The sequence below is a fragment of the Lepidochelys olivacea genome (assembly GCF_965140295.1).
Source record: "Lepidochelys olivacea isolate rLepOli2 genome assembly, chromosome: 1".
NCBI classification, from domain to species: Eukaryota; Metazoa; Chordata; order Testudines; family Cheloniidae; genus Lepidochelys; species Lepidochelys olivacea.
In genome coordinates, this window is record NC_140411.1 from 161,296,128 (window position 1) to 162,449,560 (window position 1,153,433).

Genomic DNA, 1,153,433 nt, shown 5'->3' on the forward strand with positions numbered 1-1,153,433 from the left:
AGGTAGGTCCGTGCCTAAGCTTGCCAATAGGAGATGCTGACAAGATGGTCATGTAGTAAGCCCCACCCCTCTCTTGGATATAGGAGCCTCCCTGCAGCCTGGACTTAAGCTCCTATCTCTGCTTAGCGGTCCATGAATGGGAACCTGTCTTCTGGAGTCAGGCGACTTAGGTACCTAAAGTATCCTGAGGGAATGAGTTAGGCACCTGCCTCACTCCATGCAGAATGGGCTGGGGGTGGGAAGGAGGTGATTGTGGTGGTTCCAACCAGCAATTGGAACAATAACCTAGGATGTGAGAGATCCAGGTTCAATTCCTCCCCCTACCCCCACACACTACCTCTGCCAGAAAAGGAGAGGATTTGAACAGGGGTCTGCCACCTCTTGAGAGTGCTTTAACCACTGAGCTATGGGATATTCTGATGTGAGGCTCTCTGTCTCTCCTGCTGAAGCTGTTTCAATATGGATAAATACTTATGTAGTCACTGGGCCAGAGAGAGAGAGTGAGACTGAGAATGTCCATTGGTTATGGCACCCATCTGAGCACCCATGTGCCTTAGGCAGCCAAGGCCTAACCTCCCTTGGTTCCTTGGGGTTTAGGCAGGAAATAAGCATGCGGATGTCTTGAGGGAGACAGCAGTGCTCATGCTCAGAGACAGACAGTGTGCCTAGGGAACTTTTACCCTGAAAACTTAGGCATCAGGTGAGTGTCTACAGGGTTCAGTGGGAGTTTTGTGGATTGCAGTGAAGTCTACCACTGGACTTGGGTGTTTAAACATGAAATATAGGTGCTTAAAGTTGGGGTTTAGACATCTAAGAACCTTTGCCAGTCCCACCCTAAGTGTGTGCAAGCTGAATGGACGAGTCTCCAGAAAATACAAATGTTTAACCAGATGACAATATTTTTGCATATTATCTTCTTGGAGTAATGTATGCTTTGTGGTGTAAATGAGGAAATTAATCACACATATCCCCTAACATTACTGGGAAAAACAAGACATCTTTTTGTCAAGGAATCTTTCCAATGGTTGCACAGTGGAGGACATATAGATTCTATTAGTCCAATTTGTTTTGTTATTTTATGTTCCAAACTCATTGTCTTTCACCATTAAGTTAATAGCAATATTTATAGACCTAGAAATGGCTTTCAGTTCTGAGGTATCCCATTGAAAATACTCTATTTGTGCTGCTTAAATTCAATGTATTGTGATCAAAATGGCTGATTGTGAGTGCATGAAAATAGGTATTAAAACAGTCGTGAGTGAACAGCAAAAGGTTTAGAGATTGGTTCTGACAAGCATTCAAAATTTATCTGAATCACTTTGGTATGAAATTTTGTGAGAACATGTTTTCTCACAAGACTCCTCCTGGTTCTACTTACTTTCAGTCAGGCTGGAAATATGGCAAGAAAAGTCTCCCTCTACCGCACCCTTCACTCCACACACACTTCTTGAATGCATTCTCTTCTAACAATGGCCCAAACTACAAATCTCAGGATCATATGAAAATGAGCGGGAAGGGGAGTTTATCAAGGTTTCTATTTTCAATATTCAGATAGGATTGATTTGGATAAAATTTGAGATTTGGGTAAAAGTTTGGACTGGAATTTATTTTAACCTAACTCATTCACCAATCCTTCATTTTAGCTACCAACAAATTTTTCTGATAAGCCTTTAGCTTAATAAAAAAATGGAACATTTCAGTATATATTGCCATTTTGGGTTTTTTCAGTTGAAAGAATTGTAACTCTTTTCAATGGTACTCAAAGCATCAAGACAGGTAAATAATATCATTTGTAAAGATTGCCCTTAATGTTAGCTCTGTTTCTATTAGAGTTGCACCTGTACTGGTTTCAGAGTAACAGCCATGTTAGTCTGTATTCGCAAAAAGAAAAGGAGTACTTGTGGCACCTTAGAGACTAACCAATTTATTTGAGCATGAGCTTTCGTGAGCTACAGCTCACTTCATCGGATACATACATACATACATGTATCCGATGAAATGAGCTGTAGCTCACGAAAGCTCATGCTCAAATAAATTGGTTAGTCTCTAAGGTGCCACAAGTACTCCTTTTCTTTTTGCACCTGTACTGGTTACTTTTACCTAGATGAGAAATTGATAATCAATAATGACCAAAAGATGCAAAAAAGTTTCAGAAGCTGGGAGATGAATGACCCATGGTAATGATCACTGGAGGTCTGTCGTCGTCTTCATCTAGTTTTTTCTCCCATGTTAACTTCTCTACTCTTCTTACCACTTTCTCATAGTAAATTCAGCCCTGTCTCTAAATACTATCCTGGCCTTTTAGAAGTTGAATTGGGAAACCAGGTACATGTAATAAACTGCAGTGAGGTGCTCCATTCGAATTGTTGAACTCTCCAGTGGAAGAGATTTGGGTGAGCTTCTTAAAGCCTTAGGACCATGACATTACCCTACATCTGACTAGGTTGATTATCTCTATTATATCTGATCCAATCAGTCTTTGTGAAAGGTTTTCACAGCAGTCCTTGAGGACCAAATCAGTGTTGGCTTATAGTAGATAGGTCCTCATATCTTTGTCCATAAAGGAAAGGGAATTTTACTTCGGGACCCGATAAATCATCTTAGTAAGACTGGTCCAATCTTATATTTCTTATTAGAACATGAGATGTTCAGCCAGTTAGAATACAGCAACCTACTCAATCTTCTTTGTAGTCATTTTGAGTCCACCTTTCTTTAAATCATGATTTGAGGACTTCAGTAACTCAGACAGAGGTTATGGGTTTATTACAGGAGTGGATGGGTGAGGTTCTGTGGCCTGCAATGTGCAGGTCAAACTAGATGATTATGATGGTCCCTTTTAGCCTCAAAGACTGAGTCTATGAGATTGCTGTAGTCATTTGTTGGATGTGCTATCAAAATCAAGTATCTAACAACAATACTTCCTATCAAGAATGGGAACAGAGTATATAAAGGATGTCAGGCTAGTCTGCTGACCTTACCACTTAAACCTTCTTGTATTTGTTATTCAGAATGCTGAATTTTGTGCTTTTTGTCCTGGATTTAGTAGTCTTTTTAGCTTAGGTTGTGTTGGTCCAGGCACACCATATTTGGAATATGTGTGGGCAGAATGGTCAGAAAATGTTTTGCTGTTCTAGATGCTCCGTTGGAATCCATTGGCCTAAGTGTTTCAGGGTCTTAATGAATTCCCATTATGATAGTTTGCTGCTTTCATGTTCTATAATATAACATCATCTGGAATGCTAAGTGTTTAAAAGTCTAGGGGGCAGATCCTCAGCTGGTGCAAACTGTCATAGCTCTATGGAAGTCAGTGGACAGACATATTGCAGTTTTCACCAGCTGAGGATATGCTCCTTAGATTCTGTAAGGTGATCGTTGAAAGTTAGAGTAAGGGTGATATTCACGTCCTGTGCAGAAGGTGAGCATGAGATCTGTGTGTCCCTTACATCCCACTAAAGCCCTGTTTTCAAGTACTAAGAGGTATTTATGTGGTGGATAGGGCTTGTGCTGGCCTTCTACACAGGGTTGAATTTCATCTAATGATCTTGCTTTGATTGTGGCCTTTCTGATGGAGCCTAAAACAGCTTTTCTGTCTGATAGAGGGGATGTGATGAAGGACCACAGAGGAACTATAGAAGCTATTTTGATTTTCCAGAAAAGACCAATTTATATTATAAATTTATAGTGTGTGTGTGTGTGTGTGTGTGTGTAAAATATATATATATATACACAAATATACATTTTGACATTTTTCTGGAAAATTCTTGGATTTTTTTTGGTAAGATTTAAAAAAAAATTGCTTTTCCATATCCTTAATCCACAATGTTCTTTACAGTAAAATATACTAAAAGACACCCCTCGCAAATTAATACTACAAAAAAATAAAAATTCTTCCCCTTGGATAAAAATCTAATGCACCTTAAATCCCAAATGATGAGGCTGGCCATTGTTGGCATCCAGACTTGAAAGAGTGCATGCTACCTATGATTTCACATACTCGTATGGGTGATTATGTGGCATTGTTTCTGTTCTCTGATTGGTTGGCTGAAACAGAAACAAAAAGAAGGAAAACAAAGCAATTCAAAGATGGCTGCATGAACAAATCTGGCCCAAATCTTTGCCAAAACTCATTCACAGGAGTATTCATTAGATTTTGCTTATCAGCAATGCTTTTGCAAACTAAGAAAACAATTTATGGAAATATTAATATTCAGGGTATTGAATCCCATCAAAGCAAACTGGCTTTTTAAAATAAATATTTGCCCTTCCTCCCTCCTCCCCAACCTGGGCTTGTCTCCACCCAGTATTCTCCACTCTACTTAGGAAACACTTTTCCCCATTTAACCCCATGAGCAATTAGCTCCTGCCCCCTATTACGCCCGGCTATACTACTTTAAACTGAAGAACTGAGGTTCTTCTGCCTTTCCTGACCACAACCCCAGCTATAACATGATGCAGAAAATGAACCATTTGTCCCTGATGCACTTCGCTGATTTTCATTTTGGTTTTTAGCTTCCTTAAGAATTACAACTGGAGGACCTTATATCATGCTTCTGATACTGTTGAGTCGATTTTCGGTTGGTTACTAATGTACCACAGAAGTCTCTGGACTGTGTATATTTCCTGTCTGGCTATACTAGTGAAATTTCTGGCTATATTCATCCTTTTGTCTTATTTTGGGGCATCCTTTCTTGGGTTGCACTATAGTGAGCAAGGCTGGGTCTTGCCAAGTTGCCATCTTTAAGACCACAAAGCAGGTGTTTTTTAATACTGATGTGTTGTGTGCAAGTCCCCACTTTAAGCTCGTACCCTGCAGAGCTCCCTTTGGGACAAGACAAGATTCTACAGACCAGTAATAAATAAGACTTTTTTTTGTTTCACTAATTTTAACACAAATCTTGAACTCGCTAATGCTGCGGTGTAGTTCACGGTGTTGATTCTAGTTATTTTAACGTTTCTACTCTTTGATTGACTGTCACATCATGAAAGACAAGGTAGAAGCACAGATAGTTGTTAGTGAGGCTGCAATTTAGTTTTTCTAAAAGAGGAAACAAAATCAGGTCCCACAGTAAAGAAACTCTTCAAAGCCTAATTGTAGTGGGTGCTTTAAAAGTGTTGGAAATGGAGTTTACTATTTTGTTAAGAATCTCAGTAAATTATTTCACATGCTTCTTTCTGTGTCTAGGCTATGACCTTCCAGAAGTGCCACCCCCTACTACTTGTCAACACATTAGTCATATAAAACTCAGCTCATGCCAAACGGACGCAGTTCAGCCAACTATAGAAATGTATCATATTCTACTATGTTCTTCTATTCGTCTAGTTTTTCCCCCCGGCTATGGATACTTTCTGCTGCTTTAAGACTGCAGAGGGCTAAAATTGACAGAGGCTTGTGATAGGGTTAATACTTTCCTCTGTTCTGCTCAGAGGCAGAGAAGGTTAGCAGAGGGATCAATGTGATTAAATCTGTAGGAGAGGAAAGATGTGCCTGTCTGCTTGCTTGCTGCCTGGATGTGGTGGTTGAAGGGTGGTGTATATGCAGCCTGGTTTCTGCAGATCTGGGCTGGATATTACCAGGGATGATCTTATGCTTGCATTGGAGGATTTTTTCACCTGCAGACCTGCCTCTGCAAACCTGCTGGTGTCTCCCTGAGCTAACGACACACCTGGGCTTAAAGCACCCGCCTCCCTTTTTCCTTTAGCTGCATCTTTCTGAAACAGAAAGCCAGTAAGCAAGTGTCAGTGGAGAACAGAAGCTAAAGGAGAGACAGATCACTTGCTTTAAGGACAATCAGACACAAACACGCATTCTCCAAGCAGCTACACTGCTACCAGCAAAATAAGCTGGACTGATCTTTCCTCTTAGCTTGCAGCTTTAACCTTGCAGTTGACAAACAGGGAAACAGAAAGCAAGGAAAAGAGTGGAAAGCTAAAAGCACATAGCTGGGAGGATAGAAAGGAGCAGGGGCATGTGGATATTGGCTATCTTCTTGTTCCAGAGCATCTTGAATGGTGAGCAATATAATCATTTAGTTTGTGATTCATTTAATTTCAGCTAATTGGGAAAGGTGTCAAAGGGAATTGGATGATTTTTTATGTTTTGTGTTTAAAGCATCACGTTGGTTGTTAGCAGCTGTGGGGAGAAGGAAGAAATTGCTCTGTAATCATTTAAACTAGCTTACCTAGCAAAGTAAGTGCCCATAACCTAAGTGTGTTACTATATATTATCTTCCTCATTCAGAATAAAACTGTGCTTGGTGAAATAGGGATAGATGCAATTTTTCTTTTTTGGCTGAAAAAAGTACAGAATTTTGCCAAGCAGAGCATCAATCTGTAAGAGCATACTGAGTGAATTTGAAGGGCTTGTATATTAAGCTTTTGGATTTTGATTTTGTTTTCATGTTTTTATATTTCAATGCTTAAATTGTCAGGGGATTTAACCAAAATAATGCAGGCTTTTTATTTAAGGGAAAATATTTTTAAATTTTCTCTCGCCATCATTTCTCTGAGAAGATACCTGCTATGTGTTCAACACACTCATTTATGTAAAAATATGCACTGATAAGCATTACATCATCTTAAAAAAGGTTGAAGACTCTTTCAGTCAATTTCAAAGTTATGAAGGGGAAATAACAATGGAAAGACCGTGAAGAATAAACCCTTATTTGTGTACTCCTCTGCAATAGATAAATGTTTTCACAGTTTTTAATGTTATTAATACAGGTGAGGTTTTATATATTTAATACTTAGACTAACTATGTATCATCCTAAGGTGCATATTGAATTATACAACACTTAGGTAAATTGTACATAAATATAGTATCTTTAAGGATAGAAAACAAATTATGGTATATATTGTGATGCTAGTTATTCCCATTATTTTTCTTTCCTGTTTTCAAATTTGAGAACATAGCTCTGCCTAAAATTGTACACAGACAGTTAAAATAGAAAGATTAAGCACACAATTTTCAAAATAGACAAACCAGACAGAATAGAAAAAATGTTGCTTGAATGAAGGATAATCTCAGGGTAAAGTGCAAAATTTTTCCTGGAAGATACAAATATAATTGAAGCTCCAAGCAAAGGGTGACAAATAAATGCTGGATGAGAGCGCCTTCACATCTGCTTAGGTAGATACTGGATGGGAAAATACATTGATAGGCAAAGCAAATCCAGTATGAATAGATAGAAATATCATAAAATTAAGGCATTAAGAGATGAAGCAGGAAGGAAAGTAAGGGAGTAAAGAAAATGTATCGAGAGGTATGTTTTTATGCACAGTATACTGTACAATGCAAAATGACCAAAATAACCCCCAAACTTTTTTTTTATTTTGAAATCCTCCTAGCAGTAAGACATTGCAAAAAGTTCTGGCATTAAGAATGTATTTATTTATTTTGTCAGATGGCACTATGCCTTTTTTGTATCCTCTGCAAGCAGATATCTTGGAGAAAAGATTTGCTTTTAATAACACAGGATCACTGTGAAAGTATATTTGCTTATCAGGGCTATTCAGTTAAACAAGGATTTGCATAGAAAATTAGAACTGCAACATTTGTGTCCAAAAATTGTATGTCTTTAAAAGACCGATACATACGTACCCTGCACACACACCAATTCACACCCATTTAAATTGCATACTTTTAAGGTAGACTACCTGAAAAAAAATAAAATAAAACCCGCAATTCTGAAGAATAATAAATTAACCTTGTTTTCCTTTTAAGGTTGAAATTGTATGAAAAACAGTTTCTCTCATTTATTTATGTAGTCTGCAGCAATGTCACAGTTTCAACATTCACAAGTGTGGACCAAAATCAAACAGAAAAAATTCTCAGAATACATATTTATCCTTAACACTCTAAACCCAGAAGATACATGTATCTTCCCAGATTTTATGCTGATATACATACACTCTGTGTGTGTGTGTGTGTGTGTGTGTGTGCGCGTGTACATATATACATGGTACATATACACCACAATTTTTTAAATCTTACAACACTAGAAATAGCTAATGGATGGTTCAGTGAATCTTTATTAACTTAAAAACTGGTTAAAATGGGATATTTTGACATTATTTACTATATCATTGAAAATTATAAGATAGTAAGGTAGGGGTGTGTGTGTGTATTGCAGATTCTTATATGTACACACCACAGGGTATGTATACCAGCATAAAATCTGGGAAGATGATACTTCTGCATTTAGGGGTGCTAAGGGTAAATATACATGTATTCTCATAATATGATAAGTGTTTCCTGAGGTAGTGTCTGGCTGCATATAAAACATCAAATGCTCACTGTTACTTTTACATTGTGCTTTCAGTTACACTGTTGAATTTAGAATAAATACACTATTCACATGACTCTAGTAAGATTTTGGTGATATTTTGAAAATGATTAATACTTCGGTGTTTGAAGGAAAATACAGTATGCACAAATGCAAATATTATATACACATTTATTTGAATTGGTCTGCCTTAAGGTAGATTATTTTATATAATATGTGGCACTCTTTTATGATGCTGTATAAAAATTAACTCTTGAAGCTTGACTTCTGTTATTGCTGTTACCCACCTGCCTTTCAGAAGCCCCCTGGGAAATGCACAAATCTACTTACAACACACATGTGCTCTTGCACCCATGTGTGTGTGGCATCTAATTATGTTCTAGATATATTATAAAATGAAATAAAAATCTAGTATATCATGTAAAACTGCTAGTTTTAATTTCTTTTCTTTTTTATTTAACAAACATGGGGCCCAATCCTGCAATCTTTCTATCCGGCAAAATTTCTATTGGAGAGTTACTGGGAGCCATCTGAATAAGGACAGCAGGATTGGCCCCCATATCTCCCTATAATCTCTCAGCACAAATAAATCTCATCACAATAAATGGCACCTTCATTGGATGGACTTACTATCTGTAAAGTATCTTACTTATGAGTGCAATAGAATATTAGTACGCTGCAATGGCCAAATAATAGGATTCCTGGACAAATTTCTAAATTCTAACCCCAATTGTTATTTCTAACTACTGATTTTATTTATTAACACTTGGTTTCTTAAAACATGGATAAAAAAGTATTATTAACCATAAATACAGTCAAGCCATTTGAGAAGATGGGGGTACCCTTTCTAAACAGTGAATTAAGCTGCATAGCTCCAACTGATGGTAAGGTGAGTCATGCAGTTATAACCCTGAGCAACACACTGAGAAATTTACCTTCTGGGTTACTGTATTAGAATATTCTTGAAGCAAGCATTTAAAATGATTGATCTAAGTGGAAAAAATCCACTATAGTCAATCCCAATGGGTATGGGCATATTTTATTGATTACTTTATGGAAAAAAATCAGAAAGGTCAAACTTTTTTTTTAAACATCTCAGAATTCCTGCACCCATGCGATACATTGGCTTATTTAAAATGTGGTATTAGACATGCTATTGCTCTGTGTATTTAAATGTCCGTATTTCTTGGTAACATTTTAATATGTTGACGTAAATATGCTGAAACCATTTGCAGGCTTCTCTTCCACAGCAACTCTTGTTTGCCTGTGGTCCATTGATCTGTGTTGAAATCAATGGAACACCAGGATGTAACCAATACAGTACAACTGATACTAAAAATAAATTCCCATTAAAATGATTTCCATTTTGTATCTGTAATGCATGAATTCCAGTGTGCACATGTCCATCTTTGATAAATCAAAGGAGTTTTTACTAGCATATCAGACTGTAAGTGGGACAAGAGCCAGACTGTAAATTGGGATGGGGGCAGAGGGAGTAGACAAACTGTAAGAATGTACAACAGGGGTACTAGGAATACTTGCCACAAGAAACAGTGATCGGTACTGCTAGAAACAAACAGGAAGGCTAACACCTTTACTGAAATAAATGGGGCTTTCCCCCCCAATGGAAGGTTTTTTTGAATAGCCGTGACATCAAAATATAGCTTGAGTAGCCAAAGCCTTGCTCTCAGGTAGTAAGATACTTCATGTGCTGATATATAGTTATTAATGTATTTGTGGATAGCACAATCATACTGATTGATTTTGACCTTGCTACTTCTGAGGCTTTTAATTCTTTTCTTACAATAAATATTAGTTGGTCACTGAGTGATTAAAATGCAATTTGCATTAACCAGAAAGCTAGATGGAGTGCAACAGAAATCTGCTCCTCCACTTTAAAAGAGAGCTCATTTCCCTTCTTTACGTTTTTAGTAATAGTAATATTCCAGAATATAGCAACTACTGAACGTTAAGAATTCCTGACTAGCTTCACCAAACACAAACTGAGATACTACGACTTGCTGCTTGCATGTTAGTGTGTCAGTGTCACAGGACACTAGTGGGCAGCAAACCACACAAGACTGGCAACGCTTCAAAACAACAGTGGGAATAAACAGTTACTGAAGGGAGGATTTATGAAGGTAGATTGTCTTGCAGGGTCACTATCCCTTTAATTTTCAGAGATCACTATTCTGTTTTCTTTTCCTCCTGTGAACATTGAATAACAATTATTAATGACAAGACGTCTACAGGCTACATTTATATTAAAGTTTAAAATGAGGTTGATTTCCACAAATGGCAATAAGCTGTAATGAGAACTTGGGGCTTGATTCTGCATTTATTGAAGACCGTGGTAAAAATCCCTTCTCTTCAGTGGTGCAGCATCAGGCTTTTGGGGTATTAAAGGTCAGAGGAACTGGTGAGTGGGAAAGCTAACGGATAGCCTGAAGCTGATTGGTTGATTTTAACCTGCCTACACTCAGCAGTTCCACACTGTATTAAATTATGTCATTTATAGAGGTACCATTCAACTCCCCACACCATCAAACATCAGGCCTTTTCTTAAATTTAAGCTAATGGGTCCTCAGCATTTTTGAAAATCAAGCCATCTATTTAGGTGCCTAAATTATGGATTTGGGAGCTTAACTTTATGGCCCCAATTTTGAAAATCTTGGAGTAAGCCTCTCTCAGCACCCCGAAGCTCAAGAAGGTGAGTCAGAAGTTACTGACTTGATTAGTGTTATAAAAGGGGTCTATAGCAGGGCCAGGAATGCATGGCATGATTTTCAAAAGCGTTTGCAAAACATGGCATTATAAGTGATCAGATACTACAGGGATGGGCACCAGTACAAAACTCTGAACCAGAACAGCCAATACGTTTTTGGCAGTTGCACTAGCTAGGATTAGCATTATTTTGTAGAACTAGTTGATATTGTTTTTGTCAAAATGGTTGTCAGAAGGTGGTGTTTCAACAAATCTGACATTTGTTGTAAAATTGTACCAGTTCTAGTAATTTTGAAAAAAAATGGTGTTTTGGAAAAAAAATTAGAAAAAATGTTTTGCAAATTTTTAAACATCCGATTTCAACATTTTCAGAATGGAAAGTTTTGATTCCCCCCCCCCCCCCGTGACTCTTTTTCAAAAATTACTTTCTTTTATATATAATTTAAAAAAAAATAAAATGTCAAAATTGAAACTAAATATGTAAAATGAATCAAGATAAAATGCCTTGATTTTTTTCTTCTCAATTTTGTTTTGTGAGAAATTTGGAAATTCTGGCTTTTTTCTATATTCAGAGTGTGTGTGTGTGTGTGGTGTGTTTTAAATCTTTTATGGGACAGGAAATCCATTTTCTAATTAGCTCTATTGTTTAAAAGTGGTATCTTTGCTAATTATTCAGATCATAGGTAAACTATTCACACGGGGTTAGGAAGAAACTTCCGCTAAAGGCAGATTATTGTATGCATTGTCCATCACGCGGGCTTTACAGCTTGCGTTGAAGAATCTTGTACTGGCTATTGTTAGAGTGGAATCTTTTCTTTAAGAATGACACAGTTTCTGATTTAGTATTACAATTCCTATAGCATGGCAAAATGAAAATTCCTTTAAAAGGTGTGGGGATTTATTATCTTGCCCTGATTACTTTAAGTTGCAGAATATTTGATTTTTTAAAAATTATTATTCCTTATACAGTTTCTGATACCATAATTTTGTAAAAGTAGCAACAAAACCTTCTTGAGCAATAAGGTTCTCCAATGTACTGCAGACTACAAGATCCTGAATACCTACTCCAAGGTGAATGAGTGGGTGAAGTCTGTTACATTATTTGTTTCAAAATGTAGTTTGAGATCTTTCAAGATCTCGATGTGTTGACATGGTCTTTATTTATTTTAACATGTGCTTTATTTTTCTTGTGGTCTGTTGAAAGCTTCATTTCCTTGATCAGAGAACAATTATATTATTCCATAAAATAAACCCCAGCTTCTTAACCTTGCTTATTTACTTATATGAGACATCTCATTTCATTAATTCATGGGCCTACACTGTCTTATAGGAACCACATTTAAAGCTTGGTATCTTCAACAAAAGAGCCTTTCGTATCACAAAAAACTATTGAAGAAAATTATCTTTAATAGTAAACCACACATTCCACAGATTGCTGTTACCTGGTGTTTTTTGCCATTGATTTTTCACACTGCTCTCCAGCTATCATATGTCATTCATTTTTCATGACTTTCTAAATATTTTCCCCCCTTTAAAGTAATGGCTTAATTACCAGAAGAAGAGAAAACAGTCTGCATAAATATATGTCATAGTGAAATGGGAGAACAGATATTAAGGACATAGACATTGAGATAGGAAGAAAGGAAGGCTAGTGGATGGATAGTCAGAATGACAGAGATTAATGACTCTTGCCTGCGTCCCGATTTAAGTTATTTTTACTCAGGAGGCAGAGAGTAAGATTTAAGAATGAGCCAGCAGTCTTATTTATAGAAAGCCATTTTTAAATGCAGTGGCTTTGAGAATGAGAGTCACCTCCATACTAAACGCCTGCATCCCTGGAGCTTCCTAGTAACTCAGGGAGAGAGCAGTGCAGCAAACTGTGCTGAATCACTGATCAGGCTATCTGCTGAACATTCTAGAAGGGCAGACCACACATGAGCTCAGGAACACAGTGGAGCACAGGAACACCACTGGGAGTGACACTCATGGTCCATGTTTAAATGGCAGCTACAAAGCCAGATGCAAACAAATGGGAGTGCAGCAGCTCAGAGGCTATGTTGATGAAATACCATTCAAGGCATCTGAACGTGCTCTGCATCACCTAAAATGAGGACCAAGCACACAGTTGTTAATCTAACGCTGTCACTGTTACAAGCAGGGACAAAATTATATACAGTAGGTGTGATGGCTTGGAAACTACTGTGTATGGAAAAACAGGATGCTCGCTCCAAAGTCCAACTTTAGGTGCTGCTGCCTCCTTACACTTAATTACACATTAATCCTGTACTGAATGTTTGTCTTAAATTATGATACCTCTCGCTTTGTACTGTCAGCAAATATTGAAAAGTAATATTCCCACAGATTTCTTTTCCAATATCTTTTAAGGAAAGAGTAAAAGAAATAATAATTTAAACAAAAACCAAACACACAGCCTTTAAAAGGTGGCTGTTATTGTATACTAAGAAATTAGAGACATGATTTCTGGAGTGACCAGCAATATTCTAATGGGACAGATAGCATTGTTAATACGTTCTGATCTGAATTAAAACGTGTTGCATTGAAGCTTTGAATAATTTGGTGTCTGTGCATCTTTACTCATAGCTATGGAAATTATAAAGATAAAGCATAGACAGAGCAATTCTGCGACAAGCATCTCCCAGGGTGTGAATTCCAGGGAAAAGAAATGCTGCCATGTTGTGTTTGCAAATGATTGACCTATGCTGAAGTCTGCACACTAAGGACTTCTGTCTTTCCCAATGCAGAGTGGCTGCACTCGCTGTTTCGTTTTTTCGTTGCCACAGTATGAAGGGACTTGATGGAGGTTGGCACTGGCTTGTTAGCTTCAGTGTTGCTCTTAAGCAGTATCTTCATGGTGAGCATATTTTAACTAACTTGAGGCCACCAGTTGTTTAGTAGCATCATTCTGTGATATTAAATGAGAGTCTAAGTGGGGTGTAAGTGTGTGAACCCAAGGATATAAGCTGGTTGAGAGGGCCAGCCATACAGGAGAGCAGGACATGTGCTAGAGAGGGGAAGTACAACGTGCTGTTCTGTTAGGTCAGGCTAATGGTGGTGAAAGAGGAAAAAAGGGAGTTATTAATCCGGGCCAGTTTTAGATATATACAAGGGCCACATTTTATACAGAAAAAGCCCATCCTGGTTTATCCTCAGAGGGGACCCAGGAGCACTGTACCAAATCCCACTACCACTAAAAACCATGCCCTGCTCTAATGGTTTGTTTCTGTCTAGCTGCCTTAAAGTTTTGTTTAACTGTGCATCCCTCTGGGCCTGGTGAGCTGGAAGTTGTTGGATTACAGGCACAACATTTGGCAAAACTGAAACTTAATGATGCTATGTCATAATGTCCACCCATTAACAATGTCCACACCTAACCAAGGTGTGGGTTATTTTAGGTGTTTCTGGTGGTGTTTTTGGTACACCTTTTTTAATTTCAGTCCACACTTTAGCTTCACTATCTAGGAAGATTCCCTTTCTCTCCTTCCTCTCACTCTTGCTGCATGCTTGAAATAATTTCCCTCTTCTCTAGGCACCAAGCAACATCCCTTTCCTCCTTTATTATTGTCTCTACTGCTGTAGACCCAAAAGCCCAAATCTGGATCACAGCCCCATTGTGCTAGGCACTGTACAAACAAGCTTATAATCAAAATGAGAGGAAGTGGGAAGAGAAGCAAACAGGTAAGGCCTACAAGCAAAGGGAACAGGATAATGGTAGGCTCACATCATAGTATTTGCAGATTTGTTGAGGTTGTGTATTTTCTTTTGGGTTTATTTTCACTTATTTGTTTATATTATGAAAAGTACTTTTAGCCAGCTTTTTTTTTGGGAGGGGGGGAGCGAAATAGCAGCCTTCTGCTGCCAGCTGATGCAGTTAGTCTGGTATCAGAAGTGGTAAAAGTCTGCTGCGTTGCTAGTCTATTCTTACATGATCACTTACTATTTTTCCCATAAGAGCCCTGCTGCATTTAATACATGGCATGGGTCCACAAAGGGGCAGAATGAGGTTGCATGGGCAACCATAAATCTGGCATTTCCTAATCTTCTACTATTTGACTTTGCAACCTAAATAAAGTTATTTAAAATATATATTTTTGAAGTAATATATATCTGCTGTGAGGAGGTCTTATCTACAGTGAATTGATAGGAACCGGAAAATGAATAACTTAAGCATTGAGTTATTGTATAAAATGATCTGGCAAAATACTGGCAGCTCCCTTTGAATAAACAGCAGACTGCAGAGTATAGAGGTACATTGGTGATACCAGCAGGGGATGCTGTTATCTGGCTAAAGATTTCTGTGTAACGATAAGCCAAAAGGAAAAGAATTTTTGTTGTTCATGTACCATGTTATCTCTGACCTTGGCAGTAGTCTCAAACTGTGTTACCAGCTGTTCCTTCCCCACTGTCTGTCTCTCTTTTCCCCCAATGTGATTGTTCTAAGATGACATAGTCTCCTGAGTTTATCTGATTATTTTTTTTTTAATTAGCATGTAGTAAAAACAAGTGTAGAGTTAAACTAAGTATTTAAAAACTCAGGAAAAAAAAGATTCTAAAAGTCTTGTAGCTCATGCATCAAAAGATCTGTACTACAACTAAGTGGGCTACTGGTCTGTTGCTGCATGAATGACTGATTTAAATCCAGGAATGTTTGCAACATGGGTGCTTCTCTCTAGATCAGCAGCAAAACAAGTCAGTTGAATTGTACCAGCTCCTTTAGCACAAAGAGATCTTTAGTGACACATCTGCAGAAACTGAGAAAATTCAGCTCTTTATTTTATTTTTAGATTAATATAATGTTCATATTACTTTTAGCCCTTGAGATTTTGTTTTTGGCGTAATAATTTTCCTCTACAGAAAATGAATACTGTACTTTGGGGTGTGGTTCTTAAATTGTGCATACTGAACCATATATTTTAAAATAGCATCCCCTCTAAGCATAATGTGGAGAAATAGTAGGGAAAATAATGGCCGCTGTATTGTAATTGGTTGCCTTTTTTATTAATGTAAAGTTATTTTGAGACACCTAAAGGATTATTGATAGAGGTCCTTAGTGGGGGATATAGTCAATTTAAATTAGCTCACAGTTTATCCCTTATGATCTGGAATCTTTAAAATGTAGGTAGCACCTAATTATTCTGCTAGGTTATATTGTACTGTAGGGAATTTCTTTCATTCAGGGCTTGCTCACTAACATATAATAAACTCCCACATCCCTATATTTAGTAGTACTAAACTCAACTAGAACAGTCAATTTGAAAAGGCTAACTAGTTGCCTTAAAAATAACTCAAATCCCATCTTTTGTCAGAATAAAACAAACAAAATAGTTTTTTTTTAAAATATTATTTAAAATATTTTCCAGGTTTCCTTATGTCACTACGTTTCCCCCACTGTCTCCATACAAATGAGTGTCACTTGATTACTCAGGTAAACATCAAGGGTATGCTTAATGTTTTGCTGCTTCAGGAAATTTTCTGCTGTTTCTGCTTTTATAACTGAAATGGATTTACAACCAAATTTTGCTATTTTATTACACAGAGAACCTCACTTAATGGGTCTTCTTTCCCTCCCCCCCCTTTTAATTGAGCCACCAAAAGCAAGCAGTGAAGCATTGGACTAATTACTACCAATGCAGGGTTTGTAAGAGGACACTAATACTTTACTGTATCCATGAAGGTCATCCAAGTGAACTATCCTTAAACACTCGTGTGTGTGTGGGGGGGGGAGGAGACTCTCAGAATAAGGTTGGAGATGATTATGATAAAATTGTATGGGCTAAAATGTGTGCCTACTCTTAAATCTTCCTGTGATAATCTTGTGCAGAACTGTCCTTGGGATTTGGGGACTGTCTAAATTAAGAAATCATAGCCATGGCAAATCTGGTTCTAACAACATCTCTTCAGGGTTAAAGAATAACATGCAATCCAGACGACAAACTTAAATTTCTTCTCCAGCACTACAGACCTCAATTTCCTTTTTATTTTATTTTTTTTTAAAAAGTCATCTGTGCACGATCTTGCGTCATTAATGTGCTGGGTGCCTAAATTGTTCCTTCATCTGTTCCTCTAGCAGCTTTCCCCCTCAAGTGATTATGCTAATTAGTGTTTGATCAGATGATTAAATTATAATTCGATTAATCCCGTGTGCTAAACGCTCTGAATGCATTTTCCATTGCCTGAATGCCTTGTGCTTTTAGCGCCCCTGTTTGCAGCCTGATACGAGGCTTTTGCTTTTTCCTGTGGATAGTGCTTTTAAAACAGAAAACACCATTGATTCTCTTTGACATTAGGAAAGGGAGGAGAAGCCTTTTTGTTTCCTACCCTCATTACGAGGCCCTGAAATGTGGCTCCCCCTAGTTGAACTGAATTATATGGAGAGGGATAAAACAGAATGGGGAAAAGAGTTGTCTGATATTTATTATTCACACCCTTTTCATAAGCTCCCAAGAAAAATAAATGCTGTGTTCCTCCTAGATCATCACTGTGCCTATTCCTGTTCTAAGTGTGCATTTCCTCATAGCAATACCTTCCCTTTCCAAAGCTGAAATGCTTGAGTCCAGAAGACTTTTTTTCTTTGTAGGACAATGTTTGTTTGTTGATTGTGTCAGGATCCCCCACACCAAACCCCACCTCCTCTGTTTTATCAAGGTTTTGTTTTTACATGTCAAGGACAATAGATAATCTCCAGCAAGAGAAGAACACAGAATATACTGAATTCATAAACTCAGTGCAGTTAAAAGATTAACACTTAGCTGCATTTGTTCCTTTCCCTTTTTTTTTTTTGAGTGATCTTCAAAGAATCTTCATAAATAAAACAGACGACACTGTTGGCTTTTAAAGTTAATTTGTAGCACATATTTGCATTTAAAAGGGGGACATTTTGGCTTCATTGCGGCCTTTTTCCATCTTTGTCAGGATAGGACAATAACATGTGTAGACACCAGTGGCTTATTCTAGCAGCCACTGTAGAGCAGCGGTGTCTGTAAGAATTCAGGAAGGGTTGTGGTAGCTCAGGAGGTTGCTTTACCCTGTAATTTAAGTCTTTTGTTTTAATTTCCAATTATACTGCAAAATCTTTTTTCCAACTGAGAGAATCCTACTGAACTGCCTCCCAGGGGAAGTGTGAGAGACAGATTTAACAAAGAGCTGCCAAGCTTTGTATATGGGGATCTCCCTTTTCTGAACCCCAGCTGCAGCAAGGTAGAGCAAAGCAATGGGGATATTGGGTCCTACACATCCCTACCCCTTTGTTACCTGGAGAGCTAGTAACCATTTGTGAAACCCATCTTAAGTGGTGTTCAACCCCTGCCAGGCTGTCCATAAAACAACTTAGCCCGGAAGGTAGCTGTTCCATGATTTAATAGGGTATTTTGTTCTTTATTTGTTTTTTTAACCAAGTACAAATCAAAAGAGGGAGGAAGATTAGAGACTTGGGAGTTTTAATTAAAGTGCTGTTGCTCGACAGCCCCTTTCCACATCTGGTCTTTACAGTGCAGAGTCATATAGCAATAGTTGATTTTAATATCTCATCACACAACTAATATGAGAAAATCCACGCACTGGCACTAACATGAGCAGAGGAGGTTTTGCCGGAACAACAACAACAACAAAACCCCCCAACACCTCTATACTTTCCAGTGTACCTGTTAATCACAACAGAAGCTAAAGTAGCTATACAGTTTGGATACCTGCAAAACCTTCAGCTTGGGAGACCCTTATTTTCATTTATAATTATTTGTATTTCAGTAGCACTTAGAGGTCCCGGCTGAGATGGAGGCTACATTATGCTAGTCACAATAATACAACCACATAGTAAGGCCTGGCCTACCCACAGTTTTTATACTGATCTAACTGTTTTGGTTAGATTTGTAATTTTTCTACTGAAATAGTTATACCAGAACAACTCCTAGTGTGGATGCAGTTATGCTGGTATAAAGTTGCTTATACCAGTGCAATTTATTCTGCTTCCCTTACGGGAATAACTTAAACCAGCATAAGCACCTTTATATAAATATAACTGCATTCACACTGGGTGGATGCGCTGCTTTAACTATACTTATGTATATATAGTATGGTATATAGTAAGGCTTTTCGTATTGTTGCACATGACTGTCTCATAAACAAACTAAGGAAATATTGCCTAGTTGAACCGACTATAAGGTGGGTGCACAACAAGTTGGAAAACTACTCAGACAGTAATCATCAGAGTTTAAAGGTCAAGCGGGAAGGGCATATTGAGTAGGATCCCGCAGGGATCAGTTCTGGGTTCTGTTCTGTTCAGTATTTTCATCAGTGATTTAGATAATGGAATAGAGAGTACAGTTATAAAGTTTGCAGATGATACCAAGCTGGGAGGGGTTGCATGTGCTTTGAGGGACAGGATTAGAATTCAAAACGATCTTGACAAACTGGAGAAATGCTCTGAAATAGGACGAAATTCAGTAAGGACAAATGCAAAGTACTCCACTTAGGAAGGTATAATCAATTGCACAAATACAAAATGGGAACTGACTGCCTAGGAAGGAGTACTGCGGAAGGGGATCTGGGGGTCATAGTGGATCACAAGCTAAATATGAGTCAACAGTGTAACACCATTGCAAAAAAAGCAAACATCATTCTGGGATGTATTAGCAGGAGCATTGTAAGCAAGACATAAGAAGTAATTCTTCCACTTTACTCCACACTGGTTAGGCCTCAAGTGGAGTATTGTGTCCAGCTCTGGGCACCACACTTCAGGAAAGATGTGGACAAATTGGAGAAAGTCCAGAGGAGAGCAACAAAAATGATGAAAGGTCTAGAAAACACTGGAAAAAAAATTGGGTTTGTTTAGTCTGGAGAAGAGAAGACTGAGGGGGGACAAATAAGTGTTTAAGTACGTAAAAAGTTGTTGTGAAGAGGAGTAGGATAACTTGTTCTCTTGAACCACCGAGGACATGACGAGAAGCAATGGGCTTAAATTGCAGCAAGAGAGATTTAAGTTGGACATTAGGAAAAACTTCCTAACTGAAAAGGTAGTTAAGCACTGGAACAGATTGCCTAGGGAGGTTGTGTGGAGTCTCCATCCCTGAAGATTTTTAAGAACAGGTTAGAGACAAACTCTTATTAGGGATGGTCTAGATAATACTTAGTCCTGACATGATGCAGGGGATTGGACTAGATGATCTTTCAAGCTCCCCTTCAGTTCTATATTTCCATAGTATATAGTAAAAACAGAATAAGCTTGAGTGTAAAGAATCCCTTATAGAGAGTTACTGCTCCAAAGAGCTTACAATCTAGATATTTTCAGGCAACCATGCAGGGAGGGCAAATGGAAGATATTTTAGCCTGTCTTTTCCAATGGTGCAGGGCAGAATGAGAAGAGGAATGAGAGGTTGAAAGGGTGACACCATCCTATAATCCCCTTCCCACCTTCCAAAATCTGGGAAGCTGCTTTGCAAATATTTTCCATATTCGTGTTAGCAGTGAAGAGCCTTTCACCATTCTAAACAGAGGCATATTTTTATTTCAATGAGAGAGAATGTTTACATATTGGAGAAAGATTTGAGTCCCTTTGGGATCGGACCCCCACTTTGTATTTTAGTTCAGCAATCTCAATACTGCAGTAAAACACAAAAGATAGGCATCTCAGAAATCAAGGGAATATGTAAATTCTGCTCAGTTTGCTTGACTTTATCAGGTAAAGTTGAGAGTCTTTTTGCTACAGATATTTGTAGTAAACTCAGTAGGGTAGTGACAATCTGCCTCTGAACTACAATGAAGTGTGTTTAATATCACCACCCTTCTCTAGAACTCATTCATTACGTGCACCCAGCCTTGCAAAAAGTATGATGTACAAACAATATTCAATACTATCTCAAGCCAACTTTTTTTCCCTCCCCAAATTCTGAAAAATATACAGGTGAGTTTTTGTATTGCATACTGCAGTATTACCAACGTCAAGAGATCAAAAATCATGAGTTGGACCACAAAAAGTCTGTCTATATATCTGTCTATCTAGTGGTTTTCTTTTTCTTTCTTGATTCCCTCCTCTCCCCCCCTGCCCGCCCAACCCTCACTGTGTGAGTGAGAGAGACAAGAAAGACAGTTAGCGTTGCTAATTCTCCCAAAAGTATTGGGTAAGGTGATTTTGGTGCAGGCGCTCCCCTTCTGTGCATCCTCTATCCAGCAATTAATCCAGCCCCCAGCTTCCTCAGCCTCCCCTTCTCTCCTCCTGAAGGGTTCTTCACCCCGCCCCCCCCACGCCTAGGGGACCTTCAGCTGGGTCCCCTCTTCCCATTCCAGCCTGGGGTATATGTGACTCTAGTGGTTCTGCACACTCCTCTGCCCCTTCCCCGGTTGGGAGCTGGGGGAATTAGCAGATGAACTGTCCATCCCTGTTATTCACAGGACAGGAGGAGGGGGTAGAGCTTCCCTGAGCTGCTGGGCTCTTTAACTCCCGCCCCTCCTGTGAGAGTGGCTTCTGGTTGCCATGAGGAGGGAGAAATCTGCCTGCAGCACTTCTGACTGGCTGCCTGACCCACTTCTCCACCTCCTTGGGCTGAGCAACCAATCAGAAAAGGGTTGAAATGCACTGAGCTGGAGCTTCTCATGCCATCACCAGACTGAGTCCAACCCCAGCTGAAATCGTGTCTCTCACCAAAAAAAAATCAACAATTACTTTGTGTTACTTTGGACAAGCTATTTAGTCTTTGTGCCTCAGTTCTCCATCTGGATCATGTTATCCTTTCTCAGCTAGATTGAAGAGCCCATTATCAAATATTTGTTCCCCATGTAGATACTTAGTCTGTAGTCAAGTCACCGTTTAACGTTCTCTTAAGCTAAATAGGTTTAACTCCTTGAACCCTCTCCAATATATCAACATCCTTATTAAATTGTTCTTTTTCAGCTAATTATTCACTGCAACCCCCAAATCATCTTCAGAGTGATTGCTTCCCAGAATAGAATTCCCCTTCCTTTAAGTATGGCTTACATTCTTTGTTCATAGATGTATATGTTTACACCTACCCATATTGAATCACATATTGTTTGCCAATGATCCAGATGACTTTGTATCAGTGATCTGTCCTCTTCTTTATTTACCACTCCCCTAATCTTTCCTGCTCTCCAAAGTGAAGTGTTGTAGCTGCAATCCTTCTGGCCAATGGTGACTGCCTAGGAATCTATCTGGAGTCTTCATACTTCCTCCTACATATATAATGGTTATTGTGAACTGCAAGGAACTGATCTCCCCCTGATCTCAACTGATGCTGAGCCAATGATGGCAAGGGAGACAGAAAGTGGCATAGGATAGATATCGGTATATCCTATATAGGAATGAGCAGCAAATTCTTGTTTTTTAGTTCATAAATAGTTGTCATCTCCATAGTAAAACAAGCAACTGCTGTCCAGAACAGCTAAACAGACTTGGAATTATGATCAATGAGCAGAAGCACAAGATAGCCCACTTTGCTCACAACTTATACTATTTAGTGAAGTTAAACAGAGTTAAATCACTGTACTTCACTTAAAGAACACAGTTCCATCTCATGACTTCCTGTCAGTACAAATACATGGGTTGGAAGAAGGAAAACTCACCCTTTACTTTACTTGATTTTTCTTCCCAACCAACTGGTCACTTCACAAATGTAAATAATCAGAATAAATCTGTCCTCCAAGATGCACAAATTGATCTTATTCAATTTTATGTTGTGCTAAAACCAACTTGGTTTTAAACAGCTGGCACAACTTACCTCTGGCCTTTCTTGGAAGAGCTAACTTAATCAAAATAAATGTGCTTCCACAGAGTCAATATTTCTTTCAAGTTTTGTCTATACTGATCTCAAGCTGGTTTAAAAAAATTAGACAATATTTAGAAACCTTTTCTGGTGAAGAAAGAGATCAAAGAGCAGATCAATGAAATTGCCACAGAAAAGAATATTGGAGTGATTTAATTTTATTAACTGGAAATTTTACACCTGGGACCAGTTAAATTTTTCTAGAAACTATAGCAAATAAATTTATCAGACAAAATATCAAAATTAATTATTTTGGAAAGCCTCAAAAACACAGTCTGATGTATAATTTCAACATGCACATACCTGGACAACCTCTGGCTATGACAGGATATAAATAATACCAGCACAACAGCTTACTGTTTGTTTGTATCATGGTAGTGTCCAGTCAGGTGTTAAGTACTCTGTAGAGACACATTCCCTTTCCTAAAGAGCGAACAGTCTTCCCATCTCAAGGGACAAGACAGGCAGACAGATATTTTGACAAAATTGCAAAGATACATGGCTTACTGGTTATACTTTAGTATCTCAAAGCCTTCCCCAGCTTGCTTACCTGGGGCCCCAGCCAACCTGCTCTGCCATTACTGAGCTAAAGTGACTGCCTTCCACTCTGGTCACTCCATATGTGACATGTGCAGGAAGGAACAAATAGGTAGTTCTAAAAAGTCCTGTCAGGGCTGGCTCCTGACAGTCCCAGTCTTCCCTCCTCCACCCTTATCGCATACAAACACCGCTCCATACTGCTTCCCTCCACAGACTGCAATGGTAAGGCAGTAGTTCCTAGCATAGTTTCCCAGGTAAAGGATCCATAATACATATATAGATGTATCTAATACATCTGCTGGGATTTATTCAGGATCAGACAACTATAAGTGCAAGTACTGAATTCAAAGAACTGGCACAAATTCATGCCTTCTTTTTGGATGATGCTATCACAAATATTAACACCTAAAGGCGCAGTATTAACAACTGAAGGCCAAATATAACTTCTCCCATAGAGATATCTATGATTTCAAAATGAACAGGTATTTTATAAACAGTAAACAAAGCAGGAAATGCTTTGAGACTTATGTATATTTGAGTTTTCTCTGCTTAAATCATAAGCCAAAATTACTTGTCTAGAGTAAATGACACATTGATTACCATACTTAAAAAAAATACCACAAAGCTCAAGAACAAGATATTAGACTTATGCTGGATGAGGAGCAATGGAATGTGTACTTCCCTTTTGAGCACTTCATAATTAACAAATACAAATCGGTGTGATTTTATTTTGCATAGGCTATATTGCACTCCCATGCCTTAGGTAGGATCAACTCTGAATTATCAAATACTGTACATTTAACACCTGGCCAAGATCAAGCTGTTTTGGGATTTTGCCTAAAGATCCAAGTGTTCTGACACAAACTCACCCAATTAATTAAGAAATCAGCTGGATATGAAGTATGACTTAAACCCAGTATTTTAAATCCTTGGTATAGATAACACAGACATTTTAAGATAGGACAAAAGGCTTATGGTACCTACCTCCCCTTTGGAAAGAAATCAAGAAATTTGGGGACTATATCCTCAGTGCACATCTGTTAAGACAATGCACAAAGATTGGGCAAGATATGAAATTGGGAAATATCTGAGTCTTTAACAAATTACCTTTTCAAAAATATAGAGTACAAATTTTACAGAATCCGGGGGTACATATGATATGAGGGGGTATTTATTCATGACTGTAAAACAACAACAAACTTCAGTTAATATCTACAGGCTCTTAGGCATATTGATTGAAAAACTATACATAGTGCTGCTACTAACATTTTAGTTCTATTGATCTGTGGCTCATTATCACTTATGCGATCTAATGAAAGCTTATAATTGATGAAATCTTGGAAACTGAAATAAGAAAAATGTGACTGATGTAATTAATTGGGATGTATATTACTGTGCATATGTAATATTCAACAGATGTACACATTGTTTTTCTTACAATTAACATGTATTAAATTGAGTACTAATTGAGGGAATTCTTCATTAGACATATTTACACTTCATTTTTTTACTAGTGTGTTTTTTTGATTAAGCGGTGGAGTGATGGTCCAGTGGTTAGGGCATAGACTAAAACTTGGAGAGCTGGGTTCAAGTCCCTATGCTGGCACAATCTTCTTGTGTGATCTTAGACAAATCACACAAATTGTAGAAGATATGTGCCTCAGTGCCCCCATTTGTAAAACTGGGGATAATAGTGCTTTGATGCTCTCTCAGAGGGCTGGGGACTGTCAGTTGCCTTAATATCTGCCTCCACTGAGAGGAAAACCTGTTGATGCTTAACTGGGTGTCACTTCCCTGATACCACCAGCCCCTTAGCTATTCAATTTCCGTAGGCCTCCACCAGTCCTTACTTTGCCTTGCAGGTTAACAGTAGGTGGTGTATCCTAGCACCTGAGTCCCCCTGAAGTATCCCACCCCTGTCGCTGGACACTAACAGAAATTACTGGGTTTGTTGTCCACAAGGAAACAGTGTGTACACACCTTGACTAGTACAACTCAGGATCAGGTCCTTTATAACATCACAGCCCTGAGGTATATTTATAGTGAAAATAATCCTAAATTTATTATGAAAGACTAAGATTTAAGAGATAATGAATAAGGATAATGGAAAGCAAAATGTTATAAAACATAACATGCAAGCCTGGGTCTGTACTTATGAATAAAGCAGATTTCCCACCCCATGGATTCAGTCTTTTGCAGAGCTAGCTAGTTTTCATTCAACCAGGATCCAAGCATTCATGAACACTTCCCACTCTTCAAGGGGTTTCCTCAGTGAATGGATCACAAAATGTCCTTTCGCTTCTCCTTCTGTTTCCCCAAGCTCATAGTTTTATCCCCAGAGTCAGGATGACCCCCGTGGTTACCTTCCTGGTATGCTGGCTCCATGATGTCTTTACATACATGTGTTGACTCCATATGCAAACTGGAATTCCACTGTGTTGGCTTACAATGCTTAATCTACATATGAACATAGGCAGGCAGGTGAATATGTATCCCTTTCTCTGGCAGAACCTGTCAACCCTGCCTGGGACATAGACTCTAAAATATATTTTCAGGACATATACAGAAGTCCTTAAATATCATCTGTACGTACATCTTACAATGGTTATGAGAATCAGTATGACAAGCATTTATAGATACTTTACATGATATTCTTTATGAATAAATACAATGAACAGGGTGTGCTAAGTGTAGTGAGTTTGTCAGACCTATTAGGCATCGCTGTCACAGATTAGTGAACCCTCTGCCAGCTGGTACCAATGGGCCTCTGTCACAAGTAGAAAAGGAGTACTTGTGGCACCTTAGAGACTAACCAATTTATTTGAGCATGAGCTTTCGTGAGCTACAGCTCACTTCATCGGATGCATACCGTGGAAACTGCAGCAGACATTATATACACACAGAGATCATGAAACAATACCTCCTCCCAATGGGGAGGAGGTATTGTTTCATGATCTCTGTGTGTATATAATGTCTGCTGCAGTTTCCACGGTATGCATCCGATGAAGTGAGCTGTAGCTCACGAAAGCTCATGCTCAAATAAATTGGTTAGTCTCTAAGGTGCCACAAGTACTCCTTTTCTTTTTGCGAATACAGACTAACACGGCTGTTACTCTGAAACCTGTCACAAGTACTTTCCTACCTCACAGAGGATAAACACAATAAAAACTATGAGGCAATCAGATGCCATGGCAATGGGGATTATATAAGTACCTTAAATAGGTACTAATGACTGATAAAGTTTCTACGCCAGTAAATCATTCCTAAAAACAAACCAACAAAAAATCCGCATTCTAAGAGTGAGAAAAAAATAACAGGTGACTCTCTGTCCAGTAGACAAACAAGAAATGGTGGCGAATTAGTAAATAACATTATAAGGAAGGTCAATAACTTCATGCATTCCTGCTTAGCTATGAAATATTTTTAAAAGCCCTAACAGACCATGCCCACATCTCTTTTAAATACAGTATACCTAGAAGGAAATTGTGTGTTTTATTCAAGTGAGAAATATACTCTCATGTATCAATTTTATTTTTCTCTCTGGAGAAGGGCAGTCCTTTGAGGTAATCTGGTTGCAGGGTTAACTGAGAATTCCATCAGCTGCTTCTGGAAGGCACTGCTCTGTGCACGAGACAGTAATTGTGTTAATCATCCATTTTTAAATAACTACGTTTGAAGTTAAGTTGAGAATTGCTTTTTAGATCTTTAATTTGCTTTGGAAAAGTGAAATAATTCCCAAAGGGGTTGTGCTAATCAATATTCCAATGGCAAATAACCCTGGCTAATACTTGAGCATAGAATGCCCAATATTGTGCTGCTTAAAGAATTCTATGGGGAAAAAAATACACCAGTTCAATCTGTAATTGGCAGGTTAATAATTTTTCTGACTGCCAGGCAAAGGGAGTTTTAGTCAACAGGAGATTCATGTAGTGGAGAATTGCGTTGCATTATCATCTTCTTTTTTACCCTCTTTCTAATATAAATGATGACAAATTGCATAGCTGTAAACTTGAAAGTCTCTAAATGGTGTTTTTGTCAAAGCCTTTAGAATGAAATGCTTGCTTGGAGAGATTTTGAACTTCTGGAGCTGGAGGAGGGGTCCTAATTATTATGCATCTTGACACAATGCATTATGCATCCTGGTTGCTTTTCTGCTTTTTAAACACTTGTTATGGATGCTGAGACTAATATAAATGGACATACAGTGAGAGCTTCTGCAAAACATTCTTATGATGTCATATTCTGTTTCTAGGGACTTTCATTGTAGCCTTTCTTGGAAGCCAAAGAATATGCACATTTTAAAAGGCACTTAGAAGCACACTAATTATTAGCTCCTAGGTAATTGTCAAGGCAAAGTCACCTTTAATCAAAGGTGCCCTCATTGTAGGCAATATAACAAACTATAGGTTTAACACTGGCAATGATTTAAATTGGTCTTGCTGTTTTAAATGCGTGAGTGCTTGCTCCTACCCTCATTTTCGTCAATAGCAAAATATTAGCTGGCCTCAATGGATTCAGGATCAGTCCCATTATGCACAATCTTATATAATGTAGTTCCCTTCCCTATCCTAACTTACACACAATCTTAAAATAGATATTTAAAAGGATGTGGCAGGGCCTTTTAAAAGCTTTAAAAGGGCTATGGGTACTGTCCATGAGGTAAAACTTTTCAATCAAGTGTTGTCAAATCAGGGGTGACTTCCTTGGCTTCCAGGGCAGAACCAGTTTATATTAGGGTTTTGCATAGACTAATAGGGATGTGATGGAAAAGCCATATTGTGTCAGGTGTGGGGAGATTATTTATGTTTTTTAATAGCCTAGGCAATCTCAGTGAATATCTATCTGCTATCAAATCTGAGGGAGAGAAAAAGGTCAGTCTGAGCAGATGTTGAATGAGTCAGCAGCATGTAGTGGATTAAAAAAATTACTGCAGTTCCGCAGAAGGTAAATATAACACACTATCTCATTTTTGTGTGCTAGGGGGAAATACAATTTCAGTGTCAGTGTTTGCGTTTAAAGAAGATACCGCTCAGTGACCCACTGAGAGTGTTAACACGCATCTCAGGAAAGGAAGTGTGGTAGCTTTTTCCACCCCTTGAATATCAAGAAAATTAATCCATGTGTAGCTGTGCTGTGAATGTTTAAGGGTGTGTTTGGAACTGCTTCTGTGTTACTTGTGCAGGTACTAAAGGATCCTTCCTTTTGATTGGAGGATACTGTCATCCTTAAGAACCAAACTTGAACCATAAAGATTTGTGTTCATTTCAGAGAAAGGGCTGAGGTACAAATGGGGTTGTTTATATCTTCTAGTCTTGCTGCAATACAGAATAGTTTCAATTTTAACTTGTATTCCTCTCTCCTAAAATTGTGGGTGTCTTGTCAAGGTTTTGTAAAGTTTATCTTGGTGGGTTGTTTTTTTTGTTTTTTCCAACTTTATGGTTACAAGAAGATACTTTCCCCCTGCCAATGATTAAAAGAGGGTGACAGCACAGGTTATGGCAAATTTGAGCTCATGTTAATGATGTTACTCAACATAACCTCCTCCAGAGACTCCCTGCTTGCCCTGCACAAGAGAGCTAAAACAGAAGATCTGAGGAGAATATACTGAGAGCGGATCCTGACAAGGGCAGGGAGCATGAATATAGCCCCTGTGCTAAGCGTCTAGAAAGACAGGACTCACTCTGCATCCAGACTTGACTGGGTAATAAAAGTCTGAGAGCTCTAACATAAATTTGCATAAATTTACATACTACATTTCCTCAGTGAGTATCTTTCACGTTATAAGAAAAGGAGTACTTGTGGCACCTTAGAGACTAACCAATTTATTAGAGCATAAGCTTTCGTGAGCTACAGCTCACTTCCTCAGATGCATATCGTGGAAACTGCAGCAGGCTTTATATATACACAGAGAATATGAAACAATACCTATTCCCACCCCACTGTCCTGCTGGTAATAGCTTATCTAAAGTGATTTCCAGCACAAATCCAGGTTTTCTCACCCTCCACCCCCCCACACAAATTCACTCTCCTGCTGGTGATAGCCCATCCAAAGTGACAACTCTTTACACAATGTGCATGACAATCAAGCTGGGCTATTTCCTGCATAAATCCAGGTTCTCACATCCCCCCACCCCCATACACACAGAAACTCACTCTCCTGCTGGTAATAGCTCATCCAAACTGACCACTCTTCAAGTTAAAATCCAAGTTAAACCAGAACATCTGCGGGGGGGGGGTAGGAAAAAACAAGAGGAAACAGGCTACCTTGCATAATGACTTAGCCACTCCAAGTCTCTATTTAAGCCTAAATTAATAGTATCCAATTTGCAAATGAATTCCAATTCAGCAGTTTCTCGCTGGAGTCTGGATTTGAAGTTTTTTTGTTTTAAGATAGCGACCTTCATGTCTGTGATCGCGTGACCAGAGAGATTGAAGTGTTCTCCGACTGGTTTATGAATGTTACAATTCTTGACATCTGATTTGTGTCCATTTATTCTTTTACGTAGAGACTGTCCAGTTTGACCAATGTACATGGCAGAGGGGCATTGCTGGCACATGATGGCATATATCACATTGGTGGATGTGCAGGTGAACGAGCCTCTGATAGTGTGGCTGATGTTATTAGGCCCTGTGATGGTGTCCCCTGAATAGATATGTGGGCACAGTTGGCAACGGGCTTTGTTGCAAGGATAAGTTCCTGGGTTAGTGGTTCTGTTGTGTGGTATGTGGTTGTTGGTGAGTATTTGCTTCAGGTTGCGGGGCTGTCTGTAGGCAAGGACTGGCCTGTCTCCCAAGATTTGTGAGAGTGTTGGGTCATCCTTTAGGATAGGTTGTAGATCCTTAATAATGCGTTGGAGGGGTTTTAGTTGGGGGCTGAAGGTGACGGCTAGTGGCGTTCTGTTATTTTCTTTGTTAGGCCTGTCCTGTAGTAGGTAACTTCTGGGAACTCTTCTGGCTCTATCAATCTGTTTCTTTACTTCTGCAGGTGGGTATTGTAGTTGTAAGAAAGCTTGACAGAGATCTTGTAGGTGTTTGTCTCTGTCTGAGGGGTTGGAGCAAATGCGGTTGTATCGCAGAGCTTGGCTGTAGACGATGGATCGTGTGGTGTGGTCAGGGTGAAAGCTGGAGGCATGCAGGTAGGAATAGCGGTCAGTAGGTTTCCGGTATAGGGTGGTGTTTATGTGACCATTGTTTATTAGCACTGTAGTGTCCAGGAAGTGGATCTCTTGTGTGGACTGGACCAGGCTGAGGTTGGTGGTGGGATGGAAATTGTTGAAATCATGGTGGAATTCCTCAAGGGCTTCTTTTCCATGGGTCCAGATGATGAAGATGTCATCAATATAGCGCAAGTAGAGTAGGGGCTTTAGGGGACGAGAGCTGAGGAAGCGTTGCTCTCGTCCCCTAAAGCCCCTACTCTACTTGCGCTATATTGATGACATCTTCATCATCTGGACCCATGGAAAAGAAGCCCTTGAGGAATTCCACCATGATTTCAACAATTTCCATCCCACCACCAACCTCAGCCTGGTCCAGTCCACACAAGAGATCCACTTCCTGGACACTACAGTGCTAATAAACAATGGTCACATAAACACCACCCTATACCGGAAACCTACTGACCGCTATTCCTACCTGCATGCCTCCAGCTTTCACCCTGACCACACCACACGATCCATCGTCTACAGCCAAGCTCTGCGATACAACCGCATTTGCTCCAACCCCTCAGACAGAGACAAACACCTACAAGATCTCTGTCAAGCTTTCTTACAACTACAATACCCACCTGCAGAAGTAAAGAAACAGATTGATAGAGCCAGAAGAGTTCCCAGAAGTTACCTACTACAGGACAGGCCTAACAAAGAAAATAACAGAACGCCACTAGCCGTCACCTTCAGCCCCCAACTAAAACCCCTCCAACGCATTATTAAGGATCTACAACCTATCCTAAAGGATGACCCAACACTCTCACAAATCTTGGGAGACAGGCCAGTCCTTGCCTACAGACAGCCCCGCAACCTGAAGCAAATACTCACCAACAACCACATACCACACAACAGAACCACTAACCCAGGAACTTATCCTTGCAACAAAGCCCGTTGCCAACTGTGCCCACATATCTATTCAGGGGACACCATCACAGGGCCTAATAACATCAGCCACACTATCAGAGGCTCGTTCACCTGCACATCCACCAATGTGATATATGCCATCATGTGCCAGCAATGCCCCTCTGCCATGTACATTGGTCAAACTGGACAGTCTCTACGTAAAAGAATAAATGGACACAAATCAGATGTCAAGAATTGTAACATTCATAAACCAGTCGGAGAACACTTCAATCTCTCTGGTCACGCGATCACAGACATGAAGGTCGCTATCTTAAAACAAAAAAACTTCAAATCCAGACTCCAGCGAGAAACTGCTGAATTGGAATTCATTTGCAAATTGGATACTATTAATTTAGGCTTAAATAGAGACTTGGAGTGGCTAAGTCATTATGCAAGGTAGCCTGTTTCCTCTTGTTTTTTCCTACCCCCCCCCCAGATGTTCTGGTTTAACTTGGATTTTAACTTGAAGAGTGGTCAGTTTGGATGAGCTATTACCAGCAGGAGAGTGAGTTTCTGTGTGTATGGGGGTGGGGGGATGTGAGAACCTGGATTTATGCAGGAAATAGCCCAGCTTGATTGTCATGCACATTGTGTAAAGAGTTGTCACTTTGGATGGGCTATCACCAGCAGGAGAGTGAATTTGTGTGGGGGGGTGGAGGGTGAGAAAACCTGGATTTGTGCTGGAAATCACTTTAGATAAGCTATTACCAGCAGGACAGTGGGGTGGGAATAGGTATTGTTTCATATTCTCTGTGTATATATAAAGCCTGCTGCAGTTTCCACGATATGCATCTGAGGAAGTGAGCTGTAGCTCACGAAAGCTTATGCTCTAATAAATTGGTTAGTCTCTAAGGTGCCACAAGTCCTCCTTTTCTTTTTGCGAATACAGACTAACACGGCTGCTACTCTGAAACCTTTCACGTTATACACACTTGGGAGCATGAAACCTCATTACCCTTCTGGAATATCCAGGAGCACCTTCCTCCCTTCTGCAGAGAGCTGATCACATAAGTTATTTCCTTCCCACACGGTGCCACCCTTCCCAATACTTCCTTTCTACCTCCCATTTTTATCTGTCCCACTTCCCCCAATGTCCTAAGCACCACATTCACATCTCTCCCTCCCCTTAGTGGTGATCCAGGTTCTTCCCTCTTTAATCCTAATGCAGTTCTCCAACCCCCTCTAGCTCTCAGGGCCTTGATTAGGAGTCTTGCTGCAGTGCCCATATCCCCTTCTCCTCCGACGTTTCCCATGGCTTGCAGAGGATCTTCTCGTATCCCTGCTTGCCACTCCGTAGTCTTTTCTCCTATCTGCTGCTGTGTTTCTGTATATGGGGGCAGATGGCAGAAGAGTAACCAGGTGTAGAGGTTGGTGAGCAGCAGGGAATTGGAAAGGGAGGGAGGGAATCTCTGCATTCAACTGCGGCCACTCAGCAGCCATAGGAGAGCACAATGAGGAAAATTACATTTGTAGTGAGCCAGGAAGGCCAAAGACACATGCTTGGGAGGTCAGAAAATCAGAGAAGAGGGCAGAAATCAGCACTTTCCACCAAAAGCCAGAGGCTTTGCTCCATCCTCCAACCTAACACCACAACATGAGCTCACCCCAAAGCTGTGTAGGTGAAAAGAAGAACTCTACAACATCGAATCCTCCCAGTGAGGCTGGAGGAATAACTCCTGGGGGTGAAGAGCAAGTTGCTATCTTGGAACTCTGCAGCGGAAGGAACTGATCCTTGGACTCAGATACCCTGAGGACAGAAGTGGGCCATGTACTTTGGACAGCTTCACTGCTACTTCTCAGTCCAGGAGGCACCAGTGCACCTTTCACAGCATCACTATCTCCTCCTAAGGGGGAAGGGATACAGCATAGTGGGGGGTCCCTAGAGCTAAGGAAGGACAGCTCACCAATGAGGAGCCTCCTTGTCCCTGTGGGAGTCTCTGGAGTAGCTCACCTTTTTCTGCCTTCACATTTCTGAGAAGACGACTGCAGCTCTTGTCATCCTCAAGAGAACTGGGTGTTACCTGTCAGCTCTGTGCTCATGGAGAACTAGGACCCAGAACTAGGATCCAGCCTGTCTGACTCACGAAGGACCCCCCGCCCTCCCAGCCTCTGCTTGAACCAAAGCTGATCAGAAGAAAGACTTACAAAAGGCAATGAAAAGGCAATGGGAGACACACCTAAACCTCTCCAGACAAGGGTGACAGGATTAAGGCAACTCTCCTAGCCTCATTTGCATCAAAGATGGGACAGGGGAGGCATCTCTATTAGCATACAGAATGGAGAACTGAGATTCCAAGGCAAGAACCACACTGAACTCTGGGACCAGAAAAGCAGGGAAGCACTGCATAATGGGGGATCTCTGCTCCAGATGTTAAAGAACCCATGACTGCACACAGCCAGCTCAGTAGTTATCAGACCAATTCTAGTAATAAATCCTTTATTGGTATCCAAAATACTGAAGCTGCCTAATTGCATTGGGAGCTCCTTCGAAGGGACACCATCCATAGCCAGGAATGATCAGTTCCTATTGTCTAGGCTGAACAAAACAACTTTTGTATGCTCCCTTGAGCCATCAGTTTAGCCATAAACAAATCTAGTGTTTTCCCTTGAACCATTGTTTTTTCTCCTACAAAAACCCCTACCCATGCTCAAGTAAATGTTCTGATGCTTGGATACAAAATCTGCATCAGTTCCATTGCGACTTCATCTTCTCCTGACTGATTGTGCTGGGGGCTCTGTTACCCTCAGCTACCACCACCACCTGTGACCCCCAATTGATTCAAGCTTCACGGAGTGGTGAGAACCCAACTCTCTCTCCGTGGTGTGTTTTTCCCCCCCTTCCCCCCCCACTCTAGGTATAGCTTTCTAACCCTGACTTGTGTGATCAGTTAGTTTTCTAAACCTGACTTTTGTAATCAAATTTAAGCTCGATTTAATATTGTAACTGTTTTGTTTGTTTGGCTCTCCTTGTTTGGTTATTACCTGGCAATAAATAACTTTTATGGTTAAGCTGGTTGCTTCCTTCCCCACTCCCCTTTTTTTTGTGTTTTTTTGGCTTCCCCATTTGCTCTGCAGCAACGCTCCTCTTACGAAAGCTAAAGATCCCTGTAGCGCCCAAAAATCCTGTGGGTTTTGCTCATCAAGTGGGTTACTACCAGAACAATTGTAATGTGAAAGTGGGGATAGGGACGTGCTGAATCTGTGGCATAGGAGGGTGGCAGCTTGGAAGTCCTACTCAACCCAGCCTGCTGAGTCCAGGGACATATAAGGGGTCAGCTTGGGAGTGCTTATTGACCTGGTCCACTCAGCTGCACTCTGTTAATGTGTGTGTGTGTGTTTGTCTGATTCTGGGGCTTGAGAAACCCAACCCTGGGGAACCTAGGTGCTGTAGGATAGCTTCATTGGGAGGGAACTTGCAGCAGGGAGAAGTAGAGCTCCGTGAGAACACAAGTGACACAAGCAGTACGTTGATAGAATTACAGAACCCCTCCCACCCCGCTGAAGAGAAACTAATAATTGAGCATATCCCAAAATGACGGGCAAATCTGGTAACAAGGGGAGACACAGTAACAGTTTCTTCTCTTCTATTTTTTTTTCTGCCCTCTTCAAGGGGAAGTAAGTCCTCAGGGCAACACATCTTTCCCCTTACAAGTATGAGAGAGTGAGAGGGTAACTGATGGAAATAAATGGAGATGGGGTTCACAGAGGTGTCACAGTAAGCACATGGGCCTTTAAAAGGAAACTGGGCCAACCTATCTGTTCCTTATTAACAGCCTTGTGACAGGGCCTGATGGAAGGCAGCTGATCCCTTAGTTTAAAGAGCCAGGCAGGAACCTGTGGCTGAGGGGAGCTGTAGAAAATTAGAAGGCTTCTTTAGGTAAGTTTAAGACACACAGGAACAAGATTTCAACCAGGTAGGGCTGAGAGTGGCTTGCTAACAGCAGGGACTTGAGTTGGATTTTGAGTCCTATATTTGCAAACTTCGAGTTTTGTTTTCAACTTTGATATTAATAAATCCAGACCCTAAGGGTATGTCTATACTACCTGCTGGATCAGCGGGCAGCAATTGATCCAGCAGGGGTCGATTTATTATGTCTAGTCTAGATGCAATAAATTGGTCCCCCGAGCATTCTCTTGTCGACTCCTGTACTCCACCGCTGTGAGAGGCACAGGCGGAGTTGACGGGGGAGCGGCAGCAGTCGACTCACCGCAGTGAAGACACCACGGTGAGTAGATCTAAGTACGTTGACTTCAGCTACGTTATTCACGTAGCTGAAGTTGCATAACTTAGATCGATCCTCCCCCCAGTGTAGACCAGGCCTAAGGCAGGGTAAATACACAGAGAGAAGTCTGTGTGTGTGAACTTTATTGAGGAGCCCTGGAAGAAGGGAAGCTGTGGCAGGCTGCTGTAGAGTCGCCCCTGGCCGTGTCCGGGTGTGTGGAAGGTGGCTGATTCTGTCACAGGGAGTACAGGGGGTGAGGCACATCTGTCTAAACACTTTGGTATATGGTACTTTGGCAACAAGATGGTATGGATCTAAACCCTAGTATAGTCATCTTCAGCTCCCTACAACTGAAATCTGTTGAGGAAAGAGGATCTCTGAAGGAAAGTGTGACAGACTTCCTCATACTTCCCCCATGTCTCCTGATACTTTTTGCTGTTCAGAATCAATAGGGAGCAGGCTTTTAGCTCCTTCTCTTGCCGCATCTGCAGGGAGTGTGTGTGTGTGGGGGGGCCGGGATTGAGATTTAAAAAAAAGTAAAATAAACAAAGGCTCATATTCCCCTGCCGTTTGATGATAAAAAATAGCATATTTAAAATCAGTAATGCTTTACTTTGTGGTATGTTGGTAGCTAGGTTTTCTTGCACACCTGTAAATTTGAATAAAATTCAATGAGAGTTGTGTAATATATGGTTCTGTAATAAATGGTTACTTCCTGGATAATGCTTCAACTTGAATGTCACTTATTATACAGGTATAAATGATTTTTTTTTAATTTCCCTTTTAACAGTAGTGTGTTTACACTAAGTGGATCTGTCCTGGAAGGCTCAATCTAAATGGAAAGTTTATGAAAGCATCTAATGCAGTTTCTGCACCCAATTAAGTCCATTTTTATGCTGTGGGCTACCAGGTCAGCCAGAGGAAATGCTGATGTTGTGATAAACCTGTACTAATTTACAGGACTGACTGCTCTCACTTCATGCTCTTGTGCTATATAGACTTTTTTTTAAAAAAAGTAGTGAAAGGTCTACATAAACAAGTATAGCTAAGATGTAGTGATGCAATTGTTTGTTCAAGTTGTAACATGTTCAGCATCCATACCCTGTTAGAGCTCGACCCAACTCCCACGGAAGTCATTGATTTGTGTGGGAGTTAGATCAAGCTATTTGGAGCAAAGTATGAGCTATATTTTTTTATGTTTCCCTTTTAAATAATATTATAAGGTCAAGCCAAGGTACTGTAAAAATGCTATAGTTTTGTAAAATATACTTTTTGCAAGAGAACCTCTAAAATAATTTTTCACCTTTGTATACAGAGAAAAATACAAAAGAAAAATGAATTCCATAAAGCGACCCAACATGTCTCTGAGTCACCTGTATTGTTATAAAACACAGTTGAAATATCTGGCGGAAAAAGCATCCAGTTTAGAATCCAGTCTTGGCAGCATCAAGTCAAAATGAGAGATAAACGGGGGACAGGTTGATCGTCTGCTAGAATTTGTAATGGGATATACAGATGCTCATTTCCAAGTCTCCAGTTTAAATAAAAGTGCATGTATGCAGTAATCCAAAATCATTGCCATCTGATGGCTATTTATTGGCTTGTCAGATTAGTTTGTGGTCTCCATCCAGTCCGCTGGGCATGCATCCACATCACCCCATGGCCCCTTTGTTAGCAGTCTAAACAGAGACACAAGTGGCAGCTCTATCTCCAGGCTCAACCTAAGTTTTCCCCCTTAAACATGTTTCATCTTACTCAGTGGCAGTCCAGGGAAGTGCACGCTGTGCATGTCTGGGCTTCACATTTGCTGATACATAGTTCTCTCTCCAAGACTGTCCTGCTAGTAACTTTCACAAACTTGCATTTATTTATTTATTTATTTATTTATGTAAAAAAGAAAGGGACCATTAATCTCCATTAGGAAGCAAAATGTGTTAAGAACTGACCAGAGCACTACAAGCTATTTAAAATTTAATTTATGCAAAAATGGGGGTGGGGGGAAGGCAGGTTAAGGATATTGCACCGATGCAAACTACAGTTGAAGGGCCCTATCTAATCTATTGTGTCTATAATATATACTTTCATGCACATGTTTCCCATCTCAGTAGTATCTGAGCACCTACCCAGGATCTTTAAAAATTGAAGTGAGAGCTGGCAAAAGCAAAAAACAACCTGTCAGTGGTTCCATCTGTATCAATTTTACTGCCGATAATCCTTATGATTTTAAAAACAAATGACTTCCTGCTGCTGAGCTCTTGTGGAAAGAAGGCTGAGTTGTTTAAGCCATGAGGGAGCTTTGTATCCTGATAAAGATTGAGGCTTCTCTTCTGAAAGTCACTTGTTTGCCTCTTTTAATTAGCTAAATATGACCCACACATTTTTCATGGAAAGATGGGATGTTCACATAACCACCGTCATTATTCACAGGTAATGGATAGAGGTGGTTAAACATTGGAGTCATAATACTTGGCTTCTGTGGAGCCCCTCCTTTTTCCAGTCTGCCACCTTCACAAGTATACCAAGTTTGCAGCTGGTAAATTTGGCTACTATGCATGAAGCCCTGCTTCTGAAAATTTTCCACTAAAATAAAAATGTCAAGCCACTCAGATTTCTTGTGTGCTAGTGAGGTTGTGAGATCCACAATAAGCAGCTTTGTAGTTCCCCAGCTGATTAGTTGACACTTCTACCAGACTTTTGAGGAAAATTTGAAGATGTTGGCCAGGGAAGACGTGCTTAAGTAGTATGGAATTTGGTACAATTAAAAAAAAATGAGGCAATGTCATGGTGCATCCTCAAGGGGCCTGCTGTAAAGCCCATTGATTTCGGTGGACTTTGGATCAGACCCTTAGTCTTTACCCAAGACAAATTCCCCCTTTGCTTTGAATGGGAGTTATGTTCGATTCCGAAACTTCATCTTCATGTTTGATAATTTCATCCCTGTCTTTTAATGAACAAGTCATATAGCTGAAAAAGAATTATGTGCTGCTTTATGCAAGATTTAGAATTCTTCTTTCTGGTACACTTTACCTGGCTGTACCAACTGGCTCTGTTATCAGTTTAATCAAGTTCCCTTAACAGTCACAAGAAAGTTGAACGCAACAGGAATCCACATGATGACAATTAGGATTGGTCATCACTGTGTCCTGACCTATCCCTTTGCAACACATAATTTGTTTGGGCATTATTTATTTTAAAATCAGCTTCTACAGATGTTAACTTTGAGAAATTATGTAGTGGTGATCTCCAAAATATTTGTGGAGAGCAAGATTGGTTTGGGGCCTACTGCTTATTATTTTGGTTTTTTTTTAAGTTGGGCTCATTACACATATTGGTGATGTGGTAGTGTTGTTTGGAGTCTGTTCCTTTAAAATGTATCTAATAAAATAGGCTGTTAAAGCTGAGCAGAGCTTGCTAAGTGCAGTATAAATTCAAACAAATACATTACCTTTGCCTCCTTCTGTTATTTGTACAGGGCCGGACTGTGGTGCCCTTATTCATGCTGAGTGGTACTTTTTCACCATGAGTTGTTTCAGTGGACCTAATGGGATTACTTATGGAATAAGGTACTCATGTTAACTGGTACCTACTGTAGTATTGCTCACACATATTAAGGGCCAGATTGTGACGCTGTTCACTTCAATGGGGCTACTCACCATGAGAGAGGGTATCACATTTGGGTTACGTTTAAACAGCTACAATAGGGGGGAAATGGTGCAATTATTTAGAGTATGCTGAACAAAAGTACCCAAAATGGGGCTAGTTCAGTGGGACAACTTGTGGGAGTAACTGTCCAGTGGCAGGACTAAGGGATTCAGAATCTAGTCCTAAATGTGTAGTGATCAAAATACCTGCAAACAGGACAAAAACACTTCTTTGCAAACTGTATTTGAAAATATTTCCTGTAATAAACGTGGTTACAAGGCAGACTGCCAAAACCACAGCTTTTTAACAAAACAAGCAAACAGAAAAACCCTTAGGCCATGGGACATGAAATTTTGTGATTCTAAAAAAGAAAAACACTCATTTTGCAAAGGTATGACTTTGTGTAACCATCTGAATTAAAACATCATCATACCCGAGGGCACAGGAAGTCCCAATAGGTAATTCATTTTTAAGCCTTATTTACACAAGTATCTGCAAAACTATTCTTGACCTACATAAATCATTGGCCATAATAAGCTTTTATTTTAGGAAGGAGATTCAATGGGAGACTGTCTGCTTTGAAAATGCTTCTAATATGGTGAGCGAAACATCAAACAAGATTAAATCAAAAGGTGAAATAGAACCCCCTGAAGGAAAAGAAACACATGTAATTCTGCTATTTTTTCCCTTTAACTACATATAACTTTCACATTAGAAATAAACAGTTTAATGTAGCAACTTTATGGGATGGGGGACCAAGTCTGTCTGTAAGAAGAACTGAGTTCTTCTCTCTGCCCTTCTAGAATATGAGGTACATCGCTCAGAGTAGTCGATTGAGATTTAGTTAGGTCCTACAGATAAATGATTTCCTCACTATCTCTGTAAATTGAGCCTCTACTAACTGACGTAGAAAAATGTCATGTCTTCTTTTACGTGTGTGAAAGAAGATTGTCCCATAACCTTAGTGACCTAGTTTATTGTCCTTCATTTTATATTTTGTTAAAAGTTGAGCTTCAGGAGGTTGAGAGCCATAGCTCAGCCTCGGGCTCAAAGGACACCTTGCCAGTACACTAATAACACTACATTTTAGATACTGCACTAAAAAGAAGTATTGGAGTTTAGATAAATGTTTGAGCTGTTCATTTTTTATTGACGGTAAGACCTGATTATTTCTTTCTATTTATGTGGCATTGCTGACATGGTGCCATACATGAAAATTTTGGTATGTTTTCTCCAGTAATAATTTGGGCTTGCTAGTTATCAGTAGCTTTAGCAATCAAGCTTGTGTTACCAGGGAAGCCCCATTGTTACGGAAGTTTGCGTGTGTTTCCATGGAAAGTATTAGGATGCTCTAGAATGTGTAAACTGCATATTTTGTAAGTAGAACAGAAGAATAACAGGGTTGTGCAAAAAGCAAGGTAAGTATAAAAAACAAAAACCCCAAACTCTGAAGTTGGGGTAGATACTGATGGACATAATGAAATTTCTAGGACCTCTTATTAGGTAAATTAATGGAATTGTAATGGGTTTTTTTTTTCCAAGGAATTTTTTAATCTTGTTGAATGAGAATTAATTTATGGCAGATGTGTAGGTTTATGTAAAATACATCCAGTATTATATTTTCTTTGAACTAAAGACAATAATACTTTAAAGTGGTTAATTAATTTCTGAGGGCATCTCTTCACTCCTGAATTAACTCAAGCATTGACCCTAAACTCAAATTCTGTTCACACATAAAAACGAGATAGCTGGCCCCTCAGGGGGTATAGGCTACAGCTTGAGTTAGCACAACTCTTCAGCTGCTAGTACAATCGCTCTGTGGCTCAAGCGTTATTTTGTAGTGCGGCCACTTTCGAGTATAGACAGGGCTTAAATTCTCAGAGCATTTCCCAGAGCCCCCCACGTTTCCCCCCCCCCCTCAATATGCTATTAAAAACTTCAGCGTAGTTGAAAATATTTACTGGAGCTCCGCTCTGGACAGCTCTGGCTACATGTAAGTTAATTTATAATTAACTCCGCAGTGAAGACAAAGCCTAAACCACATCAGTACCATGAACCTATGTGCATTTCCATCAGTCAGGTTTGATCCCAACAGGAGGATCAAATTACAGCCTTGATCTTGCAAATACTTTTGCACATGAGTAAATGTACTCAGGTGAATATTTTGGCTGAACTCGGACTGTTGATGTGATTTAGTTATGTGTATACATCTATTTGCAGGATCAGAGCTTTAGTAATTATTCTAGCCATCATTTAATCATTCACCTTGAGGTCTGTAACCTGCACCAGTGACTACACACACGAGAATTTTGCTTGAATTTCTAGCATTTGAATTTAGAAGTCATCTCTGATAAATGAGTCAATGTAACAGTTCAGTTCTGTCCCTCTCCTGGGTAGTTACCTTTTAAAAATAATAGTTCAAAGGAGCATTAAGATGATATAGGAAAATTCAGGCTGTTGCTTCCAGTGTAACTATTTATGTGCAGATAGTCCACTATAGTTTTCTAGGACTGTCTGACTGCCGGTTTTTTGAGTGTAAAAAGTAAACAAAAATAGACTTTTATGCTGTATTGAACTGTTATCTCTTCAGCTTTGTGTGCAAAATAGCATAATCTTAAACTCAGTATGCCATTGTATATTACTTTTATATAGGGATAGACAGTCACTTTTTACAATCTTTCTGACTAGAGAATGAATTGAGCACTGCATTTGTGTTCTGCTGAAGAGAGATTACTGGGGGAAATGGGTGGAGGGAGAATACACTTCTCATGAAAAAAACATGACATGTACAATTTGCAGTACTCCCACTTCCAGCAGAGGTCTTTTTATAGTTAAAGGGCGGGTGGGTGTGTTCCATTCCTCATATGCAGCACACATGATTCCTCTTTTCCTAGAATAACTTTTTCTTCTAATTGGGAGACCTTTGGGTAGCTGAGGGTGGGAGAGGGGGGAGAAATGAACTGAAGAATTTGAATATGTCTTTTATGTAACTAGTTCTGCAAATTACAAAAAAAACGAAACCCCAACATTTCAAACAGGTTGTTTTTGCAAAATTTCAAACTTCTGGAGACTTGCCCCTCTCATTTCTAGTAAATCTTGGATAAAATATTATATCAGAAAATCCAGATTGCTCACAGATAGTTAAACAGTGCAGGTTCTGATGAGATACATTTCTGCCTTTTCCTGTGGGGCTAAATATCCAGTAGTCTTCCATGATTAAACCTAATTTATTTTAATAGAATTGTAAAGTACAAGTTCCCCACTTGCAGCATTGGTTATATGCTATTGAATCTTAGAGCCTGTTTTGTCTGTAGTATATCTCCTATTCGGAGAAAGTTGTGCTGTCAACTCTTGGGATTTTATCAGGAGTCTCATGATATTTAGTGTGTTTCTTGAAGCCCCAGCTTCTGAAGTCATTTGAATACATGAGTCTCTCAGCTTTCATTCAAAATAAAAACATTTCTAGACCTCACAGTTGCAGTAGAAAACTTGAAGACATGACATAAATACACCACAAAGGAGATAGATATATATCTATAAAAAGTTAAATAAAAAACCACAACATTTTTAGTCCAATTTTTAAGCCTGTCTTAAAGCTGAGGGCTTGACTTACACTTTTTTTAAATGACTGGGGTTGGCAATACAGAAAATAAATGAATCAAGCAGTCAGTTATTTTCATATATTTCTATAAATATACTGTGTGTATGTTCTAAATAGCATCTGTTTGAAGCTTCTCAGCTGTTTGGAATTTTACACTAAGGGAGCGAAATCAGTTGACTGAGAAAACCAGAGATGGTGATATCAGTTTATCAAGTACCTTTATCACATGGCTCTGCCATTTATCACATGGATTTCACCTCCAGCCATATAAACTATGGATTCTCACTGTTTGATTGTATTACCAAAGTTACCTCCTGGTGTATAAAGTTGGTGGAGGCATGGGAGCTTGTAAAAAAGAGTCCCCTTTGGTTATTCCCAGAAGGTGGGAGACCCTGGACACGCCTAGTTATCTACAGTGTTTGTGTGTGTGTGGGGGGGGGTGAGGTGTGGGGGCTTACACACAAATCCCTGTTTCTTAGACCTTGTAAGGGGGAACCCCACCCTTTTCAGGCCTTCTTAAGTCTCTTCTGATAGGGGCTCAAAAGGAAAATTTAATGTTCCAGCGCACTTGAGAATAACTTCTTGCTAGGGCCAGCTCAAAGGGACAAAGGCCAACAGTGCCACCTTATTTCTGGGCTGTCTGTCTAGCAGTTTGCAAGAAGTCCTTCTGGCTGCGCTGCTGAATCGGCCCCCCTCTGTCAGGTTTACCTTGGGAGCTTACTGTGCTACCCATAGAGTCAGGAGTGGAGATCTCCTGGATGGCACTTCCCGCTTGCAGCTTCAGGAGTCACTCCAGCAGTTGTCTGTCTCTTGCCTAACTTACTGTAGTATCCTCCTTTTTAAAGGCCTCATCCCATCATACATGATTGACAGGACTGGAGGAGGAAGAGTAACACTGCACACAGACAGGGCCTCTCTGGCACCTTTCCTGTCAATGCGGGGCCTACCCACATTGTCAGAGAGCTCCATAAAGAAAGGTTGGAGGAGATACATTGGTACTGGAGGCCTATTGGGTGCTCTGATGAAGTCTTCCAAAAAACTGAAAATAAACAGCTGAAAACCTTTTTCGTGTTCTGTAAAAGTTGTTTACTTGTTTTTTGGAATAACACTTTTGCCCTCTGTTGAGATTTTTATTTCAAATCTTATAGACCCAGCTCCTGGAGTCATGTGATGATGTGAGAATCTTTGCTTTAGTTTAAAAAGAAGGCCGTTTCTAGTCCTTGTGGTTAGTGAGATAAGCTTAAAAACATGAACCCTAAAGACTCAGGAGTCAAATAAAAAGACTAAATATTTATTATCTTTTTCAATCCTTGTGATTGTTTTAAGATAACCTCATGCATTTTGGGGGACCTGACTCTTGGTCCCCATATCTTCCTGAAATTCAATGGGAGTTAGGTTTTTAACACCCATTAGACACCTTTTGAAAATTCCAACCAAAATGTGGACTACAAAAGAGTTAATGCATTAAAGTCAACATTGATTTGAACTCGAGTTGTCTGAGTCTCCATAGCAAACTAAAACAAAAGTGACATGAGAAAAGCAGTCATCCATTGTTGCCTGATGATAGAGAAGGTTTTAAAAATCAAACACTCCGGTACAGCCTGGCAGTGCACAGAGAAAAAGCTAATTAATTATAAATAAGCTGAATAAATAATTTAAATGTATCACTTATTCCTCCTTTATAGTTTAACTCATGAAAAATCATTTCAATTAAAATTTTCAGCTCACTTGGAGATGCAAAGAGGCACTGTGGTTCAAGATGGATGCAAAGTCCTTTATGATTTCTTTTTTTTTAAAGTCTGTTTTTACAGGAGGGATGATATTACAATAACTAGCAAGGAAGAAGGAAACCACACCAAGTAAAATTTCCTCTGATAGAGTAACTGAGCTTATTTTTAATTTATGAATTAATAAGCATGTTAATTTTAAGGCCCAATTTGTCAAAAATGTCTTCGTTCCCCTAGAATTCATGTTATATGCATGAAGTAGACACAGTTTCTCCATGAATTATAATTTCGCGTTTTCTCAAGATCAACAAGAGATGATTCATTCCTCTCATCTTCTGGCCCAATTTGGCTCCTTTGCTCTACTGATAAGAGCGTTTTCGTTCATTATGACCTGTCGAACTATTTCCTTTGACTCCAGTCAGTAAACTGGAAGATTGGGGAAAAAGATTTCTATCCTTTTTGCTTTTTTTAGTTTGAACTAAGATGCAATTTTTCTATCAAAAACATGCTTTAGCCTGCAAGTTCCCAGTAAGAAATCCTTGAAACATAAAAATACTTTGTTTCATTGTCTGAAACCTTAGCATCATCATCCTTGATCCCGAACTTTGCTTTTCTTCCTAGCTCTCTTATGCATGTCTGTTTATAATCACAAGTGCACTGCTGTCTATTCTAGCTTGCATGCTCTTGCTTTTCTTCTCATATATGAAGTACGAGCACATCATTCTGATTCACTAGTTCTCCCTTAATTTCAAAATCTCATTCAAAATCTCCTTTTTACCTCCTAAAATCCCTCCATACACTTCTCCCATCCTACATTATGAAGCCTGTCACCAGATGTAAAACAAATGTATGTAAATGTGTGTTTGTTTGCAAATGGAGAATTCCTGCTGATCTGGCATGGTCCTATTAGCACTCATTTGCAATTACACCATACTTTCGCTACAGAGGTTTCATCAGGGTAACTTTGGTGTTATCCCGAATGAGTGCTAATAGAACCTTTACACTATGCCGTATCATGTGATTAGTTAATATCTCATGTTGGAGATGGATTAGCAGGCAAAGGGCAGATGAGGTGGTCAGCTGTACATGATAGTGATTTATCATACGGCTCTTCAGTTTATTGTATGGATATCATTTGTGTATGTCTGACATTGCTTGTTTATGTAGGATTCTTGAAACTACCCCATGCCAACTAAAAACAACAACAAGGAAGAGAGGTAAAGTGCAATAACAGAGAGGTCAGTAGGTACTACAGAGAAGAACAGAGTTGTTTCATCAACTTGCCATCTATTTTGTCAGAGTTGGAGCGATTCGAGAATTTTTAGATGGGAAAGGCTGCAAAGGAAAAAAAAAACTCATATGCTAACACAAGTACCATTCTATGAAGGGACATAGAGGCCACTGCAAGATGAGCAGGGGGATGAATAGAAAGTGACCAGCTGCATGAAGCAGGTTGGAGCAAATGCACGAAGTATTTTAAAAATGAGAGGGACATTTTGAGCCGGTGCTTGAAAGGAAAGGGTAGCCAGTAGAATTGTTTGAGCATTGAGAGATGTGGTCATGATGCCCTGCATCTGAGAAGGAAGACTGCAATGTTCTGCACATACTGAAGTAGAGAATTGCAATCTGGCAAGTGCATATAAAGGAGAACTGCAGTAATCCAACTGTCAGAGATGAGAACTAGCAGAGGTAGTGTCGAAGCAGTCGCTTACATGAGCATTGTTAGAGATGATACCATGTAGATATGTATAAATAAGGTAGGTATGAAGAAAGGAAGAGAATATATATATATATATATATATAGAGAGAGAGAGAGAGAGAGAGAGAGAGAGAGAATCTGTAGGGGTAGGTGTGTGGTATCTGTATATATAATATGCATAGGGTGAAATGTTGGCCTCAATTAAATCAGTGGGAGTTTTGCCATTGACTTCAGTGGGGTCAAGATTTCACTCTGTGTTTGTGAATAAATTGACTAGCTTGTAATTGTTCAGGGGGGTTTCCTATTTTTGTTAAAATTCACTAAAGATTTGATATTTTTAAAAGTAACTTTTTTTTATATTAGCTTTGTAGAGTGTTTTGGGATACAATTGTGAGAGGAACATTTTATTTACTAAACTGTCCTGTACACTTCTGATGCAAAAGAGGTCCCTTTGGCACCAGGTCAGCCAACATAGGTCTCTATGTGCATCAGTTTTAAAGGAAAGCTGTTGGATGATTCCAGCCTCCTTGTAGACATGGAAGTATTTTAGGATTGCAATCTTTAAAAAAACAAACAACCCCCCCCCACACACTAGTTATCATTGAAATCCTGATACTCTGGACATGGGAAATGCTAAACCTACGATTAGTATATTAGTCTATGAGAAATTTCAGGGTCTTCTCTTCTGATAGTGCTACTGTAGAAGGAGCATATTGGTTATCCACCACGTGGGGTGTATAATTATCAAGCAAGAGTAGAAACATATTGATCACTAGTTCAGTCCCATACAACCTTACAGAAACTATAACCTGTGACAGAATGTGGTAGACTGTTTAGGTATACAGAGTAATTGCCCTTTTTCTCTACGGTGGTTTATTGGCCTTAGTCACAACTCTTAGAAATGGACGACTTAACTTTTTGCAAAAGTTCTTAATCTTTTAGTGAATTTAATCTCATGTAGTCTTTGTGGCAAGAGAAGCCTGGTGCACTATGGGCCAGGTGTCTGTATTTATGTTTAATGATTTACACCCATTTTTCCCTCTTCTGAATTCCCCAGGAAGAGCTCATCTGTTGCATTTCTGATGAAGCATTTGATGGAAAAGTACTGTGAATATTTTTTTGTCACACAAAGTACATTTTTATGTAAATCTAAAAGTTTATCCCTCATCTGTCTTGAAAAATTATGCTTTTCCAGAACTGAACAGTGGGTAAAGGTGTAGTGGAAGAAAATGGCTACAAAAGAAATATTTTAGTGGTTAGTCTTTTATTTACCTATTACTTTATTATTCACTGCTTTTACTCTATAAAACATTAATAGTTAACTTCAAAGGCTTATTTTGTCATTTGGAATCTTGAGACTTCTGCTGGAAAGACTATATCACAACTAGAGCTAGGAGGATAATAGATTTTTTTGTTTCACTGTTGATTCCAAAATAACTTAAAACCTCCTCCATTTTCATTCGTTCAAAATATTAGTTTGACCCCAAATGAAATATTTTGTTTCAGTTTGGACCATTTTTGATTTAAAAAAAGATAAAATTGAAGAAAATTTCAAAATGAAACGTCATTTTGAAGCAAAAATGTGAAACCTTTTTTTTTCTGAATGAACAATTTGGTGAAACTGATACACATTTTGAAAATGTTTTAGGATTGCTGGATATATATGTTTGTATGTATGTTTTTTCTTTCTTTTTTTGCTTAAAAAAGGTTTCAGCTGAAAAACTTAATCTAGCTCTAATTATGATATTTTAATAGCATGAATATTTTAGTGGATTATGATGCAAAATGGAGACTTCCTGCAAACATTCATCCATTTGACAGTTGCTTTAATGCCATCGTCAGTTTGGCCCCTGAGTAGCCAAACTAGGAAAATTTTGGAAAAATGTCTCACCATTGTTAGCACCGTTTTGGTTCCACAAGTTGTTAGCCAACGGCCAAGGATGTTTGGTGAGGTGCCAGCTATGCCCGTTTATACCATCCGTGACTTTAACCGCTAGGACGCACTGTCCCTTCGCGGCGGGCAGCCCGGGCTAGGCTGACGGATGCCCCAAGGTCCTAACCACCCGTGACTTTAACTGCTAGAGCTCAGAGCTCCTTCGCAGCGGGCAGTCAATACTGACTGACAGGTGCCCCAATGGCAGCACTAAGAGCCTCTCCACACCCGTGACTTTAACTGCTAGAGCTCAGAGCTCCTTCGCAGCGGGCAGCCAGGATTGACTGACAGGTGCCCCAAGAGTTTGCCCCGTGGAGGCGGCACAACTCAACGCTAGGCTCTTAGTACTCTCACCTAATGGCCAGGCTTTAGAGCCAAAACGGCTGAGGTTCTTTAATTGTGTCGGCTGCTTTACAGTAAACCAGAGAAAACAAGTCAGGCTTATGCATAAATGGTTACCAAAAATTTATTAAGCTAGATTCTAATCATGTGGTTACAAAATTGCTAGTGCCTACTTATTTAAATGTAGAGATGTTACACACACAAACAAGTTACAAAACTGAAGCCACAATCCCAAAGAAAGAAAACAAAGTATAGAGCTCTATTTCAAAATATGTGTACACTAAAGATAGGAGATCAGGTGTGGGTGCTTCTTACCCTCCTTGCATCTCTCGATTCCAGCGGTGCCAAGCCAGGATCGGTCACTCAATTCCGCGGAAAGACGAATAAGGGACAAGGCGTAGGGACCCTCTTAGCTGCAGAAGCCTTGGGAGGCTGTCACTTATCTGACCAGCAGATAGATAGTGAAAAGCACTCAAAAATCATGGTGCTGTAGGTCCCCTACTTATACCTCTGTACTCCTTTATTCTCTTTCTCCTTTCTTATGCCAAATTGAAGCTGGTCTGTCGGGGTGACGCCAGCTTTCACAAGAGTAGTTTACACTTGCAAAGGAGAGAAACAATAAGTTTCGACTACTGGACATTTCTTTTATCAGGGTAAATATTTTCCTACCTAGGATGTTGGTGTGTGTGCATCACGCTATTTAGTTGGGGCTAAGAGCCATGTCTGTCACAGGGCCTTTGCCTGCTGTGAGCTTAATCCTTGTATCTGTTCCCAGAGGCACATTGTAGCAGCACACCTGTGCTTTCACAGCTTCAAAGGCTGTGCTGGAATATATGTTAAGTGCCCTGTTCCTGCTTCCTCCTGTGTTTCCAGCAATGCTGGTCTGAGGGGGGCGGCGGCTGTCTGGCTACACAAGTGTTATCAACATTGGGAGCCCACGTGTAGACAGGCTTCAGATCTAATCATTCCAGTATTTAAAATGACAGTTGCAGCTGGCAACCCATGCATACTAGTGTTATCACGATTGCTAACACTTGTGGAGCTGAACTGATGTTAATGGCTCGTGGGACACTTTAAAAATATTTCACTACTGCAGAAAAACTAGTGACTTGTAGAGGGATATTTTTTGACATTACACTCCACTACCACTCAGAAGCTTTGTGACATCACTAAGAATCTATTTCCCAGAATTCACAAGTGAAACTTCCAGCAGACTGACTGAGAGGCAATGGTACAACTCTTTTATACACTGGGATAGTATGAACTAGAGAAATGCTAAATGAATTAGTTTTTCCATTTTAAAGTAGTCAAAAGAAGAATCCAAGAGGAATTCCGAGGCTTATATGAAATTACTTGGTAGTCTCAGCCTAAATCTTACAAGGATGGAGGAAATGGCTTCGATAAAATAAGAACCGATCCACAACTTCGTCTAAAATGTGAATTGAACCAAACCAAACTGGAAGCCAACAGCAAGTGTGCCAATAGTGTGAGAACAAATTGAACATTCTGAAGCTGTTCAGAAAAATCCCCTAGTAAGAACATTTTACGTCTTTTTATTCTCTCCTCGTTAGTTAGTGCAGGTCAAGTACTGTGTAAAGAATAACCAAATGCCGGGGTAGTGGAGACTTTATTCAAGTTTTATAATTCTGCTTCCAGTCACTGCTATAGCTTTCTCCCATCTCTATTACATTTTGTGTGAGAATAGTGCCCTGTTATATCTTGTTTATGAAGAGGTATGCTGGCCTTGGAGCATAACAGTAAAAGCATATTGAACTGGACTCACCTCCATGGGTTTAGTGGAGTACAGTTTGCATTCCTTGCATCTATAGGAGCAGCTGCACCTGAGGGGGGATTGATGGCTGGTGGGAAAGGCAGATGGAAATACTGCTATTTCCCTCTGCTGAAAGGGGGAGCAGCTATAAACTCCAGCCAGGACTCCACTGTACACTGAAACCCTGCTAGCATTCCCAAAAGCAGATACGAGATGGACATGTGCTGTATCAAGCACATTGGGCTGGTGTCCTGGCCCTTGCCATATATCTGGTTGACCGCATGGGGGTAGTGGAAGGCTGGTCCTGCCATTTCCTGCTTCTGCTGGGCTTGCTGCTCTGAGGTACCACAGCCTTTGGTTCTGCTGTAAGAAAATGAATGGAGCACCTTATTTTAAAATGTGATAGGGAGGAAGAATGCTGGAGATTCCATGATAATTTGAACATGGCTTTGATGTGAGTCTTCTGCATATAGTAATATCATCTTTTGTTCAGTGTGGTTGATTATAACAACTGGACATGCAAGTTCTCGTTACAGTCTGTACAATTACTACATATCAGTTTTTGAACACACAGTAACATGCAGTTGGTTAAATACTCTCCTTTGCCCACCCCCTTTATAATAACCCTTTGGGCACTTGAAAATAAAAAGTGACTCTTAACTGTTGTTGCTGCAGAATTATATCTGCAGCATGATGTTAGTGTTTTTGGCAAAGGAAAGGGCCTTTTATAAGGTACAAATAATTATATGGACTTTCTGACAGAGAACATTACACTTTGTCTTGATGAATCTTAATAGTGCCTCTTTCATTTGAGTTGAGCGTGGTGGTGAATTTATTCATTGCATGTGTGGTCTGGTTTCACAATAATAGTTGCCTAATCTCACATTGATATGATATATTTAAATCCAATCAACTATAACAAGCGTGTGTTGTTGTCTCCCAAATAAAACACCCAATTAAAAAAAAAAGCCTATGCAAACTCTGAGTGAGTTTAGGCCCAAGTGGACTTTACTCAGTGCTTAGATATTTAGTCTTCTTTTATTAAGCTTAACAAATGCATGTGTGGGAACAGTTTGATAAAGAGTATTCCTGTTCAGTACTGTAGTTTTACCAGTACCATTCTATGCTTTGGAGAATAAGCAAATCTTCTGTTTGTCTTTCTAACATTAGTCCCCCATTTAAATGTAGTTTATAAGCTACAAAGAAACATACCTTTTTCGTTGTTGTTTTTGTCTTGTCCCATGATAGTCATATCAGACCCTTGACGTTCAAGCATGATTTGGGTCCTTCATATGGACTTGAGCCAGTGTGTCAAATCTGAAGAGCATCACTTTCCTTACAATATGCCATTTTAAAAGGTGGGCAGGTGTTAACGCCTGCTACCGACACATTGCTGCTGACTTTGATTCCTGAAGTGTGCCCTGTCCGCAAGCTCGCAATAGTGGATGTTATTTTCTGAGATACTTTGATGTCAATCAGAGGCTCTTTTATCTTTCGACCACTTATTTCAGCTAAATTTTCCTCGATAACATGTCAATGTCCTCAACTGTTGTCATTCCTACCAGAATTTCAACCTTCCAACTTTGGCCAAATCAGCTACCTCACTCCTGTAAAACAAACATATGATGGAATACATTGAAAAGTCAATTTGTTGCCTCCCTCTCTGATACTCTGAGCCTTTTTATGAATTACATTGATGACAACATTCTGGTTTCTTTGAAAGAAAGTGAAGATTGCCGTCTGCAAGTCAAATAATCTCACAACATATGCCTCTTTTTTTCTGCTGTTTGTTTTTTCAGTGCAGTGAGAATAGCTATCACTTCAGCCATATAATTCGGGCGGATATATGCTGAACCAGTGCTTGCTTTTGTACTCTGTCCATTAAGCCACTGGAAGAAGGCATCACAACCACCAACTGCCAGGGTCCCGATGCCCAGATATTTGTATTCTCTGTTATTTACATGTATGTAAATATGCGGTTGCTGCTTATAAAGATGCCCATCAGTACTCTTACAACTGTTTGAACATTGTTTGGTGTTGAAGCTCACCTTTTTAGTTTAGAAATGAATATGTAACCTCAGGAAATAGAGCACAAAATCAATGTACATCACAATATCATGTATGACATTTTAGTCCCATAAATAGTTCATCAGTGCATAATGAATTTTACCCTCAAAATGCACCTGCCTTGATAGCTGTTGTAACTTGGGCTGTCAAGCGATTAAAAAAATGAATCGTGATTAATCACGTGATTAATTGCACTGTTAAACAATAATAGAATACCATTTATTTAAATATTTTTGGATGTTTTCTACATTTTCAAAAATATTGATTTCAATTACAACACAGAATACAAAGCATACAGTGCTCACTTTATATTTATTTTTTATTACAAATATTTGCACTGTAAAAAACAAAAGAAATAGTATATTTCAATTCACCTAATACTCATACTGTTGTGCAATCTCATTATAATGAAAGTTGAACTTACAAATGTAGAATTATGTACAAAATATAACTGCATTCAAAAATAAAACAATGTAAAACTTTAGAACTACAAGTCCACTAAGTCCTATTCACTCAGTCACTCAGACAAACAAGTTTGGTTACAATTTGCAGGAGATAATGCTGCACACGTCTTGTTCACAATGTCACCTGAAAGTGAGAACAGGTGTTTGCATGGCACTGTTGTAGATGGCATCGCAAGATATTTACGTGCCAGATATGCTAAAAATTCATATGCCCCTTCATGCTTCAACCACCATTCCAGAATACGTGCGTCCATGCTGATGACGGATTCTGCTCGATAACGGTCCAAATCAGAGTGGACCAATGCATGTTCATTTTTATCATCTGAGTCAGATGCCACCAGCAGAAAGTTGATTTTTTTTTTTTTGGTGGTTCGGGTTCTGTAGTTTCTGCATCGGAGTGTTGCTCTTTTAAGATATCTGAAAGCACTCTCCACACCTCATCCCTCTCAGATTTTGGAAGGCACTTCAGATTCTTAAATCTTGGGTTGAGTCCTGTGTCTATTCTTATAAATCTCACATTGATACCTTCTTTGCATTTTGTCAAATCTCCTGTGAAAGTGTTCTTAAAACGAACATGTGCTGGGTCATCATCCGAGACTTCTATAACATGAAATATATGGCAGAATGCGGGTAAAACAGAACAGGAGACTTACCATTCTCCCCCAAGGAGTTCAGTCACAAATGTAATTAACACATTTTTTTAATGAGCATCATCATCATGAAAGCATGTCCTCTGGAATGGTGGCAGAAGCATGAATGGGAATATGAATGTTTAGCATATCTGGCATGTAAATACCTTGCAACGCTGGCTACAAAAGTGCCATGCGAATGCCTGTTCTCACTTTCAGATGACATTGTAAATAAGAAGCAGGCAGCCTTATCTCCCGTAAATGTAAACAAACTTGTTTGTCTTAGTGATTGGCTGAACAAGAAGTAGGACTGAGTGGACTTGTAGGCTCTAAAGTTTTACATTATTTTGTTTTTGAGTGCAGTTATGTAACAAAAACAATCTACATTTATAAGTTACACTTTCACGACAAAGAGATTGCACTACAGTACTTGTATGAGATTAACTGAAAAATATTATTTCTTTCATTTATCATATTTACAGAGCAAATATTTGTAATAAAAATAATATAAAGTGAGCACTGTGTACTTATTCTGTGTTGTAATTGAAATCAATATATTTGAAAAAGTAGAAAAACATCCAAAATATATAATAAATTTCAATTGATATTCTAAACAGTGCGATTAATCGCGAATAATTTTTTTCATCGCAGTTAATTTTTTTGAGTTAATTGCGTGCGTTAACTGAGATTAATCGACAGCCCTAGTTTTAACTTCCTTATTGACCCTTGGTATTTGGTAGCTGCTTTGTCTCTGACCTCACTGTTCACTGTATGCTGAGAGGATTTCTGATATCATTCAGCAGTACTCTCCCAGGATTCCTTAAGGAGCACAGATACTGCAGTAGTCTGTAGAAATATTTTTGATTTATAAAATTCTTGAATAGATATCTTTAAAACCTATTTGATAACCTGAGCCACGTGGACTAGTGGATAGAGCACTAGACTTGGACTCAGGAGACCAGGGTTTTGTTCCCAGTTCTGCCACTGGCCCTACTGGGGGACCATGGGAAGTCACTTCACCTCACTGTGCCTCAGTTGCTCCATATGTAAAAGGGGATAATGGTACTGTGACCTCCTTTTTAAAGCACTTTGAAATCTACTGATGACAAGCACTATGTGAGAGTTGGGTGCTATTATTACAATACAAACAAATCCTAATTATTCTCCACTTTCAACCTATTTTTTATTTTTAACGTATGGATAATAGTAAAAGCTATGTTTTCTATCCTGCTTAAACTACATCCTGAATATTCATCAGTGCAAGATATTGTATCCTAAAATATCTTTAGCATTTAGTTTTTTCCACCAGAAAAGCTCCATGCCTATTTGCTGCTTACTTGAATAAAAGGAGTATTGTACACTTCAAAATCATGTATTCTCTATTCGGGATCTTACAGTATACTTTTAAGTTCGAGAGTCATTGGCCACAGGTTTCAATAAAATGAGGGCGTGTTTTGATAACTCTTTCCTCAGTGCTCTTATGACTGGGGGCGAGGGAGCTGTGTTGCTGTTTAAGTAAATGAATGGTTTTAGGACTTTCTAATAAAATACCCACAAATTCTGTGTGTATTTGGTATATTGCATAAGTCTTATTTTGTACACACGAATGTGGATATTTCTGACTCTGTATCGTATGAGAGGGACCTACACAATGCTTCTTTTCTCCCTGGTATTTTAAATTTCTTTTGCCCTGTAACTAGCACATTCACCTGTATAAATCTAGTTTGCTGGCGTTATCTTTGGAGCCTAAAGGCGCCAATAAAGCATATACTGTTATTATGTTTTCCCATTTTTTTCCATATAGAGGAGTATTTAGTACTTCTGGATTTATCCCAGTGGTAAGAATTCATGTGGAATAAAAGATTCAGAATGAAAGCCTTTTAGATGAAGAACATTCTCCAGTAGTTTTTATGTTGCGAAGTCTTTGTCTCTAGATTTGGAATATCCTAAAAGCATTATTAATATTTGATGGCTTAGTGAGAGTCCTAGTAATATAAATGTATAACGGTCACACACATAATCCATCTGAGTTTAAATATTTTCAATCCTATCCTTTTTAGCCAAAGCTTGGCATGTGTCATAGCAAGGATGGTGTCCCACTGAATAGGGCTGTGTATAAACTGGCTCATGCTGGTGAAACTGTTCATTTTTCTTGATTATTTTAATAACTTACAGGTGAGCCTAGTATAAAGCAAAAGCTATAGCACTTTGCTTTAGCGAATGATCTAAGAAAAGGTTAGGATCCCTCCCTTTGTCGCATGGCTTGACAAAATCTCGCGAGGTTCTTAGAATCCCCCAGACATTATGTAGAAATGTCAGGACACCATGGAGTGTGTTAACTCTTTCATTACTTGTCTGATGCGGCTTCTTTCTTGGGGTGGAATCTTGTGGGGGTTTTTCTTTTCTTTTGGGATACATCTATGCTGCAATGGGAAGAGTGCTTCACCAGGAGAGCAGACAGAGACACTAGCTCTGCTTGAGCTAGAGTGCTAAAAATAGCAGCATAGCTGGGGGTAGCAGAGGCAGCAGCTCAGGCTAGCCACCAAGTGCAAACCCACTGGTACCCCCTGGGTTTGTACTGGGGCGGCTAGCCCGAGCCACCACCCATGCTACTCCCTGCAACACTACTATTTTTAGCAGGCTAACTCAAGCAGAGGTAGTGCCTGTTTGTCTACTCTTACAGGCAAGCATGCTCCCAGATGCAGATAGATGTACCCTTATGTGGATGGGGCGGGCAAGCATTGCCAAGTCAAAGACTGCCTAGGAAATGGGGCAGCACTGGAGAGGATTTTTAATTTTTGTTCCAGTTATATTAAGCAACAATGATATGATTAAGGACCAAGTGTCAACCTTACCTTTGTTAAAGTTGTGATATATAAAACAATACCTATACACATGGTCTTTCTATTTAAATTCTGATTATGAAATCACTTATTCTTACCCATTAAAGAAATAAACGTCTTGTATGTTTTATTGGTGTCTTCTGTACTAAGTTATCACTCAGATTATGTAATGCAGGTTACTTAAACCTCCTTGTGGCTGCTGGATGTAATAAACCAAAGGATTAAATGCAGCATGTTTTCTAGGATAAACAAAAGCTTTGGATTGACCCAGAAGTGCTTTAGTGTGACCTTGTCCAATGATCGGAGAGTTTAGGTAAAGGTGAGTTAACTGTGTGAATTTCAGACCTGAGTTAACTGAAAATGTCTTTCCTCTTATACTTGTGATTCAGTGAAGTTTTCTGTCATCAACAGACGGGAATATCTCTGGAGCAAAGCCCACCCTCTTGAAGTTAAGATTAGTCTAGAAACAAAACACCCTGGTCTGTGCAGAATTTTTGTAGCATACAAAAGAGGCCGAATTTAGCTGTAATCTGTTCAAAGGTAGATGTATTTTGGTAGTGGGGTAGCCAGTGACTGACCTTCACAAGTCCAGCAGAGATTGTAGGGCCATTATCAATCTTTCCAAATCTTTGCCTGACAAACTAACTCTGGAATCAGATTGATTTAGGAATTCTTTTGGGGGCTCATGTAAGTGGAGATTGCATTCTATTTTCATTACTGTTTTGAGACCAAAAACCATCTTGTTGTGGGGTTTGAAAAGGTTTGGTTTTTTCTTTGAGTGATTGCATATATCCATTTCACTTCAGGTGTATGATCCCTAGTGCACTGTTGTCTGAGACTTTCCCCTCAGTGGTACCAGTCGGGGCAGTGCGTATGCCCTCTGTTGCCTCATGCTGTTGTGTGGTGGTATAAAATGCAGAGGTTCCCTGACCATCCTCAGTTCCTTCTTACTGCCTGTGACAGTTGTTGGAGTGTGTTAATAGGAGCATAAGAATGACCATATTGGGCCAAACCAATGGTCCATCTAGCCCAGTATCCTGTCTTCCAACAGTGGCCAGTGCCAGGTGCTTCGGAGGGAATGAACAGAACAGGGCAACTATCGAGTGATCCATTCCCTATTATCCAGTCTGAGCTTCTAGCAGACAGAGATTTAGGAAGACTCAGAGCATTGGACTGTGTCCCTGACTATCTTGGCTTCTAGCCATTGGTGGACCTATCCTCTGTGAATTTATTTAATTCTTTTTTGAACCCGGTTATACCTTTGGCCTTCACAACATCCCCCAGCAAGGAGTTCTAGAAGTTGACTGCGAATATGAATCAGAACCCTACTTTGTAATAAGCAGATGAATTTCTAGATTCCCCCCTACCGTGCTTTTGTAAAAGTTCCAAGTAACGGTTACTTAAAGTTAACATTCTCGTGTGAACTCTGAGAACAAATTTATGATTTTTTTTGGATTTGTATTGTACTTAAGAAACATACCTGCTCATCTTTCTTCTCATGTTCATCTTCCATGGGTTTTTTGGGCGAGAAAAGATACTGTAATCTAATCTGACCTCCTGCATAATGGAGGCCATAGATTTCAGAGTAGCAGCCGTGTTAGTCTGTATTCGCAAAAAGAAAAGGAGTACTTGTGGCACCTTAGAGACTAACCAATTTATTTGAGCATAAGCTTTCGTGAGCTACAGCTCACTTCATCGGATGCATAAAGTGGAAAGTACAATGAGGAGATTTTATATATACACACAGACCATGAAAAAAATATATATTGTAAGGAGAGTGATCACTTAAGATGAGCTATTACCAGCAGGAGAGTGGGGTGGGGGGAGAGAAAACCTTTTGAAGTGATAATCAAGGTGGGCCATTTCCAGCACATTTCCAGGAGTTAACAAGAACATCTGAGGAACAGTGAGGGCGGGGGGGACGGAATAAACAAGGGGAAATAGTTTCACTTAGTATAGTGACTCAACCACTCCCAGTCTCTATTCAAGCCTAAGTTAATTGTATCCAATTTGCAAATTAATTCCAATTCAGCAGTCTCTCCTTGGAGTCTGTTTTCAAAGTTTTTTTGTTGAAGGATACTCACTTTGAAGAAACAGATTGACAGAGCCAGAAGAGTACCGAGAGGTCACCTACTACAGGACAGGCCCAACAAAGAAAATAACAGAACACCACTAGCCATCACCTTCAGCCCCCAACTAATACCTCTCCAACGCATTATCAAGGATCTACAACCTATCCTGAAGGACGACCCATCACTCTCACAGATCTTGGGAGACAGGCCAGTCCTTGCCTACAGACAGCCCCCCAACCTGAAGCAAATATTCACCAGCAACCACACACCACACAACAGAACCACTAACCCAGGAACCTATCCTTGCAACAAAGCCTGTTGCCAACTGTGTCCACATATCTATTCAGGGGACACCATCATAGGGCCTAATCACATCAGCCACACTATCAGAGGCTCGTTCACCTGCACATCTACCAGTGTGATATATGCCATCATGTGCCAGCAATGCCCCTCTGCCATGTACATTGGTCAAACTGGACAGTCTCTACGTAAAAGAATAAATGGACACAAATCAGATGTCAAGAATTATAACATTCATAAACCAGTTGGAGAACACTTCAATCTCTCTGGTCACTCGATTTTGATCTCAAAGTGAGTATCCTTCAACAAAAAAACTTCGAAAACAGACTCCAAGGAGAGACTGCTGAATTGGAATTAATTTGCAAATTGGATACAATTAACTTAGGCTTGAATAGGGACTGGGAGTGGTTGAGTCATTATACTAAGTGAAACTATTTCCCCTTGTTTATTCCGTCCCCCCCCGCCCTCACTGTTCCTCAGACGTTCTTGTTAACTCCTGGAAATGTGCTGGAAATGGCCCACCTTGATTATCACTTCAAAAGGTTTTCTCTCCCCCCACCCCACTCTCCTGCTGGTAATAGCTCATCTTAAGTGATCACTCTCCTTACAATGTATATTTTTTTCATGGTCTGTGTGTATATATAAAATCTCTTCACTGTACTTTCCACTTTATGCATCCGATGAAGTGAGCTGTAGCTCACGAAAGCTTATGCTCAAATAAATTGGTTAGTCTGTAAGAGGCCATAGACTTTCACCCAATGACTCTTGCATCTAGTCCAGTGGTTGAACTAAAGCATATTTCTTACAAAGGCAGCCAATCTTGATTTAAAGACCCCTTAAGCGATTAATAATTTATCATACCCTGTGGGGTGCTGTTCCAATGGTTAATAACCCTCAATTAAAAAAAAATGTATGTAATTTCCATTTTGAACTTTGCAGATTTCAGCTTTCAGTAATACTGTGACTGAAATGATTTACACCTGCTTCTCATGAAATCCTGTAGTTGAGAGCACTCGGGATGTAGCATTTGTGAGGAAGGCCTAACTGAGCAATGACCATAACCCTGTTTATTTTTGAATTTGTGGACGGTGACTTGTGAGAGCTGTATAACCCCTTGTATGAGAATCAACTCTGTCATGGAAAAAAGATGTAGGGTATGGGGTTCAGCAATCAGCCTAAATCTGTAATTCTGAATCTCTTTGAGTGTGAATTTCAGATATGAGGCCAGCATAATGTGCTTTCTGTTGTCCCTTCTCTTACTTTCAATCGGTCCCCACACGCTCCTTTTCCTCTTCTTGGTCTGTGTCCCCTTCTTCCTGTTGTTTCTTTCATTTCCCTCCCTCCCTGCCTTCTTCCCCTTTAACACCCTTCTTCTCCCTGACTCCACTTCTGATGATAAAACACTAGTAGAGATATGCACCACCTCCTGGAGGAACACACTAGTAACTGCCTGTGAAGGATGTTTTTATGGGGAAGAGATGTGACACTGATTCAGGCTTGTAGGATCAGCTGCAATGCAACCTTATCTTCTCTGAGATTCCAAACTGCACTTGAGGCCGACATAACAGGCATCGCTGTGCTACAGAGATAGCAACAGTGCCCTAAGTTATTGTGGTTAATTAGAAAATGGGGTAACCAGACATAAGTAGGTCACTTTTGTTTAGAACTGCCATTGGGCAAAAACAGGTAGCAGTCTGCAGATATTTCAGTATGCTCGCTCAGACATTTTGTAGTTTTAAAGCCTACTTGTTTCAAAAACTAAACCGCAGCTTTGATATATTTTTATTGAAAGTCATTTTTCAGAAATATGTCCAAGTGTGGATGCCTCCTGTTACACATTGGTGAGATAATTAGGGGGGACTGAATATTTGACAACATTGTTTGCAGTGGTGGTGTAGCCATGTTGGTGCCAGGATATTAGAGACGCAAGGTGGGTGACATAATATCTTTTACTGTAAGCTTTCGAATTGACACATACCTGAAGAGCTCTGTGTAAGATCGAAAGTTCGTCTCTCTCACCAACAGAAGTTGGTTCAATAAAAGATATTACCTCACCCAACTTGCCTCTCTATCTGACCATGTATTTTTTTATATTAATCTTTCCTACGCAAACAAACATACTTCATGGCAAATGTCTGTCTGGAAGAGGCATCTGTATTTTGAGAATCAACTGAGAGGAGGGCACTACAGTCAGTTGTCCTAATGGCACAATCTTCTTCAAAATAAGGGCATCTTCTCTGATGTGTATTGTCCTCACTTCCCACCAGTTCACTTCCCAGTTCACATTGTTTAGCTGACGGCTCCACTGTGGCCATGTGATTCAAACTCAAATTCACTGTTTTTTGTTTTTGTTTTGTTTTAATTCCTGGAATCCGTTTGTTTCTTTCCCCCTCCCCTCTCATTTCAGGTGAATAGTGCTGTACAGACACTATAGTTGCAGTACATGACCTCTGTCTGAATAAAACCCATTAGCAAAGGGGACAAAGTCTGCCAACAAATGTTCGTGTGCGGTTTCCACTAATTATGATGAGATAGGAATGCATGTATCCAGGGCTGAATTTGGTGCATTGGGTAAAATAGATATGCTGGTGTGGCAGTAGCAGTCTCTTCTCTTCAGCGATCTACAGGAGTGTTTGTTTTCCATAAAACATTTTTATATTTATATTTTATAATCTTTCTCAGAGGCCTCTTCTCCCTTCCTCCATCCCACCCTCCCATCTTGCATGTATACCCCCTGTCTTTCAGACCCTTCCTTATCACCGAATTAACTGAAGCTGATTTCCTGTTGCCCTTGTCCCTAGACCTACTCCTCTGTTTTCAGATTTAAAATGCGAGAGCTGCTTTTGTTCACCATACGATAGTGTGCCATAAATATGATCCATTGTCATTTGCATTCCATTACTTTACATCAGCTGTATTCCTATTGACAAGATGTCAGATGCACAATAATCCAGTACATTTTCACATCAATAATAATTCAGCATTTTATCCTGATGGCAGTCTTAACAGAGGAATTTTGAAACCATATCTTATAAATGGTGGTATGAAACCTTAATATTAACATTCAACTGTGCTGCGTGTTCCTTTCAGGTTTCTAGTGTGCTGTGCATCACTTTCCATTAAGTTTCAGAATGTTATGTAGCTGCTCTTTAACATATTTTACTCTTTAGTGGGTTAAAACCAATGAGACAGAAGAATTTATTTTGGCTTTTCCACATTGCCCATCGGGATGGGGGAGGACTCCAACTTTCCTTGGAGTTGGTCTAATTGCTACTTTTTAAAAATAATGAACTATTTTACCAGTTATACTTTCTGCTGTAGATTTAATTAGCATTTTCCCTCCTTTTGCTAGGCTGATAGAGCTGAGAGGAGGGAAACTGAAGCAATTTGAAACCTTGTTAGAAATTTATGAAGTGCTAAAATGTTTTATTCCCAGAGGCTGGTTTGCCAGCTGTCACTGGTAAGCCATTCGCTGCCTGCCTGTGCGTATGTCTGTGATAGCAAGGGGAGGCAGTAGGCCACAGTCAACAAGAGCATGTACATCATTTGGCAGATTATACACTCCTTAATTAGCAGGAAGTAGAGTGAAACTAATTATTTTTCTCCACAATTGACCAATCACATTTCAGAGGAGGACGGATGTGGCATTGGATGAGGGAAGGGCATGGTGATCCTCCAGCTTTCAAATGATAAATGTGTCATCATATGATTCCAGTAAGCTGTTAACCTTGTGTACATGCTAGAAAGGAAAAACTTTCAGATCCTTATGTTTTATTCTGTACGGGACTGACTTTTTGTGTGTTGATACTTAACCTGTGAAAACTTTCTAACACATAAGTAGAACCAGGTTGTGAAACCGAATTCTTTTGATTGCAGGACAAGTTTATGGGTGTGTTGATTGCTGTTGCTCACACACTAAGGCTTAAATTCTGTGCTTAGATGTACATGCATACCCCAATTCACTTCTATGAAGAATCAGTCCCTATAGCTGGTTCTGATGGACTATTTATCCAGAAAAGCCAGCTTGTGGCATTTAAAAGGATAAGCAGTTTATTCGGAGATTTAATGCTGGTTTTTATTTTAGATTTCATTAAACAAAACACAAATCAATCTGCTTCCATTTTAGAATAAACCATTCCTCATTTGCAAGCAAGGCAGGTGCCCCTTAACGGAATATGTGAACATAGCATCTTGAAAATCACAAGGCTGACCTTTAAAGTCCATTTCTATCTATGCATTTTTTAAGAAAAGACTTTTACAAGATCAGTTCAAAGACCTTTTTATCTAAGTGGAGTCACTTGAAGTACTTGCATGGAAACATATTACTAGAAGAAAAACTACTAGCAAATGGATATGGGAGAATTTAGAAAACCAAAAATAGCAGCTTTCCCTTACCCTTAAAACCAGAAAGAGATGAGATTTTGCTTTCTATAATTTTTCTTCTTACAGATTAAAAGTATTACCTTACAGTCTTAAATATGCCTAGAAATGTCCTTCTGGGTCATTAGTCTACCTTTTGGCATGGAGCAAGATATGTTTTCCTATGCTAGTCCCTCAAGTGTTTTATTGATCATGCTCTTAACACCTCTAATGACAATGTGCCAGCTACCTCCCTAGACAGATCATTTCTTTGCCTAATTACCGTCGGTTAGAAAAAGCATCATATGTAACTTGATTTTTTTTCTCTCCTAATTTGGTTTCAAGGCATTTGTTCCTCATTATGTCATTCCCAATTATTGGAGATGAGCTTGCAAAAATCCTAATCCCTGAGAGATAAAGTGAAGGAGGAGAAAAGGGGGCTGGGGACAACCCAACAGGAAAGGCATTTAAATCTAAGCCATGTAAATATTCTGAGAACTCTCTTTTGCGTGTGTGTGTAATATATAAACATATATGTGGACAACATATTTCTCGCAAATACGTATGATTAAAGTATATGCATTTTTAAATGAAATGAAATATCTTTACAAAGAAACCATTTTAATGGTTTTACTATTAATCAAAAGGAGCAACAATTGGCTTTTGTATACAAAAGGTTAGTTTGTAGTCATTCTACCTATTTCTTAGGGCTCCTGAATTGTGTGTGGGGGTATTTATTTTAAGGTTTGACTTTTGATTTTTGAATGCTTGTTGTTGGCAATATTGGGCATAACAACTCTTACTGAACCTATAAAACTCAATAATTATGGTACATACTCATGAATCCTGTTGACTGCCATTTTATCTAATAACTATTTACGTATATACAGACATCTCTCATTTACAGAGCACTTTTGTAACTAGAGCAATCGGTGCTAGAAGCCGCAAAGGTGTTTGGGTTAGCACAGAAAGGAGTGATAATTATGTAACAAGTCTCTCTCAGTATATAAGTTCATAGCGTAATCCGCTTCCCTCTAACCCCAACCAGCTGGGCTGCAGATGGATGTGGTTTGAGAAACACTGGAGGAAAATAAAACAAACTACCTGTCTTGGAGAGTGGAGTTCCCTGTTGGAAGTAGAACTGGTCTAAATGAGGGATTTCCAGTTTGTGGGAAACGTTTTGTGTGTTTTCAATATTTGTTTTTATTCTGAATCAGACTCGGGAGTATGGAAGCCCCGAGGCCCTCAGTATGGGGCCTGTCGCATGGTGGGGTTGCCCGAGAGCCACAGACACAGGCTTCTAGCTCCATGACAAAGGTCTTAAAAGTCCTGAGAAGCTCTGCCTCAAGCTGGGATTCTCAGGGCTTCCAGTTGCATGATAGGGAGATGAGCCCTGGTTAGAACCTGGGCTTTGAGAGGCTTTTAGGGTTCTGGCTCCAGAGCAGGGAGTCTGGAAGCCCTGGCATGGTGGGGCTGCCCAAAAGTTGTGGACCCTGGAAGACCAGTGTCCCCAGCAATCAGGTGAGCGTTAATTCACCATGTCTTTGATTCACTTAAAATTCTTGGAACCCATAATGTTTCAACAAAAACGCAACATTGGGTTCTAGGAATCAACATTTCTGATAAAACCGTTTCATTGGACCATTTCCAGCTGGCTCTAATTAGCTGCTCTAGCAGAGAGAGGCACGGTGGGGTGGGATCTCTGGCTGCACTAAAGCTTTGTGTTTTTGACAATGTGCTCTCCCCTCATGCTACAATATCTTATGACTATTGCCAGGTCATGAAAAATCCACTCGCTTCTCAACAGTAGTAAATGTGAAGCTTTTTTCCTTGCGAGAGGAGGAGAAAAGGGTAGGTGGCTTCTGGAAAAATCTAAACTGTAATAACTTGCGAAGAAGAAGTTGGTTCTTAAACAGTGAGCAGGTCGTTGCAATTATATTGTTCTTTGTTTTATAGCGAGAAAAACCTGCAAAAGAGAATAAAAGTGAAGATTTCATGAGCGAGCACAGAATATGTGCCTGCTGTGCAGCCTACCTCGAGTTTTTAGAACAAAATGCATTTTGAGAGCATAAGAAAGAGTATCACCACTGTAGCGCAGTGTACTAAGCATGGAATATAGAACAATTTACCAAAACTTTCTAACCTAAGCTCTGTTACAGAATCTCTCTGCAGCCAGGATCAAATACCTTCACTTTTCTTCCTTCGCTTTCACATCTTTAAACGGAGCTAATCCGTACACTGGAGCGTTGTGGTAGTGGTGCTTAATGTAAAGGCTTGAATTACCAGTGGAAGTCGGCATACTCCAGGTGGTAATGTGATGTAACTTGGCGGCTACTCTTTGGAAGCTGGCGTAAAATGTGATTTACTATGTCAGATAGTCTTGCAGAATTCAATTTTTATTTTTTATAAGTAAAATGGATAATATGTTTGGCTTCAAGCTTTTAAAATTTTTATTTAAATTTTTACAGTTGCAGGAAATTATGGGTGGAGAGTCAGACAACGTGAGGGGCCAGACAACTATTTAATAACAGTAGATATTGAAGTTCAAGAAGTTAAAGCTTTGTAACTGTTAAAACAGAAATTGTCAATGTCCCATGTCAAAATATAGAAAGTAACTATCTTTAAGTCAAATTCTAATAAGTTCTCAGCAGCATTATTCTCTGCCAGTCTGTAAATTCTGATTATTATTATTACTGATGAAAATATTTTTTCCTTGGTTTGTGTGTGTATGGCGAAATTCACATTTACCAGCTTTTACCAATAAAAAAATCTAATCCTTCCAAGCCTAGTTATAGATGAGCGCTCTTAAATACTGAACTGAATTATGGGGAAAGGATGCTGTCTACAGCTGCTCAGGAACTTTTCAATTAAACATGTTTTTCATCTGAAAATACCAATTAATTGAAACCTAATCTTTTTGCAGTTTATGCATTGGTTTTGACAAATTTTCCAGGAAGATTTCTTAGGTCTAGGTGAAATTTCTGGTCGGAGACAGATGTACCTCAGCCAAGAGACTTGGTGGTTAGGGCACATGCCTGGGATGCAGGAGGTGCAGGATTCCTTGTCTGAATCCAGCAAAGCAGGGACTAGAACATGGGTCTTACATACCCAGGTGAGTGCCCTAGCCACTGAGCTATTGGCTATCTAGGGTGAGTCTCTTTCTTCCATGGTTCTTCATGAACATTTCTGAAAGATCTCATTTTCATTCCCTAGCAGAACAAAAACAAATTCCACAACCCCAAAACACTGCAAAATAAATTTATTGTCCCGCAAGCCACCATGGTTTGTGGAGAGAAGTCAAAAGGCAGGGCTACACCTGTTGGCACAGGCAGGGGGCAGTTTTCAACCCTTTGTGCCAATGAGGGTGAATATGAGCTCAACATGCCTGAAGTTCTGTATAGGTGGAAAATTCAAGTGGAGAGAGTATGATGAATGACATAGACAAGCAGATGCAAGGAGGTGGGACAGAGAGATGAGAATGCAGGGAGAAAAGGGGACAGTACAGAAGAGGAGCAAGGGGAAAGACGCTAATATGGGAGAGTGTCAGCACCAGAGGAGGGGGTGAATATGAAAAGGACAGAGGGGCATGGAGAGAGAGAGAAGAGAGAGAATGGAAAAGTTCATACATTCATTTTAACCTGCAAGAAAAAGACCTAGGTGTCACTGTGGACAACTCATTAAAAATATCTGCTCAGTGTATGATGACTGTCAAAAGAGCAAATAAAGGGTTAAGTTTCTGCAAGAAAGGCATAAAGAATAATACTGAAAACATTATAATGACATTGTGTAAACACTGAAATCCTGGTCCCACTGAAATTAATGGCAAAACTGTCATTGACTGCAGTGAGGCCACGATTAGTTCAGTTTTGCTCACCCCCACTTCAAAGGAATTAATAGAAATCCAGACAGAGACAATAAAAGCTATTGCAGGTATGAAGAGACTTCAATAAGAGAGGGGAAGAGAGAAATAAGATAATGGATAACTGATTTAGAGCGGGAAGATGATGAGGTGACACGGCTGAGATGTATAAAACTAGTAAATAGTATGAAGAAAGGAAACAGGGAGTGTCTCATCATTCAATAACTACAGGACACTGAATGAAATTAAAAGAAAATACCACTTTAAGTAATGATGACCTATCCAGTTCACTGCCACTCAATATTGTGGAGATAAAGAGTTTAGCTGGATACAAAATAAATCATTCATTTTTATAAATTGGAGAGCTGGTAAATTTCTATCAAAATCAAGAATTGAAAGGGGGAAAATTGTGATATTTGTGTGTGCGGGAGGGAGTTGGGGTGTGTGTGTGTGTGGTTTGTTTTTTTTTCTCTGAAGAGATATAATGAATATTCTCCTCCTCCACCGGTGTATATTTTATTTATCTTATCCCGAAGAATGGGGGTTGCTATCCATTTAACATTGCTATCCATTTAACATTACTCCAAAGGCTGGTGGCTGAAGTAGGAGGAAGCGCTCTCCAAAGGCATATTGTTGCATAACAGTCCGTTATGGCAGTTGTGCACCTTCCTGCAGAAGTGTTTGACGTTAGATGCCGTTTCAGACAATGGCTAACTAGGAAGACCACTGTTAACTAAAAGAGAATTGAGAGACTAGGTGTGGTGTGGAGACTGAAGGAGTGGAGAAGGGAAAGGTATAAAGAAATGGAGGAAGGAGGTATGCAAGAAAGATGTGCACCTTTTGAACTGCTGAATTACATTAAATATACTTTATACTCTTGTTGTACTTACCTGAAAGATATCCCAGGTCTCTAAATATGGGGGGAAAGGAATGAGTTAGCTATTATGAACGCTTATTTATATTAATATTGAAGGCTACTTTTGATTGTGCAATAAATGAACTGAAGAAAATGACAGTAAAAAAATAACCTAAATTTCACCAGAATTGTTCAAATAATCCTCTGGTTTGGGTGAGGAGAAAGACTAGCAGCCCCCAGACGCTTATCTTATTAAGAGAGTTTTCCCTTGAAAAGACAAAGGTTCACACCTCCTGTATGCAGGTGTAATACATTGTCTTAACCTGTATAATTCATGTGTCCCTCTAGCAATTTGCTGTAGCAATTATGACACCTTGGTACTGACAGCTAGGAAGTTTTTCCTTTTAGCTCAAGTTGTGGGTGTGTGGGTGGGTTTTTTTTGGTACAGAGTTCCTTATTTCGATCCCTGCTGATGACTGTACTGTGTGTATGTGACCACAGTCCTAATAACACTCTGTGCTAAATAATCATGATTCATAACCTCCTGGTGACTGATGTATGTATATGACCACGCACAACAACGCTAATAGAGGAGACTGGTAGTGGCCCAAAGAGTCCACTCTCTTGCCCCTCTTTATTTGTATGTATGTATGTCTACAACTATGTATATGTCAATTAAATCTGGGAGTGGTCCCAAAGAATCTTCTTACAGACCACCTCCAATACCACCAGGCTGGTGCTATGCATGTTGTCGTGTGACCATAGCATTTTCAAATAGGTCTCCAAACAATTATTTGTGGTCCAAATTTAGCTCTAGCCTCTCTTCTTTTTGTCTCCCCTACACTGCTTGAGACTTCCTCTCCCTGCACTAAATTTCTGTCCTGTTATCTGACAGCATTTTCATTATACTTTTTGTACAAAGATCCGAATAGGGTATTTTAAAATGTCCTTGAATTAGCTTTTTAGATTAAATAAACAATTTAAATGCTGCCTTAGATAAATATGCCTGTAAATGAAATAAAGTTGGCAGTCAAATTAATTTGAAAATTGCTTTTTGAATTACATTACTCATAATATCTGAACTACATTATATTGGTGCTGAACTATAAGACCTCGTTCCACTATTGACTCCACAAGACTGATATCACATATATCATCAGCAGAAGAATTCTAGTGGCTCATCTATATAACTTAGGCTCCTCCCTTACCTCAAATAGAGTTTCCTTCCAGTAAATGAATACTGATATCTTTAAACAGACCTCAAATAAACCCTACTTCTAAGGCTATTTTTTCTCCACTGAATGATTGTAGTCCAATTACTTTTTGTCTAGGAACTTCATGGTGTCTGCTGGAAAAAACGTGTGTGTGTGTGTGAGAGTGTGAGAGAGAGAGACAGACAGCCCTCCATAGGAAATCATCAATCTAGACCGGGGTGGGCAAACTTTTTGGCCTGAGGGCCACATCTGGGTGTGAAAATTGTATAGTGGGCCATGAATGCTCATGACATTGGGAGTTGCGGTGCGGGAGCTGGTGAGTGCTCCGGCTGGGGGTGCAGGCTCTGTGATCAGTCCAGAAATGAGGAGTTCAGTGTGCAGGAAGGGGCTCCGGGCTGGGGCACAGGGTTGGGGTGTGGGAAGGCAGGGTGAGGGCTCTGGCTGGGGGTGTGGGCTCGGGGTGCAGGAGGGTGCTCTGGGCTGGGACCAAGGGGTTCAGAGGGCAGGAGGGGGGTCAGGGGTGCAGGCTCCTGGCAGCACTTAACTCAAGCAGCTCCCAGAAGCAGGGGCATGTCCTCCCTCTGGCTCCTACATTGAGTCACGGCCAGGCAGCTCTGCATGCTGTCCCATCCGCAGGCGCTGCCCCTGCAGCTTCCATTGGCCATGGTTCCCGGCAAATGGGAGCTGTGGGGGTGGCACTTGGGGTGGGGGCAGTATGTGGAGCCCCTTGGCTGCCCCTACATTTAGGAACTGGAGAGGGGACATGCTGCTGCTTCCAGGAGCCGCACGGAGCCATGTTACGCAAGGAGCAGGCCAAGCCCTGGACCCTGCTCCCCAGCGGGTGTTCGAGGGCCGGATTAAAATATCTGAAGGGCCACATGCAGCCCCTGGCTGTAGTTTGCCCACCCAGATCTAGTCAAATAAAGCAATATGAAACCCACGAGACAGGGCTGGCTCTAGGTTTTTTGCCGCCCCAAGCAAAAAATTTACCGTCCCAAGCTCCGAGAGCGCAACTGCCCAACTGAATGTCTAGAATGCCGCCCCTTGAAATGTGCCACCTCAGGCACGTGCTTGCTTTGCTGGTGCCTGGAGCCGGTCCTGCCGCAAGAAGCCAGACATGGTTGCACTAAACTGTGCCCTGTTAGGAGAGTTAGTTTTCTTAATGATACTGTACCTTTTCTTCAGAAATATAAGCTACAATCAAACCCACATTCTTCAAATACATTTTTTTTGTTCTTCCCACCACTTCCCTAATTTAAACATAAATGACATTTGTGTCCCTTAAGTAGTTAGTTTGTGTACACTGTGCATGATTCATTAACATAAATATAGTTCGCAGAAAATCTCTAGTAAATTTGAATATCTACAGAACTCTAGTAGAAATATAGATAACACATTTAGTATCTGTTGTATCAATTTTCAGTTTCTGCTGTATCAATTTTCAGTATTAGATATTTAGCAGCAATAATTTCATGTTTACACTCTACTCCTTGTTATGAATGTGGTCTATGGTTTGAACTCATGGTAAAACAGAGCTTTAACCATAAAATCATATCCCCAGATTTGTTTTTCAAAGACCACACCCACACTTCACAAACTTCTTCTCTCTCACACACTCACCCACCAAACAAATGTAAGCAGTTTCTCAGAGAGAGGTTTTCTTATCTCCACGGATCTCCCAAGAAAAGCAAGGCTGTTGTCCTTCTAATCATGTTTAGCTTGCTCTCTAAGAGCTTGTCTAGACAAACAGCGCATGGGAAAATGGGGTGTAGCTCTACAGCACACTAGTGTGTAGTGCACTAACTGTTTGCATGGACCCTGCTATCTCTCACTGCAGTTTCCCTAATGTGCTTTTGTACCTCCGACAGACCTCAGTCCTCGGCGGGATCAAACCGGTGATCTCAGTGCATGAGACTCTACCGCATGAGCTAAAAGCGGACTGACTGTTAGCTAACTCTCTCTAAGTGGTCTTGGTGCCACTAGATGGCCAGAACGCCACACCCAGGAGTTGTGTGGGTTACACTTTGATCTTCTTCCATTTTAAAGTGCAATGTTAAAGCATGTCAGCTGGGAGAATATAGACCCCTTGGTATGGACTGAGAAGAGATTGCTAGGAGTTACAGAGTGGGACATTCAGACTTGCTGGGACCTGACAAGTGGGACACCCCGACAAAGTGGGACCTGCTCAGACTTGCATCATGCCCTCTTTGGTTTTTTTTCCCCTTAAGCTCTAGTAGTATATTGTTGTTGAAGTTCAATTTAAATGTTCAGCTTAGTGAAAAGCAGTAATTAATACCGTGGTTTGTATGCATTCTTCCCAGAAGGTAAGGCATGTTTGTTTATTCATAAGAAGCATGTGCATTGTAAAGATTCCCTAGGGCTAGGAACTGGAAGAAGAAAACCATTTTCAAAGTTCTTGAGGATAAAAAGCAGAGGATTTAAGATCTCAAAACAAATCCCAGTTTAAATTGCCACACCCACTGAAATAGTCAAGATATCAAAACATTATACTTTACATCTGAAGTGATTGCTTTAGAATATAAAATCATGTTACTTTATCAAATTATCACCTTATTTGTTTCTGAGTGGATGTCTTTTAAAATTCAGTTTTACTTGCACAGGGAAACAAATGCTTCTTTTATATTTCTGTCCTTCTGGGTCTATCACCCAGTAATGACCTAGGTTCTGAGACTTTTCAGGTAACAATATTCTTTAAGAAAAAGGTATGTGGAAAGAAGCCACTTCATTTTTTTCAAGGTAGCATCTCACTTAATCCAAAAATAAAATAATTTTAAACTCATACTGTCAGATTAAAACTAGGTATTGAGTTACAAAGGTTTCAGAGTAGCAGCTGTGTTAGTCTGTATCCGCAAAAAGAAAAGGAGGACTTGTGGCACCTTAGAGACTAACAAATTTATTTGAGCATAAGCTTTCGTGGGCTACAGCTCATTTCATCAGATGCATTCAGTGGAAAATACAGTGGGGAGATTTATATACACAGAGAACACCTTAATTTATGAAACCTGAAACAAAAGCAAAAAATCCTTAATCAGATTATGGTATTTAGCACTGCTTGTTACCTTTTTTTGTTTTCTAAACTTGAACATAACAGTCGATAAATGGGACCTGGGGGTGGCTCAACAGTTTTGAAAAATAGACCACTTTTTATAGGAGTTGAAGTATGGGTTTGAGGAATTACTTTAAGCACTAAGGTTTGACTCTAAAAACAAAATTAGCCAAAATGTTCAGTATCTCGCGCAAAAGAACTTGAAACTGGCTAATGTATGCTATGATGCCTGGGCAGTGGCCCTCCCACTTTTTACTGGCTGTAAGGACAAGTGGCGAGGGAAGCAGCTGGGGCCTTGGGGGGAAGGGGTGGTGGTTATTAAAACATGATATTCTGTTCATAAAATTCATACCTCCTAGCAGTATTTTGATTGACTTTTGTCTCCTTTTTAATTGTAGAAGTTACAGTTTATGTTTGCTCGCAATTAAGCATTACTTTTGCATGTTTCTATTGTGTTCACTGGTTAGGAGTTGGTGTTCTATCATAGTAGGTCAGTCTGTTGGAGATTTGGAGCTGATACCTCTCTGTAAAGAAGCAGAAGGCCAGAGAAAGGGAAAATGTGGTCTTGGTGGGGGCAGCTGATGGATTTGTCCAGATTCTCTTTTAATTCCTACAAATGAAGAAGAAAATACATTTTCAATAATCATTCCTGAAAATTCATGGTACAACAGAGAGGGGAGGAGGAAAGGGAAAAAGACAGAGCATAATTATCTGAACCAGTAGCCAAAAGTGAGGGGCTGATCAATATGCTCTCAGTACCATAATAAACTTTTCTACACAACATTAGTACAAGCTTCAGAGATGTGAGGGATATTAATCTATACCCCGGCTTTGATAAGAGAGAGAGAGAACCAACCTGAATTCAAAATTTATCTGGGTGAGTAAATAAGAGCTACGGTCTTCTGTTTGAACATGTCCTCTGCTTATGGCTTCTTCTCTGTCTGTGCAAGTAGCAAACAGGGCAAGGGTGTATTCAAACTCCTCTCATGCTGTTGTGTGCGTCTCTCTTTCCCCTCTAAGATTCTGCCAGCTGATCTTAAACCCACATTTCCTCAGCGTGTGTGCAGACTCCACTAGCTGCATTAATGCCCCCCCATTCATGGGCAAAGTGACCACTTGAAATCCAATACTTTTTGGATCAATCAAAAGCTTTTTCTTTGGCCCAGAAAATTACTCTCATATCATCCTTTGACAGATTAGATCCAGCACTCCCACACAGATGCCTAAATGTCTCCATAATACACAATCAGAAGGATGCAGTTCTAATAGCTTAGTAGTACATTGGAAACTAATGAAACAAATAAACACAGTATGCCATATAGCAATAAATGCATGAAAATGTAGAGTGAAATTCTAGCCCCACTGAAGTCAATGGCAAAATTTCCAGTCGGGTCAGGATTTCATTCAGAGTCCTTAACTCCTCTTCCCTCCTTTCCATTGTGCTTAAGTAGCACATGCTATGGTTATGTTGCTATTGTTCATTGACTTCTTCTGCCCTGACTGGCTTAACAGAGAAGATTAAGGAGTGTTTGTTGTTTTGAGTTTCTTTGCTATTGCTTCTCTGTTCTACAAACAGAAGACTACGTGTTAAACTAAAAACCCAGAAATCTGTTCAAAAAGGATCAGTTCAAAAGAAGTACCTTTACTACCAATTTGAGGGCCTGATCCTGCACACCATACCACTTCCTACTTCAAGTAATTCCATTGAAGTTATGCAGTTATTCATGGTTGGAAGCCCTTTGCCCGCTAAACCCAGCAACAAAATTGAGACCTTAATTAGTGCTCACAAAATAGAAACAAACAAAAATAAATACATCATAAAGCAAAAGCAAGATATGGGCGTTTTGAAGTGTATAACTTCTACCCCTCTTCTGCCACTGTGTTTTTTCCTCAGCATATATTTTTAGGCACATAGCATGATGTTTACGTATGTATGCACACACAAAAATATATACTCTTGCGTATTTCCCGATCTGTCTTTCACTAGCAAGTGTGTGGTCTTCTATGATACGTATTACAGGGTGGGTTGGTTTGTCTGACTGGAAAGGAAGTCTTCTGGTGTGGCTTTTCCTATCTCAGCCTTGTTAGTCAGCGATATGACAATTTTTAAAGGATAGAATTAGTATTAGTTAGTATTAGAATTCTTCATCCCAACATGGGGTCTTCATATCCTTTCAACTATAACACTATAATTTCCACAGATATCTTATTTCAGTGGTCCCCAAACTTTTCATGGTAGTGCTGCCTGCCCTCCCCCTCTCCTCCCCCACCCCACAAAGCCAGGCCATGAATGAGGCCACGGCTGGGAGGGGGGCATGGACAGGGGTAAGGGGGCCGAGGCTGGAGCCACAGGTGTGGGTCCGTCTGGGGTCAGGAGCGAGACTGGGGCTGGGAACAGAGCTGCAGACGGGGGCCGAGGCTGGGGGTGGGACTGGGGTCAGGGCTGGGAATGGAAGCTACAGCCAGGCAGTGGTTGGGGCTGGGACCAGGAGCCGGGGCTGTGGCTGAGGGCGGGGCTGGAGCAGAGCTGGGGGCAGAGCGGGGCTGGGTGACCCTTCCTCCCCGCCCCCTGTGGGGGGTGGCCCTTGGCCCTACCATGATGCACCCCCTGAACGTTTCTCCAGGCCCCCCTAGAGGGATATGCCCCAGAGTTCAGGGACCTCTGCCTTATTTGCACCAGACTAACCTGCCAAAGGTACACGTGGCAGCTGGCATTTTTCTAGACAGCTGGGGCAAACATGAAGGGTAAAATAATAAGAGGTGGTTAGACAACCTCATGCCAGCTCATAGTCCTGTTCCAGCAGAAAATGCCATTAAATTGTGATAATGATTACACATAATGACTATTTCATACTTTGATTTTGCTTCAAAGATCTTTTATCTCATCATTATTTAGATTTTGAAGTCTGATTTAAAGTATACATTGCTGCCAGTTATATGATGCAGGTACTTAACTAGCCCTGATTAGAAGTACAAGTGAAAAAAAGTATTTTGTCAAATAGGTTCATTTTATTGGGCCTCAGTTATTATTTAATGTGGTTGATGCAGGTTCAACTTTTAATGAAGACCAACTGCCTTGTTCACATCAACTCATACTGAGTCCCTCAGGCTGAGGGGTAAAAGATGGGTCTCACAGGTCTTTGTTATAAATAATGACTGTGGTGCAGGAGGGCGGCAGTGGCATGCCCTTACTAGCATATTTCACCATACCAGTGTGTGAGAAATAAGGAGATATTGGGGTTACTACCTTCTGAGAAGTTAAGGTAGGAATTAGAGAGATACTTGCAAAGCACTGTGCAGATTTTAAGCTATGTAACTAAAACAGCACAAAATGCCTTGAAAATGTACCCTTTAGCTGCTACAAAATGTTTTAATAGAGCTGAAGATACTGGATGCAGTCTGAGCCCTTTTCTGTATCTTCTACCCTGGTTAAGCTTTTGTGGGACTGTCTTTTTACAAAACCCCTCACTAAATACTACTCTTGTCGTCGTTTAGAGTATATTTCACTGTCCTATTAGGTAATGTAACTGCTTAGAACTTTAAAGTCACTTTCTCTGTTCCTTTGGGCATAATTATGTGAGTGAAACTCCCATTGTATGGGACTTGTGCCGGTGACACTAAAGGTAGAACTGGGACGTTTTTCTTTTGGACAGTTCGGGTCTGGGCTGTCACACCCTTTACATTAGCAAGGATTTGGAGGACTGAATCCTTTCTGAATCTCTTTCCATCACTGGTTTCTTGTGATTTTCAACACTCAGATCTTCTGGCAACCTTCCTGGATAAGTTATCTAAACTTGGTGCTCAGGGTAGACAGTCCAGCATTATCCTGTCTTTGCGTAAAGATTTCTGTAGCTTTTGAAAGGCTTTAAAAAAAAAATCTTGTGAAAATTTTATTTCTAACTGCTCTTCAGAGAACTGTTACCAAATAGCAACCTCAATTCAACTATTTAACCCTCACCCCTACATCCCCAATTGTTTTACAATCACTTTCAGCCAATAAGAAGAAAATGTTTTATGTAAACAAACTGTTCAAGGGAGCACGAGCACCCCAGGGCACAATCTTTAGAATATTATGCTACAGGAGTTGGAACAGAGGGTTTGTTTAAAATGAACCTATCAAAAATGCAGTAAATGGACTAGTTTCAGTTATTTAACTGATACAGGCTTGAAGGAGCATTCCCTTGGGTCAATCATTAATTTCAGGGCATTGACACTACTTTCTACTGGATGAAGTTTAACAAAAATCTAAAGTAGGCAAATCATTTTGGAGCAAATAAGGTACAAGCACTTGGAAGCTGGTGTCCGCTCTACAAAGACAAAGGTAATGTAAGATTAAGTTAGTATGTATTGATAGGTTTAGCTATAGCACTCATCACTGTGGTATCTGAGCATGTCATAAATGTTAATGAATTCATTCCTGTAACACATCTGTGAGGAAGCAAACTTTCATGCGTCCCATTTTACAAATGGGGGGGAAATACCCAGAGAGACGTAGTGACCTGCTGAAGGTCACACAAGAAGTTTGACAGAGCCAAGTTCTGAACCCAGATCTCCTGAGTCCAAGTTCGGTGCATTGTGTGCTTGCTTTTCAGGAAGGCTATGAAGTCCTTAAGACCAAAGTCTTGTATTTTATTAAGACTATCTAAGGTATAACTGTATGGCAGCGGAATATAAAATGCTTACATACTGTGCCCCGGTTACTTTTTTTAAAAATTCATTGTAAATCTCTGCTCTTCAGCTGATCAGCACACATGATTCTCTATTTTCAAGGACTGAATGTTATCTTAGGAATCTTTCAGAATGCTTGGGAATGCTAATCGGCTGATGATGCAGTGTAGTTGGTCCAATAAAAGATATTACCTCACCCACTTTGTGTCTCTAATTGGCTGATGAGGAGGTTAGTTTTCCTGTTAATGGAATGTCCTCTTTAAAAAGAAAACATTGTACATAAATAGAAAACACAGATTTCAAAGTGAGCCTGAGCTCCCACTGCCCAAGGATTGATGGAATAAAGTGGCTTTGGTCTTTGTAAGAAATAGAAGTAAATGAGGAATAAGTGTTTAAATTGTTATGCTCTTAGAGACCAAAACGCTGGTGAAAATCATCTACTTTCTTGGGTACATGTAATTCACCATAGCTTGTCTAGGCTCTAGAGAAATAGAGGCCAAGAGCAGTCAGTCCATTATACTTTCTCTTCATCAAGAGAAAGAACTAAATAAAAATTAGTACTTCATAGCAAACTCCAAAGTGGCTTAAAAAAGCTGATCAATAAGTGCTAAAGAGGCATCTTTTCTTTCCTATGCCTGACTGTGTTGCAGTATATAAATTATATAATGCCTACATAATGAATAAGCTTTATTCTGATGCTTGACTAAAGTCAGATCATTTTAGGAGTCTTTTTCCAATTTCAATACAGATTCTGTTCCTGTTACAGAAGGGAGAATATCTGCTTAGACCCATGAAGACCTGACTGTATTTGAACTTGTACTTGCTGGTCAAATTGACAGGAAGGACATTTTACTCTGCCTGCATCATGCACTAATTGTTGGCCATCTTTTCCGCATGATTAGAATCTGTGTTCTCTTTGGTGCCCAACCCTTGCATGGGCAATGCAAAGTAGTTCTTACTGTGTTCTCAATGCCTATGTCCTGGATAAAGGCGTGCCACTCTTGTTCTGTAGTTGGGATGTTTGTGACTCAGCCAATCCAGCCTTGTCTAATATGATGGGCAAACTGACAAAACTAATGAAATCAAATTGAGATCCAGTCCCCAAGGGGAAATGTCTGTTACAGTTGTGAATTAGCATTATGCTACATAATACCCTAAATATACTCCATGCTCTGTAACTGTCTGAAAAGGCACAGCAGGCTAAGAATCCCAAAGGGAAATGACTGTAGCTGGGTTTCTAGTTTAGGAAAGGACTGTGTCAAGCAAACTTGGGGCCCCCTTCAGAGTCATTCAGTATGGCCTCGAGTTGCGTGGCCCAAGCCCCAGTTTCTCTTTCCCATCCACCAGTTGAAGCTGGCCCAAGTTGCTCTCCCAGCGTGGATTTGGGGGCTCGCATAGGTGGGAAGCAGACAGATGACAATTTCCTGTTTTGAAAAGGAATAGAGGGTAATTTAGTGTGATCTAGTCAGGGTTGAGATAAAGGAGAAGAAATGTCCCAATTCTCTCCAGAGAGTTCAAGTTATTTGTGTCTCAGCTCTCTCAAAATGAATGAGCATGTACCTGACATAATATAGTAGTGCAGCATATGTTGCACATAGCATTTCAACCTGTCCTTGGTGGGCTGGGGATAGAGAGGGCTACTAGAACCCAGAGGCCCCTTGTAGCTTTAGGTATGGCTCTACTTTCTGAACAAGCTGCTATGTTCAGTAAAGAATAGAATTGGAATACACCAATGCTTTTAGCAATATTGCTATGGTTGCAAATCCTGACTTGCAAAACCTTTACTGCTCTGTTTCTGGGTCTCTATTATACATACTGGGATTAGAATGATACAATCCAAGTTTTGGCCTAGTTCATTCTGTATTTTAGTTTCTTGTTGCCAGAGCTCAGTAATACATATATTGAATGTGGGAGAACATTTTGTAATGCTTTATTGTGAGCCATGAGAAAAATGTGTCCTTCATCCATTGGCCAATATATAGTAATGTGTGTCATTACGCTTTCTGCACCTCCCAAGATAAAATCTGTTTCAGGTTCCACTTTCCTATGTTTTCTACATGAGTTGATATCAGAATGTTATTTGTGATATTTTATAGCAACTCCAAGCTTTCAAGAGTATTGGAACATTTTTAAGAAGGTTTTAGGATCCAATTTATAGAGGTTTTAAAAAAGGAAATCCTATTACTACATTGCCATGTCAACATTTTAATTAGCCAGAGTTGGCTAAGTTTCTAGTCAAATTGGATGGAAAATATAGTCCTGTTTGGAACGTGCCTTTCACTCTGTGTGTAGGACCGTCCTCATGTGACATATGTGCTCCCCTCACCATTTTAGGGCCTGATCCAACTCCAATTGAAGTGAATGAGTCTTTCCATTGACCTCAGAGGCAGTTGGATGAGGCTTACATCAAGGAAAGGAAGGTCCTGTTTGTGACACAAGTAAAGCTGGTATGTAATAAAGTTATGAATACAAAAGGAGCTGCTATGTAAGAATATTGATATGTACCCTAGTTATTGAGAGAGGATGCATAACTTTTATATCGGGGTACTGGAATGTTGTTACACACTGTAATACTTGGATTCAATAGGGGCTGTGGGAAGCACAAATAGGAAAGCAACTCAGTAGCTTCCCAGATAATACCATCTAGATATCACCCTAGAAAGACAAGGGGACAAGATGTTATTTTCAAGAATCCTGTGTCCTCTGTCTCGAGTGAGTTGCAAACCTTGTTTTTCTAGAACCAGAACTACCTGATTAAAGGGCTCCAAACAATTAAAGTGTCTTGTAACCCCCTTCACAAGAGTCTTGTGAGCAGATGTCTAGGGAGACAGGCTGTGCGGAGGATCCTAGAGGAGCTGGGCCTCCCCAGATCCAGGAATGGTGAGCCTTAGGGAAAATCTAGATATGCGTACAGTCTGTTTTATTATTTAAGATATATTTTATCTTAAATGCTTTTGTTCTGAGTAAATGTTACTCTGCTTTAAGGAAGCTGCCTGACTGCTAATTACCACTGTGATTGCTCAGAGAACAAAAGTGAAGGGTCTGGACATAAATCAAGACCTGCTCAGTTGATCACAGTTGATACACAGGAGACTACAAGCAAGTAACCAGAATCACATGATTCCACACTGAGTAATAGCCTGGGATCTGTGAGGTCAGAGGTGCAGTTTGCCTGGTAACTCTGATGCTCCTCTTTAAGAATCCCTCTAAAATAAAGGGAAGGGAGATAGTGTGGCTGCCCTTCAGCCTACAGTCATTCACTAAGCATAGGGACTCAGAGTGCACTGAGAATAATGTTGCCAAGAAGGATTCTATATTGCTGTTTTCTATATGTAATTATGCACTTGACTGTGCTGTATGTGGTGACTGAACCTGGGATTTCTGGGTTTTTCTGCACGGCCTTACAAACTACAACTACCAGGGCCTGAATTGCAGTGTGCCCCAAAGTGCTGCTCTGTAACTTCCCCCATGTGGACACTGTGAGCACAAACTAAAAGACTCCTAGTTTGTGCTAACATTGTCCTCTTCACTGGGCCTTTTGTGTATGCCCTAGTGTCCAAAAGTTACTGTGTCATACAGACAAATAAAGTTGCATAAGACCCTGAAGGTCTCACAGTCTGAGTAGAGACATGTTAGATGAGGGGAAGACAAAGTGTAGGAAGGAGTCATGAAGAACAAGGTACCAGATGAAATCTTGGGTTAGCTTAGTGATGCTTCAGACATCTTGTTGGTGTTGGGGTATTGTTTTCAGTGTATAGCTGGGGATAATTTAGACATTAATAAGACTTCTTTGGGAGGGGCAATCAGCAGTCACTGTGGATAGTTCTCTGAAAACATCCACTCAATGTGCAGAAGCAGTCAAAAAAACAACAAACTGTTGGGAATCGTTAGGAAAAGGATTGATAACAAGGGAGAAAATATATTGTCTCTATATAAATCCACATCTTGAATACTGTGTGCAGATCTGGTCACTGAATCTCAGAAAAGATATATTGGAATTGGAAAAGGTACAGAAAAGAGCAACAAAAATGATTAGGGGTATGGAACAGCTTCCACATGAGGAGAGATTAATAAGATTGGGACTTTTCAGCTTAGAAAAGAGATGACTAAGGGGGGATATGATAGAGGTCTATAAAATCATGATTGGTGTGGAGAAATTAAATAAGGAAGTGCTATTTACTCCTTCTCATAACACAAGAACTAGGGGTCACCCAATGAAATTACTAGGCAGCAGGTTTAAAACAAACAAAAGGAAGTATTTCTTCACACAATGCATGGTCAACCAGTGGAATGCTTTGCTCGAGGATGTTGTGAAGGCCAAGACTATAACAGAGTGAAAAAAGAAATTAGATAAGTGAATGGATAGGGCCCTACCAAATTCACGGCCATGAAAAACGTGTCATGGATTGTGAAATCTGCTTGGTTTTTTGTGTGCTTTTACCCTGTAGTGTACAGATTTCATGGGGGTGACCAGCATTTCTCAATTTGTGGGTCCTGATCCAAAAGGGAGTTGCAGGGGGATTGCAAGGTTATTTTAGGGAGGTCATGGTATTGCCACCCTTACTTCTGCGCTGCCTTCAGAGCTGGGTGGCCAGAGAGCGGCAGCTGCTGGCCGGGCGCCCAGCTCTGAAGGCAGCACCCCGCCAGCAGCAGCGCAGAAGTACCATGCCATCCTTCCTTCTGCGCTACTGCTGGTGGAGGCTCTGTCTTCAGAGCTGGGCTCCCGGCCAGCAGCCGCCGCTCTCCAGCTGCCCAGCTCTGATGGCAGAGCTGCAGAAGTAAGGGTAGCAGTACTATGCCCCCCTACAATTACCTTGGGACCCCCCCACAACTCCTTTTTGGATCAGGACTGCTACAGTTACAACACCATGAAATTTCAGATTTAAATATCTGAAATCATGAAATTTACCATTTTTAAAATCCTCTGACTGTGAAATTGACCAAATGGACCATGAATTTGGTAGGGTCCTATTAATGGAGGATAGATCCATCAATGGCTAGTAGCCAGGGCAGGGATGGTATCCCTAATCTCTGTTTGCCAGAGAATGGGCAACAGCGAATGGATCACTTGATGTTTGCCTGTTCTGTTCATTCCCCCTGAAGAACTGGCACTGGACACTGTCGGAAGACAGGATACTGGGCTAGATGGACCTTTGATCTGACCAGTATGGCCGTTCTTATGTAGATGTCCAATTGCACATCACGGGCAAGGAATATTTACACGAAGTAGTTCACAGGCAATTCATAGGCTGAAAACTCAAGTCAGCAAATACTTGTAAATAATTAATGTTTGAGAAATTGAGATAATTTTGTAATTCAAAATTAAAAAGGGGCTAAATAATAATTTTATTTGTCTGAGTAGGCCACAGAGTGCTGTTCAGTAGATGTTCCTTTTCCTCCTCTCTATCACTTTTAAAACTTCTGGGGGAGACATAAAGTAGCTTTTGGACTCTTTTCTTGCCTCTGAGTAGTTATTCATGATCCTTAAACCACTTTCTTCAAGTCCGCTCATTTCTTTATTCTTACCGTAAAATAACAAATAGGATTCACCTGAGCTTTCCATTGCAAGAGGCAAGAATATCTCATTGAAAACAAGCTAACAAATAAAAGTCAAAAGAGCCCTATTAAAACTTCTCTTGTATTTTAAAAAGGAAATGACCAATCCCATCCCCCCCAAAAAATAAAGTGCCATCACACAGCTTAAAACATTAACTGTTCAATTACAGAATGAATAAGCAATGAAGTATCAGTCCCACATGCATTTCTGTCAGTCAAGACATTATTGGACACAAAATTGAAGGCATGCATTTATACCACAAACAAATGATATCTTCCTTACTAATTAGAGGCTTCCATGCCGTTCACACATGGTATTTGTCATTTAGTATCTGTGTTCATGTCCCTGCCATGCACTATACCAAACAACCCCACTTTTCACACTTCCAGAGATGCAACTCACTTGTGGGCTCCACTTTTTATTTTATGGTTTGACCTGAGGACCTTTTATTTTAATTGAGAAAGCCTTCTTTGATTTCAATATAAAATGCTATCCTTTGAGAATGGCAATGTAAAAATGTGCACTTTTTGTTGTCTTGTAGTAATCTTTTTCTATGGAAAAAACAATTGCCTACTTAATTATCCTCATTAGAGGTTTTGAGGCTGCTTTGGATGAATACACCCTTGGAATAATAAATTGAGAGTAGGCACATGAAATAGGAGTAGCAATTTGGAATGCACAGTCTGGTTTTGTTCCTTTTGGACACACTGTAATTTTATACTTCTCAGCGCTAAAATACTAATAGCTTGACTACCAGAACAGAATACACTACATGGAAAGTAGTTCTACAACTATGGAATGTATTCCATGGAAATAAATTCTTTGCTTTTTTGAGAGGCACCAGTTACATAAGACATATTAAAACAATATGTAAGGTAACAAAACTTATTTGCACATATTGTGTTCCATATTGTACCTTGATCATTCCATTGCACATTACTGCAATAGCAATGCACTACAGGATTGCTTGAATTTTGTAGAATAGTATGGCCAAAAATTACTTTGTATTTTGAATTGTACTTTTATCATACTGTAAACTGACTCTGAATATTTAAAGTATTTGGTTGCTACAGTGATGCCAGAGAATAACTAGAATTTTCTTGTACAATAAATATAAATTAAGACAGGTGCAGTTCACTAACTGACACTGTGCCAGAACTTTAAAGCAATAAACATCTAATTTCAGTATGGAATTTGACATAAAACAGATATAATATCTATCATACAAGCACTATACGGGGAATAAGTAATAATGGAGAATGGGCAAACAGTCATAACACCAATACATGTGGTTTCCCTCTAGAAAATTGCCCCGACAACTTAATCCATTATCATGATTAAATCTTACAGCTCTCCCCTCATTACCCTCTGATGATACAGTGTATCAAGAAGGTGAAGAGGTGAGTATTAGGTACAAAAGGGATTGGAGTTGGTAGCTGACTTGTTCAGGATCTGTATTATGACCTGAAAGAGGAAGCAAGTAGCATATTAATGGAATTTACAGACTGTAACTGGGTGTATAGACCCTTTGAAATTTAAAGGAAAATCTCTTGGACTAGTATTACTCCAATCCAGGTTTGCCTGTGGCATTAAGGGGACACTGTCACTGAGAGAGAAGTGGTCTGGATTTCATTGAGAAGCTGAAGCTGCTGATGCTGGCTTTATAGCCCTTTTTTGGGGTCCCATGGATAGGATGGGCTGGAACTCCACTCTCGACCACAACTATGAGAGGTCCTGGCGGGTTCTACCAGTTTCCTTCTCAGAACTTGAAGAGCAGGGCCAGCTGGGATATGTAGTCCAAAATAGCAGCCATATTACTAGTCCGAGCTTCTGGCATGACAAGATAGGGAAATAAGGGAAGTATGCAATCAATATCCTTTCCATGATATAGGAGACCTAGAGGTAGCCAGGCTGTGGTTTTTTGCTTAAGGCTCAGGACAAGTAAACACACTATTGAAAATGGACTGGAAAAAATACTGTATAACACAATGCTACAGTAACAGGAAGATGAAGTGGATGTTCACCTGTCTCCTTTTTTATATTTAACTTTTCAGCTTTCTGATTCATGACATTTAATCTGTTTAAATTGATATAATGAGTTCCTGGAGAACTGAACTTACTGGTAAAGCTGGGCAGAAAATTGCTTTTTCCAGCTTTTACTTGCAAAATTTTTCAAGATACTGGAAAAATTTCTTTCCCAAATTGGGATTGAAAAATTGAAATCTAACATTTCCACAAACCAAAAATTCCCCCAAATTTTTTATTTTCAATTTCAACCACTTTATTATTATTATTTTTTAATTTTCAGCTACCTTAAATTTCTAAATAAACACTCAAAACTTTGAAACTTTTTCTCATTTTGTTTCAAGTTGAAAAATTTGTGAAAACCAACCCAGCAAAAAGTTTCAATTTTGACATATTGGCACTTTCAGACAAAAAGACATTTAGTTGAAAAATATTTGACCAGCACTATTTAATTGTGTTCTTCAGGAAAACCATTCAGAGCCACTTATGGAGAGATTGGAGAAACTTGTTCTGTTACTGAGAGCCGGGGATGAGTTAGTGTTTTTTGCCAAGAGATAGGAAGTATTTAGTAAATCCTCTCCTCTAGTAAAACTATCTATTTACTGGTCTGATTAGAACAAATTCTGAAAGTTTTGTTTTGGGGAAAGAGAATCTTATTTTGTCTTCTTTGAATTCCTAAAAGAAAGCAGCATTGGGCAAGGAGATTGAAGTGGTTTGTAGCAAGTAAATGTTTTTTCTGTTCATCTCTTGCTTTGCTTCCAGTTAGACTTAAAATTGTTGTTCCATAGGGTATTGGTTTTATTGGTGCTTCCATATTCATTTATATATTGATGGACTAATTTAATATACACATTGTCGGGTCATTGTTAATTATATTTTTTTAATCTCATGATTGTTTGTGCAATTGACTTCATTTTTTTTTCTGTATTTGAAATATTTTGTGTTGATCTATCACTCTCCTTATCTCTCATTATTATGCTTAATGCAGCCATTCTTTCCTTCATGCTCTTGGTGCCATTCAGAGAGTCCTTTGAGGTCCCCCTTCTAACTTGCTGTCATTCAATGCCATTTTTCTTTTTCTCCTACTTTCCGCAACATTCCTGAGTGTCTGCCTTATTTCTGCCCTAGTTTTGTTCCTTGTATGATCCCCATTTACCTTCTCACCCCAAATACAGAGGGCCAGGAAATTCTTCCCTCAGGTATGAACATCCAATTACCACTGACTTAAAAGGAGCTGTGTATGCTTCTAAGGTCCGAATTTGGCCATTCATTCATTCATTCATTCATTCATTCATTCATTCATTTTCTTCTTCCTCTAATACAAATATTTAATATCTATTCCAGTTCCACATTCGCTGGTCACTGGGGCAAGTCACTAGAGGGAGATACGACCATGGCAAGTGTATTATATACCATGCTTTTCTGACGTTCTTATGGCTGAAGCTACTCCATTACGTCTCTTTGAAAAGTCCTGGCAATCATGATTATTTTTAGTTGTCCATTCAATTTTATATATATTTTTTTTTACCAAGGTGTGGGTGGGGATTTGTTGGGAGGGGAAGGAATGTTTGATTACATTTAAAGACTTGTCTACCTAATCTATATTTCTTGTATACTATGCCCACTACAGTGATATCCAAGTGCCTTGAAAAATTCTTACAATGGACAAAAGGAGATCTCTGCAACTTTCTCTTTCCCTTCCAGAGTAGTCTTAAAATAGTGCCATTTACTGTGTATAAATTAGTCATTGACCCAGGGATATGAACTTGAGTCTTCCCCCATCAATTGAGTGCCCTGACCACCAGACTGTAGAGTCAGTATCACTTACTCTCTCTGGCCCGATGGCTATTCAGGTATTGGATACAAAGTGCAACAGCTTCAATCAGAGACATTGAGAATGATGTACCCCCTAGCTCAGTGGTTAGGACACACTCTGGCAATACGGGAGACCCAAGTTCAAATTCCTGTTCCACATCAGGCAGAAAGGAGGGAGGATTGAATGTAGGTCTCCCACATCCCAGGTGAGCACTCTAGCCACTGGGCTCAAGGCTATAAGAGATATCCCACTCCCCACACAATTTGTGAATCTATCTCTTCCTTCATTTCCATTGCTTTTATTTTAAAAATGCCCAGAGACTTAATGTTTTGTTCAACTAAAATGAAATTTTTGTCAATTTTTTTGATTTGATGAAATTTTTTAGCATTAGGAAACCAAACTGACTTCGTTTAACTGCCAATGAACCAAAAAATCAGTTGTTTGCCCAGGTCTAGCTCTGTTGTAAACCCTCATGGCCACCCAATTTCTAGTTATTATTCTGGGTGCCACTTCTTTTAATGCAGGTAACATTCTCTTTTCTTTGCCAGTTTTTAAGGAAAGTGAGTATTTCTTCTTAGTCTTTATGATTAATCTATTTCTTTTATCCAGCTTTAATTTTAATAATTTAAGTTTTGTGCATTTTAAATATTAAAGCTGAAGGGATTTGGGAATAGGTATAGATTCTTTCAATATAATCCCTATATATTGTACTCCTCTTGACCCAAACACTTAGTCAAAATTCGGGGTCCTGCAGGCTGTTTCCAACAGGAGGACAAATTGATGCTGGAGTCAGGTATTTCTTTGCTGCAATCTTGTTTATTTACAAAGAATATACACCTAGTCCTGTTTTCCAGAAAACAGCAAAAATAGCAGATGACCTCTTGGCTCACAACTGCAAGCCTCTCTCAGTCAGCACTTTAACCCAAAGCACACTCCCTTAGCTTTTTCTTAGGGTCACATTACAAGTGCTTGTCTGGCTGTGTCCGAGACTTCTTTTCTCTTTCTCTGGGTGCTTCTTCTCTCTCTCTCTCACTGACACTCACACTCACACACACACACCCCTCTGCAATCAAAGGAATCAGTCCCCTGCATTTGCATTCACCTGTAGTGAAACCGCTCCACGCACATAGTTTAGATTTCTGAGTGACATTACATGCATTGTGGCCTTCATTTTGGCTGGTGGCTCCTATTGCTTCACTTGTCTCTAAACAAAAGGTTTAATTGTTCCCCCATTTAGCCTGAATGGAGGGCACCTGTTATGCCCACCAGCTTTAACAAGGTTGAACTCTATATATAGGATTAGACCCCACCAGTCTATTTGGAAACTAAATTTAGTACTGAATGGGGGCTGCCTACTTAATTAGTGACACACTACACCGTATACAATCATGCTCCAGAATCTACACTTGCTGTCTGATGGCTTTCTGGGTGGAGTTAAGGGTGCTGGGTTTTGTCCAATAATACCCTAAGTTGCCTTAGACTCCTAAATACTTGAGAAGCTGCTTCTCATCCTGTGTCAATACCTGCCACAGTTGCTCTGCAGAGATGCTCAAACCAGGCCTCCGTAGTTGCTGAAAATCACAAAGGTGATTGCTGGCAGAGTATTCCTCTCTTCTGGAATGTGCTCCCACACTTTAAATAAAAGAGACTCAATCTGCTGATTAGGCTACCTGGCTCAGCAGTGCAAGGGAACATCCTGAGAAGGGAGTGCTGTTTGAGGGCTGATATCTGCTGAAGATGAGTTTTTGTTTTATTCTGCACTGTACAGTTTGCTACTCCTTACTTACACTTTGTGGGTTTGCTGCTGGCTCACCTTTGTTCATGGGACTTATGCTTAACTGTCAGTGGTGCTGAAACTTTAGAGATAGGCACACTTTGTGATTGAACCAGTTTAAATAAGGTCAAATATTTGATAGCTGACTAATAAACTAATTTCTAGCTCTGGTCTGGAATTTTCTGAAGAAACAGGGTTTAGCTGGAAAATGCCAATTCATTGAATTGGAAGTGTTTGTCAGAAATTTACTGGGTTTGACAAACTTCTGATGAACCATGGGAAGGGTTCTGATGGAACCTACACCAGACAGGTGACTTCCTGCCAGCTCTCCTGGTGGACTGCTGGGGCCCCCGGGCGTCCAGGGTCTGTGGCTGCGGAGTAGCCCCACTAAGCCATGGAAGCCTTTGGAGCCCCTGCTCTAATGGGGCTTGATCTGGGGCTGCCAGGCGGCAGGTTCCAGCTCCAAGGCAGGAAACCTGGAAACCCCAGGAGGTCTTAAGGCTTTCAGGCTCGTTAAGGCTTCTGGGAGCCCTCCTGTGGGACTGAGTCTGGGAACCCTGGCTTCCAAGCTCTGAGGGTCCTGGCTTAGTTGTGGCTCCAATGGCTCCTATGCTCCCACCGCCCTGTCAGCCCTAATTAACAGACGGGGAGCCGAGAGCCAAGAAGTCCTGGGAGTCGAGTCTGAGCCAGGAGCCTCAGACCATGGGCTCTCAGGGGATCAATTTTCTTTAGAAATTTTCTAAACAAACTTTCCAATTATTTCTAAATAGCTTTTTGTTTTGAAAGAATTGAAATGTTTTCAGAATTCTGGATTTTTCCACAGAATGGAAATTCTGCCTTTTGACCGGCTCTCCCATATATGTCCGGTGCTACGCCATGCACCTGATGTTCTACTGCACCACTGCTTCAAATTCTGCTGCCACACATCTGCAGTGCAGAACAGCAACAAAGGGTTTAATTATGTCACTTATCTACTCTACACTGACTTTATTTTATGGTAAAATAAGATACGGGGGGTCCTCTTCACCTCTGAACTTGTCCTTGATACATACCTTATTATGTCTAAATATTTGATGCCAGATTGGATTCCTCAAAGGGAAAATGGGGAAATATTTTTGTGTTTTAAAAAGTTTTATTAGTTTAGGTCTGAATTCTTCCTTACATAACCAAGTGTAAGGAAAGGATTTGGCCCTTAATGTATAAAATGAAGGCAACATAAATTAGAATGCTGATAAATAATCACTAACTGAGTAATGTAATATTTTTTCAATAGAATTAGTATTAAATTTCAATAGCTTTACAACTTTGCACACAGAAATTGTACTATTTAAATATTTGTGTATGCATATTCTGTCATCTATAAATATTGAAATTCAACGATTACTAGAATTGTTGCTGATATTTGGATTATTGTAATTTCCTTTTACATTCCAATGCTATCACTTTTAAAATTAGTTGAGGAATGTGTTGTATGACTCCCTACCCAAACTGACAAAGGAGTTTCAGAGTAGCAGCCAAGTTAGTCTGTATTCACAGAAAGAAAAGGAGTACTTGTGGCACCTTAGAGACTAACAAATTTATTTGAGCATAAGCTTTCGTGAGCTACAGCTCACTTCATCGGCTGCATTCAGTGGAAAATACAGTGGGGAGATTTATATACACACAGAACATGAAAAAATGGGTGTTACCATACACACTGTAATGAGAGTGATCACTTAAGGTGAGCTATTACCAGCAGGAGAGCTGGGGGGTGGGGGGGGAACTTTTGTAGTGATAATCAAGGTGGGACATTTCCAGCAGTTGACAAGAACATCTGAGGAACAGTGGTGGTGGTGGTGGGGGGGGGGCGGATAAACATGGGGAAATAGTTTTACTTTGTGTAATGACCCATCCACTCCCAGTCTCTATTCAAGCCTAAGTTAATTGTATCCAGTTTGCAAATTAATTCCAATTCAGCAGTCTCTCGTTGGAGTCCGTTTTTGAAGTTTTTTGTTGAAGAATTGCAACTTTTAGGTCTGTAATCGAGTGACCAAAGTGATTGAAGTGTTCTCCAACTGGTTTTTGAATGTTATAATTCTTGACATCTGATTTGTGTCCATTTATTCTTTTACGTAGAGACTGTCCAGTTTGGCCAATGTACATGGCAGAGGGGCATTGCTGGCACATGATGGCATATATCACATTGGTAGATGTGCAGGTGAACGAGCCTCTGATAGTGTGGCTGATGTGATTAGGCCCTATGATGGTGTCCCCTGAATAGATATGTGGACATGGTTGGCAACGGGCTTTGTTGCAAGGATAGGTTCCTGGGTTAGTGGTTCTGTTGTGTGGTATGTGGTTGCTGTCTGTAAGCAAGGACTGGCCTGTCTCCCAAGATCTGTGAGAGTGATGGGTCGTCATTCAGGATAGGTTGTAGATCCTTGATGATGCGTTGGAGAGGTTTTAGTTGGGGGCTGAAGGTGATGGCTAATGGTGTTCTGTTATTTTCTTTGTTGGGCCTGTCCTGTAGTAGGTGACTTCTGGGTACTCTTCTGGCTCTGTCAATCTGTTTCTTCACTTCAGCAGGTCCAGGCTGAGGTTGATGGTGGGATGGAAATTGTTGAAATCATGGTGGAATTCCTCAAGGGCTTCTTTTACATGGGTCCAGGTGATGAAGATGTCATCAATGTAGCGCAAATAGAGTAGGGGCATTAGGGAACGAGAGCTGAGGAAGCGTTGTTCTAAGTCAGCCATAAAAATGTTGGCATTCTGTGGAGCCATGCGGGTACCCATAGCAGTGCCGCTGATTTGAAGGTATACATTGTCCCCAAATGTGAAATAGTTATGGGTGAGGACAAAGTCACAAAGTTCAGCCACCAGGTTTGCCGTGCCATTATCGGGGATACTGTTCCTGATGGCGTGTAGTCCATCTTTGTGTGGAATGTTGGTGTATAGGGCTTCTACATCCATAGTGGCCAGGGTAGTGTTTTCAGGAAGATCACCAATGGATTGTAGTTTCCTCAGGAAGTCAGTAGTGCCATGATTTCAACAATTTCCATCCCACCATCAACCTCAGCCTGGACCAATCCACACAAGAGATCCACTTCCTGGATACTACGGTGCTAATAAGCGATGGTCACATAAACACCACCCGATTCTGAAAACCTACTGACCGCTATTCCTACCTACATGCCTCCAGCTTTCATCCAGACCACACCACATGATCCATTGTCTACAGCCAAGCTCTACGATACAACTGCATTTTCTCCAACCCCTCAGAGACAAACATCTACAAGATCTCTATCAAGCATTCTTACAACTACAATACCCTCCTGCTGAAGTGAAGAAACAGATTGACAGAGCCAGAGGACTACCCAGAAGTCACCTACTACAGGACAGGCCCAATAAAGAAAATAACAGAATGCCACTAGCCATCACCTTCAGCCCCCAACTAAAACCTCTCCAACGCATCATCAAGGATCTACAACCTATCCTGAAGGAAGATCCATCACTCTCACAGATCCTGGGAGACAGGCCAGTCCTTGCTTACAGAAAGCAACCACATACCACACAACAGAACCACTAACCCAGGAACCTATCCTTGCAACTAAGCCCGTTGCCAACCGTGTCCACATATCTATTCAAGGGACACCATCATAGGGCCTAATCACATCAGCCACACTATCAGAGGCTCGTTCACCTGCACATCTACCAATGTGATATATGCCATTATGTGCCAGCAATGCCCCTCTGCCATGTACATTGGCCAAACTGGACAGTCTCTACGTAAAAGAATAAATGGACACAAATCAGATGTCAAGAATTATAACATTCAAAAACCAGTTGGAGAACACTTCAATCACTTTGGTCACTTGATTACAGACCTAAAAGTTGCAATTCTTCAACAAAAAACTTCAAAAACGGACTCCAACGAGAGACTGCTGAATTGGAATTAATTTGCAAACTGGATACAATTAACTTAGGCTTGAATAAAGACTGGGAGTGGATGGGTCATTACACAAAGTAAAATTATTTCCCCATGTTTATTCCCTCCCGACCCCACATACATACTGTTCTTCAGACGTTCTTGTCAACTGCTGGAAATGTCCCACCTTGATTATCACTACAAAGGTTCCCCCCTCACCTCCACTCTCCTGCTGGTAATAGCTCACCTTAAGTGATCACTCTCTTACAGTGTGTATGGTAACACCCATTTTTTCATGTTCTGTTTGTATATAAATCTCCCCACTGTATTTTCCACTGAATGCATCCGATGAAGTGAGCTGTAGCTCACGAAAGCTTATGCTCAAATAAATTTGTTAGTCTCTAAGGTGCCACAAGATCTCCTTTTCTTTTTGACAAAGGAGTGTTACTTTCTACACAAACCTGCAATGGTTAAATCTCATGAGATACAGTTCAAATAATCTGTAAAAGGTTGATTACTTGTCCAAATCTTTTCAGGCTCCCTCTTCAATTTATTGTTTACTCTCCTTTCTTTTTCATGATTTTACAATAACCCTCAGAACCTTCTCCATCCTTAGAAACATGCTGTGGGCTCGTGGCTCTAGGCATCTATTCCTCCCTCCCTGAAGTATTATTATATAGGCTCTAGACCACTCACTTACCTTTTCATTATTTTACAGTAGAAGGAAATTAGGTCTACAATTCATCTATCAGTAGAAGAAACTATGAGCTTTAGAATGGAATTTGAAGAGCAAATAGACAAGAATATAAAAACAAATAAATGTTAGTGTATTCAGTGGCACAGGAAAGACAGCATATTTATAACTGATAAAAGGAATATACAACTCAGTTAGCCTCAATTAAATTATGTGGCAATGAGTTTAATGGAGTTGGAGAATAATAGGATTCAAAAAAGGGTTGGACACTATATGGATAACATGAATATTTGAGTTGTCATAGCAAGAATAAAAAAAAGTAATGAACAGTTGTGGAGGGGATCTATATCCCCATGATTCAGAGCATAATTAACAATTAATAATTAACAAGGGTTAGGGGAAAACTTCCTTGAAACTTTCCCTGGGGCAGATTATCCCATAACTGCTTCCTGCAGGGTTTTTCATCTTCCCCAAAACTGGTACTGATCACTGTTGGAGACCGGATGTTATACTACAACTAGATGGACCTCTCCACTGGCCTGTATCACTATGGTAATTCCTATGTCTAGCTCTCTCTCACAGTTACTATGACTCCCCCTGCAGACACTGAGTGACCTCATCTTCCTTTTGCCTTTGATCCCACTGTATAATCGACAGTTATAGCGGCCCCTATTGTGTGCTGCCTAGTGCGGTGTGAACTCAGGAGCAAGAGACACCTGTAAACACCAGCAATATGGATCAAGCAGAAGAATTATCAGACTGGCTGGCCTTGTCATAAGACCTTCAAATACAGAATACATGTAGGGACAAGGGAGTCATGATTTATTACAGAGCTGCGGGAACCTAGTGGCTCTCAGGCTGGGAGAGAGGATAATTACTAGACTATACTTACCAAAATGGGTGGCTATTAGACCGAGTCTAACCCTGTAAATAGGTTTTGGTTTGGGGGAGAAAGTTAAAGTCCAGTCTGGATTCATATCAGCTCCAGGGCCCTGCAACTTGCTCCACATAGGCAGACCTCCTGAATCTCTTCAGTGGTGGGTGCTGGGGTCTGCCCATGCAGAACAATTTGCAAGAACAGAGCCTAAATTTGTTTACTTGTATCTATAGCATGTTGTGCTCTATGCTGGGAAATGTGGATTGGCTTCTACAAATCAACTTTAGATCCAGTTTTTAAAATAAATAAATAATTACGTTTCTTGTTTTCTGAAAAGTTTATGGGTTTGTTCCAACATCTGTCTGATTTTCTTATCCTTTGCTTGTATTCATACTCTCTTTCCTATGTCAAGCTTTCATCTCTTTGTTTTCACCCTTAACCTGACTGCCTTCATCAGTTACCCCCTTCTCCTCCGTTCAGTAGCATCAGGTATGGTCTGACTGCTGCTTTCCTGACTAAGCCCCCATATTTTTTATGTTAATAGTTAACAAATTTTAAGGTACAACAGCATATAATTATATTTTCCCCTTATCTCAGTTTCAGTTAATTTTTGGTACCTCATCTGTTCTTCTGTTCAGCAAATTACTTTTTTTCTATGAAGCATAATAGATATAGCTCTTTAATGAAAAATACTGCACATTATCCCATTCTGGATTTTTTTTCTGTAGTATGCATCCAAACAGCCTGTACATTGTGCTCAGCAACAAAATACATCTGGATCTTCCATTTGTGTGTATATTATATCATTACAATTACTTTCCAGGGATTCTTTTTGATATATACATGTGTCTTCCATTAAGATGAATGTGGACTAGATGCTACTTTAAAGTGAAGCATTATTCTATAGGCAGATGGATGAAAAGTTAGTCGGGAGTATTGAAAGTTGCTATATGGGATACCATGCAACTGAAATATGTGATATTTTCTTAAAGGTGTATTATAGCATTTAGTATGCATCCAGTTCACTTGCACAGCATTTTGATTTAAATTGTGCATGGAAAAGTTAGGGTCTATGTAAGGCACCAAACTTAATGTCTGATACTTTCTCTATTTTATGACACTGACCATTTGGTATCCGCCTCTTCATCCTAAATCAGAAAACCTACTGGTTATACCTGACCTTCTGTTGAGATGCAGCACAGCATATTAAGAGCTGGTGATTGTACAGTATATTTATTATTGTGCGTGTCTCTTCTTTGGAAATGAATATTAAAATATGTTAAACAATATTTCAGTTCTAATTATAGAGAATAGCTCTTATAGTTAAATGAACAATGGTGACTTCCATATCTTTTTTCATTCTCTATCCTGTTACAATCAGTTTTGTTCCCTACTTTAAAGTGTGGCTATAATTAGAAATCTGACTATATAGAAATGGCACCATCTTCTTCCTGTATGTATTCAGTTAATCTGTTTGCTTTACTTTAAAATAAAATAAAAAAAAATCAAGTTTTGACTATGGCTGAACCAACCTTGAAGGATCTGTTTCATATGTGTTACTCTGAACCAGCACCTGTAATATCTGTTTGCCAGGGATGGCTGTAAGCCATCCCCTGTCAGTCTGCTCGAAGAAGATTCAGATTCCTAAACCTGCAAGATCATTGCAGCCTGTCTCCCGAGATTTCCCCAGAAATCCCTCTCCACTCAGCTTTGCTGTCTTTTAGGTGGACAATCTGCTTTTCCTGCTGCCTAATGGGTCTAGAGGATCTCTCCCATTGAAGTCTTCTGGGGGTGCCAGGCCAACCCTCATCTTTCTTTGTGGGGGTCACTATGAAGGGTCACTTATTCCAACCTATTATGATCTTCAAAGAGGTAGCAGGAAACAACTTATTCCTTCCTTATCACCCACCCCCTTACTGGGCTGGAGAAGTAAGGAAACCCTCCCTCTCACACAGCCAACCACCATGAGATTGAGTAGCAGAAGTAGATAGCACCCTGTAAAGATTAGCTGTGTGGTTGCTAGGAGTTCTTTATACCCAACACAAGATAATACATTTTGCAGATAAAGGCTAGTATTGAACTCTCTGGCAGATGTTTAATCTGGCCTGATACAAAATAGATACCTTTTTAAAACTTGCCAGTTACTCTTTACTGGGTAACTTTACTTCAATGTTTATAGATTCAAGCTGTAGTGAACTGGAAATGCAGCTTATAATGCAATCTTACCTATTTGTTTAAGGTAGAATTGGCTAATTTTTAGGGTGAACACTATATGTATATTAAATGCAAAAATATATTATGCACTAGTATGGTTGTACAGTTAAAAAAATCCCAATTTCTAGAAATGCAGAAGTAAAGCTTCCCACTGACATGTTCTCAATCACAGAGCAGTAGGGAGATGCTGCTGTATTAGAGGTGTAATACTTTGGATGAAACAAAGTGAGGTCCCTTCTGCTTATTTGTGGCTTTCTGGGTAGAAGGTAGTGCTCTTCTGGCTAGCCTTCTTAAAAGAATAGGGGGATAACTTCCTATCCTGACCAATACTTACCCTCTCAGTATAACATGATCTATTGCCCAAGGCCACGGGGGAGCTATTGCTGAGCGAACTATAGTTGACATGTTAGCCTTAAACAGTCTCTCTACTAAACGTATCCGACTCTTTTTACTACTGCTGGTCAAATAATTTTTTTCTACACATTTCTTGTTACTTTTTGCATTAGTTGCTCAGTTCTTCTTATTGCATTGTTTGGATATACATCAGAGATGAAAAATACATAAAAGCAAATTCTGTTTATAAATCTAACAGTCTTTGCCAGACAGCAAATTGTAGTTACTGAAAGTTTCACTGAAGTAAATTACTGCGAGTATTTGACTGGTCTTAGCAAGAATCCTGGATCAGCAATGGGAAAGGTGATCTAATTTGCTTCTTTTCAGACTAATGGTAATCTTGCTGGGGAGTAACGCCTTTGTTTTGTGTTTTGAGATCCATAGCTTTTTGGTTGTTTTATTCTGACAAAACACAGAAACAAATTGTCATATCCTATATTAGGATCCAGTTGCTCTAGTTACCTCCATCAACTGTCATAACAGTTCAAAATTGATTGTGATGTGTGTGTTTACAAAAAGAAATTTCTTAAAGGAGCAGAAAAATCCTGAGCATCACTATATACTACTAAGTTGTAGGTGTAAAATTGTGATATGTGCAGTAATATTTTCTTAGCTGTTAAATACACATTTGTCTGTTTTATCTTGCAGTTTTCAGTGAAGATCTACATGCCAGCCTGTATTTTGTCAATGCATCTTTGCAAGAGGTAGTGTTTGCTAGCACCACAGGGACATTGGTGCCCTGTCCTGCAGCAGGGATCCCTCCTGTGACACTCAGATGGTACCTAGCAACGGGCGAGGAGATCTATGATGTCCCAGGGATCCGCCACGTCCACCCCAATGGCACTCTCCAAATTTTCCCCTTCCCTCCTTCAAGCTTTAATAACTTAATCCATGATAACACTTACTATTGCACAGCTGAAAATCCTTCAGGGAAAATCAGAAGTCAGGATGTTCACATTAAGGCCGGTAAGTATGGTTCTTTACTTCATAACTTCAAGTTGGGCAAGGGAGGAGACCATGTGTTTCTGGCTAAAAGTGGTAGCCATTGTGAACTGGAGCAAAGACTGTGGCCTAGAAGGGCAGTCTAGAGTTCTTAATAAAATCAACTGAAACAATATTGGCTTAGCCTATTTTTATAAAAGAGAAGTTAAAAGTCCCATCCCAAAGTCCATCAAGTTTCTGAAAGATGCCAAGATTCCCAGCTGAACAGTTAGAGAGAGGCCATTGATCAGAATCTATTTACTCTTTAAAGAGTTAGGGATGGGGGAGATGAGGACTCTCCCTGCACTGTTGTTGGGGTTTTTTGGGGGGGCGGGGAATGAACATGTATATTGATAAATAATAATCAAATGCTATTGTAAATATATAGGAATAGCTTTATGTTTAACTTAAAGTATGCAAAGGATTTTTTGTATTGTGGGCATAGCAGTTTGGCAACTATTTTCTGAGTTGACTGAATAAAAAGGGGTGGACTGTATAAAGGGAGAATTGATTTTAAATGTAATTAGACTCAAGTCTATTACCACTATTCTATTAGTGCACAAAACTCTAAAATCAAAATTTTAATTAAAAAAATTTGGGGGGGACAGATCCTCAGCTGATCTAAATTGTCAAAAAGCACCTGTAACTTCAGTTTATACTAGCTTAATCACCAGTTTACATCAGCATAATATATACCATCTGAGGATCTGTCCTAGAGTATCTGCAGTCCAGTAGCTGTATTAGAGAAATTGCAAACCATGCACAAATATAGTGCTTTGGGGTTATAGCTCTTCTTATGATTATCTGTTTGCAAACAAGGAAAATCCAGATTGTGAAGTGCATTATGCCAGTTAATAGTTTCTACTTCCTGACTTTTAGTCTTACTAATGCTAAATATTACTTCAAAGACATGCAAAGTGATAATTAGAAGGTACAAAGAAAAACTGACATCTCCAAGAAATTCGTAAAATGCATTATCCAAAACATACGGTCTACAAAAATACATGCATTTTCTGGGTAGAATATGCCTTTTTTGAGTTTATTGAATCTGTAGATAAGAGATTTGATCTTTTTAGGGAGAGCAGATGTCATATCAGCTTCCCTGTGTGGTTTTGCCAATGCATCTGTCTTTACTTTTTTGCAGTTCTTTTCTGGAGCTTCTTTTAAGCAGAAACACTAAAGTGTTGGGTGGTTTCCTCATAAAATTTTGCATGCTAATGATGCTTAAAGATTCAAATATTAGTTAATCAATTTGCAATTCTTTTGTGGATACACTAATGTGACTGCCTAAAGAAGACTGTATCTTGAAACCCGTGCTAACTAAGGCTCTGATGCAATGAGGTCCACGCAGCTGCAGGGACCTATGAAGCAGCTGAAAATGTGTGCATACCTCCACAGGTATATAGGTGTATATTAAGAAGTAATTGTGCAAATAGGTACTTGAATGTGCAACCATTTTTCTGTTCCCTCTGTGGCTTGTGGGATCACCAAGACACCACCTTAGAATCTAAGGATAGTCTGTGGCACAAAGACAGCAATTTTGCTAAATAAACAAACATCAAGAGCATAAGCAAAGGAAAGAAGGGAATAACTATACCCTCTGCAAAGGATGGCTGCAGCTTCTGCCCAGCCATATTTCACTCATTCTCCCCACGGTCAAAACAGTTTTCCATCCTGATAAACAGCCCAGTCCAACCGGGCTTGCATACACAAATCACAAATCCCCCCTCTTCCTCACCAACAAATTTCAAGAGTATTAGAGCCGCCATTGAGCCAGATACCAGGCTATCTCCACCATTCAGTCTCAGTCCCAGGGATATGCCCAGTCCCACAATTCTGGGAGATATATACCCCTCCTTACTATCCCTACAGAAACTGGATAATGTATTTGCAATGTATAGGAACTGGGTGATATCCCTATAAACCGGGGGCGGGGAAACTTTTTGTCCTGAGGGCCGCATCGGGTTTCAGAAATTGTATGGAGGGCCAGTTAGGGGAGGCTGTGCCACCCCAAACGGCAGGCGTGGCCTGGCCCCCACCCCCTATTCAACCCCACCCCCGCTTCTCGCCCTCTGACAGCCCCCCTGGGACTTCTGCCTCATCCCCATTCCCTGACGGCTCCCCAGGACCCCTGCCCCATCCACCCCCCCTGCTCTCTGTCCCCTGACTGTCCCTGGACCCCCCACCCCTAACTGCCCCCCACTGCCCCATCCAACTCCCCTCTCCCTCCTGACTGCCCCCCCGGAACCCGTGCTCCACCCAACCACCCCTTCTCTCTGACTGCCCCCAGAACCCCTGCCCCCATTCAACCCCCCTGTTCCCCGCTCTCCGACCGCCCCGACCCCTATCCACACCCTGGCCCCTGACCACCCCGCGAACCACCCTGCCCTCTATTCAACTCCCCTTCCCCACTCCCTGCCCCACTCCCTGCCGGTGCTACAGCCGCGCTGCCCAGTTGGAGCCAGCCACGCACCGCGCAGCACAGAGCACCGGGTCAGGCCGGGCTCTGCAGCTGCGCTGCCCCAGGAGCTCGCTGCCCCGCTGCCCGGAGCATTGCACCAGCGGCACAGTGAGCTGAGGCTGCGGGGGAACAGCAGGGGAGGGGCCGGGGGCTAGCCTCCTGGGTTAGGAGCTCAGGGGCCAGGCAGAATGGTCCCGTGGGCCGCCAGAGTTTGCCCACCTCTGCTATAGTTGGGGAGCCCTCTAGTGGGCCTCCCTATTTTCTATTGCAGGAGCCGTCAGAACGCTGCCAGAGTAGCAGTGGGTACAGATAGCAAGGCCTTGTATATTTGTATATAGTTAGTAAACACAGTTACTTGGATCCCAGCTACCAGTGTGGCCTCTGCATATCCTGTTATGAAGAGAGCAAAGAGATGACAAAATGTAAGTTTTGGCAAAGAATACACAGTCCCCCAAAAGTTCTGACACAAAATGCTGGATCATATGGAAGCCTGAAAATGATTCTGACTTGGCCACGGCAGAAAAGAGAATGCAGTGATTAGTCAACATAAAAATGCTTTCTATTTGGTAATTAAATGCAGTATCCTGAGAAAAGGACCAACGACTGGGTCTAAGTCGTACCCCACAGCAGGTAGAGAGAAACCCTGCTGCAAGCAGGATGAAAGCTGGAGTGGCTCTTTGCTCTACCCTAGCTCCGCATAAAGTGGGTGCAGTGCCCTCTTTCCCAGCCAATTAGAGGACTTCTTAGAGCTAGACATGTGACTAATGGAATAGCCTGACACAAAGCTAGACCCTGACTGGTCAGGAGAGGCAATGAATCCCTGGCATCCATTGCAGGAAATCCCTGGAGGAAAACTTAGCCTGTCCGGCAGCTACCCTGTGGATTTTTGTGGATGGTGGAGGTGCTCAAAGGGGATGGTTGAGCTGAAATTGTTTTGGCTTTGCACATAATGTAGATAAACTTTCTGGGCCAGATCCTCAGCGGGGGTAAATGGAGGTAGGTCCATCTTGCTTTCAAGTGTTTTTTTTTTCCCCAAGCAACAGTGAAAGCTAGAGAATTTTTTTTTTCCCCATGAAAGATGAGTCTCATGCAATCAAAGGACTCTGGGATCTGGGCTTTAAGAAAAACAGCAAAAATCACAAGGCTCGTGATAAAAATCATGAGGCTTAGCAACATTGTGAATGCATAAAACAAAAAAGTTAGTGCATGTACACAAACAAGAACTGTCTCATGCAGTTTGGGATTGAATAATTACTTTTGTGATCTGTCTCAACCTCCTTGGATATTGCAAATTCCAAAGATTAATGGTTTGGTTTGGAAATCTGATGAACGTGTGCCCTCTCCCTTCCCATATGCCAAAATGTCAAGGTCCACATACTGTAAGTCTCCCCAGCAAGGGATTGAGGAAATGAGATTAGTTCTGCCTCTGTCAAGTTTCATTGATTTACAGGTGTTTGTGTATGTTTGCTTCTTGGAACAATTGCCCTGGAAGTGGCTTTTTTAATGACATGACAGGTTTTTGTAACTGTACAAGTAGTTCAGAAAAAATGTGAATCAGCTTGCATTAGCCCTGTTCATAATATTGTGTCATGATACCTTCTCAAAATAGCCCATGCTCTGCGAGCTATCCCTGAAGCATTAGTGGTAGGAGACAGTTAGTCACATAAAGAAGGAGATGCTTGTGCTTTGCGAGCTCTTCACTGGAGCATGGAAAGACGGTAGCCGGCTTCTTCACAAGGGAAGAGGCGTTCCAAGGTTGCTACTGTAAGAGAACAGTAACAATCCAGCAAGTCTGTGATCAGAGTTAGTAACTTTGCCTCATTATTTATAATCAGTAATATATAGGTTAATGGTGCCATCTTCTCTTAATACTTAATTTTGATTTATTTTTAGACCTGTTAACCTTTAAACTATATAATTGTCTATGCAGATTGTAAAACTAAAAAAAAAAAAAAAACTTTCCTGTTCATGAGCAGGTGGTTGCACTGTAATTTTAAACCCTTCACTATGCTTACCTTACCATTTGAATCTGGCCATATACAAGGTTTTTTTGGAGCAGTTGTAAAGAGGTCACCATTTTATGAATCCATGGCTTCTTTATTATGCACATTGTGTAAAGAGTTGTCACTTTGGATGGGCTATCACCAGCAGGAGAGTGAATTTGTGTGGGGGGGTTGAAGGTGAGAAAACCTGGATTTGTGCTGGAAATGGCCCACCTGATGATCACTTTAGATAAGCTATTACCAGCAGGACAGTGGGGTGGGAGGAGGTATTTTTTCATATTCTCTGTGTATAAATAAAGCCTGCTGCAGTTTCCACGGCATGCATCCGATGAAGTGAGCTGTAGCTCACGAAAGCTCATGCTCAAATAAATTGGTTAGTCTCTAAGGTGCCACAAGTACTCCTTTTCTTTTATTCCAGAAATATACATCCAAATACTGGGAAGCAAATACAGCCACACCCACTTAGAGTGAGTGTGTTTATACTTAAATTTTGCTCTCAGTGAATTTTTTTTGTTTGTTTTTGTTTTGTTCTGCAGTGGGAATAAAGGAAGTTTCTATACAACGGTCCCATAGCTCTACTGACTTGATTACCTTAGGGCACTGAAATTATTGTCATGGGTAATGATGACTTCTAGACCTGCGTGGCCGCTTTGCCTCTTGCTCCTTCATCTCTCTTTGTATTCACTGAAACTGGCTTCCCCCTTCTCCAACACCCCTTTTGTAGTTGCGTCCTTGTAGCGGTCTCTTCTCACACAGCCCAGATATGGAGCAGTGGTGATATTGAGCTCCTACTGTCTCACTCATGCCACTTCCCACCTTTTCCACTTCTGAACTGTACTCCATCAGGCATTAATCTCTATCTCCCTCTCCTGTTAGTTACTGTCCACAGGCTTCTCATCTCTATTTTTCATTGATTACAGTGCCTGGATTTCCTCTTCTCCCATTTATCTTCCACCCCCTACTCCAGAAATTCTCACCTGTCATATTGATCTGGTAGATGCTGTTGCCTCTTCCACTCCCTACCATCTTCCTTTGACTTTCATCTCTGGATCAATTCTCCCAGCTGCCAGGAGGGTCACTAGTACTGTTCCCACTAACGTATTTCACTATCAGAGTTTTTCTTTTCTGATCACTACTTTATTTCTTTCAGTATTGCCCACTCCACCTCCTCCCCCACTTTTCTGCTCAACCTTTGAGACTTTCAGTCTATTAACACGCTTCATTTCTCTGCAAATTTGAGCACCCTTCTTCCTTACTTCTCACTCATCTCTGTTGATTCCATGGTTAGCACCTTCGACCCTTCTCTCTCCCCTCCATCCTAAATTCCTCTCTCCCATCCTTCTGGTTGTCCCACTTATCCTTGCACCAAGAGAAGGTTGGCAGCTTAATTCAACGGAACCACCATTTGGGAACTTCCCACCAGTATTGGGGGAGCCTGTGCTCCCTCTGGTAAAGTAGAATGCTCAGCTTCTGAAGGAAGTGTGCTATAAAAACCTAAACAAACTGGCATGAGACAGAGCATCATTTTTTTTTCATGTTGTAGGGAGCCAGGGTGGCTCCCCTCTGAACCAGAGGGTAAAGAGCCACCCTCTCAGCCTGAGTGGGTGGGGCCAGGCCAAGCTTCCGTCAATCCCCGGAAGGGGAGGGGTGGGACAGGAAGTACAAAGGGTGGGGCCCTTTGCCCAGTGAGGAGAGCACCAGGGAAGGAGACAGACGCAGGCTGCTGGCTGCTCCCTCGCGATCTTGCTGCTGACCCAGGAGAGGCCCTGGGCAAGGAGGAACCGGACCGGGAGGAAGGCCTGTGGCAACCAGGACTGCCAGCCGCTGAATACCCGGAGGACCTGGAGGGGCCCTGCTGCAGCCCGGGCCGGCGTGAGTCCGACACAGAGGGGGAGCTGGAGCTGCCAGCTGCGCAATACCCGGACGAGCTGGAGCGACCGGAGAGACCCGCCGGAGAGGCTGGGTAGGAAGTAGCCCAGGGGCAGAACGGCACCGTGTGGTGGGTGTGTTTGGTCAGCGGGGTGCGGACGGCCCTGCTGACCAAGCGGCAGGAACTTTGTCTCCCGCCACTGACCGGGCCCAGGAGCTGGAACGCAGTGGAGTCGGATGGGCCTGAGTTCCCCTACCCCGGCACTCCCCTGCCTGAGGGGCGCGCTACAGCCTCATGCCGGCGCTCCCCTGCCTGAGGGGCACGTTGCAGACTCCGGCCGGCACACCTTCCCCGCTAATTCCCCAGTGCCCGAAAGGTGTGACTGAGGCCTGCCAGTGGGACCACAGCTCTCCATCGCCCCCTAGGGGCTCAGAGGACTGACTGAAACCTGTCAGAATTGGTGGAGAATGCGAGCAGGCGATCCCTATCCCTGCAGAAAGGGGTTAGTGCGAGGGGGCCTCTGAAGCTCCCCTCCTGGAACGATGGAGATGGAAAGGCTTATCAAGTTCCTGGCTGAGAGCCAGCAACAGCAGCAGCACCAACTTGTACAGCAGCTGGGCGCCCACCAGCAGCAGTTGCTTCAAACCCTGGGGGCCCAGCACCAGGAACAAGAAACCCAATGCTTCCAGCAGCTTGCAACCCTGTGGCTGGGCCATGGTGGTGCTCAACCGGAGCGGGCAGCCACCCCAACCCCTTCCGCCCCACCGATCCGTCTGGCCAAGATGGGGCCGGAGGATTACCCGGAGGCCTATCTAGTGACCTTTGAGCAGGTTGCCTCAGTGGCTGGTTGGGCGCCCGACCAATGGGCGACACTCCTCGCCCCATATCTGACGGGGCTGGCCCAGAAGGCTTACCGTGGGCTCCCAGATGATGAGGCCCGCATTTATGCTCGAGTGAAAACAGCTATCTTGGATGCCTTCGACATTACCCCGGAGACTTTTCGGTGACGGTTTCAGGAAAAGGTCTACCCACCGGGTGCCAGACCCCGGGCTGTGGCCCAGGAACTGAAGGACGCAGGTACCCGATGGCTCCAACCCGAGCGTCGAACCGCAGCTGAGGTGACTGAACAGGTCATCCTCGAACAATTCGTGCACATTCTCCCACCTCAGGGGAGGGCTTGGGTGTTGTGGCACCGGCCACAAAGTCTGAGCACGGCCGTCACGCTTATGGAGGACTTCCTCGAGGCAGAGGCCGCGACAGGACCGGCCGCCCACCCCCCAAACCCTAGACCCAACGCACAGAAACTTGAACAGAGGGGGCCCACCTCCCAAACCAACGCACCCCACCGCACCCGACGACCAGATGGCAGCAGGGCCGAGTTTTCCCGACGCCTCGAGTCCATGCCACTCTCCGGCCCTGGACACTTAACCCGACCATCGGGCCCCCGTCCACTCTGCAGCCCCACTGGTGCCCCCATGCGGCCGGCGCGCCCAGAGGTAGGACCTTGTTTCCGATGTGGCGAGCATGGTCATCTGCAATGGGGCTGTCCTGCAATGGACTGCAACTTTGGCGTGGTGTACGCCGGGGAGCGACGGGCCCGTCTGCCCTCCGTGGCCAAACTGACAGCTCCCATGGAAGTTGCTGGGGTCCCTGTGGTGGGTCTAGTTGTTTCAGGCTGTGGGCAGACTGTCGTCTGCCAGGCGCTCTTCTCGGACACCAAGCGGACCATTGGGGAAGTACGGATTCAGTGCATCCATGGAGACGTAAAATCGTACCCCACGGTTCGGGTCCCCATCACGGTGAACGGAGCAACTCAGTTAATGAATGTGGCGGTGGCGTCATCCCTTACCTATCCCGTGATCCTGGGCCGTGACAGGCCAGACTTCATCGGGGTGCTCCATTCCCTACCCACCAAAGAGGCGTTCGAGGGAGCCCCGCCTGAGAGGAAGACAGGACCTGACTCGAGCTCCGACCCTGGAGCTGACCCGGGTCCCACCCCCGCACCGGATGGCCTGGAAATGGCTGGTCCCCCTCCTGACCTGGTGGACTTTAGCCGGGATCAAAGGGAGGACCCTACGCTCCGGTTTGCCTATGAGCAGCTGGCCCGGGTGGATGGTGAGGTCGTGGAGGCGCGGCGCACCACCCAATGGCCCCGGTTTGAACTCAACCACGAGCGGCTCTACCGCCTTGACCGAGACCCCCAGACCCAAGAGGTCCGGACCCAACTCGTGGTCCCCCGCATTCATCGTCGGGCTGTCCTGAAGCTTGCACATGACATGCCGGCCATTTAGGGCAGGAAAAAACCGGGGCCAGGGTCCTGGCCAGGTTCTTCTGGCCTGGCGTCCACCGTGAGGTGAAGGATTACTGTGCGTCGTGCCCGGACTGCCAGCATCCAGCCCTGGCAGGGGTACGGAAGGCCCCCCTGGTCCCGTTACCAGTCGTAGGTGTACCATTTGAGCGAGTAGCAATGGACCTGGTCGGGCCTTTTCCAAAAAGTAAGGCAGGCCATCAATACATCTTTGTCCTGATGGACTACGCCACCCGCTTCCCTGAGGCCGTCCCCTTAAGAAGTATCAGCGCCTGCACTATCGCAGCGGAGCTCGTGAAGATCTTCACAAGGGTGGGCCTTCCACGGGAGATACTAACTGATCAAGGGAACAACTTCACGTCTAAGCTGTTCCGCCAGGTATGTGCCCTATTGGGGATTAAGAAATTGCAGACCTCGGTCTACCATCCCCAGACTGACGGACTAGTCGAACGGTTTAACCGGACCCTGAAGGGAATGTTGTGACGTTTCCCCACCCAGGACCTCCGCCAGTGGGACCAGCTGCTCCCTCCTTTGCTACTGGCAATTTGAGAAGTCCCACAGGCGTCCACGAAGTTCTCCCCGTTTGAGCTCCTCTATGGGTGGCGACCCCGCGGGGTGTTGGACCTCTTGAGGGAGACTTGGGAACACAACCCATCCGCAACACAGGGTCTCTTGCAATACGTCTTACAACTGCAGGGGCGGTTGGCGCGGGCGGGCGAGCTTGCGAGGGAGAACTTAAACATCGCCCAAAGAGTCCAGGAGCAGCACTACAATCGGGGCACCCAGGCTCGATCATTTGGGCCAGGGGACCGAGTACTCCTCCTGCTCCCCTCAGAGGAATCAAAGCTTTTTGCCCGCTGGCAGGGTCCGTATGAGGTCCTCCGCCAGGTAGGGCCAGTAACCTATGAGATTCGGCAACCTGGCCGCCATAAGGAAAAACAGATTTATCATGTAAACCTCTTAAAACCCTGGCAGGACCGGGAAGGGCTCCTCATTGCCCCATATCCCCCCAAACCAGAACTGGGGTCCCAACCGCCCGAGGAGTCGGAAAATGGTGAGCCCCAGCTTGCAGAGACACTCACCATCGAGCAGCAAGAACAGGCACTCTGCTTAGTAAGGGCATTCCCTAAGATGTTCACCACGAAACCCGGGCAGACTACGCTCACCTACCATGTGATCCAGACGGAACCCGGGGTGGTGGTCCGAGAGACAACCCGGCCATTGCCTAGGCGAATGCGGGAGGCCGTAGAGGAAGAAGTCCAGGCGATGTTGGAGCTGGGTGTTATTGAGCTCTCCCAGAGTGAGTGGCGGAGCCCCGTCGTCCTCGTACCAAAGCCAGATGGGAGCCGGCAGTTTTGCATTGACTTCAGGAGGGTAAACGCCATCTCAAAATTTGACGCCTACCCGAAGCCCCACGTCGATGAGCTCCTCGACTGGCTTGGGGAGGCCTGTTATATCACCACTTTAGATCTCACAAAAGGGTACTGGCAGATCCCCTTGGATCCCAGGTCCAAGGAGAAGACCACGTTTGCCACCCCTTCAGGGTTATACCATTTCACCCGGATGCCTTTTGGCCTACATGGGGCCCCGGCAACCTTCCAGCGTTTGATGGACTGGGTGATGCAACCCCACACGAAGTACGCTGCGGCCTACCTGGACGATGTGCTCATCTATGGCAATAACTGGGAGGAACATCTTAACCAAGTAGTGGCAGTCCTCCGGGACCTCTGCGCAGCCGGGCTTACGGCCAATCCAAAAAAATGCCGAATCGGGTGAGAGGAAACCACTTACCTGGGGTACACCTTGGGCCGGGGACAGGTCCGCCCCCTCATCGGGAAAGTCCAAGCACTCCAGGAATGTCCGGTGCCGACCACGAAGAGGCAAGTGCGTCAATTTTTGGGCTTAGCTGGTTATTACCGGCAGTTTGTACCCCACTTCGTAAGCATTACGGCCCCGCTAACGGAGCTCTTGACCAAGGACAGTCCCCGCCAGATGCATTGGTCTGATGAGTGCGAGACGGCCTTTCGAACCATCAAAGAACGGCTGTGTAGCGATCCAATACTCTTCAGCCCTGACTTTCATCGTGACTTTATTGTTCAGACTGATGCCTCAGGCGTCGGGCTTGGGGCGGTCCTCTCGCAGGAGGTGGAGGGGGAGGAACACCCGATTGTTTACCTCAGTCGGAAGCTGTTTCCCAGAGAATGGAACTGCTCCGTCGTGGAGAAAGAAGCCCTAGCCGTTAAGTGGGCAGTCAATGCTCTCCGCTACTACCTCCTCGGGGTCCCCTTTATACTGGTTACGGACCACGCACCCCTAAAGTGGCTTAATAAGATGAAGGACAGTAATGCCAGGCTGATGCGGTGGTATCTTGCTCTGCAGCCCTATGCCTTCATGATTCACCATTGGGCGGGACGAGACCATGCCAATGCGGATTTCCTATCCCGCCTCGGAGAGGGTGAGGACGCCAGCTCCGAAGATCGGGAGCTGGATTTGAGGGGTGGGGTATGTAGGGTGCCAGGGTGGCTCCCCTCCGAACCAGAGGGTAAAGAGCCACCCTCTCAGCCTGAGTGGGCGGGGCCAGGCCAAGCTTCCACCAATCCCCGGAAGGGGAGGGGTGGGACAGGAAGTACAAAGGATGGGGCCCTTTGCCCAGTGAGGACAGCACCAGGGAGGGAGACAGACGCAGGCTGCTCCCTCGCGATCTTGCTGCTGACCCAGGAGAGGCCCTGGGCAAGGAGGAACCGGACCAGGAGGAAGGCCTGTGGCAACCAGGACTGCCAGCCGCTGAATACCCGGAGGACCTGGAGGGGCCCGGCTGTAGCCCGGGCCGGCGTGAGTCCGACACAGAGGGGGAGCTGGAGCTGCCAGCTGCGCAATACCCGGACGAGCTGGAGCGACCGGAGAGACCCGCCGGAGAGGCTGGGTAGGAAGTAGCCCAGGGGCAGAACGGCACCGTGTGGTGGGTGTGTTTGGTCAGCGGGGTGCGGACGGCCCTGCTGACCAAGCGGCAGGAACTTTGCCTCCCGCCACTGACCGGGCCCAGGGGCTGAAACGCAGTGGACTCGGATGGGCCTGAGTTCCCCTACCCCGGCACTCCCCTGCCTGAGGGGCGCGCTACAGCCTCATGCCGGCGCTCCCCTGCCTGAGGGGCACGCTGCAGACTCCGGCCGGCACACCTTCCCCGCTAATTCCCCAGTGCCCGAAAGGTGTGACTGAGGCCTGCCAGTGGGATCATAGCTCTCCATCGCCCCTAGGGGCTCGGAGGACCGACTGAAACCTGTCACACATGTGGAGACTGTTTCTCTTGGAAAATGATTTTCCCCTTACACCATGAATTAACTGGAGGATGAACATTGAAATGTGATGCGGTATAGTATAGTATTGGAGTAAGCAAGAGGATCTTGGAGTTTTTTCAGGGAGACCCTTCAGATCAGCAGTGTAAAATTATTTCAGATTTACCAGCCAAGACACAAAATTTACTTTCTTACCCTTGCCGTTAGGATGAAGAAAGTCTAATAATATTTTACTTGCCTGCCTAATTTGTCTTTATCCTGGGTGAATTGTGAAAGACCAATGCAAGAACTGCAGCAGGGCACAATCCCAACATTTTGGGTTTGTGGCTTTGACTAAGCCTGCTGTAAGGCATGTGAAAGTGAAAGGGCTGATGGGCATGAGCTCATCTTCTGATTTCCTTTATAAAGGTTGAGGAAATGTGTTGTCTACATTCAGTCCTTGGGAAAATGATACCCATCTGCCTTTCCAGACAGGACTTCTTTCTATTTAATTCTACATTGGCTTTACCATCTCCCTCACTAACAAAAACTCACTATTCTTCCATTTTAGTTTTACGGGAACCCTACACAGTTCGTGTGGAGGACCAGAAAGCCATGAGAGGCAATGTAGCGGTCTTCAAGTGCATTATCCCCTCCTCTGTGGAGGCATACATCACTGTTGTCTCTTGGGAGAAAGACACAGTCTCACTTGTCTCAGGTAGGCTTTAATGGCTTTCTTTCCCTAGTGGATATGGTTTCTGTGTTTTCCATAATGCTCAATGGTTCCTTTGTGTTGATTATAGCTGAATGATATTTCATCTTTCCACTGTAATTAATGTATAGCACATGTAGCTCTGATGCATCCTCGTGATTAGGTGTGACTTGAAGCTTTGAGACAGCTCTGGCTTTTTTTAGCTTCCTCCCAGGGGAATTAACATGTATTTTGTTTTATTCCAGACATGAAATCAGAATTTCTTGGCATTGTGGCATAGTGTTGACTTGATGTTTTTTTTTTTAAAGGAAATTCTGTTTGCCATAGAATTTTTTTGTTTTGAGTGTCATAATCTATTTGTTGGGTTGTGATTGGGTTTTCTAGTGGTGAAGTTAGTTACGGAGTAAAAGAAATCTTGTGTTACATTTATTTTGGTTGTTTTAAATGATATGTGCGATTGACTCCTATATTTCAATAATATTTTTGTACCAGGTATGCCTATAGACAATATTTGGAAGCTTTCACAGTGTGAAAGCTTATATACTATCCACAGACATAATATAATAAAATCTTTGATGGATGCCAAATATATTTATGCATATATTGAAGTTAAACTGTATGTTTATAAAAAGAACTATCTGCACTGCTGTGTATAAAGAAAAATTACTTTGCCATTGGAAAACTGCAAACTGTCATGCAAATAATTGAATTATCTAGTTAGGGCTCCACAAAACACCTACAGTATGTACTGAAAGTATGTATAGAGGCAGCAAAGATCCCTTTAAAAAAAATCCCATTAACCTGATTTAACCTCCCAAACTGAGGTCTAGGAGTGAAATCCTGGCCCCGTTGAAGTCAATGGTGGGAGCCCTACCATTGACTTCAGGGGAGCCAGGAGTTCACTGTAGCAATCCAACATTTTCTATAATATATATAATATAATATATAATATAATAGTATGTAAGAAATCCATAGAACAATATATTCTGTATACAGACTGTATCGTATGGAAAGTGCATGTTGCTGTACTACAACTGAAATGTGTATTATGTGGTTAAACATAAACATCTGCTATTATATGCTCAAGTAAATGAGGTACATGCACAGGATGTGAAAGTACAGCTGTTGAGTATTGCAGCAAGGGGACAATAATCAGAGCTAAATGTCAGTGCATTGTATTATTAAGAATGTGTTTATACTATGCTACAGTATATGCTGAAATGAGTTAAAGATTGTAAGTTCCTCCACTAGGTTAACCACCCCTCTGTTTTGGATAAATGTGGTGCTGATAGAAATGGAATTCTTTGTTTCTATATACCTTGTGTTCTAAACTTGACTTCCTGTCTCTGGCAAATCTATTGCTTAAATGGTTTTGTCGCTTCTTAGATATTTTTGGGACAATATGAAAATAGACTTGTTTGGTACAGAAATGTAGTATTTTTAAGTGATCAGTCACCTTGTCCACAGATATCAGTATAGTTTTAAGTGCACTAAATCCACTTTAGTCTGTTCTATGTGGGCTGTGATCCAACGATCTGATCTTCATGGGTAGAAACCTGCACCCATGCAGACCCCCCTTGAACACAAGGACCTGTCTCCACAGATCCACTTATAGTAGTTGGGACTTCGGGATCGCAGATACAGCACAGCAGTTGACATGATGATGTGATTTGCGCTCAGGCATTAAAGAACAGGATTGAGCCATTAACTGTTACAAATATCTTTTTTATTATTATTGTAACCTGTTAAAAGAATATGTAATACAATTAAAATGACCAAACATATAATTACATGGGTTTCTGATTAATTTCTCTTAATCTTAAAATAGTCTTTAAATTAGATAATTTAATATTAAAAGTTCCTTCATTCTCCATTATCAATTCAGAACATCTTGAAAAATTACCACAACATGACTTGTCTCCTCACAGCCTGATTCCACCCTATTGGAACATGAAAAAATACCTCCTCCCACCCCACTCTCCTGCTAGTAATAGCTTATCTAAAGTGATCACTCTCCTTACAATGTGTATGATAATCAAGTTGGGCCATTTCCAGCATGTAAGGAGAGTGGTCACTTTGGATAAGCTATTACCAGCAGGAGAGTGAGTGTGTGTGTGTGTGTGTGTGTGGGGGGGTGTTGAGAAAACCTGGATTTGGGTTGGAAATGGCCCAACTTGATTATCATACACATTGTAAGGAGAAAGAAAAGGAGTACTTGTGGCACCTTAGAGACTAACCAATTTATTTGAGCATAAGCTTTCGTGAGCTACAGCTCACTTCATCGGATGTGAATACAGACTAACACGGCTGTTACTCTGAAACCTGTCATTGTAAGCAGAGTGATCACTTTAGATAAGCTATTACCAGCAGGAGAGTGGGGTGGGAAGAGGTATTTTTTCATGCTTTGTGTGTATATAATAAGATCTTCTAAACTTTCCACAGTATGCATCCGATGAAGTGAGCTGTAGCTCACGAAAGCTTATGCTCAAATAAATTTGTTAGTCTCTAAGGTGCCACAAGTACTCCTTTTCTTTTTATTAATAAGACTGGGACTTTTCAGTTTAGAAAAGAGATAACTAAGGGAAGATATGATAGAGGTCTATAAAATCATGACTGGTGTGGAGAAAGTAAATAAGGAAGTGTTATTTACTCCTTTTCATAACACAAAAGCTAGGGAGCATCCAATGAAATTAATAGGCAGCAGGTTTAAAACAAACAAAAGGAAGTCTTTTTTTTCACACAATGCATAGTCAACCTGTGGAACTCCTTGCCAGAGGATGTTGTGAAGGCCAAGACTATAACAGGGTTCAGGAAAGAACTAGATACATTCATGGAGGATAGGTCCATGAATGGCTGTTAGCCAGGATGGGAAGGGATGGTGTCCCTGGCCTCTGTTTGCCAGAAGCTGGGAATGGGCGACGGGGGATGACCTGTTCTGTTCATTCCCCCAGGGGCACCTGGCATTGGCCACTGTCGGAAGACAGGATACTGGGCTAGATGGACCTTTGGTCTGACCCAGTATGGCCGTTCTTATGTAGGAACATAATAATGGTCCTTTACTGATCCACCAGACCTAAACATTTTTTCTCATAGGAATTTTTACTTTTTTAATTGATGAAGCTGCATCCATTAAAAATCATCTTCTCATCCCAAAGCATCCTTGTATACATGGAGAGCAGTACAGTATCACCATTCATTCCTCTCTGTGGCTTGTTCCTCCATTAAGTCCAGCCTGGCTATGTCCCTGGAAGAAACAAAGGGCGGAACTGCATTTCCATGAGCTGGATAGGGTGGGTTGCCCTAATAAGCCATTACATCTGAAACTTATTTGTTTTAGAAACCGTACAGCAAGCCATTAAAAATGAAGCCTTAATACATTTATCATGGCCTTGATCCTACAATAGTATATCTGAAAAAAAAATTCATGTGCACTGACAATGCAAGTAAAAACTATCCATTAAAACTGATGCTCCTTAAAAGGTGGTTTAGCGTATCTTGCCATATCATGTAAAATAATTTAGAAAATCTGATTCCTGAGGTGGTCACAGTACAGATTAAATATAAAGTCTATGTTTAATTACAGTTGTTCTGATGAATGCCTCAGTTCCAGTGTTAAAGGGAGGCAGGGAACATCAGTCCAGTTTAACTAGAATGATTGTAGGGTTTGCTGTTTACTATCACAGTACTTTAGCAGCAGTGCTAACTTTTTAAAAAGTGGTGTCTTTTGTGAGACAATTGCATCTATTTCTCTCCATGATCAATGCAACAATAATATTGCCATGAACTCAAATGGTGGATAGTGATTAACCTCAAAGTCTCGGATTCCCAGTGCTGATGAATAGGATGCTAAGACATAACAGGACTATTGATTTGTCTTCCACTAGTGGTCAATATTTTGAGGGAAAATGTATACTAACATAGGTATCAAATATGAGAACAACTTTCCCATATGTCTCTGATCAACTTTTGTGAAGTGTTGATAAGAAATATGCAATAGTATGTTTTTGCATCTGACAATTTAATATGAGAACATTAGTGGCAGGATAGGATTAAAAGAGAAATGTGGCTGATTATCAGTGAGTAGCGGATGTTATCGGAAAGGAAAGTTAAAATGAACAGAAACCTCTACAAGGAATCTGCTAGGGATGTATATTTACTGGAGATTATCACAAACTGTATTAGACAAAATGCCATGGAAACAGGGGGATAAAACTAAGTATACAGTATGGTAAAAGAGAAAAAGTTGAAAATAAAGTCTCCCATAAGGATTATCTGTTGAAGAACACACAAGTAAGACAGCAAGCGTAGACCCATGGAAGGAAGTGTGAGACTTCCTAAAAATGTTAAACAAGCCAGCACCCTAACAGGTGCTGCACGTTCTAGTTATAGAATAATGATTTTTGCTTAGTCTCTAAGGTGCCACAAGTCCTCCTTTTCTTTTTGTGGATACAGACTAACACGGCTGCTACTCTGAAACCTGTCACTTTACTTTTGAATTAGTTACACTTGCATACAATCCTTTCAGATATAATCTAGAGTAAACGTTTCAGATACTTAAATATATGGAGTCCCCATCCTGAATTTTAGAATAAAGGGACTTGCAAATGAGCCACAATCCTTGTTTCAGATGCTGCACTATTACACAGTCCTTTTTTCTGTGTCAAATCAGCTATCTGCTTGCTTGCTTGCTTTTGAAAGCATTGCTGCTCATTATATGTTCCAAAATCTAGTTTTTTAGAAGAAAACTTAAGAAATATGTCTTAGCTCAGACAGTAGGAGCCTTGTTGGTTTCATAATAATGCAACATGCTAGACATCTCTCACTTTATAATCTATTGGCTAGATTCTGCTTTTGGTTGTGCATAAGGAGGTCCCACTGAAGTTATCTGAGAGCAGAAAGCTGTCCATAGGAACTCTAGTGTGTAATAAAGATGTAACGCACAGGACTGCTGGTAACTAACAATGAGGTTAACAAGAGCTGCATGGACCCTCCTGCGTAAATTCCCCCATTTTTCCTGTATAATAACGAACCTTGAAAGGATCTGAGTTGTGTGAAAAATATGATGCTTTAAAAAAGGTAGAAAAAGAAGAGGGACAGTATTAATTGTGCACAATGGGGATTTAATTAGCAGTGAAAGATTAGCAGCTTTGAATGAAAGGTATAGAAATATGAAAGGTAAACAAGTCTCTGAAGGGCTTTGATTGACATGAGGATGACAGCTGTTGAGTCTTTGAGCCTCTGTACTTTCCATGGGCCATAAATTAGACACAGCAGACCAAGGCTTGAGAATGTGTCACTGAGGCACAATGACCTGCATTTAATGTAATGAATTGCATAATTTATACCGTATTCTTTAAGTCTTAACTTTAGAAGGCTCCATGGGTTCTTGGATCTCTTTCCACCAAGAGTTCTATGAATTGCAGTGATTGATGTTCAGCAGTCCTGTTTGCCAGTAGTTACCACATAGTAGTATCTAAGAGACAGAACTAAAGTTTTCATCTGTACTTATATCTGGAGATTATGGCAGCATCTCAAAGTCCTTGGAGAGATAATTTTTCTCCTTAATAGCTCTGCATGGCTAAAATGGGTTAAATTTTCTAATTAATATTATTCATGAATGTAGATAATTTTCTATATAAATTATAGTCCTTTAGAAATATTGTCAGTGGTCCCACATGCAAAGATGAGATCCAGATTTGAATGCATCCAAAATTCTATCTAACAATCAACAGCCTTATAACATCATTTCAAATGCTCTAGCTCTAAGATTTTTCATTCTCCAAGTTGAACAGAATAAAAATCTAAATTGCTAGACCTGATGGTGACAGTAAAAGAGGTTTAAACGTATGTCGAGTTTTTGAATAATCTAATGTAATATCAATAATGCAGCTAAGGAATTAAAATACTCTTTTAAATTGTAATACTACACAGAAAAATGCCACAGCCAGGTGACTCCTTTTTCTTTTTTTCAGGGAATGATTTTGAGAGTTGCTGAGCACCTGCAACTTCTGTTGATTGCTAGTGATGTTAATAGGAAGTACAGATACTCAGCATTTTTCAGGATTGGACTTTAAATTTGCTGCAGCAGCAATGTGTTTTCCAAACTTCTTGCAGACTTGTAGAGCTCACTCATTTCTAAAACTGAGATTGCTTCTTAGCTTTCTCTTTCAACAAAAAGAACAGGAGGACTTGTGGCACCTTAGAGACTAACACATTTATTTGAGCATAAGCTTTCGTGAGCTACAGCTCACTACATCGGATGCATTCAGTGGAAAACACAGTGGGGAGATTTTATATACACAGAGAACGTGAAACAATGGGTGTTGCCATACACACTGAAATGAGAGTGATCACTTAAGATGAGCTAATACCAGCAGGAGAGAGAGGTGGGGGTGAGAGTGAGGAACTTGTAGAGATACAGACAGACATCATAGTTTCCTAGGGCAATGAGTTTTTGGGACTCTTCCACAGTCCCTCTCAGCTTCTCTGTGAACACCTTCATGATCTGGAGGTCAGTTGTATGGCATGACTTTTAACTTGGATTTTGTTGACTTGCAAATAAGGGATACACTTTAAATATTCTGACTTTTTTTCCCAGGGAAGATTCTTCTTCTTTAGGAGTGAGACAGCGTTCTGTTTCTGTGCATTCTGGGACTGGTCTAAAGTTCACTGAAGTCAATGGGAGTTTCTCTGTTTACTTCAACAAAACCAACGAGGAGTCCTTGTGGCACCTTAGAGACTAAGAAATTTATTTGGGCATAAGTTTTGAAAGCTTATGCCCAAATAAATTTCTTAGTCTCTAAAGTGCCACAAGGACTCCTCGTTGGTTTTGCTGATACAGACTAACCACTCTGAAATCTGTTTACGTCAATGGATTTTGGTTCTGGTCCTCTGACAGGGTGATGTTTGGAGGGATGCTAGGGGGTAGCACCAGATCCACAGTCATCTAATCATAGAATCATAGAATATCAGGGTTGGAAGGGACCTCAGGAGGTCATCTAGTCCAACCCCCTGTTCAAAGCAGGACCAATCCCCAATTTTTGCCCCAGATCCCAAATGGCCCCCTCAAGGATTGAACTCACAACCCTGGGTTTAGCAGGCCAATGCTCAAACCACTGAGCTATCCCTCCCCCCCCACTGAGCTATCCCTCCCCCCTCCTCCCTCATGTTTTGATAATGTAGACAAAGGGAAAGAGGGTTCATTGGATTTAAGGTCATGGATAGTGAATAGAAGAGGACGACTTGTGGAACCTTAGAGACTAACAAATTTATTTGAGCATAAGCTTTCATGGGCTACAGCTCACTTCATCGGCTGCATTCAGTGGAAAATACAGTGGGGAGATTTATATACATAGAGAACATGAAACAAGGGGTGTTACCATACACACTGTAACCAGAGTGATCACTTAAGGTGAGCTATAAGGAGCAGGAGAGCGGGGTGTGTGTATGGAACCTTTTGTAGTGATAATCAAGGTGGGTCATTTCCAGCAGTTGACAAGAATGTCTGAGGAACAGTGGCGTGGGGGGGAATAAACAAGGGGAAAGAGTTTTACTTTGTGTAATGACCCATCCACTCCCAGTCTCTGTTCAAGCCTAAGTTAATTGTATCCAATTTTTTGCTGTCGAGCTAGCATTGCAGAGCATATGTGCAAGAGTTGAGTTGGGAGCAGAGTTCTGTTTTGTGTTTCCTAGAGTGGCTGCAGATGGAGTGGACATAAGTAGCACAGTTATTTTCTTTCTAGATAACAGTTGGACCTTTCAGACTTTTCACCCCCAGCCCCTTCATCCTTTTAGTATTAAGAATGTGGATGGATGCCTGTGGGAGGTTGGAGCAGGGGGCAAGGGATATATCAGAAAGGGATGTACCAAAAATCCAGGGAGCAGAAATCTGCCCCCCTTTGGTTACTTTATTTGTACTACAGTAAGTGGAAAGTACATAGCTGGTGAAGGTACTGTTGGCATGTCCGTACTGAAGAGTGCCTAGGAAGCAAGTGGCATTTTTTATTTTTCTTTCTCCTTCATTTAAATCTCTTCATCCCATCTCTTCCCTCTTTCTTCCACAGCCTTTTTTTTTCCTTTTAAAGGTGAGGAGTATTGACAGGATTCAAACCTCTCCAGGGGAGGGATCTTGCACAAAAGGAGGGGAAGCAGAGGTGGCATGGGTACCTTGGAGAGGAGAAGGGGCACTGCCCTTCCTTCCTTCCTTCCTTCCTTCCTCAAGTGGGAAAGGAGAAATAGTGAGGAGCTTCTTCCTGGGTCAGGTCTTCAAATATTAGGAAGTTTTCCTGACACTCAATCTCTTTCTAATTTAATCCCATTCCTCCTGGTTACAACCTCTCTCCCTTTATTGCATCACCATCCTTGGAATATTAATAGACAATTACACACCACACTCCCTAGTCATTATAGCCTCACCAAATATAAATATATACATAATAATTAGTTTTTCCAAATGACTGAGTCCTTTCAGTCCTTAATCAATTTTGTTTCTCTTGAGGTTCTCCTTCCAGTTTTGTCCACATCTTTCTGGTACTGAAGGTCCCTGAAAGTAGCACCATGTTCTAGGGCCTGGCCTGTGCCACAAAGAAAGGTGCTTTCACCTTCTCAGACTATTGCATGATGATTCTAATATATGGCCTATGGCAATGCTGCAGTATAGTATATATGGGAGAACTCTTCATGGAGCTCAGCACAGGCCTCGTGGCCTGTTGCGCAAAACATCACGTTACGAGACGTGAGCGCCAAACTATATTGGTTTTTGGTTTTGATTTTTTTGGGCTGTCTTATTATTTTGTACACTAATATTTAATTTGATATCTATGCATTGGATTATTTTCCCCCAGACGTACCTGAGTTTATCTGTATTTTTCCAGGTTAAATCATATATTATTGCCTGCCAGATTATTCTTGCAATTCTGTCTCTCATTATATCTATCCGCTTTCTGGAGTTCATAACACTGCCAAATATTCTGCACTCTTAATTAACATGATATTTACCCCTCCCCTCCACTGGATCTTTATTAAAGATATTAATTAAGATAGAATGGTCTATTAAACTTCACAGTCGCTCACTGGACTCCTTTCCTGTACCAGACACAGTGAATTTTATTATTGCTCTTTATTTACAATTCCTCAGAGAGTTTTTGATCCATATGACTTTGCTTATGTGTTCAAGGCACTGTCCAAGCCTTTAATTTGTGAATGTGAGATACTGTCCAAGCCTATAATTTCTGCATGGGCTCTACTCATTCAAGCCCCAATCCCATGATGTGTAATACAGATGCGGACTGGTTGTTCATCTGTGTGGATCTAGCCCTAACTTTGCAATTCTATCAAAAATAGTGATCATAGCATTTTTTTTTTAAATCTCATGCTGTTAGCTGCTTCTGGATCTTGTTACCCTCCTAGATATTTACATATTTTTATATATACTGGTGAATAGATACTGAGGATCCTCTAGGTTTCCAAGATGATTCCAAAAAAATTCTGAAACTGATCTGAGAAAAACATTCTGTGATCACTGTTGGATTTGATATGAAGGGATGAAATTGACGTATCAGCTCATTCATTTTAATGAAAGCATACCTTGCTTCTCAGAACCAATTACACCATAAAGCTGTTGTCCTATAAAAATTTGATGTTTATTTTTAAATAATTTTAATGGATAATACCAGTGTTTATTTTTCGGGTATTTTTTCCTATTTTATTTATTTATTTAAATATTCATAATTGTGGGAAATTATTGGGAGCAGGTGTCAATAATTATTATGTAATGACAGTAAACATTGAGTTTCAAAAAGTTAAAACTTTATAACCATTAAAACATAAATTGTGAACATCATATGTCAAAATATACAAAGTAAATATCCTTAAGTCAAACTCTTAAGTTCTCAAACACTTTTTTTCTTTCTGTGTCTATCTGTAAATTTCTGTTATCATTGGTGGAAATATATATGTGTTGATTTATAAGTGTATGGTGAAACTGGCATTTGCTGATAAATATCTCATCCTTCCAAGTTTATATATTTGTGGTTTAGCTGTGATTTCAAAGTGGTTAAATGTAGACACGTTCACTAGCAATGATGTCTGACCTATATTTTATTTTGATATGGAGTGAATTCATAACAACGGACATTAACATTGATTAAGCTTGAAATATAGTATTTTCTGGTGAAGTTCTTTGACCAGTCTAACTGGTTGAAGTAAAATAATCCCATTAATGGGCGTAGTACTGTTGCCATGAATAAACCTTTAAATGTTCAGAGGTTCAGACAGACAGACACACCAAAATTCAGGTGCTTACTCTGATCCATCCATCCCTCTTGAGAGTCAAAGTTGAACTGAAAAGATCACTAGAAAATCAGTTCTGTTGAGATATCTAGTACCTTCTGATTTCACTCTGGCTAAAGATATCATTAGAACAGTTTTTCTTCTTCTGTTTCTTCACTTTGGTCTCCAAAATGCAGACCACAATGATATAGATAGATAGATAGAGATAGATATAATTTGTTCAGTCTAAGTTTTAGATGATCAGTTATTACTTAGGAATACAGGTTGTGTTAAAACTAGTGGTTTGTGCAATAATTACAAGAACTACTTATTCCTAATTTTCTGGGGGAAGCACTATCCTCTTGCTTGATGATAATTGATCTTCCCATTTATACACAATAACAGTTAAAACTTTTTCACTGTCCCAAATGTACTTTGCTTTTTCTAGTGATTTGTTAGAAGAATTGAATCTGTTGGCTTTCTTGTAGGGGAAACCCTAAACAACGATTTTAATACAAAGAAATGCATTATACTTTCAGTATATTTCTCAGCTTTTTTAGGCTACTGGTTCTCTAGTTCATATCTGCCCAGTTAGAAACAAAGGGTGTTTGTTTTTATCATGCACTCAAATCCTATTTATGTTGAAGTAGTAAAAATGTTTACTCCAGGCCACGGAGACCAACATGATGCCATACTTTCAACTGACAGAGCAGTGTGATCCACATAGACCTGTCAACAAAAGCAGGTCAGCAGGATTGTGCAAGGAAAAAAAAATCAATAAATCTTTGAATTAATCATGCAGCTGCCAGAGAGAATTATGAGTGCATGAAATGAAGTATGTAGGTATATATCTATGGCAACTATTTTTTTTCTATCTCAGTTCAGTCTTTCTTCCTGTGCTTACCTGTTTTTTTCTATTTTAACGGCCCTGTGTCTATTCCGATATGTTCCTCTAACATTCAGAATCCATTTAAAACCAACTAATCAAATTCAGTTCTCAGAAAAATGTATATTAACTTTCTCTGTTCTGCCATTTTTCTCCATCTGAATTTTATGCAAATTGATATAATTAATACAAGAATTTTAGCTTGATATAAAGCGAAGATTTTTCCATCTCGTGCAGTGAATTGGACTGAAAAAAACCTGATGCTTCATTGCACAGAAGAGTTAAAAATTCATATCTGCACTGCTGATGTCTCAGGTGGGCCACTGTCCTCATGTCTAATTGAGCGCTTCTGCAGCAGTGCAGTGGGGTATGAGCTTTGACCTCTCAGGAGAAAAAAATCCACACCTGAGCATGAATGCCAGCCCAACTTCCCCATCTGAGTAGGCTGTTCTGAATAGTATATCACAGGCAATCACAATCAGTCACCTTGATTTCTAAATGTGTGTGTTTGAGCCTTGACTTCCAAATCTGGATTACTGTTAGAAGCAACCATGGGGAACTTAAAAAAATAAAAATAATAAAAATAAAATTGGGGTGGAGGGCCACTGTGGAGAGTGGGTTGATGCTAGTGAAATGTATGAGCTGATTGAAACTAATTATGAATTAACATTCATCTTTTCAATAGATGTTTGTGGTTTAGATTATAAACTTTAGTTCAATCAGATTTTTTTTTTTAAAGGATTTAACCTTAATTACACTGGAGTGGTTTTGCTAGAGAAAGATATATGGAATGATCCACCTAAAAACTTAAGCTTTACTACTGCCCTGGTTTTGAGTCTGGTAACATGGACAGCTGATAAGATTAATGCTCCCGGGTCTTTAATCCTACTGTCATCCTGCTTTGAGGAAGAGACTCTCCCACCTCCCCGCTCCAGACAAATATCTACATCTGAAAAATATAGCATGTACAACCAGTAGGACATTGTCTCTGGCTCTGTGCCTAGAGATCAAATCTGGCTAAATTCCATTTGGGGAATGGCCCAGCACTTGATGTTCCCTCTCACTGTACATTCAAATTAATTTTCCTCTTTTATCCATGGGCTTTCTTTTCAAATAGATGGTGATACTCATAAATTCCCTGAGAACGATCACCCTGCTACTTGTGGAAGGTCAGAACAACTCAGTTCAGGGATTATCAGTTTCAGCAGAGAAAACAAAGTTGACTTATAGCATTTTTCTTTGTGATCATATTCATTGTGGAAAAAATAAATTCCTTCTAAACATCTGTTTCCAAAAGGAGGACACCACATTACAGACACACTCTGAGAAAGGTATTCAGAGTCAAGGAATAAGTTGAATTTGTAATGAAAAAAATCTCTTTGGAGCTTGTCATTTTTGTGTGGGTTTTTTTAAACACCTTGGTATTTATATAAATAAAATGTAGGGGTTTATTTAAAGGGACACAATATAAAAATCACATTTCTGTGTTATGTTTTTCTACACTGTTACAAGTAACCCTCAAAGCAGTCACTGAGAGATAATAGTGGAAAAAATATTTTTCTTCGTTTTTATACTGTTTACTTTGACCATTTATGCATTCTGTGTGAGTCAGGCAACACAGAAGAAAGAGAACCATTTATTTGAAAATAGAAAATCTGCTGTGTGTTTTTATTTTTATCACAATAATTTGATGGAATGAATTGGTGCCATGTGCAAAATGACTTTTATCTCCTGTTTTAAAAAATTGGTTAGATTTCATGTGACAGCGGCCCTTTAAATGTAAAAAATAGTATGTGCATTTTAAAAAAAGGATTAAACTATGTAAAATACTATTCAGGGCAAAAAAGAAGAAATTGTCCTTACAAATGAAATAACTTGCCTTGAAGCAAATTTCTCATTTAAAACAAAATATCTGTGTGAAGTCTTAGATCTGTATATTCAGCCGCCTTATAATTTGTATATGTGCATGCAGCATGATTTACAATAATCTTTTTATTGCAATTCATTTATCTGAAGTCTCATTCAACTTCCTCAGTACTCCTGCAATAAAAAAAGCATAAGCAATTAATGGAGTGAGGGAGAGGTTGGAAAAAAGAATATAGTGAAACACAAGGAATGTATCAAAGACTAACTACACTTGCACCATATTATATTTAAATATGGAATGCAAGGCTGGGAACAGAGGTGAAGTAAGAAGTTTTGTGAGTGTCATGGCCTTTTTTTCCCCAAACATTTTTGGTTTCATAAACATATTAGTGTTTCATAAAATTTTCTGTCCCTGAAAATAACCCCATGCTGATATTGAACAACATTCAATGAAAAAACCCAACCATTTCTACCCAAGTGGAAATTATATGCCTTGCCAAAAAACAACTTTAGAACTTTGCAACAGAAGCGAAAAAGAATAGAAAGTGGTCAGATAGTGCAAGCAGTGGTACGCCAAATACTCAGCATTTTTAGGGTCGAAAATAGAAAGATCTCCCTTACGTGTCCTAGTGGAACAAAATATGTACATTCTCTGGTGCTTTGCTAATTTTTAAAAAATTCTCTGCTACTTTTGCCTACCGTGTTTTCCATATCCATTATACTTTTGTTACTGGAATAGCATTATTAATAGTAATACTTTGCAGTTCAATAGGGCCTTCCATCCAAGAATCTTAAGGTACTTTGGGCCAGATTTTCAAAAGTGCTTAAGGAACTTAGGAACACAAGTCCTGATGAAAATCAGTTGAAAATCTCTCTTTGACAAATATTAAGGCTCTGTGAGGTATTAGTATTATTATCTTCATTTTACGTATGGAGAAATTGAGACCCAAAGCGGTTTATTGAAATGCCCAAGTTCTGAGACTCTATGGGAACAGAAATTGGGTCTCCTGATGTGTAGTCCTCAGTTTTGAGCCTTCATTTTCATATATTTCTTTATAAGTACTGGATTAGCAGAAGAAAGGTTTCACACCCTATACATTTTCTCAGTTAATTTCCCCATCACCTCCAACAAAGACATGAAAAAAATCAGAACTGGGAGAACAATGGCAACAGTTTTGTGGTGAGAATGCCTCTGCTTTGTCTTGTGTGTAGACCCAATCCTACATGCTCTCTGTGATTTGGATTGCCATTGCCAGAACTCCCTTGACTTAGATTGGAGTTCACTGTGTGGAAGACTTAGAATGTCAAGCTTGCTAAAAGAAATGCGATGGGAAATCATTGCTGATAAATATAGTCAGTAAAAATCAAATAAAACTGTTTGCCTTTTGCTGCTTCATTTTATTTAGATGTATTTTCTTACTGTGTGTGATATTGCCTAGTAATAAATCACTACAAGGAAGCAGTACGAACAAGTATTAAAAAATGCCCTAAATATGTCAGAGAAAACTGAAGATTCTCTGTCTGTTTTAATCAGTGAAAATGAATTGCATTTAAAACTGGAGACTTCTTTCCTTTCTTCTTTGTGACTCATGTCCTTTACAAATGACATGCATTGCTAAAGTTCAAATCTCATTCTAATCTCTCCAGTTAATACCTTCTCTGACTCATGTGTGGAAGTTAAATGGCTTAGCTGGAGTTTTCTACAGTACTGTTAATTTCCCACATTCTTCCCCAGACTCTTGTACGGAGAAAGGAATACTAAATATTTCAGTTCAATTAAGTTAACATGTTGTATGTTAACAAATTCCTTCAGAACTTTTGTGCAGACTATTGTATTTTCTCCTGAATTAAAACTGTTGGAGCTGAGATGATTTGTATGTAGCAGTTTAACTACGCCATTCATCCAAGCTGCTCCTCTTAAATGAAATCAGTGCCATTTTTGCATTCCTAATAGGAACCTATTTAGTTAAATACACAGGCATTTTTCACCTTTGTTCTGATTGCAGGAGCATAAGATTCCCGAATTGCTGAGTTGCAAGTAGGTATTGACTTCAACCCAGTGTATTAATGAGGAACACTGAAGTATATGGTCACATCTGCGTGCCCTGCTTGCTTCGTTAAGACTGCTTTGTTGTCCTACAGTACCACATCCAACATTCATGCAACTGAGGTTTGAGGGATGTTTTAAAATTTATCGTTAACCCCGTTATCTCCACATTACAATTAATATATGGGTACTTTTTATAGAGATCTATTTCTATTCAGAAATCTTGTTGTTGGGAGTTTATAAGACAATCATAAAAATGATTTTTGGGCTGAACTTGGTCTTGTAGGTGCAACATTATTTTAATGACAATCTATTAGGCCATTTTAGATTTATTGCTTTTAAAACCAGCAGGTGTGAGAATTGCACAACTAGTTTAGAAAGAAAATGTGGCTGTACGCTGTGTGGCTCAAGAGAGCGAGTGAGGGTCCAGAAGAGCAGGACAGAACTGAGGATTGGGTTAATTTGGCTTTGGAAGCGGCCTTGGAATGAGACATGTGGCAATAAAGTTAAAATGCAGACATACCAGTGAATATGAAACAATGAAAAATGTGCCAATGAGACAACCCCAACACCCTCAAAGGAAGTAATGGAATTTCATCTTTGGGTACCACGGCTTGCCACCACAGGGCTGCTGTCCCTCCAGTGCCCTGTTTAACGTCACAATGGAAGTTATTGGAAATGGGGAAGAAGGTCATTGGACTGGTATTCAGGCCTCAGAATAACCATCTGCTTCTGAAGTTTGATCCAAATATGTTCACCATATTTCAAGGCCCAAAGGGAAGAGAGACATTAGAGTTAGTCCAAAAATGGGGAAACAACTTTGCAAATAACTTCCAAATGTTGAAGTTGTTTCTGGTTTTCTGGGTTTGAAATGGAACATTTTTTCACTTCACTGAAAATTTTTACAATTTTTTGGAAAAGTGTTTAAAATTTTGAAAGCTCATTTTTTTCTCCTCCTCCCTTTTTATTTCCCTTTTTGCCACTGAATGTAACAAAATGAATGGGGCAACCTTAAGCATAATTCATTTATTCTGCTCCATTCAGTAACAAAAGAGGTTCCGGGGGCAGAGAAGAAAAATACAGCAACTTTCAGTTTTCAGTTTTGATGGAAAAAACAGGATATATTATAGTGTGTGTGTGTGTAAATAAAAGATCAACTTTACATGAAAGTTTCTTTTTTCATTCAAAAAGGTTTTTTATACACCCCCCCACCCCCCTTCCTCAGTTTCAAACCAAAATATTTGACCAATTCTGGAACACATTAATCTAATAGAGCCACAGGCCCTGTGCCTATACTTACAGCAAGCTGAGCTTCCATCATACATGATAGGACTGGGGCCTGATTGGGCTGACAATAGAACAAATTGTTTGGAGTGTTGTTGTAGTTGTGTTGTTCCCAGGATATTAGAGACCAGGTGGGTGGGGTAATACCTTTTACTAGACCAACTTTTGTTAGTGAATGAGACAAGCTTTTGAGCTACACAGATCTCGGCAGAAGAGCTCTGGGTAGCTCAAAGGGTTGTCTCTTTCAGCAACAGAAGATAACCCATTAGTGAGCCTGACATTGGAAGCACTCCTATGTAAAACACAAAGGGTAAAATATAAAAGCCAATGCAGGCACATACAAAATGCATAGAAATGCCTTGTGGGGGGCTTTGAAAATGTGGCCTAAAGGTTATACAATGCGGTCTAAGCACAGGACTTAGCTACAGTGTAATTTCTGGCACTGACTTGTTGTATGACCTTGGGCAAATCATGTAACCCCTCAGTGTTTCAAGGTGTAAAATGAAATTACACTACTTATTGAACTACCACATGTGACTGTTGGGAAGATTAATTTAAAAGTATGCGTAAAGTAATGTAAGTGATAAATATCATTAACAGTACGCTGCAGTATAGCAATATGAGATCTCTTCTAATTCCTATATGTAATTATCTTATTTTCCCCTAGTTTGCAAAGTGGAATCTTTAAGGAAGGAATAAAGAGATGCTGAAATGCTTCACTGTGGCATTTCATTATCCTTTGAGCCATTGAAAGATGCTTACAATTTATCACAACAATGTTTTCGGGTTTTTAAAAATTCAATATTTCACACAGTCAAAGATTTATCTACTTTGAGCCTCAAGGCTTTCTGTGTTTTAAAATAATTTAATAGCCACTTGATTAATTATAGATGAAATGCAAAAGTTTGGATATTCTCATGAGTTTTCCAACCCTTTAGGTAACACCTCCCACTCACCTAGGCCTAGCTCTTCACCATCTACACCCTCAACAAACACACTCTAACACTATCCAATAGGGTGTCAGTACCTCCAGAGGGTCCTCAATTCTCTAATTCATAAAAGAAGCCACAAAAGGTGTGCATGGGAGTTGTGTTCTTGCAGCCTTCTCCCATGAGGGTCATCACTACCACCACCTCCCTGATAGGCTGGGGGTGGCGGGGTGCACACTTCCAGAACTTCACAGCTCAGGGCAAATGCACCCCTCAGGAGGCAGATCCTCCATATTAGAGCTCATAGTGATTTGTTACATTGGCCAGCATTTCCTACTCCACATCAGGGGCCATCTGATCAGAATAATGTTGGCTACCAGAGCAGCAATATATTATATCCATCAACAAGGAGAAGCAAGATCCCAGCCCTTATGCCCTGAATTTGTAAAACTATGGAACTGGTGTGTATTACACTGCAAATCGACCTCAGTGGTTTATCCACCAGGGTTTACTCCCTCAGCAGGCCTTTCCACATTTAGATACTGGCATAGAGACTGCACTTATAATGTTTGAGGATGATCTCAAGCTGGAAGGGGTTACAAGTGCTTTGGAGGATAGGGTTAAAATTCAAAATGATCAAACTAGAAAAATGGTCTGAAGTAAATAGGATGGAATTCATTAAGGACAAATGCAAAGTACTCCACTTAGGCAGGAACAATCAGTTGCACAAATGGGAAATGGGCTGCCTAAGAAAGAGTACTGTGGAAAGGGATCAGGGGGTCATAGTTAAGCCTGTGAGTTTGTCATGGAAGTCACGGATTCCGTGACTTTCCAGGACCTCCATGACTTCTGCAGAAGGTGCTATGCCTGGCCCGGGGTCCACCTGAGCAGCTCAGGCAGCCCTGGGCCAGTTGCACTGGCTGCTGCTGCTGGGGCAGTCTCGGGCCACTGCGCTCCCCCCACAGCAGCAGGAGTTTGGGTGTGGGAAGGGGCAAGAGATTGGGGTGAGGCATGGGGTGAGGTGGGCTCTCGGTGATTCCTAGCTCCCCAGAAGTGCCAACATCCTCCTTGCTCAGCTCCTAGGCAGAGGCATGGCTAGGTAGCTCTGCGCGCTGCTTCTGCCCTCAGGCTCCTCTCCCACAGGTCCCATTGGGCACGGTTCCCAGCCAATGGGAGCTGCTGAGCTGGCACTTTGGGTATAGGCAGTGCACAGAATTGCCTGGCCACGCCTCTGCCTAGGAGCTGAGCGAGGTGGATGTTGCCATTTCCAGGGAGGTGAAGAGCTGGGGTGGGAGTGTGCCAGCCTCCATCCCCTCCCAGCACCAGCGGGGGTCCTGGGATACATGCTGCCACCCTTTTCCCCCTGGATCTGCCCCCAGCAAGAACCCCCAAGCCACCCCCCTGAGCACCCGCAGTACCCCTGGGTACCCCCCCCTGCCATTTTGGCAGGGGTATATAGTTGAAGTCATGGACTGGTCAGGGGCCTGTTTACTACCCATGACCTGTCCATGACTTTTACTAAAATTACCCATGACTAAAACATAGCCTTAGTCATAGTGGACCACAAGCTAAATATGAGTTAACAGTGTAACGCTTGCAAAAAAAGCAAACATCATTCTGGAATGCATTAGCAGGAGTGTTGTAAGTAAGACATGAGAAGTAAGTCTTCCACTCTACTCTGCGCTGATTAGGCCTCAACTGGAATATTGTGTCCAGTTCTGGAGACCACATTTCAGGAAAGATGTGGCCAAATTGGAGAAAGTCCAGGGATGAGCAACAAAAATGATTAAAGGTCTAGAAAACGTGACCTATGAGGGAAGATTGAAAAAATTAGGTGTGTTTAGTCTGGCGAAGAGAAGACTGAGAGGGGACATGATGACAGTTTTCAAGTACATAAATTGTTGTTACAAAGAGAAAGGAGAAAAATTGTTCTCCTTAACTTCTCAGCACAGGAAAAGCAGCAATGGTCTTAAATTGCAGTAAGGGCAGTCAGGGTAGTTAAGCACTGAAATAAATTGCCTAGGGAGATTGTGGAATCTCCATCATTGGATATTGTTAAGACCAGGTTAGACAAACACTTGTCTAGGATGGTCTAGATCAGTAGTTCTCAAACTTTTGCATTGGTGACCCCTTTCACACAGCAAACGTCTCAGTGTGACCCCCTCTTCTAAATTAAAAACACATTTTTTATATTTAACACTATTATAAATGCTGGAGGCGAAATGAGATTTGGGGGTGGAAGCTGATGGCTTGTGACCTCCCCACCTGAAGTTACCACAAAGACATGAATGAATGTTGTGATTCCTGCCACATGATGCAACTGTGCCTGTGATAACTTTGAAATGTATTTAATACACCTCTACCCTGATATAACGCGGTCCTCGGGAGCCAAAAAATCTTACCGTCTTGTAGGTGAGACCGTGTTATATGGGGGTAGGGAAAGGAACCTCTCCCCACCCAAGCTTGCCGCCGCTCCACTTTTCCCCCCAATCAGCTGTTTGGCATGGGAAGCCTGGAAGGAAGGGGGCGGGGAGAAGCAGAGCATCTGTGAAGCGCTCAGGGGAGGAGGAGGAGGTGGAGGTGGGGAGCGGTTCCTCTGTGCCCCACCCTTACTTGCTGCGGCCCCGCTGCCCCAGCTCACCTCTGGTCTGCCTCCTCCCATGAACGCACCACAGCTCCGCTTCTCCCCCCTCCCAGGCTTGCCACGCTGCTTTGCTGCATTATATCCGAATTCGTGTTATATCGGACCGCGTTATATCGGGGTAGAGGTGTATTTATGTTTCTGACCCTTCTTAATCATGAGGTCACCTGAAAAGGGGACAAAAGATATACCTTTTCAATGATGGAGGAACTATGTGAAATATTCTCTTAATGTAAGAGATGGAACTTTTTGTTTGTTTTAATTTTGTAAAATAAAATTAGACATGTATTGAAAAATCATTAGGTAAATTTAGATTTATGCTAGAAATGTGAGATATGATCAGTGTAGGAATGGCCATAATGCCCTCATTTTGCAAAGCTTTCCAGTACTTATGTTCTTCCAGAAAATGAAAACTATTCCTCCCAGTGCTCTCTTACGGCTGGTCTACACTAAAGCTGTAAGTCGACTTAAGTTACACTACTTCATATAACTTACTTATAACTTACGTAAGTAAAGTCAACGTAACTTAAGTCGACTTACAGCGGTGTCTACACCACGCTATGTCGACAGGAGATGCTCTCCCACCAACTTACCTTCTGCCTCTTGGGGAGGTGGAGTACAGATGTCGATGGGAGAGCACTCTGCTATTGACTTAGCTTGCCTTCACCAGACCTGATAAATCAACACCACTGCATCGATCTCAGCAGTGTTGATTTCGACTGAAGTATAGACAAGCCCTTAGTGTAGGTGGTGGAGGAATATATATTATGATTAATTTCAGAAGTCTGTGGTAGGGGAGTAGAATAAAGCATTTAAAAAAAGGTGAGAAACAAAGCAGTGCTTAAACTAGGAAAATAAAGTGATGGCATGTACACCCCAAAATGTGATGACGTGCTCCAGCATTTTCTCAACGGTTCAACTTGCAACAGTGTCACAGGTGTAGGAGCATAGTATAACTGCTGGTTATACTCCTCCATTAACTCCAAGCATATTTTGATTATATGTAGATCTTTTGATTTTAATTTTGTAATGTAATAATTGAATAGTGTGTTATTCTGTGTGGTTTGCCTATACATATACAAAGTATTGATTGGGTGTGATGGGAAGATTCTGTTGTTTTAATTTTGTAAAATAGTGGTCTACACTAAAGCTGTAAGTCGACTTAAGTTACACTACTTCATTATCTTTGTATCTTCCACAGTATGCATCCAATGAAGTGAGCTGTAACTCACGAAAGCTTATGCTCAAATAAATTGGTTAGTCTCTAAGGTGCCACAAGTACTGCTTTTCTTTTTGCAAATACAGACTAACACGGCTGTTACTCTGAAATCTATTAGAAGATACATTCTTAAATAACAGCAGAAATAGCAGGTAACATGCATGGACTTCATACTTCCCTTTATATAAGGATTATTGCCTTCTGGTATGAGTGTGGGACAACTAGCATGTGCTGCTTTTGATCAGAAGGTCATGCCTGCCAACTAATTGTTCAAAAATGCAAAAGGTTAATATGAGCCACTAAATACGATATAAAAATCAATATATAAGAAAAATACTCACTATAGTACATATATGTGTGCATTGTGTAACGCTGACAGACCCTGGTCGTCGATGGGTGGGATTGAACCTGGGGTCTCTGGAGCTTAGTGCTTGAGCCTCTAGCGCATGAGCTAAAAGCCAACTTCCTCTTAGCTAAGGCTGTAGAACAGACTCATTTTATCTCTCTGTAAGTGGTCTGAGTGCCGCTAGATGGGACAGAACACCACACCCAGAAAGTGTGTGGGTTATACAAGCAGATCATATTTAAATACATACTGTAGTTACTTGTAACACACACACTCTGAATTACGCTTTTATGTAAACAAGCAAGACTTAGAGTTGTTTTTTGTGCAGAGGCAAGAGAAGTGTGAATCTAATGATAAGCAAAGCACATTTGATGACCCCATTCCTCAGTCTATAGCATAGAAGGAGAGAGACTTGACTGGCTTTTGGGGATGGGGTGACTGTGGGGTATAGACTATTTTACAGAATAGCTCAGAAATTGATTTTGTTCCCTTACAGTGTCAAACTCCAGCCCCTTGAGTCATTTAGAATTTGAATTTGCTGTGCATTGGTTGTGGACGCTGTTTAGGAGATTAAATATAGTAACTGTACAACAGATTATTGTTGTTTTTTTGGAAATTTAAAGTTCACAATTTTTTGCCCACCTTTACTATATTATTATTTGTAGTTCAACAATGCACATAGGTTATTTGCAGAAAGGATCTACTGTGTGGGGGTTTTTACTCTATATGAATACTTATATTGAGGGATATTGGCAAAACTCCTATCGTCTTCAAGAGGCCTGAATTTGGGGTTGTCTTTATTACTTTATGGACTATGAATTGCTAGTATGAATTTATTTATAAATTGTGTCTACACCTTTTTAATCCTATTGAGAATGCAGACGTTACATACTGGAATTAAAATAACCCTTATAGGCTCTCACTTAATGTACCTTAGTAAAATACAGATGTCCTACCTAGCTAATTACTGTGGAAGTGTCAAGTTATACATTTTAGACTTAAAATTTTCGGAAGGTGGGTGTTTAAAAAACTTTTTTTTTCTGAAGTTTTTAAAAGAAATTCAGATAGCATGCTGCATTTTGACACCTCTTTCAGGTTGCATTAGTTGTGTCCCTTTAAAAGCAGACTCTCTGGACCCAAGAAAAGTTGTCACTGTTTCTTACCTGAGGGCAAGTCTACGCTATAAAATTAAGTCCATCTAAGTTATGTCGATGTACAGCCACCACAGTAATTAAATCGGGTTGGCACGTCCATACTTGCACCTTCTGTTGGTTGTATGCATCCTTATCAGTGGTGCTTGCACTGGCTGTTAGTATGCGGCACAATGGGGCACTGAGAGCCAGAGCCCTGGCACCCGGGGCTTCAGCTGTCAGCCCCAGGTGGCGGGGCTTCAGCTGTCTGCCTTGGGGAGCCTTTAATACTGGCCTACCATTTTTGGTCTGCATTTTCTCCCATTGCTTCTAATTTTTCATGGTAGCCAGCTGCCATTGCGCAGTTAGTGGTTCTTGGCAGCTCATTTAAAGGTGACCTCCAAAAGAAGGAAAAAGTATGTGTGTATGTGTTGCTTTATGGTATATGAACAACCACCGAGGGGTTTTTTTATTGGAAATTTAGGACTTGACCATCGTTGAGATTTCTGTGGTGACTGGATAAGCTCCTTGCTATTGAAATGGAGGACACAGTGTATGTTGAAGGTGGCAGGGGAAGAGACAGGGCCCAGGATGTAGGAATCATGGGAGGCAGGGGTGGAGTGGCAGATGCAATATGGGTGCTGACATGGAACTGAGCCACAACTGTGATCTTATGCGTGCTGGGGGTGGGAGGTGGCTGGGTAGGGGGTGAGAGCACTTCCCTGGCAGCCTGGCTGTCTGCAGGCTGCTTTCTGTTCCTCAGAGCACTATCTACCCAGGTAGCCTGTGGCGTAAATACAATGGTGTGTAAGCAGGGCCGGCTCCAGGCACCAGCGTTCCAAGCAGGTGCTTGGGGTGGCAGTTAGAAAGGGGCGGCAGTGTTTCCGCGGCAGCAATTTGGCGGCAGCCCCTCTGTTCCGCCGGCTGCAGCGGCAAATCGGCGGCAGCTTCTCCCTTTTGCTGTCCCCGGCGGCAGTTTTTTTCACTGCTTGGGGCAGCAAAAACTGTAGAGCCGGCCCTGTGTGTAAGGTAGTGCAGCGTCAGCTGGTTGGGCCCCCTTTATCTCATGGGCCCTGGTGTGACTGTACCGCTGGAGCCATTGTAGCTGTGACACTGGACACTTTAGTTTGACATGAGGTAAATTCGCCAGAGTCAACCCCTGAAGGGGATGTAGGGCAGATTACCTCGCGACAAAACGAATGTGCCCAGTCGCTGAAGTATTAGTAACTTAATGAGTTACAAGCAGAAGTGGATTGCATTTGTTTTATGAAAAATGATGTTCAAATACCAGTCTTAAAAGCAACTTTAAATGCATGGATTCAAATGTGCTTCTTAAGCTGAAAGGCTTGGTGCCAAGCTTGTCTGATGCAGGGGAGGAGGAGTTTGGGTACTGAGGTCTAATTGTTTAGAGAGCTCAATTTCTACAGCTGGCATTTTCATTCTTGTTCATTCAGGCCATATAATGGCAAGAGGGGCAAAAATAAGCTTGTACATCTAGAATGGCTTTTAATAGCAACTCATCGTGAGTTTTGGTATAGATGATCTTTACCAGCATGTAAAACTGGTAAGTCACTAAAATGAAGGGTATCTTTACTTGTCATGATCCTGATGACCATTTCAGATGGATCCCTCATTAGAGATTGTGTTTGCTATCAGAATACACAGCACACCTAACTGCTGTCAACATATCAGAAGTTTACAAGATAAACTGAACTACAGGTGTTTGGTAGCTGAATCCAATACCCTCAATTTATCAGTGAAACAAATGGGAGTATTCATCAGAGGCACTTGCTCGCATGTTAACAAAGCTCCTAGTTTATTTACCTGATTGTAGGTTGCAGAATCAGGGAGTAGAACTTAATAAAATTCCCAGCCAACCCAGTTCTGTCACTACTCCCCAAGTTCAGATCCTCAGTTTGGTATACTGGGCCAAGTTTGGTCACTTCTTCCCAAACACAAGATTCAACTGCTACCATTTCAGAATCCTCATGTCTTGTTTTAGACTACATATGCAGTGAACCTCTCAACTATTTTATTCAAATAAAATCTAGAACAACTTTTAAAAAAGTGAATTCCAGACTGAAGTACACTGATGACAAAGGTGATACAGATGTATGTAGATGTAGTTCTGAAATTCCATTGTCTGGATAACCATGCTAGAGAGAACATAAGTTTGATTTCTCAATTCCTGTTATCTGTGGCAGTGGCTCCCAAACTATATAGTCTTCCTTCCATGAGAACTTCCTTGTGGGCTACAGAGAATAGGCTGGTCACATGGTGCTGGCTCTCTTTGTTTGAAGCTTTTAAATCAAATTTTAAAAGAAGGTATAATACATTGCTTTCTTAATTTTGTTTTACTATGTAAGCAATTGCTGTCGCTGATGTAGGGAGGTGAGGGGGTTTGGGGATGATCCATAAATAGGCAAGGTGTCCAGGAGCTCTTGATAGCCTCTTTCCTAAGATGTAGAAGTTTGCAAATCCCTCATCTGCTCTTTTTCAGAACTCTCCATGAATCTTAGTTTGATTTCATGAAAAATATTCATTTGCATATCCTTGAAAGTGAGCCACACATAAAGTAAGTGAAGGTCTCTAATACTGTAGAATTCAATATATCCATTGTAAGAAAATGGCCTGACCCCAAGTTTTGGAACAGCTTTTTATTGATCTTGGTGTTTATGAGAAGGAATATAGGAATATCGCCCTCAGAAACAAACTTCTTCTGTGAAAAACTTTTGAAAAACACGTCAGCAACAGTCCTGCAAAAAATCGGACTTATTCTGGCACCTGAAGCAGTACTATATAGTATATGTCTGATCTGTTTTGTCTGTACTAGGTGGCAAGCTCCTTAGGCAGAGAGCATGTCCTCTTATATGTTTTTATAGCACTGATGGAACTATTTTCCTTTCCATGTGCAAGCACCTAGCAGTATCTGTTATGGTTACAAAACAGTTCCCATTATAATCCCGTTTTCAGACTCAAAAATGGCAATAAACTAAGAGCTGAACCAACCCACTTTTGTTTCAGTTCAGCAGCTACTTATTGTGGTGATGGGGATTTTATAAAATCCCAAAGGAAGATAAATATCTTACCTTATTTCTGGCTCTTCAGAATGCAATTGGTGCAGTTTAAATGCTAACATTATTAAGCATGTGACTTTTTTTCTTTTAAACAAGCGAGATTAACATTTCATTAACAGTTCTTTTTACATCTATAGTTACAGAACTAAAATCAAAGTTCAGGAAATGCAAATATTAAGGTTCCAACAGTAATGTTCTATCAATTGTTACAAAGTCATAGTATCTTCTATCAATTTTTTGGTTAAGTATGTACAGTGGTTTAATATATTGTGATTTTAGATAGATGTAATATAATGTACTGGATGTGCTGCTCTTTCAAGTTCATATTGTTGTTAATATTAATGTTGTTAATATTATCAGCTTTTGTATTTCCTGACTTGCCATTTTAACTGTGCAATGCTGATGTTGATTTTTTTTTAAGTAGGATTTTTTGGAATTTAATATATTCTTATAGGAGAGATGTTAAATTCCCACCAGACAGAGAAAATGGCAAAGGTCAAGATAAAGATATGCCATTAGAAAGGTCATGCAATTGTAAGTAAGATTTAGCCACAAGTAATAAAGTGGATTAAATTAATTGACTTGTTACAAACAATATTCCTCCGAATGCTTAGAAACCTAGAAATGTTGAGAACTAGGGCTATGCAGGAAAAGCAATGGATTGGATTGGTGAAAATGACATAAGGCTCAACTTTAGTAAAAATCTGTCTAATGTCAAAGCCATCGTATTTCACTGAAGTATTTTGTATGTAATTACTTTTTAAACCCTCAAAAGTACTGTCAAAACCACCGATTTCCAACAACCCACCTATCAAAGTAAAATATGCTGTGAAAATAAACATAACAATATTTTAAAATATTTAAATTCAGTTAATCCTCATTTAACTAAAAACAAAAACTAAAAACCCTATGATGATCACTAACTACCACTGTCTGCCACAAATCCACAAGCCAGGCATCTGCAATAGCCACTCAGAACTTCATGCCAGTTGTGGGAATAAAACTCAGAACCTCGTGTTCCCAAAGCACAGACACTTAAGCCTGAGGAAAATCTCTTGTTATCTATTAGCTGCTTGATAGACATATGCCCGACCTATTAGAGCAATACTGATTCCATCCAGCTGAAGGCAACAATACACGTCCGCTTTAATTGCTTGATTATAATATATTGGCTTGGGTGTGGTGGGGGAGCCCTTTCTCAAAAATAGCTGAATACTACTACCACGACTACTTCAGCATGCACAATGCTACAGGCAATCTGCATAGTAGCAGGCGAGGGCACCAAGACTATTCCCACCATCAAGACTGCCTTTATGCAGAAGATGGAGCTGTTTTTAGTATTCAGAAATTGCTTTTTATAGACAGCTCCTTTGAGACACTAATGCTAAAATTTGCAGTGGACATTGATTATAGTGGTGCTGGGGTCCTGTGTGGATGCAGAAGTCCATCTGTGTGCTGTCAATTGCAGGATTGCAGACTCATTTGTTAAAGAACAGAAGAAGCTCACAGAGTTGGAATCTCACAGTTGGGAGAGGTTAAAAATAGTTAAAGTCATGATGGAGATGAAGCAATGAGTTAGTATTGAAAATCAGCTTTAAAAAACATCAGGCAAAACCTCAATTTTTTTAACGAATAAAGAAATCACGCAGTCTCTGATTACGTGGTACAAAATAGCTCGGCCTATCTGATGATCATGGATAGATATATTCTGTAATTAGCATATGATTGTTTAAAATTATATTTGCTGCATAATAAGAATTAGATTCTTGCTTAAAAGCACTCTGGTTTACAGGAGAATTCTATTTCTCATTAGCTTTGAAAGGAAAGAGGAACAGTCATAAGAGAAGGGGACTCTGAAAAAAGTGAGTGGACTAGAAAGGGGAATGGAAGAGAGACTAGATGGATTATGAAGAGAAGAAAATGGAAGAAAGACAAATAAAGGTCTGCTAGTAGTAGTATTTTTTCCATAGGGCCTTTCATCCCAAAGGATCTTAAAGTGCTTTATAACCAATCATTCAAACTACACAGGGAAACTTCTTTTCTAACCTCTGTATAGGCAGATGCAAAAAACATGTTTTTAAAGGCTTTTCAAATCCATTTTTGCTCCACATTAAGTAATAGGTACTCATGCAAAATTGGCCTTAGCCCTTTTTCATTAACTAAAATAGTCCTTTAAATCCATGCTCTTGACTGCCTGGGACACAAAAGGATTACCTTATTCACTTATTTATAATTGCCTTCCAAAATGCATAATTTTGTCTGTCTTCACCAAATGTTTCTTAGTGAGATGATCTGCAAATCCTTTACATAATAATCAAGTTGAGATATACATCATCTTTGTCTAATGTGTAAATAACAAATTGACACTTCAAGAAGCTTCCCTAGTTTAGGAGTACTTGTGGCACCTTAGAGACTAACAAATTTATTAGAGCATAAGCTTTCGTGGGCTATAGCCCACTTCATCGGATGCATAGAATGGAACATATAGTAAGATTATATATATATATATATATATATATATATACAGAGAAGGTGGAAGTTGCCATACAAACTGTAAGAGGCTACAGAGTAACAGCCGTGTTAGTCTGTATTTGCAAAAAGAAAAGGAGTACTTGTGGCACCTTAGAGACTAACCAATTTATTTGAGCATGAGCTTTCGTGAGCTACAGCTCACTTCATCGGATGCATGCCGTGGAAACTGCAGCAGGCTTTATTTATACACAGAGAATATGAAACAATACCTCCTCCCACCCCACTGTCCAGCTGGTAATAGCTTATTTGTGCAGGAAATGGCCCAACTTTATTATCATGCACATTGTGTAAAGAGTTATCACTTTGGATGGGCTATCACCAGCAGGAGAGTGAATTTGTGTGGGGGGGTGGAGGGTGAGAAAACCTGGATTTGTGCTGGAAATGGCCCACCTGATGATCACTTTAGATAAGCTTCAGAGTAACAGCCGTGTTAGTCTGTATTCGCAAAAAGAAAAGGAGGACTTGTGGCACCTTAGAGACTAACCAATTTATTAGAGCTTATGCTCTAATAAATTGGTTAGTCTCTAAGGTGCCACAAGTCCTCCTTTTCTTTTTAGATAAGCTATTACCAGCTGGACAGTGGGGTGGGAGGAGGTATTGTTTCATATTCTCTGTGTATAAATAAAGCCTGCTGCAGTTTCCACGGCATGCATCCGATGAAGTGAGCTGTAGCTCACGAAAGCTCATGCTCAAATAAATTGGTTAGTCTCTAAGGTGCCACAAGTACTCCTTTTCTTTTTGTAAGAGGCTAATTAATTAAGATAAACTATTATCAGCAGGAGAAAAAAACTTTTGTAGTGATCATCAAGATGGCCCATTTAGAGAGTTGACAAGAAGGTGTGAGGATACTTCACATGGGGAAATAGATTCAATATGTATAATGACCCAGCCACTCCCAGTCTCTATTCAAACCCAAGTTAATGGTATCTACTTTGCATATTAATTCAAACTCAGCAGTTTCTCGTTGGAGTCTGTTTTTGAAGCTTTTCTGTTGCAAAATTGCTTCCCTTAAATCTTTTACTGAGTGGCCAGAGAGGTTGAAGTGTTCTCCTACCATTTTTTGAATGTTATGATTCCTGATGTCAGATTTGTGTCCATTAATTTTTTTGCGTAGAGACTATCTGGTTTGGCCAATGTACATGGCAGAGGGGCATTGTTGGCACATGATGGAATATATCACATTGGTAGATGTGCAGGTGAATGAGCCCCTGATGGTGTGGCTAATGTGATTAGGTCCTATGATGGTGTCACCTGAATAAATATGTGGACAGAGTTGGCATCAGGCTTTGTTGCAAGGATAGGTTCCTGGGTTAGTGTTTTTGTTGTGTGGTGTGTGGTTGCTGGAGAGTATTTGCTTCAGGTTGGGGGGCCGTCTGTAAGTGAGGACTGGTCTGTGTCCCAAGATCCGTGAGAGTGAGGGTTCCATTCTATGCATCCGATGAAGTGGGCTGTAGCCCTTGAAAGGTTATGCTCTAATAAATTTGTTAGTCTCTAAGGTGCCACAAGTACTTCTGTTTTTTTGTGGATACAGATTAACACAGCTGCTACTCTGAAACACACTAGTTTAGGAATTGTAGTGAGGTCTCTGCCAAGACAAACCAGAATCCCCATTGGATATTGACATTTATAGGGGACCCATTAATAGCTAAACTGGTGTGCATGTGCGAAGAGTGGGTATTTTAATGCTTTCAGAATAAAAAAATAGATTGTTGCCATTACCTCATTATCGTCAGAAAGCTCACAATATGTTTTACACTTGTAAAACTCTTACAGCCTTACAGTAATTGTGAGTAATTAGCAGCTCCTTCATCTTTGACCTAAGATGTTCTTGCCTCTGACAAATATCTCCCAGGTTCAGTGTTGGGGACGCAGTACGCTATGAAGGGTCATCGACATTAACAGAATAAATGGCCAAAGAGATGCCTTGTTTAGATGACATTAAGGCAACATCTTTCACACTGTAATGTGCTGTTCTGTACAGGTATCTGATTTATTTATTTTAATGCAGACAGCTACAAAACATGATGTGAACTTGTAGATCAGTGGTTCAAATATGGTTAGTCTGCTGGGTAGCTGGTCTCAATCAAGTTACTAGGTGACTTACAAGTGTCTACCTATTGAAACAACCACCACAATGGCACTAAACATCAATGATGCTCCCAAGTGAAACCAAGTATTGGCAGTGACCCAGTAAGGTCAGACTGGCTGGACAGTGTGAGGATGATGCCAGTGTTGTGCCTCTCCTGGATATTTGGAAGATTATGCCCAGAAGCTATTTTTTTTTCAGATGTTTAAACAAAGTCACTTAACATATATAGTGCTATTGCCATTTGAAGGGCTCCAGCATCTGGGTAAATTGCTTCTGTGACTGCCTTCTGTTATTAATGATCATAATAAAAATGATGATTTTCAGTGAAAATTTATCTTATTACATTAGATCTACATGGAATTTAAATAGTTGGCATGTAGTTGCTCAAGCTGGAATTTGGAAATGAGTGTGAACACCCTTACTCACATAAAAGGTGTCATGGAATCACTAGTGAACACAAGGACCTTGGTTTTACATTTTACCTGAAAGACAGCACCTCCTCCAGCACATCATCTCCTGGAACCATGCTAAGTCACTAGTTCAGTACTGACTCAAAGGACAGGGTACCATCTACTGTTTCACCCACAGTTCTTCCTGCAGCTACAAAAAATTCCATTTTTGTCTTTACCTGTTTCAGATTTCACAGGCAGGATTTAAAAGTGGATGGAGTGGAAATTTGGTCTTATATTATATATATATATATATATTATATATTATAACTATATTGGCTTAAACAACATTGCTATTTTATTTTTACTTGTCATCCTATAGACTTATAGGCTCATATATTACAAGGCCAGAAGGGACCATCATGATCATCTAGTCCAACCTCCTGCACATTGGAGGCCACAGAACCACACGCACCCACTCCTGTAATAGACCCCTAACCTCTGACTGAGTCACTGAAGTCCTCAAATTGTGATTTAAAGACTTCAAGTTATAGAGAATACACCATTTACATTAGTTTAAACCTGCAAGTGACCCGTGTCCCATGCTGCAGAGAAAGGTGAAAATCTTCCAGGGTCTCTCCCAATCTGACCCAGGAGAAATTCTTTCCCAACCCCAAATATGGAGATCAGATAGACCCTGAGCATGTGGGCAAGACCCACCAGCCAGACACCTGGGAAAGAATTCTCTGTAGTAACTCAGAGCCCTCCACATCTAGTGTCCCATCACTGGCCGTTGGAGATATCTGTACTAACAGTTGCAGATCGACTACATGACGTTATAAGCAATCTCATCATACCATCCCCTCCATAAACTTATCAAGTCTTGAAGCCAGTTAGGATTCCCTCCCCCCCCCCCACATGCTAAGTCCCTGTTTTCCCACATTATTTACCCGAAATATTAGGGTCCCCATTCTGAGCAGTGGCTGAGCTGAACTTATTCTGAGCAAGACTGAGTGAGCAGGAGATCACAGATGGCTGTTTGCTACCTTTGCAGCTCCCTGGGTTCATCTGTAACCTACATCTGGCTACTTATATTTCCAGAGGCAACAGCAGCAGATGAGAAAATAATGCTCCAGTCACAATTCCTTTTCCCTGGTCATGTCGCTAACACATCCCTTATTCCATAAACTGTAAGAAAAGGGACACAAAAGTTGGTATGTTGGCAGCATGCTACACCGGTTCTTCTGTCTGTCTTTCTGCTTTTCCTGAAAAGATCTGGGTCTATGCATTTTCCTTTCCCACAGGAATGCCTATTTCATAGCTAACTTTAAGAGTCTGAAATTATAGCAAGAGCTAATGAACCCCAAGAATGACATATTACACCATGCATGACTGTTGTTTTAAAAGACTGAATTTGTAAGAGGTTTGTGACCTTTTGTCATCATTCCTAGCAGTGATGTGTGTTGTGTGATCTCTAATGCTTTGAAATGTTGTTGTTTTATTTTATAATAAATACCACTTACTTACTTCTTGCCTTTCTCCTATAATATGCTGTTCAGGTGTTATTGACCCTCTTTGCTATGAAAGTTGTATTATGATTAAAAACATCGTATTTCTGAAACCATAAGTAATTTCCTTTCTATGGCAGCAGTTCTAGTTTTTCAGGATAAATGTGTCTGATTTTTTTTTTTTTAGTGTGTTTACATTTGTGCTTCTCTGCACATACTGTAGAGACATCTCACGGGAAACATCTTCTCTTTGTTCATGCTTTAGTCTTGAAATCAGTACTTGAATGTAGTTGTATTTTGCAGAAAGGCAATTTTGCAATAATTAAGCTTCACAAAAACAAAGATTCATGTAGAATTCCTTAGATACCCTATGGTTCAGTTTAGCAGTAAAATTACATCTCATCTCATTGTAACCTGTTGGTGTTTCACTGTTGCTCAATTGCATCGCAGTGCAGATTCTGAAATCCTGAAGGTCAAGTCTTTAAAGATTCAGCAGCAGCCTGGAATTAAATAATACTGATACTGAGTGCAGTGTAGTTTAGTGAACAGAGCACTGGACTGGGAGTCAGAAGCACTGTTATATTCCTAGATCTGCTACAGGTCTACTGTGTGATTTGGGCAGGTTACTTCACTTTACAGTGCCTCTGTTTTCCTGCTCACCTTCTGACAAAAAGACCCAGTCTCTGATCCAAAGAGCTTACAATCTGTGTGTAACTATGACAAGAAAAGAGAAAACAGAGAGATGTGGCAGGGGGAATGTAGGGCAGAGGTTACAAACAGAGCTGGGTGAATAACTGACTTTTTTGGTTCACTGGTGGTTCAAAAAAAAAAATTTGTTTGGGTCTAACAAAATATTTTTCCCGCCTAACCCCCAGGCTATAGGCGTGTGTGTGTGTGTATACACATGCTTCAGAGCAGGAATTTGAATCTGGGTCTCCCATATTCCCGATGAGTACCCTAACCATTGGGCTGTAGGATGTAAGGGAACCACCTCTTCTTCTGTGAATCTAGCCCTCCTGCCCCAATTTTTTGTCTGAAACTATTCTTCAAATTCATGTTGAATTCACGAATAGTTTCAGTTGACCCAAATCTGCATTATTATTATTATTATTTTATTATTTTGGTGAATAAACTATTTGTCCAAAAAAATTCTCACACCTTTGGTTACAAAGACAATATCATGGGCAAACTCCATGGTACTGACCTACATTTTTCTTAAAATAAAAACAAAAAAAGCATTTGTGTGCATGTATATATACATACACACTCTACGTAAATGTAACAGAATATTTTAGGAACTGAGTATTTATCTTACTCACACAAGTAGTCTCATTGACTTCAGAATTTGACCGTCAATGAAAAAATACAAAACACAGTCACAAGATAAAATTAAGACACACTTTCCACTTACTAATCAAATTGTTTTGATTTTAAGTTTTAATTCAGAGTTAAATGTTGACATAATTAACTAAGAGTTAATTTTACAGTAGCACTTGGGTAACTTGCATTGCTAATACGAGATCCTTGGATTTATAGACAGAAGAATATCAAGTAGGATTAGGGAGGTGGTAGTACCTCTATAGCATCAGTGAGACCGTTACCGGAATATTGTTTCTCATTCTGGTGTCTGTCCTTCAAAAAGGATGTTGAAGAATTGGAAAGGGTTTGGAAAATGGCTACGAGAATGGTTTGAGGAGGTCTGAAAAACTTGCCTTACTGTGAGAGACTAAAGATGAGCAATCTAATGAGTTTATCAAAGAGAAGACTGAAAAGTTACTTGATTATAGACTATAAGCACCTGCATGGGGAGAAGACTTCTGATAATAGAGAGCTCTTTAATCTCGCAGGCAACCACATAAGATCCAATGGCTGGAAACTGAAGCTAGACAAATTCATACTGGAAATAAGGTGCAAATTTTTAACAGTGAAAGTACTTAACTTACCTAGAGACATGGAGCAGTCACGTGCAGTCTTTAAATCAAGATTAGATAGCTTTCTAAAAGTTATGCTATAGCTCAGGTAGAAGTTATGGGTTTGATGCAGGAATCACTAACAATGTTATAGCCTGTGTTATACAAGAGGTCAGACTAGATGATCACAATGGTCCACTCTAGCCTTAAAACTAAAACAAGTTCCTGTTGCTATTTCTCCATCCTTCCTCAATTTCCCTTCTCCATCTTAGTTTTTCATCTGCCTGTTGTGTCTTACTAAGGTTGTAAACTCTTTGGGGTATGAACTATGTTTTACTATATGGCTGTACAACATCTACAGCAATGAGGCTTCTGAGCATTACTGTGATGCAGGTCTGGCCACTGTCAGACACAGGATATTGTGGTTCACTGGAGTGATGCAATATGATAGTTCCTATGCTAAATAGTAAATAATATTAAAATATAGGGCAGGCTCAGTTTATTATTTCATTACTCTACCTTCTCATATATTTAAAATACTTTGAATACTCCTTTTTTTAAAAAAATGATGGAATATTTGCTTCTGTGTAAATATTTCTCTTTCTGTTGGCCAGTATGACACGAGACTTGCATTGTGCAAGACATAGTGCTGTAATAGTTTTTTTCCTGACCTGGAGTGAACATCTTCTCAAAGGCTGATTTTAATGTATGTGAATGCATCAGTACATTTTGATGCATGATCCATGTCAGCTCAAAGGACTTGTCTTCACTACGGACTAAATCAGCGCTGCTGTGATCGATGCAGCAGGCATCGATTTAGCAGGTCTGGTGAAGCCATGATAAATCAATGGCAGAACGCTCTTCCGTCAACTTCAATACTCCACGTCCCCAAGAGGTGGAAGCTATGTTGATGGAAGAGCATCTCCTGTCGACATGGTGCAGTGTAGACACTACTGTAAGTCAATCTAAGCTACATCAATTTAAGTTACATATTTTAAGTAACTTAACTAGTGTAACTTAGATCGACTTACCTTGTTAGTGTAGACCAGGCCAAAGAAAGCTCACCAGAGCAGACACCATCCAATCTGTCTCACTATATTTAAAATAGTTACTCTTGTGATGTGAATTAGTGTTTGCTGGGAATAGAGTTGAGACTACCAAACTCATGTCATCCATATGAAGTTAAATTCATACCATGATTCCAGAAGTAAATGGAGATAGTGTTGTATACTGTGACAAAGTTCCTCCTCTGCCTTGGTGGGTCCTGTGCTTATTGGCAGATTTGCTCACCTCAGAGATTCACAGCAGCCCTCAGTTTGGCCACTTTTGCTAGTGGCTCAAACTGCGGCTCACTCAGCTAACCTCATCACTGGCCAGCATGGGGAAATGGAAGGAGATCAATCCCTGCAGTCTCTGCTGATCCACCTAGTGGGTCAGGGGATGGGCCAGGGACCTTCCCCTCTGGTGGGACCCACAGTCCAGGACAACTCCTCCTGTATCCAATAGGGAGTTGGGGGGAGGGGGGGATGGGAGGAAGCCAGGCCTATCCTCTACTCCGGATTCCAGCCCAGGGTCCTGTGGATCACAGCTGTCTACAGTGTTTCTTGTAACAGCTGTGTGACAGCTACAACTCCCTGGGCTACTTCCCCATGGCCTCCTCCCCGCACCATCTTTATCCTTACCACAGGACCATCTTCCTGGTGCCAGATAGTGTTTGTACTCCTCAGTCCTCCAGCAGCACGCCCTCTCACTCACAGCTCCTTGTGCGCCCCTCACTGACTGAAGTGAGGTCCTTTTTAAACTAGGTGCCCTGATTAGCCTGCCTGTCTTAATTGATTCTAGCAGCTTCTTAATTGGCTCCAGGTGTCCTAATTAGCTTGCCTGCCTTAATTGGTTCCAGCAAGTTCCTGATTGTTCTGGAACCACCCCTGTTACCTTACCCAGGGAAAAGGGACCTGCTTAATCTGGGGCTAATATATCTGCCTTCTGTCACTCTCCTGTAGCCATCTGGCCCAACTCTGTCACAATACATTCAGATAAAAATCTATTTCAGAAAGTTTCTGAATGCAAAGGTTCTGCGATTGGTACAATTTGACCCCTGAACCTAATTTTCCAGTGTCCTCTTAGGACTGTAGCGATGTTACTTCTGTTAAGCATAATTTGCAGCGCAAATTTCCTTTGTCAAACTGTGACCTGAAGTAAGTCAGAGGGATTTCACATTGTCTAGGTTTCCCTTTTAACTGTCATCTCCCTCCTTGACCTGGGAAGTTATAATATCTAAGAGCACAAGGAAGGTCATGCTCTGTGCATGTGTCAAGTTTAATTGCAATCGAACACTTCATTCTTGACTTTTCTTATCCTCAAAACAGACAGGTAGAAAGCCTGTACACAATTAACTGTCCTGAGGCAATTATCCTGGAAGACTAATTGTGGTGGTGATAGTGCAAAAATAAACTGCCCTTTTCTCCAGAAAAGGGAGGCAAAAATGGTAGGATTGTACATACAGACCATCTTTTCACACTGAAGTACATAATAATACAATTTAGTTCAGTCTTGTCAGATTGAGGAGATATTAAAAAAAATAATGCACACATAGCTTGTCTGACAGCCCAGGCACTAATGGAGTAAGTGACAAAGGCTTTTTGTTCACTGCACACCAGGGAGTGCCTGGAAATTTTGTGAAAATAGATGGAAATCTAGTGGTATTCATATTCCCGAGGGAGCTGAGGGATCAGTTGTGTGTCATTGTGAGATAAATGATAAGAGTAGACTCATACCAGTGAGGAAATGCAAAATAAATAAATAAATAAAAATTGCTATAAAGGGAAATTAGGATTTCTGCTTTCACAGTGTAGATGTGATAATATGGTTTGTCTATTTTATAATATGGCAACATTCCAAATGAGAGTTTGTTAGCACCATGGAAAAAATAGCAAATAATTAATTTCTATTTAAATGGCTTTGTGTTGCAGATGATGGACAGCATCAGGACAAGATTTAGTGGCCTGAGTTTGAGCTAACTGGTTTAGACAGCCAGTGGTTGTGGATTCAATTTGGAACAAAATAAATAAAATAAATAAATCTGACAGGCTGACTTTAGCTGCTGCTGTAACATTTCAGGGTTTATGAATCTGCAGCTTAATAAAAATGTTTTTATATGTAGAAGCTTTGCTTATTAAATGAAAGCAGAAATTTTGCCTCCAAAGAAGCAGAAAACTGAACTTGGGGATGATTGCCACCATTTGGGGTGTTCGAGCTCCGATACAACAGTTTGAAAGGGCTTTATTGTTCTTGCTAGGCCTAAAGGGCTAGGAGGGATAATTTAGCATCCAGCACTTTTATGGTTTCCCAAGATTTATTGAATTCAGCATGCAAATATGAAAAGCCTGCGTTGAATCCTATTACAAAACTTGATATGTGTATGTGACAGAGAGTTGTCACCTCAGGTACCTAAATGATGTTATTTTCCTTCTTCCTTGGATGAAGGGGGCAAAGTTGATTCACATAGACCTAAATACATCCATCAAAATGGAAGGTTGGATGAACAGGGTTGATATGGCTTGGAGACAGCCTGCCTTTTCTGAAAACAAGGCTCTGGACTTGATAGGAATAGGTTTAAATACATTATAGAAGAAAATCTGCTTTTGGCTATCTTATATTCTGAAACATTCCAAATTTGTTCAAAATCTATATGCTTGTGACTATGGATTTTATTTTGTCATATATTATCTTGGAATAATCCAGATCATACTGCAAAATGCAGTTTTTCTTTCAATTAATTGCAAATAATACTTCCATTCCTGCCAGGCTTTCACCACATTGCCATGGGGTTTGATATTGAATAATGCTTGTATTCTGGTTACAACACTGATACATTTCTGAAGTAAATTACAGAATAGCTGACATTTCTCAGTGTGAGAAATGCATAATTATTACCTGAAAATCTAATCCCACTGTACCAACTCTAATCAAAATGGATCATCTCCCTTTGCTGGAAATGATAGTTTATATAAAATACATTGAAAATTAATATTATCCAATTACAAGGAATTGTAATAAACTCCTTCGCCCCCAAAGTAAACTCAAGGGCCATATGTACTACTGGCTCAACTCCACTGAGGTCAGTGGAGTTCCACTAGCGGAAAATTTGGCTAAAAATCCTTATTTTTCATCTGTCCTTACGCACCACGCCTATTTAAATTTTTGAGAGTTCTGCAGGCAGATTAAGGACAATGTCCTAGCTAACATACAAATGTTATGGTATGTTCTTTCACCCTGTGGGAGGCCAGTAGGATTTAATTTGATGATAAGCTTAAATGGGAGGTCACCATAACTGTTCCTATAATATGTCACCATTGGACCCATAAATGCATCTAATTTTTATAGAATTATTAGTAACATATCTATAGAAAGTCTACATAAGTCTTGAGCAAGAACAGGTGCTGGGTTAGGTAAGAACCACCCCACAAAATAAATGCAATGCTTTTAAAAATACAATCTTTACCACTGAAAGGTTCAGAATTTGCCAAAGTGTTGTACCTGGCTGCATTTTAATTTTAACAGACTGATTTAAGAGATCTTTGATTTATACTTTGGTATTTCTTGGAAGTCAACCAAACTCACTTTAACTGATAAATAATTACATAAATTCACTCACGAATCCATAATGTTTTTATTTTATTCTCTACCTTAATTTCAATCAGTATGTTTTATTTACCTAAAAATCATCTTTTTTTTCTTGATTAACTTTGTCCATCTCACTAAAATTTTCCCATATAGAGTATATATAAAGTATATTTGAGAGATGATTTATTCTGCTGTGGGTCAGAAGATCATAGAGGCTCCAATTCTATTACCATGAATTTTTTCATTATTAAATCAACCTTGTAAATCAATAATTAAAGTATGAATCAAAGAGTTACACATTTCAGGTTACATGGTTGATCACCTAAATCCCCATCTAATCCAATCTATCTGTGGTGTGTGACACACTCATCACCTTGGTAGCCAAGAACCTCCTCCCCCATTCTTCTCTCACATGCATTCTGCATTCTGCTCTCTCTTCTATCGGATGTCCTGTTCAGAGTAGGGCACAAACATGAAGCTTTGAAAATGGATTTTGTTTTGCTTGACTTCAGTATGTGCCCCCAGACATTCATATTTACTGCATACTAATTAACAGAGCTGTTCTGATTTTAGTTGACTTATACCAACTTGTATCATGTTGCAGAGTGCAAGGATCCCTTTTCTGCTGTCATCCATTCATTAGAGCCTAGAATGCCACAGTGGTTGCTCTCAGTTCCTACTCTGACTTATTTTGATCCGTAAGCTCCTCTTTTAAGGTAAAGACTAAATCTTAATTTGGGCCAGCAAGGCTCTAACTTTTCCCTCAAACTATTTCACACAGAGGGTAAAAAACCACCCCACCCCCGAACGACAAAAGTTTTACCGATGAAAAGCAGCAGTGTGAACACCACTTTGTCCGCAGGAGTGCTCTACTGCTGACAAAGCCGCTGCTGCTTGGGGAGTGGGGGGAGTTTTTTGTCCGCAGGAGAGCTCTCTCTTGCCGACAAACAGCAGCTACGCTGTGTGCCTTTTAGTGGCATGGCTGTAGTGGGACAGCTGCGTCGCTAAAAGATGCATAGTGTAGACAAAGCCTTAGAGTTTAGAGGTAAACTGTGGAAAGGATGATCTTGTAGTTAAAGAAGTGAACTGCCACTCAGAAGGTCTGGGTTCAGTCCCCCCACACTGTCACAAACTCCTGTGACCTTGAACAAGTCACTTAGTGCCATTTTTCAGTGGTATTAAGCCATCTAAAGATTTTAGATAGGTGCCTAGTGGCATTTTAAAAAGTGCTTACGCAGGTTTGGTACCTAACTGTCATTGAGAACCATGGGAGTTTAGTTGCCTAACCTGCTTAGACACTTTTGAAAATCCCACTGGATGCCTATCTGAATCTTTAAGTGCTTGAATACATTTGAAAATCTGTCCCTTAGTCTTTATGTGCTTCAGTTCCCCTTCTGTACAACACCTACCACTGTGGTGTGCTGATCTCTTTGGGGACCTCTGTCTTACAAACAATCGATAGTAAAAAACCTCTGCTTTAGAATTTTGTACTACATTGGAATTGCTCCCTTTCCTTTTCCGACAGTAGACTGGGTAATGAAATACCCCATGTATATCTCTAGATTATTTTCTAATGAAGTAAGATTTTTCAAAAATATCTTGATTCTGACAATTTTTTCAGTGTGTGGAATATTAAAATGTTACTAGCTAGCTGAAAAGGGTAATTACTGTATTTATTACAATTTGCTTAGGAACCTGACAGAACAGTGGTACAGTAGGTGTCATAGTGCAATTAGTAACATCAATAACTTTATATTACCTATTATACTGTTGCAGTAGCAGTATTAATTCAGCTAAGAATCAATTGGCAAGCCCTCAGCCTTTCAGTTTAACTTTTACCTTTATGCAGTTGCCTTTCCTATGCCATTTTTTTATAGTATATCAATTTCTACACTTTTTTTAAATAGCCCTAACATAGGCAATTCATCTAGGTTTCAATATTTACCCATTATACTAATCTTTTCCCAAGCACAAATGTGGTGGCCGTTGTTTAGTACCCCTATATTCTACATAATTGTCACAGCTTTAACTGTGTCATAAAAAGAAGGGGGAAAAGAGAGGAAAAACATTGAAGAAGGAGAAGACAAGAGAAGAGCAAGCACATAAATTCTTTGCAAAAGAGAGGCCAATAAGCAGTTATACTTGGAGAATGATTGTTTTGCATTAGTCAATTCAAAGTCTATTCTGGCTTTAATAAAATAAAATAAAAAAAAGAGCAAAATATGGAGCTTTAATTTCCTTTTTTTTTTCATTGCAAAAGAAGGTTTAGAAATAGTGGTGGGTAGGTTTTTTTCTGGTCTCGGGTCATTCAAGGACATCTATTTTTGAAAGAGGCTGTGTAACAAGCTGACAAGGATTTTCCTTTAGCTAACCTTATTAGCAAGTATCTTAGTTGGAGCCCAGCAGGGAGTTGCAGTCTTATTATTCAGTGGGGCAGGTCTAGTTCCTTAGACATGAACTTGAATGTAAGGGAGATAGATATCTCCCTCCTGGAGATGGGATGATGGTGTGAGGCCCGATGGAAGGGACCTTAGGAAAAGCCAACCCTTGGTGGAATACTTAGGCTGAGATGTATGCAATGTACAGTTTTGGAATTAATCTTTCTGTTTACAAAGCCAGGCCCCAGGAGGGGTGGTGTTTTAACTTTACAAGAAGTATGTAGAGTTTGTTTGGAGCTGGGTGGGGATTACAGGTAACACTGTCAGTAGATACTGCACAGGTCTGGGAGTCAGGAGTCTTGGGTTGAAACCTTTGCCCCACTGAAGTGAAGGGCAAATTCTTATTGACTTCGGTGGGACAAGGATTTGGATTTCACTCATAGCTGGTGTTATAAATACTATGAGTAGTTCACTGCCTGATCTTAGGTCAGTCACTTAGAGCTAATCCTGCAAACTGCTCCATGCTGGTGGGCCCATTGCTTAGAATGGTCTCTTTAAAAGTCATCTAGAGGGAGGATTGTGGGAGAATGGTTTGTGCTGTCTTAACTTATCTGTTTTATCCAAAGAAGTCCTGAAAGATGTTTTGGCTTTGTAATGTTTTTGTTTTACTTGGTTTGTTTGTTTTTTAAATTAAAATTAAGATCTTATTTTTTTACCTTGTTTTTCCTGGTAGTCTTTATAGGTGAGTGGAAAAATGATAAGTTTATGGCATCATTGACTATGTGGAAGTGAACCCTGATTGAGAGGGAAGTGATTTTTAGTCACACTGCTTGAAACCTTTTGGGTTTTGTTTTCTTTTTAAGAACTCTTGGTGAACTTAAATGCCTGAATAAACAGCAGGAAAAAAAGGTCTCTTGTTAAAGATTCAAAACTCTTTCTGCTGCAGGTAAGAGCTGAAGCAGCCCCCAAACCACATCTTGGGTCTTCCAAGAAAGACCTACAGCAAAACAGGGAGGATCAGCTTTGACATTTGTGATATTTGTAAGCTACAAAATAAACAAACCCTGCTAGGCCTCCTTTACACATTGTAAAAGAACACACATGAAAAAGGCACAAAATATTTTTTTCACCCTTTCTCTTCATGTTACGACTTTAAAAAGGAAAACATTACTCTCTTTTGACCTGAGTACCACTCCACCCCACAATCTATGTGGGGTAATGGTTAACAGTGCAAGGTTCATGTAAATATATAAAAGATACATAACACTTTAATAAAACAATCTTTTACTAGTATTGTCATTTGATCAATCCTTGAATTAAGAGAGGGTGGCAAAGAATTTAAATTGGTCTGGTATTTCTTTAATCGTGGGGGAAAAACTTGCTGTCTTCACAGCTCAGCCAGAGGTAACTAGGAAAAGGGTATGTGTGTTCCAATCTTAGAGAGACAATTTGCTTAGTTTGCTCAAGAAAGAAGTTGGTGTTCTGATTTAGTCACTAATGCTTTGGTATATAAACACTGTCCGTAAACTTCCTCGAGTCTTCTTTAGAAGAGTAAGGCACAATAATAACAATTTTAATGTGTTTTTTGTACTAGAGACCCACTTTATTTATACATGCTGCTCAGTTAATATTTTTTTTTCTAGTAAGATGCATTCAAATTGCCAGAGCACTAAGGCATGATTATATGAGATACTAAGTTAACCACAAAGGCTAGAATGTAATCAGATACCTTCAGAGTTGAGAGAAACCTACAGTGTTTATTTAGATTAAGTTGGCTGGATCTGGATTTATTTCCTTTTCATGTTACTGGACCAGATAAATCAGACAATCCTAACCAAAACACACTTCACAATTATCTCTAAACATGTTATCCCTAGGATTACATCAAAGAACGCACTGTAAATTATTCAATGTGTAACTGGTGTTTACCAGCTTCTGGGACTCTGGACTGAGGCTCAGAGCCCTCTGAAATACCTGAAGTCAGGTTTGGGGACAGAATAGACTTTACCCCTGCTGAAGTCAGTAGGCAAGTTTCTGCATGGAGTAATAGGGACAGGCAGTTTTCTGGGCCAATGATGAGCCAGGGCTGCTCAGCCCTTCTCTGGGCAGGGACAGCCTGACACAAAGAGACTAGTTTTCATTTCAGATTTTGAGCTGTGTGTTTGGGAATTGGGACCTTACAGAGAAGCAGAACAGCCCAGGGAGTCTCTGTTTAACCCTCCCTCCCACAAAAAGCGTCTTTGAACTACTGTGGGATCTAGTGCATGGGTTGGGCAGTTCCAGCCCCACAGATGCCAGCACCCAGAGTAGCAGAGATGTGTCCTGGTGCTGGCTACCAAGAGGCCATCGAGAGTTCTACAGCAATCCAGACCACGGAGCCAGGAGAGGAACCTTCCCCACAGGGGCAAAGACATTGTAAAAGGACACATTTTGTTATGTGTTTAAGGCACCCAATGTTCACAGCACTGCAGCGCTCATCTCTCGACTTACTCTCAACATACCACCTGCCTGGGAAGGTGTCAGAGAGGTAGCTGGGGTTGAGAAGAGTTGAGTGTTGGGAGGTGGGGAATTAGTTCATTTGTTGATGTTTTAATACTTATTAGTTAACCCTAACCCTTTCCCAGATCCTCTTTTCCTGCTCCCAACAAAGTCCCCCTTTGTTTTACTGTTATTTTTGGGTGTGTCATTTCTTTGCTGGGGTTAGTGTTGGTGTACTTTATTATTTTTTGTGTACTGGGTTTTATACTCCTGGCCAGCAGTGGTAGCATTCCTAATTTTCCCAATGGACAGCACCCATCTGTTCTGGCCACAGTGAGAAGTCACCTTGGGAAACCACCAGGTGTCACAAAAAAGAACCCACGACTCAGCCCATGTGAGGGGAGGGAAGAAGCCACTCCAAGTAGCAAACACCAGGGAGGAAATGTGAGCCTTAGGAGAGGGGTTCCAAATGGATTGTACAGTTTGTTTGCCAATTATCCTTACTACTGCTTTTCTTTAGCCATTCATATACTTAAAATAAAAAATCAAGAAAGATTTTTGACCTAAAACATCTGTGCATGTATCATAAGTTCTAGCCTGACCTTATGAAGGATATTATTTTGATCATTTAAAGGTTTGTTTAGCATGTTACTGGACCTGTACCATAAGTATTTCTCTGTATGTGTAACTTTATTAGTGAACATGAAAGAAGTGCCAGATTGCATAACAGCTTCTAAAAAATGATATTGTTTAAATTCATGTGTAGGAACTGGATTGAGACTTATTTCCCAGGGGCTTTTTATTCACAAGGCATTTAAAAGCAGTTTTGTGGGCCTGATTCTCATTTACACAAAGACCCCTTTACACAGCTTTGGCCCTCAGGTTACACCCTATAGTATGCAGAAAATCCCTTCAGTGGTGATATTTGTGCAAACCTATTGTAGGGGCAAACCTTTTCTAATAGATATTATGTTTACATGTGTGACTGAACTATTCAAATTCATAGCTTTTCTTTTTTAATATCTGAAATGTCTTTAATCAGGATAAAGATACATGGCTATCTGCAGAAAAGTATGATGTTCCAAAAGAGAAACTGAAGAGTAATTTGTGGTGATATGTAGATCCTGCCAAACCTCGTGACCACCATTTTTGATTTCTTTTAGCTGCTGCTTTGACTGAGAACATGGATAAGTAACCCTTTATAAAGTGTGTTCATTGGTAGATCCTAATGTTAAACACTAAACATTCAAGCAAACCTAAGGGGCTAGTTTATTGCCAACGCCTGCAGACTATATTGTGTGGGATTCAGTTGATGCAACTAAAATAAGACCCCCTTTAGCTTGTCCAGCTATCTTATTCAGTACATAGCCAGTCCTGCAATGACTTTGCCTAAGACCATAGGCTAAGACTTTTTAAAGTGTCACTGTTCCACTCAGTGTTGCAATGCCTAACATACTTAGAAGCCTAAAGGTCAATTTCTGAAGTAACTTAGGTGCCGAAGTCCCAGTAGCTTTCAATGAAACGTAGGCTTATCTTTGTCCAAAAACATTTATTCATGAAAACAAACTTTGTGAAAAAATGTGGGCTTGATGAATTTCCTGACTCAAAAAATTGTGGAAGAAATGTTTTGAAATTGTTAAACCTTTTTTCACTTCAATTAGATACAATTTTGAAACAAAGTCATTTGAAACAGGAAAAAAAACAAAATTTTCCTTTTGAAAATCTCGAAATGAAATGTTTCGAAGTAGAAATCTAAATGAAACATTTCTATTGACCTAAAATGGAAAAAAAAAAGTGTTTTCTGGTTTGTGAATATTTCAGATTGACTTTTCATCCTGATTTGAGATGGAAAAAAAATTCAAACTCTCAGACATTTTCATGGGATGGAAAAACAGTTTCCTGCCCATCTCTTTTAAAAATGTAGGCCACAGTCCCCTTGTTTCCATCTGCAATGTGTAAGCTTCCATCTCCCTTCATGTACCAGCTTTAAAACAAATACATTTGTGGACTGAACCACAGAATAATCCTTGCTTGGCTCTGGAATTAAAGTATACCCTCGTGGACATAATCTGAGTGTTTTAGGAATGCAGGCATACTGTTAAAACCTTGCATTGCATGTTCTATGGCATTATAAAGAAGATTCCACTAAAAGTGGTTGTCATGGTTCAGGGCAACTGCACCTTTATTTCCCACTTGTGGTCCACCAAGGGCATCAACTCTAGACTCCTAGTTCCTCAACTGTCACTTCTCTTGGACAGAAAGAGATCTATGTGTCTCTCCCTTCTGACTGGGGTTTTCCAGGCTGCACAGTTCCCTGCCTACACTGTTATTCCCAGAAAGCCAAACTGCCTAAATAGGCCAGTATCTGCGCTTTGCCTTGTCCTTAGAAGCTATAAGGAACGTAACTGCCAGCTTCAAAAGTGTGGGTTTTTGGCATAACTGGAGGGGGCATTTGCATTCATCTCCCCTTATATATTTTCCAGGAATTCCACTTCACATGTTGTCCCAAAATACCATTCTTGTCTGTGTCACAGGGTCTGCACAGGCTTCCACCTCCTCATGCCTGTGCCCTGTGTTCCTACTGGGATCCGGGAAGTGGGCGGGCGAAGCCCATCCACTGCTAAAGGATCCGCCCCAGCCTAAGAGGGGGATCCACAGGACCTGGACACCAAATAAATCCAGGGAGCCTGTGCCCTGTGTTGGCAGGCTAAATAAAGAGTCCCAATGCCTTCTTTGGTGCTTTACCCCTGTGTCTTTATTTACAGTGCAACCATGTAGTCCCTTTTATTCCCCCAACAGCTATCCCCATTCAGACCCTTCCCAGGGTCTCCTGACCCGGGAGGCTCTTTGCCTTTGGTGAGGAGACAGAGCTGTAAGCCTCCTATCCCCTCCCAGGCTAGCCTCCTAACTGAGCTTTCTCCAGGGCTTTTACAGCCCTTCCCTTCCTCAGTCCAGCTGCTGCTACTTAGCTCAAGTCATTGCTGTGAGCCAGCCCTCCTGAGGGCCTGCAGCTGGGCTCTCTGCTGGCTGCCTGGGCCCCTGCACCTGGCTTCCCTACCAGAAAGCAGGGCTTAGCCAGCATTTTGGCAGGGCATTCAAGGGGTTTTACCCCTGCCCTGCCACAGTCTGCCACATTTTCAATATAGTCCTTTGATCATCCAGGCCTGCAATATTACATAACGTTTGCATGTAATACAGTGGACACCAAAGATACTGAAACAAATATGGACATATCTGAGCCAGGTCTAATGGAACTTGTATCATTAAATATTATTGTAAGGCTCTGCTCTCAATGAAGATAGACAAAAGAAAGCTCTGTTTCGGAACTAGCTGGGACTTTGAGACAAATGCTTTTATCACAGAATATTGTAAATTAGGTTAGTGAAGTTGTGTGTGTGTGTGTGTGTGTGTGTGTATATGCAGAGCATAGCTGAGCTGAAACATCACCTGCAAATATTATGAATGAATTCCTAGAAATAGTATTAACATACTCTAAATGGACCAATGTCAGCGATTTTTGTGCTTTGAGAAGGACTGCCTCTTAATTTTTCAGTTTGACGTTTCTAATTTGTATATCGGTTATGTCAGAAACAATCCTTGTTTGTCTCAGCTCAGTTAGAATGCATGTTCCACAGCAATCAGAATTGGACATTTAGGTCCCAATTCTCCACTCCTTTTCAGCAGTTTTACACCAGTATAAAACTACTGTTGGACCTTGGTCTGTAGAAATTTTATTTCCAAAAATGTTGAGTAATAGGGCTTGCCTAAATACGTAACCTTTATGAAGTTCCCTGACCTCTAAAGCCACAGATTTGATATAGCCTAACAAGCAGAAGAACCAATGGGCTTAGATTGCAGGAAGGAAGGTTTAGGTTGGACCAGGGGTCAACAACCTTTGGCACATGGCCCACCAGGGTAATCCGCTGGCAGGCCCCAAGACATTTTGTTTACATTGGCTGTCCACAGGCACGGCCCCCTGCAGCTCCCATTGGCCGGGAGTGGTGAACCGCTGCCAATGGGAGCTGCAGGGAGCCGTGACTATGGATGGTCAATGTAAAAAAATGTCTTGCAGCCCACCAGCGGATTACCCTGATGGGCTGTGTGCTGAAGGTTGCTGACCCCTGGGTTGGACATTAGGAAAAACTTCCTAACTGTCATGGTAGTGAAGCACTGGAACCAACTGCTTAGGGAAGTTGTGGAATCTCCATCATTGGAGACTTTTAAGACCAGATTAGACAAACACCTGTCAGGAATGGTCTAGTTATTATGTTGTCCTGCCTTGAGTGCAGGGGACTGGACTAGATGGCCTATTGATCTCCCTTCCAGTCCTACACATACATGATTATATGATTAACAAACCCAGGCTCTGGAGGACCAAGGGGCGAGCAAGCTTCAAGGTCCCCTCATGGAGAGCGCCATGTCGCCAGCTCTCTCTTGTTTATGTTTAGGGGATTCCAGCACAAGGGCCTGCAGCAATTACCTTAACTACCAGTTATGTCATGGAGAGGGAGGTGTCAATCACTCTTTGCCTTGTCTGCATACATATTTAAATGATGTAACAAATAAAAGAGTTTTCTCCTCAGCTCAGGCTCTGCCAGCAGTACCTCTAGGAATCTTTTCCAACTCCTAGAGCTGTTTTGACAGTAGACTACTAATCACAATAAATGCATACCAACTGGTGCAATAGTTTTGTAATATGGAACAAAGCCCACTAGGGAAATGACCATGGTCACTTGTGATGTGAAACAAATTTGAGTCAGCCCATGGATGTGGAAGGCTAGTTTGCTAACATGCTTGGTCGCCAACCTCTCTAAGGTGATGTCTTAATTTAATAATAATATGGAAAGGAGGCTATGTTCATCTTGAAGATGATGGGGGTGGAAACAGCTGTATTCCCCCCCAAAAAGCTATTCATTTCTTTCATATTTTTCCTAGTCTGTAATTATTCCTAATCAAACTACAACAAACAGTAAACACTAAAAATGAAATAAATGCAGTGACAGTTTGCCAATAATGAGCAGAAAATGTTCCATCTGTCTAGCAGTGAGTAAAAATCTGTGTAATTACTGCTCATTTTTCTTCTAATTGCTGAGTTATTAGTTTAAAGCTTATGCACAACTGGTGAACAGTGCTGACTACCCATTCTCTAATTACAGTCCCTGCTTTTCTGTGCTTGAAATCAGAAAAAGCAGAAAACGGAATTTACATTTAGAAAAGATGTCTCCATTAACCTCCCCGGTAATAGCAGCTGTTCAGTTTTGTCTTAACAAGACCTTGAGACTAAATCCTCAGCTGGTGTAAATCAGCATACAATTTATACCAGCTGAAGACCTGATCCTAAATTTTGCAGTGGAAGTACCACTTTTTAATGTACATTTTAACTCTCCAGTGTCTGTCTTGTCTATTTTGGGTGTCAGCTCTGTGGGGCAGGGAACATCTACTGCCCTGACAATATGGTGCCTAGCACAATGGGGGCCCTATTCTTTGTCATTCCTTATTCTTGGGCACTAATATTATACCACCAATATTAACTATCAGCCAAAGCTAACTAAAGCGTTGTGTTTGAGTTGGCAGTAATGACTTCAGGAGTCCATAAAACATAACACTTGTGTTTATCTAGCTAGTACCACAACTAAATGAACCAGGAATGATCTAAAACGTGTGGGAAATCTGGTTCTTATTATGCCTATAGTCTTAGTCATTGCCAGAGCTGGAATCTTTCTATGCCCAGAACTGAGGTGAGGAGAAAAGAGACTGTTTCTATGGGAAATAGGTAGGAAAGGGTATCATGATTGAACATTTTTCTGATATGCTTGTGTAACCACATGTCCCCGGATGGGAGATTAGATTCTATAGATTAACCTACTTTAAAAAACAAAACACACAGCAGCAGTAGGAGGGCCTTTGATTTCTTTATTTTTTTCCCGCTTTTTTGGTGACACTTAACCTCTTCTTGTGGATGTGGGGGAGGGGGAAATCATGAAAATGTATTGAAGAATCTCTGCTCTGTGCCTAGAGGACTGCAGTATTCCCACTTCTTTTCAACTCTGAATAAATGTATTTGCTTCGTGGGCTCACATGCATATTATGCATAATCCATTAGATACAGTTGCCAGCTGTGTGATGGAGATAGGGAATGGTGGGACTTCATAGATTTAAAAATTGCAAGGATAGTTCACCCTAAAAGTAGCAGAAATGAAATAATTATTTGCATAATCTTTCTCGAGTCACCTAGGTTTCCTGAAAGTGGCTTAACCTGTTTGGAATAATCTATTAGGAAAATATTAGGGGGGGAAATACTCCTTTTTCTCATGACCATATGCATTTTGATTTTCTCTCTTGGTCTAAAAGATTTACATTGTGTTTTATTCATTTTAAGAATATTTTCTTTTCGAAAAATAACTGTTCTTTAATCTTTGTTCACCCTCGAAGAATGCCAATGAAAGCTCAAGGTTGTCACCTGAAACAAGCTCACATTTCTTTTTATTTTATTTCTGATATTGTGTCCCAAACATAGTATATTATAGAAAAATGTATTAATGATTTTAAAAGCTATCAATACACATTACTACTTTGGAATTTATTTTTTCTCTGATGTAGAACTACTTGTTATGTTGCACCCAGAATGAAAAATCCCCTTGGCCTGCTAACCAACAGAGCTAATGAAATGCTCTTCTTACCATTATGCATTAATGTAGCCCGACTGAAATTAATCAGACTTCTCTCATAAATTAAGGCTCACTTGCATGAGTCAGGTTTTTCAGGGTCTGCCCAAATAGCTGTTTGTTTCACTATATGTGTGTGTTGTCCAGTATTTAATATTTGGTTTAGACTATTGAGGATAGGTACATGAAAGTAGATATTGTTCTTTGGGATATATAGATTCAGTTCAGCTGTGCATCTCAGCTTCAAGTAATGAAAATTAGCACTCAGGAGGCCTGTTCCTTCAGGTCAGCAAAGTGAATCTTGTAATGTTTGGGTTTTTTTCACAGTACACTGCAGATGTGCATAGTCTATGTTAAGGGAAGAAGAGAGGCTGAGACAGCAGTGTAAACCCAACAGAGAATTTCAAAGGCACCTAACTCACTGAAGCTTCTTAATAAACACAGAAATTCAAACATCTATACACCTGTTTTGCATGGATACAATATGGCTTGCCATTGAATGCTAAGTCCACCTTAACAATTTATTGTACCTTCAAAAATTATGGCATAGCATTAGCTGTGTTCACTCCCTAGAAAATAACAAAAAACAAACCAAAAAAGGAAGGTTAAGTGCTTTTTAATCACCTAAGCTCCAAATTTAACAGCTCCTAAAGTATTTCTTTTAACAAGTATAAAATGAATCACTTTAAAGCTCATTAAAACCTACCCAATTTATTAAAACTCAGATTTGACCATTTAAAAAAATATTTGCCACCAAAAATATCTACTTTGTAAAAATCCATCACTCATTAGAGGATTTTTTAAAAAAACACACAATATTTCTGTGACCTAAGTGTGCTTCTCTGGTTTTGCAGCCACTGCTATCTAATGTGAACTGCCCGTAGACCTTGTCTACACAAGAAAGATGCACCCGTGACATTTAACCAAAATAAGTGTTTTGCACTGGTTTAACTCATTTGGTTTAAAATTGCATCTTTAGTTCAACTGGTTCAATTTTCTCATGTAAACAGGGCCTGAGTTACATGCGAACATCATCCACCAAGAAGCAAACATCAAAAGAAATTGTAATGTTAATTTCAGCTTCATTGGAAATTGGGAGGTTGGGGGCTGTTTAGGGGAAATTGCTGTTTGCCAAGGAAATGGTGTGCAAGAAAATAAATGTTATTTTCTAGCTTGTAAACTGGTGCTACAAACCATACAGCATTGAAAACCATATTAAAAGCTGTAAAATATAGCTTGTGTCTTCATAAAATGTTAAGAAACATAAATCTGCAGACTAGATAACACTTTAAAACACAAGAAACTACTCACTTGTTTATTATAACTGTAACATATGTGAGGACTTTTGTTTAATTCCCAGTTGTCAGAAAGGAGGTTGAAAGTTTTTATAGCCTCTGGGTATCAAATCTACAGCCTCAGGCTCTTATTTGTAATTTAATAAGAGTAATTTATTATAAAGAGAGTAAAAACAAGAATTGCCCACTAGCTATGAAAGCCCATTTACATTATAATTATCAGGCACATAACAGCTAAAAAATAGATAAAAGGAGCATTACAGTAGCACCACCACCAGCAACAGTAGAGTCTGCTAAGATATAATAGAAAATCACAGTTATAAAGAAATGTTATATGGGGGGAAGAAGTGGTTATAGGTGAAAGGTCATCACCACTTCAGCTGGCAGGCTGATCCACCTGGTGGTATTACAAGCCGCTCTTCAGAAGGTTGAGAGGAACTTTAAAACACACTGTTCTTGAACCAGCTGGGGTTGGATGGGTATTATAACAACAGACCAACAGGGAAAGGTGCACTTTGTATTTCTAAAATACTTCTAGATCAGTGGATCCATAAAGTATATTTTAATTACGCTTCTTTCTCAAGCACTGGTATGTCAGAAAATCTCAGTTCAAGACAGCAAAGGTTTTAATGATACTGGTAGACAGTGAACAACCTTTTCCGGAATATTACACAGCATAGATTAGAGAAGGGATCGGCAACGTTTGGCAGGTGGCCCGCCAAGGTAAGCGCCCAGGCGGGCCGGGCCGGGCCTGTTTGTTTACCTACCAGGTCCCCAGGTTTGGCCGATCACAGCTCCCGCTGGCCGCAGTTCACCACTGCAGGCCAATGGGGGCTGCGGGAAGCGGCGCGGGCCGAGGGATGTGCTGGCTGCCGCTTCTCTCAGCCCCCATTGGCCTGCAGCGGCGAACTGTGGCCAGTGGGAACCGCGATTGGCCGAACCTGTGGACCCGGCAGGTAAACAAACTGGCCTGGCCCTCCAGTGGGCTTACCCTGGCGGGCTGCGTGCCAGAAGTTGCCAATTCCTAGATTAGATTTTAGAATCATAGAATCACAGAATCATAGGACTGGAACGGCCCTCGAGAGGTCATTTAGTCCAGTCCCCTGCACTCATAGCAGGACTAAGTATTATCTAGACCAGTGGTGAGCAACCTGTGGCCCATGGGCCGCATGCTGCCCATCAGGGTAATCTGCTGGTGGGCCATGAGACAGTTTGTTTACATTGACCGGGAACGGCGAACCGCGGCTGGGGGTGGACGTGCCTGCGGATGGTCAATGTAAACAAACTGTCTCATGGCCCACCAGCGGATTACCCTGGCCAGCTGCGTCTGGGCCGCAGGTTGCCCACCACTGATCTAGACCGTCCCTCACAAGTGTTTGTCTAACCAGCTCTTAAAATTTTCAGAGTTCAGCATGCAACTCCTATTTTAGGAACCTAAATAAAATGTTTATCCACTGTTCTCAATGGGGGTGGGGGGTGGGGGAGCTGCTAGGTTCTGAGAACATTTTGAAAATCTGGTCTATGTTAATAAATAACCAAATCTCTGCTTGTAACTTCTACTTCTGTCTGAGAGGGCTATTCTCATGGAACTACATCTTGGAATTTTTTATACACCTCATGATGGCTTCAAGACTAAAAATTAATGCAACTAATCCCTTGGGTGTGTTTAAGGAGATAGCATTCCCAACCTAGATATGGTCCAGATTTACACCTTTCCTGATATTGTCTTTACTGTTAACTTACGTGACATCAAAGATAGACTTCACTCTGCGCTTTTCTGTTCTGGGGTTGCTCCCTGAAGTGATTTCTCTGTTGCTAATATTTCCTCTGACTCAGATTGTTATTCAGACTTTTTATAGTTTACTCCTGGCTTGGAGCTAATAAGGACCCCTTGGTGTGGCTGCCAAGGTGACTCACCAGATCACTGCATCTCAGTGCAGGGTCTCAAAGATGTTATCTTGTTGCATGGGTTGTTTGCTGGGTCTCAAAAATGTAACAGTACATTGCAGTTCCACCTTCTGCCAAGAACTGACATGATTATTTTTTCCTGCTGGCCCAGTAGAGCATGTATAGAACCGCTGCTGTGTGATTTCTGCTTTAGAAGTGTATTTTGATATTCTTGAAACTGAAAAAATTCAAGGACAAAACTCTGCATCTATCTCATAATTCTGAAGTAAGATACAAAAGTAGTGATGTGCTGTCAGTGTGTTTGGAAGAGGTTTCTGCATTTTCCCCCCTCTTTAAACTGAGTTAAATCACATGCATTATACTCCTCCTCTGTACCCTGCTTCTATTATGAGGCACCTATCTCATCCTGTCAGTAGCAGCACTCATCAGAGGAGTGGCTAGGGCCCTGTTTTCTCACTCCCAACAATCGTACAGGGATTCTAATGCCTCCTTTCTGTGTCAAGAACCTTTGTAAGAGATGTTTGGCAGTTCTTCCTTCTCAATATCAGCCGTTGTTTCATACAGCAAGCTTCATAACTCCTGTCACCATCTAGAATCTTCAGAGGGTCACTGGCCCCAAGATATACCAGGTTTAGAACTTCCCAGACATGTTGTATGCTTTGATGCATAGCTACTGAGGAAGCATCAGGCTGCAACAGCAGTGGGCAAAGATCCTACTATGCTAAAATGAGGGACTGAGAAACAAGAAACGCAATTTAATGAAACTTTCCCAAATCTCAAATAGTTCTGGCATAATGATCTAATTTTACCCATCCTTAGAAACTATCACTAAATATATCTGGTGTTTTTTTTATTTATCATTTGCATCATGTTTGTTTAAAATTGGAAAATATAACATACCTTTGTTATTCCTTCAATGTACATATCCCCAGGCAGCAATGACTTAGTAGAAAGAATGTGTGATAAGGCTATGAAATTTGCTGCTGCTACACAACTGGGGATGGCAGGAGGACAATAACATTCAAAATTACTTGAATAAAAATAGAAAGAAGTAGCAAAAAAATGGCAAAGGCAATTCAGAGTAACATCAGGTAATGAAACTAGGGAGAAAAAAAAAAGAAGAAAATAAACTCAAAATAGCCACAAATTACAAAACCCTCAAAATGACATTGTAAGTTTCTAAGTTCTTGTCTTCCCTAGAAAATTAGGTCATTTTAATTAACATGACGTTAAATATGATTTTGTAATCAGCAGGGGTGAGTTGTGTTTTAACACTGTTTCAGCAGGTTGTGGGTAAATCCTACTGGAACCATAGGTCAATTATAATCAGCTTACATAAACCTTATAGTTCCAGTAGGATTTACCCATGATCAAGTGGCATGATGGTCTCTGTCTACAGTGCCATGTTTTATGCAGTACTGAAACAGAACCTGGAAGAACGATGTCATCTAACTTGACCTCATTTCCAAGTAATGACAAGCCTCAAGAGCTTAATGTTTGAAGCAGAGGAAGAGACAGATTTTGCTTTTGAAACCCTTCCTGATATTAATGGGACATGAATAAAGCCAAATTCTTGCTGTGGAAATGTTATGCCTTAGCTTGAGCAAAATGTTAATTTTTTACAATCCTTTCTGTAAGGAAAGCTCATGCTTTCCCATTAATGGTGCAGTAATTTCTGTGTATATACCTCTAACTTCCATATAAAAAAGATGAACAGCCCAAACAACATCAAAATAGAGATAGGGAAGTGTTTGGTTCAGAGCTAGAATTTAAAGAACTAGAAGGAATTTATATGGCCTTTAATGGTGTTTGGAGCAAGAGTGTAGATCTATATATCCCATAATAGTAAAACGTAAATCAAGGATTGAAATTTAAAGATAAGACTATGAGCTAAGCATTGCATTTTATTACATGGTGAACATTTAAAAATAACTTTTTGGACACATTTACTGGTGCTATATATGGGTTTGCACGTATCCCAAAATGCATGATTCAGAAAAAGGCAGAGAATTAAAAAATGGTCAGAAAGTCCACGTGAACAACTCTTTTAGTTGTTGAAATTCAAGAAGGGACATGTTAGATATGTTTGACATTCTACTTCACAAAGAGATTTTCCATTTTCACTGTCTCTGTCCTGCTCCTGATTATGTTTAGTTTTATATTTATAAGTATAGAAATAAATATTATGGTTAGCAATAAAACACAAAGAAAGGGTTAGAGTGGAGAAAAAAGCAAATTATTGCTGGGAAATTATATATTCTTTTACAAGGGCATCTGTCCTTTCCAGCTGTTGGGTGGTACCTCCTGGTACCTTAAGCTTGCAGAACTCTTGGCAAATTTGGGTCCTCTGGGGCTGCATGACCATCCCCTAGAGCAGGGGTTCTCAAACTTCATTACACCACGACCCCCTTCTGACAACAAAAATTACTACATGACCCCAGTAGAGGGGACCGAAGCTGAGCATGCCCAAGCCCCACTGTCCCAGGTAGTGGGGCCAAAGCCTGAGCCCCAGTGCCCTGGGTGGGGTGGGGGGCAAAGTTGATGCCCAGTGGCTTCAGCCCCCCTCCAGTACCCCAGCCCCTGAGCCAGCCCAGTAAAAATGAGCGAGTGAGTAAGGGTGGGGAAAGCAAGTGACAGAGGGAGGGGGGATGGACTGTGTGACGCACTCTATATGATTTTATAAAAGTATGCTAATGAGTGTGAATAATAATGTAACTGGACTATGCTTCGTGCAAAAGGTCCCTTGTAAGGTATCATTACAAAACTTATAATCTACTGAGTGTGGTCATCCTATTTGTATAAATGTATCAATCTTGTATCTGAAACTAGAAATATAACTCTGAGGGCCTATTGTAATTATGCAAAGTGTGGGCCATTAATGGTGGTTGGGAATCTTAATGGCTCCCATCAGCCAGGACAATTGACTGTGGATGGCTCTGTTTGCTGGCAGGCCTTCTTGTGAGTCAGGCTGGGAGGAATGAAGGCTTGGAGTCTCACAGGACATGTGACCATGTCACCTGGTATTGAAATCCATCTTAAACCTGGTGCTTTTCCATTGGGGGTGTCATAAATATAAAGGGAAGGGTAAACCCCTTTGAAATCCCTCCTGGCCAGGGGAAAGCTCCTCTCACCTGTAAAGGGTTAAGAAGCTAAAGGTAACCTCGCTGGCACCTGACCAAAATGACCAATGAGGAGACAAGATACTTTCAAAAGCTGGGAGGAGGGAGAGAAACAAAGGGTTTGTGTGTCTGTCTGTAGTCGTCTTGGCCGGGGACAGAACAGGAATGGAGTCTTAGAACTTTTAGTAAGTAATCTAGCTAGGTATGTGTTAGATTATGATTTCTTTAAATGGCTGAGAAAAGAATTGTGCTGAATAGAATAACTATTTCTGTCTGTGTATCTTTTTTGTAACTTAAGGTTTTGCCTAGAGGGGTTCTCTATGTTTTTGAATCTAATTACCCTGTAAGATATATACTATCCTGATTTTACAGGGGGGATTTCTTTATTTCTATTTACTTCTATTTTTTATTAAAAGTCTTCTTGTAAAACACTGAATGCTTTTTCATTGTTCTCAGATCCAAGGGTTTGGGTTTGTGGTCACCTATGCAAATTGGTGAGGCTTTTTATCCAACATTTCCCAGGAAAGGGGGGGTGCAAGTGTTGGGAGGATTGTTCATTGTTCTTAAGATCCAAGGGTCTGGGTCTGTTGTCACCTAGGCAAATTGGTGAGGCTTTTTACCAAATCTTGTCCAGGAAGTGGGGTGCCAGGTTTTGGGAAGTATTTTGGGGGGAAGGACGCGTCCAAACAGCTCTTCCCCAGTAACCAGTATTAGTTTGGTGGTGGTAGCGGCCATTCCAAGGATAACGGGGGTAATATTTTGTACCTTGGGGAAGTTTTGACCTAAGCTGGTAAAGATAAGCTTAGGAGGTTTTTCATGCAGGTCCCCACATCTGTACCCTAGAGTTCAGAGTGGGGGAGGAACCTTGACATGGTGGCACAGTGGTGGGATTAACCTGAAATCATTTTGAGATCCAGTTGAGATTTTTTGAACTAGAAATACAGATTTTAAAAAGGAATTTTTAGGAAGTCCAGAAGGCAGCTTTGAAACTGAAAGCAGCTTGGTTTCTCTCTGCTTTGTGGCCAAGCAGAGACAAAAGGGGATTATCTTGTGAATTGCAGGTTTTCTTTGCCTAGAGGCAGGGTACTTAACTCCTGCAGGGAAATTCACAGTCTTCCAACCCAGAGGTTTTTTTTTCTTTTCTTCCTAAAAGTAAATAGGGGGTGTGTGCTCTACCCATTTGCCTGGAGACAAAAGTGGCAGGGTTTTTTTTTTAGGATTTTGATTTTTTTTTTTGTTTTTGTTTTACAAGGAGCACAGGTTTGAAAAGAAATTTTTTTTTTTCTTTGGGCTGGGTAAGCAGTTTTCCAAGTAGTTGGAGGTTTTTTGCTTTAATTTGGGCCCAGAGCAGAGACAAGGGAATTGTCTTTTTCTGTAGGCTGACAATCACTATCAGAGAATAGGTATTCTATTCCAGCACAGCAAAATTTTACAGCCAAGTTTTGTTTGTTTATTTCTAAACCTCGGGTGTAAAGTTAGTTAAAAACAGAGAGGTTAGAATGGCCAAATCCTCAGCTCGACTACAGCTGGAATTAGCCAAATTACAGGCTGAGGAAAAACAAAGGGAACATGAAAGACAGATAGAACTCATGCGGCTGGAGAAGGAGGTACAGGAGGCTGCCCACAAGAGGGAAATGGAGGCAAGGAAGCATGTGGAGGAGATGGAGAGGATAAAGGCCCAGCAGAATATACCAACAAACCCTAGCAATCCTTCTCCAGGTACCACTTCCCATCCCAGAAAGTTCCCCACCTACAAGGCAGGTGATGATACTGAGGCCTTCTTAGAAAACTTCGAAAGGGCCTGCCTTGGGTACAACATCTCTACTGACCAATACATGGTAGAGCTGAGGCCGCAGCTCAGTGGACCCTTAGCTGAGGTGGCAGCTGAAATGCCTAAAGAACACATGAACAAGTATGAACTGTTTAAATCCAAGGCGAGAGTCAGAATGGGGATAACACCCGAGCAGTCTCGTCGGAGGTTCAGAGCCCTAAGGTGGAAACCAGACATGTCATTTACCCGACATGCCTACCACATTGTAAAACATTGGGATGCCTGGATATCAGGAGCAAGTGTTGAATCTCCAGTAAATTTGCCCTTCCTAATGCAAATGGAACAATTCTTAGAGGGTGTTCCTGAGGAAATAGAAAGATACATCCTAGATGGGAAACCCAAAACTGTAATTGAGGCAGGAGAGATTGGAGCCAGATGGGTGGAGGTGGCAGAGAAGAAGAAAACTGGTCGCAGTTGGAGCGGAGACCAGAAGGGACCACCCCAGACCACACCCTATTACCGGGGGCCGCCCAAAGCCCCACCTACCTCCCAAAGAACCCTCCAGACCCCTTATCGTCCCACCACCCCGTTCTCCAGCAACCCTCCTCGCCCCAGTGACCCGTCAGCTGGACGATGTTTTAAGTGTAACGAGCTGGGGCATGTAAAGGCCAACTGCCCCAAGAACCCCAACAGATTACAGTTCATTGCACCGGAATCACACCAGAGGTCCACAGGCCCAGATACCTCCCAGATACCCTTGGAGCGGAGGGAAACTGTGAGTGTGGGTGGGAAGAAGGTCACCGCGTGGAGGGACACCGGAGCACAAGTGTCAGCTATCCATGCTTCCTTAGTGGACCCCAATTTAATCAACCCAGAGATCCAAGTGACGATTCAACCCTTCAAGTCCAACTCTTTCAATTTGCCTACAGCCAAGTTGCCTGTCCAGTACAAGGGCTGGTCAGGAATGTGGACTTTTGCAGTCTATGATGATTATCCCATCCCCATGCTGTTGGGGGAAGACTTGGCCAATCATGTGAAGCAGGCCAAGAGGGTGGGAATGGTCACCCGCAACCAGGCTAAACAAGCCGTGAGGCCTAGCTCTGTTCCGGAAACTTCTATCAGGACCCAGTCAGAGGTGATGGACCTGGACCCCAGGCCAATGTCTGCAACAGCAGTAGTGGATCCAGTCCCAGAGACCCAGACGGAACCAGTCCCAGAACCGGAACCAGCCAAACAACCAACACCAGACCCCGTGCCAGCACTGAATCCAGTACTTGCAACCTCAACACCAGAGGGCCCCACCGAACCTGAACTGGCAGCAGCCGATAACCCTACACAAGAGGCTCAGCCGGAGCCTGAATCCCAACATAGTGCACCAGCGGAGAGCGGTTCACAATCAACAGAAACAGCTCCATCCCCTATATCGCTTCCAGAGGGACCAAGCCTATGTCCCCAATCCAATGAGGAACTGATGTCTCCAGCATCAAGGGAACAGTTCCAGACCGAACAGGAAGCAGATGAAAGCCTCCAGAGAGCTTGGACGGCGGCACGGAGCAACCCACCGCCTCTCAGCTCTTCTAATCGATCCAGGTTTGTTGTAGAAAGAGGACTTTTATACAAGGAAACTCTTTCTGGGGGACACGAGGAAGACTGGCATCCTCAGAGACAGTTGGTAGTTCCAACTAAATACCGGGCCAAGCTCTTGAGCTTAGCCCATGATCACCCTAGTGGCCATGCTGGGGTGAACAGGACCAAAGACCGTTTGGGGGGGTCATTCCACTGGGAGGGAATGGGCAAGGATGTTTCTACCTATGTCCAGTCTTGTGAGGTGTGCCAAAGAGTGGGAAAACCCCAAGACCAGGTCAAAGCTCCTCTCCAGCCACTCCCCATCATTGAAGTTCCATTTCAGCGAGTAGCTGTGGATATTCTGGGTCCTTTTCCGAAAAAGACACCCAGAGGAAAGCAGTACATACTGACTTTCATGGATTTTGCCACCCGATGGCCGGAAGCAGTAGCTCTAAGCAACACCAGGGCTAAAAGTGTGTGCCAGGCACTAGCAGACATTTTTGCCAGGGTAGGTTGGCCCTCCGACATCCTCACAGATGCAGGGACTAATTTCCTGGCAGGAACTATGAAAAACCTTTGGGAAGCTCATGGGGTAAATCACTTGGTTGCCACTCCTTACCATCATCAAACAAATGGCATGGTGGAGAAGTTTAATGGAACTTTGGGGGCCATGATACGTAAATTCGTAAATGAGCACTCCAATGATTGGGACCTAGTATTGCAGCAGTTGCTCTTTGCCTACAGAGCTGTACCACATCCCAGTTTAGGGTTTTCCCCATTTGAACTTGTATATGGCCGTGAGGTTAAGGGGCCATTGCAGTTGGTGAAGCAGCAATGGGAGGGATTTACACCTTCTCCAGGAACTAACATTCTGGACTTTATAACCAACCTACAAAACACCCTCCGAACCTCTTTAGCCCTTGCTAGAGAAAACTTACAGGATGCTCAAAAAGAGCAAAAAGCCTGGTATGATAAACATGCCAGAGAGCGTTCCTTCAAAGTAGGAGACCAGGTCATGGTCTTAAAGGCGCTCCAGGCCCATAAAATGGAAGCATCGTGGGAAGGGCCATTCGTGGTCCAGGAGCGCCTGGGAGCTGTTAATTATCTCATAGCATTCCCCACCTCCAACCGAAAGCCTAAGGTGTATCATATTAATTCTCTAAAGCCCTTTTATTCCAGAGAATTAAAGGTTTGTCAGTTTACAGCCCAGGGAGGAGACGACGCTGAGTGGCCTGAAGGTGTCTATTACGAAGGGAAATGTGCTGGTGGTGTGGAAGAGGTGAACCTCTCCATGACCCTTGGGCGTATGCAGCGACAGCAGATCCAGGAGCTGTGCACTAGCTACGCGCCAACGTTCTCAGCCACCCCAGGACTGACTGAACGGGCATACCACTCCATTGACACAGGTAATGCTCACCCAATTAGGGTCCAACCTTACCGGGTGTCTCCTCAAGCTAAAACTGCTATAGAACGGGAGATCCAGGATATGTTACAGATGGGTGTAATCCGCCCCTCTGAAAGTGCATGGGCATCTCCAGTGGTTCTAGTTCCCAAACCAGATGGGGAAATACGTTTTTGCGTGGACTACCGTAAGCTAAATGCTGTAACTCGCCCAGACAACTATCCCATGCCACGCACAGATGAACTATTAGAGAAACTGGGAAGGGCCCAGTTCATCTCTACCTTGGACTTAACCAAGGGGTACTGGCAGGTACCGCTAGATGAATCTGCCAAGGAAAGGTCAGCCTTCATCACACATCTCGGGCTGTATGAATTTAATGTACTCCCTTTCGGGCTGCGAAATGCACCCGCCACTTTCCAAAGACTTGTAGATGGTCTCCTAGCGGGATTAGGAGAATATGCAGTCGCCTACCTTGACGATGTGGCCATATTTTCGGATTCCTGGGCAGACCACCTGGAACATCTACAAAAAGTCCTTGAGCGCATAAGGGAGGCAGGACTAACTGTTAAGGCTAAGAAGTGTCAAATAGGCCTAAACAGAGTGACTTACCTTGGACACCAGGTGGGTCAAGGAACTATCAGCCCCCTACAGGCCAAAGTGGATGCTATCCAAAAGTGGCCTGTCCCAAAGTCAAAGAAACAGGTTCAATCCTTCTTAGGCTTGGCCGGTTATTACAGACGATTTGTACCGCACTACAGCCAAATCGCTGCCCCACTGACAGACCTAACCAAAAAGAAACAGCCAAATGCTGTTCAGTGGACCGGAAAGTGTCAGAAGGCCTTTAACAAGCTTAAAGCGACACTCATGTCTGACCCTGTACTAAGGGCCCCAGACTTTGACAAACCGTTCCTAGTAACCACAGATGCATCCGAGCGTGGTGTGGGAGCAGTTTTAATGCAGAAAGGACCTGATCAAGAATTCCACCCTGTAGTGTTTCTCAGCAAAAAACTGTCTGAGAGGGAAAGCAACTGGTCAGTCACTGAAAAAGAATGTTATGCCATTGTCTACGCTCTGGAAAAGCTACGCCCATATGTTTGGGGACGGCGTTTCCACCTGCAAACCGACCATGCTGCACTAAAGTGGCTTCACACCGTCAAAGAAACTAACAAAAAACTTCTTCGGTGGAGTTTAGCTCTCCAAGATTTTGATTTCGACATCCAACACATCTCAGGAGCTTCTAACAAAGTGGCTGATGCACTCTCCCGTGAAAGTTTCCCAGAATCAACTGGTTAAAATCGTCCTTGAGATGTGGAAAATATTGTTAGTCTTTATGTACTTGGTAGTATATTTAGAGATGCATGTGTCTTATTAACTCTGTTTTCCTAGAGCTCCAGGAAGAAATCCCAGCCAGTGTTTCACCCTAGCTGAGATTTGGGGGGCGTGTCATAAATATAAAGGGAAGGGTAAACCCCTTTGAAATCCCTCCTGGCCAGGGGAAAGCTCCTCTCACCTGTAAAGGGTTAAGAAGCTAAAGGTAACCTCGCTGGCACCTGACCAAAATGACCAATGAGGAGACAAGATACTTTCAAAAGCTGGGAGGAGGGAGAGAAACAAAGGGTTTGTGTGTCTGTCTGTAGTCGTCTTGGCCGGGGACAGAACAGGAATGGAGTCTTAGAACTTTTAGTAAGTAATCTAGCTAGGTATGTGTTAGATTATGATTTCTTTAAATGGCTGAGAAAAGAATTGTGCTGAATAGAATAACTATTTCTGTCTGTGTATCTTTTTTGTAACTTAAGGTTTTGCCTAGAGGGGTTCTCTATGTTTTTGAATCTAATTACCCTGTAAGATATATACTATCCTGATTTTACAGGGGGGATTTCTTTATTTCTATTTACTTCTATTTTTTATTAAAAGTCTTCTTGTAAAACACTGAATGCTTTTTCATTGTTCTCAGATCCAAGGGTTTGGGTTTGTGGTCACCTATGCAAATTGGTGAGGCTTTTTATCCAACATTTCCCAGGAAAGGGGGGGTGCAAGTGTTGGGAGGATTGTTCATTGTTCTTAAGATCCAAGGGTCTGGGTCTGTTGTCACCTAGGCAAATTGGTGAGGCTTTTTACCAAATCTTGTCCAGGAAGTGGGGTGCAAGGTTTTGGGAAGTATTTTGGGGGGAAGGACGCGTCCAAACAGCTCTTCCCCAGTAACCAGTATTAGTTTGGTGGTGGTAGCGGCCATTCCAAGGATAACGGGGGTAATATTTTGTACCTTGGGGAAGTTTTGACCTAAGCTGGTAAAGATAAGCTTAGGAGGTTTTTCATGCAGGTCCCCACATCTGTACCCTAGAGTTCAGAGTGGGGGAGGAACCTTGACAGGGGGAGAGGGGGCAGAGACACAAAGGATTCCTGCCTTGTGCCAAAGACATATCGGGGGGTGGAACAGAATAAAAGGGGCGGCCATCATGAGAAATCCCCTAGCCTACCACCTGAGCTGGAACAAGGCCTGTGCAAGGGGAAAGGATTGTGCCCAGACTAGAAAGGTGTCCGGTCTGTGAAAGAAACTTACTGAAACATCTCTAAGGGTGAGATTTTACCTGTATTCAGTTTTTATTACTGTACTAGACTTAGACTTGCGTGTTTTATTTTATTTTGCTAAGTAATTCACTTTGTTCTGTCTGTTACTACTTAGAACCACTTAAATCCTACTTTCTGTATTTAATAAACTCACTTTTTACTTATTAATTAACCCAGAGTATGTATTAATACTTGTGGGGGGGGGGGGGCGGACAGCTGTGCATATCTCTCTATCAGTGTTATAGAGGGTGAACAATTTATGAGTTTACCCTGTATAAGCTTTATACAGGGTAAAACGGATTTATTCAAGGTTTGGACCCCACTGGGAGTTGGGCATCTGACTGTCAAGAACAGGAACACTTCTGTAAGCTGCTTTCAGTTAAGCCTACAGCTGTTAGGGGACGTGGTTCAGACCTGGGTCTGAGTTTGCAGCAGGCTAGCGGGTCTGGCTCAAACCAGGCAGGGCACTGCAGTCCTAAGCTGCCAGGGCAGGAAAGCAGGAGCAGAAGGAGTCTTGGTCAGGGCCGGGTCTAGTTTTTTTGCCACCCCAAGCTCCAAGAGCTTAACTGCCTAAGCAAAACCAACCAAACAAACAAAACAAAGGCTGGCCGGAATGCTGCTCCGGGACCTGTGCTGCCCCAAGGACGTGCTTGCTTTGCTGGTGCCTAGAGCCGGCCCTTGTCTGGGCACATCAGGTGGCAGCTCCCAGAGGGTTTCTGTGGTCCAACCCATCACAGAGTGAGCGGGGGCAGAGCCTCGGAAAAGGGGCAGGGCATGGGAGAGGCCTTGGAGGAGGGGCAGGGCAGGGAGCAGGGCAAGGGTGTTTGGTTTTCTGCGAGTAGAAAGTTGGCAACCCTAACTTCAGAGGTGCACCTTATCCCTGAGACTTTACCTGGAAATGGATGTGTGTGTTCAGTGCCTCATATGCGTAGGGGAAACTCATTCCCCAGAACAGTGCTCAGTCTTCTGAGTGTTCACCCCCAGAGTGTTCTGGGATCACCAGATGAACTCACTGAGACTGCAGACCTACCTCACAGGAGAAGCCTCAAAGGGATAGGCACGGGCACCTGAATGTAGGGCACACAATGGCTATCAGCAACACTGAGGCCCAGTATTGCCAAGTGAGCAAAGGCATCTGCTCTGGCTTCAGCCCAACAACGTCCAAAAGAAGCTCTGGTGCAAAGTCTTCTGAAGCACCGATCGCTGTTTAGGCGTTAAAACAGCACTGAAGCTATCTGCTGTGGCAGGCTCAGCACTGATGTCTCCAGGGCATGTTATCTCTATGCAGGAGTCCAGAGCTGACACCTCCCTTAGGGATCTGAAGGCAATTCCCCTCTTCCCATAGCCCAGGAATCCTAAGTCACCCCGGCACTGACTGTGTTGAGATGCCCTTCGTCAGAGTAGATGCCTTAGAGAAAGGAGAATAGAAAGCCTAGCTTCCCATTCCAATAGTGCTCTGAGAAAGACACCTTTCCACTAGTTGGAGGAAGAATCACTGGCACCAACCTCTCTGTCACCAGAGATAGGACAGCAGAGATATCTGACACTAATGCAGCTCCCAGGTGCAGGCAGAACTGTCCTGAACCCATGTTTCTTGGGGAGTTGTGATCTGCCCAAAACTCATGTTAGATGCAGCATTCAAAAAATTAGTATACTTCTTTTGACAGAGTCATTTAGACACATACTAACAAAAAGAGAATTTAAACAGTTAAAGATATTTGTCCAATATTGACAAAGAAAATCTTTCTAAGGCTGCTAGGTCACTCTGCATTTATCCAATCAACTAGCTTAAACTCTGAGGGGACTACTGTTTTTGCATTTTTTGGCCCCAATCGGATGTGTTGAAGTGGAGCTTCACTCCATCGTAAAGTCAGTGCTAGTCTATAATAGCATAAAGGTCCACACAGGTGCATCTATTTGTAAGATTGGGGCCATTTTCATTATTATTTGTGTTTCATAGTACCTAAAGGCCCAAGCAGAGACCTATTCTGCTAAGTGCTGTGTACATATGCTATTTCTAAGAGTCATTTTGTTTCTCTTGCTCTGCCAGCATTTGTTCATCTTGAGCTTCAGCTAAAGGAAGAATTTTTGCTCATGTTTAGTAAATATAAAAGATTACTGTGTTTTACTAATTGGACCCTGAAGTTAGTTGTAGCTTTTAAAAAACATTAATATAAAGTCTACTCCATAGCTTGTCTGCAGCGTGAAAGTTTAAGTCTAAATTCTGTATTCTGTGTAGGGAGCTGAGAAGAGTTAGCTATATGGAAGAGGATAGTTACAACTGCTTCTCTCCAGGCTGTTAGTAACCTCTACAACACACCTGGGAAGAGGTCTAAGGAAGATCTCAGAAATACCGTATTTATAAACTTCATGTCAGAGAAGGGGAAATCACTCGGCATTAATTAGGGACGGAATAACAGAACACCTAACGAGGCAATTTAATTTTAAAAAGTAAGCGAGGGTTCATGAAAGGGAGGTCATGCCTAGCAAATCTAATTTTCTTTTAAAAATTATTAGTTTAGAAATAATATAATGTTATATGAATAGCTATGGAAATAATTTACCTGACCAATTTTTAAAGTTAGAGATAAATGTGTGGGATACTTGAGAGTAAAGAATAGGTTATCAAAGAGGATAATTTGCATAGAAGCAGTTTTGGATGGAGGCAGGTGACTAATGGAATGCCACAAGGATTAGTATTAGAATGAACGCTGTTCACTTTATAATGACCTGAGGATGGAATATGCAGTTTGGTGATTAAATGGCTGATACAAAATTAGGGAGCAAATTAATCTAAAGAAGCAATATAGTAAAATTCAGAATAACTCTGAGCATAGAATGTGTTAGATAGGTTTGCATCAGCTACTTATGTAGAGCACAAGAGACTAATGACCAACAACATAGCAAAAGGAGTAGAGCAGAGACTCTAGCAAAGTACCGGTAATTAACAAACAAAAATGCAAAGCCATTGTGATATACTTTCTTGACATAGAATCTAAAACCATACATATGTTTTATTTATATACAACGTACACATTTTTGTTGGTTTTTTTTTTTTGGCAGAGATCTACTCATTTTGATACTGCAGAGTAAAATACATCTTATAAGTATAACTAGTCCTTTTGAAAGTTTATTTGCTTCACTTAGCCCCCAGATGCAGCACTGAGTGTCAACATTAAACATTAACCAGCCATATCTCAGTAAGTAAACTGGTATAAGGAAGGTAGTTGTGTGCTCAGTTTATTTCCTATTTTCAGGAAATGCTTGGAACATGACATTGGTTTGGATGACTTTTTTAGTTTTACCCCATCGTCAAAATCTGAATTAGACAATTTCAGATAGGTCACTGCAGCTCAGCTGAGAAGATAATGGATCTGCCTGAATGCCAGAAGTTAACGGTTCTTGGAGATGTTCACATATAATTCTTAGCAGCTGTCATCCCAGCCCAATCAGTGGTGTGAATCACTCAGAGTTACAACAGTGTCTGGTTTGTTCACCTTGGGCAATTAGCCATATTCACCACTTCAGCTGACTAGAAGGAGAATAGCAATAATGTTTTCATTTGAATGGCAACTGTTATTCTATGATGAACATAGGATGTTGTCATCATCCTCATCACTGTTGTCATAGTCATCCTCAACCTCGCAGTTCTCATCAATTATGTCTGCTGTGAGAGCACTGACAACTTTTCTTTTCGTTCACACTTGGACTGTTTTCTTAGAAATAAACCCCTATACTCATATTCGCCTCAACTGATGGAATAGTTATTGAAAACAGCCACGATACACTTTTTTTTTTAAAGGTTGGCAATGGATGTTGTAAAAACACTGGCCCCTGATTTCTTGCCTGGCATGAAATGTGTGGCTGGACACAATTCTGCTTCTAGGACAATGAATTCCCTCTCTTAGCTCAATCCCAACAAATCTGTAATACCCAAGACCTCAGACTGATGGTTGGAACCAATTAGAATAAATCTGACACTTAAGATTGCTTATTTCCTGTGGTTGATTGCAAATCAATTGTTTAGGCTGTTGAATATTTGAGAGAGGAGAGGGCTCTTAAGGGAGCCTTACAGAATAAATACTGCTTAAAAACAGTGGGAACTTCAGCTGCAGTATTGTCTATCTCACAGATATATTATAAGACTTAGTGAGTAAGGGACAAATTTTCAAAAAGTGGCCTGTATTTATACACATGCAGCTCTGTGCCTGTCCACAGATGCATATGTATTTTTCAAGCACTAACACGTGAATGCACAAGAGGTAGAATTTACCTGCCTAAAACTCATTTAGGAGTAGTGGGGATTGCACAGTTACATTCTGTAACTGATATGCTTGGAGGTTAGTGCTTGAAATGTACTACCAGATGTTTGCAGGAACTATGCTTTGTGTTCACGAGTGGGAGATGGGGGTAAAATGGCTTTGAGAACTTGACTCTTAATTTTTTAGAAGCACTTTAGAGATCTTCAGCTGGATAGTGCTTGCTACTATAATATATGAACCCCCCCCGTGGGATTATGCTTTTGGTACAGTTGTTTTTATATTTATTGTATTTGTTGGCACTCTGGTAACAATGCCTCCAAAAGGTATAAACCTTTAATACATGAGCACTGGGATTTTTTTTTAGTAGGGTTCTTTCTAAAGTTTCCCAGGATTTTTTCCCCAAGTTATTCCATTTCAGTCCAAGGCTGTATCAGTGTTTGATATTTTGCTTTCCTGGAATTTGGACACTTCCCTACCTTTCAGTATTTTCAAACTAATTAAAAGGCTTATGGAATTTAAATACATTATAATGTTTAGATTTCCATTTTCTATATAGTGTAAAGCTGCTTACTGTAATTACTAGTAAAATTTTCTTCTCCACTCACTTCTCTTCCAACAAACTAAGTTTCACTTTACAGAATTTTTATCTGTCTTCAGTCTCAGGTTATAATCCAGATTTTTAAATCTCTGGGCCTCTGTTATTACTGAGAAATATGCTTCCCAATTATTTATTTATTTTGTTTAACTTCCATGAAACTGGAGGTGATTACCACTTCTAATGCTCTGGAGGATTTAAGACCTGTTCGCTCATATACAGGTTTATGAAATCAATAAGGATTTATTATAAACAGCTAAATTTAATAGTAGAAGAAAAAAGTGTATTTTTAAAACACCAGCCCCAAACATCTCTCTCAGTTATATTAGATGAAGATTTCAAATTAGGTTTAGTACGTGGAGACAGGGAGTTCCTTTACTTTTCTATACTGCCTTTTTGTACTCAAAAGTCTCAGCTAACTTAAAATATATATATATATATATATATATATATATATATAAACCTCTAATACTTACTGTTCAAAATAAACCCTTCCAAGCATGAGTGGAGGCCATGTCAACTCTACAAAATTAGGTTGACCTAACTTACGTCGGCATACAGCCGCCGCAGTTATTACCTCTCTTGTGGGTGTTTACACTTTGCTCCTTGTGTCAGTGGTGCATATCCTCACCAGGATGGTTTGTATCGATTGTACTGTCAGTGTGGGGCATTGTGGATGACTTCTGAAAGTCAGCAATAATTGATGTAAGCAATGCAGCGTAGACAGACACTTCATCAACCTAACTACATAGACATTGACTCTATGCCTCTTGTGGACGTGGAGTTATTAAATCAGAGTAGCTGGCGAGTTATGTTGACAGGAGCAAAATTTTAGTGTAGACATTTACAGAGTTAGGTCAATATAAACTGCCTTGTATTGACCTAATTCTATAGTGTAGATATCTCCCTGAATTTGCAAAATGAAACAAAAGCTTGGAGAGGTGTGAACTACTCCTGTTCCATTTCAATGAAGCATTACCTCAGATGCTCATGGATAATGTAAATGTCAACCTTATTTAATTATTTCATTACTGATAAAATCATGCAAGAAAGGAGATGGATGATCCTGTTATAAAAATCTGCACAAATTAGTGAGAATGACAGCTTATTTTGGTGCCTGAAGTCTGTGGCGCTTTGGAGAGTGTAACCACTTCCCTACCCCCATCAAGAATAAATCAAGGAGCCTAGCATAGCTCAACAGGACATCTGAGCAACTCCCGAAGAACTATGCAGAGCCAATGGGAACCCCTCTGTCAATGTGTCAAACCAAAGGAGCCCAGTGGAACCCAGTAGAGCATACATGACCATATTTTGAGCACCTACATAATCTGTTTTGAGAGACATCTCAGTTTGGCATGTCAAATGGACAGAAATTTGTTTGCGGATGGATCTTGATTCATAGCCAGGGTTTGAAAGTGTATCATTGCTGCCCCGACTCCCTCCATTCAACCCCTAAGTGGAAGAATCTTGATTAATTATATATTAAAGATTTTTGCAGCCCTACGAGTCAACTGTAAGGTGTTGGACCCAATTGCCAATGCCAGCCACATGTAAAATAATAACTTGCAAAGCTTCACAAAATGCACAAGTTATTGTACATAGCCCAGTATCATTTTAAGTAGAAATAAAGAGAAACAATATGGGAAGATGCTACCAAAAGACACTGGGGGACAAAACAGGGAACCATATTGTCTAGGAAACTTTTTTTTGTCATTGCAGAAGAAATTTTATACAACAATTATGGTTGTGTTTCGTCGAGATCTTTACAACAAGCGGAGAAGGAATATTTTGTACTGTGTCAAGAAGTATATCACCTGTTCATCTGCGTGTAAGATAACCCTTTTAGATAGTCACATGGAGTTGGCATTCCAGCTGCTGTAAGTAAATGGGCAGGTGATCAATGAGAGAAAAGCAAATACTCTTAGCCGTAATAACTGGAACCTTTCAATTGTGTTTGCTTTCATTCAGTGGTGTTTGTCAATGGCAGATGTGCTCAGGAAGTTTAGGCTGGAAGGGAAGAGGTGGGACTCCTCATGCAGTTGTTAATTTACAGTGCTTACAATAAGTCCATCTTGCAAAAGTCAATCTGACACAGACATGGTGGGGAAAATCAGACAGGAATAATTGGAAACAGCATTCTTTGTAATGTTCTCTTTCTTTCACATCTATTACTACTACTTCTCTGTGAAGAATTCTCTCTGCCTTATATAGGGTGACCAGGTGTCCCGATTTTAAAGGGACAGTCCAGATATTTGAGGCTTTGTCTTATATAGGTGCCTATTCTCCCGCCGCGCCCCCTCCCCCCGGTCCAGATTTTTCACACCTCCTATCTGGTCACCCTAGGCTTATCCTATATTTTGGAGATAAACACTGACCTATCACTAGCTTGCCTTACCCTTGAAACTGTACATATTAGTGGGTACATGATGAGTTTATTATCCTAAAAGTACTTACCACACACTGAATATTTTAACATGCACATGCATTCTAGTGGAATAAAATACTAGTAATAATAATACAGTAATACAAGCCCATATGGAAAACCTAACCTAGCTAGCACAAGTTTACAGTGGACATTTTTGGACTTGTAATTGCATTTTTCACTGATTACACTAAATTTTAGTCATGACACCAACACTTACACCTCTATACTAACAAAATATTTCTTCAATCATAGTCCTCTAAACTTTCCAATTTCCTTTTTAATAGCCACACAGATCTGCTAGCATTATTTTTAATTACCAGAAATGGCTGAGTGATTAACACTTGAAAATTAGCTACTGCACATACACAGAAGTTATTTAAAGTGACAGCTTAAATATTCATATGGATAGGCGCTCAGATGTTATGGTGAAGGGCAGGCTATAAAACCCCAGATATTTACTAACACAATAAAGGTAGTGTGCTACAGGTGGACATGAAAAATTACATATACTTTGGAGCTAGTGAGAACACTCAAAGTTAGAGTAAAAATGAGCAAAATTCTGCTATAGCAGTTCACACAAGATCTGCAAGCAAACCAGATAGCATTCTATCTGTCATAACAAGTTACACAGTAGTAGCCATTCAGTGCATGTCTTAGGTGCATATGTGTAACTGCATACAAAAGAGGTTGGGGGTAGGGATGCAGGAATGAAAATGCCTTAATTCCATGGTCACCTCGAAGAGACAATAACAAGGTATTAAAGTTGGGTGGTGAACCTACCACACCTCCCCAGTGGTTGCGTGTATGATTGAGTGTGCTGTGAGCTCCTCAGGGCGAGGACCAGCCCTTCTTGTCTGTCGAGAAAGCCCCAAGGACATAGTTAATATAAGTGCTTTCCTTTGCTGGAGAATGGCACCAGTAGCTGTATTAATTCGCAATGTGGCATGGCTTATTGCTCTGGGGCTATGGCTCTTTAATTTTACATTAAATTTCCTTTGAAAACAAGGGAGCTGTGCAATGGATGCTTGCATTTTACACTCTGAACAGTAAGTTGCAGAAGGATCTTTCCCTTCCTTCTGTTCCCCAGGAACTTTCAGCAGCAATCTGTGCTCCAAACAACCATTTTTAAATTATAAACAGGAATGATCCCCAAGCTGTTTGTGTTTGGTTTTGTTTTTTTACAATACATAGTTGGTTAAAAGAAACGGGAGTTCCCCAGACTTCTGTTGAAAGGGTGAAAGGGCAGCTTGGCGCTTTAGGGGCAGTGATAGCATAAAACTGTCACTTTGTCCTGCTCCACACACACCTCTCTTAACATTTCAATCTCGTGCTGCCTCTATCGTTCTCCCTCTCACCTGCTTCTGGGATCCTTTAGAGGCAGCCAAAGAGTAGGTTGATGATGGAAAGGCAGCTGGGAGTGAGGGACGAGGTAGGGGGATCAGGAAGGGGAAAAGAAGATAATATCCTTAAGCCAAAAACTGCCTTACCTGCTCAAACGTGAAGACTGAGATTTCCAAAATCATCTAAAAGGCCTGAATGCCCATTTCCCATTGAAAATTAGGTGTCCAAATACTTTGCTCGACTTTGAACATTTCAGTCTGTGCATGTGCGTAATATGAATTGAAATATCACTTTGAAAAGAGATGAGAGAGGGTAGAAAGAATGACAAAGTAAGATACTTTAATGACTTTTTTTTCCTTAGTAACTTAATGGCAAAGGGAATATTTTGGTTTTTTTGGTTGTTAGATCACAGCTATGCATGGTGAGGAGTCCATGCACAAATGTGACATCAAAAAGGCACCAGCAAGCAAATCAGGATATATTTTGCGGCATTCAGTGTCCCCAGTGATGCTGTAATGCATGGATGATCGGAAAGTAATGGTCATTGACCACATTGTCTGCAGTGAGAGTGGGGGAGAGACTTTCTCATTTCTGCAAAGTGGAGCACCCTTCCTGCTATTGAAACCCTTTGAGTCAAAAGTGCTGAAAAATATTATTTTGTCAAGCAAAAGCTGATCCAGAAAAACAACTTACTTGGGAAAATCAGGGAAAACCTAGACCTCAGTCTGTCCCTGCCTTACATCAATAGCTTACTTTATCATTAGTCTCCTAATAAAAGCTGGTAGCCAACGCAAAAGACTAAGTAGGATCCATGAAGGGACTTCGCTATTACAGTGCTGACGGTCAAACCACCTAACTTGTAGGTGCCTAGACAATCACAGGAACAACACTGTGATCCACAAAGCTGAGTGAGGCACCTAGGCTCCCTACACAATGAAGGGGGAGAGAAAGGAACACCTAAAAATGCAATCCACAAAAGCCAGAACATTAGGCAGGGAGCGGCCTGAACTAGCTAATGAGCGTAACTGATACTAAGTCCCAACCCTCTCTCAGAGGTAGGCTGCAGGGAGGCACCTATTGCTGTTTGCAATCCATGAACAAGAGCCAGCTGCCTGGAGTGGGGAAGCTTGGGTGCCTCAGCTGTTTCTTGCAGGAAGGAGTGAAGCACATGTCTCACTCCACAACAGATGCCTGGAGGAGAAGGTGGGTTGTGTGTGTGACTAGTGAAGTATTTATCTGCAGTAGAAGAGCTTTAGCAGGAGAGATTGAGGGAGTGCCACCACCATCAGCACCCCCACCCCCACCCCACCTCCTCCTGCAGTCAGATTTTGAATGGGACCCAGTCTGTTAGGCATACTCAGAGGCTGACAACCAGATCGGATCCTGCCTGTGACTTACGTGGACAAACACCTGCCTTTCCTCGGTTTGTGTTGGATCAGGCCCTGCATACGTCTTATCTTTCCCTGATTTATTAATTGCTCTGGGGCTTCGGCATCCGGGTGCATAGAGGGAGGCAGCAGTGCACATGCCCAGGGGCTAAAACTTAGGTGGTGCCTAGGTAATTTTTACAGTGAAGATGTAAAAAGAAGAGGAGGACTTGTGGCACCTTAGAGACTAACCAATTTATTTGAGCATGAGCTTTCGTGAGCTACAGCTCACTTCATCGGATGCAGGCACCAAGCACAAGCTGAGCGAGAGTTTTGTGGATCACAGTCGTGCTATGCACAGGGACTTAGATGACGAACTCTGGAGTATAGGTGCCTGAATTGCTTCATGGATTGCACCTTAGGTGGTGTCTTCTGGGCTTCATCCTTACTTTGAGACAGACCACTCAGTACGGTACAGACAGCACAGACTTAGAAAAGGAATAGAAGTAATTTTAACAGTTGGAATAGAGATCGAGTTACTTTCTATTGGCTAGTATTGGTGATATGCTGGAAGGGTCTCTAGAAGGTTCCCAGGAACCACTTGTTGAAATTCCACAGCCAAGTTGACGGAAAAAGAATTTCCTGCTGTTTCAGAATTATCCATGGGGCAGTGCACGGGCCCAAAGCCATTATCTTTCACTTGTACAATACTTCTTTCCAAGAAAGTCTTTGGAATTTTCTGTATTTTGGATGTACAGGAATGCTAATGATGGTTTTCCTTAGGTTTCTTTTGCAAGAAAAAATAAGAAAAATCCCTGTTATTTAGTTATTCCATGTGGAACTGAATAAATAATTTTTAGCAAATAAATTATTTACATGTAGGCCCTCTCTGTTCACAAATTGTCTGATTAATTACCAAAATACCTGTACTGTCTATTCTTGGTCTGTATATGGATCATAAACATTTGTGAGTGTTTGATTGGACACACATGTCACTTAATATTTTCTATTGTGATTGAATGAGAATAACTCTTTTATAATGAGGTTTCTGGGGTGGATACTCATGTTTACATGTTCAGAATTTGCTTTCTGCAACATTCTTGAATATTATGTTAATTTGCCCTTTCTGCAAACATTCCGACCAATAAACTCATTCACTAGAATATTCATGGAAAGCAAATGCAGATGAGGAGCAGAAAATATCTGAGGCATTCGTCCGACTCTTCTTTTTAGTCTTTCAGAAGTCCATGTGAGAGAAGTGAGACCTTGTTTAGAAAACTGCTAAATAATTCCTGCTGTCAGATGACCTATTCCTGAGGCTCATAAAAATATTTCTGAAGAGCAAATCTGAAGCAGTCGCACCAAATGACAAATATAATTTTAACACTTTCTTTGGAAGATAACTCTACCCTCTCCTAAAAGGTCCAGCAGAGACCACCTAATAAATGTTTGCTTGCCAAATGGCATTGCCTCCAGCCTTAGTTCTGCTTATGACAGGGGGAAATTTCCAATTCCCACACCCTTACTTGCTGTAAACACATGCATCCCTGTTCATCTTGTTTATTTTGTTAGGCCCCTTTGTTAACACGTTGGCAACAAACCTCTGACCAGTATTATTTTCCATCTACACATGTGCACACACACAGTGTCCTACTGGCTAGTATGTTATCTGAAGCACTGATTGCTGGGGTAGGCAGGTGAGTTTCTGTTACAAAACCACTTGCCCATTCCTGCTCCATGCCAGTTATTCTGCTAGAAGGTAATAAAATGCACTCATAAAATTAGGGACAAATCATCAGCTGGTATAAATATCTATAGGTCTATTACTTAATGGCCCTATGCCGATGTGTTCCAGCTGAGGTGCAGCCCACGCCATTTGCTGTCTCTGAGACTCTTCCTTATGTCCCATCCATTTGAAAAATACATTTTGTTTTAATACAATTTTGTTAGACCATTTCTCCAACTGTGAGATCCATGGCAAACATCAAAGACAGCTTCTCTAGTACCAAATCAATCAGAGTTGCACTCTCAGCATATATTTGAATCTGCTAACGTTAGGCAGAGTATAATTTCCCACCCCTTTTACCCAGCCCTCACGGCAAGCACCTCTACATTACATTTTCACTCTTTTAATGAAAAGGTCCCACATTAAAGCCTTCCTTCTTTCTATATTTCATGGCTTTTAAGCATAATTCCATTTCAAAGCAAGAGCCCTTCCATACAGAAAACCATTTGTTTGCAGAGAATAATTCCTCCTTGGTGTTTGCCACATATTTATTTTGTCTCAGCATTATAAAAAAGTGTCATGTTGCTGACTCAGAAGGAGCTCATTATGGATAGCCTTCACCTTTCAATTGCAAAAGACATTTCCTTGAAATGACAATGTAATGAGTGTTAGATCAGCTGCATGTAACTGTTAGGCTATTCTTTTGATCAGTTCAAAATACCTTTGTTAAAAAGCTGCTTGATTGATTTCCTGGCTGGTTTTTATGCTGTTTGGATCTTCTGTACATATACACATCACGTTTTTACCACTTCAAAGTGGTTAATAAATTCACACTACTCAGGAGACTGCACACAAAACACAGTGAGCCCTTTCGACAGAGATCTGTTGCTCAGTGCTTGATAGAAGGATTCTTAACGATACACTGAGCACCTCCTTTAAAATATTTTAAAACCGTCTGCCACGAAGAGAACTGTGTCAGTTGAAGCAAAAGAATGGGACTCTCAGGGCCATATTCCCAAGATATTGAACCCTGCAAATGGCAGCGACACTTAGTAAACAGGGAGACAGGAAGCCCGGATGAGAAAATGTTACTCACCTTGTTCTGGGTTTAACCCCAGGTATATTTTTTTGTTCTGCTTGATGTGAATAATAAATTGAGGCATTATTTATTTATTTATTTATTTAGATGTTTAAAGTAATTTGGTATTTAAATAAACTTAAATGTACATATATCATACACACATTATTAGCTATGCAAAATACCCACAATTAAACTCAAACCACTTGAAACTGTAAAACTTTGGGTTACCATACAAATACTGAGACTATTGGTTGAAGGACATACTTTGCCTCAGTTTTGAGAACACATGACCGAGATTATGATTTTGTGTTAAAATTCACGATTTCACTATGTTTTTGTGCGAAACCAGGAGGTTGTTAGTGGTCTCAATCCAGTATTGATCTGAGTTTCAGATATTTGTTTTTAACAGCAAACAAAAAAGGAATGAAAATTATTGGGTCATAAACTTCATGAACCAAAAGGAAAGTTTAGATGAATCCCTGCAAAGTGAAACCCTGAGGATGTGCACAAATCTGTATAAAGTACTGCATTGTAAATTGGCATTTGTTCCCAAGATAACAATACTCACAGTACAGCTTGTCTCTTCCTCTCCTCCCACTAAAGCAGAGTTGCCAATTTGGATTTCACATCAAGATGATGTTGGGTGTTAGAAACAAAATCTATTATTATTTCATTGTCCTCACATGGGCATATTCGTGACTTGGCTATGTAGTTAGCATACCATTCAAGTGATTGTGTGTACGGGCCTTGTCCAAGCAGTGCAGATGCATAGAGTTGGACGCTGTTCTCCTGTGGACACTTAAAATCCATGTCAAGGTATCAAAGTATAATTTAAACACCAGAGCATTTTGGTGTTAAGTAATGTCAAAATAGCCAGGTATGAAACAAAAATGGAAAGTAAATTAAGGAGAAAGAATTTTTGATGGTGTTTTTAGCATAGATTTCCATATATTTTTAGCATATAAAGAGTATTGAGAGATGAGATAAAATAGAATAAAAGTATTAAATAAAAACCGTTAAAACCTAGTCACTGTGGATTCTTTATGAAATTCAAAGTGTTTGTAATGACTCCACTATGGACAAAAGTGATTTCTGCACCCCTAGTTGAGCCATTCAACAAAAATTTGATTAAGCCATGTAATAGTTTGCAGGCAATTCCATTGTTTCACACTATGGACTTGCCGTGTGACCTTAGGCAAGTTAATTACCCTCTTTTTGCCTCAGTTTCCCAGCTATACAATGAAGATAGTAGCACTTCCCTAATTCAGAGGTGTTATGAGGATAAATACATTAACACCTGGTGTGGTGCTCAGATAGTATGGGGATGGGAGAGCCATAAGTATCTAAGATGGCTGTGAACAGTTGCTAAGGAGACAGAAGCTTATAACAATAAATCTTGCTCCTGCTGCTCTCAATTCCACCTGACAGAATATGTATGATCTTGCACATCTACTGAAGGTGGGGGGATGTTTTAAGATGATTAAGATAGCCAAAAGTGGTGAGGTAGCTATACTTCTGACCTAGCTTTTCTGGACTGTTGATCACCCACCTGGGTATGAGTACCTACAAGCACAAGGAAGACAACTGTTTTTTGATGGAGGTTGCTTTGTTTTCAGTACTGAAGAATCCTATTACTAAGAATCAGGTCCATTACTTGACTGAAAGCAATATGGCCTCAATCTATGTACTAATATTTTTAAGGGTTTACAAAGAATTTTAGGCTCTCTGATAGGTTGGTGAATGGCTTGCTGCCAGTATGCCTTGAGAGATTTTCCCCTTTGCCATGACAACGGGGAAAGGACACAGTGCAGTTAAATTCTATGATGTCATCATAGCTGACTATCTTCGATATATGTTTATCTGGGAATTAGCATCTTCAAGATGTGGGCAATGTGATCGAAGCCCAGATCTGTCCCTTTTTGTAGGATTAAGTGCCGAGAGGGTGGAGTCAACATCTGTTATATTATGGGTGTGGGGGGGACAACTTATGTCCGAAAGACCTTCCCTCCTCTCTTTTTCTGAATAGGATCAGAATACATCAGCTTCCATAGAACAAAATGGTTAACTATAATAATCATGTTTGTGAGAATGCAGAGTCTGTATATTCTGCTTTGATTCTACTGAAGAGACCTGCTGCTATGTTTGGTTTAATAAGAGCCCTGTGAAGGAGACAAAAAGGTTCTGGGGTTTGTTTGCAAACAGATTGTAGTTGTTTGAGATGGTTACTGTATTTGGTAGTAAATGAGAGAAATATGAAGGTAATTACACGTCTGAAAATAAAGCATGTATTTTGAAACTATTAAGACAATGGACTCATTATAAATACACATAGTAATTTACTCCTCATCAGAGAGATTTATTGCTAGATGAGTCTTTTGATTAATACCTTTTATTCCTGAATATTGTAACCACATTTAAATTAATACATTCAGTATATTCTATTTTAGCATTGACAATATTTGGAAAGTACTTTGTATTCAGGGAATATAAACACCCATCCATCTGTCTATCTCACTCATATAATCAAACATGCCCATCATCGTGGTGGCTGGGCACCAATACGACTACTGTACAAAAACAATATTGGGTTAGAAGAACTATACTTTCCACACCACTTTTACAGTAAGCCAGTAGTGCTTGCAAAGAAGTTATTAATGTGGGGTTTTTTTTGTTTTTAAAATGTGTCCAGTACCTTGATAGAAGTACGTCAAGGTCAACCAGTCAGTCTTCTGAGTGGCTGTTCCACCCTCTACTAAAGCAGTGTTTTCCATTTTAATGTGCAGCCTAGAAGATCTGCTGTCAACCTCATTTCTAGAGTATTAGTTCCTAGACTGTGATTCATGGACTGCTGGGTCCACTGAACACTTGCTGGTGGTCTATGGAGAGCTGAGGTCATGTGGTACTAGTTCTGCTTCCAGCCGCTACATCACTTTAAACCCAGCAAAAAATGCATTAAAGTTTTTCCTAATATTACTTTCCCACATAAATTATCACTTTACTTGACACAAGGATGTTATGAATGTTAAGGGAGGTGCTTTATGTGACTTTAAATGGGAGGTGACAGTCAATAATACAATCTTTCTCTTAAGCTGATAGCCACACTATATGAAGAAGATTTTGAACTCTTGTTCTAAAGAGAAGGAGTTCCTTAGCCTTGGAAACCAACACTTTTCACATATATGTCTATATTGAAACCAATGTGTTTATTATTGTAATGGACATATTCTGTACAATGGCCCACTGTAATCTATGCACATAAAGCACAACTAAACATAATGCTTTACAAAAATTTTCAAGTATGCTAAATTTCTTCTGCTATATCATCTTGTGTTCTTCACCATTTGAACAATAAAGAAATCTCCATGTATTTCCTCTTGGTAGAGATGGGATGAGGCAGAGTAGGGTTATTTTGGTGAAACTGTAGTCATTGTAGTTTTTGCTTTGCCAAGTGAAAACAGTGAAAGGCCTTGCACCTAATTAGATTAGAATAATTAAGGAATGTTATCGTACTACCAAGAAGCAGAGATGCCGTGTGCATACATAGAAATGGAAATCAAGGAGGATTTGGGGTTCAGATGTACACATTAATTGCAGACAGAGAAGAGTGAACAAAAGTTGTCTTTTTGGACCTTTGAATACTGATAGACCATGGGTCAGAATGAGAGACAATCAAGTGCAGATGTGAGAAATGGAATCACCAGTATTTAGAAAGTTTGTGTCTAAAAGGTACCTGTGGCAAATAATAAAAACAGGGATACTGCAGGTGGGCAGTGGAACTGAATGACACCAAAAGTGCAGTAACTGTGTAATTGGAGAATTCCCTGTAACTAACACTCTGTATAAATCAGTACAGAGTGCCTGTGTAAGACTTTTCAGCTCTGTCAAGGCTCTTCTGTGTAAATTCTGGCCCAACAAACTCTAGGCTAAACATGAGTTCCCATTGCAAAGTTGCTGCAAAAAGGGCCAATTTTATCCTTGGATGAACATATTAAGCAGGACTAGGGATTTGATATGATCTCTGTCTATTCCCTCTGGTGAGACCACTACTGGTATCCTGTGTCCTGTTGTACAGTCCAGAGTAAAAAGGCTGTTGCAAAATTGGAAAGGGTTCAGAGAAGAAATGCAAGAATGATCTGAGTGAGAGACTTAAGGAACTCTACCACTTTAGCCTAATGAAGGGAGTGCTTAATTTGATCACTACCTAGAAGCACCTACGCAGGGAGAAGATATTTTATGCTTCAGATCTCTTTAATCTAGCGAAAGCTTAACGTGACCAGTGGCTGGAAGCTTGTCAGAAGTGTATCAGTTTTATTTCTGGTTTGAATGTTAGCAGCATGTCAGTTAACCATTGGTGCAGATTGCCATCCAGGTTATGGTAAACTCTCTGTCACTTGAAATCTTTAAATCAAGATTGGGTGCTTTATTTCAACCTCTGGTGATTGAGCTCAGTGGAGGAATTACTGGTGAAATTCTGTGGCCTGTGGTATACCTGAGGTCAGAGCAGATGATCTTAAAGGACCTTTTTGACTCTAAACTCTGAATCTATATCAGAATATGTCTTAAAATGAGGGAGATAATCTCTATAATTTCTTCTGGACCCTTTTTAATCTGCTCGACCTATTGAAGTCAAGGGAAAGATTCTCAATAACTTCAGTGGGTTTGGGATCAGGCTTAACCTACTTCCCCCTCTCACACTCATACTACTGTTGCTGTCCCCACCTAGGACTCATGCAAGTGGCCCATACTCCTGTAAGATCAGCTGTTTACACACAATACGCTTCCATAATATCATTTAGTGTTTGAACTGCAAATCAATCAATAAGTGCTTATGTACCTCCATATGAAACCCCATTTAACATTTGTCTCCCCAGCAGCCCGGTTGTTTCACTTATTATTGTAATTTATTACCTGAATCATGAAACTGAGCTTATGGAAGATGGAAAGCAAATCCACATACACGATGGGACAGGTTGAACACAGTTTTATTGGAAGAGGATCTGCAGTTTGCGTCATCATCTCTAACAGCTCATGCCCTGCCTTCTGATTCTACCAGCAATGGTGGGTTTCCAAAGTTACAGCTGTTTAAAGGCCTTAAGGTATACATTTCTTACCCTATGTGTTTTATTGATTGATTTATTTTGTGCCCCTGATTCTGGGACCACTGTAACTTTTATTGTATCTTCAACATTTGGGACCATGGCAGGTTAATACTGTCTGGATTGATTCCATGATTCCTGTCCAATTCTGCCCTTTATCCAGCGATTCTTGACATATCCCTTCTGCTGTTGTAGGGCAGGGTACACTGTCCTGGTAGCTAGCGTTCCTAGTGAAGTAGTAATAGTTCACTGCTACAGAAATGTATATCTCCCTTTCATAAATGCAACTTAAATTCAGGAAGCCAAAAATCCTTCCTTCTTCATTTGAATAAAATAATGTGCAGAGCAGGCATCCTCATCTTGCATTAGAACATTATATTCATCTGTTTTTGCTGGCTTCAAGGGAACTTGATTTTTTACTAGTCCAAAGTGCTGCACGTTTACAGTTTTTCTAAGTATATCAGTCAGATAACATGAAAGCCAAGGTTTTGTGCATTTTATACTGGCATTCTAATACAGACTGCTATGCCACTTCAAGAGCATAGATAGCTAAATAGCATATCTGTATTTGTACAGCATCATTCTTACTTCCCTTATTTCCATATGGGATGATTCCTTGTCAGATAAAATAACTGGAGAAATGATGACGAGTCTTAACAAAGTATGTCTGTATGCCAAAGAAGGTCAGAAGGACAGCCTTCTGACATATAGAATTGCCTACAGTCAATTTACCATGATTTTTGGTTTCACAGTGATGTTAATATCTCTTTTATAAACAACTACCTTGGAAATAAACTTCATATTTGTGTTCCTCTATTTGGAATCACTATTGTAAAGATCAGCACTCTACAAGAAGAAAGCAGAATTCATTATGTAAATAGTAAAGCCAAGCAACCGATGAAAAGTAAATAGAGGTTTATAATTGATCAGTAAAGTAACATAACAAATCACTCCTATCAAAGTATTGTTTTAGAGAGTACACAATCCCTCCATAATCATAGTTTTGGCAATTCTGATATTTATAAAAAGCCAAATTGTCTTGTTCAAAACACCTAATGAAAAACAACTTGAGAATTTGAGACAAATGCGTTATCCATAATGGGTTAATACTCTGTTTGGGAAAATATCTCTATTAATGAGAATACCAGTTTATGGATTAGGCTCTCTGAGACTGATTTTACATCTTCTTTTCATGGATGGGTATGTTGCACAACTAGTGCTCTTCTGCCTTTCAACATGAAAAGAGACATTTACTGCAAGTGGAAGACAGAGCTCAGGGTCAACATCACAGTTACTCTAATGAGGAAATTTAAAAACTTGTTAGGGAATGCAGAACTTCAAGTTTGAAGTGGGAATATTTTGTCATTCAAAATGGAAATTATAGGAGATGAAAAGGAATATGTTTGAGAATGCTGTGTTAAATTCTTTCCTGTTCTTATTCACCAAGCTACAGTAGCACTGTACTAAGAGACAAGGGTTCTGCTATAGTTAATGCTTATCTGTAAAATAGCTACATATAAGAAACCTACTGACCCAGAAACGGGAGAAACCGCAGTCAATTAGTGAGTCAGTGGCAACAAGTCTGACGAACCACCAAGAGATGCTGACATTGAGTATTTTATATTTGCACGTTCAGCCTTAATGATAGAACCAATAGGGAGACAAAACTGGAAAGAGTATCACATCTTTGATACTCTCAGTCCATGTGTAGAACAGATCTGGGTAAACAAAATTCTCATTCTCTGGTAGTGAATGGGGGAGGGGGTTAATTTGAAAATGAAAGAGGGTGGGGTATTTTCTGTTATCACATTGATTATTTAGTGAAAACAAAAGACAGCTTCCATAACAACCTACTCTTCTTCCCACCATCTCATACATGCATTCAGCTTTTTTCATTTACTAGGAAAGTTGTGAATTTCCACTGGTTTGTAAAAATACAGAATTCAGCATAAGTGCAATTTCACTGGGCTGCAAAATGGGAAAATACCTTGCTCTGATATTTTTAAAATATCCATTACATTAATGTGCAGATTGACAGTAATGCATAGTTTCACACACTTATGTCGGTCAGCATGTCCAATACAGATAGAGAGATGAGTAGCGATGGGGAAAATTGAAGGACTGAACATACTTTAAACTACTGGTTTTGATAATGCCATAGAAATTTTATATAAACAATAGCCTCAAACTAGCAATATATATTAAAACAAAAAGCTGTGAGAGGAGAGAAAATATTTTTAAATTAACCTGTTTAATAACATAGGGATATAAATGTGCATTCTGTAAAAAAAGGCACATACATATTCTTCTGCATATAAATTCTGTGTGCTCTTGCCAATAAGAAATAAAGTTAATGGTTTATTTGGCCTTGGGCGTGCAGTGAGACATGGCATGCTAACATTAAGCATTTATAAAAATAGTTATGTTTTCTACTACCACTCTTTTTTGCTTGCAGAAAGTGTAGTCTTATTGATACCTTTGAGGGAGATTGTATGGGTCCCCTAACCTTGTGAATACCTTATTTATTCTTTTTCATTAACTTATATCTCTTACATTCTTTCTGCGGTAAATTCTGACACAATCAGCCAACAGACCCTAAACTCCTTTCACTTGACTCTGTCTGAATAATCTGTTTCTTCCGTGTGAAACTATAAACCATCAGCATGCAGTTCCCTGTGCTGAGTAATTAATAATAATGAGGATTTGTTGACTTTGTAGTTATTTCACGTTTAAGTGGCAGAGAACCCAAGAATCCAGGGGAATGAGACGTCGTTTTTTTCAACATAAAACAATATAATTCTTTTGAAACCATTAATGACTCTCTATATGTATTCTTTGATTTTTAGAAAAAATAAAGGAATCACGTTTCCTGCAAACATTCATGTTGGCAAAAAAGAGTATGGGGGAAAAATTCATTAGCTGCTGCAAGTGATTGAATACATCAAAAGAAATAATACATGATGTACACTGGAATTATTACAGAAATATGGTAGCTTTATATGTAGTGTTTAAAAGAGGAAGAGAGCTATCAGTATGCAAATTGATGCTGCTAAGAAAGTAAACCATACCGCTTCTAATAGGTGAAGCTCAACTGTATGTTAAAAGGTTATGCTCTTATCCAGGTTCAATAGGTTGCTTTGTAGTACAACGTATTATGTGAATGGAAATTGTGGTGGGGGAAGAAAGAAAGATTGTGTATGGAGGACTCTTATGTTAAAAATTGGATACATTGGTATATTACATCAAAAAGGAAATAACAATAAACTTATTCCATGAAACTATAGAATAGATCAGAAAATAGCATTGTCCATATACTGCTCCAAAAGATAACTTTGTCTCAAGTGGCAATGTAACGATGTTTATCCCTAAACAGTATAAATAAGAAAAGCAGAACTGGGATAAAAAGCCAAATTAATCAGTCAAAGATGGGTGGCAGGAGGGTGCTTATTGTAAAAAGTGCTGCAGAGATGCTAGCTGTGGTCATTGGTGGGTGTTATAGTGTGGGCATTCACCCTCAGAGCCTCCCCTTGTGTTAGCCCTAGGGGGCCCCACATGCTTGCTGGTGGCCCAGTGTGGAATGGCAGGTATGTCCCTGACTCAGTTCCCCCTTATGGGCTATCAGGAAGTTTAACAAGACTTGTACAGAGTGAACGATGCCCCTTCAGGAGTCTAATTTATTTAATCAAAGGCCAAACAGACATGCAAGCAAGTCTTCACCCCCAGTGTCCTAACTGAGGAAGAGGGGAACAGTTAATATTGGTCTGTCTTCCCCACCTGAGATCATCTTTCTCCTTTCACCAGTAAGGCCCTCTTGACCCAGGACCATCTTTGGAGTCAGGCCTTCTGCCATCACCTGAGGACAGGTTCATTCCTTGGACTCAGGGCCCCAGCAGAGGGCAAACCTCTGCAGCTCTCCTTTGGAGTAGTATGTAGTTTCCCAATGACCTAGACCTCATGCTGCTGTGTGGTAAGGTCCTTTCATTGGAACCAGCCCTTTACCACATGTAGCCCTTTTTGAATCCGCTTCAGGAGCACCTTTTCTAGGTCCTGTTTTCTGATGAGCTCTCTAGCCAGCTTCCTGAGCAGTCCCATTCCTCAGGAGCTTCTTTATTGTGTTTTGGGGCTTCCAGTCGGAGCCCTCATAACCCTTTATAAGGCTCAGGTGTTCTCAATTAATTAGCTGCCACCCAGCTACCTAGGTAATTAACTACTCACAGGTGAATCTGGGTTGGCTCATTCTCATTAGCAGAGCCTGTCATAGGTGGGCTGGTCCCTGACTCACCTTACCGAACTAGCCCCCACAACACGGGGTATGGCGAAATCTTAAATGAACATGAGAGCAGGAGCAAGGAATATCAGGATAGAGCCACCAAGAATGATTTGGATGGACCAAACCACAAGATAACTGAGAAATATCAATATTTTGTAAAACTAAAAATATAAAAAAATAAAAAATAAAAATATAAAAATATGTACTGTTGTATATATAAAAACACTACTTCAGAAGCCTTCTGGATAATCTGACGCTATGAGACAGAGATTGTGTAATCCACCAGATTTTGAGTATTTCTGTTGTGAGACTGACTCAGAATTATTTGTCCTCAGTCTAATGTCCTGAAAACGTCCAGGAAAGTTGCAATGATGACAAGTGACTGTCTATGTGAAATACAGTGAGTAGTCACAGCATAACTCTGTTTAACTCAATGAAATTATTTTGTGACCTGTTTTGATATTTTACACTTATCTAATCAGGCTCTAACCTGGATTATGATTACAGAATTGCTATATATTCATGTTTTTCCAATATATCAGCCGAACCCGAACTATGCAGCATGCTCATGCATACATTTTATACAGTTGCTCATTATTTTGAAAAAATAAAGTGATGGAGTAGCATGGCAAATAAAGTGTATAACGGTCAGTGTACAATAGTTGCTTCTTTAGATGATGTAGATGCTTCTTTAGCTCAGACTTCTGCAACACTTTCAGTAAATATGTAGACCAAAGAGGGGAAAGACTTGTCCAGCTGCGATATTTTGAAAACTGTCTTTCACATCAAACAGGATGCTGTGGTGACACATGTTCTGCAGCACCATTACTGAGATAATGCAGCGTCGTTATCCCATTGAACCACAAGTTCCCACTACTAGGCACCTGTTTCCTGAGGTAATAATGACTCATAATGGCACCTGTATCTTACATTACAAATTACACTATTTCATATCTTGAGTTTTCTCTTAGGAAAAACAACAAATCAATCTGAGAACTTAACTCCTTAGCAGTAACTATAAGCAGGGTGTACCCTAGCATATTGGATATGTCAAAATTAAAGATGGATATTAGTAATAATTTTACATATTTAACATAGTTGTCTATGGTCCACACACTCCATGCCACTACAAAAAAGCTGCTATCCTAGGTCATAGGGACACAGTGATGTTTAGGGTTCAAAGAGTAGTTCAGTATGAAGAAATATTTTCTTTGTATAAATTCTTTAAATATATTCAGAACAAAAAGCATCCTAACAATGGTATCAATCCATTACTAGATGAAAATGGTAGAATTATCAATAATAATGCAGAAAAGGCAGTAGTGTCCAATAAATATTTCTGTTCCCTTGGGAAAAAAACAAACAATGTGGTCATATCATATGATGGTGATGACACTCTTTCTATTCCACTAGTAACTCAGGAGGATGTTAAACAGCAGCTACTAAAGTCAGACATTTTTAAATCAACAGGTCCAGATAATTTGATCCAAGAGTTTTTAAAAGATCTGGCTGATCAGCTCATGGAACCATTAATGATGATTTTCAGTACATCTTGGAATATTGGAAGTTCCAGAGGGCTCAGAGACAGCTATTCATTGTACCAATATTTTAAAAGGGTAACTCTATCAATAAAGAATTTAAAGGAGGGCAATATAATTAATAAAATAATAAACATGGTTTTATGGAAAATAGATCCTCTCAAACTAACTTGATACCTTTTTTGATGAGATTACAACTTTGGTTGATAAAGGTAATAGTGTTGCTGTAATATATTTAGACATCTGTAAGGCATTTGACTTGGTGCCACATGATATTTATATTCTAGTTTTTTAATTAAAAATTAACATATCATACATTAAATAGATTAAATGCTGGCTAACTGATAAGTCTCAACATGTAATTGTAAACAGGGAATCATCATTGAATGGGTGTGCTGCAGTTCTTGGCCCTACCCTATTTAAAATTTTTATTAATGACCTGGAAAAAGAACCAAAACCTTCACTGATAAAGTTTGCAGTTGTCACAAAGATTGAGGTAGGGGTAAATAATAGAGGACAGGTCACTGATACAGAGCGATCTGGATCACTTGGTAAACTGGATGCAAGCAAACAATATGTGTTTTACTACAGCTAAATGTAAGTATATACTCCTGGGAACAAAGATTGTAGGTTATACTTACTGGATGGGGGACTCTATCCTGGGAAACAGTGACTCTGAAAAAGGTTTGGAGTTGAGGGGGATAATCAGCTGAACACGAGCTCCCAGTGTCACACTGTGTTCAAAAGAGCTAATGCAATCCTTGGATGTATAAACAGGAATCTCAAGTAGAAGTAAAGAGGTTATTTTACTTCTGTATTTGGCATTGGTGTGACCGCCGCTGGAATGCTCTGTCCAGTTCTGGTGTCCAAAATTCAAGAAGGATGTTGATAAATTGGAGAGAGTTCAGAGAAGAGCCATGAGAATGATTAAAGGATTAGAAAGTATGCCTCATAGATTCAAAGAGCTCGATCTATTTAGCTTAATAAACAGAAGGTTAAGGAGTGACTTGATCTCAGGCTAGAAGTATCTACATGGGGAGCAAATATTTAATAATGGGCTCTTCCATCTAGCAGAGAAAGATACAACACAATCCAGTGGCTGGAAGTTGAAGTTAGACAAATTTAGACTGGAAAAAAGGTGTTAATTTTTTAACAGTCAGAGTAATTAACCATTGGAACAATTTACTAAGGGTTTTAGTGGATTCTCCATTGATGGCAATTTTTAAATCAAGATTGGATTTTTTTTTCTAAAAGCTCTGGTCTAGGAATTATTTTGGTGAAGGTCTGTGGCCTGTGCCATACAGCAGGTCAGACTACATGATCACAATGGTCCCTTCTGGATTTGGAATCTATGAAGGAGGGATCAATAATCCATTGTGGAAGAAAAGGTTATCATCTTGGTTTGGTTTTTGAGACAGAGGGCAGAGTTCTGTGTATTTTTTTGTTTATCACCTTAAGTTCTTTCCTACCCGTTTTTGTTTGTTGTGTTTGTTTCTTTAAAGGCTCCCATGCTTATTAACTCAGCAGCACCTTCTTACTTTGCTGGTGGTGGCAGGTTGTCATATCATTGTAGACATTCCCATTTCAGAGCTCTGTCAATCATAAACTGACTCACAACTAGGCACCAATCCAAAAATCACAATTGTAAAAGTCTGAAATCCAGCCTCTGAAGCTTCCCTCTAAGGATTATCCTAAAATCATTTCTCTCTCACCCTCCCTGCATTCTGTCTCTTCTACTCACGGCCACTACCACAACTGCAACTCTCAGTCCGACTGGATCACAGGCTTTTAACTGCAGCAAGCAGCACATGCGCACGCCTGTTACTGTGTTAAGTCACTAGAATGTGGCAAGCTGTTTAAGGCCTATCAGAAACAGTAGATCAGCCATTAACTAATGTTAATTTCACCTTCCTGTTCCCTTTTCCCTACTTCTAGTTAATATTTTTCTCCACACACCTGGGATTCCTATGAATATCACCTTTCTTCATGTGTTAGCCTTCGGCCTATGCAGCACTTAGAGCAGACTGGAAGAGGGCAGTGATTGTGCACTCACACGCTCCTAGAGAAGGCTACAAATAAGACTTCCATGTTTTGCTATGGTGCATAATTATCTTGTTTATATTAATGCAGTATCACCGCATTCTCTGGCAAGGAAGCTTTATTATATTCTACATTTTCTGAAGAAAAGCATTGTTCAATTGCCCTCAGTATCATTGTTTATATACTGAAGGTCATAGAAGGTGGCCACATGATAGAAGAAAATAGTATATCTAAATTGATGGGAAGAACCTAAAGGAGGTGAACAATGTCACCTATCAAGAGAAATAATTGTATTGTGGAAAAAGGGAGCAAGAAGGAAGATCAGCCAGTGCAAATAACAAATAGAAATAGCAACTGCACTCCAGCAGTTAATGAACTGGCTGTGCAGTACCTTGAGCCTTCTGCAGATCCAGAATTGAGAGTAGGTCTCAGGTCGCTCAGTCCTCATACTTGCCAATGTGTGATGTGACCTATCAAAATATGTGATAAGCGACCAAATGTAGAACTCCTGTATTGTGGTGGCTGTTGCACCAAAGTAGACTGTTTTGATGTTTTTAATTAACAATTGATGGATTTTAATATCTTAATGGTTTTAAATATATTTTATTTTTAATTTAATTTTGATCAATTGTTGACAGATTTTAATGGTTTCCAAGGCTTTCTTTAGTAGTTTGCTGTGGTCCCATCCCCTTGAGGGGAAACATCTGAATGAATATTTTAGGGGAAAAAACAGGCGTATAATGTAGGTCCTTTGTTAAATGTAGAGAATGAAAGGGAGATGGATGAAAGGGAGTGCAGAGGAAAAACCCGTTGGTAAATGGGCTTCTACTCCCCACAGGAATCCTGATTCCCAGTCCCCAGCTGTAGACACTACTGCCTGAAAGAAATTAATGTAGAACCAGGACTTTATTTTATCCCTGAAGTTTCGAAGATGTTTAATTTGATACAGTTTCATGTATCTGAAATCTGCTAGGGATGTTTTATTGTACTAGATTATCATCATTTAGGTGCTGCTACTCTCATAGCTCATCTGGTCCTCAGTCCTTTAGTATGGACATATATAAGGTCCTGTTTCAGCAAGCAAACATTTGTCAAGTTCCTCATTCTGGCTATCCATGGACTGGTGGCTTAACTAAAGACTAAGAGGTGACACCCAGAGTAATGATGGTGGTTGCAGGTATTAGATACCCTGACAGAAGGAGAATGGAACAAAGTATCTTCCAGCATGGCACTGGAACAGCAGTCAGAGTTTAAGTAGAAAAGTTACCAGATATGTATTGTCATTTTGAGAGCTTATCTTGTATTTGGCAATCATGACATAAATGAGTAAAGGATTGTCCTCTTCTCCACTCCTTTTATTTTTTTTAAAAAAACATGCGTATCTCATGTTCTTTTTCTGAACGAGTAAAAGAAATAGTCAAAAAATCTCTCCTCAAGTTTTCTTTAACTCACAGTGGGATGAGCCCAAGTGCCCTCTGTTTATAATAATCCTACAAGAAAAATCAGGAATAAACCTGTATAAAGTCCACAGAAACCCTTAGTATCATCTGAGTAGTCACTGTTTCTGTGATCCATTCCACTGAGTGGAGAACTTCCTGGTAAATTAGGGAATATGAAAATGTAGAAGTAAATCTTATTAGACAGTGCTAGTGTTGGCAGAAGACGCTGTAAGTAATTTTCAAAAGGCTGATGGCAAGTGCCCCTGATGCAGTAACACCATGCTGCATGGCTTTTGAAGAATCATTCCCTCTAATGGCAGGGGTGAAAGTAATTTAAAGGATTTACCGGTACGCTGGAGTCCTGAGCAGTGGGCGTGGCCTCAACTGGGATTGGTGGGGCCCTTAGTACCTGGGCCCTTTAAATCACCCCCGGAGCTACCAGCTGCAGAGGTGGCTGGGAGCCCCGGGGCTCAGGGGCAATTTAAAGGACCCGGGGCTCCGGCCGCCACTATCGCAGCAGAGCTCCGGGCCCTTTAAATCACCGACGGAGTCCCAGGGGCTCCCGCTGCCGCCACTACCCCTGGGCTTGGGTGGAGATTTAAAGGGCCCAGGGCTCCGGCCACTGCGGGGAGCACCAGTCCCTTTAAATCACCGCCCGAGCCCTGCCGACACTACACTGGGGTTCCAGCAGTGGGGCTCGGACGGCACTTTAAAGGGCCCGGGGCTCTGGCCACTGCAGGGAGCCCCGGGCCCTTTAAATCACCAGCCTGGGAAAGCTGGTCCAGTCTGGCACGGCATACCTGCTCTTGTCAGTACGCCGGACCAGACCGGACCGGCTTACTTTCACTTCTGTCTAACGGAGACAGGCTTGGATTCCCCGTAGAATGCTGTTTGCGTTGCTTTTTTTGACTGCTCTTGTTCTTAATCCCTTGACATTAGGAGAAGGAAGTACTTGTATCCTGCTTACAGTCAAAGCTCAGTGTACATGGTGGCAAACTGGACCTAAATTCTGCATTGAGGTCCCAGCATTCTGAAGTGCTCTGGTGCGGCATACAAGCATTTCCTCAGCAGCTTCTTTTAAATTCAAAAATGGAGGATTTAAATTAATTTAATTTGAAAATGAGCAATACAGCCACAACAATAGGCCCTGTTCTACCTATTTTATATTATAATCTAGTTATTTGACTCTGTCCTCACATTGCCAGTTTTCAGTACGGTGTAGATTTGTCCATTGGCAATGCATAGCTAAATTAGAGAACTTGTGAGGGAAATCTGAAGATGTGGGTGAATGGGGGTTTTGACAAGGGGGGGGGATATGGGAATGGTGCTTCTGAGATGCGCATGTTGGCTGCATAATTCTGATAAAAAGATCAGCAAGGAAATAGCTAACAAAGTTGAAATTTTAACAACTTTGTGTTTCAGAATTAATACCCCATTGATATGAATATGAAACCCAAAAACTCACATTAAATTATCGGCTTTGTTAATAGTTTAATTTTTTGTATGTTACCTGTGACACTTCAGAGTAATTGCTTCATGGTACTTCAGACTCAGAAAAATAACACAGCGTCAGTTTCCATTCAGGCCTTATTTCGAAGGTTATCGTCAAAGGCTAGAAAATTATTAAATAATAACATTTTAATTTCTAGTGACTGATGCTGCCATTAGGGATGGATTCAATAGCTATTTCTGTGGTTGTGGAATCAGGGCATGATGCATTATGATTTTGTGTTTGCTGGTGTTTCTTGGGAAGTGTGGGGGCTAGGGAGTCTGAGGAGGTGCCTGGTGCAGATATCATGCAGAAAACAAAAAGGAGTCCACTAATTATTTTCCTTTCTTCGAATGATAGATGAACCTAAACAGAATTACATACAATTACATACAATTCAGTTACATACAATCAATTTTTGAGAACTGAGAAGAGGCTCTTTTGGAAAGTAATGGCAAAGATGGAGTAAGCTGTAGCCAGGCTGCGAATGGAGAGAGGGAATAGGAAAAACTCTTAATCTGAACCCTTACAGGTGTAGAGTTCATTCAGTTTTGTTACTTTATTTTGAGTTTCTGGAACATTCCAGAAACATACCCACATCTCTCTTGGTAAAATCTACTTGGGAAAGGATGTACTTAATGACTGAAGAGTAAATGAAACCTGCAAGGTTTTCCCTTCCCCTTAGGGCCAGTTTTTTCCCCCGCTTTCATTTTGCAATATCAACAAAGACTCCATTATATTAAAATAAAAACAGTGGAAAAAATGGGTAACAAAATAGAATTCAGTAGTTTTTGGTATTTTACCCCCTACACTACGTTCTTTATTTATATATTTGCCAGCTTTTTCTATCAGGTGGTACAGCAAAGCTTTTGATATGGTGTCCCACAGTATTCTTGCCAGCAAGTTAAAAAAGTGCGGATTGGATGAATGGACTATGTGGTGGATAGAAAGCTGGCTAGATTGTCGGGCTCAACGGGTAGTGATCAATGGCTCCATGTCTAGTTGGCAGCCAGTATCAAGTGGAGTATCCCATGGGTCGGTCCTGGGGCCGGTTTTGTTCAATATCTTTATTAACAATCTGGATGATGGGATGGATTACACCCTCAGCAAATTCGCAGATGACACTAAAGTGGGTGGCGGGGGGAGAGGCAGATACACTGGAGGGTAGTGATAGGGTCCAGAGTCACCTAGGCAAATTGGAGGATTGGGCCAAAAGAATCTGATGAGGTTCAACAAGGACAAGTGCAGAGTCTTGCACTTAGGAAGAAAGAATCCCATACACCGCTACAGGCTGGGGACCGACTGGCTAAGCAGCAGTTCTGCAGAAAAGCACCTGGGGATTACAATGGATGAGAAGCTGGATATGAGTCTGCAGTGTGCCCTTGTTGCCAAAAAGGCTAACAGCATATTGGCCTGCATTAGTAGCAGCATTGGAAGCAGATCAAGGGAAGTGATTATTCCCCTCTATTCGGCACTGGTGAGGCCACATCTGGAGTATTGTGCCCTGCTTTGGGGGCCCCACTACAGAAAGGATGTGGACAAAATTGGAGAGTCCAGCAGAGGGCAATGAAAATGATCAGGGGGCTGGGGCACATGATTTATGAGGAGAAGCTGAACTGGGCTTGTTTAGTCTGCAGGAGAGAAGAGTGAGGGGGGATTTGATAGCAGCCTTCAACTACCTGAAGGGGGGTTCCAAAGAGGATGGAGTTAGTTCTCAGTGGTGGCAGATGACAGAACAAGGAGCAATGGTCTTAAGTTGCAGTGGGGGAGGTCTAGGTTGGATATGAGGAAACACTATTTCACTAGGAAGGTGGTGAAGCACTGGAATGGGTTACGGAGGTGATGGAATCTCCATCCTTAGAGATTTTTAAGGCACGGCTTGACAAAGCCCTGGCTGGGATGATTTAGTTGGGGTTGGTCCTGCTTTGAGCAAGGGGTTGGACTAGATGACCTCCTGAGGTCTCTTCCAATCCTAATCTTCTATGATTCTATGATTCTTCTATATGATGCAATGTCATTATATTGTAGAAATCATAGCAGTTCAGTAGTTTTCTAGATGTCAGCCTTCCAGGTATGTGAGCTGACAGCAATTTGTATTTGTCATTTTTTTTGTATGCTCAAAATATCATGTAGTGTTCATATACAGATATGAAAGTTTGCTTCCCATAGAGCTGAATCAAACTGCCTAATCAGAACTATAAAAATCAATAAAATTTTGAAGGTGAGCGTTTAAGGAATATGCCAGAATTTTGGAACTCATAAAACATAAACAAGAGGTGTTGCCATCAAAACTCTGAACTATTATGATAGAAATCATAGATCTTAAAAATTAGCACATCAGTTATATTCTCCAGTTTGGTGGAAACAGCTTTTCATTAGGAAAGTCATGACCAGTAATTCTCTTGATGCCTACCTCTCATACACGTACTGCATTGCATGACTTGCTCCATGACACACTATGATTAATCACCTCTTTGTTATGGCTCAAAAATAGACCCAAATCCCTAAAAAGTGTTTCCTTATACTTCTCCTCTTTCTCTGTAGCTCCCCATTGGACATGTAAATCTGCAGATATGATCTATGCAGTGATTTTTGTTCCAAAGTACCTGTTCTTAGAGTGGTGCTGAATACATGAACTCTGCAAAATACTGTGCAAAAATAACTGTTATTAGTCCCTGCCTAGAGGAAGGCCAGAGGCAAGCTCAGAAATAGGAAACTAGCAAAATAATGTATTTTATGGACAATGTAGTTTGTTGCAACAGATATATCCCATTAGCACTATGATGACATTAGGTGCCAGGATATTCCATTTTAACTAGATCATAAATTGTACTTTGCCTAAAGGATTTATCATCAGTTATGTTTGTGTTCCAGTCGTTTTTTTTTTTTTATGGTTTGCTATCACAAGTTGGGCCTCCCTTCAAATACATCTTTTATCAAGAAGTTGGAACTGGATCATCTTGTAAATTAGGATCAGAGCATGAGGTTGTATTTTACTGCTCCCTCCTGTTGATAAATGTTCTTTCTTTTAATCTAGCTGCAGACAAGGCAATGAATTAAACATTAGCTGAATTGGCAAGCAAAATGCTGAAATCCTTTCCTTCTAGAGAAATGAGATATTTCACCTAGCAGGTGCCTAAATAGCCTTCTGGTTAGTCAGGATTAAAAGGGAACAAAATGTTTAAACAAACCTAGAAAACAAAACACACACACACACCACCTTCTTAGCTTTTATGTCTTCTGGAGAAAAATACAGTTTTATAAGCAATATTGTTTCCTCTGGCCATCCCATTTATGTTTGCTCCCTTGTAAACATGTCATGATCTAGATACAGAATGTGGAATTTAAATATGCCACTTTATTTTGATTGTAGGGGGGAAAAACCCTTGCCATTCTTTTAAAAATAAAAGTATTGCAGCAAATTGGGTGCAGGTAGGGTTACTTCACTTCAGTGGCATTGACTTGATATCAAATTCTGAACACCTTACTTCCACTGATGAGAAGTTAATCACATGGTTAGTCCCATTGACTTAAATGGAACTACTTGCTTGAGTAACTGCTCAGTGTAGTGAATTAGGTTTTCACAGAGTGGCCATTGAAGAGATCTCTCTTACTCTGTTTTTGTAAAATACCTAGTAGAAGTGCCCCCTTCATCTTGACTGGTATCTCTTGGTGCTACTGTAAACTAAATAATATGAATCGGCAGTAATATTTTCAGTTTATGTAGATTTTTAAGGTGTCTGGTTCCCAAACTAGCTGAGTGTGGGTTTGGACACTAGTAGTTAAATTATTCCTAAATCATATGCAACCAGTTTTTTTGACCAGCCAAAAAGAATGTTTTCCTGAAATCTGCAAAAATTCTGATATTAAATTATTTTAAATGAAACTCTTAAATCTCTTTGCTTTCTTTAGAATGCAGAATAAATGAAAGTAATGCAACTACAATATATGCTTTAAAAAGTAAGTTTGGTGTTCGTACAAATAATCCTTTTAGTTTGGCATAACTAGCAAAGAACAATTTCATAATGATAAATGTAACTTAAAACGTTACATGTGGTTGCCTCTTGATGACACCATGAAAAATGTGATTCAACTCTTGTCTTTGTTCTTTTTACTTTATGTACTAGTGGGGAGGGGCTAAGAGCCCTCACCGGACCAAGATTCAGTTACTGTATTTTTTCCATGGATCTACAAAGTTCCACTGGAGCTCAGTCTGAGGTCTATGGCAATCTTCCACCCAGAAAAGAAAAGAGAGGCATTACGATTCTCTTCCATATGTATATGTGAAAGCTGGTCCACAATTAAGATATCGGATGCCCTACTTATTCAAATTTCCTATGCACTTAAAAACATTCTCCTTTAACTGAAGTTACAGTATATGTGCCTGTCAGTACCATTTCTTCATTTGGTTCTGATCCCTCTAACACCAAGGCATATATTTAATCTTTAGGCACATGAGTGGTCCCACTGAAGTCAATAGTTCTATATTAGACAAGTTCTTTACACATGTAACTAGTCCCTCTAACCATTATTGTTTCACTAATGACCATTTTGACATAAACATCCAACCCATGTACTTATCTCACAATTCCAAAGTCTCCCATGCATTCTAGAGTGCTCCCTTACCCAACTGCTTCAACTTCCATGCTTCCCCCTTCACAGCCCCTTCAGTGCAGTTAGCTTGGTCAGTATAAACATCCATGTCACACTGAAAATTTCAAATGTAGGGTCAGAGTTAAACACATCAAATCTAATATAAAAATAAATAACATGGGACATTGTATTCATTATATTATTCATTTTCACACTTAATGTCCAGCCTGATGCACTAGAGTTCTGCAAAAATTAGGGCACCTTGCAAAAACTAGGGGATTTCTGTCCATCTAGCTGCAAGGTACATAGGTCTTGGTTATAACACTAAACTGAATCCTTGCTCTAACCTTGAAGATTATTTTATAGTGCTGAATATTAACATTAAATGAATCCTGGGATGTTGATCAGAATAAAAACAACTACCTAGTTCTCTATGGATGTACTGTATGTGAGGACATGACCCCTCATTGTATTTCATGTGTTATACTTCTAATCTCATTGCCTGCAGTGAAAGAGGCCCAGTATTGTGGTGATTACAAATATGATTCTGAATGTTGAACTGAGTTTCTTAATCAATATTATTGGGCAAAGATTGTAAAGTTGTCTTTGCTAAATATTGTAAATTATTTAAAAGTCAGAATAATATGTTTCAAAGGAACAATAGAATATCTCTTATTCACTCTCCTCTCCTGCCCAGTTTATCAGACAGTCATCAGTCCGAGTCACTAACTTAGGGTATATAGAAGAACTACAGAATATGTGCCCAAACTAAGAAATATTTTGATTCACCTGGTGGAGAGGAAGATACCCATAATAATGTGCGAGAGAGAACTACAGACTTATTGATGTCTGTGACTCTTTATATGAGTTTTGGTCAATTGCATTTCTTTTTCTTGCCATGTCCTTTAGAGTGGATATTCTCAATTCAGATTCATAGGCCACATGTAAAATGCCTGGCCTTGCACCCTGCGGAACACACAAAAATGTTGCTGCCTTTTTTATTCTCCACTCCCCACCGGTCCTGCATGAAGTATAAACGATTCCCTCCCCTATCCACCAAATCGCCATCTCCCAAACTGACATTCCAGTGTGAGTAATGGGGAACTACCAAGGAAATGGACAGAAATATGCCTCTCACTAAACTAGTATTGTACCCACAAATCTTAAGACACTTATTACATAAAGGGCAACTGTGGGTTTATCCTACTTCATACTCTCTCCTCAGAATCTCTTCTGGTGACTGGCTTGGATCTAGGAAGGGGGCCAAGAGGTTAATATAGGAAAGAACTATGAATAGCCATGTCTGCCTGTTAAGAACCTATCTAAAAAGGAAATGAAGAAAAAGCAGTTACTAAAACCTGTTGGGTGATGAGGTGGGCTGTAGGTGTGGATTAGATTTAAACTCATATCCCTAGACCCTTGGGTGTTGGACACCAATTCTCTCATAGAGATAAAATACCCTGTGCCTTCAGAGAGACTGATGCTTGCTGTACAGAGAGACTTCATGGCCATTCTGGAGGGAATTCTTCATTCACATTCCTATCAGCAATAAGCATTCACTTTGATGACCAACAGTCTTTCTGATGACCAGAAATAAACTAAAGAGAGAGGAAGATTTTTTTAGCAAGGTGAAATGAAGAATGGTTAAATTTCATGTCTTTTTCAGAGCATTGCCACTGGAAAGAATGAAAGTGGCTACACACTATTTAAGCTTGACTGCTACAACAATTTAAAATTCCCCTCACAATATATTTTAGAAACAATATTTCATTTGATCATCTGCAGAGCTTAATCTAGCTCTGGAAAATAAAAGGCAGATGACATTTTGCCTTTTCTCAGCTATGGTGTCTTGCATCTCAAAAAGATGGTAATCTTGGAACAAAAAGTGTTTGTTTTTGCTGTAGCTTTGTTATTGATAAATGTTCTGTCTTTTCCTCTCCCTTCAGGAAGAAAACATGAATTAAACATTAATTGAACCATATTGACTGCCAGCGTGTAGAAATCTTATTGTAGATGTTAGAGAGTGCAGAAGGCTGCAGGGCAAATTGCTGTTTCTTCATTGATTATTTCAGTAGTAAAAGAGACTTGTTGACAGAGTGCTGTTCTGATGTGAATAATATTTACTCCCATAATATTGCAAGAGAGGTGAGAGGAACTGGAGTGTCACATTGTTTAACGTACAGTCTGTTCAATTAAAGGGAGGTGGGAAGTGCTCTCCTTCAGTCATTTCTTGGCTACTAACTACATTAAGACTTTCAGCCTTTGTAAAAGAAAAAGGCCATAGAGAATAATTTCCTACTGGTGTTTGTGAAATGTTCCCCTCCCCATTTCTTTTTGCTACAAAAAATGTGTGTCTGCCTTTTTCTTTCTTGTTGCTCTTCCCTGTGTCTTGTAATAGGCTTTCCAGTACCCATAGTAACGCATATTGAAAGTGACTAACAAAGAATCCCAAAGCTAAGATTCTTGAGATACATGACTGCACTAGAATTTAAACCAAACACACACTAGGCTCAGAATGAAAGACCCCTAAAGCACTGAGTCAGTGAATGAAGGGAGGATTTGAAAACTTGCGAGGTCTCAAAGATTGCCCTAACGCATCTATACAAAGGAAACTGACTAAAATAATTAATCATACTTTTGTCTTGTTGGCTTGTGTTTCATATAACAATCTTTCTGCAAATAGCTTAAACATAAACAGTGCTCAGAAAAATTTCTAGTTAGAGCAGGTGGGTGTATAGAGCATATCAGAACAATAAAATACACTGGCATGTATACACTGTATAATTTTTGAACTATGCAAAAAGCGTTCCATGGATAAATATGTTTTTCTTTCATCTGTGTGCGTTGTAACCATTAATCCTATGTGACCCAGGTGCATTATACACAGTAAAACACACACATAACTTCATTGTTTCCCACCCCTTTTCTAGCAATTAAACAGCCATGTTTATAAATAGATACATATTTGAATTTCTCAGAGGGCCCTGATTTCAGTGATACTAAACATTTAATACCTTTTTGTAGCAGCCAAACTCTCTCTGGAACTCATAGTATCAGGAAATCTCATTTGCTTTTTCATTGTGAATTTTGCAGATCAGCACCTCCCATAAGTCATAGCATAACAGTGGCTGAAAAGTGAGATACTGTACCTTGATATGTATACCAATTTTCTTAATATTGGTGTGTGTGTCTCTCTCTCTCTCTCTCTCTTTTTTTTTTTTTTTTTTGTTAAATGCAGTTAGTGCTGAGTTGACAGAGCACTGGTGAAAAAAGTCATCTTATTACTCTCAGGACAAGTACAACAGAGGAGGCAGTGGTACAAACCTCCCCATATAGCTCACTAAAGTATTTCAGCTTTGAGCTGAAGAGGACATCTGTAAGGATAAGAGCGTAGTTCACTCTCCATGCTCACTCTCACCTAGAGCTCTCTGCTGCGACTGCCAATAAGGGCGATAATCGGGAAGTCTTAGGCATAGAAACAGAATGCCTTACTATGTCTAAAATCCTCTTAACTGTATCCCTCCATATTAGCCCCACGGAGCTTTCGTGGCTTCCTAAATTCATGTGTGATAATATTTTGCGATCCAGATACCCTTCCATTGAGGACTGGAACCCCTTTCACTTAAGGTATGTCTATGCTGTGATAAAAAAAACCCACTGCACCAACAGGGGTGCTGGAACAATTTTTCTAGTGGGGTTGCTAAAAGCAGAAACCATGTATTTGGGAGCAGTATGTGTTACAAAGGGACCAGCCAAGGTCCAGGAACTACACTTTTCCAGTCTGAGAAACTGTATCCTGAAGGCCTATCTCCCAGATTTGGCTGAATAACCTTCTTTAATTGGTTGTGGCACATTACTAGCTTCCCTCTTCATGTGCCACATGTTTGCTTTTGCTTATGTATCCTGGCTCCCCCTTTATGTTAATGGACTATAGAAATGTGGTGTGTTTCAGCCACAGCCTGGGTCAAGGTCCAATATTGAGAAGGTCTGATTTGCTGCTTCCTCTGATGGAAAGAAATCCTGAGGGATTACAAACTAAGGCATATGGAGACCAGATCTTCCTCCCCAAAAGACTTCTTTCCCCTTCACAAGAAATCTGAGAATTTACCTGTGGTAGGCAGGAGTTACAAGGAAAGGCAGAGGAGTGTGAGGATGAGACACCAGATAGGATAATGAGGTTTTTACAAATACTGTTATGTGAAGTTTAAGATGTAAAGGGGAATGTTTGTTTGAGAGTTAATATTCATGCAAGAAATTATTTTAGAAAGTGGCTTTGCCTTCCCAGCTGGGAGTTATAGTCCATGTTGTAGGCAGTTGTCAGGAGTAAGGAGAGAGGAATCATAGAACTATAGGACTAGAAGGGACCTTGAGAAGTCAACTAGTCCAGTCCCCTGTACTCATTGCAGGGCTAAGTATTATTTAGACCATCCCTGACAGGTGTTTCACTGACCTGTAGTGAAAAATCTCCAATGATAGAGATTCCACAACCTCCCTAGGCAATTTATTCCAGTGCTTAATCACACTGACAGGAAATTTTTCCTAATGTCCAACCTAAACCATATCTGCTGCAATTTAAGCCCATTGCTTCTTGTCCTATCCTCAGAGATTAAGGAGAATAATTTTTCTCATTCTTTCTTGTAACAACCTTTTATGTACTTGAAAACTTTTATCATGTCCCCTTCAGTCTTCTTTTCTCCAGACTAAACAAACCCAGTTTTTTCAACCATCCCTCATAGGCCATGTTTTCTAGACCTTTAATCCTTTTTGTTGCTTTTTTGTGGACTTTTTCCAATTTGTCCACATTTTTCCTGAAATGTGGCACTCAGAACTGGACACAATACTCCAGTTGAGACCTAATCAGCGTGGAGTAGAGTGGAAGAATTACTGCTCCTCTCTTGCTTACAACACTCCTGCTAATACATCCCAGAATGATGTTCCCTTTTTTTGCAACAGCGTTACACTGTTCACTCATATTTAGCTTGTGGTCCACTATGACCCCCAGATCCCTTTCCACAGTACTCCATCCTAGGAAGTCATTTCCCATTTTGTAATAGTGCAACTGATTGTTCCTTCCTAAGGAACTTTGCATTTGTCCATATTGAATGCTGGTTGCATTGGAAGTTATTTGCTGGAGGCTGAGGCTTCCTGTTTGGTGCTTCTCATCAAGCATTATGGCAACTGAATGAAAGCACATTCCTGAATCTGTTTGTCTGTGTGTGTTTGGTCTAGAGTAAACACACACACACACACACACCCCCAGAAAATACTTTTGCAACTTAACTTTACACAGAGAACTATGGAAGATAATAGACTGTGCAGACTTAACCTATCTCAAACCCTCTCCTGCTGGGATACAGCAGGTAAGTATTACAGGGACAACAAGGAAAAAAAAAAACCTTTCCAAATATACTAGATACAGAGACAAGAGACTGGTCTGTCATTAGATATCCAACTGTGCATAAAAGTTGCATATATTCTTCCTTCTCAAAACTGCCTGTTACATAAGGCTTATATTAAGGTTAAGTGATTTAGCTTGGATTAAATTCCAGCCCATTTTAACACTAGAAGTTTAAGTGATCCAAACCAAATCCGATTATGTGGTCGTTTCACATATCTTATGAAAGTGGTGAGATGTTAGTTAAGGTGAACACAGATTGTTTGCTATCTGTCCCCCTTTCCTCCCATCCTACAAAAGATTACAGACCATCAACAGGTCCGTCTCCTGGGAAGCAAAAAGGCAGATTTATAGACTCCCAAGCACCCCCACCCCGACCTTCAGTATTCTTTGCGTCCTCTCCTGTAATTTTGGAATTCAGCTCTCAGCTCTCTCAACTTCTCCTTTCTGCATTGAACTCTGAAATAGGGAGAGGGAGAAGTGGGAGAAGAACAGGAAGGACCTTGCTGAAAGAAGGCCAACACTAAGCACCATCTAGTGATTTTACGCCATTTGAACAGGTTTTGAAAGCCAACAAGTCATGGAAATCACGCACCAGGGAATTTTACATCATTTGTGCAGGCCCCCACTGTTGGATATGATCCTGCATAATAGGGGGGAGGGTCATAACACCCTCTGGGATGTTTCATCTCTAGGTTGCAGGCCACCCTTAAGGTGGATTTTTTCAGGCTGCAAGGTGGTCTGTTTTTTTGGGGGGGGAGAGCATTTCATGTCTCAGTAGTAGGGTCAAATTGTCAGGAATCTTGTCATTCCTGAAGCCTCCTTTAGTACCCTCCTGTATTGCCTGTCTGTACAACTACTATGACTGAGATTTGAAAGGCAGTGGTTCAATGCCCACTGAACTCTCTGTAACAATGTGTATAATTCGTATTCTCACTGCATTCATAGACATTTAGACCAACCCTCCTCTCACTTTCTATATTTGTTGAACTCAGGCCTGATCATGATTTTTCTAAATTTGAGGATAGTCCAGCCCAACATCCTGAATCCAAATACACCTGAACTTTAGGGAGGTCTGATCTGAAATTCACAGCTGGATTCCATCGCTGTAATGGACTGAACCATTTGATACATAAAGCATCATGCTTTGAAGTTTAGATCTGGTTGCTTAAGTTTATTTCTGGGCCAAATACCTTTCTAGGCATCTTACTAATCAGTGATACCTCACTGGTTCAATATCTGTGACAAATAATATTGAGGACAAAAAGAAAAGGAGTACTTGTGGCACCTTAGAGACTAACCAATTTATTTGAGCATGAGCTTTCGTGAGCTACAGCTCACTTCATCAGATGCATGCCATGGAAACTGCAGCAGACTTTATATATACACAGAGAATATGAAAAAATACCTCCTCCCACCCCATTGTCCAGCTGGTAATAGCTTATCTAAAGTGATCATCAGGTGGGCCATTTCCAGCACAAATCCAGGTTTTCTCACCCTCCACCCCCCCACACAAATTCACTCTCCTGCTGGTGATAGCCCATCCACTTTGGATTCTCTGTGTACATATAAAGTCTGCTGCAGTTTCCACGGCATGCATCTGATGAAGTGAGCTGTAGCTCACGAAAGCTCATGCTCAAATAAATTGGTTAGTCTCTAAGGTGCCACAAGTACTCCTTTTCTTTTTGCGAATACAGACTAACACGGCTGTTACTCTGAAACCTGTCAATATTGAGGACAGTATGTCTATTTCTTGAATAGCCCGTGCAAAGCTGAATTGTTTGTTATTGGGTTTTTTAATATCTTGGACTTGATTCTCCACTCTGTTGCATGGGCTTTTATATCAGTGTAAATGCAGTGACATAACGCTGGCATCATGGAGTGGAGAAGAAAGCCCCTCATTTTTTTCTATTCACACTTTGGGAATTGTTCTCCTGTGGTGGTGGTGGTGGTAGTAGTTTTCTCTTATTTGTGTGTGGGTTTATTTCCTAGTTTTATTTCTTATAATACCTGGATCCATGATTTCTTGGTATCCATTATTATGTCTTCTTTGTGTCACCACATCATTACTAATTATTATTATTTTATTATATATTCTTGTATTTTATTTTATTATGTGTGTTTGTTTATTTAAACTCTGGTTTGACCTGCAGATAATCGTAACACCCTTCATTCTAAATTTCCTTCCTTTCTGTTCAGATCTTTGTCATTATTTAAATTAGTGTTTTGTCTGATAACAATGAGTACTTTCCTTGCTCTAACTTGTAAAATGCCTAACTTCTTTTAATCAAATATTAATTCAGTCATTAAAAGGTATTTATATTAATTGATTTACACATTGATGATGTAGGTTGTGTTCAACTAAAATTACAGTATACCCCCAACAGCTTTATGCAGCCAACTCAAACAGTGTTCGGTGGTGACCTGTCAAATATTAAATCTCCTGTTTAATCTGGAATCACAGAATGACCATTTTCTAAAATAATTACCTGGGTAACTCCTCCAGAAAGATTTTAGTGTTAGGCCTTCTTACTAGTATATGGAATCAGGGAAGTATCATTTAAGAAATGAACTTTTCCATTAGTTCTGGAACATGTTGATACTGGAAAGGTAAATATAAAGTACAGCTTCTACATAAGATTTTTTTCTCTCTGACTGTATAGTGGTAAACTATATTTTTTTCAAGTGCTGCAATTAGTATTCTTGCTTACATGAAAGTACAGCATGACTCAACAGTTAATTTTGCAATATATAGAATATAGTCATTACATATATTTTTGGGTGAATCCAAAACTTTAGTGAGATTTCAAAAAATACCAAGTTTGCATGTTTCTCCATTGCATCTTTCCCAGACCTCTGTAGGTCTGGGAGTTTGCATGAGGCGGAAGAGATGGCAGATTCATGGCTTGGGAGGGACTGGGGCAGGGCTTCCCTGTGGGTGCGAGTCATAAATCTACCTAAAAGTTAATAACACAGCCTGAGTCTGGATCATCTTTTGCCTGGTAGCCTCTCCACATTGGAGAACTTCCTTGCTTTGGTGGGGAGAGGATATTCCAGGAACATCCATCAACGGCAGTAGCCGTAAGAGCAAGATTCCCAGGAACCCAACACTGCTAGGGAGCAAGAAGGAGCGAAGCGTCCCACAACCAGCATGAAAGCATGCTGACAGCCTAGTCACCCTACTGTCTCCAGAAGAGCCTCCTGAGATATGTGAGTTCTGAGGAATTGAATGCCCGGATCATTCCACACTGGGGACTTCCCCTGCATGAAGATTCTGGCAAAAATGCTGTGAGCCTTCCTCCTCTGCTGCCCTCCACCTCACCAAGGAGAGAATAAATTGTGTGTGTATCTGAGTAGTTGGTCTGTAATATCTGCTCCCTGTAAGGTATTACAAATACCTTGTGCACGTCCAGTAAGGAATTGTATATCAGCCTATGCTTTCCATAGCGCGATGTCTTCGGGCAGAGAGTGATTTTAGTTGTCTTTCTCCTTCCTGGAGCACATGCCTAATGCAAACTAGTTGGAGAAATCTGAACCATGAAATGTAAGTATTGATAACAGATAGGGGTGGGCAGGAGAGAAGGTAAGTACACCACTTACTTGGCAAGAACTGGATTTAAATATGAATTCATCCTCCATAAATAGAAATTATTTTGGGGACCAGCCCTGACCTAGAAATTCGGTATGCAGTTGTCTTTAGAAGAAGACATTCAGGAATGCCACAAAAGTGATTCATTTAAGTAAATATACTGTATCATCTGTCTCTGTGTTGATGGTGTTGCCGCTCCTCATTCCCTGTGGCATTATAACACCTCGAGAAATATAATGTTCCAACTTACTGTGCTATATAAAAAGCTGTAAGTAACTTTTAATAATAAACTTCAAGTTATTGAGAATTACATACAAATACATTTTCTTTTTGAATTGGAAAGGAAGGCTTCTGCACAGCTAGATGTTCAAACTCCAATGCCTCAATATACTGCAATATATATTATTAATTTTTTTTAAATGAAAAGACTGTTTGCCCATTGAATTATCCCTGTTGTCTTAAGCCCACTGTAAGAGGTATAATCTCCTTTTCCTCTGTGTATAATTGCCATTAGTGGTTTATACATGGTATGGAAAAAAAACAGACTCTTTCATGCAAACACTACAAAGGTAGAGTTCAGCACACAGGTAGCTTTAGTGTTTTTATACATATTTTTTCCCATCTAGTATTATTCATATTATTAATCTTATAACTAAGCATAACAGTATGTCCACAAGAAATTTTCAGTCACTCAAGTTGTTTCTATTAGGAAAATGTCCTAGTTCATAATAATCATACTTGCAGATCATCCTTTAAGAGAAGACATGGCAATTCTATCATCCACTGCATTTTTTAATGACTTGTAACTTTAAAAAAATAGTTATGCTCCATTTTTACCTATTACATTTCAATTTTTACCTTATTTTTCAAGTCTTGTTCATTTATATTTACTCTGATAAATCTACATCATTCAGCTGATTCTGCTATTTCCTTGTCCCTTCCTATATCTGCAGCTAGTATACTTGTGGGCCATAGCGTAGCCACAGATTTCTTAATCAGCTAAATAAATTCAGTTGTTTTATTTGTTATAATGGATGAGTCCTATCTGTCTAGATCAGATTCATTGCAGGTATAAAGTCCTGCCAATGACTGATCAAGTTGCTATGTGGTTGTTTCTTTTTCTTTTTCTTCTTCTTCTTTCTCATTCTAATTCAACCAGCCAGTGGTATTAAACCTGGTTTTCTCAGGCAACTTCAATTTGCAAAAACTGATCAGGTCAATCTATTGTCCTTGCTGACAGCCCAAGATGCAGCAGGCCTACTGCACAATAGGCAGCCTACAGGGGTCAAAGCCTGCATGTGGCTGATAACAGTGCTATTCTTGGATGGAAAACACCATGATTAGTGAGCTTCAATTTGCCTCAGCATGGGACTATAGCTCAATGGCAAATCCTAAAGAAGCCACATTTAGGAATCTCTTCTGTCCCTATATTTTATTTAAAAGTGGAAGCTGCAAACTCAGAGATCTGAACACTATTATTTCCCCCTCCCCACCCCCACCCAAGTGAACCCTACAATAAATAATCAAGGATGGTAGAAGCCGGGGGGGGGGGGGGGGATGAAGTTCAGAATTATTACCTTGCCTTCTCACGTTATCCATACAACTCTACAGAGGTCTAACATGTTAGAGTTAAAATGTGTCTTCTATTTTCCAGGCTTAATGATTTAGCTTTGAATGTGGTTGAGGATCTCTGTAATTTATATAATTATATACAATTGCCTACTCAGGCTGTGACCACTTTCCAGTAAGTTGATCATTTCAGAAGTGCTAAAGAAAATTATATATAGATATATGCTCTTATATGTTTCATCCTGAAGGATCTCAAAGCACGTTAGAAACTGATATGCAGTATAAATTATATATGGGAATCCCTTATTCCACCATTGCCATTCAGCACTGAAACATTACCCAGCCTTTTGGGAAAGAAAGCAGATCAAATGTACAGAAGTGAGGAGATGGAATAAGAAGAAATTTCTTGCATGTTGTTATAAACATTTATGTATAAATTGGTTGATTCTTTCTACATATGATTTCATGGAGACTTGAAATCTTTTAATTGTTGATGTTGAATCTGCAGCAGGTTCACCATTTCAGAAGCTGTTAAGCAGCACCCTACTGTACAATATTAAACAGGCAACTTACAACCAACTAAAATGAAGGAGTTTTGTCACCTTCCTCCTCATCACTGCCATTTAGCCAAAGCTTACCATAAGCACGCCTATGAGAACTAGGAATCCTAGCATTAGAACCTGGCTTCTAAAAGAGCCCAGAATAAGATATGTAATCATTGAGTGGAAAAAAAACTGATGGCATGCTCTCCCTCCCACCCATCTCTTTTTTTCCTTTAGTTATCAATGCAGGAAGATATCAAAAATGTGAATTCCTGGGGAGTTGCTTCTGAGATATTACAGAAGCAAGTAGAATAAAACAGTAGATTAGAAGTGATGGTTTGAGCACATAATTTCAGATCTGGTGGGTGATCTTGTTAACACGCTTTGTTTTGAAACTCTGTTGGGGCTGGGAGTGATTGCAATAGAGGGTAGATCTGAATGTTGTATAGCAGCAGGGGAATAACGAACTGAGTGAGCAGCAAACCATTAAACTTCTTGGATAGTGTCTAGACCTTAAGTGAAGTCTAATGAGAAAAGAGGACATCATTAGTACATAAAATAGCCAGTGGAAGAAACAAAACAGTCTGATGCTGAAGTTATATAGTGCTCCTATTTCTTAAGATCAGGGTAGGGCTACATAGTCCCAAAGTATCAAGCTGCTTCCACGATGGAGGAGAAAGAGAAGCACAAGTCACTCAGGGAAACTGAATCATATGGCTCACAAAGGGAATGTCATCAAAAAAGCAAGAGAGAATCAGTACGTTGATAGTAGGATAGAAAGAATGGGAAAAAACATATGAAGATATTCAGTGAAGGCACCATTTATAGAGATTCTTCCTTGGATGAGTTTGAGTATGATCACACTACAAAGAGCTAAAGTGCAGACAACATGAACAATGAGCAAAGAAGCAAGTTTATAAAAAGCAATTAAAGTCAAAATGGAAAAAATAAAAGAGAGAGTTATTGAGCTTTAATTCTGAGGGCTGGAACAGAATAAGAATTTAAAATTTCTGGATCAGCTATTGATGGGGTTGAAACCACATGAGACTATATATATATATGGGACTTGAAGTGCTCAGACCTTTGCTGAATGACTGTAGTTCACCCGCATGGGCATTAATGATACTGCCAGGTCTGACTGTGAGCAGATCAGCAGTAACTACATAGCTCTGGGAGCTAGGGTGAAGGAGTTGGAGACTTAGATCATGTTCTTGTCCATTCTCCTGGTTGAGGGTAAGGTCCCAGGCAAGGACAACCCCATCTGGAGATGAATGGTTGGCTGCACAGATTATGTCGAAAGGTAGGAAAGCTTTGGCTCCCTCTGCCATGGGATGCTGTCCCAGGAAGGAGATCTACTGGAAAGAGATGGGATCCACCTGACCAAGAAGAGGAAGAGCATCTTCACGCACTGACTCACCAACAAATTATTAAACAATCAGTTTGTAAGCACCTAGAGGATAATAAGGTTATAAGGAATAACCGGCATGGATTTGTCAAAAACTAATCATGCCAAACCACCCTAATTTTTTTCTTTTCCAGTAAGTTACTGGCCTACTGGATTGTGGGAAGCTGTAGACAGGATATATCTTGATTTTAGTAATGCTTTTGGCACAGTCCCACATGACATTCTCATAAGCCAACTAGAGAAATGTGGTCTAGGTGAAATTATTATAAAATGGGTGCACAGCTGGTTGAAAGACTGTACTCAAAGAGTAGTTATCAAAGGCTCACTGCCAAACTGGGAGAACATATCTAGTGGGGTCCCACAGGGGTCGGTCCTGGGTCTGGTACTATTCAATATTTTCATTAATTACTTGGATAATAGAGTGGAGAATGTGTTCATAAAAATTGAGGATGACCCCAAATTGGGAGGAATTCCAAGCACTTTTGAGGACAATATTAGAATTCAAAATGACCTTGACAAATTGTCTGAAATCAGCAAGATGAAATTCAGTAAATAAAAGTGAAAAGTACTTCACTTAGGAAGGAAAAATCAAACACACAATTGCAAAATGGGGAACAACTGGCTAGGTGGTAGTACTGCTGAAAAAGATCTGGGGATTATAGTGGATTACAAATTGAATCTGAGTCAACAATCCAGTGCAGTTCAGTAAGAGGCTAATATTATTCTGGCGTGTTTCAACAGGACTGTCATATTTAAGACATGGGAGGCAATCGCCCTGTTTACTCAAAAAATGCAAGGAACAAGAAGTGGTAATATGGCTTCATGAAGGAGTGCTGAAGGATCAGAGGGTAAAGCATGCTGGAAATAGAGAAGGAGGGTTTGAACCAAACAAGAACAGATAGATTGAATTAAGGTTTAAAAGGGCGAAGGGTAGACATTATTGGTAGCAAAACAGATCAAAATGAATTTTTGTTTGTACAAATATATCAGACAGAAAACAAATCCTAGAGAGAAAATAGTTAAATTAATAAAAGAGAGGAAGAAGGTAAAATAATGATTTTAAAATGACTGAACTCATGAAGTGCTTTTTAAAATGACTGAACTGCAGAAGTAAAATAGGGAAAGCAGTAAGGACAGTTAAGAAGTAATGAAGACCTTGTAAATGCAGTGGTTTAATATAAAATATCTAAAAGAATACAGTAAAACCTCAAAGTGTACATTTAACTGACATGCACAAATCGTTATTTTTCTTCCCCACTTTTCAGCAACCAGATAGCAGAACAATGCTATGAGATCTTACATTACTAGAATTGCTTTGCTTTTACATAATGTACAATATTCAATACTGTGTTGGAAAGTCATAAATAATTAGAACTATACTACATTTGTCAAAGAAGTGGGAGGGAGAATACATTTCATATAGCATTATTAGGATGTGTATAGTGCCATACATGTACACAGCAATTTATAGGCAAATATAAATACAGTGGTTCTTCCTCAAGAGTCTTCTAATCTTCTGTTAGCCCAAAACACAACAAAAGGACAACAGGCTATTCAAGATGAGGAGAGGTGATTTGGGCAAAGGTATACAAATGTGGCATGGACATTGGATAATTCGTGCTGTGGTGTAAGGCAGCACCCCCTTGCTTGAAGTGGTTCCCATCATATGCAGGGTTTATAGTTTCAGTGGCTCTCAGCACTACATAAATTGTTCTAGGACCCCTGCCTTGGGGACAACTGGAGAACAGAGATTAAAGGTTGTTTTCCTCATGGATTCCTTGTTTGTTATTTATTTTATTTTAATTTGGAATAGCATTGGCCAGTACGTTCTTCAGCCCGCGCCACTTCCAGTAGCTCCCTTTGGCCTGGAGCAGCGAACCGCGGCCAGTGGGAGCCGCGATTGGCCGAACCTGCGCACGCGACCGGTAAGCAAACCGGCCCGGCCCGCCAGGGGCTTTCCCTGCACAAGTGGCGGAACAAGTTTGGGAACCACTGGTCTATGATGTAGACAATCAATACTTATACACAATTGGTAGGTCCAGCTGAAGTGTCCTTGGTTGTTAAGGAAATTAGCAAATTAATTTACTGACCCTCTGGCAATTATTTTTCACAATAATGGTGAGTGGGCAAGTACCAGAGTATTGGAAACAGCAAATGTGGCATTGGTCTTTTTTAAAAACGGCAACAAATCAGTCCTGGAGATTACTGTCCAGTAAAGCTGACTTCAGATGTGTGTGGGGGCTGGGGTATAATATGAGTCTATAAGAACATTGGCTGGGATTTCCAAAAGTGAGTTAGGTGCACAACTTAATTGAAAACCCCAGCCCCAGGGGATATCAGACCCATGAGCAATAAACAGTGATGCTATATAAGGAACAAACTGCTCCACACAAGGGTGATAATTTTCAGATGGAATTATAAAATTAGTGGCTGAATGGAGTAGACACTCACTTGTTAAGGAAATTTGAGTTAAAGTATTTGAAAAATTCATTCAGATTGGCTCATATTAAATACTGAAATATGCATTGCAAACTGGCTGAAGGATCCCATATAAAGGCATTCAATCCTTCACTACCAGGCGAATGGACACAATGATCTAACTGGCCTTTTCTATATCTAGTTTCCTATGCTTAAATGATCGTTCAGCCTTATGCTTTTAAAATACTGTAGTGGTCGAAATAGAATTTGCTGTAAAATGTACTCTCCAGTATTGCTTACATGAACTTTAAGTAACAGATTCCTTACGGTATATCACTGGATTGTCTTCGGTCCTGCATGGCAAAATCATTAAAGTTTTAATGCAGTCCTGCACCTCTGAGTTCCCTGCAGCATCTGTTTCCTGGTCAGATATAATCAGTTTCCTTGTGCTGCATGCTAAGAGCCAGCATGGACTGTAAATCCAGACATATGCATGCTTTGACCTTTTTCTATATTTTACTTCCAAAGCAAAGTATCTCTGGGGGAAAAAAAGAAGTACTATAGAATCAGAAAACCTGTTAAAATATCTTCTCTCACGGTAGCCAGGAACAATTGTCCAGCTGTGATTTGGATGTGTAGATAGGTACATATACACTTTACCCTGTAGGCTTCTGTATAGATGTTACTATGCTTGAGAATCCCAGTTTGCTGTTTGGTAATGTAAATTTGGTAAAAATGTCAGCATAACAACCTGAAGCAAGTTTCTGTTCTCAACTGCTTAAGCTATGCAGGATTGTTGACTAGGGATGAGGGAAGCAAAGGGGATGTATAGTGCTACATTTGTTTTTACACTCTCAGGGTATGTCTATATAGCTAAAGGGGTACATGGGCAAGCCTAGTTTGAATCCAGCTGGCCTGGGTAACAACAGTAAAGACAGAGGATGAGGGCTTCAGCACAGTGCAAGCCTGGCATAGACCCTGGGTATATACTTGGATCGCCAGCCTGCTCTGAAGCCCGTGTTGTGCTGTCTTCAAAGCGACTGTTATCTGTGCTAGTTGGATTCTGTTTAGCTCAGGTAGGTGAGCCCAAGAGAGCACTAAGGCGTACTAAGACTTGCTTCATCATAAGCAAGCTGAAGAGGAAAATAATATCACAGTGTGTGTCTTTTTCCATTAGAATCAAGAGTCAACAGTCAAGAAATACACTGTTTGCATGCAGAAAGATTCTATGTTAAAAAAAAAAAGTGAAATATCTGTTCTAAGAAACCACTTGAAAAATTACCTTATGAAATAATTTCTGGTAGATGTCCACATAAGGTGTGGATTAATCAATGCTAATAAGAGTCATAAAGCCTGATTCTTGTTTTGCCAGATTTTACACTGGTGTAATTCCATTGATTCCAATGCAGCTACTCTCAGTTTACACCACAGTCAGTGAGAAGACAATCAGACATAGGGTCCATATCTTCTGACACCTGTTAGGTATAGCATAACCTTTCTGCCTAACCTAATACACATTCCATAGCTTATAAGTGGGAAAATTTGAGTGTCCTTGCAATAGGAGAGGATCTTGGGTGAAGCCTCGGTAATATAGGCACTGCGGGCCAGATTTTTAAAGGTGGTTAGGCACCTAAAGATGCAGATAAGTGCCAAGGTACTTTTGAAAATCCCATCATGTGCCTGTCTGCATCTTTAGGTGCCTAAACACCATCTGTCTAAACACTGTTAAAAATCTGGACCTCTGTGACTGTTTTCCCCCAGGATTCCTATAAGGCAAATGGTTATTTTTCAGGTGAGTTCTTATGGCAGGCATTTGCACATCGTGATGTTCCTTTTGCAGAAACTTTTCCTCTTTCATTTCTTTGCTAAGGTCCTTTGAATGTTGAGTATAAAACTGCACTGAGAATTTTTTTTTCTTTTTGGCTTCTTGGTAACGGTGCATATAATTAGCAACCAGTCCAATCTCTTCCCATTGCAACATCTACTTATTGTGTAGAACACCTTGATCTTTTGCTACTGTGTCTTCTCTCATTACTGTTGGAGGTTTTTATCATTTTCCTCAAAGTCTGATCTCTTCCTCTTCACTAAATATATCCAGTAATACAGTATATCATCATCATCTTCCTCTCTAGCTTTCATAACAGTGTGTTGTAAAGTAGAACAGTGAAGATGGTATCTAGGCTCGTTGATGACCCTAAACAAAAGATTTTTTTTAATTTATATTAATCAGGTTCTGCTCCCTGAAACTCCACGTTTTGGGCAAAAGTAGGGTCAGTTTAACATTATAACCGACATATATTTTGTCAGTAATTTTTTTTTTTTTTTTTACCTGTGATAAGTGTATCTTACACACTTTTCTTTTAGGTTATTGTCTCTGACTCTAAGACCAGAAACTTGATTACCCTATTGCAGGAACATTAGAAGAACATTCCTGACTCAGCTGTATTAGGATCATTACCAAGTTTTACGTGGTTACTAGTAGGTGAAAGCCCATGCTGTTAAACAGGCGCAATTCAAAAAGCATGTGTGTAAAAAAGCCCCAAATGGCTAAGAACTTAAATATTGGGGGGAGGGTAACAGGCAGCAAATCCAATGATGATTGAACTGGTGATATTCTAAATAAAAAGTGCTCTCAACCATATGTGTAACTGTTTCCATCTCTTTACACAGTGACTCAACACACTTTTGAGGTTTCAGAATGATGTTTGAGTTTATAATGTGTGCTTTCTGTGGTGTCTGTGTGGGTGGCTGGAAAAAATTGCATGTAGGTTATGTTGTGTTGGCAGAGTTGTGTGGATTTTTGTGTGTGGCAAATGAGGGTTGTGTTCTGCAGTGAGGGGCTGTGTTTTGGGGTGTATTGCTATGCTTAATTTGTGCCAGGGCTTGCCAGGACTGAGCCCTGGCACCTTTAGACTTGGCAATTTGTAGCCCTGGCACCTCTGGGCTTGTTGCATCAGTTATGAATGTAAAAAAAAATTGCTTGAGCACCAGCACCTAATTGCTTGAGTCTCGGCACTTCTTTCATTACACATTAAGCAGTGGCTTATTGTGTATGCTGGTTGTGGTGTTGTATGGATAGTTGTGTTGATTTGTGTCTGGGAGGGTTGTACTGAGAGATTTGTATTGAATTTATGCAGGTGGCAGTTGGATTCATGGGTGTAGCGGATGGGTCAAGTAATCCCCATCTGTGTGGCCTCCTTCATACAGCCAATGAAATTGTTGCAAAGTAGCTGTAGTGTAAGGGTGGTGATTGTCTGATATCACAATGGTCTAGGAGTCTTGGCATGGCACAGATACCTGCCTTACTGTAGCTGTACACTGCACAGGTGTAATTTGTAAAGTCAAAATGGCTGAGAAGTTAGACTTTGGATGGTAACGGACTGTGAATCCCCGTGATGATTCAACTTGGTAGTATTTTGAACAAAAAGAGCTCTCAACCATGCTTGTAACTGTTTCCATTGCCTCTTACTGATTCAACAGACATTTTAGACTTCAGAGTGACATTCCTGGAATATATATTATAGATTTTAAAAAATCCACTTAAGTGTTTACTTTGTGGGAGGATTTTGCGTCTAACTTCCTTTTTTTAAATCCTGTTGGCTAATTTTTTTTCTCTTCCAACAATTTTGCATAGTCTAAATTTTGTGAGTCTAAAATAGTGTGCAAAAGCCATTAACCCCTCTGTCCCAACATACGCACACAAACCATGGGCTTTGGAGTCTCTTGTCTAAGGTGCATGATGGTTGTCATCTTGAAAAATGTAGTTGTCCTTTAATCCAAATGCCATTTTATATATGTAATAAAAATGATTTCTGCCCACTAGTGAGCTCTATCCATTGGCTCATAAATTCTATCCCGTATCCTGTTGTCCCTGACGAAGGACATTCCTTTACATGAAGCTAAAAGTAACCAGGGATTAAAACCCCTTCTGGTTGGTGGACACATTATGATTTGTGAAATAAACAATGATAGGTGTCAGAATTAGTAGAGGAGAGCTGATTGGATCACTTAAACCTTAGCAAAGTGAAAGAGCTGACTTAGAAAACAAATCTCCTGCTCTTGTAATCTGAAGACTTGCTAAGTAAAAGAATGAAAATTGAATGCTTCTGGTGTTTTTTATTATTTTCATGCGGGATCAGAGATAAAACTGTTTTGGCAATTTTGTTTGTCTATCAACCATTACTACATGGAGAATGAAATCAGGTGATAGTAAATAATAATCGTACTGCAGACTGATTACTAGACAACTACCCAGTAAACCTGGTTTATTGCAGCAGAGAAATTACTTTCCTGGAACAGTTATTACTGACACTAAATCAGTATTCTAAGTAATGTATCCGATCAGATACTATAAAGCTGCACTGCTCTAACTTAGAAAACAATATGGTTTCAAGAATATAGTTGAAAATATGTTCAAGTAGGACTTTCACTTTAAAAACCCACTGCTTTATTTCTGATCAGTTTGAACCAGAGATAGGAGAGTTCTCATTGTCATTGTTTGAGGCTTCATTACCTGCAAAAAAATCCATAAGTATTTCTCGTGCTTTCCACAGAATCTCTTCAGCCTTAGCTAACTCTGTCATAGTGCTCTTGGAAACTTCAGCGCTTAAAAACTCAGACTGTATTGGTTGGTTGTTTCAAAGCATGCAGAGACTCACTAAATATCCCAAGTCTGCAGTGCTGTGCAACAGATAGTCCACACAAGGGCAGTTGTTCAGACATAAAGAAAAGCAAGAGCCACAGTTAGTAAGAGTGGTAGTTTTTCTCAGCTGTCTAACAGATATTACCGTGAGTACATCTAAAAGAGGACAGAAGGACAGTTTTAGGTTGGCCATGACTAAGGCATCTGTTTAGTGGGTTTGCTTGGACTGCAGAGTTGGCCAGATGCACCAGTGGTTTTCTCCATGTCTAATGTTAGATCAAGTAAAGTGAGCTGTGTCAGTAAGTCCATGCTTCCATTCACCAGCACTACTTTTGGCACTGCTGAAACACCCAAGCAGGCAATTTCCTTCCCTGGCGTCAGGTAGGAAAACTGAAAAACCTTGTTATCTGGGTTAATTTCTGCTACTTCTGTGGGAAAGAAAGCAGGAAGGAAGAGAGCTTCTCCCACCCCACTGGACTCCTGCAAAAAAGAAAACAAAACAAAAAATACCGTCAGCTGAAACCAGGAGTGAAGAAATGGTCACTGACTGGACCAGCATTCCTTGGAAGGGACCTGCTCAGCAGGTCTGATTTAATATGAGTGACTGCGTTGTAGTGGGGGAATGGTGCACGGGAGCAGAAGGTGAGTGTGAGGTGTCAGAGTTATCAGATGGAGTGCAGAGTTATTGGGGACAGAGTGGAGAAGAGAAGGGAGAGTGAGTGAGAAGGAGAAGAGTGAAGATAGGAGTGAAATGGAAAAGACAGAGGATCAGGGAGAGCTGGAGATTAAGGTGAAGAGGGCAGGAGAGTGACAGGAATAGGAATGGTTTCAGAGTAGCAGCCGTGTTAGTCTGTATTCGCAAAAAGAAAAGGAGTACTTGTGGCACCTTAGAGACTAACCAATTTATTTGAACATAAGCTTTCGTGAGCTACAGCTCACTTCCAATGAAGTGAGCTGTAGCTCACGAAAGCTTATGCTCAAATAAATGTGTTAGTCTCTAAGGTGCCACAAGGAATAGGAATGGGAGCAGAACTGAGAGATTTGAAAGGATCTAGAAAATGGAGGAGTAATAATACAAGGGATACAGAAAATGAAGGGAGAGAAGAGTAGGTATTATTACTCCATAAATTAAAGGAAACCTAGACTGGGGGGAAATGGAGGGAAGATTCAACAAGATACACACTAGAGGAAAAGAAGAAATGAAGTGAAAAAAGGTAAATGAAAAAGAATAAAATGAAGGGAACCATCATAAGGTAATCTACGGTAATTTAATAGATCATTTCATTCCAAAATGTTACAATAACTGAACCTCTTTATTAATGTTGAGTGTGCAGAAGAACTGAGCACTATCTTTTTAATGACTGACAGAAGTCTACTAAAACTTCCACACACAGAGCACATGCACATGCTAATGTGGGAAATAGAAGGGAAGGGTGATCAATTTTGTGGACTGCTCTAAAGATATTATCTGAGCTGACTGTATCTACCAGTCTGGCCATGGTTCTGGAGTGGTATGATGGGAAGTTCTAGCTTACTAAACAGGTCAAGTTAACGAAACAATTGTGAATAGTCCTTGCATCAAAGGGGAAGCTCTGGCGGTAGAACTCAGAACTGGATGGCCACAAGAGAATCCCTCCTCAGCCCCCTGGCTATGTAACCCAGACAGAGAGTGAAATAATGCTCCACTCCCATACTGAGCATTAGAGCCATCAGGAGATCCACTCACAACAATCTCTAACATTGGGTATCTCAAACCTCAAGACTGAGAGATACAGACCACCTTCCCTCAACTTTAGTCTGCTCTGACTGAATAATTTGATCGTCTTGTAAGGACTCCCTGTGTTTGTTCAATCATCAAGCTGTGACAAATGGTTCATAGTCATAATAAGAACCAGAGTAAACTGCTTATGTCCAAGTGCTATGTTAGTATTCCCAATAGAGGAAAAAGAAAACCCATGGTTAAAATAACATAATAAATAATGTCCAGTGACAACATAGCAGTGAAAGAGTGCAAACAGAGTGACGACAATGCCAATAATATTTCTGATATGCCACTCTGGCACAATGGTGACACTGATGGGAAGCAAAGGGCAGAATGGCCTGGATTTGTTCAGCTCCTCCGATGTGAGGAGAAATCTCTTGGGCCATTCAGCCAATAATTAGTTTACCCCTAGGGCCAATGTGAGGATCCAAGTGGCTCAGTCTAGCAGTCATAGGCTAGCTGACTTAGGAACCTTTTGGTCTTTCATCCTCAATCTGGATACTTCAGCAATATAGCTGGGACAGGTTCTACTGTGATACCCCCTGCACCTCTGTGCATTACCATTGAAATCAATATAGCTGCATGCAAGTAGAACTGAAGTTCCTAGTCTGCTCTCTTTCTGTTCTATTTTCTTCAGATCTTTTATCCCCTGCTCATCAGTGTAGTGTCTTGAGTTCTTTCAAAAGTGAAGTAATTGACTAGCATCTGTCATATGTGGCTCAGTCTGTCTTTCTTCCACTCCCCAGGAGGAAGATTGTGTGTAGAGTATTGTTATTTCTGTATGATATGCTATGTGATGTTTATTAGCGAAGTGAAGATGAAAAAGTGCACCTTGCTCTTCCAGCGGAGAGTGGGGAGGTTTGTGATCGTTCTTTGAGGAGTTCATTCCACAGACATGGACCAGCACCAGAAGGAACTGTCATCTACAGAAATGAGCTTTACCCTTGATATGGACACTTCTATTGTGCCAAAGGATTGGAGTTGTCAACAGTAGTCTTCGAGCTTTTGGCAATCTTTTAGTATCCCAGCCCCAGATAATTAGGTACCTTGAAGGTAAAGACTGTGCTCTTTAACTTCATGTGATATCTGTGGGAACCAGTTTAGTGTGTCCACATGTCCATTTTGTAGATGTCATTTCTTCAAGGCTGACAGTTTCATGCCCAGATAGATTGCATTGTTTTAGTCCGTCAAGATGGACATAAATCTAAAATTCTGAGAGTGGGTATTAGAAAACAAGTTGGGGCTAGCAAAAAAATCCCAGCTAATCCTGGAAGGCTCTAGGCACAGGTTAAGCATTAATAGCAGCAGTATATTAGATGGTTTGAAATTGCAATAGTGGGATGAGCAGGCAACTGGAACGTTTGCACTTTATACTAGTTATAGCAGTTAGCAATATGTCTCCTATCTGGAGTTTGTATGTGACAACATTTTTATAATCTTCCACTCTAGCATTAGCAAAAAGCTCCCTCTAATTGGGGAGCGGGGGGAGAGGGAGAAGGGTTAATAAACTGTTGTTACAGAATCCTGATTTTGAGTTGAACAGTTAATGAAGGTCACCTGAGTAGCCCCATTCTATCATTTCCTAGCATGCCAGGGAATTAGAAAAGATACAGTATAAAAGTGTTTGTTATTATTAAAAATATTCTTTTGATACCATATGTCATGAGCTATATCTGTCTGAGCATATTGCAGAGCTTTCATTGCTTTATGCAATGTTTTAAATTATATGCAAAAATAAATTTTGCACTTGTGTGTCAAGCTTCATAGGTGTATAAGATTTAAACTTCTGTTTTATAGTAACTTTATATTTAAATAGTGTTTTTCATCATCTTAGACTGTAAACACATCAGTCACTCATCTTTATATGTGTTTGTACAGTGCCAACACAGTGGGGTCCTGAACCTGACTTGCACCTTTGAGTTAATATAAATACTTAACTGTAATTGGGTAAAGTTTCCAAGTTAGGCTCCTAAGAGCCTAGTCTCATTAACAGTGAGTGAGTGCCATGGTGACGAATGGGAGTTGTAGTTTGGATGTCTTCTTCATGGGGTGGGCTCCCTGACCAGATGACATGTCTCATAATGCAGTACAACCATGTGACTCCCATTAAGTCCTGCAACAGGTCGGCAAGAGTAGAGACCTTGGTAAATAATGCGAGCTGTAGTCTGACCGTAGAAGTAAAAGTGGCAGGAGTTACAACTCCCATGAGGCACCATGGCTGTACAGGTCAAACCTCTCTGAAACAAAATATTTTAATTCAGTTTAACAAACCAAAATAGTTTGAGTCAGTTAGTACTTCGTTTCAATTTTTCTTTTTATTTCTTTTGGTTTTTGGTCGAAAGTGTTTGGTTTTTCAATTAAAAGTCAAAATTTTCCATGGATGAAAATGAATTTCTTTGCTGTTGAAATTTTCCACAGGAAACCCCCATTTTCCAACCAGTTCTACCCTCTGGTCTTGGTTGGTGCCCTGAGGCTCACCTGTATCTCCAAAGATCTCTAATAGCCAACGTCAGAATCAAGCATTATTTGGATAAGTTTTAATGGTGATGGTGGCAGTTACCAGCCTCTCAGATAGCCAGTGGTCAGGTGAGATCCCACACTAGGACACCTAGCTACTTTAGGGGATTTCCAGACATCAGTCATAATGCTCAGCGGAATTTATTTTGATTTGCTTTGTTCTGGGCTTTTTTTAGTTATTGCATTTACTGTTTTAGAGAGGGGTATACATGGGTCAGAGAATTTCTGAGATTAAGAATGACTCTGGAAGCCATGTTCATCTTGGGATTGTGGGTAGCACAAGATCCCACACATGTTTTGTGGGTATCAATATTTTTATTTAAGATAATGTCATGGGTTACACAGAGGGGTTAAACCCCCATTTGGGGTAAACTGGCATAGGGCCGTTGACTTCAGTGTATTGTGTGGCTTAGAAAATAGAGGGTAGTGAGCTCATTAAGGCTATGCCACTTTACACCAGCTGGGGATCTGGGTTTCAGGATTTGTAATTATTATGTTTTGCATCGATATCTAATTTTTATACTACCCCACAAACCACATCCATTAGTAGCAAATGAAAACAAAATCTGATAAGGAGAATTTATTTAAAATAAAATCTTCAGACGTATACCTTTGTGTATAAAAGATCACCCTAATCTCAGAAAAATATTACATCCAGCATTAATAAATTACATGTATAAAATTAAATAGAAAAGAAGTAGGAGAGACATTTTGTTATGAAAGATATTTTGTCACTATAATCCTTAATACAAAACTTAGAAATGATATAGAAAATCTTAAAGCATGACATTTGAAGTATATGTTATACAAGTTTTAAGTATTTTATTTTTAATATATTTTGTGAAAATATCCCTGAATATAATATGAATATTTGCTGTTAGTTGTGGGAGAGTGTCTGGCTTCAAACTATGAAAGAATCAGTTCAGGTTTGTAGTAGTTTAAAAATATTGTGTATCTACTAAACTACACAATATTGAGGGGGTCAGTCCTGCCCCATGAGGTGGGGGGATACACATTGTTTTTTGGCACATCTGTTAAAAAGTTGCTTTAGACATACACACATTAGGTGACTTTTAGAGTCGCTTGGGGACATGTGTCATAAATTACGGCAGAGAAAATTCAAAATAGAAAACTTTATGTTCCTTTGAGGTAAAAAGGCGTTAGGACTACAGATTTTTATCATGGAAAATTATCATGCACAAGGGATTAAACTTCATTGTGGGTTAGTGCACTAACTCTTCAACTTTGAAAATGTATATCAAAATCTGGATTTGGGTTCTGATTCAGAAAATTAGCAATGCACCTGCTTAAATCAGGGGCTGAATCAGGGCCTTTAATTCACAAGTGAATGTTATACGGATACTTTGGAAAGTTACTTTGAAGTGTTTGAAACATTAGACAAAATCAGACAGGAAACAAAATGTAAATTTTAAACAGTGAGTATAATCAACATTTGGAACCATTTACCAAGGGTTGTGGTGGATTCTCCGACATTGACAATTTTTAAATCAAAATTGGATGTTTTTCTAAAAGATACGTTCTAGGAATTATTTTTCAGAAGCTCTAGTCTTGTACAATACAGGCCATAGATGATCACAATGGTCCTTCCTAGTCACAGGCCCATTTAAAAAAGTTTTTTTTTCCAATTTAAAAAATAAACATATAAAACATGTTTGACATAGCTATTGAATTTGTTGTTTGCCAAACCCTGACTCTTCTAATGTTTGTGATAAATTTTAAAATATATTTAAAAGTTTTGCAAATAAAAAAAATCAACAATATCAACAATTCTTTGGGGGGAAAAACATTCTTTTTAGCAAAAATTGTAATTTTTCAATTAAACCTTTTTGTTTGAGAAACTTCTACCAGCTGTACAAATCACAAAGTAAGCAATATTAACTTAATCAAAATTATTTTACTGAGAAAATGCAAAGATGTTTGTGTTGCATTTTTTTAGGTAAAACACAGAATAATGTACAAAAAGTCTGTTGAGAATAAACTTCACTGTAATATAGAATCCAGCCAGTAGCATATGGATTATATAAAATGATGAAACTAGTCATACCAATGTTAGTGTGTTGAGTAGCTCAGAATAAGTATTTACTAGTGTATTAAATACATGTTTACTCTAGCTGGTGGATTATTAAATTTATTTTCCCATTCATCTTTAAATATTTTAACCAATTATTTTCAAGGTAAATTCATTGTATTTACTCTGTGGATGCCAGGAGACATTTCCTTTAAATCTTTGATTCAGTCTCTGATCCATTATACAAAGCTTGGATTTTCTTTATTCTGATGAAGAATCAACAAAATCAGACTGCCATATATTAACTTCAGAAGGACTGTAGTACTGATGCTATGAGAGTGTTTACTTTTAAGATGTCCCTCTTTCTTACCCCAACCCCCCACTCCACCCCAAATTGGCCAACCTCTGTGTGTGTGTGTGTCTATATATATGTATTAGGGCTGTCAATTAATCGCAGTTAACTCATGCAATTAACTCAAAAAATTAATCGTGATTTTAAAACTTAATCATGATTTATCACAGTTTTAATCGCACTGTTAGAATACCAATTGAAATTTATTAAACAAATTTGGATGTTTTTCTACATTTTCAAATATATTGATTTCAATTACAACACAGAATATAAAGTGTACAGTGCTCACTTTATATTATTATTTTTATTACAAATATTTGCACTGTAGAAACAAACAAAAGAAAAAGTATTTTGCAATTCGCCTCATGGAAGTACTGTAGTGCAATCTCTTTATAGTGAAAGTGCAACTTATAAATGTAGGGTTTTGTGTTGCATAACTGCACTCAAAAACAAAACAATGTAAAACTTTAGAGCCTTCAAGTCCACTCAGTCCTACTTCTTGTTCAGCCAATCGCTAAGACAAACAAGTTTGTGTACATTTACGGGAGATAATGCTGGCTGCTTCTTGTTTACAATGTCACCTGAAAGTGAGAATAGGCATTCCCATGGCACTTTTGTAGCCGGTATTGCAAGGTATTTACGTGCGAGATATGTTAAACATCCGTATGCCCCTTCATGCTCTGGCCACCATTCCAGAGGACATGCTTCCATGCTGATGACACTTATTAAAAAAGAATGCTTTAATTAAATTTGTAACTTAACTCCTTGGGGGAGAGTTGTATGTCTCCTGTTCTGTGTTTTACCTGCATTCTGCCATATATTTCATGTTATAGCCGTCTCGGATGATGACCCAGCACATGTTGTTCATTTTAAGAACACTTTAACTGCAGATTTGACAAAATGCAAAGAAGATACCAATGTGAGATTTCTAAAGATAGCTACAGCACTCAACCCAAGGTTTAAGAATCTGAAGTGTCTTCCAAAGTCTGAGAGGGGCAAGGTGTGGAGCATGCTTTTCGAAGTTTTAAAAGAGCAACACTCCGATGCAGAAACTACAGAACCCAAACCACCGAAAAAGAAAATCAACTTTCTGCTGATGAAAATGAACATGCATCAGTCTGCACTGCTTTGGATAGTTATCGAGCAGAACCCGTCACCAGCATGGACACATGTCCTCTGGAATGGTGGTTGAATCATGAAAGGACATATGAATCTTTAGCGCATCTGGCATGTAAGTATCTTGCAATACCAGCTACAACAATGCCATGTGAATACCTGGTCTCACTTTCAGGTGACATTGTAAACAAGAAGTAGGCACCATTGTCTCCTGCACATGTAGACAAACTTGTTTGTCTGAGCGATTGGCTGAATCAGAAGTAGGACTGGGTGGACTTGTAGACTCTAAAGTTTTACATTGTTTTATTTTGTTAATACAATTATTTTTTGTGCATAATTCTACATTTAGAAGTTCAACTTTCATGATAAAGAGATTGAACTCCAGTACTTATATTAAGTGAATTAAAAATACTATTTCTTTTATTTTTACAGTGCAAATATTTATAATAAAAATAAATATAAAGTGGGCACTGTGCTTTTTGTATTCTGTGTTGAAACTGAAATCAATATATTTGAAAATGTGGAAAACATCCAAAATATTTAAATAAACGGTATTCTATTATTGTTTAACAGTGCGATTGTTTACATGATTAACCACGATTATTCTTTTAATTTCACGATTAATCGTGTTTAATCTTTTTAATTGTTTGAAAGCCCTAATATATATATATATATGTGTGTGTATATATATATGTGTGTGTGTGTGTGTGTGTATGCTGTAGAGCATATATTAAAGTTAAAAGGGGTAAACGTCCAAAGTTAAAAATCAGAGGAGGAGAATAAGGCAAACAGCAATATTGGCAAGGAATACCAACGTGAGTTGAGGTGGCAAAACCTGAAACAAGAATAGGAAGGGTTTGGTTTTAAAAAAAGGGGATGGGAGGGGAGAATACAGAAAATTAAAAGTGAAGGAGCCCTGAAGTATGAGAGAATGGGGGAGGAGCACAGAGAGGAGAAAAGACTGGAGTTGTTAGAGTGATTTGGTTTTGAGGATCTGGTCAAGTTACTTATTGTGAGTAAACTAGCCAATTAATTATTATTTTTTCTATTCACAGATGATTTGCAAACCGTTTTAATCTTGGCAGACTTATAATTATTTGCAAAATTTACCAGATAGTTTAGACGACTGGTTCTCGGTATATGGGTTGTTTGCAGACTGTTCACTTTGACTGTAGATGGTCATTATTTGTTGTGTGTGAATGGCTACCTAAGTCACACTATTTTTGTTGAATGAATGGAACAAACGGTCAATAGCAAATAACAAAATAAATAAAAGGGAACATGAACATAGTTGAACCAACCAGCTGTTTGAAACTGTATTTCTGCAACATTCAGTATATATCTTGGACCAGCTGCTATTCAGCTGGTACAAATCAGCATAATTACATTGACTACAGAGGAGCTACACTTATTTAATCCATCCAAGGATCAGGATGTTTCCCTATTCCACCTAGCTCAAGCACCATATGTATTCTTCATTTTGAGGCAGAAAAAATGGGCTAGGGCTAGTAGACCTCATTTAAAACAACAACATATGTTCTCAGCATGTGTCCCAAATTGACTTCTGCTCCTTTGCCCCAGTTTCTTAAGCACGGGAGTCAACCGAACACTTGGTGTCAGCAGCTGATCTCTTTGCCAGATATGAACTTTAGGGCCAAATGTCAGGGAACTCACAAACTAGCAATGGCTTGATCAGCAGAGTTTAAAACTCTGATAAACCTCTTATTGCCCCTATAAAATGATGAATGAGGTGACCGTCTATATTTTTGCGTATACTAAGAACACAAACATAAGGACTTGATTGACATATAACATCTAAAAAGGAGTACTGTGATCTCTCTTCTTTAAATTTCACTAATATGAACTGTTCATAAGAGGCTTTGTCCTTTAATCCTCACTGATTTTTAGACAATTTGTTGTCTTACAATTAAGTGCAGATGGTTTGGAGCTGTAATGCAGATAAACAAAGATGCTTAGGACTGTTTCAATTTCCGGGCTGGATTTTAACAATAATCCAAGTCTAAAACATAAGAAATCTGATTTTAATGCTCTTTTACTGTAATCACTGAAATATGTCAGCTATCTGTCTGTAAAATAATACCCATTATAATATTTAGTGAAGGAATAAATCTAAGAAGACGGTGCAGAAATATACAGCTCTTCATCCTATTATGTCATGTGACATATAATAGTAGACAATTCAACCACGCTAAAAATGACGTGTAGTGCAAGTCAGATTTGGCATTGAAAAGGAGATAGCACTATCATGAAATATCTGTGAAAGTTTGCAATGAAAACAAAATTCCCTCATTTAATACACAAAGAAAATAAAATCACTGATGACTCCAAAATGGCTCAGATACCGAACTGCTTTTATAAAAATCTGATTTTCTTTTGTTAAAGACACAAATAGAAATGGAGAATTTTGAAAGGCCTTGTAATACATGAATTGGTAGAAAGCAGGGGAGAGACTGCCTGATAAATTTGAATACATCATCTGCAATGGGTCCCTATGATAAGCATTCTTGGATGTTAAGGGGATTAGCTAAGTGACAACTCTCCAATGACCATATTCATATTGGGTCACACCTTGTTCCACGAATAGTCCCGTTGAAGTCAGTGGGTTTCTTCACGGAGCAAGATGCTATTCGGTGTAAGGGTGACAGAATCTAGCCCTTTGGGAAACAATGTTGCTTATTTTTGAAAAGTCATGGAGAATTGGGTTGGCGAAATCTTACTGATCTTCAGAAAAGGAGAACCATTTTAGCAATTAATACAGAGTAGGGTAACTTTAATTCCTTGTAAAATGATGGGAAAAATACAAAGATGATAAAACATAAACCATAAGGGACATCAGAGCCATTATCAGCATGGGTTTATAAACCTGACAACCTTGACTGCTTTTGACTGTATCACTACAGTATCAGTCCCTGATCTGGAGCTAATTGCAGGATCGGGGCTTCGGTGTCTGACGCAAAGCCAGCAAACAGATTTTAGTAAAATGTTTGGTAAATAGTCTGACAATCTTACTTGAAAAAAAATCATTTTGACTTGGATGTCAGTGCTGTCACGTGAAGTATAGAAATTAGAGGCAGAAGGGAGTTATTGGATCACCCCTCCTGCTGGTGCTAGATTATTTCAGTGGAGGATGGACTAGTGCTTTGTTCTGGTTAGAATTATGGAGCCAGACCCTCGAATGGTGTAATTTAGCGTAGCTCTGTTGACCTCTCTGCAACTACATTGATTTACACCAGCTGATAATCCGGCCCATTAGTGTATGGTTGTCAAAACATTTTTTAATCTCCAACAGCATGCAAGTAGTGTTGGTGCTTGAAGTAAGTTCCATAAACTGTTTAAAAAGAGTGAATTAATAGTTGAATATGCACTTTCCCAGCTCCTATATCTACTCACTACTTTGAGAAAAGGCAGGAAATTATCTGCTGTCTACCTGCTTGTGCCCTTTAGGGACTTAATGCTAGTAATGGAGAACACTCCTGCTCTCTCTGCCTCTTTCTCTAAAGGTTGAGCTGAAAGGGGAAGAAAGGGAGGTGACCACTACTGGTAACTGGAGGGCGGGGGTGACCTGGCTGCATCATGTGCAGTGCTGCTCGCTGCTGGTTCCTTTCCTTCTTCATGCAGTAAGAAGCAAAGGGTGTGCTGCAGCTGCGACTGGATCCTGGAAGCAGTCCAAACCCAAGCTGTTCGTAGAAAACAGCTCTTCCCCAGTTCTCACTCTTGTTTTATTATAGCAGCTGGGCATTGTCCTTCCCTTCTGGCTGGCTTCCCTTCTCTGCTTCGCTTGCTCTCGCTAGCAGCAGCAACAGCATCCATCCCCACCCCCTCAGCCACCTCCACACGCAGCTGGTGAAATTTGGCTTCCCCTCCCTGATCATTATGGTAATTATCTGCCCTCACTTTTGTCCCCAAAAGCAGATATTACGCACTGCTCCAAACTTTGTCCTTGCACCTGTTCATTTGCAACGGAGGGAGTGCTAATGTAGGTAGGGTGCGCTGCTGTCTAGCCCTGATCAGGCCAACTGTGGGGAAATGCTAGTGTAAATAAGGCCCCACGGGTGGTTTATGATCACTCTGTAGCATCCCAGGAAGACCTCAGGTAGGATATTGCTTGTTTAGTGTCTATCTGCTTTCATCTCCACTCTCACCAACAGGTGATTCCCAGCTCCTAGCTTGAATTAGGAAGTGAAAGCAGAAATGGGAAAATGCAACATTGAATTCAGATTTAACTATTAGTAAAACATGATTTTAAAACAAATTTTGTTAGTTTATTACCCAAGAGCCCCCAACTCTGTGTGTGTGAAATTTCTCCAGATGATGCTGTCCACTCTTTAACTGTTCCAAATTATGGGGCTTTCACCAGTTACCTAAAAATATTACACTATCTAATAAATCTCACTATCAGAAGGTTACCCCCCTCCATACTTGGTCCTAATTTTTTTTCTTTTAGTTTTATCCAGTTGTCCATCCTACTTTGTACCACTCTAGATACATATGGATTGCAATCTGGCCAAAAGGGATAATGATGGGCAGCTTCAGAGACATGTGTCCCATCTAATTTAACATCTTGACTACTTATCTGGAAGTGGGGATTAATTATCTGCACATTAATGAAATTCTCAGATCATATTAAATTAGGAGCTGTTGCAAATAACACTGAGGACAAACATTAATGCAATGAGACCTAGATAGGTTTAAATATGGTATAAGCATTAAAAAATAAAATGAGTTTCAGCTAGGTAGAATACACACTAATACGTGGGCGGGGGGAGAGGGAGGTGAATTTGAAGCAGATATTCATTGGAAGAGTGGAATCCTGTCAAGACAGAACTTGGGGTGATAGAGCAAGTTGGCAATAAAATTGCATGCAAGCTTGCAATAAAATATGGGCGCAAGAAAGCAGTTTGGGCACTGTTTGTGCAGAAGCTGCACATCATAGAGCAGGGAGATGACAGTTGACCCTGGTAAAAATGCACCTGAAATATTTTGTTCATTTCTGGTACCTCACTACTCAAAAGATGTAGGTAAAAGTGGAGGGATTTCTCATACTTTGGGCTGGCAGCAGAATGTCCATTAACTTGTCTTGTTCTAGGTCCATTGTCAAACCAGCAAAGAGTAGTCTCAGGTTGCTAGATAGATTCTACACTAGGCTCTTTTATTCTGTGTTCATCCAGTGCCCAAATGGTGCTTTGCTTCATGTGTGTGTAGGCTATGACATAGCGGCGTATTCATGACACGTCAGAATGGCCACAAACCTCACTGCCTTCAGAACAAAATGCAAAGCTCACTTGTTTGATTTAGCTTTCCCACAGTAACCCCACCTGCATTTGTGGGAGGGGCTAAGGAAAGAAGCTGATGATATCTGTCTTTTTAAAAAGAAAAGAAAAGAGATGGTTATGTTTATAGTAAAGGATATTGAATAAAAATAGAGTCTTGGGGATGAAAAGAGGCTAGTTTGCATTCAGACACGATTGGCACCATATGTGATACAATAACTGTTTCGAGAACACATCTGTTATTGATTTCTCTACAGCTTCTCTTATAAATACAAATAATAGAAAATCAAAAAGAAGAAAATTAAAATTGTAGCAAAATGTTGCTGAAGGACTGCCACCATAATAACCCATCATACATAATTCATGCCAAGCCCGCAGCTTCAAAACCTTGGATCTTGGCTTTCTTCTGAAATATGCATTTAAAGTGAGCTCCCTCACTTTTGCCAACTTGAAACACAATCAAAATAATTTTCCCCCTTTCCGCTCAAATGAAAATGACTAGGAAGCTATGACCTGAAATGTTCTGTTTTGTAATGTTGAGGGGGAAGAGGCCATGTTTGTCTAACGTAAGATTCCCCTTTTCCCTAAGCTCTTACAAAACCTTCATTAATTCAGCATAAACTCTGCCGAGTTTTGGATATAGCTCAGATGCTCTCTCTGCTTTAAGAGCAGAGTGCTTGTGGAGTCTGAATTTCATTTCTGAAGCCAATCACAAATCTCAGACATGCATGATAAATATGCACAATATCATCTCCAGTGGTTGTTGAATAAAATGGTAAAAAATACAGTTAGTGAGTAGACCTTCCAGGACATTATGTCGTGGTTTCCATGGAGTCAGGAAAGTTTGAACACAAAAAAATGGGTTGTTTCTCTGTTATCAGAGAAGTAAGTTGAAACAGACACACAATATCGTATCTTATTCTCACCTTTATTTATAATTATGTACACTCTTTGTTGGGAGTATTAGACAGTGAAAGGAAGGTTCATGTAATTCCACTTCAAAACACTAGCCAAGGCCCTCACCTAATCTCTAGTCCCATTTCCCGTCCCCCCTCCTACCACGTTTCTCTAAGTGTACCAGCTGGTACTTGGCAACTTCATCTCTTGCTTTTTGTGCTAAATGTTTCTTGTACTTGGCCACGTGGTCCTAGGGGTTAGGTAAATGGATCATCCTTTCTGTCTATGGCTGCTTTGTGTCAACCAAATAATCCACTCACATTTGACCATTTCCTTCTTAAACACTAGGGTGTAAGCTTCTGTTTTTACTGGCCCATTCAGCTTGCTAGAACCTTTGTCTTAACTAGAGCTGGGTGACATTTTCAGCTAAAATATTTTTTGATGAAAAATGCAAATTCAAAAACACTGCAGCCTTTCACAAATTTGTCAGTTTTGCCAAATTGTCTTGAAAAACAAACAAACACTTCCCAAAAGAATCAAAACACTTCATTTAGACATTTTCAAAATTAAACACTTTGAGTTTTGGAAAGGGGGTGTGTCAAAATGATTTTTTTTGTTCTGGAATTTTCAGCAATTTCCTTTTTTAAAAAAATATGAAAACAAAACTCTCAATCTAAATGAAACATTTTGTTTTGGGACAAATGAAACACTTAACTCAACCTGAAACAAAGGGAGGCTTATTTTAATTTTCAAATTCCTGAAAATTCTGAAAATTTTCACTTTGGCTTGATGAGAAACAGGGTTTTCTTCCCCCCGGAAGTATCTGTGCACTGAAAAAATCTGTTACTCACAGAGTTGTAATCTTCACCAATTAACTCAACTTGTTACTGAACTGGGGATATTTGTTTGGACCCTTACTTTGGGTTCCCAACTCAGATATCTATTTCAAGGGAGTAATTAATTTCACAGTAGTAACACTCTTTGTCAATAGTTTGAAATAGTTCTGGGTCAAAAGATACGAAGGATTTTCCCGAAGCAGGTTGTATGGAATGAAGAGGTTCTGACACTGTCATTGCCAGGAGGTGTTGGAGATGGATTGGCCATGTGCTTCGGATGGAAACTGATTCCATCACCAGAGTGGCAATAAGATGGACACCTGAAGGCAAGTGAAAACGAGGCTACCCAAAAACAACATAGTGAAGAGCTGTGGAAGCCGAGCTGAAAAACCTGGGGTACAGCTGGGGAACAACTGAAAGACTTGCCAGAAACAGACAGGAGTGGAGAAGCTTTGTTGCTGCCCTAAATGCCAGAGGTATAATGGGAACATGATGATTATGACCACTCTATCACAGATATTTCAAGGCAAAGGAGGGAAAAATGAGAAGATACTATGGAGGAGTGTTTCTGCTCTCAGGGGCCGACTATAGTTGTTGGATCTGCATGTCTAAGTACAATAAAACTGGATATGAGGGATTCTCCTTTCAGTGACTTACTTCTGCCCACATGTTGAGGATAACAAACAGCAAAGGAATAATGATTAGGGCTGCCAATTAATCGCAGTTAACTTGCGATTAACTAAAAAAAATTAATTGTGATTAATTGCACTTATAACAATAGAATACCAATTGAAATTTATTACATATTTGTGGATGTTTTTCTACATTTTCAATATTGATTTCAATAACACAGAATTCAAAGTGCACAGTGCTCACTTTATATTATTATTTTTATTACAAATATTTGCACTGTAAAAATGATAAACAGTAGAAATAGTATTTTTCAATTCACCTCATACAAGTACTGAAGTGCAATCTCTTTATCATGAAACTGCAACTTATAATTGTAGATTGTTGTGTTACATAACTGCACTCAAAAGCAAAACAACGTAAAACTTTAGAGCCTTCAAGTCCACTCAGTCCTACTTCTTGTTCAGCCAATCTCTAAGACAAACAAGTTTGTTTACATTGATGGGAGATTCTGCTGCCTACTTCTTACTTACAATGTCACCTGAAAGTGAAAACAGGCCTTCACATGGCACTTTTGTAGCCGGCATTGCAAAGTATTTACATGCCAGATATGCTGAATATTCGTGTGCCCCTTCATGTTTTGGCCACCATTCCAGAGGACATGCTTCCATGCTGATGATGCTCGTTAAAAAAATAATTTGTCAATTAAATTTGTGACTGTAGTCCTTGGGGGGAGAATTGTATGTCTTCTGCTCTGTTTTACCCACATTCTGCATATATTTCATGTTACAGCAGTCTCGGATGATGACTCAGCACATATTCGTTTCAAGACACTTTCACAGCAGATTTGACAAAACACAAAGAAGGTACCGATGTGAGATTTCTAAAAATAGCTACAGCACTCAACCCAAGGTTTAAGACTCTGAAGCGCCTTCCAAAATCTGAGAGGGGCAAGGTGTGGAGCATGCTTTTAGAAGTCTTAAAAGAGCAACTCTCTGATGTGGAAACTACAGAACCCAAACCACCAAAAAAGAAAATCAGCCTTCTGCTCGTGGCATCTGACTCAGATGATGAAAATGAATATGCGTCAGTCCGCATTGCTTTGGATCGTTATCAAGCAGAACCCATCATCAGCATGGAAGCATGTCCTCTGGAATGGTGGTTGAAGCATGAAGGGACATATGAATCTTTAGCGCATCTGACATGTAAATATCTTGCAACACCAGTTATAACAGTGCCATGCGAACACCTGTTCTCACTTTCAGGTGACATTGTAAACAAGAAACAGGCAGCATTATCTCCTGCAAATTGTAACCAACCTTGTTTGTCTGAGTGATTGGCTGACCAAGAAGTAGGACTGAGTGGACTTGTAGGCTACAAAGTTTTATATTGTTTTATTTTTAATGCATTTTTTAAACATAATTCTACATTTGTAAGTTCAACTGTCATGATAAAGAGATTGCACTACGGTACTTGTGTGAGGTCAATTGAAAAATAATTTTTTGTTTGTTTTTGACAGTGCAAATATTTGTATTCAAAAATAAATATAAAGTGAGCACTGTACACTTTGTATTCTGTATTGTAATTGAAATTAATATATTTGAAAATGTAGTAAACATCTAAAAATATTTAAAAGAAATGGTATTCTATTGTTGTTTAATCACGATTATTTTTTTTAATCTCTTGACAGCCCTAATAATGATTTAATTATTTTTCTTTTAAAATCTCTCTACCACTTTATATTAAACATGAGATTTATAACTGAGCTTTCTAAATTCAACATAGCTCACTGCGAGTCAGAGGCAAATCGCAGTGAGCTTCCGCAGTCATCAAAGTCAGGCAAGAAACAAGATACTGCATCTTTAAGAAGTGCTTATTTGGCATTTACTTATTTAGTTAAAGATTATCACCAAGAAGAAATCCCTCCGGAGGAGTAGATGGCTCATTGGGCCCCATGGGGAGGGCGGTAATTAAACTCTGAAGGCAAGCACTGATGTTAAGCTAAAAGCTCGTCTTTAAATAGTAATACACTTACAGTGTAAAGTGGTAGGCCCTCGGGTGCCTGTTGACATAGCGTTAGGAGCTGGCACTTTTTTATATAAAAGCTAAATTGAAGAAACTGTTATGAGCTCATCTGCATAAAGCAATATGATTCTGCCTGAGGGTGCAGGCAACAGGGACTGATTAGCAAAACGTCTTTTTCCCTGCTACTCTGTTGCTCTGCTAACATGCCACTTGTCACTGAGAAATTTGAGACACCATATGCCAACCTGCAGCTACAGAGACCCCCTTGCTGATTGCACATTGAAGAATTCCTCTTCAGCACATGAGGTGCTGTCAAGAGAAATTTTTGAGGGCATAGGAAACGCATGGGAAAAAAAAAGCTGGTGTTGCCTTCCTTATCCCTTCTCCTCATGCTGCATCAATCCTTACCCAGTGAGAATTTTATATTTTAAATAAAATACTGTTACAGGGAGAGTTCAAATGTTTTTCCCCCTCGGTGGGGTAGATTGTTCTAGTTATTCCCTTTACTATACAGAAGCCTAAGCTGGCTTCCTTTTTATGATTTATTGAATAGTGATTTGTTAACTTGTTAATTATCTTAATTATATATTATATATAAAGTTAATTAACAAGTTAAATTGATATTTAAAACCAAAGTAAACAAAAATATTGAAAACCCAGTTAATACTGTGACAGCAATGTAATAATCTATCACACCGTTTTGTGAAACCCAATTACTTAAAACAAAGGGAATAGATAATTGAAAATATTATAAAACTTAATGCACATGACAATTGTGATAAAGTATAAAGAAAGGCATATTTCATCACCACAAAACAGCCTTAACTCTGACCCTTAATTTTGTTGTTTTTCATATTCAATAACAATTCATATCTTTTGTTAAACTGGAAAAGTAGTTGATATTGTTTATAATTATATGTCTGTGTACTTATATGGCTCTTGTCGCCATGCTAAGTATCTCACATTTATTAATGTCAGCAAAACACCCATTTTACAAATAGGGAGCTGAGGTACAGACAGACCAAATGACATGCTTGGTGTAATTAATTATGAGTGCATTAATTATAAAAGATTTCCTCATCTGTGTATGTTGTCAGCACATTTTAAATGCAACCTGAAGAAATTTAGTTTTTAATATTCTCTAGAACTGGGTTGTTCACCCATATTTAGATTTTGGTAAATATCTCAGCTTTGCGGTAACTTGAATTCTAGATTGTTTTATTATTTTACTGGCCTCACAAAATGCAAGAATCTGAAGAATATAGAGTCATAGAGTCATAGAATATCAGGGTTGGAAGGGACCTCAGGAGGTCATCTAGTCCAACCCCCTGCTCAAAGCAGGACCAATCCCCAATTTTTGCCCCAGATCCCTAAATGGCCCCCCTCAAGGATTGAACTCACAATCCTGGGTTTAGCAGGCCAATGCTCAAACCACTGAGCTATCCCTCTTGAGTTGATTTTCACAGAAGATGCAATGTTGATTGCCCTAGAGATTTGATATGAAGGTTTAGAGGTAGAAGCACTATTTCCTTTAACCTCTGTACTCTCGTATTGTGAAATGTATCCTATGCAGTGACATTCCTACCATTTAGACCCGTGGACATTATAATATGGAGAATGCATAGGCATGCCAACTTTTCTGCATCATAAATTATGAGGCTCCTTTCCTGAAATGTCAGCTCAGTCTTCTTTTGTGGCTCATGTCCTAGAACAGGAGGAAAAAACACCTTATTTGCTCAACATAACAAAACAGTGGAAACATCAAGGAACTGGGTGAATCAGCAGACAAATGATATATGGGGACTTTCACAGCTAGGTCACTGGTTCAGATACAGGACTGGTAGAAAGTGAAGGACATTTCCATCTAATAGATGTTCAGTGGCCTATATAAAAATGCATTAGTGGCTACAGTCTAATCCCTAAAGACTAGATGTCCACTGTACATCACAAAAATCAGTAACACAATGGGCATTTTTGGTGATAGTCTCAGCAGTAAAGTCAAGGACTGGAGGATGAACTGAGCTTCCACCCCTTGAGGGATTGATTAGAGTGCCTAGTTTAAAAGTAGAAGCATTTGGGGCATTAAGGCAGTCTAAAGAGGATATGAAAGAGGGCACCTTCCAAAACACAGCTGAAGCATAATGACAGGGTAGGTTTGGGAGGCTTACCCACTGCCACTGTGCCCATGCTATGCATCTTGTGGGAATACATAAAGGAGGATTTCAGTGCCCAAGGCTGCCAATTTGGCACCTTTCACAAGCACTATATTTTATTTATTTATTTAGTTAGTTAGTTAGTTAAAATGGGTTCTTGAGGGCTAATCAGTTTTATTTAGTTAGTTAGTTAGTTTAGTTAGTTAAAAATCAGTTTTTAGTATGTGACGCATATTTAGAACTGGCATTAACTATGAAATGTACAGAATGGCCTCCAGCTTCTTACAAAAGAGATGGCAAATTTGTATTTGGCAACAAATTAATAAAAATCTAGTGACCTGTTGGCCAGTTTGAAACACTTGGGACCAAGTCTCTCCCATCTCGCAAAGTTTAGTGCTTCATTAACATTTGTCTACTGTGTTTATTCAGTCTTTCAAGTAGCAAAGAGCCTTTGCTGTTTACACTGAATGAGCCTAAATTAAATCCCAAAATGGTGTACCTTGCCATGGAGGCTATCTGTAAAATTCAGGTGGCTCTAAATGCATCATGGAGCCAAAAATCTGCAGCAGTTCAGGTCCATTTTCAGAACAAGGTCACAAAATCATGATCTGTTTATAACACTGAATGTATTTCATTGATGTTTGAACAGAGCCTTTAAAACACTTCAGGTCCTCTGGGATGAAAGATGCTGGTAACAGTCTGGCAAGTGTTTGCTTGCAACACCTCACCTGTTGGCAGGGGAGGTTCTATGATGGGAGAAGGCCGCGTGCATTCTGCTGACTCATTGAATCAGGTGACTCATTACCTCAGGTGGGAAAGAGGAGGTGGGAGCATCCAGAGAGAGAGAAAATCTGGGGTGTGAGCTGAAGAATCCTAAAGTAGGGATCCTTGGAGCAGTCAAGTCTGGCCAGAGGACCCGTGCTACACTTCATGCTGTATTATTGCTAATTTCTTGGTTGGGCATACTCTAGGAAAAGGGAGTTTCTCTGCGTGGATTTTCTATGTGTGGAGTTCGACACCATTATAGAGCAGGTTGTGAAGGGCACCTGCTCACAGTGCTATATAAACATAAGATGTTACATTAAAAAAAATTCTATCGTGAGCTGATGTTAAAAAAAATACTGTCAGTGTCAGAGATGATACTTATTTCTCTTGTTCATCCCCTCCCCGTTCTTCTTTTGCTCTGGCAGCTTTGACCATTGATTCTAATTAGTACTGAAAAGGACATTTTTGGCAAGGCTTTTAAATACAGCTTTTATCTTCTCTAGCAACAGGCAGAGTTGCATTTAATGGTATTTGAAATCTAGAGTGACTGCAAGTTTTTTGTTTTTCTGTTTTTTTTTAAGAAGTCCTTCTTAGTCCTGAAATTAATCAGGAAACCAGAGCACTTTTGTTCTTAATAAACAAATATATTGTGGGCTTGACCAAGTGTATCTAATCTGTCTATCTAGCTTATGAATTTAAAAGGAAAACATGAACATTGTCAGTGTTACATTGAAACATCAAGAGTTCCTTTTATGAAAGTCTCCATCACATATTCTGTTGAGCTGTTGCCTTGGTTACGTGCACCTTTTTAAATTAGTCTTTCCCTTTGGTGGTTTTAAGATATTTCCTCCAAACCCCCTTTAGTTATTGACCTGTATATTACAGTTTATGTACTGTGGTAATGGGCCAAGGAGGAATAAACAATCCAACTGGGTTCCTGCAGATATTTCTTATGCATTTAGCAACACCCAGTCTGACTTAATATTAGTGACCAGACATTTATGGAATTGCTTTAATTGTTTTCAGAAGGTCTTATGGTAACTTTAGGGAATGTGCTAATGCTGGCCAAGTATTATGGCCAGCTATTATGATATTGACCTATAAGTACTACCTTTTGGTATAGGACTTCTAAGAATGATTGTAAGTTTATGGTACCCATCAGAACTAATGACTGGCTAACTACTTAGATATTTAGGTCAGAAGGGACCATTATGATCATCTAGTCTGACCTCCTGCACAATGCAGGCCACAGAATTTCACCCACCACTCCTAAAAAAGACCTCACACCTATATCTGTGCTATTGAAGTCCTCAAATTGTAGTTTGAAGACCTCAAGGAGCAGAGAATCCTCCAGCAAGTGACCCGTGCCCCATGCTACAGAGGAAGGCGAAAAACCTCCAGGGCCTTCCAATCTGCCCTGGAGGAAAATTCCTTCCCGACCCCAAATATGGCGATCAGCTAAACCCTGAGCATATGGGCAAGATTCATCAGCCAGATACTACAGAAAATTCTTTCCCGGGTAACTTGGATCTTACCCCATCTAAAAACCCATCACAGTCCATTGGGCCTATTTACCATGAATATTTAATTACCAAAACCATGTTATCCCATCATACCATCTCCTCCATAAACTTGTCGAGTTTAATCTTAAAGCAAGATAGATCTTTTGCCCCCACTACTTCCCTCGGAAGGCTATTCCAAAACTTCACTCCTCTGATGGTTAGAAACCTTCGTCTAATTTCTAATCTAAATTTCCTAGTGGCCAGTTTATATCCATTTGTTCTTGTGTCCACATTGGTACTGAGTTTAAATAATTCCTCTCCCTCTCTGGTATTTATCCCTCTGATATATTTATAGAGAGCAATCATATCTCCCCTCAACCTTCTTTTAGTTAGGCTAAACAAGCCAAGCTCCCTTACTTAACATAAACCTGCTCACAGACATCTGACTAATGACTACTCCTGTTTCAAGAGATTTGTGGTCCAAACTCAGTTTATCTACTTCTGTGCTACCAAAAATGTGTTTTTCCCCTCTTTTCAGTCATTTGCATTGCAAACTGCTGGAAACAAGGTGAAACAGGTATATAAAATTTGAAAGATGGAGGGGATTCCTCTTAATATATTTCTTTTTACATATTGCAATGGCGTATATATTTTTAAGGCTTTTGGGACTGTACTTTATGCTACAGTATAGTTTCAGTAATCTAAGGAGAGAAATGCACATTCTTTGGACTATTTCCTCTTTTATAGCTGCCTGCAAAGCACTACTAAATTGCTAATAATGGCCAGATTCTTGGGAGCAGTGAGGATGCTTTGCTCCTCACTGCTGGCAGAATCAGGAAACATAACTGCCATAGGAGAATCGTCCCAGTGAAGGAAGATCCCACAGCAGCATAGAGCTGATGTAGGGGGTCCTATATCAGAATACTTCTCTGCTGTAGGCATGGAGAATGTGTTCAGAGGAAAGGGGGCATGCCGGAGACGTTTTCACCCTGCTGAGCTCTATCTACTCTATTGGGGCTTGAACCCAAACCAGCTAAAGTCAATGGAAAGATTCCCATTGACTTCAACAGACTTTGGATAAGGTCTTTGGCCATTGACATCTGTCGTAACTTAGAGCAACTCTAAGACTACTCTAACTTAACCTTGTAGACTGAGCCAACACATAGCTGGCCCAGTTTCCGGAGAATGAGAAACTAGGCTCTATCTCATCTTTGTATTCCCCACCTGTACAGTGTACCTCGTAGCCATACCCTTGGTTCTAGCTGTAAGTATTTGACAAGGTGATGGGTAGAGCTGGTCAGGAGTTCTCCAATGGAAAATGAAAATTTTCAATTTTCCATCCGAAAAATCTAAATCACTTTGACCCGAATAAGAATATTTCCAAAATGTTTCATTTCAAACCAGTTCAACAAAACATTAAATTGCATTTCCACATCAGAGCATTTCCTTATGGGAGTTGCAATTTGGACTCCCATTCTCTCCTGTGGTCTGGGCTCCTTGGAGGACTACCTCTTCCATAATGAAATGCGGATTTTCCTCTGACAGAGGTGCACAATGCATTCTGGAGATGTAGTCCGGACAAGAAGCCTGATCCATAGGGGATAAAGAGTGGCATCAGGCTGCCGAACTACAACTTCATGAGGCAATGCACCACTATGGGAAAAAGCCATTTAAGATAGAACTGACTCAGAATGAAGTGTTTTGGGTCAATTCAATTAACCAAAATGAAACATTTCAATTTTGGGAATGCTGAAATGTTTCATTTTGATCAAAAATATTGAAAGTAAATGTTTTGACATTTCCAAAATGACATTTTTTGAAATTCCTGTTCTGTGGAGAAAAAAGTCAAAATTTCAAATTTTGTACCTATTTGGGACAAAAAAACCCAACAACTCCAAAATGAAAACCTTTTGAAATGCTGGAATTTCCCACAGGGTGGAAATTTCAAATTTTGCTTGACTCTAATGGTGTGTTATTTATTTGGGGATTTTTTGTGTAAACAGTATGGTACATCAGGAGTTCTGTGTCTGATGCATGTAAAACTTGTTAAGTAATAACAGACATTATGTGCATAATTGTTCAGATACCCTCTGCTGAGCTAAAAGTATAGGCCTAAATGCAACTCATGGAGTTGATATGAACGACTTTCCCTATGAAAGGTAATTACTGTGTCTCCACAACCAATGTGAAAAGAACTGTTTTGCCTTGCAGGCTATTAAGGTTTTCTTGAGGAGTGTAAGAAACATAATAATCAGTATTTGCCAAGTGAGACATTCTTTTTTTGCTAGAGAGAGATTTTGGGGCTGGAGTGAAGTTCCATTCCAGAGTGTCTAAAATCTACAGCAGTTAACGTTAACTAAGATGTTTCAAATGGATAATTGGTTGCTACTTTTGGGAACAACATAATTATCTGTTTCCATAGAATATTCTGAAGTTTAAAGATTTAAAACAAGGATTTTGGGTTAATGATGCAACTAAGGATGAATTTCACCCCAAAGGACCCTTACAAACCTTTAAGTTAAGCCCTTAGCCTTGATCCAAAGTCTAATAAAATCAGTAGAAAGTCTCCAATTGATTTCAATAGGGTTTGGATCATTAACCTTGAGTCACCATTCTGCACTGGAGCTCCTACTGGGTGATGTAGCTGCACATCACCCCATGCTCCCAGAACATAGAACAAATGTTCTATCTAATCCTTAGGCAGTAAGGGCCAAATTTTCAAACAGATGCCTAATTTCTTCCTGTGGAATCTGTTTAACAACGTTTTATAAGCACAACATAGGCCCCTATGTTTGAACACGTGGTTCATTTTGAGCCTTAGATTCATACTACCTCATATGTATTAAACATTTCTTTTCAAGGGTAACTCCCTCTAACAAGGCTTACCACTTCAAAAGAAAAAAAGCAGAAAAACTAAAAATCATAAATGGGTATATTTTCACTGCCTAGAACCATTCTTAAAATAAAATATTTTATTCAGCAGAAAGATAATGAAGGAAGAGAATCTTACTTCATTGGAGAACCAAGATATCTTTTTTTTAACACCAGAAGACAGCATTTTTACTTGTTTTTTGTAGTTACAGTAAAGTGTCATTTCCTTCTGTCACCGCTGAAGTCTTTTCTCCCCTATTATTGGAAATTCTTCTTTATTAAACCCACAAGACCATTTGATCCAGAAAGATATTGTGGCAGTAAAACCATATGTTTTTCACAGCTTTCTTTGTTGGTTGATGGAGTTTTATCTCTTTATGTTCCTGCCATTTCTATATCTCTTAAGGCTTTCTCATCTACTGGGAGATGTTTTCATTTCACATTAATTTTAAGTCAGGTTTGAAAGAATCTCCCTTTTATGAAGAAAAATGTTTCAGTGAAAAGTTTAAAATGTCATTCAGTTTTTCTGAATGCTCCCTCATTCACATTGTTAGCCCCTATTATGTTCCACAATTTTAATGATCATTATTGCCCTAATCCTCTTCCCATTGAAGTCTATAACAAAACTCTCATAGTGCAAGAGTCAGCCCAATGTCTGCCAATATGTGATACTTTTAAACCATTTCTGTTTTGACAATTCTGACGGTTAGATGTTTGCTCTTGAATTTGAAAATTTGCATTTGTAATAAAGAGTGAACACTGGCTGATGAAGAGGTCTACTTAATTGCAAAATACCTTTGAAATGCCCCATTATTCTGTTGAGTTTTTAGATATTTCTTTTGAGGAACAAAGAATTTTTCTGACCACTCTCCTAGTTAAGTTTTCATGGCTTCCTTGACAGAATCAGCTTTCTCTGTGGCCCCAAGTGTCTTAATTATATTAAATATCACAAAGAGTCTCTACACTTATAGTTATAAAACAGCTGAAAAATGTGGACACGTATCAAGCTTTAAAAAGAATATAGGCACATCATAAATATTGCACATTAGCGAAGGAATAGTAATGAGAATTACAGAACATTTTTAACTGAAATAGGTAAAAGGAACAATTACATACCAGGAAGTATAGCCTGTTTGACCCGCAAATTAGATACTATATGGGGGGAGGGGACCCTTATCAATGATTTTAAAGAAAAGAATTAAAGTTCTGCTAGAATGGTAAACTATAATATATCTCAGTTAAGAATAAAGTGAGCCGCAAACATGAATAACTTTGCCAGGAATAAATTGTATTTTCTGTGGAGAATTATGGATTTTCATTCTGTTCTATATATACTAATGTAAAATATAAGATAAAATGAAAATGCTGCTGGACAAAAAAATCTTCCTGATCAAGTAGAAAGATTCTGATAATACATAACCCAAAGAGATAGTGAACTCTTAGCATTATCTAGTATGCAAGACTTCTATTGGGCAACATACAGATGAGGGCCTCAACTGACTTGGAGTGAGCTGTAGCTCACGAAAGGTTATGCTCAAATAAATTTGTTAGTCTCTAAGGTGCCACAAGTCCTCCTTTTCTTTTTGTGGACACAGACTAACATGGATGCTACTCTGAAAACTGACTTGATGTTACACAATGACAAAATATGGTTTCTAGTGGAATAAAAATTACTCTCAGAAGTAACACTAAAGGATAGAGGGTGAAATGCTAGCCACGTTAAAGTCAATGGCAAAATTTCCATCAACTTTGATGGAGCCAGCATTTCATCCATAGTCTAATTTTCCACTCAGTTATATCAGTTTTACATCAGTGTAATTTACTTCTTTTTAATGAAATTCCACTATCTAGAGCAGGTGTGAAATAATATACCAAGAACTGGATCCTCTGCCAAATCAACATATGTCATTAGTACATTTTCCAAAGGAGAAATGTTTTATTTTCTTAAATTTAAATAGATTCCTTTTAATAATACACTCTTCTGTAGGATCCAAAGGCCCTGTGGAGGCTAGAACAAAAAACAAGGAGAAAAACTTGAGTAGTAATACGTAATGGAGCACAGATCGAAAATATCTTCTCTTCTTTTTCTTCTGGTACTACACGCACTGATCTTTCAGAAATGTAAGCTAGGGTAGCATGTAGTTGCCCGTTTATTTAGTGTTGCTCATGGGGAGCATGGAATATCTGTTTCATTGTTTGAACTGTCTTCAGACTAGTTTCTGGGAGCAGTTTAATGTGTTGAATGGTTGCTTAAACCTTTCCATTATTTAAAAATAAATAAATAATTAAAAACATGTTTGAAATATCTGTAATGCCTACATAATTTGCAGCAAGGACTTGAAATTTGGCAAGTGGGTAATCCTGAGGTCAGAGAGGTGCGTTCTGCTGAAAATCCATTCAGAATTGGCAGTTATAATTTGTTGAAAAATCACCACTTGCCGCCTGTGTTCTGCTCCATAGTGCTTACTAGAGGCTTGCTGCAAAGAAAAAAATATGAACATTGCATGTGCCCCAGCCCCAAAATCCCCAATAAGCATGCTCACCGACAGCATGCTGTTAGGCATCTCCCTGCATATATCGAAAGCAGCCAGATGGAATCATAGATGCAACCACTGTGCAGGTGTGGGTGGGGTGGAGATGGAAGAATCATGGAATCATAGACTTTAAGGTCAGAAGGGACCATTATGATCATCTAGTCTGACCTCCTGCACAATGCAGGCCACGGAGTCTCACCCACCAACTCCTGTAACAAACCACTAACTTATGTCTGAGCTATTGAAGTCCTCAGATCGTGGTTTAAAGACTTCAAGGTGCAGAGAATCCTCCAGCAAGTGCCCCGTGCCCCACGCTGCAGAGGAAGGCGAAAAACCCCCTTGGACCTCTGCCAATCTGTCCTGGGGAAAAATTCCTTCCTGACCCCAAATATGGTGATCAGCTAAACCCTGAGCATGTGGGCAAGTCTCACCAGCCAGACACCCAGGAAAGAATTCTCTGTAGTAACTCAGATCCCACCCCTTCTAACATCCCATCACAGGCCATTGGGCACATCTACCGCTGGTAGTCGAAGATCAATTAATTTCCAGAATTAGGCTATCCCATCATATCATCTCCTCCATAAACTTATCAAGCTTTGTCGTAAAGCCAGATATGTCTTTTGCCCCCACTGCTTCCCTTGGAAGGCTGTTCCAGAACTTCACTCCTCTGATGGTTAGAAGCCTTTGTCTAATTTCAAGTCTAAACTTCCTGATGGCCAGTTTAGGGTGTGGGGGGCTAAGACATGTTCCCTGCTCCAAAACTATTTTCCTAGTCAGTGATGCCCATGGCCAACCAACACTGCCTGCCTCAGGTCTGGGGATTTAAAAAAATAAACTTCCCATAGAATCATAGGGTTAGAAGGGACTGCAAGGTACAGCGTATCCTCCTGTTGCTGCTTCCCTCCATTCAATGCATTCTGTCTCCTCCCCACCCTTGCTGTGGTAGGTGTATGTCTGTATGCTATGGAAGCAGAGTGTGTAGGGAGAGGAAGGGACACAGATACTGCAGCACTCCCTCTTCCTGTGCTGCAACTGACTTCCCCTCCGAACACGGGAGAAAGCTTGTGGGTGGGGTGGGGAGGTGAGAGAGAGAATGAATGAAAGCCAAGAAGTTACACAGGCAACTTTAATTCTGGCATTTTCTAACTTCTGAGTCTTTGACTTTACAACCTTAATGGATGAAATTCAGGCACCAAAGTTGGATGAAACACGCACTTGCCAGTGGATTTCACAGCTATTTGCTGACAGCAGAGGAATACTGGGACTAGAGCTGGGTGAATAATGGATTATCTCGTTCACTGACAATTTTAAAAGTTTAAAAGAAATGTTTTGGGTCAAACAAAATAAAGCACTGACCCAAAATAAAGCATTCAGTTTTGATTTTGAGGATTTTAAATGTTTCTTGAAATTTTAAACATTTAAAAAAGGAAATTTTAAAAGTTAAAGGAAATTTTCAGACAACGGGTTATTTTGAAACTCCCCTCCCCCCCCAAAAAAGAGAAAGAAATGCTTCGTTTGGAAAAAAATGTCGAAATGAAACGTTTCAGTTTTTCCTGAACGTTGAGGGTGTTTTCCCCCAGAACAGTTTGGCAAAATCAGCACGGCTTCACCAAATATTTTGTTGTTACCAAATCTCCGTTTTTCACTGGGAGGGGGAGGGGAAAAGGGTCACAAATTATTGCCCAGCTTGTTTTGGAACTCTGGAAGCCTGGGTTCTTTTTCAAATGGACAGTTTTCTAGTGGCTGCAGGGCCTCCTGTTCCTGCACCCCAACCTCTTAGCCTGTCCTTATTTCCCTTTCTCTCTCCCTCCACTTTCCAGACTGCCTCTGCTCCCTTCAGCTCTCCTTGGGGAGGTGGAGAGGGGGAAACAGCCAAAGACACATCGCCAACATGGAAAGCATCAGTTCAAATGGCTAAAATTTGATGAAGTGAGACATTACAGAAAATGGGGTTTTATAATGGAAACTATTGGGCAACCTTAAACATAGAGTAGGTCTTGTCTATATTTAAAATGTATACCAGCATAGTTCTGAAAAACTCACAGCCCTGACCAACATAGCAATGTGGACCAAACACCTGTGAAGATGGAGCTATGCTGACAGAAGAGTGCTTCTGTGAGCATAGCTAATGTCCTTCAGCGAGACCATGTTCCTACATCAGCAGAAAAACTCCTTCTGCCAGCATATGCTGCATCTACACTAGGGGGCTGTGCAAGCCTGGCTGTGCTGACATAGCTATGCCAGCATAGTCTCGGTAGTGTAGAAATAGCCAGAGCTACCAGCTACACCTATAATATTATATAAACATATATAACATAGATATATGTATATATCTTGCTTCATGTGCAGCAAAACAAACATTTCTTTTTTATGATATGTAATGATTATGTAAAAGTAAATAGTAACCAAAAGTCAATAAAAAAACCTTCATGGGAAAAAGTGTGTGCTTTCTAAATGAATTTCCAAATCCATGGAGAAACATTCAAAATGATTCCATAAATATTTTTATACATGTTTTCACCATTTGTTGTTTTCCTTTGGTGTTGCTACAATGTATTCGTTTATCTATTGTTTAGGACATGTATAGAGCACATACAACAGAAGGCTGTTGAAAATCCTCTTGCCTTCCTTAATGCAAAGAAAGAAACATGCATACAGCCTTCTCAGGGTTATTTACTACTTCAGAGCTTAAAAGGAGGACATGTAAGAGAGAAACTGATTTTGATGTATTATGGTGCAGAAATAAGGTAGAAAAGAGCGTATATGAGAGAGACAGACTGAGTGTTATGATGTATCATTTATTCCTCTTGTTCATGCATTCTGTTCTTGTCACTGATGTCATACGGCTCTTATTTTCTTTGGTTGTCAAAGTAACTATCATTTTGGCCCATCCACTGATATTAAATAAGGATGTCAAGTGAAGGAGAGCCAAAGAAAGACATAGAAGAAGACAAAAGATAGGGAGAGTAGAAAAGCATGAAAAAATGAAATGCTTCGTATCAAAATGTGTAGCATAAACTTTGAGAATTAATTTGCATAATACTGGATTTTCCACCTGGATGTAATAATCATTTTGAAGGAGGTCAGTAAAAGGATTTCCTCCTGAGTTTAGTTTGGCTCTGATTTCCACTTTCAATGTTCTGATTTTAATAAGATCCTAAACCAACCTCTTTCACTGTGGATACAGAAAACATGACTTTTAATTTAGTCTGTGGCAATGCACAGCACTTGTGTTAAACACAGACTGTGCTGGGGAAAACTAAGAAAAAATCATGTAAACAAAACACCTCACTATTCTGCCTAGAACTTATTCTAGATAGCTCATAAATGCTTACTATGAAAGCATCTACTCTATATTCCTTTATGTAGTCACTGCTTATTTTTAAGCTCCAATATATCTATCTATTTCTCTCTCTCTCTCTCTCTGTATATATTTATATATCAGTTTCAGAATGTTACATGTATTATTGTTAGGACAAATGAGTATTATTCCTGACTGGCACTCTCCCCCTACAGTTTCTTACTAGTAAAAGTAGTTTTCAAATACAGAAACTCGCTTATTCATTGTTTGCCAGTTGCACAGATTTGATTTGATTTTTTTAACCATGGAACAGTTTTGTGCTCCCTGTTGGAAATGGTAATACACAAAACATCTTTTTGAAATTTGATCTGAAAGTTCTTTAAATTACATCCACTGGAGTAGTATGAAGGGGGGCAATATTTGTATTAAATTTGGACCTGACTGCAAATAAAAACGTTGAGGTTGTCTATCTCCTTTGCAGGCCTCACTGGTGAAAACATGGCTTACATTTTCAAATGTGAATAATGATTTTGGGTGTCTCAATTTTTTGAAGCTGAACTAGAGACACCATAAAAGAGTCCTGATGATGAGAAAGAGCTAAGCACTCACCCTCTGAAAATCAGGCCCTTTTTAGGGTGTCTCCAGGTGAGCTCCCAAAAAGTTGAGGCATCTCAAGTCACTGTTCACTAAAATTTATGACTACATGTGTGTGAATGATGCCATGTGTGTGAAAGCAGCACTTGCCCCAGATCTTCTGGATCTTATTTCCCTCCTTCTACAAAAGGCAGACAAGACTATGGCCCCTGTGTTTGCACTGTTAGAGATACTATCCTTCTGCTGAAACATTATACAAAGGTCCTGGTTGAATATCTCCAGTGGTTATCTAGGTGGAATTTAAATATCCTCAGAGATTTTTACCAAAGAATAGAATGACAGTAAACACTCTGTGGGTAGGAAGGTACATGAAGACCCTGAAAGTCTTCATTTAGACAAATCACAAACTTTATCAAATCTTCATGAAACTTCTTACCTTCAGGTAAGTGCTGCCTCATGACATCATTTGCATCTAAACTCCATACCACAAAAACTAAAATTATTAGGGTTTATTTGTACCACCTGAGAGCATTATATGAATGCTTTGTGAATTATCTGAACTATGGGTGGAAAGTAGCTAACTGACAATTGGGAAATGACCACAAAGGCAGCATCATATTTTCCCTCTCCAAATTACCTATCCCCTTGGAGTACTGTGAAACTATTATGGGTATGTTAATCATGACCCTCTCAGTGTTAATTACCAGCTAAGCATCTTCAGGTTTGGAGCACCTGGCATCAAAGCTCTTACAGAGGGGCCAAGAGGGTTTGAATAGCAGTGAGGAGGCCTTGAGCCCATTAGGTAAGAGGTTTAGGGGATGAAACCTAAATACGTTCGGTGTGGGTGGAGCAAATACTGCCTGCTTATGGAAGAATTCCAGAAAAAAACTGCAAACATACAGAGTTTTGCTGATCAGTCCCCGTGTGGGAATAATGGCCACCCCAAGGCACAAATCTGAACCAAAGGGATTTGTTTTTTTTTAAAAAAAGCTGAAGTGAAATGGCAAAATGTTTTCAAAAAACGGATGGCATACTATTTATTTTTAGCTTTCACCAGTAGTGCACTTTGTAAATAGCTCTAGGTGAGCGTTTCGAGCTGAGCCTCTGACACACTGACACCTATAAAATGGTGCACTGTACTGGTGTATAAAAAGCATGCAGCATTAAGCTCTTGAAATAATCAATTATTTAACAACTTATCACATTTACTTCCCACTGAATGAAGGATCTTTACAGCATCAACTGTCATCACAATTGGATCATCTGTTCTAACATTCCATCTTCAAAACATGAACACAGCTGAGAGCTCCTACGAGGAAAAAGAAAAGCTGGGATCCCAGCTTTTGTTAAATTATTTACAGCAAGAGAAAATGATTGTTTATAACTTATAACTGTGTACCGTCTTGGACTACAAAGGGCACAAACATCCAAAAAGAGGGGTTTCTGATTATGAAGATCAATGGAAATCTTTTGGTTGACTTCTGTGGGCTTTGGATAAGGCCACTGAGCAGCTTTAAGTATTCCTTAGTGGAGGATGAAGCTAGCTTCCAATTATAAACTCAGTTTCCAAACCCCCTTCTCCTCAGAAAGAAATGAATATTGTTGAAATATTACACATTTCATTCCATCCTCAGGGAGAGTTGTTTTTTTGGAAGATTGGAGGAAGAAATCAAATGAGGAGTTTTGAAATTTTGGCATTTACAAAAATGCCCCAAATTTATTAAAATTTGTAAATATCCTCTCTTTTGGAAGAGGGGCTCATGTCTTCAAAATGGTGTGCTGCAAATGTTGTGTGTTTGGTTGGCACCTTTTATTATTTTGGGAAGATAGGGTTAGTGAGGAAATTACTAAGATTCAAAAAGAGCTTGTGATGGGGGTTAGAATATCCCTGCTGGAAGATAAGCAGGGAAAGCTTTAGTTAGATGTTCATTAGACCAGAAATATAAAGAGGAAGCCGCGGAACTTTGCGGGAGGATCCTTGAGACAAAAGTGAAGCTTTCTGCCTGTCCTGTCCCAGTTGGAAACAGCCCCCAAACACCACAGACAACAGCTCAGAGCCCCCACACACCAGACCAGGAAACAATGAGAAGATGGGAAACTGACCACTTTGCTTACATAATACTGTACACTGCTAACCAGAGGGTTTTGTAAGTTACAGCTATTTGGTTTTACATCCTGCTGAAACAACCCATCCTTTGTTTACTATTTTGCTCTTTCTTTTTGGTTGGCCTGAAGAAAGGACAAAACCTAACTCCCCATAAAGTAGTCCAGAGTAGGGAAACGCTCTATGGACACAGGTATTTGTGCAGCATAAAATGTCAGAGTATACATGTGCAGAGGGGGGCTGGAACAATTTTTATATTGGGGGTGCTAAGAGCCATTGAACCAAACTGTAAACCCTGGATATAATGGAAACCACTTCAAGTACCCCCAGCACCTCTAGTTCCAGCGCCAGTGTGTGCATGTGCATATGGGTGTTGGGGGTGTCTTGGTTTCTTTTCCTTCTTTTCAGCTGCCCACTGCTAAGGTCAGTCGATGCTTGTTCACAGCCCTTTTCATGTGTTTACAGACCAACGTCCTAAGTTATTTTTAAAGGTGACTTGCCTATGGGAAGCAAAAAGGGCATATGTGCTTCCTTGCTCCTTTATGATGAATAAGGGAGGCCTGAAAGGCTGGGTTTTTTAATGTAAAGAAGCTCTTGTTCTGTTTCTTTTGGACATTATAAATTAAAATTTTGTTTGACCGAGAAGAATTAAACGTTAGTGAAGAACTAATGATATTATGACATAATGAGACACGTGGTGGAAAGCAGTGACACTGAGCAGAGAAGGGATGTTAGTCTGAATGTTTACAACTTTTGACTCTTTTTGCTTTATTTTTTTACATTTCATAAACTCCAATAATTAATGAATACATTGGAAAAAGGATGTCTTGGTGAAAACTCTCAGGAAGGTCCACAGATCCTCCAGCAAAACAAGTGAAGTCTAGACTAGACATTTCTACGATTAAAATACAAGAAGAAATGGATCTATTACCTCTTACTGAGGCAGACTGATAGGTTGACAGAAATTGTGTTGATATATGGTAGCACTGAAAATTCTGGACTGCATGTCAACAAAGAAATATTTATTGGCACTACTCTACATTTATATGTGCAATAGCACTCTCCAAGTATAGTAGTATTTTAAAAGAAGGTGCTGGAAGTCATGAAATATGAATAGGAAATTTGAAAGACCCTATTTTTACATATATATTTTTTCATATACAGGTACAGTTAAAATTATGTTAAACACTGCAGGGTCAGAGTCATCCCCATATAACTCCACTGAAATGAATAAAGTTAAACTAAAATGAAGTTGATCCTGAATCAGTACAAAGCAACAAGGGGAGGGTTGTTTATATACTTCAGCTTTTGTAGATAGACTCTTTTACTGCCTTTTCTAGAGTCACAGCAAAAACAAAGTAGCTGTGTTGGAAAAAATAAATCTGAGCTAGTATGGCTGCTGTCAGTGCCTGAAGAATGTGAGTATTATGCAGCACAATGCATTTCTTTTCATACATAGTGCCTTGAAACAGCTCCAGAGCTGAAATACACATTCAGCAGTGGGTGGGAAATAGACCATTTAATCCTTAAAAAACAACCACCCTATATTTGCAAATGTTATAAATATTATTAGATGTATAACATGAAAAACGACAACTCCAGTAACTTGAGCTTTTAAAAAAAATGTTCAGTGTTTTTAATCAACAATTTATCCATGCAAATATCTTGAATATGTTTAAAACTTACACATACATGTTAACAGGGCTTTATGCTCGTGTGCCAAGTTTTTAAATAGGAGGCCTCCTTGTTAAACATCTAATTCTGCATTTAAGATAGGTGGTCTCATTTTCAGTGGTGCAGGTCAGCTCTGGTGTATGTGGTGCAGAATTTAGCTTGAGATTTCTATCTGTGGGCTTGCCTTCACTACAGGGGTAAGTTGACCTATGTTACACTGCTCCAGCTACGTAGCTTAGGTCAACTTACCCCAGTGGCTTCACTGCACTGCGTCAATGGGAGATGCTCTCTGGTTGACTTCCTCTACTCTTCTTGGGGAGCTGGAGTATTGGGGTCGACCAGAGAGTGCTCTGCCGTCAATTTAGTGGGTCTTCACTAGACCTGCTAAATCGATCCCTGCTGCATCTATTGCAGCAGTGTCAATCTCCCCATAGTGAAGACCACCCCTGTGTTGGGCAAATGAGTTTCCCTCTTTTGTCCATTTGCTCTGGAACACAAAGGGAGATGACTAGACCTCAATGAACTTTCCTGTTTATTATAAATACAAGGGATGAAATCCTGGCCCCATTGAAGTCAATGTCTAAACTGCCATTAACTTCAAGGATTTCATTCAAGGTCTTAAATAAGCCCATCAGTAGTTTTAACATATTGTACTAACAGACATAGCTTCAAATAATGAGCTGTTAACCCATCAACAAGGTAGGTGCCCATGAAATGGTTCTTCTATGAGTTCTAGTCTCAAATATTTATTTCAGACCATTATTGTTTCTCATATCTTTGCTATTTTGGTATATTTTCAGTAATTCTTAATGTAAATATCCTATATTATGCATATATACCAAAACCTTCTCCATTCTCTCTCTGTTCCTTTTAATATTTTGTTGAATCTTCAACTAACATGTAATTACTGGAAATAATAAAATGTCTCTTACCCCATAAAGCAAATCAGGCAAACACTGATGTGTTTAAAAGTATGTGTATGAGCAAAATGATTTTATCCCTCTTTTTAATCTAATATGTTACTTCAGTTATCATTACCTTAAGTAAAAAGTAAATGGGAAGTGCTGGTACATGTGATTGAATATTTATTAAAATAGACATGCAGTGAAAAGAGGAAAAGCAAAGCAAATGGGAAGACATGGATGGGTGTCAAACGCAGAGACTTTTTTTCTAAAATCCTGCAAGAATTTCAGTTTCATCAACAAGCAGAAGACATGGGGAAGCCTCACCTTGCATTGAAATATTGAAGCAATTAATGTTAGGGGCCAATCAGGACTGTCTTGTCTCTTGTCTCTCTTCTAGAATTCAAATGGGAAGACAATTAATGAAATGGAACAAATCTTGGTACTTCAGCTACCCTCCAATAAAACTTGCAGGGCACTCTGCAGACCATGGCGTGGGATTTTTCAAAAGCATTTAAGTGTTTTAGGAGCACAAGTCACAATGGCTTTCAGTGAGACTTTTGCTTCTAAATCCATTAGGTGCCTTTGAAAATCTCACCTCATCATGCATATTTGTACTTTTTATTCCTGACCAGATACTATATTGCAAGGGAATATGGCATTTATATAATAATAATACCATAGCCATCTATACTTTCATATCTCATCTGAACATTATAAATCACACAAATCTGTATGCCAACAAAAAAAAGAGAGAGAGCACACTGTAGTCACAAGGGTAGCTGAATTCTGCAGCTACGGTAACACAGACTTAGCCTTTGGAATCTTGTCTGAGAGGACCTGCTAAATTCTTATACTCACAGCTCCTTTGCTGTTGATTGGACTCTTAGTCTTCTACTGAAAATAAACATAATTAACAGTGTCAACAGTTCTTTCTGTTTTTGAAAACCTCCCTTAGAGGATATGCTTTGTGACACTTTTAGTGACTTCATACTTAATTGATTGTATGAGAGTCAAGGTTAACATACTGTCTGATAAAATGATGATGGGTTTATTGCTACATGGGAATGTGTGTCTCACTGTTTTTTTAAATATGGAGACAGAACCAGGGTAGAGAGGTCTCTCCTGGAACTGAGTGTCATTCTGAGGCACATAATTTTCATTTTTCAGGCCACAATTCTCATCCAGCTGGGGATTCCAACTTTAAGAAGGTTTGTGACTCTGGGTCATACGCTAATGGAAATCAGCTTTCATTACAAACTCTGAAACCCTATATGTAATTAAAGATGATGGGTATAAGAGGGTTTTTTAAAAAAAAAAATCCTGAATAGAGCTGTCATGAAGTCTGTTTTTGTCTTCCCTTAAAAGGAGTGGCTTTAATGAGGTCTGATCATTGTGACAAAGCTAACGAAAATATATTCCTGTCAATGGACAGCTAGACAAATGAAGAATGTCTTTTTCCCTCTTACCAAGAGATGCCCCAAATGAACTGAGAACAGGGGATTCGTAAGAAAATATGTTCTTCATTGGTCAGTGCAAATAGTCTTTGGAATTCTCTCAGAAAGCAAAAATGGATGTGAAGCCCCTCCCTACTGTGTGTTTTCCCTTCAGACCTCACAAATTCTTCCTAAAGTGACCCTCTATACAAGAAAAGATCCATATATTCTATGGCAGAACAAATAAACAAAAAAGAGAGATTCTATTTCCATGGCAATATCAATGCACATTCTGCAGGTACAGCAGCTGCCAGTTAGGCCACTGACAAAATGAAGACTCCTGAAGGCTCTTTGTACTGCAGCACTTGGCCAAAAATAACTTGGCATGCCACAGTTTCCCACAAACCCACAGAGAGAGGAGGATTAAACTGACTGGCAAGCAAACTGTCAGCTCATTTAGTGTCTTCATGCTAAGAGGAACAAAACAGTCACTGTAAACATTTGAAAGGAAAAAAATGTTTATGATTTGGCACATTACATTTATGGCCTAAAAGGTAAAACATTTATGCTGTTGAAGGAATATAAAATATGTTCCATCTAGTTCATCCCAACGACACTGGATAATTTGTTTTCCAGTAGAACTATTATAATTACATACATTCTGAATTGGAATTAATTAGCATTTTTTTGGAAGTAACAGCGATAAAACTAAACCATTATTTAAAATTCATTCTTATGGAAGTAAATCAGTTTTCTTAGTCAGTCTTGGACGTTTTAGTGATATTTTTTCTGAGAGTGACATAAAATGATTACTTCCCTAATTATCTTAATACTGAAGCCCTGTTCATAATTAGATCTCACCACATGATATCAAAGTCTGCATCAGTGCTACCTGCCCTGAGTAGATTTCAGTGCTAATCAAGTGTAACAATAGTGCTCCATAAGGGTATTCAGTATGAGCAGGTACAATGAAACTCTTTTTTGACACTCCTGTTACCAAGTGCATATGTAGTGTTTTTACTGTAATGTATCTAATTAAGTTAACTAGTACAGACACTCCTGAGTTGCAGCATTTTGAAAGTGTGATAGCAGGCCATCCAAAGGGACAAGGGACTAGGTGGGCACTCTGTTCAAAAGTTGATTTGGGAAAGTGATCTGGGCATGGAGCCTGAACTTGCTCATTGATATGGTCCTTCCAAAATGGTGTTATGATATACAAGTTGATTATGGATGGAGTGGAGGACTTGCCACTCTTCTGTGGATAGCAGACTTTGGATGTAAGGCTTGTCAGCTCACAAGCAGCTAATAAACTTAAAGGGGTCACTATTCAGTCTTTGAGTTTGCATGCAGAATTTTCAGTGTGCAATTTACTGTCAATACAAATGCTAGCATTTAGGGAACTAACTACTTGCTTTGTGGCACATGCAGGTAGGTAGATACCTAAATTCAAATATTTGCAACAGCAACTAATTACACTTTCAGAATCAAAGACTGTTTTTAGATTTAGTCCAAAACATTCTTCACTTTTTTATCATTGCTTAATAGATATTTGTACAGTATACAACAGGAGTAATTCAAAACACTACAGCTTGTTGCAATAATGATACAAAATGCTACAGTTCTTACTATTGTATGTTAGGCCTTTATTGTGAAATGCGTGACTTATTTTTCTATAAGTAACAATAGTGAACTTAATTTCCATTTTGCCATACCGAGACTTCACTTTTACCTTTTATTTCCTTAATTGGTCTATTTTTTAAAACACCATTTCTATAACACAGCCTTAAGAGTTAGCTTTAAAACATTCCATCAGGAAATTCCACCTTGATATTTTAAAATGGTAAGCAAAGGTAAGTTTATGTCTCATCCAAATGTAATCATAGATTCTCCAGGGACTTTCCCATTTAATGTGTTTCTTTGGGAATATGCTGTCTGAAGCACACATTGAAGCCTTGTGAACGCTTATAGGAATATCAGTGTGAATTTTTTTATTTTAAGAGAATTTCTGTGGAAACTGACTTTTCCTGAATGTGTCATTGGTATCTTATTTTTACAGAAAATGTATTTGGTGTGTACTTTAAATATAGGCCTTCTAGTATGACACCTAGTGGGCAATCAAGATAGATATTTTGGAGTGTCATTCACATTAGACAAGGATGATTAGCTTTTATCAGATCTACAAATACAGCATGTGAGAAAAATATGTGAAACAGCATAAACATTTCAGAGAGGTCCTTGTTGATGGCAATATGCATTACCTCCAGGGCCTGTAATGCAAAATATTTGTGTCATTTAAAGGAACATCAGGTATTTTCCATCTTGTTCACCCCATTAGCTATTACCACAGGACATTAGAATATGCATCAGTGCAACTTGGATGGTTTTTATGACATCTGTAAATACAAGAGGAAGTTTCCCTCCCTTTGTGTTATTTTTCCCCTCCAATATAGCCTGAAAAGAATAATATCCAAAACCATGTTTAAAGTGATTTAAAATCCCCTGGTACTTGGTTTAAGAGAATTCAGGAATTAGAAATGAGATTCAATTGTGGACTAGAGGGTACAGTTAGCAATAAATAAAAATACAATTGTATGTCAGGTATTGGAAAACTATAGCTGCAGAAGGTTTAAAGTCAAACCCAGATGTGATTTACATTGCCTAAGCCAGATTTAATATATTTTGGTCATCTGTGCTTTTGAGCCTGAGGATAGAAGATGCTTTAGGGGCTTTCATCTTGAGTGAATTCCTTCTATAGAATTGTCCATTTATTCCCACCTATTTCTTTCCTTCTGCTGTCCCAACAAAAATCCTAATGTACTTATGTAACCCAACTGCATGTCTGAAATTTAAGTAAGGTAGCTTCACTTTCTGCAGGATCCCCTGCAGACCACAGAACTCACTTGAATTTGACTGTGATATTGGAATTTTCTTCCAAAGGGAAATGGAAATCTTATTGTTGGGACCAAACTGGCCTGTTGCATAACTTATTCAGAAGACTAGCTATTTCCAAGGATGCCACATTTCTCACTTTGATTCTAATAATAATAGCATGATTATGTTTTTGACATATTCGCTCCAAAACAATTAAGAACACAGTTTAATTTAAATGTGGGAAGAATGACGATATGGAAGATAAATGTAATACTACAACATTCAATCTTATAAGAAAATAGACTTTTCTGGATATATTGAAGAAGTCATTGCAGCAATAATCTTTGTTTTTATATTTGAATTAAACTGCATTCCTTTGTGAAATGTACTTCTACAGCATTTTTACTGGGGAACTGTGGTGAGGTCTCGCTCTTACATAAAATGTCTATTTTATGTATTTTATTTCATCTCCAAAAATTCATTGTGGCTTAAAAAAACAAAATGATCTGCCAAGTAGGTCCTCAATTCAGCAAATCACACAAACGTCGTAGAGTAGCAACCGTGTTAGTCTGTATTTGTAAAGAGAAAAAGAGGACTTGTGGCACCTTAGAGACTAACCAATTTATTTGAGCATAAGCATCCGATGAAGTGAGCTGTAGCTCACAAAAGTTTATGCTCAAATAAATTGGTTAGTCTCTAAGGTGCCACAAGTACTCCTTTTCTTTTTACAAACGTAGTAGTGGTCATGGCTTTAGTAATGTAGATATCTGTTCCCCCATGCACTGAATGTAGGCCACTAAACCGTTATATATAGTCCACCAAAGAGCCATCAGAGGTTAATAAGTTCTGGTCAGTGAAAGCATTGTTGGCCAGATTCAAAATAGCAGCCTACAGCTGAAACACTTCTGATCCCCTGAACTGTTCAGTCCCTAGGTAGGTCCATTTATTTCATGGAAAGAAATGGAGTATGCTCTTCTGGGTTCTAAATGAAGTTGAATATAACCCATTTAATTCCACCCCCAACTTGTTCCCAACTTTGACTTGTTAGCTCCTTTTATAGTGACTGAAAAATACATAAGTGCAGGTGTACAATAAGGAAAGCACCAGAATCTGGATTTAGTCTGTAGTACTTTCCTTTGAATTTTTGCAGAGTTGTACAGTCATAAATATAGCTTCATATTAGCCTTGCTTAGCTTTGTCTCTGGCCATCAAAGGATTTTAAAAATTGCAGGCCCATCAACGAAGTTGTTTAGCCACATTCTTAGTAGAACTACAAGTTTAAACATTATTCTTTAAACACTGAATCTTTCTTGCTCTTTGACTTTATTATTCCTGGAAGTTTGGATCAGTCTGTCTCTGAGTGAAAGTAAAAAGAAAAGGAGTACTTCTGGCACCTTAGTCTCTATGCTCAAATAAATGTGTTAGTCTCTAAGGTGCCACAAGTACTCCTTTTCTTTTTGCGAATACAGACTAACACAGCTGCTACTCTGAAACCTGAGTGAAAGTAGGAAGCTAAAGAAATTGGCAAAAAAACCCCGCAACCTATAGTATCATTCATTTGTTTTCCCTCAGATTAAATTTTGTAGGTTAACTCTACCATTTGGCCCTTTCTGTGGCTCATTAATGAAACCTCTGGTAAAGGGTCCTAGAAAACTAGATCAGTCCCATTAATTGAGGATTTTAATTAGTTCGTATATGCATTCTTCATTAGTTGTCTTGGGACCAGATGCAGTGTACATTGTTATTGTCCCAGTGCATGAGTTTTGGGGGTAGAGATAAATCTATAACAAAGCTCTGACAGCAGTCATTAGTCTTTAAGATTAACAGAGTGGTTTTATACATTGGCTACATATTAATGAAACAAGAGTGCAGTATATTCTAATAAATGTTTCTCCAGTAGGGTGGAAATATGCTTCATAGTAGCAGAAGTCAGCTGGGTATTATTATTCCTGTTTGTTGGGGGGCTGTGTTCCTTATTTATGGGACTTTACATCATCATGAACATGAATGAAAAAACGCCAAATATTTATAATTGCTGCATGCTCATTATATGAAGGATGTGTCAATTAATAGAGTTACTGGTAAAGTGTTAGTCTAGAATGTCGTTATCACTGTGCACAGAGGTGCTGCAAACAGAAATAATAGTGGATTTTTTAATTAGGAGCATTGTTTGTCACTGTCATTAAACAGGTCGTAAATGACCATGTGTTGTGAATTTAAATCCTAGGGGAATAGTTTAATTGGAGAACTAGAGCTGCAGGGTTCTCTGTGATTACCACCCACACCTTAGCAACTGCCTGATCTCTTGCCAACATGTACTGCGGTTGCTGTAAACAGGTGTGAAATTTGAAGCAAATCAGTAGTGTTTACCAAGTGAGCACTCTCTTGTATGGATGGTCAAAGATGTGAACTGGAGTTCCAGAAGAAAAGTAGATGTCTCTAGTGGGAGGATGTGACACATTTCAAAATGGTGGAGAAGCACCTTAGATCAAACCAGTCGTTTCTAGAGATTTGGCAGGTAATTCATTAACACACTTGGAAGCCAGGTATGATGTTTCTCAGTCCAATGGATTTGTGAAAAGTGTGGAAATTGTAGTAATAATAATGATACCCTCCCCCGCAGACAGCCAAATCTCCTAACTGGCTTTAAAAATGTCAATATAAATATGCAATGGCAAGGAAAGCAGCCATTTTTCAGTTCAAACCAACTATGAACTTTTTCAGACAGTGAAGATTCTTTTCAAAATGAAGTCATTTACTGTATATAACCTTCATTGTTAATTTTAACTGCTTAAATCCTCAGTAATAAACACTATACAAAGAAACCTACTCTGCATATCCTAGGAGGCATGGGGACAAGAAAACCATGGGATTTGCAGAGATCCAGAGGTACTGTCTACAGCCGAAAAACTTTTTAAAAAATATCCTACTGTTGCTAACTTCTCTTCAGCTTGATAGGTATTAGCAGTGTAGGGGAGCCCTCATGAAGAGCCTGCTGTCATGTTTAACACAATGTCATGTATCCTTGCTCAAAGCAGGTCTTATTGATGTGATACTTTCAGATATTGCCAGCCTGTAGAGAAAACAACCCAACGTCTCTCTTTTGAACCTGGGTATTTAGTGGACTTTGTCTTATGTCTCTCTTGATTAGGGCAAATGCATAACATAAGTATATTTACTAGATCTATTTACTTCACTGGGACTATTCTCATACTTAAACTTAGGCCTGGTTTTAAGTACTTTGATGTATTAGAGCTAAAGTCATTGGGGTGCCTCGAACACGAATTATTTTGAATCGAATCGGTATATTTCAAATGCTGATTTGCTTCAGGCATTAAGAACTGTAAGTTTTATAGAAGAAGATTAATAAAAACAGTTCTCAGTTCATGTGGCATTACTCTGTAGGCAAGATATGAACCCCTTAAATTTCAGTACTAAAGGGACAGAATATAAAAGGTTTTTTTGTCATAATACTTGATATTTTTATTCTTTCTTAAGCATTTCATAGTTCTTGTAGCTATGTGACATGCTGTAGGTAACAAAACCTGATGTGAATAGGACTTAAGACACATGACAGCTCTGTGAGAAAATGAGCATCTGCTTACTTCCTTATTCTAGTTATTTCATGACCATGACAGAAGACATTCCCTTCTCCTGTCAGAAATTTATGTTAATAGGCCTCCTTTCGTAATGCAGGGTGGCTGATAACAGAAGTGACTTGAGTTTGTGTTTCAGAGGTGCATTTCTAGTCTGGTCAGGTGCTCCAGGAAAAAAGCAAAGATACTTTGGGTGTTAGTATTTCAGAAGCTAGTGCTGTGAAAACAGAAGTGTGGCATTATATTGAAGCTTTCACCAGTGTAAAATACTTGGGGGGAAATGGAGGACGATCATGCATTTGGTATAAAATAATTTTGCTGCAATACCTCACTTCACAACACTGAAATACTCTTTTGGAAAAAAATTATGCTGATATTAAGATGCATTAAATGTGTGTATATATAGTCATAGATTTTAAAGGCCTGAATGAACAATTATGATAACCTAGTCTCATATCTGTATTACACAGGCCACAGAATTCCATATAGATAGATAACTTCACAGTTTAATTCAACTATTGAAATGTGTTGACTTGACGCTATTTGTGGTACATTAATAATTCTATTCCCTTATATATTTCAATGTAATTAACTTTTAATTTACATTTTCTAAGCCATTAAATGTAGATATGGAAATATACAGAAACATAATATACAGTGATAAATAATCCTGTTAGAAAAAAACTGACATGGTGGGTGGGGAACGTAGTGTCTTTTATCCTATGAAGTGAGTCGCAATATCATTCTCTGATAGTGTGGCTCCAGGAAGAGACTGCCCTGAAATTATTCGTGTCTAGATTAGTAAGCAAATCTAAATTTTGCCAGAATTCAGGGTAGCTCAGGTCAGGAGTTCCAAGTCTGACTTGACTCATGATCTGTAGTAGTAATAATGCATAACATTTCTCTAGCATCTTAAATTTTCAAAGCCTTTCTCAGACGCTTAGTAATTAATCCTCAGAAGTGTGCATCCTCACTAGAAATAGGCCAAATTCTGCCATCAAGATTGCCTAGGTTGTGGTGTTGTGTTTTATTTTGTTTTTTATGGATGACCAACTCATGCCTTTGCAACTTCATTGTCTTCAGACTCTGCCTTTGATTATACACGTTCTAAATAGAGTTGTACAAGTATAAATGAAAGCAACACTTAGCCCTGCAGTTCAGATATAGTAAACATAATTTTTGATGCACAAACCTCTATAGAACCAGGCCAAGTGGCCATAGCTTTGTCGTCTCTGCAAGGTTCGCAGGGAAAAAACCAATACAGTTTTTTTTTCCTCCTGCAAAAAGTAAGTAGGTAGGACTCCATGTGCACAAGGAGTAGACTGGTTGAGCTAGGAGATGCCATTTTTATATAGCTTCAGAATAGAACCCCACTTTAATGTATTTGTCACATTGCATTTGAAAGTATATTAATTTCTATACTCCCTAGGTATTTCATGCACAAAGCAAACCATCATTTACAAAGCTAATAGGAAGGGGAATATTGGTAATGCAGGTGTGAAAATGGCATCGGCCCAAATTAAGGTAATTCATACAGTATGTTTTTATCTTTCTCCAGTAAGAGTTGTATACTGGGAATTGTTCCTCTCCATGCTGAAATGAGACTTGTGGCTCATCTGCACCAACTAGTGGGTGTCATGCTGTGACTGTGCATAGTTCAGACATTGATTAGTACATCACAGGAAAGGAAATTACCCTCTGCACCAGCAATAGTCCCTAACACTACACAGTGCCCTAATGCTTTCCTCAACTATCCATACCATTTACTCCTGTTCCTTGAGACAATATATTGTGTGGTAAGAAGAGGCTGTATAAATACAAGGTTGCTGCTAGCCAGGATATAGACACACACTAATGGAGCATTTGTGTGCACCTGCTTGTCTGAGGGAGGTTAAACCCTGTTATGCATATAATTACAAATAATGCGTCTGTCTTCTCGATTTAATTTGTAAGCTCTACAGGACAGGGATGATCTCTTGCTTTGTTTATGAATAGTGCTAGTACAGTGGGGTCCTGATCTTGGTTGGGGCTTTTCCTGTAATACAAATAACAGCTCCCCTGTACTGGTCACAATTTGTTTATATCCCCAAGTTACACCTGATTGATATGTACTAGGTGGTTATGTCTTTTATCCGTGTCAGCCTCGTCTGAGAAGCGAGAGGAGGGTGCCGTTTGGATGCTAATAGGTATGCAGATAGTGCCGACTGGAGAGACTCTCCTGCAATAAGGGTGGTGGTGGGGAAACGATGTATATGGTAGCCCTGCTCAAGGGGAGTAGTGTTCTCTTCTTTCGAAGTATGAACAGCCCGACGTTCCAAAGGGGGGAAAGTTTCATGAAAGATTCACGAGCATTAATTTGTTAGATAATCTCACATTACTGCCATGCTTGACATCTTTTTAATGGAGGCAGTCAATAAAAAAGGGAAAAGCAGAGCTTTCTTTGCACACATGAACAGACACAAAGCTGGATTCTCAACTGGCGCTGGAGTGATGAGAGCAATCCCCAAAGAATGTTTCCTCCAGACCAGGCCTTGAATATTTAATAATGGTGAATTACCAGAACCCTTCAACCATAATGAAGGAATAAGCAAGCAATTAGAGCAAACTCCAAATCCCTAGCCTTAAAAAAAGAAAAAGAAAAAAAATCCCAGCTTTGTAACTCACTATGTTCAAATTTCTTTCCTTTCTGGTTTTTGTTCTCCCATTTATTTGAAACCAATGCTGAGAAAGAGGTCTTCTGCCATCCCTTTAAAAAAAAAAGAAGAAGAAACAACCATGCTATCATCTTCTGTAGTAATATTCCCAGACACCACCACTTATTGAAGTGCTATTGTGTTTTGCATCATTACTGTAGCATTTTTAAGAGGGATTCTACAAAGCACTTTGGAAACCAAGATAAATCAGTCTGTAATAAGCACAATTTTTAATACCACCAATGTGTCAATAAGGCACCTTGTACCATATATAAAGCACTAGTGTCACACTACTGCAGGGCAAGAGAAACCATTATCCATTGGTATGCTTTAGGTTTGTTAAGCAGAAGAGTCTTATAAATCTGGTAAAGATGCTAAGGAAAAGGTATTGATTATTACAATTATAGCAACAAACTCTTTTAGACAATAGCTACCCCACATTTCTGAAATCCTTAGTAATGGTACATACTGGGCACCACCATGTTTTTTGCACCATTTCAGGAAGTAATTGCACCTGAATGTGTCTGATTCAGAGAATGATGTTGCACAGTCAGAATCAGACACGATATTTTGCCCCCCCTTTACCTCTCATTCACTCTCTAAAAATATTAATTGCATCATTTTCATAAACCAATACATATACCAACACAGCACATATTAATATATTTGTTAAAAATTCCACATTAAATACAGTAGATTATATTTGGGGGGGGCAATACTAAATTGGGGCCCCCTTGAGTTGCTTGAAGCTCTAAACAATTGTTCAGTCTGCTTATGCCTAGTGTGACCATTGGTCAGAACTTCATGGTTTTAGGACTTATATATATTTTGTGTGTGTATACATATAAATATATGGATAAGGTATGGAAAATAAACTCTCCTATCTTGTAGATGACACGAAAATGCGAATCAGAGAAAAGAATGAGAAACAGTGCAACCAGACTGAAGAGGATTTGGATTATTTAGGTAATTAGGTCAGCAGATGGCAAATGCAGTTCAATATAGAAATATGTAAAACAATAGTGTGGGAAGAAGAAACCAATCACCCTAGCACACAAATCAGGAAAGAATTAATTGGTTATTGAGGAAAAGTCACTAAAATCATCAGGACTATGCACAGAGCAATAGTGAAAAATGCTAAATACATTGCTAAGTTGTACTGGCAAAGGGATGGAATAAAAACCAAAAATAAGCAATTTGGTTACTGTGACGTTGCACCCCATAATGCTTTATAGAAATATGCTTATATAGTTATGACATAACTGGGATATGTTTTATGCTAGATATGCCATGTAACATATCTTTGCAAAGGTTATGTTCTTCTGCATGTATTCATCCTATTCTAATGTATGTATCATTTTTATATCTGAAATTATGAGAGTTGGCTCTCTGCTTGTATTTAAAGTGTTTACTGTAGAAAGTACCTAAGGCAAATTTGATCAACATAGTGTCAGGGGGGTTATTCAAGTAAATGAAAGTACTTGGAGAACAATGAACCTTGATAGACACCAATCCACATCTGAACATTCCTGTAGAGAACTAAGTCATGCATGGACATGTGACTTGCCCATGTGACTCCAAAGCTCCTTCTTGTAAAGGGGATTCTACGCAGGGGGAGGGAGGGGTTTTATACCCAAAGGAGAAACTATATAAGGCCTTGGGAGACCCCTCCATTTTGTCTTCAGCTGGCTCAAGAGGTAGCCTCTCTACCCCCAAAGGATACCTGGAAAGAAACTGGAACAAAGGACAGTAACCACAGGGGTGTGAGCGATTGCTGGACCTAGACTAGAAGGAGGCTAGTCTGTAAAAGAGACTTATTGGAACATCTCTGAGGGTGGAATTTATCTGTAATCACTTTCTTACTATATTAGATTTAGACTTGCGTGTTTTATTTTATTTTGTTTGGTAATTTACTTTGTTCTGTCTGTTATTACTTGGAATCACTTAAATCCTACTTTTTGTATTTAAGAAAATCACTTTTTACTTATTAATTAACCCAGAGTATGTATTAATACCTGTGGGGGAGGGGCAAATAACTGTGCATATCTCTCTATCAGTGTTATAGAGGGCAAACAATTTATGAGATTATCCTGTATAAACTTTATACAGGGTAAAACAGATTTATTTGGAGTTTGGACTCCACTGGGAGCTAGGCATCTGAGTGTTGGAGACAGGAACACTTCTTAAGCTGTTTTCAATTAAGCCTGCAGTTTGTGGAATGTAGTTCAGACCTGGGTCTGTGTTTGTAGCAGGCTAGCATGTCTGGCTCGAACCAGGCAGACTGCTGAAGTCCCAAGCTGCCAGGGAAAACGGGCTCAGAGGTAGTCTCAGCACATCAGTTAGCAGTTCACAAAGGGGGTTTTTGTGATCCAACCCGTCATAATTACTTTTTGAGAGAGACTCCAGCCTATCATGCAATGTGTGTTTGTGGATATTAGTTCCTTAGTATTACATGTGGGCTTGGAAATAGGAATCAAAATCAAAGCCCTTACATATATAATGCTTGAGACAACACTGTTCATGAAGAAGTGTCACACTATGAGATGTGGCTGACAAGATGACATGGACTTGTATAAGAGATTTGTTGGTCCCCATTTGGTATTCTGTACGTATTATTATTCCTAGGAAGGGTGTTATCACCTTGGAGAAAGCCGACAATGCAAGATGACAATATCAATAACACCTGATTTTAAGGCACAAGAAAATACTGTTGAGTCTATCCTCTGTGGCTGAAATGAGACTTTGAGATAACCTTGTTGAGATATTCAAAATTATAGCCGTCAGTTAAGGCACTTTTGTTTTTCACATTGACAAGGGGTGAAAAAACTTCATCTGCAAATTAGAAGCAGAGTGAATTGAGAGTAACACAACACGATAATACTTATGAATTTGCATAACAGTATGGGCCACATTCTCTGTTGGTGTACATTGATGCATCTACAGGGAAGTTGGTGGAGCCGTGCCTGTTTACACAGTACAGAGTTCAGCACTATATATTCAAAGTACTGTACAAACATTAATTAATAAACCCACCTGCCTCACAGTTTGTTGTTTTGTAAGGATTATTATCTCCATTTTACAGAAGAGGAAATTAAGATAGGGTAATGAAGTGACTTGTCCAAGGCCACATAGCAAGTCATTGGCAGAACCAGCATTAAAATTCAGGACCTCCTGATATCGAGTCCTGCACACATTCCTCCAAACCATACTGCCTTTCAGCAGATAATTGCTACATATAGGCCCGCCGACAGCAATTCTGGGCCCCAGGGCAGAACAATCAATGCCCCCCCTTGAAAGGGATGGCTGAGGTTTATGACAGTAGTTTTTATCCTATTGACAACACATTAGAACCCACTATCTGTAAGTTGTGACATTGCTTGACCTAGTAAACTTTTTTTTCCAGTTACAGCACCAGTATTAAACAAATTGTGAGCCTAAATATAAAATGTAGAATTTGTTATTTTGAATTATATATTTAATATAAATAAATACACTATGGAATGAAATTAATTAAAATGTAAGACATTTAAAGAAGCACAGAGGAAGAAAACACCTAAAGTATCAAGTAGGCTAATTAAACACCTAATCGTAATTCATGCGTAATCTAACGACAAGGAAAAAATGGATAGACAAGATGAAACTGAATATAACCAACAAAGTTAAAATGTACAATAGAATACTTGCACTGCTGGTGCTGAGGGACATTAACACCCAGAGCAATGAGGAGACGGCAGGCATGGCACGCCACACCTACCTGGAGATATTCGAGGAGGTGGCCAGGGGCAAAGGCAGAGGGAAAACCCGCACCTCATTCCTTGGCAGAATGGTGGAGGTAGCCTGTCATTCTGTGCTTGTGATAGCAGCTCATCAGCCAGTGCTCGTGGCAGTGAAGAGGGGGCTATCCCCAGCTGCCTCTCAGCAGCTCGATTGAGTGGCTGAACTTGCTGGCTTGTGTTTGGTGAGGAGCTGCAGTCCTGGGGGAGGAAATCTGGTAGCGCAGAGGGAGCTTGTTCCTCTTTCAAATCTCCCTGTCCTCAGCCCTGCAACTGGAGAGCCAGCACAGCAGGCACAGCGGCTCCCAAGCAGCCCGAGGCGGCAGCAAGCTCCATGGTTCCCAGGCTGCTGTTGCTGACTCTCTGCCAGACCAGCAGGGTGCAGCAGTGCTCTGGCAAACTGTTACCGTCATGAGGGACGATGCTTTGTACAGAGCAGCAGCAGCATCTGGAAACCAGATTTCTTTTTTTAATCTTAATTTTTATTAAAAAAATACATATCTATCCCATCCACCTGGGCCCTTGTAAATCGCAGGGCCCCTGGGCAATTGACCCCTTTGCGCCCCCCTCCCCCCGCATCTGCATGTAATGTATTATTGGAAACCACCTTTGGATATTCCCATTCCCACATGCTGTCATATTATCTCTTTGTGTTTGAGAGAAACTTCAGTACAGTGAAATTTGGAGATCTCACAGAATATATTCCTTCTACTGAGATGGCTTTTAATCATTATCTGCCATTCTTCCAAAACAATATTCCATCCTCAGAATGCTTGGGGTTTTTTTCTCTTTAGGGCTGCCTTCCTCCGGCGGCAGAAGATGTCTCACTAGAAAATAACTCATGTTGACTGCAGCCTCTGGACAACGAAATTTGCTATGATTACAAATATTGTTTTCTACATGGATGGGCATTATGATTTCTAATTCAATCTGAAAAACATCTACAGTAATTCACTAAATCTAGATTTCAACAGCCTTTATCTAAAGAATCTCAAATAAGGATGAACATAAACTCCATTTCTGATGTATCTTTAACATCAGTGTTTCAGGTGAAGTTGCATTTCCTGGCATAGAACCCAGCAAAGAAACATGGAAGAAGTGGGGTCCTGCAGGGATCTGTCTTGGGTCTGGTTTTATTCCATGTCTTCAAAAATGATTTAGATAATGGCATAGAGCAGTGATGAGCAATCTGCGACCCATGGGCCACACGTGGCCCATCAGGGTAATCCACTGGTGGGCCGCCAGACAGTTTGCTTACATTTGCACGTCCGCCCGCAGCTCCCAGTGGCTGCAGTTTGCCACTCGCAGCCAATGGGAGCTGCGGGAAGCATTGGCCAACATGTCCCTCCGGCCTGTGCCACTTCCCACACCTCCCATTGGCCGGTAACGGCGAACAGTGGCCACTGGGAGCTGCAGGCAGCCGTGCAAATGTAAACAAACTGTCTGTAGGCCTGCAGATGCCCACCACTGTCTTAGAGAATACACTGATAAAGTTTGTGGACAATGCCACGCTGGGAGGGGTTGCAAGTGCTTTGGAGGACAGGACTAGAATTCAAATTAGACAGGATTAGAATTCAAATTATCTTGACAAACTGGAGAAATGGTCTGAAATAAATAAGTTGAAATGCAATAAGGACAAATGCAAAGTACTACACTTAGGAAGGATTAATCAATTGCACAGAAACAAAATGGGAAATGTCTTCCTAGGAAGGAGAACTGCAGAAAATGATCTGAGGGTTTCAGTGGATCACAAATTAAATGTAAGACTGTTGCAAAAAAAAGGGAACATAATTTTGGGATGTTTAGCAGGATTGTTTTAAGGAAGACACAAGAAGTAATTCTACTCTACTCTGCGCTGATTAGTCCTCAACTGGAGTATTGTGTCCAGTTCTGGATGCCACATTTCAGGAAAGATGTGGACAAACTGGAGAGAGTCCAGAAAAGAGCAACAAAAATGATTAAATGTGTAGAAAACAACACCTTCAAGGAAAGACTGTGGGAAAATGATTTTCTTTTAGTCTGGAGAAGAAAAGAAAAAACTGGGGGGCGGGGGTGACAGGACATAACAGTCTTCAAGTACATAAAAGGTTGTTATAAAGAAGAGGGTGATAAACTGTTCTCCGTAGCACTGTGGACAGGACAAAAAGTAATGGATTTAAATTGCAATAAGGGAGGCTTAGGTTGGACATGAGGAAAAACTTCCTAACTGTAAAGGTAGTTAAGCAGTGGAACAAATTGCCTAGGGAGGTTGTGGAATCTCTGTCATTGGAGGTTTTTAAGAACAGGTTAGACAAAAATCTGTCATTGATGGTCTAGATCAGTGGTTCCCAAACTTGTTCCGCCGCTTGCACAGGGAAAGCCCCTGGCGGGCCGGGCCGGTTTGTTTACCTGCCACGTCCGCAGGTTTGGCCGATCGCGGCTCCCAGTGGCCGCGGTTCACTGCTCCAAGCCCATAGGAGCTGCTGGAAGCGGCGACCAGTACGTCCCTCGGCCCGCGCCGCTTCCAGCAGCAGTGAACCGCGGCCACTGGGAGCTGTGATCGGCCGAACCTGCAGACGCAGCAGGTAAACAAAATGGCCCGGCCTGCCAGGGGCTTTCCCTGCACAAGAGGCAGAACAAGTTTGGGAACCACTGGTCTAGATAATTCTTAGTCCTCCCTCACTGCAAGGGGCTGGAGTAGATGACCTATGAAGATCCCTTCCACACCAGAATTTCTATGATTTCTATGGAAGATGTGAATTCAAATTAGTTCTCATCTCTCTCTAAGCTTTCCTAGGAAAGCAGCAAATTTACTTGTGTTTTGGATGTCCCAAAGCTTATACATCATTTTTTAGAACTAATCCATTTCAGTTAGGCCAGAGATCGGCAACCTTTGGCACACGGCCCGTCAGGGAAATCTGGTGGCGGGTCGGGACGGTTTGTTTACCTGCAGCATCCACAGGTTCAGTCAATCGCAGCTCCCACTGGCTGCGGTTCGCCGTCCCAGGCCAATGGCGGCTGCGGGAAGCGGCGTGGGATGACGGGTGTGCTGGCCGTTGCTTTCCACAGCCCCCATTGGCCTGGAATGGTGAACCACAGCCAGTGGGAGCTGCAATTGGCCGAACCTACGGATGCTGTGGGTAAACAAACCGTCCAGGCCTGCCAATGGATTTCCCTGACGGGCCGCATGCCAAAGGTTGCCAATCCCTGAGTTAGGCCAATCCCTTAGTTAAGAGCTTGGATCCTTCTAGTACCCTACATAAAACAGAATCCTTTTAAACTAGGTATTTTTTTCTCCATCTTTTTGATGTGTCAAAAGTTTCTAACTATTCAAACTATAATTATCATTTTATGCTTGAAATTTTATGTTTGCAATATTTAATTAGGCATCATCTGAAATTCCCCAAAAACTATTAATACTTGACATGTTTTTTATTATATGGTATTATGTAAAACCAGAGAAGTTGACATTTTTGCTTCTTCATGTGTACATAGATTTTAAGGAACAATCTGTTTCTCTTAATCTAGACTTTCATCCTTTCCTCTTAGATAAATAGAAGACTGTATTAAAGTCAATTGTTGGAAAGTCATTTGGTTTCAGCACTGTAGTAATGAATTTGGTTCCTCTCCTCTGTGATCTGCCTCAGTTTTATATCACAATATCTTGGTTATTTCAACTTGATTTTGCAATATTATTTTGTCAGAAATGATAATCCATCTAACATTGGTTTGTTCAGAGTTCTGAATCTCTCCTTTGATGATTATAATAGAATAATAGACCAAGTAACTCGATCATGTAACCAACAACTCTTCCCATGTAAGTGCTGTCAGTTCGTTTGCAGTATGTTGAGATATTTTGCATGTTTTACTCTTTTTACCATTTACTGTTAGAGATGGAAATACTACCAATATTTCTCCTTTATGCCTTCTCTTACATTCCTTTGCACCTTTCTTCAAAGTATCAATGAGTAGTAGCTACAAGAACAGGCAAGAATCCCAGTAATCAGACGTTGCTACTGTTGGCAACAGCTCTGGCAGCATATGCCCACTTTGTAAAACAAAGCCATTTGTAAATCCATAAACTGAGAAGGAAAACACTCTTGCTTAACACGTTAACATAAAAAAATCCTATTATTAATTCAATTCCCTGTCAGTTTGGGGCCCCAGTATTTAGACTGAAGAGATGTAAGAGACATGATAACTTGCATTCCAATCATTAATGCTGCAGAACCATTTTTCTAATTTTAATTCATTTGAAAGAAGTTTAGTGCCATGGTCCAGTAGCTAGAGTACTAGACTGAAACCTAGGTACCCGTGATTCTGTTACTGCCTCTGCTAATGACCTACTGCAGGGATCAGCAACCTTTGGCCCATGGCCTGCCAGGGTAAGGCCCCTAGTGGGCCGGGCCAGTTTGTTTACCTGCTGCATCCACAGGTTTGGCCGATTCAGCTCCCACTGGCCTCGGTTCACCGCTCCAGGCCAAAGCTGCGATCAGCCGAACCTGCGGACGTAGCAGGTAAGCAGGCTTACCCTGGCGGGCCGGGTGCCAAAGGTTGCCGATCCCTGACCTACTGTGAGATCTTGGGCAAGTCACTTCAGCTCTTAGTGCCTCTTTCTTCTCCCTCTCTTTGTCTATCTTGTCTATTTACATTGTAAAATCTTTGCAGAAGATAGTGGCTCATGCTATGTGTTTCTACAGCATGTACTACAATGGGGCCCTAATTTTGGTTGGGACCTCTAGATACTATCATAATACAAATAATAATTAGTAATCATGTTTGTTTCCTAATCCATCATTTTTAATATTTCAAAATTTAAGTATAATTGTAATTTTTTAACTGCTGATCCATGACACTGTGTTAGGCAAATCCAAATTTATATGTAACATTTACTTGTTATAGGCAAAAGAAGTAGATTACTTCTTGCAGCAATAATTAACCATGTAATTTTATTGGCTAGGGTGAAATCCTGGCCCTAGTGAAGTCCATGACGTTTCCCATTGACTTCAGGGGGACTAGGATTTCACTGTTATGATCTAGTACCTGAATCTCTAAATGGAAAACATGGATAGACAGTTTTTTTCTGGAAATAGCAAATATGTGACACTCATCTACCCATGTATAATACACTAAAGTATGACAATATTCTTTTGCTGAGTTCCCAGAAGTCACCTACTACAGGACAGGCCTAACAAAGAAAATAACAGAACGCCACTAGCCGTCACCTTCAGCCCCCAACTAAAACCCCTCCAACGCATTATTAAGGATCTACAACCTATCCTGAAGGATGACCCAACACTCTCACAAATCCTGGGAGACAGGCCAGTTCTTGCCTACAGACAGCCTCCCAACCTGAAGCAAATACTCACCAGCAACCACATACCACACAACAGAACCACTAACCCAGGAACCTATCCTTGCAACAAAGCCCGTTGCCAACTGTGCCCACATATCTATTCAGGGGACACCATCACAGGGCCTAATAACATCAGCCACACTATCAGAGGCTCGTTCACCTGCATATCCACCAATGTGATATATGCCATCATGTGCCAGCAATGCCCCTCTGCCATGTACGTTGGTCAAACTGGACAGTCTCTACGTAAAAGAATAAATGGACACAAATCAGATGTCAAGAATTATAACGTTCATAAACCAGTCGGAGAACACTTCAGTCTTTCTGGTCACGCGATTACAGACATGAAAGTTGCAATTCTTCAACAAAAAAACTTCAAATCCAGACTCCAGCGAGAAACTGTTGAATTGGAATTCATTTGCAAATTGGATACAATTAACTTAGGCTTGAATAGAGACTGGGAGTGGCTAAGTCATTATGCAAGGTAACCTATTTCCCCTTGTTTTTTCCTAACTCTCCCGCCTCTCCCCCCCGACGTTCTTCTTAAACCCTGGATTTGAGCTGGAACTGGCCCACCTTGATTATCATACACATTGTAAGGAGAGTGGTCACTTTAGATAAGTGATTGCCAGGAGGAGAGTGGGGTGGGGGGAGGTATTTTTTCATGCTTTGTGTGTATAAAAGATCTTCTACACTTTCCACAGTATGCATCCGATGAAGTGAGCTGTAGCTCACGAAAGCTCATGCTCAAATAAATTGGTTAGTCTCTCAGGTGCCACAAGTACTCCTTTTCTTTTTGCGAATACAGACTAACACGGCTGTTACTCTGAAACTGTTTTTTTTAAGTTTTTTAATGAATTTTTGCATAAAATGAAGATTTTGTTGAGTTCAAACATCTTCCCTTCTTAGATTTTGAAAAAAATTGAAATGAAGCTTTAATTTAGAATTTTCATTTTTCCACAACTGGTAAGTAAAAAAGTGAGAGTAAGTGGGGTTTCCCCAACTGTCATAAATATAAAGGGACGGGTAACCATCTTTCTGTGCACAGAACTACAAAATCCCTCCTGGCCAGAGGCAAAACCCTTTCACCTGTAAAGGGTTAAGAAGCTAAGATAACCTCACTGGCACCTGACCAAAATGACCAATGAGGAGACAAGTTACTTTCAAAGCTGGAGGATGGGGGGGAACAAAGGGTCCTCTCTGTCTGTGTGATGCTTTTGCCGGGACCAGGTCAGGAATGTTCTTCAGAACTTCTGTTAAGTTAGTAAGTAATCTAGCTAGAAATGCATTAGATTTTCTTTTGTTCAATGGCTGGTAAAACAGCTGTGCTGAAGGGAATGTATATTCCTGTTTTTGTGTCTTTTTGTAACTTAAGGTTTTGCCTAGAGGGATTCTCTTTGTTTTGAATCTGATTACCCTGTAAGGTAGTTACCATCCTGATTTTACAGAGGTGATTCTTTTACCTTTTCTTTAATTAAAATTCTTCTTTTAAGAGCTTGATTGATTTTTCATTGTTCTTAAGAGCCAACGGTTTGGGTCTGTGTTCACCTATGCAAATTGGTGAGGATTTTTATCAAGCCTTCCCCAGGAAAGGGGGTGTAGGGCTTTGGGGGGATATTTTGGGGGGAAGACGTCTCCAAGTGGGCTCTTTCCCTGTTCTTTGTTTAACACGCTTGGTGGTGGCAGCATAGGGTTCAAGGACAAGGCAAAGTTTGTACCTTGAGGAAGTTTTTAACCTAAGCTGGTAAGAATAAGCTTAGGGGGTCTTTCATGCAGATCCCCAGATCTGTACCCTAGAGTTCAGAGTGGGGAAGGAACCTTGACACGGTGGCAGAGTGGTGGGATCAATCTGAGATTTTTTTGGGATCATTTTGAACCAGAAGCACAGTATCATTTTAAAAGGACTTTTTTTTTCCTTTGGGCTGCTTGAAAGCAGGTTTTTAGCTGAAAGCAGCTAGAGGTTTTTTTTTGTCTCTGCCTGGGGCCCAGAGCAGCAGGCATAAAAAAGGGATTGTTCTTTTTGAGCTGGAGTTTTCTCTACCTAAAGGCAGGGTAGTTTACCTCCTGCAGGAAAATTCATAAGTTTTTCACAGATCTGAAGAGGTGTTTTTTTTTTTTAGCTAAGAGCAACTGGAGGGGTTTTCTATCTATTTGCCTGGAGACAAAGGTGTTAGTTTTTTTTAAAAGGATTTTTCTGTAGGTTGAGAATAGCTATCAGAGAACACAGGTATCATATTACAGCAGAGCAAAATTTTACAAGCCAAGTTTTTGTTGTTTTCTTAACTCTCGGGTGTAAAGTTAGTTTAAAAGAGAGAGGCTAAGATGACAGAATCCAAGAGGGAAAAAGCCAAAGAGGCTGCCCACAGGAGAGCTATGGACTTAAAGGAAAAAAAACTGGAGGAAAAGGAGAAAGAGAGGAAGCATGCTGAGGAGGAAAAGGAAAAAGAGAGGAAGCATGCACTGGAGATGGAGAAGTCAAAGGCTCAGCAGAATATACCAACAAATCCTAGCAATCCTTCTCCAGGTACTGCTTCACATCCCAGGAAGTTCCCCACCTACAAGGCAGGCAATGATACCGAGGCCTTCTTAGAAAACTTCGAAAGGGCCTGCCTTGGGTACAGCATCTCTACAGACCAGTACATGGTAGAGCTGAGGCCGCAGCTCAGTGGACCCTTAGCTGAGGTGGCACCTAAAATGCCTAAGGAACACATGAACAAGTATGAACTGTTTAAAACCAAGGCGAGAGTCAGAATGGGGCTAACACCCGAGCATTCCCGTCGGCGGTTCAGAGCCCTAAGGTGGAAACCAGACATGTCATTTACCCGACATGCCTACCACATTGTGAAACACTGGGATACCTGGATATCAGGAGCAAATGTTAAATCTCCAGAAGAGTTGCCCTTTCTAATGCAAATGGAGCAGTTCTTAGAGGGTGTTCCTGAGGAAATAGAAAGATACATCCTAGATAGGAAGCCCACAACTGTAATCGAGGCGGGGGAGATTGGAGCCAAATGGGTGGAGGTGGAAGAAAAGAAAAAAACTAGTAGCAGTTGGGGTGAATACCAGAAGGGGCAAACCGGAACAAAATGGGTGGAGGGAGGAGAGAGGAACAATCCTGGTTGCAGTTGGAGTGGAGAACAGAAGGGACAACCTCTGACCTCACCATACTACCGGGGACAGCCCAAGGCCCCAACTACACACCAAGGAACACTCCAGACACCTTATCGTCCTGCCACACCGTTCTCCAGCAACCCACCTCACCCCAGTGACCCGTCAGCTGGACGATGTTTTAAATGTAATGAGCCGGGGCATGTAAAGGCCAACTGCCTCAAGAACCCCAACAAATTACAGTTCATTGCACCGGAATCACACCAGAGGTCCTCAGGCCCAGATGCCTCCCAGGTACCCTCAGAGCGGAGGGAAACTGTGAGTGTGGGCAGGAAGAAGGTCACCGCATGGAGGGACACCGGAGCACAAGTGTCAGCTATCCATGCTTCCTTAGTGGACCCCAATTTAATTGACCCAGAGATCCAAGTAACAATTCAACCCTTCAAGTCCAACTCTTTCAATTTTCCTACAGCCAAGTTGCAGGTCCAGTACAAGGGCTGGTCAGGAACATGGACTTTTGCAGTCTATGATGATTATCCCATCCCCATGCTGTTGGGGGAAGACTTGGCCAATCATATGAAGCTAGCCAAGAGGATGGGAATGGTCACCCGTAGCCAGGCTAAGCAAACTGTCACGCCTAGCTCTGTTCCGGAAACTTCTACCAGGACCCGGTCAGAGGTGATGGAACCGGACCCCATGCCAACATCTGCAACGGCACTAGCGGATCCAGTCCCAGAGTCCCAGACAGAGCCAGTCCCAAAACTGGAACCAGCGGAACAACCAGCACCAGAACCACTGCCAGCACTGAATCCAGTACTTGCAACCCCAACACCAGAGGGCCCTACCGAACCTGCACCAGCAGCAGCAGATAACCCTACGCAAGAGGCTTAGCCAGAGCCTGAACGCCCACATAGTGCACCAGTGGAGAGCGGTTCACAGTCAACGGAAACAGCCCCATCACCTGCATTGCTTCCAGAGGGACCAAGCCCAGATCCACAATCCAATGAGGAACTGATGTCTCCAACCTCAAGGGAACAGTTCCAGATCGAACAGGAAGCAGATGAAAGCCTCCAAAGAGCTTGGATGGCGGCACAGAGCAACCCACTGCCTCTCAGCTCTTCTAATTGATCCAGGTTTGTTGTAGAAAGAGGACTTTTATACAAGGAAACTCTTTCTGGTGGACCACCAGGAAAACTGCCATCCTCAGAGACAGTTGGTAGTTCCAACTAAGTACTGGGTAAAGCTATTAAGCTTAGCCCACGATCATCCTAATGGCCATGCCGGGGTGAACAGAACCAAAGACCATTTGGGAAAGTCGTTCTACTTGGAGGGAATGGGCAAGGATGTTTCTATCTATGTCAGGTCTTATGAGGTGTGCCAAAGATTGGGAAAACCCCAGGACCAGGTCAAAGCCCTTCTCCAGCCACTCCTCATCATTGAGGTTCCATTTCAGGGAGTAGCTGTGGATATTCTGGGTCCTTTTCCAAAAAAGACACCCAGAGGAAAGCAGTACATACTGACGTTCATGGATTTTGCCACCCAATGGCTGGAAGCAGTAGCTCCAAGCAACACCAGAGCTAAAAGTGTGTGTCAGGCACTAACAGACATTTTTGCCAGGGTAGACTGGCCCTCTGACATCCTCACAGATGCAGGAACTAATTTCCTGGCAGGAACTATGGAAAGCCTTTGCGAAGCTCATGGGGTGAATCACTTGGTTGCCACCCCTTACCATCATCAAACAAATGGCATGGTGGAGAAATTTAATGGAACTTTGGGGGCCATGTTACTCCAATAATTGGGACCTAGTGTTGCAGCAGTTGCTTTTTGCCTATAGAGCTGTACCACATCCCGGTTTTCACCGTTTGAACGTGTATATGGCCGCAAGGTTAAGGGGCCATTATAGTTGGTGAAGCAGCAATGGGAGGGGTTTACACCTTCTCCAGGAACTAACATTCTGGACTTTGTAACCAACCTACAAAACATCCTCCGAACCTCTTTAGCCCTAGCTAAAGAAAACCTACAGGATGCTCAAAAAGATCAAAAAGCCTGGTATGATAAACATGCCAGAGAGCATTACTTCAAAGTAGGGGACCAGGTATGGTCTTAAGGGCGCTTCAGGCCCATAAAATGGAAGCGTCATGGGAAGGGCCATTCACGGCCCAAGAGTGCGTGGGAGCTGTTAATTATCTCATAGCATTCCCCACCTCCAACCGAAAGCCTAAGGTGTACCATATTAATTCTCTAAAGCCCTTTTATTCCAGAGAATTAAAGGTTTGTCAGTTTAAAGCCCAGGGAGCAGATGACGCTGAGTGGCCTGAAGGTGTCTACTACAAAGGGAAAAGTGATGATGGTGTGGTAGAGGTGAACCTCTCCATGACTCTTGGGCGTATGCAGCGACAGCAGATCAAGGAGCTGTGCACTAGCTATGGGCCGACATTCTCAGCCACCCCAGGACTGACTAAACGACACAGGTAATGCTCACCCAATTAAAGTCCAACCTTACTGGGTGTCTCCTCAAGCTAAAACTACTATAGGACGGGAGATCCAGGATATGCTACAGATGGGGGTAATCCGCTCCTCTGACAGTGCACGGGCATCTCCAGTGGTTCTAATTATCAAACCAGATGGGGAGATACGTTTTTGCGTGGACTACCATAAGCTAAATGCTGTGACTCACCCAGACAACTATCCAATGCCACGCACAGATGAACTGTTAGAGAAACTGAGACGGGCCCAGTTCATCTCTACCTTGGACTTAACCAAGGGGTACTGGCAGGTACCGCTAGATGAATCCACCAAGGAAAGGTCAGCCTTCATCACACATGTCAGGCTGTATGAATTTAGTGTGCTCCCTTTCGGGCTGCGGAATGCACCCGCCACCTTCCAAAGACTTGTAGATGGTCTCCTAGTGGGATTAGGAGAATATGCAGTCACCTACCTTGGCAATGTGGCCATATTTTCGGATTCCTGGGCAGAACACCTGGAACATCTACAAAAAGTCTTTGAGCGCATAAGGGAGGCAGGACTAACTGTTAAGGCTAAGAAGTGTCAAATAGGCCTAAACAGAGTGACTTACCTTGGACACCAGGTGGGTCAAGGAACTATCAACCTCCTACAGGCCAAAGTGGATGCTATCCAAAAGTGGCCTGTCCCAAAGTCAAAGAAACAAGGCCAATCCTTCTTAGGCTTGGCCAGATATTACGGGTGATTTGTACCGCAATACAACCAAATCGCTGCCCCACTGACAGACCTAACCAAAAAGAAACAGCCAAATGCCGTTCAATGGGCCGAAGAGTGTCAGAAGGCCTTTAACAACCTTAAAGCGACACTCATGTCTGACCCTGTGCTAAGGGCCCCAGACTTTGCCAAACTGTTCCTAGTAACCACAGATGTGTCCGAGCGTGGTATGGGAGCAGTTTTAATGCAGGAAGGACCGGATCAAGAATTCCATCCTGTAGTGTTTCTCAGCAAGAAGCTCTCTGAGAGGGAAAGCAACTGGTCAGTCAGTGAAAAAGAATGTTACGCCATTGTCTACGCTCTGGAAAAGCTACGCCCATACATTTGGGGACAGCATTTCCACCTGCAAACTGACCATGCTGCGCTACAGTGGCTTCATACCACCACGGGAAATAACAAAAAACTATTTGGTGGAGTTTATCTCTCCAAGATTTTGATTTCGACATCCAACACATCTCAGGAACTTCTAACAAAGTGGCTGATGTACTCTCCCGTGAAAGTTTCCCAGAATCAACTGGTTAAAATCGTCCTTGAGATGTGGAGAATATTCTTAGTCTTTATACACTTGGTAGTATATTTAGAGGTCTATGTGTCTAATTAACTCTGTTTTCTCCTAGAGCTCCAGGAAGAAATCACAGCCAGTGTTTCACCCTGTCTGTGATTTGGGGGGCATGTCATAAATATAAATGGAAGGGTAACCACTTTTCTGTGTACAGAACTATAAAATCCCTCCTGGCCAGAGGCAAAACCCTTTCACCTGTAAAGGGTCAAGAAGCTAAGATAACCTCACTAGCACCTGACCAAAATGACCAATGAGGAGACAAGTTACTTTCAAAGCTGGAGGATGGGGGGGAACAAAGGGTCCTCTCTGTCTGTGTGATGCTTTTGCCGGGACCAGGTCAGGAATGTTCTTCAGAACTTCTGTTAAGTTAGTAAGTAATCTAGCTAGAAATGTGTTAGATTTTCTTTTGTTCAATGGCTGGTAAAACAGCTGTGCTGAAGGGAATGTATATTCCTGTTTTTGTGTCTTTTTGTAACTTAAGGTTTTGCCTAGAGGGATTCTCTTTGTTTTGAATCTGATTACCCTGTAAGGTAGTTACCATCCTGATTTTACAGAGGTGATTCTTTTACCTTTTCTTTAATTAAAATTCTTCTTTTAAGAACCTGATTGCTTTTTCATTGTTCTTAAGATCCAAGGGTTTGTGTCTGTGTTCACCGATGCAAATTGGTGAGGATTTTTATCAAGCCTTCCCCAGGAAAGGGGGTGTAGGGCTTTGGGGGGATATTTTGGGGGGAAGACGTCTCCAAGTGGGCTCTTTCCCTGTTCTTTGTTTAACACGCTTGGTGGTGGCAGCATAAGGTTCAAGGACAAGGCAAAGTTTGTACCTTGAGGAAGTTTTTAACCTAAGCTGGTAAGAATAAGCTTAGGGGGTCTTTCATGCAGGTCCCCAGATCTGTACCCTAGAGTTCAGAGTGGGGAAGGAACCTTGACACCAACTTTTTCAAATCGAAAAGATACACATACAAAAAGTAAATGAGTTTTTCTGTGAAAAATTTCAATGTCATCCAAACTCCACTTTTCAAATGAATGTTTATAAACTCTAATCATTTTCATTTAAGACATGATTGAAGCATTCTTGCTTCTACAGCAATATTTATATAATAAAGTTTTACCATCAGTATAGCATTTTACAAATTTAAATAAGCAAAATGACTTTGATTGCCTAGCAGCAGAATACCTTCTATCTCTTGAAAAAAAAATGCTGTCGTATCACATCAGTCTGAGATCATCCTAGCAAAATGTAACCCAAGTTGATCAACACAGTGCGGAATAGCAGAGCAATCATTTAAAAGTGGTGGTGAGAAATAACGCTTTAAACTGCAAAAAAGGTATTAAACCACAGTTCAATTCACGATTGAAAGTCATTATCCATAGATGTAGCAATGTTGAAACTTGCACTTACTGAGGTGAATGGCAACCCTTCTGCAGGATCAAGTCCAATAAGAATGGGCAAGTGCAATGCATATTTTGTTCTTCTAGAAGGATTGTATCTGTGTCTTAGTATGTGCACATATGTAAAACAGTACAATGACAAACTTTATTTGCAGAGTACTTCTCTATAAAGTGGTTGTTGGAAGCCAACATTCTGCCATGTCATAACAGATTTATCAGAAATTGTCATAATTATGTATCGGGGTAGCTTTATAACAAAGAATGGAAAAATCTTTGCTCCCTACTTTCTATCATTCCCTTAGCATATTTACCGAAGATGACTAAATAAACTACACTATTTATTATTTGTTAGTACTTTAGTGCCTATGCACCCCAGTCATGAACCAGGACTCCATTGTATTTGGCGCTGTACAGACAAAGCCCACAAAGAACTTAAAATCAATTAGATCTTCAGCTGATGTCAGTTGGGGTAGTTCTGTTGATTTTAATGGAACTATATCGTACTCCAGCTGAGAAGCTAGCCCAATACTACCATGTGAATATTCCATCTTTAAGTCTAAATACCTGTTGGTTCTTTTTTCTAGCTATGACAGGGACATTTTAATATAGATCTGTTAGAACTAATCAGAGAACATGCAGAACGTTAATAATCTCCACGTTTCCAAAAGCAAAGTAAACTGTCCAGGTGGAAAAATAATTAAAGTTAACATTCATCTACTGTCCAGCAAATAGTTGTGCAAGCCACTAGTAAAGTATGTGTCTTGTTTCCCTCTAATGACTGGTCCATATATAGAATAACAAATATTTACCACAACCTATTACACCATTAGCTCAAGTGGTAGAGATTGTGCTGTGGACCCTAGATTCTATGTTCCTTCCTTTTCCTCCCATGCAAGGGGTAAACATGATTCCACATGATGGAATTTGGAAGGGGAGGGGTTGTTATTCAGTTTCCTTCAAGAAAGAATCATTAAGAAATTGTTTACAGAAAACTATATTAAAACACTAAGGTTGCAGAGTCAAGCATTCAAAAGTTAGGAAATTCCAGGATTCATGTTGCTCCTGCAATGTTCATTCAGCCCCCTTGTGTGTTTGCATTAAGGTACAGTCTATAATTACATGATCACATAATCTTTGTTCTACAGAACTCCTTTCTCACTCAGTGCCCAAGGCAGAGGATGATGGAGGCAGAGGGTTGCAAGGAAGGATGTTCTCTTGCATTTAAGGCCCTGGACTGGAACCCAGGAGAGCTAAATTCTATTTTTTTGGCTTTGTCACAGACTTCATATATGATGTTGGATAAGGCTATATTAATCCATACATTCAAAGAGGTCAAATTAAGGTCATCTGAGGGACCTTAATTCTTGCATTCTTAACTTTTAAGTGCTTAACTTTGAAACTTTAACAGAGTTTTATGTATAACTATATATATTTACTAGTAGGATTGGTAGACTATGGTACACACCGGTTAACATTTTCAAAGCAAATGGATAAAGACACACAAGCCTATCAAAAAATTAGTGAGTTATGTTATCCTTTACTCAGTTTTGAAAATTTCTCCTGGTACCTTTATGTAATTCAGACAATAACATTAAGTGCAAAACTCCTCCAGCCATCTGCTTATTTCTCTCACATAGCCCATGATGCTTATGGATCAAATCTGGCAAAAACGTATTTCTGAGCCTTTTCACAGTAGTAAGTGCTGCTCCTGGTAGGAGGTTTTGCAGGACTGGGTCCTATTTTAGGCCATACAACTGACAAGATTGTATTCAAAGTTAAAGTGCAAAACTTAATATTGTTTGAAAATATATATTTTTTTAGTGTCTGGGTTTTTTGTAGTGCTCTTTGGATACCAGTATAAATTCTGGTAAATAAATTAATTTAAGGAGTTTATTCAATAGCAGATGAGAATAAGAATAATGTAATTTATCATGGGTTGTTTATGGGTCCAAAGTATGCAGTTTTTTTTCAGGCAAAACACATCCTGAAGGAAGTGAGATTTTTGCCTGAGTGAGGACTGCAGGATTACTTCCTGTTGTTAAGCACTGTGGACCTCATCCAACTACTGTTTAAATCAGTTGTGTGCAGTGTTTTGGTAGCCATGTTGGTCCCAGGATATTAGAGAGACAAGGTAGGGGAGGTATATATTTTACTGGACCAACTCAAAGCGACACCAGACCCTGCCAGAACCAGAGATGCGAAACTTGCAGACATATCTCCACTGCTACGATAGTCAATACTCCTCCCAAACACTCTGTTCAAGATCCATAAGTCCAATACATGCCTATCACAACATGTGGTGTACCTCATCCAGTGCACTAAATGCCCCAATAACAACTATGTGGATGAAACCAGACAATCACTACGCTCTGGAATGAACTCACAAAGTAAAATGAAAGATCAAAACACCGTTTCACCTGTGGGTGAACACTTTTCACAAAATGATCACTTCATACCTGACCTCTCAGTTCTCATTCTCTAAAGAAACACTAGACTAAGAGCTTAAATTTGTAACTTTGCAAGATATTTAAAATTATGCTTTTGATAAGAGCCTGGATTTATGGCTTATTACAACAACCTGTAATCCACTAGCCACCCTTTTTGTCCTATGACTGCAGAGGTGTTAACAGGCAACCTCACCTTGAATGGTCTCTTATGATGTGTGTTAACTACTTATGCTAAACAATCTGTTTCACCTTGTATTTAGCAGTGACACTCTAAGTATGTTTCTCAGACCTGAAGAAGAGCTCTGTGTAGCTCAAAAGCTTGTCCAATAAAAGATATTACCTCCCCCACCTATGTATCTATTGAAATCCCTGGCAGTTTTTTCATTGACTTCAGTGTGGCTGGACCTTTCGTAACCCAAACAAACTGTCTCTTCCCATGTCCTCTACTTCTATTCAAGCTTCTATTTATGTGAACATTAAAAATATTATATAAACCAAAATGCACACACATTACCTTGGTTGCAGTCTTGTCATGAGCCTATTTTTAGTTGAGGAAATTTATTTTAAAGAGTTCTTAAAGAAATAATTGTAATGTTTGTCACTTTCAAAGTAGAGTTTGTCCTACTTGAATGCCAAGGTCAATCTTTTTCTTGAAATAAATGATTTTCCTTCCTACTAATCAGAATTCATGTGGTAAACTGTAATTTGGTAATCAGTTCATTTTTTATTTAAAATCATTAGTTGGGGGAGGCAATTACGCCCTGTGTGGCCTATTTTGTTCTTAATACTGTACAGCTTACATTTTAAGATGAAAATGTAAACATTGGGAATCTGTGTACTGTATATTCCATCTCCCATTTAGATCTTTAAGAAAAAAAGAAAACTTTGACAGCTTTGATCACCATATATTCAAGATTAATCTAACATTTCTCTGCTAACAAACTAGGTGAGGAATTTATTTTTACTTAGTAATGGCTCATGAATATTCAGGATGTTGCCCCCTGAGGCTGGAAGGGAAAAACACCCCGAAGTATTTGATATATGGAAGAAAAAAGGCCAGTACACTATAGACAGCAGTAGTTTAATGAGTTGAATCTAACATTGTCCAATTAAGCAGTATATAGCATTTGCCAAGATTTGGAAAATCCATCAATTTTCACAGGAAATTAAGGTTGAATTTTTGCCATTACTTGGCCACATGACAAGGATCCCAAATGACTCTGAGCCCTGAAGACCTAATTGAGAGCTGTGAGTACATGCAGGGATTTCTCTCCTCTATTGCATTTTATGCACACAATAACTACTTTGTTTACACAAGGTCTCTGTGGTGTTGCCTAGTGGAGTGCAGCTTTCTTTCAGACTGAATGTCATGCAGTGGAGCTGTGATCGCAGTAGTGTTTGCCACCACAATTTGATAATAGAAAAAATATTTTGCATTCTTCAGTTCCTTTACTTTTGCATATAGCACAAAAAGTGTAGATGGCACTTACAGAGAGAGTAAACCATGGGGGTACTTACAATCTAAAGGTCCAATCTTTCTAGGTATGTGAGTACAGTTAGCCATATGCATAGCAGTTCACAAGATTGGGGACCGGGTTAAAATGAAGCTGAATAATTAGCACTAGAGAGACTTGGGGTGAAATTCCAAACTACTAAAGTTAGTGGAGTTTTGACATTGACTTCAGTGAGGTCAGGATCTCACCCTGGATGTCCAGTCCTGCAACCATAGAAGCCAGTGGCAGCAGAAATGTGCCCTAATAAATACACTTGTTTCCTTGACCAAAAATTTATTTAATGAAATTAGCTATCCCAAATAAAAAATGAAGTATCTTTTATTATGTGTAATTTGTTCTTTGGCAACAGAAAGCAACGAACTCCATGTAGGGTGCATTACCAAAACCTACATAGCTGTCAATTTCCCCATTATTATATGGCTTTCATTTTAATTTTTCTTCCCATTTCCAATGGGAAGTGCTTTTTTCATTTTCTATTTGATGGTATTGCGCTCTCTCAGTTCTTTCATACGGCATTATTTTCCGGAGAGCAGAAGATACATTATTTGGAATTATCCAGGATGATATATACGTTGACAGTGTACGTAACAAGAAGGTGCAGGTTTTGCATTTTGTGACTATCCAGTGATAAATTGGAACCAATCATACAAAATTGTTCCTGTTTTGCATATCTGCTGTCCTTTCTTAGCTGGAGTTACTAGATATTTTGTAAACTGCACTGAAATGAGTCCTTCCTTTTTATTGTTTTTTAAAAATACAAAGAACCTTAGAACTAGAGTTATCTCTTTTAGCCAGGTGACATGACTGTGTTCTTCAGTGTTATGATTTTGGAAGACTTTCCTTTTCTGTTTTCCTTCTGAAATGTAAGTTCTATTATAATTTACTCTGAAACAGAGTGCACGTTCTGTGACACTTAACCCCTGCATGTGCTCCTCCAGCACAGGAGACAAGTAAATCCATGAATTTCCACTTTTAAAGTTTCATCTTCCTTCTTTGTTTGGGTCACACATAATTTGCCCACCTCTTGCCCAACGCCTGTGGAAAAAGTGGACGGTTTGCCCCCCACAAAATCAGTGGATCTCCAATGATCTGCAAAGCCTTGTGTCTCCACATGAGCTTCAAGGACTGCTTGGGCTCTCCACTGCCTTGACTGTCCTACTGCCAGTAATGATGCCTTCAGGTGATATAAATGTGTTTCGCTATTTTGAGCCAGATTCTCACTCTGCAAATGAGCTGCTTTTGAGACCCACAAAAACTATTTTGTGCAATCTTTTCAGGCTCAATAGCAGCATTTAAACGGCACTATTCCTGGAGCTACCATTAATGATGCTGGTGCAGAAAACAAGATGTCTTGGAGTGACACCATGCTAGAATAAATTTGAAAGTACAGGTGCTGTAGTGTATGCAGGGATGAGAAGAATTGTCTGTGCTCTATTTGAAACACTGTGCTTGTGTGTTTGACGCACTGAAAAAGGTAAAATCATCATGAGAATGTTTTCCTCTGAATGGGATAGGTTATTTTACATGGGGGAGAGAGGCAAGAAGAATAAACTGTGGAAAAATAACTTAATTGGGTGGAGTCACAGGATGACTTGGAGGGTTTGAGGTATCAACATCTTCACCTCTAGGTCACTAGTTCAACTCCAGTCGAGGATGCTATTGACAGAAAGTCACTTTTAGCTGCCCTCATTTCCCTATGTGAAATGAGTTGGGTACCCTGTGTCCTTTTCCACCTGGGCACAAGTGTAGTCAAAATAAGAACTTTTACTCATTTCTAGGATAAAACTTGAACCAAAGCTTCTTTAAGGTTCAGAAATGTTGTTCACTTCTGGTTTCCAGCAGTGCTGAGAAGGGCTGAAATACCAGGAGAAATGCTGTTCTCCCAGTAATTCCAGATGAGACTGGAAGTAAAAGAGTTGGAAATCTCATGTGAAAGATTTCAAGCCCAGTTTTTTTCAGACTCAGGTGTTTTGGATAGTTCAGATAAATGTTTGGATGCTTATTCAGAGTTTATCTGCTCACTCACCATCTGTTGTTGTTTTTGGCTTTTTACAGAGACTAGGACAGACGTGAGGAGAAATTTTCCCTACAATAAAGAATTTATAATCTGTGTTATACAAACATAGAATCTAGGGTACACCACATCTAGTTGCATTTAGAACAATTTAAATTGATCTGTCTAAGGTACTTTTTATGTCTCCCATCACTTTGATATCTGAGTGCCTCACAATCTTTAATGTATTTATCCTCACATCATCCCTGTGAGGTAGGGCAGTGCTATTATCCTCACTTTAGAGTTGAGGAATTGAGGCACAGAGAGACTAACTGACTTGCAGAAGCTCATACAGGATGTCTGTGATGAAGCATGAATTTAAACTGGGTCTCTCATAGCCCAGGTTAATGCTCTAACCACTGCACCATCAATCCCTGCTATGGAAGGATGTCAATGGTATTGCCTTTCCTGTAAGGTGCTACTCAGTGTGAGATTGGGCCCAAGTGAAGTAGATAGGAAAGGAGGGGCTAATAACAAATACTGAGTCATATTCTAACGAGCCAGTCTTGTAATGTCTAGTACTTGCCAGAGATGGAGGTTGGGAAAAAGTGAGGAGTCTCCAGCACGTAGTGGTGGGAATCGGCAAAGGAAATGGATAATGAAAAGGGATCAAAAAGAGGAGAGTGAAAGTGCCTGCTGAACCCAATGGGGGTCAGTGATCCAGGCTTAGAGAGCAGTGTGAAAATGCCCTGCGGCAAGAACGGGAGCAGGCAAAGGGAGCAATACAAGAAATGTTTCTCTTGCAGTAGTGAGTATTTTTCAACCAGAGATCCCAGTGAGCCAAGGCCAGCATCGTGGGGCTCCATTATCCCCATCCCAGAAGCAGCAGTAGGGCCTCTTTGCCACAGTTACCCCAGGAGCCAGAGTGCATTTTCTTAGGGGAGTGGGGAGTGCTAGCTCAGTACAATCAACTCCTGCCACTCCCACAATCCCCTGCTTGGTTGGTGTTGACATCTTCCCTCCACCCTGAGCAGTGGTTCCTGATGTTCCCCCTTTTGAGATGCCAGGAGTAGTCCCCACTCCTCAGATCTGTTTTTCCAGGCTCTCTGCAGGCTCAGACATCATTGCACTGGCTCCATTTTGGATCATGTTTTCAAGTTTTTCTTCACAATCGTGAAATCTAGAAATCATTTTTAAAATTTATTTTATGGAAGCTGAGATTCTGATGTAATCATACAATGACAGGATCTGGAGCTGGAGGCACAGGCCAATAGTATCTATGCCTTCATCAATTCCTGAGGAAAAGTTGGTGGTCAATTGTGTTAGGCAGGAGGTCAGACTGGATGATCACAATGGTCCTTTCTGGCCCTAAAAATCTATGTTCTAATGGTGGCAGAGGGATTGAGGAAGCGGGAATGAAGACAAGACTTGGGCCTTGTCTACACTACAGAGCTTTGTTGGGAAAAGGCAGCTTTTGGTGGCAAAACAGTGGAGGTGTACGCACTGCAATGCCACTTTTGGCAAAAAAAACAAAGCCACCTCTGTGAGAAACAAAGTGGCAAAGTTAAAACGAGAAAGTGTCAGTGTAGACACTGCTGTTCGTTAGATCGCCAGAATTCCCACCCCCCCACACCCGTATCACACAATGCCTGCCGTGACTGCTCTGCTCGCTGTTTTGAACTCGGCTGCCCTGCAGGCATGTACCCCTTCCCTTTTAAAGCTCTGTGGAGTTCTGACAGCTCAGTGTGCTGCTCTGCTCCAGGAACAAAGAGCAAAGCATTACAGTGGAATGTTCCTGTTCTTTCCTGTACTAGGAACACAGAGGCAGGCAGGGGTATGTATGTGTGTGTGTGTGTGTGTGTGTGAGAGAGAGACTGCTGTGCTGTGCAGAGCCAGAGAGGGAGGCAGGGACTGATGTCGGGGATGTCCCCTTCCCCCTGCTTCAGGACTGGTTGCTGTCTAATGTGCCTGGACAGCATGCCGACAGACTCACTCTCCCCCAACACACACACAGTCTCTCTCACATGCACCCCCCCACTCTCAGACACTCCCTCAACACACACTATGTCTCTGTCTCTCCCCCACACCCCACACACTCCCTGTCACATGCACCCCCCCACACACATTTCAGTTGAAAAAGAAGATGGCAATCTAGTAGGATGCCCATGGAATGATGGGATTGAAAAACCTGCATCATGTAATGCTGTACCTGCCCCATGAGGCATTGCAAATCCTTCCCAAAGCACCCTGCGGCCAGTTGCACAGTGGGATAGCTACCCACCATGCACTGCTCTTTGGGTCAATGCAAGAGCTGCTAGCGTGGATGCGCTCTGCCAACACAAGGAGCATAGTGTGAACATGCAAGCGCACTTTAATTAAAGTGGCATAACTTTTTTGATGACAAAACTCTGCAGTGTAGACATAACCTTGGAAATGAAGAGGTGATCAATAACTTTTTTGAGGGCCGTTTCAGTGGAGTGGGGAGTATGGAGGATCCCTTCATAGTCAGATCTACCACTGACCTGACATGCTTTTTGACAATCACTTAGCTTTTCTGTGTGTCAGTTTCTGCACCTGTGACAATTTGCTTTTTTCCTGAGCATTACATTTATGTAAGAATGTAAGGAAGATATTTTCTGCTAAACGAAACTTTAAAGTTACAATGTGCACTGTTGAGGTATGCCACATAACATAGCTAATTGCTGGCTTTAGAAGCAATGTATATATCATCCTGGATAATTCCAAATAATGTATCTTCTGCTCTCTGGAAAATAATGCCGTATGAAAGAACTGAGAGAGTGCAAATTTAATTTTGTCACAAGCTACCAAACTTTTCTTCCTAAAATCTTTATTGCGTACTTTGTCATTTATATAGTCATCTTTGCCGTTCATAGCATTTGAAGTTATATTATAAAAATGCTATACACTGTAATAATGGGCTGCCATATAAGATAAGTCACTGCCATTCTATGCTTCTGACTAGAACTCACGCATGTGGATTATTTTTTCAATTCTATTGAAATATTCTCAACCTACAATTGAGCAAATTAAAATATTTATATGAATTTGCTTAGCTCTGGTCTTTTTTATAATTTGCCTACTATACATTGAAACAACAGATTGATCTGACACAGAAAGCCAAATATATATTTTTAATAATTACATCGCCATTACAGCAGCTCTGCTTTAATTAAATCATCCCAATTAGACAGGCTTGTTATTGTATGTCATTAGTCTCCTTAATACCATTTTACCTATTATCACCTGGTTTTCAAGCATACAGCTGTCAAAGGGAAGCTACTTTTCCACCTCACTTCATTGCTCACTGACTTACACCTAAAAGCCTTTAGGCAATTATATTAACAATTATGAATTGCCTTGGTGAAAGTCACAGGAATAATAAATAAATAAATTAAATGGACTACTCAAGTGCATTAGACTGAATAAAAACATGAGGAGAAACAGATTCTGGGGAGTCAGTAAGGTTTTTCCTGTGGGGTTTGTGTTGCCATTTGGTCTAATTCTTTCTGAAATGTCCCCATAGTGCGCTATTTCAGTGCACATTCCCTCACTTGATTTTGCTTCCTAAAGATAAGAAACACAGCGTTGATGTTAAATTAATCAGCTTGATTGATAGACTAAATGTAATTCCAGTTTTCCTCAATTTCACAGCGTTGAAGAATTCTTCTTTTAATTATTTGGTATTATTATAATGTAATTTTTTTGATAGAGCTCCCAGTTGCTTGTTCAGTAATTCATTAATATTGTGAGTGTGATGTAAAAAGCTACCCCACCCTCCCTTCATCCTAAACATTGATTCTTTCAGTGTGTGCATGGCTTTGTGGACTTATTTGTAGAGTAAAATCTGGACAGAGTTATTATTTAATCTGAGCCCACATGACTGCTGTTTTATTCCTGCTGTTAAAGTTCATGGCAAAAATAAAATGTCAATTACACACAGTGTACTAATGATTCAGTTCTCTACCAATTTCAAAGGGAGGAATAAAATATCAATTCAGCAACCATTACATGGATTACTGGTAACAACTTCCCCTTGTAAAAATCTGTGGACCCCATTTTCAAAATTGCAGGAACAGTTATCTCTCTTCTTGATGCTATGTGTGGTTATACTCATGTAGCAGTATTTTTTCTGATGGAAAAATGATACCTGTATGTAAATTTAAGTACTAATTAACATCACTCACGTTACCTTGCACATAATAAATAAGTGAGGTTGTTGGGATAGGCTCCACTAAGTCATTTGGAAATGAGACGCATATTGTCTTAAATATATATAAATTATTTTTCATTTTGTATATTAACTTTTCAAATGTCGCATATTCTGACAGATTTAAATACCATCCCAAAGAGAAGGCAGTGAACCATTGCTGAAATATCCGTTTCAGTGCAGCTGTTTCCCAGATTATTCAATCCCTTTATCAGCTCTTTGATAACTCATAAATCTCCAGAGATAATGCATTTAGAATGTCACTGTAAATCAATTCTCAGTATTAAAAATACTTTGTTGACAACTTCATAACTTTTAAAGGGAATTTCCAATGCACACTCTACTCCCTTCCCCATACACAATTCTCATTGATATCAATAGCAGCAGGGTGATAGGACCCAAGGTACCTACATTGCTGAAACCATCCTGACTTGTATGGTAAATGGCTTGTCTTTTTGACCATCTGGGCATGAAACACCCCCCCTCCCCCCCCCCGCTTTTTTTATTTTAGATCTGCACATGGAAGAGATATTTCAGCTGTAGCCTTTAATTGTAGCATAGTACCCTGACCTACAGCCCAGCCTGTCTGTCCATGAATGCTAACTCTATTCAGAGATTAAGGGTAGCAGGTTACCCCAATAATAATAGGAGTATCTTAAAAAAATAAGTAGCCATTAACCATATTCAAAACTAGATTCTTTTTGTACAAAGAAAACTTCAATAATTTTTCCAGATGCATACACTCTAGTTTTTTAGTTGTCTGTTTGGAATTTGCATCTTATGGCATTAACTAATGTGCTTACATTTATACATGTGCTTAAGTGCTTTGCTGTATCATGGCCTAAAATTGCTTATTTTCTAGCCCACTATTTTATTAAAGAAAAAATGTATATAATGTTAACTTTGGACAATGTATGGCATGGAAAGAGTTTTGGACTTTCTCCAAGAACTGAAAGTGTAATGAAAGATGTAAGGTAAAAAGAAAATAATACAGAATAATGAACTGACTTATCCAGTGGAGCAGTCATCTGATTACTAAACACGCTTATTAATACAATCAATAAATAAAATAATAAAAAATATAGCTACGAGCTTAGACCAAACCATGAAAGACAGCAAAGGTCCCTAAATTCAGCTGAGCAATAGCCTTGGGACTCCAAATTTAATTCAGAAAGAGATTAATAATGATGAAATGATAAACTAATTGAACAGGCCTAGTTGGGAAAGATTTCCACATTCCAGTATGAAAAAGAGTCTATCTTTGTGTTTGTGTACAGGTTGTTAGGCTGAATATTAAGATCTAAGGGAAAAGATTTTTGTGTTACTGAATAGCGAACACATCTAGAAATGACCAGATGAGAGTGGATCAGGTCAGCTGACACTCTGATGAGTGTTAAGGAATAAAATAAATCTCTTTAATTGTGCATGAGGGATAATAGAAGGAATACAGAATTGCTTGAACACTGAAAACAAAATTTTAAAGCTGAAGGGTTTATTTGGTGGTATACTTTACAATCAGAAAATGTACTCAATTCAAATATTATCTAAATTCACTTGAAAAACTATGTTAAATGAGGGTTACAGTTGCAAAAATGAAACACTCTTAAGTCAGGAAACACCAAAGCTAAGGTTGACTGTATAACCTTAACTCTGAACCTTTTTGTGTATGCATTACTCTACAAACTTCAAATACATAGAACACCAATGTGGTAGTGTAAAGGATCATAGTGTAAATGGGTTGTTACAGGATGAACTTACCCTTTAAGAGGGTTGGGGCAAAGCTACAGTGGTGTCACACTTACCCCACCCTCCAGGTGAAGGAAACAAGTAAAGTCACATGACAAACGGTCAGATGACTAAGAGTGAGGTGTACAGGGAAATAAAAAGGCAGCCTATGGTTCAGTAAGAGGGGAAGAGACAAGTTGAGAAGATTTCAGAGGCTGGGGAAGACAAAAATCAGGAAAGATCTGCAGGGAGGGGTGTCCGGGAATAGAGCAGAACCAATCAGCTGGAGAAGCTTGCCAGAAGTGAAACACAATCCCAGGAAGGATGGCAGTGGTCCCCCGTCCCAAGGGAGAAGATGTCTGAGCCCAGGATTGAAGACAAGGAACAGACTGGGAGTTACTCCAGAAGAGCAATGGAGCAGGGAGGAATTCTGAGGTGGAGCTTGTGACGTTATTAACATGAACTGTGACCGTATAGATCATTGTTGCAACCAAGGTTCTATAGTTGCCCCAAATCTTGTATAAAGGAGGTCAAGTAAGGTGTCTATAGAAAGGTTGTAATTTGCTGGTTATGATTATGCTGTCTGTATGTGTGTATCATTTTTTTATTTGAAAGTTATGAATATTGGCTATGTACTTGTATCTCAATGTATTTGATTCTAAGTAGTGTCAGTGAAGCATTTGGTCAGCTTCTTGAGAAAGGACTATTCTGAGTTCCAAATCAAGAAACACTTAACTGACAATGGACTTTGGAAGACACCAATCCACATCTGAACTTTCCTGGGAACGTTCAAACTAACATGTAAACAATGGCATTGGCCTGCTAAAAGCTGAATCAGTCATGGACATGCGACTTACCCAGGTGGCTACAAACTCCATCTTGTTGTTGTGATTTTGCACAGAAGAACAAAGAGGTTTCTGCCCACAAGAGAGACAATATAAAAGGCCCTGGAAGCCCCTCCATTTTGTCTTCATCTGGCTTAAGAGAGAGCCTCTCCACCCCAAAGAGATGCCTGAAAGAAAATGGGACAAAGGACTGTAACTATGGGAGTGTGAGTGATTGCTGAACCCAGGCCATTAATCATAATGTTGGTCTGAAAAGGATTGGGCCCAGACTAGGAAGGAGTCTAGTCTGTGAAAGAAGCTTATTGAAAAATCTCTGAGGGTGAGATTTACCTGTATTCAGTTTCCTACTGTATTAGGCTTAGACTTGCATGTTTTGTTTTATTTTGCTTGGTAATTTACTTTGTTCTGTCTGTTATTACTTGGAACCACTTAAATCCTACTTTTTATACTTAATAAAACCACTTCTGCTTATTAATTAACCCTGAATAAGTAATTAATACCTGGGGGAGCAAACAGCTGTTCATATCTCTCTATCAGTGTTATAGAGGGTGGACAATTTATGAGTTTATCCTGTATAAGCTTTGTACAGAGTAAAATGGATTCATTTGGGGTTTAGGTTCCCAGAAAGAATGAATACTGGATGCTGGGAAAGTCCCTGTTAACTGAGAAACCCCGGGGCTAAGTGAATCTTAGTTTCTGTGCACTGCAGGGGGGCATGGCCCAACCTCTTGGTCTGTGCTGTAACTGACTGGAGTGTCTAACTCATCAAGATGGGAGTGGAGGGGGGCTTGCTCTCAGTGGCAGAGGGGCTTGCTTTCAGTGGTATCTCAACACATCTAGTGACAGTCTTGAGGGAGTTTCTGTGACCGAACCCATCACAGAGCTGAACAGAGGAACTCCAGGAAGAAAGGATGAAGGCGTCATGCTTTAAAACAGAGGAGGAGAGCAGCCAGTAAAGGAAGAGGCCCTAGGAAGGAGCATCAGGGTAGCTTGTGACTACAGGGGCAAAAACCTCATTGTTTAGTGACTGCAATGTGCTGAAGGCTGAGGGAAACTGAGGCAGGATGCTTGCAGTGCCATGCTGTGCCACAAAGGGTCACACTCTGGGACAGGACCTTGCAACACAGGCCTATTATTATATTTTGTTATTTCTCTAGGATTCATGCTTTATTTGGGGCCCAATTTCACTCCCATTGAAATCAATGGGAATCTAACCCTTGGCTTCAATGGGTGTTGGATCAGGACCTCTGTGTCCAGGTTTGACAGTGTGTAGCATGCAATGTGCAGTGTTTCGAAGAGCTCATTCTATAACTAGACATTATAGTCCACATGGTACATAATTAGTTGGAGGTCTCTGCAATGTGTAGGTGTGGTAGAATATTTTTAGGACAGTGCGGCAGCCTTATCTCAGATTTCTCAAATATATTTTTGGTTTCAGTAATACCCTTAATAGTGTGTTCAAGCCATTCATATATTTTTAGAAAGAGAAAATGCAATAAAAAGAAAACTGGATGACACTGGATCTGGTGGTTCTTTGGCTCAGTTATGTGCATTACGCTTTTTCTACTGAAATCTAAATGTAATGAACAAATCAGACCTGGTTCAATGGGAATTGACCCCATTTATGCCTAAGCTGAATTTGGCTAAATGCTGCTTCTCATTTCACTGCTACTTTAGATCCAGCATTCACCCCTCCATAGAACTTGTCAAGTGATTTGTTGTGAATAAATTATCCTACAAATTTAGACCACTTTTCTGTTTTGCAAGCCATTTTCAAGCCTATCATGATTTCTGCAAATGTATTTTCTTTGGTTGAACGTATTTGCTGCTTCAGATCTTTGGGGTTACAGTCTGTTCTGTTGGGAAGGAGAAAACAATTTAAAAACTCATTTAAAAAATATAATCAAGTATGCATCAACATACACACACTTGCACAAATATTTAAAACTTCTATATCTGAAGAAGGAATGGTGTTTTAATTTTTTTGGATGAATATAAAGGTGGTATTTTGTATACCTCCTCTAGGGCCTGATCTAAAGTCAGTGGAAGGACTCCCATTGATTTCAGTGGGCTTTGGATTAGATCTCTAATGGGGAATATTTATAAATACACACTTTTTCTAAAATTGTTAAAATCCCTTTAAACCTTTATTGTGAAACAATTCTAAATATTTAAGGTTTATTTTTCCACAGAACTCCTAGAATTACTTATAAATGCTGTAATGTAGAAAACAGTTGTAATACTACTCACTAAATAGGAATGTACGCACTTCAGGAACAGGAATCCATATATTTTACTTAAGTAGTTTACTTAAAACTTCTAATAGAAAATGTCTCTGTCTTGCTCTCAAATGTACAATATGTAACGTGCTGTGCCTGTATAACAGCATATTTGGAGCAAATTTACATCAAAACTGCCCGATATTGCTGCTTTCTATGTGTCTCAATATTCTAGAGAGCCCAATTTTACAATGAATAACACCAGATGCCTTCGAGGAACAGTGGGCACTGTCCCAGGTTCTCTGTTTGGTGTCCCCCTCTGGTTCCCTGCTTTTGACCCTGTGACCCTCACTCCCATCTGTTTTTTTCATTTGTTGTCCCCTGAATTTACTTGAGCCCTGGGTTAAGTAGCTCCTCCCCTTAGGTGGGGGAAAGGGCCTTCAGATGTGGGTGGGCTTGTGCCCACCCACTCCCCCAGACACTCAATAGTGTCCACCTCCAGCAGAGCCTGCAGTGACTCACCCTCAGGCATGCTGCAGCAGCCTATCCCTGGACAGGGCCTAGGTCAGATGACCCCCAGGCACAGGTATTTCACTCTCACTGTCAAAGCCACAAGTTAGTCTGTGCAGCAGTACTGCTCGGCGAGGAACCCTCCCGTAGCCTCATGGTGTTAGACTCCCTAGGCTTCCAGACTGCTCTTGATCCTGTCCCTATCCCTGCCTCAGCCTTGTCCCAGCCTGTGTCAGCCTTGTCTGTGCCCTGTTCTGCCTCTGTTCCCGACCTTCTCCAGCCCTGACCCTCACACCCTTGGACTGACTCCAGTCTGGTTTCAGCCTGCTTCCAGACTCTGAACCTGATTTGGCTTGTCTATGAACTCTGACCCTAGTTCTGACCCATGGCCTGTCCTTGGACCCCTGTGTCAGCTCTGCCCTCGGTCCAGTCCGGACTCTACATCCAGCTTCAACCCTTGGTACCTGTTCTTGACTACTGCATCTGATCACCTAGAACCCAGAGCCTGACAGACCTGATTAAAACCACAATTTTACTGAAATCAACTAAGCCCCATTAGTGCCTCAAAGCCAACTTTCATAAAGCATAACATTTTCAAAAGCACATGAGCTGCCTTTCCATGAGTGTCTAAGGCAGTTTTTAAAAAGGAATTTTACACTCTGATGCAAGTGCATTAACATCAAGATATAGGATCAGATTTCATGATGAAACTGAGGTATAGGATCAAATGTTGTTCTTTTGGTGTCATCTTGTCCCATGATAATCATATCAGGCCATGAAGTTCGAGAATGAATTCAATGACTTTTACAGGGTCCTTTGTAAGTGTTTGATTTAAGGTATCACATCCAAAGAGCATCACTTTCCTTACAATATGATGTTTAAAAGGGGCAAATCTCCACACATCTTGCACAGTGGGGCAAATTCCAAACTCGGTGACACCCATGCAACCACATTGACATTATGCTGTTTGATCACTTACAAGCTTAACTCTTTCCACAAGGTTTTTACTTTTTAAATACAGACACACGCTGTCATTCTAAAAAGCTGAGCGCTTTCCTTTGGGGCTGATTGTTCCTGGCCTTTGTATTGGTGTGGCAGGCAGAGTGCCCACCACTTTCAGATAAATGCAGGGGCCATTACAGTACTTGAACTCAGGACAAACATGACCCAAAAGGGGGAGAGACGGAAATAACTCCATGGCCCTGCCTAATTTCAGATTCTTCCTTAGTGGTGTGCACCTCTGCTTCATTCCCTACTTAGAGATGTGCCCTGTGGGCACTGTTTTGCCATTTCTTCCTTATTTCTTTTTAAAGGAGGCTATGAGAATCAGGAACCAAGGATTGGGTCATTTAACTCCCTTAGGCTTCTTTGAAAACTCCAGCCCAAGCTTATAAATAAACCAATGATAAATTATTATCTATACTCCTCCGTTGACCACCAGCCCAGTAAATGAACCTTGTAAATCTCTCACATAGATTGTATGCTCTTTGGAACGGGGACAGACTTTTTTCCTATGGTTGTATAGCTCCTAGTACAATGGGGTCCTGGTCCATGAATGGGGCTCATAGGTGCTGTGACAATACAAATCATACCTGGGAAAACAAACCCTTATTTTTGCCATTCTCTTTAAATTAGAAACTTTGGCAACTTGAAGACAAAGTTTGAAGACACCCTCCTTCCTTCCCCCCCCCCCCAAAAAAAGAGCCACTAACCATTGGGGGATGTACAATAGAACAGACAAGCCCATGAGAGCAATGGTTGACATTAAAAAAGCTAACAGACACTTAGGGTAGTGATCCTGTGAAGTGCCACTATAATAATCACAAGCCAATCAGAATCTAAGCATGAACCAGATTATTTTTTTTTAGAAGAGTCACATCACTAAGCAACTGGAAACTAACTAAATATATAAAAGCTAGGAAGACCAGATAAATTCTGTGTTGTTAGCTCTCCAGCAAAGCTGCTGCTGCTGCTGTTTTTCTTGATTAGGAGTTGCAAACCTTACAGGGTAACTGCCCCATCCCCCTCAAAGGATGCCATTCCTTTTAAAACTTGAAACTTCATTATAATGGCAGTTGATTGTTGTGATGCCAATCAAAGGCTTTGTTAGAAGAAAGAGGCTGGAGGCTCTTAGATGATCTACAGAAATGCTGATCACTCTGCAAAAGGAAGGTTTGGGGCTACTACACATTGCTTTTATAGCTTCCACTCCCTTCCTGCTCTAAACCTTATCTGAGATATTGTATTAAAGAAGTTAATTTGCTTCCTTTTCTGTCCATGCAGTAGATAGGAATCTTTTGTAGTATTTGAACATAAAAAAACACAACCAACAAACCAAAAAACCGCTGCAGAAAAACACTTGAGGGAAAGGGGTGAGAACAGGATAAGGAGTGAGCAAAACTTATTGTAGTATTTATTAAAATGCACAGAAAGAAATTATTTTTTCTTGTTTGTTACAGACATGAAGTCATTTGCCATTTATTTACTAGGGGTAGTGAAAAATATGCTGGCATTGCAGTAGTCAGCTTGTCAATGTGACCTTTTTTAATGTCACATGTCACAGAATTTCATGTCACATTAAGACAACATGACAGGACCGAGCAGTGCTTTTCTAATGTTTCCCCTTCACGTTCTCAAAAGTGTTTGCATCCTAAAGAGGAAAGGTACAGTATATCCAGCGTTTGGTGATTCAGTGAACTCTGAAAAGAGAAAGGTCATACTGCAAAACATACTTCTCTTACCCTCCCCCCTACTCTTCTCCCTTCCCTCTGTTGTATGTATGTATGTATGTATTTATATTTAGAAATACACTATAAAATTCAAATAAACTAGCAAGGCAATCATGATGCTTTATGCTCGGTGACAAGAACAAACTTGAAAAGTCAGGGCTAGTTTAGAATGTCACTCAAATTCTTTATGTAATGTTATCTCTTTACATCTAATATAAGGAGAACTAAATGCAAATGCCTAGGTCCAATTCTAGTAGCAATCTGTGGTGGTTATGTGTCTGCAAAGTGACAAGGGCCATATAGATAACAGCACCATTTTTCAAGATTTCCTTTTAAAACCAAACCAAAACAAACAAAAACACTACATTAAGGCTGACTTTAATGATAAAACATCAAAATCAGTCTTCATTTTGTGTACTATATGTGAAATTTTTGGCAACAGAATAGAGACCCTAGATCTGTCATTAGTGTTGTGGAAATCCTTCTTTCTTACATTAAAGATACCGATACTAAGGCAATTTCATGAAAGAGATGAAGACCTTGTTTAAGGCACTTTAATTTTTCATATAGTAAAAGGTACGAAAAACTATTTCTACTTGTCTTTCATTTTCTTAGTATAGCCGGCAAATACTAGGTTTTTTAATGGTGATTGCTATAACATATAGCACCAGACCTCAGCTGGTGTTGGCCCATAATACATATATAAATGCTTATCACAACTGGTTTTGTGTTGTGTTAGTATGTACGTTGATACACAACATGTGTTGTATTTAATACAGTTGTATTTTCTACGTTTAATTTAAACTATTAAATGGTATCATTAATAGGGTGGGCCAGCACATGTTGAATACATGACTGAATTACCCTTTTCTCTGTTGGGTTTGGGTGCTTTTTTCCAGATGGTGTAGACTCAAGAGGAAAGGGTGAGGGGGTAGGGGTTGTTTTTTGTTTTGTTGTTGTGGTGGTGGTTTTTTTGTTTTTTTAGCTAGACAGGCCAGATTCCCTGCTATCTTAGATTACCTACAGAAGATTTCGTCAAGATTTTGACCTTTGCACTGTTAGGCTTCTGCATTAAGATTCTTAAGGGGTTCAGTAGTTGTGGGGACTTTGGATCCTTCCCCCCTTTTGTCATGTTTCTTGAAGGTGGTGACAACTGAGACTTTCACCATACTGGGCTTTCCTAGCCTGGGCTTTGATAAGAGACTCAACATCTCAGTTAGGGGGGTAAATTAGGTTAATAATATCTTGATACCAAAAGGAATCGTACTGGAGAAGCAGAGGAGGGATCCCTAGAGAGCAGGAAAATCCTGAATGATGATTGGTTGTCATCTAGCTTGTCAGTGTGACTCGAGATAGTCAGTCCATAATGCACAGACATTGAGGCTAACAGAAGGCCAATTAGCCAGTAAATGGGAATATAATTTGCCTTTCCTCTGAATCTTTTAAAAAATATTTCCATCCATTATGCAAAAATCATTGGGAACACACACTGCCCATATAGGGCATAATCCAAAATCCACTGTAGTCAGTGAAAAGACTCCCATTGACTTCAATGGGCTTTGGATCAGGGCCATGTTGCCATTGTCACTAGTGCAGAAAATTGGTTCACATCTTTTGTTTACATGAATGGGTGCCATAATGGGTACTAGCCCTGACGGAAATTAACTAGTGCTATAGCAATGAAAGGGTGCAAAATTGCTGAAATCAATAGAATACAATAAATTAACAGATTTTCCATATACGGTGTTAATTCATATTAGAATTCCTTGTAGCATTAGGCAAATGGGTTTTTGTAAAATAAGTAAAAATCTGAACTTTCTCCCAAACCTTTTTTTTATTTTTGAGTGTTTTGGTTTGCTTTATTCCTTCTCCAGTTTTGCATTACTAGGTTTTAGCCTGAGATAGAAGTGAAAAGATCAAAATACTTCACTTGCCAAGGACCTCTCCTAGGTATCAAATTTTGGCATTCTCTCCTTACTAATTCTTTGACAAGTATCATCATCCCACTGCTTCTATCCTCCTTGTCTGCCCTCCCACACACCTTTTAGGATGTTTACACATTCTGCAGTGTCAGCAACAAGAACAGAAGAGATTAATTCAGAACCTCACAAGTACTGAGTCTCAGCTGGTTTTTGTAGGGCTACATCTCTACATGTTTATCTTTATTTTTTTGTGTAAAATTATGGCACATAGCCAGAAGACTGTGTTTAGGAGCTAAGCCATACGCATGGATCGCGAATGAGTTCCAAAGTTGAAAGGGCATTGGTTTAATGGACTATGCTGCATTTTGGAGCCAGAGTTTGGTAGTGTTATAATTTGGAGATGATAGTGTATGTGGCTAGTTTTATAACACTTTAGCCTTTGGCCCTTATTTCATTTAGATTGTGCTGGATACAGATTTAAAAACATGTTCCTTGTTTGTTTGATTCCCCGCCCCCCCCCCCATTTATTTTCAAATTGCTGCTTCACAGAAAATCCACCATGTTTGTAAAAACTGGAATCAAAGTGCTATTATTCTGCAAGCGTATGGTTCAGCATGAGGAGAGAGGGGGATCAGACTGTGCGGTGCTGGCTGTGCTTTTTGCATTTAATGTCAAGTGTAGGTGTTCTGCTATCTTGAAGATACATCTAACTTAGTGTGTCCAGCTGGTGCTTGAGTCCAAGATTGGGTGTGAAGGGGCTTGTACCAATTGTCAGGAATACCTTGCTGAGCTGATCTGTTTATTCCCTGTGGTGGTGGTGGTGGTGGAAACAGCCAGGCTAATAGCGCTTGATAATTTCAGTGTCCACGCATATGGAATTCATGACTTCCAGGATGACAAATGGACTAACCCAGGTGACTTCTGGGTCTTCTCATAGAGCTGGCCATACTGCGGAACCAGTATTCAGGACACCATTAGAATAAAATTAGTGTGTTCATTTTCAATGTGTGTATGGTAGCCCCCACAATTTGTTAGATGTTCTTGATACGTTCAGGAAAGAAGTGTCCCTGCTCTGAGGAGCTCACAGTCTGACTTCATGTTGATTTTACTAGCTCTGTTGGGCAGGGACTGTTTTTTATTGTATGTTTATATAATGTACAGACCAATGGGGTCCTGATCCTGTTTGGGACTCCTGGGCATTGCTGTAATACAAATAATAAGTAATACTACTAATAGTCAGCCAGCTGTGTTTCAAACCATTGCCCAAGGTTTTTTGTTGGGACAATCCTAGTGAAGTGAATGGAGTTGTTCTTGAGAGTTTCTCTTTCTTCCGATCTTAGGAGATCCCAAATGGTGATTTCAGGAAATTGCTCCTTGTGCCTTGAGGGCTCTGTAGCGAACGATGTTCTGCAGGGGTACACTTTGTCTCCCTTCATGTTAAACACATATATGAGGTCATCTGTAAAGTGGTGAGGAAATACAGATGGCGGTGTATTTAGCATGCTGATGACACCCAGCTCTATGTATCCATAACAGTGAATCTGGCTGGTGTAATGGAACGAATAACCCAATGTCTCCATGAAATCTGAATGTGGACAAGGGCAAGCTAGCTCAGTTTTAATTTAGACAGGATCACAGAAGTGACAATGGTTTGGGGGAAGAGACTGGAAGCTTTGTTGAAGGTGATATCTACACACTCAGGTGAAGGACTATGGCCACAGTTTGTGAGTCAGCTTCACAATCTTGGAGTTACAATGTAGCCTAAAAGGTGGGGTGTTTTGGCATCTCTACCTAGTGAGAAGGATGTGACCTTCCGTTCAGGCCTTGCACACCATCATCTATGTCTGTCACCTCAAAACTTGATTATTGTAACACACTCCAAAAGGGGGTGCTCATCAGTGCTATTCAGAAGCTCAAATTACGGCAGAATGCAGTTGCCTGCCTACTGAGTGGATTGTCACACAGGAAGCATATATTACCAGTACTACTATGCTTTTCACTGGCTGCCAGTCCATTTCTGGGAGGAGCTGAATTGTGCTGTCTTTAATCTATAAAGTCCTAAATTGTTTGGTTTCTGGTGATTTGAGGCGCTACCTCACACTTGGTGTGGTATTACCTCATTTGTGATCTGCTGAAATCTGCAAGCCCTGTGGATATAAACAAGAGGAAGTTGCTTGGTAGGATATTCCCTGGGGTGGTTCCTCAGCTCTTCTTGTTGTTCTGCTAGAGTCCTGATATATTAACCATTCAGAAAGGCTGCAACGCCCTTCTTTTCTCCCAGGCAGTGGTTGTGGGTTTTCAGGAGAAGGAGCTGGGGAATGAAGGAGGATTTAGGTTGTGTCTTACGGTATGGCTGGGTAGATTGCCTTTATTCTATTAAAGGGAGTCTATTAATAGGACAATCTGTGTATTTGTAAATCTTGTAAGGTGTCTGGAGACTTGAATGGCAATCAAAATGAATATATAAAAATAAAGAATATAGTGCATCTGGGGGTTAACAGGTCTGTGAAATTAGCCTTTGGCCAATAATGGCTCTTTCCTGGGTTAGTGCAATTTACTGTAGGAACATATTTTGTTAGCCAGTTACTATATTGTTGTTGATGAGATGGTACTTGATTACTGTCTGACAAAAAAAAATGTTTTAATCACAAATGTAAAAACACTAGAAACATGCCCAAGCCTTTACGCCACATCATCATCAGTGTTCAATGGAATATGTGTATAAACACTTACATATATCATCATGTAATGTGTATAATTTATTTTTCTAACTATTTTGGCATTTATGTTTACCAATCACAATCATGTATGTGACTTCCTAACATCTGACTACATCATTGCTATTAGTATCATACTTGGAACTGCATTTATTTTTGCATGAATTGTAAGTTATTTTACAGATATAACTAAAAATACAATTTAAAAATAAGCGACTTTTATCTGCACAGTGTCTAAAGTTTTGTGTTTAGCTATTTTTTTTTTAACTGGCACTGCTAAGGTGAGTACAAGCTACATTTACATTCTAGAAGGATACTATTATTTGATTGTACCATTTTAAATAATGAATGACAGAACACAATATGTAATCAAAGGAATAATGATAATTACTCTAACCAGGATAGGTGAGGCATTTTAGAACTCACTACTCAAAGAATTAAATTTAAACATAAAAGAGAACTAAAATTAGGAAATGTACAGACCAGTCAAAATACTAAAATAACAGCACTGCAATCCTTAACAAACTTTGAAAGAATAAAATTATAGAGAATATATATGTGCATTGCACATTTTGACAGGAAGTACCAAGAAGTAATTACAACAATAACAATGCAAGCATGTGTTAGGGGAAGAGTGTGTATGTTGGGGAAGTGATGAGAGATGGGGAATGTGTGTGTGCGTGTGTGTGAGAAAGAGAGAGAGACAGTGTTGTGTGTGTGAGAGAAAGTATGTGCTAGGGGAGTGTGTGAGAGTATGTGTGTGAGAGAGAGAGACAGTGTGTGTGTTGGGGGAGTGTGAGAGAGGGGTGTGTGTGTGTGAAAGAGAGAGAGCAAGCGCCAATGTGTGTGTGAGAGCGAAACAGTATGTGAAAGAGACTGTGTGTGTGAGTGAGTGAGAGAGAGAGGCTGTGTGTGTGAGAGAGTATGTCTTGGGGGAGTGTGAGAGAGACAGAGTGTCTTGGGGGGAGTGTGTGTGTGTTGTGTATGTGTGCGAGAAAGAGACATAGTGTGTTGGGGGACTGTGAAAGAGACAGAGAGTGTGTGTTGTCGGAGTGTGTGTGAGAGAGAGTGTGAGAGACATCATACTGTCTCTTTAAGCTCAGCACTCACTAGTATGAAGGCTTGTTCAGACAGCAGCAGACACTAGCAGCTCCCACTCCTGACCCTCACCCCAGCTCAGCAGAGACTGGGTACATGGGTGCGGAGATGGGGACACTCTGACCTCAAAAGCCCCACCCCATGCTCTGCACAGCAGACAGAAGACTCCTTGGAGCAACTTGGCCAGGGACAGCTCCAAGGCAGGGAGGAGGGAGCAGGAGCAGCAGTGGCTGCAGAGAGGGAAAGGGCACCCTGGGTTGTGGTCCAGACCACCCACCCCTAAGGCCAGCCCTGCTTGTGCAACATACTACCAAATACTTCTCTCTGTCTCTCTCAGATTTTCCCATCAGTTATGGAGATGGGCCTGCCCTGCAAATTTTGGGTGTGGATTTGAGCTTCTCCAGGGGGATTTGGATCCGGGGATTTTGGTTCTGGGCCATCTAGCCTGTTCTAATTAAATTATTGAAGACATTCAAAATAAAGCTAGAACTCATATATATTTCCATCAGTAATACATTCCTGAATTTTATAAGTGTTTTAGAGGAGAGGGAAGAGTTTTTAAAGTTCAGAGGCCAAATAAAATATGTTCATTTACTTCTCTCACTCTTTCTACTAAAAAGATTAAACTACTGTGTTATATTGTATGTGTTATTGCCTCTTTCTTCTCAGGCTCTTAGACTTATAACATTCCATGAGAGGCAGCATGATGCCATTATAATCACAGAACATTTTTTTTCCTGCTGGGAGGAGACACAGGGTTTCCCATCAGTGAAAGAAAATGGATCCTTTCAACACTGCAAGTAAAGTAAAACAAAATACCTTTTAAGTTGCTATCTATTTTTAATTACTGTAGACCTCTGGAAAGTAAGCCTGGGAAAATGCCACATTTTGAAGGAAAATATCTTTGAGTCTTTGTTCTATTAGAAACAAAGGGATTTTTTTCTCCATCTGCAGAGATTAGATTGTTTTTGTGTTTTAAGAGATAGAGTTTTAATGATTCAGGCATCACCAATACACCTGTAGCTGTTTCAGGTAACAGACTGGCTTGGTGCTTGAATGTTTGTGGGTCAGGTGTGTTTAATATCCAAAGTAATTACCTAAGGAGCTGCCTGGTGTTACACTAAGTATTGCCTCATTAGCATTCAATGCCATTGCTAGAGCATGAAGGAGGAAAAAAATCACTCAGAAACATGTGAAGACAAGATAAAAGGAACATGCTGAGAAGAAAAGACAGTTGTTTCCTAATTGAACGGGGGAGGCAGATTAAATGGCCTGTAGCAGGTTTCCTGTGATCTATACCTGCTTCACGTGGAAGTATGATGCTGCATCCTGATACATTGTCAGCACTCTGATTATAGGTAAGAGCAGTCCCTGATGTTTTATGCCACATGCAAATAATTAAATAGTACCACCATCCTTTACAATATCTGCCTCGTGGGCACTAGTGTTTGATAAAATATTTACACATGTTGTGAACTTTCTCTCTCTCTAGAAAGCTCACCTCCTCAACCAATCTGATTTGGTTTTCACATGGCATTGTGACACAGAGGCCCATTGGTGCTTCTATGCTGTCAGCAACTCTTATCAGGCCTGACATACTCACCACACCTAACACACTGTTATCATGATATATACCCAAAAGTTGACATGTAATATATCATTTAAAAACTAATAACTCACTGACCATTAATATTCTTGCATGATGTATATACAGGGTGTGCTCAAAGAGGTATGGATATGTGCTAGGGTTATGTTCTTAAAATGTGTTTGGCAAGCAATGCATAAGCACAGTTTGCAGTAGACAAAGGAATGTGTATTTGTATGTCCAGCCTGGTCATCAGGCAGAGACAATCAAGTTACATATAAGGCATACAATGCTATCAAGCAGGGGAGAGGACAGCATGGTGTCTGCACCCCAGTATGAGAGAGAAACTTTATCTGGGCTATAAAGACAGGGGGTCTGAACCTCAAATGATAAGTAATGGAATCAACTGATTGTATACAATGTTACTGTATTACAAAAGTGTATTGAGTAAGGTCTTTTATGAAAGCTAATGGCACACTGATGATTAATATCATTGTGAAATGTATGTGTTAACACTATATGAGGAAATATGGATACTTAATGATATTATGCTTTAAAGTTTGTGACCAAACACAGGGAGAAACAGGTTTTCCCCCAGACAGGAAGGAAGCTATCTTTCCGACTTTAACGAAATTAAGCAAGGTATGACCAAAACCAAAGGAAGCTCCATATACATATGAATCAGCAGGGAGATAGGAAGTCCACAGGAAAGGAAGAACAGTATGAACTTGTCCTGAGTCTGGGGCAAAACAGTAAGTTTGGGAAGATATAAAGAAAAAGACACCGCCATCTTGGTGTCCATCATGGTACGTACACAAGGGGCCAGAGCTCTTTCAAGCTGAGACTGTTGAAATCTCTGGGAATAGAAGATTGGTAAGGTAACTACCTTGAACAAAGACTGTATCTTGTTAAATTAGATCTTAGCCATTGGGGAGTATATTTTTATTGTTGTTTGTTTTTAACCGTTTCTAACTTTATTCCTTCCACTTGGTATCACTTAATGTAGGACTTGTTTAATAAAGTTGCTTTACTTTTTACAATAAACCAACTCGGTGCTGTGCTTGAAGGGAAAAGTGTATTTACCCTGTTCAGTTAATAAACTGTGAGGTGCTTGCGTCTCGCTAAGGAGCAAATGAACCTTATTATTTCTCTGGGTGTTCCAGGCGAGGGCTGGACATATCGGGGAAGATGATATTGGGGACATTTGGGACTGGGAGTGTATTGGGGTCAGGGTATCTCAGGTAACTGGGTGATAGAGACTAGAGTGAGGCTGTTGTGCTGTAGGAAGGCTGCTGGAGTCAGAGTGCTAAACCAGGGCTGGACAGCACACAGACATTCAGGATACTACATGCTTATCAGCTGGCTGTTAGAGTCTGTGCTGTGAGCTTCAGCAGCAGAGCAGTAAAGGCACCCAGGGTGACAAGGCAGGTGAATGACACAAGCCCTCACTGCTCTGAATTGCACCCCAGGATGTAGCAGATATGTTCTGCAGTCTGCAGCTATTTTAGCTGTGTGGAGTTTTATTTTATCACCTCCTCCTGTTCAATATGTGGCTAAACCCACCAAAGACAATAGAGAGATAGTTGGGCCATGGTGTACCATTTATAAGCTGATGATACATAACTCTATTTTCATTACGCTAAACTTAGAAATCTAGTTTCCAAATGCCTGTCTGAGACAGGGATGTGAATGAAAGTAAACTCTTTATGATTCCTCTATAAGCCAGAACTTTATCATCTCCAGGCTAGAGTACTATAAAGTGCTCCATGTAGAGATAGTCTTCATTATTGTTATCTAGAGCAGGATCGGAAACCTTTGGCCCGGGGCCCATTAGGGGAATCTGCTGGCAGGCCGGAATGGTTTGTTTACATGCAGCGTCTGCAGGTTCGGCCAATAGCAGCTCCCACTGGCTGCAGCTCACCGTTCCAGCCAATGGGGACTGTGGGAAGCAGCGCGGGCTGAGGGATGTGCTGGCCACCGCTTCCCGCAGCCCCCATTGGCCTGGAGCAGTGAACTGCGGCCAGTGGGAGCTGCAATCAACCAAACCTGCGGACGCTGCAGGTAAACAAACTGTCCCAGCCCACCAGCGGATTTCCCTGATGGGCTGCGTGCCAAAGGTTGCCGATCTCTGAACTAGAGGCTTCCACTGGTGAAAAATGTAGTGGCCAGCCTCCTGCGTGAGGTAGGCTGCTATTTGTACATAACATGTCTCTAATAAAATGTATGCTTTGACTTTCTATTTTTATTCAGGTGTTACTCATGGTGTTCGCTAAGATTTTTAAATCTTTGAATGATTTGGGACCCAGTTACCTGAGATACTCTTTACCCTATGCTTGTGTGTGACTAGAGCTGGGTGCACTATTTGCAATGATTCCTTTTTTCAATGAATTGAGTGTTTTATATTCTGTTCGTGAACTGCCTCTGACCCCATGTGGCTTTTCCTGAATTTGTTTTATCATTCATAATTATTTATGGCACTACTAGCCAGAACAAATTACAGCCTATGGCTGACTTGTTAAGTGAGCACTATTATTTGTTGTGTGGTTGGTCATCTAAGTCAAATGGGTGGTGTTTCTATTCCTTGATTGATTGAATGACTGAAACTATTTAAAACAGGAGCGTAAACAGTGATGAATAGCAAATAACAAATGACCTTGTTCACAGGTGTGATTGGTATTAATATGAAATAACAGCAGTTCCGCACACAAAAAATGAACAGAAACCAGTTATCCAAATATTCGTGGGAAAATGAGCAAAAAGGGGCACAAACAATACCAAATGCAATTCAGAGTTGTCAGTGAAATCCTATCAGGAGAGCACAGTGAGCTTAGTTCTCTCTGACTTGCTTTGCATCAGTGACAGAAAGTGTCAAATTAACTTAATCGTACCCAGAGGCTGTGCATTTCTAGGAAAGAAGGGTTTAAATTCCAGGCAGAGAGGATAGAGGATTTTCTGTACTTTTACACCATCATGCACCGTTGTAATTCTGGACAATTTAAAGTGGTATGCCAGTGTCGCTGCTCTTGCTGTAAGATGTTATAGCTGCAGTACATACAAATACTAATTACAGCGCTCTCAGGTAAAACAAGTACATTAAGGTTGGCAAAAATTTGTGGGATGATATGGGTGTCTTTATATTTTTTGTATTTTTTTTTTAAGATAATGGTGTTCAGAACTGGAAATGTATGGTGTAAACTTGCAACCATTTGCACCATAAAAGTAAAGAGAAAATAAACAAAGTATGATTTTACTAAGTGCTAGGACAATGCATGTCTCAATGATCATGTATCATTTTCTTGTTTTTGTTAGCATTGCAATGCATTCTGAGTCTGCACGATTTTTGTAGAACTTCAAGGAAGTTTTGTGGAATTTCTTTATAATTAAATAAATTACAGACTAACATACAGAATCTACAGTCAGACTTAACACTATTTGTTTGTGCTCTTTACACTCTTTAATATCCCTTTATAATTAAAATTTCATATTTGGTATCTAGACTCTTGTTCCATATTGGGGAATGAACTGATTAAATGTAAGGAATTATGTCAATTTTAAATTTGGCCCCCAATCTAAATTCTGTAAAAGAATTCTGATAAGTTTTTCTTATTCAGTCAGGGCACAAAGGCATATGATGTGTGTTCTATGATCTATGTTTCAAATAAAAAAATCTGTAAGTGGGAATCATTTAAGAACACCTTACTAGATGCCCCAAAAGCCACAACTGAGGAAGAAGATTGTGCCAGTTAAAAAAACAACTGCGTTTGGAGGGGAAGTGAAGGCAGCTATAAAAAAAACAAGTGTGTGTGTATTATAAATATATAAAATGACAAATGGAAGAAATGGGAAGTTGATAGAAATGAATATAAATCAGAAGTTAGGAATTGTAGAAAATTGATAAGGGAAGCCAAGGGACATAAAGAGAACTTTGTGGCCAGCAGAGTTAAGGACAATAAGAACAGGTTTCAGAGTAGCAGTTTACACAAATATATTAGGAACAAAAAGAAACCTGACAATGATATTGCTCTGTTACTAGGTGGAAGTGGTAGAATCATCAATAATATTGTAGAAAGGCCAAAAGTGTTCAATAAATATTTTCTGTTCTGTATTGTGGAGGAGGGGGGGGGGAAGGGAGGAGAAATGATGTGGCCTCATCAGATGGTGATAACACTCTTTCCATTCCACTAGTATTTCTGAATGATGTTAAACAGAAACTACTAAAGTTAGACATTTTTATATCAGCTGGTCCATATGATTTGCATCCAAGAGTTTTAAAAGATCTGGCTGAGGAGCTTGCTGGACTGTTAATATTGATTTTTCAATAAAACTTGGAGCACTGGGGAAGATACAGCTAATGTGCCAATCTTTGAAAAGAGTAAATGGGATGATCGAGATAATTGTAAGCCTGTCAGCCTGACACCAATCTCAGGTGAGATAATGGAGTGGCTGATACAGGACTTTATTAATAAAGTACTAAAGGAGGGTAATTAATGCAAATCAACATGAGTTTATGGAAAATAGATCCTGTCAAACTAACATGATATTTTTTTTTAATGAGATCACAAGTTTGGTTGATTAAGGTAATAGTGTTGATGAAATATACTTAGACTTTTGAAAGGTATGTGACTTGGAATCACATGACATTTTAATTAAAAAATTGGAACAATACAAATTTAACATGGCACACATTAAATGGATAAAAAACTGGTTAACTGATAGGTCTCAAAATGTAACTGTAAATGGCTAATTTTCTGTTTCCAGTGGGGTCCCACATGGATTGTGGTCCTGCATTATTTAAGATCTTTATCAATGACCTGGAAAAACCTAAAATAATCACTAATAAAGTTTGCAGATGACCCAAAAATTGGGGGAGGTGTAAATAATGAAGACATGTCATTGATTCAGACTGATCAAAGTAGTTTGATAAACTGGGTGCAAGCAAACAATATGTGTTTTTAATATGGCAAAATGTAAATGTATCTGGGAACAAATAATGTAGGCTATATTTAGAGGGTGGAAGACTATCCTGGGAAGCAGTGACTCTGAATTATATTTGGTGGATAATGGGCTTCTAGTATGACTCTGTGGCTAAGAGAGTTTATGCAATCCTGGGATGCATAAACAGGGAAATCTCCAATAGGAGTAGAGAGGTTAATTTGTCTCCGTATTTAGCACGGATGTGACTGCTGCTGGAATACTGTGTTCAATTCTGGTGCCCACAACTCAAGAAGGATGTTGATAATTCAGAGAGGGTTCAGAGAAGAGCTATGAGAATGATTAAAGGATTAGAAAACCTGCTTTATAGCAGGAGATTCAAGGAGGTCAATCTGTTTAGCTTAACAAAAAGAAGGTTAACGGTAACTAGATTATAGTCTGTAAGTATCTATATGGGAACAAATATTTAATAATGGGGTCTTCAGTCTAGCAGAGAAAGGTATAACCCAGTCCAATGGCTGGAAGTCGAAGCTAGACAAATTCAGACTGGAAATAAGGTGTACATTAACAGTGAGCATAATTAACCCTGGAATATTGTGTCAAGGTTCATGTGGATTCTCCATCACTGAATTTTTAAATCAAGATTGGAGGTTTTTCTAAAAGCTCTGTTCTAGGAATTATTTGGGGGAAGTTCCATGGCCTGTGTTATAAAGGAGGTCAGACTAGATGGTCACAATGGTCCTTTCTGGCCTTAGAATCTATGAATACAGGATTTAGTGCAGTGATTTTTAATTTTTTTTAATGATTTTTAGGAGAACTTTATGGTTTAATTACAAATCCACAGTTTTCCAAGATACTTAGGCAACTAGTTTCAATTTTCAAGCAAATTATGCTTTAATCAAGGAAACTTTTCCATTCTTTGGTTTGTGCCTACAACTTAGCTTTTTCCTGTGCTTAGCTCCTGAATCTCACTGAAGACATAGTATATATGTGCAGTAATCCTCACAATACAGAAACCTATGTTTTAAATCCCAAATGTTTCTCTACCTGATGCACCTACACAATTGCAGCACTACCTGTATGTGTGTGTTCTGACCAGTCAAGGACCAGCCTTCATTAAGAAGCAAGAGGAGTGAAAAGTGCTGGCTGCTACAAGATACTTGTTGCCTAGTGACAGAGCCAGACCTATAAACTCAGGCTTAACCCCCAACTCCATTTATCCTCAAGGCACCAGGAAATTGTATTTTATTCCTGGGCAGCTGTTCACTCTATTTTTTTAGAAATAGGATGTGGATTTTTAAGTGCCATAATTCTACCACTAGATTCCCTTAGGAACAGATAGATACTGGGCAGTTGGAAGTGAAATTAAATCAAGGTTAGATCTTTACTTTAGGGCCAATATAAATGTGCACCTCTTCTTTGAGCATAACTGACTTAGAAGTGAAGTACACGTGGAATATGAAAATACAGCTGTGGAACTGTTTTGCAAACAACACTTCTCAATGGGCGTTGTAGGGATCATATTCTCCTAGGATCAGGCCTTAACACTGAAAAATGGGGAATAAGGGGGAGGAACAATTACATTCTCTCATTGTAGTAATTATGGTAAATTGTATCCTGTTGTTCTATTGCTTTACTACAAAATGCACATTGTTGTTAGGATTAATTTCCTTTTTCTCTATTCCTGTTGGGCAAGACAGTCTTTTTTCCCCACAATCATATTGAATGAATTGTGTTAAGTGCTCAAGCTATTGTCTGAAAATTACTGCAGTAATGAAGTAAGTTAGGCTAAAGAAGTGATAGTTTTAAGTTCTCAGGATTTTTAATGGATCAGACTTCTCTGAGTTACCACATCACAATAGCTTGTATAACCTGAGCATGACATGTTTCTACCATTTCCTGTGCCAGGTATTTTTGAGCAGCTGAGCTAAAATGTATTAAAACCCAGGAATTTGGGAAAGATTCATCGCTTGTGTTGTCACTCCAGAAACCTCTACCTTTGAAAGTGGCTTTAGGATTACTGACCATTGCCACAGTTAGATTTGGGACTTGCTTAAATTTAGAAGCAACAATCATATTCTTAGAGCAAAGGAGGCCGATAGCCCTCCTTATCTGCAGTGGCAGAGATACTAGTTTCAGAAAATGTGCCCTCTGCAGTAAGAATACTAGTCAGATACACATAACATGATAGAAGATTAGGAATCAGAATGGGAAATGTTAAGATCCAAGGTAAAGAAATGGATTAAAAAAACATAACTCCATTTGCATTGGACCAGCGTTTTCTGTCCCTCCCACCATTCTGCATTACTGCTACCAGTATAGTAGATGAGCTACTATATTAATTTGTTTTACAGTAGTGCCTAGAAGTCCCCAAACCGGATCAGGGCCCCATTATGCAAAGTACTGCATAAATACCTTCTAAGAGTCCCAAACTTGAAGTGTTTACAACGTGACAGACATGACAGATAAACCAAGGTGAAGTGACTTACCCAAGGTGAGACAGCAGGTTAGTGGAAAAGATGAGAATAAAACCTAAGTCTCATGGTTCCCAGTCTAGTTTCTTTGCCAGTAGACCACACAGTGGAAAAGGAAAACACAAAAATCCAAAACTTCTTGGTGAGTATTTTGCTTTTAAAACAGTTTATTGTTTTACTTGATTCCATTTAAAATGCTTTTGATTTTTCTAACAGCCAGTTTTTCTAAATGGACTTGCTTTTTAGTGTAGTGAAGCTAGAGAGGGACCTGAGAAATAGAGGGGCAGATTCCCTTCTGTCTGAGCAAAACTTAGGACAGCATACAGGAGGGTGGCTGAGGAGGGAGAGAGAGATTTGGAGTGCCAACTTTGGCCTTCACATAACTTAAAGCATTGCTGCTTGACTGGCTTAGGGTCCATAATGGTCATTATGCTAGTGCAGGAACTGCCACATGCCTTAATCCAGGGAGGGGTGGGACCAGGGACACTAGGCTTGGCTGCAGCACAAAAGCAGTAGAATTGTCTGCTGGACACTTGAGGCTGGCTCATGCCCCTTTTGTGCCACCTGAGTGGTGCAAAGGGGCATAACCCATTTTGTTAATCTAAGCTTGCGTCTAGATCCCAATTCAAACATTCCCCCAGATTTCAGGGCATAAGAATCCACAGTTTTTATTTGGGCCTATCTATAAATGAAACATCTCAAAGAATACATATTGAAGAAAGCTGAGAGGGAGTGTTAAGATATTAACAGATGTTAAAGGAAAATGGCTCATGTGTAGTCAAATTTACTAATTATATGGTACTGATGGGGGTCAAATAACTACTAATAAAAATTAGAGCAAATTCAAAAAAGGATGCATAACTTGGGTACCTGTCCCATCCATGCTGTTTTCTATAATAGCAAATATCACCCTGGTGGTTGTTTAGCAACAGGACTACATAGTTATAATTCGCCTCACACAGTAGCTGCTTCTGATGGAATGACTGAAAGTCCTTGACTCAGACATTTGCTTCCTTAATCAACAGCAAAAACTACTATAGGTTGTACATAGTGGGCCAAATCCAGAGAGATGCTGAAGACCTGAAGTCAGTGTGTGTTGTAGGTATTCTGCGCCTCTGAGGATTTGGGCCTTTGTAAGATATAAAGAGTGTGGATTGTGGGGTTTTTTTTTTTTTGGTTTGTTTGTTTTGTGAATTTCAGTAGTCCTGAGAGCAATAGAAAAAAAATAGCCTTAGGCTGCTGCTGGGATGAACCCATTCTACTACACTACCAACTAGAAGCACTCCACTTTAGAAAATTACTCTTACTGAACTCCATGAACCCTGCTGTAACCACTTAATTGTATTCACACCTCTCCCACATCAAGTATAAAGCAGTTCTATCTGTCTACAGCCCCCTTTCAGGTAAAAACTTTAGATACCTTCTTCTTGGCATTATCCACCTTATTTATGCACACAAATGCTTTCAAGGTTAAACAGAAAAGTACTGCCTGGTTTGGACAATCTTCTGGCGAACGATTATATGGATTTGCATGAATGTGTACCGTTGTGACCAAACAGAATGTCATGGTAAAGCAGACAATGTCCCCATTTTAGATAGTAGAAAGAATCAAAATTAATTGGGCAAAAGGTTATTTACCACTGAATAAAATAGAGAAATGGCATGCCAGTGAGTGCAAATTAAATAATTATGTTAACCAGTTAGAAATATCTGATAAAATGGATCAACTCCCTCAAAGTGTTCCTAAATAATTTTGCCATCTGGAGGGGCCTCCAGAATGATTTGTTGCCACTTATTGCTGTTGGGACTTCACTAATATGTCTCTTCTTAAAGCATCAGTTGTTCAGAGTATGCCACTGGAACCCTGTGGATATGCTGTCTTTCAGTAATCTAGATTGCTTTTCAGCCTGCTTGTCTTTCCCCTTTAATTTTAGGTTTCATTGTAACAGAAACTTTTGTGCAGTGCTTTACATTAAGAACAACTGGGCATTTTTCAAGTTGTTCGTTGTGCAAAGCATACTGTCACTGCAATAGAACCAGAGATTTTGATTAGAATGGATACGTGCTAAATGCTTTTACAGAAAAGCTGGATAGTAAATGCTTTTCTGTCCTAGGAAAATTTTTCCAGATTTTAAAAAAAATTTACTGACCTAATTTGGGACAAATTGTATTCTCAAAATTTTTTTATGAATTGACTATCTGAAAAAAAAAAAGTTGGTTCAGGTCAATCACACCATTTATTTTAGATGTTGACCTTTATTTTTTTTTTCAGAATGAAAATGGAATTTTTTGTTTTGAAAATGTCTGAATGGGAAATTTTGACAATTTTGAAACGTTTTCCCCAAACTTTTTCAAATGAGAAGTTCATGAAAACCAACCTTTTCCCTCACACACACTGTTTAGGTTTTGATGAATTGGCTCTCTCTCTCTTACTCGCTTGTCCTACTTTTAATTTCCAAGGCCATCTGCTGGGCTGTGAGCCTCTATAGTAGAGAGCCTTTCACTTCAAGGCACTAAGTTTTGATAAAACGGTCTATTTTTAAAAGATAAAATTATTGTTTAAATGGCTTTTCATAATCTTTGATTTTTAGAACATCACACCACTTTTAGAAATTCCAGTTTGTTATGACATTACACCCCTCCTAGCATAAAAGATGGACTGGTGTAATCACTCTTGTACTGAATCAGAGGGGTGAATTTACAACTGACAGTTCTTGTTAATCATGAAGTCACTAAAGCATGCTACTTCTAAAAAATAAGACATTACTTTGAAAATGCCTTTGTATAGTGTTGTCCTGAAAGCCCAGCTAGCAGCAACCCATCAAAGAATAAGTTGTACTCTTTACAGCTTCATTGCTGCAACAAATAAATGGCAGAAAAAATTAAGGGTAGATGTGACAAGTGTCACACACTTCACATGACGGGTTTCAGAGTGGTAGCCGTGTTAGTCTGTATTCGCAAAAAGAACGAGGAGTACCTGTGGCACCTTAGAGACTAACAAATTTATTTGAGCGTAAGCTTTCGTGGGCTAAAACCCACTTCATCAGATGCATGCTGTGGAAAATACAGTAGAGTGCATGTGGTGCACAGGCATTTTGCAGGCCTGTCATGCATTCTTGCACCACCTGTAAAATGTCTCCTACTGACAGACCAACCCCTAACGGAAGGTGCATTGAACTATAAGCCAAGATCTCCACTCTTCTACTGACTGTTCTTAATGTTCCTGTGGACTACACAACTCTTATTAGCTAAGACCTCTTATTTTACTTATCTGAGGGGAATACAACTATTATTCAACCATTTTACAAATAAGGTAACTGATCAGTTGAAGCAGTTCATTCTAGGCAGAATTGAGACTAGAACCCAATTACCTAATAAAACAGCTCACAGCCACATTACCTTTTAGGTGAAAGCTGTCAAATTATGTGTTGTGTAATCCACATTAACAGAGAGTGCAGGTCTTTTTCTCCCTCTAGTGGCTAGACCACATAAGGCCTGATCCAAACACTACTGAAGTCACTGGAATTAATTCCAGTGGGCTCTGGATCAGACCTATATACAGTTTGAGTCCACCACTGTCTCCATGCTAGCATGCATCATCACATAATTCAAGTGACAAAAGCTTGCACTTTTAGATCCAGTCATCCAAAGGTGAGTCCCTGCAGATTATCCAAACAGGGGTTTCATTCAACATAAGTATGCTCTATCTAACTATTATGCTGATCCTGGGACTAGAACCCAGGATTCCTGATACCCAGAATTATAGTTCTGGTTCACAAATTGAGTAACCACTGATAAAGTGCATGTTTGGTGTCTAGGCAGCTTCTCACACAGAACAACAGCATATTTCTCCCCCGTCTCCCTGTCCTCCTGTTACTCTAACAGCTGAAACAGTAAAGATCTGTGCTCCTGACAGTTGCAAGCTCTAACCGGGGTTCTCATAAATATAAAGGGAAGGGCAAACCCCTTTAAAATCCCTCCTGGCCAGAGGAAAAATCGTCTCACCTATAAAGGGTTAAGAAGCTAAAGGTAACCTCGCTGGCACCTGACCAAAATGACCAGTGAGGAGACAAGATACTTTCAAAAGCTGGGAGGAGGGAGAGAAACAAAGGGTCTGTGTCTGTCTGTATGCTGCTTTTGCTGGGGATAGAACAGGAATGGAGTCTTAGAACTTTTAGTAAGTAATCTAGCTAGGTATGTGTTAGATTATGATTTTTTTAAATGGCTGAGAAAAGAACTGTGATGAATAGAAAGACTATTCCTGTCTGTGTGTCTTTTTTGTAACTTTGCCTAGAGGGATTCTCTATGTTTTGAATCTAATTACCCTGTAAGGTATCTACCATCCTGATTTTACAGAGGTGACTCCTTTACTTCTATTAAAAGTCTTCTTGTAAGAAAACTGAATGCTTTTTCATTGTTCTAAGAACCAAGGGTTTGGGTCTGTGGTCACCTATGCAGATTGGTGAGGATTTTTTACCAAACCTTCCCCAGGAAGTGGGGTGCAAAGGTTGGGAGGATTTGGGGGGGAAAACTGTGTCCAAACTACGTTTCCCAGTAAACCCAGTTAAAGTTTGGTGGTGGCAGTGGAAATCCAGGGGCAAAGGATAAAATTAATTTGTACCTTAGGGAAGTTTTAACCTAAGCTGGTGAAAGTAAGCTTAGGAGGTTTTCATGCAGGTCCCCACATCTGTACCCTAGAGTTCAGAGTGGGGAAGGAACCTTGACAGGGGTGATAACCCATATTAGGGAAAATTTATATATGTTAGTGTGAAGATTCTGGAATAATTGTTTCAATTATTCTGTATTAGAAGACATATTTAAAGTTTGAATTTGTATGTTGTGTTACTATTTGATTTTTATTTTTATTTTTTGGTTAATGTTTGCTATAAGTCGTGGTTTGCACCAGTGCAGTTTAATTCCTTTCTTGAAATTGAAGTAAACTGCACTAAGGCAAATCACAGCTTATAGTGCCTTTGCCTGTCTACACTAGAGGTGTGCAATGAAGCAGTTACACCCAGTCACTGGCCACAAATACGTGGCTAGGACAAATTCTCAGTATAGACGAGGCCTAAGGTTTGTATCCAGCTCTGACAAATAGGGCAAGAGTAGTTTTGAATAAAACAAATACCATTTTTGAGTGCATTATTTTACTGCTGTTGTCCTCAGAGCTAGTCAGTGTATGTACATGTTGTTTGTCTTCACATTTGTTTGCTATATTCACGTAAGCCCAGAAAGATACTGCATTCAAATGGAATTCTTCCAGCAGCTCTTGCTTCACTTGAAAGCGCAAAGATTAAAACTAGTTAGGAAATTAAGAGTCAGAATGGGAAATGTTAAGATCCAAAGTAAAGGAATGGATGCAAAAAACATAGCTCTATTTGCATTGGACCAGCATTTTGTGTCCTTCCCACCATCCTGCAATACTGCTATGAGTATAGTAGGTGAGTTACTATAACCACCTTGGGTGGCGCATGAACCGCTGGCTGGGAGAGGTTAGCCCCCAGCCCCACCCCTTCCACCTAAGGCCCCGCCCCTTCCATGTGCCCCAGAACCCAGAGCCCCCCCACTGAGGCCGCCGGCCCCTGCCCCAGGCTGGCTAGTGCCTGCAGTTGCCCCAGCCCCGAGCACTGGGAGGGAGAGTGCACAGTGGTGCCACTGCAGCCCCCTTCCCCCCCAAAGCACTAGGAGGGAGAGCGTGGGCGCTGCCGCTGCAGCCTCCCCAGCCCTGAAGCCCAGCGGTATAGCTGAAGTGGGACCCTGGGGGCAGAGTGTGGGCAGCGGCCATGCCTGGCTGTTTGGGGAGGCACAGCTTCACCCAGCCTCCCGTACCCGTCACCCATGATATTAGCATTTATTTGTTTTAGAGTAGTGCCTAAAAGTCCCAAACCAGATCAAGATCCCATTATGCAAGGCACTATATACACACTTTCTAAGAGACTGTTCCTACCCTGAAGTGTTTACAATCTGACAGACATGACAGATAAACGGAGATGAAGTTACTTGCCCAGGATCACACAGCAGGTCAGTGGCAGAGATGTGAATAGAGCCCAGGTCTCCTGTTTCCCTCATCCGTTCCCTAGCCACTAAACCCACATTATGGGAAGGGAAAAGACAAAAATCTGATGCTTCTGTCAGTATTAAAACATCTTTGGAATTTCTAAATATTGTAGATGACAATTTCCTAACTCAAGAACTATTGCAGCCAACATGGAGGAATACTATATTAGAGCTCATCTTGACAGATGAAGAGGAACAGATCACAGAACTAAAAATTAATGGTAACTTAGGCACAAGTCATCATGACTTGATCACAAATCAGCTGGGAGGAAGAATTTAATCAGAAAAATGTCAGATAATTGGTAATTGTTAAAAACCACTTTACTAAAGGCCCCAAAAGAGAATCTCAAAGTTGAGGAAGAAGACCATAATGGTTAAAAAAAAGACGTGGTTAGAGAAGTGAAGGCAGCTATAAAAAAATTAAAAATAATAAATAGCAAACAAAACAGAGGGGAAGTGGATAGTAATTAATATAAATCAGAAGTTAGGAACTGTAGAATATTGATAAGGGAAGCAAAGTGATACAAGGAGAAATCTATGGCTAGCAGAGTTAAGGACAATAAGAAGGAGGGGTTTCTTTTTTAGTGAATATTAGGAACAAAAAATAATCCTAACAATATGAGTCCATTATTAGATGAAAATGATAAAATTATCAGTAATAGTGTAGAAAAGGCAGAAGTGTTCCATAAATAGTTCTGTTCTGTATTTGGAGGAAAACAGATGATTTAGTCATATAATATGATAACACTCTTTCCATAGCGCTAGTATCTTGGAAAGATGTTAAACAGCTACTAAAGTTAGACATTTTTAAATCAGCAGGTCCAGATGACTTGCATCCAAGAGTTTTAATGCAGCTGGCTGAGGCGCTTGCTGAACTGTTAATGTTGATTTTCAATAAGTATTGGAACACGGGGTAAGTACCAGAAAACTGGAAGAAAGCTAATTTGTTCCACTATTAAACAAGGGTAAACAGGATGACCCGAGCAATTATAGGCCTGTCAGTCTGAGATCAATCTGAAGATAATGGAGTAGCTGATACAGGACTTGGTTAATAAAGAATTAAAGGAAAATCATATAATTAATGCCAATCAACTTGGGTTAACAGAAAATAGATCCTGAAAAAAAACTTACTTGATATCTTTTTTATGAGACTTTTATCAAGTAAATATTATAGTGTTGATGTAATACACTTAGACTTGTGTAAGGCATGATATTTTGATTAAAAAACTAGAGTGATATAAAATTAAAGATATTACATTACCCACCTTGTCATTCTAATATTCTGGACCAACACAGCTATAACATTGCAAAAAATAAATAACAGTCATGTTTTTATCCATTTAATGTATGCCAACTGCTGGGTCTCAAAACGTAATTGAAAACAAGGACTCATCATAGAGGTGTGTTTCTGCGTCCTCACTCCTTCCCCTCCCCCACAGCCTTCTGCATGCCACAAAACACCTATTCGCAGGGGGCGGGAGGCGCTGGGAGGGAGGGGGAGGCGCAGGGCCCGCTGACAGACTGGAGGAGCTGGGGTGGTGTGGGAGGGAGCTCAGCCCCCACCATTTTTTCCCTGTGAGTGCTCTAGCCCTGGAGCACCCACAGAGTTGGCGTCTATGGCTAAACATGGAATGTATGCCATACATACAGGATTGGGGGGGGACTATCCTGGGAAGCAGTGACTCTGAAAAGATTTGAGGGTCAAGCTGAACATGAGCTCCCAGTGTGACACTGTGGCCAAAAGAGGCAATGCATAAACAGGGGAATCTCAAGTAATAGTTGTGGAGTTTATTTTACTTCTGTATTTGGCACTGGTATGACCACTGCTGGAATATTGTGTCCAGTTCTGGTGTCCACAATTCAATAAGGATGTTGATAAATTGGAGAGGGTTCAGAGAAGAGCCATGAGAATGATTAAAGGATTGAAAAACATGCCTTAAAATGATAAATCCAGGAGTTCAATCTGTTTAGCTTAACAAAGAGAAGGTTAAGGCGTGTAGTTTGTAAGTATCAACATGGGAACAAATATTTAATAATGGGGTCTTCAATCTAACAGAAAAGTATAACCCAGGGGTGGGCAAACTTTTTGGCCTGAGGGCCACATCGGGGTTGCAAAACTGTATCGAGGGCCAGGTAGGGAAGGCTGTCCCCAAACTACCTGGCCCCTGCCCCCTATCTGCCCCCTCCCACTTCCTGCCCCTCTCAGAACTCCTGACCTAGCCAACCCCATCCTGCTCCTTGTCCCCTGACTGCCCCCTCCTGGGACCCCTTGCCCCTAACCGTCCCCCAGGACCCCACCCCCTATCCAACCCCCTTTCTCCCTGTCACCCCTCCGGGAACCTCCAACCCCCCGCTCCCTGTCCCCGACTGCCCAGACACCACCCCCTATCCAACCCCCCCCTGCTCCCCACCCCCTGACCACACCATCCCATCCAACTGCTCCCTGTCCTGTGACTGCCCCCCAGAACTCCCTGTCCCTGATCCAACCCCCCTGCTCCCTTACCATGCTGCTCAAAGCAGCATGTCTGGCAGCCGCGCTGCCTGGCTGGTGCCAAACACACTGCTGCGCTGCCCTGCAGGAGCACACAGCCCTGCCGCCCAGAGTGTGGCAGCATAGCTGCGGGGGTGGGGAGACAGCAAGGGAGGGGCCGGGGGCTAGCCTCCCTGGCAGAGAGCTCAAGGGCCGGGCAGGATGGTCCCGTGGGCTGGATGTGGCCCATGGGCCATAGTTTGCCCACCTCTCTTATAACCCAATCCAAGGGCGGGAAGTTGAAGCTAGACAAATTCAGACTGGAAAAAAGGTGTAAAGTTTTAATAGTAAGAGTAATGAACCAGTGGAACAACATACCAAAAGATATGCTCTAGGAATTATTTGGAAAAGTTCCGCGGTTTGTTTTATACAGGATGTCAGACTAGATGATCAAAATGGTCCCTTCTGGCCTTGGAATCTATGAAAACTGTGAGTAACCTAAATTATCTGTTGCTCCTTCTTTAGCAGCCTATGAGCAGCAGAATATGGTGTTAATTTATCCTTCACTACTTACGAATCTAATGCATCTTGTGCTGCTTGATTTGCCCTACTGGTGACGTTGCTAATGAATGTTTTTCAAATAAACCACTGTGTTGTCACAGTTTCAATAACTTAGTGATGCGCGAAAAACCACCACATTGTAAAAAGGAGGCCTTGAATTATAAAACAAATACTCCCCTCCCACAACCCAGCTAGTTTAACTACTCAGCAAAACAGAGTAAGAAAAAAGGTGTGGGTTTGTTTTTTTTTTTGTTTTTTTAAGGATGCTGAATTGGATGTGCAATTATTAGTGGAGCTGGTGAAATGTTTTCACAGAATAGCTTATTCCCTGATTTAGGGCCCTAACTTCAGACTACAGAGTCATTTGGATTTTCTTTCTCTGGTCCAATGACTATTCATGGTCCTTATGAATGACTATGAAGTGCCACTGTGAATGACAATGAATAGTCATTGAGCAAGGAAAAGTGCATCAGAATGACAGGATAACTTGCTGGTCAGGGAACTCAGCTGTGATGGGAGAGCCTCAAGTTCAAGTCCGTGCTCTAATGACTCTATTTATAAGAAGTGGAACAGCTTCAACAGGAGAGACTGAGAAAGCCCCACATTAGAATATTCAATAGTGCTCTAGCCACCAGACTATCTAGCAACATGAGACACCTAAGTTCAAATCCCTTCTCCTCATCAGGCAGAGGAGGAAATGCATCCTAGGTCATTTTGTGAAACTAGTCCTCCTTTGCTTTGGTCAGAATGCCCAAAATCAAAATAAAAAATGTCAGGTATTGACCTGGTTTTGTTTTGACATTGTTTTGACCTGACTCAATTTTTTCTAGTTTTTCATTTGCCTAAAATATTCTTTGATAAAATCCTAGAATATCAGGGTTGGAAGGGACCTCAGGAGGTCATCTAGTCCAACCACCTGCTCAAAGCAGGACCAATCCCCAATTTTTGCCCCAGATCCCTGAATGGCCCCCTCAAGGATTGAACTCACAACTCCAGGTTTAGCAGGCCAATGCTCAAACCACTGAGCTATCCCTTCCCCTTACAGTGATGGTCTCTCTATATTTTCCAGTGCGGGTGTGCATGTGTGCCATGTGCTGGAGCCGGAGGTTTTCAAGACCAGTGTACGTTAACCGACATGTGCATCTTATGAGGTCTTGTGCTCCAGGTGAGGTTACAAGAGGCCGTGCCAGGCAAAACATCCCCAGTTCCCTCTTACTGCCACATAGTCGGAATCTTCTCTCCCCACACTCGTAGCCTCTACAAGAACGATCACCTGTTGCATCTAGTTACATATATAGTTAGCTAGTTCAGTTGTTTTTCTTAGTTGTGCACATAGCTTGTAGTTAGTGTAGGTAGTTGCCCCATTTGGGCCCCATCCTGACTGTGTCAGGGGACTAAGCCCCGTGGTCAAGGGTTTAAGAACTGTGCCTCATGCCGTCACTCATTCTCGGACAATACTACTTTCCCTTTCCACTGTGGACCTGCAAAGCTTATCTCCTGTGCCTCTGAAAATTCCTCATGGAGGAAGCAGTCTGGCACTGCATGGCATTCAATCCTGGACCGGTGAAACCAGCTGTCAGGGTTCCTTCCCCCCTCTGAACTCTAGGGTACAAATGTGGGGACCCGCATGAAAGACCCCCTACGCTTATTTCTACCAGCTTAGGTTAAAACTTCCCCAAGGCACAAAGTCTTTGCCCTTGGATTAGGTAAACGCTGCCACCACCAAGTGATTTAAACAAACAAACAATCAGGGAAAGGACCACTTGGAGTTCCTGTTTCCCCAAAATATCTCCCCAAGCCCTTACACCCCCTTCCTTGGGGAGGCTTGAGAATAAACAAGATGAGCACAGACCAGCCTTGGATTTTTAAGACCCAAAAAACCCAATCAGATTCTTAACAGAACTTTTATTAGAAGAACAAAAAAAGGAGAACAACTCTATAAGATCAGAATGGAAGATAATCTTACAGGCAGTCAGATTCAAAACATAGAAAATCCCTCTAGGCAAAACCTTAAGTTACAAAAAGACAAAAACAGTAATACACCTTTCCTCCAGCACAGCGAATTTCACAAACCAAAACAAAGAAAACCTAACGCATTTTCTAGCTAGATTACTTACTAACTTTACAGGAGTTGGAGGGCTTGCATCCTTGATCTGTTCCCAGCAAAGGTATCACAGACAGACAAAAGCCTTTCCCCCCCTCCAGATCTGAAAGTATCTTGTCCCCTCATTGGTCATTTTGGGTCAGGTGCCAGCGAGGTTACCTAAGCTTCTTAACCCTTTACAAGTAAAAGGACTTTGCCTCTGGCCAGGAGGGATTTTCTAGCACTGTATACAGACAGGTGGTTACACTTCCCTTTATATTTCTGACACCAGCAGTGCCCCACACTTCACTGGTGGTGAGTGCCCCACCTACCTCCCGCCCAGATCCAGCAGCACTACCGAAGCACGATAAGGCCAAGAAGAGAGCTACAAGCGCTGCCATGGACATCACAGCAGGTCCTCATCGCGGACTACTGCGCAGCACAGCGTTTCCTCCCCGAGTCATGTCTGATTGGACAAGACATTGTATGCAGAACCCACCTCGCCGCCCCCTACAACTCCACATGTGGCAGGGAAGGTCAAGAGGAAGAAGGCAGCACCGGTACTATCGGCTCCCATGCCAGCCGTGCAATGCAACAATTCTCTGAGGCATGCTCCTCTACCTCAAGAGGAGTCCCCACACTCTGCTCTGTGCATCCCCACCCCCTTCAGCAGTCAGCGGGATGTGCTTGGGACTCCCAGCAGGTTGAGCCACTGCTCTCCATGATTTCCCCTTCCTCCTTGCTCCTCTTGGCTCTGCAGCCACTTACACCAGCAGATACACCGCTACGCCTGGGCTGGGGTCCGTACCCGACGGTCATGGGACTGCCCACTCAGATGGCCCTGCCGCTGCTGGAGGCCTCTTCATACTCTGAGGGATTTTTGACAGAAGAGCTGTCATTTTCCCCAGTGTTCCAGCACAGCTCAGACCCCCAAGCACATCCACCGCACCAAACAGGCTACACCTGGTCCTGGTGTGGTGGTATCCTTGTTCTTGGGGCCCATAGTACCCTGCCCCACAGCTGCAGTGTCCCACATGAGATCTTTATCACTGCCTGTACCCGCCTTCACAGGCCTCGCACCCTTCCATCCAGGCCTCTCCGCCAGAACCATCCAGCTCGGACCCGGAAGCAGACCCAGAGTGTGAGCCAATGCCACTGGTGCCACCCGGTCCTGATGGTGGCATCCTCGTCTCTGGGTGAAGCACGGGTTGCCCCAACCCTCTCACCTCCTGATGATTACCGCCAGTACCAGGAACTGCTGCAGTGGTTGGCGCTTGATTTGGGTATCCCCTGGGAAGACCAACCCCATCAGCTACTAGACATCCTTCAGCCTCAAGGACCGGCATGCATGGCTGTGCCCATTAACGAGGCCATCTTCCATCCCACATGAGAAGTCTGGCACACACCAACACCCTGCATCCTGACACCTAAGAGGGTGGAATGTTGCTACTTTGTGCCATCCAAGGGATCTGATTTCCTTTTTTCCCCACCCTGCTCCAGCCTCACTGGTGGTGCATCCAGCAACAGAACAGGCATGACAGCGCACCTCCACCCCCCTGGATAATGCAGCAAACTGCCTGTACCTGGTTGGAAGCAAACTTTACTCCTCTGTGGCCCTGAAGTTCCACATTTTGAAATATCAGGCTCTGCTGGCTATTTATGATTTCAGTAATGATGTCAAGCTGGCAGAGTTCTTGGAGGATATCCTGAGAGACAAACAGTACAGGTTCCAGACCCTAGTGGAGGAAGGCCACTTGACAGCCAAGGTCTGCCTCCAGGCAGTAGTGGGTGCAGCGGACACATCCTCCTCCTCCTCCCTGGCCACCAGCATTGTTATGTGCAAAGAGGCCTGGATGCAATCCTCAGGCTTCCCCAGGGAGATCCAGTCCACCATCCAGGACCTTCCCTTCGCTGAGGACAAACTGTTCTCTGCTAAGATTAAGGAGGCCCTCCACTCCCTGAAGGGCTCTAGGGTGACCCTCCTGTCTCTGGTGATTTACAACCTCAGACCCACACCACAAGCAACATAAGCCACCATTCCGCCTGTGGCCCTACCCCCATACCAGCCCACCTACACCCAGTACCAGGAGTCTGCCTGATGGTGCCCGAGATTCCAACATCTGCAGCCACCGGCCACCATCACCTCCTTTGTCATGCCACACCACCAACTGAAGGCCCAATTTTGATGTGCCTGTCAAGAGTTGTGAACCCCTTGCGTCATTGCTCCCATCCCCACTATTCACCTACCACTGAGGCAAGATCACCACGGATCATTGGGTTCTGGAGGTCATACAACACACCTATTTTATAGAGTTCCTCACCTTCTCCTCCCACTGCCCTTCCCTCCCTCAGACACCTCTGGGGAGCCTCGCCCAATGCACCCTCCTCCAACATGAGGTGAACGCCCTCCTAACAAAGGGTGCAATCAAACACATGCCCACCCCCTTCATCGGCAAGGGCTTCTACTCCCCATACTTTCTCATTCCAAAGAAGGGGGGCCTCTTCTGCCTTATCCTCAATTTCATCTACAGGATCAACAATATCACTGCCTGAAGCATCCTCAGTTTTCCTCAAAAAATCTTCTATTCAAGTACTGACAAGGTCCAAACTTGCTTAGCTTGTGAGTTTTGAAATCATCACAACCTGAAGTGGTGTGGTTGCAGTACCCAAGCACCAACAGGTTTTTACTACTATAACCTACACAAACTGTTGGCACAACAGTATCGACTGACACTGCTGTATGTGAATAGCAACACAGTACCGTGTGAGAACTGGTGTCACACAGTAAGCACACTCCTTCCCCTGCCCCCAAGGTCCCTCACCAAAGGCTCTTAAGCAAAGTAAGCTGTCATGGGATAAGAGGGAAGGTCCTCTCTTGGACCGGTAACTGATGAAAAGATAGGAAACAAAGGGTAAGAATAAATGGTCAGTTTTCAGAATGGAGACAGGTAAATAGTTGTGTCCCCCATGGAACTAGTACTACTCAAATTATTCATAAATGATCTGGAAAAAGGGATAAACAGGGGTAAACAGTGAGGAGGAAAAATTTGCAGATGATACAAAGCTATTCAAGGTAGTTAAGTCCAAAGCAGACTGCAAAGAGCTACAAAGGGATCTCACAAAACTGGGTAACAAAATGGCCAATGAAATTTCATGTTGATAAATGAAAGTAAAGCACATTGGAAAACAATCCCAACTATACATACAAAATGATGGTCTAAATTAGCTGTTACCACTTAAGAAAGAGATCTTGGAGTCATTGTGGATAGTTCTCTGAAAACATCCACTAAATGGGTAGTGGCAATCAAAAAAACAAACAAAGAGAATGTTGGGAATCATTCAGAAAGGGATAGATAATAAGACAGAAAATATCATATTGCCTCTATATAAATCCATGGTACCCCCACATCTTGAATACTGCGTGCAGATGTGGTCACCCCATCTCAAAATAGTTATAATGGAATTGGAAAGGGTTCAGAAAAGGGCAACAAAAGTGATTAGAGGAATGGAACAACTTCCATGTGAGGGAAGATTAATAACACTGGGACTTTTCAGCTTGGAAAAGAGAATTCTAAGGGAGGGGGGAGATATGATAGAGGTCTATAAAATCATGACTGGTGTCGAGAAAGTAAATAAGGAAGTGGTACTGGCCTCTATGGGAAGACAAGATACTGGGCTAGATGGACCTTTGGTCTGACCTAGTATGGCCATTCTTCTGAGTACTTCATGTCAGAAGGACATCAAATAGAGGTGTCACCTGATATCCTGATAAGTCTTTTAGGAGAGGGGGTGTATATATATATTTTTTTTCATTTAATTCCCCATCAATTCCAGTTGGATAAGATTTCTTCATGTGCTGCAGATTTTTCATTCCAGAGGTGGCAGCATTTTACGATGAACGGTTCTTATGCATTGTATAAGTTTGTAAAGCATTATGGGATCCTGTAGGGTTGCTCAGTAGTATGTAACTGTATGGGATTATTACTCATTATTCAATTCTGGTAAAATATTTTTTGTCCAACCTTAATATAATAGGTTCTACCATTTGTTTATATCCTTCCATAACAAGTTATTAGCTATTTCAAATTATTACTCTTCATACATACTTTTTACCTTATACAAATGGGATGTGAATTTGAGAGATATAGTTAGGGTTGCCAACCCTCCAGGATTGGCCTGGAGTCTCCTGGAATCAGCATTGATCTTCTGGTGACTATTGAAAGCAATCCAGGAGATTTTAATAGGATATTTTAAGAAAATGACATTATGTCATGTTGGGGGGAAAAAAATCTCCTGGAATACCTTCAGTCAGAGTTGGCAACCCTAGATATATTGGGGAATGGAAAGGATCTTTTTCTACTCTTCATTTTTCTGTGCCCTATTAGTCTCCTATTTCCTTGCAGTTTAACTACTGTTCTTTAGTGATAATAGATGAGATCAAAGTAAATAGTGATGAGTGCCCCTTGACAGCTTTAATATTGCTATTATATTATAGTACATTAAGTTTTTAATTAAATCAAATACGGCAGATTGCTGGATTACATTATTATAATTCCAGGAAGCAGTAAACAGGTTACTCACTCGTTTGGAATTGCTGCAGGTAATTTAATAGCCAAGATGCTTCCACACACTGATGGTAATTTGGATTGTGCTTGGATAAATTAATTGATTGTGAATAGCTGACGAAGAGAATTTGCGGGGGGGGCGCGGTATTTCACAGTTAGTATTTTTGTTCAATTAAGTACAATTGATCTTCTCCTTTTACATCACATTACATGATATACTACCAGACAGTGTTATACCAACATGTAATTTAGCTATATATGTCCAGTTGCAGATCAGAGGGTTATTGTAAAGTCAGTGAGAGCTGCATTTACATATCAAAACAGAAGTTTTTTACTTGGTTGTCTAGACGTGAAGCAGGTCTCCACAAAAGCAGTTTTTAACCATAGTTAAGCAGGCCAATGCAAAGCCCTCCCTATTCCTATATCTCTCATTAGGGCTGCATGGGAGATGCTGCCAGCAGAGTGAACCAACCTGATACTAAGGAGCGGTCTTTGTGCTAATCAGCTCTGATAAAGGTTGAGTCACAGGATTCATATTTATGCTGATTGTGGTTCTCACACAACAGAAATGATATGGAGGGGCTGCAGCCAATACACCAATCTACAAACTGAAGAAGCAACTGCAGGTGTTCATGCAGCAGCTCCATGCATTTCACCTCTCTAACTTTGTGCAGTTTAATCTGCACTCTGCACCAATAATGGGTGTCATTTCCATGAGTGAAGTGATTTCCCCTATTCAAAGGGGTGGCTAGTACCTATGTGAATTGGGCAGTACTGGGAGTTGACATGATTTAATTTAAGAGCTGGTATACTACAGCTTTTGTACCAGTATACATATTTTGGTGAGGGTTGTGATATTTTTACCAAAATGGTCACACCAGTACAACCTCTCATGTTGATGCAGTTATACCAGTATAAAACTGCTTATTTCACTTCCAGTACAGCTACCAATATAACTGACTCTACACTAGGCGGTTGCACCACTGTAACTGCACTGGTATAGTTAAAGCAGTACAACTTGTGTGTTTAGACAAGCCCATAGATTTGATATGCTTTATATAATGGGAATAAGAGAGTGAGGTGGCCAAACATCTTTACATAAGTCAATATGGGAAGGAATCCCCAGACATAAGCGATTACTTGAGGGAGATATATTGGATGAAGTGCAACCATAGTTTTTAGTGACTATGACTGGGATTTTGAAAGGGCCTAAGAGAGTACCAACTCTTTGACTTTCAGTGGAAGCTGGGGGCATGACTCCCTGTTGAAAATTCCACCCTACATGTATATAAATGGGGAAACCTATGGTATTTCATAAGTCCTAAATTCACTAAATTTCCTCCTATTCTGGGCATTTTATAATGCTGCTTAGTTTGGGTTCTGGCTAACACCCACTTTGTCAGTCCCCACCTGCTTTAGATGTTGCATCTGTAACATGCTTGTTAACAACATGCGGACCTGGAGATTTGCCCTTTAAGGGAATGGCATCAGACCAGCTGAGCCAAAAGTTACTGCAGAGGCCACTATAAGGTCTTTAAAGACCAAGGCTTTAGTATTGCCAAATTTCAGAGTTCCACATTGTGACTCTGATGGTATTAGGTGACCCTAAATGACCCAAGTTAGAAAAGAGTGCAATTAAGTTACCTTGGCAATATCTTCTGTACCTTCTAGACATGTATGGCTTGTTATAGTTTAAACCCACACAAAGAGAAGTAGAACTGCAGTGTTACCAAGGCAACAGCAGGGGCCTGTCAACACCTCTCTCACTAATAGTGACAAATGGTACTTATTACATCAGCACTAATTTCATCCGATCCCTTTCAGATGAAGATACTTAGTCCTTGCTGATCGAATTGTGTTGCTATAATTACTGAGAACAGACCTTATTAGATGACAGCACTCCTTACTCATTGCCTCATCTCATGTTGAGGCTCATCACTTTTCTAGTTTTACTACTTTTGATGGTGTTTCTGCCTCTTATGCAGTGTGCTCCCCATTCAAAATGAATGACTTTTTATTTAATTCAGGGAGTTGCAGAGAGCAATTTAAACTATTTATATTAAATAACTTTCTGGGTGGTTTTAAAACACATATGAAAAAGCAAAAGTTAATTCTCAATAAGGTGTGAAGCTAAAACAACGAGTACACATACAACTTTGCAGAGTTCCTTTTAAAGAAAAACTAGAAGTTTAATCTGCACACTCGTGGGACATACAGTATGTTTATGTTAAGCTTGCATTATTTTAATGAGAAGCATATATTGCAACAATATTTGTTACGTTAGTAAATGTTTTACAAATACAAAGTGCCTCATAATACAGAGGCAAGGTGGCTCAATGAGTAGGGCACTGGACTGTGCCTGAGGAGAACCTGGCCTCTGTTCTCTACCACCAGTCAGCTGTGTAACCTTGGACCCTGCCCTGTATACCCATTCCACTCCCATCCTGTTACTTGTCTACTTAGATAGTAAGCTCTCTGGGGCAGGGACTGTCTGTCATTGTGTGTATGTAAAGTGCCTAGCATGATAGGGCCCTGATTTTGTTTGGACACCACTGTAATATAGTATAATGGGAAATAAGCAAGTGGCTCTTACAAATCTCTCTTTTCAGCTACCATTTCTTATGGTGACACAAACTACATGCTAGGCCCTACAAACACTTAGGCATGTGTTAATGCGCTCTCATATACTTAAGTGTTTGCAGGATCCACACTTAAAACAATGAATCTGAAAAATGTAATCCACTTTGGTGGAAAAAAAATGCATAATAACCACCATACCCCAAATATACCACACAGAATATACTTTATTTTTCAATAGCAACACAGCAGGTGCAGTGTTGCTATAAGAAATATTGTACCATAATGACCTTTCCATTGAATTCTCTAATAACTTGTTCTATTCCAGCTTCTTTGGATCAGTTTTTAGTCCATAATTTAAAATGTGTTTTATTAAGTAAGGACTTCAGGTAAGGCCCTATGGTTTTAGAATAAACAAATTGTGGTGGAAAGGGGGTGTCACGGTTCCTTCCCCACTCTGAAGTCTAGGGTACAGATGTGGGGACCTGCATGAAAAACCCCCTAAGCTTACTTTTACCAGCTTAGGTTAAAACTTCCCCAAGGTACAAGCTATTTTACTTTTTGTCCCTGGACTTTATTGCTGCCACCACCAAGCATCTAACAAATATAACAGGGGAAAAGCCCACTTGGAAACGTCTTTCCCCCCAAAATCCCCCCCAAGCCCTACACCCCCTTGCCTGGGGAAGGCTTGATAAAAATCCTCACCAATTTGCATAGGTGAACACAGACCCAAACCCTTGGATCTTAAGAACAATGAAAAAGCAATCAGGTTCTTAAAAGAAGAATTTTAATTAAAGAAAAGGTAAAAGAATCACCTCTGTAAAATCAGGATGGTAAATACCTTACAGGATAATCAGATTCAAAACATAGAGAATCCCTCTAGGCAAAACCTTAAGTTACAAAAAGACACAAAAACAGGAATATACATTCCATTCAGCACAGCTTATTTTATCAGCCATTTAAACAAAACAGCATCTAACGCATATCTAACTTGATTGCTTATTAACTTTTTACAGGAGTTCTGACCGGCATTCCTGCTCTGGTCCCAGCAAAAGTCACACTGACAGAGAGAACCCTTTGTTCCCCCCCCTCCACCTTTTAAAGTATCTTGTCTCCTCATTGGTCATTTTGGTCAGGTGCCAGCGAGGTTGTCTTAGCTTCTTAACCCTTTACAGGTGAAAGTGTTTTTCCTCTAGCCAGGAGGGATTTAAAGGTGTTTACCCTTCCCTTTATTTTTATGACAGGGGGGAATACTGCCTTTTAACCAGATCTAAACAAATCTAATAAGATGGGAAATAGGATCACATTTTGCAGACAGGGAGCTTTTAAAATAAGAATGCCCTTTGTGAATTTGAAAAAAATGTAAATGGCAGAAATATTTGTTTTAAAATTGGCCATTGGGCATGCACAGTACTCCTGTTATTTTTCATAATGTTATTATCTTGACATCAAAATGGAAATGACTTCATGATTATATTGTCATCTGATTAAATGACAAAACCATGCTAGATGGTTGTTTTTCCAAGACCATGTGTCAGTGCTTATCTATAGACAAAGATGACATTTAGTTTCAGAATTAAATGAAACAATACCAAATCAATTCACATTGTCATAATCACATAGAGACCCATAAGCAAAACTACAGTGTCGTAGAACTCACTATAGGCCTGATCCAAATCCCATTTAAGCCAATGAAAAGACTCCCATTGACTAGCATAAGCCTTGGATCAGGACCCAATTAAAAAAGAAGAAAAGAAAAAAGAGACTTCACACATTTTCAAATGTCTTTGTAACAAAGGCAGCTGTATTTTGTATTAGAGTAATACTGTAGAATTTTTATACAACTCGTTGCATGCATGTTTAAAGCACAAAAACTTTTGTATACATGCAATTATCTTAAAATAGCACATGCCACAGACAGACTCCGTGCCTATTATGCAATTTTTTTCGTCTACATTTAACTACTTGGACATAACTGTGACATTCAAGGCAACGACATTTGGTCATTCCTCTGGGGAAAATATATCATCCCAACTCACGATTAGGTCAAATGGGAATAATCAAGTCATATTCATAACTCATTGGAAATAGACTATTCTGAAATTGCTACCTGATACGGAACAAATGCCTCATTAATCAGAAATGTATCAACCTAAGAACACTAGTTGTGTCAGTTAGAATTATGAATGACACTACAGGGAACACAACATTCTGTACTACATGCAAGAATGCGTCTACCTATTAGGAATGGCACATCCTTATAGCATTTGTTCTACTGATCAGGGTACTGTAGAAACATACCGGTATATAAAAATAGACCTGGGTGAGGAAGAAAGATAGACAGCTTGACATACCGAAACATAGCCTGTTAAATAAATCCCCTTTAGTATACTTCACAGGAGAGAGAGCAGCATAATCATAAATGTATGAATCCTGAAGTCCTTACTGAGGGAAAACTCACACTGGAGAAAATAGGAGTTTTGCCTGATGAATAAGGACTTCAGGATTAGATAGAATATGAATAATAAGCCTGTAGTCACACAGCAAGTCAGTATCAAAATAAGATGTAGAATCCAGCTCTCTTGACTGCCAGGTCCAAGCCAGACCTGAAGAAGAGCTTTGTGTAGCTCAAAAGTTTCTCTTTCACCAACAGAAGCTGATCCAATAAAAGATATTACCTCACTCATTTGGTCTCTCTAAGGCTCAAGCATAATTCACAAGACAACCGTGGTTGTCTATCGGCAATTCATTTCTATATACTATACAAAATACAGTGTGCATGCACTTAGGTGTATGTAATTTAAAACATTGTAACTCAGCCAAATCAAAATAACTTTTTACTGGCCCACCAAAATGTACACTCATAACTAAGGAACTACATGTCTGCCACATTTCAAATCTCTACAGGCTGTTGAGGTGCTAGAGATGCCTTTTTTCCTTAAAAGAAAAAAAAAGTTGAAAACTATTGTTTTTAGAATGGCAAAGTGTACTTTTTTCATGCTTTTATTGCTGAATATGGCCAAATTATATTTTGTCACAAATGTTCAGACAAAATTGACTGCTCAGCTGAAAACAAATGTGCAAAATATCAGCCTGAAAGGTATAAGTATGACAAATGTGTGGCTATGTCCATTTACAATAGGAATGCTTGTGTAGCCTTATTATAAACATCACTGTGTTTTCCATCTACTCTCTCTCTTGATATATATACACATACATAAGCACACACACTTTCTCTCTCTCATTTTCACAAGGAGCCACTTAGGGTATATCTATCCTGCAAATAAAAGATGTTAACTCAGGTTAGCTAACCCACATTAGCTAACTCATGTTAAAACAGCAGTGAAAACATGGCAACTTGGCTTTAACTTGGCTTAACAGCTCTAGTTCAACCTCAGGTTCCCCTAGGGTGTGTCTACACTGCAACGGGGAGTGAATCTCCCAGTCCAGATAACCAGACTCATGGTAGTGGGGCTCAAGTTAGTGCCCTAAGCAGAGCAATGTGGATGTTGTGGATCCAGGTGAATCTCTGATTAACCACCCAAGTTCAGACCCCGGGGGTCATTTCGGCTTGAGAGCCTGAGCTGCTGCCCAAGCCCCAATGTCCATACTTATAGCATGCTGTGAGTCTGTCTACCTCAGCTGGGAGCTCACTCCCACATATTTCCTTGTAGGCTTTAATTTGAGCTGCTAATCTTAGTTAAAAGTCAACTTACCATGTCTTCACTGCTGTTTTAACCTGTCTGTTTTAACCTGAACAGCAAGTTTGCAGATGACACTAAACTGGGAGGAGTGGTAGATACACTGGAGGGTAGGGATAGGATACAGAGGGACCTAGACAAATTAGAGGATTGGGCCAAAAGAAATCTGATGAGGTTCAACAAGGACAAGTTCAGAGTCCTGCACTTAGGACGGAAGAATTCCATGCACTGCTACAGACTAGGGACAAAATGGCTAGGCAGCAGTTCTGCAGAAAAGGACCTAGGGGTTACGGTAGATGAGAAGCTGGATATGAGTCAACAGTGTGCCCTTGTTGCCAAGAAGTCTAATGGCATTTGGTGCTGTATAAGTAGGGGTATTGCCAGCAGATCGAGGGACGTGATCATTCCCCTCTATTTGACATTGCTGAGGCCCCATCTGCAGTACTGTGTCCAGTTTTGGGCACCACACTACAAGAAGGATGTGGAAAAATTGGAAAGAGTCCAGTGGAGGGCAACAAAAATGATTAGGGGACTGGAGCACGACTTATGAGGAGAGGCTGAGGGAACTGGGATTGTTTAGACTGCAGAAGAGAAGAATGAGGGGGGATTTGATAGCTGCTTTTAACTACCTGAAAGGTGGATCCAAAGAGGATGGATCTAGACTATTCTCAGTGATAGCAGATGACAGGACAAGGAGTAATGGTCTGAAGTTGCAGTGGCGGAAGTTTAGGTAGGATGTTAGGAAAAACTTTTTCACTAGTAGGGTGGTGAAGCACTGAAATGGGTTACCTAGGGAGGTGGTGGAATCTCCTTCGTTAGAGGTTTTTAAGGTAAGGCTTGACAGAGCCCTGGCTGGGATGATTTAGTTGGGGATTGGTCCTGCTTTGAGCAGGGGGTTGGACTAGATGACCTCCTGAGGTCCCTTCCAACCCTGATATTCTATGATTCTATGACTTAGCTAACGAGGGTTTGCTAACCAAAGTTAAGAACACACCTCTCTTTGCACTGTAGACATAACCCTTAGCCTGTTGCTGAAATGTAGCTATTTATGTTTTTTGTAGCTTTTGAAAAGTGCTCTGTGATACCTTGTAGAATACAGTTTCCTATATGCAAGCAATGTCTATTCTATTAACATTTCACAGAGCCATCGGTACTTTACAGATACACCCACGAGTTTCACTGCAGGAGCAAATATTAGCAGACTTGTTAGGAAATGGCAACAAAGACTTTACCTTACTTCAATATTAAACTTTAGAACTACTGGATCTAGTTTTAAAACCACAGGAAGGTAATTCCAATTGATATGTGCTGAGACTGCAAATGCTTACTCCCACATGACCTTTTCTCTGATGTACCTCTTAAGTTGTTATGGCCATTTGATCGTAAAGTACAGTATAAACCCCAACATGAATCTTTAGTAAGTGTAATGAATTATTTCATGTATTTTCTGTTCTCATCCGGGAGACTGAAGATCTAGTGGAGCAGTACTAATGGGGGCACAATGTGTTTTATCACTTGTTGCAAAAAAATGTTACCTTAGGTAAATAAAATATTTAAAAACTTTAAATTCCCCAAAAGTTAAATTTCTAGTTATTTTTTTTAATTTTCTGCTTGTCTACATTATTAGTAAGTGTGATCTGTTCTGTCCAAGAACCTACACATATATTCAGACAACTAGCCCCTCCCACTGCCCCACCATCACAGCTTCACTTCTATTTTTAGTGCACTACCAGGATCAGAGCTAATGTAGGTGTGTCTGCTTGAGCTGGAAATTACACCTCCCACCTTTGGTGTAGACATACCCTATGATTCAGAATGCTCAGAACAATATGAAATTGGGTGGTTGTGTTTTGTTTTTGTTTTTTGTTTTTTGTTGAGGATACAGACAAGAATCCAGAGTGACTCCATACTGTTTTGAATCAGCCTGTCAGGAGATATTGTCTGGAACTCAATTGACCATCCCCCCGATAACCCATGAGGTGGCACAAAAATAAGTGAAATTGGGTGCCAACTATGAAAGAGGCAAAATCTCTGCACATGAACCATTGTAGCAATGCCTTGGGTATTTATAAAGTATATATCACAACATTTAAGTAGTGAATAAAATTATGGAGAAACATAAGAATCCCGAACAAAATGAAGGATTACATAAGAAAGCAAACATTTTAAATGCACATTTGTTTGCAGCCTATATTGACAAGATGACTGATGGGTACGGCTTTTGTATTTTTTATGTTTACATCAACACTGGGATTTTGAGTTTTAAAAGTGGTATTTTACGCCACAAGCATGATCCATGACTTTATACTGTTGGGGAAATAAAATAATACTGTGGCACTTTTGAAAATAGAAAATAAATTAAACAATTGATTAAACTTTTGCTAAAAGGTCCACAGCCTTTATAAGCTGGTGCTAAATGGCCATCAGAGGATTCTGCCGGTTAGCAGAATCTCCTGGTAGCATAGAATCGGTATCGCCTACTCTATGCCACCCCTCCCTCCACATAACTCCTTATATATGGGAATGTGTCTGGGAGGAGCTGTGATTGGAGCATGCCCTACTGTTCTTAGGGGGTGGCTGTGCCTGGGAACGTCTGGTTTTGCAGTTGGAAAGAAGGGACCACAGGGGGTGAGCAAGTGAGGCTGATATCTGGGTCACTAATGGACTGGGAGGCTTAGGCTATGTGTGCAGTACACAACACTGATGTGTTAGAATGTGGAGTGTACCTGCAGAACCAAAAGCCTTCCTCCATGTTAGTAGGTGGGTTCTGGAGCCCAGAGGGCAGAACAAGCAATGCAGGATGCAGACTCTCGTTGCTGTCATGAAATGTTTAAATAAAAATAATTTAGTTTTTAATTACCAGCTCTCTGAACCTGAATAAGAATGACAGCAAAAGCTAGACTTCACCCTGCCCCGCTGACAACCTCCACTGCACGCACACAAGTCAAAACACTGATTCATGCTAAATTCAACAAAATAAACCTTACATTTAGGCAAGGACTTTTTCTCTTTTAACTAGTAGAACCCCAACACTTGAGCACCTGCTTTTCAGCTGTCGGGTTTGCCAGTGGCATTTACGTGTGCAGGGAAGAAGAGTCTGATTGGACAAATTAGATCATTGATTCTCAAGAGACTAGAAGGTGATAATGGAAAGAAGCCATTGTTCAAACTGGATCCTAAAATCAGAGTCACTAGAGCAGAAAGATTGGGTCTTTGGTTTTGAGTTTAACAGCTGGTGGTGCTTGAGATGCTTTTGCCATCTATATTTATAGTGTCCTCAAAACCTGAGGACAGCAATTACACCAAATATCTAGACATCTCTGTTCAGTTACCTCTAGTTCTGACCATAGGTTGCAATGATTTCTGTGCTCACTTGTTGGGATTTCTGGATTGGAGTAGAGGAAGGTGGAGTGAGGGCTTGTTCTCTGACCTGGTAGGAGTGAGTGCTTCCTCAAGAAGACAGGTACCAAGGATTTTTTGTCTGAAACTATCAATGGCAGATTCTGATCTAATGAGCAAAGTGGGGAAAAATTAAAAAGACAGAATGGTGGCACAAAAAAGCTACCTGTTGTTGATTAGTGGTTTTATCTGAAGTTGAATCTTTCTGCTATCTAGATGGCTGAGTTATTAAAAATAAAATGAAAGAAATATTAAAAATGTATCATCTATAAATATGAAGAGAACTTATGTCACTTATATGTGTGGAGTGGGGATGGTTTTTTTAAAATATATATATATAGAGAGAGAGAGAGAGAGAAGTGATCAAGCTGCAAAATTCAGGTCTAGATCAAGATTTCAAAGTCCCCAAAGTGCAGATGCAGAGTTGGTTTGAACCCATCTCTACATATTAATTTCAAATCCAGTAAAAACATCTGCAGTGGGTGAGAAGCTGCTTTTTTTTTCAAATCTTTAAAGAAAAAACAACAATATAATGAATAATTTCAAGTGAAGAATCAGTTCTAGGACTGTGTGATCTTGCTAACATATTGTGAAGAGAAAAAGCGGTGAAATTTGATAAATAAATTATTTGCTATGAATTATTTCCTAGGAATGGTGCATCTTTTAGTTACCTCTCTCTCTCTCTGCTGCTTTTGTTGCTATAGGACATCTTCACTGTGTGCAGTTTTATTCTGGTTCCTCAGTCAAATGAAAAAGATTTCTGATCCTGGGATGCTGTGTTCCAGTTATAAAACTCTAAACTAAATATGAGATTGTTACAATGTGAAATAGATTAAAAACTGCTCACTTGCCCAACTATATGGTAGGGAGAGATTATAACAGGGCTCTGTCCTAAATTGATAAGAGAAGATCTGTCAAATATCTGCAGTCCACTTACTTTCCTGTATGTGTAGTCAAGAGGGGATTAAATATAGCCATGGCCATACGTGTTTTATTTTTATTCATGAGTGAGTCTCAGTCACATAGCTGAGATAGTAGGGTCAACATTTGCAAAACTGAGTGCCTAAAGTGAGGCACCTACATCCATGTGTTCTGATTTTCAGGAATCATAGAATCATAGAATCATAGAATATCAGGGTTGGAAGGGACCCCAGAAGGTCATCTAGTCCAACCCCCTGCTCGAAGCAGGACCAATTCCCAGTTAAATCATCCCAGCCAGGACTTTGTCAAGCCTGACCTTAAAAACCTCTAAGGAAGGAGATTCTACCACCTCCCTAGGTAACGCATTCCAGTGTTTCACCACCCTCTTAGTGAAAAAGTTTTTCCTAATATCCAATCTAAACCTCCCCCACTGCAACTTGAGACCATTACTCCTCGTTCTGTCATCTGCTACCATTGAGAACAGTCTAGAGCCATCCTCTTTGGAACCCCCTTTCAGGTAGTTGAAAGCAGCTATCAAATCCCCCCTCATTCTTCTCTTCTGCAGGCTAAACAATCCCAGCTCCCTCAGCCTCTCCTCATAACTCATGTGTTCCAGTCCCCTAATCATTTTTGTTGCCCTTCGCTGGACTCTCTCCAATTTATCCACATCCTTCTTGAAGTGTGGGGCCCAAAACTGGACACAGTACTCCAGATGAGGCCTCACCAATGTCGAATAGAGGGGAACGATCACGTCCCTCGATCTGCTCGCTATGCCCCTACTTATACATCCCAAAATGCCATTGGCCTTCTTGGCAACAAGGGCACACTGCTGACTCATATCCAGCTTCTCGTCCACTGTCACCCCTAGGTCCTTTTCCGCAGAACTGCTGCCTAGCCATTCGGTCCCTAGTCTGTAGCTGTGCATTGGGTTCTTCCGTCCTAAGTGCAGGACCCTGCACTTATCCTTATTGAACCTCATCAGATTTCTTTTGGCCCAATCCTCCAATTTGTCTAGGTCCTTCTGTATCCTATCCCTCCCCTCCAGGAGTGCTAAGCATTCAAAGCTCCCGTTGACTTTGGTGGTACTATGAGTGCTCAGCCCTTCTAAACATGAGGCCACGGATTCAGATGCCTAACTGTAGATTTAGGTACCTAACATTAGGCACCCAAGGTTTATCATTGTGGCCTAGGGCACATGCACAGCAGATTCTTTGGACACATTGTGCTGGGCTATAATGTGGTAAAGGACTATGAAATCTCATAGGATGTCAAATAGATGAAAATGTAATTAGTCCTTCACCTGTATAAACTGGGTATTTATACAAAATAGTAGCCATGAGGAGTGAAGTACTCTCTGATCTGTCAGTCTGTGCCACTTGTACTACCAGTCATAGTTTTGACTAGGAGAAAAGTGGGTTGAATGGGGAGCACAGACACTGTATTTCTGACTAGCTCAGAGAGATGAGTTTACACAACTAAAGCCAGCCTCTCCCTCAGAGAAAGAGAATAAAAAGGCTTGTGCTGACTCTCCTAAACACATGGGGGGGGGGGGAGGGGAGGAGTCAGACAATTAAGACAGAAAGAACAGCACATGATTTAAACCACATGACCTTCCTAACTACCTCAGCTCAGAATTTATCTTGAAATTCCCATGGGAATCCAGATAGACTGGGGGAAGTGGGAGAGGGGAACCAGCACTCAGCTTCTAATTTTTCCTTGTGCAGAAAACGCCACAAAAAAGGATGTATTTTCCAAGATGCAATGTGAATGCAAAAGGGGGCCAATTTCCAGTGTTTACAGTTTTTATACAGATGTTCCACACAGCCCTGGATGGATTCTTATTTTGAATTATCCGATCTTATGCTGGTGTTTTAAAATAGGGGTGGAGGGAGATGCAACAGTAGTGAAAACATCTTTCATAACTGTAGGAAGGTAGATAGCATAATTTGCATAATCAAACTTTTCTGAACTGTTACTCACTAACATTTCACACGTCTTTGAGAATTGGTTGTGTTTGAACTATATAGATGTTTGAGAGAAAGAGGGTGTATGTGTGGATGTTCTTAAAATCATATTTCTATGAGGGAATATTTCAACATTACAAATGCCATCTTATCTTGGCGATTTAACACTGTAAATGCTATTCTGGAGTTAATGAGTCGACATGTAACTTGGAGGCAGTGGTATGGTAGATTTACATACACTTGGGACCAAAGACACAGCTTTTCGATCAGACTAATGGCTTGGAAGTGGCTTCAGAAAGAGTGCTGGTAATCATGTTTGACGGTCTGAATTGATGGCTTGTAAAGGGCAATGCAATGGAGTGATTTCAGGGAGCTTTTAATAATGCTTGGCAAATGATCAGGCTCCACAGTCATTCACTTTGTAGGTGCCAATATTCTTTTTCTCAGAGAGGCAACAGAGCATAAAACAAAGGAAGCATAAAAATGCAGACATTGTTAAGGGAATCTGAGTTTCCAGATGAACAGAATAGAATGTCAGGTTTATGGAATAAATCTTATATAAAAAAATCATACCGATAATGATCCCTTGAAATGTACATATTACATATGGCTCTCATTATATATTATTATTTATTTGTTGTTTCCAGTAGCACCCACAAAGTGCTAGACCTTGCCCAAACAGAGGTGGGGATTCTTTCTGCCTCTCTGGACAGGGACATGAAGCAGCAAACTCCCTTCACTTTTTCTCTCTCACTCTTTTTTTTTTTTAAAAGAAGTGACAAGCCAGCAAATGATCAGTGGTGGCTCAGGAATGAATTTTGGTTCAGCTCCATCTCCCCCTTTTTCATCCTCTGTTATTTTGTGAGTAAAATTCCTTTTGAATATCTGGCAATATGATGCAACTTCTCCAGAAGGCCTACCAATTTTATGCACAAAATATCACAAAACAACCCTCCCACCCCCCAAATAAGCTTTGCTGTCCCATAGTTGTAAGTGTCATCAGAGTCTTTAAAGTTAAAAGTATATGAGATACAGTTTTTGAATTGCTACTTTTTCATATAGCTTTTATTAGAATATTTCTATTACACCTATTTGTGGGATACCTTCTAGATTGCCCATTTGGCTTAGCCTCCTTCAGTGACTAACTTGAAATTACTTATGCTTTAAAATTGTGCATCAGCCTGAACAATGGAGTGTAGAAACCATCAATTGCATGATTTTTTTTTTTTCCGTGTTGCTTCCTCTTGTGGGCTGGCAAGTTGTCCTTACCTCTGAAACTTGCTACCCCCCTTTGGTCTGTCAGACATCAGATTTAGCAAGCTTCAGGGCATGCTGCAAGAATTGTTTGGTTTTTTCAGGCTTGTCCTGGGAGAGCTGAGTGGAGTTGATTAGGGCCCTCAGTTAGGAAAATTTTGTTTCAAGGTTGGATGTCTGTTTAAGAGGGCCTTTTAATATCTTTGGACTGGTTGTGAATTTGATTAAACATTCTGTATCCATGTAGAGAGTTTGTGATAGACACAGTATACGAATCAAAATAAATAAAAATGACAGCAGGCGATAGGTACTGACTGCTACAGATAAACTTTCAACAAGTTTTCATTACAACCCCTCAATTTCAGACACTCATCACATTTCCGTGCTCTGTGTGAAATCCTGGTCCCATTGATGTCAATGGGAATTTTTGCTATTGACATCAATGGAGCCAGGATTTCACCCCTGGTCTCTGCCAGTAGGTAACTTCCTCTCATATCCCCTCACACATGATTCTGCTTCCCCCTGCTTTTAAAGATTCAGCAAAAAATATTTTGCCATGTCCAAGTTAGGCAAGAATGAGGGGAGAAAAAACTTGTCCCCTTGAAATTCTCTCCTTCTCATAACAGCGCTACAGCAAAAAGAGCTGAGGTTTGCAAGCAGTGACTTGGCATGGAAATACAGGAGTTCTCACTAAGCACCAGTGCTTCTGTTGGTTTTAAAAACAATTTTATTTTAACTTACCCACGTTATTAGTACTCAAAAATTGTGCACAAGTAAGTAAGTCTTCAGTGTTGTGAAGTGAAGTGTGGGGAAAAATGAGGTGCACAGTATTTTGGCACTTTCACTTCCCATCCCAAGTGGAGGTGCTAATAAATATTCAGAACAAAATGCAAGAATATGGCCCAAAGCATATTTTCTTAGTGTTTTTACTGTTATATGCACACTTTAAGATAAATTTGGAACCACTTTTCCGTGAGACTGGATAAGGCTTTGAGCAGCCCCCCGATTGCTTTCTGAGCCCCAAACTGGCAAAATGGGGTAAAAATTCATGCTTTCAGGATCTGCTGCAAAGCCAGCCATTTTGTTGAAATACAGGTGAAGCAGAATGAGGTAACACAATGTGAAACAGTACAAACGTTTGTACAAAACTTCACAAAGTATTATGAATTTTACACAGCTCTAATCTTGATTGAAACGAGGAAGTTCAGGGGACTGTGAATATGGAAAGAAGCATATAAAGGAGGATGGGTGGGAAGTAAGCTAATCATTTTTCAAATCTCAGAAAAGGTTTGGTTTGTGTTTTGGTTTAAGTTTTCTGTAAAAGTTTGTCAGTTCTGATTTTGTTTGAACCGCTTTTCCCACCTGTAATTAATAAAATGACAAAAAAACAAACAAACACTTTACAAGTCTTTTTCTGATGTTCTGGCTCCCTTGAGTGATGTTACTACTTTTAGGACATGTATCTCTATCACATTTCTTTTGATATAATATAGATAAATTACAGATATTTTATTTGGATATGATACATTCAGTCTATTAAATGTATTAAAAAAACAAAAATAACTTCCCAAAATGATTGTCTGACCCCTGATAGAGCTTTCTATACTCAAGCTTTCTAGTTGTTTTGTTCATAGATTGAGGCCAGAAGGGGCCATTATGATCATCTCATCTGACCTCCTGCATAACACAACCACAGAATTTCATCTAGTAATTCCTGCATCAAGCCCTTAACTTGTGGCTGAGCTAAAGCAATGGCTCTCAACCTTTCTAAACTACTGTACCCCTTTCAGGAGGCTGATTTGTCTTTTGTAACCCCCAAGTTTCACTTCACTTAAAAATGACTTGCTTACAAAATCAGACATAAAAATACAAAAGTGTCACAGCACACTATTACTGAAAAATTGAGTACTTTCTTATTTTCACCATATACTTATAAAATAAGTTGATTGGAATATAAATATTGTACTTACATTTTAGTGTATAGTACATAGAGCAGTATAAACAAGTCATTGTAGGAAATTTTAGTATGTTCTGTCTTTGCTAGTGCTTTTTATGTAGCCTGTTGTAAACCTAGGCAAATATCTAGATGAGTTGATGTACCCCCTGGAAGACCTCTGTGTATCCCCCAGGGCTATGCATACCTCTAGTTGAGAACCACTGAGCTATAGCATATCTTTTAGAATGACATCCAGTCTTGATATAAAGACTTCAAGTGATGGAGAATCCACCACATCCCTCGCTGTTAAAAATTTACACCTTATTTCCAGTCTGAATTTATCTAGTTTCGGCTTCCAGACACTGGACTTCAGGGGTGGCGGAACTGGGAACAGGGGTGATGCCTCCAGAGGAAATATTGGGGGTTAGGGACAGGCCCGCCGACGGGGGCGGGGGGGGGGGGGAAGCAAAGCGGGCAATTGCCCAGGGGCCGGGGTGATTTAAAAGGGCCCGGGGCATAGGCACTGAGTTTCTAATCTGCGGGGGGGGGGTGCTCCCTCCTGGCTCTGCCCAAGCCCCTCCCCCACACCACCCCTTCCCCCAAGGCCCCACCCCACCTTGCTTTTTCCCACCCTGCTCCACCCCGCCCCGCCTCTTCCTGCCCCTGCCCCACACCTTCCCTGACCAGTTCCGCCCCCTCCCCTGAGCATGCTGTGCCCTCACTCCTCCCCGCTCCAGATGCCATGAAACAGCTGATCCACGGCAGGTGGTAGGCACTGGGAGGGAGGGGCAGGCACTGATTGGGAGAGCCTACCCCCAGGCGGGAGGCGCTGAGGGGAGGTTCTGGTAGGGCAGCTGCCAGTGGGTGCTCAACACCCACCATTTTTTTCTGTGGGTGCTCCAGCCACGGACGGAGTCAGTGCCCTATGGACAGCTGGGAGCGCCAGGCCCTTTTAAATCGCCCGGGAGGGCCACTGGGCTCCTAGGCGCACGTGGGGTGGCATCGGTGGCGGTGAAGGCAGCTGGGCGGGCATGTGGAAACTCCGTTGATTGTTCTGCACTGGGGCCTGGAATTGCTGTCGGTGGGCCTGGGTGGGGGAAATCTTCTGCAATATCTTGTGGAAGCAAGAATGGGACCTGGCTATGTTGTGCCTGCAGGGGGTGGGGCAGGGCAGAGACAAGAGTGAGATCTTAAGGAGGGCTGGAGTGGCCACTGCTCCACACAAGATCAGGCAGGCCTGTGGAGATCAGATAGGTCTCCCTGGCCCAGCCCAGTCTATCCTAGTTCCAGCCACCATGGGGCCTGGCACAGACACCAAGTCCAGGGGAAGAGCAGAGGCACATGCACCAGCCACCGGGATTAAGGACAGAACTGGCACCTGGGGAGGGACAGGGGGCATCAGTACACAGATGCCAGCCACTGGGGAGGTAGGATAGCACAGGGCACCAGCTGCTGATGAACTGCCATAGGAACAGCAGTAGGAACTACTAGGATGCCCCTTCCTAGCCCTCCACCTCCTATCCCTCCACCCAGCCCCATTCACAGGGATCTCCCCACACTGGATCTTGTGATGCCTTTGTCTTCTCCTTATGTATGTGTATAGCAGGCTTCACTCAGAGGCCAACAGGCCTAGTGAGCAAGCCATGGCTCAATAGTCGCTAAAGGCCTGTGATACCCTTGCTGGGCAGTCCAGGAGCCTGGCAGCTGCTGCAGGCCACTGTTCCTCAGTGTCCCTTGAGTTCTTGGATGTGGATAAGTTGGAGAGAGTCCAGCGAAGGGCAACAAAAATGATTAGGGGTCTGGAACACATGACTTATGAGGAGAGGCTGAGGGAACTGGGATTGTTTAGTCTGCAGAAGAGAAGAATGACGGGGGATTTGATAGCTGCTTTCAACTACCTGAGAGGTGGTTCCAAAGAGGATGGTTCTAGACTATTCTCAGTGGTAGAAGAGGACAGGACAAGGAGTAATGGTCTCAAGTTGCAGTGGGGGAGGTTTAGATTGGATATTAGGAAAAACTTTTTCACTAGGAGGGTGGTGAAACACTGGAATGCGTTACCTAGGGAGGTGGTAGAATCTCCTTCCTTAGAAGTTTTTAAGGTCAGGCTTGACAAAGCCCTGGCTGGGATGATTTAATTGGGGATTGGTCCTGCTTTGAGCAGGGGGTTGGACTAGATGACCTCCTGAGGTCCCTTCCAACCCTGATATTCTATGATTCTATGATTCTTCTGGGAAGGGGAAAGTAGTGGGACCCAGGCCCTTCCTCTCCACAGGATCCTGGCCCAGGCCCAAGAAAAGGGAAAAGAAGCGTCTCAGTCTCCTGTTCCTTATACACCAGGCCAGCCTCGAGTGGGTTGCTTCCTACCTCCCTGCTCTCTTTTCAGTTTGGGATAGGATCACAGCACTCTGCTCCCCAGCCCCTGTCCCACAGAAAGTTCCCAATCAGTCTCAGCAGTTCAAATAGCCAAATGAGTACTCCCCAGCCCACTTATCAATGTCCAGTTTTTCTCCTTTGTCAAGGAGCAGGGGACAGACAATGGTCAGATCCTTGACCTACCAGTTGGGTCTTACCTGCAATCCAGACCCTTCTCCCATGAATCATTCTGTTCAAAAAGCTGCAAACTGGCTTCATCTTTTTGCACAGACTTTCCTTCATTCACACACACACACACACAACACACAGACACACACACCCTCTTGACTGTCAGTCTCCTTAAAGCAGATCCTCTATTTGGAGTATAGTCCCCAGCTGCTGAGGGGCAGGGCCCTCTTGGCCCTGTATTGCTCCTTTGTGTGGGGTCTGTAAACCCCATCAGAAGGTGCTTATAGAGTGTGATAAATCATTTCTTAACCTTTACTTTGAAAAGCTAAATAGATTGTGCTTCTGAACTCCCACTGTAAGGCAGGACTTCCAGACCTTGACTCATTCTTGTAGCTCTTTACTGTGCCCTTTCCAATTTTTCAACATTTTTAATGGTAATTTAAGATTTCATTTTTGTCTTACTCTCTCCCCACTAGTCCAGTTCAGCTTCCCGGATACGAAGACTTGATAGCTGTTGTTTATGATAGGGTGACCAGATGTCCTGATTTTATAGGGACAGTTCCGATTTTTAGGTCTTTTTCATATATAGGCTCCTATTACCCCCAACGCCCTGTCCCAATTTCTCACACTTGCTGTCTGGTCACCCTAGTTTATGAACACTTAATTCAGAAAGCAGTGCTCTAGACTTGATATTTATGTGTATTCCCTCTGTCTTCAATACAGCGTTGTAAGTAGCTGGACTCCATCCTTCCAACTTCTTGTGTGAGAACAGTTTTGCCCACAGTTAACTCTCAATTTATGTATTATACATCACTTACATAATTTATCACACGCAGGGGCCTTATATTATTTATCACATGCATAAAGACATTTATGTGCAGACATGCAGGCGTAGGATATTTTCTTACATAAATACTCTTATTAGTATATTAATATTTAACCTTGGTTATATTCCAAGCAAAACTTGCTCCCAAAAATTTTACAAATCATTTCAAAAAGTAGCTTTATATATAACATGTAGTATGAATACCATTGAAAAGCAAATGTTTACCATGCTATGAAGTGAATAAATCTTCATAATATTACATTTTAAATATAGTAAATACCACAGTTAATTCAAATGCTGTAATGTGGTAAATGTTGGCTTCTTAATAGCACCACTCAATATTTTTCTTCAGATATTCTGATTGTCTAGATGTGAACAGTCTTCTTTTAAGAGATATTGTCATTGACCTTATGTCACATTCCAAAATGCTATAGATGAAACAAAACTTTCTGAAAAGAATTACAAATTTTTATGAGTAAACACTGAAGATTATTTTACTTTCAGAATAATTATTCTGTTCAGTGTAGGTTTAAACAGGGACTAGAACATAGTCAGTTGCCAAAAAAACAACAGAGTTTGTTGCAAAGTGCTGATTTGTCAAGCCTGGAATCTTTCACAGAAATATCTCCGATTTGAACTTGCATCATATATCAAACAGTGTTCCAATGGAAACCTTTTCAAAAATCTCGAAATCTTAGGGGTTCTCAGGGCTTCCTGATATGGAGCTGGGAGCCTGGAAGCCCTGGGATCCCCAGCTCTAGTGGGCACTCCAAATGGTAGGGCTGAAACTGACATGAATCATGTCAATTTCAGTCAGCCACAGCCTAGAGAGCATATTTTGTTTCAGAAATACCATGTGTCAGTGTTCCCAAAACAGAAATTTCACAGAAGTTCAAATTTGCATGATATTGTGGAAAAAACTGCTTTCGGTATGAACTGGACCAAAAGCACATTTCAAAATGTCAGTTTTCTATGAACCAGAAATCCCAAGTTTCAGCAAGTTCTTATACTTACCTCGAATTAGAATTTGGCCAGGATGCTTGAGTGAACCATCTTGCTCTTGTAAAAAGGGCTGTGGGATATTTAATGACCACAAATGGTCAGGAGCACTTCAGTTTTACCTCTCAGCCAGAAGACATGCTAGGTGAAAGTCTTCCATATTCTGTCACTACATTGCTAAAGTAAATTGGCACAGTTTAAGTTAGAAGTGCAGCTGCTTGCATATTTTTGCCAATGATTGTTTGTCCTTCTGCCTTTTTAAAAACAATAGTTTGGCATTTTGACATTTAGTCAAAAAATGCTTCCGAATTTAAAGGTGAGAGTAGCTCTCTAACCAGAGGTTTCTCAAGGTAGAAAGGTAGCCATTAGGCTGTTGCCTTAGGCAATATTACTTCCTCTCCCTGCTGCTTCCCTTACTCAAGCTCCCTCCCTCTCTTCCCCTCCCCCTCCTCCTTCTCCCCTGCGCACACACGCACTCCCACATTTTGGATGTCTACCACCAAATGGGATTGAATGTCAAGAATGCCAAGTACGAAAACAAAAGAGGATTCCATTTCACAGCCTGAAATCCTAGTTCCCCAAGTGAAATCAGGTCTCTCCTTTGTTTACAGTCATCTCAGAGGTACACCAGGCAGACTATTCTACATGTTAAAAGATAGCCAGGTAATAAGAGATTATTGAAAAGAGTTGCAACTTAAAGACTCAGTTTTGAAAGAGTAGGACAAACACAACAAACGTAATAGGTTGGTCACACAATCAGATCCCATCCAACCACTTGTAATTAATTATTAAAGCCCTTCTTTGTGCACTTACTTGTCAGTTTGAATAGAAGAGCTGTTGGGTCACTATTGAAGATCAGCCTTAAATCATTATTATTGAACTGGTAGACTCTGGCGCCACTACTGCTGTCTTGAAGAAAAATAAGTGAAGCACAATATATTGACTTTTGGAGGAAGTTTTTTAAAATTTAATTTATTTTATATTTACTCCCATCCTCTGCCTCCTTTGCTCTTCAGTGTGCTACATTTTGAACAATGCGTTCCTTACACTACAGAAAGAACACAAGTCAACCAAACTCCAGTAATGGAGTTGCTATATATCTTGTTTCTGAAGTAAATTCTTTAGGGGTGGGGAGAGGTATAGGGGTCCAGAGGTACACAGTGTAGAATGTTAATACTGGGTACTATGACACAAGCTAACTGGGATGGCATCATAAAGAATTTTAGAAAGAGAAATTGACCTCTTCCTGGGAGGTAAAGTCCCTGTGAGAGGCTAAAGAAATAACTATGACCCTGATATATTCTAATGAGGCAGTTGCTTAAGAGGTTGAAGTTTTGGAGAATTAGCATGGAATCAGTGGCGTAGCCAGGTGGAAAAAAACAGGGGGAGCGGAGATAAAAAATGGTGCCACCCCCTGGTACTCACCTGGCGGTGCTCCGGGTCTTCAGCAGCACTTTGGCATTAGCTCCTTCGCTTGCTCCGGTCTTCGGCCGCCGCAATGCTGCCGATATGATAGAATAAATGCCATGTGCCGTCCAGCTGTTCAGATTTTACCACATTCATTTTCTTTTTATGAAACTTATTTATGGCTGTTCACATCCCTGACCATTGGCTGCAGAAAACAGAGTTCTCAAATTAAAGTTTAATATCAAGAAAGGGAAGCAAAAATCATTTTAGTCTAAAGCCTATATCTCTATTATTTTTATGCTGTCTGGTTTTGAAAAACAGGAATAGTTTTTTTTCTTTTTTTCTTCTTTACTTTGCAATCTGGAAGAAATTGCCATTTTTTAAAGTTGTCATAGCATGTCAGTCATAAAAATTGCAGCATGTTTCTTTTCAAAATTCACTGGGTACATGGCCCCCATATTAAGTGAATTTGCCTATAAGAGAGTGTCTGTAGGCCTTGTGTGTGTTTAACTTTTTCCACACTATCAAAAGGAAATTGAATATTCCTATAGGATGAATTTCATGTCTGTGCAGAGAGCTAGCAAACGGGCTATGCACCATTTAAAACCATCTTAAGCCCTGGTTTGAGGACTTACATGAGACTTAACTAGTTCATAGGGTTCATGTTGGTCCTCTGCATGAAGGTAAATTTCACCCATGTTCACAGCTATAGATATTTAGGTCAGAAGGGACCATTATGATCATCTAGTCTGACCTCCTGCACAACGCAGGCCACAGAATTTCACCCACCACTCCTGCAAAAAACCTCTCACCTATGTCTGTGCTATTGAAGTCCTCAAATCGTGGTTTAAAGACTTCAAGGAGCAGAGAATCCTCCAGCAAGTGACCCGTGCCCCATGCTACAGAGGAAGGCGAAATGTTAGCTAATCTCCTAACAATGCACCTTTAAGCATACTCCCCATATGCCATATAAATATAAGAAATGCTCATCTTCTAATCTTTGTATAAAAGTATTGTCAATGAGAGAGTAGATAATGTGTCAGAACAGTGGAACTGTACCAATAGCACAAACTAAAATACCTAGTACATTTTCCATGTCCCTAGCATTGCCCTCATTCATACCCTCCCAATCTGCAGAATGGGCCTCAGAATGAGGCCCCCTGTGTAAGGTTCCCTTCACTAAGGTGCTCCCCTATCGTCCTTTCAGGTCTTTGTTCCATACAATGGCCGTGAGGAACACTCCCCAAACTAGCAAATCCTCAGGGAGCTGCAGGAGGCCAAAGCCATCTGTGATGAAGACATTTGCCTCCACATTGAATCTGGCTGCAGACAAGATCATGTTTTCTCCCACCAGATTCTTTTATAGCCTCAAGAGCTGGGAAGGGAAAGAATTACTTTCCAGCCTGGATCTGTATGGGTTGAGCAACACATCTTATGTTCAGTAAGGCAGACTTCTACATGTGTGTTCCTTGAAAAGCAGGCTGTAAATAAAGGGGAAAATATTTTGTGACACTCAAAAATTGCAAAACTTGGGGGGAAATTTTTGGCAAAGCCTAAAGTACCGCTGGAATCTTCCATATGTAGTTTAAAAAATGAGAAATAGCATTAGATCATTATATGCTTCTTAAAATAACTCACATCTCAGAAAAGAGAAATAGAGCTAAGTAACACAAGTTGAAATAATTTTTTTCTGATATGTAAAATGAATTCAATTTTAATTCCTAGATACTGTTAAAAAAATCTAAACGCTGTGTAAATGGAGGGATATTTAACAGGATTATCTGAAACAAAATATGGAGTCTATCAAAGGGCTGTATTTTCCAAATGATTTGATTTTGAGTTCTGCATACAAAGTGGGCAAATGTACACTCAAATGGGAGTCCAAGTGTACTTACACTTCAGCCATTGAAATAGTAATAATATTTAGCATGTACATAGTGTTTTACATGTTCAAAGTGCAGGCTTGCTGTGCACTGACCTAAACAAAAGAGCAAATAGAAGTTGGCAGGCCCACAGACAGACCATTTAAGTACTAAAGATGAAGGAGGATGATCTTGTGCTTAAAGCACAGGACCGGGAGTCAGGAGATCTAGGTTCAATTCCCAATTTAGCCACAAACTTCCTCTATAACTCTTCACGTTTCTGTGCCTCATTTTCCCCATTGATTTACAAAAATGGGGAGAATAAATATTGCCTCACAGAGATGTTTGGTGGCTTATTTCATTAGTGTTTCTGAGGTAGTCAGATGATGTCTAGTGATGAGCACTGGAGAGGCGCAAATACATAAATAAAAGAAATACTTAAATTATTGATTTTTATGCTAAAGGATTTTGTTTGTAATGCATTTCTTTCCATATCCTGCTAGTCCTGATGGACGCAATATTACTGGATGAAATTCCCCTCTAGGGAAAAAGATCAAGACCTGACGTACGTGCTGGTTAAATCTCATTTCCACCCTCTGTCTAGAACAGGGATCGGCAACTTTTGGCACGCGGCCCATCAGGGAAATCTGTTGGTGGGTCAGGACAGTTAGTTTACCTGCAGCGTTTGCAGGTTCGGCAGATTGCAACTCCCACTGGCCGCAATTCGCGGTTCCAGGCCAATGGTGGCTGCAGGAAGCAGCAGCCAGCACATCCCCCAGCCCACACTGCTTCCACAGCCCCCATTGGACTGGAACGGTGAACCGCAGCCAGTGGGAGCCCTCAATCCGCCGAACCTGTGGACGCTGCAGGTAAACAAACCGTCCCAGCCCGCCAGTGGATTTCCCTGACGGGCCGCATGCCAAAGGTTGCCAATCCCTGGTTTAGAAATTAAGATGGATTTGAGTGGCTCATAAGCCTTCAGTTGATCTTCTGCATGTGGGTGAATGTCACCCATTTTAAATGACTATATTTAGTAAGTGTTTTAATTATTATTTTTTAAAACATTCTTTGAATAAATGTTATGTGATTAAAATGTCAGCCTTAAAAACCAATAACGTACCATGACAAGAAAAAGTAATCAGAATGTTAAGGTTATATAATACACCACATCACAACACAATTCATATCTTGTCATTTTAGTGTTGATTATAGCTATGTTTTGAGAATGTTAAGGTGTCGAAGTTAAACTCAAAAAATCAGGAAATGACAAAGTTAGAGTTGCATGCACACCTTAAATCTAACCCCTTGTGCAGATGCATTACGGTCTTTAATCATATACTCAATTTTTTTTCAATTAATACAATGTAATATAGTTGTTTTTCCCCTATAACCTTACTTATACATGTATGGCATCTTGTATCCTTCTTAGTTGCTGAATACCTCATCAAATATTCAGTCTAGGAAGCAGCCTCATTACATCATAGTAGACAAGAAATATTTCATTTCATAATTCAGACTAGCACAGCCACCTCTGCATATTCTCCTATTGTAGTGATCCTGCTGCTGGTACTTCTAATCCTTTAAAGCACTTCTCCAACAAATAGGTTGTCGTTAATACAACTACACGTTTTTCTGTGTTGGTACCAGGTAAGGAGTCAGCATCTTTCAATGCCAAGAAAAATTATGCTCAGATCCTAAAAGATGGGACTAGCAATGCATAAGGCATTGAGACATTTCCACCAACTCAGGGACACTGCAGAGGTGGAAAGAAACCTTAAAACAGAAAATGTGTGAGAGATGGTCCTATGCTCCACAGTACTCTGTGACAGTGCATATGAGTGACCAGAGAAATGTATTCCACCAATATGCTGTAATAGTGTATGAGAGAGAGAGACATTTAATGGGGGGAGAAAGAGAAAATATACACTTGATTGTACAGGAGGGACAGTATATGGTTAGTGCATTGGAGACATTTCCAAAGAACAGTCACACTTTTTATGTTATTTATATTAGTATAATGCCTAGAAATCCAAGTCATGGGCCAGAACCCTGTTCTACAAGGTACTGTACAAACACTGAACAAAACGATTGACCCTGCTGCAAATAGAGTACAATACAAGTCTACAACAAGAGGCAACCGATGGATACAGTGTAATTGTAGCTATGTCTGTCCCAAGATAGTAGAGAGACAAGGTAAGTGAGGTATTATCTTTTATTGGACCAACTTCTGAAGCTAGTCCAATAAAAGATATTAGCTCAGCCACCTTGTTGGTACAGTTAGAGACAGACAGACAAGTACAAGGAAACCATGAGAAAATATTGGTCAACATGATAGGCAGTGGCCTCAGCACCAGAGCAGTCTAACTGTTGCCAAGTTTTTTGGAGGTACCCTGTCAAAGGGGAGTTTTATGAAGGGATTTGAAGGAGTATAATGAGTTGGTTTTGCAGATGTTTACACTGAGTACTGCCCGACTGTGGCAGCATGGAGAAAGCACAAAGGTGCTTGTTTGAAACTTTAGCAAGTGGGCAGTGGACCAGCCTCAGCTGCACCAAGTTTGCACTACTGTCTTGTTCAGGGAAGTGGAAAGGTAGCTTAGAGCTACAGTTCTCCCCCTCCTTTGGGTCCTAGACTAGGCAATGCACAGCTAGACCTAAAGAGCTGGGCCTTGGTGTCCAGAAGCCATTATTTTAATTTAGTCCTATTGACGTCTCTGTTTCTGGTTGAGTTGTTTCCAGGCAAGTGAATACTTCAACGAGTGTTTATCCAATGGATAGCTTATGTTTACTTGCCAAATCAATAAGGGAGAGAAAATAACCCCAGCCCAAACCCCAAATTATTTGTTTGGGATTCCCAGATTTGACAAACATAAAGTCAACCATCAGATCAAAATACTAAACTAGAATGCATCGAGTGACACTTTGTCAAATAGAACGTATGCAATAGGTGAATATACTGTGAAACTCTTACAAGATTTTTTGGGGGGAGAGGAAGAGATACTGGGGCAATGTTTTTGATAAGACTGTCCCTCCAGTTTGAGTTGTTTCATTACTTTTGCAGTGACTTGTGAGGTGATCCAAAGCAGTAACTCATCAATGTATTTAAAATATGTGAAACTATTAAACTGCAGCAATTCTAATCAAATGTAGCATAATATTGATTATATGGAATTAGTTACAATAAGCTTGCTGCTACTGGCATTAGTAATTCCCCAGGCTATGATTTATGCTAATCATATTGTTTATACCTAAAGTACTATGCATACAAAGTGACTTTGAAGGTACAAACCATTAAGTCTGATGCATAAACCTAACCATTGTTCAGTTCAGAAGAAATGCAAGTCCTTCCTTCATATAATGGGTGATGTCTTGCTTGTTGTTATATCTCCCAGTTGATGGAAAAGGGGATGAATTAGGTTTCCTGGTATCGTAGAGTAAAACATTAAGTGTAGCTGTATTGTGCCACTGGTCACCTATAGGCCATATATTTATTAAGGATTCACCAGCAAAAACTTGAAAGAACTGATTTTAATCCTCAAACAGCTCCATACATCACAAGTGAATCTGTTTAATCAAAAGCCATCTTAAAACTAGCTAGTGATTTAAAACTTAGCTGCTTTCTTTGCCACTGAAAGAGGAAAAGCAGCTGACAAGAGTAACATCTATAAAGGCCTGAATCATCTAAAACAGCAGTATTAAGATTATGACAATTTTCCTTAACATGCTGGAGGATTGACAGCTAACTACTACAGGAGAGATTTGCAACTACCCAGACCAAATGCTCTCAAGGGAGATTTAGAGAAAAGAGACTGTGTATTATGTACATGTTTTGAATCATTTTTTATGATCAAACAGCACAAAAATAATTGACATAACTGAAAATTAACACAATCTTTTTGACAAATGTACATAAAAGTACAATTCAATATTGATCATTTTCTTTTCCCCCTTGAACTACCAATCCCTTAACAGAAAACAAACACATCCTTTTAAAGCCCAAAACATAACATAATACAAGTACAATTAGGACTGACAACTGATAGCAAATATGCCCCTTCTTTTTCAAACTCTAAAACATGAGTGAGAAAGGAAAAAGAAATAAGGAGGAGCATCTCCTTAAATGTTCTGATTTATCTAATGTAACTTTCAGTTTTCTATGGTGCCCATTATCACAGTATCTAAGTATTATATTTAACTTCTTAAAATGATTGAACTGTATACATAATAAGATTATCTATTCATTTTTCTTACTTATTCTGCTCTTAGCGAGAGACAGTATTATGATACTAGAGTTGAGCCCATATCAACCAAAAGTATGAATTCAAACTCCCCTAAATTTTAGGGGTGTTTGGATTTGTGTCATTGGATTCAGACCACTTCCTGTGGATCTGATTGCAACATGGCTTCAAAACCTAGGAAGGACTCCTGTGCTGACATATATCTTGCCAACGTTAGGGGCTAGCCACTGCTTAGTTGTCAGCATAGAAAACACAGATTCCTACTAAGATTGGAACCACTGCACTTCACTCCCATGTAGGGCACCAGACATTACTGGTGGCTTTCAGCCTCAAATTGCTCCCTCAAGGCATCCTTAATCCTTGCAGCCCCACGCTGGGCCCCTCTAATAGCCCTGCTCTCTGGCTGTTCAAATTCAGCCTCCAGGTGTTGAACCTCCGAGTTCCATGCCTGAGTGAATCGTTCACCCTTCCCTTCACAAATGTTATGGAGGGTACAGCACGCGGATATCGGCCAGGTCCAGCTTCCATACAGAGAGTGCCAGCGGCCCTTTAAACGGCCAAAAGCACACTCCACAGTCATTGTGCACCGGCTCAGCCTGTTGTTGAACCACTCCTTGCTGCTGCCAAGGCTCCCTGTGTAGGGTTTCATGAGCCACGGCAATAAAGGGTAAGCGGGGTCTCCAAGGATCACAATGGGCATTTCAACTTCCCCTATGGTGATCTTCTGGTCTGAGAAGAAAGTCCCGGCTTGCAGCTTCCTGAACAGGCCAGTGTTCCAAAAGATGCGTGTGTCATGCACCTTTCCGGGCCAGCCTGCATTAATGTCAATGAAACGCCCACGGTGATCCACAAGCGCCTGGAGAACCATAGAGAAATACCCCTTCTGATTAACATACTTGGAGGCTAGGTGGGTTGGTGCCAGAATTGGAATATGTGTGCCATCTATCGCCCCTCCGCAGTTAGGGAAACCCATTGTGCAAAAAGAAAAGGAGTACTTGTGGCATCTTAGAGACTAACCAATTTATTTGAGCATGAGCTTTCGTGAGCTACAGCTCACTTCATCAGATGTATGCCGTGGAAACTGCAGCAGACTTTATATATACACAGAGAATATGAAAAAATACCTCCTCCCACCCCATTGTCCAGCTGGTAATAGCTTATCTAAGCCATCCACAATGTCATGCACGTTACCCAGAGTCACGGTTCTTCTGAGCAGGATGCGATTAGTGGCCCTGCAAACTTGCATCAACACGATTCCAACGGTCGACTTTCCCACTCCAAACTGGTTAGTGACCGATCAGTAGCTGTCTGGAGTTGCCAGCTTGCAGACTGGAATAGCCACCCACTTCTCCGCCGGCAGGGCAGCTCTCAATCTCGTGTCCTTGCGCCACAGGTGGGGGTGAGCTCATCACACAGTCCCATGAAAGTGGCTTTTCTCATCCAAAAGTTCTGCAGCCACTTTTTGTCATCCCAGACCTGCATGACGATGTGATCTCACCACTCAGTGCTTGTTTCCTGAGCTCAAAAGCGGCATTTCACGGTGGTGAGAGTGTCCATGAATGCCAAAAGCAGACTCATGTCATATGCGTTACTCAAGTCGATATCATCATCGGAGTCCTCACTGTCACTTTGGATCATAAGGAATAACTCAACTGCCAAATGTGACGTGCTGGCAAGACTCGTCAGCATACTCCTCAGCAGTGCGGGCTCCATTCCCACAGACCAAAAGGGAAGACAGAGCGCGCAGTACAAAAACGTTGAAAGATGGTGCCAAATGTGGACAGAAGCAAAGGGATTGCTGGGATACGAACCGATGCATCACGGGGCATTGGGATAGGACCCAGAATGCCCCAAACCCCCTGTCCCCTTCCCACAAGCCACAGCGCCAGAATAGGAAGAGGTGCTCTGTGGGATAGCTGCCCATAATGCATTGCTCCCAATGCCACTGCCAGTGCCGCAAATGTGGCCACACCAGTGCTCTTGCAGCTATCAGTGTGGACAGACGGCAGCGCTTTCCCTACTGCGCTCTCCAAAGGTGGGTTTAACTCAAAGTCCTCTACATCTGCAAGTGTAGCCGTGCCCTCAGTCTAACCACATCACTCAGGGGGATGGGTTTTTCACTCTCTTAAGTGATGTAGTTTTATTGATTACAAGTTGGTAATGTAGACCAAGGCAGGGTGTAACTCACGCAGAACTATCTGTGAGAATCTGCAGAGAACTGGAACAATACCTCTGAGAGGTGTGAACTGCCCCATCCATCTCAATAAGGTTTAACTCAGATGCCCAGTGATCATGATTTAAATGTTTTAAATGATTACCAGTACTTGTTTTATTTCTCATGTCAGAAAAGAGATGAGGGATCATAGATCTGCAAAATTTATTGAATAACATCTCATTTCAGTGCCAAAAGTCTGTGACATTTGAAAGCTATCACAACTTATTTTTCCCCCAGGCAAGAAGGAGTTATGCCGGCCTAAGGAGCCCTGCAGGGCCCTTGGGTATAATCAGTCCCCCCCTGAAGGGGAGCCAGTGGAGCTCAGAGGAATGCATACTCTTATTTTGGACATCAGCACAACCTATTGTGAGTGGCATCTCGTTTTGATGACTCACATGGATAGAACATATTGCTAGAAAAACTGTTTTCTCATTTGGAAGTGATGGGTACAATTGATAAAAGTTTAGTTGTGCTATATTATCATTTAGCATCTGATTAAAGGAACCATCTGTACTTTTAATTTCTGTTAACCCAATTTAGGCTGCAATAATATGAAATCATAATATGTTTCCTACAAAGTCAAAATCAAATATTTTTATTACTCCCTCTTGAGAATAACATTACCCCTTATTCAAAGAGTAACACTGTGGCTGCCAGAAAGGGGGAAATAAATAATGTTGTTTTTTTTTAAAAAAAACCCTTGAAAGCAAGCTAAAAGAATAATGTTCGAGTCTTAAAATATGCTCATTTTCATGCAAGAATATTTTACACTAATTCCACAAGAAAGCAGTCGAATACTCTTTTATGAATTATACATGAGAAAAATTTCATATTAGAAACCCAAACAGAGTTATCTTAACTTTATCACTAAGACCTGTAAAATTTTATTTTACTCTTTGATGTTATCCAATCTAATGGATGGCATAAAAACCTTATATAAGAGCAATTTCATATTGTTAATGTGGCCTCTCATCACTTAGAGAAATTAATACAAGATTTGCCAATGCAGCTAAACTTTAATGAAGTCACTGGGTTATTTAGAGCAGTAGGCAGCAGTTAGTAAAATGAGAGCCGCACTTCTCTAAATGCCATCCAGGAGGTTTAAAGGGAGACAGTTCAGGTGGGCAGGCTCTTCTTGGCCTATTTTCTCTCCATCTATTTCTTTTCAAGATTATTAATTTTTTATTTGTTTCCTCAAATTAAATGCTTCAGTAATGTCTCGTATATAAATACAAATTGAATGTTATTCACAATCGATGGAAAGTAATTTGATTAAGGAAACTAAAATGGTTGCTGGTAAAGTTTGCAGATGGCATGGAAATTGGTGCAGTTGTGAATAATGATAAGGATTAGGTCAATTGTAGAGCGTGATCTGGATCATTTTATAAACTGGTCTCATTTGAACAGCACATGTTTTAATACAGCTAGATGCAAGGTCTAGGAACAAAGATTATATGTCATAATTTCATAGAGTTTAAGGCCAGAAGGGATCATTAGATCATCTAGTCTGATCTCCTATATATTACAGGCCATTAATTTTCCCCATATATCCCTATACGGAGCCCTATGACTTTAGCTGGACTAAAGCATTTCAGTCCCCAGAAGACTGAACTATTGTGTGCCACAGAAAGAGAACAGGAGAGTGTCAGGTGCCACCAATGCCCAAGGCCCATGCAGGATGTGGGGAGCTGTATTCTGGAAAGCACTCTGAAAAGGACACCAGAGGTTACAGTGAATAATCAACATGAGTTACTGTGGCTAAGAAAAGGAGTACTTGTGGCACCTTAGAGACTAACCAATTTATTTGAGCATGAGCTTTCGTGAGCTACAGCTCACTTCATCGGATGCATACCGTGGAAACTGCAGCAGACTTTATATACACACAGAGAATATGAAACAATACCTCCTCCCACCCCAATGTCCTGCTGGTTATAGCTTATCTAAAGTGATCATGAAGTTGGGCCATTTCCAGCACAAATCCAGGTTTTCTCACCCTCCACCCCCTCACACACAAATTCACTCTCCTGCTGGTAATAGCCCATCCAAAGTGACAACTCTTGTGCTGGAAATGGCCCACCTTGATTATCATGCACATTGTAGGGAGAGTGGTCACTTTGGATGAGCTGTTACCAGCAGGATAGTGAGTTTGTGTGTGTGTTTTTTGGAGGGGGGTGAGGGGGTGAGAGAACCTGGATTTGTGCAGGAAATGGCCCAACTTGATTATCATGCACATTGTGTAGAGAGTTGTCACTTTGGATGGGCTATTACCAGCAGGAGAGTGAATTTGTGTGTGGGGGGGGTGGAGGGTGAGAAAACCTGGATTTGTGCTGGAAATGGCCCAACTTGATGATCGCTTTAGATAAGCTATAACCAGCAGGACATTGGGGTGGGAGGAGGTATTGTTTCATATTCTCTGTGTGTATATAAAGTCTGCTGCAGTTTCCACGGTATGCATCCGATGAAGTGAGCTGTAGCTCACGAAAGCTTATGCTCAAATAAATTGGTTAGTCTCTAAGGTTCCACAAGTACTCCTTTTCTTTTTGCGAATACAGACTAACACGGCTGTTACTCTGAAACCTGTGGCTAAGAAATCTAACATGGTTTTTGGATGCATAACCAGGGGAATATCAAGTAGGAGTATGGAGAGGGGGTATTACCTCTGCATACAGCATTTCTGAGACCACTGCTGAAATATTGTATCCAGTTCCGGGGTGTGAACTTAAAAAGGCTGTTGAAAAACTGGAAAGGGTTCAGAAAAGAGCTGCAAAAATGATTCAGCGTCTGAAAGATCCACTTTACAATCAAAGATTTAGGAGGGTCAATCTATTTAGCTTATCAAAAAGAAGGTTAAGAGGTAACTTGACCATGGTCTGTAAGTACGTACGTAAGGAGAATATTTCTAATAATAGAGGAGCTCTTTAATCTTACAGACAATGCCTGCCAAAATCAAATAGCTGGGCACTGAAGTTAGGCTAATTCAGACCATATATAACGTATAAAACTTTTAACAGTGATGGCAATTAGTCACTGGAATAATTTACCTTGTGGTTGTAGTGGTTTCTCCATGGAAGTCTATAATCAAGATTTATGTCTTTCTAAAAAAATATGTTCTAGCCCAACCTCAAGGTATGGACTTAATATAGGAATTACTGTGTTAGTGGAGGATTATAATGGTTTCCTTTAGGCCTTATGTCACGGTTCCTCCCCCACTCTGAACTCTAGGGTACAGATGTGGGGACCTGCATGAAAAACCTCCTAAGCTTATCTTCACCAGCTTAGGTCAAAACTTCCCCAAGGTACAAAATATTACACCTTGGACTGGCCGCTACCACCACCAAACTAATACTGGTTACTGGGGAAGAGCTGTTTGGACGCGTCCTTCCCCCCAAAATACTTCCCAAAACCTTGCACCCCACTTCCTGGACAAGGTTTGGTAAAAAGCCTCACCAATTTGCTTAGGTGACCACAGATCCAGACCCTTGGATCTTAAGAACAATGAACAATCCTCCCAACACTTGCACCCCCCCTTTCCTGGGAAATGTTGGATAAAAAGCCTCACCAATTTGCCTAGGTGACCACAGACCCAAACCCTTGGATCTGAGAACAATGAAAAAGCATTCAGTGTTTTACAAGAAGACTTTTAATAAAAAATAGAAGTAAATAGAAATAAAGAAATCCCCCCTGTAAAATCAGGATGGTAGATATCTTACAGGGTAATTAGATTCAAAAACATAGAGAACCCCTCTAGGCAAAACCTTAAGTTACAAAAAAGATACACAGACAGAAATAGTTATTCTATTCAGCACAATTCTTTTCTCAGCCATTTAAAGAAATCAGAATCTAACACATACCTAGCTAGATTACTTACTAAAAGTTCTAAGACTCCATTCCTGTTCTGTCCCTGGCCAAGACGATTACAGACAGACACAGACCCTTTGTTTCTCTCCCTCCTCCCAGCTTTTGAAAGTATCTTGTCTCCTCATTGGTCATTTTGGTCAGGTGCCAGCGAGGTTACCTTTAGCTTCTTAACCCTTTACAGGTGAGAGGAGCTTTCCCCTGGCCAGGAGGGATTTCAAAGGGCTTTACCCTTCCCTTTATATTTATGACACGCCCCCCAAATCTCAGCTAGGGTGAAACACTGGCTGGGATTTCTTCCTGGAGCTCTAGGAAAACAGAGTTAATAAGACACATGCATCTCTAAATATACTACCAAGTACATAAAGACTAACAATATTTTCCACATCTCAAGGACGATTTTAACCAGTTGATTCTGGGAAACTTTCACGGGAGAGTGCATCAGCCACTTTGTTAGAAGCTCCTGAGATGTGTTGGATGTCGAAATCAAAATCTTGGAGAGCTAAACTCCACCGAAGAAGTTTTTTGTTAGTTTCTTTGACGGTGTGAAGCCACTTTAGTGCAGCATGGTCGGTTTGCAGGTGGAAACGCCGTCCCCAAACATATGGGCGTAGCTTTTCCAGAGCGTAGACAATGGCGTAACATTCTTTTTCAGTGACTGACCAGTTGCTTTCCCTCTCAGACAGTTTTTTCCTGAGAAACACTACAGGGTGGAATTCTTGATCAGGTCCTTTCCGCATTAAAACTGCTCCCACACCACGCTCGGACGCATCTGTGGTTACTAGGAACGGTTTGTCAAAGTCTGGGGCCCTTAGTACAGGGTCAGACGTGAGTGTCGCTTTAAGCTTGTTAAAGGCCTTCTGACACTTTCCGGTCCACTGAACAGCATTTGGCTGTTTCTTTTTGGTTAGGTCTGTCAGTGGGGCAGCGATTTGGCTGTAGTGCGGTACAAATCGTCTGTAATAACCGGCCAAGCCTAAGAAGGATTGAACCTGTTTCTTTGACTTTGGGACAGGCCACTTTTGGATAGCATCCACTTTGGCCTGTAGGGGGCTGATAGTTCCTTGACCCACCTGGTGTCCAAGGTAAGTCACTCTGTTTAGGCCTATTTGACACTTCTTAGCCTTAACAGTTAGTCCTGCCTCCCTTATGCGCTCAAGGACTTTTTGTAGATGTTCCAGGTGGTCTGCCCAGGAATCCGAAAATATGGCCACATCGTCAAGGTAGGCGACTGCATATTCTCCTAATCCCGCTAGGAGACCATCTACAAGTCTTTGGAAAGTGGCGGGTGCATTTCGCAGCCCGAAAGGGAGTACATTAAATTCATACAGCCCGAGATGTGTGATGAAGGCTGACCTTTCCTTGGCAGATTCATCTAGCGGTACCTGCCAGTACCCCTTGGTTAAGTCCAAGGTAGAGATGAACTGGGCCCGTCCCAGTTTCTCTAATAGTTCATCAGTGCGTGGCATTGGATAGTTGTCTGGCGAGTTACAGCATTTAGCTTACGGTAGTCCACGCAAAAACGTATTTCCCCATCTGGTTTGGGAACTAGAACCACTGGAGATGCCCATGCACTTTCAGAGGGGCGGATTACACCCATCTGTAACATATCCTGGATCTCCCGTTCTATAGCAGTTTTAGCTTGAGGAGACACCCGGTAAGGGTGGACCCTAATTGGGTGAGCATTACCTGTGTCAATGGAGTGGTATGCCCGTTCAGTCAGTCCTGGGGTGGCTGAGAACGTTGGCGCGTAGCTAGTGCACAGCTCCTGGATCTGCTGTCGCTGCATACGCCCAAGGGTCATGGAGAGGTTCACCTCTTCCACACCACCAGCACATTTCCCTTCGTAATAGACACCTTCAGGCCACTCAGCGTCGTCTCCTCCCTGGGCTGTAAACTGACAAACCTTTAATTCTCTGGAATAAAAGGGCTTTAGAGAATTAATATGATACACCTTAGGCTTTCGGTTGGAGGTGGGGAATGCTATGAGATAATTAACAGCTCCCAGGCGCTCCTGGACCGTGAATGGCCCTTCCCACGATGCTTCCATTTTATGGGCCTGGAGCGCCTTTAAGACCATGACCTGGTCTCCTACTTTGAAGGAACGCTCTCTGGCATGTTTATCATACCAGGCTTTTTGCTCTTTTTGAGCATCCTGTAAGTTTTCTCTAGCAAGGGCTAAAGAGGTTCGGAGGGTGTTTTGTAGGTTGGTTACAAAGTCCAGAATGTTAGTTCCTGGAGAAGGTGTAAATCCCTCCCATTACTGCTTCACCAACTGCAATGGCCCCTTAACCTCACGGCCATATACAAGTTCAAATGGGGAAAACCCTAAACTGGGATGTGGTACAGCTCTGTAGGCAAAGAGCAACTGCTGCAATACTAGGTCCCAATCATTGGAGTGCTCATTTACGAATTTACGTATCATGGCCCCCAAAGTTCCATTAAACTTCTCCACCATGCCATTTGTTTGATGATGGTAAGGAGTGGCAACCAAGTGATTTACCCCATGAGCTTCCCAAAGATTTTTCATAGTTCCTGCCAGGAAATTAGTCCCTGCATCTGTGAGGATGTCGGAGGGCCAACCTACCCTGGCAAAAATGTCTGCTAGTGCCTGGCACACACTTTTAGCCCTGGTGTTGCTTAGAGCTACTGCTTCCGGCCATCGGGTGGCAAAATCCATGAAAGTCAGTATGTACTGCTTTCCTCTGGGTGTCTCTTTCGGAAAAGGACCCAGAATATCCACAACTACTCGCTGAAATGGAACTTCAATGATGGGGAGTGGCTGGAGAGGAGCTTTGACCTGGTCTTGGGGTTTTCCCACTCTTTGGCACACCTCACAAGACTGGACATAGGTAGAAACATCCTTGCCCATTCCCTCCCAGTGGAATGATCCCCCCAAACGGTCTTTGGTCCTGTTCACCCCAGCATGGCCACTAGGGTGATCATGGGCTAAGCTCAAGAGCTTGGCCCGGTATTTAGTTGGAACTACCAACTGTCTCTGAGGATGCCAGTCTTCCTGGTGTCCACCAGAAAGAGTTTCCTTGTATAAAAGTCCTCTTTCTACAACAAACCTGGATCGATTAGAAGAGCTGAGAGGCGGTGGGTTGCTCCGTGCCGCCGTCCAAGCTCTCTGGAGGCTTTCATCTGCTTCCTGTTCGGTCTGGAACTGTTCCCTTGATGCTGGAGACATCAGTTCCTCATGGGATTGTGGACCTAGGCTTGGTCCCTCTGGAAGCGATATAGGGGATGGAGCTGTTTCTGTTGACTGTGAACCGCTCTCCGCTGGTGCACTATGTTGGGATTCAGGCTCCGGCTGAGCCTCTTGTGTAGGGTTATCGGCTGCTGCCAGTTCAGGTTCAGTGGGGCCCTCTGGTGTTGAGGTTGCAAGTACTGGATTCAGTGCTGGCACGGGGTCTGGTGTTGGTTGTTTGGCTGGTTCCGGTTCTGGGACTGGTTCCGTCTGGGTCTCTGGGACTGGATCCACTACTGCTGTTGCAGACATTGGCCTGGGGTCCGGGTCCATCACCTCTGACCGGGCCCTGATAGAAGTTTCCGGAACAGAGCTAGGCCCCACGGCTTGTTTAGCCTGGCTGCGGGTGACCGTTCCCACCCTCTTGGCCTGCTTCACGTGATTGGCCAAGTCTTCCCCCAACAGCATGGGGATGGGATAATCATCATAGACTGCAAAAGTCCACATTCCTGACCAGCCCTTGTACTGGACAGGCAACTTGGCTGTAGGCAAATTGAAAGAGTTGGACTTGAAGGGTTGAATCGTCACTTGGATCTCTGGGTTGATTAAATTGGGGTCCACTAAGGAAGCATGGATAGCTGACACTTGTGCTCCGGTGTCCCTCCACGCGGTGACCTTCTTCCCGCCCACACTCACAGTTTCCCTCCGCTCCAAGGGTATCTGGGAGGTATCTGGGCCTGTGGACCTCTGGTGTGATTCCGGTGCAATGAACTGTAATCTGTTGGGGTTCTTGGGGCAGTTGGCCTTTACATGCCCCAGCTCGTTACATTTAAAACATCGTCCAGCTGACGGGTCACCGGGGCGAGGTGGGTTGCTGGAGAACGGGGTGGTGGGACGATAAGGGGTCTGGAGGGTTCTTTGGGAGGTAGGTGGGGCTTTGGGCGGCCCCCGGTAATAGGGTGTGGTCTGGGGTGGTCCCTTCTGGTCTCCGCTCCAACTGCGACCAGTTTTCTTCTTCTCTGCCACCTCCACCCATCTGGCTCCAATCTCTCCTGCCTTGATTACAGTTTTGGGTTTCCCATCTAGGATGTATCTTTCTATTTCCTCAGGAACACCCTCTAAGAATTGTTCCATTTGCATTAGGAAGGGCAAATTTACTGGAGATTCAACACTTGCTCCTGATATCCAGGCATCCCAATGTTTCACAATGTGGTAGGCATGTCGGGTAAATGACATGTCTGGTTTCCACCTTAGGGCTCTGAACCTCCGAAGAGACTGCTCGGGTGTTATCCCCATTCTGACTCTCGCCTGGGATTTAAACAGTTCATACTTGTTCATATGTTCTTTAGGCATTTCAGCTGCCACCTCAGCTAAGGGTCCACTGAGCTGCGGCCTCAGCTCTACCATGTATTGGTCAGTAGAGATGTTGTACCCAAGGCAGGCCCTTTCGAAGTTTTCTAAGAAGGCCTCAGTATCATCACCTGCCTTGTAGGTGGGGAACTTTCTGGGATGGGAAGTGGTACCTGGAGAAGGATTGCTAGGGTTTGTTGGTATATTCTGCTGGGCCTTCATCCTCTCCATCTCCTCCACATGCTTCCTTGCCTCCATTTCCCTCTTGTGGGCAGCCTCCTGTACCTCCTTCTCCAGCCGCATGAGTTCTATCTGTCTTTCATGTTCCCTTTGTTTTTCCTCAGCCTGAAATTTGGCTAATTCCAGCTGTAGTCGAGCCGAGGATTTGGCCATTCTAACCTCTCTGTTTTTAACTAACTTTACACCCGAGGTTTAGAAATAAACAAACAAAACTTGGTTGTAAAATTTTGCTGTGCTGGAATAGAATACCTATTCTCTGATAGTGATTGTCAGCCTACAGAAAAAGACAATTCCCTTGTCTCTGCTCTGGGCCCAAATTTAAGCAAAAAACCTCCAACTACTTGGAAACCTGCTTACCCAGCCCAAAGAAAAAAAAATTTCTTTTCAAACCTGTGCTCCTTGTAAAACAAAAAAAAATCAAAATCCTAAAAAAAACCCTGCCACTTTTGTCTCCAGGCAAATGGGTAGAGCACACACCCCCTATTTACTTTTAGGAAGAAAAGAAAAAAAAAAACCTCTGGGTTGGAAGACTGTGAATTTCCCTGCAGGAGTTAAGTACCCTGCCTCCAGGCAAAGAAAACCTGCAATTCACAAGATAATCCCCTTTTGTCTCTGCTTGGCCACAAAGCAGAGAGAAACCAAGCTGCTTTCAGTTTCAAAGCTGTTTTCTGGACTTCCTAAAAATTCCTTTTTAAAATCTGTATTTCTAGTTCAAAAAATCTCAACTGGATCTCAAAATGATTTCAGGTTAATCCCACCACTATGCCACCATGTCACGGTTCCTCCCCCACTCTGAACTCTAGGGTACAGATGTGGGGACCTGCATGAAAAACCTCCTAAGCTTATCTTTACCAGCTTAGGTCAAAACTTCCCCAAGGTACAAAATATTACACCTTGGACTGGCCGCTACCACCACCAAACTAATACTGGTTACTGGGGAAGAGCTGTTTGGACGCGTCCTTCCCCCCAAAATACTTCCCAAAACCTTGCACCCCACTTCCTGGACAAGGTTTGGTAAAAAGCCTCACCAATTTGCATAGGTAACCACAGACCCAAACCCTTGGATCTGAGAACAATGAAAAAGCATTCAGTGTTTTACAAGAAGACTTTTAATAAAAAATAGAAGTAAATAGAAATAAAGAAATCCCCCCTGTAAAATCAGGATGGTAGATATCTTACAGGGTAATTAGATTCAAAAACATAGAGAACCCCTCTAGGCAAAACCTTAAGTTACAAAAAAGATACACAGACAGAAATAGTTATTCTATTCAGCACAATTCTTTTCTCAGCCATTTAAAGAAATCAGAATCTAACACATACCTAGCTAGATTACTTACTAAAAGTTCTAAGACTCCATTCCTGTTCTGTCCCTGGCCAAGACGACTACAGACAGACACAGACCCTTTGTTTCTCTCCCTCCTCCCAGCTTTTGAAAGTATCTTGTCTCCTCATTGGTCATTTTGGTCAGGTGCCAGCGAGGTTACCTTTAGCTTCTTAACCCTTTACAGGTGAGAGGAGCTTTCCCCTGGCCAGGAGGGATTTCAAAGGGCTTTACCCTTCCCTTTATATTTATGACACCTTAAAATCTATGAATCCAGAAACTATTCATCTTCATACTGAGGTGAAGTTGTACAGTGGAGACAGCTGAAGACTGGGGACCAGGACTCCTGGTTCTGGTCCCATCTTTTCCACTGACCCTTGTGATATTTGGCAAGTCCACTGGTTAATCTGTGTGACTCGGTTAACCCATATGTAAAACAGTTATAATTATAATATTAGTAATATCACTTGCCTACCTCACAATTGTATTCTGAAGAGTAAACAGTGTTTGTAATACGCTTTGAGGTCCTTGAATGAAAGACACTATATGCAAATGATGGGCCTGATTTTCAGAGGTGCTGAGCACAGAAAACTGCAATTGAAGTTAATAGGAGCAACAAGCACTCAGCATCCCTGAAAATCAGGCTCTGAAATTATTATAATTATCAAGTTTCCAAGGGATTATTACATTCAATAGCAAGGAAAAATAAATGTAAATTATGAAATATATTTTGACAGTGTTCTTTTATTAATTGGGATGAAGGTGATTTCTCTGCCTCCCTCCCTCCCTCCCTTGAAGCCTGCTAACAGCAAACGAACAAAAAGCTTAAATTTCTCCAAAAGGATGCCTCTTTAAAAAAATTCTTGTTTAGCATATTAAGTAGGTAAATAAAAAAAATTGATTTTGCGAGAGCAAAACCAAAAGTGATTAAATTAAATATGGCTGGAGAAGAGAACACTCCCCAAGATCAGCAGTGTAAAAAATGCATGTCATTCCCCATCCTGGTGCTTTTCTAAACACTTTTGAAGTATAGTACACAGAATGCTCAACACTTAGGCTTTGTTGCAGCTGACAGCCTGTCGGCTTTAATGAAAATGCTCTCCGTTTAGAAGGTGACAGAAATTACATACATTTTCCTTTTTATTTTTTGTCATCTTTTATGTCTAGCTTTTTTATGGTTTAAAGGAGTTGGTTATAAAAGTGTTACATAAGTATGTAAAATATATTAAGAAAAAGAGGAAGAGAAATGCTTTAACCTTGTAATTATACACAGTCTGCGTTGGTGAGAAATGTATACTGTGTCATAAATCTGACAGGTGGCCTTTGCTCCTATTTTTAGTCATGTTTAAAGAGGGTGAAGCAAAAATTCCTCAGTAACGTAGTAAGTAAAGGTTTTATTTAACAACTCCCTTTCTTATATCCGATCGTGAGATCATTTAAAGCGTGTTAATATCAGGTGTACGTTCAAAGAGGCAAGCCCATATACATGGGGCTAAGACTAGAAGAAGATTACATGTACATCAATAACTCTATATTTCAAAATAATTGTGTTTAACACATTACTTGGATAATGATCATTTACAAATTCTTAGCTATGCAGAGACATAATGTGATGTTTCTCTAGCTTTCAGACAGGCTTTTTAAAAAATAAGACCAAATTTGCCTGGCATGTGTACATAGGCGCATGTGAGAACTTTTGGAGGCTGGAGTACGGGAAAGAAGGCTCAACCAACAACATGCAGAGGTGCGAAGGGGCATTGTGGGGTCTGGAAGTGGCTTACATATCCATTCATATATGTCCCTTAGAACAACAATAGGCAATATACATAGGTCTTAACATAAGATTCCTTTTTCTGTATTGGCAGGAATAATATGCATTAGGTGGGAGATGCTGAGGGAATTCAACTTTTAAACCCAAGTATATGCAAAGACTTTGGCATGTGTGTAACTTTATGCATGAGTAATCCCTCAGTGGCTTAAATTTTGCAGGACTGGGGCTTTACTTAGTAAAGATACTATTGCAATAAGAATCAGTCAATACTGGAGAGGGGGACATGGATTAGCATTCACAATGCACTCCTTGTCAGTACCCAGCCCAAGCCAGGGAAGCTAATGATCCAACCAGCTGACCAAATTTGGTGATGAATCCTGATCACGTGCAACCTGAGCCACCTTGTGCATATGCTAAGAAGAAGAAATACAGGAGATAGTGATGCAGGGCACTTTTAGGATGTTTGGCCATTTGCACATACAATTACATTATTCTCATACATGGTTGGGTAAATGAGATAATTAAGACCATATCTATACATTTAAATTACTTAAAATTCATTCTTTTCAAGTGTGATCATTAGGCTTAAGAGTTAGCCCCAACTGAGATTAATGAGGGCAGCTCGCATCTCTTGGAGGGATCATGTCAGCCTGCCTGCAGTCAGAGGAAAACATCTATGTCTTGGTTACATGGTTCACATCATGAGGATTTCTTTGCAAACAAGGAATATAAACTTTTTTTAAAAAAATAAAAGTCTAGATTCTGCAGACATGTTGGTCGGATACCTCAGAAGTTCTGGATCGGGACTGTGGGCTGGGTTTTTGGCATGACATGGCAAGTGTCCTTTTTAGCACAGATGTTGGAATCTTTACAGAGTAAAATGTATGAAAATGCTGCAAAGAAGTTAGGTGGCCAAATGATGAGAAAGGGGCAGAGGAGAGTGGATTGCATAGTTGTCTGAGTGTGTGTATAGGTTGTAAATGCCATGGAAAAGGGAGGGTTACTTAGCATGGTGCAAGGGTGTATAATGAAGAGTAATATGGTGAAACTAAGGAACATAAATTTTTCACTGAATACCAGTGAAACACCATGGAACTGTCTTCCAAAGAATTGATAGAAGCCCCATCACTGGGGCCATTTAAAAGTAGACTGTACAGATAATTAGAAAATGTAATGTAGAGAGCAAGCATATACCAGCTAGTGAATGCCCTAGATGATCTAATAGATACTTTCAATCTCTAATTTCTGTGTTTTCACCCGTTGCAAGGTTTGACAGTAAAATTTTTCACTGCTGTATGAAGAGTAACATACACAGCCAAAGAATCCCTGTTTGGCTAAGCACTACTCCTGGAAAGAGCTCGTAGTCACACTAGTAACCTCTTACGTAAAAGGAGTGGTGCTGACCATTCTTCTTGAGTTAGTTATGCATTGTTAGATCGACTACACCATTTTCTCCAAACATTGTAATTAAAGATATTCCAATATTTTAAAATACAAATACTGATTTTTTTTCCTTGTGAGATTTACATTGTATATTTTAGCCATAATTGTACTGCTCTGAAATACTATCTCCCAGGAGGTGGTATCTAACTTCCACTATGCTAAGAAGCCTGTTTTGTTTCAAAGTAATCTGGGCTAAAACGCAAACCCTGTGCATTTCAGTAATTACAATTTTTAAGACAATGGTCCTTGGATAGTCAAAAAAAAAAAGCAGCATCTAAAGGTAAACACTTTATGTTTTAGGTTTGAATATACTCCCAGAGTGCCTCCACAGATATGCTATGGCTGAAAAGCCTTTTCCCCTCGCTCTCCCTATGACATCTGTCCCATGTCTACCACATCTGCTCAGGTTGGACCCTGAGCTCTGCATCCGATCCAAAGTGAGCAGGAGCTCAATATCCTGTATATTTTTGGAGTTCAGTATAATAGTTTAACATCTTTTGCAAAAATGAGAAAAAATAATAGATTCAAAGTTCAGCCTAACTCTGCCTCCACTGAAATAATTGGCAAATATTGCATAGATTTGAAAGGAAGCAGGATCAGGCCAAGCCAGTGTCATATCTGAGGTTATTTTATCATTCAGCACCTAACGTGAGAAAGAAAGGTTGTCTAAGGTTGTTTTAGCACACTGTGCCTTGTTCCAAAGGTTAGTCTGTGCTATGGTTTTAAATGAATTTCTACAAATTCTTTTAGATCACTGCTTAAATGGGATGCCTCAGGTAATTGTCCTCTCCACAAATATCATTTTATTTTGATTCACTGATTCTTAGAAGTGCTTATACCTTGACCCATTTGTGTCTAAATGCCCTTCATATTGTTAATCACAGACAAAGCTGTACGTAAACCCATGTCTGGTTAAAAGGAAGTGTTTCTCACATCCATGTTATTGACTATTGGTTTATAACTTGTCATCCCTGTATATTTTCCACCATAATTCGGGGAGTAGGATATATTTTGCAATATGCATGTACAAATGTTCTCATTGTAAGAGTTATCAAACACCAGGAGAACAATAGTGCACTTAGTGTTGCTATATAGTGTTTATCTCTTACTTTTATTAAATGCAGTCATATGTAGGGCTAAAATGCCAGATGGGTCTTCAGAGGAAGTTGGGTGGGTGTTCTTATGAGTGCAAAAACTTGCACTGCATTCAAATTACAATGCTAGTTACAAAATGATAGATAATGTTACCAGAAAAACAATTCTATATATTTTCTTTTTATCCTGTCTCTCTTAATTCCCATTTACTCTAATGGAAAAACTTGGTAAAACCTATTTTTTCCCTGAAAGATTTATTTATTTGTTGATTGATTAATATTCCAGCAATGTCTGGAGGCACCAAACGAGATCAGGTTTCCCTTGTGCTGAGCACCATACATATGCAAACTAGGATATAGTCCCTGTCCACAAAAGTTTATGATCTAAAGAGGCAAGGTAGACAAAAAGTGGAAGAAAGAGAGGATTATCACCATTTTGTGGATGGGGAATTGAGGCACAGATAGATTAAGTGGTTTGTCCATGCTCATATAGGAAATCTACGATAGAGCTGAGAATTGAAGTGAGATCGCCAGTCTCCTTACCCACAAGACCAAATTTTGTTCATTTTTATTTGACAGTGTTCCCCTCATCAATACAACTAGCTCTTCATCGTCCATGATTCTTATGGTGCACAGGACAACATTGCTTCACCTTGTTTATTTCTCGTCATTGTTGTTCGCATTATCAATTAGACCAACAAAACATGGAGAACAGAGCTTGTTCATTATTCTGTGTTCCCTTTATTGGGTGCCTGCCTGGTTCTGTTAGCAGAGCAAATAAATAAATACATAAACAAAAATTATAAAAACTTGTATACAAAGAAGAATGGATTACAAAGAAATGTAAATAAATATATTCACATATTATATGTAGATGCATAGACTTTAAGGCCAGAAGGGACCATCATGATCATCTATTCTGACTTCCTGCACATTGCAGGCCACAGAATCTCACCCACTGACTCTTGTAGTAGGCCCATAACCTCTGGCTGAGTTACTGAAGTCCTCAAATCTTGATGTAGAGACTTCAATTTACAGAGAATCCACCATTTACTCTACTTCAAATCAGCAAGGACCTATGGCCCATGTAACAGAGGAAGGCATAAAAAATCCAGGTTCTCTGCCAATCTGACCTAGGGGAAAATTCCTTCCCATCCCTGAGCATGTGGGCAAGACCTACCAGACATCTGGGAAATAATTTTCCATCGTAACTCAGAACCCTCCTCATCTAGTATCCCACCTCAGTCCGTTGGAGACATTTGCTACTAGCAGTTGTGGATTAGGCCATATGCCATTGTAGGCGACCGCACCTTACCATCCCCTCCATAAACTAATACCAAATGCAAGTGGTTGTTTATAATATAATATTTTAAAAATTAATTGGAGAAGACTTTCCACCACATTTCGACAATTTTAAGGGACTGTGGGTCAAATGATGGAGCAGAACAAATTCGTCCTGTCCCTTTTTAAAGAGCAACCTCTGCTGGGCTTACTTTCTTCTTGAAATTAGACTTTGCTTCAAAAATTTTAAGAATATTGCTGTTTTTTGTTGTTGTTGTTTGTTTTAAAAACTTTGGTTATTTGAACTTGAAAGCATTTCCCTTTTCTTCTAGTTTATCTGAGCTCTTAATCTAGGCTCAAAGCCCAGGAGTCTCCCATTGCATTAACCCTTCAAGTCATCTGAGGTTAGCTTTGCTGTCTTTGTTTTCTGTTCTGAAGTCACACTTTAAAGAGAGGAGTGGCAGGGCCTTCTCGGTGCAGGGTCCCAGTCTTTTTCCAGATATGTCTCCTGCGCTGGAGATGTTTCCAGATCTTGGTGTAAAATCTTTCTATTTTTGCAAGTTTCTCTCTAACCTCATTAGTTTCCCTTTTCCGCACAATCTTATTTGTAAAATTTCTGTTTGTTTTCTGGTGCTTCTGAACAATGAGACCAGTTTGGTTTAATATGGTTTTATTATGCATATCCTCCCAGATAATTATTTTAATGTATATTATTCCCCAGGTAAATTACTAGCATAAAATAATACTCTTTGACATTTAAAGTATTTGGCTCAAATTCTATATTAGCCAATTCCCTCCTATATTTTATTTAAAACACCTCTCTGGTATTTGGTGTTGTAATGATATGAATTAATGATATCTTTCTTTTATATTCATATGTCATACTTTTCATATATGTTCTCAAAATTTTATATGAAATCCACCTGAGTTAATTTCAAGATAGGCATTCATGAATGGACACTTTGTAAAATATAAGATTTGCAACACATTATCTCTAGACTCTTATGAGGAAAACGTCTATTTTTTACCTCAGAAGACAAAACAATAATAAAAATCTTCAGGGGTTTTGAACACTGTAAACTCTTGTATCTTTCAGGATCTAGATTTCTCATCACATCCACGGGAGCCTTGTATATTGTAGATGTACAGAATGAAGATGGATTGTATAACTACCGATGTATCACGCGGCACAGATACACTGGAGAAACAAGACAAAGCAACAGTGCAAGACTTTTTGTATCAGGTACTCTGGAATTTCTTAAACTCGGTATACTACATATTTCTCTTTCTATCAGACTGCACTGATAAGGCAGGAACTACTGGTACTAATAATGACTTGTCTAGCAAACTAAATGCACAAATAAGTAGGTAAGACTCTACAGTACTTTCCCTGTAGAAGTGAAACATTATAAATTTAAGTTGCCTTTTCTCTTTTTTTTTTCACTCAATTATGTATTTTCTGTTGTATCATATGTGGAAAATACTGTCCATAATGCTATAATGTAAACTATCCCCTCAAAATATAGAAGCTACAGGTCCAAGGCTACACAGCAATTCCTTCTCAGAACTGGGATAAAAATGCAGGAGTTCCTGGCTCTCAATGAAACTCCACCTTCCTGTATCTTGGTAATTAAATACACATGGCTCTACCATTTGAAAAAAAAGGTAGGGCAGTAAAATTTGTCCAGGGATTTGGTTGAATTATGCAAACAAATGTGCATGTCCAAAAAAGGAAACTATTTTCAAAATTGGACATGCAAGCTGCTTAAAAAAACAAATGCTTCTCCCAATCTTAATACAGGGAACCGTGAGGGAGCTGAGAGTGAGAACAGAAGGCAATGGCTGCTGGGACTGGGATTTAGTGCCACAGCATAGGATTAGAACCCCCACTTACAAACAGAGGCCTCGAAGGGATCTTCTGCATCACTGAATCCAGTCCCCTGCTATTGCAGGCAACGCTGCCATGTAATCCCTTTCATAAATGTAACAAATTCCATTTTAAAACCAGTTAGGTTTCTTGCCCCCATTACTCCTACTGGAAGGCTGTTCCAAAACCTCCCTCCTCTGATGGTTAATGGGTGTATGTGTGTGTGTGTGTGTGAATGTCTTTGTACATGTCTGTTTCTGTATCCAAAAATCACACACATCTGCAAAATCAGCTGATTTTGTGCCCCAGACTGTACGTGCACAGCCTCTCCCCGTCCCAGCCCCCCAAGAGGCTAGCCTTCCTATGTGATGCATGTGGCATGGGTTATAGCTAGGGTTTCTGGGGTTTTTCTTTATTTAATTGAGAAACAGTGATAAAACACCCTTATATATCTCATTTTAAAAAAAGAAAGAAATTTGGTGTTTATCCAATAAACACTAGACATGGTTATTCATATCCAAGGCAGTGGTTCCCAGACTTGTTCCGCCGCTTGTGCAGGGAAAGTCCCTGGCGGGTTGGACCTGTTTCTTTACCTGCCGCGTCCGCAGGGTCAGCCGATTGCGGTTGCCGAACCTGTGGACGCAGCCGGTAAACAAACCGGCCTGGCCCAGCAGGGGCTTTCCCCGCACAAGCGGTGGAACAAGTTTGGGAACCACTGATCTAAGGATTTGTCTACACAGAGCAGTAATGCAGATTACAGGGGTATGATTTCTAAAGTGCATTAATGTGGTGTGTATTAATTAGTCAGTATAAACCTGGCAGGTGCTCACTAAAGATTCTCTGGTGTGCTTTAACATAGTGCTGTCTGAAACAGTGCTACATTAAAGCATGCTAGAGAATATGACAAAGAGATTACTCATTACAAAAATCCCACCACCCCCTGATTTTTGGACAGCCACATAAAACTCAAAAAATGCTAAAAATAAATTCTGAAAAATGAAATTAATAATCTTGAAAAACAGAAGCCCTAATTATGGCATTGCAGCAATTACCTGTTTTCACTATCAAACAGCTGTTATATGGCCATAGCCCTGCAGATCATTCTGGGTATAGCAATTGTCACAAGCCAACAACGGAAGGACTCATTCTCCTTCCCTGGGATTAATCCTTTATCAGGAAAATCTGGTGATTAAATCCACAAATCCCCACTTCTTGCAGCTTGCCAACTGTGACTGAGATCTTAGGTCACAAAGACTTGCAAAAGTATCAGACCTGCTGTTCCCCTTTCTTCTGTGAATATTTTCTAATGATTGTTCAGCCCCTTTGAAAATATAAATCAGTATGTAAATGCTAAATATTATTTCATTATACAATCCAGAAGTATTTCACTATTCGAGTCCTGCTATTTGTACTATGTCCCATGTGGTTGAAACACTCACCTGTACTTTTTCCAGCCAGATGAGGAAATATAAGTCCAGCACAATGGTCTGTCTAGTTATCCCAGATATTTGGTCTTAACAGTAAAAGATGATTTCCATCCTTCCCATTCAGCCCTGAAATATATCCCCACTCTCTCATGCAATCAAGCTAAACCTGAACCAGTGGTAATCTATAATCAAGCCATTATCTTGACCAGCAAAGGAGGGTTTCTACCCCAGTTGTTTCCTGGAATAAGGAGGAGAGAGGGCTTTCTGCCTGTTCCATCACTTATGCCTTTTTTGAGTGGCCCAGAGGATATATCCCTGCAAAGAGTTCCCTTTCCTGCCCAATTCCACACACACAGTCATTCTGGGAAGTCTGGTACATCCTAATGTACACTACCTTAACTTCAGCATTTGGGGCTTTTGAAGTGGTGAGTTTTACACCCCTGAAAAGCTAACTTCTGCTCTCATTTACACTCATGCACTCCTGCTGAAATCCCTGGGGTTCTACAGGTGTAACCAAGAGCCGAATCTGGCTTCACGCACAGAATTCCGCCTCCCAATGACTTTGTCTTAACAGGACACACACACAAGATCTACAGCTGAACAGTTTCAGACACAATGTTTTGCCTCAATTTTTCATTGTCCTTGTTCACAGCCAACTGCTGAATCACAATATTTTAAAGAGGTTGCTGCAGTTTGTTTTTCATTAGATATTTGAATCGGGATATAGTGCTTTTTTTTTTTTTTTAAGATCAGGTTTGGAAGGGACCTCAGGAGGTCATCTAGTCCTTGAACTCACAATCCTGGGTTTAGCAGGCCAATGCTCAAACCACTGAGCTATCCCTTTCCCCTAAAGGAAGTGCTAAAGGAGTTGGCAGATCTGATTGCACAGCCATTGGACATTATCTTTGAAAACTCGTGGTGATCGGGGGAGGTCTCGGACGACTGGAAAAAGGCTAATGTAGTGCCCATCTTTAAAAAAGGGAAGAAGGAGGATCCTGGGAGTTACAGGCCAGTCAGCCTCACCTCAGTCCCTGGAAAAATCATGGAGCAGCTCCTCAAGGAATCAATTCTGAAGCACTTAGAGGAGAGAAAAGTGATCAGGAACAGTCAGCATGGATTCACGAAGGGCAAGTCATGCCTGACTAATCTAATTGCCTTCTATGATGAGATAACTGGCTCTATGGATGAGTGGAAAGCAGTGAATGTGTTATTCCCTGACTTCAGCATAGCTTTTGACACAGTCTCCCACAGTATTCTTGCCAGCAAGTTAAAGAAGTATGGGCTTGATGAATGGACTATAAAGTGGATAGAAAGCTGGCTAGATTGTCAGGCTCAACAGGTAGTGATCAATGGCTCCATGTCTAGTTGGCAGCCTGTATCAAGCGTAGTGCCCCAAGGGTCAGTCCTGGGGCCGGTTTTGTTCAATATCTTCATTAATGATCTGGAGGATGGTGTGAATTGCACCCTCAGCAAGTTTGCAGATGACACTAAACTGGGAGGAGAGGTAGATATGCTGGAGGGTAGGGATAGGATACAGAGGGCCCTAGACAAATTATAGGATTGGGCCAAAAGAAATCTGATGAGGTTCAACAAGGACAAGTGCAGAGTCCTGCACTTAGGACGGAAGAATCCCATGCACCGCTACAGACTAGGGACCGAATGGCTAGGCAGCAGTTCTGCAGAAAAGGACGTAGGGGTTACAGTGGATGAGAAGCTGGATATAAGTCAACAGTGTGCCCTTGTTGCCAAGAAGGCCAATGGCATTTTGGGATGTATAAGTAGGGGCATTGCCAACAGATCGAGGGACATGATCGTTCCCCTCTATTCGACATTGGTGAGGCCTCATTTGGAGTACTGTGTCCAGTTTTGGGCCCCACACCAAAGAAGGATGTGGAAAAATTGGAAAGTGTCCAGCAGAGGGCAACAAAAATTATTAGGGGACTGGAACACATGACTTATGAGGAGAGGCTGAGGGAACTGGTATTGTTTAGTCTGCGGAAGAGAAGAATGAGGGGGGATTTGATAGCTGCTTTCAACTACCTGAAAGGGGGTTCCAAAGAGGATGGCTCTAGACTGTTCTCAGTGGTAGCTGATGACAGAACAAGGAGTAATGGTCTCAAGTTGCAGTGGGGGAGGTTTAGATTGGATATTAGGAAAAACTTTTTTCACTAGGAGGGTGGTGAAGCACTGGAATGTGTTACCTAGGGAGGTGGTGGACTCTCCTTCCTTAGAAGTTTTTAAGGTCAGGCTTGACAAAGCCCTGGCTGGGATGATTTAGTTGGGGATTGGTCGTGCTCTGAGCAGGGGGTTGGACCAGATGACCTCCTGAGGTTCCTTCCAACCCTGATATTCTATGCTTTCCTGTTTATTTTATTGGAGGTGATTACAAATAGAGAAATGGGTTTCCTTTCCTCTTTTCCTTTCTGTTTTTAACTGAAAAATGGTAGGAATCTATTTGAGGACTAGTCTATGAGAAAATATGGCTATTGAAGAGATACCTGAATACATTAGAACAGAATGCAAGAAAGAAGGGTCACTTTAGTTTTATTTTGTGCATCCCAAAATGGATCTATGTTATCTATATCTGTATTATCTTCTCCACCACACATGCTTTGTAAACCAGTGCATGTGCCACAGGGAATAACTGTTCCATGAAGCAAGCATATGCATGTTGGACTCTGGTATTTTAGATATCTTTTTTTTCTTCATCCACTTCTTTAGTTCCCTGTATCTGAATAGGTGATCCTTGTTGTGTTCCAAGGTCTGAATGCCACTTCATGGATTTGCACTTTAGGGGATTGCAAACTGTACCACTTAGACCTGTCAAACACTTTGAAACTGAAAACATCTATTCAAAAGCCTCCTGCCCCTGGAAGCTTTTGAATAGTGTTGCACAAAAGTGGCAACCACACCAAACAAACAAAAAAGTGGAATTTCCTATAAAATGTGTAGCCATTTTATATGCAACTTGTAGAAGAGGGATGCAAACGCTTTTTAAAAAAAATATATTCAGATCTGCCTAAGTGGTGTTTGGGATTCAGCTGGAGCCAGTAGAGGTTGTGATGTCATCTGGGTCCCTCTCTCTAGCCCAGTCTGGTCAGGACCTCTCTCAGGATTAGGATTACAAAGGCCCAGGAGATAGAGAGACTGTCAGCCGCGGTGATGAAACTTGCTCTAGTAGCCAATTTTTCTTCCAAAATTCTCTTTCTTTAAGGACCTGCAAACAGAGGGATGGATGGAATAGCCTGTCCTCTCATTATTTTGTCAACAATTAGGCGTAGTTTCCGAAACACCAATTATGGTTCACTGATTTCTTGTTCCATACTTTTCTTGTTTACCAAATATGATTTAGCACAGTGCTTGAGTAATATCAGTCGGCCTTTTAAAAATATTCAGTCTTTGTCTCCTTTTCATACCCTTTTCCATACATATTTGTTGTTATGGGTTATTGTGACGTCTCATGAACATACACTCACTTTTTAAAATTGGGCTCACAATCAGGGTACATTTGCAAGCCCAATTATCACAACAGGATATCCAAACCTCATCAGTTTCAGTGAAACTTGGGCATCTAGTTCCCTTAGGTAGCTTTGCCAATCACAGCCAGGATGTATTTTAAAAGTCACTTCCAAGTTTTAAATAAGTTATAAAATCAGTTTTAAAAAAATTAAACAAACTGACTTAAGGTGGCCAGGATGTTATGATCTTCTCACTGCATCACTGATTCTAAGCCCTGGTCTACACTAGAAGTTGTGGTCGAATTTAGCAGCGTTAAATTGATTTAACCCTGCATCCGTCCACACGATGAAGCCCTTTTTATCGACTTAAAGGGCTCTTAAAATCGATTTCTTTACTCCACCCCCAGCGAGGGGTTTAGTGCTGAAATTGGCCTTGCTGGGTCGAATTTGGGGTACTGTGGATGCAATTCGACGGTATTGGCCACCGGGAGCTATCCCAGAGTGCTCCATTGTGACCGCTCTGGACAGCACTCTCAACTCAGATGCACTGGCCAGGTAGACAGGAACAGGCCCATGAACTTTTGAATCTCATTTCCTGTTTGGCCAGCATGGCGAGCTGCAGGTGAGTGCAGAACTCATCAGCAGAGGTGAACATGATGGAGTCCCAGAATTGCAAAAGAGCTCCAGCATGGACCAAATGGGAGGTATGGGATCTGATCGCTGTATGGGGAGAGGAATCCATGCTATCAGAACTCCGTTCCAGTTTTCAAAATGCCAAAACATTTGTCAAAATCTCCCAGGGCATGAAGGACAGAGGCCATAACAGGGACCCGAAGCAGTGCCGCGTGAAACTTAAGGAGCTCAGGCAAGCCTACCAGAAAACCAGAGAGGCAAACGGCCGCTCCGGGTCAAAGCCCCAAACATGCCACTTCTATGATGAGCTGCATGCCATTTTAGGGGGTTCAGCCATCACTACCCCAACCCTGTGCTTTGACTCCGTCAATAGAGGGGGAGGCAACACGGAAGCAGGTTTTGGGGATGAGGAAGATGATGATGAGGTTGTAGATAGCTCACAGCAAGCAAGCGGAGAAACCGGTTTTCCCGACAGCCAGGAACTGTTTCTCACCCTGGACCTGGAGCCAGTAACCCCCGAACCCACCCAAGGCTGTGTCGCGGACCCACCAGGCGGAGAAGGGACCTCTGGTGAGTGTACCTTTGTAAATATTATACATGGTTTAAAAGCAAGCGTGTTTAATGATTAATTTGCCTTGACATTCGCGGCCAGTACAGCTACTGGAAAAGTCTGTTAATGTGTCTGGGGATGGAGCGGAAATCCTTCAGGGACATCTCAATAAAGCTCTCCTGGATGTACTCCCAAAGCCTTTGCAAAAGTTTTCTGGGGAGGGCAGCCTGATTCCGTCCTCCATGGTAGGACACTTTACCACGCCAAGCCAGTAGCATGTAGTTGGGAATCATTGTAAAACAAAGCATTGCACCGTATGTTTGCTGGCATTCAAACAACATCCATTCTTTATCTCTCTGTGTTATCCTCAGGAGAGTGATATCATTCATGGTCACCTGGTTGAAATAGGGTGCTTTTCTTAAGGGGACATTCAGAGGTGCCCATTCCTGCTGGGCTGTTTGCCTGTGGCTGAACAGAAATGTTCCCCGCTGTTAGCCATGGGAAGGGGAGTGGTTAGCCATACAGTGGGGGCAAACAAAATGCAACCTTGTAACGAAAGCACATGTGCTATGTATGTAATGTTAACAGCAAGGTTTACCGTGAAAGAGTGCACCCGTTGTTCTATAAAATGTGTCTTTTTAAATACCACTGTCCCTTTTTTTTTCTCCACCAGCTGCATGTGTTTCAAGGATTACAGGATCTTCTCCTTCCCAGAGGTTAGCGAAGATTAGAAGGCGAAAAAAACGCACTCATGCTGAAATGTTCTCTGACCTCATGCTGTCCTCCCACACTGACAGAGCACAGACACATGTGTGGAGGCAGACAATGTCAAAGTGCAGGAAAGCACAAAATGACCGGGAGGAGAGGTGGCGGGCTGAGGAGAGTAAGTGACGGGCTGAAGAGAGGGCTGAAGCTGATAGGTGGCGGCAGCATGATGAGAGGAGGCAGGATTCAATGCTGAGGCTGCTGGAGGATGAAACTAATACACTCCAGCGTATGGCTGAGCTGCAGGAAAGGCAGCAGGAGCACAGACTGCCGCTACAGCCCCTGTGTAACCAACCGCCCTCCTCCCCAAGTTCCATAGCCTCCTCACCCAGATGCCCAAGAACGCAGTGGGGGCGCCTCCGGCCACCCAGCCACTCCACCCCAGAAGATTGCCCAAGCAACAGAAGGCTGACATGCAATAAGTTTTAAAGTTTTAAAGTGCTGTGTGGCCTTGTCCTTCCCTCCTCCACCACCCCACCTGGTACTTCCCTCCTCCACCACCCCTCCCGGGCTACCTTGGCAGTTATCCCCCTATTTGTGTGATGAATTAATAAAGAGTGCATGAATGTGAAGCAACAATGACTTTATTGCCTCTGCAAGCAGTGATCGAAGAGGGGAGGGTGGTTAGCTTACAGGGAAGTAGAGTGAACCAAGGTGTGTGTGTGGGGGGGTTCATCAAGGAGAAACAAACAGAACTTTCACATCGTAGCCTGGCCAGTCATGAAACTGGTTTACAAAGCTTCTCTGATGCGCACAGCACCCTCCTGTGCTCTTCTGACCTGGTGTCTGGCTGCGCATAACCAGCAGCCAGGCGATTTGCCTCAACCTCCCACCCCGCCATAAACGTCTCCCCCTTACTCTCACAGATATTGTGGAGCACACAGCAAGCAGTAATAACAGTGGGAATATTGGTTTCGCTGAGGTCTAAGCGAGTCAGTAAACTGCGCCAGCGCGCCTTTAAACGTCCAAATGCACATTCTACCACCATTCTGCACTTGCTCAGCCTGTAGTTGAACAGCTCCTGACTACTGTCCAGGCTGCCTGTGTATGGCTTCATGAGCCATGGCATTAAGGGGTAGGCTGTGTCCCCAAGGGTACATATAGGCATTTCAACATCCCCAACGGTTATTTTCTGGTCTGGGAATAAAGTCCCTTCCTGCAGCTTTTGAAACAGACCAGAGTTCCTGAAGATGCGAGCGTCATGTACCTTTCCCGGCCATCCTACGTTGATGTTGGTGAAACGTCCCTTGTGATCCACCAGTGCTTGCAGCACTATTGAAAAGTACCCCTTGCGGTTTATGTACTCGCCAGCTCGGTGCTCCGGTGCCAAGATAGGGATATGGGTTCCGTCTATGGCCCCACCACAGTTAGGGAATCCCATTGCAGCAAAGCCATCACTATGACCTGCACATTTCCCAGACTCACTACCCTTGATATCAGCAGATCTTTGTTCGCATTGGCTACTTGCATCACAGCAGCCCCCACAGTAGATTTGCCCCCTCCAAATTGATTCTTGACTGACCAGTAGCTGTCTGGTGTTGCAAGCTTCCACAGGGCTATTGCCACTCGCTTCTCAGCTGTGAGGGCTGCTCTCATCTTGGTATTCTGGTGCTTCAGGGCAGGGGAAAGCAAGTCACAAAGTTCCATGAAAGTGCCCTTACACATGCAAAAGTTTCGCAGCCACTGGGAATCATCCCAAACCTGCAACTCTATGCAGTCCCCACCAGTCTGTGCTTGTTTCCCAGGCCCAGAATCGGCATTCCATGGCATGAACCTGCCCCATTAGCACCATGATGCCCACCTTGCCAGGGACCGTGCTTTGAGAGAAGTCTGTGTCCATGTCCTCATCACTCTCGTCACCACGCTAATGTCGCCTACTCACCCGGTTTCGCTTTGCCAGGTTCTGGTGCTGCATATACTGCTGGATAATGCGCGTAGTGTTTAATGTGCTCCTAATTGCCAAAGTGATCTGAGCGGGCTCCATGCTTGCCATGGTATGGTGTCTGCACGGAAAAAAGGCGTGGAACAATTGTCTGCCGTTGCTCTGAAGGAGAAAGGGGCGACTGAGGACATGGCTTACAGGGAATTAAAATCAACAAAGGGGGTGGCTTTACATCAAGGAGAAACAAAAACAACTGTCACACAGAATGACCCCCTCAAGGATTGAACTCAAAACCCTGAGTTTAGCAGGCCAATGCTTAACCCACTGGTATTCCAGGCAAGACTGAATCTCTGTTAAATTTTTCAAGGTGCCCCTGACAGACCTCACCGAAACAATTGTCGGACGTTGATTTCATGGAGGGAGGGAGGGGGGGAAGCAAATGAATACAAAACAAATCTGGTCTGTTTCTTGTTTTGATCCACTCCATCTATCTTTTACATCTTTGGCTGGCAGCAGATGGTGCAGTAGGACTGCTAGCCATCCTCATCTCCTAGCTGCTCAGCAGAAGACGGTGCAATACGACTGCCGGCAGGACTAAAGAGAATGACCTAGTCGAGTCACTCCTATTTTAGTCCATGAGCCCATGTCTGCCCAGGCGCTCCTGACCGACCTTATCGAGGCAGCCAAGAGCACCTCGGACATGATGACGATGGTTATCAGGCCTATTGCACCGTCTGTTGCCACAAGGCAATGAGCTGCTGCTGTGTAGCAATGCAGTACCGTATCTGCCAGCTCCCAGGAGGCGTATGGTCACAGTAAGCTGAGCGGGCTCCATGCTTGCCGTGGTATGGCGTCTGCACAGGTAAATGAGGAAAAAAGATGTGAAACAATTGTCTGCTGCTGCTTTCATGGAGGGAAGGAGGGAGGGCCTGACGACATGTACCCAGAACCACCCACAACAATGTTTTTGCCCCATCAGGCATTGGGATCTCAACCCAGAATTCCAATGGGCGGCAGAGACTGCGGGAGCTGTGGGATAGCTACCCACAGTGCAACGCTCCGGAAGTCGATGCTAGCCTCAGTACTGTGGAAGCACTCCGCCGAGTTAATGCACTTACTGCACTTAGAGCATTTTGTGTGGGGACACACACTCTCGAATATATAAACCGATTTCTAAAAAAACGACTTCTATAAATTCGACCTAATTTCATAGTGTAGACATACCCTCTGTTACTCTGTAGCATCTGTTGTATTCTGCACCCTCATGATAGTACTACTTCATCTACCTTTTTGTTCTGATGGCCCTCAGATCTTTTGTACACTCCAGCACCATAATGGACAATATCATCTGGTTGACAGCAGCAACATCACAACTCATCAGCTTTGTGGTTTGATTTAATGCCCATAAAATAGCACACATCAGGGGTGATGTACAGGTTAGTGTCCTCTTGAGTGTGGTTAGAAAGCATATAAAATGTTGTATCACTATGTGCACCTCCTATAGCCATCCTAGGCACATCCCTGGTGGAATTAAGACCACACACACTTACTTCATTTAGTAGCAGAGAAGACCACTGTGCATCTGAAGCTCTTTAAACTTATGAGATGTTGAACAGTCCACTGAAGTGTCGGCATATCATAGGGACCATTACTAGCATCCTATCCATATTTGCATTTCTCCTGAGTTAACTCCATCAAAACCAAGTTGAGGCAGCAGAGTGCCAAACAGGATATATACAGAAACTCTTGTTACACAACATCTTCACATTGTGGCTGTGGTCTGACGCTACAAACCAGAGATGAAGGAGGAGCAGGTTAACCACTTTGTTATGATTGCTTTCAGCTTTTCTAAAATGTTACTGGGAGAGTGTAATTTCTGAAAGCCACACATGCACAGCACGGCATGCTAACAAATGTTATAGGTGTTGTTGCCAAAGATAGGCCCAGTGGCTACTAATGCATGTAAAATCATTGGTTTGGATGGTAGAGCTTACAGTTGGTGAAAACATGCTACAGCACTGATGGTCTTCCTCAAGTAATTGCACATGTCCATTCCACTGTAGGTGTTTTTGCACTCCACAGCACAGCTGTCGGAGAGGTTTTTTCCTAGTGATACCCATTGGGGTGGCACAAGCGCTTTCTGCTGACTCGTGCACCACACACAAGCATAAAGGGAAGAGCCACCCTGACCGCCCTCACCCCCTTACTTCCTTCCTACTGCCCATGACAGTTGCTGGAGCTCCCTTTTTTATTGATTCTGCAAGTCTTTTATTTTAGTGTATAAGCAGTACCATTTTTAGAATCTGTTTAGTTCATTAGTGTAGATGAGTTGAAAAAGAAAAAAATGATTTTTTTGTTGTTGTTTGTGTGTCTCCAGTGCCTAATCTGGGTACCAGCCCCAGTACTGGAGTTATGCAGTCTCCGGGCTTCAAGCCCTGCCACTCTTGTGGTAAGGCAGTGCTGATTAGGGACCCTCACCTCAGCTGCTTTAAGTGCTTGGGGAAGGCTCACGTAAGCAACAGATGTAATATCTATAAGGGCTTTAAGCCCTGCTCTGAGAAGTATTGAGGGTTTCCCCCTCAATCAAGAGCACCTCTGCATCCATCTCGGCCAACTCCATCTACTGGCCACAAGGAACATCAATGCTGCAGACAACTTAGCATTGGTACTGAGCCCAGCACCAAAAATTCAGGACCCGTTTCATGATCAATCTCAAGAAGAGTGGGAATGGGACCAGCCCCCAGTTGACGTTGGTGGCAGAGTCCTGCTCAAGGGAAGTTCAGGAGGTGCTGCTGAATAGTACAAAACCATCAAATAAGAGCGCTTACCTGGCAAAATGAAAGAGATTTTCCATTTGATCCAGGCTGAAAGGGTTTTCCCCAGTCCTTGCTTCTATTCAGCACATGCTAGACTATCTTCTATCCCTAAAACTCCAAGTGTTGGAGATTAACTCAATCAGTGTGTAGCTAATGTCTATCCTAGCATTCCCACCTATTGCTAACTGATCTCTTTTTTCCATCCCAATGTCTGTAAGACTTTTAAAGGGCTTGGACAGACTATTTCTGCATGCGTAGAATGCTGCTCCCCTATGGAGCCTGAATCTAGTCTTAGCAAAGATGATGGGTCCCGCCAGCCACGCCCGCATGGAGCCTCAATTGACCTGCTCCCAGTTGCCTCCTTTGATGAAGGTAGCTTTTTTTAGTGGCCATTATACCAGTCAGGAGAGTGGGAGAGCTCAGGGTGCTAGTGTCAGATCCTCCATGTACATGTTTCTACACTGAAAAAGTTTGCCATCATCCTCACCCAAAATTTCTTACCAAGGTGGTTTCCACTTTTCATATTAACCAAGGACTCTTCTTGCTGACTTTCTTCCCAAAGCATCATGGTCATAAGGGTGAGGAGAGCCTTCATGCTCTGATGTTAGAAGAGCTTTCACTTTTTATCTGGATCAGATTAAACCTTTCAGGTCTTCGACTCAGTTGTTTATGGCATTTGCAGACAGAAGGAAGGGCAGTTCTGTATTCACTCAAAGGATCGTGTCTTGGATATCCCATTGTATTTGTTTTTGTTACCAGTTGGCTAACATGAAGGCTCTTGATAGAGTGTTGGGTCATTCAACTAGGTCCCAAGCAGCATCTGTGACTTTTCTGGCTAACATTCCCATATTAGACATTTGCAAAGCAGCAATCTGGTCATCTTGTCATATATTTACCTCTCACTACGCCATCTCTCAACAATCTAGAGACAATGCTAAATTTGGACAAGTGGTCCTCCAGTCCCTGTTCACACAGACTCACACAACCTGCACTTGGGGTTGCTTGTGAGTCAGCCACAGAGGCATGGCCATGTGCAATCACTCAAAGAAGAAGAAACAGTTAGTAACCTTTCTGTAACTATTGTTCTTCAAGATGTGTTGCACAAGTCCTTTCCACGCCCTGCTTTCCTTCCCCTCCCTATCAGAATCTTCCGGGGGGAAGGAACTGAGGGAGGTCAGGGATAGTTCTTCCCTTTATAGTTGTGTGCAATACATGAGGTAGCAGTGGGCCTTTGTGCCACTCCAGTGGGTTCTGCTAAGGGAAAGAATTCTCCAATGACTGTGCACTGGGGCACACACACCTACAGTGGGATGGATATGTGCAACATATCTCAAAGAACAACAATTATGGAAAGATTAATAACCATTTTATAGTGGTTCAAGTGTTTTGCTAGCCTCCAGAGAGAGGCAAAGATTGTGTGGTTATCTTTGATTAAACCTGACAATTCATATTTTACTAACTGTTTATATACAATTAACGTGGGTGACTGCTTAGCCCATTTGTTTGCAGTCTAATGGTGTTTTATTTTTTAGAACTGTTTTTATAACTTGCATAACAACTCTATAGTACACAGCAGATGGAGTGCAACAAATAGATCAACATATGCTAGGTGAGAGAGAGGGGAAGTTTAACATGTGGAGTCTACCATTGTTGTCGCAAAATTGGTTAAGATATAAGAAAAATAGCTTCATTTAAGTCAATATTTGATATTTTCATTATTATTTATTGTATTTTATTTTAGTAGTAGTAATAAACATGTATTGTGTGGTGGTGCCTAGAGGCCTCAATTAGCTTGGGCCCCATTGTACAGCGTGCAGCACAAACATAAGAAAATGACAGCCCCTGTCCTAAAGAGCTTACAGGCGAAAAAACAAGACATAGCATGTCGATCGTTATGTTTGGTGAGGTATCGAAGCATAAACATGGAGTTAATGTGCCACATTTCTCTAGAATAGAAATAACAACGGTCACATGGCAGTTTGGGACCTGTTTGTGTGAGAAAGTCTTCTGGGAACCTGGACAAAGAGCAGTTTGCTGGAGTTATAAGCTGCAGTTTACTTTTGCTGTCTAAGACTCCTTTTTAAGAGTATACAATATTTGTCAATTAGACTACAAACACACCGCCCCTTGCTTCTGCCCATTTCTCTTCTAACAAGGGAATAATTCACTCTTCTAGTTCAAAACCTTCTGACCCCTTAGAAGCGGGTGGAATATGTTGGTTTAGTTCTAGGTGAACTGTGTTTACACTTTCTGGCTCTTCTCTTTCCTGATGGGTAACGTGAAGAATGACTGCCACCTGGAAAAAATCCAGTGGGAGGGCTCCCAAGTAATCCTGCAGTGTTTATTTAGTACATGCTGCTGGATGTAAGCCAGTACTGCTGAGATACCTCAATCTGGATGACTGGTCCACACTAGCAGTTTACAGTACATAAAATTCTGGGATAGCAACTGAAAAAAGGAGGATAAAGAGCAGCATATTGCTTCAAAAATGTAATCATCTTAATTAACTACACTGAAAACATCTATTTGCTTTCCAGACCCAGCAAACTCAGCACCATCTATTCTGGATGGGTTTGACCAACATAAAGCCATGGCAGGACAGCGGGTGGAGCTGCCTTGCAAAGCATCGGGGCACCCAGCACCAAAGTACCGTTGGCTGAAGGACAACGTTCCCTGGGAGCCAGATAGCAGGTTTCGGCAGACGGTCACAGGTCTGCTGATAGAGAACACACGTCCTTCAGACTCAGGCAACTACGTTTGTGAGGTGTGGAACAACTATGGTACTGCTGAGGTGATAGGGCATCTGCATGTAAAACGTAAGTCCAGGATTGAATGTGGCAAGTATAATTTCAAACTCATGATCGTGCTTGCTTTTGCAATGGCAGGAAAAGAAGGAAACCTAGAAGCTTCTTTTGTTATTGTTTTTGTTGCTATTACTTGTTTTGTTATTGGCAATGGTGGCTGCTTGAAGCTGCTCCAAGGTTTGCAATGTTATAAGCTGTCTCATTGGAGATGGATTAGTGGACAGAATGCAGATGAGAGATCAGAAGCTCAAAATGAACACAGTTTATCACACGGTTATGTGATTTTTCACATAAAGGATATATTTTGCTTGGTAATCGAACTGGATGAATTGCAAAGAGTCTTCTGAATAAAAGTGTCAAGCTCTGGTCACTGGGATTCCTGCTATTCATTATTTTGAATATTCAGGTAATCCCTGAGTATTCATGAAAATGTATGCAAATCCTGACTGTCTCATGAATTTTATCATAGATGATTATTAGTCTGAAATGCTGTATTGTTTTGCTCTTTGTTATTCTTCTGTTGTTTAATTTTTTTGCTATAAAGGAGCAGAAACAATACCATCTGATTTAGATTTCCAACCACACAACATGAATAAGAAATCGTCAGAAGGAAAAGTGTGTGAACAATCCATTGTCTAAAAATTATTCAGCGAATAATTACAAATAACAAATACATCCAAAGAAACTCAGGATCATTTATCAATGATTCATAAATTAAAAAAGAGAGCTAAATTTGTAAAACATTCATAACAGATAGTTGAATCAGATCCACTTAATATTGTACAGGCTCATAACAGACCAGGAATATCTAGCAATCCTCAATAGGGAAATAATAATAACTTTTAAATGATCATATTATACAATATTCTTTAAAGCAGAATTAGGTTAACTAAGGAATTGTGTATGTCTGTATAAAATATAATATATAATTCTTTATTTAACTCATCTATTTTACAGAATATAGTCTAATATCTTATATCCATAGCTGTGTCTGTGTGTGTGAGAAAGAGAGAGAGACTGAGAGAGAAATGTAAAATAAATAATATTGATAGTGTTTCCAATATTAGTTACAATGCTGGTCATTAAACATGCTAAATAAACAATATCTCATCACATTTAATTCATAATAGATATCCACAGACGATAAAAGAGATGTATTATGTTTTAAATTATTTCTTGTTGATAGAGGTGGTATTGAACAAAAACCCTGGGGGAGAATCCCATCTGGATATAAATTCCATGGTGGTCTGTTATATATGTACTGGGCCCAATTAAAATGTAGGGTGGTTGGAATGGAGATCCAAATTCAGTAGTTTTAGTTGTTGGTATGTGTGTGGATAAAGACTCCCTTCCTTGTGTTTACTATTGTTACTTCAATACTGTGAATTTTCTTTCACACATAATATCAAACTTCAATAAAAATATATCATAATATTCTTAAATGGTGACACTGAGATTAAAGTCCCTTGGGCTATTTTACTGCTTTGTTTGCTTATCTCACAGTGAGTTCCACACAGGGGCACACTCGCATCCAGGCAGAGCCCCACTGATGGCAGTGGGACTCCAACTGGGTATAGAGGTCTGCCTGTGCAGAACTAATTGTGGGACTGTGGCCTTAAAAGGCCCTTGAAAGCAAACATGGCCGCCTATTCTCATTTCAGTGATGTGTGTTTGTGATTCAGTATTTTTTCTCAGTGAAAGGGCACCTGTTAGTCATATTTTTTAAAAAGATACATAATGTCTTCCTTCCCCCCCCCTCTCCTTTTGACTTAAATCTTCAGAGCCTCTGAAAGCCACAATCAGTCCACGGAAAGTTAAAAGCAGTGTTGGTAGTCAAGTGTCCTTGTCCTGCAGTGTGACTGGAACTGAAGACCAAGAACTCTCCTGGTACCGAAATGGTGAAATCATCAACCCTGGAAACAACGTGAGAATCGTGGGGATCAACCGTGAGAATCTCATTATGGATGGCATGGCCAAAAGTGATGGTGGAGCGTACCAGTGCTTTGTACGCAAGGACAAGATGTCTGCTCAAGACTATGTTCAGGTGGTGCTAGAAGGTTAGTCATTACCTGCTTTAGTAGTGTTACTGGCTACAGTGAAGTGTTATAGTATGTATATAGTACAGTATATATAATATGCTTGTGGTCTCCAATTATAAGGAGAGAGAAGACCCTGTGCCTGTAGGAAGGATGAAGCTAGCCACACACTTTGGGAGATATATGTACCTTTCCAGGCTCCAGAACAACAAATGAGAGGAAATGAAGGTCCAAGTGTCAAATAAATTGATTTGAAAAATATCCCTCCTACCGAAGCCCCACCAAATGCATTAATTTTCTGCTGCTATCCAAAATTCTGTATCTCCAGGACAAGAGAGAAGAGAGATCCCCACTGAGGATCAAACATTTCATTCCAAACACAGTTTTCAGGCTGGCTGTGAAATCAGTTGAAGGTCTGGAGATCATACTAAGTAACTGACACAATGTTCCACATAATAATCAAGTGAGGAAAGTAATCAATTTGTACAGAGCCAGTTCACTAATGAGGCTGTAGTGCAGTCATGGCATGGCCACTATTTTTAGTCTTTATAGAAAAAGAAGAGATTACCTGCCTGGACCTAGTTACCTCGGCAACCATCTCCTGTGACTAAGAAAGCCTAAAGAGCATATTGATAATCTATAATGATGTCGAGAGAGTGCAGGTTATCAGAGAGCGACAGCAGGAAAGATTTCAAAGACACTCAGGTCTTGCTGGGAAAATAATGTCTGCTTTCATCTCCAAAAAAGCCTGTCACTTGAATAAAAAAAGGGCAGAGGTGCATACTGAGCACACTCACTGATTTATTTGTCGTGTGTCAGTTTCCATTCAGGATAAAAAGCCAATAGCTTTTTTGTCTTGTGAGAGATGACAGTGCAAATGCATGGAAAAGGAAAGGAAGAGAGAGAGAGTCAGAGATGAAGAAAGACATTTTAAATACTCTGTCACACATCCAATAGGACAGGAACAAAGAGAGAGAGGGAGAGAAAAAATATATAAGAAACCCAACCTAATGTCCCTGCTGAAATATTTAGGTGTTTCAGTGTACTGGGAATGATAATTTTGATGCTCCTAGGTGATTGTACTGGGGAGAGAGAACGCTGCTGTACTTTTTTTTTTTAAAATCCTGCTCAGATTCAGCACATTTAGTGGGGATAGCAATTCAAGCTCCACACACATCATCAGATCTCCCTCAGTTTTCTGTGTGATCCTGTGTTGAGATTACTAGGTAAGGAGAGGCTATTTCTAATGGAATTATGCTGGTCTGAGCCTCCATGAAATGTGCTGAGTGCACTGCTTATTCTCTCACAACATTAGAGTTACTGATGCTTGTCACTGATGTCCTTCCCCATTACATCTTGTATGGAATTAAAATGAGTTATTCCCATAGGGCAAAGCCCACTGGGTGGGAAGAGAGGGGTTTTCAAGAGGCTTAAGCTATTCTCTATACTGTGATTAAACCACCCCCTTATAGTCTTTGCTGATGCTAATATTTTCTCAACTTTAAAATGAATTGGCTGGCCATGCTATGCATTAGATCCAGACAATGGCAAGCAGAATTGTTTTCTAAACCTCTGACTAGACTGCTTCCTACAGATTATGAGCTGAACCAGATGCATTCTTACCCCCGATTATATTTAAATCCATTCTAAACACCAATCTTAAAGTATAATTTAAAAAAGAACAACAGAAAGAGTGTACTGCGTTGCAAGATCTGGGAAAGAACCTTCTAAATAATAATCGAGTGTCATTTTTCTTAAAACTATTATCCCTCTGGGCTATCCAGATAGAGAGTAATTTAATTCTACTCCATACTTCGAAAACCCCGTACCTTTTCTTTTCTAACTTGCACTTTGGAGACTTTGGTTAAATTGTGACATGGGTCAGAAGAAAATATATTTGGTGTCCTTTTCACCCTGGGAGATTTGTGTACAACACTAAGATACCTCCAAAATGGTCATCATCAGCATGAGTAGCAATTTGTATTTGGAAAAGGCTTATTTTAATACCGGTAAAAAAAAAAGATATTGTAGGACTGGACTGGACTGGACTGAACAGAGCTGTGTGGAATTAGCAGACACAAGTTATGCCTGGTTTTGGCCACTGTTATTCATCCTTAACTTTCAAAGGAACTGAAATGTGTACGAAGTATATCCCCAAACATCTTAGGCTTACACTATACTTCTTTGGCTTCTCAGTTGCCTATGGAGTCTAAGCCTTTTTCACAGGAACATGGGAATTGCTATATCAGAACAAACCAATGGTCCATCTAGTCCAGTTTCATCTCTCCAACAGTGGTCAGTACCTGAAGCTTCAGAGGAAGGTGCAAAAGAAACCCTGCAGTAATCCGTTATTAGATAACCTGTCCATAGGAAAAATCCTTCCTAAACTTCATTAATTAGAGGTTGGCTTATGTTGCTGAAGGATGAGGGTTAGCATCTCTTTCAGAACTCTTGGTTTATGAGCTGGGCTAAACAAAGGTAGGGAGAGCAGTTTTATTGTGCGTAAGTGCTGTTCACATGCTTTCCATTTCCTCTTCAGATGGAACTCCCAAAATCATTTCTGCCTTCAGTGAGAAAGTGGTGAGTCCAGGAGAGCCTGTCTCCCTTATGTGCAATGTGAAGGGGACTCCTCTGCCTACGATCACCTGGACACTAGATGAAGATCCCATAATCAAAGATGGTAATCATCGTATCAGCCAGATTATCACCTCTGAGGGCAACGTGGTCAGCTACCTGAATATCTCTAACACTCAAGTTCGAGATGGGGGAGTCTATCGCTGTACTGCCAACAACTCTGCTGGAGTCATCCTGTACCAGGCTCGAATAAACGTAAGAGGTGCTTGTCAAATCAGCTCCTCAAAAAAACACACATAACTCATTGTAGTGGAGAAGAAGATTGTTGCATGCACTGGTCTGAATCTTGGAATGCCAAAACTGACTTACTGTGGTTCTCCCATCTTCACACCTCCCTCAACCCCCTCTAGAAACTCCGTTGTATGGTTTAAGGTTGGAAGGCCCATTCCCTCTTTGGCTTGTGAAGTCAGCTTGTTATACAATCTCTTTCCCTAAACTTATGTTCCTCAAGCATGAGGGTTAGCGTCCTCACTAATATGTTTTCCTATTTTAGTTTTTGCATGCATGTGTTTCTTATTTTCCTCTCCTCTTTTAGTTGTCCTACATTCATTGTAATTACTCATGCACATGGTACATTAGCTTGAACCAGTAGTTCTACATGTCATAATACCCATCCTCATGATAATATATTTTATATACATCAGAATGAATGCTAACTTTGTCAGTGTTCTCATGTGTAACAGGATTCTAGCTTAGCATACGTTTTAGTATTTGACATTTAATTAAATCATTCCCTAGCCTTTAATTTGTAATGCAGTAAAGATTTTATCAGACAAGTATTCAATAATACAAACATATACCACAGCCCTAATTAGAATGTATGCTGTAGGGCGAGAGAAACTAGAGCACATAAAGATTAGGAAGACCGCTTAAGTGGTTCTTAAAAGCAAAAACTGTCAATGTTAAGAAGAAATGTCATGCAGGATACATTAATGGATGTTGTAAACATTTATATAATCAGCAAAAAATGAATATTTCCTCTAGCAAGTATGCCCTTAAATTATTTTCAAGAGTTTCTTTGTACTTTTCCAGGGCCAGCAAGCATCCGTCCAATGAAAAATATCACAGCAATAGCAGGACGGGACACCTATATACATTGCCGTGTGATTGGCTATCCATATTACTCAATTAAATGGTACAAGAACTCTGACCTGCTTCCTTTTAACCATCGCCAAGTAGCATTTGAAAACAATGGAACGTTGAAACTCTCAGATGTGCAGAAGGAAGTGGATGAGGGGGAATATACATGCAATGTTCTGGTTCAACCCCAGCTGTCTACAAGCCAGAGTGTTCATGTGACTGTAAAAGGTAATGTTTATACTGAAATATAAAGCTAAGCTAATGGCCAGATGGTATTTAATCAGTCCAAGAATCCACATATATAAAATTGTACCGGTGATTAGAAAATAAGCAATAGGACAGTTAATCTGCTTTTTTTTTTTAACAATTGTGTAGGCATGATATAAAGCCAATGGTCATCTACAGATATCATATTGTACCATACTTGCTGTCATTGAGTTGTGCCTTATTCTGTTGACGTCAGTGGCACGACTTGCATAGTAAGGTACTGCTCACCATATGTAAATCTGGGAGAATCTGGCCTTATATGATGAGGAGGACTCTAGTGCTTCTAAAAACTGAAGACTAAAGAGCATGGAATGTAACCCTTTGTTTTCTTCTGAGATGACTCAGAGGCTGAGGATGGCCGATCATTCACCTGAATGTTACGATCATCGAAGTTTCATTGGTCTTTGTCTCTTCTTGATGACTAAAGTCAGTTTTGCAACCTAGTTATTTTTCAGCTGTTAGCAAATGCAATGAGGTTTTGTTAGTTATGAATTGTGTCTATTTCTCCTTTTCTCCAGTAAGCAGTAAACAGATACAATAGCTAAATTAATTAAACTTGGTTTAAAAAAAAATGAATTGTTCTTTTTAGGGAGATGTTGATGTTTTAAAGAGAGAGCCATTTCTCTAAGTTCATTTTAACGTTACATGACTTGTAATTTGGAACAGGATGTTTGAAATCAATACAAAAGTTTCCATACATACAAGGATGTGGAAACTGATATGTAAACATTCAGAAGTAGATGATGATAATTTCCAAGCATTGCATCCAGACCATTCGCAAAGACATTAAAGATAAAAAGCACAAAAATGCTCATTATGCCTGATTGTTCAAAACTAGGTTGTACTGCGATGTGGTCTGGTCCCCCATCCAAGATGAACAAGTTCATTTCACATAAGCCTGCAGGAAGAACTGAAGTGCATTTTCCCCTTATGAATTTGTTCAAACGCTTTTCTACCCTTTTGCGTTTTTCTTTGATTAATATGTGTCAGGCCTTAGATAAGATACCAAGAACATTTATACACTTTTTTTCTTGTTTTCATTCTAGAATTATATTAATTGCTTAGTACTTGAAAGGGTGGAGGGATTAGGTTGTAACCAGTAGTACTGTGGACCCTTCAAGGAGTGACCCATCATGTTCTTTAGCCCAGAAGGGGCACTGTTCCACGTAATTTGTTATAAAAAGCTGCTAACACTGCAGCTTTTTATCATATGCTCTATCTTGTCTGTCACTGTAACAGTCTTGCAAAACTGCCGTTGGTGCATCTCTGTGAAAATGAATGTTAAGTTAGTGATTGTGCTGATATCATCTCTAATGTTCCCCTGGTTGAGAATGCCACCTTTTAATTATATCATTCTTCAAGTGCTTATGACAGCTAATATAATCAGATGTAAATGGGAGTGCTCTTGCTATAGTTGTAAAAAAAACCTTGGTGCCGTACCTATACAATTCAGATATCTAGACCAAAACACAACTGCCATTCTGAAAGCGATTTGATGCCTTAGATTCAGAGTATTTTGATCCAGACGTGGTGGCAAAGTGAGGACAGACATGTGGATGGATTTTAAGACCACAACTTTTATTAAACTTTAACACAGGAGAGGGGTGCTATCCACCTATCGGTCCTGGTCTCCTATACCAGGCATTTAAGTGGTTCCAGTACATCAATTACAGGGCTCCTACCATATAACCCATAACTTGGGGTAGGATTTCCTCAGCCCAGCCCCCAGGACTCAGCAGGCTCTGAGTCCTACCACCCCGCCCCTATTAGGGGACAGAGGCAGAAGATGGGGACCTTGGCCCATGTGTACCACCAGGTCTTAACCTATCCCATTAGCCCAAGACACATCAGCAAAATCCCAGGTCTTTTACCTCTGGGAACCATTCACTTTATCTTTTTAACGGCACTGGAAACTGGCCACAAGTTGTGATGAATTAATAACTCAACCAGGTACCTCAGTTAGCAAGCACATTCCTGCTTAACCTACTGCAGCTTGAAGGTGCTGTGAGGAAGGCAAAAAAATCCCCAGGCCTCTGCCAACTGGCCATATGGAAGAAAAAATTCCTTCCAACTCTCATTGGATGAACAACTCGACCCACATGGCCCAGGCTTCAAGAATGGGAATCTATCTGCCAGACTGGATTCCTATTCTTAGCTCCGAGTGGGTAGGAGGATGGGGCTGCTGTAATGGAGATGAAAGAGGCCCCACGTGGCCCAGGCTTCAGGTTAAATTCCTGGAGTTGGGGGATGTGAGCCAAACATTGCCCTTCCCCTCCAGCTGGCCAATGAGTGCCAGATACTCCAAGGGGGAGAGGAGCTAACTGGTGTCCCTCAATGTGTCTCCCACCCTCACTGCTGGAGCTCTCCTTCTTCACTACCAGCACCATTAAGTTCCCCCACCCACTGAAGTGGGTGGGTGGCATTTTGATTTCCAGTATATATATATATATACTGACAGGTTTCAGAGTAACACCCGTGTTAGTCTGTATTCGCAAAAAGAAAAGGAGTACTTGTGGCACCTTAGAGACTAACCAATTTATTAGAGCATAAGCTTTCGTGAGCTACAGCTCACTTCCTCAGATGCATATCGTGGAAACTGCAGCAGGCTTTATATATACACAGAGAATATGAAACAATACCTCCTCCCACCCCACTGTCCTGCTGGTAATAGCTTAATAGATAATAAGCTATTACCAGCAGGACAGTGGGGTGGGAGGAGGTATTGTTTCATATTCTCTGTGTATATATAAAACCTGCTGCAGTTTCCACGATATGCATCTGAGGAAGTGAGCTGTAGCTCACGAAAGCTTATGCTCTAATAAATTGGTTAGTCTCTAAGGTGCCACAAGTACCCCTTTTCTATATATATACTGTATAGTGTATAACCAATTTCAAACTTGACTCTGCCTCTCTGTGAAAGTCTCAAACGATTCAGAGGCCTTTAATTTATCTTGACGAGAGTGAGGTATTTTAAAAAAAAATACTAGCTAAATCCGTATCCTAACAAAATTATTTTTACAATAAATACAAGATTCCACAGATGGGCTTTATTCTGTTGTCTCATCAAATCTGAACAAATTTTAATTTAGTTGTTATATATTTTAGCTGTAGTCCAGCACTGCCGTAAATTAGCCTGGACAGCTAGACATTTTTTTGATGCAATAGTTAATAACTACATACAGATTTTATCCTGCATATTATATATAGTTTCTTGGAACATTAGGAGTTAACAACAGTCAGTATATGCCTATTGCCTGAAAATATAATGTAAACTATTATAATTTTAGTGTGCTATCTTTTCTTCTATAATTCAGACTGACACTGTTATGTCTGATACTGAAAAATACAAAATATGGGGCAGCTTCGATCGATGAATTCAAATATCTTGAAATAGTTTCATAGAGTTTAAAGCCTCAAAGGACCATTAGATCATCTAGTCTGACCCTCTGCATATCACAGGCCCTTATATTTCATTTGCACAGCCAACCTTAATTCTGGCATTTCCTAACTTCTGAGTGCTTGCCTTTGCCACCTTAATAATATTCCTTCAATATAGCTATTTGTGAATAATTTCCTGGCTTTTTAATAAAGCAAATTGCAAAAATAGAAATCTATCCTATGGCATCATATTGATCATAGGTGATCAACAGGGTTGTAACCTTTAGATCCACTGCGCAGACCTCTGTCTCTTGACCTAAAGGAGGGTTCTTCTGTTTGCACAGACTCTTCTGCTCATTCCTCCCAAGCTTGACCCATTCTGCTGTGCCCTGTCCAACCTGTCCTTGTTCCAGTCCTATCGTTTCCCCACCTGTGTCCTTCTTCCAGTTCCATTCTCTTCACCTTGCCAATCCCAGTCTCTGCTCCTCAGGCTTTTCAGTCCCAGTCTTCCCCTCTGAGCTCCCCATCCCAGTCTCCTTGTCCAACCATTTTCAGTTCTCCCTCACCCTCTGGGTACAGCTCTTGTTCCCTCTGCATTTGAATTGGGCAGCTTCCTCCTCCATATTGACTGGACCCAAAAGGGAGTATAAACCCTGCACTGGTGATGAAGGGTTTAAAGAGTTGCTGTGGGCAAAGTTAGCCCCATCCTTCTGGCTCTGTCAATCACGTCAAGGATGGAATAAAGGCTTAAAAACAAGAAGTTCCCAGCAGCTGCTGGGCAGCTGTGGGAAAGACATATGGCAACTCAACACCTCCCAGAGGAGACTCCTGGAAGCCTACATGGGAACTTCCCTCGGGAAGGCCATTTACCATCCCCTGCCCCATGTGCTTACAAGGAGACAGTGACCCAGTTATACCAGCAAGGTAAGATAGGTCCAGCAAGCCCCAAGGCAAGCTGATTAGTTGCTTGGTGCTGCTACTCTCTACTCCTTGAGGGATTAGAGAAGCTGAGAACAGACAAGAGAGAGAGTGAGAGCGCTACCCCAGCACAGCCAATAGTCCAGTGGCTAGGGCACTCATCTTGGATATGAGATACAGGGTCTTAAACCTGGGTTTTCTATATCCGAGGTGAGTGTGCTAACCACTGGGCTGACAGCATTAAGGGAAGCATGGACATCACTGTCTGAAAAACGTCATCCATCTCTATCCTTAACGCCATGTTAATGTGGGGTTTTTGTTTGTTTTGGTTTGAGTTCTTTGCATTTGCATTTCCCTTGTTAGGGGGAATTTTTCACTTCCCTTACTGAAAAAGAAGTCCAGGAGAGAGGACGATGCAGCACAATTTTAAAAGAATGCAGTTTTCAAAAGTGTTGTCACTGATTTCATAAAGCTTATTTATCTCCGTGATTTAGAGACCTTCCCCCTATCTTCTGCTGAAGTTACACTACATTACCTCCTGCAAACCTGATAGAACAATTATATCAGGGTGTTTTTTCTCTAATAACTGACTCTCACTCATTAAAATGAGGGTTATGGATGGTGCATGTGTATGATATATATATATATATATATATATATATATATATATATATGTGCCTACATATGAATATTATATATATGTACTGTGACAGGGTCGGACCAGATGGCTATAGGAGATTAATAGAAGGCAGAAATATTAGCCCCAGGTTAAGTAGGTCCCTTTTCCCTGGGTAAGGTAACAGGGAAGGTTCCAGAACAATCACGAACCTTCTGGAGACAATTAAGACAGGCTGATTAGAACACCTGCAGCCAATCAAGAAGCTACTAGAATCAATTAAGGCAGGCTAATCAGGGCACCTGGGTTTAAAAAAGGAGCTCACTTCAGTTTGTGGTGTGCGTGTGAGGAGCTGGGAGAAAGAGGCACTAGGAGCTGAGAGTGAGAACGTGGACTGTTGGAGGACTGAGGTGTACAAGCATTATCAGACACCAGGAGGAAGGTCCTATGGCGAGGATAAACAAGGTGTTGGGAGGAGGCCATGGGGAAGCAGCCCAGGGAGTTGTAGCTGTTGCACAGCTGTTCCAGGAGGCACTTTAGACAGCTGCATTCCACAGGGCCCTGGGCTGGAACCCAGAGTAGAAAACAGGCTCGGGTTCCCCCCACATCCTCCCAACTCCTGGTCAGACACAGGAGGAGTCAACCTGGACTGTGAATTCAGAAAAACGGCCATCTGAGGGCTGCTGTGAAGCTCCAAGGCGAGCAAATCTGCCAATAAGCGCAAGACCCACCAAGGTAGAACAGGAACTTTGTCACAGTACACACATATATGTAAGATTATAAAATCAGGATTATGATAATGGAAAAGTGGATGTAAAACCAACTGCCTGGGTGTAATTCTAGAATTATGATAGCAGGGGAGTTGGTGTGAAACCAGTATGACTGTCAAAGTAGTCGCAGGAGTCAATTTGAGAGCCAGTGGTCCTTCTTTAAAATCATCCTGCCAGTAGTCCCCTCTCACTTACATCTGTGGCCCTTAGCTCAAGTCCTTTAGTTGATCTCAGCCTCTCACATATAACATGAGGAGAGAGGCAATCTCCAGTGTGGCTAAGGCCCAAACTGTGGAAATAGTTAACTCCCTGTGCAGACAAAGGCATAGTAAGACTTCACTGGTTGGAAGCTGATGTTACATACATTCAGGCTAGAACTAAGGTGCAAATGTTTAACAGTGAAGGTAATCACCCATTGGAGCAATTTACCAAAGGAACATATTGGATTCTGCATCAACTGAGATCTTCAAATCAAGATTGTTGTCTCTGTAAAGTATATAGTCCAGCTCAACAACAGTTCAAGGGTGAAAAACTGTAACTTGTGTTATGTGGGAGGTTAAACTAGGCATTCACAATGGTCCCTTCTGGCCTTAGAATCTATGTAAACCTTCTTGCATTTCCTAATTTATGAGTGCTTGATTTTGCAATACTTTTAATGTAGGGGTGGGTATTTTGGCAGAGGGGGTACTTTATATATATGTCATTGGCATAGAAGTGAAGAACGCACTATGATTCAGTATCCTGATAAATGAGTGTGTTTGTACAGCAATAGAATCACACAGATCAGCCTCTTCTTTTCTTTCCTTCTCTTTTTTTTATGCAGTTGCTTAGCAAAGGCTTTTAGAACATTGTTTCTCCCTTTTCAGGACAGGTTAGATTAACACTTAGCAATGAACCCAGGATATATGGAGACAGTAGCTCAGATCAATAAATGTTGTTAGCAGATGTAATGTTAGCAGATGTCTAGTCTGTTTGTCTGTTCACCCTTTTCAGTTTGGAATAAATATTTTGATGAATGATAATCCCTGCTGATAAGGTTCAATATGCTGCAGTAAGGGGCAGACAATTGAAAGTCTAATGCTCCAGAGACTAAGTTGGATTCTGTACCTGGTAACACACAGTTGATGAAACTGTTTAGGAGAAATCAGCTGCTGTTAAGGAAATTTACAAAGAGCTAGACTGTGTCTAGTCCTGGGTGTCTGCACAAGGCCCAGACACAGTCCTGATCCTTGCACTCTCAATGCATAAAAACCAAGTGAATCCAGTCCAAATGGAGGTGAGTAAGCACCCCAAAGGGGCAGAACAAGTTGACAAGGGACAGGCCATTATTTGTATCAGCCAAGGTATCTAGACCAGTTTGGGAAGGGGAGCTCACTCTGTACCCTGTGAAAGGGTGGGTCAGAAGCCATTCATGTAGATGTTTCTGTTTGCATGCTGCAGAAAACTCCACTAAGGAACAGGTTTCAGAGTAGCAGCCGTGTTAGTCTGTATTCGCAAAAGAAAAGGAGTACTTGTGGCACCTTAGAGACTAACCAATTTATTTGAGCATAAGCTTTCGTGAGCTACAGCTCACTTCATCGGATGCATTCAGTGGAAAATACAGTGGGGAGATTTATATACATAGAGAACATGAAACAAGGGGTGTTACCATACACACTGTAACCAGAGTGATCACTTAAGGTGAGCTATTACCAGCAGGAGAGCCGGGGGGCGGGGTGTGTGGAACCTTTTGTAGTGATAATCAAGGTGGGCCATTTCCAGCAGTTGACAAGAATGTCTGAGGAACAGTGTGTGTGTGGGAGGGGGGTGGATAAACATGGGGAAATAGTTTTACTTTGTGTAATGACCCATCCACTCCCAGTATCTATTCAAGCCTATGTTAATTGTATTCAGTTTGCAAATTAATTCCAGTTCAGCAGTCTCTCGTTCGAGTCTGTTTTTGAAGTTTTTTTTGTTGAAGTATTGTCACTTTTAGGTCTGTAATCGAGTGACGAGAGAGATTGAAGTGTTCTCCAACTGGTTTTTGAATGTTATAATTCTTGACATCTGATTTGTGTCCATTTATTCTTTTACGTAGAGACTGTCCAGTTTGGCCAATGTACATGGCAGAGGGGCATTGCTGGCACATGATGGCATATATCACATTGGTAGATGTGCAGGTGAATGAGTCTCTGATAGTGTGGCTGATGTGATTAGGCCCTATGATGGTGTCCCCTGAATAGATATGTGGACACAGTTGGCAACGGGCTTTGTTGCAAGGATAGGTTCCTGGGTTAGTGGTTCTGGTGTGTGGTGTGTGGTTGCTGGTGAGTATTTGCTTCAGGTTGGGGGGCTGTCTGTAAGCAAGGACTGGCCTGTCTCCCAAGATTTGTGAGAGTGATGGGTCGTCCTTCAGGATAGGTTGTAGATCCTTGATGATGCGTTGGAGAGGTTTTAGTTGGGGATTGAAGGTGATGGCTAGTGGCATTCTGTTATTTTCTTTGTTGGGCCTGTCCTGTAGTAGGTGACTTCTGGGTACTCTTCTGGCTCTGTCAATCTGTTTCTTCACTTCAGCAGGTGGGTATTGTAGTTGTAACATTCAAAAACCAGTTGGAGAACACTTCAATCTCTCTTGTCACTCGATTACAGACCTAAAAGTGACAATACTTCAACAAAAAAAACTTCAAAAACAGACTCGAACGAGAGACTGCTGAATTGGAATTAATTTGCAAACTGGATACAATTAACATAGGCTTGAATAGAGACTGGGAGTGGATGGGTCATTACACAAAGTAAAACTATTTCCCCATGTTTATCCGCCCCTTCCCCCCCTCCACACACACACACACTGTTCCTCAGACGTTCTTGTCAACTGCTGGAAATGGCCCACCTTGATTATCACTACAAAAGGTTCCACACACCCCGCCCCCCTGCTCTCCTGCTGGTAATAGCTCACCTTAAGTGATCACTCTGGTTACAGTGTGTATGGTAACACCCCTTGTTTCATGTTCTCTATGTATATAAATCTCCCCACTGTATTTTCCACTGAATGCATCCGATGAAGTGAGCTGTAGCTCACGAAAGCTTATGCTCAAATAAATTGGTTAGTCTCTAAGGTGCCACAAGTCCTCCTTTTCTTTTCACTAAGGAACAGTGACATAAAGTGACAACAACCTCAGTTTCACTGCGGGGGGACCACAGGCGGTGAGGGTCGCAGTGTTCCGAGGGAAGATTGCAAAGACAGATTTGTTGGAGGATGTGCTCTTTCAGTGAATCCCCTCAGCAATTTCCTCCAAGGTTCCTATGGACCTTTGGCCAAGAAATTAAAGCTGCTTCTCTCCTAATGGAAGGCAGTGGTGCAAACTGAAGGTAATGAAAGGAATCTCTCACAGGTGCGCTTGCTGGGGCAAGGAGACCTAATTTGAACCTTTCTGTGCTAGCACTAGTGAGCCTGACCAATGATCCTCTTTTTAAATAAAAGAAGTGCTCTTAGCTTCAGCACTCCTAAGACATTACATTGCTTGGCAGAGAGCTGAAATTTGCACTGTTTTTCCCCAGCCTTACTCTTCACTGGATCTTTCCTTGTCCTACTCGATGCTTTCTTACTTACCATGGGAGTGGAAAAACAATCGACTGAGCATATGGGGAAAAGCCCACAGGCTCTGGAGACCTGTTTGCTCAAGTACAAGCTTTTGCCAAACAGGAAAAAATGTTTGTTATAGCAGTACATTTTAGCAACACAGTTTTTGAAGTATTTATTATAGTATACTTGTCTGTACATTTAACAGTACTATATGGCTCTGTGTTACACTCCAGTGTAACTGCAGTTATACCAGCATAAAACTGGAGTAATGCAGTGGTAAGGTGGGCCTTATATTTAAAAAAAATTAAATAGTTTCTTTAGTTGGGGATGGATGCAACCTTTGTACAAATTATATTTATTCAAACATGACATATCAGAAATATCTCTCTTATAGCCACTTTATTTTAGAAATATTGTGACATATTTTGCCTAATAAATTTTTGTTGTCTGTCATTGGGTTCTTGAGATGTGAAGTATATTTGTTTTCCAAGAATATACCTATTCAGGTTAGCTCATTGAAGCTGTCTTGAGCAACTCAAGCATACAAATGTAATATCCGATTAGCTGTTAGCAACAAGTTGGAGTTGTCACTGAAATATTGACATTGGTCAAAGCAATGATACTAATAACATATTGGTTTTAAAAAATAGTCCCTGCCAGGACACCAAACCGCTACAGGTTGCGTGCATGTTAAAGTTTATACAACAGGAGTAAACAATGGTCTGTCTCATTTATGCTCTAATAACGTGTTTGGAGAGACAATGTGCTGGTCTTCAAATGTCACAACTTTCTAAATTCCAGCTGGAAACTGCTACATAGTGGTGAAGTCAACCTACATATTATAATATAAGAGATTAGGAGTGGGGAGGCTAAATTCAATACCTTGCAAAAAGCTACTCAAAAAATTGAATGTTAATTTGATCCTTCAGAATCTCCAGAATTAGGGTGGGAATTTCATGAGACAAGTCTTTCTTGCAAGTTTCTGGAACTTTTCATTTGTACATAAGCCAAAAATTACCTCAGACTATACACCTGCTTCTGATCCCAGCAAGAACCTGGAAGTATAGATGTGTGAAAATTATTTTCAGATGTTACATAAAAACATTCCCTATTCAGTCTGAACTGCTTTGCTGATGTCTAGTACAGCGTATCTAATACTTTCAGGCTTTAATGCGATCTCTAACAAATGTTTGCTAGATTTGGAAGCCATGACAAATAATGTCAAGTGACTTCCTACATGGGAGCCTGTACTCCTAAATTAGCACCTTTACTTCAAGCTATACTACTCTCAGAGTCCTCTGAAATGACATTTTTGAAGGGGGAAAGCCAATACTTTGTTCCTCTTTGTCTCCATTTTCACGACTATGGAAATGTCAACCTCAAAACTACAAATTGAAGAAAGAACAAGTCAAAGAACCCTAACCCACACTCTAGTGTATAGCTATTTTTGTCATCAGTGTGAATGGGAATTGGGACTGTTCCAATGTCCAACATCTGAAATTAATTTATTGGATCAGTATGGACTGTCACTGCTACCTGCAAGAATTTTTCTGCTGTCAACAGCAGCGGGGCTTCCAAATTCAAATTATTTTTTCTTCGGTCTCTTGACATCTATCCCATGATTCTGTCATAAGAGTTTGTGCAAATGGGTGAAGTTAATATCAGAACTTCACATATTTATTATTTCTCTGATTAATTTGTAGACACAAATCATAGTCTTTGACATATTAAACCCAAAGTGCTTCATTTTTCCATCAGATACAAGGCCCATGCACAATGTTTAATTCCAGTTAAGCCTTCTTAATAAATACATGATGTGTTGAACTAGGCCTCTTAATAGGACTTGCATACGACTGAAGTGGTGCACAGAACTTTTGCTGCCCTTGTGCATAGAAATTAATTTCACCCTAAGGTTCTGATCTTGCAAATACCTATGAATGTGCTTAACTTTAAGCCTCTGAGTAGTCCCATTTGAAGACAGTAGGGAATATTACGTAACTGGTAAGTAACTGTTTGCAGAGTTGTCTAGTGGTTAGAACACTAAGTTCTATTCCAGACTTATTCTGTGATGTCAGAAAGTTACTAAGGCCTAAATCCTCAAAGGTATTTGGGCATTTAACTCTCACTAAAATCAATTGGTGGTAGGTGCCTAAATACCTCTTGAGGATCTCGGCCTAAGACCTGATTCTGCAAGGTGCTGAATCTTTCCAGAGCATACTGAGCACCCTTGATTTCCTTTGATTTCCATGAGAGTCTAGGATGCTCAGAACTAGATCTGGGCAGGAATTTTTCAACAAAACATTTTTTCATCGGAACTAAAACTTTTCACAGAAAGATATCGATTTTGATCAAACTTTAGTGGCGAAGGTTTCTCAAGTCAGGGACAGAACTGAGAGAGAGGGAGACACACCCATCCACCACAGAATAGCCAACAGTCCAGGGGCTAGAACATTCATCTGGGATGTCAGACCCCGCAAGTTTAAGTTTCTGCTCTTAATCAGAGCAGAAACTTGAACCTGGGTCTCCCCCACCTCCCAGGGGAGTGCTCTAACTCCTGGCTATTGGCTATTCTGGGGTGGGTTTCTCTCTTGCTCTGATTTTTCACGCAAAAAATTAAAAGGTCTCAATTTTTGTCCCAATGCAGACCACCATCAAATGCTGAAACCTCAACATTTTTTGCAAAATGGATTTTTTGTTTTCTGGGCAGCCTTACTGAGAATGTTTCAGGAAACACAAGTTGCTGGATCAGGATGTAATCGTCTGATTTTAAGAGGTGCTGAGCACTCACAGGTGTCATTGACTTCAGTAGGAATTGTGGGTGATCAATATCTCTGAAGGTCTCATCACTTATCCATCTGTTAGATGGGGAAAATAATGCCTACATCACAGAGATGCTGTAAAGCTTATTTAATTAATGTAAATCATATTGAGATCCTTGCATAAAAACTGCTATGTAGTTACTATTTTTTATTTCTATTACATATGCGACATACCGGCTGGCAGGTTGAAGATAGTTTTCTTTTCAACAATTATCAGTATTTTCCATAATTATACTATACTTGCAACAACTCTTTTCTTTTAATTTCTCATTTCAGTTCCACCTTTCATCCAGCCTTTTGAGTTTCCAAGGTTCTCCATTGGACAGCGAGTCTTCGTTCCATGTGTTGTGGTCTCAGGGGATTTGCCAATCACAATCACCTGGCAGAAGGATGGCAGGCCAATCCCAGCCAGTCTTGGAGTAACCATTGACAACATTGACTTCACCAGCTCCTTAAGGATTTTTAATCTTTCACTGATGCACAATGGGAATTATACCTGTATAGCTAGAAATGACGCTGCAGCTGTGGAGCGCCAAAGCCAATTAATTGTGAGAGGTAAGATATGTAATTAGTCTGAAGGGTACCAATTAAACAGAAGTCAACAATATTTCCAAATGATCACTGTTTGATGGAGGTAGAAAATCGTGGAATATGTGGTAATCCCTTCTCTCATCTTAAAGAACACAGAACAATAAAGCAGAAAAACAAACATAACTTTTTCTTTCTGAAAGTATTGAGCCTTGAGCCTAATCGGCAACCAAGGAATGCATTAGGGCACAGATGGGTGCCACAGGATTTAATTTATGGAAAATATTTTGAAGCACCAACCCACTCATCCTTTGGGAACAAAGCATTTAAACTGCTATTAGATTAGTTTCCCTTTATTGGTGTTCTCGTCTGATTCTCCATATTTTTAATTTAGAAGAACAGTATCTCCTACAAATCATGCTAATAAACTGGAGAACATGAAAATTTCTAGGAACTGCCTTTAGCAGGAGAATGATTTTTTCCTCCTGCTTATCAGTTTTTAAAATATTATTGTAATTAGCTAGATATTGTCCTTCTGTGTCTTTGCACCTGCTCTAAACGTATAATCTCTGGAATATGAATATAGGATCCCAAAAGTTAGAGATGGAAAAAACCTGTTAGAAGAGATACTCTGGAATTCCTTTTTCCTGTGAAAAAATTCAGGAAAATAATTTTGTTTTTGTAAAAGATTTTCTGCAACATTTTTTGGGTTTCCATTTAAAAGAGAGAGAGGGTGAGAGAGAGAGAGAGATGTGTTTTCAGTTTCAGCACCAAATTGCGCCCCCCAATAATTTTTTTTTATTGTAAGGCAAAATGTTTAGTTTCGTTGACATTTTGTCTGATCAGACAAAATTTGTCAGGTTTTGATTTTTTAATTATAAGCGTGAAAAATATAGTTAAAAGTAGATATTTCCAACTGAAATTTCTCCTTTTGATGAAAAAGCCATTTCATAAAAAAAGCTATTGATGAAAAGTCATTGAAAAAAATTGAAACAAAAAATTTCAACCAGCTTTACATATTATATTTAACCCATTTTCTTGGGGCCCAGTACTAGATTATTCCCTTTGTCATATTCTCAAGTTTATTATCCTATTATAGTATTATTACAACTATTTTTGTTATTGTGTTATAGTAGTACCCAAAGACCTCAGTCAGAACTGGGGCCCCATTGTGTGAGGTGCTGTACAAAGACACAGTACCTACCCTGAAGAGTTTACTGTCCATGAAGACAAAAACAGACAAAGACTGGGGGAACAGGGATACAATTTACAAGCAGGGGCCCCATTTCAAGAAAGCCCTTAAGAAGGTGCTTAAGTTCCTCTTTATTCAAGACAGCCCTTAAGTGCTTAACTGTTTAACTTGAAGTCATGTTTCTATTTCATTTGGGGTTTAAGTATGTGCATAATGTGAAGCATGTGCTAAAGTATTAACCTGAACAAGGCTGCCTTCCTGAATCAAGACCAGAACAGGGTGTGTGCGCGCGTGTGTGTTAGTTTTCATCCCAACCATCATTTGTAATTGTGAAAGTAGAATGTCCCCACCCCCTTCTTTCCTTTCCCAAGCAATGGAACCTCAACACCCTATTCTTTTTTCCCCCTCACAATCTCCGGGATGGGCATCACCTCTATGCAAGAAATCATAATGAGTTCTAATAATCTCACCAAGCCACTGGGCCTGTGAAAGCTGTTCTGTTCTACCTGTCCCCTGCTTGTGTTACTACCTCTGCTGCTGTCCTTCTATTGCCCATACTTGTCTCCTGTCCAGGTGGGTCCCCACTGGCCTGTTCCCTCTCCCCTCCCCATGCCAGTATTGCTATTGACTCTCTCTTGTTTCCCCTTGTCACCTGTTCCTAAGGAGGAGGGCTTGGCTGGCTTTCTCTCGCTTCCTGTGTTTATGTTACCTCTGTTGGGTGCACTTCTACCCTCCCCTGGGTCATCTTGCCCTCCTAGGGAGAGGTTCGAGCTAACTTACTCCCTGCCACTGCTATGTCGCTACTACTACTACCCATCATCAGCTCGTCTTCATGAGGGGCTTGGCTGGCCTCATTGGTCCTCTCTGCTGAAGATGCTACCTCTTGCTGTGCCTGGGTCCTTGATTTTCCTTTTCCTAGAGGAAGTCCTTACAGACCAACCTCTGGAGATGACTGGGGGTAGCTGCTGTCCTACGTATCCCTGGGGGCTGAGGAAAGCCTCCTGGTGTCCTGATGCTTCAAAGTTCTGAGGGGGCAGGGGGGTGGAGTGGCTGGTATGTCTTCCCCCCTTTACCCATGCTGCTACAACCACTGACACTCTGCTGGGGTCTCCTTTAGTCTCCTCTCGTTTATCCTCTCCTCCTATCAACTTAAATGATAATGACTCAATCAGTTTCCCTTTGGACACTATTCCATATCTAGGGTGATATATTTCTGTTGGGAAAAGTTTTCTAATACTGAGCCTAAATTTTCCACTAGGTGCTGGACTGACCCCCTCCTCCTCATTGTGCCACCCCCAACACCCCATTTAAATTCACATAGGTCAGTAGACAGCTAGTATCAGAGGGTCACTGTTGGTCACTACTAATCTGGACTTAACCTGACCTAGACACCCTGAGGTAAAAGACTAGCTATCCCACTATCTGTTCTCTGAGACTATCAATCTGTCATCATTTATCTTCCTATTATGAGTATCATACTACAAAAGTGTTATATTTTTCTAAATAAGCAAAGCAGTTTTCCCCTATATAATGGCAGAATAAATGGTACTTAAGCTGTTCCCGTTTCTAATCCATATTGTGCAACAGCTTCTGAACAATATGCTCTGGACTTAAACACTGGTCTTACCAACTGGCAGGGGATGGGTTCTTGGAAAAGTCTCATTTATGTGAAGTGTGTGTTTCTTTTATACAAGAGTAGAGAGAAATCATGTGTGCTGGTGTGGAAAAGTCAAGAGAAATATGACTGTTCATCATAAATATTTATTCTCCCTTATTGCTCTATACACTGATGTTATTTATTTTAAAAGTTGAATTTAAATGTTTTTTTATAAAAAAGATAATTACATTTAAAAATATCTGGGAATCTAGATAATTTAACAGCACATGGGTAGACTTAAAATAGCATCTAAATACACTGCAATCCAAAATTGAATTGAAGAGCATTTTATCTGCCAACAGTTGATTTCAGGAGTCTGTATTTCTCCTGCAGTGGCTGTTGACAACATCATTAATACCTACAGTACTGTAAAGCAGAATAGGAAACTGTTTATTACCAGTGAGGTTATGAACTTTTGAAGGGTTCATACGGTGACTCATAAATTGGAGAGAAAATAATCTTTATTCTGTCAAACCATATTTATCTGTAATTTTTAAACATGCATATCTTTGTTAATTTTGGGGGGCTGTCAAATAAGTCTTGTGTGTTTTAAGTGTTTTAATTTGCCTTTAGACTCTGCCATTTTGCAGGCAATAAAAATGGTGGAAAACATTATTTTCTTTGAATTGCTTGCACCTTAGGTGAGATACTTTGCCATGCTCCAGCCCTGTTGTGCTACATAAAAGTGCCAGAGAGATCCCAGTGCTGTCTGAGTTATACTGGAGGCCTCTCCTATCGACCTTTGTTTTAAAAATAAACTCACCTACTTGAAGGGAAATCCATCCACCCTCTTCTTTCAAAGATGGCTGGTAATCAAGCCAAATGAATGAAAATGTGGCTCACTTTTATAAATTCATGCTATGCTGGCTCCTGTCAGTTTTTACAGAAAAGTTCTATAGATTGTACTAGGGATTAAATCAATAGGGCTATGTAAAAATTACTCTAAAATCTATATTAATCATTATTATTATTATTTTGATTATTTTATTTCCTGGTAGCACCCTCAATATGCTACACACTATACAAACACAAAAGAAAGAAAATGACTCCTGCTGAGAAAAGCTTTCACAGAATTTCAGAGAACTGTGTCCTTCCTATAGAATTTTTAAACCATCTTACAGAACTAAATTCAGCATTTTCTCTCTTCAATAGGCTGGTTAAAAATTCTACAGAATGGTTTTGATTAATAATTCCTCTGGGGCTTTTCTAATACAGGAGTAAAGTAACTGTGAAATAAAAAGGTAGTCAAAAGTGTTTTAATTGGTGAGAAAAATCCTCATAAATATATTATGAATTCACAAATTCTAAAATACTACTAGAACAGAGATTTCAAAGAAAGCAATGTGTGCATAAATCATGATTTTAACATCCTTTTGTGTGAACACATCATGCGTTTAAATTCAGATAAGGTCTTTAAATACCTAATATCCCCCCATAATGCATTTAATGGAAATATGCTTTCATTTTGTCCTTGCTTGATCTATCTTATATTGACAGATAGTTAAGCAGCCAATGAGGAGTTCCAGAGCCTTGAATGTTCCATAAAGGAAGAAAAGAAAAGGAGGACTTGTGGCACCTTGGAGACTAACAAATTTATTTGAGCATAAGCTTTCGTGAGCTACAGCTCACTTCATCTGATGCATCCAGACGTTGAAGTGTTCTCCTGCCGGTTTTTGAATGTTATGATTCCTGATGTCAGATTTGTGTCCATTTATTCTTTTGCGTAGAGACTGTCCAGTTTGGCCAAAGTACATGGCAGAGGGGCATTGCTGGCATGTGATGGCATATATCACATTGGTAGATGTGCAGGTTGAACGAGCCCCTGCGTGGCTAATGTGATTAGGTCCTATGATGGTGTCACTTGAATAAATATGTGGACAGAGTTGGCATTGGGCTTTGTTGCAAGGATAGGTTCCTAGATTAGTGTTTTTGTTGTGTAGTGTGTGGTTGCTGGAGAGTATTTGCTTCCGGTTGGGGGGGGCTGTCTGTAAGCAAAAACTGGTCTGTCTCCCAAGATCTGTGAGAGTGAGGGATCATTTTTCAGGATAGGTTGTAGATCTTGGATGATGCACTGGAGAGGTTTTAGTTGGGGGTTGAAGGTGACAGCTAGTGGCATTCTGTTATTTTCTTTGTTGGACCTGTCCTGTAGTAACTCCTGGGTACTCTTCTGGCTCTGACAATCTGTTTTTTCACTTCAGCAGGTGGGTATTGTAGTTTTAAGAGTGCTTGATAGAGATCTTGTAGGTGTTTGTCTCTGTTTGAGGGATCGGAGCAAATGTGGTTGTATCTTAGAGCTTGGCTGTAGACAAAAGATCATGTGGTGTGTCCTGGATGGAAGCTGGAGGCATGTAGGTAAGTATAGCAGCCAGTAGGTTTCCAGTATAGGGTGGTGTTTATGTGACCATCGCTTATTAGCACAGTAGTGTCCAGGAATCTTCTTGTCAACTATCTAAATGGGCCACCTTGATTATCACTACAAAAGTTTTTTTCTCCTGCTAATAATAGCTCATCTTAATTAATTAGCCTCTTACTCCACTTTTTCATGTTCTCTGTATATATATATATATATATATATATATATATATATATATATATCTTCTTACTATATGTTCCATTGTATGCATCCGATGATGTGAGCTGTAGCCCACGAAAGCTTATGCTCAAATAAATTTGTTAGTCTCTAAGGTGCCACAAGTACTCCTGTTCTTTTTGCGGATACAGCCTAACATGGCTGCTACTCTGAAACCTATTAACAATAGTGGGGATCAAAAACACTTTCATGCCTTTTAAGGCCAGAAAGGCCCATTATGAGTGCCTAGTCTGACATCCTACAAACTTTGATCATGCTACTAAGACTATGATGAATACTTTTTTTAAAAATTTATTCAGGAAGGATATCCGGGTTTATGAAAAGCAAAATTAAATTAAAGAACAGCAATGGTTGTGTAATCATTTATTTTAAGTAACTTTGGTTCAAGTCCATCAATATGACACTGGTGAACAGTGTGTAGTTGGATCACTGATCGACCTTTCCCTAACTTTGTGGGACTTTTTTCAGACAAGCAGATAGTAAAATATTTCCTAGTCTAAAAAATGTCACCATGGCAGTAAATTTTATCTTCCACAATCTGTTTTGATTTCTCTGAGCCTTTGTTTCTCTTTGTTAAAGCCTGAAACTTTTAGTCATGAGGGAGAATACCTTTTAGGTGCTTCTGACTTCAACCATTAAATAGTTTGAGCCTGTCAATTTATTGCTGATCACCTAGTCAACTCAAACCTTAGCACAGATCCATCGGTCGCGGGAAATGAGTGAGCCTTAAAGAAACTCAATGCTAAATCAGTGTAAAATGTCTACCTTTATAAGCTCAGGAGCCAAAGCTGCTGGAACAAAGGTAATATTCAGAAAGGAATCACTCCATCATATTCTCATTAGATTTTTGAATGTATTTGTGAAGTGATGTGTAGGCAGGTAAGGCCAAAGCATTAATACGATAGCGAGAGGTGCACCAGACTATTGGCTCTTTCCCCAGAGTTGACTTTACTAAAGCTCATCAGCCTGGTCAACTTGGAGAAGTCCTTACCAGACAGATTTTCTTGATTTCTCCAAGGTCCAATGAATGCCTTGAAGAAACTGGAAAGTGAGATCATCTTTATAGGGCAAAACTAGATCAAAAGTCAAAATCAAAAGATGACAGCCTGTGTGTATATGTTCCAAAAATATGTTGGTAACACTGAAGTAGTCACTCATTTGAAAATAAAATTGCAGGAGGTACGGATTGAGAAAAACAAAAACAAAAAAAAACCCACTATGAAAAGAGAAACTGAAGATGTCCTTTCTTTTTATCACCTGGTTACTTCCCATGCCAGTCATAGAAGAAGAAAGTCCTTTGGCTTGGCTAGAAGACAAAATAAAATAAGTAGATGAAAGATCATTGAACTACTGTAAAAGTCTGTGTCATTTTGCTTTGTTGTAGCAACATTTCTGGTGTCCAGTGGAAATCTAGTAATAGCAATAAAGATACCAGCCCAACTGGCACCAAATGGCATTCTTGTAGATAATCTTTACAGAGAGACAAAAGTTTGAATGGGCATAGAAATTAATTCGTTCATTACTCATAATTGTAAGGGTTGAAGCACTCTGTATTTGTGGAACTATGTGGGAAAGCTTTTATGCTGCTGTTCATGCTGTATTTGTTCTGTAGCAAAATATTAGACTCCAATTTCCACAGTTGTCAATCTGGCACTAAATTCGATAATAGTAGCAGTATGTTAATAATGATAAATTATATACACACATTTGATCCGGAAGGATACAAACCATTTCACAAAATTATTGTTCCTTTTTGTAAAACAAGTAATCGCATACCATGCTTCAGGGCATCAGCTGATCAGTATGGGACTGGGATTTCCTCTCCCCCTCTCCCCATGTACTACACTGTATGCACAACTGGCCAGGTACACCTTGACAGGTTTTTTTCAAAATCCTCTCAAGTGTCATGCTCCTGGTAGGCTACAGTCTGAGGAAGGGTCCTCGATGTGATGGACCATTTTGTCTGAGCTGGTATGGAAAATTGTGTTTGTACATAGCACCACTGAACAGCAACCACAACTGTTGTGGTAAAGTGGCAATCAGCTAGTGTACAACATACTGCTCCTGAGAGGGGAAATTTTGGCTAAGGTGATCTGAGCAAAACCAGATATTGTGGAAGTACAGTGGAATCTGTAGTGTCCATAAAGAGCAGCCCAGAGCCTGGTTTTTAAGGCCCTATCTGAAAGGCATTCACCCCCAAAGGATAAGAAACTCAACTTATCCCTCTAAGAGGAATGCGAGACCGTGTCTGGACATGAACAAGTGATTCCAGGGAGTCAGACTTTAATCCTATGTCACTAAGCCACCTGTCCCATCATGATGAGATGCCAAAGTCTGGTAGGTTGGGCATAGGACTGGGAGTAAGGAGAGCTAGGTTCTAACTCATAGTTGACATCTTCTGAGGTGCTGAGCTCAACGGAAGTTGTGACTGGTCAGCACCATTTATATGAAGCCTGTGTGTGACATGGGCTCTCTGTGGTGTAGTTACCCTGTCTGTAAAACTGGAGTAATGATACTGTGACCCATTTTTGTCACGTTTTGAGATTCATGGATAACAAATATATCTGTAAATCTCAAAACACTTCACAAAAATGGGTCAGTATTGTAACATTGTAGCCTCCACTGTTTTGAAGGACAAAATAAGTCCCGTATTTATCTAGTTGCATATTATCTTGGAGCAGGGGTGGCCAAGCCGTGGCTCCGGAGCCACATGTGGCTCTTCAGAGGTTAATATGCAGCTCCTGGTATAGGCACCGACTCCGGGGCTGGAGCTACAGGCACCAACTTTCCCGGGGGGGGGGGGGGGGGGGGGCACGAGGAGAGAGAGTGCTCACTGCTCAACCCCTGGCTCTGCCACAGGCCCTGACCCCACTTCACCCCTTCCTCCAACGGGTCCCTGTCCCTTCCCGCCCCCTCCCCCAAGCCTGCCATACCCTTGCTCCTCCCACTCCCCCTCAGAGCCTCCTGCACACTGTGGGAGTCACGGGGAGGGAGGAGGAGGTGCTGATCAGTGGGGCTGCCAGCTAATGGGGGCTGCTGATGTATTACTGTGGCTCTTTGGTGATGTACATTTGTAAATTCTGGCTCCTTTTCAGGCACAGGTTGGCCACCCCTTAGAGTGTCGTTTGTAATTACTAAACTACTATGTTCATTTATTATTCTAGTAACAATGTTTAGGTGATAAATTATCTTGCCCCTTGGAAAACCAAGGGTAAAGATACTGATTCTGTATTGGACACATCTTTATTCTCAACCTTTGACAATGTTACTAGGATTTTAATCCCTGAATACCTGTGCTCTTCAATTGACCCGTTATCCACTGACTCAGATCCCATCTCTATCAAACCCGGTCAAGCTGAGTGCAACATATTTCCATCCAATTCTGGAGGAAATTCAAGTGTCTCATTATTTTTAAAATGATGTCTCCTTTATTATAAATATGTCCATTCTCCAACATATCCTTGTATGAGGCAGGTGCTACTCCAATCAGAACTGTAGCCTTTTGTCTCCAGGTCTAAGGCAGTCACCTTTGTATGCACCATATCTTTCTGCCAAAAATGTGTTCCAGGATGTTTCCTGAATCAGGCAAAGTATTTGTTTTACAGAATGTTAGCAGTTTATTTCCATGCAGGAATTTACGGATGGTTACTTCTTTATTGATTTTGGGAAATCTTGAAGATAATTTGCTTCCCTTTAACAGTTCTCCAGGTGAAACATGCTGATGTCACTAGACTGTGAGCCATATAAACCCAAGTATGTTTGTGTTACTGCCTAATAGTGGGGGGGGCGGTTAGAAGGCCTTGGAGAATCAGTACCCCAGATCCCCTTTTCTGCTTTCCTATTTGCTTGGTGATGAAATGGATTTATAACAATTTGGTTTCATATGCTGATGTAAATATTTTATGTTAATGAATGGAATAATGTGGACAATTGTCCTAGATTATGATTGCTAGGGTTGCAGTTTTGGTGATTAGCTTTCATGTGAATTAATGCAGTACTTGATTTGTGCTTGACAGCATGGCAATCCTCTGGAAAACTGGAATAATTATGAACAATAAATACAGTAGCCCTTTCCATTGCAAAGTAATAAATGAGAACCTGCCTTTTTCAGTGCAAAGGTGGTTATTGTTTCTGTCACAATTAGCTCCTGTGGTTTATTGCAGTAATATTTAAGACATACTGACATTTCTTGTCATCTGCTCATTGTCTTTATTCATATTTGGTTAATAAACAGCTTCACACTGTATTAGATTTTTCAGTGTCCTTGATAAAACTTTAGGATTTAATTTAGAAAAGGAACTTGTAAAATGATTGTCTGCCCTCAATAACATTGCTCCAACAAGTGCTAACTCATCCTGCAATGGATGGTACTACTTACATAAGCCACTAAGCCACCTGTACTGGAAATGTTAGGTCATTGGTATAGCACTGGTCATTCTGCTGTTTCTGCTTTGCTTCCATTGCACTGTTTTTCTGATGCATGCCATATACCAAATTAAATAAAAACACCTTTTACAGGCTCAGTCACCTAACATAATTTTCTGTCTGGCACTAAAACAACAAGAAGAAGATTTTTACATATTGAGGATACAAATGGTTTATACACTTCCGTTTTCCAAGTGTGTGGTCATTAGTTAAGCACTGGAACAAATTACCTAGGGGGGCTGTGGAATCTCTGTCACTGGAGGTTTTTAAGAACAGCTTAGACAAAAATCTGTCAGGGATGGTCTAGATAATACTTAGTCCTGCCATGAGTGCAGGGGATTGGACTAGATGACCTCTTGAGGTCCCTTCCAGACTTACATTTCTATGATTCTATGATTATGGGCCTGATTCAAAGCCCATTGAAGTCAATGGAAAGACTCCCATTGACTTTAATGGACTTTTAGATTAGACCCTATATGCCTGAGGCCTTCTTTTTTTTAGAACCTTTGGCTCAGAGTACTTCAAACTCTGAAAGCCATAAATCATGGTTGTCACCTTTGGAAGTCTATGTCTATGCAAGTCTATGACATTCTGGTCAGTTGCTCAAAACCAACAGATCTAGTGACCTCTGTAACACATATCTATCAGGTAACGCAGATCATTTCTCTCTCATTTGAGCATGACCTCAGAGAAGTAGAGATCAGCCAAAAATTTCCACATTTGTTTATAGAATGATGGGCACTGGTTTGAACCGCATCATTTTAAAGTAAAGTGATCTTTCTAAGAGGTAGGTGGTATTAATATTCTTGTTATCATATTACTTTGTTCAATGATATTTAGATCTATTTTTCTCCTTTATTTTCTTTGATTTCCTCTTTTTCTAAAACCTGTCAGCATATATAATTATTTTGATACAAAAAGGAAGCAGTTTTTAAAAAAAAAATATTGCTTGTTCCTAGACACCCATTCTACCTCTGTCTTCCACAGCTAGCACTCTTGTGCTGCATGTGAGGATATGTCATCATAGGAGCCTGATTCTAAGGCTGATCACATGAGACACCAAGTGGAATTTACCATTCAACCTTTTTTTCCCCCTGTAATCTCTCACGCAGTGGTGCACTATATATATATATATATAATTTTCAATGGAAAAAAACTGCTTTAAATTAGTGCAAATTAAAATGAAGAAAAATCAAAAGTAAAAAGTTTAGCGATTAGATTTGAATTCTGAAAAGTTATCTTTTTTTTATTTTGCTTTGTGTGAAATTTTGTGCCCATTTCTAATTTTTATTCCCATTAAAATTCCTAGAGTTGGTCAGTAATTTTCTGAATTATCTTCTCAGCTGCACAATTTCTCAATGATTCCTTATTTATCCCTCAGTTCCCCCTAGATTTGTGGTTCAACCAAGTGATCAAGATGGGATTTATGGTAAAGCTGTAATCCTCAATTGTTCTGCAGAGGGTTATCCTGTACCCACCATTGTCTGGAAGTACTCAAAAGGTATGACTTCTTTCATAATCATTTGGGTCCATATTCTGGAACTCATACTTCCATTTAGTAGCACCTTACTCAGTGTAATTCAATAGCACTAGTCATGGAGTAATAGTGAATTTGAGTTAAGAGTATCACAATTTAGTCCCCCAATATTTAAAGTAGTACTATTAAAATTCATGTGTTGCATCTGCATGTATGGGTATACACTCTTCTGTTGGCATTTGACTGTCTACAGTGATTGTAGGTTCTGAATAAAGTCTCAAGAAGAAGGGTGCAGAAGGTAAATGTTGCTTTGATTGCTGTGACCTTCAGAACAAGGTTCATTGTTACTACTTGGTTTGGGTTTTGTTCTTTTAAAATCCATGATAACACAGCCAATCATACCTTTTCTGCAAAGAAGAAAGGTCAGATAGTATTAGCATAACCCAGTAATTCAGTATGCGCTTTACATAATGCTTTAACATTTTATTCTTATGTAACAGAGCATTAAAACTGGCCCCACTTGACCCCAGCTAACCACATGAAATTGACAGCTTTTTAATTAAAATGTGCTGCCTGCTAGATTGTGTCTTTTAGCCAATTATTTGTTAATGCTTACCTTGTGTCAAAGCGGGTGTTATTTCAGAAAGCAACTGTACTGTATACGTTAGTTAGATGTTCACACTTTACCACAGTATAAAAGAGAATACCTTATCACAGCAAGTTGTATGTAGACCAAAAAAAAAAAACCCCACCAAAAAACAATTGACTTCTGGCTAAAGTTTGGTGCCCGTTGGGGCAAAAGCTGAGGCAACACTACATGTCCTTTTCAGTTTAATAGCACTGTTTCGCTTTACCAGTGCATGGAAGAAAATTTGGAATTAATATAAACACTTCACGATGTGCTTTTATTTTCACTTTCCATGTTGTGGTAATAAGGAAATAACAATTATTCTGTGTTCCATTTGTATTCTGAAGAGGGAGGCCAAGTCAGGCAAGCTAGATTCCAGCTAACAGCATGTAAGCACCACTAGGGGTTTTTTTTAGTAGCAGAAAAGAGAAGTTTAATTGTAATGATGTTCTACACATCTAAGTGAAAATCCTGTAATGATTTCCATTCACAGCTCTTCCTGAATCTTGGATAAAGTAGGTTTCTCATGCAGAACGAAGTTTTAGATGATATTAGAAGTGGTCAAAAATGTTTGAATTTTTGAAGTTCCAATTTTTTTTCTCCAGAACAGCTCTAGCTGACATGGACAACATTTTTATGCTGACACTGTATTTTGTTACTACATCATGATTTCATCAGAAGATTTAATTAAAATGTTGTACAGATCTCTAGGCTATACAGTCCATCTTGTCTTAAAATGGCACACTATATACTGTGATAGGTTTCAGAGTAACAGCTGTATTTGAGCCGTGCTCAAATAAATTGGTTAGTCTCTAAGGTGCCACAAGTACTCCTTTTCTTTTTGTGATAGGTTTGTACTAGGATCCAAAATAATTACTGTAGTGGAGATCTTTAGCAACAAAGTGCACAGGTACCATCAAGTGTGTAGATGCCATGTAGAGTTTACAGATTATCAACAAATCCGAAAACCAGTTAGCATCATGACCAATAAAAGGTTTCTAAAGTTAGTGCAAAAGGAAAGGCAGAATGGTGTTTGTGCACAATGGATTAATGTTTGACAACCTTATCACTGCTGTAGACTTATGACCTAAATCAATGTATAAACTCAAGTAATAATGAGCAAGGTGGTATTATCATAGTCTCTAAAGAACATTCAGTCACGTCACAAAACTCAGTACACAGTAATGTATGATTGACGGTCACGGCTCAAGATGGACTTCGGCCTGGAATAGCTGGTGTTTTGCAAGTCCGGAGTGAGATGCCTTTGCATAGCTACATGTAGACACTTTCCCAGATTGTGCCTGTCTTTCACCAGTGCTATTAGTCCTTCACTCACTTTCTATGAGCACCAAAATTACCCACAGAATTTTGAATACAACAACAAGAGAGCATCTGTGCACAGACACCTGGGCTTTGCACTGCCAAGACACACACACATTCATGAAGTGTAGCTATTTCCCGTGCACTAACCACAAGAAAGTCAGTTCATTCAAGAACAAGAAGTAGGAAAAGAGAAACATCATTAATGTGACTAATACAGTTGAAGATCTGTGCAGACATTATCCTATAATGTTACCAAGTTCAGTGCATCTGCCTAGGTAATCTTCCATGTAACTGCCAGTCCCAAAAGTAAGCTCTTTTAGGATTAGAGAAGCTTAAATTTGCACATATGTTACATTTTAATATTCCAAATGTTGTATTCATGCGTTGTTATAGCTTTCTCTTTCCCCATAGTATTTTCTCATTCCATTTTCTTTTAGGCTTACTCAGCCCAATGCTTATAGTAATTAATGTTGATGGATATCAAATTCATGTACAGAAAGTTATATAAGAGAACCGCATTGAAAAATATATCCATGTGATTTCTCTGATAATGCCCCCTGCTGCCTCCCAAATTAGACTGTCAGACCTTTGGAACAGGGCCCTTGTCCTTGTCTGTGTTTGTAGAACACCTAAGACTGTGAGACCTGATCCTGATTTGGGCTTCTAGGCACTATGATCATATAAAGATTATATTGTAATCAACTATCTAAATGGAAGCTAAATTGATAGCAATGGAAATCTGCATCCTCTATCAACAATACAAATACTATCCATGTAATCTCTCTAAGGTGTTCCAAGGAATCTATCAACACAATATCAAAGGGTATGTCTATCTGTGGTCAGGTGTTTCGTTGCTGCGCATGTAGAGTTACCCAAGCTAACTTAAATCTAGCTAGCTCAGGTACTGGAGTAGTGAAGCTGTGGCAGCACAGGCTTCAGTGTGGACTGTACAAGTCCACATGGGACCCTGGGTGCTCACTCATGTGGCTATCCTGCACTGAAGCCCATGCTGCCATGGCCACACTATTATTGGTAGCCATGCTAGCTAGATTAAAGCCAGCTCAGATACAGCTACACTAAAGCGAAGTGAAATTTTTTGGATGAATAGTTTATTTGCAGAAAAAAAGAACAGTTTTTGGTGAACCGAAACTATTCATGAATTCAGGCTGAATTTGTCAAATAATTTTAGATGGAAAAAAAAATTGGACGAAGATGAAATTTTTTTTTCAGGTCAGCCACCAAAATGAAATGTAATTATTCCCTGAGCTACAGATGCTGCAATCACACCTCCAGTTGCCATGTAGACATACCATAAGTGCCAAAGCATAGACAATGGTAGTGCAAGATTCCCTTTAAACGCACTTCAGTTCTGTTGTGTTCCAGAAGGAGTACCTATAAAAACAAAAGGGTTGTTTAGTTGCCATACCCAATTCTTGGTGAATTTTGTGAGGAGAGCATTTGTAGCATTAGAATGGGACTGAAACCACCAATGTTGAAGTGGGAATAGGGAAGCAACGATATTCAGTACAGACTTGGGCCAAATTCAAGCAACTGCTCCTGAGGTACTGTGTCTTATCAGTTGTCCCCTGAATCATTCAGTCTCTCCATACCCATGCAAAAATGACTTCAGCTCAATCACTTGGGATTGGAAATGGGACCTTTATTCTCTTGCATGAGCAAGACCCTTGATGTTTAATGATGATTCAAGAATCAGTGGATTCCAGATCAGAAACATGCACAATAACTTTGCTACTGAAGGGTATTATGCTTCACTCGGCTGTGTAGTGGAAGGGAGTCAAAGTGTTCAGCTAAGGGGTGGAAGGGAAAAGTGGCCACATGAGAGGTTAACCAACTCTGTCTATTTGCTCTTTTCTCCTTGACAGTTGTTATATATAAGACCTACTCCACAGAGCTGGGTAGGGTATGGCCATAGGGATGTGGGGAGGAGTTGAGGGAACAACTACTGTGTCGCTTAATCCCTTATCAAATTAACATGAAAGCACCAAAATTTAGTGGTGCCGTGAGCAAGAGTGAATCCATCTTTGCAGTTTTTCCCACTGGGGACTATGACATTGGGGCTCAGCCAATGTCAACGCAGCAAAGACAAATGTCATGCTGCCATTGTTGTGTGGGAAGCCTGGGAGAAGAGCAGACAGGCTGAGATCTAAGGGGCATGACTCTGTTATTCCAGCAAATATTTGTCTGTCAGAAGAAGTAGCAGAGTACATACTGCTTGTGGACCCATCTCCAGGAAGTGTAATGGCCCATGCCCTCTAGATCTGTCCTCCTTTTTAACATGCAAAATGAAGCATATGGGCCTAACCAAGTAGATTTTTCATTTCTATCCAACCAGCCTCCATGTCTGCCAAGTCTTAAGATGGATCTGAATTCTGTATTTTAAACTAGTTATTAAATTGAACCTGTGATGGGTTGTGCCCCTTCAGGATGCCACCTGATGTGCTGGGATACCACTGAGCCCACTTGTTCTGCCAGCCAGGGCACCCTTTTTACCTGTCTTGCTGAGCCAGGCTATTAAGCTTCCTCTAGCACACACACAGGCAGGGCCACACCCAACTGCACAATGACAGACACTGAGATCAGCTCTAGAAAGCCTCAGCCTAAGGGACTTGCCCCAGCACTCAGGTATCCACCTCCCTTGGAGTGCAGATCCAAAGGTATATTGTCTTGAGCTATAGAGAAATGTATGCATAAATTCGCCCCCTCCCTCAATGTGAAGGAAGCTATGCACAATTTCTCCCCCCCCCACCTCAGTTAGAAATTACAGAAACTGCGTTTAATAATAAACAAAACAAATTTTATTAATTATAAAAGGTAGATTTTAAGTGGTTAAAGGGGTAGAAAACAGAACAAAGTAGATTACTAAGCAAATAAAACAAAACATACAAACTAAGTTTGATTCACTAAAGAAACAGGTTACAAAATATAATTTCTCACCCTAAATCTTGTCACAGGTAGATTATAGAAAGTCTTGAAAGGCAGCTACACTGGCCTGCAGCTTGAGACTTCAGGTATTTCCACTCACAGACTGGATGCCCTCCCAGCCTGGGTTTATCCCTTATTCCCTCAGTTCAGTACTTGCTTCTGGGTATTTTTCAGTCTCTCTTTGGGTGAGGAGGCAAAGGAGAACCACGGTGATGTCACTCCCGTGCCTTATATAGCTCTTGTGTATGGCAGGAACCCTTTGTCTCCCAGTGGAAGAACACTGGCATTCCGAGGGGTGGGTCTAGTACCAGATGACTCAGACCTATGTCTCTGCAGGGCTGTGGCAGCCATTACTCGTAGGCTGTCTGGAGCATCCACAGGAAGACTAAGCTCTTTCACAGTCCATTGTCTTTGTTAATGGGCCATCAGCCGTGTCTGGCTTTTCCACTGTTGTACCTGAAGGGATAGTTGGGGGTGAAACCCAAAGTAACACATTTGAAATGCAGATACATAGTCAATATTCCTAACTTCAGATACAAAAATGATACAGGCATACAAATTGGATAATCACATTAAGTAAATCGTAACTTTTCCAATGATATCTCACATGAGCCATCTTGCATAAAGTATATCTCAGTTATGTCATATCCATATCATAAGCATATTTTCATAAAGAATATAGAGTGAAACATCACAGAGCTGTTTATGCAGCTTACAGCAGTTTCCATATCTGCTCACGGGGGGTTGTGCACACTTTGGGTTTTGTTTTTGTTTTTAAACGTTTAACAGCTTTGTTCACACCTTATTAAATTCTTTGCAGCTCTGACTGAGAAAATTAACAGATTGAAATCCTTTAAATTGTACATTGCATTTTAATTTGGTTTCATTGCTCCTACTCATGCCAAAGAGTGTCTACATATTTGCAGGTATCATAGATTTATCTTTAGATGGTTGTTTCAGTCCAAAAATTATTATTAAGCTGGCTTCTGTTTGCATAACTGATTCTGGTAGTAGAATGTTTGGTGTCAGTTATTAGATATCCCAGTATATTACAGTACTCAGTCTAATCTAATCTAATGCATATAAAATTCACCCATCACCGTGGTAGCTAGGAGCCATAAAAACAATTTAAAAAGTAACAATTATCTAAGAGCATCATACTCCCTATTTTGCCTGATGTCCAGCTCAGGAATGCTCTGCGCAAGTCAGTGTGGGGCTGCAAAGCTGTCCTCCACTTACATGCACACCTCAATACTGGGCCACCCCAGATGCCACAATTCGGGGAATAACACCACAATACTGGTGAATGGAATCAAAATAGAGCAAAAGAGTGGGATTTAAGTGCAGCGTAGGCCTCAAGCTGGCCCTATGAGAATATGTACTACAGTATTAGAAAGGGATACCAATTAGCAAATAATAAATATATCTGAAATGAACTGAATTTGATCGACACATGCAGGAGGGTATTATACAATATTGTAAATCTAACCTTGAGAAGTGAGGATTTTCTTAAAGAGATGAATATCAACAACTCCATCTCAGCATTCCCTCCTAAAAGAGATCAATGAGATAAATTCGTCCCTGCTGAGCTCCCTCGACTGCAGTGCAGTTACACCAGAGTTGTATTTGGTTCAATGCCTCATTTCACTGTTGATAGAAAAGTGACCAGTGCATGTTTTGAGTGAGTTGTGTACCAACTATAGTTCTTTTATGGCAAACTGCACCTGCAGTTAGATGTGTTCTTGCATCAATCTGTCCCAGAACACAGTAAGTCAGAGATTATGTGTGATCAAACTGTCAGTTGTAGCAGGAAATATTCACTGATGTGCTTGTCCACATGCTACCATGAGTTTAGTGAACAAGGTCCTTAAAGTCCCTTGAGCATTCCATGTTTACTACAATAGACATCCCTCATGATCATAAGGAATTCATTTGGTATATGCATAAGGAATGTAGACTTTGTGGCTGTTCAGCTGTAATTTTGAATAATTTATCAGCCACTAAATGTACAACAAATGTACAACAAATGTGGCTTTTTACCCAGGAGCTCTCTGCAAATCTTTCTCTCCCTCTTACTCCTTTTTCCCTCTGCCTCCACCCCCCCCCCCACCTTGTAGTGAATTGTAACTACAGTTATCATTGATAAGATAAGACTTTTTTTTTCTTTCCATTGAATGACTTTAGTTTTGGCAACAGGCATTCAGCTTGTTCTGTAGATGGTTATAATGCCAGAAAGCAACATTTCATTTTAATTGACTTTAGCCTGTAATAATAGGCAGCTGTGGTTGCTGCCTTTTAAACAAATTCTTCTTTCCCCACCTCTTCCTTTCTGATTAATCTTTTGGGTTCTGCTGTAGGTGCTGGGGTCCCCCAGTTCCAGCCCATTGCCTTGAATGGCCGTATCCAGCTTCTCACAAATGGTTCCTTGTTGATTAAGCATGTACTGGAGGAAGACAGTGGATACTACCTCTGCAAGGTCAGCAATGATGTGGGAGCGGACGTCAGCAAGTCCATGTACCTCACTGTTAAAAGTAAGAACTAAAAGCAATTCTTTTTGATCCAAAGCTGAATTACAAAGGTTGGTTTGTTACCTCCCTGATAAAATAGGTTTTTTTATTGGATACTGAAATTCAATTGCATATTCTTGTAACTGGAATGTCAATATAGATGGGTAAGGTTTATTTAGGAGAGTTAAAAAACAGATGAAAAGGCAGAACCTTGACACTACTTATAGTTCAACAGTGAAGAATGTGGTGAGAACATTCTTTGGGTAAGGACAAGGAATGAATAACGAAGGAGAAATACTGTGAGTATCTGCTAGCAAACCCCAAGATTGGCCGAGAAGAAGGATGAAGAATCCCTGGACTAATTCTCAAGGTACCGTATGCTGCAGTTATTGTATTTATTTTAAATTGGTCAATGGTTGAATGTTTTAAGGAAATACATACATATTTACTTCTGCAAAAGATTTGGTCAAAGCCTTTTCTATCTGATCTGAGATCTTTATGGGGCTTAAACATATCTTCTTTACTGTGCGGGCAGTAGGGACAATTTTTAACATCTGTGTGTGTTCTGTGTTTGTAAAGGTCTAGCACAATGGGGCCTGGGACCATGACTGGGGTCGTAGGTGCTACAATAATACAAACAATACAGTTTAATAATAATATCTACACAACTTCTTTTAACATAAACACAGATGAGAATATAGAAATGATGATATTGTCATGCTGTCTGGAGTGGCTCACAACCGAGAGTGCCAACCTCAGGTCAAACTCTCAGAAAACAGGGCAGACACCCGAAACTGATGGTATGTTCTATAATTAGATTTCACCAAGCCAGTAACAAATGTGTATTCCTGGATCTCTAGAACAGTCTTACCATGGAGTCATGGACAGCCCCTTTAGGCTCTCCAGCCTATATTATCATCCAGACAGGTGGATTTTGTGATACTGGTCACTGTACCAAACATCTCATTAGGTTACTCCCAACCCCAAAGGGTCAGTCACTTACCCCAGGTCAATGGATATTCTCAATCTCACACCAAAGACAACGCTGACAGCCAATTTCTCTAGTAAAATAACTAAAGGTTTATTAGCTAAGAAAAAGAAATGAGAGTTATTGAGAGGTTAAAATAGGTAAAATACACTAACAGGTGAGTCTACATTTGTAAATCCAAAATGATAGCAGAGATGTGGTAATCTGCTAGTCTCCAAAAGTCTTTCAGGGTTACCCAATATAACTCTGGGGATCTCTGTCCACTCGCTCAGTATTTCCACTCCGTTGGAATCCAAAACAGTCCAGAGTTGAAGGATCTTTCCTAGAATCCATCTTTTATATCTTCTTCACACAGAATGCTAGCTGACAGCTTTTGTACCCACATGGGCCTTCCTTTGAATAGATAATGAGAACAATACACCTAGCATTCGATAAGTTTTCATGAAGTTCTAACACCTGAATACACTCTTCATTAACACACCTTTGATCTAGGGTTATTTAATTACAGGATATACATAATGTAGAAGTAATGTAATAGCAAATTACAGGATATAGACAGATGAAAACAATACAAATCAGCATCTCCCCTTTGATCTCTATTAGCATACGAGTGAATTAGTTTGAACACATACTAACACTCGACGCTTCTTTGATATTCACATACAAGTGAATTTGCCTATGGTTTTGGCTAGAGCTGGTTTATCAGTGTGTCAGCTATATTTCAGGGGAAGTCAGAATGTTGATACATTTCCTCACCATAAAGAGGTCCAGGAAATAGTGACACACCAGCACACAACATCCTTCAAATATTCCTTGTTGACTTATTAGAACAGCATTGATGGAGATCACCAGGGACAGCATGCACTTTCATGCCTGTAGTATTTCACAGATTGATTGAATGCTTTGGAAGTTCTGGATGTCAATTGTCTCGGCAAAGGGCTATCTTTGAAAGTAAAAAGGTATTTTTTCCCTGAAAGGGAGGGAAAATCCAGATTATTAATTCTTCATTTGATCTGTAGTCTAGGATATACAGTTTTTGAATACCAAAAATTGCAGATTGTTATAAATGGGTTGCAAAGACTAGTGTGAATCTTATTACACCTGCTAGTATTATAGTCTCAAACATCTTCCATGGTCCAGTTTATTTTTTGCCAAAAGTGACACACTGATGGGTACGAAGGAGAGGACTAGTTTTCCTGATCACTGCAGAAATGACCAGAGTAATGTGATATCCAAAATGTCCAAAACCAAAAATACGAAAAGCAATTACTAATGGTTTTCATAAATCCGGTTTTAACACCAGTTTCCCATGCTTCTGTAATTGACCATTTTGGGGACCAGTTTTGAACTACAGTATCAGTACATTTCCGTAATACGCTATAGAAAAGCAGCGTCTCTCTTGTTGGCAGCTATGCACAGTGCCTGGCTGATCACTGCATGCAGTTTCATGTGTGATAAAAGAGCATCCCTTATCAAATAAGAGCAGGAGCCTCCCTGGAGAGTTAGTTACTGTTTGAATCTAATGAAAACCCCTCTGGCTCTAAGATAGCAAACACAAACATGCATGCACCCTCACACATACACATTCACACACATACTGTTCCCAGCATGGGATTTGTAAAGCAGCTATAGCATACACTGTTTGTATGTGGGTGTGTGCTTAAAGGAGATTCAGACTTAGCTTTAATCAAACATACATTAAGCGCAATCTGGTTTCTGGAGTGACATCAGTAGAATAGTGCAGTTGTGTGCCTATGGTATGGCTGAATCCCCAGTTATAGTTGGGATTGTTATGGTTGAAATATAATAAACTGCTATCACTCCAAAGGAGACCCTATACCTATGTGGTGTTCTCCAGATGTATTCTATTGTTTGTTTGTTTTATTTTCCCCTGTGATTATTCTTACTCCTTTTCCCACTCTGTCTGTCACACACTGGCTTCTATGCTGTAGTCCTCGGCGATATCCCTGCTACTAGATGAAAGCCTCAGATTTCCTCAGTGAAATTCACTATGCTAGTCATTAATTGATCCTGCATAACGTGTTTGCCCAGCTCCATGTGTTCACCCTAACTGCCTCCTTTTACTGAAAGGCAGAAGGGGATAAAATATGCTACAGGCAGGGATTTTGGGGTGACAGGGTTAGAAAGGAATATCCTTTCAAAAATTCAAAAAGATTAACACAAATATTTTGCTACTTATTTTCTTTGAAGATTCCTTGTGACAAATCAGCTTCCTTTCCTCCTCCTCGTATTCCTTGGCACTCTATATAGATTTTCAATCTGTATACCATACAGTAGCATCTCAAATCACTTGAGAAAGAAATAAGTGGCTTAATACAGCCACTTAATGTAGCCCACAAAAGCTTATGCTCTAATAAATTTGTTAGTCTCTAAGGTGCCACAAGTACTCCTGTTCTTTTTGCAGATACAGACTAACACGGCTGCTACTCTGAAACCTCTTAATACAGACTTAAACTCACTCAGCTCTTGAAACCAGACTACCACTCTGAAAAAGAGACATTTTAGCCTATCTCTTGAACAACTAGCAACGTATGTACACATATGCCAACCATTGAAAGTAAAAGTATAACCATGAATTAAAAATAATAATCTTACATGCAGGTTACTTTTTCCATTTTTAATTAGTGTTCCTGTCTACTCCATTTTCTCCTTTGTCTGCCTTAACACTTTCAGAGAAGTCTTCTATATTAACTGAGATAAATCTCATCTGTCTGAAAGACTGGATTCTTTCCTCTTCCAACTTTTCTAGTATCAAGTATGCAAAGTTATCCCCTATTTACAGAAGGTGTTAACATAAAATAAGTGTCTTTACTGGTAGTTTATAACTGGCTAGAATGAATATTTGAACTGATATACTTTCCTGGCTTATTGCTTCTTCCTCATTTTTTCTCAAATAAACAGACTTACTATGCAGTTCATGTAGGCTAAAAAACAACCTCACGAGCACCTGGTGGTGCTTGTTGCAAGATGAGTCACCTCAGACAATGTAGCTAAAGCTGCATGACTGATGGAGATTGCGTAAGGAATGAGCGTACGGGGAAGAGAGAAGGTACCAAAGGACAGAGCCCCAAGGAAAATCAACCAAGGGTGAAGAGGAGAAAGAGCCTCCAAAGTGGATATTGAGAAGCAGCCAAAGGGCTAGACTGAGAACCGTAAAAACATAGTCTACACCTAACAATTATTGTCCATCTCTTTGCCATTTGATAAGTCCATCTGAAGATTACCATCAGGTATGTTTGTCTTTCTGCTGGGCTCAACATATGCAATTTTCAAACTTCACATAGAATCATAGAATCATAGAATATCAGGGTTGGAAGGGACCCCAGAAGGTCATCTAGTCCAACCCCCTGCTCGAAGCAGGACCAATTCCCAGTTAAATCATCCCAGCCAGGGCTTTGTCAAGCCTGACCTTAAAAACCTCTAAGGAAAGAGATTCTACCACCTCCCTAGGTAACGCATTCCAGTGTTTCACCACCCTACTAGTGAAAAAGTTTTTCCTAATATCCAATCTAAACCTCCCCCACTGCAACTTGAGACCATTACTCCTCGTTCTGTCATCTGCTACCATTGAGAACAGTCTAGAGCCATCCTCTTTGGAACCCCCTTTCAGGTAGTTGAAAGCAGCTATCAAATCCCCCCTCATTCTTCTGCAGGCTAAACAATCCCAGCTCCCTCAGCCTCTCCTCATAACTCATGTGTTCCAGTCCCCTAATCATTTTTGTTGCCCTTCGCTGGACTCTCTCCAATTTATCCACATCCTTCTTGAAGTGTGGGGCTCAAAACTGGACACAGTACTCCAGATGAGGCCTCACCAATGTCGAATAGAGGGGAACGATCACGTCCCTCGATCTGCTCGCTGTGCCCCTACTTATACATCCCAAAATGCCATTGGCCTTCTTGGCAACAAGGGCACACTGCTGACTCATATCCAGCTTCTCGTCCACTGTCACCCCTAGGTCCTTTTCCGCAGAACTGCAGCCTAGCCATTCGGTCCCTAGTCTGTAGCTGTGCATTGGGTTCTTCCGTCCTAAGTGCAGGACCCTGCACTTATCCTTATTGAACCTCATCAGATTTCTTTCGGCCCAATCCTCCAATTTGTCTAGGTCCTTCTGTATCCTATTCCTCCCCTCCAGCGTATCTACCACTCCTCCCAGTTTAGTATCATCCGCAAATTTGCTGAGAGTGCAATCCACACCATCCTCCAGATCATTTATGAAGATATTGAACAAAACCAGCCCCAGGACCGACCCTTGGTCCCCCATGCGCCAGGATACATAAAATGTGAAAAAACCCAATGAGAGAGCCCTGAAATAAGGTATCCAGAAATGGACTTTTTCCAGTGGTGGTTGGAATTAAGGAAATTCTACAGAGCATAAGAAGCCTTTCAAGGTAAGGGAAGAACTAAAGTTAATTGAAGGTTGTCCAGGAGTCATAAGAGAAGAGATATCTATTTAAAATGGGCGCCATTCAAAAACTAACTGCACAGATTGGTTCATCTGAATACTATCACACTTTAATTCCAAACTAGAGTGTGTATAACATGTTAAAGCAGTTTTGTAAGAATTTCTAATGGGAGCCAAGCTTCAGTATAAAATATAGGAAGTAATCTGCGGTATGTTCCTATTCAAATCATCAACTGGATTCAGCCATGATTTCCCTGATCCTTCCTAAATCCATTACTTATTTGCATGTCATCCGGGAGACTGGTGACATTTAATTTGAACACCAAAACACATCCAGCAAGTCCCGTCTACCAATAAAATCACTTCATTCACTTTCCTCTCAAATACACTTCTTTTCAATTTGCATTATACATGACTAATACATAAACCTAAAGCTGTACCCTACAGTCAGACTCATGCATCCTTCCAGCATGAATGTATTAATCGCAGATAATACTTATCATGCTAAGCTACCCCACTTTAAATATTTTAGCTAAAGCCTGCTAGAGATCTGTGGCAAGAGCTAAGAGCAGAGAAGAAAACAGCCTGGGATAGGCAGCAGTGTCCAATGGCTAGGGCCCTGGGTTGGGAGCCTGGGGTTCTAGTCCCAACTCTACCACTAACCTGCTATGTGACCTTGGGTAAGTTACTTCACCTCTCTGTGTCTGTTTCCCCTCCCACCCTATATCTGGTAAGTCTATTTAAATTGAAAGCTCATCACAGCAAGGGTTGTCTTTCGTTCTTTCACTCTGTACAGCACCTGGCACGGTGAGGCCCTGGTCTCGGGGGCTCTAGGTGCTACTGTAATACAAAGAAATTATGCTAATAAAATACAAAAATACAAAGAAGAACAAATGGAGGCTTATATAAGGGAACTCTGAGTCCTGTGAAACTATATTTTCCACTGTTGAACGGAAACACGCTACCATATCACTGAGACATTGCAGTAGTCATAGGTGAAAAACAAATGTACATCTGTTCTCCTTTATGTACCTTTATCCTGGCAGGATAAAGACACACTTAAATAGTTTGTCTTGCCAAAATACCTACATAATAAGATAAGAACAGCCATACTGGGTCAGACCTAATGTCCATCTAGCCCAGTTTTCTGTTTTCCAGTAGTGGCCAATGCCAGGTGCTTCAGAAGGAATGAACAGAACAGGGTAGTTATCAAATGATATATCCCCTGTTGTCCAGTCCCAATTTCTGGCAGTCGGAGGTTAGAGACACCCAGAGCATGGGGCTGCATCCCTAACCATCTTGGCTAATACCCATTGATGGACCTATCCTCCATGAACTTATCTAGCTCTTTTTTGAACCCAGTTATAGTTTTGATCTTCACAACATGCCCTGGAAACGAGTTCCACAGGTTGACTGTGTGTTGTGTAAAGAAGTACTTCCTTTTTTTTTTTTAACCTAATGCCTATTAATTTCATTCGGCGACCCCTTGTTCCTGCAGTAAAGCCAGTGTATGATAATGGAGCATTCAGTGTGCTTACCTCAGCAAAGTAACTGCAACTAATCACCCATGGCGAGCTGTAAAGGCAGATAAAAATTGCCATCTGTAGCATGTTCAACAATACATTGTGGGAAAAACAGTTATCTCACTGTGTCAAGTTCACTGTGAACAAGCCCAACTATTCTGACTGATATTTCTTCATCTGGTCTTATTCCATATTTTACAGTTCCCTGTTCCATAAATAGTGTTTTCCTTGGCAAAAATGACACCCCGGTTGTACACTCTGTGTTTTATTATTTTCTCCTTCTGTGTTCTGCGATCTTGAGCCAAAGTTTAAAATTTCTTATCTATTGCAGCCACCTTATGCAGAGAGGGCTGAGATTCTGGCCAATGGAAAAGGGAGACTCCATAGTTCAATGACTTAAACATCTCTTCAGAACAATGGAGTAAATAAAGGTGAAAAATAATAAAAAATTAATCCAGTTGAACTGAAAGCAGCATATACACCTAAAAGTGCCTTTTTCTTGCCATATCCAATTGCCTTGCCTTTTTCTACCCCACCCTCCTGGCCAAAGGATGGGTGTATCTTTGTTGAAATACAGTATGCAGGTATAAGTGAACTATTGGGAGCCTCTGATATAATTTCAAGTAAATGTTGATGGATTTTAGTACTTTTATTTTTTAATGCAGTCTAGGAGAAGCTATAGAAAAGCTATGGTAAATCTTGAAAACATGAAAAGGTTCCCTAGACACAAGTACTCAGTCTTGTTAGTGTAACAGGCCCCTGTTTTATTCTAATGAGGTCCTCCCACTATGAGAAATGAACAAGCTCTGAGTGCTGTTTGCTGCCTCTTCAGACCATCGGCACAGCTTCGATTTAAGGACTTGCGCTTTAATCACCCATCATGTGTCATTACCCCGACAGGCGGCAGCAGCCACAAGATACAAGCACCAGTAAATTGCACTGAAAGTCGCTGAAGCGACCCTTTGTTGATTTTCTTTTACAGCTATTCCATGGCAGATCAGCCGTCATAACAACACAGTGCCTGTGGCAACATGGTGAAATTAAACGTGAAGTATGTTCAAGGTAGCTGGTAGAAAGCTGGAATATCCCTTTTTTTCTGTAGATTTGAATGCTTCTTACTCTTCTCATTAATGCCAAGCCTGTGGCAATTGGCTGAAACGACTGCTATATCTCGTCAGATAATTGCCAGATGCACTACAGTACAAATATTAAAGTGCTTTTGTATGCAAATCATTACATTACTATCAATTTTTAAAGAAGGGACTGGACATTTGTTCTCTTTTTTTAAAAAAAGAACCCTGTTGTAATTGGCTATGCGGGGGAGGGGGGGAATAACATCGCCTTTTTCTTTCCCAGGAGACTAGCTGCCCCAGCAATGCTGCTAGCAGGAAGATGAAATGTAGAGATTTTTCATCCTAAGGCATATATAGATAAGTATATATAGACCTACAATATCTTTTTATCTGGATAAACGACATCACACTCATTATCTTTTCTTGTAGATAGTCATCTCTCCAAGCCCTGTGGTGCTGGCATAACAAAATTAAACATGAAGTATATGTGGATTTTTTTTAATACTTACATAGAGAACATTCGGTTGGGACTGTAATTCTATTTTCAGAAGTGTTCTGCTGTCAGAGGTATCATAAGGGATGTAAAATATTAAGGCATCATTGCAGAGATGATCAACGTAGTAAAGTCATTATCGTTTCCTGCTTCAAAGCCTTCCTTCATACTGACTTTTGCTATGAGGCCTACAAGAAACTACCCAATTACTACTGGACAGTCTGAGGGAGATGGTGTAGTGTAGCCAATATTTTATTTCTTTATATTTAAAAATGTATAAATAAACACGATAGGAGAAATGTGTATAAAACTACAGATATTTTCACTGTGTCTCTTCCCTGCCCTTAGTATGTTGCTTGTCCTATTAAACTGTAACTTTTTTTGGACACAGGACAGTGGCTCTGATGTTGCAATGAGCACCCAGACAGAGCCCTACTGAAGGCAATGGAACTGTGTGCATGCAAGGATCTGCCCAACAGAGCTCATCACAGGGTTGGGATCTGTGTCTCCTATGTATATGGACAGCACATAGCACATTATGAGTGGACCAGAATAAATAATAGTAAAATATTTCCATTTTTGCCATTGATATTCTGGTACTTCCATGATGGCTATTAGATAGAAGAATATCCAGTTCATATTTATCTTTATCAATCTTATAAACCTTTTGTGATGATGGGAGTGGAATTAAAAATGGACATTTAAAATGTAAGATACAGTAAAGCTAGCTAAAGGGGCAGCATGCCCAGCTCAGAGAATAGTTCACCTGTCACAGCAATGCAATTCCTGTGGCGAGAGGGAAATGAATCCAGTGTTTATTATAGGTGGCTGGTTGAAATGTAGAGCACCGCTCTTTCTTTTTCTCTCTTTCTTCTCCTGATATTCAAGTCTAATTCATTTGTCATAGAAATGCAATGTCAGTGGCACTAGAATATAATGGAATATAAAGGAAGCTGGTTAAGAGGCGAACTTTAATTTTGGAAGGCTTCCATCTTACAGGAAGTGTATTGGAAAATGTCCTCACTTATCATTTGGGTTTTCTTTTTCTTATTTGAAAGAGAGAATTTAAAACCAAATTATTCAGTTTAGATGTACCATCAGAGGAAGCCTGCATGTAGATTTCTGGAATAATATATGTTTTTCTAAATAGGCTTTTAAGCAAATATATGCCAACTAGCTTAACAGAATTTCACTACTACTTGTACTTGCTTACTGCACTATTACAATATATTGAGAGAGAGCTCTGTATTTTTTCTGTCCTGCCCCCTTAGTGACCCAGATCATATTTTGTTATTCCATTGTGACACTTTTCAGAGTTACCCAAGGTATCTGGTGTGGATCACTATCACCTGCTTACAGCACAAGAGAGCCTGGTCTTTGCCCACCAGGGGAGACCCTCCCCAATGGCAGTTGGCAACACAGGCACTCCTATCCAGCCTCCAGGAGCCCAGCTCTTTCCCAATTCAGGCTAGCAATTTACACGTCCCACTTTGTTACACTCGAGTGCCCTGTCCCTTCTCTTTTGGACACCCACAATGTACACCTGTCTGCTGCCTCCATGAAAGCAGTGAGTCCTAGTTCACCAGTCTCCTTAGCATAAGGCACTTAGGCAGAGGCGCCGACTTTCTGAGTTCCCAGGAGGGTGCTCAACCCCTGTTCCACCCCAGACCCTGGCCCCACTCCACCCTTTCCCCCTAGGCCGCACCCCTGCCTCACCTCTTCCCACCCCTGTCCCACCTCTTCCTGCCCTGTTCCGCCTCCTCCCCCAAGCACGCCCCACCCTCACCCCTCCCCTCTTCCCTCCCCTTCCACTTCCCGCTGCCTGCCACTGAACAGCTGATCCTCCGCAGGCAGGAGGCATTGCGTGGGATGGGGAGGAACTGATCGGCAGGGCCCGTGGATGCTCCAACCCTGGAGCACCCACAGAATCAGCACCTATACACTTAGGTTTATAGTAAAATCAAACTGAAGTTTATTTAATGGAGCTTGAGACAGAGATTGAAATAAAAGAAAGTATTAAGGGTTTGGAACGAAGGTTCCTGGTAAAAGAAAAACATAAAATGCAATCAATAGCCTACACTTATTAACAAGTTATTTCCTGTCTAATAAGGTACTTCTTACCCAATAGTAAATCCTTACAGCTCTTGTCTAGTTCAGAAAGCTCAGATGCACCTTTCGTGAGACACCCTTCCTGGCAGAGTCTCTCCTCTGCAAGGATGACAACTTGTGCTCTCTCCTCATCACTTATATAGTTATAGACTATTGTCTCTTACTCCAGAGGGTCCCTTTTCTTGGCTTTTTTTTTTTTTTGGTCTTTATAAATCCTCAAGCTCTACTTGAGACCGGTGTCAGGAGTCCAGTGTAGTGCACTAAATGTTTGAGTTCTTCCTGGAGGGATGCACCCAAAGAATAGTGATGGGAAACTGGACCTCCACCAATAAATCCTTCACTTGTGCAGTCCCACAAGGATCAATTTTCTCTTTGGTTCTTTTCAACATTTACATTCAGTCTCTAAGTGAACTTGTCAGATGCAAGGGCTAAAGTGCCAGCAATATGTAGATGACACACCGCTCTACCTATCCTTCATCACATATGACCATACCTCTACCCCCAAGATGTCCCAGTCCTTCCATTAGATCAGCTCATGGATGAAGAACGGCTGGCTGAAGCTGAACCTGGGAGCTACAGAGAGGTTTTAAAGTCCTCTCAAAGTCAAAAGGTTAATGCTGCCTTAAATATGGAGTTGTTACAGTGCCACCAAAATACTCTGTTAAAACAATTTTGTGGTAGTTTCATTTTTATTCAATATGTAATAGGTAGTATTGGCTAGTATCTTGTACATATGCATACAGCTCATCTGTGATTCTGATCAGTTTACATTCAGGCAGATGAGTTTTTTTAATACTACCGAATAGACACAGGTATACAACTCCACTTTTTCCCTATACATTCACCTTATTTGGTGACCAGTCTGTACAGTACATAACTCTCTGGGATTTTCATTTTTCTGTTTTATCATATCAACCCCGTTTCTTGAATAATGTTTAAAAATATATGTGCAATTATGAAAAGATTTTTTTTCATTGATGATGAAGCAGATTTAAATTACTTTCCTAATGTGGAAGGTGTGTGTGTGTGTGTTGGCACCCAGCAGAATATAAATTCCCATTATAGGAAATATGTGCATGATTCATCATCACTCACTTATTTTTGTATTTGCAGTTCATCAGGAGTTGGGGCTAAATTTGCTAACAGAAAATGAATATGCTTAAATCAGTGATAAATGGCATACTTCTAAAGAAGATATGGTAAAACGGATAGTGAGATACCAATCAGTTTACCCGCCATATGCAGTACATGTGACTATTTTCCTCCTCAGAAGTGTTGATTACTTCATCCCTATTTTTAAGAAATGAACATGTCTCCTTTTTAGTTTTTCTTTTCTCCACTTATTATAGCGCTAACTTGAGGGTGCTTCCTATTTATACAGTTATAAATACACCAACTTAAATACACTCCAAGGCCAAGATGCTCCAAGATATGGATGTTGCTCATAACTTCCGTCACTTTTCACCTGCCCTCCTTCTTTTTTTCTATCCATAGCCCGTCAAACCACTTTCTTCTGTACAGGTCATCAGGCCACTTCTCAGTATATTTTTGATCACAGTATGTTTCAAAACTCAGCTACAAGGCAGAAGCTGATATTCTCAAATGATAAACAAAGAGCAAAAGTGCAAGTTTTGTGACCCTAAGAGCACCAGAGTTTCAGCTGGCCTGACCAATTCAGTGTACCCCAACTCACTGTGATTATAATCTATATCTAAAAGGTATCTGTAATGTGTCATTGGAAAATTAATAATTCATTGATCATTAATATTCTTGTGATATGTGTGTACACAGTGTTTCGTGAGCATTATGGAGATATGCTGAAATTATGACTAAAGTATGTCTAAACCAGGCATGTCAGGGGGAGTTGGCACACACATCTGCCCTAGACAAAAGAATGTATATTTGCTTCTCTGGCTGGCCCAGTCATCAAGCAGAGACAACGAAGATCCGTTTACATATTATATAAACAAAGCTATCAAGCTAACAAATGTGACAGAGACAGCTTCCAGCAGCCAAGAGAAACTTTATCTGAGCTATAAAGGCAGGGGGTTAGAACCTCAAGTAATAAGCAATTGAATCAACTGATTGTATACACAAAAAGAAAAGAAGTATTTGTGGCACCTTGGAGACTAACAAATTTATTTGAGCATAAGCTTTCGTGAGCTACAGCTCACGTCATGTATACATGTGACATTACTGAGAGTACAATCTGGACTGACAAACAACTGTGTCCCCTCAGTTCTCCAACCTGGGGTACCTTTTACACTGTTTTGCTGTGAGAGCCACTGGTCCTAGTCTGCTCACACACAGCCTCCAGCATGTAAATTATACTGCAAGAATTCTACAGCCAGCCACCCTTGAAATATACTTCAGAATAACACCAGCAAATTCCCAGTGTGGGCGGAACCCCCACTGTTTCTTTGTCAGGATGTAAATTTTCACTAATATTCTCTTTTCTGCCAAAGAATGGCCACTTAACCAGGTGATGGTCCATTTGATTTTGTTGACACTTGGCTGAGGCGTTGGCTAGCCTTTTGTCCCTGGGGAACTGGTTTGTGGTCCCTCCTCCACAACTTGGAATATGTCTAGTAATACCATACAGAGGAACTCTAACTTTACAGCTATTGTTGCCACACATATTTTACCAGGGCAATAGTGATAAGCAAATTATGAGTTTTAAAATGATACTTCACAAGGCATACTTTGTAGAAAATTTATCATAGTCCTGTAAAAGGGGCGAATATAGGGGTACAGACAATCAAATTACAATATGTCTGTATTAAAAAAGTTTATCAAGTGAGGTGTTTTATGAAGGTCTGTGACACACCGGTGATTAATATCATGGTAAAATGTAGGTATTGACATTACTGTATATAAAGAATTATGGATACTCATTGATATTAGGCTTTACACTCTGTGTCCAAATGAAGGGAAAAACAGGTTTTCCCAGAGAGCAGGGAACATCACAGCTATTTAATAAATAAATTAAGCATGGTGGAATCAAATCAATGGAAGCCCCATTTACATACAGAAGATTGGGAAACCCACAGGAAAGGAAGAAAAGCATGAGGTCATCCATCCTCTTGAAACAAATTCATTAAACTTTGGAAGATATATGCAAGGACAGAAGCCATCTTTGGCATCCATCACTAGACAAACACAATGGAACAAAGTTCTTGCAAGCTGAGAAAGATGGTTCCTTCAACCAAGGTGGGGTTGAAGTCTCTGAAAACTGAATATAGGTGAGAAACCTTTTTAGGCAAAGATCTTTCACCTAGGAAGACAAGGGAAAGCAGCCCTTTGTGCTTCTGTGGAAGGTCCTGACTGTGAGAGAAAGTCAGCCATGGCTGGAAAGGAAAAAGATAAGTATCACATCTTCCTTTAACAAAGACTGTAGCTTGTTAAGTCTTAGCCATTAGAAAGCGTATTTTGTTTTGTTTAACATGTAACTCTTTCTATCTTCATTCCTTATACTCAAACTCACTTAATCTCATGTATATGTTGTTAATACATTTGTTTTATTTTTACTATCAACCAACTCAGTGCTTTGTTTGCAGGAAAGGGTGTATTTATGCCCGTTAATAAGCTATGATGTGCTTTTATCTCTTTATAGAAACAAAAGGAACCTTATTATTTCTCTGAGCTGTCCAGGAGAGGGATGGACACTTCAGGACACACAGTTTTGGGCAAAATTGGGACTGGAAGTGTATTGGTTGTCACCAAAGCTGGTGGAAGCCAGAGTGGGGCTGCAGGGCTGTAGATAGGCTTCTGGGGTCAGAGCTGCTGAACCAGGGCTGTCTAGCACACAGACACTTAGGGCCCTGCATGCTTATGGGCTGGCTGGGAGCATCCCAGGCTGGGAGCTACAGCAGCAAAGCATTGTTAGACGCCCAGTATTGCAGGGCAAGAGATAACACAACCCCATATTGATCTGAACTGCACCCTGAAGTGTGACAATGTCCCGTCTCTCTAAGAACCTTGAATGGGCAATCTACAACAGATGTCTTGACTTCCTTTCCTCTTTTCCTACTTGAACCCCTTCAACCTGACTTCTGCTCCCTGATCTTGACTGAAACTGCTCTTACCAGGGCTTAAGTGACCCCTTCCTGACTAAGGCCTCAATCCTATGATATGTTGACTTCAGTGGGGCATTGTGTGAGCATAGCAGTCTAACCATGCACAATGAATTGCAGGATTGAGGCCTAAGTCAGAGGACCTTTACTCTTTACTCTTTCCTCATCCTCTTTGATCTCTCTGAAGATTTTGGTATCCTTGGTTGTTGCCTCCTCAACAATCTATCCTACCAGTCAGCGTTGTGAGTCTGTTCTCTCTTAATTCTTCTTCTATCTCTCTGCCCTTCTTCCAGAATCTAGTCTGGATGAGGTTCCTCCTTCCTCCACCTCATATTTGTTGGTATTCTACAAGGCTCAGCTCTTCCTCCTGCCTTTTCTCTATCTGATCCCTAGGTGACCTCATCCACTTACGCCTGTTCAGATACCATCTCCTTACTGATTATTCAAAAATCTATACCTAAGCTGTCTTCCCCTCACCTCTCATATGAAACTGTAGAATTTGAAGAATATTCTCAAATGTAGCAAAAGTTGTGGACAGATCCTTAAATCATGAATCCATGATTTTTCATGCCTACAGTTCTCATGTTTTCCTGATGAACTAAGCATAGACATTTTCAGCACAAAATGTTTGTTTCAAAAAGTTGTGCATTTTTGAAAATGGGGATTATAATGGAAACTGTTTTTACTAATTTTGACTATCATAGGTTCTACAAGGTGCTCACTATATTAGTTATAAAAATTAAATTATCTTGCATTCTGGGTCCTTACAAAGAATTTAATGTTAGACTCCTCGTTCTTCCTCCCTCCCCAGGCAACACAGTGGAAAACTTAGAGAGCATTTTAGACATTAGCATCTTATACTAGACTATTTATCCAAGACTTTTATTAAGTCTAAAAAAATGTCATTTTCAAGAAAAAGGCACTGAATTCCAACAAAAAAGTATCGTTTGAGAATACATGCAGAGAGTATAGACTATCCCTGAGAACTGAGTGACACATATACTCCACAGTAGTTACATATGTTTTCCTGCCTTATATTCATGTGGCAAAAGAAAATGTAAAGAGCGTAGTTCCTATGCAAATATTTTTTGCTTTGGATCCAAAGAGCATATTTGATTTTAAATACACTATTAAGTATCTCTACTAGCCAAAGAGGTTGTCATCTAGCTGCTTCCATCATTATACTTATAAGCATTTTTTTGTAAAGGAAGCAATTTTGTCTTGAGAGATAAGCATTTTTGTGGTCTTTTGTTTTGTATTTCAAACTGTTATTCAAGAGTTACATGGTAGCTGTGATCACATCTTTCTATGAAAATCCTATGATTATTCAGTATAAATACCATGTGTGTACCCTATAATAGTCACAGTAAAAGCAAAGGTTAAGTATACAGTTTGGAGACACACTGAAGTTACAGAAGATGCAGGACTAAAGGAGGACTGTACATTAGGTCAAAGATCCCTGCAGACAAGTGAATTTCTGGCATTTTGTTTCCCAGACTGCCTCTTGCTGTGTGTTCATCATGTACAGTAATTCACAGAGAAGCACTTGCAAATGGTTAGTAAAGTACAGTCGTTTTCAGCAGCCTAGATAGATTTGCTCTGTGGGAAACTGTTTTTCTTTGGCCTGAATTGTATACTTAAACAAAGATTTCATCTCGGCATCAGTGTCTGAATGCCTATTAAAGTTTTTTCTTTTTCCTTTCTTCAGATATTTTCAATGTGTGATGCCAATATATACAGTACCATAACCATAACCAAACTGCATGTTTCTTTGGAAGCAAGGACAGCCTTTGGAGCTGTCCATTTATAACAATGGCTGTTACCTTTAAACTGTTGTAAGAATCTCTTTATGGTAGACAATCCATCATAAAGAACTAAAGAAGTGTGTCTTAATTTTTAAATAAATTTCATTAGGATAATACAGGGTTAAGTCTTGTCAAACAAAGAACCATGATTAGCCAATGAAAGAATTCACAGTATAGTCCCAATCTCTTAAAAATGGTACAGTCTTGGTTAATTGTATCTTTCTCCATCAGGCACAGAATAATTAACAGGTTCTGCATTGACTTTTTTCTCTTTTCCATCATATGGTGGAATATTTGAGTATTTTCATTTAACCTGTAAAAGAGTGTTGTCATAAAAGTAATGAACTACTTTGTAAAACTCATTTTGCTTCCCTTAGTGTCATTTATTTAACTCTTAGCTTCCATCTGGCAAATGCAAAGGTAGTCCACAGGGATGTAGTTTCAGATTAGTGTGTAGGGATGTATGTGCATAAAATACTTCATGATTCTTCAAGATGAGAATAAACACCAAAGTCTTTACTCTTTAGTTGAAGAGAACCATTGTTATTATTGAATGACAGGATAATACTTTCTTTACCCTATGGACTTCTGTTAAAGTTCCAGTATTAATTTGAGCCTCTGAAACATTATTATTCACTCTGCTTTGAAAATATTAGGTAATAGTACTAATTGATCTTTTACAACTGCAGTTATTATTGAGGGATTTAAATTACTGATAAACAGCACTCATTGTGGAGAGATAGTTGGAAATCTAAATATATCCTTCTGTGTGGGCAAAGTGTGTGCATGAGATTAACATTATGTAATTGTTGTAACTATTATTGTATTTGTGTCTTTCCCACGCTATGTCCCATCACACAGGTTAAAGCAGTATCACTTGTACAGTGAACTTGCACAGTACAGTTAAGACTGGTAAAATGGTTTCTATATCACACCCTGTTTCCATATACTCTCAACTTTTTGTGCTGAATATTTCCATGCTTAGTTTTGCAGAATGTCACACTGTGTCATCATCCATTAAAACATACAACCACAAAAAGTAGTCAGCTACCCATCCCCTTTTGCTCTCCTTTAATTACTGGCCACAGTCACCAACATGTGTGTGTGTGTGTGTGAATGTGTGTGTGTGAATGTGTGTGAGAGAGAGAGAGAGAGAGATGCACTCTGTACCCTACCTAAGAGAAGGGACCGAAAAGTGAACAAAAAGGAGTACAAATATGGTCAGATGATATTGAGAGTCAGATTTCATAAACATAGCTATGCATATTTTGTCCACTATTTGCCCAGTTCTAAACTTAGTTTTTGCATAGCATGGCCATCCATCAGATAGTTCTGTACATGTTTATACTGGTGGCAGTTTCTACACACGAGTACTGTACGAGAACTTACACACACGGATTTTGAGAGAACTTTTTAAGGCCATATGGGGAAGCTTGCCAACACCATGCATGGCTTTCATATTTATGAGCATTAAATGTAATCTTCAAGGCTACAATTTTAGAAAAATTGGTTCCTAAGTCTATATTTATACACCTATATGCTGTATGGCTTGATTTTAAAAAATGCTGAGTAACCAACAGTTCCCAGTGATTTCAGTAAGAGCTGATTAATACTATCCATTTTGAAGAGCTGGACATTTATTTAGGTTCCAAAATTTAGGCACTATCTTTTAAAGTCTTGACATAAACTTTTAAGAAAAATAAACAATGACTAGTATTTATGATAGTACTATATACTGCAGTAGTGGGAAACCTGAGGCCCACGGGCCAAACACATCCCGTCAGTTTGTTTATATTTGCACAGCTGCCTGAAGCTCCCAGTGGCCATGGTTCACTGTTCCTTTTGTTTTTTGTCTTTTATCATTTTCATCTGAGAGTGTCATAATTGCCTGGTTTCATTCACATAGTTGTTATTGGGGCATTTAATGCACTGAATGAGATACACCACATGTTGTTATAGGCATGTATAGGACCCCTGGATCTTGGAAGGTGCGGAGGGGAGGGTGTTGATCATTGTAACAGTGGAGATAAGTGTGCAGGTTTTGCATCTCTTGTTCTGGCAGGGTCTGGTGCCACTTTGGGTTGGTGTGTCCTGGTCTGTGGGGAGCTTGATTCTGATGATCTTATAGAGACAAGGGGATTGTTTGAAGGCTAGAAGAGGGATTTCAGGGAAGGTTTATTTTGGGATGGGGTCCCCATCAAGTATAGGTTGTAGTTGTCTGATGATACCTCATATGGGTTACAGTGTGGGATTTTAGGCAACACCACCAACTATAAAGAACTCAGAGAAGACCCGACACTACAATTTACCCAGTGTGACAGGGCAAGGCCAGATGGCTATAGGAAAGTAGAGGAAGATAGATATATTAGCTCCAGGCTAAACAAATCCCTGGCACCAGGATAAGTGAAATGGCAGCTGCTCTAGGTCAATTAAGACACCTGGGGCCAATTAAGAACTTTCCAGAAGGCAGGGAGAATGCTAGGTTGATTGGGACACCTGAAGCCAATCGGGGGCTGGCTGAAACTATTTAAAGGCCTCCCAGTTAGTCAGGTGGGTGTGCATGTCAGGAGCTGTGGGAGGAAGTTGTGCTGTTGGAGAGACTGAGTAGTACACACCATAACAGGCACAAGGAAGGAGGCCCTGAGGTAAGGGTGAAGTGGAGCTTGAGGAAGTGAGGGCTGCTGTGGGGGAAGTAGCCCAGGGAATTGTACATGTCATGTTTCTAAAAGGTCAGCTACCATAGCTGATACTATTAGGGTTCCTGGGCTGGAGCCCGGAGTAGAGGGTGGGCCTGGGCTCCCCCCACCCTTTGCCCCCTGATTAATCACTGAGACTGGGAGACAACAGAGACTGTGCAAGGAAGGATAACTTCTCCTCACCTCCCCGCTGGCTTAAGATGAAAATGGCTCAGTAGACTGTGACCCTTGTCTCTAGAGAGAGAAGGGTTACGTGGAGGATCACAGTGAGCCTCTGAGGCTAGCAAAATCTGCCAGGAAACGCGGGATCCACGGAGGCAAGAACAGAGCTTTGTCACACCAGGAATTTAAGGATATCATCAAATCTTTCCCCAGACCATTCCAAGAGAAACTTTACAAACTCATCCCCCCCAAAAAGCCTACCTCAGGGACCTTCTACATGCTTCCCAAGATACACAAACAAGGGAACTCAGTCCTTCCCAGGAATTGAAATTAGAGGGGGTGTTTGAATTTACAAGTGGGGTTGTAAAACAACTAAATTGGAAATATTACATGTAACTAGTTGACCACTGTGCAGGAGGGATGGGGGAGTTCAAGGGTGTGTGTGCGCGTGTCTACACATATTGGGCCACGGCACTCTTACTAAAGGAATATCAGTACTCATGGAAACCATCCTCAAAACTACTCACCACACAAAGGACCAGCTTCCTCCAGGACACAACCAATTTCCTCCGCCTTGCCACCATGCATGTCACTTCTCTCTACACCAACATCCCTTGCAATGACAGCATAGCTGCCTGCCTCAAATATTTACAAGACAATGGACAATCCTCAGATAGCCACCCCAAACACATTGCCAAACTCATCCATTTAATCTTCACCCATAACAATTTTACATTCAACAACAAACACTTTGTCTAAACCACGGGAACTGTCGTGGGTACTCGGATGGCTCCCCAATATGCGTTGCATGTTACAGATTGTTGTAATGAGCCACGAAACCAGTATCTCTATTAAGTCCATGGTTTTTAGTGTCTAGCAGTGTCATGAATTTAAGTTCCCAGGCTCACCTTTTGAAGGTGTTGTGCAGGTTTCCTTTGAGGGTCAGTATTGAAAGATCAGATATGGAGTGAAAAGTGTTCACCAACCCTTACTGTTCACTCTTTTTCAAGTGACCTCCTACAACATGTGTTAGTGTGACCCTAACAGTACTCCAGTGCCAGATGGCAAGGGGCTCTCTGGTATTTAGTTGAGTCTCAGCTGGCCTGACTCAGTGTACCCCAACTGACTGTTGTCCTCATCCTTATCTAAAAGCTGTCATGTAAGGTATCATATGCAAATTGGTAACGTGCTGGTCATTAATATTATTGTGTGGTGTATGTATGGGTGATATATGAAAAATTATAAATATGTACTGGAAATATGTACTTAAAATGTCTTTGGCAGGTAGGGCTTAAACCACCCCACACTAGACAAAGGAATGTGGTCTTACGTGCTTGAATGCGTCTCCAGTATAAACTGAGCAAAGAGGGACAATGAAAGTACTTTTACGAAAAAGGTAAACAAAGCCATCAAACTAGCATGTAGCTCCGCAACCACTTAACTGCAAAATTTAACATGGCAACAGCTCCCTAGTGGAAACAAGCGGAGCCCCCAGGAGGGCTTCCTGAGGACTTTGAAAACAAAAATAAAACTTCAAGGGTTTAAGCAGAGAGAAAAGGTCATTTTTGTGTCTTTTCACCTGAAGAGACAAAGAAAGCAAGTGCTTTGAGCTCTGTATTGGATCCTGGCTGAGAACTTGCCAGTCATGTTGGAAGAACAACAGTAGTGAGAAAATTACCCTGAACCAAACTCTAGTTTGTTAAGTTAGATTTTCACCTTAGAAGCGTATTTATACTTTTGTTTGTTTAAACCATGTTGAGCTCAATTCCCTCAACTTGGTATCACATAAATATCTGGATTTTTTTGTTATTAATAAACGTAATCTTGTTTTATTACACAACCACCTCAGTGCAGTGTTTCAAACTGAAGAGTAAAAACCTCAGCCAAACTAACAGGCTGGTGCTGTGTACCGTCTCTTTAAAGGAGTAGTGACCTTGGTAAGGTTTTATTAGTAGTACAGAGAGAGGGGCTGATCACTGCAGGCGAGACGGTTTGGGGGAGACTTGGGGCTGGAAGCAGTATTGGCATCACCCTGCCAGGAATAACTAGGCTGGTGGAAGCCAGGATGAGGCAATTGTGTTGAAAGCAGGCTGCTGGTGTCAGAAACCTGAGCCAAAGCTGCACAGCATAGAAGAAACCCAAGTTGTAAAGCAGGTGGTGACACAACCTCTTAGTGGTCTGGGTGAACCCCCAAAGCATCACAGTTACCCCTTATGCTTAACTATCTGTCCTAACTTGTATTTAGCCCAGAAACCCTGATTTCCTTCCCCAGAACTGAAGAAGAGCTCTGTGTAGTTCAAAAGCTTGTTTCTTCCGCCAACAGAAGTTGGTCCAATAAAAGATATTACGTCACCCGCCTTCTCATATCCTGGAACCAACATGGCTACAACTACGCTGCAAACAGCAAGGAAGAGACATTTTGTGATGTAGGCATGTCACGCTGTTTCATACAGCAATGCAGTATAACATTGTGGCAGCGCTGCCTGACAAAGGTTGGCTCCCTGCCAAATATTTAAAGTCATATCCAATATTTTCAGCCGGAACTCAGTTTTTAAAACAGTAACTTTCCCAGCTGAAATAAGGCAGAGCAGACATCCAATAAATGATTGTGTGTGATCAATGAAAATCCCCTCACTGTTTGCAAACCTAACATCCATCTCTAATTAAGATATAAGTAATTGCTTAATGAAGTTAATGCATTTTAATGCAAATGGACATGTATTGAAATGGTGACTATAACTGCCAAAGCCCTGGTCCTCATGATTTTTGCTGATTCCATGTGATACATGTACCCGATCATACAGCCAATCTGATTTGAAAAATTCCAGACAGGATTTTGCTTTTCGTCATAAAACGTCTCTGCTTGACTGGCATTTTTCATTGAGCCTAAATAATCCATTAGACATGGGAGTAACAAGAAAATGCCGTTGCTGTGTGTCCTTGCTACTTTTATAAACATATATATTCTGCAAAAGGAAATGTGTATGAAATACCAGTAACAGCTTTACTCATCTAGTCCCTCTTAAACTCAAACATATTTAAAGCAGGACACCTATAGACAGATTGTTTTGGGAAAGGGTTTGAATTTTGTTAATTTATAAATTCCATGTCACAATGGTTCAAGTTTATTAAAATTGCTATCAACAAAACAATTTCTATAAAGATACCAGCTGTGCGGGATTCTCACTTCTTGGTTTTAGCTCCTGAGCACAAAACTGGCAGAACTCACAAAGCTCTTAAGAAGGGATTAAAATAAGGTGTTGAGCAGAAGAGCCTACTTACTTTTTCTTCCCTTGCCCTGGAGGAGCAGCTCCCTCATCTACATTTCCCCTGGCTGGTATGGCGAGAGCTCCCCCTCCTGTTTCAATCTATTTTAACCATTGCTCCTAAGGTTATTTGACCCAGGAGGGCAACAGTAGCAAGGTGGAGGGTGAGCCAGGCTCCCTACATGGCTACACACTCACATGCTGTCAAGTATAAATCCTGCTCTCCAACCATTCCATTCAGTTCATTCAAGCTTGTCTACCTGGGATATTTTTCCAATTCTTCCTATAACCAGTATAGTTAAAGTGCTATAGTTACACTGGTATAACTCCCCATGTGAACACTTCTATTCCGGAGTAAGAGTGGCTTTTTTCAGCTTAGTATAAACCACTTCCAAAGCAACATAAACACAACTGGGAAAAGGCCCTTTGATACTGCAATAGGAGTGTCCTCACATGGAGTTATACTGTTATGCTTATACAAAGTACACAAGATCTTTTATAGGGGAGTAGGCAATACACCGCATTTATTGAGAATACAGCAGTTAGCATATGCTTTTCAGTCACACACACACACCATGTACACAGTCCCGCCAGTCGATATTATAGTTACCGGTCCAGAGTCTGGATCAATCTAGTGGCCAGCCAGATTGGCTGCAGAGGGAAGCCGGACTCTGTTGGTCACGATCCGATGCTCCTGGAGTTGTTGGCAAGACGAACCGAAAGTTCCAGGGCAAAGCACCCTGTTCTTATCTCCGGTGAAGTCTATGGATTTTGCTGTGTCATTTATGACCCGTTACTCCTTAATTGGTGTTATTTTTTTATGTTAACACTCCAAAGCACCTCCGAGAGGGTCATCCTGTCCTGGTTTCAATTTAATCAATTATCTTGTCTTTAACGGAGCCAGCCTCCACCTCAGCATCGTCAATCTGCCCTTTCTCAATCATGGATGCACTCTGATGGTTCTCTGGAGTTGTTAAGTCTCTTCACTTCTTCCTTGAGCATCTGGCTTCAACAATGGCCTTCACACCTTATCATTTCCTGATGCATACACTCCTCATTCACACAAACAGTCTTTTACAGAGACCTTCAAAGGTATACAAACAGCAGTGTTTTATGTTGAGCAAGAAAGACATTGTAAATTAAACCTTACTAAATCTTGTGGCCAAAACAGTTCATATTGGGGCCTGTGCCTTCAAAGTTCCTCTAATCTAATTAACACAGATACAATACAAGATCCTGTCTCTTACTTACTAGACCTTAAAACAAAGAAGTATATATTTAACTAGAGGGCCTCATTTGTAATGCATATTCATAGATTCATAGATATTAAGGTCAGAAGGGACCATTATGATCATCTAGCCATAGTAGACATTATAACAACCTAAAACAGAGGGTGACCATAATCAGCCATAAGGACTGTTCTGGTCTGTTCCTACCTTAACATCAGTACAGACACTGGCAGTCTGTCAGATGCGTTTCTACCAATGTCCCAGAGGGTCATTCCTTTCTGCTATTCTGGGTGGCTGGCAGGATGAAATCAAATCATACATTAATACATTTAATACATACTACATTATTATAACTGTCAATCATTATAACCTCTAATACAAATATAAAATCCTACTCCTACAATACCAGCATAAATATAGTGCTTTACATTCACACCGTACCTTATACTGGAATAACTTCCCCACACAGAGAAGCCTTTAGTTGGAGGGAGGTGAAGCTCCCAGAAAGACAAGACAAGACAAGGTGATCAACATAAGAATGTGCCCCATTTATATAGCACCATGCTATAGAAAAACTAGTAAATTGTCTCAAGTTTAATTCAAGACTCATAGGCTCAGTCCTTCTTTTCATAGATATCTCTGCATCCCATAATGTCAATGGTGGGAGGGTTACATCTTTTTCTTAAGAACCTATTACATATCTAACAAGTAGAATTGGTCATGGTCAAGATACTGTATTTTTTTTTGTTTTGCTTTTTTTAGTTCTTTTCCTTCCAACGAGATTAAGATATTGCATTTGTATCTATTTAGTCTTCTTATTGGGTGTTTCAGCAATGAAATATATGATTGATTTTCCCAGCTCTCATGCAAGTAATGTAATGCTTGAGTGGAATTTGAGTCTGGCATACCGAATGTATGCAGTGTGATACTTTCCTAGCAAAATATTGACTATTCACTAAAAATCTGATTTGTGTGGTATTGCATAGAATTATTTTAAAGCAAGTACATTTTTTTAAAGTACATTTAAAAAACCACACTTCATATCATTTCCTATATGGGGCCATGAAAAAGGTCAACATTTAAAACTCCACAGTAATTGCAGCATAGTGGTATCTTCTCTGTATAAGACGATACCATGGTTACTGAAAATACCCCTGGCAGTGAATATTTAATTTTTAACATTATTCACTATATACATTTATAGTGAAAGTATAAGACTAGTAGTTCTAAAGTGTCATTTATGAGATGTTCTTCTTTTAGGTTGTCTGTATGAAACAAACATTTTCCAGCTAAACTTTGTGTAGTATTAAATTATAAGAAATATATTTTCATTAACTTTGACAAGGCATACATCTTCCTATCTGCTAAAAACAATGCTTTATCAGCACTTGTGTCTCAAACTGTTGAGTCAGATGAGGAATTTGAATTTTCAGTGAACTTTTACATCCCTCATTTTGACTTCATGGCAAATTTTTGTTTTGTTTTCCCATCAGTTTTAAGGTCTGTGATCTACTTACAATTGTTTCAGATAAAAATAAAAATAAATACTTCTCAGTAATGCTTGGTTCAGCACCATTAGAGTTTACTTGGACTTATAAGATTTTTTTCTTTTACTGTTTTGGGAAGTATGCTGTATGAACAGTGTTACGTTAGACTATGAGGTAATAAGCAATTATTTAAAATACTATAAAGAAAAAGTCAAATTAATTCAGTATGGATATTTGAATGTTAGGCCCTGATTCATGAAAGCATCTCTCTTTAAGACAGCACTTAAGCATATTAAGCATATTGAGGTTAAGGAGACTTAAACATATGCTCAAGATTAAGCATGTGCTGTCCTGAATCAGACTCTTAGATTGTGGGGAGGAAACAATGCTTTGCTTTGTTCCTTAATATGATCAAAAATATTTGTTAAAATACAAATAAAGCAAAAAATGATGGCAATAAAACATTATGGTTAAGCACATGTATAAAAGTCAGGAAACTTGATTATGGTTCTCCCAGCAACAATAACTTGGCCCCTTGGACATTTTTAGCATTGCATTAGTCTAAACTGTAAATTTATCCATGTGACAGACTACACTATTGAGTTACAGTTCTAGAAACAGTAACGTTGAATTTCCTGACCTTCATGCATTTAAATATTCAACTATAATTTTGCACCAACCAAGTTGCTCTAGTTGTTGCTTAATTTTCTTTGCATCTACGGAGTTTATTATTGTTATTTTAGTAGTAGCTTAATTTTCTTTGGTTTAAAAGAAATGTAGCATTGCACACCAAAATAAATGCAATGTAAAAAAATTGAAATACACACAACAATGTTTCTTTCGGTGTTCACGGAGCCCATGTGTGTAGGCTTAATATATGTATACCTAGTGTTCTGCACCTCAGTGCAATGCTAACAATTTTGAGATTAAATATTCCTTTCCCATATAAAAATATATGTGAGAGTGAGCAGGAAGGGTAATGAGGTTGACTTTGTATAGTTTCCAAGCAGTCATCTTCTCATGTTGCAGAGTTCTGGTGTGGGGCATAGAGTAGGCAGGGATACGTACAATCTCTCATTTGTGGATCCCAAATGGAAGCCTTGGACCTTCAGGCCAGGAGGTGGAGAGCTGGATCCTCCGTGCTGTTCTGCTGGGCCCCATCATCCCATGCCCCTGGCAGCACACTCCCCCAGGAGCCATGTTGCCATAGGATGGCCTAGCTGGGATTAATGGTGCTTCAAGCAGCATTCACTCCAGATCAGATTTCTGCTTCAAAATCTGAGGACAATGCTGCTATCATTACTGACTGGTCCTCTGTTCTTTCCTGTCCTGCCTCAAACCCCACCCTCAATATAATCCATTGCCCACCTCTCATTCCAGCAGAGAAGTTTACCTAGGGTCCCAGGAAGAAGTGAGTAGGGAAGGAGACATGAAGCCTTCATAGCAATATGTAGCTGATGTGGATTGTCCTCCACTTCTGGAATCAGATATGAACTAGCCCTTAGAGGCTTATGTGAAGCGCATGCCATGAGAGGATTTTCATATATCTTTAATGTTGTATAATCTAATTCCAGTCTCTTCAAATGCATCATAGGCAATTGCTGTTGAGGGCTAAACCTATGACAGGCTTGGAGTTTTGCTTAAATCAAACAATTTTTTAGTGACTGTGTCCAAGTGCAAGTATCTATATGAAAATATTCTGTAAGCACTAACATACTTTAAAAAAAATTCTAATAACTCAAAAAGACTTGGAATTTTACCAAATTTAAGAGAGAAGGAAATAAATTTTGTGCTGAAAACAAATTTTGAGAAGTCCCAAACGTTTTAGGGTTTTTTTTCCACCCCATAATGCTATAAATGGGGATTTGCAATCAAAGTGCCATGACCCTGATGCTATAATACTGTCCTACAACTGGTATAAGTGCATCAAAATAGTAATCAACATTAGCATCAAAATGCATTGGCAGGTAACTCCTTCTTACAGTTTGTAGACAATATGTTTACATGACTAAGGAGGTATTTATTACTACAGCATAATTCATAGAAATCATTATGGATTATATAGAAATTTTGATCCTTCTCAAGCTCCCTAAAGAAATTTTGCTTTGCATGTGGCTTATGGACAAGGATGTGAGAAATGTATTTTCTGCCTTATTTCTTGTGTGGGCGGAGGAGGTTGCATTAACTGTAGTAGGTTTGCTATCTAAATTACTTCAGCTTCATTAGGTTAGTCAAGAACTCTGAAATTTAATTGTTTTCGGGCTACTGTTGGTAGAGCAAAGGTGACAAAGGGTTTGTAACACCGTTAGGTTCGTGTTTCTCTTATTGATCTCCATGAGAACAATCATTAGTATAATGATCCTAATCCAAGATCCCATAATATAACAGGGAATAAACACTTCTTGGTTAATGTGCCACAATTAATAGGTCAACCAATATTGCTGCAGCAGGTTGTGAACGAGTAGGTTTTAGGATCTGAGCTCAAAAGATATTAGGTTTTCCTACTCTGTTTAGATAAAATGGATTCCTAAGCTTTACTCAAAAACGAATCACTCTTGTAGTCTTTAATTATAGTATACGCGTGTAATGACACCATTGCCCGGAGATAATACAATGTCCCAAGGACCATGTGCTACAGTTGCTTCCTATGAAAACAACTGTGTGTGATAATAAAGCCTGTCACACAATGTCAAAAGAAACCACATGGTGTCTTGCAATGAAATTATCAGGTGTCACCATTGCATATATGATAAACAATACCATCATAGCTGAATTTCTGGTGAATTTATTAGGTGACTAATAGTGGAGAGAGCAAACAATTGAGATTTTAGACATCTTAAATGCACAGAATGATGCAACAATGAACTGTTTAAGGCTTTTATTGTGATTGAATAACAGTACATTAATCATGAATCAAGGATATATCTGGTAATAAGTAGCATTCAATAACTGTTTTAGAATTGAAAATGTGCAGAAGTGAATTTTTGTATGCTTACTAAATACTAATTGATTTTTTTGTAACATACTGCAGTTAAATCTGATTTAACATACTCATTATAGCTGTTGTCAGTGTCTACTGCTATAGTTAAGGGCTGTCAAGCAGTTCCACTTTCAACCCATTTTCATTAAAGGCTAAGGGTAAGATCCTGACCCCTCAGAAATCAATGGCAAAACTCCCCCTCACTTCAATGGGGCCAGGATTTCACTCTAATAGGCTTAAGGGTCTTGCGAGTGCAGAGTCCCCTGCAATTATAGTTAATTTCGCCCTTAGGCCCTGTCATAAACATATAGCTAAGGGTAGCATAAAATCCCTCCTTTACCTGTAAGGGGTTAAGAAACTCAAATAACCTGGTTGGCACCTGACCAAAAGGACCAGTAAGAAAAGAAGATACTTTCAAATCTTGGGGGGGGGAGGGGGAGGTTTTGTTTGTGCTATCTTTGTTGGGCTCTCTCGGGACAGAGAGAGGGACCAGGCAGGAAAAAAAACCTCTTCTAAAACCCTACCTGAAATAAGCATCTAAGATTACAAAAATTGTAAGTAAAGCAAGGAAATGCATTAGATTATCTTTTGTTTTAGCTTGTGAATTTTCTCTGTGGTAAGAGGGAGGTTTATTCCTGTTTTTGGAACTTTGAAGTTGAGCCTAGAGGGGAATCCTCTGTGTTTTAAATCATTTTATTACCGTGTAAAATTACTTTCCATCCTGATTTTACAGAGGTACTTCTTTTACCTTTTTCTTTATAATAAAGTTCTTCTTTTAAGAACCTGATTGATTTTAGTGTCCTTCAAATAAAGGGTCTGGTCTGTACTTTTATTAAAGGCAATTGGTTAGGATATTATTCTCAAGCCTCCCCAGGAAAGGGGGTGAAGGGGCTTGGGGGAATATTTTGGGGAAACAGGGACTCCAAGTGGCTCTTTTCCCTGGATGTTTGTCTAAATCACTTGGTAGTGGCAGCAATACCGTCCAAGGACAAAGAAAGGATTTGTGCCTTGGGGAAGTTTTAACCTAAGCTGGCAGAAATAAGCTTAGGGGGTCTTTCATATGGGTCCCCACATCTGTACCCCAGAGTTCAGAGTGGGGAGGGAACCCTGACAGGCCCTGATCTAGCAAAGCTTGTAACCATATGCTTAACTTTAAGCACAGGGGTTTTCTTGTTGAAGTCAGTGGAATTACTCACAAGCTTAAGGGCTTTGCTAGTTGAGGGCCTTAATGAATAACATAGACTCTATGTTATTAAAGTTAAATGTCATACAAATAAAGCATAAACAATTCAATCAAACTACCCAATTTACACTATGCATTGCTTTTCTTTTTCCTTCATATGAATGGCCCATTCCCAGTCACATGCAAGCAAAACTCCCATTGAAGATTTTCTGTTACTGTATTTTTTTAGGGGAAACTAGATCTGAAGGTCAAATATACTGGCCTGTAGAAAGAAATGAATGAGTGTGAATATGAAGGTAGATTGATCTTGAAGGGACTACATTCTTGGTTGGCAGTTGGAAATACATAGTAAGTCTGAGTAAGCATCCAGAAAATTCACTGATGGAAGGGTTAATTGTCAACAAAAATCCAATAGCACTTTAATATTGTCCCATAAAGGAATCAATAGTTAGTCTTAAGCCTGTACACGCATGGTCACAGACCACAACGGCTCATAAATATATTACTTACTGACAGATTGGTACCTCAAAGTGTTCTTGGATGGGCTCTGAAAAGTTCTAAGACCATCTCATTGAGAGAGGCTTGACACCGGTGAGACAGATGACACACATTCTGTCATGAACTCAAACAAGACTGAAATACTGTAGCTGCTGCTGAGTATCATGACAGAGTAGTTCAGGAGAGTAGTTTTCCTGGCCTGTGCACTAGTGAGTCATTTCTTTTAATAGTTGATTTGTTAGGAAAGCTCAGAGTGCCCTGTTTATCCGCAGTATAACTCCTTTGACTTCAGTGCAACTGGACCATTCAGGAGCTGTCCATGTGTAAGCACATTCCATTTACCATACCATGAGTTTATCTTGGCTTATTGGTGAGGATTAATGAGAAAGATACAGGGAGCCACATCCATAATAGGAGATGGAAGGAAAAGTTGGAGCGTTCTTTATCTGAACCAATCCAAACTTGAAGAGCAGTCCAGATTTCAAACAGGAGTGCATGAATGAAGGTTCTGGGCAGATAATTGTTTCCAAATCATTTTGAGAGTGTTTTTTTTATTTTTATTTTTGCTATATTTTTAGGTTTTCTTTCTAAACCACAAGGCTACAGTTAATTGGCTTCTATATTTTTGTTCTATTGGATTTCTGTAACAGTACTAGGAAATATTAATACAATAAGATGGCATAGAAATAATGTTTACTTTTTATTATATACCAGTTCCCTCTTCCCCCCTCCCCCCCGATGCCCATATGCATTTGGCGGATCTCATGTCAGTTTTGTTGCAAGTAGAGATGGTCCCAAGAGAAATTTTTCGATCTGAAGACTTCAACTTAGTGGAATTTTTGGATCCAGAAATGGAATCCAAAATACTCTGGTAGCTTCTAATTCTGTGCAGAGCCAAACTAAAACCCAAGATATGAACATCCCTAGACTCCAGAAAGTAGTGTAATATTTTGTACATTCAAGGTGCTCACAAGTATGAATGAAAAAAGCCTCACAACAACATCGCATTGTGTTAGATAATATTGCTATCCCTATTTTACTGAAGGGAAACTAAGGCCTGGTCTGCACTACAGGATTACATTGACATAAACTGCCTTGCGTCAACTTAGCTGTGGAAGAGTCTTCACTTACGTTTGGCTCCTGCTGACGTAAGTGCCTCTCTGTGTCGATTTAATAACACCATGGTAGATGTCAAGTAATTAACTTGATGTGGTGTCAGTGTAGACATTGCATTGCTTACGTCGAATGTTATTGGCTTTCAGGAGCCATCCTGCATGCTCCACACTGCCAGTACAATCAATACAAGCACTTCTGGTGAGGATGCGCACCACCGACACAAGGAGCCAAGCGTGCACTCACACAAGAGATTTAATACCTGTGGTCGCTGTATGCCGACGTAAGTTAGGTCAACATAGTTTTGTAGTGTCGACATGGCCTAAATCAAAGAGAAGGTAAGTGATTTCCAAAGCCAACACAGGAAATCCGTGACAGAGTTTAGAATAGAACTCTTATCTATAAGATGTGGCTAATGATACTGTCCTCCTTTGGAAAGCATTTTGAGATCTGATGAGATAAAGCACTATATAAGAGCCAGGTGCTCTCTCACAGACTTGTGCTTTATCTGCATGAACATCTCGTTATCCCTTTCAGTAGCTTTATTCAGTCTTTAGATACTAGCAATAATGGAGAGAATCTGACCTTTGCTATCCCATTTACCTTTATCAAACCTTGGATTTTGATAAACATATCCTCATGAAATTAATGCCTTTTTCTGTAGCAAATACAGATGGGTGATTCAATCTGGTTGAAAGCAAGTCCAAGTCTGAACACAAAATAAATCCTTTTGAGATTTGGAAAATCAAATGGATAACATTTAAAACACTAATATTCTAGTTCCCACCTCTGTACTACTTGTTTCTAGCTGAGTCCAGAAGGGGAAGTGCCAAAACAGCATGAAAGCATGTTCTTGCAATATTTCTATCCCTACCAGAAGTAGCAAATATAGGAATTTAGGCACCCAGAGTCCATGGTGATGAGCACGGTATAAAAACTTGTGTAGGATGGAATAGAATTCTTGACAGGTGACTCATTTTCATAAGATTTCCAGCCTAATTTTCAGATGATTGGATATGATTAAGATAAAGATCCAAATTTTGGGGTGTTTTTTCTGAGCTCAAGTTCCAAACCTTTTGATGTTTTCTGTAAAACTCCTGCTTATTACAGCATTGCAGTTGCCAGCTAGGTCTGCCTGATACATATAATACATTTCCAGTGGCCTTTTTTTCACCTCCTTCCCTCTAAGGCCAAGTCTCTACGAGAAACACAACCTAATTAAAAGACCAGCAGGAGCCTGCTCAGAAAGGGGAGAGACTTGGAAAAATACTGTGTGTGGTATTACAGGCTTTTGTTCTGGCCAAAGCCAAGGCAAGGAACATGAGCTCCAGATAGAGAGGTAGAAAGGATTGAGATTTGTGAAAGATTAGAACACACAGATGATGGCACAACTGACAATAGGAGTTGGGTGAGTTACTGGAGCTGCCAGCAACTTCACAGGCTTTTGGAAAGAGAATCAAAGGGTTATTGTTTGTTAGCAGCCGTATTAAAAATGTATTGAATTGACAGAACTGAGCAGGCTTTTCCTTTCGTCCCTGCTGTGGATAAGCCTGCATTTTTTAATAATTTTTTTACAGCTCTCTAGAGGTCACCTTCTAGTGAGCTGCTCATGTAGATCAAGCTCTGAACTGTCTGACTCTTAGCTGATGCCACACTTATACAAAGCTAGTGAATTAAATGTACAGTATTAATATTGGTAAATTTTGGGCTCTAAGCCCACAGATCTTCATGAAGTTTCCAGGTGTGCCTTGGAGAAAGCATTGCTTCATCAGACTCTGAGTCTTTGGCAAACATAATGTTGTTAAATTTTTGTTTCTTCTAGTTATGGGTCCATTTCTAGAAGGCAACAAGCACCTGCTGCTTTACTTTTGTCCAGTGAAAACTCTTTACTGCCCAGATAATCAGGACTTCCTCTTAGGATGACTTCAGTTGCTGTTGTGGGTGCTCCGCACATCACTAAATCAGGCTTTCAAGCTGGGCACCTAGAAAATGAGGAACACACAGTTAGTGATCGCCTGCCAAAATGTTGGTTTAAACAACTGACCCAATGTAATATAGAAACGCTGTGGCAGAAGGTAGGCTAGGACTAAGTTATCCTATGTGGTGTTCACATGCCTTAACCACAAAACCATCCTTTGTCTTCCTGCACTTCTTTGTCTTATTCAGCGTATATCCATGAACTTCTCAAGCAAAAGAGACAGGAGTCCTACAAATAGCCTCATTTACTACCTACCCCTGAATCATTGCCTGAGCACTGTCCATCCTGCAAACCAAAGGAGGCAGGGTTTCTGTGAAACAAACAGTATGTGATCATTCAATTAAAGATTGTGTCATACTGTGTAGGCACAAGGAGGCTGAATTAAGGTTTCTCAGGAAGCCTAAATTCTGTCATTTCCCTGTGTTCGAGTGCTGGACTTTTTAAACCTAAAAAATGTTTATTTGTTGTAGGGTTTCTGTACATATTAAAGAGCCACTTGTGGCTCACAAGCCTAAGTCTGAGTATCACTGCTTTAATTAGTTTGAACTGCTGTTCTAGGAGGTGCAGCTGTCCAAAAACGGATGGAATCTTAGGGAAATGTTTCATAAAAATAGTCTTTCTTTTCATATAAATTCAAAATGTCAACAGTTTTTCAGTGAATTTTGTAATTTCCCAATCAACTGTAACTAGGACTACAGGAACCTTACATATAAAATAGGATTTATATTGCATGAGTAAGGTAAGGAAGATTTGGACAATATAGAATTAAATGATATCCCTCACTGCTCTTTTCCCTAGCATGATGCATAGCTTTATTCCTTTCTCCAGTTCTGCCACATTTTTCTAAATGCCTTCAATTGGTGTTGCTGCTTCTTGTTAGTTATAGAAGGATATTCGTTATTAGTTACTGCAGGGTGCAGGGTGGAGATTTAAAACAAATACACTATGCTCTGCTTATCATGCAATCCTTATTAGATAAGCAGCTTTTGTCAGATAATAAATATTCTTTCTAAGAGGGTTTCTGTAATTCTAAGTAGATTTACTCTAATGGGTTACATCAGTCGCCATGTGTCAGAGTATTAATATGGACCAGAACTGGTGGCTCTGGAGATTGATAATGGAATAAGTAGTCTTTTCCCTCTAGGTCACCAGTTTGAATCTGACTAGGTTAGTGGTGAATGAAAATATCTGACAATTGTTTGGTGCTCTCAGTCCAATTTTCGAGTAGACAGGTTTCTACATAACAAAGCTAACTGTTACAGTCAGCTCTCCATTTGGCACAGGGAGGCTTAGAACTGATTCGACTTGGATACCCAAAAACACTTTGCAGCAGATGGACTGTACAAGTAATAGCTGAGATGCATTAGCAAAGGGGTATGGGGAAAACTTCTATTGCTGCCATCCATGTTGTAACTGTCGAATGAATAAACAGAACATGTTTTTCTCCTGATGAATAAGTAGAAGATTTGTGCCTCAATCAAGAAGTGGTGATAATGACAGTCTTTACCAACGAAGTATTCATTCCATACCCACTTGATAGACGACACAGGAGACCAACTTCTTCTTGACTAGACAATTTCACTATGAGCAATGGCAGAACTTTCCTCATACAACCAATTGATAGACACCCTCCTACCCCCGAGAAATGCCTTACTTGACAGTCTTATCAACTATTGCTCTGACTCTAACCTCCCATTTTTGAACCAGGCTATTTGATAAGGTTATGGCAAGACACCTGTAGTATTATCTCGAGTACTGTGACTTTCTTGAGTTCTTTCATTCTGGCTTTAATGCCATCTCCATGCCCTATATGGGCCTAGTCAATTTGGTTGGTGATGTCCTACTGCCATGATGAACAAAGAGCTGATGTTCATACCAATTCTTTTAGATCATCATCAGCTATCGTTACGATTAGTCACTTTGAGCTGACCCACTTGGAGACGCCGGCTGACGTGAACAGCATCATTTTTGAGTGGTTCAGCATCTTTTGGAAAGTGTCCAGACAGTTCAGGATTGGGGCTCTGGAGTTGAGCTAGTCATTTTTTTGTTAATTTTGATTAATTCTATTAAAATGTAGATGACAACTGTAAAGAGAAAAAATTAACTACATTTTCATGACACTCTTTCATTGTTTTTCTAGCAGGTCTATGCCTAAGCCAGCTGGGTGCTTTCAAGGAGATCCTGTGCTTCATGAAAGCAGACTTATGCTGCTGTATTAGACATCCTGTGTAAGTCTAAAAAACTGAGGAAATGCATATACAAAAAGACTGTCAGTAAAAGTTGCTGCCCACTTTACATATTTAACATGCAACCTGAAAAGCAGGGAAATGAAAAGTTAAAGCACCTAACAGTGCATACTATCTACTCTTCCACCCAGAGACACAAACCTCACCATCAGCACAACCACCATACACAACAGCCATTGTACTACACTGTCAAATCTGCTCCATTAGGCACGACAGCCTTCCAGTACCCTGGGAGAAGTTTGGTTAGGTGCAGGGAGAGAGGGGGGTGGGAGTTTTGCCAGAGCAAGGCTTTGCATTGACTAGAATGGATCAGCCACTCATCTCGCGGTGTTGACCCTAAACCAGTGCTGAGGTGTGGGTTTTGTATACACAATGGGTAGATCCATTTTGTGGGTGCAATCCAGATGGCAAATTTTGACAATTGGATCAAAAGTCATGCTAAAATATAGTCCTCATTTAATATAATATTGTAGCAGGTGGTTTATCTTGATTAATTATATTCAGTACCTATTACAAAGCGTGTGTTAAACCATGCTGGATGACATGACTCAATTCTTACTTTGCATGCAGCTATGATATCCCTGTTGCCATTCTTGTTCACTACACATTGACGTGTTTTTGGAAGTGGAGGTGTTTGCATTCATTTAAAGCAAAACATTAAAGGAAACTATAAACCAAATGAATGAAGGTCTTCATAGATTTTATGAAATGTGCCAGTTAGTGGTGGTAAAAAGGGGTCTGGAGTCTTTTACCATGTGTTTTTTCCATGAGATTGATAGCTATAATTTACTCCAGTCCGAAGCACTGGAATTTATTATGCCTTTCCTTAGCCCAGGGATAAACATGGTCTCCAGAGAAGTAGAAACATATTTCTTTTCAGACTATGCTGAAAACAAAAATCCTTATAATAATGGAAATACTAGGTATGGGCGTGATGGGGGATTCCTCTGTTCTTTTCAAGATATTTTAAATCCTTAGTCCAAGTTATTTGACTCCATGAAAAACAGCTTTTAAAAAATCAGATCCTTTTGGTCCAAAGCATCAACTACCACCCAGGAGAATACTGTGCAGCTAAGGAGGAGTACAAACATGGCTTTGTGCTCCCCTGGTCCTCAAATGGCTGGACAGGTTGGTCCCTTAGAATAAGTCAGAGCAGCCATAAAGCTGCTTTAAGTTGCATTAACTTCCATTGGCCCCAAGGGCTTCATACAACAGCCAGATTGCAGCTGCATGTAGGGATGCCCAGGCCATGCCACTTTCCCCTGGGTTCAGGGAGGGTGTGTGTCATAGAGACTGTTGTGTTGGCTTGGTGCCACTGGAAGAGTTCACTACACTGGGAGCAAGCCTCCTATGGCTGGCTACACTGGCTTTATGGCTTCTTTGTCCTGTGAGTGTGGCAAAAAGTGATGGCAGTGCAAGGATCTGGACCTGTAAATACCAAGTTCTGTATCATCAATAGCAAAATTTGGCCATAGAGTTTGTATCTCTGTTGCCATGTATTTATGTAGTGGTCATCAGTACAGTTTCTGAGCACTTCTTGCTGTCTTGCTACTATTCTAGTTTAGTTCTTACACCATGGCACGCCCATCACCTCATCTGATACCTTTCATAAAATCATTAAGGGAGGTGACTAACATCTGTCAAATGTGGTTCATTCTTTTTTCCTTCCTCTCCCAAGGAGGAAAATTCCATACAAAGTTGGGTTTTTAAAATAACTTTATTTTATTTTAAAGCACTTTTATTGTGTAGATGTTGTGGTGTGAATTGAGGAAGTGCACCTTGTAGTTAGACTGGAAAGAGAGGAAGTTCGAGATGCTGTAGCCATTGGTTCTTGGACTGGTCTGCAAGAAAGATCTCACAGCTTCATAGAAGAACTCTTTGCAATGGTGTCTGAGGGTCAGACTTGTCAGCCACAGTCCTGATCCTAGAGCTTTAGCTGATCTTTTAGGTATCCTGGGCCCAACTCACTGACTGCCTTGAAGACAAAGACCTAGGCCTTAAATTTGACAGTACGCTATACGTACCCTGACTATACAAAAGGCTTGCCCACCTATCGCAAAGGGATAGGTAAGCCATTCTACGCCCTCACACAGATTTAGGCAAAAAGAGTGAGAGTTACCCTTTTGTGGTCATCTGTTGCTTCCTCCATTCTGGGTCACATATACATCCTCCAAAAGATTCTGTTAAATCATATTCAGTTAAGCAGTTTTAATTTACAACTGGCAAGAACTAGGTGGTTTTCATCCCTGTGATTAATGCCACATTTACTTTGCATAGGTCTTCCTACATAAAATGTTGTACACACAGTAAATACAGCTACCTACCTATCTGCTTTTAGACCTGGCAGCCTAGTTTCTCACTCCCTGAGCAGGTTCCTCATTCTTCATGAACTTTTTCCTTTTACATACCACAGTTCAGGGGTCCGTTTTCCCCTGCAGAAACTTCTGACATTCCAACAGCCATAGATGAACATATTGCTGAAAGGGCAAAACATCTAGGGAGTTAGGATTCAAGTCTGGTGTTTTTGTTTGGCAGTGGATGATGCTAATACTCAGCCACGGAGCTGGTCCAAACACTAGTCAGGATTCCTACCTGCCTGCCTAATTCCCCAAATGGTCTCTGGAGCAAAGGACAATATTAAAGTTTTGATTGGAGAAGCAAGATAGATGCATGGTAATATAAATACAATGTCTTCAGCACTTTTGATTAGGTTTTCATTCAAACTAGGGATGATTCTACTGTCTTGCCTTCTCAGAAAGTTATATTTATTGATATCATGAATCTCCTTGTTTTTGTCTAAATTAGACTCAGTGCTTGATTGTATGTATGTACAACCATGCATATAGAGTGTGTGTGTATAAACACATCTTTCTATCTATATGCAGAGGAGCTCTATCTACTATGTGTGTCATACGGTGTAGTTGTAGCCCATGTCGGTCTCAGAATATTAGAGAGACAAGGCAGGTGAAGTAATATCTTTATTTTGCTGTGAGTACCTTTCCCAGACCTGAAGAAGAGCTCTGTGTGGCTCGAAAACTTGTCTCTCTCACCAACAGAAATTGGCCAATAAAAGATATCACCTCCCCCACCTTGTCTCTGTGTATGTACCACACACACAAATATATATGAATAGATATATCCTGCTTCGATTCTATTCTAGTTCTTATGCTGCAGCCATCACCATGGTATCAGATGCTATCTACCAATCTATGCGCTAGAACTATAATTCATTCTGAAAAGGCAAAACAACACTAGACTATTTCTACCAGAGCTCTACTTTGTATACCTCAGCAGATCGTATTTCATGGCTTTTTAGCTCAGAACTGTGCTGTTATAGACCCAAGTCACCGTGCTTAAAAGTATACTTACTTGCATGAACGAGCAGTGAATGAAAACCATTAGTGTCCCAGCATGCATTGCTCAGCAGCACTCATTTTTGCTGGAGCTGGAGCTTCTTAGTGTGTTTCTGCTTCATTTAAACCCCTCAATACCTCAATTAGTGCCTGCTTCTCTTCCCCTGGGAGGGACATTTACACATGTCACTTCACAAGGCTCAAAAATCTAAAAAGCCCCTGAGAGCAGCATGGTTATAAAATACCTCCTGATTAAAAGCTTGTGTTTTCCAAGGACTTTCTGCCCCTGTTTTGTTTAATTTGTAAACAGTTCTGGTTTTATCAAAGGACACAAACAGAAGATTTCAGGAATGGCAACTAATCAGAGAGTAAATAGGAAGTCTCCCCAATGACCTCGGCTGTTTTTTACTGATTTATAATCTGTAAGGGTAAGCCACAAAAATTTGAAAACTCCATGGGTCTAAAATTGTGGTAACAGATATATTGTTATTTAACATTATAACCTGATGGTGTTTCAGTGCATACATTGAATTTAACTTAGGATCAAAGCAAAGGGGAAAACATCCAGAATAATCTACTACTACTTTTAACTACTGTAACGTTTCTATTGATCCTAGAGTTAACTTTTGCACACCAGCTAATGAAGCTGATAAAAAAGGGTCCAAGAAAATTTACTCTTAGTGGATGAACATTTCAAATACCAATACATTTTTGAGAAATCTATCCTTTGTAGTGTAATAATAATGCTCATTAATTTCCCATGGAGAAGATGGTCTTTGTCTAATTCTTCATGAATCATACTAAAATAAAAAGAAACTGTTTATAAATCTCCAATTAGTTATTCTTCTTATTAGCTATTAGTCTAGCTTCAATTACATTTATCTCACAGAGTCTCATATGATCTATCACAGTTTCTCACAAATTTCCTCAGGCTTTTACTATAATTCACTGCAGGGAACTAAGCTGTCAACTTACCATTTTCCATTTTCATTCTGTTGGTTATTAGAAAGTTCTCTTAGCAAAATGGGAATTGAACACACATGACAATGCAGAATCAAGTCACATTCATTTCAGAAAACTATGGCAGATGAGAGAAAGAATGAAAAATATAAGCACGGTTAGTCTCTGGTATGTTATTTGCAGACAGCAGTCTACGCATATAAAATAAGTGCAAGAAAAAGCTCAGGAAAAGGGAAAGACTTGCCTGTAGTGAATTGAGAGAAAAACCCTTGTTATTAATGTGTCTTTTGGTTAAAATTCATAGTTGCCATGCAAAATAAATCAACTCCTTTTCCTATAATCTGACCTGAAACTGCTTCTGAGTGAATAAGATATGAACCCTAAATGTTCACAGCCTGTACCCTGACAAATTCAATCATCTCATGAGGCTCTGCAGAAGCCGCCTAGTGTTCAAAACATTGTCATTCTTTTTAAAGCTTAGCATTAAATAAGGCCTGTTCTAGTTTGGAAACACATGTATGAGTAATAGTTTTATCAAGTAACTTCATTATATAACTGTAGTAAGCCACCAGAGATGATATTTAAGAATGTGCTGAATGTTTATTAATTCCAGGCTGAAGAAATAATTTCATTCATAAGGATTAAGGTTACAGAGTAATCAGGCCCTAACTCTTCAGTTTTTACAGATCATAAAGTTTTGGGTAAGAAAAGTTTTGATTTGGGGATTACAAGGTCACTGACAAGAACTCTATTTGTGTTTACAGTTATAGTTTATTATTTATATGGTGTTATTAAAATGCTGGGTGCTATATAAACAAATATGAAGACAAGATCTCTGCTGTGTTTTTATCTTTCGTCCAATGTGTCATTGTTTCTCAACAAGTATTACTTTCAGACAACTATCCTGCTAGTAGAGAGAACTTTTAATGAAACCTAAACTAGATGCAAGGGATCTGTCAATTAACAAGTGCTGTTCCATATGTAAATATAAGGCTGAAAGGCCTTATTGTGTGCCAGGTTTGATTATTTAAAAAATCCGCTAACTAGCTGGCCTGAACTAATTTTATACATATTCCAATATCTCCTGCATTTCAGTGAAGAACTCTAAACTAAAGCTGAGTGAATAATTCATACTGAAGAATTAATTCATCAGACTCCCCCTCATTTTCTGTTTGCACAATGTTCATGAGCAGATTGCAAAATTCTCATTTATTTGTTTGAAATTATTTGTAATGTTTTCCCCTTGTATTAATACCTCACTAACAGTTCATTCCAAAATATTTGCTATTTGAACTTTGAAATTCATTCCACATTGATTAGTTACATAAGTCACCTTGCATTGCTTCTGTTCATCAAATAGATTACTTGTATCATGAATTCAGGGTGCATTCCAAACATGATAATAAAATATACAATGTAAAATTCCCTTCCAACAACTATTCAAATATTTGAGCTTAAAATTTTCTTTTTGCAAGTATTTGTGCCAAAAAAGCTTGATTTTCAGTATTCATGACAAGTAAATATGAAAGGACCCAAAAAGCAGTCACACTGAAATTTATTTTCAAATTTGAATAAATACTAATAGAAAATATTTTCCATTATTTGCTAAGCTCCATTGTAAGTCGTTGCTTCCTTTAGAAATAGCACTATTTACAGAAGAATTGGTGAGATACCATAGGGCTGATTTTTCTAATTTATTTGTGAGAGTGAATTTAGTGTTCTTAAAAGTGAGCGATTCATATATTATTAATATGTAGAGCCCTACGCAGATACAAAATTTGTATCTGCATCCGATCCACGATTCGCAAACATGATCCATGGGTAGCCACATCTGCGGATATAAAGCTGATATCCACAGATTTGCAGGGCTCTATTAATATGAACCAGCCACATTGCTATCTTGCTCACACAGCTCTGTCAGTCATGACAGGCAACGTTATTTCTGTTCTAGGCCTGGGTGTCTCCAGGGTTGTCAAATGATGTGAACCAAGTGGGGGCTAAGACGAGATGAGTATTTTCACTTGTTGTGTAGACCCTGATCCAGCAACCCATGTAAGCATATGCTTACCTTTAAGCACTTGAGTAGTTCCATTGACTTTAAGTTCTTTGCTAGATAGGGGCCATTGTATGTATTTGAATTCAGGTCTCTAAAAGATGGAAGTTAATGTATTAAACTTAGCCTCTACCAACAGGGAAATCTGTAATTAAATGGCAAATTTTAATGGTTTACTAGTAGGATATTATAGGGTTATTTGTATTTGAAAGGAAATTAATGAATGAGAATTAATTAGTAGATATGGGCAAACCAGTTGATCTAGTTTTGGTGTTATTTAGAACTATTTAGAAACTGTGAACTTTCTTCCTGATGTTTAAATTCTTTTATTTTTAAGGGTGTTTCAGTTTTGAAAAAAACATATTTTTTCTAGCTAAAGTGAAATCTGCTGTGTGTGTTATCATTCCCTATACCCTTAAGTTTTCCTGCATAAGTTTTAAATACATTTATTTTTTCATTCACATTTTTTCTTTTCTCCTTCATGCTAAATTGTTCATATTATTATACTTACAGAAGTACATAAAAACCCCTGTGACTGGTTCCCCCCAGGGTGCCATGTGGAACTGGGGTACCACTGAGCCCCTTGACCCACCAGCCTGGGCTCCCTCTCACACTGTACTGCTGTGACAAGCTACAAAGCCCTCCAGCCTGCATTTTCACCAGCATACATACAGGTATGGACATACCCAGCTGCAGTTACAAGCAGGCTCTCTGACCAGCCCCTGCATGGGAAAGCTACTCCCAGCTCCTCAGGCACTCTGACTCTCTGGAGTATAAACCCAAAATTATACTGCCTTGCGCTGCACAGGGAACTGTACAGCGTCAGTTCATAAAATTCGCTCCCTCCCTCAATGTGGAGAGGAATATGCAACAGCCTTCTGCCCCTGAGTTATGGTTCCCACACACTAGTTTAGATAAAGCAAAAACAAGTTGATTAACTGCAAAAGATAGATTTTAAATGATTATAAGTGATAGCAAACAGATCAAAGCCGGTTACCTAGCAAATAAATAAAAAATGCAAACTAAACTTAATATACTAAATAGATTTGATATGAATAGCAGATTCTTACCCTAAGAGATGATACAAGGAGGCTGCAGATTCTTAAGGGGCATATTCTTTAGGGGCTTTACAGCTTGGAATCTCCAGATGTTTCATTCACATGCTAAAAATCCCTTCCTCCAGTTCAGCCTTTTTTCCTGAGGTGTTTCCAGGAGTCTTCTTGGGTGCGGAGTGAAAAACCCCAGACGACATCACTCCCTGCCTTATATAGCTTTAACATAAAGCAGGAACACTTTGTTTCAAAGTCTGGTTCCCAGACCGGTCTGTGGAAAAACAATGACATCCCAAGATGCAGTCTAGAGACATCTGGGATCATCACATGTCCATGTAGAGTCATAGCAGCCATTACTCACAGGCTGTTTGCACAGGAAGGCTCACCATGTGCTTTCTCCGAAGGCCTATTGTTTTTTCCTATTGGCCCATTGCCCTGAATAGGCCCTTTCCCTGCCCCCCCCCGGCCCCTCCTACTATCTAGACTGAAAACATCTTGTCTAGTGTAGTGCTTCTCAAACTATCTGTTGTGGCGGACCGACAAATTTTTTTTCCACTGTGCCAGGGACCGGTACCACATTTTCCAGGGACCAGTACCATATTTACCAGGAACCGGTACCATATTTGTGCCATATTATTGTCGTATTCGCATAGGCACATAGCACATCAGATCAGAAAAACTAACATTTCTTCACTGTATTAATTGGAATGGGAGTCTGGTATACTCATGGAGATGTTCCCATTTAAATACATTGAAGACTGACTGAAAGGCTGTGCGTCTGTATGGATAGTATAAAATGACTATTATTTGTTTATGATCCAAGAAAATATTATTTGAACATTCGTAGTAATATTAATTTATATTGGAAACAATATAATGAATATAATAAAAGTTGGCAGACATTTTTAGGGGGCTTATCTGCTCCCACCAGATAACCTGCTGCAGTGTATTTTTCCTCCACCAGCTCCGCTGATCAGTGCAGATGCTGTCAAATTTCATGGAGCAACAACACCAAAAATAATAATTAATCCTTCTCTCCCCAAACCTGCGCTAAACTGTCTTCCAGCATCAAGGGGCTACTTTTTTTTGGAGTGGGTTGGAAGGGTGAGGAAAGGAGAGGGGGTGGCAGCCAAGCCCAAGACATTTCCAGAAATTAATGAGTCTTCTCCTTATTAGTGTGTCCATGGGCTTTGTCTGCTCGGGGCTGGGCGGGGGGCAGCATGAATGGATGGCACAACTTGCAGGAAACACACACATACATTACGCACGCTGCAGCTCACGCCTCTCCCTCTCCGCCGCGTAAGGGTGAGTGGAGGGGGGGGGTGACCTGGCCAATGGCAGCAGCTGCGGCAGAGCCGCTGGCAGCTGCTGCTGCGGTGCCCAGGGTCGAGCCAGCATGAGCCGGGGCAGCGCGTGGGGAGCAGAGCAGAGCCGGCGTGAGCAGAACGCACTGCCTTGGGTCCCAGGTGCCGCTGACTGTCAGCCGATGGCACCAGTCCGTAGACCACCACTTTGAGTAGCACTGGTCTAGTGGATGTTACCCAGGTATAACTACCTTTGAAATACCATACCATGCCATCTTTACTTCTGCGCTACTGCTGGCGGAGGCTCTGCCTTTAGAGCTGGGCTCCCATCCAGCAGCTGCCACTCTCCAGCTCCCCATCTCTGAAGACAGCACTGCTGCCAGCAGCAGTGCAGAAGTCAGTAGCAGAACCTCAACCCATGCCTTCATCGGATGTGCCGATGAAGTGAGCTATAGCTCACGAAAGCTTATGCTCAAATAAATTGGTTAGTCTCTAAGGTGCCACTAGTACTCCTTTTCTTTTTGCAAATGCAGACTAACATGGCTGCTACTCTGAAACCTGTCATAAAGGGAAGGGTAACCACCTTTCTGTATACAAAACTATAAAATCCCTCCTGGCCAGAGGCAAAACCCTTTCACCTGTAAAGGGTTAAGAAGCTAGGATAACCTCACTGGCACCTGACCAAAATGACCAATGAGGAGACAAGGGAACAAAGGGTCTGTCTGTCTGTGTGATGGTTTTGCCGGGAACAGGTCATGAATGCTCTTCAGAACTTCTGTTAAGTTAGTAAGTAAGCTGGCTAGAAATGTGTTAGATTTCCTTTTGTTAAATGGCTGGTAAAATAGGTTGTGCTGAATGGAATGTATAGTCCTGATTTTGTGTCTTAAGGTTTTGCCTGCGTAGTTGGGTTCTTTTTATTTACCTCTTATCTTTAAGGCTTTCGGGTTCACACAGTGAAGAGTGACACACACACACCTAACAGCCCCCCACACATGGGGAGGGGTGACACACACACACTCCTGTACACCTCTCTCACACGGGGGAGGGGGGTGACCAACCGACACGGCCCTCCCTGCCCAGCACTCTCCACCCTCCATGCCTGGCTGGGCTCCTGGGTGGACCCGCCTCTCCTGGTACCTGGCACTGGATCTTCCTAAGGCAACACTTTGGGGGGGGGCATGCAGGGTTACATCCCCCCCTCCCCAGATTTCTGCCAGGGTTCACACCAGAATGTGGCCAGCAGCAGCCTTTTGGCACTGTACGAGAGGGAAGGGACAGGAGCTGCTTCCAGACACAGGGGAGGGGGAAGGGATGACCTGGTCTATGTCTTTGTAGAGCTCATCTCTTCCTTCTCCCCCTCCCCCTCACCGCTCTCATGTAGCTGGAAGCACCTTGTCCCCTCCTGCCTGCACAGTGTTGAAAGGCAGCTAACACCTCCAGGCTGCTGCTGGCCACCAACAACAGCACGGGCAGGAAGGGGTTAAGCCCTCAGGATGCGTTGTGCACCAGGGCCCAGGGAACCTGACTGCAGGGGCTTCAGCAAACCCAGCCAGAGAGGTAGCTCAGCAGGGGAGGGTGCCTAGAGGACGGAGCAGCAGCACGCTCCCTGGGGACAGGACCCAGGGCAGGGTGGGTGGGTGCAGAGGGTGCTAAGTCCCTGCTTGGGGCACTGCTGTGGAGCTTCCAGGGTCAGGGCATGAACAGGCTGGAAATCACTTCCCTCCACCACTCCAGAGCTTAGCTAAGGGGCAGAGAGGTTTCCCCGTGCCAGCGCTGTGTGGGGATTTGGCACATGCAGAGCTTAGCTCCTCCTCGCCAGCACCCTAGGCCAGAGGGTCTTGGGCTTTCCTGGGGTGCCGTCCCAGCCAAAGGCAGTGGGGGAAGGAAGGAGCCTGCTGGCCAGGCTGTTGGTGAGCTGAGCATGCTGACCAGGGGCTGGTTCTCTGCACAGTGCTGGGAATGGGGTGCGCTCCACTGGTGGGGGGGGGATATGGAGGAGCCACAGAGCTGGGGAGGTGAAGGGGCAAAGCAGGGAGAGGACAGCGAGGGGGAAGCACATAAGTAGCCAATGGGTGGGCAGCAGAGGCGACATGTAGCCAGCCACTGCCTGGCGCCTGCCCGCACTCATCAACCACTGCAGATTGCAGCAGGCACCCAGTGCCAGCCAGAAACAGGACAAGGGGCGGGGGCCCTGCTGGCCAAGAGCCAGCATGCAGCGGGGGCTGCACTGATGGACCAGCAGGGGGAGTGGCCAGCCCTACATGCTGCATCTTCACCCCGCCAGCAGCCTTGCACACTCACCCCCATCATCGGCTACTGGACCCCTCATTGGGTGACTGGCGAGCAGGGATCCAGCCAGCAGCAAGACCCACCAGTACTGATGTAGGGGAGACAGAAAATATGGGACAATTTGCCTGTTTTAAAGAAAAAGTCAGACACCTGCAGGAGGGCTTAAATATGGGACTGTCCCTTTAAAAATGGGACATCTGGTCACCCTAGTTTTAAAGGTGGTTTGGAATTGGGCAAACAACATTTGCTCCTCCACTGTATTATAGAGAGCCTGCAAGTGCTATCATCCCATCAACAGTTCTTTCTTCAGCTTCTAGGAGTCCTGAGGAATATAGCACCTATTTGCTGCTTGGAGGCTCACTATGGTGGTAATTATTCATTATACATGCAGAGAGCAGGTATTTTTAGAATTTTTTTTCCTTGGTGGATGTATTTAACTACCTGGTTGAACTCAGCTAAACACAGAAAAAATGAAAAAACTCACAAAGTTGCAAATTTCTTATAAAGAGATTTTCAGTGGAATTCACACCAGGTTCACTTCAGTTTACTAACGCCTTGTGATGGGTGACTCTAAAAAGATTGAGAAGTTTGGCTCAGATGGTTATCTCAAGCTTATCCTAACTTATTAAAGCCTCCTTGGTGTGGAATAAGAATAGCTTTTCTAAAGGTAAATCAATACGTCCATTTTCAGTTCCTGATGAAATAATAAGTACAGTGGTGGACAAACATTAGAGAGAGGAAATAAAGGCAAGTTAACAAACTTTACTGAAACTCAGTGACGATCCAGGTTCAGTATAGTTTGAGATTTAGGTGTAAGATGTTTGCATAAATTCTTATTTTATCTGAATCAATTCAACAGTTCTTAATAGTAATCTCTTCTACTGAATTCTGCACCTTGATTTTGGATGGGGAAGTTAACAATCTCTACCAGGGAAGTTGTTCCCTACAATATCCACTTAAGGAAGGAGAAGATAACTGGTTGACATAAAAAATTAAACCATCATCCTTCCAGGCAGAAGACCAGCTTTAAACACAGAACCCTCACTACATATATACCAGCAGATCTGGGCTCATATGGCAAAATTCAGATCTTGAAGATATGAATTGTCATACTGGCTCAGACCTATGGTCTATATTGTCCACAATCCTAGCTTCAACAGGGGTCAGCACAGCAACAGATACTATGCAAAGAACCCCCCAGTAGGCAGAAGTGGGGTAATCTGGCCCGCAGGGAAGCCTTCTCCTAAATCCTAATAACTGGAGAGGGTTAAGCCCTGAATCATGAAGCTTTATATCCCTTCCAAAACACTTTAAAAGTAAGTATTTACTATGACTTCTTGTTATTCATATACATTTTCTTGTTTGAATCTTACTACATTTTGACCTTGATGACATGCTGTGGGAGTTTGTTCCACAGTCTGTTTATCTCAATCTGAATGTTCCTAATGTCATTCAGTTGTTTGGCTTTGGGTTTTGGTTTCAGTACATTTCTTATGCCAATAAAGCCAACAGGGTGAATTCTACTGAGAAATATATTTTATTGATTTTATTAAATAGATTGTTCAAGATGGTTTGTCGATAAAGAACCAAGATATGAATTAAGCTACTTACACCACTTAACAATAGTAGGTTAAAGATAGAAGGAAAGAGAAACATGCAGTCTTAGGAATGTGGCTTTGATACCAGAGATCTTCTTTTGACATGGAGGGAGAATAAGAGGAGAGTCTTGGAAAGTTTATGGGCTAGGATCATTGCAAACAGATTGTGGAGAGTAAAAAATCAGCTCTGGAGGGAAAGGAAATATGTAGCTATACAAATCCTTGCTATGGCAATGAAGAGTCAGTGCTGACGACTGTGTTAGAGGAAATGGAGGCTAAGGAAGGATATAGCTGTCAGTAAAGAATAAAATGATTTCTTCCTATATATTTTTTCTAGTGTCCTTTCTAAGAAAGTTTGCTTGAATATTTTGTTTCTTATGATTTATTTACTTGTGTCACACAGACAGCCCTGGTAACACTCCCTCTGCTGGACACTCACCAGACTGCTGTGTCTGGGTCCCACATCCACATGTCCTTAAGCTTCCCCTGCTCTGAGTAGACTGTCACACTGTCTCTTTCCTTGGCCTCTCTGGCGCATTTCCTGGGCACAGGCTCTGTGTCTGTTACTGCTTAATAAAACAGGACCAGATGGCCCAGTTGCCCCAGGACCAGCATGCTTACCCCCCAAGTAGCTTCACCAAACCCTCTCCCAGAGCTGTATCCTTGTGTGCACTGTGGTTTTACCATTCATTTTTTTCAGGGACACATGATAGGTGTAGCACATAACATACACAGTCTTTGCACAGATTGCTAAACACAATTACTATTTACATTAGTGAGCACAAAAGATACACAGATCCAGAAAAAATAAAAGATACACAGATCCTATAAACATTTCCCTGCCTCAGTTCCCTCACCATCCTGGAACATTCCTTGGACTTAGGTCAGAGTCTTCTGCAGTGTTGTTGACCGCTGTCCTGCAGTTCATGGTTTCTCCTCTGAATCATAGAGTTTCTCTCTCTGATCCTTCCAGTCAGTATCCCTTCACACATACTCTTCCCCCACACCATCCCATATTCAATGAGAGGCCCTCTCTTTTAGAACCTCCAATCCCTTTTGGCAGCCTCATCAGGTGATCAAAGTCGGGTGATTCGTTGCTTAGTTACCTCACCCCTGAAGTTCAGACTTGAAAAACTGGTGTTCACTGGGGGCAGCCATCTCTTTGTCCAAGGGTATTCCATTTGAATGTTCAATCATCAAAGGTTAATGACCATCTATTGTTAGCCATGTGCCACGTGCAAGAATTTCTCCTATTATCTCCTGTGAGTTTCAATATGGAGGCAAAAGACAACAGAAAACAATCTTTGCATTCAAAATAGAGTTTGCAGTCTGACACAAATACACAGAAGGTCCCCAATATCAACCAGAATTCATAAGCTGCATATAGATAGACTCCCCCAAATCATCGCAATTTTTTTATAAAGGAAAAAGGATAGGAATGGAGTTTGGTTTGGCATTGAAATATCAGTTAATTAGTTGTTTGCTGGCACAGTTAAAACTAAAGAAAAGAAAAACCCAAAACCCCAAAACCAAATTTCCCTGAAGCTCAGGGAATTCAGATTCGAAGCCAAACTTCACACTTTTTGCAGCTAGACGGTGCTAAATTCTGCCTTTGCCACTAGCTCAATGTATGGGGCAATGTATAGTTGCCATGAAAGCAGATTGTGACTCAGACATGCAAATTGGTAGATGTGCTACCACCCAATGTATTTTTAAGATTCTTATGTATACCTCTGATGTAAAAGATCAGTTTTGGACTTTGAGTACTCATAGAAATATTAGTATTATAGAACGCTCTACTCAAATTCTGAAAATATCAAAAGCTTTTTTTATTAAGCTGACCCTTTTGAGTTAAGCATTTAAAATACCCCCCCTTTCATTTTGTAGGCCATATGAGATTTAATGTTTGAGTAATTAAATTCATGCAGCAAGTATTTAAATTAAATTATTCTCAGACTTGTGTCCAGGACATTCTTGAACTACAAGTCTGGAGTAGAGGGAGAGATACTTGTTATCAGTTTTATGCTACTAGAGAAAATATTAATGAATTCAGATTAAATTTGGTGAATAATTTTAGCTGAAAAAAATTGATTTTTTTTCAAACAAGTGAAAAGGGTTCATTTAGACCATTTTGAAATTAAATGTTTTGAGTTTTCATTTTGAAACTTTTCATCTTGAAATTTAGCTCTGTTTATTACAAAAAAAGAGTTTAAAAAAGCAGAAACAAAACAAAATGAAAAACAGTTTGTTTTTTTTCTTGGTTTCAAATAAAAAACACCCTAAAACAACAAAGCAAAATGAAAAACGGAAGGGGAAAAAAAAGGGTTTCATGGTTTCATTTCATTTTGGGTTGTTTTTCAATCTGAAACAAACTTTTGTTTTTTGCTTTCATTCTGGTGAGAAAATAGAACAAATTAAGTTTAGAAACACTGGGAGTTTTTTCAAATTTCTGGAAGACACCTCAAGAGGTGCCGAGGCAAGGCCAAATTATCCTAGACCATCCCTGACAGGTGTTTGCCTAACCTATTCTTAAAAACCACCAGTGATAAGAATTCCACAAACCCCCTTGAAAGCCTGTTCCAGAGTTTTTAACTATCCTTATAGTTAGAAAGTTTTTCTTAATATCTCACCTAAATCTTCCTTGTTGCAGATTAAGTTGATTACTTCATGTTCTACTTTCAGTGGACATGGACAATAATTGATCACTGTCATCTTTATAAGAACCTTTTTAACTTATTCGAAGACTGTTTTCAGCCCTCCGTCCCCCTCTCTCCGGTGTCCCCACCCTTCCTTCTTCATTTCTTAAAAGACTAAACATGCCCAGTTTTTTTAACCTTTCCTCATAGGTCAGGTTTTCTAAAACATTTATTATTTTTGTTGCTCTCCTCTAGACTCTGACCAATTTGTCCACATCTTTCCTAAAGTGTGGCACCCAAAACTGGGCACAGTACTCCAGCTGAGGCCTCACCAGTGCCAAGTAGAGTGTGACAATTACCTCTCATGTCTTACATAAGACACGCCTGTTAATACACCTCAGAATGGTTTTAGCCTTTTTTGCAAATGTATCACATTGTTGGCTCATATTCAGTTGTGATCCACTATAACCCCAGATCCTTTTCAGCAGTACTACCACCTACCCCATTATTCTCCTTTTTGCATTTGTGCATATGATTTTTCTTTCTAAGTGGTAATACTTTGTACCAGGGGCAGAGGTAGCTGCCTGATTTAATGGATGCACTATACTGTAGTAAAGGGGGTCACTGACCACCCACGGAAGTTCCCTCTGCCCCAGCACCACGACCCTAATCCTGTCTCGGTATGGAGGGGAAGCCCAGAGGGAGGGAAAGCTGGACAGTGACCTCATCCTGCAGTGGTGGCTCCTGACCCACAGGGCTGGGCTGGGCTCCCCGCTGCAGTCATTATGACCTGGCACACAGATTCACAGTGCCCCAACCACCACCTGCTTGGTATCATGGTGGGTGCAATTGAATCCATGCTACAACCGCTCCTGCTTTGCACTTTTCTTTATTGAATTTCATCATGTTGATTTCAGACCAATTCTCTAATTTGTCAACATCATTTTGAATTCTAATTCTGTCCTCCAAAATGCTTGCAATCCCTCCCATCTTGGTGTCACTTCCAAATTTTATAAGCATAATCTCCACTCCATTATCCAAGTCATTAATGAAAATACATAATAGTACTGGACCCAGAACAGACCATTGTAGGACTTCACTGGATACATCCTTCCAATCTGACAGCATACCATTGATAACTACTCTTTGGGTACGGTTTTTCAACCAGTTATGTGCCCACTTTAATTTCAGCTTAATCACATTTCCCTAATTTTCTTATGAGAATATTATGTGGGATTGTGTCAAAAGCCCTACTAAACCTAAGCTATATCACATCTACTGCTTCCCTTCCTATCCAGTGGGCCAGCAACCCTGCCGAAGAAGGAAATTAGGATGGCTTGGCATGATTTTTCTTGACAGATCCATGCTAGCTATTACTTATCACCATATTATTCCCTAGTAGCTTACAAACTGGTTTTTAATAAATTGTTCCCGTATTCAGGTATCAGCTTTAGGCTGACTGGTCTGTAATTCCCCAGGTCCTCTTTGTTCCCCTTTTTACTAAGCTCTACATCATGCTATAACCTCTATTTGGGGACTATCCCATACTGATAGGGGAATCAAAAAACTAGATAATTTAATAGTTTTTTTTCCATTGCTAGCTTCCATGATTAACCAAATTTGTGAATATTGGGTTCATACAGTACTGTAGAAATACTGTCTGAGCATAGTTTACAACAAACAGAAAATGCCTGTGAACTTCTAAGCCCCATGCCCGCTCTGACTAAATTCAAAGGTTCAAGCTCAGACACTTGGTGCTAGAATTTGTAAGCCACATTTTCAAAGGGCCTCCTTTTCATTTCCTACAACATGTAGAGCATAGGTGCAGCTGTCTGTCCAAAGTTTCAGGACCAGGGACAAAATGTGCCAGTGCTCCCAGGTACACATATAAAACCTACCTTTGTGTCCATAAATTGGATAACTGTATATGCCTAATTTAGTGATTTGTAAGTTTAGATGGGTGCATGCTCCAAAAGCTGACCCTCTGACTATATGGCCTTGTTGATAGTTGGAAAGTCATACTTTTGTGAAATAAATCAGCTGAGCAATACAGTATTATATTTTGTGAAACTCCTGGAGAAATGGGGACCACCACTTCTTTTTATTAAAGCAGGAATTCCTCTCAGCTCAGTTTCCTCTTCCAAGTAATCTTTCATGTGGAACACTTCTCTGTAAGAAAGTTTATCAGGATTTAATATACAAACAGTTTTACAAGACATAGGTAATCAGACTGCATAATGATGCCTGGTAAATGTATCATATCTCAGAGAAAACCTTTCTAAGAATCCCATCTGTAATTAGATCCAATTTTTAATTCTAACCAACAGCTCCACAACCATTTTAATTATCAGATTGGTTTGTTATGGTTCAGAAACCCTTCTAATGGAAAGGGCTGCATCCTGACATACTGTCATATCCAAGCATCAATAGCTCTGACATGTGAAAAGGTCATGCCACCAAACATTAGCATTTCAAAACAGCAATTATAGTAATTCATTTAAAAAAGGTTTCTTCTTCTGTCCACTAGCAATGGCTTAGTCTGGAAGAAAAGACTGGAAAGGCCCTGAACCAAGTTGAGTGGCACTATTTTCTTTCTGAAATTGAGACCTACAAAAATTTAAATGAAACAAATTGACTGTTTGCCTGACAGAAAGAGGCAGGCTCACCAGGCAGAGAAGTGGAGAGAACAGTACTGTGGAAGTAGCTCTGGATGTGAGAGGTTGGCAAAGAGTGTCCTCCCTCTACTCCCGCCCCCAGGCACCTCCAAGTAAAGGGCCTGATTCAATTCAGAGGAAGGTGGTTCCATTTCAGCACACAGAGCTTTCAAACTTTTTCAGCATGGGCTAGATCTTAACTGAGTGACGGACATCATTCCTATTCGCAATTGCCCAGGCCCCCTTTCCTCCCATTCATGAATGCATAACAACCCTACAGCAAGTGTTGACTCGGAAAAGTACTAGTTGTGTTTTTAACTGCCTGAATGGCTGATAGTGGAGACCTGAAATCATTTCTTAAACATTTTATTTCTGTCATACGCTTTCTTTATGTTCATCGTATGAACATATTATCACAATAATTTACTGTGTTTCTCCTGTGCTCCCTCTCACCCCCCTGCATGGAAGGTATTTATTTTTTCATTACTTTCCAAGGCTTGGAGAGGACCGAGGCAGTGAAACAAGATTTCTAGTCTCAGTCCAGAGCATCTGAAAGGGTTAATCCTTCATCGCCTCTTATCACTGAGACTCCTCATATCTTCCTGTCCTTATCCATTGACACTCATGTCCGCATACTTTTATCCACTGTTATTCCAAACACTGGATAGTAGGGTGTGACGTTATTGACATAAATTGTGACCGTATAGATCATTGTTGCAACCACTGTTATATATTTGCAGCAAATATTGTACAAAGGTTGTCATGTGAGGTGTCTACGAAAAGGTTATAATTTGCTGGTTACGATTATGCTATCTGTATGTGTGTATCATTTTGTACTTAAAGTTATGAATATTGGCTATGTACTTGTATCTCACTGTGTTTGATTTTAAGTGGCATTAGTGAAGAATTTGGTCAGCTTCTTGAGAAAGTAATTTGCAGATTAAGAGCCCAATCAAGAAACATTTAACTGACAATGGATTTTGGGAGACACCAAACCACATCTGAGCTTTCCTGGAAATGTTCAAACTAACATGTAAACAATGGCATCGGCCTGTAAAGAACTGGGTCATGCATGGACATGTGACTTACCCATGTGACTCCAAACTCCATCTTGCTGCTGTAATTTTCCACAGTAAGAACAAAGGGGTGTCCTTCCACATGGCAGAGAATATAAAAGGCAGCTGCATCATCTCCATTTTGTCTTCAATCCTGCTTCTTACCTCTGGAGTAACTTTGCTACAAACTGAAGCTCTGAACAAAGGACCAAATGACCCATCCAAGCTGTGGAAACTTGATTTGAGCCTGCAGTTTATTCCATCACTGCTACAAGCCTGAACCAAGAACTTTGTTGTTACTGTATGTAATTGATTCCATTTAACCAATTCTAACTCTCATCTATATTTCTTTCTTTTTATGAATAAACCTTTAGATTTTAGATTCTAAAGGATTGGCAACAGCGTGATTTGGGGATTGACCTGGGTCTGGGGCTTGGTCCTTTGGGATCTGGAGAACATTTTTTCTTTTACTGGGGTATTGGTTTTCATAACCATTCATCCCCATGATGAGTGGCACTGGTGGTGATACTGGGAAACTGGAGTGTCTAAGGGAATTGCTTGTATGACTTATGGTTAACCAGTGGGGTGAGACCGAAGTCCTCTCTGTTTGGCTGGTTTGGTGTGCCTTAATAATAAAGGAAACCCAGGTTTGGGGTGTAACTGCCGTGCTCTAAGCAATTTGTCCTGAATTGATACTCTCAGTTGTGTCCCGCCAGAGGCAGCATCGTTACAGTGGTGACACTCCTCATATCTGCCTGTCCTTATCCATTGACACTCATGTCCACACGCTTTTATCCACTGTTATTCCAAACACTGGATAGCAGGGTGAGGCACAACATGGCACCATTTTTTATACCTTGTGCCTGTGATAGCCTACCCAAGATCAGAGGACACACCTTCAAGATCGTACCCACAATCTAATCTGTGGGCAAACCTACTTCCTGTCAGTGTAAAGATGGAAGTGGCTGTCTTGAGCAGACTTACTTCAGTCCATTTCCTCGGATGGGGACTGTTTTCTCACTCTGCTCAGACAACAGCTTAATGATGGTAGCACCCAGAAGAAGGGAACACTTAGCTTGCCTGACTCCAAGATGAAGAAAAGGAAGCAGGCTTTGCTCCTTTCCTGGAAAGAAGCGAGAGGCTTGTGGCTGGCTTATCGGACAGACAGAGAGAAGGACCTCAGAAGGTCTCATTCTGATGCTGCAGCAGCAGTGCAGGTCAGGCTGGGTTCTAATCACTGAATGGTTCTTTCTTCTCTCCTGCCATGATCTCCACATAAGCGGGGAGCCAGATGTGTGAGTGAATAAAGCACTTCTCCTTCACTCCCTCAGGTGGCAACTCAGGGAGCAGAGTCTAGGTGTATGTCTACACACCGTTCTGGAGAGAGCCTCCCAGCCAAAGTCAACCAACTTGGATTAGAGGGGCTCTTGCTGGCACTCTAAAAATATCTGTGTAGAGAGCTCGCTAAAGTTGCAGCTCAGGCTGGAGCTGGGCTCTTAAGCTCACACCCCTCCTTGACTCCAGAGCCTGAGGTCCAGCCTGAGCTGTAACTTAAAGTATTGTCTGTACAGGTATTTTTAGAGCTCTAGCACAAGCCCTGCTAGCCCAGGGCTGTTGACACAGGCTGGGTGGCTTGCTCCAAAATGCTGTGTAGAAAAGCCATAGTTGGCCAAGAGCAAGTGTAGTGTGATATTCAGCAGCAGATCACAGCATTTGTGGCAGTGCTCACTTTTTGGCCAATGTGTGCGGTGGGAACAGGCAGTGGCCCTGAGTTCATCCCAGATTCCACTCCACGGGCTACATGTCTGATTGCTCCACGGCCCATCCTGGCCTGGCTTAGAGCATGTTGTTCAGAAACTTACATATACAATTGGACACAAAGCTGATGCCGCACTGTGCCTCTGAGTGGCTCTGCTGCTCCTTTCTTGTGATCAGGCTACTGTCAAAATTTAGGAGTCTCCTAAATGTCAGTTATCTTCTGGCTCACGAGAACAGAACAAGCAGTGCAGAGAGACAGTGCAGGGCAGCAACCACAAACTAACCAAGCACCCCTGTGTGCTTGTTGTTGGTGAGTCACTCAGCTGTGGTTCGCTTTACTGCATCACCCAGTGTCAAAGGAAGGCAGAGATTTCAGGGTCTGATTTTCTTGAAATGATATTTTGAGAAGAGGTTCAGTTTTGGATTTGTCAGTTCTGAGCCTGTCTTTTTTAGGAAACGTGAGGGGAGGACATGCAGTAAAAGATTTCTAAGCACTACAAATAATTACATCTATGCCATAATGTAGATTTTGAAATGAAACTTGAAAATTGCATTTTCTTTATACAGATTGTGACAAAAGTAAGATTTTACAGCTTTTTTATTCTTCTTAGCCCCATAGAGCCAACACAGCAGACAATTAGTGTGAATAGACTGAAAACTGACTACTCAATATGGTAGGAGAAAATCAGGATAGATTTAGCATCAGCTTTATATCTAAACATGTGCAGTACATATGATAATTATATACTCTGCCTACATAGATCATAAGTTCCTCTGTGTAGCCATCTGTCTCTTGTGTTTTTGTACAGCTCCTAGCTTAATGGGGCCCTGATCGCCATTTAATGCTGATGATAATGCAGAATATATTTATAAATAAATAGAAATATAAATGCATGTTCCATTGGTCTTCCTCAGTCATTTCTGCTGAATCTCAACATAGTAGCATGGCACTGAATGTAAAGTTCTTCCATCACATCTTTACAGGCCATGTCCCTGACTGCTTACGGCTCACAGTAATTTTCTGTATCGTTGCATATTTTAATTTATTAAAGATAAGGATGGACTCAAGCTTCAAATCTAGATTCCTAGCTCCTTAATGTGTAGGAAGAATTGTTTGGATCTCAGATGTTGGCTCAGGACCATCTTCAGTTAAAATATTATTTCTGATATTACATAAAAATGAAAATAAAACCATTGTCTAAGGATTTGTGCTAGCTAGTGACATATCAAGAGCATTGCTGAGCCTGAGACTCCAAGGCCAGACCTCAGTTAGAGTAGCTGTCTCACTGATGATCTGCCTTGTTTTTGATTTTTAGTTCCTGCTATGATCACTTCCTATCCAAACACCACTTTGGCAACACAGGGTCAAAAGAAGGAGATGAGCTGCACAGCACATGGAGAGAAACCCATCATAGTCCGCTGGGAGAAAGAGGATCGAATCATTAACCCTGAAATGTCCCGCTATCTTGTTTCCACCAAGGAAGTGGGTGATGAAGTCATCTCTACCCTGCAGGTACTAAAGCACAGTGACCGATGACCTGTTCATACATTCTAGAGCATTGCTTGCTTCTATTTTTTATGGCTGAGGACACCAGGCACAGCTGCCCCCCCCCCTCCTGCCAATCTAAAAATAATGATGCGCTTCTTGCTTATACTGCTTTTAGTCAGGAGAACTGAAGTCAGTGGAGTCATATTGGTACAAAACCAGTGTAAGAAGGAAGAGAATCGGGCCCTGTGTTTTTCAAGTGTCCTCTCTCCCTCTTCCCGTCTGGGCTTCTGGGTGGCACAAAGGCAGCCAGAGTAATAATCAGATAAAATGTCCATTAAAATATCCTAAACCAAGTGAGGTTAAAGGAAAAAGTGCCTCAGGGACATGAGAAGGACTTGCACTGTGTCTGTTAATATTCAGCAGATACTGGATATTGTAGCAAAAATCCTCCAGCCAGCTGGCAAGAAGTCATATTTCACAGCTTTGCTGTTACTTATGTGAAATACAGCTCTCTGGTGGTATCATAGCTATGAATCTTGCTTTATCTGTCAAATATAGACAGGGCTCAGTTAAGCGAGAAGAGGCTCAGTTGGAAAGGATATGGGAAGGAGGTGTACCACCTTAATGGCATTACGGCTTTGGGAGGCATAGTGTCGCATGGGCACTAGTGGGAGAAAGAGCAGAGGTAGCCCTTGCTAAACAAGTGAAGCTATCCTAGTAGGCTGGTGCCATGAGCCTGCCCTCACTCTGCTAGAAATGCACTCTGGATACAGTATTGTTTCTGGTGGTGCTAGCTTGCCCCTTCTTCCATTACGGCAGCCTGCAGCAAGGGACAAAGGGCTTCTTGCACCCTCTCCCCATCACAGCATCCAGCCTGGCACAGCCACAGTTTGGCCTGGAGTCTGTATTACCAGTACGTGTATAACACACTATCCAAGTCGCTGAGACCAGGTGATGAATCCTAATGTGGTTTTGTAATACGACCCTTCTTAGTGTTGAAATTGACATCAGGACTAAGGACATCAGCACAGGCTACATCTGATGCTGCTGTACTTTTTGGTCCAAATACCCTGTATTTAAAGATTTAGGTGGATGTCATGCCTAATGTAGCAATTGGGGCACCTTTCTTTGATCTTCTTTTGCTTTTAAGTATTGTTTCCAGTGCAATTTGTCACCAGGAATCCGTCCAGGCTCTAGAGCCCTGGAAGCACCGGTGTCTCCCCTTGTCCCCCACCTCTGCTTGGGAAGGTCACCAACAAGGCTGTTTCCCCCTCACTTCTCTCTGGGCAGCAGGGCTAAGCAACACTTCACTTTTCTGCAGCTCATCTGTTGAGCCGCTACCGTCTTCTGTCTTGGGATGGATGGAAAGATGTAGTGGAGGAGGGACTGACAACATCTGCAAAGGGAGGGATAAAAGGAAGTGGAAGGTCTTTGGGAAGAAAATTATTTGGAACAGCAGATGGGAAGGATTAAGAAAAGACAAGGTCAGGTGAATTAAACAGTGAGTTTTATTTAAAACTCATCAATAAACATAAGTTACTAACCCGCCCATCTATGTTTTTGCATGTATATTTAGTAATATACTAAAAAAAAAAAAAAAAAACCCACAGATTTTTCAAAAAACCTTCCAAAGAATACAATGCAAAACATTCTGCATAATTTGGCAAAATTCTTGTTCATTTCCAGTACTGCTTTTCAGTTACATAAAAAAAAAAACAATAAGAGATGTTTTATATCAAACTCAAGGAAATAACTCTAGCTCTGTGATGATGTTAAGCTATACTCACACAGTCAAATATAGCTCTTTCTTCACTAGCTGGAAGATGTTTTGAAGAATATCCAGTAAAGCTCCTGTTCTACTTTTGTTGAAGTCAATGTGAGTTTTGTCATTGACTTCAGCGAGAGAGGATAAGGTCCTAAGTGGGTGTGTGCATGTACATATGCAATGAATAATATGTATTACATACAAATAAATCTATTGTGCAAATAGATACATTAGCATGGGTCTTTGCATCCACAACCATCTTGCTGATTTTAGTATGATTCCATCTGGGTGCATATGATAGCACTTCTGTGTGCAAGATTGGGGCATTAATCCCTTTCTTGTTTAGCAAATTGTTCATGAAATAATATGGTAGTGATATATATATATAGAGAGAGCGCTATATATATAAATGCACAAAAAAAGTTACAAGAATATTATTAAGGTTGAAAAGTCAAGCTCTCAAAAGTTAAGAAATGTCAGAATTAAGGTTGCCCATGCAACCTTAATTTGTCCCCCTCATAGTCTTTAATTATATGATCACAGAATGTTTTTTTCCACAGGAAACCCTACCTCATTCAGTACACCGGATGGACAGTGCTCACTTAATGAACAGCTATTGAATATATAGATATATATTTTATTTTAATTGTTCTGTGTTGGCCCCAGGCCGTATTTACTGCACACTATTCAAACCCTATTCTGAATATAAAACTATTCATTTCTTCATAGGATTCTCTATGGCACTCCTAATTATACTGAGTGCTTCTCAAACATTAATTAATCTATCTTCACAGACAGCCTGGTGAGGTGAAGTGCAGGTATTATCCCCATTTTACAGATGGGGAACTGAGGCACAGAGAGATTATGATCAAATGTTTCCACAAATTTTGGGTGTCCATTTTAAGACTCCTACAACTTGATTTTTCAGAGTATGTAACATTATATAGCACTTTATATGTTAAAAGCACAGCTCCCATTGATTTCAGTTGCAACTATGAGTGTTCAGTACTTCTGCAAATCAGATCCAAGGGTCTCAAATCAGGCACCCAGAAAATGAGAAAAACACAATTAGTAACCATCTGTGAAAAGTCTGGTTTAAGTGATTTGCTGAGTATCACATAAGAACTCTGGGACAGGGACAGAATCCAGTTCTCCAGGGCGGCATTCAGCTGCTTTAACCATGAGACCATCCTTTCGCTTCCCACAATTCCCTTCCCTCTCTATGTTAGAATCACACAGTTTCCTTCTCCACACTGCCTGGATCGCCAGCAGGGGAGTTATTGAGAGCACAGGAGAGACAGGTTCCTTTCTCTCAGTTCCTTTGCTTGGCCCCACCCTGGCCTGGAGCAGCTGGGAGCAGCCATTACAGGGAAACTCCAGCTTCTACAATATAGCCCTGGGCTGGAAGGCACATGTTCAGCCACTCTGTGAGTATGGCTCATGCAGAATCTGGTCAGCTCTAGGAGAAGAGAGGATGCAGCATGCTCAGTAAATTTGTGTGATGGCTCATGTGCAGTCCTGTCACATGTACGATTTGTGAGGGGACGATGCATGAGCAGTCTAGTCAGCACTTCGAGCTGGGAGAGGTTTGAACATGCTCAGTTAGGAGGCAATCTGTGGAGATGTTAGCTGCTGAAGTCAGGGCTCTCTATTGTGCATTTACAAACTGGGATTTTTAAAGTCTTATAACTTGGCTACATTTGGGTGGATTTTCAAGGGCATGAAAAAAAGGCACATCCCTGATAGTCACCCTCTTGCCAAATTTCAGGTCCCTGTTCCAAAGCATGGAGTTTGACCATTGTGACCGAAATTAAAAAACCAGTAGCCTGAGGCAGATACCTGGTATAAAAAAATCTCAGCCCAAATGATTGAAGTCTGGCAAAGTTATAAGCAACAGGGTCTTATAATGGGAAATGTTAAGCAAGCTTAATAATAGCTGGCTCTACCAGCTGCACCTATAATATATGTAAGTGTGTATATATATAATGTGTAGATATCATTATTATGGTGCTTATATCCAGAGTTTCATGCAATAATTTGTGACACCATACATTAAATTGCATTTATTATGCATTCTTGACCACCTCACCCGCACTCTGCCCACAAATCCATCTCCACTAGGATTACTTCCAGATATTAAGTTGCTTCAAACATCTGCCATTTTCCTTTTTAAAAAAACAACCTGCTAAAGAAAAGTTTCTTTCATGCTTCCAAAGTAAAAAATTAAAGTGATCTTAGGTGCAGAATAGGGAATATTGAGCCCTGGATCAGCAAAAAATTGAAGATCTGACCCCATGTAACCCAACAGAGCTAAAAAAGGGTTTTACCACTGGAAAGGGGAAATGCCCAGCTTTCTAGTAGATTTAGCTTTTGCTTCTAGTCTTGATAGATACCAGCTTTTTGGACCTTACACTCATGCCATTAATATTTATTCTGCATAGTTACATGTGTGTTTGTATATTCCATGTATATACACACATACAATATCAGTGTACTACTGCAAAGAGAAAGTTTGTATCATTTCCCCACCATGTATCTGAAAGATGCTTACATTTGTTTGTTTTCTGTACATATTGTTGAATCAATTGCTTCTTTTCAATCCACCTCTAGATTTTGCCAACTGTGCGTGAAGATTCTGGCTTCTTTTCCTGCCACGCTATCAATTCTTACGGGGAGGACCGTGGAATAATTCAGCTCACTGTGCAAGGTAGGAAGAGGACAACATAAGGAAAAAAACACAACTATTGTAGTACAGTAAGTGTATGCCATGCTCAGAAATCTGTTTTGGGGGGAGGTGGTAGTCCCTAATTAAACATATTCCTAATTGTCAGAGAAATTAGAAGATGCATAAGAATCTTAAACTCATATTTTCTAGCACCATAGAATCAATCACAATGAAGCTTAAACTCCAGAGTCTTTGTAGAAATGTACAGATGAGTAAAGGGAGTATTTCTTATATGCACTAGTTGACAATCTTGTCAGGCATAAAAATCCATCTAGCACATGTGCTGTAGGGGCGGTATACTTGAGGGTTGGTTTATTTATTTTTTAAATCAAGAAAATGGTTTAAACTCAGGGAAATAAAGCAAAAGCAATTTGATGTGATTTTTTTTTCAGGAGAAATGTTAAACCTACTATATATTTAGAAACAAAATATTTCAAGTTTAATCAGTCAAAATAAATTTTAATATATTTGTGCAACTCAGGCTCCAGTAGCCTGTATCGCCTGGGGCTGGGTTCTCCCTCCTGTGGGGAGTTCAGTCGGGCAGACAGCAGCAGGTTGTGGAGTGGTTTAAGGTGATGGTATTTTAGATGCAGAGCAGAGGCAGTACTCAGCCACTGGCCGCTGCTGGTTTGCCACATGACACTAGCTCATGTGCTTTTATGCCTTGGAGCATAACATTTCTAGTACTTGCAACAAATTTTTCTCCCAACCTTTGGTTCCCTGTGACTACAGGTTCCACAGCATGTCTGAACCAGCCCTGTCAAGAAATTCAGGAGGAAACTGGGAGCCAGGTTCTCATTTGCCTAAGGGTCCTTTATACTGCTCTGGCAGTGTAAAGGGATCTTAAAGTGGGCATAAGCTATATCTATATAGATATATAGATATGCCATATAAGTGGGAATAAGCTATATATAGATATATATATATGCCATAAGCTGTATATATATATGCCACATTGTGTAACAGCATGAAATGGGCTTAATGTAAATGAGAATCAGGCCCTCGGTTTTGAACCCTTCTTTTATTAATTTATATTCAAAGGGTTGGGATTCTTATTCCCCCCGACCCCTGTCAGTTTAGCCCTAAAAGTACTGTCCTTATGTATATACCATCACATACATTCAAAATGTAGAAGTACCAGTGCAGTGTGACAGTTATAGCCAGAACCTCCCCTGGCATGAATACTGCAAATGGGAGTGGAATTTAAGCAATACTACAAAATGTTGCATCTATGCAGGTGTACCGTTAGTTAGTAATCCAAGACAAATTCAGTCGCTCTTATTTTGAAAAGTGACTTTTCCTTCCTCCATAGAATGTTCTTCAATACGTGGTTAAATGGGTATAGATATTAATGAGGGAGCAGAGAAAATGGCATGAGATCATCCTGTTAACAGACCACATTAGAGCCATGCTCATTATTATACCTTATGCTTCGTACCGGCGTTCTTTTGACTAAAGCAGAGTCTGTCTGTTAACTCAGAGCCACCAGATCCTCCTGAAATAGAAATCCGAGAGGTGAGAGCACGTAGCATTGCCCTCAGATGGACCATGGGATTTGATGGAAATAGCCCAATCACAGGCTACGATATTGAATGCAAGAACAAGTCTGGTAAGAGATAGTCTTCATTTGCAAGTGATCCATTTCTTATAACTTGTTTTTATTCCTTCATTATTTTGTTTTTACTGTAAACAGTTAATCATAAATCAAAACATCTTGATGGAAATTCTTCCTTAACAGTCTGTTTATTTCTCTACAGTGAGCTTTGTCTTTTGCCATTTCACTGTTTTTGATTTCTTATATTATGACCATTTTGTTTATATTTGGATGGTTGCTCTTCCCTTTTTTTTAATTGGGATATCCACAAACAACTGCATCAGATTTCCTGATGCTGCCTTAGCCATTCCAGCTTGTGACTTCCACAATGGATGCTGAATGGTAGTAGGCCACTATTATTACCTTTACCTCCTTCTTCACACACACCCCCCCCAGCCCTCACCCTGCTGCCCATTTTTCCCAGTGGGGTAATTTCCCTGAACAGTGACCTTTTATCTGGAGTGCTGAGTTACAGAAATTCTCTTCTGTTGTACGTAGGGTTGTGTAATGTTTCACCTTAACAGCAGGGTTAAGAGCCAAACTGCAGTCTTGGGAACGTACTAGGATCGACAAAGCAAGCTGTATAGTAGCTTGCTAAGCCACCAAGCTGAGTTTGCAGTAACCTCTGAAATGCTGCAAGGGACAGGCTAGTGGCACATATCTGCAGTACAACGTAAGCAGATGTATTTCTGCTAGGTCAGCATTCAGCCATATCAACATGCAGCTCATAAGTAAAGCTGACCCATCCGTCAGTATCACTACAGGTGTGCTAATTCATATTCTTAAAGGGAAAATACAGAGATACAGTGACATTTTAAACTGGTAAATATATGAACTTTTGGATTAAATATCATAGCTCTGCCTCTGGGCTGAACTTCATTTGCTCTGTAACGTAAAAGCTGCATGTTGGCTTGAGTTTCAACTGTGTTTTTAGACAGTTGGCAGAAAGAGTTACCAGTCAAGTCATGACATCACTTTCATTTATGCTTTCTCACATGTAATATGTTGTTGCTGTGTGTTATGCTACTGTGGTTAATTTAGCGTTACAAACATGTAGGTGAAAGATGTGAGTCCATCTGTTTCACAAACATTTTATAAGCAACTTTGTAAGACATTACACACTCACAAATAAAGTCTTTCAAATTGTCCGGGGGAAAAGAAGGAAAATACCCTGTATAGGAATAGAAAATGCAAAAAAGATAAAGGATTATGGAGCAAAGCTGTAAGGGTCATTGGAGAATGGTGAGAACTGGGAGAAAATAAACATAACTCCTGGTTCAGGAAATCATCCCTATTCAGGAAAGAATTTAAACACAGGTTTGTCTTTAAGCACATGTTCAAGTTCCATTGAAGTCCATACAAGTTAAGGTTATGTTTAAAATTTAAGCCTATGTTTAAATACTCGCGTATATCATGGCCCAAGAAAGGACTAGGAAGAAAGCAGAAAATTATGGATGAATGAGGTTCACCTTATTGATAAGTAAGCTTTAAAAGATATTAAACAGGGACATTGAATTTGTTTGTTTGTTTTGTGCTGCTTCTCATCTTGGTGTTTGTTGTACTCTGTCTACGGAAATTATCTGTGGACACAGTCTAATACAGGCATGGGCAACCTTTGGCAAGCGGCCCACCAGGGTAAGCCCCCTGGTGGGCCGCGCCGGTTTGTTTACCTGCCATGTCCGTAGGTTCGGCCCATCGCAGCTCCCACTGGCCGCAGTTTGCCGCTTCAAGTCAATGAGGGCTGCAGGAAGCGGTGCAGGCCGAGGGATGTGCTGGCCATCGCTTCCCGCAGCCCCCATTGGCCTGGAGCGGCAAACTGTGGCCAGTGGGAGCTGCGATCAACCGAACCTGCAGACACGGCAGGTAAACAAACCGGCCCGGCCCACCAGGGGACTTACCCTGGTGGGCCGCTTGCCAAAGGTTGCCGATTCCTGGTCTAATAACTGATACATTTTGAATATATATGGTTACCGGTGCAAACATATTGCTGATGAAATTAATAATGAGAAAGTATTTGTATAACGTTATACTTTTAACTCTTTGAAACTGATAACTAATTATACAAATTATATTCCACTCTATGTCTTTAATATTTTGCATTTGATTGGTCTGTATTGTATTTTTCCTGTGCGTGGGGTTGTCACTGTCCTGGTTTTCCCTGGATTGTTTCTTTTTTTGAGGTGGCTGTCCCAGGAAATCTGTAAGGGTGCTCAGTACACACTGCCAGCTGCTCAGTTTTATGGCTTCAGGATCATCCTGGACATCCAAGTTTGAGTAGCACAGAGGTAGCAATCCTACCTGTGCATGGTCTTTGATATGCAAAAATAGCATAATATTTATATTACTATTGCTAGGTTAGGAAGTGGGAGTTAGGAGGATTCTGTTCCACAAAATAGAAGCAAATGTCATACTTGGTTGTATAAACTGCTCATAAATCACGGTTTTTTGTTTGTTTTTTAAGGAGAAATTAGATTATTTAAAAATTGAAATTATACCAGTGAGTATAGTTCCCTAAAGATTATGGGCCAGATTCTCAGTCTAGCATCCCTGGAAGCACAGCCCAGGATGTGCAGCTTAGCGGGTGATATGACTTTAAGTTATGTGTGCACTTCCATGTTTCTGGTTCTGGCTTTCCCTATCCACCTGTAATCCACTCCACCAACCCCGAAGAAGTGGAATTTAGAATGCCATCCCTCCCTGATGCACCCTCCTCCAATTCTGAGCCTACCTCTACACTGCTCAGGGAATCCCTTGCATCAGGATACTTCCTGCCTGGAGCCATCCAACTGCTTTCCTGCCTGGAGCCATCTAACTGTGCCCAGTTTTTGGCCATAAGTCTATAGAAAAATCATCAAGAAGGTAGAAAGGCAACAAAAAATATGAAAGCAGTGGTAAAGTTAACTTATGCAGAATGGCTGGGGAAAGCAATGCTGAAGAAAAAGAGAGTCAAGAATGGTTATTGCTGAATTTTTTCAGATGTTAAGAGAGACAGTGATCTTAGGAAGATAAGATCCTTGAACTAATATTAAACCCAGTGCTTGGTGTACACGTACGAAAGAAGGAAATAACAGGCTAGAAGATAATTTAGGCAAAACATTCACACAGCAGATGATAATCATCTGTAATACCCAGCAAGAATAAAAGTGAAAATAACCAGCATAGTTATGTTTAAAGAGAATTAGACACTTAAGAAATAACAATGCAGGATACTGCTGGATATGCCAACTGACTACTTCGGTACCTAGGTCCGAGTGATTGAGTAGCGGTCAGAGTGGTGACTAGAAACCAGAAGGGGTGATTCTTTTCCCACCTATTCTGGAACTTCTGCTTCAAGTGAGAATTCGTGGAAAGACCTCAGGACACTACTCTCCAAGCTATGGCTTTATGGCCATACACATTACACCCAGCATGAATATGTGTACAATTGTTTTTTCTGATTATATTATACTTGAGTGTCTTATTTGCAAGTCTTAAAATGTGTGTCAGCCTAGAAATATCAGTTAATGAACAAAGCTCTACCTACAGTAAGTCTTAGGTGAATATTTAAAAAATTAATGGACAAGTCACTTGGGGGAAAAAGGCTAAAGTCATAAGTACAGTAGTTCCAGCAAACCCCCAATCAAACCAGCAAGTCTCTCACAACAGTTCCTAAACAGTGACCCAATGTCATCCCCCTTTCTCTTTCTCTGATACCAAACCCAACATAAGACCCTCCAGTGAGGGCTTCATTCCAACTCTTGAGTAAACCCACTTGTAAATGTTCTCAGAAAGCAACCAGATTTACTGCCACTTCCAGAATGACAGAAATGGCCACAAACCTTTGACAAGCATCCTGAGCTCATCTTCCATCACCCAAACCTACCCACTGCCCAAGTAAGAAGCATTTGTAGCTCTGAAGCTCCTGCAATTTTAAAAGAGTACTGATAAGTAATTAAACATGGGAAATCACAGAAGATAAGAAAATTCCGTTTGCATGACTTCCATGAGAATATGACTCAAATTCATTTTACATGAATGAATGAACTGTAGCAAAGGCAGGGGAGGATATGAGGGGCCCATTCAGGAGCATCATGGGAAGGAAGCATTCTGCAGATTAAAATGGCATGCAGTGTTTAGTAATCTATTTTTGAAATTATTGCCCAATCACACTGCATTACATTGTCATTAGTCCTTCTCACTCTCACCGTGATGTTTTTACTGTAGACTTGATCCTGTACAATGCAGGTGCTCAGTGTTGTGTTATAAGGTAAAGTGTGATGAGCAAGTCTGGGGAGCACAGGGCAATCTAGGACCGTATAAAGGCAATCTCTGGTTTGGGCGCATCATGATATGGGGCCTCCCATGGCCCCACCCATGCACCATGGCCCTTTCCCCATTTGAAATGGCAGTGGGCCCCTCTCCTGTCACAGAAAGGCAGAGCAACATAAGAATGGCTGTACTGGGTCAGACCAATGGTCCATCTAGCCCAGTATCTTGGTTTCTGACAGTGGCAGGTGCCAGATGCTTCTGAGGAAATGAACAGAACAGGACAAATATTGGGTGATCCACCCCATGTCATCCAGTCCCAACTTCTGGCAGTCAAAGGTTTAGGGCATCCCTGACCATCATGGCTATTAAGCACTGATGGGCCTATCCTCCATGAACTGGTCTAATTCTTTTTTAAACACAGCTATACTTTTGGCCTTTGCAACATCCCCTGGCAATGAGTTCCACAGGTTGACTGCATTTTGTGTGAAGAAATACTTCCTTATATTTGTGTTAAACCCATTGCCTATTAATTTCATTGAGTGACCCCCAATGGTTCTTGTGTTGTGTGAAAGGGTAAATAACACTTCCCTATTCACTTTCTCCACAACATTCATGATTTTATAGACATCATGAGGCTCCCATCTCTCCACCAGAAATGGCAGCAGGGCCCACACCCTCTCTTCAGGGATGGCAGAAAGGGGGGTTTCCCATACTTATTCCAACAACTGGGGTGTCACTGTTGGATCGGTGGGACTCTTATCCTCCTTCCACACACATAGTTCTCGAGAACAAAGGGTGGCGAGGAGATGCAGGGCTCTCCAGAGGAGTTGGTCTTGGAATTAACACCTCATTGAGGTGAATGGGTAATTCATCCCTCTCTGAGCTGTGGTCTCAGTTTCCCTTCAGACTTAGGCAGACATTTCTGCATCCTTTATATGTCACATTTTCAAGCTTTTCTTTACAACCAGGTGGGCCAGAAACTTTTTTTAAAATAAAAGTTGAGATTTTGATAGAATCACATGGCTTCAGGAACTAAGATTCCAGGCTTGGGCTGATATGCCTATCTGTGTCTTAACCCATCTATGGCCCAGGAATCTGACTGTAGTGAAATTACTGCTGTCTGGTCACCAAATTACTCCAGCCTTCTAACAGGAGAAGGAACAAGGGGTAGGAGACATGATGTAACCAGATGTCTCATCATGCGTGAGCTTATGTCTTCTCAAACATGTCCATTCTTTTCTATACCCTGCCTATTTTTGATGCTGCATCCTTGAAAGTTAGGGAGCAAGGTGCACAAAGGGAGGATTATGCCTAGTGCTTAGCCTTCCTCATGCCCATACATAGACTCAGCTCACACTTGCATTTAAGCACAACAACAGCTTGGCATTCATTCCTTCAGGCCGTGCATGGATTTGCAGAATCAAGGTCTTTGTCTGCAGCCTGACAAGAATAGCTTCAAGAAATCATACAGCTTTTAGCAAAGCGTGCCACAAATGTGTGCAGTTTTAAATAGTATCACTAGATGGCATCTCACACACAAAATAGAAATTCACAATGTTGGCTAAAATCTTATATATACAATCAGAAGTAAAGTACAATATAAAACATATTTAGCCTCGCTAGATTCTATAAATGGACCTTTGTGGGTCAATCATTATCTTAGGAATTCATGAAAAATACAACACAGAGCTATGGATTTTCATAAACACTTTCTGTCTAGGTGCATTTTATATAGCTCTGAGAATTGCCTGATTTTTTTTTTTAAATCTCTTTTTGAGGGGGAAAAATTAACTGAAATTTTATGCTTTCTTTTTGCTTCATTTCTGTATGGGTCTTACCTGTTCTGTATATTGTTTCTAAGTTAAAACCCTCTTAATACATCGATTTTAAAATGCTTTGGTATGGTATCAGGAAAGTAAAAGGAGCCATAAATCAATCACAGTTACCCCACTGGATGATTATTTTACTGCCTACACAGGAACACTCATTTTATTTCTATCATTTAGCAGCAGAATTTAAATCAACATTTATTTTTTGTTGCATCAGCTGGCAACAACAGTGGAGAGAAATTAAACAATTTCTTTCTTCTCTATGTGTCTCAAGCTGTTCTTATTTTTCCCCTAAGAAATTTATATCAAAATATACTCTAAAATCCATGTATTACCTACACTCTATCAATCTGGAACAAAATATATCTAGAAGTCTTGAAGATTCTGGTTTTCCATCTCCTCCCTTATCTTGGTATGTCATTATTTAACCTACAAAGAACGCAGGGGAGGTTTCAGGCTGGATTCTCTGATTTGAGTAACTTAATAGTTTAAAAAAAACCCAGTAACATTGAAGGAAATCTTTTGAAAAATCATAATCAATTTTGTAAAATATTCAAACAAAAATTATCCTCTACCACAAAGGAAGTTTACTTAATCCTCCATACAAACTGGATCTTTTTAGTCCAGAACCGTTGACATAACAAACTGGGACAGAGACTGTCTTTCTCTATGTTTCTACAGTGCTAAGCACAATGGGGCACATACCTTTGCTGAAGTCCCTATGCACTGTTCTAACAACAACAACCATTGCTAAATATTTCAGGCCAGATTCTCTGCTGCCCTGAAATTCTGCGGAGTGCATCTGAGTTGTGGGATCATCAGGGAGCCAGTTGCAGCTCTCTGATTCTTTGCCCAGCCCCAGAGCAAATTAGTATAGCCCAATGGCTGCTCTTAAATGTATCAGCTGGCAATAGTCTCTGAAGGACCATCTGACAGAGAAAGAGAGCCAGAATACAGTGCATTCCAGCTATGCTTCCTTCTTGCCCTCCAGTGATAATGGCTGCAGGGAGGGTAGCATAGGAATATGTTTTGCCAGCTGTACACCAAATAGAGAGTCTCCCATTTCTGGAGGCTTTTATGAACTTTAAACATTTTGAGGTTTGTTCTTCACAGAAGGATTCCCCATTTCGTATAGTATGGTGGCTTAATTCTTTCTTCTGAAGTATTTGGTATCGACCAGTCTCATATACAGAATACTGGACTAAATGAACAATTGGTTTATTCTGGTATGGCAATCCCCAACTTGCAGCGTTCTGAAGGGTGATGGCTACTGTCATTAATTCAAATGTTAATAGTTTTCCAAGACACATCAGGACAGTTTCAGTTTTTAGTACCATTTAAAAATGTCCATAAAGTGTACAAAGAGTATTCCAAGCAAATGTTATTGAGGCTATGTGCAGAGAAGGCCTTTAGGTGTTCTGGGAGCACCACTGCAAAGCAGCAGTGATGAGCAGTAAATGAATTCAGATGCTGTTGATTAGCACTGCATCAATTGATGCCTACATGTTTAGGAGTTTTTAAATTAACATCAGTTGATAGCTAAATGTTTGGGCATTTTTAAATACAAACAGACAGAGGAAGAATGAAATTGTTCTGCGACTGACAAAACTGTTTAGTATGTAAACAATTTGCCCATCTCTAAGGGATGTCACAGAGACAGAGAGAATTACACACTGCCTCAAAAACTGGACATAATATATTGTTTCTTGCTATGCTTTCCTATTTTTAACTGAGACTTTTCTGTCTGGTGAGCTTTTCACGATGCTGCCTGCAGTGACCCTTGCTATACACCACCACTGTATAGCTCCCAGCTAAATCCCATAGGATACTGCAGAGGTTAAAGGAGAAATATGCAATACAGTGAGAAAGAAATGACAGATGACAACACATAAGAGATGTCAAGATGATTTAAAACAGATCAGTCCCGTTGTTTTATTTGGACTGATTTAATGTTACGTTGAGGCTGAGTGGTTACTACTTGCAACCAAATTCTGTCCTTTCTAATACCACGTGTCAAGCAAGTTTAGTGAATAATTTATGCAAAATGTGGATAACCCCAGATTTCCTTAGATATTGATTTAATCTGGATGAAATTCCTCCTTTTACAAGCACATACAAACAACTCATGGGATTAATGACTGCACCAATGTTAAATCTCATTGAATTTGGATCTGCATCATTAACCTGAAAACATCTCAATGGCTTAGTACTCAATATTGAAAGGTGTCAAATAGTCCCAATACCAATTAAACTCATGCTTAATTATCTACATAGTTCATCGAATAAGCTTGCAGGAACGAGCCCTTAAGAATTTAAAATATAAAACATTTTTATCTTTCTAAATGATCCTTTGCATCTCTAAGAATCCTTCTGTCTCCCTTTTCATTCCTGTCAAATATTAATTCCTGTCAATTATTTGAAATAATAAAATGAATGTGAAATTATCTTTAGTTTTTTCTCTCCCCTCCCCCATTTATTAAATAGACTCGTGGGATTCTGTTCAGCGAACCAAAGACGTCTCTCCTCAGCTGAACCAGGCCACTATCATTGACCTCCACCCTTCCTCCACCTACAACATCCGCATGTATGCCAAAAACCGCATTGGCAAGAGCGAAGCAAGCAATGAGCTCACTGTCACTACGGATGAAGCAGGTATGCTCTGGCTTTGTAGTGTCTAAATCAGGGGTTCTCAACCTTTTTCTCTCTGTGGCCCCGCTTGACATGCTATAAAAACTCCAGGGCCCAGCGGGGGCGATGTGGGACTCTGGGCTCTGGGCTGGTGCGGGGGGCAGGGGAGAGGAGGCCTTGGGCATAAACGTAGTTTGAATTTTATTTGGAAGTGGGCAAGGGCCGGCGGGGCTTGGGCCAACTCCACACAACGTGGTCCAGGGAGAGAGTGCCACCTCCACTCCCTGGCTCACCTCAGCAGGCCATCCAGGGGGGATGCAACCAAAAAATATAACTCAAAGTGGGGACTCAATTCAAGAAGTTTGAAAACCACTAAGGGTGCAGGGAGAGGGGTAGCTAGGGCTGCCCCCAGGACAGCCTCACTCTGAGTAAGGCACTGCAGTTTGGGGGAGCAACACCCCTGTGCCTCCCCAACTCTGCCCTTGGGCTCAGGGCTTTTGCCTGCACGGAGGGCTTCATCCCTGCACTGCTCCCAACTTCAGCCCCAGGGGGGCAGCACCAGGGCTCCTGGCTTCAGCCCCACGCTGCTGCTAGCTTCAGATGGGGACAGGAGTGCCGGGGCTCCACCACTGCTCCCAGCTTCAGTGAGGGGGAGGGGTGGTGCCAGATCTTCCGTCTTCAGCCCTGCAACGCTCCCAGCTTCAGACCCTGGGGCCACTGGGGCTCCCAGATTCTGCCCCATGCCGCTGCTGGCTTCAGCCCTCGGGGTGGCACCAGGGCTCCCAGCTTCAGCCCTACACCGCTCCCAGCTTTAGACCAGGAGGATGCTGGGGCTCCTGGCTTCAGCCCTGCACCGCTCCTGGCTTCAGACCCGAGGGAAGCGGGGCTGCCCGCTTCTGCCCCACGCTGCTGCCAGCTTCAGCTTTGCGCTGCACAGCTGCCAGCTTTTGTGGGGGTTGTGCCAGGGCTCAGTGCACCGGGTTTCAGCCGGGGGACCCCACGGCCCCCCTGAAAGGTCTTGTGGACCCCTAGGGGGTTGCAGCCCCCCGTTTGAGAACTGCTGGCCTAAATCTTATCTGAGCTCAAATTTTCTTCCTTACTAGGAATTTCTGTTTGAAATGCCAGCTATGCTATTAGAACTATTTCTCAGAGGATGCTAAAATATTCCAAGAAAGCACAATTTCAGAAACATCATTGTGCAGGCCTCTCATTAAAACTGTTCAGTGGCATCTAGTGGTCAGAGAAGACATTATGCCCCAAATTTTCAACCCTGGGGACTTGAAGCTATGCATTTAAATCCCTATTTAAGCACCCAAATATGGATTTAGGTGCCTAATGATCTACACGAATAATGTCATTATTGAACTATTCTCCACCCATTTAATGTGCTGACTGCAATTAAAGTTAGTTTGCTGTAATTAATTATATTGTTTCCTTGAATTTAATTTTCATGCAGTCCTCCACTGCAGAGGGCATTGGCCATTGCAGTACTTCCTCTCCAGCCAGGAGGGCAAGGGACTGACTTTTCACAGAGCACTCATACCAGCACCACTGTCTCTTTGTTCTGCCAAGAGGACTCTGCCAACACCTTCCCCTTAATGCCCGGGATAGCCCCTTTTAAGCCTGTAATTGCAGTGTGCAGTGGCTTCTTTGCATTCAAATCTCTATGTGTCTGACTTGCTGAAGTGAAAGAAGTTATCCTTTATTGCTTTCCTTTGCTCTGACACCTCCCTCTTTCCAAAGTCAATGCCATATCGTTTTGTACCTGGAATTATACTTCATAATGTTGAATGTCTGCAAATATCTCCCCTCAAAGATACACACTGCAATTAAATGAATAGAAATCACAGCTGGGATTCCTAAAGGAGCCTAAGGAAGTTCAACATACAAACACCACTGAAATTCCTATATCCCTTAGGTTCCTTTGAAAACTCCAGGCCATATAAGTATCTGCCATTTCTTGTTTGAAAAGCATACCTGCACCATACATATTTTTTTTCTGTGTTAACATGCTAATACCTCCATGCTTGTTTTTTTTTTTTTCCCCTAAAAGATATATGCTTGGAGTTGTTTTCGGGAAGCCCTATGGTCTTGTGTTTTACAGGAGGTCAGCCTATGATCACCATGGTCCCTTCTGGCCTTGGAATCTATGAATCTATGTACAGTTGAGAGGAAAAATAATAATGTAAGTGGTTGGGGGCAGATTGTGGCAGATTAAGTCCCACCACATTCTAAAGCTACATGATAATCTAGGTTCTAGACACTCAGTGGCATGGTTTTCAGCCCACACATGAGAATTTGGCTGTGCAAATCTTATTAATATTAATAGAAGACTAAATCACTGCAGTGAAAATTTACCCCTTGCTGGAATCATCCTTGCCTGCAGTGAGATCAGATTCTCAGTTCTCAAGTGTTTGTGACAAAGAATAAGAGCACAAGGGCTTACTGTGCAAACCGAAGCAAACAGGAGACAACATGAGCTCCATTCATTTTTTCCCCCGATGCTGTTTTTTCAGCATATATATTCTGCCCACAAATAATGTCTGTGTTAGAAAAGGAAGAGAACTCTGCATTATGGGTTTTAATTTTATATGATTCTTCAGTGGTGGGGCAGATGGCAGATTTCTTTACTATATATCAAGGAAAGGATGAGTAATTTGTTTGCTTTTAAACTACATGCTGAATGCAGAAATGTTTTTCCTGTTTGCAAGGTGAAATGTGAAATCTTTAGAGAAACAGGTTACCCATCCCCAGAGCCTGGAGTACCTCCACCTCCCACTCCCCGCTTTCCAAAATCTCCCAAGGAAATTGTCTCTCTCATATACTCACACAAAGTTATTAGTATGTGCTGTTAATAAACTTGGAGTGTTTCTTACTTCGTGACTTTCTTTTCTCTGATAATTAACATGTCAGCATCAGCAACTGACCTCCCATTAAAGACTAACTTCCCCATTAGCAGGCTGAAACCTGGATGTCACATTTTATCCAATGCCTCCTGACCTAGTTTCAGGATGACTGAGCCTTTCACTGCTCTCATTAAGGAGCTGTCCAGTCCGAGTGAAAGGTCAGTTATGTGGAATCGCAGTCAAAAATCATTGATTTATTCAGGGAGCAATCAGAGGAAGGGAAGGTCAGGTCTAGGCAAGGCAACAGCATTTGTTGTCTTGGTTTTGGTTTGATCAGTCACACAGTATGCAGAAGTGCAGTGATTTGTCATTGTTTACTGTTTGCTGCTCTTACATCGGGAGGGTCGAATTAGCACAGGTGCTGAGCTTGAGGGAGACACCTAAGGGAAGAGATCAAAATGAAGGCTTGAGAAAAACAATATTAAAAATTTAAAAATCCTAACCCCTTCACTGCAAAGGTGCAGATTACATATCCTGCACTATTGTGACTCCAGGCTGCCAACATTATTTATTAGAAAGTAAACCAAAAAGGATGCCTTCAGCAGGAGGAGAGTCAAACAATATCCTCTGTCCTTTCACTAATCTAGAGCTGATTTCACGGATATTGGAGCTTTTCCCCCCTATAACCTTTAATAGCTACTGCTTTGGAAAATAGACTGGAAGAGCTCATTTCCATCAGTGTTTGACAGGAAAGCAAAGGGCTTATTTTCTTTGTTTCTGTGTATTGTTAAAGTTTAGCAGTGCAAGGTGAGCTATTGGGGTTCTCTTTCTGGCTTTGTCAGACTCTGAGAAAGTGACCTTAAGATGCTCATTTATCTTCTCTGTGCCTCAATCTCCTCATGTGTACAATGGGGATAAAACATTTACCTGCCTCCCAGAGATGTTATGAGGCTTAAATCTATCATGTCTGTAAATCCTTTAGAGATGCTTAGATGGAAGATCCTAGAGAAATGTATGACATGCTAGAGCAAGCAAGGCTGCAGGAAAGTTGGCTCCCACATGCAAATAGTTATCAAAGGCTCAGTGGATTTAGCGTATGTGTATAAGGCTATGACTACACTGCAGTTGGGAATGACCCAGGTAGACAGACTTGTGCTAGCATGGCTCAAGTTGGCATGCTAAAATAGCAGTGTGGATATTGTGGTTCTGGCAAAGACATGGGCTAGCTACTCAAGCTCAGAACCAGAGGTGTTGGATGGGCTTCAGAGCCTGAACAGCCACCCGAGCTGCAATGTCCATACTGCAATTTTTAGCATGCTAGCTTGAGCCCCACTTGTGTGAGTCTGTCTACTGGGCTGGGAGATTCGCTCCCAGCTGCAGGGCAGACATACTGCAATTAAAAATACACAGCTGGCCTCTGTGGGGCTGCTTAATTGTGGTGTAGACCTCACAGGGTCCTGGAGCCTAGGCTTCAGCCTAAGTCCGGATGTCTACACTGCAATGAAACAGCCCCATTACCTGAGCCCTGCAAGCCCAAGTCAGCTGGCACAGCCAGCCACGGGTTTTTAATTGCACTGTAGACATACCTTAAGGCAGTGGTGGGCAACCTGCGGCCCACAGGCCACACGCGACCTGTCAGGGTAATCCACTGGTGGGCTACGAGACAGTCTGTTTACATTGACTGTCCTCAGGCGTGGCTGCCCACAGCTCCCAGTGGCCGCGGTTCACCGTTTCTGGCCAATGGGAGCTGCGGGAAGTGGTGGCCAGCACATCCCTGCGGCCCGCACCGCTTCCCACAGCTCCCATTGGCCGGGAACGGTGAACCACAGCCACGGGGAGCTGCGGGTGGCCGTACCTGCAGACAGTCAGTGTAAGCAAACTGTCTCGCAGCCCGCCAGCGAATTACCCTGATGGGCTATGTGCAGCCCACAGGCCATAGGTTGTCCACCCCTGCCCTAAGAGGTTAACATAATCTTGCACATTTTGGATGGAGTTTTGCGAAAAATCACCTATGGGTCCCAAATAAATTCCTGGAAACCATACTGGAAATTCACCTCATTGCCTTCAGGGTAGTAGTTAGATCATGCATCCGATGAAGTGAGCTGTAGCTCACGAAAGCTCATGCTCAAATAAACTGGTTAGTCTCTAAGGTGCCACAAGTACTCCTTTTCTTTTTTGCGAATACAGACTAACACGGCTGTTACTCTGAAACTGATGAAGTGAGCTGTAGCTCACGAAAGCTCATGCTCAAATAAATTGGTTAGTCTCTAAGGTGCCACAAGTACTCCTTTTCTTTTTTGCGAATACAGACTAACACGGCTGTTACTCTGAAATTCTTCATAATTATGTAAGTTGTGGTGAAAGTGTACAGTGAAATTGGCAGACACTAATTTCACTCCACTGCAACCTCTGTCATAGAATCATAGAATATCAGAGTTGGAAGGGACCTCAGGAGGTCATCTAGTCCAACCCCCTGCTCAAAGCAGGACCAGTCCCCAGTGTTTGCCCCAGATCCTGAAATGGCCCCCTCAAGGATTGAACTCACAACCCTGGGTTTAGCAGGCCAATGCTCAAACCACTGAGCTATCCCTTCCGCCGCCCCCCCCCAGCCTTCATACCACACACTTTGTCACAGTACACTCCCGTCTCTCCTCTCTATGCCTTCTGTCACCATCCTCTCCCCTAGCCCAATGCTCTGACACACACACTCTGCTATACCCTCTATCACACCTTGCTCCTTCCCACCATATCCTCTGTCATGGCTTCTCCATCACAAACTCACCCACAGTCTGCCTCCACCATTCACCTTCCTCCACTCTCTCTGTCATAGTCCCCTCACCTCTAACTCGACTATACCATCTGCTGCATCCCACAGTCCATACCTCCATCTTTCATGACCATTAGCATCATAGAACCATAGGCTGAGAAGGGACCACAAGGGTCATCTAATCTAACCCCCTGCCAAGACACAGGACCCTTCTCCCTCTACTTGCCCTCACACTTATCTCACCCCTCCCCAACCTCAAGTTCCCCACTCACTCAATATACAACCATTCACTCTGTCATGGACTCATCACATTCTTTATCACAACCCATTCAACTGCAACTATCTCCTTCACAGTCTCCCAGGCAAGGTCCTGAGTCTGCTCTCACTTACACTGATGTAAATCAGGAGTACTAGTATGAAACCAGTGGGAGATCAGAACTGGGTCCATGATGTGTTATCCCAAGCATAGCAAAGCAATCCAGAATCTTTACAAAAATAAGCACAATCGCGAATATTTGCTGCAGTGTTTCTCTCTGATTTCTTTCCTACCTGCACGAGCTTCCTGTGGTGAGTCTGAATTCTTCAGACCAAATGAGCAAAGGTTTAGCCTATATAAATATGTCACAGTAATAACCTCTACATCAGAGACAGAGAATATGTTTCTGCACATGGAGGAATGAAATAAACTGTGGGCATAAAGGGGATTTATGGTTGCCATTTTGTGACACCAGTGAAAAGCCAGGATTTTATCAGCTCATTTTATGGGCCAAATGTTTTGTACATATCTATTACAGAATAATATATCTGGAGTGATGACATTTGTGTCTGTAAACTGGTGGTCAGAGTCTAGAGTTGACTTAAAGAACTAGCAGAGACCCCATTCTTCCTGTTGTACTCACTCTGTTTTCATCACTGGGTGTTTCTGCATAGGAAACTTAGGGTACACCTACACTGCAGCTGAAACCTGCGGCTGTCCCATGCCAGCTGACTTAGACTCATGGGGCTCAGGCTTAGGGACTGTTTAATTGCTGTGTAAGCATTCAGGCTCAGTCTGGAGCCTGGGCTCTAGCATTCTGCATGGTGGGAGGGTCCTAGAGCTCAGGCTCCAGCCCAACCCAAACATCTACATCACAGTTAAACAGTCCCTTAGCCTGAGCCCCACGAGCTTGAGTTAGTTGGCAAGGTCCAGCGACAAGTGTCTGATTGCAGGGTGGACATGCCCTCAAACTAAGGACCCACATGATCTGTAGGCAATGGTTCCACTTCACCATGCGTGAAATTCACCCCTCTGCGCAGGGCCAACAAAATCCCACAAAATAGGACTTGTACATGACTTCAATGGAGCATAAGCCATGTGTTAGGTCTCTGTATAGGCGTGAATTTCACCTGGGTAAGCCAAATGGACTTCTTTCACTTCAGCTGTCATTTGCCCCTCAGTCTGCTTTCATTGCAACGTCCATTTCCTCCTGCTCTCCCTCTCACAACCTAGTCTCACCCCCTTCGCTCCCTTGCTTCCTTTGTCATATTATTAAATTTGTGATTTCATACTTTTTATTCACGCCAACTTATATATATAGAAATCTTTTGCTCAAGCTCTGAGATATCTCCATCTCTTCCTTCACATCCTTCCATTAAAAGGGCTTGTTTTTGTTAACTTTCTTTTACAAATCCCCACTGCAACACTAACTGCCTCCAATCAGCGATCGTTGCGTTGTAACTGCCTAACATAGATAGAAGTTTCTCAGGACCAGAACTTTGTCTTCCCACTTGTTTGTGAAACACCACACATACCTTTGGCAGTATATAAATAATAAGAGAGACTCCCTCTGACTGAGCCAGCAGAAACTGTCCCGTGCTCATTTCATCAGGCAGGATATTCTTTATATGGCTTCCACATTGATATATTTAGATGCAGAAAAACTCTTTGTGCATTTTTTACTTCATAAAATAATAATTTTGTACTGAACATGCTCAGTCTTTAGTTAACAGAATGCGTTTAATCAGAAGCTACATGTTGAAATGATCAAAGCTGGTTGAAGAGTTGCTGTGTTCCCTAATTCTGAGTGGGTACTGCTGTCTTTTCAGTGCCGGCGCATTCACAGCAGCTTAAAGCACATTCAGGAAATCAGTAGAGAAGACTTCAAAGGGAAAGAAAAGCATCGTGAGCATGTCACTAAACAAGGCTTTTGAAGGAAAGTCACCTGCGACTCATTCCTGTTTTATTTGCAAACTTGCTAAATCTTGAAGTACACGACATTTCATTGTCACAAATACCACACAACCAGCTAGTGGAGACGCCTTAGCCTTTTGGTTTTGTTTGAGTAAAGCGATACCTTCAGTGCTTCATATGCTGTTAAATGGTTTCATACCAACCCGAAGCCTCCATTCTATGCCACAGTGTTGGCATCAACACTGTATATTTTGTTTATTTCTGCCACCTTATAAGAACCTGCCTTATGATGGATGTGTCTCTCTCTTTCTCTCTCACCAGCTCCTGATGGCCCACCTCAGGAAGTTCAGCTTGAGCCTGTATCTTCACAAAGCATTCGGGTCACTTGGAAAGTAAGTCACCATAGCAGGAAACACAGACTCTAGCAGTATTTATGCCTGTTCAGAGAGCTGTTGTTAGGGTGAATATTATAATAACTGTGGATCAGAAGTATTTTATTTTGAATAAAATTCACAGGTCATTTTGCCCACAGATCTTACATGCTTTGCCAATAAGACTGTCCTTTTATTCCAGGAAAGAACATTCCAGAGGAAAATCATTTCTGCAGGCCTGTGTTTCTATTGAGCAGAGTTACATTTGCTATTTGTGCTCTAAGTGTCCTTATTCTGAGTTTGCAAGCAAGACCTTGTGCTGACTGAGGACTCACTGAGGACTAGTATGATTATAGCACTCACTGAGGACTATAGTGCTCACTGAGGACTAGTATGATTATAGGGCATAATCCCCAAAAGCCTTTGGAGTCAAAGGGAGTCTTTCCATTGATTTTGGCCCAGCACCTTTCCAAAGGAATGCCTGCACAGATAGAGGCAAGGAGACCCTTTTTGGTGCTATGTCTCAATTTGATCAAAAGTAGAGTCCATGAGTTCATACATGGTTTAGTCAAAATTATCTATTTTTCCAATGAAATTTTAAAAAATCTCCATTATAATTGCTGTACTCTAATGCTTGTGACTTGGTTTGTTTTTATTCAGTGTCCTGATAACTGAAAAGTTTTACATATGTTGTTTGACAGTGAAACCAATAGGTTTATAAATACGTTAAACCAAACTGTACATCCTGATGGATAGAATAAAGATGTGTAGTCACTATGTATAATCTTAATAAGAGTGGCAATTTCCATACCATATTCAGAAATATGTAGGTTAAACTGTTACAATAAGGTTACAGCATAATGGCCATTAACTTGGAGTCATCGTGGATAATTCTCTGAAGACATCCACGCAGTGTGCAGCAGCAGTCAAAAAAGCAAACGGGATGTTAGGAATCATTAAAAAAGGGATAGAGAATAAGATGGAGAATATCTTATTGCCCTTATATAAATCCATGGTACGCCCACATCTTGAATACTGTGTGCAGATGTGGTCACCTCATCTCAAAAAAGATATACTGGCATTAGAAAAGGTTCAGAAAAGGGCAACTAAAATGATTAGGGGTTTGGAACGGGTCCCGTATGAGGAGAGATTAAAGAGGCTAGGACTTTTCAGCTTGGAAAAGAAGAGACTAAGGGAGGATATGATAGAGGTATATAAAATCATGAGTGGTGTGGAGAAAGTGAATAAAGAAAAGTTATTTACTTGTTCCCATAATATAAGAACTAGAGGCCACCAAATGAAATTAATGGGTAGCAGGTTTAAAACAAATAAAGGAAGTCCTTCTTCACTCAGCGCACAGTCAACCTGTGGAACTCCTTGCCTGAGGAGTTTGTGAAGGCTAGGACTATAACTGGGTTTAAAAGAGAACTGGATAAATTCATGGAGGTTAAGTCCATTAATGGCTATTAGCCAGGATGGGTAAGAAATGGTGTCTCTAGCCTCTGTTTGTCAGAGGGTGGAGATGGATGGCAGGAGAGAGGTCACTTGATCGTTACCTGTTAGGTTCACTCCCTCTGGGGCACCTGGCATTGGCCACTGTCGGTAGACAGGATACTGGGCTGGATGGACCTTTGGTCTGACCCTGTATGGCCATTCTTATGTTCTTAACTTGTGTAAAAATTCTATATGGTTACTGTAACTTAGTGGTAATGTGAACTTTGCCATGTGACACAGAACTTTTGGAGTGTCTTGGTAATAATTGTAGAATGCTGACAATTTATCATACCAGCACAATCTCATTTCAGACAGTTCATGATGGAACAAGATTATCCTGCAGACAGACTATATCTAATGAATTGTATAGCTAATGCAGACAAACCTCACATGCTAGGGATTCTTGAGTAGGTTAGTAGTAGTTTAAAATAGATACATTGAAAATGCTGTCTCCAGAGGCTGTCCACTGAAGTACAAATACAGGTTTCCCTATCATCAGTCCTAAATTTATTCTTCCCCACGCCACAAACGTGAGGGTGGCATGAAAATACAAATAATAGTAAAGGTGTGTTGCACAAAACTCAGTGTTTCCTCAGTGGTCTAAGTTTCTGGGGATGATTCTCCTTTGCTGCTGATGTTTGCATTGTTCTTTGTAGTGCATGAGTCATCTGCAAAGCATTGCATTTACTATATAAATCTAATAGCAAAATATAATTATTCAGATTGGGAGGTTTCAGAGGAGCAGCCGTGTTAGTCTGTATTCTCAAAAAGAAAAGGAGTACGTGTGGCACCTTAGAGACTAACACATTTATTTGAGCCAGTTTGTTAGTCTCTAAGGTGCCACACGTACTCCTTTTCTTTTTTCAGATTGGGAGGGGAGATCATAAAATTATAAAATGTAGCAAATTGCATCCTATTTAAAATTCTTGCAATGTGTAAGGAAGTGATTTTGCCCTGACTTGTCCAATCAGGCAAAAATTGTTTGCTACTCCTTTTTCAGTTGTCAGATATACAGTGATAATGTTTGCATCACCTTCATGTCGTTGAGTTATACTTTTTGTTTCTGTGGTTTCCACAGGTAGCAATGGTATGTGGCTACAAAGAATAGCATCATATAGCAGACAAAATGAAGCTCCATAACATACCAGTAGAGAAAGCTGAAGAGGGTACATGAAGTGCCGTACTTTAATATATTTTACCATTAGCAGGAGAGCACATAGTCATCTTCTAAAATAATGTACACTGTACAGTATACTGACTCTGGCCTTATATGAAGAAATGCTTAAAAGCTGATTTTGGAGGAGATTTCCAAAAGCACAAATGGGAGTTAGGCACCATTGACTTTCTGTGGGCATTATGCACCTCACTGCCATGGGTGTCTTTTGAAAATCTCCTCTTTAGCATTATGGACACACATCTACGCAGATATTTACAGCTGAAATGAAACTTCCTGGCCTAAATTTTCAAAAATTGCCTCCATCATCATAGGTACAATTTTGCACGCTTAATTAAAGGTGGGCACAATTAGCTGTGCCTGCAGTTGTACCCATTTAGACATTTAGCTACCTAGTCTGTGTGTGCTGTCAGGAAAGTAAATGCATCTAAAGGAGTCCCACTGGAGTTGTGTTTTTCTTGGTCCCTTTCTTGTGCAGAGGACATTCAGAATCATGGCCAAGACTGATTTGCTCTGTGAAACTACAAAACTTTTCAAGTGAAGGCATTGTACACTTTATAATAAAATGAACATGTAAGAGCACATTACACTGAAAGAACAAATGGCAGACGCTATAATGTAGCAGTAAGATAATTGATTATAACTCATGTACAAATAAATAATAGTATTACTAATAATAGTGCCAGAGTTAAAGTTGCTACACACTCAACCTACCTGACATAAACCACAAAAGCAAGGAAATGGACGTTTAAGCCAATCTAACACTACCAGTGCAGACCCTCTATTCTTCTATCCCTAAACACAAACCTGAACTCTACTGCAGCTATCATACACCACAGACCATGAACCACAACCTTCACTCTTCTGCTCTCGAGAGGCACCATAAGAGGCATGATGTTCACTTAATTAAAATGATTTTCAGTTCAGTATGCGGTAAGAAGTAATACATTTTGGTTACAGCTGCACCAGTCTCCCTTGCTCTCAGTTCCCCAGGTGTCTGGCAGGAAACTGGTCACTTTGATTCAGTGGTATTTAGAGTGGCACTAGAATATAAAGTGTCCACAGATGATCTGTTGGCTCATCTAAACAGTGCTAGGTTTCACCATGGTGTTTAAAACAAGATGACTTCTTTCTTTCTTTCTTTCTTTCTTTCTTTCTTTCTTTCTTTCTTTCTTTCTTTCTTTCTTTCTTTCTTTCTTTCTTTGACCTAGGATATCACTCACTGGTTAAGCTCAGGCTACTGTTCTGCCAGTAGCCCTCCTGTGCCCTTCCCTTAGGACTACTGTTCACCTATCATGATCCTTACTGGGAGAATTCTTTTCTGACAGGGAGACTCGGGGCCTTAATCTCTATGGCCCCATTTAGGGGTGGAATGAGCACTTTGCTATACAAGTGACATGTAGGCAACTCTTGGATACAAACAGGCTGCATCCTTATTGCTTTGCATAAGATAAGATAAGAACAGCCACACTGGATCAGACCAATGATCCATCTAGCCCAGGATTCTGTCTTCTGACAGTGGCTAGTGCCAGATGCTTCAGAGGGAGTGAACAGAACAGGGAAATTGTGGAATGATCTATCCCTTGTTGTCCAGTCTCCACTTCCGGCAGTCAGAGGCTATGGACACCTAGAGCATACGGTTGTGTTCCTGATAATCCTGGCTAATACTCATTGATGGACCTATCCTCCATGAATTTATCTAGTTATTTTTTGAACCCATTTATACATTTGCCCTTCGCATCATCCCCGGGCAATGATTTCCACAGGTTAACTGTATGTTGTGAGAAGAAGCACTCCTTTATGTTTGTTGCCAAGTACTAAATTACTGCCAAGTAATTTTACTGGGTGACCTGGTTCTTGCTATATAAAAAGTACAACAGTAAAACATTGCAGCTAACATTTTCAAACCTGCTCACGTAGAGTAAGGCTCCAAAATCCATATTTAGGCACAAGCTGGTCAGGATTTTTTCCACAACCGTTTTTTTTATTTTGGTCAGAAAATGCTGATTTGTCCCAACTGAAACTTGGTGCAGCAATATATCAGTTTCAACAAAACTTTCTGCAGTATAGGGTGGAGTTTCTGGTCAGAAAAAGACACCCATTCCAGAATAGCTAATCGGGTATGTCTGCACTTCAACCTGCAGGTATAAATTCTCGCATGAGGAGACAGACCCATGCTAGCTCTAATCAAGCTAGCACACTAAAAATAGACTGTAGCTGTGGTGGCAGGAGCAGCAGGCAAGTCTAGTCACTCCATGTGCATGCCCAGCATTTCAAACAGGATCATACTCAGGGTATCTAAGCCCCTGCCTCTACTGCCACATCTACACCCTATTCTAGCATTTTGGTTTTCAGACATTCAGCCTTTGAACAGAAGAAAACCAAAATTTTCCCTTGAGATTGTTTTCACAAAAAAATTAGTTTTCCATCTAAAAACAGTTTTGACAGAAAATTTTCAACAAATTTTCAATTTCAACAAATTATAAGAAAAGGACATTTAAGCAAGAAAGTGAATGAATGACCAGTTAACTGAGTATTCTAATACTTCTGCTGTCTATGCCCTGGTGGGCTTTTTTGTTTTGTTTTCTTTTGTTTTTGTTATTTTACTAAAACAACAAAACTACACTGTCCATTCACAAAGATGGTCCACATTTTATGCAATGATTATGAAACAGAGTGCGCAGTGCTTCAACCGAGAAAACTATTTGCCTTTTACTTGCTCACTTAACCACTAAAATATAACTGTGATATTTCCTTCTCAACTGGAACAAATGTTCCGCATTCCCATGAAGATATCCAGATTTTTACAATTCCAATCAGGTTCCCCCCTGCTCCCAATGGTAAAATATGAAGTTTTACAATAATTTAATGAGCAACAAACTGTAAATGTATTGAGACTATGATGCCACACTGGCAGCTAATGCATTTTTTATAAGATGTGACTTTTTAAAGAAATGTCTTCAATCACCCAACAGAACAGTTATTCAGGAAACCAAGAAAAATAACTGGTCTATTATATATCAGAAAGCATGGTTCTAGTCCCACCTGAGGTCTCATGTATGAACTTAGGCCCTGATTCTGCATTTCTTTTGCATACTTTTGCTGAAATCAGTGAGGATTTGGGCTTAGTGATTAGGCAATGTATATTTGTCTTTACTACTTCTTATTACCTAAAGGTCCACATTGAAACAGTAAATGAGGAGGCAACCACTGTCTTAGAAAATTTGTTGTTACTGGGGGAATTGAAGTATACTCTTGTCCTAAGAAAAGATTCCTGCCTGTAGCTTCGTCTCCTTTTTTGGAAACCAAATGCAGTGGAAAATAAACAAGGCATCTGAAAATGAAATCCTGTTACTCTAGGAAATCTGGTTATAGACTTCAGTATGGTGTGCTGATGGTAGAGGGAGAGCTTGTTTGGGTAGTCTGATGGGATCTGTGTGTGTATTAGTTTTTGTACATGGACCCTAAGTAGTAGTTATAATTTTTACAATAATTGTATATGCACCCAGTGCATTAGATAAGAACATTTTTACAGGCAAATTTCAGTAATTCAACAAATTTCAGCATCTGTGTAAGTGGAAACATAACAAACATTTCTGTTACTAATAGACTTTCTCACCAAGTTAACAATGCTTATTTTATTTTATACTGTATTTTATACTACAGTCTACTGAAATGGAAAGATCTGTCAGTCAGAGTGCAGGAATCTTGTATGGTGACTCAGAACTAAAGTGTACAATACATTTCCTGGGCACATTTTTTAACATTGGATACCAAACACTTGTTTCAATAGCCATTCAGTGTAGAAATTCCTACATTCTGATTCACTACTGCCTTCAAAGTTCATCTATGTGCCCACAACAGACATGGCTGCCTCAATGTCTTGATTTATCCAGGAAAAACTTACAAATCTAAATGAGGTCTCAACAATATTTCACCATTAGGCATTTTAGTAAAATAACAGTCTGGAATTCTTTTTAACTGGATGATTATATCCTGGGTAATAGACAACTTGGCCTGAAATTTGTTTAGCATAGTAAAGAGTTGTTGCCTGATGAACAGTGACTCCCTCAGTTTATTACTTAAAAATAGAGTGGTGTTCATTTAAAGAAATCGTTGACTTTCTGTGCAGTTAAAAGTGCTTAAGGGACAGAATTTATTTGCATTTCCACATATATTCTTAACATATAATATTTCCTATCCTGTTCAGGCTCCAAAGAAGCACTTGCAAAATGGAATTATTCGTGGATACCAGATAGGCTACCGAGAGTACAGTGCAGGGGGCAATTTCCAGTTCAACATCATCAGTATTGACACCACTGGAGATAGTGAAGTTTATACCCTGGATAACCTGAAAAAATTCACCCAGTATGGCATGGTAGTACAGGCATGTAACCGGGCTGGAATAGGACCTTCTTCTCAGGAAATCATCACCACTACCCTAGAGGATGGTAGGTCCTAGGCAAGCAAATATCATATATACCATTGCACACATTTTATGATTTCTTTATCAGGCCTTTTATTCCCATGGATGGATATGTTGACCTAATTGTATCTACTGCCTGATTAGTGTTCATTATATAGTGGATAATAGAATGGTTACATTGGGAAACAATAGTTATATTATAGACAGGTGGGAGGGAACAAATCAGCCTGCATGTTGTGTACAAATTTCAAATTGCTAGCTATACAATATAGTTCAGTTTAAGAAATATGACTATTCTGATTTAATAACATCTCCAGTTGTGGGAGAACTTGATTTAGAATGTACCCTTTCTTAGAAACACCCTTGTTTTGATATTGACTCGTTTGCCAATTTCATGCTCTCAACGTAGGATCATAGTGTGGTTTGATATCTCTTAAAGTAAAAATCCTAAAACTGAAGTAACTATTTTTTTCAGAGAAGTCTGCTGTGAAACCCAGAGCTGTGTTTATGCAGTAACATAATTTGCCAGCCTAAAATGAGACATGAGTTTTTCCAAGAATGTCCAAACTAATAAAAGAAAAGTCACTGGCACGTTCTGTATATTTCAGGCTGTCCATTGAGAAAAGTAATTCAGAATTATTTTTCTAAACCACACAGAAGAGCATTTCTCAAATAATGATAGAGAGTCCTCTAGTGGAAGAAAGAGTTATTCCATATACTATAGAGAGGACGTTGATACTTTAAAACAGTATAAAAGTAAATTCTAACACAAGCAACCAAGGAAGATATCAAAAGGCAGATTTTTAGCAATTTAAATTGGCATAAATCCACTAAAGTCAATGTCAGTTTACACCAACTGAGAATCTGACCTTATGTATGTTAAACAGAGTAACACATTTGTACGTTCTTGAGTATTACAGTGTTTGAGGCATACGCTTCAGAGAATTCTGGTGTTTTACATTTACTGCAAATCCTGTTTGTACTAGACAGAGTATAGCATGATGGAAGACAATTCACTTAAACATGCATGTTTTTACTACTGCAACAGGTGTAAAGTTTTTCTGCTTTATCTGGCACATATGGGTTTTTTCTTGGGAACATTTTTGTAACATCACTGTGAGGTCATTATGGGAATTGGGGATAAGATAAATCAAGAAGGCAAATCGATAGATTAACAAGTATTGCATTTGAAACAGGAATTACTAAATATAAATTTGTTAAAACTGATTGAAAATTTGAAAATGTTCTAAATTTTTGGGAAAAGGGGTTGAAATTTTTCAAAAAACTGTAAATTTTGATTTAGAAAAATCTCAAATATATTCAAAAAATCCATTTTTATGTATATTTTAATCAGCTCTAGAATTTATTTTCCTTTTAGTAACAAGGGAAAATCCTAATGAAGGGCAAGTCAGTGAGGGAGAAGGAGTGGGTCCAAAGACATTTCTGGGAAGTGAACTGTACTCTCAAAAACAAACGTAGCCGTAACCAAGCAGTTCCATCAGTAGCAAAGTAGAAACTCAGGTTCAAATAATGGATTTTGCTTAAGTGATGAAAATTGAAAATGTAGTAGAAAGGGACTCTTCCAAGAAGTGGGAATGATTGTTATTTAATTTGTGTCTCCAATGAATTTTGAAAAAAATATATGTGTGCATTTTAAGCATTCGGTTTCACATTGGTGACTGTAATCTCTTAAGAGTACAGTTTTACTTGTCCACAGAAGTTATCTAGAGCTAAAATTGGTGAATATCTCATTCCAGTGCCCAGTTGCCCACCAGGGAATGTCCAAGCCACTGCTACATCACCAGAAACTATCTCCATTTCCTGGTCTACACTTGCCAAAGAAGCCCTGAATGGGATTCTACAGGGATTCAGAGTTATTTACTGGGCTAATCTCTTGGATGGAGGTAAGCAGCTTTAACCAACCTATCAGGTGTTTGCCAATAGCAATGACAGGATAACAGGCAGATCATGGCAGTTAATATCATTTTGTCCTCTGGTGTGAAAAGCATATCAGAAAACTAAATTTTCTTTCATCTTCATTTTACACAGAGCATCATACATCTGTGTCTGAATCATTTTGTAGAGAGCTTTGAGTTGTTGACAGGTTGTTACAAAACTATTTATGAATACACACGTGTTCAAAAGAGAATTTTGGCAAGTGTGGGAGTATCATCAGTTCCTCTTTACCTCCTCAGAGATGAAGCTACTGCCTTTCCTTTAAAGATTACATTGCTAGTTTTAGCAGCATTATCAAAATACTTGTTATCTGATTATTCATCCAGGAAGAACAACATTAAACACAGGAATCCTTGTTTAAATGTCACAACCGTTTTTAAAAATATATTTTTGAACTACTCAAAGGGTTCTTGTTTTCAGGGGGGGAAAAGAAACCTACCTGGCATTTCTTTTTCTTAAGGTCAACAGAATTACCTCTCAAATAATTTGTATTATGGACTTGTCTTCAGTGATTGGCTTTTGAGGGGATTTCTGTTTTGTAATTAGTAAATGGCTTGAAGTTATTTCAACCATTTTGGAGAATAAACAAGTTGCAGTTTATCTGACACTAGCACTTTTCATCTCCATGTGATTTGAAACAAAAATTACATAGTGAAGTGTGTGTGTACACTAAGTAGTGACACTGTAAACATAACACCATCCTCCTCAATAGATTTGCTCCCTGTATATTTTTTTAATAATGTGCTGACAATGTGCTTTTGCCTCCACAATTAGGGTGAAGGAAGGAAACAGGTTTGGGGCAGCTTTTTTCCCCCCACATGTATTTGAAGTGCTCAGATGTTTGGAATGTTAACATAGATCCTAAGGGAAGTGGATTAGTGGGGAGAGAACAAGTGAGGTGGTCAAGTGTGCATGCATTTATCACATTCTGCAATTTATCATGATATCACCTCAATATTTGTTTCCTTTTTGTGGACTTTAGTGAACAATACATTTTAACTCTTTTTTTAAACTCTTGCTAGCAGTGCAGAGCTGTCTCAGCTCTGGCAGAATGAGCTGGATTATATTCTAGTGTGTGTACCCATCAATAGAATACTTAATTAAATTCCAACTATCTTGCCACGTTCTGTCCTCTGCTAGTTACACCTGTTCAAACATGAGGTTGCGCAGTTGTAAATGAGGACAGAATGTAACCCAGAGGCTCACTATTACTAGTGATAATGCTCAAGTCAGAAATTTTTTGAGGTACGGTGACTACTCATTGGTGAATGAAAAATAAAGATGAGAAAATATGCAGTCCTGATTCAAGACAAGGTAATTTTTTTTCATTGATTTCAGTAGGCTTTGGATTAGGCCCTACACTGCTGAAAAGCTACATTACAGTGTAGCCTACTATACCCTGCAAAACGCAGCTATTGGACCTGAAATTTTAACTTTGAATGTCCTTATTTTGTTAGCTATATTTTCTGTTCTAGTTGTTCTTTTAAAGCATTTTTGCACATGAACACTTCCCAGCTTAATACATTGAGGTGTATGTGATGAGCCACATCTCTCCATGCAAGTGAATTTGGTTTTACCTCATTTAAATCTATTGTTAACTAATGCTTCTGACCATTGTGTTCTTTACAGTAGAGCTGGGCAAAATTTTTCAGACAAAAAGCGTTGTTTGTTGGCTTTTTTCAGACACGAAAACTGTTGTAAAAATTGTTGACTTTTTCTAATGTTTTTATTTTGAGGGGAAAATGTTGCATCATTATTACCAATTTTTAAATTGTAACTATTGTCAGTACCATTATAGAAATATTTCATTTACCGAAAATCTGTTTCTCAGTAAATGCGAAATTTCAATAACCATTTTGACAGTGGTTTTGATATTTTTGCTTAAAATTTCAATTTAAAAAAAAAGGCCAAATAAATTATAAAGTTAAAAACAAGTTTGCTTTTAATCATGTGAAATGGAACTGACATAAAAATTTCAAATGTTGTCATTTTTTCCCATCTGCTCTCTTTTATAGTTTTGATCAGTGTGAGCATTTAAGGTATCTATTTTATAATCACAAAATATTCTTTCTCTTTCATGAGTGAATATTCTTTAATCAGAAGATTCCCCTTTTATTTTCATGCCAAGATAGACACGTATGATTAAGAAAAGAATAGCATTGCCAATAACTTGGTTCACTTTTTGTTCCCTAGAGCTGGGAGAGATTAAAAATGTCACTACTACACAGCCCTCACTAGAGCTTGATGGCCTGGAAAAATACACCAACTACAGCATCCAGGTTTTGGCATTCACACGAGCTGGAGATGGAGTCAGAAGTGAACAAATTTTCACCCGCACTAAAGAGGATGGTAAGAACTAAGAAATTCTCCATTGCCAGCCTGACGTGATAGGAGACTGCTTGATTTGGCCCAGATTTTCAAAGCAATGTGTGTACAAAACCCAGTGTGCATGCACAAACTGGGTTTTGCATGCATAGCTCTTGAGTTGTGAGCACATGTTCGGTGCTATGTGCCCAATTTAAAAAAAAATGGGCATTTCTATTTATTCATTCCTTTTATGGCCAGGTTAAGCATTAAGGCCCCAGTTCAGCAAAGCATCTAAGCACGTGATTAATTTTAATTATGTTAGTATATTTTTTTTAATGTAACAGTAGTCTATTTAACAACTTTGACATGTTACTGTTTTTGAATTATCCTTGAGATAGACTTTCTAAATCAGTAGAAGGTAGGAGCCTAACCTGCTTAGGCACTTTTGAAAATTCCACTAAGCACCTAGCTGCATCTTTGAGCACTTTAATGCCTTTGAAAATCTGTTCTCAAGAGGTCAGGGATGTTTTGGCAGAGATAGGAGTGTGAGGCACAGAGACAGAGGCACAGAGCTGATGGAATAATATTAGTTCAATCATTTCTTCAGTGACATTTGTGATTTTTTTTTCAAATAAATGAGTCAATAACTTTTTTCTTTATTATTCATCCAATTTATAGATAATGCATAAATATTAGTAAAATTGATATGGACGAGGATTTACAGAAGTGCGTAAGGGAGGGGGTGTCCAACCCCTACTGACTTTCATTCATTGAAGAATTCTATTCAGTTAATCAAACCAAGTATTAAGGGGTTGGTTCTGAAATTTACCCCCACTTTAATGTCACTTTACACTGATGGAGTGGTGTCAAGGGACCTCACAGCAAATGAGGATCAGGCTATTGCAGGGTGGCACTGGGCCTTTAAGAAGGAAGAGGCTACGCACATGTGACTCATCAGCTGCCTCCTAACTGGGTCTTAAGAGGTCACCTGGCCCATATAAAATGGGAGTTGCCTGGAAGAGTTAATGAGGGAAAGGGCAGGTGAGAGCTGTCAGGGACCAAAAGACTGGAGGTGCTTGAAGGAAGCTGTAGGAGATTTCTGGGGGAAGGCTGAAAGCAGGAGAGCAGCAAGTTGGGTTTGCAGGCTGGTCTTCCTAAACCAGCGAGCTAGGGCTGGAGGCCAGAGAGCAAGAGAGGGTGTTGCCTGCTGACTTCTAAGCCAGAGAGCCAAAGCTACGGGCTGAAGGCAAGGGAGCAGTGTAGGGCTTACCAGCTGACATCGCTGTGGTGTAGAGCTGGAGCCAGGTGAGCAATGGAAGGGCCCATCTGCTGGCCTGTGTGGGATATGAAAAGTTAACTGAACAGGAGGAGCGGTGGTGCCCTCCTAATGAGGATGAACTCCCATCAGAGTGGCTGGGGGAAGAGTGTTCCTGCTGGGAAGAGTGGATTATGTCCCAGCTGGAAGGTCTAGGGAGGCTGACCTGGTTAAAGGACGAAAGTGAACTGAAGAAGAGCCCAGGAGTGATGGCAGACACTGCAGTGTGGTATGTGAGATGTTGAGGAACTAGATGTCTTGGGGTTTTAAGGGACTGTCTGCACTTGGGTGATAAATGGACTGTTTGGGGACTGTTGTTAAGGGCTATTTGCACTATATTTTTGTAATAAACTGGTCCCAAGGAGAGACCTTATTAGGCAAGAGACTGTCATGGAGGTTTTGGGCTGCCTGAGAAGGGAAACTGAGGTAGTTGTGCCTGTTCTGTCACAGTCTGCTACAAGAGGGCACTCCAGGCAGAGCCACCCTACAACGCATGCCCTTAATGTATATTTCTTTTCATTATTCACTCAGCTCTACTCAGGCTATTTGTTCTCAGGCTTGTTTTTCTTTTCAATATTTACATAGTTCCTTTTATTACTTTGATCAAAGATGGATTAACAGCAAAAGCAGGAGCATGTCTTATGATTCATAAATATAGTTCTACTTCCAGAATTCAGTAGAAGCAGCTATGTTTTAACTCCTTTAGAGAGACAAGGTGGCTGAGGGAATATTTTTACCTTTATCTTTTATTTTTCAAGTTCATTTATTTTTCAAGAGCTCGTCTCTCTCACGAAAAGAAGTTGGTCCAATAAAAGTCATTGCTTCAGCCCCCTTGTCTCTCTGATATTCTAGGACCAACACAGCTACCACAACACCGGAAACTCCTTTAGTTCATCAGCCGCAATTACTCTGTCTGAAACTGCCTTGAGATGCTGCTTCCCACTCTGTCTTAGCCACACCCCAAAAAACACTGAAATCCTTTTAAATCATTTTGTAAGACTATATGTTTGGGCCATCAGTACATTGAGTCAGAGGAAGTAGAATCATAGGACTGGAAGGGACCTCGAGAGGTCCTCTAGTTCAGTCCCCTGCACTCATGGCAGGACTAAGTATTATCTAGACCATCCCTGACAGGTGTTTGTCCAACCTGCTCTTAAAAATCTCCAATGATGGGGATTCCACAACCTCCTTAAGCAATTTATTCCAGTGCTTAACCACCCTGACAGTTAGGAAGTTTCTCCTAATGTCCAACCTAAACCTTTCTTGCTGCCATTTTCACCCATTGCTTCTTGTCCTATCTTCAGAGGTTAAGAAGAACAATTTTTCTCCCTCCTCTTGTAACAACCTTTTATGTACCTGAAAACTGTTATCATGTCCCCCCTCAGTCTTCTCTTTTCCAGACTAAACAAATCCAGTTTTTTTCAATCTTCCCTCATAGGTCATGTTTTCTAGACCTTTAATCATTTTTGTTGCTCTTCTCTGGACTTTCTCCAATTTGTCCACATCTTTCCTGAAATGTGGTGCCCAAAACTGGACACAGTACTCCAGTTGAGGCCTAATCAGTGCGGATTAGAGCAGAAGAATTACTTCTCGTGTCTTGCTTACAACACTCTTGCTAATACATCCCAGAATGATGTTTGCTTTTTTTTGCAACAGTGTTACACTGTTGACTCATATTTAGCTTGTGGTCCACTATGACCCCCAGATCCCTTTCCACAGTACTCCTTCCTAGGCAGTCATTTCCCATTTTGTACGTGTGCAACTGATTGTTCCTCCCTAAGTGCGGTACTTTGCATTTGTCCTTATTGAATTCCATCCTGTTTACTTCAGACCATTTCTCCAGTTTGTCCAGATCATTTTGAATTTTAATCCTATCCTCCAAAGCACTTGCAACCCCTCCCAGCTTGGTATCGTCTACAAACTTTATAAGTGTACTGTCTATGCCAATATCTAAATCATTGATGAAGATATTGAACAGAACTGGACCCAGAACTGATCCCTGCAGGATCCCACTCATTATGCCCTTTCAGCATGACTGTGAACCACTGATAACTACTCTCTGGGAACAGTTTTCCAATCAGTTTTGGACCTACCTTATAGTAGCTCCATCTAGTTTGCATTTCCCTAGTTTGTTTAGGAGAAGGTCATGTGAGACCATATCAAAAGCTTTACTCAAGTCAAGATATACCACATCTACCACTTCTCCTCTATCCACAAGGCTTGTTACCCTGTCAAAGAAAGCTATCAGGTTGGTTTGACACGATTTGTTTTTGACAAATCCATGCTTACTGTTACTTATCACCTCATTATCTTCTAGATATTTGCAAACTGATTGCTTAATTATTTGCTCCATTATCTTTCACGTACAGAAGTTAAGATGACTGGTCTGGAATTTCCCCGGTTGTCCTTATTTCCCTTTTTATAGATTGGCATGATATTTGCCCTTTTCCAGTCTTCTGGAACCTCTCCCATCTTCCATGACTTTTCAAAGATAATCTGTAATGGCTCAGATATCTTCTCAGTCAGCTTCTTGAGTATTCTAGGATGCATTTCATCAGGCCCTGGTGACTTGAAGACCTCTAACTTGTCTAAGTAATTTTTAACTTGTTCTTTCCCTATTTTAGCCTTTGATCCTACCTTATTTTCACTGACATTCACTATGTTAGACATCCAGTCACCACCAACCTTCTTGTTGTGGCACTCCAAAATGCCGTGAACTTGAAGTTGCTATAGATGTGTCTCTGGCTTCAAGAAATGTCTAAAATTATTTTAAAATTGTAAAATACAGTAATATGTTCTCAAAGGACTTTTGCATTTGAGGTGACAGGAGAGCCAATGTGGCAATGTTTGAGTAAATATTCCATTCCAGTGACCTAGCATTGAGGGCTCAGCCCCCATATCAAGAGTGGATCATGCTGCTCCAGGGGAGCTCAGGAAGAATTCTGTCTCAGGGAGGCAGAATTTCTCTCAGAGCTCCTCAGAGTATAGAGGGAGAGCACCTGCTGCTATGTCCCTTCAGGGAGAGTAGAGCACACTACCCAATGTGTGCTGGCCAGTTTTATGATGGAGGGGCTCGGTCATGTCTCTCCCTTCTCCCTGACTCCTTTTGGGTGTCTTGCTCCCTGGGACGCATGGAGTGAGCAGTCTCCACAGTCTGAAAAGCACAGAGGCAGTGACTGAGAAAGGTAAGCAGCAGGATACGGACCCTGGACTTCAGGAAAGCAGACTTCGACTCCCTCAGGGAACGGATGGGTAGGATCCCCTGGGGGACTAACATGAAGGGAAAAGGAGTCCAGGAGAGCTGGCTGTATTTCAAGGAATCCCTGTTGAGGTTACAGGGACAAACCATCCCGATGTGTCGAAAGAATAGTAAATATGGCAGGCGACCAGCTTGGCTTAACGGTGAAATCCTAGCGGATCTTAAACATAAAAAAGAAGCTTACAAGAAGTGGAAGGTTGGACATATGACCAGGGAAGAGTATAAAAATATTGCTCGGGCATGTAGGAATGAAATCAGAAGGGCCAAATCGCACCTGGAGCTGCAGCTAGCGAGAGATGTCAAGAGTAACAAGAAGGGTTTCTTCAGGTATGTTGGCAACAAGAAGAAAGCCAAGGAAAGTGTGGGCCCCTTACTGAATGAGGGAGGCAACCTAGTGACAGAGGATGTGGAAAAAGCTAATGTACTCAATGCTTTTTTTGCCTCTGTCTTCACGAACAAGGTCAGCTCCCAGACTGCTGCGCTGGGCATCACAACATGGGGAATAGATGGCCAGCCCTCTGTGGAGAAAGAGGTGGTTAGGAACTATTTAGAAAAGCTGGACATGCACAAGTCCATGGGACCGGACGAGTTACATCCGAGAGTGCTAAAGGAATTGGCAGCTGTGATTGCAGAGCCATTGGCCATTATCTTTGAAAACTCGTGGCGAACGGGGGAAGTCCCAGGTGACTGGAAAAAGGCTAATGTAGTGCCAATCTTTAAAAAAGGGAAGAAGGAGGATCCTGGGAACTACAGGCCGGTCAGCCTCACCTCAGTCCCTGGAAAAATCATGGAGCAGGTCCTCAAAGAATCCATCCTGCAGCACTTACATGAGAGGAAAGTGATCAGGAACAGTCAGCAGGGATTCACCAAGGGAAGGTCATGCCTGACTAATCTCATCGCCTTCTATGATGAGATTACTGGTTCTGTGGATGAAGGGAAAGCAGTGGATGTATTGTTTCTTGACTTTAGCAAAGCTTTTGACACGGTCTCCCACAGTATTCTTGTCAGCAAGTTAAAGAAGTATGGGCTGGATGAATGCACTATAAGGTGGGTAGAAAGTTGGCTAGATTGTCGGGCTCAATGGGTAGTGATCAATGGCTCCATGTCTAGTTGGCAGCTGGTGTCAAGTGGAGTGCCCCAGGGGTCAGTTCTGGGGCCGGTTTTGTTCAATATCTTCATAAATGATCTGGAGGATGGTGTGGATTGCACTCTCAGCAAATTTGCGGATGATATTAAACTGGGAGGAGTGGTAGATACGCTAGAGGGCAGGGATAGGATACAGAGGACCTAGACAAATTGGAGGATTGGGCCAAAAGAAATCTGATGAGGTTCAATAAGGATAAGTGCAGGGTCCTGCACTTAGGACGGAAGAACCCAATGCACAGCTACAGACTAGGGACCGAATGGCTAGGCAGCAGTTCTGCGGAAAAGGACCTAGGGGTGACAGTGGATGAGAAGCTGGATATGAGTCAGCAGTGTGCCCTTGTTGCCAAGAAGGCCAATGGCATTTTGGGATGTATAAATAGGGGCATAGTGAGCAGATCGAGGGATGTGATCGTCCCCCTCTATTCGACATTGGTGAGGCCTCATCTGGAGTACTGTGTCCAGTTTTGGGCCCCACACTACAAGAAGGATGTGGATAAATTGGAGAGAGTCCAGCGAAGGGCAACAAAAATGATTAGGGGTCTGGAACACATGACTTATGAGGAGAGGCTGAGGGAACTGGGATTGTTTAGTCTGCAGAAGAGAAGAATGACGGGGGATTTGATAGCTGCTTTCAACTACCTGAGAGGTGGTTCCAGAGAGGATGGTTCTAGACTATTCTCAGTGGTAGAAGAGGATAGGACAAGGAGTAATGGTCTCAAGTTGCAGTGGGGGAGGTTTAGGTTGGATATTAGGAAAAACTTTTTCACTAGGAGAGTGGTGAAACACTGGAATGCGTTACCTAGGGAGGTGGTAGAATCTCCTTCCTTAGAAGTTTTTAAGGTCAGGCTTGACAAAGCCCTGGCTGGGATGATTTAATTGGGGATTGGTCCTGCTTTGAGCAGGGGGTTGGACTAGATGATCTCCTGAGGTCCCTTCCAACCCTGATATTCTATGATTCTATGATTCTATGACTGTGCCTGGTTCAAGAGGGGGCTCCTTTAACCCTTCTCCTCCCTGCAAAGCCACAGAGGTGTTAAGCAGTATCTGGCCCTAAATCAGTAAGCCCAACCTTTTCAGATATTGCAAGAATCAGCTCAATGCCCCTACTGTTTAATTCTTCAACAGGGAATCTCATTTAAGATACGTAGATATGTATGTAGATAATGTCACTATTTCATATCTTGCACTAGCTTCACTGCAGTTATTTTAATTCTGATACAGATCTTTGCTAGGATAGTGAGAGAGTTAAAATTAGAAATGGTCCAAACTGAAGCCCTGGAGCCAAACACCCCTGAACTTTGAGGAAGTTAGCATCTGAACGATGCTGCTGGCTGCTCTTTCTACAAACTCTGGTAGTAAATATCTGACATTTTTGGGAGAGTTCAGATCTGGAGAGCTCATATCTTCTACTTGTGGTCGGTCATCTCTACTTAAATTAAGGACCAAGTATACTGATCTTCAGTAATAAACTTATTCTTGAGTGTCTTTACCTTACCATCAAGCCTCCTACTTTTTTATTATTATTGGGTTATATCATGTCGTTTTTGTTTTTACGTCAGTAGGAAGTAAAATCTGCTCATATTGGGGGAGGGATAGCTCAGTGGTTTGAGCATTGACCTGCTAAACCTAGGGTTGTGAGTTCAATCCTTGGGGAGCATTTAGGGATCTGGGGCAAAAATTGGGTATTGGTTCTGCTTTGAGCAGGGGTTGGACTAGATGACCTCCTGAGGTCCCTTCCAAACCTTGTATTCTATGAAGGTTTCCTTAAATCAGTGGCCTGGTATGTCCCATATTATTGATAAAGGCACATTGTGGCCATTCATCACTTAAATATGGGTTACCAGCTCTGATATATATGTCCATGAATCCAGAATATCTTTAGCAGCCCTGAAATTGAGAAAATATTTTCTTCCCAAGTAGCAAATTTAAACTGTAACCCAAGTGATAAGGAAATCAGGCTAGAGAAAATTAGTTTGGATTTGGATTTCTTGTAATGATCAATGCTGATTTTAGACACCAGAGGTCAGACATAGCTGCTGTTGAGCTTAGGAAATGAGAGAGGTTCCAGCTGAGAATATGAAGTGAGGCTTCCTTTTAAGGTGGCATCATTTATGTTTTTGCACAGCTTTTCTCCCCATGAGCCTTCAGAAAAAGTAATTGTTCCTCTCAGAGATCCTTGTGGCACCATGAGAAGTGGAGCAGAAACTTCCTATTTTAAGAATTCATTGCATTTTCCCCTACCCTTTTCACTCTCAATGGAGCCACTCATAAGCCAAGTGTCATCTTCACCCGTGGATTTATTTTACTGATCATTAAAAATTAAAATAGATTTTCTAATTCTCTCCCTCCTTGGGTTTAAACTACATTTTCACAAGCTATTGTATTTGATGGCATGGGGATTGAATTACTTCCTTCATATTTCTTTATTGGAAATGATACATTATAAAACCTTAATTGAAACAATGAATCTCTATTCTTTATTAGAGAGACCCATTGAGCCAGATCCCCAGCTAGTGTACATCAGCACAGCTCCGTTGATTTCAATGGAACTACACCAATTTGCACCAGCTGAGAATCTGGGCTATTAACTCACTCAAGTTCAAAAGGGATACTCAGATGTGGATACATACTGCCCAGTTTGGCCTTATGTGGCAGCCTTAATCTGCTATGCCTGAGTTTGTATGATTGCATAGTTGCCATATGCCGCTTTTGGGACTCGGATGATCCAGAAGGATACACATGTCTTTCTTTTCAAATGCACTTTTTTATTTTAAAACATTCTGCTCATATTGTCTAGAGGGTATACAAGTTTAGGCAGCAGCGTCTTTTTGTCCACCCAAAACCGTTGGGTGCTAGACATAGTCGTTAGTGGCTTGGCTCTGTATACTGCAGAGTTGGAATCCTGTGTACAGAGTAAAGCTCTGCTCTCACAGGGGTGATAGAGCCTTCAAATGCACCATTCACAGCACTTTAGCCTCCCAGGTGTCTGGTACTGTGAAGAAAAATAGCCAGCTACACACCTGCTGAGAGAGAACTGCTGGAGCCACTCTGGATCCCCACTCTCTACCATCAGTAACTTCTATTCCCCATCCTAGTCCTCTCAGTATAATTGTCCTCTCCATGTTGCCCCTCCTCTCCCACCTTTCAACATATTTTCACGCAGCCACAGGGATACCACAAAGCGCTCCCTTTCCTGCATAGCATGAAACATACTATCTCTATGCTGTTTTTAAGCTCCTATTGTCCAGGGAATGAGCTTGGGGTCCAATGTCTGATTACAAGGACAGCTTTAAGTGGTGTTTAGTGTTTTGGTGTTGTCTTTCTTTCCTCCCAACTCACCTTTATTCTGTCTCACCCTTGGCAGTCACTGAAAAGCAGTCCATAGTACATGCCATGTCTAGCTTGTCATTGTTAGGCATTAGAGGACTCAAAGAGCTTGTGAGAGCGATGGAAATCTCAGGCTGCAACCAAAAGATCACCTTCGAATTCACCCTCTTAAAGTCACTACAGCCATTAACCAATTTTGAGAGAACATGTGGGATTATCTGTCCTATCATAACCAGAAGCTATTAGGTACAGTCAGTCAGGAATTTTCCAACAAAATACTTTTTCATGGGAAAATATCAGTTACTTGAAATCTAAACTTTTAGTGAGAAGGGGTTGGTTTCAATCTCTCTGTCTATATATTTTTGAAAAATGAAAAAAAAAGTAAAATTGTCAAAGTCCTGTTCTGACATTTTCAAAATGAAATGTTTTGATTGACCCAGTCAGTATTTTTTCTAGATTATCAACTCACAACATTTTTTGTGATTTCAATTTTTCATTCTGTTTTGAGACAGAAAAACATTCAAAATCTGAAAAACTCTAGCAGGACGGGAAGATCATTTCCTGCCCAGCTGTACTATTAGTTCCATAGAAAAGAGTGGCAATGGGTGACAGTCGCTACCAGTATAGGACTCTGAGCATGTTTCTCATAATAAAGTCAGCAGCACATATCACCACCAAATGTAGGTTCTTCAGAATATTCAGGGATCACATTTAATAAGCATCCCAGTTATTTTATTATATAAACCCACTCTATGCTCCAGGATAGAACACCAAAACCCGAGACTTTCACAGTCTCATATAGTTTTCCTGAATGCAGAAGCTGGATGTGTGTGTAAGTATGTTTGTATATATATCTAGAGAGAGAAGCAACAAGGAGTCCAGTGGCACCTTAAAGACTAACAGATTTATTTGGGCATAAGCTTTCGTGGGTAAAAAAACACTTCTTCAGTGGCATAGTGGTGGGATTAACCTGAAATCATTTTGAGATCCAGTTGAGATTTTTTGAACTAGAAATACAGATTTTAAAAAGGAATTTTTTTTTCCTTTGGAAAGGAAGTCCAGAAAGCAGCTGAAACTGAAAGCAGCTTGTTTTTTCTCTGCTTTGTGGCCAAGCAGAGACAAAAGGGGATTATCTTTGTGAATTGCAGGTTTTCTTTGCCTGGAGGCAGGGTACTTAACTCCTTCAGGGAAATTCACAGTCTTCCAACCCAGAGTTGTTTTTTTTTTCTTCCTAAAAGTAAATGGGGGGGGGTGTTCTATCCATTTGCTTTTTCTTTGGGCTGGGGAAGCAGGTTTCCAAGTAGTTGGAGGTTTTTTGCTTTAATTTGGGCCCAGAGCAGAGACAAGGGAATTGTCTTTTTCTGTAGACTGACAATCACTATCAGAGAATAGGTATTCTATTCCAGCACAGCAAAGTTTTACAGCCAAGTTTTGTTAATTTATTTCTAAACCTCGGGTGTAAAGTTAGTTAAAAACAGAGGTTAGAATGACAAAATCCGCAGCTCAGCTACAGCTGGAATTAGCCAAATTTCAGGCTGAGGAAAGACAAAGGGAACATGAAAGACAGATAGAACTCATGTGGCTGAAGAAGGAGGAGAAGGAACAAGAAAGGGAGGCAGCAAGAGAAGCAGAACAACACCAAGCGGCTGCTCACAGGAGAGCTATGGAAGGAAGGGACAAAGAACTGGAGGAGAAGGAAAAAGAGAGGAAGTATGTGGAGGAGATGGAGAAGATAAAGGCTCAACAGAATATCCCAACAAACCCTAGTAATCCTTCTCCAAGTACCACTTCCCATCCCAGAAATATCCTACAAGGCAGACGATGATCCTGAGGCCTTCCTAGAAAACTTCGAAAGGGCCTGCCTTGGGCACAACATCTCTACTGACCAATACATGGTAGAGCTGAGGCCGCAGCTCAGTGGACCCTTAGCTGAGGTGGCAGCTGAAATGCCTAAAGAACACATGAACAAGAATGAACTGTTTAAATCCAAGGCGAGAGTCAGAATGGGGATAACACCCGAGCAGTCTCGTCGGAGGTTCAGAGCCCTAAGGTGGAAACCAGACATGTCATTTACCCGACATGCCTACCACATTGTGAAACATTGGGATGCCTGGATATCAGGAGCAAGTGTTGAATCTCCAGTAAATTTGCCCTTCCTAATGCAAATGGAACAATTCTTAGAGGGTGTTCCTGAGGAAATAGAAAGATACATCCTAGATGGGAAACCCAAAACTGTAATCGAGGCAGGAGAGATTGGAGCCAGATGGGTGGAGGTGGCAGAGAAGAAGAAAACTGGTCGCAGTTGGAGCGGAGACCAGAAGGGACCACCCCAGACCACACCCTATTACCGGGGGCCACCCAAAGCCCCACCTACCTCCCAAAGAACCCTCCAGACCCCTTATCGTCCCACCACCCCATTCTCCAGCAACCCTCCTCGCCCCAGTGACCCGTCAGCTGGACGATGTTTTAAATATAACGAGCTGGGGCATGTAAAGGCCAACTGCCCCAAGAACCCCAACAGATTACAGTTCATTGCACCGGAATCACACCAGAGGTCCACAGGCCCAGATACCTCCCAGATACCCTTGGAGCGGAGGGAAACTGTGAGTGTGGGCGGGAAGAAGGTCACCGCGTGGAGGGACCGGAGCACAAGTGTCAGCTATCCATGCTTCCTTAGTGGACCCCAATTTAATCAACCCAGAGATCCAAGTGACGATTCAACCCTTCAAGTCCAACTCTTTCAATTTGCCTACAGCCAAGTTGCCTGTCCAGTACAAGGGCTGGTCAGGAATGTGGGCTTTTGCAGTCTATGATGATTATCCCATCCCCATGCTGTTGGGGGAAGACTTGGCCAATCACGTGAAGCAGGCCAAGAGGGTGGGAACGGTCACCCGCAGCCAGGCTAAACAAGCCGTGAGGCCTAGCTCTGTTCCGGAAACTTCTATCAGGACCCAGTCAGAAATGATGGACCCAGACCCCAGGCCAATGTCTGCAACAGCAGTAGTGGATCCAGTCCCAGAGACCCAGACAGAACCAGTCCCAGAACCGGAACCAGCCGAACAACCAACACCAGACCCCGTGTCAGCACTGAATCCAGTACTTGCAACCTCAACACCAGAGGGCCCCACCGAACCTGAACTGGCAGCAGCCGATAACCCTACACAAGAGGCTCAGCCGGAGCCTGAATCCCAACAGAGCGGTTCACAGTCAACAGAAACAGCTCCATCCCCTATATCGCTTCCAGAGGGACCAAGCCTAGGTCCACAATCCAATGAGGAACTGATGTCTCCAGCATCAAGGGAACAGTTCCAGACCGAACAGGAAGCAGATGAAAGGCTCCAGAGAGCTTGGACGGCGGCACAGAGCAACCCACCGCCTCTCAGCTCTTCTAATCGATCCAGGTTTGTTGTAGAAAGAGGACTTTTATACAAGGAAACTCTTTCTGGTGGACACCAGGAAGACTGGCATCCTCAGAGACAGTTGGTAGTTCCAACTAAATACCGGACCAAGCTCTTGAGCTTAGCCCACGATCACCCTAGTGGCCATGCTGGGGTGAACAGGACCAAAGACCGTTTGGGGGGGTCATTCCACTGGGAGGGAATGGGCAAGGATGTTTCTACCTATGTCCAGTCTTGTGAGGTGTGCCAAAGAGTGGGAAAACCCCAAGACCAGGTCAAAGCCCCTCTCCAGCCACTCCCCATCATTGAAGTTCCATTTCAGCGAGTAGCTGTGGATATTCTGGGTCCTTTTCCGGAAAAGACAGCCAGAGGAAAGCAGTACATACTGACTTTCATGGATTTTGCCACCCGATGGCTGGAAGCAGTAGCTCTAAGCAACACCAGGGCTAAAAGTGTGTGCCAGGCACTAGCAGACATTTTTGCCAGGGTAGGTTGGCCCTCCGACATCCTCACAGATGCAGGGACTAATTTCCTGGCAGGAACTATGAAAAACCTTTGGGAAGCTCATGGGGTAAGTCACTTGGTTGCCACTCCTTACCACCATCAAACAAATGGCATGGTGGAGAAGTTTAATGGAACTTTGGGGGCCATGATACGTAAATTCATAAATGAGCACTCCAATGATTGGGACCTAGTGTTGCAGCAGTTGCTCTTTGCCTACAGAGCTGTACCACATCCCAGTTTAGGGTTTTCCCCATTTGAACTTGTATATGGCCGTGAGGTTAAGGGGCCATTGCAGTTGGTGAAGCAGCAATGGGAGGGATTTACACCGTCTCTAGGAACTAACATTCTGGACTTCGTAACTAACCTACAAAACACCCTCCGAACCTCTTTAGCCCTTGCTAGAGAAAACTTACAGGATGCTCAAAACGAGCGAAAAGCCTGGTATGATAAACATGCCAGAGAGCGTTCCTTCAAAGTAGGAGACCAGGTCATGGTCTTAAAGGCGCTCCAGGCCCATAAAATGGAAGCATCGTGGGAAGGGCCATTCACGGTCCAGGAGCGCCTGGGAGCTGTTAATTATCTCTTAGCATTCCCCACCTCCAACCGAAAGCCTAAGGTGTACCATATTAATTCTCTAAAGCCCTTTTATTCCAGAGAATTAAAGGTTTGACCGTTTACAGCCCAGGGAGGAGACGACGCTGAGTGGCCCGAAGGTGTCTACTACGAAGGGAAATGTGGTGGTGGTGTGGAAGAGGTGAACCTCTCCATGACCCTTGGGCGTATGCAGCGACAGCAGATCCAGGAGCTGTGCACTAGCTACGCGCCAACGTTCTCAGCCACCCCAGGACTGACTGAACGGGCATACCACTCCATTGACACAGGTAATGCTCACCCAATTAGAGTCCAACCTTACCGGGTGTCTCCCCAAGCTAAAACTGCTATAGAACGGGAGATCCAGGATATGTTACAGATGGGTATAATCCGCCCCTCTGAAAGTGCATGGGCATCTCCAGTGGTTCTAGTTCCCAAACCAGATGGGGAAATACGTTTTTGCGTGGACTACCGTAAGCTAAATCCTGTAACTCGCCCAGACAACTATCCAATGCCACGCACAGATGAACTATTAGAGAAACTGGGACGGGCCCAGTTCATCTCTATCTTGGACTTAACCAAGGGGTACTGGCAGGTACCTCTAGATGAATCTGCCAAGGAAAGGTCAGCCTTCACCACACATCTCGGGCTGTATGAATTTAATGTACTCCCTTTCGGGCTGCGAAATGCACCCGCCACTTTCCAGAGACTTGTAGATGGTCTCCTAGCGGGATTAGGAGAATATGCAGTCGCCTACCTTGACGATGTGGCCATATTTTCGGATTCCTGGGCAGACCACCTGGAACATCTACAAAAAGTCCTTGAGCGCATAAGGGAGTCAGGACTAACTGTTAAGGCTAAGAAGTGTCAAATAGGCCTAAACCGAGTGACTTACCTTGGACACCAGGTGGGTCAAGGAACTATCAGCCCCCTACAGGCCAAAGTGGATGCTATCCAAAAGTGGCCTGTCCCAAAGTCAAAGAAACAGGTTCAATCCTTCTTAGGCTTGGCCGGTTATTACAGACGATTTGTACCGCACTACAGCCAAATCGCTGCCCCACTGACAGACCTAACCAAAAGAAACAGCCAAATGCTGTTCAGTGGACCGAAAAGTGTCAGAAGGCCTTTAACAAGCTTAAAGCGACACTCACGTCTGACCCTGTACTAAGGGCCCCAGACTTTGACAAACCGTTCCTAGTAACCACAGATGCGTCCGAGCGTGGTGTGGGAGCAGTTTTAATGCAGAAAGGACCTGATCAAGAATTCCACCCTGTAGTGTTTCTCAGCAAAAAACTGTCTGAGAGGGAAAGCAACTGGTCAGTCACTGAAAAAGAATGTTACGCCATTGTCTACGCTCTGGAAAAGCTACGCCCATATGTTTGGGGATGGCGTTTCCACCTGCAAACCGACCATGCTGCACTGAAGTGGCTTCACACCGTCAAGGAAACTAACAAAAAACTTCTTCGGTGGAATTTAGCTCTCCAAGATTTTGATTTCAACATCCAACACATCTCAGGAGCTTCTAACAAAGTGGCTGAAGCACTCTCCCGTGAAAGTTTCCCAGAATCAACTGGTTAAAATCGTCCTTGAGATGTGGAAAATATTGTTAGTCTTTATGTACTTGGTAGTATATTTAGAGATGCATGTGTCTTATTAACTCTGTTTTTCCTAGAGCTCCAGGAAGAAATCCCAGCCAGTGTTTCACCCTAGCTGAGATTTGGGGGGCGTGTCATAAATATAAAGGGAAGGGTAAACCCCTTTGAAATCCCTCCTGGCCAGGGGAAAGCTCCTCTCACCTGTAAAGGGTTAAGAAGCTAAAGGTAACCTCGCTGGCACCTGACCAAAATGACCAATGAGGAGACAAGATACTTTCAAAAGCTGGGAGGAGGGAGAGAAACAAAGGGTCTGTTTGTCTGTCTATATGCTGGTTTCTGCCGGTGATAGAGCAGGAATGGAGTCTTAGAACTTTTAGTAAGTAATCTAGCTAGGTATGTGTTAGATTATGATTTCTTTAAATGGCTGAGAAAAGAATTGTGCTGAATAGAATAACTATTTCTGTCTGTGTATCTTTTTTGTAACTTAAGGTTTTGCCTAGAGGGGTTCTCTATGTTTTTGAATCTAATTACCCTGTAAGATATCTACCATCCTGATTTTACAGGGGGGATTTCTTTATTTCTATTTACTTCTATTTTTATTAAAAGTCTTCTTGTAAGAAAACTGAATGCTTTTTATTATTCTCAGATCCAAGGGTTTGGGTCTGTGGTCACCTATGCAAATTGGTGAGGCTTTTTATCCAACATTTCCCAGGAAAGGGGGGGTGCAAGTGTTGGGAGGATTGTTCATTGTTCTTAAGATCCAAGGGCCTGGGTCTGTAGTCACCTAGGCAAATTGGTGAGGCTTTTTACCAAACCTTGTCCAGGAAGTGGGGTGCAAGGTTTTGGGAAGTATTTTTGGGGGAAAGATGCGTCCAAACAGCTCTTCCCCAGTAACCAGTATTAGTTTGGTGGTGAAGTGGGTTTTTTACCCACAAAAGCTTATGCCCAAATAAATCTGTTAGTCAATAAGGTGCCACTGGACTCCTTGTTGTTTTTGTGGACACAGACTAACACGGCTACCCCCTGATACTAGAGAGAGAAGATTATTGAATTTCACTGTTTAGTAAAAACAAACTTGGATTTACATGTCACAGCAATATCCCTCAGGGTTTTATCTAAATATCCCCCAGGATAAATATCTAAAATGAAAAATTATTAGCAATTAAAGTTTGTCAATATCTACACGTTATAGGAGAAAATATAGGAATCCAGTGAAAAGTAAAGCTTTTCATGTGTCTGGAAAACTCTAGATCAATTTTGAGTTAATCCTTCAGCAGTTGACAGATAAGAACCGCTCCCGTCAGAACCTCTCCCCATGGATCAAACACTAATTTGGCAATAAATTATTTTAAACTCGCTTATCTAGTTGCAGTGATTTTCAAGAGACATTACTAACCATAAAGGATTCTCCCACTGGGCTAAGTAATAACCCAGGAGAGCCAGGTTTCATTCTTCAGCAGCAGTAACAAATAGCATTTCTGACAAGCTGGATAGAAATATTGAGCTGAATGCTGTCAAACATCAATATTTACTCTGGATTGGATAGAATCGACTAAATGAATTAGCCTTTCAGAGCAAGGATTGGTGGGAGAGTGGGGGGTTGTGATGTGAATATAATGATGAGCTCCTCATTTGGACCCTTAGTAACATTCTCAAGACAATATAAATAGAAAATGCTGGATTACAGGAAGCTTCCATAGTATTTTGAATGGCTACATCTTAGGCAAAATTGTACTTAGTGGTACTTCCCAATCAGCTTTCTTACATTGTTTAGGAAAATATTAGATGCAATTGAGTGGCAGTGTATGACAAAGCTGATTTAACTATGCAGATGTAGAAACTGAAGTTTTCCTTAAATGCATGTCAGAGGTAGAGGCATTTAACTATGAAACTAAATTTAGCTGTAAACATAGGCCCCGATCTTGCTAGCTTCTTCTTGTGAGCAGAACTACCACTTATGTGGTGCCTATTAATTTCAGTGAGGATCTGGACAGGGTTAAAGTTCTGTCTGTGCAGATCAGCTTGCAGAACCAGGCCCTGAGATGGTATGTATTTAGTAGCAATTTTTTTTATGATACTGAAAAGACCAGGTGAGCAACCGAAATTTTCATTCCACAGGAAATTACAACATTAAAAACAAATCAGAATCAAAACAATAAGCTGAAATTTCCCACAAAACAAAAATTCAGAAAAAAAATTATTTGGGATCATCAGAATGGTTTGTTTTAATACTATCAAAACATTTCTTTTTGATAGTGTTGAAAATCTTGTTTTAATTTTTGTTATCTGGATCTCTCTAATTAAAATTATATTTAATGTATTCTAAGTTGAAATGATAATGTTGAAATGAAAATTTTCAGCACTATCTAAACAAAAAGTTTTGACATTATCAATATGAAATATTCTGAATTTTTCCCATAAATTTTTTGTTGAAATGGACTCATTCCCACAAAACATTTAGACATTTTACTGACTTGCATTTTTCAGTGGAAAACTATTCTGTCAAAAAAAAAATTCAACCAGTTCTCACACTAAATAGACCTTTGTAGCATGTTGTAATAAATACAATTTATTGGCTACTTTTCATATACATTTCATATTTTATGGATGTTCTCACATGCACAAATTGTACACAATAGGAAGAGGCTATGCCTATATAGCTGAAGTTGTAGAAAAATTATACGCTGTATTGTATGCTTGAGAAATATGAGTGCATGCCATTCAATTCTTTCTCATAATGCAAATGCACAGAGAGGCAGGGTTAAGATTGTACACAGAAAATTAAATTTGGCATTTCCTGACTTGAGTGTTTAATTGTGCAGCCTTAATTAGTTTTTTCCATGTAGTTTGTGATGCAATACATAAGGAACTACTGTAAATAAATAATTAAATGTGTGCCTATATATATGCATAAATATATGCAAATTTATATTATAAGCACGTAGAGCACATAATTTTACATATGTAATCTCTACAAAGATTCATTAATATTTGTGGGCGGGGGAGTGACATATACAATTTTAATATATTAATTGTAACAAATAATTAACTGGATGCAATTGAATCTTGGTAGGATTTCTTCCCCTTCTTTTCCATTTCTTAAGTACATTAAGACCTCTGAGCTGTTTTCTTGTTAGATATCCTGTACTGTACAGGTCACTGTGTTTCGATTGCATTGGTCCACTTTGATAACTATACATGTTGCTCTTTCAGTTCCAGGTCCTCCTGCTGGAGTTAAAGCAGCTGCAGCATCACCATCCACTGTATTTGTGTCCTGGCTCCCCCCATTTAAGTTAAATGGTGTCATCCGAAAGTACACAGTGTTCTGCTCACACCCGTATCCCACAGTAAGTTGTACAAAACAACTTTAGAAATTCAGTATTAATCTATCCATGTATACATTGCCAGATGTTTAGTTCCTAACACTTTTATTGGATTTTCTCCTTTTTTTCTCTCTCTCTCTCTCTCTGAAATGTTGTTTTTTTTTCTGTAAGGGGGATTACTGTTTTCACATATGTCCTTTTTGACAGTACTTAAAGCTTAATATAGCACACTAATTTATAAACTATTTCAAATCATAGGATTCCCAGGCTGAATGATGTTAAAGGCACAGGTTCTGAAGCTTTTTAGTTGGGTTCTCACAAGACCAACTGCCAGCTATCTGTGACACAATTACAGCTGGGTAAATTGTGGAAACATTTATTTATGAACATATTTGCTAACTCCAACTTGCAATTGGATCTCTGTTCCGACAGTTCTGGCTTTGCGAATGAGTATAATGATGTGTGAACGAGCATATTTGCTTGTGAATATGTGTATTTGTGCCAGAAACATTTGCCCATCCTATATATGCACATTATTACTTGCTGAAAATGTGACAAGGGATAACTGAATTGAAAATTGGCTAGCCATTTCATGCCTTTCTCTCTCCCTCAGTCAGGAAGGAATCCAGCTATTTTAAAATCTGGGGGACATCTATTCTTTATAAACATCAATGGTTGTCTCTCTGCTACAAATGTAACATATTTATCAATACTTTTTATTTATGGCATTATGTATTTATTTCTCTATGTGGAGGAAGGGTGTGGGAGTGTTAAATGATAGTATTAATCAACCATGGTACTTTAAACTGAACATATCCTTAGTTTATGATGTAATAAAAATGTTGTTCTTGAATTAAAATGAGGTCAAGGGGGAAATATTCAAAAGTGTCCAAGTCCCATTTTCAAAAGTGAGTTAGGAATCTAAGGACTAATTTTCAAAGGTATTTAGGCACCTAAAGATGCAGGCAGGACCCTTTTGTGATTTTCAAAATCACCTACTAGGTTATGTACCTACCTCCCGTTGAAATCAATGGGAAATAGGCTCCTAACCTGCCTCGATGCTTCTGAAACCCCACTAGGTGCCTGTCTGCATGTTCAGGCACCTAAATACTTTTGAAAATCTGGCCCTTTAGAAATGGGACTTAGGCTTCTAAGCATTTTTTTGACATTTTTTACCCCTAATTCCATTATTTCAAAAATCATTGTGTTGAAACCCAAAATATCTTGATGATATGGTGGTGGTGGTGTTAAACTAGCTATTGGTTTTACAGCACTGACTACTAAGGGAGCAGGTGTTGTCAAAGAAGGTTGTGTGGGTTTTACTGAACCAGAGTTTGCCTGCATTTTTAAAGTCATGACTGTGATGCTTCAAAAAGTTAATTACTAAGTAACTAGAACAGGAGGACTTGGGGCACCTTAGAGACTAACAAATTTATTAGAGCATAAGCTTTCATGGGCTACAGTCCACTTCATCGGATGCATAGAATGGAACATATAGTAAGAAGATATATACACACACAGAAGGTGGAATTTGTCGTACAAACTGTAAGAGGTAACACCTCACACCTTCTTGTCAACTGTCTAAATGGGCCATCTTGATTAGCACTACAAAAGTTTTTTTTTCTCCTGCTGCTAATAGCTCATCTTAATTAGCCTCTTACAGTTTGTATGGCAACTTCCACCTTCTCTGTATATATATATATATATATATTCTTACTATATGTTCCATTCTATGCATCCGATGAAGTGGGCTGTAGCCCACGAAAGCTTATGCTCTAATAAATTTGTTAGTCTCCAAGGTGCCACAAGTCCTCCTGGTTTTTTTTTGCGGATACAGCCTAACAGGGCTGCTACTCTGAAACCTGTTACTAAGTAACTGTGTCTATGGTTTAGAAAAAACACCAGGTGGTGCTGCTGCTTCTTTTTGTTTACTTCTCACACATTTCCTCCTTCAGCTTCTTTGCTGGAAACATTGTTGTACTTGGGTTTATATTACAGGGAGCATACAGTTATATATTAAGCACCATACAGTACATCCAGTAACTGGAATTTGTTTTGAAGGTTCTCCCTGATTGTATTCTTTCTTGGGCAAATCCATTTTTTGTGGCTCATAAATTGTGTCGACCTCCATGTTTTGCTAACACCTCATTATTAGGCTCAAAATGCTTCTCTCTTGGTTTATGCTACGGAGATATTCTGTGGAGTAAATGTGAGTGTTCTGCAAAATAAGGGACTGCTAGGACTGACTAGAGCCACTGCTGGTGTTAGACTCTGTTGAATTGTGCTGCTGCAATTTTGTGATGTAATGTCAAGGTTCCTAGAGCCTATGGATATGAACCCTTTTGCTGTTTGCATACATTATAAATAAAAAAAAATCCTAAGGGCAGGCTGGGTAAACTCCTCCATAAAACTCTGCTGATTCATATAATTATGACTTTCCCAGCAGCACCTCCTATTCCGTGCAGAGCACTCTATCTTGAGTAGAGATGGCCAATCACACTAAATTGTCAGCACCTTTAAACCACAATTTAGGCATCCTCCCTGGGTAAGACAAGACCACAAGACTCATTTTAGGACCTCAGCCTGATATTTTTTTGTTAAGACAAAATGTCTTGGGTTTTTTGCTTGGTTTTGTTTGTCATAAAAACATCCTCAGATAAGGATTTACCATCGTCTATTGAAACCTAAACTGAGAGGGAGACATTGTAAGTAGAACAGTGCTTTCATATTGCATGTGGCGGCTATAGTACCCTGGAGCTGGCAGAGCTCAGTTTTAAAATACACCATTATTACATTTTTTCATTTGGGAAAAAAAAATAACGCTCACAGACTTATTATGGGGACTTCTTGGACATTACACACTTGAAAATAGTTTCATAAACAAGAGGCAGATATTTCCCTCACTTACCCCCTGCAACCATAATATGATGTTGCACTCATCCCTAAATTCTCCTCCCTCCCAGTCCCATACGTTAACTTGTAGGCATTCATAAAGTAGATGAAAATAGAAGTCGGCGCTCATCAATTTTGGTGGTTGTATGCCATCCTGGGTTTTGATATCATGTAACGAAGAGACCCCGTATCACCTTCTGTGGGGAGACTTGGTCTGAGGACAAAGGAATAAATGTATTTGGCAGGAGTCCTTGTCCTCAATCAGGCCCATAGCCAGCCATACAAAGATGGTGTGTGCGTGTGCATATGTGAGTGCATGTGTGCACTCAGAGAGGGTGCAACTATGTAGAGGCATAACCCTTGTGCTCCTAACCACCTCTGTTTTGGCTGGGCTGGGGAAACTTGTGTGAGAAGCTCCCTTTTCTCCTGGAGGATGAGCTGAAGGCACCATGCTCTGCCTATTTTCCTCTCTTCCCCACTTGGCAGGGAGGGGAATCAGCAGGGGAAGAGATCTTACAGGAGAAGAAAGACGAAAAATAGGTGACCTCCAGCTTCACCAATTCTTCTATTCCTGGTACAGCTCCACCTAGTGGCAAGAAGACCTGGAGTCCCATAAACCCCCCAGCCAGGTACATTATCTGCTGCTGCCACTGCAGAGTCTTCTTCATTTGTCCTTCTTCTATCAGTCAGTCAAGAGGTGGTGGGAGAAGGTAGAGCTTTAGGGCAGTCCAACTCCACCAAACCCAGGAGAAAGAGTGAAAGGGAGACTCTTCTTTCTGCTTTCAGTAAAGGGAGAGTGTAGCAGGGTGGTCACCTGCTCCAGCCTTAAAGGGCTTAAAACAGCCCAGGAGAGGGCTGTGGCTGGGAGCAAGCAGTTCCCAGGCTGATTGGGGGAAGCAGGCTCAGCTGTGGCCAGGCCCCAATCAGGGCTCAGCTGGCCCTTATAAGAGGGCAGTGGGCCAGGAGTAGAGAGCCTTCTCTAGCTGTGGAGGGAGATAGGCCTGGCTGCTGGGGAGCTTGAGAGGGTACCTGCAGTGGAGTTGGGCTGCAAGAAGGCCAAGGGAGCTGGGGAGCTCCAGCCTGGAAACTCCCCAGGTTGCAGGCCTAGTGGAAGGCCAAAAAGGGTACTGGGGTTGCAGGGGGCAGCCCAAAGGTAGGCAGAGGCAGCAGGTCCAAACCCCCCTTGCCTGTTATGATTGGCTTAGACACTGCAGTCTGCCCCAGTGTGTGGGGGCTCAGTGGTGACTGGCAGGAGCCAAGACTGAGGCAAGGTGGGGATAGTGGGTGGGGGTTCCCTGGAGAGGGGAGACCCAGAGACTGTAGGAGTACTGCCAGGGGGCAGAACCCTGGGTAAAAGGGGCACTGGGGTCTGGAAGGGACATGGGGACCCAGTGACAACGGGACACCAGCCTGCAGAGGGCGCTCTGGAGGCTGGAAAGCTAATTTCCTGGACGACCAGCAGGAGGCGCTACAAGGGTGAGGCGCCACACTGTGACAGAGAGGATCAGTGCTCTGCACTTATCCCCCTTACTTGAACAGCTGTCTGTAGGGTTGCAGAGAATCCACCACATTAACAGAGTGACACAGAGTTTGCAAAAAGATACCAGAAAAAAGAGAATAGGTCAGAGATGAAGGTGACCAACTTTGACTACATCTCTTTAAGTACTCTATTTTTATAATGGGTGGCATGTATAAAAGGCTTGGGGAGGCAAAGCCTCCCCAAAATAATTTGCCTGAATTATCAGGGGAAAAAGGCTGGCCGTGCAGGAGGCAAATGCCAGATGTGGCTCACCTCCCTTTGGAGGATCATTATTTGCATTGTTTTTCACTTTTCAGAGACCCTTGCTGCAGGGGGTTGCCTCTCTTCCTCTTCCTGCCTTTGCCAAGAAGGTGGCGCAGCTCCTCCCCAGCCTGCTGTCTGTCCCTAGACGTGACACACCCCTCCCCCCTCTGCTCATGGGCTCGGGCTGCCTTCTTGCTCCAGAAGGAGGCTTTGTGGCCACCCATCCCGGCTGCTGCCAATGGATTTGAAATCAGGAGTAAATCTCTACCAGTGCCTGATGAAGCAGAAATGTTCCTTGTACCTAATCACCCTGTTCTCCTACCCCCCAAACCCAGGTCATTTTCAGCCAAGACCATTTTTGGGGTGCTGCTGCTCAGTCCCAGGATTCCCAGGAGTCAGGGGACTACTCACGATTGCGTTGCTGCCCAGGAGTTCTGACCACTCCCCAGAATCGTTAGACCTGCACACAGACTAGGAGGCAGTGCTGAGAGGAGTTGAGTGACTGCCTAAAAGGCATCACACTTCTCCTATGCTCCTTGTGCCCCATAATGGACCCCAATGCATGGTTCCCATTTCTCCATAGCCCTGCTATGCAGGCTGCCCACTGCATGACTCCCCCCAGTACATAAGACCTTTCCTCCGCTAATGTGGGACTCTCCTCTCTAATACCCCAATGAGCCCTTTTCTAGATCCGGAGCACCCTTTTCCCTGGCTCTGGTCTCAGCTCCTGAAAATGGCCTCTAAAACGTGTTGTCACCATCTTATGTGATAGATGGGAAACTTCTGCAAACTTTGTCCGACTGCCAGCCCCCACTGCTCTCTCCCGGTGGCTGAACTTTCCTTCTTTGATCACTGAAAGGCAAATCTGGGACACACCTTCTCTTGCTTCTGGGATCCTGCCTGTTCTTGGTGAAAAGGGAGGCCCGAAAGCAGGATGGACGTTCCCCATTTCCTTTAACCAACTCCTATGAGCAGGGGAGGGAAGAGCGCGAGAGGCTTTTACAAATCTCCCCAGGAGGAGCAAGACTTTTAAAGGTAATCCAAACTGGATTGAACTGAATTTCCTCTTGTGTGTGTCAAGGGGGGAGCTGAGACCAGAACCACGGCACAAGGAGCATTTGTTGACATGTGATGTTGACAATTTGTGTGTTAATGGTTATAAAGCTTTAACTTTTTGAATCTCAATACGTACTATCATTAAATAATTATTGTCTGACCTCCCCATAATTTCCTGCAACTGTGAAAATTGAAATGGACAAAAACTGGAGAAAAAAAAAAGCTTCAAAATAAACATTGATATCTGTCAAAATTATAAAAAATTAAAAATCAAATTTTGCCACGCCTAAATAGAGTTAATGTTCTTTCCAGTAAAAAACAATGCTTGTGCGTCCATTGGGTATTTAAAAGCTACAATAAACCACTCTGAATTAACAAAAAATGAACAATTACTGCTGGCCATATTGTGCACACTTCTACACTATGCATCCATCAAATGACCCTGTGGGTTTCTGAAGTGCAGATTTGCCAGCACTTCTCACAGCCAGATTCAATTTGCAAGGGCAGACACTGAGAAGTTCTGCTGACTTTAGGCGAAGGGATGCTGAAATTTTCAGCTTGAAACACTTTGATTACAAAGGGCAGCATCTGCCTGGAATATTTCAAACAGAAGAATTTCATTCACCAGTGAAAACAGAAAAGCAGCTATCACTGAATTCCCAATTTCTGTCCAAAATTCCAGGAGAGGACCCCTGCACCGCACAACATTGTGAACTACACTCTCTTTTCTTTTCATTCTGGAAGAATATTTTTTCATTGTGCAAAACAGAGAAAAATACAAAAATTCAGATACTGATCCATTCATTTTAAAGCTGACTACTAACCTTAATTCCTTGCAGAAACAGATTTCCATTTCTATAAGAGATCAATGAACCAATTTAGATTAAATACAAACTGGGAAGCAGAAAGAGCCTGGAAAACAGTATCACAATAGCAAGTGACAGCAGCCTCCCGGCTTGGGGGAAATAGCAATGTCAGGATAGGAAAAGGGAGACCGAAGACACGTGGGATGAGGCATAAGGAGCAGGATTTCATTGGTGGAAAAACAGAGGGGAAGAGTAGCAGGACTTCAGATGTGATGCTAAAGCAGAGCCAAAGACTAAGGACTTGTGACCTTATGTAAAATGTGGACTACATATGTAGTACAACACTGTCTATCAGAAATATACTGTATAAAAACCTAGATTGCATAGCCGGTTACAAAGGTTCTCAGTTCGTAACATGAGGTAGTACATTTATTAAGCCACATATTTACTGTTAGAAAGGAAAACCATTAAAGCAGGTTATTCTGCTGCTTTCATGAAGTGGGTTATTTAACTGAAACTAAATTGGCTATTCTGTCTATGGGTGGTTAGAGATGGGGAAGAAGGAGCGATTTAAGTAAAAGAGCACTCTGAAAGGATACTAAATGGAAGACAGTTAGCTCTTGTCTTCTATTCCACCCATATTAAGATGTGGAGTAAGATGACTTCACAGCCACACTCCAATTTCCTGATAAGGGAAGTCTAAAAACAGAATTAGTTTGGCCTATTGTACCTAGTGAGGATTGAAATGCAAGGTGTGCAACCTCTGCTGATGACCTTGAATTTTGAAGGATTTCAGCGGTGCCTTTTCTTCTGTCTAATTAAGGAAGTATCTTTGTTGCCATTGTACAGTCCATTTTTCTCAGAAGGTTACATCTCAGCTGTAAAATTGTTGATTTTTTTTCTTTACATACTGCATAAATATTTCCATGGTAGACAAAGAAATAATATGCACTTTTCATAATTAGGGAAGGTTTAATTACATGACAAATCATAATGGTTGAACAGTAGACTAGAGTGACTTCTAAATTACTTTTCAAGTTCATTTGGTCTATTTTTGTAAAAGTGTATGTGTAATAGAAAAACACACTGCTGGGGATTTTTTTTGTTAGGAAAGTATGGTTATGTAAATTCTTATCACTTTCCTTTGAAAAGCTATCTTTGTTGTGCACAGCTATTACTGGGTTCCCTAGAGACTGTGTGATTTGATATACCTAACGCAATGCCATACGAAATCATAATACTTCAGCAGATTATGGAAGAATAGTGATCCTTAAGTGCGTTGCCTTTGACTAATTGCTTCACACTCTTCATCTTACTGAAACTAGTTTTCATAGTGTTTCCTGAAACTCTGAAAATTGCCTAGTTCAACAGATATGGAAAAAATGGCTTTTATAAATACCCCCCCAAAGTTCCAAATAGAAGTGCAGTGGGCCTAGCACAGATTCGGCTAGGTCTGTCAATACTTCTGTAAAAGTAAGAGGGGGAGATAGAGGGACCTAAAGAAGTTGTGGGAAAAGAGGAAGTAAAATTATGTTTGGCCAGGGAACCAAACCAATTGGGCCTTAAAATATTGTTTGATTTGGGGAATTGACAAAGTTAAGGATTGTTTGACTTTTGTTTTGCCTGAACCAAATTTGTCCACCACTATTGTAGACCCTACGTCTTGAACTTACTTCATTAGGTAGTCAGTATCTGATTCAGGTTTGATTTGTACACAAATCCACCAATAGGAAAGATGTATTACATTGTTTGACATTACATTGTTTGTCCAGTATCAGACAACATATGGATATCTGCTGGTCGTATAATCCCTGCATGCCATGACTTTTGCATGCACCACTGTACATGCTCTGTCTCCTGGCTCCTGTGATTGTACAATCAGTAGAAGAGACAGATCCCTACACACCATTCACTGGAGATCCATAGAATAAAATGGGAGGAAAATATTACAATTAGCCTTCCTCATCTTCCTCTTATTGAAGTGAATTTTTTCTCTGGCATTACTCACTTGGAGAGATTATTTTGTTGCGCAGAACGTATGCATGCAGAAAATGCAGGAAGATTGGTTATTACAATGATTATAGTTTATTCTGTTATTTATATAAATATTATAAGGATACATGGCACTGTATGGCAGATGACCTGTGATGAACAAATACATCGCTGTTCTAGCTCTCTAGCTGCAGATTTAGTAACACAACTGGTGCTACACAGGGGCTGCCTGCATCCTAACCCTGATGAAGATGTCTTTGCATCCGTCTCTATCCCTCCCCAGTTTTGAAGACACAAGCAAAAACTGCACAATATAATACAAAACCCGTTATAAACAAAGTGGGGGAATGGTCATCATAATTCTACAGGCTTTGTAGATTAAGAGTATGATCAGTTTTTTAAAAGAGGAAAGAGAGAAATTTGGTGAATATTAAAAAGGCAGAGCCAGGGTAGGCTAAGGCGGTAAAAGGTGCACTCAAGAGGGAGGCCTGGCTGGAGTCAAGTTTGCTGGAGGGGTGCTGAGCTTTTTGTCTCTAATCCACACTTGGGTTCATGCATTACAGGAAGTATCTGTCAATTTCATTACATGGCACTTCATACAGCGTGAGAGTATTTGTTTATTTAATACTTATTTTTATAAACCACACATAGACTTATTTTATATTTTTAGCTATTTTAAAAATACTTACCTATTCATACACCGTAGTCTTATTTTATAACCATTTTACAGCTTTATTACCAGCACAAATAATTGTAGATTCATTGTTTTAATCTGTCAGCTTTAAATTTTTGTTTAACATGTTTTGTCATAGTGCATATCTCTAAAATAGATTGTAAATAACAGATTAACTGATATGCACAAATGACACTGATATGCTATATAATATCATTTTAAACAGCTCTTCTTTTAAAGCCCTGCTAAAAATAAAACTCATCCTGCTTTTTCATAAAATGGTGGACTTATCTCATTACGTAGCTTCAGATTTGGCAGCTGATGGATTTTAATAGAAAATACTGAGTATCTGACAATTTCAACACATATGGATTCGTCACACTCTCCAACATATATCCGTGATAGAATTCACAACCTTTAGCTCCAAAAGCACAGGGCGAAATCCTGACCCTTTTAAAGTCAATGCAAAACTCACGTTATCTTCATTTGGGTTAGGATTTCACATACAGGTTTTTTTAAGTCTGTAAATTAAAAAGTTCTTCTTCTTTGAATTGTGGCTCATTACAAATGGCATTGCTGGGGTTCTGTGATTATTTTCTCTCTAAGTCTCCAAGCTCAAACATCTTCAGTTTACAAGTAAAACCATGTTTATTTCTAACTGCCAGCCTTAAAAATTCTACCAGTGACGTGTAGCAATGAGAGACAGGACTTGGCTGTAGCAAACAGCTAGGTGATTCTTTATTGAGGCTGTTGGACACATAGATGCTCTGTAACTCCCTGGCTCTCTGGTTTGCCAACAGACACATCTTGTGCTGCCCCACTCAGTGTCTGCCTAAATCCCAGCCCATTTGGAGTAATCATGAAATGGATTACTGAAGAATAGATTACACTACAGGATGGGAGATTCAAACTGGGTTTTCTCTTACTCATCACCACTAGTAATAGAGGTTCTTCTGGCTAATTCATTTCTTCAGCACCACCTGTGCAATCCCTTTGTCTGCAGTAGGTTTGCAAAGGGTGCACCGAAGGACTAAGCTGGGATGTAGTAAACAAGTCTGTTGATGGTGATGTACAAGAAGGCATAGAATACAGTTTATTATTAGCTGTATTGACTCTGCAGTGTTAAGGGGAGTACAAAGGAGTAACAATTTATTTTAGTCACTAATTTAAGGAGCTGTATAGTCACATTTCAGAATAGAATCACACTTTCTAGTAATGCTGTCATTTCTTTTACATTTTAATTTGATGCTTTTTATGCTCATGCTGGGGGTGTTAGCTGCACTGACTTTGCTGTTTCTTCACAAGCCAGAGCATAAATCTAAGTGAGTCCCAGTTTGCATTCTTCTCTCAGCAGTCTTCAAATGGCTCTTTCAGTTCATCCTAGTCCTAACCTGGATCGCTGATCCCATAGAAAAATGTGCAAGGAGAGGAACACTAGTGATACTTCAGAATCTTAGCAGGGCCAGGACAGAGAGATATTTCCAATGAAGCAATTATCCTCAGCGCAGAACTGTCCGAGATACAGTGCAGACAAGGGAAGCAGTTTGCTTTTGTGTCCCACTGGCTGTGTATCCACAGGAAATCCTGGCCTTAATCCTAACCCTTTGGATGCCTGGACTGCTGCATAGAGGCACTCTTCTTCGGCAGTTTCCATAGGTTTGCCCCAGCCATGGCAAAACAGGTGGCCCAGCTGCTGTTCTGCATCTAGCTAACAACATCTAGTTACCTGCACCTTGCAGTCCCTCTGATGAAGTCACAGAGTTTGGAAGGGATAGTTAAGGCTGTCTTTAACAGCATTAACTAGTCTATTTTAGTAATATTTTTGAAGCTATGTGGGAAGGAAAGTATTCTGCCTAGAATGGCTGTTCCTCTGATTCTCTTTCTGTTGCTTGGATTCCACCAGGTAGATGGTCTACATGGATAATTAGAAGAGAGAATGCACAGAAGGGAGAATGTGTCACATAGCTTCCATTTCATGCTGCACAGTCCCAGCTCGTTTTCCATGGTTATGCTCCCTGCTGTGCTTCACAGACAGTGAATTGAAACAGAAAACAAAAATCCTAACAGAGGGGAGCTGAAGAAGCCACTGCACCAGCTCAGTCAGTTACTCTGGGAGGAATTCTGTGCCACTGTGCACGTGCAGAATTCATGTGTCTTGCTTTTCTCCCCCAAAATATATTCTGCTGGAGAGGTGCTGCAGTTACACTTTTTGCCCACCAGGGGCTGCTGTGGCTCACCGGCAGTAGCAGCTGGCTGTTTTCCTCACAGCACCCTGCCCACAGGGCCAGGTTAGGCGGCCTGGAGGTATGGTGGGGGACAGATAGAGTGGGGTACACAGGGCTGCTGGGGATCACGTAGACTGGTGTTCAGAAGAGCTAGTGGGGGAAGACAGACTGGGGCAGAGGCTGAATGGGAGTGGGGGTGCAAGGCCACATGGGGATGGGGGCAGGCGAAGCAGGGACATTATGGGGATGGGCAGGGTGGCTGAGCAGGGATGCAGGAACACATGGAGATGGGTGAAGGGCCACATGGGGACAGGTGCAGGGGTGGCTGAGTGGGGGTGCAGGGACACATGGAGACAGGGACAGATGTTCTTGACTGAATGGGAGGGACTAGGGGTCAGTCAGGGTCTGCATGAGGGAGGCTCCCCAACTCCCTAAGAATCCCTCTCTCCACCCCGCTATTCCATACTTCTCCCACCCAACACTCCAGATTCATTCCCAGGCTTCTTCCCAGCAATTACTTCCCTCTCCTTCAGCTCCTCTGTTACCCTGTCTCCACCAAGCTTTTGCACTGCTTGTGAGGGGTGTGGGAAATGCATTTCCGTATTGTAGTTTAAGTGAATTATTACTCAGAATTCTGTATTAATGTGCTTAGTAAAGAATTTATTTGTCAAAAAATAACAAATTCCTGAATCTTTTTTGTTGTCTGTATTGTTACACACATACTTGCTGACAGGTATTATTAAATAAATTACCAACATTTATTCTAGTGTTATTTTGACAAATAAAATTTGCAGAATTTTAAAATATTGTGCACAGAAGTTTTATAATTTTTTTGGTGCAGAATTCCCCAGGAGTAGTCAGTAAAAAGAAATCCTTGAGCAAGTTTAGCATTCCTTTCAGTATAGGGCATTCATAATGGGACATGCAAAGCCTAATATATGACAAGGAGACATTTCCTTTAAAATATTTTATTACAACTTTTTTTCAGTTATTTAATCTTCTTGCTCATAAAACTCCCTTTTCCCCCTCATGCAATGTAAGTCTCTGACATATTAGTCTAAATGAAATGAAAGAAAAAAAGGTGGAAGTAAAATCAGTTCCTTGTCACTAAAATGTCCCAAAGTGTTTGGAAGTTAATGTTAGATGCTGAAATGTGATAATTCTGTTAACCAATTAAAAACTAAAATGGGTTGCTAAATAATCTTGCTAAAAAGGTACCAATTGAGTATGGATATATTTGCTAGTTATGCCAGATTCAATTCATGAATTGATTCAGTGAAAGAGTGAATAATTAATTGAAGTAGATACAGTTACTAATGCTGTCCAGTCTCTGTGGCAGTCGGAAAGGAGCCAAACATGAGGGAGCTTAAAAGGAACTGTAGACTCCAGTGTTGTGATTCTTCCACCAATGGAATGGCAGTAAATGTCCCAGTGGCCACAGAGGTAGAACTCCGCTCCCTCAGAGCCTTGCCCACCTGCTAGGGATCACTGAAATGCTCTTTTTGCAACCACAGGGATATTTTACTGTGGTTCTAAAGGTCTGGAGAACATAGCACCAGTGACTCCAGTTCCCCTGTGCAATTTCCCTACCTACTATATTCCTTTCCTAACCGCATCTGACTGTCTAGAAGCTCACCTTATCCCAGTAACCCTACTCAGCCAAAGCAGCTAAAATTGCCTTCCACCTGCAAACTGTATCCCAAGATCTTAGCATGTCTGTCCTGGACCCTGCCATTTGCAGAACTAGTCAGCCAGGCTGCCCAGGAAGGTGACCTACAGATGTACTCAGCAGACAACTATTTACACCTGCCTGAAACCAAGAAGTGCTGTAATTATGAGAAATAAGAGAATTTCCATGTAAATTTCAGTGAAGTGATTTTTAAAGCTTTGATTGGGGTTTCAGTAACACCAGTCTTCTACATTCTGGAAAGTGTTGGAGAGGAGAGCAACAGTATAAAGGTAAATTATTTTCAGCAAGATCAATGTACAGATATCTAACTTATTTGTTTCTCTTACACAAAGATACCTTGTGAAGAGGTGCCAGGTGGAATTAGTGATACAAAGTCACAGTTCTGAACACAAAAGCAGTTCCATGATGAGAACCTTTACAGATGCCCAATTACTTCAAAATAATTGTGTTGATTTATAAATATGGCATATCCAGTATTCTGTATGTTTTCTTAAATTCAGATATTAGCTGAAATGGAATATTGACAGTTCATGTTAAACAAAATACCAGCGTATATTCCACTCTGGTAGACAACTTACCAATGGACCATTCTAGAGAGATTAATGAACTGAGCCCAAGAGCCAGAGAGCATCTGGCCTTTCTGACTGCCCTTTCAAATTCACCCCAGATAATTTTAGCTCAAGAATATTAAAATTCAGTCTGCTGTACTATTGAGCAATGTCTTACTGTTTGTATATGACCTCACACAGGATTCAGCAAGTCAAACCACAGGCATTTGTCCAATATTCTTATGTAAATATTGAGACAAATTATTTTCAAATCCCTGTGTAATGTCCAGGACAATAAATGAAAGTTGATCCATGGCTTCACTCCATGTCAGCAGTGGAAGCCATGACAAACATATGATCAGTTGGGCAAAGTGACACCGTATCATGACAGGAGGAGTCAGAGTGGCTAAGAAAAGCCCATCAGGCTTTGGGCTTTGATAACAATGAGTGTGAGCAAGCGAATCCCAAACCAGAGGCGGTCTCCGCAGAGGGGGAGTAGGTTGGACAGGGAAATCAGGTGAGCGAGTCCACCAATGGGAGCAAACAGGTTTGGGCTGGAGTTGCATAAGAGATACTTTATGTCAGATGAAGCAGACCAGTTCAAAGGAGCTCATACAAAGGACTGGCCCCATCACAGCAAGGAATCATTCCTACAGTAGAATGGAGTAAAGGGTTATTCAGTGACACTTTAAGAAGCTTTTATGGACTTTGGCCATTGCTGCACTGGGAAAATATGTTATGTTAGAACAAATTAAGCTAAGCAACATAAAAAGCATAATTTAGGACCTGCTTTGACTGGGCCAGGTTAAGTTTAAAACGTCAGCATTGAGGGGGCCTTCAGGTTAATAGTGACCAGACAACACATTTTTAAACAAAGCGTTCCTTGTCCACCCTGAAGGCAAAATGGAGTTTAACATGATGTTAGTTAACAAATGTTCTGACATAATCCATTTTTTCCAGTGTAGAAGATACCATTTCAATGGTAGAGGAGTATGCATTGCTCCACCAGTTTGCTGAGACTTCCTGTCAGTTCAGATTACAGAGGTATTGATTGACACCTGAGAAACAGCCCGTTTATTCTGAATTTCCTTTTGAAGGACAATTTATGTGAACACTTTCAGGTCAAAGTCTCCTTTGAAATACCAATTACTTGGAATTGGCCTTTACCACCCTGAGATATTTGTATATCAAAGGGCATTCATGCACCCAACCTGTCCGTTTTAATGAACCTTGAATTATATGAATATTTATTTGTAATAAAAAAAATCTCAACACAATTGTAATTTGTGTCATTAATACTCTAGTCTCCTGGCATTAGCTAATGAGACCCAAGTGTAATGTTGCACATCAAAATTATTCTATTTTATTCCTTTGAACTGATTGGTTATCCTGGCTGTTTTTATATTCAAGATTCACAGAACCTGTGTTAGAAATAAAACTGGATGTTCTGACTGTAAATAATTGCTAACTGCTGGCTTCAGTATTTTTACTGCAACTCCCTTCTAGCTGAACCATCAGTAGAAAGTAAGTTGGTAATAGTGTGGTGTCAGGCAGTAATATCACAGCTAGCTCCTGATACTCAGCACTGTCTATTGTGTTATTCCAGTTGCATTTACTGTTCAAGCCTGAGACAAAATTTCCTTCCCAGATCAAACCCTCAGAAGAATAAAGCTTCATTGTACGGTGTGTACTTACATACAACATCTCTGGCCATCCTTAAATCCCCATGCTTCTTTAATTACATAGGTTATTTTGGATACACTGTAAACTGTCTCACCATAACTGGCACTAGCTGGCACCTTGTTAGCATCTCTCCAGCACACAGTTGAAGCATATTGGTGTGGCAATTTGGGGAAGACTGACCTTCCACTGCCCGCACTATGCCTAGTATCACTCTGATCCATCACAGTAGCTGAGAAGACCCATAGCTGAGAATCTTTGAATCAAAAAAGAAAACAAAATTCATTTTGTGACTAAACAAAATTTACCTGGAGTGGAGGTAGTTTATAAAGTTTAGATCATCCAATCAGAGTAAGAAACTGGGTTAAGTCCTTCAATCAAAGTATAAGAACCATGCCTTAAGATGTGGATGACCCGTCACGAAGCATATCTAGTGACTTCCAATTTTCTAATCAGACAAATGAGTGAATATTCACTCAGGATAATTTGACTACAACCCACTGTGCAATGTGTTCATAAGAACTATTCATGGAGCACTGTTGTCAAATATGTTAATTAAAATTATTCATCAATCCAATTAAAAGAAACAAAGTCATAAAAATCATGATCTATGCACAGACAATTTGCAAACAGAAAATAGGGCTAAATTCACTGAATCAACTGATTTCAAAATGTAGTTCTATCCTATTAAGTACCATGTGCAGTCTATTTGGAGCAATTACCATCATTCACTCCAGACACCCAGAGGCAAAAGACCTGAGCTACTCCACTCAGCAATCTTTCTCTAGATACTGTTTATTTTAGTTTGGAAACATTTGTCTCTCCCATCACAGGTAATCAGCGAGTTCGAAGCCTCTCCTGACTCATTTTCCTACAGAATCCCCAACTTGAGTCGGCATCGACAATACAGTGTCTGGGTGGTGGCTGTCACTGCCGCAGGAAGAGGCAACAGCAGTGAAATTATCACCGTGGAGCCACTGGCTAAAGGTATGGAGACTACCCTTTGTAAAATAGTCTGTCTTTTAAGAACACCAGTTACTAACATACTTTAATTGTAATTGATCTTGTGATAGCTTGGTCTTGTGGTCTGTTTATTTTTAAGTTTCAGTTCTAAGTTTACCGTAGGGTCTGTCTGCATGGCAATCAGAGATATACCTGTCTTAGCTTTAATTGAGCTAGAAGAGCTGAAAACAATAGTGTATCAGGATGGCAGAACTGCGGGGGGTGGAGGGGGCTAGTGCCCTCACAGTGGACATATTGGGCGGGGGGGGAGTTGTCAGTGCACCCCCACCAGGTCTCGGGCCTCAAGCTATCACATCTCTCTTGGGGTGGAATCACACGTCTCCCAGTCTCAGAGCAGGTGCCGGGCTGTAGCCCCCCATGATTACCTGTGATTACTTCAGCAGGCCTGACTTATCTTCAGTGCCTGCAGTTCTGTTCCATCCAGGACCAGTGACATGGGACAGAGTGTTCATAGGTGAACGTGTGAGACGCACCTCTGGGGGAGAAAGGAGAAGAGCAGAGCTGTTTTATGCCAGCTCAGGACTGGTGAAATTACAAGATACAGAAGCAAAAATCACACTAATACAATATCATGTCCTCTAATATAAGGATAGTAGGCAGTTTGCAGGCATGCAGGGTGTTTTGACAACACAGTAAAATAATGTGAGACTTGCAAGTAAGCTGTTGATAGCTTGGGCAAAACAAGCTCTCTCAGGTCACTTGTGAGGATCAAAGTATTTTATACTCATATATGCCTGCTATAATTTCAAAGCTAGTCATTGTTTTCTAAGGAATTTGAGAATTTTGTTTGTTTCTAGGTTAGGTATTTTGTATTTTTTTTTAGAATAATCTCAGAAGATTATTAGAAGTTAAGTTATGTGGAAATGTTTGTGTAAGGATTTCCAAGTTGCTTTACTATCTACTATACAAGCAAATAACGTTCAAAGAGTATCTAGTGTATGGAAAGTAGTGGGCCTTACCTTAGACCTTAGTTCCTCCTGTGCCACTGACACATTGGGCAGTCCAGTTCCTCCATTGATTATGATGCTAGTTATGGTGGTACTTCCCAGGTGATACCAACACATTCAGTATCCCCTGTCACTGTCTTCTTCCAGTTCTTCTTTGGCCTTCCTCACTTTTTCTTTCCTCCTTCTGGAGCTCAATTCAGTGCTTGCTTAGCACGTCTCCCATCTTCCGTATGGTGTACATGTCCCAGCCATCTGATCCTTCTTTCTTTGATGATATTTGTTACCATGTCCTGCTCTGTGAGCTCCCTTCTCTCGCATTTGTTGTTTTGTCTTTCTGTGAAATGTGTAGTACCTTCCTCAGCCATCTGTGATGGTGATGGGCAGCCACCTGTTTTCATTAGCCACTGTCATTGATCAAGTCTCTGCTACAACAGGGTGACCAGTACAATCACATGGTATAATCTGGTCTTTCGTTTGGTGTGAAGACTTCTGTGTGACCACCTGCTGTGGTGTGCTTTGTGGTAGAGGCCTGCAAATCAGCAGATATCCGCTTCAGATCTGTGGATCATTTTTGCAGATTGCGGATCAGATGCGGATACAAATTTTGTATCCGTGCAGGGCTCCACTTTGTGGTACAGAGGAAGTGGAGCCCTTTTACAATTTAAAAATGATAAACTGTAAGAAAAGTAGCATCATCTTCTTCTTTTATACGGTGAACATGGTCCCTGGGAGTTGCATTCTGTCCGTCTGTGTGTGGTTTGCGCTTCTGTAAAGTTATATGTTACTTCTGCGCACCCCCATGCTGTAGAGCACACAAAGTGTTGAAAACCGTTTCCTGTCATAACCACAACTGAAATGTCCGCAGGGACCTTACATCTGATTTGTAACCTAGGGAGTAAGTAACTTCTGAAGTTACCTTCAGAGAGTAAGTGAACTACACAAGAAGGTTGGTAGGAACCTGGTGAAGCCTTTTACTGGACTTCTGCTGTGTGAACACATTTTTTTTCTCCAAGTCTGGGATCTTGCAGTAGTCCAAAATAGTAGTAAAAAATAACAGAAATTTTCAGTCAGTATAAGAGAGCTTAAGGAGCCTAAGAAACAGTTTGAAACTATCAAAATGAAATAGTCTCTTGACACTTCTGAAATGAATATCTGTTCCATGCGAAATTTTGCAGTTTCATTTTTTGGTCTTTTTTGGAATGATTATTTTTGGAGGAAAATTTGGAATTTCCAGTGGAACAGGACTTCTAGTTTCCTGCCATCTCTGCTCACAAGTGGATTGCAGCTTTTACTGATACTTCAAGGTGTTTTGGGGTCTGTTTTGTAGATAAATTATAGTGACTGCATTAACTGCTATTTTCTTAGACAGGATGACTAAGTTAAAAAAAACCCTCCAATAGTGAAATCTTGGGTCCACTGAAGTCAAGTGAGAGTGTGGCATTGACTTCAGTGGGAGCAGGATTTCACTCCAGGTGGTCAGTCTGTGGATAGACTTTTGGGTTTTGTTTGTTTTAGTTAGCTTGTTTTTTAACTATCCAGTTACCTTTTCCTATTGTGTGGTCTTGTCATGCTTGTGTTAGTCTTTCCCAAAACATATGCCCCTGAAAATGGCACTGCAGAAAACAACACTGTAACATCACAAGTGACAACTGACTTTCTTCATGCTGTGGTGGTGGTATCATTTACTCAAGACAGTGCTTCTGAAACCACCATCCCATCAAGGCTAATGAAGTACCCGCACGTGTAGAATAAGTAGGTATTTGTTGAGTGCTGTTTAGCATCAGCAAGTAATGGGCATTTTCAGTCTGGCTCTTTTTCTATCAGTAATATACTGTAGTCCTACTACCTAGGCTTCATTTCAGCTGTTCCTCTCAATCATTATAACTGATTTTTGGTGTGTGTTTTAATTAATTTTTTTTTCCAGAGCAAATGTCCTAATAAGATGAGGCTTCTACCGCACATTAAAAGAATCTCGGCATCACAGTCCAAAATGATTACATAATATATGGCTTCATTTTATCTTTATGAATCCCAACAGTCCCACTGCAGCCCACAGAAGTAATTTCCTTTCACTCTTCAAGACCTGTTCTGTTATGTATGATTTTACTTTAAATATTATTTGCAGAGGATAAGAACCCACTGAGATGAAACATCTCAATTACATTTGATGCTGACTCTCATTTTCATGTTTGTCTAATTGGCACAAAATGGATCATTAACTGTCAGTTCTGATCAACATGCACGACTGAAGAATATCAGTATTAAAAATGCACTATGAAATGTAGTTGAATCCAAATTCAGCATGGTGCTTTTAGATGCAGATTTAAGGACTGAAAATGAATAATAATTACATTAAGGGTCATACCTGGGAAATTCATTATGTTAAAGCTAAAACATGACCCCCACAGGGCCTATGTGTTATGGAACAAAAATACTACAGTAACATTTTGCTGAAATCCTTGGGTACAGTATGTGTTAAAGATGGAGCTGCCATCTTAACTCTGAATTTATTAGCTTTTGTGGATTCAGGTTAGACTCCTATCCCCTCAGCACCCTTTGATTTATTTGCCTAACTCCCTACTAATTGCAGTGAGACTATCCCTCTTAAAGTTAGCAAATTTCATATTGAAAAACAAAACAGCTTTGTGTTATGCAGCACAAAAGGAATCTATTAAAAATGACAAATCTATTTCTCAAGTTCCCACAGCTCAAAAAACCAGTCTGAGCTTTTCCAATTCATAAGAAAATTCATCTTCTCCAGATACAATGTTTTAGTCTGGGCTTGCTCATAGCATGGTGAAGAGAACACCCTGTTGACTTGTGTTGAACATCCTGCTGCTGCAGACGCAGACATTTAAAATTCATGACTTAAGCAAGCATGTGTAAAGTGGAACAAAATGAAGTTTCCTCTATGAGCCAACTTATAAAATATTTCCTTGATCCTGACAACCACACTTTTCTTATTTTTAAAATTCGTTGTCCCACATAGATTCATCCCATACAACGTAAAGGCCTCATTTTCAAAGCAGACAGCTCATTTTGAGTACACAAATAACAGTTTTATAGGCACAAAATGGTGCAAGAACAAATTTAGAAAGCGCCTTTAAAAATTGTGTCTTGTATTGCTAAAATTGTCTGTGGACCATGCATTTGAGGACACATCTTACACAGCCAAATGAATGTTTTCAGATGGGATACCTTGCTCACTTTAGCATGTGTGTGATCACATTTCCCATGACCAGCGATCTGTTCTTTTCTGGTGATTTCTAGTTGCCAAAATGGCCCTTGGGTACTATTGCAACCTGAAGGAACTTAGATCAGACAAAGGGCTGTTCTAAGCTGCACCAGGGACTGGCTCCAGGATCAGGGGCTCAGAGGTCACATAAAGCCACATTTTCCCCCAAATGAGTTGGGTTCAACACTAGTGCAGCTGAAGATCTGCCCCTACATGTCACGAAAGAGCAGTTCCAGTAAATTGCATCTTTACCCTCAAATATCCATTCTACTCTATATCTGAAGTGAATTCTTGACAGAGAGTTCACAACTATGGATAATTTTAATGTAATGCTCATATAGAGGAGATGAACCATCCATAGCCTGACCTAATTGTCAAAATCTGTCTGTCTATTTTAGACATTTTTATACCATGCATCACTATAGTATTTAATCATTGGCACTCTTTTTTCCCATTGAGCCAGTCTCAGCCAGAAAATATAGACCTAACTGAAAATCACACATCAGGTTATGAACCCTGGCAGTTCCACCAACAATCCCACTGTGGTACAGTAGGTATCTAGCCTAAACTGTTAACTCTCACAAGGCTGTGGATAGTGATGATACCCACTGGACTTCAAGATGACAATGTTTTATTTGGGGTAATAGTTTTCTTTTTTACATTAACATTGCTTTGGATGGAAACATTGATAATGGGCAACACTGCTTCAAAGAGCCTATTGTATTCCATGAACTGCTAGAAAATGAGAAAGAAGAACCTTTCTACCCCAGCCGCTCATACAGAAGTAGAGCAGGTATTGGGACAACCTCTGATCACAGGATTACCTTAGCCCTGGTCTACACTAGGACTTTAGTTCGAATTTAGCAGCGTTCAATCGATGTAAACCTGCACCCGTCCACACGATGAAGCCCTTTATTTCGACTTAAAGGGCTCTTAAAATCGATTTCCTTACTCCACCTCTGACAAGTGAATTAGCGCTTAAATCGGCCTTGCCGGGTCGAATTTGGGGTACTGTGGACACAATTCGACGGTATTGGCCTCCGGGAACTATCCCAGAGTGCTCCATTGTGACTGCACTGGACAGCACTCTCAACTCAGATGCACGATTGTTTGCCGTTGCTCTGACACAGGGAGGGGCGACTGACGACACGGCTTACAGGGTTGGCTTACAGGGAGTTAAAATCAACAAAAGGGCTGGCTTTACATCAAGGAGTATTTCAGGCAGGATTTCACGGAGGGTTCCAATAAGAAATGGTGCACCTAAGTTATTGTTCTTATTGGAACAAGGAGGTTAGCCTGGCCTCTGATTGATACATGGCTAGATTTACCTCGCTGCATCTTCTCTGTGAGTGACTGCAGTGTGACCTAGAGGAATGAGTCCCCTAGACGGGGGTTGGGGGAGGGGGGTTTGCAAATGAGTACAAAACAAATCTGGTCTATTTCTTGTTTTGATACACTCCATCTGTCTTTTACATCTTTGGCTGGCAGCAGACGGTGCAGAAGGACTGCGTGCCATCCACATCTCATGGCTGCTCGGCAGAAGATGGTACAATAGGACTGCTAGCCATCCTCATCTCTTGCCTGTGCAGCAGAAGATGATGCAATAGGACTGCTAGCAATCTGTATCACCTGCCTGCTCACCATAAGATGGTTCAATAGGACTGACTGCAGGACTAAAGAGAATTACCTGATCAAGTCACTCCAAATTTAGTCCCTGTGCCCATGTCTGCCCAGGCGCTCCTGATCGACCTCACAGAGGCGACCAGGAGCACCTCGGACATGACGATGACGGCTACCAGTCCTATTGCACCGTCTGCTACCACAAGGCAATGGGTTGCTGCTGCTGTGTAGCAATGCAGTACCGCGTCTGCCAGCACCCAGGAGACATACGGTGACAGTTAGCTGAGCGGCTCCATGCTTGCCGTGGTATGGCGTCTGCACAGGTAACTCAGGAAAAAAGGCGCGAAATGATTGTCTGCCCTTGCTTTCACGGAGGGAGGGAGGGAACGGGGGCCTGACGATATGTACCCGGAACCACCCGCGACAATGTTTTAGCCCCATCAGGCATTGGGATCTCAACCCAGAATTCCAAAGGGGAACGGAGACTGCGGGAACTGTGGGATAGCTACCCACAGTGCAACGCTCCAGAAGTCGACTCTAGCCTCGGTACTGTGGAAGCACTCCGCCGAGTTAATGCACTTAATGCACTTAGAGCATTTTCTGTGGGGACACACACACTTGAATATATAAAACAGATTTCTAAAAAAACAACTTCTATAAATTCGACCTAATTTTGTAGTGTAGACATATCCTTAGAAAGAATATGCAGTGGGGCATAGGACCATACAGGCAAAGCCTAAGGTGGTTTGACACTTGTAAAAAATGAGTCTTGTTTATAGCAAGAGCAGGAAATAAAACAATGTTGACTTTTGAAGGAATGTATCTGGGCCATTGAAGACATAGATTAGTCATAAAAGAGATTATCAAGACAACTATTGATAAATTCAGAATGTTTTCAACTTTCACTTCACTGAGGTGAATAAGATTTTGTGTTTGCTAGTCAAAATGAAACTAGGAGATATCATAGGATACTGACATACTATTCTTCAGTAACTAGAGTCTTTAAGAATCTGACATGTTGTAGATATGACTACCAGAAAATGTGGACTAGAAGATCATTCGAAGAGGGGAATCCCTTTGAGATGACATTTCATCTTAGCTCCTACCAATAAATATACAAAAGATTAAGTTTTCATAAAGTACTAGGAAAGTAAAGAGGGCTCAGTGATTAAAAGCTTTTGGGATTTATTCTACTTCAAGGCTCTTCCATCCCCAGTCTTCTTTCCTCCAGATATTAAAAATGCATTATTTGTGTTCAAATAAATAGCTGATAATGTGGGTCAAAAATAATTAATTTCATTGAAACAGAGCTTGGAGCAAGTTGGTTTTTCCTTTAAATATTCAATTTTGCATATGTGTGTTTTTACTCCGAAGAACGCATGAAAAAGTGCTCCTCTGTTTCAGTCTTCCTCTTCTTATTGTTCAGCTCCAGCCAGAATTTTGACATTCAGTGGCACAGTAACAACCCCATGGATGAAGGATATCATCCTTCCTTGCAAAGCCGTTGGTGACCCATCTCCTACAGTCAAATGGATGAAGGATAGGTAACCAGCAACTATATGTGTAGCTTGAATAAGACACTTTAGCTTAAAATCATGGGCAAGATTGCATGAGTGTGTCAGGAGGAATTTACCCTTGCTTCACTGTGTGGAGACTGATTACAGCTGCAGAAGGGAAGTTCAGAATGTCCGACGGACTAAAACTTGTTGACTTTAAAGGTTAGAAAGTACTGAAAATGTGGGGGAAGATAAATATTAAATACTTTAAATATAGTTTTAATTGCTGTTTAGATATCAGGCTCAGGGAATATAACTGTAGTGTCAGAGGTCATTGTGTTGCTAATGTGAATCAAAATCCATGGTAAATGCCAACAATAGTAATTTTCTAAAAAGAAAACATTCATGAGTATAGAACACGAGACCCATTTTGCTCTTTTCTAAACATACTGGTCACACGTTGGAGAGCCATGCTTGTAACTGCATGGGCAATAATTTGATCCAAATATTGGATCAGCAGTGAGAGAGAGAAATCCATGTCCCATACTAGTGATTATGATGCATTGTACAACTTTGAGTTACATTATGCCCCGAGTTGGTTGTACTTTTTGAAGTGGCAGATAATTAAGGAGGGAGCCCTCTGCTTTATTATTCAAATCATAGCTAGGATTCCCACCTGTCCAAATACTGACCACTGGCATTTTCCAGCAGCATGCTTCCAGTGCTGCTTTAACTAAAGAGGGTCCTGTTTTTTCTTTTGTTTGTTTTAATCCGATTGTAACTTCTTTAATGTATGCATTTTGTTTCCTGTGAGGTAGTAACGGGACACCCAGTCTAGTGATGATTGATGGGCGAAGAAGCATCTTTAGCAATGGCAGCTTTGTTATCCGTACTGTGAAAGCAGAGGATTCTGGATATTACAGCTGTGTGGCTAGTAACAACTGGGGATCAGATGAAATTGTTTTGAATTTGCAAGTACAAGGTAAGCCAATTGGACCTTTTACATAATTGTTTTTACAGTCTTATCATGGCTGTTAGTTAATGTGTGAGAGTGTATGTAATATATATTTCAGTGTGTGTCTGCTTGCATGTCTATGTACAAATAATATTTTTGCGAAGTTGAATATTCAAAAAACATGAGAAATCATAAGAAAGGTTCTCCTAGTAACGGTGACTTGGCTGCTTCACAGTTTATCATCCTATGTATTTTATGGTATACATTTTTCAAGCTAAAAATTAATATGATAAAGTCATTGACTTCCATGGGACTTATGTACTTAAAGTTAAGCATGTGGATAAGCATTTGCAGAATCAGGTCCAAAGTGTTCACTTTCAATTGGTTTTGAGTTTCTCCACAAGGAAAATAGCATCCTATGCTTTTACTGTTCTTATGTGTATATATAAGTATGTCATTTTAAGGTTACAAAATTTAGCAATAACTGAAGGCATTTTGTTTAAACTTCCCAAATCAAATTTTGCTGGACTGAGACCTAGCGTGGAAAACTTCAGTATGAAAGGAGAAATGTACAGAAAGCTATGGTGACTATAGGAGGGGGTATTAATATTTTCCCCTATTATAATCTTACTTAGCAGGTATTACCAGGTACCTGCTAGAATATTTTTTAAATGTATACAGTCACCCAACATGGTATTGCTAGGTGCACAAACAATGTGAAAATACATATAACACTGATGTCAACAAAAGCACACAATGTTCATGTGCGCACACACACACACACACACACAGATCCCTCAGCTCACAAGACTCTCCTCCTCTTTCCCCCTCAGTGCAAAGCTTGAGCAAATAATCCTTGCAATGTGCCTTAATTGTCAAAAACATATCAGACACGGGAAATATATTACTGAATTGAGCACATGGAACAGTCTTTGGAAAACACTCCATTCCCAGTCCCCAGATAGACTATCCTAAAAATGGTCAGTTCAAGCAGCCCAGCAATTTACAACACAAAGAGAGAGGTGGTCTCTGTGCCAGTGTAGGTATCCCTATCTATTAAGCCTTGAAACAAATATCAGTGAGTGGATTAACTCACCTAAAATCCAGCAAAGGAGTGGGGATGCTTTTTTGTAATGTCTGAAACATGATCACAATAGGGAAATGGGACAGAAATAATATTAAGGTGGAGCCTTGTTTCTTGTACTCTAGTACATGCTTTCATAATTGTTTAATCTCGAAGTTATTAAACTGCAGTAACTAAAAGCAAATCACTATTAATTCCTTGGAATAAAGGGAGATTGGCATTTAATTTGTGGGATCTTAGGTGGAGAACTGTGATAAAAAATTGTATGTTCAATCTTTTAGTGTGTAGTATGTTCAGTAACTCTCAGTGGAATGTACCAAAGCAAAGAGAATAAGGGAGCAATGGTACAGTACATCTGATAAAAGAAAAGGAGGACTTGTGGCACCTTAGAGACTAACCAATTTATTTGAGCATGAGCTTTCGTGAGCTACAGCTCACTTCATCGGATGCATGCCGTGGAAACTGCAGCAGACTTTATATACACAGAGAATATGAAAAAATACCTCCTCCCACCCCACTGTCCTGCTGGTAATAGCTTATCTAAAGTGATTATCAGGTGGGCCATTTCCAGCACAAATCCAGGTTTTCTCACCCTCCACCCCCCCACACAAATTCACTCTCCTGCTGGTGATAGCCCATCCAAAGTGACAACTCTTTACACAATGTGCATGATAATAAAGTTGGGCCATTTCCTGCACAAATCCAGGTTCTCTCACCCCCTCACCCCCCTCCCAAAAACCACACACACAAACTCACTCTCCTGCTGGTAATAGCTCATCCAAAGTGACCATTCTCCCTACAATGTGCATAATTAAGGTGGGCCATTTCCAGCACAAATCCAGGTTTTCTCACATCCCCCCCCACCCCCATACACACACAAACTCATTCTCCTGCTGGTAATAGCTCATCCAAACTGACCACTCTCCAAGTTTAAATCCAAGTTAAACCAGAACATCAGGGGGGCGGGGGTAGGAAAAAACAAGGGGAAATAGGCTACCTTGCATAATGACTTAGCCACTCCCAGTCTCTATTTAAGCCTAAATTAATAGTATCCAATTTGCAAATGCATTCCAATTCAGCAGTTTCTCGCTGGAGTCTGGATTTGAAGTTTTTTTGTTTTAAGATAGCAACCTTCATGTCTGTGATTGCGTGACCAGAGAGATTGAAGTGTTCTCCGACTGGTTTATGAATGTTATAATTCTTGACATCTGATTTGTGTCCATTTATTCTTTTACGTAGAGACTGTCCAGTTTGACCAATGTACATGGCAGAGGGGCATTGCTGGCACATGATGGCATATATCACATTGGTGGATGTGCAGGTATACGAGCCTCTGATAGTGTGGCTGATGTTATTAGGCCCTGTGATGGTGTCCCCTGAATAGATATGTGGGCGCAATTGGCAACGGGCTTTGTGGCAAGGATAAGTTCCTGGGTTAGTGGTTCTGTTGTGTGGTATGTGGTTGTTGGTGAGTATTTGCTTCAGGTTGCGGGGCTGTCTGTAGGCAAGGACTGGCCTGTCTCCCAAGATTTGTGAGAGTGTTGGGTCATCCTTTAGGATAGGTTGTAGATCCTTAATAATGCGTTGGAGGGGTTTTAGTTGGGGGCTGAAGGTGACGGCTAGTGGCTTTCTGTTATTTTCTTTGTTAGGCCTGTCCTGTAGTAGGTAACTTCTGGGAACTCTTCTGGCTCTATCAATCTGTTTCTTTACTTCTGCAGGTGAGTATTGTAGTTGTAAGAAAGCTTGACAGAGATCTTGTAGGTGTTTGTCTCTGTCTGAGGGGTTGGAGCAAATGCGGTTGTATCACAGAGCTTGGCTGTAGACGATGGATCGTGTGGTGTGGTTAGGGTGAAAGCTGGAGGCATGCAGGTAGGAATAGCGGTCAGTAGGTTTCCGGTATAGGGTGGTGTTTATGTGACCATTGTTTATTAGCACTGTAGTGTCCAGGAAGTGGATCTCTTGTGTGGACTGGACCAGGCTGAGGTTGGTGGTGGGATGGAAATTGTTGAAATCATGGTGGAATTCCTCAAGGGCTTCTTTTCCATGGGTCCAGATGATGAAGATGTCATCAATATAGCGCAAGTAGAGTAGGGGCTTTAGGGGACGAGAGCTGAGGAAGCGTTGTTCTAAATCAGCCATAAAAATGTTGGCATACTGTGGGGCCATGCGGGTACCCATAGCAGTGCCGCTGATCTGAAGGTATACATTGTCCCCAAATGTGAAATAGTTATGGGTAAGGACAAAGTCACAAAGTTCAGCCACCAGGTTAGCCGTGACATTATCGGGGATAGGGTTCCTGACGGCTTGTAGTCCATCTTTGTGTGGAATGTTGGTGTAGAGGAACTTATCCTTGCCATAAAGCCCGTTGCCAATTGTGCCCACATATCTATTCAGGGGACACCATCACAGGGCCTAATAACATCAGCCACACTATCAGAGGCTCGTATACCTGCACATCCACCAATGTGATATATGCCATCATGTGCCAGCAATGCCCCTCTGCCATGTACATTAGTCAAACTGGACAGTCTCTACGTAAAAGAATAAATGGACACAAATCAGATGTCAAGAATTATAACATTCATAAACCAGTCGGAGAACACTTCAATCTCTCTGGTCACGCAATCACAGACATGAAGGTCGCTATCTTAAAACAAAAAAAACTTCAAATCCAGACTCCAGCGAGAAACTGCTGAATTGGAATTCATTTGCAAATTGGATACTATTAATTTAGGCTTAAATAGAGACTGGGAGTGGCTAAGTCATTATGCAAGGTAGCCTATTTCCTCTTGTTTTTTCCTACCCCCCCCCCCCGATGTTCTGGTTTAACTTGGATTTAAACTTGGAGAGTGGTCAGTTTGGATGAGCTATTACCAGCAGGAGAATGAGTTTGTGTGTGTATGGGGGTGTGGGGGATGTGAGAAAACCTGGATTTGTGCTGGAAATGGCCCACCTTAATTATGCACATTGTAGGGAGAATGGTCACTTTGGATGAGCTATTACCAGCAGGAGAGTGAGTTTGTGTGTGTGGTTTTTGGGAGGGGGGTGAGGGGGTGAGAGAACCTGGATTTGTGCAGGAAATGGCCCAACTTTATTATCATGCACATTGTGTAAAGAGTTGTCACTTTGGATGGGCTATCACCAGCAGGAGAGTGAATTTGTGTGGGGGGGTGGAGGGTGAGAAAACCTGGATTTGTGCTGGAAATGGCCCACCTGATAATCACTTTAGATAAGCTATTACCAGCAGGACAGTGGGGTGGGAGGAGGTATTTTTTCATATTCTCTGTGTATATAAAGTCTGCTGCAGTTTCCACGGCATGCATCCGATGAAGTGAGCTGTAGCTCACGAAAGCTCATGCTCAAATAAATTGGTTAGTCTCTAAGGTGCCACAAGTACTCCTTTTCTTTTTGCGAATACAGACTAACACGGCTGTTACTCTGAAACCAGTACATCTGATGTAACTAATCTTCCCTAGCATATAGAGTTTATTTTTTCTCCAGTACTCATCCTGTACTTAGCGAGTTAAGTAACTAAGATCAGCCCCCCTATAAACGAGGTGAAATTGGTGATCTTGCTTCACATCAGCATTGATCAGATTGCTGTCCCGTGACTTGAATGGGAATTTCAGCAGGTGATTACTCCAGCTGCTTTGTTCTGGGGAGCACAAAGAGTCCATAAATCCAGCTGTATTTAGAGCTGCTTTGTGTCAATAGAACAGCACTTAGTAGCTGAAGCATGCTTGTGAATCTGACCTAGAGGATGAAATTCTGGCTTCATTGAAGTCAATGGGAGTTTTGCCATTGATTTCAGTGGAGTCTGGATTTCACCCATAGTGTTCAATTTCACAACCTTCAGCCTCCAGTTTCTTTCTCACTTCCCAGAAGTCTCCTACTACAGGACAGGCCTAACAAAGAAAATAACAGAATGCCACTAGCCGTCACCTTCAGCCCCCAACTAAAACCCCTCCAACGCATTATTAAGGATCTACAACCTATCCTAAAGGATGACCCCACACTCTCACAAATCTTGGGAGACAGGCCAGTCCTTGCCTACAGACAGCCCCCCAACCTGAAGCAAATACTCACCAGCAACCACATACCACACAACAGAACCACTAACCCAGGAACCTATCCTTGCAACAAAGCCCGTTGCCAACTGTGCCCACATATCTATTCAGGGGACACCATCACAGGGCCTAATAACATCAGCCACACTATCAGAGGCTCGTTCACCTGCACATCCACCAATGTGATATATGCCATCATGTGCCAGCAATGCCCCTCTGCCATGTACATTGGTCAAACTGGACAGTCTCTACGTAAAAGAATAAATGGACACAAATCAGATGTCATAAGAATTGTAACATTCATAAACCAGTCGGAGAACACTTCAATCTCTCTGGTCACGCGATTACAGACATGAAAGTTGTGATATTACAACAAAAAAACTTCAAATCCAGACTCCAGCGAGAAACTGTTGAATTGGAATTCATTTGCAAATTGGATACAAATAACTTAGGCTTGAATAGAGACTGGGAGTGGCTAAGTCATTATGCAAGGTAGCCTATTTCCCCTTGTTTTTTCCTACCTCCCCCCCGTCCTCAGATGTTCTTGTTAAACCCTGGATTTGTGCTGGAAATGGCCCACCTTGATTATCATACACATTGTAAGGAGAGTGGTCACTTTAGATAAGCTATTAGCAGCGGGAGAGTGGGGTGGGAGGAGGTATTTTTTCATGCTTTGTGTGTATATAAAAAGAGCTTCTACACTTTCCACAGTATGCATCCGATGAAGTGAGCTGTAGCTCACAAAAGCTTATGCTCAAATAAATTGGTTAGTCTCTAAGGTGCCACAAGTACTCCTTTTCTTTTTGCAAATACAGACTAACACGGCTGTTACTCTGAAACCTTTCTCACTTCGACTATCTATGGTGAAAGAAGAGATGGAACCTATATTAAGATTCTGCTCCCTCCAAGTATTTTTGGGCGGGCTGTCTCTGACAGAGCTGAGTGGGAAACAGTTTTCCAATCCTGGGAATATTTTCAAGAGTGTGAAAATATTTCCTTATTCTGAATCAAGACAAAATTTTCACAAACCAAAAAAAAAAAAAAATCAGTTCAGGTTAAGTGAAACATTTCATTTTGATCATTTCAAAATGTTTGATTTTGACATTTTTTTTCTTTGTACTGCTTTTTCACTCAAATTGGCTTAGGTTTCTAAGCAAAAAGTCATGGCAAACTGAATTTTTCATTTTGAAAATGTGGAAACAAAAGATTTTGACAATTTCAAAATTTTTGTCCAAAAAATTTTCAAGGCCAGGAGATTCATTAAACGTATCTCTTTCTCAGACAGTTTTGTTTTTGACATATTGGCATTTTTTAATAAAAAAAAATTAATAAAAAATGTTCCTGATCAGCTCTGATCAGTTTCCAATCCTAGAGAAGTCCACGGTGTTTCTTACAATATGGACTACATCATAGAATTCTTAGGAGGAACATGCTAGTTGTGGAAATGATAAGGGCGGGGATTCCCTCAGGAAAGGGCAAATGGCAGAAAGATTTTTATCTACTCATCAGTACCTGAAAGTAAGGATGGATAAGCCTGGTTGAGTAGAGAGAAAACAAATCCAAACTCTCAGACAAAACCTCGACTTGAACTGAATCTGTGTTGTGATTGTAAAGTTTATATAACTTTTTAAAAAATATTAATCTATAATAATCTTGAACCTCTGACTCTCCTGGTTCAAATTAGGAGCAGAAGGGGAAGTGAAGTGACTAAATACCACAACAATTTTCCTTGCCATATTTCTGGCCTGAGTCTAACCAGGCAGTCCCAGAAATCATACGAGAGCTTTTTCTCATCAAGTGTCTAGTTCAGAATTGCAAACCCAAGAGGTTCCGATAAAGTTTAAATAAATTTTCAGACTTTAGGCCTCTGATCCAAACTGAATCAACTCTTTGGAATTTCACCTATCACTACTTGTTAATTTTTTTTAACAAACAGCATTAGCTTGGCAAATGTTCGTCTTTGAGGAGTCCACAACATGCACTGCATTTTCTGTCCCCCCATTCAGGAATCGTCAGTTGGCATAATAGGACTAGATAAATAGTTCAGTTGGAAACCAAAGCCATGTACGAGTCTTCCAAAATGAACCAGAATATTGCAAGATGAGCTCACGTGATGGAATCATGATATTTTGTCACAGTGAAAAAGAGGGAGGGATGGTCACTTTCCCACAATCAGCCCAAGACGCAGTGTGCTCTGGGAATCCATCCTTTATGCCCAGGCAAAATTTTGGGTCTGATAGACTCTATGCACAGCAACAGAACCAAAATGTCTCCAGGTTTACCCACCTCTTGTTGGTAGTGCTTCATCTCCTCCATGTAGATGGGCATCATGAGTGGAAGAAAAACATCTGGAGGAGCTGTGGCTTTGCAAAAGCTGCTTTTGCACATAGAAAGCTGGATTTCCTTATGGCAGAGATACTCCATTCCTGTGCCATTTAACGCACACAGCTAAATTTTCAGCACACGGAGCTGAACAAAAAAATTTGTATGTACCCACTTTTGCTCATGTAATTACCACTATTTGGTGCAAACGCATCCCTGCGTGTGCCATTTAGTTGCAAACGGGCTGCACTTTCCATCAGCTAAACATGCAGCCATTGTGCTTAAAACAGGTGTGAAAATTAATAGAAAGTAATTATGAGAGGCCAAGTGTGTTCCTGGTCATTTGGAAGGAGATCCTGCAGGATAGCAGTGCTGAGAAATACAGATGTTCAGAGAAAAAGTGGGGAAAAATGAAAGATAAAATTGTATAGAAATGTAAATATAAAAAATGAGAGCTTGTCTGCTCGCTCCTAACTGAGGATGTCAATTATACAGACACTTTGACAGAAATAATTTGCATTTTTGCCACACAAAACAGTTATTTGATAAATGACTGTTAAAATGGTTTAAAGCTATGCATAATCATTTAAATCTATTTTCTATTTTTAACTCCTTCCCATCCAGTGCCCCCAGACCAGCCAAGACTTACTGTGTCCAAAACCACATCCTCTTCTATCACTCTTTCCTGGATACCTGGAGACAATGGCGGTAGTTCTATCCGAGGTAATAGAATTCAGGTTAACTGCAACGTCTTACTAAATTATCATCTCTTTATAGGCCTGGCAAATAATAATGATTAGGGCTCCATGTCTGTCATGGAGGTCGAGGAAGTCACGTACGCAAGTAATATGTATATTTATATTACACAGAATCTATTGGAACTAATCCAGTAAGAAGCAAGTTCAATATCTTTCTGTGCTAAACGGTTTCCAAATATATAAAAGTCCTCATAACATCTTGTCATATTCAGCAGAATTTGTGATTCATATCTGCTAAAGAAGTTAGGTTGCTGGTTTATCATTGTCTTTGCTTTTCTTGCAGGTTACATACTGCAGTACTCTGAAGATAATAGTGAGCAGTGGGGTAGTTTTCCCATTAGCCCTAGTGAACGGTCCTACCGTTTAGAGACCTTGAAATGTGGTACCTGGTACAAGTTCACACTAACTGCTCAGAATGGAGTGGGACCAGGACGCATCAGCGAGATCATAGAGGCCAAAACACTTGGAAAAGGTACTGAATTGCTGTCCTGTTTACTCAGACAGTTAATGAGTGTGAGCTCTCCCATCCTGCTATAGAAGTAATTCTGTTGTTATGGTTAGAAAGAGAAGCACAGATGTTCCAATTTTAATTGCTTTGAGTATTTTGTTATTGCTTTTCAACACATGGTTTGCATTGTTGTTGTAAGCATGTTGGTCCCTGGGCATGAGAAAGACAAGATGGGTGAAGTCATATCTTTTATTGCACCAACTTCTGTTGCTGGAAGGTGTCTGGGAAAGGAAGCAGAGTTTCTGAACTAAATATAGGTTGGGATAGATTGTTAAGCAGAAGGGATAAATTACCTCAGCTACTTTGTCTCTTTGAAAACATTTTCAGCTATGTCTTTATTGTGCAGAAGAGGTTAGCAGTACAAGCTGTTATGTGCACCTTAACTGCTTCTTTTTCTTGATTTAACTGGTAATAATATCCCAAAATGATTTGGCAAATTTTACCTCTGAATCTGAAGTTTTTAGCATAGCTGTCCTTTTTTGTCCTTTTTAGTTAATTTGAAAATATACTGTCTGTTCCCTCTACCGTTAATGGGACTTGCCCATATGTTTCAAGGTAGAGCTAGTCAGAAATCAGAATTTCCATAGCATGGGAAATTCCAGTATTTTTGACATTTGTTTTGATCTTGAAATGGGATGAAAAGTCAAAATATCAGCTGCTTTTCAGGAATGAAAAGTTTAGATTCAGAAACTTCAAAACAAAAAAATGTGGACATTTTTGAACAAAACAGTGTTTCATTTCAAAATGTCAACATTTTGATGCCTTTGCTTTGAGATTTCCCATCACAAAAACAGAAAATTATGTCAAAATTAACATTTTCCCACAAAATATTTTGATTTTGACAAAACCCCCTATACCCCAAAATGTGCGGCTGAAAAATTTTGATCAGTTCTACTTCAAAGGGAGAATATAGCCCTAAAGGGCAATTCACTAATGTTAACTTTTTTCCCCAAGTATACCTGCCTTTCTGTGAAACTTAGTTTTCTATATATTTGTTTTTTGTTTGGGCAGCAGTGAATAACATTCTGAAATGTTGGTTGTAGATTTTCAAACTGACTTGTGCAAAAGTGCAAACTGATTTGTGCAAGTCTGGTCCACACAGAAATGCATACACACTGTTTCTGGGTTTAAAAATCTGGGTCTCTGGAAAAAAAAACATTTTGAAATGGGGAGAAAAATTTGCTGTCTAGTGGACACTTTGAGAATGATTTATGACAAAGGCAGGACCCTCCTATCAATTATTCCTTATTTATTTTTATTTATTTTAAGTATTTCACTTAAAATATACTTTCTCTTAGAGCCACAGTTTTCCAAAGAACAAGAACTCTTTGCCAGTATTAACACCACTCGAGTGCGATTGAATCTTATTGGCTGGAATGATGGCGGTTGTCCAATCACCTCCTTTACTCTGGAGTACCGGCCATTTCGGACCACAGTATGGACAACGGCTCAGCGGACATCACTTTCTAAGTCCTACATACTGTATGACCTCCAGGAAGCAACTTGGTATGAACTGCAAATGAGAGTGTGCAACAGTGCAGGCTGTGCAGAGAAACAGGCCAAATTTGCCACACTCAACTATGATGGCAGTAAGTGTATCCATTTTATGTATTTGGTTTAGATCAGTGGTTCTCAACCCGCTGCCGCCTGGCCCCACAAGCTTCAGGGGTCCAGTGTCGGGGTGGGGCAGCCGCCCAGCCCCACAAGCTCTGCGGGTCTGGGGTCGAGGTGGGGCAGCTGCCTGGCCCCACAAGCTCTGGGTGTCCGGGATCGGGCAGCCAGCTGGCCCCACGCAGTCAGAGTCCGGGCTGCCGTTGCCCTGTCACCCAGCCCCTGTGGCCAGGTAACAGACTGTGGGCCGCATATATGTTCCACAGTGATAAATAAGTTGAGAACCACTGGTTTAGATACAGTTTTTGTGTAATATCTAATGTTTCTCTTCCATCCAGCAGTCATTCTGATCTTTTTTTTATGACTGGTTCCTGCAACCATCACCAGAAAGAATGTGATTGGCTGCAGTGTCATTCCCCAGAGTTTCTTTGTGACAAAACTCCAACCCCACTAAATAACCTAACACGGAGCAACTCGGAGTGCTGGACTAATAGCTAAAACTAGCCTTTTTTGAGTGCAGTAAGTTATTTTGGTGCAGGAGTTTTCCTTACTGTGTTATACAGTCAGTGCTGTCTATAACTCAAGTACCATCAGCTGGCTTCTTAGTGTTTTACTTAGGCCCTTCTGTCTCCTCCTTCTCGATCCTTTCACACACAGTTTTTCTGCCTTTTCCTGCCATTTAAAAAAGCCAAGCACAATTATTACTGCATGGCTGGATCTGCTGTTTTAAGCTGCACATTAAGTTGGGATGTTGTGAAAGGCGCAGACCAGAATGTATAATAAAAGAACTAGAGCATTTAGTCACTACATTCATCTGAAAACCTCTTTTCAAAAGGCAGCTTACATGCTTTTTGGTTGGTAGATGGTAAATAATTTAATTTCACATAACGTTACCTCAGTGCCATTTAACTTTAGGTGCGGCGATATAGAATCTGCAATAAGAAGACAATAAAACTGTAAAAGTATTTATATTTCAATGGGGCAGTGCTTCTGGTCAGCTGGAAAATCTCACAAAGAGCAGCAGACATTTCTGACACTGATTATCCTGTTTGATAACAATGCTTTGGTAGTGAAGATCTACAGCCAAAGCGGCTACAGTCAGACTTAGAGAAAGAGAGTATGATCTAGAAAAATGAGCACATGACTGGGAATCAGAAGAGTTTGTAGAGCTGGGTGGGAAACAGAATTTTATTTACATGAAAGGGATTTTTTTCATACCAAATTGAGACAAAAACCATGAAATTCTGAAATTTGTTGTAGAAATACCAAAACATTCCTACAGCAGGGATGTTTCAGTGTTGCCAAAATGAAATGTACTCCCCATGTTCTCTGGCTCCCTAGCTGCTCTCTGGTGGGCTGCCAAGATATGGGGGAGCTATAGAGCTGGAGACGATTTTTCTATGGAAACTCAAAATATTCTGGCAAAATTTAAATATTCCTGAGGAACATTTTGATTTTGCAGAAGATGAATTTTCCATTAGAATATCATTCAGATGTAAAAGTTCCAACCAGTTCTACTCATGAGTGCTAATCCTGACCTTTTTGTCTCATTGTGTGACCTCGGGCAAGTCATTTAACCAATCTTTGTTTCAGTTTCCCTACCCGGTAGAAAGGAAATAATAATACTTCTGAATTTATGTACTGTAAGTTGTTTTAAGAACTATTGTACTGGGGTTTTAAGATGTAAAGTGCTACACATGAGTGCTTGTTAGCAATTGTAGAATTTGGGTAAATCCTTCAGAAATTTAGCAGATTCTGAATTGCAATTCTGAATTGCAGATCCTTTCAGTTGTTTGGTTTGCATTTAGTTTGGAACTGCTAATAGGTGTTAGATGAAATGCCCTAAAATGTAAAGCTCTGTACAGCCAGTTAGTCTGAAAGGCTAGAGCCTTGATACTAGAGCTCTGTGAAATTCTTTGATTTCAGTTCCCAAACATTTCAGCTAACCTTCCCCAGTGGTTTCAGTTTGCAGAATTTTGTGTCCCCTCTATTTTTGCTTGAGTTTCAGTTACATTCAAACCAAAATACTTAGGTTTGGATTCTTAGCTGTAAGTATCCACTGGGCATAGCTGTGGCATGGGGAATACAAAGAAGCCAGTTTTGGATCCCTAATTCTGAGGCTGGTTCAATTCTAATCCTGGAATAAATTAGAACAGTTCAGTAGCAGCTCTAAACTACACTAGTTGACTAGGCCCACAAAAGCTGGAATGCAGAAAGACACTCTGGAGAACCAGGTCCAGAGTGTATCATGGGATATGTTGGTCTGGCTGGGGAGGCTGGCCCACAGGGGTAAATGGGGTCATGAGGCACCCGAACTGCAACTCCTGTGAGGCACCACAGTAGCTTGGGCAGATGCAGATGAATGTTGAACTGATCCAAAACAAAACATTTGCAAATGGAAATATTTATAACTTTTTGTTCTTTGAAAAGTTTTGATATTTTAACTTTTAACGGCAATTCAGGATGAAAAAAAAAAGGTTGAAATATCAGAAATTGCCATGGGATGGAAATTTTGTTTCTTGCTCAGCTCTAATTATACACGCTAAACATCATACAGTGATTGTGTGAAGCATATATAATTCTATTAAACTTGTAGTGGCTATTGTATTAAACTAACAGTGCACATCTATAGTGTACCAGGTTTGCACTTTATTTAGAATAGCTATAGAACATTTATTGTATTTACCTAAAAAATGAGGTTTTAATTTAAAGTTAGGGCATTATTTTAATATCACTTAAGTCAAAATATAGCATCTCGAAAGACATGTTTTTAGATACTCCTGAGCCTAACTCTCTTCTCAGCCAAAGGGTTTGTATAACCGTAACTGAAGGCAAATTTTAGTCATTAGTATTCAGGAGAATTTGGGATGATTACATTGCAGAGACTAGTTTGCCCTTCATTAGTTTGCAGTTCTTTCCATATCTTTATCTGTTCATTCTCTCTGTCGTTCCCTTAGCTAACCATTTCTGTTTTTTCTGTTTAAATGTGTTTTCATGCTTTACTCTATAAAGCTGTTGTTATTCTTGGTTTCCTATTAAACCACATTATTTTTGGTATAATATGAACACTGTAGCTCAGTAAAGGGAAAAAAACCATACACAATGTGTATGAAAAATGCTACTGTATGAAAATAAATGTGCTGAAGTATCTGAGATAACCTTGGATGTTGCCACAGCCTGTGCTTACAGGGTATCACTGGGCTTATTATGTACAAAATAAGTAGCTATTCTGCAAAAAGGGTGTAGATCTTTACATTTGATCTGTAATTATTGGCACTTACATTGCATCACATCATAATACTTGTATGATTTTGAATGCTACATAATGAGAGAGATCCCACAATACAGCAGTTAAAATGTAAAAGAGAATGTACCTGTTTTTTAATCCTAACCTCCTATCCATTCAGCAAGCAGATAGCCAGTTTTATGCTTCAGTAGCTGGTTAAAATTAAATAGTTTTCATCTGCAGTCATCAGAGTTCACAATACTTACATATTTCCACTGATGTTCCACACAAATCTACATTTTATAGCCCCACTTGTGGGTGCACATGGCAGGTTAATAGTAATCAGGAAGTGAATGAGAACCCTCTCACAATTAAACAGCTTTCTTTAGAAAGGGCTGCATGCTGCTCATATCCCTGAAAAGGAAAACAAAGAGTGAAGTATTACATGCCATACGTCAGGGAATGGTGCTGAAAATGCAAATGCATCCCAAAATGAAAAGAGCAAGTTGCCTGACTCTTAGAATGGCTTTGCTTTATAAACTACTTCCTCTACTCCACTTTTAAAATCTCATGGTTTCCTCATATCCTTGTTGTCCTATTTTTCTCATGAGCTAACCCTCTGAAAGTCTTTATCAGCTCCGGAATTAGCAGCAGGTAGGTTCTCTGAATTCAAGATCAATGCAGTGCTGCCCACTTAGACACCTGATGCAAAAATGTTTCTGTTTAAAGGGCCCATTTGATATACATAGCAGTGAATGTACATTAGTTTTTAAAGGAATATCTGATAAATGATGTAAATCTGTTACACAAATACTAATTTCCCATAGTAAACAATGAAACAAATAGGTTAGACTTTAGATCTGAAATTTCTCTGTAATGGTTAAATATGTCATGTGTAAAGGTAATACCGTGTTGGACATGACAAAAGCCTCTAAATGGCTTGTATGCCCTTGGAAGATAGAGTACAGTTTCTATGAAAACTCAACCTTTTCTCTTCATTAATAGGCATCTAATGTCATGAAACTGTTTCCAGGTACAATCCCTCCACTCATTAAATCAGTTGTCCAAAGTGAGGAAGGTCTGGCAACCAACGAAGGGCTAAAGATGCTGGTGACCATTTCCTGTATCTTGGTGGGGGTCTTGCTGCTTTTTGTGCTTCTGCTGATTGTACGAAGGAGGAGGAGGGAGCAGAGACTGAAGAGACTCAGAGGTAAGAGAGGACATCTGGCATTTATTCCCACATGCTCATAGTCACCTAGCATTAATGTATAAATGGGACTGTGAAGAGAAAAGCTTGTGAGACTTTGTGTGGTTTACCAAAGATATTTTTCTACATAAAGTGTCATTTTCCTGTGATATTAAGTTAGTATCTGTAGTAGTACAGGTGACTTGTTTTTTAAAAAAATCTTTTCTTTTCTTTTCTTTTCTTTTTTTTTTTAACAGAAATGAACATTGTAAAGAAATAACTTTTTGAAAAATCAGTCTCTCATCTCCATAAGCAAAGTGATTATTTTATCTGGGGGGGAAATCATGTGTTCCATTTGTTTATTTTTTTAAAAGGATTTCCGCATCCCCTAGTTACAGTTTCTTTGAAAAATCATATTGGTTGTTCTTTGGGGGAGAGAGAAATCCACTCTTCAAGAAAACATGAACCACGCATCTAGGATAATTCTGATGCAGTAGCCAGATATCAATGAGCTAGAAAAACACACCCATAAATTCTCTGACTTGCTCATATATGTTTTGCAAAAGATGTGATTGCATATTGCTTATTGGGATGGACATTAATTATATTGTAGAATGTACTGTAGTATAGCAGGAGAAGTATCATAATAGCATACTTCATTGTTTACTTCAAATGGAAAAAGTTTTATACTGTCTGTTTAACTCTGCTCTCCTATTGTGTCTCGTTTTCTTTGTTGTTGAGCTGTCCCTTTCTCTAATCACTACCCTATTCATACATCAGTGTCTGCACTTGACATAGGTATTAAAGCTATGAATTAATGCAATTTCATTGCTTCTTCTGGTGAATGCACTGATCACTCCATCACCACTAATTGCAGTGCGGGCAGAATACCATCTCTGCACCCTGCCCTGTGTGCCTCATGACTTGGCTGTATTTGTGAAGCGTGGAGAATAGTACATGACAAGGCTTACTGAAATTATTTTTCTAAAAGCTTTACACAGCCTGCACTACATAATAAGAAAAATATTTGTAATCCTTAAAATGAGTTTATTTCCAAGTACTGCATGAAAGAAAATTAGACATAGATATTTCACAAAACATGTGATCTTGATGATTAAAACTAGGGCCAGCCCTAGGTTTTGCAGCATAACATGTGGAAAATCCTGTTCATCTTCCTCCCAATATTAGTATCCACCCTCCTCTTCTTCAGGTTGCTTCCTGCCTTCCTGTACTGTGTGTGTTGATGCAGGGCCCTTAGAACTGTGCAGATGTGTGGGTCAGAGAGGAGGAATGATCTTGTATATAAAGCATAGCACAGGGCGTCAGGTGACCTGGATTCAGTTTCCTGCTCTTCAGTAGGTTTCCTATGTGACATTAGTCATGTCACACTTCGCCTCTCTGTGCCTCAGTTTTCCGCATCATAAAAACGGTGACACTGATACTTACCTACTTCTCAGAGATATTGTGAGACTCAGTCCTTTAATGATTGTAGGACAGTGCTTTGAGATCATTGAGTGAAAAGCATTGTCACTATGCGTGCCCAGAGTAATTTTACTCTGATCATTAATTTGAGTTTTCATAGATTATAAAACCAGAAGGCACCACTGTGATCATCTACTTTGACCTGCTGTATAACACAATCCACAGACCTTCCCTGCATTCATAGATTCATAGATATTTAGGTCCTGTTAGAGCATAACTAGAGCTTATATGTTAGAAAGACATCTTACCTTGATTTTAAAATTGCCAGTGATGGAGAATCTACCACAGCCCTTGGTAAATTGTTCCAATAGTAAATTATCCTCATGAAAAAAGTGCACCTTGTTCTTCGTCTGAATTTGTCTAGCTTCAACTGCCAGCCATTGGATCTCATGGCATCTTTGTCTGCTACATTGAAGAGCCCTCTGTTATCAAGTTTCTATTCCCCATGAAGGTAGACTCTGATCAACTCACCCCTAAACCTTCTCTTTCATAAACTAGCTAGATAGAGCTCCTTGAGTCTTTTGATATAAGGCATGTTTTCCATACACACAGAATGCTGCAAAACAATCCTCAGCATCCTACCAACCTATTCTAATGAAAACCTGCTTTGGAACATTACATGGGGACTTTTCACATGTCCACGAGTGGGTGTAAATATTTTATTATCAAGACATTCAAGACCCCATTCTGTTAAACTGTACAGAGTGTGAAACTCACCCTAAAGTTCTTCTAATTTATTAAATTAATCCAACTCAGAGAAAAATTATTTGTGGCTCTTCTCTGAACACTTTCCAGTTTTACAACATGATTTTTCAATAGTGGACATCAGAACAGGACACAGTAGTAGTCACACCAGTGCCGAACACAGAAGAAATATAACCTCTCCACTCTTACTAAATATTCCTCTGTTCATACATCCAAAGATTGCATCAGCCTGTTTGGCCACAGCATCATACTGGGAGCTCATGTTATGCTAATTATCCAACGCAACCCCCAAATCTTTTTCAGAGTCACTGCTTCCCTGACTAGAGTCCCCCATCCCATAAATATAGCCTGCAGTCTTTGTTCCTAGATGTCTGATCTTACATTTCATTGCTTTGAAAAACATATTGTTTGCTTGCCTCCAGCATACCAACTGATCCAGATCATTCTGTATCAGTGACCTGTCCTTTTCATTATTTACCACTCCCTCAATCTTTGTGTCTTCTGCAGACTTGATCAGGAAAGATTTTATGTTTTCTTCCATGTCACTGATAAAAATTATTAGATAGGGCCAAGAGCTGGCCCCTGCAGGACCCCACTAGAAACACCCCTGTTTTTGACATTTCTGAATCTAAACTTTTCATTCCTGAATAGAAGTTGATATTTTGACTTTTCATCCCATTTCAGGATCAAAACAAATGTCAAAATATTTCTTACAGTTAAATTTTGAATTTTATCAGCAAGGCAGTTTTAAAACCATTTAATGTGTGCTATATTGTTTTTTTGTCTCATTCTAGTTTCTTATTCAAAATGTTGTGTGGTACCAAGTCAAATGCCATATAGAAGTCTAAGTATATTACATCAACACTATTACAATTATCAGCCCAACTGGTAATCTCATCAGTGAAAGATATCAAGTTAGTTTGACAGCCCCTGTTTTCCATAAACTCATGTTGACTGCCATTAATTATATTATCCTTCTTTAATTCTTTATTAATCAAGTCCAGTATCAGCCATTTCACTATTTTGCCCAGGCCTATAATTACTTGGTTTGTCACCCTTTTTAAATTTTGGCAGAGCATTAGCTTTTATCTGTCCTCTGAAGCTTCCCCAGCGTTCCAAGATTTTTAAAAAACATTAATGGTCCAGAGAGCTCATTGGCCAGCTCTCTTAAAACTCTTGGGTCCAAGTTGTCTGGAACAGCTGATTTAGAAATATCTAACTTTAGTAGATGCTGTTTAACATCTTCCTGAGTACCTGTCACAGTGGAAGGTATCTGATCATATGATATGAAGACATCATCTGGCTTTTATCCAGTTACAGAACAGAAATATTTATTGAATCATTATGATCCTAAAGCTATCACTGACTCACTTTTCACTGACATTATTTACATTTAATATAATTCTGAAATTGTTTTCTCTGCATAAAGGCTTTTACAAATATTTTTTTAGGAAGTATGAACATTATTGCATGGTGTCAAGGTTCCTTCCCCACTGTGAACTCTAGGGTACAGATGTGGGGACCTGCATGAAAGACCCCCTAGCTTATTCTTACGAGCTTAGGTTAAATGCTGCCACCACCAAAGTGTTACACAAAGAACAGGGGAAGTGCCCACTTGGAAACGTCTCCCCCCCAAAATATCCCCCCAAGCACTACACCCCCTTTCCTGGGAAAGGCTTGATAAAAATCCTCACCAATTTGCATAGGTGAACACAGACCCAAACCCTTGGATCTTAAGAACAATGAAAAGCAATCAGGTTCTTAAAAGAAGAATTTTAATTAAAGAAAAAGTAAAAGAATCACCTCTGTAAAATCAGGATGGTAAATACCTTACAGGGTAATCAGATTCAAAACAGAGAATCCCTCTAGGCAAAACCTTAAGTTACAAAAAGACACAAAAACAGGAATATACATTCCATTCAGCACAACTTATTTTATCAGCCATTTAAACAAAACAGAATCTAACGCGTATCTATCTAGATTGCTTACTGACTTTTTACAGGAGTTCTGACCTGCATTCCTGCTCTGGTCCCGGCAAAAGCATCACACACACAGACAAGACCCTTTGTTTCTCCTGCCCCGCCCCCCCAGCTTTGAAAGTATCTTGTCTCCTCATTGGTCGTTTTGGTCAGGGGCCAGCAAAGTTATCTTAGCTTCTTAACCCTTTACAGGTAAAAGGGTTTTTCCTCTGGCCAGGAGGGATTTTAAGGTGTTTACCCTTCCCTTATATTTATGACACGTGGTGTGTGTATCTTCATGAAGATAAACAACTGAGGGAGAAGTAGGAATGCGGATTCCAAGGCCAGAAGGGATCACTGTGATCATTTAGTGTCTGACCTCCTGTATAACACAGGACATAGAAAATTCCCCAAATAATTCCTAGAGCACATCTTTTAGAAAAACATCCAGTCCAGATTTAAAAATTGCCAGGGATGAAGAATCTACCACAAACCTTGGTAAATTGTTGTAACATTTAATTCCCCTCACTGTCAAAAATTTCTAGTCTAGCGTCCAGTTTCAGCCACTGGATAATGATGTACCTTTCTTTCATAGATTGAAGAACCCGTTTATAATATGAGTTCTCCATGTAGATACTTATAGACGATAATCAAGCTACCCCTTAACCTTCTCTTTGTTCGGCTACATATATTGAGCTGTTTGAGTCTAGCACTATAAGGCATGTTTTCAAATCTTTTCACCATTCTCGTGTATCTTCTCTGAACTCTCTCCAATTTATCAACCTCCTCGTTGAATTGTGGACACCAGAACTGTTTATGTTATTCCAGCAGCAGTAGCACCAGGGCCAAATGCAAAGGTAAAATAACCCCTCTTCTCCTACTTGAGATTCCCCTCTTTGTGCATCGCAGGATCTCATTAGCTCTTTTGGCCACAGTGCCACAATGGGAGTTCATGCTCACCTGATTATCCACCATGACCCCCACATCTTTTTCATAGATTGATGTCACTTGCAGTGCATTTTTCATAAGAGCGTCCTTTCCATGATCTATATTTGGGGTTAAGGTTTTGATCTAGAATGGGGTTATGGCTTCAGTTCTGCCCAGGCAAATTAAGCAACCTACCCAGTATTCTCTACCTTCTAAAGCATTTTAATGATTGTTTTAAAATGTAGAGACAGCTAAAAAATTGTCTTCCTCCAATGTCGCATGTTGTATAATTTATTTATTCAAGAACTCTCCGTACAGAGACACTACTTGGTTTTCAACCAGTTATTTACCCAATTTTTCGGCCATATTAGTTGAGGCACAAGGAGGTCAAGTGATGCCTGAGGTCATAAAGTGATTCGGTAACTCTCGATATATAGTAGAATCAAGGAACCTGCTGACTTTCTCTCTTTTTCTGCTATTAACCTAGCCCCCACTGTTACTGAAACAGTATCTCCTTTGCTTTGAATTTCAGTTCATTTTAATCCAAGCAGGGGATACCAGCACAGAATGATACCTGATAAGTGGCAACGCCCAATTTAAAACTACAGATGATTTCCCCAAAGTCAACCCTAATGGGTTCAGAAATATAACTGATGAGATCCCAGTGAGCAAAAGTGAGCGCAGAAGCTGGATTTCCCATTTTTCACATCCTGATGTAGTCATGCACCAGAAGCCTTTCTAGCATGTACAGTTAGCATATCAATGAGTCTGAATTTCTGCTTCTGTTAATGTTTTGAACATATTGTTGTCTTATTGCAATTGGCATAGGTGTGTTTTTACCAAATGTGTAAAGTATTCACAGACTTTATGAGTCACCCTTCATGTAGTTTCGGTACATTAGTTTTCATTCAGTAAGTCACTGCCATGCACATGTAAGCTCTGTGCAGAGTTTGGAAAAGGCACATATAGCCCTTGTGTATTATGTTGCGGCTACTGTCTGAGGCAATGGACCAACTTGGGCAGTTGCTGTGCTAAATATTGGTGCTGCAGTTAGACTGCAGTGTTTTCTCATTCAACGTTTTATGCACCATTGCATAGTGCTGCAGGTTTCCTTCTGGCAGTCTGGGTGAAATTGTGAGGAGATGCTCCCTTACACAAATGTTCTAAGGCCAGCTAAATACGTATATGAATCCCCTACCACATTTATATGGTGATGAGAACATAAACTCACTCCATTTTTTTTTCAGATACAGCAAGGAGCACAATATAGGTGAGCAGCAGCTGAGAATATCTGGAAAGAGGTTGCTTGAAACCAAGGGAAAAGGACACACGAGTGAGCATATTGATACTGCATTGCATTTATTCCAGACAAGTGGCACTGGGTAATTCACAGTGTATTTGCTTTCTAGAGCCAACTGGACAAGCTGCAATGAAAAAAAGGAGCGAACATTTAACGAAAAAACTTTTCCTTGGTTTCAACCAGCATTCTAGCTATCTGTAGTCTCACTGTAGGAACTATGAGTTGCTGATTTAAAGCTTCCTGCAGGGTAGAGGAGAGTTTTATGTATCACAGCAACACTGTTAAGTCTGAGTTGTGGATAATATTTGGCTCTGGTCTCTTCATCATCCCAGATATTGCTGTAACTTGTCAGCAACAAGAAACACAAATGAGAACCGTAAGAAATCAGAACTTACTTTGCATCAATGGCTGCATTTTCTAGGCAATATAGGCTTCATTTTCCCTTGTCTTTTGTACATAAAGACCTTGTCAAGTCCTTAAAAGTCAATGGTAAAACCATCATTGTCTTGAGCTGGAAGCAGAAGCAGGGCCTTAGTTTGGTTTATAATTTTAAAAATATTGTTCTTGTTATCATGTAGCCCTATTTGTATAAATTGTCAATCAGCTGTTAACAGCAAAACCCATTGATGTAAAAGAGAGAGATGCTCAGTGGCAGTGATTCAAGTGGAGAATTTCAAGTGAAAAAACCCCCATCTCCTCTCTGTCCCCACGCTATCTGCTCTTGCATTGCAAAGGGAAAAAGAAGGTTAAAACTGAAAGAATGGAATGAGCAGAAGGGGAGAACAAACATTCAGGTACTTCAGTCAGAGTGAGGTATAAAACCCAACGTAGATAGATAAGGTGGCTGATGTCAAGATGTAGGGTATTGCAAATCCCTGTAGGATTTTAAAAGCAAAGAGAGCTCAGTTTGCATTATAGCCAAAGTTGAATAAAAATCCATTAAGAGTGAGGCATTAAGTTGGTGGTGATATGCTCCTGCCTCCTGAAACATGTGAATGGTTTGCCCATTGTAGCCTACATCTTTGGAAGTTTAGAGATGTGACATTTAATAGGACCATGTATGAGGAACTTGCAATACATGCAGTAGACCCCGGAGGTGATTAAGGAATGTAAAAGATTTCAGCAGAGGCAGGGAGAAGAGAAAGACAAATTCTGCCAATATCCTGGACATGATGATAGATTTGCAAACAAGGAGACAAGGGAGGAAAAGGTAAATTAAGGATTCTACATGACCAATTTTTGATAGAACAGCTCCTTAAAAGCTTGAAACTTGAGATTTGTTTTCTTATCACATTTCTTTCCCTCTGTTGCACCTGCACACTGCTTTGTTGTTCTGGGATTGCTTGTGATCTCTGGACTCATGAATTTTTAAATTACTTCATGTTTTGAATGGGGGGGGGATGCACATCGGTCTTTGTTTTATTAAAAATGCCACAAAAATAATGATATTCATTTTACAAACAAATAGAAGAGGCAACATTAAAAGGCAGACTTTGGGTCGACCAGCCTTCCAAGGGTTCCCTTTAATCTGTTTTCTGCGTTGATAATGATACCCAGAAAGGGCTTTATTTTAATAATAGTTACGGTAGTGCCTATGAGAAGGTCTACATAGCATTGTACTCTTGTGTCTGTGTGACCTGTGCCTGCAGACTCAGTGTTTCCAAGCCTGCACTTGAGCATTCACATTGCATTTGAAACCTGGGCTTCACAACCATGCTAGTGGATCCATACTTCAGATCTGAGTCAGAACTTCAGCTTCTGAGGGCATATACCATCATATCCCAGAGTTCCTAGTGCTTTTGCCAGCTGTAGCCACTCTCAGGCTTGGTTCATAGTGGGATGTGGGAGAACTTGTCTGTCTGTCCAGCAGGAGTTGACTGGAAGTGTTTTGAGTGTTTTTTGCCCATCAACACATCCAGCTGAGCCATTGTGTATCTGCACACTCCCAAGAGCCAGAGCCATTGGCATGGATCCTAACCCAGTGGAAGAACTTCTCCACCACACGCTGTCCATCCTATTTCAGGAATCAGGCAGAGCATCTGCAAGATGCCAGTGGACATTTCAATGGTAGTTTTTGGCCTGCCGAAGGCATCCCTCAGAGAGGGACACTAACATGCCAGTCACAACCCAGCTGATGCTGTTCATGCCTTAGCTGCAGACTCCTCATATGTAGATTGGTGCTTCTGGAGCAGGGCCATAAGCACAGACTGGTGAGATCACCTCATCATGCGGACCTGGGATGACCTGCAGTGGCTCCAGAACTTTTGCATGAAGAAGCAGATGTTTCTGGAGGCTGGTGATCAGTTTACCCCAACCATCAGGTGCCAGGACACCCGTGTAAAGGAGGTCATATATGAGTCCAGATGCAGGTCACTATAGCCATCTGGAAGCTGGCTACTCCAAACTGCTACAGGTCCTTGGCTAACCAGTCTGGAGTTGGCAAATCAGCTGTGGGGGTTGTCATGGCACAGGTTTCTGAAGCGATCAGGACTGTGATGTACTCAGAGGCGCTTGGCATTACAATTGTTCCTGAAATAACTGCAGGCTTTGCACAGGGGCCATTCATGGGACTCATGCCTATAATTTTCCTCCTCAAGGAGCATATCAGTACATAAACAGCAAAGGGTATTTCTCCATTGTTATGCAGTTCCAAGCACTCAGTTGTAGGAGACATTTACAAACAAATAACATAAAGTCAGTCTCTGCCCCAGACAGTTTACAATCTAAAATTTAGATAATCTGTAGCAAATTGATAAACAGATAGATAAAAAGGGACAAGAGGAAGGGAAGGGAGGGAGGTTACAGAAGCAAACTGAGTCTGGATCTCTAGGAGGAAAAATAACATAATCTTAGAAATTGGAAAGTGGAAAACCTGTAAGTAAATATTCATAATAAATAAAATAAAAATCTTCCTCTTTCTGGGATGTATATTAACTGGGGATCTAGCTAATTTCAAAGAGCCACCATGGATTTCTGTGAGAGGAAGGTGGGACAGTTTCTGAATACTGGATGTCAGATTGGATTGGGACTCCTGGGAGGAGCAAGACCCAACCCACCCCATTTTACTATCTGCCTGAACAGCCCTCCTCCATTGGCCTGGTATCCCATGAGAACTGCTTTGTCCTTGCTGCCAGTTCCCAACTGCTGTCTGGAGAATGTAGTCCTTCCAAGAGGTCAGGCTGAGGATATAGCAGAACCATTATGACAAAAGAAACTTCAAGGTGGTAGAGTCTCAGTGTGAGACTTAGTTCTTAGGGGATTACAGTGGAAAGTTTTTAAAAAAGAATTAAAAACTAGTGGCTTGAAACACAAAAACATGCACCTAAATGGACCTTTATTCCTGGTTGGAGCCCTATTGAAGTCAGTGGGACTCTGTAAGGGAATAAGGGTCCACCCATTGGGATAGTTTTGAATGACTGACTCTTATGGGAATAAGCTGCTACCTACTGATTTGTATGTAGGGCTCTCTCTGAACACAAAGGGGTAGTTCTGCATAATAGCTAATGTAATGGTGTGGATACCTGATTGTGACCAAACAAGATCACCCTTTCGTGATCTTCCTTGGCCAATTCTCCAGGCAATCAGATTTGGTTTGGTGGTGCCCAGGTAGGAGATTGCTCATTCATGTCATGACCTACCTGAAACTTTGTGAACTACTTTCACTCATCTTGATTTTTTTAAGCCAATTGTGTTGAAGAAAGGACAGTGCTAATGCTTTTATTAGGGCTGTTCTAGTTTTTATATTGTCTCTCTCTCTTCTACTGAATTTCTTTAGCTTTTTCAAGTTAAATTCTATTCTGCTCTAAATTTAGTTTTCTTCAAAGTCAAGACGAACAGTTTGCAATAAAGCCTTTAATATGTTTCTGAGCATTTTCACTGCCACTGGAGAATTATACGTGCTCTGTGTGTCAGAAAGATATATGATAGTCAAATGCAGTTTTAACAAAAATAAGGAATTTTAGAGGCTATTATGTCTTGACGGCTGATCTGAGGAAAGAGAATAATCTTTAATAAGTGGCTCGTCTGAATCTTCCACTCCTTAATAATCCATCTACCAAAAAACTTCCATTGTGGCACAAAAATTAAAGTGTTAACTAGCTACTTATCAGGTACTAATATTTGCCATGTTTTCTTCTAGATGCAAAGAGTTTGGCTGAAATGCTTATGAGGTAAGAATAATGTTTAGTAATTCCAAATTTAATGATGTTTCTGGTTCAAGGGATTATATTCAAAATCATTCCTGGGAACAACTTAATTATTAAACTTTCCATTCCTGAATTCTTTGTATCTATGTGCCAAATGCACAATTTTAGTTTTCTTAGGAATGGGGGCAGTGATTTCTAACGGTCCAGGAACGAGCAGAGTTCCACAGAAATCTGGTCAGTCACAAGGTGCTGATTCACCTCCTTGTTTCCAGCTATAACATCATGTTAAAAGAGGCTGAAGATGCATTGAACGCTTTCCTAATATTGGATGTGCATTTAAGCAGTTGCTGAACTTGCTGCAGGGATTTTATTCAATCAGTGAAAAGAGAGGTGATCAGTGCAGTCATAAATGGCAAAAAAGGTGACCTATGAAACAATATCTCCATTAAGATGTGAACCACAGTATGAAAAGTTTTGATCCTGTATTAGTGGATTAAATTACAGAACATGTTTAGGTCCCTTTGGACATTTTGCCTGTTCACTGAAGTGTTTTCATAATATGCATAAAGGGAATTGCTCTTCAGAGATCATCTTATTGAAGGCAATAAATGCCTGGAAGCACATATTTGCAAATACAATACACATACATACACACACACACAGACATACCATTGCTAGCTGATTATAAGCAGAGCTTTGTGAAAGTAAGATAATTTATTTATTATTCTGCTGTTTTGTTCTGAGTCATTTCACTATCCAGAAATATAATTCTTTTGTGAAATGACAACAAAATGACTGTTCTTGGCAAAAATAACCTGCAAATATGGAAATTTCATATTTCCAGTGTTTGTTTCTTTGTCTGGAAAAAATGTTGAACTTTGAAACCATTGTGGGGTTTTGAAAATAGGACCATTTTGGTTCATATTAACTGAAAATCATACTTATTTTTAAGAAAATAATAACTTCCAGGATATCTGATGATTTGCCAGATTGAACCATTTTCAAAAATTCAAACTCCTCCATCTCTGAGGTTTTAGATTTAATTTGAATTTACAGCACACCTTAGTAATTAGACTATCTCTGGTGTGTTGGTGATACATAGGGTTAATCAGTTAACCTAGATTCAAATCTAGACCCCCATCCTGCAGACACTTACATATCTGTAGAGTCCCACTGACTTCAGTAGTATTGCTTGTGTGAGTACAATTACATACGATTGGAGTCCTAGCTAACTGTAAGTAACACGTAAAAATGATTTCAATAGAGTCATTCTTTCGTGTTTCTCTATCTCACAAAAAACCCAAGTAGTTCAGCATATTTGGAAAACCTCTGCTCAAAAGAGACCCAGTACTAACATAGCAGATCAGATCAAGTTGCATTCGCAAAATGTTTTAGTATAGCTATCATGTTACTTATCTGCAATCATTTCTGCCAACCTTTATTTTTTGTAAAGGAGTACCTGTGGCACCTTAGAGACTAACCAATTTATTTGAGCATAAGCTTTTGTGAGCTACAGCTCACTTCATCGGATGCATACTGTGGAAAGTTCAGAAGATCTTTTTATACACACAAACCATGAAAAAATGGGTGTTTACCACTACAAAAGGTTTTCTCAAAGGTACCCTGCAGCTTTAGAGATTAGTTGTTGCCTCAGGTTTCAGAGTAACAGCCGTGTTGGTCTGTATTCGCAAGGAGAGGGGGAGTGCTTGTGGCACCTTGGAGAGTGGCCAATTTGTTTGAGCGTGGGCTTTCGTGGGCTACGGCTCGCTTCGTTGGATGTGTACTATGGAGGGTACAGAGGATCTTTTTATGCACACAAACCGTGAGGGGATGGGTGTTTACCACTACCGGGGGGTTTTCTCTCCCCCCACCCTGCTCTCCTGCTGGTAGTAGCTTGTCTAGGGTGATCACTCTCCTGGCAATGTGTGTGATAGTCGGGTTGGGCCATTTCCAGCACGGATCCGGGTTTTCTCCCCACCCACCCCCCAACAAACCCACTCTCCTGTTGGTAATAGCTTGTCTGGGGTGATCGCTTTCCTTGCAATGTGTGTGGTGGTCGGGGTGGGCCATTTCCAGCACAAATCCAGGTTTTGTGCTGGAGATGGCCCAACTTGATTGTCGTGCACATTGTGGGCAGAGTGATCACTTTGTATGGGCTATTGCTAGCAGGAGAGTGGGGTGGGTGGAGAGAAAACCTTTTGTAGTGGTAAACACCAATTTTTTTCATGGTTTGTGTGTATAAAAAGATCTTCTGTACTTTCCACAGTATGCATCCGATGAAGGGAGCTGTAGCTCATGAAAGCTTATCCTCAAATAAATTGGTTAGTCTCTAAGGTGCCACAAGTACTCCTTTTCTTTTTGCAAATACAGACTAACATGGCTGTTACTCTGAAACCTTTAATTTTTGTGAGTATTGACAATCATTCCTTCCCCCATCCCATTAAAAACCAGTATGTTTGATTTTAAAAAAATCTACTGCATATATATCTTTTAAAGATATAAATAACAGCAAACAATAATCAAAATAGGCATTTTGAAAAAAATATGTGATTTAGGACAGTTTCAAAAGTGACTAGTAATTTTGAGTGCCCAACTTCTGACACCCTGTTTTTCAGAGGGCACATGCACAGCACATTCTGAAAATCAGGCCTCTTTAAGAGTTACCTCAGATTGGGTAACCAGAAACTGAGGCTCCCAAAATGACTAGTTAATTTTTGAAAATTTAGGCCTTTTTTAGACAAAGGAGGCAACACCCCAATAACTCACAGAGTTAAATATGTTAAATTGCTTGGTACATTATGAATAAGATTTCTTTATGTTATACCAAAACCTAGTATCATATACAAATCTAGAAAGTCTAGAAATCTCCCTTGGGGATATTTGTGCCCCTGTGAGTGCATTTAAGAATAAAAAGTCTTAAGGATAGCACTTTAGTCTTTGTGTTGAATGCCTTGGTTTGGGGTATTTAAGTCAGATCCCTGGGGAAGCTACGCAAGCCCCACATATTAACAGTTTAATGAAAGTTGTATGATTTGCCCCTCGCACCTCAAATTAGTAACAGTTACTACTAGTATTTGAGCTCAGCTTGGTGATGTTTTCTTTAGCAGCAAGTTCCAGATAAATTCCTCTTAACTGTTCATCATTGATTAGCATAAGGAACTGGCTTATGTTTCTAATTTTGAGCATAGAATAAGACATAAAATGCCCCTGAAATCTCTAACCCAGCCTTCACATTTACAAAGGAATGGTTTTCCTTACCTCTTTTGCATTAACCTACTCACTGACCTCAGCCCCAAAAATTAATGAAGAGGCATGACTCTTGGCCAAGCATCCAAAATGACCTTAGTTTTAAATAGGTGCCATATGTAGTCCTTTTCTGTATAAATGGGTGTGTAAGATTCAACCCTGTTTTGAATGTACAGATTTTTTCAGTCATTCAGTTGAGAGGGGTGGTTATAGATAGATTATTCAAAATGATGTTCATATCTTTAATCAGTTTTGAACAAACTTTTAGCACATCATGCATTTCACTTGCTTAAAAAACAAACTAACAAAAATATTTATCCATAGTCAATAAATGAAGTATGTTATATACACACACCATCACAATGTCTATGGAGCTAATTAGCAACCTTGAGACAAATTTAAGGTTTGTGATCAGTAGAGTCTCTTTTTTTTTTTATCATCTCAGAGTAACTAAAATGTAAGTAAATGATATTTTTCCTGTTCGGGAAGTAGTCTCTGGAATCCTTATCTATGAGATTATAATTCCTTGATGCTAATAGCCTGGATTTTCTAACATTAAAGACCCACTCACTTGAGTGGGTTGGGAATTTTTCAACAATTTTTTTTGGTTGGAAAATGCCAATTCTTTGAAAAAACAACCATTCATGGAGACAAATCAGTTTTAATAAGAGGGTTTCTCATCTCCAGGATGGAATTTTGATAGAGAGAGAGAGAGACTTTTGTGAAGAAGTCTTCTTAGGGGTGAGGTCATGGTGGATTCTCCATCACTGACAATTTTAAAATCAAGATTAGGTGTTTTTCTAAAAGATCTGCTCTAGGAATTATTTTGGGGAAGTTCTATAGCCATGTGCTCTACAGGAGACGATTATCACAATGATCCCTTCAGGTCTTAGAGTCTGGGAAGAGTCTATGAACCTCACAGGGCTGTTGTGAGAATAAACACAATAAAGACTGTTGATAGGGGCCATAATTCCTAAGATAGACAGAGTGGGGAAAAGACTAGAAAAGTAGAATCTGGCAGATATGTCCTAGCTCAGTTCTGGTGGATCCCATTGGATCTGTTGGGTTTAGAGACAGAACTGCTGTCAGTTTTGTGAGGGGAGGGAATTCCTCTTACAAAATGATTCAGGAAAAACAAGGGGGCCCATAAGGAGAGTTCCTTCCTTCCCTTTAGCATTTCTGTGGAAAGGGGTGAATACAATATGGAGGATTTTACCACAAGTTCTGTATTGCATATGATTATGCTGCTCAGTTTTATTACCCATTTCCATTTGCTTATTAGTAGATGGCTCATTCCCAGAGTAATTTTCTGGTACACAGACTTTAAAATTGTTATGGCTTGTGTGATGTTACAATAATTGTTTTATAGTCCTGTTCTAAAATACCAAATCCAATGAAAGGAGTTAATCCATGAGTGCTAACAAGGTCTATAATTTCTTACTACTGCAATGTCAACAGAACTAAAGTCTTCACTTTTCCTTATGCAATTCATTACTATTAATGGAAATTCTAATGAATGTTTGATTGATTTCTTAACTTACCAATTCTCATGATGTTCAGGATTTAAATCATTGCTGAAAATTAATGAATAGGAGAAATTTATATAAAACACCATCTTCCCACTGACCTGTTTGGTCAGCTCAAGGGTTCATTAGCCAAATCTGAGAAATGCAAAAAAATAGCAGCTTTATAACTGTTTCCATCAGTTTCAGTATTCAACAACTGCATCGAAAAGATTCAATAAGGGCTTTTGATAGATAAACCACTGAATAATGGCAGACTCAGTCCCTTGCCCCACTTACTTTTTCTCATCTCCCTACCAAAATACGTTAAATTAATACCACCTATTTGCTTCAAAGTACAATGAAAGAAAATGAAATGTATGAGAATTTTGGTGACTACGGTAATTTTATTATCTTAAGTTGAACGGATTTTTAAAAAGGAAATCCTTAAATATCTTTTCATATGGGGAGCGTTTTCATGTTTGTCTCTCTTTTGTGCTTAGTAAGAACACCAGGACCTCAGATACACTTAACAAGCAGCAGCAGACGCTAAGGATGCACATAGATATTCCCAGAGCTCAGCTTCTGATTGAAGAGAGGGACACAATGGAGACCATTGGTAAAATGTCAATGCACTTATGTTGCTTATATAATAAATGTTATGGTCGACTTTGCACTGCATCCTTTACACATAAAAAGGGCTAGGGTCCTAATTTACAAGATAATTTGTCCTGGTTGAAAAGTGAATTGAAGACTGTTCTACATATGCATCATTCTGAGCTTTAAGGAACCCTAGCAAATTTAAAGTAGAGTAGGGCAGCAAAAAGTGAAGTGTTCCATTCTGACATTTTCAACATGAAAACTTTACTTTTCCATTTCAACATGATTTTTTGTTTTTAAATTTGAATTTGTTTATTCTGAAAGAGGTTATTTGTAAAAGGTTGAAATTAAAACAAAACATTTCAAAAATACTGAAATAAAATGTTTTGATTGACCCAATCCAAATTTTTTTTTCAGACTATCTACTTCTGAAAGGAAAAGAACTAGATAAGTTCACAGCGGATAGGTCCATCAATGGCTATTAGCCAGGATGAGCAGGGATGGTGTCCCTAGCCTCTGTTTGCCAGAAGCTAGGAATGAGCGACAGGGGATGGATCACTTGAGGATTACCTGTTCTCTTCATTCCCTCTGGGGCACCTGGCATTGGCCACTGTCGGAAGGCAGGATACTGGGCTAACTGGTCCTTTGGTCTGACCCAGAATGGCCGTTCTTATGTTTGAAATTTCAATTTTTTGCCCCAATTTGGGACTAGAAAAAATTTAAAAATCTCTAAAACTTTTGCAGGTCTAGAAAATGTTTTCCCACCCAAATCTACATAAAATGACCTAATTATATATCTGCCTCACTATAGCAAAAGTTATTCTGTATTCTGCTACATTGAATAAATAAGAAAAAAAACTGAGATACATTAAAACTGGGACCCTGAAGCTAAACTCTTTTACATTTCAGAAGGTTGGATACCAAATCTCCTGGAACCAGACTCACCACTGTCATTCAGGTTTCAGGTCAAAAGCCATAAATAACTTAAGTTATGCCTGGGATGAATCTGAAATCTCACAAAAACAGCAATTTTCCTAAGAGTTCAGCCCCACATGGTGGCTGAAACCTTGCCAAAACAACTGATCTAATGAGTGTCTTTCTATCCAAAATGGCAGGGCTCTCACAGAGGGAGCTGATCTTGCCAGATTTCTACCATTTTGGACAAAAAGCAGTCTAAAGCAAACTTGAAGCTGGCTTAAGTGGTCAGCAGAGGATTCCACTTGTATAGAGGAATATAACGCATATGTTGTGGTTACATTTAGGATGTGGTCAGAGGGGAGGGGACCAGTGGAGCCAGCAGGGATGTAGCTTAGCTCTGAGGCTCCCAGTCAGTCCCAGGATTGGGGAAGAATGAGGTAACGTTGTCCCATCACATCCTGTGTCAGGCTAGCTTGATTTGGCTGGACCAGAGAATTCAGCCCTTTCTGTGTTTCATGTTTTATGAGGTTGCTTTGAAGACAAGATCCACACATCACCTGCAACATGGACATTTTTGTTTCCAGTTTTATGTTTCCAAAGTTCATTTCTGTGCTGCAATCTTTTATGATAAGTTTTATCCTATTGGGAGATTTCACTCTTGAGTTATAGTAGTTGGGCAATAGGGGTTTATAATGGAAATGCCATTAGCTCCTTAACTACAGCAATGTGATTGGTGCCACAGTAATGGACTGTGTTGCACAAAGCAGTAATAGTAAGCCAGCACTTTGACAGGATTTTACATAGGCTTTGGCAGGTTTTATTCATGACCGGAGTAAGAGCTCCTCTTTTGCCAGGGACCGCATAATTTGGTTTCATAACGTTCATTCTATTTAGGGCCTTTTTTGGGCAAAAAATGCCATTTATGTTACTGTGCAGAATTTTTCACATTAATGTTCTCTTGTCAGTTGAAAAAAACCCCAAACCAATTGTTAGAAGCAGTGGATCAGCCACAGCTGATGGGTAAATTCACAGAATCACCATTGCAGGCAGTCCCTTTAGAAATGCATTAAAAAGCTGTACATTGTATGATAGCAGGAATTTCCCGTGTTTTTTATTGCTATTAAGAATAAATGAAAAAGACTGTAATAATGTAAAAATAAAATCTGGAGACTAAACCCAGATAGCACTAAGCATTCAAATGTAGATGTTCTGCAAGCGTGAAGTCAATGGAAGAATTACCACTGATTATAGTGGGGGCAGGAAGGGACTTATTATTAAATCTTGTATGATTGAGAATACTCTGCATTCTGTATAGCTTCTTTTTAAAAAAAAAAACCAAAACCAAACAGCACTGTGATCACAATTGTAAAGAAAAAAGCTACTAGCTGCCACAGGACCAACTGCTCCCCCACATAGCCTGGCTTGGTGCAGGGAGGGGTGGAGATTCTGTATGGAAAGTCAGAAGGAATCCTCCACAGTGGCTTCTGCTGTTTCTTTGCAGAGAATCCATGCAGTAGTGGATTCACAAGTGTTCCTTTCTCCCCTCCTTGGCCTGGGGTCTAACTACCTCCCCTACCCCGCTCCACCAATCCTGCTGTGCAGATCGGAAGAAGCCTCCATTCAGCTGTACTCCGTGGCATGCAGGAGAGCCACACCACTTGCACCAGGCTCTCCAAATCCTCTTCCTATTGTGCCACTGACCCATACCAGTCAGTTCTGCTGCAGGAACTTTGCAACATAAGGAAGAGGCAAGATTTGGCCCATGGGCTCCAGACCACAAAAACATTTATGCATGTGCATAACTGTAAGCACAAGATTTGTCCCACTTCCGTGAGAATGTTCAGATACTAACTAAAGCAAGTTCATAAGTGCTTTACTGGATTGAGGCCCTAATGCTGCAGTATTTTTGTTCTGGTGCTGCAGAGGCGAAGCTAGCCAGAAGAGAAAGCACAAACGAGCTAACAGTCTGCTTTCGACATCACAGATACAATCACTTATGCTAATGACAAACATGAAGGGGCGAGAGAAACCATTGTTTACAAAATGGAAAAAGTCCAAGTACTTAAGGCAAAAGATCGTTACAGGCAACAGAGAGTGTCTAAAAGGATACACAAAAAGCCCATCTGTGTCCCTTAAAGTCATCATATCACAAATGAAGGCCCACAGGCAATACTCTTTTCTTTAGTTTTGTGTAAACTTGAGGACTTAAACTATTTTTAAGGATCAACAAAAATGTGATTCTTTATTTTAATATTCATTTTCTATTGCTTATAGATGACAGATCAACAGTGTTATTAACTGATGCTGATTTTGGAGAGACATCTAAACAGAAGTCATTGACAGTTACTCATACAGTACATTACCAGTCTGTCTCACAAGCTACTGGACCATTGGTTGATGTTTCTGATGCCCGGCCAGGAACAAGTGAGTATAAAAGAGACTATATTACCTAGAGCAGATATCATTACCACAGTATTTATATTATCATGGTATTGCCTTTATTTTGAATGTAGTGCGGAAACTATTTTGTGCAGCAGAAAATAGTCTCTTTTACAATTGGACCCACTGTAAAAGTGGTACATATTAAGGTTAATACAGTAAAAGTTTCCTTTGCATGTTAAAATGTAGATGTAATTTAAGGTAATTCAGACCTGAGTATTCCTCAGAGGAAATTTATGCAGCATTTTAACATCTAGAATCTATTGAGCAAATGTTTCTAGTGGATTTTCATAGCTAATAGATATTTATTTCTCACAGCAATCAATCTTTATTTCATTTCTCAATTACCTGTGATTGTTCCTAATGTTCTAGGATATGAGAAATACATTTTCTAATTACTGCATTTTTTGAAAAGTTACATTTCTAGTTACTGTATTAAATCCATTTTCCCAGCTATATCCATGCGGAGATCATCTTACAATGATTTAAAGAACAAAATTAATAAATATACCCTTACACTACATTCTTCCTAAACTCCGTTATAAACTTGTTCCATATCTGCATAATTGGAAAAATTTCATTAAATATAAGGACTACTTACTAGATAGTAATATGGTGTAATGTGGCATACTTGAAGTATATAAACAATTCCTAGGAGGTATAGAAAATACAAAGATCAAATACTGTCATTGAAGTTTATTATGTTGAAGAATCAAGATTATGAGAATGAACAATATAATAGAACCCTGCAGTGTTTTAAAATCTAACTATCTTTAATGCTGCAAGATCCTGCACTCCAAAAGTACTTGTCTTTCTTTGTGATGATTAGAGGCTGGGCAACACCCCAGAATACTTACACTTTCCATCCCTTATCTTCTCCAAATCAAAGCCCATTGAAGTCCATGGAAATACTGGTACTTAAAATGGACTTTTAATGAAGCCCGATAGTCTGGTTCACATGCATCCCAGCAAATTTCATGGGAAAGGTGTTAAATATATTTACTGTGCATTTTAATATTCCTTGAATATTTGAAAGTAACACTGTAACATAGGTGCTGGAAAGTAACATAGGTGCTGGAACTAGGGATGCTGGGGATGCTGCCGCACCCCCAGGCTTGAAGTGGTTTCCATCATTTTCAGGGTGTACAGTTTGGTTCAGTAGCTCTCTGCACCCCCACTGTGCAAATTGTTCCAGCACCCCTGCTATGCACAGCATCAGTCTTAGAATTTTGAGTAGCTTTTCCCAAACTTAACAGACTCATTTAAATGAATTTAAGGGGCTCAAAGATATGCAATTTTCAGCCTTCTCTGCTGCAAGTGAAGAACATCCCAGCTGTTTGTGCTGAGCCCCATGAATAGCTACCAGCAAATAAACAGATTTGTTAAAATAACAATTCTCCAAACAAGCTGGAAATCTGAGATTGTCAACCCCCCCACAAATGTAGAGACCATCCATCCATCAGAATCCATATATGTGATTGCAAAAAGTCTGTGTAATCATCCTTTTTTAAGTTGTAACACAATTGTTGTTTAAATCTAAACGTTTATTCAGAAGACAAAAATTGGGTACAACTGTTGCAGTGTCCACATTCCAGCTGGGCTCTGCTAGGGCCTTCATTCCATTTGTTCTGTCTCCTTTCGGAAGTCTAGTGATTAGACTCTTCTGTTCCTTGCATTCAGGGAGCATGAGGTCTAGGATTATAGCTGGCACCTGCACAGCAGGAGGAAAGCTTCTTGCACTTTTCTTCCATGCTGCTCACCTGCACTGGGACAGTCACAGTCTGGAGTGAAATCTTGGCCCTAGAATCATAGAATATCAGGGTTGGAAGGGACCTCAGGAGGTCATCTAGTCCAACCCCCGCTCGAAGCAGGACCAATCCCCAATTTTTGTCCCAGACCCCCTCAAGGATTGAATTCACAACCCTGGGTTTAGCAGGCCAATGCTCAAACCACTGAGCTAGCCCTTCCCCTCTCCCGCCACCAATTGAAGGCAATGGCAAAACTTACACTGACTTCAATAAGGCCATGATTTCACCTTTGGTCCTTAAAGTTCATGCATGTTTCAAGATATTTCTAAGACTAAGTCTGGGAAATGTACTCTAAGATTCAGGAGATTTAGGTCATGTCTTCGGGATGACTTTGATACCTCAAAAAACTGAGGGTCTTACATGACATGCATGGATTTCAAAGATCCACTGGCATTTTTCTTTGTAAGAGCTCCAAGTTCCAATATTCTTGGCCAAAATTTGTCCTCTGCCCAGTGCTGTGCTATGTGTTGTTGTGTACTGTTGGTGGTTGCCCTCTCCTGCTAGAGATGATTGTGTTTCAGTGGTGCACTGTGCATATACTTCACAGTAGGTTGTAAAGGGCTTTGGGATGCTTCAGGATGAAAGGTTCTGAAAACATATACAATTGTTTGTTTATTCGTGATATTCTGGGCTAGCTGAGATCTTCTAAAGAGTATAGCTATCAAATGCTAGTCAAGGAATAGCTACTCACTTCCCAGCTCTTGGAACACTGCTAAATGGCAAAGAACTGTGATGCAGCCGAAGCCTGAGCATCTACACTTCAATTAAACAGCCCCTTAGCCCGAGCCCCCGAGCCTGAGTCAGCTGGCACAGGCCAGCCATGAGTGTTTAATTGCAGAGTGCAGCTGTTAGACACAGGGAATTTGTGGAGGGCATCTTCCACACACACCCATTGCCTCTTGGATTTCAGGTCTGCAGAGAATGTGAGTTACCCTTACAAAGCCACACAGGAGAATAAGGAGGCACAAGGTACCCCCTTGCTCCCCATTCCTGACCATCCAAATACTGATATCACAATTCATACTAGGCGAGAGCAGCAACAATGGACAGACAAGAATGGGGAATGATCAGAGGCAAGGCTGTGCCCCTCCATCCAGCAGACCTCAGCTGTCACAGAGGAGGAAGATATCTGCTAATGGTGTAGTAATTTCACAGTTCCCAGCACCCAACTCTACCACCCCCTTCAGTCTGCTTCTGAGGTGGCACAGCTATACACCATGCCTTGCTCAGGGTAGATTGAAAATTTACCATCTAGTCTCTTAATAATTTCCAACATTAGTATCTAGTTATGAAAAGATAGCAGGCTAGCCATCTAACTATTGTCCTTGTTCTAAAGAGCAGGCATGCTACCATGTTTATCAATGGCATTGAGTTTGTATTTTTCTTTTGCCTTGGAGGAGGATTTGAAATAGAAGGTCAAACAGGCATGGCCATTTTGTATTTATAAATAACGAGCACCTTTGAAGTAACAGGCTGTAAATGCTTCATAGGGAATGTTGATTCAGAAACAGTGCTCAAAGTCAGTATCTAGTGATGGTTTATCCTTAAACCCATTCCTGTTCAAGTCTCCCACTCCGAAGTGGTAGAACAGACTTACCATTTGAATGTCAAAGAGCACTGTTTAATTCTTTTACTCACCATTGTTACTAATAGAAGCTTCAAAAGAAAAATCTTTCCCTGATGGTTTAGTCACTTTCCATTTGCCAATTAAAGATTTTTCTTTTCCCTTTGGCTTATGATTAAGGCCCTACCAAATTCATGCCTGTGAAAATCACATCACAGACCGTTAAATCTGGTGTCCCCCATGAAATCTGGTCTTTTGTGTACTTTTACTCTATACTATAAAGTAAACATGTACAAAAGTACACCCTTACTTCTTTGCTGCTGATGGCAGCAGTGCTGCCTTCAGAGCTGGGCACCCGGCCAGCTGTTGCTCCTCTCCAGCCATCCAGCTCTGAAACCAGTACAGAAGGAAGGGTGGCAATACTTTGACCACCCCCTACAATAGTTTGCGACCCCCTTATGGGTCAGAACCCCCAGTTAGAGAAACACTGAGCCTTAAGGGCTTTACATGATTATATTTTGTTACAACACCATGAATTTTAAGTTTTAAGTATCTGAAACCATGAAATTAAAGATTTTTTAAATGCTATGACCGTGAAATTTAAGAAAATGGACTGTGAATTTGGTAGGGCCCTACATATGATGAAAAACAAGCCTTGTTTTTGTCCCAGTGCTACTGATGATGTCAATAAAGCCTAAGCAATCGATTTTGGCAGTTAGCTTACTTGCACTCCCTTGGAAGGATGGATGGATTGTCTCTGGAGCAGCAAAGAATAAAATATTTGAGGCCCAACATAAAAAGTTGATTTTTTTTTTTAATTTCTAAGGAAGAATTGGGATGATTTTATTTTTTTCAGACACTGTAAGAATCTTTATGGATAAATTTACCATCAGAACTTGGAGGATTTTACGATTTGCCATGTTTTCAGCTACCTGGTAACAGCCCTTTAGCATGCATGATTAATAACATACTAGCCCAAATGTAAACTAATAAATAAATAATAAACACATAGGGTTTTGGTAGTGAGTAATACTATTGTATGTTAACGTTAAGCAAGATCCCTTGCATAGGAAATGTGATCATATAATCGCTTAGCCATTTGTAATCTTTTCATTTATATTTTATAAATTTGGAGTTATTATGATTCATATGAAGTGATAATGAGGGAATGGCAGTAGGGAACGGGTTGGATCCCTTTACCTGTTTCATTCCCAGACTATTTAACATTTGTGACTGTATAAACACGTTGAATTTCTGTGAAGAAAATGTCCTAATTTGGGGGTGTACTCACTGCACTTCACTGAAACACATTTTCATCCTTAACTCCTTTTCATCGGTTTTTTTTTTAACAATATCTCAGTCACCACTTCATTTCAGTTATTCTGCTGGTGATTTTCCATTGACTAATTAAGAACTTAATGGCAAAGATTCTCTGTTGGTCAATCACAGATCCTACTACAAGAAGGAATGCAAAAACTGGGCCCACAGCTCGCAACAGGTACGCTAGTCAATGGACTCTCAACAGACCCCATCCCACTATATCAGCCCACACCCTCACCACAGATTGGAGGCTGCCAACACCCAGAGCTGCAGGATCAGTAGACAAGGAAAGTGACAGCTACAGTGTCAGCCCCTCACAGGATACAGGTATAATGTCATTTGCAGAATTCCTCTCTAAAGACAGGACTAGCATAACTGTAGTATTCAGTGCATGAGATTTACCATATTTGCTGCTGGGATTAAGAGTTGTATTTTCTTTTTAAAGCATTTTAAAAACATACCTTCTAACTGCAACTGCTACTGGGTTATACTACCATTTATGATAACAGGCAGTGTGTACGTGACTTCCTATGCCAAAAATGCACTCCAAAATCTTTTTGATGGTTCTGTGGGTAATTTTTCTGGTCACTGAAACTATGTACTTCCTGAGCTCTAAGGGAGAGGTATGAGAATTTGCTTCAGGAAGTAGTAGTATTAGTGCCGGGAAAATGGAGTCAAAACTGGAATGTTTTTAAGTTTGAGCTACTATAAGGTAAGTTTGTTTCCAGTGGTGTAATTTGCTCACAGCTTTGATTTGGCCCAGCTTTCAGGCCCAATCCAGTACTCAGTAACATCGATGGGCATTGGACAAAGCCCTGCTTTTATTTGGGAACAACTATATCTATAACTAATGAGAAAGGGGAACTCGAAGATGCAATTCTTCTCTCAATCTTAATACTAGCCTTGTTGTGTCCCGGTTAAAATGCGGTTGCGAGACTGAAAAGTGAAGCTGATTTTCCTTTTCCTCTATACTGAATAAGAGATGAAGAAATGTACAGCCTTAAATGAATTACATCCTGTGATCAGGAACACACTCACACAGCAGTTCCAAAGTTAGGTTTAAAAAAAAAACCAAGGAAAATGTTTGTTTTGAGGTATATCACTGGCAGAGGCAGTGACTCCCTATCTAGCTCAAGGCTGGCCAGAAGCAACTGCTTGTATTCCCTTGGAGTTTAGATGGGGTGAAAGTAACTTAACAGACTTACCAGTTTGCAGGGTGGTTGGGGTCCTGAGCAAGGTTGTGGGGGTGGCTCTGAGCCCCCAGAAGGCCAGACTCCCCAAGCCAGCCCTTCAGCGCAGTCTGGCCCATGCTGCCCAGGGCTTTGGCGGCAATTTAAAGGGCCCAGGGCTCCACCTACTTGCATGATAGCAGTAGCAGCAGTGGCAGCCGGAAGCCGCAGGTCCTTTAAATCACCGCCGGAGCCCCTGGCCCTTTAAATCACCCCCGGTAGCCGCAGCAGCGCCCGAGAGCCCCAGGGCTTCAGCAGCAATTTAAAGGGCCAGGGGCTCCAGCTGCTGCCAGGAGCCCCATGCCCTTTTAAATTGCCAGGCCACGGGGTATCTGCCCCTTTTGCCTCCCACCATCAGTGCCCCTGCTGGTACGGTCAGCTGTGTACCGGCGGCCACTTTCTTACAAGTACGCCGTACCGGATCAGCTTTCTTTCACCTCTGGCTTTAGAGTGGCTAAACAGGAAAGTCTCAGAACAGTCAAGCCCCAGAAGAGAAAATCATCCAAGGCAGTATACACAAAGAGCTTTTTACTACATAGAAATATGAGGGTTTTTTTGAAAATATCCAGTTATTTTCTGAGTAAGAAAAAGCAGACATCTGCCTTGCCTTGATCTTAAAAACGTTTGGTCCAAGCTTTTCAAAAATATATTCCTAAAGATAGTTCCTTAAATCCTATTTAGGGACCTAAATATGCGGCTTGATTTTCAGAAGTGCTGAGCACTACATATTGCCCATTGACTTCCACTCGGCTACTCAGAGAAGTAAGCACTATACTCAGTAATATTCGTAGGATTAAGCTGTTATCTTTTAAGAATGGACACCCTCCTTTTAAATATCTTTTAAAATCTACCGCTGCTTACATATGCTATCCAACATTAATATCAGGAACTTCCTATGGGCTGTGCTTTTGTCATTGTAAGGTACATCATTAAATCAAATGATGTGAAATTTACAAGACTATGTGGATAGATACATAAAAATAAAAAGACTTGTAAGACTTATTCAATTAAGAATCAAGGTACATTTACTTTGCTGTAATAGATTTATGCATATCTAAATCAGTAGGATATTTTTTTATTCTTCAAAGGGAAGGTTTGGTCCTAATAATGTACAAATTATATCTAAAAAAGCACAGTGGTGGGCTGCCCTAATGGCTCATGGATATTTCTGTGTGAAGCTGCATGAAAATCCAGGTGACTCTCTCTTGGGCTGTAAGGAAGTAGGAGAGTTGAGGAAGGCAGTATGTCCACTTTGGTTAAAGAGAGAGTACTTCATGTTGTCCATCAGACATGCCTCCAGTTTCATCCAGACTTCTTTATCTGGAAGGAAGGTGAAAACCTTATTATGGGCACGCTACATTGTGGGCATAATCCTGGATTTGCTATGCTCCAACTTGTAGACCATCTCCAGGGGGTACCCCTTTAGTGTGCCAGATCCCCCCAAGGGGTCACATTCTTCGATAAGGTAGGCCACATGGGCTCAATGCCTCTGGCACTGAGCCTCCCAGGCTCCAGAACACCTGTTCCTCAGCATAAGCTTTGCTCAAAGAATCCAACTGGAGCAGACTCCTGTTCAGAGATTTTTACCCCTTTGGGAGATTGATGCACTTCAGCAAATATCTGGTGTGACTTTATGTGGCCTTTTTCAAAACAGAGTAGGGTTTATTAGTCAACTAGAAGACAGCATCGGGAAGTCCTCAGGTTAGCATAGAGAAACAAAGGTAAAGAGAGGGTTCAGACTGGCCAATGCTAGGGCTGCATCCAACCAGGCTATTCTAGAATCCACCTTGGCTCTGTCTCTTTGTCCTTCAGTCTCTCTTGAGAGCTGCTGTGTTTCTGTAGCTCATGAAAGCTTATGCTCAAATAAATTGGTTAGTCTCTAAGGTGCCACTAGTACTCCTTTTCTTTTTGCGAATACAGACTAACATGGCTGTTACTCTGAAACCTGTGTTTCTGTGTTGCCAGTTCTTATCACACATATCTGACACCTCTTGCCTTTGTTCTCAGGACATGGCCTGGCTGTGTTCACATGTTCAGCTGCCTTTGCAGTTAGATGTTAACCTTTGGTCATAAAAGTTTCCATTGTCTCTTCCAGGACCTCCATTCACACATGTTCAATTTGCTAATTATTCTGGTCTCCAGCCAGGCAGCTATGTGAGTCAAACACCTCATGTGTCCTGCTCTGCCCCTAGAGCAACATTTTAACCCTTCATTACTCATTGGGTAGCAATACTGAGGTGAGAGGTACAGAGTCATACAGATAGTTCATTAAAATGTTACAGAAAATTCCCACACAAGCATATTGTCACATATTCCAACACAGCAAGATTCTTCTCGCCCAGGGTAATTTTATTTCATGGACAAGTAAAATATCATTAGTTTTTCTCATCATCATCCAGTTATCATGGAAAAGGACATGCAAGTGGGTTCACTGCATGGGCTTGTAAACTTTAACAATGATTTTACAAGCCTGCTTCATAACCTATAGTATTTGAACAAAAGTTGTTAATTACTAGACACCTTCCAACTGTATCCCTGCCCTTTAAGATGTGCAGGGTTTTATATTAGAATTAAAATAGATTTTTAAAATTAAAAGTAAACGTGGAAACTTGGGTCATGGAAGGGGTACACAACACAGGGGTGACAAAACAGTAGATATGTTATGCTTTTGATTTCTAGGAAAGAAATGGGGTCAGAGTGATAAATCTATTGTTATTTTAAAAGGTGAAACAATTGCAGATTGAGTTGTACAACCAAACATAGCCGTGCTCCATGTCTAAAGCTTTGTCTTCACTAGAAACACCACAGCAGCACAGCTGCAGTGCTTCAGTGTAGACACATACTACAGCAACAGGATGGGTTCTCCCGTCACTCTAGTTCAGGGGTGGCCAACCTGAGCCTGAGAAGGAGCCAGAATTTACCAGTGAACATTGCCAAAGAGCCACCGTAATACGTCAGCAGCCCCCCATCAGCTCCACCTGCCCTGCTCCCAGCGTCTCCCACCCACTGGTGACTCCCGCTCCCTTCCCGCACCTCCCGATCAGCTGTTCTATGGCATGCAGGAGGCTCTGGGGAGGGAGGGGGAGAGAAGTGAGGGCACTTCAGGCTCAAGGGAGCGGGCAGGAAGGGGCGGAGTGGGGGCAGGCCCTGTGGCAGAGCCAGGGGTTGAGCAGTGAGCACCCCCGGCACCTTGGAAAGTTGGCGCCTGTAACTCCAGCCCCCAAGTTGGTGCCTATACAAGGAGCCGCATATTAACTTCTGAAGAGCCGCATGTGGCTCCGGAGCCACGGGTTGGCCACCCCGCTCTAGTTAATCCATCTCCTTGAGAGGCCATCAATGGAAGAATTCTTCCATCAACCTACTGCTGTCTACTCCGAGGATTAGGTCAGCTTAACTCCATTGCACAGGGATGTGGATTATTCACACTCCTGAGTGACATAGGTGGATCCACTTAACTTTTTAATGTAGTGCTGGCCTAAGAATCCACAAATGAAATGAACGAAGGGTCTACCAATTTTCATCTGCTTTCAAGCTCCGGACTCAGGTTTGCAAAGCATGGCAACTTGGGACATATGGGGGCAGAGTTGACATTTCATGAATTGTCCCAGATTTATGGGCCAGTAGCTTTAAACTTAGTGGAGACATGTCCAAGAGTGCTTTAATCATTCAAGGTAAGCTTGAAGGTCCTAATCAAATTAAGTCATATAATAAAAGTACTTATGAATTAAAATAATGCATTTACCTCTTTATAATTGACAGGTGTAATGCTCTTCTTATGGAATAAAAACTGATACCAGGACTCTAGTATATGATATAAAAAATAAAGACTTGCAATTAACAAACTGTTGCATCTAGTTACTGTAGTAGTCTCATTTTATGAACTAGTTGTTGTTGCAGCTACTATTAATATTATTGTTAATGTATTGAGTATCAGTAATGTGCATGGAACTGTACAAAACCTGGAAGATGACATGGTTCCTGCTCAAGGACCTCGTGAAACTTCTCTTCTCTCCTGACACACCACAGCTGAAATGTATAGCATTCCAGGGACTTTTCCATTTAATTAAATAGAAACCTCTCATCTGCTTCACTTTTCAGGGTTTGGCATTGTACTTGCAGTATGCTTTACCATAAACAAGTGACTAATTAAATCTTCAAGAACAAAGATGCTTGTTCAAGGGAAGTTGATATCTCCAGGAATTGGTAATGGGAAAAGAGACACTTCTTTATTACAAAGGATTTAATCCTGTGTCCATTAAAGTCAATGGTGAAGTTACCATTGACTTCACTAGTGATGAATCAGGCATCAGAATACAAGCAGACTGGTAGTGACCAAAAGATGTTACCTTCTGATGAAGCCATTTGCTCTATGTGAGATGAGTTAGTGGTTTCAGTCCGGTTCCCAGAAAACAGATGTTGGTCTCAGAATTATTGCCATTCTGTTGTACCTTTGTTGGCATTCTCAACAGAAGGACCAAGGTGTGAATGAATATAGAAAGAGAGCTATCCTTTCACCACTCGAGGTGAGCCCTCTGAAACATGTCTGAGGCACATTAACAGGATACTGTATTGAAACTGCCCATGGCAGTGCTGTGTCTGTTTTGTGAATAAACAGTGGCCTTCTGTTTTTCTTTTGACATGTAAAGCACTAAACTTACTTTTCAAAGGGGAAAAGTGCGAGGGGGGGGGGGGAAGAGTAGTCACATTTTTCTCACTGAATAAAAGTTTTTTTCTGCTTCTAAGCAAACAAGTCAATTCTGATTCATATGCTGCTGGTAAGACAATGAGACCTCATTCATGATGAAGTTGTCATAGTCAGTCAGGAAAACTACACCCTAGTAAAAACCCTTTAATATTAATGATTTAGGTACTGAAATGACCACACTTTTTTTTTTTATCCTTTTTGGATGTTTAGATCGAGCAAGAAGCAGCATGGTCTCCACAGAAAGTGCCTCCTCTACGTACGAAGAGCTAGCGAGAGCATATGAACATGCTAAGATGGAAGAGCAGCTGAGACATGCCAAGTTCACAATTACAGAATGCTTTATATCAGACACATCATCGGAACAGCTAACGGCAGGGACTAATGAGTACACAGACAGTCTGACCTCAAGCACACCATCAGAATCGGGGATCTGCAGATTTACTGCTTCACCCCCCAAACCTCAGGACGGAGGGCGCGTGATGAACATGGCAGTTCCAAAGGCACATCGGCCAGGTAAGAGCACAGAGCTAACTAGCTAACTTTTTGGTACTTTGGGTGAGTATTTCACTGCATGCATAACATGATAGATGGAACAAGATATATCGTAATGAAGGAAGAAAATGTTCCTATTTAAGGTAAGTATTCGCAGAGTAAAGAATCACTTTTTATCATAACTGATGTTATATTCAGTGTAAGTTTATCCTCCTGTATACAGACAAGTTAAAAACAATGGCATGGTAATACTCTTTCACTGATCTCGAAGGAATGCCACAAAATGTCGTTGAAATTGGTTGCAGACGGACATAATACCTTTTCAGGGACGTTGTTGAGATGTTGTACTATCCCCTTGATGTCTATGCTTATGGAATTATAACTATCTGAAACTGGAAAAAACAAAAATGTAAAAAATATCAAGGGAACAGGCTACCTCGGGCAACTGACAGCATAGGTGTTGGAACTAGGAGTGCTGATGCACCTCCGGTCTTGAAGCAGTTTCCAACATATACAGGGTTTACAGTTTGGTTCAATGGCTCTCGCACCCCCACTGCGCAAATTGTTCCAGAATACCTGACTGACAATGGGATATGGAGCCTTCCACTGGTAGGTCACTAACTTAAGTCCATCCCAAGTTGGTAGTGACTAATAATGCCTCATGGGTGCCTATTCATTTTAGTTCAGCTCCTGGAAGGCAACAAATTCGATCTTTAGTGACACCCTAATACTATGTACTTACTTATACACTTCATAGGTATGCATGGTGTTCTGCAGGCAAATATGTCAAAATCCCTTCTCTGAAGAGTTTACAGTCTAGGTTAGACAATGCATGACATGACACAGGGAGAGATGACGTAAGTGAAGAACGATTTACACAGTGAAACGTTATGAGGTTATTTATTTTATTTGTAATTTCATTTTTAGTAAGTTTGCTCATTAGGCTGGGTTGGTGTCGGGGCTCCCTATATGTTTAGAAAGCAACTCATACATTGTGGGTGCTATCCTAACACAAATAATAAATATTACTAATTGAACAAACGGAATTTGGAGGAAGAGAGAAACAAGCATAACAAATAGTGTTGAACAGGTTGCTCCAGGAGCAGGAAGTAGCATGGAGGGAAGTCAGGAGGGGTTTGTGGGACAAGTATACAAGAAGAATGTGAAAGGACTCAGAAAAAGATTAAATGAAGTTGTAATAATATAGGCAGGGAATTACCAAGCCAATCAAAAGGATGAAAGAGGGATGGGTAGAGGAAATACTTTAGTGGAGAAATTGACTGATTCCCACCTGGTTACACACTGGAAACACAGATCCCAAGAGTGATGATCACTTGGGATATGTGAATTGACAGAAAACAAGAATTAAAGGTAATTTTTTTTCTCCCTTTGCTTAGGGGAAATATCCACATTTCACAGTTGAAGGAAAATTACAATCAGGCCCTTCCAGTCAGTCAACAGACATGTTCTATAAATTCCTTAGGCAAACAGAAAAGTAAACACCTTTCATTTTTCCAAATAAATTACTTATGCTTATTTAATATTTTTAAATGTTCTAATGTATTCTAAATAATGTACATGCTCCCTGAGGACAGCCAGTGCTAAAATTCAGTCCCCACGCTTGAGCTGGAAAGCTTCATGGTTTAAGATCTCAGCAATTCCCCTCCAGTGAATTAAAGATTTGTAGTCAGCCCTGAGGCCATCAGCTAAATTGATTTGAATTCACACCCTTTTTCTTCCTCAATTTTAGCTTCCTCTTGCATTAAGGAGAGGCAATATATCATGTGTCATGGTAATTAGTGTTAGGGGGCTTATTCCTTTACCCACTTACTTCCCTGGTCCTTCTTCTCGCATGAACAGAGAGCAACAATACCCGAAGTCCAAAGGAGCAAACAATTCGATGTTTATTGGGGTGAACTTCCAGCAAGCATGATTCCAGTTTCCTTCCTTCCTTCCTTCCTTAATGTCCCCCTTCCCAGCTTTGACACCACAGAGGCTTACCTGTGTCCCTGTTCCCATTTCCCCCTTTAGCAAAACATGATTCCAATTTCCCCACCCCCACCCCCATTCCCTGTTCCCATTTCACCCACCCACCCACTTCCTGATTGACTGCAGACTATATAGTAAAACTTGAGTTCTTCTCAGCTATCATTTAGCTTTATCATTTATCATCTTAGCTTCTTAACCAATCATTTTACTGAAATTTAACTAACCAATCCTAACATATTGTAACATGATTATTTAACCAATTATATCCCACCACCTTAATTAGTTTACACCCAGCAAAATTAATTATACAGCAGACAGGAACAATCACAGAACTAGACAGAGATTATACAGACAAAGAATAGCAAAGTGGGAACTATAATGACAAAACAATACAGAAGTGAGCATTTCACATCCCAGCTATTGATAAATGAGTTCTTGCCAGACAGGATGCTATCAAACTAAGTTTCCTTTTAGGCACTTCCCTTTCTCTGGAGGTGATAGGCATTATCAGGACAGGATTGTATTCCTAACAGCCCAATAGCACCTTCTTTCAATGTGACTAGTTTGGAATGTGAGGATGTGACCGGTCACTTCCCAGCTTATGGCTGCCTCTGCTGCTTAGCCAAAGGCCTTAGCCTAAGAACAGGGCCTCAGACTGTCACAGTAAGAGAAGGACCTTACACTGGCAGACAGTGATTTTGATTCTTTCTTTTATACCTCTAACTAGCCAAGTGATAAGAATACACCTAAATTCTTAGAGTACAGGCCTTTACAGACAGGCCTGAATATCTATATCCTAACAATTAGATTTAATAACTTGGAATAGTGATGCAAGTTCCAGTGGCCCAACATGATTATGGCTAAGGCTATATTTTAGTCACGGATATTTTTAATAAAAGTCATGGACAGGTCACGGGCAGTAAACAAAAATTCACAGCCCATGACCTGTCCATGACTTGTACTATATAACCCTGACTAAATCTTGGGTGCTCTGGGGCAGGGGGTGGCCCAGGCGTGCCGCAGGTGCTTGGGGGGGCAGCCCGGGGCACTGCTGGTGCTCTGAGGGAGTGGCAGTGCATGGCCTGGGCCCCCCGCTGGTGCTGGGAGCCATGAGGGGAGCTCAGCAGCCCAAGATCCCCGCTGGTGCGAGGTGGGGGTGGTGGTGTCCAAGACTGGCCCAGGGGCTGCCCGAGCTGCTCGGATGACCCTGGGGCCAGACACACCGGCTGCAGCAGAAGTCATACAACATCCTGGAAAGTCATGGAAGCCGTGACTTCCATCACAGACTCTGAGCCTTAATTATGGCTCATTGATAATAAATGTTTCTTAACATGAGCTTTCAATGATACTTTATAACTTAAAAGACTTAGACAACATATGGAATTATAAGGGAGTTGATTCTTGAATGCTAGAAGATAGATTAAGATTCCCAGTGTCCACACTGTTGATGGATGACTCAAGTGGCATTATTTTTAATCATTTAATTTTTAGAAATTCTGAGGAAGTTAATAATAATTGAAATATAATTACTTAAAGACATCATTGAGAATCTGGTAGCATGATGAAGAAATAAAAATGATAAAATGTTTAGATTTGCTTGATGAAAACGTTTGAAGGTGCATACCTTGACAATGTATTTTTCTTTTCCTCTGTCTCTTGTATTACATCATTTTCTTTAACCTATGCCTCCTTTTTATTAATTTCTGATCTCACCTTTCAATCAAACTTCTATAGCCCCTCTGCTGCCAATTTATGGTTGTAGGGATCTGCATAAATAATCGCTATTGTTCAAAAATAATCCCAAGAGAGTTTGCGATTAAAAATAGAATGTATTTAGAATTTACAAGATATTCCACACCAGATTATAACAACTGGATATTTTCGAAGACTGGAAATATTGAGGCTAAACTGCCTGATGGTAAGAGCTCCTTTTCATTAGAGGAAGGTAATGGAGAGAGATAGGTGCATAAGATAACTGCTGTATAGCACGAATATTAGCCAAAGTCAGTGAGTCAAAGATTTTGGGATATTTTGGGCTGACATTCAGACCACTCAGGTAGTTAGCTAACCATTCCTCGGTCTGTTGCTCCCATTAATGTAGACAAAACTCTGAAACCTTAGGACTCAATCATGCAAACTGCTGCATGCTCCTGTGTGATGCTGAGCACCCTCTATTCTTATTAATTTCATTGATTTTGTGGGGACATAGCATCTCACAGTAGTGCTCAGCACCTTGCAGGATTAAGCCCTTTAGTCAGAGTGGCTGACTCATCCAACAAGTAGCATTTGAGCCATTAGGTTGAGCCACTGAAAATGGCTAATGGTGAGCAGTGGAGAGTTTGGGTGCCCATTTAAAAGAAGGGAGGGAGAAAGGCAGGGTAGCCCATTTTCAGTTTTGATGAGGTCTTTATTCAGGGATCTGAATAATAGGATCATTCCTTATTCCCCTCCAGCTCAGCTTCATTCAGAAAGTGTCATCTCAATCCAAATATTTGAATATTTACTTATCCTTATAAATGACAGCTGCAAATAACCATGCCAGGTTGGCATTTTACATTGGAATTCAATTTGGATGGCTCATCATATATCCAGGCAGGCTTAAAATGTGAACTTTTACAGCACTAGTGCTGGGAATTGGGACTGCCCTTCCAGAACCTCTACACTTTAAATGCAACTCTAATTGTGTAATTAGTAATATATGATAGAAGACCTCTACTTATTCCAATCCACTGTAAACCTTTCAGTCCTTTGGAATGAAATTAGAGACCGTGACCGTTTTTTCTCTCCCAGTCAACTGTGTTTCTGATCCCCTGTTTTCTGATGCTCATGCTTATTTGAAAGTGGCATATTTAGAATTGGCTTCTAGTTTACCTGGATTTCTGCTCCTATGTTATTCATGATGTTTAGTCTACACAATGAAGAGAGTCAGGTACATGAAGCTATGAAATCATGAATTTAACATTTAGTCAATGTAACTGCAATAAGAATCATTTAAAAGAAAAAGAAAATGATAGGACCTAATAAAACAAACTGACAAAGCTGAAAACAAGAATACTTTTTATACTAAATTAGAGACATGCAGCATCACTTAAATATTCAGCTAAATTATTCTAAAACAACACAGACTGTCAAGCATATTCTGCTACAATATGTCTCTCTCTCCATCACATCACAAGCGTTCCATCATTTTCACTTATATCAGTAGAACATATTCCAACAAAGCATATTTATAAGGTACCTTTGGAGGGGTTGCATTACTAAATATTCCAGTAGTTGTGCTTTTCTAAATATTTTTTTTTTAGAAATCACAGCTGCAGGCGATGGAACAGAGAACTAAAATGGTTTATGAATTCTCACTTGCAGAGTTCTAAAGGTGGAATTCTAAAAGCATTTTTGCTAATCTTTCCAAACCCCACATACAGTTTTTTTTGGAGACTTCAGATTATTTGCTGGTTTTGCTTTTATGTCAACATTAACACGGTGTTGTTTTTTTTCTTTTACCTCTTAATAATGGTCAATTGGACATTTTAGACCATTGATCAAAATAAAATTGCTGCACTGTATCTCCTTCTCCCTAAGTTTCAAAATGAAAGAGCATGTTTTCTGATCCACCTCCTGGATGGATCAAGAGTGATATTCATAGAATCTTCTTGTTAATCATTGCATCATGATACCTTGACTTTTTACAGTTTTGCAGGCACAGAGCAGCCTACAGATTTTGCAAACCTTGCTGACTGTTCAATATCTAACTGGGTCTCTGAGTCTAGGTCATCTTGCACTGGTGGTGATGGTCATACTGCACAGTATGCCACTGTGATGGCATCATGTGCTAGAATGAAGGTTAAAAGAACAAGGGGCTATGAGAGACAGTATGATAGTATTTTGAACTTTGTGTGCAAAATGGGCCCTTCATAATGAGGAGGCCTGTCATGTTTTGGGGTGCAACCCAAACCAGTGAGAGGTTGTGTCACTGCTCTTCCTGTAACCTTGAGTTTCTTTAAATGTTCTGCTGCTGTAGTTTCCTGTCTGGACACTCCCAGCCAACATACAAGTATGCACTGAGTGTCTGTGTGTTAAGCAGCCCTGGTTCAACAACTCTGACTCCAGCAGCCTGTTCGTTACACCTCAGCCATACTCTTGTCTCCACCAACCTTAGTTACTATTACCCAAGTGGACCCCAACACACCCCCAGTCAAGAATTTCCCCCAAACCGTCTTCACTGAAGTCTCAGCCCTCTGCTGGAACACTCAGAGAATTAGTAAGGTTTGTTGCTTCTTCAGAGAGACAAAATCACAGTTTATTACTTTAACTAGAGTTAGCAAACACTTCAGTTCAAACACAGCTGAGCTGAGCAGTTTCACTGGGTTGGTTTAGATTAAAAGCAAAATAAGTTTATTAACAAAAAGAGACCAGTTTTAAGTGAGGTCAAGTACAAGGGATAAAGACAAAATGGTTTCAAGCAAATAAAAATAGTGGGTAAGACCTAACTTGACAAGTTACAACCTTGGTAGATTTCTCACCAATCTTTTTCCTTCCACCCCTGGCTGAGTTTCTGTCAGTCAAGACCTTTCACAGAAGTACAAGTTGATCATTCCCCTTGTTTTCCTAGGTGAAAGGTCTTTGCCTAAACAGGTTTCTCACCGATATTCAGTTCCCAGAGACTTCAGCCCCCATCTTTCTCAGCTTGCATGAGCTCTGGCATTTTGTATCTGTCCAGGGATGGAGAACAAGATGGCTTTGTCTCTCACCTTATATCTTCCCAAACTTACTGTTTTGTCCCCAGACTCAGGATGACCTTATACTGTTCTTCCCTACCTTCCAATGGGGGCTACCTTTGTTTTTGATCATGCCTGGCTTAATTTCATTGGAGATAGGTAGATAACTGCCTTATCTCCTGTCTGGAAGAAAACCTGTTCCTCCCTTTGTGTGATCACAGACTTTAAAGCATAATATCAGTGAGTATTTATAATTCCTCATCTAGTACTAGTACATAAATTTTACCATGATATTAATCACCAGTGTGTCATTAGCTTTCATAAAAAACCTTACATGATGCACTTTTATAATGCAGTAATATTGTGTACGGTCAGTCGGTCAATTGCTTATCATCTGAGGTTCAGACTCCTGCAAGAGGTAGTATCCCACACTCGCTAGGTTGATGCCTTTATCTTTTATTTAAATGTGCCTTCATTGTCTCTGCCTGACAACAAGCAAATACATGTTCCATTGTCTAGAGCAGACTGGGCTTATGCACTGCTTACGAAACACATTTTAAGAACATAATTCTAGCATGAATCCATAATTTTTCGTATGCACCTCATAAATACACCATACAAGAATATTAATGATCAGTGAGTTACTAGTTTTTCAATGTTATATGACATGCTATCTGTTTGGGTACACATCATGACAACAGTGTATTAGGTGTGGTTAGATGTCAGGCCTGACAGAAGTTGCTGACACAAAGTAGTGAACCAACAGCCACTGTGTCACAGACCCCCAATACCCATCATCTTCAAAGTGTTAAAAACAAGTAATACCTGAAATATGATGCCAAGATATTGTTAGCATTGAACTTAATATCATCCTCAACTTCAAAGCTCCTGGAAGTCTGGGAGTTCACCTAATTTCAAGAGAACAATGGATAAATCAAACGAAAGCAATTGGAAATTGAAAATATAGAGATTTTTAACCTCTTGATCAACAATGTCAGACTAGCTCAGCTAGTAGGTGCCTCAATCAATTAACATTTCATGGTGATCCAGTCATCTAGGTGAGAAGAGTTGATGGGCTTAGTGCGGTTCTTAGTGGACAGGTGTCCACATCACAGATTGCACCCCCATTGCCACTATCTAGCAGTCTCAACTGTGATTGAACCAGTTATGGAGACTGAACTATCATTTCAGCACAAGCCCTAGTCCTTTGGGTCAGGACTGAGGCATATTAGCACATCAGTGTTAGGCAATTTCCACTGCTCATGCCTGTGGTCTACCTGGGGAACTGATAAAGTGTTAGTCCTTCATTCTCCAGGGCTGTCACTCAACACCTGCTTTGAAAAAATGGGTTTGGGAAGTTGAAGCTAAACACATTCAGACTGGAAGTAAGGCATACATTTTTGATTAACCACTGAAGCAGTTTACCAAGGGCCATGGTGACTTCTGCCTCACTGTCTATTTTTAAATCAAGATCAGATGTTTTTCTAAAATATATGCTCTAAGAATTATTTTGGGGAAATGCTACGGCCTGGAGGTTCTATACAGGAGGTCAGACTATATGATCACAGTGGTCCCTTCTGGCATTGGAATCTATGAATTTGATCTATGAACATGCCCTGTTCTTGTCTTTCACTGCCTTCTCAATGTTTTTTTTAAATGGAAGAGAAGAGAAGGTAAATGTAAGTTTGTGAGGGGATGTTTACATCACACGAGGCCTGAGCAGGTTAAAAGGGCCAATTACCCTGTGACAGGCTGCACCTGGAGGAGAATCAGGGCTGATTGGGCCTAATGGCTGATGAAGCCCAGCTTGGAGAGGAGCTGAGCTGGGTTTACAAAGAGAAGAAGTTGGTGGTAAGAGGGGACTGTAGGAAGGAACTCTACTGTCACACCCTAGAGAGAAGGGGAGTTGGCAAGAGACAAGGAGGAGTCCTGGGGGGAATAAACTCTGGGATCCGGCCTGAGAAAACAGACTTTGGCAAGAGCCCAAGAGAGGGTGAAGTAGCCGCAGTGAATGGCAGAGGTTCCAGTGGTAACTCAGGCATGGGCCAGAAGACAGAGAAAGGAAAGTAGGAAAGAGCCCAGAGAAACAGTGGCAGGGTTTGGGATTGCTTAGACCAGTGGTTCTTAAACTTTTGTACTGGTGACCCCTTTCACACAGCAAGCCTCTGAGTGTGACCCCCCCCCTTATAAATTAAAACCACGTTTTAATATATTTAACACCATTATAAATGCTGGAGGCAAAGCGGGGTTTGGGGTGGAGGCTGACAGCTTGCGACCCCGGTGTAATACCCTCATGAGCCCCTAAGGGGTCCTGACCCCCAGTTTGAGAACCCCTGGCTTAGACCATGGTTGCTAGACATAGGGTCCCTAAGCTGAAATGCAGAGCAGAGGGCAGCCCTGGGTTCCCCTACCATCCCCTGGGGAATTGGCATAGTCTGGCCTGTGGAACAGAAGACTGCCTGAGACAGATCGTCCAGTGAGACTTTGATACCCTGGAGGGGGAAAACAATAGTGACCTGGCTGGAGGCCAAGCCATGAAAAGGAAGCAGTTGATTCTAGATGGCAGGGGAGCAAGAACTGAAGGAGGGGGCATCAGACTGGCTGAGAGCTAATCCCCAGGTGCAGCCACAGGGAGGCGTCACAGCAGTAGGTAGAAAACCCCATGACATAGTTGAAGTTTTCTCATAATGTTGCTATTTTCTGCTTTGAAAATACTGTATTAACACAAAATTGAGTTATCACAACCATTATTCTAACTGCAATAAACATACCAGTCATGGAGTTTATTAAAAATACATTTCTGTTATTATCATTTTAAATCTTGTAATATGACTTCTGTTGATGAGGCTAATAAAATGAAATAGATTTAGTGTCACTTGGCGGCACGGGGGAGGAATTATGGCTCTGCCTACTCCCCACCCCTCCTTGGTGACTTGTTCCTGGAGGATTATGTCAGGCAAAAAGCCTTAGCACTCCCCACAGCACCCAGTGTGATGGCTGTCTGAGGGATGGAATCCTAGCTGTCCTCTATCCTTTGTGTGGCCATATGAAGAACTACTCACAACATAGATTTTAGTATGAATATTATCCACACCCTCTGATTTAAATAAGTTTACATTGTCCAAGAATTCTCTTACATGCTCTTTGTCAATAACAACTTTTATAAGGTCTTTAGTTTCTAATTTATTCAATGCTAGCCATGCCTACCAGAAGACTGAGGTCTAGTCTACTCTGGCATAACGATATTAGTTATCAATATGATTGTTTTGGAAACATAACTTTGCCAGTAAAAGACCTAGTGAAGATGCAGTTATACTAGTATAAAGGTATCTTATACCAGTATATCTTCTTCCACTTACCAAACCACAATAAGCTATACCAATATAACTTTTGCCACATTAAGTATAGCAGCATAGTTAAAGCAGCAAAATTTCTAAGTGAGGACAAGCCCATGAGATGCAGAATGCAATCACTTCTATGAAATAATTGCTCATAAAGCCCCTCAAGCAGACGTTGAAGATTAATTGCAGCATGTGGAGTGCTGCTTTATGATCCCAAGCAGGAGGTGAAAGTTAAGAGAATGGCCTGGGCACAAATCTTATTTTCCAGACTCATGCAGTATGGATAAAAATAAGCTACTCAGCGCAATGGGGGTGGGGGTGGGAAATGAAGTATGCAGTAATAAAGTTCAAAGGGTTCATTCTTTCTTTTCAAACGTTAGCCCTGCAACTCAGGCAAAAGAAATGTGAACGGGTATGTGATGAATTCAATGATGCTGAAGCTGGGGGCTCAGTTTTCTACCTGGCAAAGATTGGAGTGCAACATGGAGGGGAAATCTATTTTGAAACTCAATTTCTGCTGAAAAGTGGCTGGCAGCAGTACCTGAACCTGATATGAACTCAGCCATTGGAGATTTATTAATGACTGTGAGGCTTGACTCCAGAATAGCATTGACCTGAGAAAATGAATGTTTTATGTCCCCTTTTTTTCTCTCTCTTATATTTCTGCACTGGTTGAAACTAGAGGTGAGACCAAGCCACAAAGTCTGGCTCCAGAACCAAAGCTGAATTTCCTTAAAGATTCAGGGTGTTTGAATCTGGAGTTTTGGTTCAGGTTCACATCTAAACTGAAAACCTGTATGCTGTTTGATAAATTGTGTAGTTGCAGGTTGTGTGATTTGAGATTACCCTTTATTGTGACAGTTCTATAGAGCTGATTAAACTGGTTGGAATAGCATTGGGTTTCTTTCTGCTTTTTTTAACTCTGTGAAAAATTTGCACTTATATGGTCACTCCATTTTTCATCAAAAATTGGGCCAAATTCTCCATTGCCTTATACCTGATAATCACCCACACTTGGGCTAAGTGAGAGAAAAGTATTAGTCACCCAATTTGCAGAAATGTGAATGCCTGCATGAGGTGTAAGGCAATGGAGAATCAGGCCCATCCTTTCTATTTTGTGAAGGAACCTGGATTCCCTCTCCAGTTACCATCAAGATTCAGTAGCTGCTAGACATATCCTAGAGAGCACTACCCAGTTCTTCACAGTGCTTGTTTAATATCCTTGGATTTGCAGTACTAATTCTATGCTCTTCAATCTGCACAAATGTTGCAAGAGGACATTCAGCAGCGGTCCCAGGATTCTGACTAAAAAGTGAAATGGATGATATAAGAACATAAGAATGTCCATACTGTGTCAGATCAGTGGTCAGTCTAGCCTAGTATCCTGTCTTCCAACAGTGACTGGTGCCAGATGCTTCAGAGGGAACGAACAGAACAGGACAATTATCTAGTGATCCATCCTCTGTTGTCCAGTTCCAGCTTCAGGCAGTCAGAGGTTTAGGGACACCTGGAGCATGGGATTGCATCCCTGACCATCTTGGCCAATAACCATTGATGGACGCATCCTCCATGAATTTATCTAATTCCTTTTTGAACTCAGTTATACTTTTAGCTTTCACAACATCCCCTGGCAACGAGTTCCACAGGTTGACTGTGTGTCACATGAAGAAGTACTTCCTTATGTTTATTGTAAACCTGCTGCCTATTAATTTCATTGGCTGACCACTGGTTCATTGTTATGTGAAGGGGTAAATAACACTTCCCTATTCACTTTCTCCACACCAGTCATGGTTTTATAGACCTCTATCCTATCCCCCCTTTTCTCTTTTCTAAACTGAACAGTCCCAGTCTTTTTAATCTCTCTTCATAAGGAAGCTGTTCCATGCCGCTAATCACTTTTGTTGCCCTTCTCTGTAACTTTTCCAGTTCCAGTTTTCCAGTATATGCTTTTTGAGATGGGGTGACCAGATGGAGGGGGATGCTTTTTCAGTTGAATATTTGCATCATGTGGCTTAAAATGCAATAGAGAATATTTTCAATCAAGGTTTTGTTTGCTAGAAGCAGTTCCAAGACTGATTCAAATCATCAACTTGACTCCGTAAAAGAGTTAAATGGACCTGGGACCAGTGCTGAGAAAACTAGTTGAGTAAGCTAATCAAAACAGGCATGAAAATAATGGAGCAGGTGGAATGTTTGTGCATAGATTTTTACCATGTTTTTTAAATCTTCACCCAACAAGTCTCTTAATACATACTATGTGGCAGAACCCTTACACATCTCCTGATTCCAAAGTTACTCCCTTGGATCAACTTTGCAGGAATGGCATCTAACATCTTATTTTATGATGTTTTTCTCTATGCTTGGGATAAGTATTTATGTTTTATTGTGCTGTTGGTAAACTGGGAGCACCTTAGCAAAATTCAGATCCATGCAGTCTGCATCTTGTCACAGGGGCAGCACATCAGTGATGAAAAGAAATGTTCAACATCTTCTCTCAGCTTTTCTTTTTTGAGATATCAGGGGTTTAGCTATCTTTGAGCCTTGACAAGCTAATGTTCTGCAAACCACTTAATTCCACATTTAATAGGGACTCATTACAGAGTTTAAATCACTGGCTTGTGTCATTTCCTTAATTGGTTTACAGAGTGAGGTTCATTTTTACAATTTGTATAACCTGGCTGCTGCATTAATATTGAACTAGAACAGTATTAGATCAGTGACTCTACTGGTTTTGTATCAAACTGGAAACTATATTGAAGTAATTTTAATGCTTAAATCTTGCAGCTGTTTTGATCCAATCCTCTTTTCCAGCCAGCTTTAGTGTGGAAAATTTCAGTTTAAACAGAGTGTGATAGACCTGAACATTATATTTAATTTAATGGGCGTAAAAGAGTTGGAGATTGCTTCTGCAGCTACTATATAATTCAAACAGCAGAATTGTGAACAGTTTTCATCTTGTTCTCAAATGATGCTTCATTTTTATTTTTTTCATTTGAAAGTTTATAATGGGTTTTTCACAAGTACTTATTCTAGACTGCTTTGGTTTACAGTGTAGTTTGTTTTCTCTTTCACGTTCTGTCAGGTTAAAAAATCCCATGTTTTTATATCTAATGTGTATGCCTAAAAGAATGCCCTTCTTTATTAGCAACAACTTAAATTATTAAAAATGAAATATTTATAAAATCTTTACTTTTCATTACTAATTCTGGTTGTTTACTTTCTTTGTATATCTCTCAGCTGCAAATAAAATTAAACAGCCCAGTGTCTTATATACCATGGAGGTAATGGATGTAACTCCATAATGAAGGCAGAGTTTTGCACTTAAAGCAGGGGTTACATTTATAGTTTGTTTTCAGTCGATGCTCTAGCCCATTGCTGAAATGTTTAGATTGCAAACACTACTACAAGGGAATGTTCAAATCCAAATACGAAATATTGGTTTTATTTTAATGAAAATAATAGTTTGTGAAAACAATTCTATTAATCTGATATTTTTCTAAACCTTGGTTTTACGAAACCTTAATTTTGGACCTAAACTGACCTAAGAAGCACCGTTTTAATGTATAATGAGTGAAACATTTCATCTTGCTGGTTTTGTGAGATGCTGTGTGATTTTTATATGCCACGTCAAGGCCGCCCCAAAGTAACCAGAAAAAATTATTTCCATAGAAACAGTAAATGATCCAGCTGTGCCATAAGATGCTGTGGTCAGTTACAGGTGTCCCTGTTACAATTAGCCCATACCCGAGGTTCTGTTTCTTTCCATTATGCCATGGGAGCTTATTACAATTTTAGATTTACAACAGATCTAAAATGTTCGCAACTGGAAGTGATAGTTTGTTGTTACCTGCAAGAACATGATCATGCTCTTGTCAGACGATAATGTGCAAGCTAACAAGTGTCATTGTATGTGCAGGTAATCAATTTAACAGCATATCCTTGTCATAACTGCCGTTTTTCTCTCAGTGTGAAGGCTTCTTTAGATAGTGACATTTAATATATACCAGGGGTCAGCTACCTTTCGGAAGTGGTGTGCCGAGTCTTCATTTATTCACTCTAATTTAAGGTTTTGCATGCCAGTAATACATTTTAACATTTTTTAGAATGTCTCTCTCTATAAGTCTATATTATATAACTAAGCTATTGTTGTATGTAAAGTAAACAAGGTTTTTAAAATGTTTAAGAAGCTTCATTTAAAATTAAATTAAAATGCAGATCTTATCAGTTTAGTGCAGTGGTTCTTAATCTGGGGTACACACACACCCTGGGGGTGCAAGATGTCCTTTCTGGGGGTGCAAGATGTGAGATTTTTTCAGAAAGTAAATCATCGAAAACACAAATTAAGCACAGGCACATAAGTACAACTACTTTGTTTCATCAATCCTGTGTATTTATTAACATTATACATTTTTAACAATTACTGTAATATGCAAAGTTTTTAAGTTTTCAAGTTTTTAAGCTAATTGTATGTAATTTTTTATAAGGGCTGCAGAGCGCTGAGCCCAGGCCAGGAGCAGAGCCCTGGGCTGGCTGCCGGTATCCCAGGCCAGCAGCAGGCTGAGCGGGGCCGATGGTCGGGACCCCGGCTGGCAAGGGGCTGGCAGCCGGAACCCCACACCGTCAGCAGGCTGAGCGGGATGGCAGACAGAACGCCAGACCAGCGGTGGGCTGAGCGGCTCAGCCCACTGCCGGTCAGGGGTTCCATCCGCCGGCTCCTGCCAGCCAGGGTCCCAGCCACCGGCCCCACTCAGCCCGCTGCCAGCCTGTGGTTCCATTCACCCAGGCAGGCAGCAGGCTGACCGGGGCCAGTGGCCGGGACCCTGGCTGGCAGCAGTGTGCCAGTAAAAATCGGCTTGCGTGCCGCCTGTTGCCGATGCCTGATATATATGTATTTTTATGTTGTTCAACCTTACATTCTTTTAAAGTGTTCCATATTAGAGGGAATTTTCATTTTTGATCACTGTGGGCCAGGTCCTCAGCAAGTATAAATCAGTTGATATATAGCTATGCCAGTTTACACAAATCGAGGTTCTGGCCACAAAACTCAACCCCCCGTGGATATTTGGATTATAAACAACGATGATGAATGGAGTCAACAGCAGGTGGGTTTGTTTCATTGTGTGAAACTTAACTGCTAATTATTCAAAAAACTAGGGGGAAAAGCTTTTGTGAACATGCAAACATCAGCAGCTTGCAAGAAGCAGTTAAGTATATAGGAGTGCACAGATATATAGCTCTGCAGAGATTTCATAAAAACAATTCCTCTCCCAAGTATAAAGTGCAACCATGAGGGGAACTAAAGAAGTTTTAATATCCCAGTCTAGATATAATAAATATTACAGGGAAGTTCTGGATATCTCCAAATGAGTCCCTCACTAGCAGAGTGTAGCATGGAGATTTTACTTCTTTTGCATTATGTGCTTATGGGCATATGTCCGTGTTTTCATCTTGGGGTTATTTTTGTTTTTGTTTTTTTAGTACCATCTGTGAACTATTAAAACCTCTATCTCCATCTCTGTGAGAAACTCTAAATATGGAATGGCATGGGCTCTAATGTCATAGTGGTTACCCATATGAAAAAAGAATCATAGAAAATCTGGTTTGGAAGGGACCTCAGGAGGTCATCTAGTCCAACCCCCTGTTCACAGGGGGACCAATCCCCAATTTTTGCCCCAGATCCCTAAATGGCCCCCTCAATGATTGAACTCACAACCCTGGGTTTAGCAGGCCAATCCTCAAACCACTGAGCTATCCCTCCCCTCACCCAGCTGCAAGTTAGCAAACTACTAAAATGCATCAAAAATTGATCCCATTCAAAATTAACCCTTTAACTCATTTAAATATGCCAAAAGTTGAGCCCTTTGAGGTATTTTCATTGGCGTTTGAGCTCTAGTTGAAAGCATTCAAACCAAGCTGAGAACTAGTGAGTGCTTTCACAACTAGGTTCCTAGTCAATCAGAACGAGTACACTTCCACTTCCTTTTTGCTCCCTGCTACATGGGTAGTCAATAATAGAGCCCCTCCTTCTTTGACGAACACTTTCCAACTCAGGTTAGATAATAGTTCTATCTCTCTATTAGTGTGTCTATGAGATATTAGCTACCTTGGGGTAGAAAAAGGAGTAAATAGGCTAGGCCCAGTCCTTCTGTAACAGGGGAGGCAGGGCATAACTCAGCCAATAGTTTTTATAACCATGCACTCTCCTCCTTCTTGCACCTGAACTTAACTCTTTGCTGGAGCACAGGCCAGCATTTTGTCTTTTCAGGACTTTTTGAAAAGCAATACACCAAGTTAAACCTCAGGGCTGTTGTAGGTAAAACCTTAGTAAATAGATGTTAATAGGTCCCAGTCAATTTCAGAGAGCTATACCATACATAAATATTTAATGCACACAAAACACATTATTAATAGTATCAAACATTGTAAATGGTATTGGGAATACTATGAATAACTTTTAAACAAAAGCTATTAGACAGTAAATCTATTGGTGTTCCTTACACAGACTTTTCCTAGACTCATAGAATCATAGAACTGGAAGGGAGCTAGAGAGGTCATCTAGCCCAGTCCCCTGCACCCCTGACAGGACTAAGTATTATCCCCCTTTGTTTCTGTTACAAAGATTCAGATATAAGATTTCGACATAACACTTGGTGTACTTCAGCACACACACCAAGACACATTCCCTTCTGATCTCCTTTCTGAGATGATTTCTCAGTCTTTATAGTGTGACCATAGTATATAGCGTGTGTCATCTATAGTCTTCAGAGCTGGAGGAGATTGGCAGCACCTCAGTCCTTTCGAGCACTTCAGAGCCTTGTCAGCAAACAAACAGTCTGGGGATCGCCACAGCTAGTGGCATCGCAGCCCTTGGGTTAATAGCTGATTGGCCCTCTCAGTTGCTGGTGCAACAGAAGTCTGTATCCAAAGTAGTACAAGGACTGGGACTCAGCCCTCACAGCAATCACATTTCTTGGTCCTGTGCTGATCAGTCACTGAGTCCAGAAGGCTGTTTTTAATGCCTCTACTTATAACCTTCTTTACCCCCATCTATGATTGGCTCCACTCTCAGAGGGCTACTAGGGTATAACCTGCCAGCTAAGCATCCCTCAATGAAAATTTCCTATACAGCCTCAGAACAGTTATTGAGCATGCCTAGTAACTACCACAACCTGTTCTCAAAGTTCCTGGGTCTTTCTAATTGAGGTACCCTGCCTGGCTCTCTGCACAGACCATCCAACTAAGATGTCTCCTCCCCACTGGTTCTCTTTCCCTCCCCTGGAGAAAGAAAGTCAAAGCATGCGGTTACACTTCCTCTTCTGGCTTAGGCTAACCTAAGGGATTCAGCAACCAGAGCAAGCTCTGAAGCTGCTACAAAGCACGTGTTCTGGAAAGCTTCCTATTAAAGTTGAAAGATTGTTTCACCTGGTGTTCAGTCACCCTGCCTGTTTTGTTAGAGGGTCTAGAGGTCACCCCATGTGCTCTGAAGTGCCCAAAAGAACGTAGGTTTCCATAGCCCATTGCTACTGGAAGGCTCCATTTGCTTGAGAGCTAGCTGAGGGCTCTGTTCAGTTGCGCAGTCACTAATTTGCATGGGGAAATTTCAGTTCCCTTTCAACTAGTCTTCACAACACAGTGGAGTCCTGTTTGAACACTCTGCCCTCTGTTCAGTTTTCCGTATTAGTATATTAATTAAAAACACCCTGGCTGTGTTCATTCCCTGTTTTAACACAGCATTTTGTTTCATTTCCAAACGGATGAAAATAAATGGCTTAGAGGGACTTGCACACTGGAGCAGTCGTGAAAAAAGCAAACATTTAAAACATATTTGGCTAATATTTTTCTAATCTTTTTCCTTTTCCTTTTCTTTAAGGGCTAAATTGAGCCTGTGAGTAAGTCCACGCAGCAGCTGGGAGGTGTAATTCCCAGCACAGGTAGACAGTTTCACACGAGCTCTGCTCAAGCTCGCACGTTAAAAATAGCAGGGTGACTACGGTGACACAATGGTGTCTCAGGCTAGCTGCCCAATTATGTTCCCTAGGGGTCAGGTGGGATTGTACTTGAGCAGCTAGCCTATGCAACTGGGGACACACTGCTTTTTTTAGGTGCTAGCTCAAGCAGAGCTAGCACATGTATGTTTGTGCAGGGTATCACACCTCCCAACTGCAGTGTGGACGTACCCTGAGACTCAGTTCTTAGTAAGGGGTGATGTAATTTCTACTTGCCAGGAACAGCTGTTCCCCTTCTCCTGTGAAAGAGCATAAGTAACTTTAGCTCTTGAAAGGATAGAGCTTATTTCCCCCTCATGGCTGGCCAGTTACTCTGCCAGTGAGTAAGAAGGGGAGGAAGTGGAGCAGTGTTTCTCCCTGCCCATTTATTCTCTGGGGCTAGCATTCACAAACCAAGAGATGTGCTCTCCATCAGACTCAAACCCAAGATCTGTGTAGGCCAAGCTAGGAGGCACAGGCTGATCCTTCTTACTGCCCTGCTCAGTTGAGTAAAACATGAGCACTATCTAACCCTAAGAGATTTGTGTTTGAAAGAGGCTTTTTCTTTCTCATAGCTCCAGTTATTCCTTGTGATTATTATAACTCCATAGCCTGTTGCTATGGAAATGATTGTAATGCAACACAGACAACACTATTGGTTCAGTGCAGCAGAAAATGGACAATGTGGGCGCAAGATCTCATTTCAAAATACTGACAGCAACAATTGTAAGAAGTATTACAGCTAGGCTATCTAAGAATATCCTAAAAAAGAAAAGGAGTACTTGGGTGTCAGAATTTCCTGACACCCAATTTTCAGCCACTTGTAACTTTCTGAAATGTCTCTTTTGAACTGATGTTTCCTAGGCCTGCGATCAGCCAAGGTGAATTTTTTTTAACGTTTGAGTGAAAACTGTTTAGCCTTATTTGAGAACGAAAACCCTTTTTGATTATTCAAAATCTTGCCCCCTTTGTTTGACCCCCTTTCACACCTCAAGAGGTGGGGATAGAATGTTGAAATTTGTCACGAAAATGGTCGTCGTTGAGGAGAAATACTTTGGGGTGTTCAGGTGAAAATTGGTTTTGATTTGGCAAAGTCACGATCCATTAGACACACCACACAGATACTGCATACCGAACTGGTAAGGGTATCTTTTTACAGCCTACGAGACTCCCATAATGAGTGTGGCTCAGATCCTTGGCTTGTGTGGAACAGTTTAAAAAAAAGATGGAGGAACTGTCTGAAGTTTGAAGGATACTTAGGCTATGTCTTCACAGGTAAAAAGATGTGGGCTTGGTTTGGGTTTGAGTTAATTGGTGGTTTGGATCAAAATAGCTATCTCACTGTAAAATCCTAGTGGAGGAAAAGCATAAGTAGTTTTTATCTCACTGTAGCCAGTCAAGGTCAGCGCTATGTCCCCCAGCCTGGATCTGACCTCCCTTAGCTGCATGAAGGTACCAATTACCCATCTCAGCTAGGATTTTCCATCAAGTTAACTTTCTCAGTGTAAAAACACACCTTTTTCGCAGTGCAGTCACAGCCTAAGGAAACATCCTTTTTCTGGGCAAAAGATATTGTAAATGATAAATGCGTGTAGGGAAGTCACAGTATTTGGTTATTTAAATTTTTTAGAAGATATCACTTCATAACATGTACTGCGTGGACTATTTCAACTGCTGTAGAGGTTTTGCCACTCAGAAGGAAGGACAAAGTCAATGCTCAATTAAATTGCAGGGTTCATATTTGAATGGATGATTATTATTGATGTACATACTCCATTTTTCCACAGACAGTATATCTCTTATTTTTAAATCCCTCAGAAAGCTATAGATTCTGAATGGTTTTTGTACTAATTAAGCCTAAATGCATAAATTATTAAACGTATTCCTTTGCCCTGCTTACACATTTGAAAGGTTTGCTTTCATTGCTAATAAGGCGCACACAGCACTGAAAAGAGGTAATTAGAGCATCAAAGGCAATGAACCATCTTAAAACTTCATAATGCTTTGCCTGAAAAATTTAACATTCAACTGAATTCAACTTTGGCAGGGTAGGAACAAACTGAAAAACAAATAGACCAATGTATCAGGAAATATGAGAAATGAAAGCTTGCCATGTTATTTCTGTAGCCATGGCTCTCCCATCCTTCTTAATCTTCTTAAAATACCCTCACCCTTGATCTAGGAAGCCAAAGTGGACCCCTGTGGTCATATTTCAAAGACTGTTTTTCAGTCAGAAATATTAGTTCTAACAAATCAAAGACTTTTTTCATGCCGTGATATGGCTCCAGTCCTAGCGAGGGGGGTAAGGGGGGAGTTAGATTCTTGAAAGTTTTCTTTTTCAACACTTTTAATCATCTGTTTATCTTAGAAGTTGCAGGGAATGATGCTTCTTTCTTGTTACAAAAACTGCTGCTTCATTACAATATGAAAATCTGCACATCACACAAAATAGCTAGTGTTCAGGGTAAATCCAAGATAACTTTGCATACTGTGTTAGGGGATTTTGGAGAATCATAGGACTGGAAGGGACCTTGAGAGGCCATCTAGTGCAGTCCCCTGCACTCAAGGCAGGCCTAAGTATTATCTAGACCATCCCTGAGAGGTGTTTGTCCAACCTGCTCTTAAAAATCCCCAATAATGGAGATTCTACCACCTCCCCAGGCAATTTATTCCAGTGCTTAACCACCCTGACAGGTAGCAAGTTTTTCCTGATGTTCAACCTAAACCTCCCTTGCTGCAATTTAAGCCCATTGCTTCTTGTCCTGTCCTCAGAGGTTAAGAAGAACAATTTTTCTCCCTCCTCCTCGCAACCTTTTATGTACTTGAAAACTGTTATCATGTCCCCTCTCAGTCTTCTCTTCTCCAGACTAAACAAACCCAATTTTTTCAATCTTCCTTCATAGGTCAGGTTTTCTAGACCTTTAATCATTTTTGTTACTCTTCTCTGGACTTTCTCCAATTTGTCCACATCTTTCCTGAAATGTGGCACCCAGAACTGGACACAATACTCCAATCAGGCCTAATCAGTGCAGAGTAGAGCAGAAGAATTACTTCTCGTGTCTTGCTTACAGTACTCCTGCTAATACAACCCAGAATGATGTTTGCTTTTTTTGCAAAAGCGTTACACTGTAGACTCATATTTAGCTTGTGATCCACTATGACCCCCAGTACTCCTTTCCGCAGTACTCCTTCCTAGGCAGTCATTTTCCATTTTGTATGTGTGCAATTGATTGTTCCTTCCTCAGTGGAGTACTTTGCATTTGTCCTTACTGCATTTCATCCTATTTACTTCAGACCATTTCTCCAGTTTGTCCAGATCATTTTGAAGTTTAATCCTATCCTTGAAAGCACTTGCAACCCCTCCCCGCTTGGTATCATCCACAAACTTTATAAATGTACTCTCTATGCCATTATCTAAATCATTAATGAAGATATTGAACAGAACCGGACCCAGAAGCGATCCCTGTGGGACCCTACTTGTTGTGCCCTTCCAGCATGACTGTGAACCACTGATAACTACTCTCTGGGAATGATTGTCCAACCAGTTATGCATCCACCTTATAGTAGCTCCATCTAGGTTGTATCTAGTTGCACTTCTTATTTTGTGATGTATTAATACAATCCTGTTAAAATTGTGCACCCCTTCATATGCAAATTACTATAAAAATGACTGCATATTGTTTGTAAAGATTAAAGACTCTCCTAGCAGAAGTGGATTTAGAGAAACCCTTTTTCTTTCATATGGTCCAGAAAGCTCTCAAATGTGTGTATATATATTGTTTTCTATCCGGCTCCTTGAAAGTAAAATCCTAAACTATATGAAGTTAAAAGACGTTTCTTTTTTACAATCCATGTTTAATCCACTAGTCTCAGGAAGCAGCAAAGTGGTAAGTGATTGAAATGCATATTTAATATGAGATCTCGGGCCTGCCAATAATCCAAGATCTGGATTTCACTCTGATCTTGTTACTGTTACATAAAGTATATTGTGGGGAACATATAGTGCAAGCAGCAAAAGGTATAAATGGCCAGTTTGTATGGCATATTTAAGACATGACCAGTTCCATTCTACTCTTAATGAAGTGGTAGAGCTATATCGTCTTGCGCTGTGGGTTGTAGGAGTTAAGCATGCTAAAAGCATTACTATGATGACGGTGATCTCCAGGGAAAAGGCCCTTGCTGCACAAAACGGTATTGGTGATTCAGTACAGTAGGTAGCGCTCGTTCCCTGAAACATATGGAACCAATGTTCCAACATGGTGTTAAAGGGCTCTGTGCTGCTGAGTGTGTCATTGTTCCGAAGCAACATAAAACCCAGGTCCTGATGGCTAATAACCTCAAAATGTTTGCAAGCATAAAGGTGTGACTGCCAAGGGCCTGTATGGGTACTTACGTGCCATCTACCATAAGCCTTCCTCCCATTTCAGTTGCATACACTGTTGTTCACTTCCTGTCCTTACCAGCTGAGCAGTGTAGCTGTGTGATGGTGCACTTCACCCTGGTGGTGGGTGCAGTCCTGCAGTAGTTAAAATGACTCATGTACATGTAAACTGCTTTGGGATGAGGTATCAGAGAAATGTAAAGTAGTAATTATTAGGCCCTTGACAATTTGCCTTTCATCTTCTGAGTGGTAACCGTATGATTATGGGCACACACTGTTTTTCCTGTTCTTGTATAAATGATGCTGCAGTATGTCAGCTGAATCCTGAGACTTGCACTACATCCTACTATGTGGGGGTTAAATACAGTGTACTGTACATCTGTATTGGAAATGTAACTAGAATAAAACATATGGTGCCAGACAGTGCCTGCAGGAGATCCACAGGAATAAACTGTGATTCTGTCCAAATATAACTTCTCAGCAATTTTTCTGTCTGTGACTTTAAATCATGAATAGATTAGAAGCTATTTATCTTTTAGATAACAATAACATTGCCTTTACTTTTAGGACAAGGTAAAGAATCTGCTTTATTTTAAGGTATTGGGCAACTTTCAGTTTGATTAGTCAAAAATACCACCCTCCTGCATCAGTTGACGGGGCCAGGACAGTCCCAGTAGCAAGGGTGGGAGGAACTTGCCAAGGCATAATATGTAGCTCCTTCTAGGGGGGTCTTTGGCACCCATTGGCCAGCTCAAGGAGAGGGGTGCTGATTGACCAGCATTCCCCACCTCCCAGAATTTAGTCCAGTTCAGGGGCCATGTGGAGCCTTATTCGGCTCTATTCCAGCAGCCCACCCTACCCACCCGAACTAGGAATGGGAACCCAGCCTGACAGATGCCGCAGGTGTTGCCAATTACCTGTTTAGGGAGTCAGGAAGGATTTTTTTCTCCTATGGGCTGTTTGGCAGAGAACCAGTGAGATTTTTGCATTCCTCACAGCACTTTCAAGCCACTGTGGGTTAAGTAGGATCATGCTTACTACCTACATGAGGTACTTGGGTAGAGTTGTTTATCCATCTCAACTTGTGGCCGGTTTCCAGTGTGGGTAAGAGAATAAAATGAACAGTTCCCATAGAATCATAGAATCATAGAATATCAGGGTTGGAAGGGACCCCAGAAGGTCATCTAGTCCAACCCCCTGCTCAAAGCAGGACCAATTCCCAGTTAAATCATCCCAGCCAGGGCTTTGTCAAGCCTGACCTTAAAAACCTCTAAGGAAGGAGATTCTACCACCTCCCTAGGTAACGCATTCCAGTGTTTCACCACCCTCTTAGTGAAAAAGTTTTTCCTAATATCCAATCTAAACCTCCCCCACTGCAACTTGAGACCATTACTCCTCGTTCTGTCATCTGCTACCATTGAGAACAGTCTAGAGCCATCCTCGTTGGAACCCCCTTTCAGGTAGTTGAAAGCAGCTATCAGATCCCCCCTCATTCTTCTCTTCTGCAGGCTAAACAATCCCAGCTCCCTCAGCCTCTCCTCATAACTCATGTGTTCCAGTCCCCTAATCATTTTTGTTGCCCTTCGCTGGACTCTCTCCAATTTATCCACATCCTTCTTGAAGTGTGGGGCCCAAAACTGGACACAGTACTCCAGATGAGGCCTCACTAATGTCGAATAGAGGGGAACGATCACGTCCCTCGATCTGCTCGCTATGCCCCTACTTATACATCCCAAAATGCCATTGGCCTTCTTGGCAACAAGGGCACACTGCTGACTCATATCCAGCTTCTCGTCCACTGTCACCCCTAGGTCCTTTTCCGCAGAACTGCTGCCTAGCCATTCGGTCCCTAGTCTGTAGCTGTGCATTGGGTTCTTCCGTCCTAAGTGCAGGACCCTGCACTTATCCTTATTGAACCTCATCAGATTTCTTTTGGCCCAATCCTCCAATTTGTCTAGGTCTTTCTGTATCCTATCCCTCCCCTCCAGCGTATCTACCACTCCTCCCAGTTTAGTATCATCTGCAAATTTGCTGAGAGTGCAATCCACACCATCCTCCAGATCATTTATGAAGATATTGAACAAAACCAGCCCCAGGACCGACCCTTGGGGTACTCCACTTGATACCGGCTGCCAACTAGATATGGAGCCATTGATCACTACCCGTTGAGCCCGACAATCTAGCCAGCTTTCTACCCACCTTGTAGTGCATTCATCCAGCCCATACTTCCTTAACTTGCTGACAAGAATACTGTGGGAGACCGTGTCAAAAGCTTTGCTAAAGTCAAGAAACAATACATCCACTGCTTTCCCTTCATCCACAGAACCAGTAATCTCATCATAAAAGGCGATTAGATTAGTCAGGCATGACCTTCCCTTGGTGAATCCATGCTGGCTGTTCCTGATCACTTTCCTCTCATGCAAGTGCTTCAGGATTGATTCTTTGAGGACCTGCTCCATGATTTTTCCAGGGACTGAAGTGAGGCTGACTGGCCTGTAGTTCCCAGGATCCTCCTTCTTCCCTTTTTTAAAGATTGGCACTACATTAGCCTTTTTCCAGTCATCCGAGACTTCCCCGGTTCGCCACGAGTTTTCAAAGATAATGGCCAATGGCTCTGCAATCACAGCCGCCAATTCCTTCAGCACTCTCGGATGCAACTCGTCCGGCCCCATGGACTTGTGCACGTCCAGCTTTTCTAAATAGTCCCTAACCACCTCTATCTCCACAGAGGGCTGGCCATCTCTTCCCCATTTTGTGATGCCCAGCGTAGCAGTCTGGGAGCTGACCTTGTTAGTGAAAACAGAGGCAAAAAAAGCATTGAGTACATTAGCTTTTTCCACATCCTCTGTCACTAGGTTGCCTCCCTCATTCAGTAAGGGGCCCACACATTCATTCCTTGGCTTTCTTCTTGTTGCCAACATACCTGAAGAAACCCTTCTTGTTACTCTTGACATCTCTGGCTAGCTGCAGCTCCAGGTGCGATTTGGCCCTCCTGATAACATTCCTACATGCCCGAGCAATATTTTTATACTCTTCCCTGGTCATATGTCCAACCTTCCACTTCTTGTAAGCTTCTTTTTTATGTTTAAGATCTGCTAAGATTTCACCATTAAGCCAAGCTGGTCGCCTGCCATATTTACTATTCTTTCGACTCATCGGGATGGTTTGTCCCTGTAACCTCAACAGGGATTCCTTGAAATACAGCCAGCTCTCCTGGACTCCTTTCCCCTTCAAGTTAGTCCCCCAGGGGATCCTGGCCATCCGTTCCCTGAGGGAGTCGAAGTCTGCTTTCCTGAAGTCCAGGGTCCGTATCATGCTGCTTACCTTTCTTCCCTGCGTCAGGATCCTGAACTCAACCAACTCATGGTCACTGCCTCCCAGATTCCCATCCACTTTTGCTTCCCCCACTAATTCTACCCGGTTTGTGAGCAGCAGGTCAAGAAAAGCGCCCCCCCTAGTTGGCTCCTCTAGCACTTGCGCCAGGAAATTGTCCCCTACGCTTTCCAAAAACTTCCTGGATTGTCTATGCACCGCTGTATTGCTCTCCCAGCAGATATCAGGAAAATTAAAGTCACCCATGAGAATCAGGGCATGCGATCTAGTAGCTTCCGTGAGCTGCCGGAAGAAAGCCTCATCTACCTCATCCCCCTGGTCCGGTGGTCTATAGCAGACTCCCACCACTACATCACTCTTGTTGCACACACTTCTAAACTTAATCCAGAGACACTCAGGTTTTTCTGCAGTTTCGTACCAGAGCTCTGAGCAGTCATACTGCTCCCTTACATACAGTGCTACTCCCCCACCTTTTCTGCCCTGCCTGTCCTTCCTGAACAGTTTATAACCATCCATGACAGTACTCCAGTCATGTGAGTTATCCCACCAAGTCTCTGTTATTCCAATCACGTCATAGTTCCTTGACATCACCAGGACCTCCAGTTCTCCCAGAAGTAAAAGACCTGCGATATGTGTGATGGGCCTTGGGCTCATGTGATAGGGTGAGACCTTGTGGCCTTTGCGGGCTGCAGTCCCCACCCTGCTGCACCCTCTATCCCCTTCACAGAGGGGGAAGGTGCTAGGACTCAGAGAGAGCTGAGTCCTGGGCAGTAGGTTGAGGAGAGCCACCTCATGTTATGGGTCATATGGTAAGGAGTCCTGGAACCAACTCCATGTCTGGTATAGGAGAGTAAGGATGATTGGTGGGTAGCGCCCCTCCCTTGTGTTAAAGTTTAATAAACATTGCAGCCTGTTGCTTAATGCCATGCATGGGTTCTCCTTTTGCCACCGTGTCTGCATCAAACTCTCTCTGCAACAGGGTATCAAGAAGTCCTCTGCTGTTTATGATACTGACACAGACCAGCCTGTATTTCTGCCATTTCCAACAGTTCAGGTTTATGTACTATTGTTTGCTCTAGAAAAGACTTTTACTTAAAACACTTGGCATGCATTCATTTTATAAATGTGGGTGTCATTTTACATATAACCCTGAAGGGAATTATTTCCATTTACCGGGGTACTTTGACATGTGAAAATGCTGCTCCCCAATTTATCTAGATCCATTCTAGTTGAAATGGGGTGTTGGAAGCGGTTGCTGTTGCATTGTAATAGAAAACTATAAGCTTCTGAGAACTCTCATCCCCTTTTAGGATATGTCTACACCACAGTTAGACACCTGTGGCTGGCCCACGCCAGCTGATTCAGGCTTGTGGGGCTTGGGCTAGGGAGCTGTTTAATTACGGTGTAGACATTAGGGCTTCGGCTGGAGCCCAGACTCTGGAACCCTGTGAGGTGCAGTGTTAGAGATCTTCAGTTATGTGGCTGTGGATGGGAGTGGATGCCCAAAATTGATGAATTGTCATTATCGTGCTATACCAAGAACCCAGATCTGAAGGTATTTCTCACCATCATCACCCATGGATACATCTTCAACATCAAAACTTTTTGGAAGGAAACATGCTTTAAATTTGCTTCTTTTTTCTGGTCTCCTTGAATTTTTGCAAGTCAGTCTATGAAAGAATAAGACAATATTAGATTAAATTAAACTGATTTGTGTAGCAGGGCTAGCAGATGGGCAGATGCCTACATAAGAACAAGGATACGCTAAATCTTCTTCCCCACGTGGTGCACAGTGACCACAGAGCAGCTCCAAAGAGGGTATTCCAACTCAAGAGTGGGAGTGGGTTCCCTAGCTCTGTATGAAGCCCCTTGCCTGAAAAAAAAAATGATGGGAGGATGTGTGCAGTCATAAATCCTCTAGCCCCATCAGCGTAGCATTATTGGCTACAACTATAAATGCTCAAAAGTCAGGAGATGAAAAAAGTGAGGGTTCATAGTAATGCTAACGGAACAGTGTTAATTGTTCATGTGTTGTATTTTGTATCCCTGTGTTGCTCTTTTAATGTGTACGCTAATAAGTGAATGTGTGTGTAGTTAAACGTCTACCATAAGGAAAGAAAGATGGATGCTGTAGTGTCTTGATCACTATCCTGGGTAATCTGGAGACCCAGATTCAATGCCCTGCGCTACCACAGATTTAAGCTCTGTGCCTCAGTTCCCCATCTGTACAATAGGGATGATAGAACTTCTCTACCACTCAGATGGTGGTGTGATGGGGACCAGTGATGGATGTCATAAGATGTACAGGCTGTGCAAAGAGGGCACACTGAGATTACCATCAGGGCCCTCACTTTTTTATATTTTAACTTTGGGGTGTTTAAATTTGTAACCTAGTGTTATTTCATCCAAATGTTGTATAATTAATTATTTTTGTGCTAGATGGAGCCTTTAGTCAAAATTCGGGGGGTGGGGGGGTGTCACTGAAAACCAAACCAATATTTTTCAACATTCAGTAGTCAAAGCCTTCCAGTTTTTGACAACCAAAAACCAAAAAAAATATTATTTTTTGGTCTTTAACGATAAATTATGAAAAAAGTCCTTCAATTTTTTTCATACAAAATAAAATAAATTTTGACCAGCTTTGTTGCCTTTGTGCTATGAACATTCTGACGGGGTCAGGGAAGTCTTGCTTTGAAATCAGATTAAATGGCTGCCTAAATGCTTGAGTCTATATCAGCCAAATAGGCAGTTTTACTGAATTGCATGAAGATAACTAAGAGGTGCCTCTTCATATTTTTCTTCACAGGTGACCTCATGCATTTGCCACCGTATCTTAGAATGGACTTTTTGTTGAATCGAGGAGTTTCAGGCACTAGCAGAGACCTGGGTTTGGGCCAAGCCTGCTTGGAACCTCAGAAAAGCCGAACCCTGAAGCGTCCCACTGTTCTGGAGCCGATACCTATGGAAACATCCTCCACGAGAGAAGTACAGTCATGGCAACCTGGTGCCGTGGCAACATTACCTCAGCGAGAAGGGGCTGAGCTAGGACAGGCAGCTAAAATGAGCAGCTCCCAAGAATCCCTGCTGGACTCCCGGGGCCACTTGAAAGGAAACAATCCCTACGCAAAATCTTACACCCTAGTATAACAAAAAGAGCATGGCTGGACAGTGGCTGTAAATACTTACAATTAAAAAAACCAATCAAAGCTACCTTTTTTATTGAATTCCAATATTTATAATTAAAGAAGATTGCCAAAATATTTGAAAAAAATGCAAACTACAGACAGTGCAAAGACTCTCCTGCTTTTTTTCTGTCTGAGTGTGAGCTTCATCTGACTGGACATCTGAATTTTTGGGTAAAAGAAGTCCAGTTTTCTGATCTTCACAAGCTTTTGTGTTTTTACTGATTTTCTACAAAGTGCATGGGGACTAAATAAAACATTTTAACTGGAAGTTCCATCACACAAGATTAAAAAGAAGGAAAACAAATCACCCTATTTGTGAATTTAACAGGGACATTGATCTGGGAAATCAAAAAGTCTTTTGTCATGTTTGCACACTTTTTTTTAAATTAGAAAATGGGTCCTTGATCGATCTTTTTGTTTTGTTGTTAATTAGGATGAGTGCTGTCAGTGGAGGGGGGGGAAATCAATTTGCTTTTTTTTTTAATAATTTAATGAGACACACTTTGCATTTTGTCTATGCGAAATAAAAGGGTCTTCTGCCTTTATTTGTGATCTTTGCTTACATCACTTTCTGCTGTGCTTGGTTTTCCTTATGTCCAGTAACTATTTCAGCACTTTCACCCTGTATACTTTACACAGGAAAAACCTTCATTGACTTTGCTGTTTGGATGTTTTTTCTAAGAGAGATGCTCTAGTTCAGTGGTTCTCAAAGCCGGTCCACCGCTTGTTCAGGGAAAGCCCCTGGCGGGCCGGACCGGTTTGTTTACCTGCCACGTCCGCAGGTTCGGCCGATCGCGGCTCCCACTGGCCGCGGTTCACCGCTCCAGGCCAATGGGGGCTGTGGGAAGGATGGCCAGCACGTCCCTTGGCCTGCGCTGCTTCCCACAGCCCCCATTGGCCTGGAGCGGCGAACCGTGGCCAGTGGGAGCCGCGATCGGCCGAACCTGCGGACGTGGCAGGTAAACAAACCGGTCTGGTCCGTCAGGGGCTTTCCCTGAACAAGTGGCAGACCGGCTTTGAGAACCACTGCTCTAGTTCAAACAGGAATGAATTCAGGGAAGTCCTATGGCCTGTGCTATATATGAGGTCAGAGTAGATGATCACAATGGTCCCTTCTGGCCTTAGAGTCTATGAATCTTTGATTTGGAATGGAGTTTGGCCTATGAAAGGAGAGCAGGGACATGCCTTTAAAATTTATTGGTATTTGCTGAGACAGAGATCCCTTGCTAATGGGGTAACGGGCAAGACTGTTGCAAAGGAGTGAGGTGCTTGGAACAAAACCAGCATTGGATCTTCAGTGTACTCTTTAGACCTGATCCAAAACCTATTGAAGTCTGTCGGAGTCTTTCTGTTGACTTCAAAAGGTTTTTCGATCAGGCCCTTTATTAGTATTTTGAAAATGTAACAAGAAGTGTTTTGATGTTACTTTGCTAGCTCTCTAGGGGTAAATCTTGAGTCCTTTATGTAGGCGTCATTTCCATTGGCTCCACTGTTATCTTGTCTAGTTCAGGACTGAATAGTCAAGCTTCTCCCTATGACAGGACAAGGTGGGTGTTTCCAACCATCCAGAAAAATCTTTGTACGCATTACTTCCTAAGCAATTGTAAGAAATGTGCTTTCTATCAACCTGTCTTTTCTTTTTAAGAAGACAAAGACCTCTTTTTACCGAGGACATCCCCACTCACGGAGCTTCATTGCACCTTTTGCTTACATGAAAATATTGTTTATTTGCAGAAAATAGAAAGTATTAAACCAATACAGTTTGTGGATTTAACACAACAAAAAAATAACCTTGGTAATCTCTAAGCTCCTATTTCTGTGTTCTAGTCTTTCTGTCTTTGACAAAATATCCATAATAATGGGGTAGCATACTGTATGTCTTATTATTTTATTATGTAGTTGTAAAGACCCTGAGCATAGTATTTGAGCACATGCTATTGAAGTCAATGGGACTTAAACATGTGCTTACATGCTTCATTACATCAGGGCCTAAGCACCAATAATGTGGTTGGTACAGCAGAAGGGACAAAATGAAGATGGCCTAAGGGCTTTTCAGGTGGCAGGCCAATAGAGAAATAGAGGGTGATAACTAAGACTATGTTTATGTCACGGAGGCCTGGAAGTCATGGAATCCCTGACATACAGAGACCTCAGTGACATTCTCTGCTTCAGCCCCTAGGGCTGTGGGACTCTGGCCCTGGCAGGGTTCCAGGGACAGTCAACAGGGGGCTCCCTGCATGGTTCCAGTGACAGGTGACAGACTCCTGAGGGGGCCCTCCTCAGGGTCCAAGGACGAGGGGAGCAGCTGGGGGTGTCCCATTTTTCCTTTGGGAAATATGGTGACCCTGCAGCTTCCAGCTGCCGCAGACAGTGGGGGAACCCCACAGCTCCCAGGCACCATGAAGCTGAAGCAGCAAAAATCACAGACAGGTCACAGCTTCCGTGAATTTTTGTTTATTGCTCGTGACCTATCCATGACTTTTACTAAAAATAACCATGACAAAATCTTAGTCTTAGTGTTGACCATTTCCCCATGTAGGCCACTAACCTGACCAACCTGATACTACTGCTGGTCAAAACCCAGGGGTTTTTCCAGCAAAAATTTCCAAATTACAAATTTACACTAAAAACATTTCAATTTTTCATATGAAATTTCACTTCGAAGTCACCTATGAAAAATGGAAGCAGTTTAATGTAAACTTGTCATTTTTTTTTCATTTTGGTTCAAATAGAAATTGCTGTTTTGTTTGGGTTTTTAATAATCAACATTTTCATCTTCTGAAAATCAAATGAAAAATCCAAGCACATGCTGCAGTACTTTGCTGGATCAGAAACAGAGAACTCAGCGCCCCACAAGACTGAGTCCTTACTGCTCTGTGACCCTTATGCATTTTTTCCTTTTTTATTAAGAGAAAAACACACACCTGTTAAAATGTGTCTTAAAGAATTAATTGATTTACATAAAAACATGTGAATGACCCAGGGAAGGAACCTGGGCTTGAATGTATTACAACGGACTTAGAAATGCCTGGTTGAAATTGCTTTCTTGTGGTGCATGCAGTAATTGTGAATAGATGACAGTGCCCAGGGTTGGGGGTAAAGTCTCCGTTTTAGCTTTTATTATTTTAACCCCCCAAAACAGAAATGGAGCAGCCACCCCAATTAAACTAGGTGTAGATCATGTAGAAAAATGTCTAACGTTCTTACCTGTTTCACAAAAATAAAAAGCTATGGGAGGAATTGTTACCCAGGATCCAGGCAAAGAGGATCCTTGCTGCATGCAGGTTTCCCCTTTCCTACACTGGTGTGGGCATGTCAACTATCTCCAACATGTGCCTTTCATAGATCTACAGAGGGATGGCCAGGAGGACACACATTGCAACCAGTGGTAACTCTACTAAAAGCTAGTGTAACCTGAGTCTGTATTAACTCTTGTATGGAGCCCACTCCTTATTGCAAAACATTTATAATGAGGCAGGGAGAGTTCTAGAGTTAGTTGTGTAAGAGCTTAGCCTAAATAATGGATCTTGGTGCTAGAGACCCAAGCCCTAAGTAATAGGGCAGGCAATCCCTGAGCCTCTGGGTAGACACAGACCCTCCATTGGATTCCCCACACGCAGGGTGGAGATTGACAGCTTCCGGGGGGGATAAACCCTACCACATGTTCTACAGCATTGGGAGTGGGATAGAGGTGAAACCCCATCCACCAGATAAAACAAACTGTAGGAAACTAAATAAGGACAATCTCAGTGAGGATTCTTCCTCCACTGCCACCTGCCCCCAAGCCTCCTTGCACAGATTTTTCTGCAGGAGATGGTGATTCCCCTGCAACCGCTATTTGTATACATCAGACCTCCTCCAATGCTCCACCCCTAGCCATGCTTGGAATAATCTCGTATTTGCTGTCCACCAACCACCCATTCTCTGTCCTTTCCATTGATCCACTGAGAGGAAGAAAGATGGTCCAGTGGTTAGGGCACTAGCTGAAGACCTGCATTCCAGCCCCTGCTTTCTTATAGCCTACCTGTGTGACCTTGGGCAAGCCACTTTGTCTCTCTGTTCCCCAGCTGAAATATGGGTCTAGTAGTACTTACCTGTCTTACTAGCACCCACCGGCAGCTCCCCGTCCCGCACCCGGCCTCAGCTCACCTCCGCTCCACCTCCGCCTCCTCGCCTGAACTCACTGCCCTGCTCTGCTTCTCCACGTCCCCCCACCCCGGCTTCCCATGAATCAGCTGTTCGGTGGGAAGCCGGGGAGGACTGAGAAGCAGGCCGCGGCTTCCCGCTCAGGCTGAGGGTGGCGGAGGCGAGCAGGGGCGGGGAGTGGTTCCCCTGCGCACCCCCCCTCCCCCAGATTATCTGCTGCAGCGCAGGCGGCCCTCCTCGCACTCCCCCCCACCCCAGCTCCCCTCCTCTCCCCCTCCGCCTCCCTGAGCCTGAGCGCGAAGCCGCCGCCTGCTTCTCAGCCCTCCCAGGCTTCCCGCGCGAACAGCTGATTCGTGGGAAGCCGATGGGGGGGAGCGGAGAAGCAGAGCGGGGCGGCGTCTTCATGGGAGGAGGCAGAGGCGGAGCAGAGGTGAGGTGAGGTGAACTGGGGCAGGGCATGGGGCGGGGCTGGGCGGAGAGCTGCCGGTGGGTGCTCTACACCCATCAAATTTTCCTCGTGGGTGCTCCAGTGCCAGAACACCCATGGTGTCGGCACCTAAGGTGCCACTTTTGGCCAGTTGTTAAATTTAGAAGCCCTTTTAGAACCGGTTGTCCCTCATGGGACAACCGGTTCTAAAAGGGCTTCTAAATTTAACAACCGGGTTCTAGCGAACCGGTGCGAACTGGCTCCAGCTCACCACTGACCACAACTCAGAGATGGTATACAGAAAGAATCTGCACAGTTTAGACATAGCTTGGATGTGAGGAGCTAGAGAGAGATCGAAATGTAAAGATACCCATGTTACAGGCCTGAGTGGCAGGCCGGTTGGTGGGGTTGTCAATAGTGCTCAAGAAACAAGGTAGTAGGGAGGACTTTGGGGGAGGATTAAGAGCTCTGTTTTAGCCATGTCGAGTTTAACTGAAGACTAGACATCAACAAGGGGATGGCAGAGACATAAATTGAGATTTTTATTTGGCCAGAAGATGATGGGTCTGTATATCTAGATATTATCTCATCACACCCTTTTTTACTTACATTTTGTCCATTGTTTTGTTTGTGGTAAATTGTGGGCTCCTTGTTGCAGGGACCATGTCTTATTCTGTGTCTTTTAAAGGGTCAGCTTCATTTACACTAACTGGCAGTCTCTGCAGAAAAGCCAAAGATTGCATGGACTTGGAGACTGAGAGTCAAGGATGTGGAGGTCTGCGTGGAAACTTGTACAACAGTTGACATGCTTTAAATGATTTTGGATTAACAGAGAATATATAAGAACATAAGAATGGCCATACTGGGTCAGACCAAAGGTCCATCTAGCCCGGTATCCTGTCTTCCCACAGTGGCCAATGCCAGATGCTCCAGAGGGAATGAACAGAACAGGTAATCATCCAGTGATCCATCCCCTGTCACCCATTCTCAGCTTCTGATAAAGAGAGGCTAGGAACACCAACCCTGCCCATCCTGGTTAATAGCCATTAATGGACCTATCCACCTCAAACTTATCTAGTTCTTTTTTGAACCTCGTTATAGTCTTGGCCTTCACAACATCCTCTGGCAAAGAGTTCCACAGGTTAACTGTGCGCTGTGTGAAAAAATACTTCCTTTTGCTTGTTTTAAACCTGCAGCCTATTAATTTCATTTGGTGACCCCTAGTTCTTGTAGTATGAGAAGGAGTAAATAGCACTGCCTTATTTAATTTCTCCACACCAGTCATAATTTTATAGACCGCTATCATAACCCCCTTAGTCGTCTCTTTACCAAGATGAAAAGTCCCAAACTTATTAATCTCTCCTCATATGGAAGCCATTCTATATCCCTAATCATTTTTATTGCCCTTTTCTGAACCTTTTCCAATTCCAATATATCTTTTTTGAGATGGGGTGACCACATCTGCATACAGTATTCAAGATGTGGGCCTACCATGGATTTATATAGAGGCGATATGGTATTTATTATCTATCCCTTTCTTAATGATTCCCAACATTCTGTTCACTTTTTTGACTGCTGCTGCACATTGAGTGGATTGACTCCAAGATCTCTTTCTTGAATGGTAACAGCTAATTGAGACCCCATCATTTTATATGTATAGCTGGGATTATGTTTTCCAATGTGCATTTATCAACATTGAATTTCATCAGCCATTCTGTTACACAGTCACCCAGTTTTGTGGGATCCCTTTGTAACTCTTCCCAGTCTGTTTTGGACTTAGCTACCTTGAGTAGTTTTGTATCATCTGCAAATTTTGTCACATCACTCTTTGCCCCTTTTTCCAGATCAGTTATTAATTTATTCCTACCCTTTGTTTCCCATCTTTTAACCAGTTACCGATCCATGAGAGGATCTTCCCTCTTATCCCATGACAGCTTACTTTGCTTTAGAGCCTTTGGTGCTTACTGAAAATCTAAGGTTTCAGAGGAATAGCCGTGTTAGTCTGTATCCGCAAAAACAAAAGGAGTACTTGTGGCACCTTAGAGACTTACTAATTTATTTGAGCATAAGCTTTCGTGAGCTACAGCATCCGATGAAGTGAGCTGTAGCCCACGAAAGCTTATGCTCAAATAAATGTGTTAGTCTCTAAGGTGCCACAAGTACTCCTTTTCTTTCTGAAAATCTAAGTACACTATATCCACTGGCTCACCCTTGTCCACATGCTTGTTGACCCCCCTCAAAGAATTCTGGTTCCCAGGGTTGTCAAGCCAACACCTTTCACCAGGATGAATGTGTGTATGTGTAATTTTTATTTTTATGTAGGCAATGCAAACAACACACAGGTGAGTTTGAACATGCTGAATCCAACAGACTCCTCCAACATATCATAAGGATGAGAACATCTGGGCTGAAGCACTTTATGCTGACCTGCTGCGAAAAGTCACAGAACAAACAATCTTCCTGATTCCTCACTTCTTCTTTCTAACTATAATTTGGTGCCTTGTGCAGCAGTCGATGCAAACTTTGTCATCACCTTGCTCCCCTGAGGTAGAGAGAGAGAGAGCTTCAGCTTTCTGAAAGATACATTGAAGTCAAAGGAGCTACACAATTTACACCGCATGAGAATCTAGCCCATTCTTCTATATTTTTATTTAAAAAATTGAGTCCTTTTTCAAATATTGGTGCGGGGGAGGGGAAGGAGGATGAAGGGGAGATCCCCTTTGGAGGAAATTAAATCAAACATGCAGCCTATTATTTTTAAAGTCTTTTTAAGCCTAAGTTACTTCCACTTAGGTCATGGCAATGGTTTAATGGTCTATTGCTGCTGACTCTGGAACATTCCGGCAAGGAAAAAAATACCGTTCACTATTAAATTTGTCTGAGCTTGCCTGAGCTTCCCAGGGGAGATCTCCATTCCTCCCCAAAAAGACAAGTTTCTCACTAGGAAATACACAGGTCCAGTGAACACATTAGGCCACAGCATAATGCAGTGAAGGGGACATTCTACACCTGCTCTGTTTTAAGGCAATTATATCCAATAGGTTATATTTCTTTATGTCCGCATTTCCATGCAGCATGCTTAAAAAAGCTAACTTAGGTTTCTAAGGTTCCATATTTATGACCTGCATTAATAGTGGATTTCATGAAATTGCTGGGCAATGTCATCATGGTCTGATTCTGGGAGTGTTCAGAGATCTCTGCAAATGTCTGTAAATGTCCAGGTGAGTCTACAGAAATGGTATCTTTTGTGTGGCAATTTGTGGCTAGAGCGGGGCAAACACTTTTGGATGAATAGCTTAGTCACCAAAAATGCCCCTTTTTGGGGTCAAATTTGGTGAACAGTTTCGGGCAAAAAAATGAAAAAAATTGAACCATTTTGTTTTGTCATTTTCCAAACAAAATGGTTAGATTTTTTTTTAATTCAAAATGATGTTGTATAGAAATTTAGCCTGATATAGGAAAAGAAACCAAAAAAAAGGAGTAAAAACACCCACAAACAAAATGAATTAAAAATCAAACAAAAGCGCAAAGAATTATAATACTTTTGGGTCAAACAAAATGTTTAATTTGACTGAAACAAATGTTTTTCAGGTTTCCATTTCAGCCACCAAACAGGCTATGCCACAGGAAAAGCCATAGGTATATTGTGTGTGGCTTGATCCTGCAAGGTGCTGTGCACCTTTCACACCTTCAGTGGGAGTGGAGAATCCTCAGCACTTTGCAGGACTGAGTCTGTGCATATGGATATGTGAGAGTGTGATTGTGTGGGATGACTCTGAGAACACAACAGGCTAAATTCAGTCTTTGTGTAAGTGGCTGCAACTCCACTGACTAATTGTAAAGTGCTTCTCATCCTATGGTAGTATTGTCCTTTTACAGAAAATCATTTAAAGCCTGAAATGGATTTCTTCCTCCTTTGGATAATTAGAGAGAGTTTCATTGTCTCAAGGTGTTGAGTTGGGAGGGAGAGCAATAATGTTGTTTTAGGCATCTCTATGTCCCGACTGGATAAGAAAAGTTACCCCTGATTTGCCTGACAAAAAAAAAAGTACCATAACCTTGAACTCCCAAGTAAAAACACACCTTTAATATGTATTTATTCTCGGTTAATTGGTCACAGTAAAAGTGGTTCACATTGTATGAAGTGAACAATGTACATTTAGCCACACAGCCTGAGGTCAAAATTTACACATCTAGCTATCTAAAGTTTAGGCTCCTAAACTCATAGTTAGGCACCTAAATAAATGAGTCCTGGTGTTCAGAAGTGTTGGGAATAGCTAGCTCCTGTTGTCTTCTATGGAAATATGGCCACTTTTATCTTGGTGGCTAGATACTGATTTAAGAGCCTAACATTTTCTGTTTATCTGTAGCATCCATGATCTTAGCATCTGAGTGCCTCACAGTCTTGTATTTAATCTTAATATATCCCTGTGAGGCAGGGCAGGGCTCTTATCCCCATTTTACAGCTTGGGAACTGAAACAAAGTGACTTGCCCAATGTAAAAGCAAACTAGGAAAATGTGGTCTAGATGAAATTACTATAACTGGTTGAAAGACCGTACAAAGAGTCTTATCAGTCGTTTGCTGTCAAACTGGCAGATGTATCTAGTGGGATTCCACAGGGGGTCTATCCTGGGGCCAGTACTATTCACAATTTTCATTAATGACTTGGATAATGGAGTGGAGAGTATGCTTACAAAATATGTAGATGACACCAAGCTGGGAAGGGTTGCAAGCACTTTGGATGGCAAGATTAGAATTAGAAATTGGAAAACTGAAAAACCATGAAAAATTGGAGAATTGGTCCAAAAATCAAGAACATAAAATTCAGTAAAGACAAGTGCAAAGTACTACACTTAGGAAGGCAAAAAATCAAATGCACAATTATAAAGCGGGGAACTGGCTAGGTAGTAGTACTACTGAAAATGATCCGGGAGTTATAGTGGATCACAAATTTAATAGGAGCCAGTAAAGTGATTCAGTTGCAAAAAAGCTAATATAATTCTGGAGTGTATTAACAGGGTATCATAAGTAAAACACAGGAGGTAATTGTTCCACTCTACTCAGCACCGGTAAGCCTCTGCTGGCATAGGGTGTCCAGTTTTGGGTGCAACACCTTAGGAAAGATGCAGATAATTTGCAGAGAGTAGTTTCCAGAGGAGAGCAAAAAAATGATAAAGGTTTATAAAACCTGACCCGTGAAGAAAGGTTTACAAAATGGGCATATTTAGTCTTGAGACAAGAAGACTGAGCGGGGACCTGATAGCAGTCTTCAAATATGTTAAGGGCTGTTATGAAGAGGATGGTGATCAATTGTTCTGCATGTCCTCTGAAAGTAGGACACAGTGTAATGGGCTTAATGGGCAATGGAGATTTAGGTTAGATATTAGGAAAAGCTTTCTAATGGTAAGAAGAGTTAAGGACATTGTAGAATCCCCATCATATGAGGTTTTTCATAACAGGTTAGAGATCTGTCAGGGATGCTGTAGATATACTTAGTCCTGCCACAGCACAGGGAGATGGACTAGAAGTCCTCTATAGGTCCCTTCCAGCTCTACATTCCTATGAATGTTACACAGGGAGGTAGTAGCATAGCAGAGGACTGAATTCAGGTCTCCCAACTCCTGACTAGCACACTAACCACTGGACCATTTTTTCAGAGGGGTAACCGTGTTAGTCTGTATCAGCAAAAACAACGAGGAGTCCTTGTGGCACCTTAGGGCATGGCTACACTTGCAAGTTAGAGCGCATTAAAGCAGCCCCGTGCACTCTAACTCACGACGCGTCCACACTGGCAAGGCACGTAGAGCGCCCGGACTCTGAGGCTAGAGCTTCTGGCGCTCCACCTCGGCGAGTGGAATAACGTTTGATGCGCCCCTGCTGGAGTGCCGCTGCACCAGTGTGGTCTGTCAATGTGCTCTGATTGTCCCCCAGAAGTGTCCCACAATGCCTGTTCTAGACACTCTGGTCATCACTTTGAACTCTACTGCCCTGCCCTCAGGTGACCAACCGTTAGACCCGCCCTTTAAATTCTCTGGGAATTTTGAAAATCCCCTTCCTGTTTGCTCAACCAGGCATGGAGTGCTCTCAGCGAATCTTTCCAGGCTACCATGCCTCCACATGCCAGCTGATCCCCAGTATGGAGCAGTGGCGAGGGGCTGGACCTTATCAGTGTTTGGGGGAGGAAGCTGTCCAGTCCCCGCTGCGCTCCAGCCGTAGGAATTATGATACCTTTGGGCAGATATCAAGGGACATGATGGAAAGGGGCCATGACCGAGACGCACTGCAGTTCAGGGTTAAAGTGAAGGAGCTGTGGGATACCTACCACAAAGCCCGCGAGGCAAACCGCTGCTCCGGTGCTGCCCCTGCGACCTGCCGTTTCTACAAAGAGCTGGACGTGATACTTGGGGACGACCCCACCTCCATTCCGAGGACCACTATGGACACTTTAGAGCCCAGTTCAACAAGGCAGAAGGAGAAGGAGGAGGAAAGTGGGACCGAGGGTGCTGAGGAGGAGGAAGACGCCCCAGCATCCCTAGATGCATGTAGCCAGGAGCTGTTCTCAAGCCAGGAGGAAGGTAGCCAGTCGTGGCAGCCAGTGCTTGGGGAAGGACAAACACCAGAGGACGTGCCCGGTAAGCGGCTTTTATTTTGGGAAAGAAGTTATTCGGTGCAGGCTCTTGGGGCGAGGAGGGTTAGGGCTGCATGCATGCCTAGATGGAGAATAGGGCACTGATGTGCTCTCTCACATCACGGTAATTGGCCTCAGAAATCTCTTGAAAGGTCTCATCCAGAAGTTGGGTAAAGTGCTTGCGCAGGTTTCTTGGGAGAGCCACTGTGCTCCTTGTCCCAGTCAGGCTAACATGTCCGCGCCACTGTGCCGTGAGGGGTATGGGCCAGGGCGGAAGCTGCATTGCAGCAGAAGACCCTCCCTTGCTTCCCAGGTCACCCTCAGCAGCAAGATATGTGGGGAGAGTGTTCAGTATAGGGGCCCCCTGTAGCTGTTGGCTCTCCCCAAGGCACAGCAACCCAGAGGACAGTACGGCTGTGAAACAATCAGTCCCCCTTGACCCCGTGCTTACTCACCATTTTGGGGCTCCCGTGGGTTATTGCCCATCTTGCTTTGAGATGGGCAAATTATGCTATTGTGTACACTGTGCTTGTCTTTAAGTATGGGGGAATCATTGCTCTGTCTGGTGTGAACAATGCTGCCTCTGTTAAGTGTTGCATTTTGCCTTTACAGATGCAACCTTGAGATCTAAGCCATCTGTGTTATCACCGGCCGAAAGACTCCAACTAATTACGAAGAGGCCACGTAAAAGCAAAGAAGACATGTTGCATGAAGTAATGCAGCAGTCCCTTAACGAGAATCAAAAAGCGCAGCAATGGAGGGAGAGCGAAAGGAGGATCCACCAGCAAAATGCAGATCGCCGGCACCAAAGAGTGGAGCTCCAGCAGCAAAGCATGGATCGGCTGATAAGCATAATGGAGCGCCAAGCGGACTCAATACAGGCGCTCATAGCAATGCAGATGGAACACATCTGCGCCCGCCCCCCCCGCTGCAGCCTTTGTCCCAAAACTCTTTCCTTTGTGCCCCCATGTCACCTCCAACCCACTTTCCCCAACATCCGGGTTCTTATCGCCACCAGCTGCCTCCAACACCTGTAGCTTCACCACCCCGCCCTGCAAACTACGACCCTTACCCACTGCACTCAGCCCCCATCACCATGCAGTATAGCCAGCCTGAAGTGCAGCACTCACTGCACAGCACTCCAGACAGGAAGGCTGAGTATGATAACAGGACATATGCAAATCTGTGATTGTCCCATTCCCCACCCCATCCCCTGTCCCTTTCTGTTTCCCAAGCAGTTGAGTTTCTTTTCAATAAATGGATTTTTTGGCTTTGAAAACATTCTTTATTATTGCATGAAGTAAAAGATACCTTAGCCCAGGAAAAAAACAGGCACTGCAAGTCAGTGTAGCAAACATAGATTCCTACTAACATTGGAACCACTGCACTTCACTCCCGTGCAGGGCACCAAATATTACTGGTGGCTTTCAGCCTCAAATTGCTCCCTCAAGGCATCCCTAATCCTTGCAGCCCCACGCTGGGCCCCTCTAATAGTCCCGCTGTCAAGGCTCCCTGTGTAGGGTTTCATGAGCCATGGCTCATGAAAGGGTAAGCGGGGTCGCCAAGGATCACAATGGGCATTTCGACTTCCCCTACGGTGATCTTCTGGTCTGGGAAAAACTCCCGGCTTGCAGCTTCCTGAACAGGCCAGCGTTCCGAAAGATGCATGCGTCGTGCACCTTTCAGGGCCTGCCTGCATTAATGTCAATGAAACGTCCACGGTGATCCACAAGCGCCTGGAGAACCATAGAGAAATTAACGTACTCGGAGGCTAGGTGGGCGGGTGCCAGAATTGGAATATGTGTACCATCTAGCACCCCTCTGCAGTTAGGGAAACCCATTTGAGCAAAGCCAGCCACAATGTCATGCACGTTACCAGGAGTGATGGTTCTTCTGAGCAGGATGTGATTAGTGGCCCTGCAAACTTGCATCAACACAATTCCAATGGTCGACTTTCCCACTCCAAACTGGTTAGTGACCGATCGGTAGGTGTCTGGAGTTGCCAGCTTCCAGACTGCAATAGCCACCCACTTCTCCGCCGGCAGGGCAGCTCTCAATCTCGTGTCCTTGCGCCACAGGTGAGGAAGAGCTAATCACACAGTCCCATGAAAGTGGCTTTTCTCATCCGAAAGTTCTGCAGCCACTTCTTGTCATCCCAGACCTGCATGACGATGTGATCCCACCACTCAGTGCTTGTTTCCCGAGCCCAAAAGTAGCGTTCCACGATGGTGAGCATGTCCATGAATGCCACAAGCAATCTCGTGTCGTATGTATTACTCTAGTCGATATCGTCGGACTCCTCCCTGTCACTTTGGAGCATAAGGAGTTAACTCGACTGCCAAACATGATGTGTTGGCGAGACTTGTCAGCATGTTCCTCAGCGGTTCGGGCTCCATTCCTGCAGACCGAAAGGGAAGACAGAGCGCGCAGTACAAAAAATGTTGAAAGATGGCGCCAAATGTGGACAGAAGCACAGGGATTGCTGGGATGCGAACCAATGCATCCTGGGGCATTGGGACAGGACCCGGAATGCCCCCCACCCCTCCACCCCCTTCCCACAAGCCACAGCGCCAGAATGAGAAGAGGTGCTCTGTGGGTTAGTTGCCCATAATGCACCGCTCCCAATGCCGCTGCAAATGCCGCAAATGTGGCCATGCTGTCATTGTGAACAGACTGCAGCGCTTTCCCTACTGCGCGCTCCAAAGGCTAGTTTAACTCAAAGTGCTCTATATTTGCAAGTGTAGCCATGCCCTTAGAGACTAACGAATTTATTTGGGCATAAGCTTTTGTGGGCTAAAACCCACTTCGTCAGAGGCATGGAGTGGAAAATACAGTAGCAGGTATATATACACAGAACATGAAAAGATAGGAGTTGCCTTACCAAGTGGGGGGGTCAGTGCTAACGAGGCAATTCAATTAACAGTAGCATACAAAGGGAGGAAAAATCACTTTTGTAGTGGTAATCAGGGTGGCCCATTTCAAACAGCTGACAAGAAGGTGTGAGTAACAGTAGGGGGAAATTATTTTTTGTCAGTTTTAGCACTTGGGTTTAAATCTGTTGGCCTTAAATTCTTTGTGACCTAGAAGAGATGCTGCTGTTGTAGACAGGATTATTTCTGTGGTCCACATGCTGAATTATTTTTCTGGAAACCATAAAGAAAAAAGTGGCATGTGTTCAATTAGTTTTGGCATTTCCGTTAAAATGATCCTGTGCTATCAGATAGGTTACAGGGGATTATATTGTTTAGGATTTTGGTTCATAATCCTTTAGTCCCATTGGAAGTCAGACTCTGTGGGACCTGTCAATGTCTCTACATAGACAAATTGATAATCTGTGTTTTAATATCTCCTTCTTTTCATTTGGTTAACCATGACAAATTGGTTTCTAAAAGTTCACCGAGATTGTTTGATGTAAGTAGTGCTATTCCAAGGGCCTAGTTTGAAGATACTTTTGTTCACAAATTAAAAAAAAGAAAAGCATTATGGAGCTATAAGGTTGCACACCACATCGGTTTCTTCACCTCTCTATAATTACCCTAGCTTCAGTAATAGTGTAATTATATGCTTTTGTGAGGGAACGTACATTAACTGCAACCTGAATCAATCTGAACTTGAAAATTGCCAAGCACACACCACCATTCAGAGCTAAAGGAAGGCTTAATTAAAGTTGGTGGCAGAATACAGATTCACACCTGAACCAACATATACAAAGAACCGAAAGCTGCTAATGTTGTTTGGGGATTCCAGTCTCTATTAAAATAATCCAATAGCTATTATTTAAAAAACAAAACCAAAAAGTAACAGCCTCACTTGTCTTTTATCCTAAACATAGGGAAATGGGTGACTGACAGGTGGTTTGGTAAACTATTCCAAGCCAGCCTAGAGGGGCTTGTTCATTAGGCTTTGACTTGTTGGCAAACAGCTCCAGCCAGCTCTAATGAAGTCACTGTCTTTGAAGGTGAACCCTTTTCAGTATTTATAAGCAGAGTAATGCAAGGTAAAGTGGCTCTGAAAAGTAATAGCATGGGCTCCGTTCTGTACTGTTGAAATCAGTGAGAGTTTTGACATTGACTTCAGTGAGAAGATCAAGAGTCAAATCTTATAATGCTGTCAAGAATTGTGTTGCTTTTAATAAAAGAGGGGGAGGTTGTGTAACAACTGGAGAAGAGTGTAGCTAGAGTAGCTATTTTAAAACTGGTTTGGTACACGGGAAAAGGAGAAACGGGATATATTTCAATGCCATTGTGTTGCAATTTTACATGTTACATACACGAACATTTTAGGTGTAGGTGACTAAAGTTAGCAATCTAAACCCATATAAGGGCACCAAAATATGTGGCCTGGTTTTCTGAGGCACTGAGTTGGGTGCTCAGCACCTCTGAAAATTGAGCCATTTGTTTAGGTGTCTATCTTTAGACCCCCAAATCTGAAAGTGTTGGACTTTAATTCCTTGCACACCTCACTGAAAGTGCACTCCAAAAACTGCTTGAGTTTCAGTTTAATACACAGAAGTGTAGCCACTCCAGCAATATTACGTATAACACTCGACTGGTGTACTCACCTACTTACACAACATATGACACACAGGACATGTTCCGAATTTGGCTTGAGTTTGATTGGCAGTGCATTGCCACTGGTACAGCCAGGCATGCTGAAAAAAATGCTCATTCTGAAAGACAACCATGAGGGTGGCGCATACTCTCAGCTATCTAGTGAACAGCAGAATGGGATTTCAAGGAATCTCAAATCAGTCTTGCTTTGCAGATCCAACTGTCTCTCATCAATACTATGATTGGTTTGTTTATTTGTGGTTATAACAAACAGACATGAATAGACATTCTCCTGCACAGAAGATGTGAAGATCAATGTGAAATCTATGACAGGTTTCAGAGTAACAGCCGTGTTAGTCTGTATTTGCAAAAAGAAAAGGAGTATTTGTGGCACCTTAGAGACTAACCAATTTATTTGAGCATAAGCTTTCGTGAGCTACAGCTCACTTCATCGGATGCATGAGCTGTAGCTCATGAAAGCTTATGCTCAAATAAATTGGTTAGTCTCTAAGGTGCCACAAATACTCCTTTTCTTTTTGTGAAATCTATCACATTCTTGTTACTATCACTGTACCTTTTACTTAATGGAACAGAAGAGGGAAAGCTGCTTATCTTCGTGAAACCACATCAGTGAACCACTCGCTACCACATTACTCTGAACCGTTCTTCTGTGAGTGTATATACAGGTATTACTAATTTAGGGCCAACTCCTTTATCAAACGTTTTCCTTTCTAGCTGACAGTGTCTCCCCCTTATTTGGATCATTTTGGTTCTTATTCTGAATTGATCACAGAGTTGATCTTTTGAACCCTTTGCCCACAAGGCCATGAATCAGAGCATTTATGGGCAATTTTCTAAAAGAGTGTGTTATAAGAACTGATATAGAATAGAATGCTCGGTCCAGTGCACAGCTGGAATCGCTGAGTGCAGAGAAGATGTGAAGGGGTTAGAGGAATAGACACCTCTCCCCAGGCCCTAGGTGGCTGCTACATCTGTCCTAAAGCTACATAAGTCCTTGTGGTCCTAAAATATCCCCTTCAAAGGGGTGTGGCTTAACACAGCAGCAAAGCCTCTGACCCACCTTCTGCACAAAGGCAGAGCTATGAAGCTGAGTTCAACACCACCTGTTTCTCCCCCACAACCCCCCCTACAGCAGAACTACATCAATTCCCCCAGCAGGGGCCCTGAGCAGATGTGGGAAAAGGGCCCGGGTTTTGCCCCGTAAAGCATATGCAGGAAGTGTTATTACAAAACTAACACTTTAACAAGGAACATGTTCAGTGTATAACAAAGCAATTAACACTGCATTAACTCCTATGCTTTATGGTGTGTGGTTTAAAATGGAACAGCCAGACTAGGATTGGTTCTAAGCAGTCTTGATAAAATTATTTGGTATAGCCCATACGGAAACAGTGAACAAAGCGCTGAGCTAGAACTTTCAAATAACACTCAACTAGCAGTACGCTGGGCACTAGGTGAGAGGACTTGAAATTTTGTCCTGAAAATTAGTGACTGACATTCTCAACCAATGGAGCGATCAACTCGCACTTATGTATTTGAACCTGGCATTGATCTCAGAGTCCATGGAAAACTGAGCCTAAATCCCCATGTGCAACCTCTGAACATACTAGTAATATGCAGAGTGCCCGGAAAATAGATGGTGCTGTGACATACCAGGGTACAATTCAGACCAGTAGGGTGCTGTGTCACCCTTTCCCTCTGACCTGGGGTGCCATTTACAATGTCTTGCTGCTGTAGAACCTGGACTGCTCACAACCAGCCACCACCATGCAGGTTGCTCCCAGATGTGTAACTGCAGCCTGCCAGTCAGACCCTGGCTGTCATCAGCCTTAATTATACTGTGGGATGACCCAAACACACGCCCAAGCCCGGCCTTTCCTCCAGAAAGCTACGTCCTGCACTGTCCAGCCTTTTCCCAGCTAGTCCAGAAATAGTAAGTTTGTTATGCCTTTAATATACACCAGTTTATCATGATAAATGAAGTTACCCAGACACTTTAACTTAAACACACTGGATTAGATGTAAACAATAAAACAAGTTTATTAACTACAAAGAGAGAGATTTTAAGTGAGTACAAGTAATGAGGCACAAAAGTCAGAAATGATTGCAAGAAAAATAAAATGGTTTCTAGTACCTTAACTTAACAAACGATATTTGATTCAAGAAAGAAATTCTCCGCACGCGCTTCCAGCAAGATTATTGACCAAACTCTTTGGGTCAGGTTCCTCCCCCACTCCCACCACCAAAGTCCAAACAAAGGCTGTTTCCTTTTGTCTTCTCAGGTGAGGAGAATGTAATGGGCAGGGAGTGGGGTGTGTGTCTTGGGGTGTTTGTCAGTCCCCCAAAACATTTGTAGCTGAGAACTGGGAAACAAAGAGTCTCTGTGGAAGGATGGTCCCTGTTGGGTTTTTTTTCACCTGTCTGAGCTTCCTTTGTTTTCCCTTCCTGCTCGCTGACTCTCTTTACTGCTTCAATGCAAATTAAGACAAGCACACATTCCTTTGTTTAGGGCAGACCTGTTTGCCAACTTGTGCCTGGCTAGGGCTGTGGGGTTTGGTACATGTGTTAAGAACCTCTTCATAACTTCACACACACAGTTGCCACACATATTTTATCAGAATATTACTGATCAGCAAGTTACGAGTTTTCAAATGATACCTCACAAGACATAATGTATACAAAGATTATTACAATAGTGTGTAGCACTTGAATACAGGCGTGTATTCCATCACAGTGAGATACCCTGAATTGAACAGACTGCTTTCCAGAACATGGGTTTGGTGCAGGCTCACGGGTACCAACTGTCTGAGCTTAGGGTGGGCCACACAAGGAAAAACAGGCCCAACCTACTCACTCCTCTACTTCGCTATTTCTACCAAAATACAGGGTAACTTCTCCATGCATGCTGCAGTAACACATGTGCCTATGCAACCGATCTGGGTGAAGAGCCGCAAATTAACCTTGAATGGGTAAGCAATTCTCAGAGAGGGGCAGCCCTTCTTAATTTCCAGCCATGCAGAAAGAGAGACAGGAAGAGGAAGTGTGGGACAAGAAAATAAGCAACTTGCTCAGTGATGGACAGTGACCTGTGACAGCGCTTAGCTCCCTCTCAGACCTCTACCAGCACTCAGTTTTCAGCATGCTTATTTTAGATAATGCCTTAAGTCTGAAAGAACCCAGCCAACTTTTGATGCGTTTTCGCTGACTCCTACTTGAACAATTAAAGTGATCAAAATATCAGTAAAAACACAATCCAAATTAATTGGTACCTGGAAAGCAGAAAAATTAACACCCACAATAGAATTAATCAGTGATCAAATTATGTGACAGCCAGTTGTACTCACAGTAAAATAATAATGATAATACGACAAACCCAAATTATGTCCTGCTTTATAACCTGTAGAACCTTATGACTTCAGTGGGGTTTTATGGTGAGCATGGTAAGGCTGGATTAGGCCAGCAAGAAGCAGCGTAAATGATCCCCTGGGTGCACAAATGTTGAAAAAGTTGCAGTTCAAAAGCTAAAACTGCACAGTGTACTGAAATTTGCCACAGTTTTAAACCCAGCGTGATACGAATGTTGACGTTGCTACACATTTACATGTCTGTATTACAGAGCCAAACTGAAGCTCGGTAGCACCCTTTTTATTGCTCTTTTTATAGCTTTAATCAAAGTTTAAACATTTCGGAACAGCTGCATTGTCAAACGTTAGTTTTGATCTGTGAGATGCGGTAAGTGGAAAGACCTCAATTGTTGTTAGGATGGCACAATTGTAAGCTCAAATGTCACAGGACTAGGTCTAAGTGCCGTGTCCCACTGCAAAGAGGGGAATCTCCTCTCCCCAGTGGATAAAGCTGCCATTCCTAGTGTAAGCGGGGGAATAGTCCCACTATTGTGGGGAACTTTCCTGGCTTCTGCACTACCCCGGTGAAGTGGGCTAGCGAAAGGATCTGAGTCCTCGCTCCCACTTCCTTTACCCAGTGGCCTCCCTGCCCTTGAGGACTCCTCTTCCACTCTCCTGTCTGGCAGAGTCCTCGTAACCCCAACAAGGCTGGGCCCAGGATTCCTGAGGGGCTCGACCCCCAACCCTGCTGTGGTCACCTAGGACAGGGGCTAGGGTGTCCCCACTCCGGGGTACTCTCTCTGCACTGGGCACTTCTCTGACCCACTGACCATTACATACAAGTTAAAGGAAATGCAAGTTATTTAATCAACAATTAATTTTAAAAAGAATAAGGAAAAATGGGAAAGGCTAAAGGAAACACATCAACCTGCGCTGTGGCAGGGAACATCACAAACAGTGTCTCTGCAATGTCAGGGCAGTTCACAGTCTGTTCCTTGTAAGTCCCAGGCCTCCTGCTCAAGCCCTGGCTGTGCTGCAGGGATGCTGTGGATTGGACGCTTGCTCTGGTGGTGGCCACACGCTCTCAGGCTCTAAGTGGCAGGACCCTTCTTCCCAGTGTCGCCCCCGCCCTGTCAGGGTTACGATCCAAGCCTGGCCTGCAGAGCCCCTTGGCTGAGGCGTCTCCCTGTGCTGGGCCCGACTCCAGCTCACACGGAGGACAGGACCTCCCTGGCCTCCTGATTAGCCTGCTCGCCCTGTCATTCAGGCTGATCTGGAGCATTGGCCTCTCCCCATTGTTCCTGGGGACTATCAGTCTCAGGGTCCTGATTCCCCATAGACCCTTCCCCTTTTAGTACTGGGAGCTAGCCAACCAAAACACCCCCACTGACTGTTAGTAAGGGGGCAACAGTCCCCTTACACTAGCACTATAGAGCCAGGGGATGACAGGCCTTAGGAAAGCTGTTATTTTGTTTCCTCAGCAGCTTTTCTCTAATACACACCTCATTTATTGCAGAAGTTGGAAAATGTGTAATGGATGAGCCAATGGACTGTAGGAAGAGAAAGGCTGGGCTCCTGGTTAAGGCAGTTGCTCCTGGGAAGGAGACTCTATCCATACCTCTGTCACAGAGTTCCGGGGCAATACTAGGCAAATCACACTTCAGCCCACATCCTTAAGCGGAGTCAGGCACTTACCACCTATTGACTTCAATAGGAGTTAGGCACCTAAATGCTTTTGTGGGTCTGGGCCTTAAACCAAAATGTGCACAAGTGGCCAATAACTGTGTGTTCTTCATTTTCTGAGTGCCCAATTTGAGATATCTGGTGACAGATTTGCAGAAGTGCTGAGCATTCACAGCTGCAACTGAAATCAGCTAACACTAAATACTCAGAAAAATCAGGCCCTGTAGGAACATTTTTGACAATTTGGGCCTAATCTCCCTAGTCTTCCATTCCCCTGCTGTAAAACGGGAATACCACCACCACCTAATCGCACAGAAATGAAGTAATGTTTGTGCAGCACTCAGGTACTGAAGTGAGAACTCCATAAAAACACTCAGGAGGAAATTAATCACTTTGTATTCAGTGCAAGATTTGGATGGTAGGTGTTAAATAAGGCCTGGGGCTACATATTGAAAGTGGAGGATAAAATTAAATATTGAATATTGTTTTTTGTTTTGGGATTTTTTGGAAAAAATATTATCTGAGCATGTAATTAAAGACTGTACCCTAATGCATCTGCACAATGAGGCTGAATTAAGGTTACACAGGCAACCTTAATTCTGGCATTTCCTAACTGTTGAGTGCTTGACTTTGCAACCTAGTTTTATGGATATTATATAGTAAATATAATATTACAAAAATACTGAATAGGTGTCAGCCAATAGTTATGTTTATAAATAACTTTTATAGGTGATTCATTCAACCAATAGGATATTCCTGGTTCCAAGCCAAAATATATTCTGTCTACAGGAATGTCAATATTTTTTAAAAATCTTTTTTACTGAATTAAGTACAGGTTTACAATGAAGTTTTGAATTACATGTCAAAGTATTCCAGAGCCCTAGAAAGTGGCCACTGGGGCAATCCATATAAATATACAAAAATAATAAAACTACTATTAACAAAAGGTCACATTAATATGCAGGAAAGCTTGCAAGGTTTGCTGGTTGATATATATTTAAAGTGATTTCTACATACTTAATAAAGGGTTGACATTTGTAAAAAATGATGCTTCCATTTTGTGTTATAGTTTTTATTATACTGACTTCCAGGAACTTTGAATTCCATACATTAGGAATTCTGTATGTTATTCTGGGATGGTTTTATATATCTTGTTTTTAAAACATTGTTTCCAAGCACATTGAAATGCTGCAATATTTTTACAAAGCGTAAGTACTGGTCACCAATTCCTAGGAATTTCAGTACTGATCTTAGTGCCTCAGAAACCTGTCTAACCCTTTAAACCATAGCTGAAAAGGGGTAGACATGAAAACTTCCTGGATACATGCAGACAAAATCTCTGTACTTGACTAATTATAAAGATAGCAGTCCAATTACCAACCAGATGTCAGATTCTTGATAATTAAGAGCCCAATTCTGCAACCATTTATGCAAATGAATAACTTTATTCACATAACTTGCCCCATTTAGTTCAATGGGACTCTCTGAGAGTCAAGTTACTTGTGCGTAAAGTAACTGAAGGTAAAAAAATCCATTACAGTCTACATACCACACAGACTATGCTGACAGAAGCAGAAACTATGAAGCAGAAACTAAGTCAAAGGGAGAGCATCTCCCGATGACATAATGCTGGTGTGGACAGCACAAAATTTGTGTCACTTGGGGTGGAGGGAGGCCTTTTCATACCTCTGAGCAACATAAGTTGTGTCGACTTCGGCTGTAGTGTAGACCTGCCCTGAGAGAGAGATCAAATGCCTTCTTAAATTCTTCATTGGTGTATATTCTCTTTTCTTCTTCACTCCCACTAGATGACATATATTTGAGTACATAGCTTTGAAATGGACTTTTCTGTTTTTTTTATTAACATCAATAGAATCATGACTTTACATCTGAGCTTTTAATACTTGACCGAATGTGCCTCCTTACTCTTTAGAATGCGCTTTAATTGTAGAAAGTATCCTGGGTATATTTAAGGCTTGAGTAGGTACAGGAAAACATATAGTTTTGGGGGTTTTTTTTATTTCCCTAATGGACATGATAATTTTCTCAGTCTTGTCAAGAATCAGCGTAAACTAGTTTCTTATAACAACTGCATTTGGAGTTCATCAGTATGCCTCGTTACTGCACAATTATTTTCTAAATGAAAAACTGCACATTATCATGAATATTCAAATGAGAATGTAGGCCATTAAAGCCTCATTTGTTCTACAAACAGAACTGTGGTGATTTTTGAAGTAGGACTTCCTACAAAATAGTTTACTAAGGATGTGAAAAGGCTACGTCTGTTTACTAAAAGAACCATAACTGAACAGAGCTGCTAGCTCAGTCTAATTTTCTATTTGATTTTTCAAAATTGCCAGACTTTTCAAATGTCTCAGAAAATCCCCAAATGAACCTGAACAAAATTGCTTGTTCCTTTGAATTTAATGGAGCTGTTACTTTTCATCCAGGCTAAGTCACTGGTCAACAAGTTTACTGTTATGATTAGAGAGTGTATGTATAGACCCTCAAGGTTTTTAATATCACTTGTAAAGGTGGAGGAATAATTCTACTGCTATTCTACATTGCTTTTCATCTGACAATCTCAAACTGCTTTAAAAACTTTAAATAAAAGCCACCAAATCCCTACAAGAAACCTAGTCTACAGTGCAAGCTAGTGGTGTGGTTCCCGGGCTCAGGTGCACATACTTCCGTAGCTCACGGAGAGCAAGGCTAGCACAAGTATAAATCGCAGTGTAGCCGCAGTAGCACGGGTAGCAGCCGCAGAAGCACAGCTGAACACAACCTGCCTGAAAGCTCGGCCTGACTCAGCCTTGCATCTGCTGCCGCTCCTCATGCTACTGTGGCTACCGTCTACTTATACTCATGCTAGGTCAATGAGCGCTAGGGCAAGGATGCGTACACAAGCAGGGAAGTCACACGTAGTGTAGACATAGCCTTCATGTTAAACCCATAAAGAATGTTAACACCAATATATTAGCCAGATTTCTACAAGATGTTCTTGCTATCTTACTGAGAAATTGGTAAAAGTGCTGCACTCCAATAGAGTGGAGAACAGGTCTGATAATTCAGCCGACAAAAACTCTGTCTCATGGATCCGAGGCTATAGATTTTTGAATGTAACAAGAATTGTATATTGAGACTTTTTTCCTCTGATTTTCAATGTGGTTCCACCTTACGGCTAGTGAAGAGCCTAGTAGCTTTGGCCCACATCCTCAAATGTATTTAGGTGCCTAAATTTCATAGAAATGGATCCTTGTGTGTAAAAGGTGGTCCCTTGTATAGGGAGAAAAGAAATTCATTATCACTTAGAAAAAGTTTTGTCTCTTCAGTAGTAATATGCAGAAAGCAAGAGAGGGAAGGAAGCATACAGTGCACTATTTAATTAGGGAATGGGGAGAGAATGTGGATTGTGCTGATGGCACACAGGATCAATTTTCCCCTCAGTGCACATAAATGCTGAAAGATGTCATGCAGCAAGAGGAATGTTGTTGCAAGTGGGATCTCCAGGCCCTTCAACGGGTGAGGAGGGAGCAAAGGGGGCAATTGCCCAGGGGCCTGGGCAATTTAAAAGGCGGGCCTCATGGCTTCTAGGCTCATGTGGGGTGGTACCGGCAGTGGGGCGGGCATGTGGAAGCCCTGGCCATGCCGGAAGAGTGCCCATTGACTGTTCTGGCCTGGGGCCCGGAATTGCTGTCAGCCGGCCTGCTTATCTCCAAGTAACCTTGTTCAAGTCAATGAACAAAAAAAATGGGGTGTGCCTTGAAGTCAGCACCGTCGCACTGGTGTAGCGGAGGGACAATTTGGTCAACTATGTACACTACCTTTTCCTCCCAAAAACTAAATTCTAAGGCCTTAATCCTCCAAGTTTCTCTGGCAGTCCCCAGCACACGTGCAGCACTCCTTTGACTTCACTGAGGTTTTACACAGGCGAAGGGGGCCACCTTTGAGATGCTCCTTACAGGTTTGGGGGCCTAGGATTGTAAGCTCTGGAGGTCATGGAGTCTCCCATTACTCTGTGTTTGTACAGGGCCCAGCACAACGGGGGCCCAATCGTGACTGGGGATTCTAGGCACCTCTCCAAGGCACATAATAATAATTGGCCCCATTATAGTTTATCATTGAAACTGATGTTTTTCCTTTAATTTTTGAAGAATATTGAACCAGGTTTTTTTTCTTTTTGAAGGGAAAATCCTGTAAACACAATCCATTTTTCCCACCACTGCCAAGCTTCCAATGACATACCAGAGCTGGATTGCAGATTTTGCTTTCTATTTCATTACTTATTTCATTGAGGAAAATAATTAACACACAAAGGGTCAAGAATTAAAAAGGAAGCCTTGCTTTTTCACATAGGCAGGCTGTAAGTGCAATTTGGATCGCTGTATAGCTTTAATGGCTTCGGAAATGGATATAGCAATCTTAATATGCAACTGATGCGTGGTGAACAGATGCAGCTCCTTGGGAGGCATTCGCATTGACTATTATGAAGTTTCCCTAATTAGATGCCTCCGAATACAAATCTCCTATTTCCAGCATGTTTTTTTTATGTTGAACTTCCCAAGAAATTCAGTTCAACTGGCAGTTTAACTTACCCAAATGCCATCAAAAGAAGTTGGCTGAAATAATTTACAGTAGCAGTAACGTGCTTCCAGCACTAATATTAGCATTCCATGGCCTTTAGCTAGCTTGGGCAATAAACAAACTTGAATTGTGAAAATTCATTCAAACAAAAGTTTACTATGTGCTGCCAATTTGGTGGCAGAACATTAGGGGCCAGCATGCGGCTGTTTGTCAGAAGCCATGGCTTGCTCTCAGCTGATGGAATGCTGCAAATCTTAAACGTGGTCACAAAGCCTCTTCCTCCCTAAGAGGAGATTAAGTGTGAGAAGTAAAAACAAAGAAATGCATCGTGACCTTACACTCCATATTCTTTATGGAAATATGCTTATAATATGGATATGGCATAACTGAGATATACTTTATGCAAAATGGCTCAGGTAAGATATCATTGGAAAGGTTATGATTGGCAGAATGTGATTTATCCAATTTGTATGCCTGTATCATTTCTGTATCTGAAGTTAGGAATATTGACCATGTATCTGTATTTCAAATGTGTTACTTTGGGTGTCACCCCCAACTAGCCCTTCAGGTACAACAATGAAAAAGCCAGACAGGGCTGATGGCCCATTAGCAAAGACAATGGACTGTGAAAGAGCTTAGTCTTCCTGTGGATGCTCCAGATAGCCTGCGAGTAATATAGCCCTGCAGAGACATGGGTCCAAGTCACCTGGTAGGTACTGGACCCTATCTCCCCCTCCCCCCCCGCCCCTCTTCCCCTTATGGAATGCCAGTGTTTTTCCACTGGAAGACACAGGGTTCCCGCCTTACACAAAGAGCTATATAAGGCAGAGGAGTGACACCATCTTGGTTCTCCTCTGCCTCCCCACCCAAAGAGACACTGAAAAATACCTGGCCCTTCCTGACATCACTCAAACAAGCTACAGGAGTTGAGCAAGTGACCTCACAGAACCATACAATTGACCAGCAATTAGAGCAAGTGCTGAGCAAGTGACCTCACAGAAGACTGATCCCTCTCATAAGACCAGCAGGTCAGAGGTGAAGGGCCAGTAACACTACAAAGACCTGTCCCATGACATTAGCCCAGCTTGACACTGTAGAGGTGCTGAGCCATAGTCATCAGAGTGGTCTGTCCAGTGACATAAAAAGGCCTAAGCCTTGATAGCCACCCGCCTATCTACAGGTTCTTGAATCAGAGACATCACAGAAACTTGTGCCTTTAAATCAGCCCAGCAAACTTGAGGTGCTGAGCCAGTGAGCTCACAAAGTCTGGATCTTGCCATCAGCCAGTTTGAACAGGATGACTTAATGAGATTTTCCTTTCCCTAATTTTCTATACGTATGTATCTCAAAGCAGCAAACAAAGAGCAAGCGACACCTTCAGCCCCCTTCCCTCTTCATGTTCACGTGCAAAGTTGTGTGTGTTACATGCCTTCAACCCTGCCTTGCTGTCACCCCATTATGACAGTCTTTCTCTTACATAAGGGTTCAAAGGAGATACTTTCCATGGCTGGCCCCACCAACCAATGAGCTACCCTAATAAATACATAGGCCAGGCACATATTTGTTGCCTCGCCTGTTTTTTTTTCCCCAATTTAACACAGATACAAAGAGTTGTACAGAATTCTGCTTGCTGAGCAAAAAGGGTCCATCTGAACAAAATGGGACTGAGGCTGCACCCTACAATCCTGACAAACACTCCTTCATGGAGTAGCTGCACTGTTGAGCTCCATGGAGAGCTAATTCTTCCTTTTGACTTTCTAGTAGGGCTGTCAATTAATTACAGTTAACTCACGTGATTAACTCAAAAAAATTAATCGCAGGTAAAAAAATTAATCACAGTTTGAATCGACGGTTAAACAATAGAATATCAATTTAAATTTATTAAATATTTTGGAAATTTTTCTACATTTTCAAATATTTGATTTCAATTTACAACACAGAATACAAAGTGTATAGTGCTCACTTTATATTATTTTTATTACAAATATTTGCACTGTAAAATTATAAACAAAAGAAATAATATTTTTCAATTCACCTCATAAAAGTAGAGCAATCTCTTTATCATGAAAGTGCAACTTACAAATGTAGATTTTTTTGGTTACATAACTGCACTCAAAAACAAAATGTAAAACTTCAGAGCCTACAAGTCCACTCAGTCCTACTTCTTGTTCAGCCAATCACTAAGACAAACAAGTTTGTTTACATTTACTGGGAGATAAGGCTGCCTGCTTCTTATTTACAATGTCACCTGAAAGTGAGAACAGGCATTTGCATGGCACCACAGCATTGCTAGGTATTTACGTGCCAGGTATGTTAAACATCCGTATGCCCCCTAATGCTTTAGCCACCATTCCAGAGGACATGCTTCCATGCTGATGACACTTGTTAAAAAAAATGTGTTCATTACATTTGTGACTGAACTCCTTGGGGGAGAACAGTATGTCTCCTACTCTTGTGTTTTGCCCTCATTCTGCCATATATTTTATGTTATGGCAGTCTCGGATGATGACCCGGCACATGTTCATTTTAAGAACACTTTCACTGCAGATTTGACAAAACGCGAAGAAGGTACCAATGTGAGATTTCTAAAAGTAGCTACAGCACTCGACCCAAGGTTTAAGAATCTGAAGTGCCTTCCAAAATCTGAGAGGGATGAGATATAGAGCATGTTTTCAGAAGTTTAAAAAGAGCAACAATCCAATGTGGAAACTACAGAACCCAAACCACCAAAAAAGAAAATCGACCTTCTAGGTGGTATCTGACACAGATGATGAAAATGAACATGGGTCAGTCCGCACTGCTTTGGATTGTTATCAAGCAGAACCCCTCATCTTGCGACGCTAGCTACAAAAGTGCCACGCAAACACCTGTTCTCACTTTCAGGTGACATTGTAAACAAGAAGCGGGCTGCATTAACTCCTGAAAATGTAAACAAACTTGATTGTCTGAACAAGTACGACTGAGTGAACTTGTAGGCTCTAAAGATTTACATTGTTTTGGTTTTTGAGTGCAGTTATTTTTGTACATAATTCTACATTTGTAAGTTTAATTTTCATGATAAAGAGGTTGCACTACAGTATTTGTATTAGGTGAATTGAAAAATACTATTTCTTTTGTTTTTTACAGTGCAAATATTTGTAATAAAAATAAATATAAAGTGAGCACTGTACACTTTGTATTTTGTGTTCTAACTGAAATCAATATATTTGAAAATTTAGAAAACATCCAAAAGTATTTAAATAAATGGTATTCTATTATTGTTTAACAGAGCAATTAATCACGTGATCAATCAATACTAATTTTTTTAATCGTTCAATTAATCGAGATTAATTTTTTTAATCACTTGACAGCCCTACTTTCTCGTGAAAGTTATTTTCCTTTCCTGCTCCCAATTCCTCTCTAGGCCACTCAGACAAAATGGCTGCTTGATGTGCAGATCTACCATTTCCCACTCCTGACCCTTGGTTTTAGAAATCATCTATTAAGCTTAAACAGCCTACTTTAGGGATCCTCTTCAAATAATTAAGCCTTTTAAGGGTTACGTATGCATCCATGAATGATTTTAACACCTACTCATGCAGAAGTGTTAGAATTTTTACCTGCAATATATACTGGTGCAAATGGATCTTGTGACTTCAAGTTACAACATTTGTGTGTATGCAAATATTAGATTTTGTTAAGTGTGCACATGGGTCGTTGCACCTGAGCAGAGTGTGTGCAGATATGAGTATGCTTGGCAGCTGGGTAACGGTAACATTTACCTGAGAATATCCAACTTTTCTTCACAATACACATCTGCCCACTTCTGTGAGCCGCCTAGGGTGAGCACCATCCGGAGCCCGAACGCCGTCCTGTACTCCAACCTCATGCCCCAGCCCTGAGTCCCCTCCCACAGCCCAACTCCATGTCCCAGGCCTGAGCCCCCTTCTGCAGCCAAACTCCCTGTCCCAAGCCTAAGTTTCCTTCCGCACCCAAACTCCCTCCCGGATCCCATACCCCATGCCTGAGCCTCCTCCTGCACCCAGACTCCCTCCCAGAGCCTGCACCCCCTCCTGCGCTCCGAACCCCTCAGCCCAAGCCCCACATCAGAGCCAGCCCAGCACCCCCAGCTGGACCCCTCAACCCGCTGCATCCCAACCCCCTGCCCCAGCCCGGAGCCCCCCACACACACTCTGAACCCCTCATTTCTGGCCCCACCCCAGTTCCCACACACCCCAGCCAAGAGCCCATACCCCCTCCCACTCCCTATCCCCCTTCCCCAGCACAGAGCCCCATCCCACACTCTGAGCCCCTCATTTCTGGCCCCACCCCAGAGCCCTCACCTCATCCCACACCCCAACCCCCTGTCCAGTCCAGAGAAAATGAGTGAGGGTCAGGGAGAATGAGCGACGGACGAGGGGGGATGGAGTGAGCAGGGGTGGGGCCTCAGGAAGGCACGGGGCAGGAGGCAGGACGGGGATGTTCGGTTTTCTGCAATCAGAAAGTTGACAACCCTACAGCAGGTTCAGGTCCAGGGCCCCTGTCAAGGTTCCTCCCCCACTCTGAACTCTAGGGTACAGATGTGGGGACCTGCATGAAAACCTCCTAAGCTTATCTTTACCAGCTTAGGTCAAAACTTCCCCAAGGTACAAAATATTACCCCTTGGACAGGCCGCTACCACCACCAAACTAATACTGGTTACTGGGGAAGAGCTGTTTGGACGCGTCCTTCCCCCCAAAATACTTCCCAAAACCTTGCACCCCACTTCCTGGACAAGGTTTGGTAAAAAGCCTCACCAATTTGTCTAGGTGACTACAGACCCAGACCCTTGGATCTTAAGAACAATGAACAATCCTCCCAACACTTGCACCCCCCCTTTCCTGGGAAATGTTGGATAAAAAGCCTCACCAATTTGCATAGGTGACCACAAACCCAAACCCTTGGATCTGAGAACAATGAAAAAGCATTCAGTGTTTTACAAGAAGACTTTTAATAAAAAATAGAAGTAAATAGAAATAAAGAAATCCCCCCTGTAAAATCAGGATGGTATATATCTTACAGGGTAATTAGATTCAAAAACATAGAGAACCCCTCTAGGCAAAACCTTAAGTTACAAAAAAGATACACAGACAGAAATAGTTATTCTATTCAGCACAATTCTTTTCTCAGCCATTTAAAGAAATCATAATCTAACACATACCTAGCTAGATTACTTACTAAAAGTTCTAAGACTCCATTCCTGTTCTGTCCCCGGCCAAGACGACTACAGACAGACACAGACCCTTTGTTTCTCTCCCTCCTCCCAGCTTTTGAAAGTATCTTGTCTCCTCATTGGTCAGGTGCCAGCGAGGTTACCTTTAGCTTCTTAACCCTTTACAGGTGAGAGGAGCTTTCCCCTGGCCAGGAGGGATTTCAAAGGGCTTTACCCTTCCCTTTATATTTATGACACGCCCCCCAAATCTCAGCTAGGGTGAAACACTGGCTGGGATTTCTTCCTGGAGCTCTAGGAAAACAGAGTTAATAAGACACATGCATCTCTAAATATACTACCAAGTACATAAAGACTAACAATATTTTCCACATCTCAAGGACGATTTTAACCAGTTGATTCTGGGAAACTTTCACGGGAGAGTGCATCAGCCACTTTGTTAGAAGCTCCTGAGATGTGTTGGATGTCGAAATCAAAATCTTGGAGAGCTAAACTCCACCGAAGAAGTTTTTTGTTAGTTTCTTTGACGGTGTGAAGCCACTTTAGTGCAGCATGGTCGGTTTGCAGGTGGAAACGCCGTCCCCAAACATATGGGCGTAGCTTTTCCAGAGCGTAGACAATGGCATAACATTCTTTTTCAGTGACTGACCAGTTGCTTTCCCTCTCAGACAGTTTTTTGCTGAGAAACACTACAGGGTGGAATTCTTGATCAGGTCCTTTCTGCATTAAAACTGCTCCCACACCACGCTCGGATGCATCTGTGGTTACTAGGAACGGTTTGTCAAAGTCTGGGGCCCTTAGTACAGGGTCAGACATGAGTGTCGCTTTAAGCTTGTTAAAGGCCTTCTGACACTTTCCGGTCCACTGAACAGCATTTGGCTGTTTCTTTTTGGTTAGGTCTCTCAGTGGGGCAGCGATTTGGCTGTAGTGCGGTACAAATCGTCTGTAATAACCGGCCAAGCCTAAGAAGGATTGAACCTGTTTCTTTGACTTTGGGACAGGCCACTTTTGGATAGCATCCACTTTGGCCTGTAGGGGGCTGATAGTTCCTTGACCCACCTGGTGTCCAAGGTAAGTCACTCTGTTTAGGCCTATTTGACACTTCTTAGCCTTAACAGTTAGTCCTGCCTCCCTTATGCGCTCAAGGACTTTTTGTAGATGTTCCAGGTGGTCTGCCCAGGAATCCGAAAATATGGCCATATCGTCAAGGTAGGCGACTGCATATTCTCCTAATCCCGCTAGGAGACCATCTACAAGTCTTTGGAAAGTGGCGGGTGCATTTCGCAGCCCGAAAGGGAGTACATTAAATTCATACAGCCCGAGATGTGTGATGAAGGCTGACTTTTCCTTGGCAGATTCATCTAGCGGTACCTGCCAGTACCCCTTGGTTAAGTCCAAGGTAGAGATGAACTGGGCCCTTCCCAGTTTCTCTAATAGTTCATCTGTGCGTGGCATGGGATAGTTGTCTGGGCGAGTTACAGCATTTAGCTTACGGTAGTCCACGCAAAAACGTATTTCCCCATCTGGTTTGGGAACTAGAACCACTGGAGATGCCCATGCACTTTCAGAGGGGCGGATTACACCCATCTGTAGCATATCCTGGATCTCCCGTTCTATAGCAGTTTTAGCTTGAGGAGACACCCGGTAAGGTTGGACCCTAATTGGGTGAGCATTACCTGTGTCAATGGAGTGGTATGCCCGTTCAGTCAGTCCTGGGGTGGCTGAGAACGTTGGCGCGTAGCTAGTGCACAGCTCCTGGATCTGCTGTCGCTGCATACGCCCAAGGGTCATGGAGAGGTTCACCTCTTCCACACCACCAGCACATTTCCCTTCGTAGTAGACACCTTCAGGCCACTCAGCGTCGTCTCCTCCCTGGGCTGTAAACTGACAAACCTTTAATTCTCTGGAATAAAAGGGCTTTAGAGAATTAATATGATACACCTTAGGCTTTCGGTTGGAGGTGGGGAATGCTATGAGATAATTAACAGCTCCCAGGCGCTCCTGGACCACGAATGGCCCTTCCCACGATGCTTCCATTTTATGGGCCTGGAGCGCCTTTAAGACCATGACCTGGTCTCCTACTTTGAAGGAACGCTCTCTGGCATGTTTATCATACCAGGCTTTTTGCTCTTTTTGAGCATCCTGTAAGTTTTCTCTAGCAAGGGCTAAAGAGGTTCGGAGGGTGTTTTGTAGGTTGGTTATAAAGTCCAGAATGTTAGTTCCTGGAGAAGGTGTAAATCCCTCCCATTGCTGCTTCACCAACTGCAATGGCCCCTTAACCTCACGGCCATATACAAGTTCAAATGGGGAAAACCCTAAACTGGGATGTGGTACAGCTCTGTAGGCAAAGAGCAACTGCTGCAATATTAGGTCCCAATCATTGGAGTGCTCATTTACGAATTTACGTATCATGGCCCCCAAAGTTCCATTAAACTTCTCCACCATGCCATTTGTTTGATGATGGTAAGGAGTGGCAACCAAGTGATTTACCCCATGAGCTTCCCAAAGGTTTTTCATAGTTCCTGCCAGGAAATTAGTCCCTGCATCTGTGAGGATGTCGGAGGGCCAACCTACCCTGGCAAAAATGTCTGCTAGTGCCTGGCACACACTTTTAGCCCTGGTGTTGCTTAGAGCTACTGCTTCCGGCCATCGGGTGGCAAAATCCATGAAAGTCAGTATGTACTGCTTTCCTCTGGGTGTCTTTTTCGGAAAAGGACCCAGAATATCCACAGCTACTCGCTGAAATGGAACTTCAATGATGGGGAGTGGCTGGAGAGGAGCTTTGACCTGGTCTTGGGGTTTTCCCACTCTTTGGCACACCTCACAAGACTGGACATAGGTAGAAACATCCTTGCCCATTCCCTCCCAGTGGAATGACCCCCCCAAACGGTCTTTGGTCCTGTTCACCCCAGCATGGCCACTAGGGTGATCATGGGCTAAGCTCAAGAGCTTGGCCCGGTATTTAGTTGGAACTACCAACTGTCTCTGAGGATGCCAGTCTTCCTGGTGTCCCCCAGAAAGAGTTTCCTTGTATAAAAGTCCTCTTTCTACAACAAACCTGGATCGATTAGAAGAGCTGAGAGGCGGTGGGTTGCTCCGTGCCGCCGTCCAAGCTCTCTGGAGGCTTTCATCTGCTTCCTGTTCGGTCTGGAACTGTTCCCTTGATGCTGGAGACATCAGTTCCTCATGGGATTGTGGACCTAGGCTTGGTCCCTCTGGAAGCGATATAGGGGATGGAGCTGTTTCTGTTGACTGTGAACCGCTCTCCGCTGGTGCACTATGTTGGGATTCAGGCTCCGGCTGAGCCTCTTGTGTAGGGTTATCGGCTGCTGCCAGTTCAGGTTCGGTGGGGCCCTCTGGTGTTGAGGTTGCAAGTACTGGATTCAGTGCTGACACGGGGTCTGGTGTTGGTTGTTTGGCTGGTTCCGGTTCTGGGACTGGTTCCGTCTGGGTCTCTGGGACTGGATCCACTACTGCTGTTGCAGACATTGGCCTGGGGTCCAGGTCCATCACCTCTGACTGGGTCCTGATAGAAGTTTCCGGAACAGAGCTAGGCCTCACGGCTTGTTTAGCCTGGTTGCGGGTGACCATTCCCACCCTCTTGGCCTGCTTCACATGATTGGCCAAGTCTTCCCCCAACAGCATGGGGATGGGATAATCATCATAGACTGCAAAAGTCCACATTCCTGACCAGCCCTTGTACTGGACAGGCAACTTGGCTGTAGGCAAATTGAAAGAGTTGGACTTGAAGGGTTGAATCGTCACTTGGATCTCTGGGTTGATTAAATTGGGGTCCACTAAGGAAGCATGGATAGCTGACACTTGAGCTCCGGTGTCCCTCCACGCGGTGACCTTCTTCCCACCCACACTCACAGTTTCCCTCCGCTCCAAGGGTATCTGGGAGGTATCTGGGCCTGTGGACCTCTGGTGTGATTCCGGTGCAATGAACTGTAATCTGTTGGGGTTCTTGGGGCAGTTGGCCTTTACATGCCCCAGCTCGTTACACTTAAAACATCGTCCAGCTGACGGGTCACTGGGGCGAGGAGGGTTGCTGGAGAACGGGGTGGTGGGACGATAAGGGGTCTGGAGGGTTCTTTGGGAGGTAGGTGGGGCTTTGGGCGGCCCCCGGTAATAGGGTGTGGTCTGGGGTGGTCCCTTCTGGTCTCCGCTCCAACTGCGACCAGTTTTCTTCTTCTCTGCCACCTCCACCCATCTGGCTCCAATCTCTCCTGCCTCAATTACAGTTTTGGGTTTCCCATCTAGGATGTATCTTTCTATTTCCTCAGGAACACCCTCTAAGAATTGTTCCATTTGCATTAGGAAGGGCAAATTTACTGGAGATTCAACACTTGCTCCTGATATCCAGGCATCCCAATGTTTTACAATGTGGTAGGCATGTCGGGTAAATGACATGTCTGGTTTCCACCTTAGGGCTCTGAACCTCCGACGAGACTGCTCGGGTGTTATCCCCATTCTGACTCTCGCCTTGGATTTAAACAGTTCATACTTGTTCATGTGTTCTTTAGGCATTTCAGCTGCCACCTCAGCTAAGGGTCCACTGAGCTGCGGCCTCAGCTCTACCATGTATTGGTCAGTAGAGATGTTGTACCCAAGGCAGGCCCTTTCGAAGTTTTCTAAGAAGGCCTCAGTATCATCACCTGCCTTGTAGGTGGGGAACTTTCTGGGATGGGAAGTGGTACCTGGAGAAGGATTGCTAGGGTTTGTTGGTATATTCTGCTGGGCCTTTATCCTCTCCATCTCCTCCACATGCTTCCTCTCTTTTTCCTTCTCCTCCTCCTTCAGCCGCATGAGTTCTATCTGTCTTTCATGTTCCCTTTGTTTTTCCTCAGCCTGAAATTTGGCTAATTCCAGCTGTAGTCGAGCTGAGGATTTGGCCATTCTAACCTCTCTGTTTTTAACTAACTTTACACCCGAGGTTTAGAAATAAACAAACAAAACTTGGCTGTAAAATTTTGCTGTGCTGGAATAGAATACCTATTCTCTGATAGTGATTGTCAGCCTACAGAAAAAGACAATTCCCTTGTCTCTGCTCTGGGCCCAAATTAAAGCAAAAAACCTCCAACTACTTGGAAACCTGCTTACCCAGCCCAAAGAAGAAAAAAAATTTCTTTTCAAACCTGTGCTCCTTGTAAAACAAAAAAAAAATCAAAATCCTAAAAAAAACCCTGCCACTTTTGTCTCCAGGCAAATGGGTAGAGCACACACCCCCTATTTACTTTTAGGAAGAAAAGAAAAAAAAAAACCTCTGGGTTGGAAGACTGTGAATTTCCCTGCAGGAGTTAAGTACTCTGCCTCCAGGCAAAGAAAACCTGCAATTCACAAGATAATCCCCTTTTGTCTCTGCTTGGCCACAAAGCAGAGAGAAACCAAGCTGCTTTCAGTTTCAAAGCTGCCTTCTGGACTTCCTAAAAATTCCTTTTTAAAATCTGTATTTCTAGTTCAAAAAATCTCAACTGGATCTCAAAATGATTTCAGGTTAATCCCACCACTGTGCCACCATGTCAAGGTTCCTCCCCCACTCTGAACTCTAGGGTACAGATGTGGGGACCTGCATGAAAACCTCCTAAGCTTATCTTTACCAGCTTAGGTCAAAACTTCCCCAAGGTACAAAATATTACCCCTTGGACAGGCCGCTACCACCACCAAACTAATACTGGTTACTGGGGAAGAGCTGTTTGGACGCGTCCTTCCCCCCAAAATACTTCCCAAAACCTTGCACCCCACTTCCTGGACAAGGTTTGGTAAAAAGCCTCACCAATTTGTCTAGGTGACTACAGACCCAGACCCTTGGATCTTAAGAACAATGAACAATCCTCCCAACACTTGCACCCCCCCTTTCCTGGGAAATGTTGGATAAAAAGCCTCACCAATTTGCATAGGTGACCACAAACCCAAACCCTTGGATCTGAGAACAATGAAAAAGCATTCAGTGTTTTACAAGAAGACTTTTAATAAAAAATAGAAGTAAATAGAAATAAAGAAATCCCCCCTGTAAAATCAGGATGGTATATATCTTACAGGGTAATTAGATTCAAAAACATAGAGAACCCCTCTAGGCAAAACCTTAAGTTACAAAAAAGATACACAGACAGAAATAGTTATTCTATTCAGCACAATTCTTTTCTCAGCCATTTAAAGAAATCATAATCTAACACATACCTAGCTAGATTACTTACTAAAAGTTCTAAGACTCCATTCCTGTTCTGTCCCCGGCCAAGACGACTACAGACAGACACAGACCCTTTGTTTCTCTCCCTCCTCCCAGCTTTTGAAAGTATCTTGTCTCCTCATTGGTCAGGTGCCAGCGAGGTTACCTTTAGCTTCTTAACCCTTTACAGGTGAGAGGAGCTTTCCCCTGGCCAGGAGGGATTTCAAAGGGGTTTACCCTTCCCTTTATATTTATGACAGCCCCTTACCTCACTCCTAAGGGCCAAGACCCAGATGCAGTGGAGAGCTGAAGGTTCCATGCTTAGGGTCAGGAACAGCCATCTCTACCACCCTGACAGAGAGGCAAGAGGCTGGAAGTCAGGTGCTCTAACCACTAGGCTGGCCAACCCCCTGAGCACCCTATCACACATTTGAAGGCTTTAAAGATAAGGACCAAGGCCCAGATCCTGAAAGGTATTTAGGCACCTAACTCCCAATAGGAGGTGTCTAAACACTTTTCAGGATCTGGGCTATGGCTCTTGAACTGGACCTGGAATTGGATCAAAAGCCAATGTAGAGCATATATGTGATGTACTGTCTTGTGACAATCCTCCCTGAAGCCCATCTTGCTCATTCATTTCATCACCTAGTTTAACTGTGAGCAGTTGTTCATACAATGGCTCCAGGAAAAAAATCTGTCCATTAATGTTAATTGTTTTTTTCAAATGCCCCCATTTACAGATAAAAGGTTTTACTCTATTGTTAACATATGCAGCTCTCACAACAACAAAAATACGATGGAGTGTTGGTTTTTAATTTTTCAGTGTAAAAACAATTGGATATCACTAAAACTGTGACAGTGTAAACTGTTGGTTACTAATTGGAAGCTAGTGTTTAATATATGTGGTTTATCATGTTATTGATGAGAATTCTTTAACAATACTTCACTGCGCTATGATGAAAGGGGGCTGACAAACCTCACCAGCTGGCAGAAACCTTGTTCATCACTGAGTCGTTACAATAAGATATAGTACAGTCATAATTCTGGGAGATATTTTCAAAAGTGCCAATGGGTATGCCTACATTGCAATTACAAACACACAGCTGGCCTGTGCCACTGACTTGGGTTCATGGGGCTCGGGCTGGGCGGCTTTTACTTGCAGCATAGACTTCCCGGCTTGGGCTGGAACCCAGGATCTAAGACCCTGCGAGATGGGAGGGTCCCAGAGCTCAGGATGTCTACACAGCCGTGAAACAGCTCCAGAGTCTAAGCCCTGTGAACCCAAGTCAGTGGCACAGGCCAGCTGCAGGTTTTTAATTGCAGTGTAGACATACCCTATGAGGCTTAAGAACACAAATCCCACTGACTTTCAATGAAACTTGTGCTCCTATGTCCCTCTGTGACTAAGGTAAATATATTTTTGCACTTAGTTCAGGACAAAACCAAAATGAATTGCCGTCCAATATGACATGAGTATGACTAGGCTTTTTTTCGGGTTAATTAGACTAAGACAGGAAGGAAGAACAAATCCATAATAATGAATTCTCTTTCAGAGGCTAACTATAAAAATGGAATGTAACTGTTACAATAATGCCTAAACTGGTGGAGTCAATCATGCAAGTATCCCCACCTGCCAACAAAGAACAGTTACTAGGTGGAAATCATCTGGTCAGCATAGCTCAGAGAAGAGGCAAGCAAGAAAAAAAACTAACCTTGATTTCTCATCTCATCTAAAGAATATTGTCACTGACAGCAGTACATGATAATGGATTTGCGGTTGGAGGGGAGGAGGGAAATGTGGTGTAAGGCATGCAAACAAGGGTAACCTTTAAAGCTGATATTCAACAGAGCCTTCCTATTACCTAAAAATAGAAATGTTGACACCAGCAACAGCAGAATATAAATCAAACTTTTTCTGTAGTGTATCAGCAGTAGAGCCATTTGTCTGATAGTATCTTAGCACGAGGAGGGAGAAATGAACAAAAGTGAGGGAGTTTTGGTTGCTAGGAAAAACTGTCAAGTCCAGCTGATTCTGACTGTGCCTATTAGTGCCACTATTGTTCAGTGTCTCCCTGATGTTCGTATTATTATCTGAGGGCTTTCATGCCACCGTTGTAATGTCTTCCTTAGCACAAGTGTTATGGCACTTCTTCCATGTAAAGGTTATTTTAAATTAAGTTTTACAGGTCATGAGTCTATAACGCAAGTTGTTGTTTTTTAAATGAGCGCTGCAGTGAAATGAAGCATTCTTCATTCTGCTGCTGCTGTACAGGGGTGCGCGTGGTAAGCAGAGTTGGGGAAATTCCTCACACATTTTCCATAAATATTTGTTTGAATAAAACAGGGACTTCCCCCTGGGCTATTTTGTGAACCTGATTGTTCTCGGTTGTTGTTTGCATTGTGGTAGTTCCCAGAAGCCCCAGTCATGGGCCAGGACCTTACTGTACTAGGCACTTTACAAACACAAAGTAAAGACATCCCTGCCCCAAGGACAACAATCTACATGTGAAAGACAACAGAGCCCTACGAACAGATAGGGGAGGACATGGAAACAATGAGGCAAGTTAAGTCAGCGGTGATAGGCAGTCACATCACACCAGCTGCCTAACCATTGTTTTGAGCAGTTTAATGGCCAAGTTTACTGTCAAGAATGTCTGTGGGTAGAGTGAATTTTATGAGACTATTAGAGGATATACACAGAATATGAATTTTGAACATGTAAATGCAAGTATTCGCAATGGAAACAAGAGTCTGAGAGTTGTACTTATCAGTGAGTGATTGTGCCATCCTTACTTTAATTACCATTACCTATACTCATGCCTTTTGTACCAGTCAGTTGGACTATCTGTGGGGTGAAATACTACACTCCACCCAAATAAGGGTAAGATCCAACCCATACACAAAGGAAACATCACTACATTGCACCCAATAGTATTCTCGAGTGTCCTGTTCTTTCTGTCCAATTGCGCCAACTGCTCATTTATGGCATGTAGATTGGAGGTACAGCTGTAACTGACGGGTCACTGGAGAATTTCCCTCCTACCCAGTCACTGGACAGTTTCCATATTTATTTAATTTATTTATTTAGTTTTCTTCGTGTTGTTAATATTGAAACCTTCGCAGACATGAACTGTGAACACTATTGTCAATTGATCCTGTAAAACAGTTTTATTTACTACAAGGCTTGCAGAATTATAACCTCAATGCCTGGCTCATTCATATATGTATGAATTGAGCCATTTTAGGTAGATTGCTAATGCTAAGGAAAACATATGGTAATAGAGAAGTGCCTTTCTCTGACCATAAAAAGACCATTTACTACTACTCATCTGTGTAAGTGTACAGACTATGAATGTATAATGCACAACTTTCCCTTACACTCTTCAGCACAGCAGTATTGAAAATGAGCAGAAATGGACAGGCTAAGCATCAATCTTTTTTGTGTGTTATGGAAGTCTTAAGCAGTTGTCTTCTATTCTAGGATACTTCCAATCTCCAGACAATGTTTCTCTTTCAACACAGCCCATACTAATATCTAGGGATGTCGATTAATCGCTGTTAACTCACACGATTAATGCAAATAAATTAATCATGATTAATCGCTGTTTTAATCACACTGTCAAACAATAGAATACTAATTGAAATTTTTATTAAATATTTTGGATGGTTTTCTACATTTTCAAATATATTGATTTCTATTACAACACAGAATACAAAGTGTACAATGCTCACTTTGTATTATTTTTATGACAAATATTTGCACTGTAAAAATCATAAAAGAAATAGTATTTTTCAATTCACCTCATACAAGTACCATAGTGCAATCTCTTTATCATGAAAGTGCAACTTACAAATGAAGATTTTTTTTGTTAAATAACTGCACTCAAAAACAAAACAATGTAAAACTTTAGAACCTACAAGTCCACTCAGTCCTATTTCTTGTGCAGCCAATCGCTAAGAGAAACAAGTTTGTTTACATTTACGGGAGATAATGCTGCCAGCTTCTTATTTACAATGTCACCTGAAAGTGAGAACAGATGTTCACATGGCACTTTTGTAGCCGGTTTTGCAAGGTATTTACGTGCGAGATATGCTAAACATCCATATGCCCCCTCATGCTTTGGCCACCATTCCAGAGGACATGCTTCCATGCTGATGACACTCGTCAAAAAAAAATGTGTTCATTAAATTTGTGACTGAATTCCTTGGGGGCAAATTGAATGTCTCCTACTCTGTGTTTTACCCACATTCTGCCATATATTTCATGTTATAGCCGTCTCAGATACTGACCCAGCACATGTTGTTCATTTTAAGAACACTTTTACTGCAGATTTGACAAAATGCAAAGAAGGTACCAATGTGAGATTTCTAAAGATAGCTACAGCACTCAACCCAAGATTTAAGAATCTGAAATGCCTTCCAAAATCTGAGAGGGACAGGGTGTGGAGCATGCTTTCAGAAGTCTTAAAAGAGCAACACTCCAATGCAGAAATTACAGAACCTGAACCACCAAAAAAGAAAATCAACCTTCTGCTGGTGACATCTGACTCAGATGATGAAAATGGACATGCGTCGATTTGCACCGCTTTGAATCGTTATCGAGCAGAACCCACCATCAGCAGGGACACATGTCCTCTGGAATGGTGGTTGAAGCATGAAGGGACATATGAATCTTTAGTGCATTTGGCACATAAATATCTCGCAACGCCCGCTACAACAGTGCCATGAGAACGCCTGTTCTCACTTTCACATGACATTGTAAACAAGAAGCGGGCAGCATTATCTCCTGAAAATGTAAACAAACTTGTTTGTCTGAGCAATTGGCTGAACAAGAGGTAGGACTGAGGGGACTTGAGGCTCTAAAGTTTTATACTGTTTTATTTTTGAATGCAGTTATTTTTTGTACATAACTCTACATTTGTAAGTTCAACTTTCATGATAAAGAGATTGCACTGCAGTACTTGTATTAAGTGAACTGAAAAATACTATTTCTTTTATTTTTACAGGTAATTGCTTATCCACCCTCAAGGGCGGTCTTGTAGGGGATCCTGCAAGGTCACAGTCTATGTTGTATGTGAGAGACTGCTAGATGAGAAAGTGTAGCATTTTGGGCTGTAGTGCCATTATGATGTGCCAGAGCCTCAGCTTGTATAAATCAGTGTAATTGCACTGAAGTTAATTGATTTATACCAATTTACACAGCATGCCCCCTAAGTCAGGGACTGCAAGTGGGGAATGCAGCACTGAGTCATTATGGCAGCCGTATGTTGCTCACTGAACCCCCTTATGCCAGGGTTATTCCACAGGAACTATTTCTGTTGGCCGCTCATGCCACTACAGTGATGTTTAAGAGCTGGATCATGATGGAGAATCTGTCTCAGCACATCTTCACACAGGATAAGTGGTTCAGCCATATTCTCAAGAGTCTTTCATTCCTCAGATGTTCTTAGGGTTAAGATCAGTTGCCTAAAGCTTGGTAAAGAAGCAGCCCAGCAGAGTTTAGGTTTACCCAGCTGCCAGGGTAGTAAGCTACAACCTACACTCATCACAATTTCCAACAGCATGAACATGGAAAAAACACACGTAGTTATCTTGGTTCTACATGGGAACCTTTGTGTTTGAGAAAATCTCTCTTCTTCCCAGCTTAATATGGTTTGGAATTACTTTGGTCACCCTTAAAAGTATACTGGTTTTGCCTGTGGAAAAGTCACATTACTTAGAGCATTACCTAAGTATTTATTGCCTGCCTCGTTATCCAAAACAAAACTGGGCAGTATTGTTTATAGGCAATATGGCAAGTCCTGTAAAATTTTAAAGTTCTGTAAAGCAACTGGCACATTTTTAAGGGTCATAGCTTTATAACATACATTTTGTTTTAGAATAAAAAATGAAAACCTCAATATTTGATCACTCATCTCCTCCTGTTCGGCCCCTAGAATTTTCCTGACATATCATCATGAAATTAAAATTATTTACAAGGAAATGCAATTTTAGTAGAATTTTTCTGTCATCCATATCTCGCTACTCACTGAAGTCCCATATTTACAGTAAATAACTTAATACTATCAATCATTTTTAAGCAGTGAATTTATTCTATAAACACATAGAATATAATTTGGTCACAGGTAAATACAATACTATTTTTCCACTCAGCATTAATGCACATATCCATGGATATTAGTAGGGCTGTGTAGCAGATGGAGCACTCTCCGCCACGGCGTCTCCTGCTTGTTGTCCAGAAATTAGCTCTTTCCACTCTCGCAGTGCCTCCTGCTGACACAGCATCTTGCCTGCCTCAGGCCCCTGGACCCCCTTACCTTGGAGTGCTGCCCCACCGCAGTGCCCACACTCTGGGTCTCCCTTCCCAGGAGAACCCCCTCCCCCTATGCCCACCTTGCCTCGGTGGCTACTGCCAGTCGTCATCTAGCCCCCTTTCTCTGGGACAAACTGCAGTCTGTAATGGTCACTCATCGTTGGCAAGGGGGTTAGACCAGCTGCCTCTGCCTGTCCCCGGCCTGCACCTCTGCAGCCCCAGTACCTGCTTAGGCCTTAAGCAAGGCCTCAGCCTGGGGAGTTGCCAGGCTGGAGCTCCCCAGCTCTTTTTGCCTTGCCTTGCCTTGCCTTGCCCTGCCCTGCCCTGCCCTGCCCTGCCCCAGATACCCTGTGCTCCCAGGCAGCTAGGTCCTGCCCACTCCAAAGCTGGAGTGAGCCTGACCCAGCTCCTCCCTTAGCCCTTATATCAGGGCCAGCTGTGGCTGCTTCCCCAATCAGCCTACCTTTTCCCCCAGGAGCAGGGTAACTGCCCTGCTACAGGCTGTCAAGCAATTACAAAATTAATCATGATTAATCTCACTGTTAAACCATAATGGAATAACATTCATATAAATATTTTTGGATGTTTTCCACATTTTCAAATATATTGATTTCAGTTACAACACAGAATACAAAGTGTACTGCACTCTATATTTATATTTTATTATAAATATTTGCATAAAAATGTGCCAGTTGCTTTACAGAACTTTAAAATTTTACAGGACTTGTCATATTGCCTATAAACAATACTGCCCAGTTTTGTTTTGGATAACGAGGCAGGCAATAAATACTTAGGTAATGCTCTAAGTAATGTGACTTTTCCACAGGCAAAACCAGTATACTTTTAAGGGTGACCAAAGTAATTCTATGTGTTTATAGAATAAATTCACTGCTTAAAAATGATTGATAGTATTAAGTTATTTACTGTAAATATGGGACTTCAGTGAGTAGCGAGAGTGACACAGTCAGTGACACAGAGAGTGAGTGACACAGTCATGAAAATGCCAGAAACTATATAGATCTGTGGCAAGGGGAGTATCGCATATAGAATAATCAAGGTAATTATTTTGCTGTGCCTGGCATTGGTTATGTTTCAGCTGGACGGCTGCATTTAGTTTCAGGCACGTAGATAAACTGGCAGAGTTCACAGGCTAGCAACAAAAATTATAAGTTTTGGAATATGAGACCTGTGAGGAAGGTTAAGGAAACTGGGCATATTTGGTCTACAGCAAATGAGTATAAGTGGCACAGGGAAAATATGAAGAAAACGCTATAACTTTAAGAAAAGTTCAGAGTGGAACAAGCAGCCAAAGAAGGTTTTAGATTCACCATGACTAGAGGTATTGAAGGGTAGGAGCCCATCTGTCAGGGACAGATGAACAGTAATGAAAACAGCAGTGCCACATTATAAGAGATGGACTAAATAACCAACTCAGAGCTGGACTATGAGCACTAGAAATGTCACAGTTAATCTCGGTTTTCTTTTTTTAGATGAGTTTCTAGACATTTTCATTGTGAAGATATAAACTAATGCAACCCAGTCACTAAGCCGAAATACTAAATTGATTTTACCTTGGGTATGTTTCCATTTGAATTTTTGCTTGTGTTTTTAACACACATTAATTAACAAACATGATTATAATTTGTAGTGTACAAGAACACACACACACACACACCTGTCCTGGATCCAACATCTGTAGAGTTTCTACACTAGAATTTACAATCAGGTTAGATAATGTGTGTTGAAATATGACTAAAACGTGTACACATATCCATTAGAATCACAAGTAATGACCGCTCCTACAGGTTTCCAGTAATCAACTTTGGTTTCTGTGACAGCCATGGCTAAAGGTTTTGCAATATTTGAGAGGATCCCACCTCAGTGTCACCCACTCTGGCAATAACAGATCTTAAAGCTGATAAAAACTGTCCCACAGCCACTGCCTGTAACCTCTAGCCATGAGAGACAACTTTATTTAAAGGACTAAACACAGTACTGAGATCAGGGGACTCCAGCATTTCAATCCCAGCTCTGACAAAGACTCTCACTGTGGTCTTAATCAAGTCATGTAATCTCTCTGCCTTAGTTTGCCTCACTGTAAAATGGGGATAGCAATTCTTACTTATTGTTACCTCACAGACGTGTTGTGCTGATTAATGAGAGAGGACCCGATCCAAAGCCCAATGGAGTCAATGAGAGTCTTTCCACTGACCTCAGCAGGTTTTGGACCAGGCTCCAAATGTCTGTAAAGTGGTATATAAGTGTTAAAATTCACCAGAATACACCCAATTCCTCTGGCAGTAGGAGCCCCCAGTCCTCTTGTTTGTTTGAACAATTTACCCTGAAGGGAAAAAACTTTATCAAATATTGGCAACTACACATGGATCCTACCACATGGACAACACTTCTGTAATAGGAAACTGGGAGATCTGAAGATGCCCTCTCAACACACAAAACACACACAAATTTTTATTTAAAATGAATCAGCTGGGTTTGGTTGTATCCCAAGGAATCATCTAACTAATCTCCCCAAATCCTCAAGCCAGCCCGAAGCATAAGGGTATGATCATAGTAGACAGCAGTTGGGCATTTTTGGAGACTGAAGAAAAACTTGCTTAGCAGACCCCCCACAAAAAAGGTAAGAAAGGCTTTTAACAAATTAGCGTTCCCATTCAAATGATTCTGTGAACTTTCACCCACACCCCTTATTTACTACATTTATTTTCTTTTTATTCAGCCAACCTCCTCTGCTGTCTGCCACCCTCTTCCCAAATTCATACTTCTGTAAATATCTTTCCTGACATATTTACACTGCTATATTCAGCCAAGATATTTTGGATCAATTTCAAATGTGCTGCAAACTGATGTATTTCTGGCTGAACTAGATTATATAGTAGCTGCTGAAATACACTTCACTAAACAGATCTGATGAAAAGTCTGCTCTGCAAGCAATCCAAAAGAGTATTTGTTACTGCCTATGTACTCTGTGTGTGTGTGTGTATAATATATATATTTATATATATACTTGAAGCTATCGTTCCAGTTACTCAGTCTCTTAACATTGCACCTTTACATTCACTGGGCTTGATTCCCTGGCTGATTCAAAATGGGTCACTTCATACTCAAGAAGGTGAATGTCAAAACTAAGGTGCAATTTGCATAGTCTAGCAAGGCTTGTGGTGATCTGCATTATATAAGATGTACAAATACAAAGGGAGACAGGCATATTTCTTACGGCTGCATCCAGAACAACATGGCATTATTAACTACTAGCACATGGAGTGAAATAAGCACAAACAAGACACCTGTAAATATCTTATTTGTATGCCAGAACTGGGGCCTGGACAGGATATTCAGGAACACTACTACAACCACACATGGGCTGCAGGCTGCTTTGTGGGATAACAGGCAGATAACTGGAGCAGAAAAAACATTGGTCATAATGCAAGTGAGGCACCCAGGGGTGGCAGCTCACCAGGGTCCCATAAGGCAGAAGAAAATGTACCACGGGCCTGAGAATGGACATGTGCAAGCAATCCAGGAAGAAAATTAATAATGTGAAGAGCACTTTGAAAATCTCGAGTACTTGCCAGATCCCTCATAACAGGGAACAGACAGGTGTAGGTGTAGTAAACAGAAGGAAGTTCCTTTATTGAGGCTGCTCGGCCTACGCAGACACTGCCTCACAGACACAGGAAGATAGGCAGTATTACCACACAGGATCTACCTAAATTCTGATCTGAAGTAAACAACCATGGAATGAGTAGCTGACTATTGTACAGGCCTTCCCCCATTGAATTATAGGCTAACAATAAAACATTTTTGCTTTGTCCTAACGACACTTAACCAGGCATGTATGCAGCTATAATTATAAAAAATAAGCTGCTGGTTTGTTTTTTTTAAATGACTTAAGCATTTGATCTCTGTCTCCATGGCATTGCTGCTCATTCACTGATGAGGTTGAGGGTTAACCATTTAGTGGGGCCATCTCACAGGAATCATTAGTGTTGCAGTCTCTGGAGCTGATTATGGAAAGATGTATCTTCATCATTTTCCACCTCGTGATTGTCTGGAGGTTTTATCCATTGAATTCACAGTTATAGTCCCACACATGGCAAGGGTCTAGATCCACTCAACCCACTGTCTAATATTACATTATCTTTGACCCATTTCTGATAGGTATTTTTGGGGGCTGATGACCTACTATTCTCTCAAATCATCTGTTGTGGAGCACTGTTTCAGATTACCTTTTGGGACCTGGATGTTTCAGTAGCAACATAAACATAATTGAGATATTAACCTTTCTCATCTAGGAAACTCCCAGGGCAAGTGAATTAGAGTGCCCACTTGGTGTTTGGAAGCAAAAATGAGATACAAATGAAAAGTATAAGCATAGCCCCAAGTACAGGGCAAGTTACTGGCTGAATATAGGTCATGTGCTTCAGAAAAGTATGCCTATGTCTGCAAACCCCTCCCACAACCCAAAAACAGCCATATTTGCCTATTGGTGGTACAGGTTTGTGACAAGGAAAACCTTGTTCAAAACTGTTCTGCCTTGAACATAAGAGAAAAAAACCAATGAAAATTAAGAGTTAGGTGTGAGAATGTTGCCCACATGGATGGGAATCTGCAGTGAAGCTGTGGTATAAAAATACTCTGCTATAAAAGAATTGTCTGCATCAAAGTCTGCAGCAATTAATCCAAATGTCATTCTCTCACGCCTTTTTGATTGTTCCATTGTGTGTGCAGACTTTATTTGTGAGTTGCACTCTGATCTTGAAGCTGAAAAATAGTCCTGGTGCTGAAAGGCCAGTAATCCATTTACCAATAGCCCTAGCTGCTGTGTCTTAACAATGAAATGGTTTTCATTCTGCCCCAACCATATGATTTAACCATGTGAGTTAAATTACTCCAAGGGGAGTCAGATAAAGAATAAAAGCCTATTGCTTTGCCCATAGCTTTTATCCAATTAAGGAACTATTACAAAGTTTATGCTATTTCAGATAACAGCACACAAGTTTAATGCAATCCTTTATTATTTATTTTATTTTATAAAGACTTATTGGCCTAAACAAAATGGTATTACCACAACCCAAAACCTATTACAATTCTAAAATTATCATCCTGAGGCTCTTATTATATGGTGTGGTGTACCTTTTGAAAGATAAATGGAAAGTCTGTGTTCTCTACATTCCATATCCTGAGATTACTAGGCTCATATTGGCAAGTTATTTGTGAAATTTCTAAAGGAGGTAACCAACAGAAAGGCATCAAAGCTAGAGACAAAATATGGTCTTGTGATTGAGGCACTGAACTAGGATTCAGAAAATCTGAATTTAATCCTGGCTCTTACTTACTTTTTGTCTGGAAAAATAGTGCTTCCCTATCTTACAAGGGTGCTGTAAGGCTAAATGTAGTAATGAAAAACTAGATACTTCAGTGAAGGGTGGGGAAGGGTCATCACATAAAGTACCTAAAGAGAAAACTGTAGCGGGAGGCAAAGCATATGTTGTGGTTTACTTAGCAAACCATGGGAAAATATAGAGGGCCAGGAAAAATACATTAATTGTTTGGATAGGTAATGAACTGTTATAACCAGGAAAGAAAGAGTTTAGAGGGGAAAATCTCCCTCTCCATCAAATCTCTGAATATGTATGGTGTTGGCGGGGGATGAAAGGGGAGGGTTATTTCTAGAACTGTTGACATCTGGCATAAACTGTGTAATTCTGACCAGTAGAATCCAAATGGGGATGTATTGTGTTCTCTGTTTTTGATCTTGGGACCCACTGTGGGTAGTGATTTCCTCACCTAAAGCATTTTATTGTCTGAATTGTGAGACAAAAATAAATGGCTCCCCTGCCTCCTCCATACCACCTCCTGTCTGTGATTTTTTACTTTCACCTCATTACAGGAAAAATCATTTTATTGTCACAATTGACTGGCAGCTGAAATTCTCCAAATGAGGTAAGCAGGGCTCAGACATGTTCTCTCTTCCCTCAGCAAAAATCTCATAACATATGGTGCTACATTATGTCTCAAAGCTGTAAGTGAAGAGGAAAACAGGCTGGGCTGGATTTGTCTGTAACACTGTGCTTGCTGGATTAATCTAAAGACAGATGCAAGAAGACACTTTAATTACTTCATCCTAACTTTTTATTACAACATCAAGTAAAATGGTGAGTTACAGAAGAACAGGGACTGGAGATAATCACAAGGATGAAGTCACACACAAGCTCATTGTTATATACCTGCCAATAGGGTTTTAAATATTCTGTACATGCATCTTAGTTTTATTTATTAATTTCCAGACAGATCACCTCAGAACTACCACTTTAAACTATGAGGTAGCTACTAAGACTGGGATCCTGCCTTTTTCTTCTGGAATTTTCTGAACTGCGACTGTATCGCCACGGCAGCCCGTTCTGTCTCTGGTGCATCCATGTCTATGTCAAAGTCCTCTTGAACTTTCTTTTGTCCATCTGTCCCGAGAAAATGAAAAACAAATTAATATCAATTTGAGAATATGATAACCAACTGCACCATGAGATGGAAGCTCCCCCACCCCCCGCATTTCTCTCATTTTGTGGCTATGAAGCCACAAAAGCTATTTGAGAACTAAAAGGCAACTGTGACAGAGTGCTGAGCCCCAGCAGCTGAACTAACATTCTGGGGAAACTGCAATGCTCTAATTGGTGCTCTAATTATAGCAGAGTTCTCATTATAAATAAGATCTATTTATTTGGTGTCTGAACCAAAAAAGTTTTTTTGTTTGTTTGTTTTTGTTTTCAAGGTTATTTTAACCTTTAAAAGTATTTGTAATAAAACTGACATAAGATTTGAAATGAAAAGTCGTTAAGTTGAGAAGTCAAAATGTTTCCTTTTGAAAATGTCAAAGTTAATTTGACTTCTTTGGAATTTTTGTTTCCGAAGGTTTGGGCGTTCTGACTGAAACTGTGGCGAATTCAACATGAACATGCAAAGAGTTTCAACCTGCATTCTTGGGAGGTAAGTGGGGGGGAAGCTTCATCCAAAAATTTTCATCCTGCTCTACTTATAAAATGTTATGGCCAAATTTAGCACCCAGTCCTACAATGAACTGCATGCCAGGACACATCTATGCCTGCATGGAGCCTCAATGGCATTAGTGGGGCTCTGTCCAAATCCAGAGGTCCAATCATTCAGAACAACTTGCCTTGTCTTGCCTCGGATTGTAATCTATGGTATATTTAGGGCAGAGACCATTTCTAGTGTCTCTATATCTTGTAATTTTATCACAAGTTTTGCAATATTTAAGGTGTTTCTTACAGCCCTACATCCTGGACTCATGGGGCTACACCAGAAATTCAGCTTTAATTGAAAAGAATAAGGAAATAGCTAGCCCTCACAGTAGCAGAGAGAATTTTTTAAAATATGAATCCTAAAGGTGCAAAAGTTACAGACCATATAAAAAGGAATGCCAAATGTTTTATTCTTGAAATCTCATGATTGTATTAAAAAGCTCATTGTTCTGGAGGCATCTAATTCATAATTTTTGAATACTTGGGGGTGGAAATACTGCATGTCTTTTCAACTGCTTACTGAAATGCCTACCACAGTTTAGACACTATGGACTCCAACTCAGTCATTCTTTCGCTGAGTAGAACCTTAATCCAAAACTATCGTATTGATTTCAGTGGAACTACTCAGAGCAAAAAGAAAACACACACAAAAATGGCCCAACTTGATGATCACTTTAGATAAGCTATTACCAGCAGGAGAGTGAGTTTGTGTGTGTATGGGGGTTGGGGGGGGTGAGAACCTGGATTTGTGCTGGAAATGGCCCACCTTGATTATCATGCACATTGTAGGGAGAGTGGTCACTTTGGATAAGCTATTACCAGCAGGAGAGTGAGTTTGTGTGTGTGGTTTTTGGAGGGGGGTGAGGGAGTGAGAGAACCTGGATTTGTACAGGAAATGGCCCACCTTGATTATCATACACATTGTGAAGAGAGTGGTCACTTTGGATGGGCTATTACCAGCAGGAGAGTGAGTTTGTGTGGGGGGGGGGCAGAGGGTGAGAAAACCTGGATTTGTGCTGGAAATGGCCCAACTTGATGATTACTTTAGATAAGCTATTACCAGCAGGACAGTGGGGTGGGAGGAGGTATTGTTTCATGGTCTCTGTGTGTATATACTGTCTTCTGCAGTTTCCACGGTATGCATCCAATGAAGTGAGCTGTAGCTCACAAAAGCTCATGCTCAAATAAATTGGTTAGTCTCTAAGGTGCCACAAGTACTCCTTTTCTTTTTGCGAATACAGACTAACACGGCTGTTACTCTGAAACCTACTCAGAGCAAGATATTCTTCCTCATGAGTAAGGATGATGCAAATAAGGTCTTCTATAAATAATGATGATTATTAATAAACAAATATGTTGACATTATTTTGTTTTTATTTTTTAAGAAAATTATAACAGATTTATAACACAAATTCTGAAATAAATTATTTAAATTTCAAGAGCTCTTTATCTTTTCTTGTTACCCCATCTGTGATGGGGCCTCTACCCCACACAGGTGAACAGGTTAATAGGAGTCAGAGCTTAGTTAGTCCACTTTGTTGCATCTGGAGATTATAACGGGCTTGATTTGTTATTAGACCCAGCTGGGGAGGACCTGGGTCGTCTTCATAAAGGAATGAAGCGGAAGCTACTGAGAAGGTCCAGGAGAGAGGCCCAAGAGTGAGAAATCCAGGAGAGAGGAGGTAGGAAATTCCCTGCCTCTGGAAAGGATCTGGGAAAGGCAGACTGGAGAAGCCCACAGGGATGGAATTAATTCTTGTGGAGATCCTGGAAATGGGGCAAGGCACTGAGAGCCAGTCCTGAGAGGTTGGTGTTCTGACAGGGAAAGAAGGAGCAGTGAGGACCTAAGGAGAAGCCTGGGAACCAGAGGAGAGGCTGTGTTAAACAGGCTGTGGAGAGGCAGCGCCAGGGACTGGGAGGCAGGATGTGGCCTGGGAACACTGGCAGAGGAGTAGAGGGTGCAAGTGCACAGGGGCCCAGGCAATTTAGAAAGCCCCTGCAGGCTTGAAATTTTGTATCATTATTAAGGCTGTAGGCTTGTCATGGTGTGGAAAAAAAGTCATAGTGTTTGTCCATTTACTCATGACTTTTTGTGTGTGTGTGTCCATGACTCACTCTGCAGCAGCCGTTCCTTTTGTCTTGTGGGAATAGAGTTGGTGCCCTACTCTATGTATTGTAACCTGGCATGCAGGGTCACAGCACCACTCAGGTTTGGCCCACCCAACTCTCTATTATGAGGGGGGCAGGTGAGCCAAACTTCAGTGAGTGCCATTTTGACTTGGAGAACTGGCTCGCAGCGTTGCTCAAGTTTGGCCCCTCCATCATCATGATGGCCTGTTTAGGATCATACAGTAATTTTGGTTGCATAGTGCAATCAAAAGGTTAATTAAATTAAGGCTTCTTGGTGGAAAACTTAATCCCATTAGTATTACTTTGCACTTCTATAACCATTCCATCCAAGAAACTCAAAGCTCTTTGCAAACATTCATTCATTGACCCTATGGGATACAGAAACATAATCTCCATGTTATACATAAGGAAACTGAGGCAGAAATTTGCACAGACTCACACAATGTGTCAGTAGGAGAACCAGGAACAGAGCCCAGCTCTCATAACCTCTAAAGATATGCCTGCACCGTGATTAAAAAACACACGGTGTTGAGTCTCAGAGCCCAGGTCAGCTGGCTTAGGCTTGGGCTGTGAGACTATAAAGTTGCAGTGTAGACATTTGGGCTTGGGCTGGAGCCCAAGCTCTGAGATCTTCCCTCCTCACATGGCCTCTAAGCCCAGGCTCCAGCCCAAGCCCGAACATCTACACTGCTAGACCCCAAGCCTGAGCTTGAGTCAACTGAACTGGGCCACCCACAGTCAGGCCACAGGTTTTTTTTCGTGATGTAGACATACCCTAAGACATACTTGCTCCCCATTACAGAAATATGAGTTTCGATGCCAAGGCCCAGATCCACAAAGCTTAGGCACTGACTTTTATTTTTCCCCAGGGATGCTCCACCCCAAGGCCCCACCCTCACTCTGCCTCTTCCCGCCCCAGCCCCAACACCTCCCGTGAGGCCCCTGCCGCCCTCTGCCCTCCCCAGTCCTTCCTGAGCCTCCAAACAGCTGTGGCTAGTGGGTGCTGAACACCACTATTTTTTTTTCCATGAGAGCTCAAGCTCCGGAGTGCTCAGGGACTCGGCGCCTATGCACAAAGGGACTTAGGTGTTGCAATGCTCACCCTAACCTTTAGGCTGCTAGCCACTTAGTAGAATCCACAAAGCCTGGGTTATGTGCCTAGGCTCCCTATACAATGCATGTGCAGAGATAAGCACCTGAAAACGGGATCCACAAAAGCCTGCCTGAGTTAGCCAAGAGTAGGGGCTGACAAGGAGCATGTTTCCGAAGTCCTGCCCATCTCAGGGAGTTAGGCACCTGTATCTGGGCTGAGTTAGGTACCTATGTCCGCTGGGGAACCACCTGCAGTCAGGTACCTAATCTGTTACTTACAAGAACAGTGGTGGCACATAGTGTGGAGAAGGGAGGGCTCCACCTTATAAATTTAGTCCAGTGATTAGGGGACTCACTTAGATGTGAGAAACCCTGATCCAACTCCCCGTGCTGCCTGATGAGAGAGGATTTGAACAGGGGTTTCCCACCTCTCGTGTGAGTGCCCTGATCACTGAGCCATGGGATGGTCTGACATGGGTCTCTGTCTTGTCCTGTTGAAGCTGTCCCACTATGTATAAATATGCACTGGGCCAGAGAGCGGAAGCAGTGAGCATGCCCAGAGGTAGAAATTTAAGCCCCTAGGGTTCTTTAACAAAGGCTAGATCTACACTTCAAATGCTACAGCTGCAGCACTTCAGGGTAGGTCTTGTCTTCACGACCAGCTCTACAGCGGCACAGCTGCACCGGTGCAACTGCTCTGCTGGAGCACTTTAGTGAAGACACTTCTGCACCGATGGGAGAGCGTCTAACTGCACCGATGGCAATCTGCCTCTCCCAGAGAAGCTCTCCTGTCAGCACAGTGTGTCTACGGGCGGGCTAGGTCAGTATAACTGCATCGCTCAGGGGTATGGATATTTCACACCCCTGAGTGACACAGTGATACCAATACAGGTCTGTAGTGTAGACCTGGCTGTGTAGACCCTACCTACACTGACAGGAGGGGTTCTCCCATTGGTGCAAGTAATCCTTTTCCATGGACCTAGTGCTGTCTACACCAGGACTTAGGACAGCGTAACAACTCCACTCCGGGCTGTGGATTTACACCCCTGACTGACGTCATTAAAACAACCTAATTTTCTAGTGTAGACCAAGCCAGAGAAAAGTTAAACTCCTAGTGAGTTTAAGTGCTTACAGAGTTAAGTGACAGCTGAACAGGGTTTTTGTGGATCACAGTGGCACCCAGATCTGGATGTTAAATGCTTAAGTCCCTTTGTGGACCTGGGTCTGACTGGCAGACTGGTAACTAGAGCTGGAACAAAAAAATTTCCCACTGTAAAATATAGTTTTTTGACAAAACTGTTGGTTTTGGGTTTGTTCTGGGTTTGTTGTTTTGTTTTTCTGGGGGGGGGGAATATATCAATTCTGGAGAAATATGGTTTTCTCATAGAAAATATCAAAATGAAATGAAAATTTTCATTGAGTCTTAGTGTGATTTTGTTTCATTTTTTTTAAATAAACAAACAAAAACCCCTGAAACGACATTTTACATTTAAACCAACTCCTTTTGTTTTGGTTCAAATTTACTGAAAAAGAAATTCATTTGAAATGTTCCAGAGAAAAAAATGCTGGTGTTCTCACCAGTTCCACTAGTAACCAGATTGTGGCTACGAAGAAGTACTAAGGAGAGGGAGAGATTTTTATGAGATTACAGGTCACTGAAGCTCTCCATTAAAATATTACAGTAAAACTCTTCCAGGAGGAGTGGAATATACAGAAGTGAGCAATGTTCTTATTTTATCAAAATGTTTATTGGGAATTCTAAAGGGAAGCATTTAATCTGCTCAGAAGTTGATACACTACTTTTGGCAGTCTGTGGAACGTTTTCCACTTCTACCGTACCATGGCAAGCTTTTGGCTAGTGCTCGGCTTCTCATTGTCATCATAATTGAGAGACTTAGCATTTAAAAACAAAAATAAACAGTTGCAGCTCAAGCTTCATTTAGAGTTTGCACAAGGGGAAGACACCAACCACACCTTCACTTCGTAATTTTAATAGAAGAAGTTAAGCTATCAAGTTAGGATGAGATAGCTACTTTCACACGACTGTAGTATGAAATCTCAGCTGGACTGAATCATTCCCTGTTGTGGCAAAGATTTTCTTGCTGTGCTGACATGAAGTTCTGGAGTTCTTTCTTGAATGTATAAGATTATAAAAAGAAAAGGAGGACTTGTGGCACCTTAGAGACTAACCAATTTATTTGAGCATAAGCTTCCGATGAAGTGAGCTGTAGCTCACGAAAGCTTATGCTCAAATAAATTGGTTAGTCTCTGAGGTGCCACAAGTCCTCCTGTTCTTTTTGTGAATACAGACTAACACAGCTGCTACTCTGAAACCTAAGATTATAAAGTCCACCAACTGTGATACATTTTCTTTGGGCTCTCTGAACCAAATAATCCCCAACTGGTGTACATCAGCCTAGCTCCATTGAAGTCAATTGCACTACACTAATTTATACAACTGAAGAGCTGGTTCCACCCTTTCTATTTTTGGAACCATTTTTGTTCCTGTTGAAATCAGTAGTGCAATTCCTCTTGCTGTAGTATTGAAACATGTGAACGATCTGATGATATAGACACAAGACTCATTTAGACTCTTAGATTTAGAAATTGATAGGATTCAGAAAAGGATTAGCCATGTATGTGGGTATATTACTTATATTAGACAGAAGATAGATATAGATATTGTGATGGGGTGTATAAACCCCACAATGGCAGTGACAGAGTTACAGGGAGCTCATGCTTTGGCACCTTCAGAGGAGACCTGTAATTATGGATTAGATTCTGCTGACGAAATGCAGGCTGGGGGTTTCTTATAAAGGAAAGACTACAGGGCAGGAGAGATCTAGGAATCTTTTCTGCTTGCTGGCAAAGGAACAATAGAGGTGCCTGTAGGAAGGAGCTTGTACCCTGGGACTATTTCTGAAGGGAAAAGGTAGCTGAGGAGAAGACTCCTAAAGCAGGCCTGGAAGAAGTGACTCCAGGGAAGAAGCACTGAGAGTCACTGGGGAAGCCAGGCATCCATGGAGAAAGCCCTGGGAGGCAGTGGTCTGTAATAGAGTGAGGAAGTTTGTGGAGAATAGATTCTGAAAAGGATGGAAGAGTCTTTGCCCCTTTCAACTGGGGTTTGTTACCCTGGAATGTGTGGGATTCTTCGTGTGACTTGGTTGGAGGGCCAAGTCCACTGCACAGAGCACTGAAGTCCAGAGAAGGGTGAGGGGCAGAGGGGTTGCAAAGCCAGGTTTCACTATGTGGCGGTGCTCTGGCATGATGCATCTATGATAACATATATGTTTTGTTTTTAATGGGTTATAAACCCTCACGATTCCAGGCATTAACCAACCACTAACTGAAGAAGGTTAAGAAGAAATTTGCCCAGTAGGCAGGTTATTCCATAATTATCCATTGTGGGGTTTCTAGAAGCTCCCTCTGAAGCATCAGTTGGCCACTGACAGACACCAGACCGATCTGGTATGTCCCTGTGTAGAATGAGTCAGATGGACACACGTGGTCTTGTTTTCACAAGGGAAAAAAAGGTGTTCTTAACTTGAGTTGGCTAACTCAGTTGAACTAACTCAAGGTAAAATCGTTAACGTGACCAGCAACCTTCTGTGAAAACTACAAACAGGACCGTCTCTTGTAGGATTTTACTGCAAGTTGGCTAACTTGAGTTAATATCACACCTTTTTTCCCAGTGAAGACACATTCTACAGGTGTTTTATGGCAGTCAGGAACATTAGACTCTCCATAGAACATTACGTCCAATCTAAAATGAAACACAATATTCACAAACCAGACTCCCAGGTTAAGACTTGTCCACTACTAACATGCTCAAATGCTGGTACTGATACACAAGCAACAGGATTCCCCTCCTCTCTCCAAAGATTATCCCTCATCCCCACTCTTTTTATTTTATATGGGCAAGTTAAGCTGAGTCTCCCAATGATAACACCCCTCAAAATGACTTAACATAATGAAATATCTGCCAGCTGCAATACTATATGATCTGTATTGGCCAGTTTAGACAGCACCTCCATCAGTAGATGGTGCTATGTCCTTATCTTAGCATTAAGCAGTTGTCTTGTATGTTATGTTTTTGTTGTTCTGATCTGGGGTTGTTAGCAAGTTCAGTCTTCCTGCCTGTGTGTGCTGGAGTTGGCACTGGAATTTGTAGTGTCCAATAAATCTCTAATTCTATAAGTGAGTATTACAGAACTATCTATTCCATTTCCTGAACAAACACTAGAATGTTAACCTTCTTTTGTGCTTCAGAAAGTTATAATCAATAACAAATACTAGATGAATAATGAAACTTTGTCAGACTCTTCCTGTCAAGAGGCGAACAATCCTTGTACACACTGAAGCTTCCCAGCTACCTCCTGAGAAACGTGGTGCAAGTGTAATTACTCACAAATGCCTTTGGCTAACTTCTTGCTTTACTTCTCAAGTCTATACCAAAATGAATGATGACAACACAGGAAAATGGAAAAACATTACATTTTCCTCCAGAGCCATGAATGCAAAACAGTCCTATGAGGCATTAAAGCAAGGAGGTATAGGGAAATACACGTTTCAAACGATGTTAGAAAATTAGAGAGTTAAACTTAAGAGTTTCAGTTCACTCTTTGCTCTAGAATAGCTTCATGTTGCCATAAATGAAGCAAAGATTTTTTTTTCTCATTTCCTCTAACAACATTCGGAATGAAACTGTACTGAAGCATGGGCTGAAAACTATAAATAGTAATGACACTTCAGATCTTAAGTACCACATGCTCTCCTTGTCCCAGTAAGGATCAACAGGAGTTACAGAAACGTGGGTAGAATATACCCCAAAGAATACATTGTTTTCAAGGACTGAACTGCAGTATTTAGCAACTGACGCAACTAAGGGATGGGGAAGAATGTCAGCACCCCACAGAAAGTTAGCTCATGTAGGCACTTTGTCTCCCATAGGGTCAATACCTCCTCAAGTGGCCCAGTGCTCAGGGGGACTACGCAGGCTGCACCATCCTTTATGCTTCCCTGACCCCAGCCTGTTAAGCCAGCCAGTACAGGCCATGGTTAAACCAGACGAACACTGAATTGGGGAGCTCCTCATTTCTGGTCCCATGGATGTTTCAGCCATGTGGTAAAGTGATGGTGCATCATCTTGTGTGACAGGACAAGAGACTACCTCACCAAATTTCACAACAGTTCCCATGAAGGCTCATACCCTGCCAGAGAGTGTGAATGTGTGCAGAGTGTGGAGAAACACAATAGGCAAATCATGGTCTTCCCAAAGACCCTCTCCACTATATAGGGCCAGGAGAGCAGAGAGAACTGACAACACCATTCTGTTTCCCCACATTCAGGCTAGAGGAGGAAAGCCAGAGCTTCCAACTGTCCCTGGAACAGAGGGAGAGCTGGAGGTGGCAGACTGCTTCTTTCCTTCTCTGTCCCCCTGGACGGGAGAGGGAGCCAGCAGAAGGACAGATCTTGCAGCTGAAGAAAGGAGGCAGATAGGGGTCTCAGCTCAGACAGTTTTTCTCCCATCAGATGCTGGTGCTGATCCACCCACTGGCAGGAAAGGTTAGAGCCCAAAAACTCCCCAGCCAGGGACAGCACCTCCTGCTCTTCTGATGCAGGACTGTAGATGCTTCTACCTGACGTCCTCATTTTACCAGACAGTGAACAGGCAGGAGGGAAACTTCAAGGAGCTGAGCTCTTCCACGCCCAGGAATAACACTGTTTCTAGTGTTAACAGAGTCAAGCTCTGTTCCAACATGCTCCCCCTTCTTCTTAACCCCTGCTCAGCATCACTCACTAAAAGATACCGCAGAGCTCACTGACTCAGCAATTCTACCTTGCTGTTCTCGGTGATGTTAGGCTCCTCTGAACTTGATTGATATCAAAGCACATGCTTCTGTGATCTCACCGGCTCAGCATCTCTAGCTTGCTGGGGTAATTTCAAGGCACTACTTTCTGAGAGGGATCTCAGAAACTTCCATACTTCTAGTTTGGTGAGTTGATGTCAAGGCTCAGGTCTCTATGAACTCACCAGCTCAGTAGCTTTAGTGAGTCAAGGAAAATATCTGTGATACTACGGGTTACCACCAATCTTGCTTGTTTGCCTGGTCAGAGACCAGGTTTTTGTGTGGTTACTGCCTTACTACCACCACCTTATTGGGCTGGCCTTATCTTCTATCAGTTCTCTGGGTCAGCTCCACAGTTGCCAACTTTCACACAGTAAATAAGCACCCCGACTTTCACAATAAGCCAAAAATCAAGCTAATCTCATTTCAAAACAAGGCCAAAACAAGCCAATCACTTAGAACCCCAACACTTTGTGACTATATCCCCCCCCCGCCCGCCCCCGGCGTGCAGTCTGGGACTCTGGTGGGCCCGCTGTGCACCCCTGATTCTCTCCTCTGCTTGACCCTGCTTGCCAGGAGCTGATTAAAAAAAAAGAAGCAACAAGCCAAAACCTAGCCAACAAGCCAATTAAGCCATAACCAAGACCAACTTCTGCATTTTGTTAGTGGGTTTGGTATGTCTGGCCAGCTTTTAACCTCCTGGGTTGATATCTAGGCACAGACCTATGAGAAGTTACACACTCAGCACCACTGGTTGGCTGATCTAATGTGAAGACACAAAGTTCTGTAAGCTCCATGGCTCAACTACAGCTTGCTGGGTTGATGTAAAGAGACAGCCCTCTGTGAGATTCCTGGCTGATCTTCTCCAACTTGTTGGATTTATGTGAAAGACCAGAGTCCCATTCTGGCTCAGATCTTGCCTAGCTTGCTGGTATAATTCCAAGGCATAGGCCTTTGTGAAGTTACTGCCTGTGTGAGAGGAGCCATTACACTAAGTAAAACTATTTCCCCATGTTTATTTCCCCCACACCCACCCCCCACTGCTCCTCGGACGTTCCTGTTAACTGCTGGAAATGGCCCACCTTGATTATCACTACAAAAGGTACACCCCCCCCCCCCCGCTCTCCTGCTGGTAATAGCTCATCTTAAGTGATCACTCTCCTTACAATGTGTATGATAACACCCATTTTTTCATGTTCTGTGTGTATATAAATCTCCTCATTGTATTTTCCACTGAATGCATCTGATGAAGTGAGCTGTAGCTCAACTAAATTGGTTAGTCTCTAAGGTGCCACTAGTACTCCTTTGCTTTTTGTGAGAGGAGCGTGGCCCTCTCTACTCCTTACCAACTTTGAGGACACAGCAGGGGTGCTATGTCTTCACACCCCTGCAGTGATAGGTCAGTAAACAGATTTGGGGTGTGTGGGGGGGGAGGAATGAAGCTCCCTCCCCCAACCCTTGTACAATGGCATATCAGAATCTAATTCTGAAGATGTGAATCAACACATAAATTTCGTTATTTTAAAAGGACATTCCTACCAACAAGCTCAGGGATTATAGAAGAGCTTTCCTATCTATGCATTTAAAATTCTACAGGGTAGTACCTACACAGATATAATTTTGTTGTAACCATTCTACTTGGTGAGATGGAGTTTTCTCTGCAGGTAAATATATTGGTTCTGATTTCCTTAACTTATGGTATTAACAACTTTACGTTTTCAAGTACCACTTCCAAATCTCTAAGGCAACCCATTCTGTCTGAGAGTGTGAGACTGGGTTTTGTTTTATTTCTTTTGCAGTGGTTGGTTATTTTGAAGGAAACAGGTGCCTGGATGGTATAACTTCCCCGCAGTAATCACCACCTAACCCTGGACAACAAACCCTAGAACCTACATCTCTAGTATGACAGCAGAGAGAAATAAAGGTTGTGATTAGTGATCAGGTTAACTCTACAGCTAATTATCTGACCAGCAGCAAGCAACTCCTTTAATATCACTAGAAACAAGAGGGGAAAGGAATTAACATCTTTCTGTTAAAACTGTAAATTATCGTTTGGTATAAAGATGACTTTATTTATTAGTCAGCCAGAATCCGTTTTTTCCTCAGATTGACCTTTACTTTGGTAATGCAGTGTTTTTATCTCAAATGTGGAAAAATTAGTTTTGATGTAGGGCAAAGACGGTCGTTCTTTTATGAGTTTAAAAATGTGTTTTTCAGCATGAGGCCTCTGAAGTGTCTGATATTTTTCCAGTTCTAAAAATGTTATAGAGAGCAGCAATATTACTTTTGACACAAGAGAATGTAAGGGCTAAAAATTATGTATAATCAGATAAAATATAATAAGACAGAAAGGAACAGTCATAAAGATAAATTTACAAAATTCTATTTTAAACTAATATCTAGCCTGCTAAAGATGATTTTCTTCAACAATTAACATGGTGACAAATATTGTTTGTACTGAAACATTAATATTTAAAGTCATTCCTTTCTTTAGAAATAATTATATTGATGCCCCAATTATAGACTTTTAAAAAGGCTAAAAAATATGAGCTTGTGCTAACCGGGATCTTGGAGCGATAGTGGGTGTAAAGTTATATGCATAATTAAAATACCAATACAGGGATTCTGCTTCATGCAATGATGACCACATAGAACATGCCAATTGTAATGACCACCTCAAGCTTCTAATGTCATCAGATCTTATTAGCTAAGGTTGTGCCTGATCAGTCCTCAAGTGGCTAGTACACAGGGAAAACTCAGGAAGCCACAGGAAGTGGTGTTGATGGCCACCGGACAGCACTTCCTCTTCCTTCCGAATCACTACTGAACCAATTTCTAGCCAGCAGGTACTATGCTGTTGAAGGTGTTATACTTATGATTATATGAAAAACCAAGGTCCTCCTGACCACTTTTAGTCAGCTCACGGTCCTGTGAGACTCTTTGTAGGAATATGAGCATTAGCCCAATGTACTGGACAAGTTTGAACTAGGAATTTTCATGCTGCCATATTAAATTCCCTGTATTATACTTTCTGTTGAAGCTGCTGTACAGTATTGCTGTGTATAAATGAACAGCTACACTGTCCTACCACAGAACTGACTGCATTTCAGTAATGTGTGAAGTGAACCTCCCTCTCACCCTACTCTGGTATATTGTAAACTGCATTAAAATTACAAGCTATCACTTTAAATGCAAGAGGTTTCATGATCCTTTATGCATGTAGGGAAGTATGCAGTCTGGGCCTAGCAATAGTCTGTCTGTGGAAAGCCAGCATGTAATGTTTCATTAGCAAAGAGTGAGGCTGAATGCAGATTGAACAAGAGCACTGCTCTATACATGTGGCTGAGTGTCTGCCAGCCTAACTCCCCATGTTCCAGTTTTCCTGGCATCCCATCAAGAAGTCCCTCCAGGGAACGTGGGGTCTCTGGCTTCAGTTCCATTGATCATGATACGTTTCCTAATTTTACAAAAAATTTTACATAAACACTAAAAATAAATTATCGACACCCAGACCCCCACTAGCATCCATAGTGGACGCTATGCCGCTTACACTGGGCAAAGCTGGAGAATTTTCACACAAAATGCCAATGTCGTATATTGGGCACAATGTGGAATGACTTCATTTGTAATGCAGATGTTTATGGTCACTCCGGGCTACAGACTGGAGCGACCATAAACATGCACTGGAGCTGGCATGTCTCTGACTGCTTTGATCTTGTTGGGATCTGCTTTCAGTCCCTCTGCTGTGAGCAAACATCCAATATATTCACCTTCACTGTTTGTCACGTTTTTTCTAGGTTGAGTTTTATGCTCTGTCCCCGTATCACTGTAGAAAACTTTATAGTCTTCTGTCACAGTCTTGTTCAGCATCTGTATCATTGCTGCCTTTCCCTACAGTGAAGATAACATCTGCAAGTTGAACAAGTGGAACTTCATGAACATTTGTGCTCTGCTCTGTCCATGTGCCTGAGTGGCTTCCAGCCTAACTTCCTGTGTTCCTTCCAGGTGTCCTGGCAATAGCAGTCCCGCCAGGGAACATGGGCTCTCTGACTCTGGTTCCATTGATCATAGTACAGAGAGTAAGGTGGGTTGAGTTGCTCCTCTGTCTTGGAGAGCAGCCTGCTTTGTTTCTCTTAGTTTTGGGTTCTTGTGTGCTATTGTTGTGAATTATAAGAAATAAAGTAGAGTTATGTTGCAACATTCCAGCAAGAGTATTGTACGTTATCTAACTTCACTGTGTGTCTGTTGTGAAACAGATCATATATTATTTCTATAGTCGTAGTGCCTAGAAGCACTAGTCATGAACTGGGTCCCCAATGTGTTAGGTGCGATGCAAACACAGAATAAGTCTCTGCCCCAAAGAGCTTAAATTTTTTATGAAGTGCACAAATATTTCAGAATGTAAAGTTTAAAAGCAAGACCTTAGTCCTTACTCAAAAGTAGAATATTGAGTCCTTTGGAAGATTGGACATCTAACAAATTTAATTAAAATGATTTCAAACAAATGATGAATTGCAATGACCAATGGCACTCAAGGCCTTGATGAACAACAAAGCAAAAGAAGTATTCATCCTCAACACTGATACAGCCTCCTTCGAGTTATGACTTCCATATTTCTCCAAGAATACCTCAGCATAGCTCAGCATATTGACAGTAAGGGTGTCAATTATGGGGGTAACTTTTTATGAAGTTCTTTCACACTTAACTGATTGGTCGGCAAGTTTTGCTGCCTTTTTTGCAGTTGAGCAGTCAAATACATCAGCGCCTTTTATTCCCCTTTCAGTTTAGAGCAAGGATATGAAATGTTAAATCTGCTGATAGGACATAGGTTGAGTATTTTCATGAGCAAAAGTTATGCTGAAAATTTTGAAGTTAACTTGGCAATGTTTCTCATGCTTTTGTGACAGGGGACTAAAGTTAACAGCATAGTAAGTAAGAGAAAATACTTCATGCGAACAAGGACTCAAGTGACACTTGCTGTGGAAACAATCATGGAATTGACTGTATGTGGTGAACACAAAATCCGCTATACTATTCTGCAAAAAGAAAAGGAGTACTTGTGGCACCTTAGAGACTAACCAATTTATTTGAGCATGAGCTTTCGTGAGCTACAGCTCACTTCACCGGATGAAGTGAGCTGTAGCTCATGAAAGCTCATGCTCAAATAAATTGGTTAGTCTCTAAGGTGCCACAAGTACTCCTTTTCTTTTTGCGAATACAGACTAACACGGCTGTTACTCTGAAACCTATACTATTCTGCTAACACTGGGCCAAATTATGGCTTCTCTTATGCTCATGCACTGTAGGGTGGAGAGGACTCTGGGGCACTGTTCCTCCTAAGCTCTGTGTGTGTGTGTGTGTGTGTGTGTATGCGCACACAGATCCTAAACCCCACACACACAGCAAAACACCACGTGCACAAAAATTTGCACAGAAGCACAACAATTTGCATAGAAGAAATTTTTTGCGCACAAGGTCTGTCAAAAATTAGAGGGAACATTGCTCTGGGGGAATTTTCTTCTGTCTAGCACACATATGTGAAAGGCAGCCATGACTGGCTGCAGGTGTGAGGACAGCAACACAGAGAAGACTGAGTGGGTGTGTCTAGTGGCACCCAGCACAGCCTATTTGCTCACTAGAGTGGACATGCTGGGTCTGGGGCTGGAGCACCCGTGGAAAAAATATAGTGGATGCTCAGCACTCACCAGCAGCCCTGCCAATCAGCTCTTCCCTTCCCTCCCAGCACCTCCTGCACTCCCATGAGGCACTGGGGGAAAGGAGGAGGAGCGGGGGCAAGAAGAAGTGGGGGTAGGGGTGGAATGGGGGAAGAAAGAGTGGGCGTGGGAGCTTGGGGAGAGGGGCCTGGGGCAGAGTGGGGGTCGAGCACCCTCCGAGAACTCAAAGGCGGTGCCTCTGCCTTTTTAAAGGTACAGCAAAGGATGTTTCTCACCATGGGCCTGATTCGATGCCTATTGAATCAAGAGCCTCGTGTCGCCTTTAGATAAGCCCCATATTGCCCATGTGCAAAGGCAGGGTGAGTACCTCCAAGCACTGCTGTCCAAGCAGGGAATCTTCTCCCCCTCCTTACTGGAACTCATCCATCCTCCCTGCCGTGCATGGGCACCCACTGAGTTATGCATGGAACATTGCTTGATAGTTGCTATACAAGTTTCACATGAAAATGATATAAATATTTATCTTAGTTTTTAAAAGCCCAGAATAGGTAAATCATTGATTCAGTGTTAACTATTGGTACACTTGCACAAATGTCACATGCCCCTTTCTTTACATTAGAAATTCACACAAAAGAAAGAATTATTAGTGGCCATGAGAGAGAATGTGAAAAGTGTCACTCCTCCACATAAAACACTAACATTAGGAGTTCTTAAGAAGATTCAAATGTATTTCTTCCCAGTCTGAGCTCTAATACATGCATTTCCAACTGGGATCTTGAGGAACATGCTGTACAAAGAATCCACCAGGGCAAAAGGTAAATTTCCTCCCATAGAAGTAGCGGAGAACTCCTATTGGCATGCAGGACAATTTATTGTTAAGTGCAGGGGAAAAACAATGACAATTAATAGATTCCCTAAAAGACTAGAACATGAATTAAAAAGGACACGGTGTCCTTCTCAGATGCTTGTTCATTACTTATAGAGAGTTACTATGTTGCTGGCAGACGCCTGGAATTCTAACAAGTCAATACTAGAGCTCTGTGGGATTTCTCTCTCTGGCCTTTTGTGTCTGTACTGAGTGAGGGTTGATGGTATAGGGTAATGCAATTTTCCGAGCCTTTTTTTTAAGCAAGGGAGACTAATGAGCAAGGTCAGGCACCAAAGGCACTAGACAGCACTTTCTTCAACCATTTCTTTTTTCCATCTAATGAAAAATAGAATTTCAACTTTTCTTTTACATAAGGGACATTGAACCAGCATCTTCTTTTGAACTTGAGGTTTTTGAAAAGAAAGTATGGTGCCCCAGGGACTTAGGGAAGGATTGTGACTGTTCAAAACACAATGCCTTCCTGTGTTCCCCTTTGGATGGAGAGATACCAAACTGCCCCTGTGTAGGGTCTACCTTCAAGACATAATCTACCCTTAGACTACGTACAGGCAAATAAACTGCAGTAACAGAACATTAAGGGTGATACCATGATCACCTGCTTTATGGAGTATGTCCCCAATTAGCTTTTAGCTGCAGCCTTTACTCCTTGCCCAGGCACCAGAAAGGAGAATATACAGTGATGTCACAAAGGGGGAAAGACTTTGTTAAGCTTTGCTGAAAGTTTAGCAAATGCCCACTGAGCATGACCAGAAGTGGCCTTATGGCTTTTATTAGTTTATAATGGAAAAATGTATTGTTCCATACCTCAAAAAAGGAGGATGGATTTTGCTTGAACCTCAAAAAAATCACCTTCCGGCAGAGAAATGCTATGAAGTACTAGAATGGTAATGCCTAGAAAGGTATTTCTTAGAAAAAAAATGTCCACTATTTTAGATTCTTGTGGATTCACAATATTTCTGTGATATTCAAAAGGTGAAAAAATTGTCTATTTTCCAATTAAAACCTTTGCAATGAGGAAAATGGAAAAGGTTCCAGTGTGAGGGTGATAGGAAAACAAAGAAGATTGTGGTAGTTGTGAGTTTTTGTCTATTTCTTTTCACTTAGTTTTGACTTGGTGCCTTTTTTTCAAAACTCCAATTTAAAATCTATTTTATTAGGGAAGAGCGGGCATTGATTTAACAAAGAACTTGCAATCACAATTAGAAATATATTAAACTCAGTATGAGCCTAATTGAATACAAGAAAAAAAGGCTTTCCCCTCAACTAAGTGGTGTTTGTGTGCGTGTATGGTGAGCAAATACACCAAAACAAAAGTTAAGAATATTAAGGTTGCAAAGTACTCAGAAGTTAAGAAATACCAGAATTAAGGATGCCTGGGCAACTTTAATTCAGCTCTCTTGTGCATGTGCATTGTGGTTATCTTTAATCACGTGATCATAAACTATTCTTCCCAGAACCTCTGCCTCATAGAGTGGACAGGATGGATGGTGCTCAATTAATGAACAAGTGTTCAATATTTTGTTTTAATCTTCATTGTTCAATGTGTGGTTCCAGGCCTTATTGACTGCACACAATTCAAACCCTGCTCTGAAGACAGAAGTATTAATTTCCTCCTGGGCTTTTCTGTGGCACTCATCACTATAGAGCAAAAAGAAAAGGAGTACTTGTGGCACCTTAGAGACTAACCAATTTATTTGAGCATGAGCTTTCGTGAGCTACAGCTCACTTCATCGTGAGCTGTAGCTCACGAAAGCTCATGCTCAAATAAATTGGTTAGTCTCTAAGGTGCCACAAGTACTCCTTTTCTTTTTGCGAATACAGACTAACACGGCTGTTACTCTGAAACCTATCACTATAGAGTGTTTGTTTAATCTTTGCAAAAGTTGGGTAAGGTGAGTGGATGGTATTATCCTCATTTTACAGAGAGGGAGCTAAAGCACAGTCAAAAGTGTCTGCTAATTTTGGTTGCCCAATCTGAGACTTCTAGGGCCTTTTTTTTCCCCCTAGTGTTCTTAGCATTACCTATGCTCAAAGCACAGCTCCTATTAACTTCAGTTGCAGTTGTGAGTACTAAGAACTTCTGCAAGCCAGGATTTCTAGTCAGGCCCTCAGAAAATGAGGAACAGACAATTAGTGACTACCTGGCATCACACAGGAACTCTGTGGCAAATTAAGAGAGTAAATTCCACATCTCCAGGGCAACAGTCATGTCTTACCAATGAGACCCTCTTTCTCTTCCTGCAGTGCCCTACCTCATTCACTAAAGACCTTCCAACTTATATAACAAATAAGGCAGGGCGTCTTGCAAACAGCAGCCACCCTCCTTGCATGACCCTGCTTCATCCCCTGAGCTGAATGAGACAGGGAAAAACAGTATGTGATCATTTAATTAAAGACTGTATCATGACGCTTATACATAGGGGTGCTGAATTAGGGTTGCATGGGCAACCTTAATTCTGGCTTTTCCTAACTTTTTACGTGGCAACCTTAATGTTCTTTTAACAAAATGTGTGTGTGTGGGTGTGTGCGTGTGTGTGTGTGCGCACACATGTGCTATTTCCTAGGTTTTTTTAAAATCAAACAAATTCTATCATGTGGAACCATTTTGACATTCATCCAGGTCATAAGCAAAGTTGGAACATTTGGATCCACCACCCTGACCTCTGTCATTTGAGCTCACGGAAAGCAATAGTAGGTTGTCATCCTCTATTTGGACCACCACAAGAGCAGGATAAAGCCACACTTCGCTAGTGGGTTCTTCCTACTGTTTCCTAGTCTCCTTGTCCAGTCTGTCTTATTCTCCCATTTACCCCCGAGCTCCTTGTCTGATCTGTGCCCCTTCTCCCCCCATTTCCACCTCCCAGTCCTAGTCCCAGTCTCCTTGGCCGACCAGTACCGGTCTGCCCCATGACTCCCAAACAAGTCTCACCTGGCTCCTTGTTCCAATGTACTCCTTTCCTTTCCTTCAGTCTGGCTGTTGTCCCCTGTGTATTTGAGTCAGGCAGATTCCTCCTTCGTGCTGGGGGCGGGAGGGGAAAGGGGGCAGGACATGGGTCATTGCGAGCAAAGGAGAGTCCAGGCTCCCTGCTCTCAGTTCTGGTACCCAGCCCAGAGCAGGCAGGAACTACAATTACAGGAAAAAGTTCAGCTTTGCCACTGTAGCCCTGGACTGGAGGACTGGCCTCAGTTGCTCTGTGGCAATGACATCTGAGCTGCTAGAGCTGCTGAGCAAACTGCAGTGAGAAGATACAGCATGCTCCAGGAGGATGGAATCTTTTAACTACTAAACTCTAATAAATCTCTACTGAGCATGTGCACAATGTGATTTTTCAAAAGCTTATAACTTGGCCAAATGTGAGTAGATTTTTCACAGGGATGGCAAAAGACAAATCCCTGACACAAAGGCTACTTCTCAAAGATGAGGAGGTCAGATTTCTTTTTAACATTGTTTCATTAGCCACATTCTTGGAAACAGCTGACCCATTTTGGGTGAAACTTTCCAGAGTAGAAAATGTCAGCCCCTAATGGTTAAAGATTGACAAAATTATAAGCAATTGAAAAGGGGTCTTATACTGGGAAGTGCCAGGTAGCCTTAAGAGATGTGTTACCAATCCTGCCTATAATAAAAAATAAGTTAACAGCTTAATTTAAAGTGAAAGAGAGAACCCAGAACAAATGAAATCGAAATAAAAGTCAGGAATTGATGGAATATCTCTAAAGAAGGTCTAAAAAGAATGTGCACATTCTAGTGCTGGTGTTTTATTTGTACCAGTGATTTCTCAAAGCTTTCAACGTCAGTGCTCACTAGCAGCAGAGTCTGCTTTAAAACAATTAAATAAAAGACAGAAGATAATCAGTGATTTCCCTTAAGAATTCTATTTTCTAGAACTTCTCTCTTGCTTAGCTTTGCTCTTAATTTTAAACGTCTCTGAAAATATTTTTCCATGTGTGAATTTAAGCTTCGATAGACACTTTTTGAGTTCTGCTCGGATTTACAGACATGTCAAATTGTCAATAAAGCTTATTAGCCACACTATCTCCATTGACACACTCAGTTGGCGAGCTGTTTATTGCTCCAGACCATATTCCTCTAATCCATACAAACTCATTTTTCGCTTCCTTGTAGTTTAGGATTACAAGCCCTCTGAGTTTACGAGGCTGGTATCTAGATGAAGGACTGGAAATTTTATGTCTTTCCTCCACCCACCAAAACACAAGTTGGGCTAGTGTAATAAAGGATTTCAATTAGGATCAAAACCTCCAAATGACACAGTGAGCGCTGGCATATTGAGGATAGGCAGTGTACAGTACATCCCAGGACCAGCTACAATTGTGCTATATAAAGACCAGCTAATTCCAAAAATTGCTCAAAACTTAGAATTGAACACAGATTGAACAACCTCAGAATTTTTATTTTTCTTCTCTTTCCCTCAAGAGCCCAACCCTTCTGCCCATTCTTTGTCATCTTAAATGGAGGAGAAATAGAGAGAATGAACTGAAAGCCCACTTGTCCTCCAAACAGTATTTTAAAACCTTGAGTCTAAAACAAGTACTCTTTACTCAGTCAAAACTCCCACTGATCTGGTTGGAGGGAAAATTTTTCAACTATTCAGATACCTTTTGGGGTTGTAAATTAATTGTATTGACTCAAAAAAGGAACCTAGGTGTCATTGTGGACAACTCAATGAAAACCTCTGATTAAAACAGTGCTTAAAAAGGCCAACAAGATGGTAGGAAGAATGAGGACTGGAGTGAAGAATACTATGGAAAATATTACATTGCCACCATATAAATCAACATGCATCCTGACCTGAATTAGTACATTAGGGCATGTTGGCTTCATCTCAAAAAGGATCTTGCAGAATTAAAGAAGGTCATTGAAGGGCAGCAAGAATGATTAGGGGCATAGAAAAACTCTCCTGAAGGGAGACTTAAAAGACTGGGATTGTTTACTTCACAGAGGAGGTTAATAAAAGGGGACATGCTAAAAGTATATAAAATAAGAATGGCGTGGAGAAGGTGGATTGGGAGTTTCTGTTCTCTCCACCTCATGACACAAGATCAAGGGGACATTCAACTAAATGGGAAGGTGGCAAATTCAAAACTGATAAATTAAAATACTGTTTCAGACAATGTGTCATTAGACTGTCATTGCCACAGAATATCACTGAGGCCAGGAATTTAGCAATATTCAAAGGGGGACTGGATATTTACATGGATAGCAAAGGTAAGCAGAGTCTGAATGAGCTCTCACCTGACCTCTAGTGATGAGCTGGGAAGAGGACTTCAGGAGCCAACCTTGTGTGCATGGGTGCCTAGGTGTTCATCATGATGTGGCTGCTTTACCCAAATGATCATTTTTGGCTGGTGTTGAATCAGAAGTCACTTTGTTATTGGGGGCAGGGGTTCTAAAAGGTTGTTATCCTTGCTGTGTGAATCAAGGGCAGCAGAACTGTGCTTGACATACCTTGATTCAGGGACTCACCCTCAACTAAACTTCACTCACCAGGCAGTGGACATGGGTGCCAAAGCCCAGTGAGTTGAGAGAGTGTGGGTACTTGTACCTGGTGGTGTGGACCCCTGAGAGCTGTGTTAAGTGGTGGGACTTCAAGATATCCCAGAGGGGCAGAGCAGGCAGGCAGCGAACAGCCATCAGGGCAGCCAGTAGAACAGAGCTGTGAGCAGCCAGCAGGGCGGCTGGTGGAGTGGACCTGATGCTGGAGCAAGTGCCTGGGCAGTGGAGCGAGTAAGGTGCCCACCCTCCAGGGTGGGAGGTGAACTCACACAAGGGAACCTCTGAACTCTGGGTCTTCACTGACCAAGGACAACAACTGAGAGTGGGGTGTGATGAAGGGATAGGCATGTTAAAGGAACCTTTGGTTGCTGGACTTAAGAACCTGAGGCAAAAAGACACTGCCCAACGAACTCTGGGGCGGGAGTTTGGCTCATGGGTTTATTCTTATGAACCCTGCTTGCAACATTTTCCCAAATTAATGCTAAGTTACATTTGCCCTTTCTATTAAAAGTTTCTTTTCTACACTCGGACTCTGTGCTTGCGAGAGGGGAAGTATTGCCTCTTACAGGAACCCAGAGGGTTGTCCCAGGTTACTGGGTGGGGGCTCAAGCCAGTTCTGTGTAGTATTGTTGAAAAGGAACCCCTAGATATTGAACCCGCCCTTGTTGTTGCCGACTCTGACTGGCAGAAGGGTTACACAAGGGTATCAGAATTATAATAAGTAACACTAACAAAAAGTGTGGAAAGAAAACAAAACTTCATGCTTCATGGTTTAAACCAGACTATAACTATTAGTAATTAGGATAAGATCTCCATGAGGGGCAGATTATCGCTCTTCTGCCTACTGCAGGGGCTCTTCTATCTTTCTCTGAAGAATCCGGTACTGAGCACTGTCAGAGGTAGGATACTGGACCAGATGGATCTCAGGTCTGACCCAGTATGGCAATTCTTATGTTCTGTGTTCTCATTTATAGCAATGCTTTATATTTTGAAGAATAATTCTTCTTAGATTTTCTTTTAGTTCTTAACCAGCCATTGGTTGGGTTCCAAATCAGGTTATCATCTATAGAATAATTGTAGTCATAGAAGGATGGTACAAGATTATGAAAATCAACAGCAGATTGGCACTTAACTCCCAAAAGCCCCTGTGAAAATTTCAACCTGTATGACCAGCAGGTAGGGGTGCTGTGGAGAGGGGTGTGTGTACGTATATCTCAGGGTAAATTCACACTGAAGCTGGCAATATAATTTCCAGCTCACATGGATGTATCTACGCTAGCTCTGATCAAGTTACCATGCTAAAAAATAAATAGAAGCGTAGCTAAGATGGCACAAGCATCTTTCTGCACAAGCATGTGTGGACGGGCTCATGCTTGGGGTGGCTAGACCCTCCTGCCACTTACATCTGCACAGCTACGCTTCTATTTTTAGCATGCTGGCTCTGCAATGGTTATGTCTCCTTGAGCTGGCAATTACACCTCCCGCTCCAATGGAGACAAACCCTACACTAAAACTGGTCTGATTTTATCCAGGCCACCAGATAAAGTGATCAGAAATAAATTTGGAAACATATTTTAAAACGTCTTAAAAATAACATTTATCATTTCTGAACATAATGCTGGGAGTGGCCATCTTGCTGAACGAATAATAGCAGCAGTAGATAGGGCTAATTCCTACATGCCTGCACTCCTGAGCTTTAGGGATTCCAATGAAATGAGCCCTGTGATTATAACCACTCCCAGTTTTGGTATCACAAAGCCCCCAACCTCCTGCCCCTTCTGTGTTTTTCCATCTCTAGTGTCTCAAAGTTGTAATTCCAGCTGAAATAGCCCAGTCACATGTGATTCCTCCTGCAGCTCCTACTCCACACTCTCTGCTTGTCACAGGCACCAGGGGTGTGTTCAAGGAAAACAGGTGTGACTAGGACATCCCAATGTCCTCGCCATCCTTGGCTGCTACAATGGAACCTTGGGGACATAAGCAGCCAGTGTAAGTTAACTTATTTTTCTGACTGTTCAGATTGGTATTGGGAGTCCATCCCATAGAAATTAGCCCAGGATCAAAAGATAGCAAAGGTGGCTTAAAGCTCCCTTGTATTTGTCACTGTCAGAGATTCCCCAAGTTCCACCTGACTACCTTCACAAAGCATTATAAGACACACCTCTTTCTCTGGGCTTATTGATAAGTACTAGTTCCATTTCCTCTGTTGTTTGGTCTAGTGGCAGTGTCATCCCATTGAAAATTTTGTTGCTGAGCTGGGTCAAGGAGTGATAGCTTCTCATACTATACATAGAAGAATGGGTTTTGCTTTTAACCAATCCATACACAGTGCATGCAGATACTGCGGTGCCATGTAAATATTTATAACAACTAAATGAAACACTGATATGCGTAAACTACAGCTCAGTATGAAAAAATTTGCAAGTAAAATATCAGCATACAGTTACTCTTATAAAAATGAAATTCTTTTGTGCCTAGCAAGATAAAATTATAATGAACTAATATGGTTTGAATATACAGTGAATTGCAGCTTCTTTGTAGAAAATATTTCATAAGTACAGGAGCAATGATGATCTTTTACTCAGAAAAATCCCATCAAGAACTATTACAACAAAGCAAAGCTAGCCTGAACTTCAGACTACAAAAGACAAAGGTCATGATGCTTAGGAAGTTAATGCACCATTAATGCGCAGTATAACTGTAGATGTGCAGGTGAAAGAGTCTCTGACCTAGATTTTGTGTGATAGAGAGAGGCACTTGTTCCAATACATTCTCAAATATGAGGGCTAGGGGGAGATTTGTGAAAGTAGAAACTATCTGGAAGAAATTGGCCATTCATGATTATAAAGGCTAACACTCTGCCATTAACTGGTTAGAAATTTGAGATCTTTAGTTTAGATTAGAACCTCAATTGCTTTTGGACTGACTAGAATAGACAAGGAATAAATTCCAAAATCATGTATAAACACATTGTATCCCTGGATATGAGCCCAGCTTTTAATATGTTTGAAATTCAAACATGGCTGTTTATTTATATTGCCCCATATTTATTGTGTTACTAATAAAGGGTTTTCTCAAGTGTCTACTGTGGCGTATCAGTTGTTTCACTAATAACTGATCAAGAATTAATAGTTTCCATACACAGAGCTGATCAGTAATCTATGGGACCATATGGATTATTAAGACAAATATAAGGCTGATGGAATTCAAAGTGCAGAAACAGAACTCAAGTATGTAATTTATTATTAATTATTACTATTAAATAATAGTATCGTTGCACACAATTGCTGGAAGTTCTGAACTCCCGGTTCCACACTTTAGTATGCCCGCTATCTCCTCACACAAGCACCTCTGTTCCCCCTCTCATGGTGCCTCTTACACCTGCAATGTCCTCCCTGATTCTGTATGTAGCCAAGTTTCCTCCTCTTCTGAAAATTCTACTTGAAAACCATGTTGTTTCCACAATCCTTCCTATTCTCACTCCAGTGCTCTAAAATCTGACTCAAGTAAAATAAAATTGGAAATAATGTACAAAAGCTAATAGCCTCAGAACCTTCTCTTATTGCATTATGTTGAGCACCGGCCCCTGTCCTGCAAACATTTACATATGAGTGGACCCGTTGAGTTCAGTGGAATTACTCATATGTGGAAAGTTATTCACGTGCTTTGTGTGCGTGCAGGATCGGGGCCAGAAATAGTAAGCTCACCAATCTCACTTTGTTAAATTAACAACAACAGTAATAAAAATAGCACCAGGGTGGTGGTGGTGGTGGTGGGTAATCTGGTGCTTATGAAAATGAAGACATGAATATATTGGACAGAGACCAGCATAGTGTGGGAACAAATTTTTCATGTACAAACTTCCCACCACATGTGAAAGGCAGTATTATGGGTAGGCCACTGTGAAAGGTGCCACATCAATTAAGGACAGCCACTCTTCTCACTGCCACGGTGATGCCATCTTCTAACTACCTTCTCTGTCCCACTTCAATCCTTCAGCTGCATCAATACACAGGGCTCACCCTGGCCAGTCCTCCCTTCGGCTGGCTCTCTAAGCCTGTGAATCCTCCAATCACTGGCAGCAATCCCTTGGCATGATGTCTTCCAGCATGTGCTTGCCCATTCTCCTTCAACCACACACTTATACTCCCAGCACGTTCCAGCCTACTCCTTCTGGCAGCTTTCTGTTCTCATACATTACAGTTTAAGTCACAACCCTGTAGTTCGCCTTTTTCTACTTTTGTATATAAAGATTCACATGCGTTATAATGGACTCAGTCACCGTTTTGCCATGAGCGCCAAGCAAAGGACAATCCATGGTTGCCCTGCCTCTGGACCAGACCAGAAGGCAGCTAGTGACTCTGAGTAGCTGCGCTAGCCAGCGTGGTGAGAGGGGTGATGGAGCCAAGGCTCTGTCCAGTTGCATCAGGGCAAGGGCTGTAGCAGCCTCACTAAGGCTTCTCTCTTTCCCATTCTGTGCTGTTTGGGATTAACGTAAAGGGGTGCTAAACACAAGCCAAGCTGCCCTCTGAACCTATGTCAGCAGCTAGAAATATGCAGTTTCCCACTTAGCTGAGTGCAACTATTGGCTTTGGGACTCAGATGCAAACTTAGTATCTTTTGTGCTGGTCACTCTAGTACCTCCTGTAACGGAACATGGTAAACATTGGAAAGGATTTTGGGGTACATCTGGAACTAAACGTGATCACTCAATGACTGAGAGGGGGAGAGAGAAGGTGTAAAAAACACAGGTAAGTAGCTGGAAGGTCACTGAGTCAAGAGGGAATAATGGATGACAGGACCAAACATGGGGTGGATTGGAACACTGAATCTCTTCTCTGTCCAGGACACCAGTTCAACTGGAAATAGCCTTGATTTCAGTCCGAACCTGTAGCACTCCTGCCATTCGGAATGCTGGCACTCCCTTGAGCAGGGACTTCCAATTATACCAAATTACACAGTGATTGTAGAGCATCAGGCTAAATGCATTATGGCTGCGATACGCTATATATTAGAATCATAAAAACCTTTGGAAGCTGATTAATAGATTATCAAATTATTAACAGAAAAACTATATAAATGGGGAGGCATTTTTCATTTCCAAAAGCAAGCCTTCTGGGGGGAAAGAACAGTACTATGAATTAGTTTATGTACTAAGAATGAGAGTCATCTTGCTGCTTTAGAATGTACTGGTAACTAGTGTGGTGCACTGATTTCTTTCCTTCCTCATTTTTCACGTCCACTAAATTAGAGCTGCTGAGCTGCTCTACTTTTATCAGTCTTTTTAGACATGTGCTGTTAGGGGTTTTAAACACTGAGAATGACATCATTTGCTAGTGTAAATCAACCTAACTCCATTGACTTCAATAGAGCTAGGTTGATTTACACCAGCTATGAATCTGGCCCTGACTCTGCATAGACACTCCCATAGAGTCCCGGAAGATACTGGGCCACATTCATCTCCGCTGTAATGCCATTAACTTCACTGGGATGAATTTGGCTCATACTCCCGTGTCAGCAGCAAGACAGAATCCCAACAGTGTGTGTGTGGTAGGAAGGTTTTTAAATGTTAAGGCTGTCATTTGAAAGGAGCAAGTCAGTAGGTGTCTGGTATGTGCCAATCACAAGAAGCGGTCTCATTGCTTCTGGTGTGTGGTGAAGCAGCACACGGATAATTATAAGCCAACTTCAAAAAGAACTGTGGTACTTGTCAAGGGCATAATTTCAGTGACGCCCTTCCTCGCTAACATCTGACAGGAACGTAAATGCATTTCTGAGTGCTCTAAGCAGCAAAAACTGATGACATGTCCAAAGTTTCCTTTATTTCAATGTATAACTCCTGGGGGAAAAATGCCCACCCTTTTAACCTTTTTAACCTTGCAGTGCCCAACTGACTTAGCAGCCTAAGTCTCATTTTCAACGGGATTTAGGCACTTACATGTCTAAGTCTCACTGAAAGGCAATGGGACTTAGGCTCCTAAGTCAGTTAGGCACTGCAATGTTGTGAATAGCAATGCCTAAATACCTTTAAGATCTGGGCCTAAGTGACTGATATAATTAAAAGTACAAACAAACTAAGACAGACTCTCACCCAGAACAGATTCAGCCACCACGAATTAGTGGTGAAAGCTAAGAGGCAAAGAGCGTAATGCAAAACCAGAGTGTGACAGAGGAGAGATTGAGAGAGAGGCACTTTCTGCTCTAATTTCTGAAATACAAGGGTGTGTGAGAAAAAACAGTATTTGAGAAGCAGTGAGGTCTAATGGATAGGGCACTCAACTGGAAGTTGGGTGACCTGGATTCTATTCTTGGCTCTATGCTGACCTGCTGTGTGATTTCACCTCTGTTTCTCCACCTATCCTTTGCCTGTCTTCTCTATTATTTTTCTGGGGGCGGGGGGAGCAGAGACTCTTTTACTCTGTGTAGGTATGCCATCGAGCACAATGGGGCTCCGTTGCACTAGACACTACCATAGTACAGTTATAAGTAATAATAATTAACGAAGCTATCCTTGATCTTTCTGTAGGCTGCCTCCCACTCGTGTGCTGTACAGCCACTGCAGTTCTGATTTTCTCATTCCATAACAATGAGCCAGGATTTCCCATGGAAAGTGCTTTTTATGACCCTCATTTTCAGAAATGTACTTGGACTTTTGCGTGTGCCTGACTTGCAAGCATGCAATGGCCAGTAAGCATTCACAGAGTCACATGCACATAGGTATGTATGCATTCAAATCTCCAACTTGCACACGTGCCGTCGGTATTGAGCTCCCCAAAGTGTGGCTAATTTTTTTGAAAATGTGGACGTATCTGCTCCTCTGTGCCCCATTTTAGATCTCTTCCAAATACATCCATACACACAAGCACAAGGAAACAAACACAAAAATCTGTATAAACTAATCAAGTCATTGCTCCTGCAGGCTGGAAAAAAAGAGAGAGACAGAGACAGTTATTGTTATCTCTATTTTTAAACACTTGGAAGGCACTCAGAGACTATGATGTTGAGGGCCATATAAGTACCTACACAGATAGATTTGCTGCAGGAGCATCAGGCGTGAGGATTTTTTTCTGTCCCATATGTTCCAGCTAGCTGGCTTTCTGCTAAGGATATTTGAGGGGGCCTTGAAAGGAAGAATGGTAGAAATTTATTTCAAAAGGTTTAAAATTTCAAGTAGAGTCTGGGGAATTGAAGTAGTTCTTGTATGTTTTTTATTCCCTTGGGGACTTCTGAGTTTGGTGTGCTTGTCTGGGAACATTTCATCAGATGAAAAAGGAATCTTTCTGTTCCAGTGTGTCAGGTTTGGGGTTCTTGGGGGTTTTTTTAAACAGCGTCATTAAAAGTCACATCAGATAAACCCCCACACACTTTATATACAATGCTGTATTCTTAGTGTTAGGGGATGTATTTATTTGGTGGAGTCACTGCAATCCATGATAAATGATACTAGAACTGAAAACTTCCTGTGCAGAGAGAGAACTCTGACCAGACTATACAGCCAGTGCTGTGCTGATTTTCTTGATGCAACTTTTAATAAGGTACTGGTTAAGAAAACATGTGGAATTGAGAGTTCTCTTTATTATTTGATGAAATATTCAGCTGCAACGTAGCAATAAAAAGCAAAACGACACTAGACACATCAAAGAAGAAAGAAACAAGAGCAGTAGCTTCTCTCCCAGATGCTATATCAATTTTTTAAATCATAGATTTTTTTCATATTTTTTCTTAATATTCCCTCAGACAGTCCTCTCCAAAAAAACCCACATAATCATTTTGTGTATGTGCGTGTAATTTCAGAAGGTGTGAATTGTATTTCATGCACACGGCAAAAGTTGTGTTAATACTAAATAAACAATATATACGCAATTGTTTTTGGTTTGAAAGTTTTGGAGAAGATTCTTGACTGCTGATTTCTCCCTCTGGGTAACTAAGCACACAGTGCTCCTCTGATCAGAAACTGTACCTAGCCTTGAGCCTCAGAAGTGGAAACTCACCTAGGAGAGGAAATGCAATGCATGTGTAACCCCCTCACACATGGAAGATGTGAGAACAGCCTAAGAGTCCTAGTATAAAGGACAAGATTGGCTATACCTAAGATATGCTGGCTGAGGTGAGGAGATACGAAGGAGGAAGACAGTGGGAGACACTGAACATTCAAGTTGGGGGATCAGATCTGATGACTAAAGGAGTAACAGTCATGGGGAGGACATAAATCTGTAAAGACCTGTTTGGTTTGGCACTTGGTTACCTGCATGACTGGCTCTCCTCCTAAATGCTGTCTCAGCAGATAAGTCACCTGGAGTGTTGTTTCTACCATCCCTAGATATGAATGGCTGGTGGCTCAGTATAGGGCCCTCAACTTTGGATCTTGCTTCCCACATTGGTCTGAAAGAGACTGAGTTTGTTGACCATTAGAGCATGGTGTAGGGCCCACCTGTACTCTCAGTGTGCGACTGTTAGGAATGATATATGAAATGTATGGTTAAGTTGACTATGGCAGGGATTTAGATACTTTTTTATGCACACTTAGTTAAGGTGTATTATTGTAACTGATGTCCATGTGCCTATGAATGTTCTTGAGAGGGGTATTTTTGCAATTTTAAGAGGTGGGGCTTGGACATGAGGCCAAGTTCTGTGCTGGCTGACACATCATGCATCCCAACTGACATCAGCTGGGCTGTAAAGGGTATAAGGTGGTGCAGAGTTTGACTGCTGGAATCTGTGGATCGGAAGTGGAAAGGAGGAGGAAGGTATGTGTTACTGATTTGGACATCACATTCTGGAAAACACCACTTCTAAGGAGAGGACACTGGTAAAATACAATGATGAAAACAGTTGAGGACATTTGTACTGCACGGTCACTTCCCCCTGCCACTCTACCTATAACCCAGGAAGTTCAATATTAACTAGTTTCAGACACTGCCACCTTACCTAACTCATTACTGGTGCCATGGGCTAAAATACCAGAGATAGCCTCAGTCTGGAAAGGATTTTTTTACATTGATTCAGCAAATGCCTGCCAGACCTTTTTTTACATGAACAGCATTAGAGAGAAGGTCAAAATAAACAATGCTGTAGTATATAATGCAGTGTGATAGCTCAGTCACTAACCTCCCTTGTGACAAAAGGATATGACAGCTATAGCTAAGCAGATACTACAAAACATATTCCATGAATATTCAATTTGAATATGTAAACAAATTAGCTTCAGAGGTGTTCCCTTCCCTTTTGAGTTCATTTTCCACAAATAACAAGTTTACTTGCAAGACTGCGCCCAGAAATAATAAATGGTGAGTGTGTATTGGAAAATGTTTGTGGGAAGTGAATTTTGAGTTCCTAAACACAAGTATTTACCCCATTAATGCCTACAGGCCCCAGCCAGGGATTCTGGTGCCATTGTGCTCTGCATTGCACACAAGTGAATGCAAACATGATTGATTAGTCTTCTGGACACAGCAATTCTGTAGTTGTCTCTGGTTCTCAAGCTCTCCTGTGTTGTGCAAGATCTCCCTAAGTCCTTGTTTGGACAAAGCTGTTACAGAATGGACTGCTGACTACAGTGCATGAGAATAGCTGGTTGGAGAGTTATGATGGATATCTCCATGCCTATTAATAATTCACACAATGATGAGAAGCACAGCGTGATGACTTCTTTGCATGTGTTGTAAATATGGCATACAAGCATGCATATTTCAGTGAGTTCAAACTGTGTTATTTCAGATGTGAAAGAAGAAATATAGATAAAGACTGAAACAGAGGTGATGAAATGCAAAATAACCCATACCTTGAGTTCATTAAGCAAAACTTCAGTTGTGGCCATGGCACATCGTAACCCTTGGGGACTATGAGATACAGACCACAGTTCCACTTGTATCTCTATGGACACACTCTGAAGCAGAGACCGTACATCAAATGAGTAGGTACTTGAGACAGGAACAGAAAGTTGGAAAGAAGAATGGCATTTGTTAAATGATCACCCTAGCCCCGCAGGATGGGTCAACTCTACCTGCCAAAAGAGTTAATGCAAAACTGTCCAACTTTTCTCTTGACTCAGCAGCTTCAGAAAGCTGTCATAATCGTCACATGAAAATACATACAATTTGCAAAAAGAAAAGGAGTACTTGTGGCACCTTAGAGACTAACCAATTTATTTGAGCATGAGCTTTCGTGAGCTACAGCTCACTTCATCAGATCCACGGTATGCATCCGATGAAGCGAGCTGTAGCTCACGAAAGCTCATGCTCAAATAAATGGGTTAGTCTCTAAGGTGCCACAAGTCCTCCTTTTCTTTTTGCAAAGACAGACTAACAGGGCTGTTACTCTGAAACCTACATACAATTTGTAATTGTAGTTATGCATAATGTTTGATGGTAGAGTTGACATACGGAGAAAGTAATTTTCAATCACACAGAAATAACAGTTGTGTACCTCATGCGCTTTCAGAAGATAAGGAGGGGCTCTATTAATAGCAAAAAAGGATGTTTCCAAATTTAAAGACAGAGCCCACTGGTTCTGATGCAATTATTCCCCTGCAGAATGTGCTAGGTTGTAAAGAGCTGTTTGTATGGTGGCAGCTTGTAAGTTATGTAAGAAGAATGTAGGATGATGTGAAATTAGGTGAGCAGCGACAAGTGCTGAGATATGGAAAACCTCTTTGTGACATCACAAGACTAGTAAGCACAAGAAGGCCATGCACCTGGAATGGATAGGAAGTAAGTAGTACTTCTTTGGCTACTATTTTCCACTAGAATAGAAAGGACACTTACAAACACACTAGACCAGATTCACCAACGTTGGTAAACAAAATGTAACTTACACCTCCCTGCACTAAACTGGCTCCATGCGCTCAGGTCAGATTCATACCATGAGAGGGCAAGTGGTGATAGCGTTTCTGTCTTCCACCATGGGGGAGCAGCTTTAAGTTATGGCAGGGGTGCCGTAGCAGCTCTGCTAATAGAGACTGCTGAAGGGATACCATGAATCAGTAAATCTCCTGCCAACTGCTCCAATCTCCTGCTCCTTTTTTAGCCAGTGCCTCCCACTGACTGGGCTGTGCCTGGCCCTCTGTACATGTTCCAGTTGAAGCTAGTAGTTAGGGCTGCTTTGAACCTTCCCACTGCTGGGGGTGTATGCATGAGTTTACAACAATTGAAGCTGGTGTAAACCAAAGCTTAATCTGGCTGATGCCTCAGAGAGCACTGCCACAGTCCAGTTAAACATTGCTTTCTTGCTGGTGTCCTCAGTTTAATCATCTCTTGTTTCCCTCTTTCTATGGGCAGACTGGGGACCTTGTTCAAACAGTGGCAGATGTGCTGAATAATGAGGACATCAAACATGCTGAATTCACAGGGAGCTGTGTTTAAGATAATATGCTAGTTCAAGTCCTGCAGTGAAGACAGATATAAATTTAGGGCACAAATTTTAAACATGAGTGAATACATTTTTAGGTCCTTAAATTCATATTTAGGCATCTAAACTAATGTGGCCTGGTTTGCGGAGATGCTGAGCGCTACCAACTCTCTCTGAAATCTGTGGGGAGATGCACCTGCTTTCCGTGCCTTTGCAAACCTGGCCATTTTTATTTAGGTGCCTATAGGGTTTAAAGGCTAGCTTTAGGAATCTATATTTGAAAAGATTACTAATGACAAAATATCAGTAAAACAGAAATGATTTTTTTCAATTTTCTGTGTAAATAGCACAAGCAACCTTGTCTCCTAAGATCATTAATTTATTGTGTCATTTTCCTAATAATAATTTTATTCTTCCCCACTCTTGGATAACAAGCTGACATACTGTAGCTTCTTAATAGCACTATTGTAAATATTGGCCAAAAAGGCTACTGGGGCCTTGTCTAGAGACCACTGAAGTCAATGTGAGTCTTTCCATGGGCTTTGGATCAGGCCATGATGGTATCACAATGGTAAAATGTCAGTCTTCAGCATGACTTGATCATACCTGTAGAAGAACACTAAGCCAGGCCATGGCTATTTACAATTGTCAGGTGAGATAAATGTCTTTAAGGATCTAATTCTGCTGCCACTGAGGTCAGTGTGACTTTTGCCATTGAGCTCCAGCTGGGTGGTATTATTATTTAATATTTCTATTATAGTAGGATTCAGAGGCCCCAAACCAGGTGGGGGGCCCATTGTGTTAACTGCTGTACATACACAAGAGGAGGACATGGTGTTATGTGTTATACAGAGAATTGCCATCTTGAAATGTTCTGCAGAGAAATCCTGTCCTGTTTTGCACAGGTAGCCTGGGAGAAGAGGCCTTTTGCTCCACACCCTTCACCGCTGAACCCACAGAGCAGCGTGATAGAGTACTAAAGAGAGCAGCAGAAGGGGAGTCCTGCTAGTACACCATGATCCCACAGGGGTCTAGTCAGGTCCCCAGTTTGTTAGGAATATGATTTGTGCACATGCTCTCCCTCTGCTACGAGCCATCCTACTCTGCACTGTCAAAATAGTTCTTGGAACTAGTCCGCACTGCTCCATTCCATCCCTCCCCAAATCTATACAGCTCACGCCAGTGTTAGGTGCTGGGAGGGGATCTACTGCCTTTTCTGAAGCCCACTTTCTGCTGTTGCTCTTCTTCAAGAACCAAGCAACAGGGCTACCACAAAGCAGGCCCAGATGAGTGAATTTGGGGCTGTAACTATATTGCTCAGATGATAAAGGAGTCTTCCCCCTGGGAGATTGGAACATGAGAAGTGTCAGCTGTGGAAGTCAAAATTAGATGTTGCTACCAAGATAGGGTTGCCATCTAGTGGAGATCAAACAAGAACATACTATCATGAGTATTTACCAAGATGTCCACTACTATAAAAAGGAGTCTTTAACACAGATTTCATTTCATTATCTGAGTTGTGCGGAGAGAATGCCACACGTGTCTTCAAGGAGAGAGAATGAAAACACAATGGTTCTTATGGTTGTTGTAGAGTTTTGCACAGTTTCCGTTCATTGAAAAATGAGCTCCTTGTGATTGAACATAGAAGCAAAGTCTGTTGTTCCAGTGCCGGAGTGATGTGTTGCACGAGTGTTATACATTTGTACAAAATGAAGTTAATAGGACTGCAACTGTCCCAATAGCTTTGCTTATAAAAAGTTGGTCAGTAGGGATGCATGAGCTTGCAGTAAGAGACCAGACGGGCCTGAAATACCTCCAGACTTAGTATTGTATTTCTATCAGTAGAAAAAAAAGGAAATGGATAGATAGAGGAAGCTGATAGAAACAAAGCTCTCTGCTTTGGTCATAGCTTTCTGGCTGCAAACAACAGGAAAATGAGGCTTTACGCTGGGGATGGGGGTAGTGCTTAAACATTTAAAGGGACAGGACATCACACTTAGTACCTGTGGGTCCAATAAAAATACCTCTAAGAAAATCAAACTTGCGTAGAACTCGAAAAAGGTGTTTGCTAATCAAATAAATTAACCTTCAAAAAGAGCAGCTAGAACCAAACTAAATCTTGTCCCATCACCATGCCACCGCAATCAGTATGTAAAGTATGAAGAATAAGAAAATGAAAGGAAAGCAGAGCAAAGAAATGGGCTTATTTGTCCCACAAAATTCCCTTTCTTTATTGGAAACTGTGATGGGGAGTAAAGGGGTTAATGTGGGCCTGAGAGGCCAGTTATGTTACCTGGCTACCTCTGGAGGGAGAGGCAGGCTTCACTGATCATGAAGCCCAGCAAGACAGTAGTAGGCTGGTTAGTATAAAGCCAGGAAGCTGAGAGCAAAAGAGGGCTGCAGGGAAGGAGTCTGGAGTCACTCTCTGGGAACAGGGAGGTGGTGAGGAGAATTCTAGGTCTGAAGGAAGGGTCAACCAAGAGAAGTTAAGTGGAGGAAGCCCAGGGAAACAGCAGCAAGGAGTGGGCTTATGTAGATCTTGGCTGCCAGTTATAGGGTCCCTGGGCTGCAACTCAATGCAAAGTGGTACAGGATCTGGATTTGGAACAGAAGACTGCCTGAGATGGCATATGGACAGCTTGTCTGGTGAGACCTTTGTTATCCCAGAAGGAGAGGGGTGGAACTATATAGTGCCCTGACCAGAGGGCCAAGTAACAAAGAGAGCGCGCCCCATGTCACAGAGAGAGAGAAGGGTCACAGACTCAGTGAGAGTAACCAACAAAAGGGGACACCAGATGGGGCACGAGCTAATTCACTGTCCTAGCCACAAGGAGGCACACCTGTTGCATATAAACCTTTCTAAGCAGATGACACATCAGCAAATAGAACAGCAACAACATACATAGTGTTGAATATTTATGCTATGGGCCCAAAATTCATTTCCCACAAACACTGCATGAACAACACTTTATCCGCACCAGTGTCTGCAAACAGGGATCTGAACATGAATCAAAATTCCACTTCTAATTCATCAGAATGCTTGAAAGTAATTATTTCTACAGTTCACCCAGTGCTAGTCTCCAGAAGCTCTTCCTATCCTCTTACCAGTTAGATCATTGGCTGGTGGAGGAAGAAGGGCAACAACCTAAGTTCCCTCTAAGGTGCGCAGCCGTGCAGCCAGCTATAAAGGGCAGTGCAGGCACGCAGCCACAGAGGGCTGGAGAGGAGAGAAGTAGAGGGGTGGGTGAGGAGGGGAGCAAGCTGGGGCATGCAGGGCTGCCATGGGCCTCTCCCCCGGCCCCAGAGCTCCTGCTGCCTGGAAGAAGCACCTCTTCCCCGGAGCTGCTGCCGGCAGAGAGAGGGCTGGGGGGAGTCCTCTGGCCCCAGCCCCAGGGCAGCCTGCCTGCACCCCAAACTCCTCATCCCCGGCCCCACCCCAGAGCCCGCACCCCCAGCCAGAGCCCCCTCCAACACTCCAACCCTCTGCCCCAGCGCTGAGTCACCTCCTGAACCCCTCGGCCCCAACCCCACCACACATCACCTCCATATTAGTGCACATATCAAAATTCATTCCGCACATGCATGGGAAAAAATAGCGGGAACGTTGGCAATGACTGGTGTTTACATGCCACTTTTGGAGCTGTTTTCTTAGCACGACTCCGCAGCTGGGCAGCCTTCGATAAAGAGAAGGGGTTTCTTCCTTTAAAATGGAAAGCATCATGTCGACACTCAGGAGAGCATCAGCAGAGATACTGGGTGGCAGCACCAGCAATGGAAACATGCTTAGGATGTTGACATTTTCCAGACTTCCAGCCGAAATACATTAAGGAGGCTGTATAGCGTGTCTAGGTACATGTACAATATACACACAGCTTCCAAAGGAATAATTCCCATTTGCTTAATTAACTAGGAGTACCTGCAAGACATAGTTCATGGAACAAGATCTAAAGTTGGGGTCCAACTTTCCTTTTCATACATTTGCTGCCTCATGGTTTGTTTAAAATTCCAAACGGGAAATCAGATTGTCCCTGACCCTCATGCAAGTGTGTGGGGTTGAGATGGCACAAAGGACCTTCACTCATCTCCCCAGGAGCCCCTGAACTTTGTTTCATAGACAGGACACTCTTTGTTATCATTACATTACATAAAAAATCTAACTGACACCAAATTTGCTTACATTGTACATAATATATAGTCAATACCACACATAAAAATGTCTCGTTTAACTAAAGATCTTATTTTCCTTTGAACAAACCCTGCAATCCTTATTCAGACAAAATTCCTGTTGAATCAAAGGACAGCAGGATTTGAGTCTCTGAGTCTGTATTAGTTTAGGAGATTGGACAGTTTTATTCATGATGAAACACAAAGAAAACAATCTCAGTTCACAATGTGCTGAAACAGTAAAGAAAAAGACCTCTCCAATAACCTTACCAATAACTAAAATATTTTCTCTGACGTCCTTTTAGTTAACTTGAGGACATGAATGACTTTGCTGTGTGTGCAAACTTGGGCAATGAAACAAAATCTGTGCCTAATGAGTCAACGTGTTAAAAAACCCTAACAAAATATGTATTTCTCTTTCTTCTTTAATTTTTGTTTGACTGCATAGTTTTAGAATATTTGGAACCTAGGGTACTGATTTCATTTCACTATAACTTTATATAAACAACACTGATGGGAAAGTCATCTATCCTTAATAGCAAAGTAAAACAGAAATAACATCTCAGGATGAGTTAATCTCAAGAGGTGCAGAGGTTCACTTCAGAATAACAAAATTGACAGGCATATCCAAACCTTATCTGAACAATCCAAATCTCTCAACACTGGGGAAAAATGGGCTTGAAATCTTGTGAAAACAGGCTTGTTCATACCTTTTTTTCAATTCTTTCTTCCTTCAGTTGGTCCACAAAGTGGATGAGGTAATATCTTTTATTGGACCAACTTCTGTTGGTGAAAGAGACACGCTTTTGAGCTTACACAGAGCTGCAGGAACAGTTGCTCTTTTGATTAGGCAACGAAATTGAAATGAACAATTTATTTGGTAAGTTTGGTCCTTTTCCTGTTCATGAATTATCCACAAGCTGACAGTGGCCCCATTTCTCAGCTGCATTAAAGCAAGGCTTGGTTAAAAAAAATCTTCAAAAGTGTTTATTGATGGATGGTTGGGGTGTTAAATAAGCAAAATTTTTGCTTTCTGCAGAAAATTGAGTTTTCAGCCATAAACTTTCAGGGGGTTGTTTGGTTGGTGGGGTTTTTGTTTGTTTATTTGTTTGTTTTGTTTTATGAAAAGTCAAGTTTTCCACAGGAAAAAAAGAAAAACATTTCGCAACCACCTCTACTTATAGCAGCTTTGTGCTTGTGATGGGGTGTAAATCCCTTTTTGGCACTGAAAGGGGTAAGGAGAGCTGGATATTCAATTAGTGCAGCTGGAGTGGGGACCAGGCCCAATTAAATAGGAGTCTTAGCTGGATGAGGGCTGGGTGGTTACTATAAAGAGAAGAAGCCCAGAGTAGGAGGGGACTGCAAGAAGAGACAGACAGAATTCTGCAGTCCTGCTTGTAGCACTAGAGAACGGAGAGACTGGTAGGCTGAAAGAAAAGGCCTGGGGAGAGTCTGTAGAGAAAAATCAACATTTTTTAAGATTACCTCTACAACTGAAGGCTAAATTAAGCAGCACAAAAAGACACTTTATTTAGGCCTATACTTCCAACTTAGTTATTCTCATACTGGAAGATATCTGGAAATGAAAAACAAACACAAATACAAGTCTGGTTTTAGAAAATGAAAAGAAAAAGAGATTTTGTTGTTGCAAACTGCCTCCCGAGATCCCCGAAACTATTATGTTGTAAACTTCCTGATCAACCCCTGCAGTCTGAAGTAGAAAGCCAAGAACTGCATCTCAGTTCAGCAAGCATGAATCTGTTCCTGTGTCATGATTAAGTCAGGAAAACTATTAGTGCAGTACCACTGAAATTTTACCTGTAGTAGTAGCTGATGATATTTCCAGAGAAACTTTGCTTGAAACCAGCACAGCTGAAGACCCTGAAGCTAAGCCACAAACCAACTAAGCAAAAGATCCCACAGATGATCTTAAAACAAAAACCCAAAGACCCTGTAGGTGATCAGGTCAAAGCAATCTTCCTGATGAAACAGGATAAAAGTCTGATAAAAGTCACGTTCAAGAATCAGTTTTATCAACTGAGCAACTGTGTATGCTGATATGGACTAGTCCTTGACACCCCACTAACAGTGATATGCCAAATGAACAGTTTAATTTTTTTTCCTACAACCCACCATTTTCCTTTTCATTTTACAGAATGAAAAATGCAATGCATGAAGATTTGCATATCAAGTGGCTAGCACGATTAAACATGGATCAAGGCTTAAAAACTGTGGTCTTTATTTTTCCAGAAAACCATGTTCAACTTGTTTAAAAATGATTGTAAATGCTGGAGTGAACAGAATTTCTTATTTCAGATTCTGCATACTGTCCCTGTGTCGAGTGTTCGAGGATCCAGAAACTCAAAAATCAACTTAGATAACAGGTTTTAACTATTGGAAGAATACACTAAAGTTAATGTCTGTTCATGGAGGACCAGGCAACATACTCAGTCACCTGTGATAGCTCTACAGCTCATGAAGGGTCATAGTATCAATGCATGTTTTGATAAAGAAACATATGAAAATATCAGGAAATGGTATGTACTAAAAATATTGCTTGACACAATCAAAGCTTTAGCTATTTTGGGTCTCCCCTTCCACAGCCACAGTGAAGTGCTGGAGCGTAATAATTGTGGTATTTACTCCCCAGATGTAATACAACTTTTTTCCCAACATATTAGTGACGCCAAGAGAATCAAATACTTGAACACAACAATTACTGATGAACTTAACTCTTTTAACATCAAAAGCCAGGAGGCACATACTTAATAGCTGCAAATCAGCTGTTTTTCACTGTCATTGTAGATGCAACCCTGGATATTAGCTATGTTGATCAAATGGCCATTTAGCTTCACTTTGTTAGTATTGTTTATATCAAAGGAAAAAAGTAGATATAAAAGAGCATTTTCTAAGCTTTGGGGCAGTAAGCGAGACAGACACTGCATCCTTGTTTGACTAGTTAAGTAATGTTTTATTCTGGAAGTATGGATTAGACTCCAAATACCTGGCTGGACAGGGTTACGATGGGGCCAGTACAATGAACCGGAGCTTGTGGAGGATTCCAAACAAAAATGAGAGAGTTTCTTTCAGGAAAGGGAGACAAAGTGTATGCAACATACCAGGCCCAGCTCTAGGTTTTTTGCTGCCCCAAGCTACGAGAGTGCAACTGCCCAAGGAAGAAGAAAAAAAAAAGGGTGGCCGGAATGCTGCGCCTTGAAATGTGCCACCCCCAGCCTGTGCTTGGTTTGCTGGTGCCTAGAGCCAGCCCTGCAACATACATCCATTGCCCACCACATCACTTTAACCTAGTTTTGGTGCGTACTGATGAAGATAAGGCTAGTTTGGACTGGAAGGTTGTCTTTTCAACTTTGCAGGAAATATATAAATATTTTGCAAAATCTTCCTGTCAGTGGGAAAAACTAATGCTTAAATCTAAAAATAATTTTTATCTTCAAATTCTTGCTCAAGAGAGCAGTTTTTCAAAGAGAAGAGGAACTTGATGATTCATTTTAGACCCTTGAAGAACTTGACAGCATTGATGCAGCAGATGAAATTGAACAGGCTTCTGAAGAATGAAGGAGACTGTGATGGGGTGTATTCCCCACACTGGCCCTAAGAGGGTAAATCAGGCTAGGTAGGCCTAATTAAACAGCAAGTAGGGGAGAGATGTAGGCTACAAGAAGGCCACTAATTAGAAGCAGAGTCAACTGGGCAGGAACAGGAGGGCCTGTATAAAGCCCAGGAGCTGCAAGTAGCAAAGTGGGGGGAGCTGCAGGGAAGGAGTCTGCAGTCATTCCCTGAGTGGAGGGAGAGTGGGCTGTGTGACAGTCTAGATCATTACGTTCACCACTTTTACAAGACCATGATACATTTTGTACTAAGTATACCTTGTGAGGTATCATTTGAAAAGTCATAACATGCTCAGCATTATTGTCCTGCTAAAATGTGTATCAACACTGTATGTGAAGTTATAAGATTCCATTATGTATCATTGCTGTGACATGCTCCAAGTTTAAGAAAAGTAGGCCCAAACCAGTTTCATAGAAACAAATCACAGACTGACACCAAGCCAGGTGTTAAAAGACTGTCATTTGCTTATGCGGCCATTCTCTGATGGGGGAAGGTGTGAATAAGAAATCTACATACCATCACAAGGATGGTTCAGACATCATGTCCACAAGAGCCTGTTTGACGCCTGCACCGCAAACTGGAGGTAATCCTCAAAGAAGGGAGAGTGGTATAAGAATGAGAGACAGTAGCCTCCAATTCACCTTGCTCTCCCCTCATCTCTACTCATGGCAGCCACAATGCTTGAAAGACAAAGAAACTGGCTCTAAGGCTTTTCAGCCAGTACAGACTGCTGTAAAACATATGGTGAAACAAGGCCTTTTTGCTTTCAAGTTCACTTAGCTTGTCAAGTTAGGTATTAGCTTGCATTTTACTCTTTTATTTCTTTTGTAACCAGTCCTGACTTTTATGCATCATTACTTGTAATCACTTAAAATCTTTCTGTAGTTAATAAACTTATTGTTTTATCTTAACCAGTGTGGGGGAAACTCCATTTGGGGTAACAAGGCTGGTGCATTGATGAAATGACAGGCTTTATGTGAGCTTGCATTGTTCAGTTGTGTGCTGGGCAGTACAAGACACACATTTCTTGGGGACAAGACTGGCACTGGGATTTTGCTGGTCTCACCCTGTAGGTAATGCTGGCAAAACATTCATGTAACATATCTGGGAGTGATTTTGCATGCTAGAGGATGTGTATTAACTGGCCAAGAGTGGCTGTTCACCAGTAAAGCAGTGTAAAACGCATCCAAGGTTGGAGAACTGAGAAGACATAGCTATTCCGCAGTCCAGATTGTACCCTAGGTAATGTCACACTGGCAAACCCAAAAAGGGTGAGGAGCCAGTTGTGTAGGAAGAAACCAGGGAAACAGCAGCAAGGGCTAAGACAGTACCGGCCTTGGCTTCATATTATAGGGTCCCGGGGCTGGAACCCAGTGGAGAGGGTGAGTCTGGGTTCTCCTACCAGCCACTCGGTAGTGGCACAGGGCGTTGAACTGGACAGCATGTCAGCTGGACAGCAGGTCTGGAAGGACTGCAATTTCCCCAGAAGGGGAGGAAATTAGTGACCTAGCCGGAGAGCCAAGCCACAAACCGGAAGCTGCTGCTCTGAGAGTGCAGACAGAGAGAAGAAGATGGATATAGAGATTGCTGAGGAGAGCACAGCACTTGGCAGAGCTAATCCCCAGGACAGCCAGGAGGAGGCACCACGAGGGTTGAGGGAACCCCGTCACAGAGACCTTTACATCTAAAAGGCACTCTGCAAGACTGAATGGGCAGCTCAAATGAAAGCCACTGAGGTAATGATAGTAAATTTTCAGAGTATAACTGAATGCCGAGAAGATGAAATTGTCACTGAACACAGGAGTAATGAGAACATATATGGAGCAAATGCAACTTGTCCTTCATGGATTGGCTGTTCTATCTCAATCAGTTTTGGTGGCATAGGATCTTAGTTATCAAGGCTGCAGCCTCTGGAATCCTTCAGTCAAAGAAAATTGACAAGTTCCATGTCCTCTGGACATTTGAAAGCACAGTGAATGAGCTCAGAAAACGCAAATCTGAAGGAAATTATAAAAGAATCTCAGAACAGGTGGGAAACAATGTGTTTTGAAAATGCAAAATATTCAAGCCACAGGAAGAGACATGTATATCTCATAGACGATGAATTTGTGCACAATTCTGTTAGAAGCAAAGGAAATAGTCTGAGGTCTTAAATAATATGATCAGGGAACTAAAATCTTGATGTTGGTGAATTTGACAGCTACTCCATTTGGTTTCCTCCGTCCCCGACAACTTCAAAATATAACTTTAGAGGAGTTAAAGGAGGAAGTCCTTAAACTCATGGGAAAACTAATTTTTCTTTAGACTTGGTTCATGAGATTATGAATTATTTTACAAAGGAAATGGGAGTTCAGTTTGTCACTTGGAGTCCAGAGCTACTTGAATATCATAGTGTCAAATTCTCTTGATGATGTTTTACCAGTAATGGAAATGTTGCATTGACTCTCTCATTACACCAGCTGGAGTGGTCAGTATTGAACATGCAATGAGCACAATAAGACATGTCAAAAACTACATGCGTTCAACACTATCACAGACATGGCTTATTGACCTTGTTCTCCTTGCAATTGAGAAAGACGAGACACAAGGTTGGAGCTGGACAGCATTATAGTACAATTTGCCAAGGAAAAGCATTGCCAGGGTGCAAGGTTCCAGTAACTGGAAATACATAAGCCAGCACAAGTTGGGTGAGATACCACTTTTGTTCAGGTCTGTGATTTGTTTTATGGGTTTTTTTTAAACTGTTTATGTTTAAAAAAGCCTAAAGTGATGTGGCAAGGTGGGTGAGATAATAGCTTTTATTGAACCAACTTCTGTTGGTGAGAGAGGCAAGCTTTCAAAACTACACACAGCTCATCTTCAGGTCATGTGACATGATGTCACGTAACCATTGGGCCACATGCTGCATATTTGCTGACCAGGCTCTGTCCCTTAAATCTGCCTCTGGAAGAAGCCCATACAGATATCAGGGGGTGTGTCTGAATAGACCTTGCCTGCTCACTACTGAGTCTCTGGGTTGGAACCCAGAGGAAAGAGGGCCTAGGCTCACCTGCCAGTCACACAGGAAAGTGGCATGGAGCCCCTTGATACAAGGGGATAAGGACTTTTGAAAGCCCTGAGACAACAGGGTATAAGAAACATGGAGACCAGAGACGACCTAAAGACCTGATGTAAAAACACTGGATTTTTGTTTCTTGGACTCTGTTATCCTGGGAAAGGTGGGACTATAAGTGACTTGCCAGGAGACCTGAGTCACAAGAAAAGGAAGACCGCCACAGGGCTGGACTGGCTGTCGGCAGGGAGTGACAGATGAGGAAAGCTTACTATGCAATGCCCTGCTACAAGGGGGCAAGCCAGCAGTGAGTCAACTCTTGTACAGCAGCATTCAAATAGCAAGAACCCAACCCTTCTTGCCTCCTCTTCAGTGTCCAGCTCCCCAGAGGGGCATGAGAACCCGCAATTACATGCTCCCCAAAATAAAGTCACATAAAGACTATTGTTGATATGAGCAGCCCTGGCACAGCTGGCTTGTCTTTACCCACCTTGCTCAGACATATAGCAGACACTGATGACCCAGTCCATAATATTGAATTACCACTAATTTCCTTGTCCATGATGCCAAATATTTTGGTACTTGATTCTGTTTTCACTTGTACCAGTTTATACCCATATAACCCATTGACTTCAGCAGAGTTACTCCTGTTTGACACTATTGTAAGTTCAAAATCAGGGCTCTGGTGCTCACACTGAAATGCTAAAAACATAAATATGAAGACAGCAATGACAAGTTTTCAAAGTGATGCAAAGGGAAAGGCTGATGTATGTCAATATTGTAAATGAAACATTTTGATACAAGAAAACAACTTGGCTTGATATTCTCCAAAATGAAATAAAATCTAGGCTTACCATTCTCACCAGATGTCTTGTCTTTTCCATTTGTTGCTCCAGTACCTTGTCTCTGAGAGAGAAATAAAAAAGATATTATATGAATTCCCTGGGTTTGCAGTCTTCCATTTGAATTGCTATTAAAGCCTGGTTCCTCTTGAGTGCCTTACATTTGTGAAGTCATTCACCCCAGTACAAAGTGGATTTGAAATGCTACAAAAAAAAATTGGAAAACATCCAGCGGAGGGCAACAAAAATGATTAGGGGTCTGGAACATATGACTTATGAGGAGAGGCTGAGGGAACTGGGATTGTTTAGTCTGCGGAAGAGAAGAATGAGGGGGGATTTGATAGCTGCTTTCAACTACCTGAAAGGGGGTTCCAAAGGGGATGGATCTAGACTGTTCTCAGTGGTAGCAGATGACAGAACAAGGAGTAATAGTCTCAAGTTGCAGTGGGGGAGGTTTAGGTTGGATATTAGGAAAAACTTTTTCACTAGGAGGATGGTGAAACACTGGAATGCGTTACCTAGGGAGGTGGTGGAATCTCCTTCCTTAGAAGTTTTTAAGGTCAGGCTTGACAAAGCCCTGGCTGGGATGATTTAGTTGAGGATTGGTCCTGCTTTGAGCAGGGGGTTGGACTAGATGACCTCCTGAGGTCCCTTCCAACCCTGATATTCTATGATTCTATGAAAATCAGATGGGTGTGTTTTACACCAGCTGTGCAGAAAGGCAAATCACCACACAAGGTCCAAGGGAGTGGAGAATAAGGACCTATGTTTGGAGGGACGACTCCCCTATCCCTCCTGGTTTAATCCCCTATGGAGACGGAACATTTCCCTCTGGTTTAAATTCAGTCAAAAGTAGCAGAGACTATGAGAGTCTAGTGACCATGTGTGAAAGTCATTTCAAAATGCATTTGATAGCTTTGCCTTCTATGCCATATGCATACTTTGAGCTGAAGGAAGTATATTGTCTTCCAGCTAATGGCAGTGGATTCAGGAGGAAAGGGAAAAATCAATCTTACCTTAACAGGGGCATTGAAACTCTTGTAAACAAGCAGTAGGCACTGCCATCAACCCCCCTGCAAAGTATTCGGCCTTAATTTAGTCCAGTCAAAGTGGTCCTATCTTTTAAAAAAAATGTGCACCATGCTGGTATTATTATTAACTCTCGGAGTCTTTGTGTTCTTCTACACTCTTTAATGATGCCAGCATGGTGTGCAACACAAGGGATAGCTTTTTAATAACATGATCAAAGTATGGAAGAACACACAGCTGGAAGTAGTTATTGTAGATATTGTCACAAATTAGTAGAACACAGCCCTGGGAGAGTAATAGCACAAATTCTCCCTGTACACAGCAGAATCAATAAAATCAACAAAATAAATGAATCACAAATTATGTTGGAGATCACAACACTGTCTTTTCATATCTACACAAGCCCTGAACCGTAGACCATATTTTAAGAGACAAAAGCAAAGTCTTCTATTCAACATGTCACTTTTGGCCAGTTTTACTATTTATGACTTCTGGAATTTCCCCAGGATTTTCTAAGGCAAACACCAGTTATCATCAGAGGATAGAGGCATTACATAAGATATTCACGATAAAATGAATATAAGTGCAAAACCATAATGATTATACAGTAAAATAGGATAAACAGTTTTGTTGCTAGCATGCGTAGGAGGAAACATAGTTTATGAATGCTTGGGGCCATATTAATTTTTAACTCAGTGGTTCTGCAGAATATGAAAGGCACATTATTAAATGTGTCTCCAAAATCAATGTCACTACTCATTTGTCTGAAGAGGAGGGAAAAGGGCTACAGAATATGCCAAATATTATAAGATAGGAACAGGTTTACTTTTCTGCCACTGATATTTTTTACAGAATTCTCAGTGCAGTACACAAAATATCTAGTTAATGTGGCATTTAAAACAGTGCTAATTTAATCCCCTATATGTAGAAAATAGGGTCAGAAGTGAATTTTCAGGCAGGAGTGGGGTTTTTTTGAGACTTAAATTAGAACTATAACATGAACCTTTTCAATTTATTCTTCAGCTCTAAAAAGCTTCAAGGCTTTAATTTTGCCTCTGATCTTAAATTCTTTTCCTATCTTGTATTTTACTAACCTTTGCTATTATACTGTACCACTTGGCATTGCTATGGTTAGGGATTGTGGTCAGGTGTTAATAAACACGTGGGGGGAAAGGCTTTTTTTAATCACTGGGGCATAGAAATTTCCTTTGAGCTGAAATTTGGCTGATTGAAGTCTCAGCCTGAAAACCATTTTTTTAATATTTTGTAAAAGTATTTCCCCTTATTTGAGTTTAATATATATTTAACAAATTAAAGGTATTACTTTCTGTCCGGTTTGGGGTACCACACTTTAAGAAAGATGTGAACATATTGGAGAGAGTCCAGAGAAGAGCAATAAAAATGAAAATAGGTTTAGAAAAAAACCTCACCTATGCGGAAAGGTTAAAAGAAACTGACTGGGACCTGCTAACAGTTTTCAAACTTTTTAAGGGCTGTTATAAAGAAGACGGGGATCAATTATTCTCCAAGGCCGCTGGATGTAGGACAAGAAGTAATGGGCTTATTCTGCAGCAAAGGAAATGTAGGTTAGCTATTAGGAAAACTTTCTAATTATAAGGGTAGTTAAGCTGTGGAAAAGGCTTCCAAGGAAGGTTGTGGAATCCCCCACTGTGGAGGATTTTAAGAACAGGATGGACAAAAACATGTCAGTGATGGTGTAGGTTTACTGGTCCTGCACCAGTGCAGAGGGCTGGACTAGATAACCTCTTACGGTTCTGTCCAGCCCTACATTTCTATGATTTTACAGTGCATTACAAGAGAAATCCAGTTTTTAAGCCTTGTTTACAGTATTTCCATTTGGGTACTCCAGTTGGTACCTAGGCACCTAAAATATGTATTTGGGTACTTAACTGCAGAACTGGGACCTATCTGAGGCACACAGGTTTGAAAATGGGACCCCATATGTGAGCTTGTTGGGTTTTTTGGTTTGTTTAACTGATTATTGGATTCGTAGACAGGCATACTGTTATGCAATTAGACAAAGGAAGAGGGCATGCAGCTTCAAAGAAAGAGCTGCCAGTGGGGGGAAAAAGGGAAGGGAAGAAAGGCAGAAGTGAAGGACAGGAAGTGTTCAGTGGGTAAAGAACAGGTCAAGTGGAAGCGTGATACAGGCATTTATAGTGTATAATTGGCCATTCATCCCTGTCAACATCTTCCAAATTTTGAGATTTTGGTGATTTTATTTGTCCAAAATTCTATTTTTGATGAGAAACTCTGAAAAAAAAATGGATTGAAAATGCTTGTGTGTTTTGACCAACTATAGAACTGGTCAAAATTTGTGAACATTAAACATAAAATAGTTGGAATTTCACAATTTTTTAAAACAGTTTTTGGATGTGTGTAAACTGCTGTGATTTTTAAAGGGTAGGAAGAGAAAATAAACTGTTCTTGTTTTCAAAATTAAAATCAGAAACAATGGGAGTAGATTTGATTGCACTGAGGACAAAAAACAGTCATTTTTCATTGGCACTTAGTAAAGAGGAAATATGTTATAAGAATGTTGTAAGTAGGTGCAGCGAAATTTGTCCATGTGCACAGAGGCAGAGCAAAGTTTATGCACCACATAGGTCTCGTCTAAACCCTATTTCACTGCTAGATTACAAGCTTCACTAGCAGCAAAGAAGTTATACACAAATAATATAGGCTATGCCTTCAGTGCAAAAAAAAAAAAGCTAACTCATGTTAGCTAACCCTTGTTAGCTAACATAGGTTAAAATATTTGTGAATACATAGCAGCTCAGCTCTTAACTGCTCAGATTAGCAGCTATAGGAGCCTATGGTTGAAACTGAGCTGCACACTCATTTAAAAGCCGAGTTGCCATGTCTTCAGTGCTATCTTAACCCTTGTTAGCAGAACTGAGAGCGAGAGAATGCATGCTGATGTGATGTGGCATAATGGCAATAGCCTCATGAGTTTGGAATGTCATTATTCATAGTGGTCAAAACCATGAGAGAGTTATATAGGTCGTGCCAAATTGGTACCCATAAAGCCTTTATACCACACCATTATGTATTCCGTATCAACCTCATATTTTACAGAAAAACTATTGCACAAATGTCTTCTGTCTATTTACTATTTTTCATCTCTCTGCCTGTAAAATCAGTTGCCTTGGTTACCTAGTGTCCAACTGCACAGACCCGAGAGGAAGAGACAATATATAACTCATACATTTTTAAAACTTCTAAAAATTGTATAAAAATAGCTTTTCCATGCATAAAAATGTTACTCCTTTAAAGTCTAATATCTGTGGACCTTCCATGGCTTCCAAGCAAGGAAAGCTTGGGATTTCCCATTTCTACTCCTGAACGGTCATGAGATACCAGACCTTAAACTTTCCCCTTGTCTGTCCAGGACTATTTCTTGTTCAGCTCCTCAGACAAAAGTAATTTTGGAGGGAAATTTTTACATTTAAGTGGCAAATGAAGTATTTCTCTTGCAAGCTGATTTGTAAACATTGGTGACTTTTTGAAGCTGCTCAGAAGTTTGGAATGTTAGAATAAGCCTTGGTGAAGGTGGATTAGGAATTGGGCAGGTAAGATCAAAGTACATGATAAATGCAATTTAGCACATGACTATTGCTACTATATGCTACAGTATAAATTTAATATAGTGCTTTTTTAAAATCTTGTAATCAAAATGCCCCATATTCTATCACATTGTCTTTAATTTGTACAATGTATTTATGGTAAAGTATAAGAGAGAAGTCTGAAATAAAAACCCAGATCTGACTACCCTGACCCAAAAATCAGGATCCAGATCTTCAGCATGACCTCCTTCTCTGTTACATATATAATCTATACACACACATTCCTGCACTCCCTGACTCTGGAAAGTTTTCAAATACTCTAAATTTTTCTGAAATTTTTCTGGAGAAAATATTGCATCTTATTGGTAGATCAAAATCCTTTCAAGTGCCATTTTAAAATGACTCTATTGAACTCAATGGGAGTTTAGCCATTGATTTTAGTGGAGTCAGCATTTCACCCATGGCTTATAAGTCCAGAGAACACAAGTATATTGTTGGAATAGTAGCCATTGGACTCAAACAGCCAGCAGACAGGAAAAACAGAAATACCTAATATACAACTAAGGAGAGATAGAACCAAGCAATTATGAGTTGGAGCCAGCAGATACATCCTGGAGAATTTAGGGTGTCAAATACATTTGTGTATGAAAATTGGAAGATTAAATTTTTCCTGAATGCAGGGTTCTTGTTTTCTATGTTTGGCCATGCTAGCCTACGTTCAGAAGTTTACCTGTAATTGTAGCAGTCAGTACTTCCTTATGTAGGTAGAAAGTTTGTTAATTTTTTCTTCTACTTACCAGATCTTTGTCTTTTCCAAGGATTATTAGAAGGTCATAATGATGTACACTATCTTCCCCCACAAAAAAAAATCTTTTAAGAAGGGGAACACTGATGCTGGTGCCCCAGCTACAGACAGAAGGACCTTCTGCTTAATGAAGATAGTAAGGAACACCTGACTTTTAAAAGATGATGCTAGAATTTATTTTAATACACCTGCTTCTGGACCATGTACTAGAGAGGATGAGGCAGAACTGGGAGACAGAGAGCCATTACTGGCTGCTAGCTGATAACACACACCTATGTGCTTTCTCTCCTTTCTCCTCTGAAAACCCCTTGCTGAAAAAAACATGGGTGTTGCCTCCCCAAAACCTGGCTGCCATGTGGCCAGCTGGCATATACAAAATTAAATCCCTCCAAGCCAAATCAGCTCATCTGTATGTCTGGCAAATCAGCTCATCTGCAGAACATGTATTATGTTACTATTTTAGGATTAGCTGGAGGTCAGGGATCCTTTAGAGAATCTCTAACATAGTTAAGAAACCTTTCTTCTTCTCGTTGCTCTACTTTCACCTCCTCTTCATGTTTCTCTGCTTGTTTCCATGCTAGGGAAGTGGTGCTGAATATTAATGAGACAAAATTGTCTGTCCCCATCCATCTTTTGGGGATAATTTTATCAAATGCAGGACCCCCCCCAGCCAACACTGGATATAAATACAAGGTGAGTCAAGCTATCCAATTATTGATGTCTTACATATGGATGTAAAAAAAGTCATAGGCAATGGTGCCTGAGCACCTTACAGCAAGAGAAATACTTGAATATGCAGCTACTTGGGTAGACAGATGTGTCTGAGCTGCATTCAGCACAACCCAGGGGGAGGGGGCATATGCCACCGTATGCCACCTTTGTAGCTCCTAGATTCTGGGACTAACCAGAAATGACTCCAGTCTCTGACACAGGATGGAGAGGCGCAAAGGCTGTTCTAACTTAAACCTGGCTGATCACTGCTCCACGATCTCCTTTGTCCTGGCAATGGCCCCTATGTCAGCTATGTATGCCAGCTTGTCACCATCTCCTGACACACTGGGAATTCACAAGTAATCAGTGGAGCCGATTTGCTGCCCGTTTTGTGCTATTAGAACAGTGTAAAATAGCACACCAGAATCTGGCCCTCAGTAACAGCATCTATCTGTCAAAATAAAAATGAGCTTTGGACATTTTGGCAGTTCCTCTCAGTATCTACATGGTCGTGTAGTATGCTATTTAACCATCCTTTGATTGTACTAAGCTGGGACAGTCATTTTGATTGGGAATCTCCTATTAGCTTTATGAGTGAGAGTGCTGCAGGTGGGCTACAATGAACTGACCTGACCCAAACCGCAATGGCTGAAAAATTGCATTGCCAGTGGTAATGATTTGTATGCACTTCTATAACCACCAACCATATACACACGTGATGAGATTTCAATGACAGATGCAATATTTTTCAATAACCAACAGAACTGACAGGGAGACATAGAGCAGACCTGCCTTCTAGATACAGTGGACCTGCTTCTTCTCCTGATTCTGCACCTTATGCAGCCACTTACACCTGTGTAAAATGAGTGCAAAGTGGGTCTAAAACATTACCAAATCAGAGGGTAGCTTCTTACACCTTTTTTGCGCTAGTGCACATGTCTATAAAGGGTGCATGGGAGTGGGGAATCAGGCCACTTAAACCTCATTGGAAAAATAGCCCACCCAACATCCATAGGCTGAATACTTTAGTCTACAAACAAGCAAAACGCCCATGAAGTTAATATAGACCCTATACTTAACTGATTAACTGGCAGATATAGCTTTTAAAAATTGGCAGTTTAGGTCATATTGCCACTGAAAATATGTCCTTCTTAATTTATTTTTACAATGGTGTAATGAGAAATAGCTAATTTTGGACATCTCAGATGGGATGAGCAGTCAACCTGTGGAACTCTTTGACAGAGGATGCTGTGAAGACCAAGAGTATAACAGGATTCAAAAAAGAACTAGATAAATGCATGGGGGATAGGTCCATCAATGCCTGGATGGGCAGGGATGGTGTCCCTAGCCTCTGTTTGCCAGAAGCTGGGAATGGACGACGGAGATGGATCACTTGATGATTACCTGTTCTGTTCATTCCCTCTGGGGCACCTGGCACTGGCCACTGTCAGAAGACAAGATACTTGGCTAGATGGACCTTTGGTCTGACCCACTATGGTTGTTCTTATGTCTCTTAATAGTTTACAATGGCAAAGATTTGCAACAGAATTCCACAAATTGTATAAAGTATAGAACAGCTTTATTCAGGGTAAGAGAAATATAATAGTCATGTTTTAAGTCTTGTAAAAGTACAGAGGGAAAAAGCTTTCTTTCTCATCCTCTTTTACCATTGCAATCCTGGAATTTACAAACCAGCACAGCTAGAAATTGCTAATTTTGTATTCAAATTCAGTGTAATTTTCTCAACAAAGAATATTTACACCAACAGCAAATGTAATTGACATAATTATCACAAACTGTATCCTGTCTAATATTTGGTTTATTAGCATATTTAGAATTAAAACATTAAGCAGATATTTCTCCAAAGTCATTATAATCACATATTTTTCTGAGGGGGCAGGAATTAATGGAATTTTTGCAGTTATTTTGAAAGCAGCTGCAACAATGTGCTGTATTTCCCTAAATCCTGTTAATTACTGTGCAGTCCTTAAGAAGATATCTTCCATTATTCTGGTGGAGGCTGAGAGTTTGATCCTGCAAGATTTATTTATGTAGCAACCTTTACTCAGGCATGCAATTGTATTGACTTTAATAAGATTACTTGCAAGAGTAAGAGAAGTAGGACCAAGCCCTTGGTGTGCTAATGTGAAATTCCTTTAAGCAACATATTAGATTTTGTTTAGCAAAGGGCAAACATTGTTCAGTTGGCCAAAGAACAAGCCTCACCACACTGCTTGCCAAAAAAAAATTACTTCCACTCCAATCTACAATAATACAGCCTGTACCTAATTAAAGCTGAAAAAAGATGTCCAGGTGGCCCAAGAGAAATGCTCTAATTTTTTTAATTGATAAATCTGATTGACAGAAATGAAAAAAAATGGCAAACCTCTTAAACAAAAGGGTATCTTCCTCTTACCACTATTTCTTATCCTAGATTTAAGACCATCAATACATATCTCCTGACCTGCAAAATGTACATAGACTGGCCCAGACTCCAAAGTCTGGATTCAGGTCCAGAGCTTTCTGTCTTCCCTGGAGAGAGGAAACTCCACAAGGAGTTCCCCTTAAACAACTCTCTAAGAAGTCAGGATTATGCACCGAAATGCCCCTAGGGACCTCTGTTTGGAGGAGAGGGATGTCCTGGCTGTATTCATTATTCTGAATAGTATCTGTGGAGTTGGTGAGGAGATTAGATGCCCTCTGCCTTGTCATATCTGAACACATCTCCACTCATTCCTTCACACTTTCTTCTTCCAGGGAAAGCCCTCTTTAGTGTCCCAGGACGCAGAGGGACAGTGTCATATGGGCTGCTGAAGCCCAACCAAACACAAAGAAGGGATGAGGAAGGCCTTTCCATTGCTGGATCTCAGGGGTGTAATCTAGCACTCAGTTTTTATTCAATCATCACTCAGGCATACACTCACTGACTACAGTGAGAGTTTTCTTCTAGGGGGAATTGAGTAATTTGGCTCAAGGAGCTGAGGAAAAAGCTGAGTACGCTAAGTCCCTCTACTTCTGACTACCAAGAAATGCCAAATGTGTGATATGAAACCAACCAGCTTTTCTTCCTTTTTGTAATTTTCTAAAGATCAAAACTCTGTACAGCATAGTGGGCACTCACCACTGCTACTCCACAGCGATGGGAATAAGACTGTGTACCTGCTTCTAAGAAAATGAAGCAGAGCTGAGGAGGAAATAGGAATTTCAGTCCGGTAAGAAATTCTGATATTTTGATGTTTGAAGCAGGACAAAAAGTTGAAATATTGAAACTTTATGGAGAATGACATGGTCTGAAAAATTTTGATTCAGAAATAGCAAAGCATTCCATTTTGGCACTTTTGATTGAAACTAAACCTTGTGATACTCCGAAATCAAAATATGTTATTTCAGTTTGTTGAATGGAACCAAAACATTTCATTTTGAGTCAGTTAAACATTAAACTGCATCTCCCTATAGGTGCTACATTGACTCAGGGTGTTGTCGTTTGGATGTCTGATGGCCCATTCTTCCATATGGGCTGGACTCCCTGGCCAGACTACATCGCCCAAGTCAAGTCAACAAACCAAAACATTTTGATTCACGTCAAACCAACTGCTTTGGTTTTCCCAAGGCGCAATATAAAAAATTCTGTGGAAATTTTTGATTTTGCAGAAACTATATTTTCAATTGAAAGATCATTTTAGAGGGAAGGCTCTTCAATAAGAAAATACCACACCTCTGTTAAATGCCTGGAGACAAGACTATTCAGCTTTTGATGGTATTGACTGTAATGTCCAGCGTGGAGTGGATCAGGGACCTGAAGCAGTCGGATGATAGCATGCAGAAGCTGATATTTTGAGTTAGATTACAGGTTCTGATATTACCCAACTATTAGGCCCCAGAAATTGGAATAGTATCCTAATCCAAGTATAAGTATCAGACTTTTTGCTCGTGCCTAGTCTGAATGAATACTGGTGGGTTTTTGTAACAAATGTTTGCTTCATATTTCATTTTCCAAACCCCCAGGAAATCCAGAAGAATTTAATTTGCTAGGAAACAAACCCAGCTGTAATTTAGTTTAAGGCTGTCTTCAAGGGACAGCAGAGTTATTAATGGCAGAAGTTTGCACCAACAAATTGCGCTGTATCGGTACATATTGATCCTAACGTTATTAAGACAGACTTATCTCCTTCACACGCCTGAAGAGTGAAAGTGTTTTTTTCAATTGTGCACTATAAACAAATTTGTCTTCTCCTTCTCCCTGGACTCCCTACATATTACAATAGAGACAGAAATAAAACAAAAAGGCATTACTGTACATTTCAATAACTTTTGGTATATATTGCATTAGCATCTAGCAACTGACCAGTCAAAGTCTGAACAGATGATATTTGAAGAAAGTTTCAGATTGTCATACAATGCAGCTTCCTGTTTTCATAGAAGGACAAAACCCTCAGGACAAGTTATTCAATATCCAGTACAGCTCCAAGGAGAAGCAGCAAAAGTGGCTATATTTCATCTTTGCTACTCTTGATGTTCAGGCCGCCAGTCCAGTCACAAGGAGCAATTTAGAGTAGCCTCAGGGCTTGTCTAGATTATGCCAGCTGCAGTGACTTCACAGGGGCTATTCCACAAACTGGGGATTGAGGGTGAGTGCACTGCATGCAGACCCCTTGTCCTTGGCCATGATCCTTATGCTGGCAGCTGCATGGAGAGATGACGTAGAGCTGTTATTGCTGTCTCTATGCCACTGGAAGATTCCCCTATGCAAGGAGAATCTTCAACTGTCCACTTGGATGGCTTTAAATTTGCTTTGAGACACTGGAGGGGCACAAATCAGATATAAGTGGACAAAGAATCTGCCCCTTATTGTTCAAACATGTATTGAAATTGAGCTGGTAAGACTTTGGAGAGCTTGAAGTTATGTACAAATCAGAGCAAAGCCCTGTTGTCTGGCTTGGCTCTGTGAGCCTAAACTGAAGCCAAGCTATTGGAAGTGACCCTACTGCATTGGAAAGAAAACAGACAGGGTGATATGTAAGGTTACAGTGACTACCAGGAAGTAGTCAAGCATTTTCACACACTCGGCTCTTTCTCATTCATAGACACAAAGCTGAAGAAAAGCCAAGAAACTAGTACAGGCATTAAACCTTACATTCTCTGTGTGCCTCTGGGTCCCAAAACTCACTGGGTCTCATTCTCTGCTGCTTGTATCTAGTGTAGTCATGTGCACCTGTGCAAAGTGGATTTAAAATGCTACCAAATTGTCATGATATCATTGTATACCTACGCTGCACAGGTGAAAATGACTGCTGATTGTGAAAGGCAGCCAAAAAACAGTCCTATTATGTTTCTCCTTAAAAATAAATATATGTATTTAATAAGTTCATTGTTGCTTTGAATGTGCAAAATTTCACAATTTCAGAATTTCACAAGGAAAGCACAATAACCAAGTATGATGAAAGTTCACTATTTCTTGTTGCTTAGATCCACTTCTGTGTTCCATCTATTTCTAAAATTTTGTAGACAGCTGGCGGTGGGGAAGCCTACATGGAAAACCCCCAAAGGGTACTGCCAGAATGCATATTATTTTCAATATACATTATTTTTGCAATTTTGAATCTTTAAGCCCAGATCCTCAGTTGATGCGAGCTGACATTGCACCCTGGTCTTCCGTGCATCTACACCAGTTTACACCAGCTGAGGATCTGGCTGAAAAGCCCACATCCAAGATTCAAACATGTCTGAACTTTTACATGAAACAAAAAGAAATGTTCAACCCTCAAACTCAGTGAAATGATGGTAGAGTGCCTCACACAATCTTACTGAAGAGGATAATTCAAACTTGTTTGCCTATTAGTACTGTCACCTGGATTGCAAAGCTGATTGGATGAACAAAAGGAAGAATAGTAATAAAACAGTCAAGTATTGAATTGGAGGGACATTGGCTGGCATTTGGCTGCCCTAGCTTAACTGCAGCATGTGTACTCATAGAATATCAGGGTTGGAAGGGACCTCAGGAGGTCATCTAGTCCACCCCCCTGCTCAAAGCAGGACCAATCCCCCATTTTTGCCCCGATCCCTAAATGGCCCCCTCAAGGATTGAACTCACAACCCTGGGTTTAGCAGGCCAATGCTCAAACCACTGACCCCTCCCCCCGCATACTCCTGCATATGCATTTCAAATTGTGCTATGTATCCAATGTATTTGCTCTTCCTTTTCTCTCCTTGACTGTATATCTCAGTGTCTCAGTCCTCCCTTTTCCCCTCATGTTTTTCTATTGTGTATAACTTTTCCAACTTTCCTTCTCTCTCCCTCCACCTCCCTCCTCCCTGTTATGGCCTTGAAATCCAATAAGCCAGTCCCAGCATTTAAGTTTACTAAAGATTTTATTTGACTAACAAACAATGAGAAAATAAAGTCACTCTTACATGTGCACACATGCATGAAGTTTGTAGTGTGGGAGAGTTTCAACCAGTAAGGCTTCTTTGTTAAACTCTGCATCCAGAACACTCCAGGCCTTAAACGCGAAGCAGGATTTAGCCCCTGGGGGGTCTAGAGGTCTATTAAATTGTAGAACACTTTTTCCATGAGGTGTAGCTAAGACCCATTACTTGAGACATTTAAACCTAGACTGGAAAAAGCACTGGAACTAAACTGTAGGGAGCAATTCTGCACCAGCAGGGGTATGAACTAGCTAACTTATTTTGTTTTTCTATCTCTAATTCCTGTGATTAGCAGAATTAACTTTTGAGAAAAATATTAAAAGAAATAAATATCCCAGATCCTCAGCTGGTGTAAATTGGCTGTGTCATGTTTCGCCAGCTGAGGATCTAGCCCATACACATAGCTTGACCGAACCAGAACTATGAGGAGATATGATAACCATTTTCAAGTGTTATCTATGAAGCATACAGACATCAAGTGTGGAGATGAGTTGTGATCCAAGATCCTGTCATTAGACAAAACATTTGCAGTTGTAACTGTTCTGTGGCTGCATAGCTTTGAGCCTTTTCCATAGATGCTGCCATCCATTTTCCTGCCTCAGCAGGGAGGTGGCCTACATGATCTTATAGATCTTTTCCATCTCTATGATAAAGAGAAATCAGAACAGAAAGTCATTTTGCATTGGAAGTGGGGTCAGCAACACTGGATCTCAATTTTAGGTACGTTTCAGAGTGGCAGCCATGTTAGTCTGTATCCGCAAAAAGAACAGGAGTACTTGTGGCACCTTAGAGACTAACAAATTTATTAGAGCATGAGCTCTAATATGCTCTATATGCCATCATATGCCAGCAATGCCCCTCTGCCATGTACATTGGCCAAACCGGACAATCTCTACGCAAAAGAATAAATGGACACAAATCTGACATCAGGAATCATAACATTCAAAAACCGGTAGGAGAACACTTCAACCTCTCTGGCCACTCAGTAAAAGACTTAAGGGTGGCAATTCTGCAACAGAAAAGCTTCAGAAACAGACTTCAACGAGAAACTGCTGAGCTTGAATTAATATGCAAACTAGATACCATTAACTTGGGTTTGAATAGAGACTGGGAGTGGCTGGGTCATTACACATTGAATCTATTTCCCCATGTTAAGTATCCTCACACCTTCTTGTCAACTGTCTAAATGGGCCATCTTGATTATCACTGCAAAAGTTTTTTTCTCCCGCTGGTAATAGCTCATCTTAATTAATTAGCCTCTTACAGTTTGTATGGCAACTTCCACCTTCTCTGTATGTATATGTATATATATATATCTTCTTACTATATTCCATTCTATGCATCCGATGAAGTGGGCTGTAGCCCACGAAAGCTTATGCTCTAATAAATTTGTTAGTCTCTAAGGTGCCACAAGTACGCCTGTTAATTTTAGGTAAGGTTCAACATCTATGTCAAGCAAATGTGTGGACACATGTCGTTTGAGTTTTAACTTAACTAGCATGTTTTTTTAATTTTATTGCCAATCAACGTCAAGAGAAGTGGAGAGGAAGATCAGTAGAATACTGTCAGATAAGGGGCTGCAGGTTTTCCATCTTCATTAGAACATCCTGGACATTGTAGCCAGTATAAGGAAATAGGGTTATGGGGGCTCAGAGTAATGTGACAGCTCTGAAGCAACAAAGATAGTAGAAAGAAAAAGACAGTCTCACACATACATACACAGTTGGATGCTTCTGTCTCCCAGTTTTCTCATCTGGAAGGAAAATGCCCCCCTTCCCCTTCCTGTGTTACGGACCTGGGTCTGTTCTCTATCTTTTGTCACCCACTCTGGTTAAAGTGGTATTACAGGTTCTTCTTTAGAGCAGGGGTTCTTAACCTTTTTCTTTCTGAGGCTCCCCCAACATGCTATAAAAATTCCCTGGCCCATCTGTGCCACAACAACGTTTTCTGGCCCTCCCCACAGCTTCAGCCTTGCTGTGGTGGGGCCTGGGCCTCAGCCCCACTGCAGCTTGGCACTTGGGCTTCAGTGGCGAGGCTCTGGCTTCAGCTTTCTGCCCTGGGCCCCAGAAAGCCTAACAGCAGCCCTGCTTGACAGATCCTCCTGAAAGCTGCTCATAAACCCCCCAGGGGGTGCAGACCCCCAGTTGAGAACCGCTGCTTTAGAGCTTACAGTTATAGACCTTAGTTAGAGTCCACTTGTTCTCCTGGCCATCATAATAGCGGAACAAGAAAGCCAGGCAAATGGTGGTACAGAAACCAAATACATTTTATTCAAATCAGTAAGCAAATGACTGGTGACTTTTCCCTATGATAAAAAGACTGACCCTGATCCCATTGAAGTCAGTGGGATTTTTGCCATAGGTTTCTGTGAGATCTGGATCAGGCCCAAGATTTAGAAACTGTTGGGAGAAAAAGAACTGCTCTTGTAAATAGATCTGGTTGGGATTTTTTTTATAAGATGTTTTTCCATCAGAAAATGCCAGTTAAGTGAAAACTGACACTGTTTGCGGAAACAGATCAATGTCAACAAAGTTGTCATCTAGAAGGTTTCTCAGGCCCAGGATAGAATTTCTGGATTTGACAGGAAAGTGAGAGATACTAAGATAGTATGGGGGAGGGGACTGACCCAGGTGGTGAGAGCTCAAGCTCTGCCTGATTCAAAATAGGGGCTTGAAGCTGGGTTTCCTATATACCAGGTGAGGGTCCTAACTACTGAGCTATTGTGTGCTTAGTTGCTCGCTCTCAAAGGGCTCCATTTCACTCCAATGCAGAACAAACATAAAATTTCAAAACCTCATAATTCTTTTACTAAATGGAATGCTTGTTTTCCAGAAACTTGACTACAAGATAACGTGTCTTCATGACAATTAATCAGTTTCCAACATTGTAACCTACTAATCCTCATCAGACTCAGGCATGGAGGGAATCTGTTTATTTTTTTTCCCTTTAGAGTTGCACCCGTTTGTAGTTATTCTCTCACAAGCAAATGGAAAGATATAAAACCCAGCAATAAATCTCTAAGTAGTGAAATGTAGTCAATAGTAATACACTGATATGGTGTTGAAATGTGCAGAAATTACACACCTGGCAGGAAGATTCATGCTTTTCTTTTTAAACAACATGGTCACCAGTCTCTCAAACTTCAGCAGAACTTGACTTCCAATTTTCTAACTTTTAAGGGATATTTTAAGAGTTGCCTGAGCATGTTCTGATGCCATGCTGAAGAAGAAAGTAGGCAAACTGACAGGTCTAACACATACTGTTCTCCCTTTTCCCTCCCCTTTTGAGCTGCAGTTTGCCATCCAGCTAATAAATGGGTGTAAATTAAAATTAAAAAGTTATCTTCCTGTGCTTTCCTTCCCCCGCATCCCCAATCTATGCAAACTGCAGAATTCCGCCCTATATTATCGCTGCAGTTTGCATAAATATTTATTTTCTCCTGATTTTGGCTACAGACAATTGGCTGCACTGAGGTAGGTGGGGGGGGGGGAGAGAAATGAAGAATAAGTTGCAGAAGGCAGTCCCCAAAGAATTTTAGCTGCTCAGCCAGATTTCCTCCTGGATCTTCACACAGTGCAAGGCAGCTAGTTCAATCATTAAAAGGGAAGGGTACAGCTTGTACTCCCTCTCCTCATGTACACCCAGCTTTGCTAGGCGTTGTGGAGGGGTTAAGATATCATGGCCCTGCCCTTTCAGTTCCTTCAGGGAGGTTAGTTTCCACTCTAGTGTTTGTATTCCATGCCTGGATTATGCTTGGAGCTGGGAAAATAATGGATTTTTTTAGTTTGCTGGCAATGCCATAAAACTGGGGGAGGGGATCATTTTAGATCTAACTGAAAAAAAAATCATGTTGGGTTAAACTAAATGTTTTCTTTCAACAAAATTTAAACATTATGTTTTGATTTTAATCACCGTAAGCTTTTAATTTTTTAAAAATAAAATTAAAGGACTTTTTGAAACAAAAAGTTGTTTTGAACCAAAAAAAATCAAAACATTTTGTTTAGAAAATGTCAAAATGAAATGGTGTTTTTTTTCTGGATTGTGTGTGTGTGTTGTTGTGAAGGGGAGAAGGAGGAGGTTGACCAAAACAATTTGGCAAAACAGACACAAATTCACAACACACTTTAGTGTGACCAAATCTGCATTTTTCACAAAATCATTTTGGCTGAAAAATTTTACCCAGCTCTAACTATGCTGTTGCAAGCATATCAGAGAAGGAAGGCTCCTTGTACCTGAGCTATCTCAACTTCTGTACCTGGACAAGGCCAGCCTCAGTCTGGTCCTTTATATGTCTTTTAAAAAATCATCAAGACAAATCCTGGCGAAAGCTGTTTCCAAGCTGCCACACCTATTTCAGCTAACGCTTCATCACAGAAACAGCTGCAGGGCTGAATGACAGTGCTCATGTTTTGGGGGACTGCAACATCTTGCATGACCTTTAATGGGAGACTTCTGCTCATGCCTAGGTCTGGATCTCAGATTCCTAACGATAGCCTCACATTTAATACTGGAGACAAATGTGCCCAGGACTGTTGTAAAAACCGTGTGATGAACTGTCTCCAGTGAACCCTCATACCATAATAAAATGTCAGCGTGACCAGACATCACCCATGAAGTGTCACATAATTAAATGTCTGTGATGAGATGCTGTGATTCCACTGATGTGTGTCAAGTTTATGCCAGATTTGAGTCTAAAGGCTCAGTGGTAGAGCTGTTCAGAACTCTTAGGTGTGAATAATTTATCTGATGTATTTTGGCATTTTTTCTGTGAATAATTTATTCACAATTTTTTGTCATTAGTTGACCAGCTCTATTTAATGGCAAGAAGCTAGAAAACTCTAAGGAAATCAGTCTGAAATTCTTGGGCCTGACCAAAAACCCATTGGAGACAACTGACAAGCTCCCATTGATCCAAGGATCAGGCCCTTATTGAACAATTATTTTGGGACAGATTTACAAAGATATTTAGGTGCCTAAAGATGCAAATAGGTGCCCAGTGGGATTCTCAAAAGTGCCTAAGCAGGTTAGGTGCTGAACTCCCATGGAAATCAATGGGGCTTAGACACCTATCCTGCTCAGGTACTTTTGAAAAATCCCACCTCCAGGGCCGGAGTTCCCATTAGGCACACTAGGCATGTGCCTAGGGACACCGGTATTCTAGGAGCCCTACAAATCCAAATTTTGTTGTTCCTGGGTCCTGGCAGGGAGCGGGGCCAGCTGAGGGGCAGACAGCCCCACGCAGCCCTGCTTAAGGGCTCCTTGCTCAGCCTGGCTGACAGCGTCACCTCCCAGCAGGGCTGGTGAGTGCCGCCGGGGGGCAAGACTTGGGAGAATGGATCTCTGGGGGAAATTGTGGGAGGGTTCTGTGCAGAGGGAGTGGAGGACGCTGGGCAGTGGGGGGATTGTGTGGGCCACTGGGAAGTTGTGGGGGGCGGGGTCTGTGCAGGGGGCACTGGGCAGTGCGGGTGTCTGTGGGAAAAGGGGCACTGGGTGGTGGGGCACCTAACGTTAAAAGTGCACGGTGCTCTGCCGCCACAGGTGATGGTGGTGGTGGCGGGGCTCCGAGCCCCTGTGCCTGGGGCGCCCAAAGTGTAAATCCGGTCCTCCCCACCTCAACACCTCTCTGTATCTTTAGGCATCTAAATACCTGGCTCTGTGTGACTAGTAACTCGATTTTTTTTCCCCTATACACACATAGAGATAGACCCCAAATGAGGACTTGACTCAGCAGCGCAATGCCAAACTTTGGGCACCCTGCTGCCTGGTGGAATCCTAAGCCCCAAAGGAGATGCCCGGGCTCCCAACACAGTGTATGAGGAGAGTTAGGCACCTCTGGGTGAAGTGCACAAAAGCTGAGCAGGGAGCTGCCTAAGCTGGCCAATACAAAATGCTTCTGACTGGTGTGTGGGCTAAGCCCCACCACGCGATGGTGCCTATCGCTGCTTAGGATTCACAGCTATGAACCTGCTCTTGGAGTTAGTCGCTTACGCCAGGTCAGACCTTTCACACACACAGAAAACCTGAGGAGGCAGCACTGGAGCCCCCTTTATGTGCCAGTGGTTTGAGCAGGCACCCAGGCTGTGGGAGATGGGTTCAAATCCCAACCCTGCCCGCTATGGAGCAGGGACTTGAACCCAGGGTCTTCCACAGGAGTACCCTAAACAGTGCCCTATGGCCAGCTCAAGCCCTCCTGGTGAAGTGGTTCCACTCTGGATGACACCTAAATATTCATTGGGCCAGAGAGAGCAAGCACAAGTGTTTCCATATCCCAGTGGTTAAGACACTCCCCTGGCGTATGGGGGAGTCCGGTTCCAGTCTCTGCTCAGCTCTATAGGTAGGTATTTCCATACTGAGTGGAGCAGCGTCAAGAGGCAAGACTGAGAGAGCCCGGCCCTGGATCCCCGCGGTTAGGACTCTCCCTATAGGACAGGGGTGGGCAAACTATGGATCGGTGGCCGCATCCAGCCCTCTAGATGTTTTAATCTGGCCCTTAAGCTCCTGCAGGGGTGTGGGGTCTGGGGCTTGCCCCACTCCGTGTGGCTCCTAGAAACAGTGGCATGTCCTCCCTCCAGCTCATACATGTAGGGGCAGCCAGGGGGCTCTGCATGCTGCCCCCGCTCCAAGCGCCACCCCAGCAGCTCCCATTGGCCGGGAACTGCAGCCAATTGGAGCTGCAGGGGTGGCGCCTGTGGACAGGGCAGCACACAGAGTTGCCTGGCTGCGTCTCCACATGGAAGCCAGAGGAGGGACATGGCTGCTGCTTCTGGGAGCTGCTTGAGGTAAGTGCCACCTTGAGCCTGCACCCCTGACCACCTCCCACGCCCCATCCCCCTTCCCCAGCCCTGATCGCCCTCCAAACCCCTCGATCCCAGCCCAGAGCACGATCCTGCACCCCAACCCCTCATCCCCAGCCCCACCCCAGAACCCGCACCCCCAGCCAGAGCCCTCACCCCCTCCTGCACCCCAACCCCGAATTTCATGAGCATTCATGGCCCGCCATACAATTTCCATACCCAGATGTAGTCCTCGGGCCAAAAAGTTTGCCCACCCCTGCTCCAGAAGGTGGGAGACCTCCATTCAAATCCCCGCTCCCCATTAGGCAGGGTGGGGATTGTGAACCCCAGTCTCACACATCCTGGGTGAATGTCATGACCAATGAGTATTAATGGGGGCACAACCACTGTTTCCTGTGTTTTTGTGGGGCCCAGTCCAGTAGATGTACTCACAGGGTATGTCTACACTACACTGGCTTGGGCTAAGGGGCTGTTTAATTGCAGTGTAGACGTTTGGGCTCAGGCTGCAGCCTAAGTTCTGGGAACCTCACACCTTGCAGGGTCCTGGAGCCTGGGATCCAGCCTGTGCATGAATGTCTGTACAACAATTAAACAGCTCCTTAGCCTGAACCCCACAAGCCTGAGTCAGCTGGCACGGGCCAGCTGTGGGTGTCTAACTGCAGTGTAGTCATACCCGGCCTAAGATGACCTGTGAGCAAGCGAGATAGGTGGGGGAAGGCCTAGTTTGTGAATCCTTTTGGTTCTTAGGCATGAGCTAGGTACCGGGCTACAGTACCTAGGCAGCTGTGTGCATGCTCAGTGGTGGAAATTTAGGCAGCAGCTGTGCAGGCATGTTGAGGATCTAAATTTTGCATTTAGGCACCTTTAGGTGCCTAAATACTTTTGTGGATCTAGCCCTTAGTGTCATAAACAAATTTGCAGGTGTCAATACTCCACAGTAAAGTCTTGTTGCTTTTTTCTTTAAAAACTCTATCTCTTCCCCAAAAACCATGTTAAATGTAGAGACATTTAAATATGGCATGATTATATTGATGACTATTTTATGCTCTTCAGCTTATTTCAGGAATTGATTTGTAATCATGTGGCCAGAAAGGGGAAACAAAACAGATGAATTTTGTGCAGCAGTAATATGAAAAATAAAACAAGGTGCAGCAAATGGGGTTTGAAGGGTCTCATTTTTGTTCAGTTCAGGGGTCTCTAAGCCTGCATTCTAAGCTCCAGTAACAGTGTGACAATGATTAGCATAAAAAAATACAATCGCTGGACCATCCTCACCATCCTCCCTGCTTTCCCTCTCCCACTTCTGGATATTTGATAGCCATATTTGAGTCTGGCTTTTCAGTCATATTATCCTCTGATTTCATGGTGGATAACAAAAGGATCTGGTGCAAATATATATCTTAAACATTTCCAGTTCAGACAAAATCCATCAGAAGCCACATCAGGAGTCTAAACATTGCACACTCACACAACTAAAGTGATTGTCTTCTGCCAGTCTTTCTTTTCGACTAGGTTCTTTTAACCAGAGCCCTTCTAATTAAGATAACCTGGGCTGCTCCATTTGTTTTTCTGTCCTGAGAGGGTAATAATCAACTAAAGAATAGTTAAAGGCATTCTTCCTGAGTGCAGTTTGTGAAATAAGTTCTCCAAGTCTTACCATTTTCTGTATGACAATGACAGCAGCTCTGTCCCTCGAAGCATCAATGATAGAGTTAAAAATTGTTAAATAGACACTCGGCAGGGGCTTGAGAAATGTACTGGGAAGGAAAGCAGTATCCTCTGTGATGGGGACTTGCTAGAAGTGCTATTTTGTGTGGGACAGGGAAGTATATTAATAAAAATATGGGATCCCAGTTGTTGTATAGATGTGATGACTTTGATGCTCATGGGAACTCTTCGCTTATTGATTACAGAAAGGAGAGGTTACGTCAAAGAGGGGAACTTAATGTAAACTATTGTACTGTGAACTTCTGTACGAACAGCTGCTGAAACGGCAATGTAATACAAAACTGCCTTGGCATGATACAGATGTAGACAATAATAATCAACCTGTCATCGTTTTACATTAGGAAAAGTTAACATTTTACCAGAATAATGATGCCATAGCAGACAAAGTATTTCTGTTAATGCATGTGACAAAGGGCTACTTTGTATATAAAAGCTACAATATGAACGGTATCCCGTTTATTCTAATGTAGACATCCAATCAGCAGATGAAAGGCTGTGGGGTTACTGATGCCTTATCTCAGGATTCTATGCACATTACACATAGCAGGAACACAGCATGAGGATTCCCCATTTGTTAGCCTGTTCAGGTATGCATAATGTGAATGGAAATATGCCTGCCGTGTGACCCTTTTGCAAAGACCACTATACTACGTCTCTCCTTATGTCTCCTCATGGTGTTTATATCACAAGTCAGTCATTTAAGATATGGTGGAAAACATAGCAATAGCCGTAGGCAGAAACATACTTTGTATGGTTGTTAATTTTGCCCTGGCTGCCAAGAAAGGAACACCCATCTGTCAAAAAGACAGTGATAAAAAAGAAGCCTCCAAAAATAAGTGCTAAGTAAGACATAATTACAACTAACTCAATTGATTTGGGATGAGGTAAAGAGCAGAACTATAGAAATCAGGGTTTTACTAGCTGAACTTGCCCGGCATTTGGAATGAATATGCTTTTTAAAATAAAAATATTGGCTTGTCACTGCCAAACTCTTTCACTGCAAATAGAGTAAGTGTAGTGACTGAATTTTCAGGTTTCTTTTTCGAAATACACAAAGGTCCTTTCATGCTTGATGTTATTTGCATTTTTCCTTTGCTGGTTATAAGGACAAGTGTAGATGTAATCCTTCCCAGGACAATAGCTACCCAGTTCGTAGCACTGGCAAACTACAAACAAGGCATTTTTCAAATGAGGTTTATACTTTAATATCTAACTTTTACACCACTGACCTCTCAGCTCACTTCTTCTACATTGAACAAAAACATAAAATGAAACCTTAAAAGATGATAAAGCTTGTCTTATTTTATATCTCCAAAGTATCATGCACACCTATGGAGCTATACTTAGTAATAGATAACAAGAATTAATAATAGTCGTTGTTAGAAACTGATGTATTTCACATTTCACAGCCAGAAATCAGACATTTCATATGTCTGCAGGCTATGCTACAAGGTACTGTGTAATCTCATTCTGTTTTTAATTAAGTAAAAAAATAAGAACTACCTGATCATTTCCAAACAATCTTATTTATAAAAGTATAATATTTAGCTCTGGGTGCTTTACATATTCAAACAAAGCATTATATAATCCTGTTAACTACATGTATTCATTGATGTACTCAATTATGAATGTCTTCATTTCTCAAACTTTTCATTCCATCGTTGATTTAAATTGACTTTAAAAAAACTCATCTCATTTTTCTTAAGCTGCATTTCCCCCTGTTACTGGTGTTATTCCTGCTTCAGATTCCTACATCTCTCTCTCCCCAGATAATAGGTTTATCCACTCACCTCACTCATATTTGTTTTGAAATGACAGCTCACAGATTTCCACTTCCTCACAACAGGGAGACTGTACAAAAGCTCTTTCCACTGTTCCTGGCTTTTCTCTTAAAAAGGGCTGCCCAGTGGCATCATGCCGCTAGTAAACCAATAAGATGCATTCACCTGCTGAACTCCTCAGCATGCATCCGAGAGCACAAAGGGCCACCTAGTGGTACAAACTGAAAAGCAGATTCAAACTCCAGGTTGGGTTGTTCCAACTAATGGAATATTCATAGTTCAGGATCATTGATAAGGGGGAAATATGTGATGAGAACTGAAAAAATAGTGAGTGTGAAATGTTTCTTTGAATTGTAAGATGCAACTATGTCACCTAGTGACAAATGAAAATATTCAAAAACGTATCATCTGTAACAAAAGGAGCGAAGAGACAGCAAACCAGTTTATAAATCAATATTCCTGAAAACAAGAGTGTCTGTGCTGTCCCATATTTCTATATGCATATATTCATTACCATCTCATACTTCCTGCACATATCCAGCTTCTCTGTGTGTGTCTGTGTGTGTTTCTTGGAAGAATGAATTAGGCACCTGCCTCACTGCACGCAAAGCGGTTAGTGGTGGTGCCCATCTTACAACTTTTATAGCCCAATGGTTAGAACACTTATATGGGATGTGGGAGACCTAGGGTCAGTTTCCCCCCTCTGACTGAGCAGGAGAAAGGATTTGAAGAGGAGTCTCCTACAGCTCTCAGGAAAGTGCTCTAACCACTGAGCTATGCGATATTCTGATGTGGGGCTCCCACAAGCTGTCCTGTTGAAACTTTTCCACTGTGGATAAGTAATTAAAAAGTCATTGGAGCAGGGAGCTAGATATTGGGTCTCTCACATAAGTGTCCTAACCACCAGGCTACACAAGCCATTCTCACCCTCTTTCTGGCCCAATGACTCTCTAAGTATTTATCCAGTGTGCTCGAACCACTGGACTAAATACTGTAAGTTAGATATCACCAAAACATCCTCCTCCTGTCAGATTTTGAATGGGACCTCACAGGCATGTGGGGGACCTAACAGGCATTGAATGGAACCTAACAGGCATGTGGGGCCTGTCTGGTAGGAAGCCTCTGACCATGCCTACTGGATTACAGTAGGCATGGTCAGAGGCTTCCTACCAGACAGGCCCCACATGCCTGTTAGGCAGCCAAGCCAAACAACTATCTTCCCCCGGTTTGTGGCTCATGCTTGAAGACAGGCACGCAGATGTGGCAGTAGTGTGCATGCTCAGAGGCAAAAGTATAGACAGTGAGGGAATGTGGGCACCTACAGGGTTCAGTGGGAGTTTTGTGGATCACAGTGGAGCCTAAAACTGGGACTTAGTTGCCTACATATTTTTGTGGCCTCTGGGCCTTACTCCTTTTTATTCCCATTAACCCTATAAGCCCAACACAGCTAAGAGAGCATGAGCTGGATTCTGTTCCATTTTGTCCATCATCAATAGTAGAGTTCACTAACTTCCAATGGCTTTCACTTGTGCAACAGTGTGAAGACAATTATATTATGCACGTGTGACTAGGGGCTAATTGGAAGACAAGGAGTTGCACATGTGTATCTAAAGGGCTCACTGGTCTGCAGCACTTTTATAACTAGTGATGATATGTAAGTTGGCTGGAATCTTGATTGATTTTCAGAACCCAGGAGGAATTTGCAGGGCTAGTAACTGAGTGCATTTGAACTGGAAGTCACTGAGAGACAATAGCTATTAAATTCCAAGTACTGTTTTTTATAGTCACTTTTCAGCGTAGATCTGTATTTTAATGGTAACTGAAAAACAAGACAGAAGAGTTATCCAAACCCAGCACAATATTTCAGATTGGCACATATGCAGAAAACTTTCTTCTTTGCGTTTTTATGCTTTCTTGCTAAATAAACTCAAGAGCAGCTGAACCAATTTTGCTCAAACTTTCTTTAAGAAAAAAATCACTTTAGGGCTGAAACCAAGCATGGGAACTTCGGATAGGAAGGCTTTTGTTTGACGAAGGTATGTATCTCAGAAAAGGGAAGGGGTATAGAATGGAATATGGAGCTCAGCCTTAATTAGCCTGTGCATGCTATAATTATAGGCTTTAATTAATTCCTTAATAGTGATAGGTTTAACACACAAATCCCCAATCACTGTATGTTTTGAGACTGGTCATTCACACTTACCTGGTAGCTTACTCAATTAAAACATGAAAAATATAAAACTAAACCAAATTTCAAAGATGTGAATGGTTTAAAATATAAAATAAACTTTAATCACTTGGGACCTTAGTTGCAGTTTAACCTCTGGGCTCATGCAAGGGAAATGAGTCAATGGTTACAGCAGAGTCCCACAGTTGTCAATGTCACAAAAGAATCAGACGTAATTTAGAAAAATTGACAGTCTTACATCAGGAGACATGTGGGATAGAGCTTACTGTGTAATATGAATCATCTCTCCTTCCTAAAAAAAAAACCCAAAATATAAAACTCCGTTTCTAGGTCAGCCTAGAAAATAGTGATGCTGGTAACAAGAAGATGTCTGCTCTCTGATAACCTGTGTGTCCCTCAGGAATGTCCAGCTTCAGTCATTATAAATCCCCTAGACCTTTAGAAGCATAATAATGCTTCCTTGTCTCCACTCTGACTGGTTGCTTATTGCAGAAGAGAGTATTTGAAAATACCCAGCATTCAAATATTACCTGGCACTTACCCATGGCAGCTAACTTTTTAATTAAAAGGTAAAAGGCATATTAATTATCAGTTAAGAATATTCAATCTCTGTTCAGGCAAAGGAATTAATGGGTTTAAAAAGATGCTTGGCAGTTATTCTTTGAGGTTTGGGAAGAGGATGAAATTAAAAGTATACCCCTTTCCCTACTTCATTTTACTGATACAGGGAAAGTTAAGAACAAAATCTTCATGCTCAGTGTTTGTTTCTTTCTACTCCGGATTTTAAAAAAAAAGCATCAGGTTGTCAACATGTAGAAATGAAGAATTTCTCCTCAGCCTTACCTCAGAACTTTCACTGCGTAACTGCTCATGAAGGTGTGTTTTCGAAGAAGACATTTAGGACAAGATCATCATGATTGTCCCCTGATTGTTGGTGCACAAGAGAGGAAGAGGATGCAAATGTGTCTCTTTCCCTACCACATACACCCTGTGCAAAGCACGGCCATCCAGGAGAGTCTCCGCAGTCAGGGAGTTGAAGAACATTGTCGAGTGGCCACTATTCACCTCTCCATAGAGGGAAAGGATCAGAATCCTTTTTTCTCCCCACCCCTGACAAGCTGATTTGGCCAGGAACAAGGGGAGGGGATGCTGCGTTATTTGGTGGCACAGTAGTTGCATACCCCCTGGACAGTCTCATGTCCTTAATGTGGTGGCTGTAGTTATTATCATTCTTCCTCCTCATCTCAATAAAGGGGAAGAAATGAGTCTTGGTCTGGTTACTGTTCTGCTTGCTCTTCGTCTTCAGATGGGCAGTGGCTTCAGAAGAGCTGCTGCTGCCCATACTGTAGAGCTCCTCTGTTTTGTCTGATGCTGTTCACGGGACAAAAATAGAAAGGCAAGGCACAAGAACCTTGCCGTTCTATTCGTCCTGGGAATTACCTTGGATATTTGGTGCTGTATACATAATAATTACATACAAAAAAACTACATTAAATGAATATTAAGATTGCAAAGTCAAATACTCTAAAATTAGGAAATCCCATAATTATGCCTGGGCAACCTTAATTTCCCCCCGCCCCCTTGTGTGTATGTATTATAATAGTCTTTAATTACATGATGGTATACTATTTTCCCATGGGACCCCTGTGCCTGGGGATGAATCAGCACACTGCAGGAAGACAGAAGATGGTCAAGGAAGTTTCTAACCCCCGTGGGGGTTGTGGGTGGTTGTGGGTGACCTGGGTGCACCGTAAAGGCTCAGACACCAGAAAGGAAAAAGAAGAACATGACATTTATTTAATTTATTTATTTGTTTATTTTAAAGCTTCTGACTTTTTGAGGCCTGACTCATGATCTGAATGCTTGGGATTGGAAAGCCTGGAAACTGGTATGCTCTTTCACTTCATCCTCTCTGGGACCTGTACAGCTTATCAGGGGAGTGTAGCCACTGAGACATCAGGCTATTTGAAAAAAAGCACAGCGCTTTTATAATCTGCACCAATCTGTTTGAGATGAATTAGTCTGGGTCTGCTCAGGCTTCTAGAATTAGCTATTCCATAGCAGACGTACTCAGAGGCCCATCACAAGCATAGCCATGCTAGCATTACATCATCTCATTAGCATGGCCACTCCCATATGTGTAACCTAATATCTCTCTTCACAAGGAGGAATCGTGGGGAAAGGGAGACCAGGGAGCCAGGAGAGGGTAGTCAACAGGAAGCTGGTATATTTACTAGCACAAAGGAAACAAGGCCTGAAATGATATAGTACCAGCAGAATAGCTCCTCTTGGAGAGTATGATTTTTTAATATTAAAATATTTTAATTACATTTTTTTAAAAAATTAGAAAGCAGACCAGAAAATAAAAGCAGCCCCCATCTGACTAATGGAAATTCCTGGTTCTTCACAAAGACCACCTCACTTGCCCCACAAGTACGTTTGTTTTCCTCAAGCATTATGTTATAATGATTTATAATAGCAATAATGCTGTCTAGTTTGGGTATTTCTGTTCATTTAATGATGACATTGTGGTTTAAGAGTCCATGACCTTACCTTGGGCCCTGATTTCCCACAGCCTGAGCTAGACTATCCTCTCCCTGTGACCCATTAGTACTTTTTAAAAGATATTAAGAAAATAATACTTGTAACAGATTAATGTTACCCACACGCCTCCTGAGTATGATGTTCTGTCCCATCTAGTGGCAAAGAGAGAGAGATGAGTCTGCTGTCAGCCTTAGCTAAGAGTCATATGGCTTTTAGCTCATGCAGTAGAGGTTCATGCACTAAGCTCCAAAGGCCCCAAGTCCAATCTTGCCTGCCGACGACCAGGATCTGTCGGTGTTACATTAACACAAACCATGAATTATGTATGTGTATATGACAGAGACATAGTTCCCTATTTTGAATCATTGCAATGAAACCATGTACAGTATTTTGCATATTCTGGGAAGTGCTAACCTATTTGTTCCCATCCAAACCTGTAGTAGTTCAAATTATCAGACACATAGATGAAAATAATTTGTTGGGGAAGAGTCAACATGGTTTTTGTAAAGGGAAATCATGCCTCACCAATCTACTAGAATTTTTCAACAAGCAGGTGGACAAGGGTGATCCAGGGGATATAGTGTACTTAGATTTTCAGAAAGCCTTTGACAAGGTCCCTCACCAAAGGCTCTTAAACAAAGTAAACTGTCATGGGATAAGAGGGAAGGTCCTCTCATGGATCAGTAACTGGTTAAAAGACAGGAAACAAAGGGTAGGAATAAATAGTCAGTTTTCAGAATGGAGAGAGGTAAATAGTGGTTTCCCCCAAGGGTCTGTACTGGGACCAGTCCTATTTAACATATTGATAAATGATCTAGAAAAAAGGATAAATAGTGAGGTGGCAAAATTTGCAGATAATACAAACCTACTCAAGATAGTTAAGTCCAAAGCAGACTGCGAAGAGTTACAAAGGGATCTCACAAAACTGGGTGTTTAGGCAACAAAATAGCAGATGAAATTCAATTTTGATAAATGCAAAGTAATGCACATTGGAAAACATAATCCCAAGTACACCTCTACCCCGATATAACGTGGTCCTCGGGAACCAAAAAATCTTACCATCTTATAGGTGAGAGCGTGTTACATCGGGGTTGGGAGAGGAACTGCTCCCTGCCCCAGCTCACCTCCACCTCCTTCCATGAGCACTCCGCCGCCGCTCCGATTCTCCCTCCCAGGCTTGCCATGCCAATCAGCTGTTTGAGCGGGAAGCCTGGAAGGAAGGGGGTGCGGAAAGCGGAGTGGCGGTGGCGTGCTCAGGGGAGGAAGCGGAAGTGAGCTGGGGCTGGGAGTGGTTCCTCTGCGCCCCCCCCTCCCGGTTACTTGCTGCGGCCCCCCCGCCCCAGCTCACCTCCGCTCCGCCTCCTCCCACGAGCGCACCGCAGCTCTGCTTCTCCTCCCTCCCAGGCTTGCCATACCAATCCAGAGCTGCAGCGCGCTCGTGGGAGGAGGCGGAGAGGAGGTGAGCTGGGGCGGGGGGCCGCAGCAAGTAAATGGGGGGGTGCAGAACAGCTTGCAGTAACACGAATTTGGATATAACGAGGTAAAGCAGCCCCACTCCCCGGAGCGCTGCTTTACCGTGCTATATCCGTATTCACGTTATATCGGACCTCATTATATCGGGGTAGAGGTGTATACATATAAAATGATGAGGTCTAAATTAGCTGTTACCACTCAAAAAAGAGATCTTGGAGTCATTGCGGATAGTTCTCTGAAAACGTCCACTCAATGTGCAGCAGCAGTCAAAAAAGCAAACAGAATGTTGGGAATCATTAGGAAAGGGATAAAGAATAAGACAGAAAATATCATATTGCCTCTATATTAATCCATGGTATGCCCACATCTTGAATACTGAGTGCAGATGTGGCCGTCCCATCTCAAAAAAGATATATTGGAATTGGAAAAGGTTCAGAAAAGGGCAACAAAAATTATTAGGAGTATGGAATAGCTTCCACATGAGAAGAGACTAATAAGACTGGGACTTTTCAGCTTGGAAAAGAGACGACTAAGGGTGGATATGATAGAAGTCTATAAAATCATGACTGGTGTGGAGAAAGTAAATAAGGAAGTGTTATTTACTTCTTCTCATACCACAAGGACTAGGGGTCACCAAATGAAATTAATAGGCAGCAGGTTTAAAACAAACAAAAGGAAGTATTTCTTCACACAACACACAGTCAACCTGTGGAACTCTTTGCTAGAGGATGTTGTTGAAGGCCAACACTATAACAGGATTCAAAAAATAATTAGATAAATTCATGGAGGGTCGGTCCATCAATGGCCATTTTTCAAGATGGGCAGGGATGGTGTCCCTAGCCTCTGTTTGCTGGAGGCTGGGAGTGTGTGGCAGGGTTTTGATCACTTGATGATTGCCTGGCCTGTTCATTTCCTCACCTGGCGTTGGCCGCTGTCGGAAGACAGGATACCGGGATAGATGGATCTTTGGTCTGACCCAGTATGTCCGTTCGTATATTCTTAGTCTCCCACTGACTATAATGGGAGCAGAGAAATGCCAGCAGTAATTCCCTCTGAAAATCCTATCCCTTAAATCCAGAGTCATTGGATGTAATTTGTACCATAAAGCCTTATGTGATATATGACACTATAATCTGGTTGAACCAACAATTCAACATTCATAGAAATAATCGTAAAATGTCAGATAAATTTAGCTCGGAGCAGAGTAGATATTCTCTTTTAGAACAAACTTTGCAGGTTAATGAAATATGGATCATGGTTGGTTAACAAATAGTTTTATTCTCAAATGTAAAACTAATTAACCCTGATTTGTATGTGTTTTTATTTTTCAAGTAGTAAGTAAGCTCATCTATTATAAATTACTAGGAAGAGTTCCTGAAGGTCAGAGGAATTTAATCCTAGCCTCTCTTAAATATTTAGTTTACCGTCTCTTTGTATTTAAAGTTTCAGAAGCTAAAACTTTAATGGTGTTATGAAATAGTACACAGATGATTTCACCTGATATGCAGGATGAGTGTTGGATAACATACATTTGATTCATGTAAGGCCAATAATTTGCAGGCTGCTCTTTTAGAGCACATCACTATGAATAAAATAGGAATTGCTAATGAGCATTAATTTATCCCTTTTGTATTGTGTTTTACAGGTGGGTTGTTACATAATACCAAGAAATGGCTGTAGAGTGGAGCCTTGACTTCGGATTAGACCACAAAAGTTATCTTAGTCCAGCCTTTCAAATTAGATTGCAGAGAGCATCACACCAATGATTCTTGTCCAGAGACAGGGTATATTATATTTTTATTAGTATTTACCCAATCTATGAATTTATTATAGCATTGTCATATCGCATTCAATTAGGGATGTGACCACACCTTTCCATAGACTTGAGGTGAGTGTATCCCCCTCCTCTATCCTTCATCTGTTTGTGTTGTTAAATTGCAAGCCCTCCAGGTCAGGGATTTTCTCCTTTCGGTGTTCGTACATAGCCCAGCAAAATAGGTTCCGGCCTTTGGTTGCTATCATAATATAAATAACTACTATTGCTAATAATTATACTAAGAGTAAGAAATTTCCCAAACCTCAGACCAAACTCACATGCTTTCTGTCTGTAAAAGTTAAGGTAAATATCTCCCTCTCTGAAGCTGCAACCCAAACACGCCTGCTATTTTTGCAGAAATCCATTGTAGTGTCTCAGCAGGTCTAGCAGAAGTTATTGAACTGCCAGCTTCCCATTAGTCTCAGGAATTCTGGAACTTCCTCATGTTGGGGTTGCACACTCATGTATAGACTCAGACTGAGATAAGCCCGGCTAGCAGGCTATACCAGCCTTTCTCTGCAGGGGCAGGTTTACACTACGAGGCACAATCGACCTACGTTATGCAATGCCAGCTACATGAATAACGTAGCTGGAGTCGACGTAGCTTAGGTTGACCTTTTGCGGTGTCTACACAGTGCTGGGTCGATGGGCGAAACTCTCCCGTCAACTTATGTTATGCTCCTCATTCCGGTGGAGTACTGGAGTCGACGGGAGAGCGATTGGCGGTCGATTTAGCGGGTCTTCACTAGACCCGCTAAATTGACTACCGATGCATCCATCGCCACGCGTCAGTCCTTCAGTAAGTGGAGACAAGCCCCTGGTAGCCAGTGGGATCTCTGAGAAACATTGTGTCTCAACAAGTCATAATGTCTCTTAAGCTTTGAGGTGTGCAGGAGAAGTGCAGCTGCTATACCACTCTTGGAGAGGGTGCAGCACTGCCTCTGCATCTGGCAAGCTCTGGCTTGGCCCTGGCTGTGGGAACAAGTCCTGTGTAGCGTCCCCTGTACAGGTCCAGGTCCAATCTGAACCGTATTGTCGGGGAGTGGCTACTAACTACTTTGGAATAGAGCTGTGCAAAAAATTTATAGTGAACCCGAACTGACTTGAACTGAGCCTGGGTTTGAGGTTCTTCTGTATTTTGTGAACCTTATGGCTAGGAATTTCACACAATTAGGAAAATTTGCAGACATCTTCCCCTCAGCCAGCTTCCCTCAACTTTTTCATTTCTCTCCCTATCACCACCACCTCCCTGCAAGACCTGGGACACTTCTGGTGTCTCCTCTCTCTTCTAGCTGCCTCCTTTTGGGTCCATTTCTGAAGTCTTTGGGAAGGGGGAGAATGGTCACCAGATTCCAAAAGACTTCTGAGGAGGAAAGGGCCAGGAAGCAGCCTGATCCTTGCTACACTTAGACCTTGTCTACACTGGTGGTGGCGTGTAAGGTATATGCAGCTCCCCGCTGTGGCAAAAAGCAAGCTGTGTCCATACTCCAGTGTGTAGCTAATTGCAGGAGTGAAAGGCTCTGGCAGGGGGGATGCGGCAGGACACTACAGTACTAAAAATAGCCATGTAGACAGGGGAGGCACAGCTTCAGCATGCAGAGAGCCATGTAGGATATATTCCCTAAGGTGTTGGCATGTCTTTACTCACCTAAGCAGTGCCTCACCATCTACACTGCTATTTATACCTGTGCTGGGGTGGGTGGAGTGTATGTACTCTACACCAGTTGTTCTCAAAGCTGGTCTGCCGCTTGTTCAGGGAAAACCCCTGGCGGGCCGGGCCGGTTTGTTTACCTGCCGTGTCCGCAGATTCAGCCGATCGCGGCTCCCACTGGCCACGATTTGCCGCTCCAGGCCAATGCGGGCTGTGGGAAGTGGCACAGGCGAGGAACGTGCTGGCCGCCACTTCCTGCAGCCCCCATTGGCCTGGAGTGGCGAACCGCAGCCAGTGGGAGCTGCTATCGGCCGAACCTGCAGACACGGCAGGTAAACAAACCGGTCCGGCGTGCCAGGGGCTTTCCCTGAACAAGCGGCAGACCGGCTTTGGGAACCATTGCTCTACACATCACCATAAGTACTGAGAATTAGATGATATTACACATAGTTTCAAGCAATTGGGTGACACCTAGTATTACATAGTTAGGTCAAGTATTTAATAATGCTAACCATAATTATGCTTCTAGTTCTGCATTTGTTTTCAATTTGACATTGATTTAATGATACCAAATTTAAATTCCTATAAAATATCAAAATACTATTACTAATATATATATATATATATATATATATATATATATATACACACTGTATAATGGACCATGCTCAAATAAGGAAAGCAAATTATGAGCAGAGAACTCAATTGCAGAACATGGAAAAAAGCAACTTTTATACCCTAAAGCATATTTGATTTGTCAAATAATGGGCCAGAATCTCATCTCAGCTACTCTGGAGTACATCTGGAATAACTCTGTTGGACAAAGTGGCCTCAGTGGAGTTATTCTGGCTTTAGAGCAGCAAAACAAAGATGAGAATTTGCCCCAAAACTGCTGCTGTCATTTTATTCTGGGAAGTCATATGCCTTTATCTCCCCCCAAAACTGTGGCACTATTTTTGTGCATTTCCAAAAGCTTTATTAAAATGTTTTTCTTATTTTTGACTAATATTACAGAAACTGATGTGCAGGTATATAAACAACCAGAATCTACCGCATCCCCCTAATAAATGTATTCTACTATATATGCTCCTAATTTTAAAAAATACATGACTGATCAGAGTATAAAGTAACCATTGTGTCCTTTTGAGTATTTTTATTATAAATTACCTTGGCAGTAATGCAGGCGCAGACTGTTGGGAAAAGTTGTTCTCTTAGCACTGAAATGCCAGTTCTAAGCCCGGGGAAGGAGTCATTAGCTGAGGTAATGAAACTAAAAGAATGATAATAGATTTATTACTTAAATTGTTGATTATGCCAATTGACCTTTCAGTCAGATCTTTAAACCATCATAAAGTTCGCTTGCTCCTTGACAGGGAAAAAATTATATCCCAGTGCTAGCAATTATATTTATTTGAGAACTCTGTTTGCAAAGCAGAAAACAGAGCTAGAGGAGCAAGCTGAGTTCAGTGAACTATTAGCTCTGAGCTCTGCAGCTCCAGCTGACTCTCTGTGCGAAACTGCAGCTTATGATACCATATATGCATAGAAGGGGGAAATATAGTAAGTGCACTTTAGGACCTTTCATATAAATTGCTATAATTATAGCCACTTTAGTCATTGCTTTGGATTATCACTGGCAGTGACCCACCAGCATGTGAGAAGAGTGCTGCAGACCAAGAGAACTATAAAGAGGATGGAAGTCTAAATGTATTACCTTTCAGATGCAGTTATTCTAGCTCCATTATAAAAACCGTTCATTGTGTACAACAAGAGTGGAAAAGTATGCTTGGTGTCTGTTAAGCAATTCTTATCCAGTTGTAAAATTAACAAATACAAGCAGGTGCATATCTCAGTAGTGTAACATTGGTAATTGTAGCTCCTGGGATCTTCTTACAGTTTCTGTTCTAGGGCACCCCTAACGACCTCAGAATGCATCTGCTGTTAATTCTATCTTCCTTCACCCCGTGGAAAGGGATCAACTGATGAATTTAAGGAGTCTAAGGTTTATTAATTATGAAGTTGCTGAGTGTAGTGGTATAAGAGGGTGGGAAAAAACTGAGTTTGGTGGACAACCTATCGATACCCATTAGAAGTTCTTCATTAATTATTTCTGACTGAGCTCATTGTGATAAATGAACAGCCTCTGCAAAGCAGGGCAAAACTTGTCAGCAGCCTGGTCAATGAGGGTCAAGTGATATAGATTTAATTACTCATGCTTATTATTTCTGTAGCCCCACATTGCTGTGTGCAGCACTTTACAGCCCTGTAGGAAGACCAGATGCCTGCTCCGAGTGCTTACACTCTGACAGATAACATACTGAGAAGGGACAATAGACCAAGGCTGGAGGGAAAGAGGAGAAGCATCAACAAACAAGGGATAAGGGAACACTGCTCTAGAAAAGGGCATTTTTATAAGGACCCACATGCTTATGGATGCATAGTTCCGAGAAAGGCTCAAGGAGCCTGACCAGCAGAAGGACATAATTGCAGTCCCTGTCCTTCCTGGAGCACAGAGACTGCTTCCTGCAAGCATCCCTAGGAAACACACTATATTAAGCTGGGAACTAGTGGGCCATGATTCTTCTACCCCTTCTGCATTGACCCAAAAGAGCTGGCCCAGTGCAGCAGAGGAGGCTTGTTGCAACCCGGAAAGGTATAGCATCAGGCCTGTGCTACCACTGTGTTCTGGAGAACTCCAGGAGGAATTCTTGAGGCAGAATTGCACGAAGGTTTTGCAGCTCCACACCACATCAGTTTGGGGCTGTGCTTAAATAGCATGAAAAAGCCTAAATGAATTCAATTTCCATATGCTGATAGGAGCTCTTTGTAGATATATGCAACCGCGGGTAAAACTTTAAAAGATGGATCCAGATCATTAGTTTATGGGATTTCCAAAAAGCAAGCTTTAAACCTGTTACAAAAACTGACCTTTTCATTATCTTCCTTGGGGCTTGAAAATTCTATGCACCCATTCACCAGTCGCTGTTTTATGAAGCAAATGCCAGTTATATGCGTCTAATAGTTACTCAGAAAGAGCCGGATCCAAAGTCCACTGAAGTAAATTGAAAGAAATTCATTGACGTTAATGAGATTTGAATCAAATCCAAAATCTGGGTTCGTGTTCATGAAACAAAAATCATTCTGTGGAATCACCACAACCGCCAGCTGAATCTACCATGTCTGAATTAAATGCAATGAAATTTTGTATTTAAGTTACTTATTTCTTTCTCCACCCTCCCTTCCATAACCTCCACTTCCTGTGGTATGGTTGTGAGTAATAAATGTAAATAATCTTTATATGTTTGAAAGCATTGAAAAGTGTCAATCTTGGGTGCTGTCTATTTTGGCCCAATCTTGTAATATCTGTAAATTCATCTAGCTTATATCTATTTAAATTATTTTTCAGTATGAACAGTTTTACTCAGTGTGGTAGATTTTCAAAGGTACAAATGGCTCTTATGCATGTGCCTGATTTTGAAAATCTACCTGATGTGACTAGATCTATACCAGCCTTTGAGCTACATCCTGCTGCTCTTATTCACTCTAAACTTCCACTGAAGTCAATAAAGGTTTGTGTGAACAAAAGGAGCAGGATCTGGCCCTTTGCTATGTCCTGAAATGAGTATGAGATTATAAATTCTTCTCACATTGAGTTTACATAATGCAACATGGAGTGTCATACACTTTTAAGGCTTCTAAAGGCAAAATGTATTCAGTGAACTCTGTGTTATGTTTAAATTACTGAGGTTGCTCAGTACATTATGTTCAGGTGATATTTTTCCTATGGCTTTCACTCAGACATTTGTTGCCTTGGCAACTAAGTGCTGTGGTAAAGCACTATCTCACCCTTTCAACTCTCCTGCAACAATTCAACTGGAGCCTCAATACCCTAAAGCTCTTCATCAGGTGTTACTCTTACAAAGACAAGGTGTATGTGTATAAAGACCTTCACTAGCTGAATTCTGTTTAAACTATGCATTTGATCATCAAGTACCATACACCCCATTTCATAAATGTTTGAAACTAAGTATAACTGAAAGCTCTATGCCATCTTATTAGCGGGGGAATAAATATTTAGTCAATAAGGTGAATACTTTTTGTGGGTAATGCTGAGTGTTTGCATCTGTTACTTCTACCCAGCCCACTCAAATGTGAGATGCTTTCTTGTTGTAAAGAGAAACTGCTGCATGAAGTCAAGGCTATTTTTAAATAGCTAGGACTAGATGGGTTCAGGTAGCTTATTCCTAGTACCCTGTGAAATACAAAACTGAAGGAGACAACTTTAAGAAACCTTACTCTGGAATGAAATACTGTATGTCCATGAAGTACTTCTTTCCAGGCCTACGCGTAACGAATTCAAATCAGAACACTTAATAATGGAATATGGAGTGGTTTTACTATATCAGGCAGTAGTAGTGTTTGTGAACAACATAATAAATAGATATGGGCAGAATAAGAAAACATCACTGAAGTCTTAATCATAAAATCAACTTCTACATGTGTAAGAGATCTGTGTCTCCATAAAGTGCCTCAAATGCTACATGTTTTACACTTTTTGAGGGATAAAAATCCTCACTGGATAGTATACAACTTGCAAGAGAACCTAAAAGAGTAAAAGTTAAGGATCACACTCAGTTTATGTGAGATGTCTGAGAAAAATACATTTGGTAAGAAAATCTACCAGTGTTAGAGTGGCCAGATGCCCATTTTTTTACCGGAAAGTCCGGTCAAAAAAGGGACTTGACAGTGTCCAGTCAGCTCTACTGACCAAACACCCAAAGTCCGGTTACTGTGGGCGGGGGAGATAGGGAGGCGCTGAGTCATCACCCGCACCAGCCCCTACTCAGCCGAGCTGTCTTCTACCTGCGTCGGGCAGCTGCAGCTCCCAGCCCCAGCAAAGCAGGCGAGTCCCTCCTGACCCAGGTGGAGGGGTGGGAAGGGAAAAGCAGCAAGCAATGCGGGGAGAAGAGAAGAGGAGTGGATGGGGGGAGCCTTGGGGAAAGAGGCAGGGCCTCGGGGGGGAAGGGGCAGGGCAAGGGAGGTTCCAGCACTCCTGCTGGAGTGTCCAGTTTTTAATTACCACCAAGTTGGCAGCTCCACCCAATGTCCCTGAGAATTTTCATTTTACCAGTTAATACTTTTAAAGGATATTGTTGGCATAAATGAACCTTATACTAATGCTATGTAAGAACCTACCATAGCTGAATGATTGAACTATAGTTTCTGACAACAAAGAAAACAGATGCCGTCTGTCAGTGCACATTTTGTGATTGCACTACACAGTTCTGAAAAAGTCCATTTTTTTAGTTTGTGACATTTACAATACCATGTAAACATCATGTTATGTAGGCATAATGTATATCGCTGTGCCCTGTCTTCTATTATAGAATGAAAAGAAAACTGAAGAATCTGATGCTGGGGATGGCTGTGTTTTTAGGGCTGGCACTCAGTGAAATCAATGAAAGGGTTCCTTTGTATCACTCATTTGCTACAAATGGAGAGGCTCTTGTAACTCTGGGGCTGGGGAAGCCCTTGGCAGACATGGGCTGATTCTTGTTCCCCTCTCTCTGCAGACCTCAGTGCAGGGTAGGCATGTTGAGGTGGCGAGGGGAGTGATTGGAGCACACTGTGCTCTGTCCCCTCCTGGCAAATGGTCCATAGGGTTCCCATAGTCAGATGCTGGAGTTTAGAACAGCGCCTCAGGCTGAGTTAATCCGCACCCATGATAAGAGCCAGGCAGAGAATGAGGGAGCCATAATTGGCTGTCTAACAGCACCTCCTCTCTGATGTGTCCAGAAGAAACAACACAACAGACCAGTTGGTCCTATATAGATTAATAGATTCTAAGGTCAGAAGGGACCCTTGCAATCATCTAGTCCAGTGGTTCTCAACTCTGGTCCACCGCTTGTTCAGGGAAAGCCCCTGGTGGGCCGAACTGGTTTGTTTACCTGCCGCATCCACAGGTTCGGCCGATTGCAGCTCCCACTGGCCGCAGTTCGCCGCTCCAGGCCAATGGAGGCTGCAGAAAGCGGCGCGGGCCAAGGGATTAGACTAGACTAGAACCACTGATCTAGTCTGACCGCCTCTATGGCCCAGGCCACAGAACTTCCCCAAAATACCATGCACCATACATCAAGTAAAAACTTGAACTTCCTTGGAGGAAAGGCACCATATAATTGTGAAAATATTCTTAGTCTTATATCTTGTAGTAGAACAATAGAATCCACGTTTTTCACTATTGTGCATAGCAGTGCACTCTTTGGTTAATACAGTAGACTACAGATTAGTAGGAAAAAAGGTAAAAATACAGTTTGAAAGTCCTTACATTATGATATAAAAAGCATTTATACTTCAGCCATTCCCTGCTGCCCACACTGTAGGTCACAGTAGTAGGGTTTTTAAAAAACTGTAACTGAATTAAAAGCATTTTTAAGCAATAGTACTAGAGATGACCTTCTCCTTCCCTTTGTCCCATCATCTGGGGTTGAGTCATCCTGCAAATATCCACAATCTTTATCTGCCTGAGGCAGCACTAAGGTCCACCCGCTTACCATCTTCTTTGATGCAGTCTATCCATCTCTTCTTCAACTTTTCTCTGAGTCTCTTTCCTACCACCCTCTCCTGCCATGCTAGCTTCACCAGGTCTTCTTCATTCATCCTTTGTGTGTGTGTAAACTAGTGAAGTCGCACTTCCTGGATTTTGTCAGCCACATCATGGACTTCGACTTTCCCTTTGTGTAACTCTCTTTACTGAGTGAAGACATCTCACCTCTAGGTGTTGCAGCTGCTGTCTCTTTATTCTCCGTGCTTCTGTACCATATAGCATGGCGGGACACATCATAGTTGGGATTTCAGTCTCAGTAGCACGTGCTTCCCATACACAACACCTGAGATATTATTTCGCACTCTTCCAGCACTCCCCAGTCTGGACTGTATCTCATGCTCAAGGTCTCCGTCTTCTGTAACCCAGCCACCAAGGTACTTGAACTGATCAGTCTGGTTTAGTCATACTCCATTAATCTCTATATCCAGTTTCCCTGTGGTGCCTCTACTGACCCACATGACCTCAATCTAAGTCATGTTCATTTTCATCCCAGGGCTGTTTAGCTGGTCATACCACTGATTTATTATTTCTTCTACATCTTCTTTTGAGGATGCCCTTACTGCTATGTCATCTGCATATAGCAGCTTCTCACTTTGTTTCCATTGGGATCTTCCTGCTGATTTGGTCTATCAATATGATAAACAGAAGTGGATTGGGGGCCTACCCCTGATGCAGTCCGACTTTTACTTCAAAGGGGCTTGTTATTCCAAAGCATGTTTGGATCACTGTTTTAAGTGATCAATACAGGGCATTCACCATAGTTATTAAATCCTCACTCCAGATTGCCTCAGCACTGGTGTGAGCCTCCTTCGGTCAGCTTTATCATATGCCTTTTCTAGGTCTATAAATGCTCACAAACTTTTATCCTTGTGGTACTCTAACCATTTCTCTATCACTTGCCAAATTAAAAACGTGGCATCTGTGGTTCCTCGTCCTTTCCTAAAGCTGAACTGTTCTTGTTCAAGAAGGGGTTCCACCATTCTCCTAATCCTAGAATCCAAGATCATTCCCCTCCATTTGGCATTGGTGAGGCCTCATCTGTAGTACTGTGTCCAGTTTTGGGGCCCACACTAGAAGAAGGATGTGGAAAAATTGGAAAACGTCCAGCAGAGGGCAACAAAAATGATTAGGGGCTGGAGCACATGATTTATGAGAAGAGGCTGAGGGAACTGGGATTATTTAGTCTACAGAAGAGAAGAATGAGGGGGGAATTTGATAGCTACTTTCAACTACCTGAAAGGGGGTTCCAAAGAGGATGGATCTAAACTGTTCTCAGTGGTAGCAGATGACAGAACAAGGAGTAATGGTCTCAAGTTGCAATGGGGGAGGTTTAGGCTGGATATTAAGAAAAACTTTTTCACTAGGAGGGTGGTGAAGCACTGGAATGCGTTACCTAGGGAGGTGGTGGAATCTCCTTCCTTAGAAGTTTTTAAGGTCAGGCTTGACAAAGCCCTGGCTGGGATGATTTAGTTGGGGATTGGTCTTGCTTTGAGCAGGGGATTGGACTAGATGACCTCCTGAGGTCTCTTCCAACCCTGATATTCTATGATTCTATGTATTCCAGTATCTTTATAGATGAGACAGTAACTTTATACCATGATAGTTTCTGCATTCATGGATGCCTTCTTTCTTATGTATTGGGACCAACACAGACTTGAACTACAGTTGACCAAAAAGTGTAATTTCCATCCTGCATGAGATCTGGAAATTTGGTTTTGTCCCAGATTGGAGTTGAAAAGTCAAAATCTTGGAATTTGGTAGAAAATGAAAACATTCCAAAAATATTTTATTTCAACCTCAAAATGTTTCTTTTCAGCTTTTATGTTACATAATAATATAATATTCAAAATGATAAAGATGAAACATTTTGACCTTATTGAAATGAAACATTTTGATAATTGCCATTGAAACTGTCTACCATACAGCTGTTTTCCCATGAAATATTTCAGTTTTGTCATATCTACATTTTCTAATGGAGAACCTGAACTGGTCTAATGTCATAATTTCTATTCCACGGGAACTTCTGACGTTTCAAAATTTCCTTTCACTGGAACAAAAAATCAAAATTTCCTGTGAGCTGAAAATTCTGAACATTATTGTTTCAAAAATGACCATATCAAAATGCTTTTTTGAGTGTTTTATATATTATATTAAGGTAATATAAAAGTCTAAACATTACAGTTGAAATGAGGTTCTTCTACCTTATCAAAACAAAATGTCTGATAATTTTTCATCAAATCAGCATTTTCTGTTCTGTTTGAAATTTTTCAACCAGCTCTAACTGGATGTGTCAAAATATGAATTGGCCTCAGCATTTGATCTGACTGATAGTAAAATGTTACTAATAATGCAGAATCTGGATTCAGTAGTCACAATGTAATGAAATCGAAAATACTCAGTGCAAAACAAAATTTTCCCACAATTCAGGATCTGGATTTATTCTCTTTGTTGCATAGAATATCATTGTAGAGATAACTGTGGTGTCATCATTTCTTTCCAACAATCAAAAGAACTGGTCCTTATGTAATATCAATATATAAATTACAGGATAACTTAGAAAGTTATGAGTATATGGCAGCTAGAGCTGGTTAGAAAATGTTTTTTTCCATGGAAAATTTTAACTTTTTGATGAAAAATCATAAACTGAAAAGTTTCCGCTGAAAATTGAAAAAGTTTCAGCCCATAATTTTTGGCTGAAAACCAAAACTTTCTACTTGGTAATGACATTTCAGTGCCTCATGTGAGGTGTAGTTCAGGTGCATCATGCCCCCATTCTCCTCTATAGGCCAAGCTCTGATGTCAGACTACATCACCCATGATGCACCACAGTCTCCCATCTTGATGAGCCACTGTGATGCATCATGAGAGAATCTGGCCAGAGTAAGCCAAGAGAGATGTCTGGCTGGAGAACTCAGCATAGAACTCAGAGAAATAACATATCCAAACTTCAGCTCTCATGAGGCATTGCCACATGAATTCTGAATCAACATTTTTCATTTTTCAGCTGACATATTCTGGTTTTTCAATCAAAAACAGATTTTTTCATGCTTTTATGTGTTTGCTTTTTTGACAAAGAGTTGAATTTTTCTTTAGAAAACAGTCCCATTTTGCAAAAAAATTTTAGTCGACAACCTAATTTTTAGTATAAATCAGTTTTGATTGAAAATCCTCAACCAGCCCTATTGAAAATCTTAGCTCATATTAGGAAATAAGAAATGGAAAAGTTTTGTTGATGATGGAGCTTGAGAGGATTGGAAAGTATAAATTAAGTAATATAAAAGCGACATTACACTAACCAGCAGTAGATTTTGCTGTTCCGGACTAATAAATCTCCAGCTTATATAGCCACTGGTCTTTCAGTTGGATCAAGGTGAGCAAACCTTTGTGCCCACTTGGAGCCTTACTGATTTCCATGGGACTCCACTGAATGGCCCCTTGCCTTTGGGAAATCCCCTGGGAGTCAGTGGAGCTCTACAGGGTGCACCTACCTGGATCCTACTACAGGATCAGAGCCATGATTTGTATACAGAATTTTATTGAAAATGTGTATGTTAAAGTCAAGATTGTTAGTGTCTCTTGGTAAAAATTGTTCATTATATGAAAAATAAATAAATCTATGTTTCTGTTTTCAAATATAAGTGAAATTATGATGACCTTTCTATGTTGCAGGAAGTCATCCAAAGGTATAAATTTCAGTGATACAGGAACCTCAAAGAGCAGTAATTCCTATACAAGTGTCACATTTCTGATTTTCCTTGGGTTGACTGGATAATCAGTAGGTCTTCGAGGTGATACTCTGTTCTGCTGCACCTTATAAGGTACCTATGGATAATTAACAAACAATTACATATTAGATTATATCAGAATGAAATCCATCAAGTGTCCCACTCAAAACCCAAGTATAAAGTAAAACAGGATTGGGAAGAAAGAAAACACTTATGTAAGTTTCACATGTGACACACTAATTGTAGGACTGACAATTCTGGCATTTGTTAATTAATCATTTGAAGTCTGAAAGCTGCTAGTACACCCTTGTAACCTGTACCCCTTTCAGCAAAAGACTGTTAGAATACCTCTTCTCTGATCTTTTTTTACTGAAGCTATTCAACAAGCTGAAATACAAGTAGGACTTCTGGCATTGTTCTCTTAATACTAAAATTAAAAATATTAAACATGTCAACCAAAGGGAAACAATATTTTAGCGGTAGGTCGCCTGACTTTGAAGTGTTGATTTAGGGTGGGATTTTAAAAAGGCATTGGCCTACCTCTGCTCCCATCGTAGGCAATGGGAATTTTACAATTGATCGCAGTGGGGCCAATGTTAGGTCTACGCTGAGCACTTTTGGAAATCCTCCCCTAGAAGATTTGTGGTTAGTATAACGACTTACATCCTTAATTACATATGAGTCTGTGCAAAATATCATATGAAAGAGAAAAGACAAGGTAGAATAAGATTCAAAATCCTCAGCTACTGCAACCAAGAAATATGTACTTCAGATTGTTAAACCTCAAAAAAATACAGAGGTTTAAGAAAAATAGTTACTTACTAAGGAGATCCATGGACAAGAAATTACTGCAAAATTACAATTGTGCAACTTCACAAATGTAGTTTCACAACTGTAAACCAGCAGGGAATTTTAGCCAACGACCCAGGTCCTCGACTATGGCTGAGGAGCATACAGTGCAAATCAGGACAGGTGGGACAAAAAAAAGTTGGCTTTGGGCTCCCCAAACCTGGGACAATCTGTGTGTCAGTATAGTCCCCAGTGTGACTAGCAATGATTGACTCATAATAGGCCTGACTGTAAGTCCACTGAAGTCAATGGGAGTCTCTCCATTCACTTCAGTGGGGCTTTGGATCACACCCAGGATGAGAAAGCTGGATCTCAGCTATTGAATAGTCTTCCTGTGGTTTGCTTGAGTCTAAAGTGTAAGTGCATGAAATCTGTGTTCTCTTGGTATTCTGCCTGTATTTAACATCTTAAATAATGCATCTGGTACATATGAATTATTTAATAGGTCATAGAAGGAAATGGTAGGTAACAAATGTGGACAATATTGCTCCAGTATATAGCTTCGGATTTAATGGCTCCCGACACCTCAGAGAAAACCACAGGATAAATATAATTATTCCAGGAACATGTCATAAGACAGCTGTCTTCTGTTTCAAACATAAGTCTGTTTCTTTTTTCTTCTGCATCACTGAAACATAAGTAAGTTGCCAAATTTACCCATGTTATTAACTATTTATTTCAACGGAGAGTGAGCAGTACTTTCAGAAGTGACCAGGTGGCCCATCTCTCCTTATGAGACCCTCTCAGGGACCTTTCTGCTGGTCCCTGCTGATCTTAGCCTCTTGCAATTTAGCAACAGTCTGAGGACTTTGCCTATCTCCCTCACCAGAGTCATTGCTCACTTGTAATTTCCAGAGCACAGGGGATCTTTCCTTTGGTCTGTGGGACCTATGAGGAGAATAGCTGATAGCAATTGTTCAGGTTATGGCCAAACAATATTGGGCATTTCTTGATACTTCAGTTATAGGTATGGTCATTGTGTCAGAACATCTGTGACAAGTCACATAAATAAAAGTGCAGGATCGCTACCTGCAGAAAAATGTACAGATTTATAAAAGAAATGGTGCAGATATCAGCTGAAAAAATCAGAAGGCAAATGTTGTTTGTGGAAAGCAGCCACCTGCTTCTCGGATATTCTGGACTGCCCATCTAACATAAATCATATTGAAAAGATTAAACTAAAGGTAGGGAGGTTCAGTCTGTTTGTTTGTTTTGTTGCACTTAATAACCATGAAGTCTCAAATAGAGACAGAACAGAAATGCATAGTTCAGAACTGGCTCTGAACTTTCCCAACATATGGGATTTTTTAAAATCTGATGTTTAGCAAAGTGTAGATCCATGACATTTCCATAGATGTGTTGCACCAAAATATTTCACGGTGTTCGACTTTATTAAAAAAGTCAATTGCACCAAATACTACTGTAGTGTTATTGTAAGATATAGAGTTTGGGACCATTACTAGACAATGCCATAGTAGGGTCAGTTTTTGCTACTGGTGGTGGTTGTTTTAATAAGGGTGAACTGACAGAGGCAGTCTTGAATAACGTTATGGCCAGATTGCCCTGGTACTAGGGCTCGTAGATAGGGACGGGGAAGGGGAGTCTTCTATTGCCTTGGAAATCCCATCCAAAGGTATGGACAATTGCAGTTCCCCCCTCTCCACCCAGAAAGGGCTGGGGCAGTATGTGCACTCCCACTGCAGGCACGATAGAAAGGGATTATGCCCCTAAACGTACAACAGGCCTGCTTCACTATTGCCCTGCATCTTGTCTATACATTTACACCAGTTCCAAGTGAATGAAAAGTGTGTATAAAAGGCTATTACCCTGCTCTGGTTGTTTTACACCCACACTGCACTGGTATAAATGCCTACACAAGGTGCAGTGAATTAGGCCCAGTGTCTGCGAGATCCCTCTGCAGCCATGCAGCTCTACTCAGACTGTGGCTAATTGATACCATCTAGCCCCTGGCAATTTAGCTTTCCCTAATGAAGATTCTAAAAGATCAGATGCATTATACGGTTTCATACGTGAAATTCAAATACTTAGGAGCACAATAGTAACTTCTTGATTTCAATCATTGTGTTATGGATGCCACGCCCTCAGCTTGGTTTGATTCCAAGCTTTTTCTTCTTTGGAATAATTCAGCACATATGTGTTTCCAGTCTTTACAGGATCCCTCTCGGACCTCATGAAGATTAATGGCTTCATTGTCAATTACATCTAATTTGCTGGGGAGGGGAGGGAAGAAGTAGCAACAGTGATGCATGATTCATTTATTGAAGTATCTGATGCTGTGTTATCAATGTTCTTAGATGGTCACAATGATCCCCTCTGCCATATATGAAGCAAAATGGAAGCATTCCTTCTTCATAGCTTTAAATCTCCCTGCAGTCATAGCATGAAATTCTTTATCCGTTGACAATTGTCAGTAAAAAGCTTAAAACCTCACATGCTGATTTATCAACTGCCCTCAAGGTTATTGAAAGCATAAAGCCTTTCTTATCACATTGGCTTGGTTGGGAGGAACTGGATACCCAATCAATCTTTCTGTCTATTACAGCTCTTCAGCCACACAAAAGGAAGTAGTAGTTCATGGATGAAGCTAAGGATAAAACTGGTGCATGCAGCAGCTCACTTCAGGGTTGAATTCTTTCACTGTGTTTCTTCAATCAGTGAAAGAAAGATTTCAGCAAGTACAAACACAGTGTAGTCACTTTTAATTCCTATATGACATCAAGTAGATGAATGATGTGTACACATCTGCTATTATGAAACAGAGGTTTGAACTTCAAATTGATTTGACAGGTGGCAGCTCCTCAGATGCGGATGCTATGGAAATGTGAGATGAGCTGAAGGCCCTGCCTATTGTTACCCAGCCAAAACTCCACCTCCAACGGCATTAGAACAAATTGCTGAAATTAATATAGTAGGCGTGTTTCCAAGCATGTCTGTTTGCTCGACGCACTCTACTGTACTAACAGCTGGAGCCACTGGGCAGCACACAGCTTAGGGGCCCGGTCCCTGCTCAAGCAAAACTCTGCCTGCAATCAGTGGGAGTTTAACCTGCAGGTTCAGGCCCTTGTTATGGGTTAGCTTACAGTGAGAGGAGTCTGTGTGCTTATATGGGTGGTGTATCTTTAAAGAGCCTGACTCTCTTACTGGGGGACCTTTTTAGAAGCTCTTCCAATCAGGTGCATTCCAGAGGTGAGACTGAGTGTCAGCCAGCTGGTAGGTATGGGGACATCTCCTGTTTGTTTTAAGGCTTCAGGGTTGCTTACCCCCATTTGTTTCTTTTAATTCCAAATTTTATTTTAGTTATTTATTTCAATGGATAAATCAGCAAATAAGCACCCATCCTAAAGCATGGATACCCTAACAATAATTCAAATGCACCATATCACAACATCCACTGTGACAAAAATCATGTCACAGAACAGACTGCCTCCATACCCGCAGTTGTGTAACACCATCAGCCACACTCTCCTGCTCACCCAAAGTCACTCCCCGCACACGCCCAAAACAAGATCATAACCTTGCTCCCCTCCCTGGGCATCTGGAAAAAATTATCATCATTGTGTCTATTAACCGGAACTGCCTTTTCTTCAAATGTGTCGTGTCCATTTCTTGTCCTATTAATCAAGATTCACCGACCAATGAACATCATAACAGGACATACTCAATGGTACATTTCACCTTTAAATGGGAAGTTACTTGCTGTCACTGGTTTATATTTCTGTTTTATTGGTCTTTTAATTCAGTTTTGATAGTGCAGTTTTTCTTCTCAAACAATCCACAGAGTCCCCATGTGGTTATATGTAATGCAATAAATGTGGCCACTACCCTAGCCTCATTCCATCATAAAACCATAACCGCAACTAACTAATATTTCTAATTTATGTGCAGTCATTTGTAGTAGTTAAAATGAAAACCAGATCTCTCCCCATTACTGGAACCATGATTCATGTTAGATTGAAAAATAAGGACTGCAGATATTATGCCAAATCCAAACCTGGTATAGCTCTACTGAAGGCAATTGACTTACGCTGAAGATGGATTTGGTCCACTATACATATACAGATGATTTTACAAAATGATCATCTTGTCTATTAGACAGGTTTCAGAGTAGCAGCCGTATTAGTCTGTATTCGCAAAAAGAAAAGGACTTGTGGCACCTTAGAGACTAACCAATTTATTTGAGCGTAAGCTTTCGTGAGCTACAGCTCACTTCATCCGATGCATAAAAGTGGAAAATTAGTGTCTATTAGAGACGTTTCGGGTATATTAAGTGAGCCAATTATGTGGCTTGCTTAAGAGAGTGCCCAGTCCTGCACGGTTCTGAGTGCTTTTAATGCCCGTTGAAATCAAGGGGAATTGAAGGAGCTCATACCTCACCGAAGGTGCTCAGCAACTTTACAATTGGCCCTCATAGCCCTTTCTGGGGCAAAAATACCTGTGGTCCTGATCCAACGTGCACTGATGTCAATGTAAAAACTTCAGTTCAGTGGACTTTGCATCATGCCATGTAGGACTAAAATCAGTGCTTCAAAGAAGGTGAAACAACCCTAAGGCCAAAGCTAAATGCATTGAGAGTATCTTACTCCCAAAACATAAATTTGGTCCACAGCTTACCCCTGTAACTCTGAACAAGAAGCACACTTCATTATCATCATTGCCAGTAACAAAATATACAATTAAACAGAATTCATCTTCCTGTGGCTTTTCCTTAGCTAATGTATTCACAGTGGAGACTTTCCAGCACCTCTGGACAGATGCCTTGGCCTCGTCTTCTGCTTGCTGGCAACTTTCTCCTTAGCTCAATATTTATATCATATCATTTTTAAACTGATAAATGCTACAGCATTAGTTTTCCCTATGATGATTTGCCAAATCTTTTGCTTATGCTATGACTTGATCAGTGCAGTTGCTGTGCAAAAGAACCAGTATTCATAGTCTATGAATGTTTTACATTAGTTTCTATTCTGATGAGATTAATTTATGACAGCTGTTGTCTGTTATTTTGTGTTGCCAGTTTCTATAAAGAGACACTGTATGTTCCTGAGTGCTTTACTCTAAGGGGTCGTGAGCAAGGATTTCTGTGTAAATCAAATCTTTGGTGTCAAGTCCCATCTAGTAATTTAAAATTGCACCTTGTTAAGCATTGAAAAGTAAATGCCAAATTTGATGTCAACATGGTTTAAGATCCTAATCAGAAGCCTGATCCAAAGCCCACTGAAGTCAATAGGAGTTTTTCTACTGGCTGCAACATGTGCTGGATTAGGCCCTAAATGCCTAACAGTTTGCATCTAATTTTCACATAGGCTGGGGAATGTACTGTACAGAAGAAATGTTTAAATCAATCAGTACAGAATGTTACAATATGCTAAACACAAGGAATTTATTTTAAACAAGGGAAATAAGACACAAACATGGAACTCAATAATGGAGGAAATGAAAAAGAAGAAGACCAACCAACCAAGATCTTCCTGATTAGAATGGAGGAAAGGGGAGACAAAACCAACAATTCCCAAATCTGAAAGGAGGAGCAAAACAACAGGTAGAAGGTTTGCAAAAACAAAAGTAATGCTGCTGCACTTGATGGTTTGGAAGATCACAGGGGCAGCTCCTAGGTTGATGGATCTAAGGTTCAGGTGAGGGCTTCAGGTTTGTTCTGTCATGAGTTGCTGGTGCTGGCCTCTGGATTGATGGTTCCTGGATTACAAATGAGGGTCCTTTGGTTTCTGAGTCACTAGTTGGGGGTTCTGACCTGTGGATTTCTGCTTCTTTGATTGGGGTTCCTGACCCCAGAATTGTTGGGTCCTGGTACGGGGGTGCTGGTTCTTGATTTGCTGCCCCTGGGGCTGGTGGATCCTGGGTTGTGGGTGCTGACTTCTGAGTTGTTGGTTCTTTGTTTGTAGGTGCTGACCCTTTGGTTGCTGGGTTCTGGGATGCAGGGTCCTAGTGTGTGGGTGCTGATGTCTGTGTTGGTATTTGTGGCGGTACAGGGTCCTGATATGTGGATGCTGGCTTCTGGATTGCAGGGTCTTGGGGTAAATAATCCTTAAGTGAGGGGTCTTTATTTGCTGCCTCTTGTAGTTTTGTGTCTTGGGTTGCTGCCTATGATGATTATGGTGATGCACAGGTGAAATGGAAGTGTGGTATGGAAGAGAACATGATGATCTGGGGACCTGAGATGACTGCCACCCTACATGTGTTGAGATCTGTATGGGAAAAAGGAAGCAGGTTATGATCAGAATGCACGGTGAATAATCACATGATGATAGATACCCAACAGGTTTGTGGCTAGATCAGTAACTATGAATCCACAAGGAGTTGAAGACAAACGTAAAGGTCAGAGCAATCCTATCTGTGGCCCAATAGTGCCTGAGTGTGCAAGACCTCCTCTTAGTCCTCCTAAGATGTCAGCACTATAGGTATGATATTTTGATGTCTGCACACTACTTTATTTGCACTGCAGTGAGTACAACATTATGAACATAATAGTACTCACAATAATATTAGACCACACATACAGCTTTGACTAGGAAAAATGCTAATATTTGATTCAGATTCTATTCATTCTCAGTGACTGTGTTTGCATTATAGTCAATCTCTCCAGGCATGAATACCATCTGAAAATGAAGCCCTGTCGTCAAACCCTGCCATTCTCCTGCTGCCACTGCTGCTTCTGTTCTTCTTTCTGCTGATTCCTCAAGGTGTCAAGGAAGCCAAGCACAGAGATCTCCAGAGATGGAGAGACAAGTGATTGGGTCTTCACTTCCCATTCTCTTTCTTTCAGTGAGGGGGAGCAAGTATGTTCATTTCCTCTTCCTTCTCCTCCAGGGAGGTTCTTCACTCCCCTCACCTGTCCTCCATGGAAGGATTGCCAAAAGCCCAGATGTTTACTCATCCTCCCTTATTACCCAGGGACCGGGAGACAGGTGCTTGGGTCTTCATTCCCATATCCTCCTGGAATGTGGAAACAATTCTTCACGTAATTCCTCTCCCTCCCCTTTTTTTCATTTCTGTTAAAGTACCCAGAAGAGCAATAGGGTAAGGAAGAAGAAGAAGAAGAGCCACTGGTAGTGTCTCCTGTACCTGGACAGAGAGAGCCAAGCAAGATGCATAGATGCCTGTGGCCACTGAACATGCTGTTTGGTTGAACAGTAATCACCAACCAAGAACAAATAACAGGAAGTTATATGGCTGGCCATCTGATTTTTTTCCGGGTTGACAAGACATTTAATATCTTGAATGAGCAGCACACTGTTTTACATGTTTGTCATGTGACATATTGGCAGCTGCAGTAATTGATCAGTCGGTGTACAAATGCAGTTATTGATGTAGATGTAAACCACCTTAACTTTCCCCTGTCTTCCTCTCTGATGTGAGAAATCGGAGCTAGACAACACAGCCCTTCCATGGTCTGCCTGCACACTGGACTACCAGCTAGTTTAATAGAAATGCTTCATCTTTATATTGTGAGACCATCCAGGCTTACCAAAATTCCAAAGCTTATCAGACAATGGTGAGAAAAAGGGAGATAATGAAAGACAGTTGTCAAATTGTTCATGATAATGTTGCAACAATTAAAAGAGCTAGTGATGATTTTGATGTTGCATCTTCAACTGCTTTGAACATATCTCACACCTTTGCATTAGTGAAATTTTTGTTAGCTAGCAGTCCATATGAAATATAATGGCTACCCAGAAAGATCTTTGATTATTTTAAGCAGTTATCCTGAGAAGTTTCTAAATTGCATAATATAAAGAAAGATCTAGGCTCACTCTTCAATGAATTAATACAAGATATCATCAGAAGATAGATCTCAGCTTTCTATACGTTGAAACATCTCATTCAAAATAAACAAGATTTCAGTGTGCTGTATAAACTCATAAATGTTCCTCTCCACAGAAATCTTTAGTAAAGGTGAAAGATTTATACAATCTGAAGAGAAACCAGAGTATATAGGAACTGAATGCCACACCACTGGCTCTTTCCTGAGAGAATATTGGTGAGATTGTAGTTGGCATACTAAAGCTCTTTTACAAATTTACAAGATAAATTAATACGGAGCAGACCAGCATTTCCTGACTGTGCTACCAGCTGTTAGAGCTTGAATCTACACTTAAGCGAGGAGGTAGCTGAGAGGGCAACAAATGAGAGAATAAATACTGAAATATGCTTCAGCCATATTGAATGGGCACAAGGTTCTACATTCACTTCTGTGGCACATCCATGCTTTAAGTTGTATCTTTCATTTTAGATGACGAATATTGTGATTCAAATGACTTGTAAAACTCGTGAGAAAGAATGTCAGTATCTGTAATAGGGGTATGAAATCTGAAATAAAGAAAATGTTGTCAAGTGGCCCAGCAAGAAATCATGCAGGGAAAATGCAAATCTGTGTTGTTACTCTGATTATGAAGGAGTCGCAATCCCCAGCTTCCACTACTACAATGGATAGAGAACTCATGTTTCATCTTAGGTTATGTCAACACTGCAACAAGAAAAGCCGCAACTGTGAGTCTTAGAGTCCAGGTCAAGTGACTTGGTCTTGCAGGGCTCACGCTCTGGGGCTAAAAGTAGCAGTGTAGGTGCTCAGGCTGGAGCACAGGCTCTGAAAACCATTGAGGGGAGTGGGTCTCAGAGCCCAGGCTCCAGCCGGAGTCCAAAGGTCTACACTACTATTTTTTAGCCCCATAGCACATGCCCTGCGAGCCCGAGTCAGATGACCTGGGCTCTGAGACTCACTATCGCAGGGGTTTTTTGGAGTGTTGACACATCCTCAGACAGCCAGGCCTCTTGGCCCTTTAAGAATGGTGGAAGCACAACGCTATGAGGCCTCCAAGTTTTGATGGTATTGCAAGGCTTAGAGCCGTACCTAGTAGTGCCCCTTCTCAGACAGTTCAGTACTGCTTAGGATATTTATGCTGATTATCAACATAGTGTTCCTGAGAATGTCCAGAGGTTTTGTTTTTCAATGTGTAAGCCTGGGCAGGTGGGGCTTGGCAGCCCAGCTAGGAGAAGAAAAATTCTGATTTCAAACCAAGAACATCAGGCCTGGCTAACCGGTTTATAAAAACTGTGCAAATCACACATGCTCTATAGATCTGCACCACCGATCCCAATTTACAGTACAAGGCAAAGGCCAAGCAAGCAAGCAATGTGTGGGTCTGTGTCTGCCACAAATGAAATAGCTTCAATTAATACAAAAGTGGGCGAGTTTAACTAATAGACTAGCTAGCTGTACTGAAAGCTAACTTTTCCTAAACCAGTTTTATTTAAAAAAGAGTCTTGTACCACAACTATTAATTCAACTTCAATTAAAAGTAACAGTAAATAGTAATCCACACGAATCTACATAGAAACCATTATTTGGTCATATTTCTTTTCAGTTGTTTTGTAACATCACAGAAAAAACACTTGCATATGTGCAACATTTTAGAGCATGTGCAGTGGAACCAGTATCAAGTAACTGTCCAAGGTAGCAAAGGAAGTGGTGCTGTGTCTGTCTAAAGTCCCAATCTCATCCTTAGACTCTAGTCAGCAATACAAGGCCTCACACTTCATTCTGAGCATTTAACATCATCTGTGCCTATTTTAAACACATACTAAGCACCTAGTTCTGGGCACTTAAACACATAAATACACCTATTCTCATTGTGCCATAAATGTACATAGCTTCATGCAATAGCAACATGTTCTAAAATAGTCCACAAAGAACTCACAGTGTAATGGCCTATCCTTGTGAGCAGGTATGTGCTTCTATGTACTGGTGTATTTGTAACTTTTAGCACGAGCAGTAGTTTCAAAGGCCAAATCAGACAAACTTGAAAATCTAGAATAGCAAAAGGCTGACAAAATGGACAAAACTCCCTTTCACTTCAGTAGGGCCAGGATTTTACCTTTGGAGAGGAGGAAGATGCAGGCATAAAAGTTTTTTTCTGAGTTATTTTAGAAAAATAAATACATAAACAAGAAAGATTTTGTTTTATGGCTAAGTACTTATTAAATCCTGCAATATCAATATTCCAAAGTAAACAAGGAAATGCTAGGGGCATTTGTGAAATTATCAAGTTGGCACTCTGACAAAAACATGACATGGTGAGTTTCACAGACCAGCTTGCTAGGATCTGTCTACAAAAGAACCTTAGATGGAGCAAAGTGGTTGGTCAAGTAGTCAAAGCCTTCTCAGGTTGGAGTAACACAAGAGAGGCGAGAGAGATACCTGTGTGTAGAAGTTAGCTTTTTAAGTCCCTATAGTGGCCGCGGGACTGCAGTTTTGCCAAACTGCTGCTTTGTGGTAACCTATATCTTTCCTCTGTACTATACAGAGGAGATCATTATGGAATTGAGCTACATCATTCTTCATGTCACTTTGTTGTTCCTACATTCATCTGAGCCTGTCACTCAATGTCATCCTGGTGCTTTCTTGTAACAGCTATTGTTCTCAGCTCCAAATCAAATAGACCAAGAGACTTACATGCTGAGAAGAACAAAAATCATAGAGGAAATGAACTTCCATATTATCCTGATCATGAATTACTGAGGGCAGAGAAGATAGTCTTATGAATGATAAACTGCCATCTTTTATGCCGCAAAGTATGTTCACATTTCTTTTCTAACTAATGGCACTTCTCCCCACCCCGATTCTAATGAAGCAGGAGAGTTTCCTGGGATAAGTTCCGGTAGAATAGCCATCGCATTAAAGCATGTTCCAAGAGCATGCCCCATAGTGTACTTTATACCTATATCAATGTTTCATCTCAAAACTTTTTAGGAAGTATTGGCCTGATCCAAACCCTGCTGAAATGAATGGAAATTCACCCAATGAGTTCAATGTGGTTTGGATCAGGCCCTATGTGCTCCTGAATTGCAGCATCTTATGAGCTGGAGGTGAGCCAACTACTGCACACAGAAGCAAGGAAATGTTGCACATTGAAAGCAGAGCAAAAAACTCCATAATCTAATGGGCTCTTTAATATACAAACAGGTGACTTCTTGAAAAGCTGAACCAAGGAGGAATTCCTGCTGATGAATAAAAGACTGGACTGTTTTAAGTAATGATAACTATTGTATTAATGTTGCCTTGATTCTAGAAAAAGATGAGACGTTAATTGCCTATGGTTATGGCAGCTCTATGCCAGCAAAAGTCCCTATCACGCTGGCAGTGGAAATTCAGCTGCTGACTATCCCCTTTGCTCCACCTGAGAAGCACAAAGGGGCATGTAGCAGAACCTAGGATCTGGGTCTAGACCTAGGATCTAGATTTTTTTTTCAGGAGCAGATGGGTGAGTCTGAGGGGGTCTGGGTGGTTGGGAATAGAAAAGAGCATACGATAAGGAGCCCAGATCTTGCGTAGTTATAGCCCAGGCTGGTAGGAAGGTGTACATAATTAATAAAAACAAAAAACTTTTAAACCAAATTTTTAGATTTTTAATTTTAGATGCAAAGCTAAGAAACTAGCATTAGCCTCCAGTGTTTCATAGAAGCTAAAAGGAGATAATGTTGAACGCCCGAATGGAGCCCTACTTGGCTTTTAAATTTCAAAGTCCTTTAGAAATCCATGATCTAAGTATAGAACATATTTGCTATATGAAAATATCAAGATCTCAGTGGGTTGTTTTCCAATTACCTCTGACGTAGAACTGACTTCTAAATCTTGTTCTGGACCATTCAAGCTGGAGGCCATTGGAGGAAGAGGGGCGATTCCTGTAACAGAAGAGTATATAAGATCATTGTTATTCACTGTCCAACATGGCATGAACCATAAATCATTCTGGTATAAAAATAAAACATGATTCGTTACTGTAGGTGTTTTGCGGAGTTACTTCTACCTAATGAATTTTCAAGGAACTCATCTAGGAGACTGTAGAATCTTCTTGCTGAAGTTTATCTAAGCTTGTCTAAGTTTATACTTTATGAAATAGCAATATATTGCTTCTGTGGACCACTGCAATCTTCATAGTAGATGCACTTCTTTATATGTACTTGTTTTTTAGGAGAAAGTGTGCATAGTTGGATTATACACTGTACAATCATTTTACATCCTTGAAATGTTTGATACAGCAAACGAATGTGATTATAAATACAAGTGGCAAGCAAGGATTTGAGGATTTGGTTGAGATTTACATTTACTATTTGTCTATATACGTTCAAGTACAGGCCTCCTGTCTGGGAGCTGGAATTTGCATTATATTAGTCATTTATTGCTAAAATCTTAAATCTCTAGTATATTTTCATACATATATTCAGCAACATGGAGAAAAGGACTGCAAAGGGCAATGGTTTTTCCTTGTATTTCTGTGGGAAACATAAGCTGTTCAAAGAATTGGGCTCTCTCCAACTTTTGTACCTCCACCTATATCTTCCAGACATGGTACAGCAGTCAGTGGTCTACCAAGTCCTTAGCCACCACTCTGTAGTCACCATGGTGAATGCAAACATTATAAAAACCACCACTTTAAAATGTAACTGTTGGGCTTTTTAACCACCCCCACACCCAGGATTATATAGTCTAGACAGTTAAGAGTAGAGCTGAGTGAATAATTAATTTTTTTGGTTCGGTAGCCAAACCAAAAAAGCAGGAGGAAAAATCAGTTATTTTAGAATTTAAATTGCATTTTGATATTTCTCACGGCAAAAAAATTTGGGTTGAGCTAAAGGGTTCAAATGTCAGTTTGAAATGGCACTTTTTCGAAGAAAATGTGCCTTTGGAACAAAACGTCAAAACAGTTCATTTTAAAAATGTCAAAACAAAATATTTCAGCATTTCAAAAAAAAAATCAGCCTTTTTTGTCCTGAATTCTTGAATATTTTTAGTGTTCCCAAAAATGTATATGTGGGGTAATTTACTATTCCCTCCCCCACCACCAAAAATTGCCCAGCTCTAATTAAGAGTTCTACTACATGGAAACAGAATGTACTGTGGTGGGAAGCTGGACATGTCAGTGGGGTTCACTGTTCCATAAGTATATCATCCATAAACATAAAAAGAAAAGGAGTACTTGTGGCACCTAAGAGACTAACCAATTTATTTGAGCATGAGCTTTCGTGAGCTACAGCTCACTTCATCAGATGCTTATGCTCAAATAAATTGGTTAGTCTCTAAGGTGCCACAAGTCCTCCTTTTCTTTTTGCGAATACAGATTAACACAGCTGCTACTCTGAAACCAATCCATAAACATATCATCCTCTAAGAATATCTCTGTACTATTGTATAAGATAATAACCCAAAGAAATACCCACCCATGCCTGAAAAACTATGAGGATATTGAAATGTTACCCTGAGATATCATTCCAAGAGTAGTAGCTGCATGAATGAACAATACAACAAGTCTGCGGCTTGCCAGGAGCTAGGATTCACGATGTGACAGAGAGACTGCCGAGACTCATCAAGCCCTCGGATCACTACCCCTTCCTGCTTCTCCACGTGGGCACCAATGACACTGCCAAGAATGATACCGAGCAGATCACTGCAGACTACATGGCTTTGGGAAGAAGGATAAAGGAGTTTGAGGTGCAAGTGGTGTTCTTGTCCATCCTCCCTGTGAAAGGAAAAGGCCCAGGTAGAGACCATTGAATCGTGGAAGTCAACGAATGGCTACGCAGGTGGTGTCGGAGAGAAGGCTTTGGATTCTTTGACCATGGGATGGTGTTCCAAGAAGGAGGATTGCTAGGAAAAGGGGCTCCACCTAACGAAGAGAGTGAAGATCATCTTCGCAAGCAGGCTGGCTAACCTAGTGAGGAGGGCTTTAAACTAGGTTCACCGGGGGAAGGAGACCAAAGCCCTGAGTTAAGTGGGGACGTGCGATACCAGGAGGGGAGACGAGCAGGAGAGCGCAAGAGGGGAGGCTCCTGCCTCATACTAAGAAAGCAGTACAAACAGCAAGTTATCTTAAGTGCCTATACACAATTGCAAGAAGCCTGGGAAGCAAGCAGGGAGAACTGGAAGTCCTGGTACAGTCAAGGAATTATGATGTGATTGGAATAACAGAGACTTGGTGGGATAACTCACATGACTGAAGTACTGTCATGGATGGATATAAACTGTTCAGGAAGGACAGGCAGGGCAGAAAATGTGGGGGAGTTGCATTGTATGTAAGAGAGCAGCACGACTGCTTAGAGCTCCAGTATGAAACTGCAGAAAAACCTGAGAGTCTCTGGATTAAGTTTAGAAGTATGAGCAACAAGGGTGATGTCGTGGTGGGAGTCTGCTATAGACCACCGGACCAGGGGGATGAGGTGGAAGAGGCTTTCTTCTGGCACACTAACGAAAGTTACTAGATCGCAGGCCCTGGTTCTCATGGGAAACTTCAATCACCCTGATATCTGCTGGGAGAGCAATACAGCGGTGCACAGACAATCCAGGAAGTTTTTGGAAAATGTAGGGGACAATTTCCTGGTGCAAGTGCTGGAGGAACCAACTAGGGGCAGAGCTCTTCTTGACCTGCTGCTCACAAACAGGGAAGAATTAGTAGGGGAAGCAAAAGTGGATGGGAACCTGGGAGGCACTGACCATGAGATAGTCAAGTTCAGGATCCTGACACAAGGAAGAAAGGAGAGCAGCAGAATATGGACCCTGGACTTCAGAAAAGCAGACTTTAACTCCCTCAGGGAACTGATGGGCAGGATCCCCTGGGAGAATAACATGAGGGGGAAAGGAGTCCAGGAGAGCTGGCTGTATTTTAAAGAATCCTTATTGAGATTACAGGGACAAACCATCCCAATGTGTAGAAAGAATAGTAAATATGGCAGGCGACCAGCTTGGCTTAACAGTGAAATCCTTGCTGATCTTAAAACACAAAAAAGAAGCTTACAAGAAGTGGAAGATTGGACAAATGACCAAGGATGAATATAAAAATATTGCTCAGGAGTGAAATCAAGAAGGCCAATTCACACCTGGAGTTGCAGCTAGCAAGAGATGTTAAGAGTAACAAGAAGGGTTTCTTCAGGTATGTTAGCAACAAGAAGAAAGTCAAGGAAAGGGTGGGCCCCTTACTGAATGAGGGAGGCAACCTAGTGACAGAGGATGTGGAAAAAGCTAATGTTTTCAATGCTTTTATTGCCTCTGTCTTTACAAACAAGGTCAGCTCCCAGACTACTGCACTGGGCAGTACAGTATGGGGAGGAGTTGACCAGCCCTCTGTGGAGAAAGAAGTGGTTTGGGTCTATTTAGAAAAGCTGGACGAGCACAAGTCCATGGGGCTGGATGTGCTGCATCTGAGAGTGCTAAAGGAGTTGGCAGATGTGATTGCAGAGCCATTGGCCATTATCTTTGAAAACTCATGGCGATGCGGGGAGGTCCCGGATGACTGAAAAAAGGCTAATGTAGTGCCCATCTTTAAAAAAGGGAAGAAGGAGGATCCTGGGAACTACAGGCCAGTCAGCCTCACCTCAGTCCCTGGAAAAATCATGGAGCAGGTCCTCAAGGAATCAATTCTGAAGCACTTAAAGGAGAGGAAAGTGATCAGGAACAGTAAGCATGGATTCACCACGGGCAAGTCATGCCTGACTAATCTAATTGCCTTCTATGACAAGATAACTGGCTCTGTGGATGAGGGGAAAGCAGTGGACATGTTGTTCCTTGACTTTAGCAAAGCTTTTGACACAGTCTCCCACAGTATTCTTGCCAGCAAGTTAAAGAAGTATGGGCTGGATGAATGGACTATAAGGTGGATAGAAAGCTGGCTAGATTGTCGGGCTCAATGGGTAGTGATCAATGACTCTGTCATAAATATAAAGGGAAGGGTAACCACCTTTCTGTATACAGAACTATAAAATCCCTCCTGGCCAGAGGCAAAACCCTTTCATCTGTAAAGGGTTAAGAAGCTAAGATAACCTCGCTGGCACCTGACCAAAATGACCAATGAGGAGACAAGATACTTTCAAAGCTGGGGGTGGGGGGGGGAACAAAGGGTCTGTCTGTCTGTGTGATGCTTTTGCTGAGAACAGATCAGGAATGCTCTTCAGAACTCCTGTAAAAAGTTAGTAAGCAATCTAGCTAGAAATGCATTAGAATGCTTTTGTTTAATGGCTGGCAAAATAGCTGTGCTGAATGGAATGTATATTCCTGTTTTTGTGTCTTTTTGTAACTTAAGGTTTTGCCTAGAGGGATTCTCTATGTTCTGAATCTGATTACCCTGTAAGGTATTTTCCATCCTGATTTTACAGAGGTGATTCTTTTACTTTTTCTTTAATTAAAATTCTTCTTTTAAGAACCTGATTGTTTTTTCATTGTTCTTAAGATCCAAGGGTTTGGGTCTGTATTCACCTATGCAAATTGGTGAGGATTTTTATCAAGCCATCCCCAGGAAAGGGGGTGTAGGGCTTGGTGGGATATTTTGGGGGGAAGACGTCTCCAAGTGGGCTCTTTCCCTGTTCTTTGTTTAGCATGCTTGGTGGTGGCAGCATAGGGTTCAAGGACAAGGCAAAGTTTGTACCTTGAGGAAGTTTTTAACCTAAGCTGGTAAGAATAAGCTTAGGGGGTCTTTCATGCAGGTCCCCAGATCTGTACCCTAGAGTTCAGAGTGGGGAAGGAACCTTGACAGGCTCCATGTCTAGTTGCCAGCCAGTATCAAGTGGAGTGCCCCAAGGGTTGGTCCTGGGGCCGGTTTTGTTCAATATCTTCATTAATGATCTGGAGGATGGCGTGGATTGCACTCTCAGCATGTTTGCAGATGACATTAAACAGGGAGGAGAGGTAGATACGCTGGAGGGTAGGGATAGGATACAGAGGGACCTAGACAAATTATAGGATTGGGCCAAAAGAAATCTGATGAGGTTCAACAAGGACAAGTGCAGAGTCCTGCACTTAGGACGGAAGAATCCCATGCACCACTACAGACTAGGGACCGAATGGCTAGGCAGCAGTTCTGCAGAAAAGGACCTAGTGATTACAGTGGACAACAAGCTGGATATGAGTCAACAGTGTGCCCTTGTTGCCAAGAAGGCCAATGGCATTTTGGGACATATAAGTAGGTGCATTGCCAGCAGATTGAGGGACGTGATCGTTCCCCTCTATTTGACATTGGTGAGGCCTCATCTGGAGTACTGTGTCCAGTTTTGAGCCCCACACTACAAGAAGAATGTGGAAAAATTGGAAAACGTACAGCGGAGGGCAACAAAAATGATTAGGGGACTCGAACACATGACTTATGAGGAGAGGCTGAGGGAACTGGGATTGTTTAGTCTGCAGAAGAGAAGAATGAGGGGGGATTTGATAGCTGCTTTCAACTACCTGAAAGGGGGTTCCAAAGAGGATGGATCTAGACTGTTCTCAGTGGTAGCAGATGACAGAACAAGGAGTAATGGTCTCAAGTTGCAGTGGGGGAGGTTTAGGTTGGATATTAGGAAAAACTTTTTCACTAGGAGGATGGTGAAACACTGGAATGCGTTACCTAGGGAGGTGGTGGAATCTCCTTCCTTAGAAGTTTTTAAGGTCAGGCTTGACAAAGCCCTGGCTGGGATGATTTAGTTGGGGATTGGTCCTGCTTTAAACAGGGGGTTAGACTAGTTGACCTCCTGAGGTCCCTTCCAACCCTGATATTCTATAATTCTATGAACATTTATTGCATGAATTAACTAAAAAAATACAGTAGTACCAACTGTAATTATTATTAAGTAACATGGGTAGCAAAATAGTAGTGATGGACGAGCCTTAAAACATTCAGAAGTGCGGTTGTATTCAGAGAATCATCCAAAGTTCCAAGAGTTAGCTAAACTATTATAATTTCTGCAAAACTGGATTGGAAATCTCACACCAACAGGCTCTGTTGTGATGTTTCTTGCATTTTCTGCTTTCAGTCAAACTGTAAATCACTGCAAGAACAGCCTTTCTTGTGGGATTCTGTTCCTCCATCTCCAGCCCTTGCAGGAATTTGGAAGTGAAAAGACACATGGAAGAATTTTTTTTAAACAATCAAAGTTTTTACAACTTCACAAATGCTCAGTTCACACATTCACTTAGATTTTTGGGCAAAGGTCCACCCCTACAACTACAACTGTGTTTGGAAGCCTCCAAACACCCTAGCATTCTGAGAGATCTGAACTTCCCTGAATAGGGTCAGGCACACATTGTGTTTTCCATAATATATTGGGTATTCTAAGACTTTAAATAGCACAGAGTAAAAAATACTCATTTCTTGGAAATTGGTGAGCCAACTCTATTATGCTTGCTTCATTATCACTGACATGTTTGACTCACTTGGCATTTGTTTTGTGTACACTGGGTCCTCTGGACTGTACCCAGAATTTTCATTACCACTGCTTCTCCTGGTCTTCATATTGCTATCGTTGGTTTTCTTAGTTGAAACTTTTCTGGAAATAAAAATTCCAATCATTAAAACCTACATGCTATTGGCATTCTTAGGCAGTATCCAACAGAGAGTGAGGCACAAATTCTCAAAGGTATTTCGGCACCTAATTCTCATTGATTTTCATGGAAGTTAGATATCTAAATACCTTTGAGGATCTGGGCCAAAGGACTTGCAGATGTGTCCAACTTCCAAAAGAGTAAAGAAAAATAATGTATAATCCTTGAAAGAATTTACCTACTGCATGCACAGTCTTGTATAAATTCTAACTAGGCTTTGCTTAAAAAGTTCGGATCAGATGCTTAATAACATTTGGGAAATTAAGATGATTAACATCTTAAGACTTCAAGTCTGTGACCCATTTCAAAATTTTTGTAAGAACTAAAGCACAACCCAATATTCTGACCTTGATTGTGTGATTTAACTACAGCCCTGCATTGGGAGCAATAAGGAGAGTATCCCTGGGGGCAGGGGGACTATGCAGTCTGCTCCTTCTGCCTCCCCACCATTGAGGAGGGTGCAACCTGCTTCCTGTGGTTCTGTGGGCCAGTTTGGTGAGGAGGCCAGGCTATGGCTCTGCCTCTGCCTCCCCACCCCCAGCTCCTCTTTGGGGTGAGGTGCACCAGGTCTTTTTGCAAGCTGTGCAAGGCAACAGGAGGCTTCTTGTGTGCATCCTCCCAAACACACCATGTAAGGCTCCATCACAATCTGACCTATGGCCCTGATCCTTCAAACATTTACACACATGCCTAACCTCAAGCAGGTGTCTCGTCCCACTGAAATCAATAGGACTACTCCTCCGTTAAGCACATATGTAAGCATTTGCAGGGTGGGGGCCTACATTTGTAGCCAGTGGGATATAGATAATATAATTCTATTTATCACTCTGTTGCGCTACAAGGGATTTTACTCGTCATTTGTTCCAAATAGCTCAAGTCTGGGGTCCTCCAGGGCATGCTGAAAGGTCCATCTCTTTGCCCAGGCTTTTGGGGAGAGACAAGCCAGCTAAGGGTAGGGGTGTGCGGAAGAAGGGCTGGGATTTGTAGCTGGAGAGGGATTTTTTTCTTTGTTCCCATTATTTGGGGAAATTGCTGCATTTATTTCTATACTTTTAACATAATGTACAAAGTGCCTAGAGTTTCAGACAGGGGCATTTTCAATGATTCTATAGATCTAAATAAATAGATGTTAGGATCAGATGAGTAGACTGCAATGAGTTTTTTTAAACCCTATATGAAGCTAGTGTCGTTCCAATGCAGTATTTAGGGATAGAGAGCATTCATTTATAGATATAATTAGAAAACAAAAGTACCAGTCCTGCAAACACTTATGCTCATGTGTAACTTTAAACACATGAGTAGCCCCTTTGTCTTCATTGGGACCATTTACGTGAGTAAAGTTGCACATGTACTTAAAGTCTTTGCTTTGCTGAGTTCCTAAATTCAATATAAACCCTAAGGCCCTGAGCCAGCAAAGTACTTAAGCATGTGATTAAAGTTAATCATGTGAGTAGCCCCACTGAAGTCAACAGGACTTCTTGTGTTAGACTAGGGACTAAAAAACATGTAGCATTTTATGAAGCTCCAACTTCATTTACCATGGGTCACATTCAAGCTCCTTTTTATTTTAATAATAGGTGTACACAGAAAAGAGGCAACCAGACATAACTGTTATGCCCTGCCTTGCACTCCTTCAAAACCTGTGGAAAAAACACCCTGTGGGCCCTCTGTGGAAAGAGAGAGGCAGGCGTGTACCTGGATGAGGGCAATAGATTTGGACATTGTGTTTTAGCATGTACACTCCCTGAACTACTGACTTCATCTGTTGTGTAGATTCCCTCTTTAGAGAATCATAGGTATGGTTATACTGCAATTAAAAATCCCTGGCTGGTCTGTGCCAGCTGACTCGAGCTTGTAGGGCTCAGGCTAAGGGGCTTTTTAATTGCAGGGTAGACATTCAAGATCAGGTTGGTGCCTGGGCTCTAGGACCCTGTGATGTGCAAGGATCCCAGAGCTCAAGCTGCAGCCTGAGCCCAAATATCTTCCTGATGATTAAACAACCCCTTCACCCAAACCCCGTGTGCTCGAGTAAGCTGGCATGGGCCGGTGTCAAACTGCAGTGTAGACATACCAATAGGTTCAGCCCTAGCAGGATTAATCCATACAGTGAGTCTGGTCAGGACTCAGAATACGAGCCACAATGACAGATCCTTTTACAGCAGTTTTATTTGAATCAAAAATAAAAATTGACTTGGACCTGCATTTGGCCTCAGGTGCTTTATTGATTTAGTCCAACCAGTTTATCTAGCTGTACCTGATAAATTGGTTGAAACAATAATTACAAACAGAATAACAAAACACCTGGAAGATCATGATATGATAAGGACTACTCAGCATGGTTTCTTCACAGGAAAATCTTGTTTCACTAATCTCTCAGAATTCTTTGAATGGGTCAATAAAATAGTGGATAAAGGAGAACCAGATGACAAAATGTATTTATGCAGTGTTGTTGTAGCCGTGTTGGTAGATTTTCAAGAGGCTGTTGACCAGTTTTCACACAAGATGTTACTAAAGAAGTTAAGTATCATGGGGTGAAAGGCAAAGTATTGTCATTGATCAAAAATAGCTAGGAGACAGAAAGCAAAGTAGGATTAAATATCCCAGAAGCATATAATAACTATGGTTGGATTCACAGTGTACACCTAAAAAATTAAAAAGGATAACACAAAGTAACCCCATTGAAAAAGTTTTTCTGTTCACATTAATACTGACAAATAGGATCTTAATATTGATTAACAGGATCCTACCTTTTAAGGTGTTTCAACCTAATGCAGTAATGCAAAACCAATTAGGTTGCTTTGTATTCAGATGTGTCTGATACTCAATTTGGTTAAGTAGGAAGTGTTGACAGGTATCACTGGCAGCTTTTTCTGTAGTATAACTAATGATCCTTAAAAAAGCAGGGGACATCATCAAATTTGTCTGCCAATCAGTCTCATTTAATTTGCATCAATCCATCTCAGTTTCAACATTTCTTCTGTACCACAGAAATTCTAGCTCAGTTATACTCTGGGCAAATTGTAAATCTACTGTAATCTTGACTGAAACTTGGAAGAGAGAGCTATTTTGGTGCACAGTGACCTCCTGTGGAATTTGTTGCAAATGCTGAGTGTTGAGGCTGAAGGAAATCTGGTGCAAAATTGGAATATCTAGAAGTATAGGATCAAATCTAAACCCATATTCAGTGAAGTACTTGAGCATATGCTTAATTTTTGGGTACCTGAGTATTCTCATCGGCTTTATTGGGACTGCTCACATGCTTATAAGTTAAGCACGTGCTTAGGTATTTGCTGAATCTGGAACTCAGTAACTAGATCATTTTGATCATTTTCAAAAGAAGTTTTATGGGGACATCAGTTACAGTTTTCAGTAATATGGTGTTGCTGATTCACTCCAATGCGTGTAACGGGCACGTTTCTGACTGGGGGTTACTTTTTTAAAGGTAGTGATTTATAACTTCCAATTATGTAGACTTGGTTGTATAATCATTTTGGGGAGAAAACTAAAAGTGGAATGAGATTTTGGGCTGTACTTCAAAAGCTACGTTTGCATTGTGAGCAAGGGGTATAATTCCCATATAACTCACACTAACTTGATGAGAACTGGCAGGAGTATAAATAATAGCATAGCCATAGCAGCATTGAGGTCTAGCTTAGCCGTGCCGAGTACATGCCCACGGGGATCGGGCAGGTTTGTACTCAACACAGCTAAGCTGCTGCTGCTGCCCATGCAACCCCAGTATGCTGCTAGAGCGAGTATGTGTACACAAGCAAGGAATCACACCCATAGCTTGCAGAGTAGCCTAAAAGGCTCAGCATAAAACTCGCATCCCAGAGGGAGGGACTGGGAAGCTTGATGCTGGTGGCTTTGAGCCACCTTTGCTTCCTTAGGGTTCTGGACTGCTGAGGGGAGCCAGTGAGGCCCCAGAATAATTTAGAAGGGCTGCCTGTGGGTGACAGCACTGCCCGGAATTCCCACAGTGCTAGAGGCTGTGGCCCTCCCCCACCTCTCCTGGCACATCCCTTATGCCTAGGCTTGCGATGGGGGCCTCATAGGGCAGTGTAAGCTGCCTTCCACAGTTCTCTCCTGGCCAGATCTGGGGCGCTAATGGCTCTTTTGTGGTGCTGCAGAAACATACAAGGGGCATACCAGAGGAGGAAATCCATGGTATTCAACTTACCTCAACTCCTTTTGATAGGTGGACTCTGAAAGGAAGGAAGAAATGGTTTTAAAATACAGTGAAATAAAATAAGGCTTGCTACTGAGGTTCTCTCACTTTCTCACAGTTCAGACTGTATTTTAATACAGAAATTATTTCATAGCTGCCCTCCCCTCCCGTCTGCAGTCACATAACATCCTGGTGTACTTGCTTACATGGAAAATTAATACTAGGAAAGAATTTACTGAATGCATTTGTAGCTGGTGTGTACATTGGATAGCTGTACAAATCTAGGTGTAGATGTACAGTGACTGTCAATGAGATTTGTGTTCTACTTCATTTACTCACTTTTGAAAATCTTACCCTTCCTCTTTACTATTGACAGAAATACTAACGAGCCACCAATTCCACTGGAAACAAGTTACATCAGAAGAAGTCAGCAGGCAACTATCTGTAGTATCTACAAGCCACTGGTTATCAGAATCACCTTTCTTCCCTGAACAATCCTTACCAAACCATGCACTATGCTTTAACTTGCTGTAGGATTCTCTGCTTCTTGAAGTCTTTAAACTACGATTTGAGGACTTCAATAGCACAGATATAGGTGTGAGGTTTTTTTTTTTTTTGTAGGAGTGGTGGGTGAAATTCTGTGGCCTGCGTTGTGCAGGAGGTCAGACTAGATGATCATAATGGTCCCTCCTGACCTAAATATCTATGAATCTATGAAACTGAAATAGTAATAGATTAAATCTATTTTGAGGTTTAAAAAAAGCATAGCCAGTAGCAAAAATCCTCTTACCTTTGTTTTTTAGGCGGCAGTATATTATTATAAAAATAATAATGATCAGAAGAAGAAAACCAATTGACAATGTGACTGCAAGTATAATAGTCCGTGTCCGTGTGCTGTCTTCTTGGTTACCATTTTCTATTAAATGAAATGAAGTATCATTACACTAGCAGAGCTGCGACCTTTCTTTTTCTGAAGAGCGTGACCAACTTTCTGGAAACATTATTAAATTACTTGTTGATTATTTAAAACAAGAGATGGATTGTGTTTCTCATTTGTGTTGAAAATGGCTTTCCCCTATATTGATGATACCCAGTACCACAAAATGCCTTGATCACGATAATTCTTTGTTACAATTATTCTACTTTATCTGCTAGTTGTATTTCTGACAAACCTAGGCTGCTAATTTTCTTCATTCTTCACATTTAAACTTGTTTTGTAGACATTTCGAGCCCAATCTAAACCCCACTGAAAGCAAATGGGAGTCTTTCCATTGGCTTCAGGAGGCTTCAACTCACTGTGCATAATTCAAAAAGCCCTCAGTTGTCCATGGTAAAGGACAAGCATGTTAACAACACATCTACTGAGTTTGAGATTGCTAACCGTAACACGTTCCTGCATCCTGGACTATAACATAATTTTGCATAGTGATATACACTATGCATTTATGGTGTTTTCACATAACTAGGATTTGATTTTTTTTTAACCTATAATGCTAAATTGGGTGATTTCAAAATCATTCAGTGTATCCCTGTTTCTGGTTGCCACAAACAAAAGGTGCTCACCATATATCCCCCCAAATAATCAACATTAAATTGATAGCTTTTACCCTTTAACTAGTTGTCAACATACAATAGACGCTTCTTCTGATGGTAATACGGCCCTGTCCATCAGGCTCATCCAATATCTATGGTGCTCTTTAACCTAATTGGAACCAATCTTTGATCTTCCTAACTGCAGAGAGTAACCTCAGCCCAAAAGCTAAGGCAGGTTCCAAAAGCAGTCCAAAATATAGCCCTGGTAGCTATATTAAAAACAAACTTCAAATCCAACCGAAAAGCACAAGGTTTGTACAGACTTGACAATACTGCCTCTGTTGCACTGGATTTGTGTGTGTCAGGTACTTTTTAGTGTTCCTAATTAAAGATGGGCCTGAATGGCAAAATTTGGATACAGATTTCAGACTCACCAAAGTTTGCAGATATTCTTCTGGGGTTTCGGATTGGCCCATTATAGCATAATAGCCCAGATGCAAAATTTGGACTTGAATTTGGATTCTGAACACTCCAAAGATTGGATGGTTCAGAAATTATTTAATTTAGTCTCCTCTCTAATCCTAATGAACTATCAGCATGTAAATTAATCATGCAAATTAACCCAATTGAGGGGCTGCTCCTGCACCTACTTATAATCTACTACCCAAAATATTCCTGGATTCCAACTTTAACACATATCTTTACCCATCTAGAGCACTTCAAGGATGTATTGTCTCCATGTCAATGGTCATTATTAATGATCTCTAAGAGGATATTTTGCCCTTGGGTGCGTGAACATTAATTCCGTTGCGAGTAATGGAAACCCTGTGTATAAATGCAAAGGCAGATATCAGCCCCCATTTTAAATGCTCTTTATAGGTTCTTCATCCGCCATCCTCCTCCTCCAGCCACACGTGACCCACCTAATTCCCCCCAATATTTTCTGTTCATGTCATTCCCGACACACCTCAAACACCAGATTTTCTTCCCCCTTCATCCCAGGTTTTTTGAGCAACCAATCCTTCTCTCTCCTTCTGTGCTCAATCTCTGGAACACCTGCCTTCTCTGAGCACCTTCCTGAATCCTGTCTGCCTTCAAATCTCATCACAACCAGATTCATCCCTCGCTCTTATGTAGGGCTCTCAATGCACTCTCTGAGAAAACTAACCACCCAGATCCTGCTACCAGTTAAATAAGTGGCAAAAACCATTTTACATTAAGGGAAGCAGAATCAAGCCCTTAATTTTCCATGTCTCTGTCTTCAATCATTCTTCCTAAGACTGGCCTTGTACAGCTTTTGTTCTGCCTCGCCATAACTACTGAAGTTACCAGTATATTATGATCTGCAGCCTTGTAGTTAATATGTATAAATCAATTATGAAGTATTTTGTGATTTTTTTGCATGGAAGAAATAAATCTACAGCATAAATCTGCATTTTATTTTATGTTATTTTATTTTGTGCCATACAAAATGCTATGGGAATTTTAAGGTAATTAAAATATGAAATGAATGTTAATCTTGCCTGTGTGTTTAATTATGTTTTTAATAAGTTATTGCTACCAAATATCAGTTATTTTGAGTACTCTTATTTTTAGTTCTTGTTTTTCTATTTAGCTTCTTGTAATACATTTCTCAGTTAACTTTAATACAGATTTGTGATAAGATACATGCAGAAAATAATTTGTTGTGCTAAGTCATATCAAGGTTAGATACAAGCAGTATATAGATTAATAGAGCTGTGTTAGTCAATATTTTTTTAATGAGTCCTAGAAACAGATCTCCATATGTGATAGCCTAAGATTTCTGTTTGTCAGCTGCAACGTTATGCTTTGGCAAACGCTACACTCTCATTAGTTTCACATTTCTTGGTACATACAGCAACTAAGGTTTGAGGAATAGTTCTTACAACAGCTTCATTTGTTCTTGTGATTTTCATTTAACCAGCCTTTCAGCCTTCATGGCCTATTCATTTGCCAAAGTAAGATAGCTGCTCAGGTCAAATTCAGGAATACCTGTAGTCTGCTTTCCAGGCAGCACAGAGCAGAAAGAGAGAGCAAGGGAAGGTTTTTGTTCAGTGCCTGCCCTTGAGCTTTGACATAGATGGATCGCTAAGACTTGCCAGCATTGGAATGTAGAAGCAGGAAGATGCCAATGGCACTGCTCCTGTGCTCTGCATCAGCTCTTCTCCCATGTACTTGTCACTCAAAATGATCACTCTGTTCAGGAGGACTGTTTTTAACACTTGTAATTCCCAAGAATTATGTTGATTTAAAAGCAGAGGACTCTAATTATCATTAGAAATTCAACATTAATTGATAGGAAAAGCTAAGCACAAGAAACCTGCACTGCATAATAATCATATACTTGGAGTTCTAAAAATGTCCTTACTTCTTTCCCCTTACTTTATCCATACTCTATAATCTCAGGTTAATATAAATCTAATAAGTCTCCTGTCAGTATATTCTCTAATAGCATCTTTCACATTAATTCTAAGTTATTTCCATACTGTGGGAACTTCTTCAGTATGCATACTTTCACCAGTCTTGTTCACTGTCATTCTGTTGAGATCGAGGACTACAAAAAGCCTGCACATTGATGTTAAGAAACTTTACATACTTGAAACAAGTCTTGTAAGCAAAGTGCCCAGGATAATTTCAGATATTTCAATAAACCCCCCCAAAAGTGCATTGCTTAAGGAGTCATCTTCCTTCATTTTTTTTTTTTACCTGAATCCTCTGTTTAAGATGAGATTTGTGTGGAATTTTCACTGCAGTGGAGCATAGCCATCTTTCAGGATTGAAAGGGAACTAGCAATGGAAAGGTACTTCCTACTGTGTATCACTAGAATCCATTACAAGAGATCTTCTATATAATCTAGCGGAGAGGGAAACGAGATCGTTGTGTGCAAAACACAGCAGATTTTCTTTTTATAAAACGGATGAGAACAGACTGACTGTGGTATTCTTGAAGAAGCAGGGAGTCTTAGGTTTCACTAAAAAGCTGTTACGCCAACAATGTAATGGATGAGACTGCATCCAGTGTCTGGCTCGGAGAACTCTCTTTATGAGTATGTCTACCCAGCAGCGGTGTAAATCCCAGTGGGGGTAGATGTCCATGCACTTGCTCTGCTCGTGCTAGTGCAATAAAAATAGCAGTGTGCCCATGGTGGCACACGCAGCTGCTTGGGCTAGCCACCCGAGTACAATCCCCCCTGATCCCTTGGATACTCAAGCGACAAGCCCAAGGCACTTCCCATGTTGCCTGGCCCACATTGCTATTTTTAGGTGCTAGTTTGAGCAAAACTAGTGCATGTTTGTCTACCCACGCTGCAAATTAGACCTCCCAGCTACTGTGAAGACATACCCTCTGTCTGTGTCTAGCCTAGCCTACTTCCTACTAGTTACCTGGGGTGTCTGTAAGATGGCACTGTACCACATTGTCCCTCATAGTTCAGGATGTTGTGGAGACCATGAATGTGCCTGTAAGGAACTGGACTAGCTGGTGCTGGTATGGCTTAACACTTCCACATAAATCAGTGTGAAAAATAAACAGCCACAGACTTCCCATCTCAACGGCTGTCGTTATCATCTGCTTTTCCCAGTTTGGCAGTTTAATGAATCTCTTCCCTGTTTGATCTTCCTGCTTGCCCCAGGGACTGCAGCCCCATAAGAACTATAGTAGTTTGCTAAATTGCGCATGAGGAAGCCCTCACCTTAGTCTCTGTAACGTCTACACTACCACTTATGTTGGCAAAAGTTATGTCGCTCATGGGTGCGAAAAAACACCACCCTGAGCAGCATAATTTTTGCCAGCATAAGTGGCGGTGTGCACAGCGCTATGTCAGTGGGAGAGCTTCTCCTGCCGACATAGCTACTGCCACTCGTTAGGGGTGGTTTAATTATGTCGACAGAAGATATGCCGTCGGCATAGAGTGGCTACACAAGAGATCTTACAGCGCCGCAGCTGCATCGGTACAGCTGTGCCAGTGTAAGGCCTCTAGTACAGACATAGCTTAACTGACAGATTAGTTAAGTCTCTGTTGGCCAGGCCCAATGTAACATTATGTGATGCCTGGCCTCAGGCATTAAATAAAACATTAGGAAGTTCAACTAACAAGCTTTACGTTGGCCATCTCTCCATTTTCAGTGGTTACAAGTGAAATAAAGGATCAAATGACGTCATCTGGAATTTTCTGTGCAATTCTGATTTTCCATGTTTCAGAAAGAGGAAATCAAACTGGAACAGGTGCAGAGAAGAGCTACTAGGATGATCTGAGGAATGGAAGGCCTTTCTTATGAGACTCAAAGAGCTTGGCTTCTTTAGTCTAACGAATAGAAGGCTGAAGGGAGATATGATTGCTCTGTATAAATACATCAGAGGGATAAATAACAGGGAGGGAGAGGAGTTATTTAAGTTAAGCATCAAGGTGGACCCCAGAACAAATACATATAAACTGGCCATCAACAAGCTTAGGCTTGAAATTAGGCGAAGGTTTCTAACCAGCAGAGGAGTGAAATTCTGGAGCAGCCTCCCAAGGGGAGCAGTGGGGGCAAAAAGCTTAACTGGCTTCAAGATGGAGCTTGATAAATTTATGGAGGGGATGGTATGACAGGACTCCCTGCAATGGCATGTGGCCCATCGGTGACTGCCTATAGCGAAAATCCCCAATGGCTGGAGATGGGACACTAGATGGGGAGGGCTCTGAGTTACTACAATGAACTCTTTCCCAGGTGTCTGCCTGGTGGGTCTAGCCCACATGCTCAGGGTCTAACTGATCATCATATTTGGGGTCAGGAAGGAATTTTCCCCCGGGTCAAATTGGCAGAGACCATGGGGGTTTTCACCTTCTTCTACAGCATGGGGCATGGTGGTCACTTGAAGGTTTAAACTAGTGTAAATGGTGAATTCTCTGTAACTGGAAGTCTTTAAACCATGATGTGAGGACATCAGTAACTCAGCCAGAGATCAGGGGTCTATTACACAAGTGAGTGGGTGAGGTTCTGTGGCCTGCAACGTGCAGGAAGTCAGACTAGATGATCACGATAGTCCCTTCTGACTTTAGTATGAGTATCTGAGTAAGAATATATATTACAATTTTAAACCTAATCCGTGTCCCATAAATGACTTGCCACAAGATGTCAGAACATGTTAGTATTAGAGCTGAGTGAATCTAATATTTATTTAATTTTCTTTCTTGGTATAGGAATTAGATACAGTGCTCCTGTCAGATATTTCTAAATTATTATCTGCAAAAACATTAGAGTTTTCAGTTGCCTAAGTAGCCCCTGGAATCACGCTTAAAGTTGCAGGGCCCCCCAAATCTGAAATGGCACCCCTGTGGACAGGCACAGAGTTTGCCCACCCCCAGCACGTGCGGTCCCATTGGCCTGATCAGAGCCGCCCCTCCAAATATAGACGTGAAACTATGCCTATGCTGAGAAATCTTGAGTATCTGTTACTGCATAATCATTTTCCCAAAGAGGAATGCATGATGGTCCTATATGATCACCAATTATGTACTAATTGTGTCTGTGACATCTGTTTTTCTCCTCTTCTAATGTACAGCATGTAACTATGGAAACTGTGGGCAGATGCCTCAATAGCTCTAGAATGAGTAGGCTGGGGAGTTTAATCATTTTATTAAGTCCTCAGGACAGATCTCTTGTTTAGTCAGTAATTAGAAGCAATTTAACTTAGAGGAAGCCTTATTAAACCTAGTAAAATGGCCTTTTTCAATTGCATTACAAAGTAGATGGTCCTGAGAAATTTGCTAACAATGGCTCACACTTAAAGTAAAAGGCCCAGCCAGTCTGCCTATCTATCTATCTAGGTTTTTATACCACACCCATCACTGTAGTATCTGAATGCCTTTTATACACCATGCCAGTGCCACCCATTTCAGAACACAGAATGGGTCACATGTCACGTAACACTCCGAGGGGTGCCAACTCAGCCAAAGAGCTGTCAGTTTGATGTCACAAGCTCAGCTCCTTTTTTCCACACTCACCCAATCACTAAAAGAAACATGGATTTAAGGACCTCCTCTGCCTACGGGAAACTCTGGGTGGCACAGAGTCACCATAAGGGCTTCTACACCACCCCTCCCGCTCCCACCATAGGAGGTGTGACAAAAGTGTCTCTGTGCCCCAGTAATCTCACCTTTTGTAACAGTCCCTAGAGACCATGAGCAGCTGGTGTTAATTTCAGCAGCCCTGAAACGACTCTTCTTTGCAGCACTGGGGACAAACGGCCAGATAATTCCCAAGATTGAGGGGCCAAAAAGGGCATTTTCATGCCTCCTCCCTCTGCTTCACCAAGCGCTGCTTAGCCCCAGTTGAGGATCTAGTCCTGTTTGTTCTTATTGTGCTAGCGCTTGGAAAAGAAAACCATCCATCACTACCTCAAAAACAGGTAGTGCTATTCAGGCAGCACAATGCAGGTGGCAGCTCAGCTTACCCAGCTGGTTGGTGATTCCTCTGGCATCGGGGGTCATATTAAGCTATGGGATTAATTTCCACAGGTTGTTGGTGAGGCCAAGAATTAGGCAATATGTCTGGATGCTGGCCACTATCTGGGACATGACGCTGGATGAGATGGGCCGCTGGGCTGATCGAGCATGGCAATTCCTGAGTTGGAGTGAAGCTTGGTAAAGTGCATGAGGCTGGAATGCCACTGTGCTAGAGTCATCCCTGGCTGATGGAACAGCCAGGACCCCCAAGGCGGAAACACGGTGGGGACCAAGCACAGTACGGCTCTGAGGCTATAACTACAATGGCAGAACAGCTCAATGCCTGCCGTGTAACCTTGTGCGGAGCATTGTGTTGTGCACAAGTGTTTACTTTGGGTTGTGTGTAGGGGTGAAATCCTACCTCTGTTGAAGTCAGTGGCAAAACTTTCAGAGTTTAGTATTTCACATTAGGATTTAGTCATGAGCAAACAAGACATAGCATACGATGTTTATGCGACTGGATTTCACATTAGGATTTAGTCATGAGCAAACAAGACATAGCATACGATGTTTATGCGACTGACAGATAGAAATCTATTGTTATTTCATGGCCGGAATCAATTTTTTTCAATGCCTAAATTCATGTGGTGAGATCTTGCAAAAGGCAGAAAATCCAATTTTGTATGCAATGAAGCCCTTAATAAGCATTAGGGAGAGTTCTGTTTCCCTTGTGCTATTCCAAATAAAGAGAATTTAGTGATGCTCAGGACTCGTGCTGGGGCGCAGCACAGGAGTGAATTTAACACTATGTGATGTCTGTATTGTTTACTAGAGTTTGAGTCTGTTACATTTGCAGGTGTCATGTTGCTTAAACTGGAATAAAAGATTTTCAAAATAAAAGGCATAGTATAGAGAACGTTCACTTACCTGCAAGAGAATCCTGCACAATAAGAGTTACAGTTGCATTCTGGGGCTTAGGGAGTGCCTCTATATAAGCTAAGCATGTCAGTGTCTCATTGGCCATTGGAGTCAAAGTTAAGGTGCTCCCTTCATTGTGAAGATCATTAGATCCTTGACTGTGGTTAGTAACATACCTGGACTTATCTACAAAAGAGTCGTTTATCATCCAGGTCATGTTTGGAGCTGGAGCCCATCCTAAGGCTTCACAAACAATGTCAATTGTTTCATTCTTTCTTACTGTAGAGTTGTGATCTTTGATGAGCAAAGATCCATTAACTGTGGGGGGAAAAGATGATTTGTTCCTTCAGAATATTTAACTGCAATGGTGTCTTATTGCCCGTTTTAAATCATCTTTGGCTACCAAAAATCCTATTTTGAAATTTTCAAGTTAAAAAAATAATTAAAATAAAATAGAAAACCTAAAACATAGAGATGTTGTTTACATGAGATAAACGTGGAAGCCACTGCAGCTTCTCAGCCATGTTATAGTCCATTTCGGCTTCACAACTAGACTTTATTTTCCACCATCTGTCCAATGAAAACTTTGGAAGTGTCATGCTTTGGCCATACTGAAATATCTCCTGCACCAGCTAAAGGACCATGTGTCATCAGGATTTTATTTCTCTGTTACCTCTTAGAGATGTTCTTCAGGTTTATCAAGGAAAGTTTATAGAAAGGTGATGCCCGAGGCATCAGCCTTCTTCTTTTTTGGACAAATGAATAGTAGATGGAAGGAAGATTCCACTTTATTGGATGCACTTCCTTAATAATGATGCTTGAGGAAGCTACAGAGAGGATGTCTGATATACATGAAAGGTTTACTGGATCCTGGAAGCTGTAGTGTACAGCAGCAGTCACATCCCATGATATCACCTTGTGACTCAGAGGCTAAATTTTTGCACTACATTAAACCCCAACACAAACTGGGTGGAGGCTGTCTATTACTAGGTCGGACAGTAGGAAGGAACTCTCCATTAAATACAAAAGTGTTATGTACAAAAATGAGAAAAAAAATCCATAAAGACTCTGGCGAAAAGAGATTGTTTTTGACTGATGGCTGGCAGCACTGATACAGGCTTCTGGCACTTTCACACAACTCAGAACAGAGTAAGAGCTGCTACAGAAAAAAGTGAGCACAACTGAAAGTCTTTTGCAGTGGCAGCCTCAGTCTACCTTGGAATGCCAATCTGTACATGAAATTACTGATCCAGCTTTCCAGATGAGAAACATAGCAGACTTTGGGCATTCACTGAAAGTTGGTATACATACAGTCTGGTAATTTTGGCATTGTGACATTGGATTTCTGTTAAGTACAAATTAATAAAAACTCTGTGACAAAAATGAAAAGGCATACAGACCTTGCACAGAAAGAAAGGCATAGCTGTTGGGGCTACTAAGTTGGAGGCTGCATTCTATTTGACCAGAATCGTCCAGCTGGACGTTGTGGATGATCAGCTCTGAGGTAAAAGTCTCACCGCTGGTATAATTTTGCTGAGTGAAGCGATTCATTGTTACAACAGCCCCTCCAAGGGAAGTTGTCGTGAGAACAGCATTCCCGTTTAAAAGCCAGATGATAACTTTCCATCCTTGTGACACAGTACAGTTAAACCGGGCCTCTGAACCGGCTAGGACGGTTGCATTAGCAGGGCCATTAACAATAGAATAACCAAAGCCAAAACCTGGAAAGAAAAAAACAAGAATTGTAAATATACCAGCACCAATGTCAATGAGGTGCCTTTGGCGTACCTTGCATATTCAACAAGATAAGACTACAAAACAAAAATACTTGGCTCTGAGTAACAGCACTTTGTCATGTGAATATTTTGTGTATTTGATGTCTGAAGAACATATCAGAAAAGACCACTGAGTCCTCTAATCTGGCAACACATCTCTAATGATGAGTTTTACCAGATGCTTTCAGCGAAAGCTTAAAATCCCCACTATCATTAAAACAGGTTTCAGAGTAGCAGCCATGTTAGTCTGTATTCACAAAAAGAAAAGGAGTACTTATGGCACCTTAGAGACTAACCAATTTATTTGAGCGTAAGCTTTCGTGAGCTACAGCTCACTTCATCGGATGCATTCAGTGGAAAATACAGTGAGGAGATTTATATTCCTCACTGTATATAAATCTATATACAGGTATATAAATCTCCTCACTGTATTTTCCACTGAATGCACCCGATGAAGTGAGCTGTAGCTCACAAAAGCTTATGCTCAAAATAAATTGGTTAGTCTCTAAGGTGCCACAAGTACTCCTTTTATTATCATTAAGAATTCCCAGTAAAAAAATCTATGTTAAAATGGAGTTAAGGATGAGGAAGGTTGATTTTATATCAGTAGTGTTAAGGTCAAATACATTGCAAGGTTATTGTATTATCCCCAAACCAAGTGTTATAAACCCAGGAAATACACAATTAGAGTTAAACTTAAAAGAAACCTAAACAAGTTACCATATGGGAATGCATAGTTAGGGCACCCAGCAACCTGAACTGCGCTCTGCAGTGACAACATGGAAAAACAATGTGATTATGGCTGAGTCATTTTAGGTGTTTGTCATCCCAGATGAGATTAAACTGATTTGTAAAGACACATTAGATTTTTTTTTCCTTTCATGGTGTCACTATAGAGCAGAGTTAAGGCTTTTGTTGGAAGAGAACTTTCAGTTATGAAGACTAATGGGTGGGAAATTAAATATATGTTCAAATGTGCCTATGCACAAGATTTCAGTTAATTTTAACTTATTTATCGTTTGAAAAGTTACATTATACCTCAGATTCTTAAACTGTTATTTCCTTAGGGGGGAAAATACACTTTTCCGTCAATCCTCCAGGAGGAGGTCAGTAGAAGTAGTCATGGGAATAAAAGATTCTGTGCAGACAGATTTGCTTTTACATTCATGGAAGCCTGTTATAGAGACTTGCTGCCTTCACAGGTTTCCATTAAAAACATTGTGCCTTTCTACAGCATTGCAGTCTCCTAAATATCTCTGTATATGAGTGACAGAATAGCCAATTAAACACAAACTTCACTTCTACTGTTAGTTATCAAAATCATAAAATATATCGTAAAGCACTCTCCTTTCAACAGAAATAGCCCATTTTTCCTTGTAGAGTTGCAGTTATCCTTAGCATGCATCATTATCTTAAAGGTGAACTGGAGTGCTTTAAAATGTACAATTGTTTCAAGTCCTGAAACACAATTATATGTAAACACTTAACATGTTTTATTAACAGTTGTTAAAACAAAATATGTGAAAGACAGTTCTTCCACTTTCTACCTGCCAATTCCTATACTGAGGGGATCCTAGCCTACAACTGCTGATGACATCACTAAAACAGCAGTGGCTTTTGTGACGTCAGTACAGTGCCTAGGAAACAGACTGAGACCACTAACCAGTTTTACATGCTCCATTTACAGCAACAGCCATCAGATTATCATGAATTCTGGTCATTGCTGACCATTGCCAGATGTGAACCACTGACTTAGGTGAAAAAGACTCTGTACCCTTAACAATTCCCGGAGCCACCAAACATTCTGACCAAGGGGTTTTCCTGTGGATTGTGACCTCACAGACATATGTGACAGAACTAGCCTGCTTATTAGTTAGCCTTTGAAATATGAAACGTCTTTACCCGTTTTTTCCTCTCTGTCCCTTGGGACTACACAATTTTGATATATTGAATTCTGAGGGTTAAATTTTCAAGGCTTTCTGTGAACTTTAGATGATTGATTGCAACTGACTTTAATAGCCATCATGAGGGTCAAACTGTACACAACCATTTTTAGAATTCACTACAGAAATCTGATTTTTCCTGAATCCTGGGTTATATAACAGCCCAAAAAACCCTAACAGGTTTTCAACACAGTGCGCAGAGATTTAGCAACACAATTCCCATTAATGCAAATAGATCCCTGTACACACATAATGTATTTCTTAGCCAGTGCTCTTACCCCCTTGCTATAGCAGCAGTAGCAGGATGGTGGGGGGGAGGGGCATTAAAATTTGGAAAGGGCACCTGGAAAATTGGCTTGTTGGACAAACTGGAGAAATAGTTTACAGAATAATACCCCATGGATACAAACTCAGCACAGCTTTATTCAGCACATTCCTAGGTTACAGTGCCTCTGGCTTAAGTACTGGACAATTACAGGTTCATGCAGATTTAACAGAAACTTCAGCTCGTCAACTCTCTCCTACAGCTGGGGCTTATACAACAAAAAGTACATTTTAGAACTCACTGGATTCCGTTCAGAATGGCAAAAGTAGAGATCCAAGTCAATTATGCTGGAGCAATGGAGCGTTGAATACTAATCTAATATATATGATTTTTCAATGTCCATTGTGCACGTACATGGGCATGAAATATTTCACAGAACTGATATGACTTTTTATTCTTTTGGATCCTAAAATAATCAATCTTAATTTACCTCACACTGGGATCGATATAATAAATCTACCATAATATTTAGCAGCTATAGCAGTTTTTGTCTTTGTGCTATTTCCATCTTGGAAATAATTTACAAATTTAGCTAAGCAATCTTCATAACCCTAGGGAAGTAGAAAGTAAACCTAATCATACTCAGATTACCGACTGCGAAAGTAATGCAGAGGTTACAGCAGAGGTGGGCAAACTACGGCCCGCGGGCCACATCCAGCCCGCGGGACCGTCCTGCCTTGCTGCTGAGCTCCCAGCTGGGGAGGCTAGCCCCCGGCCCCTCCCCCGCTGTTCCCACTCCCCCTCCCACGCAGCCTCAGCGCGCTGCGCTGCCAGCGCTCTGGCCTGCCACTCCTCCCGGGCAGCGCGGGCAGCATGCCTGGCTCCGGCATGGTAAGGGGGCAGGGAGCGGAGGGTCCTGGGGAGCAGTCAGGGGACAGGGAGCAGGGGGCGATTGGATGGGGCGAAGGTTCTGTAGGGGGGCAGACAGGGGATGGGGAACGGGGAGGGGGGTTGGATGTTGGAGGGCATTGGAGTCCGGGGGGGCCTGTCAGGGGGCAGCGGTGTAGATAGAGGTTGGGGCAATCAGGGGACAGGGAGAATGGGTGGTTGGATAGGGGGTGGGGTCCCGGGGGGGCGGTTAGGGGAGGGGAGTCCTGGGAGGGGGCGGTCGGGGACAAGGAGCAGGGGGGGTTGGATGGGTTGGAGATTCTGAGGGGGACAGTCAGGGGGCAGGAAGTGGGAGGGGACGGATAGGAGGTGGGGGCCAGACTGTTTGGGGAGACACAGCCTTCCCTCCCCAGCCCTCCGTATAGTTTTGTAACCTGATGTGGCCCTCGGGCCAAAAAATTTGCCCACCCCTGGGTTACAGGCTAGATCTACAAAGGGACTTACACACTGCCATGCCCACTGTTACAATGTCCTGCCACCCAGTGGAAGCCTCAGCCCCAAGTTAGGCACGTAGGCTCCCTATTCAATGTATGGCAACAGTTAGGTGCCTAAGAATGGGATCCACAAAAGCCAGAAAGCTGAACAGGGAGCCACCTAAGGCAACCAATCACAGTCAGTGGCTTCCTCTGGGCTCGGGGGTGCGGTTCAACCCCCCAGGTCCACCCCAGGCCCTGCCTGCACCTGACTCCTTCCCCCAGCCCCCACCCCCATCCCGCTTTTTCCAGCCCCTGCTCCGCCCCAGGCCCCGCCCTCACCCCATCCCTTCCCCCAAGCCCCCACCCCCAACCTGCCTCTTTCCTGCCCAGTTTTACCCCCTTCCCCAATGTGCACCAGTCCCACTCCTCCACCTCTCTCCCAGAGCCACCAGCATGCCACAAAACAGCTGATCACAGCAGACGGAAGGCAGTGGGAGAGAGCGGAAGGCACTGATCAGCGGGGCAGCAGGCGGGTAGGAGGCACTGGGAGGTGAGTGGGGAGCTGGAGCACACACAGAGTTGGCACCTATGCAACCAATAGTAAATGCCAAGGAGAGAGGTGAGTCCTAAGCCCCACCCCCAAAGGAATTTAGGTGCCAAAATCTGGACTAGAGGAAGCTGCCTCCCTCTGCCTGAGATTTACAGCCAGGTCTGCTTTCCTGGAGTTAGATGTCTAAATCCTTTTGTGTCTCTAGCCCTAAGTGACTTATCCAAGGTCAAAGAAAAAGCTGGTGCCAGAATTGGCATTAGAACTCAGGCGTACTTGGTGCCAAGTCCTACTCTCAGACATTTCAACTGTACCTGCCTTTCTCAATGACCAACCTGGAACATTTCTGTGGAGAGCAGTTTAATAACAAAAAGGCTGATCCTTCAAAAATAAAAGCATCTGAAAGTGTGCATTTTATAAACCATTCCAGGAGACTGAGTTAAACCAGTCAATACAGATCCATGCCATTAAAAATACTGGAGGATAAGCATGGGGAACTATGGGTTTTGTGTGTGGTTTTGTAATCTTCTTATACAGTATTTTGTGCATCACTTACAAATGTATTACGTTTTGGAAATTTAAAAAAATAGAATGGAAATAAATGCACTCATACTGTTCCCCAGGCCATCACACTTCTTAGCTTCGACAGTAGTTGCTTAGCTTCAGCATGCACAGCCTACCTTTCCTCTACATCTCTCCAGTGCTCCAGCTTTGTCATTTATCTACACTGTCTTTTTGCTGTCTCGGAAGAGTCATAAAATCAGTCTTCATTCCGTAAACATTTTGTGTTATCAAAGAAGTTAACGGTTTACCATCCCTGTGAATAAATTGCCATGGGTTTCTGTACATCATCTATGGCTATGAGATCATGTTTATGAGTGCCACTGAATCATAGACTAAAAATTCTCGATTCTCTAGTCTAGGGCAAAATTGTGCCCTTGTCTTATGCAGCCAAGCAGGGTAGTAAGAAGAAGGAAGCATGATTTATTCCTCCTTTTAACTAACACAATTACATTTTAACAGTCCATGAGCCAGACAAAGCCCAGGATCTATGCTGCCTTACGCACACAAGGCCTGATTCAGTGCCTATTGAAGTCAATAGAATGCTTCCCATTCTAACCCAGACAACCTGGTTCAGGTCCCTACTGGGCGGAAAGTCCACTAAGGCGGGGAATGCCGCAAAAGTGAAAGTGGTAAGGTAGGTCACAACCGCCCCTTCACTGGGAGCCCATAAGACACCAGCACAGCTCAGAAATTATCCAGTGCTACTCAGAGAGGAGATGTGGTCACATCCACTGTGGGAAGTGTTGATTTAACCTATCCCCACAATAACTTAAAGCTGCCCTTCCTTGACAGAAAATCCCAAGACAGAACGTAGATCAGGAGTAGGCAAACTGCAGCCTGGGGGCCGCATCTGGTCCTTCAGACATTTTAATCCAGCCCTCTAGCTCCAGCCAGGGAGCGGAGTCAGGGGCTTGCCCCATTCCTCACATGCCTGGGCTCTGTGCAACTCCCGGAAGCAGCAGCAGTATGTCCTCCCTTTGCCTCCTACACCTAGGGGAAGTCAAGGGGCGCCACACATTTCCCCTGCAGCTCCCATTGGCCAGCAACCACAGCCAATGGGAGCTGCAGGGGCAGCGCCTGCGGGCAGGGCAGCACACAGAGTTGCCTGGTTGCACCTCCGCATAGGAGCTGGAGAGAGGACGTGCCACTGCTTCTGGGAGCTGCTTGAGGTAAGCGCCGCCTGGAGCTTGTATCCCTTACCCCTCCGGCGCCCCAACCCCCTGCCCCAGCCCTGATCTCCCTCCCACCCTCCACACCCCTCATCCCCAGCCCCACCCCAGAACCCGCACCCCAGCCAAAGCCCTCACCCTCTCCCACACCCCAACCCCCAATTTCATGAGCATTCATGGCCCATCGTACAATTTCCATACCCAGATGTGGTCCTTGGGCCAAAAAGTTTGCCCACCCCTAGTGTAGATGGTACCACTGCCTGCCAACCCACATTGTGTTGCATAGGGGAATCATTTTCCTACACCTGGGCTCCGAGTCTAAGGACTGGTTAGACAGTGAAATGCCTTCTCCTGTATCTTCTGCCAAAACATTTTCAGGCATTTACCTGTTGTTTCAAAGAGAAACTTCATCTCTTTGGTTTTTTTAACTTTCATTATTTATCTTACAGGAGGACATAGGCCTAAATCAATATGAGCTCCCATTGTGCCAGGCAATGTAGAAACATCATAAGAGACAGCCCTGCCATGAACTCTGCAACCTAAATAGAAAAGGAGAACTGTGGAAGAACTAGGAAGCGAGCGCAGCTCTTCTGAGTCTCAGACTAGTGCTTAAACCACAGGATTAGCATTCCTCTCTAATGTACAGTGTTCCCTAATTCAACAAATACACTTCAATACCAATTTCATCACCTTACTGTCTGAAAAATACCTTACACGTTCATTGAGAAAAACTGAGACCTCAAACTAAATTCTCATTGCATTTTTCAGGGAGTTATATGTTCAGTTCTTATTAACACAAGTTCAGCACCTAACTTCTCCCATACACCTGATGGAAATTCTTGCGCTGACAATTAGCCCCACTTTATTACTCTCCACTGGAGAAAACTCTAAACCATGCACAATACACCATGAAATCATATTGTTCATTTGCTTTTGCATGATAAGGTGTGGATTAGTAAAGCTTCACATTGCCTTGGGCATATCAGTAAATGTTTATTAAAGGATCAATCTGATGAAAGTTCATAACAAGAATATTTCACCTAAGCCTAAGGGTACAGTTCTGTACCTGGTGTTTCAGCCATCCAACCTTTTCCAAAGGCAATCCAAAGGCATTCATGGTGCGCATCAATTGTTCTATGAATGGTTATTCCCCACTCTGTCACACTAACTTACTGTAACAGGTCTTCTGGTTCCTGCAGAAATAAATGCTTTTCTTGTGTAACCCTTCTGCCCATCAGAGTTGGCAGCAACAAGGGCAGGGTTCAGTATCTAGGGGTTCCATTTCAATAACACAATGCAAAACCGGCTCAAGCCCCCACCCAGTGATGTGGGACAATTACATACCACCTCCCAAGAGGCAATACTTCCCCTCTAGCAAGCACAGAGTCAGAGTGTAGCTAAAGCCTTTTAATAAAGGAGGGAAACAATGTGGCATTATGTTGGGGAAATACCACAAACAGGATTCATAACACCAACCATGGGCAAAAGACCCACCCCCAAGTAAGTTTGGCAGTGTCCTTTTCCCTTCAGAGTCTTAAATCCAGCAACCCAATAGTCACCCCCACCCACCCACACACACACAGTTTCTGTCCTTGGTCAGTGCAACCCCACAGTGTTCATCTGCAGAGTTTACCTCCCAGCCCGGGTGGAAGTGGAGGGAGGTATGGGGGGGCATCTTACATGCTCTGCTGCTCAGGTCAACGCCCAAGTGGCACACCTCTCCATGGGGTTCTGCTGCAGCCTTCACCACCAGCCATGCCTCTCCGTCAGCTACCCTGCTATCCGCTCCACTCCACTCCTCTCCGCTAGCTGCCCTGCTGTCCACTCCTCTCTGCCAGCCACCCAGCTAGCCACTCCAGCCGTCCACTCACCAACTTGTCTTCAGCCCCCCCTTAACACAGCTCTCAGCAGCTTCAGCTCTTTAGTGATTTTTAGCTGGTAACAGGGAAGCCCCAGTGCTGGTGCACCACTAGACCAAAGTAGGTCTAATGCTTAGACCTAGGTGTCAGTGACTTCAGCTCTGCAGTATGTAACAAGACTCTTAATAGAGCCAAAATTTGCTCTGTTACTACACCCTGGAGAGAGGAGGGGTCAAAGTAGTGTTTAGAGCCCTAAGAAGGGGGCCTCCCAATCCCCATACCCTCTCAAGTCCCTGGCAGTTAGAACCCATGTCCCTTATCTAGCGAGTGCTACTTAGTTGAGGGTGAGTCCCTTCGTCATAAAATGCCAAGTATAGTTCTACTGTCCTTGATTCATTCACATAACCAGGATAACAACCCTTTATTACTCCTGCCCCACAAACAGAGAGACTGGGGATCCCACAGCAGCTAAAGTTACCATTTGGGCAAGCAGTCCATCATGCTAGGCAGGGTGGGAGTGCCCATGCAAACAAGAGTGCCCCTGCAAATGAGATCAGCCCCTGAAGTCCTTTTCCACAGCTCACCACCAGATGTCAGGGTAGAGCTCATTCTGACTCTGCTTACACTTGTTTACAGTTACTCAGTGCAAGTGGCAAATGGTGCACAAGTTAATGAGACATTTGTCCAAAACCCATCCCTTCCTACTACCATTTTCCTGTCCTCACTTGCTCTTCCTCTCACAGAGGGGGATCAGATTTTCAAACAGGTGTTTTGGCATCTGGAAAGGATTGAGAAGAAAGTGCCCATTTCTCCTTCTGCTCCCTCCACCACCGACTACACTCCTTCTCCTTGATAAATGACACATCAGGACACATTACAGCAAGTGATGGGATGGGAAAAATGTGTTTACTCCCAAGTCCTCCTCATTAATTGTTTTTTCTAGTTCTGTTATGGTATTTTTAAAGCATTCCCACAGTGCCACACCTTTTTCTTTTTATCTCCCACTGCAGATTCTCCCACATGCTGAGTCTTCCTTTCATCTACCATATAAGAGGTAAGAGATGGAAAGGAAGGGGAATGCTCCCTCTTTTTAGCAGAGGAGGGAGAGCTATACACATCTCCTGTACATGCATTCTCTCTCTCTCTCTCTCACACACACACACACACACACACTCACACTCTCCTCCTTAATTTATCTCCTGCTCAGCAACTCTTGCTTTCTGGGACTGATGTGAAAGCATAGACCTTTGTGGCCTCACTGGCGCAGCCCCGCTAGTTGCTGGTTGGCTGGTATGAGACAGGTCTCTGTGATGTCACCGGCTCAGCACTTACAGCTTCCTGGGAGGATGCCAAGATACAGACCTTTGTGAGCTCACTAATTCATCCCTTGTAACTGGTTAGGATTTCCAGGCTTGAGGCCTCTGTCTCAACATCTCTAGCTTGCTATGCTGGTGTCAAGGGCTATGCCACTTGACATTACTGACTCATCTCTAGCTTTCCGGAATTATTTCAAGGCAGGTTGCTATGCAGCTGTTGATTAAGCACCTGTTACCTGCTGGGCTGATGTGAAGGAACATATTTTTCTGATGTCACTGGGTCAGCATCACTAGTTTCATGGGATGATGCCTAGTTACAGGCCTTTGTAAATGACTGACTCAGCTAGGGTCACCAGAAGTCCTGCTTTACTAAAATTGTCCCAGTTTGAAGGTGTCATAAATACAAAGGGAAGGGTAACCATCTTTCTGTATACAGAACTACAAAATCCCTCCTGGCCAGAGGCAAAACCCTTTCACCAGTAAAGGGTTAAGAAGCTAAGATAACCTCGCTGGCACCTGACCAAAATGACCAATGAGGAGACAAGATACTTTCAAAGCTGGAGGGGTGGGGGAAACAAAGGGTCTGTCTGTCTGTGTGATACTTTTGCCGGGAACAGATCAGGAATGCTCTTCAGAACTTCTGTTAAGTTAGTAAGTAATCTAGCTAGAAATGTGTTAGATTTTCTTTTGTTTAATGGCTGGTAAAATAGCTGTGCTGAATGGAATGTATATTGCTGTTTTTTGTGTCTTTTTGTAACTTAAGTTTTGCCTAGAGGGATTCTCTCTGTTTTGAATCTGATTACCCTGTAAGGTACTTACCATCCTGATTTTACAGAGGTGATTCTTTTACTTTTTCTTTAATTAAAATTCTTCTTTTAAGAGCCTGATTGCTTTTTCATTGTTCTTAAGATCCAAGGGTTTGGGTCTGTGTTCACCTATGCAAATTGGTGAGGATTTTTATCAAGCCTTCCCCAGGAAAGGGAGTGTAGGGCTTGGGGAGGGTGTTTTGAGGGGGGGGAGACGTCTCCAAGTGGGCTCTTTCCCTGTTCTTTGTTTAGCATGCTTGGTGGTGGCAGCATAGGGTTCAAGGACAAGGCAAACTTTGTACCTTGAGGAAGTTTTTAACCTAAGCTGGTAAGAATAAGCTTAGGGGGTCTTTCATGCAGGTCCCCAGATCCGTACCCTCGAGTTCAGAGTGGGGAAGGAACCTTGACATGGTGGCAGAGAAGTGGGATCATTTTGAGATTTTTTTTAGATCATTTTGAACCAGAAGCACAGCAGGATTTTAAAATGGTTTTATAAAAAGAGACAGCAGCAAGCATAATAAAGGGATCTTCCTTTTGTGAGCTGGAGTCTTCTCTACCTAAAGGCAGGATAGTTAACCTCCTGCAGGGAAATTCACAAGTTTTTCACAGACCTGAAGAGGTGGGGTTTTTTTTAGCTAAGAGCAGCTAGAGGATTTTTCTGTAGGCTGAGAATACCTGTCACAGAACATAGGTATCAGGTTACAGCACAACTAAATTTTACAAGCCAGGTTTGTTTGTTTTTTTAACTCTCTGGTGTAAAGTTAGTTAAAAACAGATCGGCTAAGATGACAGAACCCAAGACAGAAAAAGCCAAAGAGGCTGCCCACAGGAGAGAAATGGAGGCAAAGGAAAATGAAATGGAGGCTGCCCACAGGAGAGCTATGGAGGTAAAGGAAAAAGAATGGAAGCATGCACTGGAGATGGAGAAGGCAAAGGCTCAGCAGAATATACCAACAAACACTAGCAATCCTTCTCCAGGTACCACTTCACGTCCCAGAAAGTTCTCCACCTACAAGGCAGGCGATGATACCAAAGCCTTCTTAGAAAACATTGAAAGGGCCTGCGTTGGGTACAGCATCTCTACAGACCAGTACATGGTAAAGCTGAGGCCGCAGCTCAGTGGACCCTTAGCAGAGGTGGCGGCTGAAATGCCTAAGGAACACATGAACAAGTATGAACTGTTTAAAATCAAGGCGAGAGTCAGAATGGGGCTAACACCCGAGCATCCCCGTTGGAGGTTCAGAGCCCTAAGGTGGAAACCAGATGTGTCATTTACCCGACATGCCTACCACATTGTGAAACATTGGGATGCCTGGATGTCAGGAGCAAATGTTAAATCTCCAGAAGAATTGCCCTTCCTAATGCAAATGGAGCAGTTCTTAGAGGGTGGTCCTGAGGAAATAGAAAAATACATCCTAGATGGAAAGCCCACAACTGTAATCGAGGTGGGGGAGATTGGAGCCAAATGGGTGGAGGTGGCAGAAAAGAAAAGAACTAGTAGCAGTTGGGGCGAATATCAGAAGGGGCAACCCGGAACAAAACGGGTGGAGGGAGAAGAGAGGAACAATCCCAGTTGCAGTTGGAGCGGAGACCAGAAGGGACAATCTCTGACCTCACCCTACTACCGGGGACAGCCCAAGGCCCCAACAACACACCAAGGAACACTCCAGACACCTTATTGTCCTGCCACACCATTCTCCAGCAACCCACCTCTCCCCAGTGATGATGGACGATGTTTTAAATGTAACGAGCTGAGGCATGTAAAGGCCAACTGCCCCAAGAACCCCAACAGATTACAGTTCATTGCACTGGAATCACAGCAGAGGTCCTCAGGCCCAGATGCCTTCCAGATACCCTCGGAGCGGAGGGAAACTGTGAGTGTGGGCGGGAAGAAGGTCACCGCGTGGAGGGACACCAGAGCACAAGTGTCAGCTATCCATGCTTCCTTAGTGGACCCCAATTTTAATTGACCCAGAGATCCAAGTGACGATTCAACCCTTCAAGTCCAACTCTTTCAATTTGCTTACAGCCAAGTTGCCGGTCCAGTACAAGGGCTGGTCAGGAACATGGTCTTTTGCAGTCTATGATGATTATCCCATCCCCATGCCGTTGGGGGAAGACATGGCCAATCATATGAAGCTAGCCAAGAGGGTGGGAATGGTCACCCGTAGCCAGGCTTAGCAAGCTGTCACGCCTAGCTCTGTTCCGGAAACTTCTACCAGGACCCGGTCAGAGGTGATGGAAACAGACCCCATGCCAACGTCTGCAACGGCAGTAGTGGATCCAGTCCCAGAGACCCAGACAGAGCCAGTCCCAGAACCGGAACTGGCGGAACAACCAGCACCAGAACCACTGCCAGCACTGAATCCAGTACTTGCAACCCCAACACCAGAGGGCCCCACCGAACCTGCACTGGCAACAGCAGATAACCCTACACAAGAGGCTCAGCCAGAGCCTAAACCCCAGCGTAGTGGAAAGTGGCACCAGTGGAAAGCAGTTCACAGTCAACGGAAACAGCCCTATCCCCTACATCACTTCCAGAGGGACCAAGCCCAGATCAACAATCCAATGAGGAACTGATGTCTCCAGCCTCAAGGGAACAGTTCCAGACCAAACAGGAAGCAGATGAAAGCCTCCAAAGAGCTTGGACGGCGGCATGGAGCAACCCACCACCTCTCAGCTCTTCTAATCGATCCAGGTTTGTTGTAGAAAGAGGACTTTTATACAAGGAAACTCTTTCTGGTGGACACCAGGAACACGGGCATCCTCAGAGACAGTTGGTAGTTCCAACTAAGTACTGGGTAAAGCTTAGCCCATGATCATCCTAGTGGCCATGCTGGGGTGAACAGGACCAAAGACCATTTGCGGGGGGTCATTCCACTGGGAGGGAATGGGCAAGGATGTTTCTACCTATGTCTGGTCTTGTGAGGTATGCCAAAGAGTGGGGAAACCCCAAGACCAGGTCAAAGCCCCTCTCCAGCCACCCCATCATTGAGGTTCCATTTCAGCGAGTAGCTGTGGATATTCTGGGTCCTTTTCTGAAAAAGACACCCAGAGGAAAGCAGTACATACTGACTTTCATGGATTTTGCCACCCGATGGCCGGAAGCAGTAGCTCTAAGCAACACCAGGGCTAAAAGTGTGTGCCAGGCACTAACAGACATTTTTGCCAGGGTAGGTTGGCCCTCCGACATCCTCACAGATGCAGGGACTAATTTCCTGGCAGGAACTATGGAAAGCCTTTGGGAAGCTCATGGGGTAAATCACTTGGTTGCCATCTCTTACCACCATCAAACAAATGGCATGGTGGAGAAGTTTAATGGAACTTTGAGCGCCATGATACGTAAATTCATAAATGAGCACTCCAGTGATTGGGACCTAGTGTTGCAGCAGTTGCTCTTTGCCTACAGAGCTGTACCACATCCCAGTTTAGGGTTTTCACCATTTGAACTTGTATATGGCCGAGAGGTTAAGGGGCCATTACAGTTGGTGAAGCAGCAATGGGAGGGATTTACACCTTCTCCAGGAACTAACATTCTAACTAACATGTTTTAATCTACAAAACATCCTCCGAACCTCTTTAGCTCTTGCTAAAGAAAACTTACAGGATGCTCAAAAAGAGCAGAAAGTCTGGTATAATAAACATGCCAGAGAGCGTTCCTTCAAAGTAGGGGACCAGGTCATAGTCTTAAAGGTGCTCCAGGCCCATAAAATGGAAGCATGGTGGGAAGGGCCATTCACGGTCCAAGAGCGCCTGGGAGCTGTTAATTATCTCATAGCATTCCCCACTTCAAACCAAAAGCCTAAGGTGTACCATATTAATTCTCTAAAGCCCTTTTATTCCAGAGAATTAAAGGTTTGACAGTTTACAGCCCAGGGAGGAGATGACGCTGAGTGGCCTGAAGGTGTCTACTATGAAGGGAAAAGTGATGGTCGCAGAGAAGAGGTAAACCTCTCCATGACCCTTGGGCGTATGCAGCAACAGCAGATCAAGAAGCTGTGCACTAGCTAAGCGCTGATGTTCTCAGCCACCCCAGGACTGACTGAACGGGCATACCACTCCATTGACACAGGTAATGCTCGCCCAATTAAAGTCCAACCTTACCAGGTGTCTCCTCAAACTAAAACTGCTATAGAGCGGGAGATCCAAGATATGCTACAGATGGGTGTAATCTGCCCCTCTGGCAGTGCATGGACATCTCCAGTGGTTCTAGTTCCCAAACCAGATGGGGAAATACGTTTTTGCATGGACTACCATAAGCTAAATGCTGTAACTCGCCCAGACAACTATCCAATGCCACGCACAGATGAACTATTGGAGAAACTGGGACGGGCCCAGTTCATCTCTACCTTGGACTTAACCAGGGAGTACTGGCAGGTACCACTAGATGAATCCGCCAAGGAAAGGTCAGCCTTCACCACACATGTCAGGCTGTATGAATTTAATGTGCTCCGTTTCGGGCTGTGGAATGCACCCGCCACCTTCTAAAGACTTGTAGATGGTCTCCTAGCAGGACTGGGAGACTATGCAGTCACCTACCTTGACGATGTGGCCATATTTTTGGATTCCTGGGAAGGACACCTGGAACATCTACAAAAAGTCTTCAAGCGCATAAAGGAGGCAGGACTAACTGTTCAGGCTAAGAAGTGTCAAATAGGCCTAAACAGAGTGACTTACCTTGGACACCAGGTGCGTCAAGGAACTATCAACCCCCTACAGGCCAAAGTGGATGTTATCCAAAAGTGGCCTGTCCCAAAGTCAAAGAAACAGGTCCAATCCTTCTTAGGCTTGGCCGGATATTACAGGCGATTTCTACTGCAATACAGACAAATCCCCACCCCACTGACAGACCTAACCAAAAAGAAACAGCCAAATGACATTCAGTGGACAGAAGAGTGTCAGAAGGCCTTTAACCAGCTTAAAGTGACACTCATGTCTGACCCTGTGTTAAGGGCCCCAGACTTTGACAAACCGTTCCTAGCAACCACAGATGCATCCAAGCGTGGTGTGGGAGCAGTTTTAATGTAGGAAGGACAGGATCAAGAATTCCATCCCGTAGTGTTTCTCAGCAAGAAGCTGTCTGAGAGGGAAAGCAACTGGTCAGTCAGTGAAAAAGATTGTTACGCCATTGTCTATGCTCTGGAAAAGCTACGCCCATACGTTTGGGGATGGCATTTCCACCTGCAAACCGACCATGCTGCCCTACAGTGGCTTCATACCACCCCGAGAAATAACAAAAAACTTATTCAGTGGAGTTTAGCTCTCCAAGATTTTGATTTTGACATCCAACACATCTCAGGAGCTTCTAACAAAGTGGCTGATGCACTCTCCCATGAAAGTTTCCCAGAATCAACTGGTTAAAATCGTCCTTGAGATGTAGAAAATATTGTTAGTCTTTATACACTTGGTAGTATATTTAAAGGTGCATGTGTCTTATTAACTCTGTTTTCTCCTAGAGCTCCAGGAAGAAATCACAGCCAGTGTTTCACCCTATCTGTGATTTGGGGGGGGTGTCATAAATATAAAGTGAAGGGTAACCACCTTTCTGTATACAGAACTATAAAATCCCTCCTGGCCAGAGGCAAAACCCTTTCATCTGTAAAGGGTTAAGAAGCTAAGATAACCTCGCTGGCACCTGACCAAAATGACCAATGAGGAGACAAGATACTTTCAAAGCTGGAGGGGGCGGGGAAACAAAGGGTCTGTCTGTCTGTGTGATGCTTTTGCCGGGAACAGATCAGGAATGCTCTTCAGAACTCCTCAGAACTTCTGTTAAGTTAGTAAATAGTCTAGCTAGATATGCGTTAGATTTTCTTTTGTTTAATGGCTGGTAAAATAGCTGTGCTGAATGGAATGTATTTTGCGGTTTTTGTGTCTTTTTGTAACTTAAGGTTTTGCCTAGAGGGATTCTCTCTGTTTTGAATCTGATTACCCTGTAAGGTATTTTCCATCCTGATTTTACAGAGGTGATTCTTTTACTTTTTCTTTAATTAAAATTCTTCTTTTAAGAGCCTGATTGCTTTTTCATTGTTCTTAAGATCCAAGGGTTTGGGTCTGTGTTCACCTATGCAAATTGGTGAGGATTTTTATCAAGCCTTCCCCAGAAAAGGGGGTGTCGGGCTTGGGGGGAGTGTTTTTGGGGGGGAAGACGTCTCCAGGTGGGTTCTTTTCCTGTTCTTTGTTTAGCATGCTTGGTGGTGGCAGCATAGGGTTCAAGGACAAGGCAAACTTTGTACCTTGAGGAAGTTTTTAACCTAAGCTGGTAAGAATAAGCTTAGGGGATCTTTCATGCAGGGCCCCAGATCCGTACCCTGGAGTTCAGAGTGGGGAAGGAACCTTGACAGAAGGGATAGTTCCATCATCCTGTTAGCACTGCAGATTTGTTCCACCTTCACTAGAACATTGTGACATCAGGTCACCTCCTCCATCCCAACGAGAACAGGAGGTGGACACAGGGAGCATTCCTAGTGCCCTTTCTTGTGTGGAGGTGAGAGAAGGGAGGCAGGGATCTGAGAGGGGTGGCTCAGGCACTACTATTGCTTTTTCAGGATAGGAAGCAAAATGAGAAACTGAGTAGATGGAGACATGGCTTGTTTCAGAGGAGAGGGAGAAGAGCAGGCTCTGCCCACTGCTACTTTCAGAATAGAGGCGGGAGAAACAGAAGTAAAAGGATCAGATGCAAAAGGAGGATTGGCTGGGGGCTGAGGGGTTCTACAAATCCAGGAGAGGAGCAGAGATGGGCCACCCATAGCACAGAGGCCTGCAGACAGGTAGTGGGGCAGCATAAATTGATTTGGGGAAGGAGGGCAGCATTAGTTAGTTTGCAGGATTATCGTCTTGTGGGGGATCCATTGCTTTATCGGGGCAGAATGTATTTATTGAATGATGAGGAAAGGAAAGGGCAACAAGAGCTGGAGCCAGCTGATTGGATGTGGCTGCTTGAGATGGGGTTGAAAGAAGAGAGAGGGAGAGAGGGAGCTGAGAGAGGAAAAGGAGCATGTTACTCTGCTGGCCCAGGCTGGAAGCTGTGTGTGATGATGACAAGTGAGGAGGAGCTTCAGTCTCACCTGTTCTGGACCTGGACCTGTCAGGATGAGTGTGCGAGCAAGGGCAGTAGGAAGGAGTGGGAATGTCTGGGGCCCAGGAGTTAGGAGCACTGAGGCTATGGGGGTAAAAGTAGAGGAGCCAAAGAAGCAGATGGGAGGAAGATCCTGGCAGAGGGAAGGCATTTTGGTAAGGTGGGGCTAGTCTTTGTATTTTATCAACTGGTCACCTAGCAAGGGAAAGTACCTTATTTTCTCCCCTTCCTCCTTCCTGCTGTGTAGCTGTCCTTGGTTTTCACTTTGTAAGCCTGGTCATGCTAGGTCAGCACTCCTAGCTGGCTGTGCTGCTGTGGAAGCTCAAGTCTCTATGAGATAACTGAGTAAGGTAACCAGAGGTTAAAGCAGATCAAAGTGGGAGGGAGGTGCTCCACAATTCTGGTGGCTTTATGTCATCATAGAGGGTGACATGTGGTGAAATGACACCGTAGTGACTTGTGTGAGAGACAGGACATAGGGGTGATAAGGGAATAAATGTGCGTCAAAGGTGTCTATGTCCCCAAACAGGTGCCAAACAAAGTGAGTGTGAGCATGTAAATGTGGTGCTGTGGGAACAACCTGTGTGTGCCTTATCCTCTCCCCACCAACACACACCCCACTATGGAAAGCTCGGAGGGCAGAGAGACCTGACAGGGCCATTCTTTTTCTCCTTGATTCAGTCAAGGAGAGGGGAAGGGTTTCTCATTTTTCCTGGAGGGGAGGGAGAGTTTGAAGTAGCAAGGTCTGCCTCTTTCCCTTCCAGTCCCCTAGGGAGAACCAGCAGGGAGACATATCGTCCTGTAGAAAAAAATGCAGTAGAGGTAGCTAGGAGATTCCCAGCTTGGACTATTCTTCTCCTCTCAGCTATTGGTGCTGTTTCGTCTGCTGGTGGAAAGACCTGAAGCCTCATAAATTCCCCAGACAGGTACAGCTCCCCCTGTTGCTCCCGACTGAAATTCTGCTGCCTGATGTGTCATTTCCCCAGGCAGTGCAGAGGCAGAAGGAGGGGGACTCTATGAGGAGCTGAGTTCCCTCAACCTCTGGAGAGGGCATGGATGGGGAACACTTTGCTTTTAGAGGAACTAAGGCCTTCCCTCTGCCACGATCTTCCTTGCATCTGCTTCCCTGACTCCTCTATGCCTTCTCCCTCTCCCCTCCTCCCCACTGTAACCCTTTCTAACACCTTCGTACTGTGGTCCAGCCAAATTCATGATGTATTTTCAGGCTTGAAAGGTAAAGCAATCCCTTCTAAGAATATTTAATAAATTCATTCACTATTAAGCATTACTGTGAAACATACATTTGATACTGCCTGTAATAGATATTTACGGTGCTTTAAAATTAGTTTATAAATGGTCTTCATTATGAGTCATTTAATGAATTAGCAATGTCCTACCTGTTAGTGAGGCAAATAGGATAAAAGTGACTGGAATAAATTTCTGGAGGCTATCCATTGGAGCATTTTCTCCTGAAACCTAGGACAAAAAGGCATGTAGTTGTCATTGGATAGTTATCAAGAAGCTACACAACAGAATTGCTTAGGAAATGTTGCTGCTGGTTTTTATAGCGATCTAGCACAGGGGTGGGCAACCTATGGCATGTGTGCCAAAGGCGGCACCCGAGCTGATTTTTCAGCGGCACTCACACTGCCCGGGTCCTGGCCACCGGTCTGGGGGGCTCTGCATTTTAATTTCATTTTAAATGAAGCTTCTTAAACGTTTGAGAAACCTTATTTACTTTACATACAACAATAGTTTAATTATATATTATAGACATAGAAAGAGACCTTCTAAAAACGTTAAAATGTATTACTGGCACTTGAAACCTTAAATTAGAGTGAATAAATGAAGACTCGGCACACCACTTCTGAAAGGTTGCCGACCCCTGCTCTAGCATTTAAACATTTGTCCCTTTGTGTCCTGTATTACACACGTGTTGAGACGATTAAAGGTGACAGTGAGACCCTTTAACATAATGAAAATGGATCATGGGCAGCTGGGAGAAATAATTCTGAGTTGTCTGCAATTAAATGTGTACTCGGAGTACATCGTCCATGCTGCTGGTACTATTCTGGCAGACTAAAGAACTCTGTGGTCACCCATATCCTCTCTAAAGTAATTGGACAGGGTTTAATTCATGACTGAGGCTACCCATGGGATGTGTTTAATCAGTACAGCTCCAGGCTCCCTCAGTACATTTCCACTCTGGCCAGCGCCACACACTTTTAAAGCTATTCTGGCTAGCCCTGGGACCCTCAGCATAATGGGTTTTGTGGGAATAGTGCTCCTCTGCAACCCCTTCTGTGTGGGCTTTGTGCCCCTGAATGTCCTCTGCTAGAATCCACACTGGTTTCAAGCCCATTTTATTTCCTCACAGCAAAGCTTGGCAGAATTTGAGTTTAGGGGTTGGTTTTGTAATTTTGATGGCTAATATCAATGTTTATTTTTAATCATTTTTATTTGTATCAATTTAAACTTTCACAGTTGCACAAAGTTATGGGGTTTAAACATTTATTTTTATTTTTATCTATTTAAATTTTCAGAGTTGTGGGAAATTAGGGGGATAACACAACAGGGAGGGGCAGACAATAATTTAATAACAGTAGACGTTGAGATTCAAAAAGTTAAAGCTTTATAACCATTACAACACAGCTGCCAGTATCAGCTGTCAAAATATACAAAGTAAAGATCCTTAAACCAACCTCTAATAAGTTCTCAAGCAGCATTTTTCTTACTTTGCCTGTTAGTAAATTTTGATTATTACCAATGGAAATATTTTTTTTCTTTGGTTTGTGTGTATCCGGTGAAATCAATGTTTATTGACATTTACCAAATAAAAATCTGTGGCTTCCTAGCCTACTCATAACACACCCATATTGGTTATGTTTCCAGAGAATTACTGACCAAGCAAACTACAATGAATCATGGTCAAAACATAATTTTCAAAAGTACTGATATTACTCTTATTACTGCACAATCCAGCTGCACACAAATCCTATTCACCTGTCAGTTATATATTAGTAGTTTTGTTTCCCTACAGGTACAATATCATCTACATTTCTTATTTTCCCAGCTCTGACAGGGCTGCAATATGGGTGATATTTGCATCTGTGCAGATAAGGTGTCACTTGGCACCCAAGGCGACTACACACCCCTATCTCTGCCCCTGCAGAGAACCAAGAGGAACTGGGAAAACATCACGGTACTTTACTTCCCCCTATAAAAACTGCCATTTTCTCTGTGCCCAACACAGCTCCTATTCAGTACTTTTATTCACACAGTTCAACAAGACTCTCAGCATGCTCTGTGTGGTGCCATTGATCCTGAGACTACTAGCTGCTGACGGAGAGAAACAACAGGACACATTGAGCTGTCTTTCCTGGTTTCTATTTGTGCGGTCACAACTAAAGAAGCTATCTGTACATTAGGGTGTGTCCTAATATTATTTTTCTGCCCTTTACTCAGGTCAGAAAAGACAAATATCCCTACTCCCAAAAGCAAACTTCTGCTGGCGTCCCAAAGAGGGCAGAGTTAAGGTTGTATGGATTGTCCTGTGTGAGAGTACCACCTTAGCACTGCATTTCCCAGGTCACTTCTACATGTGAGTCTGTGAGGCTCAGCTCACAGAGACATACTTATGCTAGCTCTCATCAAGCTAACCTACTAAAAATAGTAGCATAGCTGCAGTGGCACAGGCAAGCCACCTGAGCATAAACCCGTCCAGACCCCATGAGTACGTACTCAAGGCAGCTAGCCCATGCCACTACTTGCTGTTGCCCATGCTGCCACGGCTACACTACTATTTTTAGTACGCTAGCTCACTGAGAGCTAGTACAGGTATGTCTACTTGAGCTGGGAATCACACCCCAGCTCCAAGTAGAGACACTGCACAATCCCAGTTTCCTAATAGTTGTACTTTGTTTTATTGTAACCCTAACATTTATAAGAAGTATGTGGGAGGGACCTAGATTGCCTGTCATGGCTTGCACACTTTTCACTTTAGGGAATTAAACTCGTGCATTCAGGAAGAGGAAGAGGATGAAAGGATACTGTTTTGTGGCCACAACCTTTACTCCCTGTAACAAACTTCTGTTGCCTTTAAATAGACCTTGCTTTGTGACACCTAGACCCTTACTCTGGAACCTGTACAAATTAATAGCACAGCAGTGACACTGTGGGTTCCCTATAAAAATGTTTTACTTCTTCTTGCTTTTAAAAGCAATACTACTAGGGTGACCAGATGTCCCGATTTTATAGGGACAGCCCTGATTTTTGAGTCTTTTTCTTATATAGGGTCCTATTACCCCCCACCCCCCATCTCGATTTTTGACATTTGCTGTCTGGTCCCCCTAAATACTACATGGGGAAAAAAGCTGTCATGACCATTTTATTTCTCTTGAACAAATCCAGTACCTTGCTATGTTACAGTAAGAGCCTGTATTTAAGGGTCTGTATTAATAACCAATAGGGACTTTGTGATTATAGCTGTGTGGAAAAGGCAAATTTCTGCCTCAGATGAATTTGTAGCACTTCCTAGGATCAAGACCCTTAAAGGAATGTGCAGAATGTATGTGGCTCCCTCCTGCACTGGAACTATTTGTGCTGTGGTTACTTCTTGCAAAACAGCTAGAACCCTGAAATCACCCTGGCAGGTGAAATAAACAAACAACAGAAATGCCGTTTCAGTTCATTTAATTGCAATTTAAAGGCTAGTGTGTGTTTTTGTTAGTGATTCAAGGTCTTAGATAGATAGATAGATAGATTCTGAAATCATTTAAGTTTACTTTAGATACATGCTCGTTCTCACATTTTGTGTGGTGAAAAGTCCATTATTAAGCAGCTGAAAAAGACAGGATCCAATTCCTAATAAAATGAAACTTTTCTCTTTCATCTGCAGCATTTATTCTCACCGCACAAAATCTGGCAATGTTTGCATGTAATTATCTCCAGTATTAATAGAAATAATAGAGGTAAATCCCCAGACCAGGAAGCAAATCCAAAATTATTAACCTGCACTTTCTGTTGTACCCATGCAACTAGAGAAAATTCCATGATTTCAGATTTTGTTATTCTTCTGATTTGGAATGGAAACATAATTATAATTTCCTGATTAATTAAATTTTCAAAAAAGAAAATTAATTTTTGGTCAATCAAAATATTTTGTTTAAATAAAATGAAAGTGTTTCATTCCAGTTTTGACTTTTTAAAAATTTTCTATTCTATTGCCATTTATAATAGAATATAAAATATTGAAATGAAAAATCATTTTGAAATTAAAAATCAAGATGTTCTGTTCTAATAAGGTTGAAACAGAATGTTTTGCCGTTATTCAAATGCTTCATTTCAATTTTTTCTATATGAAATGTTGATGAAATTAATGCATTCCCAAGGAAAGTCTCAGTTTTGATAAAACAGCATTTTCAGCCAGCATACCAATTAGTTGGAAAAATATCAACCAGCTACTTGTATAAACTTAATATTGCATAGTCGTTAAGACTAAATTTTGCTTTAAATCTCTTGTACTTGTAGATCCTGGGCCTGCTCCTGCACCTATTAAACTCAGTGACAAAGATGAACACTTTTAAATAAATAGGAGCAGGATCTGGTCCCCTACATTCATGTGGGGCCTGAGTCTCCATTGCTGTGAAATTTGTGTAGTTGTTTACACCAGAGCTGACTGGGTGTAAAATGTGCCCATTCCAATCTGGCAGCATTTTACACCCACTTTGCACCCACTGTGTACTGAGGTAAATGACCCCACGTGGTGCAAAACAATGATGAATCAGGGCTGACACACATAAATGAGTATGAATTGAAAATAAATATGGAACTTAAGGTTTAGCTCAAGCTCCATACTAGCAACTGTGTTTAACACAAGGTTAGCTTTTGGCATGCTAGAAGCTTCTTTGTTGCTCCATGAATAAAGACTGAAGACATGTAAAGAAAGGTTACACGATGAATGCTTAGGCTCTGATCCTGCACTAAGCCCTAAATGGGAGGACCCCTGTGCCCACAAGAGCCTTACTTAAGTCAGAGGCTCTGTGTGTTCTGTTCTGTTTTATTCTATAAAGGTTGTTGTGCCACGCTCATCACCATAGTATTTGAGTGCCTTCCGGTCATGCATTAAGTGGCGTTACTAACTTCTGTGGACATGACGACACACCCAAGCAGAGCTCATTGCAGGTTCAGGGTCTAAGTTAAAGCTGAAAAGTGAATACAAGAACAACATATTACCACACTCACTGTTCCCAATGTTAGAGTTTTTTTAAAGCTATATTTCAGACCCAATTCCTTATGCCAGAGTATTTAGCAGTTAACTGGTAACACAGCTGGAAAACTGAAAGCCTTTCTCAAACGCCATTTCTAACCCCAGGAAATAGTTTTAAAACTATCTAAATCCAATTTAGATTAATTCTGATTAAATTATTTGATTTATTTATGAAAATCCATTGTAAAATCATTAATCTATTTTAAACTAATAAATACAGATGATGTTTTCTTACCTTCGCTGTGAAGATTGTCTTTTAAAAGTCTTGGATAAATTCTCAGATATTCTCACATGAACAAAAAATCTACTATCAGTGGCACCTGGATGCACATAACTCCTCATACACACACACATACACTGAATGTCTCTCAAAAGTGTTGATTTCTCTTTCCCATTTTGCTGGACGATCTTAAAGAAACTATTTCGGTGTAGTTTCTGTTCACTGCTTTTAATGGCTGTGCTTTGCAGTGACAATGTAGTTGTGATAAGATAAGGTTAGATTCCAAAATCAATGTGCATATTCCTTTATTAATCATTAACAAGCACTGTGAAAAGAATTGCGTAAATGCCTGTGAGGTGGATCCAGGAAAAAACTGCACATAAATCTGACCTGAGAAGTTAGGTTGGTGATGATACTTACTGCCATAACTAAGGCTTGCTCAGAAACATTGCCTAGGGTTGATCTGTCAGATCATTCCAGTGTGAGCACTAGCACTTACTGTGATTATTAGTAACTCCAGAAAAAACAACGAGGAGTCCTTGTGGCACCTTAGAAACTAACAAATTTATTTGGGCATGAGCTTTCATGGGCTAGAACCCACTTCATCAGATGCATGGAGTGGAAAATAAAGGAGCAGGTATAAATACATGAAAAGATGTGATTTGCCTTACCAGGTGTGAGGATAGTCTAATGAGACAATTGACAGCAGGACACCAAGGGAGGAAAAATAATTTTTGTAGTGGTAATGAGAGTGGCCCATTTCAAACAGTTGATAAGAAGGTGTGAGTAACAGTAGGGGGAAATTAGTATTGGGAAAATTAGGTTTAGGTTTTGTAATGACCCAGTCCCAGTCTTTATTCAGGCCTAATTTGATGGTGTCCAGTTTGCAAATTAATTCCAGTTCTGCAGTTTCACATTGGAGTCTGTTTTTGAAGTTTTTTTGTTGAAGAATTGCGACTTTTAGGTCTGTTATTGAGTGGCCAGGGAGACTGAAGTGTTCTCCTACTGGTTTTTGAATGTAATAATTCCTGATGTCAGATTTGTGTCCATTTATTCTTTTGTGTAGAGACTGTATACAGTTTCACCAATGTACATGGCAGAGGGGCATTGCTGGTACATGATGGCATATATAACTCCAGAGTTACCCTCATGGATTTGTTGAGGTTTATTGCATTTACATCAGAGTAAAGTAGAGCAGAAATTAGCCTTTACTGAGAAGTGTATTTTTCAAAAAAGATAGTCAGAAAATTTCTGTTTTAAAATGTTTTTGATAGAAAATACAGTTTCTGCAAAATCAAAGTTTTCCATAGGAAAAATTTCAATTTTCCTGATTTTTTTTTTCATTTTACATTGGGAAAACCTAAACAAAATCTAAACAGTAGGTCAGGGTGACCTAAATCAAGATATTTCTCACAAACTTTAAGGCCAGAAGGGACCATCATGATCATTTAGTCTGACCTCCTGCACATTGCAGGCCACAGAACCTCACCCACCCACTCCTGTAACAGAAAATCCATCATTTACACCAGTTTAAACCTGCAAGTGACTCATGCCCCATGCTGCAGGGGAAAGTGAAAACCCCCAGGATCTCTGCCAATCTGACCTGGGGGCAAATTTCTTCCTGACCACTAATCTGGCGATCAGTTGGACCCTGAGCATGTGGGCAAGACCCACTAGCCAGACACCTGGGAAAGAATTTTCTGTAATAACTCAGAGCCCTCCCCATCTAGTGTCCCATCACTGGCCATTGGGGATATTTGCTGCTAGCAGTTGCAGATCGACTACATGCCATTGTAGGCAGTCTCATCATACCATCCCCTCCATAAATTTATCGAGCTCAGTCTTGAAGCCAGTTAGGTTTTTTGTCCCCACTGCTCCCCTTTCAGTTTGTTAAATCAAAACATTTCTGGTCAATTTGACATTAATCTGTTTTCTGAGCTATCATGCTGCCTCATAGGAGTTGTCGTTTGGGTGCATCATACTCCCATTCACTGCTATGGGCTGGGCTCACTGGCTTTTCCTACATTTCCTATGATCACCATGATGTCCTAGCTGGTTGAATCAATGCAGTGCATTACAGGAGTCACATAATCACAGTGCCGCGCCAGAGACATAATCCAGGGGGAGACGCTGTCCATAAGAAAGAATGGATGTATGAGACACCTGAACTGCAGCTCCCATAAGGCAGGCCAGCAGCTCAGATAAACACAGATTAATGTCAAATTTACCTGAAATGACCCTGAAACATTTTGATTCGGGAATGTTAAAACATTGCATTTCAATATTTCCACATCAAAGTTTTTTGGAACTTCCATGAGAAAAAAAATCAATATTTCAATATTTGATGAAATATTTGTTTGAAGTATCATCATTTCACCTGGTACACAAATGCATATTTTGACTCGCTCTCATTTTTTACTTTTCTTCACTTTTCCAAACATCTTTGTTGCTGTGCCTCTGACATCATAGTAGAAAAGTTGTGGTTTTTTTTAAATGAGTCTTATCCTCTCAGCCAATAAGCCTAATGAACTCCATAAAAGTATCAAATGTGTACATTTATGAACAAGTATGTTTCTAACTGTCTGAAGCCAGATGAGGAGTGCGGAAGTCCTAGAGACCAACTACCATCCTGGATTGCATCAGTAGAGAAGGACACCTAGACAACAGCTTTAAAATATGTGTTTGGATCTCAAATTAGTTCTCAGGGAGGCTTTCTGAAGGAACATCTCTTTGTGAAATGGCCTGATGGACTTCAGTGGCTACTTTCAAACTTTTAAAAATTTATTTTCAATTTGACATCAATAGCTCTCTTGGTTTGTAACTTCAGCCACATCACCCCTCTCTTTGTATTCCACCACTGCCTCTCCCATCTCTACTGCATTAAACACAACTGCTTGTCTTCAGCCTTTAACCCCTTCGTGGCCTGTCATTGCCTGTATCATATAGAGCTGCCAATGATGGTAGTCTTTATCACCCCTGGGTACAATGTTCCCCTCAGACATCTTTATGCTTTCTCCTATGCCATCCCCTATGGGAGGAGTTTCCCATAAAAATCCACAAAACTACTCTATTATCCTATTTCAAATCCCTCCTTAAAACTCCCCTCTGTGACTGCTGCTTAGGACACTACCTGTGACCACTGCACGCTTGCCCTGTGCTCCCTCATCTGTGTGTTGTACCAATTTGTTGTCTATTATCAGACACTTAGACTGTGAGTTCTTTGGGACAGGGACCATCTTTTAATTACAGTTGTGTTCAGTGCCTACTACAATGGGGCACCAATCCTAACAGCAGTCTTCTAGGCACTGTTGCAACACAAACAAATGAATATTAATAACAAATGTCACTCCCATTCATGCATCAGTGTCATTGCATTGTGTCAGCAGCAAGCTATTATTGCAGTCAAAACTTATTTTCCATTCACATTACCACTTAATAACAATAGCACGAGAATGTGTCACTCCTCTATTCTCAGTGAGGCCCCAGTCCCGCAAAGATTTATGTACTTGCCTAACTTTTTACACTGTTCGTAGTATCATTGAAAGAAATGGGACTACCCACAGGGCATAAAGTTACTCCCCTGTTTAAATCATTGCAGGAATGGGGCCCAAGCCTCCAGTCAGGTGAGTTTCCATTCCCACAAACACAAGCAGTTCTCAAGAGAGAAGGGAGGCACAGAGACAGGTTTGAGTGCCTGGGGATTTCCCTGGCGTGCACTGCACACTGAAATGGAAGCTCTAGAGGCATTTTTAAACTTTAAAAGCACAGGATAGCAGGACTGAGCGGTGGTATTTCTGTGTCCCTCAGCCTCAGAAAAGAATAGGCCAGCTAGCCACCCATCTGCTAAGGATATTAGCTGAAGGAGACATCCCAGGCACCCCTTGGAAGGGGATGATAGGCTGTTAGGCATCTCTCCTACTCCCCACACTGATAGCATCTCAGGTGAGAAGGGGGAAGATAAAGGTAAGGTTTAGGGGCTATGCTGGGACCTTCTCAAGCTCCCTCTAGAAGGGATGGTCCTTAACTTTCTCAAATGTCAGTAAGATTCTAGGCAAATTCCTTTTGAAGAATATTTTATTAACTTAATTGATTTATTTAGATGTTGGTTGGAAGGAAATTCCATTCCAAAGGGAGTCTGTCCAAAGCTCTCAGAGCCCTTGACAAACACTTAAAAACACAATGTAGCAGCTGCAAAGCACAAATTAGCCCAAACGGCAGTGCTGCTTCTTTCCACTCTACCATATCTCGAGTAATCACCATGGTGTGATCAGTGCAGCTTCACACCCCTACCATACTGTCCCATGAGACAAATACCCCACCTCAGCCAATGCCAGCTCAAACAGATGAGCTTTGCAGCATGCCAGGGAAGGTCAACAAATTTAGGCTATTTCAGAGATTGGGATGAGGAACAGCATTCCAAAAAAGAAGTGCCAGTATGGAGAGACCTCTGCCAGCAGCCCTCTTCTTTTGTGACACACACATTATTTTTACAATAGTAGATCATTCATCTCGATTTACCCACCCACTAAACCAGACAATTGATGCAATTTTCAAAAGTACCCAAGTCACTTAGGTTTCTAAGTCCCATTCCCAAAAGTAACTCAGGCTCTTGAGGCCAGATTCTTAAAGGTGTTTAGATAGGTGCTAGAACTAGGGATGCTGCCACTCCCCCAGGCTTGAAGTGATTTCCATGATATACAGGGTTTACAGTTTGGTTCAATGGCTCTCAGCACCCCCACTGTCCAAATTGTTCCAGCATACCTGGATGTTTAGCTGCCTAAAGATGCAGATAGGCACCTGGTAGAACTTTCAAAATGGCTTTGTGTCCAACTCTCACTGAAACTACTGCAAGTTAGGTGTTCAGATTATGTGAAAATTCCACTGGTTACCTACTTGCACCTTTAGGTGCATAAATATCTTTAAAAATCTGACCCACAGAAGCGTAAATACCATTGACTTGCAATGATACCTACATCTCCAAGGCCCAGACCCTCAGAAGGTATGTAGGCACCTCACTCCCATTCATTTCCATGGGAATTACATGCCGAAATACCTGTGAAGGGTGGGGCTCCAGTATCTAAGTCACTTTTGAAAATGGAACTTAGTCTCCTAACTCACTGTCTACACTTTGATCTGGAGGCGTAAATTTCAGTTTGAGGAGCCATACCCTTGCTAGCTCTGATGGAATGAGAGTGCAACAGAAGGGGCTAGCCGTCCCGAGTATGAGCCCTTTTAACATGCTCGATCAGAGTGAGTGCAGGTATGTCTCCTCGAGCTGGGAATGTCAGCTCCAGGGTAGACATACTTTTAGATGCTTTTGAAAATTGTACCCAGTTTCCCCATGAATGAGGCAAATTTGCATGAGTGACACAAAGCTGAAGCTAAATTTTTTTAATAAGGAAAGTGTATTTTTCCCCACTCTGCTTCCTCTCAGAAATGGCTGATCATTTTTAGTTCACGTATTACAAAAAAATCTCCTTCAGGTTGGAAGCAAATTACTCCCTTCCCTCACCCTGCTGATCTTAGCTACTCTCCACAGAGCGACTAAGCAGGAGAGTAGCCTAACATGTCCAAACCCATAGTCCCTGTAGAGTACTGGTTCTCAGACTGTGGGTCGAGATCTCAAACTGTGGGTCGCAACGCCTTTTTAATGGGGTCCCCAGGGCTGGTGTTAGACTTGCTGGGGCTCAGCGTGGCAGGGAGCAGGTTACAGGCCTCCCAGCTGGGCTGAAGCCCTTGGGCTTTGGCCTCCCCGCCTACCACTGTGGGTTGCAGGCTTTGGCTTTGGTCCCCCTTACCCCCCCGACTCAGGGTGAGGGGCTCAGGCGGGCTTTGGCTTCAGTCCCTTCTCCTGGGGTCATGTAGTATTTTGTTGTCAGAAGGAGGTCGTGGTGCAATGAAGTTTGAACAGGGCTGGCCTTACCATGAGGCGAACTGAGGCAGCCACCTCAGGTGCCAGACTGGGGGCGAGGGAGTGCCACTAGGACCCAGATGTAGAAAATTGTGTCTGCTGCTGGGGCATATGTTTTCTCTCCGCTCTAGATGCACAGAGATGGTGGAGCGCTGTGCTGGAGAAAGGAGGGCACAAGAGACATATCAGGCAGGCAGGAGAAAAGGTGAGAGGGAATAACAGAAAGCAGCAGGAGCTGCCGGGAGAGAGAGGAGGAGGAGCCTCTTACATATCTCTCTAGCATCCCCAGGAGCCTGGACTGATTAACACCAGCTTCTCAGGGAGCTTCCTGTTTCCTGCGGCTTCCCAGAACCCACTTGAGGAGAACAGGCAGTCAACTGACGTAGTAGTAGGAGCCAATTAGGCCCTTAAGATGCTGATATCTTCCCTCACTCAGGCCCTGCTACCAGCCTGCTTATTTGTCCCCTTCAACTGAGTGTTGAGAGCCACTATAGCTGGCACAGAACAACAGTCATGAGTGAAAGAAGAAAATGCCCCTCTGGGGCAGCATTCAGAAAAAGAAAGAAAGCAAAGGAAGGAGCTCTCCTGAGATACATAGACACAAATGTTCACGGTGAGCCTTCTGGCCCCAGTGAGGATGTGAGTGGTGAGGAGATGCCTGATCTTCCAGTTAGTCAGAGTGCAGGTGACTTGGCAGCTACTGCAGCATCCATATCTCCATCTCAAATGGATGTAACCGTGCACAATCCTGAAGAAAAGTGTAGATCAGAGAAGAGTGTTGTAGAGGCGCAAGAAACAGCTACTGCTGAGTTTAGTTCCTTAAGTCTAGATGATCCAGGACTGTGTACCCACTTGAGCAGTAGCCTGAGGGACCTCCTTGTACTGCATGGGCCACAGCAAGTGAAAAACTTCATGTTCCCCAAAGACAACGAAAATAGAAGTTTCCATCCAACAAATTTCCTGGTGTGAAATCCCCAACAGTGACAAAGTGGAGAGGCCATGGCTTATGTACTCAAAAACCCAGAGTGCTGCACATTGTTTTTGTTGCACACTCTTCCAGTCTAATGTTCCAGCCACATTGGATTCTACAGGAATAAAGGACTGGAAAAATCTGGCTAGAAATCTGGCATGCCATGAGAAGGCAGCAAATCACCAGAGAGCATTCCATAGGTGGAAAGAGTCTGAGATGAGACTAAGGTTAAAGGCTACCATAGATGCTCAGCATCAAGAGAAGACTGCATCGGAGTCTCTTTACTGGCAAAATGTTCTGAAAAGGCTCATTGTGAGAATGCTTGCTACCCAAAACCTAGCACTGCGTGGCACTTCAGATCAGCTGTATGTGCCAAACTATGGAAACTTCCTTAAAATTGTGGAGCTGATGGCTGAGTTTGATGCTGTGCTCTAGGAGCTATTAAAAAGAGTCACCACCCAAGAAATGTACACACACCACTACCTTGGAAAAGCAATTCAAAATGAGATCATACAGTTACTAGCAACAAAAGTCAAACAGAAGATTGTGGCAGATCTGAAGGCAGCAAGATATTATTCAGTTATTCTGGACTGCACACCTGACATCAGCCATATGGAACAAATGACTTTAATGGTGCGTTTTGTAACAACAACAGAACCTAGTGAAAATGCCCCTGCAATGGTGACTGTCAGAGAGCATTTTCTAGAATTTATTAACATTGATGATACTTCAGGAGCTGGTATGACAAATGTGCTTCTTAAAAAGCTGGAAGATACAGGAATTGCGATAGCTGACATGAGAGGTCAGGGCTACGATAATGGAGCCAACATGAGAGGAAAGAACAAAGGAGTGCAGACACGGATCCGAGAGTTAAACCCTCAAGCTTTTTTTGTCCCACGCAGTTCTCATTCATTGAGCTTGGTGGTCAGTGATCCAGCATCAGCTTCTAGTGAGGCTGCTGAATTTTTTAATGTAATTCAAAGCATCTATGTATTTTTCTCTGCATCAACTCTTTGATGGCAAATTTTGAAGCAACATCTGGGAACATCCTCTCTGACACTGAAACCACTGAGTGCCACACGAAGGGAAAGTTGAGTGGAGGCAATAAAGCCTATCAAACACCAAACTGGGAAGATAGATGATGCCTTAGTTGCCATTATGGAGGATAATGCTATGACAGGGGCTGTTTGTGGGAGAACAGTGGCAGAGGGAAATGGAATCACCAGAAACATACATAACTTCAAATTTCTGTGTGGCTTAGTGTTGTGACATGACATACTGTTTGAAATAAATGTTGTAAGCAAGAGACTCCAAGGTGTTGACCTTGATATATCTGGAGCAATGGAAGAACTGGACAAAGCAAAGTCATACCTACAGTCTTACCGGTCAGATGAAGGATTTCAAAACGTTCTGAAAAGTGCACAGAAGTTGGCAGAGGAACTTTACACTGAAGCTATTTTCCCACCAATTCAAGCATACAAGAGTCATCAAAGAAGAAGACATTTTGATTACGAGGCACGGGATAATCCCATAGAGACCCCAAACAACAGTTCACAGTTGAATTCTTTAACCAGGTGCTAGATTGTGCAATACAGTCAGCTGAACATTTCATGCAGCTCAAGGAACACAGCAGTATATTTGGGATGTTGTATGATATTCCCAAACTCTTCTCTATACCTGAAGAAGGCCTACACCAGCAATGCAGGGCACTAGAGACAGTATAGACACATGATGACATGCGTGATATTGATGCAAGTGATTTAGGTGATGAACTGAAAGCCCTTTCAAGATACATTTCAGCAGGATCAACTCCAAAGGCTGTTCAGGAATATATGTGCACAAGTAAGATGACCATCCTCTTTCCAAATGCTTTTGTTGATCTGCGCATACTTCTAACACTTCCTGTAACAGTTGCAAGTGGAGAACGCAGCTTTTCCAAGCTGAAGTTAATAAAAACACATCTATGCTCCACAAGGACACAGGAGAGGCTGGTCGGCCTTGCAACCATCTCAATAGAGCATGAGCTGGCCCAGACTGTGGACCTTCAGCAGGAAGCAGTTCAAATCTTTGCAACCAAGAAGGCACGGAAAGCACCACTTTGATTATTCAAACAGATAAAAATGCCAGTGTTTACTATAAAAAGAAAAGGAGTACTTGTGACACCTTAGAGACTAACAAATTTATTTGAGCATAAGCTTTCGTGAGCTACTGCTCACTTTGTCTGCAACTCTGAAACCCGTCATTATGCAAGGCACAGTGTTTACTATGCAGACAAGAAAAGTTATATTTGCTGTTCAGGCGTTTGAAAGTTAAGTGTTACTTAAAATTTTTGAACAAGGCATTTAAAGTTGTTAGTTCTCCTTTATTGGGGTAGGTAGCAGAGCAGTACCGTGAGAGGAGTAGAACAGGAAGAAGGCAGAATTGAGACCGTCAAAGTTTTGGCCCAAGCAAGAGGGCATAGGGGTGTCATTTGAGCTCCCCACCTCAGGTGCCAAAATGTTGTGGGCCAGCCCTGAGTTTGAGAACCTCTGCTGTAGACTCATAAGGGCCTAAGTGGCCTTTCTAATGCTCCTGTGCGGGCATCTAGTCTGAGTCACAAATTAGAAAAGAGAAACATTTGTTTAAATTTTATCCCTAAAAAGAACCCCTAATTTACAAGTATCAGTATTATAATAATTAAGGTCCTAACACTGCAAACACTTAATGCCAAATATAGTAATGCATTTGCTACCATAATTAGTCCCACTTTTTTTGCAATAGGCTTGGTGTTAAGGGTTTGCTAAATCAGGCCCTGAATGTCAAATTTTTCATACCTCTTACAGGCCTGTACTGTTTAAAAATCTTAAAATTGTATTCTGCTATTGGTATGCAAGTGTATTAATGCTAACAGGAGTTACTAATGTTGATAGCAGCATAGTCTCATAATTGCTTTTCCTGTGGCTGCTGTTTGAAGTGTAGTCCTGCTCTTCTTATCCACTAGAGCAGTGGTGGACAAACTACGGCCTGCGGGCCAAATCCGGCCCGTGGGACTGTCCTGCCCGGCCCCTGAGCTCCTGGATGGGGAGGCTAGCCCCTGGCCCCTCCCCCACTGTCCCACCTCCCCCACAGTCATGCTGCTGCATGGGCAGCACAGCTTGTGCCCGCCCGCCTCCCAGGCTTTCCAATAAGCCTGTCCTGACGCTCTGAGCAGCATGGTAAGGGGGGAGTTGGACAAGGGGCAGGAGGTCCTGGGGGGCAGTCAGGAGACAGGGGCGGTTGGATGGGGCGGAGGTTGGGGGGGGGGGCGGTTAGGAGACAGGGAGTGTGGGGGGGTTGGATACGGGATAGGGGGTCCTGGGGGGGCAGTTAGGGACAGAGGTTCTGGGGGGCAGTCAGGGGTCAGGGAGGGTTGGATAGGCATGGGAGTCCCGGGGGCCCTGTGAGGGGGCAGGGGTGTGGATAGGGGTCAGGACAGTCAGGAGACAGGGAGCAGGAGGAGTTGGATAGGGTGTGGGGTCCTGGGGGGGCAGTTAGGGGTGTGGTGTCCCCGGAGTGGGCAGTCGGGGACAAGGAGCAGAGGGGGGTTGGATGGCTCGGAGGTTCTGAGCGGGGCAGTCACCATCCTTCCACATCCCAACCCACTGTCCCATCCTGGAGCCCCATCCTGCACCCTGAACCCCTCATTTCTGGCCCCTCCCTGGAGCCCACACCCCCAGCTGGAGCCCTTCCGCCCTCCCGCACCCCAACCCCCTGAGCCAGCCTGGTGAAAATGAGCAAGTGAGTGAGGGTGGAGAGAGCGAGCAACAGAGGGAGGGGGGGGGGCCTTCGGAGAAGGGGTGGGGCATGGGTGGGGCCTTGGTTGAGGGGCAGGGCAGGGGCAAGGCAAGGGTGTTTGGTTTCATGCGAGTAGAAAGTGAGCAACCCTAGGCTCCAGCCACATGGCCCTGGCCTCCAGTTGTAGGGCTTCAGCCTCCAGCCCCGGTTCCAGCTGTGTGGAAGCAGGCGCTGGCTCCTGGCTCCAGTCCCGGGCCTGGTCGCGCAGTGGCAGATGCTGGCCAAAGGCGCTGACCCCCAGCCCCAGCCACACAGCAGCGGGCTCCAACCACGGGGCTTTGGGCACCAACTCCTGTGTCTGGCCGCAGGGCAGCAGGTGCTGAAACCCGGCTCTGGCCATGGATCTTCAGTCGGCCTCTGGCCCCCCAGATCTGTCCATGCAGTGACAGGCGCTATCCTTGGGCTCCAGTTACACGGCTCTAGCCCCTGGTGGTGATCACTGCCTCAGCTACACGGCAGCAGATGCCGACGCACAGCTCTGTTCCTGGGCTCCGGACACATGATGGTGGGAGCTGGCCCCAGGTGCCAACCCCTGGCCTGGGCCACGCAGCAGTGAGCACTGGCTCCAGCCACACAATGGCAAGTGCTGGCTTCTGGATCCAGACATGCAGCCCTGGGCTGCAGCACCCAGCTCCAGGCTCTGGCTGTGCAGCAGCAGGTACTGGCCCCAGACGCTGACTCACAGCTCAGGCTGCGCAGCAGCGGGCTCCAATCCCTGGCTCTGGCCATGTAGTTCCTGTTCCCAGAGCTGGGTTCTGGCTGCGGGCACTGAGCCCTGGCCCTGGCCACATGGCAGCAGGCACCAGTTTACCCACAAAGGTGCCAGTGTAGACATAAGTTTGTAAGCTTGATGAAGATGGAAAATCATTTTGTAAGTAATTGGCTTGTCCTCCTCCAAATTCTCCTCTCAAACCCTCCACTTTTCTTGTGTTTGTAGGATTTTTTCCTCCTTTTTCTAATGTTCCTTTGAACCCTTTCAAAATCACTTTTACAAGCCATGTAATTTTTTCTGTAGGTACCTACACATGCAAGTGAGTGGGGAGCCTCCATTTAGTTCACCAAAGGACTCAGTTTAATGAATGTGAAACCTTTTAAAATGCACATTCTAATGCACATTCTCTTTCTGAGAAGAGTTGAATAAAAGCTTTTTTGCCACAAGTGTAATTTTTTTCTAAGCTCCTGGTTTTTATTCTCCAAGAGAGATGGGTAAATTGTCATGATAGAAACTGAAAAGCATGTAGACTCCCTCGTTTGTAAAACACTTCTAATGAGAGAGGGAGCATAGCAGGGGAAGTAGGCACTTACTACTCTTTAATATTGTACATTATTTTAATTAGCTCAGGGAGAGAAGAACCAGTCTGAGAAGTCATGCACTGAAATGTCAGGGACACTACACGTCTCCATCAAATTAAGAAAACGTTATTTGCAAATACGTAGTTGAAATTGCATTGAGATTTGCCGTAGAAGCAGGATTAAAATCCATCAGTTTCCTAAGTGGAATTTGGTTTGGAAATGTCAACTGCACACTTAAGTGATGGGAGCATTAGAAATGTCTCCAGTGGATAGCTCCACATTTGAAAATGTGCTTGTCTCCAATAGGAAACAGGAGAAAGTAGAGAGCACACTAAAGAGGATGAGCTAAAAGAGACGCAGACCTACCAGTTTTATAGGCTCTGTACCATGATGTCTATGTAGCCCTGCCTGCTGATATGCTGATAGCTGATCAGGGCTCGGCAGACACTGAGCCATGACTTTTCCTCTTCCACTTCTTTCCTTCTCCTGCTCCATTACTCCTACCTCTATCCCTAACTAAAAGTAGTAACACATGTAACAAAGCTACACCCATTCTTCAGCATTCATTTGCTTGTATTTGAATACCCTTATCCCCTACCTTTTGTCTGTTTGCATCTTTTAGCTCTGTAAGTACTCCAGAGTAGAGACTGTCTCTTTTCTGTTTGTACACCACTCAGCACAATGAAGTGTCAGTCCCAAGTAGGCCTTCGGGTGCTATTGTCTCATAAGTACTGGCTAGAAAATTTCAAAATGTCCTACTTTCTGTTGCACAAGAAAGGGCAAAATATTTGGCTACATATTCTACATGGACCCCAGATTTTAAAATAGCTGGTTTCCTGAGTAAGGCAACAAGTATTTGCTGTCGAGAAAACAATCATTTTTTTCATGTCACATTCCAATCAAGAACCTGCATATATGCAAATGGGCTGGAGAAGCACTTCTGGGACAGGGTTAAGTTCACAAATACCAGTATGTGGATAGATAATAACTGTATTCCATGGTTAACAGGAGCAATGGTGGTCTTGTGGTAAAGGAACTGCCCAGGATATTGAGACAGCTGATTTCTGTTGCCAACTGTGCCTGTGTGACTTTGGGCAAGTCACATGAAACCGTATTTTCAGAGTGCTCGCAAATTTTGCATACCTTAATTTTGGGTGCCTGTAAGGCGTTCGCGGCGGTCCCTCCATCCATCTGGGAGGGAGGCCATGCCCCTCACAAGTCCTCTGGAAGAGCACAATTCAGGGGGGAATTACTACCAGGTTCTCTGCCACTCAGCAGGGTAATCCAGTACTGGGTCTAGGGACCCCGGTCCTCTGACTGGACAGGGCACCAAACAGTTAGGGGGCTCCAGTCTACAATCAAGGTAGAGCAGGAGTGTCCACAAGCCACAGGCCTCTGGCAGGGAGAGGCACCAAGCAGTTAGGCAGCCTTGGCCACTGGTATTCAGGACAGATCAAATAAGGAATCTATTAGCCCAGGCCCTACAGGACGGGCAGCAAAGTTAGGAAGCTCGAGCCTGGACTCAGGACAGTGCAGCAACCAGTCTATTCGCCCAGGCCCTCAAACAGGGCAGGGCAGCAAAGTCAGGACACTCGGGCTTGTACTCAGGTCCGAGCAATAATGAGTCTCTAAGCCCAGGCCTTCAAACAGGGTGAGGCAGCAAGCAGTTGGGGGTCCTGGCTCTGTTGGACCGCCGACAAATGCAGGCTTCTTGGCCTCTGGTGGGGAGGCTGCCACCCTAGGGGTGGGGTGTCAGGGGTAGGAGGATGCAGGCCCACCTGACTCCACTACATCCCAGCCCAGAGCCCTAACCATGGCAGAGTGGTCTGCCACTGGGTCAGTGGGGAAATCTGGCCGCAACGTGCTGGCCAGCTGTCAGTCAGCAACACAGCCAAACTACATTTGGCTCCCCAGGCTACTTCCTACACTCCCGTTCGAGGGGTGTCCCTGGGTCGTCGTCGTCCCTCTTGCTGTGGTAGCCCCAGCAACTCCTCAGGGTCTCCGGTGACTGGCAGCTCTGGCAGTCCCTCCAGTTCTCGGGCGCTGCAGTGGTTGCTGTTGGGTCTGAGCTCCAGCAGCAGGTGAGAGACGTCCTTCTCCAGCGGCTCCTCTCTAACTGAGCTGGAGGGCTGGCCTTTTATACGTCTGGTTCCTGTTCCGCCCCTCTGCTTCCAGCAGGGCTCGCGACTGTCCCTCCATCCATCTCCAAGGGAGGCTACGCCCCCTCGCTACAGTGCCCAAATTGACATACATGGGGCTAGATTTCCAAGGGGGACTTAAGCACCCTACTGCCACTTAAAGTGTCCAAGTCCAACATTTAGCGCCACTGGCATTCACAAACTAGCTGTCCAGCTGTCGCCATAGGCCTCTAGAGCCCTTGGGCACCTAAGTTTCCACTGGTAAAGTTCCCCAGGTACCTAATTATCTGCATCCAGGCATGCACATAGCCACCTAAATCCTGACATCACTAAGCAGCATGGCACCTACCTCACACTTAAGCCCCAGCGAGATTCATAAATCATTCACTAGTCATGCCCGTGCCTATCTCACCTGTGAGATCAATGCAGTAGGCATGCCCAGAGACTGTTGAGCAGCACTCCTGCCAGATCGGGTCCTGCATAAAACACAGCTGAGGAGGAGGTAATGGTGTTGTCCCTCTGCTCAATAGCCAGTGGTTGGAGCACTCATGTAGGAGACCAGGGCTCAGACCCCTACTCTGCCTGATTCAGAGCAATGACTGGAATACAGGTCTCCCACCTGAATACCTTAATCCATGAGCTATAGGATAGGTTAGAGTGAGCTGCTCTCAATCACTTCTGTTGAAGCTGTTCCACTTTATATAAAATACTTAAATAGTCTTTGGAGAAGGGACTGGAACCCAGGTTTCTCAGAAGAGTGTGCTAACTAATAGGCTACAGAATCATTCATTCTCTCTCTCTCTTTCTGGCCCAATGGCTATTTAAGTATTTTATACAAAATAACCTGGCTTAAGCACCTAATTCCCTTTGAGTAGTGGGGGTTTAGGCCATACCCTTCTCTACAACATTTCCTTCTGGCTGGTTTAGGTAGCTACACACTCAGCTGGCTGGCTTCTGTGAATCACTTGTTTAGCTTCATAATTACCCATGCATTATACGGAGAACCTGGATACTTAACTCCAGGTTGTGAATTCCACTAAGTGGCATCCATGCCTGAAAGTTAGGCATTGCACTGCATGTGTCCTCCTTGTGAATCTAGCCCCTGGTGCCTTATTTTTAAAGGACCCAAAGTTCCTGTTGAAGTCAACTAGAGCTATGAAGTCTGAGCACATGTGAAAGTCAGGCACTAGTGATCTAGATCTACAAAGGTGTTTAGGCTCCATGGAAGTTAGATCCTAAATACCTTTGAGGATCTGGGGCTACATGTGCCAGATTGGGAACCCAAAAACTTCAGAACACAAAATTAGCCCAAATCTTAATTCTTGGTTCAAGTCTTTTTCCCAGTTTTCTCTTGATTGTTATCACAAAGTCATAAATTTATGAAAACTGCAATGGGCCTCCATTTAGGGGCAGAGTACAGCTCTATTCTGGAATCATTAAGGATTCCTACTTTTACACAGGAAGTCATGGAATTAAACCTCATTTTAACAAAAAGCCTTCCAGATCTTAGTGTTTTTATCTAGCCTAAATAAATCTGCATGTCTGGAAGTAGTTGTCTGCTACCTTACTCCCAAGGCAACTTTTTAACTGCATTCCACGTCTTCCCTTTGGTCAGTCTTCCGATAGAATTAATTTTGCCAGCTAAATCTCATTACAATTTTTAAAGTGTCATAATTCAGGGGTTATGGACAAGATTAGTTCAGCAGTGAGTCATCCAACTGTAAATAAAGAATAATATCTATCACAGAGTCAAAGAGGAAGCAATTTTGTTGGGTGCAGAAGGCATGTAAATTGAAGAAAGAAAATTTTAGTGCACTTCCTACGCACTGATTTCCCTGAGCAATGTACACTTTAGCTTTAAATTTTAAAAGTTAAATTAGATTAAAAACAAATTCTCAGCACTGTCAAGTTTCCCAGTTGCTAGTCTGGATATCAGCCAGTCTCTTCTAGGGAGATTTTGTAACTATCAGTGTACTGCAGTCTGCTATGACAGTGTAAACATCATGAATCATAACTTGTTTTTCCTAAGGGTTGTGTCCTCGGAACTCGTCTTGGGCTTCCCATTTACGCCCAATTTCTTCGAAGGGCTCAAGTGGAGAGCAGATGTTACAACCACAGGAAAGCTGATGTGATAAGATATGAAGTCATACTCTCTCTAAATGGTCAGTTCTTTTGCAAGGTTGCCAGTTATGAAAGATATAAATACCTGTACCTTTTGAAAACTGAAGACTCTTATTGGAATTAATTGTGAATGACCCACAGTGCACTGATTGGAGAGCATGTCATCATATGATCAGACAGTGGTACGTTTGTTTATTTCAATATTCAGCAGTTTGCTTTTTGTACAAAGTAAGAATCCCAGGAAGTGAGAGAATTGCTTTTAAAAATTGAAAATCCACTGGCATCACTCCTGATCTAGTGAGCATTTTTAAAACATTGGTGAAAGTGTCTTTAACTTCTTGACAAACGTTGCAGAAGGAGATCCTTCTCAGTTACACCTGTTCTTGGGAAAAATTCATCTGTCACTGATGAGGTGTAGGCATATTGGGGGTGTGAGGAAGGGCCTGGCCAAGGCTTTCCTCTCCCTTGGCTAACCTGAGCCCTTGCAAAGACCAATAGGGATAACTGCAGCAAGAATACACCAAGTTAGGGCAGCAATAAACTGTGCCAGGAGCATCACTGGCCCCGACAGTCTCTGATTGGATGAGGCACAAACTCCTTCCCCTCTCCCTACATCAGTGTAGGGATGTTCCTGACCTAGGGTTGCAGAATCTTGCCCTAAAAGTAATTGGCTCTGAATCCAAATACACATAAGGGGATCTGATGTGGAAGAAGATGCTATTTCACATAATGACTTTGCAGAGCAGAGCTGCACAGAAAGGGCCAAAGTACAATTATGTTGCTTCTCCTCTTCTTAACACAGGAGAAAGCTGCATTACTCATGAGCCAGATGAATGCCTCCTACTAGTGCATGAAGGCTCAGTTCATTCTTTCCATTTTTTTATTCTCTTGCTGAAACTTTATTAACAAACCACATGTAAAAGCTGCAGGTCCCTTATAGGTGAGAGTCAAACATTTACTTACACGGCTTTTCCAGTGATGGCAATTAAATTAAACATGAAGAGAACACTGCTGCTTGGAAGTTTTACAACCCGAAGGTGTAAATCACACCTTCATAACTAATTTATGACATTCCATGCCTTACAGCTCCTCGCTGGTGTTTTGTAAAGATTAGAAAGGATCTGCTTTCTATGTGCTTTTTGGGACAACAGAGTAGGAAGCTGATGTGTGTAGTCTTGGGTTGTGATCCCTGATCAAAATCACAAATTAAACAGGATCAGGGTAGGTCAGGATGCAGATGCAACAAAGGATGTAGATGACAGATTCACTTGGGTGACACTCTGAGTCAGCATCAAAAGGAGCCTGCTGAAATATTCCTATGAAGGAGGGTGAGGCGGGGGGAGGGTTGGTTGTTGTTATTTGACAAAACTTGCCTGGTTTTGAGTTTGTGAAACAATGTAACAGCAGGATTTTATGAAAACCTGAACTTGTCCAATTAAATTCTTCAGTGAAAAATTGTGGGAGGTTGTTTGCTTTGTAATGAGGAACCCTGAAACTGTTGTTTTAAACATTACTCTTTTGAATCTCAGTCTGGCTTGGTTGGTTTTGAGTAGTTACACAATGCACATGATATTGGTTCTAGCTCTTTAAGCAGAAGGATTCTCTATTGGCTAGGCTGCTAGCCTGGGGTTCAGGAAACCTAGATTTAATACTCTGCTCTGCCACAGACTTTCCGTGTGGCCTTGGGCAAGCCCCATCTCTATGTGCCCCAGTTCCCCCTCTGTGAAATGGGTATAGCAGTACTTCCTCACAGTGGTTTTGACAGGATAAATACATTCCAAAAGATAATGAGATACACAGGGGCCCTCTAAGTACCTCAGAGTTTTGAGCCTGCTCAGCAGTGTGGAAGACTTATTTAGGCTCTATTTCTCAGAGGGCAGCATTAACCTAATAAACAGGAATAACGACTATCCTGAGAAGGTGTCTCTCACATCCCAGGTGAGTGCCCTAATCACTAGGCCAGAGGGTTTTCAGCTGTGAAGGTTTGTGTGTGCATCTCTCTCTCTCTCAGGAAAAGGGGGCTGACCTGGGTTATTCTCCCAACTCCAGGACAGGTTTCACAGCTATGAATGCCAAATGACGATAGGTGCCTAACTGCCTTTGAAGGGTTCCTACTGGCTAGCTTAGGCAGCTCCCCACTCAGGTTGGTGACTTCTGTGAATCCCTTTCTTAGGTGCCTGACCCTCTCCATGCATTGTATAGGGAGCCTGGGTGCCTAACTCAGGGCTGAAGATTCCTCTAGGTGGCAGGGTGTTGCAGCTCCTAAATCCTTTTGTGGATTTAGCCCTTGGCCTCTCTGCCTCAGTTTTCCATCAGTAAAATTGGAATAGCAACATCTCACCAACGTGTTGTGAGGATAAATATATTAACAATCAGGATTTGCTCAAACACTGTGTTGATATGTATTTATAGGGCGCCTAAGATGGAGATGGAACATCCTCTTCTGTCCCTTGAAGTTCCAAGGCATCTGATTCTAAGATTCCAGTCTTGGCCTAGCTCTAGTCCTAGCAGCCTTTCCTTGTACATTTAACAATACTTTTATTGATAAGACATAGAAGTCATTTATAAAAATAGTTTACCTTCACATTTCCATGACCCTTTCTGCAAACAGTGTAATTTTTTACCCAAATGTTTTGTACCACAAAGAAGCATATTGTGGTGGCAGCTACAGTGACAGTATCATATACTATCTACTCTGGAAATAAAGTTCTCCTGTTCTTGACCAAGGGAATTATATGCTTGCATTGGAAAAGAAACCTCTTATTAGAGCAGTGGTTCTTAACCAGCGGTCCGGGACCCTCGGGTGCCATGAGCAGGTTTCAGGGGGTCCATCAAGCAGGGCCAGTGTTAGACTCACTGGGCCCCAGGGCAGAAAGCAGAAACCCGACCGCATGGGGCTGAAGCCCAGGGTCCTGAGCAATTTAGCTTCACGGGGGCCCCTGTAGTATGGGGCCCCAGGCAATTGCCCTACTTCCTACCCCCTAACTTTTAAATGTAGAGAACCAGTCTTGGCTTTTATATGTAGAGAATCAGTCATTGTGGCACAGGTGGGCCATGGAGTTTTTATAGCATGTTGGGGGCTGGGGGGCTCAGAAAGAAAATGTTTGAGAACCCCTCTATTAGAGGACCTCTCCCCCAAGGTATTTTAGAGACGGAAAGATATGACTCTTTGTTTTTTAAAAAAATAACCCTTTTAGAAAAATGAATTTCAAAGCATTAGTTGCACTCTCAAGTAGAAGACAACCAGACAGACAAAAAGCTTTAATAGCAATCTTTTATTACAATAGTATCATACAGCAAGTTTTGTTAATTTGATATTTATATGTTCTATGCAAATAATGTAAAGAGTGTCATACTTTTTATATCAGCCTTAAAAAAGTCGCATGTGCAAATTCAAGGGGAGAATAGACTCATATTTAAAACATTCACATTTTGTTACATCAAATACACTATATACAAATAGCCCTTTTGTTCATTCAGCTTTTACATATATGGCCTGAGTATAATCATAACAATTGAGGCTGCGGTTTTCAAAAGAGACTAATGGAGTCAGGTGTCCAAATCCCATTAACATGATGGCGGCACCTCGTGCTCTTCAGCCCCTTTGACAATCCCAGCAGAAAGGGAAATGTGATGTTTGAGTTTAGAATTTTGCACTATTTACTAATTGCTCTGCATTCAAAAATATACCTTGTACTGAAGGGGGAATATAGCATGTTGAAATACATTATTTATTTACCAACTCCAATATTCTGTCAGCACTATTGATTTTTTCTTTCCATTGGGTTCTCGATTAAGCCTTGTATGCATAATTTTAAATGTGAAATGTATAACAGAAAACTAATGCAGTGATCTTAAACACTCAGAAGTTAACCTATGGTACTTAAGACCCTGCTCCTCCAACAGGCTCTGAATAGGTAGATCTGTACACCTGTGCAAAGCCCCATCAACTTCAGCAGGGTAAAGGGTTTCATGCAGATGCATGTCTCTGCTCACACACAGCTCATTACAGGAGTGTGGCCTAACCTTGTTATAATGTGTCAGGGAATGGACTTTGGACTGTAAACTTTTAATGTTAGGGAAAATGAAAAAAGGATAGAGAGAACCAAATCATATGTAAGCATTCCCAGCCTTCTGCTGACATTACTATACGTGTTGGTACAGAGACAAAGCAGTTTTGTTGTCTTTTGCTCTAAAGAAAGTCCAGTGTTTGCAAATAAATAACAGCAAATTTGCAGAGGGGCAAGAGATTAAAATATTTATCTGTGTCTTTTTGACTTTACAGGTCCCCGGCCTGACTTCAGTGGCCGAGTTTTGCCTGACTAAAGGCTAGGTTTACCACCTTTGAAATGCAAAAAAACCCCGGCACCACTCCCACCCCTACAAGACCCCTGCAAATCCTGCCCCCAGTAGCCACTTACAGTATCTAGAGAGATAACACATATAGATAAGATTGATAACATCATTTTCTTACTTAAACACTGCAGCATCTTTAGCTAGACACAGAAAATTTTAACATTAGATATCCCAGTGTAATGTGGTGATAATAATTCAAATCTTTAGACCCATGTAAAAAAAAAGGCAGATTAAATTATTTTTCTGGCAACTGGCAAATCCATAAAAAAATGGCCCGGCCACTCAACTACTGGCCAGGTGGTAACCCTTCTAAAGGCTGGTCCTGGAGCTTTTTTGTGTCACTTTTCGTTAGCTCAGCTATTTCAATCATCTGGGCATTTTTCATCCATTGAGCTCTCCAGTGCATTCCAGTAGATCAGCAGTTCATGAGGTTTCACATAATGGCATGTCACAATTTTCTTGAAGCGACAAAGAGAGAACTCAACCCTGTCTGAGAAGAATGTCTGTTCTGAATGAAGTTCCTCCAGGTTGATTTTTAGTTTAGCAAGACACAGTCCTATGAAAACATCCTCCAGTTTAATAAAAGGGACACTTTCTGAAATTTTATAAATCTGACTAGCAACATCGGTGGAGAAAACATAACCAGTCCCTGAACAAAATGGAGGATATGTTAGTCCTGGATATTCATCTTTACTCACATACCATTTACTATATATCTTTCTTATTGGGAAGTCATTCATCTTTAAAAAGCCTGTGAAGAATCTAGTGTTTCTGTTTTTTCTTAAAAGAAGTTCGGTCAGGTAAAAGATATTGACAAACATATCTGTGTCAGTTTTCATCACAAACCTGGATTGATGACAAAATTTGTGAACCCATTCAATTCCCATCATTGTCTTTAAAGTCAAATTGTAATATGCATCTATAAAATCCTTCTGGATAATGTCTCTGTATTTCTGACTTTCAGCAATAATACCAGTTTGATCATTTTGGTTCATGGTGGTTCCCAGAAGAAAATATGTCATGATGAGGTTGCCAGCAACTAGTCTGTGTTTCCCCCAGGTTTCACGGATAGCCATCCTAGCTTTATTCTCGCCATGTGACGATGTCACAAGGAGTACCAGGAACGGAGGAGTCCTACTGCAGTCTATATTTGGCAACTGCAAAAAGTTTCCGCTCTCTGTTATAAAAGTCAGTGACATGGCCTCTTCCTTCTTTTGACAGAATATACCAATTTCAATCAAATACAAACAAGCAGAGGCCAATACTACAATTAAAAACAAAAGAATTTTGAACCTCTTCGAAGCCATCTGAAAGAAATAAAAACAAATGGTACATTGGAAAATAATCTTGCTCCTTTGTATACCAAACTCTGTGCTATTGCTTGGGGGTTTAAGGGTGTTCTCCCTTCTGTGGGACTCAGCAGAGTGTAGCCTTGCCCCCAACAAGATCAACATACAAACACCCACTGATGGCAAGGGCATTCATGCAGATACGCCAGACCCATCACAGACTCTTTGCCTCCAACATGACATAGAAATATGACTATCAGAACTACACTGCCAGGAACTCTCCCACCAGCTAGTGCTCCAAGAATGCATCCCTAAAGAGAGAACTCTACAACATTGATTGTAGGAAGCAGGCAGGAGTTTACCACAGACCTGATGGGAGAGGATAGTAGTAATAGCTTTATACCTTATTTCTCCATTCATTTTTTGACAGGTGACCATGCCCTGAGTTCGCAAGCATGGGCCACTTAAAAAGGCTAAACTAGACCACTAGTCTCTCCTTATCTCCACCCCGCCATTTATAATGGGAGCTGCATATCGATTCAGAAGTTGCTCCTATGCTTTCCTCCCTTTCTGGGGTCCTCTAGGGAACAGTGTTGAGGTCTTGGTGGCCATTTTGAAAAGAAACAGCAGATACGTTGAATTGTGTTTCTCTTTTGTACAGTTCTGTGTTGGTTCAAATGATTAAAACACAAAAAAGGAGGGCTTTGCATTTTACTCCTCTTTTTGGAGGAAAGATGTAATTAAAAAAAAGTTAAACAAAATAATTCATGCTTGTAAGCACAGAATATTCTTTGATTATCTCTTAATCCCTCTTATCCACTCAGTACAAATCTTAGATGGAACAAGCCAGAAAAGCCACAAAGTCTTAGTGATGGGAAAATAAAACACTTCTATATTCATAGTTTAACTCCGAGAGACAATTATAATTGAATTATTTACATACGTACAACGTGTGTGTCGCCAGTATCCTTTGAAAATTGCAGTCACAAAATAAAATTTTAGAACAGCTGCGAGTTTTAGACCAAAGGGAAAAGAGGGCAGAGAGAAGAGTATATAGAGTTATTTCTTCTTATGACCTTAGATATTGCCATTCTCTAGCAGTTATTCTCAGCTCTGGATCCCTGCAGAGCCACCAAGAGGTTCTTTCCTAGAATGTGGGGAAGAGAAAAAAAATGGTACTACAGAGACTACTCTCTCTCTTTTTCCCCATGTACTTTTGATAGGGAAATTAGCTTGATCTTCTAAAATTAAAGCGTTGGGCTTCTGCCCATGCAAGGAATTAAAAACATACATGGTGGCATACATACAAAGGCAAGTTTATATTCTTCAGAGCCGCAGGTTCCTTGGGAGCTTAATCCTCTGGGATTGCTCTGTGTAGAATGTCCAAAACCACTTCAATGTCCTTCTTTTACTCCGATTCAGGTTCTTGAAATACCATGAAAATATCTGGTCACGAACGTAAGTGTCCTTAAAGTTCTGAATAACTGTTCTTGGCGCCAAATCCAACTCATTTTACTCACATGAATGGTCCCATTAATTTCAATGACACTTCTCGCATGCATAAGACAAGCAAGATTCGGGGCTATTGCTTTATTATAGATCATCTCCAGTCTGAGGCCTGCAGTGAACTCCATTGTTACTAGACACAAATCCACTTTTCAGATATATATATAAAAATACGCCACATGCCTTCTTCCCTTCATTTGCCTGTTAATTGTCTTTAGATTGTAAGCGCTTCTGTTCAGGGATATGTTTTTTTAATATGTTTGTAAGGCTCCTAGCACACTTTTGAAGCGACTGTCTCTGTGGAGTAACTGCTCACTAATGTGAATAATGGAATCACAGTCTGGCCCTTAGTGCAAGAATGGAAACCTGTCTGGTTCTGAATATAAGCATGGTAACCACTAGCTCCATTTAATCTTTATCCAGGTTTTTTGGCCTTTAAGTTCCCCTTCCTGCAAATGATCACACGCAGCCAGAGTTGAAAGGTTTCTGCTCTGGCACAGCAGTCTGCCTGTATGGATTGGAATCTCAGTTAGAAAGGTGCATTTACTGGAGCAAAGCAATGTCTGGTTTTAATTGTTTTCAGTCCAATTGATACTTACCATTTTTACTTGCTTCATCATACACTTTAAATTCCATTATGCTAATTTTAAGAAGTTGAATGTTCTTTTACTCTTTTGAAAGAAATTGTGTGCATGCACCCAGAGGTGTGATTCTTAGAAACCAAAAAAAAAATATGAATTGAATGCATTTTCACTCTAATAATATTTTGCTTTTGCAATGTTCTTTCATTCATATAGCTGAAGTTCCCCTCACCCCCCCTAAATTTTCTTACCCAGATAAATTCAGTAAGCTTATTTAGTTTTGGTGGAAGCATTTGCTGCTCACTGACACAGAGTCCTTGGTCTCTTACCTGTTTTTATTTTATTCCCCTGGTAATCCCAGAGGCAAGGCAAGAATGACTATCGTGATAATATTTTCAGTTTTGTGTATAAGCTGTTTTTTCTCTATGCTTCTCATCATTGTAGTAGCTGAGCAGTTGCAAACATTAATAGATTTATCCTCACAACAATCCTTTAAGTATCATTAGCCCGATTATACAGACGGGGAATTGAGGCTGAGAGAGATTAAGGTCGTTATCCTGAAAGTTGCTCCCTGCAAATGGATCCAGACACCTCTGTGGGGTCAGCACAACTCAGTGGGACTCCATGAAGGTTCAGGGATCTGCCCACACAGATGCAGTTGCAGGTGTGGGACCTAAATATCTAAAGCTGTGGGCACATAATATTTGCAGGCACTTTATAAAATTGTGGTTTACCCAAATGTATACAGAAAAACTGTGGGAGAGCCAGCAAGAGAATCCCCCTTTGCTGAGTTTGCGTCCAATGCCTTCACCACAAGACCATCCTTCCTGCTTACAAGTGAACAGGGGGAATCTGGAAGTTAAAAAAATACCTAATATTAAAATAGGCGACTTCCAAAACGACCCTGTTTTGGCTCATCTTTAGTTCAGTATGCTGAAGTTCTGTTTGCCTTCCTCACTAACAGCTGAGCTGCTGCTACCTTTCAGTGCCATAAAGCAGGTATTGAAATTCCTCAAACTTCCAGCTCCTCTCAATGTATACATTTTCAGTCCTGCTCAATGCATGCACCAGTGGCATATAGTCCAGTCTGCTGCATGGGGTACATAGGAATCAGAAGGGTCACAGTGAAGTGAAAGATTGGTTATATGGTTGCATCCCTGCTCCATGCAGCCACAACTTGCTCCTTGTGCTTAGTGGGCTATGGCTAGCCAGAAGGGAGAGGGTATCAAGGAACAGCCACTACATGTAACATGGTCTACTAGGACTCCACTGTGAGTTACAGTGCAACTTCTTTCACAAAGAACAGCCATAATTCTTTCACCATGGCTTCTCATATCACAGACATTTGCCTGTTCAGAGTGTGGGGAACCAGCCGTTGGACTCTTGAAAGTAGAGATGTTGAAAACATCAATTATTTTTTGCAGGCAATTTAGAAAAATTTTCTTTGTCTTACTTAAATTTCCTGGTTGCGGGGGAGTGGGACAATTTTTAGTTAAAAGGTTAAAACTATGAAGGGAAAACCAAAATATTCCATTTTCAAAACACTTTTTTGGCAAAATGTTTCAGTTTTCAGTAAAAACGTTTGGTTTTCAAAAAATTAAATTTTTTTACCAAAATATATTTTCAGATTTGACCAAAATGGATTTTCATTTTGGACATAAAGCCGTTTTCCACCTAAAAAAAAAAGTTTTGGCCAATTTTTTTCAGACACGTCTACTTGCAGACCCTCTTGTCATTGTTCAGGGTGGGGGAGATGACCCATGGAGGGGAAATCACTCTGTGAAGATGTTCCCAGATGTGTACGGTGTGCACAGAATTTCCTCATGGATTTTTGGGTTCTGAATGATTGCCTGGCCCTACCCCTGCTGTGCTGACACATTTGCAGCGACTGCCTACGCGAGCCTGTGCTCTCTAGGTTTAGCCTCTTCAAAACCATGAATTTGTATAGGTAAAACCTCCCAGTCCACAGCATTTTGCCCAGAAAATGGACGACACAGGCCTTGCTCCTTTCTGCCACGCACTTCCCTAAGAGTCCTTAATGGGCCTGTGTACCTGCACTACTATGAATATTTTTTAAACATTAGCTGAAGCCCATGTGCCTACACAGAGTACTGAGCCATATCTGTCAGCCTTACATGTATAACCCACACACCTTCTGGGCATGGTGCTCCGTCCCCTCAGTGGCACTGAGACCACTTGGAGATTAATGAGTCTACTACAGCCTTAGCTAAAGGCCTTGTGGCTTTTTGCTCATGCAGTAGATGCTCGTGCACTCAGCTCCAGAGACCCCAGTTCAACCCTGCTCGCCAACGACTGGGGGTCTGTCAGTGTTACACGTGCACTACAGTTAAGTGTGGTTTCCTTCCAAGTCATAACAGGATATTTTCAATATTCACCATATTAAGGCTGCTTCAGGAGAAATACTCCTGGGGGAATTCTGCGCCACTGCATGTCTGCAGAATTCATGTCCCCTGCATATTACTTTGCTTCCCTACAGAAAAATGACTTTCTGACAGGGAAGCAAAGGGAAGCTGCAAGAGCAGTCACGCACCACTCCCTAACTGCGCAGGTACATTGTTTCAGGCACCCGGAGCAGCCGGTGGAGGGGTAAATCATTGTGTGGCTGGAGACACCCCAGCCAGTGGCTCCTAACCTGTGCTGGCGGCAGGAGAGGGTGGGACTTCCTCTTCCCCTACAAGGAGTGGCTGGGGCTGTGTCAAACCCAGCCCCAGAAGCCTTCCCCAGCTGCAGGAAGCTCAGCATCCTCCCCTGCTTTCTGACCCCATTGCTCCTCAGCTGTGGGGGGTGGGGAGGGTGTCACTCAATGGGGACCTGCTCCCCCATCCACATAACCCCCATGCGTCCAGACCTCCCATACTCAGACACCCCTGCCAAGTCTCACCCAGTACATCCAGAACCCCCCTAGCCCTCCATACCCAAATCCCACCCTACTGAACCTTAGCCCCTGCATCTGGAGGCTGCCTACACCCAGACCCCCTGCCTCCAGACCCCCACCCATGCACCCAGACCAACCCCCACTGAGCTCCCTGCACTCAAACCTCCACCCTGATGCACCACCCCTTGCACCACTTTGAGCCCCCACAGCCAGACCCGACACCACTGACCTCCAACTAGCTGCACCCAGACCCTGACCCCACCAAGCCCCAGTTCTCCAGCACCCAGACACCCCCCCACTGAGACCCCCACACCAAGACCCATCTGCTGAGCCCCAATCACCTTCATCTGGAAGCCCCTGCAGAGTCCCATTGCCCCTGGAACTCCACCAACGAGCCTGTGTGCATCCAGATCCCCCACACCTAGACCCCCCACTGAGCTGCCTGCACCCAGACTGATCCACACAGAATCCTCTCACCCCACACCTGGATCCCCCCAGACTGAGCCCCTCTAAAATTGGATCCTGCCTGGTTGAGCCTGCCTGCTCCACACCTGGTGTGCCTGGCACAGAGGGGAAGGGCCCCAGGGTGTTTCTGGGGCAGGCCCAGGCCTTGTGTTGTGTCAGGGTCATGTACAGCCTCACCGCAGAGTCCGTGTCTCAGGGGTGGGGTGTGTGGAGGTGCAGGGTGATCTCCCACCTTCGTGCAGCCAGTGGCCTGTGCTCCCTACTGCCATGCTGGAGCCTCTGCATTTATTTATTGACAAATAAAACTTGCAGAATTTTGCAGAATTTTAAAATATTGTGCACAAAATTTTTAACTTTTTGGTGCAGAATTTTTAAGTTTTTGGCACAGAATGCTCTCAGGAGTAGAGAAAGGAGCATCTTGTGGTTAAGGCACTGAACTAGAATTCAGAAGAGATGGCTTCGCTTCTCAGCTCTCCAAAAGATTTCCTGTGAAATCTTAAACAAGTCACTTTCTCTCTTCATTCCCCATCTGTAAAATGGAGGTAATAATACTCCCTCTTGCCCACTCGTCTCTCGTCTGTTTATATTGCCAGTAATTTGGGGCATGGGCTACCTTTTACCATGTGTATGTACAATGCCTCACAAAATGGGGCCCTGATCCGGACTGGGGCTTTTCAGCTGCTATTGTAATACAGATAATCAGTAAATAACTTTGGTGGGATACAGGCTTAAAATTAAGCAAACATTTAAGCATTCTGCTGGACTGGGGCCTAAAGCCCAGATACTCAAAGGTCATATGCTCCTCACTTTTATTGATTTCAATGGAAGTTAGGACCCTAAATACCTTAGTGGATCTGGGCCTCAGTCTCTAATTCAGATTTCCATCCTGCTATGTGCATATGCTTATGGAAAAGTCCTACAGAATTTAATAGGGATAAAACAGTAGGATTCTACAGAAATTACGCTAAAAAACTAGAGAGATTTATAGCAAATTATCTCCTTTCTATAGGTTATCTTGAACCTCCTCTAGTATTTTATATCATGAAAATATATCTTTTCTGTTCTACAGGAAAGTCATCATTTTCTATTAAGTTCTATTAAAAGGAGGTTAGATTAGATGACCCTTGCAGTCCCTTCTAATGTGATGATTCTATGATTCTACAGGACTTTTCCGATATGGGTTTGAGCTGAAGATTGCATTGTGTCTAGTTTTTCAAAGGGTTTTGCTACTTCCATTGCTTTATCTGCACGGTGTTCTTTTTAGGGTATTGACCATTACCTGCTTTTTTGCCATTGAAAACTTTTTCCTTAGACTCACTGGTGCAGCAGTAAAAACAATGAGGAGTCCTTGTAGCACCTTAGAGACTAACAAATTTATTTGGGCATAAGCTGTCATGGGCTAGAACCCACTTCATCAGATGCATGGAGTAAAAAATACAGTAAGCAGTATATATATGAAAAGATGGGAGTTGCCTTACTAAGTGAAGGGGACAGTGGTAACTAGGCCAATTCAATTAAGGTGGAAGTGGCCTATTCTCAACAGTTGATTACTTTTGTAGTGCTAACGAGGCCAATTCAATCAAGGTGGACCTCGCCCATTTACAACAGTTGACAAGAAGGTGTGAGTATCAGCAGAGGGAAAATTACTTTTTGTAGTGACCCATCCACTCCCAGTCTTTATTCAAGCCTAATTTGATGGTGTCCAGTTTGCAAATTAATTCCAGTTCTGCAGTTTCTCGTTGCAGTCTGTTTTTGAAGTTTTTTTATTGAAGAATTGCCACTTTTATGTCTGTTATTGAGTGTCCAGGGAGACTCAAGTGCTCTCCTACTGGCTTTTGAACCACGTTGCCAACTCTGTCCCCATATCTTTTCAAGGGACATCATCATAGGACCTAACCACATCAGCCACACCATCAGGGGCTCATTCACCTACACATCTACTAATGTGATACATGTCATCATGTGCCAGCAATGCCCCTCGGCCATGTACATTGGCCAAACTGGACAGTCTCTACTTAAAAGAATAAATGGACACAAATCAGACGTCAGAAATGGTAACATACAAAAGCCAGGAGAACACTTCGATCTCCCTGGACATTCTATAGCAGATTTAAAAGTAGCCATACTTCAACAAAAAAACGTCAAAAACAGACTTCAAAGAGAAACTGCCGAACTACAATTCATTTGCAAATTTAACACCATTAATTTGGGCTTGAATAGGGATTAGGAGTGGCTGGCTCACTACAAAAGCAATTTTCCCTCTCTTGGTATTGACACCTCCTCATCAATTATTGTGAGTGGACCACATCCACCCTGATTGAATTGGCCTTGTCATCACTGGTTCTCCACTTGTAAGGTAACTCCCTTCTCTTTGTGTGTTAGTATATTTATGTCTGCATCTGTAATTTTCACTCCATGCATCTGAAGAAGTGTGTTTTTTACCCATGAAAACTTATGCCCAAATAAATCTGTTAGTTTTTAAGCTGCCACTGGACTCCTCGTTGTTTTTGTGACTCCATGGTAAGATTGGTACAGTGATCCAGGAGTTCACATTTGTCCCTGGCTTGGTGAATTCTAATTACAGAACACAACACCAGCTTGGGCTGTCTGCCCTGTTTTTGACAGTCTACCTGAGGTCAGCATTCACAGTCATGAGCCACTCCAGACAAAGACAATGCGTGTAGCTGTTTATTGCTTTGTCTAGATCTGTATACTTCTTGTGCTAGATAAAGAGTGATTGGTTTTTAGAACCCTTTCAAAGTCTGTGTGTTCAATTATCACGTGTCCCTAAGGATGTGAACTGTAAACCAGAGTAACCACAAGGTTGGAGCTTTGGGGAAAAGTTGTGCTTAAGCTACTGAGAAGTCTGGCGGTGTCAGCACTGGTCCTGGGGGCCTAAGGCAGATGGGTTCCATGTTGATGAAGGGGTAACATGATCAAGAGCTTATGTCCAGGAAGTGTTCCAGAGAGGCCAAGAAAAAAGAGAGCACTGTTTACCCAGACCATGAGAAATGTAATAGCACATAAGTCTAAGGACCCAAATACAGCAGCCTGGTGTAGTTCTACAAGGGCGCTGTGACACCTTAGTACACCCACATATAAAGCCTTAGGCATTGTTTCCTGTTAAATATAGCTTTAAAATGTTCTAGTTATACATTTAAAGGACTTGACCCTCTAGAAAACAGTTTCTGCTAAACCAAAGGGAAAATTGGAGACTGTCATCTGACATGGAAGCCCTTCCTTTAGGCCCTATTAATTATTATATTTATTTATACAGTACAAGAGGTGTAAGGTTGCCTGGCATACAGGATCAGGGAAAATATTCCTGCCATAGGGAGAGGAGTAACAGTCTGGAGTCCTTGTGAGAAAAGGAGACTAAAAATGTCAGTTTAAAGAAATATTCTGCTCAGTTATTCTGGTGCAAATCTGGAGTAATGCCACTGAATTCAGTGGAGTTACTTTAGACTGGCACCACCAGTGTTACTGAGATCAGAACATGGCCTAATGAGCCAGCTACATCACCTTGGTGTGGTTTGGAGAACTTATTTCCCCCTCGCTGTAGTAAAAGACAAAAAACTAACAAGAGACTCAAAAGTCTTATGACACAAAAAGTAGAAGTCTGTTGTTAAATATCAAACAGAAGGGACGGTCCTCATCTGATGTAAATCAGCATTGCTCTGTTAAAGTCCATAGAGCTATCCTGGTTTACACTAGCTGAGGATCTGAATTAAAATGGTGTTATTATTTACTACAGGAAGTGTCTGTCTACTTTTGTTTATTTCTTAAGTGGCAAAACTCAAAAAACTTCCATTGTGGCCAAGAGCTACCAGTTCTTCTCTATCCACTATATATTGAATGGAGCCAAAATGTCAATACAAGGTTCATAACTGTGTGTTAATTTAGGCATGAAATTTCCGCAGAGCGGGAGTCAAGCAGCCCCTGGAAACAGAGGAAGTCGGCACCTGTGAACATAGGTATGACCAGGGAATAGAGTATATACAGAGAGACACAGTAAGGACTTGAATCAAGTTAGTAATGATAGTTGTCTTTTTCTAGCTACAGAATCAAATTAAACACTTACATAAGTAGTCCCTTTGAAGTCAATGGAACTACTCATGTGTGTAAAGTTACACACAGGTAACTGAAGGATCAGGCCCTGACAGTAGCAAACAATGACATTTTATGCTTTTTGTGAGTTATTTTTTGTCTGCACCTAGTTGGATACAAAAATCATTTTAGTAGGTTTAACAGACTTAAAAGTGGCAATTCTTCAACAACAGACTTCAACGATAAACTGCAGAACTGGAATTAATTTGCAAACTTGACACCATCAAATTAGGCCTGAATAAAGACTCGGAGTGGCTGGGTCGCTACAAAAAATAATTTTCCCTCTGTTGATACTCACCCCTTCTTGTCAACTGTTGAGAATGGGCCACATCTACCATGACTGAATTGGCCTCTTTAGCACTGACCGCCCACTCGGTAAGGCAACTCCCATCTTTTCATGTGCTGTAATATATATACCTACCTATTGTATTTTCCACTCCATGCCTCTGATGAAGTGGCTTATAGCCACAAAAGCTTATGCCCAAATAAATTTGTTAGTTTCTAAGTTGCCATAAGGACTCCTCGTTGTTTTTATTTAATGACAGTAGATGTTGAGATTCAAAAAGTTCAAGCATTATAACTGCTAAAACACAAACTGTCAACATCATATGTCAAAATGTTTGCCTTAAATCAAACTCTTAAGTTCTCAGGCAGCATTTTTCTTTCTATGACTATCTGTAAATTTTGATTATTATCTATGGAAATAATTTTTCTTTGGTTTGTGTGTTTATGATGAAGTTGATGTTTAACAACATTTATCATTAAAAATCTAATCTTTCCAAGCCTATAAATAGCTCTTGCTTCATCATGAAAAATTATTTATTGCATCCTCATTTACAAATGCTTATGGAAAGCTGTGCTGACATCTAGTATTGAATTTTTATAATTAGTCATTTGAGTGAAAGAGGAAAAACATGAACATGATATTTTTTAAAAAAGATGAGGGGCTTTCTCTTGTTACTTGGGAGTGATCTAAATGGATATAAAGAACGATGAAAAGAAAGGATACACAGAATTGATAGAGCTGCAAATATATCTTTGAACAAAAGAGAACATATTAGTGATACACATGTTGCAGATATTGCTATCAAATTTCTGAGACTATCAGTAAGATTTAAGAACAACCCAATAAGTTTTCAATCATGTGCATTCTTTTTAAATCAGAACCTCTTTTGGAAGGTTTCTTTTACCATTTTAGCCACTTTCATTGCCCATGTAAGATACCTCAACCCAGCACCCCCCTACCATTCTCTGCCCTTTCACTCCATGACAATTCTTAGCTTGTTTGTTTTTTAGTATTTTGAGGGGTTTTGGTTTCTAGTGTAGAATTTTTTCAACTGTGTCTTTTAACTATCGTATATATGTGTGAGAAGGGGAGTTTGGTGCTTTTTAAGGCTAATGATCCTAGAAGTTGTCCAGTCTATCCATAGAACTAGCACAGTGCAGGCAGTGGCAATGCAGGCTTCCTTCACTCCTCCATTAATGTGCCAAACCTCAACCTGGAGGGAACACTTCCAACTATTCATTTCAGTGGTGCCAGGCAAACATTAACAAATACACTCACAGGGCATGAACCTGTAAGATCACCCTTGTGGTGCTTACTAATGTAAGTAGCCCCATCAGCTTCAAGGGGACTGCTTATGTGCATAAGTGTTTTCAGAATTAGGCCGAGTGATTGTTTTCTTGATTGTTTGCATAGAAGTAGGGGGGAGGGGAAATGCCTTAATAGTTGGAAGCATATAATCCAGGTGAGATTTCAGGCAAACTGAGGAGGCAGTGAGGGAACCTGCATTACCATTACCTCTTCTGTGGGTAGGTAGGACAATTTCCAAGACCACTATGGCACCTTTTAAGAGCAACACATACGCACTCTTATCAGTTAGATTATTTATTTATCAACAGTTTAGGAATTCTCGATCAATATACTCACGCTGAATGTTAAATACTATGTGTATCTTCTTGCTTAATTTTATACAGTATTATAAATACTTTAAAAACAGCTAATGTAACAATTTTTTAAAAATACTTGAACATCTGCAGATATTCTGTGCTGTGTCAGGACCACATGCTGCACGCTTTGTTCATTCTCGCAAGCCCACTGATTTGTGGGGTATGACTTATGGGAGCAAGGCAGTGCTTAATTTGTAATGGAAGAGCTGCTGGGGCTCAAGCAATTAGATGCCGGGGCTCAAGCAGTTTTTTTACTTTTATAACTGATGTGGAGACCCCAGAGGTGCCAGGGCTATGAACTGCCAAGACTAGAAGTGCCTCGGCTCAGCCCCAGCAAGCCCTGATACAAATAAAACACTGGAGCAAGGCAAGCTGAATTTTGGTCCTAATCCTGCTCTCACTGAAGCAAGTTTTCATTGACTTCAGCAGAAGCAAGATCAGACCTGACGGAAGGGTTCTATATGCTAGAGTTAGTTACCCTCCCTTCCAAAAGTTGTCTACTATTGCAGTTTCTTAGGGGACTAAATAATGTGGATGCATATGAAATAAAAAGAATCCAGATCCCCTTACCTCACGTTTCTGCAGAGCACCCTCCGCTTTTATAGCCATATTGTATGAAAGCTGCAGTGAATGGGCTAAAATCTCTATCACAAGAAGCAGATTAGGGTCTTTTACTTCTTCACTGGTGAGTGATCCTGATGCAAATGAGCCCAAATAAGATGAGAAATGATAATCTCCTTTAGAAGTGGGAGTGGGAGCAAATATCAATGTAGCAATGGAACCCTGATCTCTGTGTGTGGGAGTGTCTCTCTCCCTCTTGCTACCTCATTCCCTCTCTCTGGTAGTTAACAGACTAACAGTATCACTGCAGTGTGATTGGCAGGAAAAGGAAAGTTAGGAACTGTCTACAAATGTTCTTATTTTGTACTTGGAGAAGGGGGAAAATATACCCGTGCATACACCTTAAATCACAACCATGAAGATAAATCCTAGCAGATCTAAGAAAATTGTGTTCTAACAGAATTAGCCCTTTGTTGAGGAGCACTGAGAAAGCCCCAGCTCTACTCTCATAATGGAAAGTCACATTGCCTTGCGTCTCACAGTGGGAAACAAATCGCCCACTGCCAAAGAGGCAGTCTTGAAGCATTCCCCAAGTTATGAGAACTTCTCCACTGACAAATCACAACACAGTGAAAGGGGGTAATGGGGCACATACCAATGCTCCCATAAGATTATCACTGACATGGCTTGGCACACACCCTTTCCTGATCTCTGTTTCCCCTTCTTTTCCTCCTAAACATTCCTCGCTTGATAATTGTTTTTATTTCTTTAGCCATTTATTATTTCCATTCTATTATTTCAGGCCCTGATTCAGGAAAGCAGTCCTACTTAGGATAGCTCTGAAACATATGCTAAATTAAGCATGTGCGTAAGTGCTGTCCTGAACAGGAATGGATTTAAGCTTGTGCTGACATGCTTTCCCGAGTTGGGGGCCTACATGCTAGAGCTATGTACATAGATATGAATTTTTTCTGTGGTGGCCTTTTTTTTACTATTGACAATCTGAGATGTTTAGAGGCCTTCAATTATTGTATATGGGGTATTTTATTCTGTTTTTTACTTTGTATATGCTTCTACCTTGTCAATAATGTATCCACAAATAATTACTGATTTAGTATTGTCTAGATTTATGCAGAACATGTTTTAGGGGGAAAATGTTCTGTAGGCAGCAATCCTCTCAAAGAGAGCCTTAAATCCTTGAAGTTATGTACATACTTAAGTGCTTTCCTGAATGAGGGCACAAGTCCCATTCCTGCAAGGTACAGCAGTCCCCACACATACTACCCATTGCAGGATCAAGGCCATGCCTGGGGTACTTGATTCGTTCACACACAGGAGTTCATTTCCTTTCTAACTCAGTCCTTGGGGGATAGATTCTGCATTCTTTCCACAGGATAGGGGTGAGGGTGCAGTATCTGGCCCTTCCACTATACGTATTTCTTCCATATATCTTTCCCATCCCCCTTCCCCTCCCCCGGTATCTGTTGCAAAAAAGTTCACACAAAACTCCCACCAATCCACAGTGTCTCCTAACCAGGAGAAATTTGCTTAACTGCCCTTGAATCATTTCCCAGAGTGCCTTGCATACTCCCTTCAGAAAATAAAAAGTTAACGTGAGTTTCTAGGGCCCAACTCCACACTTCTTTTTGTGGCAAAGTTAACCCTCAAAGTGCAGTTGACAGGACAAGGTTTCAGTGCTATTTACCTAAAGAAAATCAAATGTATTGGTTACAGTCCCCACCACAGCAATTTGCAAGCCCAGCCTTTAGGCCTCAATAGCGCATTGCAATGAGGCCCACCATGTTCAAATGGTCATCTGGACTAAGTCATTATTGTAAGTGGAGCATTTGGTGTGCCAGGGCTGATGTGAACTTCCTCCAGACTGCTGGCTGCCTGCCTGCCTGCAGCTTGTACAGTTCATGAGCTGCCTATGTGGCCCTTAGGCCCTGCAAAACCAGATAACTTTAAGCATGTAATTGAACTCAATGAGGGCATTAAGTGCAATAGGACTACTCACACACTTAAAATGAGGCATATGCATAAGTCTCCGCAGGGTCAGGGCCTTAGTCATAAAAGGCCTGGTCCTGCCAAGTGTTAAGAACTCCTGTGAGGCAATGAGTGCCCTCAACTCCCATTCAAGGGATGAATGAACTCCTCTAGAATGTACAATGACTTTACCATATTCTACAGAGGGTTTCACATAAAAGCACTTGCACCTTTTAGATTTTATTCAGTAATCCCTTTAAATCAGCCTCCAAATTTTGATAGTGCAGGTCATGATTTTCCCCAGGATTAAATACTGGTAGACTTTGCAGTATCTTATCCATTGTTAATAGGAAAACAGTGCTGCTAAATCTGCACCATCTGGTAGCCTCTAATAATGAGGCATGTATAAATAAGTGCTTATGATGACAGTCTCCCCTAAAAGATCCAATTTTGAGAACTGTATCACCCATCTAGTTGCATATGTCAAAGTTCCAGGGATGCTGCAGCTGTATTGCCCCTCGATGGCCCACCAACAGCACTGTCTTTAGGCTTCTGGCTCCCAGCCATCACTCCCTCCTGACCGGGGATATGAAGGCTGCGTAGTTCCCTGCCTTATACCGTGATAGCGTCAGCAAGCCAGTCCGCCTGAAAAGGCCACCACCTGTGCTTTGCTTTATGACCAGTGTCATGCCCAGAGTTACAAGTTACCACACAGCTCCTTCTAAGCAACCACATTTATTCTTCAAGTAAAAGCATTACAGAGAAAACATAAAAACAATAAAAGTTCCTAAACGCATGCTAAAATACTAACTAGAGATCATCCCCCTGCAACTCCAGCCTACGGCACTGGTAGGTTTTAGTCCTTCAAAACCCACAGCTGGGTTTCCCCTGTGGTTACAAGTTCATATCCATCTAAAAAAGATCCAGGATTAGAACAAAGGTTGTTTCTTTATACCGCTGGGGCCTTTGGTCTTGGCCTTCTGTAACAGGTAATTGGCAGAAAATGACCCTCTCCTCAGGGCACAGCTTCAAAAGGCTGGGTTTTTGCATAACTGGAGTTGGGGAATTTGCATTAACTTCTCCCAAGGGATTCCGCAGGAAATCCACTTAACACTTATTGTCCCAAAAGTCCATACTTCTCTGGCACATTTTCAGTATAGTCTTTCTAACTCCCAGGTCTTACATCTGTCACCCTCCAGAGAGGTTACATACAATCCCAGCCCACAATAATACATACACTTAATGCAATAAGGTCTTTCAAGGATATTGCAGGAAATTGCCAAATCTGTCACAGCATGAACACAGAGTCATAGAGTTTAAGGCCAGAAGAGGGACCGTTATGACCAGCTGTTTTGACCTCATGCCTAAATCAGGCCAAAGAATTTCACCTAGTGATTCCTGCATCAACTCAATAACTTGTAGTTAACATAGAACATACATTTTAGAGAGACAGCCTCTCTTTATTTAAATAGTGCTGGTTGGGAATTTTCCAATGAACCAGTTTTTCATCAGAAAATGCCAATTCAATGAAACTGAAATATTTTGTAGAAACATTTTGGTTTTGATGAACTTTCACTGAAACACAGACAGGTTTCCATTAGAAACCTGCCTAGGTTCCCGCCAGCTTACCTGGTGTGCTGCTCTGGAGCTGGGCTTCTAGTGTCAGCAGCTCCAGGACAGCCCTGCCCTACATAGTGTCTTGGGGGAAGGGATCCCTGGGCTTCCAGGCTCCTTTCCACAGAGCCAGAAACCTGGGAGCCCTGCCTGTAGCACAGACTCTCAAGGTCTAGCCTCCCAGCTCTGCAGCAGGGAGCCTGAGAGCCCAAGTTCAAGCTGGGGCTCTCAGGTCTTCTACACCCCCTGCTCCATGGCTGGGAGCCCAGCAGCCCAGGAAGCATGGGGAGTTCTGGGTCACACAGTTTGGGGAGTCCCCCAGGAGTTGGACAGCCAGCTGCTCCATTTCATTTAGAAAAGAATCAAACCAAAACTGTTTGATTTGTCTAAAACAAAAAAATTCACAATTTCCATCCTGTGGGAAATGTAGAAATTTCTAGTTTTCTAAAGTGTTGGACTTTCCCATAGAAAGGAAATTCCAAGTTTCAACCAGCTCTAGATTTAAAGACTGCAAGTGACAGAGGATCCACCCCATTCCTTGATAAGCTGTTTCAGTGCTGAACAACCTTTGCTGTTAAACATTTGTGCCATATTTTCAGTGTGAATTTATATAGCTTCAACTTCCAGCCTTATATCTTGTTATGCCTTTGCCTGCTGGATTAAAGAGCCTCCCAGAATCAGAAATCTTATCCCTGTTTAGGCATTTATAGACCATGATCCAGGAGCGGCAGAAGGTCCCTAAAAATGGGGGGGCCAACAGTGCTGAACTCCTGGCCCTAGCCTCTGTGCCGCCCCTCCCCGCTGGGGACCTGCCCCTGCACCGCCCCTTCTCTCCAAGGCCCCACCCTCACGCCACCCATTCCCTCAAGCCCCTGCCCTCACACCGTTCCTTACCCTGAGGCCCCGCTCCCGCACCACTTCTTCCCCACAAAATCCCACCCTCTGCTTGCTCCTCTTCGCCCCCCCATCTCTCAACTTTACAACCAGTAAAAAGTGGGGGGGGGCATTGCCCGCAGGCTGCCCCCCTTCCAGCACCCCTGCCATGATCAAAACACCTCTTTAATTTTCTCTCCAATAAACTAAATAGATTGAGTGCCTAAGGTCTCTCCTTTCTTTAGCTTTTCGGTTTTCAGTGCAGGAGTTATCTGTTTTCTGTGTCTATACAGTATGCTGCACAATGGGGCCCCAATCCAGATTGGGGCTTTTGGGTGCCACCATAATATTAATATTTACTATCACCGCTACTATTAGTAGTGACATGTTTTCCAGACCTCTAATAATTCTTGTAGCTCTTTTCTGAATTCTTTCCAGTTTGTCAACATCTTTTTTTGAAGTGTGGACACCAGAGCAGAACACAGTATTCCAGTACTGGTATCATCAGTTAAATGCAGCGGTAATACCATTGCCTTACGTCTACTTGATATTCCCCCTGCTTATACAGCCAAAGGTCACATTAGCCCTTTTAGCCACAGCACTGCTCTGTGTTCAGCTGTTTATCTTTCATAACTCCTAAGTCCTTTTCTGTGTCATTGCTTTCCAGGATACAGTGTCCTATCCTACAAGTATGATCTATATACTTTGTTTTTACAATTATATACAGGTCATCTAATCTGAAGACAAAGTACTGATTCTGGAACTTGCTGATGGCACTTTACAGTAACTAGATATATGCATGAATCTGTCTCATTTTCAGATACAGTTTGTGCTGCTTTTTCCACATAGTCTACTTTCTCTGTACAATCCAGCCTTCTGCATTTTGTTCTTTAGAGCAGTGGTTTTCAACCTTTTTTTCATTTGTGGACCCCTGAAAAATTTCAGATGGAGGTCCTACCCCTTTGGAAATTCAGACTGTGGTTCATGGACCCCTACCATAGAAGTCTTAGACTGAAAACTGACTGAACAGAATTCAACTATAAATGTTACATGTGCTTGGACTGGCATTTGACGCAGTGTGAGAAAGGGTGCCAAACTGTTGGCTTCTCTGGTAACAACAACACTTCTGGGTTTTGACTTGTAGGTGGGGGTAGTCACATAATTTTGATCAGAAAAATGGAATGCCTTTTCTGGGATCTGAAACTTTATTTTCATAGTCACCTTTTGTGGACCCTTTAAACATCGTCTGTGGACCCCCAGGGATCTGCAGACCACAGGCTGAAAACCATTGCTTCCTCCCTTGACCTGCGCCACTTCCAGCAGCTCCTATTGGCCTGGAGCAGTGAACCACGGCCACTGGGAGCCGCCATCGGCCAAACCTACGGACGCGGCAAGTAAACAAACCGGCCTGGCCCACCAGGGGCTTTCCCTGCACAAGCAGCGGAACAAGTTTGGGAACCACTGCTTTAGAGCATATGGCATTGCGTGTGGCTCACAAAATACAAGGGTAGCATTTTCCTTTATTTTTAAGTAACCTATCTGTCCAGTTTATTGTCAAACACACAGTATTTGGAAAACAATTTTAGATGGTCATTTTTCATACTCACAGATTACAGGACTTCCAGTTGTTTGAGAAATACTTAGCTACTCCAAACATAATCAAAGAAAATATAACAGAGGGCAGGGAAACCAGTGCAAGCAAATGAATCCTTGCATTCTTGAGAAAATACCACCCAGACAATAGTACAGTCCCATAGAAATAATGATTGACAACCAAATTTCCTATCACTCCTTTTCCTCCAACTGGTCTGCCTGCCAAGATTTCCTGAATCTGGCTGGAGCCCGGATTTAGGGCCCTGGAGGGTGGGAAGGTCCCAGAGCTCAGCCTCCAACCCAAGCCTGGAAGTCTACACAGCAATGCAAAGCCCCTCAGCCTGAGCCCCATGAGCCCAAGTCGGCTGGCACTGTGCAGCTGCAGGTTTTTCTTTGCTGTGTAGACATCCCCCTAGGAAACCCCAGGAGGATTAACAAAGGATCAATTGATAATAGATAGCTAAGAGTTTGCAGTAGTTGGTTATGAGTCACATCCCAATACTCTTTAACAACTGGACCTGTCTACCATATATGCATTAAATCTTCTCTTTCATCCCAATTTGGCCAACATTTATCCCCATTCAATCTATATATTGTACATATTTTTAACCTGACCGCTGTGAAATATCATTGAAACAGTATCTTAAAGACATTTTCTTTTATCATACCACAAACTGAGTCCTCTTTTCCGGATCAAAGCCCATTCCTTTGGGGTAATTCATTTATTCAAATCCTTTTCCCACCATGTCATATATGGACATTTCTTTTCAGGAAAGTTGTCTGCAAAGATTAAGATATTAGTTATAATTTTTTGTTTCCTAGTTGACCAGCAGACATCATTTCTATTAAGTTAGTTTCTGTATAAAAATTTTCTAGGAGATTAAGTAATATAATGCCTAAGATACTGGTACCATGGGAGAGTGGGCCAACTGATAATTATTATTATTTTATTTATTTCTGGTTGTTCATTTACTGAAAACACTTTTTTTTTTTTTTTTTACAAAATTTGGACATTTAATGAAAAAAACTTGTATAAAAAAAGACAGTTTCTGTCCAAACAAACATTTTGACCAACAATTTTTGACCAGCTCTATTTATAAGTTATTGACAACTTTTTACCAGCCTTAACTTTAATTTAGACTGTTTTCCAGAAGAAAGAGCCAGTGGTCAGCTATGGAGAGTGAAGTTCTTAAGGACAGCCATTGGGATTCTGTGCCTCTCCAGAGGTATATAGAGGAAGCAGCCCCTTTGCTCCCCCAAACTGCAATTGTGACAGGCCCTTGTACACGTCAAGCAAATGGGGGAAGGCTCCCTGTGCATTCCCACCCTCCCTCACCACACCACACCACACCACACTGGAGCTCTGAGCTAGGTAAGTGTGTTGCTGTTAGCACAATAGAACAAAGTACTGTATTAAAAAGAGTCCCTCCTTCTTGTAATTCTCTTGCATTTGAGCATGTAAGCACCTGCTTTTAGCTTTCAGATGGAGCTCAGTAAATGGAGTTCCAGTTTAGAAAAATAAGGCAATTTAATTTTTGTTTTGGAAACATACTTCTCAGTTAAGAAATTTTAAGAAAATACTGCATAACACGTGCACAACAAATTATTGTTGCTTCACTTATACAACAGCCTCCTCAGAGCCAATTCAGCAAAGTAGACAAATATTTTGATTCATAGCTACATCTAACAGGAACCTTCAGGTATAGTCAGATATTAAAATAAACTGTTTTGTTGTATGAACTACTTTTTGCTCATGTAAATTCCCAGAGTTTGAGAGTAATTAAGAATGTCAAGACTCACATTTTCTCCTCAGGTCTTCAGGCTCAAGAGGTGCCCGAGCTAATATTGCAATCAGCCTCCTTTCTGTGCCCACTTGAATATAGAAAAGCCTTTGGTGCACTGATTAAAATCCCAGGACTGAGGCCTCTTGGACTGTGAGAACCACTTCAAGTATGTCAATGCAGTAACCATGGTAACCAAGCTACTCATGCATACTTAAAAAGAAAAGGAGTACTTTTGGCACCTTAGAGACTAACCAATTTATTTGAGCATAAGCTTTCATAAGCTACAGCTCACTTCATTGGATGCATACTGTGGAAAGTGTAGAAGATCTTTTTATATACACACAATGCATGAAAAAATACCTCCTCCCACCCCACTCTCCCGCTGCTAATAGCTTATCTAAAGTGATCACTCTCCTTACTTTGTGTATGATAATCAAGTTGGGCCATTTCCAGCACAAATCCAGGTTTTCTCACCTCTACCCCCCTCCCCCCACACAAACCCACTCTCCTGCTGGTAACAGCTTATCTAAAGTGACCACTCTCCTTACAATGTGTATGATAATCAAGGTGGGCCATTTCCAGCACAAATCCAGGGTTTAACAAGAACGTCTGAGGGGGGGGGGGGTAGGAAAAAACAAGGGGAAATAGGTTACCTTGCATAATGACTTAGCCACTCCCAGTCTCTATTCAAGCCTAAGTTAATTGTGTCCAATTTGCAAATGAATTCCAATGCAACAGTTTCTCGCTGGAGTCTGGATTTGAAGTTTTTTTGTTGTAATATCACAACTTTCATGTCTGTAATTGCGTGACCAGAGAGATTGAAGTGTTCTCCGACTGGTTTATGAATGTTATAATTCTTGACATCTGATTTGTGTCCATTTATTCTTTTACGTAGAGACTGTCCAGTTTGACCAATGTACATGGCAGAGGGGCATTGCTGGCACATGATGGCATATATCACATTGGTGGATGTGCAGGTGAACGAGCCTCTGATAGTGTGGCTGATGTTATTAGGCCCCGTGATGGTGTCCCCTGAATAGATTTGTGGGCACAGTTGGCAACGGGCTTTGTTGCAAGGATAGGTTCCTGGGTTAGTGGTTCTGTTGTGTGGTATGTGGTTGCTAGTGAGTATTTGCTTCAGGTTGGGGGGCTGTCTGTAGGCAAGGACTGGCTTGTCTCCCAAGATTTGTGAGAGTGTTGGGTCATCCTTCAGGATAGGTTGTAGATCCTTAATAATGCGTTGGAGGGGTTTTAGTTGGGGGCTGAAGGTGACGGCTAGTGGCGTTCTGTTATTTTCTTTGTTAGGCCTGTCCTGTAGTAGGTAACTTCTGGGAACTCTTCTGGCTCTATCAATCTGTTTCTTCACTTCCGCAGGTGGGTACTGTAGTTGTAAGAATGCTTGATAGAGCTCTTGTAGGTGTTTGTCTCTGTCTGAGGGGATGGAGCAAATGCGGTTATATCACAGAGCTTGGCTGTAGACAATGGATCGTGTGGTGTGGTCAGGGTGAAAGCTGGAGGCATGTAGGTAGGAATAGCGGTCAGTAGGTTTCTGGTATAGGGTGGTATTTATGTGACCATTGTTTATTAGCACTGTAGTGTCCAGGAAGTGGATCTCTTGTGTGGACTGGACCAGGCTGAGGTTGATGGTGGGATGGAAATTGTTGAAATCATGGTGGAATTCCTCAAGGGCTTCTTTTCCATGAGTCCAGATGATGAAGATATCATCAATATAGCGCAAATAGAGTAGGGGCGTTAGGGGACGAGAGCTGAGGAAGCGTTGTTCTAAGTCAGCCATAAAAATGTTGAGCTCTATCAAGCATTCTTACAACTACAATACCCACCTGCGGAAGTGAAGAAACCACATACCATACAACAGAATCACTAACCCAGGAACCTATCCTTGCAACAAAGCCCGTTGCCAACTGTGCCCACATATCTATTCAGGGGACACCATCACAGTGCCTAATAACGTCAGCCACACTATCAGAGGCTCGTTCACCTGCACATCCACCAATGTGATATATGCCATCATGTGCCAGCAATGCCCCTCTGCCATGTACATTGGTCAAACTGGACAGTCTCTACGTAAAAGAATAAATGGACACAAATCAGATGTCAAGAATTATAACATTCATAAACCAGTCGGAGAACACTTCAATCTCTCTGGTCACGCAATTACAGACATGAAAGTTGTGATATTACAATAAAAAAACTTCAAATCCAGACTCCAGCGAGAAACTGTTGCATTGGAATTCATTTGCAAATTGGATACAATTAACTTAGGCTTGAATAGAGATTGGGAGTGGCTAAGTCATTATGCAAGGCAACCTATTTCCCCTTGTTTTTTCCTACCCCCCCCCCCAGACGTTCTTGTTAAACCCTGGATTTGTGCTGGAAATGGCCCACCTTGATTATCATACACATTGTAAGGAGAGTGGTCACTTTAGATAAGCTATTACCAGCAGGAGAGTGGGGTGGGAGGAGGTATTTTTTCATGCTTTGTGTGTATATAAAACGATCTTCTACACTTTCCACAGTATGCATCCGATGAAGTGAGCTGTAGCTCACGAAAGCTTATGCTCAAATTGGTTAGTCTCTAAGGTGCCACAAGTACTCCTTTTCTTTTTGCGAATACAGACTAACACGGCTGTTACTCTGAAACCTGTCATGCATAATTGGTGCATATGAAGTCATGGCATAATGGTACGGGAAAGTTTAAAATAAAGTGGTTACAATCAAAATTATATTGCAGTTTAACACTGGAGAAAAATGACTGTCTTTAAGAAATGAAGAAATCCAAAACATCAGGAGTGAACTTTTACTATTCAACAATCAAACATTTAAACAGTTAGTTACTGTAGTCTCTCTAGTTCAGCTTGTCATAGGTTTCCATTTAAAGCATGATTTTGAACCCCTCTAACAGGGGTGGCCAAACGTACTGACTCTCCGAGCCACATACAGTAATCTTAACAAATTTGAGAGCTGGGCATGCCTGCAGGGGCTCGGGGCTTCTGCCCCACATAGGAAGCACCAGCCGGGGCTCAGGGCTTCTGCCCCACATGGGAGGTGCCAGCTGGGGCTTGGGGCTTCTGCCTCGCAGGGTATGCCTGCCCCACTCCTGCTGAAGCCCCAAGCCCTGGCAGGCACCCCCTGTGGGACTGAAGCACTGAGACCTCCCTCCCCATAGGAACTGTAAGTAGGAGTGCTGGGGGTAGTGCTGGGGGTTCTGCCACACCCCTTGGCTTGAAGTTGTTTCCATTATATACAATGTTTACAGTTTGGTACAATAGCTCTCAGCACCCCTACTATAAAAATTGTTCCAGCACCCCTGTCCCTCCCCCCGCTGAGCAGAAGCCTCTAGCCCCACCACCCCACTGCAGGGCAGAAGCTCCGAGCTCTCCCCTCCCCATTCCTCTCCCAGTCTGGTAGGCAGAGAATGGGGGGGGAGCGCAGAGGGAGCTCTGCGAGCCACACATCAACTGTAAAAGAGCCACATGTGCCTCACAAGCTGCAGTTTGGCCACCCCTGTCCTAGAATTTCAGCAAAGGGAAACCAATTTCCCTGAAATGTCATGTGTATACTTCTACAGAATCTAAAGAGACATGTTCAGGAAAGTCTGAAGTTAATGAAACAAGGTATATTATCAATTATTACAATAGATATAAGAGATTAAAAGAAAAAGATGATTCGCTTTTTAGAAGTTTCCTAAGCTTTTTTTCTACTTGATATTTCAAAAACATTTTGGCCTGGCAACTCTAGATTTGTTTATTCTATTTACTTTAGTATGGATTGACTAGTTTTTGAAAGGGGATGTGATTTTTGGAGCAATTTGACTTTCTTAAAAAAAATGTCTAAGAAGTTACAGAGTTACTAGAGGAACTTGGACTGTGGCTTCTTAAAAGCTGTGGACCAAATTATACTCTGAGTCACACTGGTGTAAATCCAGAATAACTCCATTGAAGCAAATGAGGCCAAGTTTTCCCCCTCAGACACAGATGCACACAACTCATTCTGGATTCTCTGGAAGCTGTGTAAATGTATTTGAAGGGACAGTTTAACCCACTATTTCAATAGTCTGACTGAGAGCAGACTCTAACCCTTTATTTGTGCTTGCTGGTTACTACATGTGGGATTTAAAATTAAACATTCACCAGATGAAGGCTCCATGCTACCACAATACTTCTTCTGAGGCTTTTAAGCCTCACAGGAAGTTTGTAAATACTATATTAGTCCTGGACCTTCCAAAGGCTTCCTCTCCCTCTACTTGGTAGTTATTAAATGTTTAAAAACTGGGAATTGTAAATTAAGGACAAAGGCCCAGTTATTCACAGATCACTTAACTCTCATTGATATCAATGGGAGTTAGGTACCTAAATACCTTTGAGGATAGAGTTAGGCACCCGAATACCTTTGGGGGATCTGGGCCTAAGTTTCCCAAATACCAAACATTTGAAAGTTTGGGAATTTAGAGTTCACGTAGTGCAAATAACCTTAACTCTACCCTGTCTTCCTATCTCTGATTGCTCTACATCTGTGTGGGACACACTGACAGCCACACATCATAACTTTTTCTACTGTATTCTCAGTGTTCTTCCTGTAATGTTTCATATTAAGCATACTAATATGAAGAGACCACATAAGAGCCATGTAGCAAACTAGACTATCCTTGATCCTTGCTTTATAAGCCAGCTGTCCAGTATCACATGATAAACAAAACAACACTACCCATCATACATTCCTGTTATAGTAAAGAGACTACAATATTTTCACATCTTGCCCACTATGTACAATGTCACTGTAATAAACCACATATCCAAGGCAAATTAATAAGGAATATGTCTAACCCACACCCATTCACCCACCTTCTTCCTGGAAACTACAAAGACAACTATAATCATCTCAAACACTCTCTTGATGTGAGGCTGAGACCCAAACATCTGAGAACAACCCTCCTTCCTGCCCCTCATCATTGATCAAATAACGCCTGTAAATCATAGAAAACCTATTCTCCAAAATAAACTATTACCTGTTGCATGTAGAGGATAAAGGATCTAGGACAATTACAGCTGGTCAAAAAATCCAATATTATTTCAGTGAAAAATTTTGAACAAAACAAGTTCATTCTAATTTTTTCACTGAAAATTTATATTTTTTTCATTTAAAAAATCACAATAAAAAGTTGTTGATTTGAATTCACACCTTTGTTTCATTCTGGGGTTTTTTTTGAAAACTAAAAAGTAATAAAAATATCAATTCAAAAGAAATTATTACTATTTTTTGTCAAAAATTTCATTTGCTATAAAATATTTTGATTTTGGCAAAATTGTATTTTTTAATAAAAAAAAAAAATTGTGGCCTGAAAATTTCAACCAACTCTAATTAAAAAAAATTGAAAAGTAATTGTGATAATTATCAGAGATATTTTTCTACGTCATGGAATGATGCACAGTATTGCAACATGGGGACAGCATTTGTGGGATCTTAACTCTGAATTTCCACACCTGTGTAGTTTACTAAAACTTTAGGTCAGATTCATCCTGGGTTAAAGGAGTTATTGCACAGATTAATTTGGCCCACTACCTTTAACTGAAAATTTTCAGGCCCTCATATTACATATTTTTATAATTACTTCACACTCATAAGGTTCTTCTGATGTAACCGATCTGTCTGCATAACCTTAAGCTTCTTGCCTGGCAATTATAATAAAATTTTGTGAAGAAATAAAGGTGAGTGGTGCTGGGTGTTAGAAGTAGGGTAGAGCAAAAACAGCAGAACAACTACCACCTTGCCATTCATACCACCAGCCCTGGATAAAAAAGCATTGCATTTGGCACTAGTACAGATGACTGTTGATTGGAAAAATCAATTTCTTTCTGGTGGTTACCGAGAAAATGGATGGGAATCATAAGAAACAGCCATTGACTGTAAACTGTATGGTTTGAAATTACTTAGCAGTGCCCACTGAGCCATTTAGTCCTGATCCTCTGATCTACTCAACTCAAATCTCAATACTGACCTGCTCAGCCAGAACACAGGTATGAAGAGACCAGGCTCTCAGCTCCCCACATTGCCCCTCTTAGGTCAGTGGAAGGACTCCTATTCAGGACGCACACCACCAACCCCAGGAGGGTAGTATGGACATGTACCACCCCTAAGATAGGTTGACTTACCGTTCTAGCGTAGACATACCCTGAGACACAAATTGACAGCCCAAGAGTTCCTTCTCCATATCAACCTCCTGAAACTCACAGTGGTCAGATATGCCTGCTAGCACTTCCTTCACATGATCAAGGTCAATCTGTCAAATTCATTGTGACGTTGCACATACTTTATGAAAATATGCTAATGAGCGTGAATATAATGTAATTGAAATATGCTTCATGCAAAAGGTCTCTTGTAAGGTATCATTACAGAGCTTATAATCTGACTGTTCGAAGGCATCAGCTAAAAAAGCCATCTCATCCACAGATTTTACATCTTTGTCCCATAGACATTGCTTTACATCAGCCTTACATATGCTTAGGAAATGCTCTTGAGCAACAAGATTCAACATTCCCTCCAAACTTGCCACCTCTTTACCCCTCACCCATTTTCCCAACAAATTTTTCATTTTGTTTACATATTCCCCATTACCCATACCAAGGGGAGTCTCTGACACAACTCAGACCAAACGTACTGCTTCAAGTAGAATCACTAGTGCAAGTACGGTGGTACTTTCCAGTGCACAGTACTGGCAAGAGATTTTAGGGGGTACAGGGTACTGGAGAGACTTGGGGCTAGCCTCCACCTCCAGAGGTGGCGGGGGGGGGGGTGCTGTGCTCTGGTCCTTAAAGGAGCAGAACATGGCTAGGGAGGGCATTCATTCTTTTTATGGCTTTAACAGCACAATGCATATGCTAACAAACTTAAACAAAGGCTTTGTTTAAGTTTGTTAGCATATGCATTGTGCTGTTACCCTGGTCAGGAGTCTTCAAGAGGAGAGGGGTGAGGGGGATGGAAAGTGTTTAAAAAGTGGTTTTGGCTCTGTTTCTCCCCGTTAGTCTGAATTATCCATGACATTCATACTGCATCACAGGAAGTCCAGATCATTAGAGGAATGCCTCTGCTTGCACTGACCAGAGGATGTTTGGATTCTGATGTCAGCTCAGTTCTGCAGCCTGACAGCTTTCAGGTATTGTCCCCAGTGTACATAGAATTCTTCTTTGCAGCCAAACTAGTCTAATATGCATTTTGCTGACTGGAACTGAAGCAGCAAAACAAAGAAAACAAATGCCTCATTTTCCAGCTTTATGGGTGAGAGAACTGTAAGTGAAGATTATAATGCCAGACACTGATGACCTTAAACCAGCTGCCTCAGGAATCTGCCAAGAACTTTGCTGAAAATATGTTCCTCATTTTAGCAACATAGCTAAGACTTATCACACATCTGCCCTCCTTTATTCGAGTGACACTCTTTCTGATCTGACAGCTCAGGCATTGTCAGTTTCATCTAGAACAATTTACAAGCTTGGAAGCTAATCCTGTAAACCCTTAACCATTTGATCAATCCCACTGAAGACAATGGGACTATTTGCATGTCTATGGACCACTTTTGTGGTAAGAGTTTCAGGAGTCTGTTCTGTTCCTATAAAGGAAGCTGAATCTCCCATTGAAATGCAATGTTTGGATACAATACCATAATGCAGTTTAGGATACAGTTCTACTTAAAATTTGTCTTTTAATAAGTCATACATATACTGAAATGGCTCCTCACACAACTCCCATATTCCATATAAACAGACGGAAATACTACATATTCTGGGGGAAAGTGAGTAGTTAAGCATGTTGATGTTTGTATATGCAAACACCCATTTCATCACTGTACTGGAAAATATAGCTGAACTTAATTTTCTATGGAATTTGAAGAAAGTTTAACAGCCCCAATTGTTTTCTGTGTTAATCAGTGTGAACCTGAAAAAATCACATGCCTTCTAAGAGAAAAGAATCAGTCCACACTTACCAAAAAAAAAATTCCTTCCAACTGGTGTTCAGAAGAGTGCTACAAGACACAAACATAACCTCATGAGCAGAGGGCAGAGAAGATACCCTCCCACATTATGACTAGCAAAAATAATAAATAATAATAATAATAATAAAATCTCAAAGAGGCAGAGGTTCACAGATTCGCAAACCTAAAAACCTGTGTTATGCTTTAAACCACCTCAGCACATACCAGGTTTATGAACATTCAAAAGTTAACTGCAAAGGAACACTGCAGCCCATTAACCTGAATGTGTGCCAGCCAGTATGCCCTCACTGACTAAAGGTGCAGGCACACCTGAACAGCTAAAAATTAACCTTGCCCTTTTAAGCTAAAAAGAGTCATGTCACTGGCTCCATCTCTGTTGTTACATAACAGATAAAACACCTGTAGGGCATGGTGCTGGCACATAGGGTCTCAGGTATGTGGTGTGATTTTTCAGAATCTCTTTTGGGAACAGTCATGTAGGTGAAATAGCTGGTACTTATGATTATGCTATTTCTATGCATGTATATTCATCTTGGTATCTGAAGTTATGAATATTAGCTATGTTTACTACATGTTTGCTCCTGTGGTAACGCCCACAAAAGTATGTAGCCAGCACATGAAGGGACAAGTCAAGTTGAATGGCCCATTAAGGAACACTTAGCTCACAACGGACCCGGGAAAATGCCCATCTACACTTCATGGACTTTTTGTGAATGTTCTAACTGGAATATGGGTCGGGGTAATGGACATATAACTTGCCCATGTGACTCCAAACACCATCTTTCACAGTAAGAACAGATTTCCCTTTACTTGGCACTTGGCAGAAGCTAAAAGGCCCAGGCCTGGAAACATATCCATTTTGCCTCCTTCCTGCTCTGGCCTCTTTCCTGCTCCAGCCTCTGTACTATGAACATGTACTAATGGGAGCATTCTAACCAAGGGACTGAGGACTTTAAGGTAATCTGGAGCCTTCATATTTCCTTGATCCTTTGCACATGGACTTATGAGTTGGATATGGTACAGAGACTGTTCTAGCCTCATTGATTGCTGATTTCTCCCTTGCAACTGACAAAGATCAGATGTCTGCTGACTTCCTCACATGAGTCAGCAGCTTTGATACCTGTGGTATAAGCAACATAGCCCTTGCTTGAGTGGTTTTGTTCTTTCCTCTCCAAATGTCAAAGCCTGTTTCCATTGAACTCAATAGCAAAACTCCATTTGATCTCAATGGGAACAGGATTTGGCAGCAAGAGATCAGAGAATGCGATTTTGATCAATTGCTTATCTGTCCAGAGACGGTTCTCATGCATGTTCTGCCAGGCTGATTTTGATTGCCCTTCCTGTATGTCATGCTGAGGAAAATAATAAAACAATTTGGGCTGTAGTTCTATCAAAATGCACATGGCACACACCGTTCTATGCCTCTTTTCCATCAAACTCCAATGGCGCAGCATCTTTGCTTTCCTAGTGACTGGTGGAGAGCAACACTTAGATAAAGGCAAGCGGCAGAAGCTTAGTTTGTACATAAGGGAGGCACTAATCGTGTGTTAAGGGAAAGTGGGGTGATTGTCCTTCCTGTCCTTCTTTCATTTAAGAAGGGGTGCTGCTGGATCCTCAATGACACCTGGAAGTACAGGTGGCACCAAGGTCCCAAAGCATAATTTTACAACTGCATCTGTTTAACAGATGCAGTTGTAAAATTTTAGACACGTAAGGGGGATGCTGGAGGGGATGGGGAGAGTGTGGGGGCCCCGGGCGGGGTGGGGAGGAATCACATGGAGGGTCATGTGCAGAGGTCACGTGCCCTCCCTTGTGTCCCTCCCATGAGTGCAGTATAGGCAAGAAATTATTTCTGCTTGCACCACTTGGTAGAATAAACAAACAGATTTATTAACTATAAAGATATATTTTAAGTGATTATAAGTCAAAACATAACAAGTCAGATTTAGTCAAATGAAATAAAAGCAAAACACATTCTAAGCTGATCTTAACACTTGCAATACCCTTAGAAACTTAGATGTTTCTCATCACAGGCTGGCTGGTTGCTCTTCAGCCAGGCTCTCCCCTTTGATCAGCGCTTCAGTCGCTTGGTGTGGTGTCTATAGATGTAGGTGGAAGAGAGAGGAAGAGCATGGCAAATGTCTCTTCCTTTTATCATGTCCTTTTCTCCCTCTTGGCTTTGCCCGCCTGCGCCCCCCCCCCCCCCCCGAGTCAGGTGAGCATTACTGAGTCTCTCCAAGCAACAGTGAGCAATTCCCCTGGTGTGGCCTCATGCAGGTGAGACATTGCATTGTAGCTTCCTTAACGGACAATGGCTGTTGATGGGTTGTTTGACACCCGACCCGGGCGTTGGTTACTTTCCTTGCTGTTGCCTCTGGGGAGCTAATATCTGGCTGATTCCCCCAATTTACAGCATGTTTTAGTAACAACCATACTACACAATTCTCATAACTTCATATGCATTAATGATGTACATATATGGATAGAGAAATGACTTTCAGAAGATCATAACCTTTCCCCTGATACCTTACAAGGCATGCTTTATACGTAAGATCACGATTATATGAAAATGAGGCATATGGGGGTTACAGCACGCTCCCCCAAGGTACAGAATGTCACACACCTCCAGTGTAGTTTGATTGTATGCCAATAAAGAAACCACAGTGACAAGTTTAGAGTTGAGCTGAATTCTTGGGAACTGAGTCAATAATGTCTCAGAAGCCACTCCAACATATTCCTGACTGGATAAAGTCTCTAAGGCTACCCCAACAACCGCATGTGGGAAGTGAACAATCAAATTGTCAAACATATTTTCCTCACCTGGAGTCTCCTGGGAATAGACCCTGTGACATAGGGCCAGAAAGGGTTAAGCAACTTGCAGGCTAAATGACCCCAAATTCAACCTTTAAAGACATATTAGACAAGTATAAAAACAACCAGGAGTCTGGTGGCACCTTAAAGACTAACAGATTTATTTGGACAGCTCTCCAAACTGAAGCAAATACTCACCAGCAACTACACACCACACCACAGAAACACTAATCCAGGAACCAATCCCTGTAACAAACCCTGTTGCCTACTCTGTCCCCATATCTACTCTAGCGACACCATCATAGGATCCAACCACATGAGCTACACCATCAGGGGCTCATTCACCTGCACATCTACTAATGTTATATATGCCATCATGTGCCAGCAACGCCCCTCTGCCATGTACATTGGCCAAACCGGACAGTCTCTACGCAAAAGAATAAATGGACACAAATCAGACATCCAGAATGGTAACATACAAAAGCCAGTAGGAGAACACTTCAGTCTCCCTGGACATTCAATAACACTGCAATTGTCTACCAGCTGCAGGTGTCCTAAGTCAGCTGACTTGGGCTCGGGGGTCTGTTCAAAAGCTTCTTGTGGTCCGGATCCCTCTCCTACAGCATTACATTATTTTTTTTAATTGTGATTTAATACAGTTAGTCAAGTTTTCACCTAAGCAAAACTTACATAGCTCACCATGCGGGTGAAAAGAGAGGATTTGAGATTATATCTTCTATGTTGTTTTGGTGTGAGAATATAGAATTTATACTTCCAAAACTAGGAGACCAAAGTGAATGTACAAGCTGAATGTATCTTTGAAATGTGTACTGTTAGTCGAATGTGTTGACTGAGGGAAACAAGGTCTAACACAACTCAATGGCATTTCTCTGTTTGTTTATAGGACTGGACCATATGGGTACGTCTACACTGCAATTGTCTACCAGCTGCAGGTGTCCTACGTCAGCTGACTTGGGCTTGGGGGTCTCAGGCTACAGGGCTGTAAGATTTCTGTATAGACATTCAGGCTCAAATGTCTACACAGCAATGTCACAGCCCCACAGCGTGAGCCCAAGTCAGTGGATATGGGCCAGCCATGGGTGTTTAATTGCAGTGTAGACATACCCTAGATTTCCCCAGAGCAAAGGGTCCACTAGCAGGTCTTCTTAACTTATACACCATGGGGTTGATGTAGGGCAATTAACAATATAAATGGAGAGATAATTAAAAAGAAAATATTAATGAAAGTGTGTTTAGCAAATGGCAAAGACAACGTAAGGGAAAAGGCTACTACAAACACCAAAGAAGATGCATTTTAATTAAATATCAATGTAACTTTCGCACCCTCGTGGCCAAGATGGAGTCTGCTCTGCAGGCAGCTCTGGCCAAGAGACGGCGCGCGCAGGAACGCAGCAGGAAAAATCCCTTCCACCCCAGGGGCACCTGTTCCAACCCCCCCCCCCCCGAGTGAACACACAAACCCACAGGAAAAGTACAATGGATACAACAAAGGGAGATATTTATTTACAGAGGGATGAGAGGAGAAAAACAACAAGGAGAAGTATAGGGGGAGCAGTAGAACAGGGTTGCATCCAAACCAAGGCCCCACCGGCCCAGTGGTAGCACAGTCTGAAAGGGCAGACACTGCACACAGAGTTCAGGAGTCCTGAGCAAAGTTCCAGTCCAGCGGTGAGTCTTGGATGCTCCTGGTCGTCTTCGGCGCCAGTGAACTTTCCCCAACAAACCCCCCCCCCCCGCCAGTGCCCTCTTCTGCCGCTCTCTGCAAAGCCACACAGAGCGACCACCTCCCCCGCTTCACTAGCTACAGCCTCCCTCCTTATTCCCAGTGCAGAGTCACAAGCCGCAGTACTCACAGCCCCATGCAGCTCTGGGCAGCAGTGATACTGGGTCCAGCTCCGGCCTGGCACAGTGCTCCTCCTGGCTCCTGTCCTGGGGAGTCCCCGACCGGCGGCCCTGTCCTTCCCAGGCTTCCGGCAAGTTCTCTCTGCTTCACTTCATCCAGGGCCTCCAGGCTGCAGCCCTTCCCTCTCTGGAGCCCCAGAGCCACACCCCCAAGTTTCCCTCCTTTCCCTCACTGCTCCCCCTCCCTCCTAGGAAAAAGATTTAAAGGGGCCCATGCTCTCTAAACCCCAAAGGGGTTACATCAATATGCTGAGTAACTGGAAAAATTTGAAATTAGATTTTTGTGTATGAAAAACTGATTATTCAGAAGCTTGTAACAAAGGTTCTGTTAAGTGAAACACAACTGGTTTTTTAAAGAAAGATTTGTTTCTATCGTCTGTGTGATGTGACTAAAGAATTTACCTCCACTAAAAGGTGCCATGGCAGTATTTGGAGATCTGCTGCTCCCAGCTGCTGCACCATCTCTGGCTCATGGGGAATTGGGTACAGTTGGACAGCTCTAAACTGAGATTTATTTCTCGGGGACTATCCTGCTTCAGCCATCAGCTAGAAGGGGATGAGCCAAACCCTTTCTCCTACTTCCTCTTTGAACCCCCTACCCCTTCCTTTTATACTCCACGGCCAGAGTAGCCATGTGAAAGGCAGGGGGACCTGTTACTTGCATTCTGCAATGTTCTTTGCTTGTCACAGCCTATTTCATGGTGCATATTTTTTTGAAAAGTAGTTACTGTGTTTGTATCTACCAGACCTCATATTCCAAGATAAGGAGAGATGTACTTTGCAGATTGGCAGGTAGGATTGAGACATTTTACTGATCATATTTTAAAAATCTAAATTAGCAGTACACTATCAAAGATCTAACAGCATAAAATATCTCAGCTGTTCAGGCATGGTCTGAAAAGGAGAAGAAATTTAGAGAACAACTTTTGACGTGTTTTAGTCATAAGCCAAAATATTACAAACTACTTCTGATTTTAGAGTAGCAGCCGTGTTAGTCTGTATTCGCAAAAACAAAAGGAGGACTTGTGGCACCTTAGAGACTAACTTCTGATTTGACTTTTTGAACAGTTTCGATTTGTAATGGATGGGCTATAGCAGTGTTTCTCAAACCTGGGTCAAAAATCCCAGTGGGGTCACAAAAGGCAATCACGGGGGTTGTGAAGTGTTGAAAATTGTATAATAATCTAAAGCAAAGATAATCTTGCTGCCTGGCTCCCCACATATCCTCACCCTTCAAGGCCAAGTACCCTGTGTCACCCTCTTGAAACACACAAATAGATTTTATAGGCATATCACTTTCATCATGGATACATTTACTTTAAGAGTAAAAATGTAAGGAGTGAGTGAAAAATGTTGACTTTGACTAAGAGATTGCCAACCTGAAAAGGTTGCGAAACACTAGGATAGAGCAACTGCAGCTGACTAAAGAGGAACATTACTTGATGCTTGTACCAAGGAAACTATTGATCAAGTACATTTGTCTCCATTCAATTCATCCTCAAGTTTCATCAGAAGAAACCCTTAATGTAAATAAATGTCATGAAAGATGGTTAACCAAAATAGGGTTCTGTAGTTTAATGGTATGATTTTACATCATTCATTTCCTAACACAAAGGAAATTCCAGTATAACTTCCTTCTCTAAATGAAACTAAAGGAAAACACAGGCACTGGGCTAGAAAGCATTGTTTCAAATCCAGTGAAATCAGTGGCTTTCACACACTGGGAGGAGCAGAGGAAAGTGATGTATTCCAGACACAATATAAACAGATCTGCTTCCCTCAGTAATGCAGAAGAATGGGTGCTGCAACTAAGCCAGCTGTAAACAATTCAAAGGGAGGAGATAAGGAGAGGGTAAAAAGCTGTTTAAAAGCATATTTGATCTCCAAATTCTAACAAAGTTTATCTGTTTATTTCAGGCCTTGTCTACACCAAGGATTTTCCAAGCTTCAGCCATCGCTGCCTATCTACTGTAGCTGCACAAGTCTAAACCTTTAGCAAAGACAGGCAAAGTCAGTACAAGCCACGGTTTGCACTGACCCAACATACCCCCCACTTGATACTGAGGGATATTGCCTATACTCGGGGTTTTCATCTGCTGGTGGCTGGCCACAATGGCTGTCATCATCATCATGATATTCCTATTATGCCTCTGGTGTTTAGGCAGTGACAAAGCTTCTCCACTCCTGGCTGTTTCTGGCAAGTCTTTCAATGGTTCCCCATCAGGTTTTCCAGCTCGGCTTCCACAGCTCTTTGCCATGTTGTTTTCGGGTGGCCTCATTTTCGCTTGCCTTCCGGTGTCCATCTTATTGCCACTCTGGTGATGGAATCAGTTTCCATCTGAAGCATATGACTGATCCATCTCCAATGCCTCCTGGCAATGATGGTGCTCAGATCCTCTTGGCTGCACTGTGTCAATAGATCTTAAAGTGAGATTGTTCTGGGCCAAAAGATACGAAGGATTTTTCTGAGGCAGGTTGTATGGAATGAAGACAGTTTGGACATGTCATACTTTGTCATTTCCCAGCATTCTGCACTACAAAATAGTGTGGAATGGTGTTGTCCATCATCCTGTCCAGAAAACAGAAAAGTTTCTCCTGAGGCTGTTGTTAATCTTCCTGATCCCATCCATCTGCTCTCGCTGACACCCAGGATGTATAAGCTGTAGCGTCTCATCTCGGCTATGACCTGAGCTAACTTCCCTGTTTTGTACATTGTCCGTATATTCCAAAAACCAAGTCTGGTTTTCGTCTTGGTGTTGAGCACTTCAGTCTTCATGCCAGTTGCTTCCTTTCGGCTTTCACCACTGGCAGTCATACGGGTCATTGACTCCTGAAGGCCATCACACACAGTAATGGTCAATTTCTCTGTCGCTGTTTCTGTAATGTATTTTGTTTTTTACGGGACAGGGTTGTTAGCCCTGTGCCTAACCCCCAACCTGGAGGACCAGGGTGTCTGTTTTTTCTGGCCCCTCCCCCACAGACCAATGCAGCATGGTTGAACCTACCAGGAGCAAAAATCCCCTGCCAACACAGACTCTGGGGATCGTTAGAGCATTCAAGCTGTCCCATCACGACAAGGCACAGACAACAGGGGACAATGGCTGTAACTAAGACAAATTCCACTGTTGAGAAGGGGCTTGATTCACCTCGCCCATGTTGGTGTTAATCAGAAGTCAGTCCATTGAAGGCAATGGTGATGCTCTGATGTACAATCAGTGTAAGGTCAGAATCAGGTTCCAGGCCTCTGATACAACCTTAAAACTTTATCTAATAGTTTACCTTGTCTTGTATGGGCATAACAACTGGAGAGAAGGTTTCTTCACAGCGGGGTGCAATTCATCCCTTCACTGTGGAGGGCATCAGCATAAGGCTTAATGCACCACATAAGCTTTCAGGACCAAGGCCTTACTGGTGTATGGATTTTGTGCCGGTTCTCTTCAGAGAGTTGAATTTCATCCATGCTGGTTTAATCATATGCTTCATGATGAGGGAGAGGATTAAAAAAAAATTGAAAAAGGAATCAACTGATGTAAAAATAACTTGAGTGCTTTTATTAGACCAGGCTGCAGCCAGTAATCTCCCTTCATGGTCAAATGCAGAGTCACTGCTGCCTAAAGTGTTCCAGCCGGTGCACTCAAGAGACATTTGCTGCCATAAATGCATGGTCAGGGTCCCAAGGGAATGGGACAGAGGATTTTTGCCTTGTACCCATGAATACATTGTATTCCTTGTTTGGAAATGTTGTAGGGGGAGAGACAGTTGGGCACGCAATCCTACTGATTTTCAGAGGGAAATGGGCACCAAGTTGTCCTTTTTATCTTTGAAAATCTTCCACCTTAAGGAACAAGAAAATCATGGCAAGACAATTCAATACTGAATATTAAAGATGGCGGGGGGGGGGGATTGTTGGTGAGGAGCCTTCCTGAGGTAATTTACTTTCAAAAGAAAAAAAGCACCAGGTAGTCTATAAATACAATTATGGTGGCAATTTAGCCCAACTGATGCTATAACTTACTGTGACATGTATTTTTCATGATTATGGTGCATGTTTTGGTGTGGGTGTTAATGAGGGGTTATTTTCTATGGAGTTAGATCAAGGGGGGTTATGAAACCAAGCAGGAAAGATGAAACAACAGCCTAGATAAGGAGCTTCCTCACAAACACAATGCCCTGATTTATAGCGATGAAAATGTGACTTCTCAGACCCAGCCCTGGTGACATAACTGTCTCTGAAGAGAGAAGCCAAAGGGAACGCTAAGCCATTAGAGGATGCTGGGGTCTAGAAAAGGCTGGGGATTGAGTGAGTGCCAGGGGGTGCCCCAGGATAGCAGCAGAAGCTGACAGTCTGGCAAGGCAACATACAGACAGGGAAAGGCTGATGTGATCAGGACAGCCTCTTTCTCCCAGCCAGAGATGGGGGGTTAGCTGGTCTGAGGGGCACTAACAAAAGCTGGCCAGGAAAGATGCAGATGTACCAGGCCCAGGCGTATAGTGCTTTTATTAGTTTTACCCTTTGCTCTACATGTTTTGTACCTTTAGCGGAAGGAGTAAGTAGTGCTTTGGTCTGAAGGCACTGTCTGAGTCATTTTAATCAACTCTCTGGTCACAGGTCCCCATAATGAAAGGGCTGACAGTTGTATTAAATGCAGTTGGGCCTGTTGTATTAATATAGTCGGGGAAACAGTGGGGCTGTAGCCCAGACTGCAGGTTTCCACCCAGGGTGAAGTGCAGGAAGCCAGGCCTGTCACGCAAGAGAGACTAAAAGGGATCTAAGATGCAGTTTGCCCTGTAATTAGCATAGAATCTCAGGGTTGGAAGGGACCTCAGGAGGTCATCTAGTCCAACCCCCTGCTCAAAGCAGGACCAATCCCCAATTTTTGCAGCAAATCCCTAAATGGCCCCCTCAAGGATTGAACTCACAACCTTGGGCTTAGCAGGTCAATGCTCAAACCTCTCCCACCAGCCAAGAGCCCCTCTCCCCCCCACAAGCCAGACTCCAGCCCCCCCTTCGTTACCCCCTCCCCCGCTAGCCAAGAGCCCCTCTCCCCCTACAAGCCAGACTCCAGCCCCCCCTTCATTACCCCCTCCCCACCAGCCAAGAGCCCCTCTCCCCCCCACAAGCCAGACTCCAGCCCCCCCTTCATTACCCCCTCCCCACCAGCCAAGAGCCCCTCTCCCCCCAGCCAGAATCCAGCCCACCCCCGACCTCCTGAGGGGAGGGACAAACTAGGACAGCGGGTAGAGGGAATTATTCTAACCCCTCTCACAACCCCCTTCCCCACAATTGTGACACATTCCATGGTTAAATTAATGCCTCGGTGGACAAACAGAAGGCCTGACCTAAAATGTGTTTATTTAAACTACTGTACAATGGAAATCACACTCATTTTAAAGGCCAGTTCAGAGATAAGCAACACAAAGCTTGTACACAGGGATCTTCTTTGGAGTTTTCAGTGCTGAAGTTCTTTACCTCCTAATACAGTTTTGATGCACAACTGTGGTTATTTACTGAGTGCCGATAGTGTGCTTGGCAGAGTACAAACATGGAGGAAGACACGGTCCCTGCCCCAAGGAGCTTACAATCTAAAATTAGACATAGACAGTACTGTTAGAACATATAAAGCTAAGTCTGAGATATTGTCAGACAGAATTAAGGTGACCCACTTTAACAAAAGACCAGAATACCAATATATATATAATATAGGGCAGAGTGGTGTCTTGTATTTTGGGGATATACAGATGTCTATACATGTGTTGGTGCAAAACGCAATGGTGGGTTGTTTGGGGGGAAGAGGTGGTTTTATTTTCTCTGGTGCTGCACGGACTTGTGCTTCCTGAAGAGGAAAAAAGTAAATAAATAAATAAAAGTAGCACTGTCATAGAATTTCACATACAAAGCACTGTACAACATTAGGGCACATTAATCCCCAAGCAGTGAAGGAACCCAATGCTGGGATGAGGTATAGTAAAAGAAGGGAGGGCTGGCCCCTCATCCCTCACAAAGCCATGCTGAGACACTGGGTCTCCACCCTGGCATCCATGAATCTGCTGAGTTCTGTGGGTGGAAGCCCAGATACTGAAGTCACTGGGAATTCCATTAACTTCAAGGGGCTTTGGATCAGCTTCTGCCTATACTGCAAAGAAGGAGAGAACCTGTCCCACCAGCGACAATCTGCAAGAAACACTGAGTTTCCCATTCCCTAAACAAGTGTTTTCCCAGTTGGGAGCTGAGCTGGCCCTTAATAACCATTTCTTTTTAGAGAAGAAGGAAAAACAAAGAAAACCTGGGGAATTAAATACAAAAACATACTTTGATGTAACACTAAATTTACAATATTAAACACTCAGACATCTGGTCATGGAAGCATTCAGAGGCCCTTTCTCCTCTCACCTAGCAGGTGCTAAGTCAGGAGTAACCCTTCGAAGTCAATGGAGTTGCAGTGATGAAGAATGGAGAGAACTCATCCACATCAGACATATTGAGTATGATGATTTATTAGTTTGTACTGCTGTGTCTATATCTTAATACAGAATGGGCTCAGTCCTGGAGTTGCATATGCATTCAGAAATGCATGTACAACTCCAGTAGGAGATGCATGACTATTTCTGAGGGGAAAACTGAGCTCCATATCTGCAAGGTGGGTTTTTTCAGAGAATCTTAACCTTTACATTTCCAGACTTCAGGGTTTAAAATGGGAACTTATTCAATATTTATTTATTAATAATTAATTATTATTATCATTATTATTATCATGGACAATTTTACTTTTTATATAAAAAAGTGCTTTGAATAGAACTGATTATCATTTTTACAAACCATGTAAACATTCCAGTTGTGCAGGAAGGAACAAAAGTTCAATGTACTGGTGAATAGCACCCTAGTATGCAGCTACTGTAAAATAACTCTTTAGTTATAGTAGGTTACACAAGTCTATCAGATCACTATGATTTTGATCCATTGGCAAAATATCAAGGTGGGCAAAAAAAAATCTGGGAAGAATCAAATCAATCAAAAAAAAAATTCTCCAGAGTACAGTATACAGAATTAGGTATTTAAAAAAAAAAAAAAAAGAAAAAGATGTATGACTCTAGGGACTTGCTATAAAAATACACTTCAAATACATCCACTTGGCCAAAAAAGAGGGTGCGAGTCTCTCTGTCTTCTGCTTATTACTAGCCAAATCAGAGAAGTGATAATGGCAGTCCTCGGTGGAACTGATCATCTTGGCTTCCTAGTTAGGAGACTGGCCTCCTCTGATGACATCTATACATGGTTGAGGCCATAACGAGGGGTGAAAAGGATAAGTGTTGGTACCTGAAATACTGAGTATGGAAACCCCCAACACCCTTTCTATATTTTCTTTAGGGATAATGAGAGGGGTTATGTGTAAGGGCTGATGCTTGTATTCCTATCTTCCTCCGATTGCAAAAATAAATATAAAAAACAGCCAGCTGCTGAAGTTAAAGGGGCACTGTCCCCTTAAAATCTAGTCAAAAAGTAGTTAAAAAGTAGTTTCACACACTACACTTGCCTTTGAGGCTTCCTGGTGTTCTTTTGATTTTACAAGTCACTCTTCCTGTTTAAATATATATATTTGTCTGACTTTTGGTAGTCTAAAAGACTCACAAACAACAGGGAAAACTGACTGACTATACAGGGGTGGGAATAGTAATTAACTGTACACAAAGTGCTGTCAGGGAGAATCCGGATTTTGAAGTATATGATGCTTCCTTATGCTTGTTTAAAAACTAGAGCAAGCTGACTTCATAATTACCTGAAAAACCTTTTGAAGAAAAAAATGCCATAACAAAGTACTAAGATTCTTCCTCTTCCTCCTGTTCTTCTTCTTCTTCTTCTTCCTCCTCCTTCTTTGTAGAACGGGGGTTCAAAAGTGATCACAGGAAAGTTGAAAGAAAAATGAGCAGTCTTGAAATACAGGTCCCTAAATTTGCAACTGTATCTAGATTATGTATCTAGCAGATGTCACATTCATTAGTGTATAAAACAAAATTAGCACAGATACATTTCATGATGGTTTTTTTTAAAAAAACATACACACAGTGCACTAGCCTTATGGTATTAACAGGCAAGCTTTGAGGTATAAAAATGCTTTTCACAAAGCAGTTGGGGGAACAGATACATCTAAGCTGTAAACAGATGCTAAAAGATTAGATTTTGAATATACATGTATGCAAATATGATAAGCATCTGACGTTTTGGATGAGATCTTACTCTATAGCAATGAGAAATTCAACATACATGCCCCATGAACTAGGCTACTGCAAAGCCTGAAGTCATTCAGAGTCAAATAATAAGCCTGTGTTTCCATTTCCAACATGTTCTTTGCTTTTTGAGATATAGAATGAATTTCAGAAGTGAAAAACAAAGCAAAAAAAAACCTTTCTGACTAAGGAACATCAGCCAGCCAAAGAAGCCATTATCTGAAAGTTGCCATTTCCATACCACAGAGAAAACAGCCTATGGGTATGTCTACACTGTAATAAAAGACCCCTGGCATGGGCACAGCTAGCATGGTTAGCTGACTTGAGCTTGCGGGACTTGGGCTGGAGGGCTATAAAATTGCAGTGTAGACATTCAGGCTCAAGCTGGAGAAGGTTGCCATTCAGGCTCAAGCTGGAGCCTGGGCTCCAAGACCACATGAGGAAGGAAGGCCTCTAAGCGTGGGGTCCAGCCCAACCCCAAATGTCTACACTGCAATTTTATAGTCCTATGAGCCCAAGTCAGATGGCCTGAAACTCAGTTCTGTGGATTTTTTAATGATAGTGTAGACATACCCTCTGTTTGCTCTGTCTTCCTCCGCATAGCAAGTGAAGCTTTTAGCAGGCAGTTCTACTCTGAAAGTGACTAAAATGGCATTGTAATGTTTTGCGTTTATTGTCCTTCAGTGATTTCTGGATCAAATATGCTCCCTTTGCAAGTAAAAAGTATTGCTAACTGCCACACCTACAAAGTCCACCCACATTGTGAAAAATTAAGGTGGGTTCTTTCAGGATTATGCATAACTAACAATTAAATACTGAGCAACTAGAGTTCAGTTAGAAGTTCTGATGATGATATGTGAGGCAGAATATAACCCAGTTCTCTCTCCCAGAACTATATTGACTCTGCAGTGCTAACAGAAACAATAAAAAAAAAATCCTTCAGTCAGCAAAGTTAACGGTTGTAACTAAATACACACGTAGGTGTGGAGCTCTTGAGTACGAAGGTGCCAGTTTAACATAACTGCATTAAAGAACCATTCCTGCAGAATCACACTTTATAAAGCAAACTTTATAAAGCATTAAAATGAGCTTCCCCTTAGAGTAACTGAACTGGAAAATGCCCATCCAAATGGAATTTCATATGGCATCTTTGGAAGTATTTCCAGTCTATCCTTAAGAAGGATTTCTTTGGCCAGTGTTGTTGAGAACAATCCAAGAAGGCTCATAAAAAACTGACATCAATCCAGGTTTTGTGTATTGGATTTGAAATTCAAATCCATTAAATTTACAACATCAAGTGTAGAGATACATTTTTTAAAAAAAGCTCTGCATGACATCGCTGTGATGTATGAATGTTCAGTGAGATGCTGGAGCAGAACCTAGGGAGATGTCTGAAGAACATCAACGCAGCAATAAATGGATGCAGATTCCTTCCACCTTTTACAAGGGAGTCTCACTTCTCTCAAGTTTAGAGTTGGAAACCAAAGTGAAAGGGTTTTTACTCTTCTGAGGCACTGGCTGATAGAAGGAGTGAATACAGAAAAGCTGGGGCATCCCTAGCTATGAGTAGCTTGTAGGTCTACGTGACACAATACTGACCATAGCCATGTATATATAATAAACCTATGACAGAACACAGTAATGTGGAGAGATTTAGAATTTATTAGCTATTTTCCAGTATGAATCAGCAATTAACTCCCAAGGGTAATTAACCTTACTGAGGATATTAGGGAAAGATTTAGGACATAAACTGCAACCCCGGGGGAATACTCATAGAGGTAAATTTAATCACCTGTGAAAAGGTTTGATGGATAGGGCTCTAAGAATCTTGGGCAGGAAAAAGTTGCCCTGTAGAGACAACAACACCTTAACTGGAAGGATGGTTTTTAGGGATTCAAGATATTTGTAAAGCATAATCAAGATAGTTTTAAATTAATGAGTTTCAAAGGAAATGAGTGTCTTGGGAACCCACAGCAAATTTTATTAAAGAGCCTTTGAACAAAAGGTTCTTTTCATTTAGTTTCTAATTATCAAGGTCAAAGGTCTGCTCCTCAACCAGTTAGATACGGGCACTGAACAATAATTGTCCCTAACCAGACTTTAATATCAGTATTTCAAGTTTGGAAGTGGGTAGATGTCAAAGAGATTTGTGAATTTGCTAACTTCTGTTGGAGTAGATGGGGATGAGTGGGCACTGCACGCATGCACACACCATAATTGAAAACATAGTGTCTGAACATTCTACTGCACCTCTGTCACTGGGTGTTCTTCCTCCTTTTCCTACACAAAAAGATACAGAAAAGATTTTTAAAAGGGCAGATCTAAGAAAAATGTCAAAGGTCATAGAGGGAAAACACAGGTGAGACTAAAACCAATTTAAATTAAAGCAATTATGTGGAATTATGAGCTATATTTTGAAGTATTGTTCCCTTGGGGCTCACTCCCAAAGAACACTTACACTATGGTTCTACTCGGAAAAGTGACTACAAAATTATAATAATAGAGTCTTATATCTTTTGTCACTTAATGACTTCCAGTCAATTCTGCTCAGTTTACAAGCAAAGCACTGCTGTTTTTAGTCCTAATTGTCCACCCTTCAAAATCAAAGTGGAATTTGTTATTGAGTCTGCCTAAAAACCCTAAAAATATACATTACAATTATTTGGATGTGAATGTGTGCATATTTAATTGTTTTTCCTAAAGTTAATTAAGTATTTTAGGGGGAAAGTGTCAGTGCAGACACCAGTGAGAGTTGGTGGCCGCACTTTAAGGCCACCAAAAATTTGTTGTGAGAACCCCTTGCCTTGGCTACTTGGGAGTGGAGCTTTTGAGGCCCAGTATCCTGGAGCAGCTCACAGCAGGGATTGGGTGGGAAGAGCTGTCAGGCCCTACATTTACCACCATTTGTTGCTAGTTCCTGATTCTGCTGTTGTAACTTTTGTTGTGGAGTGGCCTTCCAGAATCTGGGCTCTTCTATATAGGGTGACCAGACAGCAAGTGTGAAAAATCAGGACAGGGGGTGGGAGATAATAGGAGCCTATATAAGAAAAAGACCCCAAAATCGGGACTGTCCCTATAAAATCGGGACATCTGGTCACCCTACTGCCATACAACTCCTTAACTGAGACAGAGCCACAGCTTATTGTATCATCTGTCATATGTTTCTTGGCATAGATCAAGATATCTTTAACTAGCCAGGATTCCATTCGAATTTTTCTATGACATAATCACCAGCACAATTAAACAGGCTGGATTATACTCTACACCGAGCTTTCCTTTTTAAATTGTATGAAACAAAATAGTGAATAGAGCCAAAATGTCAGTACAAGGTTCAAAACTTTGTGTTAATTTAGACATGAAATATAAAACTATGGCACTGTAACTGTTTTATTTTGGTTTGAATGAGCAGAAGTTGGTCAACATGGTAAACTGAAACTCCAACTGGGACCTGACTAGAGTTCAGAAGATGCAACCATATGGTTGCAAATTACAGTGGGCACTGATGGAAAGGTCACCCTTTCAGAACATGAGACACACTGATGGCTTCTAAATTAACTGTAACCAATCAGGGGAAAACCTGGGCACGGACAGCTCAGTGAAAACCTCTGCTCAACGGCCAGATATGGTCAAAAAAGCAAACCAGAGGAGTTAGGCTGTAGAATAAATAGAGAATAAAACTGAAACTAGTGTAATGCCATTATATACATTGAAGCTACATGCTCACCTTAAAGACTGATGTCTACCTATCTTATGTATTTATATAGCCTCCATGACCATAGTAGCTGAGTATCTGACAATCTTTAACATATTTATCCACACATAATCCCTGTAAGGTAGGGAAGTGCTATTGTCCTCCCTTTACAGATAGGGAACCATACAGCGTCTAAGTGATTTGTTCAATTTCGTATAGGAAGTCCATGGCAGAGCAGGAAATTTAACCTAGATCTCCTGAATCCTGGGCTGGCACCCTAACTGCTACACCACCCTTCCTTTCTTCAGTTTTGGTTACCCTCCCTTACAAAGAATACAGCAGAAATAAAAATGGTGATCTTCTAGGAGCTAGCAGAAGTTCATGAGTCTAATGGGATCTGGAGTACTGTATGACAGTTTTGGGGGGACATTTTTTCCTCTATTTTGTGCCACTTGAAGGAACATTTGAACATTGCTGGAGTCTGGTGGGTGAAATATGCTCTATGAGAGAACTCAGAAGAAAAATCAGGTTATGCCATAACCATAAAAAGATCACTTTAAACACATTATTCCCCCCCATACCCAGCTGTTATACTGGCCAAAAGACACTGTTTTCCACCGGGGACTCAAACCTATCTTGTAAGAAATGAAGACCAGCAAGTTGTTAGTTGTATAGAAATGGCATTGCATTATGTCATTACAAAGCCTCTCATACACAGCTGCTTGATACCTGTTAAGACTTCAACAACTAGTTCCAGCATTCTGTTCCCATTTGAAAACCATTAGACTAGAATGCCAGCCTGAACAGCAAGTAACTCAATACAGCCAAGGGGTGTTCTACAGCCTTATCCAGGGCTTCCCCCGAGGTCTGAGGAAAGAGGTATTAAATGGCCACCATGTGCAAGCTGAAAGTGAGCAAAGCTTGGAACATGAACAGATGCAACTGAAAGATGAAATTCAGCCCTGTGCCAAGAGCTGGCACAAGGACTAGGCACCACCTAAGTCCCAGTAAAGCCCTATTTTGAGGGTTAAAATGAAACTTTAATGGATGCCTAACCCTTATGCATGGAGGTGCATCTGATCCTTAATGATTTAAAATAAGTGAAGAGTGGGAAGAGGCTTTCAGAGAGGGGTACATCCTTTGGGAAAACCCTGCAACCAAAGGAAAAAAGCTTCTGTCTTCATTTTTAAGGTCTGTTGCTGGCAAAGAGGTGAAACGTCTGTGACTCCCATTCAAAGAAGACAGGCTCAGTTCAGCATAGTGTTTCTACTACCTTCTAAGCCACAAAAGCTACAGAAGATTCTGGGTACTGACACAGCAGTAGGTCCACCTATTCAGAAGAAAGGTCAGACTGCAGCAGAAAGACATGCCCCAACCAAACAACTACAGTCATGCAGAGTAGTGGTGGGGTGGGGGTGGAAAGGCAGTCATGTGGAAAATCATCTCCCTCTCTCCATACACCAGTGTGAATAAAAATCAATGATATTTTTTAAAAAATCAGATTTTTTTTATTTAACTCAAATTTTTTGATAAAATGCTTTTTGAGGAAAAAACCTATCTAAAGATAGTTTTAATTAAGATACATTATAGCTCAAAGATATCTCATCATGGAATAGGGATTATAACTTCTAATTCTATAGTATGAGACAATATATTCATTTAATGTTTAAGAAAAGTTTTGAAAATGAGTTCCAATAATTCATGGATTAGGGAGCCAATTTTATGGGGTTCCAGGGCTTCTGTATAGATTATTTAGGTTAATCTTTCTATCTACTCAATGGGACTCAGTGCTCAGTCTAGAAGATACCATCAGAGATGCTTAGTTTTGCAGTTCTCAAACTGTGGATTTGTGTCTCCAGAGATAACATGCTTGTTAAGAGCAAAAATGTTTTTAAATAAATAAATCAATACTATATAGAGGTGAGAAATAACAGACCTCAACCCTGTTGTCCCTCTGCAAATTTGTGTACACAGAGTCAATCCCGTACCTCTCTCTAAAAGTGCAAAGTTTCAAAAAGTTCAATGAACAGAAGATTGTCTGGAGATAAATGTAAGAAGGGAGGGACAGGCAATAGGAACAAAAGTGAAACTGTTTGAGCAGCAGCATATTCCAGAAGTTTTGAGGTCTTTCTGAGTGTAGCCTTCATTGATTTGAGATCTACCATACCATTCTCTCACTAGAAGGGAAAACCTATAATGGCAGCAGGCCATAAAAGAGACCCAGTTTGGGAATAAGAACCATTCAAGAAATATGTTTGCTGATGATGGTTTAAAGAAAGTCACACCAGTGAACTGGTAGAAGTCACGTAAGCACTTGGATTCAGAGACTGTTGAAGTGATAATCTCACTTTTAACAGCAGTAGCTTCTTCTGCCTGTGTAGAAAGAATATTTTCTTCCTTTGGACTAATTCATTCAAAATTGAGAAATTGTTTGGGACCTGAAAAAGCAGGAAAGCTTGTTATTCTTTTCCAGATTATGAACAAACAGGAAAATGAAAGGGAAGACGACTGAGTTAGCTGCAGAAGCCAATATTTTAAGTTTCTCATGTTGACCTGGTTGACATAGTCTATTTAATTTCAGTTTTTTTCTAAAAAAAATATTTCATTTAACTATTTTAGTTTAAAACAATTTTAACAAAAAACAAACCTGATTTTAAAAAGCCTGAATGTTTAACTACATTAAAAAATTCAGATGCTTGTTTTGTTAAAATATTATATGTTTGCTGTTGAAGAAAAAAATCCAGAACAATAACGTTGTTTTAGCTAAATAAAACAATTTAAATGTCTGTCTGGTGATGTTCTCCTCCTAATACAGCATGGCAAGAAAATGCTCCAAATATTAATGATTAACCTGTTGAATTGGAGATAGTTCACCTCCCAATGACTTCATAAATATCTGCTTCAATTACCTTTGGTAAATGAAAAAAACCAAACAATCATTCATTTTCTGATATAGCTGTAAAAATAATCTGAAATGTTTTCAAAATAAATCACTTTAAAAATGTATATTGTGTACCTTCTTAAAATGAAACCTACATCTATCTCTGAGTTGTGAAGAATATGTATTAAGGTTATAACCAGTGATGGGCTGCCAAAATCTTAACAACGGGTTCCCTCCTCACCCCACGAGGGGGTCGTGGCCCACCCCCACCCCCCGGGACTCGTGCCCCATCCAACACCCCCACGTTCCTCGACGCCCGCCCCCCAGGATCCCTGCCCCAGCCACCCCCCTCCCCTGTCCTCTGACTGCCCCCAGAACCGGGCAGGAGGGTCTCGTGGGCCACCGTAGTGGGTGCCCACCCCTAAGAGCCAGAGGCACCTGCTGGGGAGCGAGGTGGGGAGTCCCGGCGGTGCTTACCTGGGGCAGCTCCCAGGAAGCATCCAGCAGGTCCCTCTGGCTCCTAGGGGCGGGGGAGCGTAGCTGGGGGGGGGCAGGGGGAGCAGCCGCTCCCCCCACTGATCACATCAAAAGTGGTGCCTTAGGCACCGACTCCGTGGGTGCTCCAGGGCTGGAGCACCCACAGGGAAAATTTGGTGGGTGCAGAGCACCACCAGCAGCTCCCCGCCCTGCACCCGGCCCCGGCTCACCTCCGCTCCGCCTCCACCTCCTCCCCTGAACACCCCCCACCCCCCCAGCCTGGCTTCCCACGAATCAGCTGTTCGGCGGGAAGCCGGGGAGGGCTGAGAAGCAGGCCGCGGCTTCCCACTCAGGCCGAGGGTGGCGGAGGTGAGCTGGGGCAGGGAGCGGTTCCCCTGCGCACCCCCCTGGGTTACCTGCAGCGGCGCGGGCAGCCCTCCTCACAACCCCCTGCCCCAGTTCCCCTCCACCTCCCTGGGCCTGAGAGGGAAGCCACCGCCTGCTTCTCAGCCTGCCCCGGCTTCCCGCGCGAACAGCTGATTCTCAGGAAACCTGGGGGGGTGGAGAAGCAGAGCGGCGCGGCACATTCAGGGGAGGAGGCGGAGCAGAGGTGAGGTGAGCTGGGGCCGGGGGTCGGGTGGGGAGCTGCCGGTGGGTGCTCTGCACCCACCAGATTTTCCCCGTGGGTTCTCCAGGGCTGGAGCATCCGTGGAGTCGGTGCCTAAGGCGCCACTTTTGGCCGGTTACATTTAGAAGCCCTTTTAGAACCGGTTGTCCCTCACGGTTCTGAAAGGGCTTCTAAATTTAACAACCGGTTCTAGCGAACCAGTGCGAACTGGCTCCACCTCACCACTGGTTATAACAACCAACAAGAATGCAGTTTTATGTAGAAATCCATGATTAAATCGAGTCTTCCTGACTAGTGATTTAAATCATGATTTAAATCAATTTGATTTAAATTAAATCCACCCTGTCATACACATGGGCAGTCTGTGCCACGCACTCAGGGGAATTGGACCAGACCAGTAACTTAAAACACCTAAACAAGGAGGAAGAGGTTCCCCTCTTCCACAAACATACATAACCATCTCCACCATTCTGGATCTGCAGCATATTCACAGACAGCACTCCCACGGGCTGTTGCTGTACCAGACTCCTGAATAAACCACAAGGATAGCTGTATAGTTCCCAGCACATTTCTATCCACTGGCACCTTTCTGAAGTTAGCAAATTAGAGCAGGACCTGACTGGTATCTTTCACAAATAGTGGCAAAAATCCAGAGTGGCTGGTGACGGGACACTAGACAGGGAGGGTTCTGAATTACTACAGAGAATTCTTTCCTAGGTGTCTGGCTCATGGGTGTTGCCCACATGCATCTAACTGATCACCATATTTGGGGTCAGGAAGGAATTTTCCCTGGGTCAGATTGGCTTAGTCCCTGGGAGGGGTGGTTCATCTTCCTCTGGAGCACGGGGTATGGGTCACTTGCAGGTTTAAACTAGTGTAAATGGGGGGTTCTCTGTAACCTGAAGTCTTTAAACCATGATGTGAGTACTTCATAACTCAGCCAGAGGTTAGGGGTCTATTACAGGAGTGAGTGAGGTTCTGTGACCTGCAATGTGCAAGAGGTCAGACTTAATGATCATGATGGGCCCTTCTGACCTCAAAGCCTGTGAATCAATAAGGTTTGCACCAAGGCAGTGCAGACGCAGTGGTACTGGCAATGCTTGTGCAACATGAGGAGCACTTTTGTATGGGGAAAACAGGGTTTTACAAGCACCTCAGGTGCCTGAACCATTGATGGCAACAACTTTTCTCTCCGGTATAGACAGTGATTGAGCTTCTAGTTTCCGGATTATTCCTCATACTAGTTCTTAGTTCTAGGTGAGCTTAAAAAATGTGCATGTTTATAAGTGGCGGGGGGAAGCTGGTAACTAAAGGACAGCTATTGTTAGTCAAGACCTGCATTTACATATGTTTCCCATGCAGGTCCGGTGCAACCACTGGGCGAACTAGGCGGTCGCCTAGGGTGCCAAGTGGTTGGGGGCGGCGGTGGAGCGGAGGTAAGCTGGGGCAGGGGGGCGCGGGGAGGGCCGCCTGCAGCAAGGGGGGGACGGCGCACAGGGGAACCGCTCCCCGCCCCAGCTCACCTCTGCTCCACCTCCTCCCCTGAGCACCGCCCTGCTCTGCTTCTCTCCCTCCCAGGCTTGCGCACCAGACAGCTGATTGGCGCCGCAAGCCTGGGAGGCGGGAGGAGCGGCAGCGTGCTCGGGGAGGAGGCAGAGCAGTGGTGAGCTGGGGCGGGGAGCTGCCGTGGGTGGGGGGCGGCGCAAGGTGGAAGTTTTGCCCAGGGAGTGAAACCTCCTTGCACAGGCCCTGTTCCCATGATTTTTGTGAACTTGAAGAAGAATGCACACAAATGCCAGTTGTGGCCAATTTTAAGATCAAAGTATAGCCAGCTCCACCCTGAGAGTTATGCTGAGGAGTTTAAAGATTTATATGGAGACATCTGGATTTAATTAATTTAGCCCAGATGTGGATTAAACTTCCAGAGAAGAAAAGAGAAAATTACCTGTTGCTCTTCTGATGGCAGTTCAATAGAATTAGCGACTGCATTTACATTGTCTTCTGTGTGTGCCTCATTTTCTTCAGTTACTTCAGACTTTTCAGTCTCCTGACAACAAAGGAAAAGCACAGCAGAAAGAACATCAGAGGAGGAAGAAAGACAATAGATGTACAAAACTGACTGCTTATGTGCTCTCTCAGAAACTCACTGTTCAAAGCCAAATAACCATTATACAGTTGCCAACATTTATTCAGACATTGGGCTATCTGACTTATTTCTTTCCAGGGAAATGTACAAGCAGCTAGTACAGAGTTCATTTTTAGTGCTGATGCAAGTTTACGTGAACTGTTCAAGATCACACTCATCCATACAGAAACCGTGGTTGCATGAGTGTACTCACTCCCTTTAAGACAAAAGGAGCCTCTTTTTTAAGTATGTGAATAGGCCCTAAGGATTTATTTGTCTGTTCCTTTTTAAAAAAAACAACCTCATCTCTAGCTCTGCTGTTAGGCGAAAGGGCCACAATCCTGTGAATTCAATAGAACTATTCAAATTCTTAAAGTTAAGCATGTTGCTTAAAGGTTTTGTTGGACTGGAACTCAGGGGGAATAGAACATGCTGGATGATTAGAATGGGTGAAAATGGACTTCTGAGGGTGAACAAAATACTCAGTTATTACTTCCACAACTTTGTGCTCTTCACCCGAAATGTCACCGTTTGGAAGGTTTGATGTCTCTTCAGCAGTTTTCACCTCCTGAATCAGGGAAAATGAACAATATGTGAGAACCTGAATGAATCTACAGAACAAAGCTGGAGAAAGAGCAAGCAGGTGCTAAGAAAAAAAATGTTTAAAGATGTCTACCAGCATGACAAATTTTGGCAACTGACTCAGTACCTCTTTATACTGATAGTATTATTATTAAAAGGGCGTTCCAAGAGCCATTTGTTGGTTTAGTGTGCCCTTTACACTTCTGGCTTTTGGCCATGCAAACTAACAAAGGAATTCTAGAATGAAAATGCTAGCCATGCCCCATAAAGGCTCTTAACCTTAAAAAAAGAATTCTAGTATTATGAGAGGTTTTATAAATTTGTTGAAATTCTCTTGCAAAATATTGCATTTATCATTTTGCTTATGTGAATGACAGTTCTCTTTAGAGACACTTTTTTGTAGTGACTCATAAAATTTAAAGACATAGCTCTTATTGAGCATAATCTTTTAAAAAAAAACTGTTATGCCTTTAGATTTCTTATGCCCCTATCCTCACTGGCATTAATGACTTTTTATAAATATTTAAAACATACACAAGAAATGAGGATAAAATGTCCATAAAAATATACCACCATACAAACTATCCCAGGCTAACAGGACACTTACCCAAAATACAAGCTTAAAGGAATGGTTAGGAGAATTAGACTGTTAGTAATATTTTACCACCAAATATATACACACACCCAGCTTGACTGAGATGTGCATGTCTACTACCAAGGGCAGAATTTAGCTTTGTATGATGTGTGAAAGAAACTGACTCAAAAACATATGAATGATGAATATAGAGTCATACTGAAATAACACCATTTGGAACCTAGTCATGAAACTATCACTTCAAAGCACCCCAAATAGTTTTTATTAATTTAAAATTAAGCAACATTCCTGCAAACTGATGAGTCTTTTTCTTGTCAATAAAACACATCTATCAGTAGTTCATACAGCTACCTTAAGAGTGCACATTTTCTCTTTTTCAATTTCACATTCAGAGATGCTTTAAAAGGAGAATTCTCCATTTACTAAAGTATATATGGGACTAAACTTCAAAATCAGCATAGCAAATCCAAAAAGGATTTAGGGATGAGTAACACATACAGGTCCAGATTCTCATCTGCCATAAATCAGCATCACTCCATTGAATTCCTAGAACAGCTGCAGAAAGGAATAGTGTAGCAGGGAGCTATCTGCTTTCTGGAGTTCTGGGAGATGTAAGCTATGCTCCATTTTTGCTAAATAACAGTAGACAAGGATAAACCCATTACTTCCCCACAACAAATAAACCACTGTCCGCATTCAAACCTGGCTAACTACCCTGAAGCCATGATGGTACAATACACTGCTTGCTAACTTAATTTAATTTAAGTCACAGTCTTCTCATGAACAGGATGCCTCTCCTGTAACATTTGAGAAAAAGATCAAGGGATAAGTCATGCTATACATCTGAACACACAGCCATGGTTTTAAATTAGTCTCAAAACAAACATCCCCAGAAACAATCTCTTGACTTCTTTGAAAAATGGGTTCCCTTTACAAAAACAGTAGCTTGGATATGCAAGAAATAGAAATATTTTCAAAACCAGAAGCATACTAGGGGATAAAGCTATAAAAAGCCGTCAGCTAATCTATACCAACTAGAGATTAATCTACCAATTAGGCATTACATTGTAAGTGTTTTTCTGATTGATGGTTCCTTTTTCTTTACTTTATCTCACCTAATTATTTCTTGACACCCCATCTAGGTTTGGGGGGCCAGAGGGAGGTTGGTTGTTTTTAAGCTTGCTCAGTACCGCAAGATTATCTTTCCATGCACATTAACAAAGACTGATAAAGAATGTTGAAAACAGAAATGCCACTCCCACCTTCTCCAAATTCAGCCAGACTTCTAACATAGCCATTCAGTCTCACATTACGTACAAGTATGAAAGAGGTAGGGGCACCAGGAAGATATCTCTCCAGCCTTACCTCATCACCCTGGTGATACCTAGAGACTAAGGTATGTGAGCCTAAATCACTAGAGTTACAACCTTTATGGGGCATGACTCAGATTCATATGCCTAAACCCCTCCATCTACACTGGGGGTCTGATCCAAAGCCTGTTGAAGTTAGTGGAAAATCTACCACTGACATGTATGACCTTTGGATCAGGCCCTAAAAGTATAGCCATCCCCTGCATTCAGATCTGAAACGATACGTTCTTTTTCGTTTGGAAGTTAGGATTAAAATAGACCGGGTTTAAGATCAGGTGGTCCTTCAGCGCACATAAATAGATTAAAGAGCTTATAAACACAAAACTTCTTCTCTCCAGAGGAGTATAAAACTGTATTACTCATCCATGTTAAATGATACCATAGGAGATGTAATAACGGTTTTGGAAGGCTAGAGATGTAGCGGCAGATTGAATTAGTCCTGGTATAAATCAATAAGTAATTTGGCTCTTTGCAATGTCCTGTAAATTGAGGGCTAACAACCCCATTGGAAATGATAATATACTCAGCACTTAGAAAAAAACATCAGGTGCTTTGCCCTGACCCTGCAAAGACTTATGCAAATACTTAATGGTAAGCACAAGTGTGATCTCTAGTTGAGTTCAGCCGAGCTCCTTGTGTACTTAAAGGTAAGCACACATTTAAGTGTTTTGCTGGATAAGGGCCTACAAGTGCTGTAAAAACATGTATCAATATTATTATTAATTCTTTGTATTGTAGTAGTACCTGGGGACCCCAATCATGGAGCAGGGTCCCTTTGTGCTAGGCACTGTACAAATTCAGAACAAAAAGATGGTCTCTGCCCCAAGAAGCTTACAATCTAAGTGTAAATGAGAGAAACTGGTGGATACCACAGATAGGCAGGGCTCGTCAGACAATACCAGTCAGCATGAAAAGCATCATAGCATACCAGCTTCATGCTAATTGTCCTAAAGCCTCAGTGAGGAGAGATACTGTGAGGGAGAAGCACACTAACTGACTTGTTGGCTTTATAAATTTTCATGTTATGGTTTTAAAAAATTACCTCTGTGTACTAGTAAGTTCCTAAGACAAGAAGAGATTTACTGGGAAATATTGTTTAAAGAATTGCCATTACCACCACTACCCTTCTAAATTCACCATGCGTCTCCAAATTCATGCCACTGGCCATCGCTTTCACATTTCTCCCATTACACTTCACACGAGGGCTGAATTGACAGTCAGGTGAAAGAAAAGCAGCAGCAGCACAAGGAGGTCATTTATATGACAAGCTATAACCACTCTGGCCTCCAATGAAGATGCTGAGAAATACTCTGCAATAAATGCTAAAAATAGGTGTTTGTCCTGATCTGTAGATCTCTCTCAAATTCAGCTGCAGATTTTAGATGGTGCTAGCTGTAAAGATAGTTCCATGTTTTAATTTTTTTTTTAAATGCTGTAAGGCATTCAGCTCCAGATCTGAAAGGCTAGCACCTTGGTACAGCAGTTAAAGCAGTAGAAACCATTCTTTGCTTGTTACTAATAGCACCAAAAGGTTGTTTTTCTGGCAATAGGTCCTAAGCATATTGTTTTCAACATTTGTGGCGTTGCCACTGACTGGACATTTTAATAGCCTCAGGTGTAAGCTAGGAATAGGTGAACTCTTTAAGGGGAAAAATAAAGTACTTTGCTCCACAGGAAAAAAAAAAACACCTAGCTGAGCAATGCATGAAGGAATGGATGGTGTATGAAGTGAGAAAACAGGAGAAATACAATTTTCTTAATCCTATTGATTCACCACATTTTGATGATGATGATGATATGTAGCACATGTAGCTTCTTTAACACCCTAAACGCTCTATGGACATTCACTAAATTATTTCTCACAAGACTCCTCTGAGATAGACATATAAGTGTTGATATTCCTGGGATAGAAGTGGGAAACTGAAGCAGAAAGTTTAAAGGATTTTCCCAAGGTCACCCAGGGAATCACCAGCAAAGACACAATTAATAGTAGTAATGCCTTTGTTTTATGTATGTAAATAATGTAACTTTTCGTTTGTAGCTCTCAAAGCTCTTTACAAAGGAGGTAAGTATCATTATCTCCATATTTACAGACAGGGAAAGAGGTGCAAAAATGCGACGTGAGTCACCAAGCAGAACAAGGACTAGAATCCAGGTCACTTGAGTTCTACTCCAGTGTTTTGTCCACTAGGTCATGTTAAAACAAAGGAGTGTATTGCTACCAATCTTGTGCTCAGACTATGTCTCACCCGCCCACTTGACTCATTATATCCACGTCTGCCATGAGAATGATGGCAATATTTAGATCTGATCACATTTGAGTATGATCAAAGATAGAGTTATAAGCCCCCTACATGAACATGACATGTTAGGGACAAGTCAGCACAGCTTCTGTAAAGGAAAAAAATAGCATGCCTCTCTATTATGCTAGAATGCATGTCAACAAAATATAGTGGATAGAGGAGAACTGGTAGAGATAGCCTATATGGACTTTCCAAAAGCCTTTGATAAAGTCCCTCACAAGAGGCTATTAGCAAACGACAGAATTATGATGTGAAAGATAAAGCATTGCCATGTTTTAGAAACATGAGAGAGAAAAAAAGAAGAGGAATAAATGGTCACTTTGCATAACAGAGCAAAGGTTAACAGTAGAGGAGCCTCTGGGACCTGTATTAAGACCAGTACTCTAAGACCTAGGAAAGGGGTGAACAGTGAAGTGGGGAAATTTACAGTGGATACAACATTATTTAAGTTAGACAAAACTGGTGAAGATTGTGAAAAAATTTACAGGGACCCCACAGGAGAAAGGAGGCAAACGATTCATAAAAAACAGTGATGTATATGAATACTGGGAACATCCACAATTACATTGGTTAGGATTAAAAAAATAGAAGAATATAAACCTTCATGCTTCAGGTCAAAAGATGACCACTAACTGATGAGATTAGGAATAAATTTTCTCTGTGTACAGGTTAATTTCACAACTGTCGGTTGCAAAGTTTCTTGCAGCTTTCTCTGAAGCATAAGATGTCAGAGATGGGATATTGGACTAGATAACCACTGTTCTGGTCAAATTTGGAAATTCCCTTGTTATCTCTATCCCTTCTATAGGTGGAGTCGGTCTATTATAACAAGCATTAATTATGAATCAGTGTTGTGCACAAGTGCCACTTCATCAACACAATCTGCACATTAGTGAGGAGGCTGGAATGCCCCCTCCAGCACCATGGAACAGATGTAATTCAACAGGCAAGAGGTGATCAGCTATGAAACCGTGTGCAGGGGAAATCAGCACATCCAGCACAACAGAGCTGGAATCTGAGCTTTTTGTGGGACAGTGCAGAAGGGTGGCTTGTGGCACACCATGGGACTAGTTAAACAGCCCATGGTTGTAAGGACCCAATATCGACAACTCCCGCCGTCAGATTAAACAGAGTCACAGTCTCCCATTTCCTGATAGGGGATATTCACCCAGATAGGGGAATGGATTCTGTATCCGAGCCCTGCATAGTTCTCCCATACAAAGCCTGTTCACTCAGGGCTCTGTGCAATGGGGTTTGTATGGATTTCACCCATAATTTAATTAGGGATTGCCGTATGGTTTCAAAGTTGAATATGGCAAAATATATGTGCTTTTTTTAAAAGTAGCAGAAGAGGTTGTAACAAATTCCTGGTGAAAGAAGACTTTCTATTGGAAAGCCTGCATTGTTGATTTTTTTCTTAAAAGACTTTGCTGCAGTCCTGTGCCAGCAAACTAACTTCTTATTTCAGAGTAACAGCCGTGTTAGTCTGTATTCGCAAAAAGAAAAGGAGGACTTGTGGCACCTTAGAGACTAACCAATTTATTTGAGCATAAGCTTTCGTGAGCTACAGCTCACTTCATCGGATGCATACTGTGGAAACTGCAGAAGACATTATATACACAGAGAATATGAAACAATACCTCCTCCCACCCCACTCTCCTGCTGGTAATAGCTTATCTAAAGTGATCACTCTCCTTACAATGTGTATGATAATCAAGTTGGGCCATTGAGTGGTCAGTTTGGATGAGCTATTACCAGCAGGAGAGTGAGTTTGTGTGGGGGGGGGTGAGAAGACCTGGATTTGTGCTGGAAATGGCCCACCTTGATTATCGTGCACATTGTGGGGAGAGTGGTCGCTTTGGATGGGCTGTTACCAGCAGGAGAGTGAATTTGTGTGTGTATGGGGGTGGGGGGGTGAGAAAACCTGGATTTGTGCTGGAAATGGCCCACCTTGATTATCATGCACATTGTAGGGAGCATGGTCACTTTGGATAAGCTATTACCAGCAGGAGAGTGAGTTTGTGTGTGTGGTTTTTGGAAAGGGGGGGGGGGGGGAAGAAAACCTGGATTTGTGCTGGAAATGGCCCAACTTGATTATCATACACATTGAAGGAGAGTGATCACTTTAGATAAGCTATTACCAGCAGGAGAGTGGGGTGGGAGGAGGTATTTTTTCATGCTTTGTGTGTATATAAAAAGATCTTCTACACTTTCCACAGTATGCATGCGATGAAGTGAGCTGTAGCTCACAAAAGCTTATGCTCAAATAAATTGGTTAGTCTCTAAGGTGCCACAAGTACTCCTTTTCTTTTAACTTCTTATTGCAGCACTTGTCACTGTCCATTATTTTACATGCTGAATCAGGGCCTACCTCCATCTTTTACTAAATTAAAATGAATGGGCCTCAGCAAAGAACAGAAATTCATACCTTTGAACCCGGAGGAGGTGCCAGACCCAGGAATGAATAAATAATGTTTTCTTCCTTGGCAGAGAAGAAGGATTCAAAGTCCTAGAAAAGGAATTAAACAAAGAACAAGAAATTGGTAAGAAGCATATGCAAAAGAGCACAGAACCTACAAATCCTTCCATACATTGCCCCAAATCACTACTCTCATGACTAAGGATTTTCAGAATCTGAGACATAGAAAGAAGCATATTTAGAGCAATGTGTTTAATGCCACTTGGCAAAACGAATACACTTCTGCATCTTTGTAAGGACTAGGCAGAATCTGGCCTTAAGTTAGGTACAACAGAGCAATGGATGAGAAACAAAGTAAGGGGGAAGGAAGGACAAGGGTTACAACAGTGATGGATCATAAGATGTGCTTGATATTAAATACACACACCCTGTTAGTTCCTCTTTGGATAAAGTTGTTAGACTATAAGTGTCCCAATAATTTACATGTACGTACATGGTATCTCCAGTGGATAACCAGACCTAGGATCACACCAAAACCAAACCACTGGCATCATTTAAAAACAGCACCCAAGACAGATAGTAAGAAACACAGCAATTTCAATGTGTTCCTGGTATCTAATAATACTCTATACGTAAGTAACCTTATAAGTGGATACTCTACCATACCCATGGTAGAGTTACCTCTACATTTTGGTAAATTAAGGACAACTGTATGAAAAATGTAGTCAAACTTATTTTTAAACAAACAATACCCCATAAGGTTTTATCTGTGATATAAACTCATACATTTTTATCACACTATATACAATCCTTTGCATAATTACTGCTGAAACACAAGACAAAAATGCATCATATATTATTGAGTATCAGCTATGCCAGACATTAGGTACAAAAATAAGGGATTTACCTCAAAATATGGGACACTCCTTAAAAATAAGGAGCAAGTGATCAATCTACTCTAGAGATCCAGATCACATAATGAACAGGATGTTTTTTTTTCAATTTCTTCCTTAGAAGTTTTCTTTGTCACAGAATCATAGAATCTCAGGGTTGGAAGGGACCTCAGGAGGTTGTCTAGTCCAACCCCCTGCTCAAAGCAGGGCCAATCTCCAATTTTTTCCCCAGATCCCTAAATGGCCCCCTCAAGGATTGAACTCACAATGCTGGGTTTAACAGGCCAACGCTCAAATCACTGAACTATCCCTTCCCCTCCCCCCCCCCGCCACAGGTAAAAGCAAATGCAGGAAAACAACACAAAGTGCTCAGTGTATTTAGCCCTGGTCTACACTAGGACTTTCGGTCGAATTTAGCAGCGTTCAATCGATGTAAACCTGCACCTGTCCACACGATGAAGCCCTTTATTTTGACTTAAAGAGCTCTTAAAATCGATTTCCTTACTCCACCCCGACAAGTGGATTAGCGCTTAAATTGGCCTTGCCGGGTAGAATTTGGGGTACTGTGGACACAATTCGACGGTATTGGCCTCCGGGAGCTATCCCAGAGTGCTCCGTTGTGACTGCTCTGGACAGCACTCTCAACTCAGATGCACGATTGTTTGCCGTTGCTGTGATGCAAGGAGGGGCGACTGATGACACGGCTTACAGGGTTGGCTTAACAGGAAGCTAAAATCTACAAAGGGGGTGGGGCTTTACATCAAGGAGTATTTCAGGCAGGACTTCACGGAGGGTTCCAATAAGAAATGGTGCACCTAAGTTATTGTTCTTATTGGAACAAGGAGGTTAGTCTGGCCTCTGATTGATACATGGCTAGATTTACCTCGCTGCACCTTCTCTGTGAGTGACTGCAGTGTGACCTAGAGGAAGGAGTCCCCTAGAAGGGGGGCGGGGGGAGGTTTGCAAATGAGTACAAAACAAATCTGGTCTATTTCTTGTTTTGATACACTCCATCTATCTTTTACATCTTTGGCTGGCAGCAGACGGTGCAGAAGGACTGCATGCCATCCACATCTCATGGCTGCTCGGCAGAAGATGGTACAATAGGACTGCTAGCCATCCTCATTTCTTGCCTGCCCAGCAGAAGATAATGCAATAGGACTGCTAGCAATCCGTATCACCTGCCTGCTCACCATAAGATGGTTCAATAGGACTGACTGCAGGACTAAAGAGAATGACTTGATCAAGTCACTCCAAATTTAGTCCCTGCGCCCATGTCTGCCCAGGCGCTCCTGATCGACCTCACACAGGCGACCAGGAGCACCTCGGACATGACGATGATGGCTACCAGTCCTATTCCACCGTCTGCTGCCACAAGGCAATTGGTTGCTGCTGCTGTGTAGCAATGCAGTACCGCGTCTGCCAGCACCCAGGAGACATACGGTGACGGTTACCTGAACGGGCTCCATGCTTGCCGTGGTAAGGCATCTGCACAGGTAACTCAGAAAAAAAGACGCGAAACGATTGTCTGCCCTTGCTTTCACGGAGGGAGGGAGGGAACAGGGGCCTGACGCTATATACCCAGAACCACCCGCGACAATGTTTTAGCCCCATCAGGCATTGGGATCTCAACCCAGAATTCCAATGGGCAGCGGAGACTGCGGGAACTGTGGGATAGCTACCCACAGTGCAACGCTCCAGAAGTTGACTCTAGCCTCGGTACTGTGGAAGCACTCCGCCGAGTTAATGCACTTAATGCACTTAGAGCATTTTCTGTGGGGACACACACACTCGAATATATAAAACCGATTTCTAAAAAAACGACTTCTATAAATTCAACCTAATTTCGTAGTGTAGACATACCCTTAGAAAGTGATGAAGACCTCTGTGTAGACACCAACAGAAGAAGCAGCTTAAGTAAGAGATTAAGTAAAGAATATAATTGTCAACGTAGATGGTTTATAATGAATACTAAAAACTAATTTCAAGACTCATTTGACTTAGCTTTTAAAAATGGTTATCGTAACTGCCTTTTTTTAAAAAATAACACTGCACAGCACTCTGAGATGCTTTCACAAAGGATGTTGTATAAATATAAATTTGTAGTAACATGCAAATTCTTTTTTCCCAATATAGCTTCACACACAGAGTCAAATACTGCACATTTATAATTTACAGGTGCTGCAGCTGGTCTGCCTAGCTTTATAAGGCAGTTGCTATTTAATGGTATACAGTCACTATGTAACTTATCTTTATGGAATCTCAAAAATCTTTATCGTGACACAAGTTGGGCAAAAGGTACAGACTCAGACTCATAGACTTTAAGGTCAGAAGGGACCATTATGATCGTCTAGTCTGATCTCTTGCACAACGCAGGCCACAGAATCTCACCCACCGACTCCTGTAACAAACCCCTGACCTATGTCTGAACTACTGAAGTCCTCAACTTGTGGTTTAAAGACTTCAAGGTGCAGAGAATCCTCCAGCAAGTGACCCGTGCCCCACGCTGTAGAGGAAGGCAAAAAAAAAACCCAGGGCCTCTGCCAATCTGCCCTGGAGGAAAATTCCTTCCTGACCCCAAATATGGTGATCAGCTAAACCCTGAGTATGTGGGCAAGACTGACGAGCCAGACACCCAGGAAAGAATTCTCTGTAGTAACTCAGATACCACCGTATCTAGCATCCCATCACAGGCCATTGGGCATATTTACCGCTAATAGTCAAAGATCAGTTAATTGCCAAAATTAGGCTATCCCATCATACCATCCCCTCCATAAATTTTTCACACTTAGTCTTGAAGCCAGATATGTCTTTTGCCTCCACTGCTCCCTTTGGAAGACTATTCCAGAACTTCACTCCTCTGATGGTTAGAAACCTTCGTCTAATTTCAAGTCTAAACTTCCTGATGGCCAGTTTATATTCATTTGTTCTTGTGTCCACATTGGTACTGAGCTTAAATAATTCCTCTCCCTCCCTGGTATTTATCCCTTTGATATATTTATGGAGAACAATCATATCTCCCCTCAGCCTTCTTTTGGTTCGGCTAACAAGCCAAGCTCTTTGAGTCTCTTTTCATAAGACAGGTTTTCCATTCCTCAGATCATCCTAGTAGCCCTTCTCTGTACCTTCTCTTAAACATGGGAGACCAGAACTGCACACAATATTCCAGATGAGGTCTCACCAGTGCCTTGTATAACGGTACTAACACCTCCTTATCTCTACTGGAAATACCTCGCCTGATGCATCCCAAGACCGCATTAGCTTTTTTCACAGCCATATCACATTGGCGGCTCATAGTCATCCTGTGATCAACCAATACTCCGAGGTCCTTCTCCTCCTCTGTTACTTCCAAGTGATGTGTCCCCAGTTTATAACAAAAATTCTTGTTATTAATCCCTAAATGCATGACCTTGCACTTTTCACTATTAAATTTCATCCTATTACTATTACTCCAGTTTACAAGGTCATTCAGATCTTCCTGTATGATATCCCAGTCCTGCTCTGTATTGGCAATACCTCCCAGCTTCGTGTCATCCACAAACTTTGTTAGCACATTCCCCCTTTTTGTGCCAAGGTCAGTAATAAAAAGATTAAATAAGACTGGTCCCAAAACTGATCCCTGAGGAACTCTACTAGTAACCTCCTTCCAGCCTGACAGTTCACCTTTCAGTATGACCCATTGTAGCCTCCGCTTTAACCAGTTCCTTATCCATCTTTCAATTTTCATATTGATCTCCATCTTTGCCAATTTAGCTAATAATTCCCCATGTGGAACCGTATCAAATGCCTTACTGAAATCAAGGTAAATTAGATACCCTGCATTTGCCTATGTTAAGATAAATAGGGTCTGTTATCTGTCCCCCTGCCCTTAATATTTATATAAGAAAAGTAAGCACTTCATGATTTGAATTTACATTCAAGCTCAAAATGGCAAACTAACTGTACCAGGTACCTCCTTTGACCCTTACTCATAAAAAACAGTTACTAACCTTCCATAACTATTGTTCTTCAAGATGTGTTGCTTATGTCTATTCCACGTTAGGTGTGTGTGCTTGCCACATGCACCAGTGCCGTAAGTTTTTCCCTCAGTGGTATCCATAGGGGACTGGCTCTGGCATCCTCTGGAGTGGCGTGCATATACACCAGTATAAGGGGCACCGCCGGCCCCACCCTCCCTCAGTTCCTTCTTGCCGGAACTCTGACAGAGGGGAAGGAAGGCGAGTCATGGAATGGACATGAGCAAAACATCTCTAAGAACAACAGTTACAGAAGGTTAGTAAACATTTTTTCTTCTTCGAGTGCTTGCTTATGTCTATTCCATGTTAGGTGACTCCCAAGCAGTATCTCCAGAGGCGGGTAGGAGTTCATGAACGTGTCGATCGCAACACAGCTTTGCCAAAGCCAGAGTCATCTCTGGCCTGCTGGGTGAAGGTGTAGTGGGTCGTGAAGGTGTGCACCGACAACCACATTGTGGTCCTGCAGATAGCCTGGATAGGGATTTGTGCCAGGAAGGCTGCTGATGACGCCTGAGCTCTAGCTGAATGGGCCATCACTATCGGTAGAGGTACAACCTGTGCCAACTCATAGCAAGTACAGATGCAGGTAGTAATCCAAGATGAAAGCCTCTGTAAAGACACTGGGAGGCCTTTCATCCTGTCAGCCACTGTGACAAAGAGTTGAGTCGATCTGCAAAAGGGCTTGGTGTGCTCTAAGTAGAGAGCCAGAGCCCGTCTGACATCCAGGGTGTGCAAACCCCTCTCCTCGTTGGACGTGTGAGGCTTTGGTCAGAACGCTGGTACGAAAATGTCCTGGTTAACATGAAAGGGCAACACCACCGTTGGCAGGAAAGCTGGATGGGGATGCAACTGATCCTTGTCCTTGTAGAACACCGTGTATGGAGGCTCCGACATAAGGGCTTTAATCTCTGAGATTCACCTCACTGAAGTGATAGCCACAAGGAAAGCAACCTTTCACGACAGATGCGAAAGAGAACAGGTAGCCAGAGGGAGAGGCTCAAAGGGAGGGCCAGTGACCCTAGGGAGGATTAGGTTAAGGTCCCATTGGGGCACTGGGTCCTGGACCGGTGGAAAAAGCCTTTTGAAGCCCTTAAGAATCCTGATCGTCATTTCATGTGCGAATACTGATCTGCCCTGGACACAGGGATGGAAGGCCTTGATTGAGGAGAAGGCTAGGCCCTGATGTTTCAAGTGAAGCTGGTAGTCCAGAATGGACTGCAGAGAAGACTGAATATGGGAGATCCTCCACTCCAATGCCCAGCAGGAGAAGCACTTCCCTTTTAATTCATGTCTCACAACATTTGTACAAGTAACATTTAATGTTCCTAGACAGTGAAGTTCTCTTGGATACTTGAGGAGATGCCTTTTCATGAAGTTTTGTGTCGGAACCATCTATCTGTCTCAGGTTCTGAACACCTTTTCCTCCTGTTTATGAATGCTTGTCAACAAGTCAGGGAGCAGAAAGTATAACAGCTGGGCCCAGATCTTCAAAGGTATTTAGGAACCCAACGCCCAGGCATTTCAATGGGAATTAGGTGCTTAAATACCTTTGAGGATCTGGGCCCATGTAACTAAATCATGGGCCCATGTCAGACCAGTCATGACATGAATGAGGAATAGGTTTCATGACTATTTTGTTTAACAATTGTAAATGATGAGCAAGTCTGTAATAAATAAAATCAAAATCTGTTCATGGATAATTCTCAAACAGGGGTCAAAGGGATGATCTATGTGCTGTAAGTAGCTAACCAAGCTCTAATGGTGACTAAACGGTGCTATGTAGAAGCTGACTGAAATCAGTATGGGCATAGAACTAAAGGACCTAAGTGGCCTGGTTGACTGGATAGATGAAAGATTCACTTTTGGGCAGCAGCTCTTGCAGTTTTGCGGGCTGAGCAGCCTCTGTCCCTCCATATCTGGCTATGTGCCCACGAGGTTTATTGTTTTCTATTCCGCATGTGACACCTCTGCTGCTATTGTTTCCAGATGTGACCTTCATGTTCTGGAAAAATGTCTGATGCTGAACCTGGCATTACAAGATGAATCTAATACCAAACAATAAAACAGGGAAAAGATGTAGGGTCTGTCTAGAATAATATACCAGGGAGTTCAATCTAATTATGCAACAAGAAAACTCAGCTAACCAGTAGGGAAAGAAATAAATTTCCCCTTGTAACACTGGGAGCTAATGGACTGAAACAGTGGGGCAATTATTATTTTATATAAGCCACTGTCTAGGAAAAATGCACTATACCTGGCTGAAAGAGAGAACTCAAATATCAAGGAAGATTCTCCTATAAACCTTTCCTCTTTACATTTCCTCTCCTTTTTTTCCATTCATATCTTCCTTCCCTCTCTGCTCTTTCCCTTTTCTGTATCCGTGTGTGTGGTAGATGTGATGGTTTTATGTTTTGTGTGTATTGTATCTTTCCATTTCTAGGAATTTTTCACATCTGCAGAGCTCATTGCCTGTTTTGTTCCCAGAGTTGCTCGGTGTGATAAGGGAAAGTGGGGTGATTGTCCTTCCTGTCCTTCTTTCATTTAAGAAGTTTTCAATTTGGGGTGCTGCTGGATCCTCAATGACACCTGGAAGTACAAGTGGCATCAGGGGCCCAAAGCATCATTTTACAATTGCATCCGTTTAACAGATGCAGTTGTAAAATTTTAGACAGGTAAGGGGGATGTCAGAGGGGTCAGGGAGAGCGTGGAGGCCCTGGGCTGGGGGTGGGGCGGGGAGGAGTCACATGGAGGGTCACACGGGGAGGTCACGTGCCCCCCCCCTTGTTTCCCTCCCATGAATGCAGTACCAACAAGAAAGGATTTCTACTTGTACCACTGCCAGCGATGCAGGTGCCTGGCTGGGCTCCAGAGACGTGCTGCCCCACATGGGCCTATGCTGCTCTCCGGATTTTCCCTTTTCAATGTGGGATGTCAGGGAACGCCCTCTCCCGGTGCGCTTCCTCTGCTTCTTAGCAGGTACCGGGGGCTGGGACCGGCATTGGGACGCTGATGCCGGTGGCGCACTTCGCACCAATACCACTGTGCTTGGAGTCCAATCTCAGCGGCTTGGAGACTGGCGCGAGACCCAACTCCATGAGGAGCACTCTCGGTCTTATGTCACGCTGCTTTTTAGTTCTTGGCTTGAAGCTCTTGCAGATGTGACACTTATTGCTAACGTGGATTTTCCCCAGACACTTCAAGCAGCTTTGATGAGGGTGGCTGATTGACATAGGCTTTTTGCAACCATCACAAGGCGTGAAGCCCAGGAACCAGGGCATGCCCTGTCCCTGGGCTAAGTCCCTTAGGGGACTATCTAACTTATCTGCAGTACTATTCGCTAACTATTAATAGAACTAAAAGAACTACTTATCTCAGAACTAGTTATACAATGAACAATAGGAAGAACCACTGGGTAAGAGCACTTGCCGAAGCAAGGAGATGCTCTAGCACGGTCACTGGCGATAAGAAAAAACTAGGGGAGGGGGAGCCGGAGGCCCCCCTTATACTGGCACATATGCGCGCCAGTCCAGAAGGCATCAGAGCCAGTCCCCTAGGGATATCACTGAGGGAAAAATTTCCGGCACCAATGCATATGGCGAGCACACACACCTAACATGGAATTGACATGAGCAAGCACTCGAAGAAGAATATTTATGGTATGGTATTGCCTTCCATTGGTTTAAACACATTACTATAAGGAGAGGTTATTTGCCCATTGCAAGCCCATATGCAAATATAAAAGCCCATGGGGCCTATTAACAGTTTCTGTCATAAAGTGGTGAATATTTATCATGTAAGCGATGCATATGCCAAAGCATTACAAGCAAAATAATCTGGTCGAAATGCTATCCATTGGAACCATTGCAGTTACTCTGTGTTTTACTATTTGCTTCCATTTATATTATAGGTTCCTCCTCCTCCAAAGTGCCTAGCCCGATGTGCCTTACACATATACTTGCCTTCTTCAGTGGGGGCTTCATTGGATCTATAGCATTGCTCACTTACAACTACATGTGGAGTAAACAAGAACCCAGGCTCTAACATACAGGTTATGGAAAGAGATCAATAAAAATACCATAGATACTTAACTGAAAACTCAAGCAGGAAAATACATTCAAAATGGGACACAAGACCACCCTTGGTAGGAAATCTTTAGTCTTGAGTGACTCAGTATCGCCTACCCTAGGTATTCAAAATTCATGAGTCAGGCAGCCAAAAACCATGAGAGTGATTTAAAAATCACAAGATTTTAAAAATAATGAATCTGAGGTGCTTTTTATTTGCCTTCTAGGCTTAAGCCATTAGGGTGCATTCGGGTCATATTTTCAAACTTTCCTCTACAACCATTAGGGCTAGAACATACGCTCTCTTTTTGTTTAAATCAAAATGAGATTTTCATGTAATCACATGACTCTGGGAGCTGGAAGTGAAGATAAACAGTAAATTATCATGAGATTCATTGTAATATTGCAAGAGTTAGCTACGCACACAAGGTGAAGAACTGTCTGAATTAACTGGACTCTTAGTTCCAGGAAAAATTATGAAATAAATTGTACTCTGATTCAAGGAACAAATCAGATAATGTACATTCTGAGAGAGAAGTCCTGAATTTTTACAGAAGTGAAATTGTCTAATTCTAAATTATATGAGAGTTTGGGCTATAACTCAAAATAGGATCACATACAGAATTTCACATCTGGCCTTTGATCACCTCAAAGTTGAGGCCCAAACCCAAGCCACAGATCTCTTCTTATCTATAACAAAGGAAGGAAACCTGTTTGCTGAGAATCTGTGAGAGGAAAGGCTGTCTCCTTGAATCTTTATGATCTGGACAAGTTGTCCCATTTAAGAATATCCATTTTTTAAATCTTTATGAGGTCTGATCATCAAAAGACAAGAAACATTGGACTGAATTTTCAGAAAGGGAGCCCTAAGGTTCATGTGCAAAAGAAGTTCAAACAATTGCACACTTACAGCTGAGTATTCATTTATGTTGGTTCTGAGCATGACTGCATGTACAAATAACTAGATAGCTGCCTAAATATCTACGTGCAACAGCCAAATTTGCATGCAAAGATAAGCATGTATTTTTGCCCATGGAACTCTGAGTTCCAGATATAAAAAAAATATTTTAGTCATTTGAGCGGGGATCAGGGCTTATTTTCATTTGTAAAGCACTTAGCACATTGTGTGCACTACCAGAAAAATATAATACATAAAATAAATAAATAAATTATAACAATAATAATAATAATAATTGTATTCCTCTTTCAGAATTACAATCTTGTATATTGTAAACTAATTGTAAATATATCTTTTTTCTATTAAGTTCTGTTACCTCGGTAATTCTAATGGTACAATCTATTTATGTCATCAAGGAGATGATAACTAAGGCTACGTTTTAGTCACTGGTATTTTTAGTAAAAGTCATGGGCAGTAAACAAAAATTCACAGCCCGTGATCTGTCCATGACTTTTACTATATACCCCTGACTAAAACATGAGAAGGGAGAAGGTGCAGGGGACAGCCAGGCAGGGCCCCCCGGGGTGTTCGGGGGGCACGGCCCCACAGGGTGCTGCAGGTGCTGGGGGGCGCAGCCTGGGAGGGCACTGCAGGTGTTTGGGGAGGGTGTGAACCGGGGGGGGGAGGTGCCACAGGTGCTGGGGAAGGGTGGCCTGGGGGGTGCCATGGGTCCTTGGGGGGGCCTACCCTGCGGGGGCGCCATGGGTGCTGGGAGGAACGGGGAGGAGCTGCAGGTGCTGGGGGGAGCAGGGAAGTGTCCTGGGTTCTGTGGGGTAGGGTTGGTGGGGCTGGGGCAGGCTCCCTACTTGGCTCCTGAGCTCCACGTGCTACTTGCTCTCTGCCCCAAACCCTGGTTCTGCAGCTTCCATCGGCTGAGAACTGCAGCCAATGGGAGCTGTGGGGGCGGTGCCTGCCGGCAGAGGCAGCACGTGGAGCTAGGAGCTGAGGGAGGGGAGCCCCCCTCTCCAGGTAAGCACCACCCCACACCCCAATCCCCAGCCCTGAGCTCCCCCCCATGCCCAAATTCCTGCTGGTGGAGGGCAGGGGGCCTAAGACGGCTCCAATAGCAGCCAGTGCACCTGGCCTGGGGGCTGCCCAAGCTGCTCAGGCGGACCCTGGGCCAGGCACACCAGCCACTGCAGAAGTCACGGAGGTCAGGAAAAGTCATAAAATCCATGACTTCCGTGACAAACACTGAGCCTTAATGATAACTAACAGCCTGATCCAATGTTCATTAAAGTCAATGACAGCATTTCAAGCACTGGATGAGGCCCAAAGGGGCTTCTTCGTAGCAAATGCGCAATGTGACTCAAGTGGTACGTTACCAGGATTCATCACCAAATTTAGTCCGATGGTTGGATCATTAGCTTCCCCGGCTCAGTCCAGGTACAGACTGGGACCTAAGGGGCTGTCTGAGAGTGCTGAGAGAGTGTTATTCACAAATATCCATATGGAAAAAAAAAAAGCTCTATTAAGCATTTACAGATACAGTCACGGAGCCTAAACAAACTAATGAAACCCCACTCTTTGGCACAAAGGGGACAAAAGGAATAGAAATCATATCAGAAAAGGCCTCAAAGTTGCTGGAAGGAAGGAAGGAAGTAGAGCCAAGAAAGCAACATCCTGCACCTCCTCTCTGAGCTCCAGTGGTGCCCCTCTGCACAAACATCGTAGGGGTGGGACTCCCGGTTTATTTGCTGGGGATCCCACATTTATTTGCTTGCTTTGTATGTGTGGGAGGAGGTCATGTCAATCCAAAGGATGCAAAGCTGGACACCAGGACTGGGGAAAGGGACAGTTGCTCTCTAGGGTCTTGCCCCCTGACTACCCAGTGGAAGTTGCAGTATTGCCCATTCAGCACCCTTTAGCCCCCTCAAGATAGGGCAGAAGTAGAGTGTGAGCAGGGAGCCAATAGAAGAACAGCTCATGAATAAGCTATGCTATATTAGGGGCTGTGGTGAAGTGGGAGGGAACACATGATTTCCAGGGAGCTCCCATAAGAGTGGCAGGCTGACACTCCATGTACTTCACTGAACCCACAAGTCACTGTCTCTGCAGAGGACAGTTAGGAAACTCCATGCAGTTCACCAAGCAGAGTTTCCCTAATAAGTTTTCCCTCCCTGTAGGTGTCTCTGTGAAAGGGGACAATCAGGCCCTCTATTTTCTCTTCTGGGCTAAAGAAACATCTCCTAAATCTATTAGCTCGAAAGAGGATCTCAAATGATTTGAAGAGTGGTGGAATTTAGGGCACTTGTGAAATGTCCTGAAGGAAGAATGTCTGCAAAGTTATGAAAATATCAAATGACATCTCACCCCACAGTACTGCTCCTCATTGAAGATCTGTGGAGGGAGGGGGATTCCATTTTGTGGCTTCTTTTCACCTGGGACGTTCTCTCTCATCCATTTCCTGTTGTCCTCGTCACCAGCTATGTCCATTTGCTTAAAGTCAATCTTGTTGGCCTCTAAGAAGCCCACTACTTCTTGCTGTTTCTTCTTAATCTAGTTAGAAGACAGAAGGAAAAAACAAGAATTGTTATTTTCATGTAAACTAAAAAAATAGAATCGTTATATTAAGAACCAATGCAGCTATATCAAACTTGATGCTTTATCCAATATAGAACAGATTCCTTTAAGCTAGTCTTTACTTATGAAATTTTATTCTGCCAGGAATCTTTTCTTTTGGGCCTGCCCCTTAACACTTAGGCCACAGGTACAATTAAGGATGCTTGATGAAAAATGTTTCCTTAGCTCCTGTATTGGAAACTTTCCCCACTCAATCTGTGCTTTGCGGTTTTACAGGAACATCAAGAAGCGTTGTATACACAATGTTAGGGCATAACTTCCATTGTGTATCAGATAAAATTTAAACATGTCACTTGTACATTTTTATTCTAATATTCTGAGCAATTGGAACCCAGAAACCAATCCTGCAGCATATGCCATTAGTTTGCAGCTATAATTCTGATGATTATTTTCTGTTTGTTTGGTGAGAGGCCTGCACTATTCAGGGACTAATGGCATGAGTTTGAGTTTAAGCACCATGCATGCTTCCTCACAGAGTTCTGCTAATCACATGCACCTAATCTGTGACCAGCAACATCTGTGTTCCAGACCTGGGTCTCTCTTACTGCCACTTTTGCTAAACCATGTGGGAATTTAATGACATGTCAAAATGGTTACTAGAATGATCCCACCAAGGTAATTTTTGCTTGTGACTCATCAGATGATTTGAAAGCTGATTTGCAGAAATGAAACATTTGACCACTGAAACCCACAATGCCACCTAGCCAATGTAATTCAGATCTTATCAATGAGACAGGAAATAAGCCTGCAATTTAATTTACTGCTATGTGTCTATAATCTAATCAGACTGAAAAGCTGGAGAAGAAGTAGACAGTCAGAACATTTTATTAAAGGACTCATTTTCATTAGCGTTATTGTTAAAAATAATAATGAAAACCCCTCTGTGTTTATTTCTACTAAGACAGAAATAAAATGACAATGTGTACAATTTTGGGACAAAAACTTAGCTTTGTAAAAAGGGCTAAAACAGACACTTGGGATGCAAACACTGATACAAAGTGTTTAAAACATACAAGTGAATATGCAACTGATCAGTCTAAGACAGTGGTTGTTAACTTGGGGTGCTCTTTCGGGGGGTGTGAGACATGCCAGATTTTTTTAGAAGGCAAATCATCAAAAACGCAAATTAAGCACAGGCACATACGTACAGCTACTTTGTTTCATTAAACCTCTGTATTTATTAACATTATACGTTTTGTAAAACGATTACTGTAATATACAAACAAAACATTTATTTTCAAGTTTTTAAGCTAATTGTAGTGAAGTTATCTCGCTACAAAATACAGTGTACCGCCACGTTGCAGGGTATTTCTTGACTCATGCGCAGATGATGATGTGGCAGGGCCGCGGCTTTGTTTGAATTCAGTTAGCCTCTAACTGTTAGTGCGTTGGTTACAGTTTACTTCCACAGCAAAACTCCACAACATCTCTGGGTAGTACTTCCCTATTTTTGTGTGCCTACTGGACTATTATTTGTGGTGAGTAATAACAAAACTATTTTACATATATTTAATATGCATTTAAAAAAGTGTATGGGCTCCCGTATCTCCATTTATATATTTTTTTCATTTCAGTAACCCTTGCCATGTCGAAGAAACGCAAATGGAAGGACGACTGTGTTCGTTACGGGTTCACTTGTACGAAAGAGAAGGATGGAAATCAACGACCACGATGTGTACTGTGCAGCTCATCATTTTCAAACGCCAATCTCAAACCATCGAAGCTGTCTGAACATTTCAACAAACAGCATGGTGGTGCGGCTGCTGGACATGACATTGACACCCTGACGTCTACGAGGGCACGATTTGATCGTAGCGGAACCTTGAGGACGTTTGGGTTTGTGTCACTTGAGAAGCCCTTGTTACAAGCATCCTATCAAGTTGCATATTTGTGTGCCAAGGAAAAGAAGCCTCATACAGCAGCTGAGGAATTAGTGAAACCTTGTGCATTGGAAATGGCAAAAACAGTATTGGGACCAGATGCACAAAAGAAGCTTCAGCAAGTTCCCTTGTCAAATGGCGTGATCCGTTCTAGAATTCATGAGATGAGCCAGGATATCTTGCAGCATGTTATAAAGATATCAAAGCTAGTCCTCTTAAAGTGGGTATTCAGCTCTACGAGTCAACTGACGTTGATGGCTACAGTCAGCTGTTGGTGTTTGTGCGGTACGTAAAGGAGAAAGAAATCTTAGAAGAATTGTTGTTCTGTGAACCATTGCAATTAACTAAGAAAGTAATTGATGTGTTCAATCTCGTCAAAGACTTCTTTTTGGAGCATAGGATAACGCTTGACGTGTGTGGATCAATTTGCACCGATGGTGCCCCTTCCATGCCAGGAAAAAATTCAGGATTTGTTGCCTGTGTAAAGAAAGAAGTACTTCATATCATGATCACACATTGTATGTTGCACCGTCATGCACGTGCCGCAAAGACTTTGCCTACAAAATTGAAGGATACTTTGTCTACTGTGGTGAGCACGGTAAACTTCATCAGAGGACGTGCTCTAAATCGTTGCCTCTTCCATGCTTTTTGCGAAGAAATTGGTGCCGAGCACATTGTCCTTTTTTTCCATACAGAAGTGAGGTGGCTTTCCCATGGCCGAATGCTTACTCGTATTTTTGAAATGCGTGAAAAAATAAGTCAGTTTCTTTGTAACCAAAGCAGTAATTTAGTTGATGACTTCGAAAATAGAGAGTTTATCCTTTGCCTAGCGTACATGGCAAATGTATTCACACACCTAAATGAACTCAACACATCTATGCAAGGAACTGGATGAACACGGTAACAGCCAGAGAGAAGTTATCTGCTTTTATTCAGAAACTTCCAGTTTGGATAAAGCGTGTTGAGAAAAGAAATTTCACTAACTTTCCTTTTCTTGAAGAAACAGTTGTTTTGGAAAATGAAGGAATGACCATCACAACGGAAGTGACAAACCATTTGCAACAGTTGAGTGACTCTTTCCAAGGATATTTTTCCACTAGAGATCTTGATGTGGCAAAGAAATGGATACTGGATCCATTTCTTTTTAACCTGGATTCCATCAATGATAGTGATTTGATGAAAGATGATCTCATTGAATTACGTGCCAATGGCCAAATCTTAATGGAGTTTGAGACAATGAAGCTTGAGCATTTCTAGTGTGCTCAACTAGCACCGTTTCCACAACCGGCGAAGACAGCGCTGGAGATCCTTGTGCCATTTGCCACTACATACGTGCGTGAGAGAGGATTTTCATCACTCTTACACATCAGAACAAAGGTCAGAAACCACCTAAATGCAAGTGATGACATGCGTGTGGCTATTTCAAAAAAAGTTCCTCGTTTCTCAAATCTCATTGAACAAAAGCAACAGCAAAAGAGTCAGTGAGCTGGTAAACTTAAAAGAAGTGTGTAATTTTTCATGGATTCTTAATTTTATTGTGAAATTAAAATAAATATATAATTCTCTCTCTTTCATTCTACAGTTATGAAATATCTAGGTTTAAAGAACTGACCTACTTCAACAATTTTTGATAAGGGGTGCGAGAACATATTTTGAGAACCAAAGGGGTGCAGGCTGCAGTAAAGGTTAAGAACCACTGGTCTAAGACCATGTCTACACTACAAAATTATGTTGACCTAAGTTATGTAGGCAAAGAGCCGCCACAATTATTTTGTCTCTTGTGAGTGTCCACACTACGCTTCTCGTGTAGGTGGTGTGCGTCCTGACCAGGAGCGCTTGTATCAGTGCAGAGTACAGTGCACCATAGGTAGCTATCCCACTGTGCAACTCATCACCATCCAGCGCAGGGTGTTTTGGGAAGTTTTCGCAATGCCTCCTGGGGCCAAAATGAGTCATGCAGGAGTGACTGGGAGCAAGGGTTCAACTTCCCATAAAGTTATGTGCTCCATCCCATCATTTCATCTGCATCTCATAATATTTCATGCCTCTTTTCAAAATCCCCACAACTCGCTCATCCCTCCTTGCTGTCCACCATCGCTGGCAGAAACATGCATCCTGCACAGCTCTGACTATTGTGATGAGCATAGTGAGCACAGGCCATCTGATCCTGCAATATTTGCAGAGATGCAAGCAGAGTCATGGATAACATGACAATTCCTTGGAGGTTAGATTGCAGTGGGACATAGAAAGAAACAATTAAAGGTTGGTGGTGACATTCACAGACCAAATGCACAGGGTGGAGTGCCTGTTCTGGGCCCAAGCACAACCTCCCAAGCCAGGCTCTCGCAGGCAGCCACCCTGCTGCACAGAACAGGAAGCCAGAGTTGCCAGTGTGAAAAGTGATTGGTCCTGCCCCCTCTGCTACCCACCTGGGCCTCGCTGCCAGGACAGAGGCCGAGTGTGCTGGAAGGCAGGCACAGCAGAAGGACAGAGCCCCTCTCCCTCCCTCCTGGCAGACCAAGAAGAAATGGGGGGGGTGCACTTGACCCCACATGCCTCCCTATGCATCGCCAGTGCCTGAGCCCTCCAGCACAGGGACACCAAAATGAGAACTGCATTTACAGTTGAGAAGCGAGTGGCGATTGCACTATGGAAACTTGCAATGCCAGATTACTACCGGTCAGTCGAAAATCAATTTGGAGTTGGGAAATCCACTGTGGGGCTGTTGTGATGTAAGTGTACAGGGCCATTAATCACCTGCTGCTACACAGGACTGTGACTCTGGGCAGTGTGCCGGACACAGTGGATGGTTTTGTAGCAATGGGATTCCCAAACTGTGGTGGGGCAATAAATGGCATGCTTATCTCTATTTGAGCACCAGACCACCTTGCCACAGAGTACATCAACAGAAAGGGCTACTTTTCTATGGTAATGCAAGCGCTGGTGGATCACTGGGGATGTTTTACTGACATCAATGTGGGCTGGGTAAGGAAAGGTGCATGACATGCACATCTTTAAGAACAGAGGACTTTCAGAAAGCTGCAAGCAGGAACTTTCTTTCCCGGCCAGCAGATTACCATTCCCATTGGGAATGTTGGAATGCCAATAGTGATCCGGAGAGACCTAGCCTACCCCTTACTCCCCTGGCTCATGAAGCTATACACCTGTCATCTCAACAGCACCAAGGAGCGTTTCAATTACAGGCTCTGCAAGTGCAGAGTGACAGTTGAATTTGCCTTTGGTCGTTTGAACAGTCGCTGGCATTGTCTACTTATGAGATTAGTCCTCAGTAAAAAAAAAATCCCAATGGTTATAGCTTCCTGCTGTGACCTACATAATATCTGTGAAGCAACAGGGGGGGAAAGTTTCTTGCTGGGTGGTGGAATGGCTGTCTGGTGAATATGAACAGCCAGATGCAAGGGCTATAAGAAGAGTTCAGCACAGAGCTATATGGTTCAGGGAGGCCTTGAATGACCATTTTAATAGTGAGCCACAGTAGTGTGTCTTGCTGCAGTGTGCTCTACCTGGCCTTGCGCTTTTACAGCCTGATATGAACCTTGCAGTGAGTGCTGTGTGTGTAGGAATATAGCATTGCAGATGTAGATGCACCTATTAATATTTTCTGTGAATAATGTTATGGGTTCTGTGACAAAATGAAGTAACAGGATTTGGTGAGTGTCAGGCCTCCTCAGCACCAGACAGCATATGTTGCAAACTAATAAAAATGAATTATGTTCCAAAAAAATAGAATTTTATTCTGTAATCAGGCAAATAAAAAAGCACATATAGAACTTAATAAAACTTAATAAATTAAGTGAACAGAACTTATGAAAGGGAAAGAACAGTCATTTCTATTTCAGGTACATGCACACCAGCCATGTATTTCACAGGTTAGTGTACATGGAGCTGTGATTGTCTTTAATGTCTCCCGGGTTGGAGGGGTAAGGCTCGTGCATGGCTCTGATGCCACGTGGAATGTTGTTGGGGGCGGGGGGGGGGGCATCAGGAGATTCCAACATTGAGTTGTCTATGGGCTGCAGAGGGAGGCGAGCATGGGATTCTTGGACCTACAGGTCTATCAGATCCGCAGCATCTCTGTTTGCTGCCTCAGAAGCCCATTATATCTGGTGCACCTCCTTCGTCTTATCCTGCTTGAGCTCCCAGACTTTTCTCCTTTCTACTCTTTCCTTCTCCACGCTGTCTGCAAGGGTCATCCTCAAGGCTCTGGTCTCATTCTCTAATGCAGCACAGGTTTGCAGCATCTCCTGGACCATATCATCCCAAGTCCTCTTCTTTCTCCTCCTGACCTGGCTCAGGCATTCCACAAGTGTGGAGGGAGAGACCCTCAAGGCCACAATACCAGCAGCTGAAGATACAACACACAGAGGGTACCATTATCAGTGTATTCACAACAGAAATTGAAACTTAGGCTACTGAACTCACTCCCTTTGATCCACACAAGTTGTAACCACTACATTCTCACTTCTCCTTGAGATTGATACAGAACAGCGCCAGTCACATCATGAGCCATGGTGAGCCTAGGGAGCAGGAGGTCAAGGGGAGAGATTAAGGAAATGAGGGATAGTTGGGGATATCTCACAGGCACGAGTCTATGTGTATAGGGCAATGGAACTGAATACTCACACCGTTTTCCACAGGCAGTGGTGATTTTAGACAATATCTCACTCCTGAGGGTAAAAGAGACAGAGAGAGCCCAGCCGGTGCTGGCATCCTGATGCCACCCAGGCCCATACACTGCTAGCCTGTGCACTGCAATGGTGTCGGCTGACGTAATCTCTGAGTGGTGTGGGAAAGTATACTACCACAGCAGCAAAAATAAGGCAGTCCTCCCTAGAAACTTTCAGCAGAGGATTGCAAAATACCTCCATGAGAGTTACTTCGAGATCTCTACGGAGGATTCACGGGATACCCCGGTGCACATAAACAACTGCTCTGTGTGGCCCCTCTGACTAACTCTAGAGGGGAATGAAAAGCACATAGCAACTTACCTCTCCTGGTTGTTTCACTACCTCTCCTAGCACAAGTACAAAAGAGTAAATCAAGAGATGTGTCCTGCTACTTTGGGGGTTCCATTCCTGCAATTTCAAAGCAAACAGCATACTTACCAGAGGTTCCTTCCCTTGCATCAGGCTAGGCCATGCTTGACTGTCAGCACTGGCTGGACTGCAGTGGAGTCAAAAACATGGCCTGGCTCACTACACAGCTGGATCACCTAGTCGCCTGTCCCCCATACTCCTCCTCCTCTCCTTCATCCACCTCCTCTTCCTCTCCGTTCATGGTGGAGGCCTGTGACTCAGGCTCCTCCGAAGTATCCACGGGGCTCTTAGGGGTGAGGGTGGGGTCTCCGCCGAGGATGGCATGCTGCGGTTCCTCACCAGATCGATTGTTGGCCCGCCTGGCTTTCTGGTAGGCCTGCCACAGCTCCTTGGCTTTCACACAGCACTGCTGTTTGTCCCTGTTGTGGCCCTTTTCCTGCATCCTCTGCCCAATCTGCTCGTTCATGTTGACGTTTCTACAGCTGGATTAGAGCTCTGTCTGCCCAGCCTCTTCTCCCCACAGAACCAGGAGATTTAACACCTCTTGGGTACTCCAGGCAGAAGCTCATCTGCAGCATGGAGCCAGCTTGGTCAGCTGCAGACTACAATGGAGAGCTGCTAGGTGTGTTTGCCAAGTTGGGCAACAAGGAAAAGGAATTTCAAAAATTTGCAGGGCTTTAAAGGGAGGAGTGGCTGCCTGGCCCCTGGGCAGCAGAGTTCACAACAGTAACCAGACCAGTGAGGGTGGGGCATTGTGGGACAACTCCTGGAGGCCAGTAACAACCAATGTAAGTAACACAATGTCTACACTGACACTGCATCGACCTAACTGCACTGACCTTGCCTCTACGCTGCTCAGGGAGGTGGTGTTATTAAGTCGGTGTAGTGGGCCAGTTAAGTCAGCGAGAGCAAAATTTAAGTGTAGACACATCCACAGCTAGATCAATGAAAGCTGCCTTGCGTCAACCTAACAGTGTAGTGTAGACCAGGTCTAAGAGGTGGTTTTGTTTTGTTTTTAAAAGGAGATCGTTTTTAAAAAGGCCATTTAACTGCACAGTTCTTTTAAGGAAACTTTCTGATGACAGGATGGGTTGCCTTGGGCACTCACAAGGGCATCACATCAAAAGAAATTAACATGAGAACATCTGTATAAATCATACACAAAATAGACATTCAAACAATACTAATGCTTATACCTAATCCTATAAAAGCCAGTAAACACACTGCTGACAGCTCTAATTCCAGCATTATCCCATCTCATTGTGCACAGGAATTTAAGCACATATGGTATACAGGGCACAACATCACCTAGTGCTCCAAGAGCTTTGTGAGGAGGAACGACAGTTGAACTGCAACCCAGCATTCCCTAGTTTATGGCTTTAAATATGGGTAAACAAGGTTTGTCTAATTTCAGACTCACATAGGTATAGTGGGATAGAACATTCAGCTCAAACAATATTAGGACAGAGAGTAAAACAAATACAGAGACATTTAAAAAAGGAAACCAGAGGTGGGGGAAGGACCTCAACGTTTATTATTTTTTAATATCTGGTGATTCTTAAGCCAGTGTGGTACTTAGTGGGGGGTCATGATTTTTGAATGCCTGGAGCTGTCAATGCTGTATTATGCATTATTTACACATAGTTGTAAAAGGTGTGACTCACATTAATGTTATCTCAGGTCAGAGGCAGCTTCAGATTTTAAAAAGTATCAGTAAAAGTCGATTGTACTATGTTCAAAACAGTTCTGAATAAAAATCTTGGCCTGTGTTTTAGTATCAATACACGGGACTGAGGGCATACAAAGTATCATAACAGCTTATACTGTATTGGTGAACAAAATATGGAAATCAGAAAATAGGAATTCTGTTCTCATCTCTGCCCCAGACCTGTTATCTGTTGTTTGCATTGCAATAACTTTAGGCACCCCAACCAGAGCCCCCATTGTGCTAGGCATTGGGTACTTAGATAAAGTAACAATCCCTGCCCATGTAACCTTTAACAGCTCTATGCCTCAGCTATAAAATCATTAAGGCCCTACTTGAATCCCGGGATGATCTTCAAATAATTGCGGCTGAATTGAGGACAAGACATGAAAAATCACGGAAAAGTAATAATGGACTTTTATTAATAGCAGCAATTTGGAAAAGCCAGAGTTCACCTATTTGTTTTTTAAAAAAATCCTGGAATGATATAAACCCTTAAGTGTTATATTATGCCTGCTAATTTTTTTGATAACCAGACATTTTGCTGCAACTATATTACATTCTTTTTTTTTTTTTTTTAAGTGACCGGTATTGTCAGGGTTCCTTCCCCACTCTGAACTCTAGGGTACAGATGTGGGGAGCCGCATGAAAGACCCCCTAAGCTTATTCTTACAAGCTCAGGTTAAAAACTTCCCCAAGGTATAAACTTTGCCTTGTCCTTGAACCCTATGCTGCCACCACCAAGCGTGTTAAACAAAGAACAGGGAAAGAGCCCACTTGGAGACATCTTCCCCCCAAAATATCCCTCCAAGCCCTACACACCCTTTCCTGGGGAAGGCTTGATAAGAATCCTCACCAATTTGTACAGGTGAACACAGACCCAAACCCTTGGATCTTAAGAACAATGAATAATCAAGCAGGTTCTTAAAAGAAGAATTTTAATTAAAGAAAAGGTAAAAGAATCACCTCTGTAAAATCAGGATGGAAAATACTTTACAGGGTATTCAGATTCAAAACACAGAGGATGCCCCTCTGGGCAAAACCTTAAAGTTACAGAAAACAGGAATAAACCTCCCTCTTAACACAGGGAAAATTCACATAAACCAAAAGATAAACTAATCTGCCTTGCCTGGCTTACCTATACTGGTTGCAATATTGGAGACTTGGATGAGGATGGGTTGGAGAAGATGGATTTCTGTCTGGCCTCTCTCAGTCCCAAGAGAGAACAACATGTAAACAAAGAGCACAAACAAAAGCCTCCCCCCCCCCGCAAGATCTGAAAGTATCTTGTTCCCTTACTGGTCCTTATTGGACCTCAGGTGCCAGCCAGGTTAGCTGAGCTTCTTAACCCTTTATAGCTAACAGGATGTTGCCTCTGGCCAGGAGGGATTTTATAGCACTGTATACAGAAAGGTGGTTACCCTTCCCTTTATATTTATGACAGGTACAATGTAAAATTCAAAAGACTAAATGTCTTAACACAACTGCTGTAGAAATTGAGTCCAGTCACTTTAGCCTTTTACATTGAATGTTAGTGCAGTACTAATTGGATACTCAAAATGTATGCAAAATTGTGGACCGTATAAAGTAGGGTAATTAAAATCAAAATTGCAGAGGAAGACAAATATTGCAGGATCCCCAGTTTCTGCAATATCATGAAGTAGGGCTTTAGTGATAACACTTATCTCTGTGGTGGGGCTTACTTAAGCAGTGACTGTGAAATTATTTGAGTCCTGAGATGCTATTTTGCAACTCTACTGCACCTATTATTTTGTGTGCCAGTAGTAAATGCCAAAATATAGTAGTAAATAATAATAATAATAAATGCTGCTCACACATAGCATGCCCTTTTTGCTATCATCTGTACAGATTAAGGTAAACAACCCCTCTCCATCACCAGTGCAAGCCTGACTCCACCCCTTTACCACTCTTGCATCTCAGTAGGGACAAGGAATGGATAGTCGACTCATAGATGGAACAACAGCTCCTTTCCTCCAGTCCCTTGGAGGGGATTGGACTGGGAGTTAGAATCATAGAATATCAGGGTTGGAAGGGACCTCAGGAAATCATCTAGTCCAACCCCCTGCTCAAAGCAGGACCAATTGCCAATTTTTGTTCAGCTGTTGGGTCCCTGCTGTCCTCCTCTCCATTCAGGAGGTGCCTGAGGGGGTAGGGGTGTGAGATGTGGATGTGGGGTGGAAAGAAGAAGAATACATTAAGGGGGATATGATGAAATCATCATGCTCATGCTCTGTTCAGACACTGCTCTTCTATGCACTCAAATGGTGAAATTTATGTCCTTGTGGAAGGCCCATTCAAGGCCCTCGTGTACATTACTGAAGTCTCCTTCACCCTTGTGTGGGTGAGGGGATGGTGCAGATAAATCAGCCATACAGGGTGCATTCTCTTTGTGCCAAAGGTGGGCTCCATGAAAGCTCTATATAGATCAATCTAAAGGGGTACCTAAGGTGGGGCCCACAGGATCTGATCTCACACATAGCTCCCAACAGTCCCAGGTTTCACAGGACTATCCCACTTTGACCTCCCAGACCGCCTGCCCCAGTTGAAGTGACTTCTGGTCCATGGGTCTGGCTGGGCTTGGCTCCCTATTCTGTGCACTGTGACCTACCCTCGGTGCACAGGGTTGCAGCATCACTGTTTTGATCCAGCTCCCCTGACAGGTGGGCAGCTGGTCCACATTTGAGTGAGTGATGCTGCTGCATCCTGGCAACCACTGGTAGTTTCATCTGTTGTGGAGTAAAATATTTTCATCTATATCCCTGGCATCCAAAGTTTACCCACTGACCAACTGTCCATAGGTGTCCAGCAACAGCAGAGGGTATCTGGTCAGCAAGTTTATAGCAGCATTAAAGCTGGCAAATAAAGTTGATGCAGTTCTCTGATCTGACGCGATAAAAACAATCTGTTTCTGATGGGCTGACAGAACTATTTATGTTCATTACATTGCTGCTTCTGTTGTGGCTCGGCATGCTATCCTGTTTGTCTGTTTGCAATATGAGCTCAAGCCTACATTTGGCCAAATTCACCCACCCCGTCCCTCCCAGATACTAGTGTTCTGGCATGTATTTCAAAGTAAAAGAATACAGTTATTCTGTATTCAGCACAATCCTGCTGAATGGATGAGTTATTGTAAAACTGAAGTGTAAGGGCTCAATACTTCAAATACACAGGCCTTCACTTGCCCTCAGCTGGCTAAGTGCCTGCTATGTGACCTCTTTCCTCTCCCCTCCTCCGCAACCATGCAGTGGACTGATATATACACTATCCAATCCAAACATTAACACACACAATTGTTATCAGGGTCAGCAAGAATTAAAAGCCTAAATATGTTGTTTACATTTTATGAAATACATTTTATGAAAGCAGGCTCTCTCAGGCAGAAGCGGCTCCGTGCAGCTCTCCAGCTAGCTGCCAGGGAGAGTGGCCGGACAAATGTGTGCGATGAGACGCAAAGAGAGAAGGACAGACAGCTCCCCTTTCCCCCCCAACAGATAATGGGCAGGGAGAGCGCTGCAGCCCCAGGCTTGGCACAGGGTGGGAGGGGTCACTGGGCAGGGGATACACATGGGTCAGTCATGTGTTCTCCCCTATAGCTTGTGCCCCCATAGTATGGGGAGGCACAAGTCATCTATGCCTGGCAGGCTGCCCCCATCCCTCTCAGCTCCCCCTTTCCCTTTGGGAGTGGGAAGAAGCCGCCCAGGCTTCTTGCCCCTGCAGAGCAGGGTCCAGGTGCCCCAACTTCTCACCGCTCTTCCACCCTCCCTACTACCTGCCAGGAGCTGGGCAGGTTTGTCAGTTTCACAACTCAGCCATGAAATTGACAAGACAGTCAAGGGTCCCAACTGAGCAAGGTGGGGGAAGCCGCCTGGGCTTCTTACTCTGACTTTTTGCTGAAGAATTGCCACTTTCAGGTCTGTTATTGAGTGGCCAGAGAGATTGAAGTGTTCTCCAACTGGTTTTTGAATGTTATGATTCCTGATGTCAGATTTGTGTCCATTTATTCTTTTGCATAGAGACGGTCCGGTTTGGCCAATATACATGGCAGAGGGGCATTGCTGGCAGTAGGAGAACACTTCAATCTCCCTGGTCACTCAATAACAGACCTGAAAGTGGCAATTCTTCAACCAAAAATCTTCAAAAACAGACTCCAATGTGAAACTGCAGAACTGGAATTAATTTGCAAACTGGACACCATCAGATTATGCCTGAATAAAGACTGGGAGAGGTTGGGTCATTACAAAACCTAAACCTAATTTCCCCAATACTAATTTCCCCCTACTTTACTCACACCTTCTTGTCAACTGTCTGAAATGGGCCACACTCATTACCACTTCAAAAGTTATTTTTCCTCCCTTGGTGTCCTGCTATCAATTGAATTGTCTCATTAGACTGACCTCACACTTGGTAAGGCAAATCACATCTTTTCATGTATTTATACCTGCTCCTGTATTTTCCACTCCATGCATCTGATGAAGTGGGTTCTAGCCCACAAAAGCTTATGCCCAAATAAATGTGTTAGTCTCTAAGGTGCCACAAGGACTCCTTGTTGTTTTTGCTGAAACAGACAAACATGGCTACCATTGTGAAACTTGTCAATTTCAGGGTTCCTGCTGAGAAATTGACAAGACAGCCAAGGTAAGTAATACAGTGTCTACAGACACTGTATCACACCAACATAAGCCCTACAATGCTACACAAACAGGTGGCTGTGAAATTATCTAGTTAAAATATAATCATGCAAATCATTATTGTGACCACTGTTATATACTTGCAACGAATCTTATAAAGAGTGTAACACATGGCTGGAAAGGATTAAGCATCTTGCAGGCTAACTAACCCAGAGTCAGCCTGTAGAGACATGTTAGAAATGACAATTAAGGCCTTTCAAGGCTAGAACTTTGAAATGCAAACCTCTATTGTTAAAGAATGAAAGGTGATACTTATTGTGTGTATCTTAGATGATAGCCATGTAATCAGACAGTTCCTGTCTGTCACTATAACTATTAATTCAGAGATCAAAAGGGAATATTAACATTTAGATGAATCTTGGGTGAAATACTGTCATTGTCTATATTTCTCTTTGAAGTTTGTAATAGACTACCTAATGGATAAACTGCCCTATGTTAATTTGTGTAACTAATTACAGGTGGTGCTTAGGAAACAAGAGGTTACATCAAAAGACTATTGTTTACCCATGACTGTATGGTCAACCAAAACTATATAAAAGACCTTTGGGTCCTGATCCTGACATCTCAGATCTGCGTAAGCTTCATCAGGGGTGGTTTGAGCTGCAAGACTGAGGTCCCAGTTCATCGGCAAACACCCTGAATATGATATTGGACATTGGACTATAACCTATGGACTAAATTCTAAAAGAACTCTTTGCAACTACAAAGCTCACCATCTCTGCTGTGTATCTGAAATTCAAGAATTGAACTCATGTCTGTAGGTATATTGATCTTTTAACCATACTCTGTCTCTTTTCTTTTTTAAAAATTTTAGTTTAGTTAATAAGAATTGGCTGTAAGCATGTATTTGGTTAAGATCGGGAATATCCATTAACCTGGAAGGTAACGTGTCTGATCCTTTGGAATTGATGAAATAAGACTTTCAGAAATCTTCATCACATTTGACTTGGGTACCTGGATGGAGGCCTGAGGCTGGGTTACTGTAAGGGAACTGTGTTGTTGGTTTCTGGGCAACTAGTGAGGTAATAAAGAAGCTGTTTTGTGCTGGCTCAGTAAATGTAAGTACTGAAATATCCACCAGCTTTGAGGATAGTCAGCCCCATTCTTCGCAGTTCACCGTAACTGAGGGACCTCAGATGCCCCCACTGGGATTCTGTTCACAGTGGCAAACCCTTTTTGTGTGGGACTAGGATGATCAGCACAGAGGAACCCCACCCTCTGCCACTCTTATTATGAAGGGAAATGATTGGACTTACTGAGAATATGCAAGGTATGGGCCCAATCCTGCAAGCACTCTGCATGGCAGTAGACACAAGGAGCACTTCTAAGTGCATTGACTCATCTCCTTTTATAATTACAGATTGATTCTTAGAAGGCAGGTGAGCACATAAAAAGGTCAGATATAACAAGAGCTTATAAAGTGACATAAAAAGATTTCGGAGGTGTCATAACCATGAACGGCAGTAAGGAACATTGGAGGAGATATGGTATTCTCTCTCCTTAAGAATGAAACCCCCTTTTCTATTTATTATACAGCAGTGTACTTCTTAAGAAAATGTATCAGCTTACAGGATTTCTAAACACTTTAAGAGATAGTTAGGAAATGACTTCAATGGTTATCACTTTTTCAAGCCAACCATTTGGTAAATCTAGATGCTAAAATTAAGTGTTGATCTTCATCTTTCCTTAATGAATAGCTCTGCATCAACTAAATGCTTCTATTAGGATATCTATAATAGAGAATGTATTTAAAATATGTAAAGATTTAGTAAGGGAAAAATATATACAATAGATTTCACTCCAGAGCTTAACTGATTTTCACCAGCTGAGGATCTGGTCTATGGCATCAAAATGTAATCAGGTTCACTGGACTCACTTTGGGAAAATATTTTACTAAGTCAATAGCATATTGCAAATACAGATCCATATGAGTAATTTTTAAAACAGCAACAATTGAGCTAGACAGAAAAGGCGGGTGACACGGTAAAATCTTGTATTGGATCAGCTTCTGTTGATGCGAGAGACAAGCTTTTGGGCTACACACAGCTCTTCCTCAGGTCTGGGAAAGATACTCAGATTATCACAGCTAAATACAAGGGTGAACATAAATATTTAGCATAAGCAGGTTTCAGAGTAACAGCCGTGTTAGTATGTATTCGCAAAAAGAAAAGGAGGACTTGTGGCACCTTACGGTTAGTCTCTAAGGTGCCACAAGTACTCCTTTTCTTTTAGCATAAGCAGTTAGCACCCATTAACACCACTTCACCTTGAATTGTCCTTTAAAATATGTGCAAACTACTTATGCTAACCTATCTGTTCAGCCTTGTATTTAGCTGTGACACCTTTCCCAGACCTGAGGAAGAGCTCTGCTCTGTCCAGCTGGAAAGCCTGTCTCTCTCACCAACAGAATTTATTTAGTCCAATAAAAGATATCACCTCACCCACCATGTTTCTCTAATATCTTGGGACCAACACAGCTACTATAACACCACATACAACAATTGAGTTACGCAGACTTACACCTTTTGAGTTTGGGCCAGTCGTGTTTTTATTCTGTTTCAAAACAAGAAGCATTTGAAGTAACAGCCAAACTGGAGGCTGCATCAGTAATACCAGTACAATTTAAATTCTGAATTGATAAAATTCACAGAAGGACAATACAAGACTGCTACAAAATAAGGCTTAAGTGGGACTTAAGCAATGTGTGTGCCTTGTGCTGGCCCTCTGTATGAGATGAGTTTCATGCTATATATATTTAAAGTTTATAAAAAAGGGCACTTTCCATTCCTATTGCTCTATAGTAATACTACAATAAGAACAATATGACTTCTTAGAAAAATCACTCAAGCAAAATATTTTGTTAAGGAATAGTTAAGTTTGCAGGCCCATATCAATAGTCTGAGTGTATGTTACCTTTTGAGAACAGTGGTGTTTAACAACGCATAAACATAACACACCTGTCTAACATTAGAAATCCAGGAAATGCAGAATTAAAGTTGTGCTTGAACCATTTTTACACAACTAACAAAAAAAATAAAAAAAAGTCAACCAAAATGTGTTGACATTTCACAAGCATAATATTCATATACAGCTAACAACGACTGAAGATTGGGCTCAAAAAATGCAAAATTTATAACGTCCATCTGGCATTGATCACCTTTCTTAGCAATAGTAGTTCAGTAATAAAGTAGTAAATTGCTTTAGCAGTGCTTAAACTGGTGCATCTGGATGATAAGCATATGTAATCTACTGTTCAGGGCATGTTATGTGTCCCTTTCATTTCAGTGCCTTATCCATAGAAGAAAGGAATCTGCTACAGATGCCAGCTAGGTGAATATACAGTATCTCTGATTCAGGAAAGCACTGAAACGTGCAGTTTTAAGCATGAGTAGTCTCATTGGCAGCAATGATTTAAGCACGTGCCTAAGTGTTTTAAGGAATTGGGGCCTTAGTCCAGAGGCTCATGCTCTAGTCTCACATATTCAATTCTTGGGAATAACCAAAATGATAGCCATTGTACACACGTAAAAAAAGTCTGCAGAGTGACTTCAGTCATGCTTGCAGCCTTTCCTCAAGGACAGCTGATTGGGAACAAAGATAACTAGGTATGACTTTCCTTCAATGATCAAACATCAGAAAAGAGTAAATCTGTGCAAGGTAGATGGCAATTTATACAGCCATTTAAATATCTGTGCTTGACTACAGATTAGCAACCCAACAGTATTTTCCTTATCGCTGTTCTCATACTTTACATCTCATTTTTTCATATAAAAACAAAAGGTTGGTAAAATGGGTCTAAAAAGTCTACAATAAAAGTGTTTCAAGCTGAAAAGCTCTGTGTTAGCAAGGTTAGTAAGAGCTTTGTCATTTCTCTGTTATGATCCTTTTGAGGCATTAGTGGGGCTCTACTTAGTTGCCAGAGACAGTGACTCGTCCAGAGAATGGTAGCTTTTTCGGTACTTTTCAACTCTTCTGCTCTGGAAGTTTCTTAAGGAGGTGGTGTCAGTGTAACTGTAGAGATGCAGTTACAGTTATGTGCATGCACTAGCCAGTTTGTTTACTGTGTCACCGTGATTGAGTGATTGCTAAAGCAGGGCTGCAATCTGAGCTCCTCTGGGAACTGGATATAAAAGGAAATAGTCCTTTCCCAGTTCCCACCTCCCCTGGATTTCCAGCTCTCTCTTCTCTTCACATGCCCTTAGCTTCAGCCAACGTGTTGTGCTGACAGCTACAGCAGCAAGGTTCAAAACTAAAATCTCCAGTATAGCTTTTCAAGAGACAAAAAAAAAAAAAAAAGGGGGGGGGGAAAGGGGCGGGGAGGAATAACTGGGAACAATTTTACTCTTTTCACTTTGGTTCTGGCTTATTCCTGGAAACAATATCCACTATGCAACAGCATTAAACCCTAGCCCAGTCACAAAGTATTGATCAAAAGTAACTATATATAATTTCTGCTGCAAACAACCTAGCTCAATATTTTTAGGGCAATGGGCAACAGAATAGCCTATTTTGTATACACCTATTGTATATATTATTTGCAAAGAGATTTCAGTCTATTAACTGAAATTATATTTAGACATCAATATATTAATTGCAATTAGAATTTAAATACGCACAACCCACATTTATTAACTATAATTCTCCATGTGTGGAGGCACTTGCAAGAATTAGCTATTAGATATGAGACTAGAGACATCTCACTGTTTCCCTCCCATTCAGACCCAGGCTCACTTGGTAACTAATACATACATATCCCATACTTAGACACCAGTTAATGCACAAAAATACTGATCCTGATAGAGAGAGGGTAGGGGTGAAACATACATTACATGAGTAACCTACCGCTGTAGACCCAGAAGATGTGGCTACAAAGACTTTGATCACCATTTTGACAGTTATAGAAGAGAACCACCAGAACAATCCTGTTATCTACAAGTCACCGGAGCCCTGAGAGTGAGCCTGACATGCAACAGCTCCCAGGGCAGCCAGAATCCCTTCCCAAATGAATCTCCCCTCCACATCAATCTAACCAGTTTTAGCCTCTCCCTCCCACTGTTATCCTGGGCTTTCCCAACTTCATTGGCTCTTTTAGGTATTTTGGGAGCCTAGAAGCTGGGAGAGGATTGGTTGGCAAAAGTATCTATAGCAGAGAGACTTGCACCTGCCCCTAGCCTCTTCACTTTAGAATTGACCCGGTGACAGTCCATAAAAGGCAAGGGAGAGCGGTGCACCAATCAGACAGGGCAAGGGAAATGCTGGTGGGGAGGGGAGGGGAAAGAGTGTTGGAAGAGTTTGCAAAGCTGCAGAACAAAGTTTAAAGGGATGTCAGCATTTTCATAATAATCCCCTGTATTCAAGAGCTTACACCCACTCTTGGACTAAAATAAGGAGCCTCAGTTTGAAGTTTATACGTAGAGTAACACCCACAAACTCTACCTTTAAAAACAAAACAATTTGGAAACAACAATTCTGAGATCAGCCTGAACTAAAGCCGCAGTTTCAAACACTCTGAGGCTTTGCGAAATTCAGATCAGGATCCAAACTTTATGGCTCTATTTTCTCTTTGCAATATATGTTAGGTCATTGTGAATTAATTTTGGGGTGGGCAAGATGGGGGGGAGGCATGCGGATGACTCTATGCATGAGACACTAAAAAATAAGTTTTTCTGTACTCTATGTGGCCAATGAAGATCCCATGGTACTTTTTGTAAAAGTAGGGCCAGGTTTCCTTGTGAAAATATTCTCTTCTCTGAGTAGTACAGGGCACTGGTTTTCCATGTGATTGCTGCTTTTCCTCCCATAGACGGCTGCCTGTCAGTGGTGCTGAATACACATATTGTTTAGCTTTTGGGGATCTTTCAGAATGAACTTTATTTTAGGAATGTGAAATATCACATTTTTAAACTGTAAGGGCCAAATTCACAACTGGTGTAAGTAGGCTCATCTCCATTGATTTCAATGGAATTGAGACTCCTAATGCCAGAGGTGAATTAGGCCTCAAGAATTTAGGCCTCAGTTCTGCAAAACTTTTTAAAATGTTTAACTTTAAGATTCAAGGCTTCAAGGCTCCAATCCTGCAAATGCTTAACACTGAACATAATGCTAACTATAATTGACTCCAAGAGAGTTATACTTATAGTAAGTAGTAAGAACTGCACTTGGCAAATGACTTACTACCTATTTGGACCATTATATAATTTTAAAGATACATTGCTCTGTTGTGTGAAAAATTATTTCCCTCTTTATGTAAATGGAATTCTGAAGAAATTTATTGAAAACAAACAACAGAATGTCAAACAAACAACAGTGTCAACAGAATGGATACTTTATAAAGTTCACTATTTCTCAATCTCTGTCACCTGCTTCTCCAGTAAGGAGGCGAGAGGCAGTCTTACAAGTAGTGAAGACAGGTAGTAAAAAGCTTTCGCTGACAATTTTTCTAAAAAAACAACAAAAAAAGAAACTATGCCAAAAAAAAAAATCGTACTTCATGCTAAAACTCAGCATACAAGCATTTACCCAGGAGACTTTTTTTTACTAAATTCAACAAAAATTATTTTAGAGCAGAGCAATGATATGAATTCAAAGAAACTTGGACCCTGTTTTTTGTTAAATTTGGATAACGAATGCTGAGATAGCTCAAATAATGCCAGACTTCCATTGCATCTGTCCTCTCTGTTTTTTTCCCTCCATCCTGCCCCACCTCCACTCCCCTCTTTCCTTTTCTTATCTGGTTTTATATTGTCTGGTTGTGCAGCTCTGACAAGCTGTAAAGTGGTATAACAGAATAATTCTATTGGATAGCCTGCAAAAATGTGCAATATCTGGTAACATATACAAGCTGAGTCATTTACCTTTTTGTATTTTTATGGTTTCTTTATTAAAATAAATTTAAAAAATCACAAAATAAAGAGTTTAGCCAGTTTTCAACTATTACTTTTATTTATTGATTTGAATAGCATCTTTTACAGGCCTCAAAATGCTTTGCAGAATTACAAATGAAGGGTCTCATCCTGTAATCATTTTCTACAAGTCATAGTACCAACTATCATGAATAGTCATGCCACTAATAATTATTAAACATACCAGTATTCACAGGATGGGGCCATTAAGGCATTTAGTACCTTGCAGGACTGTGACAAAATGATGAACAGTGCATTACTCATTTTTATTACCCAACTATCAAGAGCAAGATCCTGTAGGCACTCTGTACCTGAAACTCCCATTGAACAGGATCTGGCCCAAATTTCTATTGATTTAAAACGTCATATTCAAGGTTTATGCAGTGGGGCACAATTCCTTTTATTGCCAGGTTTGAAGAAAATTGTTTCAATGTTTATAATTATATGAGTAAAATATCTATTTAAATTTTTCATTAATATTTTTTATCCTAATATACTCAATTAATTTCATTTCAGCCCCTCCTTTCTCTGGAGCTTGAGAATAAGGCTGGGTGTGTTATTGCCTCCTCTCTCTTTGGGATAGCCTGTAAGGGAGGATTTTGCTGTGTGTGTTTCACCCCTCAGTCATAGGCTCCCTACAGCATAATAGCACTGCTGGGATTGTAGCGAGAAGAGAGCCTGGTGTGTTTCTAAGGCATCAGACATTGGGGGTTATTACATGGATCTGATGGAGCGAGCAACAGGAGCGATCACTGCTGCTGTTCACTGTAAAATAGATCCGGGGTGGCCTTCCCCTTTCAACCCCTGTGGGTGGATATTGGGGGCTCTGATAACTGGTGTAGGGGGCAGCAAGGCAAACACCACAGAGCGCATTTATTCCCGAATATAGAAAGCGGGGACGGGGCGGGGGGGAGGGGTGCGAAGGCGAGGAGAGGAGAGAGCATGTGGGAGGGATCGAGCAGAAATAGGAAGGGGAAGGCGGCTGAAGCAACAACCCCCCCCCCCGAGAACACTGAACTACAAGCCCCAGGATGCACAGCGCCAGAGTGCCCCGTTCCCATAGCAACAAAGAAATGAAAACAGCTTCTCCCGCTAGGGCAGTGGAGAGAGCCAGGTAACGAGGGGATGAGAGCCCCTCCCTGTGCGGGGTGGGGGGGCAGGGGAGTGGGGGGGGGCAGTGCGAGGAGAGAAGGGGGGCTTACCTGTGGGGGGCAGGAGAGTAGGGGGGACAGTGCGGGGAGGGAAGGGGGGGCTTACCTGTGGGGGGGCAGGGGAGTAGGGGGGACAGTGCGGGGAGAGAAGGGGGGGCTTACCTGTGGGGGGGCAGGGGAGTAGGGGGGACAGTGCGGGGAGGGAAGGGGGTCTCTATCTGTGCAGGAGAGAGGTGCAGAGGAGCTCCAGGGGGCCCCTCAACCAGGTTGACCTTCCTGGCAGCATCTCCATCCCTTGTAGGGCTTGTGGTGTCCCACGTTCTAACTCCATCCCATTCCTGCCCTAAGCCCATTTGTTCTTCAGACTGAGGCGGCCTGGTGGTGCCCTGGGCCTTGGACTGGCTGATTGGGGGACCCACTGAACCATATGGTAACACCCTCCTCACCCAGGCTGTGCTGTCCTGTTCTTTCTTTCGACTGTCTTCAAACCATAATTAATCTCTCCCCTCTCCCCACTCCTCACCCCTATTTTTGCTGCTTTTGGATGCCTGGGGCCAAATGATGGTTGAAACGGAGTTTGTAAACCGTGTTCGAATGTAGACCCTTGCCTAATACCTAGGCTAAAAGATAATTTCTGATCCCTGATGGATCATTGCAGTGGCCCAGAATCACGGCGGCAAAGTACTGCCCCTGCCACTCTTCCCACCCCATCTGCTCCCAGAATATCCCATGCATTAGGGTATCCCTTGTGGGGGAGAGAGGAGAGGTCCCTGCACAGGGGTGAATTCCCCTGACAGGTTTCATATGATGTGAAGAGGAGGCAGGGTGAACCCCACACAGGAAGCAGTCCTTCGAAGAATCACATTTTAAAAATGGCACTGCTGAAAGCGTAACTTAATCTGTTGTGCTAGCTCCTAGTAGCTCCAATAAGTAAAATGCAGTGAATAAGCAATTACACATCCTCTGATTTGTTGTTCCGATCTCATGTGAATAATAACTAGAAGTGTGTGAAATATTCAGAAACAAAACCCCTCAGGTATTTTCTGTCTTTTTATCAATATGAAAATTGCCCTATTTTCTGAAAAACTCACCAAAATTCACAGTTCATTTTGCTCGAAAACTCGAGTGGAGGGAGGAAAGGACACATTTTCAAATGCAATTGCGCCTCTTTGAATATATGGCAAAAGCACATGAAAATGTACCTAAGTCAAGGACTCATAAATCTGGAAATGTCTTAGTTTGATGTTATTTTCTGAATAAAATAGAGTTTATTATTTCTTTTTATCCTCACTATTTAATATGAACTCCCCGACTGGTACACTAAATTTTGTCCCTCTTCTGAGACTCCTGAGAACATATGCCTATATGGTGTTAAGCTCTTAAATAACAAAGATTATGTATAGTATTCTCTTTCTAGAATCTAAGGGTTTGTCTGCACAGCACAGTTAGCCTTGAGTTATAACTCGAGCGTTATCCCTAACTCAACTCCCATCCACACACAAAAATCTCTAGCTGGAAGTAGATGGTGTTTTAAGCTTGAGCTAGCTGGCCTGTCCGGGCATGTCTACACCGCATCTGGGAATGAGCCTTCTGGCTCGGGTCCACAGACTCATGCTTGCAGGGCTTGTGCTAGCACTATAGAAATAGCTGTATAGACATTGCTTTGACATTGTGGCTCAGTCTGGAGCATGAGCTCTTAAGCCCCTTGCCAGGCTTCAGAGGCCAAACTCCAGGCTAGCTGCAGCGTCTACAAAACTATTTTTAGAATGCTAACATGAGCCCTGCTAGCATGAGTGTGTGGACCTGGACTGGGAGGCTCTCTTCCAGATACAGAATAGCCATGCCCTGGGGAGTTGAAGCTCCAGTGCTTCTAATGCTCGAACTAGTAATGTAGTAGGGTTACAACAGGTCCAGTTACAACTCAGCAACAGCTTCTCCAGTCACTCTATGCTGCTAAACAAATCACTCTGTAACTCCAATGTTGAGTTGGACACAATGGTGAAATGAGGACAGACACATTGATGGATTTTAAGTAGCAGGCCACAACTTTTATTAAATTTTAAATACAGGGGAGGGGTGCTACCTGCCCATCACATATACTCTCCTGTACCAGCAATTTAATTGTTTCCAGTGTGGGAGTTACAGGGCTCCTACCATATAACCCATAACTCAGGGTAAGCTCTTTCACTGATGGCCCCATCAAGTTTCCCTACCCCTTGAGGCTGACGGGTGGCATTTGTTTTGAAGTGTGGTCGCACTTGAGCTAGGCTAGCTCCAGTGCATTAATCTGAGTACTAACTTGAACTAGAGTGGCCAGGTGCTCGGTTTTCGATCAGAAAGTCTTATTGAAAAGGGGACCTGACAATGTCTGGTCAGATCTACTGACTGGACACCCAAAGTCTGGTTACTGCGGGTCGGGGAGGCAGGGAGGCGCAGAGTCATCACCCTACACCAGCCACTATTTAGCCGGGGCTGCCTTCTATGGGCATTGCAGCTCCCAGCCCCGGCTCTGCAGGCAAGTACCTCCCAACCCGGGCAGAGGTGGGGGAGAGAGGGGAAGAGCTGCAAGTGACGGGGGGAAGGGGAAAGAGGAGCAAATGGGGGTGCTTCCTCAGGGGGATGGGGCAGGGAAGGAGTGGGACCTCAGGGGAAGAGGCAGGGAAGGGATGAAGCCTGGGGGGAAGGGGTTGGGCAGGGACAGGTCTTCAGGGGGAAGGTGTGGGGCAAGGATGAGGAAGGGGAGGTTCTAGCTCTCCTGCTGGAGTGTCCGTTTTTTAAATATTACAAAGGTGGCAACCATAACTTGAACTAATTGTTGCAGTGAAGATGAGCCCTAAATTATTGCCTTATTTCAGCCCACACAATTGTCTGTTTCTATTAGACTTAAGGAGAAAATATACTTTTGAACAGGCAAATAAATACTAAGTTTTTTCATGTTTATGTGTATAAACTGACAAACATTCCACTCCTGATAGGTCATGGAACCCATTTACAATGTCCTCTACTAGCAACACAATGATGGCCCTAGATGACTGTTTCCTCCGTATTATAGTGCCAGAAGATAGTAAGTCAGAAAGCTACACAAGAAGCAGAGGCAGTAATGAATCTCCTAGGACCAGTAAGAGCACCAGAAGCAGCAGTAGTAGCAGAATTAATGATTATAGTAGGTGCAGTAGAGAATGTGAAAGTGAAAGTTCTCATGTTAACTACTCTGATGATTTTCTCACTGACTATTTGGAATCAGCTGGCAATAGCAATTATTTAGAACTGTCAGGAACCAAAGAGAAGAAACTACAGAAGAAAAATAAGAAAAATGATCAGCCAAAAGGTAAAAAGAACATTGTTCTTGTTTCCCCACTAATGAATTAGATTTTTGACAATAGCTAAATAATATACATATGAAGATTGGTACTATCCCCAATTTTGACAGTTTTTGTCTTAATATGTCACATAAAATAAAAATAAGTTTTTTGTTTTAGGTCTATTTCAGTCTCATTTGTCAGCCAATGTAATATTGAATTAGCCATATTATACAAAATATATTCCTTCTGTGTAAACACTAACAATAAAGAAAATATCCCCCATCAAACCCACATTTTTACTTTCATGTCTGGAAATGGATTTCCTTAATTTCCACCATTCAAGTGCACAAAGTGACTGTAAAACTCAGGGGCCAACTCCTACCCCGTCCAAGACCCTTGCAGGGTCCCAAAAACGTGTCCAGCCCGAGCCTGAACGTCTACATTGCAATTTTATAGCTCCACAGGCCTAACCCTGCGAGCCTGATTCAGCTGACATGAGTCAGCCATGAGTCTTTTATTGCAATGTAGACATACCCTTTGAGCCTTCTTCCATGCAGCCCCATACAACTGGAATTCCCAACTCCCATGACCTCATCCATCATGCCTCCACCCCTATCTCCTTCAAGCCCCTCCTTTTGAGATACTTCTTCCAAAAGGCCCATAAACCTAGTATTTCCCTCAAAGAATTGTTAATAAGACAGACTAGAGAAAATAAACAAATAAAACTAGAACACACTATAGTGAAAAATCATGGAATTAACAGGACACCAGCTAACTTCACTGTGTAATCACTTGTTTGTGTAATCCCCTCCCCAACCTTCATCTGTAACATGATCCAGTGTCTCGAAGTTAAAGCCAGACAAATTCAGGCTGGAAATAAAGTGTATTTTTTAACAGTGAGGGGTAATAAATCACTGGACCAATTTACCAAGGATTGTGGTGGATTTTCCATCACTGGTAATTTTAAAATCAAGACTGAATATTTTTCTAAAAGCTCTGCTCTAGGAATTATTTTGGGGAAGTTCTGTGGCCCGTGTTACACAGGAGGTCAGACTAGAAGATCACAATGGTCCGTTCTGGCCTTGGAATCTATGAATCCGTCAGGTCTGGCCTTACCATGAGGTGAACTGCAGCGCCTCAGGTGCTAGACTGTGGGGGGGCCCAATAGGACCCAGAGTTTCAGAGTTTTGGCCCAAGTGAGGGGGCATGGGGGCGTCATTTGAGCTCGCCACCTCAAGTGCCAAAATGTTGTGGGCTGGCCCTGGAATCCGTGAATCTATTATGTTTTCTACTTAAAGCCTGTTCTTGTAAATAGTTCATATCCAGAACTCCCACTGAGTTCAACAGGGGTGCTTAACAGGACCTGGCTCTTAGATTGCCAGCTGTTCAAGGCAGGGACCCTGAATGCATATTTATCTTTAAAATGGCTAGGAGATTTTGGGTGCTATATAAATTATAATACTAATTCTCTAGAAATGCACTTCCTGGAATGCCTTAGAGTTACTTTGAAATTGAATGTATGCATAAAAGCAAGGAAAACAGTCAGACTTATAGTCCCAACCCTTTAAATTTTCAGTTATACTTCAGAAAGGGACATTGATGCTTAGTAGTGGTACCCTTAGAATTTCAGGCTGTCAAGAATATTTATCAAATACAGTATATAGAATGGAAAACTGTATAACTATTCTAAATGCCTGATAATTTAAACAACACTACATATGTGTTTCTAAGCTATTTTTGATTTAGTTCAAATAAAAAAATGGTTTTAAAGTGATACAATTGGTACAGAATTCCTAGATGCAGGTGTGTTAGGAAATGTGTTATTACCATCACTTTGTTTTCTGAATTTTTGCAGTAAGTTATTGTTTTCTTCCTTCTTCATCATGAATTGAATTTTCCTAATCTAGGGCCATATCCAACTCCACTGAAGTCATTGGGAGTCTTTCCATAGGGAATTGGATCAGGCCCGTACAACCTAATCCTCTGACAAAACACACACTGACTTCAATAAATTACTCAGAGACAAACTTTATTTTAGGTGGCGCTGGGGAGACTGTTCTGTAAGCACATCCTACCAGCCCCAGAGAAAGCCTAATTTGTCTCAGAGAAAGCTGTTGCTGGAATATTAGCACTAAGGCTATCTAGAGTGAAGATGGTTCCTGCAGGAAGACAGTGGTCAATAGAATGAGGAAGTGAGGGAACCTTTGGACCTCATATGGACCTGACTTTAGTTGTGGCCAAATGCTGCCAGGAAAAATCCATGCTATAGATGTATCAGCACAAAATATTTGAACAGTGAAATTTTAGTACAGATTTTGAACTCTGTGCGATACATACTGCCTTTAAGTAGCTTAGGATAACTAGTTATGAGTAAAGATATGTACTGATTTTGCTTTCTGTACCATTAAATGATATGTAAGTCACTATTAGTTTGTTTTGGTCTGAATGCAGGAGGCAAGAAGTTGCCACCTAAGAAGATGCAATTCCAGAATACTTCATTTTTAAGTACTCAGAATAATATGATTTCCCAGAAAAAAGATGCTACAGCTCAACGTATATTATCTGCAAGACTTCACAAAATTAAAGAACTGAAAAATGAACTGTCTGACCTCCAGCATAAACTGGAAGCATCAAACTTAGAAAACCAGCTTCTGAAACAGCTTCAGTATCGGCACTTGAAAGCAATAGGTAAATATGAAAATGCAGAGAATAACTTGCCTGATATTATAGCAAAACATTATAGTGAGGTAAGATCTCTAAGGGGACTCCTTAGGAAGTCTCAGGAACAGGAGCGAAATACATCCAGGAAGCTTAGAGAAGTTGAAGCAGAGCTGTTAAAGACTAAAGATGCCTTGCAAGTATTGCAGAAACTTTCAGAAGACACGAATCTTGCAGAGAGAGGGGAACTTACTCATAGATTATCAATCCTTACAGAAAGAATGGAAGCCAATGATAAGAGAATACAGGTAATATGGAACATGTCCTTGTATTTTTAGAACTATAATAGGAAACATTTTTGTGAAAGAATAATGCAAGATTATTAATCAATGCATATAAAATGAATATTTATAGTGCAAGCTAACAACACAGAAATTCAGAGCCATTTGTTTTAATCCAAAGCTTTCCAAAGTTTAGTGATATTATGAATGAATTACCCATAACTTTAATAAAATCTTGCAAAAATGTATCAATGAATTAAACTTGGAAATAAAGATTAGTCAAACTGTTGCCCTATTACCTTTAAAAATATGACATACTACTGGAGAGCTGTCTCCAAGTCTCCCATTCACTCCTTAGTACAGGTGTAGTCAAACATATTGCAGCTGTTGACTAGTGAATTAAGCATGAGTCAGAAGTCCTAGTCTTAGGTCTACCACTGATCTGATACTTGGCACTAGGGAAAAGACTGAATTTATTTGAGCCTTAGGTTATCCTTCTGTTAAAAGGATGGACAGCATTAAAGGAGGGTGATGTGAGGCTTTATCAATGAATATATCTGAAGTGCTTTGAAATTCTTGTATGAAACGTGCAGTATAAGTGCTAATATTATTATTTATTTCAAGGGGTTTTTTTTGGCAGAGTTAATATTTAATTAATTTATATTGTGACCGTCATTGTGATATCTAAGGGTATTTGACCAAAACTAATAAAAACAACGTTGCCAACATTTAAGTAGACAGCACCCTTGTTAGGATGCAATATTCTTCCAGAAGGAAATGGAGGGAGGTGAAGCATGAAGAAATAATAAAAGATAATTCTCAGTAAAATGAGAATTGGGAGAGTAGCCATTGGGAAGAATAGAAAAACAATTGCCTCATAAATTCATAACACTATTTCCCCCTTATTTCTGGGTGTGGCGATCCCCTAAAACTTACCTCAGAGCTAACATGATCCCCTATCTGCCCACCTTTGATGCCTCTCCCCCTCTGCACTACAGCGACCTGTCTCCTGTGGACAAGCTTGTATATCGTTCTTTCTGAAGCTCACTAAGGGTATGTCTACACTACGAAATCAGGTCGAATTTATAGAAGTCGGTTTTTTAGAAATTGGTTTTATATATTCGAGTGTGTGTGTCCCCACAGAAAATGCTCTAAGTACATTAAGTGCAGTAACTCGGTGGAGTGCTTCCACAGTACCGAGGCTAGCGTCAACTTCCGGAGTTTTGCACTGTGGGTGGCTATCCCACAGTTGCCGCAGTCTCCGCTGCCCATTGGAATTCTGGGTTGAGATCCCAATGCCTGATGGGGCTAAAACATTGTCTGGGTACATATCGTCAGGCCCCCGTTCCCTCCCTCCCTCCGTGAAAGCAAGGGCAGACAATCGTTTCGCGCCTTTTTTCCTGAGTTACCTGTGCAGACGCCATATCACGGCAAGCATGGAGCCCGCTCAGGTAACCATCACAGTATGTCTCCTGGGTGCTGGCAGACACGGTACTGCATTGCTACACAGTAGCAGCAACCCATTGCCTTCTGGCAGCAGACGGTGCAATATGACTAGTAGCCGTCATCGTCATGTCCGAGGTGCTCCTGGCCGCGTCGGCCGGGAGCGCCTGGACAGACATGAGCGCAGGGACTAAGTTTGGAGTGACTTGACCAGGTCATTCTCTTTAGTCCTGCAGTCAGTCCTATTGAACCGTCTTATGGTGAGCAGGCAGGCAATATGAATTGCTAGCAGTCGTACTGTACCATCTTCTGCCGGGCAGGCAAGAGATGAGGATGGCTAGCAGTCCTATTGTACCATCTTCTGCCGAGCAGCCATGAGATGTGGATGGCTTGCAGTCCTTCTGCACCGTCTGCTGCCAGCCAAAGATGTAAAAGATAGATGGAGTGGATCAAAACAAGAAATAGACCAGATTTGTTTTGTACTCATTTGCTTCCCCCCCTCCCCTGTCTAGGGGACTCATTCCTCTAGGTCACACTGCAGTCACTCACAGAGAAGGTGCAGCAAGGTAAATCTAGCCATGTATCAATCAGAGGCCAGACTAACCTCATTGTTCCAATAAGAACAATAACTTAGATGCACCATTTCTTATTGGAACCCTCCGTGAAGTCCTGCCTGAAATATTCCTTGATGTAAAGCCACCCCCTTTGTTGATTTTAGCTCCCTGAAGCCAACCCTGTAAGCCATGTCGTCAGTCGCCCCTCCCTCCGTCAGAGCAACGGCAGACAATCGTTCTGCACCTTTTTTCTGTGCGGACGCAATACCAAGGCAAGCATGGAGGCCGCTAAGCTCACTTTGGCAATTAGGAGCACATTAAACACCACACGCATTATCCAGCAGTATATGCAGCACCAGAACCTGGCAGAGCGATACCGGGCGAGTAGGCAATGTCAGCGCGGTCACGTGAGTGATCAGGACATGGACACAGATTTCTCTGAAAGCATGAGCCCTGCCAATGCATGCATAATGGTGCTAATGGGGCAGGTTCATGCTGTGGAACGCCGATTCTGGGCTCGGGAAACAAGTACAGACTGGTGGGACTGCATAGCGTTGCAGCTCTGGGACGATTCCCAGTGGCTGCGAAACTTTCGCATGCGTAGGGACACTTTCATGGAACTTTGTGACTTGCTTTCCCCTGCCCTGAAGCGCATGAATACCAAGATGAGAGCAGCCCTCACAGTTGAGAAGCGAGTGGTGATAGCCCTGTGGAAGCTTGCAACGCCAGACAGCTACCGGTCAGTTGGGAATCAATTTGGAGTGGGCAAATCTACTGTTGGAGCTGCTGTGATGCAAGTAGCCCACGCAATCAAAGATCTGCTGATATCAAGGGTAGTGACCCTGGGAAATGTGCAGGTCATAGTGGATGGCTTTGCTGCAATGGGATTCCCTAACTGTGGTGGGGCCATAGACGGAACCCATATCCCAATCTTGGCACCGGAGCACCAAGCCGGCGAGTACATAAACCGTAAGGGGTACTTTTCAGTAGCGCTGCAAGCTCTGGTGGATCACAAGGGACGTTTCACCAACATCAACGTGGGATGGCCGGGAAAGGTACATGACGCTCGCATCTTCAGGAACTCTGGTCTGTTTCAAAAGCTGCAGGAAGGGACTTTATTCCCAGACCAGAAAATAACTGTTGGGGACGTTGAAATGCCTATATGTATCCTTGGGGACCCAGCCTACCCCTTAATGCCATGGCTCATGAAGCCATACACAGGCAGCCTGGACAGTAGTCAGGAGCTGTTCAACTACAGGCTGAGCAAGTGCAGAATGGTGGTAGAATGTGCATTTGGACGTTTAAAGGCACGCTGGCGCAGTTTACTGACTCGCTTAGACCTCAGCGAAACCAATATTCCCACTGTTATTACTGCTTGCTGTGCGCTCCACAATATCTGTGAGAGTAAGGGGGAGACGTTTATGGCAGGGTGGGAGGTTGAGGCAAATTGCCTGGCTGCTGGTTACGCGCAGCCAGACACCAGGGTGGTTAGAAGAGCACAGGAGGGCGCGGTACGCATCAGAGAAGCTTTGAAAACCAGTTTCATGACTGGCCAGGCTACGGTGTGAAAGTTCTCTTTGTTTCTCCTTGATGAAACCCCACGCCCCTTGGTTCACTCTACTTCCCTGCAGGCTAACCACCCTCCCCTCCTCCCTTTAATCATTGCTTGCAGAGGCAATAAAGTCATTGTTGCTTCACATTCATGCATTTTTTATTCATTCATCACACAAATAGGGGGATGACTACCAAGGTAGCCCAGGAAGGGTGGTGGAGGAGGGAAGGAAAATGCCACACAGCACTTTAAAAGTTTACAACTTTAAAATTTATTGAATGCCAGCCTTCTTTTTTTGGGGCAATCCTCTGTGGCGGAGTGGCTGGTTGGCCAGTGGCCCCCCCACCGCGTTCTTGGGCGTCTGGGTGTGGAGGCTATGGAACTTGGGGAGGAGGGCGGTTGGTTACACAGGGGCTGTAGTGGCAGTCTGTGCTCCAGCTGCCTTTGCTGCAGCTCAATCATACACTGGAGCATACTGGTTTGGTCCTCCAGCAGCCTCAGCATTGAATCCTGCCTCCTCTCATCACGCTGCCGCCACATTTGAGCTTCAGCCCTGTCTTCAGCCCGCCACTTACTCTCTTCAGCCCGTCACTTACTCTCTTCAGCCCACCACCTCTCCTCCCGGTCATTTTGTGCTTTCCTGCACTCTGACATTATTTGCCTCCACGCATTCGTCTGTGCTCTGTCAGTGTGGGAGGACAGCATGAGCTCAGAGAACATTTCATCACAAGTGCGTTTTTTTTTCTTTCTAATCTTCACTAGCCTCTGGGAAGGAGAAGATCCTGTGATCACTGAAACACATACAGCTGGTGGAGAAAAAAAAAAAGGGACAGCGGTATTTAAAAAGACACATTTTATAAAACAGTGGCTACACTCTTTCAGGGTAAACCTTGCTGTTAACATTACATACATAGCACATGTGCTTTCATTACAAGGTCACATTTTGCCTCCCCCTACTGCGTGGCTACCCCCTCAACCCTCCCCCCTCCCCGTGGCTAACAGCGAGGAACATTTCTGTTCAGCCACAGGTAAGCAGCCTAGCAGGAACGGGCTCCTCTGAGTGTCCCCTGAAGAAAAGCACCCTGTTTCAACCAGGTGACCATGAATGATATCTCACTCTCCTGAGGATAACACAGAGAGACAAAGAACGGATGTTGTTTGAACGCCAGCAAACATACACTGCAATGCTTTGTTGTACAAGGATTCCCGAGTACGTGTTACTGGCCTGGAGTGGTAAAGTGTCCTACCATGGAGGACGCAATAAGGCTGCCCTCCCCAGAAACCTTTTGCAAAGGCTTTGGGAGTACATCCAGGAGAGCCGCAAATGCCAGGGCAAAGTAATCCTTTCACATGCTTGCTTTTAAACCACGTATAGTATTTTAAAAGGTACACTCACCGGAGGTCCCTTCTCTGCCTGCCGGGTCCAGGAAGCAGCCTTGGGTGGGTTCGGGGGGTACTGGCTCCAGGTCCAGGGTGAGAAACAGTTCCTGGCTGTCGGGAAAACCGGTTTCTCCACTTGCTTGCTGTGAGCTATCTACAACCTCCTCCTCATCATCATCTTCTTCTTCGTCCCCAAAACCTGCTTCCATATTGCCTCCATCTCCATTGAAGGAGTCAAACAACATGGCTGGGGTAGTGGTGGCTGAACCCCCTAAAATGGCATGCAGCTCATCACAGAAGTGGCATGTTTGGGGCTCTGACCCGGAGCGGCCGTTCGCCTCTCTGGTTTTCTGGCAGGCTTGCCTCAGCTCCTTAAGTTTCACGCGGCACTGCTTCGGGTCCCTGTTATGGCCTCTGTCCTTCATGCCCTGGGAGATTTTGACAAAGGTTTTGGCATTTCGAAAACTGGAACGGAGTTCTGATAGCACGGATTCCTCTTCCCATACAGCGATCAGATCCCGTACTCCTGTTCAGTCCATGCTGGAGCTCTTTTGCGATTCTGGGACTCCATCATGGTCACCTCTGCTGATGAGCTCTGCATGGTCACCTGCAGCTTGCCACACTGGCCAAACAGGAAATGAGATTAAAAAGTTCGCGGTTCTTTTCCTGTCTACCTGGCCAGTGCATCTGAGTTGAGAGTGCTGTCCAAGCGGTCACAGTGGAGCACTCTGGGATAGCTCCCGGAGGCCAATACCGTCGAATTGTGTCCACAGTACCGCAAATTCGACCCGGCAAGGCCGATTTAAGCGCTAATCCACTTGTCAGGGGTGGAGTAAGGAAATCGATTTTAAGAGCCCTTTAAGTCGAAATAAAGGGCTTCATCGTGTGGACGGGTGCAGGTTTACATCGATTTAACGCTGCTAAGTTCAACCTAAAGTCCTAGTGTAGACCAGGGCTAACACTGCTCTTGTAGGAGGCTGCTAGAGAGCTATGGAGGATGTTCCTTCCTTACCCCCAAGGGTTGGGCAAACTGCCTTTGCAGTGTTCCCAGGGTCTTAGGGGTTGAAACACCAAGCATCACAATGCCCAACTTTTAGGCGCCTAGAAAATCACAGAAAAAACACTAAAAAGAAAAGGAGTACTTGTGGCACCTTAGCGACAAACAAATTTATTTTGATCACAAAGCCTGAATTTGGTGCCTAGGCTCCTATACAATGAACGGGGAGAGACAGGCAACTTAGAAAGCCAACACACTAGACAGGGAGCCAGCTAAGCTACCCAAGGGAGATGCTGATGAGAGGGGTTTGCTGAGCCCCAATCTCTCTCTGAGATAGGCACCTAAATCGGGGCTTCAGGGAGGTGCCTAGGTCCGTTTAGTGATCCACAAATGGGAACCAGGCACATAATGTCAGGTGACCTAAGCCCTTCTTGAAGGAATGAGTTGTGCACCTGCCTCACACCACACAAAATGGCCACCGGAGGAGTAGGAGGTGGTGGTGGTGCCCACCATATAACTTTAGCTCTGTGCTTAGAACACTCACCTTATGCTCTTAACTACTGAGCCGTGGGATATTCTGATATGGGGATCCCTCAATCTCTCCTTTGAAGCTGTTTCATTGTGGATTAAATAATGAAAGAGTGAATGGGCCTGGGGTCTCCCATATGGGTACCTTAACACACACACACACACACACACACACACAAGCAGTCATTGGATTAGAGAGAGAGAGAGAGAGAGAGAGTGAGAATTACTTTGTAGGCTGGTGGTTAGAGCACCCACGTGGGAGACCCCCAAGTCCAATAACCCCTCCTCCATTCACTCCTTCATTATTTATCCACAAAGGAACAGCTTCAGCAGGAGAGACTGAGGGAGCCCCACATCAGAATATCCTGTAGTTCAGTGGTTGGAGAACCCTCCTGAGAAACAGGAGATTCCCCTGCTCAAGTCCTTTCTCACCCTCTGGCAGAGAGGGGGGAATTGAACCTGCATTTCCCACATCCCAGGGGAGTGTTCTAACCACTGGACTAAAAGTTATAAGGTGGGCACCACTCTTTCCTCTTCCAATGGATTTTGAATGGGACCCAGTCTGGAAGGGAAGGCACCTACTGGATCAAGCCCCATATGCAATTTAGTCAGCTCAGTGCCTATCTTCCCCCAGTTCATTAATCACTCTGGGCTTAGGTGGGAGGGAGGCATCTGGACTCCCAGAGTGGGGCAGTGGTGGGCATGTCCCAGAGTCTAAAACTTAGGCACCTAGAGAACTTTTACAGTGGAAAGTTAAGCGCCGAGTGAGTTTAGGTGCCTACAGGGTTAGGCAGCGGCCAAGCAGAAGTTTTGTGGATTGCAGTGCTGCCACACATGGGGATTTAGGGGCCTAACTCTGGAGTTTAGGGGCCTAAAGTGCTTCATGGATATCTTTACTTTTACTCCTTCCAATTTAGATGTAGATCATTCAAATTTGAATTCATAACAGTATCAAACACAAATATTTTAATCAAAAAGTAATGGCATACAGAACTGTTAAAAATAATGTCCCTGAGAGCGTGTAATAAAGGCATAGGATGAGAGAAAATAAAGAGGATTCCGTGCCTTTAATGTCTCATACTTCTTTACTCTCATTGTCTTTATGGGGAAAGCCTCCATCTCCGATTTTTAATAAAATCTCAGAACAGTGAAGTCTTCCATTTACCCTCCAGAAATTCATTTCTACTCTATCAGAAGAATAACTGAACTCAGCTGCCATTCTGAAAGCTGTTCATTTGTAGAACCCCCGTTGAGAATCAGTAGAAAGTCTTGCTCATGAAGACTTTGCAGGATTGGGTGCTTAGCTTATAATTTTGATACTGACACAATGGCAATTACAGTTTATCCCCTGGATTCTAAATGATACAGGACCTGATTCTCATTTATACTGCCAGAGTGGTGTAAAGGGGCCTTAATGTAAATGAGAATCAGGTCCTGATGATCTCCCAAAAAAAGACTGTACTGGATTAACACATTAGGAATTTAGTATATTGAGTTATTTTTAATTTTTGAATACCTATATATTCATTTTGTTTGGTAACCAGCTTTTTGTTAATTTTAGATGTAAATGGATACACTGCATTTTTGTTTTATTACAAACTTCTAATTTCAGATTTTATTTACAGTAGAATATGATTATTAGAAGTTTCATTTTTCATTATGTTACTCTGCTTATTTTTTAAACCTGATGTGAATTGAAATTCTTCAGCTGTTACAGTGAGTATATCTACATGGTTAAATATGTAATGTTTCTAGGGCTTAGAAAAACAGCTGACGTTGAACAGTAACATCTTTAGTCGTCAACTGGCAGCTGAGAATAGAAAGACTATAGCAGCTCGGACAATCACAAAGAACTTACAAATGGAAATTAAGTCTCTTCAACAAAAAATTAAGGTACTCAAGGTTTAAAATAGGGTTTTTTTTATAAAAGTGCCACATGTCTTGTGTTACATGTTCCTGTTACTTTCATTATATTCTTAAATAAGATAACTAAGGAATATGTAATGCAAAATGTATACACTGCAAAAATATAAAAAAGTAAAATAAATTAAATTATCATTACATCTATTTGTCAGAATCTGAAGTAGATTAATAACTGGTAGAAATGCAATTAACAATATCTGCCTGTTACCATTTGATGAGTCTGGATCAGCATGTTATGCTATAACTGTAGCAGGGTCCCACAGGGGTCGGTCCTGGGTCTAGTCCTAGTCAACATTTTCATTGATGACTTGGATAATGGGGTGGATAATATGCTTATAAAATTTGCAGATGACACTGTGACAGGTTGCCCTCCTTAGGATGCCACCTGATGTGCTGAGATACCACTAAGCCCGCCTGTTCTGCCACCTGGGCATCTTTTTTACCTGTCTTGCGGAGCCAGGCTATTAAGCCTCCTCCAGCACACACACAGGCAGCGCCATACCCAACTGCAGAACAACACAGATGCTGAGATCAGCTCTGGAAAGACTCATCTTAAGGGACTTGCCCCAGCACTCAGGTGTCCACCTCTCTTGGAGTGCAGACCCAAAGGTATATTATAAAATCCACCTCCTCCCTCAGTGTGGAGGAACGTATGCACAACCTCTTATTCCCCCACCCCCAATTATGAATTGCACAAACGGGGTTATATTATAAACAAGAAATAAGTTTTTTAACTACAAAAGGTGAATTTTAAGTGGTTAAAGAGATAGCAAACAGAACAAAGCAGATTACTAAGCAAATAAACAAAACACGTAAGCTAAGCTTATTTCACTAAATAAATTAGTTACAAATAGTAATTTCTCACCCTAGATATTGTTGCAGGCAGATTACAGAAAGTCTTGAAAGGCAGCTGCACTGGTCTCCAGCTTGAGACCTCAGGTATTATTACTCACAAGCTAGACACCCTTCCAGCTTGGGATCAACCCTTCTTCCCCAGTTCAGTTCTTGGTTCCAAGTGTTTTTCAGTATCTCTTTGGGTGGGGAGGCAGAGGAAAACCACAATGAGGTCACTCCCCTGCCTTATATAACTCTTGTGTAAGGCGGGAACCCTTTGTCTTCCAGTGGAAAAACACTGGCATTCCAAAAGGGAAGGTGGGGTATCCAGAACCAGGTTACTTGGACCCATGTCTCTGCATGGCTGTGGCAGCCATTGCTCATAGTCTGTTTCAAACGTCCACAGGAAGACTAAGCTATTTTACAGTCCATTGTCTTTGCTAATGGGTCATTAGCACTGTCTGGCTTTCTCATTGTTGTACCTGAATGGCTAGTTGGGGGTGCACCCAAAGTATCCCATTTGAAATACAGATACATAGTCAATATTCCTACTTCAGATACAGAAATGATACAGGCGTACAAATTAGATAATCACATTCAGTAAATCATAACCTTTCCAATGATACCTTACAAGACCCATCTTGCATAAAGTACATCTCAGTGATGTCATACCCATATCATAAGCATATTTTCATAAAAAATATGGAGTGTAATGTCACAGACACCAAGCTGGGAGGGGTTGCAAGCACTTTGGAAGACAGGATTAGAATTCAAAACGATCTTGACAAATTGGAAAATTGGTCTGAATTCAGCAAAATGAAATTCAATAAAAACAAATCCAAAGTACTGCTCTTAGGAAAGAAAACTCAAATGCAGAACTACAAAATGGGGAGTAACTAGTTAGGCAGTTGTACTGCAGAAAAGGATCTGGATGTTATAGTGGATCATAAACTGAATATGAGCCAACAATGTGATGCAGTTGTGAAAAAGTCTAATATCATTCTGGGTTGTATTAATGAGAACGTCGTATGTAAGACATGGGAAATAATTGTCCTGTTCTACTTGGTACTGGTGAAGCCTCAGCTGAAGTACTGTATCCAGTTTGGGGTGCCACACTTTAAGAAAGATGTGGACAATTGGAGAGAGTCTAGAGGAGAGCAACAAAAATGACAAAAGTTTTAAAAAGCCTGGGGTCTTTTATTAACCCAGAGTAAGTAGTTAATACCTGGGGGAGCAAACATCTGTGCATATCTCTCTATCAGTGTTATAGAGGGTGGACAATTTATGAGTTTACTCTGTATAAGCTTTATACAGAGTAAAACGGATTCATTTGGGGTTTGAATCCTATTGGGAGCTGGATGTCTGGGTGCTAGAGACAGGAGCACTTGCTAAGCTGTTTTCAGTTAAGTCTGCAGCTTTGGGGGCGTGGGTCAGACCCTGGGTCTGTGTTGCAGCAGATTAGCGCATCTGGCTCAACAAGACAAGGTTCTGGAGGCCCAAACTGGCAGAGAAAACAGGCTCAGAGGTAGTCTCAACACATCAGGTGATAGTCCTAAGGGAGTCTGTGTAACCCAACCTGTTGCATCTCCATCTCTTGAATGTAATGTTATGAAAAATCGATATGAAAGAATGTAAGTGTGTGTTAAGGCTTAAAAGAGATCAGAATTCAAATTCTGAGTTTAGATCTCTGAAGAAAATGACAGGTTTCAGAGTAGCAGCCATGTTAGTCTGTATTCGCAAAAAGAAAAGGAGTGCCACAAGTACTCCTTTTCTTTTTGAAGAAAATGAGATTGCTAGTTCCCATTTATGGACATCACAGGCTCACTCCCATTGGCACAATTCACCATGGTTGATAGTTTCTGTCCAAGAAAGGCTTTGGACTGGAATGTGAGGATTTTCACATTTGAGTTAAGATCAACGTGTATTGGTACAGTGATGTGTTAAACCTTTTACAAAGTGTCTGCCTGCAGAGCGTTTGTCTCAGGCCACAGCTACTTGTTCTCTATTTTCATGAACATTATTACATTCATTAACACTATTTTAAGATGAGGCACTGGAGCTGGTAAAAGGTAATCATTAAGTTTGATAGTGTGGATTTTTTTTTAGGAAAAGGAACGAGAAGTTGGTATAAAAAATATCTATGCAAATCGGATGCTTAAAGGTCTACAGGACAAAGCTGATCCAGTACCTCGCAAAAAAGGTACTGTATATCTGTAATATTTTTTATTTTTATATATTTTAGTGTTGAACTTGCATTGCTTTATAACTGGGACATAATGGGATAAATTTTCTAAAACAGGGACCTAAATTGCACCTGTAAATATGCAAAATGGGTTCTTGCGCATGCAGTTACCCCTTTGGACACACAATTACTTTTCTTTGCTCATGTGGATGCAACTAAGTAGCCCATTTCTGAATATTTAACTTAGTTTATGTAAATGAACTTTGGGCCAATTTTTACCTTTTTTTAGTGACATTTACATAGACTGTACAGTATATGATACTGTGTCTGTTAATACTTACAAAAGTTTTGGAAAATAAAGTGTAATAATGATGAGATGTAAGCAGTGTTTCTGCCTTAAGTACATAATCTCTGCATCGTTAGATCATTAGCATTCAAACAGTATTTCATATTACAGCACCACAGATTTTGTATAGTATGTTTGAACATAGCTGTGCTCTCTAACACCACTGTAGTTAAGGTTATGTCAGGGTTTTATTTGTAAAATCTGTTAAATTTTAAATTTATAATTTGTCTGCAAAAATTACTTTGGCCTGAAATTTAGCATTTTATTAGTCTAGTAGCAAACTTGCCTTACCCATTTCTTTAAAAATCAGATAGGCAGTTTAAAAATGATATAAATACTATTTCTGATGGTATGTGTGTAACCAAGATAACTCAAAAACTAAGATAAAATACCAGCATTGCTGCTCCAATCTTTACAAGTTAGTGGTTTTAGAAAATCAGATTTCTGGGATTCAGCTTGCCCCCTAAATCTAATTGCGTTTCTGCTGAGTCAGCTGATCTGAATCAGACAGAGCCAACAACATCCAGTGAGAAGTCCTCTCTGTGATGTCACAGGCCTTCGGTGCCTTTGTTTCAGGTAGCTTTTTACAGCAATGGCACTTCAGCAGAAATTGTTTCTATGAAGAAAAATTTCAGTTAGAAGCTTTCACTCTTATATTTGATCCATAAGATGAGTAAAGGTTTGGACAAGGTTTGCAAGAGGTGTGTTGCAAATTTCTTCAGTAAATACTGCCAAATATCCTGCTAAGAGGACAGGAGTAAGACATTTCTAGGCTGCTGCATCCAATCCGAGGCTTCCCTCTCCTCAGTTCTAATAAGGTAAGACTCTGTACCTCACAGTACACTTCATCCAGCTCAAGCCTCGCTCATTTCCACTCTCAATTTATAGAGATGTTTCACATGGCTATGGAAGAAATGCATTATACCCTTATCAGCCTGTCAAGATATCTGATCACTGAATTATATCTCTTGTCACCTCTGCCAGTCATCATGTGCAATAAACAAGGATGGTTATTGTTGTTCTTTGCAGTTTTGTGTGACACTTTCCACCTCGATCTAATTGTCATATCCAACAGTGTCTTTTGTATATATGTTAAATGTTCAATATCTTACGAATGCATACATGAGTTATTATGTGTTTATGTTGTTTGTCTGATAGCCCTTGTTATGTGATGCTTCCATTCCATGAGTTAGAATGTTTTTGGAGAACAGAAAGTACTGGATTGTTGCTGTTGTTTCTAAAATATAGTATGGGTATTATAAGATATGCATATACTGTATGAACTCACTGCAAATATACGGATGTTGTTTTAATTTTTTTTCAATATTCATTTAATGAATAGTTTCTTGAATGATTCTATCATTTCCCCCAACTAACATTTCAAATAGGGAGGAACCCTTTTCTAGGAGGGCTGGTTTCCAGTCACAGAGAAGGAAACATTTCTTGGCGTTTACTTACAGTACCAGGTAAATAATAATAATAATTAATAATAAAAACAGGACCCAAATAGCAACTGGATGAACAAATTTAAAATAAATTAAGGACATTCAAGTGGCAACTTCAAAGACTATTTTCCTAACCCGTAAGCCCTGGAGATTCTGTTATACATTAATCTCAAAGATGCATAACTTCCCATGAGCCTTTCACAGCTAAAGCTTCTAAGGGTATGCCTACACTACAGTCAACACAGTACCACTGTAGCACTGTAGAATAGGTGCTTCCTATACTGATGGAAGGGGTTTCTTGTCAGTGTAGGTAATCCACCTCTCAGGCTTGTCTACACTTACTGGGGGATCGATGCGTGGCGATCGATGCATCGTCAGTCAATCTAGCGAGTCTAGTGAAGACCTGCTAAATCGACTGCAGATTGCTCTCCTGTCAACTCCTGTACTACACCGGATCGAGAAGAGTAAGGGGAGTCAATGGGAGAGCGTCTCCCGTTGACATCGTGTAGTGTGGACCCTGTGGTAAGTAGATCTAGGCTATGTCGACTTGAGTTACGCTATTCACGTAACTCAAATTGCGTAGTTTAGATCGACTTTTCCCTGTAGTGTAGACAAGACCTTGACAGTAGCTAGGTCGATGGAAGAAGACTTTAATTGAATTAGCTGTGTCTACAGTAGGGGTTAGGTTGACCTAACTATGGGGTTCAGGGCATGAAATTCTTCATAGGCCTGATCACAGCAGTTAGGTTGACCTGGTTTTTATGTGTAGACCAGGCCTTAGACTTGCATTTTGAGGGTGAGAGATCCCAGACTAGGGCTTGCTTCTAAACAGTATTTACAAGACTGATGGTCACAGTGACAGGTTGTCTGACAGAAGAAGAGCATAAGAACATAAGAACAGCCATACTGGGTCAGACCAAAGGTCTGTCAAGCCCAGTATCCTGTCCTCTGACAGTGGCCAATGGCAGGTGCCCCAGAGGGAATGAATAGACAGATTATCATCAAGTGATCCATGCCCTGTCACCCAATCCTAGCTTCTGGCAAACAGAAGCTAGGGACACCATTCCTGCCCATCCTGGCTAATAGCCATTGATGGACCTATCTTCCATGAATCTATGTAACTCCCTTTTCAACCCTGTTATAATATTGGCCTTCACAATACCCTCTGGCAAGGAGTTCCAGAGGTTGACAGTGCGTTGCATAAAAAAATACTTTCTTGTGTTTGTTTTAAATCTGCTACCTATCAATTTGATTTGGTGGCCTCTTGTTCTTGTATTATGAAAAGGAGTAAATAACACTTCCTTATTTACTTTCTCTATACCACTCATGATTGTATAGACCTCTTTTATAGAAGGGGAACTCTGTTTTCCTTTGGTTAGCTTCATAGATTCCAAGGGACCATTGTGATCATCTAGTCTGACCTCCTGTATAACACAGGGCATAGAACTTCCCCAAGATAATTCCGAGAGCAGAGCTTTTAGAAAAACATCCACTTTTCATTTAAAAATTGACAGTGATAGCGAATCCACCACTATCCTTAGTAAATTGTTCCAGTGATTAATTACTTTCACTGTTAAAATGTATGCCTTATTTCCAGTCTGAATTTGTGTAGCTTCATTGAATTGTGTTATACCTTTCTATGCTAGATAGAAGAACCCATTACTAAATATATATTCCTATAGACTGTTATCAAGTCACCCCTTAACCTTCTCTTTGGCTATGTCTACATTACAGACCTTACAGCGGCATAGATGAACCGCTGCAGTGGTGCCGCTATAAGATCTCCTGTGTAGCTGCTCTATGACGGTGGGAGAGAACTCTCCTGCTGGCATCATTAAACCATCCCCAGTGAGCAGCAGTAGCTATCTCGGCAGGAGACCATCTCCCGCCAACACATCACTGTCCACACCAGCACTTTTGTCAGTGAAACTTTTGTTGGTCAGAGGCTGTTTTTTCACATCCCCCAACGGACACAAGTGCTAGTGTAGACAAAGCCTGTGTTAAGCTAAATAGATGAGTACTTTGAGTCTCTCATTATAAGGCATGTTTTCTAATCCTTCAGCCGTATTAAAATGCATATTGGTTGCTTGCATCTAGTTTACCAAGTTTAGTTAGCATAAACAAAGTTCAAACAGACAATCAGAGAGATTGCAATAATTGAATTGTTAGAGAGCCTCCTTCCTAGTTGTCAGAGTAACAGCCGTGTTAGTCTGTATTCGCAAAAAGAAAAGGAGTACTTGTGGCACCTTAGAGACTAACCAATTTATTAGAGCATAAGCTTTCGTGAGCTACAGCTCACTTCATCAGATGCATATCGTGGAAACTGCTGCAGACTTTATATATACACAGAGAATATGAACCAATACCTCCTCCCACCCCACTGTCCTGCTGGTAATAGCTTATCTAAAGTGATCATCAGGTGGGCCATTTCCAGCACAAATCCAGGTTTTCTCACCCTCCACCCCCCCACACAAATTCACTCTCCTGCTGGTGATAGCCCATCCAAAGTGACAACTCTTTACACAATGTGCATGACAATCAAGTTGAGCTATTTCCTGCACAAATCCAGGTTTTCTCACATCCCCCCCACCCCCATACACACACAAACTCACTCTCCTGCTGGTAATAGCTCATCCAGACTGACCACTCTTCAAGTTTAAATCCAAGTTAAACCAGAACATCGGGGGGGGGGGGGGCGGGTAGGAAAAAACAAGAGGAAACAGGCTACCTTGCATAATGACTTAGCCACTCCAAGTCTCTATTTAAGCCTAAATTAATAGTATCCAATTTGCAAATGAATTCCAATTCAGCAGTTTCTCGCTGGAGTCTGGATTTGAAGTTTTTTTGTTTTAAGATAGCGACCTTCATGTCTGTGATTGCGTGACCAGAGAGATTGAAGTGTTCTCCGACTGGTTTATGAATGTTATAATTCTTGACATCTGATTTGTGTCCATTTATTCTTTTACGTAGAGACTGTCCAGTTTGACCAATGTACATGGCAGAGGGGCATTGCTGGCACATGATGGCATATATCACATTGGTGGATGTGCAGGTGAACGAGCCTCTGATAGTGTGGGTGGGGGGATGTGATTTGTGCTGGAAATAGCCCAACTTGATTGTCATGCACATTGTGTAAAGAGTTGTCACTTTGGATGGGCTATCACCAGCAGGAGAGTGAATTTGTGTGGGGGGGTGGAGGGTGAGAAAACCTGGATTTGTGCTGGAAATGGCCCACCTGATGATCACTTTAGATAAGCTATTACCAGCAGGACAGTGGGGTGGGAGGAGGTATTGGTTCATATTCTCTGTGTATATATAAAGTCTGCAGCAGTTTCCACGATATGCATCTGATGAAGTGAGCTGTAGCTCACGAAAGCTTATGCTCTAATAAATTGGTTAGTCTCTAAGGTGCCACAAGTACTCCTTTTCTTCTTCCTAGTTGTGTCAGTCAACAAATAAGAGTACACTAGAATCCAGTCTTTTCTTCATATGAATGTTCAGACAGGTACATGAGATATATCCCTGTGGATAAAATTACTTCTGAAGAGCAATTTTTCCCCTTTGCAATAATACAGGATTCACCCCATGATAAATATTTATCAACAAGCTCCAGTAGATACCTCCCCACTCTGCTACAGATGTGCTCCCCTCAGTTACGAAGTACACATACTGATGACTGTGCTATACTCCTATATAATCCATATATTCCTCATGGACAAAATATGAACATTCCCTGGAAATTACATTTCATATAAGCTTGCAGGGGCTGTTGCTATCCTCCATGGCTATAGTTTTTGGGGAAAAAAACTTTTTTTTAAATGGAAAAAACAAATTAATGGATTTCTCAGCCCATTATCCCTTGCACATGAACATGAGACACCGATACTAGTCTGGGTTAGGGGAAGGAATTTTTGTGCAGAAGCCCTTCGTTAAAATATTGGCAACATGTTGCTGTCCCGAAATTGGAAAACTAAACTGGCACTTCTTTGATGAGGGGCAAGTACTTAAACTTCATTTGCTAGATACTATCATAAGGAAACTTTCACTTCTGTGAATATTGCAGAGTTCTTAGAAATTGAGTGGCAATATGCAGACTTACTGTTGTCTTCTGTCTATTCCTTTCCTAATGTACTGCCTCTACTGAATGTCTGAATCCCAGTAAGTGTTAGCTGGCAATTCATGTTGTGGGATTTAAAGACATGTCACTGCCTGATACTGGCCCTGTAAAAAGGAGCAGGGCTAGTGCACCTGTGCCTTATCAGTACAGTCCAATCTGGCCAATTAATTGATCTTAAAAGCGGGTACCTGAGCCTTAGGGGAAGGGAGACCCAGTGAGTTAGGAGGGAAGATCTGACAGAGCCAGGAGATTATGCTTCCTGGGAGAAGGCTGAAGGCAGGAGAGCAGCAAGAGGGATTTGCTGGCTGGTGTCCCCAAGCCAGGGGGCCAGGGCTGAAGGCCAAAGAACAGCAGAGGGAGTTGCCTGCTGGCTCTAATCTGGAGAGCTGGAGCCAAGGGCCAGAGACGGCTGAATACAGGGAGCAGCAAGGACAGAGGTGGATTAAGATTTATTGAGGCCCTGGGCACAAAGAACATTTGGGCCCCCCAAACCCTGGGAGCCCAGGAGTACCAGAACTGGGCCATGCCCTCCCTCTTTTTAACGTGTTCGTAGTAGCCCTGGGCAGGCATTAAGTTGTGGCGGCATGGGTGTACTTTGTGGGGGGGGAGGGGAGTTTGCCCCTCCAACTGCAAGCCTTGGGTAGACGCAACAGGAGGAGCAGTGCCACATGTGGCTGCTGCCTCAGGCACAAAGCCCAGGCAGCAGTGCAGGAGCAGCCTCGCAGCAGGAGCGACCCAGTGGGGAGTGGGCGGTAGACTGGCACCTGGAGTCAAGTGCAGGCACTGAGCAAGCCTGAGTAGAGTGTGGTGGCCATTGAGGCCGGGCCAGTAGCAGTGGGAGCTGCACTGGAGGAGCCCTCCCTGCCCAGCTCCTTGCTGCCTGTGACCTTTCTGGGGCTCCCTGCCTCCTCCCAACTGGGCCAGGGCCTCCTCTCCCTGCAGAGCACATCTGCAGGCCCAGGGAATGGGGCAGGAGGCTGGACTGGAGTCCCCACCCATGAGTCCCACTGGCAGCGCTGTGCCCTGGGGTGCAGGGACACGGGCTAGGGGCTGTTCTCAGGCACCCTGGCCCCCATCCAGGGCAAGTGGAGGGTCTGGGGCTCCCCACAGCTGCTCAGGCTCCCTGGGCATTGCCCGGCTCTGACTTCTGTTCTGGCTGGGGAGCAGGGCAATGGGAGGGGGGGTGGGGGAAGAGGAGGAGCAGGAGGTGGGGGCACAGTTCCAGTGCTGGTGGCCCCCACACTTCTACCCAGGTTTTGGTGCTCCTGCAGGGGCCCCTAAATTGGCCAGGCCCCCTGGGCATGCGACCCATTTGCCCGTGTGTTAATTTACTACTGAGCAGGGAGCTTACTTGCTGACATCTCTAGGGCCAGAGAACAGGACCCAGAGGGACCATGAGAGAGCCTGGGGGAGTGAGGAATGCTCTCCTGGGAAAGATGATCTCCTAGCAGAGAAGCAGAGGGGGTTCATGCTGGGAAGAGAGATGTTGCACTCCAATTGGATGAGCTGGGGTTGCTGCTGTCCTTGCAGAGGGACAGAAGAAGAGGGCCAACAAGGAGCCTAGGTGTGGTGGAAGACACCAGAATATGGTATGGATGGGCTCCCAGCAGAGATGATGGGAGGGTGCTTGCTGGGAAAGCAGGATTTTTAAGAACTATATCCACAGGGTGTGGAAATGGACTGTGTTTGGGACTCTTGTTGAGGACTAATTGAGCTACGTTTTGGTAATAAACCTTGTGGATGGACTAGAGGGTAAGCTTGCATGGAGTTACTGGGGACTCAGGGAACTGAGGCAGGTGTAATTATCATGCTGTGGGGGGAAGTGGGTGCTCCAGGTAGGGCTGCCCTGTGACAAAACACATATCCCCACTTCCCACCCAGAGTAGGGTGACTTTTTTTAGTTATGATGTGTTGGCTTCAAATTTTAGTTACACGGCAATAATAAAGTTTTACTTTAAGTCTTATACTTCTTTTGTTGTTGCACTTTTGTTCTATTGTGTTATTCTTATTTAAGTTCTGTTTCTGCTTGCATGAGATGAGGAAGCTCTCAGGTGGGGAGAAGTCTGTAATTTTATATATGGGGGAAGAGTTCTGACAAAGGTCTGAGGGCTGGTATCTCTGCCAAATGGGTTTGGTTCTGAGCCTACCAGTTAGGACTGATTTAGAACCCAGAACTGGAAATGCCACCAAGTAACTTGTCTTCTGTCCACATTCTGAGTTGGTTTTCCCATGATCACCTTGATCAATCGGTCCATCAGCCCTCACAGAAAGAGCGCCGATCACAATATGTCATTGGTGTTGTTGTAGCCAGTCCTTCAGCCACCAACGGGCCAGGCTCTCAGTGGCACTTGTCCATGATATATTAAGAAAAAAGATATGCTCCCCCTCAAAATGGCCATTTTCTATTTTTTCATTTGTGAAAAAAGACTAATTATATATTTCTTGCGTGTCTGAGTTAACGACTTGAGATTGTCGAAATTACAGGGTCAATTGAAATTATCTTAATCTAAGATTATCAATCAGATTAGTACAGCACTATACAGAATGAAATAGATACATTACTACCCTTTGTTGTCAGACTAAGAGCTGTATATCTGTCTGTCCTGCATCTGGAAGGGACGTGCAGTTTTCATTCTCCCAACCTAAGTTTCCATACCAGTATCATTATATAGGGTTTCAGACAAAGGAAACCTAGTTGCCAAGAATATTCTCCCAGAAACATATATTGTGATGTCATTTCTATAGAGTCTCAGTTTACCTGATTCACAGGAGAAGGCATGATTATTTACAGCTGAGAGGACTAACAATTCTTCAAATTAATATCTCTCAATGGGTCTTTCTTACCCCACAATCATTCTTCCATATTGATTTCCCCAACAGAAAACATCTGACTGCTATAACAATAATTTCTTATTAGTTTTCCTAGTTAAGATATGCTTATGCCAGCATTTTATATGTATGTTAAGGAGATGGTTTTCCAAGAACATGAAGGTGCCCTGGAGTTATTAAATACAGCATAATGAATGAATTTCTGAATAGGGTTATTTACTGGTCAAGACCAGTGTTCTAGGCCTTAGAATTCAGACATACTCTTTGCTGAAGATAAAGATTCTAAAGAATAGCTAATATATATAAATGAATCAAATATACAGAAATAAAGAACTAAAGGTATTACTGTTTACTAACAGGTTTCAGAGTAATAGCCATGTTAGTCTGTATTCGCAAAAAGAAAAGGAGGACTTGTGGCACCTTAGCGACTAACCAATTTATTTGAGCATAAGCTTTCGTGAGCTACAGCTCACATCCGATGAAGTAAGCTGTAGCTCACGAAAGCTTATGCTCAAATAAATTGGTTAGTCAACTAAGGTGCCACAAGTACTCCTTTTCTTTTTGTTTACTAACAGGTACTAACATAAGGCACATCTAAATCTCTAGCTCCCCCTAGTCCTGAATCTAAGAAATGCTCAAAGGACTTCTTCTGACAAGGCTTTTAAAACAACTCAATAGCACTCACCAAAGATTCAGAAAGAAAAGGAAGGTTCTCTGTAGCAGTGGCTCTCAATATTTCCTGACTATTGTCCCCCTTTCAGGAGTCTGGTTTGTCTTGCGTACCCCAAGTTTCACCTCACTTAACTACTTGCTTATAAAATCAGACATAAAAATATGAGTGTCACAGCACACTATTACTGAAAATTGCTTACTTTCTCATTTTTACCATATAATTATACAATAAATCAATTGGAATATAAGTATTGTACTTACATTTCAGTGTATAGTATATACAGCAGTATAAACAAGTCATTGTCTGTATGAAATTTTAGTTTGTACTGACGTTGCTAGTGCTTTTTATATAGCCTGTTATAAAACTAGGCAAATAGCTAGATGAGTTGATGTACCCCCCTGGAAGACCTCTGTGTACCCTCAGGGGTTTGTGTACCCCTGGTTGAGAACCACTGATTTATTGGACCATTGCCACCATAGCTGTCCACCACACTGGTCCAAAATCCTTAAGAAATAATTTCCAAAATGCTAGCTATGAAGATCCTTCCTAGCTACCACCCAGCAACAGTTCAAGGGAGACAAAACAAAGCCAACACCAGGAAATCATGCTGCAGCCAATGCTCTGGTTTCAAACCGAGTGTGCTAGATGTAGAAATACTCATGCTGCATCCTCCCATTACTGGTTTAACCAATTGATTTGCTACTCTAAGTTATTATCAGAAATGCTCTGATCAGGAAAAGGAAACGCTGACAACTTTGTGTTCAATAAATGAAGCCCTCATGATGACACCTTTTTTTCCCCTTCTGCTATGTTTTTGTACCCCTTACATGGGGCTAGATTCGCAAAAGGTGTATGGGTGTTGCATCCTGTCGTCTAATGAAATTCACGGCCCTTTTTAGGCATGGAGTGAGAGTTAATTTTTTTTAAAAAAATTCACAGAAGCCAGCATGCTGGGAGCAGGGAAGCCATTTAAGCTAATCAGAAGGAAATGACGAGGAGTGGGGCTTAGGCCCCATCTCTGAAAGGAAGTTAGGTGCCTTCCTCCACTTGGGATTCACAGAGTTAGGCATCTAAGCCAGTTCAGTTTTTTCTCATGAAAAATCAGGAGGTAGCACGAGGAAATTATAGGCAATAGCCCAGTGGTTAGGGTGTTCACCCAGGCTATAGAAGACTCAGCTTCCAGTCCCTCCTTTGCTGGACTTGAACTCAGGTCTCCAATATAAGTGCCCTAATCACTGGGCTCTTTCAATCTCTCCTGTTGAAGCTATTCCACTTTTAATAATTATTATTAATTGGGCCAAAGAGAGAGTATGAGAATGACTCTATAGCTCAGTGATTAGGGTACCCACCTGCAAGAGGGGGCTTCAAGTCCCTGCTTTAAATCAGGCAGAATGGGGACTTGAGCCTCGGTCTCCCACATGGCATGTGAGTGTACTTCTCGAAAGCTTATGCTCAAATAAATTGGTTAGTCTCTAAGGTGCCACAAGTACTCCTTTTCTTTTTGCGAATACAGACTAACACGGCTGTTACTCTGAAACCTGTCACTGGGCTATTGGTTATAAGAGGGAAAATTGACACCACCACCATTGTCTTTTGTGTGTTAGGCATGCTCTGAATATGCCTACCTGTCAGGTAAGAGGCCATGGAACACCTAGTTTGTGAAACTTGGCAGGTCTTAGACATGATGTAGGGCATCAGGACTTAAATGGCTTTGTGTATGCCTGCTGGCAGAAGCATAGGTCCCTACGGGACTCCTCTGGTGGACACTTAGGCACTTATGGAGGTTAGCCAGCAGCTGAATAGTGGTTTTGGGAATGCCAGTGGTGCCTGTTTTATCTGTGTGGATTTTGATAGAAACTGTTACAAACCTCTTCTGTCTTATGTTTTTTTTATAAAATGGCATTATGGGAATAAAGAATACATACCTGGAGCTAGAGATGTTTAAAATAATAGATTTCCATACCAATATTGGTTTTATAGGTATTATCTATTTCCAAATATGGCATTGTTTCAGAAACTCTGTGCTTCCCTTTAATACTTGCTCTTCTTTCTACAGGTGTTAGTTTAAGCAAATCAGTACAAGTAAATAAGCAGAATTTTAGATCAGCACAGGTTTCACATCATCAAAAACAAGGAATAGTCAAGAGTGCAGCTCTATTCCTAGAGGTATGAAACATTTGGATCCCATTTAACCTCAAAGTTTCTAATGTGTTTGCTCCTATATCATACTTCATTCCATAATTTTCAACTTTTTTTCTGAATATCCTTAATTTCAGTGTGTTCTGAAGATGTATTGCATGCACCATTTTTTGTTTAAATATAGTGGTATTATTTTAAACATATAAGGATACTTTTGTGAGGGCAAAAGTTACTATATGAAATAAATGTATGATAATCTAAATAGAACAGAAAATACCAAAAATGAGCGTCTTGAGTCACAAAAAAATCACTGATCATTCACTAACATAAGTGTAGCTTTTTTTACCATTATCTTTGTTTATCTTGAATTGTAGGAGAAAAAGACAACTGAAGACATAAATCAAAAAGTAGAACCCTATGAAGATACAAAACATAAGATAGAAATTGAACCAACCAAGAAACCATCAAAGCAAGAAACTTCTAATAAAACATGTAGAGGTATACTTTTAATTTTTCATAACCTCATTTGAGCTTATGCAAACAGAACAAATGAACTACAGTACACTGGTAATATACGCTGCCGTGATGGCCATTAGTCTGTATCTGACATACAACAAACAAGTTCAACAACAGCGTTAATACAAGCCACTGAAGTCCACCTTAGTGATACTGTAGCACTTATGTAAGTAATTTATAGTTGGTTTATATATGTCTGTGCTTCTGGCCTTCTAATAGCATTCTTGGTGACAATATGCAGAAATCAGGTGCCTTGTTTGAGCAGATAATGGATTATGGTGGTTTTATTGACAATTTATGCTGATCAACTTGATCCTGAGTGATAGGCTGCTGACCCCTATCATCTGGCCTTCAGAAGGGTGGTTTCAGATGAGGGTTGAGAGGTAATTTATGCTGCTACTGGAACCTTGTCTAGAGTTTGTCTCGGTCTACCTTGTCTCCCCAATTGTCTCAACAAGGATTGAGATCAGAGCCCATCTGCTCTCAAAACTTGTCCTCCTTTTGGTTTGTCATACCCCAAAGGTGCACCAAACCTGCTTGACCCTGTTTTGACACTATTAATGCTGTTATCCCTGAAGAGGCATATCTGATGTAGCTGCATGAACAAGGGGAATCCACCCTGCAAGCGGGGGAGGGTTTCTTACTGAGCCAAAATCACTCCTTGGTGGTCTTCAGTCCTTGGTATAAGGCCTTTCTGTTTATCTCTGTTAATCTTTGACTATTTTCACTTCTCCTTGTGATCTACTTTTTCTTTAAGGTTGTGTTTTAGCTCATTTTATTGTTTGGCAGTGAGTAGTTCTCTCCAAGACAGTGAGACCATCCCTATTTTTTTTTAATTGTATAGCAACTTGATATATAAGCCGTGGGTGCTCTCTGTGTGTATACTACCCCCCCAAAACAACCCAAGTAATGCCCACACTACAGAGCCAATACAGCTAGGATATGATAAAGTGGAATCTATTCCACCTTATTCAACATCAACAAAATTGTCACTTAAGTTCCAGAATTCTTCTTTATGATGGGTGATGATACTGAAGACAAAAAGAACACAATGTGAGTTTAGATCCCATGTTGAATTTGTTTGCAGGGCTGGTAGTTGGACTTTGTCATATAGAAGTATATTACTTTTCTAGGTTCACCATTTACAAAATCATGGAGTATTAAAAATTATCATGAATAAAATTATCACATTTATACACTGAATAAAGTTAAACAACTGGAAAAAAAATGTAATAAAAGCCTAGAGGAAAACTCTAGGGTCGATTTAGCGTCCGGGTGCTCTATCTAGATCTAACAAATCTTCTGGCATACTCATTAGTGAACAGTATCTTCTTAGTAATCTCATAAAACTGGTGAAATATAAACAAGAATGATGTTATATAGATTTACAGAGGTAAAATGTCTTTGCACTATCTAATGCTCTTAAACAATTTTTAAATTAAAAAGATTCCTAAATAAAAATATTCCATTGTAGAATTTTTAAGAGATGAAATACAGCTCACAGAAGAAAAAACTCATTTTGAATTTATGGAAAGAAAGAAGAAAAATAGAGAAGTGCAAAAACGGAAAGCTGACTTACTGAAAGAAGAACTGGAGAAACTGATGAAAGCAGGACAAACTCGACCGCCAAACGATGTCCCAATAAGGAAGAATAATCAGGAAAAAGTTGTAGCAGAAGAGAATGAAAAGGAGGAAAGAAAAAGTAAACAACTAAGTGACAAAGGAGCAGCAGAAGATAAAAGTGTAACTTCAACGCAGAATAACAGAACACCCACTAGACTAAAAAAACAGTATACCTTCACAGAAGCCACTGAAAACTTGCATCAGGGGCTTCCTGCATCAGGTCCAGTGTCCAACACAGGCAGCCTCCGCAAAAACAGACAAGCTGGTCAGCACCAGAGTGAGACAGCTGAATTGAAGGCAAGAAATTCATTTGGCATATATGAGCCATCATTTGGTAAAGTTACCAAAACAAGGCAGAAAGACACTGCTGCAGAGGATGGATGCTATGTTCGTACAACGCTGAGAGAGAGGAAAAATTCTCTTATGGAAGAACTCTTTGGACCAAGCGGTGTCTTAAACAACCATTCAACCCCTAACACAAAAGGGCTTGATAAAGAACAAACAATTGTGGACAATGAAACGTTACATAATTATACAAGTGAGATTTCAGACTCTGACACTGGTCTGCAATGTGGAGATTCTAAACTTACACTAGGAAAGTCTTAGCTAACAACTTCATCCTCAGACTTAAAATAGTTTTAATATTCAATTGATTTATAAGTTAAATTGTTTATCTTTAATCTTGAAATATGCAGTATGTTTAACATTTGTTGAAAAGCAGTGTGTTGCCTACCAGTTTTGGGTTTTTGCCTTCATTATTTGTAAGATTTCATTTAAATCTTATTAGAATTTTTATCTGAACCATTCTTCAGCAATAAAACTGAAATGGAATACTCAGTTACAGGAGAGTATTTCTCTACAAGTGCATTATCCCAGTGCTCATGCACTCTACTCAATTGGTTGAACATTCTTGGGCATATTAGAATTCACCATAATACAGAATATTAAAACCATGTTTATGCTAGCTGCAGTGAAAGGCTGTCAAAGCTGGAAAGCAGTTGAAGTCTGTCTGGAAAAGTAACACATTAAAGAAGGGCTTGTGCTACAGAACAGTGAAGACAAATAGGATTGAAATATCTACTGGATTTAGGGGGAAAATTCTGCCCCTCTGAAGTCAGTGAGGTCAGGATTTCACAAGTGTTTTAAATATGTGTGTAGCTTTTAAATCTGAGCCCCTAGTCTAGCAAAGCACTTAAGCAGTTTCATAACTTTAAGCACAAGTAGTTCTTCACTACGACTATTCCTGCTTAAAGTTATGCAAGTACTTAGATACTTTAGTGGATCAGCGCCCATATATAAAATGCTTTAAGACTATAAAAGTAATCATCTGTAAGCTATGTTTTTATCCAATAGTGGCATGACTCTAAAAGCTGAAGCGTTTCAGTAATCTTGTGTCAGAATAAGAGAATACATTAATTCAAATTGCCATAAGTTTAAAGTTGAAATGCTGGGGGCAGATAGCAGGCCTTTACTGGTGAAAGGTCTTCAGCTCTGGAATTCAATCATCCACCAACCCTCAAGCATGACAGGCAGCCTTTAGGGTGAAATGCAAGATCTTTCACTTCAATCTGGATTTCTAAGTGAGATTTGTCAGCTGGCTAAGGTGATTGATTTGCTTTTATGGTCATTATTTGGCCCTGATACAATAAAAGTTAGAGTTCAGTCCTGAAATATCCTCCAAAATTCAAACAAAATTATATTTTCACCAGCTCCAGAAAGCTCTGAAGCTTCATTTGTTGCCATTGAAAGTTAGAATTCCTCAAAGCACCCCACCCCAACCACTGGACTCAGGTGATGAAGTCTGCACTATTTTGCCCACCTAATATGTAGTTTTGGAAAAGTAGGGGATGCCCACTTCTCAAGTAGCCTTGCCTTTGTTTACTGTTTTGGTTTTTTAAAATCTGTACAGTCACTTAAAGTAGGATGTTTCAGATACGTAGCAAGGGTCATAAAAATCAAAGACAGATTTTTTTTCCCTAATTTTCAAAAAAGCCAAGGACATTTAAAAACAGTTGCGTAAACATTAATTATCCTGTAACAGATTCCAATCACTTTTCAGGATTAAGATACTCTGCATGTGTTCACATAATAGTATTTCTCTTGGTACTTGATAGCTTTTCTCCTAAAGATAAGATACTTTGATTAAACTTTGCAATGAAAAACTTCAAAGATCATGGGTGTCATCAAAAATGCATGTGGAAAGAATATCTATGAAATATTTCTTTTGTGTGATTATAGCCATACCCAGCATATGGAGCAGTCACATTCAAAAAATACTTAAACCAACACCTTTGTTCACAGTTCTCAGAGCCAAAACTTCATTGCTCTTGCTCTCCCAAGGAGGTTAATTAAAGAAATCAATAGGATTACTTGTGTGAATAAATAGAGCAACACTTGGCCCAGTAAATGTAACCAAAACAGACAACACAAATCTACTGCTAAAGCAGCTTTTCTTTTGGAAAAAGATGCTGCTTCTACTGGTCTTGCTGCTCTTTCACTTCAAAACAAATGAAATGCAAGACTTTTGAGCATCAGCAGATGCGTCTAGGGTAGAGGTGGGCAAACTATGGCCTGCGGGACTGTCCTCCACGGCCCAAGCTCCTGGCCAGGGAGACTAGCCCCCGGCCCCTCCCCTGCTGTCCTCCCTCCCCTGCAGCCTCAGCGCAACGCACTGCCAGCACTCTGGGCTGCGAGCTCCCTCCGCTCTGAGCGGCATGGTAAGGGGGCGGGGAGTGGGAGGGTTGGATAAGGGGCAGGGAGTCCTGGGGGGCACTCAGGGGACAGGGAGTGGTTGGATGGGGCGGAGGAACAGGGGGACTGGATAGGCAGGGGAGTCCTAGGGGGCCTGTTGGGGGGAGGGTGTGGATAGGGATCGGGGCAGTCAGGGGTGGTGGTTGGATAAGGGGTGGGGTCCTGGGAGGGGGTAGTTAGGGGACAAGGAGCAGGGGGGTTGGGAGTTCTGAAGGGGCCAGTCAGGGGGCGGGAAGTGGGAGGAGGCCAGGCCATTTGGGGAGGCACACCCCTACCCGGTCCTCCATACGTTTTCACAACCCCAAAAAGTTTGCCCACCCCTGATCCAGGGGACCAGTGTTAATAGTATGGTTAAAATAATCTACGTTTAGTGCCTCAAAGTTTGTGTATGTAATGCACCGTTTCCTCGTTTATCTCCTTAGATAGGAACTACCAATTATCTTCCAATAAAATGATCGTTAATCTTTTCAAAAGTTTTAATTAAAATGAATATGGCATGAACAACCTATTTAATGAATAAAGAAACCATGCACACCGGTTCTCAATCCCTGTATTTTTTTCTTGGTGCTGCATATTTAATGCATAAATATTAATACAGACTCAACATAACCAACATAAAAAAACACATTAAAAATTCACATACAAAGAAAAGCATTTCATGCACACACACAGAACAGATATCATGACCTTAAGAATTCATTCCTAAACAAAGCGTTCATCTGGGGGCGGGGGATGAGAATCAGGCACATCCCTCTAGGACTATGAAGGGAGCTGAATGTAGTGGAACAGATGCGGGTCCATTGCACCGGGCAAGCAGGTGAGCCAACGTTCCTGGAACTTACACAGGCGTGTTATGTGCCCCTTTCCACGTGAGTTTTTTCCATGCCAGTGTAGAGGCATGCAGGGCTTGTGCATCAGGGACTCTGCAAATCCACTGACCATTGGCCCTCCAGGAAAGGAATGACATGGGCAGTGGACAGTGTAGCCCAGCAGTTGCAAAACAGTTTTATCACTGTTCAGCAGGTTAGTAGGGAGGTCCCTTACCCTGCAGGACCATATGCATCCAGCCTGTTTACTGTAGCTTAGCACTGGAGAAAAGAGGATTCATTCCAAAAAGTAAAGTTTTTCCTCTGCTAATTATCGTTTTCTTCAAGATTTTCTATTACTTAGAAATCCGAGTCCCTGACTTACTTTATTACCTTGCAGACTGTCTTGGGCTATCCTGGAAGATGACGTTACTCATATTTTGAAATGTTTCAGAGTAGCAGCTGTGTTAGTCTGTATCCGCGAAAAGAGAAGGAGGACTTGTGGCACCTTAGAGACTAACAAATTTATTAGAGCATAAACTTTCGTGGGCTACAGCCCACTTCATCAGATGCATCAAATGGAACATATAGTAAGATATATATACACACACACAGATAAGTTGGAAGTTACCATACAAACTGTGAGAGGCTAATTAGTTAAGATGAGCGATTATCAGCAGGAGAAAAAAAACTTTTGTAGTGATAATCAAGATGGCCCATTTAGACAGTTGACAAGAAGGTGTGGGGATACTTAACATGGGGAAATAGATTCAATATGTGCAATGACCCAGCCACTCCCAGTCTCTATTCATTACACATATTGAATCTATTTCCCCATGTTACGTATCCCCACACCTTCTTGTCAACTGTCTAAATGGGCCATCTTGATTATCACTACAAAAGTTTTTTTTCTCCTGCTGATAATCGCTCATCTTAACTAATTAGCCTCTCACAGTTTGTATGGTAACTTCCAACTTATCTGTGTGTGTGTGTGTATATATATGTTCCATTCTATGCATCCGAAGAAGTGGGCTGTAGCCCACGAAAGCTTATGCTCTAATATTTTGAAATGTTAGTGATTGCGCTTCCTTCTGAAGTTTAAACATTTCCTGCTTCTCCTCCTCAACCATGAAACAGGAAGAGACTGGCCACATCGTTCCTTCCCAACAGAGTACAAGTTGGGGCCATGCTCTGGCATGTCTTTGAGACTACCGCTTTTCTCCCTCTTCCTGGGCCAAGACAGAAAGAGGAGGAAAAAAGGAGACTTCAGGACCAGAGCATGACCCCAGTGATATTCCCTCAAGATAGGGGGAAGAGAAGTATTTTGACAGGGAGAATCAGGTCTGGGGCTAGGAAGAGCCATTTGGGAGAGGAGATAGAATACGTTCAAGAAAGTGGGTCTCCATTGTCATTTGGGAGCAGACAGGAACAAGTAGCCAGCCACCACATATTTGGCAGTTGAGAGAGGGCCAGGGAACAACTCTAGATTTCAATTAAATCAGTGGTGCATCTTCTAAAACAGCCCACAAATGCTGAAGTCCGCAAGGTAAAGTCAGGAAATAGCATTCTAAAATAAGCAAGCAGTAAATCTATCTCCCTACTCCACCGAAAGAAAATTATGTGAAGCAGTCTCCATACTTCTGCCAAAGAAATAGTAAAGCCCCAAAAGAATCCCCACCCACTCTGTAATTCACCTTAAAAAGCTATAGTTAATCCAGCATTGCAACTGATTCTCAGTGAAACTGTAATGACAAATTCTTGTTTCTACAGTTAACCAGTGTATATACTAGCCATCAACAACAAAAATGAGGCGTTTATCAAAAGAAATGTTATTCTTTAAAAGTTATTGACTAAGAACTTGAGGGATAAGTCAAGGGAAGAAGGTATGACCAATAAAGCTTATTGATAAATATTGAACTGAAATAAAAAAAGATGAACATTAATTCATGCTTAATTATTACATTGTATACAACAATTGTTTCCTTAGATGGACAGGGCTTTCCCCCTTTATACACCAGAAGTGAAGTACTTAGTGCAAGCTCTGTATTTTGTCTCTTGTAAAAGACTCCAGGACTCCACTTTCTAACTGTAATAACGGAAATGCAGTTTAGAATTCTGGGATTCCTTCTCAGCTGAAAGGGTGAAGCATAATGGCCACAACTTTGTTGCAGACGACAAGCCAGCATGTAATTCCAACACCCCCTGAAGAGAGAGAAAAACCTGATGTGCATCATTGTATCAGTAACTCTCAAACACACATCTCTAACTCTGGTAAGTAACTCAGGAAGTTTCAAAAATGAAAATTTTAAGAAATCAAGGGATAAAGTATTTATACCTAATTCTGAGAGAATCTGAAAGTCAGGGAGACGGTACTAAATGAGAGGTACAGTATGTATGTACCAATGGGTGGCATACATATCCTGCAGCTTCTAAACATACCTGTTGTATGATTAGAGATATATAACTTTGCTGTTGAAGACAAAGGTGAAGTAGAAAGGGAGCACCACAGTAGAACCTTCCTTTTAAATTAAAAAAAAAAATTCAAGGTGGGTAAAAAGAACGTTTCCTGAAAATGCTCTATTTTCTTAAAGAGATGTTTTAAATATGTATACCGGGGAAAAACTACTAACTCCGTCACTGCTGGACCCTCCCTCCAGATACTCTTGTGCTACTGTTTTAAATGGCCTTCCCACTAAAACCAACAGTGTTGACATACAGTAGTTATCTTTGGCAGAATAGAGTGTTTCCAGACTGAAGGACACCAGGAAGTTCAGCAACAATAAAGTGGTAAGTAAACAAAAAGAAAAAGATAATACTCCTTAAAAATTAAAAGTATTACAAAACTAAAGAGAATTGTTGTTTCCAAGTGAATGTACTGCTGCACACAAGTTTAAAAAAAAGTGCCAAATTCTTAGAAAGTAGAACAGTAATTTTTAATCAAAAGCTGGATTTTCTTGGCATCCCACAAAAGCTGCTTGACACTGACCAATCACATTTCACAATTCACTTTAGGCTGGCAAAGCAAAATAAAAAACAAAGGGAAAGATTCTGGATGAGCTTTTAGTTCATTATGTGGCTCAGAATCTTTTTTGGAAAGTTTCTGCATTTTTATGCTATGTCAATTCAGTATCATGTTTAAAAAATGAAAATTATTTCCTTGGGATAGAGGTGGAGAAACTATTCTTTTCAATGGTTTTAAATGTTTCTGTACTGGCAGCAGCATAATTTAGAAGCATTATCAAGAGCAATAGCCTTCCTTCCCTCATGATTATCAACTAAGACAAAAGAAGAGGATGAGAGAGAGAAAATTGAACAGAACTGTTCAAAGCTTTATGTATTGTTTAAGTAAATGCCTTTCAAGGACTAATCCTTCCCAGCACCACAGAAACAGTCCTGTCTCAGCAAGTTATCATGGTGAATAGGGACCATTCTCAAGAAAGCTTTTAAGTGTTAAAAAGATAGCAACATAATTTAGAATCCTTTGAAGAGGACACCATTGGCACATATAGGCTTGTCATCTGTGTTTTAGCTTGTGGGCATATATATACGTGTTATATTGTCCTTGCAGTCTGCCCATCTGCTCAGCTCGTCAGTATACGGCAGTCAGGGTCTCCATTCAGAAACATGGATCTGAGACCTCAGAGAAACCCTGAATCTTGAATTTACTGTTAGGTAGTGCTGGAGAAAAGTTGCATTTTTTTACCTCTCTGTTGAAGCTCTTGTTTTCAAAATGATAGATTTTCAAAGATCAGGAAGACAATGTGGAAAGATATAGTATTTTTTAAGGTAGGCAAAAGTTTAGACTTGACACCTTTTAAACTGTCTACCAACACCTTGCTAAGGTCTCTCACTAAACACTGAATCTTTCAAAGTCAATGTAAAGCTCCCCTTGACTTCAGTGGAAGTGGGAGTGGGCCCTCGAGCATTACTTTTCTAAATTCATTTCAGATCACTTTATATATGACCTGTACATGATTACTCTAATCTAATGTGAGGTTTTGGCTTTTATTAATTTAAAATTGATCTCTAGTTTATTTTCCCTACATAAATTCCTTTCAACATCTTTTTAGTTTTAACATAATAAAGGAAATACATACAGTTGCTCTCAGAAGCAAAGGCAGGGTTCTGCTAATGGCCAACGGCCCAGAAAGGAATATCCCAAATGGAAATATGGTGAATGAGGTTTGTAGAAGAGACCAGACATCCAGGGAGGCTTCAGGAATTGCTTAAACTTACTTCCGTAAAAAAATTAAAGCCAAGAAGGGAAACACTACAATGCATTTCTGTGTCTAGGCCCCCATGCAGCCTAATCATGTTTCCTTCAGCAAAGGAAGCTGAGAGCAGGCTGTTCTGTCTCTAATCACTTTTTTCAAATTTCCCATAATGTGAAAGAGGCCTTTATTTTTAACGTTATTTAATATTAAAATTGCAGTAGGGCCCAGAAGCCTGCTCAGTAAAGACTGTAGTTTAAAATTCTCTTTGTTATTAGAAAGATAGGTAAGGAAAGCATTTTTATCCTCCATGTGCCCTTTCTCGTTATACTATTGGAATCCACATACACTTGGAGAAGAGAAATGTATTCTATTTTACACACAATCTTACCTGCCACTCCTGTAGGAAAGGCTACTAAACGTTCCAGTGGGGCTAGCCATTTGCTTGGAAGCACAGTAACTGGCTCAGAATAATATTTCCAAATTAGTGAGATCATCAAGGCAGCCTGGAATGAAAATTCTCATTAGCCAGGACAATAACACATGAAAAGTATGTTCAAATTTCTATTTTGTGGCAGTAAATTAAAATATGAATAATTATGAAGTGCAGTTAAACTTACAAATGTAAGACCGTGCCCATAAAACTACAAAAAGTTGTTACAATCTGAATGCTACTTAATCATCTTAACTAGACACACAATATTAAAATGTCAACATCAAAATACGGTCTCTTGGGGGACTGGATGGCTCATAGAAAAATGGTGCTTTTTACCTGTAGGTGCTGGGTCAATTTTAGCCCAGATAAACAGTGATCAAAAGCTGTTACAATCTGATGGATTTTTATTTTTTTCAACCAGGATAAACTGAGTTGATGGTTATAGTCTGCTACAAACTAGACTGGTGTCCACATCAAGAGAGGGAAAAAAAACACCTCACAATGGATTCTAATGGTCACCTTTTTTGACAGTCTCAGCAGAGAGACAAAACAATGAATTGGCATGAAATCTGAACTATTCAAGAAATGAATCTAAACCCTCTTTCAAGGAAAATTTCAGTCCAAACAGTTAAAGTCTGGTAAAGTTATAAGCAACTGAAAACAGGGTCTTATAACTGTAAATGTGTAAGCAACCTTAACAACAGGCAGGGCTACCAGCCCAGTTTACAAAGATAGATAGCACCTATCCTGGGCTCCAGCTGCCTCTGACATAAATAACAGAGCAATGACTTAATAGATAAGGCAAGAAGCCTCCTCTCCCACCAAAGCCAGAAAACAGCAGACCAGACTTTAAATCAAACTCAAAAATCCCTCCTCCCCACAAATACCACCCTTCCCCCCCATTAGCAATATCCTCTCTCCCTGGAAATAAGTGTTTTACTGATGAGAGGGTTTGCCATGCTACATATAGTCCGAATGTCAGATACACTTCTATGGCTTTATCTACATTAGCACTTTTGTTGGCAAAACTTTTGTTGGTCAGGGTGTGAAAAAAAACCCCACACCGTTGACCAACCTAAGTTTCACCAACAATAGCGCTGGTGTGGACAGCGCTATGTCGGCAGGAGAGTGTCTTCTGCCAACACAGCTATCACTGCTCATTGGGGGTGGTTTAATTATCCTGGTGGGAGAGCTCTCTCCGGCTGGTGGGAAAGCTGCAACGGTGCAGCTGTGCCGCTATTAGGTCTGTAGTGCAGACATAGATAAGTATTAGCCAATAGCTGCCGAATGGTAAAATATCATTGTAAGTATTTGTTTTAATAATCCATCGTAATAAAGTGTTCACTTACTTGTAAAATGTAGAATACAATATTTATCACCCACTTTATTTTGGCTAATTGAGCAGTTCGTGCTTTCACTGTGAAAAGAAAAGAAATATTGCCATCTGTATTATTTATATAACAGTAAATGTGCTTAGCTCAAACTGGTGAATTAACAACATTTCACTTTCCAAATGAAAATATTCTGTTCAAAAATTATACTCCTATTTATGTGCTGTCTCTGGCAATTTATTATTGGAAAACATAGGCATTCTTTTCATCGTCCAAAATATCAGTGTATGCTACAGAGTATCCCTCTGCGAGTAAGATGCTACCTACTTCCTTAACCAAAGCTACTCTGGGGAATGTTTGAAATAGTGGTTCACCAGACTAAGAAATGTCATGTGTAACCAAGAGTTCTATCCCCAACCAAAGGGAATCTCTATGGCTGCTGACCTATGAAAACTTATGTTGGATTAAACACAAACGAGAGTACTCTCTTTTCCATAGGAACAGTGCAATCTCTTTAGCAGACACAGACTATTGCATTAGGCATTCTGTCACTGACTTTTTTTAACCATTTGGGCTCAGGGAATGTTGTCAAGAATACTTTCCTGCCCAGCTGAATGAATCTCATTCAAAATGAAAAATCATTTTAGTGTGATTAGTCCAAATAGTTACATCTGACAAGAAAGGCTGTTTTCTCAATTTGAGTTTCAACCACTGTGATGCTTCAGAGCAATGTAAAGGAATCCACCAAAAAGAATATATCTTTAAACATGGTGGCCCAGCGGCCAAAAGCTTTATTAAACAGCTTTGTAGAGACAATGCACTGTAGTTTTACCAAGAGATAAACTAGGTGAGGCCAACCACAGGCAGGAGGCAGAGGACTGACCATGTCTAATTAGCTTGTGCTAAAATCTCCAGTCAGTGCCTTGTCTCCATTAGGACTTTACAAAGGGACTGCTAACATGCATTAATTATCCTGCTGAAGAAAAAAACACCTTTTTGCAATGAAGCCAAAGCCTTACTAGCTCACTTTCATGTCTTAAAGACACGCTGCTATTTTGACTTGAACTAAAAAATTCTAGGTGTACTGACTGACTGGAGTGTTTCTTCAGACATAGAAAATGAAAACTTGTCTTCTGCCTCAGTTTCCTTGTGAATTCTTTCTCTGAATTGCTGCAGTTTGGGGAGATTCTAAATCCCACCCCTTTAGTATTATGTACAACAGAAATAAAAAACAATATTAATAAAGCCCTCAAACTTAAAAACAAAAAAAAACCAGAGACACCACTGCTTAGGGATAAAGAAAAAAGTGAAAGGCTCTACAAATAAGGTCAAATACAGTCAAAATAAAAACACATACTTGGAAAAAGATGTGTTTTTAGGTAAACTGAACAAGTGGCAAATATTGCACTCTACCATGAGTTTTAAGTTTGTCAGTCATTTTGTTAATCTTTCTTTCCAGTCGGGCATATCTAGCAAACTCATCCATCATACTAATGGTTGAGAGTTCTTGCTTCATGTTCTGAATGTCAGCTCTCATCTGGGACTCCTGCTCTGCATCCTTCTGTAGCAATCTGGATATCTACAAAAAAAAAAAAAAAAAAAAAAAAGGAACTCAACCAGCTATTTAGTCAGAATTTAGTATATATTTATTTTCTTAAATATATAAAAGAGCAAATACCATACTTTCTATATACTTGTACAATTTAAAACTGATACCACAGAATAAATTTACAATATCAACTAAAGGACTCAACAACCTCACAGAACAAATTAATCTTTACTCCCACCCCTCAGAAAAAACTTGATTAAATACATAGACTGCAGCATAGCCTCAATGTCAACAAATTCTGGTTCTTTGTTAAGCTGAGAAATGGAGTTTGAGTGTTGAGGCCCAGTCACTAAGGGCTTGTCTACACTTAAAATGCTGCAGCAGCACACGTGCACTGCTGTAGCACATCAGTGAAGATGCTACCTACACTATTTGGAGGAGTTCTTCTGTTGGCACAGATAATCCACCTCCCCAAGAGACAATAGCTAGGTCAATGGGAGAATTTTCCCGCCAACCTAGCATTGTCTACACTGGGCCAGGTCAGTTTAACTGCTTCTGGATTTTTCACAATCCAGAGCGACAGTTACACCAACCTAATTTCATAGCTCATTTTATTCTCTAGTAGTCAAAGATTGGCTTAACCCCTGAAGCATGACATTTAATATCCCTTCCAAAATTCTTGTTACCTTTAAGTATTATAATTCTGATGTCCTTGCTATCCATATAAATGGCTAGGTCCTTTTTTGAATCTTGCTAAATTCTTGGTCTCAGCAACTTCTTGTGACAATGAGTTTCATGCTTTAATTACATATTATGTGAAAAAATATTTCCTTTTTACCAGTTTAAATTTGCTAACTTTTAATTTCATTGACCGTGCCCTTGTCTGGTATTGAGACAGGGAGAACATTTCTCTGTACCGATCATTATTTTATAAACTTGTATCATCTCCCCTCTGATTTGTGTCTTTCTAAGCTAAGCAATCCCCATCTCTTCATATAAGTTTTTCCATGCCCCTAATCATTTTGTCTTCTCTGAATTCCCTCTATTTCTGCACTATTGTTTTTAAGATGAGGTGAAAAGTGCTGTAGTCCTCTAGCTGAGGTGCACCACTGATTTATACATTTTCCAATTTATTTGCCATTCCATCTCCCGTGCATCTTAACATCTGGTTAGGGTTTTGCTGTTGTTGGGTTTTTTTTTTTTATATCCACACTGGAAGAGGTGCATTGAGCTGGCTACCATAAAACCCAGATCACTTTCCTGAGCTGATATAATTAACTTCCACCTAACAAGATTCTATGAGTAGCTGAATTTTTTTCCCTCCAATGTGCATTACTGTGCATTTACTGACTTTTGTAAAGAACCCAGGAGGAAAAGGGAGAGGAAATAATATGGCTGACAAAAGTGCACAGGCTAAAGGAGGGTCAGAGAGGACCAGCAAGAGACCTAGCGGGGCATCTCAAGAAGCTAAGAGTGCTGCAGTTACAATTTCTGGGATAGTAGTACTCTACATAAGACAAACATGTACAGGTTCTTTATTTTAAACTCTTGTAACTTTGTGCTTTATTCCAACTACTAAATAAATATATTTTGTTTTAAGGCATCTGTTACACAATATCCCTGGTCACAGGTTCCTGAAAGGAGAAAACACAAGTGTCCAAAACCAAGTCAACCTTCAGTAATAAGTGGTTGATAGGGAACCAGGTGTGCTACTCCATGCCTATCTAAGAGTAGAATTGTTTGATTCCATCCCAAAACAAGTTAAGGACAAAAAGCCTAACACTTCAGGCGGTGGGTCACTCAAACACCACAAAGAAAACAGAGCTGCAACTAGTAATGATGACATCGGTCTTCTAAGTTTTTTACTTATATAGTTTGTTGATTTTTCTAAAATAATTTCAGTACACCTCTTTAAGTGTTCCATTACTTAACTATTGTGAGATAAAAAGAATGGGCGGGGGGGGGGGGGGGATTTTGCAGTGTATCTTTCTGCCTAACTTAAAATGAGAATCCACAATCTGAATGTTGGGTTTATATGGACTTATTCTTCAGAGCAGTGGTCTCCAACCTATTTACACAAAAGATCACTTTTTGAATTTAAGTGCAACCCAGCATCTACCCCACCCAGCTCAGTCCATCCCCCCGCTCTCTCTGTTGCTCACTCTTCCCCCACAACTCACTTTCACTGAGCAGGGATTTGGGAAGGGGTGCAGGCTCTGGGCTGGGGCTGATGGGTTCCAAGTGTGAGAGAGGGCTCTGAGCTGAGCCTGGAGCAGGGGTTTGGGATGCAGGAGAGGGTGAAGAGTGCGTGCTCTAGAAGGGAGTTTGGGTACAGCAGGGGGCTCCGGGCTGGGGCAGAGTGTTGGGGTGCAGGAGGGGGTACAGGGTGCTGGCTCCGGGAGAGGGCTCAGGGCTGGGGTGCAGGCTCCCGCCAGGCGGCACTTACCTCAGTCGGCGACACAGCGGAGCTAAGGCAGGCTCCCTGCCTGCTCCAGCCCCATGCCACTCCCAGAAGGGGCCAACGTGCCCCTGCAGGGTGGTGGCACATGGCTCCGTGTGCTGCCCCTCTGCAGGCACTGCCCCCGCAGCTCCCTTGGCCACCGTTCCTGGCCAATGGGAGTTACAGGGGCAGCGATTGCAGGCAAGAGCAACGCAGAGACCCCTTCCCCCCCAGGCCGTGCTTGCCACTTCTGAATGGCATAGGGCTGGAGCATGCAGGGAGCCTGCCCTAGCAACAGCACTGCTATACCGCCAGACTTTCTGCGGCCGGAGATCACGATCGACTGGGAAAGTCTCCAGGATCTACAAGTCGACTGCAATCGATCGCTTGGTGACCCCGGCTCTATAGTTTCTAAACATTTCTAAAATACTGTCGATAAAATAGAGTTATGTCTTTCATGATAATGCTGAATAGCTACTTCAGAAGGATGATGTTAATATTTAAAGTTAAAGATTTTTTCACGGTTATTTTTAGTAAGTCGCAGAAAGATTGTGAGCAATAAACAAATTCATGCAGGCTCGTGATTTGTCTGTGATTTTTACTAAAAATAATGGGGATAGGGCCTGATGGGGGAATGACTGAATACAGACGACAAAAAAAGATTCAGAAAGTGTTTTTTGACAAATGGATCCTTACTAGGCAAATTAATTAACAATATAATCACACAAGTTCCAATTATTTTGGTAATTTATTTCAAAATCCCTGTCAGCAAGTATGTCTATAACAATACAGACCAAAAAAAAATTCAAGAAATGTTTTTTGACAAATAGTTTCCTTACTAGGCAAATTAATACAGAACTCTGAGTAATCATTCATTTTAATTAAAATACAGAACCACATTTCCCACACCCCTCAGAAGCAGTGCAAAGGCTTGGGGAAGTCAGGGATAATGGAGGAGCTGAAAGAGAAGGAAGTAATTGCTGGGAAGGAGCCTAGAAGTGAGGAGGGTTGGTGGGTGTGTATGAGAGAAGCATGGAACAGTTGTGATTTTTTGGGAAAGGAGATTTTTAGGGAGTTGAGGAGCCTCCCCCATGCAGACCCTGGCCGACCCCTAGCCTCTCCCACTCAGTCAGGCACACCTGCCACCCATGTCCCCATGTGTCCCTGCACCCCCACGCCTCTTCCCTTAGTCCCTATGCCATCCCTGCATCCCCTGCCATTCAGCCCCCATCCATATGTCCCCCCACTAGCCCTTCTGAACCCACCTGCGTGACCCCCCCAGCAGCCCAATCTCCCCCCACACACACTGGTTTTGTCTGTCCCCCATACATCGTGCCTCCTCACCTGGCCCAATGGGCAGAGCCAGGCTCGCTGAGCTGGCTGCCCTCTAGTCTGGTGCCATGGCAGCCCCAGTGGGTGAAAGGTGTAGCTGCAGCACCTGCCCAGCAGAATGTATTTTTTGTAGAGGAAAAAAAAGTCTGTGGGGGGGAAATGAATTCTACGCGTGCACAGAATTCTCCCAAGAGTATAATAGGTTCAATTTATGGATGAGGTTGTAGGAGTACAATCTGTGGCTGGACACGAAACAGTGATTAACATACAAGGCCTCTGTAAAGGCCCTTTTGGTCACTAAGAGCCACCAAGGAATGTCTGGGGAGGGAGGTCAGTTTTTCTGAGACTCTAAATGAGCTCTCCGCTCGGGTTACTGGCAATTGATAAAACCCTGAATCCGGCCGGGGCGAGCGGCGTTTCCTGCACAGGCCTTTAACGAGCACCTACCACTAGGACGGGCCCTTGGCCTCAGGGAGCCAGGTGCCATTTCCAGGGGCAAAGCCTGGCAGTGGCAGCAGTCGCCTGAGGCCAGAGCACAGAAAACCCGGAGTGGGACGAAGAGCTTTACGCACCCTTGAGTCACGACGGCCCCGATAGGGCCGAGCTCGGCGCGGGACAGCGGCACAGGCCGGGCCTTTGCCAGCCAGGCCCCAGGGCCGGGGCCGTTTCTCCCAGGTGCCTGCAGCTGGCCCCGGGGCTCAGGCCCCAGCCTGGGCTCAGGAGACCGCGGCTCAGCTTCTCGCCCGCCCAGGGCTCCCTGCGCCAGTGCCCCGGCCAGGCCGCCCCAGGCTCCCGAGGGGCGCGCGCGCCGCAGCCGGGCTGTGGTCCCTGAGAGAGGGAAACACCGGCAGCGTCTCCGGCGTCCGAGCCGCCAGCCGGGAGTTTACGGCCACGGTCGCGAGCGGGGGCTGACGGTTGCTAAGGAGGGAGCCCGGCGCGCTGACGTCACTTACAATAGAGGAGCAGGTGGGCAGGAGGATTTTGAGAAGGTTGCACAGAAACACCGAACTCAGCACGAGCAGCCACGCGCCGCTCTCCGCCATCACCCACCCCTCGCAGCCACCACCGAGCTACCGTTACTACAACGCGCACGCGGCCGCCATTGTCCAACCGGACTCCTCCGCCTCCTGGCATTGCGCATGCGCCAACCGCCCCCCCAACCAGAAACCCGCCCCATCCCTGCTCCAGCATAGAGGGCAAGCGGGACGGAAGGCGTGGCCATGTGAGAGACCTTGACCAATCAGGTGGGTGCTCATCCCCCTCCCCCTGCTGGAGTGATGGGCCACGCCCCACGTCCCAGAGTGAGCGACAGGGCCCGCCCCAGGGGCTTGTTGTGATTCGAAAGCAGCCCCGCGGGAGGCTCGACCCAATGGGCGCGCGCGGCCGCCAGTGAATGGGACGCGCCCCCTCCCCCCTAATCCGGCTGCATCCTGTTGCAGCGCCGCTGGCGCTCCTGGGATGGGGGAAGGGCGGGCTCCGACCACTGCGCAGCCAGACTAAGATTCACGCACAGGCAGCAGCCGCTCGCTGAGAGCGAGTGAACACGGGAAGCAGCAGAGACCTCAGCTGCACCAGCGAGTTGTTGGTCGGAGCCACCTCGCGTCATGCCGAGGAGAAAGGTGCGGGCTGAAGCCGCTCCCCACAGCACCGAGCCGCCGACCGGACGCTGCGGTGCCGGGCTCAGCCCGGGCTTCTCGCTTCGCTGCCCGCAAATTCGCCGGGCTCGGCTGACACTCGCTTCGGGGGCCGTTGGGTCAAATGGCGCCCGGAGCATCAGCGCCCCCCTCCTGCCGGGCTCGCCGGGACGCCAGGCTGACCCGCCAGCCTATCTCGGCGCTGAGCGGCCGCGGGGCCCTTCTCCCGACCCGCGGCTGCTGCGTCACTCGAATTTTTTTAGCCGTTAAACGCGACGGCACTCGGGGTTCGAAATCCGAACGCGGCGGCGGGAAGGGGCGTGTGTCTTGACGTCACTCAGCCGTGACCGCCTTTAGGGAGGGGGAGGAAACTTGGGCTTTGCGCTTGCGCACGTTTGTCCGATCACTCTCCTATGTGTTTCAGAGTAACAGCCGTGTTAGTCTGTATTCGCAAAAAGAAAAGGAGGATTTGAGGCACCTTAGAGACTAACCAATTTATTTGAGCATGAGCTTTCGTGAGCTTATGCTCAAATAAATTGGTTAGTCTCTAAGGTGCCACAAGGCCTCCTTTTCTCCTGTGCGTGTTTGTTTGCAGGTGAACGCGGCCGAAGCGGAGGCGCGGGACGAGGTAAGTGCCGGGCTCCCCGCGCGGGCTCCCGGGGGAGGGCGCGGGACAGGGATCCGACTCTCACGCTGTGTCTGTCTCCCCTTCTAGCCCAAGAGGCGGTCTGCGCGCCTGTCAGCTGTAAGTATAGACATCCCCTGGCTGCCCCTTCCTAGGCGCTGTGTGAGGGGCGAGCACTAAACCTGCTTCTCTTTCCAGAAACCTGCCCCCGCCAAAGCCGAGCCCAAGCCAAAAAAGGCGGCGGCAGCAACAGCAAAGGTGAGTGAGACACACCTGTGAATGGCACAGACTGTCCTTGTGTGGCTTGGTCGACACACCAATGTCCAATGTTGGTTGGATGATACAGCTGGATCTAGGGCAGATTTCAACTACAGATAAAAATATTTCGTATCTTTATTGCTACCTGAACGGGAAAGCGTGTATGTACTTGCATTTTAAAAGACTACATAGAAATTCTTGGTTTAACATTACAAAATGATTTTTGGACTTGTATTGAGTTCAGTATTAACTCAGGGCATATGTATTGGCAGAGCTGTACTGATGCAGCTGCGCTCCTATAGTTCATCTGGTGAAGACACTATGTAATACATAGACACATGTGAAATACGGAAAATATCCCATTTTCTAGTGAATTTAATCTTGGCTATGTAAAATAAAGTCCTTAAGTTGCAGCTGTGAAATAATTTAGTGTTCTGATAGTATTTTCTGTAAATGTACTTGTGAAGGAAGTATACGACTATATGTGACAGTTCTAACCAGTAGGCTTGCAGTATGCAAATGAACTGAGACAGTCTGTTTGGGTTCTCAGCCATAATTTTACCCACTATACATGATTAATCTTCAAATTAAAAAAATGACTTTTTCTCTTCTCTTGACCTCAATTTTAGAAATAGAGATGCATGAAGATTTTGTGTATAGAAGCCTTTTAGATTAAATTTATATAATATTGAATGTTTGAAATGAAAAAGTAGGAAAGCTGTGAAGCATGGCTAAATATGTATGTCTTAAATTTTGCTAATATTCCCAATAAATATGTTCATTCCCATGACTATTCTGTCTAGAAACCCATCTGCTGCAGTTTACTTATAGTATTTGTGTATATAATAACAATTGCCTGATAAATCCTGTTCTTATTGCATAATACTGTTCTATAAATAAATGGCTGTGCAAAGTGTTGAAGTATAGTAGTGTCCTAGTTAAAAATTCTATCCTTTAGATAAATGAAGGTATTGCATCCTCTCCTTTGCCTCTTTTCTTAATATAGCATTATTAACAGTGAATTCCTTAGTCCTTTTGTCTAAACACAAGAACAAGTCTTAATCTGCTGTTCACTTATAGTTAATGGCATCAATAAAATTAATGTTGTTAAACAAAAGTATTAAATTGTTCTTTTATATTAACTCCATGCTGCTATATTAAATATTTTCAAACCGTGGATATCAGCTGAAGCATTCTTAGAATGCAACTCAATGATACAAAGTTTGTTGGGAAGTTTGTACTGAATTTTTTTTTTTTTTAAATGAAAATATTACTTCCATTGAGTCAGAAGAAACCTCTAGCTTAACCATACTAGTTCGGGCAAAAAATATAAAGCCTATGTCAGCTGACTGTTGAATGTGCTCTTGAAAACATTTTAATGCATTATTAAATCTTTTCCATTATGTTATAAAAAGAGGATAAAGCTTGATGTGTTTAGCCCTTCTATTTCAGAAGCACCATACATTATTATTCGGGCTGTCAGGCAATTAAAAAAATTGATTGCAATTAATCATACTGCTAAACAACAATAGAATACCATTTATTTACATGTTTTGGGATGTTTTCTACATTTTCAAATGTATTGATTTCAATTACAATGGAGATTACAAAGCTATGGTGCTCAATTTATATTTATTTTTATTACAAGTATTTGCACTGTAAAAAACGTGAAGAAATTGTATTTTTCAGTTCATTTCATACAAGTACTGTAGTGCAATCTCTTTATCGTGAAAGTTTAACTTAGTGTAAAATTATGTATAAGAAAACCTGCATTCAAAAATAAAACAATGTAAAACTTTAGAGCCTGAAAGTCCACTCAGTCCTACTTCTTGTTCAGCCAATCGCTTGGACAAATAAGTTTGTTTACATTTGCAAGAGATAATACTGCCTGCTTCTTGTTTACAATGTCACCTGAAAGTGAGAACAGGCGTTCTCATGGCAGTGTTGCAGCCAGCGTCCCAAGATATTTGTTCGTCAGATGTGCTAAAGATTCATATGTCCCTTCATGCTTCAACTACCATTCCAGGGGACATGTGTCCATGCTGATGACGGGTTGTGCTCGATAACAATCCAAAGCAGTGCGGACCAACACATGTTCGTTTTCATTATCTGAGTCAGATGCCACCAGCAGAAGGTTGATTTTTCTTTTTTGGTGGTTTGGGTTCTGTAGTTTCCGCATTGGAGTTTTACTCTTTTAAGACTTCTGAAAGCATGTTCTACAGCTTGTCCCTCTCAGATTTTGGAAGGCACTTCAGATTCTTAAACATTGGGTCGAGTGCTGTAGCTGTTTTTAGAAATCTCACATTGGTACCTTCTGTGTGTTTTGTCAAATCTGCAGTGAAAGCGATCTTAAAATGAACAACGTGCTGAGTCATCATCTGAGACTGCTATAACATGAAATATATGGCAGAATGCGGGTAAAACAGAGCAGGAGACATGCAGTTCTCCCCCAAGGAATTCAGTCACAAATTTAACACATTTTTTTTAATGAGCATCATCGGCATGGAAGCATGTCCTCTTGAATGGTGGCTGAAGCATGAAGGGGCATACAAATATTTAGCATATCTGGCATGTAAATACCTTGCAAAGCTGCCATGCAAATGTCTGTTCTCAATTTCTGGTGACATAAATAAGAAGTGGGCAGCATTATGTCGTGTAAATGCAAACAAACTTGTTCGTCTGAGCGACTGGCTGAACAAGAAGTAGGGCTGAGTGGACTTGTAGGCTCTGAAGTTTTATTTTGTTTTTGAGTGCAGTTATGCAACAAAAAAAACCCCTACATTTATAAGTTGCACTCTCATGACAGAGAGATTGCACTACAGTACTTATATGAGGTGAATTGAAAAATACCATTTCTTTTGTTTCTCATTTTTGCATTGCAAATATTTGTAATTAAAAATATACGCTTTGATTTCAATTAGAACACAATACACTATCTATGAAAATGTAGAAAGAATCCAAAATATTTAATATATTTCAATTGGTATTCTATTGTTTAACTTTGCGATTAAAACTGCAATTAATCATGATTAATTTTTTAATCCTGTTTAAGTTTTTTTTGAGTTAATGGTGTGAGTTAACTGCGATTAATAGCCCTAATTATTATTTTTGTTACAATATTAGCATAGACAAGTCATGGACTTTGCAAGCTTCTCTGGGCAATTCTACCAATGCATTTCACTTCTGTCTTCCAGCATGTATTTTCCTCAGTGTTAGGCCTCTCAAACAGGTTGCCATTCATCAAATTGTATAGTGGTTATGTAGAGGTAGTTGTGGGGTCTGAGAAACCACTACTAACCTTCTTACAAATATTTTCGTTTCTGATCCCAGTTTGACTCTCTTATTTCTGGAACGGAGATATATAGAAAAAAAATATCTATGGAAACCACCTTCACTGGTTATGGAGTACATGGTTTCTGAGGTTTTTTTAGTAATATTGAGAATTAGTAACCAACTTGTTTTAAAAGGTTATCTAAATTCTTACATTCATTTAATTGTAGGATAAATCTGAGGACAGGAAAGCTCAATCAAAGGGGAAAAAAGGACCAAAAGGAAAACAGATTGAGGGGACTAATCAAGAAGAAACAAAGGACAACTTGCCTGCAGAAAATGGAGAAATTAACAGTGTGGAGGTATAGTAGTAGCTTTAGTCTTAACCTAGACAAAAGATTAGTTCTTGATTATGAAGAGTTCATATAATGTAGTGCACTAGTTAATCTAAACATCTATCAGACATCAGATTTAGTTTCTGCAAAATCTAAGATATAAATGTATGTTGCTGAGATTTTCACAGCAGCTTAGGGGATTTAGCCATGCATCTTCTATTAACTTTAATGGAAGATATATAGTTACCAGAACTGGTGTGAAAATTCATTCAAATCTTTTCCTGTGGAAAAATAAGAAACATTTTCATAACTCAATTTCCATGGAATATAGCTTTTACTAAAAGCTCAAAATGAAAAGATTTCAGCCAAATGTGGCAGTAGAGCCTCAGGGGAGTTGTAGGTTGCTCCTCATGTGCCCTATCTCTTTGGGCTGTGAACCCCAGCTGGAGTACATCTCCCATAATGCACGATGGCAAGGAACTTCATGTTGCATACAGTCCTCATCCAGAGAGGAGACTGGTGCATTATGGAAGATGTGTATCTGGGGTCCCAGCCCATGGAAGAGAGTGAGTACACAAGGAGCAAACTACAACCCGTGAAATGCTACAACTAGTCAAAAAACAATGTTTTCTGCAGAAAGTGAGAAACATCTCACAAAAATTCCATTATGTTAACCAACTCCCTCCCTTCCCAATAGCTGACAGAAAATTTTCAACCAGCCTCAGTGGCTTTGTCCTCTGACTGATCTGAAAATCTCTAATAGTTTCTAGTCTTCATGGTTGCAAAGAAATACTCTAGAAGGATAACTGATGCAAATTCAAAAGAAGACTTTTTAGAGCTATTTTCAGGCTGTCTGCAATGTCAACTGCTTCGTTCATCTCAGTGGGATATTAATCTGACTTGGTGTCAGTAGGCTCAATACATTGATTAGCCAAACAAAGGTCAGAAATAGTATTTGTTGAATGCAACAGTTGTTCTTCAAGCGATGATGTCCCTATGGGTACTCCGCTGTAGGTGTGGCAGCGCCCCCTGTGCCTGGGATCGGAAATCTTCAGCAGTGCCCATTGAACTGCACATGTGCACCTCCCCCTGTCACGCTATGAGCAGGACATGCATGCGCACACGCAGCTAGTGGGTCTCCTTTACCTTCAGTAGATAGTACCTTACCTGTCAGTTTCAGGGCTGGTCTACACTACCGCGGTAAATCAATCTAAGTTATGCAACTTCAGTTAAGTGAACAACGTAACTGAAGTTGACGTAGTTATATCCACTTACCACGGTGGCTACACTATGCTCTGTCGATGGGAGAGCATCTCCTGTGGCCTTCCCTTATCCTTCTTGGAGAGATGGAGTACACAAATCGATGGGTGAGTGCCCTCCCATGGATTTAGCATGTTTTCAGTTAAAATCGCTGCATCACAGTTAAATCGATGCACTTGCTGCATCAATTATAGCAGTGCTGATCCACTACTAAGTGTAGACATGTTGAGTGTAGTTAGTACTACAGTACTTGTATGAGGTGAATTGAAAAATATTTTTTGTTTTTACAGTGCAAATATTTGTAATCGAAAATAAATATAAAGTGAGTACTGTACACTTTGTATTGTGTTGTCATTGAAATCAATAGATTTGAAAATGTAGAAAACATCCAAAAATATTTAAATGAATGGTATTCTATTGTTTAATTGTGATTAATCGCACTGTTAATGTTTTTAATCACTTGACAGTCCTATTTTAAAGATAATGTTCATTGCATTTTTACTGCATAAATTTATCTATCAAGATGTATTCTTTCAAAAAGAACTGGATACCTTCGTGGAGGATAGGTCCATCAATCACTATTAGCCAGGATGGGCAGGGATGTGAAACTATGCTCTGAAGTGTCTCTATACTTTGTTTGCCAGAAGCTGGGCATGGGCATTGGGGATGGATCACTTGATTACCTGTTCTGTTTATTCCCTGTGAAGCACTTGGCATTGCGTACTGTCAGAAGACAGGATACTGGTCTAGATGAACCATTAGTCTGACCCTGTATAGCTGTTCTTATGTTCTAAGCTTGTATGAATTCATTATTTTGAAGTTAAGGGACAAAATACTGGCTTGATCTAGACCAGTGGTCACCAATTGATTGCAATCTCCAGTGGTGCAACAGGGCTGCCTGCTTTGGCCCCACGCTGCTCCCGGAAGGGGCCAACGAGCCCCTCCCGCCTGGGGGGGCAGGCACATGGCTCTGCATGCTGCCCCTCTCTGCAGGCATCGACCCTGTAGCTCCCGTTGGCCAGGAACAGGGAACTGTGGCCAATGGGAGTTGTGGGGGAGGTGCCTGCAGAGAGGGGCAGCACGCAGAGCCACGTCTCTCCCTCCGCAGGGGCGCGTTGGCCCCTTACAGGAGTGGTGTGGGACTGGAGCAGGCAGAGAGATTGCCTTAGCTGTGCCATTGCCCGAGGTAAGTGCCGCCTGGCAGGAGCCCACACCCAACTCCTCTCTCAGAGCCAGCACTACATAACCCCTTCCGCATCCCAACTCTCTACCCCAGCCCTGACCACCACCGCCCCGCTGCACCCACGTGCCCCCCAACCCCCTGCTGCAGGCTCAGCCTGGAGTCCCCTCCCACTCTCCAAACCCCCCAGCCCAGAGCCTGCACCCCCTTCCCCAGCCTGGTGAAAGTGAATGAGGGTGGAGGAGAGCAAGCAATGGAGAGAGTTGAGGGTGGAGTGAGTGGGGCCTCAGGGAAGGGACAGGGTAGATCCTAGGTTGCCCTTAAATTCAGAAAGTGATCTTGGATGTAAAAAGATTAGAGACCACTGATCTAGATGCTCTGCCACTATTACTCAGTCGAGATATTTAATTAAATATCTGCAGAGATGAATTTAGAGATGGACTTCTAAATTCAAGAATACTGTGACATGATCACGTTTCGTCTTAAAACATGTTAGGAACCTTGAAATAGTTAAAGTAACAATGCAAATAGTGCAGTGTGGAATAACACATTCAAACGTTTGCTTCTCTAAAGATATGCTATTCCTGAGGATCTAAGCTTCCTAGTATGAGAGAGTACTCATTAAATCTTAAAGTATTTTGACCTTTAAGGGCATCAATTAATGAAATGGACTCCTTTTTTTAAAAAAATCCCTTCACCTTTAAGCCTGTCTTGAGCTGGAATTGTTTTACATCACTGCCTCATATGCATTCTAGAATCAGTAATACTGTTTAAAAAGTTAACCGTTTAAACAAAAACGCGATCCTGCCAGCGCGGTTGGGGCTAGGGCTCCTTCAGCCGGTATGGCCGGGCTGGCTGGTGCTGCGCCGGGCTGAACGGTTAAGACAGGTTAACGGGTAAAACTAATACTTACCAGTTAACCTTTTAAATTCCTAATATGAGGAGCAGACTTCCTAAAATTTGAGTCAGTTACATTTCACTTTAAGTTGATTTGTGTTGTAGAATGTTATCAAAGGGGACTGAGACTGGTTCATTAATGATTGGTTAAGCTCATGAATCAAAATGCGTGAAGACTTTAAAAAATACCATATATACTCATTCATAAGCTGAATATTTTTTTCTAAAAAAGTGATGCATCAAAGAGCGGGGGTCGGCTTATAAATGGGTCTACACCAAAATTTGATGATTTTAAACTCTATGAAATCATTGCATTGAATATCTAATACGTTGTAGTTTCGTTTACCTGGAGCCCCTCAGTTCCCTGTGGCTGCGGTTCGCCATTCCCAGCCAATGGGAGCTGCCAACCGTGGCCACAGGGAGCTGACGGGCTCCATGCTTGGGAACGCTCCAGGTAAACAAAACGTCCCGGCCCGCCAGTGGCTTACCCTGACGGGCCAGGAGCCAAAGTTTTCCAACCCCTGAAATATAGGGTCGGTTTATGAAAGGGTCATACTGTTTTTAGCTATCCATCTTGGGGGGGTCGGCTTATAAACGAACAGGCTAATGAATGAGTATATAAGTGATCAATTATCCTCCACATTTGATATGAATTTTGCTCTAAAATATACCTGATTTGTAAATCCTTTTGAAGCTACCATACTTCTTTTACTGTTAGATCTTGTGTGTGAATTAAGACGTTGAGAATTTCAGGAAACTGTTATACTAAATGTTCTCTATTTCTCCTCCCCTTTTTCAGGCTCCAGGGTTTGATTCAGCAAGAGAGAAAGAAGCCAAGTCTCAGTAATATCTCTACCAAGTCTTTTATCAGTGGTCCCAGTACCTACCTTCCTTGTACAATTCAGAGGAATATTTTTATCAACTATTTTGTAAATGCAAGTTTTTTAGTAGTTCTAGAAAACACACTTTTTAAAAGGAGGGAGTCCCGCCACATCCCATTTTTTTTACATAATTAGATAAGTGTAAATGCTGCTTTCTTTTTTTAAAGATGTAAAATCAGATACTGGTTGTCTGTTTTCTGTGTAGCCAGAAATTAATGGAATGTTAGATTAGGGAGAGACTTTGAAATTCTGATTACACTTAACATTCCATAGGCTGTGAGGAACAGTTTTTATATCCTGTTAAATGAGGCATGACACGGATCAAACTTTGGAATCATAAGTTGAAAATGTCTTAACATTTTACATATCTGTATCCACTGTGTCTGTAGAGTTACTTCTGTTATGAAACTGCTCCTTGGTGTTGGATCTCCCTTTCAGAATTGTGTATTATCTGTGACTTATTTTTAGTAGTGGTAGTTTTATTTTTGTCAATAACTTTGTAACTGTGCTGTGAAAGATTGGAAACCTTTATTGGGTGTGTAGTGAGTGTGATGTTACTGAGCCCTGGTCTACACTACAGACTTATGTCAGTATAACTGTGTTGCTCAAGGGTTTGGAAAATCCACCCTCCTAAGCGATGTGGTTATACCAACCGAACTCCCAGTGTAGACAGAGCTATGTCAATGGAAGGGCTTCTCCCATCAACATAGCTACTGCTGCTTGGGGAGGGGGAGTACCTTCGCCAATGGGAGAAACTCTCCTGTCGGCATAGGTAGCATCTTCTCTAAGCGTTACAGCAGCACAACTCCCAACTGTGCAGCTGTGCTCCTGCAGTGCTGTAAGTGTAGACAAGCCCTGAATAGGTGGAACTTTCTGTATAGCAGATCTAACTTCATATGACAGTATTCAAGATACTGGTACATCATGTCCAATTTTAAAGGACAGTTTGTCAACACAAGTTAAGATGAAAAGTCACTGGAATAATGGTTTTTTAAAAGAGTAAAAATATACAAGAATAAAAAGTTATACAAATTGTTCATGGTGTGTCTATGTACTGAACACCAAACAAGAGCCAATAAAATCTTGGTTATAAAAGGACATTGCTTTTGTTGCCCCTGGGTTGACTTCAGTGACTCGTGTAACTCATACAGAAGTCTGTTTACTGGATTTTATTTTTCTTTGAAAAACTGAGAGAAACATGTACTAATTGATACTTTAATTATATATTCAGAGTGAATAATGTCATTCCTGGAGGTGAGGATAGAGAGGGATTTTTTTTAAATTGCCAAGTGTCCAGTTGCAGTCTTACCTGGGTTGACCAATTGGAATGTTGATATCATAATTAAAATTGAGTGGGATTGTATGATGAGGTTGCCTGTGCTGGTGAGACTCTGAGTGCGGCAGCAGCCCCTGGGATCCCTTCCAGTTAATGTTTTATGTTCTTAAAATCTCATCTTCAGGGCTTCATTCGGTCAGCTGCTGGGAGTCAAAAGGAAATTTCCCCCTTCCCTTCCCTTGATGTATTCTGTTTTTTGCTTCTTTTTGTTTTCTTTTCTCTAAAGCATCAAAGATGGACAGGGTTGGCAATTTACTTGGGAAAATTAGTTTAGGATTGGGCTAGTATTTACTAGTATCTAGTAAATACTGTCTTAATCTGGGAAAAATAAAATTATTAGAACTATACTAATGAAAAATACTGAAATATTTAGCAAATTGGTAATAGATTTGCAGTAATATAGTCTGCTTAATTTTAATTATAGGAACTAAAAACAAAAGTGTCAATTTAAAGCTGTATGCTATTGTCTAGGCTACCTCAAGTAGAAACTGAAACTTTGGAATCTGAGAATGCCTGTTCTTTGTTTAGCTATGAAAATTAGATGTTTAGCAAACCAAGAAGAGGAATTTTCAGATTGAGAAGTTTGTTAGTTTGGCAATTTAACTCAAAAAACTGTCTAGTCCATTACACTGTCTCTTGATCTGGCTGGCTGGAGTGCAACTGAACTGAACGAGTAGAGTGACTTAGGACAAAATATTTCTGCATGAGCCAAGGTGGAGGACTACTTGACCCAATTCATAACTATTTTGAAAAAGTTCATAAAGTTAGCAAAGAGTCTTAAATGCAGAAATTGCAAAGAAAAGGTGAGTAGGAAGGGAGGCTGAGGAAACATTTTACAAAATCCACTGGAAAGAACAGACACCAGAACCACTGACTTTAGCTAAACGTATGCAAGTATTGGAATTGGCCTCTGAGGATGAAGATACGGATAATATGATATTACCATTGCCAAGTTACAGTATGCTTCTGGGGATACACAGAGCTGTGCGCCATTGTGTTATCTCTCTCCCTCAGTAAGGATGAGTTTTGCTGGTGAGTAGACTGTGTCAACCCCCTGCCATGCCAGCCTCTCTTCCTTACCCAGCAAAATCCGCAGGACATTCCTGACCGACTTTGCCTACCAGGTAACAATTAGTGAATTCCAGTCCCTAAGCTTCTAAGAGATGTTTCAATTCTATGCACAACTGCTTTCACAGAAGATAACAAGTTTGCTGTCCTGTTAGTACATCACAGCTTATTAACTGGTGTAAATATACTAGGGCTGTTGATTAATCGCAGTTAGCTCACACGATTAACTCAAAAAAAAACTAATCACAATTTAAAAAATTGTGATTAATCGCATTGCACTGCTAAACAATAGAATAAATGAAATTTATTAAATATTTTGGATGTTTTTCTACATTTTCAAATATATCTGTTACAACAGAACATAGTGTACAGTGCTCACTTTATTTCTGATACAAATAACTGAACTTTAAAAATGATAATAGTATTTTTCAATTCACAAGTACCGTAATGTAATCTTTATCATGAAAGTGCAACTTATGAATGTAGATTTTTTTTGTTACATAACTGCATTCAAAAACAAAACAATGTAAAAGTTTAGAGCCTACAATTCCACTCAGTCCTACTTCTTGTTCAGCCAACAAAACAAGTTTGTTTACATTTACGGGAGATAATGCTACCCACTTAATTACAATGTCACCTAAAAGAGAGAATAGGCATTCATGTGGCAATGTTGTAGCTGGTGTTGCAAGATATTTACGTGCCAGATTTGCTAAAGATTCATATACCCCTTCATGCTTCAGTTGCTGTTCCAGAGGATGTGTTTCCATGCTGATGACACTTGCTTTAAAAAAAAAAAAGGGGGGGGGTAAATTAAATTTGTGACTGAACTCCTTGTGGGAGAATTGTATGTCTCCTGCTCTGTTTTACCCACGTTCTGTCATATTTCATATTACAGCAATTTTGGATGATGACCCAGCATGTTTGTTTTAAGAACACTTTCACTGCAGATTTGACAAAACGCAAAGAAGGTACCAATGTGAGATTTCTAAAGATAGCTACAACACGGGACCCAAAGTTTAAGAATCTGAAGTGCCTTCCAAAATCTGAGAAGGACGGGGTGTGGAGCACGTTTTCATAAGTCTTAGAAGAGCAACACTCCTGTGGAAACTACAGAACCCAAACTACCAAAAAAGAAAATCAACCTTCTGCTGGTGGCATCTGACTCAAATGATGAAAATGAACATGCATCTATCTCTCTGCACTACTTTAGATCATTATTGAGCAGAATCTGTCACCAGCATGGATGCATGTCCTCTGGAATGGTGGTTGAAGCATGAAGGGACATATGAATCTTTAGCACATCTGGCACATAAATATCTTCCAATACTAGCTACAACAGTGCCATGGGAGCACCTGTTCTCACTTTCAGGTGACATTGTAAACAAGAAGTGGGCAGCATTATGATTGGATGAACAAGAGTAGGACTAATTGGACTTGCAGGCTCTAAAGTTTTACGTGGGTTTATTTTTGAATGCATTTTTTTTTTTTACATAATTCTACATTTGTAAGTTCAACTGTCATGATAAACAGATTGCAATACAGTACTTGTATTCGGTGAATTGAAAAATACTATATTTTTTACAGTGCAAATATTTGTAATCAAAAATAAAGTGAGCACTGTACATTATTCTGTGTTGTAATTGAAATCAGTATATTTGAAAATGTAGAAAACATCAAAATAAATAGTAATCTGTTATTGTTTAGCAGCACGATTAACTTTTTTTAATCACTTGACAGCCCTAATTTACACCCTTTCTCTTCACACAGCATTTCATGGGTTTACAGTAGAGGTAAAACAATTTTATTAATAGAAGTGCATGGACTAAGTGATACTAAATAGAAGGGAGTGAAAGTAGAATAGATTACAAGCAAATAAAAGTGAAAATGTATCTAAAACTTAAAAGCCATCTTACTACATTGAGATGGTTTTTCTCACCCAGTCTCCTAGGTTTTACTGGCTAGTGTTGCCAGCAGGCCCATCAGAGAGATTAGATCAGTTGATTCTTTGAGTAGTGTCCCTATGGGTACTCCAGTGTAGGTATATCTGCACCCTCTACTTTTAAGGGAGATGAGTCTAGGGAGATGCCTGTGAGCCACTCATGTAAGGCCTCTAAGAAAAGGTCCGCGTGTCCCCATAGCGAGCCCCGGTCGAGCAGAAAACCATTTCTGGCTCTGTCCATATCTTTGGTATCAATGGTACCGAAGCCATCTAAATCTAAACCCAGCGCCTGCAATGTACCAAACTGACAGGACAAGTCAGATTGCCTTTGTGACAGGTTGTCACTCCCAGGGTGCAGTCTGGGAGCAGAGAGAACCACTGTGGGCTCTGACCTCCCTAGCTGGGCAGGCCTCTCGGGCTGTTGTCTTCAGTTTGTCCTTGAGTGGCTTAGATAAAGCACTCAGGTAACTCAACTGGCTGTGTGGTGTCACCCCTGTTGTGGGGTGATAACAGGGCTCTAAGGGGCATTAGGGCTGGCCCTACAGCTACCACTAAGGGAAACATCTCTGACAACTGTGCACGTGGCACGCACAAACCTAGCATGGAATGGACAGGAGCAACACATCTTAAAGAACAACAGTTATGGAAGGTTAGTAACTATTTTCTCAAAGGTATAATGAACCTCTTCCCACAACCCAGACTTCCCATTCCTCAGTGGGATCTCAACCTAGTGCTAAAACGGTTGACACAGTCCACCATTTGAACCTATGGTCACTTGTTCATTAACTCACCTTTCCATGAAGATGGCACTCCTGATCACCATCACCTCTGCAAGAAGGATAGGGGAGATAGCGGCTTTGATGGTGCACTCCCCTTTCACTGTGTTCTTGCCTGAAAAAGTCACACTTAGATCACATCAAAAGTTCACTCCCAAGGTGATTTCTGCATTTTACATGAATCAGCTTATTCAGTTTTCAGCCTCTTATCCTAAACATCAGGATAATAGGGAATCCTCCATAGGCTCAACATGAGGAGAGCCTGGGCCTTCTATTTGGACAGAACAAGAGCTTTCAGAAAATCTCTGAGAATCTTACTCTCCATTGCAGACAAGTCAAAAGTTACAGTGATTTCAGCTCAAAGACTCTCTAAGTGGGTTACGGGCTGCATTAAACTTTGTTACCACTTGTGTAATGTAACACCCCCATCTTCAATGTGCATGCATTCTGAGGCCAGTCTCTTCCAGTCACCTTCTTGAAGGTATCCTATTATCAGAACTCTGCAGAGCAGCTACCTGGACATCTGCACCCCACTGCCATCCTGGGGGATTCATTTGCAGATGCCAAATTTAGTGCCACAGTACTATCATTCATATTGGACTTGACTGAAATCTTAGCTCCAGGGGTGGGCACTGCTTGAGAGTCACCTACAGTGGAAGAACACCCATAGGGACGCACATCATGAAGAATCATTGTTACTGCTCAAAGTTAGTAACTTCTTTCTTTTTGTCTCCTTTTAGATGAAAGATCAATACAAAGTCTCTGTTCCTTGCATTTCCAAAGGGATTTCTTTGCCTTATAAGTCAGGAAGGCTTCCTGGGTATTCAGTTTCTTGTGTCTCTGAGGTGCAGGAGCCATGTTCATTCTCTGTTTCAGTTCAGGCTCAAGATGATCCCTGCTGGTTTAGCTTTGTTTACAGCTAATGCAGATTTCAGTAAACCCATTATTTTGTCTCAGACAGACCTGTTTATCACCTATACCTAGAGTAGGCTTCTTTTGTTTTAAACATGTTCTATTAATGTCATGCAGAGGGAATCCATAATTTCACATATTAACACATGAATTTTACCATATTAATAACCATGTTGTTAGCTTTCATATACCTCACAAGTCATATTTTGTACAAATATTGCAGTAGTATGTAGGGTGTGAATACAGGGGTGCCACGGGTTAGAAAAGTATATTAAAAGAAAGCCAGATCCAGGTTGGCTAAAGCCAAAGAGGAGGAAGTATCACTGTCAACCACAAATGGATATGTTTGTAACAAAAACAATCCCAGAACTAAAACAGATAGAATTGAGAATTGCAGAATTTTTTTGTGGCTGTGATATTTCCTTTTCTGTTATTGAGAATCAACTTTTCAAGCAATGACCAGCTGCCTAAGGCCAAGCTCCAAAGCATCCAGTCAAAAGCAGGTAGAAGATGAACTGTTAGATGTGGTTACAGATGGCTTGAGGGTGGAGGCACAAAACAAATTACATGGAAAATAATTTAATACTGGATGCCTGGAACAATGTGCACATTGGCCCAATGACAGCTAAATGTGCACAGATAAGGGAAACTATGGTTTATCAGCAGCTGATACTGGAAGCAATAAGAAGAATGGAATGTAGTGTGCTATCCTAAGAGAAGCCAAAAGAAACAGCAGATAGTATTCACCCAAGAGTTCTGAAGGAACTCAAATATTAAATTGCAGAACTACTAATTAGTATGTAACCTAGCACCTCAATCAGCCTCTGTACAGGATGCCTGGTGGATAGCTACTATAATGCTGAGTTTTAAAAAAGGCTCCAGAGGTGATCCTGGCAATTACAAGCCCGTGAGCCTAACTTCAATTCCAGGTAAATTGATTGAAACTATAGTAAAGAACAAAATTATCAGACACATAGATAGCACACTATGTTGGAGAAGACTAAACACAGCTTTTGTGAAGGGAAATCATGCCCCACCAATCTAATAGAATTTTTTGAGGGGTTCAACAAATGTGGACAATGCATACTCATGGAAGAAGTACGGGGAATAAACAGGAAGAACTAGAATGTTAGTGAATAAACACAACTATGAAATAGTTGGCATCACAGAGACTTGTTGAGATAATACATGACTGGCTATAGAAAGGGGTGAAGCTTGCTCAGGAAGGAAAGGCAGGGGGAAAAAAGGAAGAGGTGTTGCCTTGTGTATCAAAGGTCTATGCACTTGGAGTGAGGTTGAGATGGAAATAGGAGACCAACTTGTTGAAAATCTCTGGGTAAGGATAAAAGGGGTAAAAAACCCCCAAGGATGTCATAGTACGGGTCTACTATACCTAACCAGGAAGAAGAGGTGGATGAGGCTTTTTTTAAACTAACAATTATCCAAAGCACAGGACTTGGTGCTGATGGGGGACTTGAACTACCCAGACATCTGTTGGGAAAATAATACAGCAGGGCACAAATAAACCAACACATTTTTTAAATGCATTGGAGATTATTTTTATTTCAGAAGGTGAAGATAGCAACTTGCAGAAAGGCTGTTCCAGATTTGATTTTGGCAAATCAGGAGGAACTGATTGAGCATGTGAAAGTGGAAAGCTAGTTAGGTGGAAGTGATCATGAAATGATAGCGTTCATGATTCTAAGGAATGGAAGGAGGAAAAACAACACAATAGAGATAAAAGGATTTCAACATGGGCAGTAGGTGGATCTTTCCTTGGGGAGGCTAGCCCCGGCTACGCCCCTTCAGCGGGAGTTAGGCATCTAAATACCTTTCATTATCTGGACTAAAGTACACTGCAGTGGAGCGTGAATGCCAGCAGCCTCATGGAAATACAGAATATTTTTTGGATATTTAGGGGAAACTGTGTGCTGTTGGTAACCCTAACTCTGGCAGCGTAGCAAAGCTCATATCCCTTGCATAGGCCTTAAAGTGTCAGACTCTCCCGATCCAAACCTTATTTGTAAATGGTCATCGTGAAGCTAAAGGCAGAGTGTTGAGAGTGAAAGTAGCGCAGTAAGGGACAGTGACCTGAACACGTTTGCAAGGCAAAAGGACATGGGCAGTTAGAAGCCCTGTGGGCTCTTCGCTGGGAACCCAGCCCAGGGAGGTGCTCGGCCCACCTTGAGTTCTGGGACCCTTCAAGCGAGAACCAACCTGGAAGCAACACAGGGATGGACGGGTCAGAGAACGACCCAGCGGCGCTAGTTGGGCACCAGCGCCTCCTGCCTTGTTCTGGGGGGTTTGGTCCCGCGGGCGGGAGCGCTCAGGGGACCCCCTAAGAGGTGCCCGATTTCACATGGGGCGAGGGGAGGCGCCGTTGTCGCTCGCTCCCGTCACAGGGGGGCAGGGGGCAGCAGCGCCCTCGGGGAGGAGACGCGCGTTGCCCCGGCCCGGGCCGCCACCGTTCGCCCTTCCCCCACCCCCGGGGGAACCCTTCCCAGCGCAGCCTCCTGCCCCTCCGCAGCCGCCGGCCCAGGCCCCGCGGCCCCGGCCCGCCATCACCAGCCCGCTTCGGCCTCCGCCGCGGCGCAGCAGCTGCCCGTGCAGCTCCCGCAGGACGTCGCCGGGCGGCCGCACGCGCATCCCCCACTGCGCCTGCGCCGCCAACGTGCAGACGTTCCTTCAGTGTCTCGTCACGGCCTTTCTTCTTACGTCCCCTTCCGCGGCCGGATCTCGCTTCCCCCTGCACCCATAGCAATAGCAGCAGCAGCGACCCCCCCATTAGCTCCAGCACTGACAGGCCGCGGGCTGCTTTTTACCCCAGAAGGGTTCACAGAAGAATATAAACATTCCTCTCCAGCGCCGCCCCCTGTGTCCCCGGCGAGGGACTATTTTTTCACCCACCCCTCCCCGGCGGAGAAGGCAGCCTCGTCACTGCGACGGGTCGCTCCGCGGCAATGGCGGCCGGGCCGTGGCTGAGTTAGAGCGAGGAGGGGGAGGCTCGCTCGCGGTGGGGGAGGCGCTGATAGGACTATGCCGAGCGGGGCCCTGCCCGCGCCAAACGCTGCCTGAGCCCGTGTCCTGCCTGGGCAGCGGAAGGAGCCGCTGGGCCGCCCCCGACATGGCCGAGCCCTCGGTCCCCTCCTCCTCCGGCGGCGGCGGCGGCTCCCTGCCGCTCATGGAATCAGGTAACAGCCCAGCGCGTGAGGGAGCCGGCCGGGCGCCGCCGGTTCCTGCTGCTCCCCGCCGCCATCTTCCCGGTCATGATTATGAATTACAGTCGCTGAGGGGCTCCCCCTTCCCCCCCCCCCGCCCCGCGTTCATCGCTCTCCCCCCGTCTCTCTTGCAGAGCTCTACTTCCTCGTCGCCCGCTTCCTGAGCACCGGGCCCTGCCGGAGAGCGGCGGAGGTGAGTCGAGCCCGGCAGCGCCGCGCGCCCTCGCCGCCGCCCCTCGCCGCCGCCAAGGGCTCCGCTGCCTGGCCCCGAGCCCTGTGCAGCTGCGGCGGCCGCTGAAGCAACGGCGAGGTTTGGTTCCCCCCTCCCTAACTCGTGTGCATCTGTTTCTTCCTTCCCCTGCAGGTGCTGGTGCAGGAGCTGGAGCAGCACCAGGTCTGTGTGTGTGACACTCTCTGTTGCCTTTCCCCCTCTCCTCGTGCCTTTTTCCTTTAAGTCATTCATCGCCTTTTTTAAAAAAAAAAACCAACCCACGTTGTTTTGAATTTGCTCTCCCCTCACCCTTTCCCCTTTTAATCACTCATTTTTGTTTCTTTCTCAATTTAGTTGCTTCCTAAAAGGTTGGATTGGGAAGGAAATGAGCATTGTAGAAGTTATGAAGATTTGGTGAGATTTAAAAACAACGTTGAATTAGAATAATAATGTTAATGTTAGACCCGCCACTTAATAAAAAGAGCCTTTACGTTTATTTTTGTATTTCACTCTGGGTCTGGGAGGAGACAGAAGGGTGACTTTTAGAAGGGGTGTTTGAGGTCTTTACCTTAAACTAACAAACAAAAACATAAGGGGCTAGGGCTGTTTTTAATTGGAGGATATTGTTATGTAGCACAGGCGGGGCTGGAGGTTGTGCCACTTGCCCTTGTTCCTGCCTACCTATGGGGAAGAGCCAATCTGTTAAGAGGTTTCATTTCTGTGTTTCACTAGGAGACTTGTTAAGCAGGTTTTGATTGGATGGTATTTATCTTCTGTTTGGTTTCCTACATCTGCTGCTTTCAACAGATTAGAAAACAAAATCACTGGTGCAGAAATTGTGGATGGGGATTTGTAGTGGTGTCTTTCTGATTTACTGGCCATAGTGTGTTCTTAATAATCAAAATGTTCCAAAAGATGCCCTTTGGCTCAGGGCTGCACAACTTGTGCCAAATTAATTGCACTAACTGTATTTACATCTCTACTCTGAAATTGTGGTAACTGTTCCTGGTGTTCTGTGTTACTGTTTCTAAAATACTACATGATAATGTGTGGCTATATGGATACAAACTAAAGGGAGGACAGCATCAATATAGGAAGTCTGTAGTTCAGTTTATATTACTTTTTAAAAAAGCTTGGAGTAGTTAGTTACAAGTGATATCAAATTCTGTTTTTTTCCTCATGTTTTTCCCTACTTTGACAAAGTAAAGTGGTATGTGACTGAAGGTACAGGGGAAAGAGTGATATTGACTACACACAATTAAAAAATGTGAAAAATATAGTTATAGGTTAAAAACAAAAAGGTAGCCACAAATGTAATTTTGGATTTGACAGTTCTCTTATTTGAGCAAATGTATATAGTACTGCTTTAAATCAGTACACTGGAGGACCAATCCTGCTCACTTTACTTGCATGAAGTCAACAGGATTACTTTCCAAGATCTGGCCTAAATTTAGGTAAGCACAGAAAGTTTTCTTGTAAAGGACGTATGTAGGCAATTCGATTCTTCTGCAAATGTGGTGCTGGCATATATATTCCTGTGCTGAGTCTCATTGACTTTGGGGCTTCATGCATCTGTCTGTGCATGTGACTTCATAGGATTGGAGCCTTTGTGTGTGTCCCCCTTCTCCCCTACAACAACAAAAAAAATTCCTGTGTGTGCTGTTAATAGTTTAGGTTATCAAAATTTCTGCTTTTTGTCATATCTTTTTTACTTTGCCATTTATGCTGTTTAGATACTTTTAATTGTCTAAGTGTAAAAATAGGCTTATCAGTTTCACACTTCTGGTTTTGGGTTTCAGGAACAGCTGGCAAACATTTAAGGCCCAAAACCTGCAGTGTTGACCATTTGGGTGTATTCCATCTCACACCAAGTGCTCATTACAGAATCTGAGCCTGAGCTTAAATAACTGCTGTCACAAAAAGTCAAAACCAACCATTAAAAAAATATATATTTTATTAGGCTTTTTAAAATTTCCTTTAACGAGACTTGCATTGGGTATAAATTACACAAAGGTAGTATCTTTTTATAAATTATATTTTTATATATAATATTTTTATAATTATATTTTATATAATTTTTATAAATTATATATTTTGTATTTTGTAAATGTGCTTGAAGGGGGAAATTAAGCCTTCTACTTTGAAGCATCTTGGTCAGTACTCTTGTGTCTCTTTACAGGATGTGGCAAACATCTTCAATAAATAAGATTTTAGTATACTACTTGATCTACCAAATATTGTTTCGCAATCAGTGTTAGTAACATGATTACTGTATTATACATTCAGATACGTTTCAGTGTGCAGTAACACTGACTCTTTCACTGAATTCATTTGTCAGGTTTTCAAATACGAAGTAACGAATAAACTTTATTTCAGTGTCTTGAGTAATCACATTTTTTCTTCAGGCCAAAAAACAATATAAATATTATGGTTTTAGAATTGACACTACTTACAGCACTGGATTTTTTTAAAGCTAATTTAATTAATGTCACTAATTGTCACTAATAATAAATAGTAAAAATTCCATTTAGTTGTCTTGTTTACGTTCTGCTTACTACTTGTATTTATGTCAATTAAGTCACCTTAACATTAAGTGAGTTCCACTTTCAGATTCTTAGTGCTGCAGTATTTGGGCTTTAAACACTGCTGGGGATTTCTTAAAATTTCAGTGTAAACAATCATTTTTATTTTTTAAATTACAGAAAATTTTCTATTGGTCCTAAGTTTTATAATTTATTTATTTGAAAACTTAACTTTAAGGTAATTCGGGTGTAATTTAAGTTGAGTTTGCCCTTTTTAAATATACAGAAGTCGAGCCAGTGGTTTTGGTTCTCACAACTGCAACTCATCCTCCATGTACGTATGAAACGTATATGCAGATTAAGACAAATAATTGCCAAATGGGTGTACAGCAATAGTGTGTGGGGGTTTGATTTTTACTTTTCTGATTATGGGACAACTGAGCCTCAAGTTAAGGTTGACTTATTGATATTTTGATATTTTTATCTTATGGGAACACTAATTCATACTTATAAACAAAAATGTGGCCAATTTGTGGAGGCTGTGGGAACCCCAACTTTGACTCTTACTCAAGTAGGTTGTCAGTCATGAAGTTGTATACATGTTTTTTTGCAGCGAACTTTGAAAAAATGAAAATATGAGAAATGTGCGTGCATTTTTGGTTGCAAGATGTTGTGTTTGTGTACACTTGGATTCTAAATTAACTATATCTGAGAATCCTTTGTGAGTGGGTAAATTACATGATCTTATTTCCCTAAGATGTCTGTGGAAGTTTTGCCATTGAGTCAGTGTGAGTAGGATTGTTTGCTGCATCTCATAGTTTCCTTGAAGAATCCAATGCTCTTTCCAAAGGAGCTAGGTAGATGACTTGAGCCTTAAGTGATGTCAGTGGACTACAACTTTCCAGTTTGTACAACTCTTATTCAGCATAGCCAATTATATTCATTTGTCTTGTGTTTGACCATAACCTAACTTTTTTGGACCTACAGTAGACAAAAAATGAGTCAAGGAGTCTTAATATTTTTGTGGAGTGTTGGTTAAATCAGACCCCAAAAGAAGTGAGCATGAGACATAATTACATCATGTAGAATTGAAACACGGAAATTTGTGTCCATCTGGAGCAAAGTGATGGTGTTGCTTATCTGAAAGCTTTACTCTTAACTGTAGTAAAATATCTTTTGTGGAAAATACTGAATATGAGAGGGTGCTCCAATCTGAGCCATTTGTGTGAAGTCTGTATTTTCCATAGTAAGATGCTGATGTATAGTATGTCTCTTTACAACAGCTTTCCCATTCCTGGGTAATTCACTACTGTAAAGATCAGAGTTCATATAGCTGATTCTGCTCTATGAATTATAGAATATAAATATTTAGGCACTTCTAAATGTTAATGTAAATACTGACATACATAGAATCATCTATTTTAGATATACCATATTTGTTTTAAACTTAAATTCTTATCAGGTCTTATCCAACAAACATGTGGCTCCAGATCATTTGTTGCAAATTTGCAAGCGTATTGGCCCTATACTGGATAAAGAGATTCCACCCAGCATTTCACGAGTGAATTCCTTACTTGGTGCAGGGAGGCAGTCATTGCTACGTACAGCAAAAGGTATTGTTTTATTTTTAATTATTTAAATTTTTGCAATACTGTGAGGGGAAAGGGAAGCCTGTCCAGGGGTCTGAGTGCTATTGCCATGTATAAAAGCAAACAAAAGTAAACCCCGCAAATTTTCCAAGACTAGGAGGGGAAACTGAAACAACAGTGGCCAGTTAGGGCTTTACAGATCAAAAACAATGGACTGACTTCACCCAGAATCCAATAGAGAGCAAATGCAGAGATATCTCACCGTGTTCACCTAGTACTTTCCAAATACTTTGCCCAGTGCGTGGATAGGGGCACAGAAGAGGGCTTGCTTGCTTATGTTCAATCCAGATAAAGAGGAAAAGGTGTTGGTAGGATGAGGGGAAGCAACTGAAAGATAAGTCAGTGATTATATGTGTGCCTTTACTCTGGGTATATACCTGCTGGTTGTTATGAGCATTTGGCGTTTGGGTACTGTTGGATTCCCAGCTGCTCTGTGACATCAATGACCAGGACAGCTTTTTTCATTTGCACTTGACCACGAGTTGAGTTTCTTTGACCTGCACTTCGCTAATTTGATCCATGGTTTTGTTGTTGTATCAATTTAATCTTGGTGTGCTATGCATGGAGATAAATGTGAAACTTCACTTAAGCCAGCTTCTTCAGTTTCTGAGCAGATTAAGGTGTAGTTGCACCTCCAAAATTTCTAAAAATAGACATTTGGTGTTTATTGCTAGATTGTGAATGTAGGTGATTAATGTTTAATTTTTGAGCAATGGTTGCACAATTGCTTCTTTCATAGAAGCTGGCAACTTACTTTTCCTACAGAAAGGCATGACAATCTCTTTCAGAGAGGAGGGACATGTATCTGCCGTCCAGTGAAGGTAGCCAGTACTAATCAAGCTGTCTATGACTGAACAGAACCACTGATTGAAAATTTGTGGATGTTATGGAAGAGGCAAAGAAACCCTCTTCTCACAGTCATGACAAGATGTTTTAAAAAACGCAACCTTTTGATACGTGTCAGATTGGCACAAGACTGCTGTTACCAGTGCTCTACCTGTCTTTAATCCCACTTCAGTTGTTGATGGGTCATTCGTAAGCATGGTGACCTGCGAGAACAAGGTGGGGGAAGAGAATGCCTAAAAGCCACTTAATAGTTGAGGACAAAATATTATAAAATCCAACCCAAACCCTTCTTAGAGTAGTTTTTATTTGGAGTAATGTTCTCCCTTGGAGCCTTTTGGAAATGCTCTGGTTTTATGTGCCTTCGTGTACCATCAAGAGTTCTTGGCTTCAGCTGAGGTCCATTCCAGTCTCAGTTTGTGGAGATACCTCTCTGAGTATCTGCATCAGATCATGATGAGGCTTTTCAGTGTATCAAGGCACTCTGTACACGAATGCCAGTCCCTTTTTGACTCTGCTCGTGGCTCTCAAGGGGGATAACATGGTAGTGATCCATTTTTTGGAGTAGGAGAGCTCCTGCACTTTGTGTTTGACAGAAATGGCTCACTATAACGCCACCAATTGTGCCAAAACCAGTCCGGCAGTGTCTTCCCATTCACATTTTAGTAATACGTGTGAAGTCAGGGGTCTCATTCCTGATCACGGCAGTTTGACAGTAATGCTAGGCTGGTGATTAAGTAATCAGTAAGACCTTCAGGTTTTTCCAGAATATTTGTGTGTGTGTATATGAAATTCTGTGGGGTCTGTATTTTTTAACTGAAAAAAACATTTTATGAGGTGGAACTATTTTAGTGGATGCCAGTGCATTTCCCAGTTACCTCTCTTCTGCACTTTACAAGCTGCACAGCGAATGAGGCAGTGACTTTGCGTTTGTTGTGAATCAAACTTGCTGCCATTTCAGCACTCGACCTGTTAAAATAAAAAAACTTTTAATATTGGGGAAAGTCTCCTCTCTTCCTGTAGTCAAACAGCTGACCTGTTGGCACAAATTTAAAAATAAATAAATAAAATCCACCTTTGGGCAGAAAACAATCCTATAAAATTTCAGTCTAAAAGGTGGTAAGGTTGGAAGGATATAAAACGGGTAGAATGGAAATGCTTGTGCAACCCGATCTGTAGTACTAGCTACTTACATATAATATGTAAAAAAGTATCTCTTATGGTGATATTAGATGGACAGAGTGCAGCTTTTTGAGCGGGAACTTCTAGTTTTAAATAAATCTAAGTGCTTCCATTGTTTTGGAAAAAGAGACCCAAAATACTTTTCAAGAATAACCTGGATATATGTGATCTTATTTTTATTATCTGTAAACTGCCATGAAGACGGTGCTAAAAATATATTGTGCAAGAAAACTTTATACATTGACTTCAAATAGCCAGAGTTTTCTTGCTTTATTTATCACAACATTAGTAATGCAAATAATAACTCAATTAGTAAATCATTTACTGGAGAATGTAGCATCTGCATTTTGTGCAGAAATGAGTAGGTTGGTACTTCACAAATAACTGAAGTCCTCTGAGCCTTTGGAGCAAGTGACTAAGTGTGTCATTATCAAACCTCCCTTGCCAGGACAGTATCGTAACCTGTCTTAAAACTAGGCTTTCAAACTGTTGTTGGAAAGTTTTAGGTTGTGAGGTTCTGAGCTTCTTCAGCTCTTATTAAACTTAATATTGCGGTACGAGGCCCTTTGGCAGGCTTGTTCATTACTATTTTTGCTAAACTTTATAATGGATTTTAGAACAGTAACGTTTGTGTTGCTTTTCTGAAATGTGCTCTTATGGGTAACTTTCTATGCAACTAATATTGATGTTAAAGATTGCAGGAATACTGTTTGGAAGGGCTCTGCTTTAGCTGCTCTTCGTAGAGGAAGACCTCCTGAAATTCCTGTGAACTATGGCCCTCCACCAAACCTTGGTACGTAGATGATAAAATCACTTCGAACTTTAGTGTGATATGTATTTCTTCACACTTATACTCCCGATGCTTCTCTTCATATAAATAGTGATGGAAATTGCATTTAAGAACCAGCTCTAGAAGTTTACCTTTAGAATTTTCATATTACTTCAGTGGGGCTTTGCATGATCACATGGGTCCACCCATGTAGAATTCATTGCAGGAGTAAGATGTTAAATTCTAAATGAAAGTCTTTCTGCTTTAAAAAACCTAGTGTACTAATAAGCAAATAGAGATACTTATGGGATCTGCAAGTCAGTGGTGTTTGGTTAAAAGGACTCTGTTTACCTAATTTATGAAAGTACATGGCAAAATACAAGATAGAAGATGCTGTCTGTTTTTGTAAAAAAAAAAAAAAACTACTTTATTTGGGGCGAGGTTAAATTAAAAAAATGCCCCACTTGTTTGTAACATAAACCCACAAGCTCAGAATAAATTTTGGAGTTCTGTGCACAAGCTAGAGAGTCACTTTACTAAATCCAGTAATCTGTTGGTTATGGAAGCAAGACAGAGTGGCTATCTACAGGAGACCTGTTTTTTTTTTTTTAATTATTATTATCTAGGCCCCCTAGAAATAATTTTTAAACATGGCTTTTCACATGATTTTTTTTTTTTTTTGCTTGCATTCTTTAATCTATTTGTATTTCTGTTTTAGTGGAAGTAAATCGTGCAAAACAATTAACTGGGTATGCAACATATAGAACATCGTTTCCAGGAAGTATGTATCAGCACATAAGGATGCATAGGCGGATTCTTGGCCATCTCTCTGCAGTCTACTGTGTTGCATTTGATAGGACTGGACACAGAATATTTACTGTGAGTTTATGTTGTGAATGATGGGTCTTCTAGAACTATTTCTAATTGGATATCGGGAAAGTAGCTTTTAAATGCTCAGTATTTATACCTGGAATATTCAGACCTCAAAATTTAAAGTTTAGAAATAAAAGATAATTATCTCCTGCACTTCATTTGGGTGAACTGTTTGGCATGTGTATGGAGGGAGGCATTTTTGAACTCTGTTAGCTGTTATTCCTTATTAGGTACTGATATCTACATACATGCTTTTTTCTCTGATACATTTCTGTTTTGGGTGTTGCATGTTTGTGCATAGTGGAGAAGGCGGCTGGTTTTATGGGACAGAGCTTTTATTTAATAGCCATTATTTTGGGGATTTGGTAGTGGAGGGAAAATTAACAAAAAGTCCAATTATTTTGATGTCATTTCAAATGTCTTCTGCTTGTGTTTGATATCAGAAACTGCTGTTATCTATTTGGATGAAACTAGGTACTGTGAACTTCAGAGTAAGCCAAAATAACAAGGGATCGCTTTTGTGTCATCAAACAGGCTGAAACTAACTTTTTTCCACTTAGGGCTAGAGTAACAAAATAATTTAAGCAGCTAAAATGGAAGCTAGATACCTAAATCCAACATTTAGACACCACTGAGATCCTCAAAACCTCTGCTCAACTGATGTCTAAAATTCCTCAGTGTCTCTGAGTTCCCACCAGCAGTGTCCCTTAGATGCCTAGGTTTCTGCTAATGAGTATGCACACACTCATTGTGCCTCTCTCCTGTCTAAACCCCAGCAGGGTCTTCAGACTGGGTGTTGCCCCACTTGTGAGGCTTGATCCAGTTATTCTCAGAGCTTGCCAGAACACTCTGTCAGTGCTGGAAGGGAGTGGTGGGGCGGGGGGAGGAGAAGGAGGCAGCCTCTCTTATAATCTTATTCCAGTGCCTAGGGCACTCAATTGCATGTGGGAGTTCCTAGTTCATTTCTCTCCTATACCTGATGTGGCAAAGAAATTTGAACTTGGATTTCCTACCTCTCAGGTGAGTGCTGTAGCTCTTGGATTATACTTATTTTTTTTTCTTCTCTTTTTGGCTCAATGAATATTTAATTATTTATGCGCAATGGAATAGTCTCAACAGGAGAGATTGAGACCCACACCACAATACTCTATAGTCCAGTGGCTAGGGCTCTCACCTGAGAGGTGGGAAATCCAAGTTCAAGTCCCTACTCCGTGTTAGGCAGAGGGGGAAATTGAGTCTGAGTCTTCCACACACCCCAGGTGGGTGCTCTAACCACTGGGCTAAAAGTTGGAGGCTGCTTCCTCCTCCCTCCTTCTTTCCATGGCTGTTTCTTGAAAAAACCAGTTTAGGCACCTAACTCCAGGTGAAGGTTCATGGGTGAGAATCCCAAGTAGAAAGAGATACCTAATTCGATTAAAGGGGTGGGGCTTAGTTCACATCCTTCTCAGTATTTCCTATTGGCTAATTTAAGATGCTCTCCACTGTGTGCTCGTTTTTGTGGATTCCATTCTTGGGTGCATAATTCTCCCCTTGTTTTATATTAGCAGCCTAGGTGCCTAACTCAGGGCTGTGGATTCCAAGGGATGGCAAAGTGCCTATGTCTTTTTGTGACTCGAGCCACTATGCGATATGACTAAATTTAGGTTCCATAAATACCAATAGCATAAGCAGGGTTTAATAGAAAATCTTAATTTTCCATACTCAGAATGGAGTTCATCATCTTTAAAAACAAAACTGAAGCAGACCGTATCTTGAGTATTTTATAAACTTGAACTTATGCCAGGTTCTGTAACCGTTTTTTCTTAGGGTTCAGATGATTGCTTGGTGAAAATTTGGTCTACTCACAATGGCCGCTTGCTCGCCACACTACGAGGTCATTCAGCCGAGATTTCAGATATGGCTGTGAATTATGAAAACACTATGATTGCAGCTGGAAGCTGTGATAAAATGATCAGGGTATGGTGCCTGAGAACTTGCGCACCAGTTGCTGTGCTCCAGGGACACACGGGATCCATTACATCTTTACAGGTATATTTCTAATTAATGGGCATATCTATCCTTTGTGTAGTAGCTTTGTGTTAACATCTAATAGCACATAAGCATTAAAACATACTAATAACGTAATGATGTTTAGTTTTATACCTTCAAAATCATTGTAAAAACCATTGACTGTTTTTTAGTGTAAAACAGAAAGCAATGTGTTTTATTTGATCTTGTGGTTTTATTTTGCTGTTAGTAAGAATTGTAGTATTGAATAAAAATCCAGTATCATCTTTTGACAAAGGTGTGTAAGCGAAAAGTATTGTCCAAATAGAAACAAACAGCAATACTGTAAAAGACAACATTCAGGAGTCAGATTTATTATGCTGTTCTCTTGCCTCGACCTGATTGATACACCCTACACTTCTAACTCACTAGAATTTTGGCTGCTGATAGTGTTTTTTTAAAAAAATTCATGCAGTGCTTAAATACTGTGAAGGTCTTGACTTGAGGAAAGTACATATAAATATTATAGGTGTTCCAATAAATTGAAATGCAAGATGTTCAAAAAGCAAACAAAGAAGTTCAGACATTAAACAGGTTACAGAGTAGCAGCCGTGTTAGTCTGTATCTGCAAAAAGAACAGGAGTACTTGTGGCACCTTAGAGACAAGTCTTGTGAAGAGAGAAGCCAGTCAGCCCCATGTGGCTCTCAAATCACAGAATTCCATTTATAAAAAAAGCAAACTTGAAGGCACTAGGCTGGCTAAACCTGTAAACAAAATCTGAGATAAATTGCACAAAAAATCTATCCTCAAAACTTAGGTCAACAAAGCTACGGCATTCAGGGGTGTGGAAAAATCTACACCTGAGTACCGTAGCTGTGCCAACCTAATCCCTGGGGTAGACATAGCTAGGTCAACCAAAAAAAAGCTTTTACACTGACCCAGCTACTGCTGCTTTGAAAGTTGGAATTCTTTCAGTGACAGGAAAAACCCATTCCGTAACTGTAGTCTGTGTCTATGCTGCAGCGTTAGAGTGGCACAGTGTTACCAGATTTACCTGTTACTTTGGGGTATGCTCATTTATTAGAGTTTCTCTTCGGGGGGGGTGGGGGGGTTCTGTAATTCTATCAATGTACTGCTTGTGTCACTTGTGTTCTCATACAGAGCTCTACTTCTCTCTTCTGAAAGTTTCCTCCCAATGGAGCTATCCTGCAGGACCTAGGTTCCCCAGGGTGGGGTTCTTCCAGCCGTAGAATCAGATGAACGAGAACACACACGCACACATTAACACAGCGCATCTGAGAGGACCAGGTTAATCAGCACTCCCAAGCTAACTCCTTACATGTCCCTGGACTCAGTAGGCTGAGTCAAGTAGCATTTCCAAGCTGTCACCCTCATAGGCCCTTGGATTCAGCGGGCTGGGTCCAACAGCACCTCCAAGGTGTCACCCTCATATGCCCTGGGCACTGCACCGGAATAGAGTACGCCTGAGCAGCCTGGGCTGAGCAGCACTTTCAGTCTGCCACCCTTATATGCCCCTGGACTTAGCAGACTGGGTCGAGCAGCACTTGCAAGTTACCACCCTCATATGTCCAAGGTTCAGCACGTCCCTATTCCCACTTTCACATTACTTGATGAGCAGACCACACAGGATTTTTGGGCACTGCAGGGATCTTTATCTTAGGTATGAGGAGGGTTGCTGCAGAGCAAATCAGGAAGCCAAAAAAACACCCACGGGGCGGGGGAAAGAGAGAGAGAGAAGCAGCCAGCTTAACCATGAAAGTTATTTATTGCCAGGTAACTATAGGGGAGCCAAAAAAACAAAACAGTTTTATAATCAAATTTAAGTTAGATTTAATATTATAAGTCAGGTTTAGAAAACTATAACTGATCACACAAGTGAAGGTCAGAAGGCTATACCTAGAGAGAGAGAGTTGGGTTCTCATCACTCCATGAAGCTTGAATCGATCAGGATTTCTAGGTGGTGGTGGTAGCAGAGGGTCTGGAATGCTGGAGACCTGCAGAGCCCACAGCATGATCAGTTAGGAGAAGATTCAGTCCCCATGGATCTAATGCAGATTTTGGATCCAGGCATCAGAACACATGAGCATGTGTAGGGGTTTTTGTAGGGAAAGAACAGTGGTTCAGGGGAGAACACTAGATTTGTTTGTGGGTAAACTGATGGCTCAAGGAAGTATACCAAAGTTGTTTTGTTCAGGCTAGACAATAGGAGCTGATCATTCCTGGCAATGGGCGATGTTCCTTCCAGGGAGCCCACAGTGCAATTAGGCAGCTTCAATGTTTTGGATACCATTAAAGGATTTATTAGTACAATTGGTCTGATAACTACTGAGCTGGGTGTGTGCTGGTGTGGGTTCATTAACATCTGGAGCAGAGATCCCAATCATGCAGTGCTTTCCTGCTTTTCTGGTCCCATAGTTCAGTGTGGTTCTTGCCTGGAAATCTTGGTTCTCCATTCTGTATGCTAATGGAGATGCATCCCTGTCCCATCTTTGATGCAAATGAGGCTAGGGGAGTTTCCTTAATCCTGTCACCCTTGTCCAGAGGAGTTTAGTTGTCTTCCCCCACTGCCTTTTCATTGCTTTTTGTAAGTCTTTCTTCTGATCTGCTTTGGTTCAAGCAAAGGCTGGGTGGAGGGGGAAGGTCTTCTGTGAGTCAGACAGGCTGGGTACTGCACTCTGGTTCCCCAAGAATACAGAGCTGATAGATAACAATAGCTTCAGTTTTATGGCTGTGCTGCTGTAATGCCTCTAATGTAGACATGACCAGGGATGTGTTTGTGTCATGAGTCAAGAAAGCTAAAGAGAAATTAATTCAGTAATAGCAGTTATACTAGTCATAGGATGCACTAAGATTATCTAACCTATAGGAGGACAAGTACCTGACTCTCTCAATTGGTGGCCAAAGTCTAGGGAAATTCTGCTGCCCATGTGATAAGAGCCTGGATTTAATGGCTCTGTTATGTTAATACCCTCTGACAGTGAAAATTAGTTACTACTTTTGTATTTTGAGACAAATAACTCCTAACCAGTAAAAATTTTACAGCAAATTGAAGTTCTGATAGGTTGGAGGGGGAGCGGCAGTAGAGTGGTAGGTAAATGTGGCAAGTTATTTTAAACTTTGTGGCTTTGACATGACTGAATTTTCTTTCAAACTGTATGTTTGGTATTGACATTTACTAAGGTCAGAATTTTCAAAATTATAGGTGCCTAAAGTTAAGAATAGTTTTGATTCTTTTTTAATAAAAGGACAATATTAGGATAAAATTTACATATTTCATTTAAAAGAAAATATATTAATACTGAAGGATACAAAACAAAAATAAAACTCCTATACGCACGAAAACATGCTACCTTAACTGTTCTATGTCAACATAAATTATTAAAATCAATACTTTAAAATATCTAATCTACTCTTGTCACTTACATTGTTTCCATTTCTCTCAGTTTAGAGTAAAAATAGACTAATCAGTTTCACATCCCACTTGTATGTTAGGATGTTCGGAATATTCCTTTCAAAGAACTATTTCTCAGGTTTAATATTAATTTATTTTAAACTTACTTTATATTTCAGAATTAAATTGATTTGATAATGTGTTAAGAAAAACACCCTAAGCTTGAGAAACAGCAATCCACAGTTTCTGACTTTACCTTAAAACATGCAACCATAGGACTCTTATTTTGGGAACAAACCATGCACAAGTGTGTTCTGTATGTTCTGTTGTGCGTAGTAGGTAATCCACTGTCTAGTTTCAATATATAATGTACTTTAATGTGAGTGCTGTGTGTTAATCATTGTCTTCCAAACTTTGCATATTTTAGGACCTTGTAATTCCACTTTTAACAAATCATACAGCAGGTTATTTATTAGAAACTGTATACAATTTGCCACCAGTGCAAGCTGGTTTGGGAGAGAGAAGTGGAAGGCTGGCATCTTTACCACCCCCTTGTCTTACAGAAATCAGTAGAAGATGAGCTCTCTTTCACCCAATTCTGTTTCCCTACAGCACTCTGGAGTTGAGGTTCCTTTTCATTCCTGCACAGTTTGTGGTGCTTGTAAGCATGGCTTTGTCTCAGCACCCATTATCCCTGACTTTTAAAATGCAGAATGCGAGTAGGCTGGTGGACTTGTTGAGTATTTGTACCTGAGACAGTTGTGTTGAATTTTCTTGTTGGCTGTAGCTAAGCTTTGTAATTTTAATGCTACTTTTACAAAATTACAAAAGGTTTTTGGTGTTGGGAAGAGTTAAAAAAAAGTTAACCACTATGTATGTTGCTTTTCACATCTCCTGTGTAGCTATTTTTAAATAGGTAGCCACCTGTGTAGCTTTGAATCAGAATCCTTAAAGAAAAACATCAGTATGTGAACTTACATGTACAGAGCAAGTACCTGTAAATGGTTAAACAATGCTAGTTTGTGTGACCTGGTTAAAACAGAATTTATAACAAGTACCTGCTGAGTGCAGATTTCCTCCACTGTCTTTAGAATTCTGTGTTTGCTACCTAGAATGATTCACTGACAAATTTTCAGTGAACTGCGACAGTCAATTGAGTTTTTTTTAAAAGGAGTAAAACATCTCCTGCACTTGCCTCTTTTTTTCTTTTTAAATATAGTCATGGCTGGAATACACAAGATAAACCCAACTTAAAAAGGGAATTTAAGACGCAAACCTTTGATTTCAGGACCTATAACTTTGTTTGTGTCAACAGTTGAATTTCAACTGTTCCCATAATTCATTAGAATCTAGAATAATTTTAAAAAATTATATGAATTTGTAAAAAGTTAACTTATTTCCTTACTTATAAAATAATTTCAAACAGGTAACATTGTCATTAAAAAGAAAAAGTTGGCAAGTTTTTATTTTAACATTTCCTGTGTATGGCTTTAATTTTAGTTTAGTCCAATGGTCAAAGGCTCCATGCGCTACATGGTATCTACTGGTGCAGATGGAACAGTTTGCTTTTGGCAATGGGATGCAGATTCCATGAAATTCAGGTATGTAAGTGGGTTGCTGTTGAGCTCTTCAAATGTCGTCTCTCCTTTCTTGATTACAAGATGGCAGTTATTTTGGGGGGTGTAAATTGACTTGTTACGTATAAATAATCTTTTGATGTTTATACACAGAAAGCTTAATATCCCACACAACAGCCTACAGAATATTTTAAGTGCCATTACACACTGCATTCATTACAAAATTGTGATTGATTCATTGTCTGGAGGAACAAACAAACCAATTCACTAGCTTCTTACGACATCAGAAATGCTGTGGGAAAAGTAAAATTGAGAATCTTAGTATATTAGACCCATATCGTAAAGGTATTTTTGCTGTCTTTGAGTTTGACAGTCCTGTTGTTCTGGGACCCATTACTTTTGTTCATTTCATGAAACTTGTGTGTAAAAATGTATTTAAAAGATGCTGCTGTCATTCAATTCATAACTGCCACAATTTACTGTTTTGATATGCAATTTTTTTACTAAATTAGTAATTAGGCTATTCCTAGTACTAAGCAGGAATCCATGATCAGAATATATTTAATATTTTTCCATGGAAGTGTTCATAATATCTAATACAGAATACTCAAATTTGTTGAACTGTTCCAGTATGTCTAATGTGGAAACTTCCAATACTTGAGCAAAAAAGTCTAATTCAGATTGTGAAAAGAAATCACTTATGCCTGTGCCAGTGAAAGCAGTGTAGTTGCAAAGGTGTTACTAAGGCATAATTTGGCCCAAAGAGCTTTTTAATGATACATGACACAGAAAAGTCCCAGGTTCACTCTCTGTTCCCAGTTTGTTTATAGGGCTAGTAGTTAAAAAATAAGTTTAAAAAATATATACAAGTAATATTTACTTCTATAGTGCATTTCAACTGTAGATCTCAAAGCACTTTACATTTAATATTATTGTGTCCAAAATCCCCAATGAGGATTTGGCCCCCATTGTGCTGGGTGATGTACAAACATAAGACACAATTCTTGCCTTATGAGGGGGTTTTGTAAACAAAATACATGTGTTCTGGAAGTCATTAAGGTATTTAGCATGGAAACCTATAATGCCATTTTTACAGTTAATTTTTGGAGTAGAACAGCCTTTCAGTTGTAGGATTTTTTCTTAGTTGACAAAGTTGGGTATATAATGGACTTTTTAAAATCTTACCTTTTCATCTCTCCCAGATCCATGTTTATCAGTATCTGTTCCATGAGTGATTGCAACACATGCTTAGCTGGTGACATTGCATCATCACAGAGCATGAAACCAAGCTTTTTACTCAACAGTTGCATATCTTTACAAAACTTTGATTTTTAAATCTGTTTTATACCTCATAAAATTACATGAAGCTGCAGAATCCTGAGACATACCTTACCCTTGTAGGCCAAGCTCCACACTTGGTACAATGTCACCAGCATAGCACTTACTGGATATGTCATGGAGTGTGTAAATCAGATTTGCAAAGGAGAGAGAACCCAAACTGTGGGGTTTCCATATTACCTCTGCTATTTTAGGCTGTGTATTCATAAATTTATGAATATATTTAAAAAAAATAGGACTGTCAAGCGATTAATCTGATTAATCGTGCAATTAAACAACAATAGAATACCATTTATTTAAGTATTTTTGGATATTCTGCATTTTCAAATATATTGATTTAAATTACAATACAGAATACAAAGAGTACAGTGCTCACTATATTTTTTATTACAAGTATTTGCATTATATAAAAACAAGAGAAATAGTAGTTTTCAATTCACCTAGTACAAGTACTGTAGAGCAATCTCTTTATCATGAAAGTTGAACTACAAATGTAGAATTATGTACAAAAAAACCTGCATTCAAAAATAAAACAATGTAAAACTTTAGAGCCTGCAAGTCCTCAGTCCTATTTCTCGTTCAGCCAATCGCTCAGACAAACAAGTTTGTTTACATTGGCAGAAAATAATGCTGCCCGCTTCTTGTTTACAATGTCACCTGAAAGTGAGAACAGGCGTTCTCATGGCACTGTTATAGCAGGCGTCGCAAGATATTTATGTGCCAGATGCACTAAAGATTCATACGTTCCTTCATGCTTCAACCACCATTCATGGGGACATGTGTCCATGCTGATGACGGGTTCTGCTCGATTAAAAATCCAAAGCAGTGCAGACTGACGCATGTTCATTTTCATTATCTGAGTCAGATGCCTCTAGCAGAAGGTTGATTTACTTTTTTGGTAGTTCGGATTCTGTAGTTTCTGCAGTGGAGTGTTGCTCTTCAGAGACTTCTGAAAGCGTGCTCCACACGTCGTCCTTCTCGGATTTTGGATGGCACTTCAGATTCTTAAATCTTGGGTCAAGTGCTGTAGCTGTCCTTAAAAATCTTACATTGGTACCTTCTTTGCGTTTTCTCAGATGTGCCATGAAAATGTTCTTAAAATGAACAACATGTGCTGGGTCATCATCCGAGACTGCTATAACATGAAATATATGGCAGAATGCAGGTAAAATAGAACAGGGGATGTACAATTCTCCTGCAAGGAATTCAGTCACAAATTTAATTAGCGCATTATTTTTTTACCGAGCGTAATCAGCATGGAAGCATGTCCTTTGGAATGGTGGCTGAAGCATGAAGGGGCCTACAAATTTTTAGCATATCTGACACGTAAATACCTTGCAATGCCGGGTACAAAAGTGCTATGCAAATGCCTGTTCTCACTTTCTGGTGACATAAATAAGAAGTGGGCAGCATTATCTTCCCATAAATGTAAACAAACTTGTTTCTCTTGGCGATTGGCTGAATGAGTAGTAGGACTGAGTGGACTTGTAGGCTCTGAAGTTTTACATTTTGTTTGAGTGCAGTTATGTAACAAAAAAAAATCTACATTTGTAAGTTGCACTTTCACATCAAAGAGATTGCACTACAGTACTAGTATGAGATTAATTGAAAAATACTGTTATTTTTACAGTGCAAATATTTGTAATAAACAGTATACACTTTGATTTCAGTTTCAACACAGAATACTATATGAAAATGTAGAAAAACATCCAAAATACTTCATAAATTTCAGTTGGTGTGCTATTGTTTAATAGTGCGATTAACGGATTAATTGTGATTAATTTTTTTGTTAATCGCATGAGATCAACAGCCCTAAAAAAAAAAAAAAAAAAAATCAAAACGTTTACTGTAATTCCAACTTCTCACAAAGAAAACATACACACTTTAGCTCCTCAACATTGGTGATTGTGCATGTGTTTGTGGCAATGTGAACTCAGATTTTGAAAGATTGTGTTAACCTTTAATCTTTACGTTGCATGTCCTGATTTTTCAGCAACTTTTTTCTTTTAAAGTAATCGGCCAGTGAAGTTTACAGAGAAATCCAGGCCTGGAGTTCAGATGCTTTGTTCTTCTTTTAGCATTGGTAAGTTGTATGCATGTTGATATTGGTTTTTCCACTAATGTACAGACACATTCTGTCAATTTCAACTGTCCTACATTTGTAATAAGTCTTATAATTCCTCTCCTTACACTCCAGAATTGGATGTAAGGATCCATATAACTTTATCCTGTTCTTCCTACAAAGCCTTGTTCTATAGAATCATAGAAATGTAGGGGCTAGAATGGACCTAGAGGTTATCTAGTCCAGCCCCCTGCCCCGAGGCATGCCTAGACCATCCCTGACAGGTGTTTGTCCAACTTGTTTTTAAAAACCTCCAGTGTGCAATCCCTGTCAACCTCCTGCAGAAGCCTCTTCCAATGCTTAACAAATCTTATAGTTAGGTTTTCCATAATATCTGAATCTACACCCCTGACTCCTTCAGACTTGCTCCCAGATCCCTGCAGTCATTGCTGATCTGATTGGGGTCATACCTGGCAGTATCATAAGTGTCTATGTGGATGAGCAGCATGGGGTAGTCGTCAGAGACAGATGAACCTCGCAAACTTTCCATAACACCTAGGATGCAGGCTCCGGGCAGGTAGGGCATCTTCCGGGACAGCCGATCAGGCCAGCAGATGGGTAACGTTCAGCATCTGGGAAAGAATGGACAAAGATTTTCTTAACAAAGAACTTGTTGCAAGGTCCAGTTGTAAGCTACTTTGCCATCTCCTGTGCTGAGCACATCAGCTACTTCTGGAGCACTCTTCCTAGTTGAGCAACAAGAGTGTAGTGTAAATACAATGTTGGGCTCTTACATAACATTATAGAAGATGTCTGATACGCCCTGTCGATACCTCCAATCTAGAGAACTACATGATCTCTTGCATTTTCAGTGGGGGTGTGTGTGTGTGTGTGTATATATATATATGTGTGTGTGTGTGTGTGCTCTGTGCGTTCAGTAATGCTCTGAAGATCTATCACAAAAACAGTAGGTTGGCTGAAGGTATTGTGACAGATCTGCTGCTGCCTTTCTGGCTTGTGATTGGAGGGTGATAGCTCATCGGGGCTGGGGAAGGCTCTGTAGCCCTTAAGAGGACCGTTGGAGACCTGGGGGGACAGCGCTGAAGGTAGCTGTTCCAGATGGTGACTGAGCTGGGGTTTCTGGAGTTGGATTCATCTGTGTTAAGAGAAACAAGATACATGTACATAATGTAAATAAAATACACAGTGTGAGGTCCTATCAGTTTTTCTCCAGTAACCAAAACTGACCAGCTATAAGGCCCTGAAATTGACCAGCATACTTATAAGGGGCAACAGTATATTTAAAATGTGTAATGTGAATTTATTGGCTTTGCATGCACTTTGCACATGGCTTAATGTCTTGTATGTTTTGACTATGCTTCCTTCAGTTCCCAGTGATTGGATGAATTCTTTATAAATAAAAGCAGGAGAATGAAAAATGTGTCTGGATTTTTTTCACTCTTTTACTGTTTCCCTGCTATAAAATCTCTCCGCTTGACCCTTAATTTCGTTTACAATATGTGGATATTTCCAGTGAAAAATTGCCAGTGTAACACACTCTTTTGAAGTATGGAGAAGTCTTTCTACTCTAAAAACAGTATATAATTTTAACTGCAACCTTGTTTTAGAAAGTTCTCATTATTATTGTTTCCTTTAATCTTTCATACTAAAATGTAGTGATTTTACTTTTTTATTATTTATGGCTAAAAAGGATTTTTTAAAAAAATGAATTTTCACTCCACCTTTGTATAGTGGTGGGAAAACAGCAAGAAATTTGACATTTGTCAGAATTTTAATCTATCATGTTCTACCTGATATTGTAACAAATTAAAATTCTTATCTGTGTCAGCTTTTTAATTACTGTTTGAATTTTCAGGTGGTACATTTCTAGCAACAGGCAGTACAGATCATGTTATCAGGATGTATTTTTTTGGCTCTGAAACACCTGAAAAAATAGCTGAACTGGAAAGCCATGCTGTAAGTAAGATTGTTAAATCTACAAGTCACCTATTTAAAATACTTAAAGAACTGTGTTGGGGCTTCTAGCAGCATTCTAGATATGGCTTTAAAAGTTTTCTGGATTAGATTTTCCAGTATGCAAAATTTTAAGTGACGGTAACTTGAAACACTTTATATGGGTTAAATGAATTGAGGGAACATATCACAATGATGTTCTTTTAAGTATGTTTTATTTTAGGTATGTTTCATACGCTAAGGCCTCCTTATACAGTTCTGCAGGTGTGAAGTAAGGTAAATGTTTGTTCTTGTTTTAAGGCTCTTTTACACTTCTACAGCAGTATAAATGCAATTTATTACTGCACCACAAATGAAAGTACGCACTTCTGTCTTGCATGTTTAACAGTAGAACCCTTTTTAAACATGCAAGACAGAAGTGTGTACTTTCATTTGTGATGCGTTAATAAATATAGGTTATACATGTTAAAATGATTATATTTATCACCTATGGATTTAATCTTGCAATACTGTATGCTATAATTTGAAATTCAGTGACTATTTTAGATCAGAAATACAGTTTATGGCTATTTTCAATAAATATTTCTTCTTACAACATAAGTTCTAGGATCACTAAAGGCCACTTGAGTTGCATTAGTTTGACTCTTTGTATTTGACAGGACTGCTCCCAACATTGCTTTCCCTAATGGCTTATGTAACCGACTGAGTATCTTCAGTGATGGTGCCCAATTTTCTCTTCAATTGCTCTTACTGTTAATAACTTAATGGCTAGCCTAAGTATTTTCTAACATGTTCCATGCTTAAAAAAAAAAAAAAAAAAAAATCCTTCCTTTATAGATGTTCTCTGGGGCCTGATTCACATTTATACTGCTCTGGAAGTGTAAAGGAGCCTTAAAGCAAGAATAAATTACATTTACCCTTACTTCACACTTGCAGAACTGTAAAAGGAGGCCTTAGTGTGAGAGAATTTGACCCTTTGTGTTTATAGACATTGTGATCTTGGGTCCTCTCCAATACCATAAAAACTTAGCTTCTCTCCTTTGGTTCTTGTAACTGTTATTACTACCTTATTTGGTAACTTGATTTAGTGTTCCTCCCCTGTTTATTGCTCATCTCCTGTAGGAACCAGATATCTACCTTCTATTATGGGTGCAGAAGCATTAGAGGAATGTAGACCAGCAAGCATGCTGACTTAAAAAAAAATCCGTAGAGAGAATGAGTGGGGGTGGAGGGGCAGGTAACTCCTAATTCCATAGGACCACAGTTTTATCAGTATGAATTGGGGATGGTTACATTACTTGTGTGCCAATAAACCTTAATACATGAAGGTGTGGTATATAATGTGTACCACATGCTTAATAAAATAGCGTTTGAGTTTTTAAATTTTTTATGTATCATTTGCCTGTGAAGTAAGGCACCTTTAGCACCATGAGTCCAGCTGTACAGGACTCTGATAGTTTTGTATCTCTTAAATATGTTTAAAACACCTCCTACATGTCAGTTTTAGAGGCAGTTACCTTGGTAATTTTCAGGGTCAGAAACAAGAATTGTCTTGTTAGGAAGTGGTGTATTCACTTAAAGTGTAAAAATCATATTTCCAGAGCTCATAAGTTTAAATATGCTAAAAAGAAACTTATCAGTTGTGCAGGATGGGGTAGTGCATGTCGTGGGCCATGGGCGGGTGTGGTTTGTGGAGAGGATTCTATATTTAGGCCAAGGAGAAAAGAACACTCTTCTGGCAGGTTATTTTTTTTTAAATGACTGAAGTTGTTTAGAAGTTTTAAATGTTAGAATGGGTGTCAGTTGTGATGCACTAGTGGTCAGAGTGTAAGAAAGGCTGTCAAAGATGTATGAGAATTACATTTTATCTGTAACTATGTGGTCTAAATGTGGTGATTAAATTTTTTTCCCAAGCGTTATTGATGGCTTTTTAAATACTTACTGTCTTTCTTATATCCCTGTTTCAGTTGCTTTCTTTCCAAATAATACTTTAACTTCCTCATTTTAATTATATGTTTTGGGAGGTGATAAGAGTTGGAGTGTTGATCATTACCTTTAGAGAAGACTTCCAAAACTTGCAAATTTTCTGGTGTGGGTACATCATCTCCTTGCCCATTCATTTTATCTTGATGAATATGAATAGCTAACTATTTTGTGTGTTTGGAGTGGGGGGAAACTTGCTTACTCTGCGCAAATACAATTTTGCTGTAGAAACCAGTTCCTCTAGATTCTAACTTGCTTAGGACAGTGAAAGTCCAAATTCAAATTTAAGTGCCTAGTTACTAATGGAAAGCTACTTATTGATGGGTCTGCAAAGTTTCACAAATTCATTCCAAGTATGTTAGCAAGATGAGTTTAAAAAGTGGACCATTCTTTTAAAAGTTGCAATTTAAATTTAGGGTCAGAATCTTAGCAAATTCTACTAAGATCATTGTATAGGGATCTGCTGACCTTTCAATTATATGTACCAGTTAGTATCAAAAATATTCTGTACTGTGAAACTTTAATCAAAATTGTTCTGAAATGGGAGAGTTTTCTGCAGTGTTGCAAAAGAGATCACATTCTCTGGGACTTGGCTAATACTTTTTTCTGATCCTGTATGTTAACGTCTTTTGTAAAGAAGGCTATGTACATTTTTCTAAAAGAAATTAAGTTCCTGATTAAAAATTAACTTCTAACCTCTCTTAAAAACTTTTCTTTTGCAGGACAAAGTGGACAGCCTTCAGTTTTCGAACAGCGGTGATAGGTATGTTGCAAGACTCAAAATGTAAATATGTCCTTTAAATGTTTTGGCATTAAATACCTACTGTTGCACTCATATGGAGTGCTCAGCTAAGAAAATCTGATACAGCTATAATTTGAAGGATGGTCTACGTTTCTCTAGAGTGCAGTGTTCACTTTAGTTTCAGCTCTGTGCTTTTGTTCCCTGTGAATATTTTAACATACCTTCAATTTGGATAAGCTGATTTTTTTTTAACTATATAGGAAAGTGTTGTCATATTTCTAATAAGAATTAAGGGTGGGCTTTTCAAAGCACTAAACGCTGGCCTAACTCTGCTTCTTCCATTTAAGGCAATGGTAAAATTCATGTGGTCTTAAATGGGAGCAGAGTTAACTGATGCTGAGCAGTTTTAAAAACCACACCCTTAAAATTTACAAGGCAACAGTGCATATATTTAAGCAAAGGACCCTGTCTGGATTGTCCAGGTTGATCTATCCTTCTAGTCACATTTAAGATTTCTCTAAAGCTGCTTTTTTTTCCCCCCGTTTTTTGTGCGGTTTTTATGGTGTTTTGTTTTAACTGGCTTTCTGGTAGCTTGTTGGAGAGAGATCTTGAATATTGGGTGTGATGTAACAGGAGAAGGGAAAACACCTTTGATTTGCTAGCTTCTGCTACTGGGGGTCCTCACAGTAGATGGCTCATCCTTTGACACTGCCAAGATCCCCTCTCACTCTCCCCCCACCCTTGCTACACACACTTTCTGGTACCCGCTTCTCTTCCCACAGCTAGAAATGTGCTGTGCATCCTGCTAGTGTCAGTTACATCACAGGGCACCTTCTCTTCCCCTCATCTGAGCCATCAGTTTCCCAATGCATAATCCAGTCTTGCAGGGCATACTCTCCATTTAGCCTGCTTATCAGTTCCAGTGTTACCCTTTTTGTCACCCTTTTTCCATGTCGGATGCGAGGAACGCTACACCTCTGCATCATATCCACTAAGAGCCCCCTACTTGGATCTAAGGCTTCAGGGAAAGGAAGTAGTAGGAAGAAACTATTTAATGTTATCATAATGCCCATAGGGCCGTCAAAGTGTTTGGACCCCCTTGTACTTTGTGCTGTACAGAGACAAAGATAGATTCAGTTTCTCTTTGAGTGCTTGTTCATGTCCACTCCACTCCAGTCAGGTGTGTGTGTGCACATGCATGATGGCCAGAAGATTTTTCCCCTAGCAGCATCCACTGGGTCGGCCGGAGTGCACCCTGGAGTCACGCCTTCATGGCGCTTAATATAGAGCCCTGTCACCCCTTCAGTTCCTTCTTACCGCCAGTGACAGTTGGCTGGAACTTAACTCTTGCTTAGCAAGCACGTTCTCTACTCATTGTATATAGTTACCTTAGTCTTAGAGTTCTTAGCATAGAGTTGTTGGGGGTTCCCCCCCATCCTGCCTCCCCAGAGCAGTGGCATGCTGCGATCCCTGGGGTTTAAAAACTGTGTGGCGTGCGCAAAGCACATGCCAAAGAGCAATCCACACTCCTCATGTTTACAGTGCCTAGGGGAGGGACACCAAAAGGATAGCTGTAAGATCTGCCATGTAAGATCACCCTAGAACTCTTAAAGAAAGGAAACAGCAGCTGAAGGTGATCCTAGTGGAGGCAGCCTATGCCCTCACTCCGACCTGGGCTCAGGGGACCTGGCCTCTAACGCTTAGTCTTTGACGTGGAGCTCCCCCACACCGTTGTCAGGCTCAGTGCCGAGAAAGGACTCCTCTCGAGATGCTTGGCACCGCCATGGCACCTCGCGAGGCCCAGCTGACAGCAAGTACCGATCCCATTCGCTGGTGCCTCAGAAGAAAAAGAAACTGGACAGCCGCTCTCCTATGGCCAAACCCAGAGATGTGAGACCCCAGGTGGGCCACAGTTCTGGATCCCCTGCTGGGGCCGTGTCGACTCCTGCCCCCCACCAGTCGCCGCTCCCTACACAGCAGCTACAGCTCCCTTCAATGCCGGAGGCTTACCAAGCCGCTCAGGACCTCCTGCACCTTACGGTGCTGTTCTCGCCCCCCAGGAGGGAAGAACCTTCAGTGCTGGTGGACCTGCCCCAACCCCCTGGTGCAATCAGGAGGGAAGCCGGCTATGATGTCGAGGTGCTCCCCCTTGCTATGTCCCTCAGCGCCGGCTCACTTGGACAGAGAGCCTACCCACTCAACCGAGCTCTTGACGCTCAAGGCACCGAGGCTTGGCTCCTCCGTGGTCTTCAGTCTCAGAGACCTTGGAGTCAGAGTCTGACTCCTATCACTCCAGGAGAAGCAGGAACTGCAGATCGAGGTCTGGGAGAGACAGGAACGAGCCCCAGGTGTGGCCTCTGCGATGGCAGAACCCGCCTCAGTGGCCCTTCTGGACACCCTGGGCTTTTCACCAAGCACAGGGAGGAATCCAAGGTCACAGCTCCATGATGTCTTCTGTGGCTTCAGCCACCTTTGTCACGCCATCAGCTACACGTCTGCCCTCGGCACCTGCCCACACACCAACGCCTCTGACAGCGGCACCATCATTGACTCCAGTACTGTGCTTGGTTCTCACTTGGTTCTGCCAGCGTCCTCGCACTGTCTCCCACGCCGGCACCATTGTCAACTACGACGCAGGCACCAGCAGCGTCGACGTTGGGCCCTCCGCCTTCCTCAGCGCCTGTGAGCGGATTGGCGCTGGCTCCTTCGGTTCCTCCTATCATACTGATGGCTGTGCCAACTCTTGGTCTGTCGGCTGCAGCTCTGGCACCGTCGGCTGCACCCTTAGCACCAATGCTGCCCCTAGAGTCTCGGGGGATCCCTGGGGCAGATGGCAGGGAGCATCCGCTCATTATGAACGCTTCTTCCTCTTCATTACTGGATGAAGCATTGGTGGGTACAGTCATAACTCCTGCGCTTGAGGACAACAGGGTGCTGCAGCTGTTGCTGTGCAGGGCCACTCAGGGTCTGGGCATTAAGGCCGAGGAGGTAGTCAAGGAGGCTGATCCTGTGGTGGACATCCTTGCACCCTCAGGGCCTTCCCGTATTGATTGTGGACACCACCAAGACCCTGTGGCAGACCCAAGCACAATGAGAGGCATTATTTCATTCCCTCCACAAGGGCTCGGACATTTCTACTTCCACCCACCCCCTGACTTTCTTGTTGTGGATGCTGCTAACCAGTGTGAGACAGGGCTTTCAAGGGCCCTCCCCAAAAAACAGGGAGGCTAAGCGTCTAGACCTTGTTGGGAGAAATTCTATTCTACAGGGGGTCTGCAGCTCCATATCTCGAACCAACAGGCCATTGTCAGCAGGTGCAGGTACATGAACAACACCTGTGCAGTGATGGCTAAATTTACTGAGCTCCTCCCTTCGGACTACCGAACCAAGTTCTCGGCTTTGGAGGAGGATGGGAATCGAGTCTCCCGTGCTTGCCTCCAGGTTGCATTGGATGCTGCAGATGCTGCCACTAGGCTCATGGCGCCTGGCTACAAGTCTCTGGGCTCCCTTAGGAGTAGACCAATAGACCATTCAGGACCTCCCATTCAAGGGTGAGACTCTTCTCTTGTCCGTCTTTCAAAAGAGGCTGCGCAGCCTGAAAGACTCACGAGCCACCCTCAAGTCTTTGGGTCTGCACACTCCAGCCACATGGCGGAGACACTTCCGACTGCAACCTCCTCCGAGATTCCATCAGCAGAACCGACAGGACGGTTCTTGGAGGAGGAGGCAACACCCAACCTTAGGTTAGGGCTCTGGCCAGCCCAAGATGCCCTCTGGCCCTAAACCAGCCTTTTGAAGGTGCAGTCAAGGACAGCGCACCAGATCAGAGACTGCATCTACTCCGCCTTACTTTTTCCTCCGGACTATCCCCTTTCTACCGTGCATGGTCCCGTATCACCTCAGACTGCTGGGTGCTCTGCCCGGTAGAGAGGGGATACTCCATCCAATTCTGTGCCTTTCCACCCCCCTTCCCTGTCCCTCTTCAGGGACCCTTCTGATGAGCATCTACTCATCCAGGAGGTGCAGTTACTCCTATCACTAGGGGCAGTGGAGGAGGTTCCTCTGGAGCACAGGGGCAAGGGCTTCTATTTCCGGTATTTCCTAATACCGAAAGCCAAAAGTGGCCTCAGGCATATCTTTGACCTGCGAGAGCTCAACAAGTTCGTGAAGAAACTCTGGTTCTGCATGGTCTCCTTGGCCTCCATCATCCCCTCACTAGATCCAGCAGATTGGTATGCCACGCTCAACTTGAAGGACGCGTACTTTCACATTGCAATCACTCAGACCCAGAGGAAGTACCTCAGGTTTGTGGTCAATGGTACCCACAAACAATTTACTGTCGGCACGTTCAGCCTGTCAGAGGCACGTCGAGTATTCACCAAGTGCATGGCAGTCATCACCGCGTTCTTGTGGAGGCACCAGGTACAGGTGTTTGCATACCGCAACAACTGGCTGATCAGTCTGCTCCAGGACCCAAGTGAAAATTCAGGTCACATTTATCAGAGCCACCTTCGAGAGCCTGGATCTACTCCTAAACTAAGCAAAATAGACTGTCTCCTGTCCAGAGGATAGAGTTCATAGGGGCAGTACTGGACTCGACCCAAGCCAAGGCATACATGCCACAGGCGAGGTTTCAGGCCTTCAGCAGCGTAATCCGGGGCATCATGCATTTCCACACCACTCCAGCATGAAACTGTCTGAAACTTCTTAGGCACATGGCGGCCTGTACCTATGTGGTGTGGCACAGCAGACTCTGCTTCGACTGCTCCAGTCGTGGCTAGCGTCAGTCTGTTGTCCAGCCCGGGACGGCTTGGACAGGATCATGATCCTGCCTCGCCTGGTCCTCGACTCGCTTCGGTGGTGGACCGATGCTCAGCAGGTGTGCTCAGGGGTCCCCTTTGTTGCCCCACAGCCATGTCCGTTGTTGGTGATGGATGCGTCAGACTTGGGCTGGGGAGCTCATCTGGGAGACTGCATAACTCAAGGCCTCTGGTCTCAAGCAGATCTGTGTCTCCACATCAGTGTCAGAGCTGAGAGCGGTGTGCCTAGCATGTCAAACATTCTGTCCTTACTAATCGGACAATGTGTATTAGTCATGATGGACAATACAATAGCAATGTTCTATATCAACAAATGGGGGTGCATGCTCCTCTCCCCTGTGCCAAGAAGCCTTCATGCTATGGGACTTTTGTGTAGAATATTCACCTGCAGGCTTCGTACCTCCTCAGGATTCAGAACGAGCTGGCAGACCACCTCAGCAGGTCGTTCCACAGCCATGAGTGGTCCCTTCACCCGGACATCGCAATTTCAGTCCCCTAGTGGTGGGGGTTTTCCCTAGTAGACTTCTTTGCCATGTGACGCAACAGGAAGAGCCAGCAGTTCTGCTCCTTCCAAATTCACAGCCTGGGCTCCGCAACGGATGTATTCTTCCTCCACTGGGGAGGTTCTCTCCTATACGCCTTTCCACCCATACTGCTCATTCACAAGGTGCTGCTCAAGATCCGCAGAGATCAAGCTCTGGTCATACTGATAGCACTGGCCTGGCCCCATCAGCACTGGTTCAGTTCCCTCCTAGACATGTCCGTGGGAGCCCTGATTACTTTGCTGCTCTCCCCAGACCTTCTCACACAAGAACGCGGACGTCTCCAACACCCCAACTTCCAGTCGCTCCATCTTATGGTGTGGAAGCTCAATGGTTAAATCCATTGGAGCCTTTCCTGTTCAGACCAGGTTAGACAGGTCCTCCTTGGTAGTAGGAAACCCTCTACAAGAGCCATATACCTTGCCAAGTGGAAGAAATTTTCAGTCTGGTTGGCGCAGTGCCGTTCGCCCCCGATGCTGGCTTCATTGCCGCACGTTCTAGACTATCTCCTTCATCTGAAGCAGGAGGGTCTCTCATTGCCTTCTATACAGGTGCACCTAGCCACCATCTTGGCTTTCCTCCTGGGTGTGCAGGGCCGCTTGGTGTTTGCTAACCCCATGGTCAGCCAATTCCTAAAGGGGCTCGACAGCTTATACCCTCATGTCTGTCAACCGCTCCCTGCCTGGGACCTCAACTTGTTCCTTTCTAGGCTCATTGGGTCCCCCTTTGAGCCTTTAGCAACATGCTCCCTGCTCTACCTCTCCTACAAGGTCGCGTTCCTGGTAGCAATAACCTCAGGTGTCTGAGCTCAGAGCCTTGACATCAGATCCTCTCTACACCATGTTCTTTAAGGACAAGGTTCAGCTCAGGTCTCACCCTGCTTTCCTCCCGAAGGTTGTGTCGCAGTTTCACATCAACCAGGACATCATCTTCCTGGTTTTCTACCGTAAACCTCATTCCAATGCCTGGGAGCAGAGACTCCACTCTCTGGATGTCTGCAGGGTGCTGACCCTTTACATCGAGAGGACGAAAGCGTTCAGAAAGTCAGTCCAGTTGTTCTTGGCAGTGGCGGACAGGATGAAAGTCAGCTGGTTTCATCCCAACACATCCCTTCATGGATTGTGTCCTGTATCCATGAGTGCTACGACCTCGCATGTGTTGCTGTACCTCCGATCACTGTACACTCTGCCAGGGCGCAGGCTTCATCTACAGCATTCCTGGCTCAAGTTCCCACCCAGGAAATCTGTAGAGCGGTGACGTGGTTCTCCATACACACTTTCACCACGCATTATGCGATTACCCAGCAGGCCAGAGATGATGCGGCCTTCGGAAGAGCAGTACTCCAATCAGTGGACAGCTCCAGCCCCCCCCCCGCCCCCCCCGAACTTGGCTTGGGAGTCACCTGATTGGAATGGATGTGAACAAGCACTGAAAGAAGAAAAAACTGTTTCTCACGTCTCATAACTGTTCTTCAAGATGTTATTCATGTCCATTCCAATACCCACCCTCTTACCCCTCTGTCAGAGTAGCCGGCAAGCAGGAACTGAAGGGGTGCCGGGTCAGTAGGGCTTTGTATTGAGCGCCATGAAGGCGCGACTCCAGGGGGCACCCAGGCCAACCCGACGGCTGCTGCTAGGAGAAAAATCTTCCGGCCATCGTTGCACGCACACACCTGATTGGAATGGACATGAACAAGACATCTTGAACAACAGTTACGAGAAGTGAGTAACCGTTTTTTCTTGCACCAAGGAATTTACAATCTAAGAAATGGACTTATTTGATGAAGTGTGCCAAGTATTTCTGTGACACGGCACTGCTGTCTGCTCAGCTGTTTTCTTTTGCTAGTGGATTCAGCAAACCACCCTAATTTTACAATGTGCTTTGATCAGGAAATGAAAGCAGGGTCTGGAAACAGGTATTTCTGTAACAAAATTGTATGAAATCATTTTAAACTTTTTTTCTTCAAGTATGGTTTTGTAGAAAATGGATTTTACAAAAAAGTGTGGCTGCATGAAAAACACCCTAACTGCTGCTATTATATTAAAATGAATGGGTATGATGTTATTAAATGCAGAAAAGATCCAAGACCATAACTGAGTGGCATATTGATAAATCAAAAAAATATTTGTGTCCTTTAGTTCTCCTGGTATATTTGCAACTGGAACCATAAATTGCATACATCTGGTTTTTACTGGAGACCTAGATAAGTGACTAAGAATGCTTTTGTAATCTACATCTGGCCTGGAGGTTGCAGTTTTTCCTTCTAAATATGGCTCTTTCTACAGTAATCCTTGTCTTTGGCACTTTCATATTGCAGTAATCCAGTGCTATCTACGTGGGGCTACTATTTTATGCAATCCATAAATTATAATCTGTAAAAAGTATGACTGCTTTCTTGCTTAGCCATGCTTCTTGTGCAGGATATGGATGGAGCTCAGGCATAAATCTACCCTTTATTGCAATTTCTTTCCCAGTGCAATTTTAAAATATGATTTTTGATCTGTAAAGCCCAATATGGATTGCATCCTGGATATCTCAGGCTTACCTTCTCTGTCTGATGCCATAGCATTTGAGCTAAGGGTTTTGATTTAATAAGGAAGGACCTGGAGACAGGTTTTTCATGAAGAGTCCTTAACTCAGAACTTGCTTTCCTGTTGTTTTGCTGGTTCTCAAATTTGTTGACCTTGTACTTACATAGAAAGCTCATCTTTTTCTTTGGCTTTCTCTGGGAAAGAAATCTGAGTTTGGGTTGTTGGAGAGTCTAAGCCTGGGTTGGAAAGATAACTTGTTTTGGTCGTTATTCCATTTTGTAGGTTTTATTTAACCTTGTGTTTATGCCCCCAGAACTCTGGATGGGTGCATTTTTAATTCGAAATACTGTGAATATCTGCTTTTGTGTACTAGATAACATCTTTTACAATTATTTCAAGGTTCATAAGTGGCAGCAGAGATGGAACAGCCCATATCTGGCGCTTCCAGCAAACAGAATGGAGGAGCATCTTGTTGGACATGGCTGACAGGTTACCAGGGTAGGCTGAGTGTCTTCTATTTATGTGTGTTTATGGGGAGTCAGAGTGAATCTTTCAAAGTACCTATCTGCTTGGAATCTAATCTAAATTCTGCACCTTTTAATTTTAAGTAAGCATGTGTGTTGTTTTTTATTAGTCTATTAAAGAAGTTCCTCTTCTGTATAATATCCATTTTTTTTCATCAGAAGAAAAATGCCCATTCTTTAGTGAAGCCTGCTGCATCTGATTCCTTTCTAGCAATCCAGAAGCCCTGTTCCTACTGTAAATTGTAACTTTATCATAACTTGATTTGCTTTAATTAGCATAGCAATTTGATTTTTTTTTCCAAAAGTGTTCTCTAGTTTTCACCCACATATTATGGCATCTCAAACTGCTCCCAGAGTTTCAAAATTAAAATTCCAAAAATCTAAATGTGCTCCTAATTTTGAGGAAGTCAGTTTCATATGGGCTCCATCTAAAAAGATGGAGGTAATTTTGTGCACTCTATCCAATAAATACACTAACATTTTTAGCAGTGCTTTCCCATCCCTTCTTCAGAGGCCTACATTCAGTTAATTGAATTTGTTTTATTTTAGGTCTCCCTTGTTTTCCACAAATCTTTTTGACGTACACATGTAGGGACTGTGAATTAAGACACACAGTGGGTTCAACAGTCTTTTTTTCTTTAAAAGAGAAGCAAGAGTAACTTACAATCAGACTTCAGGGCGGATTGAGACTCCCAGGTCCTTGGTTTCTAGTATCTTTATAGTTCATTCTGGTTCTTAACTTCAATATTCAAATAAATTTCTTATTGAACTGTACTGTGACAACTTACAGAAACATCCCATTCTCATGAAATTTATCTAATTAAAAAAAAAAGTGAAATAGGATAGCTGAGCATTATTGGACTGTTGGGTGAGGGTTTTTTTTAAGTATCAGTTCTTCAGTAGATTCACTAACATTTTGAGCCTAAAACATATCAGTGGTATATTTCCCTTAAATTAAAAAGACACTTGTTTTGCATGCAATTTTGTGATTTTAAAGTAAAACCTACCAAAGCAAGAAAACTCAGATTTAAAGTTTTTAAGATGTCAACACATTCTACGGTCAAGTTACTGCAGAAATATCAAAATAGTGGACAAGTTACGCCTAGAGTTTAATCCTTAGCTCAGTATGTCAGATTCTTAGCATCACAAGAGTTTGATTTTTGTTTAGATATTGAAATGAACATTTATTTTAAAAGTTATACTTACACTGGCGCTGGTCTCTTTTTAAATAGTGACTCTCATTCTGAAGAAGACCGATTTATGAAGCCTAAAGTAACAATGATAGCTTGGAATCAAAATGATGATTTTGTTGTTACTGCTGTGAATAATCATCTGCTAAAAGTTTGGAATTCTTATACTGGGCAATTACTTCATGATATGGTGGTATGTAATGATCTTACCTGCTTTTTAAAATATGCAGCCTCTCTCTTTTGATAGTATTAAAGTGGCATTTGCATGTTGAATTGGTCATTACATTTGATTGTCTTGGAAGCTTGTATCTGAATATAATGCATGTATCGTACTTATTTGAAAAAAAATAAACACCCAAAAACCCAACAGCTTTCCTTCCATCAAAAAACATCCCTGTTTGTTTCAGAGTAGCAGCTGTGTTAGTCTGTATCCGCAAAAAGAAAAGGAGGACTTGTGGCACCTTAGAGACTAACGGATTTGTGCAAAACAATAAAATTGAGCCCACCTTCCATGTGAAGTAGGGAAAAGCTTGACTTTTCTCGAATAAATATCAAATCCCATTTTTCAAATTAAGTAGGTATGTTGCCATATTTGTTTGAATCCAGACAATGGTATAGTTCAGAAACAGTCTTGTCTTTGTCACAAGGTGCCCTGACTCTTGCACCCATGTACAGTGTTTGTCACTTTCACAATTGCATGAATGTTGAGCCACCAAAAGTTCAGATTTCTGGAGGCAGTCTTGAGGGTCTTAGAAGTGTTAGATGATGGAGGAATCATGATGGATGCATGAATTCAGAACTGACTAACGTATTAATTGTAAACTTGTGATTTTTGTATGCCTATTTTTCTATCTTAAAATAGGGACATACGGATGAAGTATTTGTGTTGGAGACCCACCCTTTTGATTCAAGGATTATGTTATCTGCAGGCCATGATGGCAATATCTTTATATGGGATATTACAAAAGGCATCAAAACTAAGCATTATTTTAACATGGTAAGATCAAATTATTGTACATTCCTCTGCCTTTTTCAGGATTTGCAACATGTTTGAGCAATTGTGATCATAGTGTCTTCTCTCCCCATTTCTTTGGCTTCTAAAATGGTGGTTTGATATTAATTTGGCCCTGTTGGTCTTTAAAGCCCTTTACCTTGTGTAGTCCCTTGTTCTATTTAGACCAGCACCTCAAAGCTCATTCTGACAAATAATTACATTGTCAGCTGTAAGAATGCTACTGTCATTTAAGTCAGCAAGTGATGGTGCCTTTTTTTGTGGTTCACTGTAGCTATGCGATGACTCACTGGTGCGGCCCCTCCTGCTGGTCGTCCAGGAAATTAGCTCTCCAGCATATGGAGCGCCCTCTGCAGGCTGGTGTCTCGCCAGCCACTGGTCCTGTGTCCCTCCTGGACCCCGGTGCCCTTTACCTCAGGATTCTGCCCCAGCAGTATCTCCTCGCTCTGGGTCTCCCCTCCCAGGGGAACTCCCAACCCTCTAAACCCACCTTGCCTCAGTGGCTACTGTCAGTCATCAGCTAGGCCCCGCTCACTGGGGCAGACTGCAGGGTAATGGCGACTCATAACTGCCAAGAGGTTAGGGCCAGCTGCCTCTGCCTATTCCCAAGCTGCCCCTCTGCAGCCCCAGTACCTTTCTGGGCATTTACAAATGCCTGCAGCCTGGGGGTTTACCAGGCTGGAGCTCCCCAGCTCCCTTTGCGCTTCCCCAGCACTGCTCGGCTTCAGGTACCTTCTTCTCAGGCAGCTAGTCCTTCTGACTCCAGGGCTAGAGTGAGACTCCTTTGCTTCTGGCTTACAGCTGTCTTATAAGGGCCAGCTGGGCCCTGATTGAGGTGGCTGCAGCTGTGGTCAGCTACACTGTCGGCTTCCCCCAGCTGTTCTTAATCCCTTTCCCTGCTGCAGCCTTCTTCAGGGCTGCTTTTAACCCCTTCCGGGCCAGAGCAGGGTGACCACCCCACTACGTTCACCCAGCTATATGGAGCTCATTTTATTTTTGACAGCTGTCTTAGCCCATCCTTCTCCACTTTTAAATAACTTATTTTTTCCCCAAGTTGTGCTAGTATAACCACTGTTCACACTTTTTTTGTTTCTTTCTAGATGTAGACAATAAGGGATTGGCTGTCTTGTATTTTGTCTTGAGGATATCTTTGTACAGTGCTATAACAGTGAGGTGCTTTGAAAAATAGCATTTGATATTAAAGTGGGTTTGTTTAAAAATATAAAGCTTTGTAAAAAGCATGTTTTTAGCTGTTCAAATTACAGGTGATCCACAACTTTAAATAAGGCCTTGGCTACACTGGGAGGGGGGCTCGAACTAAGATACGCTATTCACGTAGCTGAAGTCGAAGTATCTTAGTTCGACTTACCTGGCCATCCTCATGGCGGTGAGTCAACCGCGGCGGCTCCCCCGTCGACTCCGCTTACTCCTCCTGCCGAGGTAGAGTACAGACTTCGATTCGGGGATCAATTTATCGCATCTAGATGAGACACGATAAATTGATCCCTCATAGATCGATCACTACCTGCCAATGCGGCAGGTAGTGAAGACGTACCCTTAGTCTCTCAAAATTTGGACCTATCTAGGAAACTAAATAGTTGACTATAGACTCTTGACTTCGCAATCTAAATATAATTTTATGTTCCTCTTTATTTATATTGAGAATAGGTTACATATAGTAGAGACCTAGGATAAATCTCTAAATTTCTCATATTCCCCTCTCAGCAGGGAAAAATGGACTGTATTTGGGGGTATGTTGCTGGTGGGGCCCAAGCTTGTAATCAGATCTGCATGGGTGAATGCTTCTGCCTTTGCAAAGTCCAACTGACTTCAGAGAGACTCTACAGGTGTTAAGGGGGTTTCAATGCAGATCCAATTCCAAGATGGGAGTCCTAATTATCATGTAATGGGGAACGTTAAATAAACTAAATGTAACAACAAAATTTCACTGTAACGTGTAGTAGGAGAAATATGACCTTGTTTTTAACTAACACGGAGTCTCTGGTAATTGAAGTTTGGAGAAGGCTGTACAGTATTGCTTGTTCCAAAAAATATGACACCACTTACCTTGAATTTCATGCCCTCAATCTAGATTGAAGGACAAGGACATGGTGCTGTTTTTGACTGCAAGTTTTCATCAGATGGACAACATTTTGCCTGTACAGATTCTCATGGGCATCTGTTGATATTTGGTTTTGGGTGTAACAAGCCTTATGAAAAGGTAAGTTCAGATTTCTGTTGACATTAGCTTTTCATGATGATGACTAGAGGAATATAAATTCATGTGAAAAATATAATACACACTTGGATATATGTATTTACTATCTTGACTTTTGTTTTTTGCTTTTCTTAATAAGCAGTAATTTTTCTTACAAGAATGTATGAAGTGCCAGTCTATTGTAAAACAACAAACAAAAAATTTGTAAAAAATGACCACTCTAGTTCAACATTTATCATTTGAGGGTTTTTTCCTAACTATCCTACCTATTCAACTTGGGATCAAAAAGTGAAAAGTCGTTCATTTCTTCTTGCTTATTTTTATATTTTATACTTTATTACCATCAGTAATAGAAGTTCTGACTGTTACCTTTTTGACACTTTGCACCCCCACTTTCCTTCAGTGCAGTTGCTTGGATGTAACTGAAGGCTTAATTTTGATTGCAGAATCTTTTTCTGGTGTTAACTCTTGATGAAGAAAGAACCCAACCTGACTTTGAGATCCTATGGCAAATTTGTAGGTTAGCAGTTGGAAAATCATATGTTTAAATGGAAACACAGCAAAAGTTTGCTAAATGTTAAATTAAAAATGTAAATTTGAAATGCTGTTTTATAGTTATTTTTCAGGGTTAAACAGCAATTTTATTTAATATAGCATTGCAGAACTTTCAATGTATTATCCTCTCAAAGACCTCCATACTGAATACTTTTAACTGCTTGCCTATCAAAATTCCTTGCTTTTGTGAGGGATATATCGTCAGAGCAACACAAATCTAGGATGGCATAGGATCTTTGTGTGGCTTTTTTCCTTTTGAGAACTTGGTCTCTCAATACCGATTGTTGCAATAGGAGGTAACTTAGTATAATTTTCTTCTACGTGCAAGTTCTTTAACATATCCTTTTTTCAAATTGACAGTATGCAAGCTTCATTTCTTTCCAGATTCCTGATCAGATGTTCTTCCACACTGACTACCGACCATTGATTCGAGACGCTAACAATTATGTCCTAGATGAGCAGACACAACAGGCTCCTCATCTCATGCCACCTCCGTTCTTAGTAGATGTGGATGGAAACCCTCATCCAACAAAATACCAGAGATTAGTACCAGGAAGAGAGAACTGTGCAGACGAACATTTGATTCCTCAACTGGGATATATAGCAACAAGTAAGAATAGTAGTTTTAACTTCAGGATCTGTCTGTGTCTGTCTGACTAGACTTTAGAACCATTACAGTTCTTTTGAATAGGAAAAGATTAATGTTCTACATTTACCTCAAAGCTATTTTTATATTTTACTTGAGATTTATGTACTTGTCTTGTACCGCAAATATCTACCGGATGTAATATTGTCTGATCAAGCGTATTTGCTATAGTTTCACCTTCTAGTTGCTGGTTTACAAAGAGGATATAATCACAAATGCACTGGCAGGTAATGAAGGTGGTGGTTTAGCACAAATTGAAAAAGTGAGAGTTCTTTGGAACAAAAGATTTCGTCCTTCTAGTGTCTTTTAGTTTATAACTGACTTCCTGGCTGTATGCAACCATAGCATGGGTATACAAGAATCAGTAAAGAATTTGAGACACACGTCATATTAAATATTACCCAAAAAAAAAAAAATCCTTGCCTGTGGTATGGATAACATCTTAAAATTATTGAAACAGAGCTTCTTAATCTAATTTGCTTTTATGCTGTTTACGCTTTGCATTTCTTGGTTTGGAGAAACAGTGAAAATAGTCTGTTTCACATTTTTATGGAGGTTTTTTGGTTAATTAAATTTTCTGATGCCATATTTGGGTTGCAGCGATTGCAAATATATTTTTTAAAACTCATGAATTATTTCTGTTCATTTTAGGTTTGGGAAATGTCCTTTTTAAAATATGAAGTAATATAAATAACTTGTGGGTGATTATCTACATTATGTTTCAGAATTATCCTCATACTCCATTTTAGACCAGCTTAATTGTTAAGGTGTGCTGTGAAGGTGATCAGCACAGCCAACTTTAGTTCGATGGCTGTTAACCATTTTGCTTGTTGTTTGCATTAAATTTACCAGGTGATGGAGAGGTTGTTGAGCAAGTGATAGGCCAGCAAACTGTTGACCAGGATGAACAAAGTCTGGAACGCAACATTCTTGATGGCATGATAAGACAGTTACAGCAACAGCAAGACCAAAGAACTGGATCAGATCAAGAAGTTGTTCCAAATGGACTACAAAATGGAGAAGGAACACCTAGAAGAGGTCAGTAAATACTGATAAATATTTGTTTAGGTGTGGGGAGGGGGAAATCACTTCATCTGAAGAGTTTTTTGTGCTACTTTTGAGTATGAAATAGACTAGAACCCATGTGGACTATCTGTTACCATCTGGGATCAAGATGCCCTATAAAACTGGGATTTTTGGCTGTGCCTTTTGGGCTAAAACACCTCCAGGTACTTCTGTAAATGTATCTAAAAATGTTGAATCTCCAGTTTTTGGTACATACAACCTTAAACATATAAAAAGCATTGGTTTTGATTGCAGGCAGCTAAATATTTAAGGATATATGTAGAGTACTGTAATATTTCAAGAATTCTTGAAACTCACTTTTTACTTGTATTTTTCTAAAGTTTGCAAAAATGTCTTTTCATTGATTAATGGTTTCTTCTCCCTTTCTTTACCTTGTGGACTTCAAGTGGATTTAAAATGAACATGATTCTGTTCAACATGTATATACCTATGACTATATAAGTGTCATGCTGGGAATAGTATTTAGGTAGCTAGCTGTTGGTGCAAAATCAGCAGGAAAAACTCAGAACATCTTTCATACTGTGTTGCCTTTCACTGGGGTTTGAAAGTAGCAGTGGAAGTAATAAAGATTTTTAAAACAGCTTGAAATCCCGAATTTATTTATCACGAGAGAAGGCAATCCATTCACACAGTTTGATTCTTTAATATGTTTCCTGTGAGCTTTCTTTCGTTGGAGAATGTTAATTTCTAATTTACAGTCAAACAATTGGGGCAAACTAGACACCAAAGGTGTCCAGTGGCAGAGGATTTTCTACTCTTTCATCATATTTTTTTAGGGTTTAGAAGGCCAAGTTTAGACATCCAGTCCCCCCCAAATATTGGTCTGCGTCGCAGTGGGCAAGTGGAAGGTGTACGTCAAATGCATCAGAATGCTCCACGAAGTCAAATTGCCACAGAGCGAGACCTTCAAGCTTGGAAACGAAGAGTAGTTGTACCAGAAATACCACTGTATTTATTCAGGTGCGTGAAAATTTAGCTGGCTCATATGAAGGACATCTCTTTTTTTAAAAAAAAAAAAAATATGATGTTGCTATCAATATTACTCCAGATGTTTAATACCTTAATGTTCTCCTTTATTCAGTGCTATTGGGCCTACACTAAAAATATACTCCTGTGCAAATTGAAATTATTAAATGTTAATTTCAGTTGCGTTCAAAACTAAGTTGGTAAAAGTATGCGAAATAAGGGTGAAGGGAGAACTAACTAGTTGGAAAATAACTTGAGCATGTAAGAGGATTTACTGCAAATAATGAAGCATGTTCCAAAAGAATTGAAGGGCTAGTTAGGTTCACTGAATGCTCCCCATTTTCCAGAAAAATGAGGGTTATAAGGTTACATTCACTAACTTGGAAAGATTAAAAAAAATATTTGGGGGGCTCCTGAGCGACTCTTCTCCTGGTACAAGTTGCTGTCCAGCAGTAACACAGGAGGAGCACTGCCTGAACAGGAGGCAGAAGAAGGTTCTTGAAGACAGCTGGCTGTTGCTTTCATACAGGAGCATTACATGCCTGGGAGGAAGAGGAGTAGCATTTGTTGCTGAGGATAAGGAACAGCAGCACTTGTAGCCAAGGGGGCTGTTAAAAGCTTTTTCCTTCAGCCCAGCCTCAGAGCCAGGTGTCTGCAAAAGGGAAAGAGGACGAACTCCTGTTGTCATCATCAACTGCTTGCAAAGCCTGGTGGTTGTGGGGAGGAAGAGAAGCAAACCCTCTAGTGTTAAATGTATCAGCTAAGATTGGTTGAATCTACTTTACTTGGCCAGCATGTTTAAAAGAAAAATCTAGAAACCTGTTCCTTTGCAAACATCAAATATGTTCTTGATGCCTATCACTGTACATGGTGCCTGTTAGCATGATTCTAGTAGTGTAGATGGGACCAAAAAGGTGTGTAAGGGAGGTGATCTATCCATATATTTGGACCTACTTCTACTGATGGGACCATAGATTGAAAATGGAGTGGGGATTTATTTCATCCTACAAGGTGGTGAATTTGGGAGAAAAATCCTCTTGTAAATTCTGCTTATCAACCATGTCTGCCAATGTGTGAGGAGAGTTTTTTCTTTATGAATTGATAGCTATATAAAAACCCTAAAAATTTAGAAACCATAGAATTTCTTCATCATGTTATAACCATTCCAAGAGAGGTTAAAATTTGGACATTTAAAGTGTCAATTTTGCTAGGTCCAGTGTCGGAATATAAAGTATTGTAAAGAAGACAAACCTGTAACTACTCAATTTACTTTCAGAATTGTGATTTTACTTTTATTTTGACAAGTTTAAAAAATCTCTTGTAGAAAACAGGAGGAGTACCGTATTGCAAAAGGAGAGGAAGAGAGAGCGCTCTATACAACAGAGAGGAAAAGGAAGACATTTCAGTTCTCAGAGAAGGTATGAAACTGATATAGTGAATGATGAGCTCTTAACTTCTGCATGAGAGAGCCACGAGTTGAAAAAGTACCTACAAAAGTCTCTGAAGATACCATCTTGCAGGATTCTCCCAGATCCAAATGCCCCATTTTTCTGGTAATTTTTTTATTTAATGGTGACTCCCTTGAATTGGCTTTTTTTTTTTTTCTGGGAGCTTCACCTTCCTCCATCCACGGAACTGACTGGAACTTAGTTGGCAGCTTGTCTGACAGTCGAGAGCGCCTGGATTGGACTTCGTGCTGCTATTATTGTATTAAAGGATTCAAGATTTTATAGACAGGGCAGTTTTCCCAGTCACCTACAGTACTAATGAGTGTAAACATAGTGAGAATCCTCCAAGATATCTTCAGAGTTTATAGAAATTAGTTCGGAATAATAGGCTAGTTAACTTTTTTTTTAATTGAGTAGATTTCAAGTTGGTGTGCTACTAACAGTAAGTGAAAGGATGGATTTGCGATAAGTTCTGTTAGGTTGTAAAATAACCACTATTAATTTTATAACAGCTTCTTAAAAAATTGAACCGTGAAAGTGGCCTGCCTTTCTCTCAAATTCAGAAGGACTATATATTTCTTGTTTTAATCTATGTTGTCAAAATAACAGCTTATTTTTATATTTAAAACAACTCTTGTTTTTGCCTTACCTTTCTTTATAGTTATGTTGTTTGTATCTTCTCATATGACATAATTTTTTCTTTAATTTCATAAACTGCTCAATTCCACAGAAGATAATCGAACTACAGAATAAACTAGGAGTCTGTTTATGTAAATAATCATAGTTTCACTACACAACTATAATTAACTATAATTACAGTTTTAATCTTTTTTAAAAACTTACTGCATTAGGAGTTACGATTTTGACACTACTGTAAGGTATACCACATTTAAGCAAAAAGTGGGAACTCTGAATAGCTTGTAGACCTCAGCTCTTCAAGAATAGATACTCTTTGCATTCTTGTATGTTCACAATATTTGTTACAAGTCTATACAATTAAGCTTATTTTCATACTGTAAAGCTATATTTAACTTATCTATTTATGCAAAAATTGGATTGCATTAATTCAGCATTGTATCTTTATCTGTAATGCCTTACTTTTTACTTCTGTATATATTAGAGTGACTCTGAAGCTTCACTGATACAATCCAAGCGTAGACTGCATAGGCGTAAATATCCAAGTTATCGAACACGGAATAACACAGAACAACTTGATTCATCTGATGAGGAAAGGGATGACTGTTTTGGCTTTATAAACCAGGTAAGTGCTTTTCCAAATTCTTTAATTTAGTACCTGGAATTAGTGGAAAGTATTGTGAACGTTTCATAAAATGTCAGATTTCTGTTGCAGAAAATGCATGCATCCCTGTTTTTACAAAAACAAATATTTCTTTAATATGCTAACTGTCAACAGATATTACTAGTGCTCTAGGTTGCCCAACACTTCAGTTATAAAACCTTGCTTTTGCTTGTTTAAAAGTACTGTTGCAAACTGTCTGTTTGGGCTGCTATTTTCCATGCCAGTCATCTGCCTCAGGTTGAACACTTCTGAAAATTTCAGCAAAAATAGCTTACCCATTTCCAAGGAAGAGATTTTTTTCTATTGTTTTTTTTTTAAAAAAAAAAAACCCACCCTTACAATTGTTTCATTGAGAAGCTCTAGTGCCTTTATGCTTTTGTAGTAGGGATTTGAAATTTGGCATTGGCTACACCCTAGTTTCAGATGTCTTTTGTTGTTCTGTGGAAAAACTGCCCAAATTTATCCAAATTTATAATTCTTTGGTAAAAAGTACGTTTGCATATGCTCAGTAGTGAGTTTTGGCAGCTAAATTCTCCAGAGATTCTGTCTGTGTTGGGCAGGGGTTGAGCAGGAGTTTCCCTATAAGCGCTGCTCTTGGCTGCGGTAGTGGTGGGCACAGGAACAGAAAGCAGTGAGACTCTCTTGTGCCTTTCAGTGTTTCCCTTCAAATGCAGAGGGAACAAGAGCTGGACTTGGGGATTGAAGAACTGGGGCTGGGAAATATGGTAGTTGAAGCCAGGGGGAGAGACTGGTAGCTATGCTATAGGGTTGAGTCAGGGTCGTGTAGTGAAGAGACTGTTGTCTGTAGGAACCCTGCTTCATCTATTGCAAGTCAAAAAGTGTATAGTGAATGAGACAGGGTTGCAGGAGTAGAGGACAGTATCGTGGTTAAGGCAGTTGAATGCACAGGCAACCTTAATTCTGGCATTTCTTAACTCTGAGTTCTTGACTATGCAACCTTAACAATGCAACCTTAACAATTTTCTTTTAACATATGTTTCGTGCAGTATGCTGTAGGATACAACCTGAGTCATGACCAGCTCTGATAGCCCTCATGCTGATACGCAGTTACTAGGTCTATTTTCAAAAAAAGCCTTAACTTTTTCAAAAAAAACCTTAACTTCACAATGGCCTATTGCTCCTAGGAATCTGAAATTCACATGGGCAAAAACTGCAGGAAATGTTAAAACTTTTGCAGTATATCGCGGGATATTTTACGTTCTATGTAATCCATTTTGTATTTAAATATACACTGCTTTACTTCAAAAAATTACTGACTATAAGGCCAATCAATATGCTGAAAATCTACAAAATCACCATGCCCATTTTGTATGAAATATTTAAGGAAAAACAAATTTAGAGAAGTTAGAATTCTTCTGTTTTTATGGGGAGGAGGGGCATGGTATTTTTTCATTTGTGAATCCCCTTCCTCTACCATGTTAAATCCTTCTTTTGCATGGTAAGTGAGCCAAATTCTGTCATACATTGACTTTGTGAGGACATCAAGAGTCTAAGATATTGCAAATTATATTTCAGAATGAGTATTAAAATCTTGCAAAGCGTGTGCAGTCAAAGAATTCTACAGTATTCCTAGGCAAAACAGTGAGGCTACCACTGGGAGGTGGGCTGTTGTAGCCTTGGAAACAGCTGTAACAGTTCTTACGGCCCCTGTGTTTCTGTGCAGTCTACCCATGTTGAATAATTTAATGTGCAGTGCTAGTTTGTATTATTGTTGAGGAAGTCAGCTCAAATAGAAATTAAAGAACTTTACTTCACTATTTTTAATAATCTGTTATTTTTTAACGTACTAAGGAGATCTTAGTGTTTAAAACAATATAAAACTTACAATATGCACTGCAAAAAAAAAAATTAAGATTGATAGTCAACTAAACTTTTTTTTAAATCCAGGAAGCAGAAGAAAGTGACTGTTTGGATTCTTCTGATGAGGAGGAAGAATGGAAAAGTGACAAGAAAAGCAACAGTAACAGTTCTAGGTAAAAAAATATTTCTACTTTCTCACTTAAGTCTCTTCTGAATGTTGTCAAATTTTGTTTTTGAATGTCTAACACAAATGTAGATTAAAATCTCCCATATAAAGATCTAGCATGATTAGGCTACTTGAAGAAATCCATTCTTTGAAAACGCACTGGGATTAGGGGCTTTTTACCAGCAATCAAGGAAGATGGTGAGTCAAGGGACCTGTGTGTGTGTGTTAAACAAAAAACCTCACCAATATTCACTTCTTTACTCTTACTGAGATTTTTTTTAAAAAAAGTGAAGCCACATTTTGTGCATGCCAAATACAAATATCTTGTTAAGGCAACATTAAAGTTAAAAAGTTGATGTTTGGATTACCACAGTGATTTTTATTATCCGTCATAGAAATTTAGGACTGGAAGGGACCTCGAGAAATCAAGTCCAGCCCCCTGCACTGAGGCAGAACCGAGTAAACCTCTACCATCACTGACAGGTGTTTGTCCAATCTGTTCTTTAAAACCTCTGGTTTTAGGGGATTCCACAGCCTCCCTTGGAAATCTATTCCAGAGCTTAATGACCCTTATAGTTAAAAAGTTGTTCCTAATATCTAACCTAATCTCCCTTGCTGTAGATTAAGCCCATTACTACTTGTCCTAACTTCATTGGTCATAGAGAACAATTGATCGCTCCTCTGTATAACAGCCATTAAATATTTAAAGACTTATGTCGTGTCGTGTCTCTCCTCCCCCCCCACCCCACCCCCCCGTCTTCTCAAAACTAAACATGGCCAGTTTTTTAACCTTTCCCCATAGCTCAGGTTTTCTAAACTACTTATTTTTGTTGCTTTCCTCTGGACTCTCTCCAGTTTGTCCACATCTTTCCAAAAGTATGGACACTGTACTCCAGCCGAGACCTCACCAGTGCCAAATAGAGTGGGACGGTTACCTTCCCAGACTTACATACAACATGCTTTTAATACACCTGAGAATATTAACCTTTTTCACAACTGCATCACGTTGACTCATATTCAAATTGTGATTCACTATAGGCCCCAGATCCTCTTCAACAGTACTACCACCAAGCCAGTTATTCCCCATTTTGTAGTTGTGTATTTGATTTTATCCTTCCTAAGTGAAGTACTTTGCATTTGTCTTGTTTGAATTTCGTCTTGTTTGAATTCAGGCTGGTTCTCCAATTTATCATAAGAAGTGCATAAGATAAATTAAGTATTTAGAAATCAGCAAATACAAAAGTTAAGTAGTCTGATACCACTCTTTCTCAAATACAGTTTATGAATGTAAGAATGTGCGGTGACCTGTATTGTTTTAATATGAGAAATGCAGAATTTTTGTTTCCTGGTGTGAGTCTTCAGTGCACATTAAGGATCTGTGAATAGTGAGTCCTTTACATTTAATTTCATAGGCTTGTAAAGGAAAAAGTTGGAAGATTTCCCCAGTAGTAGGGCTAATAAACAAGGGAAAGCACAGGCAAGTTTCACCTTTTAACGTCCTATAACTGTGTCCTTTAAGAATTTATAGGCATGATTTGGCTAATGGCTATTTTAAGCTATGTACATGTTTCTGTGCCAGTGCAGAAGACGTAGTGATCCCAGAGTTTACCAACATTAAGTTCTTTGAGAAGATGCAGCCGTATATTCCTAGTAAAATGGCAGTGCTCATGCTTTTAGACCGTCCCTTGGCTTTATGAGGTAGCGCCGCCCTGGCCACTCTGTTTCCTACTCACTGCTTGACAGCTGAAGTCGGAGCTCTGTGTGGTTCTCGCTTCACAACCTTGCAATTAGTTGTTTACTGTATATAATTAATAGTAGTGTTAGTTAAAAGTTACAGTATATAGCACAGTGTTAGTGGCAGTGCTCCCCAGTGATGCCCTCACCTGGGTTCAAGCATTGCCCTTTGTGGGGAGTGGTGATTCCTAATAGCGACCCCTACACGTGGTGCTTGCTCTGCCTTGGCGAAGCCCATCTTAAGGAGAACTGTTTGATCTGCAGATCATTCAAAAAGAGGACTTACGTGGCACGGGACCTTTGCCTTAAATAGCACCAGCTTGAGCAGTCCATGAGCCTGACCCAGTACTGAAGCTTCTGACGCACCATCTGTGGAGGGGAGCGGAGGGCAGACACCTCGTACCATCAAGTTTGGCTCAGACATCTGTTGAGGCTGGTACCGATGAGAACAGTGCTGGTACTGACAGTCTTAGTGGTGTTGACATACCAGGCTGCGGCAGAATTACTTTGCCTTTTGGTACCATCCTCGCTGCAGGTTCAAGACTTCAGGGCTGACACCCATGATGGCCCTTCAGTTGGAGTGTGCCGCTGAAGTCTTGGCACTGAACCACAAAGCTCTCATTCTGGGGCTTGGTATGGACATGGTACCAGAGACAGTACAAGGGTCTTCGGTACTGAGGCCATCCTCTGCACCGACACAATCAACACCACCCTGAACACACCCGATCTTGTCTGATCTCGGAAGCTAAGCAGGGTTGGGCCTGGTTAGTACTTGGATGGGAGACCTGAGAATAGTGGGTGCTGTAGGCTTGGGGGGAGGGATAGCTCAGTGGTTTGAGTATTGGCCTGCTAAACCTAGTGTTGTGAGTTCAATCCTTGAGGGGGCCATTTAGGGATCTGGGGCAAAAATTGGGGATTGGTCCTGCTTTGAGCAGGGGGTTGGACTAGATGACCTCCTGAGGTCCCTTCCAACCCTGATATTCTATGATATTCTATGATTCTACCACAGATGGTTCCATGGAGGCTGTCGCCGCGCTTGATGTCAACGCACCCGGGTGCTCCAGTACTGTTGTTTGCACCAAGACAGACCCTGCCTGCTCCATCAGTCTTTTCAGCACTAGTGTTGCAGACTACATTGGGGGCGCCTATCTTGACCTTGTTCTGGGCCACAGATGAGTCGGATCGCCCAGTGGAATCTCCCCTCCCACATCTCCTAGGTCTTGGGACTCCTATGCTTCAGAATCAGGTTTCTCGCCCTCCCACTCCACGTCACCTGAAGAAGTCTGGAAGCCACTGGTGGACCAGTACGGCTACCAAAGTTGGTATGCACCTCAAGGCCTGGCGCCTACTGGCCACCAATTCCTTACCCATACCAGTGGCCACCTTGGGACAAGCCGTTTGCTCCTGGAGGTCTTGCTTGTTGTCAAAGTCAAAGTGAGATCCCCTGCTGATGCAGCATTAGGGGCTGTGGACCAGCCACAAGTCCAGATGCCTGCGGTTTCCCATCCCATGGAGCAGCCAGAATTTCCTCATCCGGAGACACTGCACCAGGAGCAGGATCTGCTGGTAGTCCAGCCAGCAGCCTCATCCTTGTCCCTGGATGGTACGGTTTTGCCTGGTTCATCTTCCCCTTCCACCCAGAGGACTTCAGGGCATACCAGGACCTATTATGTCAGGTGGCCTTGTCACTGGGTATTCGGGTGGAGTTTCTCCAGGAGAGTACCCATAAACTTGTGGACATTTTCCAGTCCTCTGTCCCTGGGAGAGTGGCCTTCCCTATTAACGAGGCACTCCTCGGTATCGCTGGTGGCCAAGCGGTTGGAGAAGAGCTATTTTGTGCCGATACAGGAATAAAACCCCTTATATTCCTGTAATCTGGCTCTGAACTCCCTGGTGGTCACAGCAATGAATGACAGGACTCAGCAGAGCAGATTCAAGTCGTCGTCCTCCAAGGATAGAAACTCAAAAGTGCCTAGGTCTTCTAGGCAGGAAGATATACCTCTCATCATCACTGCAGATGAGGATCGCGAGCCAGCGAGTCCTGCTGGCCAAATATGACTTCCTCAATTGGTCAGCTATGGCCAAATTTAAGGAGCAGTTGCCCAAGGCTTCCTGGATGAATTTTGGGTGTTTTGTTGCAGAGGGCTGCTTAGTCACAAAAGTCAATGCACTCTGCCCTTCATGTGATGGACACTTTGTCAGGGCGATGGCCTCAGAAAATTACTATGAGGAGGGCTTCCTGGCTCCAGAACTCAGGAATTACACTGTATGTCGAGCAAGCTATTGAGGACTTTGCTGTTCAATGATAAGACCTTGTTTTTGGACAAGACTGATGAAATCCTGCATTCCTTTAAGGATTCATGGGCTACCTTAAGGTTGTTGGGGGTATATATGCTACCTGTGCAGAGACACTGTTACAGGGCTTAGCAACTGCAGCCATACAGGCCACAGCACCCCTTCCCCCCAAGACAGTAAGCCTGCCCCAGGAGGAGGGATAAGTCTCACAAGGGGAAGCACTCGAGCTCGGGGCCTGGTCGTTCTTCACACCCTCCTTCGACATCTGCTAAGCACCCATTTTAACTTGTTGGTCTAGAGCCCTGTGCCAGTTGTTGTTCTTTCTCCCTTGTCCACCCATTCCTTTGCAGACAGGCTGTCCTGCTTTTACAATGCCTGGGTCTCGATAATGTCTGACTACTGTGTCCTACACACTGTCAGATCAGATTACGCCATCCAGTCTCCACACCCCCTCTCCATCCCTCTTTAGGTTCCCCTCTCACGAGATGGTGCTCTTCAAGCATGTCAGCTCTCTGATAGCATTGGCAGTGGTGGAGGAGGTTCTGTGAGAATGGGGTGAGGCCTGTCCTTGACCTCCGTGAACTCAATAAATCAAGCACGTAAAGTTCTGTGTGATCACTCTATCAGTTATCCTCCCTGCTTTGTCTCAGAATGACTGGTTCACTGCTGTGGACTTTGCCTACTTCCATATGGCCATTCTGCTGAGTTAGTATCTTCGCTTAATGGTAGGAGACTGCTACTTTCCGTACATAGTTCTCCTGTCTGGGCTTCCTTCTGCCCTCTGGGTTTTCACCAAATGCATGGCAGCGGTCATGGCATATCTCAGGAGGAAGAGAATCCATATCTTCCCCTATCTTGATGACTGGTTGCTGAAGGCAGCTCCAGAGAGGACGTTTTTGCTCACACTGACACCACACTATGCTTACTCGACCATTTGGGTCTCAGTCTAAACACCATGAAGTTGATCTCCACTCCCACTCAGCAAATAGTTCATTGGGGCCCTGTTAGATTCCATGAGGCCAAGGGCGTTTCTGCCAACCAACTGCTTTCAGATGATTCACCAGCTGTACCTCAGTTTGCAATAACAAACGTCCATGTGTGCCTGAACCTGTTGAGCCACATGTCCGCACATAGTCCACCGTACCAGGTTATCTCTTCATTCTCTTCAGATGTGGCTCAGGATGGTTTACTGTCCTGCCCTGCATTCTCTAGGCAGGTTGGTTCACCTTCCTCCATCAGTCCTGCAGTCCTTGCTCTGGTAGGAATCTCCGTGTAATGTGGGCAAGAGATCCCCTTCTCTCAGCCTTCTCTGACCCAAGTCACTGGTTACTGTCGCATCCCTTCTGGGCTGGGGAGCACGTCTGGACTCGCGGTTGCAGGATCTGTGGTCAGAACAGGAGGCCTTACTCCATATTAGTGTGTTGGAGCTTTGGGCCATCAACAATCTGTGTTATGCCTTCCAAGACCAGATCAGGCATTCAGTGGTCACATACTTAAGGACAGTACCACCACAATGTATTATATGAGCAGATAAGGGGGAGCTCACTCCAGATCATTCTGCCTGGAGGAGATCAACATGTGGCAGTTCTGTATCGAAAAGACATCACTTACCAGGGGGTCAAGAAGTGTCTTGCCGATCATCTCAGCAGGGTTTTCTTCCCAACCATGAGTGGTCCCTAAAGATGGAAGTCCTTCAGATGATGTTCACAACATGGGGCATTCCGACAATTGACCTCTTTGTGATGAGGGAAAACAGAAAGTGGTGCCTATTCTTCTCTTCAGAGGGACTCATCCTAGCCTCCCCCTCTGATGCTTTCCACTGCAGCTGGAAGTCTACTCTGCTGTATGCATCCCCCTGCTATCCTGGTCCTTCCCCAGGTCATTACTAAGCTGAAGGTGAATTGAGCCAGACTCATCCTCGTTGCCCTGGCATGACTGAGGCAGCATTGGTTCTCAGATCTCTTCGATCTGTCAGTTTAGCCTCCCATGCTGCTTCCTCTCCTTCCCAACCTCCTCACAAAGGACTACGTCTACCCTGCATTCAGTGATCAGCTCCTTGCACCTTATGGCATGGCTGCTGCATGGCTGAATGAAGAAGACGGGTGTTGCTGGGAGGCCATTCAACAGGTCCTACTTAACAGTGGACACTTTCTACTAGAACGCCCTACCTGGCGAAATGGAAGAGGTTTTCTATGTGGTACTAGGCCCATGGGGACCCATCCAGCAGAGGCTTCCATCCAGGACATCTTGGAGTACCTGTTATACTATCAGGAATTGGGCTTAGCACTCAGCTCTCTGAGAATGCACTTAGCAGCAATATCAGTGTTTCATCCACCTATCCAAGGGAAATTGGTTTTCTCCTGTGCCAAGGTGACACGATCTCTGAAAGGGCTTTTCCACCTGCATCCTCTAGTCTGAGAACCAGATCCCTTCTGGGACCTGAACTCTGTTTTAGCCGCTCTAATGGGGCCTCCATTCGAGCCCCTTGCTTCCTGTCTGCTGCCTGTTCTGTGTCAGAAAACTGCATTCTCGATTGCCATTACCTCTGTCAGGAGGGCGTTAGTTGCAGGCCCTGATGGCTGGGCCTCCTTACGTGCAGTTCTTCAGGGACATGGTTATGCTTCAGCCACTCCCAAAGTTTGTATCCAAGGTGATCTCTGTTTCATTTGAACCAAGCGATTTATTTTTCCCTAAGCTGCATTCTTCCACGTAGGAACAACGCCTCCATATCCTTGACGTTAGATGCTGTGTATCTTTCCATCTGAACAGGACTGAACAGTTTCGGGCTTCGCCTTGCCTGTTAGTAACATGTAGCGACCGCATGAAAGGACAAGCTGTCTTTGAGCAGACCATCTCTAGATGGCTTTGTCTTGCATTAAGAGTGCATATTAGATAGCATTGGCCACGCCTCCAAAGCTGGTATGGGGACATTCGATCAGAGACCGGCAACATCAGTGACATTCCCAAATGACATGTCTATATTGGACATTTGTAGGGCAGCCACATGGTCGTCCATGCATACATTTGTGGACCTTTACGCAATGACCATTTCTTCCAGAGCAGACGATAATGTTGGAAGAGTGGTCTTGCGATCCTTGTTCTGGTAGACTGAGCTCCGCCTCTGGATGGAGGTACTACTTCCTAGTCACCTACCTGGAATTCGTGTCTGCATCTACGCGAAGAAGAAGAAACAGTTACTTGCTGTAACTATGGTTCTTTGAGATGAGAGGCAGACTTGTATTCCACGACGCACCCTCCGTCCCCTCTGCATTGGAGTCTTTTCCTGGGCTTTCGGTGTAAAGGAACTGAGCAGGGGTCAGAGCGGTGCTGCGTCAGATAGCCAAGGAAGGGACTACAGGCACGAGGCACAAGCGCCACCCCTCCTACAGGTATTGCCAGGCAAAAGACTCTGGCTCCAGTGTGCACACAGATCTTCTTGGAATACACGGCTGCATCATATTTTTCTTTTTACTATTAAAAGTACTAATCCAAACTTCTAAATTGGCCTGATTTCTAAGCCATGGTGAAATCCATAGTTTAACAATTATAAATGTTTTTATATCAGCAGACTTGTCTTCAAAAGCATGCACTTAATTAGCTGCACACAATGTGCACTGCATATCTTAGTCTGTGCCTATAAGCTTAATAAAAATTTGCGTATATTTAGTGTGGCATATTCTGATTCTCAGAGTTTGTTAAATCAAACACAATTTTTTCAAAACTGTTCTCATCCTCAGGGATGACTGTCCATGCCAAGTTACAGCTGTTTTTGTTGGAATCCTGTCTAACAATAATAAGCTATGATTAGAATGGCTTTTAGAAAAGGGAAGTTTTTGTTTTTTTTAAACCCTCAATGAAATAGAGATGTCTGAAAGTATGTATCTTCTGCTGCCTGTGAGTAGGCAGGATGTTCCTATTTATTGGAATCCTGCTTCTGAAATACAGTAAAGGAACACATTAAATGTTGTACAGAATTTCTATAAGGACAAAAATGTCATAGTTGCATTCTAGTGACTGAAGAATTAGTGCCATAAGTTAAAACTGCTAGCCAAAGTGAAGGAATTAGAAATGTATCACAGCAATTAAATCTTCCTGTACTACTCCTGACAACCTCCAAAACCACTGAAGATCAGGACAGTGGAAAAGGAACTTTACACCTACAAATATTGTTATAATTCATTTAACATTCTTAACTAGTTGTCAGCTGTTTGAATATCTAAATTCCATTTGTTTCCATTATTTTCCCCATGAACAGTGACTCTTCAAGTAGATATTCTGACTGGATAGCTGATGCAGGAATAAATCTCAAACCTCCTGTGCGAACATCTCGACGCAAAGCTATCAGATATTGTAGTACTTCAGAAGATGAAGTATCAGCAGAGAAATCTTCTCCTCCAAAGAGGAGAAGAAAAAGAAGGAAAAAACCCAAACCGAAAAAGCAGGAAGAGGTATTATACAGTTAATTCCTTCTGTTCACTTAATTCTTGATCGATATCTCTTTTTACATTTTAAATCTTGCACCTGGGAATTTATGGAGTTTGTATACGTTACCTCCGTATTAGGCAGAGGTATTTATGATATTACTAACTCTGGTTGCTCCTTCCCCTTTTCAACACCCCCCCCCACACACACACACACACAACATTACATCGTCTAATTAAATTTTATGGACTTTGCTTTACAACAAGTAACTAAAGCCTCCTCACTCTTATGAGGTCCAAACACATGGCTTTTCTTACCCTTTACCACTTTTATAGCATCTTTGAATACAAAAGCAAGGAATGCAGATACTTAAGGGTTTTATTTGTTTAGATTTTAGAACACTCTTGGTGCTTTTCTGAATTTTAAAACAGTCTTTGATACAAAAACGTCTAAAAACAAATTAATTGAACTGCCATTTAGTATCCTCAACACAAACCTTTCCATATCTAGCTGATCCACTCTTATAAGCCTGCCCCTGTTTCTCAGTGCCCATTCGAGAAGTCAGATGCCTAGAACGCCAGAAATCTGGATTCGGGAGAGCTGTGACTATGGAATTTGGTTCTTCTACAAAATGTCTTTATTTTAAATTGAGGGGACTCCAACTCTGGCATCTCCACTGATTACAGTTGTCATAGTATATTACATTTGAGGGCAGATGTGTCTTCCCTGGTAACCAGTTCCCAAACCATTTAAAGCTTTATTGTTTAAAACCAACACTTTAAGCTCTCTGGAAACTTACTCGCAGCCAGTAAAGGCAGATAAGAACTGATGTAATGTGCTGTCTGCATGATGTACTGCTTAATAGACAAGTGATTGCATTCTGCACCAGCTTCACTTTCTGAATCTTGTCAAGGTATGCCTTACATAAAGTGCAGTATAGTAATTCAATAGGCCTAGAATAACCAGGGCAAATTCTGCATCCAAAGTGAAGTCACATTCTCCTAGTCAAACATTAGATGGTTCACCATACTGATGATTAGGATGAGAAAACTTTTTAAATAAATTAAAGAAAATAACTGGTTAGAACTTCAGCCCTATCACCAAAGGAGTGTAAATAATCATTCATTTAAATAACTTAAGTCTTCAAAACAGCACAAGTATTAAATGGTTTATAGGCCTTGTTCTGGCCTCTGCACAGGGGGGAATTTTACCCTGAATTCCTTGGTAAATTCTAAAGTGATGGAAAATAGCGTTCTGTAATGTGGAGAACGAGAATCTTTGAGCGCTTCAGGTAATTCTGCAACTCTTGTAGCCAGGGGACTGGTGGTAAAACAGAGTGCCTTTCAAATGTATGTCATCATACAATATAAAATGTATGTAAGTGTGTTTTTCTCAAAGAATTATTTTGATTATATAATCACCTTTGATTCTGAATATTAGTTTTGAAGTGGCAGATATATAATAACTTGGAATTTCTTTGCTTTAAGCTACACTTGGTACACATCTAAATAGTCTGAAGGTTTTCTGTTTAATAAAATGAGATCTCTCTCTATCTATATATCTCTATCTCAATAGTAGTTGCCAGACAGTGTACATTAGAATAGTAGTTTCAAAAATTAGACAAGTCTTTTGATAGTCATGTTAAGAACTACCATGCAGCTCTGAGAGAACCGTGCCCTACAAGTTTATTGGGAGTAGAGTACTTTATGGTTGACATACTTAATGATGACAATGGAAGAACTGCAAATATAGGAAGAACCAAAATACCAAACTTGAGTACCAAAATGTGGGCTTTAGGAGATTTTTGGTCTTAAGGTCCTGGATAAAGCTTAACTGATGATTGTTTCATGGTATTAACTTTGTGTAGACTTTAGAAGAAATTCTTGGATGACAAGTTTTCATGACACTGCACCAAGAACATAATTCTAATGTATAACTATCCTGTTTATCAGAATGTGCAGAATAGTACTCCCACACAGCCAGTAAACGAAGATGTGTTATATGACTACCATCCTCCTGTTTGGATAACTGACACAGCACTTCGAAAATCTCCTTTTGTTCCCCAAATGGGTGATGAGGTGAGAGCTTTTATCAAAAAGTGCTATAAAATTTTAGGTTATCTAAAAGTTAACATAGCAACTGGCACTAAAAATAGAAAAATATGTACTTTAATGTTTCAAGTAAATAATTTTTGTGGATTTTTATTTTTACAGGTAATATATTTTCGACAAGGTCATGAAGCTTATATTGAAGCAGTCAGAAAAAATAATATTTATGAACTAAACCCCCACAAGGAGCCATGGAGAAAAATGGTCCTTAGGGTAAGAATATATTGAAGTTGTTACATGTTCAATACTGGTAATATGTGTTTAATGGTTTACATTAGCATTTAAAATTCTTTGTGTAAATATAACTAGTGAGGACTTAGCTATGCAACTTCCCATTAATATCCTCCTACCAACGTAAAGGAGGAAGAAAGCTTTCTTCAGTCATCAAAGAAACCTTCAAAATTGCCCATGGGAGGCCTGGACTTCACTGCAATAAAAACATAAATCTTGATTTTAAAAAGGGTACAGACTCTGTGTAAGGATTTGGTTGTCTCCCAATAAAACCTCATACAGTATTTAACAATATTGGCTTTTGAGTGCTAAAACTATTCAGATGTTTTGTGTAATAAAACTAAACTAGAGATTGTCTCTAGTGTAGGGCTGAAACTTAATGGAATTTGTTGCTTTCATTTTTGTTTGTTATAGGATCAAGAATTGGTAAAAATTGTTGGGATACGATATGAAGTTGGTCCTCCTACACTGTGTTGCCTGAAGCTTGCCTTTATAGACCATGCCACTGGAAAACTTTCAGACAAATCATTTTCTCTCAAGTATGTGTTTCTCTGCTGAAAGCATATGCTAGATAACATATTTTTTTAAAAGAGGCATTCCTTAGCTTTTTTCCTCTACACAACATAGCATAATATAATATGACACACAAATGAAAGCTAATTTTATTTTTTATCTAGATACCATGACATGCCAGATGTCATTGACTTCCTTGTATTGCGTCAGTTTTATGATGAAGCACGGCAGAGGAATTGGCAAGCTTGTAAGTCTTCACCTTCCAAGTGTCTGGCAATACAGTTTTAGAATACAAAAATTTTCCACTGTGGCTAGCTTCTGAGTATGTTATGTACAATTCATTGTGTTGACGTTGATTTAAAAACCGCTGTGTGGCTTGTGTCCTGACTATCGGAGACTTCCAACAGCTCTCTACCATCAGATGCTCCACTGTTGCACTTGAGGTCAGCTGAGACCCTTTTGCAAACAGTTTCTAGAGATTTGAACATGCTGGAATTAGATATTGATGGAGAGACCTGGACTATGAAATGGAGTTCATTGCCTCCTAAACCCTTTGGTATGCTAGAGCCAGCGTCTGGCCTTCAATTTATAGTGTTAAGGCTCATCTGTTTTTTCAGGACTTTGCCTCATTGTGGTTGAAGTCATACAAGTTTTTATATATTATAAAATACTCAGCACCTTTAGTGATGCATGCCTTCCAGACTGAAACATATATTAACATCTTGTTGTTTACACGCTAGTATATGTTTGGATTTTAGAGCTTACTGTGAAAATGTACATTACTTTGTGTAATGGGTTATTTTTCTTTTATCTAGTGTCTGTTTTTTGACGTAGATACTTATAATTTTAAACCAAAATATACTATTGGAGGTCAGACTAGATGTTCATGATGGTCCCTTCTGACCTTAAAGTCTGAGTCTATTCAATAGTTTCCTCCCCAGTAATTCCATCCTCACAAAAAAGCATAATTAAAAACTTTTGGTTACCAGAATATGTATGAGTGGGGAAATGGTTCTTTCTCTTACAGCTGATAGATTCAGATCCATTATTGATGATGCTTGGTGGTTTGGAACAGTGTTGGGTCAAGAGCCATATCAGCCACAGTATCCAGATAGTCACTTTCAGTGTTACAGTGTTAAGTAAGTACAGAGGCTTATAAAATGTTTGTTTACACAGTATAAATCATGGCTTATATTGATGGGCTGGAGGTGTAAGAATGCACAAAAGATTGTTGGTTGAAAACCTAAAGCTCCATTAGCAAACTGTCTCGAATGTATTACCAAAATGCAGTAATTTTTCATGAATAGTAACTTAATGAACATAACTTGCTAAATACAAATTGTATTTTATATTTGTGAAAGAGAGGAACCTCTTATATATTACTATATATAATATAATAACTTATATATTATGGCTTACCGAATCTTCTCCATGGAACAGCCAAGGAAGATGCCTTAAAAAAAAAAAACAACAAAAAAAACACACAGCGTCAGTAGTGCAAACTAACACAATGGAAATGATTTATTTTGGATTTTAATATTTGTCGGTTTGTACTGGGACATGGAAATGTTTAGTTTCTGTATTTGTTCTGTCCAGATCTTGCCAGCTTTATATGTATTAATATTCAAATATTGGATCCAGAACAAAATTGACTAAGATATGCTCATATATTCTTAAATTTAATTTTAATATGTAAAATGGTATGCAGTGTGCAAACCTACTGAGTGGCAGATATGGAAATAAAAATATTTTTGGAAGCAAAGTACATCTCAAAGTATTTAATTTTAATATCTATTCCCTTGTAGTTTAAAATCCAAAATATGTTTGTCATGGTCTAGTCAACCTCCTTTATCATTGTAATAGTTCTTGTTCTTGGGAAGGACAAGTGTGTGGAGCTGCTTTTTGGTCTCTCATTTAGTGACATTTGCAACATATGTGAGAAGAATCTACAGCTGTTGGCCTTCATTTCTGTCCTCTCTCTCCATACTACAACTATGTTAAATCTGTAATATATGTGCTAGCTTACCACAGTGTAAGGTTTGGGAAGCTCTGCTTTACCTAGCTGCATGCATGTTAATCAGCTATGCGGAGGGGGAGGGGTGCGCCTGCATGCGCTACATACAAAAATCTTATGTCACCTCTTCTACTCAAAAGCAATCTGTGCTTCTATCCATAACGGAAATTTCCTGCTCTGTCAGCAGTGCTGTCCTTTTATTTAATCATCTTTGCATGCTATTTCAGCTCCTCTAAACTTCCTGTTCTTTCTGCTGTCAGCTAAATTATTGATACAATGGGTCAAAATGTTCAGAGAAATGGTGGTTCTGTCCCCAGCTCTGCCCACAAGCTACTTTTTTGCTTTGACTAAACACCAGATTAGTAGCCAGTAGTATCAACCGATGTATAATGCACAAATAATTAGTGGGGCCTCACAACAGCACCATAATTTGACATATGGTTAGTGTACCCTTCAATCCATTAAAGATGACAGAGCACAGAATGCAGGGTCCATGATATCCATCGGCACCATAGATCTGCAATTACCTATATTTCTTTATGGGCCTTTGAAACCCTGCTTTCTCCTGACCCCCAGTTCATTTGAAATACCACTTACTTGCAAAAGGTTAATAGCAGAGGAGAAATGCAGCAATATCAAAGTGGCTGAAATTGCTGTGTGACTATACCTGTCCTCTATAAACCACCATAGGATGAGTTGGACCAGCTCATGGTAGCTTGGCAAGTCAGTAGCAGGCTTTTTTGGACATGGGATCTTGTGTTCGGAATCTGGGAAGCTAAGAAACTTGCTTCAGTTTAAATAGTTTTAAATTTGTGCAAACTCCTACATGTGGACGCTTTTTAAAATCTGTTTACATCTGGTTTATACCAACTTAACTTTGCAGCGATGTAACTAAATCAGTTAAACCATTACAATTATAGGGTGAGCTGCACCTCTGTCCATTTGTGATCTCTGAGTATGCCCCACTCAGGTGTTTAGCCTTGTGTCTTTACCTGTGTTTGGGGTGGAATTTTGCAATTTTCCCGTTCTTGGACCAGGAGCTAGTTACAGTACCCTTTGCATCAAAGATTGTTAACTACAGGTGTTGCTGGGTTTGAGAATCTGTGATTCTTCCCTTCAGGAGCTTGTGACCAAACAACTGTCTTAAAACAAAAGTGTTTCTTTAGCAGTCAAAGCAAAACTTTGGAGAAAAAAGGATATTAAAACAGTCTATGTGCATGTCTATCTTACCTGAAGTCCTGCTATTCCATGATGCAGACCTAGACAGACATGGCTTCTCCAGACAGCCCTGACTGGTTCCTGCATCTGTCTGATATCTTCCCTCCCCCCTCCGCCTCCCCCCCCCCCCCGAGATCCTTTTAATACTTGTTGAATTTTGTTCCCTTGTGTTTGCAGGGCCTCAGTCATACTTGGTTAAATCCAATTTTGTAGACTGGACAGTCAGTCACCAAAGCTAGTAGCTTTGACATTGTCCCTTAAATTATAAGTGTTCTTTGATAGATGGTTGTGTTGAGCCTTTCTTCCCCTTCATGCTTGAATCCAGACAGTGCTGAGTTTAAAATAAAAATTCATAAAGTAAATACCATCCCAATAACCAAACCAGCATACAGTATTCATAAATATCACAGGTTAGTTCCATATTATTCACATAGATGTAAAACAGGTGAAAGTTCTATAAGTAGACCATGCTTTTCCCAAAGGCTGGTCTAAACAGTTTTCATACCAATTTAACTGTATTGTTTTACTGGCATTGGTTTTTAAACCAATATAATTCTGATATATAAAGAGCTTATACTGAAATACGTTATATTGATAAATGTACTTGTGCACTGGTGTAATTGCATCCATACTAGGGGTTTCTAAACCAATATAATTAAATTGATACAAAAACTGAGTAAGCAAGCCCTAAGAAGTCTATAGTTTCTATGGTTGCAAAGTAAACCTTCAAACAGCAAACAGAGTGCAGACTGAACAATGATGTCTGCTTGAGTTTGCAGACAGCTTAAAATAATTCTGAGAAGTGTAGATTGCCCTGATCAGCTAAATAGGTATTGGTTACAACACCTAACTATGGTAATTTAAATATCAACATCGTTAGCTATTTCATTGCTACTCAAAGCATAAAAAAATCTATACAGGAATTTAAATCAGTCTCTCATATTCAATTATCAAGTGAATATACTATTAGATGTGAACCAGACTAACTATTGCTTCCTCTTTTTCTCCCTTTTGCCTCCAATCCTATCACTTTATTTCTTCTTTTCCCTTTACTTTGTACCTATTAGCATGCTGCTCCCCATGACCGCAACAGTCTTTGTGCTCCACCAAACACCCCATTTCTTGGTCTACCTTCCTCCAAATCCCTCTGTATTTCCATTTCTTAAAACAATCCTTCTCCATTGACTGGAATATTTGCACTGTCCTTCTCGTGTACTAGTACATTGATCTTATTTGTTTTATTTAGACTGTAAACTCTTTATAGCAGCACATATATGATCTGTTTGTAAAGTGCTGTGTGAATTTATGGTGCTATGTAAATGTTTTAGAAGTAGCTAAACTGATTGATTGCTGTTGGCTTTGCTGAGTCAGAATTTTGACTATCCAGCAGAGCTGTTGCAAATTTTCCTTCAAACCTTCCAATATTTCCTGGCTGCTTGCTTCTATTTACTTTAAATACATTGTGAAATTTTCTGACATAAGCTTCAGACTGGTGAGTGCTTTTGACTGACTTTGTTTGAAATGTTCTTGGTCTGTAAGTTAGACACATTTTCTTTCTGTTCCCATTGATATAGTAGGAGATCAGTTAAGCATTGCCTGGAGTAGGAGCGCTATTGTAATTTTAAGCTTTTAAACCAAACTATGTTTGCAGTAGCTTTGCCTCTAAGAGAGCTTGGTTTGCTCTGTCCTTCCTATATATTTGTACTGCAAATTTCATTATGCTTAAAATCAAAGGAAAGATTCCTTACATTTGTTTGGAGAGAAACACTTACATATTAACATAATTTAACTTTTTTGTTAATTTCCTTGTTGTTTAAACAGATGGGACAACGGTGAAATTGAAAAGCTTAGCCCATGGGACATGGAGCCTATTCCTGATAATGGTATGTGAAAAAGCATTAAAAGCCTTTCATCCCCTTGTCTATCTCCAAAATATTTGTTTCATGCAAGTGGTAATACTAATCTTGATATTTTCTTATATGGCCCCTGTTACCATAGTACCTGAGCATAGTCTTATTTTATTATTGTAGGACACTATCATTTTTCATATACTTTTAAGGGTGGAATTGATATAATGGCACAGGTATTCTATTACGGTTAAGGGTCTGATCATTTCCATTAAAACTGGTTTTGAGAGGAGGAAAGTGGAAGGAGGAAATTTGTTTTCACTTTAAAATCTCCGAATCTGGATATTAGGCTAGTTTTAGACTATTCCATGTCTTTTTCCATATGTTTTTTTATTTATTTTTCCCCCCCATTAAATGGCTGAAGTATGTAGATCACAAACTTAAGTACTCCTATAGGTCAAAATGTGTATTCTATTTTAAAAACAAATAGGGGACAAGTGGAACCAGTCATGAGGCATAGAATCCTGTGACTGTGTCAGTTTTCTACAAAAGAGGCTTTGTAACTTTTGTTGTAATTCAGAGGTTCCATGGCCAGAAAGGACCATTGTGATGATCTAGTCTGACCTCCTCCATAACATAGGACATAGAATTTCCCCAGAATGGTTCCTAGAACGTATCCTTTAGAAAAACATCCAATTATGATTTTAAAATGATGAATGATGGTAAATCCACCACAACTCGTAGTAAATTGTTCCAGTGGTTAATTGCTCTGCATCAGAGCCCTGTTTTCTTCCTGCTTTCTTATTGGTGTGTTGAACTAATTAAGGTTGACATTTTAAAAATTCTCAACTTCTTGGCTTGTGCCAAGATTCCTACATTAATCGTAACCACACAACTCAGGCTGATTATCAAATATAATGAAATATGCACTCTATGTGCAGTCAGCAAAACTTTATAATAAATGACTAAGGTATATCTAAGGTTACTACTAGAATCAAAATCCGCTTTAATGGTCATCATTCCAGTGGTCCATCTAATCCAGCATCCTGTCACTGTCATTTGTAAGTATTAGATGCTTCAGAGGGAAAGTTAATGAAACCTTGAAGAGGGCAGTCATGCAATAGCCACCCCAAAGGGAATTTTCTTCCCAGTTCCCTGAGTTAGGAATTGCCTTCCTTTCCAAGCTAACTGAAATTTTTTTATTCCTATCTAGTGTAGTTGTGGATGTTCTCAGCTGACTAATGCTTTTTCGAAGTTAGCTAAACTCTTGGCCTCAGTGATATTTTGTGATAAGTTCCACATGTTTGCTCTGTAATAAGAGCACTTGATTTACCTTCACTATACTGTTCATTATTTTGTATACTCCTCTGTAAACTAAGTAGTCTGTATGTTTTCAAAAGCTCTTCTGTGGTTAATTTTTACATGCTTCTAATTGGTCACCTGTCCATGACCCACCTTTTTTGCAGAACAGCTTCTGTCCTTATTTGTCCATCGCTAATGGGTTTATGTCCTCCACCTGTGGTATTCAGAGGTAGTCCATTTTTTCTGGAGGCTCTGGAACTAAATACCTTACTCCGGATCAGGACAACAGATTTTTGTCTCTGGCAACAGAAAAAGTTGGTGGTTCAGTTTCTCCCAGTTTTGTTTTATAACTTCAATTTCTATACGTCTTCATACAGTAGCAACACACAGTCTCTCTTCCTTATCCTCCCCTGGATTGGATATTTGACAGCATTGTGGCTTCAGCTGCCTGGATCTGCTGCTCGAGTACATTCCCCTCAGGCAGTAGCAGAGCTGTCCTACAATCATGGGGCTAAATTTAAGTGGCGAGTCTCATGTGAGACAACCATACACAGACTCTATATATGCCCTGCCTGTTCACAACACTAAGAGTCTTAAGAGATGGCTGGTAGTGGTCACAGAATGACTTAGATTGCAAGTTGCCCATGTTATCCATGAGTGTACAGACACTAATCAATGACTTATCCAAGGCAACAGATCCATTCATGACTAGCCAGCTGTGGCAAAGGGTTTACAGTCACCAGTTCTAAATCAAGAACATTTTGGACCCAGTGTTGAAAATATGTTCACCCAGGAGTCAAGACAGGTTTGGTAATGGTCATGAGTAACCATTTATCTCTAATGGCTTTGGATTGCTGGTGTCATGCATCAGTGTTGTGCCCTGAGTGGAATTTCTTAAAATGAGCCTTCAGAAATTCCTTGAGATCATGGAAGCATGCACCTGGTACAGTGGAAAAATTAGATGCCATTCTGATCACATCCAAATGTCCCTTTCTTAGCAGCTAAATACAGACCTTCTGAAAGCCAACCCAAATTCCACTCTATACCCTTGCATACTCAATATGGAAGAAAGCCTCATAGGTTGGGGAACAAAGTCCCAGCTCTGAGTACCTAACATTTTAGTTCACATAACCAGCTCTGTCTAACACAAACATAAACATTGGCCATATGGGATTGGACCAGTGGTCCATTGAATGCAGTATCCTGTCTGACAGTAGCTAGTACCAGGTGTGTCAGAAGAAGGTTCAAGAAATCCCACAGTGGGCAGTTATGGTGGTCACAGGGGAAGTTTCCTCCTACTTCCGGTTAGAGGTTGCTTGTGATTGAAGTATGATCGTTGGACTTGATGGAAAGTCAAGGAATCTCAATTGCACTGGGTGAAAAGACCAGTCCTCTGCAAACAGGGACTCTTTCATCTGAACCTGGACCAACTACAGTTGAGTCTGGGCATTGGAAGAAAATCAGTGGGGATTCTTCATTAGCCTTGTTGATGCATTTTGGTATCAGACAGAACTCAATCAAGAAACTTTACTCACTGGTCTGGTAAAATTGTTTCTGTGAGAGGGGAAATAGTAAGTTATTTTCTGGGCTGGAACAGACTTTTTTCTATATTTGTACAGTGCCCAGCATGATGGGGCCCTGGCCTCTGGATGCTGCTGTAATACAAAGTAGCAGTGTCTCCACTACATTAGAATTTCTCCACAGTGGTTGATTGGAGTCCTATGACCAAGCACCATAGCAAATCAGGTATCAGCCTAGTGGTGGTTTTAGGCAATCACAGTAGGCTGTCCATCTGAGTCTCATCAGGGGTCAGGTTTAATTGGAGTGACAAATTAAACTGGCTTGTGGCTGACCTTTGTAGTTGCCATTACCTCAGAAAGTTGCTGTGGACAAGATGTTAAAATCCTGCATGGTATGCTAGACATCTGGAAACTTTATGGAGAAGGAATCAAGGTTTTCTTTACAAGGTCCCTAAAGGCACTGGGGGGAGGAAGGGGAAATTGTATGAAACACATATAAAGAAAATTTGGAAAGTAGATTTCCATTCTTCTGTAGAGGCATCCTTTGGTAGGAAGGTGCTGCTGGTTCCCAAATAATTATTTAAATTACAAATCTGTGGCTTTGTGGGCATGTTTCCATTTCTACCTATTATTCTACTTAAAACTCTGCTGCTTTCTTTCCCCCTCTTACGTTGTTCAATGCATGCTATTTCGCATTAGTGATGAATGAGGAAAGAAGCTGTGCTGCAGAATATGAAATTTAATAACTTTCTGCTAGTAGCTTCTCTCCTCATTCATGCTACCCTGGTAGTCTGATGAAAAGCAGACTATAATTTGTAACATTTAATTTTTTTTCTCTGAAGGGAGAATGAGACACAATTACACTAAGTTTAATATATTAGGTTTGTCTTCATGCTAATAATCGGTTGCCTGGAGTATTTCTGCAGTTTTGGAAGAATTCTTCCAGTGGCCTGAGCTGGAGGGCTAGGCTCAGTCTTGGAGCCTCCAGCAGCAACATTGAGCCACCTCCCATTTCCACTGATGGGGGCATTAACCAATTAGTGATCAGTGAATGAGAGAAGCTACTAGCAAAAATAAAACAAAAAACCCAAAACCCTAGAATTCCTTTAGAGCAGGGGTGGGCAAACTTTTTGGGTCAAGGGCCACATCTGGGTATGGAAATTGTATGGCGGGCCATGAATGTTCACAAAATTGGGTGTTTGGGTGCAGGAGGGGGGTGAGGGCTCCGGTTGGGGTGTGTGGGTTCTGGTGTGTGGCCGGAAATGAGGAGTTCAGGGTGCAGGACGGGGCTCAGGGCAGGGGGCTAGGCAGGGGTGGGGGTGAGGGCTCTGGTTGGGAGTGTGGGATGGGGATGGGGCTTTTGGGGTGCAGTAGGGAGCTCCAGGCTGGGACTGAGGAGTTTGAAGGGCAGGAGGGTGATAACGGCTGGGGCAGGGGGTTGGGGCGCAGGAGGGGATCAGGGGTGCAGGCTCTGGGTGGCACTTACCTCAAGCAGCTCCCAGAAACAGCGGCATTTTCCTCCCCCCCACCCCACCCCCCGCTCCTATGTGGAGGTGCGGCCACTGCACACTGCCCCATCTGCAGGTGCTGCCCCTGCAGCTCCCATTGGCCACAGTTCCTGGCCAATGGAAGCTGTGGGGGCGGCTCTTGGGGGGGGGGGGGGAGGCAGTGTGTGGAGCTCCCTGGCTGCCCCTACACATAGGAGCTGGAGGAGGGACATGCCGCTGGTTCCAGGAGCCGCGTGGAGCCACAGCATCCACGGAGCGGGGCAAGCCCCTGACCCCACTCCCCGGCTGGAGTGGAGCAAGCCCCGGACCGTGCTCCCCGGTGGGAGATCGAGGGCCAGATTAAAACATCTGAAGGGCCGGATGCAGCCCCGGTCCATAGTTTGCCCACCCCTTCTTTAGAGATAGGAACTAGGTACGGTATTTCAGGTGATATACTATTGAGATATATAGCATAATACTCAGTATTTTTCATGCTATTCTTTAGGCATACTAACATCTGTTAGCTTTTTTGATCTCTGCTGCACTGCGAGCAGACTTGGTACTTGTCCTTTGAGTGGTCACTTAAAACAGGTTTCATTGTAGAACACAACATAATTGAAAGGAACTGCTAGTTTTTCTGTTATTCCATGGAACATATGGTATTACCCTGCATATCGTGAGTTCTTTATACGCTCAGTTACCCTTACTGTGCTAAGAAAAATGGTGTAGCTGCACTAGGACTACCAACGGTGTAAGGTGTAGTGTAATCAAAAATACTAACATCTTTTGCTAGTGGACATGTGCTTATCAGGCCTAAATTTAAACAGACAGTCTGTAAATGCAAACATTGTTAACAGCTACTTATATACAGTTTCCTTCGTTAAAAACAAAATTGGCCATTCGTACATTAACGTTTCTTTGTTGCAGATGAGTTTTTAGAATATTCTGCCATCTAAAGACATTTTGTGTTCCTAAACATCAAACTCCGCATCTTATGAGATTAGGCAAGATTTTACATAGTGTCAAACTTGGCAAGCATATAGCTTATTAAATTCTCATTTATTCTTTTGTTTGTGTTCTTTCTTCTCTCACCTCCCCATTTACTATAAAACTGTAGTTGATCAACCTGAGGAATTAGGAGCTAGTCTTTCTGTAACTTCCGAAGAAATGGAGAAGCTACTATACAAACCCCAAGAGGGAGAATGGGGGAAAAGATCTCGAGATGAAGTATGTGAGCAGATTATCAGTGGCATTGATCAGCTTCTGAATCTTGGTGAGAACACAGAAAATTAGGCAGTTCTTTGCTCTCATAGCAGTAAACTTTTATAAATTGGTATCTGAGACCTAGTGCTGATCCTTTTTTAAAGATTTATGATAAAGTACTGTAGTTTTGTGTGCAACCTGGTATACAACCTTTATCACAAATCTATATTCAGGTTAATAGGTTTATACATAACCTGTTTTGTTAATCGTGGTTATAGTAGAACAGTGTGAATGCTTGTATGAAAATCCATATGTATACAGGCTTTGAATTTGTTAGCTCAACTAACTGAAATATTACTATTTTTGACAGACATTTCAGCAGCTTTTGCTGGTCCAGTTGATCTGAGTACATATCCAAAGTACTGTACAGTGATAGCTTATCCAACGGATCTTTGCACTATTCGGATGAGACTAATCAACCGGTTTTACAGGTTAGTCTACTTTAGCAGTAGAAAAGAGGAAAACTATATTATCTTCACTAAGTTTCCATCAAGTTAAGTGACCTACAAAGATCTAAATATTTTTTTGGACAACGCACCAAAAAGGCAAAATGTTCTGTTTGTAAACACTGAAAATGAATAGCACTATATGAATGCAAAGCTACTAATATTTTATAAGTTATCTGAAAAGTGATTAGTTCTGTAATATTAAAAAAACTAAGATACTAGTTCCTTGTTTTCTCTTCTAGTGATATCACAATTATAAACATTGGTTTAAATTATTTATAAACAAAATTAGTTGAGCTATTTTGGAATAAACGAGCATGAAAACTGCACGTCTGTTTTTTAAGACTAGCAGTCAGGCAATGTAAACTGAATTTCTGAAGTGCCACGCTTGCCATAGATTTGAGGTAAATTTTCTGAAAATGGGACTTAGGCATTTTAGTGACTTAGGAGCCTGAATCTCGTCTTCTCAAACCCTTCTGAAAATGAGACTTGGGTACCTAAGTCGCATAGGTGTATTTGACAATGTTAAGAGTGTTTTAGTTATGATACATGGGGCTTGGTTTTCAGAGATGCTGAACGCCTGCAGTGCCCATTGACTTTAATGGGAGTTGTATGTGCCCAACACTCCTGAAAATCTGGCCCCTATTATCTTTGCATTTTAGTTTCCTCATCTGTAAAATGGTGATAAAACTCACCTTTTGTGAAGTGCTTTGAGATTTGTGGATAAAGTGGTAAATATATGTTTGCCAATTATTATAATTTGGTTAATAAATAGCTATAAGGATTTGGTTAGGAAGTGGTAAAATTAATCCCTGTACGTGGCCATGCAGCACATCACCTCCATTTGCTTATAACTTGAGTCCTCAGTTTCTTCAAACTTGCAGAGGACCTTTACTCAGTAATGCTTCTTCTCAGGTCGTGATGATAAGGATAGATGGCAGGTGGGGAAGAACCCAGTTGGAAATGGTTATGTTTTAGGACATTGTGGTAGAGAGGTCATATTTTAACAATATTTATTTGTTTTCTTTTCGTTTCCTTTTCTGCTGGTGTGTGGCTTTTTGTTTTTTGGAGGGGGTTCTCATTTTGGAATAGCACTCCTTCTTCCTTTAGAGGTGACTAAGATAACAAAATACACGAGTTTTCTGTATGCTGCATTCTCAGTACTCTATCAAAAGAGGCATCAGGTCTGTGTGGCTCAAAATAGAATTTGATACAATATACAGTACCAATTAAGTAACAGGGTTTTTATCATTTTCAGATGGGTCACATTGTTTTAAAATAATATATGGGCTTGAAAGCTTATGAACCTCCAAAGGAACTCAGGCCAAATGCAGTAGTGTCTATGCAAGTGAGATTTCAGAACCTGGGGGTGCCAGAATGCTTATTCTGAGCCATCAATATTTTGGATAGCTGGAAAAAAAACCTGCCATTGTGGATATTACCTTGGAAGTAGTTGGTTTTGAGGACTAACTCGTAGGAGCCTGGCGGACACAAACTTCATATACAAATTAACTAATTTTAATGTAGTTTTATCTTGATTTGTATTTTTTTTCAACTTAACTGACTCATGAAAGCATTCCACTCAATGTATGATTGTGTAGTCTGATAGTTGTGGAGAAATATGAAAGTATTTGCACTTTGGTTAGGAATATGCTATGTCCCCAATGCTTGACTAGCATTAACATGAATCTCAAAATTGAAGGGGTGGGAGGAAAAAAGATTACTGTGTGATGTAGAAAGGGGTACTTATAAATTGTTGGACGCTAAGTAATTTTGTTTTCAAAATTACTAAAAACATTTAGTTTAGAGAAACAAGAAATGAGAGGCCAGCTCCTGCTGTTTCTCTTACTGCCAACTCAGGAGTGTGGGTTCCACTATTGACTCTCAGGGATTCTTCTACATTGCTTAGGGGATAGCAAGCAAACATTTAAGCCCAAGCAAAGTAATCAGTTATTAACCAGGGCTATTTCATTATTAAAGAAAGGAAAAGAAAATAGCACATATGACTGAACACAAATGATAAACTGGTTATTTCTATTACAATCTCTTCTGTATGGCTTTCTATGGAGAGTTTTTGACAGAGATTATGCCCCTGATAGTGAACACCTGTGAAGTGTGCTTTTCTCTTGGTAAGTTAAGACCAAAGTATATTATTTCCCAAAATTATTGTGAATCCATTTTTTAGTATATCCTTAGATAATGAAGAATGTCTATAGATGGACAAAAGTATTTTGTTTCAGGGAATGTGGACCTGTTAATAAATAACCAGCCAATTTATATTTGATAAAGTAAGCAATCTTAAAAACATCTTATGAAGCCCAAGAACATATTTAAATCAGTTACTTAGAAGAAGCCATTTAAAGAGCTGTCTTGTGACAGGCCAGTTAAGCAATATTAAAAATCTAAAATCCAATTAAATCCCCCTTTTTTCTGTTTACCAATGTTTAACCTGTCTCTTCTCATGAATACATAGTCTAATCACTTGATTAACAGGAGAAACTGTTAGTATTTTAAGTTACAATAGCATTTTAGTGTTCCAGGAAATGATTACAGGAGTTTTAAATCTAATCCCTTGGCGGTGACTTTAACTTTCTCTCACCAATCCATGTTGAAGTCTTGGGGTGGTTTCCTCTTGAGTCTTCTCTTTTTTTTCCTTCTTTCTTGTAGAGGTGGACAGGATGAGTTATGGAGTGCTTGCTGTTTAAGGAGCATATCAGGGACTGTGAGTGCTCACTTTAGAATCTGAAACCCTTTTTCTTTCTTTTGTGAAATTATAAGAAAATACCTCATTCATTCATGCTTGCTTAGATTCAGGTCGGTTGCTCTCTCCCTTTCATTGGCTTCAGGCCTTTGGTTTTGGTTTAGGTGGTACTTTGAGCTCCTGAATATGCAATATTTCTTTATTGCCTTTGTTCTTCTTGTGGCAGGAAAGATCCAGAAAATTCTTAGTTAGTTTTAATATTCTTTTTATTCAGTCCATTTTCTGAGATTTTTTTTTTCCTTTTCATTAGTTTGACAGGAAATGAAATTCTGTTTTCAAATAATCAATCTTGTTCTTAATATAAGAGTTTTTAATTCTCAGAACAGCTTTTTAAAGTTATCTAACTCTTAGAAAGTCTTTAGCCTAAGTTGTTGACTCTACATGGCAATTTTTCGAACAATGATTTTTTTTTCTCTTGTGTTGGGTGAAGGTTTGCTTGTCCGCTGTCAGTAATCAATTAATTCCCCATTGATCTAAATATTCTATGCTTAAATGGCTTCTTGCATTAGTAATTAGTCTAATATCTCATGTCCTTGCTATATTTGTATATAAAACATCTTACTATTCATACTGCAATGTAGTTGCTGAGCCGACTAGAGGGGATGCCATTTTAGATTTGGTTTTGGTGAGTAGTAAGGACTTCATAGAAGAAATGGTTGTAGGGGATAATCTTGGTTCAAGTGATCATGAGCTAATTCAGTTTTAACTGAACGGAAGGATTAATAAAAATAAATCTGCAACTAGGGTTTTTTATTTCAAAAGGGCCTACTTTCAAAAATTAAGGAAATTAGTTAGGGAAGTGGATTGGACTGAAGAATTTATGGATCTAAAGGCAGAGGAGGCCTGGGATTATTTTAAATCAAAGCTGCAGAAGCTATCGGAAGCCTGCATCCCAAGAAAGGGGAAAAAATTCATAGGCAGGAGTTGTAGACCAAGCTGGATGAGCAAGCATCTCAGAGGGGTGATTAAGAAAAAGCAGAAAGCATACAGGGAGTGGAAGATGGGAGGGATCAGCAAGGAAAGCTGCCTTGTTGAGGTCAGAACATGAGACCGGCTAAAAGTCAAGTCAAGTAGAGTTGGACCTTGCAAAGGGAATTAAAACCAATAGTAAAAGGGTCTATAGCCAAATAAATAAGAAGAAAACAAAGAAAGAAGAAGTGGGACCACTAAACACTGAGGATGGAGTGGAGGTCAAGGATAATCTAGGCATGGCCCAATAGCTAAACAAATACTTTGCCTCAGTCTTTAATAAGGCTAAAGAGGATCTTAGGGATAATGGTAGCATGACAAATGGGAATGAGGATATGGAGGTAGATATTACCATATCTGAGGTAGAAGCAAAACTCAAAACAGCTTAATGGGACTAAATCGGGGGGCCCAGATAATCTTCATCCAAGAATATTAAAGGAATTGGCACCCAAAATTGCAAGCCCATTAGCAAGAATTTTTAATGAATCTGTAAACACAGGGGTTGTACCATATGATTGGAGAATTGCTAACATAGTTCCTATTTTTAAGAGAGGGGAAAAAGTGATCTGGGTAACTATAGGCCTGTTAGTATGACATCTGTAATATGCAAGTCTTGGAAAAAATTTTGAAGGCGAAAGTAGTTAAGGACATTGAAGTCAATGGTAAATGGGACAAAATACAACATGGTTTTACAAAAGGTAGATCGTGCCAAACCAACCTGATCTCCTTCTTTGAGAAAGTAAGATTTTTTAGACAAAGGAAACACAGTGGATCTAATTTACCTAGATTTCGATTAGGCGTTTGATACCATGCCACATGGGGAATTATTAGTTAAATTGGAAAAGATGGGGATTAATATGAAAATTGAAAGGTGGATAAGGAATTGGTTAAAGGGGAGACTACAACGGGTCCTACTGAAAGGTGAACTGTCAGGCTGGAGGGAGGTTACCAGTGGAGTTCCTCAAGGATCGGTTTTGGGACCAATCTTATTTAATCTTTTTATTACTGACCTCGGCACAAAAAGTGGGAGTGTGCTAATAAAGTTCGCGGATGATACAAAGCTGGGAGGTATTGCCAATTTAGAGGAGGACAGGGATATCATACAGGAGGATCTGGATGATCTTGTAAACTGGAGTAATAGTAATAGGATGAAATTTAATAGTGAGAAGTGTAAGGTCATGCATTTAGGGATTAATAACAAGAATTTTAGTTATAAGCTGGGGACGCATCAATTAGAAGTAACGGAGGAGGAGAAGGATCTTGGAGTATTGGTTGATCATGGGATGACTGTGAGCCGCCAATGTGATATGGCTGTGAAAAAAGCTAATGCGGTCTTGGGATGCATCAGGCGAGGTATTTCCAGTAGGGATAAGGAGGTTTTAGTACTGTTATACAAGGCACTGGTGAGACCTCACCTGGAATACTGTGTGCAGTTCTGGTCTCCCATGTTTAAGAAGGATGAATTCAAACTGGAACAGGTACAGAGAAGGGCAACTAGGATGATCCGAGGAATGGAAAACTTGTCTTATGAAAGGATACTCAAGGAGCTTGGCTTGTTTAGCCTAACTAAAAGAAGTTTGAGGGGAGATATGATTGCTCTCTATAAATATATTAGAGGGATAAATACCGGAGAGGGAGAGGAATTATTTAAGTTCAATACCAATGTGGACACAAGAACAAATGGATGTAAACTGGTCGCCAGGAAGTTTAGACTTGAAATTAGACGAAGGTTTCTAACCATCAGAGGAGTGAAGTTTTGGAATAGCCTTCCAAGGGAAGCAGTGGGGGCAAAAGATCTATCTGGCTTTAAGATTAAACTCGGTAAGTTTATGGATGAGATGGTACAATGGGATAACATGGTTTTGGTAATTAAATATTCATGGTAAATAGGCCTAATGACCTGTGATGGGATGTTAGATGGGGTGGGATCTGAGTTACCCACAAAAGAATTTTCTGTAATAGCTGGCTGGTGAATCTTGCCCATATGCTCAGGGTTTAGCTGATCGCCATATTTGGGGTCGGGAAGGAATTTTCCTCCAGGGCAGATTGGAAGAGGCCCTGGAAGTTTTTTGCCTTCCTCTGCAGCGTGGGGCATGGGTCACTTGCTGAAGGATTCTCTGCTCCTTGAAGTCTTTAAACCATGATTTGAGGACTTCAGTAGCTCAGACATAGGTGAGAGGTTTTTTGCAGGAGTGGGTGGGTGAGATTCTGTGGCCTGCGTTGTGCAGGAGGTCAGACTAGATGATCATAATGGTCCCTTCTGACATTTGTATCTATATCAGGCAGTTATTATATGAAGGTGTGCATTTTGATACAAAATAGTTGGAAAAATACATTAAAAGAAGCTTATACCATCTTAAGCATTTGAGAAACAACAAAGGTTTTCAACTTTAAGTGGAAACATGAGTTGGAAGTAAGCAGTGTCTTGTGTAAAACGTTTCCCCCTGTAAATGTTATCCAAGTCTGAAGAACGAAGACAAAATAAATCCATTTCAATAAGGATATTTCTAGAAATCTTTTGTGGGTTTAAAACCAGATTTTTCTTTGAAAAGTGTGGGGTTAGGTTTTTTTCGGGGGGAGGGAGCGGAGAAGAGATGGAGTTAGGCTCACTTTACCTCTGGATTTGTTTCTCTAATAATCCAACCATACAGTCTGTTCATAATCAGGTTTCTTCCTAAAAGTATTTACATGGTTTGTCTACTTGATGTTTGCTTATCCTTGGGAGATTGAAGCAGAAACCTTCCGGAATTTCTTTGATCAGCTTCAACATTTTGTAGCATAATTAGCTAAACATGTATATTATGTTTTCAATAATCCTGGCAGTAACATTCTTTTAACTATACCTTAATATTCAGTAGAGGTGCAAACAAGTTGGTAACTACTTAAACTATTTTATCATTTTTGCATCAATTTTGAAGTCTCTCTCTCCTCCCCCCTACAGCTGCCACTTCTCTGGCTAACCCTGAATATTTTATGCTGTTTTCCATATGAATTGTTTTAAATGAGATTAAGATGGGGTTCTATACTATAGGATTGCCAGTTTAGTATACTAGACCTAATAGGGACAGATATTTACTGAGTTATTTTTCTTTTCTTCACTCCTTTTTAGTATTAAAAAATGTTAATTTGTTTTATAATCTTAAAGGAGGATCTCTGCATTGGTGTGGGAAGTCAGGTGCATTGAAAGTAATGCCAGCACCTTCAATGAACCTAAGAGTGCTATTGCTCGGTCTGCTAAGAAGATCACTAAACAGCTGTTAAAGTTCATTGAGTAAGTCCTATTTCAGTCTGAATATAATTGTATACATATTTCATTTACCTGGGTTGGAGATAGCACTTGAATTTCTCAATTTTGGCTTACTCCGTATTTTTTTTGCAAAGAATATTTGAAGCCTTCAGAAACTTTCACGTTCTAAACATTTCCTGAACTATTTATCAAACTAACTTTGAAGCATCTTGAGATGTCTAGTAAAGGGACATTTTTAGCACTCCTATTTAATCAGCATTTATTAATATTCGAGATTTGAGAGGTCATTCTATAGAACTTGTTCATGAGAGAACTTATAGCTGCAAGCAAAGGGTTCTGCTCATTCCCACACACCATCTGAATATAGTTTCATTAGGCATTTAGAGGTAAGTCAGTTTTACTGTTTGTCACACACAAGTATTCTCTACTCTTTTTTAATCTACCTGATCTGGTGTATTTGAGATTTTATATTATTTTTCACACTATAGAAAACCTGTAGGGTCTCCTGTTTTATCTAGACTAGAATTAAAGACCTCAGCCAAAGGCTAATCAACAAACTAGTGCTTGTAAACCATCTAGCATGGAGATGTTCCAATCACAACAAGTTACCATTTGTCCTACTGAAGACGTTAATCTTAAAATGCTTTAGCTGACCTGAGAGAAATTGTTAAACATGTACTACATTCTTTCCTAAATAGAGAATTCAGAACGTTTTATATCCCTTCCTTTCTCAACCATTACCACCTGCTTTTTCATTGGAAAAACTTCCAGCCGGCCACTCTAAATTCAGTTATAAATCTAAAGTTAGGAAGCTGAGATGGCTGCATATTATAATATATGAATTAGCTAGCAGATTCTGCAGAAATCATTTGAAATTGGTAAAAGGCATTTTTAATTAAATTATGTTGCCAATGCCCTGTTTACTGAGCTTAAAATGCCTTCCTTAAGCATGCCTTTTCAGACTTTAAATTCTCTTGAAAAATTATTTTCCACCGTTCATATGTGTTTTAAAGTCTAGAAAGTGGTAACCGTTTTTCCATTATTCATGTAGTAAAGCTTTTAATTCTACTTTACAGTGATCCAGTTTGTACAAACATATTTGAGCTTAGTAGTACAACAGAAGATGAGCAGGACTCTCTTGATGCTGCTGATCTGGTAATAAACTCGTTTTTTTATTTTAAACAAATATTCAAAGTAGGAGCTTATTAGCTGTGATCAAGTAGAACTGTAAGTCTAGTTACTAGCAGCAGCAAAACTAATTTTAAATATTTTTTAAAACCTATACTTTTATAATATGCCACAATTACAAATGTCTGGGTTATAGACATATACCTGCTTCATATCCATATATTTTATGCATAATTTTTATTTATATAATGGCCCAGTCCATTATTTGAACTTCCCCAAAGTTTGAGGATGTTTGGATCTGGTATAGGTAGATATACCATATTTCATAACTATATTTCAATAATTGTTGAGCTGTGGATATTTATATGTAAATAATATTGCACATGGAGTGTACATTTTAAAGATAAATCACTGTTATCAAGTGTAGTATTCTTTTCCTTCCCCCCCCCCCATGTGTGTGGCTCAGTTGCTCCATACCTATTACATGTGTAGTATATACATATATTACTACATCTGAAGACATATTTATTGAATTATATGTAACTCTGGGTATTTTTTTTTAATTGGGGTACAAAAATCATTATATATTTAAAAAATGGTAATGCCAAGGGTTCAGAACACGAAATTATAGATGTGATGAGAGCCATTACTGTTTGATATAATTACATTCATACTTTTGCTCTGAATTCTTTTCTTTATTTAAAAAAGATAAAATTGATTATTGATTACTACATTTGATTATGCAATATAAAACTAACAAATTCACTTCAATATTTGAGAATAGTAGTCTAATGCATTTATTATAATGTAGTGAGTTGTTGATAGCAATGCATACAGTGTGTACATTTGGAGTGCCACCTTTTGGTATATTGGTAGTATACATAAAATTAAAAAATAGTATACTACTTTTACCAAAAAGACATTTCAAGTATTTTTTATTCCTAAGCAAAAGTTTTTAAAAATGCTGAAAGGCACATGTTCTCTATTCAGGACTAAGACCAGGGAAACTCTGAAATTCAGTCCATAAGTGACTCTTACTACTCAAACCATGAAAAACAGTGTTTCTCCAGAGTTACTTTTGGTGGGATTTTCATGCCTGATCGTCTTTTGCTTCTGAGCCAGACAGGCAAAACTTGAAAAACTGTAAGATTTTTCATCTGCCACACATAGTCTCTCATGCCCTTTAGTGCTTAAAGTTGGTGGTATTGAGCTCTGGTTTGTCATAAGGTATCCTTTTTATATAAAAAGCATCTGATAAGAGGTACCAAGAGTGCAAGCATCCTTCTGATGCATCAGTGAAACCCCCAACTCTGTGTGCCTTTGCATCAAGGCTTCCAGTATCATCCATCCATTGAGGTTCAGGATATGATGCTGGAGCCAGGAATGTTGAGTATTGATTTGTGTTTAGGGTCCTAAATAAGTCACTCCTCATTTGAGGCCTCCTTAAAGGCTACAGTATCCCCTTTGATGTTTCCCTCTTGGCTTGTCAGGAACTGTTGGAACTCCTAGCTTCACTGGACGGTTTTCTATAATGTCCGTCACAATAGATAGTATGTTTACTGTTTTCATTGTAGTATAAATTATAATGGCAGCTTTTGTCTCAATCGTTGTTACCTATTTTATGTTGTGAATTATTTTTGAAGTGGTGTGTGGTCTGTTTTGTAGGAGAATGATAAATGTCTTCCAAGAAGTTCTTACAGAAGAGTAAAAGTAAGTTGGCCTGTCCTTACCATAAATATTGAAATACCAGCTGTCTGAAAAGTTGGTCAGCAGAAACAGTAGTGAAATAGCAGAACTTAGTGGAGCGTGCTACCTTTTGTAATTAATGTCTTTCCTAACTTTCCTAGTGATAACTGCAAATAATCAGATACAATTTTTTAAAGATTTCTTCAGTTTTTTTACTTATTCCTGTAACAAAGTCATAATGCAGAACGTGCAATGGATACAACTGATATTAGAACAGACTTCAATAACTGAATAACTGCAAATATAGTACCTAATTAAAGAAAGGAATAAAGTGATCCAGGAAACTACAAGCCCTTTAGTTAGACCCTAATTATATGCAAGGTCTTAAAACAAATTTTGAAAGAAAAAGTAAGTAAAGGCACAGTGGTAAAGATAATTGGGTTAAAATACAACATGGTATTGCAAAGGGTAGATCATGCCAGACCAACCTGATTTCTTTGTGACGATAACTAGTTTTGTAGACAACGGGAATGCAATAGATGTAATCTATCTGGATTTCAGTAAAGTGGCTGATATAATTCCACAGGGGAAGTTATTAGTTAAATTGGAGAAGATAGGGATTTATACGAGAATCAGATGATGAGCTAAGGCACTGGTTAAAGGGGATGTTGTAATTGGTCATGCTGAAAGGTGAACTGGCATGCTAGAGGGAGGTAACTAATGAAATTCCTCAAGGATCAGTCTTGGGACCAATCTTAGTTAACATTTTCGTTAATGACCTTGGCACAAAAAGTGGAAGTGTACTAATATTTGTAGATGACACACAGTTGGGAGGTATTGCCAATATGGAAAAGGACCAGAATATCATAAAAGAAGGTTTGGATGACCTTGAAAACTGGAATAATAGAAACGGGATTAAATTTAATAATGCAGAGTGCAAACTCATGCATTTAGGGACTAATAAGAATTTTTGCTGTAAGTTGGGGACATATCAGTTGGAAGTAATGAAAGAGGAGAAAGACCTGGGTGTATTGGTCGATCATAGGATGACTGAGCCACCAATGTGATGTGGCCCTGAAAAAAGGCTAATGCAATCCTCGGATGTATCAGGCAAGATATTTCCAGTAGGGAAAGAGAAGTGTTAGAATCATTGTACAAGGCACTGATGAGACCTTATCTGGAATACTGATGCAATTTTGGGTTCCCATGTTTAAGAAGGATTAATTCAAAGTGGAATAGGTGCAGAGAAGGGCTACCAGGATAAGAGGAACAGAGAACCGGGAAACTGAAGAAGCCTGGCTTGTTGAGGCTAACAAAATGAATGCTAAGAGGCGAAATGATTGCTCTCTCTAAATACATCAGAGGGATAAACACCAGAAAAGAAGAGGAGTTATTTAACATAAGGGCCAGTGTTGGCACAAGAACAAATGGCTATGAACTGGCCATCAACAAGTTTAGGCTCGAAATTAGGCAAAGGTTCTAACCATCAGAGAAGTGAAGTTCTGCAATAGCCTTCCAAGGCAGTATTTGGGTGTAAAAAAACTAAATTGTTTGAAGAATGAGCTTGATAAGTTCATGGAGGAGATGGTATGATGCGGTTGCCTAAATGGCATGTGGCCCATCTTCAACTGCTACTAGCAAATAACTCCAACAGCTGGAGATGGGACACAAGATGAGGAGGGCTCTCAGTTACTTTCCAAGGTGTCTGACTGGTGGGTCTCTCTCACATGTTCAGGGTGTAACCGATGAACATATTTGGGGTCGGGAAGGAATTTTCCCTCGGGTCAGATTTGCAGAGACTGTGGGGGTTTTTCCACCTTCCCTTGCAGCAGGGGGTACAGGTCACTTGCTGGTTTGAACTAGAGTAAATGGATTTTTAGTAACTTGAAGTCTTTAAATCAAGATTTGAGACCTTCAGTAACTCAGCCAGACATTAAGGGGCTATTATAGGAGTGGTTGGGTGAGGCTCTGTGGCCTGCGATGTACAGAAGGTTAGATTAGATGATCATGATTAAGGCTACGATTTAGTCACGGAAGTCGCAGAAGTCACTGAATCCGTGACTTCCAGTGACCTCCGTGGCTTCTTCCAGTGGAGAGATGCAGAGTCCCCCACAGGGGCAGGGAGCTGTGGGGTACCCCTGCTGCCTGTGGCGGCCCCTGGAGCCCCAGCGATCCCAGCAGGTTGTGGGGGAGCCCCGGCTGCTCCCAGCTGCTGCGCAGCTGCCCTGCTGCAGGGACCCGCTGATCCCCATTTTGTCACAGATATTTTTGATAAGTCATGGACAGGTCACAGCTTCTGTTAATTTTTCTTTATTGCCCGTGACCTGCCCATGATTTTTACCAAAAATATCTGACAAAATCTTATCCTTAATTATGATGGTCCCTTCTGACTTTAAAGTCTGAGTATATGAACCTAATGTGTAAACGTTGGAATTATTCAGGAAACAAAGTCTTAGGTCTTTTCTTTAAGGTTTATACCTAAGGGACACAGGACAGTGTTTCTAGCAAGAAAACAGCTAGAAAAAAACCCAAGATGTGGGTGTAACCCCTTTGATCACTGGGTATAGTTGTTTTCCCAAAGGAATTTGCAGAGATCAAGGAAGAGAGCATCTATGCATCCCTATCACACTTAAATATAATAGTATGCTTAATCCTCTAGGCCAGCCAATCAGGAAAACTGGGTTGAAGAGGAGAAAATTCTTACTCAACACTTATCAAAAATTGAAAAGCAGAAATTACAAAAAATGCAAAAAGTAGAATGCTTTTTGCATTTTTTTGCTATTAATTTTTAGTTTCTTTACTAAGATACTACTCTCGAAGTTTAGCCAGCAATTTCTGCAACGTATTTAAAATTCTAATTGGAATTATTTTTGAAACTTAGTTTTTTCAGGAAGTAATTTTTTTTTTTTTAAGAGACGGGTTATGAAGAGACGAAGCAATATGAAAATTAACTATGATGAAAATACCTGGAAGAAACAATGTATGGAACTGGTGAATTTAATTTTCCAATGCGAAGATTCTGAGCCTTTTAGACAACCTGTTGATTTGGACCAATATCCTGTAAGTTATCCTTCATAAATCTTAAGTGATTTAATGTTTGTCTTATCATTTCTCTCTTTTGGTACAGAACTTGTACCATAATAAGACTGTCATTCATGAAGTTGGCTTCATAGATTCAAGCTCTTGGAGCTATGTGCTATATTCTCAGTCCAGAACTGTTGACACAAATTAGCCTTGCCATGTGCCTAGGTATCTATGTCCTATCATCTATGAAAAGATTTACATTGTCTGTATTCTTAATTCCTAGGTCTTTTTGTTTGTTGTTGAAACTGGAACTGCTTATCTCATACTAGTATCATTTTGTGTTGCTTGAAGTTAGTTACTTGTAATGGGTGTTTTAAAAAAAAAAATTTACAATTTCCTTGAGATTCATGGGCAGGGCTGTCAAATGCTTGGCATGAATTCAATCTGACCTATTTTTTTTTATTTGTGGACCATATGACATTCATATTCTATAGAATCTAAGCTTTCATTTGAAAAATCGTCAATTCCTAGCCCCTGTGGTTGCAAAAGAAAACCTTGCAAATGTAGACCAATGCAGTGATGATTGCAGACAGCGTGAAACCGTGATTGAGAAGTGTGAACTTCTTTTGTGTGCATTAACTTCTTTGGACTGTTAACTTTAAATATTACTTTCTTGAACCGCTTCATGGATGCCAGACTTTCACCCCACCTCTCCCCAGAGCTTGCAAAGACAGGAAGACTCACCTACAACTACTACTACTTAAGAAAGCCCTTGAGGCTAGATCCTCTGTATCTGTTCTGATTTCGGTTCAAAGGTCTAAAGAGCTAGCCTTGGCCCTGGTGGCCTCAGTCTGTTCCGTTTGACTGCAGGGTTCCAAGAAACCGCAGCCCCTACTGGGACTGGGATCAGTTCCTATGGCTCCTCCAGTCAAACCCCCAAGGTGATAATGTCCAAATTGAGGGCTGTCTGGTCAGATCCCACACTCTGGTTCTGTAAGAAAGGTTAAGGAACAGTTCGGCTGGTCTCGTTCATACCATACCTCGTGCCTCACAGCAGTCGGACTTTGATGTAATCCCTGTGGCAGCAGGACCAGGGTCAGTTCAGCTACCTCTTCCAGATGTATGCATGTGGTGTCTCTGAATGAGGGTCATCATTGCCTTCAGTTTCGGATTTTGAGATGCCGAGGAAGAACAGCATAGAAGCAAGATGGCCAACTCTAGCAGTGCGAGTTCCTGTGCATCAGAACTATGCATCTTGTCTGATTCTGGTAAGGCTGCCACAGTTCCAAAGCAGCGTCCTGTTCCACCTCTAGCTTCAGTAACAAAAGAGACAAGACCATGAGTGTCTTCAGATCCACTGGTTTCAGAGGAGCAGCCGTGTTAGTCTGTATTCGCAAAAAGAAAAGGAGTACTTGTGGCACCTTAGAGACTAACCAATTTATTTGAGCATAAGCTTTCATGAGCTACAGCTCACTTCATCGGATGCATACTGTGGAAAGTACAGAAGATCTTTTTATACACACAAAGCATGAAAAAATACCTCCCCCCCCCACCCCACTCTCCTGCTGCTAATAGCTTATCTAAAGTGATCACTCTCCTTCCAATGTGTATGATAATCAAGTTGGGCCATTTCCAGCACAAATCCAGGGTTTAACAAGAACGTCTTGAGGGGGGTAGGAAAAAACAAGGGGAAATAGGTTACCTTGCATAATGACTTAGCCACTCCCAGTCTCTATTCAAGCCTAAATTAATTGTATCCAATTTGCAAATGAATTCCAATTCACCAGTTTTTCGCTGGAGTCTGGATTTGAAGTTTTTTTGTTGTAATATCGCAACTTTCATGTCTGTAATCATGTGACCAGAGAGATTGAAGTGTTCTCCGACTGGTTTATGAATGTTATAATTCTTGATATCTGATTTTGTGTCCATTTATTCTTTTACGTAGAGACTGTCCAGTTTGACCAATGTACATGGCAGAGGGGCATTGCTGGCACATGATGGCATATATCACATTGGTGATATATGTGATACATTCTTAACCCCCCCCCCCCCCGACGTTCTTGTTAAACCCTGGATTTGTGCTGGAAATGGCCCACCTTGATTATCATACACATTGGAAGGAGAGTGATCACTTTAGATAAGCTATTACCAGCAGGAGAGTGGGGTGGGGGGAGGTATTTTTTCATGCTTTGTGTGTATAAAAAGATCTTCTACGCTTTCCACAGTATGCATCCGATGAAGTGAGCTGTAGCTCACGAAAGCTTATGCTCAAATAAATTGGTTAGTCTCTAAGGTGCCACAAGTACTCCTTTTCTTTTTGCGAATACAGACTAACGCGGCTGTTACTCTGATTTCTGACACCAGACTCCCCGGTGGGGAAGCAACGGGCCATTGCTGACCTGCTGCACATTATACCATCTCAGATTCTAGGCAATTATTTGGATTGTTCTAAACCTATTGCTTATGTCTGTGTGTGCTTATGTCTAATAAATTGAAGTTTTAGATAAGAGCACGCTTACTTGTATTAATCTTCCATCAGACAGAATTGCTGTGCTTTCATTGATTTATTCCTGACAGCCCCTGGAGTGAAACAGTTTAAGTTACCGCTGCTTTGGGTTTTGAAAACCCTGGGTAACAGTGCCCAGGGACTTACTGATGACCATGCCAAGACCTCTTTAGTTACTCTTCTTGTAGATGTGGAGGCGACATTTCATCTGCAAGGAATCTGAAAGCCCAGAGATCCTGTGGTCTGATTCCCCTGGATCTGTTGATGTCACTCCCCATCCTGACTGGGTTTTTGTAGTCGGCCAAATTTGTTTGGTCCAATCCCACCTCTTGTCTACCTATCTTAAAGAAGGCGGACAAACTATACCAGCTACCCTTGGACAGGTTCTCGTATTTTCATACCCACCCTGTGAACAACTTGCTGGTAATAGTTGCTGCCAGCAACAGGGCAAGGATGGGACAACTACACTTCACCCTGAGTGACAGAGGGGAAAGAAGATTGACTCATGGAGGAGAAAGGTGTTCTCCTCATCCCTCGGTATTAGGATGGTGAATTGGTGACTTATCAGGCAGTTATGGTTTGTGACCAGTTCCTTCTCTGGGAGAATGTTGTCTTCTCCAGGATGTACCTAAAGACAGGAGAAGGTTGTCTAATGCTATCTTATTGGAGGGTCAGAATGTAGCTAGGTATTTCCTCAGAGCTTCCTTCAGTGCCTCAGACTGCTGCCAGAGGATTGGGTCTGCTGTGGCTATCAGGATGCATACATGGCTTTGATCCTCTTGTATAATTATGGACACCAGAAGTAAGCTTGGACGATCTCCCTTTTGAAGGGGAAGGTCTTTTCCGTATAAAGACTGGCAACTTACCAGAAAAACTGAAGGATGCAAGTTTGACCGCTCAGTCTCTGGGATTAATCCCACCCATTGAAAGGAGGCCTGGCCCTCCTTTCAGTAGCAGAGGCAGCAATGCTCCCAGCCTTCAGCACCCTACTTTTCATCCAGTCAGAGACTCAAATTACCAACAACCTGCAGCCTCACAGAACGGTTGCAGAAAGAGACCTTTCAAACAAGGTTGCAAACCCAAATAGCCCACTTCCTCATCAGCCCCCTCATTCCGGAACACCAAGTCTCAGTTTTGACATGATGCCTGAGAGTCTAGGACCAGCCAGCTACCTTTTTTCTACCCACTCCTTTGGAGACAGGCTCTACCCCATTTCATCCACAAATGGAGGCAGGCAACATCAAACAGTGGATTTTAGAGATCATGGGAAAAGGCTATGGCATTCAATTAGGAAATGCTGCCTTCCTCAAACTCCCCTGTCTATCCCTCCTCAGGGACCCCTCTCATGAGGCAGTTCGCACAGAAGTGGAGAAGTTGCTTTGTTAGGAGCAGTCAAGGAGATTTCTGCTTACCTGAAGGGTCATGATTTTTATTTCTGATATTTTGGGGTGCTAAAGAAGAATGAGGGGGTTCTGATCGATATTAAATTTAATGGAATTGAATAAATACATCTGGAAGTTTCATTTCCATATGCTGACCCTGTCTTCAGTAATCCCTTGCTGTCAGTCCTGGATTGGTTCCCAACTCTCAATCTAAAGGACACTAATTTTCATATTTCAGTTTCAGAAACATCAAAAGTACCTTTGATTTGTGGTAGCTGGGAGCCATTTCCAGTACAAGGTGCTTCCATTTGGCCTTTCTGCAATACCCAGGGTATTTACGAAGTGTCTCTCTGTGGTAGCGTTGTATCTGAGGAAGCAGGGTATATTTGTTTGCCCTTATATGAACGATTGGCTATCAAAAGCTGCTGTGGTGAGGACTTGTCACATAGTTACTATGACCAGTCTTTTCTTCTTAGCATCCGAAAGTCAATCCTCTGTTCTACACAAAGGATCCTTTTCATAGGTGCCATATTGGACTTAGTGGTAATGAGAGTTTTTCTACCTGATGACAGGTTTCTCAAAATGAAGTAAGTGTCAAGAATTTGAAGTTGCCCCACATAGAGGGTGAGGTTCTTCCTGAGTCTCAGGGGTTTTATGGCAGCCACTACCTATGTGACTGTTTGCCAGTTTAAAAATGAAACCTGTGAGGCAGGTCCCAGGCTTACAGTCGAAGTTGAGCTAGCCTTCAGCTGTTGGTCACTATACTTCAGAACATCATAGTCTCTCTGGACTGGGGGGCAAGCAGGACAAACATGCTCTGAAGTGTGCAGTTCAGTTCTTCAGGTTCATCTTGGACAGTGATTTCAGATGCCTCACCCAATGGTTGGGGGGGGGGTATGCTTGAATCATTTAAACAGTTCAAGGACATTGGTCTTCTCAGGAAAGAACGTTGCACATCAACATACTGGAACTAAGAACAGTTCATCTCGCTCTAAGAGCATTCCTCCATCAGCTGCCAGGAAAGGTTGTGCAGCTAGTAACAGACATGTCTGAAAAGTATTATATTAACAAGCAGTGGATGATCATTCCGCCTCCTTGTTTGCAGAGGTGATAAAACTGTGGGATTCATGTATCTACTATGAAATGTATCTTGTGGCACTACATTCGGCTGGGGAAAGCAATGTAGTTGTGGATAGTCTCAACAGAGACTGCTCTCAGATGCACATGAGGTCCCTAAAGATTAGGTGGTTGACCATATTTTCCAGATGGAGTCAACCCAAATGTGGACCTATTTGCAACTACGTTCCAAAGAACATGTCATTCTTCCTGTTCTAAAGTGGGTAGGAACAGACTGTGTCAGATGCTTTCCTGCTGCGCTGAGGAGAGGGGTCTGATGTGTTTCTTTTTCCCTTGATACAGCAGGTGATAGAGAGTTGTTAGGATAAGGCAAGATAATACTCATTGCCCAATCTTGGCCACATTAGCAGTGGTTTACTGATCTCCTTCAACTGTCCAGTGGAGTCTTCATATACCTCCCTCTGTCTCCAGACCTCATGTCCCGGGAGGGGGACAGGATTTTTCATGTAAGTCCCTTCGCTTGAGCGTGTATGGTCATACTTTGTCTGCTCTTGAGCAGTCGTGTTCATCTGTTCATACTAGTTAACTCTAGATAATGGTCCATTAGAAACTGTTATTTCCTAAAATGGTCTAGTTTTCAGGCATGGATGCAGAGGAGGTCTGATTCTCAATATTGGTTGGACTACTTAACGTACTTTAAAAAATCAAGAGTTGTCTAGTCTAACACATCATTAAAGGTCCATTTGGCAGCCATCTCTACGTATCCTGCTTTCGTTGATGGTAGATCGCTGTTTGTTCTTGCTTCAGTTAAAAGGTTTATAAAGGTGTATCTAAGATATGTGCCTCCTGTTAGGGACCCTCTCCTTTCCTTAGACCGGTTTTGACCATGTTGGTGAAATCTCATTTCGTCCTATTGGCTAAATGTTCATTTTATCATTTGGTGTTTGACTTTCACATTAATCAGTCTGTTAATTTACCATTTTTTCCTCTAAGCTACATTCTAGTGAAAAAAGATCTGTCCTCCATACATTGGCTGCCATAAGGGCACTTGCCTATTTTTTGGACAGAACTAAGAGCTTTTGTAAAATGACTAAATTGTTTCATATGCCAGGAACAACATGGGGTATACGGTTTCTTCTCAGACTATTTCCTGGTGGATTAAGCAATGTATTGCTGAGCATTAAACACGAGCAAAAATTCCGGTAGCTGCTTCGATTCAACCACGTTCCACTAGAGCTGCGTTGCTGCTTTCTTTTCTTGTCTGAGGCAGATGCCTCAGACTGAGATTTGCAAAGCTGCAACCTGAACTTCAGTGTTCCCTTTCACCAAGCAACGTGCTCTGGGGTTGGCAAAGTGGTGCTTCTGTTTTCATTCCCTGTTCCAACCTCCAGGTTAGTCTCAGTACTGCTTGTCAATCTTTCCCATAAGTAGGAATATGCAGAGCCACTCTCAGAAGAAATGAAGATTACTTACCAGTAACTGGAGTTCTTCAAGATGTCTCTGCATATGCACACTTCCCACCCTCCTCCTCCTTTCTGTCAGAGGCCTTGTGATTATGTCTCTGGCTTTGCAGTGGAAGGACCTGAAGTTGGGCGGGTGCTTCGTGCCCTTTATAGTCTCCACCTCAGTGGTGGGATACGAGAGTCCTATATCTGTTTCTGCTAGAAGAGGGTTCAACCAAAAGGAGGTGGAGTACCCATAAGTGGGAAATGTGGAGTCATCTCAAAGAACTCAGGTTACAGGTAAGTAACCTTCATTTCTTCCTAATACTTCCTCTGACCCTATTAAGAACACATCACATAACATGTAAGAACCAAAGTGTGCCATTAGTCATCTTGTTCATGTACTTGTATATTATGTCTTCCTAACAGTTTTTGTTCTAATGTTTTTTAGATTATAAGATATCTGTAGCAGGGACTGTCTGTGTGTGTTCAGTACTCTGTACAATTGGGCCCCAATCCTGGTTGGGGTCTTTGCATGCTAAAGTAACATAAATGTTCAGTAATACTCAAAGGTTCGGAAGAAAGTAGTGTTACTCTTCCGAGCTCTGCCCAGTTAAGATGACAAAATAAGATAATGCTCCAATAGATTATGTTGTCTGGGTTCTAGTCCTTGAGTTTGGCTCTCCCTTTATTGAGGTTCAAATACACCCATGGGCTCTGTTGGACTCCATGGTGGGGCTCAGATGCCTTGCTGGGCACTGCGCAGCCCCTTCTTAATTGAGGGGAGGGGAGAAGTAAGTGGTGGTATCTCTTAAGCCTGCCCTGTAAACTCAATCTACCAATTTACATAGTCACTTGGAGTAGATAGTATGAAAGATCTATGCAATGATCTTCCCTCTGCTTTGATAATTGGTGAAATAGTCAATGTTGACATTTAATGTTAACTCAGGTGCCCAATAATGATAACTTGCATTGAGAAGAATGGGGACAGTTTACCCACTCAAAGCTATAAAGCCCTGTGGACTCAGACATCACTGCATTAGCTGCTCTTTGTTTATATTCACGGTTTTCTCTGCTACCATAAAAGATGGAAACTTTTAAAAATGAAAGCTGCTGTAGTATGTACTCCCAGGTGGGACAGCAGCAACAGAGGCTGAACCTAAGCCATCTGAACCTAAAAGCTTGAGTCTTTTTTGCTGGGGTTGGGGTGTTTAAATTGCTGAGGTCATAGCTCAAGACTTGAGACTATTCAGCTGTCCTTATTGTGCTAATAGAAATAATAAAATAACACACCAAAATTCTTCTGCTTTATTGTCTATATGCCCTTTTGAGCTACTGAAATTTTTTTGCTCCGTATCTTTTATCTAGGACTACAGACATATTATAGACACTCCAATGGACTTTGGTACAGTGAAGGAGACGCTGGAAGCTGGAAATTATGACAACCCGATGGAATTATGCAAAGATATAAGACTAATATTTAGCAATGCAAAATCTTACACTCCAAGTAAAAGATCAAAGGTAACTTTTTGTACGCTATGCTTTCATAATAGTCGTCAGGTTGGGCTAGGCTTCATTTAGTGTTGGGTCCTTTATTAATACCTATTTAGTAATGCAACAGAGCAAGCTACCAGTCTGGTGGGTTTGGACAAAGAATAGAGTGCAACAAAAGTATTCAGAAAAAGTAGGTGTCAGTCGTATGTCTCTTGTAGCTCTAATTTATGCTGAGTCATTTTGTCATTTTCTCCAGATGGTCTCTTCAGTAAATTCTTGTTTTTGTAAAACACTCAATTTACTCGTAAGATACTTTGTAATTTAAAGTTAACATCTCTTTATTTAGATTTATAGTATGACCTTGAGATTATCAGCGTTATTTGAGGAAAAAATGAGAAGAATCGTTTCAGACTTTAAAACTGGCCAAAAACACAATGAAAGACTACGAAGAAGCCAGAGATGTAATAGGAGGTTGCAAAGTCATAGCATGGTACAGCACCCTAACAAAACACTCAGGTAAATAGATTAAAAAGATTAATGCATTTGGGGCATTTTCACTATTGTAAATTTTATGCTTGTTGCATCAGTTTTGTAAGATGGCAGCATGATCTCCTAGGATTAACTTATTAGTTAAATGGTTAATTATAGTGAAATATTTAGTACAATTTTTTTTGCAGAAATGAAGACTCGCAAAGAAAGTCCTTTGTGTAGTGCAAAATAAATTTATTACAAAACAGTTATGAGCTTATGAAGTAGAACCATTTTTAATCTCCGCTTTAGCCAGACAACCAAATTTTAACTGACTGAAATTATATGAAAGCTGGAAGGCTTAAATGATAACCAATTACAAGTTAGTAAAAGTTGCTAGCCATAATAAGGATAAGTTGTTATAACCAAGCATATATAGTAGGAAGTTATATTCCACATGTATTGTAATGTGGTGTTGGTAGCTCATGGTGAAGTTTACCCAAAATTTCCAAGAAAATAAGCCTCAATATCCCTAATGCAACATGGTTAATTCCATGTTTTATTCCACACTTTGTGTGTGTGCATGGTGGTGTGGCAAGAAGTCTCTGAGGGTCAAACCTCGTGGTGGTAGTGATTGATGCAAATGTAATTAGTCTAGATTTATCACCTACAAATCATTTTCAGCTGCTTCTCCACCAGTCCTTTTAAATGTGGTTTTCCCTTCTGTGCTTGCTATCCAGAGGCAATGGCTCTCATTGCCTAGCAACGTGTACTTGGATATATCCCTTTCTGTTGCCACCCAGCCATTCTGCTGCTGGCAGCAGAAGAAAGGTCCACCTACTTTGGCCAAATACAGTTCTTTATTTCCCTACTGTTTCTGGCAAGTAGTGAGCCAACTTAGGTTTTCAGTGCTTAACTGTAGAGCATATGGGGGCAGTGGCAGGTGCGCTGAGCTTATTAGGATCTGTTACAGGAGTATTCCTCACATTCTCAATCTGCTCCCTTCCCTCTACCAAACAGCAGGCAAGTATGGCTGAAATAAAGAAACACATAAAGAGCAGGCAATGCTCTATCTGAAACATCAGTCTCATTCATATCTGAAAAGGAATTGTGTGTGACATGTTCCCAGCACACAGACCTTCACTGAGCCGAGGATTAGGGTTTCAGAGGATTATTGAGACCTCATTTCCTCTTCAGCAGAATTCAAGGAGTGCTTCAGATAAGTCTCTGCAAATTACAAGACACATCTTGACCACAGCATGCACTTCTTGTCCCTCAAAAAGAATCTCTGGCTGTATGAATTTGTGGCTGCTTAATTAGAAAAATCTTTTTAGTGAGTCTATAACCCAAAGGAACCAAGTTACTACTTAGTATCCTAAAGTGGTAGGTATTTTCTAATGTGAGCAAACAAAATGGCCTCCTTCAAGGCTCCCCAGAAATCTCTGGATGACTTTCCTATATGTGGTGGATTCTCAATCTAATTCTTGCCCCATGTCTTTGCCCATGAAAGAGGACAGGGGGAGGAGGTCACAGAGGGGAACACTTGGTATGCTCCCAGCTAAAAGTCTGCTAGGAGGTAGCTATGGAAGAAGTGTACAAACGTCCCATAAACCAAGAGATGTAGTTTTATGTGTAAGTCTCTTAAGACAAGTAGAACAGGTGCAAGAGGTGCAGAATTCTCTCTGGCTAAGGCCAAGTCCACACTAAAGATTTCTGCCAGCCCAGTTGTGTTGGCCAGAGAGTTGAAGAGGTGTGGTTCTTGACCAACATAGTTGTGCTATCAGAAGCCCCTAGTAGTACACGCAACTATACTGGCAAAGTTGCACTTTTACCCATGTACTTTGTTTTTTGCTTAGGTGTGGTGGAATAATATTCTAGTAAAATCACAGTTTTGGTGGTATAAGCTGCGTCCAGGGTAGGAGCTCTTTGCCAGTATACTATACCGGTATAGCCATACCAGCAAAGAGCCCTTAGTGCGTATGTGGCCTAAGTGTACAAGGATGCCTTATTCTAAACAATGAAGAACTCAAGATTTAAAGGACTAGTATATATGTTAATTCAGGGCTTTATCAGGTAACAAATTTTCCCTTTAGGCTTTTTTAATGCTTTAATTTCATTTATTAGAAGAAATATTTCTGGTGTCGAACAAGTGCTCTTTCTCTCTTCCATTCCTCTACCAGAAGAGCATTGTTCTCCAGTAATCAAACTGAACCCCAGGCTTGTGTGCAGCACTCACACAGGTTAGATTTGAGTTACGGTGGAAAACTATAGACTTCGTGTATTCATATTTCTGGGTACTCACATTTTATTTCAGAGAGCAGGATCTTTCTCCCAGGTTGTACCTGTTAGCTGGTGTCTTTGGGACTCTGTTTATCATAGGATATAATTGGTACACATGGTCCTTTTAAATGCCTATTGCAACTGATAAGTGAGGATTCTAGGGTACATTAGAAATCCAAAGGCAGCTGCTGCAACTTGGAAAATAGGGGGAAAAACATGATCAGCCTCAGATTTATGTATATATGCATAGTTGATATCTAATCCATTTCCTGATTTAATTAGATATTTTCACTGTAGGTGTAAATTGCACTTTTACCATGAGCACTTAGCATCTGCTACTGAGTTGTGAATGGTTTCAGAGTAGCAGCCATGTTAGTTTGTATTCGCAAAAAGAAAAGGAGTACTTGTGGCACCTTAGAGACTAACCAATTTATCTGAGCATAAGCTTTCGTGAGGTACAGCTCACTTCATCGGATGCATTCAGTGGAAAATGCAGTGGGGAGATTTATATACATAGAGAACATGAAACAATGATTGTTACCATACACACTGTAACGAGAGTTACAACTGCAGACATAATAAAATGTAATATTTTAGTTCACAAATTTAATCGCTTTTCACCAAGTCGGAAATGGTACTGAATACAGTCTGTTTTCTAGCAATAGCAATTATTGCCTTTTATCCAAGTTTCCAAATATTTCATTATTTCCTATTGAAATATTCTGCTCGCTTACATTGTATATTACAGTTATTTCTATTTCCTTTGTATGGCTAGAAATGTGAAGCAGAAACCCTTAAAATCTCAGGCAAAAATTGAATCTGAGCAGGAAGATTCTTCTACCCAACCTACCTCTAGCAGAGCAGCATGCGTTACAAGCCATAAAATAAATGCTAGCACCTATCCCCACAGTTCTGGTGAATCTTCTGATTCTGCTTGCATGTCCTCACGTGAAAGAAATGGAAAAGCTAGAACTACACCCGTAACAAATCATTCTGTGTTGTCATCAGGTGAGAAACAAAATCTGTTTTAAAAGTTGTGTTTGCTTATATATTAAACTTTAGCTATAAAATGTTTGCTAATATTTTTTTGCCTTTGTAGGCAAAGTTACCATAATTCCCATAAATTCTAGCTAAATAACTCTTAAAAATACAAAGCTTTTAAAATGCCTTCTGTAGGAAAACCTTGTCTCTGAGAACTGTGAATGTTTTGTAATAACATCTTGTGTTTTCATGCCGTTTGCATGTTAAGTATAGAAGTCTTCTGTTTTAAAGTTGTATAGAACCCAATAAGTTTCTTTAGTTTCAGCTTTTACTAGTGAAAAGCCTGCAGTAGGGGAAACTTATAAGTAAAAATACATTTATAATCAAAGAAGCAGACTTGTACACCATCTTTCAATCCTGTTGGTAATAGTCTGTGTGCCTGTACTCAGTTTCACATGGGGAGTCATCACGGAGTTAAATGGCTTGTTGAGGGGTGCGAGGGAGAAAAATGGTCCTGTCAGCTATACTTATTTGCTGCTTTAAAAATCTTCTGCTAAATGTGAAAATGGAACCTTGAAGTCTCAGACAACAGTCTTAGCAAACAGTGCTTGTGATGAACACTTTGAACTTGCCATGTCAGTACATTTAACACATAAATATGATTTATATTTAACTGTGTGTGTGTGTATTGCACACAAAACGCTATGCCAAAAGGCTATTAAGATTTCAAAGTTACGCACTCAGATGAAAGGAAGTGCTGGAATTAATGTTGCCTATGCAACACATGAAGGCCGCCCTGTCATATATCACATTTTTATTCCAAAGCATGAAGGTGCCAAACTCTTAAAGAAGAAGCCACCACAATTTTATTAACATTGCAAAGCCTTCCTTGAAAATGGCTGAACATTTTTAGCTGAACCTTAAAAAAAGAAAAAATGCCACCAGACAATGTAGCATGAAAAAATTCAGCCCACATACTTAGTTTGGCAAAGTCATGAGCAACTGAAAACTGTCTTACAATGGAAAATGTCAGCCAGCTATCACTCACTATAGGTGACACTACCAGTGCCACCTATAATGTATGCCCTACTGTCATTGTCGTCTATAAACAATACACTGTGAAACTAATTATATGGAAGTGATATGTGTAAGAAACATTCTGTAACGTGTAAACCAGCAAATTACAGCTACTAATTAATTTTCAAGGTAACTAATTTGCTGTGTTCCTACTTAGAATTCTAATATTTTTTTACCAGAAAGTGAAATAGAAGGCTCTTCGGCTTCTTCCTCTGCCTCCTCATCAGGATCTTCCTCCTCTTCTTCAAGTAGCTCAGAGGAAAGTAAAGAAAGCTCTATGGCTCTTGCATCCCCAGTATTACACAATGGCATATCCAGAGCAAAGAACAGCAGCTTTAGGGAAACCAGAAATAGAGCAGCTCAAAGAAAGCAAATGGGTAAGATTCAATTAGTGTTTTCTGTGAATGGCCAATAACATAAGAAAATGCACATTCAGTAGTTACTATGTGGTGCAATTAAGTTCATGTTAATAACCCTTAGAAAAGTTAAAACTGTATGTTAACATTTTGAGTACGTGACTGAGGCTAGCTTAGTGGCATGGCACTTGTACCAATACTGTTGCTGTAAGAGTTAGACTTTTCTCATCTTACTGTCTGCTCTGGTGAAATAATTAACATTAGCACTGAAGAAAGTTACTAGTAAGGCAAAGAGATAGTCAAACAGTGAGGATGAAGGTTTTGCAACTCCCTTAGTTTTTAATTATAAAAAAGAAATTGAATACAACTGATACTGATGGTATAATGATGGTTTAAATACAAATAAAGCAAGCTTCAATTCACGGTGAATGCTCATCTTTTAGATTTGTGAAGAATGAGAATTGTTACCTTTATTTTCTAGTTAAATAAAATGTTCCATGTAAGTTGCAGCTACTACTACATTTGTACTTCAGTTCAGTTTGTGCCTGAGTTGAACTTGTTTGACTTTACAGGAAATTAAATTTAACATAAATGGGTGTCCTTATATTTAAAATTGACAGCGATCCTTTATTTTACAGGATCGGTTTCTCAGGGGAATAGAAATATCAGAAAAACTGCCAGGAAAAGGCTATATAGAAGTGACTCTGAAAATACTTCAGCAGTGGCTTGTGAATCATTGAGTAACAAAACTGGTAGACATAGAAAAATTCCACGCAGAAGTGCTACTGTGGCTGCTAATAAATTAAAGCTGATGAGTGATGTGGAGGAAGAGATCTCCAGTTCAGAAAGTATTGGCATTGGAAGCAAGAACAGAAAACTGCCCCACCGCAATGCTTCTGCTGCAGCCAGGAAACTGTTGTTGGAAGGCTCTGATGATGAGACAGGTTTAAAGTCTGAAAGTGAAAAAGAATTAAAAGAACCGTATGCAAGGAAGAAAAAACTTTCTCAGCCTGGTTCATCTGCTGCTAGAAGAAAATATATTAGTGAATCTGAAGATGGAAGTTCAGATTCTGAAACTGATACAAGAAAGGCACAAAAAAATAGGCAAAGCAATAGCAAAAAACCACCACACAGGAGAGTCTGTGCTGCATCTCCTAAAATTAAAAATCCCACAGTAGAATTTTCAGAGGATGACTCCAAAAGCCATAAGTCAGAGGATGGGATCAGTCAGGAAGTGTCCAAACAGTCAACTTCTACACACAAACAGCATGCAGTGAGCAACTCATCTGAGGATGAGGAAGATTCTGAGTCACGCAGGTGGAATGGTAGAAAAATCAAGAAGGTGACGAGTCAAAAACCTGTAACTCCATTCAAAAAAGCAAAAGTCTTGAGTGACTTGGAGGACACAGCAGAGTCTGAAACAGAAGTGAAGGAGAATGGAAGAAGTTCTGTGTCAGAGAGCATGGAAACTTCTGGGACTGCAGGGAGCTCAAAATCTGGACCGGATGCTAGTTTCAATTGCTCTTCTAATTTAGCATCTGAAACTGATACCAATAATAGTAACTGTAGCGATGCCATAAACACAAAAAGGAGGAAAAGGGAAGTCACTAAAAAAGGTATGTTTAAAAACTTAATGTAACTAAATCTGATACTGACTAAATTAAAATGTAGGATTGGTGGTTATTAGGAAGATTTGGACTACTCAAAATGGGTTCCTTGCCATTCTGAAGGAAACTTGTGTAGGAATATTGTAAAGTGCAACAATGATAGACGTATAAAGGTGTATGCTGTTAAAATTGGGTAGTGATCAGTGTAATTTTTCAGAGGAAAATTATTTCCCTTCCTCATGGCACTAGATCTCTTGATGAATGCTGAGTGTCTTACTATTCTGGAAGTATATTCATATGAAACTATTAATGCAAATATACTATTATATCATTTTTAACTTGTACTTTCTGTCCACATTGTAATATTTAGCACAGATGACAAAATATTCTTCAGTTGAGAAACATATTTAAGTATGAATTGTTTCATTTCATCCAGTAAGTTTACAAATGGTTTCACTGGGGACAGTTCATTAGTAGAATATGGAGTGTTATGGGTGACTCAGATATTGCCTTTGATAAGCTGTGCATTCAAGAATCAATAAATATGTATGTTCTAGATTCTGTTCTTGAATGTCCTCATGATAACTATAGCTAGAGTATATAGCACACAGCCACTATTAAGGTTACCTGAGTGTTTTCTTTCTGAAAGCCCATTTTCGTTTATTACAGCCTGGTGAATTTTTCACCTTTCAGGCTGGTTTCCACCTGAGGGTGGTCATGTTTTTATAAATGTGAGCAAGGCATTTCTGCAGTTTTTGAGAATGAGTAGTTTGGAGGTGGGAAAATGCTTCCCCTATTCTTTAAAAACAGGACCGTGTAATTTTTAAAATATTTTTTATATATATATTTATATATTTTTTTTAAAAACAGCTCCAGTTCTGGGAAGAAAGTAGAAATTTTGCATGGCTATAGGGCAGTGTTTCTCACCCTTTTTGATACCAGGGACCAGCTTGCTGCCTTCCTAAACTCTGCCAGGGAAATCTCAAGGATCAGCACCAGTCCGCGGACTGGTCATTGAGAAACACTGATATAGGGTAATATTTTCAAAAGCACCTCACTGACTTAAAAACTTTCTCAGTTAGATGCTTTTCACAATGTTACTCATAGGCCTTATATTGGAGGTGCACTTTAAAGTAAGTGTTCCGATTAGCTCAGATTATCACTTTTTTTTTTAAAACGTGCAGGCATTGTACATTTTTAATAACAATACTTTTTAAAAATAACTCCTGGAAATATAAAGTAAAAGGGCTGTTAATGCAGTCGCATAAAATTTTGAATAGAAATAAGTAATATGGTGCCCTCTATGTTGTCATGGGTATTTAATAAGGTTTCTATGATTTCCAGAGAAGCCCTGCTTCATTCAGTGAGATGTTCAAAAGTTCTTGCAAACCCCATATCATGGTTTGTCTACACACAATTTCTGCCTCAATTTAACTAAATTTATAGTTGTAAGCAAAACACATTTACATCAGTATGAAAGTGTTCACACTGAGGAGTTGCACCAGTTTGAGTAAGTTTGTTTTTAAACTGATTTATGTAAATTGGTGCAAAAACTCTGTAGACCAGCTCTCACGTTAGGCATTTTTGTGCAGTCTGGCCTAGTTTTGTATCTAGGCATATAATGAGAGTCATATTTGAATTATTTCCTTTTTCTAGCATATTTCCTATGGAAAACATAAGATTGCAAAGTGACGCGCTCAAGTCAAGAAATGTCATGTTTTAAGGTTGCATCTGAATACTTTGTATATTTGCCTCAGAAAAGTAATTTAAATTTTACGATCAACAGGGATTCTAGAAATCCTTTTGCCACAGGAAAAACTCGAAATTTGCATTTTTACAGAGAATCTTTAGTTTTTACATTTTGTGAAAAAATAACATGTATACAGTAGAACCCCATTTATGTGAGCCTCCATTATCCGGCTCTCCATATTAACCAAATTGGTGCTGTCGGTTGTCAGCCCCAGGCAGTGGGGCTCACAGCTGAAGCTCTTTGCCCATTCTCTGGATTATCCAAATTTTAGATGATCTGATCTGGCCCTGGCCCCAATTAGATCAGATAAAATGGGGTTCTGCTCTATATTGTGGCTAGGGAAGAAGTTCAGCCTTTCATTTTACTCATTGAAGAAAACAGATTTTGGGGTTTTTTTTATCGGACAGTTTTGTTTTTATCATGGGAAAGCTAGGATCCCTGATGATCACTTACTATTTTTTCCATAGATTTCCTGCAGGTTCCTGTATTCTAGCCCAAATTGTTTGCATTTACAATGGTGTAAATTAGGAGTAAATCAGCTGAAATCAATTAACTGTACTCTGAATTTACATGAATATATGAAAAAATGAATTTGAATAAAATAATATTTGGCCCTCAATATGCAGGTTGGATTTGTGTACAGCAGCAAGTGAGCCCGAGATGTGTACTCATTTAACTGTGAGAAAAACTTATTAAATATTTGTATTTTTAAATTAAATGTATTTGCATAGAGAAAATCTTTTTTTTTGTTGACAGCTAGCATTTTATATTGTGTACACTATTCCTTTTTGCTTCTAAGAAGCAAGTTATAAATAAATGTTGAATCCCTGCCGGGTCCACTGCAGACTCCACCTGCTCACTAAATGAAGATGGGGCCCTGTGAAAAAAGTTAACCTTTAGTTTGGCGTGTCCTGACTGAGTGCTTCATAGGCAGCCTTAACGTTGCTTTAACTTACATTTTCTATAAAATGCAGTCAGACCCTGATGTCAGCTAGCACTTCCTAACTAATCATACAGTATCTTTCGTAAATGTAAAATAATTATTGCTACAAAAATGACTTAATCGTTTGGGGTTTTTTAAAACATGGAAATATTTCCTTTGCTTATAGGTTTGATAAAAGTATATATTTGCAAAACAAAGTTTGGGCTGAAGTTGACCAGATATAATGTCCTTTTATCATTACATCTTCCTCATCAAATCTGAATTACGCATTTTCTGGATTTTTTGGATTAAATAAAACAAGTTTTTGGAGTTCTAGAATACTAGTAGTATGAATTTTTTTTCTACTTTTTAGATTCATTTCTTAATTCCTTTGTTTTAATTTTGGGGCTTTTATTTAACAGACTTAATATGGTGGTCGCCCACAGCTTTCTGTTGCCACAGATGACATGGTAATTTTTTAGGGCTCTGATTCATTCAGATAGTTTTGCATCACTCTGGGTCAAAGCAAGTATAAAACCAGCTGACCAAAGTTAGTAAAAGGATTACCCTGGTCTCAGCACATCTCCAGGTCACCTAAAACTGTTGTACCTATGCTGCCACAGCACAGAACATGTCAGAGGGAAAGGCACATATCCAGGATGGGCTCCAGTGATTCCTGGCTATTGGATAGGCATTTGGAGCCATGGAGAGCCAGGAATAAGAAGAGCAACGTGGAGTTGTGCTCATGCACTGGGAACTCACCTTGATGGCCCAAGGATTAGGGGAATGCAAAGGTGTTTGAAAGCCATCTTTGAATGGCCTTTGTCCCATATCTGGTCTTTTACCAAGAACAGATCAACCAAACTGCAACAAAACAAATAATATTTTTTCTTGCAGGTGCATTCTTAAAATGGGGGTGAGGAGATGGACTTTTCAGGGCATGTAATTCAGAGAACGTAAAAATCATAGGTGGAATGATGATATAGTTGGCCAAAACCTTAATTGCTCTCCACCGAATATAACATGTAATATGTTTGAATTACCCTTGCTATTATAAAATAAAAATACAGGTGTTTTTATCACCTTATTAAACACACAGTGTGAGCTGTTCTCCAGTGCTATTCGGGTTTGTACATTGTTAGTACTAAAATATAAATTTTTCTTGTTCTGTTTTAAAATATTTGTCATAAATTTGTCATATTTAATTTAACAAATATTTAAATCATTTTTATTTTTTATATTATAGGATCTTTCTCTCAAGAGAATGGTCATAGCAGAAGAGCTACCAGGAAAAGGTTCTATGGGAGTGACTCAGAATATTCAAAGGGGGCTTACAAAATAGTGAATGACAAAGATGATGGTCGTAGAAGAATTCCACGTAGAAGTGCAACTGTGGCTGCCAGTAAATTAAGACTAATGAGTGATGTGGAGGAAGAGATCTCCAGCTCAGAAAGTGTTGGCATTGGAAGCAAGAACAGAAAACTGCCCCACCGCAGTGCCTCTGCTGCAGCCAGGAAGTTGTTATTGGATGGCTTTGAAGATGACACAGGTTTAAAGTCTGAAAGTGAAAAAGAACTAAAAGAACAGTATATTAAACAGAAAACGCTTTCACAGACTAGTTCATGTGCTAGAAGAAAATATATTAGTGAATCTGAAGATAAAAGTTCAGATTCTGAAATAGGTGCACAAATGGCACAAAAGAATAGGCAAAGCAATGGCCATAAACAACCACACAGGACAGTCTGTGCTGCATCTCCTAAAATTAAAAATCCCACAGTAGAATTCTCAGAGCAGGACTCCAAAAGCCATAAGTCAGGGGATGGGAGCAGTCAAAAAGTATCCGACCAGTCAACTTCTGCACACACACAACATGCTGTGAGCAACTCTGAGGATGAGGCAGATTCTTTATCAGGCGGGTGGAATGGTAGAAGAATTAAGAAGATGACCAGTCAAAAGTCTGCAACTCTTTTCAAAAAAGCAAAAGCCTTGAGTGATTTGAAGAACACAGCAGAGTCTGAAACAGAAGTGAGGGAGAATGGAAGACGATCTATGTCAGAGAGAATGGGACCTTCTGGAATTGCAGGGAGCTCAAAATCTGGACCTGATGCCAGTTTCAATTGCTCATCTAATTTAGAATTTGATACTGATTCCAATAGCAGTAACTATAGCAATGCCACAAACACAAAAAAAAGGAAAAGGAAAGGAAAAACAAAAGTCATTAGAAAAGGTAAAAATTTTAAAGCTAATGCATCTAAATCTATGATATTGTCTAGACAGAGGAAACGACGTAGGATTAATATGGATAATAATGACTGGGAGGATTTGGACTATACAAAATATGAAAGAGCTCCTCAACGCTCTAAAATCAGAACTAGAAATCAGGGTAGAAAGACTGCAAGATATGATGATAGAGACTTAGACAGTGTGTTCCAACTGGGAGATTATAGAACATAATGGGGGGAAATCTATTCCACTTTTGTGGTAATATTAGAATTCATGATGAATGGTAGCTGTTCTTTGTCATGAGATTCAGGGAAAACATTTATATTTTTCTGTGAAAAACTTAATCCTGTGACTATCCTTGTCGTATTTCAGATTGCATTTGCTGGTCCATGTAGCAGTATGTAGCAACTGATACCAAAAATGTTTCATTTTGGGGCAGTATTTTAGTGGAGACTGAAATGTTACTGCTCAGAGTAACAGTTTTCAAAACCAGTTGAACACTGGCCTGTATGTTGCTAGCACAATATTGAGGATCGGTGCTATATGAGAAAATTGATGGCAAGAGTTTTAGAAATTTCAGAATCTCAAAGTGGACTGTTCTAGCACCTGTTCCTTATTCTAAAGACTTCATCTAACGGTAACCTACTTTTATAATAAGTCTTATCATTAGTCCTGTTGATCTTGACATCATGAGTAAAGTAACAGTTACTTTACAAAGTAGAGAACTATTTTTATTTTTCCAAATTATTTGCTTTGTTAATGCAGTTGAATACATAAGAGCCATTAATTTAAATTTAAATAATTTGTATTGTTTGACTGAAAGGTGTTGTGTTTTAATACAGTGTTGCTTCCATGAGGTAAATTGGAATCTGCAAAATTATTTATTTTAATTTTTGTTTTGATGGCAGTTTTGCTACCTTTTTTTTAGGTGAAAACATAGTGTGTCCAGGATAGCAATATTCTGGTATTTATTTGGTGTCTGCATGCACTCCTGTTCTTACTATTGGTGTAAATTTTTAAGATGATAAAGCTTTTTGTCCAACAGATACAGTGATGTCCCCTATATCTGTTTCTCCAAATTTCATGGGATATTCTGATTTTTCATGTGTTCAGCCAAAGTGTTAAGTCACTCTTATGGTCCTTAAGAGATTTTCTTATGTACAGCATCTCATTGGCAGACAGTTGATAATGAATAGCCCAAAGTTGTAGTCTCATAGAAATGTTCATTAGCCTAATTTTGCTTTTGCAGTTTCAACCTATTCTCGAGTTTATTCTTCTCCATTTCTCATCTTTCTTTCATATGCACTTCCATGTGCTAAATGAGATGTAATTCCAGTTTGGGAATTTTTTTGGCAACTTGGCTCATCAGAATGACATTGGGATTCACTGGGCCATATCTAGTGTGTCGCTACAACTTCCTCTTTTAGGAGATTGGTGGTTCTTTCATAGTTGAGCCAACTTTAAAGACTCTTTACAGTCTTTATATTCTCTTTTCCTAACTATTCCAAAGATGTTAGGGAGATAGACACTAGTCCCAAAAACTGCTCTAACTACCTTATCTCCATCTTCTCCCCTCCCCCCCAACCTCCCAAAAAAAGATTGCAAAAAGTAAAGAAAGAACATCCCAAGTGCCCTAGCAGACCTTACTTTAGAGAATTCCCACAAATATTGCAACAGAAGCAATTGGGCAAGTTTTTTTTTACTTGTTCTTTTTGTTCTATTGTAAGTGGGAGGCATCTATACCATCCTCGTAGGGACTACAACTAGTTTTAGGGCTTGGAGAATTCTCATGACTTGTAATCCCCAGTAAAGGGGATTGAATCTAGCATATGGAGTTGTGGTACATGGAACTTGTATACATACTCTTTAGAAAAATCTCTCTCTCTCTCTTTCATCTCCTTTTTGCAGAGTGCTTTTTTTAACTATACTGCAGAAGGACCAGTCTTTTCCCTGGAGAGGTCTGCACTTTGTGAAGCCAGAACATGTATAGCTTTACTTGTGGTTAGCACCCTACATATATTTTCAACTTCATGTAGCAATCAGTAGGTTGAATAGGAGTGTGGGGGAAATAGAGGCATGTTTTTACAGTAACTCTAAGATCCTGGATGAAATAATACTGTAGCCAGCAATGGTAAATAATTCACCAGATAGTAAACTGAATAAAGGAAAAGTAAGAATTTAATATTTTATATTCATATTTTGTTAGCCTATATTGTACCTTTGCATAAATTATATCTCTTATAGCTGCAGTACTCTTCCCCCTTTTTCTAGTCTCAAAATTGTTGTTGAATTTAAAGTAACATGCCCATGTACTACTTGACTCAACTTCTAAAAACTACTTTTTTTTTTGTTTGCTTGACACCAAACATGATTAAGAATGAAAACACAAAAGATAACATTTAACTACTCTGTCCATCTTGCCTGGGCGTGGGCTTGAAGAGAGGGTTACTATCTTTCATACCCCACTGTAAAAAAAAAAATGGGGCCCAGAGTTATTTTCCACCTCTAACTTCACAGCTGAGGAAAGATGACCTGCCTTAACTGCATTATAATAAGTTAAAATCTTCATGTTAAAGTTACCCTTTTCCAGTTATTAATTCAACCAAAATAATTTCTTCAAACTACCAAATATGAGGGGGGAGGATATGGAGTTGGGTCATCACTGTGTTTCTAACACAAACTTATCAAAATGTTGCCATTTCGTTCTTGCAAACTGACCTACATTTTTCTTGATTGCCACATAACTTATTGTCACACTTTAAAATGAGTATTGTATGCCGCCTTCGGCAGATAGTTTTGATATATTTTTGTGACATATGGATATATGTTTACATGGGGTGAGAATCTCAGGAAGAAAGTCATCTAAGGTGTTTTGTGACTAATTCTGCTATCTTGGCAATTTCCCACAAGAAAATTTTTGACCTGTTAAGATCTAAACACTTATTAATTTCTGCCAAATGCACCAAGTGATTTCTAACATCAATTAAATGTATAAGAATGGCAGGTAGAGTAGATGATCAGCAACAAAACAGTCACTGAGCCCTTGATTGCCCATTAAACTTTATATGTAGCTGCATTGCCATAGATACTTAGTTCTGTTCAGTTAATATTTTTTAAAGTATTGGCTTTATTTTCAGCACCCTTCAGTAACTTTTTGGTATTAAATGGCTCTTATCTGAAACTTGTTTTGTAAGTAGAAAATATTTGAATCCACTATATAACTTACTATTTTTGGAGACATGAAAAATTATTTTTCAAATTCTTTGAAGAGTTTTTTTTAATATTGTAAAAGGGAATCTTTAATTTTTATATAAAATATTACATCCAATTTGAATTTATATATTTTGTGGTAGAAAGGAAAGAGAAGTGATATAAACACCAAGGAAAATTTTCCTGACTTAAGACTTTATGTATTTCCTTTTAAAAGAAAAAAAAAGCTGCAAAATGCTATCTGTTCAAAGGTGATCAGTTAAAGATTTTTTTCTTAAACTTCTGTGGGAAAGTTGTTAACCATGATAAATGTGAAAAGTGCCAAAATAGATCAGCCAGCATTGAGCTTTGATTTTTTTTTTTTTTTTTTTCTGGGGCAGGAGGGGGAATTGTTTTACCATTGGTATGAAAGGTGGATGTTTTAACCTGTCATCTTCTGCAGCTTGAAGAAAATCTGGTTTATATCCCTTTTTTCCCTATTACTCTCTGGTTAAATTGTAGCTCTCAATGTATTGTACTTTTATGTTCTTGGATTCAAAATGTTAATATGTCTTCCAGTTTCTGGTATCTTAAATAGAGCAAAAATTCAAATATGAATCATTGTCTCCTCTCTTAATGAAAGAGTGCTAATCCTTCCAAAAAAAAAAAATTATACAATTCCTGAGTTAAAATGTGTCGGTTTATTTTTAATGTTTTTTCTTTACAAAGCAATAATTGGTTTTTAACAGCTAGATCAAACTGGCAACGATAAATACAGGTTTTTTAACACTGGATCAGTGGTGCAAAACCAGCCGTGAGGGCCACATCTGTTAATGCCAAACCTGAGGGATGCATCTAATTAATATAGTAAATTATGAAGTATTTTAATCCGAGAGATAGTTTATCCATAGAGCTTCTTGATGTCTTGCTTTTTTTTGAAGGTGGCCATACTTGTCATGGAATAATTATACTTTATATAGTACTCCTCACTCCCCAGATACAGCAGCCAACGCATTGAAGTGCTGATAAAATAGAGCAGTGTGATTGCTGACATTGTGTTATGGTTTGTTTAAATTGGTGTCCCTTTAAGCAATAAAATACTGCCCTCTTAAAATATAAGCAATGAAATGAGGGCATCTAATTTTAAGGGAAAGACTGAAAGACAAGATAATATGTGTCAGGCAACACGAATGTTCTGAAACTTCTAGAAAAGCAAAGGTGTTCTTTATAAAATGAGAAGGGATGGAAAGAGTTCTGTGCTGCATGGGGCTCACCACAGCTGAAGCATAATCAACTGCTGATCTTGGATGAGATAAGATCTGTGTTGAGAGTAGTATGTAAAAACACGTGCATCATGGTACAAAGCTAAAGATGTGGAATCAAAATGTATTCAGAGCCAGCATCCTTAAGGGTTTCAAAAACCAATAGAGCTGATTTAAAGAGACACTGATTAGCACATTTCAAATGTGAGTTGCAAATATCCTTAGGCACCACATCTGCCCAGGAGGACAACTGCCATTTCTGTGCTTTTATAATTTTCCTGTCTTTAAAATGGTTTTATCTCCTCTATTGCTGTGTAGAAAATCCCACACATACAGGAGAAACTATTCTTTTATGTAGAGGAAAAAGTGAAACTAAATGTTGGCAATATTTTAGTGTAAATATGCAAAGGAAAACTAAAAATGGGAAATTTATTTTCTCATTTTTTCATTTATAGTAATTTGGGGGATTACTCAGACAGTAATGTAATTATTTTAAGTTGATGGGTGTCCTGCTCCTCAAGAGGCAGCCAATATGACAAATGTAAGGCTGTCATAATATAATTGTGATAGTTTAAATTAGTATGCAGCTCCACTCTGAACAGGCTGCATTGGTTTCTGCTGAAACTTAGGCTAATTTGACCCAAATTCACAGTTTTAGTGCCCTGAAAAAACATTTTCCATTGAATTTACAGTTTACCAAAAAAATTTCACTCAGCTCTAACTGGACACAGTAGAATGAGGTTTATATGATGATTCATTTGAAAGCACTGCAGCTATTTAGTTTAGTCACTTTACTCCAGATTTTCCAAAACCAAAGAATTAAGGATGTTCTCAAGTTTATCACTGTTAGAGTGCACAGATCAGTGATGGGGTGGAGGGGAGGTGTCAACATTTTATAGTCCCTACCTGTCCTGTTCTAGACTGGAAGAGGATGAACTCTTTCTTTGGAACATCAAGCATCAGGATGAAATTGGTGATTCAGGCAAACACTGTTCTCTGGATCTTCAGGGTACTTGTCTGCACAGCCAAAATCATTGCATCACAAATCACTTTGCAGTATTGGGTCAGTGCTTCCAAAGTCCAGCATTTCTGGTTGTCCTGGCAGCACCACCATTTATGGTAATTCTAGCAACTGCAGTAGGAGATTTATTGTATATACTCCTTTGATTGGCTTGTGTGAGGGGAGACATTTTTGGGGGGCATTTACATTTAATTGGGACATCTCCCAGGGAACTAATTAAGCTTAGTAATACTAAATAACAATACTTAATAAGGACAATTCTGCCTACACCACATTGTTTTAGGTGTCTCTTGAAATAGCTTTCAGTCATGTTATGGCTGTGATACATGCAGTGTGAGAACTTCAGTAGTTTCTGTTCTGATATGTTATATTGGCTCTTTCCATGCCACTACATATTGCCACCAGTGTAGCTCCTGGCACTAGGCAGGCAGCAGACGTAGTCCTTGTCTCATTGTAGACAATGCCTTCCATTCAACTCCTAGATGGGCTTGTCCAGGGACAACAGGTTCTGCAGTTCCTCTGACAGCAGCAGCTGTACTAATAAAAATTAGTGTATGCTCTTACTCAGGAGTTCTTAATGGAGACAACAGGTCGTCCAGCAGATGTTCTAATTAAATGGATTAAGATTAATAAAGTATCACCACTTAGCACTTACGTAGTCCTTTCCATGAATTTGTGTTTTTCAAATTTCGTTTTTTCAGAAAATTGAGAATTTGCCAATACATTATTTTGAAAAAACATGAAACCAAAATGTATAGTGTCAACCTTGCTATTGTATATAATTTTCACCACAATATTTTATAAAGTTGTTTTGTTTTGAACACTCAATATTTACTGAGAATGTATGTTCACTAGACTATGAAGCACCTAATAACTAGAGCCCTACGCAGATTCAAAATTTGTATCCACATCCAATCTACAAAAATGGTCCGTGAATATAAAGTGGATATCCGCAGATTTGCAGATAGGAAAGTTGTATCCGCATCTAATCCATGATCCGCAAAAATGGTCTGCAGATAGGGATCGCCACATATATAAAGCAGATATCTTTGGATTTGCAGGGCTCTGGTAATAACATGCTTTCTCATCAAAGGCTAAATTAGAAATCTTTTTTTAAAAAAAGATTCATCCACAGAACAATATCAAATGTATTAAAGATACATTTCTGACCATCTGAGAAGGGTAAAAAGGGGTTTGTCCTTATTTGCTGCTTTGTGATATACAGATAACCTAAAAAGCTTTTTTTCCAAAAGTTTTTTCTGTTTTTAATCTCTGTGGATTGTAGGTGGTATTGTAATTACAGTAATAAAATATACAGTCTTAATACAGTTTTATGGAATTTCATTAAACCAAATCTATAAACAGTGATCCCATCCTACCATGGAATCCATTAGTGCAGCACAGCCCCCCCCCCCCCCCCCGTTTCCTGGATATATTATTTTTAATATCTAAAGAAATTAAACAAACTAGGTTTTAAAGACATATCATGACTTGTCAGAGAACATTAGATACTATCAAGTACTTTTATATTTAATTACATTAATTATAACATAATTAAGTTGATATCTTTTTGGAAAATTAACATTTCTTTACTAGTTTTGTACTTTCTGTTGTCAGTTTTTTCACATTCCACCCCTATCGCTGCCTGTTTTATGTCTCAAAAGGAAGATTTTGGTTTTTGGCCTTTCTGTTCCCTGTCACTGTGTAGTATCTGAGCACTGGTCATCTATGAAAATAGAGAGATATTTTGTCTTTCTTGCTTCACAGTCTGTAGAATAAATAGCATTGTAAGTAGGGCCCTACCAAATTCATGGTTCATTTTGGTTAATTTCAAAATTTTTAAAATTGTAAATTTCATGATTTCAGCTATTTAAATCTGAAATTTCACATTATTGTCATTGTGGGGGTCCTGACCCACAAAGGAGTTGTGTAGAGGGGAGGGGGGGTTGTAGTACTGCTACCCTGAATTCTGCGCTGCTGCTGGCAGCAGCAATGCCTTCAGAGCTGGGCAGCTGGAGAGAGGCAGCTGCTGGCCGGGAGCCCAGCTCTGAAGACAGAGCCACCACCAGCAGCAGCGCAGAAATAAGGACGGCATGGTATGGTAAGGTATGGTATTGCTGCCTGCAGAGCTGGGCCCTTGGCCAGCAGCTGCCACTTTCCGGCCACCCAGCTCTGAAAGCAGCACAGAAGTAAGGGTGGCAATACCGTGATCCTCCTTAAAATAATTTTGCAACCCCTTTTTAGGTCAGGACTCCCAATTTGAGAAACGGTGGTCTCCTCTGTGAAATCTGTATTGTATAGGGTAAAAGCACACAAAAGACCAGATTTCACAGTCCATAACCTGTTTTTCATGGTTGTGAATTTGGTAGGGCCCTAATTATGAATTTATAAGACCTCGTGTCTCTGTGTGAAGAATTTAAGGGAGAGCTATTCTGAAGAAATGAGGTATGTGTTCAGTTCTGAAAGTGTTACTGCCTGTGATCATTACTCTTATGGGAGTAAGTTCCACAGTCCAGATCTGGGTTGAAAAAATTCTTTTATTACCCTGATCATTTATCAACTGCATAAAATATTAAAATTCTTCTGGTAATAGAATTTGTACTTTGCTTTCTGAATGGCTGCCTCTGCATTAGCAGAACAAAATTTATTACAGGTTCATAAATATGTGTAATTTCTTTTAGAGACTTCTTTGCAATAGAATGATAGTTTTAACACTACTCATAGATATTTAGAATCTGGAAATCATTCCCCTTCTTGAAGGTAAGTAGTGATTTTTTGATTGACTGTCATTGTGAGCAAAGAACGTCGCTTCCTGTCCTCTTTTATCTCAAACAAAAGCACAACATTGAAAGTTAAAAGGATCTCCATTGCTGATCTTATTTTAAATAATTACCCAACGTAAATTGCACATCGCTGAGAAGTGCATAACCTGTACTTTAATTTCTGTGTATTTCAGCATTAGTAGTAAAGCTTGTACCGAGTAAACTATATGATTTTAATAGAAATATAAGTTATTTAAAGGAACTTTTAAATCTTTATTTTGTAGAATCAACCTCTGAGGAGATTGGACAAAATACAAAAGTGCTCAGGAGCAGGACATATATGAATGACTACAAAAAATATACAAAGTTTTCTAGTGAGACATTAAATGCCAAAACTGTTACTAGAAAAAAAACTCCATGCAGGAGTGCTACTTTGGCTGCTAATAAAATTAAGATAATGAGTGATATAAAGGAAGAGCTCTCCAGCTCAGAAAATGCGTGCACTGAAAAAAAGAACAGAAAACTGCCTCACCGGACTGTGTCTGCTGCATCCAAGAAAAGGCTAAAGGACAGCTCTAAGGTAGATGCCACTTTCAAGTCTGAAAGTGAAAAAGTAAAAGAGCAGCATACCAACAGTAAAACACTTTCTCAGCCTAATTCAGCTACTGTTAGAAGAAAATATATTAGAAAGTCTGAAAGGGGAAAATCTGAATCTGAAAAAGAGACAAAGATGACACAAAAGAACAGGCATAGTAATGACGATAAGCAGCCACACAGAACTGTCCGTGCTGCATCTCTTAAAGTGAAAAATTCTGCAGTAGAATTTTCAGAGGACGACTCCAAAAGCCGTAAATCAGAGGATGGGAGCAGTAAGAAAGCTTCTGACCAGTCGACTTTTGCACGCAAACATCATGCAGTGAGCAACTCTGAGGATGAGGCAGGTTCTGAATCAGGCAAGTTCAAAGGTAAAAAAACCAAGGAGGTGACCGGTCAAAAGGCTGGGATGTCTTTCAGAAAAGCAAAATGCTTGAGTGCCGTAAAGGACACAGAGTCTGAAACAGGAGAGCAGGAAGGTGGAAGAAGTTCTGTGTGCCAGTGGACTGATCCTTCTGGGACTGCAAAGATTGGAAAATCTGGAGCTGGTGCCAGTTCAAATTGCTCTTCCAATTTAGAATCTGAAACTGATTCTAGTAACAGTAGCTATAGGAATGCCACAAAAACAAAAAAGAGGAAAAGAAAAAGAAAAACTAAAGTAATTAGAAAAGGTAAAAATTCAAATGTATCTAAGCCTTCCAGAAGGCCCCAGCGAACAAAACGCTCTAAACTTAATCAAGAAAATGACTCTGATGACGTGGACTACACCAAATATAAAAGAGCAAATCGACGTTCTAAAATAAGAACTAGAAATGGGGGTAGAAGGACTGTGAGATATGATGATGGTGATGATGATAGAGGTCTAGATGACATAGATTGTGGAACATAACCTTAAGAGGAAAAGCCAGTCCGCTTTTTTTATGGTAATAGTGCTAGGATTCATGATGAATGCTGGCTCTTCTTTGTCCTATATTTCAGGGAATATATTTATATTTTTCTATGAAAAAGTTATTAATGTTAAATCATGACTCTCCTTTTCATATTTTGACTTGCACTTGCCTGCCCATGCAGCAGCATTTAGCACAGATGCCAAAATGTGCCTCATTATAGGGGCAAAATTTTGTCTTTACTGGTATTTTACTACATATAACAAGAGTTTAAAAAAAGTTAAACACCTGGCAACAGGTTAATAGCAGTATGTTGAGTATTATTTTGGGTGCTGCAATGTGCTACTACCTGGGCCTTACAATATAAGTGCATTCAAGAACAGCTGATTTTAACACCTCTTAATGTATGAAATCTCATTCAACAGTAACAGACTTGCAGATATTACTGTACATTATAAAAACAGTGGTCAATGATGACATTACAAACATCAGAAATAATAAATGAATATTACATTAATAATTTGAATTAGTACAGCTTTTCAAATGTACAGTGCTACCACTATTGAAAATACACAACCTGAACCAACTAGTAATGGAAAATATATATTTACCAATTTTTAAAAAATGGTATTGGTAAAAATAGGGTTTTGCAGACAGGTGGTACTGTCATTTTTAATATGTGACTTCCATGCTGTAAATTTGAGACCACGAAATGCAGGTGAACTCTTGGGCCTAAGGGTTTGTGTGTGTTTATGTTTATAAAATATGAAAAGAAACATGTGCTGTGTATTTTTTAAAACTTGTGTATTTAAAACTCGTTTATCTTTTAAATGGGTGAAAAGTTTGAGGCTCAGAATATTATTTCAGATGTGTTTGCTACAGTTGCCCACCTGCTTCTTTAAATTTAAACTTTTTACCTTAAAAGTGCCTCATTGTTAGATTGTAGGTAAACCACACCAAATTCTGATTGTCATCATACAACATCTACATGCTGATGTTTAAGTTGCCATTGTTGAGAACAAAAATAATTTCAACTTATTATAACGTACAAGGGAAAGGGAGTTGGACAATTGTTAATGAGATTAATGTACATTTTTCAAACTAAAATATGTAGTTCTGCATCAGTTTCTGATGCAATTTGCAAAGTGTTCAAGGAGTGGTATTTAAATCCTTATCAGTGGCTTTATATGTTGCAGTGCAGTAAGAATCTCAAGAAGAAAGATGTTCATGAATCTGATAGCATAAAGACTTTTCTTAATGACAGTTTTATTTCAGTGGTGCCCCTTCATACCCAAAATTCATTCCATTAGTTCAAATCTAATTGTTTTGCTATCAACATTTAACCCTTCACTTTGCTGCCATAGATCCGTGCTGTCTAACCTTTAGGGCTTAAGAATCAAAAATACTATTTCAGTAAGGTCAAGGGACTACAATAATTTCTCTACCATGTTTCTGCTCTTTGCACTGTTCTGGTGGTACAAAGGTAGTGGAAGCCATCCATAAGTCCACTCCTGGAGATTCCCCCACTGTGGGGGTTGTCCCCCGTGGGCATATGGCACAGGCGTATCCTACATCTAAGATCTCTCCAAGTTCTGTAACTAACCACCTGCATTGAGGGTGGAGAAGGGCATGTTTGAGGGGGTGGGAAATTGGCTGGAATATTAGACTCTGGCTATTTTAGCTGGCAGATCATTCCTTGAGAACCACAGCAAGTTGGCAAAAGTTGGAGCAGTCCCTAGACTGCTTCAATCTGCACCATTACTGAAGCCAGAGCTGTAACTGGTGGTTGGTTTCAACTTTTCTCCCCCTTTCCTCCCACATTTCCTGATCTTCCTTGACTAGTTGTGAGGGAGAGGAGCCGTCCTTTGCTCGGTGCTCCCATAGGATCAGGAACAGGCACAGCTAGTCTGTATTAAGCCTAATGGAAATCTAGTTTATACCATTTGTGCCCTAATATTTTGTTCCTTTTCTGATTTGAATATAGCTCTTAATTCAGTATATTTTTGTAGACGTTTGTGGGTTTAAATTGTTCATCTTTCTTTGTCTCTGATTTTTTAAGCAGAGCAAAGATGCCAAAGTACGAACCAGATTGTCTATTGAGATTGTTCACTGTTTTAAGTGTTTTGTATCTAGTACTTTAGAAATGCCCTTCTCAGAAGGGATAAATGTTTGCTTTATCTGAAAATTAATTGGCTGCATTGTACAGTGGTTGCTTGGTTGGGCTGGTAATTAGGGGTTTTGAAGTGTAATAATTCGGAGTCCTGGAGTAAACCCTTGAGGATATAAGGGAGCCTCAGAATTCTTGCTATCTAATTGAAGTATAAATTAAGTAGGTCTGTTAGGATTTTTATTTTCAACCTTGGTGTGTAATTTTTGTTTAGGCCTAGATTTAAAGAGAGATCTTTTAAAGTTCAAATACAGTACTTTCAAAGGAAGTATACAAATATATAATTATAGGTTCATAAAACAAGCCTAAATGGTTGGGGACAAACTCTGCCCATTGATGCATTCAAAGGGCTCTCATTCTGTGCATGAGAGGGGAAAAATTGGCTTTTCTAAAGTACAGTCTTTCATAAGTCAACTTGCATTGTTCATGCTACACATTTACAATATTTGACAATCATTCTCTTACACACACCCTAATCACTGGGAGAAAATAGTATTTTATTCTATGTTATCATATGCTCCTGGGTGCTATTTCAGTTTACTATGTATAGGCAGGTAGTAGAGGGTTCTGGTTACAACAGGAGGATAAACTTTTAAAAGGTAAATGGAATTATGGCTGCTGATTCTTATTTAGCAATCTTCCACCCCTTTCTCCCAAAGTCAAACAATTATTCTTTCACAAGCATCATTTATAGGTGAACTACAAGGCTATTTTTCACTATTTTAAGTCGTAACTCCATTCTCAGAAAACAACTCCCTGCACTGCTGAAGGCTTTATTGATGTTACTCAGCAATTGCAAGAGAGTTGCAGTATTTACAACTCTGGGCTTGGAAAGTGTGGGGGAGAAGTGGAGGGGGAGGGAGAGTGAGGAACAGCAGTCCATCCTGTTCTGTGTCAAGTTGTGGGCAGAAGAAAATGTTGAAAGTGCTGCTTGGGCAAGCAATAGAACTTGTCCACAATGTGTAGGAATGTGCTTGGAGGTGGACCCAGCTAATACGAGCCCATGTGCTACACCCCCCTTTGGGCCATAGTATGTGTTATAGGGGAAGTGCTCAGCTTCCACCCCACCTCTACCTCCAAATCTAATTAGAGCATACCCTGTTGTCAATAGCAAGCATTAACTGATACATTTATGGATGCCCCTGCCCAGAGCAGCAATACACTGTACTCCACAATAGGTTACTTCCACCTACCCTGTGGAATATTTCTGGCTGGCAGGTTTCTTGTAAAAGGAGAGGCACTAGGCTGCATCTCTGTTCTTCATTATTCATTGGATAAAACAAGATTGACTGTAAGATGGAACATCTATTATGAATCCAGACGTTGAGGGGGGAACTTCAATCTAGTTCTGTTGCTACTTGTATGCTTTAATATTAAAATAGTGATAAAAGAAACATGTATATCAACAGAGAAAATAAATACTGCTTTTTCTGGATCCCCAATCTGAGACATTAGGGTGGTGCCTCTTTCTTCAAACACAGGAGACAATTAAGTCTTGTCCATAGGGCTTGGCCCTGCCTCTGGAGACCAAGTGGCTGTTCAACAATCCTATTTTATTTTTAAAGTACTAGTTTCTAAAGCTTGTTTTGGGGCAGGGGTATGTTCCTTCAAAGGGAAGAGCCTCCCAATTTTTCCTATGTGGTCCCTCCTCATTATGGAAGAGTAGGCCAAAAACCCCAGAAGTGCTAAGAGGAGAAGCAGCAGAAGAGGAGTTCTGACATAGCTGCTCACTACCACGGATCTTAAATTGTCAGTCTGGAGGGCAAGTTAGGACATATTACTCCCTGCCTGCTGAGACTTCTTCCGTAACCTTTCTGAAAAGACGGGGCTCAACAAGTTGGCCCTCCTCACCTAATAGGGTTTGGGGTTTATTAGACATAAATCCCCACATTTCCCCCTCCTCCTGGTTTTAATCCATTCCAGAGTAGAAAAGTTGCAGAATTCTGGCCTGCTGTCTGACTCTTCTTTTAAAAAAAAAAAAAAAAAACACCTCGGAGCTTTCACAAGGATCCACACCTGCATTTGTTACTAAGGGGGATGTTAAACAGCATCTTCTAGGGATAAACATCTCAAAGTCAGCATGCCCAAATAATTTGCATTCAAAAGTGCTAAAAGAGTTGACCGAGGAGATCTCTTACTTAAGGATGTTAATTCTTATTAAAACTTGGAGTACTGGGCAAACTCCAGAAGACTAGCAGAGTGCTAATGTGCCAGTATTAAAAAAAAGGGCAATCAGGATGGCCCAAGTAATTACAGGCAGGTGATTCTGATGTCAATCCCAGCCAAAATAGAAAAGCTGACAGGGATTCAATAAATAAAGAATGAAAGGATAAGAATACAGTTAATGTCAGTCAACACAGTTTTATGTACATTGGTGGTATTAAAAAAAATTCACTTTTTGATGAGATTACAAATTTGGTTGGTAAAGATAAATGCACAGAAGTATATTTTGAGTAAGTACACAACATTCTGATTAAAAATAGCACTGTACAATATAAATAATGGACATGTTAAATGGATTGAAAACTCTCTAATTGACAGATCTTAAAAAGTAATTATTGAATGGGTGTGTTACCAGGGTGGTTCCTCGGGGATCTGTTCAATATTTTGATTAATGATAAAGAAGTAAATATAAAATCATTGCTGCTTAAAACTTGTGGATGACACAGATTAGAGTTTCAGAGTAGCAGCCATGTTAGTATGTATTCGCAAAAAGAAAAGGAGTACTTGTGGCACCTTAAAGACGAACAAATTTATTTGAGCATCTGTAGCTCACGAAAGCTTATGCTCAAATAAATTTGTTCGTCTCTAAGGTGCCACAAGTACTCCTTTTTACAGATTAGAGTTGTAAATGATTATGATGGGGCAGTCATAAAGTGATCTGGATTGCTTGGTAAGCTGGGCCCATTAAAATGCATTTTAATACAATCAAATGCAAGGTCATACAGATAAGAACAAAAATGTAGGTCATACTTACAGGAACGGGGACTGTATCCTGGACAGCAATGACTAAAAAGGATCTACAGTAGGGGGTCATGGTGGATAGACAACTCAATATGAGCTCTGAATATGATGCTGTGGCAAACGGGGCTAATGTAGGGGTGGCAAACTACAACCCGACAGCCATTTTAATCTGGCCCTTGAGCTCCCGTGGGGGAGTGGGGTCTGGGGCTTGCCCTACTCCGGCACTCCATCTGCAGAGCAGGGTCGTGAGCCACTCCGTGCAGTTCCCCAAAGCAGTGGCATGACCTCCTCCAGCTCCTACATGTAGGGGCAGCCAAGGGGCTCCACTCTGCATGCTTCCCCTGCCCCAAGTGCCACCCCCACAATTCGCATTGGCCGGGAACTGTGACCAATGGGAGCTGCAGGGATGGTACCTCCACATAGGAGCTGGAGAGGGGACATGCTACTGCTTCTGAGGGCCACTTCGGGCGTAAGCACTGCCCAGAGCCTGCATCCTTGAGCCTCCCCCTATGCCGCACCCCCCTGCCCCAGCCCTGATCTCCCTTCTGCCCTCCAAACCCCTTGATCCCAGCCCAGAGCACCCTCCTGCACCAAACTCAGCCTCACCCCAGAGCCTGTACCCCCAGCCAGAGCCCTCACTCCCCCTGCATCCCATGCCCCCACCTGCACCCTGAACTCCTCATTTCTGGCCCCACTCTGGAGCCCACATCCCCAGCCAGAGCCCCCACCCCCTCCCGCACCCAAACCCAATTTTGTGAGCATTTATGGCCCACCATACAATTTCTATACCCCATTGTGGCCCTTGGGCCAAAAGGTTTGCCCACCCCTGGGCTAATGCAATCTTTGGGTGTATAAATAGAGTAGTGAGTAGTAGGAGGGAGGTGACTTTACTTCTGTCTATAGCACCAGTAAGACCAATATTGAAATACTGCCTAGTTCTGATGGCCACATTTTAAAAAGAACGTTGAAAAATTGGAGACGGTGTAGAAAAGAACAAAAAAAAGCTTTAGAGTGAGACTTAAGTTTAATCGGTTTAGCTTGTCAAAAAAATCAAGAGGCAACTATAGGGTATGATTATTTTCATGGGAAGAAAATAACGGTTACTAAAGGGCCCTTTAGCAGGGAAAGACATGAGAACCAGTGGCTGGAAGTTTCAGATCCATTCAAATTAGAAATCACAACCTTTAAAAGTGAGAGTGATTAACTATTGGAACAAACTATGAAGGAAAGTGGTAGATACTCATCTCAAAGTCTTCAGATCAAGACTTGGATGGCTTATGGAAGATATGCTTTAAGCAAACAGGTTATTAAGTTCATTACAGGGGCTACTGGGTGAAATTCTACAGCCTGTGTTAAATAGCAGGTCAGATTAGATGCCCTAATGGCCTCAAAATCCTCTTTTGCTTTTCTGGTTTAGTTATGTTCTGCAGCCTTAAGTTTTTAAGAAAAGCTGGAGCTTGTGGAGGACAATGACTATCTGGGGTGCTTTTCTGTATCTTTTTAGAAGGGGAATTCTCACTATTATCAGGGAACCTGTCCATATTCTTGGCAGGGCCTCCTATTTTCTATTCAGCCTGTTTGGGTGGGGGAGAATGGGTTTGGTGCCCCGTGCTCATATTTCAATATAATTGAAATGGTAATTCATAGTTCTTCTTTGAGTGTTGGTCCTTGTGTGTATTGTACTGTGGGTATGCCTGCGCTCCACGCACATGAGACCAGAGAATTCTTGCAAGTAGCATCTATTGGTCCATGCCTGGGCCCCCTCTCTCCTTATGTTCCATGCCGAAGGTATAAGGAACAGTGCAGACCAACACCTCTCCAGTTCCTCCTTACAGCCGTATGGCCTGAGTGGGAATCTCCAGTGTCTGGAACGGATCCTTTTCAATGTTTTCCTCTAAATATTTCAAAGTTTTATATGTAGTTTAGTTTTAAAAGCTCTGCTAGGAGGAGGGTGGAGACTGATGCTCGACTTGCAGCAACGTGTTTTGTTTTTTTTTTAATCACAAGCTAAAATTCTGCATGGTTACGCTGGCATTGATAATACTGTCCTTAGAAAAAGATGTGGTTTACAGCTCTCGATATGAAAGATGCATATTTTCATGTGGATTTTCACCCTTCTCACAGAAGATTCTTCAGTTTTGTGTTAGATCCTGACCACTGTCAATACAGTCTAGCAACTACATCCAGAGTTTTTATGAAAGTGTTTTCTGTAGTAGCATCACAACTCAGACAGGGCTGTTCCACATTCATGGGGATCTCTGTAAACATGCAAAAGTCTACCCTTGCTCAGACCCAGACTATAGCTTTCATAAGAGCTTAGTCTGACCTTAGACTCAGAGCAAGGGCTTGTGTCCCTATCAGCAGTTTCCAAGCCATGAGCAACCTGATAAACCAGATTATGCACAACCCATAGACAGCAGTCTAGATTTTTCTTACTCTCCTGGACTTACGTAACACTGTTCACCAAACTCTACCTCTGCTGCCTGAAGGCTGGACTTTGATCTATATATACGCTGAGCACGAACAGCAGAAATGCTCCAGTGACATTCCCCACTGAGAAAAGGGCCTCTCTAACTTGGTGGAAAGATCCCACACCAGTGTGCGTAGGCATTTCTTCCCTATTCCCCCACACCCGATTGACAATCACAGACATCTCCATGTTAAGTTCAGGGGTTCACATTGATGGTCACACAACACAGGATACTTGGACACCTCAGGAAACTAGAACGCACGTAAATCTCCCAGAACTCAGAGCTATCCGAGAAGCATACAGGGCGTTATTACCAGTAATCCAGGTCTCGTCGTATTCTTGCACCGTTAGACAATATGACAACTATAGTCTGCATAAACAAACAGGGAGGAGCAAGAGCCATTCCTCTGTGTATAGAAGTGGACAGTTTATGGAACTGGTGTGTGTATTCCACCAAGAACCCAACATTTGCTGGCAGACAGGCTCAGCAGGTACTTTGCCAGCAGCCACAGGTGGGGTTACACAGCTCAGTGGTGAACATCTTTGCTCAGCAGGGAACCCCTACCTGGGATCTGTTCACCTCTGATAAACAAAGTGCAGCACATACTTTTCCAGGGGAGCTCAGGGCCAATTCTCCAGAGGTGATGCTCTCCGGTGCACTTGGACAAATCGTTTGAACTATGCCTTTCTTCCTAACCTGCCGCTCCCTTGAGTGTTGCAAAAGATTCGACAGGGTGGAAAGAGTTGTTATTCTCCTTGTCCTCAAATGGCCCAGGCAGTTCTGGTTCCCAGGTCTCCTGCATACGTTAGCCCAGCCACTCATCAGCATTCATCCCTTCCTGGAACTTTTGACTCAAGAACGGCAGGGTCAGTCATCCCAACCTGGAAGCTGTTCGCCTCATGGTTTAGTATTTGGATGGGCATCAGACCAAGAACATTCCTGTTCCAAAACTGTGCAAGCCATTATCATAGAATCATAGAATATCAGGGTTGGAAGGGACCTCAGGAGGTCATCTAGTCCAACCCCCTGCTCAAAGCAGGACCGATCCCTGACTAAATCATCTCAGCCAGGGCTTTGTCAAGCCTGACCTTAAAAACTTCTAGGGAAGGAGATTCCACCACCTCCCTAGGTAACACATTCCAGTGTTTCACCACCCTCATAGTGAAAAAGTTTTTCCTAATATCCAACCTAAACCTCCCCCACTGCAACTTGAGACCATTACTCCTTGTTCTGTCATCTGCTACCACTGAGAACAGTCTAGAGCCATCCTCTTTGGAACCCCCTTTCAGGTAGTTGAAAGCAGCTATCAAATCCCCCCTCATTCTTCTCTTCTGTAGACTAAACATCCCCAGTTCCCTCAGCCTCTCCTCATAAGTCATGTGTTCCAGTCCCCTAATCATTTTTGTTGCCCTCCGCTGGACTCTTTCCAATTTTTCCACATCCTCCTTATAGTGTGGGGCCTAAAACTGGACACAGTACTCCAGATGAGGCCTCACCAATGTCGAATAGAGGGGAACGATCACGTCCCTCGATCTGCTGGCAATGCCCCTACTTATACATCCCAAACTGCCATTGGCCTTCTTGGCAACAAGGGCACACTGTTGACTCATATCCAACTTGTCGTCCACTGTAACCCCTAGGTCCTTTTCTGATTTTTATACTCATCCCTGGTCATTTGTCCAATCTTCCACTTCTTGTAAGCTTCTTTTTTGTATTTAAGAGCAGCAAGGATTTCACTGTTAAGCCAAGCTGGTCGCCTGCAATATTTACTATTCTTTCTACACATCAGGATGGTTTGTCCCTGTAACCTCAATAAGGATTCTTTAAAATACAGCCAGCTCTCCTGGACTCCTTTCCCCCTCATTATTCTCCCAGGGGATCTTGCCCATCAGTTCCCTGAGGGAGTCAAAGTCTGCTTTTCTGAAATCCAGGGTCTGTATTCTGCTGCTCTCCTTTCTTCCTTGTGTTAGGATCCTGAACTCGACCATTTCATGGTCACTGCCTCCCAGGTTCCCATCCACTTTTGCTTCCCCTACTAATTCTTCCCGGTTTGTGAGCAGCAGGTCAAGAAGAGCTCTGCCCCTAGTTGGTTCCTCCAGCACTTGCACCAGGAAATTGTCCCCTACATTTTCCAAAAACTTCCTGGATTGCCTGTGCACTGCTGTATTGCTCTCCCAGCAGATATCAGGGTGATTGAAGTCTCCCATGAGAACCAGGGCCTGCGATCTAGTAACTTCTGCGAGTTGCCGGAAGAAAGCCTCGTCCACCTCATCCCCCTGGTCTGGTGATCTATAGTAGACTCCCACCACGACATCACCCTTGTTGCTCACACTTCTAAACTTAATCCAGAGACTCTCAGGTTTTTCTGCAGTTTCATACTTGAGCTCTGAGCAGTCATACTGCTCTCTTACGTACACTGCAACTCCCCCACCTTTTCTGCCCTTCCTGAACAGCTTATATTAATCCATGACAGTACTCCAGTCATGTGAGTTATCCCACCAAGTCTCTTGTTATTCCAATCACATCATAATTCCTTGACTGTGCCAGGACTTCCAGTTCTCCCTGCATGTTTCCCAGGCTTCATGCATTTGTATATAGGCATTTGAGGTAACCTGCTGATCGCCCCTCTTTCTCAGTATAAGGCAGGAGTCCTCCCCTCCCCTCTCATTGTTATTAATTGCAGAAGGGTTTCAACCAGAAAATGTTACCTTGTCGAGTGGAAGCATTTCTCTGTCTAGGCCCAGCACCCCATGTGTCTCCTGATACTTTGGATTACCTCCTTATTCTCAAGATGGGTTTCTTCCTTAGCTTGATATGGGTTCACCTGGAAGCAATCAATGAGTGTCCCCCTCCAGCAGATGGTTACTCTATATTTACTCACCTCCAGGTTCTTAAAGGTCTTAATTAGAACTTTCCAATTGGTAATACTTGGTAATAATTGCCAACCCCTTAATGGCACTATAATTTAGTACTTTAACACTTACCAAGTCACCTTTCGAATCCCTGGCTACCTCTTTGATACTTCACCTGTCTATGAGGGTTGTATTCCTCATTTCCATTACCTCATCCGGATGGGTAGGTAAGCTGGAGAACCTAATGGCAGCCCCTCCTCATGGTATAAAGTCAATATATATGACTATATGCAAATTCATCCCAGTGTAGTTTTGAAATTTCACATAAACCAAATTGTCTATTTACCTGTGTTCTTCTTGAAGCCTTGCGCCTCCAGTGAAGTGACTTCATTCCTCGACATGAGACTAGCTCTGGCATTTTACCTACAGAGAACAAAACCAATCAAAAGTCACTTAAGTTTGTTTGCCATAGAAGAACAAGCCCGAAGACCAGCTGTTTCCTCCCAGAGGATCTCCATATAGATATGTGGCTGTATCCTACTTTATCAGCTAGCACACTTTCCTACCTCACATGGTGTACGGGCTCTCTCTATAAGAGTGAAGGCAGCTCTGGTAGTATCACTTCAAGAAGTAACTAGCAGCAAAGTGGAGTTCCATCTACATATTTACAAGACATTTTGATATAGTCCAAGCCTACGCTGATGCATCCTTTGGACAGTGGTTGTGTGAACAGCTTTACCACCTGCATCCTTACACCCTCCTTATTCTCCTCTGAGTACTGCTTTCAGTCACCCACAGTGGAATACAGAGAGGCCAGCACTCAAAGGGAAGAGTTCTTCGACATGTGTGGTCCTCATCTGTATTCCATTACCCACTCTCCTTCCCCGCTCTGTTGGATCATCTGATACACAGTAAGAGGTGAGGAACTGGAGAGGCCTCAGTTCCCACCGCCCCTTGTACTTTTTGGTGCAAAGTAGTAGGGGAGAGAGGATGCAGGTGTGCACAAACAGATACTACTTGCAAGAATTCGCTGGTCTCAGGCACAAGGAGTGCATGCATACCCGCAACTGAACTCAGATGGGACCACACATCTCTAAGAACTCCATTTATGAAGGCTAAGTAACTTCCCTTCTTTCTCCAGGTAGCTTTGAAAACATGGGGAAGAAGGTGGTAGCTATCATAAAGATTGGGGGAGCAGTCAGAGAAATCTGAACAAGCTAAATCTAAAAGTAAATACCTCCTATTCAAAACAGACACACGTTATCATTCTTCTACAATCTTGCGTCAAGGAGGTCATTTGGGAGGAGCAAGAAACTCTCAACAATGGGAAGAACTTCAGTTGGCAAACTGAGTAATTCTACCGGTTCCTAGAATGCAAAGATACTCTTTACACTTTCTACGGTTGATGGTGTAGGTGGATCCCTGGCACAAGAAATGGTAATTTCTGCTGAGTGATTTCTTCCCGAAAAACACCCTGCAGACAAAAAGATAAAAGCCACACATAAAAGGATCTTTGAAGCTTTTTCAGCTGTACTCACTCAGAGACACTCTCACAACCATCTGCTTCACCAGGGACACAATGTCCTGGTGTAATGACCTAAAAAGTGTAGCTACCCAGAACTAAGGAGAATTCAAGTTATGTTAAAGAAATATCTCAGGCAACTTAATTTGGAGCAGACTGATCCATGGATTCCATGAAACTGGCAGTCAACACTGGAGTCAGATGCGAAATCCTGTCTTAAGGTATGGACAGCAGATAATTTATTCAAAGCAAATATTTGTACCTCACAATTCTTAGGACAAATCTAGTTTGCGGAGAAGATTGATAAAGTGATGCTGACAACACAGATAACTCCAAGAGTTCATTCCCCACTCTGGAGAGAGCCAGAAATGTGCTACAAGCCTTCATTCAGGAGCAGAAGCACCTTTTGTTCTAGCCTACAACAAAGATACTAAACATGAGACTCATTGCATAGCTGGTAAATCTGGGTCTTGAACTCCAAGGAGAAACCTACACCTCAAAATAAGACCAATCCCTCTTTCCAGCTCAAACTATCAAAATAAGTACAGTTGTGCTTCCATCTGTACAAAAATAGATCTAGAGCAGAGGATATTCTCCCTTCTCCCATTCCCATTGAAGAATAACTTCTCAAACAGCTGGATCCATTGAACTTCAGAAAGGTGAGCACTGGAAATAATGCACCCTTGATATTCTGGAGCTCCAGGCTCATCTGCATCCTTTCTTCATAGCCTCAACCTCAAGAGACACCCAGGAATATCCAGAATGATTCTACAGCTACTAGAGATAGGAACAGTCTGTGTCCTTCAGTGTGAAAGATGTTCAAGACTCTCCATCTTCATATACGAAAAGGTCAGACGGTCATATTAGACTTCAAGATGCTGTCCAAGTTGACTTTTAAAGAAAATGAAATTTAAGATGGAGACTAGCTGCCACTATTGCTGCACGCTGTCCAAGAGATGTACTAAGATGTGGGACGTGGCAGAAGAAGCTCACCTGCATATTCCAATCAGAGTCCTTCATCAGCAACTTCTTTAGTTTATCTATTTAAAGAACATCTATACCACTACAAAATTTTATCTTTCAGCTTCTCCACCATCCACACGGTCTTCGTAACAGTGTTGGTTGTGATTGTAGCTAGGGCCAGATGTTTCTGAAATTCTGTACCCATTTCTAAACATAGTACTCATCTGAGCCTCCTCCTCAAGGGCCTCACAGGAAACAACCTATTTCATTTTCTCATTTAAAACTGTCATTTTAATGTTAATTAACTTTTTTTGGTCAAACTGTACTCTGGAAGAATAAATGCTTTGATAGGTAGATGATGATAATGCCTATACTTATGCCAATTTTCAGTCACTTATTTTTGCCAAACTTGACTCAGACTGAAATTATCCATGTTTGCTCTCAGCCTCAGATGGGTGTGTTTAAAAGTTAGCAAAAATAGTTCCACCATTGCTTCCAGAAATGAGAGAAAAAATAGGTAAGTGGAAAGCATAGCAAATTGTTCCTTTACTATGTATGCTAACAGTTTATTGTTGACTTTTAATCCTTTAGATGATGGGGTAGAGGACTGGTGTGGATCTTAAAGTTCAAGGTGTGCGTGCGGGCGTGCACGCACACACACTGAACAAAGCAGAGCATCAACATGTCTATAATGACCCTTTTAAATAAAACTACCACTGTAGGATCTTGCATACAAAAAGCTTTACTACAACACCATTAACATTGCAAAGTTCAAATTGCGTGTGCAATCTTAAGTCAGTCCTCCATGTATGTTTTATGAAGTTTGTGTGATAACATTATTTATTCTACTTAACCCTGCCTCAGAGCGTAGACAAGAGTGACAGTGAATGAGGCAGAGGGCTGCATGAAGAAAGATTCCTTATTTAAGGCAGGGGTTGGTGTAAGACCCTAGGAGAGCTGGTCTTTACCTAGCTCTATCACTGCCCTAACCAAGCCTCTGATACTGTATATGCAGTGGTGTTGTACCTATATTGGTCCTAGGACATTAGAGAGACAAGGTATCATCTTTTAGTGGACCAACTACTGTTGGTGAAAAAGACAAGCTTTCCAGCTTTCAGAGGCTTACGTGAAGAAGAGTTCTGTGTAAGCTTGAAAGCTTCTCTCACTAACCACCGTTGGTCCAAAACAAAATATTACCTCACTCACCTTGTTTCAGTAATACTGAATGCTCACAAGTGGGCCATATCAAAATTGAACAAGCCCTCCTAATTCTAGTATTTGTTTAGTTTCAAAAGTCAGCCACTCAAAGGTTCTGTTTTAATGTAGGAGTTTTTTCTTTGTATATATTTATTTAAAAAAGCAAAAGCAAGGCTACGCTCCCTTCCCTTTTTAAAGAAATACATCTTTCCTAGACTGAAACTACTCCTAGTTGCTGCTGCTTCCAGTAAGGTGACCAGGTTTTCTTCAAATGAAAAACTATTCTCTTAGCTAAGAGGCAGCTTGGGCCAAGACCCAGACCCCCCCAGTCAGTGTTCCCTCTAATTTTTCCCACCCAGGTGTGGAATGAATTTTGTTATGTACACCAATATGGAGGTGGTGTGTGACAGATGACCATTATATTAGCGCACGTACCATTCATGTGGTGGCAGCGGGTTCTGGGCTGGGGCAGACGGTTGAGGTGCAAGGGTTGAGAGCTTGGGGTGGGGCTGGGGATGAGGGGTTTGGGGTGCAGAAGGTGCTCTGGGCCCCTGGAGGCGAGCAGAGAAGAGGACTCCTGGCAGCACCCTCTTCCCCAAGGCAGTTCCGGGATAGGTGCCCCTACCCTCGCCACAGCAGGTTTCAGCCGGCTGGGTTCCCTCAGCACCTGCCTGGGACTACATCGGCGGCTGCGCAGTTTACAGAGACCTTAGGCCACAGTCCCCGCCCTCAGAGCGTGTCCGTACCCTGATGCCCTGATTTTATAGCGACAGGCCAGAGAGCCGGGTGGAGCGAGCCTCCGCGGGCTGCGAGGCGCCAGCAGGGGGCGCAGCGGGGCTGACTGACTTGCCCCCGTTTCTGTTTTTTTACGCGCAGCCCTGCTGCGCGGGGCGGGCCGCGTGACGGGGGTCGGGTGCGTGGGTGAATAAACGTCACTCTGTCTGACACCCCCCCCCCCCGTCTGGCACGTGCCGGCTCTGCAGCAGGCGGGGGCGGGGCGAGGCAGCAGTTCCGAGGGATGGCCCGTGCGCCGTTGTTTCTGCAGGGGCTCGCGCAGAGCGGTTACTCTATAGTATGCGCGGGGGGGCGGGGGAGTGTCACCCATTCCGCAGCTCGGTCTACACAGTGGGGCTAGAGCGGCGCCCGTCTGCACCCCCCCCACCCCCGGATTGGGCTAGCGTGGCTCCACCTCACGAGGATGGGCCTCCCGGGCACAGCGCTCTATCTAGGCTGAGCTTCGTTGGCGCCTGCGCAGTCGCGGGGAGGGGGCGTGGCCAGCGTTCCTGAGCCGTCGGGAGTGGACTTGGAGCCGTTCCGCGAAGCCCTGTCGCCGGTGGGGGCGGCCTGATGGCGACGTTTTTCGGTGAGGTGGTGGCGGCGCCATCCCGGGCCGGGGTGGACGACGAGGAGGAGGCGGCGGCGGCGGAGCGCGAGGAGACGCCCGAGGACCGCGAGATCCGCCGGGGGCTGGAGAAGAAAAGGTAGCGGGGGCAGCGCGCGGGGGGGGGGCGCGAGCCCAGCCGGACAGGGCCCCACCCTCCCCTTCCAGCCCCCGCTGGAGCGGGCGGGCGCAGGGCGCGAGCTTGAAGCAAGCCCATGAGGCGCTCGGACGCTCTCTGTGGTGAACACGCGGGATCGGGCCCTGGAGCCGCGTTGTCTTTATAAAGCGCAGCCAGGGGGCGGCTGGGCCGGCGGGAGGGGGGCGATCCCTGCCAGCCGGATGAGAGCAGCCCTCTCGGGGGGGAGGCAGGTGCGGACTGGCCTGTGCTCAGCTCAGTTTCTGGTCTGAGCTTATTTTCCTCTCCTCTTGTCTCTCTGGGTGTTAGGGAGGAGTCGTAGCAGTGTAGGGCTGGAAGGGACCTCGAGGTCATCTAATCCAGTCCCCGGTGCTGAGGCAGGACTGGGTATACCTGGACATCCCTGACAGCTGTTTGGAGGTGTTTAAGAACAGGTTGGACAACGATGGGTATTCCACAAATTCTTTTGAGGTTTTTTTAAAGTGCTTAACTATCCTCAGAGCTGGGATTTTTTACTAATATGGAACCTAAATCTTCCTTGCTGTAGATTTAAGATAATTACGTTGATCACCTGCCTCACCTGCAGGCTTTGTAACAGCCCTTAACTGTGTTTGAAGACTATCAAGTCTCTCTGCTTCTAAGCCCCCTCAGTCTTCTTTTCTCAAAACTAAAACATGCCTATTTTTTTTTAACCTCTTAGTTTTCTAAACTTTATCATTTTTATGTTTTTACTCGGGACTCTCTCCAGTTTGTCCACGTTTTCCTATACTCAGAACTGCACGCGCAACTTCAACTGAGGACTCACCAGTAGCCAAATAAAGCGGGACAAGACTTTCTGTGTTTCTATCTGACGTACCTGTTATTACACCCCAGAATGATATTAGCCTTTTTCACAACTGCATCACATTGTTGACTCATATTCAATTTGTGGTCCACTATGATTCCCAGATTCTTTTCAGCAGTACTAGTGCCTAGCCAATTATTCCCGATTTTGTAGATGTGCATTTGATGTCTTCCTTCCTACGTATAGTATTTTGCACTCATCTTTATTGAATTTTGTTGATTTCAGAGCAGGTCTCCAATTTGTCAAGGTGGTTTTGAATTCTAATCTTGTCCTCCAAAGTACTTGCAGCCCCCCCAGCTAGGTGACACTTGCAGATTTTATAAGCATACTCTCCGTTATCCAAGTCATTAATGAAAATGTTGAATAGTACTGGACCCAGGACAGACCCCCTGCGGGACTCCACTATATACATCTCTCCAGTTTGATTGCAAGCCACTGATTACTACTCTTAGATTATGGCACGTACCTTATAGTAATTCCTTCTAGACGACATTTCCCCAGTTTGCATATGAGAATGTCATGTGGTACAGACACTCCCTGAGTTACGCAAGACCCGACTTACGCAAATTCACACTTACGGAAAAAGTTCCATAAGCTAGAAATAGGAGGCGGGTTTTTTATTATTTTTTTTTGCGTAACGTTCGAGTATACATTTCTGACTTACACAAAATTCGAGTTACGCAAGGCTTTCCGGAACGGAACAATTGCGGAAATTGGGGAGCGTCTGTACTGTGTCAAAAGCCTTACTAGGTTGGCTTGACATGATTTGTTCTAGAGAAATCTATGTTGACTATTAGTTTGGGCTTGTCTACACTTACATTTTATAGCGCTGTAACTTGCTGGCTCAGGGGTGTGCAAAATTGCCCCCCTGAGCGCAGCAAGTCTGAGTACTTTAAAACACTTGTGTAGATAGGCTCCAAGCTCTGGGAGCCGTGCTCCCAGCGCTCAGAGCTTATCACACTCACACTTCAAAGCGCTGCCGTGGGAGTGTTTCCGTTGGAGCACTTTGAAGTTTCCAGTGTAGCCATGCCCTAAGAACCCTATTATCCTCTAGATGCTTACCATTTGATTAGTTAATAATTTGTTCTAGTATTTTTCTACGTGTTGAAGTTAGGTCTGTAGTTCCCCAAGTATTTTGTTCCCCTTTTTAAAACTCAGTCCTGTGTTTGCTCTTCTCCAGTTGTCTGAGACTTCACCTGTCCTCCGTGAGTTCTCAAAGATAATTGCTAATGGTTCAGAGATTACTCCAGCTAGCTACTTAAATGCCCAAAGGTGAATTTAACCAGGTTCTTCTGAATTGAATACATCTAACTTATCTAAATATTCTTTCACCTGTTTTTTTCCCTGTTTTGGCTTGTGTTCCTTCCTTTTTGTAAAACAGGATGATTCTCACAAGAACTATTTTTTTTATTGTCTTTCTAGATCATACAGAGGGGTAAATGGATCTAATCTTATTGCACAACCTGTGTTCTCATCCACTGTTTGTTTTGTTTGTATTTAACCTATTTCTGTTTCTTATGCTAGGGAGGTCCACATCCTTTGGAGTTCGAAGTTAAGTGCATCTACTGGAAGCTTTATAGATGAGCAGTTTCCTTGCTCTAAGTTTATATTGGCGATTGGACATAACTCTGTAGGTAAGTGGTCCAGACTGAGAGAAAAGCTTTAGAAACTCTGTACAATTGTTCGGCCCTGCTCCCATTGTAACTTTTGAATACTGAGCAGTAAGAAGTAGGAACGTGGGGAAGGTGTGTGTGCTAAGATAGCACTTTTCTACTTGAAGACATGTTTCATTTTGCTTTGGGTCTCACCATGACTGTTAAACTCCCTTTTATGCAAAGGGTAGCAGCAATCTGGGTGCCTGGAAGAATGGGTAGAGAATTGCAGTGCTCCTGCAGGAGGCATTCTGGCTGTCCTCTGGAGGGATTTTAATTATTTCCGTTTTTCATTCAGGAGATAAACTTTTTTAGACCTGATGTTGGTGAGGAGAACTTTCCAAATGTAAACTTTCCAAATGTAAGCACCAATATTTCTGCAGTTGTACATTGCTTTGCCAGAAAGTGTCTTTATTTTATTTCTTTCGATACCTGCAGAAGGTAGCATTTAAAAAGACATTTTTAAAAAAGCATCTATCCCATGTGGTTATCTGACACTTCTTTAAAAATGCAAATCATCCCATAAAGATGACTTCATCGATAATGTCAATTTCAGTCTGCCACTCAGAAGCTAAGAGTATGAGCAAAGGCAGGCCCTGAAAATTTTTTCAGTGGAATGGAAATAATCTGTTTTGGGATGAGAAGAGAGAGAGTAACTTCTCACTTAACGTCATCCTGGTTAACGTTGTTATGTTGCTGATCAATTAGAGAGCATGCTCATTTAAAGCTGCACAATGCTCCCTTTTAATGTTGTTTGGCAGCCGCCTGCTTTGTCCACTGCTTGCACAAAGAGCCGCCCGTTGGAGCTAGCTGGTGGGGGCTTGGAACCAGGGTGGACTGGCAGCTGCCTATCAGGTCCCTGTGTGTGGCAGCCGTCAAGCAGGCTGTCAATTGCTAGGCAGTTCAGCTGTCCCTCCCACCACTGCCGTGTGCTGCTCCTGCCCTCTGCCTTGGAGTTGCTCCCGGGAGCCTCCTGCTTGCTGTGTGGGGAGGGGAAGGGGTGGTAATGTCAGTGTGTCCCCCTTCTCCCCGCTCCTGTACCCCATCTCCACAGAGCGGGGTGGGGCAAGACAGGGCTCAGGATGGAGGGAGCTTGTTGGCAACAGCTGCTGTCTCAACTTGCTTATCTGCTTAAAAAGGCAGTGTACTTAGAGTGGGGTCAGTGTACTTAAAGGAGCAATGCACGTCTCTCTCACTCACACACAATGTCTCCTCCCTCCCTTTGTGCTGCCTTGTAGAGTGTGAGGCTATGTTAACAACAATGTGTTAACCCTTGAAGGCTCAGCCGAGTACGAGTTCATCATTTAGCAGTTAGTCATTCCCTGGGAAATATCTTACCCTCTTCCACCCTCGGACTCCACCACCTCAACCAAGCTTCACAATCATCATTGCTGTGTACAGTATTAAATTGTTTGTTTAAAACTTATACCATGTGTGTATAATAGATATAGATTGTCTGGAGAATAAAATTTCCCTGTAACCTAGACACCCCCCCCATTTACATTATTTCTTATGGGGAAATTGGATTCACTTAACATCGTTTCGCTTAAAGTAGTATTTTTTCAGGAACATAACTACAACATTAGGCAAGGAGTTACTGTATACCTGCTTGCTCTGCCTTATAACAGCCAGGAAAACTGGGAGGGGAATAGAATAATGAAGACACCTCTTTCTTGCAGTCTGAGTCCCCCACAGCCATGAATTGGTAGGAAAGAGGAAAAATTCCTTCCAGCAGCCCAAGGGTGGATTGGGACTTCAAATTTCCAAACCCTGTTTAAATCTAGTCTTGACCAGGGTTTAAAGATGTAGTGTGAGTTTGAACTAGCTAACATAATCTAACTCTCACATTCTAGAACTAGTTAAGACAAGGCAAGTTGTACTTTAGCACTTGCTAAGCTGGTCAAGATAAAGCTTGGGTTTTTTGCTTCCCCCATGGCTTTAGCTTGACCTGTTTAGCATATGCTAATGTACAGCTTGCCTTGTCTTAACTAGAATTTTTGAAGGCGTGTGCTAGCTTGAGCTAGCTGATGTGATCTGAAACCTTTAAATCCTAGTCTAAACAAAGCCTCTGAGAATGGAGCATTGAGCAGAGTAGGGTAGGAATTCTAGCACCTTCGTTTCCTATCAACTAGGGATGGAATCTGGCTTTCTCACCAGGGATTTGCCCTTGGATTTGACTTGTGAGTGGGCCCCCCTTATTCCTCTCTTAATATTGGTGTCTGATTAATATGCTTAGTCTCTGGCTAGGTGGTGTCTGGTAAATTCTTCAAGCCCTACTTTTGATCACTTCCTGTAAATTGTGAAGTTCACTTTTGGCAAAAGCAGGCAGAGCCTTGCTCTGAGTCTTGGTGCTGAGGAAGAAGCTAGTACCAAAACCATGATGCTGTGGATTAACAAGCTAAGAAAAATTGCTTCACTCATTAAGACAAAAGTGCAAGTAGTATTTGAACAGTGCACTCCTGCTATTTCCGCTACTTGGGTTTGATTTGTTTCAGAATTGAAAATCACATCATGGTCCCTGTGATGGAGGCTTATATTGCATGACTGTAGCACTCATTCCCTGGGCTGTTGGAAATAGCTGCATTTTAGCATGTTCTGTTTGAGTGTCTAATAATGGGAGATGAGTCTGAAAGGGAAACAATTCTGAACATATTATCATGTAGTTTCAACCAATTAACGAATGCAGTAGATTTGATACTGATTTTGGACGGAGATGGTTCTCTCTGCCATCCAGACTGCTACCAAAGATTTTGTGAGGGCTTAAGGAAAACAGGGAGACAGGTCAGGATCGGTACAGAACTTGTCACAGTGGACAGTGTCTGTTGATTCAATGACAAATAAGGGTCAAGCTTTTTCTGTTTGTTTTGTAGTATCTGATGAGAAAAACAAAATATTTCCAGGTGACACATGCAGTATTTAGAATATACATAACATATATTTGATTAATATTAACTGAGATTTTTTTTAAATTCTTGACCTTTCCAGGTGAAAGGGCACTAAAGTTTATGGTTTTGTTGCAACCACTAGTGTGTAATTGATAATGAGTTCCTCCAAAAATCCCAACCACAAACAAACTGTAGTAATCCAGTTCAGGAAATTTGTGTAGAACAGTGATTTTTGTTTCAATGGGAATGTCTCACATATCTGATATTACTATATAAACTAATACTGATGTTGTTCACAGCTTTCCTGTCCTCTTTTGTCCTGAATTCTGGATGCTGGGAAGCAGTTGGAGCTGTCAAATTATGGAATGAGTGGTGCAGAACATCAAATACAACAAGTGTTCTTCCAACAGATGCTTTCTGTTTGTTCTACAAATTAATATCTGATCCAACAGTAAGTAATCATTTAAAAATGATTCTCTCTCCCTATTTGATTTTCTGTTGAGAAAGAGAGTAAGAGTGAGTCTTTTCAGCAAAGAAAACCAATAAGGTTGCAGTGTTCTTAGCTTACCACATCAAAAAAATTGATTTGACAGCTCACTTGACGAGGTTGCTGAGACATGCGCTGCATTTCAGGAAGTTTAGGGTACTCAGTTCTGCCACGTAGCTGTACTAAATTATGGAATTCAAGGTTACTTCTAGGTGTTAACTCCCACCCACAAAGTCTAGGGCTAATAGGTGTTCTCTGTGAACATTTTGAGTCATATCCTTAGTTGGCATAAACTGATGTAATTAAGCTACATTGATTTACATTGGATGAATATCTGGCCCTTTATGTACAATACAAGGAAGATTCATGGCAAGATGGAGTGCTTCATACCAGTTGCAGATGAAAAATCCTCATTGAAATGGTAGTAGTATATAGTGTGAGTGTAATCAATATCATGTTCATGTAGAGTCTGTCTCATATTAAAAAGATATTGAAAGGAACTGTAACTGAGTTGTCTGACTCGCTTGTTTACAATTTTGTCTTTTCAGGTATTATTGTGCCAGTGCAATTGCTATGTGGCTGAGGATCAGCAATTTCAATGGCTTGAAAAGGTAAAATTTAGATTAACAGGAATTAGGCAAAGAATTTGGGGGGGGGGGGCAGGGACCTCTTATAAGAAAAACAAAACACCTCTTCTTATAATGCTCAGTTATTTTCTATATTGCTTTCCATTCCCTTCCACCCCCACCCCGCAATACTCAAAAACTAAATGTTGTTTGAATTTTGTACCAGGAAGTTCTGTCAAATCCCACTATGGCTGGTACTGGTTGCGTCTGCTGTAATTAAACTTTCTAAAACAGTTCCAATAGAGAGAGCCTCTGTTTTCTCATACTCCTTTTCAGAAACATCTGCCTTTCAGGCTTAAATTTTCTGGGGTTGATTTCAACAGAGGTGAATTATTCTAACCGCGTTTGGGTTACAGGAATATGGAAAAAATTTGTGTGTTTTTGGTTGGGTTTTTTTGTCTAGGAAAGAAAAATGTAACAGCACTTGTACAGAGCTACGGCTGCCAAAAATAACTAGTTTGAAACTTAGCATGGGCAAAGTCCTCACTGAGGAGTGTGTGTTCTTCTTTCTTTGAGGGAGAAGTGCTCAGTTCCTGCCTCTCTTGTTCCATCACTATAACTCTGCCCATTCTACCGTACAGAGAGGCTGCTGCTGGAACAATTTGCAATATTGTCAACCCCAGTCACTCAAAAGACATGAGTCAGATCTGAAACTATTATGTAATCAACTTCAAAATCATGATATTCTTAAATAAATATTGGGTTCTTTTTGTTTGCTTTCTAGTTTTTGAAGTGTAGTGTACACTCAGATCCTATTTTTCATATTTTTTCCTGCAACCTCATGGGTTACAATTTTTTTTAAAATTTTTTTTTTTTAAGTGAAAGCTCAGATTCAAATAATCACAACTTCAGGAGCTGAAGTATTAACAAACACAACAGATGTTGCGAGGCTTAGGTAAAATCATAGGAGTTTGGTAACATTATGCAAATTACTTGTGTAAAAAGTTCGTGGCAGTCTTGGTGAGGCAGAAAGGAAAATAAAATGTGCTTTATAGATCTGCAAAGAGATTTTAAAATTGAATTGTACCCTTATATATATTAAAAAAAGTAAAGACTGGAGATTGATTTGTTTGCTTGCCTGAGAAATATCATCAATGTCATGTCTTTCCTAGTTTGTGGTTCTAGGAACCTTGTTGTTCTGAGCTCTTAAGTGACAATCTATGGGGCAGAGATGCTAATCTGTAACAAGTGTTATATTCTATTAGGCATTGCAGTTAAATAGATGTTAATAGAAACTTCAGCTTTCTTTTTTTGGTTAGCAGTTTGACTAAAAACCCCCCTTTTCTTCCTTTGCTGCTCTCTCCCCCCAATGCTCTGCCTTCAATCTCCTGTGAATTCATAATTTTGCTGGTTCTTCAGTCACTACAGAGTCTCTCCCAAGGAAAGCATAAATCATCAGAAGCAAGTCTCTTTTTGTTTTCAAGTTATAGGGTAACAAAACATTAATGTGGAGGATTGTCTATCTTTAGGAGGAATTTAGTATTTGGCTACCATGTACATAAATAAGAGAACTTCTGTAGCATATTTCCCATATTGTTCCTTGTCTTCTTCATGGTGATGAATCCTAAGAAGGTGGTGGGAGGGATATCTGCACATTTTTACTAACTAATCAGTTGTAAAAATGACATAACACCATGTAGAAAATGAAGCCATTTTTAGTAAGTGTGTACTGATCTTAGAGTAGACAGTAGTAACATCTGAAGGTTGTATGTGGAAGAGTCAAGGATCCAAAAATGTATTCCTATTAGGGCTGTCAATTAATCGCATTTAACTCTTGTGATTAACTCAAAAATGTTAATTGTGATTAAAAAAATTAATCGTGCTTAATCGCACTTATAACAATAGATTACCAATTGAAATTTATTGAATATCTTTGGATGTTTTTCTACATTTTCAATATTGATTTCAATTATAACACCGTAT

The 1,153,433-nt window shown here is 41.3% G+C and overlaps 11 protein-coding genes and 1 long non-coding RNA gene across 22 annotated transcripts in view; 6 read left to right on the forward strand and 6 right to left on the reverse strand.

Moving 5' to 3' along the window:
- Positions 1 to 5,724: 5,724 nt before the first annotated feature.
- Positions 5,725 to 647,222, forward strand: DSCAM (DS cell adhesion molecule). The gene is made up of 33 exons (XM_084616971.1): positions 5,725 to 6,009; positions 96,683 to 97,000; positions 109,501 to 109,647; positions 385,372 to 385,518; positions 400,211 to 400,489; positions 402,259 to 402,534; positions 405,053 to 405,349; positions 406,180 to 406,455; positions 418,834 to 419,112; positions 430,331 to 430,450; positions 437,678 to 437,851; positions 495,182 to 495,378; positions 499,730 to 499,826; positions 501,325 to 501,453; positions 510,000 to 510,167; positions 518,248 to 518,318; positions 525,176 to 525,416; positions 527,149 to 527,295; positions 529,541 to 529,696; positions 548,003 to 548,136; positions 564,291 to 564,444; positions 571,709 to 571,826; positions 572,597 to 572,760; positions 580,831 to 580,929; positions 581,248 to 581,436; positions 582,771 to 583,061; positions 587,343 to 587,519; positions 598,006 to 598,036; positions 603,264 to 603,379; positions 606,553 to 606,702; positions 611,539 to 611,736; positions 617,554 to 617,856; positions 646,386 to 647,222. Exons 1-33 carry the CDS (start codon positions 5,967 to 5,969, stop codon positions 646,724 to 646,726), a joined length of 6,027 nt encoding a protein of 2,008 aa, XP_084473097.1. The 5' UTR covers positions 5,725 to 5,966; the 3' UTR covers positions 646,727 to 647,222.
- Positions 647,223 to 695,957: 48,735 nt separating this feature from the next.
- Positions 695,958 to 764,043, reverse strand: PCP4 (Purkinje cell protein 4). The gene is made up of 3 exons (XM_084613848.1): positions 763,933 to 764,043; positions 741,075 to 741,126; positions 695,958 to 696,299 (listed from the first exon to the last, which is right to left on the reverse strand). The coding sequence occupies exons 1-3, from the start codon at positions 763,939 to 763,941 to the stop codon at positions 696,172 to 696,174; spliced, it is 189 nt and encodes a 62-aa protein (XP_084469974.1). The 5' UTR covers positions 763,942 to 764,043; the 3' UTR covers positions 695,958 to 696,171.
- An 18,985-nt stretch (positions 764,044 to 783,028) lies between these two features.
- IGSF5 (immunoglobulin superfamily member 5) lies at positions 783,029 to 883,321 on the reverse strand. 2 transcript variants are annotated; one of them, XM_084616923.1, is made up of 10 exons: positions 883,215 to 883,321; positions 882,083 to 882,194; positions 836,301 to 836,379; positions 817,618 to 817,938; positions 816,227 to 816,535; positions 808,108 to 808,233; positions 807,330 to 807,354; positions 802,982 to 803,094; positions 796,412 to 796,488; positions 783,029 to 784,021 (listed from the first exon to the last, which is right to left on the reverse strand). In XM_084616923.1, exons 2-10 carry the CDS (start codon positions 882,134 to 882,136, stop codon positions 783,926 to 783,928), a joined length of 1,200 nt encoding a protein of 399 aa, XP_084473049.1. In that variant the 5' UTR covers positions 882,137 to 882,194; positions 883,215 to 883,321; the 3' UTR covers positions 783,029 to 783,925. The 2 variants fall into 2 exon arrangements, with proteins under 2 accessions (XP_084473049.1, XP_084473050.1); XM_084616924.1 differs by lacking the exon at positions 783,029 to 784,021 and adding an exon at positions 790,227 to 790,994.
- On the reverse strand, positions 860,968 to 875,612 carry B3GALT5 (beta-1,3-galactosyltransferase 5). Of its 3 annotated transcripts, XM_084616936.1 has the most exons (3): positions 875,358 to 875,612; positions 864,359 to 864,429; positions 860,968 to 863,300 (listed from the first exon to the last, which is right to left on the reverse strand). In XM_084616936.1, exons 2-3 carry the CDS (start codon positions 864,371 to 864,373, stop codon positions 862,356 to 862,358), a joined length of 960 nt encoding a protein of 319 aa, XP_084473062.1. In that variant the 5' UTR covers positions 864,374 to 864,429; positions 875,358 to 875,612; the 3' UTR covers positions 860,968 to 862,355. The 3 variants fall into 3 exon arrangements, with proteins under 3 accessions (XP_084473062.1, XP_084473061.1, XP_084473063.1); XM_084616935.1 differs by lacking the exon at positions 864,359 to 864,429; XM_084616937.1 differs by lacking the exons at positions 864,359 to 864,429; positions 875,358 to 875,612 and adding an exon at positions 864,230 to 864,240.
- Positions 883,322 to 901,295: 17,974 nt separating the features above from the next.
- Positions 901,296 to 952,134, reverse strand: SH3BGR (SH3 domain binding glutamate rich protein). Of its 4 annotated transcripts, none has more exons than XM_084611685.1 (8): positions 951,942 to 952,134; positions 933,479 to 933,664; positions 921,244 to 921,324; positions 914,459 to 914,533; positions 913,786 to 913,887; positions 906,414 to 906,443; positions 903,716 to 903,806; positions 901,296 to 901,774 (listed from the first exon to the last, which is right to left on the reverse strand). In XM_084611685.1, the coding sequence occupies exons 1-7, from the start codon at positions 951,984 to 951,986 to the stop codon at positions 903,756 to 903,758; spliced, it is 570 nt and encodes a 189-aa protein (XP_084467811.1). In that variant the 5' UTR covers positions 951,987 to 952,134; the 3' UTR covers positions 901,296 to 901,774; positions 903,716 to 903,755. The 4 variants fall into 4 exon arrangements, with proteins under 4 accessions (XP_084467811.1, XP_084467810.1, XP_084467813.1 ...); XM_084611684.1 differs by having other exon boundaries at positions 903,716 to 903,809; XM_084611687.1 differs by lacking the exon at positions 906,414 to 906,443.
- A 2,898-nt stretch (positions 952,135 to 955,032) lies between these two features.
- Positions 955,033 to 990,688, forward strand: LCA5L (lebercilin LCA5 like; the record flags this gene model as incomplete). 2 transcript variants are annotated; one of them, XM_084646987.1, is made up of 9 exons in its annotated part: positions 955,075 to 955,115; positions 958,128 to 958,480; positions 960,906 to 961,420; positions 969,603 to 969,740; positions 972,711 to 972,804; positions 974,521 to 974,598; positions 984,253 to 984,362; positions 984,710 to 984,833; positions 986,326 to 990,688. In XM_084646987.1, the coding sequence occupies 9 exons, from the start codon at positions 955,075 to 955,077 to the stop codon at positions 987,078 to 987,080; spliced, it is 2,208 nt and encodes a 735-aa protein (XP_084503113.1). In that variant the 3' UTR covers positions 987,081 to 990,688. The 2 variants fall into 2 exon arrangements, with proteins under 2 accessions (XP_084503114.1, XP_084503113.1); XM_084646988.1 differs by lacking the exon at positions 974,521 to 974,598 and having other exon boundaries at positions 955,033 to 955,115.
- LOC311514367 (uncharacterized protein) lies at positions 961,054 to 967,949 on the forward strand (the record flags this gene model as incomplete). Its single annotated transcript, XM_084616925.1, has 3 exons — positions 961,054 to 961,142; positions 963,555 to 964,819; positions 967,931 to 967,949. The coding sequence occupies exons 2-3, from the start codon at positions 963,669 to 963,671 to the stop codon at positions 967,947 to 967,949; spliced, it is 1,170 nt and encodes a 389-aa protein (XP_084473051.1). The 5' UTR covers positions 961,054 to 961,142; positions 963,555 to 963,668.
- A 293-nt stretch (positions 990,689 to 990,981) lies between the features above and the next one.
- On the reverse strand, positions 990,982 to 1,002,476 carry GET1 (guided entry of tail-anchored proteins factor 1). The gene is made up of 5 exons (XM_084611719.1): positions 1,002,284 to 1,002,476; positions 997,423 to 997,588; positions 996,028 to 996,095; positions 994,634 to 994,748; positions 990,982 to 992,233 (listed from the first exon to the last, which is right to left on the reverse strand). Exons 1-5 carry the CDS (start codon positions 1,002,371 to 1,002,373, stop codon positions 992,160 to 992,162), a joined length of 513 nt encoding a protein of 170 aa, XP_084467845.1. The 5' UTR covers positions 1,002,374 to 1,002,476; the 3' UTR covers positions 990,982 to 992,159.
- Positions 1,002,477 to 1,002,671: 195 nt separating this feature from the next.
- Positions 1,002,672 to 1,012,773, forward strand: HMGN1 (high mobility group nucleosome binding domain 1). Of its 2 annotated transcripts, XM_084611732.1 has the most exons (7): positions 1,002,672 to 1,002,949; positions 1,003,560 to 1,003,592; positions 1,003,680 to 1,003,709; positions 1,003,788 to 1,003,847; positions 1,007,348 to 1,007,479; positions 1,009,003 to 1,009,034; positions 1,011,589 to 1,012,773. In XM_084611732.1, the coding sequence occupies exons 1-6, from the start codon at positions 1,002,935 to 1,002,937 to the stop codon at positions 1,009,015 to 1,009,017; spliced, it is 285 nt and encodes a 94-aa protein (XP_084467858.1). In that variant the 5' UTR covers positions 1,002,672 to 1,002,934; the 3' UTR covers positions 1,009,018 to 1,009,034; positions 1,011,589 to 1,012,773. The 2 variants fall into 2 exon arrangements, with proteins under 2 accessions (XP_084467858.1, XP_084467857.1); XM_084611731.1 differs by lacking the exon at positions 1,009,003 to 1,009,034 and having other exon boundaries at positions 1,002,677 to 1,002,949.
- Positions 1,012,774 to 1,014,548: 1,775 nt separating this feature from the next.
- On the reverse strand, positions 1,014,549 to 1,020,323 carry LOC311511296. The gene is made up of 3 exons (XR_014709249.1): positions 1,019,919 to 1,020,323; positions 1,016,805 to 1,016,904; positions 1,014,549 to 1,014,855 (listed from the first exon to the last, which is right to left on the reverse strand). It is a non-coding gene; the product is annotated as an uncharacterized lncRNA (long non-coding RNA).
- A 328-nt stretch (positions 1,020,324 to 1,020,651) lies between these two features.
- On the forward strand, positions 1,020,652 to 1,130,139 carry BRWD1 (bromodomain and WD repeat domain containing 1). Of its 3 annotated transcripts, XM_084651259.1 has the most exons (42): positions 1,020,652 to 1,020,892; positions 1,021,054 to 1,021,112; positions 1,021,284 to 1,021,313; positions 1,021,485 to 1,021,544; positions 1,025,115 to 1,025,265; positions 1,028,021 to 1,028,119; positions 1,028,814 to 1,028,974; positions 1,030,775 to 1,030,996; positions 1,035,868 to 1,035,968; positions 1,039,295 to 1,039,365; positions 1,041,221 to 1,041,321; positions 1,044,024 to 1,044,064; positions 1,052,336 to 1,052,434; positions 1,053,693 to 1,053,843; positions 1,054,513 to 1,054,647; positions 1,056,755 to 1,056,883; positions 1,057,820 to 1,058,045; positions 1,058,934 to 1,059,119; positions 1,059,944 to 1,060,127; positions 1,061,458 to 1,061,551; positions 1,062,702 to 1,062,842; positions 1,064,790 to 1,064,875; positions 1,073,153 to 1,073,345; positions 1,075,272 to 1,075,397; positions 1,075,533 to 1,075,640; positions 1,076,073 to 1,076,197; positions 1,076,336 to 1,076,418; positions 1,077,199 to 1,077,310; positions 1,081,225 to 1,081,286; positions 1,086,677 to 1,086,832; positions 1,087,133 to 1,087,253; positions 1,094,144 to 1,094,269; positions 1,095,322 to 1,095,400; positions 1,097,039 to 1,097,083; positions 1,099,973 to 1,100,119; positions 1,107,859 to 1,108,011; positions 1,108,331 to 1,108,500; positions 1,111,508 to 1,111,740; positions 1,112,970 to 1,113,167; positions 1,113,785 to 1,114,762; positions 1,118,672 to 1,119,652; positions 1,128,167 to 1,130,139. In XM_084651259.1, exons 1-42 carry the CDS (start codon positions 1,020,826 to 1,020,828, stop codon positions 1,129,363 to 1,129,365), a joined length of 7,989 nt encoding a protein of 2,662 aa, XP_084507385.1. In that variant the 5' UTR covers positions 1,020,652 to 1,020,825; the 3' UTR covers positions 1,129,366 to 1,130,139. The 3 variants fall into 3 exon arrangements, 2 of the variants coding, with proteins under 2 accessions (XP_084507385.1, XP_084507386.1); XM_084651260.1 differs by lacking the exons at positions 1,107,859 to 1,108,011; positions 1,108,331 to 1,108,500; positions 1,111,508 to 1,111,740; ... (2 more) ...; positions 1,118,672 to 1,119,652; positions 1,128,167 to 1,130,139 and adding an exon at positions 1,105,391 to 1,105,525; XR_014714419.1 differs by lacking the exons at positions 1,086,677 to 1,086,832; positions 1,087,133 to 1,087,253; positions 1,099,973 to 1,100,119; ... (5 more) ...; positions 1,118,672 to 1,119,652; positions 1,128,167 to 1,130,139.
- A 14,603-nt stretch (positions 1,130,140 to 1,144,742) lies between these two features.
- Positions 1,144,743 to 1,153,433, forward strand: part of PSMG1 (proteasome assembly chaperone 1) — a 21,987-nt gene continuing 13,296 nt past the window's right edge. Inside the window, exons 1-4 of the mRNA XM_084639905.1 lie at positions 1,144,743 to 1,144,980; positions 1,147,385 to 1,147,494; positions 1,150,697 to 1,150,848; positions 1,151,433 to 1,151,495. Of these exons, the coding sequence (XP_084496031.1) occupies positions 1,144,847 to 1,144,980; positions 1,147,385 to 1,147,494; positions 1,150,697 to 1,150,848; positions 1,151,433 to 1,151,495 (459 nt within the window). The 5' untranslated portion in view covers positions 1,144,743 to 1,144,846. The remainder of the gene's footprint in view (positions 1,144,981 to 1,147,384; positions 1,147,495 to 1,150,696; positions 1,150,849 to 1,151,432; positions 1,151,496 to 1,153,433) is intronic.

What these genes read in the sequence shown, in the direction of transcription:
- PCP4 (XM_084613848.1), bottom strand. An exon ending in CAAGACATCTGGTGAGAATG is followed by an intron (nt 696,300 to 741,074) that starts GTAAGCCTAGAT and finishes TTCTCGGGACAG; the next exon opens with ATGGACAAAAGAAAGTTCAA.
- HMGN1 (XM_084611731.1), top strand. An exon ending in CGGCGGCAGCAACAGCAAAG is followed by an intron (nt 1,003,848 to 1,007,347) that starts GTGAGTGAGACA and finishes ATTTAATTGTAG; the next exon opens with GATAAATCTGAGGACAGGAA. An exon ending in GAGAAATTAACAGTGTGGAG is followed by an intron (nt 1,007,480 to 1,011,588) that starts GTATAGTAGTAG and finishes CCCCTTTTTCAG; the next exon opens with GCTCCAGGGTTTGATTCAGC.
- DSCAM (XM_084616971.1), top strand. Translation starts at nt 5,967, where the DNA reads ATGTGGATATTGGCTATCTTCTTGTTCCAGAGCATCTTGAATG. An exon ending in GGCTAATCTCTTGGATGGAG is followed by an intron (nt 527,296 to 529,540) that starts GTAAGCAGCTTT and finishes TTTGTTCCCTAG; the next exon opens with AGCTGGGAGAGATTAAAAAT. An exon ending in CACCCGCACTAAAGAGGATG is followed by an intron (nt 529,697 to 548,002) that starts GTAAGAACTAAG and finishes TTGCTCTTTCAG; the next exon opens with TTCCAGGTCCTCCTGCTGGA.
- BRWD1 (XM_084651259.1), top strand. Translation starts at nt 1,020,826, where the DNA reads ATGGCCGAGCCCTCGGTCCCCTCCTCCTCCGGCGGCGGCGGCGGCTCC. An exon ending in AGGAGCTGGAGCAGCACCAG is followed by an intron (nt 1,021,314 to 1,021,484) that starts GTCTGTGTGTGT and finishes TTCTCAATTTAG; the next exon opens with TTGCTTCCTAAAAGGTTGGA. An exon ending in CTCCAAGTAAAAGATCAAAG is followed by an intron (nt 1,108,012 to 1,108,330) that starts GTAACTTTTTGT and finishes CTCTTTATTTAG; the next exon opens with ATTTATAGTATGACCTTGAG.
- B3GALT5 (XM_084616935.1), bottom strand. Translation starts at nt 875,396, where the DNA reads ATGGCTATAAAAGCGGAGGGTGCTCTGCAGAAACGTGAG. An exon ending in GTGCTCTGCAGAAACGTGAG is followed by an intron (nt 863,301 to 875,357) that starts GTAAGGGGATCT and finishes TATTTCTTTCAG; the next exon opens with ATGGCTTCGAAGAGGTTCAA.
- GET1 (XM_084611719.1), bottom strand. Translation starts at nt 1,002,373, where the DNA reads ATGGCGGAGAGCGGCGCGTGGCTGCTCGTGCTGAGTTCGGTGTTTCTG. An exon ending in TGACAAACTTAAAACTCATG is followed by an intron (nt 996,096 to 997,422) that starts GTAGAGTGCAAT and finishes TTCTTTTCACAG; the next exon opens with TGAAAGCACGAACTGCTCAA. An exon ending in CTTTCCTACAGGAGTGGCAG is followed by an intron (nt 992,234 to 994,633) that starts GTAAGATTGTGT and finishes CTCTCTCTTCAG; the next exon opens with GGGGTGTTGGAATTACATGC.
- IGSF5 (XM_084616924.1), bottom strand. Translation starts at nt 882,136, where the DNA reads ATGAATTACCCCAAAGGAATGGGCTTTGATCCGGAAAAGAGGACTCAG. An exon ending in CCTATTTGCCTCACTAACAG is followed by an intron (nt 817,939 to 836,300) that starts GTAGGACATTGC and finishes TTTTCTTTCCAG; the next exon opens with GTTTTGGCTTTGGTTATTCT. An exon ending in ACCTATCAAAAGGAGTTGAG is followed by an intron (nt 803,095 to 807,329) that starts GTAAGTTGAATA and finishes TTTTATTTCCAG; the next exon opens with AAAAGTTTCAACTAAGAAAA.
- SH3BGR (XM_084611684.1), bottom strand. Translation starts at nt 951,986, where the DNA reads ATGGTGATCAAAGTCTTTGTAGCCACATCTTCTGGGTCTACAGCG. An exon ending in TGCCATCAGAAGAGCAACAG is followed by an intron (nt 906,444 to 913,785) that starts GTAATTTTCTCT and finishes CTTTTTGTGTAG; the next exon opens with GAAAAGGAGGAAGAACACCC. An exon ending in AAGAACACCCAGTGACAGAG is followed by an intron (nt 903,810 to 906,413) that starts GTGCAGTAGAAT and finishes CGTTCTACAAAG; the next exon opens with AAGGAGGAGGAAGAAGAAGA.